Source organism: Schistocerca nitens, chromosome 4 (assembly GCF_023898315.1).
Source record: "Schistocerca nitens isolate TAMUIC-IGC-003100 chromosome 4, iqSchNite1.1, whole genome shotgun sequence".
Classification (NCBI taxonomy): domain Eukaryota; kingdom Metazoa; phylum Arthropoda; class Insecta; order Orthoptera; family Acrididae; genus Schistocerca; species Schistocerca nitens.
In genome coordinates, this window is record NC_064617.1 from 133,410,471 (window position 1) to 134,563,903 (window position 1,153,433).

General features: G+C 41.5%; 6 protein-coding genes and 1 pseudogene across 12 annotated transcripts in view; 5 read left to right on the plus strand and 2 right to left on the minus strand.

The window, feature by feature from the left end:
• The first annotated feature begins 45,540 nt into the window (after positions 1–45,540).
• LOC126251964 (facilitated trehalose transporter Tret1-like) lies at positions 45,541–103,625 on the plus strand. Its single transcript, XM_049952728.1, has 5 exons — positions 45,541–45,705; positions 76,479–76,813; positions 81,538–81,746; positions 93,061–93,339; positions 102,503–103,625. Exons 1-5 carry the CDS (start codon positions 45,590–45,592, stop codon positions 103,322–103,324), a joined length of 1,761 nt encoding a protein of 586 aa, XP_049808685.1. The 5' UTR covers positions 45,541–45,589; the 3' UTR covers positions 103,325–103,625.
• An 87,264-nt stretch (positions 103,626–190,889) lies between these two features.
• Positions 190,890–254,329, plus strand: LOC126251903 (charged multivesicular body protein 3). The gene is made up of 6 exons (XM_049952629.1): positions 190,890–191,203; positions 191,295–191,355; positions 191,433–191,612; positions 210,382–210,503; positions 216,205–216,297; positions 252,809–254,329. The coding sequence occupies exons 1-6, from the start codon at positions 191,159–191,161 to the stop codon at positions 252,980–252,982; spliced, it is 675 nt and encodes a 224-aa protein (XP_049808586.1). The 5' UTR covers positions 190,890–191,158; the 3' UTR covers positions 252,983–254,329.
• A 57,788-nt stretch (positions 254,330–312,117) lies between these two features.
• On the minus strand, positions 312,118–671,613 carry LOC126251682 (actin-binding LIM protein 2). Of its 6 annotated transcripts, none has more exons than XM_049952265.1 (20): positions 559,790–559,982; positions 552,269–552,523; positions 440,571–440,666; positions 424,696–424,879; positions 424,231–424,358; positions 412,410–412,536; positions 410,452–410,545; positions 410,139–410,229; positions 406,065–406,228; positions 405,498–405,569; positions 403,534–403,726; positions 386,456–386,695; positions 380,749–380,867; positions 365,162–365,348; positions 354,222–354,338; positions 341,351–341,448; positions 334,131–334,200; positions 331,098–331,138; positions 324,310–324,504; positions 312,118–313,861 (listed from the first exon to the last, which is right to left on the minus strand). In XM_049952265.1, exons 2-20 carry the CDS (start codon positions 552,519–552,521, stop codon positions 313,748–313,750), a joined length of 2,583 nt encoding a protein of 860 aa, XP_049808222.1. In that variant the 5' UTR covers positions 552,522–552,523; positions 559,790–559,982; the 3' UTR covers positions 312,118–313,747. The 6 variants fall into 6 exon arrangements, with proteins under 6 accessions (XP_049808222.1, XP_049808221.1, XP_049808224.1 ...); XM_049952264.1 differs by lacking the exon at positions 341,351–341,448 and adding an exon at positions 347,857–347,954; XM_049952267.1 differs by lacking the exons at positions 341,351–341,448; positions 552,269–552,523; positions 559,790–559,982 and adding exons at positions 347,857–347,954; positions 671,337–671,613.
• LOC126251684 (uncharacterized) lies at positions 536,156–940,313 on the plus strand. Its single transcript, XM_049952271.1, has 11 exons — positions 536,156–536,208; positions 538,061–538,132; positions 701,448–701,498; positions 701,582–701,635; positions 744,482–744,623; positions 827,829–827,953; positions 847,866–848,045; positions 883,283–883,439; positions 883,610–883,732; positions 921,849–921,896; positions 940,070–940,313. Exons 3-11 carry the CDS (start codon positions 701,496–701,498, stop codon positions 940,201–940,203), a joined length of 966 nt encoding a protein of 321 aa, XP_049808228.1. The 5' UTR covers positions 536,156–536,208; positions 538,061–538,132; positions 701,448–701,495; the 3' UTR covers positions 940,204–940,313.
• LOC126254155 (5S ribosomal RNA) lies at positions 863,977–864,094 on the plus strand (annotated as a pseudogene).
• Positions 940,314–966,031: 25,718 nt separating the features above from the next.
• Positions 966,032–1,094,805, minus strand: LOC126251321 (sideroflexin-1). The gene is made up of 9 exons (XM_049951651.1): positions 1,094,647–1,094,805; positions 1,094,421–1,094,570; positions 1,094,165–1,094,335; positions 1,043,637–1,043,735; positions 1,030,808–1,030,883; positions 1,030,641–1,030,726; positions 995,941–996,068; positions 972,031–972,215; positions 966,032–966,319 (listed from the first exon to the last, which is right to left on the minus strand). Coding segments are annotated over exons 1-9 (957 nt in total). The 5' UTR covers positions 1,094,649–1,094,805; the 3' UTR covers positions 966,032–966,259.
• A 535-nt stretch (positions 1,094,806–1,095,340) lies between these two features.
• LOC126253394 (ubiquitin thioesterase trabid) overlaps positions 1,095,341–1,153,433 on the plus strand; it is a 119,642-nt gene continuing 61,549 nt past the window's right edge. For both annotated transcript variants that reach the window (XM_049954695.1, XM_049954694.1), the window contains exons 1-5: positions 1,095,341–1,095,573; positions 1,095,710–1,096,817; positions 1,096,907–1,097,209; positions 1,128,041–1,128,240; positions 1,134,801–1,135,071. In XM_049954695.1, coding sequence (XP_049810652.1) covers positions 1,096,057–1,096,817; positions 1,096,907–1,097,209; positions 1,128,041–1,128,240; positions 1,134,801–1,135,071 — 1,535 coding nt within the window. In that variant the 5' untranslated portion in view covers positions 1,095,341–1,095,573; positions 1,095,710–1,096,056. The remainder of the gene's footprint in view (positions 1,095,574–1,095,709; positions 1,096,818–1,096,906; positions 1,097,210–1,128,040; positions 1,128,241–1,134,800; positions 1,135,072–1,153,433) is intronic.

Here is a 1,153,433-nt window from a genome sequence, read left to right on the forward strand (position 1 = left end):
TAACAGCAACAAATTTTCAGCCTTCACAGAATCATAATTTACACAATGTACAATCGAAGTTTACACTCACCATTATCAGTATTTTACTTAATACTATGACTTGAATATAAGTCTAAAGACTATGGTTATACGAGTATGTAAATGACGGGAGTGCTGTTTCTTTCAGTCGTTTCCGCTTCACATTATCCTTTTTCCTGGCTATATGCTTTTTATTTCCTTTCAGGGAGAACTCACTGCAAAAGACACAGTTACTTAACGTAATGATACAAAGGACATTGGTCTGATTACATTTAAAAACGTGAAACATAACTGAAAGGGATAAGGAATAATGCAACATAAGAAAATATCATACAATCTTAAACTTCCCTTACTCAGAGACGGATGAAATGGCAAATGTATGTGGCAACGGACCTGTTAATGGAATTAAGAGCTACTCTAAGAAAAACAAAGTCCTGAATTTTGTAAAATATTGCAGAGTGTAATTGTTTTTGAATGATTGTATTCATTACATTCTAATACTACGACGGGCGTTCAATAAGTAATGCGACACTTTTTTGCTTGGACAGTTTCAGGTGAAAAAACGCGGAATTTGCTGTGGGGCATCTTGGAGTATTCCCACTTCACTCCTATAGTTCCATAAAGTTTCGATAGGTGGTGGCACTAAACACAGCCTTCTGAAAGAAAATTGCGTTACAAGCAGAGAGCTGTCATTGAGTTTCTTTCGGCGGATAACCAGAGCATGACAGATATTCATAGGCGCTTTCAGAATGTCTACTGGGACCTGGCTGTGAAGAAAAGCAAGGTGAGCCATTGGGCGAGGCATCTGTCATCATCGCAACAAGGTCATGCAAACCTATCCGATCTCATCGCGTGCCGCCCGGTCGCACAAAGCTGTGACTCCTGTAGTGTTGGAATGCTGCGAACTCTCTCATTCGAGGCGATCGACGTATCACACACAATTAAACACTTCGCTGCACAACTGGACGTCTCTGTTGGTAGTGCTGACACACTCTTTCACCAGTTGTGGTTCTAAAAGGCGTGTGCCAGCTGGCTTCCTCGGCGTCTAACGGAAGACCAGAAAGAGCAACAAAGGACCATCTGTGCAAAATTGCTAGCGCGTTATGATGCTGAGCGTGACAAATTTTTATCGGACATCGTGACAGGCGATAAAATATGGGTTCATCGCTTCGAACCGGAAACAAAACGACAATCGATGGAGTCACCTCACACCGCCTTCCCTCCGAAGAATAAGTGCAAAGTCACACCCTTAGATGGTAAAGGCATGGCAACGGTGTTCGGGGACTTTAAAGGGGGTTATTCCGTTTGATATCCACCCTGCTGGCGCAACATGCAATTCTGAAGTGTATTGTGTTACCACAAAAAAGCAAACGAAATTCTCCTTCTCTATGACAACGCAAGGTCTCACCCATGTCTACGCACCCGAGAGGAGCTGACAGTTCATTGGAATGTTCTTCCTTATCCAATAACATGGTGTATTGTAATCCTGAATGAAACCACCCAGCTTTCAGGAATAAAACGCGTTACATTAGTTACTGAACGCCACTCGTATTTGTACAATGTTCTTATCAATGAAGCAGAACTCACGGTTTGTGAAACGAATTAATTTTAAAAAAGTCTCGTGTTATTAGTATCCATGTGACCTGGTCTTAGTCTGTTAAAAGCAACAATTTGCCTTCTCATGAATGTCAAGTCGAGAAACCAAGGATGGCGTGGAATCTATTGCTGAACTGCCCAGCGGCACATGCCTTTGACGTTATGGCCATATCCACTGACATTGCCCAGTCGGTTTTTACTTGATTGGCAAGCCTATTACGAAAATCTCTGCACGGAAGGAGTATGTCGGTAGGAGGCTGGAATGTTCTCTTACCGAGAACCAAACAACAAGCCCATGTACGTATACAGACCTTCAGGTAAACAACTGGAAAGCATCTTTTGTTAAGCACTGTAATTTCTAGAATTTCTTGGTATTTTAGAGACTTCTGGTTTTCATCTTACTTCATTCTTGGGGGAGGGGGGACGTGATGACGCCATAACACTAACCCCTCTTTCAACCGAATCTGTGTCCAAATTGTCTGACAAAGTGCTCTGAACGTGAACTATGTGGCGCGTATTTATTACTCATGTAATTGTATGGCTTCGTTGATATATCTGCCAGACGGTGGTCTTACTATTGGTATTAGTTGCAGCACACAACGTGTTTTAAATAGCAGCGTTATTTGTTTTCAATGTTTAACCAACACGGACCTTTTTTCTTTCTTTCTTTCTTGTATGTATGCACACTCCACAAGCCTCATCTACTGATTTCCATATAATGCACTGGATGAGCATTTGGCGTTATCGGTACGCTACCTAGTATGTTCCAAAACGCCGCGCATAAAAACGGGATTTTTTCGGGGCTCATTCCTCGGTTTCTATTGATACAGAAATGTGGGGTAAAGTGTTATGGATAATCCTCGGGCTAGGGACCATTTCTGTTCCCAACACATTGGCTCGTCTTGTTGTTACCGTCCTACAGTACAGAGTCAAAGTTTGAATATTACACACTTCCTCCACCTTAGGCAAGTGGAACAAATCGGTTGGTTCCTTTTCCAGTAGATGTGATCTACGTGCGCCTTAATGGGATTATGGATACACAATTTAGTTCATCTTCGATTCCTGAGAAGACTCAAAAAACGTTTTCGACCATTCTTTTCGCCATCAGCAGCAGACATTTAAATAACTAAAAGCAGCAAATTGCTCGAATTTTAACAGTATATTCTCTCGACATTTATCTAGAAGTGCCATCTTCTCATTTTCAAAAATCTTTATCTGCTATCGAGAAACACCTCAGAAACATGGTTTTGGTTACCAAAACATAGCCGCGGATTCCAAGACGCCTATGCACAGCAAATGGCTGAAATTTATACGATATGATCAAAGCTACACTACTTGCACGTAGAATAAGTACGTAAAATTCGGTGTGAGGGGAAAACGTAGTTAATTAACCGACGTACCACGTAGAAGTATGCTGTGCAGTGTCTCCGTTATCATCGAAAGGGTTCTGGGAACCCCATGTTACTGTACTGAAGCACATGCATGTTTTTTGTGCGTGTAAAATCCGGTCGGGGGATAAAATTAGTTTTGCATTATTTCAATACCACATAAGTAAACCATCAAAATTTTACTGACCTATACAGGTTCTTTTCATATGAGTGCCTTGTCCTGAGCCGGCCGCGGTAGCCGAGCGGTTCTAGGCGCTTCAATCCGGAACCACGCGGCTGCTACGGTCACAGGTTCGAATACTGCCTCGGGCATGGATGTGTGTGATGTCCTTTGGTTAGTTAGGTTTAAGTAGTTGTAAGTGTATGGGACTGATGACCTCAGATGTTAAGTCTCATAGTGCTTAGAGCCATTTTTTTGACTTGACCTGCTGATGCTCCCATCTAGCACAAAAAAGGCGTGCATGCTCCTGTTTTACAGACTCTGACTGAAAAGCTGGGTACCAGCTGCCTCATTCTACTTTCTTCAGCACCTTTGAAAATGTTGGCATGTGCATATATTCGCAGTTTTTTATACTGAGGGAGAAGCAGACAGTGGCTGTAGGAAAGAGACGGAAAAGTAATAAACACTAGAGCATAGTATCTGAAAATGCCAGCTATTTCCTAGATCATGAGCCACAGGAAGTTATTGTGTTTAAGCAATGGATACATACCGATCGGTCCACACTGGACACGAAGCAAATGGTAGTTTGATGAATTTATTGAAGATGTAAAAAATAGAGTATGGAGTCTGTCATGCCATCATTACATTGCCAAACATCAAAGCTTGCATCTTAAAGACCTTAAATGTCATCTGAAAGACGAATAGCTTGTTGTACTAATGGATTTTGCAGAAAATTATTCTTTTATCATTCAGGATGCTATGCAAGGATTCCACTGGGACAATAGTCAAGCAACAATTCATCTATTTGTTATCTACTTTCGTCAGAATGAGAAAGTAGAATCTTTAAGTTTTTGCATTATCAATGACTGTTTGCGGCATGACACTATTACAGTTCACTTTTTTATCAAGGAGCTCATCAAATATGTAAAAGCACGGTTTGCACAGATATCCCACATTCATTATTTCAGTGATGGCTCCAGTGCTCAATATAAAAATTTCGAGAATTTCCTAAATTTGTGCTATGATAAGAGTGATTTTGGAATGACAGCCGAATGAAATTTTTTTGCTACTAATCACGGGGAATCACCTTGTGATGGGATTGGAGGTACAACAAAGCGGTTAGTAGCAAGAGCAAGCTTGCAACGGCCACTTAATGGACAAATTCTTACTCCCCTAGATCTGTTTCACTTCTGCTCTGAAAACATTAATGGAATTAAGTTTGTTTTCGTCAGTAAAGATGAAATTGAAAAAAATATTGTGTCACAAGAAGAGAGGTTTAAACTTGGACAAACTGTAGCAGGCACTAGAGAAAATCACCACTTTTTACCTATTGATGAAACAACAATTCAGGTCAGCAGAGTTTCAAATGATTGTTCATCTTTTCTAGCTAAAATGGGTCACAGTAATGAAGGAGGCATATTAATGTCTGCTCTCCAGCCAGAACAATGTGTTGCATGCATCTATGAAAACGTGTTGTGGATTGGGAATATCTGTGAGACCTCCACAGAGCAAAGGGATGCATTAATAAACTTTATGCACCCACATGGTCCAGCAAATTCATTTTATTGGCCACCAAGAAGTGACAAAGTGCTGGGTTCCGGAACACCACATTACTGCAGTTATTTCAGCTGCATCAGTAAATTCGTGTGGCCGGCAATACACCATTCCTCTTGATATTCATCAGAAAATTAATGTAGCATATCAAAAATTGAAATAGGTTAGAGGAAACAATCTAAGGAACCCAAGAGTGCCTTCTAATTTTACACAGGGCACTTAAATAATTTTACTATCGGGCTTGGGAACCTGTGTAAAGAAACCCTTATCAGGCTTGGGATCCTGTGGTAAAGAAACCCACCCATGGCTGTTGTTGCTAAGCTATCGGGCGTGGCCCCTATGGCAATGGGAATGCTGGTTTTCTCAGGTGAAATGAAACTAGCAGTGGTTAAGCCACCATGGACCATAGCAACTCATTTATACACTTCTTTTCCATCAGTAAGCTGATGTTGTTCATTAAATAGGCAACTAATAATTAGATGATTACGCAAATAAATTTTACGATTTACCTTCATTCTTAATAATAATTGTGTGTGTGTGTGTGTGTGTGTGTGTGTGTGTGTGCGTGTAAGAGAGAGAGAGAGAGTGGGGGGGGGCATGTAACAATTAAGAAATAACATTGTTTCTATTTTTATTGTTTTGCTATTCGGACTTAAGCTAGGTCCTATTCATCAGGACTTCTTATTTCACTTATCCCAGACATTAATAAACATGTATAAGGCAAAATAAAAGATTTCAGGTATAATTTGAGTACCAGAAAAATGTGTTCAAACTTCCAGTGCGCCTCTTTCATGATGCTACTTTTTAGAGCCTTATACGCTTGCATTGCAAAACCAAATCCACTTTTCTAGATAGTTTAGAATGTGCTCTTTCTAATGACCATAGTTTAGAAGAGTTTGGAGGAAACATTTTTTTGAAAAATTTGACTAAAAATACCGGAGATATAAAAAATTAAGTTCGCATTTATTTTAAACAGCTATTTTTTCGCCCAACTTTGCTTCACATTATCTATATGAAAATTGCTCAGAAATCCTTTTTTTAATATTTTACTTTAAAGAGCTCTAAAAGTTGTATGAGATGGCCAAGTTTTGTTTCTTTCATGCAAATACTTACAGAGATATCTCATCTCAAAGTTGCTGAAAATTCAAGGACGCACTATAGAAAGCTGTGCTGTGGTCTTAAACAAGTGACTGTATCTCCGAAAGTATTGAATTTCTGAAACTGAAAATTTACCAGTGTTCATTGTGAACATGTGTGAATATTCATACAAAATTTCATCAAAATCCATGAGGGTCATATGGGAGCCTCTAGACCACTTGGCATGGAATGACCCTAGACAGTGGTTGTTGTTCAGAGCCGGCCTGTGTGGCGGAGCGGTTCTAGGTGCTTCAGTCTGGAACCGAGCAACCGCTACGGTCGCAAGTTCGAATCCTGCCTCGGGCATGGATGTGTGTGATGTCCTTAGGTTAGTTAGGTTTAAGTAGTTCTAAGTTCTAGGGGACTGATGACCTCAGATGTTAAGTCCCGTAGTGCTCAGAGCCATGCGAACCATTCTTTGTTATATAGAAAGAGCGAAGGAGACAATGGTAGTGAGAGAAAGAGAGGAACACAGTGGCAGTGCAATATGGTCGACAGTGACAGAACTGTGCAAGGAGAAGAATGAAGGAGACGGTGCCAGCGGGAGAGGAACAAGGAGAAGGAGAACGTGGAAATAACAGAGAGCCGGTGATAATGAGATACAGCGTGTATACCATGACAGTGAGCAAGAAAAAGATAGTGGCACTGAGAAGAGACATCAGCAGTGGGAAGGAATGAATGAGGTAGTAGCAGAAAGAGAGAGCAAGATGGAGACAGAGATAGTGAAAGAGGACAGTAGTAGTGGCACTGAACGAAGGAGATTGTGACTGTGAGACAGGAGACAGTGACAGAGAGACACGAGGAGATAATGACAATGAGTTGGGGTGAATGAGTAAGAATTGGCAAGTGGAAGTGGGTGGATTTGAGCGACTTACAGCACTGTACTAATGAGTGTAAGTGAGTTACTGTTAGGGCAGCACATGAGAGTGAGAAGTGAGTTGCATGTTAAAAAGAGCTCGATTATGTTCGCATACCAAAATTTCTGGGAAAACTTTCAAAGGAGGAAGGTAGAATGAGACAGCTAGTATCACAGTTTTCTGTCCGAGTCTTTTAAACAGGAGCATATTCGTCCTTTCTGTACTCCTATAGGAGCATCTTTCCGCAGGCTTCTCATCTTAACTACGCCATCTCGGAACTTTTCTTGCAATCCGTTGCAAGATCTCCGTCCTCATGTTCCGTCTATTTTTCTACAGAGTATTTTATTAGGTACCCTATGCTCTGGTTTTCTCACTGCGTGTCCAGCTCAGTTCAACCTCTGTTATCCGGCACTGTAACGACGTTACGGTGTTTGTATAACTCTTGTAGTTACACATCTTTTCCTAATCCATTTTTCTGGCTCATCAATTACACGTCCAGACTTCTTGTTGATTCTTTCCTCTCATTTTAAATAGTGTCTTTCTTTCTTCCTCCCAAAGCTTAAAGCGTCATATGCGTGTATGCAACACTCGCATTTGGTGGAATGAAGTAACTGACTTCAAAATGGTGCAAGCTTTCTATTTGTGTAAAGTGTCCTATAGGCAACCGATAGATCCTCATTTCCGTATCACTTCTATTGTAATTACTGAAAAGAGACACTACCGAACTTCAAGATGTCAACTCTTTTGCGGGTCAGTCTGATATCAAATCAGATTACTGCTACAAATTTAATAGAGGTAAAAATAGAAACGAATATTGTAAGTTTCTTCAAAACTAATCCAATATCCTTTGCTGTATACTTACTGATTTCAGGTGGTTCTAGTAGACCCATCTCTCCACCTGTTATCAGGTACAGTGACATCAGATTGTACTCAGAAAACGTGGTCTGTTGCCTTATCGAAAGCCCTGATCTGAATAATGTTAAGAAATTTCCTGCAAAGCGAGGTTCCGTGTTTTTTTTAGTATCGCGTAGACCGTTAATATTCCAGCTGGTACATTGGACACCAGGATACGATATGACGTATAAATAGCAGTACCTCATACATATGTTCGCGATTTCATTGTGTGCATGTCATGTACGTGGTTTTCACGCCACATCTTGCGATAACAATATAACTGTTTCTCTCCTGACAATGGATCAGTCCACGTCCACAAGCATTTATTCACCTAGCAACATTCACAAATATTTAAAATAAATTTTTCTTTTTATTTTTACTCTTGCATTGTCAACCACCACATTCCCGCCTTTTTCCGTGTGCGTCAGTGCTGAAGGTAAAGTGCTCAACAGAACGTTATCACTTATCAGAATCCACACAGAATTCATTACACGCACGCGAGACATAATTCCAGTGACAGATTCCGTATTGCAACAACGGTTTATGGTGTTACTGACTCATTGCGAGTTTACCTTGGGACCGAAAACAAATATCATTATGTCTATTCTGACCATGGAAGTGTCTGCACATGATATAGTTGCGATTGTTTTTCACTGTCTGTTAAAATGCATTATCTTCCAAATACTTTAAAATTTATCACCCCTTTAAATCCTAAAGCGATCAGTCCCACATAACAATTTTAAGACCATGTCTCTCACTTACTTCTTAAAAGACGGTACAGGAGAAACACGGTCATTGGCCGCAGGTTTATTTTGACGACACCAACGCTTCTGGTCGTTCAGTCCATCCCTCCTCCCCACACAAAACTACTCAAATTACTGCCAAACTAAGACTTTATTTTTATATTACAAAAGTAATAATGCGTTAGTTGGAAGTTGGTGTTGTAATAGTATGTAAGGTTTAATCATAAAAAAGAGGGACCAAGCAAATTAATTAAGGGTCAGGAGACTGCAGCAAATTTGGAAGAAAGGGACATTAATGTTTTACGTCCTATCGATGAAGAGGTCATTATATACGAACCACAAACTTAGACTGGAATAGTATGCAGAAGTAAATCGGCTGTTTTTTTGTTTCAAATGAATCATCCTGACATTTAACTTAAGTAGTTTTAAAGATAGTAGAAGCCTCGTAGACAAACAGAAATTGAAGGCGTCGCACGTGAAACGTTCAATGCATTCGAAAGTAAAAGTCTATCTAGGATTTAAGAGGATATCCTAAGAAGTTTTGGTTTTACGCTAAATTAATTAGGCGATCAAAGCCATCTGTCCAGAAACACTGTGCACGTAGTGGCATCGAAACGGAAAACGACAGAAAGAAGACCGAAACGCTACAGCCTTTTTCCAAAACAGTTTCACTTAGTGAGATTGTACTGAGGTTCCTGTTTTAAACGCCAAACGAAAGTCAGTGTTACAGATATCGGTATACGTGACCACAGAAATAAAATCAGCTGAAACCGCTCTACTAAGGAAAGGCCACTGCAACTGATGGGATCCACGCGGGATTCTACATGGAGTATGCGAAAGAACTTTCTCCTCTTCTAACAGCTGGGTACTGTAGGTCACTGAAGCAGCGAAGCATTTCAATCGGGAAAAAGTGCAGGTCATTCCTGTTTCCAAGAAGGGTCACCGAAGAGACACGGCCTATTGTAGTATTGTGGAACATGATTTATGCTCGCGTACTGTGACATTTCTGGAGACAGTAAATCTCCTAATGGAATCATCAGGAATTCCGTAAAGAAGGATCGTGAGAAACAACGTTGCCGCGGTTCATGACGTGTTCCTCGACTTCCACAAGGTTTTCGACATAGCTTCGCAGACCGAGCCAGGTGGCGCAGCTGTTAGCACATTGGACTCGCATTCGGGAGGACGACGGTTCAATCCCGCGTCCAGCCATCCTGATTTAGGTTTTCCTAAAACGCTCCAGGCAAATGCCGGGATGGTTCCTCTGAAAGGGCACGGCCGACTTCCTTCCCCGTTGTTACCTGATCTGACGAGACCGATACCTCGCAGTTTGGTCTCTTCCCACAAACAACCCAGCCCAGCAGCTTCGCACTATCTTCTAACGAACAAAATATACGCGCACGGAATTTCACACCAGTTGTGTGACTGGATTGCAGAGTATCTAGCAAACAGAACACAGCTTGTTAATCTCAAATGAGAGATATCTTATTACATAAAAGTAGATTCGGGCGTACCCCGAGGAAGTGTTGTAGGACTTTCATTTTTCGTAACACGTGTTAATGCACTACGGATAACGTCGTAACTTACAAAAGGGATTTACGCACACAGTTCTGTTATATACAGAGATCTACACTTGGAGCAAGGAATGGCAGTTGCACCTCATCAAAAACAAACGTAAAGTGTTGTGCATAAATAGACAGAAATACTCGTTATTGTATGATTACCGATTGCAGAACAATCATTGAAAGCAGTCACGTACATTAACATCCGGTAGTACGCAATTTAAAATGGAACGAACACTTACAACTAACCGCAGGTGCGGCAGATGCCATTCTGAGATTCGTTAGAAGACTTCTGACAAATTACAGCTGCAAAAAGGTAGCGCACAGGATCCTTTTCTGTCAGTACTTGAATATTGCTCGTCGGTCTGGGATCCGTTCCAGGTACGATTGATAGAGAAAATACAAAATTCACAAAGAGCAACGCGTTTCATTACAGGTTCATTTAGTAAGCGCGAAAACGAAACGGAGATGACTTAATTAACCCAAAGCAGCCAACAGTTGCAACAAAAAGTATTTTTATTCAATTTTTGACAATAGTTCGGACTGATGTAGACCCGTCTTCTTCAGAGATACATGTAATCTGAAGACAATGCAACAGCAATAACTAGAAAGCCGGAAACGTACACGTCCAAATTATGCATCGTACTGATACTAAATCCCCACAAAGAGAAGGGAATATCGCATATTTCATAAAACATAACCAAAAGAATAAAACTAGTTTCACATTTGACAACGCCAATTAATGAAACGATCTGACATTTGACCGATGAAAATGTGCTGTAAGCATACATCATTATATACATTATTAGGTATACTGGCCCCTATGAACAGGGATTTTCAGGTAAGAACAGATCTAGAAATCTAGAAATGAAACTAATCAAATAAACTGTTACGTCATGTTATGAGCTGAACACCAATTCACAGGAAACGGAGAGCGTGAACACCGGAAAAACGAGGCAGGCGGCACGTGCGCCGGTATCAAAGTAAACTTGCGGCATAAACGATCAATAAGTGAATATGCATTGGTGGGTTGTGGGAAGGGGGGGGGGGGGGGACGAAGTGAGAGAAAATTTAGAAATTAAAAATGTTAAAGGACGCTTTTGTAAAGTAAAGTATCCTAATTTACATTAAAACCCTTACAAGAACACAAGTTCATTAATGTACGAACGCTAATAAAGTTAATGTGTGAACATGCTGTGATAAACGTACGTAACGATCAAAGAGTATGCCTGGTTCATAGTATAGTGAAAAACACGCAGTAACGAGAGTGGGTAAAATCAATGTCTTCACAAAATATAAAACGAGGGAAATGAACTTACAAGGGGAGGCCGCCAATTGTGAAATTCAGATTCGATTCATACTGCGAATAATAAAAGCTCATGGCCAGAGGTGTAATGTGGCGAAGCACCAAGATGCACTTCTCAGCCGTTGTCGAGAAAATCGACAGTTAAAAGAAACCGTTGCGGTGAAATACTCTCTACGATTATTAATTTTCTACAGCGTTGTGGCGGAGCGGTAAGCACTCGGGTTCGTAATCCGAAAGTTGCCGGATCGAATCTCGCGCCATGCAACCTTTTTTTTTAGTATTTGTTTTTTGTAATATATATATATATATATATATATATATATATATATATATATATATATATATATTTGAACAACTTTCAACAACTTATTATATGCATAATTGTTGCAACTGATTGCCGGGAATTATATATATATATATATATATATATATATAATAATTTGTTGAAAGTCGTTTGTAGTGGAAAAACTGGCGACTTCAAACATCATTATGTTTTCCGCAAACAAAGTTGTATTTCACAAATGTTATTAATTGTCTTCATAATGTTAACCACGTATAGTTAACGGAAGACGCAGAAACGGTATTCCGAAACGAATACGTATAGCGTCAGTCAAACGTTCGAATTACAATAGAGACCCCACGAACACAAATTTGCTGCGGCAGGTATGAAATATAAACTCCGTTACTCGCTCGTTACACTTGAAGGACAGATGTTGAATGGGCCGAAACGAGCCGCCGCATAACAGCGTAGTTGCCTGCTAACTTCGAAAGAAGGTAGATGCGGTCCCTAGCGCAACTTATAACATCGAACATCGTCGAAAATCCGTGCGGACGGGAGAGCTTTGGTACACTATTAAAAAAACGGAAAAATGGAGGCGGTACAGTTGGAGAGCGATCCGCCTTCACCAACATGCATAAGCAATTCATTAATATATATATATATATTTGAACTACAAAAAACTAATAATAAAAAAAATTGCATGGCGCGGGATTCGATCCGGTGACGGACCCGACCGCTTACCACCGCGCCACGACGCTGTAGAAAAATCATTTCTCGTAGAGAGTATTTCACCGCAACGGTTTCTTTTAACTGTCGATTTTCTCGACAACGGCTGAGAAGTGCATCTTGGTGCTTTGCCACATTACACCTCTGGCCATGCGCTTTTATAATGCGCAGTATGAATCGAATCTGAATTTCACAATTGGCGGCCTCCCCTTGTTAGTGGAGTTCTAGTCTCTGTATGACACGTAATTTTGACATGTATGTTTCCAGGTTTTGTAATTATTGCTCTTACATTGTCTTCAGGTTACATGTATTTCTGAAGAAGACGGGTTTACATCCGTAAAAAAAAAAAAGTCAAAGATTGAATAAAACCACCTTTTATTGCAACTCGTTGGCTGCTTTGGATTCATTTACTGATCTCTGACCATTGCTGAATCGCAGCCATGTTCAAAATATTGAAGTAACGGAGATGCTCAGCCAGCTTCATTCGTATCCGCTAAAAGAGAGGCATTGTGGATCACGGTGTGGTTTACCGTTAAAAATACCGAGAACGTACGTTCCTGATACAGTCAACCAATATACTGGTTCCTCCTGCGTATATCGCGCGAAAAGACCATGAAGGTGAGATTCGATCTCACAGGGAGGATGGCCAAACACCCTCCGTCCCAACGACCATTCACGACTGGTACAGTAAAATGGGGTAGCTTCAGCGTTACGCAAAGTATCTTCCGCCACCACCCCTCCTCCCTCCAATAAGGTGCCTTGCAGAGTACAGATGTGCATATGTAGAAGCGATATAGGGAACTATCTAACCCATAACATCACCTCGCTCGATCGAGAAATTCGGGAACGTGTAAGAAGCAGGTTACAGTTCCTTCTTACGATCTGTCTTTGAGTCAAGCTCGCATGACTGAAATCTTTGTCAACCGAAATAATCGGCTCAACAAAACATCTTTCCGATGAATACTAAAAAATTTAGCGTGCCATGTCTAATACGAATTTTGTGTTTAAGGGGCTCAGTGATATAATTAGAGAAAGTGGCACATACCTATAGATGCAATCGTACTTCCGTTCCAGTCATCGAAACAAGAAAAGAGACGTACCATGGCGCAAGAGACCGCTTCGGCTGTATGATATATCTTCATTTATGATCCAACTAGTTTCGCGGCCTTAGAACCATATCTTCAGGGATACATCCATATATAAACAAATATAAAACAAATAAAGATCCTATTTCGGTTAAAATATCGTTAAAAATACACAAATCTATATAGGAAAAATGAAGTATTCACAAAAAATGGCTCTGAGCACTATGGGACTCAACTGCTGTGGTCATCAGTCCCCTAGAACTGAGAACTACTTAAACCTAACTAACCTAAGGACATCACACACATCCATGCCCGAGGCAGGATTCGAACCTGCGACCGTAGCAGTTGCACGGTTCCGGACTGCGCGCCTAGAAAGTATTCACATTTATTTCATAATTTATTTCAAACATAACCAGTAGATGACCCAACATTCTTTGTGCAAAATCTCTTAAAGTGGAGCTTATATGATTGCACGCTACGTGACGAAGGTCAAGTTTAGACCATATGCTGCTTACAAAATAGATTATTTAAATAAAAGAAAAGCCGGCCGCGGTGGTCTCGCGGTTCTGGCGCTGCAGTCCGGAACCGCGGGACTGCTGCGGTCGCAGGTTCGAATCCTGCCTGGGGCATGGGTGTGTGTGATGTCCTTAGGTTAGTTAGGTTTAAGTAGTTCTAAGTTCTAGGGGACTTATGACCTAAGATGTTGAGTCCCATAGTGCTCAGAGCCATTTGAACCATTTGAAATAAAAGAAAGGCTGGGGAAAGGCAGAATACAAGGAAGATCATCTATATGCAGAAAATCTAGAATAAGGATAAAGCGATAAACGAGATGTTCTGTAAAAGTGCAAAACAAATGATAAAACGTACCTTCAACTACTAATGTAAAGCAAATCTCAAAAAGCATAGCGTACGTAACTGTACGACAGGCAATGAAGTACTTGTTTAGATAAAATGTTGCTTACGGAGCAGACAGACCATCATCTAGATAAAATATGGACTGGAGAAAGGGAAACTTAAGACCTTATATGGACATTCCAAAGCCATAACACCTTCAGTGATCAACGGTTCAGCTCAGTTCATTTGGTGGTCACTGCGGACTTCATGTTGTCAGAACGGTGTTTTGCCTTTGGTATTTCTATATAAGATTTTAAGTTTTTCTTTCTCCATTCCTCCTTTTATCTAGATGATCGTCTATATTTTAAGCAGCATTTTACCTAAACTTGACCTTCGTTCTCTAGCGTAAAAACATACAAGCTCTGCTTTGTAAGATTTATTTTACCTTGCCAGTGTGACAGTTCCTTTCTCCTAGCTTTCTCCACCTACGCATATAATTTTTTTTGTTACATCCACATGGTTTACCATTTTATTCTTACTCTAGTTTTCCCGATTCCATACATTCTATCATATTTTAAAATGTACTATTCGACCTCTTGACTATTGAACATTTTTATCACTGAAACTTTCTGGCAGATTAAAACTGTGTGCCGGATAGAGGTTCGAACTCGGGACCTTTGCCTTGCACGGGTAAGTGCCCTACTGACTGAGCTACCAAAGCACGATTCTCGACCCCTACTCACACCGTCAGTTCTTGCAGTACCTCGCTTCCTACCTTCTGAACCTTCTGCCACAGCCTGGAGGATGTTTCCAGAATGAAATTTTTACTCTGCAGCGGAGGGCCCCAGGCTGTGGCTAAGCCATGTCTCCGCAATATCCTTTCTGCCAAGAATGCTAGTTCTGCAAGGATTGCAGAAGAGCTTCTGTAAAGGCTGGAAAGTAGGAAGAGGAGTGTTCGTGTGTTGTGCTTGGGTAGCTTAGTCGGTAAAGCACTTCGCAGTGAAAGGCAAAGGTCCCGTGTTCGAGTCTCGGTATGGCACACAGTTTTAATCAGCTACAGAGTGAAAATTTCATTCTGGATTTGTATGACTATTTTACAAAGAATGTTGGGTCATTTACTGGTTATCGTTTGAAGTAAACTATGAAATAAATGTGAATACATAATTTTTCCTGTATAGCTTCGTGTACAGTTCAACTATGTTTTAACCAGAACATATTCTTTATTTACAGTCATATGTGGCTCTAAACCTGCAAAAGTAGTTGGATGATAAATAATGATTTATAGGAATAGGTGAAGCTGTCTTTTTCATCATGGTACAGTTATAAAACTTTAGGGTGCCCACAATACAAAATTGGCTGCAGGAAAGGAGACAAATAATTTTGTGGTTAGATACCGATCGGTGCACGCTTCTACGTGATATTTGTGGTACAGTCTTACACCTAAGCCAAGAACCGCTATCAGGTAGCCGGACGCAATCGTATCTTTCCATTGATGTACCAAACAGCTCAAAGTCGAGAGCGCTGACCTTGAAACTAGGGACACTGGGAGGACGGAGTTTTTTTTCCATTATTGTTATTTGTTAACCTTCTACAAAGGCGGGCTGGCAGCGGATTACATCTACTCCGTTCTTCAGCCACAAGAACTACAGTAATTGAGAAAAAGGAGACAGAAAAGTAACAAATCGGAGGTTAAAAAACAGGAGATACAATAAAATAAAAAACATGAAGCCGTTCACACTCGACGTAAACACACGAAAATACTATCCGCACTGCACACAACCACTGATGAATGAGATGGTACAAGTGAACGAGGAGCGTGGCAGCAAAAAACACTAAATCACAATCACGACGGCACAGACACTAAACTGATGGCAATGATCTCCGGCGCGCGAATGTCCACTTGGCCCGTGCGAGTCCTGCGACCTGCCAAGAGGGGAGGAAGGTGGTGAAGGAGGGAGAGAGGAGAGGAGAGATGCCAGTGGCTGGGAAGTTGGGGGGGGGGGAGGAATGAAGGTAGGAGGGGGTTGGGAAAGCCCAGAGGAGGAGGAAGGGAGGGTGGAGGGAAGGAGAGAGAAGGGAGAGAGAAGGGAGAGAGGATGCCCTAAGGAAAGGACACAGGAAGTGTGAGGGGAGGATCAAAGTTGATAGGAGGGGTAGATGGAGGGGAGGAGGGCATCAACAGGGAGGGGAAGCTGGCGGAAGCCACCTTGGGAGAGGGTATGGAGAGTGGAGAGCAGGTGGGACGTGGAAATACAGGTGCGGCAGCGGATGGGGGTCGGAGAGGATGTGAGAGACAAGTGCGTGAGGGGGATCTAGTTTACGGTAGGTGTATAGGATCCGTATGCATTCGAGGAAGAGGAGGAGGTGGGGGAATGGAATAAGATCGTACAGGATCCGCGTGGGAGAGGGGAGTCAGATAGGCGAGGTAGAGAGCATGGCGTTCAAGGATTTGAAGGGATTTGTAAAAGGCAGGAGGGGCGGAGATCCAGGCAGGATGGGCGTAGCAGAGGATAGAGCGGATGAGGGATTTATAGGTGTGGAGGATGGTGGAGGGGTCAAGACCCCACGTACGGCCAGAAAGGAGCTGGGAGCGTGCCTTGGCTTGGACTGCTGGGAGGACGGAGGGATACGAGGAGGCGTGTGCTTTATGCACGAGACCACTGGAGGAAGTAGGCGTGTAAACAAGGCACGTGAGCGTATTGGCTGCGGCTCCAGCTTATTGGCTGGGCTCCAGAGAGGCATGACCGCATGCTCGTCTGGACGGCAGTTCCGCGTGCGGCTTGGACGAGCCCTGTCGTCTTCTGGCGCTGAGCGGCGGGCAGCGGGGCAGCGGGCAGCGGGCAGCCATGTGGAAGAACGGCAGCTTCCTGGCGCACGCGGGCTCCAAGGGCGAGCGCGCGCCCTTGTTGCCGAGGTACGAGTACATCGAATCTGCAGCGCCCTCCGTCCGACAACCTAATGGGAGAGACATCCTCAGCAGGACAGAATATCACTTTCATCTGGAATAAAATCTTCTCTGATTTCTGGTCGCGTCAGTTCTCAATTGTTAGCGACGTGCCGAAAGACAAATATACTCGTACCATCTGGTGCAGGAAATGGATATGTTGTTGTGGTCTTCAGCCCAGAGACTGGTTTGATGAAGCTGTCCATGCTACTCTATCCTGTGCAAGCTTCTTCATCTCTGAGTAACTACTTCAACCTACATCCTTCTGAATCTGCTTAGTGTATTCATCTCTTGGTCTCCCTCTACGATTTTTATCCTCCACGCTTCCCTCCAGTACTAAATTGGTGTTCCCTTGATGCCTCAGAACGTGTCCTACCAACCGATCCCTCCTTCTAGTCAAGCTGTGCCACAAATTCCTCTTCTCCTCACTTCTATTCGGTACCTCCTCATTCATTACATGATATACCCATCTAATCTTCAGCATTCTTCTGTAGCACCATATTTCTAAAGTTTTTATTCTCGTTCTGGATAATTTATGGTCAACGTTTCACTCCATACAAATACTTTCAGAAAAGACTTCCTTACACTTAAATCTATACTCGATGTTAACAAATATATCTTCAGAAACGCTTTCCTTGCCATAGACAGTCTACATTTTATATCCTATCTACTTCGACCTTCATCAGTTATTTTGCTCCCCAAATAGCAAAACTGATCTAACCCAATTCCCTCAGCATCACCTGATTTAACTAGGCTACATCCCATTATCCTCGTTTTGTTTTTGATGATGTTCATCTTATATCCTCCTTTCAAGACACTGTCCATTCCGTTCAACTGCTCTTCTGGATCGTTTGCTGTCTCTGACAGAATTACAATGTCATCGACAAACCTCAAAATTTTTATTTCTTCTCCATGGATTTTAATTCCTACTCCAAATATTTCTTTTTGTTTCCTTTACTGCTTGCTGAATATACAGTTTGAATAACATCAGGGATAGGATACAACCCTGTCCCACTCCCTTCCCAACCATTTCTTCCCTTTCATGCCCATCGACTACTATAACTGCAATCTTCTTTCTGTACAAATTGTAAATATCCTTTCGCTCCCTGTATTTTACCCCTGCCACCTTCATAATTTGAAGGAGAGTATTCCAGTCAACATTGTCAAAAGCTTTCTCTAAGTCTACATATGCTAGAAACGTAGGTTTGCCTTTCCTTAATCTTTGTTCTAAGATAAGTCGTAGGGTCAGTATTGCGTCACGTGTTCCAACATTTCTACGGAATCCAAACTGATCTTCTCCGAGGTCGGCTTCTACCAGTTTTTCCATTCGTCTGTAAAGAATTCGCGTTAGTATTTTGCAGCTGTGACAAATTAAACTGATAGTTCGGTAATTTTCACATCTGTCGATACCTGCTTTCTTTGGGATTGGAATTATTATATTCTTCTTGAAGTCTGAGGGTATTTCGCCTGTTTCATACATTTTGCTCACCAGACGGTAGAGTTTTGTCAGGACTCACTCTCCCAAGGCTGTCAGTAGTTCTAATGGAATGTTGTCTACTCCCGCGACTATGTTTCGACTTAGGTCTTTCAGTGCTCTGTCAAACTCTTCACGCAATATCATATCTTCGATTTCATCTTCGTCTACATCCTGTTAGTATGTGATACAAATTTCGACTTAATACGTCTTTCCGTTCCCGAGAAAAACGGACGGACAGACAGACGGTCTGTTAACAAAAGCAAAAAAAAAATTTTCGTGTGACATAATTACAAATTAAACTTTCGATTTTTTTGCATTGGTTTTACTGTGAAACATTGCTCCTTTCCCAGTTTCATAATTCTAGGTCAACGGGAAGGACCCCAAAGGTTCTGATGAGTGAATTTGCGAGTATCAAAATATATAATATAAATGACAGCATCTTTTGATTGCATTGACTTAGAAGCTTACATGTACGACACCACCAAGTGACTGAAGGCTGTAGTACGTGACATAAATTTCAACTATCTCTACCTGTTACTGAGAAACAGGGCTCTTAACAGGCGGACGGAAAGACTGGCAGTCTGATAATTGACAAATTAAAATTTTCAGATTTTCTCCTTTAGTTGTACTCTGATACCTAGTTTCTTGTTAAATTTCATGTTTCTATGTCAACAGGAAGGACTCTGTGGGTTTTGATGAGTGAGTTTGCGAGTGTCAAAGTATATAACATAAACGACCGTATCCTTTTATTACACTAACAGAAGCTTCACTGCGTTACATCGACAAGCGACCGAATACCTTAATCATCAGTTTCAACTTAATACGTCTACCCGTTCCTGAGGAAAATGGTTTTGAACTGTCAGATGGACAGACAGACGGACAACAAAGTGATCCTACACGGGATCCGTTTTTACCGATTGAGGTACGGAACCTTAACAAGCCACCATTTTTCCCCCCGCAACCTCTTTAGACATCAGAACTAAAACCTGCTTGTCTTTGAATACACGCATTGTAGACTTTTTTTCTGTACCTTCGTTCGTTTCGACCAGCTGTGGACCGATTGCATCTTTCCTTAACATTTTAGTTGTGGTATCCCCGTCGCCACTGTAGAGTTTTGTAATGCAAGAAAGCAAGGGTGAGGATGTTGTTATGGGCGGCTGGTATCCTGTTTCTACAACAATAATGCATATGTAGATTAATACCGTTCTTTATTTACATGAACATTTACTTAACAAGAAAAGAGTCCGTGTTCTGTGGTACAAGCTCATCAGTAATAGTCCTCTTGCAGACAATATCGGTATCTTGCTGTTTCAAACTTACGTTTCAGTGCCAATCCCACTATCTTCACTAATCTGGTCGCTATGTACTGTCGTAACCTGCGACGTGATCGGAGTGCGCTCTGCAATAAACTGACAGATGCCCAACTGGAAGTGTGAGTCAGTGAGGTCCTCCAGTCAGCTGCAGTGACCTAAACGTACTGCCGAGAGGACGTTGGCGGCGTGTTGCTTGCCGATGTGTCTCTGGCCTCCCTCATGATAGGCGCACTTGATCTGGCGCGTACTTATCGATCTTCCTGCATCTGGTTTGCTGGCAACAGCTTATGCCAGTAATCACGCTTTCGCATTCAGTGCATCTCCTTTCTTTCTTGAGCCCATTATCTGTGAGTTTTCCAGTTTTGGGTTTTATTGGAAAAGCAGGTGTGTTCTAAGTTTCAACTTGGAAAGGTCGCGTACCTGGATGTCTTCATTTGTGTCTCCGCTTCTTAAAGAACTTGTCTAACAGTCAGTCCGTATACTATACTTTGATCAGATAATAGATAAAAATTGACATGGCTAGTCTGTGTCGTGAGAGCAAGCTTCCTTTTTGGCATTGCGTTTACGTTTACATCCACAGGCATACTTTTCAAGCCAAAGTGAAATGCATCGCAGATGGTTCTTCTCCTTGTATCGCGTGTTACAGTTTCTTCCCGCTCCATTCAAGTATTGGGTGCTGATAGAGTGACTGCTTCATGGTCTCTGTGTATGCTATAATTACGAGGGACGTTCAGTAAGTAATGCAACACTTTTTTTTCGGCGAATTTCGGTTTCAAAAATGCGGAACCTGTTGTGGGACACGGTGGGATACTCCCGCTTCAACCCATGTAGTTTAATGAAGTTCTGATAGGTGGTGGCGCTATACATAGCCTTCAAACTGGTGTCTGTAACGGAGGTGCGTTCGAAGAAAAGAGCTGCCTGAGTTTCATTTGGCGGAGAACCAGAGCATTGCTTGTATTCATAGGCTGTTGCAGACTGTCTGTGGAGACCTGGCAGTGGACAAAAGCACGATGAGTAGTTGTACGAGGCGTCAGTCACCATCGCAACAAGGTCGCGCAAACCTTGACGGTCTCCAGCTTGCCAGCCAGCTGCACACAGCTGTGACTCCTGCGGTGTTGGAACGAGCGTGCTCTCATATTCAAGGCGATCGACCAACTTCAAATCAACGAACTTCTTGTTCCTGATACATAAAAGAATTTTTGACTTTGGTAATCTCCTAGGCACAAGAGCGTCTTTCCTAAGCTTTCTTGATATCTTCCCAGTTTATGACTGCCTCTCTGAATGCTTTCGACAAAATATTGCTTACTTTGTTCAGTGTTAAACTTTTCTGCCTTTCATTTTATATTCCTACGGAGGATGCAGTATTCTCATCCATAAAACCCGGGTCAGGAATGGGACCCGCCATCTCCGCTTTACGAGGCAGCCTCTACCCCGTGGACACGGAGACCTGGAAATTGACCGCTTTTGACGTTTCGCCCACAAATGTAGTCTATATTTTCAGTCTACTCACAGCAGCTTCCACAGAAAGCGAGAGGTCACAATTGTAATTCGCTGGTTTGGTATTCGAGAAGATGACGGTTCAGCTTCCCTACCCTGAAAAGGATGCGACCGGTTTTTGTCCCACTCCTTGTCCAATCCGAGGTTGGGCTCTATCTTTAATCATTTCGTCACCTACCGGACATCAAATCCTGATGTTCCTTGTGGCAGCTTCCCAACCACGCATTACGTCATCCTATTATAATTTCCAGGAGGCAAACCAAAGTAGAAATTTGCTCTATTCTGAATCGTTTCCGAATCACGAGATCAATATAAAAAGCAAACAACTAAACAATATATATTTAGAAACGTTTGTGCTGGTAGCATTTCGGACACGTGCCGGTATAATTAATCGTCTTCCTAACTCGTCATATAAATAATAGCGCGAGCTGACATAGTATATTTAAAAAATCATAAGACGCCGTCGCCGTATAACTGGGATCACAGTGACCGCGAAACACCATGTGATGTTTCAGCGAGCTGGCGTTGTGGTTCCCACACCGTACTCTCATTCGAGAGAAGCGTGTTTCAAATTCGCGAACGATAATCTAGATTTAGGCTTCCTACGATTTTCTAAAATCAATAAAGGCGAACTTAAGGGTAGTCCATTTGAATTGGGCTTGGTGGATTTCCTTCTTTCTTTCTCCTCAAAAAGTGCATGTGCTTAGCCTCTAATGACATCGTTGTCGACGGAATGTCAAACCGTAAACTGTCTCCCTTCTTTCTGTAGAATAGGATGGCTTGAAAACGACGGCCAGCGAATCGTTTGTGCCAACTCTGTAGCGTACCTCTTCTGATTAATACCTTAGCAGAGTTTATGCAACCAGTTTTCGGGCTGGTGCATAACATTATTTTCAATTAAACAAGCAGTTATCGCACATTTCCCTGTCTGTCTCAAGAACAAATTAAACCAGCGAATTAGAAAGAATGAGATATAAGTAAAGTTCGAAGTGCATATTGCCTAGATACAGCACTGATCTGCAATGATGGGAACGACCGAATGAAAATAATCCCTTGTCGTAAAACAGTCTGCTCAGAGTCTTGTAGTTTTAATTGTCAGTCGAATTATTCATTCATTATTTTAAGCGAAACAATCGTGTGGGAGCTCCCGAATGAAAACAATCGTTTCAGTTCATTGTAATTTCATGTATCGACTGGATTATTATCTCTGCCAAGTGAAACCAGTCTGTGAGAGCAACGGAATGAAAACAGTCGATACATTCCGTTGTAATTTTGCGTGTAGTCTCAATTATTCATCTTTTTTTTCCCAAGTGAAACAACTTTTTCTTCTATCGGCTGAACGATACATTCGTTCTTACAACTGAAGCCACTGTTTAGTGTTTTAGGTAACTGAGCTATTCATTCAATCTTCTGAGTGAAACTAATCAGTAGCACTTTCATTAGATGAATTAAAGCAGTGGCATACAACTGGGGTACACACAGCCCCAGACTTTGGTCCCACCCCCTCGGGTACCTCTTGGATCTACGCCAAAGTTAAAATAAGTATTATAGATATTTATTTAGTGATAACTGGATAGACCAATTTTTCTTTTCATCATTTAAAACTGGTTAAGATACTGCTGCGGATGATGTAATTAACATGTAACATATTAGGCTTATGTATCATTGGGAGTACAAAGTTGAGCACTGAAGTTCCCGTCTGCGAAATACATTGCCATATTTTAGCGACTGTTTGCCTTCCGTTTCACTGAAAAAGCGTGATGATGTCTATTAATTAAAAATCGTTGGAATCTAGCCCTTAAACACTTATTCAGCTATTTATTTATGTGAAAACTAAAAATATCTTGCAGAGAATTACCGGCTCTGTATGAGCAAATCATACCAATGCACACAGACCTGTTTACATTTTGCAGCCTTAAAAACGTTATCAGGTATAGTGTTTCACGGGCATGAAGAACATTCACACATTGCGACTTCAGTTTCACAGATAAAGTCTTATTTCCAGCCATCACTGTGAACGGTCTGTAACCCCATTCGCACCCCCACCCCTATGGACCCCTGGGAGCGACAACCGAAGCCACCTCATCCCCGGCGCATTCAGTTCTGAGCGGAAACATTCGACTGTTTTGGCGTTGTTGAAATCACTATTGTTTACTGCATTTTGCTAGCGCATGCCGTCACTGTTATTGTCGTTTCGATTTTTACATTTTACAATCATTTAATGCCAATAAGTAGCAGTTTTTTGTCCATGTTTGTGGATAGGCGTTTATATACTACTGGACATTGTGTCAGGATCAAAGTCTGGAACGCTCAGTCGCGAGGGACTCAAAGGAAACTTATAACTGGATAAGAATTAATATTAAGATAAATTCACTGCGGTGTACATTACCTGCGAGGATGATTATATTGCCAAACTATATGAGTTAAAGAAATTCAAAGAAAATTAACGAATGATAACCAATATTTCTCGTGAAGAAGTGGTTGACACAATTGGTAGTAAGCTACAAGCTTAAAAAGCAAGTGATTAAATAACCAAACAATAAAAAATATATCTTATATGGTTTCTGTTCTCGTCTTCCCAGTATTTAGCGAAGAACTACTATCGGTGATGTGTGCAAACTGGCAGGAAGTGAGAAATAGAGCTTCAATAAATTTAAGTAAAAAAGTGATAGTTTATTTCAAGGTAAATTAATAATATGGCAACAGTTACTAACCTTTCACAACCAACCAAAAATCCCTATTTAATGCCAGAAGTATGAAAAGTTGGTATTTAAGTAAATAAATACACAAATCTTGAAAATGCTATATTTTTAGAAATAAACTTTTTAGTTTAATTTTATCCATATTTTGCAGCTGTGAGCGTTATTATATTCAATACACAGGAAGTACGAATGAAAACACCTTCAAAAAGATTTTTTCCTGTGATGTTAAATTACACGAGTATTTTGGATTTATAAGGAGCGAATGTAAAATGTATTAGACTATATCCACCTGAAGATGGACCCACAGGGAGCGAAGTTCATCGCGTAGTTTAATAAGACAGAAAAATTGTGACTTACGGCGCTCTTATTCAAATTTCCTGTATATACTTTTCATTTATCTCTCTTCGAAATAAGATACCGTACGTCATTTGTCTCTAAAAAAGTTGGCAACTCTACTCAAGGTTCATACACAACAAAAAGGCTGAAAGATTATGTAAGTGAAATCACTCATAAATGGAGATTGAGCGAAAAAAAATTCATATATCCGACGTAGCAGCAGATACTAGTGTCATTCGGTTGTTTCATTCGACTGACAAAACTGACTGAACGGCAAAAAACAATCGACTGGCCAATCAATTGTTAAAAAAAACCAGTCGATTGTCCCATCATTACTGATCAGATAGTGTTGAAGCTAGCTTCAAACTGACTATATGAGCTAAATACAAACACAGCAACGACTCCCTATAACGCGACATCGGTCCATTCCTGTCGTCATTATGTGATAGAAATGTTGCGTGAAAACGGTCCACTCTGGTCAGAGTCCGTATCCACAGCCAGAGGTCGTCCACGATACGAGCAGTTCTAATCGATGCGAGGTCAAGCAAACGGTACCGAGTTAACGGTAAGCAGCGGTCAAACTCTCTAGGTGGCGCAGAACTGCAAAAGCGCTGCATACACGAATGACAGCGCCCCGATTACGGCGCTGCCGTTTCATGCCACGCTGTCCGACATGGGAATCTCCGCTCTACACATGGCTGGATAGTCAGTGATTGGTCCTTCGCAGTTGTAACACCTAACAGTGGTCGTTCAAGTCCGCAGAAACCCATCCTTTGTCAGATAGGACGATTTCCCATTGATTTTTTCCTGGCGGAATAGAGACCACAAAAGCTACCCATAGTTCGAACATTTTCGTAGACTTATCTGACCAGCGTCCACTATGCTAAAAAAGAGACGTCGTAAATAGATATCAAAGAAGTTCTTTCAAAAATAACATATTATGCTACAACTCTAAGGAGCAGTCAAATGAAAATAAAATAAAGGAAATAAGCAAGTATACTGTTTATTATTTCAAACGTAATCGAATCACCATACGTGTTAGTACACTTATCCCACTGTGAGGCAAGACCGTCAGTGCCTCCATGGAAAAATATTTGCAGTTGCCTACAAAACCGTGATTGTAACCAGGTGTGCCCCTCTTCGCCCGAAGAAAATCAATGGCCACGAATTTAATTCTTCATTGCTCCAAAAATATGGAAATCATATGGGGAGATGGTGGTGGTGGTTAGTGTTTAACGTCCCGTCGACAACGAGGTTATTAGAGACGGAGCGCAAGCTCGGGTTAGGGAAAGATTGGGAAGGAAATCGGCCGTGCCCTTTCAAAGGAACCATCTCGGCATTCGCCATATGGGGAGAGATCGGGTCTGTGTCGAGCATATGTAAGGGCTTTCCAGCAAGACTTCTGCAGCGTACTCGGAACGTGACCACAAGTTCCCAAGGTTGTTTCGGTTACTTTCGAAAATTTCGCTATGAAGCCCTCACACATCGCCCACACAGCACCGATCTCTCCCCAAGCGATTTCAATATTTTTGGAGCCAATAGAAAGTCGTTCGTGGCCTCGATTTGCTTCGGACGAAGAGGTGTACGCCTGGGTACAATGAAACCGCAAAAATTTTCCCATGAAGGCACTGACCGTCTTGTTTTACAGTGAGATAAATTTATTAACAATTATGCCGATTATTTTTGAAATAACAAACAGCTTACGAACTTTTTTCCATATTTCTCATTTTCATTTGACTGCCTATTATAGGTGTGGTGTCACCGCCAGACACCACACTTGCTTGGTGGTAGCCTTTAAATCGGCCGCGGTCCGGTAGTATACGTCGGACCCGCGTGTCGCCACTATCAGTGATTGCAGACCGAGCGCCGCCACACGGCAGGTCTAGAGAGACTTCCTAGCACTCGCCCCAGTTGTACAGCCGACTTTGCTAGCGATGGTTCACTGACAAATTACGCTCTCATTTGCCGAGACGATAGCATAGCCTTCAGCTATGTCATTTGCTACGACCTAGCAAGGCGCCATTATCATTTGCTATTTATCTCGTTATGCATGTACCGTCAGACCGATGTTCGCCAATTATGGATTAAAGTTAAGTATTCCAGAAGCTACGTACCTTTTTTTGCTAGTCTCAATTCCTTGTCATTTTCCAGACCTCACGCCAGCCTGCGTGAGCTTAAACGCGTGCCTTTCGGCTTCCTCTCATAGTGGATTGGCGCTCTTGCCAGTCCACAACAATAGGTTGACCCTTTAAGATACAAAAGTCTATGACGTCTGAAATCTTAACACATAATACTGCTTTCATATCAGTGCAGTTATAAAAATCAGTAACTGTATGAAACGTATACAAGTTAACTGAACAAGATGATGAACGTAACCAGGTATTGTGGACGTATAATGTCAAATCCAAGCAGGCGCGAGTTAAGGCTTCGGTGCTGAGGTAAAGGTCACAGTTTGTTACTGTTAGAATTTGTGGTCATTCGCCCTTTTAACGTGCTGAAGATAACAATAAACAATATAAATTACTCTAATGTAATAATAATAATAATAATAATTTGTTTACACTAGTGGATGGTACATCGGTAAAGAACAACTTCCAAGAAACTGCACTTTACACGAGGGTCATTCAGTAAGCAATGCCCCACATTTTTTTCTCAGAACATATTTATTGTAAAGTGTAGAATTTGGTGGCAATATACACCAACATGTCTTGTCCATGTTCTATTTTTCTACGTGGTCTCCATCACGTTCTATGGCCGTACACCAGCGTTGTGGAAGACCACATATTCCCTGCTGGTAAAAGTCCTTAAGTGTAGCTATGTTTTCACTGATGTCTCACACTCTCCTCATCTTCAAAGTGTGTTCCCCGTAGAGACTCATTAAGCGGGCCAAAGAGATGGAAGTCCGAGGGTGCCAGGTCTCGACTGTAGGGCGAATGAGGCAATGATGTCAAACCCAATTTGGCGATGTGTTCCCGGGTTCCCAGACTTGTGTGAGGGCGTGCATTACCGTGTTAAAGCAAGATTTTTGCTGGATTCTTGTCCGATCGAACGCGTCAGAAACGATTCTTGAGTATATTCAGAGTCTTCACGTATGCCTCTGAATTAATGGTTGACTCTCTTGGCATCACATTCACCAGAATGATGCCATCAAAATCCCAGAAGACGGTCACCATGACTTTTCCGGCACAGGGAGTTGTCTTGAATTTCTTCGTTTATGGATGATGCCACTCCATGGACTGCCTTTTTGTAACTGGGGTAAAGTGGTGCACCCAGCTTTTGTCCCCCGTAGCGATCCGTGACAGAAAGGCTTCTCCGTAGATCTCAAAATGCTCCAGCAATTCAGAAGAAATGGCCTTGCTTTGAATTTTGTGGTCTTCTGTGAGCATTCGTGGAACCCATCTGAGCACCTCTTTGAATACCCGAGGATCTAGATCATTGCAGACGCACTTCCAATGTAACCAACAACTGTAGAGGCAATGTCGAACTGTGATGCGCAGGTCAGCAGGAATAATGGCATCCGCAGGATTCAGCATGCATGTCTGGAGCAGTGGCTGCTCTGTTTCAGCATGAGGCTGCAACTTTCTTTACTCATCGCCCAACTGTGCTCCTATCAAGCTGCAGGATCGCCCTACACTGCACACTTACGGTTATGAATGTTCACCACGGTTTCTTTTTCTGCACACAAGAATTCAATGACAGCACGTTGCTTTTAACGTGGATCGTATGTAGACGGTTTTCTGAAGCAGTACTACGGTTCTGCCATCTGCCAGACGGTTATAAACTTTACCGGCGCACAGAACAAACATCAAATATGAAGCACCAAAAAGAATGTGTGTCTATATATTTTAATGGCTTTTTTTAAAAAAAATGTGGGGCAGTACTTATTGAGTGACGCTCGTAGAAATATGGCTACCGAAAAGCATTAGTTCGAAAATTTTCAGAAGTATTTATGTGTCAGACACCCGCCAGGCTAGCCGAGAGCACTAATGCGCTGCTTCGTGGACTCTGGAAGCCGCACCAGCCCCGGATAGAATCTGCCCGGCGGATTAACGACAAGGGCCGGTTTGCCGGCCAGCCTGGATGTGGTTGCTGACCCTCATGAATCGAAACATGACTGCGTCGCGTCGTTTCATGATTCGAGGGTCAGCAACTGATAAAAAAAAAGGGGCCCCCCGGGTCGTCCCAAGGTCGCGATGGCGGCGTCACTGTCCCGCCGAGATAATTTGTCCTTTTAGGACAATTATCTGAGCAAGCACCCACGCCAGCAAAAGGTTGGCGCGTGTAAAACTTGTCTTTTAGGAATGACAGCCCAAGAATACATAATGTGTTTAATTTTTTATTTGGTACATATACACTTTCTTGCCATTGATACAATCCTTTTTTATTAAACCAAGATACAAGATTTGTTAAAAATTTTGTAACCTCGTCAGTATCATCTGCACATTGAAACAATAAAAGTTTATTTAGCCAAGCAAGAGAATCCTGAAGAGTATAATAGTAATCCCAAACATTTGTGGAATGAGAATAAAAAATATTATCTTCGGAACCAGAACACAATAAATTCTCTATTCCATGTAAATCCAAATCATTTATGGTTTTTTTATACAGTTCTAAACCCATATCTAAAAACCGTTTGAATTTTGGGTCAATCAAATTAATAAAATATGGATGACCTGATGGTATTACATTCACTAAATTTTCTGGTGGTATACAATTGTATGACATTAATATGGAAAGTACCTTTTTTGCCGTCGTTTCAGGGTTGCACCTTTGGTAGTCAGAGATTGGCTTGCGCTTTGTATGAGGCCATTTACGTGAGCCATCTCTGGTGAGTTCTTGTTGCAACTGATCATTAATTCGAGGGTTTTCCCTTTCCAATACTGAGAGGGATCCCTCGATGAAACTGACCCATTGTACAATTTCAAACTCACCAGGCACTCTCTTATGGGTTCCTCTAATCCAAACTTGTCCCCGACTTGGCCTTTTTTGCAAGAAGAAATATATGAGTATATTGAACCAGTCGAGGTCGGACATTGCTGTGATTGCTCTCCTTCGTCGTGGACATTTCTTAATTCTGGTGGCAATAAATGGGTCAACCCTAAATCGGCATCTACATCGTCTAGAGGAGTACGTGCAATCGTGGACGAGGTGGATGTGGTCGTCATCATGTTTCCATATGATAATTTCTCCAGGGTAGACTGATGCGATAGAAGCAATTCGTCTACTAAATTCATCAATATCGTTCGGTCCTCTGATGACAATGACATCAGTGTAATACCATCGTTCTGAGATTTCAGATATTCGCAAAAGTTCTGGCAACCAAACGATAATTGTGAACAAGAATTTTCGAATTTCGTCAAACAATTCAAAATTGTTAATATGTATGTCCCTAAGGGTCCATCGGTTGCTCCCAACTGGCAGTTCAATCTCGTAGCAATCCAAATGAAGACTTTCAGGGTTGGGTTCGTCAGGTGAGCTTGAACCAGCGTGAAGATTGATTGAAAGATCTCCGTCAGCGTCTCCATTAGAACTCTGCAAGTAACAAACCAGGTAAATCATCATCATCGTCTTCTGAATCAAAGACTTGGCCCAATGAGCCACCACAACGTACAATTCTGAATAAAGGACTATTGGCACAGAACATGCACCAATGACTGTATTGCTTAATTTGTGGAGGACAAATTACACCATTTGAAAAATATGGTGCCCTCGTAACCATATTAATTTTCATACCATTGAGAAGCGGTTGCAGTAACGAATTTTGCCAAGAATTTGTTAATTTATATAAGCAACTTTCACAAATAGTAAATACCAATTGCTTATAAGTAATTTCATAAAAAAAGATTTTAATTTTAAATCGACTCTGCCAGAATGTAGTAGTGTCTAAGAAAGACATTGTGATTTTCCACATCCCAGTAGGTGAATACCAGGCTGGTCCCCGTGTCCCGCCTCATTTACACGACTCATAGACATTTGAAACACGTTCGCACTATTTCCTGATTTACACTAGACACAGACAGCTGGGGTACACTGATTGCGTCCCAGGGGACGGGGAGGGGGGGGGGGGTATTGGCATGAAGGGCAGATGTTTAGGACGGGTGGTAGGGACAGAGCATCGAGTGACATTATACTGAGTGCACTATCCGAAAATTACCTCGAGCAATTAAACAGAGAACCGACTCGTGGAGATAACATCTTGGACCTACTGATAACAAACAGACCCGAACTTTTCGACTCTGTAAGTGCAGAACAGGGAATCAGTGATCATAAGGCCGTTGTAGCATCCCTGAATATGGAAGTTAATAGGAATATAAGAAAAGGGAGGAAGGTTTATCTGTTTAGCAAGAGTAATAGAAGGCAGATTTCAGACTACCTAACAGATCAAAACGAAAATTTCTGTTCCGACACTGACAATGTTGAGTGTTTATGGAAAAAGTTCAAGGCAATCGTAAAATGCGTTTTAGACAGGTACGTGCCGAGTAAAACTGTGAGGGACGGGAAAAACCCACCGTGGTACAACAACAAAGTTAGGAAACTACTTCGAAAGCAAAGAGAGCTTCACTCCAAGTTTAAACGCAGCCAAAACCTCTCAGACAAACAGAAGCTAAGCGATGTCAAAGTTAGCGTAAGGAGGGCTATGCGAGAAGCGTTCAGTGAATTCGAAAGTAAAATTCTATGTACAGACTTGACAGAAAATCCTAGGAAGTTCTGGTCTTACGTTAAATCAGTAAGTGGCTCGAAACAGCATATCCAGACACTCCGGGATGATGATGGCATTGAAACAGAGGATGACACGCGTAAAGCTGAAATACTAAACACCTTTTTCCAAAGCTGTTTCACAGAGGAAGACCGCACTGCAGTTCCTTCTCTAAATCCTCGCACAAACGAAAAAATGGCTGACATCGAAATAAGTGTCCAAGGAATAGAAAAGCAACTGGAATCACTCAACAGAGTCCACTGGACCTGACGGGATACCAATTCGATTCTACACAGAGTACGCGAAAGAACTTGCCCCCCTTCTAACAGCCGTGTACCGCAAGTCTCTAGAGGAACGGAGGGTTCCAAATGATTGGAAAAGAGCACAGGTAGTCCCAGTCTTCAAGAAGGGTCGTCGAGCAGATGCGCAAAACTATAGACCTATATCTCTGACGTCGATCTGTTGTAGAATTTTAGAACATGTTTTTTGCTCGAGTATCATGTCGTTTTTGGAAACCCAGAATCTACTATGTAGGAATCAACATGGATTCCGGAAACAGCGATCGTGTGAGACCCAACTCGCGTTATTTGTTCATGAGACCCAGAAAATATTAGATACAGGCTCCCAGGTAGATGCTATTTTTCTTGACTTCCGGAAGGCGTTCGATACAGTTCCGCAGTGTCGCCTGATAAACAAAGTAAGAGCATACGGAATATCAGACCAGCTGTGGGGCTGGATTGAAGAGTTTTTAGCAAACAGAACACAGCATGTTGTTATCAATGGAGAGACGTCTACAGACGTTAAGGTAACCTCTGGCGTGCCACAGGGGAGTGTTATGGGACCATTGCTTTTCACAATATATATAAATGACCTAGTAGATAGTGTCGGAAGTTCCATGCGGCTTTTCGCGGATGATGCTGTAGTATACAGAGAAGTTGCAGCATTAGAAAATTGTAGCGAAATGCAGGAAGATCTGCAGCGGATAGGCACTTGGTGCAGGGAGTGGCAACTGTCCCTTAACATAGACAAATGTAATGTATTGCGAATACATAGAAAGAAGGATCCTTTATTGTATGATTATATGATAGCGGAACAAACACTGGTAGCAGTTACTTCTGTAAAATATCTGGGAGTAAGCGTGCGGAACGATTTGAAGTGGAATGATCATATAAAATTAATTGTTGGTAAGGCGGGTACCAGGTTGAGATTCATTGGAAGAGTGCTTAGAAAATGTAGTCCAGCAACAAAGGAGGTGGCTTACAAAACACTCGTTCGACCTATACTTGAGTATTGCTCATCAGTGTGGGATCCGTACCAGATCGGGTTGACGGAGGAGATAGAGAAGATCCAAAGAAGAGCGGCGCGTTTCGTCACAGGGTTATTTGGTAACCGTGATAGCGTTACGGAGATGTTTAATAAACTCAAGTGGCAGACTCTGCAAGAGAGGCGCTCTGCATCGCGGTGTAGCTTGCTCGCCAGGTTTCGAGAGGGTGCGTTTCTGGATGAGGTATCGAGTATATTGCTTCCCCCTACCTATACCTCCCGAGGAGATCACGAATGTAAAATTAGAGAGATTAGAGCGCGCACGGAGGCTTTCAGACAGTCGTTCTTCCCGCGAACCATACGCGACTGGAACAGGAAAGGCAGGTAATGACAGTGGCACGTAAGGTGCCCTCCGCCACACACCGTTGGGTGGCTTGCGGAGTATGAATGTAGATGTAGATGTAGGTATGCCAAATCCGATTCTAGCCACGCCGACCCTGCGCAAACTGCGGAAAGAAGAAAAACGTTTATGAGTCAGGCAATTTATTTAAGACCTATAAAAGCAACAAATTTTCAACCTTCACAGAGTCATAATTTACACTATGTGCAATCGAAGTTTGGACTCACTATTACCAGTATTTCACTTACCACTACGACTAGGAATAAAAGTGTAAAGACTATGGTAAATAAAATGTCGTGTGACTAGGGCCTCCTGTCGGGTAGAGAGGACGATAAAGACTATGGTTATACGAGTATGTAAACGACGGGAGTGCTGTTTCTTTCAGTCGTTTCCGCTTCACATTATCCTGGCTACATGCTTTTTATTTCCTTTCAGGCAGAACTCACTGCAAAAGACACAGTTACTTAACGTAATGATACAAAGGACATTGGTCTGATTACATTTAAAAACGTGAAACATAACTGAAAAGGATAAGGAATAATGCAACATAAGAAAATATCATACAATTTTAAACTTCCCTTACTCAGAGACGGATGAAATGGCAAATGTATGTGGCAACGGACCTGTTCGTGGAATTAAGAGCTACTCTAAGAAAAACAAAGTCCTGAATTTTGTAAAATATTGCAGAGTGTAATTGTTTTTGAATGATTGTATTCATTACATTCTAATACTACGACGGGCGTTCAATAAGTAATGCGACACTTTTTTGCTTGGACAGTTTCAGGTGAAAAAACGCGGAATTTGCTGTGGGGCATCTTGGAGTATTCCCACTTCACTCCTATAGTTTCATAACGTTCCGATAGGTAGTGGCACTAAACACAGCCTTCTGAAAGAAAATTGCGTTACAAGCAGAGAGCTGTCATTGAGTTTCTTTCGGCGGATACCCAGAGCATGACAGATATTCATAGGCGCTTGCAGAATGTCTACGGGGACCTGGCTGTCAAGAATAGCAAGATGAGCCATTGGGCGAGGCATCTGTCATCATCACAACAACGTCACGCAAACCCGTCCGATCTCATCGCGTGCTGGCCGGTCGCACACAGCTGTGACTCCTGTAGTGTTGGAAACGTGCGAACTCTCTCATTCGAGGCGATCGACGTATCACACACAATCAAACACTTCGCTGCACAACTGGACGTCTCTGCTGGTAGTGCTGGCACACTCTTTAACCAGTTGGGGTTCTCAAAGGCTTGTGCCAGCTCGCTTCCTCGGCGTCTAACGGAAGACCAGAAAGAGCAACAAAGGACCATCTGTGCAAAATTGCTAGCGCGTTATGATGCTGAGCGTGACAAATTTTTATCGGACATCGTGACAGGCGATAAAATATGGGTTCATCGCTTCGAACCGGAAACAAAACGACAATCGATGGAGTCACCTGACACCGCCTTCCCTCCGAAGAATAAGTGCAAAGTCACACCCTTAGATGGTAAAGGCATGGCAACGGTCTTCGGGGACTTCAAAGAGGGTTATTCCACTTGCATTGTCCAATCGGTTTTTAGTTGATTGGCAAGCCTACTACGAAAATCACTGCATGGTAGGGGTGTGTCGGTAGGAGGCTGGAATGTTCGCTCACAGACGACCAAGCAACAAGCCCATGTACGTATACAGACCTTCAGGTGAGCAACTGGAAAGCATCTTTTGTTAAACACAGTTTGTAATTTCTAGAATTTCTTGGTATTTTAGAGACTTCTGGTTTTCATCTTACTTGATTCTCCTAAAGTTTCCTAAGAATTTTAATGTTCATTGGGGGAGGGGGGACGTGATGACGCCATAACACTGACCCCACTTTCAACCGAATCTGTGTCCAAATTGTCTGACAGAGTGCTCTGAGCGTAAACTGTGTGGCGCGTATTTATTACTCATGTAATTGTATGGATTCGTTGAGATATCTGCCAAACGGTTGGCTTACTGTTGATATTAGTTGCAGCACACAAAGTTGTTTTAAATAGCAGCGTTATTTGTTTTCAATGTTTAACCAACACGGGCCTTTTTTCTTTCTTTCTTTCTTTCTTTCTTTCTTGTATTTATGCACACTCCACAAGCCTCATCTATTGATTTCCATCTAATGCACTGGATGAGCATTTGGCGTTATCGATACGCTACCTAGTATGTTCCAAAACGGCGCGCATAAAAACGGGATTTTTTCGGGGCTCATTCCTCGGTTTCTATTGATATAGAAATTTGGGGTCAAGTGTTATAGATAATCCTTGGGCTAGGGGCCATTTCTATTCCCAAGAGACTGGCTCGTCTTGTTGTAATCATCCTACAGTACAAGGTCAAAAATTTGAATATTAAACACTTCCTCCACCTTAGGCAAATGGAACAAATCTGTTGGTTCCTTTTCCAGTAGATGTTACCTACATTGCGCCTTAAGGGGATTATGGAGACACAATTTAGTTCATCTTCGATTCCCGAGAACACCCGAAAAAGCGTTTTTCTCCATGTTTTCGCCATCAGCAGGCGACATTGTTTTCGCCATAAGCAGCCGACATTTAAATAACTAAAAGCAGCAAATTGCTCGAATTTTAACACTATATTCTCTCGACATCTAGAGTGCCATCTTCCCATTTTCAAAAATCTTTATCTGCTATCGAGAAACACCTCAGAAACATGGTTTTGGTTACCAAAACACAGCCGCGGATTCCAAGACGTCTATGAACAGCAAATGGCTGAAATTTATACGATATGATCAAAGTTACACTACTTGCACGTAGAATAAGTACGTAAAATTCGGTGTGAGGGGAAAACGTAGTTAATTAACCGACGTACCACGTAGATGTATGCTGTGCAGTGTCTCCGTTATCATCGAAAGGGTTCTGGGCACCCCATGTTACTGTACTGAAGCACATGCATGTTTTTTGTGTGTGTAAAATCCGGTCGGGGGATAAAATTAGTTTTGCATTATTTCAATACCACATAAGTAAACCATCAAAATTTTACTGACCTATACAGGTTCTTTTCATATGAGTGACTTGTCCTGAGCCGGCCGCGGTGGCCGAGCGGTTCTAGGCGCTTCAATCCGGAACCACGCGGCTGCTACGGTCACAGGTTCGAATACTGCCTCGGGCATGGATGTGTGTGATGTCTTTTGGTTAGTTAGGTTTAAGTAGTTGTAAGTGTAGGGGACTGATGACCTCAGATGTTAAGTCCCATAGTGCTTAGAGCCATTTTTTTGACTTGACCTGCTGATGCTCCAATCAAGCACAAAAAGGCGTACATGCTCCTGTTTTACAGACTCTGACTGAAAAGCTGGGTACCAGCTGCCTCATTCTACCTTCTTCAGCACCTTTAAATGTTCCCAAAAACGTTGGCATGTGAATATATTCGCACTTTTTTATACTGAGGGAGAAGCAGACAGTGGCAGTAGGAAAGAGACGGAAAGTAATAAATACTAGAGAATAGTAGACATTGGTTGTTGTATAGAAAGAGCGAAGGAGACAATGGTAGTGAGAGAAAGAGAGGAACACAGTGGCAGTGGAATATAGTCGACAGTGACAGAACTGTGCAAGGAGAAGAAAGTAGGAGAAAATGCTAGTGGGAGGGAAACAAAGAAAAGTAGAAAGTGGAAATAGGTGACAGTGATAATGAGATACAGCGTATATACAATGAGCAAGAGAAAGGTAGTGGCACTGAGAAAAGACATCAGCAGTGGGAAGGAGGTAGTAGCAGAAAGAGAAATTAAGATGGACACACAGATAGTGAAAGAGGACAGTAGTAGTGGCACTGAACGAAGGAGATTGTGACTGTGAGACAGGAGACAGTGACAGAGAGACACAAAGAGATAATGGCAATGAGTTGGGTCGAATTAATGAATAAGAATTGATAAGTGGAAGTGGGTGGCTATGAGCGACTTACAGCACTATACTATTGGGTGTAAGCGAGTTACTGTTATGGCAGCACGTGAGAGTGAGAAGTGAGTTGCATGTTAAAAAGGGCTCGATTATGTTCGCACACCAAAATTTCTGGGAGAACTTTTAAAGGTGACTTCAAAATGGTGCAAGCTTTCTGTTTCTGTAAAGTGTTCTATAGGCATCCGATAGATGCTCATTTCTGTATCACTTCTGTTGTAATTACTAAAAAGAGACACTAACGAACTTCAAACAGTCAGCTCTTTTAAGGTTCAGTCTGTCTATATGATATAAAATCAGATTACGGAGGCTAAAATAGAAGCGAGTATTGTTTGTTTCTTCAAAACTAGTCCAGTATCCTTTGCTGTTTACTTACTGATTTCTAGTAGTTCTAGTAGAGCCATCTCCCCACCTTTTATCAGCTATACTGACATCAGATTAAACTCAGAGAACTTGGTCTGTTGCTTTAACGAAAGCCCTTATTTGAATAATGTTAAATTTCCTGCAAAGCGAGATTCCGTGTTTTTTTTTTTTTTTTTTTTTTTATCCAGCAGTACCTCATACATGCGTTCGCGGTTTCATTGTGTGCATGTCATGTACGTGCTTTTCACGCGATGCCTTGTGATAACAATAGAACTGTTTCGCTTCTAACAATGGATGAGTCCACGTCCACAAACATTTATTCACCTAGCAACATTGACTATGTGCTCTGGTATCATTTTCTCTCAGCACAAATATTTAAGATAAAACTTTTTTTTTTTTTTTACTCTTGCATCGTCAGCCATCAGATTCCCGCTTTTTTCCGTGTGCGTTAATGCTGAAAGTAAAGTGCTCAACAGAACGTTATCACTTATCAGAATCCACACAGAATTCACTTCGTACAAACGAGACCTAATTCCAGTGACAGATTCCGTATTGCAACAACTATCTATGGTATTACTGACTTTTCGCAAGTTTACCTTGGGACCGAAAACAAATATCATTCTGTCTCTTCTGAACACAGAAGAGTCTGCACTGATGATATCGTTGCGATTGTTTTTCACTGTCTGTTAAAATGCATTATCTTCCAAATACTTTAAAATTTATCACCCCTTTAAATCCTAAAGCGATCAGTCCCACATAACAATTTTAAAACCATGCCTCTCACTTACTTTTTAAAAGACGGTAGATGAGAAACAAGGTCATTGGCCGCAGGTTTATTTTGACGACACCAACGCTTCTGGCCGTTCAGTCCATCCCTCCTCCCCACACAGAACTACTCAAATTACTGTCAAACTAAGACTTTAGATTTATATTATAAAAGTGGGGGCTCTGAGCACTATGGGACTTAACTTCTGAGATCATCAGTTCCCTAGAACTTAGAACTACTTAAACCTAACTAACCTAAGGACATCACACACATCCATGCCCGAGGCAGGATTCGAACCTGCGACCGTAGCGGTCGCGCGGTTCCAGACTGAAGCGCCTAGAACCGCTCGGCCACTCCGGCCGGCATTACAAAAGTAATAATGCGTTAGTTGAAAGTTGGTGTTGCAATAGTATGTAAGGTTTAATTATAAAAAAGAGGGACCAAGCAAATTAATTAAGGGTCAGGAGACTACAGGAAATTCGGAAGAAAGGGACACTAAGGCTTTATGTCCTATCGATGAAGAGGTCATTACATGCAAACCACAAACTCGGACTGGAAAAGTATGCAGAAGGAAATCGGCTGTTTCTTTTTCAAATGAGTCATCCTGACATTTACCTTAAGTAGTTTTATAGATAGTAAAAGCCTCGTAGACAAACAGAAATTGAAGGAGTCACACGTGAAACGTTCAGTGAATTTGAAAGTAAAAGTCTACTACGATTTAAGAGGATATCCTAAGAAGTTTTGGTTTTACGCTAAATTAATTAGGCGATCAAAGCCATCTGTTCAGAAACACTGTGCACGTAGTGACATCGAAACGGAAAACGACAGAAAGAAGACCGAAATGCTACAGCCTTTTTCCAAAACAGTTTCACTTAGTGAGATTGTAATGCGGTTCCTGTTTTAAACGCCAAACGAATGTCGGAGCTATAGATATCGGTATAAGTGACCATAGAAATAACATCAACTGAAATCGCTCTGCTAAGGAAAGGCCACTGCACCTGATGGGATACACGCGGGATTCTACATGCAGTATGCGAAAGAACTTTCTCCTCCTCTAACGGCCGGGTACTGTAGGTCACTGGAGCAGCGAAGCATTTCAATCGGGAAAAAGTGCAGGTCATTCCTGTTTCCAGGAAGGGTCACCGAAGAGACACGGCCTGTTGTAGTATTGTGGAACATGTTTTATGCTCGCGTACTATGACATTTCTGGAGACAGAAAATCTCCTAATGGAATCATCAGGAATTCCGTAAAGAAGGATCGTGAGAATCTCAGTTTGCCCTCTTCGCCCACGAGACCCTCAAGATTGTAAACAACATTGTCCAAGTTGATGACGTGTTGCTTGACTTCCACAACGTGTTCGACACAGCTTCGCACTATCTTCTAATGATCAAAATATGCGCGCACGGAATTTCACACCAGTTGTGTGACTTTATTGCAGAGTTTCTAACAGAACACAGCTTGTTAATCTCAAAGGAGAGTAATCTTCTGATGTAAAAGTTGCTTCGGGCGTACCCTCAGGAAGTGTTATAGGACTTTTATTTCTCGTGACATATTTTAATGCACTACGGATAACGTCGGAAATTCCAAAAGAGGTATACGCACATAGTTTTGTTATACACAGGCAGGTGGCAGCGTTGGGTAACTCTAGCGACATGCAGAAAGACATGGAGAGATCTACACTTGGAGCGGGGACTGGCAGTTGCACCTCATCAAAAACAAACGTCAAGTGTTGTGCATAAATAGACAGAAATACTCGTTATTGTATGATTACCTATTGCAGAACAATCATTGAAAGCAGTCACGTACATTAACATCCGGTAGTATGCGTAGGAAGCGATTTAAAATGGAACGACCACATAAAACTAATCGCAGGTGCGGCAGATGCCATACTGAGGTTTGTTAGAAGACTTCTCACGAAGTTCTGTACAGCTGCAAAAAGGTAGCGCACAGAATCCTTTACTGTCAGTTCTTGAATATTGCTCGTCGGTCTGGGATCCGTTCCAGGTAGGATTGATAGAGAAAATGCAAAATGGACAAAGAAGAGCAGCGCGTTTCATTACAGGTTCATTTAGTAAGCGCGAAAACATAACAGAGATGACTACATGAAGCCAAAGCAGCCAACAGTTGCAACAAAAAGTATTTTTATTCAATTTTTGACAATAGTTCAGACTGATGTAGACCAGTATTCTTCAGAGACACATGTAATCTGAAGACAACGCTACAGCAATAACTACAAACCCGGAAACATACATGCCAAAATTATACGTCGTACAGATACAAAATCCCCACAAAGGGGTGGAAATATCACGTATATCATAAGACATTACCAAAAGAATAAAACTAGTTCTTACAAAAATTTCACATTTGACAAACGCCAAATAATGAAACGAGCTGACATTTGTCCGATGAAAATGTGCTGTAAGCATATATCATTATATACATTATTAGGTATGCTGGCCCCTATGATCAGGGCTTTTCAGTCAAGAACAGTTAAAATCTAGAAATAAAAGCAATCAAATAAAATGTTACGTCATGTTATGAGCTGAACACCGATTGACAGGAAGCGGAGAGCGTGAACACCAGAAAAAGGAGGCAGGCGGCACGTGCGCCGGTATCAAAGTACACTTGCGGCATCAACGATCAATGAGTGAATATGCATTGGTGGGTTGGGGGGAGGGGGGGGGGACGAAGTGAGAGAACATTGAGAAATAAAAAATGTTAAAGGACGCTATTGTAAAGTATCCTAATTTACATTAAAACCCTTACAAGACCACAAGTTCATTAATGTACGAACACTAATAAAGTTAATGCGTGAACACGCTGTGATAAATGTACGTAACGATGAAATAGTATGCCTGGTTCATAGTATAGTGAAAAACATGCAGTAATGAGAGTGGGTAAAATCAATCTCTTCAAAAAAATATGAAACGAGGGAAATGAACTTAGTGGGTTTCTAGTCTCTGTATGACACGTAATTTTGACCTGTATGTTTCCAGGTTTTGTAGTTATTGGTCTTACATTGTCTTCACGTTACATGTATTTCTGCAGAAGACGGGTTTACATCCGTCCAAATAATTGGTCAAAGTTTGAATAAAACTACCTTTTATTGCAACTGGTTGCCTGCTTTGGATTCTTTTACTGATCTCTGACCATTGCTGAATCGCAGCCATGCACAAAATATTGAAGTAACGGAGATGCTCAGCCAGCTTCATTCGTATACGCTAAAAGAGAGGCATTGTGGATCACGGTGTGGTTTACCGTTAAAAATACGGAGAGGGTGCGTTCCCACTACAGTCAACTAATATACTGGTTCCTCCTGCGTATAGGAAGGTGAGATTCGATCTCACAGGGAGGATGGCCAAACACCCTTCTTCCCAACGACCATTCACGAGTGGTACAGTAAAATGGGGTAGCTGCAGCGTTGTACAAAGTACCCTCCGCCACCCACCTGCTGCCCCCCCCCCCTCCCACCCGCCTTGCTTCCTATAAGGTGCCTTGCAGAGTACAGATGAGCATATGTAGATGCGATATAGGGAACTACGTAAACCATCCTGTGTCTAACCCACAGCATCACCTCGCTCGGTCGAGAAATTCGGGAACGTGTAAATTATTTCTGTAAGAAGCAGGTCAGAGTAAAGCTCGCTTGACTGAAATCTTTGTCAACCGAAATAAGCGGACACACAGAAAGATGACTCAACTAAACGTTTTTCCGGAGGATACTAAAAAACTTAGCGTGCCATGTCTAATACGCATTTCGTATTTAAGGGGCTCAGTGATAAAATTAGAGAAACTGGCACATACCTATACATGCAATCGTACTTCCCGTTCCAGGGAACGAAACAAGAAAGGAGACATACCGTGGCGAAAGAGACCGCCTCTGCTGTATGATAAATCTTCATTTATGATCCAACTATTTTCGTGGCTTTAGAACCACATCTTCAGGGATACATCCATATATAAACAAAAATAAAACAAATAAAGATCCTATTTCGGTTAAAATATCGTTGAAAAATACACAAAGCTATATAGGAAAAATGAAGTATTCACATTTATTTCATAATTTATTTCAAACATAACCAGTCGATGACCCAACATACTTTGTTCAGTTGTGATAAAAGTGTTGAGTCGTCAAGAGGTCGATAGTCCAATTTAAAATATAGCAGTATGTATGGAACTTCATCCTGTTACAGGAAATATAGAATAAGAATAAAATGCACGTTTCTCACCATGGGACATCCACAACTGTTATTCTTTGTCAATGATAATAAAATGGTAAACCACGTGGATGTAGAAGATAAAACAAATGATGTGTGTGGGTGGAGAAAGCTACGTTCAAACTGGCTAGGTAAGAAAAAATCTCTTAAAGCAGAGCTTATATGATTGCACGCTAGGTGACGAAGGTCAAGTTTAGATCATATGCTGCTTACAAAATAGATTATCTAAATAAAAGAAAGACTGGGGAAAGACAGAATGCAAGGAAGAACATACAGATCCAGGTAACCTAGAATAAGGATAAAGCGATAAACGAGATGGACTGTAAAATTGCAAAACAAATTATGTGTAGGTGACAAAACGTACCTTCAACTACTAATGTAAAAGAAATCTCATAAAGCGGAGTGTACGTAACTGTACGACAGGGAATGAAGGACTTGTCTAGATAAAATGTTGCTTACGGAGCGGACCATCATCTAGATAAAAGATGGACTCGAGAAAGGAAAACTTAGGATCTTATATGGACATTCCAAAGCCATAACACCTTGGGGACAAGATGAAGTCTTCAGTGATCAACGGTTCAGCTCAGTTCGTCTAGGTGGTCACTGCGGACTTTATGTTGTCCGAACGATGTTATGCCTTTGGTTCAAAAAAATGGTTCAAATGGCTCTGAGCACTATGGGACTTAACTTCTAAGGTCATCAGTCCCCTAGAACTTAGAACTTCTTAAACATAACTAACCTAAGGACATGACACACATCCAAGCCCGAGGCAGGATTCGAACCTGCGACTGTAGCGCCTAGAACCGCTCGGCCACCCCGGCCGGCTATGCCTTTGGTATTCCCATATAAGATTTTAAGTTTTTCTTTCTCCGTTCCTCCTTTGATGTAGATGATGGTCTGTATTTTAAGCAGAATTTTATCTGAACTTGACCTACGTTCTCTAGCGTAAAATCATACAAGCTCTGCTTTATAAGATTTATTTTACCTTGCTAGTGTGAACGTAGCTTTCTCCACCTACACACACACACACACACACACACACACACATATAGAGGGTGAGTCACCTAACGTTACCGCTGGATATATTTCGTAAACCACATCAAATACTAACGAACTGATTCCACATACCGAACGTGAGGAGAGGGGCTAATGTAATTATTTAATACAAACCATACAAAAATGCACGGAAGTATGTTTTAACACAAACCTACGTTTTTTTAAATGGAACCACGTTAGTTTTGTTAGCACATCTGAACATATAAACAAATACGTAATCAGAGCCGTTTGTTGCATTGTAAAATGTTAATTACATCTGGAGATATTGTAACGTAAAGTTGACGCTTGAAACATTGTCCTCACCTCATTGCAGGGGCCCAAACAGCTGCAACATACATCGCGTTTCTACAGAATGATCTGCCAACGTTGCTCGAAAATGTCCCACTGGAAACGCGTCGACGTATGTGGTATCAGCATGATGGTGCACCTGCACATTCCGCAATTAACACTAGGATGACCCTTGACAGGATGTTCGACGGGCGTTTCATAGGACGTGGAGGACGCATAAATTGGCCAGCCCGTTCTCCTGATCTTACACCTCTGGACTTCTTTCTGTGGGGTACGTTAAAGGAGAATGTGTACCGTGATGTGCCTACAACCCCAGAAGATATGAAACAACGTATTGTGGCAGCCTGCGGCGACATTACACCAGATGTACTGCGGCGTGTACGACATTCATTACGCCAGAGATTGCAATTGTGTGCAGCAAATGATGGCCACCACATTGAACACCTATTGGCCTGACATGTCGGGACACACTCTATTCCACTCCGTAATTGAAAACGGAAACCACGTGTGTACGTGTACCTCACCCCTCATGGTAATGTACATGTGTGTCAGTGAAAAAGACCAATAAAAAGGTGTTAGCATGTGGACGTAATGTGCTGTTCCGGTCTCTTCTGTACCTAAGGTCCATCACCGTTCCCTTTGGATCCCTACGTAATTCGGTGCTCTCTGATACACACGATCGAACAGCGGAGGAGTGGTACTCAAGCGTCAACTTTAGGTTACAATATCTCCGGATGTAATTAACATTTTACAATGCAACAAACGGCACTGATTACGTATTTGTTTATATGTTCAGATGTGCTAACAAAATTAACGGGGTTCCATTTAAAAAAACGTAGGTTTGTGTTAAAAAACATACTTCCGTGCATTTTTTAATGGCTTGTATTAACCAATTACACTAGCCCCTCTCCCCACGTTCGGTCTGTGGAATCGATTCGTCAGTATTTCATGTGGTTTACGAAATATATCCAGTGGTAATGTTGGGTGACTCACCCTGTATATATACTGGCAGATTAAAAATGTGTGCCGGACAGAGGCTCGAACTCGGGACTTTTGCCTTGCACGGGCAAGTGCTCCACTGACTGAGCTACCAAAGCACGACTCACGACCCGTCCTCACAGTTTCAGTTCTCGCAGTACCTCGTGTCCTACCTTCCAAACCTTCAGCCACAGCCTGGGGGATGTTTCCAGAATGAAATTTTTACTCTGCAGTGGAGGGCCCCAGACTGTGGCTAAGCCATTTCTCCGCAATATCGTTTCTTCCAAGAGTGCTTTTCTGCAAGAATCGCAGAAGAGCTTCTGTGAAATTTGGAAGGTAGGAGACGAGAGAAGAATTGAAGCTGTGAGGAGAGGACGTGGGTCGTGCGTGGGTAGCTTAGTCGGTAGAGCACTTGCCCATGAAAGGCAAAGATCCCGAGTTCGAGTCTCGGTATGGCACACAGTTTTAATCTGTCAGAAAGTTTCATATCAGCACACACTCCGCTGCAGAGTGAAAATTTCATTCTGGATTTTTACCGCTGTTTTACATTGAATGTTGGGTCATTTACTGGTTTTCGTTTGAAGTAAACGATGAAATAAATGTGAATACATAATTTTTCGTATATATCTTTGTGTACAGTTCAACGATGTTTTAACCAGAACATTATCTTTAATTACAGTCATATGTGGCTCTATCCCTGCGAAACTAGTTGGATGATAAATAATGATTTATAGGAATAGGTGAAGCGGTCTTTTTCATCATGGTACAGTTATAAAACTTGGGGTGCCGACAATACAAAATTGGCTGCAGGAAAGGAGACAAATAATTTTGTGGTTAGATACCAATCGGTGTACGCTTCTATGTGATATTTGTGGTACAGCCTTATACCTAAGCCAAGAACCGCTATCGGGTAGCCGGACGCAATCGTGTCTTTCCATTGATGTACCAAACAGCTCAAAGTCGAGAGCGCTGACCTTGAAACTGGGGACACTGGGAGGACGGGGGAGAGATATGTCTGCTATATAGGATACGAGGAGGCGTGTGCTTTGCGCACGAGACCACTGGAGGAAGTAGGCGTGTAAACAAGGCCCGCGAGCGTATTGGCTGCGGCTCCAGCTTATCGGCTTGGCTCCAGAGAGGCATGACCGCATCTAAACACGGCGGTGGTGCTCGTCGGCACGGCAGTTCCGCGTGCGGCTTGGACGAGCCCTGTCGTCTTCTGGCGCTGAGCGGCGGGCAGCGGGCAGCCATGTGGAAGAACGGCAGCTTCCTGGCGCACGCGGGCTCCAAGGGCGAGCGCGCGCCCTTGTTGCCGAGGTACGAGTACATCGAATCTGCAGCGACCTCCGTCCGACAACCTAATGGGTGAGCCATCCTCAGCAGTACAGATTCTCACTTCCCAGTCGATTAAATATCACTTTCATCTGGAATTAAAACTTCTCGGGTTTCTAGTCGCGTCAGTTCGCAATTGTTGGTGCAGGAAATGGATATGTTGTGGTCTTCAGTCCAGAGACTGGTTTGATGCAGCTCTCCATGCTACTCTATCCTGTGCAAGCTTCTTCATCTCTAACTACTGCAACATACATCCTCCTGAATCTGCTTATTCATCTCTTGGTCTCCCTCTACGATTTTTACCCTCCACGCTTCCCTCCAATACTAAATTGGTGGTCCCTTGATACCTCAGAACGTGTCCTGCCAACCGATCCCTTCCTCTAGTCAAGCTGTGCAAATTCCTCTTCTGCTCACTTCTATTCAGTACCTCCTCATTCGTTACGTGATATACCCATGTAATCTTCAGCATCCTTCTGTAGCACCATATTTCTAAAACTTCTATTCTCGTTTTGTCTAAACTATTTATCGTCCGTTTCACATACATAATGGCTACACTCCATACAAATACTTTCAGAAATGACTTCCTGACACTTAAATCTATACTCGTTGTTAACAAATTTCTCTTCAGAAACGCTTTCCTTGCCATAGACAGGATATAAAATGTAGACTATCTACTTCGGCCTTCATCAGTTATTTTGCTCCCCAAATAGCACAACTCATCTAATCTAATTCCCCCAGCATCACCTGATTTAATTAGGCTACATTCCATTATCCTCTTTTTGCTTTTGTTGTTCAGCTTCTATCCTCCTCTCAAGGCACTGTCCATTCCGTTCAACGGCTCTTCCAGGTCCTTTGCTGTCTCTGACAGAATTGCAATGTCATTGACAAACCTTAAAGTTTTCATTTCTTCTCCATGGATTTTAATTCCTACTTCAAATTTTTCTTTTGTCTCCTTTACTGCTTGCTGAATATACAGATTGAATAACAAATGGTTCAAATGGCTTTGAGCACTATGGGACTTAACATCTGTGGTCATCAGTCCCCTAGAACTTAGAACTACTTAAACCTAACTAACCTAAGGACATCACACACATCCATGCCCGAGGCAGGATTCGAACCTGCCACCGTAGCGGTCACGCGGTTCCAGACTGAAGCGCCTAGAACAGCACGGCCACACCGGCCGGCAGATTGAATAACATCAGGGATAGGCTACAACCCCGTCTCACTCCCTTCCCAACCACTTCTCCCCAGTCATGCCCCTCGACTCTTATAACTGCCATCTGGTTACTGTACAAATTGTAAATAGCCTTTCCTTCCCTATATTTTACCCCTGCCACCTTCAGAACTTGAGAGCACTCCAGTCAACTCGTCAAAAGTTTTCTCTAAGTCTACATATGCTAGAAACGTGGGTTTGCCTGTTCTTAAACTACCTTCTAAGATAAGTCGTAGGGTCAGTACTGCCTCGCGTGTTCCAACATCTCTATGGAATCCAAACTGATCTTTCCCTAGGTCGGCTTCTACCTGTTTTTCCATTGGTATGTAAAGAATTCACGTTAGTTAGAAATGGATACGTGGGATCCGAAACCTCGCGAGGACACTGCGAATTGGCGCGGAAAGTACCCGACAGGATTTTATTGCATTGAAACACTACGAAAGTCTTCATTTCCATATCATATTCATCTGCTCGGATCGTCCTTTCTCGGTAAGTCCCACCGTGAATACAGTTCCACGCCGTCACATAGTAAACAAAGTACATACATCAGCAATATCGGAACAGTATGAGGAATTCCCGGCGAACAGAACTGAATGTTTTTAGTGGCGAAGTATCATCAGAAGCGCAGATAGCGAGTGTCGTACCTCCTCAGGGAAGTGTTCACGATGTGTATAAAAGAGCTGGCGCATAAAATATGTAGGGAGGCTGTTCGCATAGTATGTAATTCTGTATATGTAAAAGGAGGTGGCACCGCTAGAAACTTGCAGCGAACTAGAGGAAGATTTGTAAATGATCACCAACTGGTGCAAAGATTGGCAGCTGACTAGCAACATAAAATAAATGTAATGTAATGCTCGCAAATAAGCAAAAATCTTCTATATACGTAAAGTGTTTGTAATTCATACAAATCTACAGCTTCATTTCGATCTTGACAAAATTTTTCACACTTTACCTATTGATCAGTTGCCGTTATTACATATGAAGTATAGTCTAGAAGAAATTGTAGTCTGTGTTTCAGATATACTATTATTATGAAAATCCACAGTTCCCTTCAAACGCTGAGGGAGGTCGTGGACAAAGCACTAACAAAAATCAATAGATCGCGGACCGATCAAAAGAGTGAACAGAAGCCGAGAGTTGCCGAATACGGAGCGATTTGAAGTAGAATGACCACATAACATAAAACCGCATGTAAGGCGGTTGCCAGACTGAGATTCATCGGGAAAATCCTTAGGAAATGCGGTCCATCTACAACGGAGGTAGCTTACAAAACCCTCGTTCGACCAATACTTGAATATTACTTGTCAGTCTGGAATCGTACCAGATAGGATTGATAGAGAAAATGCAAAATACACAAAAGGCGTTTAGCTACAGGTTCTTTACTCAAATGGCAGGCGCTGCAACAGGCGTTCTCCATCATGGTGTGGTTTACTGTTACATTTCCGAGAGCGTACATTCCGAGAAGTCAACCAGCATATTACTTTCCCTTACATATTTCACCCGAAAATACCATGTAAGTAAAATCAGAGATTCTGTTTCACATGGAAGCGTACCAGTAACCGTTCCTCCAGATATCCAATCGTGACATTAACATGACAAACGGTGAGGGACGGTGGTACACAAACCACCCTCCCTGCACACCGTAAGATGTCTTGCGGAGTACAGATGTTTATATAAAAAGGACTTCACAGATCTACCCGTGGGGATGGGTAGATGTCAAACTCTCGTCAATAGGAGGAATACCAAGAAAGTGTTGTTACCCACGAGAGGGGGTGCTTACGAAGCACGACCATTTATTGTATTCTAGCTTTGCACCCGCTGCTTCGGCCGCGTAGACTGTATGATCTGCACGGATTTTTTCTGTAATTTTATGTTTATGTTCACAAATTTCAACACCTTCTAAACTTTTCACGCTAATTAAGCCCATAGAAGCATGGTCTTTTCAGAGTATACTTCTGGCCAAATGGCGATTATGGTAGCTGGAGTCCACGGTTTTTGTTAAACATGCCTTTTACGTTCTTGTGGTGATATTTCCACAGAAACTTTCATCCCCTAACACATACTTTTTAGTGCTAACCGAGACATGAAATACTAATTTTCATAGGTTTACCTTTTTAAAAAAATTTAAGTTATAACGAAATATTTCTAAAAAAAATTTTTAATCGTCTATTTCACCTCTTGGGGTTGAATTTCTAAAAACAATGAAACATGCATTTTTTCTCTCCAGCCGAGAAGCCAAATTCAAATTTTCATAGATTTAGCTTTAAAAATGTTCTCCTAATGAAATATTTCGTAAAACATTGCATGCATGCATGTCCGAGGTAACATTGCATCGTAATTCGGAATAACATAAGCACTATAATATCGTATTTATCCGCCGATAACGGGCTAGCGACTTTCAAGTAAAATGTCTCGAATGTACAGGAACATACATAATGGATGTAAGAGTACAGACTGTAGACACATGGTTGACGACATAATGGAAATTTGGGTCTTACCGCGAGCGGTTACTTTACCATTTGGCCATCCGTGGACACAAAGATAGCCAAATTGTAAAGCGACAGCTCGCGATAAGAGGAAAATCTGGGTTCGACTCCCGGTCCGACATAAATTTTCATTGTCGTCATTCCAATCTACAGCTGACGGTTGTCCATATTCGCAACTGCGAATACATTTTGAGTGAGTGAGCGATCGAGTGAGTGAGTGACACCATAAATTTTAAGCTGTTAAGAGTGGTCGTTAGATAATATTAAAAGCACGTCCTTCCTCTTCGATTTACAGCATCGTAAGATTGTTCCTTAAGTAACGTACGTACTGTGGAGGGGACAGGATACCTCATAGTAGTTTCGTGGAAGTGAGATGAGCAGAGGAACTGACGCTAAAGTTCTTACAAAATAAAACTCAGAACTGTTTATCACAAAAGTGTACCAATGCTACCACTTCTTACTACTTCCTAAAATTAACTGCAGTGGAAGTGTAGTAGGTAGGAGATTCGTACATATTAATTTGCTGTCAGGCAGGCTCAGATTCATGCGAATACTACCTACAGTAGAGTGCACTCTTAACTCCATCGACAAAATTGCAAGTGATAAAAAAATATTTTCTGTGTTCTTTTTCTGTAAGGGCTCCATCAACTCCGGAAGCTTTTACAACCCAGAACAATCCGGTATTTTCAATTCCGAAGAGAATAGCAGCGAAATAGTTTTGAGGTTTCACGATAAATGGGCCTAGGTACATTTGCTATTAATCAGTATCAGTTAACTGTTATGGTTTTTTCGAACTCATACTGAACTGTTACTTCTGTCTGTGTGACTGGGATTGCGAAGTTCGCTGTTTACTCGGGAGATGGGGACGCTTATAGCCAGCTGCCCTTCCCTTTCTCTTGCTAGGTATGCTCTTGTATGTCACGGCGAAGATGTTAAATACTATATCCCCACATCTTACCGGAAACAATAGTCAGATTTCGTTCTCAACACCATAATCATTATCAGTTGAAGACTGCATTGAAAGATCCAAAAAGCGTATTCTGGGTTAGTCCACTGGCAATACAATGCTTGTGCAATTGTCTTATTACTTTCATCGGATGTAAAGTACACATGTCAGCATACATGTCCAATAATAGAACATATCTTGGTGCGCTTTAAAGTTTGGATTAAATTTTCGCACCAGTTTAGTTTCTCTTCAGCCTTAAACAGTACTAACAAGCTTTCCTCTTCTCTCCCTGCAATCAACACATTGAGGTGCAGAGGTTAAATCACTGAGGCGCATTCGCTACGACAGCAGTTCAAATCCCTGCCCAAATTTCCAGATTTAGGTTCTCCGCGGCTTCTCTGAAATCGATCAAGGCGAATACCAGACTGTTTGTTTTCAAAAGGATGAATATGATATCCTACTATCCTACTATCCTTCCCCATCCTTTCCGGATAAAATTTTGTTTTCCTTCTCTAACGACCACGTCGTCGATGGGGTGTTAGAACGTAACCTTCCTTCCTCCTTCCCTCCCTCCCTCAACGAACTGGAGTTCCGGTAAAGACATTGGAATGCTCAGTGGCAAGAAGTAGGTTCCAAAGTCGAACCAGTCACACTATCTTAAAGTTTCTTTGATTTCCTTGCATATGTTCAAACGAATGCGAGAACAGTTCTCTGAAGTAAACTTTCTCAATTCTTCCTCTCTTCCTTGTCCAACAGTGTTAAAGTTCAAGCACGGATAACATCGCCGTTGAGCGATAGTACACCTCCTCCTCTCCCCCCACCCTCCCCGCTCCCCCCCCCTTTAAAGTTAAATATGTCCGATTTCTCGTTTATCCTTGTATTCTATTTAATACAGAAATTATTTGCACTTTGCTATGTATTCGTCACCCTCACGTAGAGGAATGTTTACTTTTATTATTTCTGTATCATCCACATAGAGTTTCTCTTCCGCGTTTATTGTATGACGGAAGAAATACTTCTCTACAGTAAATTATGTGACTTCATGTCCGTATTTAAACTGCTGGACATCAATGACACTACTGGACATATTACCTCCATATGGCATAGTGTTCCCTCAAGGCTGTTAAATTCTGAACACTTTACATTTTCGAAAGATTTGTTGTTGTGGGTTAGTAACACTAAAATCACTGGTTGTTTTGTATTCATGTTATTCCATTAGCTGCTAATTCTCTCAATGATTAATGAAAAGAGCTATTGGATTATCCTTTGTAAGTTTTATGTGCGAATGACTTGGATCTGTTTGAAACGGAGAGAGGAAACAGAAAGTCACTTACAGGACCTCGAGGTGCCCGATCCAACGGTCTTCAGGCTAGTCTTATGCTGACAGGAGTATTAGATGCTTATTCCATCAGGCAGGAGTATTAGATGCTTACTCCATATGATCGTGGAAATCACTTAGATGTTGCGTCCTATGAGCAATATTCTTGGTTGTAAAGTATCACATATTCGTAAGATTTCTTTGAAAGATTGGTAGACGTTACGCAGAACTGTTGGTGTACTATTTGTAAATGCTGTGTTCAACGCAACCGCTGGATCAAACATTGTGAAATAACCACGGTGATATAACCAGTATTACGAAGGAACACAATACCGTATTTCACCACATAGAAAATGTAGCATATTCCTTTAATTATTATGGCTCAACTATTTAAAGCGACCGTGAGGTATCGGATGTGTACTACCAGCTATAACAGACAGCAATTAAGCATCGAGGAACGCTATATGCAGTTAGTACGCAAAAGAAGGGTACCCTTAATGAGTGGACCGCATTTTGATAGACACGTGGCGCTGTAAGCAGGCGCCGACTCAATGTTTAGTCTGTGGGGATGGCGCCATTAACTGCCGCGTCGGGATTCACTGATGTAACTCCCCACAACATCGGCCATCTCAACTTGGCAGACCACAGTGTCGACCTACATACTAGACTTCATATCGCATTATGTAGCCTTCACGGACTGCAGTTGCCCTATCTCGAAATATTCACTGGAGCATGTCAGAGCTCCAGATTGTCTACACGCTTTTCGTGACCACTTAGTCTGCAGTTTGGCGTTTCGAAACTGCTAGTTTAAAAATGAGGATGCCATATTTCACTGACCCAGGTTTAAGAAGGATTCTAAAGTACACACAAACGATTATGAAAATTGTGATATCGATAAGGATCTGTCTGACTGAAATAAACTTCGTACCATAAATTTGATACCTGACAATATATTAGGTTTGAGCATAAGTTAGTAGCGCTTTTGTTTTGCATGTTGTAATTCCGGGTGTTATGGGTTTATTTATCGATTGTCATTTTTTATTTGTAGTTCAAAGTTGCTACTTGAGTTTATATAGTCATTTGGAGATAGTTGGGGTGGCCGAGCGGTTCTAGGCGCTACAGTCTGGAACCGCGTGACCGCTACGATCGCAGGTTCGAATCCTGCCTCGGGCATGGATGTGTGTGATGTCCTTAGGTTAGTTAGGTTTAAGTAGTTCTAAGTTCTAGGGGACTGATGACCTCAGAAGTTGAGTCCCATAGAGCTCATAGCCATTTGAACCATTTTTGACGGCGTGAGAACGGCGGTGGAAGACGTCACTGCGAGGGGAAGACCCGCCGTCGCAGCACTTCCTTAACAGTTCCAGAAAATGTCCACAAACAGGGTCAAACGACGGACTTGTAAGTCACTGACTCGAATTCAGGTCGGTAGCGGATCGAAAACTCGTCCAGCCATCCAGGTTTCCCAAAGCCCGGGACAGTTCCTTTTAAAAGATGAAACACTAATCTTTGTCCGTTCCACAAAGGCAAACCGCGGCAATAGATCATAGCTATGTAATTCGAAAGTCGCATCAAAACCAAAACACCGGAAGTTTCCACGAAACAAATTCAGTTTATTAGCTTGTGTTAAATCTCCTCGTCATTAAATACGTCGTCCGACTACGTAATCTGTTGCGTAAGGCGCCTATTTCTTATAAACGTCCTGTTTTGCAAGGATAAATTTAACCCTCACTACAAATTAGTTTGCCGGCCGTGGTGGCCGTGCGGTTCTAGGCGCTTCAGTCTAGAACCGCGCGACCGCTACGGTCGCAGGTTCGAATCCTGCCTCGGGCATGGATGTGTGTGATGCCCTTAGGTTAGTTAGGTTTAAGTAGTTCTAAGTTCTAGGGGACTGATGACCTCAGATGTTACGTCCCATAGTACTCAGAGCCATTTGAACCATTTTTTTGAATAAATTAGTTTCAACTTTACAAACCATAAAACACTTTCACCACATAATTTACTTCCTACACTCAAGAGGACTGCCAGATTTTACGAGCTCTAAGCAACTCCCGAAATTGTGTTAAACTTTTAGACTGTTCAGCCAATCAGATCTTAAGCAGCAGGGATGGCTTTTGACTGAGACTCATGCATTCTCAATGGCTATACCCTTCTCTCACTAATAATACTGCTCTAGAATGTGCTGCCTCGTAACAAGACATTTCGTAACACTACTTCCAGATTGATCGTTCTGGGAAAAAAGGTAGCTGACTAATAAATTCTGTAACCCTTAAACTAGGTTCGCGTTATCGAACCATAAGATTCAGTTTCCACTGTGGATTCGCCTCCCCCTCCCCCCCCCCCCCTCCCCCCCCCCCATACACACACATATCTCACCTTAGGTGGAGTAGAGGAAACCACTCCATCGTATACAGGCAGCAGACAATGTGGAAACTCTATCACGTGGAACGAGTGATCTTCCTAAGCAGCCAAACTCAAGTGACGAAGCCGTGTGCGTCCGTCGGGCAAGATTTAAAAAATTCGACGCCGCAGTTAAACTATCAATCTGGTAGTTGTTCCTGCAAGGGGCAGAGGAAACGCATGTTTTTTAAACCGCTAATACTCAGCGACATTGGCAGACAGCTCAAACAACGCAGTATGTCACTATTGGGAGGGTTGGGGCGTGGAACACCGTGTGTTCGCCGTCGAACAATTCTTTAGAAATGATTTGATTCCTTGGTCGCGGTTCAACGTCTTCTCTGTCGAAAGATTAATGCGGGACTTAGAGATGCATTCCCATATCGAAACACTGTACTCCGATGTGTTACAGCGTTTAGATGTACTGAATCTGTAATGAAAAAGAAACCACCTGGTCTTCTCCGATCGCCGGCCGCGGTGGTCTCGCGGTTCTAGGCGCGCAGTCCGGAACCGTGCGACTGCTACGGTCGCAGGTTCGAATCCTGCCTCGGGCATGGATGTGTGTGATGTCCTTAGTTTAGTTAGGTTTTTGTAGTTCTAAGTTCTAGGGGACTGATGACCACAGCAGTTGAGTCCCATAGTGCTCAGAGCCATTTGAACCATTCTTTTCTTCTCCGATCAGTTCGAACTGCGAACAACATGGTGAGAACGGCAGTTCTTGCTAGCTCGAAACGATCCACTACGCGACAGGCCGTATCGTTGGGTATGTGATATCATTCGCTTCATCGCATCTTACGTGAGGATCTGAGATATCACTGGTATAAAATAATGATTGTCCAGCTGCTAAATGAAATGGATTTTGGGCAGCACAGAGAATTTTGAGGCATAATGGACGCTATTCTGACAGAAGATGCAATATTAAAGTGTGGTGAAGCCGATTGCCATCAGGATGGTTATGTTAACGTACAGAACTGTCGGTACTTGTCGTTGGAGAACCATATGAACTACACCAAACACCTCTCCACAACTCAAAAGTAAGTGTTGTGCGGGATCTCCAAGATAGGGATTGTTGGACCTTACCTTTTCGGAGAGGGGAGAACCGCAATTACTATATCAGGGCGCTTCGTCGAAATGTTAAACAACTTTCTTCATACAGAACTTTGTTCCCAGACATGTAATTATTTCACGATATGGTGATGTTCCTTGACCTCCAAGCTCACCCGATCTCTCGATCTGTGACTTCTTTTTGTAGGGGTACTTGAAGTCAAGTGTGTACGTGAACAAGACTCGCACAATAGATGACATCAAGATTTCCATTCGCCAGGAAATTGAAGTTGTGCCGAATGAAATGTTGGAGAGAGCGGTGCGCAACTTTAGAGAGAGGCTCCAAATTTGTGTCCGGCAAGAACAACGTCATCTCAAAGACATTTTCCGGACATAAATAAGGTACGCAGGTTTCAAAAATGCAGTAAAAGTACTATTACTGAATGCAATGTTTTTAAAAAATAAAACCAGGTTTCAGTTTTTCAACAGCGAAAAAACGCTTTTCCTCTGCTCCATCCAGGATCATGTCTCTACAACATTAATTACTTGTTGCTTTAGCCCGATCCATGAACGATGGTGCCCACAGCTCGTGGTCGTGCGGTAGCGTTCTCGCTTCCCGCGCCCGGGTTCCCGGGTTCGATTCCCGGCGGGGTCAGGGATTTTCTCTGCCTCGTGATGGCTTGGTGTTGTGTGACGTCCTTAGGTTAGTTAGGTTTAAGTAGTTCTAAGTTCTAGGGGACTGATGACCACAGATGTTGAGTCCCATAGTGCTCAGAACCATTTGAACCATTTTTGAACGATGGTGGTTCATGCAGGTCGAGACGAGGTCGGAGACTGCATTGTTGCCAGTTGCAAACGACAGTTGCGGTACGCACATACGTGTGCTCTGCACCTGATGAAAGGGGATCCCGTAAATTCTTGTGTAGAATTTGCCGCTTACCATCACCATCAGCCATGACAGCTCGCAACAAATGGAATAATAATTCAATAAATAACTCGCTACGATCGCATGTAATGCTCGCATTCCATAAAACATTCACGGCAGAGCACCCGGAACATTACTGAATCCTCATTGACTGTCAAAGAACGCCTGACCGTAGGTGCGCAGAACATGCTTTAACTCGACCGCCATCGTTCGTGACTGCAACTATAGTATACTGTTCTAAACATTTAGTAGGTTAGTATTCATTAAAGTCATTTTTGTAGGTGTTGCAGTTTCCGTGAACAGTGTCGCACGCCATGACTTTCGGCCTTTGTAGTCAAACTGATAGGCTTTGAATCTGAAAACCTGCAACTTCTTTGGAAACTTCTTGCCGCTTCTGCCACCACCGAAATTATATATTTTGCAGCTTGATAGTTTCTGAATATTCCATTACGGTGAGGTAGGGAGCGTCATCTTTATTTCGGCGCGCACGCAGGAATTCTCGAGTTTAATTTGCATCCGAGGGGAGGTCTCTCATTTGCGAGTCTGATGCAGCCACGACCACGCCCCTACTAATGAAGCGCTGCTTCAGCATGCGGGAGGCCCTGTGTCCTCACCGCAAGCCACGCGGGCTCGTTCCAAGAGTCTGCACTGCACCGAAAAGTGGAAAATTCCACATTCGTATCTCATGCAGCTACCTTCGTACGCTACGATAAATGGCGAGCGACGTTTTCTCCAGACTTTACACTCGGCCAACATCAGGGAGTAGTAATCCAGTTGTGGTTATGACTAATTTCATATAGACGTACCGACAAAATTACTCAAATCTGCACTAGACAGTAACTGCATAACCGGTAAGCATGCGACGTTGAGTACCTAGTATGTTCCAAAAAAGCTGAGTATGAAAACGGGATTTTCTGGTGCTCTGCCTCGGTTTCTACTGGTGATAGAAAGGTGGTCAAATGTATAGGGCAGCCCTTGGGCTATGGACAATATGAAAATTCATCAGAAGGATCGTCTCAGTATCACTGTCCTACAGTAGAGGGTCAAAGTATGAATATTACACATTTCCTCCTGCTTAGGCAAATTAAGTCAGTTGGTTCTTTTTGCATATGATGTCGTCTGCGGAGGGTTGATGGGGCTTATGGATAAGCCATTAGTCCGTGGGCGGTTCCTCGCAAAACACAAAATAGGTTTTTTTTAATTGCATTTTTGCTGTCACCAACGGACCAAAATCCAATCGAGGGTTCCAAGACGGCTACGCACAGCAAATGGCTGAAATTATTACGATATATTCCTAAGATCCCGATCTCAAACAATCTCAAAAATTTCCTTTATAGCGACCGCTACGGTCGCATGTTCGAATCCTGCCTCGGCCATGGATGTGTGTCATGTCCTTAGGTTAGTTAGATTTCAGTAGATCTAACTTCTAGGGGACTGGTGACCTCAGATGTTAAGTCCCATAATGCTCAGACCCATTTGAACCATTTTTCTTTATATATTTCCCCGTTTCCACGATACAGAGGTTCAAAGTTACCCTATATCTATATCTAAAATCCGGTATGACGCGAAATCTAAACAATAAATAACCGCAGCAAAATGTTAATATTCGAACAATATATTCTCTAGGCATTTATTTAGAAGAGCCATCACCCCGTTTTCAAAAATCTCCATCCGTTATCGAGAAACTTGTTTTTTGGGTACCAAAACCCAGCCGCGGATTCAGACTGCTATGCACAGCAAATGGCTGTAATTTTTACGATTTCGAACAATCTTGAAGATTTTCTTCATATCTTCGTTTCTCAGATATAGAGGTTCAAAATTACACGTAAAATGCGCACATAATATCTGGTTTGAGACGAAAACGTAGTTTATAAAGTGACGCAGCACGGAGAAATATGCTGTGAAGTGTATCCGTTCCATCGATCTCCATGGCACTACGGTCCTCTGAGGACCTTGGCCTCCTCAATCACAGACTTCCAGTCGTCTCGGTCTTCAGCACACCTGCGCCGCCACCTCACTCCCACTGCTCTCAGGTCGGCTTCCACATCTTCCAGCCATCTCACACGTGGTCGTCCTCTACTTCTACCACCAGGGTGTCCTATCATCAGCTTCTTCGGGAGCCTTTCTTCTGTCATCCGCTGGACATGGCTTGATTCGGTTTGCTATATCTGCCTCCACTTTGTTTTCTGTGTTATTACTGAGCCAAGATGTCTAAAACTGTCTACTCTCTCGAAGCTGTACCTTTCGAACTGTACCCTTCTAACTGGAGATCATCCATGTTTCTTCTAACTCTCTGTCACCATGTACGTAGATTTTGTCTCACTAATTTCTAAACAAAGGCTCTTGGCAGCGGCTTACAACTCTTTGACAGCTGTTGTACCCGCCTCCATACTTCTAGTACTTATTACTACATCATCTGCATAGGCTAAAATTTGAAGAAGTCTATCGTAAATATTGCCTCCTGCGTTTGTAGTTATTTATGTTACTGCATTCCCTAATAGCAGGTTGAATAGTATGGGGATAATGGGTCTCCCTGTCTTAGGCCTTCTTCCGCTGGAAACTACCTCGACAGACATCCCTGAACTTTAACCTAGCTTCTTCTGTTTTCTAGGGTCACCTTAGTTAATAAAATTAACTTCTCAGAAAATTTGAATGTCTACACTGTTTTCCACAGTGCTGATATTTTAACTCTGTCATAGGCCTGTTAAAAATCCATAAAGAGTTGTTCTAATCGTACATTATATTCGAAGGTCTTCTCCAGCATCTTACATACTGTAAAGATATGCTTAGCTGTAGACCTCCCAGATCTGAAACCTGCCTGGTACTCGCCTAGAATCCATTCTGCTCTTCTACTTACTCTCGTTGTTATAGCTGTAGAGAGGATTCTGTAGACGATGCTCAGCAGAGATATTTCTCGGTAGTTCTTACATTGCATGCGTGATCCTTTCTTATGTATAGGGCAGATGGTTACTAACGTCTCCGTTATCATCTGGGAAACGCGTGTTGTAGTACTGCAACACATGCAAAATTTTTTGCACGTAAAATCCGGTCTAAAGTGTAAAATTAGTTTTGCGTTACTTCAATTTCACATAAGTAAGCCAACAAAATTTTACTGACCAATACATTTCTTTTCATACGAGCTACACGCCCTGCTGCAGCAGGGAAAAGAAGGGAACCAACGGAAAATACTCCTATCGGGGCACCTAAAATTTATGTTCCTGTTTATTTAAAAGACTCTGATCGAAAAATGGAGTACCAGTTACTCAGTCTACCTTCCGCAGTGCCTTTAAAATTTCTCACAAACATGTTGGTATGTGCACATATTTGCGCTTCTTTATGATAAGAGAGAAGGCAATGACAGTGGCAAAGAGATGGAAAAGTAATAAATAGTGTAAAATAGTAGACAGTGGTTGTGTTACACAAACAGGGAAGGAGACAATGTTAGTGTGTGTGAGAGAGGGATACGATGGTAGTGAAAATAGACAGTGACAAAACAGTGCTGGGGAAGAGGGTGAGAGCCAGTGATAATGAGAGACAGAGTAGATGACAATGATAATGAGGAAGAGAAAGATAGACAGCGAGAAGAGACAGCAGCACTAGAAAGGAAGGAAGCAATGAGATATTAGCCGTAAGAGAGAGCAAGAGGAAGACAGTAGCACTGAGAGGAGACAGTAGTAGTAGTAGTAGTAGTAGTAGTAGTAGGGCAGAACGAAGGTGACGGTGGCTGTGACACAAGAGATGACAATGAGTTGGACTGAATGAATGGGTGAAAAGGGGCAACTGGGAATGGGTGGGTATGAGCGACTTTCAGCGATGGACTAGTTCGTGTGATTTGGAGGCTGTGGTAGTTTGACTTGAGTTGCATATTAAAAAAAATGTTCGCATGCCAAAATTTTTGGGAGAAATTTTAAAGGTGCTGTGGAAGGGAGAATGAGGCAGCTGGTACTCCACTTTTCACTCAGTCTTTTAAATAAACATGAACATATTCGCACTTTCTGAGCACCGATACGATCCGGTGGTAATTTATCCTTATAAGAACCATTACAGTTCTGCATAAGAGTTAATCGTTTAGCCATCACTTCGTGTTCTCAAAAGGGCATAGCCGTTTTCGTATGGTGAAGGTAAGGGGGTGGGGCAGCTTTTTCTGTGTCGAAGGAAAGTCGAAGCATTAGAAAGAACTAATTGGGAGAAGATTATATCGTGATTCAAACAATTTCCAGGATTTGAAGTCTGAAGCAGAGTAAATATTACCAACTCACACCGAACTATGATATTTCCGCTAACTGTGGGATTCCGACATCCCGGTACGGTCAGAGGGCAAAGGGCGATGCGAGCGTCGCTGATGACTACTAAATCAAGTTATTACATTAAATGGCTGCATGTTAGCACACCTGGATATCATCAGATTCAGCAAGGAAGCTAAGAATTCCTATAGATGAACTGTCCACACGAAAATGTAATGCGGCTGCGGCTAGTACAGTAGAGCTCGGCACTTTATATAAACCCGAGTATTCGTTGGAAATGAAAACACTTAGTGCCCACTGCACAGATATGTGTAGAACTCTAAACCACTTCATATTAACTTGGCACGTATACAACCTAGACGCGCGTTTCTAAAGTCTAAATTTATCGCTGATGACCATGTAATCTGTGTATTCGCGCCAAGTCTTCCTTTCGTTAAGTCGCAGAATCAATCAGCTGTTGAGTAGTGGCTGCCTTTGGGAGACGTCGCCTGGCAGAATACCGCATTTTCAGTCTTCATTTCATTCCTGCTGACTGCTGGAACCTCGCCGTCGCCCATTTGCTGAGTGATATTGTTTCGTTTGTATTCCCGACTTGATAGTTTATCCCACATGCTACATAGAACACTTGGCCGTGTCTCTAGTAGGCAATTAACCGTGGCCTTATATTGAAAATGAGTATGATAAGGATAAGGTAACCTAGTTTCTGCGAAAACGCGGCGGTTACCAAAACGCAAGACTTCGCAGATAGCCTGTTGGAGGAACATCCGCAACTGAGAATTATACCAGAGGCTGAAAATACCGCTTCAGTTGTAAAGTTCTTTTAGTATCACACGACCGGTTTCGGGATCTTATATGCCCATCTTCAGGTGTCGTAACTTGGTTCTGTGGCCTCCGAGCGCCGTGGTGGACGCGTACTAGGCGCGGTCTGTTTAGATAACTTTCAATAAATAAAATACTGTTAACAGCGAATACATGTAGGTATTAGCCTAAATTTTGAAAAGAAAAAAAAGGATACCGTCCACAGACCCAAAGCGTGATACACCCACAACTGAACTAAAATGGGGAAAATATTGATGACTACTGATATACAGGTGCTAAGTGATACTGGAAGGAGAGAATTACACTCCTGGAAATTGAAATAAGAACACCGTGAATTCATTGTCCCATGAAGGGGAAACTTTATTGACACATTCCTGGGGTCAGATACATCACATGATCACACTGACACAACCACAGGCACATAGACACAGGCAACAGAGCATGCACAATGTCGGCACTAGTACAGTGTATATCCACCTTTCGCAGCAATGCAGGCTGCTATTCTCCCATGGAGACGATCGTAGAGATGCTGGATGTAGTCCTGTGGAACGGCTTGCCATGCCATTTCCACCTGGCGCCTCAGTTGGACCAGCGTTCGTGCTGGACGTGCAGACCGCGTGAGACGACGCTTCATCCAGTCCCAAACATGCTCAATGGGGGACAGATCCGGAGATCTTGCTGGCCAGGGTAGTTGACTTACACCTTCTAGAGCACGTTGGGTGGCACGGGATACATGCGGACGTGCATTGTCCTGTTGGAACAGCAAGTTCCCTTGCCGGTCTAGGAATGGTAGAACGATGGGTTCGATGACGGTTTGGATGTACCGTGCACTATTCAGTGTCCCCTCGACGATCACCAGTGGTGTACGGCCAGTGTAGGAGATCGCTCCCCACACCATGATGCCGGGTGTTGGCCCTGTGTGCCTCGGTCGTCTGCAGTCCTGATTGTGGCGCTCACCTGCACGGCGCCAAACACGCATACGACCATCATTGGCACCAAGGCAGAAGCGACTCTCATCGCTGAAGACGACACGTCTCCATTCGTCCCTCCATTCACGCCTGTCGCGACACCACTGGAGGCGGGCTGCACGATGTTGGGGCGTGAGCGGAAGACGGCCTAACGGTGTGCGGAACCGTAGCCCAGCTTCATGGAGACGGTTGCGAATGGTCCTCGCCGATACCCCAGGAGCAACAGTGTCCCTAATTTGCTGGGAAGTGGCGGTGCGGTCCCCTACGGCACTGCGTAGGATCCTACGGTCTTGGCGTGCATCCGTGCGTCGCTGCGGTCCGGTCCCAGGTCGACGGGCACGTGCACCTTCCGCCGACCACTGGCGACAACATCGATGTACTGTGGAGACCTCACGCCCCACGTGTTGAGCAATTCGGCGGTACGTCCACCCGGCCTCCCGCATGCCCACTATACGCCCTCGCTCAAAGTCCGTCAACTGCACATACGGTTCACGTCCACGCTGTCGCGGCATGCTACCAGTGTTGAAAGACTGCGATGGAGCTCCGTATGCCACGGCAAACTGGCTGACACTGACGACGGCGGTGCACAAATGCTGCGCAGCTAGCGCCATTCGACGGCCAACACGGCGGTTCCGGGTGTGTCCGCTGTGCCGTGCGTGTGATCATTGCTTGTACAGCCCTCTCGCAGTGTCCGAAGCAAGTATGGTGGGTCTGACACACCGGTGTCAATGTGCTCTTTTTTCCATTTCCAGGAGTGTAGATAACTGACAGGGGGACTTTGCTGGAACGCATTAAGCAGAGTTGCTGCAGCCTGTGTAAGTTCAGGACCATGTTCTAATGTGCTGCAAGAAAGGAAGACACGTTGTTAAGGGGTTGCATATGGTACTGTAGTCAGTCCAAACTGCTATGAACTGCGGCTTCTCTTTCCCGAAAAACATAAGCGCGAAAGTAACATTGTTTCTTCAACGCATGACTGGCGCCATATTTCGCGGAAGCAATGTTGTATCATATGATGCCCAGAGGTAGCTCAAGAGGTGTTGTAACGTAATACAGACGATTTGATCTCTGTAACGCTGATTCGTTGGTTGTAACCATACGGAATATAGCCAGTGACCGAGCGGTCAATCGGCGCTTTCCGGCGCTAATTAGCAACGAACTGTGGACTCTGACAGTAGTAGCTCGGCAAGTAATATTGCAGAGGTACCACCGTTTCCATTATTTGAAGCCATAACACGCAAAATGCTCTTACTACAGGTCGTCGAAATATTAAACGGTACACGTCATTAACTTTGCCGCCCTGCACTGAAGTAAACTGATTATTTGTGCTAATTCGTGTCGCTCTCGTTTAGCCTGTTCTAGAACTTATCTGTTCTAAAATTTCGGTCGCTTTACGTGTTTCTTAGGAAAATTATTGATGGAAATGAGCGTGAAAGTGATTCTGCCTCGCAGGGAGGCGTACTGCTTATTGCTAATTTCATAATGGCAACAAGTTAAATCAAAGTAAATGTCATAGGTATGATTGTCATATATGATTACGTTACAGCAATTTTCGACAGGTGTAAGTCATTCACCGTTTCGTTATGTATGATTTCGGCATTTCCTTTGCAGTTTTTTTCCTTATACTAGTCATTTATTTAATCTTAAAATGGTGGTATTTAAATGTGAAAAATGTAAGTGATGAGTTTTCCTCTACATAATACACACATTACTCATTCATATTGCCTACAGATATCATTAGCGTATAGCGCCTTAGCTAACCTACGTTAGATTCACTCTGTAGATCGCATATCGGTCTTAACTGACACACACACACACACACACACACACACACACACACACACACACACACACACACACACTGCTGTAGAATCATTTACTCATTAGAAGCAGATTTTTACGACGTGTTACACTGTGTCATCACAAGATAAGTGTTCCATGGAGAACATTTACATAGAGTAACCCATTATGGAACAGCCAACAACATGTGTTAAGGACGGTGTTCACAATTCTATCCCAGAGAGGGTCGAAATATGCTACCGTACAAAAGAGTGGGATAAATGTCAAACGAGGAGAAAACAAGTGCCATTACCCAATGTCCCAGAAACTTCGCTCAGTGGAAGAGGAGTCAAAATAATCGAACACATGTCTCGTATTATCCGGAGATAATCCATCGTTTCTGAGAAAACAACGGATACAGTGCCCCCTGTTATTTATATGCCTTTTAGAACACGACCAGTTAAAGCGAAGCCGTGTCACAGTGGTTATCATCCCTGCTTCACACTTCCGCGCCTCGTAATTGAAATCCGACTATTTTCTTTTTTTTCCATTTATCTATCCATGTGACGTTTCTCATCAAATTAGGGGATATAAGGGCGTTATATTAATTGAAAAATTACAAGTGGATTTCACAATAAATGTCATACACTTATTATATAATTAGGCGTTTGTATGGTGTTTTCAGGTTCTTTCCAGTTCTCTTATTCTTTTATTCCATTCTTATAAAAATTCTTATATTAATTCCTACATTTTAATCTTATGTTTATTCTTCAGGAAGATCTGGTGCATTCCCTTGGATGACACCGATCGTAGAAACGTTGGAAACATAGAAATTCGCCCCGCGGGATTAGCCGTGCGGTCTAGGCGCTGCAGTCATGGACTGTGCGGCTGGTCCCGGCGGAGGTTAGAGTCCTCCTTCGGGCATGGGTGTGTGTGTTTGTCCTTAGGATAAGTTAGGTTAAGTAGTGTGTAAGCTTAGGGACTGATGACCTTAGCAGTTAAGTCCCAAAGATTTCACACACATTTTTGAACATAGAAATTCCGAACACTATGAGCACTGAGCGAATACATGTTTGCCACACAGACATTTCTTCGTATTACTCTCACTCGGGAAAGAAACGTCGTTAACATTACTGAAGATTTCACTCGTTGACAGTAATTTCGCAACAAATCACGGATAACGGACCATTTTTCCGAAAACTTGCTCTTGCAATTGATTATGAATTAAGATACACTATTGGAATTTCACCGAAAACATCAGACAGACAATTAGTAGACAACTAAGGACAACATTATTTCAGCAAGTATTGGAAAACATTCGTCTAGTAATCTTGTATGAAGGTGGGTAGATAAATGAAAAAAAATCAAAGGTGCTCAAAAAGTGTGAAGCCGCGAAGCTACCCACCGTGCCTCCGCGCTAGTTACAACGATTACGCGCTAAAAGGCGTATAAAATACGTCGAATACTTTGACCTTAGTTTTCTCAGAAAGCGTAGAGTATCTACGGAGAAGCCGAAACATGAGTTCGCTTATTTTGATCGCTCTTTCACTGAACCGAGTATCCAGAACGAGATTTTCACTCTGCAGCGGATTGTGCGCTGATGTGAAACTTCCTGGCAGATTGAAACTGTGTGCCGGACCGAGACTCGAACTCGGGACCTTTGCCTTTCGCGGGCAATTGCTCTACTAAGGAAGGTAGGAGACGAGGTACTGGCGGAAGTAAAGCTGTGAGGACCGGCCGTGAGTGGTGCTTGGGTAGCTCAGTTGGTACAGCACTTGCCCGCGAAAGGCAAAGGTCCCGAGTTCGAGTACCGGTCCGGCACACAGTTTTAATTTGCCAGGAAGTTTCTAAACCGAGTTTCTTTTTCTTTAAGTTACTGCTACCTATAATAATCTAAAGAGGAGAAGTCGCCACGTAAGTTCTGGACCTCGCTAGTCTAGCGTTAGGTTTACACAGCCGCGTCCCAAAGCTACCGCCCACCCGCCAGTATTACGCAATGTGTATCAGCTGGTATTTACTGCCCAAACACTGACGCTCATGTGGACTGTGGAGGACATCAGGGACGAACTTTGGATCCGACCGCACCGCTGCGAGGCACCCTATCGATTGGGTCGCCTGATAGTGCTGCCCAATAAGCAGCCACCACACGCGTTTCGTTCTCACAACTGAATCATTTCGTAGTATACACAGAAAAAACTAGCCAAGCCAAGCTTCAGGTAATGAATTTGTGAAAAAGAGACAATGTTACACTCTTGTTTTCACAGGTATTACTCTGTTCTTCTTATGATTTAACGTATTGACAACGTGGAACACAGACCTGCCTGTCCAGTTGTTAGAACAACTGCCTTTATTGTCCCCCTGAAAAGGAAGCAAATTATATAGCAATTACAGCCACGTTGGCTCTTCTTTCAGCCTTGACAAATAAAATTTTTATATCTTCTTAACACGCAGCATCCGTGGAATTTCGATGAAATGGAAAAAAATGCATACATTCCGTGGAAGTTTAGTGATTACATTCTTTTTATTTTTATACTTCTTACGACGTGATGACAGGAGCATCTCATGGGTGTATAGTTCTGAATGCTTGGAAAAGTGTAGATGTGTACTAATGAAGCCCCATTAGCGTGATGTTTCAGTTTTAATGCTGGTACAAAGTTACTCCATCATTCAGGATAACTGTAGACCACTCTTACAAAGCAAAGAATTTTTCCTATACAGAACGCTCTGCGTAAATTTATATCGTGCCAGAATAAATCAGGTGTTATTAAGTATTAAAAACAGTGTTACTTCAGTACTGCAGGTTTACTTTGAAACATGAAGTTATTTGTATCGACCTGGCATTGTTGAACTTGTCACTGTCACAGGAAGCTCTCTTATTCAAAGCAATTAAAGGATAGTCACTAGCAAAGGAGCTTGTATGAAACTGGAAAAACAGCCGAAAATCTAATTGGAAATCATAGGCAATAATACTGTTACTTTTAGTACAAGATAATGCAAGTAGCTAGAGCAGCATCTATTTGAAACAAAAGTGGTAAGTAGTACAAAGATCCCCTGATGGTAAAAAGTTACCCACAGTGACTGTACGACAGTTGCCGACCGTGAGCCAGTAATGTGTCGCAGAAGAAGCTGAGTAGCACCGTGCTGTAGTCGTTGTGATACTAAATTGTTGCATGGAGGGTCTTGAGTTCAAATCTCTCCTGGACTGTACAATTTTAATTCCTGTATTCGGTTCGAGAACATTCGAGAAGTGTCCACAAATGTAAAGACTCATTGTACTAGAATGTTCTGTAGCTGTATATATACTGTATGTGTTCTAGCCGGAGGCAGTTGTCTCCGCGCTCTTTTATGTGCAAGTGCTGAATTACCCTTCGTTAAGTGAAGTTAGTGTTCGTCATTCATTTGCTTACACGTTACTCTACGTGACATTATTCTGGTGGAGGCGCTTGGTATTAACCTTGTGATAGCACACTTATCGACGACACAGTGGCTCCCATCAGGCCACGCCGGCCGCGGTGGTCTAGCGGTTCTAGGCGCTCAGTCCGGAACCGCGCGACTGCTACGGTCGCAGGTTCGAATCCTGCCTCGGGCATGGATGTGTGTGATGTCCTTAGGTCAGTTAGGTTTAAGTAGTTCTAAGTTCTAGGGGACTGATGACCACAGATGTTAAGTCCCATAGTGCTCAGAGCCATTTGAGCCATCAGGCCACGACAGAGCCGCCGTTTACGTGGCGAGAAACCAGAGTTCGAGCCATATTCAACAGATTGCAATCTATCGGAGACAGAAGAAGAAGAAGAAGAAGAAGAAGAAGAAGAAGAAGAAGAAGAAGAAGAAGAAGAAGAGGACGTTACGATAACAGTAACTGTGTGCCACCATATGAGACGTCCTTCCGCGTTCTCTGGTGACGATGGCCAAGATCCAAAAAAGTGGCTGAAGGTATATGAGCGTAAATTTAACAAATGAGATGACACTGTGTGTTTTGCTAACTTATTTTTCTACTTGGAGGGCACTGCCAACCAATGGTATGAAAACGAGGAGAAGTTCACAAGCTGGGAAGTATTTCAGGCGGAACTGCGCAAGTATTTCGGGGAGGCACAACGACAGAAGTGTAAGGCTGAAGGTAAACTAAAGTGCAGGGCACAGCGTCCAGCAGAAACTACAGCATCCTACATTCAAGACGTCTTGGAGCTGTGTAAAATAGTGGATCCTAGAATGGAGGAGGCAGATAAGGTTGCACATCTCATGAAGGGTTTTGCTGAGGACATGTATCGAGCCCTATCTGGTTGACATTGTGATAGCTGGATTCTGTTTCTTGCTGCATTATTGATAATAGGTCTTCGTTCGCTTGGAGAAATAAAAGTTAAGTCAGTCTTCTGTTATTGACGGGTTAGCTAAGAATTTCTGCTTGTGCCTAGCTTTCCTACAACAATTGCCGCACCACTCTGTAGCCTACCTCTCCTAACTATTGTATATGAAGTCGTACAAAACGCCTGCTAGTTGGCATGTTCTTCACGATAAAAACCTGTGTTTGAAGCTATATTTTGTGCATGATTATATGAGTCCACTGGACTTAATCTTGCACTGAATGTGATTGAAATTAATATGCAATAATAAAATAAATAGTTTCAAATTATGTGAGCAATGCTGGAGTTTCCCTTGTTTGCAATATTGCTGTTTCAATATTAAAAAATTGACGATGGCAATGTAAAATGCAGAAGAGCAAAAAAAAAAGTTTCTGAAAAAGATAGTTGTTAAAATGGAATATATATTTAACTTTGGGAAGTAATTTTAAGGTGTTTATTTGGAATGTAGTCAAAAACAAAAGTTGAATATGGACTATAACCAATTGAGACGAGAGAATGTTTTAACATTTTTAAGAACGCTGAAGATTACGTAAGTGCAAGAAAAAAGCTAATGAAGATGTACAAGAACTGAATTGAATGTGAGATAATAGAAATTTTTGACAGAACCTGACTAAAAGAAGGAATCTGTTGACAGGACACATCGTGATGCATAAATGAATCGTCCACTTGGTAATGTGGCTGCGCGGGGTAGCCGCGCGGTCTAGGCGCCTTGCGGCTTCCACCGTCGGAGGTTAGCGTCCTCCCTCCGGTGTGTGTGTGGGGGGGGGGGGGCGGCAGCAATTCGACGTGACATGTATTCAGGAAGTCATTAGAAATCCTCTGCAGTCATATTGAGCCCTGTTGCCTCTAAAGCAGTCCATAGTTGCAAAAATGTTGCCGGTGCACCATTTTCTGCACGAACTGATCTCTCGATTATGTCCCATAAATGTTGGAGGCATTGTTGTCGGGCGATCTGGGAGACCAAATCATTCGCTCCAACTGTCCAGAATGTTCTTCAAACTAATAGTGAAAAGCTGTCGCTCGGTGACATGGCGCATTGTTATCCATAAAAGTTCCATCGTTATTTGGAAACACGAAGTACATGAATGGCTGCAAATGGTCAATGATCGGTTCAGTTGAACCGGAGGACCAAGCCTATTCCATGTAAACACAGCCCACACCAGTGTGGATGGCTCTGAGCACTATGGGACTCAACTGCTGTGGTCATAAGTCCCCTAGAACTTAGAACTACTTAAACCTAACTAACCTAAGGACAGCACACAACACCCAGCCATCACGAGGCAGAGAAAATCCCTGACCCCGCCGGGAATCGAACTCGGGAACCCGGGCGTGGGAAGCGAGAACCAGTGTGGAGCCACCACCAGCTTGCACAGTGCCTTGTTGACAACTTGAGTCCATGGCGCCGGCCGAAGTGGCCGTGCGGTTAAAGGCGCTGCAGTCTGGAACAGTTGCAGGTTCCAATCCTGCCTCGGGCATGGATGTGTGTGATGTCCTTAGGTTAGTTAGGTTTAACTAGTTCTAAGTTCTAGGGGACTAATGACCTCAGCAGTTGAGTCCCATAGTGCTCAGAGCCATTTTTGAGTCCATGGCTTCGTGGTGTCTGTCCCACACTCGGACCGTATCCTCAGTTGTTACCAACTGAAATCGGGACTCATCTGACCAGGACATGGCTTTCCAGTCGTCTAGGATCCAACCCATATGGTCAAGAGTTCAGGAGAAGTGCTGTAGGCAATGTCATGCTGTTAGCAAAGGCAATCGGATTGGTCGTCTGTTGCCTTAGCCCATTAACGCCAAATTTCGCTGCACTGTGCCTAGAGATACATTCGTCGTGCATCCCGCGTTTATTTCACACAGTGTTGCTTGTCCGTTAGCACTGACAACTGTACGCAAATACCGCTGCTCTCGGTCGTTAAGTGAAGGCCATCGGCCACTGTGCTGTCAGTATTCAGCGGTAATGCATGAAATGTGGTATTCTCGGCAAACTCTTGTCACTGTGGATCTCGGAATACTGAATTCCCCAACGATTTCCGAAATGGAATGACCCTTGTCTAGCTCCAGTTACCATATCGCGTTCAAAGTCTGTTGATTGCCGTCGTGCTGCCATAATCATATAGGAAACCTTTACTCATGAATCGTCTGAGTACAAATGACAGCTCCTCCGATGCACTGTCATTTTATACCTTTTGAACGCGATACTACCGGCGTGTGTGTGTGTGTGTGTGTGTGTGTGTGTGTGTGTGTGTGTGTGTGTGTGTGTCGCCATCCCATTACTGTTGTTACCTCAGTGTATAGTAACCAGGTTCAAATGTATGAAGGTTGCAGTAACTGTACAGAGATGAAGAAGCTTGTATAGGATAGACTAGCATGGAAGGCTGCAGAAAATAGGTCTTCGACCTGAGGACCACAGTAACACCGTCACGTAAAACAGTTTCACATACTCTGTCAGCGTAATATCATAAATAAAAGCACATATTCTACCAGCAACTTTTAAATAATTTAAGTATTAATTTATTTGAACAGCGGTTGATCTGTGATAATACCAGAGCATACCTCTCATTTTCTCTGACGTAGACACAAGCAAGGTCACAGTTTGCCCTATGGATGGTAGTTTCCTGATTGTCAGTCTTTCAGTGCGGAAGTTACAAAATCAGGGCAACGCTTGTGGAGGAAGAAGAAAGTAGTGGGGGGAAGATAACGCAGGAGGAGAAGAATTAGGGAAAAAAGCTATGCCGGCTCCCGTCCTGGGCCACTGTGGCACTGGAGGAGCGATCTGTGTCAGCCACTCTCCCCACTTAGGGCGGTCGTTCACCTCTGGACGCCTGCCAGAACGCTCCGCTCCCTCTTCTCGCCGTATTCCTCATTAGCTCTCTGGGTTACTGACGTTCCGAAACAATGGCCGCGTAAGGAAAAGCAGACAGCAAGCTCCTGCTGTCGTAGCTAAGCTATTCATATATTTTATCTATTGCGTGTGGCTGTTATTTATCAACATTACAGAAGCCCACATTCTGACACGTGAACTTGTTGTAATCCATACCTAAAGGCTGGAAAGTTGCGCGGGTCACACCAGTACTCAAGAAAAATGGAATTAATCTCAATGGATTTGTAGTGGAAATTTGCAACATATGCTCTGTTCCAAAACTATACATACCACGAAGAAAACGATCTATTGACACGTAACGCATCTAATCAAATTGCGTGTCTATGGTGTATTGTATCACAAGAGAACGGTAAGGTCCGCCGGGTCGAAACCTACACTGAAATTTTTCACGCAAGTAGAATACACTGGAAGAAATGGACTACAAAGATTTCAGCTACTAAGGTGCACTGCAAGTGTTTTTTTAATGTTACTTATTTTTGCCGCATTTTTGCAGCAGTTTATACAACCCTTCGCGCCCAGCGCTCCAATTGGCGAATAAGCAGACGTAGCCAAGACAGGAAGACATCTTTATACGCAGGTTTTATGGAATAACATGAAGCTTTGCCTTATCAGCTACGATTTTCTCTACGGTATTACCTATTAATGAATCTCCTCTACAACGAGGTCAAAGTCTGGAAATCAATGTTAAGCTCACTTGCAGTTCAGGGCGCCCATTCTCATGGATACCCCTCGGTAATAGTGCACTGACTCTCAAGAGCAGCTGTAAATCTTTCGAATAGCTTTTCTTTCAAACTTCTGTGAGTTTCGTTTTGACGTGTATATTGTATTTTGTATGTCTTTCTTCCATTTACACATTTCATGTTCAGATTTTACGAAACGAAACCGAATTTGCACATTGCTTAAGTTTAAGCCTTATCTTCCTTCTTCATTGAGCCTCTGAAAGCTATTGCTCTATATGTTTTCTTTGTGCTAGAAAAGTACTGTATTTTAACTCTTGACTTAAATTAGCGCAACAGTCATTGTTATAGCCATAATTCACGGAATCATCATAGTTATTTCCTGTTTCTTTAACGAAAAGTAGACATCTTTGGAATGAGTTCCCAAGAGATTAACTAATAAAAAACACACATGTAGGTCTTCAGAAGAAATAGATATTCCGATTGCACACCACGTCCTTCACTTTTTATCTCTGCAACGTTGAAAACATTAAGTGGATTATACACCACAATGACAGACGATGCTGCTGTTTACTGTCTAGTAAAGTCACCGGAAGTTTAAAGCGAATTATAAAATAATTTAAACAAGGCGTCTGCATGTTGTGGAAAGCGGCGGTTGACTATGAACAATAAAAAGTGTTAGAACCTCTACTTGAAGAGCAAAAACAATTCGTTAAATTTAGACTACATAATAAATCACGCAAGTTGAATTATTGTCAATTTAACTGAGTACCTACGCATTATAATTAGGAACAACTTAAACAGGAGCCATCAGATAGAATCTGCTATGGGGAAAGCAAACCACTAATTGAACTTTGGCTCAACTTGTACCGGTATTTTTTTCCCAGCTGTATCATTTTATGTGCGTGAGCCTGCGCAGTAAATAATTTATCCTTTAATTTTCAACTTAATTTATACGAGTAAATAATATTCAAGAGTAATTTGCTTTTGGGAAAGTATAAGGACAAGTCAAATGAAAATGAGATGGGGCGGGATCGCGAATGTATGGAAGTTGTGTAAGGGCTTTCTAGCGAAACTTCTGCAGCGTGGGTGGGCCCACATGTTTCCAAGGTCGTTTAGAGTACGCTGCATAAGTTTCGCTAAGAAATCCTCACATATCCTCCATACAGTCCCGATCTCGCCCATGCGATTTCCACATTTTTGGAGTCCTGAAGAAAGACATTCGTGGCCGTCTGATTTGCTTCAGACGAAGAGGTCCCGTAGGCAACATGCTGATAGGTGGGGATTCGTTTGGATAAAACACACAGGATCTGAGTAATAAATATGCCTATAAATAATGAATATCTCAATGAGATAGCCACAATGGCGGGTGTGCAAATCGAGATCAAGCCGGCTAATTCTTGTCAAAATTCCATGAGACGAGCTCTCATAAAATGAGCATTCAATATTTGGTGAGCATCTTATGGTATTGAAACAGAGACGCAGTACATCTGACTATTGAAACATTCCTTATTATTAATGAGGACTGAAACGGACCTTCTGTCTCAGAAGTTATAAGCAAGAAAAAATAAGAGAAGCAACAGAGCGACAGATCTTTTTTAGTCATGTAAACAAAAAAATTAGTCTTTTAAAGAGACTACAAGAATCTGAGATATACATACATTTATAATGTACTATTTTCTTTTTGATTAAATATCACTATTTACTCGAAATGAATTACACACTTAGTCTGAAAGGAAAACATTGTCACATTTTAGTATGGGGAAAAAACAGTTGTTTACATAACAGACGGACTTCATACACAGTTGTTTCATCTGCATACACGCCCGCTGCAAGAGCAGCATAATATTTTCCCCTCTATTTCTCCTTCCAACGTCACGTTAACTATTGCTGAATGTCATAGCAGATGTGCCACTAACCCTTGTCTTCTTGTGGTAAAGCTCATTCACAGCGCCGTTTTCACCTTTTCATTTTAGCACTTCATTTCATACTTTAACTTTCTTCGATAATATCACAGTTCAAATACTTCATGGCTCTTCTTATCCGGATTTCCTATAGTCCATCCCAGATGTAAATGTTCAGGAACTTCTTACTCAGGCCGGCCGTTGCGACCCTGCGGTTCTAGGCGCTTCAGTCTGGAACCGCGCGACCGCTACGGTCGCAGGTTCGAATCCTGCCCCGGGCGTGGATGTGTGTGATGTCCTCAGGTTAGTTATGTTTTAGTTCGAAGTTCTAGGGGACTGATGACCTCAGATGTTAAGTCCCATAGTGCTCAGAGCCATTTTTTTTCTGGACCTCTGAAAGGGCTATTGTTTGGTGTCCTTCGTCATTGTACAACGATCAACTTGGAAGTGTGTTGTGCTACCCTCTGGAAATTGAAGAATCGACTTCAGCGTGTTCGTCGCCACAAAAATGCAAACGAACTTCTCCGTTTCCATGACAACGCAAGGCCTCAGACAAGTCTGTGGACCGACAGGAGGTCAAAACACTTCAATGGACTGTTCTTCCTCAGCCACCCTATAGCCGGGTTCTCGTACCTTCCGACTTCCATCTGTCTGGCCCAAAGGAGGATGCACTCCGCAGAAAGCAGTACGTGGGTGACAGGGAGGCTATCGATGCAGTAAGACGTTGATTGCGACGTAGAGTGATGCTATGGGGACATACAGATCCTGCCAGTAAGGTGGTGTAAGGCTGTCGCAGTGAACGGAGATTAAGTTGGAAAACACTGTTTTGTAGCCAAAAGGGTGGGGTATATTATGATGTATTGGAACCCTGAATAAAACCAACTCGGTTTCAGAAAAAAAAACTAACTGAACGACCCACATAGATTATTCATATCCAGTTTGTAGTACGGCTTGTTGCATATCCCTATGTAATAACAAATAATGATAATAATAATGAGTACTATTCGGCTAACAAGGGGAGTCCACGACGTTGGGATCACAGATTTACTTCAAACTTTGTACATCTTTAGTAGGCCATTAAAGCAACGCAGTGTGCAAGTAGTGAGGTGCGCTACTCTAGCAATTCCGATAAAATCGCAATAGACGTTTCACGCGTCTGTTATGTGGCTTTTGTGCCTGTGCATAGGTTACGGTGGTTAGAGTTCATGGTCGTCAAGTGATTAGCGTTCCAGCTTCGTAAGACGAGCGTGTATGACACAACGGCTCGACTCCCGATCGAATTTTACTATTAATCTATTTTTTCATAACTTGTCATATTATTTGCGACATTTGAGAGGTAATATAATGAGAAAACGAGTATGTGCATGAAGTTTTAATTTATATTTTCCATATCTGTATGACAAATACCATCCTGCAGCGTGTGATGTCGAGAGCACAATCGACGAGTAATTCTACATTACCCCTGTGGTGTGGCACATTGTAACTTACTATATCACTGATTGTGAAGAACGTCATTCGAGTCATTATTGAGATTCCACTTGGGCCTTGCATGACTGTCCCTCGTTCTTGAAAATTTAATTACAAATATTAAGTAGTCAAATAATATATGAATTTCACTAAAATTTCACGATAATGCAAGTAAGCTTTTTTTGTTATATTATCTCTCAAATGTGATATAAAAGTGACTTTTGTGTTCATAGTTCCGCATAGCGCGTACACAACTTTCCCACTAGAGCGTGCCCCGCTAAGCACAACAGCGCAGGCGCAGCGCTCGTCCGTCTCCGCACTAAGAGATGGCGCTGCCATAGAGACGGACCAAATTCTGCTTCCACCGATTCACGTATTAATATGTAACGCAGCCAATGAGATTGCTGCTAACGTAGAACCTTTTCTCCTCACGGATCACACTCGCGCAGTGATGCATGAACGCGCGAGGTATTATAACGAGTGTACAGACCTCCGATTAGTCAGTCTGCATCAGTCTGTACCAGTCGGCATTAGTCTGTACCAGTCTATAGTCAAGTTTCAGTCTGCGCCCAGTAAGATTACCATATTCCTGTACATAGCCATGAAGATAAATGCATAGACACTTTTGTCAAGTATCAGAGATATGTGAGAATAAGATTAACGCACCAATATCAAAGGAACTTGAGATTGTCAATTGTAAATAGCATCCAGAACCAAGTTCAGTAATTTTTATGCTTGTTATTATTTTAATAAATGTATGTGAAAATTAATCAAGTTCTGTTTAAAGTTGGTCACTGTCAATCTGCTACTCTAAGCGTGCAAGTGGCATTTCTATCGTCTGACCTAATGGCAGAAGATAAACACGCCACGATAAGACCACGAGACATATTGCTGACACTCGCCTACTTAGTTAGAGCGACAAGTCAAATAATCTGATGGTGTGTGTACTGAAGGTCTTACAGTACGCACACCACAGTGCCTAGTGTAGAAAAAAAATATAGATTAAAAAATGTTTACGGGATTCGAACTGTGGCCTCGTCAACCATCCTCTCGAGACACACGTGCATAGTGCTGACACTAACACCTAGAGCACAATGACTTCTTAGGCCCGACACCTTCGCACAGATACATGAGGCACCTAACAGACGCGTTAAACTTCTTTGGCGATTTTCTTGAAATTGCCAGATTAGTGCAAATTGTTACTTACAAGTTACGTTGTTTTGATTACCTACAACGGATATACAAAGTTTGAAGTATATCCGTGATTCCAACGTCGTGGACTCCCCTAGTGAGAGCGGTATAGGGGAGCAGGCTTGTTAGTGCGAGAGTTCAGTACGTATGTCAGCACCCACTAATAACGCGTGACCTGTTCTGTTTGCCTGCCAGACTGGACGCGCCACCGCTGCAGAATGGAGCCGCCGCGCATGCTCAGCTGCTGGCGTCGGAGAAGCTGGGCGTCGGCCACGACGACGCCGCGCTGAGGCTGCAGCCCACAGCGCCGCACCCCGACGAGGACACGGACGAAGAGGGTGAGGGGGGCGCGAAGCGCGGCCGCAGCTGGACCAGCCCCGCAACGCAGAACCAGTTGCTGGCCGCCTCCGCCTGCTTCCTGCTCACTGCCGGCTGCGGCTTCCCCATCGGCTTCTCTGCCGTCATGCTGCCACAGCTGCGCCAAAACGACTCCGTCATCCACACCAACGAGGATATGGAATCCTGGATAGGTCAGTGTCCGCCGCTCTCCTGCGACTGCGAGTCACTGGCGAGCCCTTGTAAAATCAGCACTGCCGCCGTCATCGTCAGTATAACGGTCTAGCATTGACAGAACTTAGCGAGCCACTGATGTACAGATTTTGCACTGAAGAGCCAAAAAACTGGTACACCTGCCTATTATGGTGTAGGGCCCCCGGGAGCAAGCAGAAGTGCTGCAACACGACGTGGCATGGACTAATGTCTGAAGTAGTGCTGGAGGGAACTGACACCATTAATCCTGCAGGGCTGTCCATAAATCCGTAACACTGCGAGGGGGAAGGGATCTCCTCTGAACAGCACGTTGCAAGGCATCCCAGATATGCTTAATAATGTTCACGTCTGGGGAGGTCGGTGGCCAGTGGAAGTTTTTAAACTCAGAAGAGTGTTCATGGAGCCACTCTGCAGCTATTCTGGACGTGTGGGGTGTCGCATTATCCTGCTGCACTTTCCCAAGTCCATCGGAGTGCAGAATAGACATGAATGGATGCAGGTGATCAGACAGGATACTTAAGTGCGTGTCACCTGTCAGGCGTATCTAGACGTATAAGGGGTCCCACATCACTCCAGCTGCACATGCCCCACGCCATTACAGAATCTGCATCAGCTTGAACAGTCCCCTGCTGACATGCAGTATCCGTGGATTCATGAGGGAGTCTCCATACTCGTACACGTCCATTCGCTCGATACAAATTAGACTCATCCGACGAGGCAATATGTTTCCAGTCATCAAGAGTCCAATGTCGGTGTTGACGTGCCCAGGAGAGGCGTAAACCTTTGTATCTTGTAGTCATCAAGGGTACACGAGTGAGCTTTCGGCTCCGAAAACTCATGTCGATGATGTTTGTTTCGTTGAATGGTTCTTACGCTGACACTTGTTTATGGCCCAGCATTGAAATCTGCAGCAATTTGCGGAAGAGTTGCACTTCTGTCACGTTGAACGATTCTCTTCAGTCGTCGTTGGTCCCGTTCTTGCTGGATCTTTTTTCGCCGCAGCGATGTCTGAGATTTGATGTTTCACCAGATTACTGATATTCACGGTACACTCGTGAAATGGACGTGTAGGGAAAATCCCCACTTCATCGCTACCTCGGAGATGCTGTGTCCCATCGCTCGTGCGCCGAATATTGACACCGCGTTGAAATTCACTTAAATCTCGATAACCTGCCATTGTAGCAGCAGTAACCGACCTAACAACTCCGCCATGCACTTGTCTTACAGGCGTTGCCGGCTGCAGCGCAGTATTCTGCCTGTTTTCCATATCTGTGTATTTGAATACGCATACCCGTACCAGTTTCTTTGGCGCTCATCTCTGTGATGAGCTCCCAGTAGCTCCCTGGCCCCAAGTCACTGATCGTGATGTATTTTATATCGATTGTTCTGTTCCACACATCCGCCATCCTCAGCGACACCAAAGTTATGATTATGACATTGCTTAATGAAGCGTTGTTGACTTGTGATTAATAACGGTAACTGTACTTGTACAGGATGTTCGGAAATTCTCATTACAAACTTCTAGAACTTGTTGTGGGGAGTGAGTACGTAATATTTTGAATAGGAATTCATGTCCGGAAACGTACCGTTTACGTTCGACGGTTTTAGTTCAGAGCCGGCAGGTGTAGCCGAGCGGTTCTAGGCGCTTCAGCCTCGAACCGCGCAGGTTCGAATCCTGCCTCGGGCATGGATGTCTGTAGAATTCAGTATTCCGAGATCCATAATGTGAACAGTGTGCCGAGAATAACAAATTTCAATCATTACGTCTCGCTGGGGACAACGCAGTGGCCGCCGGCGTTCACTTAACTACACTGCTGGCCACCGTAAATGCAACACCAAGGAAGACAAGAGGTAGCACAACAAGATTTATTTTGTAAATAACATGTTGACCAAGTATCAAATGATTACGTTTACAGACGTCTGTGACATGTGGTTCCTGCCAGAATCAGTAGCCAGAGTAGCCGCCATTGTTGGAGATCACCGCTGCCACACGTCTCGGCATTGAGTCAAAGAGACGTTGGATGTTTTCCTGGGGTACAGCAGCCCAAGCAGCTTCCACACGTTGCCAAAGATCATCTAGTGTGGCAGCTGGGGATGTAATCTGGGTCACTCGTTGAGCAACCATGGACCACATGTTTTCTATCAGCGAAAGATCCGGAGAGCGAGCCGGCCAGGGAAGCAATTCAATCTGGTCATTGACGAAGAACCTTTGGACAATGCGTGCCACGTGTGGTCGCGCATTATCCTGTTGAAATATGGCTGTGGCCGAGCCCTGAAGATAAGGAAGGACAACTGGCTCCAGCACCTCGGATATGTAGCGCCGGCTATTTAAAGTACCGGCAATGCGTACTAGAGGCGTGCGAGAGTAATATCCAATACCGCCCCATACCATAATACCCGGTGCAAGACCAGTGTGGCGGTGCATAATGCAGCTGTCCAGCATCCTCTCTCCACGGTGTCTCCACACTCGAATCCGACCATCGTGGTGCTGCAGACAGAAGCGTGCCTCGTCAGTAAAGAAGACATCATTCCATTCTGCCGTCCGCATCCGTCTGTCATCACACCATTGGCGACGGAGACGTCTGTGGCTCTGCGTCAATGGTAGACGAAGCAATGGACGTCTTGCGGACAGACCACTCTGCTGTAAACGGCGTCGAATGGTACGCGCAGACACTGGATGATGCGTTACAGACGCAATGTGCTGTGCTATGGTTCGGGATGTCACTGAGCGATCCGTCACTGCCATGCGCACAATTTGCCTATCAGCACGTGCAGTGGTGCACCGAGGTGAATGCGATCGACCACGTCGGTCCGTCGTACCCTCCTGCACCCAACGGTCACATATCCGCATTACAGTTGTTTGGTTTCGTCCAACACGACTAGCGATTTCTCTGTATGATAATCCACAATCTCGGTAAGCCACTATCCTTCCTCTGTCGAACTCGGATACTTGATCAAAAGATGTTCGCTGTTGTCTATGAGGCTTAACTGATCGTCTTGTGAAACAACCACAAGGTAAACACACGTGCCGAACGTACACTCGTCGAAATCGCCAAGCCTTAAATGGCGCTATGAGGTGGCGCCACAGGCGCGCGTGATGTGCATCTGCGCTGAAATTCTAATCAGTTGCATATCTCATCGCTGCAAACCCATGGTGTAAATTTCACTTGATTCGGATGCTTCCTTCAGGGTGTTGCATTTACGGTGGCCAGCAGTGTACCAAGAGCAGCGGCGTTTGCGTCGAGTTGTCAGTGCTGTCAGACAAGCAACACTGCGTGAAATAACCGCACAAATAAATGTAGGACCTACGACGAACGTATGTTACACCAGTACGTCTAAATTTGGCGTTAATGTACAACGGCAGCAGACGAACGACGCGAGTGTTTTTGCTAACAACATCCATCGCCTGCAGCGCCTCTCCTGAGCTCGTGACCATATCGATTGGATCCTAGACGACTGGAAAAGTGTGACCTGGTCAGATAAGTCCCGATTTCACTGGGTAAGAGCTGATGGTAGGGTTAGTGTGGCGCAGACCCCACGAGACCGTGGACCCAAGGTGTCAACAAGACACTGTGCAAGCTTGTGGTAGCCCCACAATGGTATGGGCCGTGATTACGTGGAAAGGACTGGGTCCTCTGGATGTTCGGCTACTTGGAGACCATCGGCAGCCGTACATGGACGTCATGTTCCCAAACAACGATGGACTTCTTATGGATCACAATGCACCATGTCATGAGGGTACAATTGTTCGCGATTGGTTTGAAGAACAATCTGGACAATGCGAGTGAATGGTTTCACCACCCAGATCAGCAGATATGAATTTCAGTGAACATTTATGGGAGATAATCGAGAGGTAACTTCGTGCACAATATCCTGCATGGACAACACTTATAGAACTATGGGCGGCTTTAGAGGCAGCATGGCCAAAGGCCTTGCTGCAGTGGTTGAAGCGGTTCCCGTCGGATCATCGAAGTTAAGCGCCGTCGGACTTGGCTATCACTTGGATGGGTCACCGTCTGGGTTTACCTAGTGATGTTGGCAAGTGGGGGCACTCAGCCGTTATGAGGCCAATTGAGAAGCTACTTGGCTGAGAAGAAGCGGCACTGGTCACGAAAACTGACAGCGGCTGGGAGAGCGGTGTGCTGACCACATGCGCCTCCTTATCAGCATACGGGGACGCCTAAAGGCTGAGGACGATACGGCAGCCGGTCGGCACAATTGGGCCTTCAATGCTTGTTCTGACGGAGACAGCATGGCCCAATATTTCTGTTGGGGACTTCCAACGACTTCTGTTGGGGGCACGTCCAGCTGCTGCACTACGTCGGGCATAAGGTGGTCCGACACGATATTAGGAGATAGCCCGTAATTTCTGTCGCTTCAGTGTATAATTCCTGGTTTAATTTCATACTGTTCATAAGTTTTATTATTGTACTTACGTCCAGGTAGTTTGATATTGCCGTATGGGGACGAAATTATCTAATAGCAAATAAAGAAATAGTGTTAATTTCAAATAAAATAAAACTGCGCAGGAAAATACTCTTTTTAACAAAGTTATTGGTTACGTATCTAATATTAGAATCTGTATAGTGACATCTGAAATGATTTTTTTCGTGGATCCATAATCGGACCTGTTAGCTTTTTCCCCCCGAGATTACCTTCTTATTTGGGAAGCGGTGTATTAGTGTGTGCCGTTTGCCTGCCGCAGCGAGCATGCATTCGGCGGCGACTCCGCTGGGGTCGCTGTGCAGCTCCTACCTGTCGGAGCAGGTGGGCCGCCGCACCACGCTGCAGCTCACCGCGCTGCCCTTCCTCGTCGGCTGGCTGCTGCTCGCCTTCGCCCAGAGCTACACCGTCGTCATCGTCGGAAGGATCCTCTGTGGCATCGCCGTCGGCATCTCCGCCTCGCCATGTCAGGTAACAATACTCCCCCTCAGTTCCTTTCTGCCTCTGTTCAGAAATTCTTAAAGTTGCCTAGTACACTGAGCTGACAAGTCACGAAATAGCGATATAAACATATACAGATGGCGGTACTATCGCATACACAAGGTACAAAAGGTTAGTGCGTTGGCGGAACTGTCATTTGTACTCAGGTAATTCACGTGAAAAGGTTTCCGACGTGGTTATGGCCGCAAGACTTTGAACGCGGAATGGTAATTGAAGCTAGACGCACAGGACATCTGTTTCGATGATCGTTAGCAAATTCAATATTTCCAGATCCATAATCTCTAATGTATCGAGAATACCACATTTCAGGCATTACCTCTCGCCACGGACAACGCTGTGGCCGATGGCTTTCACATAACGACCGAGAACAGCGTCGTTGTGTAGAGTTGTCAGTGCTAATACATAAGCAGAACTGCATGAAATAACTGCATCCGTTACCACAGTTGGCTTCAGTGGGCTATGGCAGCAGACGATCGATACGAGTGCCTTCGCTAACAGCACGACATCGCCTGCAGCGCGTCTCCTGGGCTCGTGACCGTATCGGATGGACTCTGGACGACTGGAAAACTATGGTGTGGTGAGATGAGTCCCGATTTCAGCTGCTAAGGTTAGTGTGGCGCCGCTCCTATGAAGCCATGGATCCAAGTTGTCAACAAGGCACTGTGCCAGCTGGTAGTGGCTCCATAATGGTGTGAGCTTTTATGCGGAATGGACTAGCTCCTGTCGTCCAGCTGGCCTCTGTGGCTGAGCGGTTCTAGGCGCTTCAGTCTGGAACGGCGCGACCGCTACGGCCGCAGGTTCGAATCCTGCCTCGTGCATCGATGTGTGTGATGTCCTTAGGTTAGTTAGGTTTAAGTAGTTCTAAGTTCTAGGGGACTGATGACCTTATGTTAAGTCCCACAGTGCTCAGAGCCATTTGAACTTCTCGTCCAACTGAACCGATCATTGACGGGAAACGGTTACGTTCGCCTCCTTGGGATCATTTGCTCTCATTCATGGACTTTATGTTCACAAACAACGGTGGAATTTTTATAAACGACACTTTCGCAGTTATGGTAGGCTATAGAGGCAACATGGCCCAGTATTTCTGCAAAGAGCTTCCCACGACTTGAATCCATGCCACGTTGAGTTGCTGTATTACCCGGGCACGATATTAGGAAGTATTCTACGACTCTTTTTTTGCCAACTAGACCTTTATCACTTTTTCGTTGTCATTACGCATTGACAACTTACTACACCGCAGATAACTGTTCTCCCAGCGTTTTATTTCACTTTCTTTGGATCAGCTAACACCCTTTTACAGAAATCCAGTTTCTTCTGAATGTTTACGACATTCATAGTGCTTTATATAGCAGCGCTAATGAGCTGTTCTACAGACACCCATTAAACAACACCCCTTGTTGACGAATATCATAACTGATATGCAGTTCGATAAAGACCTCCAAGCAAACAAAGCTCTTCAGTCGTTCTTAATGAACACAAGTCGGAATAAAAAGTAGCGTCTTGCATATCTCAAGTAAGCATTATAAGACTGCTATTGGTCACACTATACAAATGGCAAGGAAGATAACGTTTTTAGTTATTCTGAGGCTACTTCTAGACGAAGCAGTCCGTAGGCCAACACTCATTCAAATGAAAATGGTCGAGACATTCCATTTGGACTCCGAGAAAGTACGAAGTAAAACACTTGCACGAGTAACACACGTAACAGTGGTTGTCGTCTCGAAATATTTTGTTTTGTCCCTGCCTCAGAGCTTCCGTGGCGTCACGCAAAATCACACTCGTGACTACAGGACAGAATCCACGGTCCATTAGCGATGTCTGGTGAACGAGACAAATTATGCGTCGCACTACTTTCCAGATGTAATCAGAAACGTTTACTGGCAGTCTCAGCACCGCCACACTTGCCGCCCAGTCTAAGGATCGCCTGCCTCGAGGCGAGTCAGGATTATACTTCTTAGAATCAACACTCAATCATTAGAAAGTATTATAGCTACCTAACTACTTTCAGGTAAGATTCCCAGATCCGAAACTGGACTCGAACACGTTCACCGCCAACAAATTAAGTACACGGCTACCATCTGGCTCCTAACAGCTCCCGCCGATGATCTGCATGACCACAAAGCGGTAATACAATTCAACGTCAATAAGAGAGAAACTCTCACAAACTGACAACATTCAGATTTGTACGAAGACGAATATAATTTGCTGCCTTCAAAGAAAACCTTGCTAAGTCTGTTTCCTTCACTACACACCACCGTCCAACTAGCTACTATAGTTCGAATGGCTCTGAGCACTATGGGAATATCTGAGGTCATCAGTCCCCTAGAACGTATAACTACTTAAACCTAACTAACCAAAGACATCAAACACATCTATGCCCGAGGCAGTATTCGAACCTGCAACCGTAGCGGTTGCGCGGTTCCAGACTGAAGCGCCTAGAACCGCTCGGCCACAACGGCCGGCCTACTATAGTTCAGTCGTCCTAAGTTGATCCCTGACAGTTGAAGTGAGTTGGGCACTTAGCTTCGGGGACCTACCTCAGCCAATAATGTAACTCGATTTTGCAGACGTCTCTATGGTAACGCATCAGTGTTATCACAGCTTTGCTGACGGATACTGTTTACGCCTGCAACCGTTAGCGCTTCACAGCTGCAAGCTGGCAGCGGCGCTAAGAGCTGTCAGGGATGTTCTTATGACATTTCGACTATAGGTCCCACAATCTACGGTGAGGTCGCTGCCTGTGGTGCATCTGTAAACTTAGTGGCAACGCTCGCCTAGAAAACCGGGAAAGAGTCCGCTCGAAATCCACGTCCTCACGGTAATGCACTTTGCGACTGTCAATTCTCCTTACTTCTTGCACTAACACCGTTCATCAAGAAGGATTACCTTCTCCCGACGTCTGAGAATACGGTAACACCACCTGCGCACCAGACGCTACACGACTTCTGCAGCCCAAGAGAACTGCCAGCCGACTTCGCGAGATTCAAACCGCTCTATTAACATTTAGGATTTCCACCCAGTCAGCAGCAGAATGTAGGCATGTTGATTAGCAGTCTCCTGCTCCTGTTTACACTGACGTGACAAGTCATGGGATATCTTCTAATATCGTGTCGGACCTTCTTTTGCACGGCATAGGGCAGAAACTCGACATGTCATGGACTCAACAAGTCATTGGAAGACCCCTGCAGAAATATTGAGCCATATTGCCGCTATACCCATCCATTATTGCGTAAGTGTTGCCGGTGCAGAATTTAGAGCACGAACTGACCTCTCGATTATGTCTCATAAATGTTTGATGGAATTCATACTGGGCGATCTGTGTGACCAAATCATTCGCTCGAATTGTCCAGAATGCACCATGCATTGTCATCCATAAAAATTACATCGTTGTTTGGGAACATAGTCCACGAATGGTTACAAATGTCTGCACGTACCCGTAAATAAGCATTTCTAGTCAATGATTGGTTCGATTGGAACAGAGGATCCATTCCATTCCATTCCATGTAAACACAGTCCACCCCACTGTCGAGCCACCACCAGCTTGCACAGTGCCTTGTTGACGGTTTGGGTCTATGGCTTCGTGGGGTCTGCGCCACTCTCGAACCGTACCATCAGCTCTTACCAACTGAAATCGGGGCTCATCTGACCAGGTCACGGTTTTCCAGTCGTCTAGGGTCCAAGCGATACGGTCACGAGCTCAGGAGAGGCGCTGCAGGCGATGTCGTGCTGTTAGCAGAAGCACTTGCGTCGATCGTCTGCTACCATTGCCCATTAACCTCATATGTCGCCGCTCTGTCCTAACTGATAAGTTCGTCGTACCCCCCACATTGGTTTGTGCGGTTATTTCATGTAGTGTTGCTTGTCTGTCATCACTGCCAACTACGCAAACGCCGCTGCTCTCGGTCGTTCAGTGAAGGGCGTCAGCCACTCCGTTAACCGTGGTGAGAGGTAATGTCTGAAGGTATTCTCGCCAGATCCTTGACACTGTGGATTTCGGGATATTGAATTCCCTAACGATTTCCGAAACAGAATGTCCCATGCGTCTAGCTCCAACAGCCACTCTACATTCAAAGTCTCTTATCCCAGTCGTGTATCCATAATCACGTATGAAACGTTTCCACATGAATCACCTGAGTTCAAATGACAGCTCAGGCAATGCATTGCCAATTTTTACCTTGTGTACGAGACACTACCGCCGTCTGTATACGTGCATCTCGCTATCCCATAACTTTTTCACCTCTGTGTATAGCGCTTCTGTAAAGTGCTGCCTGGCAGCACTACTAGAAGTTTCTCAGCAACAGATGCTGAAAAACACCGGTCATCATGGGCAATCCCTCAATCCTCGTCCAGTCTCTTAGCCAGGATCACTAACCATTTACACATGAAGTGCATTCGCAGTTGCAAATATAGACATCATCAGCTGTATAATACTATTACAATACAATTTTGTGCCGGACAGGGACTCTGACCCAGATTTCCCGCTAACTACGAGCGGCAGCATGTCCGAAGTAACATTGTATCGTAATTCGGAATAGCACAGGCATTGCAATATCGGCCCGCATCTCGTGGTCGTGCGGTAGCGTTCTCGCTTCCCACGCCCGGGTTCCCGGGTTCGATTCCCGGCGGGGTCAGGGATTTTCTCTGCCTCGTGATGGCTGGGTGTTGTGTGCTGTCCTTAGGTTAGTTAGGTTTAAGTAGTTCTAAGTTCTAGGGGACTTATGACCACAGCAGTTGAGTCCCATAGTGCTCAGAGCCATTTGACCCATTGCAATATCGTATTTATCCACCGACACCGGGCAAGCGACTTTAAAGTAAAAGGTCTGCCCTGCACGGGAACGTACATAATGGATATACGAGTACAGATTGTTGACACGTGGTTGACGACGTACGGAAGGTTGGGTAAGGCCGTGAGTCGTGCTCGGATAGCCAAGTGGTAAGGTACCGCTAGCGATAAGCGGGAAATCGGTGCTCGAGACCCGGTCCGGCACAAATTTTCATTGTCATTCCTTTATACTACTGACGGTTGTCCATACTCGCAACTGCGAATAAATTTCATAACGGCTGTAGCTGCCCCAGTTACTGTTCCTTTGGGCATGCACGCTTGTCCGAAGAAACATTGCATCGTAATTCAGAATAACACAGGCATTGCAAATTCGTGTCGTACTAACCATTTAGGTTCGCCCATTAACTCTAGGATTAAGATGGGCGCCTTCCCCATGAAACAGAACCTGCCGCAGATAATAGCTACAGGAAGTGCAGACAGGTATGGGTCAAAATGGCTCTGAGCACTATGGGACTTAACTGCTGAGGTCATCAGTCCCCTACAACTTAGAACTACTTAAACCTAACTAACCTAAGGACATCACACACATCCATGCCAGACGGATGGAACCTGCGACCGTAGGGTCTCGCGGTTCCAGACTGACGCGCCTAGAACCGTTCGGCCACTCCGGCCGGCGACAGGTCTGGTGCAGAATTGTGTTACAGTCAGAACAGACTATATCATCTGAAGAACTTGGTTATTCGCACCAGTATCAATTTTAGACATTATTCTTGAAAGTAAATTTAAAAACTTATTTGCCGGCCGCTGGTGGCCGAGCGGTTCTGGCGCTACAGTCTGGAACCGCGCGACCGCTACGGTCGCAGGTTCGAATCCCGCCTCGGGCATGGATGTGTGTGGTGTCCTTAGGTTAGTTAGGTTTAAGTAGTTCTAAGTTCTAGGGGACTGATGACCTCAGATGTTGAGTCCCATAGTGCTCAGAGCCATTTGAACCATTTTTTTTTTTTGAAAGGTAATATAAACATCTAACAAATAAGGCTGACAAGAAATGCAAAATGGCTAAATAGGAATGGCTAGAGGACAAATGTAAGGCTATAGAACCGAATATAACTAGGAGAGATACTGCTTACAGAAAAATTAAAAACACGTTTGAAAGATGAAAAGTAGCTGTACGAACATAAAGAGCTCAGATAGAAAACCAGCACTAAGTAAAGACGGGAGAGGGGAAAAGTGGAAGGAGTGTACAGAGGGTCTATACAAGGGAAATGTGCTTGAAGGCAATATCGTAGAAAGGATAGAGGAAATAGTTTATGTGACAGGACACGTGGTACTTAGAGAAGAATTTGACAGAGGACTGAAACACCTATGTCGAAACAAAGGGCCTGGAGTAGACGACATTCCTTCAGAACTATTGGTATCCATGGGAGAGCCAGACATGACAAAACTATTCCACCTAGTATGCAATACGTATGAGGCAGGCGAAATACCCTCAGACTCCAAGAAGAAAGTAATTATTTCAATTCAAAAGAAAGCAGGTGTTGACACTTGTGAATATTACCGAACTATCAGTTTAATAAGTCGTAGTTGCAAAACACTAACACGAGTACTTTATAGAAGAATGGAAAACTGATAGAAGGTGACCTCGTGGAAGATCAGTTTGGATTCCAAAGAAATGTAGGAACACGCGAGGCAATACTGACTCTACGACACCTCATAGAACATAAGTTAAGGAAAGACAAGCCTACGTTCATAGCCTTTGTAGGCCTAGCGAAAGCTTTTGACAGCGTTGACTGGAATAAGCTTTTGACAGCGTTGACTGGAATACTCTTTCAAATTCTAAAGGTGTCATGGGTAAAATACAGGCAGCGACAGGCTGTTTACAGCTTGTACAGATACCAGACGGTAGTCATGCGAGTCGAGGGGTGTGAAAGGGAAGCAGTGGTTTAGAAGAGAGTGGCACAGTGTTTTAGCATGTGCTCCATGTTATTCAATGTGTGCAGTGAACAAGTAGTAAAGGAAACCAAAGAAAAATTTGGAGTAGGAATTAAAGTCCAGGAAGAGGAAATAAAAACTTTGAGTTTTGCCAGTGACATTGTAATTCTGTCGAGACAGCAAAGGACCTGGAAGAGCAGTTGAACGGAATGGACAATGTCTTGAGAACAGTATACAGGGTGGTCCATTGATCGTGACCGGGCCAAATATCTCACGAAATAAGCGTCAAACGAAAACACTACAAAGATAGAAACTTGTCTAGCTTGAAGGGGGAAACCAGATGGCGCTATGGTTGGTCCGCTAGATGGCGCTGTCATAGGTCAAACGGATATCAACTGCATTTTTATAAATAGGAACCCCCATTTTATTACATATTTGTGTAGTACGTAAAGAAATATTAATGTTTTAGTTGGACCACTTCTTTCGCTTTGTCATAGATGGCGCTGTAATAGTCACAAACATATGGCTCACAATTTTACACGAACAGTTGGTGACAGGTAGGTTATTTTAAATTAAAATACAGAACGTAGGTACGTTTGAACATTTTATTTCGGTTGTTCCAATGTGATACATGTACCTTTGTGAACATATCATTTCTGAGAACGCTTGCTGTTACAGCGTGATTACCTGTAAATACCACATTAATGCAATAAATGCTCAAACAGATGTCCGTCAACCTCAATGCATTTGGCAATACGTGTAACGACAGTCCTCTCAACAGCGAGTAGTTCGCCTTCCGTAATGTTCGCACATGCATTGACAGTGCGGTGACGCATGTTTTCAGGCGTTGTCGGTGGATCACGATAGCAAATATCCTTCAACTTTCCCCACAGAAGGAAATCCGGGGACGTCAGATCCGGTGAACGTGCGGGCCATGGTATGGTGCTTCGACGACCAATCCACCTGTCATGAAGTATGCTGTTCAATACCGCTTCAATCGCACGCGAACTATGTGCCGGACATCCATCATGTTGGAAGTACATCGCCATTCTGTCATGCAGTGAAACATCTTGTAGTAAAATCGGTAGAACATTACGTAGGAAATCAGCATACATTGCACCATTTAGATTGCCATCGATAATATGGGGACCAATTATCCTTCCTCCCATAATGCCGCACCATACATTAACCCGCCAAGGTCGCTGATGTTCCACTTGTCGCAGCCATCGTGGATTTTCCGTTGCCCAATAGAGCATATTATACCGGTTTGCGTTACCGCTGTTGCTGAATGACGCTTCGTCGCTAAATAGAACGCGTGCAAAAAATCTGTCATCGTCCCGTAAGTTCTTTTGTGCCCAGTGGCAGAACTATACAAATAGCTCTGAGCACAATAGGACTTACCTTCTTTGGTCATCAGTCCCCTAGAACTTACAACTACTAAAACCTAAGGACATCACACACACCCATGCCCGAGGCAGGATTCGAACCTGCGACAGTAGCGGTAGCGCGGTTCCAGAGTGTAGAACTGCTCGGCCACTCCGGCCGGCCGCAAACTGTACACGACGTTCAAAGTCGTCGCCATGCAATTCCCGGTGCATAGAAATATGGTACGGGTGCAATCGATGTTGATGTAGCATTCTCAACACCGACGTTTTTGAGACTCCCGATTCTCGCGCAATTTGTCTGGTACTGATGTGCGGATTAGCCGCGACAGCAGCTAAAACACCTACTTGGGCATCATCATTTGTTGCAGGTCGTGGTTGACGTTTCACATGTGGCTGAACACTTCCTGTTTCCTTAAATGACGTAACTGTCCGGCGAACGGTCCGGACACTTGGATAATGTCGTCCAGGATACCGAGCAGCATACATAGCACACGCCCGTTCGACATTTTGATCACAATAGCCATAGATCAACACGATATCGACCTTTTCCGCAATTGGTAAACAGTCCATTTCAACACGGGTAATGTATCGCGAAGCAAATACCGTCCGCACTGGCGGAATGTTACGTGATATCACGTACTTATACGTTTGTGACTATTACAGCGCCATGTATCACAAAGCGAAAAAAATGGTCCAACTAAAACATTCATATTTCTTTACGTACTACACGTATATGTAATAAAAAAATGGGGGGTTCCTATTTTAAAAAAACGTGGTTGGTATCCGTTTGACTATGGCAGCGCCATCTAGCGGGCCAACTAAAGCGCGGTCTGGTTTCCCCCTTCAAGCTAGACAAGTTTCGTTCTTTGTAGTTTTCCCGTTTGACGCTTATTGCGCGAGATATTTGGTCCGGTCACGATCAATGGACCACCCTGTATAAGATGAAAATCAACGAAAGGAAAATGAGGATAACGGAAAGTAGTAGAATTAAATCGGGCTATGCTGAGGGAATTAGGTTTGAAAATGCCACTAAGAAGCAGTAGACGAATTTTGCTAGTTGGCATTCAGTTAACTTATAATGGCCAAAGTAGGGATGAAATAAAATGTAGAATGGCAATAGGAAGAGAAGCATTTCTGAAGAAGAAAACTTTATTATGATGGAGTATAGATTTAAATGTTAGGAAATCTTTTGTGGAGCGATTTATCTGGAGTGCAGTCTTATATGGAAGTGAGACATGTTCGTTAAATAGTTCAGACAAGAAGAGGAGGAAAGCTTTTGAAATGTGGTGCTACAGGAGGATTCTAAAGACTAGATGTGTAGGTCATGTAACGAGTGAGAGGGTATTAATTAGAATTGGGGAGGAAAGAAACTTGTAATAGCTTGACTCAAAGAAGGGATCGGTTAATATGACACATTCTGAGATATCAAGAGATCGCCAGTTTATTTTTGGAGGGAAGTGTGGGGTAAAAATTGTAAAGAGACGCGAAGAGATTAATATAGTAAGTAATTAAGTAAGTAAGTTCAAAAGTATGTAGGCTGCAGTAATTGATCGGAGACGAAGAGGCTTGCACAGAATAGAGTAACGTGGAGAGCTGCATCAAACCAGTCTTCGAACTGAAGAGCACAGTTATGACAGAATGGGAGTGACAGCCAACAGAACTAGTTACGTCACTTCACAGGAGCAGCTGGGCATTAGGCTTACCTACAACAGGGTGAGTCAAAAAGGACTTTACAGCTTTTGAATGATATAGAAATCTTTGAGGTAACTTACATTATCGGTATGTGTGTCATATCGTAGCAGATAACTTCAAGCTTCACGTAAGTGTCAAGTGTTATTCGGTTCGATGTGATTACCATTTTTGATGTGGCCAGAATCCCACAGGTAATCAATTTCTTCTCACACGTGTTGTAGCAACTCAGGCGTAAATTGTGCAACGGCAGTGTTGATTAGATTTTTCAGGTTGGTTAAACAGTTTGATAGTGGAGGAACATGCACATGATCTTTAATGGAACCACAGAGAAAGAAATCCATTGGTGTCAAGTCTGGGGAACGAGGTGACCATGCGATTGGTCTTTCACTTCGATTATCGAGGAAACCTCGAACTTGCTGGTAATAAACCGTGCCATCTCCATCTTCACCGATCTGTGGAATGAAAAAATTTTAAAGCACATCCAGATACACAATACCAGTGACAATTTCCTCCACGAAGAAGAAAGGACTATATAGTTTCAATTTGCTAAGATCACAAAGCACATTAACTTTGCGGCTTTCACGAACATGTTCCAGGTTTGTATGCGGATTTTCGCTGCCCCATATTCTGCGGTTGTGGGTGTCCAGCATGTTACTGAAATGAAATGTCGACTCGTCGCTGAAGATTATTGGGTTCAGGAACATCTCATCGTCCTCTGTCTGATGCAACATATTCACGCGTAATACTCATGACCAACCTTACCTTCTAACTGTTGTATTTTACCTTTGTGAATCCGTATGGTTTGAGGTGTAAACGTGTATGTAGTACCCGCCAAACAGCCTTTTATGTAATTTCAGTCTTGCAAGACGCACGTCGCGCTGATTTTTGTGGACCGCGGGGATAGCTCTCGCTAACCTGTTCGACATAATCGTGAACACATGGGCCACATTTATCATATCTCAGTGAACAACCCGTCTCAACGAACTTCTTGTGTCAAGAGTAAATTTTAGGCCTACTTGGAGGTTCTTTCGTATATTCGGCGAGAAATTTACCCCCAACAGTTCTTGCAGAGTTCCTTTCATGAAATCAAAACACACAGCATATACACTCCGCACCAGTGAAAACAGCCATTTGAACCGTACACTACACTGGCGCTCCTGGTGACGGAATGGGGTACCGATCCACTATGTGATTCAAACTTGATGCTGTTTGCTACAAAACGACACATCTACCGAACCTATACGTTATCTCAATAAATTTCTGTAAGTCCTTTCTGACTCACTCTGTATATTCCCTATCAAATGGTTTGTTGTAGCTGAAGATTATTTTCTAGCGTGGTGTGTGTGTGTGTGTGTGTGTGTGTGTGTGTGTGTGTGTGTGTGTGTGTGTGTGTGTGTAAAGCAGTTTTCTTTTTTAACACCTTTGGGTGCCGAATATCTCAACAATGCTACACAGAGGAGAGACAGAAACCTTGTGCTACTGTGTACGGCAGGTGTTTTTGGGCGAGCTGGCCGAGGTAGATATCCGTGGGCTGTTGGCGGGCGTGCCGATGCTGAGCTACTCGCTGGGCATCCTGCTGGTGTACGCTCTGGGCGCCTGCCTGGACTGGCACGTGGTGGCGGGCACGGGGCCCGTGCTGCCGCTGCTCGCTGTCGTCGCATTCTTCTTCATCCCCAGGAGCCCCGTCTGGCTGGTGCGCCAGGGCCGCTTCGACGACGCCAAGAAAGCGCTCGCCTGGTTCCGCGGCTCCACGTCGGAGACCAGCCATCAGGTGAGTCGACGCTTCTGCACCGACTAGGCTGCCTGGTCGAAAGAGTTGTAAAATTATTGAGACTTCTTTGGTGATCCCTTCTTGACAACTTGTCTGGAGGCGTCTGTTTAGAGTTCATGAACCGATGGCTGTCTGATGTTCCGTTTCCCCGGCTCGAGTGGATGCCACAGTCAAAGGATTATCCTCTGTTGCTCATAGTGGACTGAGGTCGAGAGCACAGATGGTGGTTTGCCTGAGGGTCATTTTCGGAAATTTGTGGCAAGGCCTTATGGGACCAAACTGCTAGGGTCATCGGTCCCTAAGCTTACACACTACTTGATCTAACTCAAACAACAATGCCCGAGGGAGGTAGGCCGTTCGGCTACCCCACGCAGTCTTGAGGGTCATCCGGGGTCATTATGGATCTGTCTTCAGACGTGCCACCTGTACTTATAGATCTCTGAAAGGCAAAAATCCAAAACTTGTGTACCCTGAAGCAATTCATTTTCTTGCACAAGTTTCTTGTAGATTTTCATGGCTTGTCGGAATAAAAGCTAAGATACTCACTAACCACAGGTAGAACTTGAGTTTGGCGAATCTTATACAATGTTCCACATTACTGAATGACTGTTCAGCACAGCCGATTTCTTCTTGGTACCATTCTGTAATCCTAGAGTACATCCGCTCCTGCTCAGGTGAGTCCTTCGTTATCTGTAGCGACTCCCTGAGCGGTTTACGAGCTATCGACCAGTGTTTCCCTCGCTCCCGTCTAGTGATGGCTATCCATGAGACCCTCCATACCCTTGCCCGTTGCGGCCGCTCTGTGGTCTTTGTGTGGACCCCTGGTCATGTCGGCATCCCGGGCAATGAACATGTTGACCGCCTGGCCAAACAGGCCACCAGTAAACCAACTCTGGACATTGGCCTCCCTGAGACTGATTTGCGAGCAGTCTCATGCCGCAAAGTTTTCGCGATTTGGGACGCTGAATGGCGCGATTTGATCACACCCAATACACTCCGTGCTATCAAGGAGACGACGACTGTGTGGCGGTCATCCATGCGAGCCACTCGCAGGGACTCAGTTGTCCTTTGTCGGCTCCGCATTGGCCACACCCGGCTGACGCACAGATATTTACTGCGCTGTGAGGACCCGCCTGTATGTCGCTGCGGGGCGGCTTTGACGGTGGTCCACATTTTGTTGGCCTGTCTCCTTTTAGCTGTGCTCAGGCAGACATTTGCGCTGCCTGATACGCTCCCTGCCCTTTTAACAGATGACACTGCCATGGCCGGCTTAGTTTTGAGTTTTATTCGGGCAGGTGGCTTTTATCACTTTAAGTGTTTGTCATTTTTTGTGTTGAGTCTGGCCTTTGGCCTATGATTTTAGACTGAGTTTTTAGTGTGTTTCTCGGTGGTTGGCTTTTCCTTTTTTGTCTCTATGATTGGCCAACCACTGTCACACTCTGTGTGATTTTAATTCCTTTTGTCTGGTCTCTAAGTCTTTCTTGTCCTGTGTCGTCTGTTGTCTTTTCCATTGTTCGTTTTTATTCTGTTTGGGTGTTTGAAGTTTTGGAAAAGGGATCGATGACCGTAGCAGTCTGGCCCCTTCAGTCCCACAAACCAACCAACCATTCTGAATTTTGTTTGTGTTCCGTATTTTGGTTTTAGCGTATCGTTTTGTCATTCCGATGTACACTTTGATGCAAGTACATGATATCCAGGAAGCCTCTGATACTGTGAGTGGGTCCTGTTCGTCTTTGATCAACCTGTCTCTCTCACTGATTTTCTTACTTGGTCGATATGCTATCACTGTGTCTTTTTGGAGTATAAAACCGAGTCTGTTCGACGTCTTGGGTATGTATGACAAGAAGATCGTTCCTGGGACTTTTTCGAGATCTCATTCATCGGATGTTGCGATCTAGGTCGTTTTCAGTACTGTTCGTAAAAAGTCCACCGTTCCTCAGAGAGGATCGTTATCTTTTGTGTAAGAGGTACCACGTCTCAGATATTCCTCTCATACATGTAACAAGGATATTGATCATGAGGCCTCTTTCCAACTATGATGGTTCGAGAGCTTATGTAAATAACAATCAGTGAGGATACATCGGCGATACACGTTTTGGCCCAGGTTAACGATGTATAAGATTCCCGAAAATGCTAAGTCATCAACGTAGCAATTTCTAACATTTAAGTCTAAATTCTTACGTCTAGATGGAAATGTAAGAGAATGGGGGAGGTTTTCTAATCCAAAGAGTTGTTCCATCAGGAAATTCCACACGCTCTACTTCACCAGAATGACAGCCAGAAATGGTGGGGTATATGCAAGGCTCCTTCGAAGATGGCGTGAACCACTATTTCTTTAGCCTGCTCATTCGCCTGGAATGTCTTCCATCGAAAATATCTGGCATTTAGTCAGTCATGAACGTCCCAAACCTCTAGGAACCTCTGTTTATATTATTTCTATTCGAAAATAAATCGTTTGGAGGAGATCGTCCGAGAATATACAGGATTTTAGCGGCATAAGTGCAGATATTTTTATTGGTGACAGAAGACAGTGTACTTAAAAACATTGCAGCAGTATTTAGATCATTTGCAGACTTATAATTGTAGCTATTAGGATTACTATGTCCTTAGATTGATTAACCCCCCAAGAGCATGTGGCAAGAGAGCCATCAGTGCTTATTTCCCCTGGACAGCAGTTCAGTTGTTGAAGTGTGGATGCATGAACACAAAACGATTAGTCTATACTGACAGGCGTAGTCCACCTAGTGGTGCAGTTATGACCATGCAGAAAACATCCGATAATAAATTATCGACATATTTGTGGGAAGAGTGTTAGTTGCACAGAAAAATCAATTAATACCCTGAAGTGACTACATATTAAGGTAACAATCATCACAGTATCCACACTTATACCCCTAATACGCTGTATCTGGATTTCGTTTTCGTGTAATTTACAGGAACAGAATTAGCGCTGATCATTTAACTAACTGTCAATTGCTTTTACATGAATTTCAGACATATTAGAGGCTTTTGCACTAGCATTTCATACTCTTTCACAAGTGTTCAGTCATTTGGGTTATAGATGGCCAACTGAGAAGTAGCACATTAAGTTTCCTTTTTGTCCCAAAATGTTGAGAATTATTTGTAAGGACATCATCTACTCACTGCTTGTCTTTCCTATCCTTGCACTAACATCAGATGCGTTGTTGTCGCCGCTTTTTCGCAATGTTTAACAAAATTCCCGTTTAGGCTTTTCCCCGTCTTACTATTCCAAGGATCATCACATATACTAAGGGCGATAGAGCGCAGCAGTCAGCTTGAACTCAGTGTGGCACTTCTCGCACTCTGTCTACACGCACATGTGCGCGCACGTATTTTTTTCATGAGTAAACGACCTTGCCGGCCGGGGTGGCCGAGCGGTTCTAGGCGCTTCAGTCTGGAACCTCGCGACCACTGCGGTCGCAGGTTCGAATGCTGCCTCGGGCATGGATGTGTGTGAAGTCATTGGGTGAGTTAGGTTTAAGCAGTTCTAAGTTCTAGGGAACTGATGACCTCAGAAGTTAAGTCCCATAGTGCTCAGAAACATTTGAACCATTTTTGTAAACGACCGTAAATTTGTAATCACAAGAATGTAATTCTATCAGAGATCGTTTTTCCTTTAACCTGGTAATTTCCTTCTTTCTTAACTTCATTTTCGACTTTTGTCGAAAGATTTTCTTCGTAATTTTTCTTTCTTGTTTCTCGATGCTGTTTGTATCAGATCTGCCACCAATTACTTTGTACACTACTGGCCATTAAAATTGCTACACCAAGAAGAAATGCAGATGATAAACGGGTATTCATTGGACACATATATTATACTAGAACTGACATGTGATTACATTTTCACGCAATTTGGGTGCATAGATTCTGAGAAATCAGTACCCAGAACAACCACCTCTGGCCGTAATAACGGCCTAGATACGCCTGGGCATTGAGTCAGAGCTTGGAAGGCGTGTACAAGTACAGCTGCCCATGCAGCTTCAACACGATTCCACAGTTCATCAATAGTAGTGACTGGCGTATTGTGACGAGCCAGTTGCTCGGCCACCATTGACCAGACGTTTTCAATTGGTGAGAGATCTGGAGAATGTGCTGGCCAGGGCAACAGTCGAACATTTTCTGTATCCAGAAAGGCCCGTACAGGACCTGCAACATGCGGTCGTGCATTATCTTGCTGTAATGTAGGATTTCGCAAGGATCGAATGAAGCGTAGAGCCAAGGGTCGTAACACATCTGAAATGTAACGTTCACTGTTCAAATTGCCGTCAATGCGAACAAGAGGTGACCGAGACGTGTAACCAATAGCACCCCATACCATCAAGCCGGGTGATACGCCAGTATGGCGATGACAAATACATGCTTCCAAATTGCGTTCACCGTGATGTCGCCAAACACGGATGTGACCATCATGATGGCGTAAACAGAACCTGGATTCATCCGAAAAAAAGACTTTTTGCCATTCGTGCACCCGGGTTCGTCATTGAGTACACCATCGCAGGCGCTCCTGTCTGTGATGCAGCGTCAAGGGTAACCGCAGCCATGGTCTCCGAGCTGATAGTCTGTGCTGCTGCAAACGTCGTCGAACTGTTAGTGCAGATGATTGTTGTCTTGCAAACGTCTCCATCTGTTGACTCAGGGAACAAGACGTGGCTGCACGATCCGTTACAGCCACGCGGATAAGATGCCTGTCGTCTCGACTGCTAGTGATACGAGGCCGTTGTGATCCAGCATGGCGTTCTGTATTACCCTCCTGAACCCACCGACTCCATTTTCCGCTAACAGTCATTGGATCTCGATCAACGCGAGGAGCAATGTCGCGAACGATAAACCGTAATCGCGATAGGCTACAATCCGATCTTTATCAAAGTCGGAAACGTGATGGTACGCATTTCTCCTCCTTACACGAGGCATCACAACAACGTTTCACCAAGCAACGCCGGTCAACTGCTGTTTGTGTATGAGAAATGAGTTGTAAACTTTCCTCATGTCAGCACGTTGTAGGTGTCGCCACTGGCGCCAACCTTGTGTGAATGGTCTGAAAAGCTAATCATTTGCATATCACAGCATCTTCTTCCTGTCGGTTAAATTTCGCGTCTGTAGCATGTCATCTTCGTGGTGTAGCAATTTTAATGGCCAGTAGTGTATATTTTCAGTTGATGCAGTTCCTTAAAAATGTAGCAGTTTTAGCCCTTTGTGAGAGACATTTTTTTATAACGCACTGCAAGAAAAGAAATCGACACATCACGAACGAATTATCCGAATGGGACGTAAATCGATAGATGCGCTGTACATGCAAAGACGGACAAATGCTTCCAGTTTCAGAAAAATTGGATGATTTATTGAAGAGGAAGAGCTTCACAAATTGAGCAAGTCAGTAATGGTTTGGTTCACCTCTACCCCTTTTTCAAGCAGTTTAGCATACAGTAGTTGGATGTCTTTCTGACGGATATTGTGCCAAGTTCTTTCCAACGGGGGCGTTAGATCTTCAAAATCTCGAACTGGTTGAAGGACCTTGCCCATGATGGTCCAAACATTCAGTTGTGGGAGAGATCTGGTGACCTTGCTGCCCAAAGTAGGGTTTGGCAAGACGCTCTCGCCGTGTGCAAGTGGGCATTATCTTGCTGAAATGTAAACCCAGAATAGCTTGCCATGAAAGGCAACAAAACGGGTGTAGAATATCATCGACGTTGCGGCTGTGCTGTAAGGGTGCCACGGATGAGAACCAAAGGGGTGCTGCTATGAAAAGAAATGGCCACACAACGGGCGACAGTCGGGCTGGTGTCGCACTGCTGTCCAGGGCAGCTCAAGACACGTCTTCGGCCTGGAATCTCATTGCCTCAAGTAGAATGTCTTGAGAGATAAGTTCCACTTCGAACTGAACACTGATGACCAGCAAAGACTTCTCTGGATACGTCCTGGAGAGCGGTAGAATACCAACATGGCTGTCGTCCGCCATACAGCCTGATAACCAGGATTGATGGTCTGGAGTGCCATTTCATTTCATAGCAGGACCCGTTAGGTTATATTCCTAGGCACCCTTAAAACACAGCGGTACGGCGACTATATTCTACGCCTCGATTTCTCGCCCTTCATGGCAAGATGTGCTGGGCTTACATTTCAGCAACATAACGCCCACCCGCACTTTGCGAGAGTTTCTACTGCTTCTTTTCGAGCTTATCGAACACTGCCTTGGCCAGCAAGATCGCCGAATCTATCCCCAGCTGAGAAAGTTTGCAGTATTATGGGCAGGGCCCTCCAATGACCTCGGGATTTTGAAGATCAAGCGCACCAATTGTACAAGAATTTGGCACGATATTCGTCAGGACATGAAACAAAAATGTTCAAATGTGTGTGAATTCCTAAGGGACCAAACTGCTTAGTGCCTAAACTTACACACTACTTAAACTAACTTGTGCTAAGAACACCACACACATCCATGCCTGACGGAGGACTCGAACCTCCGGCGGGAGGAGCCGCGCAGTCCGTGACATGACGCCTCAAGCCGCGCGGCCACTCAGCGGGGCGACATCCAACAGTTTTTTCAATGAAAGTAAAGTCGAATAACTACTTGAATAAGCAACACTGACCCCACAAAGAAGGTGGAGAACAAGACAAGGGCTCTTCTCAAGGACGCGGATTTGCGAGGGAGTCGCCAAGAAATTGTCACCTCAAGGACCTGTACCGCCAAAACTTTATGGACTCTCTAAAGTCCACAAAGAGGGGGTGCCGTTACACCTGATTGTGAGCAATATTAGGGCACCCAAATACTTACTGCCAAAATACCTGGCGGAAATACTAAGCCCTTATGTAGGTAAATGTCCTCATTACATCCGTAATTCTGTGGATTTTGTAGAACTTCACGACAATTTCAGGCTGCAAGACTCAGATATCCTGGTGAGCTTTGACGTTGTTTAGTTATTCACTAGGGATCCTCTAGGAGTGTCAGTCGAGCTTATTGGGCAGAAATTTGACGAGAAGGCCACCGACCTTACGAAGCAGGTCCTGACCTCCACGTGTTTTCCGTTTAATGGAGAATATTCCGGGCAAACGGAATGAGTCTCAATGGGCAGCTCACTCTCACCCGTGGTCACGAATATGTGTATGGAGTACGACGAGGAGGAGGCCTTAGCGTCATCCATGTGGGAATCTACTTTTTTTTTTCGTTATGTGGAAGACACGTTTGTCATCTGGCCCCCTGGTAGGGACAAGCTCCTAGACTTCCTTACACATCTGAACTCCATGCATCCCAGCATCCAATTCACAATGGAGACAGAAGCAGAAGGAAGATTACCTTTTCTGGACGTCGCGGTCAAGAGAAGAGCTGACGGCACGTTGGGTCACGGTGTGCACAAGAAGAAAACACACACTCGTCTGTATTTGCATGCAGACAACTGTAACCACCCTCCTTAGAGAAGAGGAGTTCTAAAAACGCTGGTACACAGGGCGCGCAGCATCTCACACGCAGAGTGTCTGGCCCAGGAGCTGGAACACCTCAGAACCCTATTCCGAAAGAACGGGCACTCTGAATGGCAGATTAGACGCGCTCTCCACCCCACCACTACAGTACAACGTCTAGAGACGGAAGAAGTCCCGGAGGAAGAAGTAGCCACTGTATTAATTCCGTACACTGGCGCACTGTCGGGGAAAATCGGACGCATATTAAAGAAACACAGAGTTAAAATTGTCTCTTTCCCGCCAAATAAAACACGAGCGTTATTGGAAAGTGTGGAAGATGGGCTCGGCTTGCGGAAGACCGGCGTATACCAGATTCCCTGTTAGTGTAGTAAGACTTATACTAGACAGACAGTGCGCACCATCGAAGATCGTTGCGGAGAACATCAAAGACACACCCGACTGAAGTATCCTAACAAGCCGGCGGTCGCAGAGCACTGTTTGTCCGAGAAAGACGAGATGGATTACGGGCGTACCAGGCTCTTGGCCCAGACTTCTAAATACTGGGACAGCGTTGTCAGAGAGGCCATCGAAATTTGCACCAGGGACGAGCTCATCAGCCGAGACTGTGGTTGTAATCTTAGCAATGCATGGGAACCAGCACTGAGTATAATTAACAAGACACTCAGCAGTGAGACCGAATGGGCGGACGTTGCAACTACACCGACGCTGCCAAACAGTTCCGAACGTGGCCGAGCGAAACTATTACCAGATGAATTTCCTACAAAGTCGGGAACTCATAAGAAGAAAGGCAGAAGCCCGTAAAGAAAAATTCAGAAGAGAGAGAGAAGAGAAAGAAAGAACACAAGAAGAGGACCGTAATAGAAGGCGCGCAGCCGCTCTTGCTCGCCGCCAACACTGGCCAGGCGGAAAATAAAGGAGAAGCCCAAATGCAAGCGGTTCTGGCTGGGTTTTGCAGGTTTTCCTTGACCGCTAAAGTGAATACCGGAACTGTCCCCAACAATCTCCTGCAAATAAATTCCCAATTTGGAGAATACCCCCCCCCCATCCCCCCTTGCAAGCAAAATAAACAGAGTCCCAACAGAACAAACTTAAACCCCATGGCTAAATAGAGCAAAATGCACGCTCTCAAACAGCCCGCCCACCCCCTCAGCTTGGGAATGAAAAGAGCAAAATAATAATAAATCAGCGCACCTGACGATGGCGACATGTCTGACCGCAGAAATATTGTGCCCGTTGGACACTATGAACAGGCAGTACACCTGTGGACTTTTCGATTAGCTGAATGTGGTTTGAAGATTAGGTTAATTTTTTCCATTTCTGATCACTTGTTCCTTGAATAGTAGTGGGGATAGGATATGCCCTGTCTAAACATTAACTTGATCTCGAATGATACGAAAAGTTCTCCCAAAAATCTACCTTTCAGTGTCAGTCTCGTTCTGTGCACTCAGTTTCTTTTAGTTTCTCATATACTTGAAATTCCTCTAGCACGTTAAACAGTGTCTGTGTGTCTATTGAATCATATTCGTTTCCGAAGACAGTAAATCTGGTTACTATTTCTATGGTTTTGGGAATCTAAAGGATGGCTATAAGATTTAGGAATTGTCCCACACAGTACACGCTTTTTTTCGAAATCTGTCAGTTAATTTTCTATTGAAAAACTAGTGAATGTGTTTACTGGTCTTGCTACAAGACTCGTTAGGTCAAGTATCACGTACTGTCGCTGCAGGTGACCCACGAGCTGAGGGAGCTGACGGATCGGGCGCGGTCGGACGACGAGCAGGAGGCGGCGCAGGCTCAGGGCGGATGCTGCAGTGTGTTCGCCATGCCTCAAGTGTACAAGCCGTTCCTAGTCGTCAACCTGCTGACCTCCATGCAGATCGTGTCGGGCACTTTCATCGTTATCTTCTACGGCGTCGACATCGTGGTGAAGTCGGCGAGCTCGGCCGGCAGTCACATCAAGGGCGAGATGTTCTCGGTGGTGGTGGCGGTGGTGCGCATGCTCTTCTGCGTGGTGGGCTGCTGCCTGCTCGTATGGTGGACGCGCCGGCGCATGGCCATGGTGTCGGGCGTGCTGTCGGCTCTCTCGGCCCTCGCGCTGGGCGTCGTCTGCCTGCTGAAGGAACACCGGCCCGCCTCCGAGCCCGTGCCGGCGTCCGAGCCGCTGGTGATCGCGGCGCTACTGCTGCTCTACGTGGCCACCAACACGGCCGGCTTCTTCATGCTGCCCGTCATCGCCATCGGCGAGATGCTGCCCGCGCGCGTGCGCGGCGTCGCCGGCGGATACACTTTCTTCGTCTTCAACACGGCCCTCTTTATCGCCACCAAAGTCTTCCCCTACTTAACAGACACCATCGGCATGGCCGGGGTCTTCATCATCTTCGGCATCTTCAGCCTCCTCGGCACCCTCCTCGTGTACCTGATAATGCCGGAGACGAAAGGCCGCACCCTCAACGAGGTGGAGGACTACTTCGCAGGGGACAACTTCCTCTGGATCACGAGGCACAGGTACCGGTTTGTGCCACCAAGTGCTCCCCCGCCTAAGGCCTGACAAACTCGCGCCTAGCTGCCAGTGCCGTAGCGGTGGCACTCCTGGACAGTCTTGCGCATATAGTGTCATTTTTTTCCCTCGATACTGACCGCTTTTTCCTCAAAGAAACAGACTGGGGAACTGATCTCGCTAAACCCTGTGAAACTTCGTTAGCGTGTTTGAAACTGCGTAATGTAATATGTGAAATACACTCGCTACCAGGTTCTCAAAGTGAATGATGCTAATACTCTTTTTCCTTAAAGGCTTTTAATGTGCTCGACTATTACGAAGAGATTTGTAAAATATTTAACTCTTAATAAAGAAAATTATGTATTAAAAGTTGAATGACTGTTTTTCCACATTTCAAAAACAAAATATTTGTAAATCTTCTTTCTTCTGTCGTCTAATAATTACATCGACAGGTTTCATGAAGGATTTCTAAGACATTTTTTTTCCATTTTTAGCACTGACCTTGTATCTCCTCGCCCCTTGATTGACTCTACCATCTTCATTACTTCATCCTCCACATGTCTGTGAACCTTAATATTCCTTCCTTCTTGTGCAGTTCATAAATCTGATACACCTACTTCTAAAATACTGTCGCTCAAAGTGTGAGTTAAATGCACATCAAATACAATATTCATTTCGTAGCAGTTCCCATAGTCTTGGGGGAGGGATTCAATTTGGAGGTTGGTTTCCTATATTAAATAATTCGATTTTAAAACAAAACTGCACTGAGAAATGAACTGATTTATTTCTCTCCAATTATGACATATTATCAGCTTCAGCAGTGTTGCCAACGACAGTTTCATCGCAAAAGATACTTCAGCATGTCACAAGTGGCTCAGAACCCAACAAGATCAGTGCTACACAACTGCTCCGTGTTAATGTATATGTGGCAGTGTGTGATATATTGGCATATTTTAAAACAGACATTTTTCTTTGTTTTACTCATTTTGCATACTACGGCTTTTAGAAGGTAATAAATGATTTTATATTTTCACACTATTTAAGAACAGACTTTAAACGTTAGGAATTTACATTCAGAATAAAACTTGATGAAACATATTTTGAATGGAGTTTTTGCCCTGGGGCGTTACCAAGCTTTGATTAATGAAGTTTTTGTAATATTCATAAAATATGGATAACGCCAATGTGATGTTACAAATCGTATCAAGATAATACAATTTATTGAGAAAAACATAAACAATATTTTCTCCAAGAATGGCCATATACAGTGTCAAATACATACTGCGACGGTACAGACCTGAAGGACTAAAGGACACAATCGATTAATTGAGTCTGAGTTATGACAGAAATAAATGTATAATTAATTTTGTAGTAAGTAACATCAGAACAGGTAAGTTTGCAGACACAGGTTTTAAGTAGATCTCAAACGAGCGAAAGTAGCACACTGTAAGTGGTACCTGCAACAGTCCAACAGTCCACTATGAGGCGCAGAAGACAGCAATCCCCTATCAACATCAATAACACAACTATCACCAATCATGCACTATGGTCAGTCTCTTTAACACACTATTACAATATTCTGCATTTAAGAATTTACGAAACGTTCAGTTAATTTAACAGAATCCATTAGGAAGTCTGTATCAAAAAAGTGGCCAGTCACATTAACATTCAGTTATCGAAGTCTGTACTTAATCACAATTGTTCCATGACCGTTAGCAAAGCATCAGCTCACAGTATCTGCTCAAGCAATCTTTCTTAGCATGGCTAGTCATATTCACATACTGGTATGCCATACCGTCCCGTGTCCAAAACAATAGAGAACACAGATACAGCTGCAACCCAACCACCGCGACTCATACGCTCCACCATTCTTAAGTGTGCATTCTGCAGACTAGGCCACGAGATACCTCTGCTGCCATCATCTGTCCTCCACCGTCAACAAGCCAGCACTGGCCTCACAGCAAACTTCCTCCCTAGTTAACAAATTCGCACTCTGGGTCACAGTACACCATCCCCTTTCCCCAGAGAGGGCATAACATCACTGCCCGACGACTTACCGAATCGGAGTTACTTTGTATGGTGAAAGACTTGTCCGTGTGTGGATTTTTGACTAGTATACTTTCACCATTTAGCTGAAATAGAGCCCACCTAATCAGTTGCTGTCACGCCTCTGTATGAAGCATTTGTATAACGATTGGAATTCATGATAGCCAGTGTTTTATGGCGCTATACGGTAAGGTCGCTCATTTGGATAAAAGCGTATGGGGCCTGAATATGGCAAAATGAATTGCCGAAACTGGTTGCTTTCAGAATAAAATAAAATATCTTAAAGTACACGGCTGTTGATGAAGTTTGATATTAAAAACTACTTTCCAGCCGATGTGCCCTGGCCACGATGGACCAACAGAGATCTTTGTTTTGTCGTTTCCTCCTGTTAAGAATTCCTCTATATCCACAAAACAAAATGTACTACAAAGTGGAGCTGTTTCTAAACTTAGAAAATTATTGTAAAGAAAATGGTTATTCAAATGTAACTAAACAAGATATAATGTAATTTACTGATTGTTTTAGTATGAAAGAAAAGAAGAGATCTAAGATGAAAAAATATAACAACTTCAAACAATTTCTAAAATGAGAAAATTAAGAAATTATTCTAAATCCATAAAGAAAAATTAATCACTCATGTCCTGCCAACCGACCCCTTCTTCTAGACAAGTTATGCCACACATTCCTCTTCTCCCCAATTCTGTTCAGTACGACCTCATTAGTTACGTGATCTACCCATGTAATCTTCAACATTCTTCTGTAGTACCACATTTCGAAAGCTGCTATTTTCTTCTTGCGTACACTATTTATCGTCCACGTTTCACTTCCATACATAGTTACATTCCATACAAATACTTTGAGAAAATACTTCCTGACACTTAAACCTATACTCGATGTTAAAAAATTTCTTTTCTTCAGAAACGCTATTCTTGCCATTACCAGTCTACATTTTATATCCTCCCTACTTCGACCATCACTTATTTTGCTCCGAAATAGCAAAACTCATCTACTACTTTAAGTGTCTCATTTCCTAATCTAATTCCCTCAGCATCGCCTGATTTAGTTAGACTACATTCAATTGTCCGCGTTTTGCTTTTGTTGGTGTTCATCTTATATCCTCCTTTCAAGATACTGTCCATTCCGTTCAGCTGCTCTTCCAGCACCTTTGCTGTCTCTGACAGAATTACAATGTCATTGGCAAGCGTCAAAGTTTTTATTTCTTCTCCATGGATTTTAGTTCCTACTCCAAATTTTTCTTCTTTTTTCTTTACTGTTGCTCAATATACAGATTGAATAACATGAAGGATAGACTACAGCCCTGTATCACTCCTTTCTCAACCACTGCTTGCCTTTCATATACCTCAACTCTCGAGACTAACAACTGGTTTCTGTACAAATTGTGGATAGCCTTTCACTCACTGTATTTTGCTCCTCCCACCTTCAGAATTTGAGAAAGTATTCCACTCAACATTGTCAAAAGCTTTTTCTAAGTCTACAAATGCTAGGAACGTAGGTTTGTCTTTCCTTAATCTATCTTCTAAGATAAGTCGTAAGCTTTTTCTAAGCCTACAAATGCTAGAAACGTAGGTTTGTCTTTCCTTAATCTATCTTCTATGATAAGTCGTAGTGTCAGTATTGCCTCACGTGTTCCAACATTTCTACGGAATCCAAACGGATCATTCCCAAGGTCGGCTTTTACCTGTTTTTCCAATGTCTGTAAAGAATTTGTGTCAGTTTTTTGCAGCCATGACTTATTAAACTGATAGTTCGGTAATTTTCACACCTGTCAACACGTGCTTGCCTTGGGATTAGAATTATTACATTTCTCTTGAAGTCTGAGGGTATTTCGCCTGTCTCATACATCTTGCTCACCAGATGGTAGAGTTTTGTCAGGACTGGCTCTCCCAAGGCTGACAGTAGTTCTAATGGAATGTTGTCTACTGCCGGGTCCTTGTTTCGACTCAGATCTTTCAGTGCTCTCTCAAATTCTTCACACAGTACCATATCTTCCATTTCATCTTCACCTACGTTCTCCTTCTCGCCCTTGTATAGACCCTCTATATACTCCTCCCACCTTTCTGCTTTCCCTTGTTTGCTTAGAAATGGTTTTCCATCTGAGCTCTTGATATTCGTACAAGTGGTTCTATTTTCTCCAAAGGTGTCTTTAATTTTCCTGTAGGCAGTATCTATCTTACCCCTATTGATATATGCCTCTAAATCCTTACGTTTGTCCTCTAGACATTCCTGCTTAGCCATTTTGCACTTCCTGTCGAATTCATTTTTGAGACGTTTGTATTCCTTTCTGCCTGCTTCATTTAATGCATTTTTATATTTTCTCCTTTCATCAATTAAATCCAATACCTCTTCTGTTATCCAAGGATTCTAATAGCCCTCGTCTTTTTACCTATTTGATCCTCTGCTGCCTTCACTATTTCATCCCTCACACGTTGAGCGCAGTGAAGCGGAGAAATACGACCCGAGGTGGTACTGCTACAGCAGTCCAATGGCTGAGTGGCACATTCGCTCCCGACTTCTGCAGAAGTTCACCGTAGTTATAACGCAAGTCTTCTGGCCCAGACTGTATACCAATTAGGTTCCTTTCAGAGTATGCTGATGCGATAAGTTCATACTTAACAACAATATACAACCGTTCTCTCGACGAAAGATCTGTACCCAAAGACTGGAAAGTTGCACACGTCACACCAATATTCAGTAAAGGTAGTAGGAGTAATCCACTAAATTACAGGCCAATATCATTAACGTCGATATGCAACAGGATTTTGCTACTTATACAGTACAGTGTTCAAACATTAAGAATTACCTCGAAGAAAACGGCTATTGACACACAATCAACACTGATTTAGAAAAGATCGTTCTTGAGAAAAACAACTAGCTCTTTACTCGCACAAAGTGTTAAGTGCTATCGACAGGGATTTCAAATTGATTCCGTATTTCAGGATTTCCGAAAGATTTTTGACACTGTACCACAAAAGTGACTTGTAGAGAAATAGCGTGCCTATGGAATATCATCTCAGTTATGTGACTGGATTCGTTATTTCCTGTTCAAAGAGGTCACAGTTGGTAGTAATTGACAAAGTCATCGAATAAAACAGAAGTGATTTCTGGCGTTCCCCAAGGTAGTGTTATATGTCCTTTGCTGTTCCTTATCCATATAAGCGATTTGGAAGACAATCTGCGCAGCTGTCTTAGGTTGTGTGCACATGACGTCGTCGTTTGTCGACTAGTAATGTCGTCAGAAAATCAAAACAAATTGCAAAACGACTTAGAAAAGATATATCTACGGTGCGAAAATTAGCAATTGACTCTAAATAACGAAAGGTGTGAGATCATCCACATGAGTGCTAAAAAGAATCCGTTAAACTTCGGTTACACGGTAAATCAGTCAAATCTAAAGGCCCTAAATTCAACTAAATACCTAGGAATTACAATAACGAACAACTTAAATTGGAAGGAACATAAGGAAAATGTTGTGGGGAAGGCTAACCAAAGACTGCGTTTTATTGGCAGAACACCTAGGAAATGTAACAGACCTACTAAGTACAGTGACTACTCTACGCATGTCCATCCTCTTTTAGAATACTGCTGTGCAGTGTGGGATCCTTACCAGATAGGATTGATGGAGTACATCGAAAAAGTTTAAAGAAGGGCAGCACGTTTTGTACTATCGCGAAAATGGGGAGAAAGTGTCACTGAAATGATACAGGATTTGGGATGGATATCATTAAAAGAAAGGCGTTTTTCGCTCTGGAGGAACATTCTCACGAAATTCGAATCACCAACTTTCTCCTCCGAATGCGAAAATATTTAGTTGACGCCGACCTACATAGGGAGAAACGATCACCATGACAAAATAAGGGAAATCAGAGCTCGTACAGAAAGATATAGTTGTTCGTTCTTTCTGCGCGCTATACCGGATTGGAATAATAGAGAATTGTGAAGGTGGTTCGATGAACCTTCTGCCAGGCACTTAAACGTGATTTGCAGAGTATCCATATAGATGTAGATGTAGGTATTCAGTTAAATGATGCTCCGTTATTCGATCCTGTTAAATTGCGAAATATCTGTGTAAAATTAGAAGAAATAAAGTTTTTCCTCAAGAGTTGTGGAATCTTTATCCCCCGAATAACTTTTTAAAAGCTTATGATGTTTTTAGAGCTTTCTAAAGAATAACACAATTAAATAACGAAGTAAATGTAAATCCATTCACTTTTATTCAAAATTATCCTATCCACGTCAAGAATGAATGTTTTAACTACTCAAAAACAGGAATGAAATTATGTGCATTTTTAATGAAAATATACCTAATGATACAATAGCATGTATAATTATGGGTGATAGAAAGAATTTAACTTATGATTCACAACACAGAATTTTAACTGAAAATTTTTAATTACATAAACGAATGTAAAATTAGAAAAATAGTTGTCTTCATGTTTACATTTTCTTTTGAAATATTTTCAAAAAGATAGAGAAAATAAAAACAGAAAAATTTAGATTTTCAAAAATTGAAACATTTCAGCTAACGTTTTAATTTTGTAAAACTTAATTTTTAAAATTTTTGAAATTTTCAATTTTAAAAATTTTAAAATCTAATTTTTTACAAGAACAAAGCAAAAGTGAACAAGACTGATAATATTTCAAATCTAGTAAGTGAACTTAACAGTTATAGTAATGATTTGCAGAGGTGTTCACTAAATTATCAGAGCTGAAAAAGAATAAATCTTACAATATTTCAAAACCTGAAATTTTTGTAACTAAATATGGTGCAAAATTTTTATTACTTTTAGATGATAAATATAAAATTATTCTTCCAGATTGTCATACTAAAATCTTTGCAGAAGATGCGGATAAATTATACAAAATTATTGGATTAAATTTTATTTATGGAGGTAGAAAACAAAATAAAGATAAATTAGTTCCTGTTATTGAATTTGCATAAATTTTAGAATTTTTCTGTTTTAATTTAGTTTCTTCAGTATTAAATTTTAAGTGAAAAAATTGATTTCTTTAATTTACTGAAAATTTGTTTTGTGGATATAGATAAATTTTTAAATGGGGGAAATGACAACACTAAAATCTTGTTTTTAAATATGAGAATATTGAAATAATTTCTCTTTCCACCAGAACTGTCATAAATATACTACTCACAAATAATTCTAGTTAGCCTTGATTGTTAATCATCATATCAAATGCGATAGGCAGTCTTCAACTTCTTGGTAGAATGACGAGTTCAAGTGACGAACACTTCCGAAATGTGAGTGGTGCTTTTAACAGCTATCTACATGGTAAATTCGTCAAGTCCGTCTCTATGAGAGCTTTAGGACTGTCAATCATTTCTCCTACGTGGGGGAGACTATTAATAGGAGGAGGAATACTGGCTGAAATCAGCAGAAAAGCATCTAAAAGATCTTCAATCATGCCATATAAATTGTATTTGACTGGCGTTAAAATTGGTGTTCTAATGGAACAACTGTATGGAATATCGCAGTAGCCCTCAGTTCACCTTGGTGTATGTGACCAACTGCAGGTTAGCGGGACTATAACTTTCTCTCCCTCTTGGACTTACATTCAGTGGGTTCTAAATACATGCTGTTCATTCCTATAGCCCATGCTAAATTTTCTAAGGATTTCACACATATTTTCGCTGTTTCATCGAAAATCCACCTTCTTGACAACTGAATGTGTCTCAGACACTTCTCACCATCACTGCAGGAATATAATAGTAAGACACCTGCTAATAGTCATATGTTGGAAGAAGTGTGAGAAGCTGCACTTGAAAATCTAACTCTTAGACCTTTCGTTTCATAACAGTGCATATATCGTGGAAGTTTCGGATATTATTTATCGAAATACGTGAATATTTGTTCTACAAAATTACAAGATGCTCATGGGAGCACTACTGATCAAACTTACAATACAACTTACAATGTTGTCGGTGACTAACTTGTGCTGTCATTACAGTGGGGACTACCTAAGACACTCTGTTGAAACAGGTCCGCTGCAGGTTAGTACGTTAGGATAATGTCGTACAAATACCATTACTTCTGCTATGTAGATTACTGTGTTACACTCCAGCTGAGCGAAAAACCTGTCCATAGTCTTGAGACAGTATTTGGCTGGGAGCAGGACAGCTATAAATAGCTAATGGAATGTGCTTATGTTTTCGATATGCTCATGCTGGTCACTACCTCTAAGGTAACAATACGGGGCAGTGTTGACTAGAAATAGCATGCTTCATCAGAGCAAAATTTGTAAACAATTCTGTGTGCCCTGCTCCAATGTATCATTGAGCTTCTCAGGAATCAATTCTGTGTCCTGTTGATGCTGCATCTGTTGTGGTTATTTAAAATTTGCCAGTATTCTTCCTATATTACGAAGCCCCAGGAACTATGTATGTTGCCTTTACACTAGACACGGTACATTTAAATGCTTCTAGTAGATTTGTGACGCTTGACTCCTATTTTGTGCTGCTTCAGATACGTTAGTTCTGATATTATGCATCATTAACGGCAGCATATGAACTGACAGTTGCAAGATCAAGTGTGTGCCTAACTGTTGATGCGAAATTACACTTCAGAGAAGAGGGTGACTATAATCAGCTGTTATAACACACTGTATTCTATTAGTTAAATATTCCTTGAGTAAAGACTCAGAGTGATTCGAACAGGATGGTTCAGAGTGCCTCAAACTCCTTCCATGCGCTGCACAAAAGGGATTGGGTATTGCAAATCACACCCAAAGATTTGCTTCAGCCTTATGTTTAGTTCTATTGGTGTGCACGACAACTGTTCTCTTGTCTATAATCTGGGTATGTCTTCCAAAGACAGAAGTCTCCATCAGCCGCTTTCGCTAGTGTGGGATGACTTTACCTCCTGACATCACACATCTCTACTTTGCTCTGATGTTTCCTAGGGATATATAAATCTCTATTAATATGTGTCTCTGATCTGTATGTCTACTCTGATTGCAAACCTACGGCACTTACCTCTGTTCATTTAGTGTGCAGCAAGGTAAGAGTTTCACCAATAAAAAAATGCTCTGCTCTATAACACTTAAGACTCTCATGCTTCTTCTGCTAAGCTACAAAAAGTAACCTTAGAAAAGCGAGTACACTGTCTGTGTCAAAAAGCTGAAAAACTTTTTCACTTTAAATTCCCCGATTTTCAACACAAAACAGAAAAATCAAATTGCATTCCCAATTGGAGTTAGTCAGCCAAATAAGGAAACGAATGGGCAAATGTGAACTATATCATTTCTCTATCACAACTGGAATACTCACATAGCATTGAGGAATTTCTCTGAGTCCACATGCGCGATTGTTTCACATTACATTGGGAACTGGAACAACTATTTGGACAGCGTTCATACCCCCAAGTTAGCCAACTTACATTCTGACGTTATCTAAAACGTCATGGAATCTAAACTCACTCCTATGCAGGTTAGTACAGGGAGACGTCATGAGAATACTGTTACCCTGTCAGTGGTTTACTGTGTTGGAATGTCAGATGTGTGTTAGAGCTTCGTAGCAGAGACTTCATTCTTGATGGATGGTAAGCCTGGACGCTACAGGTAAGTAGTTGATAGAAATCTGCTGGGAATCTTAGATGTCCTATGTACAATGTAAAACACTTAATACTGTATGTGTGGGGAATCACTTAAAACGTAGTGCCAGCCCTAACATTAGATCACATTATGTTAACAGGAAGAATGGTTGGAGTTTAAGGTTTCTTCTGCATCAGTAACAAATTCCCATCACACCAAGGCATGTCTACAGCGAATATTGGCGTCAGTTAAAAACGTTACACTGCCGCACATCAAAAGGGTGTGTGAGTCGCTGTGGTATAGCTGGCTGAGAATCCTACAGTAAGTTGAGTAACTATTGCAATCTGAATTCGCCACGTGGCCTACTGTTTGGATCTACTGAATCTACTACTACTATTGCTACTAGAAATGCTTGTATAGTACTATACCAGCCGAGCCAAAGCGACCCACACGTCTATATGAAATATTACAGCACATTTTCCTGCACAACCACATTTACAAATCATGAGAAATGGGAAGTGTGATGCGTGGTTCACCGATGGGTCGAAAACAGATCAAGGCGTTGGGGCAGGGTTGTACGGGATTCAGCCAAGATTGAAGAGCAGCATCTCTCTAGGGAAACTGGCCTCTGCATTCCAAGCCGAAATTACTGCAAATCAGGGCATGTGTGGAGGAGAATATGAGTAGGTGCTACAATGACCGTAGCATCTACATCTATTCAGACAGCCAGGCAGCCCTGAAATCATTGGCAGCTCCTGCAACAAGATCTAAGATTGTTGCAGATTGCCACAGGGCTCTGGTGGAGCTAGGGGGAAGCAATAGGGTGTACCTAGTGTGGATCCCTGGCCACTCAGGCATCTGTGGCAATGAACAAGCCGATAGATTGGCTAGGATGGAGGCAACAACTCCATTTATTGGACTGGAACCTGTCTTGACAATAACCAAGGCTATGATAAAATTAGAACTACGGAACTGGCTTAGAAAACAGCACGTAGGATATTGGACCAAGGTCCATAAACAAAAACATGGTAAGGTAATGATGCCCAAGTCATGTTTCAAAAGAAGCTCTGTAATCCTGCGATTGAACAGTAAAGAGATCAAACCCATGACTTGACTGATGACTGGTCATGGTAACTTCAAAAAACTCCTACACACAATGGGTATAATGGAAGAGGACCCTAAATGTAGGATCTGTGATGAGGGTGAAGAAACTGCATCACACCTAATCTTTGAATGCATGGCATTGGAGAGTAAAAGATACAGAATCTTCAGGACAACTGGACCTGAAGAAATTGTGTCTAGCAAAAAACTGGTAGAGGGACTCCTTGCACTATTTAAGGGTACTCGTTGGCTTTACTAGATATACAGGGAGCGATACCGCACAATAAACCTAGTTTCAGTGCGGGCAGTGGTGGGTCAGACCTAAGCTGTTTTAGCCCTCCTGTTAAAATCAATCAATCAACTTGAAGTGTGCAGTTGCGATGAATCCCTGTCACTTGCACACTGCAACATGGATCGCTATTGAGAGACTCAGTCTATGGAGGATATATCTTAACTGCTCTTCGATTATATTGTCAAAAGTTAACACTGCTGACTTCTGGTATATGTTAAATATAGGGAGTGGTGTGGTCTAGCATCTGGCTCTGTTGGCTGTTTTTTTGTATTGAAATTCCGTGTATAAGAAGGGAACGGTCCACCATTTGGGTACGAACGTGTATCTCTTGATTTTCTCGACATGCTCATTCAGACAGAGAAGAGAGTGGTGGTTTGGCCCATTTTGCTGTTCCACTTCTTTACAGAGCAATGGGAGAATGAATATGTGTCTCTGTCAAGTAACTTTAAGCATTCAGTTGTGGTGAACCTGTGTCTTCTACTCAGCAATATGGTTCACCACAACATTACTGCAGCATACTGTTAAACATGGATATCAAACGCTGCTGTCCTGTACACGACTATTTCCGTCAGGAAGTTGGCCTAAGCTTTTGCAGAAAGACAGCCACAGCTTTGGAATGTGATTATGGTGTGTGCCTCATTCGTTGAATGGTGCGGAAGTATCTGGCGTCTGCCTCTGTCTTGTGCATCAGTGGAGGATGTGTAGCTGGCACTATCTATCACTCCAAGCTATCACAAACACATGACGAAACTGTTTCAGCTATGATGCTGGGCTTTGCTGCAGTTGGCGTGCATGGTCCATACAGAATGCATCAGTGGGCTATTTAGTTTTAAAGTCAGGATGAATGTTCTATAGTTTGACAGCCTGCAGGCTTCTCATAGTTTTCTCACCATATGAACTTATGGGGAAGGGTTGGGGCAGGGGTAAATTGTTTAAACTGTAATGTCAGAGGGGGTGTGGAGGGCCGTTGGAGCATGGCTCAAGTGAACTTTGGGTGGTGGAAGTGAGCCAACATAGGGTAGAGGGGCCTTTCCCTTGTTGAAAATATAAAGTGGAGAGATGCAAACTTAGATTTAGGAGAAGCAGTATGCAGTGACTGTACAGCTCTGAGGGAACTCTGTGCTGGAATTCTACACTGATATAAATAGCCAGACAGGTCTGAACTGGACTGTGGCATCATAGAGCCAGTGATAGTATTCCAAGTCTTGGATTCTGTCGTCACGGAGCTGTGCCAGTATGCTCCAGTTGCTATGTTAGGTCGCCATATTGTTATCTGACGTCATAGGGCCTGTCCCAGCATTCCAAGTCTTGGAGTCCAACGCCACAAAGCCAATAGTTCAAGTCAGTCATCTTGCATCGCCATCTTCGATTCTGACGTCATAGAGCCCGTCTCAGTATTCCAACTCAGTCAGCATCGGATGAACACGTTAGTAAGTAGACAGTCTCATTTTTAAGGAACTGTCATCGAGTTGATGCACATAACTGAAGGTCTTTATTGCTATCGCTAGTTGGCTGTCCAGCTTTGGAACATATCTTACACCATTTATAGGGACAGAATAACATCCATTCCATAAACATTTATTGTGTGTAAAACTCAGCTTGAGCTGAATATCCTCAAGACCCAAAATAGTGAGATCGGACTCTCAGATGCGAAATTCTGTTACATGTTTGCTGTCATGTGTCATTTTCTGGGTGCATAATCACATCTGATTCTTCAATATATGTGTCCAACCATAGAGAGGAGAACGACTGAACACGGAAATTTTCCGGTTTAAGCGGAAAACTAACTATTTTGTAGTATATTCGCTGATTTCAAAGTGTTAAACGAAGTTCCAAGATGCTACAATATGAGCAGAAATGCGTAAGACTAAATCTTCTTTATGTGGAAACTTCATCGAGTCACTACGTTATTTATTGATTTCACCATAAAATTTATGCGAAAAGTCAGTAACTTGCTGCATGTATGTATGTCACCTGACGTCATTTAGAAATTCAATGGAGAGGTCATTTTAAGTACGCAGCATAAAACATGGATGGATTCTAAATTTTGCGAGACAAATTCGAAATGTATCAATCCTGTCAGCAACATTGTCTTCTTGTGTAACACAGAATCAACGCTGTAATGTATATCGAAATGCTATTCAACAGCTGTTCCCATTTTTCACGAAACAATAAATCTCATATGTTCTCTGACTTCTGTAGAAATGACACTACTTTGCTCTCCATATTTCGACGTTCGACTTAGAAATCCAATGGAAACATCTGACATTATTATACTCAGCAAGTCTTTATGAGCGCATATGGAATATATCGGAAAACCTGTAAATGGTTTGTGTCAAACTGAATCGATGTTGTATTTGATGTTCAAGATAGTAGTTTCATCCTTTTTAAGTTTACGAGCATTCTGTTTGGACCTCTGTAATCACATCGTCAACTCCACAAAAGAAGGTGGAAAGGTGAAGTTTAGTCTTGGCGAATTTCTTCTCCAGTACTTGCAATGTGATTCCAGACAGAGCACTGGACACCGCTGTACCACATTTCTTTGTCCTCCCCCACAGCTACTTCTTAACGTGATAATTCAGCTGTCGAAATCTGGATCTGCGCCAGTCAGTGTAGGTGCGTCACGTCGCGTGAATCATACGACCCGAAGTAATTTTTTCTCTCCTGCCCTGCTACCGTGACAAAGCCGTTACATGGCATGCTGCAGTTGACGCTATGGCCAGCGCCGTCCAGTTACCTTGAGGCAGGGGAATGAGTTGGGTCTACGGCGGCGCGGCTGTGGCAGTCCTGTGAGTGTTTGCAGACGGTTCGTGGGTAGTGAACTTACCAAAACAGGGCCTATCCACTGTGGGGTTGGCTCAATAAAGACGCAGTCGTTCCTATCCTAACTTGGCTATTAGTAGGGTACCACTGACAGGGTGATTGTAGATTTCTCTACCAGCCTGATTATCGTGAACTTTGCGATCGAGGAATCGGGAGCTCTCCCTAGTCAGCCTGCAGTAGGTGTCCAACTAATTTTAGTGCAGGGCCATGGTGCGGTGTGGTGTGGGGATGGACTGTCCATCGCTCTGTCTCTGTATGATATTATAGTGGAGATAGAGTATGCCCCTCTGAATGAATAGTAGCTTGGAGGGAAAACATGTCAGCAGACAGTCTTGGACCTGCAAACAAAACTCTGATCTCATATTTAGCCTGGTGCCAGTATTCAGAGTCTTGGATTTCCTCCCCCAGTATTCCAGGTCAGCTATCTTGCATAGCCATATTATATTCTGATATCATAGAAAGACCATGCTTGTGTTCCAAGTCTTGGGTTGTGATGTCATACAGCCGGTCCCAGTATTGCAAGTCAGTCATCTTGTGTTGGCCATATTTTATCCAGGTTGGAAATCTTGCATCACCATCTTGTATTCTGATGTCACAGAGACTATCCCAGTATTCAGAGTCTCAGCTCCCCTGTCCCAGTATTCAAAGTCAACCAGCATGACAATGCACCATTTTGAATTGCCTGCCAATTTATTCTTAGGACAACGACACACAAGCGCAACTGGGCCATTTTTAAATTCCCACGAAAATTTTGAAGTTCCCAACAAAATTTGAATTCCCGCCATTTTATACATAGGGCAACTGGCTGTTCTCAGATGCGAGTGGGTCTAAGTATGTAGGTTGGACTGGGGAAAATCCATGACTCATCGCTGACATCATCAATTATGTCATTGGTGACGTCATCAATGACGTCATGCAGGGGTAGCCTTCATTGTCCGTCAACTCTCTCTACTTAACTACTTGTGTGAATCCAGTCATTTATCTGATTTTCAAGATTTGAATATCTGAGTGTGGCATCTTTACAAGAACGCCACAACTGACCATTGTTGTGAATTCCTGACTGACTTGTCTATAACAATGGCGTGTTGGAGTGTGCACTACCAACAAATGGCACTGTCAGTAGATGTGTAATTCATGTAGATGCATCAGTACGAAAACTTGTACTGACATCAGGTACTTCTGATGTTTAACTGGTATGTTGTAATGTTTTTACTTGCGTATGGACACCTCACGGGCTACTTTTCCTTTTTCTGTTCATTTTTAGTACCGCTTAAACACTATGCATGGATGATTACAAAATCGCATTTTTGTAGAATGAATCCGATCATGCGAGTCTCCAAGAAAGTTTCAGGACCAATCCAAAAATCCAATTACAACCCATAATTTCTTATAAATGCTGTGAAGTCTGGCAAACCAGGGAAATTAAGTATTCGCAAATCTTCAGAACAAAACTCAAGTCATCATCATCATCAGTTTTCTGCTATATTGGCAGGTCCTTTTCCTCTCAATTTTCTGCGATCCATTGCTTCATTGCTTCCTTCCTAAGGCTGCTGTATGTTCTACCGTCCATCACGTCATCCAGTATCTGAAATCTCTTCCTTCCTCGTTTCCTTTTCCCTTCTACATAACCTTCTAAAACTGTTTGTATCAGTCCATCATCCTTTCTTAATATATCCCCAATTCAATTTCTTTTTCTTCTTTTTATTACATTTAGTAACTGTATTTTCTCTCCCACTCTTCTCAGTACCTCTTTCATCTCCGTCCTCTGCCATGTCCACATCTCAAAAGCCTCTAGCCTTTCTCTCTCTTTCTTCCTCAAGTCAATGTTTCAGCACCATACAGAAGAACACTCCATAAAAACATTTTATGAGTCGTTTCCTCAATTCTCTGTCCAGACTTCTGCAGAACATTCTCCTTTTCTTATAAAACGCCCCTTTTGCAATTGCTATCCTTGTTTTAATTTCTGCGCTGCACTTCCAGTCGGTGTCTATCCTGCTTCAAGATACTTAAAATTTTGCACCTGTTCTAATATTTCTCCATTCAGCATTTTTTTTATTTTTTTATTTCCTCCTAGTGCCAATACTTTTGTTTTCTTTGTGTTAATTTTCATTCCATAATTTTGTCCGTTAGCTTCAATGATGTTCACTAAATCCTGCAATTCTTTTTCCCCTGTGGCTAGAAGGACTGTGTCATCAGAATACCTCAAACACCCTACTCTTCTTCCTCCAATTTCTACTCATTTTTCATGTGATGAGATTGGTCAATCCACTACAGATACAAATGTAGAATAGGCGGCCAACTAGCGTTAACAAATAGTGAGGGAAAAAATATGGTTGAAAGAATATTGTGCTATGCAAAGTGGAAGCTTCCTTTGAAGAATAATGATATTATGGACATTGTAAAGGCATCTCTTTATTGCGCAGGGCGAACTGAAAAAAGATTTCATGACGATCGCCGGCCAGTGTGGCCGTGCGGTTAAAGGCGCTTCAGTCTGGAACCGCGTGACCGCTGCGGTCGCAGGTTCGAATCCTGCCTCGGGCATGGATGTGTGTGATGTCCTTAGGTTAGTTAGGTTTAATTAGTTCTAAGTTCTAGGCGACTGATGACCTCAGAAGTTAAGTCGCATAGTGCTCAGAGCCATTTGAACCATGACGATCGACCTGGCCGCGAGTGGGTAAAACGTTTTCTGAAAAGAAATAAGAAGCTATCGGTTAGAGTAAGAGAAAATGTAAAGAGGGCAAGGGCAGCAGTTACCCGAGAAACAATGGGTAATTATTTTAAGAACCCTAAAGTGACCTTGAATGGTATTCCTCCCTCCAACATTATAAACTATAGCTTATAAGGAGAACAATTTTGTAATGATCCTGGACAAGTGAAACATCCTGAAAGGATTGTGTGTAGTTCTAAGTCAAGTATCGCCGTAATGACAGCAGTGGCTGCTGTCGGCGCTTTCCTCCCACCATACACAGTCTATAGGGCAAGTCAGCTTTACGATAGTTGGACTAAAGGATGTTTAGCTGGTGCAGGATCTAATAGGAATTAAAGTGACTGGATTTACGTAACAATTGAATTTGAATCCTGGTTAATTCAAATTTTCCTGCATTATGTTTGGCATTTAGAGGCACTGGAAGAGATTGTAGGTGACAGCCACGAGCCATCTGTCACATAACGTGATTAAACTGTGCCAGGAAAATGGCATTCAATTTTTGCTTCTACCACCTAACTCTACTCATTTGTGTCAGCCACTTGATGTGGACCTCTAAAATTTGCTTGGAGAGCTACGTTAGATTACTGGAAAAAAAGGAAAATAACGTATGGTAGCAACATCCGAATATCGTAGGTTGCTGAAAGGAGCCTTCCAATCACTTCTAAACCTAATCTGGGCTTGTACAAGCACGAATTTTTCCTTTTTGCCCTGATAAACTTATTTCACGTATTCCAGAAGAAACAGCTATGCATGACACTGATTCACCAGAAATTTCTTGGACAGCGGCCTTCGAAATACAACTGAAACTGGTTCGCTCTAATGAAACAAAAGAATGCCGCGCCAAGCAAGGCGCTTAACATTAACTCCAGGAAAAGGTGTTATTGTCAGGGACTTTAATGAAAGTGATAGTGGCAATGCTGAAACCAGGGAGACCCTATCTTATGATTCTGATTCTGTCCCGAGAACATCTAACAGTGATGCATAACAGCACGAGTCAAATGAAAATAAAAGTGGGCAAGAATTCGATAAAAATTATGTTACCATAGTGAAATATACTACAAAAATAAGGTTCAGTTTTTTTTAATTGGTAAAATCGATAACGTCTCTAATGGCACTTATGAAATGACATTTCTGGTAATTTCTGATGGTAATGTTTACTTTGTCTTTCCAGAAACTGAGGATGCAATTATGGTAGAAAAAGCCCAAATACTTAAAAAAGCTGTGCCAGAAGGCAAAAGGCAAGGTAAATACGTATTTGAAGCGATAGATGATTACGATACTGTAACATCTCATGTTGAAAATGTCATATAATTACTGGAATTGAAATTTGGTTATCAACTTTCCTGCCTGCAAGTGTTTTTGTAGCAGTAACAGATGTACTGAAAGTAATGTCAGAATTTATGAAAACTTGTTTACGATAGAAAATGTAATACTTTCTTGTAAATACGTAAGTATTATATATATATATAATACTTATGTATTTACAAGAAACTATTTGAAACAGTTAACGCAGAACAGGCAATCAGCGGTCATAAAGCGGTTACTGCATCGGTGATTTCAGCCATAAATAGAAATATAAAAAAAAGGTAGGAAGATTTTTCTGTTTAGCAAAAGTGACAAAAAGCAAATTTCAGAGTACTTGACGGCTCAACACAAAAGTTTTGTCTCAAGTACAGATAGTGTTGAGAATCAGTGGGCAAAGTTCAAAACCATCGTACAATATGCATTAGATGAGTATGTGCCAGGCAAGATCGTAAGAGATGGAAAAGAGCCACCGTGGTACAACAACCGACTTAGAAAACTGCTGCGGAAGCAAAGGGAACTTCATAGCAAACATAAACATAGCCAAAGCCTTGCAGACAAACAAAAATTACGCGAAGCGAAATGTAGTGTGAGGAGGGCTATGCGAGAGGCGTTCAATGAATTCGAAAGTAAAGTTCTATGTACTGACTTGGCAGAAAATCTTAAGAAGTTTTTGACCGAGCGAGGTGGCGCAGTGGTTAGACACTGGACTCGCATTCGGGAGGACGACGGTTCAATCCCGCGTCCGGCCATCCTGATTTAGGTTTTCCGTGATTTCCCTAAATCGCTCCAGGCAAATGCCGGGATGGTTCCTTTCAAAGGGCACGGCCGACTTCCTTCCCCATCCTTCCCTAATCCGATGAGACCGATGACCTCGCTGTCTGGTCTCCTTCCCCAAACCAACCAACCAATCTTAAGAAGTTTGGTCTTTTGTCAAAGCGGTAGGTGGATCAAAACAAAATTTCCAGACACTTGTGACCGAAATGGTACTGAAACAGAGGATGACAGACTAAAGGCCGAAATACTAAATGTCTTTTTCGAAAGCTGTTTCACAGAGGCAGATTGCACTGTAGTTCCCTCTCTAGATTGTCGCACAGATGACAAAATGGTAGATATCGAAATAGACGACAGAGAAACAATTAAAATCGCTCAAAAGAGGAAAGGCCGCTGGACCTGATGGGATACCAGTTCGATTTTACACAGAGTACGCGCAGGAACTTGCCCCCCCCCCCCCCCCCCCTTCTTGCAGCGGTGTACCGTATGTCTCTAGAAGAGCGTAACGTTCCAAAGGATTGGAAAAGGGCACAGGTGATCCCCGTTTTCAAGAAGGGACGTCGAACAGATGTGCAGAACTATAGACCTATATCTCTAACGTCGATCAGTTGTACAATTTTGGAACACGTATTATGTTCGAGTATAATGACTTTTCTGGAGACTAGAAATCCACTCTGTAGGAATCAGCATAGGTTTCGAAAATGACGATCGTGTGAAACCCAGCTGCGCTATTCGTACACGAGACTCAGAGGGCCATAGACACGGGTTCCCAGGCAGATGCCGTGTTTCTTGACTTCCGCAAGGCGTTCGATACAGTTCCCCACAGTCGTTTAATGAACAAAGTAAGAGCATATGGACTATCAGACCAATTGTGTGATTGGATTGAAGAGTTCCTAGATAACAGAACGCAGCATGTCATTCTCAATGGACAGAAGTCTTCCGAAGTGATTTCAGGTGTGCCGCAGGGGAGTGTCGTAGGACCGTTGCTATTCACAATATACATAAATGACCTTGTGTATAACATCGGAAGTTCACTGAGGCTTTTTGCGGATGATGCTGTGGTATATCGAGAGGTTGTAACAATGGAAAATTGTACTGAAATGCAGGAGGATCTGCAACGAATTGACGCATGGTGCAGGGAATGGCAATTGAATCTCAGTGCAGACAAGTGTAATGTGCTGCGAATACAGAGAAAGAAAGATCCTTTATCATTTAGCTACAACATAGCAGGTCAGCAACTGGAAGCAGTTAATTCCACAAATTATCTGGGAGTAGGCATTAGGAGTGATTTAAAATGGAATGATCATATAAAGTTGATCGTCGGTAAAGCAGATGCCAGACTGAGATTCATTGGAAGAATCCTTAGAAAATGCAATCCAAAAACAAATTAAGTAGGTTGCAGTACACTTGTTCGCCCACTGCTTGAATATTTCTCATCAGTGTGAGATCCGTACCAGATAAGGTTGATAGAAGAGGATAGAGAAGATCCAACGGAGAGCAGCGCGCATCGTTATAGGATCATTTAGTAATCGCGAAAGCGTTACGGAGATGATAGATAAACTCCAGTGGGAGACTCTGCAGGAGAGACGCTCAGTAGATCGGTATGGGCTTTTGTTGAAGTTTCGAGAACATACCTTCACCGAAGAGTCAAGCAGTATATTGCTCCCTCCTACGTACATCTCGCGAAGAGACCATGAGGATAAAATCAGAGAGATTACACAGAGGCATACCGACAATCTTTCTTTCCGCGAACAATACGAGACTGGAATAGAAGGGAGAACCGATAGAGGTACTCGAAGTACACTCCGTCACACACCGTCAGGTGGCTTGCGGAGAATGGATGTAGATGTAGATGTAGATATATATGAGCAGCATCATGTCTACCAATTGTTGGAGATCTTCTGGTTTCATCACTCTGAACCAGGAATTGATGATGGCCTCTAGCACCTCCCTCTGCTACTGGGATTCTCCGCCATGAAACTATACTTTTCAGACTTTATCACAAGTTCACAGCCGGGATGAAGTCGAGATTGTTGCCAGGCCAAGTCGACACACAAATGTGATAGCGAAACATTTTTTATTGATTCCAGCGCTGTGACATGTGACACGCAGGCCCTTATCTGTGGGGGGACAAACCGGTGTATCTGCCCCGGTCGGCAATTTCGAGTATGTGCCCCTGTCGGCAATTTCTTGAAGAAAAAGAATCTTGTTTCACAAAGCGCCTAGTATCTAGCACACGTTAGTCTATCGATTATCTGTTGGTTTTTGAACATTTTTGAATACATTCTAAGTGATTTTTGAACGAACCATACGTTGATTTTTGCTTGCATGCACAGTATACGTCTCTGCCAGGGGAATCCAAGTCGCATCTAGAAATAAAAAAACTTTCACGCAATCAAAAGGGGACGGGGCTATACAAGCTGAGCAAAATAAACCCGAGCGGGTTAATGCCAATCGCTGTTTGTTTATGTGGCTGATTAGGCGTGCGAATGGTCAGCGTTGTTATAATTATTAGCGAAATCCGTAGATTCAGACTTCCAGAGTGGAAATGAACGACTAACAGGTAAGAAAGATTACATATTAATCTTGTCTGTGTATCGAAGAAAATGAAATTTTGACAGAAAATTTTTGCCAGTACGCTACACTACTAAGGGCCAGTTGTTCCCCGCTTGCAGGTGCTTAACTCCTATTCTCGGACTAGCGCGGTACACGTGTTGTACCAACACGTATAACGCCTAACCGGAGAATAAATGCGGGATAACTAAACTGGTGATTCTGGCAGGGTTAGCGAAGTTAACCGGAGAATAAGTTTTGACAATGGCAGGATTAGTGAGAGAATTGCTCGTTAGAACGAGGAAGGAGAAGAAAAAGGTACATCACACGAATTTATGGAAGAATATGACGATTCCAAATCTGTATAAAAACTTCGTACAACAACTTTTCGATTTCATGCTTCAGAAACCTGAGCGTATGAAACATGTGAAACTAATTTCTAACATAAAACTTTTTGCTTGTAGTAGGTCTAATAGGCATTTGATATTGGAGCTTCATGAATTATTTTCTGTCGTGCTATTTATGTAAATGAGGTAGATACAATGACCATTTGTGCCCAAACAGTCTCGCTTGTTTGGCGTGTGTTACAATTGCTGCAATATTAGAAAGGCCTATTTTGTTTTATCTACAGGCAGTGACAAAATAGATGTAATCAAGTCGGGAAACAACACCAGTCTTGGGTACTACTCGTATTAACAGCTTTTCTGCGTATTAGACAAAGATATTTTGATTTTTGACATCGCGGAACGTTTGACGAACTCTGATGAGGTAATGGATTCTTTCGCAGAAGGGAAAGCACCTCGTGTGAAGCTGTAGCAAGATTAGACAACTAGCTGGGAGCTAAGGATTGAGAAAATGTGTAGTCTTGTTTGTCTCTTGCCTTTACTGGTTTTATGTTTTCTATATTTAATGTTATGTCCCACAAAAGAGAAAGTTCTTAGCTAACAGGCAATAAAGAGTGCAAATTTTCTGAAGAGTTCTTATTCTCCAGTTACAAATAATCCCACCCAGCATTAATTGTGAGTTTTTCTTAAGGGGATTAGGACGTCAAACCGGCCGACTGGGAGCGGAAGAGGCACCACAGGACATTTTAATTTCCAATGTCCTGAACGTAGGGTTGATGGCTTCCATCACAAAATATACACATTTGAATTCACAGAGCGAAATGCAGTGACATGCGATAGTAGAATGCTGTGTGAAGAGGCGTGGCACTCCACTTTGGCACGCTTAAGACCAAATAAAATGTCTCACATTTACTCCAACATATATGTTTTATATATCAAACTCTTCAGAAAGATGTGCTCGACAAAACAAACATTTTTGAAAAATCAAGTTTTTAAAAAATTTTTGACGTCTTATCTAAAACCGCTCGAATGAGGAGGGGGGACACCACTGTCAAGTTTTTGCCCCAGTTCGGAAATATCGTAGATCTGGGGCTGGTGACGTACTGCACTACCTTGCTAAAAGAAGCACTGATTGTTGCTATCTTGAAACAAAACAGGTACAGACGGCGGAAATTTCAACATTAAGACTTCTTGGCGTTAATGTTGCCTGTAGCATAATATATGTCCAATGCCACATCTTGCGATGCAGCCCGCGCCGTGTCGCTGATGGGATGCTTCATAGCAACTCCAGCAACGAGTTTTCACTATCGACGCTGAATGAACTTAATTCCATTACTTTCAAAGATGCTGCTCTTAATCTTAGCACTGCAAATTACTCGATTCCAGTCTTCTTGCCTGCACTCCTTGTATGCTAAATCCCACTGCATACGTTTCTGCCTCTGCATATTGTTCAGATAAGGCTTCTTTACTGGAGTCCTCACTTGCAATTTATTTTCACAAGTTTTTATCTCACCTTTCGAACATAACCTCAACCCTTCAAGTCTCAAAGATGGCATTTACATCTTTTGAATTATGCTGACGATCTTGCACAGAAAGACAGCAGATTCTACGATAGTCTTGATTAGTCAATACTGATTTTATGCTGGTTTTTGAAGCAGTTTTAGTTGATCCAGTTTCTTCATACCGCTTAAAAACTTACCTCACACCCTGTTTGTAGCGCCTCCATCCCACGAGTTTGCAGTTTGTGGGTGAGTATAGCTTTTTCACAGAGTTTTGTTGCCTTACAACATTTATTGGTGATCAGTCAGCACGTTTCCTTAAGGGAGACATTGTTATCAACGCTATCGCTTGTCACAACTTAGCTCACTTTAGCCCTTCTGATACCACGATTATTTTACACCTTCTGGTTACCAAGTGAGGTAATACAAGTACCCCAGGGCAACACAGTAAAATTTTTTTTATTATATCTAACGTAAACATGAAATGATTCAGGGTAGTAATTATTAACGTAAATAGATGGTTTAATAAAGATCTGAAGCAATCAATGATGGTTAATTGTCCACATGTAAACTCTAATTTAGAATCGCAGTTGATAGCCATTTTGGTGAAAGAATAGAAAAATCAATTAAAAAAACAATTTAGTCTTTATTCTAACACTGGGAACATTTTGCCACAATTGTCTCTCTTCTACAGTTCTTCCACTCTATGCATACAAATCTAGTTTCCCAGTCATCATTTCTCTACACAATGCACATCTTTTCTTGCTGGTATTTTGGATGATTCTTCTTTGGTAACTTCAGTAGAATATGTCTTCTTTATTTCAATTCAAATACCTTCAATGGCTCTACAACTTCTGATGTAGACCAGATGGATTTCTTGCTCATTCTTCCATGCGCTTCACCAATTTTAGGATAAGTTCCTGAAGGAAATGCCTCCTTCTTGTGAATTATTTCTGCCAGCCCGGATAATTTCGTGAACACAGCAAATATGCACTGATGCGATGTCCATCATTGCCATGAATATTCTGTAAGGCCAATGATTTGTTGTACAGACATAGCAGTATTGTCTTGTCATCATACCACCCCTTTCTACTCCTCTGCAGTCTCATTATAGTGAGCAATTATGGTGCACGCCTTGTTTTCTTTTTTCAACAGAGCCCTAATGGTGTTGGGTTAAAAGCAAAACAGTACCTTCTTATTTTCCTTGGCTGTAATGAAAGGTGATAACTTAGCACCTTGTCACATTTCACTATTTGATTATCGTTAACAGCTTTAACAAAGAACAGATATCAAGATGTATAATGCATAATAATAATGTACGTTGGCTTAGATTTTAAGGTGGTCAGTAGCACATAGTAGAACGTGGAGTCCGGAATTGAGTCAAGGAGAACAACAATATTTTCTCAGTCCAGAGTCCCCAGTGAATGTCTTTGTATGAGCAGCAGTGAAGAATGGAACTAAGTTTTACATAGCAAGTCACTGGAAAGAGTCCACTAGTCACCAGTGGGTGTCCTCAGCGTGTGGACTGTGAAGAAAACACTATGTTTTATACTGCAAGTTACGTGAAACAATTTATGCGTAAGTGAAGAAATATTATTCATTAGAGAATTACCGTATTATGCACTGCAACTGTTAGTACACTGATCTCATATTCGGGTGGATGGAGCTGCTCTGTCCAGCCATTCTGATTTGGGTTTTCTGTGCTTTTCCTGGATCGCTAAGGCAAATGCCAAGATGGTTCCTTAATCAAGGCCATGGCCAATCACCTATCCCATCCCCATAGGCTACCTGTTATATCCTCTTAAAGCATGTTACGTATTGCGGGCTTTCAGATAAAATGAAACGGTGTGGCGATGGCCCTCAACTATGCACCCACAGACTCAGAGTTGAAATATTAAAAGTTTCGGCTGGTTTCGTTGTCAGGGGGCTGGGATACGTAGTTGCCGCATTACAGGCCAAATACTGCTGAGTCTACAGTATACAACACACATGAATCGAATGGTCGAAGATTCCTATCACTCGCCAATTGCGAATTTAGAACGTAACCAAACCGTTTATAAATGAAAGATTGCAATTAAATAAAATCTGCAGATACTATCTTAACGACTTTAAATGATAAGTATGATAGTAGAAGTACTTCTGAGAATGTGGTATATTTCTGCATAACACTAATTGGTGTCGATGGTCCAGCAATTAAATAAGATATAAGTTGAGTAACAGGGAAACAATAGATTCCTGATGCAAGTAATTAGTTATGAACGACAACATAGCTCGCGAGGTACTCACTTCTAAATGCATACTACGTCTTCACTGTAGAAACATCGGAAATCTCACAAGTTCATAAGTCCGCACTCCGAAGTACACTCCTGGAAATGGAAAAAAGAACACATTGACACCGGTGTGTCAGACCCACCATACTTGCTCCGGACACTGCGAGAGGGCTGTACAAGCAATGATCACACGCACGGCACAGCGGACACACCAGGAACCGCGGTGTTGGCCGTCGAATGGCGCTAGCTGCGCAGCATTTGTGCACCGCCGCCGTCAGTGTCAGCCAGTTTGCCGTGGCATACGGAGCTTCATCGCAGTCTTTAACACTGGTAGCATGCCGCGACAGCGTGGACGTGAACCGTATGTGCAGTCGACGGACTTTGAGCGAGGGCGTATAGTGGGCATGCGGGAGGCCGGGTGGACGTACCGCCGAATTGCTCAACACGTGGGGCGTGAGGTCTCCACAGTACATCGATGTTGTCGCCAGTGGTCGGCGGAAGGTGCACGTGCCCGTCGACCTGGGACCGGACCGCAGCGACGCACGGATGCACGCCAAGACCGTAGGATCCTACGCAGTGCCGTAGGGGACCGCACCGCCACTTCCCAGCAATTAGGGACACTGTTGCTCCTGGGGTATCGGCGAGGACCATTCGCAACCGTCTCCATGAAGCTGGGCTACGGTCCCGCACACCGTTAGGCCGTCTTCCGCTCACGCCCCAACATCGTGCAGCCCGCCTCCAGTGGTGTCGCGACAGGCGTGAATGGAGGGACGAATGGAGACGTGTCGTCTTCAGCGATGAGAGTCGCTTCTGCCTTGGTGCCAATGATGGTCGTATGCGTGTTTGGCGCCGCGCAGGTGAGCTCCACAATCAGGACTGCATACGACCGAGGCACACAGGGCCAACACCCGGCATCATGGTGTGGGGAGCGATCTCCTACACTGGCCGTACACCACTGGTGATCGTCGAGGGGACACTCAATAGTGCACGGTACATCCAAACCGTCATCGAACCCATCGTTCTACCATTCCTAGACCGGCAAGGGAACTTGCTGTTCCAACAGGACAATGCACGTCCGCATGTATCCCGTGCCACCCAACGTGCTCTAGAAGGTGTAAGTCAACTATCCTGGCCAGCAAGATCTCCGGATCTGTCCCCCATTGAGCATGTTTGGGACTGGATGAAGCGTCGTCTCACGCGGTCTGCACGTCCAGCACGAACGCTGGTCCAACTGAGGCGCCAGGTGGAAATGGCATGGCAAGCCGTTCCACAGGACTACATCCAGCATCTCTACGATCGTCTCCATGGGAGAATAGCAGCCTGCATTGCTGCGAAAGGTGGATATACACTGTACTAGTGCCGACATTGTGCATGCTCTGTTGCCTGTGTCTATGTGCCTGTGGTTCTGTCAGTGTGATTATGTGATGTATCTGACCCCAGGAATGTGTCAATAAAGTTTCCCCTTCCTGGGACAATGAATTTACGGTGTTCTTATTTCAATTTCCAGGAGTGTATTTCTATCTCTCGCGACCATGCGCAAACTGCTCCATACTCCCAGTCTCTCTCGCGACTGTGCGTCCCTCCCTCGCGCCGTTCTGTCCCGGAATCCCCCCGTAACCTGTGCCGTACTCCTCCGAACTGCCCGCACTCTTCTCCTGCTTCCATCCAGTCTCTCCATTCACGAGTGCTGTGATTGGCTAGAGCGCTCGCGCCATGTCTTCAAGCCAATGCACCCACTCAAACGTAATGAAACACATTCGAAATACTGGATTTACATTTAAATAACTTTAAATTAAATAAATATTCCTACGGCTGGACCATAAACACGCTCTAACACACATTATTGGATACATAAATAAATTAAATGAACACATATCAAAGGAACAGAACAAAAAGTAGGCCAGTAGCCTAACATCTCTGTGCTTTCTAAAAAACGGTAAATATTTAACCAAATATCTTCATGAATAGTATATATCGGATATAAAAAAAGACATAAACGAATAAATATATTTATAAGCACGCTGCTACCGTTCTTTCATGCAGCTGTGGAGTACTTATGGCCAGACGCGATCGATAGTAATCGGCCACTTTGACCTCCAATAACTCATGCACTATTGAAGTTACATGCCTGTGGTTCACACCAAATTAGGTTTACACTAATAGCTTCCTAAAGACACGTTGATCGACGAAATAGGATGAAGCGTTTAATTTTTGGAAATTCTTTGCTGTGTGTTACCTGTATAATTTACCATCAGATACTAAACTTTAATAAAGATATTGAAAATCTGATTACACCATTAGAATCGTCGTGCAAATAATAGTAATGTACATGTTTCCTTTTGAGGTATGTAGATTCATCCGGCTATTATTAATTTCTATATGAACTGCGAAATGTCTGCCATTATGGTCTCACAAATTCCGCCATCTTTGGCACTCCCAGTGTGTCTCCTTCATCGACACAGTGTCGCCATGGAATTCCCAGCCACGCGGCTGGACCACGCGCTCAGCTAACGTTTGACAAGTGGTTGCTGCCGGGCCGCAGTCCGCCGAGAGGCCCCTGCGCGGCCACACCAACCCCCAACTTAGAATATTTCCAGGCCGCCACAACTCGCCCATTACCTCATAGTATGCTGTGTGTTATCTTTTGGCTCACCGATTGCATTGCATTACTTTGACAAATCCTATATCACTGAGAAATGCTCCATGGATGGGGAACCAAAATACAGAGTACCGTATTTAACACCAAGGACTAACTCTGTTCTCGTGTACTTAGGATATAATTTTATGGTAAGAATACAACGCTTTTGGGAACAGTGATCTTCTCCGTTTAATATCTAAAAAGATGAGACATGGCAACAAAACTTCATAGAGTAGAAGCATGGAAAAGGAACTCTTCAGGAGGAAAGAATTTCACACAACACAAAATCAAGCACCACTGTAGGAGAGTACAGAAAACACACAGCTCTGATTTACTTACTTTAAAATTTCTCCCTAAATGAAACTGTGTTGCACAGAACGACTTTTAAATTAAAAATAAGAGACCAAAACACATTAGTTACGATGTACTATCTTGGTACACATTGCTGTAAATGTGTTTGATTTTAAAGGTTTTGTGAACATGTCACCATGTTGATTTTCAGAACATACGTATTCTACATTGATATCCCCATTTTGATAGACTTCCTGCACAGAATAATATCGTACTTCGATGTGCTTTGTGCGTTTTTGGAACTCTGAATTTTTCTCTATTTTAATAACACTCGCGTTGTCAATGGAGAATATGGCGTGTTTCTTTTTCCACTGATCCCCAACAGTGGTCTGTTAAGTTACACTATAATAATTCCTTAGCTCCTTCACTTGCAGCAACGAACTCCGCTTCAGTGGTGGATAGTGCAACTGATTTCTGCAGTTGACATGTCCACAATACAATCGTGTCTCCAATCATTGAAACAAAACCATTTGTTGATTGTCTTATTTTAGTGTTGCCAGCAAAGTCAGCATCAGCATAGGCACAGAGCTTACAGCCAGATGAATGATAGAAGTATGGTTGGTTGGTTTAAAAGAGGGGGGGGGGGGGGCAAACTGCTAGATCATCGGTTCCTCGTTCCGATTAAATTAATTCCACAAGGGTGGGAATAAAATAATCGAGACATACAAAACACAGCTGGAAGAAAGGAGAAAGCCACAAGAATGACAAAATAGCAACATACACTAAAATGGACAAAATCAGACAAGAAAACCGCAGAGAGGCTGACTATGAGAATAAAAAAGAGAAGCCAGCCACTCTGCAACACATTAAAACCTCCACCCGAAAAGCACTATGATGAAGGACACAGAGGGACAAAGGACATGAGTTAAAACTTAGATCATATGATAAAACCTACACTGACGAAGTGCAAAACTAAAGCTGTTGTTGAGGCATTGTCGCCCAACAACGAAGGTAGGCTGCTGGGAAAGCTGAAAGTCCACCACAGAACGGCTAAAAGTGAGCAGTCCAGCAAGCGTGGACGACCATCATTTGTGAGCCACAGCAACACCAAGGTGGGTCCTTGCGACGGAGGAGGTAACCATGCATAACCCACGTATGGCCAACGTGGAGCCAGCAGAGGACAACTGATTCCCTGCGAGAGGACCACGTAGAAGACTTCCACACATTCATAGTCTCCTTAATGACACACAGTTTGTTGTGCATATTGTTATGCCATTCCGTCTCCCAAAGCCGAAAAACTATGTGGCGTAAGACAGAACGCAGGTCAGTTTTGGAGATGCCCATCTCCAGAGGCAGTTTCCGTGTAGCCTGTTTGGCCAGCTTGTCGGAAAGATCATTGCCTGGGATTCCATCGTATCCTGGGCTCCACACGAACACCACTGAACGACGAGACCGTTCCAGAGCATAGATGGACTCCTGAATGGACGCTACCAAAGGATGGCGAGGGTATCACTGGCTGACAGCTAGTAGGCTGTTCAAGGAGTCCATACACAGGAAAAATGACTCGCCAGGGCATGAGCGGATGTGCTCAAGAGCACGAGATATGGCCGCCAGCCCTGCAGTGAAAACACTGCAGCCATCTGGCAAGGACTGCTGTTCAATATGTCCTCCAGAGCATACGCAAAGCCTATGTGACCATCAGACATTGGTGTAAACACTTCATGGCCCCAGTACATGTCGACATTCGAGAGGAAGTGATAGTGGATTGCCACACGGTTAATGGAGTCCTTAGTGCCATGCGAACGGTCCAGAAGAATATGCAGCCTAGGTGTACACCATGGCGGTGTATGTGGATGGACCTCAAGGAGAGGCGGTAATGGAAAGGACTCCAGTCCAGACAGAAGGGACTGGACGCAAACCGCAATCATAAGCCCTGACCTGCGCCGCCAATGCAGGAGATGAACTGCCGTGGTTGGGAAAAGGAGACGGTAATTGGGATGCACAGGAGAACTATGAACGTGTGCAATGTAACTGGCGAGCAGTTGTGCACGCCTAACCTTCAATGGAGGGACTCCGGCCTCCACCAGGACACTGGTCACCGGACTCGTTCTAAAAGCTCCCGTCGCTAGGCGAATGCCACAGTGGTGCACTGGGTCGAGTAAACGCAACGCTCAGGCCATCGCCGAAACGTAAACCAGACTCCCACAGTCAAGGTGGGATTGAACAAGAACTCTGTAGAGCTGCAGCAGCATAGAGCGATCTGCACCCCAGTTGGTGTTGCTCAGGTAGCGGAGGGCATTGAGGTGCTGCCAGCACTTCCACTTAAGCTGACGAACGTGAGGTAGCCAGTTCAATCGAGCATCGAAAACCAGTCCCAAGAATCGATATGTTTCCACTAAAGTGAGTGGATCGTCATTAAGGTAAAGTTCTGGTTCTGGATAAACAATGTGACGCCGACATAAATGCATGACACACGACTTCACGGCTGAAAACTCGAAGCTGTGGGCTAGAGCCCATGACTGCACCTTGTGAATGGTTCCCTGCAGAGGCCGCTGAGCAACACCTGTACTGGTGGAGCAGTACGAAATGCAGAAGTCATCCGTATACAGAGAAGGTGAGACCGACGGCCCTACAGCTGCTGCTAGACCGTTAATAGCCACTAAAAATAGAGACACTCAATACGGAGCCTTGCGAAACGCCATTCTCCTGAATACAGGGAGAACTATGGGAGGCATCGACTTGGACACGGTAAGTACGGAGCGACAGAGCGACAGGAAGTTTTAGATAAAAATCGGGAGTGGGCCCCGGAGACCCCACTCATAGAGTGTAGCAAGGATGTGATGTCGCCGGGTCGTGTCGTATGCTTTACGTAAGTCAAAAAAGACAGCAACCAGATGTTGGCGTCTGGAAGAGGCTGTTCGGATGGCAGACTTGGGGGACACAAGATTATCAGTGGTAGAGCGACTCTGGCAGAAGCCTCCCTGACATGGAGCCAGTAGGCCATGTGACTCCAGGACCCAACACAATCGCCGACACACCATACATTCCAGCAGCTTACAAAGAAAGTTGGTAAGGCTGATGGGCCAATAGCTATCCACATCAAACGGGTTTTGACTGGGTTTGAGCACTGGAATGATGGTGCTCTTCCGTCATTGCGATGGAAAGACGCCATCACACCAGATCCGGTTGAAGATGACGAGGAGATGTCGCTTGTAGTCAGACGAGAGATGTTTAATCATCTGACTGTGGATCCGATCTGGCGCAGGAGCTGTGTCGGGGCAATGTGCGAGGGCACTGAGGAGCTCCCATTCTGTAAATGGGGCGTTATAAGGTTCACTGTGGCGTGTAGTGAACGAGAGGACTTTCCTTTCCACCCGCCGGGTGTGAAATACTGGGGGATAATTGATGCAGAGGCTCGAGCATAGTGCACGGCAAAGTGCTCGGCAATCGCGTTTGCGTCAGTAGATAACACGCCATTGATGTTAATGCCAGGGACACCTGTTGGGGTCTGGTACCCAAAAAGACGTCTGATCTTCGTCCAGACTTGGGAATGTGGCGCACAGCGCACAATGGTCAACACGTACATCTCCTAACACTCCTGTTTCCGTCGTTTTATAAGCTGGCGAACGATGGCACGGAGCTGCTTAAAGGCTCTTAGGTGCTCTAGACAGTTATTTCCTGCATTGTGCTTATCCTGACAGCCACAGCTTCAAGAGGGGGTTTGAAGGGTCACACGTTCACTACATACTGAGTTCAGGACATAGACGCAACACTCCCTGACACTCGATTATAGTCGCTATTGTTCCTGTAATATCCCTTATAGCCGCAGAGGGCAGTGGTCCACATTGCTGGGAACTAGATTTCCTGGAGGGAAATGCAGAAAGTAGGTGTAAAGCTTAACAGTTGCCATAGCTCAGCCAGGTGATGGAATATACTGCCACAATTCCACTGGAGAATTATGTGGTCGTGATACTGGGAAGGCATGAAACACTCAATGAGGCAGTCTATGCCTCAGGGTCACCTGCTGTCACGAGTACCTGTGCGATCGACATCCCAGCGAGATCCAGGTCTTCAGCAGACGCCAGAATCTCCACCTCATCCTCAGACACATAGCTTTTAGGTAGTGGTGGTGTGGGTGCCACAGCAGTGCCGTGGTTCTTGGGGAGGTCTTTTTCTTTATAGGTTTCTCTCGTGGCTCTTTAGGTTTGTCCAGCTGGGAGGGCTTCACTGATTCAGTCTCAGGGACAGAGGAGGACCGTGAAGCCCTATGACCAGCTACCTCTGGATGCTTCAGCCACTGGTGGGTGTCAGCTTTGCCACTGGTAGGAACATGGGAAGGGAGTGACCCAAGGGATCCCTTCCTGGCGAGAGGAGCCAAAGAAGACTTACGCTTCTCGAGCTGAGAAGTGGGGACTGATATTGCCGATGGTTGGGGTGGGGGGGGGGGGGGAGGAGGGTTGATCCTGCAGTAGGTTGTGCAGGAGCAACACAGGGAGGAAAGTGCCCCCCACCATCATGGGGGCAGGTGGAGTCTGAGAGCCAACTGTTCACAGCAGAATGGACGATGGTAGAACCGTTGTTGTAGCAGCAGTGTAGGTTGACATCATATGCACAGGATATAGCCTCTCATATTTTCTCTTAGCCTCAGTGTAGGTCAGTTGGTCCAGGGTCTTGTATTCCATTATTTTTCTTTCTTTCTGGAGAATACTGCAGTCTGATGAGCAAGGTGAATGGTGCTCCCCGCAGTTGACACAGATGGGAAGCAGAGCACAGGGAGTATTGGGATGTGAAAGATGTCCACAATCCCAACAGGTGATGCTGGAAGAACAGCAGGAAGACATATGGCCAAACTTCCAGCACTTAAAGCACCGCATCGGGGGAGAGGTATATGGCTTTACGTCACGGCGGTAGACCATCACCTTGACCTTCTCGGCTAATGTGTCACCCTCGAAGGCCAAGATGAAGGCACAGGTGGATGCGCCAGGCGAAATGAACACCTCGCCACTCTAAATTGGCGCACAGCTCATTGTCAGATTGCAAAAGAAGGTCCCTGTGAAATATGATACCCTGGACCATATTTATGCTCTTATGGGGCGTGATGGAAACAGAAACATTCCCCAGCCTGTCACAGGCGAGTAGTGCCCATGACTGGGCAGAGGATGCTGTTTTGATCAAGACCGACCCTGAGCACATTTTGGACAAGCCCTCCACCTCCCCAAACTTGTCCTTTAAATGCTCCACAAAAAACTGAGGTTTCATTGACACGAAAGATTCCCCATCAACTCTCGTACATCATACAATGTACCGGGCATTCCTCCCATGGTGTGGCTGGGGGGGGGGGGGAGAAGTGGCGGGGGGGGGGGGGGGGGCTAAGAAGTCCACTATCATCGTCAGCATAAAAAACAATACTGTACAGTTGGTGGAAAAATATGCACCCAGGAGGATGACCTTGCCCAACAGTTGGAGAATGAGCAGAAGTGCATATCCATGTAGATGAAGGATGCTAGAGGCCTCAGCACATGATGCACACTATGTACCATGTAAGGCGCCCTTCCCCAACTGGCTCACTCTTCGGGAAAATTTAGAAAAATGGATGTCAAACCCTACATTTGACCACCACATAAAGGCTGTAAGATGTGAGACTCCTTTTAGTCACCTCTTATGATAAGTAGGAATACCTTGGGCCTATTCTAACCCCCGGACCCACAGGAGGCGGGGAGGTGGGGGGGGGGGGGGTATAGAAGTACCATGAAGATATCTGAAAATGTGTTTTATAGTGTTCCAATCAGAAGAAGTGGGTTTAGCCGTAGGGCAAGACCTGGACGAGTAGAACATGCCAGGTACATTCGTGAGTCCTCAGCCGAACAATAAGGAACATTGCTATCAAGAGTATTGTATATTCATTGTCTAATTGTTTATTATCACGGGGAGTTTTTAATGGTTTCGAATCAGCCATGTTAAAACAATGCAGAATCTTCTCTTTATATGCTCGCAGTGAAATAAACAATCCAGTCTCTCTTTGCTCTGTTTGCATCCCTAGAAAGGAGTTTAAAGATCCCACTGTTACTCTGAATTATGATTTTAATGTATCTAAAAATGAATTCACAGTACTTTGAGCTGTTCCTGCAATAAGTTCATCATCGATGTAAATAGCAAACAGCAATTTTTCATTTTTTGCTTTGTTGAATGTAAATGCAAGGCTCTGCTGTAGAAATGAAAAGCAATTTTTTTTCATGATAGAATGAAACTTATTATTCCAGCAACAAGGTAATTGCTTAAGTCCATACAATGATTTCTTGAGGCAACAAACACAATCTGACCCATCATCAGAACCTTCTGGTTGAGTCACGTACATTTCTGTATCCAAGTCACCATACAAAATTGTGATTCAATGTCAAATTGACCAAGTTTCAAATTTTCTTCTGCTGCAATCACTACTAAAGCATGAATAGCATCATAAAGAGCAACTGGACAAAAGTTTCAGCATAATCAAGTCCAGCACGTTGAAGAACACCACACCCAACCAAGAAGCATGATATTGATCAGTCAATCCATCAGGTCTATATTTAAAACAAAGTACCCATTGATTATCAACAACACATTTACTTTTAGACAGTTCTACAATGTCCCAGGTGTCACTGTCTTCAAATGCCTTCATTTCTTCTTTCATCACATTAAACCATTCATTGGAATTACTACTTTCCACAGCTTCATTGAAGTTTGTTGGTGCAAGCTCTTCATGGATTGCTTCTGTTAAGCAAATTAATGCACTTGCTTCTTGAGACTGGTGAGGATGGCATCTTAATTTGTATAGTCACTAAATTTCACTGGGGGACTTATTTCATGAACTGCGTGTTGATTTGGTAACTCATTCGAATATACCTGGTCACTAGTCTCAATTTGATCAACAGCTGATTCACTTTATTGTCTTATTTCTTCAGGTATGGAATTAAATTCCAACTCAATCGAATTTCCAGTTGTATATAGCTTTTCTAGTTGAAAATCAACATTGTGTGATTTAATCACACGATTTTTTGATGGAATCCAAACTTTGTAACCATCTTTGTCATTCATGTAGTCACAGAAATGGCCAGGTATAGCTTTGTCATGGAACTTAGAACCAAATTTCTTTGACAAATAAACACAACATTTTGTTCCAAAAATTAGCAGAAACTGTCACTTTACTAGTCCATGGTTCCAAAGGTGTTTTACCTTCCACACTTGACTTCCCAGTATGATTGAGTATAAAAACCCACGTTCAAGATCTTGTTAAAAGACTTAATGCTAATTGATTATGATGTATGGTATTATAGTTTTGGGTAACTCTTCCCATTATCAATGTATATTTTTGGCTCAGAAATGGGCAGTTCAGGCAAAAAGTGGTGTAAGTTAACAAACCTTTTGTCGACACAGGTTCACTTGTCTGGGTATTCTGACATTCACCTTTCAATAAATATATTCATTACTGTTGTTTGTTGTTAACAGCATCAGCTTCTTCCCAAGAATCAGCAGCTTTCACTCAGTTAATACTAGGCAAAAATCCAGTCTGCATTTGGATCACACTTCCTTGACTCTTGTGCAGCTAGGTGTGCAGTATACTGCTGAATCCATTTTCAGTAACATACCACAAGAACTCAAAAATCTCAGCAGTAATCCATGCACTTTCAAATTGAAACTGAAGAGTTTCCTCAAGGGTCATCCTTCTATTCTGTCAAAGTGTTCCTTAAAAAATTTATCTGATTCCTTTGTTATATTGTTGATTGTGTTTACATAAATTTATGGCTTGGTATTTTTTTTTGGGTTCATAAACATTTTATTTTATCTCGTATTACTTTGATGTAGTATTTTCATGTAATGACATATTCCGTGACCTTGGAGATTTGTTCCTCAATTTGGTCCTACGGAACTAGACGTTTAAATTAAAAAAAAATTAAAAAATGTGGCTCTAAAGGTATGTGGTTTGCTGATCACTTTTAAACTGGAACCTGGATTATTATTATAATATTGTTTGCCATTGCTTTTACCTCTTCTGCGGCCATGCACTTTCGTCAGTTTGCGATAATATGTCCAGCTTTCTTGCCATACTGACATATATGATTTCCTTTCTTCTTGTAATTACTTGGCTCCATTGCAAATTTCTTCTGTTTTTGATGTTGCTCATCTGATTTTGATTTTGTATAGAAAACACCAGCTGAAAGTGTGGCTAGCAAATTCTTAATCAGACGCAAATTCTCAATAAGAAGCTTTGTCATCTGTTCAGAATCAGAAACTTGGTACAAAGTCAACCTGTAAAACAGATATTCAGGTCTTTTTCTTGCTGTTGTTGCCGTCTTCAGTCTGAAGACTGGTTTGATGCAGCTCTCTAGGCTGCTTTACCCTGTGCAAGCCTCTTCATCTCAAAGTAACTTCTGCAACCTACATCCCTCTGAATCTGCTTACTGTATTTATCCCATGGTCTCCCTCTATGATTTTTATGCCCCACGCTTCCCTCCAATACAAAAGAGGTGATCCCTTGATGTCTCAGGACGTGTCCTACCAACTACACTCCTGGAAATTGAAATAAGAACACCGTGAATTCATTGTCCCAGGAAGGGGAAACTTTATTGACACATTCCTGGGGTCAGATACATCACATGATCACACTGACAGAACCACAGGCACATAGACACAGGCAACAGAGCATGCACAATGTCGGCACTAGTACAGTGTATATCCACCTTTCGCAGCAATGCAGGCTGCTATTCTCCCATGGAGACGATCGTAGAGATGCTGGATGTAGTCCTGTGGAACGGCTTGCCATGCCATTTCCACCTGGCGCCTCAGTTGGACCAGCGTTCGTGCTGGATGTGCAGACCGCGTGAGACGACGCTTCATCCAGTCCCAAACATGCTCAATGGGGGACAGATCCGGAGATCTTGCTGGCCAGGGTAGTTGACTTACACCTTCTAGAGCACGTTGGGTGGCACGGGATACATGCGGACGTGCATTGTCCTGTTGGAACAGCAAGTTCCCTTGCCGGTCTAGGAATGGTAGAACGATGGGTTCGATGACGGTTTGGATGTACCGTGCACTATTCAGTGTCCCCTCGACGATCACCAGTGGTGTACGGCCAGTGTAGGAGATCGCTCCCCACACCATGATACCGGGTGTTGGCCCTGTGTGCCTCGGTCGTATGCAGTCCTGATTGTGGCGCTCACCTGCACGGCGCCAAACACGCATGCGACCATCATTGGCACCAAGGCAGAAGCGACTCTCATCGCTGAAGACGACACGTCTCCATTCGTCCCTCCATTCACGCCTGTCGCGACACCACTGGAGGCGGGCTGCACGATGTTGGGGCGTGAGCGGAAGACGGCCTAACGGTGTGCGGGACCGTAGCCCTGCTTCATGGAGACGGTTGCGAATGGTCCTCGCCGATACCCCAGGAGCAACAGTGTCCCTAATTTGCTGGGAAGTGGCGGTGCGGTCCCCTACGGCACTGCGTAGGATCCTACGGTCTTGGCGTGCATCCGTGCGTCACTGCGGTCCGGTCCCAGGTCGACGGGCACGTGCACCTTCCGCCGACCACTGGCGACAACATCGATGTACTGTGGAGACCTCACGCCCCACGTGTTGAGCAATTCGGCGGTACGTCCACCCGGCCTCCCGCATGCCCACTATACGCCCTCGCTCAAAGTCCGTCAATTGCACATACGGTTCACGTCCACGCTGTCGCGGCATGCTACCAGTGTTAAAGACTGCGATGGAGCTCCGTATGCCACGGCAAACTGGCTGACACCGATGGCGGCGGTGCACAAATGCTGCGCAGCTAGCGCCATTCGACGGCCAACACCGTGGTTCCTGGTGTGTCCGCTGTGCCGTGCGTGTGATCATTGCTTGTACAGCCCTCTCGCAGTGTCCGGAGCAAGTATGGTGGGTCTGACACACTGGTGTCAATGTGTTCTTTTTTCCATTTCCAGGAGTGTATTTCCTTCTTCTAGTCAGGTCATGCCACAAATTTCTTTTCTCCTCAGTTCTATTCAGTTCCTCCTAATTATTTGCGTGATCTACACATATAATCTTCAGCGTTCTTCTGAACCACCACATTTATATTTGATTCCAACAAATTTCTCTCCTTTAGAAACACTTTTCTTGTGCCATTGCAAGTCTATATTTTATATTCTCTGTACTTCAACTATCATTAGTTATTTTGCTTCCCAAATAACAAAACGCATCTACTGATTTAAGTGCCTCATTTCCTAATTTAATTCCATCAGCATCACCTGATTTAATTCAACTACATTCTATTAACCTCATTTTGCTTTTGTTGATACTCATCTTGTATCATCCTGTCAAGACACTGTCATTCTGTTCAACTGCTCTTCCAAGTCCTTTGCTGCCTCTGAGAGAATTACAATGTCATCGGCAAACCTCTAATTGAATAACATCAGCGACAGGCTACAACCCTATCTCACTCCCTTCTCAACCACTGCTTCCCTTTCATGTTCCTCAACATTTGTAACTGCTGTCTGGTTTCTGTAAAACTATCAATAGGCTTTTCCTCCCTGTATTTTACCCCTGCCATCTTTAGAATTTGAAAGAGGGTGTTTCAGTCAACATTGTCATAAACTTTCACTAGTTCTACAAATGCTATGAACGTTGGCTTGTCTTTCCTTAACCTATTTCTATGAGAAGTCATAGAGTCAGTATTGCCTCACATGCTCCTACATTTCTCTGGAATCCAAACTGATCTTCCCTGAGGTCAGCTTCTACCAGTTTTTCCAGTCTTCAGTAAAGAATTCATGTTAGTATTTTGCAGTTGTGACTAATTAAACAGCTAGTTCGGTAATTGTCACACCTGTCAGTATCTGCTTTCTTTGGAATTATTATATTCTTCTTGAAGTCTATGGGCATTTAGTCTGTCTCATACATCTTGCTCACCAGGTGGAAGAGTTTTGTCATAGCTGGTTCTCCCAAGCCTACCAATAGTTCTTACAGAATGTTGTCTACTCCCGGGGCCTTGTTTCGATTAGGTCTCTCAGTGCTGTGTCAAATTCTTCACACAGTATCGTATCTCCCATCCCCCCCTCATCTACATCCTCTTCCATTTCCATGATATTGCACTCAAATACAACTCCCTTGTATAGACCCTATGTACACTCCTTCCACCTTTCTGCTTTCCCTTCTTTGCTTAGAACTGGTTTTCCCTCTGAGTTCTTGCTATTCATACAGGTGTTTCTCTTTTCGCCAAAGGTCTCTTTAATTTTCCTGTATGTGGCATCTATCTTTCCCCTAGTGATACATGCTTCTAAATGTTTACATTTGATCTCCAGCCATTCTTGCTCAACCATTTTGCACTTTCTGTCAATCTTGGTATTTAGACATTGGTATTCCTTTCACTTCTTCCATTTACTGCATTTTTATATTTTCTCCTTTCAACAATTACATTCAACACCTCTTGTGTTACACAAGGATTTCTACTAGCCCTTGTCTTTTTACCTAATTGATCCTCTTCTGCCTTCACTATGTCATCTCTCAAAGCTACCCATTCTTCTTCTGCTGTATTCCTTTCCCCTGTTCTTGTCACTCTTTCCCTAATACTCCCTCTCAAACTCTCTACAACTTCTGGTTCTTCCAATTTATCCAGGTCCCATCTCCTTAAATTCCTGTCTTTTTGCAGTTTCTTCAGTTTTAATCTACAGTTTATAACCAATAAACTGTGGTCAGAGTCTACATCTGCCCCTGGAAATGTCTTACATTTTAAAATCCGGTCCTGAAACCTCTGTCTTACCATTATAAATCAATCTGAAACCTTCTGGTGACTCCAGATCTCTTCCAAGTGTACAACCTTGTTTCATGTTTCTTAAACCAAGTGTTAGCTTTGATTAAATTAGGTTCTGTGCCAAATTCTACCAGGGGGCTTTCTCTTTCATTCCTTTCCCCCAGTCCATATTCACCTAATATTTTTTCCTTCTCTTCCTTTTCCTACTATCGAATTCCAGTTTCCAATTACTATTAAATTTTTGTCTCCCTTAACTATCTGAATAATTTCTTTTATCTCATAATACATTTCTTCAATCTCTTCATCATCTGCAGAACTAGTTGGCATATAAACTTGTACTACTGTGGTAAGCAAGGGTTTCGTGTCTATCTGGGCTGCAATAATGTGTTCAGTACACTGTTCATAGTAACTTATCTGCGCCCCTATTTTTTTATTCATTATTAAACCTACTCCTGCATTACCCCCATTTGATTTTGGATTTATAACCCTGTATTCACCTGACCAGAAGTCTTATTCCTCCTGCCACTGAACTTCATTAATTCCCACTGTATCTAACTTTAACCTATCCATTTCCCTCTTTAAATTTTCTAACCTACCTGCTCGATTAAGGGATCTGAAATTCCACGCTTTGATCAGTAGAATGCCAGTTTTGTTTCTCCCAATAACGACGTCCTCCTGAGTAGTCCCCACCTGGAGATCCGAATGGGGGACTATTTTACCTCCAGAATATTTTACCCAAGAGGATGCCATCATCATTTAACCATACAGTAGAGCTGCATGCCCACAGGAAAAATTACGGCTGTTCGCAGTACCATCACAGCAATGCCATTTTGGTTAATGTTACAAGGCCAGATCAGTCAATCATCTAGACTGTTGCCCCTGCAACTAGTGAAAAGGCTGCTGCTCCTCTTCAGGAACCACATGTTTGTCTGGTTCTCAACAGATACCCTTCCATTGTGGTTGCACCTATGGTCTGGCTATCTGTATCGCTGAGGCAAGCCAGTCTCCACACCAACACTAAGGTCCACAGAATGTTTCTTTACACAAAGTTGAATCTGCCATTTCCATGTTTCCCACTGATCTTCACTTTACAACTTTCAGATATCTGTATGACTACTGTCATCATCAACTGAAGTGTTGTGTCTGCCATTCCACATATTTTGCAGTCTCACAAATATCCTGGTAAACTGAAAAATAGTCTAGTGAACAAATACTATAATTCTCACGAGCTGAAGCATTCAAACCTGGGACCATAACCTGTTGTGGTGAACTTAGGATATAATTTTATAGCAAGAACATGACACCTTTAGGAACAGTGATCTTCTTCCTTTAATATCTAAAAAGATGATACATAACAACGAAACTTCACACAGTAAAAGCCTCAAAAACAAACTTATAGGAGCAAAGAATTTCACACAACACAAAACCAAGGAGAGGACAGGAAACACAGTTCTGATTTATTTACTTTAACAAACTCGAATCAAAACTTAAAAATACATTGTAAGTAATATTATAAAATGCAACAGAGTGTAATCAAAAAGGCAGAAGAAACACGAACTATGCACAAAAAATTCAAGACAAAGACCATCTGGAATATTGTAGGACAGAGAGCAATAAAAGTGAGAGATATGAAACAAAATTAAAATTATTGGCTGCTAAAATCAGTATCACAGTAATGTAGGCATAACATGATGAAAGAGGAGTGACTGTAGATGCAAAAAGTGGAATGAAGTCCTGGGGCATAGACGTCAGTGAATATTGCATTGAATATCTATTTGGGTTCTGTACTTCAGTAACACAGGGATAAAAAATCATTCATCAAAAGCAGATATACTAACTCAAACAGGTCATGCATATCCCACACAAGATATCAGTTACTCTTCTGGCTATGATGGTACCCTAACCAAAGTGCTAAACTCTTGTGCTGACTTGGTAGTGCCACCCATAAGTTACCTTTGTAATCAGTTGATAGGTCAAGGAGTATTTCCTTATAGACTAAATTTTGCAATAGTAACGTCTGTGCAGAAAAGTAAAGAGACACAACTGATCACTAATTACAGAGCACTCTCACTCCTCCTATATTCTCAAAATTTTTTGATAAACTGGATTACAACAGGATATGGAAACATCTTTCTGAGAATAGCCTTAAACAACACTACAGTTTGGCTTCCTTAAACGATTATTTACTGTAGAATAAATACATATGATCTCACAATCTCAACTCTAGTAGAAAAGTTACCCTGTTGGCATTTTCTGTGAGCTTGCCAAGACATTTGACTGGTAGATCACAAAATTCTGAAAGGGAAACTAAAATAGTATTACATTAAAGGACTTCCTCTTGCATAACAGAGTCATATGTTAACAATGGAAAATAGTTATGTTAGCAATCGGTAAAACAGGAATAAGATTAAACTGACAGTGAGGAAACGTGAAATATGGTGTGCCACAAGGTTTGCTCTCATCCCATTCTTGATCTTGTTCTATATAAATTATTTACCACTGACTTTCAAGGACTCTTCAAAACCTGTTATATTTACTGTGGCATAGGTATATTGATAAAAATGTTCAAAAACGTCCATACCAGATACAGTCACACGAATAATGCAAAAGGTTTACTTTATAACTGGGACACACAACACAACCCAGAATGTAGAACAACTTTATTAGACTGTGGCCTGTAGGCCAATCACTATAACATACTCTGAACACTGCTTGTGTCTGTGTATGTGTGGTTGGATATGGATGTGTGTGCGAGTGTATACCTGTCCTTTTTTCCCCCTAAGGTGAGTCTTTCCATTCCCGGGATTGTAATGACTCCTTACCCTCTCCCTTAAAACCCACATCCTTTCGTCTTTCCCTATCCTTCCTTCTTTCCTGATGACGCAACTGTTGGTTGCGAAAGCTAGAATTTTGTGTGTATGATTGTGTTTGTTTGTGTGTCTATCGACCTGCCAGCGCTTTCGTATGGTAAGTCACATAATCTTTGTTTTTAGATATACTCTGAACACAGTAAGATGAGGTAAATGTATGCAAACAGTAATAACATGGTAACTGAAGGCAAGCATAGTGCGGCAGGGTTTAAATAGGCACTCACCCGTGATGGGCTCTGTCAGAAGTTCACAGTATTGCTCTTTCACGGCATACTCTCGCAGATGACAAAAAACTGCCAATCCATGCAGCATGCAAGTGTGTGCACATTACTTCATTCTTCTTTCCTTGGGTAACAGTTTGGATTTGCAGCAAGATGTCCATGGTGTCTTCCTCTGCGAGGCTCTGATTGAGATGATGTGCTGATACTGGGGAGTATGGTCAGAAGTACTTGGGGCGCAGGTAGCATCACTGTCCGGGTTCTCGTGTGAACTCATGTGGTAGGATGGGTGTCGCTGGCATGAGCTCCATGTCGACATCAGGTCCAGGGCTGGGTGGTGGTCGTGTCCCAGCAGTTGGCAGCTGAGGTGGAAGAGACTGCTCTGGTGTGGATGGTGGCTGCATCAGTACTGTTAGCAGTATTGGAGAAGCTGCGCCAGGTTCATCCACTGGTGACAGGACCCCTCATATGATATGGCAGGGACCCAGCAGCATCAGGTGATCCATCGAGTGACACAGACTGGCGTGGTGATGTCGGTGTCCTGGCCAGGGCTGTCCGGTCATCCATGCGCACGTGCAACTGGTCGTAATGATGTTCACAGAGGCTCTCCCCCATACTTAAGTTGCAGAGACGGTGGTCATGACATCAGGAGATAGTGGGAATCCATTTTGGGTGACAATCAAACCCGCATGCCCAGACAGACCCCCCCCTCCCCCCCCCACCCCCAGCCCCAACCCCGGCTTGGAAATGTGATGATGGCTCCACAGGTTCGTGTCCCTGGCCGAGCCGCAGGAGATGCAGGAGCTCTGGGGTTGATACCTGTGGAGCAGTTCAGTGTGTCTGTTGTTGCTGAATGGCGTGAACTGATAGGAAGACAGAAACTGATCCAAGGCAACATCGGACAGAGACCAGGTCATGTACTTTTTCATTTGTGTTTTGAATGTTCTAACTAACCTTTTGACCTTACCATTCAATTGCTGGTGGAAGGGCGGGGCAAAATGTGGTTAATCCTGTGGGTATTGCAGAAGCAGGTAAACTCCTGCAACACAAACTGAGAGCTATTATCAAAGACCAACATTGCTGGAAGTCCTTCGATGGAAAAATTTTCAGCAGGGCTGCCACAGAGGCAGAGGCCAAAGTTGAGAGCCAGCGAACAACATATGGGAACCAGGAGAATGTATCAGTTACTATTAGTCAGTATTCATTAAGGAAAGGGCTGGCGAAATCGATGTGGAGATGGTCCCAGGCCTGCAAAGGTGGCAGCCACGGAGACAACATTGCCCTTGGGGCAGCTTGCTGTAATGCACATTGAGAACACGCCATAACCAAAGGAGTTATGTCACCATCCAAACCAGGCAAAAGAACATGATGGTAGGCTAACACCTTGGTGTGTGACACAACCTAGGGATCAGCATGCAGCAATTGCAGGATCTCCGAATGGAGAGTCGAGGAAACCACTACACGAGGAATAGTCCATATCAAGGAATAGAATACCATCAGTGACAGAGAAACAATGCCAAAACTCAAAAACACATAGTAGTTACGGAGGGGTCAGAAGCACCTGATGGAGGTGCCTCAGGCCAGCCATGTTATACACAATGTAGCACTTTCCATAAAATCAGATTGGTAGCACTAGTCTGTGCTAGGAATTGGAAAATCATCAACAGTTTGTTGAGTGCATTCATCAACTTGGAAACAAAGTAACTCCTCTTGATCAAAAACTGGGCCCGGACCAGCCAGAAGACAGGAGAGCACATCAGCATATGTATGTTTAGCTGTGAGGCAGAAGTGAATCTCATTGTTGTAACGAGAGAGGAACAGCACCCAATGTTGAAGGTTATGCACTGCTTTGTCTGTGATGATGCTGAGTGATTAAACAGCAAAACTAACACCTTGTGATTTGTGATGAGAAGGAATTTTGCACCAAACCGGAAAACATGAAACTTCTTTAAGGCATAAACAATGGCAACAGCATCTTTCTCTGTTTGTGATTATCTAGTCTGAGCCAAATTAAGTGTCTTCAATGTTTATGCAATAGGCCACTTGGAGCCATCAGAATATTTATGAGCTAACATGCTAGGACGCATCTGTTGCAACACAACCAAGAATGTAGTATAACTTTATCGGACTGTGGCCTGTACGCCAATAGCCATAACATACACAGAACACAATAAGATTGGGCAAATGTATGCAAGCAGTAATAACATGATAACTGAGCACAAGCATAGCAAGGCAGGGTTTAAATAGGCACTTGCCCATTGCAGGCTCTATTAGAAGTCCACAGCATTGGTCTTTCACAGTGCACTCTCATGGATGAAACCACACTGCTAATATGCATGGCTTACGAGTGTGTATGCATTACTTCATTTATTACTGGTTCACATGCAACACGCTAAACCTCAATCTTGCAAAAATTCATATTATGCAATTCCAAATAAATACAAATTATTTACAGGTACCAAAAGTAGAGACTGATGGGTATACACTGAATGAGGTTCTTTGTGTGAGTTGCTAGGAATCCAGAAGGATAATAAACTGAGGTGGCATCAGCATGGGGATAAGTTAGCCAAAAGGCTCAGATCTGCCTGCACTGCACTCAGAAATCTCTCTGTGTGACCTGCAGACAAGATTGCTCACATACTTTGCCACTTTCGCTCACTTTTATCCTATGGCATAATATTACAGGGTATTGCAGCTAAAGTAAAAAAGTATTTACTCTACAGAATTGTGCAATAAGAATATTGTGTAAAGTTGATAAATGATCAACTTGCAGTAGCCTCTTCAGCAACTTAGGAATTCTTACAGTTACATGCCAATATATTTAAACCTTGCTGGTACTCGTGGTTAATAACAAGACTGAATTTAGCATTAACACAGCAATTCAAAACCAAAATACTACAAGTAGAAATAATTTCCGTATAAACTACGTGTGCCCCTCTAGGATTCAGAATGAAGTTTTATATTTGGGTGCAAATGTTTACAACAGGTTACCAATCAACATCAGGTATGGAACAACATATCTGAATACTTGGACTCAGGAATGTGAATTCTGCTTGACTCTAATATTTGTATCAGACAAATCCTGATTTTGCCAGTACAAATAGTTTGTTTGGAATGTCAGATAATAACAGCTGATGGAAAATGTATAAGGAGCAGCGGTATTTTTTTTTTTTTTTTGCCCCCCCACCCACCCAAAGTAGCTGTTTTTCTCATAGCATACATACATACAGTAATATACATGTAATTACCATGGTTATCAGTTTGAGTAGTTTTGCACTAATTGTACTTTGTTGTTAGTATACTTTACAGAAGCAGCCGGCTGTGATTGCTTCTGCCTGTTAGTGTATTAGTTCCCCATTCCTGAAGGATCTCCTTCATGAATTCAATTATTTTGGAAAATATAGCAACCCTTTTTGTGTAGGTGAACAACCACTATCTTGAGAACAAAGTCTTTCATGATGGCACTGATACGTAAAACATTCCCGTTTTCTTGTGGCATCAATTCGGGCTGAAATCTCAAGCTTTCAATGATAGCCTCCATCGTCATTGTCAGGAGCAACTAACTGACTTCACTGCTGCTCTGGTGGCCTTTTACAGCCCGTGGGTGGCTTCTGATTGGTCGGCTAGTGATTAGTCGGTGATTATGTACTGCTGTCACAGATGGTGTCAATGTCTGTGCTGGTTGCGCCACCACTTCTGTGGGAATGTAAACCCTGCAAGGAATGTCTCCGCTGCTTCTCTGCATTGAGCGCACCTTTCCATGCACCACTGGACAAAGGAGCCACCTCGACCCTTAATAAAGGTTTGAATTTTGCTCCTACACCACCTACTACACCCATCATGGATCTTATCAGTGGAGTAGAACAGGCAGTGCGACATCTTGCACAGTACGACACTGACAAAGTGAGGATTATTACCAGTCACTTTTTGGCCTGAGCTGAGTCTCCCAGCTCTAACATCAGTAGATAGGAGAAATGAAGATCTTGTCGTATTACCAGCTGACGAAGGAAATGCCACTGTCATTCTTAATACTACCGAATATCATAGCAAAATGACATCACTGTTGGAGGACAGTATGTATAAATGTCTTACACGGGACACAACTTTGATGTACAGCAGAAAAACCATTGAGCTACTAAAGAATTCTGGTCTGTCAGATGACGTTACGAAAAATCTCGGAGTCCGAGCTCATAGACCTCCCAGGTTCCCTTGAGGCCTATTGTCAGTGCAATTGGTTCTCCTACCTACAAGCTGGCCAAATACCTAACACAGTTGATGACTCCTATAGTTGGTCGATGTGAACATCACATCAAAAACTTCCAGATGTTTATTGAGAAAATCAAACAGATTAGAGTTGGTCCAAATGGCATTTTAGTCAGCCTGGATGTGGTATCACTGTTCTCAAAAGTTTCTGTGGAGGACACTTTGAAAATGCTGGCAGATCTTTTTCTTCCTGAAAATATAAAGCTGTTCCAGCTTGTGATGACAACCACCTCTTCTTGTATGGTAATAAATTTTATGAAATGACGGACGGTATGGCGATCAGCTCTCATTGTCTCCATCATTGGCTAACTTTTTTATGGAGAATTTTGAGGAACGTGCATTAAATTCGGCTCCCCTCCATCCATCCTTATTTTATCATTATGATGATCATACATATATGGTTTGGCCACATGGTGCAAAAGCTCTCGAACAATTCATGGAACACATGAACAGCATACATCCGAACATCCAGTTTACTGTTGAGATGGAGAAGGAAGGAAGGTTGCCATTCTTAGGCATTTTAGTACAATGACAGGCAGACAGGCATCTTGGCCACTCTGTGTACCCCAAGCCAACACATACTGATTTATATCTTAATGCACAGAGTTTCCATCATCCTATTCAGAAGAGAGCTGTTCTGAACACATTTGCATATAGAGCAAAAACTGTTTCTGACGAGGACCACTTAAAGCCCAAAATTAACCATCTGAAGTGTGTGTTCCGAAAGAATGGCTATGGTGCACGCAATGTAAAGGCAGCATTCTCCAAGAAAAGGAAATTTGAAAATGCTGCACACTCACAGGATGAAACACCGATCATGGTTCTTCCTTTTTGTGGCACTATATCCAGAAAAATAGGAAGAGTCCTGGGTAGACAGAGTATAAGACCAATTTTTCATCCACCTAAGAAAATTAAAGAGACGATGCACTGTGTTAAGGACAGTCTCGACCTCAGGGTCCCTGGAATTTATAATATCCCCTGTGAGTATGGAAGCAATTATATAGGTGTGATGATTCATACCGTTTCTGACAACTGTGCAAAACACAAACGGCATATTAAAAATAGAGAACTGGAGAAATCAGATATTGCGGAGCACAGCCTCACAAACAAACATAAAATACTGTTTGATGAAACAAAAATTTTGTCCCATGCCTCCACATAATGGGATTGTGTTATTAAGGAGGCTGTAGAAATAAAAATGAGCAAGAAGAACTTTAACCGTGATAGCAGATACTATCTGAGCAGTGCATGGAAACAAGCACTCAATGCAGAGAAGAAGCAGAGACATTCCTTGCAGGGTTTACGTTCCTACGGAAATGGTGGTGCCACCAGCGCACACAATGACACTGTCTGTGACAGCAGTATGTAATCGCCAACCAATCAGAAGCCATCCATGGGCTATATAAGGCCACCACAGCAGCAGTGAAGACAGGCAGTTGCTCCTGACGATGATGATGGAGGCTATCATCAAAAGCTTGAGATTTTATCCCGAATTGATGTGGCAAGAAAATCGAGAATGTTTACAAACCACTATCTTCTTCACACTTTTTGGAAAATGAACACTAACCAAGATCCAAACTTCCTGGCAGATTAAAACTGTGTGCCGGACCAAGACTCGAACTCGGGACCTTTGCCTTTCATGGGCAAGTGCTCTACCAACTGAGCTACCCAAGCACGACTCACGCCCCGTCCTCACAGCTTTACTTCTGCCAGTATCTCGTCTCCTACCTTCCACCACAGCAGCAGTGAAGACAGTCAGTTGCTCCTGACGCTCCAGAGTGCAGAGTGAAAATCTCATTCTGGGAACAAAGATCCAATTTATTAATAAGCACAGAGGTTATGTATCAACTCCATTACACTTTCAATCACAAAGTTTGACAGGACACAAATGTCTTCAGACTTTGAACAGCTCAGTTTTGCCATTGATTTAATGATACCATGTAATTCTATTTCCATTTCTTTTCAGGTGCCTCTTGTTACTATGTTGTCAAAGTTTTATGGAAGCTATTAAGTATCAGTAGCAAATTCATCAGCAATAATATTAATATCATTTGTAGTTTTTCCACAGCCGACTTAATTCTGAGTTAATCACAAGAAGACTTACATTTAACATGAGAGTTTTCAGTGTAGTAATCAACTGCTCTACATATAGTTAGTCTAAATTCTGATATGTATTGCTTTTGAGGTTAATGCAAGCTTCTTTATGTGCACTACCATTTTAACTCTATCATGAAAGATCATAGCTAACAATGTCAGTTTCTGTAAATGATGTGTGAACCATGTATGTAATGTTTTTTGCCAATGTCTCCTTATTTAATTTTATCATGTTCTATAATCGTTGGACATGGGACATAAAAAGATTTCAGAGTGCTAATAAATTTACTGAATTGTTAAGGCTTTCGTGACCACTTGTTGACAAACTGCCTATTGGCTTCTGTCTCGGGTTCTTCGGCCGACGTTCATCTAATGATTTTTCTGACGTTTCGCCAGCACGAGTGGCTGGCATTGTCAAAGCTTCCAGGTGCCACTCAGGGACGCTCTGGAGCACATCGGTTCCATGTTCCCGCAAGACATCAAAAAGCTCTTCCATGCATGTCTCACCACGAGCTATGTCACGTGGAATGGCGATTTCTACGAACAGCTGGAAGGCGTCGCCATGGGTAGTCCTCTCAGTCCAGTGGTGGCCAACTTCTTCATGGAACAATTCGAAGCACAGGCACTGGACTCGGCGACTTGCAAACCTAAGGTGTGGTACAGGTACGTCGATGATACTTTCGTGGTGTGGAGCCATGGTGAAGAACAGCTCGGTGAATTCCTGAGACACTTGAACAGCCTCCATGCCAACATAACATTTACCATGGAGGTAGAAAAGGACAGGAAACTGCCATTTCTAGATGTGCTGGTCACAAGGGACGGCGAAAACCTGGGACACAGCGTGTATCGAAAACCGACACACACGGACCGATACCTGCACAAACTGTCAAACCACCACCCGAGCCAGAAAAGAGGCATGATTAGTACGCTCGTAACGAGAGCAGGACGAATATGTGAGCATCAACACCTCAAACGAGACATGCAACACCTGGAAACTGTTCTGAGGAGCAATGGGTACTCCACAAATTACATTAGAAGTGTAACAGAGCTAAACACTCGGCGAAGTAAAGAACCAGAAAAAAAAATGTCGGGTACGGCCTTTCTGCCATACATTCCCAGAGTGACGGACAGAATCGGCCTTATATTGCGCAAACACGGCGTAAAGACGATTTTCAAACTGACAAGGAAGATCAAAGAGTGTCTTAGATCGGCGAAGGAGAAAAGAGACCCACTTGCAATGTCGGGAATATACCGTATACCTTGCACATGCGGAAAAGTTTATGTCGGAATGACTGGACGATCCATTAACACCAGGATCAAAGAGCATAAGCGACATTGCAGGTTGGGGCAGGTGGAGAAATCGGCCGTGGCAGAGCACGCACTGAATGAGACCGACCACGTAATAAAATTCGCCAACACGGAAGTTCTGGCTGTAGAGAAGCACTATCACACGCGCTTGTTCAGAGAAGCTGTAGAAATCCAAAAACACGCGAACAGTTTCAACAAGAAAGAGGAAAGCCTTAAGGTAAACGGATCCTGGCTTCCCGTACTGCAGCGAACGACCGTCGCAGGTAGCAAGAGGAGAACCGCACCGGAAATGACCGCGGAGAAGCCCTCGGACGTTGGCGCGCCAGGTACATATAGTCTGCGGCCGCGAGCTCGCCTCCAGTTCACCACCGGCAATGGAGGGTGAAGCTTTGACAATGCCAGCCACTCATGCTGGCGAAACGTCAGAAAAATCATTAGATGAACGTCGGCCGAAGAACCCGAGACAGAAGCCAATAGGCAGTTTGTCAAATTTACTGAAGCCATCCTCAACATTTCTGGATAAACATATAACATTATTCCAGTTCAGCAGTTTCAGTTTATCCCTGAAACTCTTAATATTCTTATCATTCAGCAGTGTAATATAGCCTATCACATTTTTTAAATTTTACCTGTACAGCTTTGTGGTCTTACAGGTACTAGTAAGTAGTCCTTTTCTGAAGTCAAATTTCTATACACTTGAAATAAAATTATCAAGGCAGGAAAGATGGCTTGAAGGAATATAATTGACACGGAAAATATCTTGGGATCCTGAAATTTCTATTGTTTTTTTTTCTTATATCCTAGACCCAAAACAACTTTTACAAAAACCAACAGGAGCAAAGGAAAGGAAACAGGCAGCTACCGAGGTGAGCAGTAGAAGTACGAGGCCCAAGAAGCCCAAATACCATAGGGACCATGATTTTTTTTTATATGAGCAGTTAGGAAAAAGTAAAATTGTTAGTAAAGTCACAGGGATAAATGCTTCTAACCTAAGAATTTTACATGAAAATCTGTAGTATGCAGCTACAAAACTGAAAGAAACAGAATATTAATTGTTTCTGACAACAGAGATTTTTATAATTAATTAATGTAGACTCGAAGAATATGAAATCATGATGCACAATATTGCTAGATATAGTAGACTTCCATATTTTAGCAGACAGGGACATAAAGGAGTTGCAGTTGCTACCTACGCAAAAAAGAGGGAAAAGACACCATTTTATGGACAGACAGAAACAGTAGAGAAATGGCTTAAAAGGGAAGAAAAGCCTAGTATTAGAACTGTACAGATCTCTAAGCTATGAGGTAAAATATTTTCTCAAGGAAATTGAGATTTCATTAGAAAAGATTACCAAGGGGCTCACATATATAATAGCAGTAGCTTATATCAAGATTAAACACTAAAATACAGTTCCCATGCAAGAGATCTCTATGATCTAGTCAGAACTCACAATATAGTTTAAAAGTGAAAAACCCCACAAGGTGGTGTTCTAACTCAGAAACCCTCACATATCATGTCGTCAGAAATATATCTTAGTCTATACAAAACATTCAGATATTAACAACTGTTATTTCTGATTTATTAACAGCTATTAGAAATAAGGGACAACTCAGAACACAGTGAAGTCACATTTATGGAAATAAGGCAGGTGAAAGACTGATCTAAACTTCAAAACAGAGAAGGAGAACTGCAACTAACATATAACTGGTACCGACAATGAAGTCTACAGGAACAGAAAGCTATCTTACTGTAGATTATTAAGGGAAACCAAGCCACATTACTTCAAGAAAGCAACTGAAAGCTTACACAATTTAGTAAAAATTGTGTAAACTGTCATTAATGCAGATAAAAAGGAAGTAAAACACTTAAGATGTATAAACATAGGTGTTCCTCAAGGTAGTGTATTGGGTGGGTCCAATCCTGTTCTTAATATTTATCAATAACTTTCCAGACTGTGTAAGACATGGGGAAAAATTCTCCTTTCCAATTACAGCAACATCATAATCACAGATAAAACTCCAGAACTCCTGTTAAGGAGGCAAATGGAACTCACAAGTGTGTTTACAACTGGGCAGTATGTAATAAATTCCACTGAACATAAATGCACTTCAGCATAAAGAGAGGAAGGAACACTGTTACTTTAAGCATAGGCGATAAATAATAGATTGTGTATCAAACACGAAGGTTTTAGTGATGAGCATTGATTGTGTTCTAACATGGACCGAACAAACAGAAACTGGAAAAAGAATGTCATAATCCTGCTAGGCTCTTAGAGTGTGAGCATCAGTTTGTAATAGCCAATGTCTTGTGGTGACATACTATGCCCACACTCAGTTCTTAGCTATGGGGTTTCTTTCTGGGGATCAGAAACATAAATCATGGTCATAGTTTTTACATTGTCGAAAAGGGCTATAAAAATAATAACTAGACATAATGTAAAACTAATAACTGAGACTCATCGTAAAGAGCTATTTTAAAAATTGAGCATCCTTATTCCACCAAGTGAGTACATACACTAAACTGTGGCACAAATCTGGGAAAACATTAATAAATACTGCACTAATAGTTCTAGGCATAATCATGGAACACGAGCCAGTTTGGAGTTACATTTACTCAGATAAAACAAATAAAAAACCCTAAATAGAATTTTATAGCAGTGGATCAAATTGTATAATAAATTGCCAATGGAAGTGAAAGAGATTACTAAAACACATCAGTTTAAAAAGGCAGTTTAAAAGTTCTTCACAAGTAATGCATATTATACAATTAAAGATTACTTAGAGGACCCTGAGTAAAGGATAATAATGAAAGAGGTTAACTGCACAATTTGGGTGTAAATGGAGAAACACTGTATTCATTAGAGAATTGCCGAATGAGACAGTGCACGTGTTAGGACACTTACTTCATATTCAGAAGGATTGAGATGCTCTGTCCAGCCATCCTGATTTGGCTTTTCTGTCCTCTTCCTGGATCACTAAGGCAAATGCCAAGATGGCTTCTTAATCAGGACCACAGCCAACCACCTATTCTGCCCTGTAGGCCACTGGCACTATCGTCTTAAAGCACACTATGTACACTGTGTATGACATTTTGGGCCCACTGATTGGCATTGTATTACCTCGACAAATCCCATGTCATTGCAAGATGCTCCTTGTATGGGGACCAAAATAGGGAGAGCTTTATTTAATCCAAAGAACTAACTATAATCAAAACTTAGAAATACGCACAAAAAATTCAAATCTGAGACCATTTGGGATATTGTACAACAGATAGTAATAGAAGTCAAACATATGAAACAAAATTAAAATTAATACTTTTTTTTCAATATAAAATTACTGTGGGCACAAAATGAGGAAAGAAGTGTCTACAGACACAAACAGTGAAATAAAGCCTGAGTGCATAGAGCAACACAGAGACAAAAAAACATCCATCAAATGCAGTTATAGTAAACTTACTTAGATAGGTCAGGCATACTCCACACCAGATATTAGTTTTACCAACTCATATATTACACAGATTACAAAAATTATTAGGTCACTATAGCCAACGTACTAAACTCGTATGCTAGTTTGGAACTGCCACATGTGTGTTATCTCTGTAGTCAATTGATTAGTCAAGGAGTATTTAGTGAAAGAATGAACTATGCAGTAGTAACACCAATACACAAAAGTGGAGATAAGCAACTGACCTCTAATTATTGACTGATCTCATTCCTTCCTGTCCTTCCTGTGTTCTCAAAAAAATTGAGAAATTAGCTTATAACAAAATACAGATCCTCTGTCTGAGAATAACTTTTAACAGCAGCTCAGTTTGACTTCCTTAAAGGCTTCTTTACAGAGAATGCAATGCATATGATCTAACAAACTCTATTTTAGTAGAACCAGACAAAAAAAATTACTCTGTTGGCGTCTTCTGTGCTCTTACCAAGGCATTTAACTGTGATCATAAAATTCTGCAAGGAAAACTGAAACATTATGGCATTAACAGTCTTCCACTTTCATGATGGAGTCATAACTTAACAAATGACAATAATCAGTTTAGCAAATGGGAAAACATGAATAAGATTAAATTCAGAGTGAGGAAACATGAAATATGGAGTGCCACAGGGCTCGGTGCTCGTTCTATTCTTGTTCTTGTTCCTGTTCTATATAAATTATTTACCATGCATTTAGAGGATTCTTGAAAACCTGTAATGTTGCTGTAACATACAAGGTGCAACAATAAATTAATGAGACTGGCATGAAAAAAAATATTGATCACCGTTTTAATCAAGCTTAGTGTTGTCTCCTTCAGAGTAGTTCCCTTCTGATAGCACACACTTTTTTCAGCGCTTCTGCCATTGATGGTAACATTTCTGGAGCTCATCTTCTGTAATACCTTCCAAGACCCTCGTCACAGCTTTTTGGACATCTTGTGTTGTTTGAAAATGGTGTCCCCTGACCACCGTTTTGACTCTTGGAGATAGAAAAAAGTCGCACGGAATGATATCTGGTGAATAAAGTGACTGTGGTAGTACTGAAATTTGTTTTGAGGTTAAAAATTGCTGTACTGACAGAGCAGTATGGGATGGCGCATTATCGTTATGCAGAACCTGCATCTAATAATTGTATCAGATAGATCCTGATTTTGCCAATATATAAACAGCTAACAGTGGTCTGTGTACAGTTAAAATGCTTTGTTTTGATTATTAGATAATTAACCAAAGAGCTCAGTACTGCCTGCATTGCAGGTAAAATAATACTTAAAAAGGAATTCTCACAGTTTAAGTAACAAGTCTATGGAAGAAGGATGTTTCTCTGAATACTTTAAAGCCAGTAAAGAGATTCCCGTATACCAAGAAGGCAACAAGTATAACCCAGCAAATTCTAGACCTTCACTGTATTTTCAGTAGGCTGATAGTAATAGAGGCAGTAATAGAAGCTAGACAGTAAAAAATGACAGACTGGTCCCCTTCAGAGAAGAGAATAACATGCTAAACAATGTCCAACATAATGCCCATAAACATAGGTCAACTAAGTCAGCATTTGCAAATTTCATGAGGCACGTAATGACGACATCAAATGACAAAATGAAAGTTTTAAATATGTTCGTAGATCTATCCAAAGTTTTTGATTGCATGTTTCATGGTACAGTGTGACAGAAACTTCATCAATACAGCACAAGAGGAAATGAAGCTGACATTATACCATCCTTGGTGAAAAACAGAAGACAGCATGTTGAAATGAAATTGAAAAGAAAATTATATGCACAATAAGAGAACCGCAACCACTCACCAATAGTCGACCGATGCGTGGAGCACAGACGAATGTAACAGGAAACAGTATTCACACTAGCTTTCAAGCTCTTGGTCTTTTCCTAACACAAGTACACAACTACACAGACATCCAAACACACACACCTGTGGCCACAGTAAGACCAATTTTGATACATGATTATTGAAAGCAGTCATATGAGCTGATGGAGATGGGGAGGGAGAAAGGGAAGGATGCAGAGATGGGGTAGAGGGAAAGAGGCAGGTCTCTAGACAGATGACTCTGTGGCCACACAAAATGAGTACATGGGAAAAGGGAAAAAGAAAATGAGGTGGAAATGAAAACAGAGGGTAGAATCAAGGGAGAGAAGTAGAAAAGTGCGCATGTATGTGTGTATGGGGGGGGGGGGGGGGGGCCTTAAAGAGAGATAGAGAGACCATATTGGAAAGGGGGGGGGGGGAGGAGAAGGCAATGTATTATCTGGACAGGGAAACAGTAATGTGGACAGGAAAGAGAAGGGAAATGGTAAGGTGAGACAATGGGAACAGGTTAGTGGAGGTTTAGGACAGGGGATTGCAAGAATGCAACCCAGCATAGAATACTGGTCAAATGTGTTACTTAGTGCAATTAGGACTAACATGAGCTATTGAACATACCCAGAGAAGGGCAGTGCAAATGGTCACAGATTTGTTTGACACATGGGAGAATGTCACAGAGATGCTGAAGAAACTGAAATTTCACACTTGAAGATGGCACAAAAAAAGTATGCTGAGAATGCCTGTTTACAAAATTTCAAGAAATAGATTTAAGTGATGACTCCAGAAATACACCACAAACCCCTATGTTTCACTCTGTAATGATCGAGAGGACAAGAATAGATTACTTACAGCATGTACAGGTGCAACTATTCTTCCCACAATCTCTGTGTGAATGGAGCAGGAAGAAGCCCAATAATTGTTACACTGGGAAGTACCCTCTGCAATGCACTTCACTGGTCTGCAGAGTATGGTTGTAGACGTGGCTGTAGAATTGCTTTAAGCTGAGATTAGTACTCATATATATTATCAAACCTACATAACCTTGACCGGGCCTAGAGTATCTTGTAAATAAATCAATACATGTTGCCACATTAGTGATCTATATGTTGGGTTATGGATATAAAGGAGTGCTCTTCATAGGGAACTGTGATCAATACCAGATGAATGTAACACTGTAACACTCAAACTGTCCAGAGATGAGACAGTGGGTGCAGAGCAAATGTTATCATGCTAGCACTGTGTGTGCAATATGGAGAAAACTGGTGATGGTACACAATACTATACTTTTCAGGCACACTGTGAATTTTTTGTATTCAACACCTCAAACACAAAATGTTGCCTGTAAATGAATAAGGGCAGACTGATAGTCTTACATGGGCTGACAAAAAGTAAACTATAGAAAACAACTACAGTGAAAACTTGTGCATTTTTACTTCACTCTGTATGATTAGATTTAAATTAAATTAGACATAGTTCTTGTTCATGGGTTTATAGTGAGAAGTGTCTCACTATGAACACATCACATAATAAGAATGCAGAATATATATTTACAGGAAAACTAAATGCTAATGGTCCTAAGTGAAATGGTCCTCATGGATATGGAAATAGTAAAATAAATTTAAACATGTTCACGTAAGAGGTAACAGCAAACCTGATGACAAATACATACATATATTATATGAATGTGAGGTATCTGTTCTTTCAGACGTGTCCGAAAGAACAGACGCCACACATTCATATAACTGATTCACCCTAAAGGGCAATGAATCCACCACCTTCAATCTGTATACACAGTTACATTTGACTGAGCGAGGTGGTGCAGTGGTTAGCACAATTAAAACACAATGAATAACCAGTACTCCAGCAGCAACTGCGCAATGCTGCTGCATGTTGGTAGCAGTCAGAGGGGTGCCATCACTAATGGTTTCTTAAGACCTCTGTGTGCTCCATAAAAGCCTAATCTTGTCTCCATGGTCCTTACAGGAGTGATATGTATGGATATATAGTGTATTCTTAGATTTCTCACTTAAAGCTGGTTCTTGAAGCTCTGTAAATAGCCATCAGTAATGCTGTTCTGTGGTTCAAACAAACCTGTGAACATCTGTGCTGCACATCTCTGTAAACATTCAAATATCCTCTCTTAGTCCTATTTGGTATGGGTCCCACACATTTGGGAAATATTCTAGGATAGGTCACAAAAATATTTTGTAAGCAATCTTCTTTGTAGACTCAATGCATTTTCCCAGTTTACTACCAATGAACCAAAGTCTGCCACTTGCTTTACCTATAACTGAGCCTACGTGATAATTCCATTTCAAATCAATAAAAATTGTTGCACAAAGCTTTTTGTATGAGTTAACTGATTCTACTTGTGAATCATAGATACTGCAGTCATAAAATAGTAAGTTTTTGCAGTTTGTGAAGTGCACAGTTTTCCATTTCCGTAAACTTAAAGTAAGTTGTCAATCTTTATACCACTTTGAAATGTGATCAAGACCTAACTGAATATTTGTGCATTTTTTTCAGACATTACTTCATTATGTCTGCATAACGTGTGAGTTTACTAATATTAATAATGTCTGCCACGTCATTAACACACAACATGAATAGCAACTGCCTCTACACAATGTCCTGGAGAAAATCCTAAATTGCTTCTAAGTCTGTGAATACCTCCCCATCCAAGATAACATACTGCATCCTCTGTACCAAGAAATCCTCAGTTCAGTAAAAAGCTTTTGTTTGATACCCCATATGGTCACCTTCAATAATGAGCACTGGTGTGGCACTGAGTAAACTTCTTTTCTAAAGTCAATAAGTACTGCCAGCAACCTGAAAGAGAGTATCCCCCCCCCCTCACACACACACACACACACACACACACACACACATTTATATGTAACTATAGCTCTGATGAAGGATTCATCCAAAAGCTAGCAAAGTTCTCAGTACTGTTTATGTGCCTACCAACGACTCAGCACTTCAGCTTTTGACCAGCTGTAGTCTTTACTCCATAAATTATTTATATTCTGCCAAGGACTTCCCATTACCATATTTATTATTTATAGTTTAATTACTTATTGCATTATAGTCATTTATGTAATGGTATGAGAATTATGCTGCAGCAGTACTTCTCGATTTTTCTTTCCAAAAGAACATTTGAAAATGAAGCTCAGCATTTCTGCTTTTCTTCTGCTACTATCAATTTCAATTCATGTGTCATCCATGAGTGTCTGAATACTAATTTTTGTGCCACTGACAGCTTTTACATACAACCAGAATTTCGTTGTCTTTTTTCAATAAGATTCTCTTACAGATATAATATTTAAAATCTCGGTTTCAAGCCACCCACTCAACACACATATTACTAAATAAAAGTTTTTTTAATATTGATAAAACGTAGCAAAACTGTGACAGATTATTGTAAACTTTAGAACAACAATGTCTCTCATTTGGGTTCTGAGGTCATATTTCAATCATTCCAACAACTAGCAGAGAGGGTCAATAAAACCACTCTTGCCCACAGAATTTCAACAAAGCTCACAGTCTGCATCATCGTATCCAGAATTGATGATTGTCCCCTGGTTCTGTGTTGAGTTTGTTGTTTTTTAAACAAAACAACAAACTCAACACAGAACCAGAGGACAATGATCAATTCTGGATACAATGATGCAGACTGTGAGCTTTGTTGAAATTCTGTGGGCAAGAGTGGTCTTATTGACCCTCTCTGCTAGCTGCTGGAATGATTGAAATATGACCTCAGAACCCAAATGAGAGACATTGTTGTTCTAAAGTTTACAATAATCTGTCACAGTTTTTCTATGTTTTATCAATATAAAAACTCACATTTATTTAGTAATATGTACATCAGTTTCTTCTCGTATGAAATTTTCCAGTGGAAAAGAAGAGGTTGGCCACCAATAAACCCTTCAGGCTTGTCTTAAACTGAACTTTACTAGTACCAAAACTCTTCATGGGCACTGAAAGTTACTGAAAATATGTGCTCCTGAATAATTTGCCTTGAACAGACCTCTGAAAGACTTTCTTGACTTTCCATTGCAAATCATCTTTACTATCACTTGGGGAATTGGAAAAATTTAATTTGCTTTCATTAACTATCCCAAAAAATTATCCCACAGATATCACAGAATGGAGGTAAGTGAAGAATGCTTGATTTTAATGTTTTGAACTTGCATAACCTGTTTCTCAACATCCACATTATAAAAGAAGATCTTTAGCACAGAAACATAGTTGAAATCTTACTGAAATAAAATAAAACTATGATTTAGATACTAAGAGGATTGTAGCATTAGAGCAACATCATTTTGTCACACTGAACTGATGGAATGTTATTACCTATCAACATATTTTTAAAAAAGTTTCAGAACTCTACAACAGTCACAGTTTTGAAACCAGGTGAAGAAGGAACAGATGCTATTAACTATATCCCTATTCAGCATGATATATTAATTACTGGAGAAGCTAATTCTTGACAGCATCTAAGAGGTCATTAATAAAACAATCTCAGTCCAGCAGGGTAGCTTTGGGAAAAATTATAGTTGCTGAGATCAAGTGCTAATGCTCACAGCAGTTATTGACTCTTGGATTTCAGAGAGGCCTCAAATCAGCTGCAGCTTTCAGCAATCTGATGGCAGTTCATGATACAGTATGGATAGATTGGTTGATGCTCAAATTTGTTGATGTAATTCAGTGTCAGCTAGTTTATTCAACAACATGCCCTATGAATGAATGGAAAAGCTAGCAGATGAAGGACCCCAAATAATGACCTGCCTCAAGGACCAGTCAGAACTCCAAACTCTTCATTCCCTAAAAGCTGATGACTCCATCATTATCCTCCAAGCAGACAAGGGATCTACCAAGGTGGTACTTGACCAAAGTTAGTATGTAAGTGAAGCTCTACACCAGCTGTATGACACCTCTATATACAGCATCTGCCATCAAGATCCCATCCCTGTGATTCAAACTGACCTGCAATCCCTCCCTAAAACATCAGGCCTCTCACAAGAACTAACATCTCAATCCACTGAACTTCTTGCCCCACCCAAATCCAATCACCCTGGCCACCCATAGTTGCTGGCTTCAAAGCATTCATCAAAGGTACATCTGCCTTAGTTGATCAACACCAGCAATTCATAGTACAAAGACTTCCCTCCTACATTAGAGACACCAACTATTTCCTAGACTGTCTGAAGTCTGTGCTTGTCCCACTCCCACCACACTGTTGATGCCACCTCTCAATGAACCTACATCCCCCCTGTACAATGCATGTCTGCTGCTGAACATTTCCTCAGTCAGCACCCACCTGATTCCAAATCTATGATATTCTTCTTGCTCACCTTAATCAACATTATATTTATCAACAATTACTTCACCTTTGAGGGGCAGACATACAAATAGACCAGGGATACAGCCATTTGAACCAGGATGGCACCTTCCTACAATGACCTTTTGATGGGTCACTTGGCAAGGGCTTTCCGAATATTAATAATGTCTGCCACGTCATTAACACACAACATGAATAGCAACTGTCTCTACACAATTTCCTGGAGAAACTCCTAAATTGCTTATATGTCTGTGAATACCTCGTCATCCAAGATAACATACTGCATCCATCCAAGATAACATACTGCATCCTCCATACCAAGAAATCCTCAGTTCAGTAAAAAGCTTTTGTTTGATACCCCATATGGTCACTTTCAATAATGAGCACTGGTGTGGCACTGAATAAACTTCTTTTCTAAAGTCAAGAAGTACTGCCAGCAACCTGAAAGAGAGTATCCCTCTCCCCCCCCCCCCCCCTCACACTCACACACACACACACACACACACACACACACACACACACACACACACACACACACACACACACACACATTTATATGTAACTATAGCTCTGATGAAGGATTCATCCAAAAGCTAGCAAAGTTCTCAGTACTGTTTATGTGCCTATCAACAACTCAGCACTTCAGCTTTTGACCAGCTGTAGTCTTTACTCCATAAATTATTTATATTCCGCCCATTACCATATTTATTATTTACAGTTTAATTAATTATTGCATTATAGTCATTTATGTAATGGTATGAGAATTATGCTGCAGCAGTACTTCTCGATTTTTCTTTCCAAAAGAACATTTGAAAATGAAGCTCAGCATTTCTGCTTTTCTTCTGCTACTATCAATTTCAATTCATGTGTCATCCATGAGTGTCTGAATACCAATTTTTGTGCCACTGACAGCTTTTACACACAACCAGAATTTCTTTGTCTTTTTTCAATAAGATTCTGTACAGTGCCCAATGAAGACTTCACACATTCCTCTTCTGAAAGCTAAACATGTTTCTTCTGGCATCTGTCTATCTACAACACTATGCTTTGCTTTGCACATATTGTGCAGTAGTCCTTATTTCTTTAGATGTATCAGTATAGAAATGATACAACATAAAGCATCCCTTCCATCAAAAACTGTTCAATGAACATATCTACACAGAGCTTGGTCCATTACTCTTCTGAATTTGAACCACAGAGTCAAATGTTTCAAGTTGCTTCTTGAGATATGACACCACTGTCTCTTTATCTAGTTTACTGAACATATAACTCTTTCTGCTCATGTATTGCTCTTTGTATTGAGAGAATCACTATTGTTAAATCACCTAATGATCTAATTATATTGTAGACATTGTTCTAAACTATTTGTCCTAGGAAGTTTTCCGAGAATGGCTTTAATATTAGTGTATGCCAAAGAATGGCTTAACACATCCACCACACACAAAATTATAACAGCACCAATTGATTGTTGGATACCTGAAGTTTCCTCTGATGATGACTGTATAATTGGGGAATTTTATGTGCTAGCAAACTGAGGTTTTCTGTAATGTTTACCATTAAATCTGTGTGTGTGTGTGTGTGTGTGTGGTGGGGGAGGGGGGGGGGGGGCAGCAAGATTGACAGAAAGATCCAGTTATAAATTTATGTCACCTTTGATACTGAGGCTTGGCCAAACAGTCTCACAAGCAGCTTCTCTGTCTAATTGGATTTGAATACCTTGTCTGCTGTGACATATATGCCACCTCCATTTCCCATCCTTTCGATACACACTTAAAGTTTCCCCCCAGAATCTCAGTGCTACCAATTTCAGGTTTCAATCAGCTTTCTGTAGCTAGTATTATGTGAGCTTCACTCTTTTTAGGAGCACTTTAAACTCTAGCACACTGTTGTGAATACTTTAGTGGTTAACCAACTGTATTTTAATACTCTTGTCTGTGTAGGGAATTTCTTAGGATCTTTGACTGATACTTCTGGGTCTCATTATCTGTACTGAATGGAGAGTTAACTTCTCTAAAATAAATAAATCAATCAAACTACACATCCTTGTGCACAGTCCACACACAGTCATGTCCTGGTTAGCAGCTTCTGGTATATAGTGCATCCCTGGCACATTTACAGGGGCCTTCAGTTCTCTACTACATGGTAGAAGTCTAAGCAGTTGTGATGGAGCTAGCTGGCATATTTTTACTTCTTTTTTGAATTAATTACCGTTAACATATGTGAGTATAATCTGCATTTCCATAAAAGAGAAAAGTTGGCCCACAGTTTTAAAGAATATAACACCAAATCTAATTTTGTGCTTAGCTTTATGTATGTAATTGATTTTCTGATTTATTTCAACTATTCCTAGTTAATACTTCCATTATAGGGTGAAATCAATGATTGTTTTGTAACTTAAATTCTATTGTTGATGTATAAACAAATATAAATTCTGTACTAATTATAATTTGATGGGTCACTTGGAGAGGGCTTTCCTGGGATCAATATGCCTTCAGCCCCTGATCTGGTTCAAATACATGGATCACATCTTTGCCATGTGGAGTCATGGTGAGAATGACCAGTTAAAATTCCTGAAATATCTAAATACATTCTCTCAATTAAATTTCACATAGTCCTATTCCAAATCCTATGCCACTTTGCTTGACATTGATCTCATCCTCAGTGAAGGCAAGCTACTTACGTTTTGACAGTTGCCATCCTCTCCATGTTAAACATTCCTTCCAATACAGCCTTGGCATTTGAGGCAAATGTATTTGTTCAGATGGAGACTCGTTACAGCAGTACACCCCCACTCTCACCTCAGTCTTCTCTGGATGTAATTACCGCATCATCCTAGTTCAAAATCAGATTTCCTGGACCATCACATCCAATCTTGGTACTGCTGATACCTCCAAAAAGACAGCTTAGGAGTGCACCACTTGTTACTCAGTATTATCCTGGTTTTTACTTTTTTTTTTATTGTACACATCTAATTCTGTTGGACCAAATTGAGGAGCAAATCTCCTTGGTAATGGAACATGTCAGTACATGAAATTACAACAGAAAAATAATAACAGGTAAAACAAAATTTTTGTGAATCCTAAGAAGATGACAAGCTATAAGTTTATACACTCCTGGAAATTGAAATAAGAACACCGTGAATTCATTGTCCCAGGAAGGGGAAACTTTATTGACACATTCCTGGGGTCAGATACATCACATGATCACACTGACAGAACCACAGGCACATAGACACAGGCAACAGAGCATGCACAATGTCGGCACTAGTACAGTGTGTATCCACCTTTCGCAGCAATGCAGGCTGCTATTCTCCCATGGAGACGATCGTAGAGATGCTGGATGTAGTCCTGTGGAACGGCTTGCCATGCCATTTCCACCTGGCGCCTCAGTTGGACCAGCGTTCGTGCTGGACGTGCAGACCGCGTGAGACGACGCTTCATCCAGTCCCAAACATGCTCAATGGGGGACAGATCCGGAGATCTTGCTGGCCAGGGTAGTTGACTTACACCTTCTAGAGCACGTTGGGTGGCACGGGATACATGCGTACGTGCATTGTCCTGTTGGAACAGCAAGTTCCCTTGCCGGCCTAGGAATGGTAGAATGATGGGTTCGATGACGGTTTGGATGTACCGTGCACTATTCAGTGTCCCCTCGACGATCACCAGTGGTGTACGGCCAGTGTAGGAGATCGCTCCCCACACCATGATGCCGGGTGTTGGCCCTGTGTGCCTCGGTCGTATGCAGTCCTGATTGTGGCGCTCACCTGCACGGCGCCAAACACGCATACGACCATCATTGGCACCAAGGCAGAAGCGACTCTCATCGCTGAAGACGACACGTCTCCATTCGTCCCTCCATTCACGCCTGTCGCGACACCACTGGAGGCGGGCTGCACGATGTTGGGGCGTGAGCGGAAGACGGCCTAACGGTGTGCGGGACCGTAGCCCAGCTTCATGGAGACGGTTGCGAATGGTCCTTGCCGATACCCCAGGAGCAACAGTGTCCCTAATTTGCTGGGAAGTGGCGGTGCGGTCCCCTACGGCACTGCGTAGGATCCTATGGTCTTGGCGTGCATCCGTGCGTCGCTGCGGTCCGGTCCCAGGTCGACGGGCACGTGCACCTTCCGCCGACCACTGGCGACAACATCGATGTACTGTGGAGACCTCACGCCCCACGTGTTGAGCAATTCGGCGGTACGTCCACCCTGCCTCCCGCATGCCCACTATACGCCCTCGCTCAAAGTCCGTCAACTGCACATACGGTTCACGTCCACGCTGTCGCGGCATGCTACCAGTGTTAAAGACTGCGATGGAGCTCCGTATGCCACGGCAAACTGGCTGACACTGACGGCGGCGGTGCACAAATGCTGCACAGCTAGCGCCATTCGACGGCCAACACCGCGGTTCCTGGTGTGTCCGCTGTGCCGTGCGTGTGATCATTGCTTGTACAGCCCTCTCGCAGTGTCCGGAGCAAGTATGGTGGGTCTGACACACCGGTGTCAATGTGTTCTTTTTTCCATTTCCAGGAGTGTATAAACTCAACCAGTGCCCATGGTCTAGGGACAGTGTTTTTGATTAGGAATCAAAACATTCTCGGTCCCAGGTTTGAAACCTGCCATGGCTTAAATTTTGATTTATAATCAGCACTGGCAGCTAAAGACTTCCAGCATAAGAAGTCAGCATCATTCTGCCAACGGCTTTGTCGAAGAGGGCAGTGGAGCGGACACAGGTTCAGGGCACTCTCCTGTCCTCGGGGTGGGAAACTGCCCCTAAAGTCAGAAGAATGAGCAATGAACAACAGCATGAGGATGAAGAAATGAAGAAGGCAATGGAAACCACTGCATTAAAGACAGATAACATGTATCGACAGGACTTGTGGCCTGTAATCGATAAAGTGTCATGATAATCTCTCCATTGACAAAAGATTCTAGTATAGTCCCCCATTCAGATCTCCCAGAGAGGAATGCTAAGGGGGAAGTGACCATGAGAAAATGATTGAATATCCAATGAAAGGATAACATTCCATGAGGCAAGGCATGAAATATCAGAAGTTTGAACATGGTAGGGAAGCCAGAAAATCCGAAAAGGAAAATCTAAGACTTAATCTAGATATAGCAGGGGGTCAGCGAAGTGAAATGGAAGGAAGACAAGGATTTCTGGCCAGATAAGTACAGGGTAATATCAACAGCAGCAGAAAATGATATAACAAGAGTAGGATTCATTGTGAATAAGAAAGAAGGGCAGACAGTGTGTTACTGTGAACAGTTCAGTGATAGGGTTGTTCATATCAGAATCAACAGCAAACTAACATTGGCAACGATAGTTCAGGTATACATGCCAACATCGCAAGCTGAAGATGAAGAGGCAGGGAAAGTATACGAGGATATTGAAATGGTAATACAGTATGTAAAGGGAGATGAAAATCTGATAGTCATGGGGAACTGGAATGCAATTGTAGGGGAAGAAGAAAAAGGAAAGACTACATGGGAATATGGGCTTGGGACAGGGAATGAGAGAGGAGAAAGACTAATTGAGTTCTGAAATAAATTTCAGCTAATAATATAACATACTCCGTTCAAGAATCACAGGAGGAGGAGACATACTTGGAAAAGGCCAGATGATATGGGAAGATTTCAGTTAGATCACTTCACGGTCAGGCAGAGATTCTGAAATGAGTTACTAGATCTTAAGACATACCCAGAAGCAGATGTAGACTCAGATCACAAAGTAGTAGTGATAAAGAGCAGGAAAAGTTTAAGAAATTAGTCAAGAAGAATCAATACGTGAAGAAGTGGATATGGAAGTACTGAGGATTGACAAGATACGCTTGAAGTTCTCTAAGGCTATGGATCCAGCAATAAGGAATAGGGCAGGAGGCAGTACAGTTGAAGAGGAATGGACATCTCTAAAAAGGGCAATCACAGAAATTGAAAAGAAAAACATAGGTACAAAGAAGGTCACTGCGAAGAAACCATGGGTAACACAAGATATATTTCAGCTGATTGATGAAAGAAGAAAGTACAAAAATGTTCTGGGACATTCAGGAATACAGAAATACAAGTCGCTGAGGAATGAAATACATAGGAAATGCAGGGAAATTAAGACACAATGGCTGCATGAAAAATGTGAAGAAATTGAAAAAGAAATGATTGTCAGAAGGAAAAGCAAAGGTGGTAACATTATAGAGTGCAATTGGGATTCCACTGTTAAATCCATAGGGGAGAGCAGACAGGTGGAAATCGTGTACTGAAGGCCTCTATGAGGGAGAAGATTGGTCTGACATGATAGAAGAAGAAACAGGAGTTGATTTAGAAGAGATAGGGGACCCAGTGTTGGGATCAGAAATCAAGAGAGCTTTAGAGGACAGAAGACAGAACAGATAGATAACATTGCATCAGAACTCCTAAAGTCATTGGGGAAAGTGGCAACAAAATGACTATTCGAAAAATATCATCCACACAATTCCAAGGGCTGACAAGTGCAAGAATTATCACACAGTCAGCTTAACAGCTCATGCATCCAAGTTGCTGACAAGAGTAATATACAGAAGAATGGAAAAGAAACTTGAGGATGTGTTAGATGACAATCATATTGGCTTTAGGAAAGGTAAAGGCACCAGAGAGTCAATTCTAACATTGCACTTGACAAACGAAGCAAGACTAAAGAAAAATCAAGAGACATTCATAGGTTTTGTCAGTCTCAAAAAAGTGATCAACAATGTTAAATGGTGCAAGATATTCAAAATTCTGAGAAAAATAGGGTAAGCTATAGGGAGAGACAGGTACAATATGTGCAAGAGCAAAGAGAGAATATTAAAAGTGCATGACTATGCTTGGATTAAAAAAAGATGTAAGACAGGGGTGTAGTCTCTTGCCCCTACTGTTCAATCTGTACATCAAAGAAACAATTATGGAAATAAAAGAAAGGTTCAGGAGCAGAATTAAAATTCGAGGTGAAAGAATATCAATCATATGATTCACTGATGACATTGCTATCCTGATTGAAAGTGAAGAAAAATTACAAGATCTGCTGAATGGAATGAACAGTCTAATAAGTACAGAATATGGATCAAGAGTAAATCAAAGAAAAAAAAGTAAAGAGAAGTAGCAGAAATGAGAAAAGCAAGAAACTTAACATCAGGATTGATGGTCACAAAGTAGATGAAGTTAAGGAATTATACTACCTAGGCAGCAAAATAACCAATGACAGGCAGAGCAAGGAGGAAACCAAAAGCAGATTAGGACTGAAAAAATGGCATTCCTGGCCAAAAGAAGCCTACTAGTATCAAACATAGGGCTTAATTCGAGGAAGAAATTCTGAGAATGTACATTTGAAGCACAGCATTGTATAGTAGTGAAACATGGACTGTGGGAAAACTGGAGCAGAAGAGAATTGAAGCATTTGAGATGTAGTGCTACAGACAAATGCTGAAAATTAGGTGGACTGATAAGGTAAGAAATGAGAAGGTTCTCCACAGAATCAGAGAGGAAAGGAATATGTGGAAAACACTGACAAGGAGAAGGTACAGGATGATAGGACATCCGAGAATGACTTCACTGGTACTAGAGGGAGTGGTAGGAGGCAAAAACTGCAGAGGAAGACCGAGATTGGAAAACATCCAGCAGATAATTGAGGATGTAGGTTGCAAGTGCTACTCTGTGATGAAGAGGGTTGATATAGGAGAGGAACTCGTGGTGGGCCACATCAAAGCAGTCAAAAGGTTGACGACTTAAAAACAATTACAAAAGCAATAGAACACAGAAATCAGCTTAATTTTTTGAGGAACTCCGCAACAGAATAGAAGGAGTGACCCATGAGGCAGCTCTTCAGTTTAAATCTGAAAGTGCATGGACTACTGCTAAGATATTTGAGTCCTTGTAGAAGCTTATTTAAAATTGATGCAGTAGAATACTGCATGTCTTTCTGCACAAGAATCAAGGAGGTACAATCCAAATGCAGACTGGATTTCTGCCTAGTGTTAACTGACCAAAAGCTGCTAATTCTGGGGGAAAATCTGATATTGTTAACAAGAAATGACATTAAAGACTATATAAACTGAGAGGCCAATGTCACTAATGAACAGTAATCAACAAGATGATCATGAACTTATACCACTTCTTGCCCGAACTGGCTGTTTCCGAGCTAAAAATACCCTTTGAGAATGGAAATACTTACCATACGTCATAATCAAATGAAAATAAGCGAAGTAGACTACTTTTCATATTGAACGATCATGAAATGATGTGTTAAGTCTTGAACAAAATTCTGAACATGAGCTTTCCCTAACAGTTTACTATCTATCTGAACACCTTGAAATTTGAACTGTTCAGTTTCATTAATCATATGACCATCTGTGTAATTAAAACGTCAGGTTTTGTTGAATTGTGTGTTACAAATTGTAAAAACTAAGTCTTACTGTGAATTAGTGTTATTGCTTTTTTGACAAGCCATGGATTTATGTCTTGAACTGCACTATTTGAAACAGTGCCAATGTTGCACACAATATCCTTTACTACCAAGATCATGTCATCAGCAAACAGAAATATTTTAGGATCACCTGTAGTATTAGGAGGCATATCATTCACATAAATAAGAAACAGGAATGGCTCCAGCACTGATCCCTGTGGCACTACCCATTTAACTATGCCCCACTCGGATGCTCCATCATAGCCATTCTCATTACTACAGAGAATGACCTTTTTATGTGTGTTCTTACAGTAAGAGGTGAACCAATCATGAGCTACTCCCCATTTTCCATAACGGTCCAACTTCTCGAGCAATATTTTGTGATCAACACAATAAAACACCTTAGTTCCATCAAAAAAGATGCCTAGTATTTGAAACCTTTGGTGTAATCCATCCTGTACCTCACAAAGAAAATAGAATATAGCATTTTCAGTTGTTGACCCACTTCTATGTACATATATCTGACTTATCAGTAACAGAAATATTTTTATTATGTACTGACTTTATAGCCTCGACCTTGTGCTGCTGACCAGACACTTCCTTCATGACTGACCATACACTTTTAATTTTGTCCTGGGAATTAGCTGTTGCATTTGCATACCACATTCTCTTTGCCTTCCTGATAACATTTTTAAGCATCTTACACTACTGTTTGTAATGGGCTGCTGTAGCTCGATTTGTGCATTGTTTACATTGTGTTACAAATTTTAACACTAAAAGGTTTTTGTACACAAACAAATGTTGTATGGAATCACAAACCCAGTAGAAAATCTAAGCCAATGGCAACAGAGAGTTTTTAAAACCTAGTTAAGGAACAAGAGTGGCAGGATGTTTATAATACTGGTAACATAGATGACAAATATAATGCCTTCCTTAACACATTTCTCATGCTGTTTGAAAGTTACAGTTTGGAGTTACATTTACTCAGATAAAACAAATAAAAAACCCTAAATAGAATTTTATATCAGTGGATCAAATTGTATAATAAATTGCCAATGGAAGTGAAAAAGATTACTAAAACACACCTGTTTAAAAAGGCAGTTAAAATGTTCTTCACAAGTAATGCATATTATACAGTTCAAGAATACTTAGAGGACCCTGAGTAAAGGGTAATAATGAAAGGGGTTAACCACACAATTTGGGTGTAAATGAAGAAACACTGTATTCATTAGAGAATTGCCAAATGAGACGGTGCAGGTGTTAGGACACTTACTTCATATTCAGAAGGATTGAGATGCTCTGTCCAGCCATCCTGATTTGGCTTTTCTGTGCTCTTCCTGGATCGCTAAGGCAAATGCCAAGATGGCTTCTTAATCATGACCACAGCCAACCATCTGTTTTATCCCTGTAGGCTACCGGCACTATCCTCTTACAGCACACTATGTACGCTGTGTATGATATTTTGGGCTCACTGATTGGCATTGTATTACCTTGACAAATCCTATGTCACTGCGAGATGCTCCTTGTATGGGGACCAAAATAGGGAGAGTTTTATTTAATCCAAAGAAATAACTATAGTCAATACATGTCTAAGCACAGGGCTAACAAGTGCAGCACAGTACTTTAATATTCTGCTAGATACTCCTTAGTCCTTAGTCTTCAGTCATTTAATTATTGACTCAGTCTACCTCTTATCAGTATCATGGAGGAGTGTTTTAGATAGTGGAAAGCCATTTTCCAAGACAGTTATATGATTCCCTATAGAAACTAAGTTTTATTTAATTTACCAGTTATGTTCAGAAAGTAACAAAGCTGATTTCCATTAGAATGTTCAGAACAGGATACTAGCAGTTGAAGGCAGCCTGGGTAGCTGACTAGCGGATAAGGATATTGCTTTGAACAAAGTAGGAATTACATCAAAATGTTGGAAGTATGAGAATCAAGGCACTTCTAAAACCAAACTGTTCATTTGACAGCAAATTACATGAAATGAAATGATCAATCATCCTAGCATACACAACCTTTTCAATAACTTTGGCAAACACTGATGGGATAGAAATAGGTCTAAAATTGTCTACGTTATTCCTTTCTCCCTTTTTATAAAGCAGACAATAGTCAAAACTTAAAAAATACACTGTAAGTAGTATTACAAAATGCATCATTGTGTCATCAAACATGTAGAAAAACATGAACTATGCACAAAAATTCAAAACTTCAGTACTGAATGTACACGAGCAAAGTACACAGCCCTAACTGTTTCTGCACTAGTATTGTTGCAAAGAATTCTTACTACATAACTCATTTTTGCTAGTTTTGAATTTAGGGATGTGATATGAGTGCTCTATTTAAGAATTTCCTGGATATTAATCCCAAGAAATTTAGTTTCATTGACAGCACTAATGTTTTGGTTATGTATACATGTTATGGGTTGTGCCACATTTTTATTTTGATTGATGTGGAAATTCATGAGTACAATTTTTTGGTGATTAACTATTAGCCTGTTTCTGGCAAACCATTCAGATACTTCTTTTGTAATATCTATTGCAGATGCAGTAAGATTTTCTTATTTATTCCCTGCAATTAATAGACTGGTGTCATCTGCAAACAGTCCACATGGTTTTGAAAGGCTTACCTGGAGTTCATTTCCTTCCATGTACTTAATTTCAGTTACCTGAGAGTGATATTCCAAATATGATTTAATCCATTGATTTGGCACACCTCTTACACCATACCGTTCAAACTTCCTCAGGACCGCAGAATGATCAATCACATCAAAAGCTTTTGTTAGGTCCAAGAATAAACCTGAGATATTCTGTGGTTGTCCACTGCATTTAAGACATGGTTCATCAGATTGAAAGGGCTGTTTCAATTGATCGCGGTGGTCTAAAGCCATGTTGACATCCAGAAATAATATTATTCTTGTCAAAGTGAAAAGAACACTTTTTTAATAATTTTTGAAAACCCTGACAGTAGAGACACAGGCCTATAGTTACCCATACATTGATGATCATCTTTTTTACATAGGAGTATTACTTTTGCCATTTTCAGTTGCTGTGGGAAGACACAACATGAAAAGGATGAATTGCATATATCCAATAAAGGTGAAAGTATTTGTCTTGCTGTTATTTTTATAATATAATCTGGAACATCATCAATACCAGTTGAATAATTACTCTTCAGTGAATTAATGGTATTTAGGAGCTCTGTTGGGCCTATTGGACTGAGGAAGATGGATATATTATTTATTTCAATAGATGAAAGTTCTTTCCATGTTGTATTAGGTGGATTACCAAATTTTTCCTTCACTAATTTTCCAGCAACAGTTGCATGATAAGAATTGAAACTGTTTGCAACTGCCATAGGGTCAGTGACATTCTTGCCATCATGTGATTGTATTGTATTTGTATTGTATTTTTTATTGGTCCTGTTGTCTACATAGCAGCTTATGCATAAGACAATGGACAAGTCAAGTTATAAATATACAGGCTGAAAGTCATTACAAGGCATACATATTTAAGGTTACAATAATACACTTTACACGTAAGTATTTATATAACATATTTCATAAATTTAAATATTGTTCAACGGAGTAAAAGCAGTGATGCTGTAAATATGACTTAAGAGATTTTCCAAATGTATTGACCTCAGTGATAGCTTTTATGTTTTCAGGAAGTTTGTTATAAAGCTTAACTCCCATGTGAAAAGTACCTTTTTGGCACAGTGCTGTGCTGATTTGAGTCATATGTAAGTTTCTGTTTTGTCTGGTAAAGTGCTCATGTATATCACAGTTTTTTTCCAGTCTCCGGTCCTTGCCTATTACATTTAATTTAAAGAACAAAAGGGTTTCCATAATGTATACACATGGTAATGGAGGAATACCAGATTTCTTAAACAGGGGTTTACAAGAGTCTCTAGGCTCGCACCCAAACAAGATTCTAATGGCCCTTTTTTGTAGTTTAAAAGTGCTATTAGCTGTTTTAGAGTTTCCCCAGAAGGTGACCCCATATCTAAGACGAGAATGAAAGTACACATGATATGCATTCAATATTGTTTTCTCACTACAGCATGATTTTAATGAACAAAGAAGGTAACATGTTTTGCTCAGTTCTGCATTGAGATATTCAATATGCTTATTCCATCTGATGTTACTCTGCAGCCAAAGTCCTAAAAATTTGGTTTCAGTATTGTTACCAACTGGTTCGTCATTGATAGAGACTGATGGGATAAACATGTCCTTGTTAGGAACATTGTGGAATTTTAGAGCAATGGTTTTCTTACTGTTTATTACAAGTTGATTACTCTGTGCCCAGCTGCTAAGTTGTTTCGTGACCGTGTTTACTGTCTGCTGTAACTGTTCATTGTCGTCTCCTTTTAGTAGAATCATGCTGTCATCTGCAAATCTGATTGTTTTGTGTGCATCAAGATTTAAGCTTAGATATTTATGCACAGAAGAAACAGAAGGGGTCCCAATACTGATCCTTGGGGTACACCACATTTAATTTGTTTATAGTCAGATAAGTGATTAGATACAGTTTTTAGTTCAATATTTGTGTGCTTGATACACACTGCCTGCATACGATTAGTCAGGAAGGAACTGATCCACTTGTTGGACAGACCTCGAATACCATATCTTTCTAGCTTTGATAGCAGAATTTTATGGTCCACCATGTCAAAAGCTTTTGACAAGTCAATAAAGACTCCTATTGTTTCCTGTTTTTTGTCCATCAGGTTTAGGATGGAACTGATGCACTCATAGACAGCAGTTGTCGTTGACCTCTTGTTTCTGAATCCATGTTGTTCATTACATAGGATGCTGTTTTTATTTATAAATTTCGTAAGTTTCTCATACATAACTTTTTCCAGTACTTTAGAGATGCAGGAGGAAATTGTGATGGGTCTGTAGTTATTTACATTGTCTTTATCCCCTTTTTTATATACAGGAATAACTTTTGATGTTTTCAACACATCGGGGAAAGTGCCTGCCTGAAGTGAGCAGTCGCATAAGTGTGTGAGTACTTCAATTAGGTTTGATGTGCTATTCTTTAACATTGTTGCAGGTATACCATCAATACCTGCCAATTTGGAATTTTTTAGTCCTTTTATTGCTTTAGCTATTTCATCTTGTGAAACAGAACTGATGTACATTGATCCTCTACATGCACTTATTTTATACTCATTTGCCTGGGTGCTCTTAAAGTTTGATTGTAACATATTATCAGCAACACCTGTGAAAAAGTTGTTAAATGTGTTGGTTACTTCTAAGGGATTTGTTACTTTTTTATTTTTATGTGATAGTGTTATATTTTTGCAAGGTTGTCTGTATTCTCCACATTCTTTTTTTATAACACTCCACATAGCCTTTGATTTATTAGCTGAATTATAAATTATTTCATCATTATGCATTATTTTTGCTGCTTTTATTACTTTTCTTAATATTTTGGAGTATTTTTTATAGTACGCGCGTACTGCGGGTGAGGAATTTTTCGAGTTACATATTTCATGAAGTAGTCTTTTCTTCTGGCATGAAACCCTTATTCCCTTTGTGATCCAGCTGTTTGTTCTAGAGTTCCCCCATATGGTTAATGTTTTCAGTGGGTATGCAAGTTCAAAGAAATGGGTTAATGTATCAATGAAACTGTTGAATTTTTCATTTATATCGTTCATTTTGTACACTCCTAGCCATTTTTCTTTCTGTAATAAGTTGTTGAAGTAGTTTACATTATGCTGATTATAACTTCGATATGTTGTTCTGAAAGACATGTTGTTAATAATACTGCCTTGTACTTTTATGCTTAATATTTGAGCAAGATGATCACTAAAACCTGCATTGAAAATTTTTAGTGAGGTGTTGTGTAAACTCTTCTTGACTAGAAACTGGTCAAGAGCTGTTTGGCAAATTTCTGATACTCGGGTAGCAGCTTTTACTTCAGCTTTTAAGTTGTAGGATGTTGCAAGGTTCAAAATGGTCTCCCTATTTCCACTAATTGTGAGGAAGTCAATATTGAAGTCACCACAGATTATCAATTCACAATCCATTTTATTTACTTTATTTAGCAATGACTCCATTTTGTTTAAGAAAAGTTCAAAATTCCCGGATGGTGATTGGTAAACTGTAGCAATAACCAGGTTGAACTGAGTAATTTTTATAGCTGCAATTTCATAATCCTTTTCGACATTTTCCTTAGTTAAGTCAGGTAGTGTAATAAAATCTACATTATCCTTTGTGTAGATTGCTACCCCACCCTGCTTGCTGTTTTTCCTGCAGTAGTAAGCAGCCAAGACAAATTTGTTTATTTTCGTATTCTGGATTCATTCTGGGTGATATCACAATATTTTTGTGAATTGTCTTCTTCCCCATAAGATCCTGCACAGGTTTCCACAGGGACTTAGTTTTATGGGATGACTTCATAATATAGTTGTCATTTGCCTTAATTTTTGCCTCTTTTATGACACATTTCAAAACTAGCTTGTATTTTTAGAAATAACAAAGAAATTCTGGACCACTGTCAGTTTTTGACTGTACAAATATTTCCTGCTTCCTTTTTACAAGATACCCTAATGCCTGGTGTAATCCAGTTTTTGAATCTATCTGTGCTTTTGGAAATCACTTTCATTTGTGGAAAAGCTATGTCAAAGTTATGCTTGAAAATGTTCAAAACATTTTCCATCTTCTAGTTGGTAATAGAGATATCATATACTTCTCTCCAAGATTGTCCGCTGATTAGATACTGGAAGTATTCGTTATTTTTCCTACTATAAATCATTTTATGGGTAATATTTTGTACATTGGTCCAAATGTGATTGATAGGTATGGTTAGTAATTGTGAAAGGTCTTTACTATAGCCGGTATCAAAGTTTTATGATGTACATTTGTCCATGTTTACGCATACCTGATCAAGGAGAGTAACACTAGTTTTTGTTACACATGTTGGAGAGCTAACAGTCAGACAAAGATTGTAGGCTTTCATAATATTTAATAATTTTTCCCTGTGAGGGCTATGGCTCAGAAAATACCATAATATTAAAATCTCCACATAGTACCACTGTTTTCCCAGCTGTCTTAAGTTTGCCTACAGCGAGGTCATGTATGTTTGTTTGTGTGTCTGTCGACCTGCCAGCACTTTCATTAGGTAAGTCACATCATCTTCGTTCTTAGATATATTTTTCCTACGTGGAATGAAAGAAAGTGATGAGACTTACCAAACAAAAGCGTTGGGAGGTCGATAGACACACAAACAAACACAAACATACACACAAAATTCTAGCTTTCGCAACAAACGGTTGCTTCGTCAGAAAAGAGGGAAGGAGAGGGAAAGATGAAAGGAAGTGGGTTTTAATGGAGAGGGTAAGGAGTCATTCCAATCCCGGGAGCGGAAAGACTTACCTTAGGGGGAAAAAAGGACGGGTTACACTCGCACACACACACATATCCATCCGCATATACACAGACACAAGCAGACATTTGTAAAGGCAAAGGCCCAAACTCTTTGCCTTTACAAATGTCTGCTTGTGTCTGTGTATATGCGGATGGATATGTGTGTGTGTGCGAGTGTAACCCGTCCTTTTTTCCCCCTAAGGTAAGTCTTTCCGCTCCCGGGATTGGAATGACTCCTTACCCTCTCCCTTAAAACCCACTTCCTTTCATCTTTCCCTCTCCTTCCCTCTTTCCTGACGAAGCAACCGTTTGTTGCGAAGGCTAGAATTTTGTGTGTATGTTTGTGTTTGTTTGTGTGTCTATCGACCTGCCAGCGCTTTTGTTTGGTAAGTCACATCACTTTCTTTCTTTTTAGATATAGTTTTTCCACGTAGAATGTTTCCCTCTGTTATATATATATATATATATATATATATATAAAGATGATGTGACTTACCGAACGAAAGCGCTGGCAGGTCGATAGACACACACACAAAATTCAAGCTTTTGCAACAAACTGTTGCCTCATCAGGAAAGAGGGAAGGAGAGGGAAAGACGAAAGGATGTGGGTTTTAAGGGAGAGGGAAAGGAGTCATTCCAATCCCGGGAGCGGAAAGACTTACCTTAGGGGGAAAAAGGACAGGTATACTCTCGCACACACACACATATCCATCCACACATATACAGACACAAGCAGACATATTTAAAGTTTGGGCAGCGTGGAATGTTTCCCTCTATTATATAATAGAAGGAAACACACACACACATATATATATATATATATATATATATATATATATATATATATATATATATATATGGTTATAATAGAGGGAAACATTCCACGTAGGAAAAATTCCACATATTGTGTCCATGTTGGACATCTCTGCCCAAACCCTTTGTCTTTAAATATGTCTGCTTGTGTCTGTATATGTGTGGATGGATATGTGCGTGTGTGCAAGTGTATACCTGTCCTTTTTTCCCCCTAAGGTAAGTCTTTCTGCTCCCGGGATTGGAATGACTCCTTACCCTCTCCCTTAAAACCCACATCCTTTCGTCTTTACCTCTCCTTCACCTCTTTCCTGATGAGGCAACAGTTTGTTGCGAAAGCTTGAATTTTGTGTGTATGTTTGTGTTTGTTTGTGTGTCTGTCGACCTGCCAGCACTTTCATTTGGTAAGTCACATCATCTTTGTATATATATATATATATATATATATATATATATATATATATATAACTCTTTGTCTTTAAATATGTCTGCTTGTGTCTGTATATGTGTGGATGGATATGTGTGTGTGTGCGAGTGTATACCCGTCCCTTTTTCCTCCTAAGGTAAGTCTTTCCGCTCCCGGGATTGGAATGACTCCTTAACCTCTCCCTTAAAACCCACATCCTTTCGTCTTTCCCTCTCCTTCCCCTCGTTCCTGATGAGGCAACAGTTTGTTGCGAAAGCTTGAATTTTGTGTGTATGTTTGTGTTTGTTTGTGTGTCTGTCGACCTGCCAGCACTTTCATTTGGTAAGTCACATCATCTTTGTTTTTGGATGTATTTTTCCTACGTGGAGTGTTTCCCTCTATTATAACTATATATATATGTATATAAACAAAGGTGACGTGACTTACCGAACGAAAGTGCTGGCAGGTCGATAGACACACAAACAAACACAAACACACACACAAAATTCAAGCTTTCGCAACAAACTGTTGCCTCATCAGGAAAGAGGGAAGGAGAGGGAAAGACGAAAGGATGTGGGTTTTAAGGGAGAGGGTAAGGAGTCATTCCAATCCCGGGAGCGGAAAGACTTACCTTAGGGGGGAAAAAGGACGGGTATACACTCGCGCACACACACACATATCCATCCACACATATACAGAAACAAGCAGACATCTCATAAGCAGACATATTTAAAGACAAAGAGTTTGGGCATAGATGTCAGTCGAGGCGGAAGTGAAGAGTCAAAGATGATGTTGAATGACAGGTGAGGTATGAGTGGCGGCAACTTGAAATTGGCGGAGATTGAGGCCTGGTGGGTAACGCGAAGAGAGGATATATTGAAGAGTAAGTTCCCATCTCCGGAGTTCGGATAGGTTTGACATCCTCAAATCCTGCCCTGAAATGAGATCCATCCTTCATGAAATCCTCCCCACTCCACCAAGAGTGTCTTTCCGCCGTCCACCTAACCTTCGTAACCTGTTAGTTCATCCCTATGAAATCCCCAAACCACTTTCCCTACCCTCTGGCTCCTACCCTTGCAACCACCCCCGGTGTAAAACCTGTCCCATGCACCCTCCCACCACCACCTACTCCAGTCCTGTAACCCAGAAGGTGTACACGATCAAAGGAAGAGCCACGTGTGAAAGCACCCACGTGATTTACCAACTGACCTGCATACAGTGTGACGCATTCTATGTGGGAATGACCAGCAACAAACTGTCCATTCGCATTAATGGACACAGGCAGACAGTGTTTGTTGGTAATGAGGATCACCCTGTGGCTAAACATGCCTTGGTGCATGGCCAGCACATCTTGGCACAGTGTTACACCGTCCGGGTTATCTGGATACTTCCCACTAACACCAACCTATCCAAACTCCGGAGATGGGAACTTGCTCTTCAACATATCCTCTCTTCCCGTTACCCACCAGGCCTCAATCTCCGCTAATTTCAAGTTGCCGCCACTCATACCTCACCTGTCATTCAACATCATCTTTGACTCTTCACTTCCGCCTCGACTGACATCTCTGCCCAAACTCTTTGTCTTTAAATATGTCTGCTTGTGTCTGTATATGTGTGGATGGATATGTGTGTGTGTGCGAGTGTATACCCGTCCTTTTTTCCCCCTAAGGTAAGTCTTTCCGCTCCCAGGATTGGAATGACTCCTTACCCTCTCCCGTAAAACCCACATCCTTTCGTCTTTCCCTCTCCTTCCCTCTTTCCTGATGAGGCAACAGTTTGTTGCGAAAGCTTGAATTTTGTGTGTGTGTTTGTATTTGTTTGTGTGTCTATCGACCTGCCAGCGCTTTCGTTCGGTAAGTCACATCATCTTTGTTTTTATATATATATATATATATATATATATATATATATATATATATATATATATATATATATATATATATATATATATATATATAGAGGGAAACATTCCACGTGGGAAAAATATATCTAAAAACAAAGATGATGTGACTTACCGAACAAAAGTGCTGGCAGGTCGATAGACACACAAACATACACACAAAATTCTAGCTTTCGCAACCAACGGTTGCTTCGCCAGGAAAGAGGGAAGGAGAGGGAAAGACGAAAGGATGTGTATTTTAAGGGAGGGGGTAAGGAGTCATTCCAATCCCGGGAACGGAAAGACTTACCTTAGGGGGAAAAAAGGACGGGTATACACTCGCACACACACACATATCCATCCACACATATACAGACACCTTTATCAGTGATGTGGGAAAAACGGAAATGGAAATAAAGCGAAAGTTATTAGGACTAGCTGAAATGGTTGTTTAATAGGTGAAAGGAACTGTTTGTGAACTAGAAACGGTGGATTTTATAGCAGCGGTAGTGTTGAAAGCGGGAAAAAAATTTTTTGGTTATGGTTTGGAAGTGGGTTACGTATTATTGAGTATATATAGGCGGGATAAAATTGTATAGTAGATTATGGTCAAAAGGAGAAGGTGAATACAAAGTGAAACTACTGGTGAAAACAGAAAGAGAAAATAAGACGACAGAAAAGATTCCGAAATGCATTAGTGACAATAACAAACGTAATTGTTGGGTTCAAATTAATGATATGAATATAATAGAGGGAAACATTCCACGTGGGAAATATATATCTAAAAACAAAGATGATGTGACTTACCAAAACGAAAGCTCTGGCAGGTCGATAGACACACAATCAAACACAAACATACACACAAAATTCTAGCTTTCACAACCAACGGTTGCTTAGTCACGAAAGAGGGAAGGAGAGGGAAAGATGAAAGGATGTGGATTTTAAGGGAGAGGGTAAGGAGTCATTCCAATCCCGGGAGCGGAAAGACACAATCAAACACAAACATACACACAAAATTCAAGCTTTCGCAACCAATGGTTGCTTCATCAGGGGAGAGGGAAAGACGAAAGGGTGTGGGTTTTAAGGGAGAGGGTAAGGAGTCATTCCAATCCCGGGAGCGGAAAGACTTACCTTAGGGGGAAAAAAGGGCAGGTATACACTTGCATACACACACACATCCATCCGCACATACACAGACACAAGCAGACATTTGAGAACTTTGTTTGTTAATGACTATACATTCTGGTGTACAATCTTCAGTGTGTATTTGCAATTTAATTCTGCATAACATTTTTTTGTGATACAGTCTAGTTCCCTAAACAATGTCTTTCGCCCTTTTTATAAGACATCGGATCTTTCTTTATGACCCATTTGTCCAAAGTACTTTGGACTGCTTCTATATTATGCCTGTTGTGACTCAAATTTGCTAAATGACAGATTTCTTCAACCAAAAATTGTTTCCCATTGTGATTTAAATGAAGGCCATGGCTGGTATGCGTGGACATGTCTAACATGCTTACATTTATTAAGTTCGCATACAGAAATATTTTGCATACATCATCTATCTCTTTGTTTACTCTTCCTATTAATTTATTTACACACGACCAAGGAGATATGTTGTATCTGTGTGGTTGATTTACAACAGCTACATTTGTGTTGCCTAATTTTGGTAGCACACTTTCAAGAACAGTGATGAGTTCACTACCTTTATATCTGGCAACATCATTTGCACCTGCACAAATTACGATACAGTCTTTTGAGTTAAAGTTGGCACACTATTTTACCACTGTTTTTGTCACTTCCTCAATGCCTGCTCCTGGTTTGACAAAGGCTTGGACACTTGAGTTAGTTTGTGTATCTGCTACTTTTTCTGCTATCTAACGTCCATGATTATAGTCAGAAATTAAGACTTTTCGATTTTTTTTTTGTACACGTGGTTTTTTAATCACATTTCTTTGTTTGCGATGTGACAAGCATGAAAAATTTACAGTGAACAGCTGTTGTTGTTTGTAATTATTATCTGGACTCATATGTTTCTGAGTGACATTGTTTGTAGAATCATGTTTGTCATTATAACTATTTGATGCACTTACTTTTTTATTTCCAAGATTTGTGCTGGTTTCCACAGTCATTCTTCCTTTGATTATATCACTGACAGCCAATATTTCTTCCAGGTTCAGGCGATGCTCTGTTTGTTACGTTTTACAACCAAGATGCTGCAGCTGTTTCTCCAATGAGGCTACAGCCCTTTTTAGTTCACTGATTTCACTGTTTTTTGTAGTTAAAATGAGACCAAAGTCATCGCAAATGTTTACATATGGATGTCACTGAATTTACATTTGGCACAGTTTTTTCACTAGATTTTGATCTTGTAATGATTTCATGTTAATTGGTCACAATATAAGACAAGAAAATTGATATACTCTGTGTTTTATTTAAAAATTGCTACATCAGCAATGCAAAATACTTGGGCTTTCTGAAGCAACACCCCCTGAGGAAGTCAAAGTTGAGTATCTCATCATATTGAGCAGCTAAGTTATTATGTGAACTTTCATTAACTGTGATTGAAATTTTCTAGTTTTACCTTGTCTTCATACTTGTGAATGGTGGAGACCCAAACTATAAGTTGCTCCAATGGTATGATTGAGAATTCACTATTACCACTGTCCAGCAGCTATAGACAGAACTGGAGAAACTATACATTATTATTTATTGGGTGTCAGTGGTAATTAAAATGCTTCCCTCCTCTCACACATTTAGGAGTGGCGTTTAAATATGATGTAGCTGAGCTGGGATAAGTTTAAGTCTGTGTGCTAATTTTTGCACTGCATTTCAGAGTCTAACTGTGATGTGTGACAGAAAGTTTGGTGTGGCAACTCAATGTTGGACGACATTTGAGATGAGTACAATTTTTAAATTTTAAATTACTTTTCCCTCAGACTATCATTTTTCAAACTTTCTTTTGTCATTTGACTGTTGATAGGCAATTGTGAATTTGCGTGTGATGATAATCTGGTTAGGTAGGTTTATTTTTGTATTTTGTGCCCGATATTATCTTCAAATATGGCAAGCACAGAACAGCTGGAGATGTTTCTTATACACAGTCGTTGACACCGAACCTGTAAAGGTCATCTGAGGCATCACATCTTAGGATTTTCTCGAAATGAACAGGCCTCAGGATTAATTGACAGATAATCTCAACTCTTGGATCACACTCTCACAAGTCAGTCTCAACTCTTGGATCACAAGCTTACAAGTCAAATAATGATTTAAAGAATGAACTTACAAGTCAAAACAATGACCTTAAAAGAGTATTGTTAATCTCAATGACACTGTTAATTTAATCTCAATGACACTGTTAAGACATGAAAAGGAAAATTCAGGCTACACAGCTTCCTTAGAGCAAATATTCCTTTGCTAATGCTGCTTCCCACTTTTTCTATATGGCTACCCCAGGATAATTTTGAATCAATTGAAATGAGCGAATTTTTTAAACCATGTTGATAAACTTGACAAAGTTTTTTAGGAAGAGGACAGTGTTTACTTCCAGTTCATCTATTTCTGTCCCTGCATTCCCCACCAATGAAAATACCTCGAACAAATCTCACACCATAACCCATTACTCACAAACCTATACCAAAGCCCACACTTCTCACTCATGGTAACATGTTAACGATCATTGAAAAAACTAAACATTTACATTATCTAAGTCCAGTTACTACAGTAGAATAATTTAAAGAACTAACAATAGTGATCACTACTTTCACCCTCTACTATGGAAGTAACAATTTCTATTCATACTACTAAACTACAACTAATACCAGTACCACAAAAGGTTTGCATAATTCTTTGTCTAAAATCAAAGTAAGTGTCCACAGGAACACACAACGAAACTAAACACAGGGTATAATTTCTTACAATCATACCATGAAATGAGGTCTATTCTGTCTGAGATTTTGCCCACCACACCTAGAACAGTTTTTTGTAGCTGTCCCACTCTCCTCAGTATCCTTATCAAACCCTATGCTCCTTCTGCACCTATCTCCCTACCCTATGGCTGCTACCCCTGGTGCTATCCCTTCTGCAAGACTTGCCCTATGCACTCTCTTACCACACTCTATACCTGCCCTGTAACCGGAAAAACGTACACTATAAAAGGAAAAGCCACATGTGAAACAACAGCTCTTTTACCAGCTGTTATGTAAACACTGTTTGGCTTTTTACATCAGAATAACTACTACCAAGTTATAATTTAGGGATGAAGGGGTCTAGGCAGAGTAAGAACATAAAATCCTGTTGCAAAGCATGCTCTACAACATGACAGTCGTGACTTCAGTGCCTGTTTCACCACATGTGCCACCTGGATTTATCCCCAGCCACCAGTTTCACAGAACTTCGCAGGTGGAACTGGCGTTGCGGCATGTCCTTGATTCTTACCACCCACCTGGCCTAAATCTGCATTAGTTTCTTAGCTCTCAGCATTTCTTCACAGCAACTATCCCTTTTGTCACTACCTTTTCATTTTCTATGTCTTTTGTTTTTGACCTGTCTATTTTTCAATGTACCTCTCCCACCTCTATCTTACACATTCCACTTAGCTTTTGTCCTTAGGTAACTCATGACTGATGTTTTAACTGTAATCTCTGTCTTCCCTATTACCCTATCTTCCACCTCTGAGCTCTCACGTTTTCAAAACTCATCTGGTACAGTCCCCAACAATCAGTCTTTCCTTCTCATCCCAACCGGTATCTCTCCCCTGACCCAGGGTTCTGGGCACCTTTCCTGAACTCTACCCCATTTCCTAAATCCCACCAATCCTTTTCCTTCGCCCTTCTTCCTTCTCCTTTAAACTTTCTGCCCGAAGGAGGAGCCCCTGGCACTGAAAGCTTGCAAACTGTAATACCTTTTATATGTGTATTCTCTTGTTGCCAGATGGCGAGTAGATTTTTTATCTGTCAGATTACTTATATTTTCAAAAATTGGTTGTTTTCATTGCTATATTACTCCATTTAATTCGTATCTCTGCAACATTCCAGCTACTAACTTCAAGAAAATCAAGTGTGCAGATGACCTGGAATTAATATGCCTGCACAAGGATATCAAGCATTGTGAAAGTATGCTCTTAAGTGACTTTGCTATACTGAATGAGTACTTCTGCAAATTGAAACACCAACGAAACCCAAGCAAAATAGGCTCAAAGGAAGTTACATGTTATTTGAAATGGTCGAAGTTTCCCATAATTACCCCCCTAAATATCTAGGTGTCAACCTTAAACAGCACTGCATGGACCTGTCAAAGAACAAATCTACACCACAAAATTTCTAGGAACTGTTGAGAAGAAAATGCACATACACTGTACAGTACTGCAATACCACTAGTGTATTCAGCTGCTCAATATTGTTCCCCCGGCATGGAAAGCAATGACTATGGTAAATATGTGTGTGAATAAGGCCACAAGAACCATTACTGGCATCGTCAGATCTACTCACATTCCGCAATTGTCTGTTGTACTCCATTTTGACTCGCAGATTTCATCAGAACAGCTGTCAAGGTGCAAATTCTTTAAAAAATTGGGTCATAATAGAATTAATTTCTAAGTAGTGTTTTCCAGAATCTACCAGCAACTGGTCAAGGCTCAACAGCATCCAAACGGGACGAGGGAGATGTGCTCACATCTTGCAGAAGTGGAGTTACTGTGAATGTGCTGAAGGCAATTGTGGTGCATAGGGTAATGGGCAATAAGACACACTGTTGAGAACTGCCCATTTCACACTTTTTTTGGGGATGGAAGTCTTGCATGAAGTGATACCAAGAGCTACACTCTGGTTATCAAATTGAAATGTTAATTTGTAAATACTTTGTGTACATGCACACATATATTCTGTTGCACCAGTTGATGATCATCATGATAAAATGGAAGGTCATCTCTTGCATCTTTTCCTAGAGTCAATGAATAAAGTTTCAGTGTTGCAGTTCATTTAGTCATGCACCCATTCAGGAGAGCCTGCAGTAAGTAAAAGAAGTTTGTTTGTACAAAGAGAAGCAAATGGTAGAAGTTAACATTGTGCACTGCATCACATCATCTGTTACACATTATCTGACTTACTTAGGTTAAAATGAACACAACAAGGGAAGTAGAAAAGGTCCTACTTTAAAAGCAGCAGCTGCTTCTTTCATTTGATGAGGTGTGTGTGGCTGTGAGTATACTCTACAGTGCAAATATGACAGCTTCTGGCTCTGTGAGAATCGCCTATAACTGATATTGGTACCTTAAAGTCTTTCCACAACTACACATGTCGTCTTAAATCAGTTGTGAAATATACTGTTTCTACAGCCTGTGCACTTTTAATGTAACTTATTATATCCAGCACCAGTTAGTTCTTACGCAGTAAATAAGAGTAGCTAATTAAAGAACTATTTTCTATGCAGATAAGGAGTTAAAATGTATACTGAAATTCTCCTCCCCTTTCATCTGAAATCTTGGTTGTTGTGACAGACTGACCTGTACTGCATCCTGAGGTCTAGGTTAGGCTGAAAGGTACAATCTGGTTGTGCATTGGCGAATCCAACGAATGCGAAAGCCAAATAATGGCTGTTGTGACAAATTGACGGGTAGTGAGGCCTTATGTTTACATCCGCGCAATATTGAAAAATGCGGAGGGCTCCAAAAGTACATAACTTTTACCCAAATAAGTTCTTTATCGTCATCATATTTTTCGCCAGCTGTACTTGTATCCTTTTCCGAAATTCAACCATCATAAATGCGATTGCTTTGTAAACCGTTAATACCATCGCTAAATAAAACTAATTTTGTATCTAATGTGAAAGAAATTACTTGCTTGCTCGAAACTTCTGAAAGCTGTTCGTGAACACACGATGTTTTTATGCCCCTTGCAGCGAAAGGCATTGATGTTTTATTCTTTAAATAGTGGTTTGTAAGTCTGCAATAACCACAAAAGTTTTCCTTTTACTTCAGTAAGATAAAAAATTACTTCCAGTTCATCCATTTCTGTCCGATGACAAAAGCGCATAGTACGTCGTAAGAAATAAAGGAATCACAGGCAAATTTTTTTCATTTCCTTGTAGCTGTGTCAGTATAGCAAATAATTGCGCCAATCTTTAATATCACAGGAACGACAATAAGAGCTGATATTGTCAAGCTGGCAGTCATCTGCAACTAATTAAAGCAGAACAAATTTTCACATGTATGCAATTTAAGATTCGGACATTTCATTGTTGATCCTGTGAGTGATGTTCCAGATACCTGAGATCGAATTATTTGAATTTACCCGCGGTAAACCTCTGAATTATTAGCGTCAGAGACTCTCACCATCAGCGTTCTGTGTCGACATCAAAAGGAGCGATCACTGTAGTAGAACAAAGAGTGTCGTGTAAGTGCTTTCACACTGCTCTCACTGCCATTCACTAAATATCTTTGCAGTGATTGCAAACTAACATTTTGCAGCGATTTTTAAGTAGTTTTCGCTTTTTTACCGCGTATCGTGCCAATTTTAATCAGTCAATACAGCTATAATTTTATGAATCATTCAGGGAGTGAGATATCTAGCATACGATTGTTCCAGGACAGCCAACATCAGATGTACCGTGTGATGGGGGAGTGGTTGTCTTAAAAAGTTTGAGGGCTGTCATTCTGATTGAAAATGGGATTGTTCGGGAAGACACCAGAAAAAAATCCAAAGGAATTGGTATAACTTATATGTGTTATTACACGCGAAGATTTAATTTAGTAAGACGTTGTGAAGTAATACGCAGTTGCAATGCACTTGTGATTTTCAGGTTAATGAATGGTCCCACAAAATAAGAAAAGAAGGTTATCAACTGGACCGTCAAATAAGAGGTGCATAAAGTTATCTTCTTTGTCAGATTTGTCCTGTTTCACCCATGAATTTCATGACTGTCATTTTTCCTTGATAGCGATACAGAGGGAAGAAGAGAAAGTGAAGAGATCGCTGAAAGAAGCAGCAAAGAAGGGAGACAAGAGTGTTTGCACGATTTTAGCGAAAGAAATCATCAGAGCACGTAAAGCGGTGAACAAAATACATACATCGAAGGCTCATCTCAATTCTATACAGATGCAAATGAAAAATCAATTAGGTAAAGTAGTGCAGAATGTAATTGATTTTTCCCCACTTACTACTGTTTCATCCATTATGGTAAACGGATTCATAAAACTTCGCAGTGTTTTATACTTTAATTCATTCGCAAAAAAATTCATTTCCCTTAGTGGTAGATATTATCAGTACCACCTTTTATGTTATAGTGTTGCTTATATTAAGTATTAGTTCAATGATAAGGACGAATTTGTGTTTGTATGTGATGGTATGATTGTTTTAAACTATTCTAGAAATTAGTGTTTTGCAAAAAATTCTAACTTTTTTTTCTGCACATAACTCCCACCGGACTTGTAACCAAATGTTGCAGTAGTTCACCTTACTGATTTGTAGAGGATACTGTCACTTCTGGCAGTCCTCCTTTATGTTGGTTGACTACTGTGCTATGCACATGTTGACTGGATTTCTTCCATAGCAGTGCTGTCTCTCACTGTCAGGTCTGTGTTAAATTTTCTGGGTGATAAAGTCCCTCTCCAATCACGTCTGCAACAAACCCTCTCAACTTGTACCCTTTTTTAAATAATTTAATAAAAATGTTCTGATTAAGTTTTATAGATATAGTGAACAGGAACTTGCCAAATTAACGTGTTGGAAGTTGTAGGGGTCAATGTAAGTGTGAGAGTCCACCCATCTGACTTGACCCATGATATTATGGGGTTGTCATGTGAAATGTTATTAAGGCAATGAATTTTGGAGTTGGTTGTTTGTAGATGCCGTGTTATATTTGATGGTGCCGTCTGGTGGTAGATATGGATGTGCTGAGTTTTAACGTGTATTGGGTTCATTTGAATTTTGGTTGTCATCATGCTATTGTGGTTTTGAGTTTAGTTAGTTGGTGCAGTAATGCAGGTTGTGAAAATGTTTTCAGTGAGTTATTAGGATCCTTTATCTTTTTCTTCTTGTTGGTCTAGTGTTTTTGTGTTTGTTGTGTGGAAAGAAGTCTAAATTCCTTTTATTGTGTATTAGTTAGGTATTGATGTGGCAATAAAGTTCACAAGTGTATCATTATATTCTGAGATTAGTGATATGATGTCTGTTATACAGTTTCTGCAGATGTTCATTCTTATTGCTGGATGTATAAGGTGTCACATTTGTACATTTGTGGCAACAACATGAGGTTGACAGGAGTTCCATTGGCTTGGACCAGGGACATTGTGGCATTGTTGTGTGCGTGTGTGTGCCTGGTGGGGAGTGGGGGGGGGGGGGGGGAAGCCAACCTAGGTGGTACTGCCAGAAGCTTCTGTTAATAAGTTTCAGTTTTATTCTATAGTAATCGTGATGTTTTGTCTGTTGTATATTTGTAGTAAGTTGGTTGTGTTTTAATTGATGTAGTGAATATGGGGTGTTTGGGTTTAGTTATTGGTGTTTTGGTTCCACTTTTCGGTATGGTAGGTGTTGGGTTTTTGGTATTGATAGTTACAGTTGAGCTATATAGGTCAAGGGAAATGTCTGATTCCTATGGTTTTGTTGTTACAGCAGAATGCTGTAATTTAATTTTTTTTGTGTGTGTTTTTTTTTACCTCGTTCCAGTGCTAAACCCCCATTTTTCCACGGTTGTCCTGTTAGTTTCATTTTATTTTTGGAATGAGGCATTATTGTGTCACTTTTATTTTTGTTCCCATTTGTTGGAATGGGTGTGTAGTGATGTCATTGTCATTTTGTATATGCTGGAAGTCGCTGTTTCCACCATATTGATGATGATGTCGTGGGTGAAAGAAATCAGGTGGAATCGGACACTTCTGTAATGCCAGTTGTATTACTAGAAAGCCATATAAAAAGTGCTATGGCTGAAGATTTCTATCTATTAATATGCTTATTAACAATGTGCTTATTATTGTATCCTCGGTCATGCATAACAACTGAAATTGGTGTCATGTTGAATGGAAAATTCACAGGTTTGAGAGACTGTAAACACAATGTAACAAGACGACTTTATAGTATGCTAATGTAACTGCTCAGTGGAAAAAAACACATAGGCAGGCACATTCATCTTATTAAAATTTTATGGAGCCTTTTTATTGCTTCTGTGTAGAACAAAGGAGCCATATACAATGGGGCAGTATGAACGACTTGTCCATTGTGTTGTTAACTACTTGGTATTTGAAAACTTGCACCTGGATCAAACAACAGCAAACTAAAATAGCCATTGACATTGCAGCAAAGCAAACATCAGTTGCAGATGATGTCTGAGATACTTTTAGACTGGGTAAACGGAGCAGATTTCAACATTCTGATTTGAAAGTATGTCGATATTTTTAGCTCTTAATTTACCATATCTGTGCTTGGAAAGGAGAGGAGGGGGAAGGGTGTACACAATTCTTGACTTTGGTACGTCAGTGAGATTTGAGAGTTTAAATTTTGTGACTTGTGAGAAAGGCTGAACAGTCTGAGAGTGTAAGTATACATATGCATGCACAGTGCACAATTATGTAGGTAGATGAAAATATTTGCAAAATTAGAAGCATCATAAATGATTTTCTGTAATATATTTTTGAATCTTTGTGGTATTGTACTTTTACTCGGCTGTTGATTGCTAAGTTAGTGTGACATTCATAATCGTCATCAGCCACTACATTGTTCACAAATGAACCCATATGTTTTAAATGTTATCTACCCACCTTCCATTAAACTGTCATATTTATTTATTTCTTCCTCCAGGGATAATCTCACAGTGATGTAGGATTTGTCATCATTTTACTATTAAAGTAGTAGTACTCACATACGTACACACAGAATACCTGAATGTGTTTTAAGAGCATAGGACGACTGTGCTGCTAAAGCGGAGTTATTGAACGCAGTTTTCCGAAATTCCTTCACCAGGAAAGACGAATGGAATGTTCCAGAATTTGATACACGAACAGCTGCTAGCATGAGTTTCTTAGAAGTAGATACCTTAGGGGTTGCAAAGCAACTCAAATCGCTTGATACGGGCAAGTCTTCAGGTCCAGATTGTGTACCGATTAGGTTCCTTTCAGATTACGCTGATACAATAGCTCCCTACTTAGCAATCATATACAACCACTCGCTCACCGATAGATCTGTGCCTGCAGATTGGAAAATTGCGCAAGTCGCACCAGTGTTTAAGAAGGGTAGTAGGAGTAATCCATCGAACTGCAGACCTATATCATTGACGTCGGTTTGCAGTAGGGTTTTGGAGCATATACTGTATTCAAACATTATGAATCACCTCGAAGGGAACGATCTATTGATATGTAATCAGCATAGTTTCAGAGAACATCGTTCTTGTGCAACGCAGCTAGCTCTTTATTCGCACGAAGTAATGGCCGCTATCGACAGGGGATCTCAAGTTGATTCCGTATTTCTAGATTTCCGGAAAGCTTTTGACACCGTTCCTCACAAGCGACTTCTAATCAAGCTGCAGGCCTATGGGGTATCGACTCAGTTGTGCGACTGGATTCGTGATTTCCTGTCAGGAAGGTCACAGTTTGTAGTCATAGACGGCAAATCATCGAGTAAAACTGAAGTGATATCAGGTGTTCCCCAGGGAAGTGCCCTGGGACCTCTGCTGTTCCTGATCTATATAGATGACCTGGGTGACAATCTGAGCAGTTCTCTGAGGTTGTTCGCAGATGATGCTGTAATTTACCGTCTAATGAGGTCATCAGAAGACCAGTATCAGTTGCAAAGTGATTTAGAAAAGATTGCTGTATGGTGTGGCAGGTGGCAGTTGATGCTAAATAACGAAAAGTGTGAGGTGATCCACATGAATTCCAAAAGAAATCCGTTGGAATTTGATTACTCGATAAATAGTACAATTCTCAAGGCTGTCAATTCAACTAAGTACCTGGGTGTTAAAATTACGAACAACTTCAGTTGGAAAGACCACATAGATAATATTGTGGGGAAGGCGAGCCAAAGGTTGCGTTTCATTGGCAGGACACTTAGAAGATGCAACAAGTCCACTAAAGAGATAGCTTACACTACACTCGTTCGTCCTCTGTTAGAATATTGCTGTGCGGTGTGGGATCCTTACCAGGTGGGATTGACGGAGGACATCGAAAGGGTGCAAAAAAGGGCAGCTCGTTTAATATTATCACGTAATAGGGGAGAGAGTGTGGCAGATATGATACGCGAGTTGGGATGGAAGTCATTAAAGCAAAGACGTTTTTCGTCGCGGCGAGATCTATTTACGAAATTTAAGTCGTCAACTTTCTCTTCCGAATGCGAAAATATTTTGTTGAGCCCAACCTACATAGGTAGGAATGATCATCAAAATAAAATAAGAGAAATCAGAGCTCGAACAGAAAGGTTTAGGTGTTTGTTTTTCCTGTGCGCTGTTCGGGAGTGGAATGGTAGGGGGATAGTATGATAGTGGTTCAATGAACCCTCTGCCAAGCACTTAAATGTGAATTGCAGAGTAGTAATGTAGATGTAGATGGCTGGCAGTGGCTTTGCTGAAGGGACTGTTAGAGCATTTGCTTAAAATTATTTAGGAAACTCATGAAAAACCTAAATCAGGATGGCTGGACAGAGCAGACTCCACCCTTCCAAAATATGAAGTTATTGTCATAACAACTACATTGCCTCATTCATTTCATTCATATTGTACAGTGTTCTTTTGATCATAAGGAATTCACAGCAAATAACTTACAATATAAAATGGAATTTTGTATTGTGCACACTATATACATAAGCTGGTGACTCCAGGACCATGAAAATGAATATCTGGAACATGAACATCTCCATGGCCTTCCATCAGTCTTGTCTCGAAAACTGACTTTGCAACTCCCTGATGAGTGAGATTTTGAGCTCAGAGGGACAACAACATGTTATGTATCACACACTATAGTTATATTGTGATCATGCATTACAATGTGACAGTGTATTGTAGTTGCCCCCTTTCATTATAAACCACTTCTAAGTATGAAGTATGTTCCAGCTGCCATTTTGAACAGCTGTATTTTAGTAGTCATTTTCATCTCCTTGAACAGTTTATTATACAATTTTATTCCCTGATCAGAAATGCTGTATGGAGTGTTTCGTTCACTTTTTCTAGGTAAAGCCAAACCCATACTGGTTCTTGTTCATGATTTTGTATACAACTGTTAGTGAAATATTTTAACTAAAGTTTTTGCTAATTCACATAACAGATTGGCAAATGTACTCACTTACTACAGTTTTTTAAATCCACCACACAGATTAATGACAAGGGCTGTTCAACCTGAATGTGGTTTTTTGGCTGTTTTCCATCTCCACTAGGCGAATACCAGGCTCGTACCCATATCCTACCTGTGTTACTCGATTTACAAACGTTTAGAAAACATTTACACACTGTCACGTGGCATAACACTAGAACAGATAATGGTGTATATAAACTGTCCTGGGGAGATGGGGCTGGTGATAGGAGGGGCGTCCAGCCACCCTCTATCACTAACACTTACAAATTCAATAATCAATTTGCCAAAGGTATGGGATACAGGCCAGGAAAAAGAAGAAATAGGCATTGATTCACAGACAAACACAATGGAAAAGAATGCTAGGAATGTAAACATGGTTCTTGGATGAAACATCGGATGTCGTGAAATTTCCACAATATTTCACTGGTGCAGCTGACTGACATCTTCAGGTGTGGTGAACACATTGCTGAGCTCATGACCAAAGCCTCCTATTTATGACAGTGTGATAAGAAATAGCGACAAGTGTGAACGAGCCAAATCTGGTGACCAATATCGCAGATATCCTGATCGGCAGCGAGACAGACAACTACTTCACCTTTTGGACGATGAACCAGCAGTTTCAATGCAAGCACAGAGGCTGTCAGTCATACTGTGCACTGCTGTCAGGAGCCGCCTGCCGATATACTTGTCTGCAATGGTGTGTGCACGTCCTCGCTGTCGGCATCCAAATATCTGTCACCACCACGTGTCATCCCTTGTATGACCAACAATTCTACTTTATTGTTGCTGTGATTTTAACATGGTGAGCACTGCATCTGATTCTGTGATAATTTGGTGTCCTGTTCCCTCTTCAGCAGATTAGTCAAGCTGTAAATTTCAACTGCTTCTTTAATAATGCTGTCCCAGCACGAAGATAGCAACGAGAGAGGTTTGTTGTGTTTTTCTATTCTGTACTGTGCTCTGTGCTGAGACGATGCTTGGGCACTGCAGATTTCTTTGGCTGGTCCGGATGTGTGTGTCATTGATATTCGGCACACCTGTCCTCCACAGTATAAAATTTGTCCAGTGTATGACGTCCCACAGCTACAAGGAATCTTGTGTAGACAAGGCCAGCTTAAACCAAGATCTTCTTTGACTGAGCATAGAAGAGCTCGTGAGTTTTGTTGGCAGACAAAAGACACATTTAAATTTGTTTCTTCAGTAATTTTCCTATTTTCGAAGAAAAACTGCCAAGATGACTATTTATCTTTGTTGTTCTCTCTCCTCCAGCTCCTCACTTAGTATAACACATGCCACGCGCAAGGCACGGTGAATCTCCTGTTCAGAATATCCGTTCTATGTAAATACAGAATGGGGGTGATGTAGCTCATCAGATAAGCGATCTGTGTTCAATATAGCTCATGCTCTGTGGATCAACATCCTAAGCACACCACTTTGTTGTGCAGAATGGTGACAGGTGGTGGCTTGTAAGTATAAGTCTGTGTGTGCGTGTGTGTGTGTGTGTGTGTGTGTGTGTGTGTGTGTGTGTAGATTTATGGTACGCAGCATGATCCAAGGTGCCATCCTCTTTTTCTTGACATCATCACGTCCAGGAACGGTAGTGTGCTGTTTTTCTCCATCGTAAACTTGATATTCAAATGAAGAGAATTTAGGCGTTGCAAAATGAATCCAGCGATGCAGTGCCATGGGGCCAGATTACAAAGGTATCGTCTACATATCGCCAAGAGCACATAGGTTTAAACTCTGCTGACTTGAGTGCTCTCTTCTTGTAATCTTCCATAAAAATATTGGCTACAATGAGTGACAAGACCCATTGCGACACCATCAGTCTGTTCAAAGTTTTGGTAATTCAATAAAAAGTAAGTTGAGATGAGCATGTGCTTAAACAAATCAACAAGTTTCCCTCCCAGACCATGAGCTACAGTAATTCCTGCAATGACACTCAAGTGAAAAGTGAGAGTGCATTGAAACTAAAAAGAACGTCTGATGGTGCAAGTCACAAATTATTGAGCCGACATATGGAATCTTCTGAGTTGCAAATATGGTGCTCACATTTTCCCACTAAAGAGCTCAATAGCACTGCTAGATGTTTAGCCAGATTGGATGTTGGTGCCCCAATATTACTAATAATTGGTGGTGTCCTTATGACTGTCAGGCAATCTGTACAGGCTAGGAGGAATAGGTGCCTGCATTGGGAGTGTCTTGGCCACGTCATCAGAGATCATGCTGGTTTTGAGAAACTAAAGTTTTTCATTGTATTTTTGTGATGGGGCCCTTGTTTAGAAGGTTATATGCAGAGTTGTTCAATAAATATTGTGGAAATTTCATGATATCAGATCTCTTGCCTGAGAACCACATTTTATCATAAAATGATTTTTTGCATCAAGCAGTAAAATCCTGTATATCTTTTTTTATGAATGTTTTTATATATGTTTGTATATATTATTATTTCAAGACTTTTGGTAACAATGTTTACCCCTTACAAAGATTTGAAGCAAATCAGTCAAGAACTTAAAGAATTTTCATAATTTCCCCTTCACATATTACACATAAATTAATATATTAAATATATTTAAAAATGAAAATGATAAATTAGACAAATTCATAAACAAAATTATGAACACAAAATTTGAAATAGAATTAAGAAGAAAACAGAAAGAATATTTACAGAGCGAAGGAAACTGGAACACAACCAAAGAATGTAGAGGTTTTGGGAAGAGAAAGAGCCAGAAACAAGAAAAGAATTAATGATCATGTAACATTCATTGTTGAGGGCAAAACTGTGTAATAATAATAATAATAATAATAATAATAGAACAGTCATCTTGTGTATTAATAAACTGCTTCAGCTGTATTTAGCCCTTTGTTGATCATTTTTCCGTGATTCCATATGGACTGGAGAAGTGGTAAATGTGTTTTTCAGGTTCTACTTTTCCATCAGTAGTTATTTACTTAACATATTTAGTGCAATAAATTTCCTTTACTTTATGTCTATGGTCACAAAATTTTTGTCATCAGAGTACTGGTTTCAGTGTATAATGAACATCTTCAGATCTGTTTTATAAAAAATATGTCCTTTATAAAACATATCTGAAGATGGTCATTAGAGACCAAAACCAGTAGTCTGATGACAAAAAGACTGTGACCGTGGACGTAAACTAAAGGAAATTTATTCTATATTCAGGTCACTGTTTTATTCGCAACAATGTCGCAGCTTGTGAAACATTTAGTCCAGATTATGTAGAATATCCCTTCATTTTACTGCAACCACTTCCTGTTTTCTTCATGCTAGCTGCAAATTAGGCCTTCATAGATTTTCATGTACTTTCACCTTATCAGTGGATCACTATGGTATAATTCATTTAGGCCTCTTCCACCATATTGGACTGGAATCCATGGCTCCCGCTGTTTCATTCAAAGACATACAGCCTTTTACTAGTGCTTTATTCTGACGGACGACGAATGTTGTGTACAAATTTTGGAGCTTTTTAGCTCTAATGTTTTAGTTATGTGAGTGCAATTATTGTAATATTGTTATGTAAAAATTGTTAAGTGTTTTTAACAAATTTTAAAATAATTTTTGAAAATTATATCAATGGGTGTCTCAGGGTTATTATTCCTTCTTGATTCATTGTTATGCAGATGTTCACTTGAAGGTGAAACTGACAGTGATCTAAAAATAAAGGACTCAGTACATCTGAAGTGGTTTATTAATACCCAATATGATTACTAATAGCTGTGGTTGCTTTATCTATAACACTGTCCGCATTAAAAAGAAGGATATAGCCCCTGTCTGTCCGAATCTTCAGTAGAGTATCACATAAAAATTTGAAATAACTTTGTCAAGAATTTTTCAGCATTTTTTGCAATTGTGTCTCCCCCCACCCCCCATGAACCATGAACCTTGCCGTTGATGGGGAGGCCTGCGTGCCTCAGTAATACAGGTAGCCGTACAGTAGGTGCAACCACAACGGAGGGGTATCTGTTGAGAGGCCAGACAAACATGTGGTTCCTGAAGAGGGGCAGCAGCCTTTTCAGTAGTTGCAGAGGCAACTGTCTGGGCGATTGACTGATCTGGCCTTGTAACACAAACCAAAATGGTCTTGCTGTGCTGGTACTGCGAACGGCTGAAAGCAAAACAACGTCTCTCTCCTTTATACATTACAAATACATTTATATTTACTTGTTTTAAAAATTGTGTAGACCATTTCTCTCTGAATTTCATTAGAGTATCATGTATAAATTTGAAGTCAAGCAGTTGGGTTGGGTTGTTTTGGAGGAGGAGACCAGATAGCGAGGTCATTGGTCTCATCAGATTATGGAAGGACGGGGAAGGAAGTCGGCCGTGCCCTTTCGGAGGGACCATCGCGGCATTTGCCTGAAGCGATTTAGGGAAATCACGGAAAACCTAAATCAGGATGGCCAGAGTCAAGCAGTCAAGAACATTTCAAAATTTTTGGTAACGGCTTTGCCCTTTGGTGTTTTAGCAGATATCTGCAGTTTTGTTTTTGCATTATATAGCTGGAGTCAGCCCAAGGAAGTAGTGCTCTTCAAGTCTTTCATGCGACGCCCAGTGTATGGAAACATTAGTTTGTTTCCCATTACAAACAAAATTATTATTAAAGTGGAATTTTTTGTGACCGTTCAATAGAGCGGTGCCAGATTAGTCTAGTGTGATACTCATTTTTATCAATATGTATTATCAGGTACAGTAAAACTCAATGAATAACCAGTACTCCAACAGCAGCAACAACACGGTCTTCGCCTGCACTGGCTGCTGCAGCCATGCATGCAGCTGGATTGCTGTTTATTCTTTCTCTTGTACTGTACATGTTAATACATATATCTGGAACTGCTTTATCAAATGGGCACGTACACAATGCAATGAAGCTCCAGCACATTCTGACGCCAATGTGAACAATCAAAATCTCAATGTTGCATATCCCAGACGATGGATTGGTGGAGGTGGACCAGTTCCATGGCCCGCACGGTCACCAGAGCCGACACCTCTCTACTATTTTCTGTGGGTAATATGGATAGTATCAAATGGGCATGTAAAATGTGGAGTTGAAAATAATTTTGTTTATAACAGAAAACAAATCTACTTTTTGTGTGGGCAATGGGCATCATGTGAAAGACGTGAGGAGCAGCAACTGTTTGGTCTGACTCCAGTTATACAATGCAAAAACGAAATTGCAAATATCTGATGAAACACTACAGGAAATATGCGACACCCCCCTCCCCCCCCCAAAAAAAAAAAAAAAAAAAAAAAAAAAAAAAAAACTGACAATGCTTAGTACATTGTATGGGAAGGCACACTGATTGGTTTTCAAGAAGGAACCCATACATTACCTCATTAAACGGTTGAAAGTTCCATCCTCCATCATAGCGGGACCCGCCTCCTCTTCCTCAAAATCACCCTCTCCAAACCTTCTAAAAAAAAATAAAAGGCTTGTGTCTGGATATGTGTGGATGGATATGTGTGCGTGTGCGAGTGTATACCTGTCCTTTTTTCCCCCTAAGGTAAGTCTTTCCGTTCCTGGGATTGGAATGACTTCTTACCCTCTCCCATAAAACCCACATCCTTTCATCTTTCCCTCTCCTTCCCTCTTTCCTGACGAAGCAACCGTGGGTTGCGAAAGCTTGAAATTTTGTGTGTGTGTTTGTGTGTTTTTTTATTGTGCCTATCTACCAGCGCTTTCCCGTTTGGTAAGTCATGGAATCTTTGTTTTTAATATATTTTTACCTCATTAAACACTATATAAATAGCACATCATATTATCTACATTGTTAACGGGCTTTGCACTGCATATGGCTAAATTAACACTGCCCGCGATGCGATGCCGAGCCGAGCGATGAAGCGCTAAAATTGTGTGACAATGGGCAGGCTTGGTTTAACAGTGGCAACAGAGCGGTTCCCGTTTAGACTGCAGGCTGGGCCGAGCGATGTGATGCGGTGCGATGCGATGACTCCGCTGTAGTCGCAACCGAGTTTGCGTTTCGCGTGAGTGTTTGGAGCGATTGCTTGTTTGCGCTTGCGTCTGAAGTAATTGCTTGCTTGCAATGGACATCGAAAGACTAATTAACAGTGTGCGTGAACGCTCCGTGTTGTGGGAGCAGAAAAATAAATATTACCACAATAGGGATTTTGTTCGTCAAGCATGGAATGAAATAGCTGAAGATTGTGGAACAGACAGTAAGTACAAAGAAAGTAAAATAAATAGCTACAAGACTCCAAGAAATAAGTAACACAAACAACTTCGTTTATTTTCTAATTTTAATTGTGTATAGATACTATTACAGTATTTTGATAATGAAATGACGTTCACAATAGTTACAGTATTTGATAATTTCGACGTGAAATATATTTGCGTTAATGACTGTTGACATAGTTTTTGAAGGCCTCTCTGACATTCCTCGCTCTTCTTGAAGCACTACTGTTTGCTCTGTCACTTTGGAATTTCACGTCTATATTTTCAGGCGAGGTACTGAAGAATAAATGGAAGCACCTACATGACACTTTCCGCTCTGAACTCAAAAAACCTCGTGCTGAACGTTCAGGAGACGAAGGTGGCATGCCGCATTTCCAATCCAATTGGCCGTTGTACGAGCTAATGACATTCCTGACTGACATAATGACGCCACGGAAGACCAAGACTGATGTTCATCACAGTAAAAGAACAGCATCGCAACACGACGACGTACCATTTTCACCAGCTCTTACAGAGAAACAGAGTGTTTCACCTGATGAAACCAACCAAGCCAGGTCTTCAAGACTAAGTTCAGAGGGTAGCGTTTCGATGCCTCCTCCCTCGCCCACCCTACACACAAACCAAAACAAGAGATCCACGAAATCGACAAACTCTGAGTTGCTAAATATAGAGAAGCAAAAGTTGAAGCTAATTGAGCAACAAATGTCGAAATCAGAAACGCAAGATGAGAGCTATCATTTTGTAGTGAGTTTGCTGCCAGCAATGCGAAAACTATCACCAGCAGCTCAGTTGAGAGCCAGGATAAAAATTCAGCAGGTTATTTTGAAAGAATTGGAACAATCAACCACTTCCACCGCACATTCGTTGATGTCACCCTATGCACCTGAAAATCCAGTTGAAATCGTAATTGCTGGAAATCCGCAGAATGAAATAGTCATTTCTGAAAATGAACGTGATGACATTGTTATTTCAAGCCACCAAAATTCTGAAAACTTTGATACTTAAGTGAGTGAACTGTGACGTATTTTACTTCTCATTGTCAACTATGTCAAAATTTATTAAAAGAAAGTTTGAATCTATCACAATTTGTAAATTTTTCATTATAAAATGATTGCTGTAAACTTAATATTGTACTTACCTAATGGTGATCATAACTTTTTCAGGGGTAATAGCCATTCTGAAATTTGTGTTTTGCTTCTGTAATCTATTTGAAACAGACGGCACTATATAATCAAATGTCTCTGTACTCATTCGGGATAACTCCAAAATTTATCTTCATCTTTTCTCAAGTCACTGTACAAATGATGAAATTCTCCTAAAGCCCTCCTCTCCTTGTTGATTTCATGCACCCATTCACGACTGCGTTGAATTCTCAGAGCACTGTTTTCTGATAAAAAAGAATTACTGGGTCGAGGAAACACGACATCGTGCCGAGGCTGCTCAATTGCTGGCCAGATCGCGCGCGCGCGGTATCGTGTGCAATGTGAACGCTCCATCGTATTGCATTGCTTTGGCCATTATGCTTCGCATCGCGTCGCGTCGCATCGCATCGCAGGCAGTGTAAACGTACACTATCTTCTACATCAGTGCTGAGCCTCGTGCACATGAGCCAGTATATCTGATTATTTGTGATGTATTTCAGTCGCTCTCTGGACTCAAGCAATAAGGTCCTCTGCTGACATTGCACATGTCATACACCATACTATTCATATTACCCACAGAAAATAGTAAAGAGGTGTCAGATCTGGTGACCGTGCGGGCCATGGAACTGGTCCACCTCCACCAATCCATCGTCTGGGATATGCAACATTGAGATTTTGATTGTTCACATTGGCGTCAGAATGTGCTGGAGCTTCATTGCATTCCAGCCACATGTCCATCCAACCCTTTAGTGACACTACATCCAGTAGATTAGGCAAAACATCTCTAGTACATGTGAGGTAGATCGGACCTGTTAGTCTGTTTGGTAATAGATATGACCCAATGGTTCACCAATTATCCCGGCCCAGATCTTAATACCGACCCAGTGTTGTTGCACATGCAGGCTTTCGTATGCCTGAAGGTGCATGTTGTATGAGTTTAATTTGCTTCTCCAATAAATGTACATTCATTCATAAATAGCACAGAGCTCAGGAATTGTGGCTGGAGTATGCACTGCTGAAAAATAACACTGCGCAAAAGGGTACCCGTCATGGGTAATCTTCCTCCCGTAATGCCTAGACTTTCTGCTGCTGTTATGGATGGAGCCTGTGTTCGTGGACAACGTGCCACCACTGCACTGTTACCCATGTGCAGCACGTGTGCCACCTGTTGAGTGCTGGTGGCTAGGTCTTCGTCAGCCACTGTCAGCACGTCCTCCTCTGTCAGCACGTCCTCCTCCATCTGTAGTGTTTGAGCTGAGAGTGGGCGACCCGCATCACATTTTGGCACCTACCAAAGAACAAACAGTAGACTGCAGATAGTATTTGCAAGTACCAAGCACAATGTGCTACTGCTTTACTGTACAATGACTACAACTCAGAAAGAAAATATCTATGTGCAACTTTTCAGTTTCTCTGAGGTGTGTCTCGATGGCCGCAAACTGCAATGATGTGATGTATGTCTGTTTGAAAAAACTCTGCATACAGTCTTGCAGCAGCTCTCCCACTGCAGTCCACTTGGCCATATGCGAGCACCATGTCTCCTGCTCACTTGCCATTTGTTCACCACCCACATTTCCATTGTACACACTGGAGCATAATATGCTCAGTATTTGTTTGCATTTTAGTACTAGATCACTGCTCCAGCTGGGCTTCTTACATTCTGCAGGGATCCTTTGGCTTGCTTTCCCCATCTACAAATCGCTTTAACATTCCTCCTGCTGTCTTCTATTATGTCCTGAGATAATTTAAACTCAAATTTCTTTAGTACTTGCCCTCTAATACTTACAATCATTGTCGCTCTTCTTACTTTTTGTTGCCACAAGCACTTTGCCCTTGTTTAATGAGAGTAATTTGGGAACTGTGGATTAGTATATCGCTTTTGCAAAGAACTGAGCGTCACAAACAAAAGTGTTGACAACATGTAGGTCATATTTGTATGCATGAATTTATTTACATTTGCTATATATGCACAAAAAATTGAAAGGAGGTATTTAGCATCTAATATGCCGAAACATCATGAAGTTATTTGTTATACTTCACAATAGACATGAAAACTATTTTTGCAATCCTTCGAGTATTCACTGTTTTTGTTTACATTATTAAATGTCGGCATTATTAATTAGTTCTACAAGGAGTATCAGAATCATTTATCAGTATGTTAACAGTTATAATCTGAAGAAAATAATTGCCATGTGGTGATAGGTTGATGGCATGCTCCCTTCTCGCATTCCAGAATGTGTAGTAGTTATGCTAATGTGAAATTGGCACTCACATCACTGACAGAAACTAATTTAGAATAGTTTTCCTTAGCACTGCTCGAATTATCACTGCTCTCTCACAGGTGTAATATTAAATTTTCATTGCATTCTTCTACAACTACTTCATTTTTGGCTGCCTCTCTGATGACACTTGCAGTATTGTTCACTATGTTCATCTAGGTCTTGCTTTTCACTGACTGACAGCTGCCACAAGGAGATTTTTGACTTCAGAGATAGTGAATTTTTTTGTTGTTTGCAGCAATGTAATTTTCTTATATTTGCCCATACGCCTTCAGTGGCATTAAAGTGGGCCTTTAAAGAATATTGTCAATTGAATATTTTGGAAATTGTGGTTTCTTTCGTTCTGGGATTTTGAGCAATTCAGTGTTCTTAAAATCAGCTTTGAAAGCCACTTTTCATCATTTCAGCCAATGAATAATATTGTCTCTCTGTATTCCAAAGCTGGTGACTTTTCGCGAACAATAGAATGATATGGGGCATTATCCATAACCATACAGATGGACTTGTAGGATTTGTCATGAGTGACTACACTGTTCATCTCTTTATGGTAATCACCTGCCCTTTCCAAATTAAACACTAACAGGCAGTCTGACACAAAACCATCCAATGTACCTGCATGTAAAATAATAATTCACCGTCCTTTCCCAGCATGCATTGCCATTGTTTCTTTAGGCATTCTCGCATTTCAGCTTCTGTGTTATGAATGCTGTGTTTAGCCACATTGTACTTTTGAATCTACTCCCATGAGCCTGTGCAGAACTCTGCACTTCCATGGAACAACGTTTCTCTTTTCCATTAATATTTTGCCTCTGTTAAACACTGAAGTCTTTCAGCACTGTATGCAATGAAAATTTGCTTCCTTTACAAGCTATCATCTTTCTGAAGCTACGTGAGTAATTTAGATAGTGTGGGATGTGCCATTCTCTTATGATGGCTTTATATATGATGACGAGTAGCGCCTTTTTCAAAATAATCCAAAGCTATTGCTTGCTTCCTCCTTAATACTTCGTTCCTGGTGTGTTCAGCCGTGTTGTGCCATTTTGCCACAGTGTATAATTTACTGTTCTTTGTCTATCATTACAACAGTGTTCTTGCTTACTTTCAGTGCTGTTGCAGTCCTTTTAACAACCTTAGCAACAGAAAATGAGGGCTCACCTTTTTCCTTTTCTTTCTCAGGGTAATCCCTTAATGAACACACTAAGTCATGAGCCTGATGCATTTTTCTTTCTCTGTCTCCCTTCATGTGTTGGACTGGCACTGCTCGTCGCACTGGACATGGTTTGAAATGAAACAGAAGCAAATAAACACTGAAAACAACAAAAATGAAATAAATTGTGAACTGAACTTCTATTTAGGTGAGCAACTTAAAACAGCACTAGTTACACATGAGACAATCATTTGTACATTTGAGACAAGTACCCGTCAGGTTTGCAGCATGTCACCATACCTTGTTTCACCTGCTCAAGTGCAGGTCATCATTGACTGGCTACTTGGGGTTGCTAGGCAATGGCACAATGCTACTGAGCTGTCAGTACCAAAGACTCATATTCCAAAGAACAGTCCTTCTTTTCTGTTTAGGTATGTGAAAACTTACCTTAGGACTGCTGGGAATAGTTTGATAATATGCCATCTGGTAGCTTGATCCGTCTTTCAAAAAAATCCTTAGTGTCTCTCTAGTCTGATGGAGTTAAATGAAAGCTTTATCAGTGTCTGCTGTATTCTTCCATTGTACTAAGAATGATATGGAAAGGATAGATTGTTACTCACCACACAGAGGAGACATTAAGTTACCGACAGGCAAAATAAAAACTAGACATATATTTCGGCTTTCAGACAAAGTCGTTCTTCAGAAATAAATTTCGTGCACAACTTTCAAATGGTCCATTGTGTTACCACTGAAATAGGTCTTCTCCCAACCTGCCACCCTTCTCCTCACCCTTGGATAGGTATTGCTAGTACTAGATTTTGTCTTGGCAAACTGTGGTATACTTTCTTGTGACCCATAATAATTACATTATTATTCCAGATTTTGGAAATTGTCTTTCTCTCCGGACATTCCATAAACAATTTACAAGTTCATTCACATTACATTCTCTCCATCTTTATAATCATTTCTGTTCAAACACAATCTCCTCCTGGCAGCTTTCCTTTATTCATACCTCAGTGACATTGTACACCCCATTTGACATTACTTCTGTATTGAAATTCTTTTTATTAGTAACTATCTGTTTCTGATCTCTCTCTTGAAATATACAAACATGTAAAGAAATCATTGCAATCCCATAAATTAATTTCTCTGTAGCTAGTTGCTGTACTTATCTACCACCTTACTGATGAATAGTGTCTCCTCAAGGTGAATTGTTTTTTAGCTTTTTCTTCGTCCTCTTAGTGTTTTCCATATCTTGTCATAGCAAACTGTGAATGTCTTCTTGGTAATTTCCTAGAATGATTGCCTATTGAACACATGGGCCCTTTACGATGTATATTGAATGTGCAACTCGATGTAGACCACATTACATTGGTGGTGCAAATTATGGTAAATGTTTAATGCATTGCCAGGGGAACATAGTTTATTGTTTTCGGTTGTGAATAGCAGTGAGTGAAAGTGTTGCAGTTTTGAGTGCTGATAGTCTCACATGGCGAAACCTAATTCTTCGGTTATGTGGTGTAGATGGATGTTTGAGATTTTATTGGGACTTCGGATTGCTTTCACATGAGGATAGAAGGAATTGTGTAGAATATCATTGACTCAACTCAGTGAAACTTCACAACAAAGGTGCATATTCTGATTTTCCTTTGCAATTGTACTGTGTTCAGGGTCACAAGAGAACATCTAAGGATAAGAACACATGATTTGACAGCATCATTTCAGTTTCTTGTTGAATAAGAGACAGTACGTTGCAAACGACAGCTTCTGAAACACAATTGTCCATGAACATCAAATGTGGCTGCCAAGGTTGTTGAAAAGGACAAACTGTATATAGCTTCTGGGAAATACCAAAGAAGCTGACCATTAAAAAAGGAAGTTGAACATATTTGCGTATTTGGTGGCATTAAAAGAGAATCCTGCGAGTGCTTTATAGTTAATTTATTCAAGGAGAAAGAAAACTATAGTCTTATCTGATAATGCAGTTTATATTGACAGGCACAAAAGTCAGAAGATACCATAAAGAAAGGAGGATTTAAACATGAATTTGTGTATCATTCTGTTGAATTTGTGTCATCAGACAATCCGTCTGTCCACACACAGAACATTGAATGCTTGTGGAAATCTGTCAAATCATTGATAAAAAGAGAGAGGGATGTCCAAGAGATAGGGACAGACACTACTGCTTCCAGTACTTATATTTCCACAACTTGAGGTTGTGTGGAAAAAATGTAGGCTCCTGATACTCTCTTGATATGTCTGACAGACATAGCAAGAATATACCCAGGTTATGGGGAAAAAGAAAAAGGATTGCTACTGATAGCTTATACAACACGAGACATAGTGCATGAATAAGACTTGGCTGAAGAGTCAAGCAAGTAAAGTAACTATTTCATTTGTAATTATTTGTAAATTAGTAAATATTCATCTTTTGTTGTTGATCTAGTGAATACTGTAAACAGTATTTATGACTCACTCCATCAGTCGTTTGGTCGGAAGTTGCACATTCAGTATATATTGTTAGGGGCCACCGCATTCAATAGGCAATAATTTTAGCCTCTTAGAGACATTTCCAAATAACAAATTCAGTGAGAAGTGTTTGGTTCTCTCTCTCTCTCTCTCTCTCTCTCTCTCTCTCTCTCTGTGTGTGTGTGTGTGTGTGTGTGTGTGTGTGTGTGTGTGTGTGTGTGTGTGTGTTCGTTCCTTCCTTCCTTCCTTTCTTGCTTTCTTTCTTTCTTTCTTTCTTTCTAGCAGTAACAAAGAATACTCACAGCAGCATTTGTATTGCCTGATAAATTTTGTGTGCACTTACGATGTACAAATATCTCTTACAGCCACACTCAGAGTTGCTGGTTCACTGCAGAAGTCAACAGAAGTCATGCAGGCTATACAGTCATTAGTGCGGGTGCCAGAAGTAGCAGCAACAATGAGGGACCTGTCAAGAGAAATGATGAAGGTAAGGTAATTATTTCTATTGTACTAGCAGTTTATGAACTAGTATAATGTTGTGGGTTTTGAGAAGTTGAGATCAGGTTTGCCAGATTAAATTGATAAAAGTACCAAACATTGGCTTTGAAAGAATTTGCTGGGCTGAGGGTAAACACAATAAAACGGTTTGTACGCATTAAAAATTATTTGTATTATTGCTAGTTACAGCTTTCAAAAAAATTTTGTCTTACTCTGCTATTACCATTTCAACACTCAATTTGTTTCTAGTGTCAGACTGTAAACGATACATGTGACTGAAGATTCTTTCCACAAAGGCATTGCTGCATGGAACTGCCATTATCCTTTTGATCGTCACTGTGATGAGAGAGAACTTCACAACTGTCTGTTTCCTCCTCTTCCTCATCTCCTCCTTCAAAAGTTTCATCTAAGACCTCTTCCAGAAGCTTCTGCACTCTTCCTGGTTCTATTTTGTAAAAATCCATAGCTGTTTTAACTGCACAGAGTGATGAAATACAAGCAGCTGCTACAGAACACAACTGTGCGCTTTCTCGCAGCACTGCAACATAAAGGCGTGCGGAGTGCCGACGACACCCCAAGGTACATTGTTGCATGTTTTCTTGGAACTTGCACTTCCATTGTAGATTCCATTGTTACTCAAAACTTTCATATTACATCCTAGAAAGGTACCAAAGAATGTGACGTTATACTCCTATCCATTATGTAATAATCCATCGATAAGGATGACTAGGGTGTTCTGAACACCCTGCGCGACCGCTTAAGGGTTAACGCAAGATACTGCATCTCATGATCAGATAGCCCATTTACTATTGGTTTTGTGACATGACCTTTTTCCCTAGATTTGTCTACAATGATATTGTCAATAGCAGTCTGAGCATTTACATATCCTAGTTGCAAAGTTCACAGTAGGAACTAAATTGAATGATAGTGTTACTGACTGCAATAATTGTTCACTGACAGAGCTTTTCAATAAATCCACATTAAAATCACCAGCAACCACTAATTCCTTGTTTTTTACCATGAGATGAGACAGGAGAGCTTCCAGATTTTTTATGAAGAGGTTAAAATTTGCTGAAGGTAATCTGTATGTACCTACTATTATAAAGGACTTATTATGAAATACTGCTACTGTTACACAAGCTTGTAGGTGCTGCACTGAGCAAAATTTATTAGTATCAATATTCTTGAAATCAAAACTGTTTCTGACAAATATGGCAACTCCTCCTTACTCCATATTTTCTCTACAGAAATAAGAAGCTAACTTGAATCCTGTAACATTTAACATATCTATACCAGTGGTCAAATGATGTTCAAAGAGGCAGATTATATCAACTGGTTTGCTCAGCTCTGATTCTTCAACACAAATAAGCAACACCTTAAGCTTACCCCATAGTACTCGGATATTCTGATGCAATAACGATAACTGATTTTGTGCACTCGCTGAATTATAACTGGATGAACCTAATTTTCCCTCAGATTTTTTAGTATCTCTAGTTTCAATCAGAGGCTGTCTGCATGAATTGTGTACATTAAGATTTGCTCTCTGGCTGCCTGTTTCATCAATGTGAATGTCATTTTCAGCCTGTCTCTGAACATCTTTTGTTTCTTCCCGCCCTAACCTAAAAAAAACTGCTGATCTGTCACTTTTAACCACTGGTACTTTACCACTTGTGACAGTGCCCCTCCTTAAGTTATTTGCTATTAGCCAAGACAGTTTTCCCTTCCCTTTCCTGTTTAGGTGAAGGTTTAGGTGTAGTTCCACCTGCTGATAGTCAACAGGAACCACACTGATGTAAGACTCCATATCTGATCCAAGCAGCCATTCCACCTCTAAATTAACTCTCCTAACAGAAGCATTTAAATGAGGCTGGTCATGGCGCCTCAGCATAGACACAAGCTCAACACCAGTATGTCTCATTGCTGAAGCTATCTTTACCAGGTCACTCTTAATTGAATAATTAGGGTTCCTATCTATGCTGTTGCCCGCCCCACCCACTATTACCACAGTGTCTTCCTTTGTGAAGTCTTTACAGAGGGAATCTACATCATCTGTCACCTGATACAGACTTACACAAGGTTTAAAAAAACTTGTGACCTGGTAACCTGACCTTAGTTCATCCTGCAACAGTTGGCCAACACCTTTCCCATGTGAACTATTTAACAACAAAACTTTCTTCTTCACAGTTTTTTTCTGACTTCTTACTTCTCAAACACTTTTTGAAAGTTTGTTGTGTCCTGTCTACTCCTACATCTATTTATGACTCATGTGTTTCCAACTGTGACACCAATCAAACCTGTTTTCCACATTCACAACTACACTGTCTGAGAATATCCTATTCCTATTTCTTCTATAACCTGTTGTCACGTCCCACCTCTCTTTTCCCTTCTCTTAACCTTTCCAAATCTTGTTTCACTTTATCTAGTTCTGCCTGAAGGACAGCAATATTCTCCTGATGTTCCATTATCTTCCTGCCTTTACAGCAAATCCTACACAACCAATGAGCCTTGTTTATTTCCCCAGTTTCCACGCCCACTACAGTCATCCATATGAAAGAACTGCAGCAACTCTCAAACCACACCCCGGAACTAACAATTCTGCGGCAAGTCATACACTTCTCACCCATGTCAAACAAATTTTAGCTTTAGTCTAATAAGTTAAAGTAAGAATAACTTTGTAGACTACTCAGTAATATATTAAATTTCTTAGAAAGCTTAGGTCTAAATTTCGGATACTAATTCAAAACCTCTGGGGAAACAAAATGATATAACTTGTATTGTTTAGGTGATGAAACAAAAAGTAAACAAAGAACTGAACCTACACTATATAAAGTTTTCACTTATTTCGGAACTTTTCACTTCGGCTACTTACTAGAGAATCAGATGGATAGCATATAAGAATACACTAGCAACACAAACTTTACTTTATTGAAATAATCAGGTAACTTACAGTGTATCACAATGTAAACAAATCCTAGTCCAAAATTCGCACCTATGAAATGAAATGTTTTATTTTTTCAGAAAATAAACAAAAAAGTGAAACCTTCAATTGATATTTTACAGTAGGTATTAATTTACTTAATTATGATATAATATTGCCTTAATTGTTATTACTCAATTTAAGTTCTATCTTTATGACTGCTGTGACCATCTGTATTACCCACAACAGAGCTGCTAATTTTTCTTTGGCTCCTTCACAATTCACCTAAACAGCATACGTTTCTGAGTGGTGTAAATTGTAAAAGATCCTAATTTTCTTGAAACTGAAAATGTATCTGGATTTGTACCCCTGTATATCGTACCATAATATCATTCTTAACCATATTCCAAAGTCTGTTTCATGACTTTGTTTTAAATTGAGTGAGACCAACTTTCTACACACAATTTTCAATGCCATATTTTTCATGACATTTCTGCCTATATGGATGTGGCCACTCACCATTCCACTAAACCATTTTAAGAGGATAAATGTAAATACTTTGGATGATGTGTAATTTATTTTTACATTTTCAGAGAAAAAGAAACTTTAGTTTCAGCAAATAAAATATGCCTTCTTCACTACATTGGCCACAGAAGACAGTGGCAGATCTTATTTCTTAGCTGTGTCAAAATGTTTAATCATACAATTGTCTTTACTGTTGCTAATAATCATCAGCTGTAGTTGAATAGTAAATAAATTCATTTATTAATCATAACTGCAAAAGATTATAATGGGCACACAATTCTACACCTGAATATATAGTACTTAATGATGGGTTTGTTTTTAACATTAAATGGTTTGTTGGTTTTCATTAATTTTTCAAAGTTTTGAGAAATAGTGTGGGTTTTCCATTAAAGTATGTCAGGTTTAATGTGCTATGCGCTGTGTGTGAGCTTCTGCATCATTTCAGAAATTTCGTTGTAGTTACAGTTGCCACACCTAGCTGGGACCTCAACGGGACAGTCTGAGATGGGAGAGTTGAAATGAAGTAACGAATTTATTTAATGTAAATACTTTGTGGTCTGTACATTTTTTCTTGACAGAAGACCTCTTTTTTTGTGTAATCATCCATAAAGTGACACTTCCTCTTCCCATCCTTAGACATTTTCGTAAGCTACAATAAAATAAGTTTATTAAATGCAAAACAGTTGACATTAACTCTTTAGTCATCAAAGAACACGTCACTATACAGTTCACGACCTATATACCCAAGGTAAACACTTCAGATGTTGCTAACTTGCCTTTAGAGAGAATGGTCCTATCTGATCGCTATTCAAATAGGAACTGCCCGATACTTCTTCATGGTGCTGCTGTAATCGTTCCAGCCCCTTCCTACTGGAGAAGTCTATTATTTTCTTGAATGATGGTGTCAGATCTAGAAGGTGCTTGCATCATCGATACAGGATATGCAACATGCAATGCCGTCTGTGAGACAACCTTGTCAATATTCGCTTGTTGACATAAATAAAACTAACTGAGGCTGAATTTACATGTTGCACTAACAGATAGGTTTACTTCAGTACTTGAGCCAAGTTCTTAATAGTATTTTTCAATATTGGAACAAAATTGTCTTGTCGGGATGTCAGGACAATAAGGTCCCTAACAGTAATGATCCTGATATATCAGGACGGATTGCAGCCCTACTTGTAGGGCAGTAAGGCAAAAATTTATCTTTTCTGGTATTCTGGCCTTACCAGTACTATGAAATGTTGAAGAAATGTTACTTGTGAGTGTATGTTGATTGTCAGTAAATATAAATTTTCACTCTTTTGTATTCCGTGTTAAATTTCCAGAACAGTGTAACTGTTCACATATACAAAGAGTTAAATTTAATTCATCATAATGTAATAAGAAACATATTTAAAATGAGAATTAACTCTTGAAACATGTTGAACTCAAGCTAGATTAAATAAAAAATATGACGGGCAGCAGCAAATCTCTTGATTTAAAAACTGAAACCACTGATTTGACACCTGCAAGTTTCAACAGCCATTTTATACTGGATGAAACAAAAAAATCTCATATTTTAGCAATACAGAGGAGACATTGAGTTGCAAACAGGAAGATACAATTGTTGATGCTATGTCCTGGGTATTCCATTGTTATTTAAATTGATATGTTAGTGGACTTACACACATTACCTGCATAACATGCCAGCATGCAAATTTGGGTGAAATTGAAATCTTTACAGTCTGATCTTAGACCATAAATGAGATAGATAATGCACGACATCATTGTGGCAGACCAAAAGTTGTGAGAACAGCTAAAAGATAGAAAAGCTTGTACAATATGCAAGATGACTCAAGAGAGAAAGGGACACAAGAATCCAAACTCAAGGTGGAGAGTGGACCTGAGAATGTGGTCAAACAGGTAATTATATATGCTCTGAATGTACTTCGTGAAAGTGACCGAGAAGTATAAGTAGCAAGTTTCTGTATTGTCTTACAGTTCTTTAACAGTCAAATTTTTCCACTTTACCCAACGGATCAGAATCAACATGCTGTTACTTATTTACCATCCTTTTTCCATATCTTGTTCTAACCCTCTTACAGAGAAACTGCTTTTTAATGAACAAGAATGTGTCCTGTCAATTTCCATTTCTGGATTCATTTGTCAGTCTTTGGTTATATTTTAAGATTTGCGCTTTCTTGCTATTTCATGAGAATACATGGAAGATTAGAAGGTTTTTTTTCTGTCTTTCTTCATCGCACAGGCTGGAATTATTGAAGAGATGTTGGAAGAGACAATGGAAGGACTCGAAGATGAGGAAGAGCTTGAAGAAGAAGCCCAAGAAGAGGTTGATAAGGTAAAAATTAGCCATTTTATGTGACATAAATTAAAGATTGTATTTTTGCAAGGAATTTGTGTACCAAACTTAAAATTCACAGTAACTTGTAGGATTTCATCATGGCTACCGCTAACAGGTTTTGTGGTGCTACTTGTTATGTGAGAAGCACAGCTTGTAATTTAATTTCACTTTTTCAAGCTGAAAAGGATGACTGCTATTAACCATACAGCAGAGATGCTGAGTCACCAATAGGAAATAACAAAAAGACTGTCACAAAGACGGTCAAAAACAGACAACAGACGTGTGTGTGTGTGTGTGTGTGTGTGTGTGTGTGTGTGTGTGTGTGTGTGTGTGCTCGCGCCCCCCCCCCCCCTTATGGTAATCCTTCTTCTTCCTCATAGGCTTTGTTTTGTGCTTGCAACAGTGCTTTCCGAGCTTTCTGATCTTCCTTCGATTACAGTGAACTAGGTCGATTTTGCTGGCTCACATGCTGGTTATGCATTTGTTCAGCATTATTCAAGCTTTGCGTGCCTACTACAATTCCTGCCTCATTTATGACCATCAAAAGGAATGAATTTCCTTCATTGAGTAAGCACACTGCTAAAGACAATGCCAATTCAACGACTTTTAGTCCGGAGTGCAAGTGTTTAGTAGCTAATCGCCAAATAGTGGGATTAAAACTTCCATTCGCATTTTTGTGTGGCCACCTAGACATCTCTCCAGTAATTCATCCTTTGATAAATCTTCTTGTATTGGAAGAATTTTGAGCCTGTACCCAATGTGCACTTGGTTCTGTGCTCATAAAATCTAAACAAATGCGAATTTCGCATTGCAATTTTGACAGCGTGATAGTTAAGCTAATGATTTATGCAATAAAAAAATCGGATTTTTGAACCTCCTAATTTGGTTTACCCCCTTACAGGTGTACAGTTTTGAATTCTTACATTCATTTTCAAACCATTGCCTACACCACTGATATTTGACTAACATAATTCCAAGGGAACATTCGTAAGACTTGTTTGTACACAAGGTTGTAATGTTGACTTGGTTTATGAAAGTTGTTCAAGATCCCATTGGAATTATGTTACATTCAAATATAAGAGAAGCAGGTAATGGTTCAGAAATTAATGCAAATATTCAATACTAGTCACCATTAAAGATTAAATGCAACTTTGATGGAAAACTAAATCTTTATTTGTATAAAATTCTGTTGTGTTGGTAATGAAATTGGTTGGTACAAATCTTTTAGCAGCCTATTTTTGAAATGCTGAATGTTAACAGAAAGGCACCATAGAAATTGATTGCATTTAGTGGGTAGTTCCGATGTTCTCAGTGGCTGCGAATTATGATATATGCCTTAACAACTCGCTTTCTCAGTAGCATTGTTGCAGTTGTTTTTTAACATCAGGAAGTATTCAGTGTCCTACTCGATTCACTGTTCTCCAGATGGAGTGCATACAACAGTTTTTGATTTTAAATCTCACGCAGTTCTCATCATGGTAGTTCATTAACTGTTCAGCCATTGACTGCTTTTTAATTATAGAATACATCTTTGCAGTTAATTTTTGTGCATCTGTTTCAGTGTTATCTATATAAGTGAGCTGATAATTTTAGTTGTCGTGTAGCATATTAATTTTTGTCTTGCGTGTACATGTATACTGTGCAAGAAGAAATTGAAACCAACATGGCTTTGTGAAAAAAAAATCACCTGCTTATCAAGGTTCCCCTTTAAGTCCTCTGAGCATACCTGTTATACGTTCATATGGGACATACCAGCCTGTTAAGAGTACAGCAATACAGCTGTAAATTTGTTTGATGTCTGTTACTGTACCTACGTAAGGTCTCAATACATGGGAACGGTACTCTCAGTGGGCTGCATTTCATCTTGTATGAGATTTTTTACAGATACACTGTGCCTATCCAACAAATCTCCTCCATTGCTCCTTAGTATTACCCCTAAATATTTAAACAATGTAATTTTCTCAGGAAGTTTGCAGCTAGCTTTGGGATCAGTGGCTATTGGGGTTTTTCGATATTGTGGACATCATCTTGCATTTATCCAGATCCAAAAAGACCTGCCACACATTACAGCAATGGAAATTGATAGATATTCTCCTCTTCCTTACAATCATCCAACAATATTTTTCAGGTAATCCCATCAGCAGTCAAGAGTATTGTTTTGTCCCATATTTTCTTCATATGGGCACATGGTATCCACTGCTGTTACTAGTAATTTGAATAAATCAAAGCTCCATTTATGTAAATGCATTTTCCACCACAAAACATTTTGGTCACTAGACCACTCTCAAATGTTCAAGAGGTTTGTAACTTAACAAGTGTGTTTTTGTGTTAACTAAATGTTTGAGAATACCTGGAGCTCGAGGCCAGTCACATTAGAAATTATATTTATAAAACGTCTAATAAATTGTTATTGTATTTTGAGAACATTAATGGTCCAGTTATGCTTCCTTTTGGTACACTCCGTGTTACTTTCATTTGTGCTGAACATTCACTGTTAGGTTTTTCTTACAGGATTTTATTAATCAAAAACTCTTAAAGCCTTTTATTAAGGAACTGAAAAATTTGCATTTGTTATAAATGCAACTATACATATGAATTCTGTCGTGAAATGTGAAAATGCGAAGTTACCTAATAAATGCTGTTTCATAGCAAAATTTATCCAAATGAATTATTTAGCAAAGATTGTTTAAAATACCAATATTTTTTTGTGTATAAATATTGAAAAAGTAGTAAATTTTCACATACTAATGTTGCATAACAGCTAGGAAAGCCCAATTTGGAAAGAGAATAAGAATGTTGTTGTTGTGGTCTTCAGTCCTGAGACTGGTTTGATGCAGCTCTCCATGCTACTCTATCCTGTGCAAGCTTCATCATCTCCCAGTACCTACTGCAACCTACATCCTTTTGAATCTGCTTAGTATATTCATCTCTTGGTCTCCCTCTAAGATTTTTACCCTCCACGCAGCCCTCCAATACTAAATTGGTGATCCCTTGATGCCTCAGAACATGTCCTACCAACCGAACCCTTCTTCTAGTCAAGTTGTGCCGCAAACTTCTCTTCTCCCCAATCCTATTCAATACCTCCTCATTAGTTATGTGATCATGTGATCTACCCATCTAATCTTCAGCATTCTTCTGTAGCACCACATTTTGAAAGCTTCTATTCTCATCTTGTCCAAACTATTTATCATCCATGTTTCACTTCCATACATGGCTACACTCCATACAAGTACTTTCAGAAATGTCTTCCTGACACTTAAATCTATACTTGATGTTAACAAATTTCTCTTCTTCGGAAACGCTCTCCTTGCCATTGCCAGTCTACATTTTATATCTTCTCTACTTTGACCATCATCAGTTATTTTGCTCCCCAAATAGCAAAACTCCTTTAACACTTTAAGTGTCTCATTTCCTAATCTAATTCCCTCAGCATCACCCGACTTAATTCGACTACATTCCATTATCCTCGTTTTGCTTTTGTTGATGTTCATCTTGTATCCTCCTTTCATGACACTATCCATTCCGTTCAACTGCTCTTCCAAGTCCAAGAATGAGTTTGCAAAATAAAGAGCATATCTATGAACAAACACAATGATTTATAAGTATGCCTGTAAGTTTCTCTCCAGAGTCACACAAGCTGCAGATGGTTGAATGATCTCTATAAGGTACTCACTGTGTTTGACATAGCAGAACTTGTCTGTAGAACCTAGCATCTTAGAACAAAGTTGGTTTTATGCAGACACTTTAATGTGGCAGTTTTAGGTAGTGGGTATTTTGAACTGTGGTTGGATAAGATACAATTAAAGGTCAGACCCAAACTATCTCATTTACAATGCTGCCAACCTCAGCAAGCAGTTGTGTGCAGTAGCTCTCGTCAAATGCTTTGTGCACTCTTTGCTTTGGGTTGTGCCTTTCTCATTTTCTTATTTTTAAATGAATGAGGGGGCTAATTCCGGTCCATCAGTGGGTACAACTCTTACAGAAAGACTCGGCAGTCCCTATGACTATACGAGTTACGATTTCCCAGAAACTAACAACATGGATGTGGGATGGGTGCCTTGTGAAAGGGGGATTTCTTCCCCCACACTGCTCCTCATTCCCTGGGTACTCAAAGTCCTTGTTTGTCATGGCCAACTATTATATTATAGTGTCTGCACTAGAGCGACCAGAAAATGTATTTCTACCACACTGAGCAGAAAATAGTGCTGCTTCTCAACAGAAACAGTTATTTGTTGAAAGCTTAAATAGAGCCACAGGAAGAAAACAAGCAAAGACCATTTTGTAAAAAGTTGTCTGTGTTTTTGCAAAAGCAAACATTCTATCTAAAACAACTCTTATAGTGGAGAATAAAAACTATTCTCTTTATTATTATTTTATCTTTCAGTCACCACTTTTTTTTTCTCCTGATCAACTTTGACCTCGAGCGGGTGACATGACACCTGTTTACATTTATATACGTAATCACTTTAAAAATATAATTTTAATTTCACCAAAAGTAGATGCTAGTATTTCAGGTCACTAATAATTTTATACTTGCAAAGGCACTCCATATGATCGTATCTTGATTAGTAGGCAACATTGATGTGCAAAGTCGAATGCCTTTTAGAAACATATGAAGGTAGAATTTACTTGTTAACTTGCAACTGTGGTTTCAAGAATATGGATAAAGCAAGTTGTTTATCACACAAGGGGTTTTTCTTGAAAATTTTCTGACCCTTTGGAAGGAACTTCATCTGCTCAAGGAGTCTCATAAAAACCAAACTTAAAAATGTGCTCTAAGATGCTGATCTGTAATTTTGTGCATAGATCCTTTTACTGTTTCTGTACACAGGAGTGGCAAGTATTCTCTTTATTCAAATGTTTAAGTGGGGCAGGGTGTTTTACCCAGGGCAACTGGTAAATCTGGGAAAAGCCTGGAAATTTTTTGGAATTCCAGCAATTTTTCATTGTGTTAATTTTCAATTAAATGTTTGTAATTTTGACTGGTAATCATTGATACTCTTACAAAGAATTTTACTTTAGTCCACTACTGCAGAACAATACTGCTGCAGTAAAACATATATGACAGAACACCAAACTCAAACTTAATTGGAAATAAAGTGCACCATTTACAATAACAAAATGCAGTGCACCCACAATCATCTGCTGACAGCAGAATGTATCAAAAACTGTATGGTACTTCGTAACAAGAAACTGCTTTCAGTGAGCATGATGTCACACAGGTTATGAGAAAATATTGCGAACGTGGATTTGGGAAGTGTTACTTTCAAAGTAAATTTCTTTTTAAGCAAGAGGGATTATGTTTTGTGTGAAAAGGTATGATGAATTTATTAAATCACAGTGTGTTAGACTCTCATTTAAAACTTAACACTTTGAGCATCAGCTGCTTACCAAAATTTCTAGATCAGAAGACCAGCCATTTATGCCATTTTTTAAACTTTTACTGGCACAGTTGTCTTTGATTTATCTTAGCTGGTAACACACTAAAAATGCCAAGCTTCAAGGTTGTAATGTAATTGGATAGACAAAGACATCTACTCACCAAGAGGTGGCAGAATAACACATACATAAAAAACGTTTTATATGAGCAAGCTTTTGGAGCCAGTGGCACCTTATTCTAGCAGGAGGATTGAAGGGGAAGGAAGAGAGGCAAAGGAAAAGGACTGGAGAAGTTTAAGGAAAGGTGTAGAGTTCAGAAAAGTCTCTCAGAAACCTAGGTCAGAGATGGAAGACAGGGTAATATGCAAGACAGAAGTTATTCACAAGTTAACAAGACTAAAAAGCTGAGTGCATTTTACCCAACAGAGATGAGAGGGGGATGGTGAGAAATAGACAGGTCAGAAAATGAAAGATGTAGAAACTAAAACATAGTGAAGAAAGGAGTAGTTACTGTGAAGGAATTCTGAGACAGAAGAATTTAATGTAAATTGAGGCTAGGTGGGCAGCGAGAACCAAGAACATGTTGTAGCACCTGCGGACTTATGAGAAACTGGTGTCTGGGGAAAGAATCCTGGTGGTGTGTGTGCTGAAATAGGCACCGAGGTCACGACCATCACATAGAGCATGAGCTGCAGAAGGATATTGTTTGTTGCTGGTATACACCCTCTGCCTATGCCCATTCGTCCTAAATGTTAACTTAATGGTTATGCTGATGTAAAGGCTGAAAGTGTTTTATAACAGCTGGTATGACGTGTCATTTCACAGGTGACTCTCTGTTTGATGGTATATGTTTTTCTAGTTACAGGGCTGGCGGCATAGGTGGTGGTTGGAAGGTGCATAGGTCAAGTCTTGCAGCAGGATGGTCACAGGAGTAGGAGCCATAGGTTAGGGAGATGGGTGCAGGAGCAGCATAGGGCTTGACAAGGATATTGCAGAGATTGGGAGGGTGACAGAAAGGTGTTCTAGGTGTGGTTGACAAAATCTCAGACAGAATGGACCTCATTTCAGGGCGTGATTTCAGTAAATCACGGCCTTGTCAAAGTAGCTGATTAATATATTCAAGAGCAGAATGATGATAAGTGACAAGTGGTGTGCTGTGGAGGTTTTTGTTTGCCGCCTCCCCCCCCCCCCCCCAATCAGCAGTATCAGGATTGAATGTGATGGCCCAGGAAATCTGCCTTTGAACTAAGCTGGTGTGGTAATTACATCCATTGAAGGCTGAGGTGAGAATGGTGGTGTGCTGCTGTAAAGAGTATGCATCTGAACAAATATGTTTGTCTCAAATGCCAAGACTGTACGGGAGGGCACATTTAACATGGAAAGGATGACAACTGTCAAAATGTAAGTATTTTCATTTGTTAGTAGCTTTAATGTGGGCAGAAGTGTGTAGCTGGGCTTTAGTGAGGACAAGATCAACTTCAAGGGAAGTGGCATGGGATTCAGAATAGAATCACGTGAAATTTAATTGGGAGAAGGTATTTAAAGGTTCCAGGAATTTTAACACGTCAGCTTCACCATGAATTCCATATGGCATCAACATGTCTAAACCAAACCAGGGGCTGAAGGCTTATGGATTCCAGGAAAGCCCCCTCCAAGCGACCCATGAAAAGGTTGGCATAGGAAGGAACCATCCTGGTTCTCAAGGCCATACCCGTGATATGTTTGCGTGCCTGTCTCTCAAAGGCTAATTAGTTGTTGGTAAGTATAAAGTTGATTAAGGTGAATAGGAAGGATGTCATAGGTTTGGAATGAGGTGGGTGCTGACTGAGGAATTGTTCAACAGCAGGCAGGCCATATCCATGGGCATGTAGGTGTAGAGGGAGATGGTATCAGTGGTGACAAGCATGGTGTGTGGTGGGAGTGGATAGGGCATGGATTTCAGATGATCTGGGAAATGGTTGTTGCCTTTAGTACAGGAGAGAAGTCTTTGTACAGTGGGTTGCAGATGTTGATTAACTAAGGCAGATATATGCTTGATTGGTGCTTTGAAGTCAGCAACCATAGGACAGCCAGGATGATTGGGTTTTTGGATCTTAAGAGGGTGGAAGGTGGGGGTGCATGGGTTGAGTGCTGTAAGAAGTTCTGTGGATAGAGGTGTTAGTCCTTGTGATGGACCTAAGGTTTTAAGGAGGAACTGCAGGTCATTTGAATCACAGGGATGGGATCTTGATGGCAGGTGCTCTAGGTAGAGGTGTCAGACATCTGGCGTAGACTGTCACTAAAGTGCTCCTGTGAGTTAAGTACCACATTGGTAGCTTCTTTATCTGTTGGGAGCCTAGAGTTCTACAGAGGACAGGTTAGGGTCATATTGTAGGGATTCTTGAAAGGCTTGTAAGGGATGATTTTGAGGTAGTGGTGGTGGATCAAGTTGGGATCATGGTCGGAACTGTTCAAGGCAGGATTCAATGTCATGTTTGCTGTTGGAAATGTTTTGAGATTGGGTTACAAAGTGATATTTTCAGTTGACATTACTTGTGAAGGAAAGTAGATCTTACACCAAAGCAACATGATTAAATGCAGGCTTAGAGCTGAAAATGAGACCCTTGGACAATACAGATAATTCAGAAGAGGAGAGTGCTTCAGACAAGAGATTGAGAACATGGTATTGTTGGGACTGGTTCTAGAGATTATTGGCGTGGGAGGCAGTGGTGAAGCCTGGGGCATGTTAAGGATTTTGGCCAAGCTTGGTTTGTGGGAGAGGAGTGGTAGTTGATGGTTTGGCTGTTTAGGGAGCTGCAGAGAGACAGGAAGGGAAACTGCACTGTTGAGGTAGCTCAGGATAAGTTGGGATAGCTTTTTGAGTTGAAGTCTGGCATGTTGTTGCAGTTTGATGTTGGCTTGGCGGATGATACCATCAAAGCAAACATGAGTGGCAGAAAACTGCAGGATTTTGCGGAAGGAGTGAAGTCTGGTGGTCTGGAAATGGACAGCTTAGGCATACAGGTCACAGATTTGCTGGATAAGTCCAAAAGATTGCTGTATTTGAAACTGTAAAAGAGCCTAGTGTGGAGTAGGATTATATCCTGAAACAGGGCCTTTCAGTGTTAGGCCTTTGGGAATAACTCCAAGGGAAAACCAAGTTTCAAGAAACAGAATGTGGGACCATAGTTTTGATTGTGCAAAATCATCTTTCCAAAAAGAACATGTAATTTTTGATGGGCTTCATCATGACAAGAGGGGACGGTTTGGAGTGTTAGAAATGGTGGGAGTGGCAAAAAAAGAAAAAAAGAGAGAGAAGCAGAGGGTGGGAAAAGATAGAAAGTGGAAGAAAAGTAAGGAAAAAATTTGGAATAATCGGAAACATAAATACAAAAATATTGAGAGTAAGCAGTGATTAATGAGAGGTAATGAGTGGGTGAGAATTTCTTGCCAGAAAAGTGGTGTATATGATACAAAAAAAATGATTGGAAAAGAAAAAATTGATAGGGAAAGTCATGAAAAAGACAAACTTTTAAAACTGTGCAAACAGAAAGGGAATATGACCAATATTAGATTTGAAAGCTTAGATTGTCCTGTAGCTATACTGTACATATATTAATTTAAAGCATTCACTTTTCCATTGTGTGTTCATGCTTAATAATGATGTTGCTATTGGCTGATGGGACCATGTAACATGAGCTGTGATTGGCCAACAAAAATGCATCTTAATCTTGATTTCAGTGCTTCAGAAGCTACCATGCTCTACCATATATCGGAGATGCTGAGTCACAAATAGGCACAACAAAAAGATTTTCAAACAAAGCCTTCAGCCAAACAGGCTTTCATCAGAATTAGGCACCACTCACACTCTGTGATGAACCAAGCTGGGATAGTTTTAATTCTCCTCTTGTTTGCCATCTGCGTCCTTAAATTCATTTTTTTAATGTTTAACTATGTACATTAGCACACATGAATATAATCTGCATTTTCATAAAAGAGAAAGATCGGCCCTCAGTTTTAAAGAATATAACACCAGATTTCATTTTGTGCTTCGTTTTAGGTATGTAATTGATTTTCTAGATTATTTCATTTATTACTAGATAGTATCTTTCACTACAGGATGAAATCAGTGATTGTTTCATAACTACACTCCTGGAAATGGAAAAAAGAACACATTGACACCGGTGTGTCAGACCCACCATACTTGCTCCGGACACTGCGAGAGGGCTGTACAAGCAATGATCACACGCACGGCACAGCGGACACACCAGGAACCGCGGTGTTGGCCGTCGAATGGCGCTAGCTGCGCAGCATTTGTGCACCGCCGCCGTGTCAGCCAGTTTGCCGTGGCATACGGAGCTCCATCGCAGTCTTTAACACTGGTAGCATGCCGCGACAGCGTGGACGTGAACCGTATGTGCAGTTGACGGACTTTGAGCGAGGGCGTATAGTGGGCATGCGGGAGGCCGGGTGGACGTACTGCCGAATTGCTCAACACGTGGGGCGTGAGGTCTCCACAGTACATCGATGTTGTCGCCAGTGGTCGGCGGAAGGTGCACGGGCCCGTCGACCTGGGACCGGACCGCAGCAACGCACGGATGTACACCAAGACCGTAGGATCCTACGCAGTGCCGTAGGGGACCGCACCGCCACTTCCCAGCAAATTAGGGACACTGTTGCTCCTGGGGTATCGGCGAGGACCATTCGCAACCGTCTCCATGAAGCTGGGCTACGGTCCCGCACACCGTTAGGCCGTCTTCCGCTCACGCCCCAACATCGTGCAGCCCGCCTCCAGTGGTGTCGCGACAGGCGTGAATGGAGGGACGAATGGAGACGTGTCGTCTTCAGCGATGAGAGTCGCTTCTGCCTTGGTGCCAATGATGGTCGTATGCGTGTTTGGCGCCGTGCAGGTGAGCGCCACAATCAGGACTGCATACGACCGAGGCACACAGGGCCAACACCCGGCATCATGGTGTGGGGAGCGATCTCCTACACTGGCCGTACACCACTGGTGATCGTCAAGGGGACACTGAATAGTGCACGGTACATCCAAACCGTCATCGAACCCATCGTTCTACCATTCCTAGACCGGCAAGGGAACTTGCTGTTCCAACAGGACAATGCACGTCCGCATGTATCCCGTGCCACCCAACGTGCTCTAGAAGGTGTAAGTCAACTACCCTGGCCAGCAAGATCTCCGGATCTGTCCCCCATTGAGCATGTTTGGGACTGGATGAAGCGTCGTCTCACGCGGTCTGCATGTCCAGCACGAACGCTGGTCCAACTGAGGCGCCAGGTGGAAATGGCATGGCAAGCCGTTCCACAGGACTACATCCAGCATCTCTACGATCGTCTCCATGGGAGAATAGCAGCCTGCATTGCTGCGAAAGGTGGATATACACTGTACTAGTGCCGACATTGTGCATGCTCTGTTGCCTGTGTCTATGTGCCTGTGGTTCTGTCAGTGTGATCATGTGATGGATCTGACCCCAGGAATGTGTCAATAAAGTTTCCCCTTTCTGGGACAATGAATTCACGGTGTTCTTATTTCAATTTCCAGGAGTGTAAAATTCTGTTGTTGACATATAAACAAATATCAATTCTGTACTAATTGTAAACATTTGGGAGGTGAAATGATAGTAATATCAAAGTATCTATTTGGAATGTAACAATACGAAAGAAGGAAAGTTGCTACTCACCATATTGCGGAGATGCTGATCCGCGATAGGCACAATAAAAAAATTCACACAATCATAGCTTTTGGCCATTAAGGCCTTTGTCAGCAGTTGACACACATACACACTAACGCAAGCGCAACTTGCACACACATCTGCAGTCTCAGAGAGCTGAAACTACACTCTCTGAGACTGCAGATGTGTGTGCAAGTTACGCTTGCATGAGTGTGTGTGTGCGCGTGTGTGTATGTGGGTCTACTGCTGACAAAGGCCTTAATGACCGAAAGCTATGATTGTGTGAATCTTTTTATTGTGCCTATAGCGGCTCAGCATCTCCGCTATATGGTGAGTAGCAACTTTCCTTCTCTTGTATTGTTACATTCCATCCAGTATATATTTGGATCTATTCAGTAATGTGTTAGCAAAGCCAGCCCTTCATTAATTCCAAAATAATTAACAGTTTTGTCCAAAGTATTGTTTCCTTTCTTATGTTTGTTAATTTCATGATTTAAACAAATAATTCGGCCTAACTCTTGCAGTAGAGAAAACTGTTAAAAAGATACAATTTTTCAATGTATTCACTTAATTGAATGAGTTAAGTTTTAATTGTAATTACTGTAATTTTAACTTCACACAATGTGTAGCTTCAGTATCTATTATTTTGATGATATATAAGTGCCCAATTTTTGGTCACGAGACAGTCAGTCTATGGCAGAGTTTCAGATGAAGAACCTGTGTTACTGAGAACAACAATAATGCTTCAACTTAACTGTGGAATAAGTGTTAAACAATTAGGCCATGTGTAAAAACAATGACAGTGTCTGCTCCATAAGTACCAGATTATTCTTAAAGAACTGTGCACTTTGTGGTTAGGTTTTACTGCTCGTAGATGTTCAACAGTAAACTATTGTATCAGTACATGGAGGTTTGCCTGCAAACTATTAATGAGGCATATGGAAAGTTTAAACAATAGTGCACTGGCCATATAACGGTGTATTATGGGGGGGGGGGGGGGTTGTGAAAAGTGAAAGTAAACAACTGTGAATCACAAATATGCACCTGTCGGCTACATCATTTAAAGTAGTCATAGTTGTACTTCCATACCCTATTTTTCGGCCAGTATCACAACACAGTACATCGACGCTGAGGAAAACAAACGATCAACGAAGGAAAAAAAAGCAAATGGAACCACTACAGCAAACTATTAATGAGGCATATGGAAAGTTTAAACAATAGTGCACTGGCCATATAACGGTGTATTATTGGGGGGGGGGGGGGGGTTGTGAAAAGTGAAAGTAAACAACTGTGAATCACAAATATGCACCTGTCGGCTACATCATTTAAAGTAGTCATAGTTGTACTTCCATACCCTATTTTTCGGCCAGTATCACAACACAGTACATCGACGCTGAGGAAAACAAACAATCAACGAAGGAAAAAAAAGCAAATGGAACCACTACAGCACGCGAATAGAATGTACGTACACACAAACACACACGCCCGCAACCACAATCTCTTTCTGCCTAGGCCAGACATGGCATTGGCAGCCAGAGACTGTGGTGCTGTATGTGTATGGGTGCACGCGCGCGCTCACCTGCAACTCAGTATCTCCACTATATGGTGAGAAGCACCTATCCTTATGATAACATTGTCAAAGTGTGTATTGCTACTCAAGAAATAGCGATAGTCTGAAAGCTAGTGTAAATATGATTTTCTGTTGCATGTTTCTATGCACCAGACATCAGTTAGGTATACATGAGTTGTTGCCAGTCAGGTATATGTGAGCTGTTGCCTTTTCTTAATTTTTCATACATGTTACATTGGTGCAGAAATTGTGGAATTTTTTCTCTCATGTTGAAAAAGTAAAAGAATTGTCAATTTACAGCATAAGTTGAAATTCTGTGTTTCATCTTGGTCTATATAGTCCCAATACTAGAATACCGATCTATAAGTAAGTGTATTGTATTTCGTGCTTTCTGATCAAAACATGAAATTAAAGAAAACTGAAAAATAGTCAAATGTTTTGTGAAATGATTTGTCCAAAAGTGAGTAATGAAATAGATTATAAAAAATTAATGCACCACGTTTGCTGCACATGATCTTGAGCATCATTCAAAATGTCTCTCTGATCTATTTTATTCCATTCTTTTAGACAAGTCATTTCACAAAACATTTGACTTTCTTTCAAATTTTTTCATTAGTTGTGTAGGAATATTTGCTGCTTGAGAGATTCTTAGTTAATAGAGAGGGGCAAATTTCTTATGGTATGTATCTGGCACGCATGTTAACCAAGGAATATTTACTGTTGTTTTAGAGTCAAACCTGTTGGTGCACTATTGTAAGAATGGTTTTCCATTGCTAGAGTTTCTGAATGGTTTGTTTGTGTGAGCATTGTTAAGGTTGATGTTGATTATGTCATTTGAGCTTCCCCTTCTCCAGTTGTTTTAGCAAGTTATACTTCACTTCTTCCAAATTGGCATGGACTTATATCACATTATGAAGAATCAGAATGAGAAAGTGTCTTAACCTTTTCATCATTAGGAAAATTCAGAGAAATAACATTTCTCTCATGAAAGTTGTACTAGGGTGGAATATGAACTGACATTTGGAGACCATGGTGTTTATTTCAAATGTCATACGATTGATATTGAAAAAAATCAAATTCAGAAATTGAGGGACATTCTTATGAGGGCCAATTCATTCCTATCGTAAAGGCAATGAGGTGAAACAGAAATTAAAATTGAATATAATAGTGTAATATGTGATGTGTAACCTCCCCATATTATACTCTGCCATCCTCAGTGTTGTAGCATCTGGCTCCAATCAACAGCATATGTGATAGTTGTAGCCTCAATGCCATCCAATAGCTATTTTGACCATTAAATGAAGAGCCAGGTGTAGCTATCTTCTGTATTTATTGAAAAATATTTACAACTACTATATATAACCGTAGGAAATCACTGGTATGAAATAGAGAAATCATTTTCTTCACTTGATTACTACACACTCTTTATCAGATGGTCAGAGTGAAAGAGATTACACCTGTTGTACCTCTTCAATGAAATGTGGCTTTAAAATTGTTCCCTACAATGTAGGACAAACAAATCATTGTGACAGTAGTACAGCAAGGGTAAGAGTCTGCAGCAAGGGTAAGAGCCTTGTCATTCTGGATTGTGCAGGTCAGTTGTGTGAAGCTAGTGCACCAGAAAAATTCTGGAATAGGTCATTTAAACATGACTTTCATGGTGGGTGGAACACAAATATTGCCCAAAACTCCAAATGGCTTCAAAAAATATTGATAATCGTGTAGTATTTCTATGTGTTATGATTGTCTGGTGCAGCATCCTGACACCATTCTTGTTCCATATCTCAGTTGCATATACCAACACAGAAATTCTTGCAGTAATATGTAAGCTTTGTTGTCTTAGAATTAAAGATACCTTCATCGCACATATCTTCAGCCTACTTCTCAATCAGTGGGCATATATTTTGTTGAGCAGAGAAGTGCTGGCTGTGTACAGAATATCTCAAAACATCCACGAGGAAGTAATCCTCAATCCATACATACCGCTTGAAATGTGCTCACTATTTTTTATTTACTTAAATTTGGCATATTTCGTGACAGTACCTTTTCTGTTAGATGTTTACAAGGCGATATTGGTCTTGGCTTCAGTTGTCTATAGTGGAAGTATGATTCCACAATGCATCTTTGTCGGCTGCAGAAATGACCTGGTTCAATGCGTTTGCCTCATTTTTGGTGCTTCAAATACCATTTCTTCGAATGTGGTTTCTTCTTAAAGTTTATATAAAAAATAGTAACATAATTCATTTTTTTTCTGTTCACTATCAAATTATTTATGACGGCGATCTGCACATTGTTCTACCGTCAACACACACCAAGAGTTAACTGCCGACTGACTGGAGTCAAAGACGACTCCAGCGTCAAAGACATTTTACACAACGCACAAGCTTCCACTTGTAACCAGTCTCTTTGATGTTCTTCATCACATCTACTAATAGTAATCAATATGCTGTTACTCTCAAAAATATAAGTAAATTAACATAAGATAAGACAAATTACAATTAAAAAAATTCTGACAAAAATATAAGAAAACATTTACAATTTGGTATCGATAAATCCGGTAGAAAATAACACATCTCCCAGATCCATTACACGCTGATATTGGAATTTAACACCAACCGTTAAACTATCTACCCTTGTTGTCACTACAGGTCAGTCTCTGCCATGCTGGGATCTGAGGGACCTGCTCTCCTTTCTTAACATTCCTTAACATTTAGTAAACTATCACATTATGCAGATGATATTTACATACACTGAGTGCTCACAGAGGATACCTGCCATAGAATAGTGCGTGCTGCCATATTACTTGACATTTGATGGTAAACATGGGCAGTATCACCTCACAGATCTCTAGATATACAGCAACTTGTAGTTGGCTTGATTTGTAAATTCCTGGGATGAATGGCTGACATTGGACATCTTCATCAAAGGCTAGGACAAACAATTAACATTCATCATGCATTCCCATACTTCTGAGGCACACATCACCCCACAGTGCTGTCCCTGCATCGATGGCTGGTGCAGTCTCAATTAGATTATGGTGCTATCTTTTATCGTGGTTTCATGAAGTTGGCATCAAAGTGTAACAGAATACCTTACTCCTGCATGAAAATTTGCCTGCACATCATGCAAGATCCATCTACTTTCCAAACTGGAAATGTGTAATCATGACAACTGTTCAAATGCAGAAGCTAGATTAAACTATTCACTGATGATTCAAAAATAACTGGTCAAGTTATATGTGACTAGCACTTTTTGTCCTGAGCTCCATTCAGACTGTTCATATGTTGTACTTCAGTACACACAAGTGTCAAATCCAGGAGCAGCAAGGCACTGTTCAAACTCACCAGACCATTTAGACTAAACAAGATCTGGAATATATCTCACTTGTTAACTACACTATTGGGTCTCAAAATGCTACGGTGCATTGGAATAGCAACAATCATTTTATGAAAGTGATGCAGGTAGTGTTGGAGTTACAGTGCCATGAAACTTCATTGAACCTTCTTTGTATACCAGTGCACTAAGATGTCCAATAAAATGGGTGTGTGGGCTTACCTCTTCACCCAGAAGATAGTGGTTTACAGATTGGGCATGCGATAAGCCATACTTAACCAGTATTGCCACTATTCTCACATGATATACAAAATCATCACAGACCTTTCAAGATATTGTAACCAGCATATGTAATTGAGTGTATGTCCTTAGGTAGCTTTTGTACCGTGTGCTTTGTATGCCCTTTAATTATTTTTAATCATCCAATGTACTACTTGTGTAACATGGTTCTGGCTGCACAGTGTGTACATCAGATACCAATTTAAACAAAAAAAAAAAAAAAAACTCAAAATTAAAATATTAATTAGTTTGCACTAGTAAAAATCTCTTGTGCCTTGAGTGTATTTCGTAATGATATGTAATGCTGTACTATGAGGTTTGGCCTATGTAATGGATTCACCCTTACATTTTTGTGGCAATATTATATTGATAGCAACCATAGAGTTTACCCTAGCAGTGAACATCTGGGATGACCTCATTAAGTAAAAATCTAAAGGTATGGGGAGATAAGGTATGATACTAGTATTTCTCATGCAGTCTGTTGAATGAAACTATAACTGTGAGGCTACAAGAATGGGGCCATTGAGTAGTATCTGTAGGAATTCAGACGTGTAATAAATAGGTATAACTGAAAACGGCACACTGAGATGTTGTTGGTGCATTCCCCACTTTGTGTAATTTTGAGAGTATAACTCAGTGTTGAAGGTGGATTATGTTTACAATACTGTGTGCAGTCCATGGATTTTATCAATTGAGAAATGAACGTCTAATTAGCTACAATCATTGAAAACAGTATACAGAAAGGTGCCAATTGTGCAGCAATCGAGAGTTATTTTCAGGTGTTCATTACCAATTCCACCTGTTTCAGTATAGTAAGAGGTTTTAGACAATGCGTTTCTTGTATACGCTCAAGCTTGCAAGATACTCCCCACTTTACTTTTGTGTAACAGAATGTATATCAGTCTTGCTACAAAAGGCCAGTCGCTCTTTTAGTGTAATATTACTACATTTTGGCATACAGAGCATAAACAAGGCCAAGACAACTGTTTTGAAATGAATAATACTGTGAAAAGGATAGATTACTACTCTAAAAATGACTTGTTGAGTTGCAGACAACCACAACAAAGAAACTGACTAATTTTTTGGCTCTCAGTCAAAGCATTCTTCAGAAAACAAAACACACATTCGTACAAGCAAGCACACCTGACGCACACATGTCCACCTGATGCACACATGTCCACTATCTCCGGCCACTGTGGCCAGAATGCAACTCTCACATTGAATCAGGGTGTATACGACCCGGGACAACCGGGAGATACGGGAAAAACTGGGAATTTTTTCATCCGGGAGAAAACCAGGAAAAACCCGGGAACTTTTTAGAATTCCGGGAATTTTACATTGTTTAGTTTTCAGTTAAATTTTTGTAACTTTGACTGGTAAGAACCTATTCTAACAAAGACTATTACTGTATCTCGCTGCTGCAGAATAATGCTACAGCAATAAAATACGAACGAAAGGAAAAAAAAAACGAAAATAAAACTTAAGTTGCAGAGGAAATGCACCATATACAACAACAAAACACACCGGTCATACAAGCGTATGCCAGCAGCAAAATGTGTCAAAGGCTTTAGGAAGACTATGCAATGTTTCATAACAACAAATTGCCTCCAATGAGCTTGACGCCACAACTGTTTATATAAGATTCGCTTGAACGGTTGCAAGCAAGCTCATGTGCAGTTGAGTCACATATGAGGAGTACCTTCTCCCACTTCTGGCTACAGAAGTGTGGCAGTTAGCTGTATAAGCAAAAGCAGCAAGTAGCCAGATGCTATCCGGGAAAATTTTATAGGTGCGACTAAGCTGGCAGATTCACGTATGCGCAACAGGCCCTGAACTAGGGGGCAGGGGCAAACTGGGGTACCTGCCCCGGGCGGCAGTTTCATGGGCGGCGAGCGGGGGTGGGGCGCCAACTCCATATTATTGAGGAAAAAGATCTTGTTTCAGAAAGTGCCTAGCATCCAGCGCACGTTGGTCTATCCATTACTCATACGATTTTAAACGCATCCCTGCTGGTTTTTGAACATTTTTGAACAAATTCTAAGTTGATTTCTGAATGTATTATAAGTTGATTTTTGAATGCGTGCGTAATGTACGTGATGCCTCTGCCAGGGGAATCCCAGTTGCATCTAGAAATAAACTTTCTTGTTTATGTGGTTTGCAAATGATCAGTGTTGTTATAATTACTAGTGAATTCCATAGAGTCAGACTACCAGAGTGGAAATAAACGACTAACAGGAATAAAAGGCAACAAAGAATACGTATTGTGTTCTCCGTGTATCCAAGAAAATGAAATGTTGACAGAAAATTTTTGGCCAGACCGCTACACTACTAAGGGCCAGTCATACAGTCCCAGGCTAACAGCCGCTAAAGTTCTATTCTGGGAGTAGCGCGGAAAACGTGTTGTACGAACACGTAATAACGCCTAACCGGGGAATAAATGCAGGATAACTAAACCAGTGACTGTGACAGGGTTAGTGAATTTAACCAGGGGATAAGTTTTGACACTGTCAGGAATAGTTACAGAATTAGTGACAAGATTGTTAGAATGAAGAAGGAGAAGAAAGGGGGCCTCACACAAATTACGGAAGAATATGACTATTCCAAATTTATATAAAAATTTCGTACTACTGCTTTTTGATCTGATGCATCAGAAGCTAGAGTGTATGAATGAAATGTGAAACTATTTCCCAACATAAATCTTTTTGCTTGTAGTGGCATTTGATATTGGTACTTTGTGAATTATATTCTGTCGTGTTATGAAAATGACCATTTGTGCCAAAACAGTCTCGTTTATTTGGTGTGTGTAACAACTGCTGCAATATTAGGCAGGCCTGTTTCATTTTATCTAGCATACGGTGACAAAATACACATAATCAGATCGAGATACCACACTAGACTTGGGTACTATTTTACTAACAGCTTTTCTAGTATTAGACAACGGCATTTCGTTTTTCCAAGTAGCAAAACAATGACGAACTTTGGTGAGGTAATAGATTCTTTGCCAGAAAGGAAGTACACCATATAAAGCTGTGGCAAGATTAGAGAGAGAAAAAAAGCTAGGGCTTAAGGAGTGAAGAAATGTGTACTGTCTTGCTTGTCTCTTGTCTTTACTCATTTTATGTATCCTATATTTAATTTTATGTCGCACAAAACAGCAAGTTATTAGCTAATGTGCAGTAAGGACTGCAAATTTTCTGAAGAGTTCTTGTCTGCCGGTTACAAATAATCCCATCCAGTATTATTTGCGAGATTTTTTTTTTTTTTTTTTTTAAAGAGGGGCAGGGTGTCAAACCGGCCGACTGGGAGCAGGAGAGGCACCACAGGACATTTTAATTTCCACTGGCTTGAATATAGTTTGATGGAACCCATTACAAAATATTACACGTTTGAATTCCACAGAGCGAAATACAGACATGTGATGGAAGAATGCTGTGTGAAGAGGCATGGCACTGCACTTTGGCACACTTTAAGACCAAATAACATGTCTTCCGTTCCCTCGAACATATATGTTTTATGTATCAGACTCTTCAGAAATATGTGCGCTGCAAAATGAAGATATTTTTGAAAAGTCAATTTTTTTAATTTTTTGTGTCCTATGTCAAATGCTCGAGGAAGGGGAGCGCCACTATCTAATATTGTCCAGGTTCGGAAATGTCGGAGATCCGGACCTGATGCACAGGTCAGTCTGAGTTGTAGTGGGGAGGGGGTAGTCTCCACGTGACCCATGTTACCGTTATGTGGTTTTGCTGTTTCCTCTTCGTTTATTGCTCTCACGTCAAATGAAAACAAAACGGATTTCTGTGGCCGGGAGCTATCAAGTGAATTAAAATACATTCACATAATTACGGAAGGCTACAATCTGTTAAATTTGTTAACATCGAGTATAGATTTAAGTGTCAGGAAGTCGTTTCTGAAAGTATTTGTATGGAGTGTAGCCATGTATGGAAGTGAAACATGGACGATAAATAGTTTGGACAAGAAGAGAATAGAAGCTTTCGAAATGTGGTGCTACAGAAGAATGCTGAAGATTAGATGGGTAGATCACATAACTAATGAGGAGGTATTGAATAGAACTGGTGAGATGAGAAATTTGTGGCACAACGTGGCTAGAAGAAGGGACCGGTTGGTAGGACACGTTTTGGGACATCAATTGATCACCAATTTAGAGTTGGAGGGTATCGTGGGGGGGGGGGGGGGGGGGTAAAAATAGTAGAGGTAGACCAAGAGATGAATACACTAAGCAGATTCAGAAGGATGTAGGTTGCAGTACGTACTGGGAGATGAAGCAGCTTGCACAGGTTAGAGTAGCATGGAGAGCTGCATCAAACCAGTCTCAGGACTGAAGACCACAACAACAACAACAACAATCTGTTATTAGTTTCAGATTTTATTTTGTTTCCACCTTTCTGACAGTCAAGCGTTAATTACCTTGCAGAACAATGAAGTTATTTTTGTTGGTTTGTTAAAGAAATTTTGCTTTTATTAATCTTTTCTGCTGAGGCAGTCAATTTATTTGAAACAAAGTGTTTAATTCCACACTATTGGCTAGTTTCAACTGTTTGCTGCACTTCAAGGTCACGTTTTCATCTTCTAGCACGTATGGCATTAATCCATAACAAAGAACCAAACATGAGATAATACAGTACTGGTACTGCAAGGAAATTTACACCTGAATCTGGAAATACGAATGTGCATTTTAAGCCGAATTATGCATTTTAGTATGGTTCACAAAATTCCTGTGCTCTTGGAATATCCTCTAATGTCTTGTTTCTCTTATGACATAATGTAAGATCTTTTAACGTTTTACACGTACGAACCTACGGGCTTCCTGCGTCATCGTAGCTGCGCAAGCGCGGCGACGCCTGTTATCTGGTATTTTCTGGCAACTGCTGAAACGAATTTCTAACAGGTCGCTGGAAAATATTCCGAATGGCTGTTTGAAAAGCGTCACTTTCAAAGTAAATTTCCTTATAAGCAAAAAGAACTCTGTTCGCAAATGTCCGATGAATTTCTTAAATCACAGAGCGTTCAGATCAGAGATTTATGTTGTTGTCAAAAATTTTAGTGGCACATTTGTGTGATGTATCTTGAAGTGTAACATGCACAAAAAAAGATCAACATTATGTGTGAAAGCTTAGCTTCTCTTGCAGCTTATTAATCTTAAGAGACCAGTATTATACGTGAAAGCTTTTCTTTTCTTGTAGCAACACTGTTTATATTAATTTAAACCATTACCTTTACCTGTTTGTGTGTTCATGCTGCTTAACAGTGATGTTGGTATTGGCTGACTGGCACATGTTCTATGCTCTGAATATCCGCTGTCATCGGCTGGCGCTATCACTTGACATGAGCTACGACTTGCTTGCAAAACCACATCCCAAACTCGATTTCAATCCTTCGAAAAGTAACATGCGGTGTTTGGTGGAATTCGTATTTATACTTCCGTAATACGAAAATATGCAGTATACATGTTGCTGCACATCAGGCATCTATCCAAAACTTGTTTTTTCCCCTGAGCTTCGTTTTCTAAAGTGCCGGGAAATTCTACACCGGTGTATAAAACTACAACCATCGGCAGGGTTGATAAGTTTTGCAGTTCCGAGGAAGTATACTGTTACTTAACACGGAAAAAGTGTATTTTCATCCGGGAGAAAGTGTATTTCTAACTGGGAAATCCGGGAAAAATCCGGGAATTTTTTTTTCTCGTCCACGTATACACCCTGTGAATGAAAGCAGCCATCCTTGGAGGGGCGGTGACAGAGAGCAGGGTATGGGTGAGGGAAGAGAAGAGTGCTGACTGGTGAAGTGTGTAGGGAGTAGGTGACAATAGGACAAGGCTACCAGGCGCAGTGTTGAGAGGTTATGGGGGTGGGAAGGGAGGTGGAGGGGAAATGGGGAGTGCTGCCTTCTGCCAGTGCACCCACTGATCTCTACTACCTCCCCCCCACATCCTCCCAATGCTGCACCTGGCTGCCTTGTCCTGCTGTCATCTAGTCCCCCATGCTCTGACAGACAGTACTTCTCCCCCTCTCCCCCCACCTACCCATACCATGCTATTCCTCCCCCTTCCCCACACAACTCTAGATCGCTGCTTGCATTCAGTGCAAGAGTTGCTTTCTGGCTGCAGCAGCCAGAGATAAAGGTGAAGGTTATGTGTGTGGGAGGGTTATCTATTTGTGTGAAAGTGTGTGCATTTTCTTCTCTGAAGACGACTTCGGCTGAAAGCTTGCTGCGTAATACACTTTTTATTGTGCCTGTGTGAAACTCAGTGTGTCATCTTTACAATGAGCAGCAATCTATCGGTACTGGAATATTGTTAATATTCCAACCTGGACTTTCCATACTTAGACAATAAATTTGGTAACGTGAGCATAATTACATGTAGGAGAGGGATCATCAGTACTGTAGCATTGAACAGCTTTTTAATCTCTAATACATCGCTGGACTTATTTCTCGATAGATACTGTAACAAATCAGATAGTACAATCTGCATAATGATAATTTGGTAAACAAAACCATCTCTACCTCATCGGATATATGGTATCTAATGATGCAGCTCAGTCTTAAGCAGATGATAGTCAGTGCTGAAGGGGTGTAACATCCACCTGTCCCTCCACATTTTTCACTGTACAACTACCAGATCACATGTTGGTGCACATATTCATATCTACTGAGGAACTAATACTTTTTCAAGCAGTTTTTGAAGAAACTGCTCACTTATGATTTCACATTTTACAGCTTCACACTGATACTTTGTATTTGTAAAGGAAAATATTATGGTGCTTTAAAATTAATCAACTTGTCACACTTAATGTATAGACTTTGCATTGACAAATTTTGCCATTGGTATTATGTTACATAAGAAATTATTTTTAAATCCAGAAGTAGTTGTATCTATATCCAACTTAAACTAAATGAGAATTATATAGTGATGGTACATTGCCCCATGTATCACTGGAAGCTGTAGACAAACTATTAACTAACTGGTGGCATATTTATTTCTAGAACAAGTGCTCCATCTTGTTATCTGCAGTATAACACTGTATACATCAAAAGTCTAGAAATTTTTACTGTTTGTAAAACGTTAACACACAAAGTTAAAGAAACGGTAAGAACGGACAAGTTTAATGATCTTCAAACAATGCTACAAGTGAGCTAAGCACTTTTGGGCAAAAGACTGGAATTATTGAGTGGAAATTTGTGGTTAGTGCTGTAAGAGTTGTGCAGTTAATTTACATTACAATTCATATTGGGTCTTGTTCAGTCTTTTTATAAAGCGAAATTGCCTGCCCTCTACATTTTGCATTACATAATTATGTACATTTAAATTGTAGCTGAATCAATACAAGCTGAATTAATGTGCATTTTGTTGGGTATTGTACAGTAATAACTAGGGGCCTATCAGTTCACAATAAATTGTATTGTTTCGCAGTATATGAAATGAGATTCTAATTCAATTTCAAATAGGAGTTTTTCTAATCTAGATGAAACTGTGGCATAATATACATGGTTTTTTGTAAAGGTATAGTTCTAAATATGTTCCTGCCACCACCCTCTCCTGAAAAGATTTCAACATTAGCAGTTTTAAAGTTTTCCTCTGCTGTTCCTGATGGAGAGCTAATCATGTCGAAGATAAAGGAGTTCTTTCCATTCCTTTTTTGCTGGTTTTTTGCTGTTAATAACAATGGTTCCAAGAACAAAACACATTTTCTTTGAAATATTATTCTGCCCAAATTTCTGAGTCAGGCCACCGTTGTCTTGTGATTATTATTTCTGAAAATACGTACATCATTCTACATATTATACAATCTCTTGCAACAAAAGTTCCAGAACTAAATAGCAAAGAAATCTATACCAGCACTTGGACACAAATACTAATGTAAGAATAAAGAAAAATGAAGTAATGTGTTGTAAAATGTTTTGCTCCCAATTTCCTGTGATATTTCAGCCTAGAAATAGTTTTTGTGTGGTTCTGCAGCCATCAGACAACTTTCAGCATCCATTTGGCTTGATGAAACTTTACAAACTGGAAATGGTTGAACATGAAATGTAATTATTTACACATTACATTCTATATGTGTGATTTCAGTGGATAATGTCACAACAGTTCTCTGTAAGTACTTGTGAAAGACTACCATGTAATTTTGTAACATCAATCAACAAATGAACTAAATGTTCAACCCGCATTGTTAGTCTGATTTGTGGTCTTATAAGTACTTTTGCTTCACTGATTCTTGGGAACATATCAAAAGAACAAAAATCTGTGTGATGATATGTCCACAGCTTCACAAAGATTTTGACAAAACGCAATTATAGTGCCATAGAGGTATACAAATTATTGGTTCAGAAGAATGATCTTCTCTACAGTCTTCTGTTCAGGCCATTGTTGATTCTAAATGGCTTTTATCCAAAAGCATTGTTAACCCACTCGCACAGAATTCACCAGTGTTTTATCTGTCAGGGTTAACTGCTGAACAGAACTGCAATTGCCTTGATATCTGTAAATGTTGTATTTCTCATTTTGTCAAATATGAGAAATATACACTATGGGGTAATAGTTCACACAAGTCTCCATCTGATTAATTGCATGAACAACCAAGGAAAACAGGAAACTTCCCCATTATGGATAAATTTGACTTTCAGATTGTCTTTGCAAGAAATTATGGTTGGGTACTACTCATGTAATTTTCTTGAAGCAATAGTCTACAACACCCTAGTACTTCAAATAATGCATTCTAAACCACAACTTTATTCCTCTACCAGTTTTGGTTCATGAAACCATGATCACTGAAGGGAAAGCTGGACATACGTGATTTACACATACATATCAGTGAGGTGCCACACTAAATGAGCCCTCCCACCTTTCTTGTCCCAGGTGTTAGTGGGCAACCCTTGCATGGTCACGTCTGTCCTTGATTTTCTTCATGAAAGTGGTTTGTTATCCCAGGTTTAAGTACCTGAATTTCCCTCTGGGATTGAAGTCCCATGGTTAGCTTTGGTGTTGGTTATGGAGCCCTTGACCTTGCCTCCACACCAACCACGTTCTTCCCCCATTTTCCGTGTGATTTGTCTGGTCTTTTGTGCCATTTTGTTTCCCATTTTCTTGAGTCCTCTTCCCCTGGTGTTGAACACATTGTGTCGTGATCATGCCACGGTACGAGGATTGGGAAAGGTGAACAGTGGTGCTGGTGCACCAATGCATTTTCCATTCCGCTTAACCGGACTGTGCTGTTTGTGTATTTCCTCCCTCGGTTTCTGTCACCTTAGATCATGGGACCAATGATGTCACTATTTGGTCCCCTCCCCCAATCAGTTAACCAGCCAACCATCAGTGAGGTGCCAATATACTGATATTTAAGTGTAAATCACTAATATCCAGCTTTCCCTTCAGTAACAATGGTTTTGTGAGCTGAAATTGCTAAAGGAATAAAGTTTTGTTAGTACAGCTGTTGGTTTGCAATGCACTATTTCAACTATTCATTTATACTGAAATCATGGTCAAGAGTCTTCTTTAACAGATTAAATATCACTCTAGAAGACCATGTCACCTACCTGGGACAAATAACCAGTAAAAACAACATGGCAGTCATGAAAAACACTTTAATACGTCAAAAGAGAACTTTTAATCTTGTAATCTGAAAGATAAAAATTCATTCTGTTGCTTTGACAAATTAAAATCTCAAACAAGATTGTTGAAACCCTCTTGAAACAGAAAACTGTTGTACATTTGGTTTACAGGGTGGCTAAGAATTTTGGGTATGTAATGCATTCATGGTCACTCGCTGACACATTCTCAGGAGTCACTGGTACCAGCAGTTCCTTACTGTGACATAGTGTAGGTGGTAAATTTACATATGGTACAGTATTATTTTCTAATTTTCTTAGATGTCATTTATTAATGTGGGCAAAAATACTATGAGTTTGTTGCATGATGCTTTCTTTTCCTCCAGGTCTTGGGAACAGTAAAGGACATATGGTTTAATTGCCCCAGGGTGGCTCATGATTCTTTTGTATATGATGAGCTATACTACCTTCCATGTGATCATCATATATGTCCCATGCAATACCGAGTTTTTAATAGACCTACTGCAACTCCTACCTATTGTAAGAGATAACTGAAAGGACTGCAAACTTTGCAAGTCCTCATTTTAATAATTTCTTTTGATTTCAATAATTTCTTCGATTTTAATTGTTACCCAAGAAATAATTTTTTGCTTAATTTTTCCTCCATTTTGGTTAGATTTCCCTCCCACCATATTTTTTCTAAATTTATATGGTACTCAACTTATCCGCAGTGTGTGGTCGCCTTACACTTGCCTTAAACTAGAAAGCTCCCCATGTAGGTCTTTGGGCAGAGATTGTGGTCTCCTGTTCCACCAACATTGGTGCATGTGTGGGCCGCCTCACATTTTAGTCTCATGCAGGCAGCCCATCTGCACCTGCAGGGTGTGCATCCTGGTACGTGCGTGCTATCTTCTATGGTTTGGAGCAGCCGTGGCTGCCACATCTCTCTCTCCTGGCCCTCGCTCACTGGTGCATCAGCGAGTACTTTGGTAGGAATGCTCCTTTGTATTGCTGATATCACACCTCTGGATGGTGCAGACGGTGGTTGGGGTGGACCGCCCTCTGCTTTTTGGATGCCCTGTAGGGTAATCCACATTCACGAGCTAACACAGCTTTAAATTTCTCACAGCCACAATAACTCATCATGTGTTTACTGCCAAAGTTTTCTCACATCATCTCACTCTCCCTTAGTAGTGAACAGTACTGGCATGTATGGCTGCCAGCGCACTGCACACAGATATCGGGCACCAAGCAGTGGTATGTCACATGCCCAATGTAGTAACTATTGAAACAGTGATGTGGATCTCAGCTCAACTTCAAATTCTACATGCTGACGGCTGTCTTAGTCACCAGCGTGAGTCCGTAAAACTTCCAATTTTCAGAGGTATCCATGGCTACTGTCAATAGGAGAGGACCACCTTCTCCCATATTCGGGGTTTCACACATGTAACTGTTCTGGGGTGCCAAGTCTTTAAGGTGTTTAGGCTGCATCACCTGGAGTTGGCTGCAGCTTGGCATGTGGGCACAGCATCAGACACATCCATCTCTTCTTCCTCTGCAGACTGCAATGTCACTGTGGCTCTACAGAACTGTGATCCGCCACACCTGTCATTCTGGTCCACATTCCTTGGAACTTGGGCCTTGTCTGCAACCTCTATGCCGGCAATGGTTGATCGCTAATGAAACTTACACAATGACCATACTGACTTGGCTGTCTCAGCAGATATAGGTAATAATTTCAAAACAGAAAATTGTATTTCCATAGCATCCCAAACTCTGTCTGACCATACCATGGGGGCTACAACCAAGGATGGAGAAACACACTAAGAGAAAATACTCAGTATTTGGTATGCTCTAGAACTGATGGAGATTTATTGCAAGAAAACATTTATTCTTGTCGAACATGTTAAATATCACTTTGGGGGGAGAAGCTGCATTAAATATGATAAATGTGTGTCTGTTATTAAAAAAAATGAACTGCTGCATGGTCACAATTTGATAAACTGCAAGAAATACCAACCACTTTTATTCCCTATTTTATCTCAGTGTAACACAGGATATATTTCATCTGTATCATTCACATCACACTACTGAGTTGCTAGCTAACCTGAAACAATGAAGAATTCAGCCACTTCAGACTGTTCAGATGGACAACAGATTAAATAGGGGTGTCTTCAGCCTTGCCTCTGAAGAAAACATTCTACCTCAGATGCATAGTACACAGGTGTTAACCCTTAAATTGATCACTTTCAGTGCATTGATCCAGTACAGAGTTAAGGTGTGGAAGATTGGTAGTGCTGTGGGCATCTCAAATGAATGGGTACATAATATTTTGCATAAACATTTGGACATGAGAAAGCTATCCGCAAGATGGGTTCCGCGATTGCTCATGCTTGGAATTGTGTGAAGTGTTGCAGGGATGGTTTGCAGTTGTTCAGGAAGAATCCGCAGGACTTTAAGTGTCGTTTCATCACTGTGGATCAAACGTGGATACATTACTATACTCCTGAGACCAAAGAACAATCTAAACAATGGGTTACCAAGCGAGAATCTACACCAAAAAAGACAAAGACCATTCCTTCAGGAGGAAAGGTTATGGCGACTGTCTTTCGGTATTTGCAAGGGATAATCCTCATCGATTATCTGGAAAAGGGTAAAACTATTACAGGTGCATATTATTCATCATTATTGGACCTTTTGAAAACCGAGCTGCAAGAAAATCGCTGGCGATTGGACCACAAAAAAAGTCTCTCTCCATCACGACCCTGCACCAGCACACACCTTAGCAGTTGTGGTCACAGATTTAATGGAAATAGCATTCCCTCGTACTGATGTGGCATCTTAATACAAAATACCTGTAGCAAGCAAGTGCCTTGTATCACCACATTAGAAACAGGAGCTACAAGTTCCCAATTGTCTAGAGAACAGTTAATAGAATTACTTCTTTCAGTATTTGAACTCTGCTTACTAACAAACTGAGCTTCAACATTTTAGGTCACTACCTATAGTACCTACAACCCAGTGGAGCATCCATGGAGTCCTTTGTGTTAGTGACCACTTCCCAATCATGCTATCCTTACAGAGCTGAAGAACTAACAAATTTTTACCATGCTGGTCTATTAGACAATAGAGCTAGCAAGACTACACTTCAAAAACACTGTTAAAATTCAGCCAGTATAAAGAAATTGGTAGTGTGCTAAAAGTTGCTACTGGTGTGATCATATGTACCGCAGGTGCAACAATACATTGTTCTTTATGCCTTCACCAATGGCAGCCAATGCCTCATAGTTCAGACTATGAGCAGAGGCTATTAGAGAGCTTACAAGAGCATATGAACATAATCTCTCGGAGTCTAAATTAATTATGCGTGAATGATTCTGGCAAGTTACAACTCTTAATAAAAAATAAATACATATAAAAAGGAATGTTGCGAGCAATATGTCATGTATGATGTCACTCACACCATGTGGTTTAACAATTCTCTGCAGCTGATGCTTAAAAGTGTCAACACAAGCCTCTAGTTCATTGCTGCTAAAACTTACAAGCTTTTCTAAGACTGGTGAAAAATTGTGACAGGTGTGTATAATTGTTCATCAGTAGGTTTATTATTCAGTTAGTTTATCAGCTATAAATATGTTGGAACAAGCAATAAAGTCTTCAGGAACTTTTTTGTGCTCACAGTTTTGTTTTCTTGAGTTTAATTGTTAGTGACATACATTATTTGAAACGGCGACCAATTAACCAACACTGGGTGCTTCTAACACTAAAAAGTGTGTTGAATGTATTGAAAGATAGTGATTTTGTGTTCAGTGCCAAAGAATTGTAGGAGGATAGCTGGAATCTTGAGGATGCAGAAACTTGGCAAAGTCATGATAGTATGAAAGCAAAACTCTCAAATGTTTTGTGAAAGTGCAGAATCAAAAGATACAGCCAATAATGGTGATGCAATTGTCAATAATGAAGAAGCGGCACTGACAAAGTTAATAAATCGGGTGAAACTTGCCATGATGAACCTCATGACATGCTGTACCATCTGTTTACAAATGATAATGTTTGCTTGTTCATCGTACTAGCATTATACAGTGGATTTGTTTAGGCTATTATTTACAGGTAATGTACTCCAGTGTATAGTTGACTAAATGTAAAACAATGCTGTGAAGGTATTTCTGAGTGATAATATGTAGATCAGTTCTCTGATTTGTAGGTGGAAACATGTTAGTGTAGATGAAAGACTTGGCATCTTGGGTACTTCATTACATATGGGTAAAGTGAAATCCGTCCAATTACAAGACTACTGGATGGAAGATCCTCTCTTTCAAAATAGAGGAATAGCGATGAGCGTGGGCTGAGACAGATATATGATCATCTTACGCTCATTACATTTTGCTTGAAATCTCTGGCTAGGAGAGACAAAAGCAGATGAGATTAGACAAAATTCTACATCAGGTAAGTTATTTTAACAATAGACTGTGTCAAGTGTATTACTCAGGAAGAGATCTGTCTTTAGATGGATCAGTGTTTGTTTGGAGGGATTGGTTGTCCTTGACACCAGCAGTTCTCAAACAGATTCCTTTTGAAATACTAAATATTTTATGCAGACCTAAAAGAAGCAAAACCTGGTCTTGTGTTCACCCTTAAATGACAATAATTTAATGAAAGTTATCCAAAAATAGATACGTTATACACTACTGACTTCTACAACAGTAACCAAAAAACTCGCAATAATAAAGTACGTAAAATAACAGTGTATTGATTCCACTGTAAATTGATAAAATTGTTTCCATTTTATGGGACGTATGAATATGTATTTTCATTTTGGCCCAACTGTTAATGTAAGGCATTTTAGAAGAGAGCTGTGAAGACGCATCTCAGGTTCAGCATCCAGTCTGTTATAATATTTTGTCTTCGTAGCCGCATATGCTGAGAATCCCTTTTCTCAAAAGTATATTGTAGGGAATCGAAGAAGAACTGATAAAATCACAGAAAACAAATAAGGACAGCCAGATGCAGATTTGAACCATTATCACCTTGAACATAACTCCAGTGTGTCAACCACTGCACTGCCTCATTCAGTGCATTATAGTGGACATGTTATAACTAGGATCCCCAGGCACTGCTCTAAGGTAGCATTTGCTACACCACACTCCGAAGGCATTGGGGGAACAGAATGGCAAATTACTGTATCTCCTAACAAAATATGTTATCAAAGAAACTATAAGGAATGGTAAAAATTACTCCAAATCTCTCAAAAAGAAATCCTCAATTATATGCTGCTTATGTATTAACCATGCCAAACTCATCTCCAGTGTGTCTGTGGAGTACCTATGATAGTATTACATACCTTTGATGAATGCATTTCACTGACCTGTCTGCAGGGTTGACTAAAACTAGATATCTTTTTACCTATACTGCCAGCTGACAAAACAGTATCTGCTGAGTGTTCTTCACATTATTACATGTCAGTAGACATTGTAACACCATATAATGAATGCTGTATCCTTCTTTACCAGCTTTGGGGAAGTGTGGAGGGAATAACTGCAAACCTGACCTTGTGGGGCATTTCTCTGACATTGGTTTTATGCATACAACAAATTTCTTATTTCTTAAACTTACATGTCTACCTGTCCACATACATTCAATATTTTTAATCCTTTTGACATAATATTATGCTGTGATTTTAAGCTTGCCCGTAAAGTATTTTATGTGCTGAAGTCTTTGCATGACAGGTGCAAGAGGTGTGCCTCTTGCCACAGGTAATATACTCCCCTTTTTTAGCACTACCAATTCGTTTCTGTTACTAGATGCTTATTTCTCTCTTGTAACCCTTTCGTGGGCTGTGGGGATATACTTCCCACTAAATGTATTTCTTTACAGTGGTCAAATGAATATGTGTTACCACTTCTGTACACTCCTGGCATCTAGTAGCAGTCTGCTGCACCTGCTGTAGTTTCTGTTTGTTGTGAAATATAGCCTTCAGGACTGTGGGAAGTATATATATCCCACCAAACAACCGTGTTTTAATGGTTATTGGGAAGTATGGTTACTATCAATGTAGTTTCTGGAAGGAGCTTTGGAAGTATACTTACCACCAACTTAGGGGTATCCCAAAGCTTTTGAGAATACGTTTTGCCACCTCTGTCTATGCCTGACATCTTGTGGTAGTAAACTGCACCAGATGTATGAAAACAGCTACAACAGTCAGTTACTGTTTGTCGTGGGATCACTACTGTTGACAGAACACATTGCTTTGCTTCTGCAATGTACATTATTGTGACCTGTATCGGCTCATACCTTTATTGCGACCGAGCGAGGTGGCGCAGTGGTTAGCACACTGGACTCGCACTCGGGAGGACGATGGTTCAATCCCGCGTCCAGCCATCCTGATTTAGGTTTTCCGTGATTTCCCTAAATCGCTCCAGGCAAATGCCGGGATGGTTCTCTTGAAAGGGCACGACCGACTTCCTTCCCCATCCTTCCCTAAAACCGATGAGACTGATGACCTCGCAGTTTGGTCTCTTCCCCCAAAAACAACCCAACCCTTTATTGCATGATAAAGTTTCAAGGGTCGTTTTCACATTGTAGTAAGTAAACTTTAATATTGATAACAAATATTTTTTAACTATAGTAAAAGAAAACAGAAAATAAAAACTGAAAACATTGTTCATTATTTATTTATTTTATTTTTTTTATTTTTTTTTTTGTATTTTTATATTTTAAATGGCAGCATGTAACAGCATACAAAAGGGAAGTGGGAAATCTAGTTACCAGCAGTTGCAATACCTCAAAAAGGTGCTGTGGTGGTACATGTACCACCATAGTTTTTGGTCCTAAATGACAAAAATAAAATCGTCAAAAAATTGTCCGTTGATCATATTTTTCACAGGATAGCAAAAACCTTATCTTCGCTGAGTTGCTACAAAAAGGCATAAACGAAGGGTTAAAGTATCTCACATTAAATGACACATGCCAGGAATTAAGCTAATGGTTCTCTTCAATATATCCTCTCTTCCCGTTATCCACCAGGCCTCAATCTCCGCTAATTTCAAGTTGCCGCCACTCATACCTCACCTGTCATTCAACAACATCTTTGCCTCTGCACTTCCGCCTCGACTGACATCTCTGCCCAAACTCTTTGTCTTCAAATATGTCCGCTTGTGTCTGTATATGTGTGGATGGATATGTGTGTGTGTGCGCGCGAGTGTATACCCGTCCTTTTTTCCCCCTAAGGTAAGTCTTTCCGCTCCCGGGATTGGAATGACTCCTTGCCCTCTCCCTTACAACCCACATCCTTTCGTCTTTCCCTCTCCTTCCCTCTTTCCTGATGAGGCAACAGTTTGTTGCGAAAGCTTGAATTTTGTGTGTATGTTTGTTTGTGTGTCTATCGACGTGCCAGCGCTTTCGTTTGGTAAGTCACATCATCTTTGTTTTTAGATATATTTTTTCCCACGTGGAATGTTTCTTTCTATTATATTCATATCATTTATTTATTTTTTTCATGAAATGCCTTAAATCTGTAGTTAAAAACTGGAAGGGAGTTTGTTGAAATGTGAATATGAAGCATGTTGTTGTTCACGTGTGTGTCAATAATAATAATAATAATAATAAAAGAATTTAATATTCTTATGTATTTTAAGAATAAAAGTTCCAAAGAGCATAACAGTTTTTAAAATTGCAGAAGACAGAATGGCAGACTAGTGCAGACCTCACAAGATGAAATATCAGTTCTGTTAATGCGAACATTTAAATATGAAAAAACTGTCCTAGCTTTCAGTAACGTTAGCCTCTTCCTCAAGAAGGACAGGGGGATAGATTGGGGAAGGTGGGAAACCCTGTTGTAAGGTGAGGAGTGTCTTCCCCCCTCCCTCTCTTCTTCCTAGAATTTGAGTTTCATGTCCCTCCTTCCCCAAGCCAAACCTATCCCTCTTACCTCCCATGAGGAAGGGACTAAAAGTTTCAAAAGATAGTAAAACAGTAATGATTTTTTAATTTGTGTATTGACACCACAGGAATTTCACCCCTTGAAGATAATCAGTGCCCAGCCATTCTTTTTTGTAGTAATACAGGGTGATTCAAAAAGAATACCACAACTTTAGGAATTTAAAACTCTGCAACGACAAAAGGCAGAGCTAAGCACTATCTGTCGGTGAATTAAGGGAGCTATAAAGTTTCATTTAGTTGTACATTGTTCGCTTGAGGCGCTGTTGACTAGGCGTCAGCGTCAGTTGTTGCTAAGATGGCGACCGCTCAACAGAAAGCTTTTTGTGTTATTGAGTACGGCAGAAGTGAATCGACGACAGTTGTTCAGCGTGCATTTCGAACGAAGTGTGGTGTTAAACCTCCTGATAGGTGGTGTATTAAACGTTGGTATAAACAGTTTACAGAGAATGGGTGTTTGTGCAAAGGGAAAAGTTCTGGACCGCCGAGAACGAGTGATGAAAATGTAGCACGCATCCAGCAAGCATTTGTTCACAGCCCAGGAAAATCGACTCGCAGAGCTAGCAGAGAGCTGCAAATTCCACAATCAACTGTATGGAGAGTCCTACGAAATAGGTTAGTTATGAAACCTTATCGTCTGAAACCTGAACGTCAACTACCCGAGACGATGGATCGGCCGCCAGGCAGCCTGTGACAGAGCACTTCATCACTGGCCTCCAAGAAGCCCTGATCTTACCCCCTGCGATTTTTTCTTATGGGGGTATGTTAAGGATATGGTGTTTCGGCCACCTCTCCCAGCCACCATTGATGATTTGAAACGAGAAATAACAGCAGCTATCCAAACTGTTACGCCTGATATGCTACAGAGAGTGTGGAACGAGTTGGAGTATCGGGTTGATATTGCTCGTGTGTCTGGAGGGGCCCATATTGAACATCTCTGAACTTGTTTTTGAGTGAAAAAAAAACCTTTTTAAATACTCTTTGTAATGATGTATAACAGAAGGTTATATTATGTTTCTTTCATTAAATACACATTTTTAAAGTTGTGGTATTCTTTTTGAATCACCCTGTATTACATTTTTCTCAAGTGAATTTTCTTTTTGGTGCAGTTGATAAAGTAAATATGAAAATATTGTACAATATCTTTACAGAGATGCATTTTTCAAGCCAGTATGAGAGTAATATACAGTGTTTTGGAAAGATGTATACACAGTCTACTCATTCAGTAGTTCAGAAACCATATTCGATATTAATTTCTATTTATTTATATACTTTTTAACTGCCTTAGTGTCCATTAACAACATTGAGCTATTAATACTCTATTCAAATGATCTTTTCAACGGCTAATGCATAGACTTGCTTGCTGATAACGGGTTCTAGACAAGTCATTTAAACTGAAAATAAATGCTATTCACAACTGTCATTGATAACTGTTGAGGTTAACAGTCAAAATCATTGTCTGATAATTCATTGTGACTTCATCTCCATGCTTTTTATACTAAGTGAAAATGGTTTTGTCAACCATGATACTTTTAAAGAGGTACTTTTCTCGGTTCATTTCATTCTAAAAAGCCGTAGCTGTTGCACTGTTTATGAATAATATTTAGTTTGGTATAGGTAAGGGATTCCGCATGTACTCATGCTCAGAATTCCATTCCTATCATTTCTTAAGTTTAGCTTACAGTTATTAAAAAGTTCAGCTAAAAGTATACCAGTGTAGCAGACTCACAAAATGTTCATATTATTATCTGGTTGCATGAAGCTTCAATTTACATTTACTTGCTAATAACTTATTGATGATGACGATGACACAATGATGGTGAAAATAGATGGAGGTATGGCTGATTAAAGGGTATGCAGACAAACTTCCTGGCAGATTAAAACTGTGTGCTGGACCGAGACTTGAACTCGGGACCTTTGCCTTTCACGGGGAAGCGCTCTACCAACTGAGCTACCCAAGCATGACTCACGCCCCGTCCTCACAGCTTTAGTTCTGCCAGTACCTCGTCTCCTACCTTCCAAACTTTACAGAAGCTCTCCTGCGAACCTTGCAGAACTAGCACTCCTGAAAGAAGGGATATTGCGGAGACATGGCTTAGCCATGGCAAAGGTCCCAAGTTCGAGTCTCGGTCCGGCACACAGTTTTAATCTGCCAGGAAGTTTCATATCAGCGCACACTCTGCTGCATAGTGAAAATCTCATTCTGGAAACCTCCCCCAGGCTGTGGCTAAGCCATGTCTCCGCAATATCCTTTCTTTCAGGAGTGCTAGTTCTGCAAGGTTCGCAGGAGAACTTCTGTAAAGTTTGGAAGGTAGGAGACGAGGTACTGGCAGAAGTAAAGCTGTGAGGACAGGGCGTGAGTCGTGCTTGGGTAGCTCAGTTGGTAGAGCGCTTGCCCGCGAAAGGCAAAAAGGTCCAGAGTTCGGATCTTGGTCTGGCACACAGTTTTAATCTGCCAGGAAGTTTCATATCAGCGCACACTCCGCTGCAGAGTGAAAATCTCATTCTGGTATGCAGACTTTTTTCCCAAGGCCTCTCCTGTACAATTTTCCCTATTGTTACATGAGCTGTTAGTTACTATAATTGCTGAAACTGCTTTGCCTTATTCATAAAGTGCCCATGACCTTTCATCTTTCCAAATCCTGTAGGTCTCAAGTGTTCTGGGGAGCTGACCTATTGAAACTATAGCCAAGTCTGCAAGTTTCTTCCCCCATCGTTTCTGTAATTTGGCATATCTTGCTTTTCTGTTTAGTACATTATAATTGTTTAAAATTTACAGGTTCTGTGGGAGCTGACAGCTGGCACTCTGGGCAAAGCCCCAGCCGCCGTCACGGACTCCCTTCCTCCAGCAGCGTCCGTTGTTGCTGAAGCCTCAGCAGATGCTGGTCTGCCACTGGAAGATGAGGATGAACTCGAGGACATGCAGAGCAGGCTGCAGGCTCTCCGAAGTTAATGTGAAGCTGCACTGTTTGTATTTCTGTGAGATATTTCTAGCAATTCTGTTTTACTGACATATCTGGAGACAGCTGCCACAAAGTATTAGTTTATGTAATTTGCTGTAATTAACAAGAAGGCCAAGAATACTGTTCTACTAATGTACAAAAATATTTTTAATATTGCTATAGTATTTAATGATTTTGTACCTCATTTCGTAGATTTGTCAACAGTATTTTTGAACAAGTAGAGACAATAAAAGGGAACACATTTGATTTGTTTGGTATGTAATGCAGTCTGTACAACTTGTGAAGGATCAATCATATTAACTGGCAAAAAAGTAAATACAGCTCTTCGGAGTAATAATTCAAAAGCCCTGAATATTTTTCTGTTCTACACATAACTTAAGGATGAAAATATGAGTATGTTTAGTCCAGACACCGTGCAATGAAGTATTACTCTGCATTAATTATGTGCCACGTCTCTGTGGTATGGTCATAACATCCAATTTAGATCAGTTAAATGTGTTCATTATCCAGGTATCTAACAAAATGATATTCTGAATGCTGTTTGAACCAGTTAATCTTACTTGGAAAGAACATTAATGCATCCGTGAAAGGAAAGTGATACCTTTTGTCAGATTTTATTGTATGCATATGGAAGATTGTCATTGTAATTAAGCCATAAAATTCAACGTCTAATAGCCCCTGACTCTCAACTAAGTGTAAATTAGGGGCACATAGTCCCGAAATAAGAAGCCAATCTTAAAGTCGCTCATTGTACATTCAACAGTCAAACCAGCAGCTGCAAGACTTCACTTTGTTTACGATAGGTAAGCAGTATTTACTGGTGAAACATTCAATTTTTTAATCAAGGATCTGAAAGAAGAGTGTAATTATGACAAATGAGCTGAATGTATTATGTGTACATCAAACAGATGTGTTTTGTAAAACACCATTGCAAAGAACTTTAAATTTGTTCTTTTCGTTATGTCGTTCTGCCTGGTGGAGTGCCTTCAAACATACAGGAAACCAACTTCTTTAACAATCCACATATTGTAATTGTGCTTTGTAATTGCAGAATAAGTGTGTATGTGTGTGTGTGAATGAATGAGTGAGAGAGAGAGAGAGGGTGTGTTATTTATGAAATTATTCTTTTACAGTTCGGAGAAAGCCTGACACTGTGTACATAATAGTGAGCTTAGAACCTATTTATATGCAGCTTTAAAAGTTTTGATGATGTAAATAATTTTTGATTTAATTCCTAAATAAAAAGCATTAATCGCTTGTACTTAAAAATAAACCACTCTGTTGTGCTTTTTATAGTTTATTTTCCTTGTTGAATAAAGCACATTTGTTCACTTAAATGTTTCATTTTTTACATATATAAAATGCATTTCTACGACAAATGCTTATCAGTATTCACAACCCAGGTACTTTCAACCACTATACGAGATGCATTCAAGTTCTAAGGCCTCCGATTTTTTTTCTAATTAACTACTCACCCGAAATCGATGAAATTGGCGTTACTTCTCGACGTAATCGCCCTGCAGACGTACACATTTTTCACAATGCTGACGCCATGATTCCATGGCAGTGGTGAAGGCTTCTTTAGGAGTCTGTTTCGACCACTGGAAAATCGCTGAGGCAATAGCAGCACGGCTGGTGAATGTGCGGCCACGGAGGGTGTCTTTCATTGTTGGAAAAAGCCAAAAGTCACTAGGAGCCAGGTCAGGTGAGTAGGGAGCATGAGGAATCACTTCAAAGTTGTTATCACGATGAAACTGTTGCGTAACATTAGCTCGATGTGCGTGTGCGTTGTCTTGGTGAAACAGCACACGCGCAGCCCTTCCCGGACGTTTTTGTTGCAGTGCGGGAAGGAATTTGTTCTTCAAAACATTTTCGTAGGATGCACCTGTTACCATAGTGCCCTTTGGAATGCAATGGGTAAGGATTACGCCCTCGCTGTCCCAGAACATGGACACCATCATTTTTTCAGCACTGGCGGTTACCCGAAATTTTTTTGGTGGTGGTGAATCTGTGTGCTTCCATTGAGCTGACTGGCGCTTTGTTTCTGGATTGAAAAATGGCATCCACGTCTCATCCATTGTCACAACCGACGAAAAGAAAGTCCCATTCATGCTGTCGTTGCGCGTCAACATTGCTTGGCAACATGCCACACGGGCAGCCATGTGGTCGTCCGTCAGCATTTGTGGCACCCACCTGGATGACACTTTTCACATTTTCAGGTCGTCATGCAGGATTGTGTGCACAGAACCCACAGAAATGCCAACTCTGGAGGCGATCTGTTCAACAGTCATTCGGCGATCCCCCAAAACAATTCTCTCCACTTTCTCGATCATGTCGTCAGACCAGCTTGTGCGAGCCCGAGGTTGTTTCGGTTTGTTGTCACACGATGTTCTGCCTTCATTGAACTTTCGCACCCACGAACACACTTTCGACACATCCATAACTCCATCACCACATGTCTCCTTCAACTGTCAATGAATTTCAATTGGTTTCACACCACGCAAATTCAGAAAATGACTGATTGCACGCTGTTCAAGTAAGGAAAACGTCGCCATTTTAAGTATTTAAAACAGTTCTCATTCTTGCCGCTGGCGGTAAAATTCCATCTGCCGTACGGTGCTGCCATCTCTGGGACGTATTGACAATGAACACGGCCTCATTTTAAAACAATGCGCATGTTTCTATCTCTTTCCAGTCCAGAGAAAAAAAATCGGAGGCCTTAGAACTTGAATGCACCTCGTACTTTTAAATGGTGAACTCATATTCATCAGAGAAGTACATGGTAATCTCATTTTTAATATACTATTTGCTGTTTCACATGTGCTGTTACATTAAAATGTTATTTTTATTTAGTGCAGTTAGCAGGTTCACAGGGAGCTGTCATCTCGAATATTGCTTTCAACATTGCACTGCTTTGTTAGACATTCTGCTGTTAGAGGGGACACACATCTTCAGCCCGATCTACGTACATACTCCACAAGCCACCACACAAAGCATGGTGAAGAGTAGCTTGTACCACTACTAGTCATTCCTTTTTCCATTATGCTTGCAAATGGAGTGCGGGAAAAACAATTGTCTGTGTGCTTCCGTACAACCTCTGATTTTTTTTATCTTGTCTTCGCGACCCTTATGCAAGATATATATCTTGGTGGCAGTAGGGTCATTCTGCAGTCTTTCACAAATGCTGGTTCTTTATAAACTTTCTCAGTAGTGTTTCATGAAAAGAACATCCACTTCTATCCCCTGATTCTATCCCCTGATTGTCATTTGAGTTTGTGGAGCATTTTCGTAAGTGAATGTACTGGTAACAGATCTAGCTGCATGCCTCTGAATTGCCTTGACTTCATTTGACTCAACCTGGTGGGGATCCCAAATGAACAGTACTCTAGTAGTTTGCACAAGTGTTCTCTACGAAGTCTCCATTATAGATGAACTGCTCTTTCTTAGAATTCTGACGATACACTGAAGTCGACATTCACCTTCCCCACAATCAAATTTACATGGTCAGTCCATTTCATGTCACTTTTTAATAATTCACCATTGTCTTCCTTCAACCTGAAGGGGGGTGGGGAGTATAATATGGCACATTTGGCATTTGATGAGCAACATGTGCCATATGGGTTGTGCCAAATGATGAGAACCTCATAGAATTCTCACCACATTGGCTTGGTACAAGTTCAGCAAATAAGCTCCACATATGTTATGTCAACTTTTCCATCACATTAAGTGGGACTGTGTGTATCATAGGGTGTGAGTATCTTAGTTTAACTTCCTGAGTTGAGAGAATGGTACAAATCTCTAGGGAAAAAACTGTCAACATCAAAGTGTGATATATATCTACATCCTTGTTGAATTAAGGTTATGCAGGTCTCAGCATGAATTAATTAGTCTGCTTGTGGGAACATGATGGTATTCAGTTCATTGAAAAACATCCTGAACAAGATGTGGTTATTTATTAGAAGCAATAACAGCCATTCTGAAATAAAGACATTAGTTAGACCCCCATGAGCTATGGATAGCAAGAGAATTATAAATTGTAACAGAGTGCTTAATGCTTCAGATAATGTTGTTATTGTAAATATGGAAGGTGACTGTTTCAAAAGTTGTGTCCTCTCTGCATTCTGAAAAGCCTATAGACTACTACAGGAACTCTTATTTCTGTGAAATGATTTCAAAACGAGACATTCTTGTGGATGACATCTACCTTCCATCAAGTTACAACTCAAAAGTAAAACTACTTGGAGGTTACTAATTGCAACTGAGCTAAACAACATCCTTAATTTTAATGAGAATATTGTGTCCTAGTGTGATTTAATAAATATAATACATTCAGGAGCTTAACGCAGAATGGGAAGTAAAAGGCATCGATAGAGTCAAGTAAATGATGAGTTAGAAGAAACGGCTGCTTTTCTACTCATATGCAACACTGTGGTGCTACCAGAGTAAGTCAGTTAAATGCTGCCTGCTCTGAACTGAAATCTTACACTGCAAATTCCATGAGTGCCTGTGAGCATAATGTCCTTACTATCATGTTATGCAATATACAGGTTACTTGCTGTAAATGGGAAAAAGTTGCACATGATCCAAGAACTTCTGACTCATTATCATCAATGTGTGTAACCTGTCCTTGGAACTATGCTGTTTGGATACATTTTGTGCAGGTGGCTCCACACAGCTCATAATTATTTGAGAAATAATGTATTTCAAAACTGTCAAGAGCTACAAACTAAGTAGTTAACAAGAAATAAAGGTCACAAGCAAATATCATACACTGCCAGAAAATTTTACTAAGCCCAAAAATTGTCAGTGTTTGTACATCTTCCTCATGTAGTCAGACCAGCGGTGCAGAAAAAGGACTCCTCAACCCAGACATGTTCAGCTGAATTGTGCTCAAACACTTGCACCTCAAAGCGTGTAGTTCCTCACAGCCCACAAACTTCCCGTGAATAAAACAAAAAATACTACACCACTTACAAAGGCATGTGCTCCACACTGAAAGAGAAGCTGTACAGAAAGCAGAATACCAAATTTTTAAAAAATGCAAATCATCAGACCAGACTTCTTTGGTGATATCTGATGAGTTAGAATCCATGAGCAATATGCAAATTGATGTTTGCTGAAAGTAATCTACTGGTCTTTCAGTTGATCCACAAGTCACAGTGTCCCCACCTTGACAAAAAGGAGACAAAGGAAAGAAAAAACTCATCAGTAAAATGGCTCCCTAACTCCAGTGGAAAGTAAATGAATTCAGAACTCATGTGGAGTAACAAAAACTCGTGGCAAAGGGGAGACATCATCTAGGTCTGCAAGAAACACACAGTAAAGAGCCTGACATGATTGTGCAGAGAGGCTCACAGGAAAGACAATTCCTGGTGAGGAAGGAACTAAGTGTGGATTGAGCATATTTGTCACTGACAATTACTACTCCACTTCTGTCCACCTAGAAGCCAACATACAAGCAGTCATTTTGGTATTATAGCTGCATATGTTCACCCTACATCTGCCACCAAACTAAAAATTAAATCAACAAAAGTGGTTGCTGATTTGCAATCAAATAACCACTTACCAAACTAGATCACTTAGAAAACTAAACATTGTCTGAAAGGAAGTTGCTGAAGTGGATGCTTGCAGGGCTAATTATACACTGCACAGCTGTGGCTGAACACTTATAAGTGACCAGGAGGCACTGGGAGATCATATTACAAATGTGACCCAAGTTGATGCATACATTCCAGAATCTGTCAGTGAAGACCACATATTCCCTGGTTGAGTGAGTAGTGCTACTCTGAAGCCAGGGGCTGGCATGCAGCTCAACGAAAGTCCGAATGCCAGCCATTGTAGGGAACCTTGTAGCCACTTGATTAGCATAGGTGAAATGCCAAAAATTGTTGATAAAAGCAATAAAATATCATGAACTGGATTTATGAACCCCATACATTGTTCCACAGAATCCACCTTACTAATGAGAGATCATTAGGAGGATTTTTGAGAGAGATGATAAGTTCCCGGATACATTTGTAATGCACACTGAAATCCTCTACACCAGTCCACGTGACGTAGCCTAGACAATGGTGGAACAATTTGCAGAAGTGACAGCTATTGCCATGCAGAAATCAGCCTGTTGCCATTTCCGAACTGTTACTAACAAGGGAACCTCCCCATCGCACCCCTCTCAGATTTCGTTATAAGTTGGCTCAGTGGATAGGCCTTGAAAAACTGAACACAGATCAATCGAGAAAACAGGGAGAAGTTGTGTGGAACTATGAAAAAAATTAGCAAAATATTCAAACTGAGTAGTCCATGCACAAGATAGGCAACATCAAGGATAGCCTGAGCTTAGGAGCGCCGTGGTCCCGTGGTTAGCATGAGCAACTGAGGAACGAGAGGTCCTTGGTTCCAGTCTTTCCTCGAGCGAAAAATTTAATTTTTTATTTTCAGACAATTATCAAAGTTCAGGCACTCACATATAATCAACTTCGCTCACCAAAATTCCAGGACATGTTCAGATTTGCTTGGACATATGCAGGATTTGACGGTCTATACACGGAAAAATTTGAAAACGTTTAAAACATATGTTTTCACAGAGCACAAGGAAAACTGTGTGACTGTGAAACTGTTGCATTCATTTGTTGCAGTTTATGTGACAAACTCTTATGTTTTCATCACTTTTTTGGGGTTGATTATCACATCAACAAGAAAACCTAAATCGGGTAAGGTAGGAGAATCTTTTTACCCATTCGCCAAGTGTACAAGTTACGTGGGTCGACAACATATTCCAGTCATGTGACGTACATGTCGTCACCAGTGTCGTATAGAATATATCAGACGTGTTTTCCTGTGGAGGAATTGGTTGACCTATGGCCTTGTGATCAAATGTTTTCCATTCCCATTGGAGAGGCACGTCCTTTCGTCTACTAATCGCACGGTTTTGCGGTGCGGTCACAAAACACAGACACTAAACTTATTACAGTGAACAGAGACATCAATGAACGAACGGACAGATCATAACTTTGCGAAAATAAAGAAAAACGTTTCACTTGAGGGAAGTCTTGAACCAAGGACCTCTCGTTCCGCAGCTGCTCACGCTAACCACGGGACCACGGTGCTCCTGAGCTAACATTATCCTTAATGTTACTTATCTTTGCATGGACTACTCAGTTTGTATATTTTGCTTATTTTTTCATAGTTCCATACAACTTCTTCCTGTTTTCTCGATTGATCTGTGTTCAGTTTTTATCAAGGCCTATCCACTGTGCCAACTTATAACGAAATCTGAGGGGGGGTGTGATGGGGAGGTTCCCTTGTAAGAGGGATAGTTGGGCCTTTTCCATGTGAGAGCTGGATTGTATATTGTCTGTGGCTCATTACAACACCTCACCACAGTAAGATATGTCACACGTTGTTGAGGCATCTCTCAGAAGGTGCAAAAAAAAAAAAAAAAAAAACATTCTCCATACTGCATTCAACCACGTTTGGTGGACAGGAAACTCTCTCAACTACTAGAGGAATGAGATCCTAATTTATCTAATGAAAGCAGAAACTGACAAAACATATCTAAGTGGCTGTCATAGTATTTCAATCACAAGGTGCATGGGAAAAACCTGGCAGTATATCCTGAACCATCATCTGGATTCTTGCATCTAGACAGGTCATTAGTTTCTTCGAGTTGCGTTCAGGAAGACATTCTACAATGAACACTGGACACTGCTGAGGTAGCTATACAGAAAGCTTTAATTAACAAACAAAAATTGATAGGTGTCTTTTTTTTATCATGAGAAGGCCTGCAATACTGCTTGGAAGTATAAAATTCTGAGATGCAATGACATCTATCTAAACTAGATGTTGAGCTACAGCTCTCAGTGTTTGTTGACCAAAGATTCTTGTATTTTGCTTCTTGCCTAACAACAAAGTGGCCACACTAAAGAAAATACTTTCAGATTCTATGTACACATGGTCTCTTACATTAAATGTCCAGATTTCTGGAGAACAACAAAATGTACTGTTTCAAAACTAATTCTAGAAACAGTGACTGCTCTGCCGCTCATTACGATGTGTAAATGTGATCCAGATATTGACTGGTGGATTAAAAAATTTAGTCTGCTTTATTTTCACTTATGCCTTGTTCAGTCATTCCATTGTAATGAAAAATAATGACATGACATGTAATAGAGTGTGATAACTTATGCACTATATTAGCAAATCTCTTAAGTATATGTAATTGATAAAATGAGTAGCCTGGAAACAAATCGCACTTTATCCAGAAACATGATTTTTCAGTAGAGACGAAAAACTATTTCCAGCTGAACTCAAAGACAACACATAGAAATTGATACACACATATTAAAGTTTGAACCTGCAGATTACATTATCAATCAATAAAACAGATATGGTTGATATACTCAAGAATTTAAGGACGATACATTTTGGAGTAGGTTCATTTTGACACTTGGTCGTGGATAAAGTGCAGTTTGAACCTAACTCAGGTATAACAACAACACTATTTGTCAATAAAACATTAAATTTCAAGAATAAAATCATACTTTTAGGGCAAAATACTGCATCCAAGACATGACACACATCTAATTTACTGAGAGGGGCGTACCTACCGAAATGGAAGGTTGGAATGCACTCATAGGGTCAACCCATATGTAAGGTATAGGTACACTTCCAAAAGGGGAAATGGACAGTATCATGACAGAAGTCACCCATTTTATAGGGATTATTCTGGTAAGTTTGAATTCTATATACCACTAGAATTATTTTGTTTTATGAGTGTCTGAAAGAACACTTTCATTTGCCCAGCAATCCTTCAGAATACAAACTACTATGAATAATGGTACTAGTCGATACTGAGGGAAAATAGTACAAAAATTTAGAATACAGAATGAAATATTTAAATGTCCATGACACCTGGAATTTATGATTGTAGCAGAAGGCAAAGTCCTCACCATTTATAAGTAAGAGTAATGCGGAATGAAATCATAAATAGAGGATTATGTTCTAAAAACAAAGTAGAGTAAAGAATTAGTGGAAAGGCAACAATCGGAAGCCAGTTCTATAGAGTACAAGGATTTATGAAAAAAAAAAAGAAAAGAAAAAAAGAAATTGTGTATATAAATTTATGTAGTAAATGATTACTTTTGAAATGTGGAGTGTTACTAGTACGATATTAATGTACATAACCATTATGTATAAAATACCATGTGTTCGATCTGAGGAGGGGGATATGTAGTGCTTCAAGAATTTACACATACATTCTGGAACCACTAGACCTTCTGCCACCTCGAACACACGATATTTTAAAGATAAGTGTGAGAGAGAGCCTATTTACTGCACAACACATGCCTCTGTGTCTGGGAGGACAGGAGCTGCATCAGACGAGCGACGCTGACAAGTGTTTGCTGCTTGCGCCATGGAAGCTGTATGTGACGTACAAGGAGCATGCATGCGTTATTCTTTGACCATGTGATGATTGTAATTGTTATGAACAATTGAAACATGTTTTGTCTAGAGACTTTTTCCTAATCTTGGTGTGTTTGAATTTCTTGTGGTTATGAAATCCACCATGATGTAATTACATTTAATAGTATCTAACGGGTATCGGCGTAGTTGACTTGCAAGAATTTGTATGTGTATGTGAAACTTGTGGAGATGAAAATATACCTGAACTTAACTGAAAGTATGAGGATACCGAGTTATTTCTAGTGAGAGAGAGAGTATTTGTTAGTTTCTCTAACCAGCATTGTTTCTTCAGAGAAGAAGTTGTGGAGATTGACGCAGCCGCATATTCAGAGAAGAAGATCAGCTAAACATTTCAAGTAAGTCAACTGTAGTAAGAGAAGTGTGAAGTTTGCAATCCAGTTTTGCACCACTTCTCTTGTCACCGAAACCGTTAGACTGTCAGTAACAGAAATAAAGTACACTCCTGGAAATGGAAAAAAGAACACATTGACACCGGTGTGCCAGACCCACCATACTTGCTCCGGACACTGCGAGAGGGCTGTACAAGCAATGATCACACGCACGGCACAGCGGACACACCAGGAACCGCGGTGTTGGCCGTCGAATGGCGCTAGCTGCGCAGCATTTGTGCACCGCCGCCATCAGTGTCAGCCAGTTTGCCGTGGCATATGGAGCTCCATCGCAGTCTTTAACACTGGTAGCATGCCGCGACAGCGTGGACGTGAACCGTATGTGCAGTTGACGGACTTTGAGCGAGGGCGTATAGTGGGCATGTGGGAGGCCGGGTGGACGTACCGCCGAATTGCTCAACACGTGGGGCGTGAGGTCTCCACAGTACATCGATGTTGTCGCCAGTGGTCGGCGGAAGGTGCACGTGCCCGTCGACCTGGGACCGGACCGCAGCGACGCACGGATGCACGCCAAGACCGTAGGATACTACGCAGTGCCGTAGGGGACTGCACCGCCACTTCCCAGCAAATTAGGGACACTGTTGCTCCTGGGGTATCGGCGAGGACCATCCGCAACCGTCTCCATGAAGCTGGGCTACGGTCCCGCACACCGTTAGGCCGTCTTCCGCTCACGCCCCAACATCCTGCAGCCCGCCTCCAGTGGTGTCGCGACAGGCGTGAATGGAGGGACGAATGGAGACGTGTCATCTTCAGCGATGTGAGTCGCTTCTGCCTTGGTGCCAATGATGGTCGTATGCGTGTTTGGCGCCGTGCAGGTGAGCGCCACAATCAGGACTGCATACGACCGAGGCACACAGGGCCAACACCCGGCATCATGATGTGGGGAGCGATCTCCTACACTAGCCGTACACCACTGGTGATCGTCGAGGGGACACTGAATAGTGCACGGTACATCCAAACCGTCATCGAACCCATCGTTCTACCATTCCTAGACCGGCAAGGGAACTTGCTGTTCCAACAGGACAATGCACGTCCGCATGTATCCCGTGCCACCCAACATGCCCTAGAAGGTGTAAGTCAACTACCCGGGCCAGCAAGATCTCCGGATCTGTCCCCCATTGAGCATGTTTGGGACTGGATGAAGCGTCGTCTCACGCGGTCTGCACGTCCAGCACGAACGCTGGTCCGACTGAGGCGCCATGTGGAAATGGCAGGGCAAGCCGTTCCACAGGACTACATCCAGCATCTCTACGATCGTCTCCATGGGAGAATAGCAGCCCGCATTGCTGCGAAAGGTGGATATACACTGTACTAGTGCCGACATTGTGCATGCTCTGTTGCCTGTGTCTATGTGCCTGTGGTTCTGTCAGTGTGATCATGTGATGTATCTGACCCCAGGAATGTGTCAATAAAGTTTCCCCTTCCTGGGACAATGAATTCACGGTGTTCTTATTTCAATTTCCAGGAGTGTATTTGTTTAAGAGGTTTGCAGCACTATGTGCACTTGTTACCAATGTCTCATTTATTTTTGGAGCTTCTGTTCTTCCTTTTTGGCCCCACCTGTCTCTGTGTTCATTATGTCCCATGCAGTTTTTATTTTGTTGCCTGATGTAATTACCTTTTTCTCATAATAAAGCTGCTTCAATTTCTGGATTACTTGTTTGTATACCTTGCAGTATTCTTTGTAATGCATTACAACACTAACATCAGAGCTCTTCCTAGATAGTAGATAGTTTCCTTTTCCCACATAATGTCTTTATTCCTTGAGTAATCCATGGCTTATTTTTTGACTTCTGTGTGATTTGTGTTACCTATAGGAGTCAAAAGTGGAAGTAACTTTACTAATGAATGCTATGTATTTTTCATTTGACTCAGAAGTATTGTAAGCATCTATCTTTGAGTAGTTTCCTGAATAATCAAGTTTTGATTGATTTATTATCCACCTGTACTCAGATTTTTTTATCCTGACAAGTTTCAACATTTAACACAAGATGCTGCATGTCATGATCAGATAGCCAATTTACTACTGGTTTTGTGATGAGACTTTTTTTCCATAGATTTGTCTACAATGATATTATCAGTAGCAGTTTCAGAGGATTTACATATCCTAGTTGTAAACTTCACAATAGGAACCAAATTGAATGACAGTGCTACTGGTTGCAATAATTGGTCAGTGACAGAGCTTTTCAATAAATCCACATTAAAATCACCAGCAACCATTATTTTCTTGTTTTTTTACTGTTAGGGGGAACAACAGAGCTTCCAGATTTTTATGAAGACGTTAAAATTTCCTGAAGGTGATCTGTATATACTTACTATTACAGGACTTATCTGTTGCACAAGCCCCTAAGTGCTGCTTGGAGCAAAATTTATTAATATTAGTATTCTTGAAATCAAAACAGTTTCTGACAAATGTGGAAATTCCTTCTTTCCCCATATTTTCTCTACAGAAGTAAGAAGCTAACTTGAATCCTGTTAACATTTAACATATCTTTGCCAGAGCTCACATGATGTTCAGAGAGGCAGATTACATCAACTGGTTTGCTCAACTCTTAATTCTTCAAAACAAATAAGCAACTCATTAAGCTTGCCCCTTAGCCCTGGGATATTCTGATGCAGTAAGTATAACTTATTGTGTGCACTGGCTGATATAAAACTGGATGAACCTAAATATCATGTCAGTTTTTGAGCATCTCTAGTTTCAATCAAAGGCTGTCAGCAAGAATTGTGTACATTAAAATTTGCTTTTTGGCTGCCTGTTTTATCAATGTGAAAGTCATTTTCAGCCTGTCTCTGAACATCTTTTGTTTCTGCCCGCCCTACCCTAAAAAAACTGCTGTTCTGTCATTTATAAACAATGGTACTTTACCACTTGTGTTAGTGCTTCCCCCCCCCCCCCCCCCCAACTCACCCTCCACCCACATCCCCTCAAATTATTTGCTATTAGCCCAGACAGTTATCCCTTCTTTCCTGTGGAGGTAAAGGTCTACTGTGACAGGTTCAAGTTTTCCAGTGTCGCGGTGTCATCAGTCTCTGGGTTAGGCATAAGTTCCACTATGTGGACCATTGGTGTTTGACTGCGTCAATTAATATCCTGTGAAGCTCTTAGCTTGCCTTTCACATTATTCAGCATATGTGCATTATTTTGCTGGCTGAATCTCACCATCTGTGGGTTATTCGGCTGTCTTGTATTGTTTTGTGTGTTCCAAGTGATCAGCTGATTACTGCCGGTAGCTTGTGTTTTACATATTGTACAGCCTGGCCATACACTACTTGCCCATTGTAGTTGTTTTTGCTAAATTTTTGCCCATTTCTTTTATAGCCACCTTTGAATTTACAGCTTTCTCCATTGCCATTGTGATTACTGTTACCATTAACATAGGTATGTGTAGGGTAAGGTTGCCATCCATGTTGTAGTATGAATCCATTATTTACTTGTTGGTCTGTAAAAAATAATGTAATGGAAACTGATTAGTAACTGCTACTTGAATAATTAAGTAGAACTTAATTGGAAAGAATAATTCAAAGAAATTGGAAGGTACACATATCCCGGGTGAACTTTAACTGGCACTAATATCAGCAGGCCTTCAAAGTCAATACATTCAAGATCGACATTTATGTACATCTTCTCATTATCTCCACTGTGCATAGAGCTGGTTATGACAAATTCCTCTTGTCTACTGTGATCCTCTTGATGCAGGATTCTCGGCACAGGCAAAATGATGAACAGATGGGGTTATTTACATAAATATCTATATATAAACTTGGTCTCCCTAATAACCTTTAGTTAGTTAGTTGGTTGTGTGTTCCATTGATCAATCACACGGTATGGTAGCCATTATGATGTGGAACGTGTCAGGTGCACAAGAAATGCACATAGCAAAGGGTAGTGTAAGTCTTTCTTTTTTCTGGTATTATAATCATGAATATCACTGTTGTTTTTAAACGGGTCCATGTTGTTGAGAACAAATTTCATTTGTGAGTAGATGTATTATGAGGCTGTTGTAAGAATTCTCAATCTTTTAAAAAGATGCCTACAGGATGTGCGACTATCCCCACACATTATTCTAACCACTTTCTTTTGAGCAGTGAATACTTTTTGTCTAAATATTGTGTTACCCCCCCCCCCCCAAAAAAAAAAAATAAATTCTGAATGACATCAGAGAGTGAAAGTATGCAAATATGTTAGCTTACTAATTTCTATATTCTTGAAATTGTCAATTATTCTGACCGCAAAAGTTGCTAAACCTAGTCACTTTAGGAGATCCAAAATATGAATTTTCCAATTAAGATTCTCATCTATATGTACACCCAAAAACTTAGTATGCTCTACCTGTCTACTGACTTCTGTTGATGTGTTATATTTATTGAAGGAACTGTACTTTTTGCAGCAGAAAATGAGATTTATTAGATTTTATAACACTTTTTTTAATGTACAGTTGAAATACACATTTTTGAACACTAGTGGCACTGTGGAACTTATTATACAACCACCCGCCACCACTTATAGGGACAAACTTACTTTACCGTTGGCTTTATAGCCTATATATATGTCTTACACGTATAAAAAGAAAACAACAAAAATAAAAAATAATATGATCCATTACACCGACATGCAGAACTTAATAAATCTTCTTTCTTTTGGTGAGTGCTTCCTTCTGTTCTATTGTTTAAAAAATTGGATTCTTCAAGTTCCCAAAGAACATCCTATTTATTTATTCCAAATCTTCTACCAGGTTTGTTCTAGTGATCTTACCCAGCAGGTTGAGTTGGGTGTGGGCTTGCAAAAATTTATTCTCACATTGACTGCAATTTTGCTGCAAATGACACATCTTGAGCGCCATAGATAACTATGATAAGTGAAGAACTTAATACAGCTTCTTTCTTTTTGTTTGAAAAATTAGTTTTTTCAAGTTTACATCAAAAATACCCATTTGATAAACCAAATGTTGTTGTTGTTGTTGTGGTCTTCAGTCCTGAGACTGGTTTGATGCAGCTCTCCATGCTACTCTATCCTGTGCAAGCTTCTTCATCTCCCAGTACCTATTGCAACCTACATCCTTCTGAATCTGCTTAGTGTATTGATCTCTTGTTCTCCCTCTACGATTTTTACCCTCCACATTGCCCTCCAATGCTAAATTTGTGATCCCTTGATGCCTCAAAACATGTCCTACCAACCGATCCCTTCTTCTAGTCAAGTTGTGCCACAAACTTCTCTTCTCCCCAATCCTATTCAATACCTCGTCATTAGTTACGTGATCTACCCACCGTATCTTCAGCATTCTTCTGTAGCACCACATTTCAAAAGCTTCTATTCTCTTCTTGTCCAAACTGGTTATCGTCCATGTTTCACTTCCATACATGGCTGCACTCCATACAAATACTTTCAGAAACGACTTCCTGACACTTAAATCTATACTCGATGTTAACAAATTTCTCTTCTTCAGAAACGATTTCCTTGCCATTGCCAGTCTACATTTTATATCCACTCTACTTCGACCATCATCAGTTATTTTACTCCCTAAATAGCAAAACTCCTTTACTACTTTAAGTGTCTCATTTCCTAATCTAATCCCCTCAGCATCACCCGATTTAATTTGACTATATTCCATTATCCTCGTTTTGCTTTTGTTGATGTTCATCTTATATCCTCCTTTCAAGACACTGTCCATTCCGTTCAACTGCTCTTCCAAGTCCTTAGCTATCTCTGACAGAATTACAATGTCATCGGCAAACCTCAAAGTTTTTATTTCTTCTTCATGGATTTTAATACCTACTCTGAATTTTTCTTTTGTTTCCTTTACTGCTTGCTCAATATACAGATTGAATAACATCGGGAAGAGGCTACAACCCTGTCTCACTCCTTTCCCAAGCACTGCTTCCCTTTCATGCCCCTCGACTCTTATAACTGCCATCTGGTTTCTGTACAAATTGTAAATAGCCTTTCGCTCCTTGTATTTTACCCCTGCCACCTTCAGAATTTGAAAGAGAGTATTCCAGTTAACATTGTCAAAAGCTTTCTCTAAGTCTACAAATGCTAGAAACGTAGGTTTGCCTTTTCTTAATCTTTCTTCTAAGATAAGTCGTAAGGTTAGTATTGCCCCATGTGTTCCAACATTTCTACGGAATCCAAACTGATCTTTCCCGAGGTCCGCTTCTACCAGTTTTTCCATTCATCTGTAAAGAATTCGCGTTAGTATTTTGCAGCTGTGACTTATTAAACTGATAGTTCGGTAATTTTCACATCTGTCAACACCTGCTTTCTTTGGGATTGGAATTATTACATTCTTCTTGAAGTCTGTGGGTATTTCGTCTGTCTCATACATCTTGCTCACCAGATGGTAGAGTTTTGTCATGACTGGTTCTCCCAAGGCCATCAGTAGTTCTAATGAAATGTTGTCTACTCCCGGGGCCTTGTTTCGACTCAGGTCTTTCAGTGCTCCGTCAAACTCTTCACGCAGTATCTTATCTCCCATTTCATCTTCATCTACATCCTCTTCCATTTCTATAATATTGTCCTCAAGTACATCGCCCTTGTATAAACCCTCTATATACTCCTTCCACCTTTCTGCCTTCCCTTCTTTGCTTAGAACTGGGTTGCCATCTGAGCTCTTGATATTCATACAAGTGGTTCTCTTTTCTCCAAAGGTCTCTTTAATTTTCCTGTAGGCATTAACCAAATGTAGTAACACATTATTTCTTGTGGTTTTCCAAGCAGGTTGACTTGTGTGTGTGCTTGTAAACATTTATTCTCATATCAACTGCGTTTTTGTCGCATCTTATGGCACAACTAAAAGAGAGGATCATAGGACATACGCTGAGCTGAGAAGGGTTTTTAGTTTGTTAATGGAGAGAAGTGTGAAGGAGAAGGGGTAGATGCAGACAACGGAGGAACAGAGTAGGAAGGTTACTTAGTTAATTAGTTTCATGTTCCATGGGCCATTTTGCACTCTAGATTGTCTCATGATGTCAGGAAAAAAAGCATGTATTGATGTTAAAATTTCCTTCCCACCCCATTTTACTCATCACAATGATAGAAAATCTTCTACAGAATAGGAGTTGTCAAGGAGGAACTTTCTCGGTTTGTTATCAAATTTTAATTTGTTGTCTGTCAGGCATTTTATATAACTGGTTAAGTGATCAAAAAAATTTTTGCAACATTGTGCACCCTTTTTTGTGCTAAAGACAAACTTAATGTGGTGAAACGAATGTCATTTTTCCTTCTGTTATTGTAATTATGTACTTCATTCTTCCTTTTGAACTGTAGCCAATTATTTACAACATGCTCCATGAGGAAATAAATATACTGTGAAGTTGTAGTCAGATTGTCCAACTCCTTAAACAGACATCTACAAGGTGATCGTGGGTGAGTACTACATTTTATTCCGACAGCACATTTTTGTCTAATGAAGATGCTCTTTCTTAAAGATGTGTTACTCGAGAACATTAAGCATATGACACTACTCAATGAAAATCTCCAGACTAGATCAACTTACTGATTTGTCTCTCCTCAAGATTTGCAAGTGGCTGAATATGTTGTCTTAGGAGTTCCAAAATGCGTTTTTCCAATTTAAATTCTCAACAGCATGAATCCTTAAAATTTTGAAGTTCCCATTCTCTTTATTATTTTCTCCCCATGTGTTACATTTATCATTGGTGTGTGCAGGTCTGAATATGTTGTGTCATTTTAAAATTGAGGCTGAGGCTATTTGCAGAAAACCAGTTAAGAAACTTTTAAGAACTTTGTTTACCATTCTCTCTGTTTCTGTATGACACGTGGATTGACTACAATACTAGCATCATTTGCAAAAAGAACTAATTCTGCTTGTTGTATGCTAGACAGAAGATTGTTTACATATATGAGGAACAGTAGTGGACCTACAATGGGGATCCCGATATGTGATTTATCCTCAGTCAGAATTATGTTCCTTCACTATGTTGCTTGATTTACTAAGTACAACTTTCTACTTTCTTGTGGTTAGATATGACATTATCCATTGGTTGACTGTATCATCAATCCCACAAAACTTCACTTTATCTAGGAGAATACTGTGATTCACAGTCAAATGCCTTAGCCAGGTCCCAGAAAATACCAACCATCGCTATTTTATTATTTAATGCTTGTAAAATCCAGTAGAAAAACCCCTCTGAAACCCAAACTGTGATTTGCAATATTATGAGAGGGAAAGTAGCTACTCACCATAGAGTGAAGATGCTGACTCGAAGATAGGCACAACAAAAAGACGCTCACAATTAAAGCTTTCGGCCATTAAGGCCTTCACCAAACACTAGACAGACACACACACACACACACACACAGGCAAACACAATTCATGAGTTCTTCTGCAGAGTACCACCTCCTGTTTTATCATTTTAAAAATTATATTCTGCAAGTTCAAATAGAAATAAGCTTTTTAATATTCCTAAGGTAGTAGCATATTCATTCTTGTGTATTTGCACAGCATGTTGATTTGGATGTGTGCTTGTGAACATTTGCCCTCACATCAACTGAGTATTTGCTGCAAATGAGATGTCATCTACACCAGTTACTTAAGTGTGAGCAGTGCGTAACTCAGCAATTTTTTTTTTTTTTTTTTTTTTTTTTGTGAGTACTTACTTCTTTTTTATTGTTTTAAAAATTTGATTCTGAAAGTTCGCTTAAACACCCATTTGATGTACCAAGTATAGTAACATGTTTATTCTTGTGTTCTTATCCAGCAAATAGATTTGAGTGTGTTCTTGCAAACATTCATTCTTCTACTGACTACATTTTTACTGCAATTGAGACGTCACCTACACCACAGTCATCAGTAAGGGGGTGCAAAATGTAATACATCTTCTTCATTTTTGTGAGTAATTACTTCTGCTTTATCTTTAAAAATTTAGACTATGAAAGCTCATGTAAAAACACAAATTTGATATACCAAATGAAGTAACAGGTTTGTTCTTGTGTTCTTACCCAGCACGTTGATTTGAGTGTGTTCTTGCAAACATTCATTCTTACATCAACTGCATTTTTGCTGTAAATAAGACATCACCTACACCATAGTTAACTATTGGAAGTGAAGAACTTAACACATCTTTTCTTTGCTGAGTAATTTCTACTGTTTTATTGTTCCAAACACTTGATTCTGTAAGTTCACTTAAAAACACCTACTTGATATACCAAATGCAATAATAGGTTTGTTCCTGTGTTCTTTCCCAGAAGGGTGTTCTCAGTGAATGCTTTCAAGCATTTATTCTCCAGTCAACTGAGCTATAACTGAAAAATGATACATCACCTACACCACTGTTGACTATGAGAGGTGAGGACTTACATCTGATTTATTGTTTTAAAAAATAGATTCTGCAAGCTCACATAAAAAGTTACCTATTTGATATCTCAAATGTAATGACAGTTTCATTCCTGAGTTGTTTGCCAGCAGAATTAATACATCTTCTTTCCCTCGGTGAGTACTTTCTTCTCTATCAATATTTTCTCATTTCCCAATTGAGTGCATTTTTGCTGCAAATCAGACATTACCCTCACCATAGTAATCTATGAGAGGTGTACAACTTAATACGACTTCTTTCTTCTGGTGAGTACTTCTTGCTGTTGCATCCTTTTAAAAATCAAATTCTGCAACTTCAATGAAAAATGACCCACTTGATATACCAAATTTAGTAACAGGTTCATTCTTGTATTATTTCCTAGAGGGTTTATTTGAGTGTGTGCTTGGGAACATTTAGTCTCTCATCAACTGCATTTCTGCTGCAAATAAGATATCACCTAAACTATAGTTAACTATCACAGGTGCAGAACTTAATACATCTTCTTTCTTTTGGAGAGAACTTCAATTTGTTTTATTGTTTTAAAAATTACATTCTGAATTCACTTAAAAATGGCCTTTTTGATATAGCAGAATTGGTAGCAGTTTCACCCTCCGTTATTTCTCAGAAGGGTGATTTGGGTGTGTGCTTTGGAATATTTATCCTCCAATCAACTATGTTTCTGCTGCACATGAGACATCATTTGCACCATAGTTAATAGTGAGAGGTGCAGAATTTAACACTTAATCTGGTGCATTCTTCCTCCATTTTTATCATTTTAAAAATTACATTATGATTCACTTACAAGTGTCCCTTCTCATGTACCATAATTGGTAACAGTTTCGTTCTTGTGTTCTTTCACAGTAGGTTGGAAATTTTGGAAATTTGTGGTAAGTTCCTATGGGACCAAACAGCTGAGCTCATTAGTTTCTAGGCTTACACACTACTTAAACTAAATACAACACACACACCCATGCCTGAGGGAGGATTCAAACCTCCAATGCGGGAAGTGGCACGAACTGTCGAACCGTGGCAAGGCGTCTCAGACCGTGTAGTGATTCAAGAATTTCGGTGTAAATTCTAGAACCACCTAGCCTTCTACCATCTCGAACACATGATATTTTAGAAGTGAGTGTGGGATAATAGAATCCTACCTACTGCGCATCACATGTTTGTGCGTGCAGGTTTGAAATTCAGTCACGAGAAGAATATAAATGTGGCACTCAAATGGCAATGGCAAGTACTTGTCGGGTGATCCGTGGAAATTTTAGTGAAAGTGAACGGAAGAACCATGGAGCTTCTATGTTATTCTATGCTAATTGTTCTATTGTTATAATAAGGAGTACAGTTGAGAAGGTACTCTTGAGAAAAACTCTTGTCTTAGCCTTGTGTATCCTGATGTGTATCCTGATTCATGTTGAGAGTGGACATGGCGTTTAAGCCAACTTTCTCGTATATGTAAATTAGTTTGTTTCTGACGTTTGGAGACATGAGAGACTTACTAAATAGTACGTATTTATGTGAAGAGTGGGATTTGTAACATGTCTGACGTTTAAATATATGTCAATAATTGAAACAAATGAAAATTAGTATGTCTACTTATTCTTGTAAGTAGAAAGAGGCTTAAGAAATTACTGTACCTAGCAGCATACTTTGGAGAAGAAGAGAAAGAGAGTTTGCAGCAGCAGGCTAGCCAGCAAAGGAGGTCGCCGAGCATCTCAAGTAAGTCATCTCATAAGAAAAGTGGAACTATGTGTATCTACTTCACACTTAAATTGTCGTCCAAAGCGTTGGAACCTCTCGGCTGCCCCACGGGGTGCAGTAGGTTGATTTGGGTATGTGTTTCCTAATATTTATTCTCCAATTGACTGTGGTTTTGCTACAAATGAGACATCAACAGTACCATAGTTATCTATGAGAGGTGCATAACTTAATACCTATTCTTTCCATTGGTAAGCACATCTTTCTGTTCTTTGTTTTAAAAATTGGAATCTGTGAGTTCACAAAAAATAACCTATTTGACATATGAATGTAGTAACTGGTTTGCTATTGTATTCTTTCCCAGATGGCTGATTTCAGGGAGGGAATGTGAACATTTATGCTACCAGTGAGACATCATCTGCACCATGGTTAACTATGAGAAGTATAGTACTTAATACATCTTTTGTCATTTGGTGAGTTCTTCTTTCTCTTTTATCGTTTAAATAATTGGTTTCTGCAAGTTCATATAAAGTCCAGATATATAGTAACATGTTTGTTCTCATGTTCTTACCCAACAGGTTGATTTGGGTGTGTGCTTGCAAATATTTATTCTCCCAATGACATCATTTTTAATACAAATGAGATATCACCTGGACCATAGTTAACAATGAGATCATAAAATTTAATACATCTTCTTTCTTTTGTGAATACTACCTTCTGTTTTATCTTTTTAAAAGTATGATTCTGTAAGTTCACATAGAAACCACCTATTTGATATACCAAATGTAGTAACATTTTTGTCCTTGTGTCCCTTCTGCTTTACCACCTTCAAAATTAGTCTCCAAATCCACATAAAACTGACCTATGTAAAGTATACTTTAGACCCAAACTATGTAAATATAGGTGTCTCACAGGGTAGTGTCCGTGGCCCAATACTATTCCTCATTTACATAAATGACTTCTCACAGAGCATCAAGCATAGACAAACAATATTGTTTGCAGATGACTCAAATGTTCTAATCAGTGACAAATCACCAGATGCACTGAAAGAAAAAGCCGAACATACACTAAACAGTGTACATGAGTGGGCATCCAATAATAAACTAACACTAAATTTAAAGAAAAAAACAAATGCTGTTAACATCTATGTCTGCAAAAACCACACTACAACAACTTTAAGTTAAAAGATGAAACTATAGAATGTGTAGACTACACAAAATTTCTTGGTGTGCATGTTGACAGTCAGTTAAAGTGGGAAGAACATATTAAAATACTTAGTAACAGAATCGCTACTGCATGCTATGCTCTTAAAATTCTGACTGCAGTGTGTGATACTACATGTGTCAGATCTGTATATTTTTCTTATATCCACTCTGTTATTACCTATGGAATAATATTTTGGGGAGTCAACTGTGAAAATATTCAAATGGTTTTCAAATTACAGAAAAGAGCAATTCATATAATAACCAAGAGTGGCAGTAGGGCTCACTGCCTTGAACATTTCCAAAAGCTGGAAATCCTAACTGTCCCCTGTGAATACATTTTTCAAAGTATTATGTATGTAAAAAAACTATTGACTGCTATATTAAAAATTCTTTAGTACACAGCTATGAAACTAGAAACCAATACAATCTGCACCTAGAGAGGAAAAGTAAAGTTAAAACTCAGCAGAGCTTGTTGTACAATGCTGTTAAATTATATAATAAATTACCCCAAAATATAAAAGATATTGACACAATTGGAAAGTTCAAAACAAAACTAAAAAAATTTTTATTAAATAAAAGTTATTACACAGTAATGGACTACCTGAATTAAAACGCATAGTGTAATTAAGCCTGCATTGTAATACACAAGGAAAAATTATAATATGAAATCCAGAATTGTTCAGTACTATAAGAAAATTACATAAGGGTATAAAACTAATGTAAGATACCTTAAAAATGTTTGTAAATATTAATTTTATGTGCATAAATTGTAGGTATATTGTATTGTATATGATTTTGCTGACGAAATCCAAACAATGTAAATTATTATATGGATTAATAAAGAAATCAATCAATCAATCAGTCAATGTGTTATACCAAAGGTAGTGACAGGATCATTCTTATGTTCTTACCCTGAAGGTTGATTTGTGTGTGGTTGCAAATTTTTATTCTCCCATTTATTGCATTTTTATTGCAAATGAGAGATCACCCCTTTTTTTTAAGTAAAATCTGCAAATTCACACAATATGACCTATTTGATACATCAAAGATAGTAACAGTTTTGTTTGTTAGGCATCACCTGCACTATAGTTAGCTATGAGAAGTGCAGAATTTAAAACATTTTCTTTCTTTTTGTGAATACTTCCTTCTGTTTTCTCATTTGGAAAGTTAGATTCTGCATCTTCACAGAGAAATGACGTACTTGATATACCAAATGTGATAACAGGTTTGTTCTTGTGTTCTCAGAGAGAAGGTTGATTTGGGTGTGTGCTTACAAACATATTTTTTCCCATTGATTGTGTTTCTGCTGAAGATGAGACATCTCCTGGACCATAGTTAACTATGAAGGTGCAGAACATAAGAAATATTCTCCCTTTTGGTGAGCACATCCTTCTTTTTTATTTTTTTAAAAATAAGATTCTGGAAGCTCACATAAAACTCATTTATTTGATATATCAAATGTAGTAAAAAGTCCATTCTTGTACTCTTACCCACAGGTTGATTTCAGAAGATTATTGCAAACAATAATGCTCCCATCCACTGAATTTTAACTGGAAATGAGGCATCACTTGCACCATAGTAAAAAATGAAATAATCTTGAATACTATTTTATTGCCTCTAACAATCTGTATGCATCCTGACAAAATAATAGGTTTTTCCAGCTTTTTAGTGGGTGACCCCCCCCCCCCCTCCCCAGTGTCAAAATTTGTCTTGTCAAAAACAATTCGAGAAATGTATTCTTTTACCACAGTCACAACAGTGTTCAAATATACTGAAAAACATGAAGCATAATAATCTATACTTAACCATTTTTACAGAAGCTTAGGTTTTTTCCCCCAAGAAAATATATTGAATTACATTTTGCACCCCACTGCATACATATTTCAATGAACATCATTATTAATCTTAAAGAAAAAAGCATCATGAAAACAAGTCTTGTTGTAATGTACTTTTCAGAACAGAAGGACAGTGGGAGAAAAAGTTTTACAGCTTACATTTTAAAATATGAGATGCATCACTCAGATTTAATTTTTGTTAGAGTGAGAAATGAAAGCAGCATTATAGAGCATTGTTGAGTATGGTGGTCTTCCTCTGAAAGATATTAGCAAATATACATGTGTGAAAGAACTCTCTATCTGCAAACTGTGCTAATGAAAAGGCACTTCAAAACTAATTATTTAGTCCAATCACTTCTCAAATAAATTAGATAATTAACAAAGCAGACATGAACATTAAAATTATGAGTAATGAAGTACATTTTGAAAGGAACTGCACAAATATTCAGTCAGATCTTGCTAAGATTCCAAACTAGTGTAAATATTGGCAACTTGCTTTAAATGTTCAAACACATAAAATTGTACACTTCACAAAGCTGAAAATGTGACTATAAATCAATGAATCACACCTGTATTGAGTTGACTCATACAAATTGATAGTAGTAACAATTTATGGGGATATGAAAGGGAATGACCACATAAGTTCAGTTGAAGTAAAGCAAGTATCAGAATTCAGTTCACTGGTTGCATACAAGGAAAATGCAGTCTGTCTGCAAAGGAGATTTCTTACAAAACACTCATCCAAACTATCCTTGAATAGTTGAATTGTGTGAGACTCACACCAAATAGTGATAAGAGATATTTAATGCACACAAAAAATGGACTAAAAATGATCTATTTGTCTCGTGTGAGAGCATCGGAGAGATGCTGAAAAAACTGGCCTCTTAGGTGCATCAAGATAGATCCAAAGCTTCCCACAAAAGCTTTCTGACAAAGTTTAAAGAACCAGCCTTAAGCGAGTAATGAAGGAACATAATAAATACCCCTAAATCACCATCTGAGGTATCACAAAGAAAAGATTAGACTAATTACAGATTGCACAGAGGCGTTTAACACTCATACTTCCCATGTTCCATGTGTGAATGGAATTGGAAAAATGCCTATTAAATTGTGCAACGGGAATTCCCCTCTACCACGTACCTCACAGCTATTTTGCTGAATACAGATGTGGACATAAATGTAAACTATGGCAACTGTACAAATGACATCATAAAGAAAGTTACAATATCAGCCATGTGATAATCTGTGCACACATTGACACCCTTATATAAGTGGTAAATACCTTCATAGTACATAAAAATGAAAAGAAACATAAATAAAACAAAAAGCAAAAGAACATAAACTCAGAAATATAGTGTGTGTGGGTGCCTAACTTCATCACAAATCACTCTTCACCATATTTCATATGTTTTCCTATTTATTTGTCCCAAGAAATCTGCTGATTATGGATCAGCATATAATAATGAAAAATGCTGTTTAATACTAGTTTTCTTGTTATTGTGGATCAGAGATTTTAATGTTGAACTAATCACTCATTATGTGAAAGGTAATCTGATTTGTAACGCATCCCAATCAATTGTAAAGTCATATGCCCACCTTGCCCCTCTCCCTCTTCTTTTCTTTGTACTGTTGAAACTGATGGAATAATTTTCTGTGGTAACTCATCACTTAGAAAGAAAATACTGATTGCACAAAAGTGATGAGTCTACCAATTTTTGTTTTTCCACATTTTTGTGTCACTCTCCATTGAGTCAAACAAATCTGTGACCAAATGCGTCATTCCTTTTGTATGTGCTAAATAACCCCTGCTAGTCCTATTTGGTATGGCCGGCCGAAGTGGCCGCGCGGTTCTGGCGCTGCAGTCTGGAACCGCGAGACAGCTACGGTCGCAGGTTCGAATCCTGCCTCAGGCATGGATGTGTGTGATGTCCTTAGGTTAGTTAGGTTTAACTAGTTCTAAGTTCTAGGGGACTAATGACCTCAGCAGTTGAGTCCCATAGTGCTCAGAGCCATTTGAACCATTTTTCCTATTTGGTATGGGTCTCACACATTTGAGCTGTAATCTAGAATGGGGCACACAACAGATTTGTAAGTCTGCCACCTGCTATCTCTCTCTCTCTCTCTCTCTCTCTCTCTCTCTCTCTCTCTCTCTCTCTCTACCTCTTATCCCATGTTTTGGCCCTTATAACAAAATGTATCACTTTATACATCAGTAACAGTGTACAAATGAACTGAATTGTAAAAACTTTAATTTCCTCATAAACTGAGAAAGATGTGAAGCTTTTCCCACACAATTATTTATTAGTTACCATAAATTTTTAATGCCGTGATGTTTTTTACAATTATAAATGACTTTATGTAGGGTGCAGAAGTATTGTTTGTGGTTGAGCTAAATTTCTGTGATATCCATTGTGGCAGTGAGATGAATTTTGCTGTCCTTTATTTTTCTTCATGTCAGATGCCGCTGCTGTCTTTATACTTTGTATGCCGAAACTGCAGATCAAGTTAAGTTAGGTATCAATTTAAATTTGTGAGTGAGCACTCTGTTTAGGTAGATTATATTTTGGAGCTGCAGTGTTAAATATGAAAGACTAAGGTCTAATTCACAGAAAAATTTGAATACCTAATTGCATATGAGTATCTCGTCACATTGCACACTCATGGATAAGAGAGTTTTATTCAGATCGCATTAGAGAACTGTGGTTACTGTCAGTTGACTAAGACACTGACAAAAATAATGTAGATTGCTTTTATTCTTATGGTGAAAAGAGTGTACCATTTGGATGTTTCTAGCAGTTTTTGGAACACTCATATGATATTAATGCCTCTGAATGCATTTTTTGTGTGCTGTTGCTTCTGAGTAGATGTCATTCAAAGTGAAACAAATTAATACAGAATAAAAGTCTGCCATGATTACTCCAATATTGTGTATGAGATTTTTAAGCTCAGAATTTCCACAATTAATACAATGCAATTTTGTCTAGTGCCATGATGACTATCAGGCTTTTTCTTGATTTTTAATTATTTAGTAGTTGCACATTTCACACAAGGAAGAAGTTTTGATTAACACAAGCAGGACCCTGCATTAACACTGGGACTGAGTCTTTTCCCATTCACAGAGCTACCACAATCCTGATGGAGTACATTTCACTACATGCCACAATACCTCTAAATAATTTAGATATCTGGTTTCATGTAAATGGCTTAAATTAAACTTTCAAAAACCCATATTATCAAACAAAATCTAAATTATTTACAAAAACCAGGAGCTGCAGAAAACAGATCACATCAAATTCCATGGGTTGCAGATGGATAAAAGTCTTTACTGGGTCATATCCATAAACCATTTAGCAAATAAACTAAATAGTATTTGCAATCTGGAATGCCTAGTTCAGCAAACATGAGCATGAGAAAGATAGTGTGCCACTCATATTTTGAATCAGTTGTAAGATACAGATTTTTTGTGGAAGTATGAGGAACACGCCAAAATATTAATTCCATAAAAAATAAATATGGTAACAAACATGTTTAATGTTAAAGAAACATACAGATTCCTGTGATTCATTACTGAGAGATCAGAATTACATTTGTAGCTAATTTCCTTCATATACTAATACCCAAATTTATTTGAAGATAAACATTCCATCAGACATATCAAACCAGAAATAATTAAAGTTTTATGATCCCTTCTCACAGATAAAAGCTGTATGCTCAGGTCTCACAACACATGTACATGAAAATCTAAATTATATTAAAGAGAAGAAGCATCCACTGAATGGAGTTAGGAATACTGAAGAAGACACTGTGCAATAAACTGACACAAAAAAATGCTACTATGCCACGCAGGAATATCTAGATGATAATATAACATTCTAATAGTATGTAAAGTGTTACATACTGTAATTTATATTACATAAATCAGCATTTCATATTAAGCAGTAAGGAATATTTTCAATAGCTCTACTAGTTTAATGAACTGCAAAGCAAATTATTTAATCTGTATGTAATGGGAACCAAATTCTCATTCTGATTTATGAAGAACACAGTGAAACTAAATAAGGATTATCACAATATTAGTGAAGTGAAACCAGCATAATGTGTAAATAGCTCAGTGGGTTTGTCAAAAGGCAGGAGGGCACCTTTGTATTGTTACAGGAAGGGCCATACTTAGGGGGAGGGCAAACTGGGCAAGTGCCCAGGACAGAAGGTTTTAGGGGGTGACAATACTTGAGGAAAACTGTATAGAAACTGTGAGCTTCAAGCAAATTCCTAAAATTTAAATCTCTACTTACAGGAGAAAATTAACTGACACACATTAGCAGTGCTGATTAGTTTCCACACCAGATGCACATTTCTATAATTTAAATCTCCTGCTCAACAGGAAATACTGATTGATGCACACACAGAAGTGTTTTATGTTTACCCAAAATTTATCATAGCTCTTCAAACATACTTCAGTGCTCTTGTTCCCAATTACTCAACAGAAAGATCATTTTCTGGTTTATAATGCATAAATAATTAGTGAAGGACATCACAAAGACTGGATCCTCTTAGCTATCTTGGTGTCCATGCCACTGAATCAGATTTGATAACAAAATTAGACTATGAAAAAAATCATAAACTTGTTTTTGAAAATGATGCAGCATGAAAAAAAGCCATTGTTATTTAAATAAACAATGTTTTGCACCCTGGTACCTTTCTAAGTGGAATGTAAGCTACATGTATTGTTTCTATTTAATTTTAATAAAAGAACAATTATAGTGTTTGCTTTTATACAGGATGTTCAGAACAAGTATCAAATACTGAGAGTTGGTAGTACTCATCAAAACAAAACAAAAATAAGTCCACTAAACATGGGTCCAGAAACACATACTTCCTGAGATCAACACATGTTTATCCAAAGGGCTGCACAACGCTTGGTTGTGGATATTAGCACAGTTGTTACATTGGCCCTCCATGTCGACAGGGTATTATGATGCCTTACTCGCAATACTCCGCCTACCACTGGGTGGTCTGCAGTCTGTTGCATGGTTCAAGTCATGTTGTAGGCTACATTAGTTTTGTGTTTGTTTGTCTTATTGAACAGTACTGTCAACCCTGGATCATACCATGGTATTTTGCCTTGTTCCAACTGCAGATTTGCTTACGTGTTTACTGCTATTGTGCTGTTTGTACATATAAATGGTGTACTGCTTTTACATTTTCTCTCTTTCATCATTTGTTAGCAATGGAAACCTACTACCCACCAAGTGAAGTGGCAGGTATGATATTCTGCTGTGGTTTAGCAAATGGACATAGCCTGCGAGCCTGTGTCCTCTATGAAGGAAAAATATCCACAGCGCAGAACGCCCTCTGATAAGCTGTTCGACAGACTTTTCCAGTGTCTGACGGACACAGGCACTCTTGTACCTTGGAAGACTGACAGTGGAAGGTCTTGCACAGTCCACATGCTTCATGTGGAGGAGCATGTGCTATGTTCAGTGGAAGAAAGTGCTGGGACCAGTGTGCAACAATTAGCAGCAGCAGAAGGCATGTCTCACTCTCTCATTTGGGGGAAGGGGAGGGGGAGGGAGGGTACTTTACGAGCAATTGCTGTACCCTTATCATCTAAAGTGAATTCAGGCCCTAAGGCCACAGGCGACAGTTTTGCCAATGGCTATTGCAGAAATGTGCTGCAGATTCACTATTCACATCCAATATTTTGTTTTCCAGTCAGGCAGGCTTCACAAGAGATGGTAATGTGAATTACCATAACCACCATGTATGGGCACATGTAAATCCCCAAGCAATTAACAAGAAAGAGCATCAACACCGATTCTCAATCAAAGAATGGGCAGGCATACTTGGTGATAGTTTACGACCGTACATGCTAACACAAAAGTTAACTGGGACATATTACCTGGCCTTTCTCATTAATGTATTGCCTGCTTTGCTGGAGGGTGTCATTGGAGCAACAAATACAAATGTGGTTCATGCATGATAACACACCAACACACGAACATCTGATGTAGACATTTCGTTACCCAGATCTCAACCCCTAGATGTTTGGTTGTGGGGACACTTGAAGGAATTGTTGTTCTATGCCACATCAATCAACAATATGCGAACACTATATGGTTGCATCTTCAGTGTGTGAGAGCAGGTGCAACAACAACTGGATATACTTCATAGGATGCATCATTCCTTATGCTGGAGGGCAGAGGGTTCCTTCTCATGAATGGACACCACATTGAACACCACCTATAAACAGGTGTCTATTGCAGAAAGTATGCATTTCCAGATCCATGTTTATTGGCCTTATCTCAGAAAGTATGCATTTCTGGACCCACATTTATTGGACTTTTTTTCTTTGTTTCTGCCTTTTTTTTTAACATCCTGTATTTATTGTATGACACTTTTTTTAGTTTTTCTCATTGCAATTTTTATAAAAACCCGGTTTTAGGTTTGAATCTCATAATTAAGAATTACACACATAAGAAAGATGCCCACATGTTAGGCTAACTTTAATAAATATCTGTATGTCAAGTTCTGGAGGATGCAAAGAAGATTTTTTTGCCTCAGGTATCTGGAGTTAAATACTGGTTTGGCTACATGTGATGTGTGATTTTAATCCTCTTCCTCTTTCCATTTCTTATTACTGCTTTAATATGTAGCATCTATAGGGGTCACAATTCCTTTTTTTTCCTCCTAAAAAGGGAAGGACATGACTCTTCTTTCCAGTTTTATATCTCAGCCAAAGGACTTGGATTTCAATGACAATTTAGATTGTACTTATATCAATCAAGAATGACCTTCCAATGGTCATCTTTGGTTCTTTGCATGGGTCAGGTCAGCTTTTTTCCCAATATTTATTTCGTTTGAGCCCATACATGTTCGTTGGGGTTGAGATCTGGTGCAGAATGAGGACAGTCAAGAACGGTTTCCTCATTCTCTTTCGCAAACCATCACTAATATGTGCAATGGATGTATGTCCTGCTGGAGACAAATTACTCCCTCAGGATGCAGTTGTCTTACTGAGGACACTCAACTATAAGATCATTGAAACCTGTATCTAACAACTATTTGCCACAGAAAATATATTCATTGGGAAATATATTGTTGTTGTTGTTGTTTTGTTGTTGTAATGGTGGTGGTGGGGTGGCAGTGGTCTTCAGTTTGAAAACTGGTTTGATGCAGCTCTATCTTGTGCAAGGTTGTTTCTACTGCAACCAAACCTGTGCCAGACAAGACATCTGAGGTTTTGCGCTCTTGTAAAGATAAGTTATTAGATTGTAACAGCAATTAATTTAGTACTAATTAACTATTAAATACATCTATTAGTGAATTTTTTATGCTTACTGTTAAAGATATCACTTTCCTTTACGTATTAGTCCAGAAAATGTGAAAAGATTGTAAGATCAGGTTGTCATATATTTGTTTACATTTTGGCACAGTTAACTTAGAGAATCACATCTAATTGTTCTGTTTTTCTTTCTAACAATTTAATTTGAGCATGGCCATTTATTATTAAGTTCATATTTTTGCAATATAGCATAAATCCTAAGTTGTTTGATTTAGAAAATTTCACGCTAGTCACTTGCTTACATGCAGTTTGCGTACAATAAAATTACATTCTGTTTTAAATTAATTTGCCCAAGAAGGGCAACAAATAAACTAAAGTGGATTACCAATGGCATAAAAATATCTAGTAATAGAAAGAGCGAGCTACATGCTGAGCTGAAATCAAATAAGAGTCCTGAGTTCGTAAACTATGTTAAAGTGTATAAAAAACTATTTAAGAAGGTTTCAAAAGCAGCAAAAGAAATGGCAGACACTAAATTCATTAAAAAACACACAAATAAATCCAAGGCAGTATGGACAGTAGCCAAATCTGAACTTGGAATCAAACCTAGCAACCAGGAAATCTCTAAAATAAAGGTACAAGACAAAATAATTGTACATCCTACTCAGATATCAGAAAATTTTAATAAATTCTTCATAAATGTAGCAAAATCTGATGTTGATGTAGACTCTTATCAAGATAATGTACATTTGTTTGGATCAAGTCAGTGCAAGAAAGAGAGCATAATTAAATTTAACAAAGTAACAGTAAAAGATGTAGAAAAAACTATACTAAACCTAAAAAATAAAAATTCTGTGGGATGGGATGAAATACCTGCCAAAGTCATTAAAGCAGCTACAAATGTAATACCACACCCACAACACAAAATAATTAATCAGTCACTTGAAGAGGATACTTTTCAGAATTTCTAAAATATGCAGAAGTCAAACCAGTATTTAAGGAAGGCTCCAAAGATGATATGGGAAAACATCGTCCAATTTCCCTTCTTCTTGTGTTTCCTAAGATATTTGAAATGATTGTTGCAATTCAAATTCAAAATACAATGTAATCTCAAAAAATCAATTTGGATTCCAGAAAGGCAGAAGTACAATTCATGCAATCAATGAATTTGTAACTAAAGTTAGTTCCATTTTGGACAAGTCACAAAAAGCTGTGGGAATCTTCTGTCACTTCTCCAAAGCATTCAACTGTGTTGATCACTCCTTACTGTTATATAAAATGAAAAAAATATGGAGTAATGGGTAGCACCTTACAGTGGTGTAAGTCATATCTAACAGAAAGAAAGCAAAAGCTTGTCATAACATCAAGCAAAGGGAAATACTGCTTGAAGTGGAAAACCATCTCACAGGGAGTAACCACAAAGCTCAGTTCTGGGCCATATCCTCTTTCATTTTTGTGTACATGACTTACCCATAAATATAAATTACCATCAGTTTTATTTGCTGATGACACATCCATACTGGTAGAAAATAAAAATACAGAATACATTCCTAAAAATGTCATAGAAACTCTAGAAAACCTAGATGTGTGGTTCCATCTAAATGGCCTAAAGCTAAATATTTAAAAACACAGCTGATGCAATTTAAGACAAAACATTCTCGAATAAATGATATTCACATTATGCACAGAAACTAGGAGCTAAGTGAAGCAGAGCATGTTAATTTCTTAGGAATGCAATTGGACAGAAACCTATCACGGTCCTCACACATAGATTATCTAAAAAATAAACTAAACAGCCTGGTGTTTGCCATGACAGTCTTAGCCAATATAAATAGTATAGACACAAAAAAATTAGTATACCATAGTTACTTTGAGTTAGTAGTGAGATATGGAATTGTCTTCTGGGGGAATGCTAGCAACATGGCAAGTTATTAACTTTGCAGAAAAAAACATACAAAGTGCAAAGCCAAGAGAATCTTGTCAGCCATTATCAAGAGATCTTAAGATACTAAGCATTCCCTCATTGTATCTGTATGAAATAATTCTTTTCACAAATAATAACCCTAAACTCTTTTTGGGGAAGGAGAACAGACAAGCAAGAGGCAAATATCTGTGCCCTACAGGCTGAATTAGTTCATGTGAAACTTTGAGCTAGATAGGTGAACTGGGTAAATGTAACAAGTAATGGGAGACAGGGTAACAGTTCTTCAACTTCATCTACATTTGAGCTAGCAGTAACAAATAAATTTGACTTGTTACCTGAAAAAGGAGGGGAAGAGTCTCTTCCAGCTGTAGGTAATACAGAAGGGTGCAGCAGACTTCTAGCAAAGAAACTCAATATATGTCAGTATTAAAAGAGAGTAGGAAGAAAAGAGTCTTGCTGCATGGCAGTAGCCATGGGTGGGGTGTAGGTGTGATGGTACAGGAGGAATCAGGAACAGGGTACCAGGTCACAAGTATTTTGAAGCCAAGTGCTAGTATTAGTCAGTTAACAAAGGGCATAGGACATTTGTCTAAAGGTTTTGGCAAACAGGATTAGGTTATTGTAGTAGGTGGACCAGTCTCGCTAAGAACAGTAATCACAGCATTAGGGGTGACCTGGATGAAGTAGGAGCAGCAAGTACACACACAAATGTGGATTTTGTGGAGGTCCTGCAGTACCATGCCCAGCACTGGTTTAACACTGCTGTGAGCTGTGTGAATACTGAATTGAAAAATGAAATCTTATATGAGTGCTGTGTCAGTTGCTGAAATTGGGAGATGGGGATATACTAGACATGGCCACATCTGGATATGGGAGGGAAAGATAGGTTGGCTGAGCTTCTTGGAGATAATATGGGGGGCAGCACCATAACACAAAGGAAGATCCATGTCGTTACTGGTGTCAGAGGGCACCTTTTTTAGGTTAGAATCAGGATTCAGGCTTCCTGTTTTGAAAGAAGTCAAAACAACAGAAAATCCCCACAAAATGCTTAATAATGCACAGAAAAGTAAGGTTAGTTTATTTCATCAAAATATTTGAGGACTGGGTAAGAAGGTAGAAGAGCTCCTTGTCTGTTTGCAAAATTTAGACATCTCTGAAAAGATAGACTTTCTGTGCCTCTCTGAGCACCATATAACCAGAGGGTTACAAAAGTTACATAGAAAAAAAATTGCACTATTCCATCTTACTCATGCAGGAATAACATAGGAAAAGAATGAGTTGTACATACATTCAAACAGAACATAAATTCAAAAATACTGAGACAAGTAGATTTTGTACTAATCACGATACAGAAGTGTGTGCTTGTGGATTAATGCTGAAAAACAGTAACTGTATATAGATCCCACCTGGGAAATTTTGATCTATTTATGAGGATTTTGGATTACTTAAGAATCATGAAAGAAGTTTATATACATGGAAGAGGATTGTAGACACTGGAAGGTTTCAGACAGATTATGTAATGGCAAGGAAGAGATTTAGGAACCAGGTTTTAAATTGTAAGACATTTCCAGGGGCAGATGTGGATTCTGACCACAATTTATTGGTCCATGAACCATGGCCCTTGCCGTAGGTGGGGAGGCTTATGTGCCTCAGTGATACAGATAGTCATAACATGGGTGCAACCACAATGGAGGGGTATCTGTTGAGACGCCAGACAAACATATGGTTCCTGAAGAGGGGCAGTAGCCTTTTCAGTAGTTGCAGGGGAAACAGTCTGGGTGACTGATGTGACCTTGTAACATTAATCGAAATGGCGTTGCTGTGCTGGTACTGCGAACAGCTGAAAGCAAGGGGAAACTACAGCTGTAATTTTTCCCGAAGGCATGCAGCTTTACTGTATGGTTAAATGATGATGGCATCCTCTTGGGTAAAATATTCCAGAGGAGGACATTGTTATCAGGAGAAGGAAAACTGGCATACTCCGGATTGGAGCATGGAATGTCAGATCCCTTAATCGGGCAGGTAGGTTAGAAAATTTATAAAGGGAAATGGATAGGTTAAAGTTAGATACAGTGAGAATTAGTGAAGTTTGGTGGCAAGAAGAACAAGACTTCTGGCCAAGTGAATACAGCGTTATAAATACAAATCAAATACAGGTAATGCAGGAGTAGGTTTAATAATGAATAAAAAATAGGAGTTTGGGTAAGTTACTATGAACAGCATAGTGAACACATTATTGTGGCCAAGATAGACACAAAACCCATGCCTACCACAGTAGTACACGTTTATATGCCAATTAGCTCCGCAGATGATGAAGAGACTGAAGAAATGTATGACACAATAAAATAAATTATTCAGATAGTGAAGGGAGACGAAAATTTAGTAGTCAAGGGGGACTGGAATTCAATAGAAGGAAAAGGAAGAGAAGGCAAATAGTAGGTGAATATGGACTGGGGGGTAAGGAATGAAAGAGGAAGCTGCCTGGTAGAATTCTGCACAGGGCATAACTTAATCATTGCTAACACTTGGTTTAATAATCATGTAAGAAGTTGTACATGCAGACGAGACCTGGAGTCACCAGAAGGTTTCAGATTGCTTTCTAATAGTGAGACAGAGATTTCAGGACCAGATTTTAAATTGTAAGACATTTCCAGGGGAAGATGTAGACTCTGACCACAGTTTATTGGTTGAACTGTAAATTAAAACTGAAGAGATTGTAAAAATATAGGAATTTAAGGATATGGGACCTGGATAAACTGAAAGAACCAGAAGTTGTGGAGAGTTTGAGAGGGAGTATTAGGGAATGACTGACAAGAACAGGGGAAAGGAATACAGTAGAAGAAGAATGGGTAGCTTTGAGAGATGAAACAGTGAAGAGTATCAAGTAGGTAAAAAGATGAGGGCTTGTAGAAATCCTCGGGTAAAAGAAGAGATACTGAATTTAATTCATGAAAGAAGAAACTATAAAAATGCACTAAATGAAGCAGGCAAAAAGGAATACACACAACTTGTGAATGAGATCGACAGGAAGTGCAAAAAGGATACACAAGGATGGCTAGAGAACAAATGTAAGGTGGTAGAGGCATATATCACTAAGAATAAGACAGACACTGCCTACAGGAAAATTAAAGAGACCTTTGGAGAAAAGAGAACCACTTGTATGAATATCAAGAGTTCAGATGGAAAACCCATCCTAAGCAAACACGGGAAAGCAGAAAGATGAAATCAGTGTATAGATGGTCTATACAAGGGCAGTGTACAAGGTGTACAACTTTGCTTCCGCCGTTTGCCGATAGTTGGCGACAACGGGAAGTATCGGTCAAAAGAAATAGATCACAAACTTCAGGCAGTTAGCCTGGACCTTGGTCAACATAACCTCATTCAAACATTAGTCGGTTTGTGTCTGCATCATAAAGTTGTTCTTGATTGAAAATGTCAGTTAACAAGCCTAATTCTCATCATTTGTGGGAGGTGTTACTGTTTTGTTTCAATGTGAAGAAAACAGCAGCAGAGTCTCATCGAATACTCTCAAATATCTATGGCAAGGGTGCTATTAGTGAAAGAACATGTCGTGAGTGGTTTCAACCCTTCAAGAACGGCAATTTTAACATCGTAAAACGGCATTGTGATGGAAGAGAGAATGTTTTCGAAGATGCAGAATTGGAGACATTGCTGAGTGAAGACTCGCGTCAAACTCAAGAAGAAGTGGCATGATTAGTGGGAGTGACACAGCAAGCCATTTCAAAATGTCTCAAGGCTATGGGCATGATTCAGAAAGAAGGAACTTGGGTCTCGTGTGAACTTAAACCAAGAGACGTTGAACGGCGTTTGTGTGGTTGTGAACAGTTGCTTCAGAGGCAAAAACTGAAGGGATTTCTGCATCACATTGTGGCCAGAGATGAAAAATGGTTTCATTACAATAACCCCAAATGCAAAAAATCACCGGGATATCCCAGCCATTCTTCCACGTCAATGGCCAAACCAAATATTCACGGTTCCAAGATCATGTTCTGCATTTGGTGGGACCAGCTCGGCATCATGTACTATGAGGTGTTAAAACCAAGTGAAACAATCACAGGTGCTCATTATTGAATGCAATTAATGCGTTTGAGCAGATCATTAAAAGACAAACAACCGCAAAACAGCGAGAGGCACGATAAAGTGATTTTGCAGCATGACAATGCTCAACCCCACATTGCAAAAGAGGTCAAAACTTACTTGGAAACATTAAAATCAGAAGTCTTACCCCACCCGCCATATTCTCCGGACATTGCTCCCTCTGACTATCACCTGTTTAGATCAATGCACATGGTCTGGCTGACCAACACTTCCGATATCATGAAGAAGTCACAAAGTGGACCGATTTGTGGATTGCTTCAAAAGATGAACAATTTTTTTGACGCAGGATTTTTACACTGCCTGAAAGATGGGAGAAAGTAGTGGCCAGTGATGGAAAATACATTGAATTATACATGTGTAACGAATTTGTTTCTTTAAAGCCTCAGATATTGGGGAAATAGGGGCGGAGGCAAAGTTGTACTACTTGTACTTGAGGGCAATATTATGGAAATGGAAGAGGATATAAATGAAGATGAGATGGTAGATATGATATTGTGTGAAGAATTTGACACAGCACTGAAAGACCTAAATCACAAAAAGACCCCTGGAGTAGACAGCATTCCATTAGAGCTACTGATAGCCTTGGGAGAGCCAACCATGACATAACTCTACCATCTGGTGAGCAAGATGTATGAGACAGGCAAAATACCCTCAGATTTCAAGAAGAATATAATAATCCCAATCCCAAAGAAAGCAGGTGTCAACAGATGTGAAAATTACCGAACTACCAGTTTAATACTAAAATGAAATATTTAAAAGCAAATGGAAAAAATTGGTAGAATGGTAGAAGCCAACCCTGGGGAAGATCAGTTTGTATTCCATAAAAATGTTGGAACACATGAGGCAATACCGACCTTACAACTTATCTTAGAAGACAGATTAAGGAAAGGCAAACCTACGTATCTAGTATTTGTAGACTTGGAGAAAGCTTTTGACAACGTTGCCTGGAATACTCTCTTTAAAATTCTGAAGGTAGCAGGGATAAAATACAGGGAGCAAAAAGCTATTTACAATTTATACAGAAACCAGATGACAGTTCTGAGTCGAGGGGCATGAAAGGGAAGCAGTGGTTGGGAAGGGAGTGAGACATGTTTGTAGCCTATCCCCTATATTATTCAGTCTGTATATTAAGCAAGTAGTAAAGGAAACAAAAGAAAAATTTGGAGCAGGAATTAAAATCCATGGAGAAGAAATAAAAACTTTGAGGTTTGCAGATGACACTGTAATTCTGTCAAAGACAGCAAAGGACCCAGAAGAGTAGTCGAACGGAATGGACAGCGTCTTGAAAGGAGGATATAAGATGAACATCAACAAAAGCAAAATGAGGATAATAGAATGTAGTTGAAAAATTAGGCGATGCTGAGGGAATTAGATTAGGAAATGGAACACATAAAGTAGTAGATGAGTTTTGCTATTTGGGGAGCAAAATAACTGATGATGTATTGTATTGTATATTTATTGGTCCTGTGAATCATACACTGTACATGGGTACATAATGATATAGGACAAGTCAAATAATTTGCAGTAAAGTTTATCAGAAAAAGCTGTTGTATGGTTTTCAGTATATAGCAATATAACTCTAACATATGGGAATAACATTTCACAAATAAATTTTACACGCACACATTTCATACTTTTGGCCTTGATTATACAGACACACACATATATGTAATAGACCACATATAATACACAGAGAAATCTAATGTACACATTATTTATTTTGGCCTTAATTGTATAAACTATTTAAATTTTTCACATATTTACATTGTAGATAAAAATTCATCAACACTATGGTCGAAGTAGAGAGGATATAAAATGTAAACTGGCGATGCCAAGGAAAACGTTTCTGAAGAAGAGAAATTTGTTAACATTGAGTATAGATTTAAGTGCCAGGAAGTCTTTTCTGAAAGTATTTGTATGGAGAGTAGCCACGTATGAAAGTGAAACATGGATGATAAACAGTTCAGACAAGAAGAAAATAGAAGCTTTCAAAATGTGGTGCTACAGAAGAATGCTGAAGATTAGATGGGTAGATCACATAACTAATGAAGAGGTACTGAATAGAATTTGGGAGAAGAGGAAATTGTGGCACAACCTGACTAAAAGAATTGACCGGTTGGTAGGACACGTTCTGAGGAGTTATGGGATCACCAATTTAGTACTGTAGGGAATCGTGGAGGGTAAAAATCGTAGAGGTAGACCAAGTGATAAATACACTAAGCAGATTCAGAAGGATGTAGATTGCAGTTGTTACTCGGAGATGAAGAAGCTTGCACAGGATAGAGTAGCACAGAGAGCTGCATCAATCCAATCTCTGGACTGAAGACCACAACAACAATAATTTGTGGTGACTTCAGTGTAGATTTTCTAATGAATTCTGATAGGAAAAATGATATGGAAACTTTATTTGAATTCTACAATTTGGTCTCAGAAATTAACTTTTCAACATACATACATAAAGACATTAGGACCCTAATTGATAATGTTTTTGTTGATGAAGCTCAAAGTAAGAAAGTAACTATTTACCCAGTAACAAATGCTCTCTCTGATGATGATGCACAGTTATTTAGGATAAATAACATAATACCTTACAGTATGGATATTCGTAAGTGGAAATCAGTTAGAATAATTAGTGACTCTAGGTCAAATGTTTTGAAGAATAGTTCACTGGAGATGACATGGGATGAAATTGATAATGAATCAAATTCTAACATAAAATTTACTCTGTTCCATGATAAATTCATATCAATATTTGAAAATAGGTCTCTGCTTAAGCTAATCAGAAAGGACACTAAAAAAACCAGGCAATAAACCATGGATCACTACTTTAGAAAGATATATGGAATGTATTCAAACGAGAGAAGGAAGACCCAACACCAGAACAGGATTACATCACTATTGTACTGAATGAAAGGGCTATAAATTATGAGTGAAAGGTAGAAAATGTATTTGATACTCATTTCTTAAATACAGTAGAAACCACAGGGACAAACGGTACAAGAGAAAAATCATAGCAGTATTTCAAAAAAGTAGCTCTCATAAAATTCAGTCATACGAATGTATCATCAACTTCTCCTACTGAAATTAATAAAATTAGACATTCTCTCTAAATTAAAAGCTTGTGTGGTTTTGATGGTATTTCCAATAGAGTATTAAAGATTTGCTCCAATATAATGATTCTGGTCTCTTTAGAAATGGCGATAAGAGAGATGTCAAAAACAACTGACTTGTTTCACTGCTATAATTTTCCAAAATTTTTGAGAAGGAGATGTATTCTAGAACATTATCTCACCTGAACAACAATAATATCCATATCCTCAGCAAATCACAGTTTGGGTTTCAGAAGGGTTGTTCTACTGAGAAATGCCACTTACACATTCACTCACCAGATTTTACAAGCATTAAATAATAAAATAGTGATGGTTGGTATTTTCTGTGACCTGTCTAAGGCATTTGACTGTGATTCACAGTAGTCTCCTAGATAAAGTGAAGTTTTGTGGAACTGATGTTACAGCCAACCAATGGATAATGTAATATCTAACCAAAAGAATGCAGAAAGTTGTACTTAGTAATGTCCAGGATCATAATTCTGACTGGGGATAAATCACATATGGGTTTCCCCAAGTCTCAGTCTCACATCCACCATTGTTCCTCACATATGTAAATGATCTTCAATACAGTATACAACAAACAGAATTAGTTCTTTTTGCAGATGACTCTAGTTTTGTAATCAATCCAAACACACATAAAGAAAGTTCTTAAAAGTATCATTGACTGATTCTCTGCGAATGGTCTCACCCTCAAATTTAAAACATTACAGCACATTCAGTTCTGCACTTCTACGGATACTACACCAATGATTAGTGTAATACATGGTGAGAAAATAAATGGGATAGAAACTTCAAAATTTTTGGATGTCCATGCCAGAATTTGGGTGCTATGAACATGACCTCTTGCTCATCAGATATTCTGTGGGTATGTAGATTAGACTACTGCTGAATCTGTCACCCCAGATCATATAAATAATAGATTACTGCCATGAATCTATTAGGCTACATGAAAAATCAATTGCTGCACTTATCAGAAAATGTTATTTACCACATTCCTGAACTCATCAGGGGCTTCGCTTATTGCTTATCACTGGCAGAACTATGTATTTCAATTTTATAATTTACTTTAATGGTCGCTGAATGATAAAGTTTTATCTGGTAAAATACAAGGTGTACAACTTTGCTTCCACCATTTGCCGATAGGTGGCAACAACGGTAAGTAGCGGTTGAAAGAAACAGATCGCAGACTTCAGACAGTTAGCTTGGACCTCGGTCAACATAACCTCATTCAAACATTAGTCAATTTGTGTCTGCATCATAAAGTTGTTCTTGGTTGAAAATGTCAGTTTACGAGCCTAATTCTCGTCATTTGTGGGAGGTGTTACTGTTTTGTTTCAATATGAAGAAAACAGCGGCTGAGTCTCATCAAAAGCTCTCAAGTAAGTATGTTAAGGATTCTCTTAGTGAAAGAATGTGTCCTGAGTGGTTTCAATGCTTCAAGAATGGTGATTTTAATGTTGTAGTCTGGCATAGTGGTGAAAGAGAGAATGTTTTCGAAGATGCAGAATTGGAGACATTGCTGAGTGAAGACTCGCGTCAAACTCAAGAAGAAGTGGCACGATTAGTGGAAGTGACACAGAAAGCCATTTCAAAACATCTCAAAGCTATAGGCATGATTCAGAAAGAAGGAACTTGGGGTCCCGTGTGAACTTAAACCAAGAGACATTGAACGGTGTTTGTGTGTTTGTGAACAGTTGCTTCAGAAACAAAAACGGAATGGATTACTTCATCACATTGTGACCAGGGACGAAAAATGGGTTCATTACAATAACCCTAAATGCAAAAAATCATGCGGATATCCCGGCCATGCTTCCACGTCAACGGCCAAGTCAAATATTCATGGCTCCAAGATCATGTTCTGCATTTGGTGGGACAAGCTCGGCATCGTGTACTATGAGGTGTTAAAACCAAGTGAAACAATCACGGGTGCTCGTTATTGAATGCAATTAATGTGTTTGAGCAGAACATTAAAAGACAAACGGCCGCAATACAGCAAGAAACACAATAAAGTGATTTTGCAGCACGACAACACTCGACTCCACGTTGCAAAAAGAGGTCAAAATGTACTTGGAAATGTTAAAATGGGAAGTCCTACACCACCTGCTGTATTCTCCGGACATTGCTCCCTCTGACTATCACCTGTTTAGATCAATGGCGCATGGCCAGGCTGATCAACACTTCTGATCTCATGAAGAGGTCACAAATTGGAGCGATTCGTGGATCACTTCAAAAGATGAACAATTTTTTCGATGCAGGATTCATACACTGCCCAAAAGATGGGAGAAAGTAGTGGCCAGCAATGGAAAATACATTGAATGATACATGTGTAACCAATTTGTTTCATTAAAGCCTCAAATGTTGGGGAAAAAACGGCGGAAGCAAAGTTGTACACCTTGTAATATTTATTCAAATAGTGTGTAAAAATTGCTCAGGACATACAAATGTCAAGGTTATGAAACATTTTTGAGAAGGGATTAACATAATTAAAACAGAACAATGATAAGAAAATGGTTGGTTGTTGGGGTCATCACCAGCATGATGTTGGACAATTATGGTTGAGATGTTGCCCAGACACATAAAAGACACAAATTACACTTTCAACTGTAATTGCAAAATTTTAAAATTACATAAAAAAGATATGAATTTGGACAGAACACACAACAGAGCAATGAATAACAGACCAGATCAGAAAGAAACATCACTAGGCGTGGGCAAGCCGCACTGAGTTAACTCAATAATGAAATGAAACATGGGTGGTTTAAAAAAAGAATCTATTTTGAAGCAAGAATTAGATTGCAGAAAAACTTGCATACCAATGTGTGAAGCATGTGGAACAAGTTAAGAAGACTAAAAATTAGTAACCCGTAATGAACTTCTCTTCCCTCATTATATCAAGATTCCCAAAGTCGTGAGTGTACATTGCAAATGTAGTCTTACCATGAGTGCCATTGAAGTGGTTACTGACACACCGAGGTGCACTGAACTGCAGCAACTGTTAACTGTTGCTGCTCTGACCTGATGTGATGGGATTGCAAGTCACAGATATCACCATCCTCCTCATTACCTGCTCTGGATGCACATGAAGTTCAAAGTGAAACTTTGAATACTTGGCAGAGGGCCAAAGCAAGAAAAACAAGTATGAGCACAAAGTCCAGAGTAGCCTCATCAAGTACAAATTTGAATCATAATACTAATACGAATCTAAATATGACCACATATCATCTCTCCATTTTTGGTAGCCCTGCTTCAGGCAACAGGAAAGACACCCATGCACAGTCTTTTTTAACCAGTCCCAAAAAGGGCCTAAGTGCTCTCCCAGTCAGAGATCCAAAGTCCATTCTCTACCTCCAACCATCAAATTAAATGTATCTGCCGGTGAGATACTTATATATGGAAATGGGTGATGAGTGTCACACCGTTCCACACCCACACGTTTTTGTCAGAAATTCTGGAAATTTTGTTGGGCCTTGAACACTGTTCCCACAGGAAAGGCAAAGTTTGTGAATTTCCAAAAGCACATTTCGGAACTCCTAAAACAGCTTAGTTTAGTCACATTTGCACTTAGAACCTTTGCAAATCTTGGGGAGAGACAAATCAGTAAGTTGACATATTTTGGGGAGTTTCATTCAATAATGTCTTGTTGAATAATGTTATGGTGTAACTCATATCTAAGAAACAATGCCTTTGTTGCTCAAAAATGTGCTGTGAGAATAATATGTACTGATCACCCACGATCATATTGTAGATATCTGTTCAAGGAGCTGGGCATTCTGATTACTTTCTCAGTACATTTATTACCTCATGAAGTTCGTAGCAAATAATCCACCGCAGTTCAAGAGAAAGAATGATGTACATAATTAGAACACCGGAAGGAAAAATGACATTCATTACTCCACATTAAGGTTGTCTCTAGCACAAAATGGGGTGAACAATGCTGCAACAAAAATATTTGATCACTCACCGAGTGACATAAAATGTCCGACAAACAGCAAAGTAAAATTTGAAAACAAACTAAGAAAGTTTCTCCTTGACAACTCTTTCTATTCCATAGAAGAATTTCTATTATTGTAAAGTGTAAAATGTGATTGGTGATGGGTATGAACTACTATTTCATATCTGTATACTTTTTTTTCTAAAAAAGAACTTAGAAATGTTCAGCATGTAAACACACATTCAAATTAATTTGCAAGTAAATGGAAAGAGACTCCTTCCTTATCATTACAATTTATTGTGCAAAATGATCCATGGAACATGAAACTAATTAACTAACGTGCTCACTGTATGATAGTTACACAATCCACCCCTCCTAATATTCAGCATCCTTCTGTAGCACCACACTTCCAAAGCTTCTATTCTCTGCTTGTATGAACTACTTATCACTGATGTTTCACTTCCACATAAGGCTATGCTCCAGACAAATGGTTCAAATGGTTCTACGCACTATGGGACTTAACATCTGAGGTCATCAGTGCACTAGACTTAGACCTACTTAAACCTAGGACATCACACACATCCACGCCTGAGGCAGGATTCGAACCTGCTCCAGACATATACCTTCAGAAAAATCTTCCTAACACCTAAATTTATTTTACATGTTAAAAATTCCACTTCCTTTTTAGAAATTCCTTTTGAGCTATAGTCAGTGTGCATTCTACTTCACCCATCATCAGTTATTTTACTGCCCAAATAGCGAAACTCATCTATGATTTTAAGTGTCTTGTTTCCTAACATAATTTTCTCAGTAGCACCTGATTTAATTTGATTCCACTTCATTACCTGCATTTTACTTTTGTTCAATGTTCATCATATAACCTCTTTTTGAAGCCTTATCCATTCTGTTCAACTGCTTTTCCAACTCTTTTGCCGCCTCGGCCGGAATTACAATGTCACCGACAAAACTCAAAGTTTTTATTTCTTCTCTCGCAGTTTTAATTTCCTCTCCAAATTTCTCCTTGATTTTCTTCACAGCTTGCTCCATGTACTAACTGTATAACATTGTTGAAAGGCTACAATTCTGTCTCACTCCGTCCTCAACCACGGCTCCACTTTCATGTGTTTTGACTCTCGTAACTGCAGTCTGGTTTCTGTACAAGTTGAAGTTCTGTGTATTTTATCCCTGCTACCTTCGAAATTTCAAAGAATTCATTCCAATCAACACCGTCAAAAATCTTTTCTGAATCTACAAATACTATGAACATAGGTTTGGCCTCCTTTAACGTGTCTTTTAAGATAAGACATAAGGTCAGTATTGCCTCGTGTGCCCTGCATATCTCCAGTACACAAACTAATCTTCTCTCAAGTTGGGTTCTACCTGTTTTTCCATTCTGTAAATAATTTGTCAGTATTTTGCAACCATGACTTATTAGACTATAGCACTCTCCAATTATGATTCCCATCGTCCCAAATAAATGATCATTTTGGTGAGCACAAAGTCCATTTTGCTCTGCAATTTTTGGGGGAAAATGTTTATTTTAAGCACAGTTAACACTATGTAAATCACATGAGATAGAAAAAAAGGCAAAAAACTCGCTTTTGAGATGCATGGATGGATTCATGAAAAAGTTATGTTGATCAGAAGTGAAACAATAAGAATCAAACTAGATTTTATCAAGAACTGTTTCTTTTGTGGGGGTGAGGGATAATATTTAGAACAGAAGGGTGCAAAACCTCAGTGGCTGTTAATGCCAGTGTTAGCAAATTCCACCTCACAGCTAGAAAAATTATGTGATGTGACAATGTCTCACACACGAAATGACAGGAGAAATTTTAAATTAGATAATTTGCTGTCTTGGTTAAAAATTACCTGAAAGTTCTAAAGAAAGACGTACAATTATTAGTTTACACAAAAAAAAATAATTCTGAAACAAGTTTACCTGAAGAATAACAAAAAATAAATTGCTGTAAACCTGTAATGAACACACTACACACACATGCAGTTTTGGGTCATAGAAGAGTACCAGTTCAAAACGACTGTAAAAATTTCGAAATGTGAATGTGAGAGAGATACAGAAACCCAATTAAAAACTGTAAGTTGCCACACAGCAGTTAAACTGGGTACTATAGAGATTGATGCAGAAACAAAAATATGGGTTTGAGCAAATTCATATTTGTGCACTTCTAACATTCTGAATGCCATTATCTACCACAGAGAAATGACAGCAGTCAGTCTCTACACTGATTCTGTAATTTTTTCATGTTTTGTGGTGCCTAATTGACACAGCAAGCCCAAATTTCTATCACTGATAGTTCCATAAAATCTCTTCAGGTACTTTTTATTAGTGAAGATGCTTGGCAATCCAAATTCCAGGAATTCAACTAGGGCTTCCAGATGACTTACAGCCCTTAACCAGAATGAGATTTTCACTCTGCAGCAGAGTGTGCGCTGATATGAAACTTCCTGGCAGATTAAAACTGTGTGCCCAACCGAGACTCGAACTCGGGACCTTTGCCTTTCACGGGCAAGTGCTCTACCATCTGAGCTACCAAAGCACGACTAACGCCTGGTCCTCACAGCTTTACTTCTGCCAGTATCTTGTCCCCTACCTTCCAAACTTTACAGAAGCTCTCCTGCGAACCTTGCAGAACCAGCACGCCTGAAAGAAAGGATACTGCGGAGACATGGCTTGGCCACAGCCTGGGGGATGTTTCCAGAATAAGATTTTCACTCTGCAGCGGAGTGTGCGCTGATATGAAACTTCCTGGCAGATTAAAACTGTGTGCCCGACCGAGACTCGAACTCGGGACCTTTGCCTTTCGCGAGCAAGTACTCTACCATCTGAGCTACCGAAGCACAACTTGCGCCCGGTCCTCCCAGCTTTACTTCTGCCAGTATCTCGTCTCCTACCTTCCAAACTTTACAGAAGCTCTCTTGCGAACCTGGTAGAGCACTTGCCTGCGAAAGACAAAGGTCCCGAGTTCGAGTCTCGGTCGGGCACACAGTTTTAATCTGCCAGGAAGTTTCATATCAGCGCACACTCCACTGCAGAGTGAAAATCTCATTCTGGAAACATCCCCCAGGCTGTGGCCAAGCCATGTCTCCGCAGTATCCTTTCTTTCAGTGCTAGTTCTGCAAGGTTCGCAGGAGAGCTTCTGTAAAGTTTGGAAGGTAGGAGACGAGATACTGGCAGAAGTAAAGCTATGAGGACCGGGTGTGAGTCGTGCTTTGGTAGCTCAGATGGTAGAGCACTTGCCCACGAAAGGCAAAGGTCCCGAGTTTGAGTCTCGGTCGGGCACACAGTTTTAATCTGCCAGGAAGTTTCAGCCCTTAACCATTTCATCGATCACTGGACAAGTAATGTATGTCTACATACATACTCTACAAACCACTCTGATGTGCATCGGAGAGGGTACTCAGCACGTTACCATGTGCTAAAAGTGTTTCTTCACATTCTAATTATGTATGAAGCATAAATAGTATGATACTTTTGCACATGCTGTTATTAGTCTAATCATGTATGCTTATCTTTAAGAGAGCAATACGTAAGAGGATGAAGAATATATCTAGCTTCTTTGCTTAATACTCGTTATTAAAACTTTGTTAAGTAGGTGTTCATTGGATAATTGGTGTCTCTCTTCAAGAGCCTGCCTTTCAAATTTTTCATTCCTGGTACATTCTCTTATGGGTTGAAAAAACCTGTGAAAATTCATGCTGTCTTTCTTTGTAGGTGTCCAGTGCCTCAATATAGTCATATTTCATACACTCAAGCAGTATCCTAAAATCGTACCCACAAGAGAGTTGTACATAGACTCCTTTGTAGGCATGCTGCATTTCTATGCATCCTGCAAATGAAATGAAATCTCCAATCTGCCTTACCGTAACTGAGCCTATGTCATCGTTCCATGTCATATCTGTAAAAACTGTATCACTTAAGTATTTGTACATGATGCCTAATTTTAATTATGAATCATTGATATTACAGTCATAGGATACTACAGTTTTTTGCCTTGTGAAGTGCATAACTGTACTGTCTGAACATTTAAAACAAGTTGCCAATATTTGAACCATTTTGATATCTTATTTAGAACTGACTGGCTATTTGTGCAGCTTTATTGAGACAGTACTTCATTACAGAAAAATGCATAATCTGGAACAAATCTGAGATTACTTTCAATAATTCCTCCTTCTTTGCCTTTTTCCCATTTCTCTCAGATGCCATTCCCCACACCACCACTGCCTCCATCTGTCAGTGTCTAGAGCAAATGTCATGCAAACGTGAGAGAAAATTTACCAAATGTTTGCTTAGGGTGTATCTGAGGTGGGATGTGGGTACCAACCTTGTATTTATCTGGTTGGATGTGAAAAACTGCCTATTTGATTAGATTAGATTCAACTTTCGTTCCACAGACCCAAAAATGAGATGACTTTCATGGATGTGGAACATGTCAAAAGTATAACATAAAAAAATAAAACGTTTGAATATAATACTCACTACCCTGACCATCTGTCAGGAGATTATCAAAATAGGTGAATACATTACAGTAAACTGGAACTGCTAATATTTACGGAATTAATACACTGTCACAATGAAAAATAGTTATGCACTTTTAATAAATTTATCATACACAAAATACCTAATCTTGACTGTTATGACTAAGTGCTGTCAAAACTGAAATCCAACAGACATTTTTACTTAAGCTAGTCTTACAGTCCCTGTTAAGATACTAATCTATAGAGTAACAATACAATGAAAAGGATAGTTGCTACTCATCGTACAACAGAGATGATGTGTCGCAGACAGGCACAATGAAAGGACTGTTGGAAAGTTAGCTTTTGGCCAATGAGGCATTTGTCAAAAATAGACAACTTACACACATGCACACACTCACACAAACGCAACTCACACACACATGACCACTGGATCCAGACTGCAAGCAGCAGGACATTATGGGAGAGGCAACTGGGTGAGGTTAAAGGGGTGGCTGGGGTGAGGAGGGGGAGGGATAACAGGGTAGGGGTGGGGAATGGTAAAGTGCTGCATGGAGCACGCAAGGATGAGGCGGAGAGTGGGGCAGATAGGAGCAGTGGGAGGCTAGACGGCGGGCAGTGTGAGGGGGGGAGGGGGGTGGAGTAGAAAAGGATAGAAGTTGAAAAGTAAAAAGACTGGGCGTTTTGGTGGAATGGAGGGCTGTGTAGTGATGGAATGGGAACAGGGAAGGGGCAGCTAGATGGGAAAGGACAATGACTAATGAAGGTTGATGCCAGGAGGATTATGAGAACGTAGGATATATTGCACGGAGAGTTCCCACAAGTGCAATTCAGGATCTAGATGGCGCAGGCTGTGAAGCAGTCATTAAAATGAAGGACATCACATTGGGTGATGTGCTCAGCAACAGGGTAGTCCAGTTGGTTCTTGGACATAGTTTGTTAATGGCCATTCATGCTGACAGACAACTTGTGGTTGTCATTTATTTATTTACTTACATTTTCTTTGCATGGAGCCATCATAATGATGGCTTTTGCAAATGTCAGACTTAATACTATGGTTATATTTATGCTTATAAAATTCACTAGATTCTGTAGCTGTTGCTTCTTATGTCTATTTTTTACATTTATCACATTACAACTGATATACTAATGCCTCATGTTACAATCACTGTCTTAAAATTCATTGAAAGAATATAAACATTTTTCTATTAGAAAAGATTTTAATTTTGTTTTAAAAACATTTCCCGTATATGTTCTTAGAGAGTTTGGTAGCTTGTTATACCAAATCAAACCACTGATATATGAACTTCTATCAGTCATTTTTAACGTTGTTCTGTTACGGAAATAGTTACTCTTTGTTCTAGTGTTGTGATCATGTACATCACTGCCCTTGATAGCTTCTGTTGGTTGACTAAGCTACTCAGCCCCATAGTTCAATTCCGTAATTGAGAAAGGAGTAAAGTGTTCCATAATATACTAATTTCAGTGCTTGGCTAGGAACTATCTTTGCGAGCTGGCTGAGGAGATATATGGCACTACTGGCTTTTTCGCATACAAGATTAATGTGGTATGTCCACCGCAAATTTTCATCAACATATACACCCAGGAATTTACAGTTACCATTTTCTGTTGCAGAAATATTACACACACTATTCATATTGTTGTGATGAGAACTGCCTGTTTTAAATGTCAGTAGCTGAGATTTGGTGACGTTCACCTTGAGTCCCTGATCATTGAACTATTTTGTTACTTCTGTTACACCCCTAGTAACAAGAGATTCTAGCTCTTTAGATTTGCTCCCATAGAATAAGACTGATGTGTCATCTGCATAGCTTACAATATGGGAGTTAATGGGTTGGCAATGTCGTTAATATATATAAGGAAGAGAAAGGGTCCAAGGATTGAGCCCCGTGGTACACCTTGTAATACAGGTTCATTGGTGGACTGGGAGTTCATGATCTTATTATCTAGTTTGTATGACAATTTAGTGCTTTGCTTACGATTCAACAGGTATGTGGTTAGAAGATTCATGGCTGGATCCCAAATACTGTAAGATTTTAGCTTTTTAAGAAGTACCCTATGGTTTACCATATCAAATATACCTGCAGTCTGCATCTTCTGGTCCAACACACAGTAAACTTCATGGATGAACTGTGTAACTGCTGTGGTTGTACTTAGCTCTTTTCTGAAGCCATGCTGCGAATCTACAAGCAGTTTATGTTTTGTGAAAAAGGCACTTCGCTGAGAAAGGATATTGCTTTCGAATATCTTACTAGAAGTGGGAATTAATGATATTGGTCTATAGTTGGAGACTTCTTCCTTACTTCCCTTTTTATACACTGGTTTCACTACAGTCATTTTTAGAACCGTTGGATAAATGTTTTCTCTAATGCTGCAATTAATCAGGTAGGTAAGAGGTTTAGAGATTTCTTTTAAGCACGCTTTAGTAATAGCACTGGATTCACCATCCCACCCAGATGAAATTTTTTTCTTCAGCATGTATATTGCCCTGTAAACCTCCTGCTCATTCACTTCCACAAATTCAAATTCAGTACACTGTGAGAGATGGCATCAGATCTCTACCTGTGAATCTGTAATATGCATTGATTGTTCACCAGAAATGTAGTAGTTATTAAAAATATTACATATAGTATCTGGGTTTTTTATAATGTTACCATCATATGTCATGCTGAGTGGTTCCATGATCATCTTGTTGGGACCTTTTCGGTATTTGTCAATCAGCTTCCAAGATGCTTTGCTTATGTTGTCAGACTGTTCTATTGTTTTGCTGTTAATCTGCTTCCTTAGATTAACAATTTAAGTTTTAAAAGTTTGCTTGGCCCTATTGTATTTTTCCTTGAAAACCTGCATAGTAGTAGCTTTATAAAGCTGGTTTAGATCATGTACTTGCTGCCTGAGCCTAATCAGATTTGTCGGGAGTTTTAGTCTAGGATTACTTCCATTTTGACAGTGTTTAACTACCTTCTGGCTTTCTCTGACTGGACAACTATATTCATAATGGTGCAATAGGGTTGAGTAGAATTCATTCCATTTCTCATCCGACCCTTTTACCTGGTACACAGAATCCCATTTCTCATTTGCTAGTTTGTCTTTAAGAGCATTAATATTTGAGGTATTCAGCATTCGTTTCTGTAGCACAATTTTTGTTATTTTAGGCACAACTGAATTTTTGTATTCTATCACCTGACAGAAGTGGTCAGAATAAAGAAAATCTAAGTTACTGTAATTTACCTTATCTATAACATCTTTGTTGATTATAGCATAATCTATTCTAGTGGAACATGTGTCCGTCACTCTGGTGTCAGAGTTCACTATATTTACAAGATTGTATGAGGTCAGTACATCACTAAGTTTCAAGTTTACTATACTATTTGAGTTTGCATCTATATTAAAGTCACCTAATATAGTAAGGTCATTAGAACCAGCCTGACCAGCAACACTAGTAAGTTTATCCATAAACAGCATTACATCAGCATTTGGTGGCCTATATACTCCAATCACTTTATGCTTTGGTAACTTAAGATCATTACTGTGGAGTACAATACCTGTCATTTCAATTGATCCTTCTGTGGTGTGGTGTTCAAGAAAGGAAATTTTTTTAGCTTCTACATCCTTATTAACATAAATTGCCACACCACCACCTTCATGGTTTTGCCTACAATAACTACTTGCTAGTATGTAACCATCTAATCTATAGTATATTATTTCACTGCATTTTAGCCCATGTTCCGTTATTACTAGTACATGTGGCAAGTGCTCCTCTATGAATATTTGTAGAATGTCTAGTTTGTTTCTGAGATATTGCACATTTAAGTGCATTAACTTTAAGGGTGTTATCCCTTCTTGTTTATTTACCATCTAGCATGAATCAAAATTGTTTTGAGTTACACTTTTTACATTTTGCATACACTGGTTTTTTGGAACTGACCTGCAATGATTGAGCACTTACTTCACAGCCTGGCTTTTCTTTGCGCGCACGGGACTCAGTCAATCCAAAATACATCCCTGAAAACTATTATTATGGTCCTTTATTCTAAAAAAAAAGTCTCGTTGTTGTAGCCCAGAGCAATTGGAGCTTTCTCCACATTGCCTTTCTCGCACAGTTTGCTTATGTGGGAAACTAGCTTGGCCTTCCCTTTCCTATTTAAGTGGAATCTGTGTTTTGTATGTTCATCACAACTCATCTTACTTAAGTCTATCAAATGTACATGGCTAAATTTATCACACATTTTCTTTAGCTCGGAATTGTAGTGTCGAATCTCTTTGTTTACACACACGACCACAGTGGTAAATCATGTTGCACTGCCCACATAGAATGCAGCAAAGTGGTTGTAGCTTAACTTGTAGATCATGTGAGTGGTTCCACAGATAGCCTTGCCTCTAATGGGATAGTTGAAGTTTGTGACAGGACAGGAGTAGATGGTGGTGGGAGGATGTATGGGATAGGATAGATCTTACATCTAGGTCTATTACAGGGACATGAGCCATGAGGCAAGGGGTAGGAGCAGGGGTTGTGTAGGAATGGATGTGAGGATATTGTGTAGGTATGGTGGGTGGTGGAATATCACTGTGGGAGGAGTTGGTAGGACATTTCTCATTTCAGGGCATGATGAGAGGTATTGAAATGTCATGCTACGTCATTGTCCTTACCCATTTAGCCCCTTCCCTGTCCTCATTCCAGCACTAGACAGTCCTCTATTCCACCAATGCACCCAGTCTTTTTACTTCTCTCCTTTTCTGCTAACCCCCCTATCTCTCCCTCCCCTTCGTCTAACCTCCCAACTGCACCTACCTGCCCCAATCTTCACCTTGTCCCTGCACACTCCCCAGCATCACTTTACAGTCCCCCACCTTTATCCTGTGATCCCTCCCCCTCTCTGCCCCAGCCTCCTCCTTACCCCCACCCAGTTGCCTCTCCCATAATGCCTTGCTGCTCACAGGCTGGCTCCAGCTGCCAGACTGGTCATGTGTGTGCGAGTTGCTTTTGCACGAGTGTGTGTTTGTGTATGTTGTCTGTTTTTGACAATGGCCTAATTGGCTGGAAGCTAACTTTACGACAGTCTTTTTGTTGTGCCTTTCTGCGACTCAGCGTCTCTGCTATATGGTGAGTAGCAACTATCCTTTCCGTCCTGGATTTTCCATTGTTTGATTTCATCTATAAAGTAGGAGGAGTTGCCTATCAAAAAGTCTTTCAAACTCTGTTTAAACTGTACTTTATCTGATACCTAGTTTTTAATGGTTGCTGGCAATTTATTGAAAATGCATGTGCAAGTTGTCTAGCTCACCAAATCCTTGAAGTGGCACATTAACGCGCTCAGCTATGTGGGCAGGTTACTATTCATATTGTCTGCCAAGTAATTAATGCATAATATGAGCAACAAGTGTCCCAACATCATTCCCTGTGTTACTGAAGTTATTATTTCTGTTGTCTACTCTCCAGCAAAGATAACGTGTTCTACCACCTAAGAAACCCTTAGCCCAGTCACAGTTTTTTTTTTTTTTTTTTTTTTGATAGCCTGTATAATCATATTTTTGTTAATAATTAGCTGTGCAATACTGAGTAAAATGCTTTTTGGAAGCCAATAAATAGTGCACCACCTGATTATCCTGATCCATAACTTCAGGATTCATGATAAAAGTGCAGATTATTTCACACGATCAGGATTTTAGGAGTCCATGTCGTTTGGCAAGGAGCTCATTCTGTTCGAGATATCTAATTATGTTTGAGATCAGTTTTCTACAACAAATGGATAACAGTGAGATAGGATGGTAGTTTTGAGGCTCATATCTGCTATCCTTCTTGTAGATGGGTGTGACCTGTGCTTTTCTCCAAACACTCTTTTGTTCAAGAAATCTCTATTGTATTATACATAATATGTAGATAAGAGTAGTAGATTCCTCAAACTATAATTGTATGGAGCTTTGTGTTTGCCTGCATTTGGTTCCAACAGTTAATAAAAAAAATTGGAAAAAATGTTTGTCTAATTCACAGAGCAGCCAACATTCAGAGCAGCCAACATTCAGAGCAGTTAGGAATTCTCCAGTATGTAAGCAGATTGAAATTAGTATTAATATTACCCACCAAGTTATATTGAGCCTTAAACAGAGCAGTATTTACGATAACAGTCTTATTCTATCATATTAAGTCTCAAAAATCCCATAGAAATGTTTTGGTGGGCTGAAAGATGTCAGTGGTGTTGAAGTATTAGAAATTAAATTGGATCATACTTCACCAACTGTGAGGTTCTAACGTTTTTGACAATGATTTAAAGCATGAAGTAGATGTACCTACTTCCCACTTCTTCTATACGAGGCGACTTAGTTGAGATTCGCAGCCGATCTTCTTTGCTGGCTAGCTGGCTGCTGAAGAACTCTCTTGACTTTGTCTCTGTAGAATGATGCTAGCTACAGGAATATTTAAGCCTCTCTTTCTACTTGTGAAGTAAGTAGATATGCGAACTTTACATTTCGTTAACCAATGGTATATCTGAACTCCATATAGAATAAAATCCTCACTTTCCACATACATATACGACTGTCCAATGTCAGAAACAAATTTAATTACATTTATAAAAGAGTTGGCTTAATAACCATGACTACTTCACATGAATAATAAAAAAGGTCTTGCCTCTAACAAGGCTGGATTAGGAGTTTTCAAGACCACTTTTTCAACTGTTCTTCTTTCACATAACAACAGTCAATGACACAATAGGCAAAGAGATGCATAAAAACTCCATGGTTCTTCCTCTAAAAATCTATGGATTGCCTGACAAACACTCATCAGTTCCGTTCAACTGTCGCTTCTACTTTCTTCTCGTGACTGACTTTAAACCTGCACACACAAACGTGACACACAGTAGGTAGGATTTTACCATCCCACACTCGTATCTAGAATATCATGTGTTCGAGGGGGTAGAAGGCTGAGTAGTTCTAGAATTTACACAGAAATTCTCGAATCACTACAAGGTGCAATGTAAAAACCATTACCTAACTTCTTCTTCTTCTTCCTCTTCCTCCTCCTGAAATATTTCTGTTCTGCTCCCACTCTTTTAAGGTGGCCAAACCATTTAAGCCTATAGCATAGTTTGTTTTAGCAGCTTGATCTGCAGGGTGTTGCATATTGTTTCATTCCTTATCCTGTCCCTTCTCATCTTACCTGGAATCTCCTTTAGAAAGGGCATCTCTATTGCTTGTATTATGCTCAGATCTTTCTTTGTCCAGTTCCAACATTCTGATCCATAGGTCAAAACTTGTAGATAATATTACTTCTACATCAAGAGCTTTGCTTTGGCAAGTACTTTCCAATTTCTAATTACCAGGGTGATTTGAAAAGGTCTCGGAATCACCACAAGAGGTCAGTGTTAGTGCAACAAGTTGTTCAAGTGATATTCATTGGACTGTTGCCTGTATACACATGCCACATCAGTGCTCTTGGAAGAGAGCTGTGGCAGTGACGTAGCTCTGTTGTTGCTGCTGCTGCGTGGTGATTTGCAAAGATGGAAAAAAAATTAGATTTGAGCAGTGATTAAGTACTTAGTAAACAAATGTATGAAAGCAAAGGACATTCATGCCGATTTTCAGAATACACTGGGGACTCTGCTCGTACACATTCAACCATTGCCAACTGGACAAATGAATTTAAATTTGGTCGGGAGAGCTTAGATGATGACCCGTGCAGTGGTTGGCCAAGAAGTGTCACTACTCCAGAAATCATTGCAAAAGTGCACAAATTATCATGGAGGATTGCCGATTGAAAGTGTGTGAAATTGCCAGATGTCATCTGAAAGGGTATATCACATTTTAACTGAAGAATTAGAAATGAAAAATTTATCTGCAAGATGGGTGCAGTGATTCTTGACGCTGGGTCAAAAATGCATGAGAATGGACATATCCGAACAATGTTTGGCCCGTTTTAGGAGAAACGAACAAGATTTTTTGCACCAGTTTGTGACCACAGATGAAACTTGGGTGCACTACTACCCCAGAGACAAAACAACAGTCAAAGAATGGACACATGCTGATTCTCTGCCACCAAAGAAAGCAAAGACAATTCCTTGAGCGGAAAAGGTCATGGCATCAGTGTTCTGGAATGCGAAGGGGATTCTTTTAGTAGGTTATCTCCTCACGGGGTAAACAATTACCTCCTGGACAAATTGCGACAAAACATACGCAGAGAGAGGCCAGGTTTAGCAAGTAAGAAAGTCATCTTCCATCAAGACAATGCGCACCCGCCAACATGTGCAGTTGCCATGGCAAAATTACACAAACTAAGATATGAATTGTTGCCACATTCACCTTATTCACCTGACATGGCTCTGTCAGACTTCCATCTCTTCCCAAAACTGAAAATTTTTCTTGGTGGATGAAGATTCACTTCAAACAAAGAACTGATAGCCGGAGTTGACAACTACTTTGCAGGCCTGGGATCAAAACACTGGAACATCGTTGGACCAAGTGCATTAGTCTACAAGGAGACTACATTGAAAAATAAAAATATTACAGTGATGTAAGTACTTATTTTCTATTCCGTTCTTTCAAACCACCCTCATCTATCCAACACACAATAATAAAATTTCAAACAGTTTTCTGTCCTCTTCAAAATTTCATCATTGATGTTTCCTTTCTAGGTTAATTTACTTTCTAGATACTTGAAAGCATCTAATTCTTTAATAACTTTTTCATTGCAAGTTACATACTCCACATGTTCCATTTTTCTACTTATTTTCATTAATTCACTTTTTGTTAAGCTTGTTTCCATGCCTAGATGAGCATGGTACAGCCCCACATCTTAATTTTCGATGAACCTTGCCTCACTGCATATGCTATTCTTCAGCCCCCCCATGTTAGTTACAGAGAATGGGAATAAAACTCCATTGAGATTCCTACTGGTGGCTTCGTGCTCCTCCTGCTCAGCATCTGACAAGCCTTCTCTCTGAAAGCTAGACTACACAGGGTATTCTTAGCAATGCAGAACATTTTGATGGGCTCAGGAAACACTTTGGCAGTGGAAACATATTCTGCCTGCTTCTGGCAAAATTGGAACTTGGCATGACCTCTGTAAACTTTGTTGTCATCCACAGATATCCTGATATGTTGCTGAATTATCCACCGAAACGCAATAGATTTTTCACTTGTGTAGTCTTATGAACTATTATAAATAATTCAGTCATAAAATGTGCCAGTTTATAAATTTTATTTTTTTATGCATGAAAGATCTTAAGTTACAACTACTCTTAGAGTTTGCAATACAAGCTGTCTGCCTTAACCATCACAGATGAATAAGAGGGCATACTCTGGAGCAGTGTCTCATTAACTTTGTGATACAGCCACCATCTCTTGATGCAAATGCCACTATAAAAGTCAGTGCATACCTTACTAGTTAACCTGTATATATAAAATAAGTTGTTTTTTATTACTTAATCAAGCTCTAAATCACCAGAACAAAAGTGGTTAATAAAATTGAAGTAAAACCTCTGCATTCCTACATGATATATAATTTTGTTCCAAAGATATTAACTATCAAAGAATGTTTGCATTTTCCTGAATCCCTCTGTATTATGAAAACAGACAATTTTTTGTGCTGAAATATTTAAATTGTAAACTTTCAAAACCCTTCTTTGACCAACATTTATTTCACATGGTATACTACAATCATGTGGGACAAAAAAACTTGTTACTAACCTGAAAATTTTGAACAGTGACTGAACTGGAAAATAGCCCTGGGGAAGTCCTTCAACATACTAGGTCAAAATACAACATTTCACAGGCCTACGTTAAATGTGACTTGACACCATAATTTTAATCTGATCACCTCAAAATCAGCCTGGGAGAATGTATGTGATATGAAGCATAGCAAGGCTAGATGTAATCAATCGTAGAATTTTCCATGTACATGGCAATCAGAATAATAAATTTCTGCTTTTAGAAAGGTTGACTACTTGTTTTATCTTATTATTAAGCCTTTCTTGCAGAAAGTATTATCACACTCTAATATTTTGAATACATCAACACAAAACTATAACCATCAGAGATTCAAATCTGGCAGTGATTCAGTTCTTATGCAAAATGAAGACAAAAGACCCTCATCATCTGTCTCATAACTACAATAGTTTTTCAAGTCAGAATGGATGAAACTGAAATCTAATATTGTTTGGCTGTAGAGTTTCTTTGAGTATTTATATATGGATACTGTAATGAATAGACGGGAAGAGTCACAGTAAAAGGCAGCAAATCTTTAAATAAATAAGCACAAATTTCTTTATCTATTAACACAGAATAGATAATATTGTTGGTTGCATTGGAGGAATTCTCAAAGCTACAGGTTTAGTTAGGAATTAAAATTTTAATCGCTATTTTCATATACACAGACCATACAGAATTGTGCAGAAGACTGGCTAAGTTATATTTCTTTCTTGTGTATTATTAACCATTATTATTTTATTTACACATACAGCAGTTATACTTTATTTCAGTTTTAAAATGCCACCTAGCACCACAAAGCAAACAACTGACAATTCCCACCTTTGATAATGCATTACACAACTGCAAAAATAGGAAAAAAGGGTGGCACTGAAATTCAGGCACTCTACATAAGCAATTTTAATGGCAGTACAATGTATTTTCTTCCAATTAACAGCAATTAATATTATTGTTTGTTTCTCAATCCAAGATAAGGTTAGTAAGACTTTAATCATTAAAAAGTAAAGGCAAAATGAGAGACATCTTCTAACAATCACACGCCAGAAGTTCACTGCTATGACAGTGTCCTTCAAATGGTACTTTAAAATTAGTACAAAGACGCAAGTTGTCTACAAAAATGCAGTCTTTTATTCCTGAAATCTAGTCACTTGTCCAGCCATTTACAATTTATGGGAGCTACATCTGCCACAGTGTAAAAAAGTAACAGAATATAGAAGATATAAACAGATTTGAATTATGCTGAAATGTGTCATGAAATAAAAGATATCTCACCACAAAGACAGAGATATGCCTGTGAAGATTTACATAAATTCAAATCAGAAACAAATATAACATAAAATGTTCACTAAGGGTGCGTTATTTCACTCTAATTAGGTACAGAAATAACATTTACATAACCCAGAGCAGACAATATCATTAGATAGTGAATGAGAGAGAAAGGAGACTGCCTGGAATGATTCATTTCACGTAGCACAATAAAATAGACAGCACCTATTTAGTATAAGATATGCACCACTTTCAGCATTTATTTATGTCAAACTGCTAATAGTGCTTTCATATTTTACACAATACTTTCAAGGCAAATGCATGTATTTTCAAGTGGTTAAACTGGTTTTACAGCATACATGGTACATAACACAATAATAAAATGGAGAACTAAAATACAATGTAAGCTGCGTACAGACCACACCTGTGCCACACAAAAATTCACTTACTAAGCTTTATATTTGAAAGAATTTCCCACTGACAAGACACCATTATGGATCTGTTCCAGCAATAAAAATATTTACACTTAAATGTACAATATAGATAAAGCATGTGTATTTAAATGTTCCACTGAGTGATGTCCTGTATCCTTCAATATTCTACAAAGCAACATACCTGACTAGTTGTAGCAGAACAAGCTGAATGAACATGATAAATGTGATGTCTTCAGTAATACTTACTAATTGATGAAAATGATGATGACAGTGAAAATTATGAGTACAAATAAAAATAGGATCTATTAATGCCAGCTTTTACAAATGCTTATATGAAATGGTTGTTACCAAAAATTAAGATGCAAACATCTTTTGAAGCAAACATTATGTCTGCAAATTGAAACAGAAACAGATACAGCAAATAAGGAGCACTAAGAGTCCTCAATAAACTGCCCGAGTTAAATCTTGCTTTCTTTACATTAATTGTCACAACTGTTGTGATGACAATAGCTACCATATAAATATATAAAGTAAATTTTAATTTGCCAACAATTCAGAAAAGACGGGATCGTCGTTTTAAATCATTTCTTCGCCACTGGGGCATGCGGTAGAATTCCACTCTTGACATCTGGAACACAGCTTCAAACTCAGCGTCAGAAAGATGGCGCTGTAAATTAAATGGACGGATTAACAACAAAATTCAGACAATCACGCCTACTACGATAGCTCATTATGTTTTTTACTTTAGATACAATTTCCTTGTTACGAGCTATAAATTTCCTTATGTACTACAGAAGGTGTAAAATATGTGTCTCATATTGGGAAAGAGCACTGCATAACGAAAACTCTAACACACAACATCTTTCGTAACAAAAACTGTAACACACAACATCTTAATCTTAAAAGAGTACAAGTCATCTTTTACAGCCACTACAACTACACAACAAATTAACACAAGGAAGGCAGAAGTGGTAAGAGGCCACTTTGATTCCAGCATAGAAACTTTGTATTTATCATATAAATTCAAGCTAAGTACAATAATCAGTACAAAATAACTATGTTATTATTTCTGTTTGTTCATTTAAATGTAGTTTTCTTTTCATTAGCTGACACTGCACCACAGCTGAAATTGTTCGAAACGGGTTTTTCAGGACAGGACAATTTTACTGTTGTTTTCATTTCACAAGTATATTTAAAAGTTTGTCATTATAGTGCTATTCACCACAGTCACTATTAACTTCTACATATATTCTGTAGAAATTTACAACATTAACATAAGTAACTCCACTTGTTGCCTTTGCGGATGCTGATATAGGATTCCCTCCATTTCTTCATAACTTCCTCGTTTGCTTTCTATTCTCCCTAAAACTACCTGTTCTTTTTCTTTCCCTCCAATTCATTAGCAGGCTGCAGAAGCAATACCTTTTTTTTTTTCCATGCGTTGGTCTGTTACTGTACTGTCCATTATCCTTCCATTTTATTTTTTGTTTATTTGTCACTTACTATGTCCAAAATACACAATGGCGATTTCCTGCACATAACTTGTAGATTTAGGGATCATTTCATCAATTCCATCTATAGCGATCACAGTTTCTCGTTTCCACCTCCTCCTTTGGTTCATGCCACTTTATAATGAAAGTGCTGAGCAGTGCGTGTTTTTCCTCCCTTGATACAAAATGAAAATACGGGCTTTATCAGTTGTCGAGATCATATTTGTGTCTTGTTCTTCTTTGCTCTGACTGTTCATCAATGTATACATCTTTCCCAGTGAGCTAAAAATTTTACTAGTTGGCACACATGCGGATCAAGTTAATTTTATCTACATACAGAATGTTGCAGTGTCATTTTCAGGTGGACCTGTGTAACCAATCAAGGCATGTGAGGACCAGCCACTGATTTAAATCTGCAGCCAGCTGCTTCAATAGTGCTGGTTCAACACTTTGCAACACGGCATTTCACCATGGGAAGGGGGTGGGGGGTGGCAGCAGTATTGCTACATATAGTGTCACAACGTGGTATTTCCACAGCCAGATAGGTGACAGGAGTACCTAGCTACTGTTATGATGCACCTAGCTGGAGCAAGTATAAATGCTCCCAGCTCAGCCAGTAGCAACATTCCTTCTGTGCCACACATTCAACCAGCGCAATCTCCTTCACTGTCACAGGTCAAATGTGCAGCTAACCTACTGCAGCCTCACTGAGCACTGTTGTTCATCATAAGAATAAACCTGATGTAAACAAACACAAACGCGATGATTTGTCAGAAGCCATAGCACAGGTATACTAATGTTTGTCACTCTCTTGGAAGTAGATCCTACTTATGTATTAGATATGTTGTTATTATGTTATGTTAAATAAAACTTTAAGGTATTCTAATGTATTAACAGCCAACAACATTTTATTTAATCATGCGTTGGTTATGTATTTTCTATTTAAAAAATCACGTGCCGTCAGTCTGCACTGTTGTGCTCTGGTTGTCGCGCTGTTAATATGCAGTATGGAAATGGCTGAGGCTGCTTCCTGTTCCACAGTGAAATACATGCGTGGGACACAGTTAATAAGTGTCGGGAAATAGGTTTTTTACAGAAAAAAAAATCAACTTTAAAATATTCCAAGGGACTGTATATTGTACAGTTGATATACAAATACACAATGGACACGTAGCGGAATCGGCAGCATAGACTGTCAATTTGGTGTAGTTCATGGATTGCTGGTTCAAGCCTCGTCATGATCCCCCCCCCATTCAATTTGAAATTCCTTCATCTCGTAACTGTAAAATTTATCATCATTTTTTTTATGAATAATGCACATCATCTTGTTTCTAATTATACATTACATGCAAAGTTACTGTTTTCATTTCAAACGTAAATTCTTAGTTACCGATATTTTATGAAAGATTGTTAAAAAAGGTTTAAATTAAGAAAACATAACAATTTAATTGTTTAGGACAAAAATGAAAAACCAAATACTTTTTTATGTCACTATGTCCATTGTTTTGAGTAATAATCGTAGAAAAATGAAAAACAATCATTTTCACAGCATTGAGCGCACTAGACAAATGTTGCATTTTTACATTTGCCACTGTACCATTACAATATGAACCCAAAAGAACTGATCTGGAGCCGAGTTAAGGGATTTGTCGCAAGAAATAACAAGAATGTTAAGCTGGCAGACATGCTGGAACTAACGCACACCCACATATCACTGCCGAACGCTGGTGGGGTATAGAACAGCTCGTCATAAAAGAGGAGGAGAAAATGCAGTGCCTGGGTGGCTTCGTGGATTCTGTTGTTGATTGACTCATTCTCAATGTAGGAGATGACGGTTCCAGAACTGAAATGTATTTCTCGAATTCGAATAAGGAAAGAGCTAAGATATTACCAGACGACTGACTGTAACTGGTGGCTTCAGTGTTCATCAATACGGTGAAATCCCTGCAGTATGCTTTTGTACCACACATAGCTTGCTCAGAAAAATTACCCTGTGTTTAAGTTAGGAATTTTCAACACTATTGCTTGTAACTGGAGGTGAGAACAAAAGTGTTTTATGCTTTCCATCTGGTCAGCTGAGAAGCGTGTGGCTGTGCTTAATTTTTTCTGAATACTACTTCATTCTCCTTAAAAATTAAACGACATTCTAAGCTATATTGTTTCTCTCATCATCTCTTTTTTTACGTCTAAACTGCAACTGCCTACATCAATGCAGGTTAGTTTGAGCAGCTGTCTGGCCAGTGCTGATGAAGTTAAATGCGCCGGTAAAGCTGTTGTCCCACCTTATCGCTCAGTCTGTTGGCATATAACACAGAATAAAACGTATCCTTACGATCATACTTGACTGTATGAAACACAGCTTGGCTTCTGCTCCAAGTGAAATGAAATCTAGTGAGATTCAACCAAATGTAGAAGAATACATGGTGTAATGTTTACATCAGGCTTATTCTTATGATGAACACAGTATAACGAAAGCCGCTGGCTTACGAGCTATCAACTACACCTGTCGGTACAGGCTTCGAACTGGATCTGCTGAGGTGAGGCAGCCCATTGGCCACCACACTTGACATTCCAGCCAGTCTCTGTGGGTCCCAGCTCAGCTCAGGCACCAGAGTCCTGCCACCAGCCTCAGTCTGCAGACAGTGCTCTCCAGCACAGCTCCCTAACCTCACTCCACTGTGGTGCTGACACCCAACTCACATCAACGGGTGCACCAATGCCACCAGCCACTGCAGAAGTACCTCAGCATTCTGCTGTTTAGGAATATGTTGCCCACGGCTAGAAGCCACAACTGACACTTGGGTCACTACCATCGGAGTGCTATATCAAACGCAGCCAATAATAAAGAACGTTTCTGTTAAGGAAGTATTATTTACTCTGTCATAGCTGTGATACTGGTGAATAGGAGGCCTGGATATTTTGCCAGTGAATGTAGTGAATGGCCACAGTTAGCACTCATACGTAAGAGTTAGGTGTGGTCAGTGGCTGAAATATGACTGTGGTATTTGTTCCTTTTCTTTTGACAAAGGTTTTGCAGTGAATGAACCAGAGGTGGAGAAGGTTACTACTGCTGGGGCAGTTTTGATCTTATGGAATCAGATGGTGCAACTCTAAGCAGATAGCATGAGAGCTGTGCACTTAGAAGCACTGAGAGAGAATTGAAGGGATCAATTCTTGTCCAGTATGTTGTTACACAGCCCCGACATTAGTACCATTAACCTAGCCTCTCCTTTTCTAAGTAAGGCATGGGAGGAAGTGTCCATATTCATAGACAACTTGTTCACAATCACAAACTGGGACGTTGGTCATGGGAACAGTTTTTACATGTGGCCAAATTACATTTGCTGGGAGACACTAAGGGGTATGCAATGTATTGCAAGGAGTTAAGGAGTCCACGGACATTTGAAATTCTGAAGGCAGGCTTGCTGCAGTGATACACACCGTATGCTACATCAACTGGAACCAGTGTTGGAAGATTTTTTTAACCGAAGGCTGCATTAGGGTATTATTAAGGAAAGTTCCAGACACACTGGAAGAAATACAGTATTTGGGGCATGTAATTAGCTGCAACGTAATCCTGACGGACCCAGGGATAATAAAAGCCATGCAGGATTTTCTGTCATTGTGGACAGGGAAGAAATTGCAGCCTTTCTTCGACCTAGGGAATCATTACTGGAAGTCTGGACAGCAATTTGCAGAAATAGCATGGCCGGCAAGTTTAATTGGTCAGTGGTGTACAAGGATCCATTCATTTGGTTGAAAGAACTTTCAACATCTGGATCGATATTTGTTTTCCATATTATGAGAAGTAATTCGTGCTGTCATGCAATGCAGGAAATCATGCTCAGCTATACATTAGGTCAGGAACTGGACAGGGCAGAACATCCAGTTGCCTGCACCTCAAGATAGTTGAACAGGGCAGGAAAGAACTATTCTACAATGGAGAAAGAGAAGCTAAATCTTATATATGGCATAAAATATTTTAGATGTTATTTGTAGGGGAGAAAATTCAAGGTGAAAATGGATCATACAGTGCTGAGATAGCTATTAGGTTCTGAAGATCCACTGAGCTGTTTAATGCACTGGGTACTAAAACTCAGTGAATTTGATTTTGAAGTGCTCCATCAACCTGGTAAGTCACACGGAAATGCCTATGACCTGAGTGGGAAAGTTTGTGTGACAGAACAGTTAGGCTCTACCTCTTCAGATTAATAGAAAGTGCAAGCAGCTGATGAAGAGTGGAAGCTATTTGCAATGCAAGCACAATTCATCACACATAACAGAGTTTTATGCAGACAAACAAAACTCAGACCCCGTATTCTGGTACCTGCTAAGTCGCGAAATGAAATGTGGAAACACACTCATGATCATGTATTAGCAGCACACTGCCACTGTAGAACAACAGAGCAACATTTAGCTGAAAAATATTGGTGATGAACACATAAGCAAGGTGTAGTTCAGTATGTAAAGAACTGTGTACCATGTGCACAGCATGCCAAATTAGGTGATCACCTTATTCCACTGCAGAGGTTACTGGAGGTCACCAAATCATCTGAGATGATTGGTTTGGCCATCTTAAATCCTTTCAGGTAGATGCTGGCAAGAAATTATTGTGTGTGAACAATAATAGATAGTTTTGCAGAAATGGTACTTTCCCAAATCAATAAGCCAACACAGTGGGGCAAGGCAAAGTTAAAAAAACTAAACTCTCTCCAAACAGGCCTTGGAAGGCCCAATGGTACCAACTGGCTGCCGTGCCATCCTCAGCTCACAGGCATCACTAGATGTGGATATGGAGGGACACGTCAGCACACTGCTCTCACGGCCATATGTCAGTTTACAAGACCGGAGCTGCTACTTCTCAATCAAGTAGCTCCTCAGTTTGCCTCAGAAGGGCTGAGTGCACCCCGCTTGCCAACAGCGCTTGGTAGACCAGATGGTCACCCATCCAAGTGCTGACGGGAACCGGTGTTACCACTGTGGCAAGGCCGTTTGCAAGACAAGTTTAGTAATTGGTTATTAATCTTCAGACGTCCCGAGTCTTTTTGTATAGACCATGGTAATAACTTTGTGTCAGAACTGAAAACACACCTTTGTCATTTGTTACAAATTTATAAATTAAGACTAAGTGTGTTACAACTCCAAACAAATGGCAAAACAGAACAGGTTAACAAGATAATGGAGAAAGTGTTGAGTCACTATGTCAATGGTCACCATTGTAACTGTGATGCACTGTTACCTCATGTACATGCTGCACCTTATGTAGATGCTGCACACAGTTCAAAAATTCACGAGAGTAGGTGGGGCTATTCTCGTACTAGGTAACGTATGGACTGAAAATGCCATCACCAATCGAGAGAGTTAAACCCAGAGTGCAGAATAAACGTGCATCAGTACAGAATTTTACAAAAACTTTACAGACAGTGCACCAAGTGCAGAGAGTTAACACGAAGGCCCTATAACAGTAGGAGCAAATAGGACAATGAAATACCAAATTGCTTATATACTGTGTAGGGCAATGGGTGATGTTGACAATCCTTTACACCCAAAAGGGGAAAGTAAAAAAAAAAAATTAATGCTTATTATCGAGGTCTGTTCAAAATGGTTAAGACGACTTCACTTGTAAATATGAAGTTACAACTCCCTACTCATACAAAAGTCATGCACATGGAGTGTATTTGAACCTATCAGGGTACACTTGAGACTTCACATTACTGGCCATGAAAAAGGCAACAGTAATAGAAAGGAAGGTGGCATGACAAAGGAAGCACTCTACATCCATGTACTCTGTCATACCTTGCATATGCAGTAAGATCATGAGATAGCCCAGCAAAAATAACACGACTGGGCAACCAGAGTAGTTGGCACTAAAGGCAAATAAGAATTCTATGCAATACTCCCATATTCAGTAAAATGGGGGACTTTAGGTTAATTTGTACACATCAAAATAAAATAAATTCTGTTAGTCACACTGGGTAACAAGACTCACGCATTAATGACAGCAGAAGAGCTACACCAATACCAAAGTGAGTGGATTACAGTATGCCCCTCCACGGTGGTACAAACTACCCTGGGGGACAATTGAAATGGAACTATTCCTCGCAGGAACACTGGTGGGTGCCCACGGAGCTTTCTGCAATTCTTATAATACACAAATATTGTCAGGGGGTGACACTAGTGTGTGACTCAGTAGTAGCTATAACCACACTATGAGCAAAAGCACTTAAGGGGAACAAGATTGGATTTACAGAACAGCAGGATACCTACATTTACATTTACATCTATATTACGCAAGCCACTGTGAAGTGCATGGCAGAAGGTAGGTTCCATTGTAACATGGTGTTTCTAGCCATTCCATTCATGTGTAGAGCAAGGGAAGAATGAAAGTGAATGCCTCTGTGCATGTTGTAATTATTCTGATCTTATTCTCGCGATCCCTATGTGAGTGATACATAAAGAGGTTGTAGTGTATTTCTACAGTCATCTTTTAATGTAGGTTCTTGAAACTTTCTTAGTAGACTTTTTCTCAGGATAGTTTACATCTGTCTTCAATAATCTGCCAGTTCAGTTACTTCAGTATCTCTGTGACACTCTCCCATGGATAAAACAAACCTGTGCCCGACCACTCATGCTGCCCTTCTCTGTACACATTCAATATCCTCAGTGAGTTCCACACATTTGAACATACTAAGGCCAGTCGCACAAGTGATTTGTAAGCAATCTCCTTTGTAGAATGATTGCACTTCCCCAGCATTCTATCAATAAACCAAATTCTATCACCTGTTTTACCCATGACTGAGCTTACGTCATCACTCCAGTTCATACCCCTACAAAGTGTTACACCCAATTATTTGTATGAGTTGGCGTATTCCAACAGTGACTCATTGATATTATAATCATAGGATACTACATTTTTTCATTTTGTGAGGTGCACAATTACATTACGAACATTTAAAGCAAGTTTCCAATTTCTGCACCACTTTGAAATCTTATCTAGGACTGGACTTTGAAATCTTATCTAGGACTGACTGAATATTTATGCAGATTCTTTCAGACATACTGTGAATGGGACTCAAAGTGACATCTTGAGACCAACTTTTCAGCTTCCAGCAACAATAACAGGGACTGTGTTTCTGAACTTAACATAGCCTCTGCTGCACCTAAGCTGCTACTGACTCAATGAGCAGTGACACCAATAGGTGAAACTGCCTATCTCTGAGCTGTTGGCCAGTCACGCTGGTTCCAGCCCTCAAACTGGATCTTCTGAGGTGAAACAACACGGTGCCTGCCGTTGGCTGAGATCCCAGCCAGTCTCCGATGCTCTCGGGTTTGACTCGGACGGCCTGTGCACTTCTCACTAGCTACTTTGTACCACGGACAATAATTGTCAGCCCAGCCATAACCCTCGCTCCGCGGTGCAGCTGACTTCTGACTTGTGTCAGGTACGAGACTGATACCATAACCACTATGGGGCTGCCTCAGCATTCCACTATTTCAGCAGATGTTACCAGCTACTACTACCCTCGACCAGCACCTGGATCACAATCACAGAAGTGCTGTATGACAGGTAAATAATAATAATAAAGCAATCTCAACTCCATACTTGTTGCAATACTGATGAATCTGTCCCTTAGAAGTGGCCATCGTGCAATATTGTGTAATGTAGCAGAATGGGACAATACATTAAAAACAGATCGATGCAGTTCTGTCACAAACTGCAGTACCCACATAATTTTGCTGTTTTGTACCAATGCTCTTCATATGAAACAAGACAGCTTGGGATTTTATCAACCAAGCTACTCATTGTCTTCGCCCCCCCCCCACCCCCCACCCCCACCCCCCAATATATTTGCCTGCACACTATACTGTAGAGATCTTCAAAGTTGCCATGTAATGTAAAAAGCACACTTTCTGATATTTCATATACTGGTAATAGAAGTAACAAATATATCAAATAAGTACCAAAATTACCACAAAAACATGCTAGGAGTATCTACTTTTACATAATGTTTAAGTAATTAATATTTTTATGTATAACCTTGTTCAGGCAAGTACAGTGTTATGTTTACGCAAGTTAGCCTATGAAATTCTGTTAATTATCACACACAATAGTTCATACAAAAATGCATGTGCATTTACTATTTACCAATCCAGAATTGTAAAATTTTAATGTAATTTGTAATGATCTAGTACATAACATGAATTCTGTGATTGTAACTTTACCTAAGTGCCAGTGGCAGTAGCCATGGGAGAGTCAGTGATGTCGCAGATTTTGTGGTGTCAGTACTGTTACATGATGCTCTAGAAATTTTTAATGAACATTTTGAGTTTAATTCTGTGAATTGTGTAAATCTTTTTGTAATTAGCATGTCACAAATTGCCTGATACAGCAACGAAATGAACACAGGCAACATTTTTAATTGAGGAGCTACTAAGTTACACCACCATTTACTAAATGACGGACATCTGGTTAACAGTTCAACTGGTGTCAGCCAGTTGTTAACACGAGAGATCTGATAAGTTCTCAGCAGTCTTTTATTCCACAATGTAATCCACAAAATGTGCAATCGCACATCATTCACTAGATTAACATCTCTAAAATTTCACTGTGGGCAAATAAAAAATGTAATTATTTTTTCCAGCGTCTGTAGTTACAGTAAAATTGTTTAGGAAATCAAAAAGCAATAACACAACTGCCAATCCACTGAACGGCAATAAGTACATGGGCTGCTTCACTTACAGCAACACGCCCTTCTGTATCACGTCCTCTTCATTCACAAAATTACTATTTCTGCCACTTAATCACTGCCATTATCAAAATAATCAATTTCTGATTTTGTGTCTGAATTCTCTAAAATGGGCAATACTTCTTCATCAGGAAACTTATGCTGGAGGTACATGAATGAAGAGAGATTTCCATGCAAACAACATAATCAGAACAGGAGAAACTTTAACTGTAATAAACTGAACTGTGCTTGTGCTGGAAACAGCAATCAAAAGTTTTTTATGTCTATAACAAATTTCTCCACTTAAAATGCCCACCCTCAGGCAGCGGTGGCCAAACTGCTGGTGCACAGAAGTCAGGTGGTTGGGCCATAGCCTGTGCAGTCATTCAGCCCTGACCAAGTGCCCACAGGCAGGTATCGGCAAGTGGCTCATGCTTGAGCAGAATGCGTACAATTGGTCTATGTGTTGTGTAGCCTATACTAACTACACCTGCCCAAAGATGCCCTGATGGGCATTCGGGGATTTCCCTGCCCTATTGAACAGCATTGGAAAAATCTGGTGGCTAGCTGCTGATTACTGTCACTTCACTGTCTCTACTATGTGGCAACATTACTGCAGTTCAGACTGTATTGTTCACATGATAATTCAACGAAAAATTAAAATGTGTAAAAAAATTTTGTGACAAGGACAGCTAATATGGGAAAATGGTAATCTGTTATGGTTGAAACATATGAGAAACATTGTTTACTGCCTCTTTCTGAGTAGAAATATTTTCTCACTATTTTGAATTGCAGAGTTCCTTTCCTTTCGTTTGTTAAACACTGTACAAAAATAACCTCTCCAATGACAATAAAGAAATATCTAATAGGCTATTTTATTATAAATATAATACACATACCTCTAGGTTGAGTCTATCTACATCTGCTGGAAGCCGGTAATTTGTAATTTGAAGCAAGTGATACGGGTAAATTTTGGCTGGCTCTGTACTCATTGGATGAGCCATATTTGGTAATGAGCGACGGAGGTGTGGACTGTACGAAGCTGCATATCGAAGACCCCCAGCGAAGGTTGTAGAAACAGGAAGGTCAGCATTCTGAAAAAAGTTGCACAGTTTTCTTCAGTCTCTGACACACCAGAACAATTATTTCTCATTAAATTATAATTTCTATTGAACAAGACTATAGTTTACATTATTTACAGTAACAATGCAACCTATTAGTGTTGAATTTTGAACTTTCTTTTTACCCTATCACATCCTCCTACAGTTAAACATTTACTGCTTAGTAATAAATATTAACTAAAAGATAAGGAGAGTACTACAGGAAACTGAAGCACTGGGTCACACTGCAGGACATACACAATTTGTGTCTGCATTTAGATTTTCAGTTGAATGAATTCCAAAAGCAGTGTCTCCACTCAAGTTTTATTGGAAAAACTGGGTATTTTGTGCAACACAACATACCGTCAGTAACGCCACCACAATCACCTCATCCTCCATTCCACCCATTAGTTATCATCATGCCAATAGTATTCTATTGCTTGTGTGTTCCCTCATTAACGCCCTACAATATCAAAGATAAGACTACACACTGATGAGCCAAGACTTTATATGCCCACTGCCCACCATAAGACAGAATGCAGTCTCATGGCACTGCAGAGACATGATACATTTAGAAAGTAAATAAGTGGAGCAGAGATGAAATGGGAAACATTTTAGTGATGACACATGCCGATAACAGGAAAATCCACCAAGATAAGGGACTCTGACAATGGGCAGATTGTTATGGCAGGGCACCTGGAAATGAGCATCTGAATTAGAAGTCCACATCTCATCACAGCATGTGCAGGTTGGAGGTTTGCCTGCTATATAAACTACAATTGCAGTGAGCATTAAGACCATCAACACTGTGCCATAAATCTATAGAAACATGTCACCCGGTCATATGAATTACACTTCTTGTTACACAAGGTCAATGGTTGTGACCCGATATGGCACGATAGGCAAACAGCAGTTTGAGACATGCACCCACGGATGCCAGCTGGTGGGAGCAATATTACATTATTTAAGCGGCACCAGTGGGAGAGGGGGGGGGGGGGGGGCATTCACTTGGGATTCCATGGGACCAGTGGTACTACTCTATGGTACAATGATAGCCATGGACTACGGGTACATTATTGTGGACTGCCTGCATCCTTTCGTGCCTGCCTGATGTTCTCCCCATTGGCATCTTCCATTAGGATAACTGACTGTGTCATAAAGCCAGAATATACAATGGTTCGAGGAGCTTGATAATGAACTCAATGTCATCTTAGCCACCAAATTCACCTGATCTGAACCCAATGGAAAACACCTGGTACACCACTGGGCTCCAGCTCTGAACTCACATATAATTGGTTTGTCATTTACAGGAACTATGTGACCTGTTTATAGACATCTGGTGCCTCATACTTCTTAAAAACCTACCAAGGACTTTTCAAATCCATACCACAAAGAATCACTGCTGTAATATGTTCCAAAGGTGGACCAACACACTATTAAACATGGGTTCATAATGTTTTGGCTCCTCAGTGCATATTGGTTTCACATTGTTCCAGAAAGTTTTTATGTTTTTTGTGCTTCCGTAGACACCAACAAAATAAGTGTTCCATTTCTGGTTCATTTGGCTGACAATGAACTGAAGTGTTAGTGCTGGCATTACAAACGTGTATGGTCTCTTTCAGTGCTTGAACAATGTTCTTTGAGACAGAAAACAGATATTTGCAGATTAGTGAAATTCTGAAATGCTCTAATCATATTAAGAGATGATGGAAAATTCCACCATGTAAGTACAATGGCATCCATGTCCTTATGATCTACATTCCTCAGAACCATTAATGTGCAAACCTAGATAAGGTGGAAAGTTTGCTGAATGGTGCAGAATTAGCTTTGACATCAATGAAATTTTGTTTTTGTATTTTTGCTAAATGTGGTGCAATAATTTATAAGAGTAAACATCTATGGAATAGATTTCTTTATATGCTTTTTCAAGTAATAGTGCTGAACATGTTTCATTCAATTGACTACTGATTTTATTAGCACCACAAATTTATCCATAGTTTCTACAAATTTATCCAGAGTTTTTGAAAGTCAGAGCCTGATTATCTTCTTCCTTCATTTTAGCAAATTAGGAATGGGCCTGGCTTACTTCTCTTGCAGATCGTACATGTGAAAAGGACTCTCAAAATTGCAACCACGAATAAAAATAATTGAGAATGTGTACAGTATGATATTGGCCAATAGGTGATTACTGAGGTCAGAATGAGCTGTCACACTAAGCTTTTTAACACAAACTGTACAGTATATTTTACATGAAGACTTTCCTTTGAGAGAGCTTTAAGTGGGTGATACATATGTTAAATGCTGATGAAAACAAAAAACTGAAACAAGTTTCTCAACAATGTTTGGACTGTTTTAAATATACAACTGATTTTGTGTATTTGGAACAACAACTGTTGTTATACCATCTTGGTCTTTCCATTGTTGATTTTGCCCAGCGGCTTTTCTTTCGTCCCACAGCCCAGTGCTGTTTTCCTCCATTGCTAATCTCTAACTCATGTATTTACTTAGTGCCCTTTCTTATCTTTCTCTTCTTTCATACGTTTTACTGTTGTCTTCCAAACCATACATGCTCAACATATAGTTACATGATCACATGGATAGCTACATGACCACATGGATTGTTGATACAGCATCTTCTGTCCCACATTCTTCCTGCCAATATAATTATTCCCAGACCTTCAAATTGGTCACACTTCCTTCTTCACTCTTGCATTTTATTTTCTTTACCTTCCTGTGGCACATATACTCACTGAACAGTCTTTTCATTATGCCTGTCTGTTACTCAATGATCCCTCTACTGCTGATTTTGTGTATTGTTTCATAACTTTCAAAGAGATACGGGTCCACCATTTTACCCAAGAAACACAAGATCTATTAAAAAAAAAAAAAAAAAAAGAATACCAGATCCAAAATGGAAAGACTTTTGACATTATCTATTTATTATCTTTTTCTTTTTATTATTTCTTTTTAAATCGATACAGAATTTTCACCTGAACCTCATGCAATGCCTCTGGAACATGAAGGAGAAGAGTTGTGACTTATTATCAATGTGTAATAGACAATTTATTGTCACTTTATTTTCAAATGAAGTGTTCTTTTTGAAATTAATGAAGAGCGTGATACAGGACACAAATATAAAACAGTTCAAAACAGTTCTATGTGGAAAGAAAAAGAACTGTGCAATATGTGTGTCACTGCAGGATTAAGAAAATGAAATGAGAAAGGTACTACAAAAACAAAAATTTTATTTAATTTTGGTGAATGCCTTTTTTCCGAGATATCTCTCTGTTATGCTGCTACTCAGAAACTAAGACACGCAACTACATTTAAAATTCCTGCACAGTCTATTGTTTGAGGAAGGAAGGAAAACTGAAATTGAATGTCTCATCAATATTTATCTGAGAATTGATGGTAATCTTTTTAAGATGAAGTCCCTAAGCACATGGGTGGAATCATAATTTACGTTATGCTAACCTACAGAGATGGGCAGATAACTGTGCTGATTTTCTGCAATTGTGCACGTTTTAATTTAGATCTAAATAACTAAGGGATACCATCCAGCAAGAACTAGTAAATTCACATCTAGGGTGCTTCACTTTTAATATGTACAGACTGAATGATGAAATTGGGCCAGCAGCTATGAAGTCAAATACACTGATACAATTTGCTTACTAATGAAAGTACCAACTGTTGCTCAACATCAGTGCAATCAGCCTCCATCTATAACTGAAACAGTGCTAAATTACTGCCTCATATTTATATTATTTGAACTAGAACATTGCTGATAATGAAGTTCCAATATTCTCTTGATACGAAGTTCAAAATTGTATTTTCTTATGAACAAAATTATAGAACAATACAGAGCTTATTACAAATATTGTTTTACATCTCAAGAGCTGGAAACATTCTAATTTTTAGAAAACATCTGAAATCTTTACATATCTACTTGTAAAACTCTACCATACACAATCAATAAATATCAAGTTTGAATAAACATAATAATTCAACATCATTTATTTACATTAATTCTTTAAGGTATCTGACTAATTATGCTAGCAACAGATAGAAACATCTAGTATGGGATTTGGAAATAATCGCTACAGTGTTCCAATAGAAAACTGGTAACTAATTCTGTGAAAGACCAAAACGCTATTTTTTTTTTTGTTTTTTGTTTCAGACAGGCACAAAAACTGATAAAACTACTAAAGCTTTTGGACAAAGTCCTCCTTCTGCAGGAGAAAACACACACATTCACACTAGCATAACTTTTACACACATGGCCAGTGTCTCAGGGCACTAGAGCCGACTGTCTGGCTCTTAGCACCCCGAGACGGAGGTCATGTGTGTGCTAGTTGTGATAGCGTGAATGTGTGTGGTTTTTACAGTCTTTTTTGTTGTCACAAACATTTTTCAGGCAACTGTCAACAGCCTTAATATACATAAAGAAATGCATGCTACACACTGCGTTGTCCTACAATACATTTATTCACTACTGGTTTCGATCAAGGACCATCTTCACAACGAAAAAGATCTACTGTAACAACTTCTCACGGCACACATACAGTTCAACCAGGAAAGCATATGCCATTGCCGACTCGAAAACTTAAGAAAACTGATATTTATTTGAATATTGATGGGAATCTTTTTAAGATGAAGTCCCTGTGTCTTGTTGTGCCTGAGCAGTGGTGCTGTACACTTACTGCGATTACATGTTTTCACACTTTCAACGTTGTTTTCTGCTGGGTTAAGCATGTATTCCAGTGTTAAGTCCCAATTTTCTAAAGTCAGCAATAGCATGTACTTTCCTCCCTGTACTTTTTCATTATGCTTTCTCTGCAAGGTGAGTAGCACTCTATCCTTTGCACATTGCTATTTCAACCTAGACTTTCCATTGTTTTTGAACAAGTAAATTCTGCTTTAATCACAGAGTGAAGCAATGGTTACAGCAAGTGTCACTGATTTCCTTCAACCATTGCTTACCATTCTTACATGGGTGACATTGATGTTAAAAAACGAAGAGGAAAGAATGTTATACACCAGGTGAAATTTCACAGGATAGTAACTAATTCCTACAGATATTTTTACACAAAGGAAGTGTTCAATTTCTGGTCATTTTCCTGCTGTATATAGAGAAACAGCGGGTATTTCAACAGCTTGTCATTGAAGAAGGTAAATACGTTACAATAATCATAGTTACAAATAAGAAGTTAAAACAAGCACTCTCACAGATCTATTCACTCCATGACCAAAACAGGCAGTATAGAAAAGTATGCACAATTTTGAAGGAAGAACTTAATAAACATTAACTCGTGCACAAGAACACAAAATAAAAATAAAGATAGTTTTTGTACATCTCAGTTCACACTATTATCATACGATCTACAGATAAATTTGGAAAATTTATCTATAATTTCAGGGAATTTTGAACATGCCAAAAACGGAAAATAGAATGCATTGGGAGGGGGGACGGGGGGACTGTACTAATCACAAATTATAAATTATGTGATTTTCCCTGGGGACAATAATTTTGGAAAACAATCAGACAATTTAATAATTTATTATTTTAATATACTGCTTTAATATTGTTCACATACAAAGATCAAACTAAGCCTACCAGGTTTAAACTGAGTCATGCAATTGGAAATAAAAAATGAGCTTTGAGCTTTAAGACCCAACAGTTGCAGTTGTATTCAGACTAGACACAGAAAAAAAGCAACATGGGAAAGAACAAGGTATCTACAACCCCAATTATGACCAAACACAACACATGCTGTGAACAACATATGAAACTGCGACACTAAAAATTCAAGCACATCAGTTACTTCTCATTTGTCTTCGTTCACACTGCAATCTTCCCTTTTTTACCCCCTCCTTTGTTCAAATCTGATGATCTGAATTTACAGTTTTTCCCTTTGCTTACACCCCATGGGCTGGGTTTCATTGGTTCAAAGATCTTGTGAGATACATAGAAACAACAGTGCACAGTCTCTTGATATGAGAATTTGAACTGCTATTTGAGTAGTGTACAAATATACTTCACCGTTTCACCATCATAAATTTTTTATAAAGTTCTCTCTTTCAAATCACAATCCAAATTCTTTTTCTTTTAAAATCCACTAAAATCAGTGCACTGTTTGGTTCAAGTGGACTGATCTTTTGGAGACCAATTAGCTGTGTCAAACTACCTCCTGAATACCAACAATTTATATTTAAAATTATCCTCTTCGGTTAATCTATTTTTAATCACTGGGAGATATCATTTTATGTGCTAAATAGTAGGAACTGATGAAACACAGCTTAAAATACAGAAATTTTAATCAAATCTGCAGGAATGCTACACTACATGCACAGGCTTGCCCATTACAGGTAACACACATTAGAAGAAAATGCGTTTGGTGTCTTCTGGAAGAAGCGAGAGGTCAAGTCCAACCAGAAATCCACAGAAAATTTACATTAAAGGCAAACAGAAATAAACAGAAGTTTGGGACATAGGTAAGAACACAAGAGCTCAGCCACTACACTACAGGTTCTTTTGCCATGCCACCAATGATACACAGACCCACAACAACATATCTGATGATACATACCAATGCCCGCCTGTCCACCTCAGAAATGGAGCCTGCTGAAACTGGGAGGAGAAAATGCAAATTGTCAAACCAACAGCCATTACTATTGCAATGCACTTTACATATGTTACCTCAAATCTATTACAAGAAGCTACAGATGCAAGTCTACTACTAAGTCAAAATTACAAAAATCTTTGTACTGTAAATATTTACTTCCTCAGGCTCCAAAATTATGATTACAAATAGCTACTGGTGTGTACCCATTTGCAACTCAGACTAAAAAAAGGAATGCCACTCCTAAGGAGAACAAAGAGAGGGCTTACTCTACAATAACTTTCCTAAATTCTCCATTTATCACCATTCCATATAAATTTGATTTAAGCAATCTCAGAAAGTTAGGACACAGAACACTCCATAACTGATGTTCTTGTATGTCAAGGTCTTTACACTATTGAAGTAAATACTTAAATAATTTGAAATATATATTCTCCATGGTGTGCTTTGAATGAAAGGGACTACTTTGAAACCTTATGCAAGTAACCCACAACATGCAATCTTATTATAGTCCTTTCAAGCAACAGTGCACAGCATTTGGAAATTACTACAATCACGACCAATTTGTTGTAAGATTAAAATACATAAATAAAAAGAAAATTGTTTACATTAAGTGAATTTATTCTAATCTGTATTTTATATGATTATTAAGTCTCCTCTTCAATAATATAATTTATACAATAAATAACTGACACACAGCTTAACACACAGATGTGGGCAACCTTTCTGACTCACTTTCAGCAAATCCTATGAACCATTTACAATGTCAGTAGCACAAGTCTACAAATTCATAGTTTGCATATGCTTTTAAAACTATTTTAGGTGATCCAAATTTTTCTTTATAACCTAACTTCAGGAATACCAAGAGTATTGTCCCTTAACATAAGGCTTTTTCACAAAGTAATGATGAAGATACAGAAAATTCATTTTAAATATTTGCGCATGTGCCCCCCCCCCCCCCAAACACACACACACACACACACACACACACACACACACACACACACACACACACACACGAAAAGAAAAATGCATGCTAAACTAAGTAATGCTTAACATTATATTGAAGTACTGTGTCCCTCACTACTAATCCAAATGCATAAATATTAATGTCTCTTCTTTTCCTCCTCAAAATGATGTTTAGAACTTTTTCTTTGGTGCACTACCAGAGGACACTTCCTGTGCAGCATACAAGATAATCAGCTACCATGCTGACATCCCATTGACCCCGATACCACAGCTCCATTTCTTTATTCACTTGATGAAACCTTTCTCTCGGTTCCTCTCTCACAGTACTTACATTTTCTGCATTGAAGTCCAGGTAGTGCAGCTACAAGCTCACCAAGGCACCAAATACTTTGAAGTTATCCATTATTTTTCTTACTGTATTCTCATAATCGGGGTCTTTGTAGATGCTGAGGAACTTGTTGAAAACTTCTTTCAAGAAAATCAAAGCTGATCTTTCAATGCCTTTCATTTTATTTTCAAATATATTGTTTTTTGTTATTTTCTGAATGTCAGAGCTGACGAAACCCCTTCTTTTTGTCTTACTTCTGATCTCCTCTGAAGTCATCTTGCAACAACTTTAATGTTTCACCACCTTTTGGTAGTGCTTTAATAAACTGATAATTTCACAATTTATTTGAAGTGGAGGCAGGAGTTTCTTTATTTTTTTTGTATCTACCAAAGAATCAAACAGTATGTTTTCCCCCTATAGCTTTGGGTGTTATACTTGGCCTGACTTTCTGAGTCCAGTGACTGTCTACTTTTGCACAGCTATATCACAGAGGTAGCTGTATTGTAGACTATAAACTAAAACGATTTTTTCTAGTAGGTTACATTGCAAAATATCACAGAACAATAGTGGCATTATTATAATTGACTGAATGGCTAAATGTTGCATCCCTTCAATTTGTATAAAGATTTAATGTAGTTGAACATTTTAAGAACTTTACTTTAAATCAGAACCAAAAAATACAGCAGAAAACCTTTTAACTTTAAAAATAATTTCATTGCCAACCAGTGTAGTTTATCACTGAAAACATTTTACTGTAGACCTTGTCAGTATGGAGGTAAGTAATCCTTGAAAGGCTAATTATTTAAAGATATGGCACTAGCAGCAATTTTTTACTTTGACCATTAAAATAAACTCTCAGAAAACAGTGCTGAAAGTAATGGAAAACAAGTGGGTATTTACAGTCAATTAGAAGTGTGTACAATAGATATTTAAAATTATTATTACAGCAGATTAGTTTACCTACACTACTCCAAGCATAGTAAAGGCTTCAAAAGGGCATTGTATGAGCAGATGAAATAATGGGCTAATACTACCAGAAAGCAGTTATGCCTTATGATTACGTCCCTACAAAATATGAAACAACAGTATCATCAAAATAACTTTAGTGTCAAAGCCAGTTACGCTTAAAAATTAATTATTATTGCAATTGGTGTTAACTTTATTTTTCCCCACTTCCTTCCTTGTGGACAGTTCTGATACTGATAATGGACAAGATTTTCATAGACAACTACTCACCTATATTTTGCAGATTATTATTATTATTATTTAACCACAACAGCCACTGGCAGACATAAAAAACTCCATTGTCTCCCCCCCCCCCCCAAAAAAAATAATTCTTGAGTATCACAAAACACCATCACAGAAATACTGCAGTTGTTCTCATGAGGCACAAACTGGATTGAATAGAAATAAATAAATGGCTGTGGTCTTGTATTATATAAGTTCAAATTAAAATGTTTTCAAATTCATGCACTTGCACACCATGTTATGTTATATCTGTCTCCAACAAAGATGAGCTTCAAATTCATTATCTAATAGGTAAAATTACACCATATCTCCTGCATCATTATCTGTGTGATTGATAATGAAAAATCTCTAATATCACCGTGACAAATATCACAAGGGGGGAAAAATAATAATAATAATAATAATAATAATAATAATAATAGTAATAGCCAATTATTTTAGCTGGAGGTACTTACTATCAGATTTTCCACTACTAAATTCTGTGCTGTGTGTTTTTTCACCAAGCCCACTAAAAGAAAAATCACCCTGCAAAGAAAGACACATTCTATCAATTAACATTATTGTTGCAATTTAGGTGCTGCTCTCCTTTTAATTACATAAAAAAATGCAACTGTTCACCCATAAAATGGTGAACTTTTTTTTCTACAGTCTTGCCAAAAGTTAACAGATGTTCTACCTATACTGAATTCACTAACAAAAGCACACAAATTAATGAAAAATAAACAATAAGAAATATGTATGGGGTATGTGAAGGGGGAAGGCCTGGGGAGATAAAGACACATGCGAAGGCTAATGAGCTTAATCCAGATAATGAAATGACGAATGTGGGACTAGAAGACACACTCAATGAAGGAAAATCTGCAGGGTTTACCGAACTGGGAAAGAAAGAAGGGTGGGGATGTCCACCATTTTATGATGAAAGTTACTTATTATACACAGAATTAATCTACAACACAAATAAACAAAAATAATTATAACACATGGTACTCAAAAGGCCACATATAAGGAAAATTTTGTGTGGCCCATGGGTCCATGTATTATTGGGTGACCAAAATTTGATCACAATTTTAAGGGGTATGACCGACATCTAACCATGATGTGGAAGGAGGTTTAAGGGAGATTTAATTGAAACAAATCTCAACTGCACAACTACTTCACATTTACTTGGAATAGGTGATACAGAAAGGTCCATATATTTCAAGATGGACATTTCAGTACCTACATCTAACACATCACATGCAAGTTTTGTTGCTTTGTGCAATATGTGATTTCAACATTTAGTTTCACCAATTGCCTGTTGTCTTCTTGAAGCAGTTTAAACACAGAATTATGTTTCCTGTAGTTCACACTTGCATTATCTACACAGTATGCCATGACGTTCTTTACGCCTAAATGATGAAAATTGTGTGAAGACTTGAACAGACAGAGAACATCAATAGCTTTCTCATCAGCCTATGTAACAAGCCAACACGCCTGTTTCTTCTTATCTTTTCAGGATCAAAACACTTTACAACTAAAGGGAACATCTTTCTGTTTTTGTAGTTGGATGCATTGGTTGCAGCTTATTTTAGCTGGATTTTCCAAAATGTCAATGGAGTTCTGAACACCTCTTGAAGCCAAAACCTTTTTCACAATTGCTTCTGCCTCAGTACGACCACATGTCATCATCTTAGCCAAATTAGAATCATGCAAAACTTCTTCGATAATTTATTTCCACAATTCATGTTTCAGTATGCTGATATTATGTTTGACAGTATCCAAAACTACTGCTAGCTCACTGGCAACAGTTTTTGTATCCTTACTGCCATTACCAAAACATCTGTGTAAATTTGAGGACACCTTCACTTACTTTTCAATCTGATTATAAACTTCCCAAACGAAAGTGCTGGCAGGTCGATACACACACAAACAAACACAAACATACACACGAAATTCTAGCTTTCGCAACCAACGGTTGCTTCGTCAGGAAAGAGGGAAGGAGAGGGAAAGATGAAAGGATGTGGGTTTTAAGGGAGAGGGTAAGGAGTCATTCCAATCCCGGGAGCGGAAAGACTTACCTTGGGGGAAAAAAGGACAGGTATACACTCGCACACACACACACACATATCCATCCGCACATACACAATTCATGTTTCAGTATGCTGATATTATGTTTGACAGTGTCCAAAACTACTGCTAGCTCACTGGCAACGGTTTTTGTATCCTTACTGCCATTACCAAAACATTGTGTGTATGTGCGGATGGATATGTGTGTACCTGTCCTTTTTTCCCCCTAAGGTAAGTCTTTCCGCTCCCGGGATTGGAATGACTCCTTACCCTCTCCCTTAAAACCCACATCGTTTCATCTTTCTCTCTCCTTCCCTCTTTCCTGACGAAGCAACCGTTGGTTGCGAAAGCTAGAATTTCGTGTGTATGTTTGTGTTTGTTTGTGTGTGTATCGACCTGCCAGCACTTTCGTTTGGTAAGTCACATCATCTTTGTTTTTAGATATATTTTTCCCACGTGGAATGTTTCCCTCTATTATATTCATATCTGGTTATAAACTTCCACACATGAAAGTTGGTTGTAGTCGACATTATCCGTACAAGCGATGTTGAAGTCACGCTTACACAGTCCACAGCAAGCTTGTGCAAGTCAGCTGAGAAGTAAATAATGTAACAAGTGTGTTTAAACCTGAATGTCAATATAATCCGCTTTCGCAGGTCCTTGTTACCTGTCCACCTTACTCATACTGTAGCTGCTAATTAGTACAAAGTGAGTGCATCCATTGTGTGTCTGTACTAAGCAAGAAATAAGTTAACATCCCCCTCTCACAACCCTCCAAGTGGCATAGGCTATGTTATTCTTTCTCTGCTCCTTGAATTGTCTTGGGCCAAACTGTATTATTTCTGTAGAAGCAGAACAGAAAAAAAGACTGAATGTTGACAATAGTATCAATTATTAAAGGAAAATGTTGAGAGATATGTCAGTTAGTGATTTTAAACTATCGATAGCACTTCACTTCATAGGATTAATACTGATAACAGTGATCACTGATGAAAATACAGGAGAAAGAGGCAGTCAATAAGGGAGAGTTTTCAGCATAACCTGCTAAATCTGAAGTGCAAGGATCTTTCAGACAAATAATAGCATTTAACAACTGTTTACAAAGGTATTGGTCTACAAAGTTGTTACATTGCTAAGACATAAAATGATTGTTACCTAAGGTGTCAGACACATTGGCCATTTAGGATCACAAATTTTTCTTCATAAGAAAGATGAGGAAATGACTGACAGATGAGGCAAAGAATGAGTTATTCAACCCACAAGCAAGAAAAAGACTTTAACCCATGAGCAATAACAGCTTAAGTTATAATTATTCATTCTTGAAGAACTGATGCATTGGGAATATCAAGAATGAATAACTTAATGTATACACAATTTAAATCCACTGAATAGTACAAGAATTTTAAGTTTTGAGTGACAGTTCTTTGAATTAAAGTTGTGGTTGGCTTCCAAATCCAAATGTCAAAACTTCTGTTATTTCATTAATATTAGCTGACAGTGACCAACATTGTTGCAAGATCATATAACAAATGTTTACTGACTATTTTACAATTATCTGTATTTCCATACATTTAGTGAAATGCATCAGTTCTGAAAAAGGGCTTTACGTGAGTCTGTGGCTGAAGATATTTACGTATGTTAAATCGATCCATCAGAGTGGACAATGAGTAGTAGATGCAGCAGTATTTGCTTATGTCAAGATTAGCTCTTGTGTAAACAGAAAAATTTCTTGAATGCCTGGGAAATTGGAATAAATTGAGTAAACAGAGGGTACAATATGTCCAAGGAGGTAAGAGATGAAAGTCAAACTCAACACTAGTGAATATACCACTCAAAAATATGACACAGACAGATAAATTAAAAACACACTCTGGATCACAATTTCTGTTATTACCATGTATAAGTTTTTATCTGCCTTAAAAATCTTCTTCAGGTCTAAAATGGGAAAAAAACTAATAAAAATCACAATAGTCTAACATTACAAACAGTTCCACCAGAGGGAACATCAAAACATCAGAAACCCATCATACTGGCATCACAAGATGTGTCATGTGTGAATGACACAAAACTGACAAAGGATGTACTGAAAAAAAATTTTGATAATCATGTGACTTGTGGGCAGGTCAATGGCTAGTACAATGATACAGTGTAATAACAATAACTTACAAAATTATAAAAATGCAAACTTAATACATTTCAATGTGTATGATAAGTTACAAAATAAAAGATTAAATACAAATGTAGGAAACAATCGCAGTAAACTGTACACTGCACATTTTTCATTCTTGTTAAAACATTTTGTAATCAATATTTGATGGTATCCCTCATTCTGCTAATGTGGTTATGTTTATCATGTTAGCTGGCCATACAGCAAAGGTGTCTGGTGCAGATTGAAGCCCGTGAGATGCATAAACATGCTAATGGATCATTCTTCACTCAATCCGGTATGGTAGATGGCCCTGCCACAATTTCCTCACAAAATTATCATATGTTAATATAATGTCAACATGTAGTAACACTATTTGCTGCAAGCTATTATTGTTTTTGTAACCAAATCCCTTTTTCCCATTTTTATCTTACAGTAAGAGTCCTCAGTAGTTTTGTTTATTTGTATTTCAACAGATTGAGGACTCAAATAATGAAAATTATGTGTGTGTGTGTGTGTGTGTGTGTGTGTTAGTTTTGCACTGTCCTACAAAATATACGAAGAAGAACAAAAAACGTATTGTGTACAATTTACATTCACATTTAAATTTTATCTTTTAGTTCGTAACACACCACAAATACCAAAATATACTTTTAACATGCTTTTTTTAATTTTTTTATTGTATAATGTAAGAATCTTCTTTGCGCTGTATCAATGTACTAGCCAATGACTTGTGCACATGTCATGTGACTGACCATAAAAAATTTTCCCCACCGCATCCTTTATATTCTTATGTTCGTTTTATGTCATTTGTACTATTGTTGACACACTGCACCTTGTAGCACCAGGTATGGGTTAGGTAGAATGTTAATGAGGTTTTGATGTTGCGTTACCTTTGATGGTACTGTTTGTATTAAACTTTTGTAATTCGTATATTGTCACCTCTTTTTCCTTTTCCAATTTAGATCATAAGATGATCTGCAGAGCATATTGAAAGCAGTATTCTATAATAAACAATATTGTGATCCAGGTGGTGTTCCTTCATTTATTACAACTGACATAACACTTCCTCAGATATAGCATCAATTTTGAATTGGAAATATTTCATATCTGCTAAAACAGGAAAATGGAACAGGGATGATATGTAAACAAGTTCAAAAATACTGTTGAATGCAAAAAAAAATTCTAGTACTACTTCACTGGGATGCAGATGAGGAACAAAAAATGAAATAGTAAATATAGAGTTACTGAAAACAAAGAAATTTTGTAGACTTCGTAAGTCCCTTGCCCCCACAACTCTGTTCCTATTTGAAGTTCTCCTTACAACTCAAGAACTGGTTTGTGGGCATATATTTTATCTCTCCAAGTCTACCTCTCTTCCTAACGCTTCTCCACTACTTACATCTCCTTAGTAAGTTAGTTGGTTGCGTGTTCCACTGATTAATCGCACAGTACGGTAGCCGTGGATGTGGAATGTGTCAAGTGCACAAGAAATGCACATATTTATTTATTCCTATTCAAGAATTCTTCTGTAGTATAGAAGGAGTTGTCAAGGAAATACAATTTCAATTTATTTTTGATGCTATTACTGCTGTCTGTCAGACATTTTATTTCATCTGGTAATTTGTCAAAAAATTTTATAGCAGCATATTTTACCCCTTTCTGTGCCAAAGATAGGTAGTGTAAGGATAGTTTAAGTCTTTCTTTTTTCTGGTATAATAATCATGAATGTTACTGTTGTTTTTAAACTGGCCCGTGTTGTTGAGAACAAATTTCATTAGTGAGCAAATGTACTGTGAAGCTGTTGTAAGAATTCCCAATCTTTTAAAAAGATGCCTACAAGATGTGCGACTATGAACCCCACACATTATTCTAACCAATTTCTTTTGAGCAGTGAATATTTTTTGTCTAAGTGTTGAGTTATCCCAAAATATTATTCCGTATGACATCAGAGAGTGAAAGTATGCAAAGTATGTTAGCTTACTAATTTCTATATCCTCAAAATTGGCAATTATTCAGTTTTCAAAAGTTGCTGAACCTAGTTGCTTTAGAAGATCCAAAATATGAATTTTCCAATTAAAATTCTCATCTATATGTACACTAAAAGACTAAGTATGCTCTACCCTGTCTACTGACTTCTGTTGATGTGTTACATTTATTGAAGGAACTAATCATTTCCTGTGTATTCTATAACTCCTACTCCCAATTTGGAGAAACTGGTTTTCAATACCTGCAAACATGTCTTATCATTATCCTTTTTCCCATCTGTATTCTGATGAAGGTCTTTTAGAAAATTTGAATGTTATATTTGAAACTGTATTTTTTTTTTTCTCGTTAAAAGCTTCCTGCTGGTGCTTTTTTTGCAACCTGATACTTGGATGTACCACTTTTTTTAGTTTCATTATGAATTCATGCAACATAAACTTTCTGACTAACAGAATCTGCCAACATTATTTCACTCATTACAAATATTCTCTACAGGAATCATACCTACATGATTTGTCAGGAAGAACATAAAGCTGTCACAAGGACTGTCATCAGGTAAAGCATGTTCACAAAAACACAGGGTTGATATGCAAGCAGCTAACAAGTATTCTTTGCATGTGAAACCTAATGGAGAGATGAACACGTCGACACAAACAAATGTTCTTCTAGAAGTCTCAGTTATGATGGGACTGGGCAACATTCCCAAAAGTAATATTCTGTGTATGGATATCAACAATGACAGAACATCATATTAATGGCAATAAAAAAAGAAACACCTACACACACAGGAAAGCTGATTTAGTAACAACACAAACAATCTGGAATAGAAACCTGTGTCATTTTAACCAAGCGTCCTAATATACTGTCATTATAACTGAGAATATGTGATGCAGTGTAAAAAGACATTCATTTGGCACGAATGTATTGGTTTACAGTCAACCATGATTATGATATATTATGTGACTTTTGACAGTGTTCCTCAGAATGTTTGATCCATACTACGTTTTTGTGTGTTCAATTTGTATTATGATGGATGGAATTATCAAACTAGCTGACACCAGAAAACATACTATCTATGGCACGTTATGGTAACAAACTTTCATACATCAAAGAAGCCACAGATGTTATGATCAAAAGTTGCAAATTATTCCGATGTCTTAAACAGGCCAACTATTACAACGTCTCTGAACAAACTTACACAGCAAAAAGCAAGAGAATGAACTTACATTAACATAGGTAAACTACACATGCAAATTCATATTGTAGCTCTTTTCACCTGTTAAGCTCACTTCTGAAATCTCTAGATTTACATGAGAAAGTCTGGAGAACCTTTAGTGAAATCAAACTACGATAAAACTGAAATTTTCCACATAATGTACACAGAATGAGAATGAATTAATAATTATACACTGCTCCAGAGGCAAAATGTTTTAACTAGAGATACTGTACAAGGCTAAAAAGAAGCAGATCTCTTAAGATAACAGCTGTTTAACTTACTCCAATGTTGGACGCACTGCCACCTGTGCTGCTGAAGGTGTGAGACCGAGGTGCAAGACCGTAGCCAGGCTTCGGCACGTGGCGCAGGGCACTTACAACTACAACCACACAAACACTGGACACTTTCACAAATGCACCAACAAATATTCATTACTTTTGATGCCGACAAAGCTGCTACTGCTGCCGCTGTCACCAATTCAGTGAGCAGGCTTTGGTATCAAAATGTGTATTTTTGTTGGAAATAATCTAATTAGAAATATCAATTCTCATTTTATGGAACTGTGAGCATATTTTCATCAACACGGAAAGAGTGAAGACTCTACACCTAAAACTTCAAAAACTTAAACTTTATGGGATCCATGCCCACATAATATTCATATGCTACATGCATATATTTCGATGAATAAATTCAGAGTGATTTTGGATCAGAAAACTATATCTTCTAACACAAAATGTTTGTTCTGCTGCCTCTTTAGGCCTCCTCCCTCTCTGTATTAGGCTGCTGAAAGTATAGTTGCAGTCACGAATAATGGTGGTCAAGTTCAGGCTTGTCCTGGGCACCAGTTATTTAGTGAATTTTTATCTCATTTGTTGTGAACTGCCATGACTCATGCTGGTGGTAAGTGACAAATCCTACACAAGCAAGCAAGAGATGTAATTTGTGGGATACTCGTTTGCATCAAACACAAAGCACAAGTATGCCCTATAGTAACTGTCCCTTGAAACTGGCAACAATGCAATCCCTGACCTTATCTTGACTTGCACACTTTGGTTAGGGGCAGACTGATGTTTTACACCTTTGCTTTCATTAGATGTTGCTCCCCGCACCCCCAATCTGCAACAGTGGCAGAGAGCTTTCAGTACGTGCTGAGTATCAACCTATCCTAATTCATATTGTTATTGTTATTCCACACCAGATTTTCCACTGTTTGACTCTGAAAATAGTCAAAGTCATTGGTATTGGCTGTTTTCTTCAGTAATAATGTAATGCTGCATAATTTTTTACAATATCCATTTAGTATTACAGAGTGATGACCTCAGTAGCATCAACTTTAGGAATTTGCAATCTTTTTTGGAGTGACACAACGATGACTGCTTGATTGTCTGTTTACCAAATGCAAATTTAGAATATTTGCTGTAAAAATCATAAATGACTACTTAAATTTGAGATTAGGTGTTCAAAAAATAAAATAAATTTATCACATTTATACTGCTCAACAACACATCACAGCATCAGTGACAAAATACTGTTTCTGAAGTAATTCTGAACCCATAAACTGATAATGAAATGGCAGTATTAGATAAACTGGCAGTATTAGATAAACTGCAAGTACAGATTGATAGAATAGTGAAAAGTTGTTGTCAATCAGTGAGTAAGACTCTTTCTATGTTTTATAGCAGGCAATGATTCAGTTGTTCTTCACTGCTATTACAATTTACTACTGAGGCAAACAAACCGTAAGTAGATATTAGTGATACTTTCATTCAGTATTATAGAGAATTTACCAAAATGTTGAACGAAAGTTGGAAGTGAGAGAGGGGGTGGGGCGTGAGGCACGGGGAGAGGGTGGGGGGGAGGCAGTATGTGGAAAGAACTAAGCTGCTCAATGTATGTCATTAGCTCTCTTCTATACAAAAACACATCCTTTTAAATCTCATTTGTACTTCCAACTTCCTTTGCTAGGTAAACTACTGCTTGACATGACCAATAATGGTTTCGTCACCACAACTGCATACGATGAGGCTTCTTTGCTCATTTAAGTACATTTTATTCCACATTTATTTAATAACAGTACTCTGCAATTGCTCTATTTTTAGACCACTCTGTTCCACAACACATCAGAAGGGAGATAAACTGAATCCTGAGAACAGAGTAGATAATATGATAACCAGTTTATTAGAAGAAGTTGAAACAGACAATTTTTCCAATGCATCAAGAATTGCAAGCATGAATTTCTTAGCCCTACCGGTTTCATGATATATGCAACAGCAACTTGATAAATGGCAAGGAAAGAACTGTAGAAAGATGGAGAGAATACTTCTCACAACTCTTGCATCATCCAGACCCAGATGAGATGCTACCTGCAGACATCGCACAGGACAGGAAAGATGATGAACAATGGGAAGACACTGAAGAAGGTGTGAAGACTGCAATCAAAAAACTCAGAAACAACAAGGTTCCATGGGAAGACAGCATAACAGGAGAATTAATCAAAGAGGGAGGGGAGAACTTGCACTTAGAAATACATGAACTGATCCAGCTTATATGGAAGAAGGAGACATTGCCAGAAGAATAGAAAGTGACCATAATAGCAACCTATCCTAATTCATATTGTTATTGTTATTCCACACCAGATTTTCCACTGTTTGACTCTGAAAATAGTCAAAGTCATTGGTATTGGCTGTTTTCTTCAGTAATAATGTAATGATGCATACAAGAAGTATGGTTAAAATTATTAATATTTGAAAGACGAATAATGAGGAAGATAAATGGACGAATCTTAGATAATGGAGAACAGAGGAGGAGGAGGATTGAAATCAATTTTAGATCTCTTTTGGATACTACAGAGCTATTGTCTCCCACAATTTACATGTACAGCACAGTTCCATTTTTTCACTGTCTCTCCCCTACAATACTCCCACCTACAGCCTGTGATGGGTATCACTGATGCTGTCGAAATTCTGCATTTATAGTAATATCTGTCAGAGCCAGCAGTCTCCAAAAATTTACATTTATCTTCCATGTTCCTCAGAACAATAGCAGAACTGTAGTAGGTCTAATAAGTCATGTTGCAAAATTAAGAGCCAAATAAGGTCTTAACAGCACCAACATTTTAATCTACAGTTTTATCAATTTCTTCCTCTGGTAGCAATGAAAGGGTAAGAATTACATGATGGAAAGTCCAGGTGAAATACCAGCTATATTATGAAAAGGATAAATTGCTACTCACTGTAAAGATGACACACAGAATCGCAGACAGGCAGAACGAGAAGACTCTTACACACTAAGCTTTTGGCCACAACCTTTTTCAGAACAGAAAGAAAAACCAGGAACACTCTCTCTCTCTCTCTCTCTCTCTCTCTCTCTCTCTCTCTGTCGCAGGCACACCTCACACACATCTGCTGGCTATCTCTGCCCACTCTGGCCAGACTGCAACTGTTGCAATGAATGAACACAGCAATCTGGAGAGAGGCAGGGAAGGGTGAGGGATAGCTGGGACTAGAAGGTGACAAGACAAGGCACCTGGAACAGCATCAGGAGGCTGTGAGGGGTGTCGGGGGGGGGGGGGTGAGAACGGAGAGGAGCAATGATGAGGAAGAGAGAGGCGGGTGCGTTGGCAGAGAGCAGTCACAATGCGGGTGAGGGATATGAATTGAAAGGAGGTGATACAACTGATGGTGGGCAAACTATTGTGTGGAATGCATGGGGACAGTAGATTATTGCAGATTACGGCAAGGCTAATTTTGGGAGTGGAGAACGTGTTGTAAGGATAACTCCCATCTGTGCAGTTCAGATAATCTTGTGGTGGAGAGTGATAGGTGGGGGAAGGGGGAGGGGGGGGGGGGGGGGACAGGTTGCCTAGTTTGTGATTGTAGCTACTGAAATCAAGCACATTATGTTCAGCCGCATGTTGTGCCACAGGGTAATTCACTTCACTCTTGGCCACAATTTGGCAGTAGCCATTCATCCTGGTGGACTTCTGGTTGGTAATCGTACTACTATAAAAAGCTGTGCAATTATTGCAACAGAGGTAGTATATGACATGGCTGCTTTCACAGGTGGCATGCTCTCTGATGGGGTTGAATAAGACTGTGACAGGACCAGAATATGAAGTGCTGGGTGGGTGGATTGGGTAGGTCATGCAACTGGGTCTTCCTCACGTGTATGATCCATGTAGCAAGAGGTTGGAATTGGGAGAGGTGTAAGACTGGACTAGGATGTTGTGGAAGTGGGTGGATGGCAGGACTTGGGAAGCAGGACTTTAGAAGCATTGGAAAGGGTCTTGGGTAGTGATGTCCCTTATTTCAGGGCACAATGACATATAATCAAAGCCCTGATGAGCGATCTAGTTCAGTTGTTCCAGTCCAGTGTCATATTGGGTGAAAAGGAGCACACCTTTGTAGCTGGAATGTGGAGGTTGTTATAGGACTGAGGGTGTGTGGGGGTATGGCATGGGAAATCTGTTTGTGGACTACATCTGGGGGATACTGCCAGTCTCTGAAGGTGTTTGTGAGACCTACTGAATACTGGGCAAGGGAATTCTTGTCACTGCAGATACACCATGTTACTGGGTAGCCAGCCTACAGGGAGGGACTTTCGGTTGTGGAAGGGATGGCAGCCTTCAAGTTGTACATACTGTTGGTAGTTGGTGGGTTTAGTGTGGACAGAGCACACAAATGGAACCATCAAAGAGGAGGTGGTCAATGTCCAGGAAGATGGCATGCTGGGTTGATGAGGATACGATGAAGCAAATGGGAGAGAAGATGTTGAAGTTGTAACAGAATAATAGGGTGTCTTGGCCCTGACTCTAGATCCATGAAGATATCTTCAATGAACCTGAATCAGACCAAGGATGTCGGCGTATAGGAAAGTGGCATCAACAGTAACCATTAGTGACCCAGCAGGTGAAGGGATGGGAATTGTGGAGAATCTGTGCAGGAAGTGCTTTGTATTTTTGATATGGGAGTTTAGACTTTGGTTAATTGGTTGGAGCTGTTGGTCAATGAGGGCCAAAATTCAGTGGGGACACACTAACCAGCAAAAATGGGACATCTAGGATTGTTGGATTTGTGGATTTTGGGGAGCACGCAGGAGGTGGCTATGCAGGGTGTCATTAGGGCAGGGAGGGAATTGGATTCAGGGGAGAGTTTCTGGGAAGGGGCTGGAGGTTATGATGGACTTCTGGGATGGGTTCATTCTGGCGGAGTTTGTAGGTGAAGCAGTCAGACAATTGGCAGAGGCTTTCTGACAAGCAGTCACTGCAATTCATAACAACAATGGTGGAACCTTTGTCTGCACAGGTACAGTGATTAGGTGGGGTTCTGTTTTGTTCTGGGTATGGGTGTGCTTTCTTCTGGTGAAATGTTGGTGTTCTTAGGAAGAGAACTCAGTAAGGAGTCAGCAGCAATGAATGAAAATGCATGCCAGACCGCGACTCGAACCCCAGGGTCTCATTCTTACTAGGTAGTTGTGTTAACCACTGCGTGACCTGGACACATTGTTTATCGCAAATGTGTGAATTATATCACTATGCTCCCTGGCTGCCTCACATTCACACCTAGCATCACCTATCTGAAGTCCCTGTCTATGACCTCCATGCTTCCTAATTTTAGATTCCCACTGGAGGTCAAATGTAAGGCTGTAGTATTATTGCCCATCAAGGTGAATCAATTGTATGAATGTCTGTTCCTTTGGACATGTCTGAAAAAACAGATACCAAACATTCATGTAACTGAACCACGTCTTTTGTCAGGGCTTTGATTATCTCTCGTCATGATCTGAAATGAGGGACATCCTACGCAAGAGCCTCCCCAACCATCCTGAAGTGATGTTTTGTTGCCCACACAACCTCCACAGCATCCTAGTCCATTTCTGTGCCATTCCTAATCCCAAAATCTTGCCATAGGGTTAATTTCCCTGTGGAACTAGTCTACCCCATGAGGAAACTAGCTGTCACCTATGGTGAGGCAATTTATGTCAACAATGAATGGAATCCTCTACAAGAAGTAAAACCATTTTATGGATTAATAATTCACTTCAGCTTGTAACAGATTTTAAAATTTTTTAAAAAACTTAAAATTATGTGCCATACCAGTGTATACCTCACGGTTTCCTTTTGGATTTATTGTTCTACATTTTGTTTACCTGAAGATGTGGCTTTTAGTGGCGTGAAACCAGTAGTGATCCAGTAATAAAGGACTAGATACAGCTGAAGTGGTTTATTAATATCCCAGATTACTACTCATAGCTGCAGTTGCCCTATCTACAAGGTTGTCTGCTGAAATAAAATTAATTGCAGCATTTGCAAAGCTGCAACTTGGTCTTGTGAACATGGGACTTTAGATTACTCTACTGCCTTTTCCAGCTAGCAGTAACAGAAGCAAAATGTTTTGGAATCTGCTGTGTCAGAATACCTTCATAGTAATCACAAATAGTCATTGAGGAACCTGCCACTTAAACCAGCATACATCTAATTTAAGGACTGCTAATTTTGGTAGTACATAGTATCTTCTAACTTGTTGTCAGTTTCCATCTCAGGTAGTTTGGAAGCCAGTGAAATAACTCACGTGATTTTATCCCTGATCCCGTCGACCGGCATTATGGGTGATTGGAGTGTTGTCAGAGTTTCAGGTTTTATAGAAACAATTTGTCCACCCTTCTAGGTAAGGGAAAAAACAACCATAATTCCTTCCAACAAGAGTACACACCAGAATACCTTCACCTGTGCACCTAAAGCTGTGAAGAGAATCACAAATGGAGAAGATGGAAAGGAGAGAGTACTCACAGCATAGCCAGCGGGGCCCCCATTCCGTCCAGCAGCTGGGAGAGTTGATGACTTCAGTCCATAGCCAGGCTTGGGCACAGGACGCAGAGCTGACACCACTATACAGCAAGAAAGAGAATGGCCGAACATCAACAGCAAGCACGACTAAACCATGCAAAATGACAGCACACGTGCTCAAGAGAAAACAATTTTAAGTCTGTTCCTATGTCTTTATTAATACACATTACACACAAAAAGTTGAAAAAGTGCTATTTGTTCAACAGAGTACTGAAAGACATGCAGAACTAAGATTTTTACACGTGTGCTAATAAGAACATACCCCACACAGAGAAGCTAAGTCATATCTTTTGTTAATAGCATGATAAATGAAAACCAAAAGAAACATGTGATCTCAGACTCTTCAAAGTTGCTACTCAATATCACAGATAACGCCATCTCTGCCAATGCTGCTACTCACAGGAAAATTAGAAATAGAACAATTGTAGGAGGGAATAAAGTGATGATAAACTGAATACGTTCTGCTATTTTGTTCCTCAATTGCATATTTATCACCTGAAGAGGCAATGTAACATTCAGAGACTAATGCAAACTCTGTATATGCCAGAAGGAATGTATAAACTTCACTTGAGAACTAATCTAATATTTGCAAATGAATTTATGGTACCAGCATTGTACAATAATAAAAGTAAAAGACATGCGAACTAACACAGATTTAAATTGTTAAACAAATATTGTTATATTGTGATGGATCTGGAGAGATATACTGACTTTAACTAACTCTACACACTGTTAGAAATGTTTCCGAAGGCTACCATGAAAATTACAGTAACCTGGCATTTATTCTATGCTGTAGTGAATGCCTCTGCATGAGGTAGAAAGGGGGACTACTATATGTGTACTTTGTCCTCTTCACAAAACTCTCTCCCATCCTATATTTGAAAGGACTTTAGTGGGGTAGGTGGTGTATTGAAGGTGGGAAGGAAAAGACAAACGCAGAGAGCAATGAAAAAAATACACGAAAGAAGTAAATACATTTTTTCAAGGTTTTCAGAATTTCAGCTTCATAAACTGTGTAGTATTATTCAAAGGATAAACCATCAAAGTGAGACACACAAAAGAATGGCTGTCATCAAAAAACATGCACCAACAGTGGCAGTGTAATATGTAGGAACTCTTATGATTATCCAAATTAATTAATAGACAATACAACTGCATTTTCATGAACTACATTTAATCTTTTTTAAGACATAAAGGAGGAGATGCACCACACACAATGAAGTTACTACTGTACACTCAGTTACTGTTTTTTTTGCCTCTAATGCACAGCTACTGGTATGTTAGGTATTATTAATATCAAGTTTTGCACACTTTTGATAGTACTGCATGTACTTTCTGTTCAAAGTGACAGTATAAATTTTATTAATAATTAAACATAACAGCAGCTAACTACGTTACACAAGCAGTAAAACAACAAAACAAGATATGTAAGAATTCCAGCTGGCAATATTTACAGAGTAAATGCCGTATTCTGTTCAGAGAGAAATGAAATTTATGATTATGATTATGATTCCCCAACTTGAAAGTAAACCAAGAAGAACAGCAAAGCAACTGAAGATAAAGTGTTTTCATGCTACAAACAATGGGAGAACAGCCAAACTTAGTTTTTAGGGACACAAGTAACACTGCCAATTGCAACAAAATTCACAAATATCTCTACAATCAATACATCATCATCATCATCATCATCATCATCATTTGATTTTTTCATCCTCATGATCAAATGAGGAGAACGACTCAAATTACATAGCTGATGAATCTGCTTTCTTCTTTTCCCAATATGTCTTTCCTTCTCACTGAAGTTTCTCTATTGTTCTGTCCAGGTTCTACTGGCTCCAGTTCCCTTCGTTTGCCAATTCATTATTTTCGAACAGACGTTCTGAATGCACATCTACCTTGCACAGATCATCTGTCGTGTCTATTTTTTGAAAATCTCTTTCAGTTTCAAGCAACCAATTATCCGTAACGTTTTTTGAGCCAATATGACTGAGAACTATTTTTGCTAGTCTATCTTCATTATTTCTGATGATGTGATAGTAAAATTTTTGATTCTCTTAATGGAAGAGTCAGATTGTTTCTATACAATTATTACGTTCCAGACAGTTTCCTGTCATCCAAATTATTCCATGCAAGGAGACACAAAAATTTTCCTTCAAATTGTTTTTTTCAATCAGTACAGTAAGATTGGTCAATATGGAGACATGACAGAATGGCAGAAAGGAGCCATATTCGTTGGAATTACTTATGACCTCATCGCATAGGATACACAAACAAATTGGGCAACTTCATTCACAGACTGTTCAAAATATTTACTTGGCTTAATAACAATAGTCATGAAAAGGACCTAGCAGACTGGGTCCTGAGATGAGTAGCATGTCTTTTCAGTCACAACCAGTTTCAAACAAAATAGCAACTGCTGGTGTAAGAGAATGCAGGGCCATCTCAACCAGTTTCTGAACAAACAATGAGAAGAGAACCACATGCTATGGACATTTAGTGACTGGTATCTTGCAATAGGGTGTTGCTCTCAACCTAAATGTCTTCAATGAGCCAAACAATGTAGAAACTGGAAAATAGTTGACTAGAGATTGTAGTGTGGTATAAAAAAGTCACAATTTTGTCTCTTTTCAAATGATGCATGGTTTCGAGTGCTCAGATGGCCCAATGGTGTATAATGCACAGTGCAAGGATGGTGTAGTTCATGCTGGAGATGGTTCTGTGATATTTAGGGGATGCTTTTCGTATCTTGATTTAGGTCCACTCATTTGCATTACTGTGAACAAGAACTAGGATGTTTAATTCATTATTGTCAGTTACCAAGTGTCACCCTTTCTTCTACATCTTCATGATGACTACATGGTGGACACTACCATCTTCCAAAATGACAAAGCTATGTTCACAGGGCTTCAAGTATAAATTACGTTTGACCAAAACTCTTGACAACTTGACTGGCTCATAAATCACCCAATTTTAATCCCACAGAAAATGTCTGGAACTGTTTAGAACAATAGGTCAACATTCCCACAATTTGGAATCTCTGCAGGATCTAATCATCAATGAATGATGTTAGTTGGACATGGCACACGTGAAAAAACTAGGATTCTCAATGAACTGAGGCCATTACTGAAGTTGGAGGTAGTGTTGCACAGTACTACTAAGGTGTCTCCTGGGGGTGATTAATTTTATGCCTGGAGTGCTTAGGTGAAGAAGAAGTGAAGAAATATAACTATTTTACCATAATAGTGTATGAACAGAACAAATGGCCAACAAAGCTTTGTGCCTTTGTGGCATGGATTCAATGATATTGTTGAGTTATTGTAAGACATTTTGTGTCTACTCATGACAGCAATCAGTTTCTTATGAATTGTTCTGTTGCCAGGAGAGATTAAAACCATTGCTTATGCATCCACAACATGCAGGTGTCCCTCCTAAGAGTAATCAGGTGCATTTTCTTTTATGTTTTCGCAGATTTTTGCAGTTTCGTTTTTGAAATGTGTAGATGGAGTCTGCCGAAACCAATACTGTTCATCACGTTTTATGCAACACCCAGTGTCAACAGGAAGCATCAGTTTGTTTCCTATCACAAACTAAATTATATTTAAAGTGAAATTTACATGCACATGCACTAGACTGGTCTCAAATTACTGTAGTGCAATATTCATTTTATCAGCATGTATTAACAGGGGCAGTAAAACAGGAATAATAACTATTATTACAACAGTGACTAAGTAGCACTGCTGCATGTTGGTAGCAGACAGTGCTAGGCAGGCGGGCATGCAAGTTGTTGCTGGAGTACCAGTTATTCTTCCTCTTTTACTGTCCCTGTTAATACATATCCGTAAAACGAACATCACAGTAGACTAAACCGAGACCGCTCTATCGAATGAGCGCATAAAATTGCACTTTAAAAATCATTTTGTTCACAACAGGAAAGAAATCAGTGCTTTCCACTTACACTGGGCATTGCATGAAAGACATGATGAGCAGTATCCATTTGGGCTGACTCCAGCTACACATTGTAAAAATGAAATTGGAAATATCTGCCAAAACATTAGAGAAAATGTGCCTAACGAGTCTTAGAAGAGACACCAAGTAAGATTTAACACTATTCTGTTTCTCAAACAAGAATCATCATGTATTGCTTTGAAGTTCCAGTACATCTGAGATTAATTTAAATTTGCCACAAGTATGGAAAGGAAATAATACACTTATATATGTCCACACTCACACAAAGCATTGCAAAACTCAAATGTAAAAATACTTTTAGTAATCACATATTAGCTAGAACTATCACGTATAAAGACACAATTGCTGCCTTTCTGTAAGGTGGCAAGAAGAGTCTACTAGCTTCCATAAATGCATTCATAGTTCACCCTATTTCACTGCTGAAAAAAAACTCACTCTTTACGCAATCTATTTCCTAGTTTGTTTTCTCTGTTGCATTTCTTTTAAGTTTCTTTACTATTTTTCCCATTTATTCCATTTTTCAGCTTTTATATGAGAATAACTTTCTCCCACTTTTACATTTCATTGTTATTCCAATAGCATAATTACTACCACATGATGCACATATCAGTTATTAGTCACTAATGTCTTTCAGGCTGGTTTTAAATCACGTACAGATAAGTTTTCATTTGCAATATATTGAAAGCTTCACTGAAGACGAGTTGATGCCATTTAAAAACAACATGAACAGCTGGTATGCATATTCTCCAGTAAAACAAGCCATTTAACTCAATACATGTGTCTGTGCCAAAAAATTTCCTTTTCTGTATATTCTCCAAACTGTATTAACTGCTTTGCCTGTTGTGCTACATCTCTGTCCCATTCCTCTGAGAAATGTTTTTATCTCATCTAGTAGTTGTTTGACCTTTTTTTTCCATCTTTATTAGTCTGAAGACACCACCAGATAATACCATAGTTAATGCCTGTATATACATCATTATCCTGTAGTTAATATGTTGGGGCTAGTTATCTTTCATTCTGAATTTGTGAAGCTGGTCATACATAGTATTTGAGTATTACGTTTTTCCATGGTTGTTCAGGCTGCTCTGCACTTTTGTCAAATACATCTGATTAAGCTTCAAATGAAAACAGTGCTGAACCATGGGTAGACAAGTATGGCCAGTAGTCACCTTAGCTCAATTAGAAGACAGATTTCGCAATAAGAACAACAAAACAACATCTACTAATAAGCTTCAAGAGTAATAAACAGCAAGCTAAAGAAATAAACAGTAAACCTAAAAGTCAGCCATGCAAGAGACACTGTACACTGTTTAAATTCACTGCACATATGGCAGAAAAAGAATGGCTTTACCTCCAAGACGCGTTTCTCCAGGATGTGCTTTTCTAAAGAAATCTATGGATATGCATGCCATCTGGCGAACTGAATGCAAGATTAGTTCAATTTGATAAAACCATACAAAAACTATTGCTCTGGATTCTTGATATCAATTATTTTAAAACAGCCATGCAATTCATTTCAAAATATTAAATAAACATCACAAGCACGAGTACAATCCCTTATGTTATTGACAGCTATGCATATTTGAAAAACAAGAGGTAACTTGACAATTTTCATGAAACTGATCCAGTATTGTGTACAACAATGAACTTTAAATGTAATAAATAATTCACATTGAAAGGTTCCTATAAATGCACATGTAATTTTATTTGAATTGTTGCTGCTGTCCTTTTATATAGCTGAGACTTATCCACAGATTACCAACATATTACTTCTCTTATTTAGATAATTAAATTAAATTAATGCAGCTTTACATCATGTTTCCCCTTAAACATTATAAGAGAAATTTTGTTACTTTCCACTTAAACTTACTTCTGTGCTTTCCTCAAACACATCCATTTTTCTCTCTCCATACATTTCTGCTGTTACTTCATCTGTCTCCTCCTTCCCCATTCTCATCAATGTCACTTGTTATTCTTTGACAAACCCCATGCCCTTTCTTTCTTGCTTTCTGCCATACTTACAATTTTCTACACCATAAAAGAGTTCAAATATCTACAGTGCAACTTCGTTGGAATACACCAATAGAGGATTAGATTTTGAAGGCTGAGAAAGTCTTTAAAACTGTATCCATTCAACAAGTCATCCCCCACCCCCTTGCTGAATAAATGGAAACTACTGCACCATCAAATTGTACTCCATCCCAAAAGTAATAGTTCAAGAACCATGTTGATTTCTGTGAAGTGGACAACATTTGCCAAACTTTTGTATAAAAAAATCTGTTAAATTAATAAAACATGAAACATTTTCATATGAGCAACCAAAGTTCAATGCACGCACTTACCATTGTAACTAGGAATAGTGCCTACTGATCTCCCCACAGATGACCGATAGCTGGAACTGCGGTCCATATATTCGTCTTCTTCCCATGGTCTAGGATGGTCCACATTTCTTGATGGAGCTTCAAAGAAACACAAGGGAAGAGATGGCTTAATCAACTGGATCATGTGGCACCTTAATGTGACAAAGGATTTATTTCCTTTATTTAAATAAGAAACACACGCACATCATTTACATAATCCCTTCCTTCAATGTTCTTTCAAAATTAATCCTACTGAACTTATGTCCTTAGATCTTTATTTGTTTTTTTAATAAATCTTTTAACTTTCACACCCCTCAGAAACACAGAGAACTCCCCATTAATAAGAAAGGAGACTGAGTGACTAACATCATTTTGATGATTATGTCACTAGAGATGGAGCACATGATCTGATAGGGCCAAGATGGGGAGAGAGAGATTGTTTATAGCCTTTACAAACAAACAGTCTCAGCATTCTATTTGATCAGTTTAGACAGACCACAGAGAATCTAAATTGGATGGCCAGATGAGGATTTGAAACCTATCCTTTCCAAGTGAAGATTCAGTGCATTACTTTGCTACGTAATACACAGCTGGAACACCACTTTTCTTCATAAAGCTTTGATTAAAAGTAGTAACACACTGTATGTCACATTAAAGTAAAAGCTGAGATTTGTATTTACAGCTGAATCAGCTTCTATACATTATTTCTTTTCGTTTTCAGTTCAGGCTCAGCTCCCAAGCCTCTAAATGTTAGAAGATGCAAAAATATATTAATCTCTGATCTTAAACCTCTCTACATGCTTTACTTTGATGAAAGTTCTATTGTTGGAGGTTAGATCTCCCTTGATAAAAACTTTCTTCCTCACAATGTTTTAATATTATTCTCACAATGTGCTAATATTTCTACTGTTCTTCCCAGGCTTGTTCTTTTGTCACAAGAAACTACTCTTCTCAGTCAGTTTCTACTGCTCTCTCACACTGAAGACCATCTTTTGTTGTCAGTCTGGTGACATTCCGCAAATTACAAAGTAAACAGATGTATTGTTAAATGAAACTGAGTCTGTCTTTTTTTAAATTTGGTAGCGCATCCTTAGCTAATATTAGGTGGTTTTAGTGCTCAACATAGCTTGGGGCTCAGACAAAGAAAACAGTGTTTACAAAATGATAGTGGACATTGTTGATGAAGATAACTCAATCATTTTTAATGACAGCTCCCCAACAAGGAAAATTGCAACAAACCAATGACTGAGTGCTGTAGACGTATGTTTGGTGTCACCGAGTTTAACATAAAACTCCATACAGGAGGTAGTCGCAGAAGCCCTTGGATCTGATCATCTAAGATTTCTCAGATGTGACACAGGGGCAATACATGGTGTCATATGGGCAGGCTACAAGTGGAACATTCAGAAAGCAGACTGGAACAAGTACACTACTATGCTTTTAGGAAGGACAAACATTTTCAGAATGTAGAGAGACAAGGACAGACTACATGAATTTCACTGCTTGTTTTGAAGAATCATGAATGGTACCTATCCCACATCATAAAACCTTTGTTCCAAAAACTACAACACAGTATGGGGAGATTAGGAATGCACTAATGCATTGCTGGAACAAAAGAAAGCATGAAAACTGTACAGAAAGCACATTTCAGCACAAAATTACATAAACTTCAATAGACTGCATTCAAAAGTAAAGTGAATATTCTAAAATAAGAAGAAACTGCATGGATCAGCTTCTGTAACAACCTTACGAAGACATACCCAGTTCAACCATCTGGAGCAAAAAATGAAGTGTGTACATAGAACCTGGGACAACACAAGTGCAATAGTGCTTCTGCACAAATTAGTGTATGACTTTATGAAACGTTTGCCACCAGACTCTGTTGAACCATATACTCATGAGCAAGGAGACCATTTCCTAAAAAAATACTTTACTGTTGTGGAACTCAACAGAGCCCTGTTATTTGGGAGAAACAATGCTTCTGGACTAACAATACACAATAACACATGCTCTCTACCTAAATACAGAAAGGGAGGAATTATTTTTGTAATATTTTTTATAATACTTGGCACAAAAGAACTGATAGCCACAAATGGGAGACATCGCGAACAGTGTCATTAGGAAAACACAGTAAAGAACCTAATGAAGCAACATCATATAGGGCAATAATTCTCCTAAACTGTTTACAAGAAGTGCAGGAAAGGAAGTTGGAACATAGGCGTGAATGGTAGTATGAGACCACAACCTATTCCCCAAATCAAATTTTGGTTTTCAGTGAAGAAATGGCATGAATGAAACACTAATAAAATTAGTAAGCGGCATCCAAACATGTCTCACCTGCAATAGATACTTCACTGCACCTTTTACTGACATAAACAATGTGTGTAATAATGTCAACTTATCAAATGCTGGATGCCAAAATGTGGAGGCAGAATATTCCTGGTAGCTTTGTGAGCGAACTTATCCCCTTCCTTTCTCAATGGTAACTGGTAATAAGTGTAAATGGCTATATGAGGCCTAGAATGACAAGCACAGGGCTACCCCAAGGATCAATTATCTCTCTCCCGCTTTTCAATATATTGTACAGGACTGCTAGCTAGTGTGGGAATATTTAGGATTTTTATTCAAAAAAATTTATTTCAAACTCTGTTTTCCACGTGTTTCAAACACTGCTGCAGTGTCAGTTTCTACAGAGCGTACTTGCCTGAGAATCACAGAGCTAGTAGCATCACAGCACATTTTCTGTTGGTTGCTAAAATTAGCAACCCCTCCCCCATCTTACCCAGCACCCTCCTAAATAAACTAGAATACACATACCACAGATTAGGTAATGTGGTAGGTGAGTCACATGTGTCATTTTGAAGAGTCTCTGATGGGAGAGTATAGATGCATCTTCCTCGTTTCCAGTTAGGGCTGATGTGCTCTTGTGATCTAGACTTCAGCCACAGTGAACTGCTAACGCCATACAACACTAGCCCTGCTTGCAGGAACTGGCCACTGGCTTGCAACACTCCTGCAGACCCACCAAGCATCTGAATGTGCTGTCTATGGACACTGTGGAATTCCAGTGTTACCCATCTAGTGCTAACATGGCTGGGCTTGCTGCCCATCAGTCGCATTGCAATACTGGGCATTGAAGTCAACACAGTTCACACGCAAGTGGCATGCAAATTACACAGTCACCTGCAGATATTGTCTCATCAATGACCATATGGCTAACCTCACACTCAAGCTGCATGCCCACAGGCCAAGCTGCTACCACCTAGTTGCATGGTACAAAATGACCAGCATCATGCCTTTCTAACCTGGGCATCACAATCTCCTGCCACCTGCGGCTGTGCAGCCCATTTACCACTCGTATGTCTGCAGAGCCCACTTGGTCAGCACAGGGGCTCTGGCTCGTTTCAATGCTGGGGCATCTGTTCTTTGCTGCCATGCAGTCAGCAGCCACAGCTGGGTCAACACTGTATCCACGCAGATGCCGCAAGCCAATGACCCACTTCATCTATGGACATCAATTGTGCCACACCACACAGTGACTTGATAAGTACCCTTGAACTTCTGATTACTGGGAGCAAATATGGACTCTCCAACCAGTAAATTATAGTTTTAAATGGACAATGTTCAGGGGTTACTGGCTACATTAATTATATGTGACACTGTTATTAAATAGAGGTTCATTCTTCCTTGTTAAGAATCCTAATTTTATAGGTAGAACACTTATCTGGTACACTGCATTAGGCTCAATGTTTTGTTTCTTAGTAAGAGGAACAACTGGAAAGATACTGCGTGCAAACAGCATTAGTTATCTGCATGTTTTCTAAGTGTCACTTTTTTAAGTTAATTTTTGCTATTTACTGCTCATGCTAGAAACATGTTGAGATGGGTAAGATGTAGAATACAAGGGAAAAATAGGGAAACTGTTTTCTGTGGACAGCATTATCTGTACATGCATGTCCAATAAATTTTACCTCTTAAGATGTGTATTGGGCAGAGTTTTCACCTACAACAAGTGTACCTACAAAAAGTACATCTACATGTACTGCTGTTGGCATCCATAGCACAGCAAGACACACATTAATAACAAGTTACTGTTGCTGCTGTTGTGGGTAACTGACACCCTACGCAGAAGTACATTTTAACTTATCTCACACAGCCAGTTTTGAGGCTGACCGAGGCAATGTTAATGTCTGTTCTATCGCATATGTAGGCTACACGTATCTGAACCATCTCATGACCTGAATGAAGATAACTGCCCACTCTGTATTCCGAATCTTCTAAAATAAATAAATACATAAATAAATAATAAAAAACCGGATGACTAAAGTGATCCTGAGTTTTACATTGAATTTAGTGGCTCAGGAAGTGAAGAAGAAGAATGTGATGTTACTTCATTAGAGACAGAAAGTGATGGCATTTTGTCAGTTGAGTGACAAGTGCTTGCCAATGGTATGAGATAAATACATTCACTGAGCTCCAGCCAGCTCCTCCAAGATTTATATTCACAGGAAATCATTGTAAAGTACATGATTAGACTTCACAGTGACACAAACTAAAAAATGACCTCAAGTTTCAGGATATTTATTCGAAGTCCAGAGCACAAGTAAACTAGGGGTTTTATTACTGGTGATCTACAAAAATTTTAAACTCATTATTTTGAGCTTTAAAAGATGTCTTTATTGCTTTCAGGATGTCAAGTGTGAAAGGTGACAGTCAAGTTCCACATGATTAAGGACCGGAAAAATTTACATTACAGTTAGAAGCAATCTGCCTTTTCCCACATTTTGATATTCTTATAAACATGCCACATGTGTGCCTGTGCTGTGTTGAGCCACATTTTGAACATATCATTGCAATATTCTGCAAATTCTTTTATATTCTTTGCCACTCTGCTTATGATTTATGTTGTCCATTCAGTACACCAATCAGAGATACCATAAATTTAATTTTTTTGAGTTCACTTGCATTTTATTTCCCTTTTTGTGGAGTGTGTTATCACTTGAGGAATACAAACACAACAGTACAATACCACATATCCTTCTCTATTACAGTTAACAGATTTGTTACACATCAATGTGTATCATTTGCTACTGGGAGAACCAAAAGAGAGACTCCACATGAGATCACTTAGAAGTTATGAATCAACTAGAGGTTTGTATGCATGTTTCTTCTTGTCTTTTGTACTAGCCTGTGAACATTTCTCAAATATTGCTAAGTTATGAGCCACAATTAATTGATGATAGTTTATTAATATTCATTACATTAGAGTGACATGAACTTTATCACCCAAGATTTACACTTTCGTCAGTATGTTATGTGATGGCACTACACGGAAAGTGGTGTTATAAAAAAAAAAATCATTCATATACCTCTGATGTATTACTACGATGATACATTATCGTATAGTTTGTAGAAATACGAGAGTTGGAACTTAAATAGTGACAACTATTTCTTCACAACTGATAAAAAAGAGTTACACGTTTGCACCTATTACTGTCCTTCAAAGTAGTCACCAGCATTGTGTAGAACCCACTGCCAGCAATGTGGAAGGCGTAGTATACCGTTACCAGAGCCTGTTCTGTTGATGGTGCGAATGGAACGGTCTAAAGTTATGGTGATTCTCGTGTACGACTGTGATGGTGTTATCCTAACGCATTACGTTCCTCCATGGCAGACTGTCAATGCACAGTATTACCATTCGGTTTTGGAGCATCACCTGTGACCAGCTTTGTGAAAAAAGCGGCGACACTTTCTGCGCAACCCACCCATCATTTTGCACGACAATGCACGGGCGCATACAGCGCAAGCTGTGGCTGCTCTGTTCGGTCAATCGGACTGCAAAGTACTGCACCATTCATCATACTCCCCGGACTTAAGTCCCTGTGGCTTTGATTTGATTCCGAAGATGAAGGAACTACTTTGTGGCATTCACTTCAGAACTGTTCCAGAGATTTGACAGGTAGCAGACCACTCCATTTGCACCATCAAAGGAACAGGCTCTGCTAACGGTACACTACACCTTCCACATCACTGGCAATGGGTTCTACATAACGTTGGTGACTACTCTGAAGGACAGTAACAGGTGCAAACATGTAACTCTTTTGTATCGATTGTGAATAAATAGTTGCCACTATTTAAGTTCCAACCCTCGTATTATTCTCTTTATGTTTTATGAGTATTTAGTGGCCTTTGCATTTATTTTGTCTTGGAACACATTATTTCAAGTTTTTCACTTTGCTCTTAGATGTAAGTTTAATATTTGGTAGGAACCTAATGTTTAGATTTTATGGATAAGATGTTTATTTCTGCTTTACTCCCTCCACGGTAAATTGGGACTAGTTCACACATTTTTTCAGTGGTACAGTTTTTTCACGCTACTGAGGTGGTGAGACCACCATTGCTTGTTCTGCAGATATCTGTGGGCGGTGGTCTCTGACACTACCCTGGTATTTTTGTCCTCCCCCATCTATTTCTTACCCTCCTGCTGTGTCACTGAATCTATCCAGCATTTCTTCTTCTGACAAAGAAGGGCAGTACTCTCTAAACCCTTCCAGCAGTGACGACTTTTTTGTCTCTCCTCTTACATCCAATGTTATTGAGGCGTCACACCTCTCTTGTTGCAGGTCCAACTAGCACATACATGAGCATATATTCAGTGAGTGACACCATGACTGGTTGCCTGCAGAAGAGAGGTCAAACTATGCCTAGACTACATATGTATATGGCAAAGAATGACTTTGATGTATCACCTAGCAAGTATTCGATTCTGCTCTTCCTCTCACGGAGATGTATAAGGTTGGGCCATACAAATTACCAGTCAAGACAGTAGTCAAATTAAAGCTGCTTCTTGATACTTTGTAAGTACGCTGTCTCAGGATAGTGTGTGTCATCTTTAAGTGTCTGGCAGCTTAGTTTCTTTCGTATCTCTGTGAGATTTGGTTCTCAGTCAAATGCTTTTCACAAATCGATAAATACTGCATCTACCTACCGTCTTGATCCACTGCTTTCACAATATCAAGTGTGAAAGGTGCCAGTTGAATTCCACACGATTAAGGACCAGAAAAATTCACATTTTGTGATAAATGCGAGATAGATGCGAATTCTGCCTCAAAATTAAAAATGTGAAGTTACCTAACAGACACTTTTGCATAGCGAATAGTAAACAGAGGAAGTATTTTATCACATATAGTTTGCAATACCTTTATTTTTGGCTTATTAATATCGAAAGCGTAACCAAATTTCAGTTACTGGTATTGAACATCACCTGGAAAAGCTCAATTTGGAAAGATAATGTGTGTCAGAACCTGCTTGCAAAATAATAAGTGCACAAATGCAATGTATCAATTTGCTCGATGCTTTGGTGCCATGCCAATTGTGGGTGGTTGAGTGATTTGTTTAAGATAAATGTCGCATAATGCAACATGAAATGTAATACTCAGCCGTGGGACCTAGCATTTTATAACAAATAAAAGCATATGTATTTTTCATAGCTTAAGTTCTACAGTTGGTATAAAGTAGACTCATTTAACATGGCAAATTAGATGGCAGGTATTTCAAATGGTGTTTGCACTGAATACTGTTAAGAGGTTGGAGGTGAACTACGTTGTTAACAATATTCTGCCAACCTTCACAATAGCCATTCCTGAATGCTTTGTGTTATGCATTGCTCATTGTTTTCTTTTCATATTTTGAAATGAATGAAGCAACTGATCTTGGTCCATCACAAATTTCAATTATGACCCTTAAAACACCAGAAGAGATTGGTGATCCCTGTGACAATGCGTCAGTTATGCTTTTGCAGAACGTAGGTATAGGCTGCTACCCTGCAAGAGGGAGGCACCACTCCTTTCCCCTTGGGTAGTCAAAATTCTAGTCTGCTTATGATTGCAGCCAGCTACAACTATTAAATAGTGTCCACCCTCCATACTAGAGTGACTAGAAAACAAAATTTTTCACATTTTCCAAATGCGCCAAAATTCTTCCTCTACCATTCAAATAGAGTTACTTTCAGTTCTACTTCCACACTAAATGCCTTGTCAGTTCTAATGGTTGCTTTGTCAAGCATGGGTCCACCTATGAATGCTCACGGAAGGCAGAAATTAATATTCCGCAGATTTTGTAGGCATTAAATTGGGCAGGAAAAGACAAAGAATGTTGAGGAACACCTTAAATCACAAACACATTCAGTTCACTGGTAGGAAAATGCCACTGCTCTTCAACAGAACTATCATATACTGAAATCTTAAATACAACCATACGAAGAAAATAAAGGATATTTCGGAAAAAAATAAAAACGACATGTTGAAGTTTGTGCAAAAGCAAACATTTCAGCCAAAAAGTTCCCCATCAGCACTTTCTTTTAACAGTCAATTTCAAAGAACTAAGGCTTTGTTTGTCTTCACTCATGTAGCATGACAACCTTTATATTTGTGCATCTAATCATTCATAAACAATAAACATAAAAACAGATGCAAATTTCACAAAAAATCTAAGTGAATTTTGCAAAAAAGATGCAAGATGAACCTTGCACATAACGTTTTTGGAATCCATGCTGGTTAGTACGGAGATCATGCTGTTTGAAATACCTCATTATGTTTGATCAGACAGTACTTTTGTGGATCATGTGTTCCACCTTTCTTGCAGACAGGTGTGACCTGTGCTTTCTTCGACTACTGCCACAATATTTTATTCTACAGCAGGTTATAGTTAAGAGAGCTGCTAACTTAGCCACAAATCCAGTAGAGAATCTGATACAGATTCCATCAGACTCTGGTGTTTTGTTCAATTTTAGTCATTTTGGCTGTTTCTCAACACCGCTGCTAACAATATTTGTATCATTCATCTTTAAGGTGTTGTGAGAATTAAATTAGGGCTGTACAACTGGATTTTAATTTGTAAACGAACATTTGAAAATGGAAATCAGTGTTTTTGCTTTTGCTTTGCTGCCCTCAAGTTCATCCTTGTCTTGTTTATGAATGTCAAGACACTAACTTTGTAACATTAACAGCCTTCACATACTACCAAATTTCTTTTTGTTTTGCAACAGACCCTTCAATAATACTCTGCTATGGGGTGGCTGTTGAAGGCTTCATGCAAAACTCCTCTTGACAGTCAAGCGTCTTACATCAGCATCTTCCTATATCTAAGACTTGTGATTTGTAACAATATTATGGAAAGGAAAGTTGCTGATCAATATACGGCAGAGATGCTGAATCGCAGATAGGTACAACAAAAAGACTGTCACAAATAAAGCTTTCGGCCAGTAAGACCTTTATCAGAAATAGACGACAGACACATACACACTCATGCAAACGCAACTCACGCACACGACTGCTGTCTCAGGCAACCAAAGCCACAGTGGTTGAAGTGTGGCTTCAGCTGCCTGAGACTACAGTCGTGTGTGTGTGTGTGTGTGTGTGTGTGTGTGTGTGTGTGTGTGTGTTATCTATTTTTGATGAAGGCCTTACTGACCAAAAGCTTTATTTATGACAGTCTTTTTGTTGTACCTATCTGCACCTCAGCACCTCCGCTATGTGGTGAGTAGTCACTTTCCTTTTCATAATTTTGGACTTGTGATTTGTTTTAATCTGTTACTCAACACCGCTGCTAACAATATTTGTATCATTCATCTTTAAGGTTAATTTACAGTGACTGTATACCACTGAGTGTCCCTCCAATCATGAACTGTTATACTAAGTACACATCTATCACGTGCATGGTCAACTATTTTTCTGAACCACAGTTCTTTAACAAGCTCCACTGCAGGGATAAATAAATCTACAGGGTGTTTCAGCACAGTGATTACAGACTTTCAGGAGAGACAGATTGCACCTAGACAATGGTAAAAGACATATCAATGAATGGTCAGAAATGTTTTCGGGGCACAGCAGTGACAACACAAAACACAAGAAAGGAAGGACAGTGAGAAAACATGCTACTGGACAACGCACACATACCTGCTGTGATGTGTTCTGTTACATGGTTTCAGCAGGATGGGGGCTCCATCACATCAGGGCCTTAATGTGCATTGAAACCTGAATGCAACGTATTGTCAACAATGGATCGGCCTGGGTGGTCTGGTACATTGTCCAGTGACATCCTCACTCACCTCAAATACTTCCTCTGAGAATATGTCAAGACAATGGCATACGAAAGAAGTATTCTAGTGCGGACCACAAGTAACAAGTTGTCATCCATGCATGGACACTGCCAATATATGGTTAACTTTACCTCCAAGTTGCTAAAAATGTTGTGCACCATACCACTAATAGGTACAAAGACAGCTACCAGGATGTCTCCCTACGGCATCAGCTTCTCTGAATTATGTAGGTGGTGAGATATCTACCTTCAGCATACACTTTGTTCTTATAATTACCAAGGCCTCTACCTCAAATAATCACCTTAATCACATTTCCCCCTCTCATGTCATTTTCCACACCACTTCGCTACCCAATCCTTGGACCTCCCTCCCCTTACTTGATCTGCCCACCCACCTTTGTTTCATAAATGTCACCTCTTGATTTCTCAATTTTCTACTTCCATCTATCCTTCCTTCTATCACAGCACCCAAAACCTCCTCATCTCCTGATTGTCTAGTAGACCTTGCCCTTTCCAAGTATCTTTCTTCTCATCGCTCTTGTCAGCCTGGTGGCAACTGTACGTAAACAGTGAACATTGCCAGAGCCTTGGCAATTGGTGTGTGTGTGTGTGTGTGTGTGTGTGTGTGTGTGTGTGTGTGTGAGTGAGTGAGTGAGAGAGAGAGAGAGAGAGAGAGAGAGAGAGAGAGAGAGAGCACGCTCTGAGCTATTAGATATTTTTACATGCCACACACCATCTAGATAGAAGTTAATGGTTGCCTTTCTCATTTTTGTTTATTGTTTCCATCCCAGAACCTTTGCTATCACAATAAATTCAATACTTACATGCATTAACTGGCGATTCATATCTTAATCGATATGTTGGTTCTCGAGCAGCAGACGGCGTTCTCGATGCATTGCGAGGATCCAAATGAGCCATCTTCCATTGCCTCAGTTTTTCACGTTCTCTTACATTCTGCAGGAACACTTTTCCAATGCCAGTTGCTATTTTACTCAACTCCTGTTCTTCTTTCTGTGTAGTAGAACAAACAAGTCCAATTTAAAGCACTGTAATTAAAATTGGTGCTTGTGTGTGTGTGTGTGTGTGTGTGTGTGTGTGTGTGTGTGTGTGTGGAGGGGGAGGGGGGGGGGGTTGCACCTGTGCACATGCCAAATGGCATATTTTTTCCTGACAGTTCGAAATTTGCTGTGAGGGGCAAAGAAATTTCCAGTTGTCGTGTATAATGTCAGGGGATGGAGAAATGTGTGACAGTAAAATTACAAACATTTGAAATGCTTTAGTACAGAATATCTATAATGTTAAATGAAGTTTCCCCCGGCACTTGATAAAGCAATAAGCATAGTGACAATCACAAAATGTGAAGAAAGCTCTTCTTGATTATGAGCAACAATTTTTATCACCACAGGTTAAGAACCCAGAAACTGTTTTGCTGATCATCCTTACCAGGGCTTACAAGGGGACCACTCTGAAATCAAATTTTTGTAATTTTTTATATTTTGGTATGTGAAGTTCAGGATTCAAATGCCAATCTACTATAGTACGTTGGTGCAACTCTCAAAAATTCTTGAGAAAATCAACGTAGAAGTTTTGTGAGGAACTTTAGTTCACTAAAACTATGAAAATTTTCACAACAGGCTGCATGGCCAACTTGATGGCATCGACGAAGGTAACATGTAATCAATGGATCACTGGTTGAATCTAGCTTTCTTGTCCTGTTTTTGTTTCAGTTTAAATTCCTACATTATTTAAATATAAAATCATAAAACAATATCAGAGAAGGAAAGTTTCTACTCACCATATAGCGGAGATGCTGAGTTGCGATAGGCACAACAAAAAGATTCATACAATTATAGCTTTCGGCCATTAAGGCCTTTGTCAGCAGTAGACACACACACACACACACACACACACACACACACACACACACACAAACGAAACTTGCAACATGTGTGTGTGTGTGTGTGTGTGTGTGTGTGTGTGTGTGTGTGTGTGTGTGTATACTGCTGACAAAGGCCTTAATGGCCAAAAGCTATAACTGTGTGAATCTTTCTGTTGTGCCTATCACGACTCAGCATCTCCGCTATATGGTGAGTAGCAACTTTCCTTCTCTAGTATTGTTATATTCCATCCTGGATTTTCCATTGTTTAAAATTCATAAAATATACACTAATTAACATATGTCTAATCACTTCTTCTCTTTTTTTTTTTTTTTTTACGAAAAACGAATCTCTTCTTGTTTCTAAGTACCTATCACGTGCAAAATTACAGTTTTTAGAAACAAGATGACCTGCATTTTTCATTAAAAAAAATTATTAGACATGAGTTAATTAGCACAAATTTGACAAATTTTATATTTGAAGAGGTGGGAGATATAGTCATAAGCCACATTCAACTAGTTTTGAGATACAGCGACTTTAAAGTTTCAAGTATAAAAATGTTGGAGACCAAATAGACACTTCCTTTTTGCTTTTAATTATACTTTAATACACTGCAAACCTTGTGTAAAATAGACGATCTTCTTCCTGTTGAGCAATATTAATTTGAGTCATTTTAATTATGATGTCATCGAAAATGGCTTATGACTGTGTCTCCCTGAAAACAATTTAGAACACAAAATATGTTTTAAAGGTTTTGTTCTGAAAATTACATAACAACTAGTAGTTTTTAACCATTTTTGCACTTTCACATACACACACACATACATATCAGATAAGCCAGCCTAATAATTTGTTTTACATTGTAAATGTGAAATAAAGGAATTTCTTCTATATCATCATCGTTCACATTATTTCCAGAACATGACCGAAAGACAGTATGTCATCAATCTTTTTCTGATTAATTTGAATTGGCTTTCTGTATTTTATTGGCAGCTGAAATATATCTGGTTCAGCAGGTCTTCCTTTCCTCTTGCTACATAGATCCACTGACATGAAGTTTCCTATTCTGAGTAGCAGTGCTTCACACTTGGGAGTGTGAAGGGCTCTTTACACTCCAACCGAATGGGATCTCCAGATATGAATAGAGTGGGTATCGAGATTAATGATCAATCACCCAAGCTTCTGAAGTCTTGTATGTGAATTTTCATCACAACGAAATTTTTTGGACAACTTCTGCCCATCATCTGGCATGTATACTATTGGACATCTGTTTCTTGCGTAAATTTCAATGCGACCAAAATCACGATCGCGAGGAAGTCTAGCTTGACCTACCATGGGGAAATAATGCTGCACAGATTCAAATCTTTTGATGGTAATGAGAGTCCTTTCCAGGACAATAAAAAGCCAATTCTTTGCCTGGCCCTTACAGTTATCTGTGATTATGTGGAGATTTTAGGTTTGAGTGTTAGTTATCTCCAAGTATTTTGATAGAGAGTTCCCGACTTCATCTGAACCATTTCCTCAGTCCTTCTCACTCCACTGAAACACGTACTCTCATTTGACCCACAATCGTGGATAGCGTAGTTTCACACCCATATTTTTCTCTTGTAGAATGCCGGGACAACTGCTAGTTTTGGTGTGGGAAACGTTTGTTGCATGACCATTGCTACTACATGGTGCTCTTCACATTCTCTTTAGCCAGATCCTGGGTTACTTGTTGCTGTTAGAAAGGCATCACATGTTGAACAGGTACCACTGTCATAGAACACATTAGGTAAGTATTAAGGGCATTTTATGTCCCGTAATGAGTGGAAAATATTTTCTTCTTCTCCAAGTAGTTTCACATAGCACTTATTTGAACAACTACAGGGACTTCCCAAAGATGCTGCCTGAACAGTCTTCTTGGTTTTCGAAGACACATACTGCCGACCCATATTACGTCCAGGTTTGGCCTTAATTTTTTTCCACTCATCAATATTACGCTTTCTTTTTCTTGAAGAGCTTGGTTTCTGGGATGACACTTCATTTGCTATACTTATTTCAAGCTGTAATATGAATAGAAAAATAGTCACAGAACTTCCGTGAGATATAGTCACAAGCCACACACATCATTATATGCCACTGAAATGGCAGTGATAATAAAAAGTATTCTTACATGTTTGTAGCCATGAAAACTATATTATTACCGCAATCAGTGGTCACAAATATTAGGCTCTAAAGGTCTAGGGGTAGCGTCTTTGATTCATAATCAAAACGTCTTCGGTCCCGGGTTCGATCCCCGCCACTGCCTAAATTTTGATAAATAATCAGCATTGGCGGCCGAAGACTTCCGGCATAAGAAGTCAGCCTCATTCGGCCAACGGCCTTGTCAAAGAGGGCGGAGGAGCGGATAGAGGTTCAGGGCACTCTCTTGTCCTAGGGGTGGGAAATTGCCCCTAAAGGCGGAAGAATCAGCAATGATCAACGACATGAGGATGCACAAGGCAATGGAAACCATTGCATTAAAGACACGTAACGTGTATCCACAGGACATGTGACCTGTAATTGAAGAAGTGTCATGATGATCTCTCCATTGGCAAAATATTCCGGAATAGTCCCCCATTCGGATCTCTGGGAGGGGACTGCCATAAGAAAAAGATTGAATAATCAATGAAAGCATAACGTTCTACGAGTCGGGGCGTGGAATGTCAGAAGCTTGAACGTGGTAGGGAAACTAGAAAATCTGAAAAGGGAAATGCAAAGGCTCAATCTAGATATAGTAGGGGTCAGTGAAGTGAAGTGGAAGGAAGACAGGATTTCTGGTCAGATGAGTATCGGACAGCAGCAGAAAATGGTATAACAGGTGTAGGATTCGTTATGAATAGGAAGGTAGGGCAGAGGGTGTGTTACTGTGAACAGTTCAGTGACCGGGTTGTTCTAATCAGAATTGACAGCAGACCAACACCGACAACAATAGTTCAGGTATACATGCCGACGTCGCAAGCTGAAGATTATAGTAGTGATGAAGAGTAGGCTGAAGTTCAAGACATTAGTCAGGAAGAATCAATACGCAAAGAAGTGGGATACGGAAGTACTAAGGAATGACGAGATACGTTTGAGGTTCTCTAACGCTATAGATACAGCAATAAGGAATAGCGCAGTAGGCAGTACAGTTGAAGAGGAATGGACATCTCTAAAAATGGCCAGCACAGAAGTTGGGAAGGAAAACATAGGCACAAAGAAGGTAGCTGCGAAGAAACCATGGGTAACAGAAGAAATACTTCAGTTGATTGATGAAAGGAGGAAGTACAAACATGTTCCGTGAAAATCAGGAATACAGAAATACAAGTCCCTGAGGAATGAAATAAATAGGAAGTGCAGGGAAGCTAAGACGAAATGGCTGCAGGAAAAATGTGAAGACATCAAAAAAGATATGATTGTCGGAAGGACAGACTCAGCATATAGGAAAGTCAAAACAATCTTTGGTGACATTAAAAGCAACGGTGGTAACATTAAGAGTGCAACGGGAATTCCACTGATAAATGCAGAGGAGAGAGCAGATAGGTAGAAAGAATACATTGAAAGCCTCTATGAGGGTGAAGATTTGTCTGATGTGATAGAAGAATAAACAGGAGTCGATTTAGGATAGGGGATCCAGTATTACAATCGGAATTTAAAAGAGCTTTGGAGGACTTACGGTCAAATAAGGCAGAAGGGATAGATAACATTCCATCAGAATTTCTAAAATCATTGGGGGAAGTGGCAACAAAACAACTATTCACGTTGGTGTGTAGAATATATGAGTCTGGCGACATACCATCTGACTTTCGGAAAAGCATCATCCACACAATTCCGAAGACGGCAAGAGCTGACAAGTGCGAGAATTATCGCACAATCAGCTTAACAGCTCATGCATCGAAGCTGCTTACAAGAATAATATACAGAAGAATGGAAAAGAAAATTGAGAATGCGCTAGGTGACGATCAGTTTGGCTTTAGGAAAAGTAAAGGGACGAGAGAGGCAATTCTGACGTTACGGCTAATAATGGAAGCAAGGCTAAAGAAAAATCAAGACACTTCCATAGGATTTGTCGACCTGGAAAAAGCGTTTGACAATATAAAATGGTGCAAGCTGTTTGAGATTCTGAAAAAAGTAGGGGTAAGCTATAGGGAGAGACGGGTCATATACAATATGTACAACAACCAAGAGGGAATAATAAGAGTGGACGATCAAGAACGAAGTGCTCATATTAAGAAGGGTGTAAGACAAGGCTGTAGCCTTTCGCCCCTACTCTTCAATCTGTACATCGAGGAAGCAATGATGGAAATAAAAGAAAGGTTCAGGAGTGGAATTAAAATACAAGGTGAAAGGATACGATTCGCTGATGACATTGCTATCCTGAGTGAAAGTGAAGAAGAATTAAATGATCTGCTGAACGGAATTAACAGTCTAATGAGTACACAGTATGGTTTGAGAGTAAATCGGAGAAAGACGAAGGTAATGAGAAGTAGTAGAAATGAGAACAGTGAGAAACTTAACATCAGGATTGATGGTCACGAAGTCAATGAAGTTAAGGAATTCTGCTACCTAGGCAGTAAAATAACCAATGACGCACGGAGCAAGGAGGACATCAAAAGCAGACTCGCTATGGCAAAAAAAGGCATTTCTGGCCAAGAGAAGTCTACTAATATCAAATACCAGCCTTAATTTGAGGAAGAAATTTCTGAGGATGTACGTCTGGAGTACAGCATTGTATGGTAGTGAAACATGGACTGTGGGAAAACCGGAACAGAAGAGAATCGAAGCATTTGAAATGTGGTGCTATAGACGAATGTTGAAAATTAGGTGGACTGATAAGGTAAGGAATGAGGAGGTTCTACGCAGAATCAGAGAGGAAAGGAATATGTGGAAAACACTGATAAGGAGAAGGGTCAGGATGATAGGACATCTGCTAAGACATGAGGGAATGATGTCCATGGTACTAGAGGGAGCTGTAGAGGGCAAAAACTGTAGAGGAAGACGGAGATTGGAATACGTCAAGCAAATAATTGAGGACGTAGGTTGCAAGTGCCACTCTGAGATGAAGAGGTTAGCACAGGAAAGGAATTCGTGGCGGGCCGCATCAAACCAGTCAGTAGACTGATGACCAAAAAAAAAAAATTATCACAAAAGATGATGATCAACTGTAAGAGCGATGTTACGAGAAACAAAGTCTCAAGCCCCTGAACGATGATCAACAGTAAAAAATATTTTTGTATAGTTACTGAAACATCTTCTGAGCTAGTACTGTTGCTTGATGGACACCAAGACTCATCACCATCACTGTTAAAGGGATCAGAATCCTCATTTACATTACTATCACTACCATATACACCTAGAACATGTGAAGCACCTTCAGATGTATGTGAGCATTTGCTCATTTTGATGTGGCTTGTGACTATGTATCTTGTGAAAAAGACACCAGGTGGCGGAGTACAGAACTACACTATGTCATCATCTGCCTCCTGTTGGAGAAAGATGGAACTTCTTCAATCCAAGATGAGGAGGGCATTGTTAAGAATGTCATAGCGTGAATATCTCATGTTTGACAGAAGTGTGGCTTATTGCTATATCTCTCCGACCCCTCCATTTAGATGATGTATGTAATCACATTGCAAAGGAAAGAGAGAAAGAAAGGGGAGAGAGAGAGAGAGAGAGAGAGAGAGAGAGAGAGAGAGAGAGAGAGAACCATGCAGCCCTCCATGAAAATCATCCAATTTTAGTAAATTGAAATTTCTCTGTAAACTTCAAAGTTTATTTTCTCAATAATTTTTGAGAGTTGCATCAACATCCTTCGATACATTGATATTCGAGTTCTCAACTTTACATATAGTAACACAAAAATAACAAATCTGATGGCCGGGTAGTCTCCTCATTATAACAGAATTTCACATAATAATACATGAAACAAAGACAAAACTAATCCCAAGGATATAAACAATTATACATCAGAATTAAGTGCAATACAGTATTAGCTATGCATGAGTTTGATTATCTAAAAAATAAAATTACACAAATGAAGTGACATACAGATTAAGAACAATTTCTCCATTAAAATAAATCTCATGATGCCTGAATGTTCTTGGAATTAAGAAGAGGGTATTGATGTCTTGCACCTTGGACATATATGGTGTGGGTAGGAAACATGAAGGTATTAAAGATGCAAGAACACCTGAACAAACTTATCAGAGCTATTTGAAATATGCCGCTATAGAGAAAGTTTAAAAAATCACGACACAAGGAATAAATGCTGACATACATGGAAAACATTATAAAAGAAATAATTGAAAAATGACTACCACAAGAAGTAGGCAGATAAACATAGCATAAAGAATAGTGGTAACTATTGATGACCAGGGCAGATGAGAACTAAAACTGCAGGTGCCAAGAAAAACTGAAATACAGTGGTCAGGCTAGTTAACAACCTCAACATCTATACTTTGCAAGTGATTTTACAGTGTGTGAAGGAGGATAATTTTCCCACATCATCTGCAAATGGTGTGCAGGAAGATCAACAATTGATAAACCTCTGATTTCACTATAATGGCCACTTTGTGTGATACATGTAAGAGGAAGTAAAAAGATGCTTCACTCTTCTTGGAAGTGCAATAATATCTCTCTCCCTGTGATGCTCTCTCTCTCTCTCTCTCTCTCTCTCGAAGTGTGTACCACTGGCATCTGATGAGTGTCTGCATGATATTTAGTGCTTTGAATAATCTCTATTAATCCTATTTGGTAAGCACCGGAGACAGACAAGCAATATTTAAGAATCTTCCTTAACATTCCACCAACTTGGCTGGCATCTGCTTTTCCTATAGCTGTTTTTAAATAGTCACTCCTAGTTGGATTACTCTGGGTGTATATTCCTACATATTTCACATTTGTTACTGATTCCAGTGATTGTCTGCCAAACACTTAACTGAATAACAACTGCCCTTACTAACACTTTAAGCACAACAGTTACATTTGTTTATGCTAGAGTTTAACTACCAGTCCTCACAAAGAGTATAAGTCCTCTGCCTTTCACTCCAGTTTTCTGGCATTGGAAGTTCCCTGTGTACATCATCATCATGTGCAGAAAGTCTTGCATGACTTCCAGTGTTATCCACAATATAATTTACATGTACTGCGAACAGTAACAGCACTGTAACACACCCTTGAGGTATTCATAAAGTTACTTTCACATAGCATAATTCTCTCAACCACCTTTTTGAAATTGTGTGTTGTGTGGTTTTTCTTACAAGATGCCGAGTGCAATTACAAGTTTGTCCTATATCTCAGAGCTCTAAAACAGTGAAAATACACAAGCATGAAAAGCGTTCCATAATTCTGCAACGGATTGTCATACATAATATAGGCCAATAATTAAGTATAACATTGTTACTCGCCTCACATGGAAGACATGCTATGTTTTACTCCACAGTTTTGTTTGTTTTATTGGGATATACTTTCCCTAGTGCGTGTTGTGACGTACTGTGTATTTTTGAATGTTGAATGCCACCAAAAATGTATTTCATGCTGTAGCATTAGTTGTATTATACATTTTCAGTAGTATTCATTTTTAAAAAATCAGTCACTCCAAATTTCAATGTATATCGACACAAATGAAAGTGTATTTCTGAGAATTTTGAAGTTACAGATGTTATGGGTAACACATTTTTAGTAAATCAGCATTTGTGAATTAGACTTACTATATTATGTATATTACAGCTATCACACAGTGTTCCATTTAGAATTAATTTTGTCACTTTGCAACGGAGTGTGCACAGATGTGACACTTCCTGGCAGATTAAAAGTGTGTGCCAGACTGGTACCCGAACTGGTGACCTTTATCTTTCATAGGCAACTGCTCTACTGACTGCACTCCCCTTGCACAACTCACGACCCAGCCTCACAGCTGTATTTCTGCCAGTACTTCATCTGCTCTTTCCAAACTTCACTGAAGTTCCCCAGCAAAACTTGCATGATTAGCACACCTAGAGGAAATGGTATTGCAGAGACATGGCTTAGCCATAGCCTGGGGGATGTTGCTGTGGATAAGCCATGTAACTGCAATATCCTTTCTTCCATAAGTCCTGGCCCTGCAAGTTTTGTGAGAGAACATTTGTTAAGTTTGGAAGATAGCAGATGAGGTACTGGTGGAAGTAAAGCTGTGAGAGGGTGGGTTTGGAATTGTGGAGATTTGCTTGGGTAGCTCAACTGGCAAAGAAATTGCCCATGAAAGGCAAATGTCCCAGGTTTTAGTCCCTGTCTGGCACACAGTTTTAATCTGGCAAGAAGTGCGACTCTCAGTTTTCGCTTTCAACATGAGTGTATAATGTTTTCATTTATTCTAAATTTTTGCTATTTTTAAGTTTATTAAATGAATCTCCCACCCAATAGTTGCAGAGAATCAAAAACTTTTACCCCAGATTTTTCTGCTGTCATGACATATCTCTCTGTTAGGTGTTTGTTAGGTGATAACCACTTCAGTCCCTGAAGGGAATTCTTAACATATGTAGTGTAACAGATCCAGAAATTAAAAGAGAATTAATCAATAAGATCAGATTACAGTTATTTGTTTACTGCTCTGTAAAAAATTGCACCAGCCACAATGCAGCCCAACTGTGAACACCATTCTTGGGAAGGGATGGGTTAGTTGATGTTTGTAAGCAACTGGGAATATAGAACATACTACTGTCATGTGATTGGAAGTTTGCTGTGAATGTGTGTGTTTTTGGGGATACAGAGAGACATGTACCAGAAATACCAAAACTACCTCAATTACTAGCCTTTCCGGTGGAACTGTCTACTCTACAGGAAGTACTGGAGCCATCACCACTTGTCCAATTATAGTGAATGGCTTGTCAATGGTAGGTATAGGGACCCTATACAGAGATAAGTCAGAATATTACACCAATCTCCTAACCTCAGCTGACAAGTACAAGGTTTTGTCTTCCACTGAAAATCAAACTAAACCAATGAGACACTTCACCTATTAGGAAATCTGATATGTCCTGTGTCACGGGGAGGCAAAAGCAAAAGGATAGAGGTCTACTACTAATCAGCAGTTAAAAGTTTTCCTGAATAATGGCAGTAAGGGATGGGAAGGATCACGATGTGCCTACAGTGAAAAATGAAATGGCAGCAAGGAATGGGAAGGATCACAATGTGCCTACAGTGAGCACACACAAAAGTCTCATTCAAAACACTGAAGAAACTTTTCCAGCACACACTGAAGGGACAGGGTGAAACCCATTGCAGATTGTGACATGCTAGAACAAATGGTGCCTGTTGTCCGATTCTCCATCCAGTCAAAATAACTACTGCTATTGGAGACCTAGAAGTACCTTTATATGATTCTAAGCAACGTGACCCCCCCCCCCCCCCCATTTCCAGTGAGTTATTAAATGCTTGGTCAGCAACTGCTTAAACATCCGCAACAAAGTGCCAGGGTTTGGAGCACTCCTAAAAAAACACTGAAGCTCACATAATACTATGTATAGGAAACTGATTGAAACCTGATGTTGAAGCAGTTATATTTTTCAAGGAAAGGTAAGTGTATATTGAAAGTAAAGGAAAATGGGAAATGGACATGGTGTATCTGTTGCAGTAGGCAACAAACTTAAATCCACTGAGATCGAAACCGATGCTGAATGCAAGATTCTTTGGGCTACACTCAGTATCAGGACTGGGCAGAAACTTTCAACTGCATCTTTCTATCAACCACTGGACTCATTCCCAGATGTAAACTAAAAATTCAGAGAAAACTTAAGTTTACTAGCATGTATTATCCCCTATCATATTGTCAATATTGGAGAAAACTTTAATCATCCAACAATCGATTAGTATAATTTACAGTTCTGTAAGTGGCAGACATGGCAAGACATCCAGGAAAACTACTCTAAATGCCCTCTCTCAAAAATACCAGGGAAGTATCGAGATCCCACTCATAATTAAAATATATTAGATGTAATGTAAACAAATAGCTCTGACTTCTTCCAGGGTGTCCACACTGAAACTGTTGTCAGTGAATATGATGCAGCTAGAACAACAAAGACTACCAAAGTACAAAGAGGAACTACAGCAAATAAAAAGTGTTATACATTATGCAAACTAAATAAAGAGGCAGTAATGTCATATCTCAATGATGAACTTCAGCATTTAGCTGTGGACACGATCATGTGGGAGAACTGTGTTCTTAGTTTAAAAGAATAGCTGACCACGCAGATGATGGAGGCACCCCTCCATTTAAGCATTGAAACCATTATCTACACTTTCTTTCACTAACAGGTGCCTCACCATAGGTCTTACCTAGCATTTTATAAGCCTCAGATGCAGATTTATTCAAGTTACAGCAGAAAATTTAAACTTCCCACAAATGACTAGAACTGGGTTCATAGGATGATATATTTAATCAAGAATGACTTTATGGTGCAATCACAAATTGACTAATATTGTGATGTTGTTATGTTTACAAATGCCTGAGCTTACTGATGAAATTTATGGCCTACCATCTGCACCACCACTTGCCTCTGCTGCCATCTATTGCAAACCTGCAGAAGCAAAGTTATAGACCTAATACCTTTTGGCAACAAATGCTGAGAAAGCTTTTTCCACACAATGGAACGACGTTCAATGAGTAATACTATGAAACAAACAAAGGCACGGACAGGACCAACTGGGAGCAGCGCCAGAGACGGTGTAAATTTCAAACTCAACATCAAAATTATTGTAATATTAAGTGTGCTTCAAGGACTGTGTTTAGTCTTCAGTTTCTAGCAGACATTTAGAAAGAACTATGTATTTGGTCAAGAAAAAATGCAGTGGTAATGTTAAAATATGAAGAAATTCAATATGTCGATATGATTAAAGCTTAATCCAAAAAAAGGTTATTTATAGATCTAAGTTTTTCTTTAGTTAATTGAAATTAATGAATTGTTATGTCTTTCTAATTATGAATTAAGACAAAAAGAGGCATTATTCTTAATATAGTAGCACAAGCACACTAAAATTTGATGATCCTTTTTTTAATCTATAAATAGGGATGTATCCTCTATTATCAAGGCAGGTGAAGGCAGTCTCTTAAGTGACGATTATGAAAAAATTATAAAGAACAGAAGATTTTTTTTTTTAAGTCAATTTGACACAACACAGTTTTGGCTGTGAGGAATATTTCACAAGTTCAATCGTACTGTACCTGTGTGTTCGAACATAAGAAGAAAAAGTGTAACCTTATTATAAAGGCTATAGTATAAAGATTATGTGTATAGTGACTGATGTGTCTACACTGTTGGAACTGTAATATACAGCTTATGTACTGTGCTACTGTCAACTTCTTGTCACAGCCAACAGCCACTTTATGGAATGTCTCTTAGAAGAACTTTGTGTTTTACTGGATCCCTAGCGCTGTCACAAATATATGCACTACAACACTAGTTGGGATTACATTAACATAATTCATATATACATCTGCTAAGTTCTGCTACATGATTTTCCTTGATGGCAATGGTCAGGTGCACTAGGTAACAGCAAGGACTGTTACAACTTTATCATGTTTCAGTTGACACATGATACCCTCCACCTGATTGCATAGACTGGATCCAGTGTGGTTGGGATGGGTTGGCAAATGCAGTGGTGGGAGTGACAGGTCGGACAAAGGTTGTACTCAAATCTCTGCATGAGCATTCCTTATACATCTGTATGCCTATTCGGTATACATCTGTATGCTAGACAGTGCTGGGTGCACTCTCATCATACGAGGCTGGTTTGATAAGCCTGGTAAAACAGCAAGGAGAAATATTTGTTTTGCAATATCTCCCCTTACTTCTAACAGTCTCCTTCAATGGATATACACTTGGTCTAGCGATCCTCCAGCTTTTTCAACCTAATGGAAAAATAGGTTCTATCAAACTCTACAAAATATGCATTGATTGCAACTATCACTGCCTTATCTGATGAAAATTTCTTCCCAGCAAACCAAAGTTTAAAGCTGCGGAATAGGAAGAAATCACTTGGGGCTAACAAGTCTAGCGAATAGCATGAATGAAGAAGAAATCAAAGGCCCAAATTGTGCACTTTCACCATTGTTATCACTGATGCTTGGGATGGTGCATTATCCTGGTGAAAGAGCACTTTTGTTTTTGCATGCCACCCTTGGTCTTTTTCAGGCAATGCAAGTTTCAAATTACCCAAAAATGAAGCATAATAAGGCCCAGTTATCGTTCTGTCTTCTTCCAAGTAATCTATGAGAATTATACCTTGATTTAAAAAACAGTGGCCATCTTGTTACCAATTGACAAAATTATCTTTGTCTTCTTTGGTGTACTTTCACCAGCCTTTGTCCATTGTTCTGACTGCCTTTTTGCTTTGGTTTGTTAATGATGGATCCAAGATTTCATCAACAGTCACTAATTGGCACAGCAAGCTTGTGGATTACAATTAAACGTAACCAAACCTTGTGTTGAAATGTTGTGTTGGATGCACTTTTGATTGACTGTGAGCAATTGCAGCACCCCTCTCATACACAGCTTCTTCACAGCTAATTCTCTGCGCATGATCTTACACACTCACTCATTTGAGATGCCTACAGTTTCAGCAATCTCACGAATTTTTATTTGACAGTCTTGACTTACCATATCTCGGATTTTGTCAATGGTTTCTTACGTGGTGATCTCAACTGGATGGCCGGGACACACTCTGTCTTCAGTGTTTGTCCGGCTGTGTTTAAATTCATGAATCCAAAAGAGAATTGTCTTTTCACGATGGTGCAGAGTCCACATGAACTTCATCCAATTTTCTTTTGATCTGAGCAGCAGTTCAACCCTTCAAATGACAATGTTTAGTAATAGAAAGAAACAATGTTCTCCATTTTCAATTTCAGTCATCAAACTGAACAATTCAGACCGTTGACAACAATGAACTGTACACACTGTACACTGTTGTCTTTTGGAAATTTACGACTTATCAAACCATTCTCATATTGTTGTTAACACAGGATTTTATGCTGAACTAAGTTTGTAACTTTCGTCCTTATTGACACTATTCTGATGGACCTATGTTTTTATAGATTCCTTTATAATGTTGTCCCAACAGCCTGTTGCTTGACGAAGCAACTTTTTATTCTCAAAATCAAAAGTGTGATGTTTGTTTATGCTACGCTTTGTGTCCCTGCGCCTGATCATATAACTTCATGTGCTCCTTGCATAGCTTCTACATACAGCACTACAAGTGCCTGATATATTGGCTGGCACATTTACAAGAGATGCTGTATATTTCTGGTATATTAAGTTTTGGTGCATCTTGTTACAGAGCCAAGGAATTCTTTCATCTTAGGAGTTGGTCAGAAGATTGTGTTAGTGCTGCTTTTTCCAAGCAGCTGAATATTTTCTTTTCTTTAATGTCCTTCTCGTCTGTTCTTCTCTGTACTGTTCCTTTGCAGAACACTTCCCTTTGGAGTTGTAGCTCAGCTGGGAAGCTCTTTCACTGATGATGCAAGCCCAACGTACCAAGGTATTAGCATAGTCTGCCACTGTGCCGAGTGGTGGCAGCTTGCAGGCAGGTATAGGTTTGTGCAGGTCATCTTACTACAAGGGAAGTCCCAAAAGTATGGTCTCCTATATTTTGCGAAGGTCAAAGCTGTAGCTGAGTCCAATCTTTTCTCTGTCAATTTTACAATAGCGCCATAGAGGCGTTCATCTCCTTGTTCATCATCTGAGCTTTTGACAATCTGTAAAATTTGCCAAGGTCTTCTGTGACAGCACACTGTCACTGTACCTTGCTGCTGGCATCATGAAGAATGTGCCCCCAGGCCCCAAACAAATTATTTTCTTTATTTAAATTTTATGCGTTTCCCATCATCTGATGCAACTGGTTCATGCCAGAGTAGGCCAAAGCATTGTCAGCAAAGCCACCTTGCAAATCAAATCCCTTTGAAGGGATTGACTTGTGAGACTGAGGGTTCTTGAAGCCACAACCAAAGAATATTGCTCTCCTCTATTCTGAGCTATTGCCTAGAGTAGACACCAAATGGCTTAGTTCCCTCAAGCTTTCGACCTTGGCGGCCAGAGACTGTGGTGTGTGTGTGTGTGTGTGTGTGTGTGTGTGTGTGTGTGTGTGTGTGTGTGATCTAGTTCTGATGAAGGCCTTTTTGGCCAAAAGCTTACTTGTTTGACAGTCTTTTTTGTCATGCCTATCTGTGACTCGGCATCTCAGCTATACGGTGAGTAGCAATCTACCCTTTTCATAATATTGTCATTTCTTCATCACTGGATTTTCCACTGTTTGATCTATACTTGTGATATATATTCCTATCTCCAAGTAGGCAGTATGAAGACATGAGGACAGTGGCAGATGGTAGGAAGCAACAGGTTGTAGCAAAGCATCCAATAGGATCAAAATGCAAGGAATAAGAAGATAACAAAATGTTTCACTAATAACAATGTGTTACTCAAAGTAATTTTGAAAAATAGAGCAAGCAAAAGTTAATTGCAGAGCTATAATATGACTGAATACAAGGAAAATATGACCAGTAGTACCTTCAATTTAGGGTTTTCAGATTTCTTCTCACCATCATCCTTTTCTTTTCCGTCAACTTCATCTTCTTCATCAGATACAGGTACACCTTTATATGTGTCTGACCATCGTCGTCTTCGTTCTAAGGAGACAAACAAACCAGAAACACATGAAAGACAGAAAGGTGTGTATTGACACTTCTAGCAAACAAAAAATTCTTGTTTCATATAGTGACAAAATCAAGAATAATAAAAGTAGCAGAAGTAAAAGAGAAAGAACAGAACAGCGCTTATCTTTAAGAGGAAGTGTAGACTGTGGTCAACACACACGATTTTGGGACGACTGTTGCTACACTGTTACCATTTAATATTCCCCACTCTCGTTGCCTGACTGGCAGTCTTCGTTGAAGTGGGTTTGAGGAAAATTCCAACTTCCAGAGGTGTATGCACGTCAAAGAAGTACTAGCCATTATTTTTGTTTTGGAGAGGAATATATTGGTGGTAAGGGAGGCATAGGAAAGAGGATAACACACACTTAAAAAACAACAATAGGAAGAAGTGCAGGATAAGACAATGTAAAACAAGTACTGGAAAGTTTTTGCAGTCTTGACAATAAGGAAAAGGCAAGTTAACGTTTAATGTTTCTTCAATATTTTCAGTCAGAAGACGTTCTCATTTTGGGTACAGGTGGGGAAGGTAATTGACCAAGGCCTTAATGAAGGGACCTATATGGCACCTGCCTGAACTGCTTCAGAGAAATTCTATATCAGGACACCCAGACGTGGATTTTAAGATTTCTCCTTACAATAGTGAATCTGTCATCTTGTATACAGTATCAACTTTTCCCTTCTTGCTTGTACATGTGGTGCAAGTTAAGATCTGAGAGGACCAGAATTTCAGAAGTTGTTAACACCCTAATAAGGAATGCAGTTACATTGTTCAAGACTACACACATACTAGTTTACATGAGGATTGCTTCTTTGTGCTCAATTAGTCACAGTCTAGGGTATGTCAGGAAGATGATGAGACAATGCAGAGGCAACTTACTTATGGCTCAAGTAATGAGCATATTTCACACTTATAAAAGCCTTGGTAAGCTTGGTGAGCACTGTTTATTTTTTACTGAAGAATTTTTCTGCTCTGTACATATTTTTGCTAATTAGACTCCCTTCAAACAAGTTATCTTTTACTCTGCCCCTGATCCCCTTGCTCTTCTATTTTCTCAAACACGCTTCCCATCACCGTACCAGGTGCCTGCCATTTCAATACCTCCTCTCTAACCTGTAGAAGCAAAAGTAACACAAATACTTACCATAATTGCCCAGACACCCTGCTCCAATTACAACATTCTTACTGGATCTCTCATTGATTTCAGGATCCTCTAATTCTACAACTCTTCATAACTTTTCTTTGATTCTATCCATTTCGAGCCCCTTCACCAATAAACACTGAAGAGCCAAAAAAACTGGCACACCTGCCAAATATTGTGTACGAGCCCCATGAGCATGCATTCTGAACAGCATGTTTTAAGGCATTCCAGGTGTACTCAATAGTGTTCATGTCTGGGAATTTTGATGGCCAACGGAATTGTTTAAACTCAGAGGAGTGTTAGTGTAGCCACTCTGCAGCAATTCTGGACATGTGGGGTGTCGCGTTGTCTTGTTGGACTTGCCCAAGTCTGTCAGAATGGCCATGAATGGACACAGGTGATCAGACAGGATGCTTACATACGTCACACCTGAGAGAGTTGTATCTAAATGTATCAGGGGTCCTATATCACTCCAGCTGCAAACGCCCCACACCATTACAGAGCCTCCACCGCCTTGAACAGTCTCCTGCTGACATGCATGGTCCATGGATCCATGAGGTTGTCTCCATACCCGTACACGTCCATCCGCTCGGTACAACTTGAAATGATACTTGTCCGTCCAGCAAACATATTTCCAGTCTCCAGTCATCAACAAGCTGATGTCGGTGTTGACAGACCCAGGAGAGGTGTAAAGCTTTGTGTCGTGCAGTCATCAAGGGTACACTAGTGGGCCTTCGGTTCTGAATGCCCATATCAATGACATTTCATTGAATGGTTCGCACACTGATACTTACTGATGGCCCAGCATTGAAGTCTGCAGCAATTTGTGGAAGGGTTGCACTAGTCATGTTGAACGATTCACTTCAGTTGTCATTGGTGCTGTTCTTGCAGGATCTTTTTCCAGCTGTAGCTATGTCAGAGATTTGATATTTTACCAGATTCCTGATATTCATGGTTCACTCGTGAAATGGCTTCATCGCTACATCAAAGGTGCTGTGTCCCATCGCTTGTGCGCCGACTACAACACCACGTTCAAACTGCCATTGTAGCAGCTGTTCCAGACGCTTGTTGTCTTATATAAACGTTGCCAAGTGCAGTGTCATATTCTGCCTGTTTACATATCTCTGTATGTGAATATGCATGCCTATACCAGTTTCTTTGGCACTTTAGGGTATTTGCTCATTGCCTTTTTCACTTTCTCACTCCTGCTTATGACGTTTCCAATGGTTTTGATCACATTCTAGTGCTGCTCCCCCACTTTCCATTCTTCTGTTCCATTCTCTCTCCCACTTCCCATAGTGAAGACCACCGCTCGAACCACACGTTAGTTAGAATCATGCTGGGTGGGAGGTGGGGGGGAGAGGGGGGATGTTCACAGCTGTGTCCCTCTAATCCTGGGGTCTAAACGTTCCTTGAAACAGATAGTGGTCAGCACACACAGGCAGTCGCCACACACTCTATGATGCATGGTGTGGCATCATCCCATTCAGACAGCAGGGGCCATCTGAGTTAGACTGCCCTTGCCTATGGCAGGCAGCTAGTAGGTTGTGATTTTCTACAGAGATGGTGGTAGGCAACCGCTGGCAAAATGGCAGAAGAAATGAAAGACTGATTGACTTGGTGCTTGTAAATGTACGAGGTCTGTTCAAAGAATTCTGTAACTTTGTCCACAAAATTTTTTCTATGCTTACCTTTTACTCATTTTGTATGGTCTCCTTCAAAATATTCTCCTCCACAATCGATACACCACTCCAAATGCCACTTCCATTTCCATCACAGTGATTTTGTTTTTTGTGCATTAGTCACGCACCACCAGGGATGAATGTGTGGGTGCGTTATCGTGATGCAAGAGCCATGAATTGTCTCGCCACATTTCAGGCCTTTCCTTTTCACATTTTCTTGCAAGTGGAGCAACATGTCCTGATAGTACCATCAATTAACAGTTTGCCCTTAAGGCATGAATTCATGACAATGTTCCTGACACGAGTGTCATCAGTAGATGTCAAATGGCGTCCTGAATTTGGGTCATCTTCAACCTCCGTCCTGCCATTTTTTAACCATGTGAACCATTCGTAACACTGAGTACAGCTTAAGCACTCATCACCGCAGGCTTCCTGCATCACTTGGTGTGTCTTGGTAAAGGTTTTCTTGAGTTTAACACCAAATTCAATGCAAACTTGATGCTCCTCTAACTCTGCCATCTCAAAATTGAAAAACTGTGCAACACACTGTTCTACTCAATATAGCACTGAACAATAACTAACAGACATAAAAAAATGAAACTTCCAGCAGTTACACATTACAATTATGAATGTTTTGGAATTTTTTGAAAATACCTCATATTGTTGTATGAACTATGACACGTTGATTATGAAAATATGATCAAGAGAAAACATTGCAACGCAGAAGGAAATAGGTGGAAGTCTAAAGTCTAAGTAGTTGCAAGATGTACCAGTATAGCACCACATGAATGTTATAATATAAAATACAGTACAGTTCAAATTATAATATGCGTACACAAGCTGGTGATACCATTGTGGTATAATTTAAGCTACAAACATATTATTTAAAACAAGTGTGAATATATTGTTACTTCACAACTTTTTGGTCTCTCACACCATAAGCAGAAACACACTATACATTTCTGAAAAAAAAAAAAAAAAAACGTTAGTCCTCCTGTTGTCAGGCTGTTCCTGCTGGTCAGGAAGTATGTAGTTTATAACATTTTGAAGAAAAATATGCAGACAACATGCCACTTTCATAATAGCTTCTGCAATATCAACTAGTATGTCTATAGACCTTAAAAAGACTTGTCATTTCGTAGCAAGTATACCAAAAGCATTTCCCACGACATGATCAGCCTTGTATACATTATTTGTTTATCGATAATTGCCTTCCCAGGCTGCTGATTGGGGTTAAGGGGGCAGCAGATAAAATTGAAATTAAAATCCTTCATCACCAATCAGGACATGAGGGAAGGACATGTTTGTTCACAGTGATAGTTTCAGAGGTAGATTAAATTTACCTTGTATGAATTCATAGAAAAAACAGTTTCCAAAAATTGCACTCTGAAAGAGTCTGTCATAGCTCCTACATCAACAACTATGAAACAGTAATCTTATCAACTGCAGGCAGGACAACTGAAAAAGGTTTTTGGGCCAAAAATAATTTCACTTGCTGGTTTTAAAATATTCCTTTTGAACATGCTTCCCATCTATGCTGCCAATGCAGTTAGGAAATTGCCACCTTTCCATGAAGCCTGTCTCAATTTTCTTCCACATTTCCTACGTTGGTTGAGGTAAAATCAATGATTGTAAAACATTGTGCAGTTCGTCATCATAACTGTGACTCATATGTTTACCGCACAGCAGCTGACACTAGCAATGAGAGCCATTCAAAAACAGCATCGCTGCATCTTGCCTGTGCTCTGGTTGAGAACGGCCGACCATGGCAGGCAGCCTGCACTCTGTTTGACTGTGCTTAAGTGACCCGCCCCTCCTTTCTAAACTTCCCCAACCTTTCTCCCTTTCCCTCCCATAGAAGTAACTAACAGTTTCGAAAGCAATGATACTGTCATGTACTCTGATGTCTGACTATTGGCAGCACTATTAATTTCATCTCCCGCCGAAAGTATGAACTGGTCAGCCATTCTGTCTCATTACATTATAGCATTCACAAGTGAATTTTCCATTTGATGTAAGTAACCAACGGGGAGGATAAAATATATGCAAGGTTCTTTTAAAGTGACTAAATATTCTCCTCATTTAATTATGCTGTAAAAATACATGAAGACTATACTGAAACAACATCACTACCAACTTTCTTTGAAAACTATGTACTTGCGATGCAAGTAGCACACTTCATAAAAGCAGTCACAAACAAATTCTGTTAACAATGACCAAGACTGTATGCCTGTCTCTGTTATCTGCACTGCACTCTACTCATCAGAAAACTAAACAAAGCAAGACAGAAGTTGTTGTCTTAAAAGTGAGTAGAAAATATTTCGAAGATAGCAAATTCTTTGAAGGAAATAGTTTTTGTAGGATTGGCAACAAAAAGATATAATTTACAATGAAACAGACCATGGAGGTAATGAAATGCTCCGATACCAAGAGAAACAGCTCTCACTCAAGATCTATAATGCATAATGCTGCTTTACTGCAATCTGTAATGTACAATTATGTTCACTTTACTAGATAACTAACCCTTTGGTTCACGTCCAGCCCTTCTGTTCATGTCCACACTTTGGTACATTAGAGCTAATGTGCTGAATCTCCAATATAACACAATTGCTACAGGGCACACATAAAGCAACAAGAACATTTTTAGCTTCTGTAACTCATTCCCCCTGTGAGCAGACCATTTTCAGAGAAATCACAAATTTTTAACAATTTTGTGAGTAAGATGTACTTTATGACTTACCTGGATCTGTGTAAGGATATGGTGGTGCTGGGAAGTCATCTCGTTCTATTTTGGGCTTTTCACCTGGTGGTGGTGGCTTTGCTGCTGGATAATGTGCCAGTTCAATTGGTTCCTCATTGTTCATGTGGGGAGATTTTGGCCTCGGAGTTTCTGACCGAATAGAATCTACAAGCACCTTCATACCAGATTTAGAGCTAGCTTTTGACAATGTGAACTTCCCACTACTTCTGGAGTGAGCAGCTGAAATTGTTGAAATAACAATTGACACATTAATTTATGGTTTGCACAACTGAAAAATCTTAATTTAAGCACCTGCATAATCATATTCTCTCTCTCTCTCTCTCTCTCTCTCTCTCTCTCTCTCTCTCTCTCTCTCTCTCTCTACGCCTCCCCCCCCCCCCCCCAAAATTAAGGACTCATTTTTATTATATGCCATGTAAATTTATGCACAAACTGTGAGGCAACAAACAATGCATAACATGTTATTTTACTGCCTGCATTTCATATTTTAGTGTTACAAAAAAACTTCTTTCCACTAACATATTCTTATAACTGTAAAGTTTACAGTAAATTATTGACGAAACAGACAAGGAGCACACATCTACAAAAATTCGAGTTTAGGGTAACAAATAACATTATTTATCCTTATTCTGATCACTTGATACACTTATACTCTAATACAAATGTGCTGCTGATTAATTATATTTTTCTGGAACGTATAAAATGTTCCTCTGCCTTAAAAAACATAGCTTCATTTCACTTGATCATCTCAATGCTGCTAGACACCTTCAGCATAAAGTTACTCGTCACTATCCTCATAAATGACACATATCCAATTACGACATAGCTTTCCCCAGCATTAAAATATAAATTCTCATTCCAAATGAAGGATGTGCACAATAAAATACAGCTACAAGAAACATGCTGTTTAAAACACTGTCGAACTCAAGTGAACACACACTGACAAAAAGTGTTTGTTTGTAGGGGGTGAGTGATGATTATTCAGACTGTTTGTGACAATTTTTACCAATAATTGATATGGTGTCTGAAATGTAAAGGTGGTATGTATGCAATAACCAACCTTCTGATTTTTTCATATGACATCAAGAAATAGACTGATCAAGGCTGTCAGGTAAATGAAGTATTTCTTGATAGCCAAAAATGCGTTTGCCTCAGAATAATATCTACACATTTTATTGAAAGTATATGGTATGAAGTAAAATTTACGACTGGATTATACATTATAAGGAACAATCAGTTTTATCTTCATCTACATATATGCTCTACAAAGCACAGTGAAGTATATGGCAGTCAGTTTTATCTTCATCTACATATATGCTCTACAAAGCACAGTGAAGTATATGGCAGAGGGTACTTAGCAGTGTACCACATACTGGGGTTTCTTCCCTTTCTGATTGCATATGGAGCACTTAAAGGCCTCTGTGCACACTGTAATTAGTGTAATCTTGTTTTAATGGTCCCTATGGGAGTGATATGTAGAGAGCTGAGATGCACTTTTAAATTCTTCATTTAACATTTGTTCTTGAAACGTTCATTGGTTTAAGCACTGCCAAATCAGGTTTTACAGAATTTACAAGGTGCTCTATGGTGAGTCAAACAAACTGGTGACTACTGGTGCCACACTCCTCTGAGTACGGTCAGTGGTTACTGCTAGTCATATTTGGTATGTGTCACGCACACTTCACCAATACTCGTAAGATGGACACACAAGAGGATTTTGTAAGCAGCCTTCCTTGTAGATTTACTACATTTTCACAGTATTCTGCCAATGAAGCAAAGTCTCCTCCCTTATGAACAAGTGAGCTTATGTGATAATTCCATTTCATATACCCACACATTTTTATACCCTGATATTTCAGTTAACTGGTTCCAATTGTAACTCACTGATTTTGCTGTCATAGGGTACAACCTTTTTGTGTTTTATGAAGCATATGATTTTATATTACTGAACATATAAAGCAAGTTGCCAATCTTTGTACCATTTTCAAATCTTACCAAGATCTGACTGAATATTTGTGTGTGTGTGTGTGTGTGTGTGTGTGTGTGTGTGTGTGTGTGTGTGTGTGTGTGTGTGTGTGCGCGTGTGTGAACTTCCCCTTGGGCATGCATAAAGTTACTTCTGCTTCTGTTGATGACTCCAGTCATTTAATATAACATGTAGACTTCACAAGTTCATCCTATCAAAAAAATCCCTGATCCTCTCATAAATTTTGCTCAGTACCCAATACCATCACACTTATTATTTAAAGTGTAGATATTATTCTGAGGTGAATGCTTTTTTGGATGCCAAGGATCACTGCATCTACCTGACTGCCTTGATCCACATCTTTCATTGATGTCACATGAGAAAATAACAAGTTGGGTGTCGCATGCTGGTTGGCATGAAGGATAACATTCAGCGTGAGGTACTTCATTACATTTGAGCTCGGAATATCCACTACACTTCTACAACAAATGGATGCTGAGAATATTTGATAGCAGATTTGTGGACCACTTCTGCTGCCCTTCTTATAGATGGATGTGACGTGTGCTTTCTTCCAACTAGGGGGCCATGGACCGACCCCCCCCCCCCTCCTCTTTATGTTCAGAGGGTCTACAGTATATTATGTGATTAATGAAGGGCTAATTCAGCCACAAATTCTTCATAGAGTCTGGCAGGGATTCCATCGAGTCCTGGAGTTCTATTCAATTTTCGCGACTTCAGATGTTTCTCAGTGACAATAACACTAACATTTATGTCACTCATTTTTGCAAAGGTGCATGAATTAAACTGTGGTATAACTTTAGTTCATGTGGCATCTATGAGTGTCTGAATACTAACTTTGGTGCCACTGACAATCTTTACATGTAACTACAATTTCTTTGAGTTTTGTGAGAGACTCCTGATAATGTCTTCCCACCACAAACTGTTCTAATACATACATTTATAACCAGTGCATGGACAACAATTCTTTTAAACTCACATCACAGTTCTACATGCTCTTGTCTGCAGCTAGATGTTTTAATCTATCTTGAGATACAGCACTCTGTCCTTTGTGCACTTTTATTCTAGTAATCATGAAACTGCCTGGTTGATTAAAACTGTGTGCTGGACGAAGAATCTGAAACTTGGCCTTCATGAGCAAGTGCTCAACCAACTGAGCTACCAAAGCACAGTTCACAACCTGCCCTCATAGCCTTACTTCTGCCAGTACCTCATCTCCTACTTTCCAAACTGTAGCAATCATAGTTGCTACAACTAACTCATGGTCACTGATACCAGTTTCAAAATGGGGTCATGCTCAAATAAGTCCGGTCTATTTACTGTCATCAGATCCAACACACTGCCACATAGTAATCACAATCAAGTTCAAATCCAAAAGCAGGATCGCGAACCAAGTACAACAGTTAGCACTAAAGCACACTTGTTACTGGCATCAATATATAACCAGAAGAGAAGAGAACTGAACTCAAGTCCTGGACTGAGACTGCTACTGTTTATACAAAGACTGAATATTATACAATATACAAACATTACTAACATAAAAAAAAACTTCCAGAAATGATGAATGATAAATAACAGATAACTGATGGTGATTGGGTTTGAATTCACGACTCGCAGCAAGCCAACCAGTTATGCTAACCATACCCCACACAGCATGCAGCACAAAGTAGTACTTTAGTAACTTTCTGTAGAGATGTAAAACCTGCACACCCAGGAGAAAGCTAGAGAGTACAGTAGTGCTAAATGTTGGTCAGTGAAATGCTGCCCAAGAGGTAGTATGTATGCAATAATCACCCTCTGATTTTCTCATGTGACATCAAGAAAGCATCTGACTGAGACAGTGTACTTACAAAGTTTCAAGCAGCAGCTTTAATTTGACTACTGTCTTGACTGGTAATTTGTATGGCCCAACCTTCTACATCTCCGTGAGAAGAAGAGTAGAATTGAGTACTTGGTAGGTGATACATCTCACTGACCAACATTTGGCATTACTGTACTCTCCAGCTTTCTCCTGGATGTTCACATTCTATATATGAACCAGATGTGTTGATTCTTCGGTCCTGGTGATTTGGTGTTCCACAAAGTCATTCTGAGCATATGGTAGCTGGAATGGAAAAGTGTATTCACTGTTGTTTTGGCTTCGCAACTGCGGAGCATAAACAACGGTGTTGTAAATGAAAGTTGTAGTGGGCAGTATTATATACTAATCTTTCTATTTGACAGGAGTGGACACTGAAAACAAATCTGCCAATGTCATAATAAAACTTCCTGTAAAGCCATTTTTCTGTGGATGGTAGGGGTTTGTCATCCTTTGGGTGATATTGCAATGTGAAATTACCTCTAATACAAGTCTCGACTGGGAAACTTTTCCATGATCAGAGATCATGACAAGGGGTGCTCTGTGCTTCAAATTGATGTTTTCTAAGAGGAACTTGTAATTCATGGAGCACAGCGTTGGTAGCAGTGGAGCTGGTAAGGTAGTCAGCACAGACTATTACACGTCAACTCACATTTGTCAACTTTAGAAACCTCAACAAGAAGTTGATTCCAATAGTGTAGAAAGGCGCTCTTGCAGGTGGAACTGGTACCACATGCTCCGCAGGCAACTGCGGCATGTCCTTCCATCACTGCCATTACTTACAGTGAGACACACAGTGTCTGACAGGTCAGTAGAGATCTGGCCAATGTTACCTATGGCTGATACTGTCTAGCCTGTTCACATATCACAGCTGACCAGATGTTGCAGTGTTGCGGAGAAACTTCAGGAGGGTTGGCCATTCATGAGCTGGGATGACGAGCAACTATTTCTGCCCCACTGGATCATAGTTCCTCTTACACACTGTTCCATTTATTAACTGGAATTCTCCTTTGGTCAGTTCCTCATTCTTCATGGCTCTATGGTTTTCAACAACACTGGATCTTCCCTCTGTTCAGTAGAAATGTATTTAATGCAGTGATGACTGAGATTTCATCCCCACTGCTGTGATCTACTCCTGAAGCATCAGTGCTCACCTCGCCAGTCACCCTTACAGATCCTTCAAGGCTAGTCAGCCAGCATTGAGAATGGTGGTCTGTTGTAATGGTGAACGGTTTGCTAAATATAAGGGTCATTAAAAAAGAAATGAGCTGGAGGCTGCAAAATGAAAACTGCCAAAAGGATCATAATGCCATTGCCCATGGAAAAAAGTGGGTCCCTGCAAGAGTGCTGTGGCCACAAACTCACCACTAGAGGTACATGGGCATACTCACTCACTTAACAACAGAGTGAACATGTGCATATGTCAACCATCCACTGCACTCAGTAGTGTTGAAACAGAGAAAAGTAGTCTTCCTGACAACGGAAGGAATGTGGAGAATGGAAATTCATCAAAGAATGATGCAAGTGTACAAAGAGCTTTCCCATTGCAAGGGCCAAGGTATGTCACAAGCAATTCAAGGAATAACAGATGTTGGTCGATGGTGTACAATCTGGAATGCCATACCGCATTATTCATACCATTGTCCAGCAGGTGGGTGCCCTCATTACTGAAGACTGGTGAGTTATGGTGGCAGCTATTGCCCCAGAGGTCGAACAGAGCTTTGAAATCACAACAAACATGCAGTGCTCTCAGAACACTTGTACCATTCTTCAATGAACTTCCATTCCCCACACTCTTTCCACAGTAATGAAAGGCACTACAATGCATTGCTCTTCTTTTGAAACCTCCATTTCTCTGTTTCCAGCATTGGTGTGTGTGCAGTGGCTGGCTAGTGGACACGTGTGCTCATTCTTTCATCACGAGGGCACCGATGTCCATTCAGCAACGAGTTTGGGATCTTAGTGCTCTTATAGGGACCACACCATCTTCCATAGGTAATGGCTTACATATCATCTCTTTTTGCACGCACCTTATAAATATTGTCAGAACTGTTGATGGCCCAAACAATTGCAAGGAATTCTTTCCCAATTGTGCAGTAGTCCCACTGGGACTTAAGAGGTTACTGTGGAAGCATAAGCTATCATCTTTTCAGGACTTTCCTGAATCTGCACTAGAACTTTACCTATACTGAAACTCATCATACAATATTAATAGTGGAGAAGATGTCCGTACCTCCTCAAGGAGGATAAGAAAGACCTTTCTTGCAACTCATTACAAGAAAATTCGGCGTCTCCCTGCAGTAGTTCTTGCGAGGGACATGCCTTGGTATAACGTCCTTTATGAATCACTGGTGGTACAAATGATTCTGAGAAAACTCCTCACATCATGAATGTGTCAAACAGTTGGAAAATCTATGACTATTCTCATTTTCTCTGGAGCAGGATGGACTCACATCATCATTCACTAGTGACCCACGAGTTTTATTTCCTGAGCAGCGAAATGATATTTTTTTTCCTATTCAGGAACCGGCTTGCCTACTGTACACATTTTAACATTACTGTCAGGTGATTTAGGCGCACTTCAAATGTATCAGAAAAAATGACAATATCACCCAGATGGTAAACATACCTTGTTCTTTTATGGCTTCAAAGAAGGTTGTCCATCGTGCATTTGAAGATGGCCGGAGAATTCAGAGTCCAAACCATATAATTTTGAACTCTTAGAGATTGTCCAGTGTTATCAAAGCAGTTTATTCCCAGTCAATCACGATTTGGCAGTAGTCTGCCTGCACGTCCACAGTTGAGAAATATTTTGCTCCTTTCAAGGAGCATAGGGTGTGATCAATGTGGTGATCAATGTGCGGCTATGGGTGTATGATGTCATTTTGTGATTTTGTTCAGTCATCATTAATCAACATAGAAACATCATGTGCCACACTACGACTTCACAAGGGTCGCAGGAGCGGAGCCAAGACACTCTGAAGGTTCAATGTCATCATCTTGTAGCACCTTCCCCACTTCCTCTTGGGTTATCCATCAATCAGCCAGCCGCACCCTATACGAGCGTTTGCTAATTGGTGGATTATCCCCTGTATTGATATGATGTTTTATCATGGGCTGCTTGGTCGGTCGTTTCTCCACTTCAGATTTGAAAGCATCCAAAATTGTTGCACATGGCTGACACCTGCCAACATTGTTTCTCAGTCAGACCAGATCCTATTGACAGTTCTATAGTAGTGTCCTCTCCCACATTGTCTGCAGTGGTAGCAGGGCATGATGCTTCATCGACAGTACTTTGCTGTCCTATACACATAACTTTAAGGATGAGTTGTGGCTGCTCATAACAGTTCATGATCCGAAGTTCTCATTGACCAACTACAATACTTATGATTGTCACTGGTATGTAGATTTCTACTGTTAGCCTGAGCAGCATTTTGTAATTAACAAAACCATCAGTTTAACTGAGCATCAAAATTGATGACTGGAACTTGTCTTATTGATGACAGTGGGCTAACAATGTCTTCACGGCATATAACCACCCACGACAATCTTCGTTAATAGCTTAGTCAATATGGAGCTCTGATCTTCCACAGTCTACGACTTCTTGTGATGCCTACAAGAAGGCCCATCTTAAGAACAACATTACGATTACACTCTGTTAAAAAGACGAATCTGAAGGGTTGGGTTCTGTCACTGATAGTTATTCTTGCAATCATGTTCCTACTTGATGGACTTGTTTCTCATTTGCGACTTACAGCACAATTGTTTTTATATCACAGAACACAGTCTCCTTTAGTTGGTGATGATAAGCATTTGACATTAGAAAAACGGAAGCCCCATGGCTGAATAGTGCCCAGACAGGTTTGCTGCTGATTATGACTTCAATGGCATTTCCTGACAGTTTTGTGATTGTCATCCACGAAGGATTTTCATCTCGGGCGGCTTCATCTCCATGGACGGTCATCTCACTTCATTTTCCTGACTTTCATGGCTGAGTGAGTGGCTGTTATCACTGAACAGTGATAGGAATGGCTATAGTTTGTTGGGAAACAATCCTGTCCAGGGTATACTGATGGGCTTTGCCCTAGAGCTTAACTATAATTGTCTGCAGTTGACTGCTGTGGTGGTTTATGTCTTGTGAAGTAATAGTCGTCAAACACTTGTCACCTTTCTTTGCAGTAGCATACAACGCATCCAGTGACTCCACACCGAAAACATTACTGGTGTGTTGTTCTCCATTCTCCAAATATCTGTTATTTTGTGGGGCACTATACTTGATGGGGAAGTTTGTTGTACCTGAATTGATCGAATCTAGGTTATTGTTTGAGTGTTGTAACAAAGTCCAAGTTGACCAAGTCCATTCTTCATAGTGCATTTGAGCAGTGTTGGAGATTGGTGCTAACAATCGATGCACCTCTTCTTCAACATTATCTGTTACCTCCTGACGTACAGGCCGAGATTCACAACTGCTTACTTGGTCTGACAGTTCTGGCCAAAATGCTATCTCTCTTTTTTTTACTATATGGTGTGTGAGAAAGATGAGACTGGAAAGATAAGGCATGGGAGATTTGTTTTTGTACCTCATCTTACCGTCTCCCACACCACCTCCCCAAGTCTCACCATCCAGCCACAGAGGAGCAGTCCCCTCTTAACTCATTACCACCCACGACTGGAGCAACTTAATTACATTCTCCACCAGGGTTTCAACTACTTCTCGTCATGCCCTAAAATGAAAAATGTCCTGCCCACTATACTTCCCATCCCTCCCACAATGGTATTCCACCGTCCACCAAACCTACACAATACTCATCCATCCTTACACAGCCCCTGCTTCCAACCCCCTTACCACATGTCTCATAACCCTGTAATAGACCTAGATGCAAAATCTGTCCCATACATCCTCCCCACCAACATCTACTCCAGTCCGGTCACAAACACCACCTATCCCATCAAAGGCAGGGCTACCTGTGAAACCAGTCATGTAATCTACAAGCTAAGCTGCAACCACTGTGTTGCATTCTATGTGTCGTGACAACCAACAAGCTGTCTGTCCGCATGAATGGCCACTGACAAACTGTGGCCAAGAAACAATTGGATCATCCTGTTGCTGAGCACACTGCCAAATATGATGTCTGTCATTTCAATAACTGCTTCACAGCCTGTGCCAAATGGATTCTTCCCACCAACACCAGCTTTTCTGAATTACGCAGGTGGGAACTTTCCCTCCAATACCTCCTGTTCCCATAACCCTCCTGGCCTCAACCTTTGTTAGTCACTGCCCTCACCTATCTGGCCCCTCCCTTGTTACCATTCCAGCACTACACAGCCGTCATTCCACCATCACATCCATTCTTTTTACTTCTCTCTTTTTCCATTATTCCCCCCCCCCCCTACTTGTCTCTCCCCCCCCCCCTCCGCTAACCAGCAGCACTTCACTGTCCGCCACCCCTCCCTGCCTCAGCCTCCCCCTTTTCTCCACCCTGTCGTCACTCCCATCATGCACTGGTGTTGCTGCTCGCAGTGTGGTTTCAGCTGCCTGACACTACAATCATGTGTCTGAGCTGCGAGTGTGTGTGTGTGTGTGTGTGTGTGTGTGTGTGTGTGTGTGTGATCTATTGTTGACAAAGGCCTTACTTGACAAAGGCCTTACTGGCCAAAAGCTTTGTGAAATTCTTTATTTGTGCCTATCTGCGACTCAGCATCTCCGCTATATGACGAGTATTATCATGTTCCATTAATCTATCTCCTCCTCCCCCCTTTCTCTGTCATCTCCTACTCCCCTGTCTCTCTGTACATCACCATTTTATCACCACCACACCACTACGAGGCTGCCAGTTCTTAACCACAAATGTATTTCTTTCCAACTAGTAAGTGGCATGCGCCCAAGTTTGGTTGAAATCCATCATTGGTTTAGGATGAGCTTTTCACCTGTGGCTTCGCTCATATACGTACATTTCACATATTTCACAAGTATTTGCACACATATTTCACCCGTATCTCTAGCAAATTTTGCCCCATTGTTCTGTTTCCACAGAGCTCACCGTTTATGACTTCATATCTACTGAACTGAGTGTCATACAATAACGTAATTCATAGGTACATTTAGTGATATGTTTGAATACTGTTTCCAAAATGTGTTGTGAACAGTTAGTACCAAAGAAGCAATAAATTAAAATGCCATGCCTAATGTGGTAGTTCTATTGCATGAATAACGAAAATGTAGCACGTGATAAAACATTTTTTCTTTCATCATTTCAGTGGAGGTCAGCTGGGAAAAGTTCTGTATACCTTTGAAGCTGTGTGTAATTTTTGTCATAAGTCACGAAGTGCTCTCATTCTCAAGTACTGAGAGAATACAGTCTGAGTATTTGCGTGTCATGTCCAGACAGTGATATATGTATCAGCAATTTAGAAGGAGATGTGGATCCATTCTTACAAAATGCATGGATTATGGAGCAGTAAGTATTCCATTTGGGGTGGCAAACAATACAATGCAATACATAATGACTGAAAATCAAAAGTGCCTTCAGCAACAAAGTTTTCAGAGTAACTGAAAACATTTTGAATGGAATTTGTCACACTTTCAGTGCTACAGGCCACTGCTTATTTAAGCCCCCATGCTGAAACAGCCTTTAATGTTGAGAACTAAATGGAGTCAATCAACAGTCATTGTAGCATTAGTTCACTTATTTTCTGTCAAGTAAACAAAACAGATTAATACAGAGGGGTCCATAAATATGTAGACACTCTCTAATAGTTAATATCTTTGAAACAAAATGACATATCATTGCAATTCTGCAGGGTACATAGTCCACAGTTTTCTCAGCAATAAATTAGGTAAGATTGTCATTTGAGCAACACAAGGCTATATTAAAGTGGTACTGGAAGTACGAAAACATGATGAAGGTAAGACGGCAATGGTACAATGTGTACAGAAGTCAGCCACCACCATGTACAACAATTTGTTGCATTCCGGAAGCTGATGGTACTGTTCAGAATGTGCATATGGAAAGGTCTGGCCGATTGAAAACATCAACAAGTCCAGCTTCCAGCACTGTTGTGTTGCTGTATTTTACAAGGTCACCTTAAAGAAAAAACTTGTAGACGCCAACCTTGGATTCTAGAGAAATATAGGAACTCACACAATATCACTGACCCCACGACTTAGGACATAGCAATGTTTTTAGCATTTGTACATTTAGACCAAAGATTTTGACAATAGTGACTGGAAAAGACTCTTGCAAATTATAAAGATGACAGGGACGAAATATGGTGGGGGAGGAGGGGGGGGGGCAAAAGGTTATTTATAACTTGTACAAAAATCAGGAGGGACTTGAAGAGGAAGCAGTAGTTGAAAAGGGAGCGACACAGGATTGTAGCATATCCCAAATGATATTAAATCTATACACTTAGCAACCAGGGCAGGTAATCTATGAGACATTTGGAAAGAAAACTGATGTTTAGCGAAATGAAAATGAAACTGAAACTTTCAGAGCTGCCAATGACATTTTAATTCTATCAGAAATAGCAAAGGACTAGACAAATGCAGGGAAAAAAGTCATATCACAAAACCAATAGTAAATGGGCTATCTGATCATGACATGCAGCATCTTGTGTTAAATGTTGAAACTTGTCAGGATAAAAAATCTATTAAATCTGAGTACAGGAAGGTAATAAATAAGTCAAAAGTTGAGAAATTCAGTAAATTGCTCAAAGACACGAACTGGATAGATGTTTACAATACATCTGACTCAAATGGAAAGTACAAAGCATTCATTAATACGGTTGCCTCCACTTTTGAAAATCATTTTCCCTGAAGTGCTGTCGTCGTGAAATACCTGTGCAGTAAGCACTCAGTCTTCATCTGACTGGGAATTAATTACATGTGGTGTTCCTCGCCATTGCTTTGGGTCCATTGCTTTTACTTGTATACATTAATGACCTCTCATCTGTTACATTGCCAGATGATAAGTTTGTTTCATCTGCAGATGATACAAGCATTGCAGTAAGTAGCAAGTCTAGTACAGACTTAGAAATAGCTGCTAATCAAATTTTCACTTACATTAATAAGTGGTTTAAAACTAATTCACTTTGAGAAGACCCACTATATGCAGCTCAGAACCTGTACGAGATTTCCTTCCAGTATGAGTATAACATATGAAGACATGCAGATCGAAGAGATTGACAGTGTTAAATTTCTGGGATTACAACTCAATAATAAATTCTGTTGGGAAGGGCATACAACAGAATTGCTTAAGCGCCTAACACACATTTTCGATAAATTATCAGCAACCATAAAAAACTTGGTTTCAGAAAAAGCTTGGTTTGAACAGAGTTTGAAAGACTTTTTGATAGGCAACTCCTCCTACTCCATAGATGAATATCTTAACAGAGAGTTAAGCCAGCTTAAGTAAAAATATCGGTTAGATTTCAGTTTTGACAACACTTTGTCACAACAGTCAAGATTAGGTTTTTTTGTGTATGATAAATTTATTAATAGCGCATAACAGTGTTTCATTCTGACAGCGTGTTAATTCTGTAAACATTAGCTGTTCCAGTTTACAGCATTGTATTAACATATTTCAACTATCTCCTGACAAATGATCAGGGTAGTAAGTATTATATTAAAATGTTTTGTTTTATACTTTCCACACCCACGAGAATCATCTCATTTTTTGGGACTATGGAATGAAAACTGAATCTAATCTAATAATCAAAGAGCAGTTGAACAGAAGGGGCAGTATCTTGAAAAAGAGTTCACAAGGTGAAAATCGACTAGAGTACAACACGGGTAATGGAATGTAGTTCAATTAAATCAGATGATGCTGAAGAAATTGTAATAGGAAATATGACTCTAAATATAACTGATGAGTTTTGTTATTTGGACGACAAAGTGTTCCGAGTAACATCAAGCGCTGGCACGTCGGCCTGAATGATACAGCAGAGAAGGCTGTGAGACAACGTCAGCCAATAGAATGCTAACTAAGATGACACCACAACAGGAGCAGCACCTATATGAAGAGAACATAAGCGTCACTCCAGCTAGTCTCAACCGCATTAGATGACGGGTACTAGGAGAGCCACACTAGAAGATGAGCGATCATCCTAACTGTTTAGCTACGACTTGTTATCCTATATCAATTGCTTGCATGGATATTGTATACATCGAAGGACACTGATAATTTGCATGTCGCCAATTGCTTGCGACACTTCATTATGAAAAAGAAAAAGTTAAGTATTGTCAATTCAGTTACTGTAATAAACTAAATTAATAAGAGTTGCTTGAATGTTGTCTTCCTAGACACCCTATATTAAATGAGCGGGCAGGATCCAACATTGGCGATGAGTTATAAGAAAAACTCATCAACTTGCGGCCATGGAATTTTCTTTTGTGTTTTGCTGGCGCCTTAACTTTCTCTTGTCTTTACTTTGCAGGGGCATTTACTTGCTTTAACAGCCTCTTTTCCTAATCAGTGTTTTCAGGTGGGCGTTGCAGAAATTTTCTTGCTTTCCTTGTCTGTTTCTTGCATTTCTCTCTTCCAAAATGCCCACCCTTTCTAACGCCGCCCCCCCCCCCCCCCAATAGCTGAGTGGTCAGTGTGACAGACTGTCATGCTGAGGGGTCTGGGTTCGATTCCCAGCTGGGTCGGAGAATTTCTCCACTCGGACTGGGTATTGTGTTGTCGTCATCATCAGCATTATCATCAACATGCAAGTCACCGAAGTGGCATCAACTGCACCAGGCGACCTGTCTACCCGACGGGAGGCCCTAGTTACACGACACAACATTACATTTCATTTCATTTCATTTCATTCCATCGCATCCCCTGCTCAGGTGGCACAGCTGCCAGTGTTAGATGCAACACGGCTAATGCAGATGTTCCAGTTCCAGACTCAGCAACTGTCTACACTGCTCAACACGGTGCAGCAGCCACTGGCTAATGCTGCGAGCCGACGGAACAAGCACCACCTACAGAAACACCTACGTCTATACCTTCTTTTCACCAGTTTCAAGAAAACAAAGAGGAATGGCTCGAGTGGTTGCAACAATTTGTAGCCCAAGTCATAGTTCACAATGTACCGGGTACTGTGAAAAGCCACTACTTTCCCTCAATGGTAGGAATTGCGGTGTTCCGATTAACTCAGAAGTTATTCCCTAACGCCATTCCAAGTGAACTTTCGTGTGTAAAGGTTGTGGATTTGCTAACTAACTATTATGGCCAACAAGTGAATGTGGTAGCAGCTATGCATCAATTCTTTAATTGTAAAAAATGATCAGAACAAACTTATTGCTAGTGGGTCACAGATTTGAAGGGTATGACGAGTAAGTTCAAATTCAGATGTGCTTGTGGTGCTTTATATTCAGATGTTATGTTGCATGATACGATCATGTACAATATACCTTATGTCAAACTCAGAGAACAGGTTCTGTAACAGTCCGATCCATCATTTCAACAGGTAGTGCAACTACTAGATCAGTACGATTTAGGTGGCACAAACGCCGAGACTGCCCCTCCCAACATGCTCAGTGTCACGCTTGTGGCAAGAAAGGACATGTACAGTCCATATCTTTGCACCAGAACAAACATATGAATACAGCCCACTCACAAAAATCTAGTCACAAGGTCCATGTCGTTAATGCAGTATATTCAAAGTCTGTGACAGGTGTTAGCAAAACTAGTAGCAAGCATGCAGTTTCATCAGTGATACGTCAGGCCCACAAACTTTTTGTTCATTTGCTTCTTTGTGGGAAACGTGTGAAAATTTCAGTTGGACAGATGAGTGTCAAGTAGCTTTTCAAAAACTTAAAGATGCAATGCTCAGTGATTGATGCCTAGTTCACTTTGATCCTGTCAAACCAGTTGTATTGCAAGTTGATGCTTCCTCTTACAGAATCAGTGCAGTGCTTTCACACAGAATTGGTGATAAAGTAGGGAATATATCTTTCACATCAAAAGTGTTGTCCAGAGCTCAGTGTAACTATTCACAAATTGAGAAAGAGGCTTTGGCTATTGTGTATGGTGTCACCAAATTCCAACACTATTTGTATGGCAGAAAGTTCTTCCCAGTAACAGATCACAAGCCTTTGCAGTACTTGTTTCATCCAACGAAACCACTTCCTGTTCGAACTGCCCAAAAATTGTTAAGATGGGCCTTGTTGTTGTCTCAAATACCAGTACGAGATTGTATATTGTCCAACGGCTCAACATGATAACGCGGACGCACTTCCACGTCTTCCAATTGGCCCTGATACAGACTTTGGCACTTCTGTTGCATCTTGTTGTCACATCAATGCTCAGGATTCTGAATTGCTTCAATTGTTTCTGGTGAACTATTGGACAATTGCACAGGCCACAGAAGCTGACTCATATTTGAACATTTTGCTAACATATATTCGCACATCCTGGCCTCGTTCCTTGCATAGTACAAAGAACTCTGCAGTATGCCGGTACTTTGCGCATCAGCATAGCCTCACTATGCTACAGGAAGGTGTGATTCTTGTTCAAAATGACAGTGGACAGTCACATGTGTTGATCCTAGAAGCTCTGCAAAAAGAAGTGTTGCAGTTACTTCACCAAGGACACTGGGGGATTGTTCGTACGAAACAGTTGGAGCGTCGACACTGTACTTGGCAGGGTATGGACACCCAAATAGGGCAGATGACGTCACAGAGTCACGCATGTGTGGAAAATCAGTCCGCTCCACTACAAAAATTCTCTGCTTGTCCTAAGTTGCAATCACCATGGCAACTGGCGCACATAGACTTTCTGGGACCTTTCTGGAACTCTCATCGGTTTATTGTAGTTGACTCGTACAGCAAGATTCCCTTTGCTGTACCAATGAACTCGACGTCACAAAGCACAATTCAGCTATTGTCCTGTATTTTTTGCCTCAAAGGTTTACCTGGAGTCATAGTGTCAGACAACAGCCCTTAGTTCAAGTCAAATGAATTTGAGACATTCTGTGAATGCAATGACATACTGTGAATGCAATGGCATACAGTATCTAACTAGTGCTCCATTGCATCCACAGTCAAATGGCCAAGCAGAACGTTTTATCAGAATCTTCAAGCAGCAGATGGCCAAACTTCACTCCACACACATCAAGGATCAAGCATTGCAACTGTTTCTCGCCTCCTATCTTTTGCACCCATGAGATGAACCATTACCAGTGGAACTGCTTCATGGCCACCGCTCCACCTGCTCCACCCACCTCAGAATCTGGCACCGAAGGAAGGCCGCAAGTATCGCTTTGCACTGCATGATATTGTGTTTTACATGATATTTAGCAGCAGCAAAGGTGGGCGCAAGGTGAGATAGTCCATCGACTTGGTGCTTGCATGTATCTTATTTCAGGTCCGGACGGCATGTAGTGCTAACATCAAAATCAACTTGACCAATGTCACGTGCACAATGATCTTTCTGTGTCTCTTTCCCCAGAGTAGAGCAATGAACTAATGAAGTGGCACGGAATCGAATTGGGAAGAAAAGAAATTTATGGCTTATTTTAACTAAAAGAAGGGAACGGTTGGTCAGACACATCCAGTGTTATCAAAGAATCATCAATTTGGTGACTGGGAGTAGTGTGGGGAAAAGGAGACTATGGTTTAACTACAGCAAGTGGGTTCAAATGTATGTAGGTTGTAGAGATGACAAGGCTTGCACAGAACAGACTAGCATAGAGGTCTTCGCGTTGAAGATCACAACAGCAATATTTTGAAATCAGCAAAAGTACCTTAGCTTGACTTTACTGCACAACTTATGCAAATACAGTGGCAATTAAAAGCAAGCAGTGAATTCCATAAACTTTTTACTGATAGCAATTTTTTTCAATGCAAATGACGTTTGCATTCTCTCTGCTACAACAAAAATGGTAATAGCAATGACCTGCATGAAGTGATGTCCACAGTGCCCAACAAGGTTTGTAATACTTTAAACTGGTACAGATGTTCTCCAGTATATGCAGGTTACATTTTCTGAGATGCACATCTGTGACCATCCACTCTTAGTTCTATCACATATCCAGGATAAAGTGTAATAATGCCGATAACCAACAAAATTAACAACAGCACGCATTTTACAGCATACGAGAAGTACAACATTCAAATAGTTCGACAGCAATTGCATTTTGTTAAAAAGTTCATCTACAAACTTCATCCCATGAAACAAATCACTGTAATATTCAAAAAGATTAAACAATGATACTTCAACTTACAAGATGGACGATGAAAATGTGGTGAAGTTGGCGGTTTGTCATATGGATCAATGGGTCGTCTAAGGTATCCCAGAGAGGGTTCTTCCGTCAGGTAGCTGTAGGTATAAATCCTGCTTATGTCATCATACTGGTTACTTTTGTATTCTCTCAGAATAAGACCTGGGCTTCCTGTCCTGTGGTAACCCCCTGAATACTGAAATAAACAAAAATTGTATACATAAGGAAAACTTAGTAGCAATAAGGAAATTAATATATATTTTTGTTTAAAAGTTTATTCTTAAGTCATGCATATAGTGGTAGCTTCTCCCCCCCCCGTCCCCCCCTCCCCAAAAAAAAGATTAACGGGAAATGCCAAAATGCACACAAAATCTGTCACAAGCTATAGTACTGACACACATTAGTTTTCCAATAACTATACCAACTAGAAGCAACTTAAAAGAGTGGTTATAATTATGAGGCATATGATGATATCAGATCACAAGTACAATGTTACAGACTAAATAAAACTTAACTAGAAAATGAGTATTAGTATCAGAGTAGAGAACTTGAAAAGAAGAGAGGAAGAAATAGAATTTAACAAGTCAATGTCGATTTAATTAAAAACAGAGAGGTCAGATGAAAAATTAAATGTAAGTACCATAGATTTTCCTACAGCTGAGCCCAATAATAAATGTGAATTCCTCATTTCAAAGTATATTCCGGATGATACCTGGATTTAAGAAGACACTTATGATGGTGAAGTCTACATTAATTACAGTTGGTACTTCTCTGGAAGAAATGTGTGTGATAGAATCATGCAGTGTACTCAAAGATATCTCAGTACACATTAAGCCACACATCACTATCATATTCTTTTAAAACTTTTATTACTAAGATTATCCATCAGGAAATAAAGTGCTACTTTCCCCATTACCTAGCTCCTCACAGCTGATCTTTTCGTGCATTTATTGTTTTCTAACAAATAACTAGAACTGTTCAAACAAATTACAGGGATGATCAAAAACACAGGGAACAAACAATGGTCACCTGCAGCACGCAATGGATTTCACACGTAAAAATCACAGTTCAGTTCTTGTACTGGAACCCACCAGACACATTACTACTTCTGAAAACTGTACCATTAATTGTGTATGTTTGGACTGAAAAATCTAGTCTGTTGTGTGACACTGCCATTACAATGTACTATCACAGGATCATCATAAGAAACTGAACAAAGAACACCTCAACATGAACTAAAACTTTAGGTATATACAATAGGTCAGTACGTTAAACAAGCTGAAGTCTGTGGTATTCTCTTTATGTAGTATTGCAACAATTCAGTATATCATTTTATTAGCTGCCCCCCCCCCCCCCTCGAGTTTTCTCCTTCTCTGACTATATGAGCAAAAAGAAACGGAAAAATTAGATAAATTGATGTGTACATATAACGTTTGTCACAACAGGTTCATTTCATAACAAGCAACTGCTATCAAATATCACCCCACCCCGTCTCCACATATTGACCTCCTAATTACACAGTATGTCATATCTTAAGAAAATGAAGCCTTTGATACAGTAATAAGAATGCTGGAGGGAGGTGTGAGAGACACAAACATGCATCCACATACATGAAACACACAGGAATTCAAAAATGAGACAGTGAGACACACAGTATCGAGTATTTCTTAGCCTTGTGCAGGTAGATATGAAAGGTAATGGTGTACGGCTAATGCTCATATTACAAAAATACTTGTTACACAATTAATGTGATTTAAAACACACTTTAACCAATTGCACATTTTAAACAAAAAAGGCACAAGTGCACCCTCTCTCTCTCTCTCTCTCTCTCTCTCTCTCTCTCTCTCTCTCTCTCTCTGAATGAGCATTACAGATTTCATACTCTAATCTCCACACTGTAGAAAGTGACTACTTAATTTCAATACTTACTAGTAAAGTAACACATAAAAGTTTACACCTATACTAACCTTCCTCGATAAGCTATTATAAGGGCTATATAATGAGCCATTAAGGCTAGGCGTGCGGGAACGCAGCGAAAACTGCAAAACCAAATAATCACACCAAAGGTTAAGAAATAAATTTCTTTTTTGCAAAGCTAAATGCTTTTAAATGACAGGCATGCCAACAAATTCTACACATGAAATCATGCTAACAAAACAAACATGCAAAAACAATGGAAAACTAAAAATCTTTTATGTAAGATAAAAAACAGTGCAAGTTATTTATATAATTATCACAGACAATTAAGTAAATCAAAAATATCACGTGCTTAAAGGAAATGTTTGGACAGTTACTACTAATTGAATGACTACTGCTTGTGTATAATTGTTAGAATGATTTATCTTAAAAAATTATCACAAGTGAATGTAACATAAGCCTTAGGCAATTTGTTTTATCACAAACAAACAAAAACACAGAAAAGGAAGGAATCTGACAAATAAATCATGCATTTACTACATCAACTACTTCTGTTCTTCTACTCCAAATAAAACATGTAGGATTCTCTTTTAAACCAAAGAATGCCAATTTCTTGCCTGCATCTCACTGACAGCTGAGCTGCTCATGTGATCAAATTCACGTCCTCCTTCTTTCCCCGATTCTCCGTCAGTGCAATGGCCATTTTCTAATGCACCATTTAAGACTGCACCCCCATTTTCAGTTGGCCCTGGTCCGCAGCGAGGATGCCATATTGCAGTACCTAGAAGGTGGATTCCGTATTAAATTTAAAACATAAAAACAGAGAGATAATAGTCATTATGATTATCTGAATGCAAAATAATTAGCAAAAAGAGTACTAGCAATTTCACTACATAAAATTAAACTAAATAAATAAGCCGCTTACTGAAAAAAATTCAAAAATGTAAAGTTGTAAATTCATCATTTTACTCCACAGCAAAACAGCAGCAAAATCTATCGATGTCCTACCACTGTTTACCTCCTTCTTAATCACTGTTCTCCTAAACATAGTCTGTACTGTCCATGCTCTCTTCAATATTCCATTACGATGCCAGTCAGTGTACTCTGAATGGACATTTCATTGATATGAGGTACAGCCACCTCATACTGATGAGAGTCTCAAAAAATCTGTTTATAGAAGTTCATAATTTCTGCTTTCCCCCTGTAACTGCTTGGTTGCTCTCCATGTTTCGTGGGCATAGAAAAATTTAAACTGGCCCTGAACCTGGAAGATAATTAACTTTGTTCTAATAAGTGTTCTCTGCTTCTATAGCGGTTGTAGGTCTGTTGGGTGTATTTGTGAAGTCCTCTCTGTGGTGACTGTACTCATGACTAAAGAGAGTACCACACCACAATTGATAAGCTGCACTAGAAACACTTGTTGCAAAGTAGCTGTATGGGTTGGCAGTACAAACTATATGAGGTCCACCAGGGGCTGCAACAGCTAAGCTATGGTCATCACGTGTGTGAATAGCACCTGGTTGACACCTCATTAAATATCGGAGCACTGAGCTACAGCCAACTGTTCTCTTCAGTGCACCGGGCCGTGAACAGTCTCCAGTTACCACCGAGTCTACAAACTGCAGTGTTTGTCCATCGTCTCTGAGACTTAGGCATCATAGGCCAGATCTGGACTCAACGCAGGCATCACTTACAAGCAGAGTGACAGGCCTTTAATATTTTAAAGGACTTCTGATTTGTAATTGTCTAATTGTGCTGCACATTTCACAAAAGATGCATCTTTTTTAAGTTGAGTATTTCTTCATATTTAATAAATATCCTTTTATTACTAATCGTTGGGAATCTTTTTGATTGAAGATAATCTACTCTGTACTGCTCCTGCATTCCCAACAAATAGTGGTCCTTCCACCCCCTGTAACTGCATTACCAAGGTAACAGAATGACTAGGAGTTACGAATAATATAATTTCATTCCCTGTATGTATTTTTTTTCTTTGCAGTTCGTTGGTCTTTCTGGCATTAGCAAATGCCCATGTTTCTCTGATAACAACTTAAAGCTATTTCTTGGAATATGTTGGATAAAACACAAATGTCACCTGCAAAGTCAAGATCTCAAAGGTTTCCTTGAAAAATCTATCTCTTATACTTCTGTTGTTATCTTGTTTACAACATTACACAATTTTTAAGAGCATCTGGAAGATCCAGCAATCCAGTTCCACTTCTAGATTTATTGCAGTGTTACTGGTAACTTCCTCTGTATCCATTGTCGGACCTGCAGATGGCCCTCGTGTACCTCTTTCATTAAAATTATGATCTTTTCCATGATTCCTTCAACTTCCATCTTTGCCGGTAGTTGTCCCTCTTGACACTGTCAAAAGCATTCTCAAAATCCACATACCAGCTGGTTCCATGACTGGAATTGAACCGGCTGTTCCAATAAATTACCAAGTGTGGTTATCTCGCCTGTACTGAAGAAGATGCCTTTGAGTTCCTCTTCCTCGCTACATCTTCAGCAGTGTTCAGTGTAGCAATATCCATATAACAATCTTGCAGGGGACAATAACAACATTATGGTTCTCCAGTTATCAGTTACCGTAGATGAGCATAAGGTATTTGTTTTGCAGCATGATACAAATACATTTTTTCCATTTGATTGCTAGTTGTGAATCTACATAACAAGAAAGTATGTCATGCATGAAATGTATTCGCAATTGCGAATATGAACAACCATAAACTTTATAATGGAACAATAACACTGAAAATTTGTGCTGGACCAGACATTATGTATATTCCTGCACAGGGGGACATTTGAGGACTTCTAGTTGAATATTATCCATGCTAGCAGCTTCTTCCTTTTTTGAACTTCACAATGTCTACACCCACCATCACTTGTTTGATCCATAACAGTCACAAAAGTTCTTTACACTTTTAGACTGATCATTGTCTCTGTTTAATTATTTGCTAGGCAGGAAATTTATTTTTCTGTCTGTTATTTTTGCGTATCTCAAAAGTTTCATGTTTATGTTGCAGTTTTCCATCAAGTTTTTGGTCAATATTCATGTCTCATCTCAAATGCTTCTCGATTTATTTCTCCTGGGAAATGTGTTGTTGAGGTAGCAGGAGCTAAATTAGTAAGCCACTAGTGGCAATATTTTGCCAACTTGAAAGGTTTACACTGTTACAATCTTGTGAAACTAGTCTGATGTGCATATTTTATACTTCTTGAAGAACCAAAGAATGTTTTTACTAACTCATCCAATGCCTTCTGGGTTCACACTGCCATGCTCTGATGTGTCACTTCAAAGTTCTCTAAAGGTCTAAATACATGTTTCATTTGCAAACATTATTCTGTATGAAACTTCTTTACAGATTAAAACTGTGTGCCGGACCGAGACTCGAACTTGGGACCTTTGCCTTTCGCGGGCAAGTGCTCTACCATTTGAGCTACCCAAGCACAACTCACAACCCGCCTTCACAGCTTCAATTCTGCCAGTACCTCATCTGTCTTGAGTTGTGCTTGGGTAGCTCAGATGGTAGACTTTCCCATGAAAGGTAAACGTCCCGAGTTCGAGTCTCAGTCAGGCAAACAGTTTTAATCTGCCAGGAAGTTTCATATCAGCGTACACTCTGCTGCAGAGTGAAAATCTCATTCTGATTATTCTGTATATTGCCAATGTCAGATCTATGTCTTCACGTACAGACAACTGCTTCAACTTTGGAAATGTTGACTGACAGTTTTACAATAAATAAGTGACAGTCACTTTCCCCACCACCATGTTTCTTTTTCTTTTCATCTAATGAAGATTTACTTAAGTTCTTGCTTAAAGCACAGTGATCTCTTTAGACCTCTCTGCAGCTCTGTGGAGATAGTCAATATGTTATGGATGACTTACTATGACAATGAAGAATATCCATTAATGAGCTCAAGTGGAAAACCTAAGCATAACAGTAAATTCTGATTTTAGTGTAAGATTCCTAGATCTTCTCCTGAAGAAAAATTAGTACAAATTTCTCAACTTTTTTGTTTCCACTAAATCTCCTAGTAATGTTCAATTTGCTATTAAACCTAAATTATTTAACTGAATCATTAATCACATTTTCTTAGATAACTACTTCAAATTAGTAATTAATTTCAGAATCAGACAACTGAGTACGTTTATGACACTAATATGAAGGATCGAGGACCAGACCATTATTGGTTGGTCCTCTGGAGGCAAATGCTCTAGTTGATTATGTACGTATCTTCACAACAACTATACATACAGAGGAAAACACACAGAGCAGAAATACTGAGAGGGAATGGTGACTGCACAAATTATTCAAATAAAAATGAACAAGATGTTTTATCAGAGAGAATGGTGTACATTGCTTATTCATGTGAGATAGCCTTGTTACATTTCATTTTTACATTATCTCATAAGTTGAACATCTTTTGTATTTCCACTTATTTCACCTTATTTGCTAAATGTGTAATGAATTACTACTACTTTTTTCCTGACAAATTAATGGGAAAAGAAACATGATACACAGGTTAGAACTGGGTTTTGTAACATGCTGTTACTGTTTTAACAGTCATTCTGAAAGCATCCCCTATCAATCTATTTGAATTAGTTTTATATCATCACAATTTTTACTCTTCTTGCACTTCTTAAAAACGTTGAACAAAACAATTACAATGATCCAAAACAGTACCTTGCAAATACATTTCTTCTCCATCTCCAAATGGATCACCACATTTTGTGCAGCGAGCACATGTCGGATGGAAGTGATGGTTATCACCAGCCTAGAAAATGGAAGCAATTAACTCGTATAAATATCTGACACTCAGAGAGAAAAACTATTATGCTGTTTTGACACTGATTTAACATTATAAAAAATGTATTCAATGTAATTATCCGAACACAAGCCCTCGTTCAAGGTTCATTCATGTTATTCCATTTCCCAAATTTTCCAACAGACTCCAGTAAGAAATAATACAAGTAGTATACTGTAAAAAAATAATTACCTGCAGCACTTTCCCTGATATGTATCTGCTGCAGTACGCACATTTAACACCAAACTGCTTTTGATAATCTTTCTCACAGTACGGAACACCATCTCTGAGAACATAAAACAGTTAATGAAAGTAATGTAAACTAAATGAAGGTAACTGTCAAACAACAGTTATCTGTGAACACAGGGTGAAAAATTTTAACGACACAAACTGACCTGACAGTAACATAAATCAAGTATCATAATTGCCATCATATCGTAGCAACATTTCTTCCAGCATAGGCAATAAAATCAGTATCATTATTATTCCCATTTAGTTTTGTTTTAAATATTTCAGTTACTAACCAAATTTCAAATGTGAACCATAACTATTTCTGCAGCGAATTCAGTCCTCATGGTCAGATTTGAAGAGGCTCCTCATGCCTGGCAGTGATTTGCCTATATGCCATTGACAGCACCCTATTTACTGATACTTTCATGCGTAATACAAACCCTGGTGCAGCTTCACTTTTTCCCATATACACACAGCATTCCCATATGTGTATGGCACATTAACTACCAGGAAAGACAAAATCTTTGGAAAAACTCTGTGCTAGCACACTTTTCCTTTTTGCAGATGATACAAGCAAAGACATTAAATGTAGCACCAGTCTTCTAACTCAAAAGACAGCTGTTAAAATATTTGATAACATCAACATACAGTTCAAAGTTCATTACATTTTAAGAAGACTCAATACACACATTTCACTACTTCACACAGAACTCCAGAAGTTATCAAAATAGTGTAACAATCAAGTACAAGAAGCAGATAGTCTTAAGCTTTTGGGTTTACAGGTAGATAAAAAATACAGTCAAAGAACTCACAGCCTAGTATTAACAAAACACATTAGTTCAACAACATTTGCAGTATGCATGAAAACCTTTATTAGTGATTTAAAAAATGAAGAAGCTATTTATTTTCATGTATTATGAAGACAAATCCTATCATTGTGAGATGATCCATCGATGAACAAATAAATAAATAAAAATCATAGTGATGTGGCCACCATAAACCCCTTCCCCTATTAGTGCGCCTCTTCTAGAGAGGTTGAAATGCACGATTCCCACCTTGTTTCAGTGTTGAATTGTTACAGCTAAGTTACGCCATCAATTACAATATTACATGCTCTTCTTGATCACTGCAATCAAATGATGGAAAAATTTGATTTGAATATGTAGTGTTTTTTGCTCAGAGGTTAGAAGACACAGTTTCCAACAATTACAGGTCTTTTTAACCCAGAGTGTCCCATGGGGAATATTATAAATAGATACATATCTAATCCCAAGAGAACACTCAGTTTAACAGGTGCAGTGGTTATCCCCTTCAAATATTGTCAACACTAAAAGCTTGTTTTCTTCTTTAGCAGCCATTATCAGTCACCCGATTCGACTTTCATCTTCAAGAAAGTTTCTCTTATTACTCAACACATTAAAGTATTGAAAATCTGCTTCTTTGGCAGGCAAAGATTCACCAAAGGTCAGCTAAGAGACTGATTTGCATCCAGTCTAAAGTTAAAACATAAATATATCATTATGTCAGAGTGCTCCCATTTCAACTGCAATCCTATCTCAGTGTAATTTACACATATAGTAAAACAAATGAAGACTGGTGCCTCAAACAGTACACTGAGCAAGCTGAAACTTATTAGACTTACTGACAATAGGTAGAATTGTCATCCACCTTTCTTGGAAATTAAATAATAAGATAGCAATCTAGGCGGCAGTCTCAAAATTTTTCAAAATGATCCTCTCACTGCAGAACAAAATTCACAATGCAATCTGTTTAGACGAATGTCCCCTCCGATTTCTCCTATCATACAGATTTACTCAATTAATAAATAGAATTTGGATCACATCTACAAAACATGACTAAAAATCATACTGCTTTGAAGATGAATAAGTATATATTAAATGCGAGACAACAGTACTTACTTCCCCATGTATTCCCCATGAAGAACAGCATCACAAGTACGGCATTTGAAGCACCATATATGCCACTGACGTTCCAGAGCAATTAGCGCTTGACCTTCCTTCAGCTCCTCCTGACATCCAGCACATTCTGTTCAAGAAATTCAAACTGTGTAAACACACAACATGAAATGCTTTATTATTGTATAATGTCTACATAATCATAAAACTTTCACTGTAACTGCTTTATAAGTTGCTTAAGATTGCAAAACAACAGCTTTCCTTGAACCAACACGAGAAAAACTGAGGAGACTATAATGCAATTACATATTAAAAGAAGAATATAACACTATTATGAGCGGAGATGCTGAGTCGCAGACAGGCACAACACTTTCGGCCAATGGCCTTTCTCTCTCTCTCTCTCTCTCTCTCTCTCTCTCTCTCTCTCTCTCTCTCTCTCACACACACACACACACACACACACACACACACACACCTCTCACGCAGGACTGCAGTCTCAGGCAACTGAAACCACACTGCGAGAGCAGCAGTGCCAGTGCATGATGAAAGTGGCAACACGGTGGGGGAAAGGAGGAGGCTGGGGCAGGAGGGGGAGGGATAGTATGGTGGGGATGGCGGACAGTGAAGTGCTGCTCCCCTGCCCACTGCCCAACCTGCAGCACTTCACAGTGTGGACTTGTCGGTTTCCAGTTGTGGGGCCACACTGCTACCAGATGGTGGTGGAAGAGATGGTGGCAGATGCAATGCTTGCGCTCAAGGCTGAAGCTGTTGAGACAGTGGTGCCTGAGCACCTCCTGTGTTTGGATAGATGTAACCTGCCACCTATGAGTCTTCACCACCTTTACTGGTGTCCAAGCCTAAGTAGGAATGTGGGATCGAACCTACAGTGCCATGCCAGGCCCGTAACACTAGGAGGGACAGAAGCAGATCACTGAAGGGGGGCAGTGTCAGAAGATGATGCAAGGTCTGCATTTGCCATCAATGGAGCAGCTCAGTGGGGAAATGATTGTTAATCAGTGTCGTTTGGTAACTGCTCAAAAACAGGGACAGAGGATTCACAGCGGTTTTCTTTTCCTGTTTAAAGGTCCAAATGAAACATTCCACTTCACCATTTAAGGAAGGATGGAATAGAGGGGTGCAAATATGTTTTATGCCATTGGCCTCGCTGAAACCTTTGAAGGCAGATGCTGTGAATTGCGGCCCCTTATCAGAGACCAATGTGCGAGGCAGCCCTTAAATGGCCAAAATCTGATTCAAGGCAGTGAGAATGGCGTTGGTTGTGACAGATGGCATGTGTATACCATATGGGTACTTTGAATAAGCATCTGCAATGAGCAACCACAGTGATTCCAAGTGGGCCCACAAAATCGAGATGGACGCAGTCCCAAAGGAGGCAGGGGTAGGTTAGAGGGTGAAAGATTGTGGGGGCACTGCTTGGTGCCATGCACAAGCTGTGCAGACACAGACCATTGCTTTGATGCCACCGTTGATCACCAGCAAACACACGTCTGCGAGCTAGTGCTTTCAAGCAGGACATACCCCAATGTCCTAGGTGCAGCAAGCTCTACACCTGTTGGTGCAAGTCTGCTGGGCTGCCCAACAGATGCACTTCAGTCTCAATGTCCAAAAGTGACATTATCAATAACAGAGAGCCTGTGAGAAATGTCAGTGCGGGAGCTGAACTCTTTCACCAATCAGCAGGTGAGGTAAGTTGGCAAGCCATGGGTCACATAGTGGAGAACATGTTGTGAGATTGGGTCTTGGCACATGGTGGCAGTGGTCTGAGCAGCCATAATGGGAAATGTGTCCAACATACATTGCTGCACAATATTGATGTGGAAGCAGAGGATCTCCTGTTGGTTGAAATATGGTTCGGGTGAATGGATAGATATAACAACAAGTTGGCATTGGAATACTGTGCCATGGGCTTGTACCAGATGGTATAACTTATGCAGTCAGGAACACTGCCCAGCACTGAAAGCATTGGACTGTTCGTTCTGGGAGGCTGGAGTGCAGCCTGAATAAAGTCACCAATGGTTTGTGTCCTGTGATTAGGGAGAAGTGTGTCCTAAAATGGTCGACGTGAAATTTTTTAATAGCAAATTATTTCCAATGCCTCCTTGTTGATCTGGGAATGTTTTGCTGTGCAAGGGTCAATGTTTCTGAAGCGTATGCTATAGGCTGCCTGGAGCCATTCCCATTCCTGTGCAACAAGACCACATCAATGCCATAGACAGATGTGTCGGCTTCCACAACCAACGGCCAACTGAGAGAGAATAGTGTGAGGCAAGAGGAAGATTTCAGCATGGTCTTCAATTGGGTAAATGCACAGTCACAGGAAGGAGTCCAGTTGTAAAACACACCCTTTTTTATGCAACAGATTGAGGGGTTGCACAATGTGGGCTGCAGAGGGTAAGAAACTGGAACAATAATTGCTTTTGCCCAAAAACATCAGCAATTCAGTTAAGTTTCTTGGGCAGAGTGAGGAGTCTATTGCGGCAATATTCCAATCAGTTGGCCTGATTCCATCTTTGGTGAGCCAGTCCTTCAAATACTCCACTTTTGGCTGAAAACCTGCATATCTCTGAACAACAATGTGGGCCTGTATACTGCAGGGTTGTAAAAAGGATTCTGCAAATCCTCCTCAGGGTAGAGTCCCATAACAATGAGATTATTCAAGCAATTTGTGCAAGCCATAATATGCTGTGTCAGCTGTTGCAGAGACATTTGGAAAACTGTGGGGGCTGAGACAATGCCAAATGGGAGCCACTTTTACAAACCAAAAGGTGTATTAATGACAATGATGTGTTGGGATTCCTGAACTAATGGTCACAGGAAACAGGCATCAATGAGGCCAAGCTCGGTGCAATATGCCCCTCGAGCAAGTCTGGCGAGATTATCTTCCATTCAGGACACAGGATAAGTTTCCACCTGTGACTGAGCATTGATTGTAGTCTTGAAATCTCCACACAATCTGGGAGAACCACTGGGCATTCTGATGATGACTAGGGGAGTGGCCCATGCACTAGATTTCATCTGATCAATAACCCCAGCAGACTGGAGATGATCTAGTTCACGCTTCACATCATCATCATCACATAAGGTAACAAATTGGTCAGGTGCAGTAAAAATAAGGTGTGCCATCTGGCTGAAGGGTGATGTGCACCTGAAAGTCTGAAGCACATCACAAATCCAGCTGAAACAGAGCTGCAAACACCGTGTGGAGACCGTCCAGTTTTTGTATAGAAACTACGGTGGATATGACCTTGACTTCATCACAAATAGAAAATCCTAACAACGTAAATGGATCAAAGCCAAAAATGTTGGTAGCAGATGGGTGGTTGACCACAGATAACGTAATGAGCTGGGAAACACTTTTGTACCCCATAGTGAAGGAGAACTGCCCACAATAAGGAATAAAACTGTTCCCACAGGCCCCAAATGCGGCGAGGGTGGGGACATCTCCGGTGAATCCAGTTGTGCATGTGTCACCCGATTTATCACACAAACGGTGGGCCCTGTTTCCACCTGGAGAAGGAAGTCCTGGTGAGAAATGCGAAGTATGAGAAACAATTTCTGCATGAAGGGGTCACCTGGGGACCCACCAACTGCTACCCATGTATGATTTCATGGTGCACTCATGGGGCAGAATGTGAACAAGTTGTGTGGCTTTGACACACTGAGTGGTGACGCCCACCTTTGCCACAGGGCTGCCCCCAGTGACCCAGAGGCTCAGACACCACAGGCATTGGACAACGATGAATCACAACACTGCTGCAACCAGGAGGTCGCCCTATGCCTGTGATGCGGGGGTGGCAAGTGTGGTAGCACGTCACCAACCAAATCTTGTGGCTTTACTACGAGTCTTTCGTTAGTAGCCCATGCAATCTCAAATAAGTGTGTGGTGTGCAAGAAGTCCTCCAATAACGGATTATCCAGTTTCAATGCTGCTGTGCGGACCTCAGAATTGGCTGTCAGCTGAATCATGACGTCACAAATCCAGGAGTCCACGCACAAAGCCTTGTAACCTTGATTAGCGCAAGTGAAATCACATTTGTGTCAGAGACATTATAAGTCTGCGACCTAAGAGTGGTGCGATTGTCCAGGTTGTTTATAGTACTGGTGGAACTCGAGCCTGGAGGCAACTACAATATCTCTCTGAACAACAGGTGGTCAACAGAGTGCGTATCCTCTGAAAGGAGTGTGCACGGAGTCAGACAGAGGCACCAATTTGCGGAGCAGAAGAAAAGTGTCCAGCGACACCCAAAATGGAAATAATGATCGCTGGACTGAATCATCTGTGACTTGAAACACTGAGAAATATAGTTTCAGCTGATGCAGATGTGTGTTCAGGTCCTCCATAGTGCCACTGAAAGGCCGAAATCGTGGATGATGAAAGAGGTCATCCACTGTAGGGGCACCGAGACATGGAGCAAAGTGGCCTCATGCACTCCTGTGTTTGCCCACCTGCAGCTGAAATGACTTTTATAACAAGTTTATCTGAAGCTGCTGCTATTGCGTTACGTGATGCTGTTGCTCCAGTAGGCAAACTGTAAGGGGTCCGCAGGCCCTTACTACTAAGTTTGCATCAGCACAGGTCGACAGGGCAACTATCGATAGTGTGTTGGGTGGCGAGAGCGAGAGTCCATTCAGGTTGTGTGTGTTGTGGGTTACCGTTAGGCGGGCAGAGAGCTGTGCAGAAGCCAGCAGTTGTTGATACAAATTACCGACAAAGGGAGTGGCCATCGCCGCGGTTTAACCCCTTTGTGTTAGTATAATACGGAAAAGTGAAACAGTATAATTATTAGAGTGATTCAGCGATATTTGTGTGCCGTTATTGAGATTCCGCGTCTACCGCGCCGGCATTATTTGGATTACAGTGTTGGATTACAGTGATTGTATTTTGCGTGTGACGATTATGAATAACGAAGAAACCTGTGCTGAGATTAGCCGTTATTAACAGTGTATTGACGAAGGCAGTGGCTGTCTCCTTCTTTTGGTGTTTTTGATACGAATATAGGTCTTGATAAGTGAAGCTGTGTTGTTGTTCTCTTGCCACCAGACATTTCATTATTACAGCATTTGAGAAAGACAGAATGGAATGTAACAACTCCGTAGCAGTCCAATCCGATTGCCAGCCCCATTAGGTACACGGTCATATTAATTAATACTTATGTGGGCTGCTATTCAGATCCCGAACGAACGGGCTATAATAATAGAATAAAAGGGAGTGTTACAAAACCAATTTAGCATCCAAGCTATTGACAATTTAATTTTTCCTTGGAACCAATTCTATATCTGTGAGTGGCCTGATATCAGCGCAAGTGTCAGAATCCAAGAGAGAAACACCTAAAGCCACAAGGCAGAAGGGCCGCCTGTGTATAAGAACACGACAACAAGTGGTAGCTGACCTAAACACGGCTGACTGACGGCAGACATACACAGACAAGGACAAGATCAATGCAAACTATGTAAACAAAGGGCAAAGCTGAAACCATCAACACAATTATGTAAACAGGTCAAGAGCAACAAGAGTCACAAGCCAAATCACAACCAAAGAGAAAGACAATGTGCCACCTGAGGCTGTTATTCAATAGTCCACAGTACACAAATGTTGTTGTTGTTGTTGTTGTTGTTGTTGTTGTTGTTGTTGTTGTTGTCTTCAGTCCTGAGACTGGTTTGATGCAGCTCTCCATGCTACTCTATCCTGTGCAAGCTTCTTCATCTCCCAGTACTTACTGAAACCTACATCCTTCTGAATCTGCTTAGTGTATTCATCTCTTGGTCTCCCTCTACGATTTTTACCCTCCACGCTGCCCTCCAATGCTAAATTTGTGATCCCTTGATGCCTCAGAACATGTCCAACCAACCGGTCCCTTCTTCTTGTCAAGTTGTGCCACAAACTCCTCTTCTCCCCAATTCTATCCAATACCTCCTCATTAGTTATGTGATCTACCCATCTAATCTTCAGCAATCTTCTGTAGCACCAAATTTCGAAAGCTTCTATTCTCTTCTTTTCCAAACTATTTATAGTCCATGTTTCACTTCCATACATGGCCACTCTCCATACAAATACTTTCAGAAACGACTTCCTGACACTAAAATCTATACTCGATGTTAACAAATTTCTCTTCTTCAGAAACGCTCTCCTTGCCATTGCCAGGCTACATTTTATATCCTCTTCTACTTCGACCATCATCAGTTATTTTGCTCCCCAAATAGCAAAACTCCTTTACTACTTTAAGTGTCTCATTTCCTAATCTAATTCCCTCAGCATCACCCGACTTAATTCGACTACATTCCATTATCCTCATTTTGCTTTTGTTGATGTTCATCTTACATCCCCGTTTCAAGACACTGTCCATTCCGTTCAACTGCTCTTCCAAGTCCTTTGCTGTCTCTGACAGAATTACAATGTCATCAGTGAACCTCAATGTTTTTATTTCTTGTCCATGGACTTTAATACCTACTCCGAATTTTTCTTTTGTTTCCTTTACTGCTTGCTCAATATACAGATTGAATAACATCGGGGACAGGCTACAACCCTGTCTCACTCCCTTCCCAACCGCTGCTTCCCTTTCATGCCCCTCGACTCTTATAACTGCCATCTGCTTTCTGTACAAATTGTAAATAGCCTTTCGCTCCCTGTATTTTACCCCTGCCACCTTTAGAATTTGAAAGAGAGTATTCCAGTCAACATTGTCAAAAGCTTTCTCTAAGTCTACAAATGCTAGAAATGTAGGTTTGCCTTTCCTTAATCTATTTTCTAAGATAAGTCGTAGGGTCAGTATTGCCTCACATGTTCCAACATTTCTGCGGAATCCAAACTGATATTCGCCGAGGTCGGCTTCTACCAGTTTTTCCATTCATCTGTAAAGAATTTGCGTTAGTACTTTGCAGTTGTGACTTATTAAACTGATAGTTCGGTAATTTTCGCATCTGTCAACACCTGCTTTCTTTGGGATTGAAATTATTATATTCTTCTTGAAGTCTGAGGGTATTTCGCCTGTCTCATACATCTTGCTCACCAGATGGTAGAGTTTTGTCAGGACTGGCTCTCCCAAGGCTATCAGCAGTTCTAATGGAATGTTGTCTACTCCCAGGACCTTGTTTTGACCTAGGTCATTCAGTGCTCTGTCGAACTCTTCACGCAGTATCATGTCTCCCATTTCATCTTCATCTACATCTACATTCTCTTCCATTTCCATAATATTGTCCTCAAGTACATCGCTCTTGTATCGACCCTTTATATACTCCTTCCACCTTTCTGCTTTCCCGTCTTTGCTTAGAACTGGGTTTCCATCTGAGCTCTTGATATTCATAAAAGTGGCTCTCTTTTTCTCCAAAGGTCCCTTTAATTTTCCTGTAGGCAGTATTTATCTTACCCCTGAGATAAGCCTCTACATCCTTACATTTGTCCTTTAGCCATCCCTGCTTAGCCATTCTGGACTCTCTGTCGATCTCATTTTTGAGACGTTTGTATTCCCTTTTGCCTGCTTCATTTACTGTGTTTTTATATTTTCTCCTTTCATCAATTAAAGTCAATATTTCTTCTGTTGCCCAAGGATTTCTACTAGCCCTCATCTTTTTACCTACTTGATCCTCTGCTGCCTTCACTACTTCATCCCTCAGAGCTACCCATTCTGCTTCTACTCTATTTCTTTCCCCCATTCCCGTCAATTGTTCCCTTATGCTCTCCCTGAAACTCTGTACAACCTCTGGTTCTCTCAGTTTATCCAGGTCCCATCTCCTTAAATTCCCACCTTTTTGCAGTTTCTTCAATTTTAATCTACAGTTCATAACCAACAGATTGTGGTCAGAATCCACATCTACCCCTGGAAATGTCCTACAATTTAAAACCTGGTTCCTAAATCTCTGTCTTACCATTATATAATCTATCTGATACCTTCTAGTATCTCCAGGATTATTCCATGTATACAACCTTCTTTTACGATTCTTGAACCAAGTGTTAACTATGATTAAGTTATGCTCTGTGCAAAATTCTACCAGACGGCTTCCTCTTTCATTTCTCTCCCCCAATGATAGTAACCGACAATATCAGATGCAAGTACAAAACTGACTGATCGTTCTCTGAGCGGCAGTATTTATATTGGCCACAATGACAACTATTGACTGGAAGATTCACATGGCGAGACAAATGGTGAGACTGCATCCTCTAATGGCCATCTAGGTCTGATATCTCCTGGACATCTGGTAATTTTTAAAAAGACAAACATTAAGTCCTCAGTTTCCATCTTTCTGCGATTGTGTGACAAAGGAGACCACACATATTTGCACACCAGATAACCTAATACATAGGGACTCACGATTTCAATTATGTACAGCCTGGAATCTTCCACGCGCCACCACTACATATAGAGAATAATGACAACTTCCAACAACAGTTAAACTGTGAGGTAATGAAAGTTCCATTGGTTTGGCTCCCGTCCACAGTGACACTTGGCAGCGGCACCGGCTATCTAGTGCCCAAATGTAAGGTCATAGCTCGGCTCCCAGTAGGAGTTTCTGAATACACTACTATCATGATCTGCAAGCACATGTGCGACTTTCACATGAGGCCCGATATATATAAAAATCGCTATGCGTACATTGGCAGTTGTTACTTGTCAGTAGCAACAAATAGCCGCCACCTGATAACAACAACCAGTTGCCTCGACGAAATATTTTCGTACACACAAAATGTGATCTGGTGGCAGACTTGACAGCCATACAGCCATATACTGAGCTTATCTTTGGAGGAAGCCATTGAGTCACACAGAAAATATTGTCAAATCAATTTTGGTGATGTACTGCGGCTGGCCGCGGTGGCCGAGCGGTTCTAGGCCCTTCAGTCCGGAACTGTGCGACTGCTACAGTCGCAGGTTCGAATCCTGCCTCGGGCATGGAAGTGTGCGATGTCCTTAGGTTAGTTAGGGTTACGTAGTTCTAAGTTCTATGGGACTGATGACCTCAGATGTTAAGTCCCATAGTGCTCAGAACCATTTGATGTACTGCAGTGTCATCCGAAAGGTGTACTTAACAGTACATTTTTCATAAAAATAAACTCTCTTTGTTAATACTGCAATGTTATGACTTCCATATTCAGAAGTAAGTCTAGTGGACTAAGTATTAGTCACCCCATTAAAAGAAGACACTGGTCAACATTGGAATGCTGCACATGGCATAGAACTGGTTACAGGTGACCGTATGACCACTGATATTTGTCACAACACATAGAGGTATATATTTCCTAGTCGGTCATATGGAATCAACACAGCAACACAAGTCGATGTGGAGGATGGAATGGAAGAAAGGAGCTATTTTGTTTGGATGTGCCCTTGATCACACCTCAAATGAAGTTGACCAATTTGTTTATGTATCAACGCAGATTTTTCAACATGTCTACAAGGAATGGTGTACCACTCGAGCTATGTGACACTGCTTAAAAACAGTGGTCATAAAAATATCCAAACACACAAGAACAGAAGACTCATGTCTTGCCTTGTCCTTGACAATCAGTTTAAAACCCAATAGGTACTGCTGCAATTGTGAATGCAGATCCATCTCCACCACCTTCTGAGAGAACATTGTAATTGGAGCTGCATGCCATGGACATTTTGAGTCAGGTGTCTTGTGAAAGGGCATAGCTCACAATTGCACCTCTTCAGTATACAAAAAAAATACAAACTGGACAGCAGCTGACTAGAGACATCTAGTGTGGTCTGGTGGGTTGTGATGTTGCCTCTTTTCAATGACGTGATGTGCCTTCGTAAGCCCAATGAGGCGTTTAACTTGCAGGAGGGTGCAATTGCCACTAGAAGTGGTTCTGCAACGATGTTTTGGTGGTGTTTTTTGTACCGTGATTTGGGCCCCACTCATTCATGTTACTGTGAACTTGAAACTGGGTACTTTTGCAACATCCTGAGTAACCAAGTGTTGCCTCTTTTTCTACATCCCCAGTCTCCTGTGGACATTCCCATTTGCCAAGATGACGACAGTCATGCTGACAGGGTTGCACACGTGTATTCCAGGTCCGCATGACACTGAGGCACCCTGTCACACCTTAACAAGTCCACTAAAGCATTTGACTGAAAGGTCACAGAAAATTTCTGAGCCTATTTGGAACAATAGGTAAGGCTCAGCAAACAAAATCTGTGCACTCTGGTAGTTCTATGGGATCTAATTATCAACGAGTGACTTCAGCTAGAGATGGCATACTTTAATAACTTGAGGACTCTGTTCTTTACACCATTAAGGCTATTATCAAGGCTAGTGGCAGTGGTATTAGTGTGATGTTTACAGATTGTGACTAACTTTTTGTCTGGTGAGTTTATATCCCCAGCTACCAGCACTGAGACATGCAACTGCATAGTATGTTAGTTTAGAAGAATATGAAATGAATACAGGAACTGTGACTTGGTGCACACTCTCAGCTGACAATGTACACTCCAAAAATATTAGTTTGTGACAGTCGTGCAGCTCACAGACAGCCATCAGATCTTCAAAATATCAATAGCTTCCGTTCGAAGGTTGTACAGTCCAGAATCAGAATGCTAATAGGGCAAAATCACCATAAGCAGTGAGGCAATCATTTCTCCTGTTGTGTACAATTTCATTAACAATGGCAAGGCAAGATGGGCTACAGAGTGATGTGACAACTGTCATTGTAGGAAAGCTGGACAGAAGCAGAAATGATTAGCGAACAAGTAACACAGCAAACAGACAATTTATTTAACTTTTATCTCTCCAAACAAACAAAGACATATTGCAAATGATGCAGCAAGAAACAGACTCCAGCTATTTTACAAAAGCAACAACAATGGAGCTGCGACTAGGCAGCTACTGCTTAGCTTCGTGTGTTGATGTGGCTCTGAGTGTGAATGGGTGAGCGGCTGCCAACAGCTATCCTATATTGTAGCAGCAGAGGGCACTCTTAGTACAGAGCTACTGCAGGTGTGGTCCAGTGGGCGCACTCAATTGGGACCACCAGATTCCGTGCGTCAGCTATCAGTGTCAGAGGGAAACTCGCAATGTCATTGCTATGACGCCCATGGGGTGTTATCGACAAGTGATAATGCATCACATCACCAATGCACCTGACTGGAGATACCTATTTGGTAAATCACTGAGCCATTCTGTGTTAAGTCCATAACTGCTTGCTGCACATCCTTGTTTGAAATGAATGCTCAGACCTTCAAAAAATTTAAGGGAATGAAGGCATGATAATCGCGTGGGGAGAGATCTTGTTTATAGTGTGTGTGTGCTCAAATGTCTCCCACTTGAGTTGGTGCTAACTTCTGCATTATGACATTTGCAACACACAAACATGTTATCATGAAGCGGCAGCACAGCTTGTCGCACCATTCCCCAACAGTCATTTTTGACAGACATGCTGCCCTATATACCTTCTTCATTCTCTGATGGATATCTACTGGTGTCTGTCCTTCAGCAGCTACGAACACATTGGTCCTGTTTGGATGCATTTGGTAATAATGTCGTCACAGTTCACGTTTCTACATGTACCACACACACACACACACACACACACACACACACACACTAACTCCTTGCCTACAAGACAGTTCTTGCATAATCACAATGGAGTCACATTATGTTGCAAATATGCTGCAGCAATGTCTTCAAACGGAAACTTTTTGATCGCCCCCTTACATCTACTTTGAAGGACACAAATAAGTTGGAAGATATCCATTCTCAGAGAATGGAACCAGCTTCGAGAAAATAAAACAAAGCAAATACAAAATTATTAGTAGTGCATACACAAGTTATCACACATACATGGAAATGCAAATGGAGAGAAGTTTACCTGGTCCTGTGCCACTAGAAGGACTGGCCTGAGGAGACTGCGTCTCTCTGACAGGAATTTGCACGCACTTCTGACAAAGAACTTCTTTCCCTGTGTATGTTACTCGTTCTCCAGAAGGGAATGGTTGCCTGTTTAACAAAAGTGATACAACATCATCGAATACATATTAGTTACTGTAATCAAAAAAAGTAACATGTTGCTTTGAAAAATCTTGTTCTTCAATGACTGCACCAGTAATGGCCAATAAGAATTACTCTCAGAAATGAATAACTTTAGTATTTTAGTCAACAAGATAACCACTAATTCATGTAAAAGTAAATCTGGTGCCACATGGATAGAGCACATATATTTTTGGTGTTTGTTACTTATATAAGTTGACGATGATAAAAAAAACACTTCAGGAAAAACTGATATATTCCCTTAAGTACAAACATGCAATATCAGTAGTTAAGGCATAAGACTCACCTGCAACGAGCACATGTGAAACATTTTTGATGATAGGTATTTCCAAGGGCAGATACCACTTCACCCTCAACATATTTGCCACAGGTTGCACATTTAGTCCCAAACTGACGCTGGTAATCATTTGTGCAGTAGTAACCTCCATCTTTGCAGAAAAAACCACCTTGGGCCAGTGAGTTCTCACAAACTGAAAGAAAATTAATCCATTTGAAATAGTCACAAGCAATTACAACCCTTAAGACAATTGCTGCTGCTTCCATGAACAACAAATACCATCATCACCAACAAACTATAATTTTTTCAAATAAACTTTTAACAAGATGTGCATTGTTTTAAATCACAAAACCTAAGTCCCAAAACAGCTAATAGTGAAGATCCAAAAAACTTTTCCCCCACATTAAACTTTTTTCTATTTTAAATTAATTAAATATCTGCGATTTGTATTTTCTTGCACTATTTTGCACTATGTCTTATATTTTTGTTTGTTGGTTGACCACAGTGTCGTGCATCACTTCAGTACCCACTAACATTCATTCAGACTGTTGCTTCAGTTTGAATTTCTCACATTTCTTCATTGTGTGTGTGTAACCATGGAACAGTGTACTATTTCATAGCATGTGCTATTAGTGAAAACATTGTATTGTACTGGAGAATGTTATGCAGCAACTGTGAGATGTCTTTGCGAGCTTCTTGGCGGCAATAAAGCACGTAATGAATCAACTATCTGCAGACTTATTGCAAAGTTCAGTGAAATGGATGAAGTTACAAAGAGCATCAAGAGCTCGAGGTGCCCTCATTCTGAGTGATCTGTGCTAACTTAGTGGTTGTTTCTGACAGTGTGGCTTTTTAGTCCAGTGAAGTTGGTTCTTCTCTTTTGCTAAGAATAGGGCACAAGATATTCTTCAGCATGGTGAATTCTACGGTATGATCTCCATTACCAACCTTACCGTATTCAATTAATGCAGGAGCTTAAAGAAATCTACCATCAGAAAAGGTGACTTTTGCTGACTGTTTTCTGAGAAGATGGTGGTTTTGTGAGGCACATCATCTTAAGTGACAAGGTGCTCTTCCACTTAAAACAGATTTGTAAATAAAAGGAACTGCCCTATCTGGCAGTCAGAAAATTCTTGAATGGTTCAAGAGAGGAAAATGCATCCACAGTGAGTGATAGTTTGATGTGGTTTCTGTGTGAGAAGTATCATCAGGCCTTTTTTTTTTTCAGAGACGGGAGGACAAGCTGTAATAGCTAACAGAAACTCACAGCGTGTTATGATAGGAGATGTTTCATGGTATAATTTTGGTGAACTGGACGTTCAAACATTGTGATTATAGCAGTATGGTTGCCACCTGTCACACTTCCTGCAAAACAATTGAGTTCTCCACTAGCAGTTTTTGGATCGCGTCATTTGATACAATGGTGACCAACAATGGTCACTAAGCTCATGTAATTTTTTTTCTTTAGGATTATCTTAAAACCTTGGTGTATGTCTATAAACCTCTAAACATTTATGAATTAAAGGAGGGAATTCAATGTGCTATTCACAAAGTGTGAGGGGAGTCTTGTCAGGCAGTCACATACACTTCATAATTTGATTAAAAAAGTTGAAAGTAACTTAAGATTAATGTAAAAGAATCATGTATGTAGTCAGCAATTTGTTGAAAATGTATTGTAATTGTAAACTGACTGACTCATTCTACTTCACAGTGAGACATCACTATCAACATCTATAAAACATGCAAATAACTAAACCAGTCAATGCAACCAGGCCACAAAAGTGCTCAATGAACTCTACAAGAACACCTAGTAAGGTTGTGAAAAGGCTTACACCTAAAATTATGAGAATATTTGCTTCAAGCAGAAAAGTCAAGAAAGTTTGTTTCACACCATATACACTACTGACCATTAAAATTGCTACACCACGAAGATGACGTTCTACAGACGCAAAATTTAACTGACAGGAAAAAGATGCTGTGATATGCAAATGATTAGCTTTTCAGAGCATTCACACAAGGATGATGCCGGGGTCGACACCTACAACGTGCTGACATGAGGAAAGTTTCCAACCGATTTCTCATACACAAAGAGCAGTTGACCGGCGTTGCCTGGTGAAACGTTGTTGTGATGCGTCATGTAAGGAGGAGAAATGCGTACCATCATGTTTCCGACTTTGATAAAGGTCGTATTGTAGTCTATTGCGATTGCGTTTTATCGTATCGCGACATTGCTGCTTGCGTTGGTCGAGATCCAATGACTATTAGCAGAATATGGAATCGGTGGGTTCAGGAGGGTAATACGGAAGGCCATGCTGGATCCGGGGACATTTGCAAGGCAACAACCATCTGCACGAACAGTTCGACAACGTTTGCAGCAGCATGGACTATCAGCTTGGAGACCATGGCTGCAGTTACCCTTGATGCTGCATCACAGACAGGAGCGCCTGCGATTGTGTACTCAACGACGAACCTGGGTGCACGAATGGCAGAACGTCATTTTTTTTGGATGAATCCAGGTTCTGTTTACAGCATCATGATGGTCGCATTTGGCGACATCGCGGTGAACACACATTGGAAGCATGTATTCGTCATCACCATACTGGTGTATCACCCAGCGTGATGGTATGCGGTGCCACTGGTTACAAGTCTCGGTCACCTCTTGTTCGCATTGACGGCACTTTGAATAGTGGATGTTACATTTCAGATGTGTTATGACCCGTGGCTCTATCCTTCATTTCATCCCTGCGAAACCCTACATTTCAGAAGGATAATGCACGACCGCATGTTGCAGGTCCTGTATGGGCCTTTCTGGATACAGAATATGTTCAACTGCTCCCCTGGCCAGCACATTCTCCAGATCTCTCACCAACTGAAAACGTCTGGTCAATGGTGACCGAGCAACTGGCTCGTCACAATACACCAGCCACTACTCTTGATGAACTGTGGTATTGTGTTGAAGCTGCATGGGCAGCTGTACCTGCACATGCCATCCAAGCTCTGTTTGACTCAATGCCCAGGCTTATCAAGGCCGTTATTATGGCCAGAGGTGGTTGTTCTGGGTACTGATTTCTCAGGATCTATGCACCGAAATTGCGTGAAGATGTAATCACATGTCAGTTCTAGTATAATATATTTGTCCAATGAATACCAGTTTATCATCTGCATTTCTTCTTGGTGTAGCAATTTTAATGGCCAGTAGCGTACTTCCTACATAATGACTACAACAATAAAATTAAGAGTAGTGTTGCCTGTAGGAAGGAATTCTGACATGCTGTCTTCCTGCACACCCTTCATGAATGGCACGGGAAGGGATGAAGAGTTTGGAGAAAGTGTGTGTGTGTGTGTGTGTGTGTGTGTGTGTGTGTGTGTGTGTGTGTGTGTGTGTGCGTGTGCGTGTGCGTGTGTGTGTGTGGGGGGGGGTTATTTATACCGGTACATCGATACAGATGATCTACTGATCTGCAAATGGATGCCTGTGCACAGCAGCGGCATTTGCAAACATATATTGTGACAAAGTCAAACACATCTGAAGTCTAAGGATTAATACATTTTTTTAACTTCTTTAGTTTCAGCTGCTTATTTTTTCCAAATTCCTTTTCCAGAGAATGGGATAATACAGACAGTCAAATTTTATATTTTGGCTTCAGTTTTCAGTTGGCTCCAAATGTACAGGGTGAACATTTACATCACCATAAAACTTGGGAGGTTGCTTAGGGATAGTTTCTAAGCAATGTGGTATAAGGGACTAGTGACTCCAGTGGCTCATTACAAAGTAATGATTTAATTCGGACTTATTTGTTTTGTCACACCAATTAGGCCTACCTTTGTTTCTGTCAAATATTTTTACAACAATGAAAAATCCTGTAATATGCAATCGCCAAAACACAGAAGGATCTAGGTTGTCATACGCAGCTATGTACAGATTCAAAAGTATTGTGAAGTGTTGCCATCACCCTGCAGGGGAACACCTTATCACAGTGTCATAGTGCTGCTCTTCCACTGCATTCAGTGAACCCATACATGATGTGCATACTGGCCAACCTATTCATACTGCTGTATCATTATAAATATACAATTAACACACATGGAAAATGATCCCAAGACATAATCAGTCAGCACTAAATGCAAGCCTGAGGGTGAAGAGTAAAGTGAGCATTTTGTTTTCAATAGCAAGTACTATGAGTGAATGGACCAAGTTTGTTTCCAAACAAGACACATAGTTATTACTGTTGACATTTACATTGCTGTGCAGATAAATTCAATGCAATACAGATACAAATGCCGCAGTTTGCACAAAAATGCTATGAGATGACATGGCCATTTGGATGCACTTTAATAACTTTCTGATGTCTTGATCACACTTTTTATTATTTCCAAAATCACCTTCAAGGTTTCACCGTTCTGTCATTTTCAAAGGCTATAACATACAACATAACACTGGTATCAAAAGATATGAAAATATGTTACATTTCACCGCTGATTAGAGACAAAGTATAAGGAGTAGAATATGACTTTCTAGCTTACCAGTGTTACGTCAATCAAATAAAACTGTTCATTCGATACACTGTGTCATGTCAACATTATCAATCATGAGACAGGTGCGAACTGCTACCAAGTGACATATTGGAAACCAAGTGGACTAAACCACTAGGTAGTGCTGGATACATAGCACACACTGCATTTGTTTGTTTACAACTGCATTCTCATTGTTACTTCGTATGAAACAATTTCATCATTAGACAATTCATGGACATCACATTACACTGTCTTACAAAAAAGTGTTTCTTCACAAAACAACATGTGACAGATCTTTCGAGTGGTAAAAATGAGGATTGGAACTTAAATAGTGGCAACTATTTATTCACAACCTATACAAAAGAGTTACATGTTTGCACCTGTTACTATCTTTCAAAGTAGTCACCAGCGTTGGGTAGAACCTGTTACCAGCAATGTGGAAGGCTTAGTATACCGTTTGCAGAGCCTGTTCTGTTGATGGTGTGAATGGAGCGGTCTACTGCCTGTCGAATCTCTAGAACAGTTCTGAAGTGAATGGCACGAAGTGGTTCCTTCATCTTCAGAATAAAATCAAATCACAAGGACTCAGGTCTGCGGAGTATGCTGGATAGTACAATACTTCCCAGTCCCATCAACTGAACAGAGCAGCCACAGCTTGCGCATTGTCGTGCAAAATGATAGATGGGTTGCGCAGAAAGTGTCGCCGCTTCTTTCGCAAAGCTGGTCGCAAGTGATGCTCCAAAAATGAACATTCATACGACTTAAGTCCTTGTGACTTTGATTTGATTCTGAAGATAAAGGAACCACTTTGTGGCATTCACTTCAGAACTGTTGTAGAGATTCGACAGGCAGTAAACTGCTCCATTCACACCATCAACAGAACAGACTCTGCTAACAGTATACTACACCTTCCACATTGCTGGCTACAAGTTCTACACAACGCTGGTGACTACTCTGAAGGACAGTAACAGGTGCAAACATGTAGCTCTTTTGTATCGATTGTGAATAAATAGTTGCTGCTATTTAAGTCCCAACCCTCGTAATACACCGGAAGAGCCCGCTGAGTTGTGCCAGGCTACATGAGGCCTCTATCTGATAAACAATTTTTGACATCTTACGGCATATAAATTACTATCATCAGTGAAAGTTCACAAATACAAATTTTAGGAATTTACAGTCTCTAGAACTACCAACCAAGGCTTGTAGCACTCACTTATGAAGAACAGGTGGCGTTCTTTTATTGATATTTCCGCCAATGGGAGCAAATCCTTATACTCAGGAAATTCAAACAAATTGAGAAGGCACCGTTTTGGAACCCCATACATCAGTTCCATCAATATGTCACCTCCAGCAAGTGGTCTAGATGCTCAATGACATTGGAGATTGGAGAAGGTCTGTCTAGTCAGCTAACATGGAGATGGCTAACTTGAAGTTTGAAAGAGTTACGAAACTCATTCAGGAAATAATCGAACAAAGGCAAGACTTGAAAACTACAATCTTTAATTGCCCATCTGAGCAATAACTGGATAATGACTTGAATGAAAGTCCGGATTGCAAAATCCCATGGAGGGAGGTACACAGCTAAGTATGAGTGCAAACAGAGCCAGAGTGAATATTACAAGTCCAGGTCCCGGGCCTGACCTACACAGACCGCTGTCTGTACTGAACTCTCCCTTTAGACACCGCCACCTCTGCTTTTATACTGTGAGGTAGGCTACATCGCCTCTTCCACACTGTCACACCCTGCTTCCACTTTGCGGGGTCTCGTGTGACCATATATGGTCATCGCCACCTCACTGCTACGCCTTGTGGCTCTCTAAGTGAGCCAACATGATACACTGTGAACCTAAGCAACATTTCTGGCCAACGCCAAACCAACACCCTTCCTGTTGTTGTTGTGGTCTTCAGTCCTGAGACTGGTTTGATGCAGCTCTCCATGCTACTCTATCCTGTGCAAGCTTCTTCATCTCCCAGTACCTACTGCAACCTACATCCTTCTGAATCTGCTTAGTGTATTGATCTCTTGGTCTCCCTCTACAATTTTTACTCTCCACGCTGCCCTCCAATGCTAAATTTGTGATCCATTGATGCCTCAGAACATGTCCTACCAACCGATCCCTTCTTCTAGTCAAGTTGTGCCACAAACTTCTCTTCTCCCCAATCCTATTCAATACCTCCTCATTACCCTTCCTGTGGCATCTCATTTGTACTCTTGAGTACTTTTGAGAAAACTTATTCATTCTTGCTGCTGTTATGTTGCCTTTCAGGCATCGCATTTTTTAAATATGCAACAAATAATATACGGCAACCATCCCAGACAGCCGTATCGAATTAAAACTCCTTAACCCCCAACATCAGTTTAACTAAAGCACAATCCAAAATACTTAAACTGAGTTTAGCATTATATGGAAGTGAATAGTGTGTAATAGATAATACAGGTAATCAATAATGCAATATTTTAAAACGTGATGCTACAGAAAAATGTTACAGACCAAATAGGAAGATAAAGTAGCTAATGGACACAAAATCAGTCTGTGGACAAAGAACTTCATGGCACTAAATAAAATAACCAATTGTTAGGGCACTTTCTTTAAGGAACAGTTAATTTGGTTATGACAGGAAATGTGTATGGAGGAGGCGGTTGCAAAAACTGCAAAGGGAGACCAACACTTGAGAACAGAAAGTAACTTTAAAAAGATGTAGACTGCAGTAGTCCTGCAGATATAAAACGACATGTCTTACTCAAATTAGTGTATAGAGCAGTATCAAGCAAGATTCCACAACAATGACTGCAAATGTTGACAACCATGACAACATACTATTTTTGCTTTCACAGACTATGAATATAAATCAGAAAATTACCAAGATAGCTAATACACTGCCTGACAAAAAAGGGAAGCACCCAGAATTCATGATCAGATGTGTATGTACCTTTGTACACGTACACAACATCAGTGGGTACATAAATGATTATAGACAAACCTCTACTTGACAGGTAGAATGGCCATCAGAGTTCATTAGTGCTGGTTGTCTCTAGAGTTTTTTACCAGGCCTGGTAGGGTATATAAGGAGTGTGAACTGCATCAGATGTTGAGTGATCACTGTGAAGGACACGGAAATACCACATACTCAGGTGAATTGGTAGTTCACTATACAGATCTGTGGGGCATTCATATGTGATAGTAGCTTGATGCTGGACTGCGTGGAATCCTGATGGCAGGCATATTCATCGACAAGGTTCCATTCGATCATGTCTAATCATTACAAAGGAGGACTGCCATACTGTAAACCAAGCACACCATAACCCCTCCGCATCTGTGCCTGCCATCTGAGAACAAGCACGGAACTCCCAGTTACATTCTGTGTCATCCTGTACCACTGATTGGAGAGTAGCAGCAGCGGGACTAGAGCATCACTGTCCCATAACCAGTCTGACATTAACACCGCAAAACAAATGGCTGCATTTGGAATAGTGCCATGATTAGAAAGCATGTACTGTTAAAGAATGGCATCACACTAGTTCAGTGATGAATCGCAGTTCTGCACTACCCTGGATGCTGGATGACTGTCATCAGCTAGTATGTCAGCAACCCAGTTAGAACTCTAATTTTCAGAATGTTTTGGAAGGGCAAACCAGTGAAAATTCTGTGTGTCACAATAGGAGGAGCCATTGGGTACGATTTCTGATCATGGCGGGAACTCTTTCTGGCACAACTGTATATCATGGACATTCTGTGTCTTCGTATGTTACCTCTCGTGCGACAGTACCGAAGTGCCATCCACATATGGCATGTGTCTCTATGGACTGTCCACCTGATGTCAAGATACTTCTGCGGCCAACAAGATCTCCAGATCTGCCCCCAGTAGAATACATGCGCGACCAGCTCGGACGCCCCCCTCTGTCTCTATGCCAGTATATAGTATATCAAACAAAAGTTATGGACCAGCTTGCATCAGGAGAGGATACAACAGCTATATGAGGACCTTCCCAAATGAAGGAGTGCACACATTCAGGCTACAGAGGGTGCAATATCAGGCTGGTAAGTGGACACATGCTGCGAAGTTTTTTGTAAATCTGACTTGATGTTGTAATCACTGAAATAACATCACATATCCTCTCAAACCCTGAAGTTTCAGTCACTTCCTCCTCTCTTCTGGGTGCTTAACTTTATTTCATCAGGCAGTGTATTTTGAAGAAAATGCGCTTCCCTGGTAATATTAAGAACCTATAAGTGAGGTAAGATTTAATTTTGCACTTAGGACAAGTTTTTGGAGACAACATTCCGTAACACATTCCTGAGACAAGAAGTACAATAACATAAGTTAAAAGTTTTGTATTCCAAGTTCTAAGTTTAATATTTAGAGCATGGTACTGATGCTGGCTTGAATTTTTTAATTTCAAGAACTAAACAAAACCTGCACCAAATGAATGTGGACCAATTCCACTGCTCCACTTTCAGATAAATATATTGCAATTTTATAATTAAAAAATTGATGCACCTAAAATTTGCTATGTAAGTAAGAGAAAAAAGTATTCTTTACTATACTTTTATGCCAGAGAAAAACATTATTTTTTCATGTATAAGCACAATGGCCTTAGAAGAACGAAGATTAGAGTTCAACACCCTGTTGACAGTGCGATCAGAGCATAAGCTTGAATTACGAAATGGTAGGGAAAGAAATTGGCCTTGCCCTTTTTCTAGGGATACCTCCCAGCATTTGCCTGGAGTGATTTAGGGAAACCATGGAAAACCTGAATCTGCATGGCCAGACAGGTATGTAACATGAATGAGGTTCTAGTGTGTTAACCACTCACACAACTGCTTGGTCTTATTGCCCATAGAGGTAACAAATATAAATTCATGTCTCATTAACAATTTGTAATAGATTTGTACCGTAAAAATTGGGCATTGCTTAAATAATTTAGACATACACTGTGATTTTCCGCATGATTAGTTGTTTTGTGACTATTTGATAAAATCATATGTTTTTAAGATTATTATTAATCTTATGTTAATTTGATGACAAAAATATTTCCTGAGGTTAAATTAAAGGTGGTGGCTAATGCTTTTTTTTTTTTAATGTGCAATTTACGGTCATTTATGTTATTTTTGCCCCACTTCAAGTAATGTTTTTCGCTTTATACTCTGCACACAAGAATTACAAACTGCTGATCAATTGGTATCAGGTTTCAATTTAATTTTGAGAGTGAACAAGTTGTTAATCAAATTTTTTTTGGAGTAGCAATGTTAAAAATGAGAGTTACAATATTAATTTGTAAGGAAATCTGAGTACTGAACAGATTTATGAGTATCTTAGACACGTTGCACGTGTGTAGCTCAGAGTTTTCATTCATGTTGTGCTAGAGTATTGCAATTACTGTCAGTTGATTAGCAGACTGAAACAAATAACATATTGTTGAGTGGTTGAAAAGAGTATACCATATGTGTGCGTGCATATATATGAATAAAATAGAAAGAAACATTCCACATGGGGAAAATATATTAAAAACAAAGATTCTGTGACTTACCAAACGGGAAATCGCTGGTAGATACACACAATAAAAAAAAAAAAACACACAAACATACACACACAAAATTTCAAGCTTTCGCAACCCACGGTTGCTTCATCAGGAAAGCGGGAAGGAGAGGGAAAGACGAAAGGATATGGGTTTTAAGGGAGAGGGTAAGGAGTCATTCCAACCCCGGGAAGTATTGTGTCTATCTACCAGCACTTTCCCCGTTTGGGAAGATGATGTGACTTACCAAATGAAAGTGCTGGCAGGTCGGATGATGTGACTTACCGAACGAAAGCGCTGGCAGGTCGATAGACACACAAACAAACAAACACAAACACACACACACATAAAATTCAAGCTTTCGCAACAAACTGTTGCCTCATCAGGAAACCCACATCCTTTCGTCTTTCCCACTCCTTCCCTCTTTCCTGATGAGGCAACAGTTTGTTGCGAAAGCTTGAATTTTGTGTGTGTGTTTGTGTTTGTTTGTGTGTCTATCGACCTGCCAGCGCTTTCGTTCGGTAAGTCACATCATCTTTGTTTTTAGATATATTTATCCCACATGGAATGTTTCCCTATATTATATATATATAAAAACAAAGATGATGTGACTTACCAAATGAAAGTGCTGGCAGGTCGACAGACACACAAACAAACACAAACATACACACAAAATTCAAGCTTTCGCAACAAACTGTTGCCTCATCAGGAAAGAGGGAAGGAGAGGGAAAGACGAAAGGATGTGGGTTTCAAGGGAGAGGGTAAGGAGTCATTCCAATCCCGGGAGCGGAAAGACTTACCTTAGGGGGAAAAAAGGATGGGTATACACTCGCGCACACACACACATATCCATCCACACATATACAGACACAAGCAGACATATTTAAAGACAAAGAGTTTGGGCAGAGATGTTAGTCGAGGCAGAAGTGCAGAGGCAAAGATGTTGTTGAATGACAGGTGAGGTATGAGTGGCGGCAACTTGAAATTAGCGGAGATTGAGGCCTGGTGGATAACGGGAAGAGAGGATATATTGAAGAGCAAGTTCCCATCTCCGGAGTTCGGATAGGTTGGTGTTAGTGGGAAGTATCCAGATAACCCGGACGGTGTAACACTGTGCCAAGATGTGCTGGCCGTGCACCAAGGCATGTTTAGCCACAGAGTGATCCTCATTACCAACAAACACTGTCTGCCTGTATCCATTCATGCGAATGGACAGTTTGTTGCTGGTCATTCCCACATAGAATGTGTCACAGTGTAGGCAGGTCAGTTGGTAGATCACGTGGGTGCTTTCACACGTGGCTCTGCCTTTGATCGTGTACACCTTCCGGGTTACAGGACTGGAGTAGGTGGTGGTGGGAGGGTGCATGGGACAGGTTTTACACCGGGGGCGGTTACAAGGGTAGGAGCCAGGGGGTAGGGAAGGTGGTTTGGGGATTTCATAGGGGTGAACTAAGAGGTTACGAAGGTTAGGTGGACGGCGGAAAGACACTCTTGGTGGAGTGGGGAGGATTTCATGAAGGATGGATCTCATTTCAGGGCAGGATTTGAGGAAGTCGTATCCCTGCTGGAGAGCCACATTCAGAATCTGATCCAGTCCCGGAAAGTATCCTGTCACAAGTGAGGCACTTTTGTGGTTCTTCTGTGGGAGGTTCTGGGTTTGAGAGGATGAGGAAGTGGCTCTGGTTATTTGCTTCTGTACCAGGTCGGGAGGGTAGTTGCGGGATGCGAAAGCTGTTGTCAGGTTGCTGGTGTAATGCTTCAGGGATTCCGGACTGGAGCAGATTCGTTTGCCACGAAGACCTAGGCTGTAGGGAAGGCACCGTTTGATGTGGAATGGGTGACAGCTGTCGTAATGGAGGTACTGTTGTTTGTTGGTGGGTTTGATGTGGACGGACGTGTGAAGTTGGCCATTGGACAGGTGGAGGTCAACATCAAGGAAAGTGGCATGGGATCTGGAGTAGGACCAGCTGAATCTGAAGGAACCAAAGGAGTTGAGGTTGGAGAGGAAATTCTGGAGTTCTTCTTCACTGTGAGTCCAGATCATGAAGATGTCATCAATAAATCTGTACCAAACTTTGGGTTGGCAGGCCTGGGTAACCAAGAAGGCTTCCTCTAAGCGACCCATGAATAGGTTGGCGTACGAAGGGGCCATCCTGGTACCCATGGCTGTTCCCTTTAATTGTTGGTATGTCTGGTCTTCAAAAGTGAAGAAGTTGTGGGTCAGGATGAAGCTGGCTAAGGTAATGAGGAAAGAGGTTTTAGGTAGGGTGGCAGGTGATCGGCGTGAAAGGAAGTGCTCCATCGCAGCGAGGCCCTGGACGTGCGAGGCCCTGGACGTGCGGGATATTTGTGTGTAAGGAAGTGGCATCAATGGTTACAAGGATGGTTTCTGGGGGTAACGGATTGGGTAAGGATTCCAGGCGTTCGAGAAAGTGGTTGGTGTCTTTGATGAAGGATGGGAGACTGCATGTAATGGGTTGAAGGTGTTGATCTACGTAGGCAGAGATACGTTCTGTGGGGGCTTGGTAACCAGCTACAATGGGGCGGCCGGGATGATTGGGTTTGTGAATTTTAGGAAGAAGGTAGAAGGTAGGGGTGTGGGGTGTCTGTGGGGTCAGGAGGTTGATGGAGTCAGGTGAAAGGCTTTGTAGGGGGCCCAAGGTTCTGAGGATTCCTTGAAGCTCCGCCTGGACATCAGGAATGGGATTACCTTGGCAAACTTTGTATGTGGTGTTGTCTGAAAGCTAACGCAGTCCCTCAGCTACATACTCCCGACGATCAAGTACCACAGTCGTGGAACCCTTGTCCGCCAGAAGAATGACGATGGACCGGTCAGCCTTCAGATCACGGATAGCCTGGGCTTCAGCAGTGGTGATGTTGGGAGTAGGATTAAGGTTTTTTAAGAAGGATTGAGAGGCAAGGCTGGAAGTCAGAAATTCCTGGAAGGTTTGGAGAGGGTGATTTTGAGGAAGAGGAGGTGGGTCCCGCTGTGACGGAGGACGGAACTGTTCCAGGCAGGGTTCAATTTGGATAGTATCTTGGGGAGTTGGATCATTAGGGGTAGGATTAGGATCATTTTTCTTCGTGGCAAAGTGATACTTCCAGCAGAGAGTACGAGTGTAGGACAGTAAATCTTTGACGAGGGCTGTTTGGTTGAATCTGGGAGTGGGGCTGAAGGTGAGGCCTTTGGATAGGACAGAGGTTTCGGATTGGGAGAGAGGTTTGGAGGAAAGGTTAACTACTGAATTAGGGTGTTGTGGTACCAGATTGTGTTGATTGGAATTTTGAGGTTTTGGAGGGAGTGGAGCTGGAAGTGGGAGATTGAGTAGATGGGAGAGACTGGGTTTGTGTGCAATGAGAGGTGGTTGAGGTTTGCTGGAAAGGTTGTGAAGGGTGAGTGAGTTGCCTTTCCGGAGGTGGGAAACCAGGAGATTGGATAGTTTTTTGAGGTGAAGGGTGGCATGCTGTTCTAATTTGCGGTTGGCCTGTAGAAGGATGCTCTGAATAGCCGGTGTGGATGTGGGAGAGGAAAGATTGAGGACTTTTATTAAGGATAGGAGTTGACGGGTGTGTTCATTGGCTGAGTTGATGTGTAGGTGAAGGATTAGGTGGGTGAGGGCAATGGATTGTTCAGTTTGGAACTGGTATAGGGACTGATGGAAAGAAGGGTTGCAGCCAGAGATGGGAACTTTAAGTGTGAGGCCTTTGGGGGTTATGCCAAATGTCAGACAAGCCTGAGAAAATAGAATATGGGAGCGTAATCTGGCTAGGGTGAAGGCATGTTTGCGGAGGGAATGTAAATAAAACTTAATGGGGTCGTTGTGGGGGTGTTGTGAGGGTGACATGGTATTAGAAGGTGGAAAGTGTAACATGAGGTTGAAATGAAAATGAAAGATAAAAATATATGGGGAGAGATAAAGGTGAACTAGAAAGCAACTGGAGATCTGGTATGAAAAAAGGGCGAAAAAGTGTTGGTTAAGTTGATCCTGTGGTGAACTTGGGTTGGTAGACAGCGATGTGCATAAAGGTTAGGTGGTTGTGTTGCCGCTAAAACACGTTAAAGGATGGAGAAATTCGGGAAAATTTCGAAAAAAACGTGTAAATGTATTAAAAGGAGTGGTGTTGTGGTGAAAGATTACGAAAATGGGGCTAACAATTGTCTGATGAAGAAATAATGACGTTAAAACCTGTGGGGAGCGGCTAAAAATGATCAGTGATGTGCGAAAAACGGAAGTGGAAATAAAGTGAAAGTTACTAGAACTAGCCGAAATGGTTGTTTAATACGTGAAAGCAGCTGTTATTGAACTAGAAACGATGGATTTTATAGCAGCGGTAGTGTTGAAAGCGGAAAATAAAATTATTTGGTTATGGTTTGGAAGAGGGTTACGTATTATTGAGTATATATAGGTGGGATAAAATTGTATAGTAGATTACGGTAAAAAGAGGGAAGGTGAATACAAAGTGAGACTACTGGTAAAAACAGAAAGAGAAAAATGAGACGACAGGAAAGATTTCGAAATGCAACAGCGACAATAACAAACGTAATTGTTGGGTTCAAATTAATGATATGGTTATAATAGAGGGAAACATTCCACGTAGGAAAAATATATCTAAAAACAAAGATGATGTGACTTACCAAATGAAAGTGCTGGCAGGTCGACAGACACACAAACAAACACAAACATACACACAAAATTCAAGCTTTCGCAACAAACTGTTGCCTCATCAGGAAAGAGGGAAGGAATATATATATATATATGTGTGTGTGTGTGTGTGTGTTTTTGTTTTTAGAGCACTTACTCTTACACTTATTAGTGCCTTTCGATGCCATTTTTTGTGAACTGTTTCTTTTGAGTGGGTGTCACTCGAAGTGATATTGCTTATCTGGCACTCCTTACTTCGTATTGGCAGGTCAACTATGATAAATTCCTTAAAAAAAAAACTGGAGATAACTATTATTCCTGACTGTAGCTTGTCATCCTGGAAAACCGATAATCTGATCATCTGTAGGAGTCAGTCTGCAACATAAGTTCATAAGTTTTAAATCTTCGATTCAGCTTCAAATATTCCCAAGGTTTTGCTCCATGTCTGATTTGGCCCCACTCTAAAACCTAGGTAGGTACACAGCAGAAATACAAAAATTATTTTTCGTTCTTCTATTGTGCAATTTTCTTTTGTCACTGCAAACAAATGAAGGAGTAAATGTACTGGGATGTGAGTACTAAGAATTCAAAGCTATCTGATGTAATATGTACAATTATCACCGTTACAGAATATTTTTTAATCCTTCATTTTACTAAATGAATACTTTACTTATTTTAACTGCATGTTATAGAAGATAATTCAGAAATGCAATAGGGAGTGAAAGCATGAAAAGAGCCAACACACTGTCCCTATATCAACACAGAGAGATACTTCTGAATGGAAAATCATGTTGCAATGAGTTGTTTTTATTAGTTTATCTCTGGGTTGATTCAATTTTATTTTGTTGCCCTGCTGAACTCCACAGAACTGAAAATTTGTATACGTCTTTGGTAGTAGCTGGTTATTTCTCTGTTTAGAAATTGTATGATATTAGTCTTTGTGTGAGTAAAACTTTAAATGTTTCATGTTTACCAGCTGCTGGCCTGTTCAGCTACCAAATGGTTTGTCTTTGGTAAGACTGAGATAGTGTCCTTCATATGTTTGTACTATCTGAAACTGATGGCACTTTTTAAACTATCTAATAAATGCATACATGTACATCAACAACATGAGCACCACAGAGACATTTAATTAGTTAGTCACATGATAGTATCATCTTTGAAATTGTCTTTAATGCTATTTCCAAATCCACATAACAGGTACTCACCAATGCATTTGAAACACGAAATGTGAAAATATTTATCCTGGACTCTGAGAACTTCTCCAGAACACTTCTTCTTACAGTTGTGACAAAATGTTTTGCCTGAAAACAATAAAAAAAAGAGTATGAGTATCACAGCATAGGCAACAAAATGAGAAACATTTGAATCTATACTACAGTAAAAGTTGCCAATGAAAGTAATCTGTACAGTCTGGTGACTGCACTGTTGTGTTGTTAAAGTGCACAGAATTTCCACTCCAGTGTATTTTACATGGCTTCTTTTAACCAACCAAAAATACTGAACTTCGGTGAACTGGGAAATCAGTCACAGACGAAAATGCTTTCAAAACTTGGTATTTCTACATCAAGCAAAATTAAGGAGAGAACTGAAGAAACTACAACTACTTCCTCTAGCCCTTTCCTCTGTTCTATCACAGAATGAAATTCATGCTTCCAAGAACCAACAGGTATATACATCTTTTCTGTGTGTCAGGTTGCTAATCACATATCTTTTCTCCCTTTCTTTGACTGTTACTAGAGTTCATAGGGCCTTTCCCACCTATAATTTAAATGTGAGGGCTTCCTTGGGCAGCCGAGACAAGCTACTGGAAGAAGCTTTAATGGTATGCACGGCATTAGTTTGTGTACTACATGAAATCTTAGCTAACATTATTATGGAACTTATGAATTACTACTTGGAGCAATTCTTAGGTAATGAGCTCACTGTCCATTGATAAAAGTAATATGCTTAAACATTGGAATACACTACACAAAAATTCAGTGTACATCCTTGAATGCAATAGTTTCAAATGCACGTCTCAACAGATCAAACATTTCTAATATACAACAATTTCTCAAATGATGTTGCATAAAATCATAATAAGAAAGGCTACTAGCACCTTTATTACAATGCTCAGATTCAATATCATCCACATTAGACTGCCACTTCAGCTTCGAAAGTTATGACAGAAGCGTGAATCCAGTATACCCCCCTCCTTCCCTCCCTCTCTCTCTCTCTCTCTCTCTCTAACTCACTGTGTGTGTGTGTGTGTGTGTGTGTGTGTGTGTGTGTGTGTGAGAGAGAGAGAGAGAGAGAGAGAGAGAGAGAGAGAGAGAGAGAGGGGGGGGGGGGCGGAGGTCTCTGGATATTTACAGTTGCCCTATGAGTCACAAAGAAAGTTTTGTTTGACTGGATAACATTATGTTAAATGTGTGCTCATAATATGAATAAATTGAAAGAGAACTGGAACACAAATTACTACTGTACAAGATAATTCAGTTAGTAATATGATGCCAAAATTTTGGGCCAATTAGTCAAGAAAGCCACCTTCAGATTAAAAATAACGAGTGGGTTACCACCCACCCTTTCAGAATTACCTCATTGTCAGCTTCCAGGGCACACTGAGGGGAAATATAACGCTGGGAAAATGCAATCAGTCTACAAGGATATAATGACAGTCGTGAATATGGCAAGTGACAGAAGCCAATTAGTTGGCAGGATACCTGGTATGGAAAAATGCAGTCTACAAAAGACACTGCTTTTACAAATGTGATCCATCCTGCAATATTGCTCTGGTGTGTGAGACATTTACCAACCAGGACTATCAGGGGATATTGCGTGTATACAACCAAGAAGGGCTGCACACATGGGAGCCGTGGGTGGGTGTCGGGGAAACGATGAAAATCAAGACGCTTGACATAAGGCGTCTTCCAAAGTTTCGAGAACCAGCAGTAAGTGAGGAATCTAGGCATACTCTAAGAGTCCCTTACGTAGCGATCCCGCAGGGACAGCGCAAACAAAGGAATAATTACAGCGCGATATAGACATTCAAGCGCGGGCATTCTTCTAGCGCGCCATACACGAATAGAGCAGGAAGAAATAATCCTGATACAACTGGAAGTATCGCCTGCCATGCACTTTACAGTGGTTCGCAGAGTACGGATGTAAACGTAGAAAAACGCTCTCTCTCTTTCACTTGATCCGTGTGGTATTTACGGAGTGTGAATTAAGTCTGAAAATGAGTGAAAGTGTCCCGACACCAGCCGCAGCCAGTCCACTGCGCTGCGACGAATTCCGAGCCTGTTGGCGCCAGTCCGTCTCGGGCGCACATCGATCCGCGGCGAGCCTCCCTCATCTTCACTAACATAGCCTCCTCGCAAACCAACAATCCCGTCCCTCCATCCTCCATTGTGCTGGATAGGCGTTACCGCGCGACCTTCGAACACACATTTTGCTCCTGCAAGTCAAAATGCGCCATTGTTCAAACTCTTGTCACTGCACTTGCAGGAACAATATCATTCATTACGAAATAGATGACAGGCTAATGCAAGTGATTAACTGAAGGAGTAGCAGCATTTGTTTATCAAAGAGGACACTCGTTTATCCACACTAGGCGGGACTAGAGCCCATCCAGATTATCTAAAATTCTAAATGACATGGATTAAATGTCATAAAACACGCGGTATATTTATTTCCATGTAAACACGCAAATTATACAATATTATCACATTGTGACCAAATGTTGAATAAATCACGGAATTATTTATATACAATGAACAAGCAGCGTTGTTGCCTCTCGAATTCTTGATGTGCCACGATGTCTTAAGACTGAGCGGCTACTTGATCCGTCACCATCATCATTTTCCGCTGACGAAAAAATGGCGATAACTTAAACATCTGATATCATACCATTGTTATTTCACAGTCAGTCATTAAAAACATTAACACCCACGTCTGAGCATCCTGGAATATCGGCAAATTGTCTTTAAATAGTTCTGCTTTATCTAACGTATCGCAGTGCATCTAACTTTTGCCCATGGACACTACCACATTCTCTCTCTTTGATGCTATTTTACACTTCCAACAAACAAGGGCAATTTGTGCAACTTTTTAACTGGTACCGTTCCGAGTGCGGTTGGCTGAACTTAAATTTACTGACTGTCGTCGTCTATTGTTGCCGCTATTAGTTTCGCAGTATCAAATACTGCACAGCTACCATAATTTTTTAAATGCAATCCGATGAACCCAAGATACGAATCAACAAGGAAGAGATAAACGAGACTCCACTGTACAGCAAACTGCCTTTTTGTTCAGCACGTTCACTTATCTGTTTCCCTTAGAATGAGTCGAATGTGTCAACACAACTGTTGAGAATTCCTTCCGAATGCGCAAAACTTCTATGCGCCGTCATATACAGTACGTATGCCTATTCTACAGAGCGTGACGTGGCGTCCACAGACTTCTTTCTGGCATATAATTTAGTTTATGTCTTACACCTACAACATGTATACTTATATAATCAATAGAAAGTGCATTGCAGAGGACACTTTTCGTGGTTCAACACATCAGTGTTCCTTCCCATTCCATCCATTCACACTTGGAACGCACGAGCAATGATAGCTGTGCGAGTTGATATTGCCTTAATTTCGCGCTGTCTTCCGTTATAGTATGCTCGGTATCAAATGTTCAAATGTGTGTGAAATCTTATGCGACTTAAATGCTAAGGTCATCAGTCCCTAAGCTTACACACTACTTAACCTAAATTATCCTAAGGACAAACACACACACCCATGCCCGAGGGAGAACTCGAACCTCCGCCGGGACCAGCCGCACAGTCCATGATTGCAGCGCCCCTGACCGCTCGGCTACTCCCGCGCGGCTTCGAAAGACAAAAAGGGGAGTGAATTTTGGGTCAACTGTAATTCATGCGTATGTGTCGAGCATACAACAGTATTGTGTGTTAGGTGTATGACTGATGAGTCTATTGAAGAAGCAAATATATGATATTCCTTTCTGTTTCTGGAAACATCTATTTTTTTATTAATATCACTTTTTGTTTTATCGAAAGAGATAGGAATTGTGTTTTGATTTTGCGTACGTGCTTGGACTTGGATCTGACGGGAACTAAGGGCTAACGGTTTACTTGTTATGTCTAGAAAAAGGATTTTTGTCATGCAACATACTATCAATAAACTTTATTATTCAAAAATAATACTTATTGTGTACCTACATCCACACAAACTTTATCGAAGAGAGAGTAACATTAAGCCATTCAGCGCGTCTACATCTTGAGTAGGTCATTATGTCAGTTTTCTTTTTTGTCTGTACATATTACAGCCACTAGCAAGCACACTTAAACTACATTCAGTATCCGACTCAATTCGTGTTAACTTGAGGCGACCACTGCTGAAACGCACCACGCTGATTAATTTTCCCGTGTTCTACAAATGAACGTCATTTCATTTACCGAGCGAGGTGGCGCAGTGGTTAGACACTGGACTCGCATTCGGGAGGACGACGGTTCAATCCCGCGTCCGGCCATCCTGATTTAGGTTTTCCGTGATTTCCATAAATCGCTCCAGGCAAATGCCGCGATGGTTCCTTTCAAAGGGCACGGCCGACTTCCTTACCCGTCCTTCCCCAAACCGATGAGACCGATGACCTCGCTGTCTGGTCTCCTTACCCAAGACAACCCTCCGTTACCTCCACATCTCTCTCTGTCATTTCATTTACCTTCAGCTGTATCTATTATACGTGGGCGTTCCACTTCGCATCCCCAAACGCTGTAATGTAATGTTGTTATGATGATATTTATGCTTTCAGTTGTGACGCATTAATCATGTAGTCGATGCTGCTACATCTCTATACGCTGCAGGGAGTGTGTAACTTCTTTGCCAATTCTCGTGTTCCATCTAACACTATAAGGGAGCGTTGTTGGGCGCAGTAGAGGTAGGTGTTTATAGTGTGTCCCTGCCTGCCCCCCCCCCCCCCCCCACACACCTTTAGCTCTTAAAAACGGAAGAGGGAAAGCGCGAGCACACAACAGTCAAATGGCCGCGGGATTCTGACGGGTCGTCCAGCCGAAGCAAAAAAACCAGCGTTAAAGGCCATCGTGTGTGGCTAACTACGACCTCATCCTGTCTGGCTGCAAGTATGCCACCGTCGATCCCTACTCGCAGCTTGCAGCGCTTCACCTCCAACCAACTCATTCTCCCTGCGCCGGCCGAAGTGGCCGTGCGGTTAAAGGCGCTGCAGTCTGGAACCGCAAGACCGCTACGGTCGCAGGTTCGAATCCTGCCTCGGGCATGGATGTTTGTGATGTCCTTAGGTTAGTTAGGTTTAACTAGTTCTAAGTTCTAGGGGACTAATGACCTCAGCAGTTGAGTCCCATAGTGCTCAGAGCCATTTGAGCCATTCTCCCTGCGTTTCAAGAACTCTTGCTTCAACATTGTTGAGCAGAAGGGGGCTGAAAACGAACGGTTAGGTCATCTGTGTCTGAGCTGGTGTGTAACACGAGGCATTCTACAAGTCACCTATCGCAACCTCCGTGTATCTGGTATAACAGTGGCACGATGAATGCTTGGGAGTAGTTCGGCGGTTGGAAAAACGGAGTTGCATTGCTTGAAAAATCACGAAGGGCTCTCAGCACACGCTAACTTACTCACTGGCATGTACATCGCGCTTCTGGCGTAGGATTGCAAGATGTAGCCCAATATGTTTCCCGTGCTTGAATGTTTAACGCGGCATAACTGTACAGTCGACAGATATACTAGTTTGGCGTTGTACAAAAACGATATACTGTGGTTAGCTACGCAAAACATTCCAAAAAGCAACTGCAAATATTGAAGGGTGGCAGCTGAGCGGGTGTTCAAAAATGGTTCAAATGGCTCTGAGCACTATGGGACTCAACTGCTGAGGTCATTAGTCCCCTAGAACTTAGAACTAGTTAAACCTAACTAACCTAAGGACATCACAAACATCCATGCCCGAGGCAGGATTCGAACCTGCGGTTCCAGACTGCAGCGCCTTTAACCGCACGGCCACTTCGGCCGGCCACAGCTGAGCGGGTGTGAAAAAAAAAGTATTCCATATTTTGAGAAGTGATAGTATGGACCAACACCCGAAAAAATGTCCAGCAAACAAGGGCTATTAAATGCAAAGTTTAAGAACTGAGAGTACTTGTTCTTCTTAGCTTCTGTGAAACATGTTCTTCTACTGCAAGCTCTTTGCTATTACAAACGATCTACGGAATGCAACAAGCAAATGAGGGAACATTCCTCTGTTATTGTCCATTCAGTAAACAGTGTTGCTACGGTAAACCATAGTCATAGTCTGGGTAGGTGTAGAGCACAAGTTAGCTCCGAAGGAACCACTTTGTTGTATCAAGTTTGAGAAATGCTTTTACACCACAGTTTTAGCTTAGCACTACCCAACATAACAGAAGCCTATTATTTCACACGGGAAATGGCTTGACGCTTGCTTCTATTTGCAGACCATAATGGAAGATTATGTCTTGCATGCCTGAAGATAAATGCAGATGCTAGATATGCCTGCAGGTTGGCCTTTTGGTCTGACCATGAAGGGTATCTGTACAATTCCCTCGAATCTTGCGTCAGTCGTGGTCAGGACAGTGTTCTGTTTAGTTGTGAGTATTATGTCGAAGCTAAGCGAATTCTAACGTGGCAAACGGTTAGCGCTCGTATGGTCGGTGTATCCGGAAACAAGGTAGCCGAAGAGTTTGGTGTTTGAAGAGGCACCGCATCGAAGATTTATACCGCACACAGGGAAAGCGGGAAACACAATCCACCTAGTCACGACGCGCACCAAGGTGTGTGATGAGTGATCGTTACAGACGGCCACAGAGGACTGTTACGAAATATAAGGGGACGACAGATGGAAAAGTCACAGCACATCTGTTTCTCGCACTCGCGAACCCTGTCGGCACGAAATCACCGAGGGAGTGCCATAAAGCAGGGAATTGTGAGGCGAGCTGGAGTTCAAGACCTAGGAGGACGTGGTGCCGAAACCACAAAACGTCTACTATAGAGCAATGGAAGAATATCGTTTAGTGGAAGAATCTTGTTTCACATTGCTTCCAACTTCTGGCCGAGTTTACGTCCCAAGAGAGAAAGATGGCGGGGGTTCGGTGATGATTTGAGCAGCCATATCGTGGTATGCCATGGGCTCAATAGTTACTCTGCAAGACTGCGCTACAGCAAAGGTTTATGTGACTATTTTGGCTGATCTGGTCCATCCAATGGCACAGTGTTTGTTCCATAAATTGTGATGCTGCGTTGCAAGATGACAGGGCACCCGCTCATACAACTCGCATCGTCTAGAACTGGTTTCGTGAGACGAGGATAAATTGTCGTACCTTCCCTGGCCACCACAGTCACCAGATCTCCAATATTATTGTGCCTCTGTGGTCTCCTTTGGAGAGAGCGGGAGCGTATTCGCTATACATCTCCAACATCGTTACCTCAACTTGCCACCATTTTGCAAGTAGAATGGTATAAGACTCCTTTAAAAACCATAGAGAACCTGTACTTATGCATTCCGAAACGACTGGAAGCTGTTTCGAACGCCAACGAACGCCAACGCTTAACCTACACCATATTAGGCTTGGTAATGTGTTGGGTTTTTCGCGTTTCCATATTCTGCAGTTCACACTTTTGGTAGACAAGAGGTGGATAACCTCCTGTCTGCGAATAACGTATAACTGTTAACTGCGGAACACATTTGGACTAAGCTTAGCCAAGCATTTTATGTATGATGATGGTGCGTAATGCATTGGGTGCATAATGCATTGAAACTCATCATAATTATGTTAATAAAAATACTTTGGGATCGAGACAGAACATTTTTATATTATAAAATGGCTGAGTAGTGAGTACTTGCCGTTGTCCAGGTATGTATTTACTCCAACTTCTGTTCGTCCACCTCCTCCTTCCCCGTGTCTCTGTCAATCTGCTCCTCCCCCATCTATTCCATCTCCTCCTCCCCCTCTCTTAGTGAATCATCTCCTCTCTTCTCCCCTTTCACCTCCTCCCCATTCCTTTCTGTGTCCACCTGCTCCTCTCCCCTCTCTGTTCATTTCTTCCTTCCCCCGTCTGTTCATCTCCTCCTGCCAGATGTCTATGACTGACTATTCCCCCCCCCCCCCCCAATCACTGTCCAACACACCTCTTTCCTCCCACTGTCCATTCCCCCCCCCCCCTTATCTCCGCCTATCTCCTCTTCTTCCTCCTCCTCCTCCTATCTGTGCCTATCTCCTCCTTCACCCTCGCTGTATGTCCATTTCTTCGTCCTCCTCTCCATCACATACATTCCATCAGGAGACTGTTGGTTCTTACACCTGTAGTATATCTTTCCAGTTGTAACTAATATATTGCTACGGTCGCAGGTTCGAATCCTGCGTCGGGCGTGGATGTGTGTGATGCCCTTAGGTTAGTTAGGTTTAAGTAGTTCTAAGTTACAGGGGACTGATGACCTAAGTCCCATAGTGCTCAGAGCCATTTCAACAATTTCTGAACAATTATCTGTACCAAATTTGACTCTTTGCTGGCACACGCACATGGCGAATATATTTCACGCGTATTTGTACACATATTTCACCTGTATATTTAGCTGTTTTCCTCTACTGTTTCATTTTCACGCAGCTTCATGTTTATGACGTATCTCCTGTATTATGTGCCGTCAATTACATAATTTTGCAGGTTCATCCAGTTTTATATACGCCTACTATCTGTGAAATGCGTAGTCAATAGAGGTAGTGGTTAAGAAGTAATAAATTAAAAGCCATGCAACGTGCGACAATTTTCACGCATGTCAGTGTTTATGACGTTGTATCTCCTGAACTGATGAAAATGATATATTTTTCTAGGCATATTCAGTGGCATATGTGAATGCTGTCTGCGACACTTGCTGCGAATACAGTTAGAACAAAGAAGTCATGTATGAAGCAGTAGTTTTTCTGTCACCGTAGTGTTTACAATACCGTGTCTCCTGAACTAAGTGTAGAACAATGATGTAATTTTTTTGGTACATTCAGAGGTACATCTAAATACTGTCTACAAAATGTCACGCATACAGTTAGTAGTAAATAAGTAAAAAATTAAAACGTCATGCTTCAAGTGGCATTTTTACTGCATGGGTGGCGTAAACTTAGTAAGCAACGAGCTACTGGATGACTATATTACACAGACATTCTCGCGTCGTGGGATACACTACTTTTATCCCAGCCCCTTTGATAGGGGGTGGTTCTTAACCGCCCACCGCCCCCCCTCCCCCCCCCCCCACACACACATACACACACACAGTAAATGATATTTGGTACCGAGTTTGGTTCAAATCAGTCCAATGGTTTAGGCGGAGACGCGGAATATACACACATTTTTATAATTTGTATGGATTCGCAACTGATTCCCGCGGAGCAATACTGGACGAACTTCAGCAAAGGGGAATGGATATCGGTTGGTACGTTATACAATACACGAGTTAGCAACTGCTGTCTAGTTGATACGATGAACCGGCCCAGGTCATAGGACTAGGTGGGCAGCCCTCTGCGAATGGAATTACCGCAGCAAGTCTCACGAACCGGCTCTCAAGTTATAAGCTGCCTCACCAGCTACCCTTTCATTCTGAACGCTACCAAATACACAATTCTAACAGGGCTGTACAAGTCTTTCAAATATGGCAACGAGTTCGTGGTCTGTCGTATCTACTTTCACTGCGCATTCATGACAACCCGTCCCTCCTTTCTGGGAATCCGAAAGCAGCATCGGTCGACTTCAGCGACGACGAAACACGAACCATAAGAATGCGCTCCCAAGCACTTACACGTACCAAAGCTACAATTCTCGTTGCTTTCATTCCAGAATGATGCAATCAATGGAGAACCTGCGGAGGGAGAATCATAATTTTAATAGTTATAGAAGAAATCGGCAAATACACTTTTAATTAGCACAGATTATGAGAGCACAGTTGTTCTTTCAACTACTGTTCTACTTTACGAGGATTCATGGCACCCACGCCGTCATATCAATATGGAGAAAAAAAAATTAGTGTGCTTTTGATGGATTGTACGTATGGTACTCACTCCCACAATGCACGTAATTTCCTTGTGGACTTTAACTTATTAAATGTAATCTGCGACAGCAAACTGTTTTCTCCTGTGAAATTTCTCTTTCTCAGATGAGCTCTGTGCACTGTGTCGACGCAAATTTAGCTTAATGTGCTTGGACACGTATCCAGGAGGAGCAATGCTGGGACAGTTCCTAAAAAAGGGGGCACAACCTATTCCCTTCCACGTCCCTGCGCAATCTGAGTTTCGGCTGTTGTCTCTTATGATGATCTAATCGACAGGACTTGCAACGTATCCTTTCTTCGACGTTCGGAAATCTGAAGTCTAAGGGAAGAACTGCCAGTTGCACCGTGATGCAGATTGCACGATCTCCTGTTAATAATCCGATAAACAGCAAGCCTTGTATTGGTAAGGGAATATCTGTTTGAATCAGATAGCTGGCTAATACAGAATTAGGGTGGTCAGACTAAAACAGGCATTGACAATTGCTTTACTCTGACGTAGAAGTATATCACTGCTTACTATATTTTCCTTTCATCAATGCCCTCTCATCATGAACCATTTCAGCGTGCGCCTTTAGTATTCTGGACTAAACCTAAATACACGTCCATACATTAATGATCTGGCCAACAGTATGAACAGTAACTTTAGATTTTTTAAAGATGATGCAGTTATCTATGAAGTACTAATAGAAAAATGTTTATCAAACATCCAGTCAGCTCTTGTTAATATTTCCAAACAATGTAGAGATTGGCAACTTGTTAAATGTACACAAATGTAAAATTATGCACTTCACAAAACGAAAAAACATAAATTTGGTCCATAACGCATACAAATACCTGGGTGTAATAATTTGTAAGGGAATAATGTGGAATGATCGCGTAGTGTTAGTCATCCGTAAAATGGTAGACACTGAGAAAGGGTAGTCAGGTTGCAACGGAAACTGCTTGCAAAACACTCGTGATATCAATCGTAGGATATTGCCAAAGTGTGTGGGACATGTAGCAAATAGCGCCAACAAGCGGTAATGAACGTATACAGATAAGGGCAGCACACACTGTGATCGGTTAGTGTGAGGATCCTAGGATAAACTATAATCCCTCTACGCATTTTCTACAGAGATCGCAAGGATAAGATTACACTATTAAAGTGCACAGAAAGGTATTTAAGCTGTCAATTCTTCCCGCGCTCCTGCACCGTTGGAACGAAAAGAAAGTCTTACATCTCGTATAATGCTAAATACCCTATGCCGTGCACTCCATAATGGTATTCAGATGGTGCGTAAAAGTAAATGTATTACCACACGTATAATTTATGAAACACTATGGAACTTTCTACTGTACCACACGTTAATATTTCATCTCGTTCCAACCACAGATGTAACAGCCAAAGAATCTAATCGTATGCCTGTATGCGGGCTGTTATTCTTTCACTTGTTATAAGCTGGCCTTGAAATTTTCCAATCGGCTTTATACTAGATGTACAGCACCTTACTACCGCCGTCTTCTATTTAATCGTTCTCGCGTGTAATCTACAGCTTCCCAACATTCTAGTAGAAAATTAACTTTAAATGCAACTGAGTCCAAGTTACAGTTGTATTTCATATCTCCACATAATGTTTTTTTTTTATTAGCATTACAAGACTAGCTACGTACTTGTTTCTCATTAATCACGAAGTCAAAGCTGCTGTGTATTTCGTGAATTGCTCAGCTACAAACTGATCAAAATTCCGATTTAGCTGGTAATGTTTAAAAAACCTAATTTTGGGCGTTACTATTTTTCTTATTACGTAAGATTTCCTCATGAAGCAACTGTGGAGGAAGATGAGAACTTAAAAAGTATGCAGTTCGCTGACTCGTCAGAGCACAACATTGTTAGCAGTAGTGGCTGTAACTGAATTCTCAGGGGTATACATGGTATTAGTTCTCGACATTTACCACCACGGAAAAAGTACAGATTCATGCCTGCCAAGTTACCCGTAAATGCACACACCTGCCTGGAAATCACACACGAGCTTACTTCTTTCAGCAGCAGACACTGGGTTACTGAATCGATGGGTTTCGGGAAATGTAGGAATCCAGTTTAGCTGCCTCAGTCTGTAGATTTTGGGCGCGATGCCTGAAGAGAGGCGGGTTCTGTCCCGCATGATGGCCGTTTTCAGAATCGATGTACGGAGCTGATTTATAAATAGACGAGCGTAACAAAACGGGCGGCTTTGAAGTTCGCCATGGTGCTGGCCTTTTTAATCCCGGCCAGCCAGCAGTTGCGGCTTGCTGCTGGCGCGATGACGTGGCCCTCCACCGCCACATTCCGTCGCAGGCAGCTAGCCAAGCGCCAGGCCGACTGCCCAGCCTCACATGAAAGCCACTCGCTCGCCAGACACGTTCACTTTCGGCGCTTTCGCGGTCGTCGATCCCAGACAAGCACCACCGGCCACTTCCTGCACAACCCACCCGCATACACTAACAGTTATTACGAGACTGGAAACATCAGGGCGAGGTTCACCGAAGCGCTGTACAGCTCCGATTCGTAACGCACTCTAACGCAACAGCATCTCTTCTGCAGAGTTTTTGTAACACTGGAGGTAGGTGTGTGTCCGCGACGATCTGTAGCAGCGGTCGGATGACGTCACAAACTGACCGTGGGTGTCTCCAGTATTCTGAAACGATACCTTCTGCACAGACGCATGCTTAAGACGACGGGCATTCTGCGTGGTAGCATAGTCCACTGTTTTCTCAACAGATCTTGGCACGTGTTTTCCAGCAGACGACAGTGCAGCAATGAATGAAGAAAGGTTGTCGTTTGAGCAACGCAAGGTCGTGCTGAAGTGGTACTGGAAGTACGGAAACATGACGGAGGTACATCGGCAATGGTGTAATGTGTACAGAACTCAGCCACTAACACGTACAATAATTTATCGTATTTGGGAAATTTGAAGCCGACGGTACTGCTCAGGAAGTGCATAAGGAAACGTCTGACCGGCCAGAAATATCAACATGCCCAGCTTCCAGCGCTGCTGTGTTACAATTTACCAGGTCACCTCAAAAATTTGTGAAGCAGGGTGCACGTGAAAGCGAGGTAAGCCGATCAAGCGTACGACAAATTCTGAAGGCTGCAAAGTGGAAAGTCGGCATTCCAAGCAAGCTGCACGCTATGAACGAGGATGATCCGGATCAAAGGATGGAGTACTGCGAGTGATTTGAAAGCTTCGCTAGGGTGAACAGTTTGCAGGGGCGGTTATCTGGTCTGGCGAGGCGCAGTTCAAACTGAACGGTGCTGTAAACCGCAAAAAGTGCTTCTACTGGTCTCCTGAATATCCACACGTTCACGTGGGAAAACATTTTATCTACCGGGTGTTTGTGTGTGGTGCCGGTTGTGTCATCGGCGCGGCCTGATTGCCCCATTCTTCCTAGAAGGTACCGCAACTAGTGAGGCGTATCTTCATATGCTGCAAACATCGATTTACCTGCCACTTGAGAGGAGTTTGGTAATGAAAGATTCTAACTGCAACAAAATGGCGCTATGCTTCATTACCATAGAGATGTCAGAGCCTATGTGGATGAAAATCTACCTGAACTATGGACAGGTCGAAGGGAAGCTGTTGAGTACCCACCACGGTCTACAGACCTTATACTTCTTGACTTCTACCTACGCAAGATCTTGAAAAATGAACTTTATCAACAGAAGCTAGCTACACTGAAGGAGCTACGAGAAACCGTGGAGGCGTCCTGTGAAGCTGTCACATCGGCAAACACACAAAGTAACCTTCCTCTCATGCAAGAATTGTAACAGTATGTTATTTTGTTCCATTAATTTTAACTATCAAATAGTGTCAATATTTTTTCTGGAGCCATATGTATTCAATTCGCGCTTATTTGCCGTGAAGAAATACTGGGCCAATCTCAGTACGGGCGTCACGTATGTCGGTTGGTATGCTATCCACGAGATAACAATTCTTGTCAGGTTAGACTGTACAGATTAGAGAAACGACATTTAACATTCACTAACATATTCGCTGAATTAACAATCTAATCGTATGTCAACAATGACCTTACATCATACGCATCTGCCCAAATTGTCAACTGCTCCAAACTGTCAACTGCTAAGACAGACTCCTTTAGTGGCAGAGGTCCAAATACCAAATAAATGGCCAGTGACAAAGCTTTCGCTAATTGTTTGTACAGAAGTAGAAATATATCTATACTCATTCGGGAATTTTGTACCTAATCCAGGCCTCCAAAATGCCAAGAGCACAATAATGTTCACTTGTGGCCACTTCACAAATTTTTCAAAACCGCAAATGATCATCTCTCTCTCTCTCTCTCTCTCTCTCTCTCTCTCTCTCTCTGTCAGTCAGTCAGTCTGCTTGTCTTTTCTGACGAAAACGGGGGCAAACGATACTCGCGTTCGAAGTGGGTCGAGATTTCCCGATAGTCCGCTGCGCTCGGTAAGAATCGAACTTGTTCGAAGAATCACCTGACATTTGACTCCTCCTGCGCGACATCAAGGGATACGCAAGAAACTACGAACTAGCCACAACAATAAGCTACACTCTGCTAAAAATTTGACAATTTCGTGAAACACTCAAGTAAATAACATTAAATCCTACCTCTGCACAAACTCGTATTGTATATGAACAAATTTAAAATACAGTTCTCATATGCATCGATATGTATGGATGTATAAACATTTATGCTGATTTTTAAGTAAAGATGACAGATAAAGACAATGTTGTCTTCCAAAAAATAATACCTGGCTGAACCTAGTATAACTTTTTATTTATCACAGACGGTCATGATTTACGTGGAAGGTTGTAAATGAGCAATTCAATCCCTGTTCACATTGTAGAACAACAGATAAAAACGTTAAGTGATTTTAATCGATATGAACCAAGTCAGCAACATTCAGTTGAAACAATCAAGACAACTAATTAAGAATTAAATTTCAGACAAACGAAACAGATAGTAATAAAGTGACTAATTTTTATTGCGAGAATTAATTACAGTGGCAAGAACCATCTCGAAGATAGTACCATCAGATGTCCATAGATCGCGGGACGAACGAAACCTTGGGAACTGGGCAGAATCACGATTGCAATTTTTTATTTATTTATTAGTCGCCGATGTTACGCACAATCTGCAGCCTAGAAGATATTTCAGGCCGTATTTCACAACTTTTTTTATTATTAAAATACGCAGGGTATTAAAAACGCCATGGCGGATCTTTGCGATAGTACCGACAAAAGTCACTAGACCGCGGGCCGATTAAAAGCTCGAACCGAACCCGAGATTTCCCTAACTTCGACGTCAAGTGTTCGAACAGTTCGAGTCGTGTTCAAACACAGCCCATTTAACAGACACCATTCGTCTGTAATAACTGATAAATCGGTATCTGATCAGTCTAGCAAAATCGAATCGATCTCTGGATCGGCCTAACAAAATCGACTCAGGAGTAACGTGAAAATATAACAGCGTAATTCGGTCGCCGATGTGTCGTGTGTAAACGTGGTGTGCGCGTTAGAGGCAGCTGCGACATGGAAGTCGGGTTTCCCGCGCACGAGCCCAGATGGGGCGGCTCGTCTTCATCTAGAATAATTGAGGGGCGAGAAGGGGAGGGGGTGAGGAGAGGGGAAGGCAAAGGGCGCGGCCAGAGCGACAAAAAATGGCTGCGTGGGAACCACAGGAGGCGGCGATGCGCCGACACACCGCCAGGCAGACAGCGCAGGAATGACCAGCAGCCGCTACAGCAGAAGGGGGCAAAACGCTCACGGGAACAAACAAGTACAATAATGATCGACAAAACTGACAGCCCAATATTAAAATGGAACTGGAATTCTAAGCACGTTGAGTCACAATTTCATTCGCTACCGCACAGGGTGGGTCAAAAGTCACGAAGGGGTTAAAACCGTGAATAACTTTTTTTGTTCTTTCCTCCTTTGTTTTGGTACCAAACTGACACAGAGGAACAAAGAGAGAGACCATGGAAAAAATCAGCACTCTTCAACGTACCGAAATCGTGGAGATTTACTTCGGAAACCAGGCCTCAATTGTTCTCACACATTAAGCTGTCACCACACGGAAACCATTTTTCCTCGTTTGATTCAGCGCTACAGACAAAAGGGTTCACACAGCGACTTACCAAAATGTGGTGGACTAGGGTCAGCACGTTAAAACATCCAACGAGAGCAAAATAGTGTTGACGAGAATGCAGGGACTTCAACATGAAGACGTTAACGCCATTTGATGTTGGCAAGGACGTCACTTCGGCGACTTCTGATATTTGCTTCACTATCCGTATAAAATCCGAATTTTGCAACTGTTATATGCGCGCGCGCGCGCGCGCGCGCGCGCGCGCGCGCGCACGCGCACACACACACACACACACACACACACACACACACACACACACACCACCACCACCACAACCGTCGAAGATTCGCATATTCAGTTCAGATATGGCCACGGAAAACAATGATTTCAGCCCCAAGTTGTTGATACATGACTATACGCAACGGCTTTGTCAGCAAACAAAAAAGTCGGTTTTGAGGCAGTAAGAACCCACACTCGATGCATCAGCGTGAACTGCCACCGGTAAAACGCACTGTTGCGATGTGTCACGATGGCAGGAACGATCACTGGGCCGTACTTCTTTATAGATGATGAAGCCAATGCAGTAACGGTGACTGGTTATCTATATCAAAACGTGATTACCACCATTGTGCGTCCTGCAGTGGAGAACATGCCCGAGACGTGGTTTCAAGAAGATGGGGCAACAGCACACACGGCAAGGGCCTCAACTGGGCTTCTGAGGACCATTTTCGGCCATTCATCATTTCGAGAAACAACGACATACAGTGAACCGACCCTCCTGTTCGCCTGACCTCACCTTAAAATAAAAAATACGTGGTCTGCTGCGGATGTTCACCACTTATAAAGTAATCGGATACTACTGAGACCTCTCTCTTTGTAGTGGACATTATCTGCATTTATCCACATTTTTAGTGAGCTGTTATTCCTTACACCAAGTGGAAGGTTTGTCCATTTTCTTACCACTGTCCGAACGACGATTCTTTCCTATAAATAACAGCACAGTTAATGAACAATCTGATAGTGGAGCTGACCTCATCTGATAAATTGTTTATCACACTGACGACAACAAGGGTCGTGTTACGCTTCCTTGGTGCACACCTGATCTTTCTTTCGTTTTTGCCTAACATTTGCCGTCCAACATAATGCAATGCAGTGAGTTAGTTCAAAATTTATCGACCCAATTGCATATCTGTACCGATATTTCGTTTTGTCGTATCTTGGACGTTGGTCGATGTGAAATATGGTTTCTTTATTGTTTCTTTGGTCCCCTTTACTACGAAGGCATCAGAAGGCACTACTGCAGATATATCTAGCACCTTCACTGGAGAGTTGATTACCTGGTGCGATTCTCTCCATTTGGCACTGGAAACAACCTTCACTAAGGCAAACAGTTTGTTTACAACTGTTCTTAAAAAACACACACACATTAATACTCTGAACGAGATTGCGAAACAAGTAATTCATCAGAAATGCATATGTCGAGGTTATAAATCTGCTGCCTATTGGCTCTCTCTCACAGCGTCTTGTTACCCAGTCAAACTGGACCCTTTCCAGGCTTTCATCTTTTATCCCTTGTTTCTGGCAAAGTATTTCTAAACAGTTTACGTCAGACGACTTCCCGCACACAAAATATATCAACAGTCCGCCTAACAGCTCGAGAAACTGCTCGCAGTATAGAATGTAAGGCCTCGACGAATGTTAAGCATCCTGTTCGCTTTCGTCTCATCAAACGCGCACTGACAAACGTTACATTTTAAACGGTCACCATATGAACTTCTGTCTGATGCATTTCTTTCGGCGACCCTACCAACTCCAGAGTTAAGGCAACCGATGCTTTTCGGATTTAAGAGTAACGATATTTCCTGTTTCAGTCTTTTCAATTTTTTAAAAATCTCTTCGACTTCAGTGGTCCTATCCACAACTTCTGCTCTTAAATGTTTCAGTATTATTCTCACGTTTGTAAAGAACAACTAGATAGAAAATCAATCACACGCTGGTAACGTCGAATAATTTTTAACAGTTGCAGATGATCCAGAAATTATGGCTGACAGTGTAGAGGTAGAACAAAAATAAACAGACGTACTGAAACAACGGGGAGTAGATGTCTCCTTCGGAGAGAAAAGGGAGGTACTGACAAGCAACACATTAAGAACAAAGCTATGTGTTTAACGATGTCCTGTTCTGCGCTTACTGGTTCGGCCATGAGACCAACTAATCTGGCTCAGTAGGGAGCTGCTATCAGAGATCGTTGTTGAACACTCTCTCTCTCTCTCTCTCTCTCTCTCTCTCTCTCTCTCTCTCTCTCTCTCTCTGTGTGTGTGTGTGTGTGTGTGTGTGTGTGTGTGTGTGTGTGTGTCTGTTGTTTCAGTTGTTACTGATAACAGAAGTGCACAGTAACTAAGACGTTGCTCGGATATTAATCATTGAAATTTCGTAATTTCTGTCATCTTGACTTGCATCTCTTGACATGGTCATGCTGGATTATGTCCTTCCAGTGAGTGATCCAAGATTGTTGAGTTTCAGCTGGTACGCTATTCCTCTAAAAGAGGGAGGTAAAGTTATTCCCGCCTGTAGCATTTTTTTAAGCTACGCGTAAATCCCGGGTAGTGCTAAAATGCATTGGTTCCCGAACTTGGGGAGGGGGCGGGGGGTAATTATCCAGGTAAAATGTAATTTTGGCGGGGGGGGGGGGGGAGGGAAAAAAAACAACATGGTTCAAAAACTGCGTTTCAGTTAATAAAGTAAACTATTTTTAAAGTTAATTATTATTTCCGGCGTTTCGAAGGGCCGTAATATCGATTAAATAAGTTTTCATTTTTTTATATACTAGCATTAATGAGTGACACCAAGTGTTCTTGGCGAGAGGGGTAGGGGGGGGGAGGTAATAGCAAGACGTCCAGGAATCATAATCAATCTATCTACGCATTGGGACCTGCCGCTTGAAAATCTGAAAATGTACGAAATCTACGATACCCTTCTTCGCATGATGCTTCATGTTTGCCAGAGGTTTTAAACCTCTTTAAGAATGGATAGGTCAGTGGGAAGCTGAAACGGATGTTTGAATGCATATCACCCCTCGGTTGATAAGCTCCAAATGGATCTCACCTATTGTCGTGAATCGAGTCCGTTTGGGCCATGGCAGGTGCAAAGATGTACTCCATAAGCGGAACAAGTTGCTCAATCCAAACTATACTGCGGAGCTCCACGCCAGACTATACACCACGTTCACAGTGACTGTTGGACTCGAGCAAATCTTCATAGTGAAGAAGATTTCCCGTTAGCACCGCCAGAGACTGTGCACTGGATTCAAACACTGGACTCGCATTCGGCAGGACGACGGTTCAATCCCGCGTCCGGCCATCCTGATTTAGGTTTTCCGTCATTTCCTTAAATCGCTCCATGGAATTGCAGAGATGGTTCCTTTGAAAGGCACGACCGACTTCCTTCCCTAATCCGATGCACCGATGACATCGCTGTTTGGTCTCCTCCCCCCCTAAGAACCCCAACCAACGAACCAACCCCCCCCCCCCCGACCCAAACTGGATTCAATAACTGGACATTCATTATGAGTAGCATGCAACCTTGCCGAGTTTACGGTTTCACATTTGTATATGTGTAAAAATGTGCAAATGTGTGTGAATTCCTGAGGGACCAAACTGCTGAGGTCATCGGTCCCTAGACTTAACACTATCTACACTAACTTATGCTAACAACAACAAAACAAACACACACACACACACACACACACACACACACACACACACACACACACACACACACACACGTCTGAGGGAGGACTCTAACCTCCGGCGGGAGGGGTCGCGCAGTCCGTGACATGGCGCCTCAAACCGCACGGCCACTCCGTGCGGCTGGAAATATGTAGTACCGAGTGTCTGCCCTAAGAGTTGTCAGGTGCATTTTCTTTGGTGTTTGGGCAAATATTTGCAATTTAGTTTTTGCATTGTATAGCTGGAGTCAGTCAAAAAATTATTATTCGTCAGGTCTTTCACGTGACGCCAGTGTCAACAGGAAGCGTTGGTTTGTTTCGAATTACTAACAAAATTGTTTTAAAATCGGAATTTTACGCGTTCATTCGATTGAGCTGTGCCTAAACAGTCTAGTGCGACCCTTGTTTTATGGACATGTATTAACAGACACAGTAACACGCGAAGAATAAACAGCAATGCAACAGCGCCTTAGTAGCGGGCCAGGGTAATGCTGTCACTGCTTGAGCACTGGTTATTCTTCCCAGTTTTAATGTCCCCGTTAATAGATATTGATAAAACAGATATCGCAGCACACTAATCTGGGAGACCTCTATCGAATGGGCACATAAAGCTCAGCTTTAAAGATCATTTTGTATGTAACGGGAAACAAATCGACGTTTCCCGTCGACGCCGCACGTCGCATGCGAGGCTGATGAGCACTATTTGTTTAGGCTGACTCCTGCTACACAATGCAAAAAAACAAATGACAAATGTCAAATACCTGACAAAACACCAGAGTATATGCGTCTCCCGTCTCTTAGTAGACACACCCCTCCATATAACGAACTTAATCTCAAATCACAGGCCTAGGAGTGAAGGTAGTCATCGGTGACCGTTTTATAAGAGACTCTCATAAACGTCTGCTAGAGGCGTTTACATCTTCCTCCGTTAAAAGTAACACGGTGTTAGGCTGTGATTCATAATTATGGAATGGGCTGCTCATGTTTGATCCTATGGACGACGATTGAAATGTATATGTTGACTATGGGCGTATTAGCAGCACTCAAAATAAATATTTGGAAGGATACCTCTATAATTGCCCTGAACTTTCCGGAAACGCCATGTAGTCGTGCTCAAGGTTCTATTACATTGTGCCGAGGCGTCAGCCAAGAGCACTCTACCGACACGACGTTTGAGGATGTTGTGATCAGCGTTAAACGCCCGGAAATATAAATACTACCTTCTCCGATCTCGACAAGTTACAGGCGAGCAGGCAGCACCGGGGACTGACGACCCCAGAGAAGGAAGGTAGTGCGCCTGTGGTGGCACGTCAGACCATTTTACGTGCCCGGAAGCCCACACAGCTGGCGGCGTGGGCCGCGCTATTAAGAACGCGGGCGGTGACGACATCCAGCCAAGGACGGGATGCGACGAGTCGAGTGTCACGGCGGAAGTTCCCCATCACCAAAGACAGCAGCACGGGACCGCACCAGGGCGCCAGCAGCGTAGACAAATCAGCCAGACGAGGAAGAGGAACCGCCTGGCGCTCGCCTCACCATAGTGGCCGCGAGCACCAGCGGTCCCACTCGTTACGGCATGTGGTCTGTTCTCGTTTATTCACCACAACCCTTGATGTCTTTATGAGATAGCATAGCACACTTCGTTTGCTATTTTAATCTCTACTCATCACATGTGTTGGCATACACTGTCATACTCGTCTGCCACCAGCGGAAAATTAAAAATGAAACTGATGCAATAATCTCCAAGGGAACAAAGTCTTCCTCATATACTGATTCAGCATCTGGCATTTCCCGATTTCTTATTTATCTCAGTAAGTCATATGTGTGTATTATTTAAACATGTCAAACCGTTCTAAACCATCACTTCACTATAAATACTGCAATGGGTGTACTACTACACCTGTAACTGCTCCTTGGTACGAAGTTCCAGCATAGTTTCGAAACGTCCTCCGGGGAAATTTTAGCCAAATATGATACACAGAATCTGCTCTCATGCCTAAAAGCACTTTGCGCCAATGAGCTGCTTATTTGCTTGCATCGTCAGAGGCGCGCGATGCCCGGCGACGAGTTGTGACTGGAAGCTTGGCGTGAGGCACCCTCCTCTTGTGAAATGCCACAGGCGATAGAGTGTTGATGATAAGCACGCCGAGAAAATCATGTCAATACTGTGTAACACCGAGTCTGGTCTTGGTAATGACCCCAATTAGACGAGGGAGGGAATAGACTAGCTCGTATGGGTAATCCATATCCAGCTGAAGAAACACATCGATATTCAGATCCCGTAGAGCTACCAAACTGGGTGGACGTTGATTGCTACGCGTTGCCGACTGTTCCAAATAGTTTCGAACAATCTTCTGTGGCTTCAAGATGGAGGGATCTGCCAGGGCAGTTGAGGTGCGCTATTGTGGCCTAGTATTCGTCAGACCAGGAACGTACGAGGGCGTTTGAAAAGTCCGTGCAAAAATAAAAACTACTTACGTGTTTGGGGTAAACCTTTTTTTATTTTTCGACATAGTCTCCTTTTAGTCTTATACACTTCGTCCAGCGGTGTTCTAATTTTTTGATCTCTTCCGAATAATAGGAACTGTCCACATCTGCAAAATAGCTATTAGTTGCTGCAATCACCTCCTCGTTTGAATAAAATGTTTGTCCTGCCAGCCATTTCTTCAAATTGGGGAACAAATAGTAGTCCGTGGGAGCCAAGTCTGGAGAATAGGGGGGATGTGAAACGAGTTGGAATTTTATTTCCAATTATTTTGCGAGCACACAATGTGCTGGTGCATTGTCGTGATGGAAAAGGACTTTTTTGCGGTCCAATCGCCCGCGTTTTTCTTGCAGCTCGGTTTTCAAACGGTCCAATAATGATGAATAATATGCGCCGGCAATAGCTTTACCCTTTTCCAGATACTCGATCACAGAATCACAGAAGATAGTCACCATAACATTTCCGCCCGAAGGAATGGTCTTCGCCTTTTTCTGTAAACTATTCTAATCGAAGGTGCAGAGTCACCGTAATGTTTATCAAACTTCTCTTTAGTCTCCTGAGGCGTTTTGCCTTTCATAAAGTTATGTTTAAAGAAAGAGACCAATATGGCTCAAACTTGGTGTGCATTCTTTCCAAAGATGGTACTAACTAAATATGACCTCGATACACACCGGAGGTGCCATCTCTCGGACTTTGCACGGACTTTTCAAGCGCCCCTCGTATGCGTGCAGACCTGTCAACAAGATTGTTATGAAGAAGGAAGTGCCCACAGCGTATCATGAAGATGCTGAAGAAAGGGCAAAACTTGGTCACCCAAAATGTTGAAATAAACATTATAGTGCATGTTCACGGTAATCTGAACGAGTAGGCCCAAGTTATAGTACCAAAAACATCACGGAACTACATGCTCCACACACTGTGGGTTAAACATATAATTGGGCCATTATTGAAGACTACGCCTTGCGTCACTTGAAAACTAGGCAAAACTGCGACTCGTCTGACCACATACACTACACGCCTTCTGCCAACAAATGTGCACATTCTGAGCTGTTTGGTCACAGTCACACTTAAGAGCTGAACAGGGGAAACTTTGCCAAATAGGGCAACTGTGTCACCTTTTAAATAAGATTATATTCGGCGTCCTAATGACAAACGATGAAAGACAGATTTGGCGCGCATTTTAGGTTTATTCATAGTTTCCTCGTCTTTGCCACCGATTTTTCTTTTGACTCGTGGAACACGTCTTTTCTGCTAGTCTAACAAACATGTCTCGCCCTGGCTAATCATCCTAACGTAAATAAAACTATTTCTTTTATTCAATGCAATATATTATTACGTGTCAGAGTAACTTTTAGAAACAAAATTGTGTGGTGCATTTAACATATTGCACCCGAAAGCTTGGTAAAGGCGGCGCTTAACTTTCTCAATCTAGAATTTTGTCTTTTTCTTATCACTTTCACACTATTTTTTTAATCTAGCATTTTTTGGTCTCTGTACAGGTCGTTAAAACGCCGAGGCTCATTAGAACGAAACTGGGAGCACGCAGATATCAAAATTTTTGCTGTTATGAGGATCGTAATTCAGTAATTACTGAACATGATGAAGTGAAATGAATGCCAGAATGCTCCAAGTTCTTACATAACTAAAGCTTGAATATTTGTTGAGTTAAAATTCTTGAAAAAAAAAAAGTGTAAAGAATTTTCTTAGTAAACATACTCAGCACGGGGAGTTCGAGGCGTCGTATCGTTGTTAAACAGACACAGGGCAAAGATTTTTTCCTTCCACTACGTGCCAAATGAAGCTTCCCTAAATATAAGAAAGATTGTGTACATAAATAAGCCCCCTCAACAACCAAAACCGAGGCAATTTTTTCTTCCCTGATGAATTCTTTTAACTTTGAAGACTTGAATTTCTGTGTTAACCTTTCTGTATAGCTTTCTTTGAAATCAGGTGTTTAATACTACTGGGTAAATTGTTTTCTTTTTTCGTGACTTCCACTGATTTCAACACACTTGGCAAAGTTGCCCAGTGTGCTAGGTAAATCGTATTTTAAATTTTTTTCATGCATAAATACATAACAATGTTGTCATCCGTCCACGTATTATAAAACTGGTAACGAATACTCATGTTTTAAGATGATTTCAAAAACACTTTGCGTTATTAGGTAACAAAACAGGCAGAAGGGAAAACATGTGGCACAGTTGTCCCATTTTATGGTACACGTCTTCAACGCGCCAATGTCCTATTGCGAGGTAACCTACTCCAATTGTCCATTGCCCCAAGTTCGCGTAGATACGTTGGTTCGGAGACTGGTCAAGTTGGATATATATTCGCTAATAGCAGCAATGTCGGTTTTGGGACCGACTGCCACTGATAACGTGTGACATTCGTCTCCGATTGCTGTCTGTTACGATCTTTTTACGACGTTCTAAACCGTTTCTTCCAGGGACGCCGGAAAATCCACATTGATACAGTAAGAAATCGGGCAGCTACATTCACGGTATGGCCATGTGCACGTCCAAACGAGAAAGCTACTTTCTGATGTTTTGTCACGTCTTACCACTCTGATTTCATTCAATCACCTAACACATTCAAAACAAATTCACTACCACCACTCACGTGAGCGGTTGAAGGTACCAGTTCTACATCTACAGCGCCCGTAAGTTTGTGTGTTCTCTTCTAACTGTGTGACCATCATTCTGTTCCATGAGTTTTTGTACGAACGATCTGTTGGATAAAGGCGGAACCTACGCAGGACTGTTTGTTTTGATGTAGGAAGGTCGCGACATCAGAAGATTCTATCACAATGCAGGAAGACCGGCAAAGGAGCGGCGATTGCAGCAGTAACTACCAACTGACCAACACCGCAAATGTTAGGCTGGTGGAGGAGTTCGAAGCGTTTCTGTTTTCCATGTTGCTACTCTGCTTACTATGGTTTTATTTACCGGTTGCCACTTTCTATTTGTCGTACACTGTTGCTACTTACGTTTACACATTATCGTTTTGTCCTTTGGAGATAGTGAGTGGAGCTGTGGACGCTAGAAAGACTGAAGTGCCAAATTGTGAAATCGGAACATTTCCGACACGCTCTCTTGTTTTGAGTCCAACGGAGGGATAACAGCAGTGGTGACAGCCAGAAACATATGCGCAGTCTATGGAGACAATGCCAGTGGACAGAGAACGGCAAAAAAATAGTTTCCTAGTTTTAAGGAGGATCATTTGACATTAGTGACTCTCAACGTCCAGGAAGGCGTTCGGGGTTTGATGGCGATCGTTTAAACACATCAGTCCGCAATGGTCCATGTCACTGTACTCGAGAACTGTCAAAATCGACGAACTGTGATCATTCCATCGTCGTGCGACATTTGCATGCAATGTGAAAGGTTAAAAAATCGTGTATATAGGTACCGCATGTTCTAAACCAAAATCACAAACATCAGCGGATGGCCATTATGTGCATCTATGCTTGCTCTTCACAAATCGACCCTTGAGCGTCACCGACCATTGCTATCCTGTATAGCTAGTGGTGACGAGAAACGGTCTTTAAGCTAGCATAAGGAAACGAAAGGAATGGTCGAGCCCAAACAAAAACAGCAACTCCCCTGTGCGCACCCACGAAAAAAGTTACTATGCATCTGGTGTGGTGTACTACGAATTGCTTCACCGAGGTGTAACCATCACCGCTGACATTTACTATCAACAACTGAGACGTCTTGCAGACACAATACAAGAGCAACGGTCAGGAAGACTGCGTGAATTGATGCTACTCCACGAGAACGCCCGTCCGCATTCCGCTAGATTGGCAACAAACACTGTACAGGAGTAGGGTCGGGAAGTCATTCCGCACTTACCTTATTCAGCTGACCTTGCACCCACAGATTTTCATCTTTTCCGCGCTGTATACAATAACCTTGCCCACTGCTTGAATACTACTCACCGGTGCAGGATCCGTACCAGATAGGGTTGATAGAAGGGATAGAGAAGATCCAACGGAGAGCAGCGCGCTTCGTCACAGGATCATTTAGTAATCGCGAAAGCGTTACGGAGTTGATAGATAAACTCCAGTGGAAGTCTCTGCAAGAGAGACGCTCAGTAGCTCGATACGGGCTTTTGTTGAAGTTTCGAGAACATACCTTCACCGAGGAGTCAAGCAGTATATTGCTCCCTCCTACGTATATCTCGCGAAGAGACCACGAGGATAAAAATCAGAGAAATTAGAGCCCACACAGAGGCATACTGACAATCTTTCTTTCCACAAACAATATGAGACTGGAATAGAAGGGAGAACCGATAGAGGTACTCAAGGTACCCTCCGCCACACACCGTCAGGTGGCTTGCGGAATATGGATGTGGGTGTAGATGTAGAACCTTCAGGGAACTTCCTTCCCGGATGGAAACGTGCTCCGAACATGGCTCGACGAAAAAAAAAAAAAAACCACGTACTTTCTACAGTTGTGGAATATAGAAGTTATGCACCCACCTAACAAATCTAACTGAAGTATTGCGCTCAGATAGGTGGAGAGGTTGAAAGGTCTCTGTTGGATTCCTTTCATGTTAATTTCTTAAATCTGTTGTCATTTACGGCATACATTCCACTTCTAAATTTACTGTGGTGTTTCTGACTATCTGGGAGGTGACTGAGCAGTGGAACATGTTACTTTTACAGATAAACAGCAACGATTTCACACTACTACACTTTAAAACACAGGTTATATGTAACTCATGTCACACAGTCTCATATGGAACCTACATCCGTTTTGTTTATATAGTGTATATGATAAGATACTGTCATCCCCCCTTCCCTTCTGTGTGAAAGGATGAATGAGCAAATGTATTTATAGTTGCATGCTTGATGGTAGCAGACAAGCCTGTCTGCCAGAGAACAGTAGGACCAATGTCGGAACAGGTAGCTACGCTTTCTAAAAGCAGAGAGGTTTCTATTCTTAGTATGGTCCTGTCCGTCCCTATTCATGTTGGTATAGGAAGCTGCCTCTCTGGTCACTTCCGTTTGTATTTGTGAGGCACCCCTCAGGAGGGACTCACAGCAGTCTGTCCGTGGCGAGCGTCTGAAGTGGTAAGATCTCCGGCCTAGCACGTGTCTGCTAAGTCCGTAGGACAATGGATTTCTTAAGTTCAGCCTAACTGAAAATTTAATCACCTTTATTTCAGGTTTAGATCTAAAATATCTTATGTTATCTTAAATTGCAACGCAGTGTAATTCGAGTGTGAAGTTCAGAATATATTCCGGTAGTTGCTTTGTCGCTACTTTGTGAGTAAAGTGGAACCACGTGTTGATCAGTAACTCTAATTAAGATCATCAATCTTAAATGCGAATGTGCGTGAGATTATAACGTCTCGTCTTGACAATATTTTTCAATATAGCAACTTTTCTTTATGTTCAACCCACGTGGGCTGTACTTTGTGAGACCAGTACCACGTGCTTATACAATTGTTTGATCCACAGGTTAATAGTAAGCGATAGTAACCAGTTCGATGTTTTTCTTTTGTAAATTGCGTTTTGATGTATTTTAATTATAAAAATTATTGTGGAGTTACACTCTCTGTGTAAACCAAGTTGACCACGTGAAGCATGTGGTGTAAGCATCAAAGTAGCCCTCAGCTATTCTTTTCGGGAAGATTTCACAGAGAGTTAGTATGAATTTAGTATACCAGTGTGTGGTAATTTCATGACGGACAGGATTGCGCTACGAACGTAACTTCTTTGGGTGAAAATTGAATCGGTTGGTTGTGGTTAATTTCCTCTTGCATATGTTTCAACGTTCTCCGTGTGTTATTTTATGATTGCAGTGTTGTATGCAGTCTCCCAATCTTGGCTCAATATTTGATGTGTTCCGTAAGATTACAAACTCACATTTTCACAATCCTAAATAAGGCATCAGTTTAGTTATGAATCAAGTTTAGTATGCTGAAATTTTAACGGAACAATGATCAATGTTGAAATAAATGTCCAAATATAAACTGATTTATTTCTTTTTATTTAAATTCTCTTTTTATACATGTATCACCGGTTGTCGTAAGATGACTATTAAAAGATTATAATTAATGTTAGTATGGTTGGGACTTTGGTAAGCTAGACTGGATACCTGGTGAAACAGTTGCTCAGTAATGCAAGGTTAACTTCCCCAGATAGCTCACGACACCCGCTTTTATTGTCTTGAGTATCAGCACCGCTTTCAGAACAACTTAATGTATCAACATTACAAGGTGCCAGATTGAGAGTCATCAGAGCAATCCTAAGGCAACTGAATGCTTCCATGAAAGACGTGGCGGTGTTGTGAAGGAGTGCAGATGAAGCCCGGCAGAGTTAACGGCCTGGGGCGGGCAGAGGCAGAGAGAGGCAGCAGCGCTTTTTGCCTCTGCGGCGCTGTTAGCTCGGCACTGCGGCAAGAACGCGCCGCGAGGCTGCACCACGCTGAGAAAGAGCACACAGCTGGTCGTATGTCGACTCACACAGTGGGTCAACACGTTCTCTGTTACTTCATCCATTTCCAACTTCACAATTCGCAACAACAAAAAGAAGCATTCCTAAACAGAACAGCGCGCCACATATTGTCTCGGTGGCTGCAATATGGGAGGGGGAGTTGGAAGTATGAAGGCTAACGAGATCACACCCGCGGACGCGGCTAACAACTTGTGACATGTGAATAAAACATTCTCGGTTTACTTGTAACGTCAGGTATGGGTCAAATCTCGAGCTTTCGAAGAAATGTACATCGTATTCGGTAGAATTTCACTGAAAGTTCCGAGGTTTTAACCATATTTGACACAATAAGTTACCTGAGAATGTTTTATGCACGGATGTCCTCATGGGAAACTTGAATCTCACATAAATGGATCTGTGGCTGGAAACCATTTCATTTTAATGGACTACTCACCAAATTAAACAACATGCTGCCGATCGATGTAACTACCTTTTTGTGACATCTTAGCAGCAACAAATTGGCTGTCAATAATGACAATTTTTTTCCAACATAATCTGCATTTCTGATATCAGCACTAATATGCCGATGCGTTCAAGAGTCTTTTGTTAGAACGTGCTTCAAGTATATCTCCGATTGCAAACATGTAGCTATCACGGTTTTCCACATCTGAACTTTAACTGATTTCTCCCTGCACAACTAACACAGACAGACAGTACAGAATTCTAAGCACATTGCCATAATAGAATTTATGGGCGAAAGTTTCTAAACGTTAGTTTTTTCAAATGAGTACTCGAAAACACGGACGACATTACATGAACATATGTATTTACCAGCAACTAATTATCAATTATTCACAAGTACGCAAATCCTAACTTCATACTCTTAAAATAAGAAGAAAAAGAAAACGACTGCCACGTAATACAAGCTCATTCAATATATTTCATAATTTAGTGGTGGCTATTCTGATACCTGAAATATCGGTAATCAGTGATCTGGAGACAGGAATTAGTCACCTCGATCTCATAAAAATTATCTAAAAGTTGTTTAGAAGACTGAGAATACGATTCGCTATGCCTTAAAACACTATTAACGTATTTTTTAGTCGGGAGCCCAATTTTATGTCTAGAAGAGTCGTATGACTCAGAATTTGTATTTTTTGTGAAACAATGAAAGTAAGCTGCTACCTGTCGTCAACGCGGCTAGTTGCCTTCTGAGACGCCGAGGCTCAGCCGTTAAGTTGGTGGCGTGAGGTAGTTCAGCAACGTAGCATCTGAGTTGACAATATTATACAGCGGATGATTTTCGATAAAATTCCGAGTGACAACTTACGTTCAATTTCATCCGAAAGAAAAACGTCAGCACCACTATATTTACGAATCCTAGTCTATATGAATTCGGTATCTGATCTCAGAGATAACATAACAAAGTCAAGGAAACATGAAATTTTTACGGAACATTCGTTTATATACCATAGGCATCCACCGAGAAAGTTTTTTTTTTTTTTGTTTTTTAATTCACCACTGAAGGGCGTATTTGAATATGAAACGCGTGAACGCAGTTCCAGTTCGCAACGTGAGAGATAATTGGCAATGCAAGTGTGGCTCTTAGACGAAAATAGTTTACATAGCAATGAACTTAAAACAACGCGTAGTAACTGAACAAGAAAAGCTGGTTCTCTAAACGTGTATGTATGCTCCACTAGTCAATTAACAGTCAATAGCAACGATACTCAAAAGACCACGTTTAACTTCCATTTCGGAGCACGAACTTACAGCTAGTTGCAGATCAGTATAGAATTTTATACGAGCGAGTGGCAAAGCGCACTGCAACAAGTGCTTCGGGCTTTATGGTGATAGTGGATATCAGTTAAACTTCATTTACTCCTGTATGGCACCTATCAATGGCGTATGCTCCTCTGAAACTGCGCAACTACTGTCCTACCTAACCCGGGAACTACCGTGTATCGTGTAAGTCATAGTATGTGGATTACACTCGGTGCCAAGCGGCGAGCGTACCGACCTTCTCCGTATAAAACCGACGCTAAACACCACGGCAAACTGTCCCTACAGAACCGGTGACGGCCGCGCGAACTCGTGTTTCTCTACTTTAATCTGGACAAACTGTGTGAAGCTCATCACCTGATGCAGAAAACGGTCTCTCTAATCTTTCTCACCCGGATGCCGCATGCGAAATGGGGCCCTCTGGTTCATATTCGGAGATAAAGTCGCGACGGCTGACGCTCAAGTCGTTGGATCTACCCGAATTCTCTGTCTCAATCGTATAAACGTTTCCAGCAAGGAAGTCTGTGAAAACTGCATGGCAACAACTACAGCAGAGCCACAGACCAGAAATTCACTAAGAAGTAGAAGACCCATACTCGTCATCGCCAAATTCGTCCAAATTGATGGTGCATGTAGGGCGTGGTGAGACATGAAAGGGCTCCAAGTGGGTACTTCGTATGGTCAAGCGTTTAGGAAATAAGAGGAATTTTGATACGTATCCATCACCATATGGACCTTATCCTGTGACACTGTGTTTAGGGAGCGGTGTTTGGCTCAACGGTAAGAAAATGTATTCATGTGGAATTCGGAAAGACAAATATCACACAACTGATTCCTGGACGTATAGTCGCTTCGTAAAGCACGGATCTGTAACCAGCACTCCATTACTAGAAACTTGCAACATTGGGCACTTGCTCCTGCGAGACAGTTTCCAGATTTGGAATTCAAAACTTCAGCAACGTGGATCAAGGGGTTTAAACAAAGGCATAAAATCCGACAGAGAAATCTTATAAAATTTGTATTGGAAAGAGAGACTGCTACTATTGAGGAAATCCTTGCCGTGGCAGAGAATTTTCGTCGCCAGACTCGAGCTCTTTTCCCAACTACAAGGACTTTGTTATCAACACCGATCAGACAGGTAGCCAGACGTTTTATTTGTCTACGTCAATCGACATGCTCTTTGCACTGTCACGTATAATAGGTTTCCATTTGTATCTTCTCTTTCCAGGCTGCCAGCATCAGTTGGCATATGACCGAACGCTAGAACACCAAAGGTGAAAAGTGGTGTGCGTCAAATAAAAGAATATGCTATGAGCCTTTCAAGAAAACTAATGGCACATGTTTACATATGCTTACAGGAGAGTACTGGCTCTTTTGGACCTAGGGTTAAAAATCAGTAGATGCGTACGCAGCAAAATATACAAATGTTATCATCACTTCTTCAAAATCCGGTAAAGTGACAACAGAGAGCCCTACGTGCAAGAGAATAAATGTCTTCTGTTGATTGACTCGTGGGGAGGACAAACAAATCCACAAATATACGACGAACTGTTCCAAGATGAAGAAGACGGATTGCCAACGTGCCGTATCAAAGTAATTCCCTCCAAAAGTATGCCACTAGTGCAAACCTGCGATGCATGTTTCTATCGTCAGGTAAAAAAAAATCTAATAACAAATGTCAAAACTGCACTTACCTCATCGAGAAAGAAGAAGAAATCACTTCCCGAAAAGCTTGCATCAAACTACATTCGATTATACATCACCAGCTATCCTAGCACGTATTCAGCAACATTCTGCGTTAAGTGTGGTTCTCTGCTGGACTGTGCAACGAAAGAAGGTGTATTCAGAATTTCAAGTTTATTTTTCTATGGAAACATTAAAAAGCCATGTCACTGCAAAAAGGCGGCGTTTATAACGTGCGCAAGATGCGGTCAAAATTACTGCTTCCCCTGTTTCTTTGATGAATATCACCCGGGTACATGTAAATGATCAACTGCAAAAGAATGGAAGTATCGATTTACATACACGACGTTCCCGTGTACGCGTTAACTACAATACCTTTTTAAATGTTTGCAGTCCCGCATTTCATCCTATGCCTGTACTTTTTGTGCTTATGTAAATTAAGAAAATAACCTATATGACATTGCGCTTAATTGTGATGACAGCAGTGTACGCATTGCCAAGGAGCACAAAAATATTTTTCACCAGGCGGAGTCGAACCTGCGACTCTTTCAATGCGAGTCCGAACTCTTACCGCTGCGCCAAACACCGCTCCCGACACAAACTCTGACAGGGAAATTGATAAGGTGCACATGGTGATAGGGTGATAGACCCGTACCAGAATTCCTTTAATTTTCTAAACGTTTGGCCATCTGGAGTTTTCGCTTGGGGCACTTTCTTGTCTCGCCACGCCCTACGTGTGCCATAAATTTGGACGAATTCGGTGATGACGAGTAGGCGTTCTCTCCTTGTTAGTGCCGTCGTCAGCACCTGAGTTGTTCTGAATAATCTGAATAACTGAAACCATTCAGTGACCAGAGAGAGAAAGAGAGAAAGAGAGAGAACACCAGGTGCAAAGCCATGACAGAGAACGTAAACTAAACTCTCGTCCCTAGGAGGACATATGTGCGCTGGTGCAGAAAGGCAGGGTCATGGTATAACTCTGCAGGTATCATACGTTGTTCGAATCCCCACATTGTCCTGCGTAGCGCCGATCTTGACATGTGCACTAAGGTATCCAGAGAGGTGTATAATGATGTCAGGCGCTATAATCTAAAGCCAAGCAAGACGCTATCTGTGATTTTACATTACAGACCCCAAGTCGTCCCCCAAATTTCATCGACAGATTATTTCTGGTTTTTAACTTTTGAGTTATCTTTTCCACGCGGTGTCTAAATTCGAACCCTCTGCCCCAAATAAATCTGTCTGGTTGGTCCTTGATCCAAAGTTTTACAGTTAGTTCTATGTGCTTCGCTATCACGTAGATGCATCCTAGAAGATGTCGGCCTAATGCAAAGTAGAGTTACCTAACGTTTTTCAGTACTAGCGAGAGTGCGTTATCGGGTATCTTCGTACATATTTTCCAGCTCTTTAAATAATTTGCCCATTATAACGGCATCGTACGAAACTGACTGACTTACGAGTTTTGGCGTGTTTATCCAGTATAAGTTGTTACTAACTTAAGTATCCACAGCTCATTTTATCATGCAATTTTACAGTAAATTTGCCTTCTCTTAGCAGCTTCGTAAAGAGCGCTTTCGTTTCCTTGCATTTGACTGTCTTTGCCTGTTTATTAAGAAGGGCGTTATCCACACTGTTCCACACGTTAAGGGAATGCTAAAGACACACTGAAACGGTTTTCTTTATACGCCATTACTTTTAGTGCCTCATCAATACGGTACCAACATATTTTTTACTGCATGTACTGTTAATGAAACGGCATATTACACAGGTTGTTTCACTATTACTATTATAGGGTTCTTGGTGTTGCGAGGGGAGGGGGACATAGCAATAAGCATCCCTGACGTACAGAAACAACTGAAAGACTTGAAAGCAAATAAGTCACCAGGTCCGGATAGAACCCCAATTCGGTTTAACAAAGAGCACTCTACGGCATTGGCCCCTGCATTTAGCGTGAATCTCTCGCTCAGCACGAAGTGCCAAGTAACTGAAAAAAAAAAAGCGAAGGTAACTCCAGTATGTAAGACGGGTAGAAGAACGGACCCGCAAAGTTACAGACCAATATCCCTAACTTTGATTTGCTGTAGAATACTTGAATATATTCTCAGATCGAACATATTAAGCTTCTGAGTCTCAAGAAATTTTGTCTCCACAAATCAGTATGCTTTTAGAAAGCATCGCTCGTGCGAAATTCAGCTTTCCCTTGTCTCACTTGAAATACTGTGAACTATGGATGAAGGACAAAAGGCAGTTTCCATATTTCGGGATTTCAGGAGAGGTTCTGACACAGTGCCCCATTGCTGGCTGTTAATGAAATAAGAGCATATGGAATAAGTTTAGAGATATGTGAGTGGCTCGAAGACCTCTTAAGTAATAGAACCAAGTATGTTGATCTTGACGGCGAGTGTTAAGAGACAAGAGTATCGTCAGGACTGCCCCAGGGAAGTGTGAGAGAACCGTTGTTCTGTACATACGTAAATGATTTGGCGGACAGGGTAGGCATGAATCTGCGGTTATTTGTTAATGAAGCTGTCGTGTTCGGTAAGGCATCGAAGTCGAGTGACTGTAGGAGGATACAAGACGATTTACACAACATTTACAGTTGGTGTAACGAATGGGAACTAGTTCAAAATGTGGAAAAATGTAAGCTAATGCAGATGAGTACGAAGAACAAACCTGTAATGTTCGGATATAGTATTGCTAGTGTTCTGCTTGACACGGCAAGTCGTTTAAATATCTGGGCGTGACTCTGCAAAGCGATATGAAATGCAACGAGCATGTGAGAACTGTGGTAGGGAAGACGAATGGTCGACTTCGGTTTAATGGGAGAATTTTAGAAAGAGTGGTTCACCTGTAAAGGAGACTGCATACAGGACGCTGGTGCGACCTATTCTTGAATACTGCTAGAGTGTTTGGGATCCGTACCAGGTGGCATTGAAGGAAGACATCGAAGCAATACACAGGCGGGCTGCTAGATTTGTTACCGATAGGTTCGAACAACACATAAGTGTTATGTAAAAGCTTTGGCAACTCAAATGGGAACCCCTGTTGGGAAGGCGACGTTCTTTTCGAGAAAAACTATTGAGAAAATATAGAGAACTGGTATTTGAAGCCGACTGCCAAACGATTCTACTGCCGCCAACATACATTGCGCGCAAGGACCACGAAGATAAGATTCGAGAAATTAGGGTTCATACGGAGGCATATAGACGGTCGTTTTTCCCTCGCCCTATTTGCGAGTGGAACGGGAGGGGAAATGACAAGTAGTGGTACAGGGCAGCCTCCGCCACGAAAGTAACGGTGGCTTGCGGAGTATCTATGTAGCTGCAGATGTGGACTTAAATAGCTAAAGTTTTGATAAGGAACCCATGTTCGGAAACATACCGTTTGGATGTAAAATAAGTCTGAAGATCGGATCGCTTTCAAATCCGCCGCTTTCAGTACGCACACAGCAGAGACAATGAACACTGATTTGTGTGCTCTCCAGGAACCGATGACATGGGAAATATTTTATAGTATTCAATGTGGGTTCTCTTCTACGTGACGAAGTACGTTCTCTGCAAAGACGAATGTGCAACGCTTTTGTGGATCACTACAATCAACCCTCCAATCAAAGTACCAGTTTCCCGTAGCCGTTATAGTCGGCCGGAAATTATATATAACGTCATAATTACAACAGTGACAGACGGCGGCGCCCTCTCGTCAGTTTGTGTGGGTATCGTGAGGCGGGAACTTTTAAACCATTTTATATCCAAGCTTTAGATTTCCAGACATGGTATTCTTATTAACACTTATCCACTCAAATCCTTCCACAACCAATAGAACCCAGTACATCAAGGTGTTAATAAGAAAACGTATTCCTTATACTGTGAGATGGTAGTAAAGATCAAAACAAGAAAAAGTGTCCAGTAGACATGCGCTTAAGAACTATGAGCACTTGTTCATCTTCGCTACTGTGGAAAAACACATCTGTTCTAATGAACAAGTGTTCGTGGAATAGTTTTTTTTAACACACTGCACTCAGTAGAGGGTCTGAAGTATTTCAATTTTACTCGCACAAAATATGCGGTATAAGTGCTAATGGGAAGTGGAGAAGGGGAGGAGGAGGAGGAGGAGGAGGAGGGTGGGAGGGAGGGGGGAGAGAGAGGGGGGAGAGAGAGAGAGAGAGAGAGAGGAGAGAGAGAGAGGGGAGAGAGAGAGAGAGAGAGAGAGAGAGAGAGAGAGAGGGGAGAGAGAGAGAGAGGGGAGAGAGAGGGGGGAGAGAGAGAGAGGGGGGGAGAGAGAGAGAGGGAGGGGGGGAGAGAGGGAGGGGGGAGAGAGGGGGAGGGGGGAGAGAGAGGGAGGGGGAGAGGGAGGGGGGAGAGAGGGAGGGGGGAGAGAGGGAGGGGGGAGAGAGGGAGGGGGGGAGAGGGAGGGGGGGAGAGAGGGAGGGGGGAGAGAGGGAGGGGGGGAGAGAGGGAGGGGGGAGAGAGGGAGGGGGGAGAGAGGGAGGGGGGGAGAGAGGGAGGGGGGGAGAGAGGGAGGGGGAGAGAATCAGATCAGGAGGGGATGTGTTGCTTCTGGACGACAGATTGCGACAGCGAGAAGCATTCATAATTAGTGTCTCCGCGCGGCTGCAGATTTCGCAGCGGTTCCCGTGCCGTGGAATACCGTAGCAAGTGGGTCACCCCCAGCAGTATTTCAGGCCTGTTGGCTGGAGCAGCCCGCCCAGATATAAATCACACTCGCTACGGGCCTGCCTGTATAGCAAACGCCCACGCTCGCCCGTCACGGGCAGACGCACTTGTCTGAGGGCCGCGGCTGCGTGAAAACAAACCCAGGCTCAGTGCGAGTGAGGCTACTAACAAATGTCGCCTGTCAGCTCTCGGAACACAGCCTCGCCCACCTACCAGAACAAAGGCCGGGGCGCTCTGCTGTCAATAAAGCTGCTGCTGCTGCTGCTACTGCTACCACCAGACAAGCCGGCACAAAAGTAATTCTCCAGCAGAAGTTAAAGAAGGTAAACAAAACACATTAAGTGCATATTTAAAGTGTATTAAAGGAACAACAAAAGCCATAAACTTACATCCGACTCATTTACGATGTAAATAGCTCTACAATTACCACTACGCAAGTGAAGTCGCGCAACCGTCGCGATCACTTCGTACTGTTTCTTGGGGGGACGGACAAACGTGAAAATGTACATCGATGTTTTCTTCGATAAGATAAATATCGTACGGAAGCGTCGATGTACCGAAAAAAATTCATCAACATTTTCAATACATAAATTGTTCATTGCCTCCCTCCCACAACTTAATAGGGATATAGGCTAGCTACGCCTGAAACTGAATGCGTACTGTCATAATGTATATTACTTTTTTAAGCTTCACAAAAATATAATTTTTCCCATCTGTTGCCTTCCAATGGATTTCGTTGTTGATTTGTGCCGCCTGCGAAAATAGTCTCTGAAATGGAACAATTGCGCCGACCTTGCCAAATACGTAAAAGCAATTTTATACACTTCGGAGATTGTATTCTATACTTTTCCCTTCTTTCCAACGGATTTTCGTTCTCAGATTAAATTTAAAGTCCATAAGAACAAGTATCTTCCGATTTCTGACTTTTCAAACTCTAATGTTCCAATTTATGATGCTCACCCTCAGGTGACGAAAACGATTTAAGACAAAACAAATTACAAAGTAGGTTCGTCCTGTCAATGCATCGAATAATGTATCGAATAAAAAAAAAAGATTGTTGCACAGAATATTTCGAGATATTAAAAATGCATCACTTCCATTCACTGAACGATATTATACACTGACTGTTTTTAAAACATAAAAGATATATCGTCCGACATATCTCCGGCGCTGACATCAATGTCGGACGACGTCCGACGTGCTGTTTTCGTTATTTTTTCGTCTGAGCTGCTGTCTCAGGCAGTCCAACGCGTTTCAAACCCGTAGTACCGACTAATTTTCAGACAGCGCAAGCTTTCTACTCCATATAAAACACAGCTCGGTGCTCAGACGTGTGCAAGTGATCCTGTCGTTTTCCGCCAAATTTTTGTTTCTATGAAGAAGGGCACGAAAAAGGCATATGCGCGAAGAGGTTATCGCGAAGTAGCTATTTGAGGATAGGGAGGGTGAAAGGCAATCTTTTCCTCTATGTAATCAGTCCGAAGTTAGCGCCGAAGAAAGAAATGAAGATAATTTACACTATATCACAGGTAAATTTAAGGTTTTTTTGTTGTTGTTTCATTACGGGGGAAGTTACTTGCGAAATTGTGGTTGTAAGTGCGTATCCACTAGAGAGCAGCAAGTGATTGCACTGACAAAATATTCATGTGGCACTGGTGGAAAGAGGTATTATCAGGCACTGAATATGGCTTCAGATTCAAAGGTGGAAGTTATGTTGTCACTTGTCCAAGCCGACAACAGCGTAGCTGCTCTCGTGTGCGATATGTCACTGAAAATAACGTAACCAACTACCACATGACGTCCTTATTACATGTTCTTTCCTGTACTTTATAAACTTATGTCAGATCCCGTCTGGTTAACGCATCTGTCTTTCCCGAAGTATAAACATCTTACATAAAGTTACAATGTAGCTCACATCACTTCAGTACTACTTCGGATTACTGGTATAAATGCATTGTACTGTTGAGCTCCCTAAGATTCGTTCAGAATACTATCGCCTCACTTTTTATGAACACCGTGATGAAAAACAGGCGCCTTTGATTCTCAACCTAGTTACCAAATTTCGTAACTGCCACGCAGACTGCCGCAAGCGAATTAAGCTAATTCGGTACTAAGTTTTCAAACATTGCACGGAATCGTGTTTTGGTCAATGCAACTAGGTAGGCATTATATACATGTCGTAACAAAAAGCTAAAAAGGCAATTCTGTCCACAACCCAAACTTTGGTTTGCACACCACAGTGCTTCACTAGATCTGGTCCTACTGGAAGTGCCTTCCTCCGACATTTGATACGACATACCCAACACACACAGCTAGTTATCGGAGACATACAGTTTAGCGAGGGCTCTGTACCACCATGCCCCTTTCGCATTTTTCACATTAACACAGAACAGTCAGAAGTTTTCTTACTGTTTACGTTATCCTATTACTCAATCACTACCAAAGTTGAAATAAGTGATAATCACATGCCGACTCGACACTGGATCCTGGACCTTTGCATTTGCAGTCCGACACTTATTCACCGAGCCACGAGAAGCTGGTGCTTTAATACCACTTTCGTAGATGATTGGTGTACAATGCTGAGGAACAGCTAACAAGGGAACATCCCCATCGCACCCCCCTCAGATTTAGTTATAAGTTGGCACAGTGGACAGGCCTTGAAAAGCTGAACACAGATCAATCGAGAAAACAGGAAGAAGTTGTGTGCCACTATGAAAAAAATAAGCAAAATATACAAACTGAGTAGTCCATGCGCAACATAGGCAACATCAAGTATAATGTGAGCTCGTGAGCGCCGTGGTCCTGTGGTTAGCGTGAGCATCTGCGGGGCGAGAGGTCGTCGGTTCAAGTCTTCCCTCGAGTGAAAACTTTACTTTCTTTATTTTCGCAAAGTTATGATCTGTCCGTTCGTTCATTGACGTCTCTGTTCACTGTAATTAGTTTAGTGTCTGTGTTTTGCGACCGCACCGCAAAACCGTGCGATCAGTAGGCGAAAGGACGTGCCTCTACAATGGGAACCGAAAACATTTGATCGCAAGGTCATAGGTCAACCGATTCCTCCACAGGAAAACACGTCTGATATATTCTATACGACACTGGTGACGGCGTGTGCGTCACATGACAGGAATATGTTGTCGACCCACCTAACTTGTACACTTGGCGAATGGGTAAAGAGATTCTTCTACCTTCCCCGATTTAGGTTTTCTTGTGGAGGCGATAATCACTCCCAACAAAGTGATGAAAACTTAAGAGTTTGTCACATAAACTGCAACAAATGAATGCAACAGTTTCACAGTCGCACAGTTTTTCCTTTTAACGTTTTCAAAATTTTCCGTGTGTAGACCGTCAAATCCTGCATACGTCCAAGCAAATATGAGCATCTCTTGGAATTTTGGAGAGCGACGTTGATTATATGTGAGTGCCTGAACTTTGATAATTGGCTGAAAATAAAAAATTAAACTTTTCACTCGAGGGAAGATTTGAACCGAGGACCTCTCGCTCCGCAGATGCTCACGCTAACCACGGGACCACGGCGCTCCTGAGCTCACACTATCCTCGATGTTGCATATCTTGTGCATAGACTACTCAGTTTGTATATTTTGTTTATTTTTTTCATAGTTCCACACAACTTCTTCCTGTTTTCTCGATTGATCTGTGTTCAGTTTTACAAGGCCTATCCACTGTGTCAGCTTATAACTAAATCTGAGGGGGGTGCGATGGGCAGGTTCCCTTGTAAGAAAAATCTTCACTTTCGCTCAAGTACATGGACCAAATACTTTTAAGAAAATTAGAAAACTATGGGGTTTGAGAGAAATAGCACGATGGAGCCGAAAGAAACAGACAGCAATTTTGCAAGGTTGTTTTTGGCAAACACGGCTTCCCGTTGCCGTGAAGCACGCACCGTTCTTCTAGCTTTTTATGCATTCTAGCCACAAGTATTCAGAAGCAGTACTTTGGACTCCATTAACTTCATTGTTTGCTGGAACGGGGCAGTATCTTTAAACTTGATCGAACACAGAGCTTCAGCCTTTCACCAAGGCTCTTTCTTTCGTCAGTTTTCAGGAACAGCTCATAAGAAAACCTCCATCATCATCTCCCTAGGCCAGCGGCAATGTTTTGGAGTCTCATCAGGCTGTAACTATTACCTATAATGACAAAAATTACCTTATAATAGGAGAATGCCGTTTAAAACAATAAAAAAGCACTACTCTGTTTCTGAGACAACACATTAAGGCAAAACACTTGCTAGCGACTTGTCAGGCAGTTCATGACGTTTTGCGAGTTTTTCAAAGTGTTGAGAAACAGCGCGAAGACCATACACTCAATAATACCGCTGTCACGCGAAAGCGGCCGTAATTAGCGGACTCTGATAGTGTTCACGTTTAAGTGTTTACTAATGGCTTTTTAAATCACGTTCACGCGCGATTCACTTTCACTAAGCATGTGACCTCAACGAAATGACGCTTTTGTTTCGTGGATACCGTGGAAGCATTTCGATGTTCTAGTCTACCTTACCGGGGTTGTAAGCAAAACCGAAACTCCCGGAGATCACAGTATGAGCTGATGCTTGCCCTCATTCATCAGTCACCGGACGGTACTAAGAAACCAGCGTTTGCAAATTAATAACTTAATAATGTTATTCTGATATTTGACATTTCATGTGTAAGAAACTAAAGAGAAAGTATCGATCTGGAGCAAATCTTCGTCCTAGACGACACACAGCGTCTGTAATTGACTATTAAATATCTACCAAGAATATTATAACGTCTGGCTCTTAACAGTAAAGCACTGCACTACCGCCGCAAGGAAATTACAATCCGTTTGACAGTTCAAGATACCGTACGTGCTGTGTTCGGTTTCGCAAGACCTTCACATGTCACGGATCAAAGCATCAGACAGTTATCTCAACGCTACACGCAAGGCATCCGTGCATGATAACGGTCGGATTAATGTAGAATAATAGCTGCCCCAACCGTTGCCAGCTAGCATCGAGTTCGACACGACAAGCAAACATTAAGCAGCGACTCTGTGGAGCCGCACGATTTTGATACTGCCATTTTTTACCGTAACAGTTTCCCAACTCTATGGTAGTATTGGGTACCAGCGAACGAAAGATTTAATGTGGGAAGGCACAGAATGAACAGCACGTACTCGAGATTTCGTTAAATGTTTGTGGACCGCAAGACATGCTTCAGAAACACAGAGAATTGATAAAAATAATGAAGTAATACCAGACGAGTGTAGAAAGCCACACAAGGTATGGAGAAACTAAAGGCATCTAGAGATTGAAGTGTTTGAATGTTAAATACAAAACGAACTTGGAAAATGTTGACAGAATGTCTACGGTGGGAAGACACCTCCTCAAACAGGAACAATGGTTACTCTACTCTACTTTATAAGAAATGAAATAGTAAAAAACAATTACGCAGGCTTGGAAGTGTCTCCTTTGTAATATACAAGACGTTCACTAAAACTATTACCAGCAGAACAGAAAACAAATTAGATTTTTATCAGGCAAGGCAACACATTAACTTTTAGAAGTGCATACATCACAATGGCCCATTTGGCAGTACTATTCCACAGCGTGATGATGATTGGACTCATATATAATTGTTTCCGTCCGGATTCAAAGAAAACAGTACTGATTAAGTATACTGCTCTGAATATTATAGCCATGAAGAAGCTATACCTTCCACGTCCTTTCATCAGGACAGTGAGAAAGTTAGAGCTGAATAAGAAATAAGGCAAAGACCAACATCCCTATTACCAAAATTATCCTCCTCAAACCGAAAGCAAGTTTTCAGATACTTAAAGAAAAACGAAGAAGGATTACGTGTTAATGTGACGTATGGGACCAACTCTTGTTTTGCTGATGTCACTGTACTGTTTGCTCTAATGCACATGAAACTTCGGCAAAAAAGGCATGGCTTTAGTAAAGCAAGTTTGAACGTAGGTTCGACAGGTAATTACAACAAGGGCGAAATAATGTACAATGAACACATCGAAAAGATCATTCCGAATGCTAACAATAAAGTTAACGCCCAGTTGATCAGTTTTGTGTGTAGGGTGGCTGAAGACAATGACTTGACGGACAACAAATAAAAAAAAAATTAAAAATGATATACTGAAGTCTTATAGTACACCAAACCTTAGTTTCCAATGAATAGAAAATGAGACAGTATAATAAGTGAATTTTACCAGTTCTTACTTATGACAGCGAGACATGGACTTATAAAACAAAAAACACTGAAAAACTCATGACAGCTCAGCAAGCTTAGTGAAGATGCACGTTTGGAATTACTAGGCGAGAAAGGATCCAAATAAATGGGTCGGGAATAGAGTAGAGTGGAAGCAAAATTTATGAATGAAAATGAAACAGATGTGCGAAAGACAAGATGCCATCGGAATAGATGGTAGATGGATCAAGAACATTCCGTGCCTTTAAGAAACACGCAGGAGCAGAACTGAAGCGTCTAGCTGATGATCGTAATGCACGGAGTAGTCTGGAAGCGACTTTTATCCAGCAAATATTAAACCAATGGCTCATGATGATGTAAACGGTGAAGTAAGACGTTACAACGGAGAAGGTACTTGTTAGACGGGTTCTGTGGCGATTATTGAACCACTAAAAGCAACTTTTCGTGTTGTACACGATCGTGTGCATACAAACCGGCTGCTTTTCTGGAATGCGGTAACACTCACACAACAACCGCTGGCGTGCTTTTCCAAACTACGGGTATATGGACATGTGTCTTATTTTGCTGACGAAATTTTTTAATTCTGTTGTTCCAAACCAGTCTCTCACGAAACGCTACAGGAATCTTCACTCATCGTTCTTTTTACACAAATTCGTTTCTCGGCAGTACAGATGATGATATAATAAACAAATTAACAAATAATATTAAGACTAACTTAAGTCTTGCCTGAATGACTTTTGTAACTTCAGTACTACTACAAATTGACTCCTGCTGATATGAATCAACTGCAAGCAAAATAGTAAAAGCAGACAAAAAATGTGGCGTGTACATTCAATCTACGCAGCTAAATAGCATGAACGATTAAATGATGTGAACCCTACGCTACTGTACTCTAACTAATCAGACTGATGTAACAACAATGTTTTGAACGATACTAGTGTAACCCTCTAGAAGTGGCTACCCTCGCAGTATTGCAAAAGCCACGTTTCAAGTGATCTGTAGAGGACAGACGTCCCTACGACTCTTCGTCAGTGCAGCAGCCAAATAACAGCACGCTAAGCTGTGTGGTAAAGAGTCATCCAAGTAACTGGGCATTCAGGCAAGGCAAAACGGGAAACATCTTTGTAGTTTTTAATAAGGCCGGCTAATTGGACAGAACGTAAGATAGCATGCACTGAAGAAGATTATATTTGCGATGGCGTCATAAACAGCTCTTAACAGAAAATCACCATCAGTGATTAATAACGGCGATACAAAACTATCGGGATGGCTTATCTTAGACGATATTCGCAGCGCCAATAGAATATGAGTGACGTCAGAACTCACTCATCGTCTCTAACACTCAGTTTCTGCTGTCAAAGTAGGTCGTGAACTGCACTAACTGAAAATTCCGTGCTGTAAGGTAACGATGGGGACTCCTATCGGCGCTTTTACCACACTGACAGATTCTCTGTAGTAGTCAGACCGTGCACCACTGGTGAAAAATGTCATACTGCGGCTATAAAGGGTGATGCCATGATGATGTTACAAGCGTAAAAACATTAATTTGAGGTAAAGGACCCTGCTCCGGAAACGACAGAGACGAAAGTTATAAGCGTAAATCGCTCTTATACTACTGATAGTGAAGTACATGTACCGGCGGTATTTGGTGTTGCTGAGACTGTAGCGTAGTCAAATTTCAGACATGGTAGTACGGACCAAAACAGGAAATGATGGGCCCTAAAGTGCACACCCTAAGAGCTATGATCACTTGTCCGGTAGAAGAGATGTGTCTCACAGTATCGATAATGGGCACGTGTTCACAGCTGTTAAGGTATGCATTTTAAGGCCCACATTTACTAGATATTTCTTTTTTGGTTCATACTACCACCTCTGAAAGTTGACTATCCTAAAATCTTAAAGCAGTACCGGTAGACACAGTCCAGCCTTTGAAGTATCAGAACGATTTTCGTTAGAACTTCCGACTCCCTCGTTTCCGAACCCGGATGCCAGTCATCAAACTGATATATTTACCTTAGTCCCCCTCATCCCTGAAGGTTTTTATCATTATCTCGAAATCACCCTGTACAACATGTCGAATGTAAGCTTCACAAGCTCAGACACCCGATTTGCTAATGGTAAAGCCGGGCGTTGTGGCCGTGCGGTTCTAGGACCTTCAGTCTGGGACCGCGTGACCGCTACGTTCGCAGGTTCGAATCCTGCCTCGGGCATGGATGTGTGTGATGTCCTTAGGTTGGTTAGGTTTAAGTAGTTCTAAATTCTGGGGGACTGATGACCACAGATGTTAAGTCCCATAGTGCTCAGAGCCATTTGAACCATTTTTTTGCTAATGGTAAACATGGCACTGCCTCTCTGTGACGCGTGTGAAGCGTCTCTTTTTTAATTTTAGAATAAAAGAGGCAAAACGATTTCTCTGCAGGCCTACGTAAGTGGGTCGTTCTTCTATTCTGCTGTTCTTATGTTGCATTCCACACCATTTCTAATACTTACGATTTTTATTTTTTTCCTGCTAGGCACCATAGCAGTAAAAAATATGCAAAACATCATTTTTCATCTCATTATTTATTACTGTAATGCAACCATTTGCTGAACTTGTTATTCAAAACCGATAACGGCAAGAATCATTAAAATTATTTAAATATATCAATATTTTATGAATACAGTGGATGGCAGCTGTTTAGCAACTAGTATTGCCATGTAGTCGCGGTACCGTCAACAAGTCCTCTGCGGACAGAACAGCTCATGTTACTCTGTCCATTCTCTACAAGGACGAATAATGAGTAAGGATTATGATGTCCTTTCACGGCACGCAGTGTCTACTACGCAAATATTACATAACAAGAGCATTTTTTTACAGACAATACTACAATGCATATTGCTACATATGGGGTAGAAACCGATACTAGCAGCGGCTTCAAGCCCAATCCAAAATTAACACACATCGATCGATGCTAATTGGTCACCTTCAAATTAAATTTCTGCGGGAAAAACTTTCTAGCTGAGAAAGCCGAAGGTTAGTTTGAAGACCGCAATACTTCAGTATGCACTGTCCTATTGGAGTATGCAGGTCTCTGCCATCCTCCGCCTTGGAACTGAGCTATCCCGTGACAGGGTGAATGTGCTGCAATTCCCTATCAGTCGTAATCGTTAAACTGTTTTCATTTATATTACGGTCATCAGCACACGGAGTACCTAACATGTCTCGTAAGCTAGCTGAGACTTCTGCCCAAGAATGTAGTCTTGTTGCACAATACTAGCCAATAAATTAACTACTACTGTGAAATGTCTAGCAGTGTCTTGTTATGAAGTCACCCAACAGTCTTTTACCATGGACATAGAACGACGGCATCTCTTAACGATTACGGTGTATAATAATGAACAGACTTCAAGCGTTTTCTGTGAAGCGAAGAACAAGCAGGAGAAGTAAAATAAACCGACTTCAGTCACTACAAGACCGACTCGTCTCGGACTTATTTTTAGCTTTACTTTCCTTTGCTATTTTCACATTCCTGCTGTCTGCGTCGATGAAAAGCCTTCGCAATTGTACTCGAATTTTGGGGCAGTTGAGATGCAGTTCTTGGTGAAGGATACATACACTAAACATATAGTGCCTGTAAACGGTTTACAACAACAACAACAACAACAACAACAACTACTACTACTACTACTACTACTACTACTACTACTACTACTACTATTACTAAAACATTATTATTAATAATAGCACCATCATCATTAATGTATATGTTTGACATGTGTCAGTCGTTGGGGGCGATCTGGAAGTTACATTATTCTTGAAGAATCAAGTTTGCCAAGATCGCTAGTGATTCTTTTTGTTGCTGTTACCTGCTTCGACAGGTCTACGTTATCATCATCGGATCTTGTAACATGCACATCTAATAATGCTACAAGATCCAATGATGGCAGCATAGATGTGCCGAAACGGATAATGGTAATAAAAATAATTACTAGCGATATTGGAAAAGTTGGTTCTTCAAGAATAATATTATTGAATAACAAAACCCAAACTTTTACAACCGCAAGGGCAGGTAGTTCCCAGGTTTCATGCCCATTATTAATGATGCAGTAAGATCACAGTCTCTAGAGTCATTTGAGTATTTAAGACCTTTAGGTTCCCACACTTTCAAATATCAGTTAGGTTACACACTTGCGACGACAGCTGACTCGGTGCGCACCTGCTCTGTCAATAATACACAAAAGAGGAGTCCTCCGAACGCCGACCCAGCTAGCGGCGCGGTGATCAACGCAGTGCTGATCAACGCTACTCGTCCGACCGTCCAGACTTGACTGTCCTGTGGTTTCTCTTAATCGCCTACGGCCAAAGCCACGTTAGTTCCCCAACACGAGCTCCAGCAACGGTTCTAGCGACCAATTCGTGGAGACGTCCACCCTTTATCTTCCTTCAGACCGGCTCCGTGTCAAATTAATAGGATGCCTATATCACTCATAATTCTTCGAGAATGATGAATGGGAAATAATTTTACAACCTAACAGGTAGCATAACTAGTGAGTGAGTGCCAATATGAACATGAAGGATGGAGCTAACCCGTATATGAAGACACTGCTAATTTTTAATTGTTTATCCATTAGTTTGATGCAAATAGCAAAGCGGATTTTCTCTCAATTGCTTAGGTGAGTCAATTGACAAATCCAACGAAGGCAATGACATCACTCCCAACAGGACCACATAAAGTACTGACGTTTTCGAACTCTGGATCACGTGGTCCCGGGTTCGATTCCCGGCCGGGTTGGGGATTTTCTCTGCCCGGGGAATGGGTGTGTGTTGTCCTCATCATTTCATCATCGTCCTCATCATTCGTAAAAGTGGCTAGATTGGATTGTGAAAAAAAGTGGACTGTGAAAAAATTGGGACTTTGTACGGTCGCTAATGACCGCGCAGTTGAGCGCCCCACAAACCAAACATCATCGTTATCATCATCGCTTTCAAAAGAATCGAAGTGTTGAGACACCTTTACTTTTTCCCCCATTCCCCCAACAGAAACCATGTTTAAGTACAGGGTGACAATTATTGAACTACATGAAATAAAACTGTCATAACTTCTGAACGGTTTGCGTTAGGACGTTCAAACTGCACGGTTGGCCGCGGGGCACGATGCTAATTAGTATGGGCATTCGCACGCTCCTTGTTGTTGACAATTTCATTGGAATGGGCTCGTCACTTAGCAAGATTAGAGCATTTTGGGGACAGAGAATCCGCATTTCGCGATCGAAAAGTCTCTTCACCCGTTGAGGGTGACTGTGTGGTGTGCAATGTCCAGTCACGGAATAATATGTGCGGTATTGCTTGATGGCGTGACTACGGAACAGTACGTGAAAGTCTTGGAATTCCATCCCGTTAGCCAAAGCGACCCTGACTTCGACAATATATGGTTCATGCACGACGGAGCTCGACCCCATCGAAACCAGAGAGTGTTTGTTGTCCTGGAGGAGCATTTTGAGGACTGCATTCTGGCTCTGCGGTACCCAGAGGCCATTGCCATGGGCCCCCATTGGTCGCCTTATTCTTCGGATCTAAACACATGCGATTCCTTTTTGTAGGGATATATTAAAGAGAAGGTGTACAGCAAAAACCCCAAAAACCATTGCTGAGCTGAAAACAGCCATTCAGGAGGCCATCGACAACATCGATGTTCCGACACTTCAGCAGGTCATGTAGAATTTCGCTATTCGTCTGCGCCCCATCATCGCCAATGATGGCAGTCATATCGAACATGTCACAACCGAATAGCTTAGTGACGTTTACATGATGAATACTAGTAGTTGGCTCTGAGCACTATGGGACTTAACTGCTGAGGTCATCAGTCCACTAGAACTTAGAACTACTTAAACCTAACTAACCTAAGGTCATCATACACATCCATGCCCGAGGCAGGATTCTAACCTGCGACCGTAGCGGTCGCGCGGTTCCAGACTGTAGCGCCTAGAACCGCTCGGCCACCCCGGCCGGCTGAATACTAGTAGTATATGTAACTAATTTACGCTTTTTTCTTTTAGTTCAATAATTGTGATCCCGTATATTGCACCTTTTACAGTCACGGCGAATCTTTTTAACAGTGTTCCATACGAACGGCAGTTTCTCTTCTCGCCTACAAACCTCTTCGTTAGTTTAATAATTGTTGGTCGTTAATAGTACCCTAAGCACAGGGCGGTAGCACACCATGCCGTATGCCTGCAATCTCGTCCACCTCTCTTTGATCCCATGTTGATACTACTGCAGCTTAAAAGAATGTTTGTTAAAATCCGCCTGCCCACAAAATCTTACAGGCTGCGTCCATCTGACATTGTCTACCGTGGCCGAGCGGTTCTAGGCGCTACAGTCTGGAACCGCGCGACCGCTACGGTCGCAGGTTCGAATCCTGCCTCGGGCATGGCTCTGTGTGATGTCCTCAGGTTAGTTAGGTTTAAGTAGTTCTAAGTTGTACGGGACTGATGACCTGAGAAGTCCCATAGTGCTCAGAGCCATTTGAACCATTGTCTACCTCGCTAATGTGATATAATTCTAGCGGCAACTCAGATACCTAGTATTTAGAAATTCAACAAATCACTTTGCGCGGCTACTACTACCGACGCAAATATACAGGCCAAGGCAGTGTGAGAGAATTGGCTGCTAGTGTCGTTCTGTTGAGACAGAGTGGCAACAGGAGCGGGGCGCGCGTTACGTCAGACTCCGCAAGGGCACGCCGAGCTGTGGCAGTGCAACGTGGCGGCCCTGAGTCACCGCTGCGAGGATGTGGGGCGCGCCCGCTGCGGCCGTGTCAAGGTGCCGGCGGCGGCGGCGCTTCGATCGCGCTATTCGCAGCCACGCGACACCTGCACTGCACTGCACCGCGCAACAAACGGTGTGTCCCAGCACCGTGGCCTGGTAGGGCTCCCCATGGACAACGACACTTCAGCTCACTGCCACCGTACCAGCGCAGATACACTCGAAAAATATAAGCGAAGGAATAACATGGAGCCTCTCTCATTCACGCTGCGCACAAACAAACTAATAACCTCTGGTTTACAGTATGTACCTCTGGTTTACAATATGTTGACACTGGTACATCAGTCTGAAGCTCACAAACAGATTAACTGCTTCGCATTAACCACCAGGCTGGAAATTGATGTGACTGAAATAACACACATGAATTCCGCCTTCCACCACAAAATAACCTTAATTATAGTGTTCGAACATAAAATATGACAATTATATTTAAAAAATCGTCATAACTTCTGCGTTAAAACGTTCAAACTGCAAGGTTGACCGTGGAGCATGATGCTACTTAGTATATACGCATGCGACGAACCCACTTTCATTTGGATGGGTTCGTCAATAAGCGAAATTGGCGCATTTGCGGGACTGAGAAGCTGCATTTCGCGATCGAGAAGTCTCTTCTCCCCTCAATGGGTGATTGTGTGGTGTGCAATGTTCAGCCACAGAACAATCGGTGCGATATTCCTTTATGGCACGGTGACTGCCGAACGGTACGGGAAGGTTTTGGAAGATGATTTATCCCCATTATCCAAAGTGACCCTGATTTCGACAAGATGTAGTTCATGCAAGACAGAGCTCGTCCCTATCGAAACAAGAGTGTGTTTGTGTCCTGTAGGAGCACTTTGGGGACTGCATTCTGGCTCTGGGGTACCCGGAGACCACTGGCATGGACCTCGATCGGCCGGTATATTCTCCGGATCTGAACACCCGCGACTCCTTTTTGTGACGAGGTGTACAGCAATAACCCCAAAACCACTGCTGAGCTAAAACAGCCATTCAGGAGGTCATCGACAGCATCGATGTTCCGACACATCAGCGGGTCATGAATTCCGTCATTCGTTTGCGCCACATTATCGCCAATGATGGCAGGCACATCGAAACGTGTCATAACCTAAATCAGAATATCTCTGGTGACGTTTACATGTTGAATAAAGTGTGTGCACGCCGAAATTTGGAAATGAATTACGTTTTTCTCCATATAGTTCAATTATTGTCACCTTATAATTATATAACCTTATTTAATTATACAATGTGCATCACCATGTTAGGTATAGTAAGAGGACAAGCGGTGAGAAAATTTTCGACGAGGTATGAAGAGCACACAGAAGCTTTAAACTGGGCAATTACGATAAATCGGTGTTAGTCAAATACACACTGCAGGAAAATAATTATAGTACACTCTTTCAGAGGTTTCCAATTCACTCAAGATTTATTGTTGCCACAGTACATATGGAGTACATAAAATTATTACATTTACAAATCAGTAGCACAAGCGGTTCTGAGATACCAGATGTCGTCCCATGCTGAAACACCCACATCAGTATGGGGTTTAGCATTCACGGGCGGCAATGCAAGCGTTTACTCTGGCGTCCAGTCGATCGTACAGACGGCGAATACTGTCATCGGATACGTTGTGTCACAGCTACTCGACATGTTCACTTAGTTCTGTAAGAACGGTTGGCTGACAGTCGCTAGAGTAAATTCTCGTCCCATCATATCCCAGAAGTGCGACTGGCGATAAGTCCGGAGACCGTGCTGTCCAGGAAAGCTGCGGCACGTCTTGCAGAGCACGCTGACGTTCACGGGCAGTGTGTGGGCGAGTGTTATCCTGTTGGAACACCACATCACCCTCCTGTTCCCCGGCCGGGAATCGAACCCGGTACCCCGTCCCACAATGTGGAAAGCAAAGAGTTGCAGTAAAAGAGGTTGGTACCAGAGCTATTTCGATTATAAAGTTCGACTCGGTCGGTTGCGAAACACGATCCCATACCCTTTTCAATAATCACTGAAAGTTTTTAACATCATCACGGAATCATCCTGTGTATGAACAATTTGAATAGTTAATTACTGATATGTCCCCTGTAACATCTCTGGAACACTACGGAACGGCTGACGGCACAGTGCGCAGTCAGTTGGAGCCGTATAGTTGTTTACAGTTCTACCCACTGCACGGAAAGGCAGCTGCGGTGACGTGAAGCAAATGTGTCCGGTGTTCCCCCTATAGGAAAGAAGCACTCCGGCGAATGGGCGGTGATATGGAGAAGCGAAACAGAGATAGTGGATTTTAAATTAAAATGTGATCTTTATGTCTGCATATTTTTATTGTGTTTTTATTCTAGGACTACTTCGTGCTTTTTAAGTGCATGTGTATGAAGGGCTAGACGCATACAACCAAACGATAGAGGCTTGACTCCCGAAACTCGTGGCTGTGAATTACATTTGCGTGTTGTATACTAAATAACGAACATCTTATTTACATTATGTGCGATGTCTTTGATGATCTGGATACATCTTCAGCTGCCCTAGTTCTTTATATAGCTTCTTCCATCCGATGTTAACAGAAACGATGTTACGGACAATAAAAAAAAATATTACGATAAAAACTGGTTAATGTTATCGACAGAAATATACTTTAACAGTGTAGAAGCACAGAAAATTGTATATTGTAACAGTACAAACAACATTGAACCTAATGACTTTACACAAGAAAAACAGTACTTGTCAACAAACCAACGACGGCAGTTTGTACACAAAGATGGCAAGATAACGAGCAGTTTTATTTGTAGCATCTGTTTACACGAATAATCATTTTCGTTTCTGGCATGCAATGTTTATATTGTATCGTGCCTTATGTGTTATGATTTTAATATGATATCACGGTCCGCGCGGCTCTCCCCGGCGGAGGTTACAGTCCTTCCTCGGGCGTGTGTGTGTGTGTGTGTGTGTGTGTGTGTGTGTGTTTTGTCCTTAACGTAAATTAGATTAAATAGTGCGTACGCTTACGAACCGATGACCTAAGTAGTTTGGTCCCATTTTCTCAGTTTCTGGAAAAATGTGTGTGCGAAATCTTATGGGACTTAACTGCTAAGGTCATAAGTCCCTAAGCTTACACACTACTTAATCTAAATTATCCTAAGCGCAGACACACACACACACACACACACACACACACACACACACACACACACACACACACATGCCCGAGGTAGGACTCGAACCTTCGCCGGGACCAGCCGCACAGTCCATGACTGCAGCGCCCCCGACCGCTCGGCTAATCCCGCGCGGCTCAGTTTCTGGAATTATTTTATGTTACTACACTGGTATGAAATGCTTCTACCAATAAAAAATTATTTCTGTCCAACTACTCTTAATGTATAATGTATATAACATCGTTTTTGTTAGCCTACCCGTAACTACAACTGTATCGTTATTGTAGGCTTAAATCACATTTTCCTTGAATGACCACTGAGACGCCACTCACCTCTCGTGTTATTAGCGCTTGACCACCAGAAAGTGGGGATACATCGCTTCCAGCGCATGACTTTGTTGTAATAAATCTTTACAGCCGTTTTTAACAGACAGGGTATATTTACGTATGTATTGCTTTCGTACGTCTTAAAAAAGTATTATAAAAAAAGTGGTACAGTCGAAACCGATTATAACGACGTCAAAGGAACCGACACTTTATGGTAGTCGCACAAACGCGGGTTTTGTTTTCTTTTTTGATAAAAATTTCCTATCTGTATTTTAAGCTGCCACAGGGTTAAGACTTCAAAAACATGCAGAAAAACATATACCTACAATATTTGTTGGTTGGTTGGTTGTTTTGGGGAAGGAGACCAGACAGCGAGGTCATCGGTCTCATCGGGTTAGAGAAGGACGGGGAAGGAAGTCGACCGTGCCCTTTGAAAGGAACCATCCCGGCATTTGCCTGGAGCGATTTAGGGAAATCACGGAAAACCTAAATCAGGATAGCCGGACGCGGGATTGAACCGTCGTCCTCCCGAATGCGAGTCCAGTGTCTAACCACTGCGCCACCTCGCTCGGTACAATATTTGTGGAGACGGACAGGAGGAGGTATTTTTTATAAGTTTATGCAGTAAAAACAGTAATAACATACCAGCAAAATCTAGAAACTTCTAACAAGTGAAGAAAGAAGTAGCAACATTACAAACTGTTCAGTAATGTCGACCGCAGTCTTCGATAATGAATGAGACAAAATGCTGAGCATGTTCGAAACTTACAGTAAGTGCTACTCAGTATAAAGGTCATGAATAACTGAACATCGTTCCAATTGCTTTTACAAAAATTAAACAACAGTACCAAAATGAAAAGACAGTACTGTATAAATAAATTACATTAAGGCCTAAAATTTTTCGTATGTTTCTCTTTAAAACGTTGAACAAATGTAATGTACTGTACGTGACACATAGAAAATATCCAACAAGCATAAGCACAAGACACCAATAACGAATACACTATTATTCGACTTCTGTATTTTGAAAAAATAACATGCCGGAAATTAATATTCTAGGTTTCTTCAGTAAAGACAGTTTTGCTAAGGTTTCAACCAGTTGCTTTAACTTTCAAATGCAATACCGTAACGTATACAGTCATATAGTGTCCTAATTAAGGTAATCTTATCTAACTTCGCTTTTTGCATTTAACATTATATTTTCTGTCTGTCCTCCTAAATTGTAGAAATCGTTGAGTGTCCGACATCTAACTGTTTCGCGATGCTGACGTTCTAACCTGCATATCACGTGCGACTTTTCTTCCATAATAAACTCTTTTCTCTTTTTCTGCGACGTCTTTAAGGCGATGCTTGCACTGACTGTAAGGCACATATTGATTTGAAACCGATTATCTACACAAAACAAGGGTTTGAAATTAAGCGTTACACAGCTGTTGGTAATCCCTAAGTACATAACAAACAAAAATGAACAATGGACGTTGTAGCCGATATTCACTGAAAATCTAATACAAAGAAATACTTCGTTTTACACCATAAGTCCCAACAAGTGATTTCGTACTAAGCTATTTTTTAAATATACCGCTTACATAGGATTTAGGCGGAGCTGTTAGATTTCGAGGCTATAGCCATTACGTCGTTACAAGCGATTTCGCTTTTAACAATATTGAATGTATTCTGTACTGACACTTTCTGGCAGATTAAAACAGCGGACTCGAACCTGAGACCTTTGTCCTTCGCTAGCGACAGCCCAGCTATCCACGCACGACTTGCGACCAGCCCCCACAACTTCACTCACACCAGGACTTAATCTTCTACCTACCACAAAGCAGCACGGTGCAAAATTAAAGTATTGGACACCAAAAAACTGGAAAAATGCGAAGACGCGACCCACCTTTACGCATGTTGGCGGAACGTTGTGAGCTACAGCGCCTCTTCACTCCTCAGAGAAGTTGATGCCTCTGCGTCGTGTGGCTGACTAACGAATGCCTGTGGTTTTGGACGGTTACGACAACTGAAGCTCGGACAGGATGTCACCCGGTGTGACCACGTAAGACTGTTCCTCTCTAATAACTCCAAGCGAACGCCAAGTTCTGCGTCAACTTCCGGCAGACGGAACAGCTACAACATTGCCACATACCCACATTCCATGATAACTAAGCAACGATTTGGGTTTCAGCCCAGGACATCTGCACGCACCCAGGACATCTGCACGCAATCTGGCTATGTAACTTACGCATATACCTTTCCGACCCTTGCGCATCAAATATTAATGATTAAAATTTTTTTGGCGTTACGATTCGAACCGGCTGCCTATGGACCAGGCAGGGCCAATCCTTTAGTGTATCTGGGCCGTATTGGCAAAAGAGTATTTTTGAACAGCACGTTATATACTTAATACTAGCAATAATATCTGAGAAAGGCAGAAAAAAAGAAAATCGGAATCATGTGACAAATGTTCACTTCTTGGGCCGCTTTGACACTTGCTCTGGGCGGCATGCAGCCCCCGGTTGGAAACCCCTGCTCTAGGCGCAGCTCTAGTCCACTCGCCAGATTACTAAAGCATGCAGGCACTAAATGGCAAAACAGCCTTAGTGTGTGGTAAACATATCTGGTCAATAACAAGACGATGGAATGAGAGTTTTAATGAGGATTAATAGTTGCAGAATATATGACAGGAAAAGAAGACAACGTCGACGTATTACAATCATGACGAACAAGTAAAGAAAAGTGATTAATTTCGAACCGAAATTAATAATCAACGATAAGGCTACAAACAAAAGCTAATAAGACGAGTAACAGAAGAACTTAAAAGAAGGCCGTAACGGTCTTAAGCTCTAAATCAGATTAATAAGAGCTTGTTACTAGAATGAGATTTTCACTCTGCAGCGGAGTGTGCGCTGATACGAAACTTCCTGTCAGATTAAATCTGTGTGCCGGACCGATTCAAATGGTTGGCTCTGAGCACTATGGGACTTAACATCTATGGTCATCAGTCCCCTAGAACTTAGAACTACTTAAACCTAACTAACCTAAGGACATCACACACATCCATGCCCGAGGCAGGATTCGAACCTGCGACCGTAGCAGTTGCGCGGTTCCGGACTGAGCGCCTAGAACCGCGAGACCACCGCGGCCGACTGTGCCAGACCGAGACTCGAACTCGGGACCTTTGCCTTTCGCGGGCAAATGCTCTACCAGCTCAGCTAACCAAGCACGACTCACGCCCCGTCCTCACAGCTTTACTTCTGCCAGTACCTCTTCTCCTACCTTCCAAACTTTACAGAAGCTCTCCTGCGAACCTTGCAGAACTACCACTCCTGAAAGAAAGGATATTGCGGAGACATGGCTTAGCCACAGCCTGGGGGATGTTTCCAGAATGAGAAAGTGTTACTGTTTTCTATAATTCTACATACGGGACTCCAGCCCTCTGCTACTTCCGTGTAGATAGCACAGTTTCAGCAGGACTGAATGGCAAAACTTCCCGGGCAATAAGAAGCAAAAAGCGTCAGTCAGAACGAAGCGACGTATGCATGCAGAACATAGGTCGTTCTACGCAATATATCTCATTACCTTGCAAAATGTGGACGTCACGCGGACAGGCGTCACAGAATGAAAAGCCGGCCGCGGTGGCCGAGCGGTTCTAGGAGCTTCAGCCCGGAACCGCGCGACTGCTACGGTCGCAGCTTCGAATCCTTCCTCGGGCATGGATGTAAGTGATGTCCTTAGGTTAGTCAGGTTTGAGTAGTACTAAGTTCTAGGGAACTGATGACCTCAGATGTTAAGTCCCATAGTGCTCAGAACCATTTCAACAGAATAAAAAGTTCCGCAGGGTTAGCCTCAAATACTGGTGCTGCGGTCAACAGCGTGTGCCTGCGAGCTGTGTGGTCTGTCTCCAGGCAACTCAACTCATCTCTCCTCCTCCTCCTCCAAAGTCAGCAACCAAACATAAAATAAATAAAACATGCAGACGCTGAAGATTTACAGCATATTATCGTGAAGCGCGTGTTGACCTTCACCGCTCTTCACCTCTACGACCTTCCCAGTGTTCCGAGAACAGAGGAACGCAGATACTGTTTCGGTTGCACCTACATCGACCAAGATGGTTCAATTTAAAGTAATTACGTCCCGTAATATTTTACAAAAACCCCTACAGTGGTTTCTGGGCTGTAGCCACGCTACTTTTGTTGTTTAACTAGTCGACGGATACTTCTACGAGAAGGAGGAAGGGAGACGAAATTTGGTTGTGCATTCTTTCAGTATTCGAAAGTTAGACAACCGTGACAAAAGTGTGTTTATATTTAGAAGACCAGTTTGAGACAAAAATGCCGATTGCGAGACTGCTTTGACCAGTGGCATAATTAACGTAGCGGCCATGAGTCCGAATGCGTAAGCAATTACCGTGTCACATTTTAAATCACATCTTTCACAATAAATGAAACAGTTTTGATTACGAAATTCTGTGCATCGCAGAAAAATAACAGTTATAAGGTAATTAAAAAAAAAACAAATTCGAAAAGTATCATAAAAAAGCTTACTGTTGGAATGAAAGATACACAGTACCAGCGAAAGCAGAACTTTAGCTGTCGACTAATGATAAAACTGTAAAAACCGTTGTGTCTGTCTGAATACGCTGATCTCCAAAACCACTAGACAATTTTTCATGAGGTTTCCGCAGATAACTTGGGGCAACACATAGGCTTTATTTCATCAGAACACGGGAAAATAATATCGTAATTTGAAGTTGTATCTAAAATCATCTCGGGTGTTTGTATCAGTGGCAATCGATTGCGCTGTTAGGTTTTATAACTCAGTGACAGATGTATTTTCGCACTTTACGTCAGCGACAGAATAAAAAGACCACTGAAATGGAAGGAGGCTTAAAAGTTACTTCTTACCAACCTAACAACATAGAAGCTGAAATTTTGACGGGAAGTGACCGAGCGAGGTGGCGCAGTGGTTAGCACACTGGTCTCTCATATCGGGAGGAAGGCAATTCAAACCCGCATCCGGCCATTCTGATTTAGGTTTTCCGTCAGTTCCCTAAATCGCTTCAGGCAAATTCCAGGATGGTTCCTTTCAAAGGGCACGGCCGATTTCCTTCCCCATCGTTCCCTAAACCGATGGGACTGATGACCTCGCTGTTTGCCGCCCCCCCGACCCCCAAACCAACCAACCAACCAACCAACCGACAAACCAACGGGAAGTGACGAAGACGGACGACATTTTTATACCGTGAATACTGCTTATTCCTAACAATCCACCGTTTCGCTTTAAACGTGTACAATTCCCGGTGAGCTTCTGTTGCGCCACGACCATAAACAATCTTTTTCTTATCTTCCCAGAACTACTTCATGCGTTGGCTTGTGACCTGCCTCTGTTCATTTGACGTCACCCTCCTATGTGTGAATGTTATTGTCGGACAGGAAATTTCGCAGAACTGATTAGCAGCTTTAAACGTTCCCTGCCCTGTTAGTCTTTTGTCACGTTAAGTTTTCGCAAGTCTCTTCTTGTTCCTTCCAACCACCCCGTGCTTTTTTTTTATTTTCCGAATGAAATTAATAACTTTCTTGGTTAGCCTATTGTCGTTCATTCTGTAAATATGACAGTAAAAATTTAGTTTCTTCTTCCTTATTGGGTCTGATTGTTTCTATGTATCCGTATGGATCTTCATTTCTCTTCTTAGTCCAGTTGTTATCTATGTTCTTCTGTAGTCCTATATTTTTTGCTTAGTATTTTCCTTTCTTTGTTGTTTATCCCTTTTATTCAGTATTAGTCATTCAGACCCGTAAAAGTGCTTTCACATTAACTACTGTTGCGCCGTGTTTAATTTCTGCCTGGAGTGATAGTGATCCTTTATTGTATCAGTTTTGGGTGAGTCTTATGCTGGTTTCATTTTCTTCGATCTTTCTTTGCTTGTGGTGTTACCTAATCCATTTGATTGTATCTGCTCTCCCAAATACTTATCTATTATTTTGATATTTACGAACACAACACGGACATATTTTTCTCTGTTTTTATGTTCAACGTATTCTCTTTTCTCACAGGATATTTGTAATCCGGTATTAGCTGCAATTCCGTGAAGTTTTTCTATCATTATCTTTGTAAATTACTGCAACATCATCTGTAAAAGCGAGACATTTCCTCTCAAACTTTCCTCTTCCTTGTCATAAATCGATTCCTTCGATGTTTTTCTCTTGCAGCTCTTTATCCCACTCTCTCATGACCTTGTGTAAGATCAGACAGAAGAGAATCTGTAAGAGCCCTTCGCTATTCCGAACGTCTGTGTTAATTCTGAGGGGTTCAGAAACTTCTAGAAATTTAACTTTCGAAGTTGTGTCTGTGAGTGTCTGTTCGACTAACTGCCTAGCGGTTTTGTCGATACCTGCTTCTTCCAGTGTTAGAAACACTGTCCTTTCGTCTTTATGTCTACCTGTCTCTATGTCTACAGAATCGTAAACCTTTTTGAAATGCACAGTAAAGTGGTTAGATGTAAGAGAGGGCCTGATGGCCCTAATCTTAAGTAGTTAAGTAGAAACAGTGTGTGGCATGCGTACTGTATTTTGGACGGTCACACTCTACACAGCTGCAGCAGTGAGAGGGCGTGGCTTTTGCACATTGATTCACAGGGCAGCCGGCACCCGCCTAACTTCTGCAACTTCGCACGAATCCTGCTATCTGTCTGTTCTTGGTGCTCTTCGCCCCCTCCCCCCTTTTTTTCAGTGGCAGTCAGAAATAGCATTGGCGTAATCTCTACGAATAATTACTTCGAGTTACATCTCCTTTGGCCCGCATGACGAAAGGTTATCGGTTGGTAGCTAGTCGGTCACCTTGCCAGATTGGGAAGAATGATTCAGGACCGCTAACTGCAGCATCTTCGGCGACCCACATATTATTGTACCCGTTGCCTTCGGGCTGACTACCACAGAGGGCAGAGGTATGTAAATGCGTGTGAGAGCAGCGTTACGAAAGTGAACGCTCCAGTCCAGGAGATGCACTACGACCGTAAGGCGGTCATGGTCTCCGTGCAACACTACCAGCCAATGACACAACGTCGGGCACAAGTGAGAGGAGTTCAGAAGCACTTTTAGAATACCAATGCCAGACTGTTGAAACGATCGAAGTGGCGCAATGGTCGGACACTAGACTCGTATTCTGGTGGATGGCGGTTCAAATCGTCATCCTGTCATCTAGAAAGTTACACTACTGGCCATTAAAATTGCTACACCACGAAGATGACGTGCTACAGACGCGAAATTTAACCATAGGAAGAGTATGCTGCGACATGCAAATGATTAGCTTTTCAGAGCATTCACACAAGATTGGCACCGGTGGCGACACGTACAACGTGCTGACATGAGGAAAGTTTCCAACCGATTTCTCATACACAAACAGCAGTTGACCGGCGTTGCCTGGTGAAACGTTGTTGTGGTGCCTCGTGTAAGAAGGAGAAATGCGTACCATAACCTTTCCGACTTTGATAAAGGTCGGATTGTAGCCTATCGCGATTGCGTTTTACCGTATCGTGACATTGCTGCTCGCGTTGGTCGAGATCCAATGACTGGATCCCAACGGCCTCGTATCACTAGCAGTCGAGATGACAGGCATCTTATCCGCATGGCTGTAACGGATCGTGCAGCCACGTCTAGTTCCCTGAGTCAACAGATGGGGACATTTGCAAGACAACAACCATCTGCACGAACAGTTCGACGACGTTTGCAGCAGCATGGATTATCAGCTCGGAGACCATGGCTGCGGTTACCCTTCACGCTGCAGCACAGACAGGAGCGCCTGCGATGGTGTACTCAACGACGAATCTGGGTGCAAGAATGGCAAAACGTCATTTTTTCGGATGAATCCAGGTTCTGTTTACAGCATCATAATGGTCGCATCCGTGTTTGGCGACATCGCGGTGGACGCACACTGGAAGCGTGTATTCGTCATCGCCATACTGGCGTATCACCGGGCGTGATGGTATGGGGTGCCATTGGTTACCGTCTCGGTCACCTCTTGTTCGCATTGACGGCACTTTGAACAGTGGACGTTAGATTTCAGATGTGTTACGACCCGTGGCTCTACCCTTCATTCGATCCCTGTGAAACCCTACATTTCAGCAAGATAATGCACGACCGCATGTTGCAGGTCCTGTACGGGCCTTTCTGGATACAGAAAATGTTCGACTGCTGCCCTGACCAGCACATTCTCCAGATCTCTCACCAATTGAAAACGTCTGGTCAATGGTGGCCGAGCAACTGGCTCGTCACAATATTCCAGTCACTACTCTTGATGAACTGTGGTATCGTGTTGAAGCTGCATGGGCGGCTGTACCTGTACACGCCATCCAAGCTCTGTTTGACTCTATGCCCAGGCGTATCAAGGCCGTTATTATGGCCAGAGTTGGTTGTTCTGGGTAATGATTTTTCAGGATCTATGCACCCAAATTGCGTGAAAATGTAATGACGTCAGTTCTAGTATATTTGTCCAATGAATACCCGTTTATCATATGCATTTCTTCTTGGTGTAGCAATTTTAATCGCCAGTGGTGTATTTTTGGAGGGACGATCGAAAACAATGACAACGCGACAAGACAGCGAGAAGAGACAAACATACGTGTAGGGTTCCTGCAGGACCATTTCGCAGAACGGGACAGTTTGTTGCAGAGCCAGCAACATCATCAATACTGTTCTGTTTTTGGCTTCTGTCTGAGAGATAGAAGATTTATGTTCACACGGAAAAGCAGGGCGACAGAATCAAGAGTGCCCCGGGGAAGTGTGCTACGATATCTCTTGTTATCCGCGTGAGGCATTCAAATGGAAACGAGACAGATCGGAAATGTAAGCAAACTGTTTATTGTTTCAAAAGTAATTACCTTAACTGTTAATAGATTTATCCTACTGTGAGACACTACGATCAGTGCCTCCACAGAAAAATGTTTGCGGTTGCCGTCGGAATCACGATTGTACCCAGGCGCGCACCCGTTCACCTGAAGCTAGCTGACGGCCACGAATGTCTTTCTTCAGCGCTCCAAAAATATGGAAATACCATGCGAAGAGATCGGGACTGTATGGATGATGTGTTAGGGTTTCCAGCGAAACTTCTGCAGCGTAGTTGATATAACCTTGGTAACGTATCTCCCGACGCAATTTCCACTGTTTTGGAGCCCCGAAGAAAGAATTCGTGGCCGTCGATTTGCTCCGGACGAAGAGGTGCAGGCCTGGGTACAGTCATGGTTCCGTAAGCAACCGCAAACTTTTTTCCATGAAGGCAGTGACCAACGTGTCTCACAGTGGGATAAACGTATTTACATTTACGGTGATTACTTTTGAAATAATAAACAGGTTACTTACTTTTTTCGATATATCTCGTTTTCATTTGACTGCCGCTTCTATACAATCGGTCTGTCGCGTATAGTGAACAGCAGTCTGTGGGAATTTGCTGACAACGTTGTCTTACATGGCATATTTCATCGCTGGATAGTTGCAGGATGATTCAGGATGACTTAGAACATAATTTCTATCTGGTACGGTGAACAACGGTTTGCTCTAATGTTAGACAAATATAAGTTAATGCAAATGGATAGGAAAAATATTTATATCATCAACAGTCGGGCAGTTTTTATGTGTAATTCGAACTCCAGTGCAAATTATGCACTCTTTAACTACTCCGCTAGTGGAGCAAAGAAAACTCTTAGTCCGACTGCAGCATCGAAATCGGTACACTGAATTCATAATGTGCTACTTAAGTATTAAACCAACAAGCCACTTATAACAAGTGCGTATTCTCTCTTAAAACAGTCTGCACCGACTGTTCTGTATAACAGACTTGACATCTCCAGCATTTTGCCAGTAAGCAAACATTTTAGATGTAATCGTTTGACAGGCCTCTTGTAACGACCGATGTCAGTACATTCCTTAACGGGCTGCGTTTTTATTTGAGACTTCACTGTACGAAATACTCGTCTTAGGGACAGCATTTTCTTTATTCCCTTGGTATGGGAGAAAGGAGCCAGAATGATGTTTGAGTGTCGCCCAACAGGGCCTACACTACTTGCCAAAGAATTACTTCTAAACTGGACCAGACATTCTAAAGTCAATTAAGCGTTCGCATCTTAAGCTTACGCTTAAGTATTCCTAATCACTACAAGATAACTTTTAATTGTTCATGGAAGCGATTTTCTTGTCTCTGTCGCCTCCTTTCAGTGTTATATACACTCGCTATGACATGCTGCCCAGAAATCAGGCAGCAGGAACACAATCCGGTAACTTGTAGATCTATTTAAGCGCTCATCCGAAGTCCAATTTACACTTTCACTAGGTGAACTACAACCATTAAAATAACTACTACGCGTCGACTGAATCCTTCATGCAGCACACAAGGATATTTAACTGGCACCTCTGATACGGGAAAAAATTTCCTTTGCAGTGACAAGATATTCAGCAATGGTGACAAACTGAACTTAATGGACTCTAGACACTTGTTCGAACTACTGCAACTCTGTTAGAGGTGGTCACGACAGCTACTCGTTGAAAACTTTAACCTATACTTTTACAGTTACCTAGCAAGCACGCGAATTACGAGGAAGTGTAAGAAACGCGCGTCCAGTAGGACTCACCTCTTTGACAACTATGAAAGCATTTTCGTGTGTGTGTGTGATTTTTCACCTACACCCTAAATTCCCTAGTCCTCGACAGGCAATCCATAAAACCGAGCCTACAGCCTTTTCCTGACAGTTGTTATCAGCACAATCACGCTTCTCCCCTTCTGCGAAGTGCACCATCATTTACCGGCACTCGACACACGACTAACAATAGAACTATTTCACGAAGCAGGAGAAAGTTTCCATAACGAATGAAGTATTCAGTTGCATGGAAAAACCTAACAACGGCTTGTGAGGCATAAGACGACGACAAATTTAATGAGCCGCTAAGCCTTTACACCGTACTGACTTTCCAAATATGCACCCACATTCAACGCGGCCCACAGCAGAATCCATATCCTTTATAAAAACAGTTGTTTCTTTTTTACGTTATGAAGTCGTCTTATGTTCAACAATGCACAATATCAACAAAGAAACATCTTATTTGTTTTGTCGCCAGAATGTACGGTTTTACCAATATTTTCCCTTTGTCTGTGAGTGCTCGGCTCTTCAGGACAAAGTTACAATTCCTGAAAAAAAAAAAAAAACCTATAAAGAACGGGCATTTTTTGCAAAAATACCAGTTACTCAACAAATAATCCATATTAGTAACTACTGTCCAGCGAGAGTCATTTTTAGAGTTCCAAAAAAGAAATTTTGTCCCAATATTGAAACACCCCGTTTAGAACACACAAACACCTTCATTCGATGAAAATTTCTTTTCGCTGCACTGCATCTTGCGAAGGTTACAGTATTTCGGTATTTTCTTTGTTGAACCCAAGAGCCCTGCTACAGAATGTTCCTGTAGGCTTTCTTCATGAGAGTGGTTTTTTTGTAGCGTTTGAGAAAATGACTGACATTTTTTCCCAGCATTTTCATCTTCAAAGGATGTTCGTTATTTTTCTCCGCCAATTGAATGGCCAATCCTCCACCATCACGGGTAAGTCAAAAAAGAAAAAAAAAAAAGTAGCTTCCACAGCAAGACCATACTTACTCAGCTCTTCTTGAGCTTAATTACCCAAAATTGTAAGTATCTCTTTTTTTGCTTCTTCCTCAGGTGGTGTACTTCGTGTTGGACAACCTCATAAGTGGTGTGTTTTGAACATTCAACAGTTCACTAGGCATTTTCCAACCCACCTTTTTCTGAACTGGCTCAATAGATTTTGTCATTTTCGAAGAACTCTACTTTCTTTAGTCACCCATTATCATCTTGCAATCTGCTACAGAATTCCAAGAGAAAAAGAATATGTACAAACAAAGACAGGCTTTAAACATGAAAACGTAAAGGTCTGGTTTACGCCCATTGAAGGAGGGCCATTTTACACGACTGTAGCCTACATTTTCCGAACCCAATAAATTTTCAACTGAACATAAGCATCAACATTAAACATTTATACTCAAGAACACACACAGGTTAAAAGGATTACCCGCCAGTATCTGATAAATAACGAAAAACGTAGCAGAATGTAAATACTTTTTCCACTGTCAAAACATCATTATGTTCCACTGTAATTGAGGAAAATACGGAGCCAAGAGACCAGGTGGTCCAGTATAGGGCACTTTCTTCTATTAATACATCAAACGCCAAGATCCAAACCATAATCAAGAGAGGGTTTCCACTTTCACTGTGAAGCAAGAGGAATTAAATGGAGGCCTTTTTGAACACTTCACAGCTATTACCAGCTAACACTGGGCAATGTCGAAGCATCTCTACTGCTAAGAACAGAGTTGCCGAGTCCAAAGTCTCTCTAACGGTAGGGCTTCACTCATGCAAACACATTACGCAAATGTTGCGCGCGACTGAGTATCCTTACTGTCAGTAAAATGCTCGCAACACGATAATTCCACAGACGAGGTTTCTTTGAGAGTCAAAAAATATACACTGCATTTTATTTTGCTGTATATGTTACTTTTTAAATATGTAGAAAATTTTTAGTATGTTATTTGTCATAGGCCATGATCAACAGTAGTTTGGAGTTTTCTGATGGTAATGTCAAGAAAGTCTTTGTGCTAGAGCAATTACCTGTCACTACAACACCTTCATCACAACACAGAGCGGACAAAACCCTTGTTTTTATCCGTAACTGATCTCAAAGCTGTTAGCTTCCGTGATACATTTGTATGTATCTATGCAATCATAAACAGCCTCTCTGGCACATACGCAATGGTTCCAAACACAGCTGAAATTGCGAAGCCGACAATGTTTGTGAATTTTTGCGAACATAATGGAGGCCTGTTCGAGACAGCCAGGTGTAAAATAGTTTCTTGACTTAGAGCAGAATGAATCATGACCACACTATTTTCACTGGTTTATTCCGTTTTTTAGTGTGGTCCTGACATCATACACCACTCAATGCTCTGAAGGAACTATATTTCACATTTTAATGAACAGTTTCTGAAACTGTTTCTCTCATGCTTATGCAGACCAGCCAGACAAGGATATTGCGTTGTCACGGCTTCGAGCACCTTGCAACACATCGTGCAGGGTGTGCGACGAGACCGCAGCAACATGATCCACGAACAGCCTGTACTGAGCAAAAGCACAACAGGTTTTGCGGGTAAGTACTCTCGCTTCACACGTGTTTTATCACACGGCGACACCAGGGCGACCGGCTCTGGCGTTAGGTGAGCAAAAACTATATTAACTGCGAATCAACAAGCATCGAAGCCGAAATAGAAACACATTTGCGTGTGGCGTTTTCCTAATAACGATACTTACAAAAAAACAAGTAGTTAAATACAATGTATTGCATCACTGATACCACTGGTCAAAAAATAAATGTACAGGGATTTGTACCTCATAATGTGAATTACAACCAACGATAAACAACGACTTTGTGAACGAATCAGAATCCGACATGTTGAATTTGATACTTCTTGTGGCATCGCAATATGGTCTAAATATACGTAAACAAGTGGTCAGCAGAGCTGATGGATGTATTTAGGCTCCAGCATTAACGTCTTATCTGTTATAAGACCGTAAGTTTTTCTTCATGCGCAACAAGTGCCCTGGACTCCTGCCCCATTAAAATATGTGCCGTGGTATGATCTGCACAAGCAGGATGACATGTCGGCGGATAGAACTGAACAGGGGTCAAATAGAAACAACCTATCTTTTTGCTCTGCCGCTTGCTGCAAAATGTGACCAGCCTCGTTATAGGAATTCCTTCTGTTGCATGTCTAATTAACCGACAAATTCGTGTCACTTTGGAAAGTCTTACTGTTGCATTGTTTTCTATACCACGTGCCCAACGCGATAATGCCAACATAAAAAGAGGGATAACTAATTAAAAAGCTTATGGGATATCGTGACTCGAACCTGGATTTCCCGATTTTGGCGGAAAGTCACCTTAATATTCGGACTACTTGAGCACGCTTCCAGGCCCGACTCAAGCTTTTACTATTACTGATGCTTCCGCCTTTCCACCGGTCATAGGTTCTCTTAACAAGACGTGTGAAACAGCACCTCTGGGGGAACGGATCGGTGGAGGACTGTTTGTCTAGTAGAATTTATCATTATTTACGATGTATTAAGTAATTCTGACCGGTGTTCACTGAAATCATTTCATATAACACTGTATTTTCATTGACTATACCCGAATCTTTCCACACATTTCATTTCAGTGAATTATTTCATTTCACAGAAAGGCTGCAGAGCGGATGTAGAACTTTCGAAGATTCAACATGCTTACGTGCGTCTGAGCTTCAGGCTAGCGTCTTAGAATGTTATTCTTCGCCTACTTGATATTTGCTGTGCAACATACAGGGGAAACCCGAATTTCAATGACAAACGGTCAGAGGCTGTTTAGAGGTCTTTTTTCTGAGTGCTTTGGAATAAAGATCCGCTATTTCCAGTGCTTCGTTACTGAGTGGTTCTATTTCGTTTGATTCCTCACACCCATTTACTTTTGCACCTGTATTGCACTGAAAACAACAACGAAACAGTGCAAATGTCGATGGTAATAGTAGTGTGTCTCGCTTGGAAACAAACTTATTCCAGTTACGGCACATGCTTAATGCTAACTTCTTCGCCCTCAGGCCTGGATGCAGTACAACTAGGTTTTGTTTCGCGTTTTTTTTCCCGGCAGTCCTAGTTTATTACGATAAAAGAGTGATGCACAGCAGTATGACTACCTGCACGACGAAGAGATGCAAAAGCTGCAGTTGCAGCAGAGCTTTGAAGTGGTTGCCACCACTGCGTGAAAATCTCAGCATCGTTGCATACTTTTCGTAGGTAAATCTATCGACACTGCTGTGTTCACTGTTTAAGTACAACAAACTCAAGATAGAACAAAGCAGTCCTGAATGCAAGCTAGGAGGGGTGGGGGGGGGGGGGGGGGGCGGCGCAGAGTTAAGTAGGAATGTCTGTGAGCGTCCTCAAAGGGGAGACATTTGCACTGCTGTACACGTATTTTCAGTGCAATTCACATAGATACAGTGCAGACAGCAAAAGAATACAAGCAATCTAATTGTACCGCTAGACGAAGAAGAATGTTGAAGATTAGGTGGGTAGATCGAATAATGTAATTACGATTCCAAAAGCGCTGCTAAGTTAGATCGTTGTATTTGTTACAGTAAGCAAACAGCATCTAATCGTCATGTTATCTGTCAATAAATGATACAAAATTCTGGTACAATATAGGTAAATATTCATCAGAAAACACTGTTCCAAAATTTGTTACGTACGTCAGAAGTGTTTGATTTTCATACGTTATCACATGATTCTGTCGGTGTCTCTTTGTTCTAATTATACTCCATTAGCGTTCTTGGAACAATAACAGTTGGTTATGCAAGATACGACTTGTTTGTTACCCGACATAATTTTCAGGTAAATCAGGTACGTCGTAAACCCAATTGTCATTACTCCAAGAACGCTAATGCAGTGTAATTAAAACACAGAGAGAGAGAGAGCGACAGAACCAGGTATGAATGTCAAAGCCATCTGACATAAATAACCAACTATATAATAATGTTTTCTAATTAATACGTACCTCCAATGTTAGAAATATTATACTAGAATGATGTACCATTTACTTCCAAATAACGTGACGATCGCTATTTTCTGAAACGTGCATCTTGGAGAGAGGAAAAAAAAAACTTGTCGCAACGAAAAACGCCTTATTTTAATGACAGCCACGGCAACTCGCATATCATGTGTATGATACAGTCTGGCCTATTTCACGATAATACAAAACGAGCTGCCTGCCATCCTTTGAACTTTGTCGATGTCCTCCATCAATCCTATCTGGAATGGATCCCATACCGTGCACCAATACTCCGGAGGAGGACGTCAAGTACAGTGTAAGCAGTCTCTTTAACAGATATGTTGTGTCTTCTTAGTTTTCTGTCAATAAACACTGTCTTTGGTTCGTCCTCACCAAAACATTTTCTAAGTGCTGGTTCCACTTTAACTTGTTCGTAATTGAAACTCCCTGGTATTTAACAGATTAAGCTTATACACTGCAAATGTTTAAGAACCGTGACCGTTTATTCAATGTAAATACAGAAAACTGCAACGAATCACTTTTTTGAAACATTTATTCCACGAATCGATTTTCGAACCTTTTCATGTTCATCTTTATATGGATATTACATAGCTATTTCAAAGCGTAATGCTGGGCGCTGGCTCGGTGACAAGAAGATTGAAGATGCATCGCCATGTTTATACGCAGATTTGGATCCAAAGTTTAATTTGGTTCTTACTGTGACAGTATGGGAGGCTTTTGTAGGCAGATGGACTTTAACAATAAAAGCCGCCCATACTGTCGCAATAAGTACAAAATTAAATTTTGGATCCAAATAGGCGCATAAACAATATTCATGGCGATGCATTAAAGCATGATCCATCATCTTGGCACAGAGCCAACACGCAGCATTACGCCTTGAAATAGCTATGTTACGTGATCTATGCCATCTGGAAATGAGCCTGAAAAAACCTTTAAATGTGTGATTTATTGTATAACCGAAATCTAACGGATTCTTTTGAGGACTCATGGGGAAAATCTCAACTTATTATTGTTAGGGTCAAATGTCACTTTTCCCACCATACTCTTCTCTAAATAATTTTTCGATTTCTTTTGATCTTCAGGCGACTTTGCTACACGGCAAACCAAAGCACAATCTGCGGACAATCTCAGCCTGAGTAAACAGAAGGGACCGGTTGATACGACGCATAAAAGAATCCTCAGTTTGATAATGGAAGAAAATGTAGTGGGCAGTCAACGCTTGACCACACCAAGCAGAGTCATATGGATGTAGGCTGCAGTAGTTATTCGGAGATGCAGAGGATTGGAGAGGACAAACTAGAGAGCTGTATCAAACCAAGACTACAACAGCAACAGACACGAAGAAGAAACAGTAGTAGGACACCAACCGAAATACAATTATAGTGTTACGAGCCACCGGAGACCATGGGTTCCTTTTACCAGACTGCTCTGGTAGAGTTCTTAAATTTTGTCGGTATTGTTCAGGTCCACGGTCCGTTTAGTGACTGCGCCGGCTGGCATACGAGATGGCTTGTTTTATGTGCTAAACCCCAACTGGAGCGCGGAGGACGAGTTGGCAAACAGACGGCGCACAGAACGGCTGTCTTCGACACGACGTTACGTGGCGCCAGGTGGAGCTGGCGGCGCGGCGTGACAGCGGCGCGAAACAGCTGCGTGGGAGTTGGCAGGCAGGCTGGCAGGCAGGATGTGCGCTGATGAAGCGCGCCCTCTGCTGCGGGAGCCGGGCTGTCACAGTCTACGCTGTCCGCGGGATCATTGCCAACACTTCACTTCAACCGGCACGGAAACTGACATGGCCGTGGAGCGGGCTGGGGCGAGTTTCGTGACGTCGCAGCGTGGAGTTTCACGTCGCGGAAACTTGCTACGAAATGTTAACTAGTGTTGCTTTTGCGTCATAAGCTCAACCCAAGAGACGGCATGTAGAAAGGAACGATGGGATTTAACGCCGCGACGAGAACGATGCCATAGTGACGCAGTACAAACTAGCACTGCGGAAGGTTGCGAACGGAAACTGAGTCGTGCCGGTATCAGCCTTACGTAATTTAGCGAAACCATGGAAAACCTGAACCTACAGCGGTGGAACAAAAATATGGAAACAACAACCACAAAAAGGTACACATTACCATTCTTATACGGTGTAGCAAATCCGTTGGCATTCAAAACAGTTTCCAGTCGCATCGGAATGGATGAACACAGGTCCTTTATGGTCTTTGAGGGAGTCATTTACCTTTCATCCTGCAAAATCCTGATCACTCACACTTTTCTCCAAAAAGACCACAAACGCACAATCGTATTGAGATATTGTGACTGTGAAGGCCTGGGAAGACACGAAAATCCACACTCGTGATTGCAAAACCAGTCCTGGTCGATGTCAGCTTTCTGAACAGGGGCCCTGTCGTCTTACAACACAGCATCACCATTGAGGAACGAACCACAGAGTGGACCAGATCAGCCAAAATGGTCAACTAAACCTTGGCAGTAGTGAAACCTTGTAGTGTAGCCTTGGCCCCATCGAATACCACGATATGGCTTTCCAAACGATCACCAAATCCCCGCCATCATTCCCTCTTGGGACGTTAACTCGCCCAGAAGTTGGAGTTGTGTAACAAAACTCAACCGACCAAATCTCATTCTTCTTTTGATCCACAGTCCAGGTTTTATTGCTTCGGCACCACATATTCCTGTTACGGGCATTAGCATAACGGACGAGTGGTTTTGGAATTTCATCGCACCATGCCGTTCCCTCCCTTTGTGTTGTTTTGGTGCAGAAATTCAACTCTGCAGTAACTTTTGCAGCTGTTGTCCTCATATTTTTCGCCCAATTCTTCTTCAATGACAGTCTATCACTATCACCCAACTCACACTTTGGTCTGCGTTGTGATATAGCGGATGTTGATTTTCCCCTACGATGCCTCTTGAAATATCGAACACTTCAGCTACTTTGGCTACAGAAGCACCCGCCACACGAGCATCAACAATTTGCACAAGTTGGAATTCACTTAGCTCCCACATTGTCACAGAACACTGTTCTGATCCCGACTGACACTTGTACTGGACTGAGGACATTTCAGGGGTATTGTTCGTGTTCATATACAACAATGCAACATGCAGGCTTGGACAGAATCTACATTTCATCTTCAATCATCCATTTCTCACCGCGTTTCCATATTTATGTCCAACCCCAGTAGATGGCCGGATAGGGTTATGAAAAGCAGTCGTCCCAAGTACCAGTCCAGCGTCTTACCGCCGCTTTCCTCGGTATCATATTGGCATACGGGTTAGAATGCTCAAACACAGTACTTGGTGGTTTTAGTATTCGGTTTTAAAGTCCCGTCGACGGCGGGGCAGTTGAGATTAAGCGAAAGATCTTTTCTATGGTACTCACTACGAATTCACTTTAATCCATCTAGGGAAACCGAGGAAAAGCTGAACTGAATAGGCGAATGGGGATTTGAGTCGCCCCACCTCGCTTGGTGCCTACCACCAAAACTTGTTTTACACGACCTACTTTCTGGTAAAACTTGTCTACGGATTGTAGGTGTGCGTCGCGTACTAGGGTTTAAATCAGCTGCCAACAATGTCGCATGCGTCCGTGGCACAATGATGGACCGTGACGAGTGTGGATTTCTAAAATCCTGAATATGGTGCAGACTACGCATGCGTAGAAGCACGCGGCAGCTGCGTCGAGTCTAACATTGGAAATTAACCTATTCGCGTCCCGTTCACTCCTCTTACAGTATTGAATTGTGCCTCTTCTTAATTTTTAATTTGCTGTTTCTTTTGTTTTCGAGACACACTGAAAGGTATGCACCAGGGTCTAGTATTTTCCTACTAGTGTTCTCACTCAAGAGAGATGAAGTACCTGAAGGAAATGCCTAGACAAGGAAAAGTATACACTATGCATTAATGAGAGCGTAACTGAAAATTGTTTCAACATTGAGAAAGCAAGATCTGTACTACGAGAAAGAAAACAAGATGTTGATGTTGTCTTCAGTCCGAAGACTGATTTGATGCAGCTCTAGTCGCTACTCTAACATAAGCAACCCTCTTCATCTCCGAGTTACGCAAACCCACCTAATCGCCAGCATTGTGCTGTAGCAACGTACTTCAAGCTTTCTATACTCTTCTTGTCTGAATTGCTTATCGTCCGCGTTCCACTTCCGTACAAGGCCACACCCCAAACAAATATCCTCAGTAAACACTTCCTAATACCCAAATTTATATTCCGTGTTAACTAATTTTTCTTCAGTTGTTGTCTTATATAGGCGTTGCCGGCCGCAGCGCCGTATTCTGCCTGTTTGCATATCTCTGTATTTAAATACGCATGCCCATACCAGTTTCTTTGGCGTTTCAGTGTAAATAAAAAGGAGTAAATAAAATAGGTGCTGCAAGGAAAGTAAGTTCTCCGCATTCAGTGCCAGTTCAAGTTTTCTCCCTGTTCTTCCCTTTACGGAGAAGCACGGGTGACGGGTTTGAGGAGGACAGTTATTATCCCGTTATATGTTGCTTTAACTAATTTGTCTTTCCTCGTACATTAGTTGAAGAACCAAGTCACACAGTCTAATAATTGTTACGTCGGACACGGTAGCGTTAGCACGAACCGTACTGGAACGCCCGGGAAGGAATCGTTGACGGGTGTAACTGCTGGTCGTGACTACGCGGGCGGGATCTCTTTGGGAGGACACACCAGCTGCCGTGAGCCGTGCGTCGATTCTGGAAGCGGCGGCAGGGGATTACTATTCCGTGCGCGCTGCGCCACGTCACAGGCCAGCTTACGGAACTGTTTGGCCAGCCTATCGCGATGCTGTGCACAGCAGCAGCTGCAACTGTGACGGCGCGCGACCACATGACGTTTCTGTTAAAGGGCCAGCGGAGTGAGCAGCACCTCATCTGGGGAGGCGGCCCAAAAAGCCAGCAATACTCAGCATGCGGCTGCACACCTGTCGACTTTCCGCGAAAGACCGCTTCTCGTATAAAGAGAAATTTTATCCCAGTTTCCCATTCCCTCGCAAGGCGAGGTATTTAGTCCAAACGCCGTGCATTTGAATCCACTTCTCTTCGAGAAAAATAGGAATGGCGTTTCGCGAACTACCATCATTTTTTGTCTTCTGCCTCGAGCCCCTTTTAGATGTACAGTTTCCTTGACTCAATCTATTATTCGTGGCAAGTGGGTCTACAGCAGTGTCCCTGGCGTTTTAATTTCTGTTCTGAGCGTTGCCTGTCACGAATGGTACGAGGGTAATCCCAAAAGTAAGGTCTCCTATTTTCGTTTACATCAGTTCACAGCTTGAACATTTAGCTATTTTTCGACATAATCACCATTTCTGTCGATGAATTTTTGTAGACGCTGTGGCAGTTTTTGTATGCCCATGTCATATCAGCTCGCCGCCATGCTGTTCAGAACGTTCTGAACTGGCGTCATTGTTGCTTGGTATCAGGTGTAAAGTGATATGCCCAGGTTTCGTCACCCGTGACAATTGGGTCCAGAAAGTTGTCTTGTTCGGCTGCAAGGCGGTGAAGAAATGCGCGGGAAGCTTCAACTCATTGCCGCATGTGGTCCTCAGTCAGCGTGTGTGGCACCCATCTTGCGCACACCTTCCAGTAGTTCAATGTTTCCGTTAAAATTCTGTGAGCGGTGGTTCGGGAAACCTCAGGAACCAACGTGCAGAGATCATCCAGGGTCATCCGCCGATCTCCACGCATGCTTTGCTCAACCTTCAACACTGTCTCCTCAGAAATTGACGGTCTCCCGCTCCATTGTTCGTCTTGAATTTCGGTCCGACCAACTTCAAACTCTCTGCGCCACTTACGAACATTTTTGACATCCATGCACGACTCACCATACACTTCCGTCAATTGGCGATGGATTTCAATCGGCGCAGCGCCCTTTGCGTTCAAAAATCGAATAAATGCGCGCTATTCGCACTTGGCGATAACATCCAGCGGTAGCACCATTCTCAACGGCTGCCAAGCCACGACTGTCTCAGCGCGGCGTGCGCATGTTTACACACAGCGCGTGAAGCACCCTTCATAACAGTGTGACCATCTGCCACACAGAGTTCTGTACTTATATAAAAAAAATAGGAGACCTTACTTTTGGGATTACCCTCGTAGATTTCGTTTACACTTCGACGCCAAAATTGCGTACCTGTGGGAACTCTTTGCTGTTCTGTGACTTTGTGGGACCATCTCTTTTACGAAAAAACTGAAATATATAACAGAATATCGGAACAAGCAATGATAATGGAGTTTATTTACGAACCAAAGCAAAGTTCATAGAGGATGTTATTGACAAGGTCGTATGATAAATTGTCCACACTTCTGAGAACAGAAAGAATAGGAAATGTGTTAGCCGAACATTTCAAAACGTCTACATCTGTTTGATCGAAAAATTGTGTACTCACGAACATATCATACAGTATTTAGAAGGCAGTAAATAGTGACTTTAGTAAAAAGTCTTTTGTATCTTCTTTTGGGCAGATGAATGCAGAATCAAATTGGGTTAATGCAACACTAAGGCTTGCAATGAATAAAAAAATAGGAATACGGGTAAGCTGCTATCAACATCATAGGTAACGTATTATCGTAGCCAAGGTAGCCGCGAAGTCAGCACCAACCACAGTATTACAAATTTACATGCTTACTAGCGCCCCGCATAAAACGATCGAAAGAATGTTTGATGAGATAAAAGAAATTACTTGGATACTTAAAGGAGCAAGCCACTAGGTAGAGCTTTACACAGATCATAATTTAATCATGGCCAACACTAGGTTTAAGGATCATAAAAGGTTGTAATCGTGGAAGAGACTTGGAGGCACTGGAAGGTTCTAGATTGATTTCATAATGGTAAGACATTTCCACGGGCAGATGTGGACTCTGACCGCAATTTATTGGTTATGAACTGTAGATTAAAACTGAAGAAATCGCATAAAGGTAGCAAAACTAGGAGATGAGACTGAATAAATTGAAAGAGTCAGAGGTTATTGCATGTTTCAAAGGGAGAATTAGACAACGATTTAGTGAAACGGAGGCAAGAAGTACAGTGGAAGACGAATGAGTAGCTTTGAGAAATGAAATAGTGAAGGTAGCAGAGGATGAAATAGATAAAAATACAAGGCCTAGTAGAACTCCTTGGATATCACAGGAGATCTTGAATTACATGCGTCTAAAGATTGAGACTGATATAGTGCAAAATGGTTAAATAGGAATTGCTAGAGGAAAAAATGCAGGTATAACTAGGCGGAAAGATAGAGACCACCTGTAGGAGAATTAAAGAGAACTTTATACAAAACAGAATCAGGTTAATATCAAGAGCTCAGGTGGAAAACCAGTACTCAGCAAAGCAGGGAAGGCCGGCCGAAGTGGCCGTGCGGTTAAAGGCGCTGCAGTCTGGAACCGCAAGACCGCTACGGTCGCAGGTTCGAATCCTGCCTCGGGCATGGATGTTTGTGATGTCCTTAGGTTAATTAGGTTTAACTAGTTCTAAGTTCTAGGGGACTAATGACCTCAGCAGCTGAGTCCCATAGTGCTCAGAGCCATTGAACCATTTGAAAGCAGGGAAGTTTTTGGACAACATGGTTGTGGAGAGAAGCAGCGATTAGTATGATTAATCAATAATTCAAGAACAGTCTTAATCGCATTTATTATTGTTATAATACCGCCAACCGGTTTCAACCCGACGTAGGGGTCATCTTCTGGGCGTAACCATTGTTTCCTGACGTTATGTAGACAGGAGTGACACCACCAGCAGTCGACCAATGGTTACACCCAGAAGATGATCCCTACGTCGGGTTGAAACCGGTTGGCGGTATTATAACAATAATAAATGCGATTAAGACTGTTCTTGAATTATTGAAGCCGGTCGAAGTGGCCGAGCGGTTCTAGGCGCTGCAGTCGAACCGCGTGACCGCTACGGTCGCAGGTTCGAATCCTGCCTCGGGCATGGATGTGTGTGATGTCCTTAGGTTAGTTAGGTTTAACTAGTTCTAAGTGACTAATGACCTCAGAAGTTGAGTCCTATAGTGCTCACAGCCATTTGAACCATTTGAATTATTGAAAGCAGGGAAGGTTGAAATGTGGAAGGAATATGTACAGGGGCTATACAAGGGAAATAAAGGCAATATTACAGAAAAGGAAGAGGAAGTAGATGATATAGGAGATTTGATACTGCAGGAAGAATTCGACAGAGCACTGAAAGCACTAAGCCTGTCCCAACTGGTGTGGAAGATTTATGAAAAGGGAAAAATACTCCCGTACGCCCACAAAAATGTAATACTACCATTCCAAAGAAAGCAGGTGCTTGCTGATATGAATATTATCGAAATTTCTGTTTTATAAAAATGGTTCAAATGGCTCTGAGCACTATGGGACTCAACTGCTGAGGTCATAAGTCCCCTAGAACTTAGAACTACTTAAACCTAACTAACCTAAGGACAGCACACGCATCCATGCCCGAGGCAGGATTCGAACCTGCGACCGTAGCGGTCGCGCGGTTCCAGACTGTAGCGCCAGAACCGCTCGGCCACCAGCGGCCGGCTGTCTGTTTTATAAGTCATGGTTGCAAAATACTGATGTTCTTTACAGAAGATCGGGAAAAACTAGTAGAAGCGGATCTCGGGGGAAGAGAATTTTGGGTTCCGGAGAAAAGTAGGAACACCCTATCACTTATCTTAGAAGTTAGCGTAAACAAAGGCAAAACTAAGCTAATAGCATTCGTAGACTTAGAGAAAGCTTTTGACAGTGTTTACTGAATATACGCTTTCAAAATCTGAAAGTAGCAGGAGTAAAATATAGCGAGCGAAAGATTACATACAACTTTTACAGAAACCAGATGGCAGTTATAAGAGTTGAGGGACATGAAAGGGAAAACGTAAATAAGTTAGGAATGAGAGAGGGTTATAACTTATCACTGATGTTATTCAATCTGTGCATTGAGCAAACAAAGGAAGCCAAACAAAAATTTGGAGAAGGAATCAAGGCTCAGGAAGACGAATAAAGACGTGGAGGTTGGCCGATGACATTGTAGTTCTGTCAGGGACAGCAAAGGACTTGGAAGAGCAGTTGAACTGAAGGGTAAGTGTCAAGAAAGGAGAATATAGCTTGTATATTAACAAAAGAAGAACGAGGATAATGGAATGTAGTCGAATTAAATCAGATTATGCTGAGGAAATTATGTTAGGCAATGAGACACGAAAAGTAGTAGACGAGTTTTGCTATCTGGGCAGTTAAATAACTACTGATGCCCGAAGTAGATAGGATATGAAATGTAGACTAGCAATGGCAAGAAATGAAATGAAATGTCGTGTGACGAGGGCCTCCCGTCGGGTAGACCGTTCGTCTGGTGCAAGTCTTTCGATTTGACGCCACTTCGGCGACTTGCGCGTCGATGGGGATGAAATGATGATGATTAGGACAACACAACACCCAGTCCCTGAGCGGAGAAAATCTCCGACCCAGCCGGGAATCGAACCCGGGCCCTTTGGATTAACAGCCTGTCGCGCTGACCACTCAGCTACCGGGGGGCGGACAGCAATGGCAAGAAATCGTTACTGAACAAAAATTAGTTAACACGGAATATAAATTTGGGTATTAGGAAGTGTTTACTGAGGATAATTGTCTGGGGTGTGGCTTTGTACGGAAGTGGAACGCGAACGATAAGCAATTCAGACAAGAAGAGTATAGAAAGCTTGACGTACGTTGCTACAGCACAATGCTGGCGATTAGGTGGGTTTGCGTAACTAATGAGGAATTACTGATTAGAATAGGGGAGACAAGAAATTTGTGGTGTAACTTTACTAAAAGAACAGATCGATTGATAGAATAGATTCTGAGACATCAAGGTGTCAACAGTTTAGTACTGGAAACAAGTGTGGGTGTAAAAATTATAGAGGCAGACCAAGAGATGAATACAGGATGTAGGTTGCAGCAGTTACTCGGAGACTGCAGCTACAATGGCAGGTTATCAAGATGTGAGTGAGTCTGAACGTGGTGTTATAGTCGGCGCACGAGTACGGCCATTTCACGAGTGTACCGCGTATATCAGGAATCTGGTAAAACACCAAATCTCCTATATCGCTGCGGCCGGAAAAAGATCCGCATGAACTGGACCGACGACGACTGAAGAGAATCGTTTAAAGTCACAGAAGTGCAACCCTTCCGGAGATTGCTGCAGATTTCAATGCTGGGCCATCAACAAGCGTCTGCCTGGTCGGAAGAGTCTCTATTCAGATTGTATCGAGTGGAGGGACGTGTACGAGTACGGAGACAACCTCATGAATCCATGGGCCTGCATCTCAGCAGGGGACTGTTTCAGCTGGTGGAGGCTCTGCAATGGTGTGGGGCGTGTGCAGCTGGAGTGATTGGGACCCCTGACTCTGACAGGTCACACGTACGTAAACATCCTGTCCGATCACCTGCATCCATTCATGTCCATTGCGCATTTCGACGGATTTGGGCAATTCCAGAACGCCAATGCGGCACTCCACACGTCCAGAATTGCTACAGAGTGGCTTTAGGACCACTATTCTGAGTTTACACACTTCCTCTGGACGAAACTCCCCAGACATTAACATTATTGAGCATATCTGGGATGCCTTGCAACCTGCTGTTCAGAAGAGATCTCCACCACCACGTACTCTTACGGATTTATGGACAGCTTGAAGCATTCATGGTGTCAATTCCCTCCAGCAGTGTTGTTGTTGTTGTTGTTGTTGTGGTCTTCAGCCCTGAGACTGGTTTGATGCAGCTCTCCATGCTACTCTATCCTGTGCAAGCTTCTTCATCTCCCAGTACCTACTGCAACCTACATCCTTCTGAATCTGCTTAGTGTATTCATCTCTTGGTCTCCCCCTACGATTTTTACCCTCCACACTGCCCTCCAATACTAAATTGGTGATCCCTTGATGCCTCAGAACATGTCCTACCAACCGATCCCTTCTTCTGGTCAAGTTGTGCCACAAACTCCTCTTCTCCCCAATCCTGTTCAGTACCTCCTCATTAGTTATGTGATCTACCCATCTAATCTTCAGCATTCTTCTGTAGCATCATATTTCGAAAGCTTCTATTCTCTTCTTGTCCAAACTATTTATCGTCCATGTTTCACTTCCATACATGGCTACACTCCATACAAATACTTTCAGAAAAGACTTCCTGACACTTAAATCTATACTCGATGTTAACAAATTTCTCTTCTTCAGAAGTGCTTTCCTTGCCATTGCCAGTCTACATTTTATATCCTCTCTACTTCGACCATCATCAGTTATTTTGCTCCCCAAATAGCAAAACTCCTTTACTACTTTAAGTGTCTCATTTCCTAATCTAATACCCTCAACATCACCCGACTTAATTCGACTACATTCCATTATCCTCGTTTTGCTTTTGTTGATGTTCATCTTATATCCTCCCTTCAAGACACCATCCATTCCATTCAACTGCTCTTCCAAGTCCTTCCTCCAGCAGTACTTCAGACATTAGCCGAGTCCTTGCCACGTCCTGTTACGGCACTACTGCATGCTCGCGGGGGCCCTACACCATATTAGGAAGGTGCATCAGTTTCTTTGGCTCTTCAGTGTATATCGCGACAGTCATTTCATTTACGTGTCGCAACCCATGCTTTAGCAGAATTTATTTATAGCTTGGACATAATGAAGATATGGTCGAATGACAGCGTGGTGTTGCGAAAGACGTTATTAATTTGTAATTCTGCGCTCGAAAATGAAATTCAGTGTTCCGAAATCGGTGGCACTGCATGTGAAACAATAATAAAGTAGCTGTCGCTAGGAAAGTAAGTTATCCAAAATCAAGATTTTGCAGCTAGGTTCTCAGCGCCGGCCGGAGTGGCCGAGCGGTTCTAGGCGCTACAGTCTGGAACCGCGAGACCACTACGGTCGCAGGTTCGACCCCGGCCTCGGGCATGGATGTGTGTCATGTCCTTAGGTTAGTTAAGTTTAAGTAGTTCTAAGTTCTAGGGGACTCTCCACGTAGATGGAGAGAACACACACACACACACACACACACACACACACACACACACACACACACACAGAGAGAGAGAGAGAGAGAGAGAGAGAGAGAGAGAGAGAGAGAAACATCGTCGCCCTTTTTGGGCTTTTAAATTTAGTTACATCTGTGAGAGAGCACAAAAGGAAGATAGAAAGGCGAGACATTACAATGTGGTCAAGCGTGGGAGAAGAAATAATTGTGAAGTAGCCAATAAACCGATACACTTGACGAAAATATCGCTAAAAATGTGAGGAGTCTGCTGTGACGCCGCCACTCCATTTAACACTTTCTATGCTGGCACCACATGACGTCCTTCGATTCAGTTATAAACAGGCTTTATCCTTTTAAGTAGTTCGCGATCATCATCACATCAGATTTCAATTTTACGAGCACATATCCAGAGAGCTCACAAACGGATGCAAGCATCTGCAAGCAACGGTACTAGCTCGTAATAAATGAAGGTATCTTTCACTCGCCTTAGAAGAATGCGGTAGGAATTACATTTTCGTAGGTTTCATGCACACCGTAACCATAAGCATTCACATGATGTGGCAGCAACAGTGTGTCTTCCGCACAGATCAAAAATACATCAGCAAATACGGTGCCGAATCCTCCTCTCGAGCATCTACGTCGTTTATTCCAAGAAACGGCCTGTTTATACGACGGTCTTGCTCGGTAAATACACTATGTGATCAAAAGTATAAGGACACCCCCAAAAACATACTTTTTCAAACTACGTGCATTGTGCTGCCACCTACTGCCAGGTACTCCGTATCAGCGAACTTAGTAGTCATTAGACGTCGTGAGAGATAAGAATGGGACGCTCCGCGGAACTCACGGACTTCGAACGTGGTAAGGTGATGGGTGTCACTTGTGTCTTACGTCTGTACGCAAGATTTTCACACTCCTAAACATCCCTCGGTCCACTGTTTTCGATGTGATAGTGAAGAGGAAACGTGAACGGCCACGTACAGCACAAAAGCGTACAGGACGACCTCGTCTGTTGACTGACAGAGACCGCAGACAGTTGAAGAGGTTAGTAATGTGTAATAGGCAGACATCTATCCAGACCATCACACTGGAATTCCAAACTGCAGCAGGATCCACTGCAAGTACTATGGCAGTTAGGCGGGAGGTGAGAAAACTTGGATTCCATGGTCGAGCGGCTGCTCGTAAGCCACACATCACGCCAGTAAATGCCAAACGACGCCTCGCTTGGTGCAAGGAGCGTAAACAATGGACGATTGAACAGCGAAGTGACGAATCACGGTACACAATTTGGCGATTCGATGGCAGGGTGTGGGTATGGCGACTGCCCGGTGAACGTCATCTGCCAGCGTGTTTAGTGCCGACAGTAAAAATCTGAGGGTGGTGTTATGGTGTGGTCATGTTTTTCATGGAGTGGGCTGGCACCCCTTGATATTTTGCGTGGCACTATCACAGCACAGCCCTGCACTGATGTTTTAAGCACCTTTTTGCTTCCCACTATTGAAGAGCGATTCGGGGATGGCACTTGCATCTTTCAACACGATCGAGCACCTGTTTATAATGCACGGCCTGTGGCGGAGCAGTTACACGACAATAACAGGCCTGTAATGGACTGGCCGCACAGAGACCTGACCTACAGAACACTTTTATGAAGTTTTGGAACGCCAGAATGGGTTACCATTCCCAAGAAACCTTCCTGCATCTGACTGAACGTATGCCTGCGAGAGTGGAAGCTGTCATGAAAGCTAATGGTGGGCCAACACCATATTGACTTCCAGCATTACCGATGGAGGGCGCCACGAACTTTTTCACATAGTGCATCTAGTTCGACGCAATACAAGTTCCACCCCGTGCGCTCTATCTGTGCACTAGCGGCGGAATAAGTTTAGCGCCAAGTGTCAATTTCTTAAAAGCCTTTGAAGTTTCTTTAATACAGTCTACTTTCAATCTTCAGAGCAACTGAATATGGCTGCCACTAAATGAAATTTGAGCGATGTGCCTCAGGAATTAATGGTCTTCGTGGCATTTACCACTACGATTTATGATCATTTATCTTTCGTCGTGAACTCTGTTACGAGAGAAAGTAGACTGGTTCCTCCCACGGCTTAATGAAGACACCAAGGATTCCATTTTCCAGCTCGTCGGACCGTTCCCACAACGCAACAAGACAAGTTTCTAAATGAAGCACTACCTCCACGTTATGGAGGTCACACGGATTAGAAAACTTTGAGCCATAGCCTGAGCCGCAAGATTTCCAGGGGTCTCAGACTTTCCACCTACAGAAGTAAACGAAAACGAATCTAACAAGTTCCTATGGCTCAAAATACACTATGTGATGAAAATTATGAGGACACCCCTACGTAAAGTTGAAACGACCACAGGATGTCACGAGAGGCGAACACTCCAGCAGAAATGGAGGCAAGAGCGTATGGTGTAGTCAGTAGAGAAACAGTAACAGCACAATGGGAGGTTCAGGAGAGCTCGGTGATTCCGAAAGTGGACTACACACTGGATGACACCTGAGTAAAAAATCCATCAACAGACACTTCAAACCATCTAAAGCAGTGGTCGTAAACTGCGGTCCGCGGGCCGCATGAGGTAGACTCAAGTATTCGTGCGATCCGCGGTTTTCAACCGTTTTCATCGCAAAAGTTGACCGCGTACCTCACGGGCAGGCGGTTTTGCAGAGCGGTCACTGCAAGGTTATAGGATGTGACAGGTGTTAATGTTTTATTGTTGGTCTTCCAGTGCTGACAACGCGTGGGCGTGTACGTCTCGTATCGATCAGCTATTATGGTATTAATTTGAAACCTAAGTAATGTGGATTCTTGAATGCGCACTGCAGAGGTTTTCATCTTTAAATGCAGTACACATTTGTAGCAAGGAACAAGAAAGTAAATTAAGACTGCGTAATACAACGCAAATGGTAAAGGAAAAATTACGTTCACAACATTTAGTAATTTTTTTTCGTATCTCGTATTGCATAACGCATTTAAATATGGATACAGTACTGTTATTAATCTAGTAATCATCTGATCAGACATGTAACACACCACTTCGTCAAGTTTGAGGTTGGGGTTGCCAGCAATGTGAAACAGAGAACAGTCGGCAGGAAGTGACCGAGCCCCTACTGCAGACAGCCTATTGGGGGCTCATAACATACTGATTCACCCAGGTTACCAACCAATGATAATATCGATGCACATGCGGTCCGGGATGCAGCACCACTTTGTAAGTATTAGCTCTGGAGCAAAAACGTTCGCTTATAATGGTCTCCCAATCGTTGATATTCCTATATTCGCACTATATCACTCCAATATACGAAGCTTGTTAGCACTTGATGTAGAGAATTGGGTTGGCGCCATTAAATTGTATTGTAGTAGTTGCTGCTGCTGCTGGCTGGTTCACTGCTGTATCTTGATGTTAATGTTGGCTCTATATGTATTCGTCTAGGAGTAAAAAGATGAGGTCCCGTGTTGTTGATGTGCTTGTTGATAAATAATGAACGACAGCATAAGTGAACTTCAACTATTTATTGACATGGTAATCATCTTAACTTCGCTGACCACCCACAGACGTTGTCACAGTACAGAGTAACACTTCTTTTACATCTTTGCATTGTTTTTCCTCGTAAGACAATAACATACACACTTTACGAAAGTTCTATCAAGACTGAGCTGACGGTGCTTCTTGCCGCTTGTATTTATAACCTTGTCAAAGAACTACTAAGAAGAGATGTAGTTTCCAAGTCAGGCGTACATCTGTTATCGTAATTTGTTCAATGGCTGGCTCTGAGCACTATGGGACTCAACTGCTGAGGTCATTAGTCCCCTAGAACTTAGAACTAGTTAAACCTAACTAACCTAAGGACATCACAAACATCCATGCCCGAGGCAGGATTCGAACCTGCGACCGTAGCGGTCTTGCGGTTCCTGACTGCAGCGCCTTTAACCGCACGGCCACTTCGGCCGGCAATTTGTTCAAAAAAGTTATTAATTTACATCGAGTGACATAATTTAACAGGTCATTAAAATGACAGACATTTGTCAACTTGTCAGAACAATTCTTTGTTGCAAAAAGGCCGTTTTCCAAAGGTACATCTATTGACTTCTCTCATTATTAAACATTACAGTGGTTCTCGTTTAAAATAGATGAGTTTACGTGAATAGTGAGTGAAAAAGAGTCCTAGTGAATAAATAGGTTTCACTGGGTAATTTTTATTTAAGGAGATCCAAAATACGTTAAGTTGACCAATATTATTCATATTTCATATCAATTATTTCAGTTGAATATAGTGTTTTTACATAATGATATCTGCTGTATCAGTGTTCAAGTGATGTTAACTTTTGTGTGGGTCAGTTATTAATTATATTTTAATGGGTTGACTGTTTATGTAGACATGTTATGCAATCATTGCTAACATACACAATTACTTTTCTATTATCATAATTGCTAGTTAAACTAGTTGAATTAGGAGGGCATCGCATACTTCGTTATAATAAAGCCTTTAATAGGTTCCGTTACAAGCTGTTCTGAAGCGATCCAGTTACACTGCTGCTGATGAGATTGTGAAGTGGGAACGCGAAGGAACAACCAGACAGACCTCATGTACCGTCGGGAAGGGACCCTCGAGCATTGCGAATGGCGGTTGTCAAAGATAGCGTGAAAGCAGCAAAAAGAATTACTCGTGAGTTCCAAAGTGCTACCGGCAGTCCTGCTAGCACAATGACTGTTGGTAGGGAGTTAAAAAGAATGAGCTACATCGGTCGAGCAGCTCCTCATAAACCAAACATTTCTGCAGTCAGTGCTAGGCGACACTTGAAATGGTGCACATAGGGGCGCCAATGGACAGTAGATGACTGGAAACGAGTGATTTGGAGTGATGAATGGTGCTATACCCTGAGGCAATTACGTAGAAGAAAGTATGGAGGAAGTGCTGTTACGGTGTGGGAAAATGTTTCGTGGTTAGGGTGAGGTTTCCTTATTCCTTCAGGAAACACTAAATGTGGAAGGATATGAACATCTTTTACAGCACTGTGCAGTGCGCACAGTAGAGGAACAGCTCGTTGACGATTATTTGTATCAGCATGACAGCTCACCCCGTCTGAACGCAGCATCTGTGAGGCAATGTTTTGTGAACAATAACATTCCTGAAATTGACTGGCTTGTTCAGAGTCCCGACTTGAACCCAATGGAACATCTTTGGAATGAGTTAGGGCGACAACTTCGCTCCAGATTCCTGCGTCCAATATCACTACCGTCTCTGGTTTCGGCTCTTGACGAAGAATGGGTTCCCAGTGAGTCAGACACTTCAATGAAAGTATCTCCAGCGGAGTTAAAGGAGTCGTAACAGTGAAGGGTAGGCAAACTCCCATATTAATGTCCACTAATAGGTGTCAGGACACTTTTCGTGAGATTGTGTATCCGGATGCTATCAGCAACAGAAACATCAGGAAGAGTTTGGGGGAAGCAACAACTGTTTCGTGATTCTTCAGCTTCTCCCAGCGTACTTAATGTCGGAACAGTTGACGAATGAACTGCCGCATGTCACTGTGCAACGGACAATACTTCGGCAAACGACCACGTTGCTATGATAAGGTGTGCTCCCCCCTCTCCCAATGATCGGCCGCTCCATCGGCCGTCCACGCCCGATGAACACTGACATCTGGCAGTTCACCTGCGGATATTTCAACCACTGTTTTGCTATCGGTACTGCAGCGTGAGGGCGCACAGTGCGTGTATAATATGGTAAGTAAAACTTTAACACTAACAATTCGTTAAATACCTTGTTTTCCACCCTTCGACAGCGTCCTTTATTGCAGTTGTATATATCTTATGCTAGAGCAAGATGTCTTCAGTCATCGTCGGTCCCGTTCTTGCAGGTTTTTTTTTCCGGCAGCAGCGATACAGGAGATATGATGTTTTACCAGATTCCTGATATTCACGGCACACCCGTGAAATGGCCATTAAATATAAGGAAACCTCGTCGTATTGTGACTATTGAGGCTACAGCGCGCATTGAAATAAGAGCCATTGAACGTTAGTCGAAAGTGCGCCTGCTCTGAGTACTGAGACGTGGAGCGGTTAAGGCAGCACTGACGCAGCCACATGGCGAACTCTTATTCGTACACTACGCTGGAAGAGAGACAAATGAGAAGTTCATTCGGCTAGGTGGCGCCAAAGTGTGTGTAGCGCAAGCGACCTTGAAAGCGTCGCACGTCACTGACAGACGATCGTACAGGAGGCAAGCTGAGTAACTACGCCTGGCAAGCGGGTTAGGAATCTTATCGACATCTGTCATCACGGCACAATTATAAGGTGTCTGGCGGAGAGCAGTTACGGTGCAAGTTTCATCTACCTGTTACATTTGCGAATGATATGTAGGAAGAAAGATTGTCGGTACCCTATGGTATGAACCAGAATTTCTTTACTTCTGGCATCGTGGTCCTAATGCGAATGTTGGAATTTTGCCAGTGTGGACCTCGACGGCGCGCAACTTGTTTCCTGGAAATAATCCCCCTACGTTTCGAGCAATTTAATGCTTTAGAGCGAAGCCCATTATAAGTAACTTGATCTGCCTTTTAGTTCTTTCACCATTATAAAAGCAGTTCCATGAGGAATTACTAACTCATGAAATGAAGGTTGAATAGATCTGATACGACTTTTAACAAAATTTGGCCTAAGACGTCCGTATTTGCGAATCTCCTGAACATTTGTTATGATTTACGGAACAGACGGTCATAATAACAGTAATTACGTAGTCTTTAAGATATAGGTTACATGAAATTTTGTTGTGCAATTGTTGCAAGCTCATTTTTTTCGAAACAAAAGCTATACCACGAGGTGATGCAGTGGTTAGCACAGTGGACTCGCGATCGGGAGGGCGGCGGTTCAAACCCGCGTCCGGCCATTCTAATTTAGGTTTTTTTTTATGATTTCCCTAAATCGCTCCGGCAAACGCCGGGATGGTTCCTTTTTAAAGGGCACGACCGACTTCCTTCCCCGTCCTTCCCCCATCCGGTGGGAGCGACGACCTTGCTGTCTGGTCCCCTCTCACAAATCACCCAACCAACCAATCGATAAAAGATATGAGCGAACACTTGCTGTCCCAGTGAACGGAGCCATTCTGAAGCAACTGAAGCTAGCCCATACGGTGATGTGCTTCAGAACAAAGAAAGTTCGTAAATAACGTTAGTTTGTTTTCTAAAGAAAGACATTACCAAGCGCTGTATCCACAAAAAAATGCATATAAGGCTGAAAAACTGGTAAGTCCTTATTGAAGTATCATACATGTGTCTCTGGAAAATTGCTTGCAATTAGAAGGTTGTTTGAGGAAAGGTGATAAACATAGCCGTAATAGATGGTAGTCCCGCTGCTTTGTCCAATGTGTTAGACGACTTAATTATGACGTGGAATGCTATTACAACTCATAATGGACTGCAAACCGATTATCATTTTTCCACCTACAGAAAATCACCTTAGGCGATAATGGAATCAGGAGACCGTCAGAAACATATCGCAAGAATTTATTGCCTTGGTATACAGGAATGAGTACTCAACAACATGGCTCAAAAGTTACGTACTGTATCTGCCAGTACACGCTGCAGCAGCAGAAAACCTGTCTGTGGAGTTGATCTTTTTTATCATGGTACGCGTGAGTCACCAACTAGAAGAGAAAGTAGGCGTTATGATTAGCCTCGCTGATTCAGCGTCTAGGAGATTACGCATCGCAACAGAAGTGAACAGCCTTGCGTGTTATACAAGAAACTTTACGCAGCACCCGATCGTAGATACATGCTCGATTTATGTGCGACTGTCAAGAATATTCACGTCATTTGTAGGGACGCTATCTGTATGTTCATCTATCTGTATGCTCTTTTAATGTAGTTTCCGTATTAATTAGAACCTGCATTTCGTAGGCAAATGAATTTCTTTCAGCTGCAAACATTTCACTGCCACACCGTTTTCGTTGCTCTACAAAAAGAGAGAGAGAGAGAGAGAGAGAGAGAGTGAGTGTGTGTGTGTGTGTGTGTGTGTGTGTGTGTGTACACACACGAAACAGTTCCCCTTGCCCTTGCTATTTTTGGTTACGCTGTAGAAAAGTTGAATATTTCACAGTCATTCAGTTGAGCTGTGCTCTTTTAAAGACGAGCGAGAAATCTGCAGCACTATCATTCTGACTACAAGTTTTTCGGCCACGACGTCCGTGCCCTGTTTTTCTCGCTAGGCTCAGAATATCACAGTGGCGAAGCGTTCCACGTGGAAGTGGTCATTGTGCAACGCCAACCTTGATCTGGATTGCAGGTTGAACCGACACGGTAGACTGCGGCCATTTAAAACAATAACGCAACCAGCCGCAGCACAATGCCGGCTCCCGGCCCCGAAACACAAGGTCGCACCAGTCACGCCACCGGTTCGCCGATAACTGCTGCCTAGCCTCGCATCTGGACAACACTGTCAACCACCCAGTAAATCTACTGTCGTTCGCAGCAGACAGCCACATGACGTCTTCTAACACAGCTGCCTATGTCGTAATCTGGACCTCAGTATGGAGGGTCATGTGATTAGCGCACAGCGCTCCTCCGGCCGCAGATTATTCTGCACTGCGACCGCTACCTCGCTTACAGCAACTTCTCACTTGTTTTCAGGCGTTTGACTGTGTCCTGCGAAAAACCACACCCCCACCAAGAGTAATCCTTGGCAGGAAACTAACACTGGTCATTCGTGCTGACTGTTCACCGAAGGACATTTTTTTTTTTCAAAACTAGTTTCACCTTTTTATTAATTAGCTATTCTCCAAGGGGGATTGTGTGCGAGAGACCAGCTTGATACTACTAAATTTTCTCCAGTGAACATATGACAGTTCGCCGCGCGGGATTAGCCGAGCGGTCTCAGGCGCTGCAGTCATGGACTGTGCGGCTGATCACGGCAGAGGTTCGAGTCCTCCCTCGGGCGTGTGTGTGTGTGTGTGTGTGTGTGTGTGTGTGTCTCCTTAGGATAATTTAGGTTAAGTTGTGTGTAAGCTTAGGGACTGATGACCTTATAAGTTAAGTCCCATAAGATTTCACACACATCTGAACATATGACAGTTCGTTCCTACAAACACGAAAGCAGACAACCTGTTTTGTTTATAGAAACTCGAAGATTCTTGAGATAACTGTGAAGAAAAAGTTTTGATAATAAAACCACAAAACAAAAGTAGAAATCTGTTCCAAACGACGTCTAATTAATAAATAACATCGCAGTAGTTCATAGGTATACTACAATCCACACTCGCCTACCTACGAGTCCCGATCTCGCAATTTCCATTTCATTTTCGTTACAGTCTGGTATGATACATTTTATTCTTTTACTGTGTCTCCCAGCGATTCCCAACATGAATCTTTCCTCTGATACAGGAAATTTTGCTTTGGATATATTATGTTAGTAGCCTACGTGCCACATTGACGTGGGTAAAAAAACGGTAACAATTACTTATAAACTTTCCTTTTCTAACTCTGAAAATCTAAATAACTTTGCGAATAGTAATCAAGGCCAGTTTTACTCTTCTGTCTATAGTCGTACTTTTCTACTACTCCAAATACAAAACATCAATAACTGGTTCTATATCACTGTTACCTTGTACTATTTTCTTTTTGATATACTGCTCACGCATTAACTTAGTCTTATGATAACCGATTTTTCAAGACTACCTCTAAACTAGCTATAGTAAGTTCCACGGTTCGTTGTTGAAGTTTATTTGCGCGCTAACGCCAAAATAATACAATTTAAGGTAACAAATGAAAAAGGTCCACATATTATCCATTAACATGTATTCTGCTGTGTTTACCAGTTTAACTATTCGAAAACATCCTCTTAGAAAACCTGGACAACTTTTTTGGTGATACATATTCATCACTGACAGAGGAGATTCCATAAATGTATGGATAAGCATTTACACTGCGAATGAGTTTCAAGTTAACAATGTCAAACGACGTGGGGAAAATAGCAGCCTACTTGTGCAAAATAACTTGCCGAAAAATTTACATAGTTATCCGGAAATACTGTTACGTATTCTATATGCGAAACAGATAGTTACGGAAACTTTCCTTTTTGGTGTAAGGTGGCAAACGAGCAACGGAAGCCTCGAAATAAAACACACATTAAACGATTTGCAAAACAGAAACACAAACATTTATTGATTTTTCCACTTCGCGTTTCGGAGGAGTCTCTCTCTCTCTCTCTCTCTCTCTCTCTCTCTCTCTCTCTCTCTTTCTGTGCGTGTGCATGTACTTTCGAATAAAACCTTTTCGCCGAAAGCTCACATATTTAGCAGTTTGTTCCTTGCGCCTATTTGCGACTTAGCTTCTCCTCCGTATGGTGAGTAGCAATCTATACTTTTCATAATAATGTCATAAATCCATTTACAGGTGGATTTAATTATAGTAAGAAGATGTAGACTATTTGTACGTATTATTTTTCAAGGCTATCTTTCTCGTTTTTGGTAGTATACGAAAGTAACTACTTCAGTGCATGTGTGTGTGGGTGACAAATAGCAATATAAATGCATATACCTTTCGGTAGTTAGCTGTTGGTTTTCCTGGTCGTATTTACGTTGCACACACTTCATACCGAAATAAAGATTAATTATTAAGAACTAATGAGGGCTACAACGTAATATAACATCTTGCGAGAGGTGGCACTATGTTGTTTGTTTTATTGCTACTCTACTAACTAGATCATCACAGATATTCATTGCCGTAACAGCATTCCGTGTTGACGATGGTGCTGAACGGCGGTTTAAAGCCTTTACATGTTGCTATCGGATCAATGAATATCTTAAAATGCTATAAAGTAAGTAACACGTGACATGTGACGGTTTGTGTGTACATTAATTTCTGATGGTCGCTGTGCCAGAGCAGTCAAGTCATGCGTTTACTAAATTTCTTTACATGTTGATCCCCTCCTAGCAGCACCAGCCACTTCCTACACAATACACCCGCATACTCTTAAGAGTTATTAACACAGGGGCAGGGTTCTCCAATGCGCTGTACAGCTGCGATTCGTCGCGGACTCAGTATGTGTCCTGTAGAGTACTGAACATCCCCCCACCCTCTCTCTCTCTCCCCCCCCCCATTCCGCGCGCTAGTGTGTGTGTGTGTGGGGGGGGGGGGGGGTGGAGAGGGGGCCGCACGAGCCGTAAGTGAGTGCTCTTTCCCCTGTTTTGTACGGTATGTACACCAATGACCAGCCATTCTAGCCGGAAATAGATTCATACCTGTGAACTACAATGAAATTACTGCTAGAGAAAGAACATTTGCACAGGGTGTTACAAAAAGCTACGGCCAAACTTTCAGGAAACATTCCTCACACACAAAGAAAGAAAATATGTTATGTGGACATGTGTCCGGAAACGCTTACTTTCCATGTTAGAGCTCATTTTATTACTTCTCTTCAAATCACATTAAACATGGAATGGAAACACACGGCAACAGAACGTACCAGCGTGACTTCAAACACTTTGTTACAGGAAATGTTCAAAATGTCCTCCGTTAGTGAGGATACATGCATCCACCCTCCGTCGCATGGAATCGCTGATGCAGCCCTGGAGAAGGGCGTATTGTATCACATCCGTCCACAATACGAGCACGAGGAGTCTCTACATTTGGTACAGGGGTTGCGTAGACAAGAGCTTTCAAATGCCCCCATAAATGAAAGTCAAGAGGGTTGATGTCAGGAGAGAGTGGAGGCCATGGAATTGGTCCGCCTCTACCAATCCATTGGTCACCGAATCTATTGTTGAGAAGCGTACGAACACTTCGACTGAAATGTGCAGGAGCTCCATCGTGCATGAACCACATGTTGTGTCGTAATTGTTACACAAGCACATGTTCTAGCAGCACAGGTAAAGTATCCCGTATGAAATCATGATAACGTGCTCCATTGAGCGTAGGTGGAAGAACATGGGGCCCAATCGAGACATCACCAACAATGCCTGCCCAAACGTTCACAGAAAATCTGTGTTGATGACGTGATTGCACAATTGCGTGCGGATTCTCGTCAGCCCACACATGTTGATTGTGAAAATTTACAGTTTGATCACGTTGGAATGAAGCCTCATCCGTAAAGAGAACATTTGCACTGAAATGACGATGACACATTGTTGGATGAACAGAGAAGTGTACCCGTGGATGCCAATCAGCCGCTGATAGTGCCTGCACACGCTGTACATGGTACGGAAACAACTGGTTCTCCCGTAGCACTCTCCATACAGTGACGTAGTCAACGTTACCTTTTACAGCAGCAACTTCTCTGACGCTGACATTAGGGTTATCGTCAACTGCATGAAGAATTGCCTCGTCCATTGCAGGTGCCCTCGTCGTTCTAGGTCTTCCCCAGTCGCGAGTCATAGGCTGGAATGTTCCGTGCTCCATAAGACGCCGATCAATTGCTTCGAACGTCTTCCTGTCGGGACACCTTCGTTCTGGAAATCTGTCTCGATACAAACGTACCGCGCCACGGCTATTGCCCCATGCTAATCCGTACATCAAATGGGCATCTGTCAACTCCGCATTTGTAAACATTGCACTGACTGCAGAACCGCGTTCGTGATGAACACTAACCTGTTGATGCTACGTACTGATGTGCTTGATGCTAGTACTGTAGAGCAATGAGTCGCATGTCAACACAAGCACCGAAGTCAACATTACCTTCCTTCAATTGTGCCAACTGGCGGTGAATCGAGGAAGTACAGTACATACTGACGAAGCTAAAATGAGCTCTAACATGGAAATTAGGCGTTTCGGGACACATGTCCACATAACATCTTTTCTTTATTTGTGTGTGAGGAATGTTTCCTGAAAGTTTGCCCGTACCTTTTTGTAACACCCTGTAGAGGTTAAAATAAACCTGACAGTGGCTTTGCTACATATTTTGGGGAACTACTATAAAGAAATCACCTGCGACCTAATCCAGAAAGAAACAAGTATGCGCATTCCGCTTGTGTAACTGAGAAGCCTCAACAAAGTTGGAAATAGAATGAAGAGGGATTAGACTGTAACACTGCAACCAACCAAAATAATTGGGAGTCATCTTAGACTGTACATTGTCATTTCAAAAACATTGCACTGATGTAAGAGAAAAAGATGTGCAAGAAAAAATATCACACTTAAAATGACTGATTTACCATGGTGAGCGCAGCCTGAAGTTCTTCGATCATCAGCAACGATATGGGACGTATCTAGCCACACCAAACAAATAGGCGTCGTTTTAGATGAGACTGTGAGGATTATCACCTGATGTCTACACCAGTACACCAAATATACCCTCTTGCGGTCATAGCACAACAAAATATCAGACGGAAAATAGCCAGTGAAACAGAGAGAAAAAAAAAAAAGAAAGAAAAAGAAAAAAAAGCAGTAAATCGACCACGGTACTTAATGTATAACCACCTAATAGTTACAACTCGTCTAAGTCAAGAAAGATCTTTATGCACCGAAACGTACCGCCAGGCGGCCGCCCTGAGACCCACTGCCTATCATTATAGTTGGACACACTGCAAAATACAATCCTGTAGCCGGCCGAAGTGGCCGAGCGGTTCTAGGCGCTACAGTCTGGAACCGCGAGACCGTTACGGTCGCAGGTTCGAATCCTGCCTCGGGCATGGATGTGTGTGATGTCCTTAGGTTAGTTAGGTTTAAGTAGTTCTAAGTTCTAGGGGACTGATGACCTCATAAGTCCCATAGTGCTCAGAGCCATTTGAACAATCCTGTACCCCAAAGAGGAAATCGCCCAAGGGCAGCAACTACAGTACAGTACATGGAAAGCACTGATTAAATTACGAACAGGAATCGGAAAAGACCGCATCTCGTGGTCGTGCGGTACCGTTCTCGCTTCCCACGCCCGGGTTCCCGGGTTCGATTCCCGGCGGGGTCAGGGATTTTCTCTGCCTCGTGATGGCTGGGTGTTGTGTGCTGTCCTTAGGTTAGTTAGGTTTAAGTAGTTCTAAGTTCTAGGGGACTTATGACCACAGCAGTTGAGTCCCATAGTGCTCAGAGCCATTTGAACCATTTTTTGAATCGGAAAATGCAAAGTATTTGTGAAGAAAGACGATTGAACATTTGCTGAAGTGCCTACGGAAGATATATTTTTGAGCAATGGCAAGGCCTTTAAAGCTGGAGAGTTTTGGAGGAAGAGAGTTTAGATCGGAGCATGGAAAGTAAAGTACGTAAGTACTGACGGGCACCTGCACAATGATACTCTGACACATCCCGTACGATAGGGCAAATATGATCAGATGTCATAAAACTGTCATTTAATACGTAATAATGTACAGTTAAACAGGAATATGCGGCTCTAGAGTTCACGCTAAATTGTAGATCCCCTTGTTGCTGGATGGGCATGCCAGTTCAAAGGTCGTAAACATGCAAGGGCATACCACCTCCAAATGTCGAGTTAGTAATGCACAGTGATGTTCACTCCAAACTTCCGGTTGATGAGAGCCTTACTTCACTCACGACAATAACGGATATGCCTAATCTGACGTGATCGCACTTTAAGTTAGTCACACAGTGCAGCACCCGTTTGCTGAGAGTGAATAACAAGAAGAGTGCTTCGTAGGCAGCTGCTGCGGCGCAGAAGCGCGTTCGCAGGCGCTGCGTCACAGCCAGGAAGCGGCGCTCCCACGCCGCGCTATTATTCGGCCGTGATGCAACCGTGGCGACCAGTTCTGCCGTTCTGCACTGCCCGCAGCTCCCTATCTGACTTACAGTACGTACCAGCGGCCGCAACGCCCTCGTTGTCACCCCTGTCGCTAGCAGTCGACAGGTACGGCACGTGCTATCGCCACCGCACCGTTAACACATTTCTGTTGCGCAATGTGCAGTCAAGCTGATGTCAACATCCTTCCATATGTTACAATGTTCACAAGCGCTGGTGGGGCCACCAGTGATTGTGAACATTTTAACATATGGAAGGAGAAACGTGACTGAAATTTCCATACCACGTTGTCGATACAATGCAACTATACAAATGATGAATTATCACTTCTTTTTCACCAGTTTATTTGGTCGCTAATAACAGTTCACTCACTAAAAATTTGTCTCTGACAGATCCTCACAGAAAAGGACCATGACCATCGAGATTGAAATAATGTAGAAAAATATTAGATATTATATCATTTTATACTAAGGTTTTCTGTCTGATTATTCCCGAAATGAGAGAACAGATTTTTAGACTGTTGGCATTAGTGACCAAATAATGTGGTGGAAAAAGCCGTGCTCAGTATTTACGTAATTATTGCATGCCTCCTGCGCGACTTTGTCACAACCTAACTGTGCACAGTCTATTAATTTTGAATACCTGAAATGTGTGAATTGTGGCTCTGGGCTTACGTGCGTAACTGGCACGCTACGAACTCTATGGGCTGGGGTTCTACCTCCAGTAGTCCGAGGATACTTTCAGTTGTATTTTTTCACCCTGGCAATAATTCGTATATGTGAAAAACGCCTAGTTTCCCCCGTGGTTCGGAGTCCACATAAATTGTTAGTCCTCCTGTAACTGACTGTAAGGCAATTCAAAGGTTTAAAGAAAGGCAATGGCATAGTACACTCTATAGGAACCTGCCTAGCAAATAAGTGTGATGTTTACCCAGCCTTCGGGCCGTGGACACACTTTTATGGTGTGGAGCCTCTCACGTGCTGCAATCACAGGTGATAAACGTCGTGTCATGGAATCCAACAAGGCATAGATATCTTCCAAAGAATAAATCATCCATCTGTTTGCAAAATAAAGGATAATGAGTAAGCAGTTTTAAAAATGTCACTAATTTTGTAGTCTGATCTGGTACTATCGATGGCATATGGTTTCTGTGTTTCATGAAAAACAGTAGACCTGAGGTCGAATGTCCGGCACCGAAAGCGACAAATGAATATGTATGCAATTAGATAAAAACAATCTTTCTCCAGGTTAATGCACTTATTTGTAAAGGAACTTTGGCAACGGGAACACTGTGTACTTGGAATTACGAAGTGTCGGATCAGCCACGTTATTCGACAGATTTGGACCAGCCGACTTCAGTCTGGTCTCATAATTAAAAAAATGACAAGAAAATATTTTGACACCAGGGAAGCATTAATGACAGCAATAGGTGAATCTTTCACCCTTTCCATAATCGCAGTTCAGAGGCGAAATGTACTCACCCAAAAAAACTCAGGAAGAAGTCTCATGAACATGAAGAGAACATTATTGTAAAATGAGTCGGTCCCTGTCTTTTAGTCACGAGAGTTACTGGTGTTCAACAACCTTTTGAAGACGATCTCATTCGAGACAGAAGAACAGAAACTCAGCTAGGGAAAGTAAATCGACTTCATCTGTTTAGAAAAATGACGGGAAACAACTGGCTGAATGCACATGCCTTAACAATGTGTCGCCTCTCAGTGAAAGGGATTGGGCCGCCGGGGGGGGGGGGGGGGGGGGGGGGCGTCTCACCATCACCTCCACTGTCTTCTTAACCATATTATTTCTGAACCATAATATTTCCGAACGAGAAATGTATAGCAGGGCACATTTGATCGTGCTGAAGCATATATCCACGCTTAATCGACCAAAGTGAATATAGACCGCACTGCTATACACAATAACAGGATAACCGAAACTAAAAAACTGGTGTGTGTTCCAGCTGACAGAGGAAACTGTCACCGCAATCCGAGCTATAGTCGATTGGGTCAACGACGCATTTTGGCATGTCAAGGTACTTTCATTTTTGCGTACTCTCCTACAGTTAGCCAGTAAAGTGCCACATATTTCTACAAGGAGGTAGTCTTGGTCAAACTAAAGAGAAATTCTTATAATGATATTTCTGGACACCAACACCTGCTGAGATACGTGCCAATCTTATCTCTCATTCTCATCCGTCTGTTACACAGAAGTCGTGTGTTTCAGAATTCCTATTACAGGCTCCCCGGGGTTTATAGAGGAAGTTTGAATATCGAGTGAAATCCCTTGCTTTATGGTACGCGCGCACACACACACACACACACACACACACACACACACACACACACACACACACACACACACAATGAGGGCGCCGTCGTCTTGATCTGTTGTACAGGGCAAATGAGATAAACCGGCTCTGTGGCGTACGTCACAGAACATGACACTAGGTCTTACGACAGTCTTACGAGTTGCAGCGAACCGCATCCGGAGGAGAGCGAATTACTATTTCAGACTAGCTTAAAACTTCGTTTGCGCGCATTGAAATACACTGAAGCTCTCGCTGACACATTATCAATTTAGCGACTTCTATGGGCCTCTTTCACTGACTTATTGATTTCTCTGGGCCCCGGACGTAGCCGAGCGTTCACAATTATGTCTGGCAAGGCCAACTAGTGTGACCTCCCAAGTCCGTATTTCTAGAGGGGTTCCTCTGTTGTAATTACGACATCACGCATCATTCAGTAGGACTCCAGCAATGGCTGCGAGAAATAGGTACGTTGACTGGAGGGTTGACTGTGGAGCTCCGTGTAATTGCCGCGCTCTCGATGTTCTTCGTCACGTAGAAGAGAATCCGAGCCGAGTTCTCAAAACTTTGTCCGTGCTATTGGCCTCTGCAGGACACAAATCAGAGCGCATTTCCTCCGCTGGGTGCGGATATCTAAGCGGAAGATCTGAAAGTGACCCTATCTTCAAATTTATTTTACATCCAAATGGTAGATTTCCCGACAAGTGTTCGTTATCAAAACTTTATCTACTTAGTCCGCCCAAAAACCTAGAAACCTGTAACAGGGATTGTGAAACGCCTGTTTGTATGTAACATTGGTAGGAATGAGAGAGGAGACTGGGCCACGTCTAAACAGGTACTGGTTTCTGTACAGATCACTACAAAAACTATTCTTCTAGTTTTGACCAACAGTATATCCTATACGAATATGAGACATTTTCTTATGATCGTATCTACACTGAAGAGCCAAAGAAACTTTTACAGCTGTCTAAATCCGTGTAGGACCCCCGCGAGCACGCAGATTGACCCCAACACGACACAGCATGGACTCGACTAATGTCTGATGTAGTGCTGGAGGGAACTGACACTATGAATCCTGCACGGCTGTCCATAAACCAGTAAGAGTACGACCGGGTGGAGATCTCTTCTGAACAGCACGTTGAGAGGCATCCCAGATTGCTAAATAATGTTGATGTCTGGGGCGTTTGGTCCAGCGGCAGTGTTTAAACTCAAAAGAGTTTTCCTGCAGCCACTCTGTAGCAGTTCTGGACGTATGGGTGTCGCACTGTCCTGCTGGAATTGCCTAAGTCCGTCGGAATGCACTATGGACATGAATGGATGCAGGTGATCAGACAGGATGCTTACGAATCTGTCACCTGTCACAGTCGTATCTAGACGTATCAAGGGTCCCACATCACTGGAACTGCACACACGCCCCACACCTTTACAGAGCCTCCACCACCTTGAACCGCCCCCTGCTGACATGCAGGGTCCATGGATTCATGAGGTTGTTTCCATATCCGTACACGTCCATCCGCTCAATACAATCTGAAACGAGATTCGTACGACCAGGCAATATGTTTCCAGTCATCAAAAGCCCAATGTCGGTGCTGACGGGCCCAAGCGAGGCGTTAAGCTTTGTGTCGTGCAGTCATCAAGGGTACACGACTGGGCTTCGGCTCCGAAAGCCCATGTCGAGAATGTTTTGTTGAATGGCTCGTACGCTGACACTTGTCGACGACTCACCATTGAAATCTGCAGCAATTTGCGGAAGGGTTACACTTCTGTCACGCTGAACGATTCTCTTCAGTCGTCGTTGCTCCCATTCTTGCTAGATCTTTTTCCGCCGCAGCGATATCGGAGATTTGATGTTTCACCGGATTCCTGATATTCACGGTACACTCGTGAAATGGCTGTAAAGGAAAATCCCCACTTCACCGCTACGGGGACTGATGACCTCAGATGTTAAGTCCCATAGTGCTTAGAGACAATTTCACCGCTACCTCAGAGATGCTGGGTCCCATCGCTGGTGCGGCGACTACAACACCATGTTCAAAGTCACTTGTAGCAGCAGTAGCCGATCTAACACCTGGCCCATACGCTTCCTGTCATACGAGTATATAGGCGTTGCCGACCTTAGCGCCTTATTCTGCCTGTTTACGTATGTATACGAATACGAAAAAATGGCTCTGAGCACTATGGGACTTAACTGTCGTGGTCATCAGTCCCCTAGAACTTAGAACTATTTAAACCTATCTCACCGAGCGAGGTGGCGCAGTGGTTAGACACTGGACTCGCATTCAGGAGGACGACGGTTCAATCCCGCGTCCGGCCATCCTGATTTAGGTTTTCCGTGATTTCCCTAAATCGCTCCAGGCAAATGCCGGGATGGTTCCTTTCAAAGGGCACGGCCGACTTCCTTCCCCATCCTTCCCTAATCCGATGAGACCGATGACCTCGCTGTCTGGTCTCCTTCCCCAAACCAACCAACCAACCTATCTCACCTAAGGACATCACAAACATTCCATGCCCGAAGCAGGATTCGAACCTGCGACCGTAGCGGTCGCGCGGTTCCAGACTGTAGCGCCTAGAACCGCACGGCCACTCCGGCCGGCTGTATACGAATACGCATGCCTATACCAGTTTCTTTGGCGCTTCAGTGTGCATCACACTTCATAATGACGATACGTTCCAAATTGGCTACGTTAAGCATACAACATTTTAGTTAGCTGAACCATGTTTTTTAGCCGATATCTAGGAACTGTGCACCCAAGTATAAGGAAAACAATTGTTAATGATGTCACCACAAGTATCTGCCAATATTCCCTGTCCTGGAGCCACTGCCACATAGCGGTAGATTTTCTTTTGTTTTTATTTTTAGGAAACAGGTACCAAAGAAACACAGATTAAGACAGGCGTCGGCAACTGGCTGCCCGAGCAGTGGCGCAGATATCTTATCTCGCACTTGGGTGTCGCCTGACCGTAACACAGTTTGCAAGCAAGCAGGAGGAAGGCAAAACTACACGCTTCACTTGTCGACGGCGCCGTCCTTTCAGAACACAGTTTACCGGCGCAGCTCTCTCCGCCTGACAAGAACGGAGCACGGGCGACCGCAGACCTCAGAACAATGTTTAGCGCAGCTCCAGCTAGCGCCGCGGCGCGCTTTCCCTCCGGCTACGGACGCCGGCCACATCCTGTTGCCAACTCTGCGCGCGGAATTCCGATAAAGAAGCGGCGATAACACACAAACCGACTGGGCAGGTGGCATCGCAAACTCGGCGCACGTTCGGGCGCGGCGGAAGGCGGCCACGGCCCGTGACACGGCGCTCGCCTGTCGCACGGCTGCCCCACATATACGAGCCACGCTAACACTAGACTAGATTACAGCTTCCGCGCGGTTCCCTACATTCAGGATTATCAACGACTAAACCCATGCGCGTCGCCGACTCACAAATGAGAACAGCTCTTTTTATAGAAACTGACGCTTGCCGATTTCTGTAGCACGCAGAAACATCAAGAAAACAACCGTGAACTACACCTGGCTTTTATGGACCCCGATCAAGTTTTCGAAAGAGCAGCCCCCACCCCCACCCCACCCCCTCTCCCTCCACCATGAGCCCACATGGCAAGCGTTTCGTAACGACAGTATTATACCAGTTTATGTGCGGTGTATTCGGGTTGTCCTTGATTTTATTCAAGATTGCATGTGAGGTCGTGTCTGTACCCAACCTGAAAGATAACATCTCACAACGCAAAGGCACTAATTATTACGCGTTTCAACGTTAGGTGGACTGATAAAGCAAGGAATGAGAAGGTTCTGCGCAGAATTGGAGAGGAAAGGTTTACATGAAAAAACACTGAAAATAAGAAGGGACAGGACGAAAAGACATCTGTTACACATATACAAACGTTCATCTAAAGTCCTCCCAATGATGACACTGCTGTGAAAAATTAGTGCTTCTGAACTTTGAGTGCTCGAGCCTACGAAAAGACATCTGTTACACATATACAAACGTTCATCTAAAGTCCTCCCAATGGTGACACTGCTGTGAAAAATTAGTGCTTCTGAACTGTGAGTGCTCGAGCCTACATTTTGGCTCTGGAGTGCTAAGTCACAAGAAAATGCTCAACTATCTTAGCGGCAAAGTTTATACATCTGGCATGCACCCGGTGGATCCATACGGCTCGCTACGAGTATGTTGGACAGGAACAAAAAAAAATGAACAAGCGCTACATAGACTGGAAGTAAAAATACTGCGCGGATCAATGGACGTCACAACGATGCGGCATCTGAAAAACGAACATTCAAGGGGGACGGTGGGGAGTGATAGCAGCAATCAACAGATTATAAGCAACACGCCTTACGTTGTATGGAAGGGGACTGGATCATGGTGTAGCCGGCCGGAATGGCCGAGCGGTTCTAGGCGCTACAGTCTGGAACCGCGTGACCGCTACGGTCGCAGGTTCGAATCCTGCCTCGGGCATGGATGTCTGTGATGTCCTTAGGTTAGTTAGGTTTAAGTAGTTCTAAGTTCTAGGGGACTGATGACCTCAGATGTTAAGCCCCATAGTGCTCAGAGCCATTTGAACCATTTGAATTTGATCATGGTGTAACGTCCAGTCGACGACGAGGTCACTAGAGACATAGCTCAATTGGGGCTGGGCCGCATTCTTTTTATAGGAACAATCCCGGTTACTCCCTTTAAGGCAACCACGAAAAACCCAAATATTAATGGCCAGGCTGGAATATGAACCTCTCCCTTCCTTAATGCGAGTCCAATGTCTTACCACCGCGCCACTTTGCTGGGCATAGCGTATATAGTAGAGTGGAAATGTGCAGCAGAAGCTCTCAGTTTCTACAAGGATTGTATAATACATTTAGTGACATTCTTACGTGCTTCTGAGTCGAAGTGAACAGTAGCTATTTATCTGCTTTTAGTAGTACTATTTATTCTATTGTAAGATGTTACGCATTTTTCGATGTTGTATAGAGTGTTTTGCACTTTCCCGCCAGAGTAGCCGCTAGCGTGCAGTGAATTACTGACAGTGAATGGCTCAATGTTTTCTAGTAGCTTGCGTTTATCTTTCTAAGTTTGGTAGTGTAAATACTCATCTAGATGGATACATCACCGGAAATCGCCACCGTAGCAAAACCCACCCTCCGTTATGATCCAGGAGGAAGCAGATATCGTGATGGTCCCAAAAAGCGATCGTCAGTCAAGGTCAAGGAAGACAGGTAAGCAGAACGCTGTGGCGGAAAGCAATCAAGCAGATGGACCGTGCATCAGTGCGGGACTAACGATAGGAAAGGAGACTGATTCCTTTCCTATGTCCAGAGATATACTGGGTGACATTTCGTTGGGAAAGAGGAAAAGTACTGACGATATGGCTCGTTTATTAAAACATTGGATTCGCATTCAGGTGCAGTAAGGTTCAAATTTCTGTTAATCGATCCATCAATAGGTATTATGTGTGCGCTCTAAATCGCTTAAGGGGAATCTCGCTGTTGCACAGTTGAAAAGGGAGCGGCCGATTTTCTTTTATTACATCCCACTGCCTTGAAAAAGCCTGTCTATATACCCAGAATTTAGCTTTTAATTACCTCACAAAATGGCTGTCAGCGGTTCACACTGACACCACACTCGATGCTCTATCAATAATGAATCATGAATGAACTTTATCATTTATCTTCGAGTCCCACATGCGATGTGACAAAGGAAAGTCGTGCAGCTAGCGATATCGTTGGCGGAAGACAGAATTTCTGATCAAGCTACGAAAAGCTTGCATAGCCAGGGGTAAAACGGGTAACTATGCGTATACTAAATGGAATAATTACTCTTCCCGACAGGGATGGTGTACGGCCAGTAAATTTTCGTATCTTGTTCAATCCGAATTCGTTGTCCGTTTCTAATGACATCGCTGTAATACTCTTGAAAAATGTGGAAAAGCAATAAGAGATGGAGAGAGTGGTGAGGATCAAACTACACAAAAACAAAATCGAACATTACAATACTCCAATTAGTTCTTTGAAGCAAAGTTGAAGGAACTTTAGTTTTGTCATTGTGTATGTTGCCGCAAGCAACGGCTTTTGCGCCGCAGGCGGCGGCTTCTGCAGGTTTGTACGTAAAGTAACAAATGCGACAGTGTAACTATCACAGATATTTCGGCCGGCCGGAGTGGCCGAGCGGTTCTAGGCGCTACAGTCTGGAACCTCGCGACCGCTACGGTCGCAGGTTCGAATCCTGCCTCGGGCATGGATGTGTGTGATGTCCTTTTTATCAAAATTGATCAATGTTATCACTGGTCGTGAAGCCAAGAAAGGGGGAGGAACTTTTACATTAACGTCGTAACGTTTCGATAACTGCCTTTCAACTAAGGTCTCCAGTTTACGTGAATCATCATGGTAAAATTTGATAATTGTTTATACGATTGTTGGCAGCGAAAAAATATGAATTATCTCATAATCTATCTCCTTGACAGTATATTTGACATTTCGAGTTTCTTGAAGCAAGTTCAGTACCTTTCGTATTCACGAACCTACAGGCTTTTTATAACCTTTACGGCTAAAATACACATACTTCGTGTGGAGTTCCACCAGTGAAGTTTCATATAAGGTATACGTCTGCCAATTACGTCACGCTGATCTACTGACAGGAAGAGCGGCAAATCAGACCAAGAGAAATATCGGCTCGTTGAGTTTGTAGCCCGCCTCTAATGACAGTCCGCCCCCTCTCCCTCACTGAAAAGTAATGGAATTCAGTGAGCACTCGGAAAAATCCTGAAGTCAGCTGCACTTGGTTACGTCATGGGTCTTAGACGATCCCTCACAAGTCGCAAATGAACTAAACGTATGTAGCCGTTCTAATGACAGATCTAACTCCGAAATACACCATCTCTCGTGGCACACTTTGAAAGTATGTAATATGACTCCCACATGAACTTCCCAGCCTATTAAATAATTATTAGGTTCCATCCTTCGAGATATCATCTAGGACGCAAGTCAATGACGTAATCAGTAAAGTATCCAGCCGTGGTATAAGGAGTAGGAGGCTTCAGGATTTTTCCGAATGCTCACTAAATCTCCTGGCGGTGTTTTGTATTTGAAGGGGTGGCGACGAGGAATGATATGGTATAATTACATTAAATTGCATTAATAATAATAATAATAATAATAATAATAATAATAATAATAATAATAATAATAAATCCCGTGGAGGCCCGGGAAAAGAATAGGCCTCCGGTATGTTCTGCCAGTCGTAAAAGGCGACGAAAAGAACAAACCACTAATAGGGCTAACCCCCCTTTTAGTGTGATTACTTGGTTCAGGACAGAACTAAAGAAGCCTCGGACAAGCGCCGTCATGGTCGGGGACGGCGCTTGAACCCTATGCCCGCCCACAATGGTAATGACACTGCTAGCCAACTGGAAAATGATTTAAATCCAAATAGAGGTGTTTTGCAGGATATGCTTCCTGCAACCACCCTAGAAGGAAAACAAAGACAGAGGATGAGATGGTCAGATGAAGTTAATCGACACCTCATGTTCTGTTATTACCAAGCAACAAACCTAGGAACCAACACAACTGGATACAGATCACAAGTATACACAACATTTATTACCAGATACCCAGAATTAAAATTTTTAACAGAACAACGTCTAGCTGATCAGATTCGTGTAATAATAAAAAATAACAGGATACCCCAGTCAGAATTAGAAAACATCAAACAACAAGTACAACAAATACTGGAACAAAATAATGTGCAATTAGAAGAAGAAAATACAGTAATGGACTCAAACATCCCAGAGCAAACAAACAAAGAACAACACGCATCAATTAAACAATCAGAGGAAAATGAAATTTTAAGACAGCCACCAGCACAAGCACAAATAGAACACGAAGTGACACACATGTTAGATATAGAAGAAAAATTTCAGTTGACATATATAGAATACAAAGACACAAATACAGACATTAGACCATTCTTGCATAGACCACCAAATAGCCCACAAGTCGAAACAACAATAAAAACTATCAACACAATCATACACAACAAAATAAATGAATACACAACTATGGAAGAGTTACAACTACTGGTTTATGTAGGAGCACTCACTACACTAAATATACACACTAGGCAGATATCAGAACCAACCAACACACAGAAGAAACCCACAAAACCAGCATGGCAACACAGGCTACAGATCAGAATAGAAAAACTGGGAAAAGACATCGGACAGTTAACACAATTTATAAGAAATGAAATATCAGACAAAAAACGAAAAAGGTTAGGTAAAATCTCACAACGAGAAGCAATAGAGCAATTAGATGAAAAGAAGCAAAAATTACAAGCTTTGGCGAAACGACTTAGAAGATACAAAAAAAGTGAAAATAGAAGGAAACAAAACCAAACATTCAACACAAACCAAAAGAAATTTTACCAAACAATAGATAACACACACATAAAAATAGACAATCCACCAAACATAAGAGACATGGAACACTTCTGGAGCAGCATATGGTCAAACCCGGTACAACATAACAGGCATGCACGGTGGATACAAGCAGAAACAGATACATACAAGATGATACCACAAATGCCTGAAGTGATAATTTTGCAACATGAAGTCACCCGAGCAATCAATTCTACGCACAATTGGAAAGCCCCTGGAAATGATAAAATAGCAAATTTCTGGCTAAAGAAGTTCACCTCAACACATTCACATCTAACTAAATTATTTAACAGTTACATTGCAGACCCATACATATTCCCTGATACACTTACACATGGAATAACTTATCTGAAACCTAAAGATCAAGCAGACACAGCAAACCCAGCTAAATATCGCCCCATAACATGCCTACCAACAATCTACAAAATATTAAATTCAGTCATTACACAGAAATTAATGACACATACAACACAGAACAAAATTATAAATGAAGAACAAAAAGGCTGCTGCAAAGGAGCGCGAGGATGTAAAGAGCAACTGATAATAGATGCAGAGGTGACATATCAAGCTAAAACTAAACAAAGGTCTCTACACTACGCATACATTGATTACCAAAAAGCTTTTGATAGTGTACCCCACTCATGGTTACTACAAATATTGGAAATATACAAAGTAGATCCTAAATTGATACAGTTCCTAAACATAGTAATGAAAAACTGGAAAACCACACTTAATATCCAAACAAATTCAGATAATATCACATCACAGCCAATACAGATTAAGCGTGGAATATACCAAGGAGACTCATTAAGTCCTTTCTGGTTCTGCCTTGCTCTGAACCCACTATCCAACATGCTAAATAATACAAATTATGGATACAATATTACTGGAACATACCCACACAAAATCACACATTTGCTATACATGGATGATCTAAAACTACTGGCAGCAACAAATCAACAACTCAACCAATTACTAAAGATAACAGAAGTATTCAGCAATGATATAAGTATGGCGTTTGGAACAGACAAATGTAAGAAAAATAGCATAGTCAAGGGAAAACACACTAAACAAGAAGATTACATATTGGATAACCACAGCGACTGCATAGAAGCGATGGAAAAAACGGATGCCTATAAATATCTAGGATACAGACAAAAAATAGGAATAGATAATACAAATATTAAAGAAGAACTAAAAGAAAAATATAGACAAAGACTAACAAAAATACTGAAAACAGAATTGACAGCAAGAAACAAGACCAAAGCTATAAATACTTATGCCATACCAATATTGACCTACTCATTCGGAGTAGTGAAATGGAGTAACACAGACCTAGAAGCACTCAATACACTTACACGATCACAATGCCATAAATATAGAATACATCACATACATTCAGCAACAGAAAGATTCACATTAAGCAGAAAGGAAGGAGGAAGGGGATTTATCGATATAAAAAACCTACATTATGGACAGGTAGACAATTTAAGAAAATTCTTTATAGAACGAGCAGAAACTAGCAAAATACACAAAGCAATCACTCATATAAATACATCGGCTACACCACTACAATTTCATAACCACCTCTACAACCCGTTAGACCACATAACATCAACAGATACGAAGAAAGTAAATTGGAAAAAGAAAACACTTCATGGCAAGCACCCGTATCATCTAACACAGCCACACATCGATCAAGACGCATCCAACAAATGGCTAAGAAAAGGCAATATATACAGTGAGACAGAAGGATTCATGATTGCAATACAGGATCAAACAATAAACACCAGGTATTACAGCAAGCATATTATTAAAGATCCCAATACCACAACAGATAAATGCAGACTTTGTAAACAACAGATAGAAACAGTAGATCACATCACAAGCGGATGTACAATACTAGCAAATACAGAATACCCCAGAAGACATGACAATGTCGCAAAAATAATACATCAACAGCTTGCCCTACAACATAAACTTTTAAAACAACAAGTTCCTACATACAAGTATGCACCACAAAATGTACTGGAGAATGATGAATACAAATTATATTGGAACAGAACCATTATAACAGATAAAACAACGCCACATAACAAACCTGACATCATACTCACCAATAAAAAGAAGAAATTAACACAACTAATCGAAATATCCATACCCAATACAACAAATATACAAAAGAAAACAGGAGAAAAAATTGAAAAATACATCCAACTGGCTGAGGAAGTCAAAGACATGTGGCATCAGGATAAAGTTGACATCATACCAATTATACTATCAACTACAGGAGTCATACCACACAATATCCACCAGTACATCAATGCAATACAGCTACATCCAAACATATATATACAACTACAGAAATCCGTAATTATTGATACATGTTCAATTACCCGACAGTTCCTAAATGCAATATAACACATACCATACAGTTAAAAGGAAGTGACGCCTGATCAAGGTCCGCGTCACTTTTCATTTTTAACCAGACTTAAAAACGTCTGAGAAAGTAAAGAATAATAATAATAATAATGCCCTTAAGTAGTTGCATTTCATGACGATCGTCTGAAATATTGTTATTCCTGCGCTTCTGAGATTCTTTTCCCCTTCTTTTCGCCGGCTGCTCAGTTTCCTTTTTTCCTGGGCGACGATCGAGAACCAGTAAATCTTCCTGTTTGGCTTGTTACTCCTTTGGTTCAAACGGGTTGGGTGCACTTAGTCGTGTTCCTCAGCCTCGACCTCTTCCAGCATGTTTTAACTTGCCGGTTGGCACTACAGCACGCCCAGCGCTCAGCTTTAATGGAGCACTCAAGGCACAACGCCACGTTAAGGCGGTGCCCAATGAAGGGATAATACGTGCAGATCCCAATAAAGTGGCTTTTTCTGCCAACTACAAAAATCACTTTACTGGGATTTGTATGTTTTAAGGTGGCTCATTTTGACATTAGTGACTCTCTGCGTTCAGGAAGACCATCGGGGTTTGATGATGATCGTTTGAACGCGTTAATCCACAATAAGAACTCGCGACAAAAAATAAAAACACCTACAGCCGTCCTTAACATATTTTATTTTTTCGCTACGAGTTTCGACACTTCATTGCGTCATCTTCAGGCTGTTTTTATGCGGTACAGGCCTGAAGATGACGCAATGAAGCGTCGAAACTGGTAGCGAAAAAATAAAATAAAATCTTAAGGACGACAGTAGGTGATTTTATTTTTCGTCACGATAGTAAAAGGCCGTCGTCCCAGAGACATCCTGCTAAAAGGATGGACATACAATAACAATAAGAACTGGCACATGTGATGAACTGTGATCATGCCACTATCATCCGATATTTGTATGTAATGGGGGAAAGTTCAAATAGCGGGTGTATGGGTACCGCATTCCCTAAGCCAAAATCACAAATATCAGCGGCTGGTCACATGTGCATCTGTCCTCATCAATTGGCTCGTGGACGACACCGACCATTCCTATCCTATATCGTTAATGGTGACGAGATATGGTGTCTTTATTCTAACATAAGGAAAAGCGAAGAATGGCTGAGCCCAAACAAAAACATCATCTCCCAGTAGTAAGACCTGTGCAAATCCACGATAGGTAATGTTATGCATCTGGTGGAACGACGACGGTATGGTGTGCTTCAAATTGCTTCCCGTAGGCGTAACCATCACTGCTGACATTTGCCATCAACAACTGATACGTCTTCCAGTTGCAATCCAACAACAACCACGATGAAGACTACGTGAAGTGATGCAACTCCACTATAACGCTTGCCCGCATCCTGTTATATTGACAAGAAAGACTATACAGGAGTTGGGACCGAGCGAGGTGGCGCAGTGGTTAGACACTGGACTCGCATTCGGGAGGACGACGGTTCAATTCCGCGTCCGGCCATCCTCATTTAGGTTTTCCGTGATTTCCCTAAGCCGGCCGCGGTGGTCGCGGTTCTAGGCGCTCAGTCCGGAACCGCGCGACTGCTACGGTCGCAGGTTCGAATCCTGCCTCGGGAATGGATGTGTGTGTTGTCCTTAGTTATGTTTAAGTAGTTCTAAGTTCTAGGGGACTGATGACCACAGATGTTAAGTCCCATAGCGCTCAGAGCCATTTGAACCATTTCCCTAAATCGCTGCAGGCAAATGACGGGATGGTTCCTTTCAAAGGGCATGGCCGACTTCCTTCCCCATCCTTCCCTAATCCGATGAGACCGATGACCTCGCTGTCTGGTCTCCTCCCCCAAAAACAAACCAACCCAACCCAAGAGTTGGGTTGGAACTTATTCCGCAGTCGCCTTATTCAACAATTTTTCTCCCACAGATTTTCATCTTTTCCGCTGTATCGAACAACCTTCAAGAAACTTACTTTCTGAGTTCTTCGCCTCGAAACAACGTGATTTCTACAGTCGCGGAACCAAAAAGCACAGCGTTGGGAGATTGTTGTAAATGATGGATACTATATCATTGGTGACTGAAGTCTGTTAAGTGTACCTGTTGTGTTTATTAAGCTTATGGAAATCGCAACAATCTAAGGCATCAATCCAATAGCAATTATTATTATTATTATTATTATTATTATTATTATTACGGCGTATTGATAATTTTTACTTATGGACCGTCTGACAGCAATTGAATAGAACACAATTTTAGTGCCATACGCGCTTCGCCTTTATTTTCTGCAAGGCATCATCAATGGCATGGAATATGTACATGTGTTAGCTATTTAATTTACATTTTTGTCACTGTGCCTATAGATTATAAACAGTTTTGATGGTTGGTATTTCCTATTAAGTACTAATGTTTTGAACTGTACTTACAGGTTGCGTGGACAATTTCTTACATATTACGCTCCTGTTGCCTTTTTTGTGTTGTTGTTCTTATGAATGCAACAGGAGCGTAATATGTAAGAAATTGTCCACGCAACCTGTAAGTACAGTTCAAAACATTACTACTTAATAGGAAATACCAACCACCAGAACTGTTTATAAACTATAGGCACGGTGACAAAAATGTAAATTAAATAGCTAACGTATGTACATGTTCCAGGCCACTGATGATGGCTTGCAAAAAATAAAGGCGAAACGCGTATGGCACTAAAATTGTGTTTTATTCAGTTGCTGTCAGACGGTCCATTAGCAAAAATTATCAATACACCGTAATATTACACGCAACTGAGGAAGACAGGACTATAAAAGTTGAAGATTATTATTATTATTATTATTACTACTACTAACAAGACAAGTTTGATGTTAGGAGCCGATATGTTACAGCTAAAGAACCCGAATGATCCTGACACCGAAGAGTCGAATAGCTGATAGACTTTCCCGTTATAAGGTAAGCTTGCGTCCCCGGGCACGCCCGTGAATGGGACGGGAGGACCGGCGAGGCGTATACATAAATATGAGAAGCGAGACGGGGCCGGGGACGGTCCGGGTCTTACCGCGCTTGACGACCTTCTTGTCGGCGTCGGCGTCCGCCTCCGAGAAGGAGGCGGCCTTGGCGAGGGATGCCTTCTTGCTCTTCTTGGCGGCGGCGGGCTGCAGCGTGGCCGCCTTGGCGTCTGCGGTGGCGGCGGGCAGCGGCGAGGCGGCGCCGGGGGGCAGCGTCGCCGCCTTCCTGCCGTTGCGCTCGCTCAGCAGCAGCTTGGCCGACGCCGAGGGCCCGCCGTCAGGGGCGGCAGGTGTCACCGTCATGGCTGCGCAAGACGCCGCACCGCGGTCAGCCGGGCCGGGCTGCGCCAAGCTGACCAGAGGTGACTGGACTCTGGGCGAGGGGAAGCGGCCTACGTAGCGCGGCGTCCAGGCAGTCGCGCCGCGGAGGTCTATCTCGCACTGGCGAGCCGCGCCCGAAAGCGGCCGCAGCGCCGCGGCCGCACCGCGATAAGGCGCCAGATAACGCCTTCTTATGAGGAGCTCGCAGGGGCCCGTTAAAGGGTACGTAGTACCCGACAAAGCAAACTTCGGATGCTACTTCTACAGACATACTCGGCAGGGCACTTCACCGTGTACGGCGGAGGGTACACCGTACTAATATTACTGATTTTCTATTTCTATTCGCGTGTTCAGCAAGGGGAAAACACCTGTGTCCTTATTTCTCTGATCTTATTCTCATGACCCCAAGCGAGATATACGATGCTGGGAGCTTAATGACTCTACGGTCTTCTTCGAATAGACACTTAGATGACAAAAATCACGGGACAGCGATATGCACATATACAGATGCCGGTAGTATCGCGTATACAGAGTACAAAAGGGAGGTGCATTGGCGAAGCTGTCATCTGTACTCAGATGATTCGTGTGGAGAGGTTTCCGGCGTGATAATGGCCTCACGACGGGAGTTAACAGACCTTGAACGCGAAATGGTAGCTGGCTTTAGATGCATGGGAATTCCATTTCGGAAATCGGTAGGGAATTCAGTATTCCGAAATCCGCAATGTCAAGAGTGTGCCGAGAATACAAAAATTTCAGGCATTACCTCGGACAACGCAGAAGCCAACAGCCTTCATTTAACGACCGAGAACAGGGGTGTGTGTTTAGTTGTCAGTGCTAATAGAAAAGCAACACTGCGTGAAATAACCGCAAAAATCGATGAGGGACGTACGACGAACGCGACCGCTACGGTCGCAGGTTCGAATCCTGCCTCGGGCATGGACGTGTGTGATGTCCTTAGATTAGTTAGGTTTAAGTAGTCCTAAGTCTAGGGGACTGATGACCTCAGATGTTAAGTCCCATAGTGCTCAGAGCCATTTTTTATCCGTTAGGACAGTGCGGCGAAACAGCGTTAATGGCCTTTGGCAGCAGACGACAGACAGCCTCCTGCTAAACTGCAGCGCCTCTCCTGGGCTCGTGACCATATGGGTTGAACCGTAGACGACTGGAAAACCGTGGCCTGGTAAGATGAGTCCCAATTTCAGTTAATAAGACCTGATGGTAGGGGTAGAGCGTACCGCAGATCCCACGGAGCCATGGACACAGGTGGTCAACAAGGTATTGTGTAAGCTGGTGGTGGCTCCACAGCGATGTGGGCTGTGTTTACATGTAATGGAATGGGTTCTCTGGTCTAACTGAACCAATCCTTGACTGGAAACGGTTATGTTATCTGCTTGAACAGCTGCAGCCATTCATGAACGTCATGTTCGCACACAACGAAGGAGTGTTTATGGATCACAATGCACTGTGTCACCAGGCTACAACTGTTCGCGATAAGTTCGAAGAACATTTTGGACAACTGAGCGAATGATTTGGCCCCCCGATCACCCGCCTTGAATCCCATGGAACATTTGTGGGACATAACAGAGAGGTCAGTTCGTGCACAAAATCCTGCACCGGCAACACTTTCGCAATTATGGACGGCTATACAGGCAGCATGCCTCAGTGTTTCTGCAGGGGCTTCCAAAGACTTGAGTCCATTCCACACAAGAGTTGCTGCACTAAGCCGGGCAAAATGAGTTCCGACACGATAATGGGAAGCAGCCCATGACTTGTCAGCTCAGTACTGGTTACCTAAAATTATGAAACAGGGCTTCCTCTTTCTTCCAAGCGATTTTATTTCAGGTCGCCCGTAGACCTTTGGTACACTTCCGTATAGGCTACACCGATATTAGCAGCGCGTGTCTGAATTCTTCCGACTTTGCAATCATGCCTACCTGATAGGGACACTTTAGAATTGACCTCACTAGCGTCTTACATCAGCCAACGGCCTTGCTTCCAGTCAGATCACCGAAGTTAAGCGCTGTCTGGTTGGGCGGTCTGCCGAGTGCTGTTGCCAAGTGTTGGGAGGGGGGGGGGGGGGCACGCAGCTGTTTTAAGGCAAACTGAGGAGCTACTTGATTGAGAAGTAGCGTATCCGATCTCGCACACTGACATACGGGCGGGAAAGTGGTGTGCTGATCACGTGCCCCTCCATATCCGCATCCAGTGACGCCTGTGGTCTGGGGATGACACGGCGGCCGGTCGGTACCGGTGGGCCTTCCAAGGCCTGTTCGTGCGGAGTTTAGTTTAGGTTTTAGTGTCTTACGTCCAGTTTCGTTTAAAGATCCACGGCTCTTTCTATTCGCCCTCCCTGACATTGGTTTTACGTGATCGTCCCATGTCAATATTTCCCATATATACTTAGACCACAAGACGTGCGCAAGATGTTCACCGTTAATAGTGCGGTCAAAGGAAGCTGCAATTTATTCCACACAATTCAAATTTTATCCACGTCTTTCTACACTTTAGGTGCGATATCGTTCAAGCAGTAGATGAAGGTGAACATGTAGATTTCGCCTTTCCGGACGCCAGAAAGGTTTTCTATACTGTGCAACATTCGAATAATAAACGAGGTACGATCGTATGGATTAGTTTCTCTGATATGCGATTGGCTCCATGAATTTACGACTAAAAGAATCCAGTATGTTACAATGGACGGGTAACGACAGACAGTAACGTTAGCAATATTAGTCGTCCCCAGGGAGGCGTAACAGAACCTCAAAAATGTTCTCAATACCTGCCATATAGAGTCAGCAGCAGACTAAGATTGTTTATCATCGATGGTTTTAATGTGTGTGTTTCTATAGTGCCTGTATCTTCACAATACAATGTTCTTCAGGCATTCATGCAAGTCTGAACGAAGAGACAGTGTCACTGAATATTACAGCTGTGGTAATTATTACGAAATGAATTTGAATTTTGCGAATCTCTGCTTACGTCGGCTGTTCGCGACGCACGAGTTTGTGGCGTGCCGGGATTTGAGCGCGGATTTCCCGCTTATAGCGAGCAGTCACTTTGATCACTTGCGCCACGCGAGCACGCTTCCAGGACAGATTCAAACTTCCATACGTAGCAGCTCTCTCCAAGACCCGATTAGGGTATTAGCGGGGAGCATCTGCAGCACGTCATGCCGTCTAAATATTTTCGAGGTAAAATGAGAAAAGCTACGAAATAAGACGAATACGGGATCCCGTAGTATGGAAGGCGAATGGAAGTGGTGGGAAAGGACGACACGTCTGTAAAAGAAATAGCATACAAGACGCGCGTGTCACCAGTTCCAGGAGTATTATCTTTGAAGTCCGTAAGTAGGCATCACTTCAGATACAGAATGAAATCAAATATGCGCTGCTGAGATGGTAGCGGATAGGTATGCCCCATACGAAAGTGTAACCGACATGGTTGGGGGAACTTAATTGGGAATCTTTGGAGGAAAGACGACGCTGCACTTGCGAAAAGCCTGTTGGATATATTCAGATAACAAATTTTCCAGGAAAACTCTGCTAAGTTTGCTGCCACCATCGCATATCTCGTGTATGGATTATGAGAATAAGATACCGCAGATTACGACAGGTACAGAAGCATACAGCCATTACATCGACGGAATAGGACAATAAGACTACTGGTAGGAAATAAGCTTCGGCACCTACTGCACATTAGCTTGCGAAGCACGTACATAAATGGTGAAGTAGAAAGAGACTGAGACAGACAGGTACAGCGTACCATCTGGTGTCCATTCATGTGAAGCCATCGCACACTGTCATTTTGCCATTATGAAACTCAGTGCCATTCGTGTGAATCCACGTCTAAATAAACCACTGGACAGCTGAGTTCAGATACTCCACTTTCTTGGGAAAATCTGCAGCAGTGGGTCCTCTAGGCAACTACGTCTCGTCCGTCAGAGGTAACAGACTTACTGTGCTACCTTTGAAGATCTAATCTAGTGGGTGGTACACTGGTGCGATTCTCAATTGAAAAGGGAAAACATTTACAAAATATCTCCATTTTGCAGACCAGTTTCGGTGCATTATAGCTCCGTTTTCATTCCACACAATTTTCGGTTGCACAAGTCGTGAACCTAAAGTTTCATTTGCCGGTTTTTCAAGGCCATATGTATGTATTCCTTTTAGTGAAAGTCGGTGGACAGTGCTAATGTATGACGTACGTGTAGTACTTTTACAACACAAACGAATTGTTTGCGTTAAAACTGCAACTCTTATGCTCTTACAGGGCATTACACCAATTAATGGAATCACCAACTCAAAGGTGGTCACGTCTCTCGTTTTCCTCTTACTTATCGATTAGGTCTTCCAGTTAGATATGGAATCACCAGAGTTAAGCGAACAATCTAAATTTTTCGCGTAAACAAAGCATTTTAAAGAATGAGACTAACTTTGTGTGCAACAGAATCCGTAGTGCCTAACTAGAGAGGACTTGGGGAGGTGGGCAAGGTTGTGTGAGGGTCTTTCCATCTGTTATAGAACGCTTACTCACCGCCGCACATAAGCACAACATTCAATGCTGAAGGAGCAGTAAACGATCATGTTTCATACTGGTCGACAATGCCGACAGAGGTGCCGGGCGCAGGTAGACCTAACTTCATCTCGTGACTAGGCACTTCTACCTGCAAAGTCCTGTCCAACGTTCGCTATAATTACGTAGAACCGGCGCGAGTGGGCGGCAAAAAACATCTTCATACTTTGCAAATGGGCGCGGCAGCTTTACATTAACGTTACTGAATTTAAAAACTGCGAGGAAGAGGAGAGAGAGTGACAGTGGCAAAGGAGAATACCAAGTGCCACGCTTGCGAGTCTTTAGCTTAAAAGGTCGAGATGACATGTCAATTACGGAGGAGGGTCAAGATACTGACCGGAATGGATTTCGAGTGTGTGTACACCATAGAAGACAAAAACCACGTGCCCACAGAGAGTATTCGATAGGAGAAATGCATTAAACAGTAATTTCTGCGATACCATTAACAGCAGTCTGCGGCTACTGTGGTACAAAAGAAAAATAATGGCAAACAAAATTACAGTTTTTTGGGAAAGCGATCATTGGATTTCTCGTGGCCAGTTATTTATTTAGATGATGCTTGGATTCGTGTAATTAACTGATAAAAACGCAGAAATGTGAAAAATTGAAAGGAATTTTCTCAAATATAAGTCCATCAACATTTCAGAGTTGCTAGTCTTTTAGAGAAAAAAAAAATCAATCCAGTTTCTATGCTTGTGACAATGTAACAGGACAGTAGAAATAAACTACACTATGGACTTTTTATTTTGCTGGCAAAATAAAGACCACAACATTAAAAGGTAAAGTGCCAGTGCGAAGGAAAATAGTTATTAAAGATCATATCAAGGAGCAAGCACGATAATTTAAATCTGTGGTATGTTGTACCATACTTGAATACAAACAGCTTTACAAAACGTAGATCAAGATTGGAAGTACAGATAAAGTGTTGACACGAATATCCGAACAAAAGATTCAGTGAGAGACGCATACGTTTTGTAAACGCTTTGCCTTACATTTCTTATTTCTGGAAGTGAAAGTAGAGTACAAAACTGAGATGTGGAGACTGATTCTAGGAATGTAAATAAAACGATTAAGAGAGACATCTGAGTATACCATTTTGTACAATTGAAGGTGAGAAACTTCAGCAAACTTTCCTGGCGACTTCTCACACTGCTGAGAGGTGAAGGCTAGATTAAAGCGGGACTGAAAATCTCTCTGCCCCAACCAGGATTCGATCCCGCGACTTCTGTGTTTCTAGTCACGCTCTTCAACACTGACCACAGCACCGACTGAGATTTAGTGTTTCCATGTATGCCAAAAATTGCGTAGACTTGTAAGAGTAGAGGAGATTCTCCGCAAAATCGGCAAGGAAGGGACTATGTAGCCACCACGGACTAGAAGGTGGGAAAGGATGATCGGATACGTGCTACGACGTCAGGGAATAAATTCAACGTTGATAAGGCGGCGAAGAGCGCAAACAATGTGAGCCAGGGCAGAAATTGGAATATATTCCATAAGTAATTGATGACGTTGCGTGTATGTGATACTCTTAGATGAAGATGTTGGCACAGGAGAGGAAATCCTGGCGAGTCGCGCCAACCAAACAGGAGAGAGAGGGAGAGAGGGACTGTGTGTGTGTGTGTGTGTGTGTGACCAGCAAAACAAAACAAGAGATTTTCTCAAGGTGTGCAAAAGTTGCTAGGCCACACAGGTAGGCTTGTAACAACAGTCATGAAGCGTGTCTCCGAAGGGCTAAGGGATATAGGAGTACCGCGAAAGTAGCCACTGCAATGGGCTTTGTTGTAGCCCAGTTGGCGGAGACACTTGGCGGCGATGTGTACCAGTTGTAGGAATATCGGACCGTGCGCTGTTACTATCTCAGTCTCTTTCTAGGGCGTGAACACTGCGGTGCCTACACACTCGCCAGTGTTTTCGACACATCGGCTATAAGAGAACCTGCTGAATTATCGTATACCATAGACGTTTTAAAATTGAGTCATGTGATGCGAACGACAGAAAGATTCAATTGTCCGACTGGCAGACAATGTGCTGAGAGCGGGATTGGGAAACAGCCGGCGCCGACCTGGCGGACGTGGGAAGCGGCCTGACGTGGGCGACTGTTCTCAGGGGGCGGCTTGCGGAAGCGGGCAGCTCCGGGCCGGCTGGTCTGCTTTCCCTCCGCAAGCCGTCCACTTTCACTGGCGCCGGAAGCGCACCCCCATGACTGGTCGATCCTGCCACGTCACAAACCGAGCATAGGCGCGGCCGGGCCAAGCAGCGGTGGTAATAATGGTTGGAGCGTCCTCGCAAATCGCTATCAGCCGACTGACAATTCGTAAAAGGCCGCAGAGCGTCCTTGCCGCGTGAGCAGGGGCCCAGCGTAGGGCGCACCCAACCGAACTGCACGAACCGTAGCGCGGCACCGTGGAGTGGCGTTGCGTAACTGTGAGGCAAAGGCTAAAGATAGCCTCCGCGGCCACACGGTGAAGCACCTTCCTTCGGCTCGTCAGACACGCCGAGAAATGGCACTGTGTGTTCCGGCCTGACAGCTCCCCCGGGGAGCGGCGCGACGCGAACCTGGGCGCGGCGCCCGCTACGCTGGGCTGGGCTTCCGGTCAGGTGAGGCCTAAAACAGTGGCGAGACGGGCCAACCGTTCCGCGTCACCTCTGGTCGGGCAGCTAGTTCGTGTAGCGAAACCCACCTGCTGTGGTGCGGTGCGATGCGATGCGACGTGGTGTGCGCAGCGGGCGGGGCACAACCGACGCGACGCGGCACGACTCGACTGATCGACTCGACACTCCGAGAGGTCTCGGGCGACTGCCGGCTAGCGGCAGCCCTACAGATGCCGCCGCGTAGCCGGCTGGCTGGCTCTCCCCTCCCTTCCAGTCCGGGGGGCAGGCCGACCCAACGACAAGGCACGGAGGACGCGTCGCGCTCCGGACACGCTACACCTGCGGTTCACTCGCACTCGCCAGCTGCGTCTGCACTACGCTATCCGTCTGACGATTGAACCGAGGCTCAACACAAGCTACTGCAAAGACATAGGTGTAAATAGGCGGAAACACGTATACTAACCCCGTCCACAGTTGTCATCTCAGCCAGTTCCCGACTGCAGGTGGAACGGGAATTTGTTCGGCCTCAAGATGACAACCTGGTGTTGCCCACTCCTCCCAATTAGGTGGTGGTCGAGAACGACTACGCTGTTTTCGAGGCGAGAAAATCCCCCATGACGGCCGGTGTTTTCCCAATAATCATGGCAAAATTAGGTTCTGAAGATCCTGCGAGAAAGCAGCCTCTTACAGAAATGCTATAAGCAGGAGAGGGAAAAGGCCATGTGACCTCTGGCATACAGGTTGCTTTTTACTGATTGTATTTCAGAAATGTGGGGTGGGGTTGTTTGCGTGGGATGGGGGACCGGTTGCTAGGGAGGAGGAGGAGGAGGAGGAGGAGGAGGCGAGTGTGGGGCGGTAGAGATGCGTCGTGATCACCTGAGTTATTTACTGGAGTGTGGAAAAGCGAGAGATTCGGAAAACGCGTTTCCCATGCACGATGGTGGATTTCGGGTTGAACTTGCAGCTGCTTTACAGAGGAGTGTTTCGCGTGCAAGTACGGGGTGTCCAAAAAGTCTCTCCACAGTGCCGTACGATTGTTAGCCGCGCGTGCCGTATGATTGGGTTACTTCCCTTCAAGTGGGGGGACACTTTTAGCATTTAATGTGAAGATTTATATGTAAATGAATATTCACAAAATTAATAACTTGTATTTCACTGAGTTTCATTTCGGTATATTCACTGCGCCATACGTCATGCGCGGCTAACAATCATACAGCACTGCGGAGAGACTTTTTGAATACCCCGTATTTCAGTAGGCAGACCCGTTCCATCAGATCGCAAAACCTGTAACTAGATCGACGGTGGCGAGGTTTTATTGAAACACATCAGTTGCATCTGTTTCCGTGAAACCTGTGTCATCTGTGAGACTTTTTCCATCTACATCTACATGGCTACTCTGTAAATCACATTTAAGCGCCTGGCAGAGGGTTCATCGAACCACCTTCACAATAATTCTGTTATTTCACTCTCTAACAGCGCGCGGAAAAAACTAACATCTTCCCGGGCGAGCACTCATTTCCCCTATTTTATTATGATGATCGTTTCTCCCTATGTAGGTCGGCGTCAACAAAATTTTTCGCATTAGGAGGAGAAGGGTTGTGATTGAAATTTCGTGAGAAGATCCCGCCGCAACGAGAAACACCTTTGTTTTTAATGATGTCCACCCCAAATACTGTATCACGTACATGACGCTCTCCCCTATTTCTCGATAACACAGAACGTTCTGCCTTTCTTAGGGCTTTCACGATGTACTCCATTAATCCCATCTGGTAAGGATCCGAACCGCACAGCAGAACTCCAAAAGAGGACGGACAAGTGTAGTGTAGGCAGTCTCTTTAGTATATTTGTTGCATCTTCTAAGTGTTCTGCCAATAAAACCCAGTCTTTAGCTCGCCTTCTCCAAAACGTTTTCTGTGTGTTTGTTTCCAATTTAAGGTCTTCGTAATTGCAATTCCTGCGTATTTAGTTGAATTTACGGCCTTTAGATTTCATTGATTTAGGGCGCAACCGAAGTTTAAAGGATTCATTTCAGTATTCATGTGGAGGACCTCACACTTCTCATTAGTTAGTCAACTGCCAACTGCCAATTTTCGCACCATGCACATATATTTCCTGAATCGTTTTGATCTTCTGATAACTTTACTAGACGATAAACGTTTTACTCGGTAACTCAGCGTCAGTTACTACACACTGTGACTTCTCTGACAGGAAATCACGAATCCAGTCGTATAATTCAGACGATATTCCTTAAGCACGCAATCTGATTACAAGACGCTTCTGAAGTATTGTATCCAAAGTCTTTCCTTTGGTGGTGGTGGTGGTGGTCGGGAGAGAGAGAGAGAGAGAGAGAGAGAGAGAGAGAGAGAGGGGGGGGGGGGTTGACTATCATCTGGAGTTCTTAGGAGTCAACTGGTAGCGGTGTATGAGCTGTTGACGGTGTACATACTCTTGTCCCGTGGTTGGATTTTGGTATCTTTGTGTGAACTGTTCCGATTCCTGCAGGGCTTTCATTATTGATATCACATTACTGAGAGTTTAACGCTGTCTCGCGGCTTAAAGTGAGGCTGACGGCCCTTATTTCGATTGATTTGACAGTGTCGGCGAGTAGAGAATTAGTCTGGGTCCGCCTAACAAATGTTTCCAATTTCAATCGGAAAAGCAGCACACAGCACGTCGCCAAGAGTGCATCAATGGTTGGCGCGGCAGCCAGAAGGATTTGGTCCGACGCTGCGGTAAGTCCGACGTGCAGACGAAACGAGCATTTCACGCAAACATAGTAAACATTCACAACCTGTAATGTAAACTACCTCCTACGGTAATAGTAATCTTTCTGTTTAGGTTTTTGAAAAAATTGTTACCATGTTGCGAGATTTTTCCGGTCAAGGATTCTCTCTTAAAGAGTTTATTTCATTGCTGCCCGCGGTTTCTTCTTCTTCCCTTGTCGCCTCCCAGACGATATACAGTGAATTAAAAGGACTTCTTTAAATGATTTTGTGATGTTGTTCCAACTGCTGCAAACTAACATACTCCCTTTATAACGAATAAATATTTGCAGTTTGTATTACCACTATTATATGCAGTCATAATTGTAAAATAGGAGCAAAGATGTATATGGCAAGTAACGATTCTTCTGTAAAATACTTGGAAAATGGTCTGAGGTCGAAATTGTAGAATCGTACATCATCAAATAAATTTTTAGCAGAAGGCATCACGAAATAATTTTAAAAATTCATCGCAGCTGCGGACCCTATTGCAATGAAGGTTATAAAATGGCTTCACTTTTTTTTTACGGGGATTGTTAATGAGAAGACAGATTACCAGTGTTTTCTGACATGGCGCCAATATGCCATATTGTCCATTATATCGTAAAGAGGAAATAAATTAGAGATAATTACTATTTATACAACAGTTCGTTCCGTGTTTGTTTTTAACTAATAATTCATGGGGTTAGCTGTTGCTGCGTCCCTTGTCTATGGAGTCATGCTCAAAAAATTTAGCTAAATCAGGTGAAGGTACAAGAAGGAAAGCAGACAGCAGGGCAACTAATACCAGAGACCGTAAAGTAACAAGCAGTATGTATAGGCAGCGATCCAAAGAGGGTCACATAAAACTGCACACGGTATGCAGAACCTAACATAACTTTCCCATGATGTGTCACTGCCAAGTAACACAGCTCGCTGAAACTTTGACCACACATAGAACTGCTACGGTACAGTACAGAAGGTAACTGAAATAAATACACAATGAGACGAAGAGAAATGACACTTTTATTCAAAGGCAATAACCACACAAATCACCGCGACTCGTGATGGCTCCCTGGATATCACAAAAGCCGCGAAATGGTTCTTAACAGGGTGCGTATTCAACACGGACGGCATCGCAGGCTCTGCAACATGCTTCCATGCTGGCCAAAAGATTGGTAAGAAATTATTGTAGTAGGGACTTCCATTCTTCCAGCAGTGCAGTTGACAACTGTTGGATGGTCGTTGGTGCATACTTACACGCTCCAATATGTCTTCCCAATGTATCCCGCACGCATAATTCTCGCATTTGTCAGCTCTTGCACTCTTCAGAATTGTGTGGATGATGTTTTTTCCGAAAGTCTGATAGTGCAAATTTGTTAAGGCTTTCATGGCCACTTGTTGACAAACTGCCTATTGGCTTCTGTCTCGGGTTCTTCGGCCGACGTTCATCTAATGATGTTACTGGCGTTTCGCCAGCACGAGTGGCAGGCGTTGTCAAAGCTTCACCCTCCATTGCCGGTGGTGAATTGGAATGGAGGATGAAGCTTTGACAATGCCGGCCACTCGTGCTGGCGAAACGTCAGTAACATCATTAGATGAACGTCGGCCGAAGAACCCGAGACAGAAGACAACAGGCAGTTTGTCAGTCTGATAGTGTATCACCAGTCTCGTACATTCTACACACCAACATGAATAGTCGCTTAGTTGTTTCCCCCAATGATTTTAGAAATTCCGATAGAATGTTATCGATCCCTCCTGCCTTATCTTCTCGGGAGTCCGGCAAAGCTCTTACATTCTAATACTGGATCCCGTACCTCTTCCTTGTCGACTCCTAGTTCTTCTATCCCCTCACCAGACTAGTCCTTCCCCTCACAGAGGGGCCTTCAACGTACTCTTTCCGCCTCTCCTCTGCATTTAACAGTGGAATTCCCATTGGACTGTTACAGCACTTGCTCGTAATTTCACGGAACGTTGTTTTGACTTTTCTGCATGGTCGTCAGTCCTTCCGAATCATTTCTTTTTCGATTACTTCACATTTTTCATGTAGCCATTTTGCCTTAGCTTACCTGCACTTCCTATTTATTTCATTCCTAAGAACTAGTATTTCTGTATTCCTATATTTCCCTGAGCATTTTTGTACTTTCTTCTTTCATCGATCTAATCAAGTATTTCTTTTTTTGCCCACATTTTCTTCGTAGTTACCTTCCTCATACATATGTTTTTCTTTCCTGCTTTTGTCATTGCCCTCTTTAGAGATGTCCATTCCTCATCAACCGAACCGTATACTGAGCTATTCATTACTGGAGTATCTATAGACTCCAAAACCTTTAAGCGCATCTCTTCATTCCTTAGTACATCCGTATCCCACTTCCTTGCATCTATATTCTTCCATACTAGCCTCTTCAGCCTATTCTTCATCATTACTAAATTGTGATCTGAATCTGTGTCTGCTCCTGGGTACGCCTTTCAGTCCACTATCTGATTTCAGAATTACTGCCTGACCACGAATTAAACCAGATGGAATCTTCCCCTATCTCCCGACCTTTTCTAGGTACACATCCTCCTGTTGTAAGTCCTGAACAGAGTATTCATTATTACTAGCTGAAATTTGTTGCAGAACCCAATTAGTCTTTCTCCTCTGTCATTCATACTACCAAATCCTTATCCTTCCGCAGTCCTTTCTTCTATTCCTTCCCCGACAACTACATTCTGGTCCTCTACGGAAATTGGATTATCATCTCCCTTTACTTACTGAATTACCAGTACAGTATCTTCACACACTTTCTCTTTCTCTTCTGCTTGTGACGTTGGGAGGTATACTTGATCTATTGTTGTCGGCAGTGGTTTGCTGTTGATTCTGATGCGAACAACCTTATCACTAAATTGTTCACAGTAAATCACTCTACTCCACCTTCCCTATTCATAATTAATTCTATTCCTGTTGTTCTACTTCTGCTTCTATTGCCATTTACTAATCTGACAAGAGATCCTTGTCTTCTTTTCATTTCGCTTCCCTGACTCCCACCATACCTAGAATAAGGCTTTGAATTTCTCTTTCCAGATTTTCTCCTTTTCCTACCACGTTTAAATTTCTGACATTTGAAGCTCCGAGTCGTAGAACGTTATCCTGTCGTTGGTTATTCCGTTTTTTTTTCTCGTGGTCCCCTCCCCCTTGGCAGACCCCTTCTGGAGAACCGAATGGGGGACTAGTCTAGAATCTTTTGCCTATGGAGAGATCATCAGTATACCTCTTCAATTACAGGCCCCATGTCCTGTGGATACACATTACGTGTCTTCAATGCAGTGGCTTCCATTGCCTTCTGCATCCTCATGCCGTTGAGCATTGCCGATTCTTCCGCCTTTTAAGGGCAGTTTCCCACGCCAAGTGCAAGAGAGTGTCCCGAAACTCTGTCCTGTCCTCTCCTCCGTCCTCTTCGACAAAGCTGCTGACAGAACGAGGGTGAGTTCTTATGCCAGAAGTCTTCGGCCGCTATTGCTGATGGATTTTATTCAAAATTTAAGCAGTGGCGGAGTTCGAACCCGCGACCTAGGACATTTTGCTTAACAGTCAAAGACGCTACTTCTAGACGATGTAAGGATTACAACCGGTCCACAAAATCCACCATGTTGGGCTATGTTCCTTGGGGCATCTCTTGCCATGAGAGTACGTACAGTATCACTACATAATCTGCTCTCATCTGAAAAATGCGCGCGGCCCCACTCTTCCTTGGTCCAGTCCTTATGCTCCTGGCACCATCGGAAATCTTTGAACACGATACACTCACCGCTTACCGTTGTTGTGACTCTGTACTCCTTCCCAAGGTGCGTCTCTTCAGGTGTGTATTCGCCCTGACTTCATTTTTACGGATGACAATGCGAGACTGCACCGAACTGCGCAGGTAGGGGAGCTCTTGGTTCCACAGGACATTCGTCAAACGGACTTGGCTTCAGACTTAAATCTCATCGAGCACGTATGGAACGCATTGTGGTTAAGTGTAGCAGCACATCCACATGCGGCAATCCCTATCCAAAAGTTGTCATCAACCACGCTGGTGGTGGAACTGAAGGCGCCACCGTGAAGTCATAACCAACCTTGTGGCCAGCATGAGAGCTGCAGACCATGTACTGCCGTCCGTGGTGATCACACACCCATTAAGAACCATGTACCGTGTTTTCAAAAATGGTTCAAAAGGCTCTGAGCACTATGCGAGTTAACTTCTTAGGTCATCAGTCGCCTAGAACTTAGAACTACTTAAACCTAACTAACCTAAGGACATCACACACATCCATGCCCGAGGCAGGATTTGAACCTGCGACCGAAGCAGTCGCGCGGTTCCAGACTGTAGCGCCTAGAACAGCTCGGCCACTCCGGCCAGCCACCGCGTTTTGAAATGGACAGGGAACAATCCTGAATCGGGGTGTCTTCGGTGTAATTATTTTATTGGAATAAAAGTGTCATTTCCGTCCGTCTCATGGTATATTTCTTTGAGTTACTTTCTGTACTTACATTGTAGCTGTTCTAAAATGGTTCAAATGGCTCTGAGCACTATGGGACTCAACTGCTGCGGTCATAAGTCCCCTAGAACTTAGAACTACTTAAACCTAACTAACCTAAGGACAGCACACAACACCCAGCCATCACGAGGCAGAGAAAATCCCTGACCCCGCCGGGAATCGAACCCGGGAACCCGGGCGTGGGAAGCGAGAACGCTACCGCACGACCACGAGATGCGGGCATGTAGCTGTTCTCTGTATGGTCCAAAGTTTCATCGAGCCATGTTAATTAGCATTGGCGCATCATGCGAAAGTTACGTTCGTCCTCAAGTTTTGTACACCAGGGTAGTTGTGGCAGAAACAGGTCCTGCGCTGAGATGCTTTGAACAATCCCGAGGAAATGAAATTCACCCACGAATGTCGTGGCTTACAGAAAACCCACCCCATCAGTTACTGTGTAAGACAACGGCAGACTTAAAAGTGAGCGGCTTGTTTCCTCACGGGTTCGTTTGATAAGGGCAACCGAGTTTCCGAGAAGTTTCCTGTTGAAATTCTGAGAACATATTTTCCTAGAAGACTTGAGCTAATATATTACTTCCTTCCAAGTATATCTGACGAAATGGTTACGATGGTAATAACATTGAAAATCGAGCTCAAATAGAGACTTGCCGATTGTCACTCTTCCTGTGCACCATTCAGGAGGGGATAAGTGACATGTGTCCGAAGTAACCCGCTCCCCCTTTCCTCGAAACAACACTGTAAGGTGGCTTGCGGATGTAGAGACTGTTCCGAGGGACCGGTTCTGCGTAGGACGCTACTTCTTATTACTTATCGCATACACTTTGTACACTATACGCTGTCTAAAATAAGCAGAGGTCCAGTGAAATTCAAAGAGCTCGATCACTTCACGCACGAAATCTTACTGATCTTCAAGCCTTGGCCAACTTTCAGACTCAGACTACCTGAATATCTGAAAGGTGTCCTGCACTGTACGACACCGCTGACGTACAACCAAGATACAGACATATAGTATCACCATGTGACACGAATGGCAACGAGCGCAGCCAAGTGACTACGCATATAAAATCAATTAAGCTGCAGTCACACACTGACGCAGCTAAACATAGCTTTAATACATTTCGAATACATTTAGTCACGAGAGTTCCAAGCTTCGTATATTTCCGCAAAGACATTTTCATCGTAACACAGAGCCAATTTACGACAAGCAGAGCAGTGTAGTGTATCACAGCCAACGGAGGAGCTGCCTTCAACTCTGCGATACAGATAGCAGGATTTGCGGTACTAAATTATTCCAGTTAAGCTCGCAAGTCAAACAGGAGATAAGCAGAAATGTCAGGGCCACAAATATACTGTATTAAGATAGTGATGTCAGAAAGTGGAGCTGTCCAAGATGGACCAGATGTGCAAATCTGAATATGATGGTTTGGTTTTAATTATTCGATAGGTCAGCTTCAATGTGGTACAATATCCCCAGCCCGCCCGAGCACACACACACACACACACACACACACACACACACACACACACACACACACACACACACAGAGAGAGAGAGAGAGAGAGAGAGAGAGAGAGAGAGAGAGAGAGATCTCGAAAGTTGGCAATAACGTTCGATCTTTCGCAATAGCATGCGATAGTCGGCAACACACACCAAAACGGAGCATCAAAACAAGTGTTCAGTTCCTAGTGCTGTGAAATGTGGAAAACAAAAACCCAAATGGCAATTACAAGAAGAAGAACAACGCCAAAACTGGAACTAAAGCACAAAATGTAGAAAATTATCCACGGAGCATGTACGTAGAAGTTAAAATATTACTACGCCATACAAAACCCAACTACGAGAACTGTTTATAACCTACACACACACACACACACACACACACACACACACAAGTCCCAAAGAAGTTAATATAGGCATACGCATCCAAATAGAGACATAAGTAAACAGGCACAACACAGCGTTGAGTTCGGCAACGCCTATATAAGACAGCAACTGTCTGCCGCAGTTATTAGATCGGTTACTACTGCTATAATGGCAAGTTATCAAGAATTAAGCTAGTTTGAAGTGGTGTTACAGTCGGCGCACGAGCGATGTTACATAGCGATGTAGTGGGGATTTCCCCGAACGACTATTTCACGAGTGTACTGTGAATATCAGGAATTCAGTAAAACTTCAAATATCAGACATCGCTGCGACCTGAAAAAGATCCTGCAAGATCGCGACCAACGACGACCGAGAGAATCGTTCAACGTGACAGAAGTCCAACTGTTTCGTAAACTGCTGCAGATTTCAGTGCTGTGTCATCAACAAATGTCAACGTGCGAGCCATTCAACGAAACATCATCGAAATGGGCGTTCGGAGCCAAAGGCCCACTCGTGTACCCTTGATCACTTGACGACACAAAGCTTTACGCGTCGCCTGGGCCCGTCAACACCGATATAGGTCTGTTGATGACTGGAAAATGTTGCCTGATCGGACGAGTCAAGTTTCAAATTGTATCTAACGGATGGATGTGTACGGATATGGAGACAACCTCATAAATCCATGGACTATGCATGTCAGGAGGGAACTTTTCAAGCTGGTGGACGCTCTGTAATAGTGTGGGGCGTGTGCAGTTTGAGTGATGTGGGACCCCTGATACCTCTAGATACGACTCTGATAGGTGAAGCATACGTAAGCATCCTGTCTGATCACCTGCATCCATTTATGCCAGTTGTGCATTTCCACGGACTTTAACAATTCCGACAGGACAGTGAGACAATCCACAACTCCATAACTACTACATAGTGACTCTAGGAACACTCTTCTGAGTTTAAACACTTCCGCTGGATACCAAACTCCCCAGTCGTGAACATTATTGAGCATGTCTGGGTGGGATGCCTTGCAACGTGCTGTTCAGAAGAGATCTCCACCCGTTCGTACTCTACATATTTATGGAGAGTGCTGGACGATTCAAGGTGTCAATTCCCTCCAGCACTACTTCAGATATTAGTCGAGTCCATGTCACATCGTGTTGCGGCACTTCTGCGTGCTCGCCCGGGCTCTACACTGTATTAGGCAGGTGTACCAGTTTCTTTAGCTCTTCAGTGTACACTGTCCCAAAATGTAAAAGAAATAGTAAAAATATGCACATATTCCAGGCCACTGAAGATGCCTTGCAGAGAATAAAGACGAGACGCATATGCCACGAAAATTGTATTTCACTGAGTTGTTTTTAGACGGTCAACAAGTAAAAATTAACAATACACCGTAATATTAAACGTAACTGAGGAAGACAGGACTACAAATGTTAAAGATTTCCAGTTCAAATGAGTTTATTGCCTGCGAGTGCAATACGCAGAAAGTATGTGGTATTCTGTAAGGCTGTTGCGCGGTATGAAAACAACTTGGTGAGAGGCGCCTTGCGATATGCGAGACAAATGGTGTATTATTGACGGCGGCAGCCCGCATCTCGTGGTCGTGCGGTAGCGTTCTCGCTTCCCACGCCCGGGTTCCCGGGTTCGATTCCCGGCGGGGTCAGGGACTTTCTCTGCCTCGTGATGGCTGGGTGTTGTGTGCTGTCCTTCGGTTAGTTAGGTTTAAGTAGTTCTAAGTTCTAGGGGACTTATGACCACAGCAGTTGAGTCCCATAGTGCTCAGAGCCATTTGAACCATTTTGACGGCGGCAGCAAAACAATCTTTTATCTCAGTGTCAGACAACATTAATGTTATGACGCATTATCAACTGTGCATACACGTTTATACACCAGGACAACGTCGAGTTTGGAAAAGTTTACGTTGAATATGATACAGCATAATAAGCAACAGAATGTTATTTTTAATGAAAAGAATCAGGAGTGCCTTCACACATTATAAGCATTTTGTTTACGATTATAACACAATATTTTTCGTTAGTACTGGGGGACGATGGGGGGGGGGGGAGGAGGAGGAGAGAGGGGAGGAACGAAATATGCAATTAACACACTGTAGAGCCGAAATGGAAAACAACTACTGAAAGACCAAAAAAAGGTAATGACGACTGTTACCACAAACACCGAGAATGTGACGTATGATTCTACAGTGCAGTTAATTTGCCTCTACAACTGGATACCTTGAAATTTATTAATAGATTTCTGGATATTTAACTACCATCCTCTGGCAGTTTCTCGCGAACGCAGTGACAATCAAGACAAGAAGCCCACACGGGCCACAGTATCGTGGTTAACCACAAAAGTCGACCAGCTAGTAGCAAAAGGAAATTAGACTTCATCTGGAGGCGGCATATCTACAGTGGTTTTTCCCGCGCTCTATTCTCTAATGGAACAGAAAACTGGGGAAATTGCAGAGGAACCCGAGTCATCGTCCACCACTTACCGTGAGGCCGATTGTGGAGTACAGACAGCTACCAGCTTGGCTGATAGCTGTCTCGGTCCTGTGATCTACGCAGGCTTAGTGACTTTATTGGTATTGTGCTTGCTAGTTCGATTATCGGCGGTCTCTTAACGGTGCCGAGGTTAGGATTTGAGCACAACGAATTTGATTACAATACGAGGTGTGGCTAGAAAAAAACCGGACTAGTACTGGTGAAACAATAAAACGAATGCAATAAGGCTGAAAGTCGCGTGGCCTGTCACGGGACTCTCGCTCCGCCTACTGCTCGAGTTTCATCTGCCCCCTGCACTCAGTCTGCCCGTGGCGTCTGTTTTAAGTAGTTGACGTTTTGTCTGTGCGTCGGAAAATGTTGAGTGTACAGAAAGAACAGCGTGTTAACATCAAATTTTGTTTCAAACTAGGAAAATCTGCAAGTGAAACGTTTGTAATGTTACAACAAGTGTACGGCGATGATTGTTTATCGCGAACACAAGTGTTTGAGTGGTTTAAACGATTTAAAGATGGCCGCGAAGACACCAGCGATGACACTCGCACTGGCAGACCATTGTCAGCAAAAACTGATGCAAACATTGAAAAAATCGGTAAACTTGTACGACAAGATCGCCGTTTAACAATCAGAGCAGTGTCTGAGTTAACAGGAGTTGACAAGGAAAGTGTTAGGCAGATTCTTCATGAAAGTTTCAACATGAACAAAGTGTGTTCAAAAATGGTTCCAAAGTGTCTCACAATTGAACAGAAGGAACACCGAAGAATGATTTGTTCTGACATCCTGGAAAACATTGAAAGTGATCCCACCTTCTTACAAAATGTTATTACTTGCGATGAATCGTGGTTTTTTACTTACGATCCCGAAACTAAACGCCAATCGATGCATTGGAAAACTCCTGGTTCTCCACGACAAAAAAAAGCACGAATGTCAAAATCGAAATTCAAGGCAATGATGATTGTTTTTTTTTGACATCAAAGGGATTGTGCACATTGATTGGGTACCAGAGGGACAAACAGTGAATCAGCATTACTACATAAGCGTCCTGGCTACCCTACATGAGCGAGTACGGAGAAAACGGAACGATTTGTGGAGAAAAAAGTCATGGATCCTTCCCCAAGACAATGCCCCAGCTCACAGTGCGTTGTCAGTGAAGACGTTTTTGGCAAAACACAACATTCCCATCTTAGATCATCCACCCTACTCACCTGATTTGGCCCCCTGTGACTTTTTTCTTTTCCCTAAAGTCAAGTCAGCTTTGAAAGGAACTAGATTTGAGACTGTTGAAGCAGTAAAAGAAAAAGCGACGGAAGTAATGTATGGACTTACCGAAAATGATCTGCAGCATTGCTATGAACAGTGGAAAATTCGTATGGAGCGGTGTAGAGACCGAGGAGGAGAGTACATTGAAGGAGATAACATGAAATTGTAAATAATTGTAAATAAATGTTTTTTCCAGCAGCAGTCCGGTTTTTTTCTAGCCGCACCTCGTATTACGGCTGAGCTCCTTATAGTCTATACTGCTATAAAAATCGGCACCAGATTGTGAGTTATGTTGATCAGATATTCCTTCGTGACATTCGTGTAGGATACACGTTGCACTTGGATGGAAGATAGTCGGAACAATATTCTTCAGAGCCACGCCACGGCCTGTTCTGTTCGCGACGTGAGAAGCTACCACCGCAACTTTTTGCGACTGCAGCAAAACCTGATTTTCGGCACGTAACAGCGCAGTAGTTCCTATACGACGCTGCTAACTATCGCAAAACAGCGGTGAGAGGCCCGCGCTACGGAGGAGCAGCCCACGTCAGCGCCACTTGCCAGTCGACGTGAGCCCCCTCACAATTCCCGGAATGGTTTGCACGGACCGGTTCGCAGCATTATACCGCCCGCCTGAGAGTGCGGTACATTCTACGAAATGCGTCTCGCCTGCTTTCTTCCCCACACATTGACCTCCTGGACACCTATCACCTCGTCATACAGCAACATCCTAGAAATTTTCCATTGCTCGCCAATCATGAATGATTTAATAAGGTGAGTAGCACTACGTGGTTGTTCAGCGACTGTAGACTATCGTTGTCTACAGGATTACATCGACTATGGATTGTCTAAGAACAGGCGGGAAGATTTGGATGAAATTTCCAATGGCTGTAATGAACGACAGGTCTTTATACTCGTAAACGTGGATAACTGCTCGCTAATGCAACAATTAAAGAGAAAGCCACGATAGGTAACGAATACGAGCTGGAAAAATAGATGAAGCTGTCATCAGTTCGAAGATTGTTTTGAAGGCCACACTACTTTACTAGGCACGGCTCTGTTGGAGATGGTGTGCCCTTGTCTTCCGCTGACCTGTGAACTGACTTAGCCAGCCCATTATAGCAGAATTAGTTTATCGTGCACTCCCAATTGCGTTGCAGCTTGGCATTTTCAACATTAACGAACACCGTCATAGGTGGAAAAAACGACACGTTACGGGCAATAACCCTAGAACTGACCGGGAACTGAACCCGACAGCGATTCATTGTTTTGCGCTTTACGACCTACCCAAGGTTTAATGCCGACTACCTCGAGCACGTCACATCGTGTATATTTCTCGGGCGAATACTAAGACTATATGTGCAATGGGACGAACATTTAAAATCAATACAAAGGAAGGCGAACGGAGGATCTGTTTTTGTAGAAGGGTGTTGGGATAACGGTAGTGCATTTGCAAAGGAAAGATCATACAAGACGCTAGTGCGACGAATTCCAGAAGACCGCTTAAGCGCTTTACGTCCTTGCCAAGTAGGTATCACATCAGGCGTCGAAAGAATTCGGTGGTGGTGGTGGTGGTTAGTGTTTAACGTCCCGTCGACAACGAGGTCATTAGAGACGGAGCGCAAGCTCGGGTGAGGGAAGGATTGGGAAGGAAATCGGCCGTGCCCTTTCAAAGGAACCATCCCGGCATTTGCCTGAAACGATTTAGGGAAATCACGGAAAACCTAAATCAGGATGGCCGAAAGAATTCGGAGAAACGCTGCTAAACTCGTTAAGGCTCGGTGTTGACCATATGGAATTATAACAGATTCACGAGGAACGTTACTGGGGAATCTTTGGAAGAAGGGCGACGTTGTTCTGGCGGTACCTTGTTCGACAAATTTAAAGAACTAGTTTCCCAGGACGACTAAAGACAATAAGATGAGAGAAATTAGGAGGGCGTACAAAGACATAGAGAAAGTTTTCTTTCTTTTTTTTCACGCGGTCAATACGCGATTGGAAAACCACAGAAAATTGGTGGTACTGCTACGTCTCTCCGCATCGTTCACTAATCCGATCGAGACCTACGGCTAAGTATCTCGTTTTGTTTATCATGATGTGTTACCAATATCTTCCTCCCTTTCCTCAGGCATTGTTAATAAACATTACTTTCTCCGAAACGCATTAAGGGACATAATGAGCACAATGCATATGTGACCAGGCGTCTATTTCCTACTTTACTGCTATTTCTTTTCAAATAATTTTAATATTATGACCCACGATCTATTCACGGATCCTGCAAAAAAATCCCGTTGTTTTCAATGATGTTTTGAATACCTAAAAAATTCAGCAAAATTTTTAAATCAATGAGATGACAGTCGCTAGCTGCAACGTTAGGGCTGTGGTTGTACGATCAGTCACACTTCGTCCGCAGTTTCGTTCACGTAAAGAGCGGTAAGGTATGCACTATCCAACGGAAGCGATTTATCGAACTGAATACGTCGCGACTAATTGTGTGTGTGTGTGTGTGTGTGTCTCCATTTCTTCTTCGTCCTCCTCCTCCTCCTCCTCCTCCTCTATCCATTTCCTCCTCATCCCCCTTTCTCCCCTTCCTTCTATGATATTACTGAATTAGATTCACTCTGAGAAATTGTTACACTGCCAGATCGCGATGTGCGCAAGACCCCAGTCCAAATCAGTGTTTGTCACAAATTTTCATTCGCCATAACAAACACTATAGCGCATGTTCAGCTTTTGTGAAAGATTATCTCTGATACCTTCCACGGTGGATTCGTACACACGGAAGGTTTTGAGGAAAGAAAATTGAGATCGAATGGAATGATATTCGTATACAACTGTGGTGGATAACATCCAGGATCTCCAAACTTCTTCAATTCTCCACAAATTCCTGTCTAAGCGCACACATGATTTCTGTTATCATCTCGTACTTATCGAACCGACTGATAACCAGTCTAATAAAACGCCTCTACATTGTTACGTTGTCTTCCTCACATTCGATCTGGTAGGGATGCCAGACACTCTTAACTATACTCACGAATGGGTCGCACACGCGTTGTGTACGCGATTCGCTTTCCCATAAGCCTCCCAACACATTGAAGTCGGCCAACCGCCTTCTCGACACGTCACCTTATGTGCTCGTTCTGTTTCATGTCGTTTCGCATCATCACCAGATACTGAACCAGTGAAGTAATATACCATTAACACCGTATTCGAACATTTCAGGAATGTCTGTCCTACTCATCCGCACTACATTACACTTATCCACATTTGCACGTCACCCATTGCGATAAAATAAAAATTCTGTCCAAGTCACTTAACGACGATACTTTCTCTCACACAGTACCGTTATCAGCAAGTCTTACATTGCTGCATACCCTATTTGACCGGTTATGTGTATGGGTAATTGGGACGATCCTATCATATTATCCTGATGTTCTCCTGATAGTGTCACCCTGCCTGCATCGAATGAACCCTACGCACGGGCAGAAACTATGAACAGAATGGTGGTGAAACCGTCAGAGGCTGTGTAACAGATTTTGACCTGTTTCGTAAAACTGACAAGATTCCTGAACGCTATGGGCGAATTTTTCGGTCACTGCTGAGAAACAAAGCAGTATTATTTCGCAGATGTGCCCTAAACCCCAATAATCAGCCTGCCGTTATGGTTCTTCGCTTTTTAATCAGTGCCACTCATATGAAACTCCAGTTGCACTGCTAGCAAGCAGATGGCATTAGCTTCGCTGGCAGACATTTGAGTTCAGTTTTCTTCTGTGTTTGTAACCCTACCCCTTTTCCCCCACAGGTAGCTGCATGTGATTAGAAAAGCGTTTCGCGTTGCATTTACCTGTGGTTACCCTTAAACGTGTTGATACATCCCAAAGCTTCTATTGAAAATCCTAAGCAGAAATTATGTTGTCAAGGTAACAGAAATATATGTAGGTTATGGGATTGAAGGGACCAGACTACTAGGGCCATCGATCCCTGGCTCTGAGCACTATGGGACTTAACTTCTGAGGTCATCAGTCCCCTAGAACTTAGAACTACTTAAACCTAACTAACCTAAGGACATCACACACATCCATGCCCGAGGCAGGATTCGAACCTGCGACCGTAGCGGTCACGCGGTTCCAAACTGAAGCGCTTAGAACCGCACGGCCACAACGGCCGGCATCGATCCCTGAAATATATGTAGATGAGATATTAACCTGTCACTACCCACTTCGCATCCTAACAGTAACCTAATGTGAAAGTTACACTCCTGGACAGCAGCAACATATGAGTAGAGCTGAGAACGGTTGTTCAGCCTTTGTAGTCCTTGTTTTGGTGAGTGATGCCCACGTCCAGGTTGCTTTTACACATTACCTCCTCAAGTCTCAAGACGGGAAGATCACAAGACACTTGGGAGAAGAACGAATGTAGTCAAAGCTTTTCTTTGCCTACCACCCTGTGAAATGATTGTAAGGCATTGTTAGCCAGAAGGTCCCATTCGGGTTCGGCCGCCAAGTGCATGTGTTATTTCAGTCGGCGCCACATCGGGTGACTTGTGGCCGACGATGAGGATGAAATGATGAAGACAACACAACACCCACTCCCCGAGCGGAGAAAATCTCCAACCTGGCCGGGAATCGAACTCTGTAATAAGTGGTATCTTCACAACATCATCCATACAAACGCAAATACGGAATATCTTATTTTCTGCTCCAGAAGATATCCAACGTAGCTCTCCATAGTCAGCAAAGCTTATACTACATGTTAACACTTCAAACAGAAAAAAAATATTTCGAAAAAATGTTGTTAGCGGAAATCAGTAAACGCATGAAACACTTGTTATATTTTTATGCAAAATAAATGTAACAGATGAAATAACAAACTTTAACTCAGAAAAACCGATAAAATGGTTAACTAACGTGATGAGACAGTTGACACTAAAGTTTAATCTCATCCAATATGTTCGAAATAACCATAATTGTTGTAATTCACAGGTACAGATTCCGCCTTCAGGCACAAAAATTTTATTTGGTAAACTTTGACATTTCGGATCTTGTTTATCCGTAACTAGATGCTGTAGCTCTTGCAGCATCTATTTGTTTGTTTTTATCTTACTTTTATAGCGTCAGTGGAGTATTTTAGCCAATCATATATTCATCATCTCCTTCTATAAACGAAACTTGCCCCGTATGGTTCTTATTCGTTCTGCTCTTTTCCGCCTTCCCTCATCTGTGTGTCGTTTGTCTATTGTTGGTTTAAATCTTATGATTTTCAATTTCAGGAAATTTTCTGTTTTGTTTTGTAGTTTTCAAGTTATTCTATTGCCCTCTAATTTCCGTGATCCATCCTACTTGTTGTTACCGATTCCAGAGTTTCTCTATATTTCGTTTTGTTAACCTGGTTTCTGGTGTCATGGTGATGTGACCAAAAAACGTGTGGATACCTATCTTTTTCTGTGGTTTTTTGAACCTGGTGTTGAAGATAAAAATATCAAGACACTCTAAGAATACAAACATTTCATTACGAATAAACATATTACGAAATTTCAGAATATGTAATATGAAGTATAGTTACTTTTGCGATTGAACACAAATTTATAGATGTATTGATTTAAGAATTATATATTAATTTAACTAACAACAGAATTATCGGCCGATGGAAAACACTATTTTATATGTATCCTTACTTGTAAGGAAGAAAACTACATAATTTGAGTGAAAACAACATAATAATGCATGATGAAATACAGCTGAACATAAGCGAAATCGTGTTGAGTTTTTAGAAGTGTGGTCTTCGTATTCAGTGGCAATCAAATAGGATGAACATACGTCTTCGTCATTCAACAGGTTTCAGACAACCGACTACATCTTTCACTCCAAACGGCTTGAAACTGTTGCTCTTATTTGCTCTCATTTCACTCTGCTTACTAGCGGCGAAATATTGAGAAGTTATTGCTATTTCCGTTTGCACCGTATCACAGAATATGTTACGCTCCAGATTTCCGGAGCCGTTGCACAAACGTCCATAGCATGATATACACTGTTGAAATCTCCACACGAAATAAGTATCGAAACAAAGAGAAATGAATGGACTGTTAATTAGTTTCGAACTACTGTCGTTTATTTTCGCAGCAATGCAAACACGAGTCCGTCGCCTCTGCTTGACTTACACGAAACATAAAAAAGAGAACGTAGAGGTAGGCTAGCAGATATGAGGTGATAAAGGACCCACCTGATTAACCTGATTACCAACAGATTATCCGCGTGATCGACATATTCTAATGAGTGCCCTAAGTACCGCACTGTTTTCGTTTCGAGATACACTGCCATTATCTCTCTTATCTATAACAGTAGTCCAGTGGCGACAACGGAGCGTTAGACACTACATTCGGTTATGAGATTACATTTTTTTTCTCCACCTACATGTACGTCATATTCCGCAAACCACCTAATGGCGGAGGGTCCTTTTTGTAGCACTAACTGAGCCCTCCAACCCTGTTCCAGTCGCGAAAAGTGCGTGATGAGTTACATTTCCTTACGATTCTTCCTATGAATCTGGGTCTGGCATCTGCTTTTCCCACTATTTGTTTTATGTGGTCATTCCACTTAAGGTAGCAGTGGATAGTTACTCCTGGATATTTTACGGTAGATATTGTTTCCAAGAGTTTCTCATCAGCAGTATACAATAGTTACTTTTCCTGCGTATGAGCAATATGTTACATTTATTTGTGTACAGGGTCAACTGCCAAAGCCTGCACCATTCATCTGTTCTCTGGACGTCATTCTGCAAATCAATACTATCTTCTGGCGTTGCTACTTTGTTATAGACAACCGCGTCATCCGCGAACAGCCGTAACGGGCATCCGACGATATCTACTAGATCATTTATATATACTGTGAACAGTAACGGTCCTATCTCACTTCCTTGGGTTACTCCGGAATTACCTTTACATCTCTCGATTTTGTTCCATAAGAGCAACGTGTTGAGTTCTGTCTGCGAGGACGTCTTGAACCAGTCCCAAATCTGCTCCGATACTCCATAAGTATGTTTTCACTAAAAGGCAGTACGGGACGGTGTCCAACGCTTTCCTTAACTCAAGGCACACGTTTCTTTCCCTCGTTATCACTTTATCTTACATACCGTTGTTCTAAATCAAATTTTTTTTAAAAAAATTATACACGTGTACATGAAATTATGTTTCACAGCGAAACAAAAGTGAACATACATGCCAGATTTTTCTGAAAGTACTGGGAAGCGCAGATCCGAAAAGCGCGCTTCATTCAATTACTTGTGACGAGAAATCAGATTCCTTTCTGGATGACTCAAATCTATCTACAATGCTATCATGACCGTGCAAACAAAACGTCATTCTTGAAGACGTTACAAAGAGATTTTGTACAAAAATAAGATGGCCGCAAAAGGTAACATGTACCTGGAAACAGCGTCTTTGACGGCACTGATACGAAATCCAGTGTGCTAACCACTGCGCCTCCTCGTTTGGTTCCTTATTGGAGAACCCATGTAAATGTAGTTAATGACTTTCAGCTCTGCCTGGATATTATCGTATGTAGATCAGCTGGGGATAAGTGGCTGTAGAGCTCTACGACGCGGAGTAGTACACATTTCAGAGTAGTTCACATTTCCTTTTAGTTTGTGAACGTTAAAACCTCTGCGTCTCATGGGTATGAAAAATTCTACAACCCCCCCCCCCCCTTCTTACGCACTATTCTTCCTAGAAGATATAATGTTTAATGTGTGTGTGTTCTTGGACTTTTTTTGCCGCTTTAGAAGCTGAATGTCAGTATTTTAGTTGCAGTGGGGTCCACAGCCAAAATAAGTTTTAATTATGACAACAGTCAGCAGCACTGGCTGTCGTTAGTCGAATTAATAACTTTTATTTTGGAATTCTACTATGGCACAATTGTGTAGGCATTTTCAAGCGTTATATTATACACGGAAATATTGACGGTCAGTAAAAAATTTCGTTTAATCAGACAGTTAAAGTGGAGTGGGTTGGGCGGTCTGAAAAATTAGCATGGCACGATGTGTTTTCTGAGCAGCGGTGATGTAACAAGCAATTAGCATGTTAAATATGTTCACTGAAAATGCACAGTATAAACTGTACAGAAGTGGAGCAGCCAAAATAAAATATTTTAATCCAACTAACGACAGCCATTGCGGCAGATTGTTGAGTGCGGAAAAAAAGAATTACCGTTGTTTATTTTCCAGTCGTTCGCTATTCTCTCTCTGCTTGGACGTGTAAGCGCTTTGTATCTTACTGTCATTTTCGTGTTCTGTGAGGCCTCTGAGAACGTTCAACGAGAAATGTTTACCTTCGCAACCGTGCGAATACTTGGAACAAAGCAGCACTTTGTGGCTCAAAGCATGCTTTATGTAGTTCTTGAGTCGGGGGTAAAGACAGTGTGTCGTGGATGCCTTAAATACGACGTCCTTCCGCTAACCTTCTGCATTCTACAATGCGAAGAACGGTCAACACTACGAGCAATCAAAATACAGGAAAACGGCAGATTTTATACATCCAGTAGTAACAAATCTATTTAGTTGCTATTTCGGGAAATTTTCTTCTTTGTTTTTCTTAACTCTCGGTCTATTACCACACAACGGTAAACTGTCTCTCAATAGCATTAAAAGAAATCAGCTTCGTAATCACCATATCATTACCGCCACCCTCACGTTGCATCAGTGACGCTTACATAGTGCCGACATAATACTTAAGCGAGAAATACAGACACGAGAACTCTATGCTTCACAACGTATATTAAAAGGAAAAAAGTGCTGCTGTGTTCCTGTTGGTTTTTGGTGAACATAATTAAGGAGAAATTAATTTCCGAAGCTGTTTAAGACAAGAATTTTTGCCGTTCCCTAAAAAACTACCGCAAAATTGTGATTTCATTGTAGTTCTTACTTTCATAAATTGTTTTATAAGAAGGTTCTTTTTTTTTTTTTTTGCAAAATGTTTACGTGTGACACAGCATTAATTAGCTTTATCTGGCTCGTATTCTGAAAGACGAAGAGCACACTGCAATGCACGACAGGCTCCTGCTATAATTGTTTTCTAACAGGACTTCGATGGTACAAAAATCCAAATAAGGATAAGAAACATACCAAAGACCAAATGTAAGGAAGCAGAAATCGTTAATTTTGTGTACGTACGAGGTGTGATAAAAAATGAGACGACTAATTTTACAAGAAACAAAGTACTTCTTCAAAGTACTGTCCTTACGGGATTCATGACAGGAAGCATTTCCGGAAGGCTTCTTTTGGAAGTGTATTCAGCTGCTCTGTCGTCAGGAATTGTGTCAAAAATTTTTCTGTAAGCACGGTTTTAATTTTTTAGAAGACCCAGAAATAGTATGGCGCTAAATATGTTGAGGAAGGCGGATATGCATAGCCAGGAACACTTTTTCAGACCGAAAACTTGCGAATCAAAAGCGAGGTGAGGCACCGCGTGTTGTGATGAAGACGGAAGGCGCTGGCCCATTTTTCTGGTCTCTTTCTTCGTACACCGTTTCGCACACGTTACATTACGCCCGCACTTTTAAAATTTGGCGTATATAGTTGCTCCCCTTGGAACGAATTCTGATCGCACTTTGCGATCAAAATTAATATCTTAAAAAAAAAGCATGATTTTGATATTCGATCTTAACTGAGGTGCCTTTTTGGGCGAGGAGATTCACCTGAATTTTCGTCTCACGATCATACCCATACACCCAAGTTTCCCACCCGTTACAACTTTGGACATGATGTCCGGATCTGAATGAAGGCGATCCTCCTACTCTGTGTGAACTGACACACGACCCTCCTCCTCTCCATGACTCAAAAGTCTGGGAACAAATTTTGTACTCGCACTTCTCATTTCCAAATTACCAATTAAAGTGATTTGCAAGGACCCATAAGCGATGCTAAGTTTTGGGTAAGCTATCTAATAGTTAGTCGCCTGTTTGAACGATCAAGTTTTGCCACTTTTTGGACGTTGTCTCCTGTCTTTGAGGTTAATGGACATAGCTCGCCTTCTACCGACTAATCCGCTTTTAAATCGCTCATTCCACTTTTACACAATCTTCTAGGTTACCGCATTATCACCATACACCAGTTTCAACATTTCACGAGTTTCTTTGCAACATTCCTGCAACTTGAAAAAGAACTTTTAATGTTCACGCGTTGCAGAAATCCCATGATGAGCGACAGATACGGTTATCACAACCTCACTCTAGCGTCTCTGTATGCTGCCTGACACATCAGAACGTGTTCCTGCGTGACGCTGCCTGTCTCAATAGATAAGACTGTCAGACAAATTACAACAAATGGTTGCAGCATCAGCAGTTGCTGCTAAAAAAATTCATTCGCCGTAGTTCTTGACCATCCTCGTATGTCTCCTCTGGTAGATTTCTCTCGAGACAGAAATCGATTGGACATTCTGCACTTTCCTCTGTCCTGTGGATGACAATTTTTCAAGGCAGCTAGCATTCTCGGCCTTCTTTTTGCGGCTTTTTGTTGCAGGCAATTTCTTCACAATGTATGTCCCACTGAAGACGCTTTCCTCTTTCTTAACATTTCCATAGTTCTTCTTTCTTCTCTTATTCTTTTAAGTACTAGTTAATTTATCATTCTGCCAGTCCCTTTCATTTAAATCATTTTTTTTCCTCCACGGTTACATTCAAACTTAAAAGATACTTTTTCGTTCTGTCAAGTCCCATTGTTACACGTTACTACACACGAGATAGTAATTGGTTAATGTATTCTTTAGTACTAAAGGAATTATTATCGATATGGACATACCAAGAACGTTTTCAGAAGCACTATCCATAATTATTATTCTTATTTCTTCCATACAGTTTCTATTTTCTTTTGCCTGCGTTCCAAAATACCTAAAAGATTTTTCTTTCCTATGATTTTTCCTTCCTATGATATCTTTGGTCGAAACTTCAGATTTTGCTGATTCCAACCACTTTCGTCATTCTCACATATATCCACATTCAAAATTTTTTCCAACTTTTATTATCTCCTCCACCATAAATTGTAGTTCTTCACCGGATTCTTTCAATACTGCTTGATCATCAGCGTACTATTTTTATTCTTTCTCCTCCTATTACGTGTCCCTATGTTTCTAACGACTTATCTGTTAGTTTCAGAGCATAAATATTGAAAAAAATTAGATAACAAACAATATCCTTGTCTACACTCAACTGTTTCCTCGTCGATGATCCGTACCACCACTCTTTGTGCTGTGTACAGATCCTTTGTCAATCTTTCATCGTTTCAGTTCACGTTTATGTACGCAACAGTTACAAATGAAAAGATTCAACGCGATACGAAAATTTACGGTGGCGATTTGCAATCGCGAGTCTACGAACACTGGAGGTAACACAGAACTCCATTTCTATAGATACGTTGATAATCTTTATGCTTACTAACGTTGAATATTTATTAATATTGTTAACGGGACGATGTCTTTTTTACAAGGCTGCAAAATAATATTAACATCAAGAAAGTAATCATATAGTATGCACTGAAAATGAGTTGCCTTTTATAAATGAAAGTAGATAACAGTTGGGGTACACCACTCAGTAGAGGTTTTAATGGTTGCTTATAGATTGGATGAGCTGTCCAAACTACGTCCATAACTCATTGTTTTCCGTAAGTACGGGATAGCTCCCTCTGCGAAAATGCTCTCAAAATGCACCAGTTGATGCAGATCGGTAATAGGGGGAAACTATATGAAGTTGTTGAACAGTGGGGAAAAGCTCCTATTGGAGCTCAAACAATGCGAATATGTGCCTGATTATTTAAACGGCTCTGACTGAAAAGTGGAGTACCAGCTGTCTCGTTCTACATTCCCCAGGACCTTTCATAAATTTCCTAAAAAATATGGCATACGAACTTTTTTTTTTACATGCAACTCGCCACAAACTCCCATAGGCTCCCCTAACAGTAACTCACTAACGTCACTAGACAATCACTGGAAGTCGCTCAGACACATCCACTCCTAGTTGCCCTTCTTCACTCACCCACTCACTCATTTATTTATTCATTCAGCCCAACTCATCGTCATTATATTTTTGTCGTCTGTGTTACGGCCATGGCCCCCTTCGATCTGTCTAAGTACTACTGTCTCCTGTCATTGTGACTGTTCCCCTCTTGCTCTCTCCTACTGTTAATATCTCATTCCTTCCTACTGCTGCTGTCTCTTCTCACTGTCGCTACCTCTCTCTTCTTCATTGTCACTATCATGAATTCTGTTTCTCATTATCATTGGCTCTCGCCCACTTCCACTTTTTCTGTCTCCTTAGTCCTCTCCCCTGGCACTGTCTCCTTCACTCTTTTCCAGCAGTGTTCTGTCACTGTCAACTATGTTACACTGCCATTGCCACCGTTGCTCTTTCTATGAGACAATCACTAAATGTTCAAATGTGTGTGAAATCTTATGGGATTTAACTGCTAAGGTCATCAGTCCCTAAGCTTACACACTACTTAACCTAAATTATCCTAAGGATAAATACACATATACCCATGCCCGAGGGAGGACTCGAACCTCCGCCGGGATCAGCCGCAAAATCCATGACTGCAGCGCCTAGACCGCTCGCCTAATCCCGCGCGGCAGACTATCACTATCTTCCAGTACTTATCACTTTTTCGTCTCTGTTACTGCCACTCTCTTCTTCTCTATCAGCATCAGCGCGAATATGTTCGCATCTCAAAATTTTTGGGAAAGTTTTTTTAAGGTGCTGAGAAAGGTAGAATGAGACAGCTGGTACCCCATTTTTCAGTCACTCTTATAAACAAACAAGAACATATTCACATTTTTTCGCTCAGTTACCTTCTTTTCACCGCTGCAGCAGGGCATGTAACTCATATAAAAAGAAATATATTGGTCAGCAAAAAAGTGGCTCTGAGCACTATGGGACTTAACGTCTGAGGTCATCAGTCCCCTAGAACTTAGAACTACTTAAACCTAACTAACCTAAGGACATCACACACATCCATGCCCGAGGCAGGATTCGAACCTGCGACCGTAGCAGTCGCGCGGTTCCGGACTGCAGCGCCTAGAACCGCGTGGCCACCAGGGTCGGCATTGGTCAGCAAAATTTAAATAGTTTACATATGTGAAATTGAAATAACGCAAAACTAATTTTACACCTAAGACCGCATTATATTTCTAAAAAAAATTTTGCATGTGCTTGAATACTACAACATGACATTCCCAGGTGATAACGGAGACACTTTGCAGTATAATTCGTCCGTGCTACGTTACCTTATAAACAACATTTTCGCCCGACACCAGATTTTAAGAGTGTATTATCCTGTTGTTGTTGTTGTTGTGGTCTTTAGTCCTGACACTGGTTTGATGCAGCTCTCCATGCTACTCTATTCTGTGCAAGCTTCTTCATGTCCCAGTACTTACTGCAACCCTACATCCTTCTGAACCTGCTTAGTGTATTCATCTCTTGGTCTCCCTCCACGCTGCCCTCCAATGCTAAATTTGTGAACCCTTGATGCCTCAGAACATGTCCTACCAACCGGTCCCTTCTTCTTGTCAAGTTGTGCCACAAACTCCTCTTCTCCCCAATTCTATTCAATACCTCCTCATTAGTTATGTGATCTACCCATCTAATCTTCAGCATTCTTCTGTAGCACCACATTTCCAAAGCTTCTAGTCTCTTCTTGTCCAAACTGTTTATCGTCCGTGTTTCACTTCCATACATGGCTACACTCCATACAAATACTTTCAGAAACGACTTCCTGACACTTAAATCTATACTCAATGTTAACAAATTTCTCTTCTTCAGAAACAATTTCCTTGCCATTGCCAGTCTACATTTTATATCCTCTCTACTTCGACCATCATCAGTTATTTTGCTCCCCAAATAGCAAAACTCCTTTACTACTTTAAGTGTCTCAGTTCCTAATCTAATTCCCTCAGCATCACCCGACATAATTCGACTACATTCCATTATCCTCGTTTTGCTTTTGTTGATGTTCATCTTGTATCCTCCCTCCAAGACACTGTCCATTCCGTTCAACTGCTCTTACAAGTCCTTAGCTGTCTCTGACATAATTACAATGTCATCGGCGAACCTCAATCCTAGAAACTGTTAAAGATATGAAGAAAGTTTTCAAGGTTGTTAAGAGATCGGAATCTTAGGAATACACACCATAAAAATTTCAGCCATCTGCTGCGCGTAGCCGTCTTGAAATCTTCGGCTGGGTTTTGGTTTGCTGGTGACAGCGAAAACATAGTAAAAAAAAAATTTGCTGTCTGGTTTAGCGAGGAACCGCCCGTAAGTCCCGTCAAGCCCATCGCACACCAAATGCAAAAAGAACCAACCGATTTGCTCCATCTGCCTAAGCAGGAGGAAGTGTGTAATATTCGCACTTCCACACTGTACTGTGGGATAGTGACACTAAGACGATACTTCTGTTGTATGTACGGATGGTTCCTAGCCCAACAGCTAGCCAAAACACTTGTCCGCACACTTTTATCACAAACAGAACCGGACGTACGAGCGCCGGAAAATCCCCTTCTTTTACGCGCGTTTTGGTACATATTAGTAATCATGTCACCCCATCCGCCACAAGCCTCTCCAAATGCAACTGTGAAGAGAAAGGAAGACCTGGTTTGGAGTTGTTTACACGAGCCACGTTACCCCGCTACAGCGTGTTTAGGCTGCAGCCCGGCCGGTGCACTGTGTGTACATGCCGGCAGCCCTCAGAGCGCGCTCGTCCGCCTGCCCGCGGCTGCCCGGAGCTGCGCGGCACGAAGCGGCGTCCCGCTCCCGACCCGGCGATGAGTCACTGCGGCTCCGGCCGGCTTCACGCTCCCATTGCCGCATTCCTCCGTCCCCGGCACACAGCGACCCACGGGCACACTTTTCTGCGCTGCCTTTCGCCTGACTGCTCCGCGGACGTTCAAAAACACACCACCACTGCACATTCCACAGTTCCTCTGCGGCGACGGAAGGGTACCGCATGCACTTGGGTATTTGATTAGAACGAGCACGGTGACGCTTCAGATATCCAGAATACACTACGGGAGAGGTGATTCGCACAATATACGTGAGGTGAAATTTTTGGGCCTGGTACTAAGTCGTTATCCCACGACAACACACTTCGCAACATGACTTCATCAAAACAACGGCGCAGTTTACACAACAACAATAAAGTGCGCTAGGCGGATAAGCGGTTTCACGCGGATCACGGATACTTCCAATGGCTCTGAGCACTATGGGACTTAACGTCTGAGGTCATCAGTCCCCTAGAACTTAGAACTAGTTAAACCTAACTAACCTAAGGACATCACACACATCCATGCCCAAGGGAGGATTCGAACCTGCGACCGTAGCGGTCGCGCGGTTCCAGACTGTAGCGCCTAGAACCGCTCGGCCACCCCGGCCGGTTCACGGATACTTAATTAGTTCACCCACTTCCGGTAAACGCACGAATGGTACCTTTGCTGAAAGACTACGTGCGATTTTCTACTAGAGGTCAGAAATGAGCTCGGTAATCGCGCTGTAAATATGCCATCCGGGACCTGTGACGTCATCATCGAATTCGCCGTCTCCGAATGCTGGAGGACAAGCCCCGCCTCTGCAGTAGCATGTCACTGACACGAATCCTTGTCAACTGCCTTGTCCTTTGGCGAAAGACGAAAATTTCAAAATTATAACAAGAGAAGTGTACAGGTGGGTCTCACTAAAACTCGCCAGTGATGAGACACTTTCAACGGCCTCGCCGCAGTGGTAGCATTGGTTCCCATCAAATCACCTCGCTTTAGGGCTTGGCTAACACTTGGATGGGTGACTGTCCGGCACTGCCGAGCGCTGTTGGCGAGGAGGATGCACTCAGCCCTTGTGATGCTACTTGAGGAGCTAGTTGATTGAGAAATACTGGGTCCAGTCCGTATCCGCATCCAATGACGCCTATCGTCTGAGGATTACACGGCGGTCGGTCGGCACCGTTGGATCTTCCCAGCCTGTCCAGACGGAGAGAAGATGTTGCTGCATGCTTTAGTAAGTGAACGAGCTAAGAGCGGCAAGCGACCACAACGCCATCGTCCTGAGACTCATTACACTCACGAACTATGATTGCAGCGAAAGGAGAGAAGCCAGCAGAGCACAGACGTAACAAAAATCAAATGTTCAAATGTGTGTGACGCAACTGCTGAGGTCATCAGTCCCTAAGCTTACACACTATTTAACCTGAATTATCCCAAGGACAGACGTAACAGCAACCGCCTCGATTTCGTAAGTACTCTAAACCGGGTATACTTTGACCGCCATGCTTACTTTAACTACTCATATATAAAAAGTTTTACAGCACTCTGTTGGCTCTCGGTGGAGTTTTTAGCACATAGTGTTTATCCATCAATATACAGGGTGCGGCGCTTAAATCTGGACAAATGAAACTCTCTTAAAAAGGAAATTTATTAAAACAAATTACAAATGAAAATCCTTTCACATCCAAGTAGCGGTATCTTTCGAAAGTAACTTTACTCGATGTAACCCCTTCAGCCGCAATGACCGTCTCCAATCTTGTCTCGAAGTGACCGCACGCACTCTTTTAAAACAGAGCTGTCAATATTCGCGAATGTTGCGTAGCTACCGGTGCGCAGAGATGCGACATTTGGGTGCTTCGTCGTATTGGTAGCTCTCGATGACGCTGCAAACATAGTAGTCGTGGTGGTTCAAATCCCGGCTATTTGGGGGCCAGAACTCCTTTGACCAGAAAATATCTCTGGTACCCGAAGAAACGAGTTATATCAGTGGGCGAACACCCAGCGCGAAGACAATAATCGCAGCTCTTTGGATGTGCTCCGCACTTATACGTAACATCTCGGGCATTTTGAGGTTATGAATGTTTACTAGATGTCTAAGGCTTTAAAGAACGCCAATCGCGAGCTCCGGGCGGAATACGATATGGCGAGAAATTCAAACTGAAATTTGTCCACATTTAAGCGCCGCACCTTGTACGCTAAATAGCGCCACGTAGTGTGGATTTTCTTGCGCAACAGTTGGCGAAGCTGTTGCGAATTCTAATTATTGTATACGAAAAAGTTTTTAAAATCAGGTTGTACGAAATCTACCGATATTACTAAACTGCAAAGCGATCAGTGTTTTCAAGTATATCACTATGTTACTCGATTAATTCTCAAAAATGGTTCAAATGGCTCTGAGCACTACGGGACTTAACATCTGAGGTCATCAGTCCCTTAGACTCGGGAATGGATGTGTATGATGTCCTTAGGTTAGTTAGGTTTAAGTAGTTCTACGTTCTAGGGGACTGATGACCTCCGATGTTAAGTCCCATAGTGCTCAGAGCCATTTGAACCATTTGTAAAAATCTATTAAAGTATTCCTGCGTAATGTGTGCAACCCTCAACACTGGACTCTTACTAGCTCCGTTTTCGATCTCTTATTTTCTATCCCATGGCTACCTAGTCCGTGTCTGTGCTCCAGTCTTTAGTCGCCCACGTGATGAATGCTGCGCTGCACCATTGACATTAAAACTGTGTACGCTATGCACGCAGAGGAGGAAAAATCATCTACAAAGAGCGAAACAGAAGGCAGCTGCGGCGGTCAAAATGCTATCGATAAATACGTTATACTGATAAAGATACAAATGTATTAGGGCAATTCAAGATGGATAACGGTTCGAAAAGCGTATTGACGTAAATGAAGTTACACAAAAGTTGGGTGGTTGCCGTATTTATTGGCTCTGAGCACTATGCGACTTAACTTCTGAGGTCATCAGTCGCCTAGAACTTAGAACTAATTAAACCTAACTAACCTAAGGACATCACACACATCCATGCCCGAGGCAGGATTCGAACCTGCGACCGTAGCAGTCACTCGGTTCCAGACTGTAGCGCCTAGAACCGCACGACCACTCCGGCCGGCCCGTATTTATTCAAGTAATCCAATACACGGTTTAGTCACCATTAACATCAATAAATTAATGATTTCATAGGCGTCGGGACATCATACTCAAATCTTCTTTCCTTTTCGGGACGGGAATGAAACTGCCGCTGTTGCGCACTTTGCCGTCGGCGGTCAGCAAGCCTGGTCATAAATAGAGCGAATGCGACAACTGCTGGCACGTAATGTGGTATCTGCTGAAGAACGAGGTCCCAAGGCTAGGTTGGTACCTCGCGACAGAGTCACAAGTATGCTCAGTCGCTGCCAGACGCAACGGCGTAGACTCGCCGTCACGGAAGTGTTTCCATACGACACCGCTTGAAGATGCTTGCTTACGTCAGAGAGGAGAGCTCCTCAGCGCAGTCTGCAACCATCGCCGAAGACGACAGCACCGTCTCTCTACAGTCAGCGGAGCAAGAATCATATTAGACAGAAACTACGCGGCAAAGTTTATAGACAATTGTACATTCAGAGGAGAGACTATTAACTTGTGCTATGTCAGGTGATGCGTTAATGTTCAGTGACAGTAACAACTATACGTGACACTCCTGTGGCAATGGATTGTTTCAAAGCTAAATATTTCATCTTATTCAAGTTATAATAACATGATCTAATAGTCTGCATCTGTTATAGTATCAACGTGGTCTGAAGTAAATCTAACACCCACACCTCCAGATGTCAGACACTCAGATCTGTACCAAACGTTGTATGTACGAATATCAACCGAAACACCGATTTAGTTCAGGCCATGTTCTGTCGTCCTGTAGAACATGGGTAATCGGTAATTCAAAGTAACACCAGAACTACGGGGCACAGGAAAGGCGTACCAGTGAACGATACTTTTGTAGATCCCGCGTGGATTGAGTTGGTAGTGTGTGAGGTCGTCTTGGGGATAAAGACGTCCCGCGGTCAACCCCCATGACTGTTTTATCTGTTTACATGTGGAACTGTTATATGAGAGAACATTTTCCTAAGACGTAAAAGGACTTTTCGGAGTTCGCTCTTTTGCCAGCGTGCTTTCGCTTCGTTAGTTGAATGTAGCAAACATATAGAGTACGTTTGTATAGATAGGTGTGGTGTTCTGTCGGACGTGCGACACAACAGACACCACTCGTGATGAAGCAGATAATGCATTTATAGTTTCGCAGAATAAACAATCGGAACAATAGAATAAAGGAACAACTGCATCACACCTGCGGAAGTCCCATGTAACACTTTCATGAAAAAAAAAAACCATTGGGATATGAACTCAGGAACCTTAGTACGACGATCTAACGCTCTACCAACTTCCCCACGGAAGCTATACGTGTTAGTTATAGTAAAGCTTTTCCTGTGCTCCGTAGTTCTTATGTTACTTTTAATTAACGTTCACGCCTGTCCTGCTGGACGGCAGCAAAATGGTTCAAATGGCTCTGAGCACTATGGGACTCAACTTCTGAGGTCATTAGTCCCCTAGAACTTAGAACTAGTTAAACCTAACTAACCTAAGGACATCACATACATCCATGCCCGAGGCAGGATTCGAACCTGCGACCGTAGCAGTCGCGCGGTTCCGGACTGATGGACGGCAGCACACAGTGCGAACTAAATCGGAGTTTGGTTCATACCCTGTCGACATACGTTTGGTAGCGTTCTGAGTGTATGACTTTGGAGGTTTGCGTGGGAGAACCCAACCACTGTAACACCAAGCGTTATTTCGTCCGGCACAACACATCATTTGTGATCAACTCCCAAATTTATACGAGAAACTCTGAAGAATAGCTCACTTACAATTTGGGATCAGCACATCTATCCCGAGTTTGCGGCGCAAAAACTGATTGACGAGTAGAGGGCAGCAGAGGTGAAAATTGCTTCGGATTTCACGAACATGTCTGACCGGAATCCATTTTTTCCCTGTATTCCATCATCAGTACTAGAACTAACCTTGAAAGGTCTCTGTTGGATTCCTTTCATGTTAATTTCTTAAATCTGTTGTCATTTACGGCATACATTCCACTTCTAAATTTACTGTGGTGTTTCTGACTATCTGGGAGGAGACTGAGCAGTGAAACGTGTTACTTTTACACATAAATAAGAACGATCTGTCACACTACTGCACTTTAAAACACAGGTTATATGTAATCTCATATGAAACCTACATCCGTTTTGTTTATATATTGTATATCATAAGATACTGTCATCCCCCCTTCCATTCTGTGCGAAAGGATGAATGAGCAAATGTGTTTCTAGTTGCATGCTAGATGGTAGCAGACAAGCCTGTCTGCTAGAGAACAGTAGAACCAACGTCAGAACAGGTAGCTACGCTTTCTAGAAGCAAAGAGGTTTCTATTCTTGGTATGGTTCTGTCCGTCCCTTGTCATGTTGGTATAGGAAGCTGCCTCTCTGGTCACTTCCGTTTGTATTTGTGAGGCACCCCTCAGGAGGGACTCACAGCAGTCTGTCCGTGGCGAGCGTCTGAAGTGGTAAGATCTCCGGCCTGGCACGTGTCTGCTAAGTCCGTAGGACAATGGATTTCTTAAGTTCAGCCTAACCGAAAATTTAATCATCTTTAATTCAGGTTTAGCTCTAAAACATCTAATGTTATCTTAAATTGCAACGCAGTGTAATTCGCGTGTGAAGTTCAGAATATCTTCCGGTAGTTGCTTTGTCACTACTTTGTGAGTAAAGTGAAACCAGTAACTCTAACTAAGATCATCAATCTTAAATGCGAATGCTTGTGTGATTATAACGTCTCGTCTTGACAATATTTTTCAATATAGCAACTTTTCTTTATGTTCAACCCACGTGGGGTGTACTTTGCGAGACCAGTACCACGTGCTTATACAATTGTTTGACCCATCAGGTTAATAGTAAGACGATAGTAACCAGTTCGAGGTTTTTCTTTTGTAAATTGCTTTTCGATATAATGTATTTTAATTATCAAAATTATTGTGGAGTTACACTCTTTGTGTAAACCAAGTTGACCACCTGAAGCATGTGGTGTAATCATCAAAGTAGCCCTCAGCTATTCTTTTCGGGAAGATTTCACAGAGAGTTAGTATGAATTTAGTATACCAGTGTGTGGTAATTTCATGACGGACAGGATTGCGCTACGAACGTAACTTCTTTGGGTGAAAATTGAATCGGTTGGTTGTGGTTAATTTCCTCTTGCATATGTTTCAACGTTCTTCGTGTGTTATTTTATGAATGCAGTGTTGTATGTAGTCTCCCAATCTTGGCTCCCTATTTGATGTGTTCCGTAAGATTACAAACTCACATTTACACAATCCTAAATAAGGCACCAGTTTAGTTATGAATCAAGTTTGATATGCTGAAATTTTAAGGGAACAATGATCAAGGTTAAAATAAATGTCCAAATATAAACTGATTTGTTTTTATTTAAATTATATATATATATATATATATATATATATATATATATATATATATATATATATACTCCTGGAAATTGAAATAAGAACACCGTGAATTCATTGTCCCAGGAAGGGGAAACTTTATTGACACATTCCTGGGGTCAGATACATCACATGATCACACTGACAGAACCACAGGCACATAGACACAGGCAACAGAGCATGCACAATGTCGGCACTAGTACAGTGTATATCCACCTTTCGCAGCAATGCAGGCTGCTATTCTCCCATGGAGACGATCGTAGAGATGCTGGATGTAGTCCTGTGGAACGGCTTGCCATGCCATTTCCACCTGGCACCTCAGTTGGACCAGCGTTCATGCTGGACGTGCAGACCGCGTGAGACGACGCTTCATCCAGTCCCAAACATGCTCAATGGGGGACAGATCCGGAGATCTTGCTGGCCAGGGTAGTTGACTTACACCTTCTAGAGCACGTTGGGTGGCACGGGATACATGCGGACGTGCATTGTCCTGTTGGAACAGCAAGTTCCCTTGCCGGTCTAGGAATGGTAGAACGATGGGTTCGATGACGGTTTGGATGTACCGTGCACTATTCAGTGTCCCCTCGACGATCACCAGTGGTGTACGGCCAGTGCAGGAGATCGCCCCCCCACACCATGATGCCGGGTGTTGGCCCTGTGTGCCTCGGTCGTATGCAGTCCTGATTGTGGCGCTCACCTGCACGGCGCCGAACACGCATACGACCATCATTGGCACCAAGGCAGAAGCGACTCTCATCGCTGAAGACGACACGTCTCCATTCGTCCCTCCATTCACGCCAGTCGCGACACCACTGGAGGCGGGCTGCACGATGTTGGGGCGTGAGCGGAAGACGGCCTAACTGTGTGCGGGACCGTAGCCCAGCTTCATGGAGACGGTTGCGAATGGTCCTCGCCGATACCCCAGGAGCAACAGTGTCCCTAATTTGCTGGGAAGTGGCGGTGCGGTCCCCTACGGCACTGCGTAGGATCCTACGGTCTTGGCGTGCATCCGTGCGTCGCTGCGGTCCGGTCCCAGGTCGACGGGCACGTGCACCTTCCGCCGACCACTGGCGACAACATCGATGTACTGTGGAGACCTCACGCCCCACGTGTTGAGCAATTCGGCGGTACGTCCACCCGGCCTCCCGCATGCCCACTATACGCCCTCGCTCAAAGTCTGCAAACTGCACATACGGTTCACGTCCACGCTGTCGCGGCATGCTACCAGTGTTAAAGACTGCGATGGAGCTCCGTATGCCACGGCAAACTGGCTGACACTGACGGCGGCGGTGCACAAATGCTGCGCAGCTAGCGCCATTCGACGGCCAACACCGCGGTTCCTGGTGTGTCCGCTGTGCCGTGCGTGTGATCATTGCTTGTACAGCCCTCTCGCAGTGTCCGGAGCAAGTATGGTGGGTCTGACACACCGGTGTCAATGTATTCTTTTTTCCATTTCCAGGAGTATATATATCACCGGTTATCGTAAGATGAGTACTAAAAGATTATAATTAATGTTAGTCTGGTTGGGAATTTGGTAAGCTAGACTGGATACCTGGTGAAACAGTTGCGGAGTAATGCAAGGTTAACTTCCCCAGACAGCTCACAGCTTTTAACCCACTTTTATGGTCTTGAATATTAGCACCGATTTCAGAATAAATTAATGCAACAACATTACAACCGAACTAAACTAAGGACATCACACACATCCATGCCCGAAGCAGGATTCGAACCTGCGACCGTAGCAGTCGCGCGGCTCCGGACTGAAGCGCCTAGAACCGCTCGGCCACACTGGCCGGCAGTCTGCATCACATTTCACAAGACATGCTTCCATCGGTTCCAATAGAAGCCTCCGTTGGCAGTCTCAACTGATTTACGGAAGTTGTCTATAGTACTGTGAGCAAAAGAGGTTACATTGAGGGGAAAGAAACGTATTTTGCTGGTATCTTGTATTTGTTTCCTCTCGTGGTATCATTGAGCTAATAGGTAAACTTTGAAACTAGTGTGACCGCCTAGTTGTATTGAGCTGTGACCTTGCATTTCGTATCATTTGTAATTTATTAATGGTTACTGTGTAAATAGATTATGTAAACGTCTCCCAAAAGTAACATATACAGTGTCTGTAGGTAGTTGCTTTTTCTGCAATATTTGTAAATTCTCTCCCGCTGACATGTTCTGCTTGATGTAAAGACGCTAATAATAATCAGTGATGTATAGTATTCAGATGTATGGATTGATGGTACAACTGGACAGTACGGCGCTCAGCGGATGCGCCTTCCAGTTTTCCCTGCAGGGCCTTGGTTGGTTGGCTTTAAAGCAGAACAAATTGTCCCACATGTTCGAGTCGTCAAAACACGGTTGCAAAAGCTACCAGGATCTGGATGTACGGGACACTGTGGAACAAGACCAAAATCCAGAAAGACCGGAATGTGAATATGACAAGCTATCGCAATCCAACGTACACAAACTATACAGTGCTGAGTGCGGAATAATCGTAACCATAAAACATCAATACGTTTTAACATTAGCAAACAAGATGTAATTTCAATAGCACAGACAACAGGCAAAGATTCTATTTCTCAGCAACTAGTTCACTAAGATTATTACTGAATATTTTTACTGGAATTTAAAAATAATTTTTGTTTATGGTCTAAGATATTTGCAATATGTCACCACCTTGTGTAGAAACGTTGCAGACGATAAGGTTTTACAATTTGAAGTCTAATCTATTTTTGTATAAAATGTGCTATCCGCTTGTATTACGTGTTAGTTTGAAGTGTATAGATTTCTAACGGAAACGAAGTATATTCAGTTCCATTCAATTTGGAGCAATAGAATAACAGTTTGCTCATAAATTGTACAGAACAGATTGTTTACCCCTGGGTTCCTGAGAAATAATTTCGCTATCGTACTTGACACAGCAGCGTGCCCAAGTACTTTCTCGAAACGTAAGCGCATTAGCATTTAAATAAGCAAATGACGTAAGCGGCATGTTTTCGCACCAAACACTTTTTTTTTAGCAAGATATATGAGGCGCTTCCGCGTGCAAAATTCACATTTGCCAGGCCTATCGAAGCTGTAATTCTGAACACGTCGCCCAAGGAGAGTTCGCACCGGTCTGACAGCGAAGTGCCAGGCACAAATAACTGTGCTCGCTGCCCACCCACCACCTACACGGCCTCTGTACGAAAAAAGCGGTCATCTGAGGAAGGCGATTCGCAGATGACGAGGGTGATGGTGCGATCATTAAGGACTCAGGCCTTGCTATCGAGTTAAGCATTGTGGGTCTCTCGTGAATTCGGTAAGTCTTTTTCGGGCTAACGCTGGACTGTTTACTTTTGAGAACGGCAGGTCCTAATTTCTGTCTTGTTCTTGTCTATTCGACCTTGCCGCCTAACGACATCGTCGCCGATGTGACGCTAAACCTTATATTAGAGGTTCGCAGATTACTATGTAAAGAGGACAGTAAAATGTCTAGAAGCTGTTGCTGGCAACAAGATGGCGTCACTTGCTATTTAACAGTCGGTGCTGAGATTTGTCAACGTGCAGAAACTCAGCAGTGCTTCCTGATATATTAAAAGTCCTGTCGGCATGGAGGTCACTATTAAAGGAGCAAACGCTCGAAATGTTCCAAGGATGAAAGAAATCGGATGTGCGCTTTCAAAGGAGCGACATTTGTCTGGAGCGATTTACGGAAATTACGGATAACCTAAACCTCGAACCAGGCACACGGTATTGAACCGTTGTCCTCCAGAAAGTGACTCCAGTGTGCTAACCACTGCGCTACCTCGCTCCGTTTTAACTTCGGTCTAGTGTTAATTTGCATAAGAAGTTTGTTTAATGATGAGATTCCGCTATGGGAGAGAACGCCTGATAACAACAATGCAAGTCTCTAAAGGCAAGTCACACACTCAGTTGGAAATGGGAGAAACCGAGCTGTCCGCTGTGTTATCCAAAAGGAAAAAATCCAGCATTAAAGGTGAGTAATTTAGTACACCTACATCATACTCCGCAAGCCACCTAATGGTGTGTGGCGGAGGGTACTTGCGATACCACAATCTGATCTCTCCAACCCTGGTCCACTCGCGAATAGTGAGTGGGAAGAATGATTGTCGGTAAACCTCTGTATTGGCTCCAATTTCTCAAATTTTCTTCTCGTGGTCAATACGCGGAATGTATGTTGGGGGGAGTAATATGTTGTCCGACTACTCCTGAAAAGTGCTGTCCCGAAATATAAATAGTAAATCTCTCCGTGATGCACAACGTCTCTCTTGTAACGTCTGCCAGTAGAGTTTGTTTAGCATTTCCGTAACGCTCTCTCGCCAGCTAAACGATCCCGTGACTAATCGCACCGCTCTTCGTTGGATCTTTTCTATCTCCTCTATCAGTCCTACCTGATAGAGATCCCAGATAGATGAACAATCCTCAAGAATCGGGCGAACAAGCGCCTTATAAGCCACTTCTTTCGTGGATGAGTTACATTTCCATAAGATTCTCCCGATGAATCTGAATCTTGTGTCTGCTTTTCCCACTATAGTTACGCCTAGATATTTTACGGCAGTCGCTGTCTCTAGCTGTTTGTCATCAATAGTGTAGCTGTATGTATGCGCAATATGTTACATTTATTTATGTTCCGGGTCAACTGCCACAATCTGCACCATTCATCAATTCTCTGCAGGTCGTTCTACAAATTCTTACTATCTTCTGGCGTTGCTACTTAGGTATAAACAACTGCATCATCTGCGAATAGCATTAAAAGAGCATCCGACGCTTTCTACTACGTCATTTATATATATTGTGAACAGCAACGGTCCTATCACACTTCGCTGTGGTACTCCGGATATTACCTTTACATCTGCCGATTTAGTTCCGTTAAGAGTGGCGTGTTGAGTTCTATCTGCAAGAAAGTCTTGAATCCAATCGCAGATCTGCTCCGATACTCCGTAAGCTCGTAATTTTTTCATTGAACGGGAAGCCGGGACGGTGTTAAATGCCTTACTGAAATCATGGAACACAGCATCAGCCACAAACTCAATCAGTACACACACAAGCGCGCACACGCACACAAACAATGTTCAAAAACTATCGGGTTTACTTTGTGATGCAAAACTGATCTGGTGCACACAAAAGATCCCCACTGCCTGGAGAGATGAAATCATTCAGCATTTATTCAGGAAAGGGGACGAAACGAACGTAAACAGCACAGGCGTAGCAGTTCTTTCAGTCATATTCAAAATACTGTCTGCAGTGGCACTGGTCAAAATAAAGAGATAAATAAATCATAAATTAGGAGAGTAACAAGCAGGATTCAGAGGAGGATGCACATTTGCAGAACAGATATGCACTTTTATCAAAACCAAGAAGCTAGTTGGAGATAAAAAAATGATCATGAAATTTGTTGATTATAAGAACGTGTACGATCCCACATACTAAGTCGATCTTCTTAAGGTGCTGAAAGAGTTAGGGATCGATGGAAAGACGAGAGTACTTACACAACACACCCAAGTTAAAATTCCGAGGAGAGCTATCTGAACAATCCGAAATCAAAACGAAAATGAAGAAAAGAAATGGTCGCTTTCCAGTTCTTTTTAATGTGTATCCTGACAATATAATCCAAGAATCGTAGAAAGAAATGTGCCAGCACAACATTCCAAACGGAGTTTTACCAAAAGACTGGGCTTAAACTTTAATGCCTCGCTTTCGCAGTGTGTTGCTGTGTGTCAGAACACTGATGTGAAGTTCGGATACCTTGGCCAAGGGGCGGCCATCAGGAGCCAAGAACTACGACCCGTGAAGTGTCGGCTCTAACTGCAGGAGTCTAACAGGGGCCCGTTACCTCGCAGGACCTGTTAGGAACTACAAGGCACCGCTCAACGGCCAATAATAAACGCAATGAAGCAGGCGGAACAGAGTTGCTCCACAACCAAGCAATACACTGAATTTCGTTGCCAAGTACGAAAAGTGATGCACATCAAAAGGCAGAAGAGAAATTATCAGAAGGCAACACTTAAAATGATAAAGGGCACCGAGCAGGGCTCCTAAACCTCTTTCTGATTCATACGGAAAATGTAAGGATCATTAGGTTCCTCATGGTGTTTGCAAAAATCAGTTAAGTGCTTGAAGCCAGAATAGCAAGACAAACAACGATTTTACGAGACAGAAACTCTGTGTATCACACTTGTCAACGATCATTTTTGCGCTGGATCATGATTGTCTTCAGCTCTGCGTGCAGTTTTAAGAAACAATTACCATCACCACCACTAAACATGTTCTCAGACCTCTTAACATGTTACTGATTTCAAGTTTCAGTTCTGAGGTCAAGTTTGTTGCGTGTCGTTATTTAAATTTTCTCATTCTAAATTTATCGGTTTTCTTAAATTATGTCTTTTAAGCTTATTTTCCAATGTTATTCTTTTGTGATTGAGATACAACATTCTTCTACGGTTCGACGAAATTTCGTAAGAATGTCTGAAACTGGTTCTACTGTCCGTTAGTAACACTCAATTCGCTGCCAAATAACAGATGAAACATTTGCAGTTTTATAACCTCTTCTGCCTACCGTTTTTATTCAGGAGCATCTGTTAATAATTTGAAACAAATTACAGAATCAACAATGGTTCGTTTTCGCCATTTCGTGGTTTCACCAAGTCGATAAAGGGAATGCTACGATGATTTCATTGGAAAGATACAGATACAAACTTATTAAGATACAGGTTAAATTTACAGATGGAAATGGTCTCGTTGCAACCTTCCATACCGCAAGACTCATTGTTTTCTTTGTGACTTTACGATATGAAGTTCAAGAAAGCAAATTCTGCTGACACAAAGTGCGTACGTTACTGATGCAGTAACCTAAGTCCTTATGTGGCGTATATGATACTTCCATTTTTTTTTCATTTTATTGAGGGGATGCACAAAAATGGATGTACCTTATTGCGGGATATACTTTCGACCATGTGCTTTCTGTGCGTGTTCCCCGTAGGTGGCAGCATCTGCTAGACGAAAACTATTTATCGCAATATCAGCATGTCTTTTAGAGATATAATGGTAATTACCTTTTGTTTCTTAGTAATTTTGGATAAGTACATGTTTAGAATATACTGCAATATACCTTACGCTATAGAATTAGTGTTTACTTCGTCGCAATACAGTGATACATATTTTTCAATGCAGCACTGGGTCTACATTCAGCAACGATCTACATTTTCACGTTCCAGTCGGTTGTTTCCATATAATTTTTGAGAGTTTAATTTTAAGTTTTCTGAGTACTGCATATATTTCATTTAAATTCTAACATAAACAGAATTTACTTCGAACATGTCCTAAAATTTTAGTGAAATACGCTATTTTATTATATTTAGTATTTTTGTCTTATTTTTTCTCAGAACAATTCACTACAATATAAACTTTTCATTCATAGAACCTAAGCTCAGGACCGAGTAGGGTACGAAGCTAAAGTCAGAGCTTTTCCTTATCTTTCGAGGATGTATGTATTTGAAACAAGGAATAATTGTTTCCCCAAGTAGGTAGCACAACTGCGGCACAATTAAAACCTGATGTTTATTTTTCTTTCCCGATTATTTGGAAAACCACTGTATTTTTTAGGCCTAATTCATTTGATGTCTCGCGTCCTCAACTGTTACTGTGGTGAAACTGGAGACATGAGCATCCGAATGTGAAACAAAACATAACACCGATAGCCGTGTGTTGCTGTTGTGCAAATAGTTGTGACTGCCAAGTAGCATAGCTTCACAAGATGGAGGACGCAAACATGATGCCAGTCATGGGGGTAGGCGACGTTCTTTTCGAGGAAAACTATTAAGAAAATTTAGAGAACCGGCATTTGATGCTGACTGCAGAGCGATTCTATTGCCACCAACGAAAATTTCACGTTACAATCATGAAGATGATTAGAGTGATTATGGATCGCACGGAGACATATAGATAGTCTTTTTTTCCTCGCTCTATTTGCTAGTGGAACAGAAAAGGAAACGTCAGTAGTGGTATACGGTACCCTCCACGGTGGCTTGTGGAATATGTATGCAGACGTAGATCATTTGCAAGGGACGACATGGCAAGGACGAAGATGGAAAGCAGCCTGGTCGAACTCAGCATGAGGCGTTGGAAAATGCATGAGGAGAAACGCAAGGAACTCTGAACCGCCTCTTTTGCGAGGACGGAGGATGCCGCAGAGACATACGGCCCAACACAAGCTGGTCTGTCAGTGTCTAACGACATCCACTACAATGTCACGTGTCATTCGAGCGTGAGCAAATCGTTTTTCAAATCTATCAAATCGCACAATCTGGAGTGTTACAACAGAGCACCGAAGCTGCTGCTGCTCTTCAAATACCTTGTTATTCCTGCTAGCAGCGTTCTATGACGGATCGAACCACAGTTCACATTCTATCGGCACACTTCTCGCGGCACCTACTGGCAGAGGACAGGAAAAAACTGTTCCCTCATTCTGATTCAAACAGCGGTTTTCCCCACACGTGTTGTTAAGCCAAGGGTTGGTAATTGTAAGAGCTGATGCGCACAAGGCACCGCATTCAATGCAACGAACACCAATGTCTTATTCTCCATATCGAATGTTCCCGGATTTAAGACAAATATTTGTCAGCGGAACAAAAATGCGTTAACTGTGACCGGAAAGTATTAACGAACTGAAATTGCCTTCTTCTCTAATTGTAAGATTTCACACAAACAGAAAGGAAGAGACCACGCGCTGTCCTTCGTTTTTGAGTTAGTGACGTTCACAGGGACTCAGCTCCTGAAAAACCTCTTTGTAATATTTCTCTATTCCTGCGCACTTTAGGCCGTAATTTTCGTCTTTCGTTGCAATTTTCTGTTTTCGTATTTCCGCCTGAGCTGTTTTCTTTAACAGAGGTTCAAAAGACAATTAAAAGCTTACCCAATTAGCCACTGTTTCCACAAATTATCTGAATATCTACATTCAAGAATTGGAAAGCTTTGTTAACAGCATGACAAATGACAGAGTCCGTTATAAAGTTGCGTGACACGTAGTAATGGATGGTAAGCAGGACTCAGCATTAGAGATGTAAAAAAAAAAAAAAAAAAAGGTTCAAATGGCTCTGAGCACTATGGGACTTAACATCTGTGGTCATCAGTCCCCTAGAACTTAAAACTACTTAAACCTAACTAACCTAAGGACATCACACACATCCATGCCCGAGGCAGGATTCGAACCTGCGACCGTAGCGGTCACGCGCTTCCAGACTGTAGCGCCTAGAACCGCACGGCCACATCGGCCGGCAGAGATGAAACAATTTTCTTTCAAAAGTATCAATGTAATCAAGTAAATATTAAGCAACCAACGGAAGGTAAACAGCATGTTAATATATGTGAGGAGGCATATTTTTTTCGAAGTTGGAGCCATTTCAATACCATAACCGGTTTAGAGCTATCATGCTCATTTTGAGATGGCTAACGTTTCTCAGTACACTGCTTTCGTTAGCAGTATGTTGTCTGCGCCTTCGCTGCACGAAAAAATTTTAACATTTAGCACCACTTTACACGTTGTTTCGATGGTAAAAGTACGCTAATGTGCCTTGCATTTATACAGAGGTAGACATAATGGGGGAAAAGTTGTATGCACTTCCATTATATTCCAGTGGACGGCACTACTGCTTGCTATGGTCGTTGCGGTTTTTGCGGGAGAATGTAGTAATTTCTGCAGTTCAAACAGCACACACATTTTAAACAAATCACCGTGGCACACAAACACTTCATAACATTCTTTATGTTAGTTTGGGCTTCGCACATGTGCCTTATTTGGCCCATCCACCATCCGGATCACCTGTTCTGCCCAGCGGGTTTAGCGGGCGTCTCACCTATTTCCCAATATCCCCGCGCTTATCCTCGCAGCAGAAAAAGTAACAACTTGCAAAATAACAACTGACTTTTTAAGATAGTGTAACCGACACACACAATGTGGTAACAAAAGTTACAGGATAGCGGTAATGCACATATACAGATGGCGATAGAATAGCGTACACAAGGTGTAAAAGGGCAGTACATTGACGGAGCTGTCATTTGTACACAGGTGATTCATGTGAAAAGGTTTCAGACGGGATTATGGCTGCAAGACGGGAACAAACAGACTTTGAACGTTGAATGGCAATTCAGGATAGACGCATGGGACATTCCATTTCGGAATTCGTTAGGGAATTCAATATTCCGAGATACAAAATGTCAAAATTGTGCCGAGAATACCAAATTTCTGGCAGTACCTCTCACCACGAACAGCATAGTTGTCGACGGTCTTCACTTAACGACAGAGAGCAGCGGCGTTTGCTTAGGGTTGCTAGTACTAACAGACAAGCAACACTGCGTCAAATTACCGCATACATCAATGTGGGACATACGACAGACGTATCCTTCAGAACAGTGTGGCGAAATCGGTCGTTAATGGGCTACGGCAGCAGACGACCGATGCGGGTGCCTTTGCTAACAGCACGACATCCCCTGTAGCCTCTCATGCGGTCGTGACCATATCGACTAGACCTCTAGACGACCGGAAAATCGTGGACTGTTCAGACGAGTCCCAATTTCAGTTGATAACAGCAGATGGTAGGGTTCGAGTGTGGCGCTGACCCCACGAAGCCATGGACCCAGGTTGTCAACAACGCACTGTTCGAGCTGCTATTGGCTTCACAATGGTGTGGGCTGTGTTTACAAGGAACAGACTTGGTCCTCTGGGACAACTGAACCTAACATTAACTGGAAGTGGTTATGTTCGGCTACCTGGAGACCACTTTCAGTCATTGATGGCCTTCGTGTTCTCTATCAACAATTGAGCGTTTATGGATGAGAATGCCCCCCGTCGCCGGGCCACAATTGTTCGCAGCAGGTTTCTCTAATATTCTGGACAATTCGTGCGAATGGTCTGGCCACCCAGATCACCCGACATGAATCCCATCGGACATAATCGAGAGGTCAGTTCGTACTCAAAATCCTGCACTGGCAAATTAAAAATTATAGAGGCAACATGGCTCAATATTTCTGCAGGAGACTTCCAACGAATTGTTTAGCCCATGCCACATCCAACTGCTGCATTACGCCGGGCAAATGGAGATCCGACACGAAATTAAGAAGTATCCCATGACTTTTGTTCCTTCAGTGGGTAATATCAGCTACTGCGCGTTCCGTGTGTACTACAAATGTAATATAGTTGTGTGATGTTAACACCAAATGTCAGTAAAAATTAAAAAAAATGCATCATACAGCTCACACGACGCTGGAACATATATTAAACTCTGCTAGACGGGCACCAACAGAACTCAAAAAATTACTTGTGACTGTTGATGAAAGTCTGCTACAAATTACGAGAAGAAAAATATCAGTTTTTATAAACCGTATTGTCACCAGTGATAGAGAGGTGCTGGATGCACTTTCACTGATCTGATATGCAAGAAGCGGTACCATTTTCTTCTTAGCTTGGAAATGCTTAGCTCAATAACATTATATGTCCACAATATGAACAGCCAACGAGTCATACTGCGTCTTCTTGATAATCTTTTGAACTGGCAATAATAACAAAATTTAGCGTTTTTCCGAGTATTGGCGTATTGTTGCAGCATGATAATGTAACATCACACACAGATCAACTGACAACGGAAAAAAAGTAATCATTATTTTTATGTCTTTCACAGCCTGTTATCTGCGCGACGTAACACAAACTGACTCGCTGAGATACTGAGTGGCAATATATTTAACAGGGAATGAAATGAATGGCGGACCCGCCCGGATTGGCCGTGCGTCTTAAAGCGCTACTTTCGGGGCGGGGAGATGCACGGGTCCCGGATCGAATCCGCCCAGCGGACTACCGACTAGTGCCGGTGTGTCTTAGACGTGGTTTTTAGGCGTTTTTCCATATCCGCCTAGAAGAATACCAAGCTGGTACCCAAGCTTTGCTCAGTTTCATGATTCGCCAACATCTTAAAAAGAGAAAGAAAGAAAACTTTTCGCTCTCTTTGACTTGATTAAACTATACGCTGACACTGGCCTGTATTCCGTCCCCAGGGGTAAACGGGTGGCGAAGGGAAGGGCAGCGCTATACAAGCTACAGACAGGTCTCGCTGCTCCTTGTGTTCGTCCATGGTGACTCCTTACCCCGAAATAATATTAACTCTTTTATCCTCCTTTAATTCAGGTGTAGAATCTGTGATATATTTTCTCCCACTCCCACGCTATTTTCACTTCGAACGTCTCCGGAATAGGACTTTCATCATACACGCGTACGTCTGACGAGGGACGTCCAACTCCAAAGCTGCTTGGTGTGCGGACGATCCAAACACATTTGTCACAGATTACGGCTAGAACGGAGGACTACTCCATATCACGGTCTGAGGAGAAGCAGGTCTTGGTTCAAACGAAAAAAACTTGGCGTTTAATTGCAATAAAATACAGTATATCCAATTTCTTGACATCCAGCATTTCTACAAACGTAACGCGACAGATTTTACAGACGGATAGATAGAAAGCCCTCGCATAAGACAAATATTCACGATGTTCTACTTAGACTTATTATATAGCAGGTATCCGTAATAGAATGCAAGCTGATTATTTATAACTTCATTTCTTAATGTCATGTACAATAAATACACTGTAAGGTAGACAAGAACACTGCAATACTTTTCTAGGAGACTAATATCTGGTTTCCCACGGACATCTGAACTGACTTGTTCACCCTTTTATAGGGGACATTACAGTTTAAAGGGTAGTCAGAACGGCTATCCAGCGCGACAATTATCAGACACAAATGACTGCCGTAGGTTACATAAGGTTCAAAAATGGCTCTGAGCACTATGGGACTCAACTGCTGTCGTCATCAGTCCCCTAGAACTTAGAACTTCTTAAACCTAACTAACCTAAGGACATTACACACATCCATGCCCGAGGCAGGATTCGAACCTGCGACCGTAGCAGTCGCACGGTTCCGGACTGCGCGCCTAGAACTGCGAGACCACCGCGGCCGGTGGTTACATAAGGGATCAGGCCAAAAAAAGGCTCCAAGACAGGCTGGAAACTGAAACGAGGACCTTCTAATTTCTAGGGCGGCACCTACCCACACATTCAACTAGGTGATTACCAGGCTAGTATCAAAGTTTCGCTCAGTTTCACTTTAAGGGTTGTTATATCGATTACGAAGGTCTCTGATTAATGAGACTTCGCAATATATCTAACTGCTTTACGGAATTTGCGGTTGAAACATGGACTTGGTTAGCAGCAACACTACCACACATTCAGCGAACACACGACGGAAGAATTATCTTTTATGTCGCGCGACTTGGTTAGGTATTGTTCGAAAAGTACCTTGCAAAATGTATTTTAAGAACCTTCTCCGCGACTTGAAGATTCTTTTGACATGTGTTCAAACCCTTAACTGAACGAGTTTCTCAAGGCAAAGTCCTATTCCTTGCGTGAATACTTTAGCGTCAAAAAATATGGTTTAACTGAATATCGCGCAATACCGATCTGAGGCTCGTCTAGTGACATAACATTAGACTTTAAATGCAGTATCTTGTTTGTCATGATAACCAAGACGACTTTTTTTCAGCAACGGGAGTCGCATGAAACACTGACAACAGTCTATGTTTAACTTAACTCCACCTGCAAATTAGAAAAACTAAAATTTTTTCAGAAGTGTCAGAATTCAAATCTCACTAAGTCAGATACTTCATGTCTTTTCCACGACCCATACGCTTTGGCAGAATATAGCCTCCAAATCAAACGGTCCGCAAGTATACACTATGCGATCAAAAGTATCCGGACACCCCCAAAAACATACTTTTTCATATTACGTGCATTGTGCTGCCACCTGCTGCCAGGTACTCCATATCAGCGACCTCAGTAGTCATTAGACATCGTGAGAGAGCAGAATGGGGCGCTCCGCAGAAATCACGGACTTCGAACGTGGTCAGGTGATGGGTGTCACTTGCGTCATACGTGTGTACGCGAGATTTCCACACTCCTAAACATCCCTAGGTCCACTGTTTCCGATGTGATACTGATGTGGAAACGTGAAGGGACACGTACAGCACAAAAACGTACAGGTCGACCTAGTCTGTTGACTGACAGAGACCGCCGACTGTTGAAGAGTGTCGTAATGTGTAATAGGCAGACATCTATACAGACCATCACACAGCAATTCCAAAATGTATCAGGATCCACTGCAAATACTACGGCAGTTAGGCGGCAGGTGAGAAAACTTGGATATCATGGTAGAGCGGCTGCTCATAAGTCACCCATCACGCCGGTAAATGCCAAACGACGCCTCGCTTGGTGCAGGGAGCGTGAACATTGGACGATTGAACAGTGGAAAAACGTTGTGTGGAGTAACGAAACACGGTACACAATGTGGCGATCCGATGGCACGGTGTGGGTATGGCGAATGCCCGGTGATCGTCATCTGCCAGTGTGTGTAGTGCTGACAGTAAAATTCGGAGGCGGTGGTGTTATGGTGTGGTCATGTTTTTCATGGAAGGGGCTTGCACTCCTTGATATTTTGCGTGGCACTGTCACAGCACAGGCCTGCATTGATGTTTTAAGCACCTTCATGCTTCCCACTGTTAAAGAACAATTCGGGGATGGCGATTGCATCTTTCAACACGATCGAGCACCTGTTCATAAAGCACGGCTTATGCGGAGTGGTTATATAACAATAACATCCCTGTAATGGACTGGCCTGCACAGAGTCCTGACCTTAATTCTATAGAACATCTTTGGGATGTTTTGGAACGCCGACTTCGTGCCAGGCCTCATCGAACGACATCGATAACTCTCCTCAGTGCAGCACTCCGTGAAGAATTCGTTACCATTCCCCAAGAAACCTTCCAGCATCTGACTGAACGTATGGCTGCGAGAGTGGAGGCTGTCATCAATGCTAAGGGTTGCCCAACACCATACTGAATTCCAGCATTACCGATGGAGGGCGCCACGAACTTTTATGTCATTTTCAGCTAGATGTCAGAATACTTTTGATCACACAGTGCAGCAGCACCTCACTGTCTTTGAAAACTACATCACTGTTGTATCATCCCAAAAAACAAATTTTACAGCAAATGACAACAACTTTATTAGCAGCCATATTATTGAAACATGGTTATTACGAATGGTTACATTCCATTAAGTCCAACTGCGCGGCGAGGTCGCCAGACAATCTGCCCAGGAAAATTGCATTTCCTCTTGCGCACGGAGTATCATTCTGGACGCTCTCGCAGGATGTGGTGTGGCTGAACCGTTAAGGCGTACCGCCAGCAGAAGGGTGATGGGCGTGCTTTCGGCGTCTGCAGCTTCCTTCTGCTGCGAGCGCCTCCCATTCACCGCAATCAACGAGCCGTGACGGCGGATGGTGACTCATACCTGGCTAGCTCTGTTAGTGTGAGCATTGCCCACGAAATGAAATATTTCGGATTTGAGTTGTCGGTCTGCCATACAGTTTTAAGTTTCAAAACAACGCACACTCAACAACACCTTGAAGTATTCATTCTGGAAACTACTCAGTCTGTCACTAAGCTAGTTCTACACGACATTCTTTCGTCCAGGAGTAAGGTATGCAGTCGTGCATCTGTGAAGTTTGGGAAATAGGTGAGCACTGGCAGAATTTAAGCTGTTGATACTGGCTGAGTTACGCCTGGATAGCTCATCGCTAAGAGCACGCCCGCGAAAGGTAAGCTGCCCAGCCCGGGTCCCTGGGCAGCACACAGTTTTACAGTGTCAGAGTTTTAACAATGCTCACAATGCCATGCTTACCGTTCACCACCAGGACGGAATGCTGAGACTCAAGTGCCAATCATACGTGCTTCAGACTGTGACGGACACACGTATGGAGCATAGATGTTCCTTTGGGTAAGTTCGTCTTAAAATAGGCTACAGGTAAACTCTGGTGACCGCTCTGCTCTGGAAAAGCCCGCGGATGATGTAGGACGGTATCACTTATCAACAACCATTTCACTTGCTGAGGGCACTGGATCTCTCGACACCAACCAAAAGCCCGTGGGAGCTACGGACCCCCCACTTCAACAACGTCCCTCCTAATAAACACTGACACACTGATAACAGAGCTCCGCACCAGTATCAGGTCCTGGACAATTTCTGTTCGCCACTAATCTTGTTAATAGGGTACTATTGGGCCTCCCTTTCTCGTTATAGGCATTTACCTTATTTATTTACGTCCATAGAGGGCTACCATTCATTACACGAAGTAGAAATTTCGTGCAGTATTCCTGCATTTCCTTAACGATTATTCAACGACGACACAGCCCTGTTGACAGTAACAGCGTCAGCGATAAATCTCATACTGTTGCTGAACCTATCTGGTAAATCGTTTATGTCTATTGAGGTCTTTTTGGTCCTATTACGATTACGTAAGACTTGAACGCACAGGTTCGAACTATCTCCTAGAACACTCAATGGATGTCAATTGGACATTAACTTTTCAGTTGCATTTTAAGGTTTTTTTACTTTTTTTTACAAAGGGCAAAGATATATCATATTTATTATCTTTTAATATTGCTTTTATTATTTTTCACGTGTAATAATTATGACAGCACATTTTTATTTGAATCTGTTAAATTTTACTTCTGTTACATAACACAAAAATAAGTGACACTATTTTGTAATAGACGTAGGCGCGCATAAAACTGCTTATATTTTCAGTGTGTGTGTTTTACAGCAATATGTGTCAATGTTATCATTATTGAACTGCTCAGACCTTTATATTTTTATCCTGTAACAAATGAGAAGTGTTTACTATACACATCTCTGTGGAGAACTGTGTATATTCAGAGTGGACACGAACTGCAAGCAAATATTTTACACGTAAAACAAATACCTCTGGCTCTGTTCTCTTGCACACTCGCTACGCGGAAACCGCTTCTGGAGATGGGCATCGCCGAAGCTGACCTGCGTTCTGTCTTACGCCGCAGGGTTTTCCGTCTTTGGGAGACGGAATGGCGTAACAGTTTGCACAACAAACTGCGTGTCATTAAGGCGACTACGAATGTATGGAAGTCTTCCATGCGGTCTTCTCGCAGTGAATCAATTGTCCTCTGCCGGTTCCACATTGGCCATACATGGCTAACGCATGGTTACTTACTCCGTCGCGAGGACCCACCTCAGTGTCGCTGTGGCTCCCAAATGACAGTCGTCCACCTCTTGCTGGACTGCCCACTTTTAGCCGCTCTCGGCAGACTTTTAACTTTCCCAGCACCCTGCCTTCGGTGTTGGGCGACAATGCCTCAACAGCATCTTTAGTTTTACGTTTTATCCGTGAGTGTGTGTTTTTATACTTGGCTCTGAGCACCATGGGACTCAACTGCTGAGGTCATTAGTCCCCTAGAACTTAGAGCTAGTTAAACCTAACTAACCTAAGGACATCACAAACATCCATGCCCGAGGCAGGATTCGAACCTGCGACCGTAGCGGTCTTGCGGTTCCAGACTGCAGCGCCTTTAACCGCACGGCCACTTCGGCCGGCGTTTTATACTTCTATGTAGGCTTTAGCGCATATCCTTTGTCCCTCTGTATCCTCCACCTTAGTGCTTTCAGCGTGGGGTTTTTTAATGTGTTACAGAGTGGCTGGCTTTTCCTTTTTATTCTCGTGGTCGGCCAGCCACTGTAATCTGCTTTCTTGTTTTACTCTTCTGTTTATAGCGTCTCTCTGTTGTTTTCTTGTCCTCTTCTGTTCCTTTTAGTATTCTTTGCCTTTCTTTCCGTTTTGTGTTATATGTCTCGTTCGTTTTAGTCTCACACTTATGGCATTGTTTTATGAGGAACAAGGTCGACCTCGTAGTTTGGTCCCTTCCCCCACTTTTAAACCAACCAATCAACCATCTCTTCTGAACAGCATGTTGCAAGGCATCTCAGATATGCGCAGTAATATTCATACCTACGGAGTTTGGTGGCCAGCGGAAGTGTTTAAACTCAGAAGAGTGTTCCTACTGTCCTGCTGGAAAAGCTTAAGTCCGTCGGAAAGCACTATGGACATGAATGAATGCTGGTGATCAGACATTATCCTTACGTTCGTGCCAGGGTCGTAGCTAGACGTATCAGGGGTCCCATATCACTCCAACTGTACACGCCCCAAAGAATAACAGAGCCTCCACCAACCTTAACAGTCCCCTGCTGACATGTAGGGTTCATGGATTCATGAGGTTGTCTCCATAACCGTACATGTCAAACCGCTCGATACAAGTTGAAATGAGACTCGTCCAACCAGGCAACATGTTTCCAGTCATCAACAATCGAATGTCGGTGTTGACGGGCCCAGGCGAGGCGTAATGCTTCGCGTCGCGCAGTCATCAGTCATCAAGGGTACACGAGTGGGCCTTCGGCTCCGAAAGCCCATATCGATGATGTTACGTTGAATGGTTCTCATTCTGACATTTGTTGATGGTCCAGCTTTGAAATCTGCACCAATTTGCGGACGGGTTGCTCTTCTGTCACGCTGAACGTTTCTCTTCAGACGTCGTTGGTCCCGTTCTTGCAGGATCTTTTTTCCGGCCGCAGCTATGTCAGAGATTTGATATTTTACCGGATTCCTGATATTCACGGTGCACTCGTGAAATGGTCGTACGGGAAAATCCCCACTTCATCGCTACCTCGGAGATGCTGTGTCCCATCGCCCGTGCGCCGACTAAAACAACACGTTCAAACTCACTCACATCTTGATAGTCTGCCATTGTAGCAGCAGCAACTGATCTCACAACTGCACCAGACAATTGTTGTCTTATATAGGCGTTGCCGACCGCTGCGCCGTATTCTGCCTGTTTACATATCTCTACTTGAATACGTATGCCTATACCAGATTCTTTGGAGCTTCAGTGTATACTGCAGTGAAATCAAGAACACACAGCAGAACCTCACACATCGAAAACTTTATGTAAAAATGACATAGAAAAAACACACTTGAAAATGGGATTCATTTCCCGAAACACGTCGTGTGAAGTGCGATTAAAAGAAAATCGTGACTGGTAGCAGAACAGATATTTACAAAGAAACCCAAGTATAATGGTCAACTGACCTCCGTCGAAAGTGCTATTGTTAAGGCGCACGCGATGTTAGTTTCGTCTCTGATGAATATTTGGAGTCCAGGGTAGCTTACTGAGCTCCGAAGTGTTCTGTTAGGACGTAGCGACTTCCACAGCCACAAAGACGCGTGCAGAATCGGCCATTCAGTGTCCGCAGCTCCAGGAGCCAGGCTGACAGGAAACCGAAACCGGAGCCGAGCCTCGAGGCCGGCGCTGAGCTCCGCCTACTCCGTTCGTCCGCAGCTTGTCTCGGTCTCCGGATTACGGCGCAAGCACAGGCGAAGGTGACAACTACTGCCGACCAAGTTGCGCGAAACGCCCGTCCTGCGCTGTGCTGGATTCCACCGACCGGGGGATGAAGCATCTTCGTGTGCCATCATCAGCGTTACGACTTACCTCTCTAGGCCCGTTCCAGTCCGTTATTGGTCGCGTCATTTTTCCCAGCGACATCCTTGTCTTCGCAGACCTGAGTGGATTGTATCGCCAAGCTGTTTTGGCTGTCTAGATTCAGAAAAGCGGTGTAAGTGCTGTAACCGGGCGCAGCCCCGAGTCCTCCCGAAACCAGGTAGGTAAGCAGGTAACACGACGGAATCCTTCCAAACTGACACATTGTATGTTGTATTATAGACAAAATATTATTATCTCTGCCATGTTCCTTATCTCCTTCCCCTACCCTTCCCATGTTCTAAACAAAAAATACTGATTCACTTATGCACGCTTTGCGCGTAACCTTGAGCGGGAATTAGTCGCTGGCGCTGTGCCGGCTGGACTTTTATCTCAATAAGATAAAAGATAAAACTTTTAAACATACAATACACGCGAAAATTTTTTACATCTTCTACTGTACCTTCATATGCTCTCCTTTGCCTGCTTTGAGTATTCATAACGTTTAGAACTGCTACCTGCTTCAAACAGCCCCTGCGGGCTTGGGAGGATTCGGTACTATTTTTCTGACCGCGGGAGGATACGGGGCTGCGCCCCTGTAACCATTTGCAACTAAATTTAATAAACACACTCTCTGCTCCTGTCACGTTTTAACACTAACATATCGTTTGGTACTACGTGTTTCGGCATCATGCTCTCATCGTCAGATGTCCATCTACAAATTCTACAATTTGCATTTTTGCTGTTCGTGGCACATACTGCACTACAATAATTCATTAAATGAAAATCAACGTTTACGCATCCACAGGGTCAAGGTCATACTAAAGTGTTGTAACTGTCTCAGATGATTATGGTATTAAGATAGAACACCTGAAATCTTACTGTAGTCTATTGCGGTCTATCTGCCCGAAATTGGAAAGCAACGAAGCTTCACTACGTAACTGCACTGGTATACACATCAATAACAAAGACATCGTACTTGGGGCAAGTACATTCTTACAAAGAAATGTGTATTTATGGGATGGGCACTAATGATGGTAGTATGCAGGCATTACGTGTCTTGCCAAAGTCATTATATAACGTGACTGAAGCAGGAAAGTATGTTGCCAACATTGTTCCTTTAGTTCGTTATTACATCAGAGCTGCTCTGCTGAACTATCACTCCTCCTCGTACGTACTTGCCCTTCCTTTCGTGGTTATGCAGTGACTATTCCCCTACATAAAGCAGGAATTTCATTTCGGTCGCCTCTGTTTCCCTCGGGAAGATGTTACAGCCTAATTTTCTCTCAAACATTGATAACGGTTTTGAAATTCGCTTACCTAAGTCAGTTTTTTTTCTCTGTGGAACGTCATTTGATTGCAATGCTCCCACGGCATCTTTAAATCTGCTAAGCTTGATTAAGGAAGCTTGTAATTCCTGGCATGTTATCTGAAAGTCCAAATAGGTAACCTTCGAAGACTAGCTCAACGACTTTGTTACTAGTTATGTTCTTGTTCAGAGTGTTTTTCTACAGGAAAGCCATTATTTTAGTTTCGTTCGTCGACATTTTCATATTACATTCTTTGGCAACATGAATAAAACGCAATATGGCACTTTTTGTTAGAGCAGACTACTCGTTCTACGATCCACAACGAAATGTGTGTCCTTTTAATCTTCACGCATGCACTATGTCATACTTACTGATAGAAGAGTAAATAATATTAGCTTTCGCATGCCTTTGTGCAATCTATTGTTAGTGTAATTTTACCTGGATCGATTAGTGTCTCATATGTATAAACCATCCACTGTTTGCATTCTACTGCTTCGTTTTTGTCTTTTTCCTAACTATATGTATTTTACTGTCCACACACGATCACTAATTACATAGCACACCTTTTACGACCGAGCTGCCCCCCACCCCCTTCCCCTCATTAAAGACGTTTTCTGTGAATTTCTTTGTTAACCTTCAGGCCCAATCCCATACGACAGGCGTGGTGAAGTTTTCGAATAGTTAGTATTAATAGTTTAATATCACGTAAAAATTTTTGTCTAAAAGCACGATTAAGCATACCATCCGTGAAATGCTTATTACGAGTACTTTGACTCTTCTTTGGGATTGATATCCTACTCTTAAATCCTTCGTCATGTCTCCTTTCCTGTAATTCCCAAACCAGGAACTTTCCGAAGTTCAGCTTCAGTGGAAAACCGTTTGGTCGCTTTTTCCAATAGTCTCGTTCTTTTCGCTTCCTCATCGTCAATTAACTTAATGACGTTAACACCGCGGGCATTCCCAGACGTGCTAATACTGCCGCAACTGGAACACAGCCGTGCCTGGTTGCGTGACAACGTTACAGCTGCGTATAGTGACGGTAACGACATCAACGGTGGGTGAGTGTGAAACTGACTGCGCGGAAAGCGACATTAATACAAGTTCGCACATGCAACTTTCAGTTCGGTTGCCCTGTTAGTGAACTGAACAGGTCTTGTGCTTTGCAACTTTTGCTACGACTGCTTGGCCGGGAGTCGTTGTGTACACTTGTAATCAAAGTTACTAGGAGGCAGATGTGCGGGAGAAATCCGTAGATTAACTACATATTCGACCGTTTCGTGAGCTCATGAACGTCCGCGATACCTCCCCATCGTGTCCTGCAGAAACACAGATGGCAGCGCGAAGCTTTCGGCAAATGGCGGTCTCCGGGTTACAAGACGTCAACTCAGAATTCGCAACAATAGTGATAATAAGTTGAAGTCTAACTACTGAATAAGCTGCGAGATTCATTCTCAGCGTCTTTCACTTTGTTAAGTAACCACAGTTTATACAACTGAGCCTACGCGGTTATCTGGTACTGATACTGTTTATGTCCAAGGTTATACATTCAGGACGAAACTTTACGCGGCAAAAGCCTGATTTATGACAATTTAATAGTGGTCACACATTTTGTCACTGGTGTAATAGTTTTCAGGGTGGCAGTGTGACCATAGGCGATGATCTAAACACACAAGGCCGAAAACAATGAATAAAACAACATATAAAAATCTCGATCTTTTGTACGACATACGAGGAAATTTATAACAAGGATTTCATCAACGTCGTCAGTATTCGTAATTCTTGCAATTTGTTCAAACATGCCTGAAGTAAAATCACTGCCTAGCGTGTTGAGAGGGCCGACTTCCACAAGAAGAAATAAATTTTCAATAACTCAGTCAATGGCCAAACAGTGAAGAACTCTCTTTACAATGAGCAAGGGACCACTGAGACTAGAGTTGCATGAGGAAACTTTCCTGTAGTTTATTTTCGTGACTTCAGTCAAAAATTATGGAGAAAAAAGGCACATAAGACGACCTCGGTTTTTCAAGGCTGAGCCGCTCACCCGCACACAATAAAAGTTATAATCGAAAAACCGCGCGAAAACGGTAGGAAGATATTAACTCAGGTTCCCTGTAGGCTTTCCACGTTATAAAATAAGCAATTCGTGGCACTGTCATCCGTCAGAATGGAATAGTGAGAATTCCAAGAGACTGGACCTCCGTATTTGTGAAGCAGAAAAACGGGAGTGTTAGCTTACTGTCATTAAAACTATCCTCCCCATCCGCGGCAATGTAGCTTAGGTCAAAAAAAAATATTCTACAGAAGCGTGTGGTAACAGTTACGAAAAGCTGTCATCCTTACACGTTCATGCCCAGTGGTCTGAACAGTGTTTTATATTTTTGTGCAAAAGTCCAAACGGTTGGCGGTAGACATCAAGCAGTATTCACATCACAAGTAAAATTGTACCTTACTACTAGCCACTTCACTCATAACGCTACAGAACTTTTGGACTCTGTTTTCTAAATTGTTTAACAATAAGTTTCACATCAAACAGACTTTATCAGTAGATAGAAACCTAACTGCTTGCGTAACATTATGTATATGCTAGTATATTAGTTCAAATGGCTCTGAGCACTATGGGACTTAACATCTATGGTCATCAGTCCCCTAGAACTTAGAACTACTTACACCTAACTAACCTAAGCACATCACACAACACCCAGCCATCACGAGGCAGAGAAAATCCCTGACCCCGCCGGGAATCGAACCCGGGAACCCGGGCGTGGGAAGCGAGAACGCTACCGCACGACCACCTAGTATATTAGTATTTGTTGCAATTTGCTTCCAGTATAATTAACGGAAGTAGCTCGCAATGATGGGATTTATGGAAAATGATGTATGAACTAATAAAAAAGAGATTTCTTTATATCAAGGCAGAGTCGCTACCGACTGCAGCGAAGTATCTGAAATGATTGCACAACAAAGCAGCAGAGCGTTTAAAAAAAAATAAAAAAAACAATAACTATGCAGTTGCATTGGTTGTTTTTCTGAACTAAAAGTCTTCCTGCAACGGATATTGCTTACAAATCGGTTGTATACCAAAGGATGGAAAATCTGTCAAACCTCATTACAGCGATATACTGACAGAGTAAGAGTTGTGCAGTAATCACAGCACTGTCAAATGGACGAAAGAGACCACCTATTAGGAACGTCGAAAATATCTATGTTTGTTTACGTGTAGTGAAGGTCCACCTGGTCATTTGTGGCGACAAGTTGTGACTAAACTGGAAGTGACTGTTTAAGCGACATTCCATATCTATACGGTCATTCAGCATTCTTGGGCGCAAAGCGTAACGTGTCTTCCGTGAATACCAACACAGAAGACATCGTCGTATGACGCGAGGAGTAAATTGCTCAATTGGAGACGCTTCTTGAGTTGGATTAGAAAGAAAGGTGTACCGACAACTGTCAATGCAATACACAGCTCGAAGTGACTAGCGTGCCACGAGAGTTAATTTGAGAGGCACTGGCCGACAGATTAAATCAGAAAAACCTATTTTTTTTTCAAGGTCATCACGCAGTAGATGGCATGTTGCGCGTTTCCCCGACGTTCCGCAGTACACATTTAACTCATTGAATTCCGTTTCCAAACATAGGATCCGCGTGACGTCACGAGGTTAGGTTTGGTGGTGGCCACATGAAAGTGTGGGCCCCAGCTGTTACCCGACAGTTCTGTCTGTTTCTTCTTTCTTCCATGCTGGTGGGTGTTGTTTACTGTTAAATATTCTACTGTTCCTGTTTGGGGGAGGGGGAGGGAGGAGCAAAAACGCAACTAATCCATCCACTAATATACACTCCTGGAAATTGAAATAAGAACACCGTGAATTCATTGTCCCAGGAAGGGGAAACTTTATTGACACATTCCTGGGGTCAGATACATCACATGATCACACTGACAGAACCACAGGCACATAGACACAGGCAACAGAGCATGCACAATGTCGGCACTAGTACAGTGTATATCCACCTTTCGCAGCAATGCAGGCTGCTATTCTCCCATGGAGACGATCGTAGAGATGCTGGATGTAGTCCTGTGGAACGGCTTGCCATGCCATTTCCACCTGGCGCCTCAGTTGGACCAGCGTTCGTGCTGGACGTGCAGACCGCGTGAGACGACGCTTCATCCAGTCCCAAACATGCTCAATGGGGGACAGATCCGGAGATCTTGCTGGCCAGGGTAGTTGACTTACACCTTCTAGAGCACGTTGGGTGGCACGGGATACATGCGGACGTGCATTGTCCTGTTGGAACAGCAAGTTCCCTTGCCGGTCTAGGAATGGTAGAACGATGGGTTCGATGACGGTTTGGATGTACCGTGCACTATTCAGTGTCCCCTCGACGATCACCAGTGGTGTACGGCCAGTGTAGGAGATCGCTCCCCACACCATGATGCCGGGTGTTGGCCCTGTGTGCCTCGGTCGTATGCAGTCCTGATTGTGGCGCTCACCTGCACGGCGCCAAACACGCATACGACCATCATTGGCACCAAGGCAGAAGCGACTCTCATCGCTGAAGACGACACGTCTCCATTCGTCCCTCCATTCACGCCTGTCGCGACACCACTGGAGGCGGGTTGGTTGGTTGGTTGGTTGTTTGAGGTTTAAGGGACCAAACAGCGAGGTCATCAGTCCCTTGTTTCCAATATACTCCATTCTGCTAACGGGACATCTCAGAAAAGTCAGAACAATAAAACGGAAAAAGGGAAAAAACGTAAAGGGCAGTCACGTTGTCATTGGTAAAAACAAATGAGGGAAGTCGGCAAGAGAACGAACCCAACACTATGCTGAAGCAGCATAGGCAAGACCACCTGTGACTTAAAAGGTACAACTGCTATAATGCAGAAAATACGTATGGGAATAAAAAGACTAACCAAGCCTTAAAAAAGGGTAAAAAGAGTAAAAGGGGAAGAAAAGAGGATTCCGGTCAGGGAGGTGAATCGGGAATCTCTAAACACTGCCTACAGTGGGAGACACCCAAACACTCACCGCCCTGCCCCAACACCAGAGAGATTAAAAACCTTAAAACTGAGAATAAAAACCACTCTCCCGGAGGAAACCGAGAACCAGAGAGACCATCCGGGAATCGTCAGCCAACATCAAAGGTAAAGTGTGGGGGAGTCTGTACTTAGTACGCAGAGCCAAAAGAAGGGGGCATTCAACCAAAATGTGGGCCACTGACTGGAAGGCTCCACAACCACATAGCGGGGGTGGCTCATCACGCAAAAGAAAACCATGGGTCAGCCTGGTATGACCAATGCGGAGACGACACAGTGTGGTCGAGTCCTTTCGGGAGAGGCGAAAGGAAGAACGCCATGGGCCTGGTGTCACCTTAATTGCACGAAGTTTATTAGACAGTGGAGTAGCCTCCCAAGAATTGGCCCATGACTGCGCGAAGTGGGATTTGATGTGAAGCCGTAAATCCGCTGCAGGAGGGGTTACAGGAAACGGGGGGTAAGTAACTGCTCCCCCAGCCAAACGATCAGCGAGCTCATTTCCCGGGATACCCACATGGCCAGGGACCCATAGGAAGTCAATGGAACAAGCAGCACGGTGAATATCAGCGAGATGGTCATGGATGGCAGAGACCAAGGGATGGCGCGAAAAACACCGGTCAATAGCAAGAAGGCCACTCATCGAGTCCGTACATAACAAAACGCGGTTGTGTTGGGATTGTTTAATAAAGGTAAGGGCCCGGGAAATTGCCATCAATTCCGCAGTAAACACCCCACATGTAGGTGGCAGCAGATGATTTTCCGTTCCAACAGAGGACGTGAAGGCATACCCAACATGATCAGCAGATTTAGAGCCATCAGTGTAAAAAACAACAGCATCCCGAAACTCCCATAAAATTTTGCGGAAAAAGGAACGAAACACCACCGGGGGGATGGAATCTTTCGGACCGCGGCGGAGATCCATCCGAATTCGAGGCCGAGGAACTAACCAAGGAGGGGTGGAGGGGAGGGAGCGAGGAAGACAGGACAAAGAAGGAAGTTGAAAATCACGGTAAAGAGACGCAAGGCGCAGCCCAACCGGTAAACCCGCCCGAGGGCGGGAGTCGGGTGGGCGACGTCCATGGTCTGGGAACAGGATAGAATAGGAAGGATGAGAGGGAGAAGAACGGATAGTGAGGGCATAAGACACCAGAAGCTGGGACCGCCGAACAGAAAGGGGTGGGATCCCAGCTTCAACCAGGAGACTATCAACAGGGCTAGTAGGGAAGGCACCGGTGGCCAAACGGATACCACGATGGTGGACTGGATCCAGCACGTGCAGTGTGGAAGGAGCAGCTGAACCATAAACTTGACAACCATAGTCCAAACGAGACAGAACTAGAGCACGATAAAGACGGAGGAGGAGAGAACGGTCCGCACCCCAAGAGGAGTGGGCAAGGAAGCGAAGGACATTGAGTTTACGTAAACATCCTACCTTCAGGAGTCTGATATGGGGCAACCAAGTGAGCTTGTTGTCGAAAAGAAGACCCAGGAAACGAAACTGTGAAACCACAGGCAATCGTTGTGCAGCGAGATAGAGCTCTGGATCAGGGTGGGCCGTAGTACGGCGACAGAAGTGGACCACCCGCGATTTTAAAGGAGAGAATTGAAACCCGTGTGAGAGGGTCCATGCAGAGGCACGCCGTATAGCCACCTGAAGCTGCCGTTCTGCAGATGCCATCGAGGAGGAACTAACCCAAATGCAGAAATCATCCACATACAGGGCAGGGGCGACCAAGGGACCGACAGAGGCCACAAGTCCATTGATAGCAATGAGGAAAAGAAGGACACTCAAGACAGAACCCTGTGGGATGCCCGTCTCCTGGGTCCGCGGAGAACTAAAAGCAGTACCAACTCTAACTCTGAATGACCGATGGATCAGGAACTGGCGGATAAAATTCGGGAGTGGGCCCCAAAGACCCCACTGATGAAGGGTTAGTAAGATGTGATAGCGCCAGGCCGTGTCATAGGCCTTGCGAAGGTCAAAAAACACTGCCACCAAATGGCGGCTCTGGGAAAAAGCCTGCCGAACTGCGGATTCCAAGCGAAGTAAATGATCGATTGGAGATCGTCCCTCTCGAAAGCCACACTGGTAAGGGGACAATAGATCCCGAGATTCGAGGACCCAAGTGAGCCGACGGGCTACCATCCGTTCAAGTAACTTACAAACAACATTGGTCAAACTAATTGGCCGATAGCTGTCAACAGATAGGGGGTTCTTACCAGGCTTAAGGACAGGAACCACAATGCTATCCCTCCACTGAGAAGGGAAGTCAACCTGGAGCCAGATACGGTTCAACACCCGAAGAAGATGTTGCCGTTGTGGAGCACTGAGATGTTGAAGCAGTTGGTTATGAATGGAATCTGGGCCAGGGGCCGTATCATGAGAAGAAGATAGAGCAGAAAGAAATTCCCATTCAGTAAAAGGTTCGTTATAAGATTCTGACTCACAAGTGGTGAAACATAAGGTGAGAGCTTCAGCCTGCTGTTTGTGATGAAGGAAAGCAGCGGGATAGGAGGCTGACGCCGATGCCACTGCAAAATGGGTCGCAAGATGTTCGGCGATAACTAATGGGTCCGTACAAATGCCATCTGGGAGGTGAAGGCCTGTTAGGGTGGACTGCCGATGGCAACCTTGGAGAGAACGAAGTGTAGCCCATACCCGTGACAGAGGGACAGTGGAACCAAGGGAAGAAACGAATCGTTCCCAACATATCCGCTTGCTCTGTTTGATTAAATAACGGGCTTTAGCGCGAAGGCGTTTAAAAGTAGTAAGGCTGGCTACGGATGGGTGCCTCTTGAAGTGTTGCAAAGCTCGACGGCGATCACGGATGGCAATGGCAATGGCCGGACTCCACCACGGGACTTGCCGGTGACGAAATAGTCCAGATGAGCGCGGGACAGCAACGTTAGCAGCGCGAACAATCGCGTCAGACACGTCACGTAGGACGTCATCAATACAACCCGACAAAGAGGGAGAAAACTCGACCTGTGCAGTGTATAGAGGCCAATCGGCGCGGTGGAAAGACCAACGAGGTAACCTGTCCATCGGGGAGCGCGAAGGGAGCGTGAGAATCAACGGGAAATGGTCACTATCACAAAGGTCGTCGTGTGGCGACCAGTGTAATGAAGGGAGGAGAGAGGGAGAAGAAAGAGAAAGATCAATGGCAGAAAAGGTACCATGACCAGCACTGAAATGAGTAGGGGAGCCATCATTAAGAAGGCACAGGTCGTGGTCTGCAATAAATTGGTCTATAAGAAGACCTCGTCTAGATGGAAAGGCACTGCCCCACAAAGGATGATGAGCATTAAAATCCCCAAGGAGGAGGAAGGGAGGAGGAAGTTGCTGAAGAAGGGTGGTTAAGGCAGCAGGTGTAAGAGCCCTGTCAGGAGGGAGATAAAGATTGCAAACGGTGACTGCAGAGTCTAAGTGGACCCTAACAGCAACCGCTTCCAATGTAGTTTGGAGAGGAATCCACGTGCAAGCAATGTCGGTACGGACCAACGTACAAACGCCACCAGAAGCCCGCAAGGGTCCGACCCGATTGCGACAGAAAACACGGAACCCACGGAGGGTCGGTGAGTGAGCATCAGTAAAATGTGATTCCTGGAGAACCACACAAGCTGCAGAGTAGGACGAAAGAAGGGATTTCAATTCCGGAAGGTGTCGATAGTAGCCATTACAATTCCATTGGAGAACCACAGAACGATGGTTTAAATGAGGGCTGAACACGCTAAATCCAGTCATACTGCCGGGTCCCCACCCGTCACAGACAAGGAGGGGGCGACATCCATAAACGACAGGTCAGAATCCAGTTGTGAAGTCGGGGAAGGGACCTCCGGTGACACCAGAGGCTCTTTGTCCCGGGACTTATGTTTCTTCTTCTTTTCAGGCTGAGATCGAGGAGGGCTGTGTGGCATAAAGGAGCCAGCTGCAGCAAGATCAGGAACAGAAAGAGACCGGGCGACCTGGGGGCCGACAGACCGCGGCTCTCGCGGTCGCCGCGCGGCAGCAGACCTTTGACCTGGAAGGTGCCGGGAAGGGGCATCCCGGGAGAGGCGCCCTCGACCGGCAGACGCCGAAGGAGTGGGACACTTCTCCGGCTGGGGAGGGGGAGCAGCACCCAGAGGAGAAGGTGTGGGAGCCGCAGGGGAGGGGGGGAGGAGTGGGGTCCGGGATGGGGGTAAGGAAGGGGGGGGAAGGGGGGAAGATGTAACCAAGGCGTAACTTGATGTCATAGACACAGGGTGCAGTCGTGCATATTTCTTACGGGCCTCTGTGTAGCTTAAACGATCGAGGGACTTATACTCTTGGATCTTTTTTTCTTTCTTATAAACTGGGCAATCTGGTGAACGTGGAGAATGACTACCACGACAATTTACACATACAGGAGGGGGAACACAGGGACTCCCCTCATGGAGTGGACGTCCACAGTCACCACAGAGAGGGTCCTGGGAACAGCGAGAAGACATGTGGCCAAAACGCAAGCACTTAAAACACCGCATAGGAGGTGGGATGTACGGCTTCACATCACAGCGATAGACCATAATCTTAACTTTCTCAGGAAGGGTATCCCCTTCAAAGGCCAGGATAAAGGCACCAGTATCAATACGGTTATCTTTAGGACCCTTCTGAACACGCCGAACAAAGTGAACACCCCGCCGTGCGAGATTGTCCCGAAGTTCCTCATCAGTTTGAAGGATGAGGTCCCTGTGGAAAATCACACCTTGGACCATATTTAGAGACTGGTGAGGGGTAATAGACACAGGAATTGTGCCAAGATGGGTACAGGCACGAAGGGCCGCAGATTGGGCAGCTGAAGTAGTTTTAATCAGCAACGAACCCGACCGCATCTTGCTCAGGGAGTCCACTTCGCCAAACTTGTCTTCAATGTGTTCCACAAAGAATAAAGGCTTGACACTGGTGAAAGTATCTCCATCAGTCCTGGTGCAAACTAGATAACGGGGGAAAGGTTTTGCCCCTAGACGACGGGCCTGACCCTCTTCCCAGGGGGTAGCCATGGAAGGGAAGGCCGAAGGGGCAAGAGAAGCAGCACTTGAGGAATCAGTACCACGCAGAGAGACGGCCGCAGAACGGCCAGAGTTTTGGACCCTTATGCGTTTCATCTGCATAGCGTCCGCCCTGATACCACCCACTCCGATCAGGGGCTCTCCTCACGGGCGCCACCCAGCCACAGCAAGGGCCGTCTGGCACGGCGGCCATTGCCGGGAGTTCCGATGCTCCAGGATGACGAGCAACCACTCCAAGGCATGCATGAGGAGGTCACAGCTCAGGTATCAGAAGTGTGATCCCTGTGTGTTCAGGGGGCTCAACCAAAAGGGTACATAGCGACCCCACCACACGGGCTGGCTACCGTGCTGGCTATGCACCCTAGCATCAGACCACGACGTGAAAGAAAAGGTGGAATGTACTAGGAGGGCGCACGTCGGAGACACTAGGTAAGGTGCTCTTCCCCAAATGGCTCACACTACGGAAGAGAAATTTTGGAATGGAGGTCAAACCCCAGAGGGGGACCAAGGAATGCCAAAAAGAGGAGATAAGTACGCAACAAAGCCAGAGAGTAAAACCAACAGAACCAGGAGGATAGCGGGGCCAACATAAGCAAGGACACCAATAGTGGGAGAGGAGAGGGCGAGGGGAAAGGAGCATGGAGGGGAAAGGAGGGAAAGGAAAAGGAAATGCAGCCCGGGAGAGAAAGAAGGCTGCAATGGCTCGGGGCCCCGTGCTCGCCACGCACGTATCCACAAAAGAGTTGTGGACCCCCTGGGGGGACTGGAGGCGGGCTGCACGATGTTGGGGCGTGAGCGGAAGACGGCCTAACGGTGTGCGGGACCGTAGCCCAGCTTCATGGAGACGGTTGCGAATGGTCCTCGCCGATACCCCAGGAGCAACAGTGTCCCTAATTTGCTGGGAAGTGGCGGTGCGGTCCCCTACGGCACTGCGTAGGATCCTACGGTCTTGGCGTGCATCCGTGCGTCGCTGCGGTCCGGTCCCAGGTCGACGGGCACGTGCACCTTCCGCCGACCACTGGCGACAACATCGATGTACTGTGGAGACCTCACGCCCCACGTGTTGAGCAATTCGGCGGTACGTCCACCCGGCCTCCCGCATGCCCACTATACGCCCTCGCTCAAAGTCCGTCAACTGCACATACGGTTCACGTCCACGCTGTCGCGGCATGCTACCAGTGTTAAAGACTGCGATGGAGGTCCGTATGCGGCGGCGGTGCACAAATGCTGCGCAGCTAGCGCCATTCGACGGCCAACACCGCGGTTCCTGGTGTGTCCGCTGTGCCGTGCGTGTGATCATTGCTTGTACAGCCCTCTCGCAGTGTCCGGAGCAAGTATGGTGGGTCTGACACACCGGTGTCAATGTGTTCTTTTTTTCCATTTCCAGGAGTGTACTTCAATACAATTCGGCAACAGTGAATATACAGAAGTGTGAGGTCTTGCACGTGAATGCTACAAGAATTCCGTTAAAATTCGGTACGCGACAAATAGCACAAATTTAAAGGTTGTCGATTCAACTAAACATCTAAGGAATACAAATATGAACAACGAAAATTGCAACAGTCACATGGAAAATAATGTGAGAACGGAGAATCGAAGACTGCATTTTATTGGCAGTTCACTTGGAATGTGCAATATATCTACTGAAGAGACTCACTTAATTACGCCTACCTGTCTCCTTCTGGGGTATTGTTGCGCGGCATGCATTAAGTATGAACTGCAGAGTAAACACGTAGCTCAGTGGTGGACAAGCTGAGGGTTCGCGGGCCACATGTGGACCGAATGAAGTGTTCGTGCGGCCCGTGCTTCTTAGCCGTGTTTTATAATAATATGCTTCTAACAACTAATTAAGAGCAGAATCCAGAAACGTCAACGAAAGTTAAGAGCTTCTTAAGAGAGTACATTTCCTGCTCAGTAAAAAAGAAAAAATACAGAGAGAGTAAGATTTTCAGAAATGCTTAATTTTAGAAGACGTTGGTGAATTCGGCCGTGAGCTACGTAAAGTTAGCCTTTTACCTCATAAGCAGAGTAATAAGTAGTGCCGTCACTCCGCGATTGGTCTTCCAATGCTGACAACTCACGAGCATGAGCAACTCGTACCAATCAGCTGTAATGGTACAAATGTCAAACGGAAGTAACATGGACTCGTGAATGCCCATTACAGAGACGGTCATCTTCAAATGTGGTACATGTCTGTAGCAAGTAATATGAAATCAAATTAAAGTTGTTGTAACACAATGCAATGAGTAAAAGAAAAATGAAATTCAATACTAATAAGGATTTGTGATCATTTCTAATATTCCAGTCACCGTTATTAATTAATGTAACGTACTAATTTATGTAGGTTACTAGTTAGTAATATCGGTAGCGCTGAGTGTGGTAAATTGGCCAGGAAGGGAAAAGTGGCCATTGCATCTTTTTCTTGCCCTGATTAGCGCTGCTGCCAGGCGGGATGCGACCAGGCTAGTTCTAAAACACATCGCCGTCGTCGTTCATGAGACTGAAGCCGCTTGTTCCGTTATTTTTTAGTAAATCTTTTTTGTTTTTTCGGTTGTGTGATGTAAGATAAGTCATTTATATTCTTCTTGTATCTTACCTGTAGGCGCAGCAGTAATTTTTACATCAATGTTCAAACAACTTTTTTCTGGCCTACAAATGTAGTTCCTTGTTATTTCTTTCAATCTGATAGTTTCTTCTGTCGATCAGTAGTTCCAACATTGCGTCCGATCGGGAAAAATGGCAACACCACTTGTCGAGGAAGGTGGCCCAAGTGTTTACCCTGACCTCTAAACCCTTTTATATATAAATCTATCATCTGCCATTCTTTCCCTTTGTGGCAATTTTAAAGTAAAAAAGTTCTATTTTTTTAAAAAAAGTCTCTGTATCGTTGTATTCGGCCTAATGCAGAAGTCCGTTTGAAAAAGGTCTGCTCCAGCCACTTGGTATTCTTTCCGGCATTAGTGCGTGAAAACGTCTACAAAATGTGCCCTAAAATTAGGAAAAAAAAAGGGATCTTATTTCGACGTCTCTGGCTGTATCACCCGCTTCTGTACGGAAAACTGTTCACTATGCAAGCCTTCAGAAAAATGGATGTAGTTCCTATACGTAACTTTTTTTCTTTTAAAAATATTTGGTGCCATACCTTACATACCATGTAACATGCAGATCCAAAAACGTGTAAGTGAAAAGTTTCTATCAATAACGATGGTTTGGTGAAAATTCAATTTCTCTCTGAGTGCCCCTCTCCCTACCGAGGTGTCACCCTACAACGTCAATGTAAGTTGGCTCTTTCGCAAAAAAGTTTGACGACCACTGATGTAGATGTACGAGTGTACACGGTGTATCACATACGGTGACTTTTTTTATAATTTACAAGATAATAAGTGACAAGGGTATTCATTTAGATAAGTAAACGTAAGTTATTAATACAGTTTATTTAGATATTTTTCCGAGAGTTACAGCAGCAGAGATAGAAAATAATGTCCTTTTAAAAAATTCTATCATGGAGCTGATTTTTTAATCCAAATGGACACAAATAAATCATGTTAATTACGGAGATATAAATGTTCAAAGTTTTGGGGATGGATGCAACATGCTCTACATAGCTTCCGGTGGCCTTCAGCAACCACGCTTCCTCCAGGCGCTTTTCAAAGTCATCAGGAATTGTGAATTCGGTGAAAAAAAAAGGATCTTTTGATTAAAAAGAAAGATATTTGTGTTAAACTGGGGGACCATGCGTTGTATCTTCCACGAAACCTGTTTCGTTCTTGCACACTGCGCGCAGAATGGGCTGGGTGAGCATCTAACTGCATCCACATTCGACTTCTAATGTCTAGATCTAGAATGACAGTCTAGAAGTGGAGCACTTAAACTCAATAGATTTCATCTGTAAAAGTACTTGCCAAATATTGTGGATTGATAATTTCATCTACAAGGAATCCACACTACACATTAATGGACCACCTCGATTGACAATCACCATGACGAACCCAGCTGCTATTTTCTGTGGCTCAGTAAAGCACTGTAACATAATTTGTGAACGTGGATTCATCAGCGAACGTCCAGAGCGAAATTATTCCTGGCCCAGTCACACAAAGTAATTCTCTTACTGGAATCGTCTCCTTGCAGTCCTTGCGTCACGTCAGTTACAGGAGATAACGCGTGAAACTTGTGGCTGTGTACTATTTACAATACACAATGTATGGCTGACACCACTGACTGCAGAAACTTCTCGCACATTTGCCGATAGCGTGTGGGAACAAAAATTGTCGGTAAACCTCCATATTGGCACTAATTTCTCGAATTTTCTAGTCATCGTAATTACGCGAGACGTATGTGGTAGGAAATAATGTTTTCCGCCTCTTCTCTCTGTATTTCAATAGTCTCCATTATGCAGAACGTCTCTCATGTAGCGTCTGCCACTGGAGTTTATTGAGAATACCTGTACCGCTCTTGCGCCGACTAAGGCAATCCCGTGACGAAATGCGCCGCCTTTCTTTGGATGCTCTCTATGTCTTCTATTATTCCAGCTTGGTAAGGGGGGGCGGAATACCCGCCAAGGTAGCCGAGCGCGCTAATGCGCTGCTTCCTGGACTCGGGTAGGTGCGCCGGCCCCGGATCGAATCCGCCCGGCGGATTAACGACGAGGGCCGGTGTGCCGGCTAGCCTGGATGTGGTTTTTAGGCGGTTTTCCACATCCCACTAGGTGAATACCGGGCTGGTCCCCACGTTCCGCCTCAGTTACACTCGTCGCAGACATTTGAAAGACGTCCGCACTATTTCACGATTTACACTAGACGCAGACAGTTGGGGTAAACTGATCCCGTCCTGGGGTGTACGGGGTGGCGGCAGGAAGGGCATCCAGCCATCCCCAACATTAACATTGCCAAATCCGTCTAACCACGCCGACCCTGCGATCGCTGCGGGACTACGGCGTAAGCGAAAGAAAAAGAAAAGGTAAGAGGGCAGAATGATGAGCAACCCTCAAGAATAGGTCGAACGAGTGTTTTGTAAGCCACTTCTTCTGTGGATTAATTACATTTTCTTTAAATTCCTCCAATGAATCTACCCTTGACATAATCTTCTCTTAAAAATTTGCTTTATATCATCATCCCACTTTAGATCACTCCAGATGACTATTTCTAGGTACTTTACGGTGGTTATTGTTTCTAGTGATTTGCAGCCAATAGTGTAATCGTACAGTAGCAGATTTTAACAAACAGCGTCAACTGCTAGACTTTTCACTGATCCTCTGCTGGTGTTCATGGAATTCTCTACAGTCTTTTGGCGTCGCTACCTTCTCACAGACAACTGCACCGTCTGCTAATGGCCTTATTCGTCCTCTCTTCATACACACGCGGAACAGTTAAGAGGGCTGCATATGTTACGAAAGGTTACTCCGAAGCCAAAAATATTGCCATGAGAATGCTCATTAAATATCTGGACATATCACTGCACAATATTTAACTCAATTTTATCTGCTTTAGCTGATAGTACAAAGGGCGTTCAAAAAGTTTTGCACAGTCGTCTCTAATTTTTTTTTCTTTTTTGCAGGAGGAGAATGAAATGTTTTGTGAACATCCTTGAAACATTTAGCTGTAAGTTGGTATATAAAGTATTTTCTTTTATTTACAGAAGAGCCATAATGGACCGTGAAGTAGATGTCAGGTTGCGACAACGGTCGGTGACGGAGTTCCTCTTCAAGACCGGGTATGACTCTGCCACATCGATTCAGAGGAAGTTGCTCCCTGTTTACGGGGAAGACGCAGTGGATCGCAGCAGTATCCAGCGTTGGTTGCAGAGGTTTCAAGAAGGTGATTTCTCCCAACTGGACAATCCACGGTGTGGAAGACAATCGACGGCAGTGAGTGATTTGAATAAGGAGACCATTGATCAAATCATTTAAAGTGACAGATGTGCGACGATTTTTACCTCATTGGTCGTTCGAAGGCTCACCTGCACGGTAAACCATTTGATAGTGAGAAAGACCTTACTTCCTGTGTCAAGCGATGGTGTAAAAGTCAATTTCCAGAATTTTACCAAAGTGAATTTACATCATGGAAAGAACGTTGGGCCAGATGCGTCACAGCTGATGGAGGCTACATTGAGTAGGTTCAATGTATAGCTAAATGTTCCAAGTATGTTCATAAAAAAATTTCGTTCTGCTCCTACAAAAAATAAAAAAATTAAAGACGACTGTGCAAAACTTTCTGAACGCCCTTTGTACAACCAAGACCATTACCTGCATGAAACATAGAGAAACCGTGCCTTTACACACAGATCGCGACATCAATCACGATCTTATCTTCAGATGATCCTACCAATCTTACAAATATTTGTACAAGGCATTTTTTACTGATAGTTTTACTTATAAATAGATTACAAGGGCTGATCAACAACCACAGAGTGGCTTTTTCCTGTAGCTTCCCCGAAAGCTATCAGTACCTTGAAAAAGGGCGGCTTTTTATGTATAATGTGCATAAGCAATAGCACTCGCGTATCAATAGGTTGATAGTAATGCTCTGCTCTGTAGACGCTTTTTGCGCTTCGCATACCAAAAAATGGAGGTGACGCGAGAGAAGCAGTACGGCGAAATAAAATTCTGTGTCCGATTAGACCATATAGCTACTGAAACTTGCGAAAAGCTGCAGCAAGCGTGCGGTGAAGATGCACTACTTCGTGCAACACTGTTTAGACCGACTTGTCCGTGTCAAGCAAGGTGAGCCTGCTGTTTCGGCTTCCTTTTTTTTGTTTGTTTGTTTTGGTTTTAGGGCGCAAAACTGCTATGGTCATTAGCGCCCGGTCCGTGACTTAGGAAACAGTAAAAAACGAAAACGGAAACCAGCAGCAATGGGAACGAAACTCAAAAAATTGGAGAAACTAAAAGCAGAAGGAAGGCTTAAAAATCCACTACAGAAAGGGGTTGGTTGTCCCCAAAAAAAGCTTCAAATGACTGACGTCATCTCACTGGCACTAATAAACTCGAGAACGCGATCGCCCGAGCGCGTGTCATCTGCTAAAATGGACGATATATCAGGCGACAGCTGTAGACGGGCGCGTAACGGAGTAAAATAGGGGCACTCAATTAAAAGGTGTCTTACCGTCCACAGCTGAGAGCAGTGAGGACAGAGTGGGGGAGGATCGCCGCTTAAAAGATGTCTATGGCTAAAAAGACAGTGCCCTATCCGGAGTCTAGTTAAAATTACCTTCTCCCGACGACGCGTTCGGGAGGAAGAGGTCCAAGCCCAGGGAAGAGCTTTCACGTCCCGCAATTTATTATTGGGAAGTGTGCAATGTCGGCAATGTGCGTACCATAAAAGAACAACACGACGACATAAAACGCTCCGTAGATCGGCGAAGGGAATCGATCGAATAGCTGGCCGAAGAAGAGAGACTGCAGCCTTGGCCGCTATATCGGCCGCCTCATTTCCACAGATACCAACGTGTCCTGGGAGCCAGAGGAACGCCACCGAGACGCTCCCCAGGTGGAGCAAGCGCAGACAGTCCTGAATCCGGTGGACCAGAGGGAGGACAGGGTAGAGAGCTTGGAGTCTGAGGAGAGAGCTGAGAGAACCTGAACAGATAACATACTGTATCCGCTGATGGCGGCGGATGTGTTGGACAGCCTGGAGAACAGCGTAAAGCTCCGCAGTATAAACCGAACACTGGTCGGAAAGCCGAAATCGATTTGGGGTGTCGCCAACAATATAGGCACTCCCTACACCTAACGATGTTTTCGAGCCATCAGTGTAAATAAATGTGGCTTCCGTCTTTTTTTTTTTTTTTTTTTTTTGCACATAGAGCAGTAAATGCCCGACGATAAACAAGTGAAGGGGTACCATCCTTGGGAAATTGACAAAGGTCACGGAGCAGGCAGATCCGGGGACGGAGCCAAGGCGGTGCTGTACCCCAAGTTGTCAAGAAGGTTTTAGGAAAGCGGAAGGAAAGAGAATGGAGCAGTTGACGGAAGCGGTCTCCCGGTGGTAGTAGGGAGGAAGGGCCTGCATACCCTACATCCAAGGAGGCGTCGAAAAAAATGTCATGGGCCGGATTAGCAAGCATGGAAAACAGATGGCTAGCATAACGACTCAGAAGGACTGCTCGCCGATTGGACAGCGGAGGTTCAGCAGTCTCAGCATAAAGGCTTTTCACAGGGCTGCTGTAAAAAGCTCCAGACACTAAACGTAATCCACGGTGGTGAATAGTCGAGACGCCGAAGAATAGACGGCCGAGCAGAGGAGTAGACTATGCTTCCATAGTCCAATTTCGAGCGCACTAAGGCGCGATAGAGGCGGAGAAGGACCACTCGGTCCGCTCCGCAGGAGGTACCATTCAGGACACGGAGGGTGTTGAGGGATCGCAGACAGCGAGCCGAAAGATAGGAAACGTGGGAGGACCAGCACAGTTTTCTGTCAAACGTAAGACCCAAGAATTTAGCGACGTCCGAAAACGGAAGGTTGACAGGTCCTAGATGTAAGGAGGGTGGAAGAAACTCCTTACGTCGCCAAAAATTAACACAAACGGTCTTACTGGGAGAAAAACGGAAGCCTGTTTCGATGCTCCAAGAGTGGAGGAGATCGAGACATCCTTGAAGACGACGTTCAAGAAGGCTGGTCCGTTGAGAGGTGCAGTAGATCGCAAAATCGTCCACAAAGAGGGAGCCCGAGACATCAGGAAGGAGACAATCCATAATTGGATTTATGGCAATGGCAAACAGTACAACACTTAGCACGGAGCCCTGGGGTACCCCGTTTTCTTGGGAGAAAGTACGGGAGAGAGTAGTGTTCACCCGCACTCTAAATGTGCGCTCTGCCATAAATTCGCGAAGAAAAAGGGGCAGCCGACCTCGAAAGCCCCAAGAGAACAGTGTGCGGAGGATGCCTGTCCTCCAACAGGTATCGTATGCTCTCTCCAGATCAAAAAATATTGCTACTGTTTGGCGTTTCCGGAGAAAATTGTTCATGATATAAGTGGAGAGAGCAACAAGATGGTCAACTGCAGAACGATGCTTTCGGAAACCGCATTGGGCAGGTGTTAAAAGACTGCGGGACTCCAGGCACCAAGCTAAACGGCAATTCACAATACGCTCCAAAAACTTAGATACACTACTCGTGAGAGAAATGGGGCGATAGCTAGAGGGGAGATGTTTGTCCTTTCCAGGTTTCGGAACAGGAACGACGATAGCTTCCCGCCATTGTCTGGGAAAAGTACTGTCGGTCCAAATTCGATTATAAAGGCGAAGGAGGTAACACAGACTATGGTATGATAAATGTGGATACCATCCGGTCCTTGGGCAGAGGAGCGAGAAGAAGAGAGTGCATGTCGGAGTTCCCGCATGGAGAAAACAGTATTGTAGCTTTCGCGATTTTGAGAGGAGAAAGCAAGAGGTCGCACTTCCGCTGCACGTTTCTTCGGGAGAAACGCTGGCGGGTAATTTGAAGAGCTCGAAATCTCAGCAAAGTGTTGACCCAATGTGTTAGAAATTGCGACGGGGTCCACTAATGTATCATGCGCGACAGTGAGCCCAGAGACCGGGGAGACTAGGCGCGCCTGATAACCGTAGAATCCGACTCCAATCTTCCGAGGGGAGAGTGAAGGTGTTAAATGAGCTAATAAAGAATTTCCAGCTTGCCTTCTTGCTATCGCGGATGATGCGACGGCATCGCGCACGGAACTGCTTATAGCGGATACAGTTGGCCAAAGTAGTCTAAGGACACATGGAAAGTGGTCATTCGAGTGTGTATCATCAAGGGCGAACCATTCGAAGCGCTGAGCTAGCGGAACAGTACCGACCGAAAGGTCCAAATGAGAGAAAGTTGTGGAGGCAGACAAAAATGTAGGGACCCCAGTGTTGAGGCAAACTAGATCCGCTTGGTGGAAGCAATAGTGAGCCACGTGGACAAGGATGTGGAGAACCCCAAAGCGGGTGGTGGGCATTGAAGTCCCCAACCAGCAAATAGGGGGGTGGAAGCTGACCAAGAAGATGAAGGGGATCAGCTCGTGCCATTGGTGTGGACGATGGAATGTATACAGTACAAAGACAAAAGGTATATCCAGAAAGGGAAAGACGGACAGCGACAGCTTGGAAGGAAGTGTTTAAGGGGATTGGGCGATAATGGAGGGTATCATGGAGAAGAATCATGAGTCCCCCATGGGATGGAGTGCCTTCAACAGAGGGGAGATCAAATCGGACGGACTGAAAATGGGGGAGAACAAAGAGGTCATGGGGACGCAACTTTGTTTCCTGAAGACAGAAGATGACCAGCGAGTAGGATCGTAAGAGGATCGACAATTCATCCCGAATGGCTCGAATGCCGCGGATATTCCAGTGGATAATGGACATAGGGTGGACAGAAAATGGAGGAATGTGACCAAGGTTGCCGTCAACGACTGCTCAGAGCTTGCGACCGACAGCATGGAGTGGCATTCAGCCGAAAGCAGAAGATCCTGATCCATAGGTTGCTCAGGAGCAGCTCCTGCCACCAGCGATCGGCCGGTTGATCGGCCGCCAGCAGTGCGCCTCGGCGACACAGAAGACGGCCGAGGGCAATTTCCGCCAGGTGGTGCTGTAGATGAGACACGCCTTGGCGGAGAAGGAGATGAACTGGGTTTCTTATTAGCCTTCTTGGAAACATGATGTTTAGATGAAGGAGGAACCGATGGTTGTGAAGTTGGGAAACGTAAAAAATCTTCACGAGTATGCTCTTTTTTCGAAGTCTTGGTGTCTGACTTTTGGGCTCGAGATTTAGCAGAACCCGATGAAGGGTGAGCCATAGAGTGGGCAGGCGAAAGTGGTGAGGTTGAACGGGCGATCTTTGGGCTGGCCGATCTGACGACCGTGGCACTAAAGGTGAGGTCGCAAGTCTGCGTGGCCGCCTCCTTTGTTGGCCGAGGAGAAGCAAGGACAGTGCTGTATTTTCCTGTCTGAGGCACGGTGGGCTGTCGACTGGCGAATAATTTTCGATCAGCAAAGGTCGACACCTTTTCCTTCACTCTGATTTCCTGAATGAGCTTTTCGTCTTTAAAAATGGGGCAATCTCGAGAGGATGCAGCGTGGTCACCCAAACAGTTGATGCAACGAGGGGATGGAGGTGGACAAGCACCCTCATGGGCATCCTTGCCATACGTAACACATTTGGCCGGATTGGAACAGGACTGGCTGGTGTGATTGAACCGCTGACACCAATAGCAACGCGTAGGGTTTGGGACGTAAGGGCGAACGGAAATTATCTCATAGCCTGCTTTGATTTTCGATGGGAATTGAACTTTGTCAAATGTCAAGAAGACAGTGCGGGTTGGAATGATGTTCGTGTCAACCCTTTTCATAACTCTATGAACAGCCGTTACGCCCTGGTCAGACAGGTAGTGCTGAATTTCTTCGTCAGACAATCCGTCGAGGGAGCGTGTATAAACGACTCCACGTGAGGAATTTAAAGTGCGGTACACTTCAACCCAGACAGGGAAGGTGTGGAGCAGTGAAGTACGCAGCAATTTTTGTGCCTGGAGGGCACTGACTGTTTCTAACAACAAGGTGCCATTCCGTAATCTGGAACAAGACTTTACAGGACCTGCAATTGCGTCGACACCTTTCTGAATAATGAAAGGGTTGACCGTGGAGAAGTCGTGACCTTCGTCAGACCGAGAAACAACAAGGAACTGTGGCAACGATGGTAGAACTGTCTGTGGCTGAGACTTAGTGAACTTACGCTTGTGAACAGACATAGTGGAAGATGAGGAAACCATCGCGGAAGAATCCCCCATGATTACCGGTGTATCCGATTGCGCACTCCTCCCTTGTGGGGGCCCTCTCTGAGGGCACTCCCGCCTTAGGTGATTGTTCACACCTCAGGTCACACCTCCCGACAAACGGACGGAGGGACCAATCGGCACTTTCGGAAGTTATCAGCTCGGGTAATCACTCCTCCCTGATCCTGGCCGTTACCAGGGGGTACGTACGTGTCTTACCTGTCTACCCGGGGCGCGGAATTACGCGTTATCCCGTCACCGGCTACGCACGAAAATGCGTGGGTCGACCTTCAGACACGCACAGGGAGGAAGAAAGAGAAAGGGAAAAAACAAAGAAAGGGAAAGGAAAGAAAAGAGGTCTCAAACGCCGCAGCGGAGAAAAGGGTAAAGAGAAGAGGTAAGGAAAAGAGAAGGACAAAGGAAGGATGAAGGCATACAAGCAGAGAAAGCGAAGAATGCGTTACATTTACGAGCGTCCGTCTCCGGACGTAGGCACAAACCATACTCCCAGACAGGGAGAAAGGGAAGGAAAGAGCCAGAGGTGAGGGGATGGTGGGGGGGGGGGCGAAGATGGGGGATAGGGAAGGATGCGGAAAAGGAAGGTACGCAGCCCGGAAAGGAAGGAGGGCCACATTAGCTCGGGGTCAGGTGCTCGCTACGCACGTATCCACAAAAGAGTTGTGGACCCCCTGGGGGGGTTTCGGCTTCTGCTGTGATTTAAGTAGCTTTGACTGTCCATGAGGTCGGTGGATAACATTACGTAACCTTAGTAAAGTGTTGAGAATTGCATATGGCAGTGTCTTTAGGATTATTCATGACCATCTCCATACGACTCGTGTTTGTCCCTTTGGGTTCCACGTCTATTTACTACCAAACAATAGGCTGTGAGAATGGGGACAAGACGTGAGATGTTGCGTCTCTTTCCTGAAGGAAAGGGATAAGTTTCTGGTATTAATTATCAAGGGTGATGAGTCACGGCTGCATCACTATGATTCTGAGTAAAAACGAGTCAGCAGTGTGGAAATCTGCCAGGTTCTTCAACACTAAAACTGGCGAAAGTTGTTCCATCTGTACCGAATGTGATGGAGATCACATTTCTGGACAGCCATGGAATGATTTACCAAAATGCAGTTCCCCCACACATTACCGTTACACTGCAGTATTGGCTACACTGAGAAAGCACATTGCAAGGAAACGACCAGAACGTTCTCGGACTAGGTGGCGACTTCATCACAACAATGCACAGCCTCACATTGCAAAACAGGTCACGCAGTTTCCGGCTCAACTCAACATTACCTGTGTACCGCATACGCCCTATAACGCCGACCTTGTCCCCTGTGATTTATTTTCCATTACTAATAACAAGACTTTGGCGCATTCGATTTGAGAACTCTGAAGCAGTGCTCAAGGTCAGTGAAGCGATTCCCAAGGATCTTAAAAAGATTGCCCGCACCATGCTTTCGATGACTGGAAGAAACGCTATAAAAAGTGCATTCAGGTAGGAGGGAAGTACTTTGAAAAAGGTCATGGGGACATTAAAAATGGAGTAGGGCCTAATAAGCACCTGTGAAAAGAAATCCGTTTCAGGCTTACTTGATCAGCCCTTGTAGTTACACAAGGGTTCGATTTTTAGTAAAATAATTTTTTACATCAGGCACTATTTTTTCAAGTAGTGGATTCATAGCCTCGTGGCATAACAGGAAAAAAATTGCAGCTACTCTACAAAGACAGATGTTTCAGTTTTTACGAATCTAGGACAGCTAACCATATCAATTACCATCTTCGTTTCCCCTTTATCCAACATCTGGTTGGGTTACGATATCAATGGTACTTCGCCACTTTACTAGGTCTTTCCACCATTCTTCTTTCACAATTTGGTTCCATAGCAGGTTTCTCCTCCTTAAATTCATCTTTATTTTATCAATCCATCTTGTTCTCGATCTTCCTCTTGGCCTCTTGCGCTCAATGTTGAGTTCCATCATTCTTCTTGGTATTCTTCCCTCTACCATCCTCTTCACATGCACAAACCACCTTAATCTCAGTCAACTGTTCCTCTCCCATGTCCTTCTTAACATCTTCATTTTTAACTGTCTCTCTCCTCGTCTTCCCTAGCATATCTCTCAGAAACTTCATTTCACTGGTTTGTATCCCCTCTCCTCTCTTCAAGTCATAATTCACGTCTCTGAGCTGTAAATTAGTATGGGTGTGAAGTAAGTCTTGTATAGCACAAGCTTGCACATCCTTGGCACTTCCCTTCCCCACACCAAGCTCCTCACACACTGGTAAAATGTACTACTCTGTTGTATTCTTTTGCCAATTTCTGTCTCCAATCGAGCATTCCCCATTAATACACTTCCCAAATATTTAAAGTTGTCCACTATTTCAATATCCCGTCCCTTAATATGAATTTGTCCCTTGCCATCTCTATCCCCTCTGGTTACCGCCGTAGTCTTGCTTTTCTCCAAACTAAATTTCATTCCATATTTCTGGACTTTATCATTTAGGATGTCTATTTGTTTTTCTACCTCCTTACTGCTTGTTCCCCACACCACAATATCATCAGCAAATAGTAACAGCTTCATCTCCCTTCCTCTATGAGCTTTTCTCTCTTTGACTGTTTCATCCATCACCATTATAAATAGTAGTGGTGGTATCACACTTCCTAATCTTAGTCCCGTAACATTCTTAAACCATTCAGTTCTTTCAACTGGTGTCTGCACACAACTACAGCTTTTTTCATACATTCCCTGGATAACTTCAGGTGTTTGCTTTCCAACTCCCTTTCTCTTCAAGGTTGCCCATACCTTTTCCCTATGACATTGTCATATGTTTTCAGTAGGTCAAGAAATGTCATCACCATATCTTTCCCATACTCCCATTGTCTTTCCATCAACTGTCTCATACAAAAGATTGGGTCCATTGTTGATCTATCATGACGAAAGCCATACTGCTCCTCTTCTAATTGCCCTTCCACTTTTTCTCTCACTCTTCTTTCTAGTATTATTTTTGCTACTTGGGATATGAGTGTGATCCCGCGATAGTTGTCACACACTTTCCTGTCACCCTTCTTGAAAACTGGGATTATTATTCCCTTTCCCCATTTTTCAGGTACACATTTTTGGGTCCAAATGCATCTTATTAGTCTATATAGCCACTGTAGCCCAACTGGTCCAACTGCCTTTATCATCTCCACAGTAATTTCATCTATCCCAGGTGCCTTTCCTGTTATTTTTCTCAGAGCAAGTTCCACTTCTAACATCGTTATATCCTCCTCTTCTTCCAGACCCCTGCCCCCCCCCCCCCCCCCCCTGCTGTGCACCTATTGCCTTTCCATTGCCATTCTTCACATTTAGTAATTTATCAAAGTACTCTTTTCCATCTTTTCCTTATCTCCTCTAGTTGCATTAATAGCTCTCCGCTTTCCCCTTTCACTAGCTTTGTGTATGTTTTTTTTCCTCTTCTTTCCTCATACTCTTTGTAATTCCATGTATCATCCTCTTACCACTAGTAACATCCTTTTCCAACTCTCGGGCGAATTTCTCCCAGCTATTCCTCTTTTCTTCTGCTATCATTTTCTTACACTTATTTTTACTATTCTAGTATTTCCTTTTACTGTCAGCTGTTCGGTCTCTGTTCCATTCATGCCAGGCTTTCTTCTTTCCTTTTACTGCCTCCTTCACTCTCTCATTCCATCATGTTGTCTCCTTTTCCTTTACCCCTCTGGACACACTGCCACAGGTCTTCTCAGCAGAGCTTACAAACGCTTCTTTGAACTTAACTCATTCCTTTTCCACATTGACATACTCAGTGTTAGGGATTTTATGCTTAAGTAACTCCTTAAACTTTTCTTGTACCATGCCATGCTTTAGTTTACACACTTTTATTTTCCTTTCCCTTTCTTCCTGTATGTCTTTCAATACACTGAATCTCATCTTTGCCACCACCATTCGATGGTCTCCATCAAAAGCCTCTCCTGGGAGTGCAGTTACATCTGTCAACTGTCTCTGATTTTTCTTTTCCACCAGAAAGTAATTGATGACTATCTTCCTCTGTCTATCACCCCATCCATATCTCGTTATCTTTTGGCTATTTTCTTTTTTATGGAACCATGTGTTGCCCACAATCAGCCCATTTCTTTCACAAAACTCAACCAGTTTCTCTCCTTCCTCATTTTTTCTCCCATATCCATATGGGTCAAATATCTCCTCCTTCCCCAGCCCTTCTTTGCCTACCTGCGCATTTAGGTCACCCATTACTATTGCTTCCACATATGTAATTATACTCTCTAATACCTCTAGAAAATCCTGGATGTTCTGTGCTTTATTTCCTGTTTGTGGTGCATATACTTGGATGAAGTCCTTCAATACTTTTCTTGTCCTCAGCCGAATTCTATCACTTGTGTATTCTACTGCTTCCACATATTCCTCTAGGTTTGGTTTTACTATACTACCTACTCCATTTTTGGCTTCTTGTCCACCGCTCCAGTAGAGTTTGTAGCCTTTCCTCATTTTCCTCCTTCCTCTTCCCTTCCATCTAACTTCATTAAGTCCCATCAGTTCTACGTTCTCCTTTTCCATGGAGTCCATCAACTCTTCTGCCTTCCCAGTAAGGGTCATCACATTAAAGATACCCACGTTCATTGTGTTGGTGCCTAGTCGCCCACTTCTCACAGTTCCCCAACACCCTAAGAACTGCGCGTCGCCTGCAGGGAACGCCCTCACCTTTTCCAAGGCTGGTTTGGAAGTACCATTTCATATATAGGCTATTATTACGATGGGGTCGCCACTCCCAAAGGCATTTTAGAGCTGCTGCCAGCATATGTTTAGGCCGCACCTAACATGGAGAACAGACGCCGTTTGTAGCCGCCCCTCTGGACAACAGACGCTTTTCCACCGTTGTGACTTGTAAAATCCCCTTCCGCTTTCCAACCCTCGTCCGTCTTCACCTGTTAACCTGGCGAGGGGCCCTTACAGGGTACTACCATCTGGAGCCGGAAGGACCCAGGTTCTTTAACAAGGTTGTTACTCCTCTCCCTCCTCCTTCCTCAACACTTTCAAGGTGGTCACTGGCGGTTCCGAGCAGCAATACTGAATGACGACAGAAATAAATCTCACAGAATAGTTTCAAATCATTTATTTAGCACAAAACAAGAAAAGAAGGAATGAACAAACCTGTCAATGATCTTAGCTACTTCAGTAGCATTACAGTTTCATTATTTTGCAGAACACCAAATTTCATAATTACAGCCGTGCATTTACGTGCAAATCAACTCTGAAATCTACAGGCAGTTATCAGTTTAATAATGGTAACGACGAAATAGAGTAAAGAACATCAAATGAATTAAAGGCACTGAAATTAAAACAATGGGTCGTCCCTGATGTGGCACAAAATTGCAATTGTCATTACATATTCACATACAACACTGTAATGCCTTCCCTACGGTCGCAGGTTCGAATCCTGCCTCGGGCATGGATGTCTGTGATGTTCTTAGGTTGGTTAGGTTTAATTAATTCTACGTTCTCGGCGACTGATGACCTCAGAAGTTAAGTAGCATAGTGCTCAGAGCCATTTGTAATGCCTTTGTATGCGTTTGTTCTTGGAAATCTTTATGCTCTCTTTACGTAACAGTGGGAAAGTGTTAACATGTATACGAACACCCCCTCCCCCTTAATTCTCAAAAAATGGTTCAAATGGCTCTGAGCAATATGGGACTTAACATCTATGGTCATGAGTCCCCTAGAACTTAGAACTACTTAAACCTAACTAACCTAAGGACAGTACACAACACCCAGTCATCACGAGGCAGAGAAAATCCCTGACCCCGCCGGGAATCGAACCCGGGAACCCGGGCGTGGGAAGCGAGAACGCTACCGCACGACCACGAGCTGCGGACTTAATTCTCAGACAAAAAAAGCCTAATCGGGTGTTTTTATTTCAAGAAGATGATTTAGAAGTCGGTATGACGCAGGTTTTAATTGGGTCGGAACTGGGCCTTTTTTTAATGGCTACTTAAAAGTCGCCGTCTTCCAAAATATTAGAACTACTCCATAACTCCAGGTCTAGCCCCTGCCCACAAATCATCGTATGGGCGCCCTGCTGAATAATACCTTCTGCAGCGCGGACTGCTGCGAGACTTGCAGAAAGAGAGTCAATGAGGTTCTGGAAGGTACAGACTCCAGTGCTGTGGCCAGCTGCGCTAGGTTTCTCCGTTGAGGGTCCATGATACGAACAGCCCGATCGAGGTGATCCCACACATTCTCGATTATGTTTAAATCCGGCGAGTTCTGTGGCCAGAGGAGTGTGGTGAACTCATCCTGGTGCTTTTCGAACCACGCACATAGGCTGCGAGCTGTGTAACATGTTGCGTTGTCCTGCTGGTAAATGCCATCTTCCTGAGGAAAAATAAACTCTCTGTAGGAGGGATGTAGTCCCGAAGGATAGATACATACTTCTCGATCCTCTGTGCCTTCAAGAACGATGTTGCAGAGAGTTTCATTTTACACGTTTCACGACCTACACGCCAGTGGTCATCTGTCTTATGGAGCATGTATAAAATGTGTTTCACCCAAAAAAGCCATCTTTCGCCACTCAGTGAATGTCCAGTTGAGTTATTGGCGTGCAAATTCCAGCCTTCGTTGTCGATGAACAGCATTTGTGCATGAACCAGGCGTCAGCTGCGGAGGCTCATACGTAAGCAACATTCGCTGAACAGTTCTTAAGGAGACACTGTTGGTAGCCCCTTCGTTCAACTGGACGGTCAGTTGCTGAACAGTTAGTTGCACGTCTATTCGCCCGTACACAGTCCCGCAGCTGTCTCACTCCTGTCATCTATAACCCGTCGTGCATCACAGTTGCATCGGCGCCGGTTTTCCATAGCGCAGTTATGCCATGCACGGTATACTTTAACAACGGCGACACGCGAACGGTTTACGAACTTAACCGTTTCGGAAATGCTTCCACCTTTGGCCCGAGAGCGAATGAACACGACCCTTCGGAAGTCATATAAATCGCTCCCTTGCCGTACTGCAATGACTGCATTGTGTCATCGTCCCTACGACACGCTTTATACAGGGTGAGTCAAAAAGAACTTTGGAATGATACAGAAATTTATTGAGATAACTTACAGGATTGGTGCATGTCTCATTTTGTAGCAAACAACCTGAAGTTTGATTAACGTAGTGCATCAGTACCCCATTCCGCCACCAGGAGCGCCAGATTAGTGCTCAGTTAAAATTGCTACTTTTACTGGTGCGGAGCGTGCTCGCCATGTGTTTTGTTTTCATGAAACGAACTGTTAGGTGTGAACTATTAGGTGTGAATTTCGCAAGGAATGCATTGGGTGATCAATAAGTCAATATAAATTTGAAAACTGAATAAATCATGGAATAATGTAGATAGAGAGGTACAAATTGACACACATGCTTCGAATGACATGGGGTTTTATTAGAACAAAAAAAAGGACAGAAGTTCAAAAATGTCCGACAGATGGCGCTTCATCTGATCAGAATAGCAATAATTAGCATAAAAAAGTAAGACAAAGCAAACATGATGATCTTTACAGGAAATGCTCAATATGTCCACCATCATTCCTCAGCAATAGCTGTAGTCGAGGAATAATGTGAGCAGCACTGTAAAGCATGTCTGGAGTTACGGTGAGGCATTGGTGTCTGATGTTGTCTTTCAGCATCCCTAGAGATGTCGGTCGATCACTATACACTTGCGACTTCAGGTAACCCCAAAGTCAACAATCACAAGGACTGAGGTCTGGGGACCTGGGAGGCCAAGCATGACGAAAGTGGCGGCTGAGCACACTATCATCACGAAACGATGCGTGCAAGAGATCTTTAACGCGTGTAGCAATATGGGGTGTTGGGGTGTTCTATTTTGGTTCTAATAAAACCCCATATCATTCCAAGCATGTGTGTCAATTTTTACCTCTCTATCTACATTATTCCGTGGTTTATTAAGTTTTCAAATTTGTACTGACTTTTTGATCACCCGGTACTTAAGAACCTCCAAGTAGACATACAATTTACTCTTGGAACAAGAAATTCGTTGAGATGGGTAGTTCACTGCGACGTGATAAATCACCAGGTAGGCCGCGTGTTGATAATCATGCCAAACAGATGGTGAGTTTTTCCCGCAGTCAACAAAAATCAACGCGACGTGCGTCTCGCGAGACTGGCATTCCACTAAAGGCTGTTTGGCGCGTGCTGCGTAGACGTTTACACTTGGAACCATGCAGATTCACAACAACACAGCACGTTAGTGATGCAGATATGGTTACTCGTGGAGAATTCTGTGCGGAAATGTTGCACCAGTTCGAGGACGACAAGACATTCCTGAACACAGTAATATTCAGCGATAAGTCAACATTTCATAGCAGTGGCATGGTTAACACATACAACTGCAGAACATGGGGCAGCGAAATCTAAAATCCACATGCAACTCTGGAACACTTTCGCAACGGCCCCGGAGTTAATGTGTCTTGTGCCCTTTGCAAATTAAAACTGTACAGCCCTTTCTTCTTCATTGGAGAAAGCTGTCACTGGTATTCCGTATCTGGATGCGCTTGACAACTTTGAAATTTCACAGATCGAGAAGATAACAGAGATGGTATGGTTTTCTGCCAGCACGACAGCCCATCACCCCATTTACTCACTGAATTTCGAGGCTTCCTCTATAATCGCTTCCTAGGTAGGTGGATTGGCCATGAAGGGCCAATCGCATGGCCACCTTGCTCCCCAGACTTGGCACCACATCATTTCTTTCTATGGTGATTCATTAAAGACCGTATGTATGTTTCTTCCCTACCAAACAATTTAGCCCACCTGAAAAATAGAATTTATACTTGCATTACACAAATTACGCCCGATTTACTGCAACGATTGTGGAAAGAATGGATTATCGTTGGGATGTTTGCCATTAAAAAGGATAGTCACATCGACCCAAAATGACAGTTGACACTTTTACGTGAAACTTGACGTAGTTTGCTAAAAAATGACACATTTACCTACTCTGTAAATTATCTCAATTTCTGTAACATTCCGAAGCTGTAAGGTCCAGTTTGACTAACTCTGTATATCCTCCACTGCTAGTGCTGTCACCTGCTATCTCTGACAAGGGAACCTCCCCATCGCACCCCCCTCAGATTTAGTTATAAGTTGGCACAGTGGATAGGCCTTGAAAAACTGAACGTAGATCAATCGAGAAAACAGGAAGAAGTTGTGTGCAACTATGAAAAAAATTAGTAAAATATACAAACTGAGTAGTCAATGCGCTACATAGACAACATCAAGGATAATGTGAACTCACGAGCGCCGTGGTCACGTGGTTAGCGTGAGCAGCTGCTGAACGAAAGGTCCTTGGTTCAAGTCTTCCCTCGACTAAAAAGTTTAATTTATTATTTTCAGTTTATGTGACAAACTCTTATGTTTTCATCGCTTTTTTGGGAGTGATTATCACATCCACAAGAAAACGTAAATCGGGCAAGGTAGAAGAAACTTTTTACCCATTCGCCAAGTGTGCAAGTTTGGTGGGTCGACAACATATTCCTGTCATGTGACGCACATGCCGTCACCAGTGTCTTATAGAATATATCAGACGTGTTTCCCTGTGGAGGAATCGGTTGACGTATGACCTTGCGATCAAATGTTTTCGGTTCCCATTGGAGAGGCACGTCCTTTCGTCTACTAATCGCACGGTTTTGCGGTGCGGTCGCAAAACACCGACACTAAATTTATTACAGTGAACAGAGACGTCAATGAACTAACAGACAGATCATAACTTTGCGAAAATAAAGAAAGTAAAATTTTCAGTCGAGGGAAGACTTGAACCAAGGACCTCTCGATCTGCAGCTGCTCACGCTAACCACGGGACCATGGCGCTCCTGCGCCCACATATCCCTTGATGTTGCCTATCTTGCTCATGGACTACTCAGTTTGCATATTTTACTAATTTTTTTCACGGTTCCACACAACTTCTTCCTGTTTTCTCGATTGATCTGTGTTCAGTTTTTCAAGGCCTATCCACTGTGCCAACTTATAACCAAATCTGAGGGTGGTGCGATGGGGAGGTTCCCTTGTAAGTGGTTATTGCAAATTGACGTCGAACGTAGCGGATGGTCACATTCATGACTTGACTATGTACCTACCGTAAATTTCTCCAAATGCCCCGTGCGTCGTCGGTCACTGAGATTACAGTTTCTTAATGGAGGCTAATTTTTTTCCGTTCTTTTACCTAAAGCCTTATATTTATACTTTAATGTTTCTTATCATGTACTATACGGTTCTGCATCTACTTGATGGGTTTGTGTCACTTTCTCTTGGTCTGCGCGACAGGAGGTTGGGGACTTTTCATAGCATTGCAGAACGAAAGCAATGTAAATAGATGAGTTGTGTGACCGACTGTAGCGACGTATTTTGCTAGGCGCCGCAGAGGTGCGCCGGCCGTACGCGGTGCAGCTTGCAGCCGGCGGATATTTCTGGAAGCATCCTGCCAGCTCCACTGCCCGAGGCGAGTTCCGCAGAACTGGCCCCAGTGGTGGAGCGAGCGGTGGCGGCCATGGGTTGATACGGCCGTCTGACTCACCGGGAAAGTCATAAACTGCTACTAGCTGTTGTCAGAGACATGCGCAAAACACCGAATTGTTGCTTCCCGTTTTACTGTATCACATGCACAACACAGTCATGTAGTAGTGTGCAAATCAATTGGGGGAAAGCTCATATTTTACGAGAAAAGGAAGCTGGTTAGCTGTTGGACGCTTGTTGCCTTGACTATGAACAACAATTGTAGGTCCCCTCCAGTTTATGTGAGAGTTTGTTAGGTGTAGCAGCTACACCATGTGTTATTTCTGTGTTCTCCACAGGAGACTGTGTGTTTGTGTTAAAATGGTTATTTCATCTGAAAAGGTGGCAAAAATAATTGCTCTTCATGAACACACATCTATTGCTGTTAAGAGACATTGCCTCCGTTGGTGTCGGCATATAGTGATACTACCTCAATGTCTCCGAAGAGGAAAAGTAGATGTGGACGATAACGAAAAACCACCCCTAGAAGTGACAAAACTCTACTTACGAACAGTAGAATTCATCCTCACAAAGGCAGTAAGACACTTCAGAGACATTTGTTGGCTACTGCGGTTGAAACTGATTCTTCAACGGTACGGCGTAGGCTTCTTGATTGTGGTCGAAAGGCAGGAAAGCCAACAAAGAAGCAGTTGTTAAAACCTGCCATGAAGAATAAACGGGTGGCATGGGCCAAAATATACAGGGTGGATATTAATAAAACCGACAAACTTCTGGGACGGTTTCCTGACTGGAAGTGGACGAAAAAATATCCTACGCGTATGTATCCGGAAATGCATCGTTGCCACGGTAGATGACGCCGATGAATGAAAGTTCCTCTGACCACGTGTCGTATGTTCCTTGTGTGTTGCAGGATATGTGATTGACGCAGCGTACTGTAAGTAGCAGAATGGTCCAGTATTCATGTCGGGAACAAGCAAGATGGTGTCAGTGTACGGCCAAGCAGATGGAAACGGCCTAGAGGCAGCACAGTTATATCAGAACAAGTACCTTCACGGACACCAACCTCATCACAAAATATTTCAAGTTCTTTTTGGGTATTTGTTTGATCATGGATCTTTTCAGAGAGATGAACTTGTAGAGAAGCGACGGACTGTGCGTACACCAGATTTGGAGGACCAGGTCCTACAGGATACTGAGACGAACCCTAGTACAAGCTTCGGGTAATTGGCGTGGTACACACCAAAGTACGATTATGTGTGTTCTGCATTACAGGTATGTGTGAACGAGTGCACTGCATCCCATTGTAGCCACTTTGAACATCTGTTGTGACGTGGATGTGATGCAGCTCTGTACTGTGTTCCGTCCATATCCGCGCACATGTTCATAGGATCTTTTATTTCCTCCATTTCTGCTCAGGAATCAGTCCCTGCAGTTTGTCGGTTTTATTCACGTTCACCCTCTATGGATCTTGGACCTCCAATCTTTAGAAATGTGTAATTTTCAGTGACGAGTAACATTTTATTGTTCAAGGATACAGAGCAAGTGTTGCCAGGTGAGGCCCCAATGAGACAGCGAGAGTTGACCATCATGAACAGACTGTAAAATACCCTTCGCAAAAAGATATTTTGGGGCTCCTTCACTGCAAGTGGCGCTGGGGCACTCATTCCAGTTGATGGCATGATGAATTCAACCAAACAGGAAACCCTTAGGCGCGATATGGCATTTCAACATGGTATGGTCCTGTCACACTTCTAAGGCCTCACGACATTCATGGCAGAAAACATCATTAATGTTCAGTGGCCTGATAATTCACCAGACTTAAATCTCGTTTAGAATTTGTGGAGTATTGTGAAAAAGCGTCTTGGTAAAATGAACTGTTCAACAAAAGAATATATGTTTGTAAAAGTGATAAAAATAAGGTTTCATGACGACGAACTTCGAAACATTTGCTCTAATCTGGTCTAATACAAGCCACAACGTGTTCAGAAGCTCATTAAAGCAAAAGGAAATATTCAGTAAGCTACTAACTGTATTACGCATATAGTAATAAATGTTCACAGTTAAAGTTTAATCGTCTCGTCCCAGTTAATTTGCACACTACTGTATGTTACTTATGTCCGTCGTCTTCACCTTGTGGTTCTCAAACACAATACTTCGTGGAAATTCTAAATGCAGCCGACTTAACTTCTTGCTCTGGTCTACGCTAGTTTTACGAATAACTGTGCCATAACTTATAAATGACCGAGCACAGACTGCGATGAAGTAATTACGAACTGCCGGTTACAGCACTCGAGGAAAATCTGTTGACGAGGATTTACAGAGTGACCAATTTAAATTTTACAAGGCAAGTCAGACCAGACGAGAGAGGAGAGCGTTCCAGCCCGGCGCCCAGCTGACACATTAATTAACAATCTTTTTAAAATGAACTGAACGTAAGAACGTCGAGTTTAACTTGCAGAAATTTCTAGTCAGGTCGAGAATAAAACCACCTTCTCTGTTAGCTAGTAGCGAGAAACAGTAGCGCCAGGCACTATTATGGAGCGTGGGTTTCTTTTTCTTAGCAAACGGGACACTGGAAACTGGTGATAACGCTGAAGAAAGATTCTGGGAGGGGTTGCAGCCAAACTCACAGACAGGAATTTGGTCGTGCATTGGCTCAACGACAAGTTCAGCTTCTTCTTGATGCATCCTGGATTATCCAGAGCAGAGCGCGGAAAGACGACGAAAGATAGTCTCAAGCGTTTAACTTAAGATTGTGAACCGCAGTGCATCTCGGCATTTTTCTGCATTAACAAAAAATGGCTCTGAGCACTATGGGACTCAACTGCTGTGGTTATCAGTCCCCTAGAACTTAGAACTACTTAAACCTAACTAACCTAAGGACATCACACACATCCATGCCCGAGGCAGGATTCGAACCTGCGACCGTAGCAGTCCCACTGTTCCGGACTGCGCGCCTAGAACCGCGAGACCACCGCGGCTGGCCTCTGCATTAACAAATCACTACTAGAGGTGAAAGAAGCATCGAGTGCCAGATTGTAAAGAGAATCCTGTGATCGGCTGGGGGATCGGATTGTGGATCTAAGGATTTGTAGTTTGACATTTCCCACCCAACTACCAAATCAAACAATCAGCACTGCTAGTTGAAATAAATAGGGCTTACACTCTTTTTCCAATTGTGCTATGATAGATTAAAATGAAATAATACATAAGAATACGACGTGCGTTAAAAAAATAACAAAAACTTTTTGTTGGAAAAAAAAATTTATTCGTTTACATCAATATTATTCCCTTTAAAATCATCCCCATTAGATATTATAAGCTTCTACCAGCTATTTTTCCAATCCCCGAACCACTGCGGGAAATTTATAACACATGCTCATAACACCCTCTTATAAGGATACGCCTTGAGAACAGAGTTTTGCACTGCATCTCCGTAAGAGGATCTTACGAGCATGTATTATAAGGATAATTTAAGAGCAATGAATCACGTTTGCAATGCCTTTGGCAATAGAAAGATCATGCAGCGCACACAGTAGTGGCACTTTGTAACGATTTCTGCATTTTTTTCAATGTTAATATCGGTTGTTTTATGGGCGCGATGAATACAGGTCACAGCAATGTACTGACTGCCAAATACGGTACGTATTAGTTTGTTAATGTTTATTCGCTGTGCACAGTGTCAGTCTTATCACGTACCTCTGATATGTACTCATATCCTCTAATACGATGGCCGGTTTCTAAGACCAGATATATATTATTTCGACAATGACATGTCATTTAGGCATGTCGGGCATTTTGTGTCATGTAAGTAATGTCCTTAAATTATGTAATGACTTTTTGTTCCTCGTATTACGCCCTCCACTGCATGATCTGTACGTTTTATTAATTTTCAGTTTAATTTGCACCTGAGAGCGGCTATGATTGTATAAATAAATGAACAAGTAATTTACAATAAAATGGAAATTTCTGTCAAAAAGTTCTACATGACTGTGCCCCCCCCCCCACGAGGAAAAGTCAAAATAGTTCATTTTTCCCCAATAATTCTCGAACGAGATCGAAGTGAGAGTGGGTGCATTATCGGGGTGCAAAAGGCATGAACTGTTTCACCACAGGAAATTTGTATGCTTCACGCAAACAGCTTTAAACTTGGAAGCAGTATTCTACACTAATCGTTTGATCTTGTGGCAACAACTCTTGCTGGTCTACGCCTTTAAAATCGAAGAACTCACTGAGTGTACCCTTCATATCTGACGGCATTTGTTGCGGTCTTCTCCTTCTCCTCCTCTCTCTCTCTCTCTCTCTCTCTCTCTCTCTCTCTTTCTTTCTTTCTAGGCCTCGACGATCCAGAATGTTTCAACATGTTTCGGTAGTTACGCATCGTTGTTTATTTTATGTAGTAATTCTTGAGCAACTTGCATTCAATAGTATTTGCTGTCATATGTTTCATCTGCAAAAAAATTATGGTAAGAGCCAGTTTATTTTGATAACACAATCATCAAACTTCTCCGACTGTTATTCGGCGGTCGTTCATAATCATTTCTTTAATTTTTTTCCAGATTTAATGGGCTGATGGGTTGTAGCGTTTAAGCGGTCATTATCTACGTGCTCATGGCCTCCTTCGAAAAAACACCATTGGTAAACCCTTGTGTTAGTCATAGCAGACTCACCAAAAGCAATATTCAATTTCTGAAACTTTGCTGCTTCTTTTGGCGAAATTTAATACAAATTCTCCGAGCCACTTCTATACAAACTACCGAAACTCTTAACTCTTTTGACAGTTGACAACAGGCTACATACCAGATATAGCTAACGGCTGCACAGATATTTTGAAGAAATGTTTACCGAGACAAGAACGAAATATATTGCGCGAACCTGGCTAATGCAACACTGAAAATAACTTTATTCGCTTTATTCTTTGAACACACCGTATACGCACTTCCGAACAATTTAATATCTGCCACACCTTACACCAAGGCAAATGGAGAAATTGGTCTGTGACAGCATCAGGCTGAGGCCCACGAGAAAGGTAAGCTGTGGCGCGTACGTCACAGCACGTGACACTGCAGATCTTAACGAGTGCCAGTAGCTACTGTACCTCCGGCGGGGAGCGAATTAACTATTTCAGACGAGTTAACAACGCTTGACTGCGTGTTTAAATGCATGCAAGTTCCCGATAGCACACGAAAAAAATTAAGACATTTAGTGGGTACCTTTTCATTTAAATACTGATTTCTTGTGGGCCCTGCACGCAGCCAAACGTTCGCGAAGTGTGGTGGACAAGCCAACTACTGCGACATTTCAAGTTCGTTTAAGGACCCGTACACCTCCTTGGCCGCGAGAAATTAGTTTGTGACGGCATCAGGCCTAGTTTGGCCACATTTACAGCAGATATGTACCGCACACGAGATCCCTGTCTAACGTTAACAGCCCAGGCGAAGAGAAGGCTCTGTATCTAACTACGCGAGTACTGGGCTTTTGTTGAGTACCACGTCACTTATACACTCAGAGAACCATCTCAAGATATGAAGAACGCACAAACCTCCCCGGGCGCTGATTTCAAGTAGTGGAACAGCAGCCAATTTCGGACCAAGACTTATCCGTGTAGTCTTCAGTTGGACGCACCCATGCTGTGCATTATATTTTCCAATGTCAGCTACCCATCATCCATTTCGTCTTTTCTTATCTCTTGGAATATAATCCTATGGGCTTACGTATTAGTTTATAGCCTGTACAGGAATACCAGGATGTCACAAGTTATAAGTTTCTGCTTGTTACTGATTCGTACCAATAAAATGGAAATCTAAATCCTATACAACAGAAGCACTGGCGTCAAACACAAAACAAAATCCTTACAGGTCTTAAACATTCAAGTAGCAAACGTACATGGTCTCAGCATTTACACTCACGAACACCTAGTCCAATCGAACCGAAATCCAATGTATGCCTAGTCACAAGAATCAGCGCGCAAATCTTCGAAGTATGTTTGATCCGACCTAACGAACTACTGTTCAGTTTACAGTTGTTTCTTAGTAGCCTATAAAAACTGAAGTTGGAAGAGTGTTTTTGGCCAGAAGCACTGCATTTGGTTCCTAGCAGAATGTCTTCTTTACATTACACCGAAACGAACAGAACCTGGATAGTTTTCAAAGTACTTACGGTATCTTTAAAAAAGTGGACGTATTAACGTCGTCTAATGGTTCAAACAAAGCTGGTTATGTGGTATACCTACGCACATCAAAAAAAGTTTTGCGTCACCCCAGTTCCGAGAGTTCCGTAACCTGTACAGAAAACTGGAATAGAGAAACAAACATCACTTCCGCCCTTTTTATTGCTCATGAAAACCACACGTTGCATGTTGTACCACCATACAGCGAGACCTTCAGAGGTGGTGGCCCAGATTGCTATATACACCGGTACCTCTAATACCCAGCAGCACGTCCTTTGCATTGATGCCTGCCTGTATTCGTCGTGGCATATTATCCACAAGTTCATCAAGGCACTCTAGGTCCAGAATGTCCCACTCCTCAACAGCGATTCGGCGTAGATCCCTCAGGGTGGTTGGTCGGTCACGTCATCCATAAACATCCCTTTTCAGTCTATCCCAGGCTTGTTCGATAGGGTTCATGACTGTAGAACATGTTGGCCACTCTAGTCGAGTGATGTTATCCTGAAGGAAGTCATTCAGAAGATGTGCACGATGGGGGGCGCGAATTGTCCTCCATGAAGACGAATGCCTCGCCAATATGCTGCCGATATGGTTGCACTATCGGTCTGAGGATGGCATTCACGTATCGTACAGCCGTTACGGCGCCTTCCATGACCACTAGCGACGTACGTCGGCCCCACATAATGCCACCCCAAAACAGCAGGGAACTTCCACCTTGCTGCACTCGTTGGACAGCGTGTCTAAGGCGTTCGGCCTGACCGGGTTGCCTCCAAACACGTCTCCGACGATTGTCTGGTTGAAGGCATATGTGACACTCATCGGTGAAGAGAACGTGATGCCACTCCTGAGCCGTCCATTCGGCATGTTGTTGGGCCCATCTGTACCGCGCTGCATGGTGTCGTGGTTGCAAAGATGGGGCTAGCCATGGACGTCGGGAGTGAAGTTGTGCATCATGCAGCCTATTGCGCACAGTTTGAGTCGTAGCACGACGTCATGTGGCTGCACGAAAAGCGTTATTCAACATGGTGGCGTTGCTGTCAGTATTCCTCCGAGCCATAATCCGTAGATAGCGGTCATCCACTGCAGTAGTAGCCCTTGGTCGGCCTGAGCGAGGCATGTCACCGACAGTTCCTGTCTCTCCCCTCCAGTCCGAACAACATCGCTTTGGTTCACTCCGAGACGCCTGAACAATTCCCTTGTTCAAAGCCCTTCCTGGCACAAAGTAACAATGCGGATGCGATTGAACTGCGGTACTGACCGTCTAGGCATGGTTGGAATACAGACAACAGGCGCCATGTACCTCCTTCCTGGTGGAATGACTGGAACTGATCGGCTGTCGGAACCCCTTCGTCTAATAAGCGCTGCTCATGCATCTTTGGGCGGGTTTACAGACATCTCTTAACAGTCAAAGGGACTGTGTCTGTGATACAATATCCACAGTCAACATCTATCTTCAGGAATTATGGGAACCGGGGTGATGCAAAACTTTTTTTGATGTGTGTACTACCACTCCCTGAAATACCTACCACGAATACTAACATCACTCAGAAAATTACGTAACGCCCAAACATCCGGGGTTTTGTGCAATGCTTACTGTCCGATGCGCTTTTAACGTGTTCTCTTTTTGTTTTACTAATCATAATACTGCCTTCTCTGCAATGCTACCTTTTATTTTTGGTTGGCGTAAGTATCTGTTGATGGCTTTCGACTTGGGAAAGGAGTTAACTTATTCCAGCAAGCAGAACAACAGTAATTTCATTCTGCTTCGGGCTAGACTTATTTCTTAGTGCTGCACAAAATTTTCTCCATTATATACTAAGTCTCTTCTGTAGGCCAGGATATAAAAGGAACGCTGACTTTGTGAAGATGTGACTATTTCGGGTGTCAGTGTGGTTCCCATGCACCACAGAAGGTGCGAGTATAGCTGTCGCCTGTTTGGAATGGTGCTTACAGAAAGCTCGCAGCTGGTGACCACATGGTCGTGGCGTCTGCCTCGGTGTTAAGCTTACAGCAACTTCCACTTGTCCTCGAGATGCTGAGAACGAGCACTAGAAGATACTTTAGGAAAGATTTAGATAATATGTTTGAACGCTGCGAAAACTGGGACCTGACCCTGTACAACACGTGTACGAACAGAATTCACTCAATTTGCTTGATCCATGATTTAGGCGTTGTCGAGTTTACTAAATAATTGGATTTACAGTTGTAATGATCATATAGAAAATGGTACAGGGAAGATGATTCAAAGACTGCGTTCTGTTGTCAAATACTTAGGTGTTACAAACGGCTGAGTACGGAATCTGCTTATACTCCTCTAGTCTGTCCTTTATATTACTGCTTCGAAATATGAAATCGTTCCCAGAAAGGATTGATAGGAGACATCGCAAATTTCAGAGAAGGGCGGCTCCTTTTATGTAATCACGGAATAGGGGACAGAGTGGCTGTGAAAATGATAAAAGAGTTGGGAAAGCGTCACTGCGGTGAAATCTTTTAACGAAATTCCAAAACAAGAACTTTCTCTGCGAATGAATTTTTTTGTTACCTCCACAGGTAACATCGGAACAAAATGAGAGGAATCAGCCATCGCTCGTGAAGATTTAGGAGATCATCTTCACGCACACGCTATTCGAGTATGAAACTGTATACCCTCGCGTAGTTAGGTCTTGCACCCCTCTCATGTGAGTTGGAAATTAACCATGCACATGTATGTGACTGAATAAATTTTGCGTTGGCTCTACATTAAAAGGTGTGATGGTGCAGATGACTTTCCACGTCTTGACTTTTTATTTATGGCCACTAGTGGCTAAAAATGTGCTTATCCTCAACGCTTTTCACCTTTATTGAAGCGCCATTTGTGGAAACACAAGGGAGATCAGGCCAAATTGTCCGCTTAAATGTAAAGCAAATTAACGATTACCACCGCGATTCCAATAAACAGCTTGGTTAAATACGTTTTGTGTGGTCAAGGACGAAAATGTCGATGACAGAGCCAATAGGCCGAGTCTGCACTCGCGAACGTGAGAGGCAACCAGCAGCAACAGCTGCCCATAAAACAGCAGCAGGGAAAGCAGTGCGGCCCGGTTCTGTTCGAAACGAGCCAAGGCGAGTGAGTCGCAAATTGCCGAATGACCTCACGCGCACTGACGTCACACCGATGGGTGTCGGGAAGGAGCGCGTCATCCCACCAGCCTGCCACCGCTGCCTGGAAGCGCTAACAAATGCTAATACATGCCTCCGCTATTTACCAGCACTTGGGTCGCGCAGAACAACGTAACGTCCTATGCTTGCGCAGTCCCCGTCAACAGCAGTTTAAATTCTTAACATCTTCAGGCAGGATGTGTGCATAACAAAGCGGGTGCTGAGAATTTTTAAAAATATAAAAAACTCAGAAAATTGTTACAAGTAGCGCTACAAGTCAAACGATAAGTGACAACGACTAACAAGTATATATGGAGAAATGACAATGAATCTTCCCTTCATTTCGTCCCTTTAGTTCAGATGTAGCAGAATTCCTCCATATGTTAAAAAAAAAAAAACCGTGCATCACATGAAAAGTTACGTCGAGACGCGTCGTATAAGGACGGATACGCCAAAGTGGAATTGAGTCTGACGGAGAAATAGTTTGGGAACGATTAAACTCACAAATGGGATAAAATTTGTGGTAGAATCCTCCTATTGCCCACCTAACTACCCTGCAGAAGTGAGAGAGATTGCCTCCGGTATTTTGTATTTATGTTTACAAATTATGATACTATAACAGTTGGTGATTTTCATCATTCTACAAAATATTCGGAAAATTACAGATTGATAAGGGCTAGACGTGAGAAAACTAGACAGTTACAAAACTTTTCTCCGAAAATTACCTAAAACAGATAGTTCGGCACCCTACCCATAATGGAAATACTGGATGTTTCAAAATATACGCCTTTTAAGGCTTTGTACAATTTATTACATTCAACTTACAAGTATAAATAATACATCAAACGAAAGAGCAACTCAGTTCCTCTTAAAAGTGTTCAATCTGAGCACCATTTATTACACATCGAGTCGACAAGCGAGTTCTTCCTAAATCTTGATCAGTGTGTCTGTAATAAATATTGCAACAACGCTGTTCTTAGAGTCTAACAGAAAAGCTTGTAGAGGATGCACATACAAATCTGATGCAACCCTCAAAGGTAAAAATTCGCATGCCGTCAGATCATGTATGAACGTCGTGGTCATGCAAAACAAGCTCGATCAGGCCCTGGCGGCCAATCCAACTGTCGGATATAACGTCATTTAACCAGTCGCGTATTGAGTTTAGTGAGACGGCGCATCATCTTGTTGCCAAATGTAGTTCTGTGGCTCAGCTTCTTTTGGGAATAAACCACAGATATAGCGCATTAACGCAAGAAACACCAGTTACACTTGTTTCACCAAAAAAGAAAGATCCATAACTTTACGCCGGGATATCGCTCCCAGATGAGAACTTCCTGTGTGTGCCCATTTCCATTTAGGTAATATGTACATTTGTCACTGAAGACGAAAAGATCCAGAAACTCTTAATCGCCATGAAGAAACACTTCGTTTGCAAAGTTGTTTCCTCTTGTGCACAGGTACACAAGCAAAACTATGAGTTGTTCTTTCACTGTATTATTTATAATTGCAAAGTGAATGTAATAAATGCTAAAAAAATCTTAAAACCCGTATATTCGTTTTGAGACACACTTGTACACTAGAGTTAATTGGCAGCAAACCGAGCCGATGTCTTTGAGAACTAAGACACGGCGATCATCATTGTAAGCGTTACTTGCTAGACCGTTACTGGGTCTATAAAATACAACCAGTAACAGCAGACAAGAGGGCGAGAAGTTTCTTTTTTATATACATCAAAAGCTACGAATAAAAATACTTACATTCGGGCCTGACGTGAGGCGCCGTCTACAGGGCGACTCCTTTTGTGGTGTTTGTACACCTAATACATTCTTACACAGATTCTATCATATTTTGTTGCTACTTTTCGAGAGGAAAATGACTGTTTCAACACCATGGATGACCCGGCGAGCGGCACGCCATTTGCCGAACAGGAAGTTAAATATCCGAAAATTTGTTCGCTGCGTCTATCAAACAGACATTGTAATCAGTTTTTAAATGACACAGGGACGTCTGAGTGTGAAACTATTTTTTTCATAAAATCCACGCTTGCATTTTCAACCTTGTGGCCATTATGAAGAGGAGTACTGGGAAAATTATGCCTCAGTACGTCTGAAAAACTTTAAAACATATTCCTTAAGTACATTATGTCATCACCACGTCTACAGGCTGGATATTTTACGTTGCTGTCACCGTTCACATAAATCACATCAAAACACTACGTTAAATGAGAGAGCAACGTTAAATATTGAGCATATGGGCGGGAAATGACATATATACATGAAGGAATTTTTTTCCCTTCAAGTCTTGCAGCACAATGAACGCAATACTCCACTTGATAACGATCCCACAGCCGAAATTGCAATATGGATTTATGAGTACGTAGTTTCAGAGTCGAAGGCCAGCATGACGTCTTTTTTAAAACTAGCATGAATGAGCACTTAATACCGAGTTGGTACTTTAACGGTAATTTTACTTTCTCTGCCTGTCAACTTAGTACATTACGGTATACATTGAACAGATGTCAGGGATTATACAGAAAGAGCCGTTTGCAAAACGATGCGGACTATTTACAGACACTAAACTCGAGCGGATATCTTATGCGGCGTAAGTACTTTCAGGCAGTATGCGTCGCGCACATCAGACTAGCTGATGCAGCAGAATGGAATTGGATTACACGCGCTCCAGTTGGAGGGATTAACGGCCTGGCCGATGCGGCCCCCCTATTTCGGCGCGTCGACCTACAGCGTGTCATGAAATCAATCAAATGACGAGCTAATACGCTGAACACCAGTCTCGCTACAATCCCGTTCTCCAACTACCGTAATACTAACATTAATACTTCACTGTCCCAAGGTAATTTTTTGCACTACCTGATGCCAGCAATACTGGCAATATGTTCTTAAAGCCTACCCTGAAATAAATCCATGGCGCAATGTCCCATGCAAAAACCTATGTTATACGACTTTCAGCGTTTCCGTAGCAAATTGCGGGCAATCGGAAATACTCATCCATAGCATAAAAAAAGGACTAGAATCCGTGGAATGAAGACATTGTTCCAGAAGAAAATAATGAAGATTAGGGCAAAACTTCAGACAGCAACTACATCTGGTACAAATGTTACGCTGGAATATTTATCTTTGCTCTCCGTGCATTTACCAGGAATATTTTACTACAAGGGAGAGTATGCTAAACACGGGTACATTCTGAATTGCTAAGGCGATTTGACTTGAAGAAAGATCCGAGAGAGAATGAATGGATTATTTAACAGCCTTTCAAAGACTAAATGTGAGTGGTGGTAAATAACGCATCAAATTAAAATCATTGTCCCAAAATGTGGTGGAACAAGATTAATGAAATCTAGTGCTCTATTCCTAATCCGCATCCTTATTACCAAACCATTATATGGAGCAAACTGTATTCTCGGACGTAAGTCGTCACCTTTACAAGAGGAAGGAGGATAAAGCGACTGAGATGCAGTAAGTGGGAATTCCAAGCAGTATTTACAGAAGAGAACAATGCTAGATCCTGACTATTGCAATAACCAGTACGGACGGCCATATGTAGAACGGTTGAGTTAAGGGCATTTGAAAAATCGGCAAAAATATTGAGCATCCAGCAGTATGGAAACAGCATATACAAACTGGAAGTATCTACAGTATTGAAGATTTTCGCAAAGTGTCGAAAGTTCTAATCCCGTTAGTACACGATTCTTCTTCGCCCGTGATTCGTGCACTGCTGAATGATAGCCTCTTCCAGCAGTCTGCCTCGCGTTATCATGCCATGCCTTTTGCTTTTCTCCAATGCTTCTTCTGTGTCCCAGAAACAAGCCCTGCAGTTGCCTGTCCACTGATTTTTTGTGAACGATGTGGTTAACGAGCACTCGCCGGCCGCGGTGGCCGTGCGGTTCGAGGCGCTGCAGTCCGGAACCGCGGGACTGCTACGGTCGCAGGTTCGAATCCTGCCTCCGGCATGGATGTGTGTGATGTCCTTAGGTTAGTTGGGTTTAAGTAGTTCTAAGTTCTAGGGGACTGATGACCTAAGATGTTAAGTCCCATAGTGCTCAGAGCCATTTTTTTAACGAGCACTCGTCTTTATCAGATGCAATATTTCTATACCGGAATTTGTTACTGGACAGACACAAATACTATACACTTTCGTTTACAGGTTCACTGGGGTATCCTTGACGATGAGTATGAATACAAGCGTTTTCAATACTGCTAAATTCAACTCTACAGCAGATATAAACCACAATCCCATAATCGGCAAGATTCCACGATTCCACTTGCTTCATCAAAATAGATGGATAGCCTACAGTTTGCTGAGGATATCAGCTGATGACCAGACAAACAAGAGTTGAAAGCTGCCTCTGCAGTGGATAATTTAGAGGTGGATATCGAAAAAACAAAGTTCTGCGTGAGGCTTTCAAACTATACGATAACGAGAGTCTGCTCCCTGACGATACGAGATATACCATACATTATTGTTTGGTAACTCCTCTCGACACACTTCCTAGGTTATGGCGGGAACACCATTCACTTGGCACAAACAGGGACGAGATGTCCACTCTTCTAGCTGTGTAGAAAAATATAAAAAATTCCTCTCCATCTGGTCGCTCTGCTGCACCAGTGGTCTTTAAACCGGAGCGCGGATTCGATGGCGAATGAGTATCTCCTGCCTCCCCAAGTAAATACGTGATCCACGTCCACAATCATTCCGCTCCAATACTAGGATCGACTAGGTATGGGAAACGGTTCTTCCAGGTAGCAAAAAACGTCTTGTTCCAGGCTCGACTGAGGTGTAACAGGTCACTCGTGGGTGCAGCCCGCAAGTGCCTGTCGGCGGACGGGATGTGCAGTCTGCTAGCTGTGTGCATGTGAAACAGATCAATGGAGCACAGGAAGTGAGCGCTTGCTCACATCCGGCAATGCTTGCCGAGGCGATCCGCAGACAAATTTGACCTCTCCCTTCCAAATGCACTGTCTGCATCCGACGAACATAAATCATTCACATCACTACAGGTTCAGTGACACAGGCACTCTGTTTAATACTATGCACTGAAACATATGTTCATCGCTTTTTGTTCAGCAAAATAATACTCTGTTGTCGTACACATGATCAGTTACGAGAATATGAACAGAGGGCTCGGTTATTCGAGAGCGTAAACCAACAATTACCTATTTTACGTCAACTGTGCAGAGCACGCATGCAAGTTTTATGAGTAACTACTAGAGACTCAACACTGCAACAGTACAAATACACCATCTAACAACTCGTGCGCGCTCTTGCCGTTTTGATTCATCCTAGAAACGAATTTAACACAAAGAACAAAGGAAAAGTGCAGTTCGCACCTACCAAAATGGAATAAATTAGCGCAGCGTGTATAGATCTAATATTTCGCTTGACGGATCTTTTTACAATGAAGCGCGTTGTGTCGCGCTAAAAGGAAGTTAGAAAATTCATTGGGTGTCAGGTTGTTGTTGTTGTTGTAGTCTTCAGTCCTGAGACTGGTTTGATGCAGCTCTCCATGCTACTCTATCCTGTGCAAGCTTCTTCATCTCCCAGTACCTACTGCAACCTACATCCTTCTGAATCTGCTTAGTGTATTGATCTCTTGGTCTCCCTCTACGATTTTTATCCTCCACGCTGCCCTCCAATGCTAAATTTGTGATCCCTTGATGCCTCAAAACATGTCCTACCAACCGATCCCTTCTTCTAGTCAAGTTGTGCCACAAACTTCTCTTCTCCCCAATCCTATTCAATACCTCCTCATTAGTTACGTGATCTACCCACCTTATATTCAGCATTCTTCTGTAGCACCACATTTCGAAAGCTTCTATTCTCTTCTTGTCCAAACTGGTTATCGTCCATGTTTCACTTCCATACATGGCTACACTCCATACAAATACTTTCAGAAACGACTTCCTGACACTTAAATCTATACTCGATGTTAACAAATTTCTCTTCTTCAGAAACGATTTCCTTGCCATTGCCAGTCTACATTTTATATCCTCTCTACTTCGACCATCATCAGTTATTTTACTCCCTAAATAGCAAAACTCCTTTACTACTTTAAGTGTCTCACTTCCTAATCTAATCCCCTCAGCGTCACCCGATTTAATTAGACTGCATTCCATTATCCTCGTTTTGCTTTTGTTGATGTTCATCTTATATCCTCCTTTCAAGACACTGTCCATTCCGTTCAACTGCTCTTCCAAGTCCTTTGCTGTCTCTGACAGAATTACAATGTCATCGGCGAACCTCAAAGTTTTTACTTCTTCTCCATGAATTTTAATACCTACTCCGAATTTTTCTTTTGTTTCCTTTACTGCTTGCTCAATATACAGATTGGATAACATCGGGGAGAGGCTACAACCCTGTCTTACTCCCTTCCCAACCACTGCTTCCCTTTCATGTCCCTCGACTCTTATAACTGCCATCTGGTTTCTGTTCAAGTTGTAAATAGCCTTTCGCTCCCTGTATTTTACCCCTGCCACCTTCAGAATTTGAAAGAGAGTATTCCAGTTAACATAGTCAAAAGCTTTCTCTAAGTCTACAAATGCTAGAAACGTAGGTTTGCCTTTCCTTAATCTTTCTTCTAAGATAAGTCGTAAGGTTAGTATTGCCTCACGTGTTCCAACATTTCTACGGAATCCAAACTGATCTTCCCCGAGGTCCGCTTCTACCAGTTTTTCCATTCGTCTGTAAAGAATTCGCGTTAGTATTTTGCAGCTGTGACTTATTAAACTGATAGTTCGGTAGTTTTCACATCTGTCAACACCTGCTTTCTTTGGTATTGGAATTATTATATTCTTCTTGAAGTCTGTGGGTATTTCGCCTGTCTCATACATCTTGCTCACCAGATGGTAGAGTTTTGTCATGACTGGCTCTCCCAAGGCCATCAGTAGTTCTAATGGAATGTTGTCTACTCCCGGGGCCTTGTTTCGACTCAGGTCTTTCAGTGCTCTGTCAAACTCTTCACGCAGTATCTTATCTCCCATTTCGTCTTCATCTACATCCTCTTCCATTTCCATAATATTGTCCTCAAGTACTTCGCCCTTGTATAAACCCTCTATATACTCCTTCCACCTTTCTGCCTTCCCTTCTTTGCTTAGAACTGGGTTGCCATCTGAGCTCTTGATGTTCATACAAGTGGTTCTCTTCTCTCCAAAGGTCTCTTTAATTTTCCTGTAGGCAGTATCTATCTTACCCCTAGTGAGACAAGCCTCTACATCCTTACATTTGTCCTCTAGCCATCCCTGCTTAGCCATTTTGCACTTTCTGTCGATATCATTTTTGAGACGTTTGTATTCCCTTTTGCCTGCTTCATTTACTGCATTTTTATATTTTCTCCTTTCATCAATTAAATTCAATATTTCTTCTGTTACCCAAGGATTTCTATTAGCCCTCGTCTTTTTACCTACTTGATCCTCTGCTGCCTTCACTACTTCATCCCTCAGAGCTACCCATTCTTCTTCTACTGTATTTCTTTCCCCCATTCCTGTCAATTGTTCCCTTATGCTCTCCCTGAAACTCTCTACAACCTCTGGTTCTTTCAGTTTATCCAGGTCCCATCTCCTTAAATTCCCACCTTTTTGCAGTTTCTTCAGTTTCAATCTGCAGTTCATAACTAATAGATTGTGGTCAGAATCCACATCTGCCCCTGGAAATGTCTTACAATTTAAAACCTGGTTCCTAAATCTCTGTCTTACCATTATATAATCTATCTGATACCTATTAGTATCTCCAGGATTCTTCCAGGTATACAACCTTCTTTTATGATTCTTGAACCAAGTGTTAGCTATGATTAAGTTATGCTCTGTGCAAAATTCTACAAGGCGGCTTCCTCTTTCATTTCTTCCCCCCAATCCAAATTCACCTACTATGTTTCCTTCTCTCCCTTTTCCTACTGACGAATTCCAGTCACCCATGACTATTAAATTTTCATCTCCCTTCACTACCTGAATAATTTCTTTTATCTCGTCATACATTTCATCAATTTCTTCATCATCTGCAGAGCTAGTTGGCATATAAACTTGTACTACTGTAGTAGGCATGGGCTTTGTGTCTATCTTGGCCACAATAATGCGTTCACTATGCTGTTTGTAGTAGCTAACCCGCACTCCTATTTTTTTTTATTCATTATTAAACCTACTCCTGCATTACCCCTATTTGATTTTGTATTTATAACCCTGTAATCACCTGACCAAAAGTCTTGTTCCTCCTGCCACCGAACTTCACTAATTCCCACTATATCTAACTTTAACCTATCCATTTCCCTTTTTAAATTTCTAACCTACCTGCCCGATTAAGGGATCTGACATTCCACGCTCCGATCCGTAGAATGCCAGTTTTCTTTCTCCTGATAACGACGTCCTCCTGAGTAGTCCCCGCCCGGAGATCCGAATGGGGGACTATTTTACCTCCGGGTGTCAGGTACAAAACGCTAATGTTTTAATTCACTGACTACACATGGAGGTTAAATCTCATTTTTTTTTAACACAAAGATTACATTTTTTAAGACATATGATTCCATCTGACATATAATAATAGACATAAACATACCGCCGAAACACCCTTGAACCGGAGAAGTCGACAGGAGCAACGCTGCAGAATATTTAAGCTGGCATTTCAAAACAGTATAGTCATAGTCATAAGTGCAAGCTTATTACTGTTTGTGGTGATGCCGTGGTTGAGACACTTTATTCGCATTTCGTGGCGTCCCTAAATCTCTTATTAAAAAACTTACGGATGGGTCGGTTTAAAAAGCACACGGCCACGTTTCCTTCCTTCCCTGCCCACGTCCTATCCGAATTTGACAAAATCGACAGGATGATTAACCTAATCTTCCTTCTGTGTTGGGTAAGCTTTTGTTACGGTGAAAGTAATTTATTATTGTTTTCGTCCTTTGACAGTTCAATACAACAGTACAGGGCACGTCGAGGTAAATATATATATAATTTATACTTACAAAGCAAAAAGTTGGCCGTGGCCTTCTCAATGAAATCATCCCAGAAGTCACCAAAGCAACTTGGGGAAACCATGGAAAACAAGTCAATTTCTCCTAAAATTTTAATTTTATTTATTTTCAGTTAATCGTGCATGGAAGGGAATTCAATTTCGAGAGAGAACACGCATAGCAACCATATAATGACTGTACAAGGGGGCTGTCAACCACAACAGCAATGCATATAGCTTTCACTTTTTTAACACTGACACTTCTTTAGCAATGAGGATGATAAAATTTACCACTAGCAATTGTAATGGCTCCACATTGTTTTAACAACAGATAATCCAACTGTCATTTCACAAAGTGCTGACATTGAAACTGTTCATACAATCCTATATATCATGACTGAAAGCTTGGGATTACTGCAACACTCACCATCATGGAGCTAATACTGCAAAGACACCGATTAGACTATTACCTCTAGACAAAAAAAAACTCACCACAAATGAAGTACAGTGGTTGGGCACCACTTTGGATTTCTGTGACACTTCAATGTACCTGAGAGTCATTCCAAACAAAGTAATCACATTCAGGGAACAAACATGAATTGTAAACTGATAATCCTAGATGGAATAATTTGCTGTGTAAATGTTTAAATTCTCTGGAAACTGACTTTACATTGGCAAATACCCAATGTAACCCAGAATCGAGTTACCCTCAACGACACCTGTGGATTAGTTACAAGTTGCCTGAAATCATCCAACTTGAGAGGTTTCCTCCTCTTCCAGGAAATGCACCATGCAACATCTGACGAAATGCAAATGTATGCAAGGAGACTGCTACAATTAAACAAAGGAACATTGTTCTATTGTAGAGATTCATAGGTAAAGTTCAGAATCTGAAGCCAATAAGAAACTGCCTATGGATTACTCAAGAAATAGTAGTTCGCAATGAACACTATAGCTTTTTAATGTAGAAATTTCGATCAGTTGACAGATTACAGTTTCTGTATGGTTACATAGTATTGAAAAACTGGAAATAAAAGCTGCAGTGAAGTAGAATTTGCTGTCGCCAGCTGTATTCAATAGTGTACTACAGAAGATAATCTGCAAATTAGAAAATGGATCTTGTTGAAACTGAGAAAGTGCAAAAAGCAGTTTCAGGATAAACTGTCTTGTTCTTGTCAGTGTTCTGGCAATTTTATGTAGCTACATAGGTACTGAAAGAGAGAAGGTTAAACTAACAAAAGAACAGGAAAACCAGACCACTTAACAACATTGCTAGGTAGCACTGAATGACCTGACGGCATTAACTATCTTGCAGGAGAGTACACTTAAAAATTAGTCATGGGGTGAGGTAACACTGAGACAAGATAGTTTTTGTAGTGTGTACAACCCCTAGGCAAAGAAATCTTAAGATGAGCCACTACAACAGTCATTAAAACAGAATGCCTATGAAAGACACACCCTTTGAATGCCATAAAAGGTAGTGTTAAAAGAAGAGTAGTAGACTGAAAAGTAGATCCTCACAAAACAATGGCCACAAAACTGTAGACTGCCATTATATGCTGAGGGAGAAACTTGAATCAGGAAATGAAAGCTCGAATTTTATGACCACAATTGCAGAATGGATAAAAAAGAAGTAGCCTCCCAAAATAAATTATTAAAATTCTGGACAGTAGATAAATGTTTTGGACAAATGATTTCTAGAAATTAAAAACACTTTGGCAGTGTGTTGGACTAAATTTTAAAGAATATCAAACAGAATGGAGTAGAGATAACTTATGTATATGTTTCTGTTCCAATACGGAAAAATGTAGAACAGTGGTTGGACAGAGGAAATAAGAATGATAACAAGGAGGCAACAAGATGATATTGTGCGCAGTAAAGTCAATTTCGAATAATGCATTTAAACATGGCTTACACCATTGGCCTAATACAAACAAAAACATGCTACAAAAAACAGAAGACCCTGCTTCAAAGAGCTCTGTAAGAGGCTGGATTCTCACATGCTAAAGTTTTCCAACATTACCTCATAAAGAATAAACTTTATTGGTAACACATTTCAAATGGTTCAAATGGCTCTGAGCACTATGGGACTCAACTGCTGTGGTCATAAGTCCCCTAGAACTTAGAACTACTTAAACCTAACTAACCTAAGGACAGCACACAACACCCAGCCATCACGAGGCAGAGAAAATCCCTGACCCCGCCGGGAATCGAACCCGGGAACCCGGGCGTGGGAAGCGAGAACGCTACCGCATGACCAGGTAACACATTTATCAGCCAAAGAACAGACAGGTATCATATAAACATAAGGAAGCACACCACAGGATAATGTAACAAATCAAACATGCCATTAACATATCAGTCTAAGCCTAAATTAAATAATATAACAATTAATACTGATCCATTTATGCGCAGAATGTCATTATCAGATAAACTTTAATGTAATTTAGATCTTTGACAGTCACTTACATATCAAATTACAGTGTAAGACTACAAACTACTGTTTGCTTATAAGACGTACACACTGTAACGTGCAGAGAGGGAGGGCGTGGAAGGAAATGGCAGTCTTAGAGCTCTGTTTATCAAGGTGCAATACTAAATACATTTATTGAGAGGATAGCTGAGTCATATAGAAAGTTCATTTAGCCTACCTTACAGGAAAAAGGCAACTGATGGAAATTGAAAAAATTAGCATTTCATAACTCCTTTCATTTCAAAAGGAAAGGAAGGAAAGAAGATTGGGTTTAATGTCATGTTGACAGAGGTCATTAGAGATGGAGCACAAGCTTGAATTGTGACAAGGATGGGGAAGGAAATCAGCTGTAACCTTTCGAAGGAACCATCCCGGCATTTGCTTGGAGCGATTTCGGGAAATCACGGAAAGCCTAAATCTGGATGACGGACCCAGGATTGAACCATTGTCCTCCCAAATGCAAGTCTAGTGTGCTAACCACTGTGCTACCTCACTCGGTCATTTAAAAATGGTTGAGACATATATTGCACACGCCTCGTGCACAGCAAAAGAACACTGTTTCGCTGTGCTTGAAAATGTATGACACTCTTCACAAAAAACTTGCAAGTCTAATCTTTACAGTTCAAGAAGAGGCAACCAAGCCAACAATCTGATGCAGGGAAAATGAACTACCGTTTTTCATTTTATGAGAAATAAAAAACAACAGTGCATATTGCCCCCACACATTTTTCTAATATTTACTTTTGACACACAAACAAAAGAGGAATTTGTCTGAGTATTTAGTTTTTTCAGATTGATCACCATATGGTAAGCTTCCTCTGTTTAATATTTACTGTAAATTGGCAGATCATGAATGTGTAGCTTCAAAATGCATTAACAGTATGACCATTGGCCATTACCAGAGACATGTAAGCAACATCAGAATCATATTTTACACTGCTCTGCTAGCATACATAAAGAAGTTGAAAAAGGAGAAGAAATTTATAACTGGATTACATTATTACTCATCAAATGTTCCTACATTAGGTAAAAATGTTGAGTCATTAATATTAATCCCTTAAAGATCTTTGCTGAAATGTAGACAAATAATAGATCTATCTGTACTGCTATTTATGTTCATTTTTCTGTGGATGTTTCTGCACTTGTTTTTCTGTTTTCGGTCCATTCAAATACACAACTTGCTGAGTGAAGCATGGTTAAGAAAAATTAGTACATCTTTGTTAGATGAACGAAGGTGGTTTACACACATCTCTTCGTGTTTGATGAGTGCATTTTGAAAGTGAAAGATTATTAATACCAAGATTTTGCTGTCAATGAAATTCTAGATTTCATAACATGTCTAGGAATCCAGCCAGTTTTGTTCAAACACACACACACACACACACACACACACACACACACACACACACACAAACTGAAAGAGATTATAGATTACAGTCGTTCAGCACTAACAGCAGCACTCACTGCAAAAAGAGCAAGAGCAAATATATATGTAACGGGTAAATCACAGCTTACAGAGATTAATCGATCGTAGTGCTGAATTGTAGGTAGTAATTTTAGTTGCCTTACTGGGAGTAATAGGATGGGAGACAAAACAGTGTTGAACTGGGCTGTCCCCAAAGACATCAGACAGATGATAAAAAAATACTAGAAATAATATAATAATAGCTTGTCTTTTCATTTTTGTTCTTCATCATCCCAATGACTGTTTTCCTCCTCTTTACATTTCCGTGTACAACCAAGAATCAGTGAGATTAGTTATACTAAGTACGTTATCCCTTAATTTTATAACCTAAGTGATTTCCCGTACTTTGTACTTCTTAATTTCTTTCCTGGTAACTTCTCATTAACTCTGTTGTACTAAAACAATTTATTTCTGCTTCCTCCCATCTTCTTCTTTCATCACGACCAATACCTTACTTCCACACAGTAGAATAAGAGTAATCAGTCTTATAAATTTTTATAGTTGTCTCTTGTTATTAGATTTTAACAAAAATTTCTCTAACATTTCTGTTTATGCATTTGAATCTTTCTATTTCTAATGTCTGCTTCTTCTGTCAAAAGAAACAACTCATGTTAGTAAATTAAATGAATCCAGTCAATTCAACAAATAGTGGAAAAATCCAGGATGGGATTACAACAATACAAAACAGGATTAATTGCTAACCACCATATAGAAGAGGTGTCGAGTGGCAGACAGGTGCATTGACAGAAAACTGTTAGGTATTATAAGTCTGACTGTGGCTGTAAGTACGTGTGTGTATTTTTATTTTTCTTCTACATTTGAAAGACTCTCTCCAATAGTTTATAACAATCTTCTTTCAACAGGCCACACAACTCCACTTGTATGTATTGAGTAGCAATCTATCCTATTTTACATAAATGAATTTATCACTTTATTTATTTTCCAGTTATCTACATAGTACCTTACCTTTTTTTCTATAATCATTGTACTTTTCAGAGTAACTAAAGGGAAAGAAGGGACTGACAGTGGAAGGCAGAATTCAAATCTTTACAGTTGCAAAACAATATACCTACTGACCAGTTTCTCCTCGTGTCAGCATTGTACATGCTGCATACATTAACGCAATAAGCAATAATTACTCACAGGTCAAAAATATGGAAGAATGTTGGTATAAGGAGATATACCTGTCATTTAAGTACGCAATAATCACTGCAGAAATTCTGCAAGAGTAGATGCCATTATGAAATGTTAAAGATCAATGTTTGTGTCTGATCTTAACAGTCCATGGAAATCAACATATAGCTCAGATCCATAAATAATTATGTTTCAGCCTGGCAGTTTTGAAAACACCAAATATGATTTCTTTGCGACGAAAAATCCCCAAAAGGCAAAATGTGTGAAAGGCAATAAAATGCAGGTTAGTGTTTACCACGACAAGATTTCTCTACATGCTGAACACGGAAGATAGGTTACAATGAACAAAATGTTTAGGTAGTTAGTGACACACGGTATCCAATTTGGCGTCACAACGGAGGTATACCACTCATTCATTTCCAAAAATATGCAGCGAATAATATTATACATACGTAATGTTTGGTACGATCATTCAACTGATCCATTACTGTTAAGATAATAAGCGAAACGGCTGATTTTTTTTAATAATCAGCATACTTTTCAGAACAACATAGGAGAAAGAAGGAACTGGAAATGTGATGTAGACTGACTGATAATCACAAAATACGATTTCGTGATTGTCAGGAAAAGAATTTTAGCTTAAAAATGCACCTATTGTATAGGGGGCCGTTGTAAAGGAATTACACAGCACTCTACGAGAAATTATCTTTCTATTCTACCGCAGTTTACCAAAATTTATAACAAAGTGCGCTCTTTCCTAAAAGATAAGACAGGAAACTCTGCAGCATCTCAATATTTCCACATTAATGTACGGCAGACTTTAATAAACACACGTCAATATCTTCAAGTTTCTACAGTAACTTTCCAATTTTTTCCAACAGAAATAGGTGAAAATGGAATAAATGTGAGAAACTACTGAGTTGCCATTAACGATCAAAATAAAAAGTGTAAAATTAAGGAAATTAAATAAAGAACGACGTTGTAAACATTTCACCCCTCACGTTACCGAGTCGCCGGCAAAATACACTTACCCATTTCTGCGACCGATGAGGTATCTTTCTGTTCTTGTAGCTTCCGATGTTAGAATTTGTCACCTATAGTTCATACTCCGTTCATAAAAAATAGGCTATAACACCACAAACAGATATAAACACAAACCCGCACAAATACGACTGATCCACCTCTCACGCAAGGACGAGTTCAAGTACGGGAAGTAGAGGGAGGCGTATACGAATTTCATTCAATAGGTTGTTGAATGAAGCCTGCGTGAGCAGGTTTAACAGCGATTATTCGCTGCGTAATTCTGATCAATTTAATCTGAAGGGAAGCAATATAAACCTACATATATATATCTAAAATGTGAGACTTAAAAAAATTACATAATCGACACTCGCGTGCCATCTATACGCCCACAATTGTATTTGCGCCGTCAAGGAAGCAGCAGAATAGTAATAAAGTTTAAAACAAATTTTTCGTTCTTAAAAATTAGTTTCACTCCCACTCATAGAGCTGATTTACTAGAACAATAACTGTGACCAGAATGACAATGAAAGCACTGTACTGTAATGACATATTAGTTTAAGAGGTGATCTACAGTGTACAGAACTGAGGTTTCCAAAAAATGACATGAAATACTGTCATTGACACTCTGTAATTAACGACAATGAAGTAAACATGCTATGTAAAGTTTTAAAACTGTTGGAAAAGTTGTTTTGCTCTCATTCATTATAAATAAATCTCGTGTGAGGTAAAATGATAAATTCACACAACACCACGGTAACAGCGTTGTGAAAGATGTATGAACTAGGTTTGTTGAAAGGGCGAGATGTAACTATAAATTGTTATCTTGCGTCACTAATTATTACTCTGATTCGACAGCGACTAAGAAAACTATCATCCATACATACGCCACAGAATGAGTTGCTGCAAAATCGTTAGTAGTTTGTTTCCTTTTTGTAGTTTAGATATGAATGTGGACGTGTTTAGGCGCCAAAATTAATTTTGAGGCGAGAAATTCCTGTATGTGGAAAGAAAATTCATTCCCTGATAATATAAGGGAGTGTGACTTGTAAGGTACGACATAAATTAACTGCGTTCCTGTACGCAGCACATTATTCCAACTGTAAAATAGAAGCTAAATAATTCATATTGGCCCAACTAATGTAAATTATTAATGCACTCCTTATCGACGTTATCTCTATAGCAACCAATCACCTTCATCCTTGATAAAAGGGTTCAGATGTGTAAAAGGGAATGCGCTTCGCTACTGTGTAATTGCGGACTTGGATGCACTGTTCGCAGCAGATTTTGTTTGGGAACTAATCCATCAATTTAATGGAATAAGTTTCAACATCTGTAGTCTGCAAACTGCTGTGAAGTGCATGGCAGAGCGTACTTTTAATTGTACCATTGTAGTGTTTCTTTCCGCTGCATAGAAGTGTGGAACGCAGGAAGAATGACTGATTAAATGCCTCTGTGCGCGCTGCAATTAGAATAAATCTTATTTTCACTATTTATACGGCAGCGACCCGTAGGGGTCTGTAGTATATTCCTAGACTTAACATTTTCAAGTCGGCTTTCGCCATCTAGTTGGCATTTATCTGCAAGATTCTGTCAATTCAGTTTTTCGGCATATCTGTGTTGCTCTCCCCTGCTGCTCCTTCAGCAAATTGGAAGGGCGGTACTGATCTGTTGGACATTAGGCAGCTCGGGGTTCACAGAAACGAACGGCAAAATTGTACGAAAGAGAATCTAATAAAAATTCAAATATGACACTCTTCTCTTACTGTATAGTTTATTTCACCATTGCGGAGGTAAAGAGTGTTGAGTAAGACGTAATTAAAGATCATAAGAGGAAGTGTGCTGAAAAATTTCTTCTGCTACATAGTCAATTTACTTATTTAATTTTTATAATTTTACAGTTGCAGTTCTACATATATATGGTATTTAATTTTCTTTATTTATCTTCATATGGCTCTTTATAGACTTATTGAAAATTGGATAAAGGATCTCTGCTTGATGGTATTGTCAGTTTTATATGAAGCATCTGATCTTTGGATTAAGATTTTCCTTCTTTTTGATACCTGTAAGTTTCATCTTTTACATTTTTCTGTCATCTTTTTGTTTCAAAATGAAAGAAATGTTCATATTATTAAGCACACTGTCTTAAAAATGTGCCAGTTTGGTAGCTATCAATGTATTTGACCTTTTTGATGGAAAATGAGACAATATGTAACAGCAGGGTAGAAAAGGGGGGGGGGGGTGTTGAGACAGATAGACAACGGCGAAAATTTGACATGAAAGGGGAAAACGCCATACATGGTGAATGGAAAATGAAAGGACTGCTATTGACCTTCTACTTCAGTTGTTAGGTATTATTATTAACTTACTGCAGCTGACTAAAGGTGTTGTTGAATTTCAGTCTTAGCTGTTAGACTTTGTTTATGATTTTGTCTCCCTTTTGCAACTGTTATCTCTCATAACCCTAGGCATGAAATGATGTTACTTATGTTTGTCACTTGCCAATATATCTATATTTTTTCTGATTTTTGTTGTCATGACTGACTACTGTATTTTTATTTCTAGTATTTCTTCAGCTCCTTTTCCCATTTCTCAGTATTATTCCTGTTGGTTTGTTTAAAAAAAGTAATGACATTAATGTGCAAAATTCTTGAACACCACTTCTTGTATCTTCATAAAAACAAATTTATGTGTTACATGTGTATGTATAATTGAAGCTACTTATTTTCATTGTATTATAAATCAGAAATCATACTAAATGGTGAGATGATCCCTAAATGATTAAATAATCAAGAGAGTGTGAACCAGATGCCAAAAATGCCTAATAAAGAAAATAATTACATTTTTTTCCACTGTGCAATCAGATGACTGCCACATAATCAGTATTTCCTAAAGCTACAATGAACAGAAATGAAACTGTTGTTTACTATGTCATTGAATCGTATAGCAGTTGGTGTATGTTGTGAAGCATTCATTGACAGCCATTGTTTCTACCGCCATGGGAGACTAAAGGCACAGTTGCCAAAGAACAACTAATATTCAATTAGTGATGTGCCCTCAAAACAGGTAGGCTGAAGAGTAAGCAATTTCTGACTGACGTGTCCTGTGTGGCAGCACATACTCAATATCTGATTTTCTCAGGTCATAGTTAATTAGCATTTATTTTCACATCACACAAAACTACCAACAAACTTGTTCAATATAGATTTAGTGGGCTGGCTGGACTTAACCATAAATTAATGATTGATAAACAATAAAGATTATTCTGTCACTGTCCATGAAGGCACTTGAGAGATTATAAGTTCCAACAAAGGAATCGCCATGATGGAAGTCACCGGACTAGTTTGGGACAGGCATAAGAAGCATTATACTCAATTAGCACAGGCCCCTATTCAGGAAGTGCAATAAAGTCAAAGTTCATTTGGTAGTATAGTGACGGCAACTACTGAGCATATATGACAGTCTAAGTTCCAAACAAAAGAATACCAATCTTGGAGCATTGAGTATACAGGAGGCCAAGTCAGAGGAGGTGAAGTTCACTGGGCAACAGCTGGCTGCTCATAGTGGCTGCGGTGTGGTATCCTCCAGATCGGGCTGCTGCTGGAACCACATGGTGTAGATCCTGGTAACACTGCTTCAGAATTGCTTCCAGTGGCTCAGTGGACTGCAAAGGCAGAGATCGGCTGGGCACCATCCTAAATATAGGACCAGTGGAGTGATACCTGCTCGATGCTTGGATGACACGTCATTTGTTGAGGTAAAGTAGTGCTTCCAATTGTGTCACTGTTGTGTAGGATACGTCTGCCACTGGTCTTGAAGCCAGTGCCTCACATGGTGAAGCTAGCTTGAATGCTTTTGTGGTGCTTACGGGAGTTGTTTTGAACACAGTCCAACTTGTTATGGTACCTGCTGTACTGTTGCCATCAGGGTCTGCCAAGGGAGTGTCTCCTGTGGATCCAGAGCACGGGCAAGTTGCAGACTATATCCGCAATGCTGATAAATGTGGTCCCAAGTGAGCACCTTGAATGTATCACTACTGGCCTGCAAAGAAATCACAGACAAGAAGGACTGACAGGACATTGTCTTGGTGGAACAGTGTGTATGGAGTTTGATGAAGAAAGTATATGATTGGTTTTCAGAGGTTTCACAACTTACAGCTGCTGCTGAGAATAGCCACAGTTAATGGCTGTCAGAATCCTTAATGACAATATAAGACACTACCAACAATTACCCATGTAGTTACACTTGTATTACCCTTCAGAATTTAAGTTAAAACAGCATGGTGAACAGTTTATAACTCAGCCAACAATAATCACACGAATGCATTCATTGCCATAATGAATAAACAAACAAATGTCACTCATTATTGTCTCCTGTGGTTTTAGGTGACTACAATGTTAATTACGAAGCCCACACCTACTACAGTAGTACAAGTTTATATGCCAACTAGCTCTGCAGATGACGAAGAAATTGAAGAAATGTATGATGAAATAAAAGAAATTATTCAGATAGTGAAGGGAGACGAAAATTTAATAGTCATGGGTGACTGGAATTCGGCAGTAGGAAAAGGGAGAGAAGGAAACGTAGTAGGTGAATATGGATTGGGGCTAAGAAATGAAAGAGGAAGCCGCCTGGTAGAATTTTGCACAGAGCACAACTTAATCATAGCTAACACTTGGTTTAAGACTCATGATAGAAGGTTGTATACATGGAAGAACCCTGGAGATACTAAAAGGTATCAGATAGATTATATAATGGTAAGACAGAGATTTAGGAACCAGGTTTTAAATTGTAAGACATTTCCTGGGGCAGATGTGGACTCTGACCACAATCTATTGGTTATGACCTGTAGATTAAAACTGAAGAAACTGCAAAAAGGTGGGAATTTAAGGAGATGGGACCTGGATACACTGAAAGAACCACAGGTCGTACAGAGTTTCAGGGAGAGCATAAGGGAACAATTGACAGGAATGGGGGAAAGAAATACAGTAGAAGAAGAATGGGTAGCTTTGAGGGATGAAGTAGTGAAGGCAGCAGAGGATCAAGTAGGTAAAAAGACGAGGGCTAGTAGAAATCCTTGGGTAACAGAAGAAATATTGAATTTAATTGATGAAAGGAGAAAATATAAAAATGCAGTAAATGAAGCAGGCAAAAAGGAATACAAACGTCTCAAAAATGAGATCGACAGGAAGTGCAAAATGGCTAAGCAGGGATGGCTAGAGGACAAATGTAAGGATGTAGAGGCTTATCTCACTAGGGGTAAGATAGATACTGCCTACAGGAAAATTAAAGAGACCTTTGGAGATAAGAGAACCACTTGTATGAACATCAAGAGCTCAGATGGAAACCCAGTTCTAAGCAAAGAAGGGAAAGCAGAAAGGTGGAAGGAGTATATAGAGGGTCTATACAAGGGCGATGTACTTGAGGACAATATTATGGAAATGGAAGAGGATGTAGATGAAGATGAAATGGGAGATACGATACTGCGTGAAGAGTTTGACAGAGCACTGAAAGACCTGAGTCGAAACAAGGCCCCCGGGAGTAGACAACATTCCATTGGAACTACTGACGGCCTTGGGAGAGCCAGTCCTGACAAAACTCTACCATCTGGTGAGCAAGATGTATGAAACAGGCGAAATACCCTCAGACTTCAAGAAGAATATAATAATTCCAATCCCAAAGAAAGCAGGTGTTGACAGATGTGAAAATTACCGAACAATCAGTTTAATAAGCCACAGCTGCAAAATACTAACACGAATTCTTTACAGACAAATGAAAAACTAGTAGAAGCCGACCTCGGGGAAGATCAGTTTGGATTCCGTAGAAATACTGGAACACGTGAGGCAATACTAACCTTACGACTTATCTTAGAAGAAAGATTAAGGAAAGGCAACCCTACGTTTCTAGCATTTGTAGACTTAGAGAAAGCTTTTGACAATGTTGACTGGAATACTCTCTTTCAAATTCTAAAGGTGGCAGGGGTAAAATACAGGGAGCGAAAGGCTATTTACAATTTGTACAGAAACCAGATGGCAGTTATAAGAGTCGAGGGACATGAAAGGGAAGCAGTGGTTGGGAAGGGAGTAAGACAGGGTTGTAGCCTCTCCCCGATGTTATTCAATCTGTATATTGAGCAAGCAGTAAAGGAAACAAAAGAAAAGTTCGGAGTAGGTATTAAAATCCATGGAGAAGAAATAAAAACTTTGAGGTTCGCCGATGACATTGTAATTCTGTCAGAGACAGCAAAGGACTTGGAAGAGCAGTTGAATGGAATGGATGGTGTCTTGAAAGGGGGATATAAGATGTACATCAAGAAAAGCAAAACGAGGATAATGGAATGTAGTCGAATTAAGTCGGGTGACGTTGAGGGTATTAGATTAGGAAATGAGACACTTAAAGTAGTAAAGGAGTTTTGCTATTTGGGGAGCAAAATAACTGATGATGGTCGAAGTAGAGAGGATATAAAATGTAGACTGGCAATGGCAAGGAAAGCGTTTCTGAAGAAGAGAAATTTGTTAACATCGAGTATAGATTTAAGTGTCAGGAAGTCTTTTCTGAAAGTATTTGTATGGAGTGTAGCCATGTATGGAAGTGAAACATGGACGATAAATAGTTTGGACAAGAAGAGAATAGAAGCTTTCGAAATGTGGTGCTACAGAAGAATGCTGAAGATTAGATGGGTAGATCACATAACTAATGAGGAGGTACTGAATAGGATTGGGGAGAAGAGGAGTTTGTGGCACAACTTGACCAGAAGAAGGGATCGGTTGGTAGGACATGTTCTGAGGCATCAAGGGATCACCAATTTAGTATTGGAGGGCAGCGTGGAGGGTAAAAATCGTAGGGGGAGACCAAGAGATGCATACACTAAGCAGATTCAGAAGGATGTAGGTTGCAGTAGGTACTGGGAGATGAAGAAACTTGCACAGGATAGAGTAGCATGGAGAGCTGCATCAAACCAGTCTCAGGACTGAAGACCACAACAACAACAACAACAATGTTACTGCATACACTATACCAAATGACAAGAGTGATCATGTGGCATTCCGTGTTTGTTATCAGCAGTCTTGTTCAGTTGTGTAAAATAGGTTGTGGCAAATGGCCAGGGTAAATGCCTGAGAAAATGACCAAAATTCGTAAATGCTATGCATTTTAAAGATTAATTGATAAGTGGCACTTAAAAGCAATTGAACTGCTATTTTGTTCTGGAAAATGTGTTTTGCAACACTGCTTCTTTGTGGTTGGGTAGCCAAGTTGCAAAAGCTGCTTGAACATTAGGGGAGGGTTATTAGGGGAAATAAATTGGACTATAAACATAACATTTTGCATTTTTAATGAAGTCAATTTTATCTTCTCAGCAGTGCAGTCATACGGAACTAGATAAAGAAAGGAGCAGAATAGAAAACTATAGTATCTCAAATGTCTCTACATCTGACACTAAAGCATTTTTCTGCGCTTAAAACAGTTTAATGTTTAGGAATACATTTATCATCAAGGATCACATGTCAGCTGTTTAATATGTTCAGTAATAATTTTGTTATCAATAATCATTCTTCAATAATATTCAGAGATTTGACACGGGTTATAAAGTGTGTAACATATCAAAGCAGTGACATAAAGACAATTTTTTTTAATTTTATTTTATTTTTTTATACTGGCTGTCATTATACGGTTGTTCGACATGGTAATTCTGTGTGTGTGTGTGTGTGTGTGTGTGTGTGTGTGTGTGTGTGTGTTTGCTCATCAATGACTGTATGAGTGTGAGAGAGAAATAAGCAGCTGTCAGCAACAAGCAACATACACCCATCCTTGGTACAGCAAATTGAAATGTTAGGAGGGGGGAAAAAAACAACATATATGTAGGTTTAAGTGAGAACATTCACTAATTTTTAAACTTTTAATATTTGGGAATATTGTCCTATCCATATTTTAATTAATAAATTGTACTTTCTAGCAATAAAAAGTTTATAAATACTTTTTTTATGAATGGCCAGAGTCTGAGCATTTAGAACTTCTTTGGGCAAATTCCCGGGCAAATGCCCATTTATAAATGTCCTCCTCACTGGGCATTTGCACGGCTCACATCACTAGTCTTCATCACTAGTCTTGTTTACTGTGAATTGCAAGTGTTTCCAAATCAGTTGTTATATCTGGCTAGTTGCACTCATTCCTTTGGTTACACAACATGTTCTATTGCCAGTAAACATCAGACAAGAAAATGGAATTTCCTAAAAAATCAAAACTAAAGTAAAGGAGTACCTTATTCGCAATCTTGGTCCATGTTCCAGTTATCAGCAGCCATGGTTACGTAAAGTTCTTGAATTTTAATGTTGAAATTTCATCTCAAATCTGATACTGAAATGTAAAAATAGTTAGTACAATGATCTTGATCTTCTCAGATGGATCTTTACTCCAGACATGAAATTAAAACATAGACACAATCTGCGCACTTAACTTTGTGACTGTGTCTCGTCTTGTGCACATGTGAGTGTAAATATTTTTTTTTCGCTGCAGAAGTTTTGATGTCCTTGGATTCTCCACATTGCTGCAGGATCACTATCTATTTGAAGATCCAGACTGGAGAGAAGTTTTAGAATTTTGAAAGTAGTTATATTTTCTGAGACAATTTATACAGGCAAACAATACAGATTTCACCTCTGAAAACTGAATCACCTGCCACACACATGGCTTATTTAAGATACTTCAATAATTCTTTGCACTTGTTTTCATTGTTCATTTCATACTTTTCATGAAAACACAATTACGGCTTAGTTACTTAATGAATTTAGAGATGAAAATAACTGACACTGTCTAAAACTCTTTACAAGATAATGATTTCATGAATCCATTAATATTTCAGTGTGCAGTTACATAAAGTTGATTACAATTACAATAACAGGCATAAAAATATGAATTACTGTGACATTATGATGAATTAAACATTGCTGACATTTTTTTGGTACTTTACATCAAGTACGTCATACTGTGCTATTGTTCTTTGCATAGAAAGGTCGTGATATCTAGATTCTGGTGTTTGTTTATGTTCTGACAATGATCAAACAATTTGCAATTGGATACTTTTGTGAATATTTTATCATTTTCATTGCTAAATAGTTTAATACAGGTCTTATGAGTAAAGGTGTTCTCTTGTTAAGTGTATGTATGTGTATGAAGTTAAACATTGCCTCCTTATGATTGAAAGAAGTATTGATAGATTCATTTTGTCCAACATCATTCTACTACATTTCACAGTGACTCACTGTCCAGATGACGTGGCAATTGAAGACAGCAAAAAAAGGAAAGCTGAAGTTTTTAAATTTTGCATTAAAAATCATTCACGCAGGAAGATAGTTCTGACATAGCGTAATTTGACCATCATACAGATTCCTGTATGGAGGACATAGAAAAAGGCATCACTGGCATTGAGGAGCAAGTGACAGAGTTGAAAACAAAGAAGTCACCAGGTCCGGATGGAACCCTGTTTGATTTTACAGGTAGGACGGTATGACATGGGCCCCTTCCTTAGCTTCCATTTATTTCGAATCTCTTGCCCAGTGCAAAGTCCCAAGTGGCAGAAAAATGTGCTGGTAACTCCTGTATTTAACAAGCGTAAAAGAACAAATCCACAAAATTACAGTCGCGTATCCTTAATATCAGTATCTGCAGGATTCTTGAACACAGTCTGTTTGAATGTAATAAACTTCATTGAAAGAAAAGCTTGTTCATGGATTGCCAAGGATTTAGAAAACAATCGATTATTAACAAAATAATTTGATTGGATGGATATAAAATCTACTCACCAAGTGACGGCAGAACACACACATAAGACTGTTGTAATTGGCAAACTTTCGGAGCCTGTGGCTCCTTCTTCAGGCAGAAGGATTGAAGGGGAAGGAAGAAGGGTGAAGGAAAAGGACCGGAGAGGTCTAGAAAATGGAGTAGATTTCGGGAGTCACCCAAAACTGCGGGTCGGGGAAGACTTACTGTACAGGATGAGAAGGAAAGACTGATTGTTGGGAACTGCATCAGACAAGATTTGAAAATCGGAGAGCTTAAAGGCGGAGGACAGGTAATATGCAAGACAGACTCTTATTAACTCGCACCTGATGTTTAGTAGTAATCTCTGTGTTGCATATTATCCTGTCTTCCACCTTTAAGCTCTCAGGTTTTCAAATCTCGTCTGATGCAGTCCCCAACAATCAGTCTTTCCTTCTCATCCTGTACAGTATGTCTCCCTTGACCTGCGGTTCTGGGTGACTCTCCCAAAATCTATCCCTTTTCCTAGATCCCTCCTGTCCTTTTCCTTCACCCTTCTTCCTTCCCCTTCAACCCTTCTGCCTGAAGAATGAGCCACAGGCTTCAAAAGCTTGGAAATTGCAACAGTCTTTTATTGTGTGTTCTGCTGCTGCTTGGTGAGTAGATTTTATATCAATCCAGTTAAATTATTTTGTCGAGGTTTTAGAAAGTATCACTTGTGCAAAACTTAGCTTGCCCTTTTCTCACACAATATCCTGTGAAACATGGAAGAAGAGCAACAAGCAGATTCCATATTCCTGCCCCACTGCACTCTGTTCACCATGGTCAGAGGGTATGGATTAGCTTCCCAGAAATTTGTTTTGTTAAAATACTTCTAAGTGATAGAGCCCAGTACACTATCCTTGACAGTGAGTATTAATCAGAAACAAAGGTATCATCAGGAGTGCACCAGCTAAGTGAATAGGGCCACTTTTCTTCTCTGTACATGTAAATGACCTGATGGATAGGGTGACCAGCAGTCTGCAACTGTTCTCTGATGATGCTGAGTATACAGAAAAGTATCATCAATGAGTGACTGCAGAAGGATAATAGGATGACTTAGGCAGCATTTCTATTTGATATGATGAATATAAATACAGTAAACATAAGTTAATCCAGATGAGTGGTATAAACAATCTTGTAATGTTTGAATACAATTATTAGTGGTCTGCTGCTTGACACTGTTATGTCAACCGAATATCTAGGCATAAAACTGCAAAGCGATATGAAGTGTAATGAGCATGCAGTAATGGTAGTATGGAAGCCGATTGGTCAACTTCAGTTTATTGGGAGAATCTTAGGAAAGTGTAGTTCATCTGCAAGGGAGACTGTATAGCACACTTATATGACCCATATTTGAGTACCTCTTGAGTGCTTGGGATCCCCTTCAGGTAAGGTTAAAGGAAGACATCAAAGCCATTCAGAAGTTTGCTGCTAAATTTGTTGCCAATAGGTTTGATAAACAAACAAATGTAGAGTAGAAAGCATTGTCAAGCAGGCGTAATTTCAGTTTGTTTCTGAAGTTAATTTTATTACCCGTTACATTGTTTATGTTTCTGAGTAGATGGTCAAAGATTTTTTTTTGTTCAATACCTCACTGCTTTCTGTGTCACACCAAGGCTGAGTGAAGTGTTGTTGTTGTTTTCAAACTATGATTGATTGTTGACAACAAACATCATAAGGGAATAAATCTACTATGAGACTGTTGTTAGTATGTTAAAGTGCTCTTGTACAACAAACACTTTTTCTTCTCAATGACTAATTATCCCAGTACAGGATACCATAAACATTAGTGAATGAAAATAGAAAAGGTACGTCAACTTTTTGCTAAGTCTGCCCCGGTAGCTACACTGTGAGCACAGGAGATTGCTAACCAAAGGTGCCCGGGTCTGATTCCTGGCCGGGGACTGGGTGTTCTGTTGTACTATGTTCTTATCATCATAATTTACTCTCCAGTGTTGAGATAGTTGTACGGGCACATATCGAATGCCAATAAATTAAAAATGCCATTTTTATCTCTAAAATCTGATATTATCGACAATGATGTTTGATGATGATTGGTTTATGGGGCACTCAACTGCTCGGTCATCAGCACCCGTACAAAGTCCCAGTTTTTTACACAGTCGTATCTACCCACTGTCACGAATGATGATGATGAAATGATGAGGACAACACAAACACCCAGTGCCCGGGCAGCGAAAATCCCTAACCTGGCCGGGAGCCTAACCCGGGAGCCTGCGATCCAGAGGCAGCAATTATCGACAATGCAAACGCTGCAAAGCTTTGGTGTTTCAAAAGTTTTGCAATATGCTACTTCCAGGTCAGGTTCTTATCAATATAAGTACCTAAGAATATTGAATGTTTAGTTTCATTTACTGATTTACCCTCTCGCCTTATTTCTAGTGAAGTGGTCAGGCATTGTGCAGTACTGAACTGCTTGATCACGTTTTATCTAAATTCATTAACAGTCTGTTCACAGAGAACCAGTTATTAATTTTCAAGAAAATATGTTAAAGTTACTCCCTTATGCTCAATTATAATTCTTGCATTGTCATCAAAGAGGGCAATTTGTACTTTTTGTATATACATTGCCTGGCAAACAAATTAAGCACACAGAAGACACGGTCAGATATCAATGTAAATGTTTACATGCACACACCATTGGCGAGTATGCATATGGGTAGACTGCAATTATCTGTGACAGGTAGAAGAGCAACCAGAGTGCATTAGTGCTGTTCATGTTTATTATTGTTACCGTACCTGGTATTGTATATGAAGGATGTGAATACCATCAGATGTTGAGTTGTCATGGTGAAAGACATGGATATGGCATGTACCGGTGTATTAGAGTGTTATCAGCAATGGACAGTGTCTGAAAGGGCCTCATCGTGGGTGTCCTTCTATCCGTCTGGTCAAATCATGCACTATCCAGATTTGTGGTGCATTTGTAAGTGACAGTGGCCTAAATGGAAACGTGAGGGTGGGCACAGTCTTCATCAAGGTTCCAGTCAACCATATCTGACCGCCACAAGAGAAGATCACCATATTGTGCACCAGGCATATTGTAAGTCCTCCACATCTGTGCCTATCATCTAAGAACACCTAACCCGACTCCCTGTCCCCCTGCAGGTCCGGGGGTTAGAATAGGCCCGAGCTATTGCTGCCTGTCGTAAGAGGCGACTAAAAGGAGTCTCACACATTTCGACCTTTATGTGATGGTCCCCTGCAGGGTTTGACCTCCATTTTTCAAAATTTTCCCGAAGAGCAAGCCAATGGGGGAAGGGCGCCTTACATGGCACATAGTGTCCATCATGCACTGAGACCTCTCGCATCCTTCTTCGACACGGATCTGCACTCCCGCTCATCCTCCAGCTTTCGGACGAGGTCACCCTCCAGGGTGAATTTTCCCCCATTCTCTGTGCAGTATCACTTTCTGCGCGCTGTCGGCGATAATGGACTTCTTAGCTTATTTGCGCCTGATATCCAGCATGGTAGCCAGTCCGTTGTGGTGGGGCCGCCATATATTCTGTTGGTTGTAGCCCCCTGACCACACAGGGATCACTCTGCTGATGCCTGTTCCGTTAACTCCCCATGTATGCCAAGGAGTAGATGCCCGCCACCCTGTGGCATCAGGACTCCCGGAAATGGCCATCCTGGCCTTTGCTGCAACTGGGTGGTGCCCATGGGGAGGGCCCCTGGTCAGAGTGGGTGGCATGAGTGTGGTTGACACGCCATGAAGTGTAGTATGTCATTTCTTGCTGGTAGTCAAACACCAGCAGTCTCTAAGTTGTCAAGGTCTAACTTCAATGCTAAGTAATATGATACCCCCCCCCCCCCCGGGCCATACCATGGGAGAAACGCCAGGCTAAGGATGGCAGCAAAGCTTATTCACCCTGGTACCTCTTATGTATGAGAGTTGATGGGGAATCTTTCCTTTCAATGAAACCTCAGTTCTTTGTGGAGCATTTAGAGGACAAGTTTGGGGAGGTGGAGGGCTTCTCTAAAATGCGGTCAGTGTTGGTCTTGATCAAAACACCATTCTCTGCCTAGTCATGCACACTACTCGCCTGTGACAAGCTGGGGTATGTTACTGTTTCCATCACGCCCCATAAGAGCTTAAATATGGTCCAGGGTATCTTATTTCACAGGGACCTTCTTTTGCAGTCTGACAATGAGCTGCGCACCAATTTAGAGCAGCGAGGTGTCCATTTCGTCTGGCACGTCCTCTGGGGGGGGGGGGGGGGGGGGGGGTAATCAGGTTCAGGTTGCCACTGGTGCCTTCATCTTGGCCTTCGAGGGTGACGTTACCCGAGATGGTCAAGGTGATGGTCTACCGCTGTGATGTAAAGCCATACATCCCTCTCCCGATGTGGTACTTTAAGTGCTGGAAGTTTGGCCGTATGTCTTTCTGCTGTACTTCCAGCGTCACATTTTGGGATTGTGAACGCCCTTCACATCCCAGTACTCCATGTGCCTCCCATCCGTGTCAAGTGCTGAGAGCAGAGAGCACCATTCGCCTTGCTCGCTAGACTGCAGGATTCTCTAGAAAGAAAGAAAAATAATGGAATACAAGACCCTGGACTGACTGATCTACACTGAGGATAAGAGAAAATGTGAGAGACTACATCATCCTGTGCATAAGATGTCAACCTATGCCGCCACTATGACAACGGTTCCACCATTTTCTGTTCTGCCGCATGCAGTTGGCTCTTAGAGCTGTCAGACACCACCAGCCCCCTTGATGGGGGAGGGGGGGGGTCACTTCCCTCCCTGTTGCTCTTGCACAACCTAACAACTTACTTCAGCAGCAACCCCCCACCCCCCCTCTCCCACCCTACCAACCATGGGGACATCAGTCCCCACTTCTCAGCTGGAGAAGCGTAAGTCTTCTTCGGCTTCCTCATCAGGAAGGGATCCCAGGTTCCTACCAGTGGCAAAGCTGACACTCACCAGTGGCTGAAGCAACCACAGGTAACTGGTTGTAGGGCTTCATGGTCCTTCTCAGTCCCTAAGACTGAATCAGTGAAGCCCTCCCAGCTGAACAAACCTAAGGAACAGCGAGAGAAACCTAAAAAGAAAAAGACCCCCAAGAACCAAGGCACTGTGGTGGCACCCACACCACCACTACCTACAAACTCTGTGTCTGAGGATGAGGTGGAGATTCTGGCGTCCGCTGAGGACCTAGATCTTACTGGGTCCTCAGACACAATGGCTGTCGATCGCACAGGTACTCATCTCGTGGCAGCAGGTGACCCTGTGGCATAGACTGCCTCATTGAGTGTATCATGTCTTCCCAGTCTCATGATCACATAATCCTCCAGTGGAATTGTGGCAGTTTTTTCTGCCACCTGGCTGTGCTACTGCAACTGTTAAGCTTTACACCTACTTTCTGCATTGCCCTCCAGGAAACCTGGCTCCCGTCAATGCAGACCCCTGCCCTCCATGGCTATAAGGGATATTACAGGAACTGTAGTGACTATAATAGAGTGTCAAGTGGAGGTTGCATCTATGTCCTGAACTCAGTTTGTAGTGAACCTGTGCCCCTTCAAACCACTCTTGAAGCTGTGGCTGTCAGGATAAGGAAGATACAGGAAATAACTGTCTGCAATGTATATCTTCCTCCAGATGGTGCAATACCCCTGGATGTATTAGCTGCACTAACTGATCAACTCCCTAAACCTTCCCTATTTTTGGGAGATATTAACATGCATAACCCCTTGTGGGATGGCACCATGCTTACTGGCCGAGGCAGAGAGGTCGAAAATTTACTGTCACAACTCGACCTATTCCTGTTAAATACAGGTGCTCCCACACATGTCTGTGTGGCACATGGCACATATTCACCCATTGATCTCTCGGTTTGCAGTCCTGGCCTTCTCCCATCTATCCACTGGAGAACACATGATGACCTGTGTGGTACTGATCACTTACCCATCTTCCTGTCACTCCCCCGGTGTCATGCCCACAGATGCCTACCCAGATGGGCTTTAAACAAGGCGGACTGGGAAGCCTTCACCTCTGCTGTCACCGCTGAATCTCCCCCACATGGTGCCCCATCAATGTTGTCATTGAGAAGGTCTCTACAACGATTGTTTCTGCTGCGGAAAACGCGATCCCTCGTTCCTTAGGTTGCCCTGGTGAAAGGCAGTCCCTTGGTGGTCACTGAAAGTCCCTGAGGCAATTAAAGATCATCGACAATCTCTACAGTGACATAAGCGGTACTCTTCCCTAGAGCACCTAATAGCCTTTGAGTGGATCCATGTCTGCGTTTGCCAGCTTATAAAATGACGGAAACAGGAGTGTTGGGAGAGGTACGTGGACCATTGGGTGCCATACATCACCTTCCCAAGTCTGGACGAAGATCAGAAGTCTTTTTAGGTACCAGACCCCAACAGGTGTCCCTGGCATTAACATCAATGGCATGTTATCTACAGACTTGAACGCAATTGCCAAGCACTTTGCTGAGCACTGTGCTCGAGCCTCTGTGTCGGAGTACTACCCCCTTGCCTTTCACACTCTTAAACGGTTGATGGAAAGGAATGTCCTCTCGTTCACTACATGCCACAGTGAACCCTATAATGCCCCATTTACAGAGTGGGAGCTCCTAAGCGCCCTTGCACATTGCCCCGACACAGCTCCTGCACCGCATTGGATCCACAGTCAGATGATTAAACATGTCTCGTCTGACTATAAGCGACATCACTTCATCATCTTCAACCAGATGTGGTGCAATGGCATCTGTTCATCGCAATGGCAGGAGAGCACCATCATTCCAGTGCTCAACCCCCGGTCAAAACCTGCTTGATGTGGATAGCCACCAGCCAATCAACCTCACCAACTTTCTTTGTAAGCTGCTGGAACATATGGTGTTTTGGTGGTTGGGTTGGGTCCTGGAGTGACGTGGCCTACTGGCTTCATGTCAGGGCGGCTTCCACCAGGGTCACTCTACCACTGATAATCTTGTGTCCCTTGAGTCTGCTATCCAAACAACCTTTTCCAGACACTAACATCTGGTAGTCACCATTCTTGACTTACGTAAAGCATATGACACAACTGGTGACATCATATCCTTGCCACATTGTATGAGTGGGGTCTCCATGGCCTGCTTCCACTTTTTATCCAAAACTTCCTGTCACTCCATACTTTCCATGTCCAATTCAATGCATCCTGTAGTTACTCCCATATTCAGGAGAGTGGCATTCAGCAGGGCTCCGTATTGAGTGTCTCTCTATTTTCAGTGGCAATTAATGGTCTAGCAGCAGCTGTAGGGCAGTCGGTCTCACCTTCTCTGTATGAGGATGACTTCTGCATTTCGTACTGCTGCTCCAGCACTGGTGTTGCTGAGTGGCGCCTACAGGGAGCCATTTACAAGGTGCAGTCATGGGCTCTAGCTCACGGCTTCCAGTTTTCAGCCACGAAGTTGTGTGTCACGCATTTCTGTCGGCTTCGCACCATTCGTCCATAAACAGAAGTTTACCTTAATGGCGATCCATTCACTGTAGTGGAGACATATCGATTCTTAGGACTGGTTTTTGATGCTCTATTGACTTGGCTACCTCACCTTCGTCAGCTTAAGCAGAAGTGCTGGCAGCGCCTCAATGCCCTCCACTGCCTGAGCAACACCAACTGGGGTGCAGATCGTTCTACGCTGCTGCAGCTCTATGGAGCCCTAGTTCAATCACACCTTGACTATGGGAGTCTGGTTTATGGTTCGGTGGCGCTCTCAGCGTGCGTTTACTCGATCCAGTGCACCACTGTGGTGTTCACCTAGCGACGGGAGCTTTTAGAATGAGTCCGGTGACCAGTGTCCTGGAGGAGGCCGGAGTCCCTCCATTGAAGATTAGGCTGCACAAATGCTCGCCAGTTACGTTGCACGTGTTTGTAGTTCTCGTGCGCATCCGAATTACCGTCTCCTTTTCTCAACTATGGTGGGTCATCTCCTGCATTCGCGGCCCAGGTCAGGGCTTACGATTGCGGTTCACGTCCGGTCCCTTCTGTCTGAACTGGAGTCTTTCCCATTACCATCTCCCTTCGAGGTCCATTCACGTACACCTCCATGGTGTACACCTAGGCCGCAGATTCTTCTGGACCTTTCGCATGACCCTCAAGACTCCTTTAACCCTGTGGCTCTCCGCTATCACTTCCTCTCGATTCTCGACATGTTCCAGGGCCATGAAGTGATTTACACTGACAGCTCGATGGCTGATGGTCATGAATGTTTTGCGTATGTTCATGGATGACATATTGGACAGCACTCCTTGCCAGATAGCTGCAGTGTTTTCACTGCAGAGCTGACGGCCATATCTCGTGCTCTTGAGCACATCCACTCATGCCCTGGTAAGTCATTTCTCCTGTGTACTGACTCCTTGAGCAGCCTACAAGCTGTTGACCAGTGCTACCCTCACCATTCTTTGGTAGTGTCCATTCAGGAGTCCACCATATATGCCGTGGAACGGTCCCATTGTTCAGTGGCGTTTGTGTGGACCCCAGGACACATTGGAATCCCAGACAATGAACTTGCCGACAGACTGGCCAAACAGGATACACGGAAACCGCTTGTGGAGATGGGCATCTTCGAAACTCACCTGCGTTCTGTCTTACGCTGTAGGGGTTTTTGGCTTTGGGAGATGGAGTGGCGTAACTGTACACACAACAAACTGCGTCTCATTAAGGAGACTATGAATGTGTGGAAGTCTTCCATGCGGTCCTCTTGCAGGGAATCAGTCATCCCCCGCTGGCTCCACATTGGCCGTACATGGTTAACACATGGTTATCTCCTCCGTTGCGAGGACCCACCTCTGTGTCGCTGTGGCTCACAAATGACGGTTGTCCACCTCTTGCTGAGCTGCCCATGTTTAGCCGCTCTGCGGTGGACTTTTAATTTTCCCAGCAGTGTTGGGCAACAATGCCTCAACAACAGCTTTAGTTTTACATTTTATTCGTGAGGGTGGGTTTTATCGTTTGATCTAAGTTTTAGTGCATGTCCTTAGTCCCTCTGTGTCCTCCACCCTAGTGCTTTTAGGGTAGAGGTTTTAATGTGGTGCAGAGTGGCTGAATTCTCCTTTTTATCCTCGTGGTCAGCCAGCCATGGTAATCTGCTCTCTTGACATCTTCTACGTGTTTCTTGCGTCTCTCTGTGGTTTTCTTGTCTGATTTTGTCCATTTTAATGTTTGTTGCCCATGTTGTGTGCCTTCATCTGATTTTAACAGGGTCATTTGTCAGCGCATTTTATCGCTGTGGCATGCCGATTGGTCTACACTTACTGAAAACAAGCTTCGGGCTTTGAAACCTCTCCCCACGGCTTGGACAACCACTTCACACCCTTCTCCGTGGGAGGAGGTCGTTTTGGCCCAGTTACAGATTGGACACTGCCGGTTCAGCCATCGCCATCTGCTGACGGCTGTGCTGGTGCCGTTCTGCCCATGTGGGCAATTGCTGACGGTATGCCACATTTTAACATCCTGTCCGAATTTTAATACACTGCGCCTTGATCTTGGCCTGCCATGTACTCTGGATGCCATTTTAGCGGATGACCCAGGAGCAGCTGCTCGCGTTCTTCATTTTATCCACTTGACAAACCTGTCTAAGGACATTTGATTATGCTGTTTTCTTTTAATCCCTTGCCTGTTAATGTGCCTTTTATAGTGTTGTCCTTTTTATTTGCTGTTTTAACCTTCTGCCTCGCAGTGAATTCATAACTTAGTCTGGGCGCTAATGACCCCTGTAATTGTGTGCTCTAAAAAAAAAAAAAATAAATAAATAAAAAATAAAAATAAATAAAAATAAAAAAAACTGTTAATCTTGTGGTTTTCTCCTTTCTTCCAGCTGTGTTTTGTATGTCTCAGTTATTTTACTCCCACCCTTGTGGAATTATTTTAATCAGAACGAGGGACCGATGACCTAGCAGTTTGGTCCCTCCCCCCCACCCCCCACCCCTTTTAAACCAACCAACCAACTGATGCCCTGTAACATTCTGTCTCATCACATTCCACTGATCAGAGACTGGCAACATAGCAGCAGCTGGAGTAGAGAATTAGGAATTCACCTCGTGCAAAGGCTGCCATTAATAAAATGCAAATGGCTATGTTTGGAGTGGTGCCACGGCTGGGAAGCATGTATTGCTGATAATGGCATCGCATTGTGTTAGGGATGAATCATGGTTCTGCATTATCCCTTGGTCAGTGAGTGTGGTCTTGATCTGGAGAGAGGTGTCATTCTTCAGTGTTTTGGAGAGGCACAGCTATGTTATTCCTGGCATCATGGTGCGGGAGTGTGACTTCAGGTCACAGCTGTTAGTGATTGAGGGACTCTGACAGCATAATGGTATATCACGGTTCCTCATCTCATATTTCAACAGGACAAAGCTCATCTACATATGGAACATGTCTCCTGAACTGTCTGTATGATATTGCAGTACTCTCTTGCCCAGCGAGATTGCCAGATCCTACACAATAGATCATGTGTGTGACACCCGTTCAGATGTCAACTCAATCCCAGTGCCAGTATCCAGGATATAAAGGATCAGTTATAACAATTGTGGACGGCTTGCCTTAAGAGAAGATACAATAGCTTTTTGATACCCTCTCTAACCATATCTGCTATATCTGTGGGTAGCTAGATATTGTTTTGGACGTCAGAGTGTAGTGGAAGAATGGACAATAGAGGAAACCGCCAGGTGGGAGAACCGGTGTGGAAGAGTAATCCAAAGTAATGACAGGTGAACAAAATGGGTGTGGACAAAAGAACAGACCAGGACAAGGACAAACCACCTAAATGACAATGAGGCACTATACTAAGCAGTCACCACAATGATGCACAGCAAGATCTAGAACAGTGAAGAGATAAATTCAAGATACAACCAAAGAAAGTAACCAGGTATCAACAACGGTAATTATCCAATAGACCTAGTACAGTGAAGATAGATTCAAAAGTATCAACCACGAGCACTGAACTGACCAGCTGTGTGCTGGGTGGCTGCCTGCATACTGACCACGTGGAATGTTATTGGCTACTGTACTCTCGGTGTCTGTCTTATCATGTGAGCACAGCATGGCCAGGGTGCCGTCTAATGGCTGCATATGTCCCCCTCTCTGGCAAGTATACAGCCTCCTGGGAACGTGGTACCAGATCCCTGCCCCTTTTTCCCCTCCCCCCTCCTCCTCCTCCTCCTCCTCCTCCCCTAATACACATGTGCACAGGTGGAAACATTTGGGACAGTGCCGTGATGGCCATAAAGAAGGTATGGGTGAATACACAGACCCTCTGACTGCCAGCTGGGGGAAGGCAGGATGGTCGCAGAGTCCATGCTGGAGGTGAGGGTGCCTGAGGATCCCACAATCCCTGTGGATGCGGAAGGTAGTGCTGGTGCACCAGCGGGGAATCATTGGCAGTCATCAGAAGGTAGAGGGGGAGGGCTCGGTTGCAGGTGTGCTGCCTGAGCTCGAGGACAGAACTCATGGTGGCAGTGATCAAGCCCCTTCTGTGTTTGGCAGATGTAACTTGTCGCGTGCAGATCTCTACAGTGTTGCTGACATCCAAACTGCAATACACACGTAGGAGAGGACCTACACAGCCGTGCCAGGTGCGTAATACTGGAACGGTTGGGAAGTCAGTGCAGTAGGGGCGATATCAGAAGATGAATTAGGGTCTGCAGTTGCTGTCCATGGAGCCACGGGGCTACTTCTGTCAATTGGTGCATGTGACAGGTGCTCAGAAAGGGGGTGAGAGCTGAGGTAGTGGTGGCAGAGGATTCAATAGCCTTCTTCAGTTGTCGCTTAAAGGGCTGAATGAGATGTTCCACTTCACCATTTGAGGAAGGGTGAAATGGAGGGCTGACAATGTGTTTTATGCCATTGGCCACACAGGACTCTTTGAAAACAAACGCCGTGAATTGGGGCCCATTATCCGAGGCCAAAGTGTGAACTAATGCTTTGACGGCCAAAACATGGGCCATGGCAGAGAGTCCTTCATACTGTTGCTAGAGGGGAGGGTGCCTGAGGATGCCACAATACCTGTGGATGCGGAAGGTAGTGCTGGTGCACCAGCGGGGCACCATATATGGGCACCATATATGGGCACTTTGAGTAGGCATCTATGTTGAGCACCCACATCAACTCCAACAATGGATCTGCAGAATCGAAGTGAATGCAGTCCCAGGGATGGGGAGTGTAGGCTAGGGAGCAAATGACTGTGGGGGTGCTGCTTGATGATGGACGCACGCTGTGCATGCATAGACCATTCTCTTGACATCACTATTGATACCCAGCCATTACATGTGACGGTGAGCCAACACCTTCGTGAGGGACGTTCCACATGTCCCCAGTACAGAAAGCTCAGGACTTCTTGGTGCAATTCAGCTGGAATGATCACCTTATGTCATTGACAACTGAGAGCATGAGAAAAATGATCCAGGGTTTGAGCTCGGATGTCATCTGGCAGGTGAGATAGGTTACACTGCCACGGGTCACATCTCAGATGACCTGGTGCAGGGTGGTCGCATTGTGTGGCAGTGGCAACATGTGCATCCATAGTGGGTGTTGTGCAGTATCAGTTGGAAGCAGAGGCCCTCTTGTTGGTTGAAATCAGGGTCTGGACCATCAGGTACACACAACAAGGTGTCAGTGTTGGAATGTTGTGCTTGTGGACTTAAACCAGATGGTATTATTGCATGCACTGGGGAACGAAGCCCAGCACTGGAGGCATTGAGCTGTTTGCTTTGGGAGGTTAGATCGGGGTCCAAATAATGTAACCAAAGGCTTGTGATCTGAAATTACAGAAAACTTCACGCCAAAAGGTAGACATGGAAGTTTTTAATGGCATACACTTTTCGATCTGTGAATAGTTGCACTGTGCGATTGTCGTCTTGGACATACATGAAATTTGCAGTGTGCCAGAACTGCCCTGATGCTATAGGCAGGTATCTTGGCTGCTGCAACCAATGTCCACATGAAATGGACATCCAGACTGCTGATGCCCTTGTGAGGCATGACTGGAGCAGGTTGTGAGTGTGTGACACACCAATTGGAGAGGTCTCTCTTCGACACAAACTGTGCAGGACCCCAGTGATCTGGACAGGCTGCCCAGGACTGAGTAGGAAAGCACTATGGGCACAGAGGAAGCAGCCCTCATGATCTGTGTTGAAGCATGACTGGAGGCTCAGATAGGGTAGATGTGTCAGACACGGACGAATCATGACGGTACTGCCCGGGGGCTGTTCTTCACCTGTGGTGGCAGAATGGAGTGTGTGGAGGTGTGCTGACAGCTGCAACTAGTCGTCTCACCATGAGTTGTTCATTAGCTGCCTGTGCAATTTCAAACAAGTGGGCAGTGTGGAAAATGTCCTCCTAAAAGGGGGTGTGCACTGCCAATGCAATATTGTGGATCTCTAGATCTGGTGAAAACTGGACCACCATGTCTCAAATAATGGGGTCTGCAAATGAAGGCTTGGAGCCTTGATTGTTAAAAGTGACATCACATTTGTGACTGAGACCTTGCAAGTCAGTGACCCACAAGCAGAATGATTGTCCCAGCTGTTTATGGTATTGCTGGAACTCAAGCCTGGAGGCAATCACATGGTGTCTCTGGGAATAGTAATTAGTTAACAGAATGCAGATCTTCTGAAGAAAGTGACACGGTTTGACAGATGGGCCAACTTTTGGAGCAGAAAGAACATTTCCTGTGAAGCCCAATACAAAAACAACAATTTCTGCAAGGGATAATCCATAGCATCACTGAAAAGTGGAAACAATGGAGGATGGGTGGTGTCAGTAGTGGGAGGCACTGAGGCCTCATGCAACTGGGCCTTATATGCTTTGAGTTTTTCTGCATGAAGCTGAAATGATCTTTGTGACATATCTAACCGGAGCAGCTCCTACTGCTGCTGCTGCATTAACTGCTGCTGTTGCTCCAGCAGGCGAACCAGTTAATTGTTCATGCTGCTAAATAACTTCCTTTTTCCTTGCTGCTAATGCTGTATCCCTAAGAAGCCAGACATCACAGTTCTGTAAGAATGGAAAATGGAGGAAGCCATCAGACAGGAGAGCTGCCTGCAGAAGAGTAAGTCAAGCTAATAGCAGACAAATGAAATGTGACAGACAGACTGTGGACAAGATAACAGACCAGGACAAGGACAAACAACCTAGATGACAATGAGGCACTACCCTAAGCTGTCACCACAATGATGACAACAAGGCTAAGACCCATGGGGAGACAAATCCAAGACTCGACCAGAGCAACTGAGTGACAAGAAAGGTAGTTATCAAACAGTCATAGTACAGTGAAGATAGACCCGAAGGCATCAAGTGTGAGCGCTGAACTGATTGACTGTGTGCTAGGTGGCTACCTATATACCGGTTGTGTGGAACAGTGTTCACCACTATACTGACTTGGCAAAATAGAGGTGCTCTTACATGCGACCGCAGTGCAACACATCCAAAGTTCAATTAATGGCTATCTGTGTCCATCTCCTCTGGTGAACATTCAACCTCAGCAGTACCCAATACCAGAATATCTGTACATGCATTCACACTGGAAAGAGTGCAACATCATACTTATAAGAGCACTCATACTGCCAAGTTCTTTGACTCGATTTTGTAATCACTGAAATAACATCTTATACCTCTCAACCTGTGAAGTTCTGTTCCTCCTCCCCTCCAGGGTGTTTTACTTTTTTAATCTGGCAGTGTATGATGGAAGATCATTTATAGATAACAAGATCAAGAGCAGACCAAATATTGACCCCGTGGTATGCCTATAGTGATCATTCTCCAATCTGAATAAACATTTTTCATTGTGTAAACTCTCTGATTTTTTTTTAAATGCAATACTCAGCATACTTTTAGTTGGACAGAATGAAAACAAGTTACTGGCAAATTTTCTGATGCTAAAATATTTGAGCTTCTCAAGGAGAAGACTGTGAACTGCATAATCAAATGCTTTTGATGATTCGAAAATACCAGTCAGCATTATTTTATAATACAAATTTTATATTATCTCATTTATGAATTGAAAAATAGCATGTTTTGTAGAACTGACTAAGTACCCTATTTTGAGAGAGGCTTGTTACGCTTCTTAAATATGTAATTTTTTCCAGTATCTTTGAGGAAGAGGTAAGAAGGGAGTCTGACCACTAATTGTTAATATCCATCTTACTATGCCAGTAGTGTATTTCAGTGTGCCCGAAAATATCTCAATTTCAATACTGATGTGTGACATATATGTCTAAAAACAGTCCAAGTATGTGAAGAACAGTATTTTAGAACCTTACTTGAGAAATTGTCATCTCCATGAGAGTTTCTGGTATTGAGGGAGTTAATTACTTTCTTAGTTTATTTATCGGAGCATGGAGGTCAGTTACTTCAAGGAAGTGATTATTAAATACTTTTTCTACCTGATTTCTATAATTTATTATTTTGCAGTTTTCTTTAATAACAAAGTCCTCAAATAAAACACAGTCATCGTAAAGAAACTTCTAAAGCAACAGAGATTACTGCTTAATAAGTGTAAACTAAAGCAGATATTCTGTGTGAAACATGTTTGACTGTCAAAACAAATCCTTCAACAGCTACTGTAACAGAATATTATTGAAAGATCTCTCAAAAGACCCAAAGAAATTTTGGTCACATGTAAAGGCTGCTGGTGATACTAAAGTTAGTGTCCATACACTCATGGGTGAGACAGGGACTGAAGTGAGGTAACAAAACAAAAGCAGAAATTCTGAAATCCATTCTCAAATGTTCCTTTACGAATTAAAATTCAGGGATTTTGCCCCAATTTAATTCTTGCAACACTGCAAGGATGAGCAACTTAGATATTAATATCGGCAGTGTCGAGAAACAGCTGAAATTGCTAAAATTGACCAAAGCTCCATGGGCGTATGTTATCCCTGTTAGATTCTACACCAAATTTGTAGATGAGTTTGCCTGTCTTTTAATCATAGTCCACTGTAAATCCCTCGAACAAAAAACTGAATCCAGTGGTTGGAAGAACAGTTCACACACAGCTACAAGAATGTTATCAGAAGACATCCACGAAACTACCGTCTAATATCCTGGGCATCCATTTGTTGTAGACTCTCAGAACAAATTCTAATTTCAGTGTGATGAGGTATCGCAAACATAACAACGTTCCTACAGTCCAACCAGAGTGGAGTCTGAAAATATCAATTTCATGAAGACCAGCTCCAACTTATCTCACATGACATCCTGAAAACCATGGATCGAGGCAGTCAGGTAAATGCAGTAGGTCTCAGTTTCTAAAAAGTATTTAATTCAGTATCCAAGTACAGTTAATGGGGTATCATGCAAAATTTGTAACTGGATTGAGGATTCCTTGGATGGAGGGGAAAGTCATTTACAGATTTAGAAATAACTTTAGGTGTGTCGAAGGAAGCGTTTCAGGACCCTTGATGTTCATGACCTTGCAAACAATATAAACAGTAACCTCAGATTGTTGCAGATGATTCAGTTATCTATAGTGAAGTACTATCCAGAAAAAGGTGCACAAATATTCAGTCAGACCTTGTTAAGATTTCAGAGTAGTGCAAAGATTGGATATTTGCTTTAAATGTTCAGAAATGTAAAACTGTGCACTTCACAAAATGAAAAATGCATAGTCTCTTATGACTACAATATCATTGAGTCACAACTGGAATCAGTCAACCCATACAGTTACATGTGTGTAACACTTATGCAGGGATATGGAACTGAACAGTCACAGAGGTTCAGTCACAGGTAAAGCAGATGGTAAGCTTTGATTCATTGGTGGAATACTAGGCAAATCAGTCTACAAAAGAGTTTGCTTGCAAATCATTTGTGTGACTCATGCTATAATATTGCTCAAGGATATAGGACCCATATTAAACAGGGCTAACATGGGATATTGAATATGTACAGAGAAGGGCAGCATAATTGCTCACAGATTTGTTTGATGTATGGGGAAGTCACAGAGATTCTGAAGAAACTGAACCTGTAGACACTTGAAGATGCATGAAAACTATTGTGAGAAAGTCTATTTACAGAGTTTCAAGAATCAGCTTTAGATGAGGAATCTAGGAAAATACCACAACTCCCTGTGTATCACTCCTGTAGGGATCCTGAGCACAAGGTTGAATTAATTGCAGCATGCACAGGAGTATTTCAACATCATTCTTCCTGCACTACTCCATACGTGAATGGATCAAGAAGCAGCTCTGGTAACTGGAACAACAGGTAGTATAATCTGCCATATGTTTCAAAGTGTTTTGCAGAGTATGGGTGTAGATGTAGACGCCGTAACTGACTTTTTTGTTTCTCTTTTAACTGTTGCCCTTAGATTTAATTTTATTATTGTACTTACTGATTTCATACATTATACAGAGATATTTGAGTGTTTAATCACTTTTCTTAACACAAATAGTATTTCTTGTAAGATGTCATCAGTGCTACTTCTCTATTTGTCCTACCTGTTTTCCCTTTTCTTTACAAATGACTCCTTTTGTAACAAAGGCTTTTTGACATTTTATTAGTGCCATACTTCATTGTTTTCTTGGAGAAAGCATCTGTTAAAAATTAAGAGAAACCAATCTGTAAATACATTCAGTTTGGAATTGACACCCATCAAATTATACACATCCTTCCAGACAGCATCCTGTTTGGATTCCTTGAAACTTTCTGTTGTCTGTTCATTAATTACTTTGTTTTCCATGGTCTCTCTTTATTGTATTCTGATAACCTGGTTAGTATGACTTGTCGTGTGTCATAATCAGAGAGGCCATTCACAATTGGATAAACATTTATATCACTGATTAAGTGTTTACCTACAAAAATTTAGTCTGTTAGTGTGCTGCTTTCTTGTGTAATTATAGTGGGAAAATTAACAACAAAACACCTGTTGAAACTATTTAGTAACATTTGCAATTGTTTCTTTTACCTAAATCTTTCAGAAAATGGACTTTAAATTTTTTATAGAATTTTTATTGAGAGTCATTTGCTTTCATTTGCCTGCTAGATGGCTTAATAATGACTCAAATTTTTGTTAGAATATTTAAGAGTTTCCAAGTGAGGTACTGTTTTCTGTAACATAACAATGAAAATAATCAATTTTTGACAGTATAGTGTAATTGGATATATAAAAAACCTAATTTACCAGGTGGCAAGAGAACACACATATAAAAAAGGTTTATACAAGCTTTCAGAGCCAGTGGATCCTTCTGGCAGAAGGGTTGAAGGGGAAGGAAGAGGGATGAAGGAAAAGGACTGGAGAGGTTTGTATGAAAAGGGGTAGAAGTCAGAAAAGTCAGCCAGAGCACCGTGTCAGTGAGACTTACCAAATGGGATGAGAAGGAAAGACTCACCTGGTGCAGAGTAGGATTACATCCAGAAACAGGGACTTTCAGTGGTAGGCATTTAGGGGTAACTCCAAGGGACAAGTAGGATTCAAGAAACAGAATGTGGGACCTGAGTTTTGATAGTGTAAAAGCATGTCTTCAAAAAGAATGAATGTAATATGTGATGGGATTCATCAAGGCAAATGAGGACAATTTGGAGTGTTAGAAATGGTGGGAGTGGTGAAAAAGAGAAGCAGAGGGTGGAAAAAAAGATAGAAAAACGGAAGAAACCCAAGTAAAAAATTGGGAAAAATCAGAAAAATTCATACACAACTCGTGAGAACAGACAGTGGTTAACAAGTGGAACTGAGTGGGTGAGAATTTCTCGCCAGAAACATGGCCCATTTGATACGAAAAAATGATTGGAAAAGAAAAAAAATCAATAGGGAATGTCGTTGAGAGAGAGACGAAATTTTAAAAACTGGGCAAACAGAAAGAGATAATCATAGGAGAAAATGTAAACTACTTTACTTGGCAAATAAAGTAATGTAGGAAAAGTCAGTCTGAGCAGTTTGGTGAAAAACAAATGCACAAAAACATGAAAGAATTGTGTATAAACAAGGTAAGTGGAGGGTGGGAAAGAAAATAACTGTCAAATTTCCAAATAAATTGTCAAGAGACAATCAAGAGCAGGCCATGCAGTGTAATGAACAAAAAACTAGGGACAAGGTGTTGATTAATCTTGGTGGTACAGATAAACTAACAGACAGACTAGCACATAAGATAGAAAACAGATGACAGTTTGACTACATCCATAAAATGTATATTGTAAACGAATGGATAGAGAGATTGAATTGAATTGAACAAGACAGATGACAACATAGACTCACAAGAGGGTTGTGTAAGAAGGAATGATGGCTGCATGTGCCAAGATAGCAACAAAAATAATCCGTGTTAGACGATTTAATGTAATTGGATAGATAAAAAATCTACTAGCCAAGTGGTGGCAGGAGAACACACACATTAAAAAAAGGTTTATGTACGCAAGCATTTGAAGCCAGTGACACTTTCTTCTGGCAGAAGAGTTGAAGGGGAAGGGAGAGAGGTGATGGAAAAGACTGGAGAGGTTTAGGAGAAGAGGTAGATCAAGAAATGTCACCCAGAACCCTGGGTCAGGGGAAACGTACCAACAGGATGAGAAGGAAAGTCTTTCCTTCTCATCTCATCTAGTAAGTCTACCCTAACCCGGGGTTGTGGGTAATTTCTCTGAACTCTAACCCTTTTTCTAAAGCTCTCCTATATGTATGTTCTCCTGCTGCCACTTGGTGAGTAGATTTGTTATCTTTCCAGTTACATTATATGTTCTGTAACAGTTATAATACTCTTCCACACAAATATGATGCCATTGATCCTTCAGCCTTTCTTGGCAAAACTGATGGTTTGCAAGTTTTTGGGTTTCCAGGTGAAATGTCATTTTTTATTGAAAAGACGTTTTGACAATTCCCCTAGTTGTTTTTGTCAGGAAGTGCAGATTTTTTTGTTCGCTCTTTCAACTCAAACAAAACTGTGAACTGTACACGCTGTGTGATTGTTTCTTAGCACTGTTAAACAATAAGGCAGTCAACAGAAATTCAAAAAGGCTGTACCAAAATGTAAAGAGTTAAAAGTAAGACAGTACCTTTTACGAACAAATATCTTAATGTAACACCCAGAAAGCAAAAACTGACATTGACTCTAATAGCTAAACATTTATTTTATGAGAATAACGTTATAACATCACTCAAGTTTTCCATATTTCCAATTACAAGTTATTTTCAGTATTTGAAAATGTAGTTATCTTTTTACCCTTGCTTTATAATTTTGAGGAATATTTAACCACCACAGTAATAACTGTAGAAAATGTTTAAACACTGATGGAGTGATAATTTGTTCATCCTGTCAATTTAGACTTTTTTGTTATACCACAGTTACAAACACATGATGTGCATTATTTATTTACACTGTCTGATATTTTGTCCACAGGTGCTACTGGTTCTCTGATTTATAAAAGAAAACATTTAGCACAAGGAAATGGTGAGTTATCATCTGTACTCCATTTACACATTTACATATAATCATGTATACAGTCTCATATATATTCATTGTTGGTGCTCTAGGCCCGGAACATATGTGCTTGCTCTGATTCATACAGTGAGTGCAGTGACGACTTGGTAATGTACTTCTGCAGTTTCATGATTTTGTAACTATAGTTCAATTTGCTCACAAGAGATCAAGTAGCTGTATTTGTACTTGTGGAGTAACTTGCTCTCAAATTGAGCTAATACTTTTTTCATTGTAATTTGATTTTGGTGAATGCAACTGTATATTGTATTCCTAAGATCTCATTGGATATATTGTAACAGATTATGAAGGAAAAATTTAATTTCTGTGAGAAATACAGAAAATTATAAATTGCAATATGAATAATAAAACAAGACTAAGAAAAAGGTCATTGCAACATAAGTGTCCCTGCTTTCTGTTATCACAAGGATACAAAAGAAGAGATGTAGAGGTAAATAAGTGTACTATAGATAAATGAATTTAGAGTCAGACGGCAACTGAAATCACTCAATTGAGTTTAGGTCACTGGATATAGTGGGGTACCTGGTACATACTATATCAGTTACGTGAAAGAACTAACTCTTCCTAGAGCCAGAGTTTACCACAGACCTCTGCAGCAAAGGAACTGCTATTTAAGTAATTTGTCCTAGTACCAGTTGAAAATGTTATCATCCAGCCCTGTACTGCTACTTCTTGATTTCATGTTTATATAAAACAATGTTGATTAAGTAAGTTTGGACTGCTACTCCACTGCAGTTGTTCTTGTGGTTGAATCTGGAAACTGATATTATTGCAACTTTCTACTAAGTAATAGAAAGTACTTCTTCTAATAATGTTAATATTGCATCTTCCATCAAAATTTGTGAATATGGAGGAATACTGCATGTAGAATTATAGTGCATGTATTCCACATGGTCTAGCATGATTTCTATGTGACGGCAGCAGATGTTCTATCTGATTTGACAGATAACGACACTCTTTCTTGTATTTCTTGACATCTTCTTCATTGTCATGGCACACTCTTTATTCAGTGGTGTGCCCCATTTCTCCAAGCTGGGACTTCGCAACACAGAGTAACTGCCAAGCAAGCAGTTACTGCAAAGTACAGTAAACTGCCACCGCCATCCCAACTTGAACACACACATTTTCCATCTACACCAGGTTACATACAATAACAAAACTTCCAGCCATTATGTGATTATAAAGCACTAGTATTCAACTAATAAAAATACTTTCAACTGTCCTAATAATCATTCATCTGTTACACAGAGTCTGGGTAACACATTGCTTTACCAAAGTGATGTCTGCCTCAATAGCTGAGTGGTCAGTGTGATGGATTGCTGTCCTATGGGCCCAGGTTCAATTCCCATCTCAGGGACTGGGTGTTGTGTTGTCTTCCTCATCATTTCATCCCCATCCGGTGCGCAGGTCACCCAATGTGGCGTCAAATGTAATAAGACCTGCACCAGGGCAGCCGGACCTGCCCCTCAAGGGGCCTCCCGGCCAGTGACGCCAAACGCTCATTTCCTTTTTACCAAAGTGATATGTTACACCACTCTTTCCCGCCCTTAAACAAATGATGTCACCACAACGTCAATAAATAGATAAATAATAGTTGTCCAGCATGGCATTGATTTATCATGCTAAACTAGAACCCGGAACAACTATTTTTTGTTATGTGCCTATCATTAAACTATTTTGATCATAAGCTACTCAAACATTGCTACAAAGTAGCCATTCTGGCAATCAAACTTTAAATTCCTTATGTATGACACACTCATAAAATTTTTTTCCGTAGTATACTGGGTGATTATAATTAAACTTCCCCTATTTAATACATTATAACATTGAAACTAATTACCGTATGAGCACCAAACTTGATAGCATTAATGTCCAGAGTATGGGGTGCATGATTCTCATGCATCACAGTACCATCGTCCAGTTCCAACTATGGCCACCAGGTGCTATGATCAGTCATCGTGATTCATAAGTCTCACACAACTGACCAGTCACAGTACACTTGTTGATGTATCAGCAGACCTTGGACAAAAGGAGCAGGACATTGGTGAAGCTCTATTATCAAAACAACAGTGATGCTGCAACTGCACATTGAGAATATTTCCAGCTGAAAGCATTACGGAAGGGCCCTCTTTCTCCATCTGCTGTGCAGAGCATGATGAAGTAGTTTGAATCAACTGGAGAACTGGTTGTCGCTCCGGCAAGAGGCTAACGGCCGGTTGCACGACAGGCACAGATGAAATCACTGTTGCTGTGGCAGACATGCATGCAATTCCTGATCGTCAGACAGTGTGTGCCCTGTGTCTTGACAGTTGAACATCCGATGATCCACTGTATGAAAGGTGCTTCAAACCATTCTCAAATGGTATCTGTACAAGATCCGTATTATACAGCAGCTTGCGCCACAGGATGCACAACGACGTGTTGACTTCGCTCTCCACTTTCTCGCACCGACTGAAGTTGACAAGGGTTTGTCCTGGACAATCCTATGGACAAACGAAGCTCATTTTTCCCTGATGGGTGAGATGAACACACAGAATTGGCAAGTGTGGGGATCTTCACCTCCAGTCACTGTGCATGATGTTCCTCTGTATGGTGAATGTGTCACCATATGGTGTGGCTTCATGGCTATATTCATCATTGGCCCATTCTTTTGTGAACAGGTTGGCACTCAAGGACCAAAGGCTACTAGTGTGACTGGCCAGAGTTACTGTGATATGCTTCGCAAGCATGTCGTACCCGCTCTACAAGAGAGAGAGGCATTGAACCCAACAGTTTTCATGCAACATGGGGTTCTACCATGCATCGCTCATGAACTTCACCTGCTTCTCCAAAACACATTTGGAAAGAATTGAATTGTAGCTGATTGTTTCCAAATGCTTGGTCAGCATTCCTTGTGATTTCTGGTTGTAGGGCTACTTGAAGGACAGGGATTACCAGGGGAACATTCACACATGTGCCAATCTGAAGTGCAGCATATCAAGAGAGGTAGCCAGTATACCCATGGACATGCTTTGTTCTGCTGTGCAGAATGCACTCCTGCTTGTTCGGACTCTTCTGGACACTGATGGGCGCCATATTGAGTCCTTTTGTAGCAGTACTGGTACCGATATGCAATGGTATTGTGTACCGTAGCTGCACATTAAAAGTGTTTTAATTGAATTGAGTCTGCATTATTTCTCTTCCCCATGTTCTTGACATTAATGGTAACAAGTTTGGTCCTCGTACGGTAATTAGTTTCCATATTATAATGTGTTAAATAGGGAAAGTTTAATTATAATCGCCCAGTGTATGCCATAGCCTTAATTTACACACAAATGTGGACTAACTGCAAAGAGGGCTGGTAAACCAGTTAACCTCTTGCTTATTCTCACATTCTTCAGTTAAATCAGGATAAGCGAACATTGTTTATTTCCTCCAATGGAAATCAAGTAAGTGTCAATTTTTTGTATAATTTGATGTTGTGTAACTTCATCTGGAAGCTACTTGTTATTGCTACGTCTAGGGCAGTCCTGTGAAAACAGACTTAAGTGTTGTAGTGGCCAAGTAATACATGAAACTGGTCCAAGTCACACAAATATGGCTTTATTCATAACCTCTGAACAATGATGTAAGTAAGCCTCTCATGACTCCATGGGTAACAAGACAAAAGAATCATACAAATGTGCAACATAAGCGATAGATAGAACAACTGATTCGAGTAGTACAAAGTAAAAGAACATAGCGAGAGTCAGTTGAACAAACAAACCACGTGGTGGAGAACCGAGTCGGTACAAGAGTAGATATTATGTAAAAGCTATAATTGGGAAACCCTCGACTGCAGACTGTGTTTCACTACCAAGATGGAAGCAAAGCAATTCTTTACAGCCAAAGTCAGGATCAGAACTGACTTGAAGGTGAGATGGGCTGTCAGCATTGGCATGTTTAGGCATAGGTTGAAAGTGGATTTTGTAATTGTAGCGAGACAAAAAGAGCACTCAGCTTTGTAGATGGTGCGCTGCCTTGTCAGGCAAGGAAATTTGGGGTTAAACGAGGAAACCAAGGGTTTGTTGCCAGTAATAAGGTGAGATTTCTGGGGAGCATAGACTGTGGGAAGAGCCTCTTTTTCCATTTGAGAGTAACACTGCTGGGCCAGAGAGAGAGAGAGAGAGAGATTTAGAGGTGAAAGCAACAGGTCGTTCAGAGCTGTCGGCATATTGGTGTGCTAGGACCGCACCAAAGCTGTACTGTGAAGCTGCCAGTCACCAAAACTATGCACTGGTCCGGAGAGAATGTAGCTAAACAAGGGACTGAGAGTATTTGGAGTTCACCATTTGAAAAGGACGTTCGCAATCCAGGCTCCACCAAAAAGGTACATTCTTGTGTAAAAAGGCGTGCAACGGGTGATCCAATGTGGCCGTAAACATCAGGAATTTGTGGTAGTAGGCTATCTTCCCAAGGAAGGCATGAAGCACCTTCATGGATGGGTGGGGGGGGGGGGGGGGGGAGGTATAGGTGTAACAGTAGATATGTGGTCCAGCAGGGGGGTGCACCCCATCCCGCAAGATCTCGAACCCCAAGTAAACAATGGAAGGTTAAAAAAATTGAGATTTCATAAGGTTACAGTGGAAGCCTGCAGACTGTAAGATAGAAAACGAAGTGCACAATTTTTTCAAGTGATAGGCTGTAGAGGAGCCCATGACAACATCATCATCCAGATGAGTAACAAAACCCGGGGCAGGCATAGTTAATTACTCTGAAAACCACTGGAAAATAGCAGGCACACTAACCACACCAAAAGGAAGGTGCAAATGTTGATAGAGACCAAAAGAAGTATTGAAAATCAAAACTTGCCGAGACACTTTATCCCCACATACCCTTCAGACAAATCAGTTTTAGAAAAGTACCACCTGATATTTTTCCCAACAGTTCCTCCTGACATCAGAGAGGACACATATCCATGATCAACTGCATATTGACAATAGAGCTGAAGTCACCACAAACGCGAAGTTTCCCTGAAGCTTCCAAACTACAACCAGTGGAGATACCATTCTCTAGCCATAATAGGTTTCACCACTCATAGAGATTGAAGTCTGTCCAATTCTACTTTCACCTGATCTTGAGGGTGACAGGAATGATGCACAAGACAAAAAGATGGTCGAACTGTGGATTTCAAAGAAATATGAGCAGAAAAATTCTTAGCACACACTATACTTTCGGAAAAAAAAGTCCAAAAACTCATCATGCAGTGTTTTAAATTGAGAATACGGTACTTAATCAGACATAAGGTGAACTGTGGTGGTGATAGAAAATCTAGATGCCTGAAATGTGTCAATCACAAACAAGTTCTCAACACTGGCATCAGCAACCACAAAAAATGTAATAGAAAGAACCACTGACTTGTAAGAGGCAGATGCCATGAACTGTCCCAACAGCATGATGTTCGTTTTGTTACAAACGACCAGCTTCCACGTGACCATTGTTAACGGTGGCAAACCTAAACCCACAAAGGTTTGAGAATTCAATAATGTCACTGCAGCACATATGTTAACATATAGCCAGAGCACTTGGCAAAAAATGCTTAATGATAACCAACTTGGGAGAAGTCACAAGAATGTCCATGTTCATATCCTGAACAACCTTTGGTGCACAACACACAGAGGCAATGTGTCCTTTCTTCTAGTAAGCGTTACAAATACCCCAGCATTTAGGGCACCGCAAATGTTCGTGCTGGACAAAACAGAAAGGACAAGATGGAAACAGAAAATGCTGATGCTGGCACTGTGGTGGTCATGGCTTCTTGGGCTGGCTTTGGTCTGCTCAGCATTGGACACACATGTTTACCCCAGCCACTGTCGCTTCCTGGTATAAGCCGTCTGTTGTACTCATGGGCATATCTCGTGACACTACTCCCCCATTGCCCCATGCTTCTATTTGGTCATCCACTGCTTGAGAAACTTCAAAAGATTGCACTATTTGAAAAACTTCTGACAGTGGGAGGTTTTCACAGAGTAAAGTCTTCTGGCGTACTTCCTTGTCCAGAGCTGTGTCATGCACCATAGAGTGTGAAAAGAGTCATTATGGGCATCAATAATGAATTGACATTTACTGGTAAGGCCATGAAGTTTGGGTGCCCAGGCCCTGTATGACTGGTTTGGTTTCATGCAGCATCAGTAGAATTCAATTCATGCAGCTATGACATGCATTCATTTGCAATGGTTGTTGGGTAATAAACTGCAAATGTGATCTAAAAGTAAGACCTGACAGTTCTCGTGTAGGGTCAAGCTGAAATAGTAATTGATACACCTTAGGCAGAATCCATGAGAGGAATAAGACTTTGCACAAATTCAAGTCTGTTACTGAAAGCAAAAAATTGCTGCCTGAGTGTTTTTCTGTAAGCTTCCCAATCCTTGGCTGAATCATCATATGAAGGAAAAGTGGGTGGATAGACTGTTGGAACAGTACCCTGTCTGTTAATGGAAACTAATAAAGTGGTTACTGCCATAATAAGCTGTTCAATCAGGACTGGTAGCATTGCATCCATAATGACTAACCCAGATGAAACCGCATTTAAAGACTGGTCATACGGAAACCATTCCAAACTCGTTGCCAGTCATGGAGTAATCAAGTAATACATGAAACCGATATAAGTAACAAAAATATAGTTTTATTCATAGATCTCTGAACAATAACGGAAATAAGCTCCTTGTGATTGCATGCATAACAAGACGAAAGAATCACATAGAAGTTGCAACATAAGCGATACACAGAACAACTTATGTGAGCAGTACAAACTGAGAGTGAATCAGCACTGCTGTGTGCATATATAGGCGCAGTTCACCAGTAGACGGCATGGCGTGGTGGTGACCAAGCTGTGTGCAAGCTTTCTACAGATGGCCACTAGTGGCTGACCTGCACTATATGCTTGGAGGCTGATGTAAGTGCACAGACACAGCAACACTACACTTGGCGCACTCACACTCACATGCACTAGTAGCAGGATTCAGCAATTGCAGGATACAGCAGGTATATGAATAGTAAAAGTGTTTGTAATGGAAACTGTTGAATGTGGAAAGAGTGAGGATACACACGGTACTACTGCTGGACAAGAAAGAAAGGAAAGGTAAGACTTAAAATGTTAAAACTGAAGGAGGCAAGACTCAGATTCCAAAGACTGTCGCACTCCCACCTGAAAGATTTCTCCATGATGATGGGGGGAGGGGGGGGAGGCGGTTCATCTGTGGGTTCAGAGGATGGAGATGCTCACCAGTCCTACAGAACGGACTCTCCAAATTCACCCCCACAGGCCTCAAAAAATTGTTCTAAAATCTGTGATTGAGAGCCTGTGGAGAGAGAGTAGCAACACAACAAGTAACTCCAACCAGCTAACAGACTAAACTATCAAAGAAAATTCTGATGAGTCATTCTCACGTGTTACTTGGCCTATTTTACAACAGGCATTCCATTCTGTATAACAGCACATAATTTACTGTAACTTATTCATTCTACATAATTATGAAAATAACAAATATTTGACAATATTTTCCTTCTCAACCCGTCTGGTAAGTCTCCTCTGACCTGTGGTTGTGGGTGAATTCTACCCCTTTTCCTACAACTGTCCAGTCCTTTTCCTTCACTACCCTTCCTTCCCCTTCAACCCCTTCTGCTGGAAGAAGGAGCCACTGCCTCTGAAAACTTGCATAGTTAAAACCTTTATTTATGTGTGTGTTATCCTGCTGCTGCTTGGTGAACCTATTAATCCTTCTATAGTCATTGCAATCAAACCGGAAGTGTTACATTTTTCAGCAACTAATAACTTTTTGGGTTTTGTATACTATACTATTTTACTTACCCTACCTTCCTTAAGGATAGAATACAAAGCTGATATGCCTGTCTCATTATTAATTATTTTCTAAATCTATGTATTAACTAGAAAGTAGCAACTCCGATAGGTTCCTATAATCTGCAACTTTGAAGAAAGCCTCAAAATCTTAGTTTCTACCTCTGTAGAAGCTACCACTGACATTTACTTTCTCAAAAGGATATTTCACACATTATATAACCTTCCACACAGAAATGATGTCCATACTCATTTTCTCTCTTTCCTCACTCAAGGTGTAGGTCCTCATTTCTTGGTACACCTACCCTATTCGTTTCCCAGTTTATATATAAGAGTACACCACCATAATTATCATTATATATCTTACTTCTCCCCTCTCTGCTCCCATATGTTGAGTTAAACATACTCCTACTTTATTTAGTATCCATATCTGATTATTAAGTTCCCTCACCTTCTCTCTTCTAAGTACTCCTCTACATTCCACAAGAGTGACTAAAACATATTGTCTATTTAAATAATTCCATTAGTTTATCAAAAAATGATATTTGTTGGTGCTGCTATGATCTCACCTGGATCTAACTACAGTGTTTGCAAGTCCTGCAACTTAGTCTAAATTTAGCACTTCCCATCCTTCCCCTCCTTGGTGTGAAATTTCCAGCGTCTACATCTCATACAGCTCATATGTACACTCCTGGAAATGGAAAAAAGAACACATTGACACCGGTGTGTCAGACCCACCATACTTACTCCGGACACTGCGAGAGGGCTGTACAAGCAATGATCACACGCACGGCACAGCGGACACACCAGGAACCGCGGTGTTGGCCGTCGAATGGCGCTAGCTGCGCAGCATTTGTGCACCGCCGCCGTCAGTGTCAGCCAGTTTGCCGTGGCATACGGAGCTCCATCGCAGTCTTTAACACTGGTAGCATGCCGCGACAGCGTGGACGTGAACCGTATGTGCAGTTGACGGACTTTGAGCGAGGGCGTATAGTGGGCATGCGGGAGGCCGGGTGGACGTACTGCCGAATTGCTCAACACGTGGGGCGTGAGGTCTCCACAGTACATCGATGTTGTCGCCAGTGGTCGGCGGAAGGTGCACGTGCCCGTCGACCTGGGACCGGACCGCAGCGACGCACGGATGCACGCCAAGACCGTAGGATCCTACGCAGTGCCGTAGGGGACCGCACCGCCACTTCCCAGCAAATTAGGGACACTGTTGCTCCTGGGGTATCGGCGAGGACCATTCGCAACCGTCTCCATGAAGCTGGGCTACGGTCCCGCACATCGTTAGGCCGTCTTCCGCTCACGCCCCAACATCGTGCAGCCCACCTCCAGTGGTGTCACGACAGGCGTGAATGGAGGGACGAATGGAGACGTGTCGTCTTCAGCGATGAGAGTCGCTTCTGCCTTGGTGCCAATGATGGTCGTATGCGTGTTTGGCGCCGTGCAGGTGAGCGCCACAATCAGGACTGCATACGACCGAGGCACACAGGGCCAACACCCGGCATCATGGTGTGGGGAGCGATCTCCTACACTGGCCGTACACCACTGGTGATCGTCGAGGGGACACTGAATAGTGCACGGTACATCCAAACCGTCATCGAACCCATCGTTCTACCATTCCTAGACCGGCAAGGGAACTTGCTGTTCCAACAGGACAATGCACGTCCGCATGTATCCCGTGCCACCCAACGTGCTCTAGAAGGTGTAAGTCAACTACCCTGGCCAGCAAGATCTCCGGATCTGTCCCCCATTGAGCATGTTTGGGACTGGATGAAGTGTCGTCTCACGCGGTCTGCACGTCCAGCACGAACGCTGGTCCAACTGAGGCGCCAGGTGGAAATGGCATGGCAAGCCGTTCCACAGGACTACATCCAGCATCTCTACAATCGTCTGCATGGGAGAATAGCAGCCTGCATTGCTGCGAAAGGTGGATATACACTGTACTAGTGCCGACATTGTGCATGCTCTGTTGCCTGTGTCTATGTGCCTGTGGTTCTGTCAGTGTGATCATGTGATGTATCTGACCCCAGGAATGTGTCAATAAAGTTTCCCCTTCCTGGGACAATGAATTCACGGTGTTCTTATTTCAATTTCCAGGAGTGTATTTCAAAAAATATTTAAAAAAATATTTTTAAGAATAATGTACATTGTTGCTTGCCTTGTAGGTACCTTTTAACAGTTTATCACACACTTGCATTGTCTAAGTGCAAATTATTAATGTACTTCCATCATTATTTGAGTATTATAGATAGGAGGATAGTGAAAGAAAATATAATTTAAAGGAGACAAAACAGTAAAAGATGAAGAGACCATTATGCAGAAACTGAAGGAGAAAATAATATGACAGACAGCAGGCATCACTCACAGATTGTGAGCTCCCCCAAAGTCATAACTTTACATAACAAAAACCTTAATTAAGTCTATGTTGTATGACCATTTCTCTCCATTGTTTACAGACTCTTTAAAAATTCTATTCTTGGATGTGCTATGTCTGACTTATAATAAGGACCTTTGTATTTATGGAAAAATTTACTAGTCTCCTTTAGAGTCAAACTAGGATAATACGATTTCACTAATACCTTACCTCTCACCTCAAACTCTGGTTCTGTAGCCCTTGTATTATGGTTTTTTACTCTCTGTCCTGTATTTTTAACTAGTTATTTCTCTACCTTTACCTGAACATTGTCATTAATGCAAAGTACCCCTTTGGGCCATTTGAACAACTTCAGCAATGGCTCTCTGATAAATATTTTGTTTAATTCTTCCACAGGGGAAAGTCCTGTTGATGAATATAGTCATTCATTTAATATGAGTTGAAATTCTAGTATTGTTTCAGCCCAGGTAGTTATGCCTATTTAAGCAATACATAGAACAAAGTTTTCCAATTTTCTTCATTACCCTTTCTGAAACACTAGACTGAGTATGGTATTAAGATGGTGCATAAGTCTGTAGTGTTTTGGTTTTGCATTTTGGTATGCCAGTTGCTGTGGATTTATTTATCAGTTGTCATTTTTTTCTGTGTAGTTCATTCTTGCTATTTGTTTACATATTGTCATTTTGTCATTGGGAGGAGGTAGTGAGCACAGCTGTGGACACTATAAAATGGAGTGCCAAGTGGAGAAATTGGGACATCTCAGGCATAACATAAAGAAAAGAATGAATGGCTGTGCCCAAACAAAGCAGCAATTCCCCGTACAAAGCTCTGTGTACATCCACAACAGATAATGTTGTGCATCTCGTGGAACAGCGACGGTTTGGTGTACTATGAATTGTTTTCGTGAGGTGTAACCATCACTGCTGACATTCATTGTCAACAATCAAGATGTCTTGCACATGAACTCAAAGAACAACGACCACGAAGACTGCGTCAAGTGATACTGCTCCATGATAATGCCCACCTGCATTCTGCTAGACTGATAAAAAACATTATACAGGAGCTGGGTTGGGAAGTCACTGTGCACCCACCTTTTCACCCGATTTTGCACCCTCAGATTTTCACCTTTTCTGCTCTCTATTGAACAACTTTCAAGGAACTTCCCTTCTGGATGAAAATGTGCTCTGAAAGTGGCTTGATGAGTTCTTCACCTCAAAAACAAATGATCTACAGTCGCGGAATTAAAAAGTTACCTCATTGTTGGTAGACTTGTAAATGGTAAAGAAGAATGTATTATAGATGATTAAAATCTCTGTTAGGTATATATGTTGTGTTTATTAAACTTATGGAGAAATGCTACCAGCTTACGAACCAACTCAATATTTAGAAACAGTAAAATGCTTTACCCCTTACCATGCCAAAAATTCCTTGTAACTGTGACATACAAACTGTGTTCAGTTATCAGTTGACAACCTATTGGGTTGCCTGCATCATAAAATACGTCCATAAACAGTTCATTATAATGGCCATGTTTGCTAATTTTATAGGACGTAACTTAACATATTTTGACCAGCATTCAACTGCAGGAAATGTGTATGACACTCCACATCTACCGTCAGATAAATGTCAAAATAAATCCATTGCTGTCAGATTATTTAAAGCTTTCAGTATTACTGAATACATTTGATAAGGTACTGCCTTATTCACTTTCTGAAACTTTTGACATAATTCACAGGCCCTTAAATTCTCTTTAGTTCCCTACTTGAGTTCTTAAAGTAGTAGAATTTCATCATATGTTAATACATTTTCATACTCCAAATTGTTCATAGCCTTTATGTAAAAACCAAATCAGATCTTCTACCACTAGTTGAGGAAAACACAACTTTCAGTTGTTTGAATCCTTGTTTATCCTCCAAAACAAAGTAACTTCATGCAACAACCACTTATTCTTTTCCTTCTCTGACAATGTTCTGTGGTCCCATGATATGCCAGTATCACAAAAATATTCATCAGACTTCAGTCCTTCTTTTAACATTCTAAGTAGAAGTTATACATCATTATTAGTATAACTATTGGACACAAGATTAACTCTAAAAATAACTCCAGGACCTCCATTGTACTCTCCTTATTCATTCCTATAGGCAGTTGAGAAAGTCCATCAGGCATTATGTTAAGTGAACCTTTTACATAATATATTTCTACTCTAAGTTCTTGTAAGAATAAGACACACCTCATTAATTGACTGTGTAGTATTCTATCCTCCATTAAGAATGCTTAGGCTTGGTGGTGTGTGTATATACTACTACTTTTGATGCCTAGATTAGAGTTTGGAATATTTGTAAACTCAGACAATAGATTGTATTGTATTGTATTGTATTGAACCGGGTCCTAGAAACGATGGAGAGGTGGGATGCCATAGCTCTCGGTGGTTCACAATCCCACAACAGGCTACAGCAGTCCACTCATCCCACCGTCGCCCCACACCAAACCCAGGATTATTGTGTAGTTCGGCCCCCAGTGCCCCCCCCCCCCCCCCCCCCCCCCGTTTCCTGGGAACATCTCACACCAGATGAGTGTACCCCAAAATGTTTGCGTGGTAGAGTGACTGGTGGTATGTGTGTAGGTGGAGAAAATGTTTGCGCAGCAATTGCCGACATGGTATAACTGAGGCAGAATAAGGGGAAACAGCCCGCATTCACTGAGGCAGATGGAAAACTGCCTTAAAAACCATCCACAGACTGGCTGGAACACCGGACCTCGACACTAATCTGCCGGGCAGATTCGTGCCAGGGACCGGCATGCCTCCCGCCCAGAAAGCAGTGCATTAGACCGCACGGCTAACTGGGCGGGCAAACAATAGATAACAACTCCTTTTCGCTAGCTGAATAATTTAGTTCATGTTTACTAAGGCTTCCTCTAGTGAAGGCTTTGGTCTTGTGTTTCCCCTTTCTCCTTGAAGCAATTTGAAACCGAGTGCATATTCTGATGCATCTGTGGCCAATTTCAAAATTTAAAGACCTGGTTCACCTCAGGATGACTTAAATTTTTCGCCTGTAACAGTGCTTGTTTAACATTATTAAAAACTTCATTTGTTCCTTCATCCCTCATCCACTTAAACCGCTGCTTTGTTAAACCCAGCCATGGAGCATCATTGCTTCCCTTCTACAAAACATCTATAAAAACCAGCTAAAATAGAAACGAGTGAAATTGCTTCTCATTTCTTGTTTTTTTTTTTTTTCCCTTCATCATCATCATCATTTAAGACTGATTATGCCTTTCAGCATTCAGTCTGGAGCATAGCCCCCTTAAAAAGTTCCTCCATGATCCCCTATTCAGTGCTAACATTGGTGCCTCTTCTGATGTAAAACCTTGGTCTGCCCTGACTCCTCCTACCCTCTACTGCTGAACCCATGAGTCTCTTGGGTAACCTTGCTTCTCCCATGCGTGTAACATGACCCCACCATCTAAGCCTGGTCGCTCTGACTGCTACATCTATAGAGTTCATTCCCAGTTTTTCTTTGGTTTCCTCATTGTGGACACCCTCCTGCCATTGTTCCCATCTACTAGTGCCTGCAATCATCCTAGCTACTTTCATATCCGTAACCTCAACCTTGTTGTTAAGGTAACCTGAATCCACCCAGCTTTCGCTCCCATACAACAAAGTTGGTCGAAAGATTGAACGGTGCACAGATAACTTAGTCTTGGTACTGACTTCCTTCTTGCAGAAGAGAGTAGATCGTAGCTGAGTGCTCACTGCATTAGCTTTGCTACACCTCGCTTCCAGTTCTTTCACTATGTTGCCATCCTGTGAGAATATGCATCCTAAGTACTTGAAACCGTCCACCTGTTCTAACTTTGTTCCTCCTATTTGGCACTCAATCCGTTTATATTTCTTTCCCACTGACATTACTTTCGTTTTGGAGATGCTAACCTTCATACCATAGTCCTTACATTTCTGATCTAGCTCTGAAATATTACTTTGCAAACTTTCAATCGAATCTGCCATCACAACTAAGTCATCCGCATATGCAAGACTGCTTATTTTGTGTTCACATATCTTGATCTCACCCAGCCAGTCTATTGTTTTCAACATATGATCCATAAATAATATGAACAACAGTGGAGACAGGTTGCAACCTTGTCTTACCCCTGAAACTACTCTGAACCATGAACTCAATTTACCATCAACTCTGCCTGACTATCCATGTAAAGACCTTTAATTGCTTGCAAAAGTTTGCCTCCTATTCCATAATCTCGTAGAACAGACAATAACTTCCTCCTAGGAACCCGGTCATATGCCTTTTCTAGATCTATAAAGCATAGATACAATTCTCTGTTCCACTCATAACACTTCTCCATTATTTGCCGTAAGCTAAAGATCTGGTCCTGACAACCTCTAAGAGGCCTAAACCCGCACTGATTTTCATCCAATTTGTCCTCAACCAATACTCATACTTTCCTTTCAACAATACCTGAGAAGATTTTACCCACAACGCTGATTAAAGAGATACCTCTGTAGTTGTTACAATCTTTTCTGTTTCCATGTTTAAAGATTGGTGTGATTACTGCTTTTGTCCAGTCTGATGGAACCTGGCCCGACTCCCAGGCCATTTCAATTATCCTGTGTAGCCATTTAAGACCTGACATTCCACTGTATTTGATGAGTTCCGACTTAATTTCATCCACCCCAGCTGCTTTATTGCACTGCAATCTATTGACTATTTTCTCCACTTCCTCAAATGTGATCCTGTTTCCATCATCATTCCTATCCCATTCTACCTCGAAATCTGAAACATTGCTGATCGTATTTTCACCTGCATTGAGCAACTCTTCAAAATATTCCCTCCATCTGCCCAGGGCATCCACAGGATTCACCAGCAGTTTTCCTGACCTGTCCAAAATACTTGTCATTTCCTTCTTACCTCCCTTTTGAAGACTGCTAATTACACTCCAGAATGGTTTTCCAGCAGCTTGACCCATAGTCTCCAACCTGTTTCCAAAGTCTTCCCAAGATTTCTTCTTGGATGCTGCAATTATCTGTTTGGCTTTGTTTCTTTCTTCAACATAACTTTCTCTGTCTACCTGAGTTCTAGTATGTAGCCATTTTTGATACGCCTTCTTTTTCCTTTTACAGGCTGCCTTGACTGTGTCATTCCACCAAGCTGTTTGCTTCATCCTACTTTTACACATTACTGTTCCAAGACATTCTTTAGCCACTTCTAGTACTGCGTCCCTGTACCTTGTCCATTCCTTTTCCAGTGTCTGTAATTGACTACATTCAACTAACTGGTACCTTTCTGAGATCGCTGTTATGTACTTGTGCCTAATTTCCTTATCCTGAAGTTTCTCCACTCTTATCCTCCTACATATGGACCTGACCTCCTGCACTTTCGGCCTCAAAATCCCAATTTCACTGCAGATTAAATAATGATCAGTGTCATCAAAGAATCCCCTGAATACACGTGTATCCCTCACAGCCTTCCTGAATTCCAGATCTGCTATTATATAGTCAATGACAGATCTGGTTCCCCTGCCTTCCCAAGTATACCGGTGAATGTTCTTATGTTTAAAAAAGGAGTTTGTGATTACTAAGCCCATACTGGCACAGAAATCCAAGAGTTGTTTCCCGTTCCTGTTGGCATCCATATCCTCTCCAAATTTACCCATAATCTTTTCATACACTTCTGTTCGATTTCCAATCCTGGCATTAAAATCACCCATTAGCAGAACACTGTCCTTGTCCTTTACTCTAACAACTACATCACTGAGCGCCTCATAAAAACTATCCATCTTATCTTGATCTGTCCCTTCACAATGCGAATATACTGACACAATCCTAATTTTCTTGTTAGACACTGTCAAATCTATCCACATCAGTCGTTCGTTTACATACCTTACTGCAACTACGCTGGGTTCCATTTCTTTCCTGATGTAAAGCCCTACACCCCATTGTGCTATTCCTGCCTTGACTCCTGACAGGTAGACCTTGTATTCTCCCACTTCCTCTTCTTTCTCACCCTTTTTTTTTTTCTTTTTTTTAATGTACTGATGGGTCAATTCCATTTGTTCTCTAAGTGTCTATTTAGTGTTCGTGCATCGAGAACTAAGCAAACATCTCCTGCAGGCTTCTTAACAACTAGCAACGGATTATAATAAACATTAGGTGTGGTAAACCCACAGTTACCACCACCTTCGACCGTCAGTCTTGCTGCAGGTCCGTAAGCTACTCTGGCCACACAAGCTACTGGTTGTACCAGCACAATGCAGATGTTACTTGATGTACTGAGCTAAGGCTTGCTATCCGCAGGTGTGGGGAGAGAGACCAGAGGCTTCACCCTCGGCCTCCATGGCTGCATGTGTCATCTCAGAACTGCACTGACAACACCAGTGACATCTATGCGTGTGTATATCTACACTGATGTGTGTCCCAGTCTAGTCTAGGCTATGCTGTCAACTGTTAATTACCATGCAGCCATCAAGATTTGGATGTTGTTACACTACTGACTTTGTGTCACCTGTGGGAAGTTCCAGGTTATTGTATGTTGTGCCGTCATGTGTTGCATTATACCATGTGTACGCGATACTACCGCCATGTGTATAAGTGTGTATCTCTGTCTCACGACTTTTGGCTCCTCAGTGTTAAAGGCAGTGCACTAGCGGAGCTGTCATTTGTACTCAGGTGATTCAATTGAAAAGGTTTCCGATTGCCGCACAAGAAGAATTGCTGATAGTTGGCGATAGACGCATGGGACATTCCACTTCGGAAATAATTAGGGAATTCAATATTCCGAGATCCACAGTGTCAAGAATGCGTCTGGCATACCAAATTTCATGCATTACCTTTCACATCAGACAACACAGTATCCTATGGCCTTGACTTAATGACTGAAAGCAGCAGCATTTGCGTAGAGTTGTCAGACAAGCAACACTGCCTGAAATAAGCCCAGAATTCAATGTGGGACGCACGACAAACGTATATGTTAGGACAGTGCGGCAGAATGTGGTGATACTAGGACATGGCAGCAGACGACCGACGCTAGTGTCTTTGCTACCCATACGACATGGTTTGCAGCAGCGCCTCTCCTGTGCTCGTGACTATATCGGTGGACCCTAGACGACTGGAAAACCGTGGCCTGGTCAGATGAGTCCCGATGTCAGTTGGTAAGAGCTGATGTTCGTGTTTGATTCAACTTTCAAGTCGATATGTGTGCTGCCTCTGGTCTCATCAATTTTCAAGCATATTTAAAATTAAGTGTACCCATACTAATTCCATTTGATCGGTTATAACAAGCAATGCATTCCATTGAAATGTCAATTTACCATGGAAGTCATTTACAAAAATGTAACCAGGGACATAAATTTCTCAGTTGTAAACAGTGCTGATATTGAGAATCTTTGTGATCTGAGTGCAGTCACATATTTTGGATTTTCCATCAATGACACAGTACATTTGGGCTCCGAGGACATTCCTTGTCAGCAACTGGATGTACTCTGCACTGAATTCACATTATTCCTTCTGGTCTGGGAAAAGCAAAAAAGTTCAGAGCTAATATTTCACTGAAACCTATGGCATAGCCTCAATTATTTTGCTCTTGGCTGGTTCCACTGGCACTCCATGGCCAGGTCAAGCATAAATTAGACAGGTTGCAGGGATTGGATGTGACAGAACCTATACATCGAGTCAGTGGGCATCCCTGGTTGTCATTAGGAAACCATCTGGCAAAATCAGACTTTGTGAGGACTCAAAATCATGGTGGATGCGCAATCCAATGTGGACACGTACCCCATTCCAAAGCCTGGAAAGCAGGTGGGTGGACACTTCTTCTCCAAACTGGCCTTGCCAAGGCACACCCACAACTCCTGTTAGATGAATGTTCACAGAAGATATTAGTGATTAACACACCACACAGTTCATACAGATATAAGTGGTTGGATTTTGAGGTCTCCAGTGCACCGGCAATTTTGCAGATGTTCCTGGAACAGCTGCTGTGCCAGGTTGCAGCAACTATTTGGATGACATCATCGTCACAGGAGATTTCCCAGAGCAGCATTTAGCAAATCTGAAGTCACTCTTTTTCATTTTGCAGGAGGCAGGTTTAGAGTGCAATCTTAGCAAATGTGAATTTTCTCAGCCTTCATTGGAGAATTTAGGCCACATCCTTTCCCACGAAGGCATATTACCAATGTTAAAACACCTTGAAGCAATTGCATCTGTGAACATCAAACAGCTCTGGGTGTTTCTTGGAAGAATTCCATATTATGGCCAATTCATTCTGGTGGCATCTTGGATAGCTCTTCTATTACATCAGTTGTCCATGAAGGGAGTGATTTTCGCATAGTTAGCCACTTGCGAAACAGTGTTTAGGGAGCTCAAACAGTGTCTACTCTCAGCATGTCTGTACCAGTGTTCCAACCCAGGAAGCAGAAAGTGGTTGTGACAGATGCATCAGGCCACTCAGTGGGGCTCATTCTCGCTCGCTGTGAGACTGATAGTTCAGAGCATCCCATCACTTATGCTTCAAAAGCCCTCACCCCTGCAAAAATGAAATTCTCTGAAATTGAGAAATAAGCGCTGGCACTTATGTTTGCTTTGAAGAAATTTTATGTCTTTCTTTATGGCACCAATCTCCACCTGGTAATGGACCATAAGCCATCAATCTTGTTATTCAAGCCAACACCTCATGTCCTAGATTTTACTGTTCACTGGCTCCAGCACTGAGCATTGCTCCTCTCAAGATGTACCTATGAAATCCATTTCGGAAGCATACCCCAGCACGCTCTTTCCCACCTACCCCTGGACCCGGACTAAAAGTTTGATCAAGAGGAAGTTCTTTGCTGCTACCTGGATGACGAAGCTCAACAAGCTATAGACAATTTTCCAATTATGGGAGCCTGCATCACCACCACCACTATTCTCTAGCAAGTTTGCACCTTCATTATGACGGGGTACCCAGAATGATTGGCCAAGCAACAATCTACTCCTCTTTGGCATTACCATGGGCTATGACACCATTTATTTCTATTTGGTGGTGTCTCCTTCTAACAACACACCACACTGTGGCACCTGTTGTGATTTCATCAGCCGTACGATAACAGACCGTACAGTTGCTGCTTCATGTTCATTGGAGTGCTTCCAGGACCAAGCTGCTTGCTCTGCACCGTGCTTATTGGCCGAGCATCAACTGAGAAATAGAGAGCCTTGTCTGTCAATGCAATAGATGTGCAGAACAGCAGGTGACCCCAACTCAAAATCTTTCACCTTGACCAGCACCCACCAAACCTTGGTAACGATAGTATCTCCATTTTGCAGGCCTGTTCCTGAATACCACTTCGCTCATCATCGTGACAGTTTTTCATACATTGTTAACACCTGTACAATCATGGCAGAAGACACAGTGAAAGGACTGTTGAAGATTTTCACCATTGAGGGCCTGCCCAGACATTACTGACTCACAACTTTCTGCAGCTTTGGGCAGAGGTCTTTGAGAAATTCTGTACTAAGAATGGAATGATGCATATTTGTTTGCCTCATTTTCATCCCCAATCAAATGGAGAAACTGAGAAGTTCATGCAGACATTCAAACAGCAGTTGAAGAAGTACATCCAGATTCCGTCACGGACACCATTTGGTGACAAGAGCCTGTCAGAGCTCTTACATGGATGTCAACCCAGATCTCCCCTCCATTTACTGCTGCCCACGTCCAGTCCCCCAGTTCTTTCCCCCTCTCCAAAGTTCTGGTCTGGCACATAGGTGTGGGCCCAGGGTTTTGGCCGAAAAGATCAGTGGTCCCTAGCTGTGACTTATGAGCAATGGAGGTGGAGGTGTTGGGTTTTTTGCTTGATACCAGAGAACAGACCGTCACCCAACACCAGCACCAGCTCCAGTTACACAGCTGCCGCCCCCCCCCCCCTCTCCCCTCCTCAGTATTTTTCTTGCCAGTCCTTCCAATGTGCCCCGTTTTGCTGACCTTCGACAGAAGAAGGGCTTATCCTTGAGCCCTCCCACCCCCCCCCCCTGTCCTCCTCCACCTGCCCCCTCCAGTTCCACTGTTAGTTGTTCCAGACCATCACAGCAACAGGGGGGTGAGTCTGAACTTGCTAACAGCTTCCCCACCATGGGGCAGACCATTGCTTTGGATTGAGTTACCACAGCCAGGGTCATCCCCGAAGGGTGCACCAGCAGAGCGCCCGCCATCCTGGACCCCAGACATCGTCGTGACATTGCCTCTGGAGTCTGCGCCCATAGACTGGGAGTGTCTGGAGCCTGAGGTGTCATGAGAGACTGCAGGAGAGATGGAGGTTGCACACCTCACTCTCTGCGCTGCATAGGCCGGGTCCAGAGGGGCCAAGATGCTACCAGTCACTATTGGTTTCACTTGTTGTACATCTGTTTTTTGTTCCTCTCATTCAATTAAGCACTCATGAGTAGATATTGAGCATGTGAGGGCTGCTACCTTCTCTGTATGTGGGCTTACTTTTCCATTGTTCCATCCTGGAGTGTATGCCCAACTCAGAAAGTACATGGTTTTCTGATGACTAGTGTCCTTTGTTATTATCCTATTATCATATTTTTTCTTACCTTTACAGTATTTTGTTTCATTCTTTTGCGGAAATTGGGGTGGGTAATGTCTCACATTATTGTTATCTGATTGTGTGTTTTCCCCTTGCATATAGTCTCCTCATACTTTGGTTAATGTACCAAGTCATTCAATAAATGTTAAAAAGATTAAGTTTGTCCACCCACTATATCATATTTCCTTTCTTACTTGATACTGGCAATCTACGAACTAATACTTTTATTAAATGACTTTCTTCAATTGTATCACAATATTTGGAGCTTGTTAAATGGCATTCAGTATATTTCCAATAACTATCCCCAGTACTATTATAGTATCTGTGGTGCAACAAACAAGTACTAATTTCTCGTAAGTACTTGATGACCAGTACTTCTGATTTTGTTTCATTCTTTTGCGGAAATTGGGGTGGGTAATGTCTCACATTATTGTTATCTGATTGTGTGTTTTCCCCTTGCATATAGTCTCCTCATACTTTGGTTAATGTACCAAGTCATTCAATAAATGTTAAAAAGATTAAGTTTGTCCACCCACTATATCATATTTCCTTTCTTACTTGATACTGGCAATCTACGAACTAATACTTTTATTAAATGACTTTCTTCAATTGTATCACAATATTTGGAGCTTGTTAAATGGCATTCAGTATATTTCCAATAACTATCCCCAGTACTATTATAGTATCTGTGGTGCAACAAACAAGTACTAATTTCTCGGAAGTACTTGATGACCAGTACTTCTGATTAAATTTTTCTCGGAAGAGAATTCTTTAGACTATATGTTTCCCTATTTTGTGGCATCTCTTTCCAAATAACGAAGGACAAAATCAATCTTCTTAGAACCATTTTAACATTTGGGCAGTGATATAGAAAATACCCTTAAGAAATATGTAGTTTGCGTAGCTCCATATATTCTTATTCAGTAAAATCATTAATGTCCATTAAATCTTTAGTTATATCTCTGAATTGTTCATTAACCTCATTTCTTACTAAGTCACACTGTTAATCACCTCGACTGTATTTCTACTGTTAAAGTAGACATCATAGCTTGGATTGAGATACTCTGTTATTAATTTCTAACTTTCCTCTGTGTGAATCCCTTATATGTTAGTCTAATTTATGATTCATTGCTTGTAATTTTGGCTTTTAATTCTATTTTTAAGTTGTTATTTGTACTATCTATTGGATTATTTCATACAGCAATTGTCTGTCCTTTTGTCCATGCCAAAGCCTTTTCAAACCTAACATCTTGCATGCCTACATTGACATTTAGCTCATCAACTTGAGCTCTGATACTTGTGTTAGTACTGTCTAATCTATCGTTAAATTCAGCTGTCAGATCTGCAGTAGGCTTCTATACCTGATCCATCTTGTAGGTCAGAACTTTCATACAAACAAAATAATATTTTGTTCAAATCTGTTTTTCTTCTCTTGCTAGAAACTCTCTGTATGGGAACGGAAGCTTATTAAGGAAACCAGTCTTCTATACACCAACTGCACCTTAAGCCCTTCAAAAACGCAACCAAACTGAAACAAAAACAAATGTAACTTGGATTTAACACAGCACACTACACTTGATTCTGTGGCTCATAGTGTCAGCAAAATGTTGGAAAACCAGGTTGCTGCAATTGGTGATCTACACTGCCATTGGCAGGTGGGCAGCTGACACTGAATCTGCTAGTTGTTGTGTTGTATTTATGGACCAGATGAAACAGTAACAGTCCTCTGTAGTCTTAGGTGCCAGTCTTCCAACTCATAGAATTTGTAAGGCTTTTCCAATGTATCTTTTATCGATTGATTTACTTGTTTTTTTATTGATATATTAAGTCTTCTGAAGTTTATTAATCTCTCTTGGATGTAACTGTTAAACTACTGTGATATAATTTTTCTGCTGGTGACCATTTTGCTAAGGACTGCAGCAATATTTGTCAAAAATTCTTCTGCCAAAAAAGTCAGTTTCATTTAATGTCAATAATGTGATCTTCCTTGATTGATTCTCAGCTCAGATTTATTCTGGACCCTGCACTATGCTGCCAGAATCTTGTGTTCCCATTAGTTTTTAAGTAACATATATACCTACGCTGATTAAGAATGTTGTTATCTTTCAACTTTGACTGCTGCTTCTTGATTTAATGTTTAGATGAAACTGCATAGTTTAAATAAATTTGGACTTTTTCTCCACTGCAATTGTTCTTTTGGTGAAATGTAGAAAATCTGATACTGTTACAACTTTCTACTAAATAATAGAAATTACTTCTTCTAATATTGTCTATATCACATCTTCAATTACAGTTTGTGTGTATAAACAAATGCTGTATATACAATTACAGTGCATACATTTGACATGACATAGCTTGATCTCTTTATGGCAGCAATGAATGACAGTTTTAACTAATTGCTAACAGGACTCTTTCCTGTTTGTTGGACATCATCTTCATTGTCACGTTGTGCTCTTTGTTCAATAGTCTCTCGTGCTTCTTCAAGTATCAGCAACACAGCATGGAATAACTACAAAGCCAACAGGTAAAGCAATGTGTAATAAACTGGTATCGTCATCCCAACTCGAAGATGAATGGCATCTATACATAACAGTTTATGCACAATAACAAAACTTACAAACAGTTTGTGATTCTAAACTACTTAACTAATAAAAATACTTTCACCTGTTGCAATCACCATTTGTGGTTAGGTAGATGTTGGGTAACACTTCGCTTTACCAAGGTAATGTGCTATGAGGCACAGTCAAATGAAAACCGAACACCCGCTACAATGGGCCCATGGAATGGTTCCATTCAAAAGTAATCATCACATGTGTTAAGACATTTATTCCACTGGGAGGTGAGACGATCAATTCCTGTTTCATAGAACACAGTCGGCTGCTGACGGACCCACAACTGCACCCATCCTTGCACTTCCTTATTTGATGGAATCCAGCGTCCATGCATGCCTTTCTTCAGGTCATCAAAGATGTGAAAAATCATTCAGTGAAAGATCCAGGCTGTACAGAGAAAATTGTGGTGTTTCCCAACCAAATCACTGAAGTGTAGCCTTTGTCCAATTGGCCAGTGTGGGGGTGGGTGTTAACATGCAACAGGATGATTTAATTTGACAGCATTCTGGCAGCCTCAGGGCAAATGACAAAGCCAACAGTGGAAACATGTCACCTCTCCCCAGCTAAAGAAATCTAAACTGTTCATACAAGTGCCGATAAATTCATAATGACCCTCTGCTTGCCAAGTTCCTTGAGTGTGGAACCTCAATGCACAGTGCTGTGAAGACACTTTGCAGAAACTGCAATGTGCCATTAAGTCAAAACGCCCAGGAATACTGTCAGACAGAATCATCCTGTTGCATGATAACACCCATCCCCTTACTACCAATCAGACAAAGACAATGCTTCAGCGATTTGCTTGGGAAACACTGCAACATCCTCTTTACAGCCCGGATCTTTCACCATGAGATTTTCACATCTTTGGCGATCTGAAGAAAGACATGCATGGACATTGATTTCAGTCAGATGAGGAATGTAAGGGGGGCCCAGGAGACGCTATGTTATCATAAGCAGGAGAATTTGTCCAAATCAGTAAAGCTGAGAACTATCATAGCAGTAATGTAGCTACTGGTAGACCTCCTAAAAACCCAGGAAGGCCTCACTTAAGGGTCCTGATGAAGTGTGTCCCACATCTTAGGGAAGGGAAGACTAAGTTCTTAAGAAAGGGACCTTGGCTTAACTGCCTAGATCACAAGAAAGGTACAAAAGTCTATAAAATACTTCATCCTCAAGGTGTGCCACATGCCAGACAAAATCTGGGGATCCTGCCCCCCCCCCCCTCTCCCCTTGCTCCCCACTGCTGCGCCTCACCACCAACAGTTGTAGGAGGCTTGCTCAGGTAAGCAGGGCTCCGCCTGAGTCGACATTTATTTTGTGATTTCCAGTGGAGCGAACTCAAATAAAAAATACTCTTGATGGGAAGGGTGTACCATGAGGTGGCTCCTACACTCAAATGACTAAGAGAGTTCAGATTGTGTGCTTGCCAGAGAAGAAATATCAGGAAAACAGTACCAGTCTGTACTAATACCTTCATAGTAATGAAGTGAGAAGAGGGAACCTCTGGAAAGATCTCCCCTTTCTGTATTCAAAAAGGTTCGGTGTGCATTGTTGGATCTTTAAAAATTATAAAACAGCTTTGTAAAGGTACACTACTATTAGAGACAGTTATGTCACACCCAGAATTAAGCTCCTAGGTTGTGAGAGGAGATTATCCTGTTGTAGCTGAAATGCATAACTTCAGCAAAGATGGAATTACCTGCTCAGATGTAATGGAAATACACACAAAGAACCACAAGAAGATTGAGTGTCACAGAAATGAAAACCAATATGAGAAGGGTGAGTGGTGTATTGGAGAAAACAGCAACATTTATTTTAACCTGCAGTTCACCAGAACTACCTGAACGTATTACCCCAGGCTGTTTCCACCTTAAAGTTTGACGATACATCTAAAATTTGATGCATTAATTTAAATGCCAAAAATTTGGCCAAACCACTGTGACACGTAAGGGCAGAGCCCACAAATCAGGTGAGTCTTGCACATTCTGTCTACAATTTATAAATTGTTCCAGCAATCATCCATTGTGAAGCAGAAAGTGCAGGATTTACAATGAGGAAAAAATTCAGGAGCTGAAGGTATCAAGAAAAATCCCCTGTGGTGAAGCTAAAATGGCTTTTGAAGCAATCCAGCCTCTGACATTTGTTTCTACTTTAAGAATCTAGTCACCAAAAGTAATGCCTCAACACACTCATACATCAGAACCGAGGACAAATATGTGTAATTGTCAACGTACATGTGGCAGGAGACCTGGAGCTGACCCCAGACTATTCTGAAGCCATAAATGAAAGTCTTAGAAACTCACCCTCATAAAAACATGTGGCATCAAAGGCTTATGCCATCACATGTACTCGTATAACCAACACTTCCAACAAATAAGGAAGAGTCACAACAAAAAGCCAATCAAAACCAAAGATACTAGCAGTCAAACTATCAGATCAGCGAGCACTCTCCCTTTCCAAAGGCGATTTTGATGTTATGCGCATTGGTGTCCCCATGGAATAACTCTGCAGTCCAACACATGAAAGCAACTGCTCTGAAGCTGCTGAAGCAACCCTGCTGCTACTATGTCCACAATCCCCAGCTGTCATATGCCTATAAGAAACAAAAATATGGCCCCAAGACTGCTTTGATCTTTCACACATCACACCTGTATCTGTATGTTACAATCTTCCTCCCAAGGAGAGGACTCCAGCTTATGGGGAGCTGTGTGTGTGTGTGTAATATGATGTTCATCAAGATGACACCATAGCCAGACTGTTCTGTTGAACACCCATTTGCAACCTAATGGTCTTCATATTACCCTTCCCAGAATTACATTCTCTCTTTGCAGCTTTGCAGCAGTTACATTCCCCAGTTGCCTTTACAGGGGGGGGGGGGGGGGGGGGGGAAGAGAGAGAGAATTGCAAGAAGGAGTTGTGTGACACTGGAAGATGTGTTTCTACACCTCAAAGATAATGTCCATTCAAATTTCATACCAGTCACATAAGAGTGATTCTAGTAGCACCTGTATGAGGATGCAAATCAAGTTTACTTTAAATACATGTAATGTTTGTGAGCATTAATTACCTTTGAGACTGGACGTGGTGAGTTGATGTTAGTCAAGAATGACTTTAAGGTAATACAGATGCCATGATCAGAACCTAACTGTGTTTGAATGAGGTTGTGTAATAGGGATACAAGAAGCTGGATGTTTCTTCTGTGATATTGCCAAAAGATCTGCAGGAATGTAGCCACTGCACGCAACTGCTGGCTGTGGTGGTCATGAGAATGTACTGTCAAAAGACAACCAGGCACTACCAAGATGGAATACCATTATGTTCAGCATATAGCTCTGGCGCATCATACCACATCTGCAGCAGGAATTTGAGCAGCAGTTGGCACCACAGTGACATAACGAACTGTTGCAAATCGGTTACTTCATGGACAGTTCCGAGTCATATGCCCTGTAGCGTGTATTCCACTGACCCCAGACCATTGTCACTTGTGACTTCATCAATGTCAAGTGAGAGCTCTTTGGAGGGCAGTGTGGAGGTTTTTTGTGTTTTCTAATGAAAGCTGGTTCTGCCTTGGTGTCAATGATGGCAGTGTGTTGGTTAGTGGGAGGCCAGTTGAGGGACTACAGCCAACCTGTCTGCATGCTAGACACACTCTATCTATCTCTGAAGTTACGGTCGGGGTTGCGATTTCATATGACAGCAGGAGCGCTCTTGTGGTTATCCCTTGCGCACTGACTGCATATTTGTACATCTATCTGGTGATTAGACCTGTTATGCTGCCATTCATGAACAGCAATCCAGGGGGTGTTTTCCAACAGGATAACTGTTGTGACTAACCGATCTTTCAAAGTGCCGCCGCGCAGTTATGCGCGTCCTCTACATGCGGCGCTGTCTGCCAGCCATGCAGCAGCTGCGCCACCTAAGCAGCCAGCCAGCCAGCGGCTGCCAGACTTGGACTCAGTGCTGATTTGACTGTTACCGTGTACACAAGTCTTACTTTGTCTACTCGATCTGTGACTTACATGTATTGTGTTGTCTTTGAAATATATGTGTTCAACTTGACGTTATAGCAATAACTCTCGCCCATGTATTGCTATCTTAACCCAACATGCTGTACTGTGTGTTGACATATTTTCTTGGTCTGCTCGATCACCAAATCTGTCTCCAATCAAGCACATATGGAACACCATCAGAAGACAACTTCAGTGTCATCCATAACCAGCATTAACCTTCCCTGTATTGACTGACCAAGTGTAACAGGTTGGAACTCCATCCCACAAACTGACATCTGGCACCTGTACAACAGAATGCATGCACATTTGCATGCTTGAATTCAACAATTCAGGCAGTTACACTGGATATTAATCTAACAACATTCCACAATTGTAATGGCCTATCTCGCACTTACATTAACCTGTAATCTTGCAATGTTGGTCACTTAAATATGTTACAGAGACAAATGTATTCCAGAAATTTCACTACTTTATATTAATTACTTTTTGGTGTTGCAATTTTTTTCCATCAGTGTAGTATAGCTTATGATCCATCTCCCAACATCTTCCTTGCTGCTTGGTGACTGCAATGCCCACCATTCCCACAGGCATGCTGGATCAGCTTAACATCGTCTCCTCTAACACAAGTACACACACATTCCTTTCATATTTATAAGTTCATTGTCACTACTGGATCTCTCCTGCAGCACACAGCTTTCTAACTGTCTCAAATGTTCTTGTCTCAGAAACACACTCAAATTACTATTTCTGGTGCATAATTCACTTTCTGAACCTTATGCAATCTGTGCATAAGAAATTGGCAGTTTTCTAGAGGTTACTGGAAGCATTACTCCTTATTGGTGACCTGTGACAAACAGTAGTTCCACAGCAGTGAAAGCCAGGTAGAGTTCCTCTCCAACACTAAGTGTCTTTCCTCCTGTGCCAAATGCCAGTTCCTTGATTGAATGAGGAACGCCAATATATGATTTGTGCACAAAGTTGTACTCTCCGTGTCTTTGAACACCACTGAACGGTGCATGCAAAGAGCCGTTGAATTATCAGTTGTAACAAAAAAAGCCTCACAGATCTCTTTTGTTAATTCTCTTAACCATTTTATTATCTCTTCCATCATTTGGGATAAACTTCATTGTGTTGCTGGCAAGGTCTGTCTTCCAACACTAGATCTGATCATTGCAAACAATATTATAGTCTATTTTGTTGATACGAGCTCTGATAAAAAAGTAACTGGAATTTTTCAATTTTGCCAGTTTTATACATCCAGTTTTCAAGAACTTTTTTTTTTTTTTTTTACCTTGTTGGTAAACATGTTGCTGACTTATGTATGCATTTTCAGCTGTTTTGTATTTTTAGTTTATTGGTGACAGTCAAAAAGGTTATACATGGTTGTGAGTGCACAGTGAATTTTTAATTTCAAAGAAGATGATCAAAGAATTTGCAATAAAATGTTGCTTGAAAAATGGAATAAAAGTGGAGCACCGCATTCAAAATGTTGACTGTGGCTTTTGGTGAATCTACTGTGAGGAAGACAAGAGTTTAATAGAGGCATAAATGCTTCAAAGAGCGTCAAAAAGACGTTGAAGATGGTGACTGATCTGGATGCTTTAGCAATTCAATTACTGATGATGATGATGTGCAAGAAGTAAAGAAAATGGTTCTGGAAAATCACCAGATCACCATCAGAGAGGTTGCTGATGATGTCAGCTTATCCTTTGGCTCATGCCAAGCAATTTTTTCAGATGTTTTGTGCATGAAACATGTAGTGACAAAGTATGATCTGAAATTGTTGAATTCAACCAAATCAGTGTCGCGTAGACATTGCTCAGGAATTGCTCAATGAAGTCGAACAGTGGTCCAGAACCTGTAAAGAAGGATATAGCAAGTGACAAAACATGGGTGTGAGGGTATAACATTGAAACCAAGATCAAATCGTTCCAGTGGAAATCGCCTGAATACCCAAAACAAAAACAAAAATTGGGAAGTTCGATCACATGTGAAGGTTCTTCTTACTGATATCTTAGTTTATAATGGGATAATGCATCATTAGTTTCTGTCTTATGATCATATGGTCAATAAGGAATACTACGCATAAGTTATGTGCTGTTTGCACAAAGCAGTCCGAAGAAAACAACCAGAATTGTGACAATTACTGATGGAAATTCCATCATGGTATTGCTCCCTCTCACACCTCAATGCTTGTTCTTGATTTTATGGCAAAAAACAAAAGTGTTATGTTCCCTCTGCCACCTTATTCATGCTACTTGGACCCCTGCAACTTCTTTTATTCCCAGGGGTGAAGATATCATGAAAGTAAATTTTTTTGCCACCGCTGATGAGATAAAAATGGGATTGCTGAAGGATCTGAACACCATAACAAAAAGTGAGTTCCAGATGTGCTTCCTAGATTGGAAAAAGCATTGATACAAGTGTATGATATCTGTGGGGGATTACTTTGAAGGGGACAAAGTTTATGTTTATGAATAAATAAAGATTCTTTAAGAAAAACAAAAATTCCTGTTACTTGTTGATCACACCTTGTATTTCCAACACCTTGGGCCAGCACTTTGCAGAGGTTTCAAGTTCCACCTATTACCGTCCCACTTTCATACATCAGAAGTGAATGGCGGAGGTTTGGGAGATCTCTTTCATTTCTCATAACTGGGAATGCTACAATATTGCTTTTATTGCAAAGGAGTACAGTGATGCATGAAATGGATCCACCACTTTGTGGTCATCCAGAACCATTTCTGTGCTGTGAATTGTGGTAAACTGATAGAAAGGACTTGTCCCCCTGAGGCTCATCAAATCATCCAATAATATTTCACTAAATGTTATCTTGTGGGGCTATTTAAAGTAAATTGTGCGTGCATGTCAGCCAGTGTATCCTATTTACCTACAATAGCTAATTGCTGATGTTTGTCATTCTGTTCCCTGGTTCCATTGTTCATGCTGCAGTGTTTCAGACAGTTATCACAACATCGTGCACTGCTCTGTCTGACCACAGATGTCATCATTTCAAGTTGGTGCTTCATTAAGTGACTTAGTGAGTGAACATTGTGTACCACATCCCTTAGATATAAGTACCTGTATTCTAATCCTAGTCCAATCTGTGTCTATAACCAGTCACATGATAAAAATAGTATTTTTCATGGCAAAGTAATGAAGTCTTTGGAAAAAGTATGCAATATTACCACATCACAAGAAGCAGGTTATAATCAGAAACATTCAAAAGAAAGAAGGCACCAACAATGGACATCTTACACTTGAGCCTTGTTCATTACAGTATCTTTAACCATGTCCCTGCCAAATGAGCTGTTGTGAAACATATAATTGGCTGGCAGATCTAAATAATATCCTACCTTCTTGTAGTCTTTGCAGGGAAATCCTAGTTGTAGTGTATGTATTGCTCACATTAGTGATTTTTTAATGGTTCTGTTTCTAATGTTGAATTAAAAATGGCACTACCAGTTTGTGCCATTTTTATGTGGTGGAATGATGTAGTGTTGGAATAGCATTTCTATGGATAGTGGTTAAATTCACATCCCGAAACCACTTATGGCAAATGACAGAATTGTTCTGTTGCGAAGTACATAGCTGGTTCTCGCCCTCATCCTTCTTCAGTTTGAAATAGTATTGCATCATCATCAACAGGATGACATTCCGTCACTTCTTTCTCTCTGTCTCCAACCCCCCCCCCCCACCACAATTCCCAATTGTCTAGTGCATAAACCCAATCATCTTGTTGTATTACCTTCCTCTGTGAAGAAGGGTCAAGATTTGCATTCTATTTATAAATTGGGGGTTATGAAAGAGTAAACTGACTCAGCCAGGGCACCACTCTACATATTAAGAAGGAACATTTAATGTTCTTAGATCTTTAAGTAATTTAAGGCAGTGAGCCCCCCATTTATTCTTTTTTGATATTATTGTCAGAGTTTTCTTTTATAGTTTGAAAATTTTTTTGCACATTGTGTCTGTCTGAGCTACAGAACATTATACCATTATCTAATGATTGAATGAGCATTTGCACAGTAAATTACTTTGATGAAAATACTGTTATGTATTGAAGAAATGTTTTATTTACCGTTAGCAGGAGATATAAATGCTATAGTTGAGATGGCATAAGATGATCCCTGACAGCTCACAGCACTGTTGTCAGTTTTCAACTGTGAAGCACTAAGAGCTGCAGGCAGAAACAATAGCCATGTACAGAGCTGTGACAGTAGTCATTGCCATAGAGACATTTACAAAATCATCTTACGTTATTGGCTGAGGTAGGCTCATGAACCTGCTGCCCCCAGCCTGCTGCAACTTGTTATGTCTTCCTTTGCACTCAGTGAGGTTCTTTAATGGATACAGGAACAAGGAACAGAAGCTGTTCATGAACAGAGAATTTCAATATTAATTTATTCTTCATCTAATATCAAATAGTAAAAATAATACATAAATGTGTTGCTGAATTTGCAGCATCAGTAGTTAACAGTAGATCTGAGTGTAGAAATATATACAGATTCAATACAATGTCTATTCAGAAGATGTCGAGTCCTGGCCACTGTGAAAGTGTGTAATGTTATTCAACCGGCAAACACACAAAATTGGGCCAGGGCATGAAGGTTTGAACTTAAACACACCTGCTGTTTGAGCTTCAGAGGGGGGATGCTTGCATCTCATTGGAAGCAATGAAATTGTTCATGGCAGCACCCTCATGCTGCAGTGGCAGCTGTAGAAAATACAGCAGCATAATTGGTGGCAAGCATATTTGAAAGTGCGGTCGACTGGATAACGGGCAATACAGCACCCCTCGCTGCCCAAATTGGAAGTTACAGGGGGGAGGCCTGTGCCATGGATAATGATGAGGCTCGTTGCTTGGCTGGGGACAGAGGAGACTAGACCCACGTCTCATCATTGTGTCTTGTGCACCATGGAAATTGCCCCAGAAAACAAGTACATGACACATCCGGATGCACAGGTAGGAGCATGGAGGGTGCTGACAACTAGTGACAGCGTCAATGTTCATGGAAATGGTGACCTGTGGTGTTGGCAGTAATGGTGTTGCAGGTGGGCAGGCAGAAGCTTCCATCAGTCAGATAGCCATGGATGAAGGCACCTGCTCGGTAAGCTGTGTAGGAGACTGCTTTGTGGCAGGCAGATGTGGCTGTGTCATGGTGGCCTGAAACGTGCAATGATGAAATCTGAAACAACTTTATCTGTAGCAAGACAGAGTACAGTATGAACTCAGAAACATCAGTAAGGCATCTTCACCTGAATGTGAAGCCTGAAGTTTTGATACTTGCATCTTTGATATTCAAACGAAAAGTTTGGCCTCACTATTAGAATGTGGCAAGAAAAGTGCTGTACTGACTTGCTGTACTCCGTTGTGTTTGCAGAATTCCTTGGAAGAAAAAGAAGGTCAATTGTCAGAAACAGTTGTTTGTGACAAGCCTTGGGGAGAAAATAGAGAAGCGGATGCCTTGATAGTGCTGGCGGCATTTATTGAATGTACCGAGATAACAAAAGGATATTTGCTGTAGGCATTGATGATAATCAACCAGATCTGTCCAAAAGGGGCCAGCAAAGTCTACATGGAGGGATTGCCATAGAGTTCAGAATGTGGCCAGGAGAAAAATTCCAGCTGCAGAGCGGTCTATTGTCAGTGCAAGCACAACATTGTGCCCTTACACATTCCACCTGCTTATCTAAACCATTTACAATGGTGGCGTATCATGTGCTTAGTGCGAACAGTTCCCCAATGACGTCTATATAGAACGACTTAACACTTGCTGTTGCAACAGGGAGGGGATTAACACTCTTGTTCATTCGTTAGACATGTGAAGCAGAATCACATATTCAGAAGAGATAAACTATTGCAGTGCACAAAGTATCTTCATGCTAAGGGATCGGGAACACATTTTGGAGAGCACAGCCAACATTTGCGAAGGTAACTTTTTAACAATTGTAGTGATTGGTTGTGCTTCGTGGCTTGTGTGATCTGCTATGAATCAGTAGGAAAAGAATCCAGTGCTTGCATATCAGAAGAATCAATATGTAAGCAGGAAGTATCCAATGCAGCAAATGTTGCATCTGTGTCGACAGGTAAATGAGACAATGTGACAACATTTATGTCTTGTGCTGTTGGGTGAAACACTGTCATACTGGTAATCTGACAATAATAGCAACCAATGTTGAAGCTTTTGCATCATGTGATCAGGAACTTGTTTTTACCAATGAAACAGTGCAGTCAGATGCTTATGGTCCGTGACAAGGAAAAATTTTCTACCACACAGATCATGATGAAATTTGGTGACATCATTATTATAGCTAGGACTTCCTTCTGCAGCTGACTATAATTGATCTGAGCACTATTCAGAAATGTGATAGGCTGTTCTGTTTTGCCAGTTTTGTGGGATGAAACTGCCTGATGCCATGGGAGGAGACATCATCTACAAGCCCAAGTGGTTTTAGCAGATTATAGTGCAAAAGGCAACGTTGAGAAAGCAATGCATTTTGCAGTCTTTGAAATGCTGGGTCACAGTCTTTTGTCCAGTGGAATGGAACATTTTGGTATCTGAAGTGATTAAAGAGGTCCAGCAATTTGTGCCGCATTAGGAATGAACTTTATATAGTAAGTCAATTTTCCAAGAACAGCTTGCAGTTCACATAAATTCTTTGGAGATGGCAACTGCTGAACTGTTTGCAAATGTTTTGTCAAAGAACAAGCACCATAGGCATCAATGGTGTGTTCTAAGTATTCAGTCATCGTGTTGAAAAAAGAACATTTCTGCAAGTTACATTTGAGGCCCACCTCAGTTAAAACTTGAAAAAAACCATCCAAATTTTTAAGGTGCTGTTCTGGTATTTGTCAGGAGATGATTATGCTATCGAGATAATTAAAACAAGGAGGCCCCTTCAATGTTACCTCTTTGAGAAAATTTTGGAACAATGCAGGTGCAGAAGCATTTCCAAAAGGAAGGCATTTATATTCAAACAAGCCAACATTATTATTAACAACAAAACCTTTCTTCTCTCTTTGTCCAATGGTAATTGGAGATAGGCTACTGCAAGATCAATTTTTGAGAAGAATTGTCCCCCCGTTAGGTGATCCAAAATTTTCTCTATATGTAGGAGTGGTTAGGGATCTATGACTGACTGTGAATTTACTGTACATTTGATATCTGCACAAAGAAGAATCTTCCCATTTTGCTTATGAATAATGACTAATTGATACCCACTGACTTTCTGAAATATTTATTAAGACACCAACGGATTCCAGTCTGAATTTCTGTAGCCACATCACCATGTAATGCGTGTGGCATAGGGAATGGGTGCAAATCAATGTCTGTGAATTTGCTGTGCGTTTGATATCTGCACACAGATGAATGTTCCTATTTGGCTTATGAATGATGACTAAGGTCTTCCGAAATAGGTTTTAAGACACCAACGCATTGTAGTCTCTGAATTTCTGTAGCCACTTTGTCATGTAATGCATGTGGCACAGGGCGTGCGCAGCAAAACTTGGGTTGTGCATTAGCTTTCAGCATAATGTGAGTGTGAAAATCTTTTGCACATACTACAGTACCACTGAACATTTTAACAAAGAAAACAATCAATTTTTGACAATATAATGTAACTGGACAGATAAAAAAATCTGCTCACCAAGTGGTGGCAGAACACGCACATAAAAGAAGATTATAATAAGGCAACCTTTCAGATCCAGTGACTACTTTTTCAGGCAGAAGGGTTGAAGGGGGAGGAAGAGGGGTGAAGAAAATGACTGGAGAGGTCTGGGAAAAGGGATAGATTTCGGAAAAGTCACCCAGAACTGCAGGTCAGGGGAGACTTATCGGACGACATGCGAAGGAAAGACTGAATGTTGGAGGCTGCACCGGACGAGATTTGAAAATCTGAGAGCTTTAAACCTTCACCCCTCTTCCTTCCCCTTCAGCCTTTCTGCCTGAAGAAGGAGCCACTGGCTCTGTAAGCGTAACTAATTATAATTTTCTTTTATGTGTGTGTTCTGCCACCACTTGGTGAGTAGATTTTTTTATCTATCCAATTACATTGAACAAATTTTTGATACTTGTCACAGAGTTGTTGAATTGTGGCATGGAAAATTTTTGTATCCATGGCATGCACCTCGTCTTGTTTGTCTAATGTCGTAACTTAAAGTTGAACAAATATATTTCAAGGAAGACGCAATACGTGAAAGCCACAGATCAAGTAAACAGAGTAAGACGTGTGTACTCTTTAACAGTCAAATCATAACTGAGTCCAAGTCTAGCGGCCACTGGCTGGCTGACCGCTTCGATGGCGCTGCTGCTGCATGGCTGGCAGACAGTGCCGCATGTAGAGGACGCGCGTAACTGCGCGGCGGCACTTTGAAAGATCGGCGAGTCACAACACTTTTCCCCCCTTTGAATTTTTTGCACAGGTCTTGATGGAGGTGGCCTGTAGATTGCTAACGTCCATAGGTGTTGTTTGACTGGCCGTAAAGTCTCGAGGAGGAGGCTTCCCGTACGGACGGAAGTGTCCCTGATGATAATGGGTCGAGATGACAGAAGATGTGGGGGTCGAATCTGCCGGAGCCCCGTGCACCAATCTGCCTGTTGTGACAAGTCCGGTTGATATAACAGGAGACATGGGCAATGTGCCCGCGTCCGTAGGAGAAGGAGGCGAGTAGAGTTTCTCTGACAGATGATGGTCATCCGGTTCCTGTGTGGGCATGTCTCCTGGTGCCGTCAGTTCATGTGCTGGCACTGATATGATGGTGAGAGGACTGTGTTGTGAGTAATGAGAGATTCCAGTATCCTGAGAGTCAGGTAGAGCCGAAGGTGGTGTAACGGCATCCGGAATAGGCGTTGCCGGCACACGAGGCCAAAGCTGGTCCGAATGACACACTGCAACACCCGTATCCGTCTGGATTTCATACAGACGTCGGCCATGGTGTCGTAAGATGCGGCCAGGACTCCATTTTGGCCACCTGCCATATCCCCGTACCCATACAATGTCGTCGGTGGTGAACCAGCCAAGTGAAGGCACCTGCGGCCATTAGGTGGAAGGCCGCAGAAGATGAAGTAGCGTTCGGGGCTGTCGGCCATGTAAGAGCTCAGCTGGGCTGTGGTCGCCCATGGGGGTGAAATGGTAAGAAGCCAGAAATTGGAGAAGCGCATCATCAGCAGCAGAAGAAGTCAGGAGTTTCCTCATATGAGCTTTAAATGTGCGGACCAGATGTTCAGCCTTACCGTTTGACTGTGGATGGAACGTAGGGGCCGTGACATGCATGACGACGTGACGGGCACAAAAATCCGCAAAATCAGAAGAGGCAAATTGCAGACCATTATCAGTAACAAGAGTAGAGGGAAAGCCTTCCAAAGAGAAAATGCAAGCTAGAGCATTGGTGATTGCCGCGGTGGTAGGCAATGTGCAACGGAAAATGAAAGAAAAGTTAGAGTAGGCATCAATAACGAGAAGCCAGTAAGTGCCTAAAAAAGGTCCCACAAAGTCGGCATGAATACGCTCCCAGGGCTTCTCAAGCGAAGGCCACGGTGACAAAGATGACTTCGGGGCGGTGGCCTGTGACCCACAGGGGCCGCAGGCAGCAACCATCTGTGCGATTTCAGAGCCGATGCCGGGCCAGTACACATGACAGCACACCAGAGATTTTGTGCGAAGGACACCCCAGTGCCCTTGGTGAAGGAGGTGCAAGACCAAAGCATGCAAGGATGCAGGTACCACAACACGCGGCGAAGCATTTTCGGTGGAAAGGAGGATAAAACCATCCATAGCCGTGAGATGGTAACGCAAAGTGTAGTAGTTCTGCAACGGATCAGAAGTCTTAGTGGAGGAACAATCTGGCCAACCCTTCTGAATACAGCATAAAACCCGGGAGAGGGTAGGGTCAGAACCCGTAGCAACCGCCAGCCGGTCCCCGGTGATGGGGAACCCGTCCACAACCTGCTGCTCGGCAACATCCAGGTGGAAACACAAAAGTTCGTCCCTATCAAATGCCAGATCAGGATCCATGGGAAGGCGAGACAGTGCATCAGCATTCGCATGTTGAGCCGTCGGCCGGAAATGAACCTCATAATTGAAACGAGACGTAAAGATCCCAATGCTGGAGGTGGTGTGCAGCCTTGTCGGGAAGTGACGTTGATGGATGAAACAAGGAAACAAGTGATTTGTGATCCGTGACAAGATGAAATTTGGATGCATAGAGAAAAACACCAAACTTATGAAGAGCATAAATAATGGCCAAAGCTTCTTTTTCAATTTGAGAATACTTTTGTTGGGCATCCGTGAGCATTTTGGAGGCATAAGCAATGGGTTGTTTAGAACTATCAGAAAAACGGTGCGCAAGGACTGCATCGAACCCGTATTGAGAGGCGTCCGTGGCGAGAACAAGATGTTGGCCAGGTCGATAAGTAGCCAGGCACGGGGCCTGTTTCAGCATTATCTTCAATTTCTGGAAAGCTGCATCGCATGACGTGGACCAGTGAAAAGGCACGTTTTTATGCAACAGGCAATGCAACGGCTGAGCCACCGAAGCAGCAGATGGTAAAAACTTGTGATAGTATGCTATTTTCCCCAAGAAGGCCTGCAGTTCCTTAACAGATGTAGGGCGAGAAAGGGCATCGATCACAGCAACAGTTTGCTGAAGTGGACGAATACCATCCCGAGAGAGTTGAAACCCCAAGTATGTGATAGATGCCTGAAAAAATTTTGATTTCTGAAGATTACACTTAAGACCGGCAGTCTGTAAGACATGAAAAAGTGTGCGGAGATTTTGAAGATGTTCGTCAGTGGTGGAGCCAGTGACACCAGTGTCGTCCTGGTAATTTATACACCCAGGGACAGTGAGCAATAATTGTTCCAAGAATCGCTGAAAGAGAGCAGGGGTGCTGGCAACCCTGAATGGCAATCGTTGGTATTGATAGAGGCCAAAAGGCGTGTTAATGACCAGAAACTGCCGGGAAGCAGCGTCAAGAGGAAGTTGATGATAAGCTTCTGGCAGGTCAAGTTTAGAAAAATACTGGCCTCCAGCGAGTTTTGTGAACAATTCTTCAGGTCAAGGCATAGAGTAAGTGTCGATAAGGCATTGAGCATTTACATTGGCTTTGAAATCGCCACAGAGACGAATATCACCATTTGGCTTAGCAACGACAACGACAGGAGAGGACCACTCACTGGAAGTGACAGGAAGCAAGACCCCTGAAGCAGTGAGACGATCAAGCTCCCATTTGACCTGATCACAAAGGGCCACAGGAATGGGCCGAGCCCGAAAAAACTAGGCCGAGCAGTGTGTTTGGGCATGATATGAGCTTCAAAGTCGTTTGCACGGCCTAACCCAGGAGAAAAAAGGGACGAAAATGTCATTGACAAGGAATCCAATTGAGCATAAGGAATAGCATCAGAGACGATATTGACAGAGGCATCTATGGAGAACGCAAAAACGCGAAAGGCATCGAAACCAAAAAGATTCTCCGTGTTACTATGGTCGACCACAAATATGGGAGCAGTGCGAACGACAGATTTGTAAGATACCTCAGCATCAAATTGTCCCAAGATACAAATCTTCTGTTTATTGTAAGTCCGTAATTGCCTAGTGACAGGTGACAGGATTGGAGAACCCAACTGAAGATACGTCTGAGAATTGATGATAGTGGCAGCAGAACCAGTATCCACCTGCATGTGAACATCTCGGCCAAGTATTTGCACGGTGAGGAATAACTTCCCTGAAAGGGAATAAGTACAATTGACAGACAACACAGAATCAAAATCAGCGTCATGTTCATGAACATCACGTATGCAGTCGGATTTGCACACGGATGACACATGACCCTTTTTTTTTTTTGCATTTGTGACACACGGCCCAACGTTGTGGAAAATCTTCTCGTGAATGTTTCGTAAAACACTGTGGACATGATTGAAGTTGCCGTGGGTTTGGTGCAGTTTCTTAGAGGTTTGTTTACAGTTAGGCCGAGGCTGCGCTTGGGAGTGTACTGCGGCCACGTCGGCCGGCGGGGACACGCGACACGCTTTGTCAACATCGCACAGAGGTTGTATTTCCCCGACGTCGCCCCATGCCTCTATTTGCACTCCAGCTGCGCGAGAAATTTCAAAAGACTGAGCGATGGATAGGACTTCATCTAGAGTCGGATTTGCCAACTGAAGGGTGCCGATCGGATAATAGCATCCTGTACCATGGAATCGGCGTAGGATTCTTTGTGAACTTCAGTAACAAATTGACACTTTCTACTGAGGCCATGAAGTTCAGCAGCCCAAGGGCGATAGGATTGATTCGGTTGTTTTTGACAACGATAAAAGGCAACACGAGAGGCTACCACCACATGTGTTTGCTTTTGAAAATAGATGGACAGAAGTGAGCACATTTCAGCAAAGGACAAAGATGCAGGATCTTTCAAAGGAGCCAATTGTGACAACAACCAATACATTTGAGGTGAAATCCATGAAAGGAACAGAGACTTACATGTTTGTTCGTCCGTGACATGAAATGCCAAGAAGTGCTGTCGAAGACGTTTTTCATAATCAGATCAGTCTTCCGCCGTCTCATCATAAGGAGGAAAGTAGGTAGAGATGACGACGAGAGATGCCCCACATTTGATGCCGTGATGAAATCACGAATCACATTTGTGAGAAGCGTTTGCTGATCTATGAGACCTTGCAATAGTTGCTCTAAAGTAGCCATGGAAATATGTGGGTCAACGATGGAAAAGAAAAATCACTACCTCGTCGCCAATTGTTGTAACTTAAAGTTGAAGAAATATGTTTCAGGGAAGACGCAATACGTGAAAGTCACAGATCAAGTAAACAGAGTAAGACATGTGTACACTTTAACAGTCAAATCATAACTTAGTCCAAGTCTAGCGGCCCCTGGCTGGCTGGCCGCTTAGGTGGCGCTGCTGCTGCATGGGTGGCAGATAGCGCCGCATATAGAGGACGCGCGTAACTGCGCAGTGGCACTTTGAGAGATCAGCAAGTCACAACATCTAACCTGAAGGAATCAAATGCACCAATACCAAAAATATTTGGGATCATGCGTGAGTGGACTGTAGCAAAAGTTACTTCCTTAGTCGTGTTTTTGTATTTTGCAGGTAAGCAGCATGTTCCATGCACTGAAATGCTGTCACTGTTATAGATGGTGAGATGCACACTTGATGTTTGTAAGGATGGTTGGCCAATTTTTTTGTATGTATCTAGGTTAAAGAGTGTCACAGGAGCTGTGGTATTTAGTTGTAAAGGCATCTACTGGTTACAGATACACAATGTAATCCACAGTTTGTGACATGCTCTCTGAAGGCAGTTGTCCATTCTGTGTTGTGAAAAACTGTGTTAGAGTACTTTAGTGAATTTCGAGATTGGGAGAGCCATTTTGACGTGTTTGGTATTTGCATTATATGCATGTGTGTGCATTTTCTGTATCTTCCCTTGTCTTATTTTTGAGCAGGAGGAGGCGCAGAATCTGAACATGAGATAAATTGAAGGGCTTTCTAGTCTTTTGCGGGCAGACCAGTTTTGTATGTCCCGTGCAATGACAGAAATTGCATTCAGCTTGTCTGCAGAAGCAGTTCTTCCGATCATAGGTGACATAGCATTTCACGCATGACTTCATTTTGCGTGGAACTGGGGCAGTGTAATAAGTGTTGTGTTGGCAATGCAAATGCTGGATGTTGTGTGTCTGGCCTTGTTTATACGGTGCTGAGTTGCGAGTGCTGGGGTTGGGGCTGTGGCTGCGATATGGGTTGTTTGTCTCAAGTAAAGCAATAACTGGTAGACAGAAGACTTGCTTGGCCATATCTTGAACTTCGCGTGCTTCAATAACTTTAAGCACTTCACTAAGGCTAGTGTTGTGATGCTTTAAAATTTCAGCCCTCAATCTCTGATCTGATAGATTCTGAATTATAGCATCGCAAAGCATTTCACACTGACAAGCTGCGCCACAGACACAACTGAATTTACAGTCTCTAGCCATGCCCTGCAATTCCACAATCCATCCTTGATATGACTGATCACTACAATGTTGCATGTGTGTACATTTTCTGTGTCTTCCCTTGTCTTATTTTTGAGCAGGAGGAGGTGCAGAATCTGAACATGAGATAACACTGAAGGGCTTTCTAGTCTTTTGTGGGCAGACCAGTTTTGTATATCCCTTGTGTGGCTGGGTTTGGGACTCACTGAGGGGAAACAATTTCACTAGGAGGCAGTAGGTGTACACTCCTACACATGAAAAGAAAAATGCATGACATGATTCACCTGTGATTTTGTAGGCATTGAAATGTTGATGCAGCCATTTTATGTATTCTTTCCATGTTTCCTTCATATCATCAAACTGTTGGAAGGGCAGAGGCAGTAGCTGAATTCCTTCATTAGCTTCTGATGCGTTTTGCTGCTGGGCTGCTTGTGCTTGTACGAGGGGAAAAAGCTGCTGACAGCAGTTCTGTTATTTGTTGACTCTGAAAATGAACAAGACATATTAGACACTGCACATATTAGACACTGCACAGCACTTACACATTGTTCTTCCTGTTTTGCCATAATTCCTTAAATAACTCAGCTTAAATATTTCAGCTAAATATGTGCATATGCACAAAAAATAATTCAATAGACTTAAAAAAGATTGTCCCACTCCGATATTCAAAGCTCCCCATCCCATCCTCGTCACCAGTTTGTTGTGTCTTCCTTTGCATGCTGTGTGGTTCTTTAGTGGATACAAGAACAAGGAACAGATGCCGTTCTTGAACAGAGACTTCAGATATTTATTTAGCTTACATCTAAAATCAAATAGTAAAAATAATACATAACTTTCTTGCAGAATTTGCAACATCTGTTGCTAACAAGAAATTTGAGTGTAGAAATACACGCAGATACAAAAGACTTACAAATCTGTCACTCTTCAATACAATGTCAATTAGAAGATGTCGAGCCCTGGCCACTATGAAAGTCTAAATGTTTTTCAAGTGGGAAAGAAATAAAAATGAGCCAGGACATTAATGTTCAAACTTAAGTACACCCACTGCTGGAGCTCTGGAGAGGGGATGCTTGCCTCTCATTAGCAGCAGCGTAATAATTCGTGGCAGTGCCCTCGTGCTGTGGTGGCAGCTGTAGAAAACGTGGTGGTGTAATTGGCAGCATGTGTATTTGAAAGTGTGGCCAACTGTATAATGCCTGTTACTGCACAATGTCAGGGATCCGATTCAACTATAGTGAAATATCGCATAAATAAACTGATCAATCAATAGATAACACCAGTTTTTTCTTCTCAAAATGTTCCATCTTTTATTCTGACAAGTATTTTTTTTAATACATGAGCACTAATTGGCAAAAGCTGTTACTAGCATCTACTGCTTTTTGACAACTAATCAGTAGTCTAAAAGGAACTGTTGTTAATAAGTTTGTTCAGTTTTTCTGAAAATGAGGGGACTTACTTGAAAATGATAATTCAATGTAATCAAAAGTTTTGCAGTTGCGTAGTAGAGAAACTAATGTCTTTGAACATGTTTACATTTACAATATTGATGAGGTATATCATTTAACAGTCTGAGGCAGGAACTGATGAATGGCTGGAAATGCAAGAGCTGAAAAATGATCTTAACGAGGAGTGGCGAGCCCTTGAAGATTTCACTCGAGCCAGGCAGATTCTGAAGGAGGCACTCCAGAGTGTGCAGTGTCCATCTTCAGGTGAACCGTGTTCCAAATTTTTGTACAATTTTTTCCACAAACATTGCTTAAACAACCTACTTTTTCTTCTGTTTTCCAGGAGAATAATTATTTCTGGTAGGGTCCTTTCAAGGTAACTACAAGGTGTACAACTTTGCTTCCGCCGTTTTTTCCCCAACATTTGAGGCTTTAATGAAACAAATTTGTTACACATGTATCATTTAAAGTATTTTCCATCGCTGGCCACTACTTTCTCCCATCTTTCGGGCAGTGTATGAATCCCGCGTCGAAAAAATTGTTTTATCTTTTGAAGCAATCCACGAATCGATCCAATTTGTGACTTCTTCATGAGATCGGAAGTGTTGGTCGGCCAGGCCATGCACCATTGATCTAAACAGGTGATAGTCAGAGGGAGCAATGTCTGGAGAATATGGTGGGTGGGGTAGGACTTCCCATTTTAATGTTTCCAAGTACATTTTGACCTCTTTTGCAACTTAGGGTCGAGCATTGTCATGCTGCAAAATCACTTTATTGTGCCTCTCTCTGTATCTTGGCCATTTGTCTTTTAATGCTCTGCTCAAACACATTAATCGCATTCAATAACGAGCACCTGTGATTGTTTCACATGATTTTAACACCTCCTAGTACACGACGCCAAACTGGTCCCACCAAATGCAGAGCACGATCTTGGATCTGTGAATATTTGGTTTCGCCATCGACGTGGAAGCATTGCCGGGATATCCCCATGTTTTTTTGTATTTAGGGTTATTGTAATGAACCAATTTTTCATACACGGTCACAACATGATGCAGAAATCCCTTCCATTTTTGCCTCTGAAGCAACTGTTCACAAACACACAAACACCATTCAACATCTCTTGGTTTCAGCTCATGTGTGACCCAAGTTCCTTCTTTCTGAATCATGCCCATAGCCTTGAGGCATTTTGAAATAGCTTGCTGTGTCACTCCCACTAATCGTGTCAATTCTTCTTGAGTTTGAGGTGAGTCTTCACTCAGCAATGTCTCCAATTCTGCATCTTCAAAAACATTCTCTCTTCCACTACTGTTCCAGTCTACAACATTAAAATCACTGTTCTTGAAGCATTGAAAACACTCACAACACATTCTTTCACTAATAGTGTCCTTACCATATGTACTTGAGAGCATTCAATGAGATTCAGCCACTGTTTTCTTCATATTGAAACAAATTAGTAATACTTTCCACAAATGATGAGAATTAGGCTCGTAAACTGACATTTTAAATCAAGAACAACTTTATGATTCAGACACAAATCGACTAATGTGTGAATGAGGTTATGTTGACCAAGGTCCAAGCTAACTGCCTGACATCTGTGATCTGTTTCTTTCAACCGCTACTTACTGTTCTCGCCACCTATCGGCAAATGGCGGAAGCAGAGTTGTACACCCTGTAATTATACAGGTGGTTAGGTACGAATGGGATATCTATAAGCATTGACATGAATGAAGTGATTTAGTTTTCTTAATACAGCAACATAGGTTGAGTTGAATTGTCTGAAATGAACTCAAACGGATAATGGGGCTTGTACAGGAGATCGTCCTGTGAAGTAATTGTAAGCTTCCAATGGATTGTTTTGCAGTTATGCATTTGTGTTTGAATCCTATTAAGAGTTTAGCTGACTGAGTTTCAAGCAAACAACTTGTGCTCTGTTATTTGTATTTTAAGAGTATTGAAACAAGTGACATTGTCTTTTCCATCAGATCTCATCTTAGGTATTTTTCTGCTGCTTTTCATGGATGTCTTAACTTACCTTAGTTCACTATCAGAATAATTCGGAGGGGGGGGGGGGGGGGGGAGCTGTTAAAGTTCTTCATAACTCTTATATTCTTGGCTCGGAATGGTGACAAATGTTAGTGATTGAAATCACTTGTTTCAGTACAAATCTTTTTCATTAAACTTGAACTAAACTTGTTGCAACTGCAGATGATAAAAGCCCACACTTTAGTACAACTGAAGAGTCTATCTTGATGATGTGTAGTGGGTGCACACTATGACAAAGTTCCACAACTGCCAAGTGATGAGCCGGGAAATATCATGTGACACATCCTTCATCGTAAATGTTCAGTACCCTTGTTAGTCTTACTTTGTATGAGTCCCATACACTTGCGCAATATTCCAATTTAGGATGAGCAAGTGATTTGTAAGCAGTCTCTTTTGTAGACTGACTGCAGTTTCCCAGTATCCTGCCAATGAACTGAAATCTACCACCTGCCTTACTGTCAACTGAGGCTTTGTAATTATTTCTGTTCATATCCTTACAAACTGTTACACTCAGGTATTTGTATGAGTCGACTGATCCTAATTGTGAATCATTGGTGTTGAAGCCATGGGATACTATATTTTAGCTGCTGGTGAATCGTTTAGGCTTTGTGGTTGTGCTCCATGAAACTTTTTTGTTATGATGTTTTGTCAAGAGTTGCACTGGACATCTGAGGTTGTTCCCATGAGTCCTGCCACTTGACAGGTCAGACGTTGGAGAGTAACAGAGAAACAGTGAAAAAGGGAAATGGTATAAGCTAATGTGTGATCAGCAGAGATAATCCATCATCATCATCATCATCATCGTTTCCCCTCTATCCAACATCGGTCGGATTGGGGTATCAATAGTACTTCGCCACTTTACTCAGTCTTTCCACCATTCTTCTTCCACAGTTTGGTTCCATAGCAGGTTTCTCCTCCTTAAACTCATCTTTATTGTATCAATCCATCTTGTTCTCGATCTTCCTCTTGGCCTCTTGCCCTCAATGTTGAATACCATCATTCTTCTTGGTATTCTTCCCTCTGCCATCCTCTTCACATGCCCAAACCATCTTAATCTATTATTTTCAATTTTCTCAGTCAACTTCTCCACTGCGATGTCCTCCTTAACATCTTCATTTTTAACTGTCTCTCTCCTCGTCTTCCCTAGCATACCTCTCAGAAACTTCATTTCACTGGAATGTATCCCCCTCTCCTCTCTTCTAATCATAGTCCACGTCTCTAAGCTGTAAATTAGTATGGGTGTGAATTAAGTCTTGTATAGCACAAGCTTGCACCTCATTGGCACTTCCCTTCCACACACCAAGCCCCTCACACACTGGTAAAATGTACTACTCTGTTGTATTGTTTTGCCAATTTCTGTCTCCAAACGAGCATTCCCCATTAATACACTTCCCAAACATTTAAAGTTGTCCACTATTTTAATATCCCGTCCCTTAATATGAATTTGTCTCTTGCCCTCTCTATCCCCACTGGTTACCACCATAGTCTTGCTTTTCTCCACACTAAATTTCATTCCATATTTCTCGACCGTACCGTTTAGGATGTCTATTTGTTTTTGTACCTCCTTACTGCTTGTTCCCCACACCACAGTATCATCAGCAAATAGTAACAGCTTCATCTCCCTTCCTCTATGAGCTTTCCTCTCTTTGACTGTTTCATCCATCACCATTATAAATAGTAGTAGTGATATCACACTTCCTTGTCTTAGTGCCGTAACATTCTTAAACCATTCAGTTCTTCCAACTGGTGTCTGCACACAACTAGAGCTTTTTTCATACATTCCCTGGATGACTTCAGGTGTTTGCTTTCCAACTCCCTTTCTCTTCAAGGTTGCCCATACCTTTTCCCTGCGAACATTGTCATATGTTTTCAGTAGGTCAAGAAATGTCATCACCATATCTTTCCCATACTCCCATTGTCTTTCCATCAACTGTCTCATACAAAAGATTGGGTCCATTGTTGATCTATCATGATGAAAGCCATACTGCTCCTCTTCTAACTGCCCTTCCACTTTTTCTCTCACTCTTCTTTCTAGTATTATTTTTGCTACTTGGGATATGAGTGTGATCCCTCGATAGTTGTCGCATACTTTCCTGTCACGAAAACTGGGATTATTATTCCCTTTCCCCATTCTTCAGGTACACATTTTTGGGTCAAAATGCATCTTATTAGTCAATATAGACACTGTAGCCCAACTGGTCCAGCTGCCTTTATCATCTCCACAGTAATTTCATCTATCCCAGGTGCCTTTCCTATTATCATTTTTCTCAGAGCAAGTTCCACTTCTAACATCATTATATCCTTCTCTTCTTCCAGACCCCTGCCCCTCTGCTGTACACCTATTCCCTTTCCATTGCCGTTCTTCACATTTAGTAATTTATCAAAGTACTCTTTCCATCTTTTCCTTATCTCCTCTGGTTGCATTAATAGCTCTCCGCTTTCCCCTTTCACTAGCTGTGTGTATGTTTTTTCTTTCCTCATACTCTCTGTAATTCCGTGTTTCATCTTCTTACCACTAGTAACATCTTTTTCCAGCTGTCAAGTGAATTTCTCCCAGCTTTCCCTCTTTTCTTCTGCCACCATTTTCTTACAATTATTTTTACTATCCTGGTATTTCCTTTTACTTTCAGCTGTTCAGTCTCTGTTCCATTCATGCCCGGCTTTCTCGGCCAGTGCCGGTCCCAAGCCCGGGGCCTCACCTTGCAAGTGGTGAGGAAGGAGGAGGGGGAGGAGTAACAACCTCGTTAAAAAACCTGGGTCCCTGTGGCTCCAGATGATAGTACCCTGTAAGGGCCCCTCACCAGGGTAACAGGTGAAGAGAGACAATGGTTGGAAAGTGGAACAGGATTTTACAAGTCCCAATGGTGGAAAAGCGGAAGAACTGTCTTCGTACCTTACTTACCGTAGCATCTGTAGTCCAGAGGGGCAGCTACAAATGACATCTGTTCTCCATGTTAGGAGCGGCCTAAACATATGCTGGCAGCAGCTCTAAAATGCCTTTGGGAGTGGCGAATCCATTGTAATAATAGCCTATATATGAAATGGTACTTCAAAACCAGCCTTGGAAAAGGTTAGCAGATTCTCTGCAGGCGACGCACAGTTCTTGGGGTGCTGGGGGAACTATGAGGAGTGGGCGACTTGGCACCAACACAGTGAAGGTGGGTATCATTAATGTGATGGACCTTACTGGGAAGGCAGAAGAGTTGATGGACTTCATGGAAAAGGAGAACGTAGAACTGATGGGACTTAATGAAGTTAGATGGAAGGGAAGAGGAAGGAGGAAAATGAGGAAAGGCTACATACTCTACTGGAGTGGTGGATAAGAAGCCAAAATTGGAGTAGGTATCATAGTAAAACCAAACCTAGAGGAACATGTGGAAGCAGTAAAATACACAAGTGATAGGATGATGAGGATGCGGCTGAGGACAAGGAATGTAGTGAAGGACTTCATCCAAGTATATGCACCACAAACAGGAAATAAAACAGAGAACATAGAGGATTTTCTAGAGGTATTAGAGAGTATAATTACAGATGTGGCAGCAATAGTAATGGGTGAGCTAAATGCACAGTTAGGCAAAGAAAGGCTAGGGAAGGAGGAGATAATTGGCCCATATGGATATGGGAGGAAAAATGAGGAAGGAGAGAAACTGGTTGAGTTTTGTGAAAGAAATGGGCTGATTGTGGGCAACACGTGGTTCCGTAAAAAGAATAGCCAAAAGATAATGAGATATGGATGGGGTGGTAGACAGAGGAAGATGGTCATCAATTACTTTCTGGTAGAAAAGAAAAATCAGAGACAGTTGACAGATGTAACTGCACTCCCAGGAGAGGCTTTTGATGGAGAGCATCGAGTGGTGGTGGCAAAGATGAGATTCTATGTATTGAAAGACATACAGGAAGAAAGGGAAAGGAAAATAAAAGAGTGTAAACTAAAGCATGGCATGGTACAAGAAAAGTTTAAGGAGTTACTTAAGCATAAAATCCCTAACACTGAGTATGTCAATGTAGAAGAGGAATGGGATAAGTTCAAAGAAGCGTTTGTAAGCTCTGCTGAGAAGACCTGTGGTAGAGTGTCCGGAGGGGTAAAGGAAAAGAAGACACCATGGTGGAATGAGAGGGTGAAGGAGGCAGAGATAATCCTTGTCAGGAAATAAACTTAACTTTGAACTGTCATATGTGAAAGATAAAACTTGTCTACCAATTCTGCAGAACTGGTGTCCAATATCTCTAAGTTTCATGGCCTCTTCTTCTTTTCTGTTAAAATTACTGCCATGTTCGTATATTTTGATGGTTTTCTAAATAGCTGTGAAAAATAGTTCATCATTCTAGATAAAATTTTGTTTTTGGAAGATTTCATGTCATGATTTCCTGATCATGCTCTGCTACACCTGATTTTTTTACTTTCCTCAGTTGGCGAAGGCTTTTGTGTTCCTTCAGAAATGTATTCACACTTCTCTTTGTAATTCTGCTGTAGACTTTACCTCACATACATGGAATTTTATATACCCTACATGCCAACAGAGGAGATTGTTTATCCGTTGTGTATATGAGTATATGTTGTGTATATTTTCTTTGTTGGTCAGAAAACTTGTTTGGTGTTATGTCTCTGTAAAATCTCTCCAAACTGATCAGTTGCTTTTTTTAATAAAGGGAGAGAAAATGTGTTCTCCCATCATTGTATTTTATTCTTGTCCTTCAGTCTACTGTTATTTGGTCACAGAAGCCCATTTAGTTCTTTTCCTGAATAGCCATTTTCCTTAAAAGCTTGTTTCAGATCTTTAATTTTGGCTTGCAGATGTTGCTGTGTGTAAATTAAATTGGCTCTGTTGTCAGTACTTTTAATGACATCCCTCTCCTATTGTGGATGATGGCTGGAGTTCTGCAAATAAATGTCTGTGTGCTTGGCTTTCTGAAAAACTTTATGTTCAAATGTTCCATCATTCCATCTCATAACCAAAACATCCAAGAAGGACATTCCATCACCATTTTTCAGTTCCATTGTAAACTGGATTTTTTGATTGACATCACTTAGATAACAAAAGAATTATTCTAAAGCTTTTGACCATGTGACCAAACCACAGAATGTATCACCAACTTTGCAAACCACTGTGGAATGCGTGGCAGATGGTACTTAGCATGGTATCACATTGTGATGGCATTGGTGATGTGAACACCATTATTAGCCAGAAAGGTCACTTCAGCCCCAGAATGGCATGTGCAGGAACTGTGGGTTGTGTTCTGCCAGTACTGTGGCGAGCACTGAGTCAGGAAAACTCATTCAGTATAAACGTTCTTTATTTTGCATGACTTCCGTACAAAAGGTTGTTGACAGCATCAAAGCAGCGGGTGTGGCAATGTGGTCACCACTATTCATCGGAAAGGTTGCTTCTGCCCCAGAATGGGATGTGTGGGACTGTGGGTTACATTCTACCAGTACCATGGCAAGTGCAGACTCAGGAGAGCTCTTTCAGTATAAACATTACTTATTCAGCATGATTTCCTACAAACTGTTGTTGACAGAACCACAGCAGCATGTTTAGTCATCCAGGCTATGGGGTGCTACCTCACTGTAACTCACAGAGGAGTGCATGGACCTGTGGTCAGGGTTGTTTGTGTTAGCCTCCGTGGGAGAGCAGCAGCTGGAGAGGTGGGCCTGCTGATACAGGAAAGGCATCACCCAACAACAGGCAACCTTATGTAGCAGCATCTTTGGACAGCTGGTCAGGTGTGTAGATGCCCTTTCCCAAACCCAGGACCATTGAAGACATCCTAGAGACGACCTTCACATGGTAACACTGGCTGAAGACCTGAAACTATCGGGTCCAGCAGTGGCTCATAGTCCATCGGCTAGTTGACAATGCTGCTTGGTGAGGTTGAAGCTGCCCACCCCCACAATGTACCGACAGCTGGCATGAAGGCAGTCATGGCATCGACCATAGTCAAAAGTCCAGGAACCAGTCGAAGTACAAGTAAAAGTGCTGCTAATGGCTGTATAGAGAGCATTTATAGTCACTCTGACTGACTATGTTGTGACAGGAGCCCACCTCTTGTCACATAGGTAGCTGTGGAAGTGCAGTGTTGTACCATGGCATGTAGAAATTCAGCTCACTACTCTGGCAGACTGCTGCATTGCAGAAGCTACGGCAACAGTATTCTGCTGTCCAGTGACAGGATTTTGTAGGTAGCTCACTTGAATGTCCATCTGTGGGCTGCGAAGTATGATTTCTGGTCATTGCTGCAACATCCCTCCCACCTTGTAGGATTCTGTCCTTTGATTTCCAGGCTGCTGCTAAACCTGTGAATCACTTATTGCATTTATATTCTCCCTTACTCCTGTATCTTCCTTTCTTATTTATACTGTCTGCATTGACTTTGCTTCTTTTCTGTTCACTCTATCACACAGTGCATGGTGACTGGTACACCTACAATTGTTCAAACCTTGTGGTTGACCCACTGGGCTGGTATGTAAAGGACTGGAAGTGCAGGTGGTGGTCGGCTCTCCGCCATTGGTGGGCATAGGCTATGCAGACAAAGATCAGGGCTAAGATGGTACATGGAACAAAGTTCCTGTTACCATGACAGTGTGCTGCTACATGCTGGAACACCTGTTTCATGCTAATGTTCCCACTCTCTGCAGCTATACGCTCATCGATATTACTGATTTGGGGGTATCGAGGGTATTAATGAGGTAGGTAAGGTTTCTCACAGGCAGTATTTCTAAAGGATTATCAGATAAACACAGCAGAGGATATTTTAAATTCAGAGCAATAGCCCCCGTTGTTGTTGTTACTGGAAGTTGAAAAGTCAGTCGTGAGCTGTGTCACACTGAGCTCAGTTCAGTAGTATGCTGCAGTTCTGTAATTCAAATCATTCTGTTCCTCTTGAGTGTCCTTACTTGTAGCAGGTAGTGACAACAACAACTGAACATACACTGAGTATACCCAGTGAGGTCCTACCTTCTGAAACTGTGGTTGTGTTGTGATGATGTCCCATGGGCATCATGCATGTCTTTGTGATAGTATGGACAACCATGGAAGTTACATGTGCAAAAATCACTGCACACAAAAACCATTCAACTACCACAATTTCTCTAATGTTACATTATATGCCAGCTGTGAGTTACTTTCTCTGTTACTGTTCCATCTAAACCTACAACATGAAAATAATCATAGCTATATTTCATTTACATTATATTTGCACAACAAAATAAAAAAAGCACCATCTCCTATCATCTCAAGTTCATTGCAAAGCAAAACAAACCCCCAATTACTATACTTACAAGATACTAGAAACAGTTCAAGTAAACAACACATGTGATATCCCCCAAATAACTGTTAACATGCCATAAGAATAGTATTCACTCACACATTAAAACCTCCAAATTAGCATTGTTATTTGCCATATCAACACCAACTGACTGTCAATCAGTGACCACACAGTGATAAGGCCACTCCATGATCCAAGACTTTGGTACACTCTCAAGTAAATACACATAAATAAAACTGTAACCAAACAATACCCTATATCATTTGTAGATATTTCACTTCACATATTCTCATAACCATAATAGATGACATGAGATACATAAAATGCACCTAATAAAACTGCAACAATTTTTACTGTTCTATCCTTTCCTTTTTACATGAGCTTAACACTGGCTCTTAATACAGAAGGCAACATATGTGCATATTGTGCAGGAGCTGCCAGCTTCACTTGCTGTGCCATCTTCCCCTTCTTACCTCCTCTCCCCTTTTTTGGGACTGAGGCTGGTAATGGGGTGAAGATTATGGTGCAACCTGGAAGGATCAGATACCCCCAATGTGGACGACTGTTGTTAAAGTAGGAGTCTACTGTATAAAATTTTCTGGTAAGGTCATCTTGACTGCTTGTACACACTTTTATAATGACTGAAGGACTTATTTGCCTCTCTCTTCGGAGTGTAAGAGCTGATAAGCATCACCGAACACCCTACAAGAAAATGAGCATTCTGCTGCCTCATCCTTTGCTGATGTATCTGTTTTATTTGCAGTATTTGTTTTTGCACTTGATTCCATACTGTCTATAAAGTTCTCGCAAAGTTCCACACCAGTTCCCCATTTTTCCTTACTTTAGGCTTCACTACCTCAAATGGTGATGGCATCTTCCAGCCATAGGTGATAGATCTGTACTCCTATGAACTTTAGGATTATATACTACTATAGCATAGGGTAACAGAATATCCCAGTTGTTATGATGACTATTGACATAATGACTCAATATCTTTCTTAGTCTGATGAACCCATTCCATTCTCCTGTTTGTCTGTGGGTGTAACATGCTTGTTCTTAATTTACAAATTCATAATAAATAACAAAGTGCCTTTGTCCATAATTAACATCTCTAGACCACTGAACTTCAACAACAAATTATTTACCATGGCCTGAGGCACTTCGTCAACTTGCTGATTGGGAATAGCCACCACTTCACGAAGCTCTAAAAGTGATCTATTATTGTTGGTACAAAGTGATTCTCAGCCACCATTTATCCAAAAGGATTTGAGAAGTCCAAACTGATCATTTCAGATGGTTTCCTGACCTCTGGTAATCTCTGCAGTGAAATAAACTGGGAACTCAATCCAGCTCACTGCATGTATGGAACACAGTTCTGTTCATGTTGGTCTATGTCCTGCTTACATGTTCGCCACCAACACATTGTACCATTGTCCTTCATCCTCGTGGCCTGCTATCACATGACTGTGCACCTATCTCAATACTTCACCCCGCAGTGAAACTGGAACCTCAACATGAGCTCTAAGTTTTGTTTGCTTGCATATCACTTCATGAATTGTGGTTGCATTGCAAATAGCTTATAGAAAGCCTACAGTCCTTGTTAGCCGCTTGCACTTTCTGCCACTCTGCAGTTTTAATGCCTTAACGTTCCAACTTAGGCCATCTGCATTTCTGTGTGCTTTGCCTAGTGGGTGAATTTAGTGCTGCTCAGAACTACTGCCAAGCAATGCAATCCAACAGTGTGTGGGAATCCAGTAAGTACCCATTAGGCAGGGAGCAGTAACTTGTGCAGGTGTATGAGCAGATAAATGATGAAGAAGCTACTCCTGGCCCATTCACATCTAAAACTCTGTTGACACAGGGTGAAGTGAGAAAAATAGTCATTTTATTGCAGCTTGATCAGTTACCACTTTAAATTTCCTCCAATATAAATAACTCTATAAGTACATTACACCATATATTTATTTATTTATTGCATATTTAGCCAAAAACAAGACATCATAATCACAAAGATTACCAATTTCTATGGATATGTATTGAACAGATCTATGGGGCTGAACGACTGCTTGACTGATGTGATATTATGAATGAAGAAGCTAGCCTTCAGTTTTAGCATGGGTAATCAACCATAATGTTAATGCAATTATCAGTATTTCTACTTTCTTCTGTTTGTAACACTATGTGTCATTTATAATAATTTTTCTCACTTCACCCTGTGTCAACAGTTTTAGATGTGGATGGGCCAGGAGTAGCTTCTTCATCATTTATCTGCTCACACACCTGCACAAGTTACTGCTCCCTGCCTAATGGGTACTTACTGGATTCCCACACACTGTTGGATTGCATTGCTTGGCAGTAGTTCTGAGCAGCATGAAGTACAGGGACTAAAGGGCTGAGAAAACTGCTTTCCTTCACATGCATTCTTATATTTGGCAAGCAGTTGAATGAAGGTAGAAAACCCATTAACAACATGAGCAAAAAATCTGTAAGTGCACAGACCATCAAATATTACGTTGGTGTGTGTAGTGTCTTTGTTTTGCATTTTGATATTCCATCTGATATGGGTTTATTTATTGACTGTCATTTTTTATTGGTAATTCACTTTTGCTAGTCTGTCATTCTGTCATTTGTAGATAGTGAGTAGAGCTCTGAATGCTAGGAAATGGAGTGCCAAATGGAGAAATCTGAACACTTATGACATATTCTTCTATTTGAGTTCAGGAGAGGGATGACAGCAGTGCTGGCAGACAGAACCATTTGTGTCATGTATGCCACTGGACAGAGTGCAGTAAGAAACAGTTTTCTCATTTTAAGGAGGATTGTTTTGATGTTAGTTACTCTCCATGTTCAAGAAGACATTTGGGGCATGATGAAAATCGTTTAAATTAATTAATCCACAATGACCATGTCAGAGTGTTCAAGAACTGGCAGATGTGAATTGTAATTATTCCACCATCATGTGACATTTGCATGCAATGGGGAAGATTCAAAAGTTGGGTGTGTGAGTATGGCATGCTCTAAGCCAAAATCACAAAAGTCACTGGGTGGCCATAAGTGCATCTCTGCTTCATCATCATTAGTTGGCTCATGAACAGTATCACCAATCCTATCCTGTAGCATTACTGGTGATGAGAAATGGTGTCTTTATACTAACATAAAAGAAAGGAATGGTTGAGTCAAAACAAAGCAGCAACTCCCCGCACAAGAACCTGTGCGCATCCACAAAAGATAATTTTAAGCATCTTGTGGAACAGTGATGGTGTAGTGTACTATGGAATGCTTCCCTGAGGTGTAACCATTGATGCTGACATTTGTTATCAACAACCAAGACATTTTGCAGACGCAGTCCAAGAACAACAATGAGGAAGACTGCATGAAGTGATGCTGCTCCACGAGAACCCCTGCCTGCATTCTGCTAGACTGACAAAAAACGTTATACAGGAGTTGGTTTGGAATGTCATTCTGCACCCCTATTATACACCTTGCAGCCTCAGATTTTCATCTTCCCCACCTTCTGTTAAACAACCTTAAAGTAACTTACTTTCTGGATGAAAAGGCGCTCTAGTCATGGCTTGGTAAGTTCTTTACCTCAAAACCACATGATTTCTGCAGTTGCAGAATCAAAAAGTTACCCCAGCATTGGCAGACTGTTGTGAAGGAGGTATATTATTGGCTAAAGTCTCTATTATGTTTTATGTGTTGTGTATATTAAATTTATGGAAAAAACACTACAAGCTTTTGCACAAACCCAATAAAAGAACACGTGCTTGGTAATCGCAGTTGGTGAGACAGTATAACCAACAAAAAATGGAAAAATATATCTAAAAACAAAGATGATGTGACTTACCAAACGAAAGCGCTGGCAGGTCGATAGACACACAAATAAACACAAACATACACACAAAATTCAAGCTTTCGCTACAAACTGTTGCCTCATCAGGAAAGAGGGAAGGAGAGGGAAAGACGAAAGGATGTGGGTTTTAAGGGAGAGGGTAAGGAGTCATTCCAATCCCTTACCTAAGGTAAGTCTTTCCGCTCCCGGGATTGGAATGACTCCTTACCCTCTCCCTTAAAACCCACATCCTTTCGTCTTTCCCTCTCCTTCCCTCTTTCCTGATGAGGCAACAGTTTGTTGCGAAAGCTTGAATTTTGTGTGATGTTTGTGTTTGTGTGTCTATCGACCTGCCAGCACTTTCGTTTGGTAAGTCACATCATCTTTGTTTTTAGATATATTTTTCCCACGTGGAATGTTTCCCTCTATTATATTAAAAAATGGAAAAAGAATGAATGGAAAAAATTGAATTATGACTTTGAAAAAGTTTGTTGCAATGTTTTATTTAAATTAGTTTCCTTGCCATGAGGGTGTTGAAATTTCGAAAATGTCGAAATCATGTACAAACACAACACCGTATCAGTAGCCTTATGGACTTCTATTTCCATGGACTGCTTCTGATTCCCAAAACAGTACAAATACAGTTTATCTTGATCCAAGAAAGTGATAAGTGTTTCCAGTATAGGGAAAAGTGCTTAGGGAAGTCACACTGAAAGCATAAAGCACTGGATTTTTTGTGCAGATCTGCAAAAGTTGCTACTACTAGATGAAATCATGCAATGTTATTAGTCTTCAACAACAAATTTTGATATAATCAATCATAGATCACTCCAAGTTATTTTTATAAATTACTTTTAGGAAGGGCAATGGGAATTACGTCCCAATTTTGAGAAAATTATATTACAAACAATTTTTAGCCTGAAGTACAATTTATTAGTTTGTAGATGTATAGACTATTGTTTACTAGTTATATAGTATTTACCATTTTTAATAGGAGTTCCAGTATTAAACAAAGCAATATGTTTGAAACCACAGAATGATCTCTTGAAACCATCTACAGGACTCTGTCCTATTTACTATCCATAGAGTATTTACATATTTATAAGCTATGTTATAATCAGATTACATTATGTAAACTGAAATTTTGTGGTGACTGCATGGCGATCAGGAGTCATTTGTCAATTTGGAGCTCAGTGGACTCTGTAGCATTATTTCTTCACTATTTCCATATACTTGCAGTCAAATAGCAAAGAAAATGCAGTTGCAAAAATACAAACTTTGTTAAAGCAATGTATACAGATTGGCATCATGAGATGTAATCTTACTGAGCTCACTGAGAAACGTGAATTTGATGAAAGCATGAATATTTTTTCTCAAAAGACGCTGATGGTTTCGTATGAATGGTTTTGGGACCATGATAAATATTAATAATGATACACTGTTTAGATTCCATTTTTCTTAAATGTACAAGAGGGAATGATTTGTTTGAAGGTGTAAAAAGATCACAGAGGTTTAGAAAATCTGAAAATAAAAATTGCAGTTATCAATGGAGAGGCCAAATGTGAATTTAAAACTTTTGAATGACCTTCAGTGTCTACAACTGCTACAAACTGATATCTGCTATTTACACATATTAAAAGATACTTTCACAACAGACACATCCTAACCTAACTGGGAAAGTGTGTCACTTTTGAGAGTGCTTTATTATTTATGAGCCTTGCCGCAGTGGTAACACCGGTTCCCTTCAGATCACCGAAGGTAAGCACTGTCGGGCTGGGCTAGCTCTTGGATGGGTGACTGTATGGTCTGTGCCTTGCGCTGTTGGCAAGCCAGTTACTTTCAGCCCTTGTGAGGTAAACTGAGGAGCTACTTGATTGAGAAGTAGTGGGGAAACTGACATACAGCCGGGAGAGCGGTGTGCTGACCACATGCCCCTCCATATCCACATCCAGTGACGCCTATGGGCTGAGGATGACACGGCAGCTGGTCGGTACCGTTGGGCCTTCATTGCCTGTTTGGGCGGAGTTTAGTTTTTAGAGTTTAGTTTTATTATTTATGTAATGATTCACATGCAGACAGGTCACAATACACTGAGGTGACCAGATCTTCATACTTTCATACATCATTTTGTGGAACAAGATGGGTCGAGAATGCCATTGCAGCTGAAAAAGCTGTAAAAATTGTTGAACATATTTGAACTTTTGTTACTGAATAAAGAAATCAAAAACCATTTCTCAGTCATCAATTTCCAGAATTGTTTCTGAAGCTAGCAACAGCAAATTGCTAGCCCAAAAACTGACGTTCTTCAGTTCAACATTGCATTTGTTGGTATCATTTTTGCTCAGTTTTCAGAGCAATGTTCCAATGACTTCATTTTTATGCAATGAACAACGTTATCTTATTACAATGTCAAAGTAGTGATTTGTGAAACTAAACATCTTAAAAAGCAGAAACTTATCTTTAATTAAAATTGACTTGAAGAATGTAAAGAATGTGATTACAGCAAGAGAATCAGTCTGGATTTACAAGTTTTACAAGAAGTACACTAAAAAAATTAAGAATGTATCTGCGGAAGAAATATTGTTGCTAAATTATAGTATGTGAACGTGTGTTATCGGCATACTATGAAATTTGCAAGAAGGGTCACCCCTCAAATACAACTTATTGCATGCAATTTTTACTTGAATCCAGAAGTTGCACTAAACCACGAAGTGACTCAAAGAAGATTGACAGTATCCCATAAAATTTTCATATCAAATAGACCAATTTCACTTTTGCCAGCTTTCTCAAAAATATTTGGAAAGGTTGTGTTCTAGTGTCTTCTTAAGTATCTGACTGCAAATAATATATTGTCCAAGTCATAGTTTGGATTTCTGAAGGGTTCTAATATAGAGAAAGCTATTCACACTTACAGTGAGAATGTACTTAATTTATTAGGTAATAAATTAGAGGCTACTGGCATTTTCTGTGACCTGTCAAAAGCCTTTGACTGTGTGAACCACAGCATTCTCTTAAGTAAATTAGAATATTATGATGTCACCGGCAATGCTACAAAATGGTTTGAGTCTTATCTATTTAACAGGAAATGAAGGGTGTTGTTGCAAAATACCTGTGCAGTAAGCAGTCAGTCTTCATCTGACTGGGAATTAATTGCATGTGGTGTTCCTCAACGTTCCATCTTGGGTCCATTGCTTTTTCTTGTGTACATTAATGACCTCTCATCTGTTACATTGCCAGATGATAAGTTTGTTTTGTTTGCAGATGATACAAACATTGCAATAAGTATCAAGTCAAGCACAGATTTAGAAATAGCTGCTAATCAAATTCTCACTGACATTAATAAGTGGTTTAAATCTAATTCACTATCATTAAACTTTGAGAAGACCCACTATATGCAGTTCAGAACCTGTAAGAGATTTCCTTCCAGCATGAGTATAACATTTGAAGACATGCAGATCAAAGAGGATGACAGTGTTAAATTTCTGGGATTACAACTCGATAATAAATTCAGTTGGGAAGGGCATCCTTAAGCACCTAAACAAGTCTGTATTTGTCATGAGAATGATGTCAGCTGTAGGAGATATAAATATAAAAAAACTTGCATACTTTGCTTACTTTCATTCTATTGTCATATGGGATCATATTCTGGGGCAACTCATCAAACCAAGCAAAAGTCTTTTGGGGGCAAAAGTGTGTGATAAGAATCATTTGTGGTGTAAATTCAAGAATGTCTTGTAGAAACCTGTTCAAGGAACTTTGTATTCTCACCACTGCTTCTCAGTATATTTGTTCCTTAATGAAATTTGTTGCGAGTAATACATCTCTATTTCCAACTAATAGCTCAATATGTAGTATCAAAACTAGGAATAAGAACAATCTACATAAAGACCTAAAAATCACTTACCAGAACACCTTAAAGGAGCTTTGGACAGCACATCGGGCTGTGTCAAACCCAAGACCCTTGGAGTCATCTAGAGTGCCATACAAAGACACTATACAGGTGGCCTTCACTTGGTGGCACCGGCTTGAAAACATGGAACCACCAGCTCATAGACCAGCAACTACCTGATGCTGCAGTGTGTTGAGATTGAAACTGCTCAACCCCACATTGGACTGATGGCTGACGCAGACACTGTCATGTGTTAGCTGTAGTCAGAGGTCCACGAACAATTTAAACTAAAAATATAAATGCTGAGTGACGAGCATTTACATTCAATCTGACCAGCTACATTGTGACAGGAGCCCAGCTCTTGTCTCACAGTGATTACAGTAGTGCAGCATTGTGCCATGGCATTTGGAAATCCAGCCCACAGCTACTATAGACTGCTGTATTGCAGAATGCTATTCCAGCAGTATTGAAGTGCACATTGACAGGATTTGATAGGTGGCTTGCCTGCACACCCTTTGATGGGTCGTGAAGTCTCATCTGCGGTTTTTGCAGCAACAACATATTATAATTTCTTCCTATTCCAGTCATGTATGGAGCTCCTAAAGAATAATTACTTAAATGCCTCTGTGTATGCTTTAATTAGTCCAGCTCTGTCTTACAGTCCCTAAGGGAGCAATATGTAGAGAACTGAAAATATCTCCAGTTTCTACATCTACACTACTGGCCATTAAAATTGCTACACCATGAAGATGACGTGCTACAGACACGAAATTTAACCGACAGGAAGAAGATGCAGTGATATGCAAATGATTAGCTTTTCAGAGCTTTCACACAAGGTTGGTGCTGGTGGCGACACCTAAAACGTGCTGACATGAGGAAAGTTTCCAACCGATTTCCTCATACACAAACAGCAGTTGACTGGCGTTGTCTGGTGAAACGTTGTTGTGATGCCTTGTGTAAGGAGGAGAAATACGTACCATCACGTTTCCGACTTTGATAAAGCTCGGATCGTAGCCTATCGCGATTGTGGTTTATCATATCGCGAAATTGTTGCTCTCGTAAGTTGAGATCCAATGACTGTTAGCAGAGTATGGAATCGGTGGGTTCAGGAGGGTAATACGGAACGCCGTGCTGGATCCCAACGGCCTCATATCACTAGTGGTCGAGTTGACAGGCATCTTATCCGCATGGCTGTAACGGATCGTGCAGCCATGTCTCGATCCCTGAGTCAACAGATGGGGACGTTTGCAAGACAACAACCATTTGCGCGAACAGTTCAACGACGTTTGCAGCAGCATGGACTATCAGCTCGGAGACCATGGCTGCGGTTACCCTTGACGCTGCATCACAGACAGGAGCGCCTGCGATGGTATGCTCAATGACGAACCTGGGTGCACGAATGGCAAAATGTCATTCTTTCTGATGAATCCAGGTTCTGTTTACAGCATCATGATGGTCACATCTGTGTTTTGTGACATCGCGGTGAACGCACACTGGAAGCGTGTATTCGTCATCGCCATACTGGCATATCACCTGGCGTGATGGTATGTGGTGCCATTGGTTACACGTCTCGGTCACCTCTTGTTCGCATTGACGGCACTTTGAACAGTGGACGTTACATTTCAGATGTGTTACAACACATGGCTCTACCCTTCATTTGATCCCTGCGAAACCCTACATTTCAGCAGTATAATGCACGACCGCATGTTGCAGGTCCTGTACGGGCCTTTCTGGATACAGAAAATGTTCGACTGCTGCCCTGGCCAGCACATTGTCCAGATCTCTCACCAATTGAAAATGGTCAATGGTGGCTGAGCAACTGGCTTATCACAATACGCTAGTCACTACTCTTCATGAACTGTGGTATCGTTGCGACGGATTTTTACGTGTGTGCGTGCGATGCAGATGCACCAGTTGCGGCGGATTATACATTGTTGCAATTTCTTTTATAATTTTTGTTCACCTACTTCTTTACAGCAGTAGATCTTCGCACGTAAAACTCCTGACTGCAGCTACTTACGAAATCACAGAAAAGCAGTGTTGAGAAAACTGTAACCTCATAGCTACACACTGGAGGCTGCTATAAGTAAAATTTGCTGAAAATTTTCTATGTACTTTAAAGAAATGATTCGGAAAGGGGATGTCACTCGTACTTTAAACATGAAGTTCAAATTTAAACCTTCAATAGATCTTTATTGCCGTTAAGCAAGACCATCAGCCCACATTTACGAAAATTACTAAAGTTTCTGCTCACAGTTATCACCATACCTAAAACAGCCAGAACTTTTACCTTCCCAAATTCCGAAACCAATAACTTGTAACACAGTCAATGGTCGGCCAATTACTTCTGCACACGATATTCAGTGGTTGTCTTTAGTAAAAGTTTATGCTCACCATAAAATACTCAGTAAGAATATACTCGGTAGCGCCACGCTATATAATTCAAAGTTCACTTGCGATTTTCGTCGGAACGAATTATCACAACACTCTAAAGTTTTCATAAACAGTTTCTGGTCACTACCAGATACCATTAACACTGGACCATAACGCGGAAGTCATCCCAAGACTTCATCTTATACATAATGCGAAAAGTCACATCCAGCATAACCGCCTCCAATCAAAGCTAGCTCGCGACTCTCCTCTCACTCTCCCACACTCAAAACTCTATCTCCTCGCTAGGCGGCCAACCGTCTTGCTTCTCATTGGCTGTCAGCACTTACGACCAATGAGAACTCACTTCTAGGGCGCAGCTCGCGCCAAAATCTAGCAAGCACCAACCACTTCTCTAGTCTCATTGACGTCATCAAATTAAGTAACACAAAACTATCTAATTAAATAAACAAAACAAAATGAACTATAAGCTTTACTCTACATCTGGAAATTTATTATGTAGTCGCGAATGTTCTGGCTGTCTTATACATAAACATACATACTTGGACATCTGACATTCACTAGTAGGGGAACCACTAGTGGATTTGTTCCCACGTTACAGAGTTGGAACACTTGCCAGTTCCTGTAGAGAATTACATGAATGATTTTTAATACTCTCACGCACGCATTCTCATTCACACGCACCCTAACACACAATACACATATTTACTGAGAAATTTTGAAATTATTATTATAGAAAAGTCACAGAGGTTTTCTGAAACTAAAAACTTTCCAAATTTAAATATGAACACTGAAAGTGTTATCAGATCATCGTACATAGTTCCTGAAGGTGAACTATTACATCACTGTATTTATTTAAAGTCTTGACTGTCGGAAAATTACGTTTTTGTATGGAATTTTACTAACTTCCAAAATACAACTATTTTTGATTTCAGACTTTGACATATTGTTTGTTTTCACAACAGAAGGTTGTTCATCAAATATGACGTTCCTCAGGTTATTCCTTTATCAGTTATTAATATTTTTAGTTTCGTATAATGTAAGTGGCCTGCCAGCACTACTCCACTGCTTTCATATGCGCAGCTATAACAGATGGTTGTGACGTCAGTCTGCAGGACACAACTCGTCCGTTACTGACCATATAATACTCTACCGGCTTACATTGCAGCCTACATACATTCTGAAGTAAAGCTTTTAATAGACAAATGGTCGATCGTGCACTAGTTGCGACGCCACATCGTGATGAAGCTGCATGGGCAGCTGTACCTGTACACGCCATCCACGCTCTGTTTGACACAATGCCCAGGTGTATCAAGGCCGTTATTACGGCCGGAGGTGGTTGTTCTGGGTACTGATTTCTCAGGATCTATGCACCCAAATTGAGTGAAAATGTAATCACATGTCAGTTCTAGTATAATATATTTGTCCAATGAATACCCGTTCATCATCTGCATTTCTTCTTGGTGTAGCAATTTTAATGGCCAGTAGTGTATAAATTTTTGTAAACCAGTTTTCCCAGGCAAATTTGCATCTACCTTCAAAAATCTGTTGCTAATTCAGGTTTTCCACACCCCCTCCTCTCCTTTGTGCTTGGCTACCACGGGGCCCCAGCCTTTTCAGAATTTCTTCCCTTTCCGTATTGCTTGTCTGTCTTCTGCCATTCTTCTTCTCCTCCATTGTGGAACATGCTTGGGTACTTTTGGGAATGCATTCTGAAGTTTCAGTAGCTCGACACTGGAACAGCCCCTTTTCTGTTTTCCCTACTCACTTCGTTCTCCATATCTTTCTCTTCCCCCAATTTGGTGTCTGAGGTCTCTCTTTGTTTGTTCTTACTTCCTGTGCGCTCCTGAAGGCTGGACCACGTGTTTGATGTGTAACAGGTGACTGGGTGTTGCATAATTCCCAGCCTCGGGTTAAGAGGTAGGGTTCACATGTACCCCCTGGTACAGGCCAGGCCCAAGGAGGGGTGACTGCCTAAGTCATTACCTTCCCAGTTGCAAATTGCTTCTGGACTCCAGGAGGTGTGACCTGAGGTGTGAACAGTCACATAAGGTGGGTGAGCCCCCCTCCCCCCCTCTGAGGTGGCACTCAGTTGGAAGGAGTGCACCATCGGAGATGCTAGCGATCATGGGAGCTTTTTTTTGCAGTGAACCAGTTACCTTCATCTCAGTCTATGTCTAGTGAACTTGAATGAAATGAGGCTAAAGATTCAACAACTCTCCCAGCTGCACCTCAGTTCCTCATGGTGTCACATACTGAAGTGCAGTTAATCCGTTTATTATTCAGAAAGGCGTCAATGCAATTGCAGGTGCTGTGAAATCCTTCTCTCGCTTATGTAATGGGATTTTGGTTCTGTAGGCCAATTGTGATTTTCAAGCCCAACAACTCATTACAGCTTTGCTCCTCCATGGCTATTCTGTTTGTGTCGGGACCCGTCATATGCTGAAATCGTCGCATGGTCGTATGTACACTCAGCTGACCAAGTGAGAAATCCAACATTACCTCTCTGATTACGGCATCACAGTGGTCTACCGGTTAATAAAAAAGGTTGATGTAAACTTAGTGCCTACATGCATTCTTTTTCTCACATTTTAACAAATAATGTTTCCAACCAAGATTAAGGCGGGCTATGAAGTCATCATGTGCGGCCGTTCATTCCAAACCTGATGAATTGCTACCAGTGTCAACATTATAAGCTCATTCATGTGTCCTTTCAAAACATGGCCAAATTTGTTACTTGTGGTAGAGATGCTCATGAGGGAGATTTCCTGCCTCATTCGTGCCACTTTATCAATTGTAATCATGTGAATGTCCCATATATCTCAGCAAATGGGCCGTCCAGGAGATCTGGATGAAGGAAAAAGTACCCTACCCTGTTGCTCACAATTTGTCGTTAAAAGCCCTGCATTTTACCATCGAGCACTTATACTACCATTCTTGCTATATCTCGCTCCATGAAGGACATGGCCATGCAGGCTTGCGACCCCCAGTTTAGTAATGCAGTTGTGAAATCACCCAATATCAGGGTAGCATCCCCATCTCCTTCTCCTGAAGCTGCACAGCAAACCACCAAATCTTCATCCCCTGGCAGCGAAATCAGTTGCTACACTATCAGATAGTGGGAAAGGACAAAAGAAACACTCCTGCAAAGACTTTCTATGTCCCTCCAGCCAACAAACATCTGAGTCTTCGTGTGCCAACCATAAAGGCTCTGAGAAATCAAAAAAGGGCAAAAGATCTTCTCCTTCCCCACTTGGAGATCCTCTTCAATGGTGTTGCCACATGATATCCTTACCTGGCTGACCTCCATTTCACTGGTGCGTACCACCTTCCATTTTTCTACCATGGAGTCCACAGGTCAACCCAGGGAGAATGCGAACACGTTCATAGATTTCATGGATCATGATCCTCCAGCTTCTGCATCCTGCAGCAGTGAGTCTTTGAAGGCTGACACTCAGCAGCCACTGATGTGACTGCCCTCTGTTTGTTCCCTCCTCCCCGTTCCCCATTATGACTCTTCTCCAATGGAACATTCGTGGCATTAGGTCAAACGAGGAGGAATTATGGCTGCTCTTGGAATTGCAGTGTCTGGTTATTTTCTGCCACCAGGAACTGAAATTGCATCCTCATGACCACTGACCTCTCGCGTTTCCTTCTGGCCTGCTTTGACTTTCCACCCTGAGGAAGGCATTCCATCTCTTGGAGGTGTCATCTTGCTCATTTGAGATGATGAACATTGCAAAATCATTTCACTGAACACCCAACTGCAAGCTGTTGCAGTCCGCATTTTCCTTTCTCGTTTCACCTTTTCTCACTAGGGCAGATTTAGTCCAACTTGTTTGTCAGCTATCTCACCCCTTTTAGCTGCTCGGTGACTTTAACGCCCACCATCCTCTTTGAGGATCTTTGAGAACCTTTCAAAGAGGTTCGTCGCTCTTGGCTGATCTTCTCAATCAACTCAGCTTCATCTGTCTTAACGCTGGAGCACCCATGTTCCTTTCAGACCCCACACACACCCGTTCCCATTTGGACCTCTCATTCTGCACTGCCCAGCTTACCTCTCATCTCAAGTGGTTTGCCCTCTCTGACATGTGCTTGAGTGACCATTTCCATACATTATCCGTTTGCTGACTCCTACCCCACTTGCAGGGTAAAACCAATTGGCAGCTTCCTAATGCCAATTGGAGGCTTTACTCCTACCTGACAACTTTTGATGAACAACGTTTCCCCAGCTGAGATGACCAGATAGAGCACCTTAGAAATGTTATCCTTACTGCCCCAGAATGCTCCATATCTAGCACTTCTTCTTAACCATACCAAGTCCCAGTCCTGGGGTGGACTGAGGCATGCCGCTACGCAACTCGCTTGCAGAGACATGCTCTCCACATTTTTAACTATCATCCTACGATGGTGAACTGTATTCGTTATAAACAGTTGCATGCACAATGTCATCACATTCTTCAGAATACCAAAAACACTAGCTGGATTTCCTTTACTAGTTCTTTTGACAGTTTTGCTCCTTCTCCTGTTATGTGGGGGCAGCCGTTGTTGGCTGTCTGGGACCGAGGTTCATTCCCCAATTTTTGGCCTGACCATAACAGATGATGTCATTGTGGACCCTATGCTGTCTCCAACAGCTTAGGCCACTATGTTGCGCAGATTTAGAGCTCAACCCACTATCATCCAGCCTTCCTCTCTCAGAAACAAGTGGAGGAGGCTCGGTTGATAGCCTTCTTCTCTCAGAATCATGAATGCTGCAATACAGCCTTTGCTAAGAGGAAGCTTGACCATTCTCTCACTACATTCTAATCTTCTGTCCCAGGGCTGGACAAAGTTCACATTCAGATGTTGCAGCACCTTTCTATTGCGAGCATGCACTTTCTCCTTCATACTTACAATCACATTTGGGCAAGCTGCACGTTTTCCAGATGCTGGCATGAAATCACTATTATACCCATACCTAAGCCCAGTAAGGACAAATACCTCCCTTCTAGCTACCATCCAATTTCTCTCACCAGCTGCATTTGCAAAAGTGATGGGACATGTGATTTGTGGCCGGCTGGTATGGTGGATCGAGTTTCACAATCTACTAACTGCTGCATCTTGTGGTTTTCATGCATGCCATTCTGCAGTTGACCATCTCGTCACTTTGTCAACCATGTCATGAACAGTTTTCTGTGGAAATACCAGACTGTGGACGTGTTTTTTTGGTTTGGAAATAGTCTATGACACCTGCTGGAGCACTGGTGTAAATACCATACTCTATACTGTAGATGAGGGGCTTCCAAGGCCACTTTCTTCATTTCCCTCAGAAATTTTTAAAAGACCAAGTTTTCAAGGTACATGTGGGTTTAACCAGGCGAACAGGTGCCTCAAGGCTCCATCCTGACTGTCGTCCTCTTTGTTATGGCCATTAACCCTATTATGGACTGTCTACCACCATGTATCTCTTGCTCCCTTTTCATTGATGACTTGGTGATCTATTGCAGTTCTCCACAGACCGTCTCCTTGAGCAGCATCTTCAGATATGTCTTGATGATATTTACTTGTGGAGCATTGACAATGGCTTTCACTTTTCCACTGACAAAACCATGCACATTGGGTTCCTTGCACTGTGTTTACATTTTGGGCCTGTTGCTCTTCCATTCACTGAAACTATGAATTTCCTGGGGCTCAGGCTTGATAGGAAACTATCTTGGTCCTCCCACGTGTCTTATCTGAGAGCACTCTGTACTAGGTTCCACAATGTCAGTGTGTCCTAAGTGGTACTTCCTGGGTGTGGATCAGACCACCTTCCTCCATTTATACCAATCCCTTATCCATTCAAAACTAGACCATAGGTGTTGCGTTTATTCATCATTTGTGCTATCTTAACACAATTCATCATTGTGGAATACATTTGGTCACTGGTGCTATTTACACTAGCCCAATCAAGAGTCTTTATGCAGAAGCTGGCAAACTACCACTGTCATACTGGCTTGATATCCTCCTCAGCAGATATGTATGACATTTGTCTTTCGTACCCAGCCACCCATCCTATGCCCCCTTTTTCGATGACTCCCTTGACGACCAGCATTAGGTCCACCTTTCTTCTGTTACCTTCTGGAGTTTGCTTTCAGCTACTGCTCCGGCAGTTTAACTTCACACTACCTGCCATGTTCCCTATGGGTGTGAATCCTTCACCACCTTGGCATCATGCGGTGGCCTGTGCCCATCTTGGACTTCATTTGCTTCCCAAGGACACTGCTCTGGATTAAATATTGCTGTAAGTTTCTCAACCTTCGCATCCATGATAACACTTTCATTTACACTGATGGTTCTAAGTCCAGTTATTACGTTGGATGCGCCTTTGTCATTGGCACTGACCATTTTTGGCATTGGCTTCCAGAACACTGCTTGATTTTTACAGCAGGGCTCTTTCCCCTCTTATCAGGTCACCCAGGCTTTTTAACTGTGTCGTATGGTCCAATTCTCTCTGTGCCCTTCAGAGCCACTGTGTTGCACACAGTCAATCCCTTAGTGCAATGGGTCCAAGAAAGCTTCCAGTTGCTTGCTGTTGAGGCAGTCACTGTGATGTTCATGGGAGCTCATATTCACATCAGTCTGAAAGGAAATGTATTAGCGCCCTAAAACACTAATAATCATCTGAAAGGAAATGTGGCTGCTGTCGCTGCTGCCAAGGCTCCAGTCCTCCTACTTCAGTGTACTAGCTCTTTCATTCCTTCGGGTGGTCTCTGTGTTGCTGTATATTGGCATATGGTGTCACTTTTCCATCATCACTCATCTTCTGTGTATGCGAACAAGCTCTGGGAAATTGAACCTGTTCCAGTGGCTTGGCCAACCTTCTCCCAGCCCTCTCATCGTGAGATCATTTTAGCTATGTTACATGTTGGGCACTGTCATCTTAGACATCGCCATTTATTATGCAGTTATCCCCCACCGCTCTGTGCTCATTGTCATCAACCTTTGGTAGTTCCACATTTCCTGACCCAATGCCATTGTTTTAACAGCTGAGAGCTGATTTCTCGGGATGGGGCAGGATAAGGTTACAATTGTGGATGAGGCCGTAATCAGTTACTCTTGGTTGCACAACAAATACGTAAACTGTATTTAAAGAAATTAAAATTTTAAAACAATCTCTTAAAAAAAAAACACACAATTGACTGTATAACGACTGAAGGCCTGAATTAGAAGTCAGAAGAACAATTCCAAATAGCACACATTTCAACAAAGACCTTGCTTTTAAAACAAGTTCGCTTAAAAAAAAAAAAAAAAAAAAACTTATTGTAACACAGCTGAAGGCCTCATTATGAAAGAAGTGAAATTATTGCTCGGCTGAAGGCCACACACAACTTCAAATCACAAACGGCTGAAGGCCTGAATTAGAAGTCAGAAGAACAATTCCAAATAGCACATATTAAGATACATACTTCATTATAAAACAACTGTAACATGGCTGAAGGCCTTATTATAAAAGAAGTGAAATTATTACTCAGCTGAAGGCCACAAACAATTTAAAAAAAACAAACAGCTGAAGGCCTGAATTAGAAGTCAGGAAAACAATTCCAAATAACACACATCTCAACAAATACCTTACTTTTAAAACAAGTTTGTTTAAAAAAAACTTATTGTAACACGGCTGAAGGCCTTATTATGAAAGAAGTGAAATTATTGCTCGGCTGAAGGCCACATACAACAATAATTAGAAAATTTCAAATATTCTTAAAACAAACATCACAATCTAAGGAATCAGGACAAGCGGTTCTCAGCAAGTGTTCTAAGTGTTGGCCTGGGAAGGTAACTCAAACATAAGGTAAGGTGAGACAGGCAGCCAAGAGTTGTACTCATGTAACAGGATGGCAACTCAAACTAGGGGCAGCTTAAGCGGCGACTGACCGACTAACCAATCCGCCTAACGTCTGATCACCGGTACAATGATGGAATATTTTTAGGCAAGGCTGTTATACCAGAGCCAAGGTAGCGCCTGAGGGCCAGCAAAGCACCATGGTAAACACTGGCTATTTACATACAAGATAATGAAAACAGACACTCTGAACACTACTTCCTGCAGCGGGAGCTTGAGCCACGGCCTGTAGAAAGTATCACTATGCGAAAACCTGAATGGCTGGAGTCAGCTATTTAGGGTCTAGAATGAGCCCCGAAGTTCAGCTCACACCAGATGCTGACCTCGTGTACTGCAACCTTTGAAGATTGCATCTTCGTCTCTGAATTGGACTGTTACTAGTGTGTGTGTGTGTGTGTGTGTGTGTGTGTGTGTGTGTTACCACGAACCTTTGTGGAAAATTAGAAGTGAACTTTAGTTTGCCTAAATTAGGAGACTTTTACTGGCATCATTATTGTTAACTTTTGTTTGTTGTTCTGTCATCAACCTTGTGAACTTACATCAATAAAAGTTGTGTTTGTGAAAAATTGCGAATTGTCAGTCACAACAAGGGGGAAGAGACAGACAGTACTACGTCTTCAGAAAACACCGAAGGCCAAAGGAAACACTAGAACCGAGGTAGACCTCCAAAAAAATATGCACAGTACAATACAAGAGGCTATTGAACTAAAAGCCGTGTCAGACAGCATCAACATGAAGAGGAGAGGTACACTGCTGGAAAGGTATACCAACCTCCAGAGCAGGTAACTGGGGCGTTAGCAGCCACAAGGCAGAAAATACCACTGGTTGCACTTCAATAATAAGAATAATAGTAAATTCAATGATGAATAACAAATAGAGAAGGGCGGTTGCAATATTTCACCTCCCCGAAACACTTTACTCGTAGCCACCAGGCTCAGCGGACCTGGGAGCAAGAACCTACTGATCAAAGGCGAGATCTCAGAATAGTTGAGGTTGCATTAGCAGTTAACTCCTCACTCAACTTAAACGTCCAGGGTTCGATGTGCAACGAAGTCGTCGCTCTCGCAGTTACCCTTCGTCGATCCGGCAGTGGCAGCACTCTGCCAGCGGCCCCGGCTTGCCCTTGCTCAGCATGGACCTGGTCACTGCTGCGCCCCAACCGAACTGATCCATTCGCCTTCCCCCCCTCCACACAATGCAACCCGGAAATGCTAGCAGTCACTCCAAAGATAGTACCACAGTACTCATATCGATAAGCGCTGCTGCTGCCACTCACAGGCAGGCAAGCCAGCAACTTAGTGACACCAGTAAATTGAATAAGAAATGAGATGCCATAACCACAATGACATGATGCCAAGCAATAAACAGCATGAACACGAGCCACGCACGGCTCAACCTCACCCTCTCAAACATAAAGCCAGGGGTAACTCTACTGTTGGTGTAACCAAACTTAACTTGGCTAAGATGGACCCGGTTTTGCTTACTGGAGCAATTGTCCTTAACCAGAAGGTTGATAGGGCCTAAAATACGCATAATAGTACAGGGCCCCAGAAAACAGGGAGTGTATTTACGGAGGTTTCCAACATGCACCTCCCTCCTGAGAAAATTACGGACATACAGCTGGTCTCCTGGCTTACCCCTAAAGACTCACCAATTATGGTTATAGCGCTCAGCCTGCTTGTTGTGGGCCCTGCAAATATTGTGCCTGGCACGATTCCAGTTTTCCTTGACAGTCTGAGTGATAATATCCACAGAGATTAGATCTTCAATTCCCCATAAGTTCGAAAGGGGGGAATTAACAGGATAAGCAAAGATCAAGGAGGCCGAAGTAGCCTTAAAAGCTGCGTGGCTGGCAGTATTGAAGGCGAAACTAAACCAAGGAGACTAGAATCCCACTTACTGGCCGTCTTCTGATGGAAAATAATCAAAGTGTATTTGAGATTACGATTGACCCACTCGGCAAAAGAGCCCTGCAGGTTGTATGGCGTAGGGGTCACGTGCTTGACACCATTTTGAAAACAGAAAGCCTTAAAGGGAGTCGAAAGAAAGGCTGGGGCATTATCGCTAATGATTTGCATAGGGGGCCCAAAAACATTAAAAACATTAGTTAAATGGGAGACAGTGGTAGCAGCAGTTATGTTACAACTTGTAATAAGCCAGGTAAACCTCGAAAATGCATCAACAATAACCAGTACATACTGATGGCCTCTCTTGGTTCAAGGTAAAGGTCCAACATAATCGATAGTTTGTGCGTGGGGCAGGATTCGCACTCACAGCTCAAGAAACCTTGTTGAAGAGCATTCTTAGGTTTGGCCACACGACACAACTAACACCGAGAAACCATTTCTCGAACGTCCTGGTGCATAGATGGCCAAGTCAAATGCTCTTTAATTTTTTTGCAATGTCTTATAGGTTCCTAAGTGCGCCCCCCAATCAACGAATCATGAAAGTAATGGAAAACCGGATGTACCAGAGTGGCTGGTAGACAGATCTTCAACTCCTTAGCATGCCCCACCCTTTTACTCAAATTGCCTTTCCTGATAACGTATCCATCCAAAATATTCCCCAGCCAACAGGCGTTCCCTCACCGGTCCCTAAGTGGGGTCGTGACCCTGATGCTCGGCAACATCACCAAACAAATGAGGGATCTTGCCTAACACGACACAACTAAGATCACCTTCCTCCATTCCTTGTGTGCGCCCATCAGGTGGATGTTTGGTGAACATACGGCTGAGGACATCTGCGAGTATATTCTCAGTCCCTTTTATGTGTTTAACCTTGAATTGAAACGCTGAAATGCATACTGCCGACCTGGCGATATAACCAGTTTTGTGTGACCTGGCTAATACCCAGCTTAATGCTTGATTATCGGTTTCTAGCTGAAACACTCTATGCTCAAGATAAAAGCGATACTTCTCCAGCACAAACAAGACTGCCAATGCTTCACATTCGTAAACCGAATATTTGAGTTCGGCACTGGTTAACCGACGAGACGCATATGCTAATGGCTGCCTTTGACCTTCGAACTCCTGGAGGAGGACGGCCAAAATTCCTGCATTAGATGTGTTGGTTTGTACAGTGAATTTTTTATTGAAATCCGGCACTCCGAGAACCGGAGAACAGGAGACTGGTTTGACACAGCTCCCCATGCTATCCTGTCTTGTGTGAGCGTCTTCATTTTCGAATAACTACTGCAATCTACATCTTTCTGAATCTGCTTTCTGTATCCATCTCTTGGTCTCCCTGTATGATTTTTACCCCCACACTTCCCTTGCATACTAAATTGGTGATCCCTTGATGTCTCATGACATGTCCCATCAACCAATTTCGGTCAAGTTGCGCCACAAATTCTTTTTCTCCCCAGTTCAACAATGGAAAGCACCATTCTCCCTGCCCACCAGACTGTGCAGTTTTCCAAAGAGAAAAGAAAATTCAAGAATACAATACTCTGGAAAAACTCAGTTACCAAGAGGCCAAGAAGAAGTATGAGTGGCTGCTCCCAGCATGTCAGCTAATCTCTTATGCTACAGCTACGATGTCGTTGTACGATACTCCCACCCATTACACCTCCTACAGTGGGTCCTCAGAGCCACTCAACCATGCTTGCCCATATGATGATCGGAGGATCTCCTCTTGCTGCTTCCCCCATACCTACTTTGGGATCAGCGGCTTCCCACCCACCAGGGACATTGGTCCCCACCTCTCAACTGGAGATGAATTACCTTCCTCCTAGTTTTCATGCCAGGAAGGGGTCTCTCGGGACACCTGGTGCCAAGGTTTCTGCCCATCTTCAACTGGCCACCAGTCAATCACCGAAGGAGCCACAGGATGCTGGTCACAGGGCTTTGCAATCAACCTCTTTACCTGAAATTAATTCAGAGAAGCCCTTGCAATTGCCAAAATCCTCTAAGGAGAGGAAAGACAAGAAAAATTCCTCCTAGGAGGAGGACATTAAAGTGGCCCCCATGCCATCAGATTCCGTATATTCCACTACTGTGGCTGAGGCAGAGATCCCAGCAGCCCCTGAAGCCCTGGTTTGCGCCATACAACAGAAACCGGAATATGGATAGGATAACCCCCAACTAGTGGCAGGTGACCCCAAGGCATAACCTGTCCCCCTTGGTCCCTTCATGGCCTCACTGTACATCAAAAACATTATTCTCCAGTGGAACTGTAGCAGTTTCTTCCACTACCTGGCTCCCTTCTGCATTGCCCTTCAGTAAACTTGATTTCTGGCAATCAGACACCAGCCTTTCATTGATACAGTGGATATTATAAGAATTGTGCTGTTATAACAGGGTGTCGGGGTGAGTTAGCACTTATGTTCTAGGCCCTCTATATAGTGAACTCATGGCTCTTAATACCCCTTTGGTGGCTGTGGCTGTTCAGGTAAGAGCATTTCAGGATAATATCCTCTGCAATGTTTATCTCCCTCCATATGGTGAAGTGTCTCAGAACATACTGTTTGCATAGGTTTGTCAGTTCCCTGCCAACTTTTCTGATTCTTGGGTGATTTCAAGGCCCCTAATCCTTTGCAGGGTGGAACTGTTGTCACTGGCCACTGTAAAGACCTAAAAAATTTACCAGCAGAACTTGGCCTTTGCCTCTTGAATACCGGTACTCCACACACTACCACGTGGTTAGCTGTGTGGTCTGAGACACCTGCCACAGTTGCCGTGGCTCCTCCTGTCAGAGGTTCGAGTCTTCCTCAGGCATGGGGGTGTGTGTTGTCCTTAGCGTAAGTTAGATTAAGTAGTGTGTAAGCCGAGGGACCGATGACCTCAGCAGTTTGGTCGCATAGGAACTTACATCAAATTTCCAAGAGTTTCCCCACACACTTCAGTATGGCACACAGAACCTTTGGAGCAATAGATCTCTCTATTTGCACCCCTTGTCTTCTCCCGTACATCCACTGGAGGATCCATGATGACCCGTGTGGTAGTGACCACTTCTCGATCTTCCTGTCCTTCCCTCAGTGTCACTCTCCTGGATGGTGCCCAGTTGCTCTCAGCAGTGCTGACTGAAATGCTTACCCATCTGTTGTCGACCTGGGCTCCCTCCCCCAAGGAGATATTGATGAGGCAGTCCAGAATATAGCTGCAGCCATTCTTCCGGCAGCTGATTTAGCGATCTCCTGTTCCTTGGGCCCACCATGACTGAAGACAATACCTTGGAGGTCCTCTGAAATCATGGAGGCCTTTCAAGATCATAGGTGGGTTCTCCAATGCCAGAAATATCACACATCGATGGAGCATCTCATTGCCTTTAAGCAGCTCCATACCTGGGTCTGCCAAATAATAAAAAAATAGAAGCAAGAATGCTAGAAACAGTACATATCAACCATTGGATCACGTACCTTTGCAGCTTTGGGCTAAGATCAGATGAATCTGTGGATACCAGATACCTACAGGTGTACCTGATATTACCTTGAATGGTACTACCTACAATCTACATCTATACTCTGTAAGCCACCTGATGGTGTGTGGCGGAGGATACCTTGAGTACCTCTATCGGTTCTCCCTTCTATTCCAGTCTCGTATTGTTCTTGGAAAGAAAGATTGTCGGTATGCCTCTGTGTGGGCTCTAATCTCTCTGGTTTTATCGTCATGGTCTCTTCGCGAGATATATGTAGGAGGGGGCAATATATTGCTTGACTCCTCGGTGAAGGTAGGTTCTTGAAACTTCAATAAAAGCTCGTATCGAGCTACTGAGCGTCTCTCTTGCAGAGTCTTCCACTGGAGTCTATCTATCATCTCCGTAACGCTTTCATGATTACTAAATGATCCTGTAATGAAGCGCGCTGCTCTCTGTTGGATCTTCTCTATTTCTTCTATCAACCCTATCTGGCACGGATCCCACACCAGTGAGCAGTATTGAAGCAGTGGGTGAACAAGTGTACTGTAACCTACTTCCTTTGTTTTCAGACTGCATTTCCTTAGGATTCTTCCAGTGAATCTCAGTCTGGCTTTACTGGCGATTAATTTTATATGGCCATTCCATTTTAGATCAATCCCAATGCCTACTACCAGATAATTTAGGGAATTAACTGTTTCCAGTTGCTGACCTGCTATACTGTAGCTAAATGATACAGGATCTTTCTTTCTATGTATTCGCAGCACATTATACTTGTCTACATTGAGATTCAATTGCCATTCCCTGCACCATGCGTCAATTCGTTGCAGATCCTCCTGCATTTCAATGCAATTTTCCATTGTTACAACCTCTCGATATGCTACAGCATCATCCGCAAAAAGCATCAGTGAACTTCTGATGTCATCCACAAGGTCATTTATATATATTGTGAATAGCAACAGTCCTACGACACTCCCCTGTGGCACACCTGAAATCACTCTTACTTCGGAAGACTCCTCTCCATTGAGAATGACATGCTGCATTCTGTTACCTAGGAACTCTTCAATCCAATCACACAATTGGTCTGACAGTCCCTATGCTCTTACTTTGTTCATTAAACGACTGTGGGGAACTGTATCAAACGCCTTGCGGAAGTCAAGAAACATGGTATCTACCTGGGAACCCATGTCTATGGCCCTCTCAGTCTCGTAGATGAATAGCGCAAGCTGAGTTTCACATGATCATCTTTTTCAAAAGCCATGCTGATTCCTACAGAGTAGATTTCTAGTCAATGACCCAGATGCCATTGCTGAACATTTTGCTCTGCTCTATGCTCAGCCATCAGTGTCTGAGCATTATCAACCTGCTTTTCGTGTTCTAAAACAGCGGTTGGAGCAGAAGCAATTATCTTTTACTACACACCATCTGGAGTCATATAATGCTCCATTCAGTGAGTGGGAATTCATCAATGTCCTTGTCCACTGCCCTCATACAGTCCCAAAGCCAGACTGCACCCACAACCAAATTATCAAGCACCTACTGGTGGACTCTCAACATCATATCCTTGCCATCTCTAACCACATCTGGAGCAAGGGCAGATTCCCATCACAATTGTGAGAAAGCATCGTTATCCCAGTACTGAAATCAGGTAAGCAACCTTTAGAGATGGACAGTTGTCACCCAGTAAGTCTCGTCAGTGTTCTCTGAAAGTTGCTTGAACACATAGTGAGCCTGGAGCTGTGTTGTCTACTTGGGTGTTGGAGTCTTCTGGCTCCATTCTTGAGTTGGTTTTGCCAAGGTCATTTCACTACTGATAAATTGGTTTATCTGGAGTCTGCCATCCAAATAGCTTTTGCCCGACTACAAAAGCAAAAGGCAAAAGACCTATGACACCACATAGCGACATACATCCTTCCTACCTTACAGGAATGGGGTCTCTGTGTTCTGGTCCTGATTTTCATCCAGAACTTCCTGTCACAGCGTACATTTTGGGTTCGAGTTGGTGCTTCCCACGGTACCCCCCGTATTCAAGAGAATGGGGCCCGCAGGGCTCTGTACTGAGTGTCCCTGTCTTTCCAGTAGCCATCACGCTCCTTGTATGCTGATGACTTTTGCCTTTACTATTCCTCCTCTAGTAGGGGTGTCACTGCAAGGCACCACACGAAAGGTGCAAGACATGGACCCTCACCCATGGCTTTCGATTTCCTGCCGCCGAGATTCATGTCGTGCACTTCTGTTGACATTGTACCTTTTTCCCACAACCAGAACTTTTTGTCATTGATCAGCTGCTCAGTGGGGTGGAGACTTATTGATTTTTAGGACTGGTCTTCAATTCTTGGTTGTCATGGATTTCCCATCTTCACCAGATTAAGTGAAAGTGCTGGTTGCGCCATAATATATTTTGTTGCCTGAGTTTCACCAGCTGGGGTTCAGATCACACTACCCTTCTGCAGCTTTACAAAGCCCTGACACAATCTCACTGTGATTATGGGAGTGTAGTACACAGTGGGGCATCACCCTCAGCAGTATGGATACTGGATCCAATACACCATTGTGGGGTTCGACTTGCGACAGGAGCCTTTTGAACTAGCCTTGCAAACAGTTTACTTGTGGAGGGTGGTCAGATCAGGTGTCAATAACAGCTTGCCAATTATGCTACCCATGTTCGCAGCTCCCCTAGGTATCCAAACTACCATCTCCTCTTTCCAAACATTTTAATCCATCTCCCACAATAGCAGCCTCGATCAGGGATTACGATCGCACACCGCATGCAGTCTGCTGTTTTTGAACTTCAGTTGTTTCCTCTTCCACTTCTCTTCCACAACTACCTCCATACAACTCCGTGGTGCATCCCTTGGGTACTGCTTTGTCTTGATGTATCACGAGGTCTGAAAGACTTGATTCATCCTGAGGCCCTCTGCCACTAATTTTTCTTCATCCTTGGCGCATCCCAGTGTTCATAAGTCATTTACACTGATGGTCCGATGGTTGCTGGTTAGGTAGGCTTTGCTTATACTCAGTGCAGAACATACTGAACTGCTCTCCTTGCTAGATGGCTGGAGTCTTTTGACTGTGGAGTTGGTAGCCATCTCTCATGCTCTTAATCATGTCCTTTCCTGCTCTGGTGGGGTCCCTTCTCATCTGCAGCAACTCCTTGAGCAGTCTGCAAGCTCTTGACCAGTGCTACCCTCACCATCCCTTGGTCACTGCTATCTACGATTGCCTGTATGCCATTGAACAGTGTGGACACTTAGTGACCTTCGTCTGGACCCCTGGCCATGTCGGGATCCCAGGGAAAGAACTCATTGATAACCTATCCAAACAAGCTACCAGTAAACCTACTCTTGAGATCAGTATTCTGGAAACAGAAATCCCATCAGTATTACATCATCAAGTTTTAGGATCCTGTAGTACTGAATGGTTCACTCTGACTTTACCAAACAAACTACAGATGATGAAGGAGACTGTGAATCTGTGGAGGTCCTTCATAAAGGCCCCTCGCAAGGACTCTACATCCTTTGCCGGCTCTGCATCAGCCATACTTGGCTGGCTCATGATCATCTCTTCCATACCAAGGACCCACCCTACTGTTGCCATGTCCACATTTTGCTGGACTGTTCCAACCTAGCTCCCTGTGCCAGATTCTTAATTTCCCTTACTCACTACCCCTGGTGTTAGGAGACAATGTCCGAGCAGTTCACTTAGTTTTACATTTTATTCGTGAAGCGGGCTTTTACCACTATCTTTAAGGGAGGGCCACTTAACATTATTGGTCTATTGAGGGGTTGGGAAGAACACACTGTTACCTCCTCCGCCAGACCAGGCTGCAGGTTTCTGGGATCGGTTGTCCAGCCCGGTCCTCACCCTACCTGCTATTTTACTCTTCCCCTTCCCCCCCTTGTGTGGTCTGTTAGACTTTTTTGCCTTTTGTCTCTCTGTGCTTCTCTTGCCCTGTCCGTGTTGCTAGTCTTCTGAAACCAACCTCGGAGTAAAGTACCTCTGGTAAGTGGTGGAGGTTGGGGGATGTATATCCCCTCATTACACTCTGCTTCCAGGGGCATCTGGCTGGTCCCTAGATGGGACACCTTGCTTGTCTTCCTTTCTTCTTTTCGTCCCTTACCCCAGCTTCACTGACATTGATAGATCTTGGGGTTTTTTCCCATAGTTTTTGTGTGGTAGGCTTTCTCTGATCTACAGTCATAGAGACCTGTCTGTTTGAGGACAAAGAGATTGATGAACTGGTAGTTTGGTCCCGTTATACATCCAACCAACTAAGTCTTTTCTTGTCAAACTTTGAGCGGGAATCAGCTTTTAATGTGATTGATACCATACATGAATTGATGCAATGAATATCTGTGACAAACAACACTAACATTTGTGCCTTTTGTATGAGACAAAGCAGGATTTGCACTTTTAAATGTGTAAGCTGAGAAACTATTATGAGTTATCTCAATTAATTTAATGTCTGTTTCTTTGGCAGTAAACTTTACATTATATTATATGTTATCTAGAAGGATGATTCATACTCTGAAGTATATTAAATTAATTTGAAGGATATTAATTGATGATGAGAAATATTTTGCATGGAAAAAGTCTTCCAGCAAGTGGCATTATATGTTTCAAAAACAAGTGATTAATTCACCAAGCAATTAAAAATAGTGTATCCTGTATGTTTTCTGCTCACGTCACATCAGCATTCACCCAACAAGAAAATCAGTGATGGGTTTGAATCAGCAGGAAAGGGAGGAGAGGGAAAAAGGGGGGGGGGGGGGAGAGGGAGAGGGAGAGGGAGAGGGAGAGGGAGAGAGGGAGAGGGAGAGGGAGAGGGAGAGAGAGAGAGAGAGAGAGAGAGAGAGAGAGAGAGAGAGAGAGAGAGAGCTTCAATAAATTTATATAAAGAAGTAAGTATTTATATCTAAAAACAAAGATGATGTGACTTACCAAATGAAAGCGCTAACAGGTCGATAGACACACAAACAAACACAAACATACACACAAAATTCTAGCTTTCGCAACCAAAGGTTGCTTCGTCAGGAATTCCCTCTTTCCTGACGAAGCAAGCGTTGGTTGTGAAAGCTAGAATTTTGTGTGTATGTTTGTGTTTGTTTGTGTGTCTATTGACCTGCCAGCGCTTTCGTTTGGTAAGTCACATCATCTTTGTTTTTAGATATATTTTTCCCACGAGGAATGTTTCCCTCTATTATATTCATATCATTGAAGTAAGTATTTAAATAAATAAGTAATTTTTCATTTATTTCAATATAATTTTACAAAGCAACATAAGTTAATAAAAAGTAAAAACCACTCAAAAACTGATATATAATGCCAGAAGTATGAAAAATTGGTGTTTAAGTTAATAAATACATGAATTTTGATAATATTTCATTTTTATAAGTGTTGTTTGATTACTTCTTGAAGTAGGATATGTCAAAAAATTGGCAATTCTAGATATCGTCAGTGTATACACGAAAAGGCTACATGAGTATGTAAGTGAAATCAACTCAGACTGGGAAACTGAGTGAAAACATGCACATAATGGAGGAAACCATCAGAGACTTGTGTAAAACAGCGGTCTCACATTGAGTGAAACTGCTCAAACCTGGGGAATGAGTGGGAGACTTTCAAATAGCTGACATGATTGCAGAGGCTAGTTTCATTTGACTGGGAAAAAAAAATCAGAAAAGAAAGGAAAAAAAAAAGAAATAAAATTACTGAACAATCAATTAGTTATTAAAACTAGTTTGTTGTTACATCACTAAATCTGTGGAATGTGTTACTGCGGAGCTTTGAGAATCTCTCAAGAGAGGGGAGCATGGTCCTTTCCCCTTCTTTCAGTTGCACCCATACAAGCAGTCCAAAGATACAATGTCTTAAGAAGTAAAATGGACTGCAATTCCTTGTTGAATAGTGCAGAAATACAATACAGGCATACAGTGTCATGGAGGCAATTAGAATAAAGAATTCCACTAATAGTATATTTTATAAAAGTCTAAATTCTTCAAGAACTAGAGGATTAACATATGAGAAGGAAGTGCTTGATGTATGCGGACCAGCTCCATAATAAGGCAGTTGGATTCCCTTTTGTATTGAGGGCAGCTGAAGATGATGTGATTATTATCCTGGAGTTCCCCCAAGTCACAATGTGGTGATGGTACTATGATAGATCTTATTTTGGTTTAGCCATAAAGCATATGTCATCTAGTAAGTATCAGAACCCTGTGCGGAGCAAAGTTATGTTCAAATAGAAAGATGAACATATAGCTGTATTCCAATGTTTCCTTAAGCTGATATCAAATTTTTCACTCTTCAACTATCTGTCTCTTCCCATCCATGATTCTGGCTGGATGTATTGCGTCTATGTCAGACAACAATAAATATTTGTGTAAAAGTTTTTACAATATATCTTCTGGAAAGGGAGGCAATTGATACCTGGATACACCATAGCTGGAAAACTTAGAAAACATGGTGACATTATTTATGGTTGGATTTTACTGCATTCCTCATCACATAGCTGGAAGGTGCCTCCTTTTCTTCAAGAAAGAAGAGGTAAATATCTCTCTGTTCAAAGAATCAGTAATACATCAATCAATTTAGACTGTTAAAGTGGGATTGTAGTGAGAGATTATGGAGGTGCAAACTTAGACGCGTGAATTGCTGCTGGCGAAAGTATCCGCCAGCCACACACCTCAAAATAATCCACATTATTCGCAACTCCTTGCAGCACCAATGCTTAAACACCAGTATAGTGTGAAGTGTAGTCTATGAAGGTTTTCTGGTGACAGCTGAGGTTGAATTTTAACCTGGCAATGATCCTCACAAACCGTCTCTTACTAACTACGCCAATTCAGTTGCATTTCAGACCCCCCCCCCCCCCCCCCTCTTAGCATAACCTTGGGTCTTTGGAAGATGCAAATGGATATTTTTGTACTAGGTACCCATGCACTGATCTTCAGTCTCCGCTCCTCATCCAATTCGTTTTCGGCCATGTCTCTGACTGCGATAATGACGTAATTCACTGGGATGATCACTCTTTTATGCCATTTTCTGTTGCATCTAGAGCCAACAGGTCACTTGCCCAACTTTCTCATTCCCCACAATCCCAGCATGGCCCTAAATCCATACAAATGATTCATCTGAACCAGTGTTGTGCATCTCTGATACAGCAGCAGCTATTTGATATGGTAAATAACAACTCCCTTTGTCCATACCAATTGATTTTAGTGTTTGCACTGCAGAGAGCAAATCCATAAGTATTTAAAGTATAGTTACTATGATCATGCCATATCATAGTGATCATTCAGTGGCTAGGAATTTGGCCTTATAAATTGGCACCTATTTTTGTAGGCAAAATAGTTCAATAATATTATTCTTGAAACTTCCTGGCAGATTAAAACTGTGTGCCCGACCGAGACTCGAACTTGGGACCTTTGCCTTTTGCGGGCAAGTGCTCTACCAACTGAGCTACCAAAGCACGACTCATGCCCGGTACTCACAGCTTTACTTCTGCCAGTACCTCGTCTCCTACCTTCCAAACTTTACAGAAGCTCTCCTGCGAACCTTGCAGAACTAGTACTCCTGAAAGAAAGGATATTGTGGAGCCATGGCTTAGCCACAGCCTGGGGGATGTTTCATTCTGGAAACATCCCCCATGCTGTGGTTAAGCCATGTCTCCGCAATATCCTTTCTTTCAGGAGTGCTAGTTCTGCAAGGTTCGCAGGAGAGCTTCTGTAAAGTCTGGAAGGTAGGAGACGAGATACTGGCAGAAGTAAAGCTGTGAGTACCGGGCGTGAGTCGTGCTTCGGTAGCTCAGTTGGTAGAGCACTTGCCCGTGAAAGGCAAAGGTCCCAAGTTCGAGTCTCGGTCAGGCACACAGTTTTAATCTGCCAGGAAGTTTCATATCAGCACACACTCCACTGCAGAGTGAAAATCTCATTCTGGAATATTATTCTTAATATCTACCTAGGCACAACTTATGGAGCCCTTTTATTTAGACCTCTCAGTCTTTCTAAATTGGTATTATTGATTACTGGGTACTCAGAATAGTACAGATGACTGCATATATCTAATACGTGACTGATAAATTCATACTCTTGCTCAAAGTAGGGTAGTAGCCACATTCTGTGTGCAATATTCTGGTACTTGTTTAGCATTAAAAGTGCCTCCACAAGTGGTGATTGTGGTGTTGATTTTAGGCTCCAGTAATGGACAGTGTATCATCATATTGGAAGATTGCAAATTTTGTTTTTCAGCACTTCCCCTGACTGTTGAAGGTGTCTGGGTGTCTCCATTATTTCAACTAATAGTGCATTTGTCAGAGTGGACTCGAGGGGCATTCACATGTGGTAGTGATGGATGCATCATCCCTACTTGCCACATCCACATCTCAGTGCAAGAGTCCAGGATTTGTCACATTTTTGAACAAAATTCACATCTCCGTCATCAGTGTCTCATAATAGTGCATTCTACAAACAAATGAGATTACAATCAACTTTTATTCAAATTAGCAAAAATGTATCTGACTGAATTTTTAACCGAAATCCCTTTTAAATATTGCTTTAATATATTTCACCTAATCAAATTCAGAACAAATCTTAAATATATTCACTTTTTATACATCTTCCAAAATTTACAAAATATGTAGTTGCAGTGAGGACAAAGCCCAGACATGCCTCCCCACTTCTGTCCACAATCAACAGTTGAAACAGATAGACCTTTTTTACAACTGCTCTGTATATCAGCTTCAGAGACAGAAAAGCAGTACAATATTATCACATTTCAACAAGTCTCAGACTTTCATTAAAATCAGCACAGTTTGACTGAAATAACATTTACATAAAAAATTTAATTCTTGAGAGAAGTTTGTTACATAATTTTTAAATATAATTTTTTATTACAGTTTTTTTCAGTAATTTTTGTTTTCTGAGAATGAGTTCAGGTGCTGTTATCTGCTAAGGTAAGCAAGACAGATCACAAGAAATAATTAATGTTTTCAGATAACAGGCAAAAATATGCATAAAGACAGTTTCAAAATATAGGGAAAATAATATAAAACTATAAGTGATATTTCAAATATAGGTACTCAAAACATCGAAATGCATCCACAAACACACATAGAAAAAACATGTTTTGTAAATGCCTAGACGTATTGGGATATCCATTACACTTAGGTTTACCATTATCTACTATTGCCTAGGTGATAGCAATGTATAAGTTTGTTTCAATTACCCCCCCCCCCCCCATACCCACCCACACCCCCTCCCACCCATCACCCCTCACACACACACACACACACACACACACACACACACAAAATTAATTATCTCATGGACTTTAATTTTTTACATTGACTCCAGTTTTCGAAACTAAACAGATTTTGATGTGAAAAATATAAATTGCTGATTGTTGCATATTTCTTTTCCTTTAGTTTGATAGTAGTATAATGGCATATAGACAAAGTTTTCACAGCGGAATTTAGCTGGTATTCTTAGTCTTTGTGTTTCTATAAATATACTTCTATGAAGTTTAAAATTGGCTCTTCTTGTCTTACACAGAGAGAAAATATTGATGTTTAACAAACTTGTATTACATTTTAAGAAATATTGCAGTTGGTGTTCATTCACACTTGGCCAAGATAATGCAAATAACACATGGACGTTCACATGTGATGTAAGTCTTTTCCTACCATACCTTACATAACGCTTCAATCAGTCCATATTAATTCCAAAAGTACACACTTCATTGATTACTTTCACTGAATTTTAAGTTTTTTTCTCATTTACTCATCCTCTTTTTTTGTCCATATTTGTAGTTATGGTGTCCTCCACTTCATTTCCTTGAGTTCCCTCATTTGTGTTCCATACTCGTATCATTATTTGGAGTAATGTCATCTTATCTCTTTCACCAGTTTTATCTTTTCTGCTGAGTCAGACATAGGTTTCTGAATTATATTCATACTAAGACTAGTTGAGTACAAAGGTGTGACATAAGAAATGGGAAGATTGTTCATATCAGAATGACTTTAAAAACTTGTAAATTCCAGCAGAAATTACTAAAACTACATACAAATTAATGAATAATCTCTCAATGCCAAAAACATCAATCATGTGAAAGCCAACTTGCACTTTTCTCACATGACATTCTGAAAGCTTTGGATCTAGGCAGTCAAGGAGAAGCAGTATTTGTTGATTTTCAAAAAGCATTTGACTCAGTACCACACCTACACTTGTTGTCAAAAGCATGATCACATGAGGTACCAAATAGAATTTGTGACCGGACTGAGGATGTTTTGGTAGGTAGGATGCACCATGTTATCTATGATGAAGAGTAATTGTCAGATGTAGAAGTAACTTCAGTTATGTTCCAGGGAGTTGTATTGAAACCCTTGCTGTTCATGTTATATATCAATGACCTTGCAGACAATATTTATAGAAACCTTGAACTTGCAGATGATGTAGTTTATCTGTGATGAAGTACTGTCTGGAAGATGCTGCATAAATATTCAGTCAGATCTTGATAAAATTTGAAAGTGGTGCAAAGATTGGTATACGTGAATGGTATGGGAAGAAACCATAATAACTGGTACAATGGGACATATTCTCTGCCATGCATCTCATGTTGGTTTGCATAGTGTAGTTGTAGATGAAAAGTCTTTGCATATACAAGGTTGGTTTAATATGTCTGGTAAACTTACATGGAAGAATGGAACATTTTTGGTTCGCCTTCATGGCTGGTAAGCTTGATTATTCCAGCAACCATACAAAGAATATTAACAATATACAACATGCACATCATTGGTGACAGCCATCTGAATTGGTCAGTGTATTGACTGTGGCTGAAAATGAAGAAATCCGAGGTTTATGTCGTTACTAAACATTTTTATTTGAAAGCTTGACTGCCACGTAAATTAAAACAGTATTGGATGAAGTTCATATGGAATTGACATCATTATTCAAAACCATTTACTTTTAGATCAATGAATTTAAATGTGACTGGAGAAGCGCCAAAGATGAAGCTCACTCTGGCTGTCCAATTGAGGCCACCACAAAGGAAACCATTGACAAAATCCATGATACAGTAATGCAAGAATGCTGAATAAAAATTTGTGAGATTGCTGAGACTGTAGGCATCTAAACTTCTTGTGCTGATTTGTGACTGTTGATGAAACCTGGATCCATCATTACAAACCAGAGCAAATTGGCAGTCAAAACAATGAAGAAAGGCTGGTGAAATTTTGTCAGCTGGTAAGAAGGAATAATCCTCATGGATTACATGGAAAAAGGCAGAACAAAACTGGTCCCTGTTATGCTTCATTGTTGGGTCATTTGAAACTATTGTTAGCTGAAAAAGACCGAGTTTGGCATGCAAAAAAGTACTCTTTTACAATGACAAAAATGCATGAACTTGGCCTTGAAGTGGTTCCTCATCCTCTCTATTTAGCTGATGTAGCCCCAGATGGCTGTTTCTTGTTCCTCAATTTGACACTTTGACTTGCTGGGAAGAAATTTTCATCAAATGATGAAATAATAGTTGCAGTCAAAGAGTATTTTGTAGAGTTTAACAGAACCTATTTTTCCGATGGGATGAAAAATCTGGAGGATTGGTTAGCCAAGTGTATGTCCCTCAAAGGACACTATGTCGAGAAGTACGATGAGTCGTCTATGAAACAAATATTTTTGATGCTTTTTTACCAACTTATCAAACCACCCTTGTAAAAAGTATAGTTTTTACTCAGAGCATATTATCTCATCAACAATTCAAAGAAAAGACCATAGGATTTTCTATCAACTATAAAACTGTGACTCTTCAAGCTTTCCCGGTGGATGGAGCTCATTAGCAACAAGTTTGAGGAGGACATAGTAGCATTATTCAAACATGTGCTTACTTCAATGTACTTCTTATTTCAAGACCAATGGGAAGCCCTCTGTCTCCTATGGTGGCCAATTATTTTATGGAGGACTTTGAAGAAAAAGCACTACAGTCAGCCACTCTCAAACCCTCTTGTTTTCTGCGGTATGTGGATGATACATTTGTGGTGTGGCCACATGGACATGATAACCTACGTTTCTTCAGCATCTGAATTCGCTCCATCTGAATATAAACTTCACAATGGAAGTGGAAAAAGATGGTACTTTACCTTTTCTTGATGTCTTAGTACGAAGGAAAGCAGATGGAACCTTGGGACACAGCGTCTACCGCAAGCCAACTCATACAGATCTATATCTGCAGGCCACAAGCTGCCATCATCCTGCACAATGCAGTAGTGCATTACGTATGTTAGTTCATAGAGCACATGTGGTATCTGATCCTGAGAGCCTGTCTAGTGAAATACATTTGAAGACAGTGTTCCAACAAAACAGTTGTTCTGAGAGACAGATACGTAATACATTCAGGCCCAGGCAAGTTCAATCTATGGAGCAGAATGTAGATACAAAGACACCCACCACTTTGGCCTTTTTTCCATATTTTGGTGCCATGTCTTCAAGAATCGGAAGAGTTCTTGGAAGATACAGAATTAAGTGTGTTTTTCAACTGCCTGAAAAACTGAGAAACCTGTTGGGTTCAGTTAAGGATGACCTTGGACTGAGGAAATGTGGTGTGTACAAGGTTCCTTGTCAGTGTGGGGCAGCATATATAGGCCAGACATGCTGCACAGTACAAGTATGTTGCGATGAACATCAGCGTCATACACGCCTTCGTCAACCAGAAAAGTTGGCAATTTGCGGAACACTGCCTGAATACAGGACATCGTATTATTTATGAAAAGGCAGAAGTTTTATCTCCGGAATCATCTTTCTGGGACTGCATCATTAAGGAAGCAATAAATATCTGTACAGCTGATAATCTCATCAACGAGGAATACTGGATTTCAACTGAGCGGAGCCTTGAACCCTGCATTGGTTGCTATTAAATCACGAAGCAAAAATCAAGATTCTTTGATAACAGGCCCTTCATAACACTGGCCTAGTACGGCCGTTGGTTAGTAATGTCTCGCCGCACTGTTGACAAAGGCAGTGTACAGTGCAAGCTCGGGAGAGCCGCTCTGCAGTTTTTGGCAGAGGGAGTTTGAATATGGCAAATCAATGCGCATGTGCAATTTCCACGGCTGCACATTCTTCGCACGCGTGTTCTAGAAACGGGGCGTCGGTGTGGGGATACCGTCAGTCGTACCTAGCCACGAACAAGGTTGAACCGCCTGAAGATGTCGGACAGTTGCTCAGAGGAAATATTGTAGAATTTGCACAATGTGATCCGGTGGCAAACCCGTGAAGACATTTACAACTATAAAATTAATATTGCGTTCAGTGGATTCAAACTGTTTCACTTTTTAACTGACCTAATCAAAAATCACCATTTTATCATAGTATTTACAAAGTCTACCCTCAGCTGGCACAACAGTGACACAATGAATTGTTGCAAATTGGTCTTTTCAAGGACAGCTCTGAATCAGATGCCCTGTAGCATGCATTCCACTGACCCCAAACCACTGTCATTTGTGACTTCAGTGGTGTCAAGTAAGAGTTCATTGGAGAGCAGGGTGGAGGCCTGTTGTGTTTTCTGATGAAAGCTATTTCTGCCTTGGTGCCAGTGATGGCACCATGGAGGAGGCCAGTTGAGGACCTGTAAGTAAACTGTCTGCGTGCTAGACACACTGGACCTACACCTGGAGTTATGCTCCTGGAGGAGTACTCTTGTGGTTTTTCCACACACCCTGACTGCAAATTTGTACATCAGTCTGGTGATTCAACCTGTCGCGCTGCAATTCATTAACAGCATTCCAAAGGGTTTTCACCAACAGGATAACTCTTGCCCGTGTATCACTGTTGTAACCCAAGATGTTCTACAGAGTGTCGACACGTTGCCTTGGTCTCCTGTTTCCAATCGAGCACATGTGGGACATCATTGGACAAAAACTCCAGCATCATCCACAAACAGCATTAATCATCCCTGAATTGACTAACGAAGTGCAACAAAATGGAACTCCATCCCATGAACTCACATCTTGCACCTGTGCAACACAATCAATAATATATGTAGCATGCAATTCTCTCTCTCTCTCTCTCTCTCTCTCTCTCTCTCTCTCTCCCTCCCCCCCCCCTCCCTCTCCCCCTCCCTCTCTGTCTCCCTCTCCCCCTCCCTCTCTCCCTCTCTCTCTACACTTTAGATCACTTAATTATTCAAGTGTACTGAAAATGAATTTTATTAAGACAGTAAAAATGGTTCCTAATACTTCTCAGGGATATAAATGATTTTCAGTAAGGTGACTGCTCTCACAAATGTCAAATTCAAAGTAGTTAGCTTCATCCTCTAGCCTATATCAAAAGGATGTACTATAAAGGTTATAAAATATTCCTACACTAAATTAATTTTTTTAGCAACCTCACAGTGTTGTACAAAATATATTTATCAGACATGTACTGCTCATATTAATTATGTTGTAACCACAAATTATTATTATTATTGTTTTTCCTTCAATTACAATTCTTCACTTTTGTTAGATCTCAGTGCTTTAATTAATGAGATCAGTAGTTCCCAAGATTTACACTTTGGTATTAATTATTCATTATCAGGCACATCATTATCATCATCATTTTATCTGTAACATTCTACCTGTTTTAATCATTCTCTGTGCCATCCCTGCAACCTATTCAATCACAATCTACATACCACAAATATGTCAGACTATCAGCAAATATTTCAACAAGTCATGAACATAATCTTAGATCAGAACTTTACTTTATCAAATGACAATTAACTGGCCATGGACATTTCTCTCAGCATACAACCATGAACAAAAATAATATAAATCATCCTCAACTTAGCGTCACGTAATTCATATAGTTAGTGCTTGATTTATAAACAAAGATATTCCAGTACTCTGATCTTCCTGGAGGCATTTTTGAAATTCAGACTTCTTAAAAAGTTTATTTTAATAATTTTATAAGCATTGTAAAAGTGTGAATACAACATTTGTTTTACATCCGTGAACCACAGAAAAAGTTCAGTTGTACCACATCTCAAACTCTGTGGTTCTGATTTTTGTTTTCATCAGAGGTACCAGTAAAGCATACCAGCACATACTGCCACAAATCAAATACTGCATGTAGACATATATATCACAAACATCATATTTCCTGTAGCCTTGTCATATTATCACATGTGTCTCAAAATACATCATCACAGCATCAAATATGTGCATAGTGCCTAATCATCATCCTACTATCCTAGATCAAGTTATACTCTGTATACAATTCACATGCCTCACTCTTGACAACACAGCATATACTTTTAACTTTTAACCAAGAAATACATTACGTTGCACCTGATTTTTCAAGCCTCTCATTATATTCATATTCATGTGATCTGGCAATCATCCTCCTGTAATAAGCTTTTCCTTTTAACAATAAATATAGATACACATTTGACATAGACATCAAAAGTAAACCTTATACTTTTACTTCACATCAGTATCACTCACTTTAATTTTCGATCTTTTAGTATTTTCAAAAAATTAGATGCTGACTGTAACTACTCTGTGACAGAAGAATTTGTTTTCAGTTTTGCTTCCCACTCTCAGTTTAATAACAGTTTGTAGTTATTCGCCTTCTATTATTTCAAGATAGCAGTCATACAGCATAATAAAACTTCGTATTAAAAAACTGGATTATGAATACATTGTTTGAGGAAAGCATAAAAATTCTTTTAGTAGTTTCTTATATAGCAAAATTATTCATACTACAGCAAAAATAAATTCATCTTTCAAAAGTTTTTCTTAATGAACTGTAATTAAATATTACCTCCTTCAAAATTAGTGGCTGTTCTCCATTCTGTCATTTGCACTTTAAAATATTTTAAATTGCCATTGTGGCATCAACACTTTAAGCTATGACGCCAGGAAGCCTACTACATAATTTTTTATACAACATAGAAGGTGATAATAGAAGATATTTTGTAAAAGATGAACAGAAATGTCAGAGAAAACATGCAGTATGAAAGTGAAACTCTTTGAAATAATATTGCAAGACCGTTGAGGCAAAGCTTTGCTGCACCCATCTCACAAAAAGTCCCTGTGATCCACTGAGGTTATATTTGGAATATGTTCCCAAGAATTCTGACAAATGAGACTGTGGAATTTCATTTATGATTTTTAAACCAACCATTCGCAATGAATAAATAATGCTCTGTGCAAAATTCTTCCTCTTTCATTTCTTCCCCCAGTCCATATTCATCTACTATTCTTCCTGTTCTTCATTTTTCTACTATTGAACTCCAGTCGCCCATCATGAAAAAATTTTCATCTCCTTTAACTTTATGAATAATTTCTTTTATCTCATCATACATTTCTTCAATCTGTTCATCATCTGCAGAGCTAGTTGGAATGTAAACTTGTACTACTGTGGTAGGCATGGGCTTTGTGTCAACTTGGCTATGATAATGCGTTCACTTCTGTTGATAGTAGCTTACTTGCATTTCCATTTTCTTATTCATTATTAAACGTAGTCCTGCATCACCCTATTTTATTTTGCATTTATCACTCTGTGTTCACCTGACCAGAAGTATTGTTCCTCCTCCCACTGAACTAATTCCCACTATATCTAACTTCGACCTACCCATTTCCCTTTTTAAATTTCCTAACCTTCCTGCTTGACTATGGGATCTAACATTCCACACTCTGATCCGTAGCATGCCAGTTTTCTTTCTCCTCGCCTTCAGCCATTTGCAGTACCAGCACAGCAAGACTATTTTGGTTGAAGTTGCAAGGCCAGATCAGTCGCCATCCCTGCAACTACTGAAGAGGCTTTTGCTTCCATATTCTTCGCATGATCAAATTCAGAACACATCTTTAGTATGTTCACTTTTTATAAATCCTATAAACTTTACAAAATGTGTTACGTAGTTGCAGTGAGGACAAGTTGGAGACTTACCTCCCCACTTCCATCCACCATCAACACTTGCAACAGATAGACATTTTTTATGACTCGTCTGTATACCAACTTCAGAGATACGTAAGCAATACAATATCATCATATTTCAACAAGTCACAGGCTTTTATTAATATCAATACAGTTTAACTGATATAATAAAACACTGGAAAATCCAGGATGGAATAATGACAGTGTTACAAAAAGGATAGATTGCTTCTCAACATGTAGTGGAGATGATGCGTCGCAGACAGACACAACAAAACAGCTGCTAAACTTGTAAGCTTTCAGTCACAAGGACTTCTTCTGAAAAAGACAACATACACACATTCATGCAAATGCAGCTCACACACACACACACACACACACACACACATAACCACTGTCTCTGGCCCCAGCAGCCAGAGGTAGCGGTCATGTGTGCCTTAATTGATATAACATTTATGTAAAAAAAACTATGTAACTCATGAGCATAGTTTGTAAAATGTAATGAGTTAAGTAATTTTTAAATATAGTTTTTCATGATGTATTTTTTTTAGTAATCTGAGTTGGTGAGGATGAGTTCAGCTGCAGATACCTTGTATAGTAAGCAAGACCGATCACGAGAGATAATTAATGTTTTCAGATAATAGGCAAAAATATGTGGAAAGGGACTTAAGGAAAATGATAGGTTCACAAGCATCAAAATGGATCTGTAAAGACGCGCGCGCGCCCACACACACACACACACACACACACACACACACACACACACACAGCGAATACATTTTGTGAATGCCTAGAATTATCGCCAGAAAGAGTATTGTATCAACATGTTCGTTAGACACAGGTGTATCGTTACCTATTGCACAGGTGTTACCAAAATATAGGTTAATTTCAGTTGTTGTTGTTGTGGTCTTCAGTCCTGAGACTGGTTTGATGCAGCTCTCCATGCTACTCTATCCTGTGAAAGCTTCTTCATCTCCCAGTACCTACTGGAGCCTACATCCTTCTGAATCTGCTTAGTGTATTCATCTCTTGGTCTCCCTCTACGATTTTTACCCTCCATGCTGCCCTCCAGTACTAAATTGGTGATCCCTTGATGCCTCAGAACATGTCCTACCAACCGATCCCTTCTTCTAGTCAAGTTGTGCCACAAACTCCTCTTCTCCCCAATTCTAATCAATACCTCCTCATTAGTTATGTGATCTACTCATCTAATCTTCAGCATTCTTCTGTAGCACCACATTTCGAAAGCTTCTATTCTCTTCTTGTCTAAACTATTTATCGTCCATGTTTCACTTCCATACATGCTTACACTCCATACAAATACTTTCAGAAACGACTTCCTGACACGTAAATCAATACTCGATGTTAACAAATTTCTCTTCTTCTGAAAAGCTTTCCTTGCCATTGCCAGTCTACATTTTATATCCTCTCTACTTCGACCATCATCAGTTATTTTGCTCCCCAAATAGCAAAACTCCTTTACTACTTTAAGTGTCTCATTTCCTAATCTAATTCCCTCAGCATCACCAGACTTTATTCATCTACATTCCATTATCTTCGTTTTGCTTTTGTTGATGTTCATCTTGTACCCTCCTTTCAAGACACTGTCCATTCCGTTCAATTGCTCTTCCAAGTCCTTTGCTGTCTCTGACAGAATTACAATGTCATCGGTGAACCTCAAAGTTTTCATTTCTTCTCCATGGATTTTAATACCTACTCCAAACTTTTCTTTTGTTTCCTTTACTGCTTGCTCAATATACAGATTGAATAGCTTCGAGGAGAGGCTACAACCCTGTCTCACTCCCTTCCCAACCACTGCTTCCCTTTCATGTCCCTCAACTCTTATAACTGTCATCTGCTTTCTGTACCAATTGTAAATAGCCTTTTGCTCCCTGTATTTTACCCCTGCCACCTTCAGAATTTGAAAGAGAGTATTCCAGTCAACATTGTCAAAAACTTTCTCTTAAGGCTACAAATGCTAGAAACGTAGGTTTGCCTTTCCTTAATCTTTTTTCTAAGATAAGTTGTAAGGTCAGTATTGCCTCACGTGTTCCAGTGTTCCTACGGAATCCAAACTGATCTTCCCCGAGGTTGGCTTCTATTAGTTTTTCCATTCGTCTGTAAAGAATTCGTGTTAGTATTTTGCAGCTGTGACTTATTAAACTGATGGTTCGGTAATTTTCACATGTGTCAACACCTGCTTTCTTTGGGATTGGAATTATTATATTCTTCTTGAAGTCTGAGGGAATTTCGCCTGTGTCATACATCTTGCTCACCAGATGGTAGAGTTTTGTCAGGACTGGCTCTCCCAAGGCTATCGGTAGTTCTAATGGAATGTTGTCTACTCCCGGGGCCTTGTTTCGACTTAGGTCTTTCAGTGCCCTGTCAAACTCTTCACGCAATATCGTATCTCCCATTTCATCTTCATCTACATCCTCTTCCATTTCCATAATGTTGTCCTCAAGAACCTCGCCCTTGTGTAGACTCTCTATATACTCCTTCCACCTTTCTGCTTTCCCTTCTTTGCTTAGAACTAGGTTTCCATCTGAGCTCTTGATATTCATGCAAGTCGTTCTCTTTTCGCCAAAGGTCTCTTTAATTTTCCTGTAGGCAGTATCTATCTTACCCCTATTGAGATAATCCTCTACATCCTTACATTTGTCCTCTAGCCATCCCTGCTTAGCCATTTTGCACTTCCTGTCAATCTCATTTTTGACACATTTGTATTCCTTTTTGCCTGCTTCATTTCAGTATCAATACATAATTTAACTATCTGTCTCTTTACAGTGGTTACACAGACTACTGTAATGGTTAGAGAATAGATAAATCACATGGCTGGACTGTCGCTATCTGCTGTATGCCTGATGGGCCAGCTGTGTACAGATTTCATGCTTTAACTGTATGCCTTGATAGTTCAGTGGTCAGTGCGGTGGAATGTTGTGCAAAGGGGCACGGGTTCGATTTCTGGCTATGTTGAAGATTTCTCTGTTCAGGGACTAGGTGTTGTGTTGTCTTCATGATCATCATATCATCCCCACCGACGCGCATGTCGCCAAAGTGGCATCAACAAAAAGACTTCTAGCAGGTGATCAGTCTACCTGACGGGAGGCCCTCGCCAGACGACATTTCATGCTTTAACTTAGTCACTGAATGGAGGATGCTGGGAGCAGAATCTTGCAATTGGCTCACCATGCATTGGCTTCTAGGACTAGCCCCACCCCTTCTCCAAAGGCAGCCAATTTACGGCTCACAAAAGAGATGAACATGTAATGGGTTAATGCTCTACTAGAAGGCCCAGGTACAGCAGCAAGTGTACCAAATGTGAGCTTCACCCCATGGGAGGCTCACAGCACTTATACTTGATATGACCACAAAAGTCGACAGATATCTCCAAAGGTCAAAACTGCACATGTACATGTCGAAGTGATGTCACAGAGAGGTATCACTGAAATGAACCTAATGTCTTCCTAGTTCATAATGATCAAGCACATGCTTCTACATTGGTACAATGATGTCACGGGTAAAATAAATACTGCATGGCAAATATGTAAGAAATGAAATTTTCACTCCGCAGCGGAGTGTGCACTGATATGAAACTTCCTGGCAGAATAAAACTCTGTGCCAGATGGAGACTCGAACTAGGGACCTTTGCCTTTTGTGGGCAAGTGCATGCCCTGTCAATGACCTACCACCTTTCAAATCCATCCTTTATGTGCTGGATTAGATGAGTTATTTTTTCTGTACAGTTTCCTTGGAGTCTGAAATGGTCTGTTCAGGTATGACTAAGCTGTCTGTCTTTTGTGACAGATGGTTCAAAAGCATCCCTTCAAATATCATGTAAAGATGGCATAATAGTAAGATAAGCTGATAGCTCTGAGGATCAGAGGTCTCTCTTCCGTTTCAATATAGCAATTGCCATGGATTTTCTCCATATTTTTGGAATATTGTTCTATTTTAAGCAGTTATTGTAGAATTCTGCAAGCCATTTCAGTATTGTTGGTCCAAATTTCTTTATTTGCTCTATTTGTATGTCATCTAAGCCAGCCACCTTGCTATTCTCACATTATTGTATAGCTTTTCATGGCTCTTTTTCACAAGGTGGTTTCTCTAGATGTCCTTGCCTCTGAGTCTGTTCTGTTTGTTTTACTATTCCTAAAAGGCTGTTGAGCTATTTGACTATTTGATTTGGGAAAATGTTTGCATGTGTTTTCTTTTGTGTTGGATCATTAGTCAGGTGACATAGAGAGCTCCATGCCACTCAACTACACTGTTGTTGTTGTTGTGGTCTTCAGTCCTGAGACTGGTTTGATGCAGCTCTCCATGCTACTCTATCCTGTGCAAGCTTCTTCATCTCCCAGTACCTACTGCAACCTACATCCTTCTGAATCTGCTTAGTGTATTCATCTCTTGGTCTCCCTCTACGATTTTTACCCTCCACGCTGCCCTCCAATGCTAAATTTGTGATCCCTTGATGCCTCAAAACATGTCCTACCAACCGATCCCTTCTTCTAGTCAAGTTGTGCCACAAACTTCTCTTCTCCCCAATCCTATTCAATACCTCCTCATTAGTTACGTGATCTACCCACCTTATCTTCAGCATTCTTCTGTAGCACCACATTTCGAAAGCTTCTATTCTCTTCTTGTCCAAACTGGTTATTGTCCATGTTTCACTTCCATACATGGCTACACTCCATACAAATACTTTCAGAAACGACTTCCTGACACTTAAATCTATACTAGATGTTAACAAATTTCTCTTCTTCAGCAACAATTTCCTTGCCATTGCCAGTCTACATTTTATATCCTCTCTACTTCGACCATCATCAGTTATTTTACTCCCTAAATAGCAAAACTCCTTTACTACTTTAAGTGTCTCATTTCCTAATCTAATCCCCTCAGCATCACCCGATTTAATTTGACTACATTCCATTATCCTCATTTTGCTTTTGTTGATGTTCATCTTATATCCTCCTTTCAAGACACTGTCCATTCCGTTCAACTGCTCTTCCAAGTCCTATGCTGTCTCTGACAGAATTACAATGTCATCGGCGAACCTCAAAGTTTTTACTTCTTCTCCATGAATTTTAATACCTACTCCGAATTTTTCTTTTGTTTCCTTTACTGCTTGCTCAATATACAGATTGAATAACATCGGGGAGAGGCTACAACCCTGTCTCACTCCTTTCCCAACCACTGCTTCCCTTTCATGTCCCTCGACTCTTATAACTGCCATCTGGTTTTTGCACAAATTGTAAATAGCCTTTCGCTCCTTGTATTTTACCCCTGCCACCTTCAGAATTTGAAAGAGAGTATTCCAGTTAACATAGTCAAAAGCTTTCTCTAAGTCTACATATGCTAGAAACGTAGGTTTGCCTTTCCTTAATCTTTCTTCTAAGATAAGTTGTAAGGTTAGTATTGCCTCACGTGTTCCAACATTTCTACGGAATCCAAACTGATCTTCCCCGAAGTCCGCTTCTACCAGTTTTTCCATTCATCTGTAAAGAATTCGTGTTAGTATTTTGCAGCTGTGACTTAATAAACTGATAGTTCGGTAATTTTCACATCTGTCAACACCTGCTTTCTTTGGGATTGGCATTATTATATTCTTCTTGAAGTCTGTGGGTATTTCGCCTGTCTCATACATCTTGCTCACCAGATGGTAGAGTTTTATCATGACTGGCTCTCCCAAGGCCATCAGTAGTTCTAATGGAATGTTGTCTACTCCCGGGGCCTTGTTTCGACTCAGGTCTTTCAGTGCTCTGTCAAACTCTTCACGCAGTATCGTATCTCCCATTCCATCTTCATCTACATCCTCTTCCATTTCCATAATATTGTCCTCAAGTACATCGCCCTTGTATTGTTGTTGTTGTGGTCTTCAGTCCTGAGACTGGTTTGATGCAGCTCTCCATGCTACTCTATCCTGTGCAAGCTTCTTCATCTCCCAGTACCTACTGCAACCTACATCCTTCTGAATCTGCTTAGTGTATTCATCTCTTGGTCTCCCTCTACGATTTTTACCCTCCACGCTGCCCTCCAATACTAAATTGGTGATCCCTTGATGCCTCAGAACATGTCCTACCAAACGATCCCGTCTTCTGGTCAAGTTGTGCCACAAACTTCTCTTCTCCCCAATCCTATTCAGTACTTCCTCATTAGTTATGTGACCTACCCATCTAATCTTCAGCATTCTTCTGTAGCACCACATTTTGAAAGCTTCTATTCTCTTCTTGTCCAAACTATTTATCGTCCATGTTTCACTTCCATACATGGCTACACTCCATACAAATACTTTCAGAAACGACTTCCTGACACTTAAATCAATACTCGATGTTAACAAATTTCTCTTCTTCAGAAACGCTTTCCTTGCCATCGCCAGTCTACATTTTATATCCTCTCTACTTCGACCATCATCAGTTATTTTGCTCCCCAAATAGCATAACTCCTTTACTACTTTAAGTGTCTCATTTCCTAATCTAATTCCATCAGCATCACCCGACTTAATTCGACTACATTCCATTATCCTCGTTTTGCTTTTGTTGATGTTCATCTTATATCCTCCTTTCAAGACACTGTGCATTCCATTCAACTGCTCTTCCAAGTCCTTTGCTGTCTCTGACAGAATTACAATGTCATCAGTGAACCTCAAAGTTTTTATTTCTTCTCCATGGATTTTAATACCTACTCCAAATTTTTCTTTTGTTTCCTTTACTGCTTGCTCAATATACAGATTGAATAACATCGGGGAGAGGCTACAACCCTGTCTTACTCCCTTCCCAACCACTGCTTCCCTTTCATGTCCCTCGACTCATATAACTGCCATCTGGCTTCTGTACAAATTGTAAATAGCCTTTCGCTCCCTGTATTTTACCCCTGCCACCTTTAGAATTTGAAAGAGAGTATTCCAGTCAACATTGTCAAAAACTTTCTCTAAGTCTACAAATGCTAGAAATGTAGGTTTGCCTTTCCTTAATCTTTCTTCTAAGATAAGTCGTAAGGTCAGTATTGCCTCACGTGTTCCAGTGTTTCTACGGAATCCAAACTGATCTTCCCCGAGGTTGGCTTCTATTAGTTTTTCCATTCGTCCGTAAAGAATTCGTGTTAGTATTTTGCAGCTGTGACTTATTAAACTGATGGTTCGGTAATTTTCACATGTGTCAACACCTGCTTTCTTTGGGATTGGAATTATTATATTCTTCTTGAAGTCTGAGGGTATTTCGCCTGTTTCATACATCTTGCTCACCAGATGGTAGAGTTTTGTCAGGACTGGCTCTCCCAAGGCCGTCAGTAGTTCCAATGGAATGTTGTCTACTCCGGGGGCCTTGTTTCGACTCAGGTCTTTCAGTGCTCTGTCAAACTCTTCACGCAGTATCGTATCTCCCATTTCATCTTCATCTACATCCTCTTCCATTTCCATAATATTGTCCTCAAGTACATCGCCCTTGTATAGACCCTCTATATACTCCTTCCACCTTTCTGCTTTCCCTTCTTTGCTTAGAACTGGGTTGCCATCTGAGCTCTTGATATTCATACAAGTGGTTCTCTTCTCTCCAAAGGTCTCTTTAATTTTCCTGTAGGCAGTATCTATCTTACCCCTAGTGAGACAAGCCTCTACATCCTTACATTTGTCCTCTAGCCATCCCTGCTTCGCCATTTTGCACTTCCTGTCGATCTTATTTTTGAGACGTTTGTATTCCTTTTTGCCTGCTTCATTTACTGCATTTTTATATTTTCTCCTTTCATCAATTAAATTCAATATTTCTTCTGTTACCCAAGGATATCTATTAGCCCTCGTCTTTTTACCTACTTGATCCTCTGCTGCCTTCACTACTTCATCCCTCAGAGCTACCCATTCTTCTTCTACTGTACTTCTTTCTCCCATTCCTGTCAATTGTTCCATTATGCTCTCCCTGAAACTCTCTACAACCTCTGGTTCTTCCAGTTTATCCAGGTCCCATCTCCTTAAATTCCCACCTTTTTGCAGTTTCTTCAGTTTCAATCTGCAGTTCATAACCAATAGATTGTGGTCAGAATCCACATCTGCCCCTGGAAATGTCTTACAATTTAAAACCTGGTTCCTAAATCTCTGTCTTACCATTATATAATCTATCTGATACCTTTTAGTACCTCCAGGATTCTTCCAGGTATACAACCTTCTTTTATGATTCTTGAACCAAGTGTTAGCTATGATTAAGTTATGCTCTGTGCAAAATTCTACAAGGTGGCTTCCTCTTTCAATTCTTCCCCCCAATCCATATTCACCTACTATGTTTCCTTCTCTCCCTTTTCCTACTGATGAATTCCAGTCACCCATGACTATTAAATTTTCGTCTCCTTTCACTACCTGAATAATTTCTTTTATCTCGTCATACATTTCATCAATTTCTTCATCATCTGCAGAGCTAGTTGGCATATAAACTTGTACTACTGTAGTAGGCATGGGCTTTGTGTCTATCTTGGCCACAATAATGCGTTCACTATGCTGTTTGTAGTAGCTAACCCGCACTCCTATTTTTTTTATTCATTATTAAACCTACTCCTGCATTACCCCTATTTGATTTTGTATTTATAACCCTGTAATCACCTGACCAAAAGTCTTGTTCCTCCTGCCACCAAACTTCACTAATTCCCACTATATCTAACTTTAACCTATCCATTTCCCTTTTTAAATTTTCTTATCTACCTGCCCGATTAAGGGATCTGACATTCCACGCTCCGATCCGTAGAATGCCAGTTTTCTTTCTCCTGATAACGACGTCCTCTTGAGTAGTCCCCGCCCGGACATCCGAATGGGGGACTATTTTACCTCCGGAATATTTTACCCAAGAGGATGCCATCATCATTTAATCATACAGTAAAGCTGCATGTCCTCGGGAAAAATTACAGCTGTAGTTTCCCCTTGCTTTCAGCCATTCGCAGTACCAGCAAAATGTTAATGTTACAAGGCCAGATCAGTCAATCATCCAGACTGTTGCCCCTGCAACTACTGAAAAGGCTGCTGCCCCTCTTCAGGAACCACATGTTTGTCTGGCCTCTCAACAGATACCCCTCCGTTGTGGTTGCACCTACGGTACGGCCATCTTTATCGCTGAGGCATGCAAGCCTCCCCACCAACGGCAAGGTCCATGGTTCATGGGGGAAGTCAACTACACTATGTGATCAAAAGTATCTGGACATACCCAGAAACATACGTTTTTATAATAGGTGCATTGTGCTGCCACCTGCTGCCAGGTACTCCATATAAGCGACCTCAGTAGTCATTAGACATTGTGAGAGAGCAAACTGAGGTGTTCCGCAGAACTCACGGACTTCAAACGTGATCAGGTGATTGGGTGTCACTTGCATCATACATCTGTAGATGAGATTTCCACACTCCTAAACATCCCTAGGTCCACTGTTTCCAATGTGATAGTGAAGTGGCAATGTAAAGGGAGGTGTACAACACCAAAGCATACAGGCTGACCTCATCTGTTGACTGTCAGAGACCGCAGACAGCTGAAGAGGGTCATAATGTGTAATAGGCAGACATCTATCCAGACCATCACACAGGAATTCCAAATTGTATCAGGATCCACTGCAAGTACTATGACAGTTAGGCAGGAGGTGTTAAGGAGCGTGAACATCGGATGATTGAACAGTGGGAAAACATTGTGTGGAGTGACGAATCACGGTACACAGTGGGGCAATCTGATGGCAGGATGTGGGTGTTGCGAATGACCAGTTAACGTTGTCTACCAGCGTGTGTAGTGCCAACAGTAAAATTCAGAGGTGGTAGTGTTATGGTGTGGTCATGTTTTTCATGGAGGGGGCTTGCACACCTTGTTGTGTTGCATGGCACTACAGAAGAATGCTGAAGATTAGATGGATAGATCACATAACTAATGAGGAGGTATTGAATAGAATTGGGGAGAAGTGGAGTTTGTGGCACAACTTGACAAGAAGAAGGGACCGATTGGTAGGACATGTTCTGAGGCATCAAGGGATCACAAATTTAGCATTGGAGGGCAGCATGGAGGGTAAAAGTCGTAGGGGGAGAACAAGAGATGAATACACTAAGCAAATTCAGGAGGATGTAGGTTGCAGTAGGTACTGGGAGATGAAGAAGCTTTCACAGGATAGAGTAGCATGGAGAACTGCATCAAACCAGTCTCAGGACTGAAGATCACAACAACAACAACATCACAGCACAGGCCTACATTGATGTTTTAAGCACCTTTTTGCTTCCCACTGTTGAAGAGCAATTCGGGAACTGCGACTTCATCTTTCAACACGATTGAGCACCTGTTCATAATGCACGACCTGTGGTGGAGTGGTTGCACAATAATAACATCCCTGTAATGGACTGGCCTGCACAGAGTCCTGACCAGAATCCTATACAATACTTTTGGGATGTTTCGGAATGCCGACTTAATGCCGGGCCTCAGTGACCGACTCGATACCTCTCCTCATGGCAGCACTCTGTGAAGAATGGGCTGCCATTCCCCAAGAAACCTTTGAGCGCCTGACTGGACATTTGCCTGCGAGAATGGAAACTGTCGTCAATGCTAAGGGTGGGCCAACACCATACTGAATTCCAGCATTACCGATGGAGGGTGCCATAAACTTGTAAGTAATTTTCAGCCAGATGTCTGGATACTTTTGATCACATAGTGTACTTTTGGTCATGTGTAGCGCTTCAATCATTTCTATTCACTGATTTTTCTTACCTTCTGCCACAGATTGAATAAGTCTTACATCAGTGTATGATGTTTGCTAATTAAAAGGGTTTGTTTCAAAGAGTTTTATGTATTCTTCTGGATACTTTTGATCACATAGTGTACTTTTGGTCATGTGTAGCGCTTCAATCATTTCTATTCACTGATTTTTCTTACCTTCTGCCACAGATTGAATAAGTCTTACATCAGTGTATGATGTTTGCTAATTAAAAGGGTTTGTTTCAAAGAGTTTTATGTATTCTTCCAGCAGACATGTATTTTCTTTGCTAAGACCAGGAATGCAGTGAGCAGAGTGGTGAATACATATGGGGGGCATGTGGGGTGTGTGCCCCCCCCCCCTCCTCCCTTGCATGGTGCCCACATTGCTACCGGCCCCACCCCCACCAGTTAGCCCACATGCTATTTGTTCGTTTCTTTCATCAGTCGACTCGACTGAATTGATTTATTGAGTAGTTGTACTTTCCTATTTAGCACGTGTGTCCACATCATCATATTTGGTACATTTCTGTCTGGCACATGGATGGCTAACACGTACCTACGAGAAAAGTCGCGGCCATTCTAGTGATCTTGATACATTAATCTGTCTAGCATTTGTTCAAGAAATGTTGCAAATATTCTACTGTTTTCTTGTATAGAGAACCTTCGATATGTAGCTTTATAAATACGGACTAATCGCTGAATAGGAAACTAGTTTACATTCGAAGCAGAAATATTAAGACTGAACAATGAAGAAGTAAAAAATTCTAGTTGTAGCAAGTGCAAGTGTGAAGATTAGTCAAGAGTGAGAGTGATCAGTTGATTGTGAAATATTAATAATAGTAATTCATTGTCATTTCTCAGTAAAAATATTGTTATGAGATTCATAACAATATTTTTACAAATAACGTAACAATAGTTTCCCATACCTAACTCATAATACGAGTTAGGTATGGAAAACTATTGATGCGTATATCTCTGGTAATGATGACTTTCGAGAAGATTCCTAAAAACGCATTGTTACTGTATAGACCCTCTATCAAATGCACTAGAAAGGAACAGAATCGACAATAAAAGTTCCACACACATGAACTGTCGGATGACGTCATCATTGGAAACTCTCGCTTATATTATACATCGTAAGGTACATATTGGCTTGTTGCTTCCACAGTAGGTATTTGTTCATACTCCATAAAAGTCTGGAAGTGAATGTTTTCGAAACAACTGAGTCACATATATAAGGGAAGCAGAGTCGCTGCCAGGTGGTCAGTTTGAAAGCTACGATTGTCACGATAACTTGGAAGTGATAAAAAGTGAACAACTGCGATTATTGGCTATTACCACAGACTTCAGTCAGTGTTGTGCTTAGTGATATTAGAAATACATGGAGTGTGACTGTGTGTGTTTTAGTGCTAAGTGCACTAGTGTGTTTTTTAGTGTGAATAAAGTGTTTATTTGAGTGTAGTAGGCGTCTAATTTACCTACTTCATTACAGTATAATAAAATGGATTGTTATGTAATAAGAAAAAGAAAAGTAGAAACACCTGAAGATTCCAGTCGCCATTCAGCCGCAAAAACACCACCAGATGTACAGGCAGAGCCCAGCACTTCGTCGAAACTTCCACAACAAAGTTCATCGACTGATTCCTTTAATACTATGGATATTGGAAATTATTTGGATATATTAGTGTCAGGAAATATTAGTGATATAAAACACAAACTTCTCACAGCTCCAAGGAAACCTGAAAAAGGTTATATCTTTCCCATTTCTGAGCACAAGAGGGTATGGGTTTGAACACAGACAAGTGCATAATAATCACTTTGAACAGTATCCATGGCTGGTGTTCTCACAAGTTAAAAAGGGACTTCTTTGCAGCAACTGTTCAATTTTTGTAAATAATAATATGGTTGGAGGAAAGAAATCCATTATTGCCAAGAAACTTGTATCTAAACCACTAACAAAGTTTGCCAAACTTACTGGTAAAGATGGTGACCTCGAGACCCACTCTCAGCTCAAGCACCATGCTGAAGCATCAACAGATGCAAAATTATTTTTGGCAACATGAGACAACCGTGCACTTGAGGTCATAAAAAATCAATTGTCGAAACAGAGAATGAAAAGCATTAGGGAAAACAGAGACCTTCTTGTACCTATAATAAAAACAATCATGTTTCATGGAAAGCAAAATATTCCTCTGCGGGGGCACAGAGATGATGGGAGTCTATCAGAAAACGAAAATGATCATGAAAGCTTAGTGAGTAACGAGGGAAACTTTACGACTGTTCTAAGATTTAGAATTTATGCTGGAGACTCGCAACTAAAACATCACCTTGAGACCACTAAAGTGAACGCCACTTACATAAGTAAAACAACATGTAACGGACTTATTTCATTCTGTGAAACAGTGATGTTATCAAGAATATTGGAGGACATCAAAGATTCTCATTATTACAGCATAATCTTCGATGAGATTACGGACATGGTGCACACTGCCCAACTGAGTTTGGCTGCAAGATATGTTGATGGTGATGGCAAATTACACGAAAAATTTTTGGGTTTTGTTGACAACCATAAGGACAAGATTGTAGAGGAAACATTGATGATGAACCTCAAGAGAGTCAAGATGAAGAGCATAGCATTACTGGTGAAATATTAGGTACTATGATTGTTATGAGAATGGGAAGCTTTTCTCTGTCACTGGAGAACTGTGTGGGTAGAGGTTGTGATGGTTGCTCAATTAATATGTCAGAACTGAAAGGAGCTGTGGCTAGAATAAAAAAGAAAGCTATCAATGCGTGACTAGCACCGTGTTGAAGTCATCAGCTCAACCTCGCTGCCTCTCACAGTTGCAAAGTTACAACTGTGAGAAACTCACTTGGTACTATTGAAGAAGTAGTATCGTTCTTTACAGTGTCTAGCAAGTGGTTCACAACATTGAAGAGTCACCTAAAATGCTTGCTGCAGTCACATTGTCAAATGTGATGGGCTGAGCGACATGATGCTGTTATTCAATTTGCAGCTGATCTCGGAACAGTTTGCCAAGTTCTTAAGGAAATACAGTGTTGGAGGAATAGAGCAGCGTCTGCCAAAGCCTATATTCTCCTTCAAGCTCTCTCTAATTGTGAGTTTATCATCACTCTGTTTACACTGAGTGACATTATGAGCATAACATATCCAGTCAGCAAAATCTTACAAGACCCTAGCTTGGATGTCGCGATGGCAAAAGCAAAATTGGATTCGATGCTCAACGTGTACGACGACATGAGAGCTAATGCTGATACCCACTTTGCTCAAATTTTTGAAGAGGCGAAGGCAGTTATGGAAGATTTAGGCATGGAGATGAGTGTTCCTTGTCTTACAGGCAGACAAAGACACAGAGAAAACTGTGATCATAATGATGATGATATGACATATTGGAAAAGAACTGTTTTTATTTCAACACTCGACCATGTTACGACTGACATGAGAGAATATTTCGTTGAAGAAAATATTTTAAAATTCAACATACTTTTGCCCTCACAACTACTGAAGCACGGCAGTAATGGTCTGGCATATAAACTGAATCAGTGCTTAACTGAACTACTGTTCTTTGAAGAAGAATCATTCATTGCGATTAAAAAGAGACTAATGGGAAGATTCTTCAATATAAGCAAACGAGCATAAATGCGTCTACCTGCATCTGTTGCTGCAGTAGAAAGACATTTTTCAACAATGTGGCGTACAAAGATATGGCTGAGGTTGACAATGAAGGAGGATCGACTTAATAGCTTAGCTCTGTTGAACACTCAACCTGACATTGATTGTCCTATTGACGATGTAATTAACCAATTTACCAGGCAGAAAAGGTGCATAGAAGTAAAGGTAGCTCAAGATATCTTAAGCACCCCGTGCTTGAGGTTTTTCTGAGTTTGTCAGCATCCATATGGGATGATTCCTGAATGGCTGCTACAAAATCATCATATGATTCAGGATAAGAATCCATTTTCAACACAAGTTTGACTAGTGTCCCAGAGAACACATTACAGTTTGTTTTCTCAGAACTGTATAGTCTTCTGGATGGAACTGTTTGAGGTCTTATGGCTGCATAATTTGATGCATGATAACTTTATGTTGAGTATTTGGAATTGGGGGATCTAACATTTTCAAGATAGCCTAAAGCTGTTCCTTCACTGGTGAAAATCAGACCAGAATTCTTTCCTCACTTCCAGCATCCACTGATGAAAGGTACTTTTACTTTATTATCATGAATTGAGCGCAATTGTTGACTTCGACCCACTGTATTGCTGCTTCTTCATTTTTTTTTTTTTTTTTTCATTTTCCTGTTATCCTCAGACATTATTGTGACTGTTAAAAATATCCTAGAATGAACTTTTTTTTATTGTGTATTTTAGTTGGTTTGTCAAAGTTGAATGGTGCACCAGGTTGTTTGGATACTGAGGTGACTACAGTTGTTTAGTTCAACACTCACAGTTTCAGTATTATCTTTGTTATAACCTTTAAGCACTAATAATTTGCGTGGATAGGCAAAAGTAGAAACACTAGCGGGTTACATACTACTGACTCCGCATCTGTCATTCGACTGCCATGCCGTGACATGCGGCCGGCGCCGTTCATAGCCAGGTGGCGCTCCCGCGCTCGGCCGAGCTGCGGAGCGCCTCTATCGCCGTGTTCGCGTACTAACATAGCGGCACTTTTGAATGTCGTGGCACTGTCACAACACTTTTCCCCCCTTGAAAAAAAAAAAAAAAACACTCACTTCCTTGGAGACACGGACAGTGCGGAGACGGCCTCTTGGGAGGCCCCGAGAAGATCCCGCGGAGAAACACGAGAGTATGGTCGAAAATGTCCAGGGCGGAAGCTTGCGCGTGGAACGTGCCTCCTGGATGAGATGATGGGTGAAAACTCCGGAGCAGCATCCATAGGTGTCGTGGACCTGGGGGTGTGCTCCAGCGAGATGGGTCCCGGAGAAGGCGGCGTCGCGACTGGGGCCGGTTCCGGCATACTCGGAAGCGGTAGCGACGTCGGCTGCAGCAACACGCCTGGAAGATCGGCAGCAGCGACAGGACTGGCTTCTCGGGCTGATGGAGACGAAAGAAGGGGCGGTGGCACCGGCGTGGCCACCACTCGTGGGCGCATCTGGTCGTAATGGCCAATAACCATGCCGTCGTCCGTACGTATTTCACAAAGCCGGCGGCCGTGAAGAGCCTGGACCACCCCTGGAATCCATTTAGGGTGAGATCCATACCCCCTTTCCCACACGTCGGCGCCCACCGGGTATTTTCCCGCACTAGGGGACACAGTACAATGCCTGACAGGGTGAAGCAGGTGCAGTAGAGTGCGCGGTTGGCGGCCATGCAAGAGTTCAGCAGGGCTGCGATCACCCAGAGGCGTGAAGCGATAAGAACTCAGAAATTGCAACAGAGCGTCATCTGTGGAAAAGTCACCAAGGAATTTTTTTATTTGGCTTTTGAAAGTGCGGACAAGGCGCTCGACCTCCCCATTCGATTGCGGATGGAAGGGCAGTGCTGTAACATGATGAATCCCTTGTCCAGTACAAAAATCACGGAAGGCCTGCGAAGAGAACTGAGGGCCATTGTCGGTGACAATCGTAGATGGAAGACCTTCTAGCGCAAAGATTTTGGACAAAGCCAGCGTCGTCGCTGCAGTGGTGGGCGATGGACATCGAACAACAAACGGAAACTTCGAGAAGGCGTCAATCAACAGTAGCCAATAAGTGCCGAGGAAGGGGCCGGCAAAGTCAGCGTGCACCCATTCCCACGGCTGCGCCGGATCAGGCCACGGAGAGGGCATGGTACGAGGTGCAGCCAGTTGTTGAACACACTGATCACATGCAGCGACCATGTGGGCGAAGTCCGAATTAATACCGGGCCAATAAACGTGCCTGCGGGCCAGGGACTTAGTCCGAGAAATCCCCCAATGGCCTTCATGCAATAGTTTGAGAACAGCTTTGCGAAGAGAGGCTGGCACCACGACCCGTGGAGATGCGCCATCCGTGGCCAGAAGAACAACACCCTCACGAACAGACAGACGAAGGCGCAAGGCATGGTAGTTGCGAAGAGGATCCGACGCCCGGCCCTTGGTCCTGTCCGGCCAACCCAGTTGAACAAAACCGATCACCTGACGCAGGACCAGGTCCCGCGCAGTAGCCGACGCGACCTGTGAACCTGTCAGTGGAAAACCCTCGACCACACGACGTTCTTCCTCATCAATGTGGAAACAGAGTACTTCATCTCGATCGAAAACCGGGTCGGGGCCCATCGGCAAATGCGACAACGCGTCAGCGTTGGCGTGCTGGGCCGTGGGGCGATAGTGAATCTCATAGTGAAAACGAGACAAGTATAAGGCTCAACGTTGCAGGCGGTGAGCCGCCTTATCCAGAAGCGACGCCGAGGGGCTGAACAGAGAGACCAGCGGCTTGTGGTCGGTGATGAGGTGAAACTTAGAACCATACAAAAAAACGCTGAACTTTTTTAGAGCATAAACGATAGCGAGCGCCTCCTTTTCGATTTGAGAGTAACGCCGTTGAGCATCGTTGAGAGTCTTGGAAGCGTAGGCGATGGGTCGTTCCGACCCATCCTCATACCGATGGGCGAGACAGCCCCTAGGCCATACTGTGACGCGTCAGTCGCCAGAACCAAGTGCTGACCCGGACGGAATGTGGCAAGACAAGGCGCCGACTGCAAATGAGCCTTCAGGTGGACAAAAGCCTGCTCACACTCGTCGGACCAACAGAAAGGAACGTCGTTGCGTAACAGCTGATGCAGAGGATGAGCCACTGCCGCCGCGGATGGAATGAATTTGTGATAATAAGCAACCTTGCCGAAAAACACCTGAAGTTCTTTGACCGTAGACGGCCGGGGTAGAGTGGTAATGGCCGCAACGTGCTGTCGTAGAGGACGTATACCCTCACGGGACAAGTGGAAACCAAGATACACAATGGAGGGTTGGAAAAACTGTGACTTGTCCAGATTGCACTTCAACCCAGCTGAATGCAGGACCCGAAACAGTGAACACAAATTGTGAAGGTGCTCCTCAGTGGAGGCCCCCGTGACAACAATGTCATCCAGGTAGTTGATGCAGCTGGGAACGGAAGCCGTGAGCTGTTCCAAAAACTGCTGAAAAATGGGTGGCGCACTAGCGACGCCAAATGGTAACCGCTGGTACTGATACAACCCACAAGTAGTGTTGATGACGAGAAATTCCTTGGAAGACGCATCCAATGGCAACTGATGGTATGCCTCCGATAAGTCAAGTTTGGAAAAGAACTAGCCCCCAGCGAGCTTGGTAAATAACTCCTCAGGACGGGGAAGAGGATAAGTGTCAATGAGGCTCTGAGCGTTGACAGTGGCTTTAAAATCACCGCACAATCGCAGACTCCCGTTTGGTTTAGAAACCACCACGATGGGCGATGCCCATTTGCTAGAGGTAACAGGAAGGAGAATCCCTGAAGCTGTTAACCTGTCGATCTCAGCTTTGACAGGCGCACGCAACGCCATCAGAATAGGGCGTGCCCAGAAAAACTTAGGGCGAGCTGTAGGTTTAAGAGTAACGTGGGCTTCAAAATCCTTGGCCCAACCCAGACCAGCAGAGAACACGGACGAGAATTCAGAACACAATCCATCCAGTTGTTGATACGGAATATCCTCCGATAAGAGCTGCACATCATCATCAATGGAGAACCCGAACAACTGGAAAGCATCATAACCGAACAGGTTTTCTGTTCCCACATGATCCACCACATAAAACGTGAGGGGCCTAACAACAGACTTGTAGGCAGTGGAAGCATCAAACTGGCCAACAATAGGAATTTTCTGCTTATTATAAGTTCGCAGATTTTGCGTAACGGGAGACAAGGGAGGAGAGCCCAACTCCAAATACGTGCGAGAATTAATGAGAGTTACTGCAGAGCCCGTGTCCACTTGCATGCGAATGTCTTTATCCAGAACACGAACAGTAACAAACAACTTATTTGTTTGAGAAAGCACACAGTTAACATCCATGTCCGATGCCTCGTCCTCGTCGACAGGAACTTTAGGGGACTGACACACAGAAGCAATGTGGCCTTTTTTCCTACAGGAATTACACGTGGCCCAACGCTTTGGACACGCGGCCCTGTCATGCTGTACGAAACAACGTGGACAAGAAGGAAATGCGAAACGAACCTGCTTCCGTGGTTGCTGTTTTCGCTGCGAGCGTGGGGGCCCCACGCGACGTTGTTGACGTGAGTGAACCGCCGCCACATCGTCGTTCCCCTGTGAAACAGGCAAATTGTCCGCGTCGAAAGTGGTCTGTACAGCGCCCACATCACACCACGCGTCTATTTGCGCACCAGCAGCGTGAGACACTTCAAAAGATTGAGCGATGCTGAGAACTTCCGACAACGACGGGTTTGGCAGTTGTAAGGCACGTTGCCGAACTTCTTTATCAGGAGCAAGCCGTAGAATAGCGTCCCGAACCATTGAATCAGCATAAGACTCATGGTGAGTGTCCGTGACAAACTGACATTTCCTACTCAGACCGTGTAATTCTGCCGCCCAAGCCCGGTAAGATTGATGGGGCTGTTTACGACACCGGTAGAACGCCACGCGGGCGGCAACGACGTAGGTGTTTTTACGGTAATAGTTAGACAATAATTCACACATTTCTTGGAAGGACAGAGAGGCAGGTTCCCGCAGAGGGGCTAACTGAGATAGCAGCTGATAGATCCGTGGGGAAATCCAAGATAGAAATAACGACTTACACATAGGAGCGTCGACAACGCCGAAAGCCAAGAAGTGTTGCCGCAAACGCTTCTCATAATCCTCCCAGTCTTCAGCGACCTCGTCGTAAGGAGGGAACGGAGGCGGAGAAGAGGAAGACAGACGATGAGTAAGCGACGTCGACAACGCCTGAATAGCAGCCGTCAGCTGTGTTTGTTGTTCAATGAGCGCTTGCATAAGCTGTTCCATGTCTGCCCCGACACGAACACCCAAGTCCACAACGCAGGAAAAAAAATATCCGACCTCGTCGCCAAAATGTTATAACCATTAAGCACTAATAATTTGCGTGGATAGGCAAAAGTAGAAATACTAGCGGGTTACATACTACTGACTCCGCATCTGTCATTTGACTGCCGTGCCGTGACATGCAGCCGGCGCCGTTCATAGCCAGGTGGCACTCCCGCGCTCGGCCGAGCTGCGGAGCGCCTCTATCGCCGTGTTCGCGTACTAACATAGCGGCACTTTTGAATGTCGTGGCACTGTCACAACAATCTTCCTCCGTGAATTCTGCAGAAATCAGTGATAATCCATGTTTAACAAATACTGCATGCTACCATATTGTTGATGGGGTCTTACAGTTACCAGATTCATTCCTTGTACCTTAGGTCTCTTCTGATTTGAATCCCTATGGGTCTCCTGGACTCATAAGGTATCACACTAGTATTCTTGACACAGGTTTTGGAGGAGTTCCTCTTTGGGTCCAGATACTCTGTCAATATTTACAGGTATGATGTTCAGAACCGATCTTGAAAAGGACCTATTGGATGAAAAATGAGATTTACTAGATCACTGCCTGTTGTTAGCAGTAATTAGAGGATTAAAAAGACTGAGAAGATTTTTCTGCTAGGGAATAGTCATGGGTGGAGAATGTCTGAACTGGTACAGAATGCCCTGGGTAATGGATAGCAGGTAAAAATATTTGTAAGCCAAGAGGAGGACTCAGCCAAACTACCTTTGATTTAGATGCAAGTGGAAAGATCTTGGTGAGGAAGATCAAGTTATGATTACTGGGAGTGTTGGGAACAGTTTAGAGCATAACCTCAACTACACAATTTAGAATGTTACCAGGCAATGCTTCTTACACAAATGTGAAGATTTTCTCGCTCTCTGAGCCTGGCTGAAGCCTTCTGTTAAACTTGTACATGCAGTATTTCATGAGTCACGTGACATAATGGGGCAGTCACACATGGGTGTGACAGATGTGCCATCCCTCACATGACTGGCATCACATAAGGCGTATTCTACATTTGAATGTTTCCAGTAAGAAGTTACTTGCATGACAAATTTCCAGAAGAATTCAGTGTTATCAGGACACTGCCTTTCCTGTCCCTGTTATTTCAGGTACTTTCACTAGACCTTTTTTTTTAGTTAAACTCTCTGAAAAACAGAGCTGCTGAATAACTACAAAGACAATTGCAGTAATAAATGGTGTAACAAAAAATGTTGGACAGTACAAAGTTTAACAATCATAATATATTTGAACTTTCCCATTATAACATAAGAACCTCATTCAGTAAGAAAAATAAGCTTCTCATATCAATGAAAGACATTCAAAAATCCGAAGGTATTTCTTCAGAGGTGCTGTGCCTAACAGAACATCATGTGAAATTGCAGAAATTGAACAGAAGCACCTAGATTGGTACAATCAGTTGCATATTACTGTAGGCTGAGGTGTTTCATAGTAGGCTTAACAAAATGTTGCACCTCATGAATGATCTGTCACCCAAACGCATGCATGTTCACATTACCTTGTAAATAAATTCCTGTCACTGCTCTTTTAGTTAATTTATTTTATTTATTTATTTATTTATTGTTCCGTGGGACCACATTTAGGAGAAGTCTCCATGGTCACGGAACGAGTCAATACATGAAATTATAACACGATTGTAGAAACAGAATGAAATGAAATATAAGAAACATATTCAGGCGACAAGTCGTTAGTTTAAATAAAGAAAATCAAGAAAGTAACACTTGAATTTGCTTAATTTTTTAGCTCTTCCATGAGCTCCTCGACAGAATAGAAGGAGTGAGCCATGAGGAAACTCTTCAGTTTAGACTTAAAAGTGTTTGGGCTACTGCTAAGGTTTTTGAGTTCTTGTGGTAGCTTATTGAAAATGGATGCAGCAGAATACTGCACTCCTTTCTGCACAAGAGTCAAGGAAGTGCATTCCACATGCAGATTTGATTTCTGCCTAGTATTAACTGAGTGAAAGCTGCTAACTCTTGGGAATAAGCTAATATTGCTAACAACAAACGACATTAAAGAAAATACATACTGTGAGGGCAATGTCAAAATTCCCAGACTATTGAATAGGGGTCGACAAGAGGTTTTCGAACTTACACCATACATAGCTCGAACAGCCCGTTTTTGAGCCAAAAATACCCTTTTTGAATCAGAAGAATTACCCCAAAAAATAATACCATATGACATAAGCGTATGAAAATATGCGAAGTATACTACTTTTCGTGTTGAAATGTCACTTATTTCAGATACTGTTCTAATGGTAAATAAAGCGGCATTTAGTTTCTGAACAAGATCCTGAACATGGGCTTTCCACAACAACTTACTATCTATCCATACGCCTAGGAACTTGAACTGTTCCGTCTCGCTTATAACATGCCCATTCTGTCTGATTAAAATTTCAGTTCTTGTTGAATTGTGAGTTAGAAACTGTAAAAACTGAGTCTTACTGTGATTTAGCATCAAATTATTTCCCACAAGCCACGAACTTATATCATGAACTACATTATTTGATAATGTTTCAATATTACACACAAGATCCTTCACTACCAAGGTGGTGTCATCAGCAAACAGAAATATTTTTGAATCACCTGTAATACTAGAAGGCATATCATTTATATAAATAAGAAACAGCAGTGGCCCCAGCACCGACCCTTGGGGAACGCCCCATTTAACAGTGCCCCATTGGGACTGAACATCATTACCACTCTCATATTGCGGAGGATTACCTTCTGCTTTCTGTTCTTAAAGTAGGAGGCGAACCAATTGTAAGCTACTCCCCTTACTCCATAATGGTCCAACTTCTGCAGTAATATTTTGTGGTCAACACAGTCAAAAGCCTTCGTTAAATCAAAGAAAACACCTAACGTTCGCAACCTTTTATTTAATCCGTCCAAAACCTCACAGAGAAAAGAGACTATAGCATTTTCAGTTGTTAAGCCATTTCTAAAACCAAACTGTACATTTGACAGCAAATTATGTGAATTTAAATGCTGCGGTAACCTTGTATATACAACCTTCTCGATAACTTTAGCAAACACCGATGGCATAGAAATCAGTTTTGTGACCGTGCCATGCTGTCATATGGCCATGTTGTTAGACCTTGTTGTGATGTTTGTGTGCTGCAAGATAGATTTAATCTGTTCAAGCAACCAAATAGCGTAAACAGTTTAGCATCAAGTCTATTTTATGCACAATATTATCCTTGTACAATTTTAGTTACAATAGTGGGCGAAGAGAACTATCTAACTTTGTAGCTCAATGAGAGATTACAACATTTATGTAGCTTACTTTGATATCATCTATCAAGTCCATTCAGTCAATGAATAACAGACTTTCAATTTTTTTTTTTTAAATCATTTACATTCTTGCATGCAGTTCTTTGTTCCTTTGCCTCCAAGGCCCCCCTCAAGCCAAGACGCCCAAAGAACAATGCTGTGTCACAGTAGGTGGAGGGATTTACTCACTGTCGCAGATTGGTGATGTCCAGAGCTGATGTGACTTACACTTCACCTGCATGTTCAGAAAATGAGAGCGCACACAGTGGGATAACCCACATTTAACAACTACCTAATACTACGTTTTCAATTTGCGCCAACATCTTTCACCAACCTAAGAGGACAAAAATGTAACATGTTATCCTGTAGAACAGTATGTTACACTAAAGGCATAGCATGAGGAAAATCAGAGTGGTTATGTACACAAAAAGTGGAATAAAGTCCCAGGCCATTGACCTCAGTGACTGCATTCAACAAATGTTTGAGTGTTGTATTTTAGTAATAGACTTGGAAACATACAAGATAGCAGTTATTGCAGTCCATAGGCCTCCAAGGGGCAATATTTTAAACTACATTAAGCAATTGGGGGAGGGGGTACTTATCAGAATTAACCGGGAAGTGACTGTATGTCGAGATTGTAAAACAGACATCATCTGGTAGTTCTGATCAACGGATTCTAGATTCTAGAGTTACAGCTGCCCAGGTGTAGTTTGACTCTATTGTAAGATTCCCTACAAGACTAGAAGTACGAGGGGGGACCCAAAAAGAACCAGAATTTCTTTTTAGAAAGCATATGCTTTATTGTTTTCAAATATGACCTTAATCTCCTTCGAAGTACTTTCCATTAGCATTAATACATTTGTCCAAACGTTCATTCCAGTGTTTGAAGCACCTTTTAAGTTCGTCCTCTTTGATACCTGCTAGCACTTTCATGACATTGCATTTTACGTCTTCCACATCCGCAAAACGCTTCCCTCTCAAGTATCTTTTCATCCTCAGGAACGGGAAGAAGTCCGAGGGTGCTAAATCTGGCAAATAGGGTGTGTGGGTCAAGGTAGTCATCTTCGTTGAGGCCAAAAACTGGCAAACGCTGAGAGCTGTGTGCGTGGGAGCATTGTCGTGATGCAGGAACCACACGCCAGAATCCCACAAAGCCGGACGTTTTCGAGACAAACTTCTATGAAGCCGTTTAATAACCTCCAAATAGAATTGTAGGTTTACTGTCTGGTTTTCACATGAGCTCCTACTACAACCCTCTGGCAGCGCAACCTGCTACTACAAGTACATGATCTGCAGCATTACGATTCCGGTTACTTTTGGGTCCCCCCTCATACATAGTGCAACAGCAACTGATAATCTATTTCTATGTTAAATCAATCAGGTGTAATTAAGAGAGGAAAGTAGAATTTCACATACTTATGAATGCTGACTCAGTTACGCTATTCAGAGAGAATTTACAATATGAAAAATGCAAAAAAGTTTACAAAGAGACACAGTAGATGAGAAATTTAGTTCTTACTTGAAATTATTCTTACTATATTATGACTCCAGTTTCTCTTCACAATGGGTCAGGGACAGTGAATGCCAAGAAATAGGTTGGATAATATCTTGGGCAAAAATATCTTGTGCTAGGAACAAAGGGCTTTATTTAATGCACATGACTAACTCTAATAAAAACTTAAAAATGTGCTATAAGTAGTATTTACAAATTCTTCAGCATGTCATCAAAGATGCTAAAACCATGATTATGCATAAAATATCCAAGAATAAGGTTAAAACAATTTGGAACATTATTAGGGATGAAATGGATAAATATGGCAAAGCATATGATATTGACAGGTGACAGTAGCAGTGAAACAGATGTCTAATCCAAATCATTGGTTACTGAGTTCAATGAATGCATCCTAACAGTAGTTGAAAACTAGGGAACAAAAATGGTCCATTGAAAGCAGATTCAGTAAACTTACATAGACATGCAGTGCATGCTCCACCGTCAGACTTCAGTTTTGCCAATTCATCTGATATAGAGATCACAAAAATAATTAGATCATTACAAAGTAATAACTCTTCTGGCTATGATGGTGTCTCAGCAAAAGTACTAAAATCTTTTGCTGACTTAAAAATATCACCCTTCAGTTACCTTTGTAACCAATCAATGAGTCAAGGTGTATTTTCTGAAATACTGAAGTACATCTGCATCTACATATGTCCTCTGAAAGTCATCATATGGTATGTAGTGGAGGGTTCCTTCTACCACTGCTGGTCATTTCCTCTCCTGTTCACAAATGGAGCAAGGGAAAAATGAACATTTACAGGCTTCCATACAAGGTCTGATTTCTTGTAATGTGTTTTTGCAGTCATTAAATGAAATGTACATTGGTAGCTGTAGAACTGTTCCGCAATCTGTTGCAAGTCCTAGCTCTCTAAACTTTTCCAATAGTCTTTTGCAAAAAGAACATTTTATTCCTCCAGGGATTCCCATTTGAGTACATGGAGCATTTCCATAATAGTCTTGTGTTGATCAAACCTCATCATCATCAGTTTTCCACTCCAGTTATTTATGTGTGGTTTATGAACATTTGTGTCTATAAGTGTCCCATTCTTCTGTTAGAACTATATTCCCACTGACTCTGCATTTTCCTATATCCTCCTTTACTTGGTGTTCCTACTGATCTTCTACCAGTCACTTCTGTGTTCAAGCATTGTTTTGCCCATTCATTTGACTTGGGCAACTGTCTCAAATGAGGCCTTGTCATTTTTTCTTTCAAGGATTTGTACACTCCAGCTTCTTCCCCTATTTTTTTAAAGGGTGACGGTTACTGAACTATATGAAATAAGATCATCGCAACTTCCAAACAGTTTGCGTTAGGATATTCAAACAGCATGGTTGGTTGTGGGGCATTATGGGAATTAGTAAGCACATGCACATGCACCTTGTTGTTGTCGGCCATTTGCGCATGAAAATGTCATGGTGCGGTGTGCCTGAGCATATAGAATTTGTGAAGCCCTACTATGCTAGCAATAACAGCCCAACTGCAGCTCAAAGGAAGTTTGTGACCAAGTTCAAGCTGAAGACAACCTGTCCAAGTGTGCTAGTAATCAAGATTTTGATTTGCAACTTTGAGAGAATGGGTAGCATTCGTGATGGCAGTGTTGGCAATGTTGGTCATCCAAAAAGGGTGAAAATGCCTGAAAAACACATGCTGTGTTTCAAACCAGCCCCAGGAAATCAATCAGATGAGCTGTACAACAGGTGGAAATCAACCAGGAGACACTGTGACAAATTGTTGTTGAAGACCTGCATCTCTTCCTATACAAAATTAAAATGCATCAGTCATTAAGCCCCAGGGCCATGGAACAGCGGTTGTGTTTTGCCAACACTGATGTTCACAGAATTGACGAACAGGACTTTGATGTGAATATGGTTTAGTGACAAAGCACACTTTCATTTGGATGGGTTTGTCAATAAGCAAAATAGGTGCATTTGGGAGACCGAGAATCTGCATTTCATGATTGAGAAGTCTCTTCACCTTCAACAGGTCACTGTTGATGTACAATGTCCAGTACAGAATAATCGGTATGATATTCCTTGATGGCATAGTTACTGCCGAATGGTACATGAAGGTTTTAGTAGATGATTTCATCCCCATTATCCAAAGTGACCCTAATTTCGACATGATGTGGTTCATGCAAGACAGAGCTTGACCCCATCGAAGCAGGAGAGTGTTTGATGTCATGGAGGGCCCAGAAGCCACTGGCATGGGCCTTCATTGGCTGCCATATTCTCTGGATCTGAACACTGCAACTCCTTTTTGTGGGTCTATATTAAAGACAACATGTACAGCAATAACCTCGAAACCATTGCTGAGCTAAAAACAGACATTCAGGAGGTCACTGACGGCATCAGTGTCCCAACACTTCAGTGGGTCATGCAGAATTTCACTATTCATTTGTGCCACATCATTGCCAATGATGACAAGCATACTGAACATGTCATAACCTAAATCTGAATACCTGTAGTGACATTTACATGTTGAATAAAGCGTGTGCATGCCATAGTGTTTTTTTTCTTCATATAGTTCAATAATTTCACCTTGTACTTCTTACTCTATCCTTTCCAGTTTTCTGTGCAATTATTGATAAGAACTCATTTCTGTGACTTGCAGTTTGTTGTCGACCTGTTTGGTTATTGGGTAGGTTTCTGGGCTGTACGTTGTTATACAAATAAGGCATGACTGAAGGAGAATCTGTTTTGATCTGAGGGGGTTCCAGAGCATGTTCCAAAGTTGAAGGTAGAACTGAGCTGATTTATGAGTTCAGTTACTGATCATGTGCTGTATCCTGTTATTGCTTAAAATGTTGCAATCAAGATACTTGTGTTGGTCTATTGTTTCCAGCTGTGTATCTTCCAGTCTTGTTTTTCCTGTGTTGTTCTGCCTGCTGATTGACATTACAACCATTTTTTATTTATTTATTGTTAATCTGTGTGTTTTTAGATGGTCCTTCTTTGTGGCTAGCCTCTCGTGAGCCTCTTTATCTGTATTGCCCCAAATTACTAGATCATCTGCAATTGCAAATCCACTGATGTCCTTATTGTTGTTCTGCTTCATTTCTTTCACAACTTCATCCATGACAGTGACAAAAAGTAATGGGGAAAGAGCAAAGTCTTGTTGAATTCCTTTAGTTGTTTGGAACCAACCAGAATTATTGTTTCCTATCTGTATGCAACTGCAGCAGCCTTCATAAATCATTTTAACTTTCTGAATTTACATTGCAGATACAGTTTTCTTTTTTACTCTTATCCCTATGATCTTCCTTGGGACACTATCAAATGCTTTGCCAAAATTCTAAAAACACAAGTGTAAGACCTCTGTCATTCTCCCAGTATTTCTATAGCACATTCTGAGAGCAAATTTGAGACTCAGCAGTAACAAATTTAGCAGCACACCTCCAAATTATTTAGTCATCTTTTAATTCAACTTGGTGTGGATTCCAAAGATCTGAGCAGTACTCAAGAAAGGGTCTTGCAATTGTTCTGTACACAGTCTGCTTTACAGATGACCTACACTTTCTCCAAATAAACAGAAGTTGATCATTTGCCTTCTTTGCAACTGATTTTATGTGTTCATTCCATTTCATGCTGTTTTACAATGTTACTTTTAGATATTTTGTTTTGATGTAACTGTGACAAGCAAAACACAACTAATACTGTATTGAAACATTACAAGTTTGGTTTTCGAACTCATCTGCATTAACCTACATTTGTGGTTTCAGTTGTCTGAGACTGCAGACGTGTGTGGCAGTTGCGTTTGTGTGAGTGTGTGTGTTGGTGTGTGTATGTGAGTCTATTGCTGACAAAGGCCTTAATGGCCAAATGCTATAATTCTGTGAATCTTTTTGTTGTTCCTATCGCGACTCAGCATCTCCAACTTTCCTTCTCTAATATGGTAACAAACCTACATTTTTTCATATTTAGAGCATGGTGCCATTCATCACATCAAATAGGAAGTTTGTGCAAGTCATCATATATCCTTCTATTGTCACTCAGTGATGATGACTCTTTCCTGTTCTCTAAAGCATCATAAACAAACAGTCACGGACTGCTACTTACCCTATCATTCAGATTGTTTATATACCAAACAAGAGTTGTCCTATCTCTGAATATGCAGTTGTAACATCAATATACAAGAATAGATACAAGCAACTAACTTTCAATTATATACCAATCTCTCTCCTTCCCAAATTCTTAGAAATTTTTGACAAAAGTAACAACAGAATACTGGACCATCTTCCCAAGAATAACCACATAGTAACAGCTCAGTGTGGCATCTGTAAAGACCGTTCTGCTGAGAATGCAATGTATATCTCACAAACTCATTTCTAGTCGAACTAAACATCAAAAATTACTCTGTTGGCATTTTCTGTGATCTTTCCAATGCGTTTGATGGTGCAGATCCTAAAATTCTGCTAGGCAAACTTAAATGGTATGGCAAGAACGTACTTACCTCATGTAAAGTCACATCTTAACGATAGCAAAAAGAAAGTTAACAAATGAGCCCAAATGAATGACATTTGAAGTGGGAAATCATTAAATATGGTATTCAGCTAGTTTTAGGGCTTGGCCAAATTCTGTTCTTGTTGTACATAAATGATTTAACCAGGACATTTAAAAACACTTCAAAACTTAAGCAGTTTGCTGATGGTACAAGTATACTGACAAGTTGCCCAAACCGATATGCACCATACTCAGCCAGGAGAATAACAGAACTATCTTTCAACTGATCCACAACCAACAGCTTAAACATTACTCTTACAAAAACTTGTAGTATGAAGTTATAAATAAATAAAAGTGACATGCAAGTACCAACAATGGAGATAATAGGCACACACTTGATGAGACTCCACTCGTTATGTTCCTGGGCATCCAAACAAATAATAAAAAGAGGTAGCACCAGCATGCAGGTAAGTTAACCACTCAGAAGTTTTTCTCATTATGTTAATGTGCAGATAGGATGCTTTGCATACTTTAACTCAATTTTATCCTATAGCATAAACTTCTACAACATTGTAGTTTTGTGAAGAGAGTTTAACCCCTGCGTGCTCTTTAGTGTCAGAGCACAGGCTCAGATTATGAAACGACGGGGAAAGAAACCGGCCTTGCCTTTCTCACAGAAACGACCCTGGCACTTTCCTGGAGTGATTTAGTGAGATCACTTTATTCTAAAGAAGTGTTCAGTAAGAATAATGTGTAAAGCTGATAATTGGACATCTAGAAGCTTCATCAGAGACCTAGAGATTCTTATTCTTGTGTGCCAATGCGTATACTCAATAATGATATTTGTGGTTAATAAGAAGAGTGAATTTAGGATGGACTCAGTAATTCACAACCACAATACTAGATGTAGAAATAATTTTCATGTAGGCTAGGCATCCTTCTAGGATTCAGAATGAAGTTTTATAGTCTGGTGCAAAGGTCTATAACCAGTTGCCAGTTACAACATGTACACGTGATAGGTGATCAACCAGTAATCAAACAATGAGCATATGAATCACCATTATTGTTCAAGATGACATAATAATAATAATAATAATAATAATAATAATGTGTGGCTGTTATATGTTTATTTCAGTACTTTTTCAATGGTTGCAGTCATCTGGGGGTAGACTTTATTTCTTCAAGATCTAAAATTAGATGGTCCTGGTCTTCATCTTGATATGATTGAGAACCCTAATGCCATTTTAACAGTGGTAATTTATTGTGAACTTTTTGTTTCAACACCAGTAATATATGACATCACTTTCAAATATGTTTCCATATAAATTGTCTCCTGAACACACAGTATTATGACAATAATCAATTAACAATGTGGAGCAATATGTCTGACATCCTTTTCTTTTCCAAATCAAATTTCAACTAACTACTCACACAATGACGTGAATAACACCCCCAAAGAGTGTACAAGTCAAGAGGTATATATCTGAGTATTTTTGGTAAAATAAATATTCTCTATGTCTTTGACAACATGGATGACATTCTGATTTTATGGAGTAGTTTGTTGTATTAAAATATATTTTTACTTTATATGATATCATTCTGCTTATTTCTACTTAAACTGATTGAGATAAATATCAGGATTATTACCTCTATGGAGTCGACCTATTTTTTTATGTAAGTCATTCTCAGATGTTTTCATAACATATGAAACATGTAGCAAAATTGCAAACCAGGACAAAAGCAATGAAAAACTGAATTTTTGAATAAAAATTGATTGTAAGAATTTGACCAAAAGTTGTATTGGACAATTCATCTACTAAGAATCTAGTACTGAACAATCTATTTTAGAAGAATGAGATGGCCATGGGTTGTGATGCTGTGAATACGAGGCAGGAGGTTGAACATCCTCAAATATTTAAAAACAAAATAAAAGAATACCTGATTAGCTAATCCTACATTTTATCAGACTACTTGAACTCAGGACTGTAAATTCTGTGTGAGTGTAATATTTGTATTATATAGATCCTAACTTTTCCAGTATATAGAGAGGTCATATTAATGCATGTAAAGTGACATAAATGCTTGTTTGAAGTATTAGATAAAAATAGCAGTTCAGTAATATAGGAAGAGGAGCAGTGGCTTTTGTCTCCTAATGTATTTATATAAAGTAATAACCATAATTATTAGTTTGAACAGATTAGCACTAGACAGAATTCGTTATTAATTTACCTTACAGAAATAGCCAGCAGTAGTTGCTTCTGTCGGTTAATGTAATGTAATGACACGTTTCACCTCCATGAAGGCTCTACTTTATGATAATGGTATTATAAAAGGGATAGATTGATACTCACTATATAGAGGAGATAGAGAGCTGCAGACAGACACAATACAAATGCTGCTGTACATTTTATCTTTTGGCCAAAAGGCCTTCTTCTGAAGCAGAAAACACACACACACACATTCATAGAAGCATGGCTCACAGACAGACCACTAATGCCTTTGGCTTCTGTGGCTGGATTGAGTCATAACTGCACCTGATGGGAGAAGCAAGCAATGTGGTGTTGGGGTGAAGAGGAAATATGTGGCAGGGAGGGGGAGAAAGGCATATTGCTGCTTGTTGGAGCATCCATGGACTTGGTGGGAACAGGGTAGTGGCTGCTAGGTGCTGTTTTTTTTGGGTGGGGGGGGGGGAAGGGGGAGGGGATTGGAAAAGAACTAGTTGGTGTGTTGATGGAATAGAAGGCTGTGTTGTGGTGAAGTGGCAGCATGGAAGGGGTAGGTAAGTGAAGGACAGTGACTAGTGAAGGTTGCGGCCAGGGATTACGGGAACATAGCATATATTGCAGGGAGAGTTCCCACCTGCACAATTTGGAAAATCTGGTGTTAGTAGGAAGGATCCAGATGGTGCAGATTGTGAAGCAGTCAATGAAGACAAGCACAGTGCGTTGGGCAGCACATTTAGCAACTGGGTGGTCCAACTATCTGTCAGCCACAGTTTGTTGGTGGCTATTCATGTGACAAGGCAACTTGTTAGTTGTCATGCCCATGTAAAAAGCAGCACAATAATTGCATCTTAGTTTCTAGATAACATGACTGATTGGACACAGTTTGTCAGTAGGTAGACAGGCAGCTTGTCAGTTGTCATTCACACATGAAAAGTAACACAATAGTTGCAGCTTAGCTTGTAGATCACACGACTGCTTTCGCAGGTAACCCTGCCTTTGATGAGATACAAGATGCTCACATTGTGTTATGTCACATGTTCAGCAACTGGGTGATCCAGCTGTTTCTTGGTCACAGTTCATCAGTGGCCATTCATGTGGACAGACTGCTTATTACTCATCATGACCATTTAGAAAACAGTACCGTGGTTGCAACTTAGTTTGTAATCACATGACTGTTTTCACAGGCAGCCCTTCCTTTCATGGGATAGGAGATACCTGCTTAGTTTGTAAATTACATGAATGTGTTTACAGGTAGCACTGCCTTTGACGGGAAAGGAGATGCCAGCTGTCTCTTGGCCACTGTTTGTTGGTGACTATTCATGTGGACAGAGAGCTTGTTAGTCATCATGCCCAAGTAGAAAGCAGCACCTATCCCATCAAAGGCATGGTTATGTGTGAAAGCAGTCATGTCATCTACAAACAAAGTCTCAACCACTTTACTGCTTTCTACATGGGCATGATAACTAACAAGTTGTCTGTCTACATGAATGGCCACTGATGAACTGTGGCGAATAGACAGATCAACTACCCAATTGCTGAACATGTTGCCCAACACAATGTGCTTCTCTTCAGTGACTGCTTCACAGCCTTCGGCATCTGGATCCTTCCTATCGACACCAGCTTTTGTGAACTGTGCAGGTGGGAACATTCCCTGCAGTATATCCTACATTCCCTTAGCCATCCCGGCCTCAACTTTCCCTAATCCCTGTTCTCTAATTACCTATCCCCTTCCCTTCTGCCACTCTAGCATAACATAGATCTCTACTCCACCAACACACCCACAAGTCATTTTCCCTTCTCCACTACTCTCTTTTTCCTCTTCCCTACCCCACCACCTTCCTCTAAACCTCCTAACTACACTTAGCATCGCTTAAACTGTCCCCACCATGTACCTGTATGCTCCCACAAGCAGGACTATGCCTTCCCTCCCACCTAACTGCTATCACTGGCCGTCTCTGTCCCATGTCTCCTCCTCACACCCATCACCGGACTGCTGCTCCTATCAGGGCAGTCTCAACTCAGTCTGGCCACAGCAGCTAGAAACAGTGGTGATGTGTGTGTGAGTGGTGCTTGTATGAATGTACATTTTCTACTTCACAAGAAGGCCTTTTGATCAAAAGCTCAAATGTATAGCAGTCTTTTGATTCTGCCTGTCTTTGACTCAGTGTGTCCTCTATATAGTGAATAATAATCTATCCTTTTCATGATACTGCTGTTATTCCATCCTGGAGTTTCCATTGTCTACTTCATGATAAGATTTTATGGAACGTGTGTGAATGCATGAATGAATGAATGCACATTTTAATGATAGTAAAAAATGCAACTTTTTCAAGATAAAGATTAGAAACGTAGAGCACCTTTACTGTCAACTGCAGTTATGTATGGTGTACTAAAATAGCTGGTTGAATGAGCAAAATAGAATACAAAATCTTTCTTCTTGTTTTATTACAGAAATAGTTAACATGGTAAGCATCAAAATAATATACTAAACACACATCTCCAGTTGTTTAATCATAGCATCTCATTACTTCATTATGAAAAAGCCTAATATCTTCATTGCTAATCTTCTTTGAAAGTACTTCAATTTTTTTTTTAAAAAAAAGGCTTTATTTCTTCAGTTTAAGTAAACACACTAATTTCCAATCTGTCAAACACTGTTTTACTACCTGGATTCTGTTTAAGATTCATTGTTTGGTTTTCCTTCTATTCTATTATAGAAGAAACTTCCTGTCTCTGCCCTACTCCACGGTATCAGCGTCCACAAAGACATGGAAGAAATCTGAAGGAGCAAATGTTCAATGTACGGAGACAGAAGATTCCTTCAGCCATTCAAGAATATGAGGTAATGGTGGTGCAAAACTTGAAATTTTGAATTGTTAAGACTTCTGCATGCAGTTTCTAAAAATAATTTTTACCTTTTTTTATTATTCCCAGAATCAGAGTACACTTGCTGATCAAAACATAAGAAACTATTTAAACAGACAGAAACAGCTTTGAATATCTATGCAAGTATGGGAGAGGGAACATAGAATATTAACTGCAGGAGTAGTTAGATGTAACTGAAGTGGAACTGTTGATGTTATAGTATTTCCAGGGAATTTTGTACAATTTTTTATAATGTTAGCTCAGAATTATAAAAAGAATTCATTTCAGCTTCTAGATAATGGATAATAATCACTGTAACCCATCACAGATATATAGACAGCAGGTTGTAATAGCAAATAGCAACAGTTAGAAAATACAATGTAAAAAGAAGTAGCATTTTTTTCAAAAAACAACAAATTCTAATAGCACACACTTACAACTAGAAAATACAATGTAAAAAGAAGTAGTACTTTTTTTTTTCAAAAACATCTATCTGAGTAGAACAACAGGCTCATTTGCTTTCCCATCAGTAGATGTCTTAGTTGAGTGTCATGTTAGGAATACTGAGATATGGTATTCAGCATAGGACTGTTTTGTGATTAATGTAACCATTTGTGTTTGGTTGAAGCTTAATGTATGAGAAAAGTGGAATTTTTTTCAGATTTAAGATTTCATATGAAACTGCGTGTTTCAAGCCCCATGTAACTAACATAATTAGTTGTTTCAAACAATGGAAAACCCAGGTTGGATGTAACAATATTATGAAAAGGAAAGTGGAAAGTTGCTACTCACAATATAGCAGAGATGCTGAGTCACACACACACACACACACACACACACACACACACACACACACACACACACACACACACACACACACACGCGCGCGCACGCACGCAAATGCAACTTTGACGCACATGACTACAGCCTCTGGCAGCTGAAGCACCATAATAAGTTGTTTCATGGGCTGTTTGAAGGCAATGATGTGCCACATCTAGTAATGTCATGTTTAATAACATTCTGTGGTGTTCAAACAAATTGACTGGCTGGAGCGGCAAGGCAGTTAAGGGATTGGGCTCACAACTTGGAAATTTAAGTTTTCCATGGTTTCCATAAAGTGACTGAGGTGAATACCAGGATGATTTCATTGAAATGGATATAGCTGATTTCCTTCCCAGTTGTTGACATACATGAGATTGAGCTCTAACTCCAATGATCTTGTTCTTAGTAAAACATTAAAATAATCTTCCTTCTTGAAATCAACCTTTGCATTTATATTAATGTTTTACTTTTAGAGATTAATTTTAAAATACGGGGACATTTAAGTTATTCATTTCAGGAAGACAGTGTATAGCCACAACAATATGTAAAAGTAATTTACAACAGATCTTTACAGTAATGTACTCCTAAACAGATTCTTTTCAGTTAACATTAAGAGTCCATCATCACTACATCTTTTACTGGATCTGGACAGGTTAAGGTGGGAGAAGGGCAAAGAGAGGTGGGAAGTGGCAACAGGTAGCAGAAGGAACAGGCCTAGAACTAAGTCTGACAGTTTTGTGGTGAATGTCAAAAATAAGTTTGACCTGTTGCTTCAGTTAGAAACTGATGAGCCTCAAGCAGAGGTAGGTGTAGACAGGACACAACAAACTTTCAATAGGAAATTGAAAAAGAATGTAGGAAAGCCATCAAAAATGAAGAAAGTTTTGTTGTTAGGCAGTTCTCATGCCAGAGGTGTAGGCCAACTTCTGCAGGAGGAATTAGGACCAGAATACCAGGTCACAATTTTTTTCAAACCAGGTGCTAGTCAGGATAAGGTGACAGAGGATTTAGGTTCACTCTGTAAAGGATTTACCAGGGAAGACACCGAGGTTATTGTGGGAGGGCCAGGGAACAGCATCGACAGAGATCCTGGGTACAGTATAGAGTGTGACCTGGTAAAGATTGCGATGGCATCGAGACACACCAATGTTGAATTTGTATCTGTCCTGAGACGCCATGACCGGCCTCATTTGAACTCTTCTGTTGGGAGAGTTAATTTGGAGTTGGAATTGCTGCTTGGGTCGGGTGCGGGGGCTCATATTGGTGTGGTTCCTGTTGATTGTCTCAGTAGGTGGGACTATACCGGGCACGTCCTACATCTCAACAGGAAAGGGAAGGGGAAACTGGCTGGGGTAATAGCAGGAAATTTAAGGGGGGGAGGCACTGCCATGAATGGTAAAATACCAGTGGTTACAGGTGTTGGAGCAGCACCTTTTTTAGGATAGGTAAGGCAGAAAGATGTCAAGTTCTATGAGAGGTCAGGATTGAAACAAATCTTCAATTTAGGAAAGAAATTAAACAGCACAATTCTAGCACATTGGATCACCAATCACAGCTGTCAATTATAAATTTTCACCAATCACCAGAAATTTTATCTCCACCAAGTTGTATCTCAGTCCTAGGTAATTGCATTGATGAATTAAAGTCACCCAACCCAGTTGACATAATCTGCCTCTCTGAACACCATGTGACCACTGGTATAGCAACTAGGCCTAAGCACAATGAGAAACTCAGACAAGAGAGTACTGCAAATGTTAGAATAAGGAAAGGTTCTCATAAAAGTATAATTAAAAATGATGTAAGTATATTTCATCAAAATATTCGGAGTTTAAAGAATAAAATAGATGAGCTTCTGGTTTGTTTAGAAGATTTAGAAGCTGAGGATGAAATAGATATACTATGCCTGTCTGAGCATCACATTGTTACTGATATGGAAAAGATAAATGTAAGTGGATATAAGCTCTCTGCACATGTAATGAGAGAAAATATGGAGAAAGGAGGAGTTGTCATATATGTCAAAAGTTATCATTGTGCAAAAAGTATAGAAACAAAAAAGTTTTGTGTAGAGAAACATATAGAAGCATGTGCCTGTGAGCTTAAATTAAATAAAGGCACATTTATAATTGTAACTGTATATAGGTCCCCATCAGGAAATTTTCATCTATTTCTGAAAAATTTGGACTCCTTGTTGTGCTATCTGTCAGACAGGGGGAAGCAAATTATTATTTGTGGGGACTTCAATGTAGATTCTCTGAAGGAGGGTAATAGGAAAAATGACCTTGAAGTATTACTCGGTTCTTTCAATTTGACACCCGTTATTGATTTTCCTACTTGGGTGGTAAAGGATAGCAGCTCACTGATAGATAATTTCTTTATAGACCAAGATAAGTTTAACCAGATAAATGCTCAGCCTGTTGAGAATGGTCTTTCTGATCATGGTGCACAGCTAGTTACAATATATGACATAGCTCCATTCAGCAATACTAAACAGTCCTCCAAAGTAGTACGTTCAGTCAACGATTTAACAATTGCAAATTTCAAGGAAAACCTACAGCAGTTAGACTGGGATGAGGTGTACCGTGAACCTGATGCCAATTTAAAATATAATTTATTTCATGACATTTTTGTAAATGCATTTGAAAACTGCTTCCCCAAGAAAATAGTTAAATATACTCGTAAGAAACCTTGTAACAAACAATGGCTTACTAAGGGTATAAAAATATCTTGTAACCGGAAAAGGGAAATGTATCTGACAGCAAGAAAGAGTAGTGACCCAGAAACTATCAAACATTATAAAAACTACTGTGTTATATTAAGAAAAGTTATTAAAAAATCCAGAAGTATGTGTATCATGTCTGAAATCAGCAACTCTGATAATAAAATTAAAACAATTTGGAATATTATTAAAAGAGAAACAGGTCAACCAAGAGCACAGGAAGACAGTATTACCATCAGATTGAATGAAAACTTTACGAACAAAAAGTCAGAAGTTAAAAATATTTTTAATAATCATTTTCTAAATGTTGTGGATATTGTAGGATCCAGGTGTTCATTAGAAGATGCTAGGCTGTTAATGGAAGAGGCCATACCTATGCAATTTGATACAATTGAAATCTCACCCACTTCTCCCTCTGAAATTAGGAAAATAATAAACTTGCTTAAAAGCAAAAACTCACATGGAATTGATGGCATTTCCAGCAAAATACTAAAAGCTTGTTCTCAACAGATAAGTAAGATTCTCAGCCACCTGTGTAATAGCTCTCTGGAACAGGGCATTTTCCCTGATAGACTGAAATATGCTATTGTTATACCTTTGCATAAAAAGGGGGATAGATCTGATGTCAACAATTACCGTCCAATCTCCCTTCTAACAGCTTTATCCAAAATTTTTGAGAAAGTAATGTATTCAAGAGTAGCTTCACATATGTGTAACAATGAAGTACTAACAAAATGTCAGTTTGGTTTCCAGAAAGGTTTTTCAACAGAAAATGCAATATATGCTTTCACCAATCAAATTTTGAATGATCTGAATAACCGAACACCACCCATTGGGATTTTTTGTGATCTCTCAAAGGCTTTTGATTGTGTAAATCATGAAATTCTGCTAGACAAGCTCAAGTATTGTGGCATGAGTGGGACAGTGCACAAATGGTTTAATTCGTACCTAACTGGAAGAGTGCAGAAAGTTGAAATAAGTAGTTCTCATAATATGCAAAGATCAGCACATTCCTCAAACTGGGGAACTATCAAGAATGGGGTTCCACAAGGGTCAGTCTTGCGTCCTTTGTTGTTCTTAATATATATTAATGATTTGCCATTCTGTATTCATGAAGAGGCAAAGTTAGTTCTCTTTGCTGATGATACAAGTATAGTAATCACACCTAACAAACAAGAATTAACTGATGAAATTGCCAATACTGTCTTTCAGAAAATTACTAAGTGGTTCCTTGTAAATGGACTCTCACTGAATTTTGATAAGACACAGTACATACAGTTCCGTACAGTGAATGGTATGATGCCATTAATAAATATAGACCTTAATCAGAAGCATATAGCTAAGGTAGAATATTCCAAATTTTTAGGTGTGTCCATTGATGAGAGATTAAATTGGAAGAAACACATTGATGATCTGCTGAAACGTTTGAGTTCAGCTACTTATGCAATAAGGGTCATTACAAATTTTGGTGATAAACATCTTAGTAAATTAGCTTACTACGCCTATTTTCACTCGTTGGTTTCATATGGCATCATATTTTGGGGTAATTCATCACTGAGGAATAAAGTATTTATTGCACAAAAGCGTGTAATCAGAATAATAGCTGGAGTCCACCCAAGATCATCCTGCAGACATTTATTTAAGGATCTAGGGATATTCACAGTAGCTTCTCAGTATATATATCTCTTATGAAATTTGTTATTAACAACCAAACCCAATTCAAAAGTAATAGCAGTGTGCATAACTACAATACTAGGAGAAAGGATGATCTTCACTATTCAAGATTAAATCTAACTTTGGCACAGAAAGGGGTGAATTATACTGGCACTTAAGTCTTTGGTCACTTACCAAATAGTATCAAAAGTCTGACAGATAACCAACAAGTATTTAAGAAGAAATTAAAAGAATTTCTGAATGACAACTCCTACTCCATAGAGGAATTTTTAGATATAAATTAAAAAGAAAAAAAAAAAAATAACAAAAAAATATTTAAAAAAAATAAAAATAAAAAACACAAAAAATGAAAAAGTTGTTATATTAACTTAAGTATGTTGTTAAATTAACTTAATTATGTCATGTATTGGAAAATTTGACTCGTTCCACATCATTACGAAATATCGTATTCATGATCCATGGAACTAGTATTAATCTAATCTAATCTAATCTACTCTGATATGGCAGCCACAAAAACCTTCTATTATGGACAGTCCTTTAAAAGTTAACAAATAAGCTGTTCAGACAAAAGTAATTTGGACTCTTCAAATAAGTTGTGTGTATAGTTTGTGTATTTGAACTCTTTTATTCTTGTAGTTCGTATATTCATTTTTGTGGTAATGTACTCAATAAATTTTGCACTACCTGTGTGGGTCTAGGTGCAGGAGGGGATGGAACTAGAGAATAAGCCTTATAAACTAAACAAAAATTACTGTACTGTGGAATAGAAGCAAATCAGTAATTAAAATAATGGTGCAGTCTGTTTGAAAGTGCACATGTATTAAGTCAAGATTTACTGTTGGGTAATATTCAACACTGTACTGCTACGCCTCGTGCATTGTAACATATTGGGATCCTCCTCTATGTGCTGTTCACAATGTAGCTAAGATGTTGGTGCTGAAGCCTGTCCCACTCTTCGATGGTAACACCCTGAGATCATCCATTGCACATGGAGAGCCTCTGCAACAACATGCAGCAAGTTTAAACTGGTCTGAAGCATACTCAGTCAGGTTCATGCAGCAGCTGCTAAAAGACATTTCATTTACTTGATTTTTGTCTCCTGGAAGAAGGTGTCCATGAGGGAGCAACATGTATTTGTACATTATTGGCTTGAAGGCTGAACCCATCACGAAAATGTTGACTGTAGAGATGAGCAGTGAGCTGAAGGATCCTGTTCTGATGTAGCACAGCCCGCAAAGCACTCTCAATAGTGATATAGTGATGACAGGTACCTGACATTTTTACTTGATACCAGATCGAAAATAACTTACCCACCTTCCTTCTGAACCAGTGGGACTTCTTGCCTGAGACATTTGTTGGTAAATGAGTGCCTCCACACTCTTCTACAACACTGATAAGACATTATACAACTCCTGCCTTCCTCACTGAAAGAAACCCAATGTCATTGATTCAGTATCTGTTCCAAATGTTCCCTTTCTCACCGTCTTTAGATTCTAGCCTGGAAGTGACTGTTCTTTATCACAACTGCAGGGCTGTCTTCACTCCTCTTTTGTTTAATTGATCTATATCTGATACTCATCCAACACAGTTCAGAAAGTCTGGTTATGCAGATGACTGGCTAGTACCTGCCGGTGCAAAATATTCAAAACAACTGAACAAATACTAACTTCCTATATAGACATCTTAAGCTATACTTCAGCAAATGGAGATTATGACCTATCTCAAATGCAAGAGATGTTATAAGTTTTCATCTGTTCAATAGATTGGCATGAGGAGCCCTTAATGTCTGTTTTGAAGAAGACAAACTTCACATAACATGCATTCGAAATACTTAGGGATCACGTTAGACAGGACACTTTCTTTTAAGGAACACGACACACAAACAACAGCTAAGCTCAAAAGCAAAAATAGCATTCACCTTAAGCTCTGTGGCACTAGTTGGGGACTGTCAGCAGACAATTTTCAGGTATCAGTACTCAGATTGGTTTACTTGACAGCAGAGTACTGTGCATCTGTCTGGCGTAGAAATCCATGTGTGGGAAATATAAGTTTGCAGCTTAATGAATCCATGCTCATTGTTAGTGGGTCAATAAGATTTATGCCCACTACTGCTTACCTGTCTTCAGTCATGTTCCATCTCCTAGTATCAGATAGAAGAATGCACTATTACATGAATGTCGGAAGATTGTTGGCAAACCTGCCCTCACAATATTGAATGATGTTTTCCCTGTGGAGTGAAAAAGATTAAGGTCAAGACACTCCACTCATATCACAGCCAGGATTCTTACTGAAAATGAAGTCAGTGCCATTGATGAAAGGAAATGCTGTTGACAACAAAATTTACCTCCAAAATGCTTGAAACTGCCCTGCATCAAGGAGAAGTCCTCTGGATTTTACCTGCCATGGGCAGTTTGGTCTATTCTAAAGAGTATCTGAACAGGCCATGGAAGATGTACAGAAACCCTCCACAAATGGGCAAATCTTCATCACCATCTTCTGACTGAGGTGCTGAACAATAGACAGTTGCTCATTCTGTATGAAAATATCCTGCATGTACCTACAAGGATCCTTTCGAAGATTTCCTTACAGTGATGAGTGGTGTGATAAGCTATGTAAAAGAACTTGGTATTCATCCATAGCTCATGTTGTTTTTGTTATTTTATGCTAGAGAGCTGTGCTGATATGTAGTAATTTAGTAATCTTTCTATATGTATGCCTATTTTTATGATTCAAAAGTTATTAATGTGTGTCATGTGATAAATACACTGATATGCCAAAACACTGCCCACCATGATGTTGGGTACCACCTATTTGCATTGTGAGTACGTGATGTGGTAACAAAAGTATGTACGTGGAACAGACATGTATGGGGGATCACCCTAGTGAAGATATGGGCTGCAAATGGGGATATCCATTGAGATAAGCAACTTGGATAAAGGTGAGATTATTCTACGCAGAGCCCGTGTACAAGTATCTCGAAAGCAGTGAAGCTGGTTGAATGTTCAGAGATGGTTGAATGTTCATGTGCTACTGTCATGAGCATCTACGGAAAGACATAGAAGGACAGTGAAACTACCACTAGGTGCTAAATGAATGGATGGACGTCCATGACTCTTCAAAGAATATGGGGTTCAGAGGCTTGTCTGCTCTGTGAGGAAGGATAGATGGTGATCTGTGGCATCTCTGTTGAAAGAGCACAATGCTGGTACATGCACAAGGGTTTTGGAGTACACCATTCATCATTCATTGTTGTACATGGAGCTCCGCAGCAGACCACCCCTATGTTTTCACATGTTGACCCAATGACATCATCAGTTACAATTGCAATGGCATGAGCTCATTGGGATTTGACCGTTAGTCAATGGTAACGTGTCAGCTCATTGGGTGAATCACATTTTTGCTACACTAGGTTGATGGTCGTCTCCACAAACACCATCATCAAGGTAAACAATAGGTCGAAATGGGCAGCATGCCATGGACATAGGCTGGTGGGAACAGTATTATGCTGTGGGATACATTCTCCTAAAATTGCATGGGACCTGTGGTACTAAACAAAGGTGCACTGGGGTGTGAACCACCTGCATCATTTCATGCTTGATGTCCTCCCTGAAAGTGATGCCATCTTTGAGTAGTATAACTGTCCATGTCTCAGAGCCAGACCCATGATACAGTGTTTTTAGGAGAATTACAACATTACATTGATGTCTCAGTGATCAAATTGCCTGATGTAAATCCTACAGAACCCATCTGGGTCGCTATCTGATGCCATCACGGCATATACAAATTGCTGACCTGTTAGTGTGTAGCAAAATTCTATGACAGTGACGAACTTAGCTGAATCTGCCCTGTAAAAAAGGACTTTTTGCCATAAGGACACCAGCAGACCCAAAAGTTCATATGCAGAAACGTCTGACTTGAAATAAGCCTATCAAGATTATTGCAGACAAAATTTACCAAAAGTTGGCTTCTCCAAATTTTGTGAGCTCCAGCCAGAGTGGTGCATCACAGTTCGTTCGGCAGGAACACACACAGTTTGTGTTTGTACAGCTCATCAAAATGTCAAGTTGATGCTAGCAGCAACTCCAATTAAGGATGACTACAAGAGTTTGTTAGCCAAAAGGTTTGCATTACGGATTCAAAAGATTGCATGCTCTGACGATGTGACTAATGCCCTGGATTAGAAGTCTTGGAAAGATTTGCAGAAGCTGCATTTGAAAGGAATGACATTGATGAAGAAATTGAATACAAGGAATGTATACACACTGATGGAGATACCCTGGAGATGAAGCAGTCAACGATTGAAGAATTTACCCAAAACATTGTGACCAAAATTGTGAATCTCTCACCCCATCATTACATAGCAAATCGTCAAAGCAACTACCCAAAAGTAGCCAAACAAAATCTACAATGCGGAAAGTTGGTTGTTCTGGATGATTTTGCTGAAAATTATTCATTTATTGTGCAGGATGCTGCACAAGGCTTCCATTGGGAAGGTAGTCAGGCCTCATCACATCCCTTTGTTATTTATAACAAGGCGTTGACTGGAAAGATCAAGTCTCTTAGCTTCTGCATCATCAGTGACTGCTTGCAATGTGATACAGTTGCAGTTCATGTTTTCTGCTCCAAGTTGATAGATCACCTGTGAACCCACTTCGCAGTGCTGAAGCACATCAGCTATTGCAGTGATGGATCAGCTGCCCAATACAAAAATTTCAAGAACTTCATGAATCTATGTCAGCACTACAATGACTTTAGTATCAGTGCAGGATGTAACTTCTTCGCCACAAGCCATGGGAAGTCTCTATGTTATGGTACTGGGGACACAACAAAGCAATTAGCAAAAGAACAAGTCTCCAACAGCCAACTTCAGATCAAATTCTAACACCAAGTGATCTATTCAGATTTTGTGATGAATAAGTTTATGGAATCAAATTCCTTTTTATCACAAAGGAAGAAATATGCTGCAAGACCTTTGCAAGAAAGGAGATTTGAAAATGGTTGCACGGTTGCAGGGACCAGAGAAAACCACTGCTTTAGACCAATTGATGAAAAGCAGTTACAAAGTAGCAGTTTTTCCAATGACACAATGTCATTTATTGCAAGTGTTGATCAATCAGCATACTTCTCGAGTGTTCCAATTGACAGCATCCTATCTGGGCAATACATAGGCTGCATGTATGGCAACAAATGGTGGATTGGAGTGCCAATTCCATGAGTCGGAGATAACTTACCCCCATCAGACATGCTGAAGAGCATTGAAGAGAATTATAGAGCCATGAAAATGGTTTCATGAACTCCGGCAACAAATTTAGGATGCTTGGTTCATTTTTTGAACATATTGCTTTGTTATCTTCACAACAATGTTGTTTATTGTTCATTTTTGTGTGCCATTCATTAAAGCTATTCTGTCAAGCACTCGATTGCGCAAAAGCTAAGGTATCTTTGAAGCTAGTTTAAAAACCTTATGCGGAAAATTCCCATTCGATTTTTTAATCTTCCTTGTAGCAAAAAATGACCTCTTTCCATGGTGTCAGTTAAAAGAAGATCAGAGATGGTACCCATATTAAAAGCTGGTCCTGAAAAATGCTGTAAATTTTCAATTTTCAATTTGAAACTTGAGACAAGGGTCAATAAAATCAGAACTATATACTCATAAATGCTAATACTGTTGTAGTGTAGTGAGAATCTGGTTGTTGGCTAGCAGCTCAAAAATCAAGGTCCTACCTGCTTTTCCCTTATAGTAAAAGATGCTTAAAGTATGACTTAAATCTTTTGCAATAAATTGTACAAGGCACTTTCAGACCTAGTAGCATAAAGGGTAGTAATTTGTGAGCAATTTGAGTGCTATAGCTGCATTCAACACTAAAAGTTGTACTAGTTTACAAAAATTCAAGGTGATAGATGTCTCAACAGATGCACAAAACTATACCAAAGTTGTCCAAATTATTCACCCCATGCACTTTATGATTTGGTATGGGTTCACTAAGATGATCCTAGCTCTGGAACCACTGAAAGAATTGAGCCAAAATTTTGCACAGTAACATAACACATACATATGTATACACATATAAATTTTTAACAGAATCTGAGATGGTCGAGTGGGGACCCCTAGGACACTTGATGTGGAATGACCCAAACGGGAAATGTTGTTACCAAAAAATCTCAAAAATTTCTTGACTGATTTACTTCAAATTTTTAGATGCTACTCTAATAAACATTCAGTCATACATAGGCTGTAAATTTGTATAAATAATTATGTATAGGTTTTTTGCTAAAACCCACTATGAGAAGGAAAATTCTGTGCTGTGAAAATGTGCAGTTTCATTTTCTTTCAGTTGGCTTTAACTACAAAAGCAGATAATTTAAACCACATGACAAATTGTTACTCCAATATATATTGTTCCTCTGTAAATATAATTTTAAATAAAAATGTGGTGGTCTGTTTTCTTCCTCGCAGCCAGTTTTAACAGGACACAGGAAAGTTGTATTTATGGCTTATCAGTGTCTGATTAGAATACTACTATGGAATCTGAATCACCCAACACTTCATAATACCACCCATTTGCATATTAAATCTATGGGAAATACTTTCATGGAAGCTACTGTCCTGACAGATCCAGCAGCTGGAGAGTCTCATACCCAGTATACCAATGACCCAAACCAATTTACCCATTCATTTTTAACAACTTCAGTTCCCAATCTGGGTTGCATTTGTAATAGCAATAAACAAGGCTCAAGGCAAAAGAGAGAGAAGAAGAGAAGATGGACTGAGAGAAGTTGGAGAGAAACTGGACATAAAGAGGGAGAAGGAAGAGACAGAGAAAGAAAGGGGAGGAAGTGCTGGAAAGAAAGGGCGGGGGAAGAAGATGGGCAGATTGGGGGGGGGGGGGGGAGCAGTGGGAGAAGATGGATGGAGAGAGGGGAGACATACATATATAGCAGCTGCAAAGCATTGCTGGATTCACTAGTAATGGATAAATACAAGTCCTGTGTGGGTTTCAAGGGAATTTTATTCTATTCTTCCTGCAAAATAGTGGCAGGTTCAGGTAACATTCATGGAGGTGTGTAGCAAACACGCACCCTTCTCTCCAAAATACACCGCAAAAGCTCAGTAACACTGAAATCTGGTGACTGGTCGCCAGAGAAGGTGTGACAATTCATCCTCGTCTTTACAAAACCAGGCCTGAATGATGCAAGCTGTGTGAACAGGGGTCCTTGGAACACAGCATCATCACTGGCGAACACACATTGTACCATGGGTTGGATTGATCAGCCAAAATGGTTGCATAACCCTCGGCAATAATGTGACCCCCCCCCCCCCCCTTGCAGGTATGGGGGTTATAATAGGCCCGAGGTATTCCTGCCAGTCGTAAGAGGCAACTAAAAGGAGTTTCACACGTTTCGGCCTTATCTGACGGTCCCCTGTAGGGTTTGACCTCCATTCTTCAAAATTTTCCCGAAGAGTGAGTCAATTGGGGAAGGGCGCCTTACAAGGTGCATCATGCCCATCGTGCATTGAGATCTTTAGCCCACTTTCTCATTGTCGCATTGCAGTCCTGCCCATTCTTCATCTCTTGGACGAGGACACCTTCCTGGGTGCATTTTCACGCATGCACTGTGCAGTGTTGATTTCTGCGTCGACAATGACCATGGACTTCTTTGCACCTGATATCCAGCATGGTAGCCAGTCCGTTGTGGTGGGGCTGCCATGTACCCTGTTGGTTGTAGTCCCCTGACCACACATGGATCGCTCTGCTGATGCCTGCACCGTTAATTCCCCATGTATGCCAAGGGGTAGATGCCCATCCCCCTGGGGCATCGGGACTCCTGGCAATGGCCATCCTGCCAGGTGGACTTTGCTGCGGCTGCGTGGCACCCGTGGGGAGGGCCCCTGGTCAGGGTGGTTAGCATCAGGGCGGATGACACATGATGAAGCGAGGTACGACCCCAAATCGTTCCCCTCCCTGGCCACACCATGGGAGGAACGTCAGGCTAAGGATGGCAGTGGATCTTATTCGCCGCCCCGGTACCTTGTAAGTTCGAGAGCTGATGGGGAATCTTTCATGATGATGAAGCCACAGTTCTTTGTTGAGCATTTAAAGGACAAGTTCAGGGAGGTGGAGGGCTTGTCCAAAATGAGATCTGCGTCAGTCTTGATCAAAACAGCATCCTCTGCCCAGTCAAAGGAGTTACTCGCTTGTGACAAGCTGGGGGATCTTCCTGTAACCATCATGCCCCATAAGAGCTTAAATATGGTCCAAGGTATCATATTTCATAGAGACCTACTTTTGCAGTCCGACGATGAGCTGCATGTCAATTTAGAGTGGCAAGGTGTACATTTCATCCGGCGTGTCCACCGGGGTCCAAAGGATAATCAGGTTGCCACTGGCGCCTTCATCTTGGCCTTTGAAGGTGATAATACGTTGCCTGAGAAGGTCAAGGTGATGGTCTACCGGTGTGATGTAAAGCCCTATATCCCTACCCAATGCGGTGCTTTAAGTGCTGGAAGTTCAGCCACATGTCTTCCCGCTATACTTCCAGCATCACATGCTGAGATTGTGGACGTCCATCACATCCCAATACTCCATGTGCCACACCTCCCATCTGTATCAACTATGGAGAACACCATTTGCCTTGCTTACCTGACTGCAGGATTCTCCAGAAAGAAAGGAAAATCATGGAGTACAAGATCCTGGACAGACTGACCTACGCTGAGGCTAAGAGAAAATTTGAGCGCCTGCATCCTGTGCGTATGACATAGTCTTACGCCACTGCTACAACAGTTATGGCACCATCAGCTCCATCAACATAGGTCACCTCTCAGAGATGGAAGACTACACCTGCCCCCTTGATGATGGGGGACATTTCCCTCCCTGTTGCTCCCGCACCACCTACCTTGGGAGCAATACCCCTTCAACCATCACGGACATCCGTCCCCAATTCTAAGCCATAAAAGCGTAAGTCTTCTTTGGCATCTCGCTAGGAAGGGGTCCCTTGGGCCAATCCCTTCCCAGGTTTCTTCTAGTGGGAAAGACGACACCTGCCAGTGGCTGAAGAGCCTAAAAGCAGCTGGTCGTAAGGCTTCACGCTCTTCCTCAGTCCCGGAGACTGAGCCAGTGAAGTCCTCCCAGCCAGGGAAACCCAAGGAGCAGCGAGAGAAATCCAAAAAGAAAACCCCTAAGACCAAGGAAATTGCAGTGGCACCCACACCACCGCTACCTACAAGCTCTGCGGCTGAGGATGGGGTGGAGATTTTGGCATCTGCTGACGCCCTAGATCTCCCCAGACACTCTGACACAATGGATATAAACTGCTCAGGCAATAAATCGGTGGCAGCAGGTGACTCTGAGGCGTAAACTGCCTCATTGAATGTTCCATGCCTTTTCAGTCTCACGATGTGATCCTCCAGTGGAACTGCGGCGGTTTTTTCCACTGCCTGGCTGAGCTGCGGCAACTGTTAAGCTTTACATCTGCTATCTGCATTGCCCTTCAGGAAACCTGGTTTCCAGCAATGCAGACCCCTGCCCTCTGTGGCTATAAGGGATATTACAGGAACTGTAGCGACTATAATAGATTGTCAGGTGGAGTTTGCGTTTATGTTCTAAACTTGGTCTGTAGTTAACATGTGCCCCTTCAAATCCCTCTTGAAGCTGTGCTGTCAGAATAAGGACGATGCAGGAAACAACTGTCTGCAATGTATATCTTCCTCCAGATGGTGCAGTACCCCTGAATGTCTTAGCTGCACTCCCTAAACCTTTCCTACTTCTAGGAGATTTTAATGCCCATAACCCCTCGTGGGGTGATAACATGCTTACTAGCCAAGGCAGAGATGTTGAAACTTTACTGTCACAATTCGACCTCTGCCTCTTAAATACTGGGGCTGCCACACATTTCAGTGTGACTCATGGTAGTTACTCGGCCATTAATTTATCAATTTGCAGCCCAGTACTTCTCCCATCTATCCACTGGAGAGCACATGACGACCTGTGTGGTAGTGACCACTTCCCCATCTTCCTGTCACTGTCCCAGCGTCAGGCACATGGACGTCTGCCCAGATGGGATTTGAACAAGGCAGACTGGGGAACATTCACCTCTACTGTCACCATTGAATCTCCCCCACATGGTAACATCGATGTGATGGTTGATCAGGTGACTAGCACAATTGTTTCTGTGGCAGAAAATACGATCCCTTACTCTTTAGATTGCCGAGGCGTAAGGCAGTCCCTTGGTAGTCACCAGAAGTCGCTGAAGCAATTAAGGATCGTCAGCAAGCTCTACAGCGGCATAAGCAACACCCTACCCTGGAGCACCTCATAGCCTTTAAATGGCTCCGTGTCTATGCTCACTACCTTATCAAACAACGGAAGAAGGAGTGTTGGGAGAGATATGTCTCCACCATTGGGTGTCACATGGCACCTTCCCAAGTCTGGGCAAAGATCAAACGTCTTTTCGGGTACCAGGCCCCAGCAGCTGTCCCCGGTGTTACCAGAAATGGCGAGTTATGTACCAACGCAAACACGATTGCCGAGCACTTTGCTCGAGCCTCTGCACCAGAGAATTACCCCCCAGCCTTTCGCACCCTCAAACGGCAGCTGGAATGGAATGCCCTCTCATTCACTACATGCTGCAGTGAATCCTACAACACCCCATTTACTGAGTGGGAGCTCCTCAGTGCCCTTGCACATTGCCCCAACACAGCTCCTGGGCCTGATCGCATCCACAGCAAGATCATTTAACATCTCTCATCTGACTACAAGCGACATCTTCTCGTCATCATCAACCGGATCTGGTGCGGCGTCTTTCCAACACAATGGCGGGAGAGCACCATCATTCCGGTGGTCAAATCCGGTAAAAACCCACTTGATGTGGATAGCTATCGGCCCATCAGCCTCACTAATGTTCTTTGTAAGTTGCTGGAACGTATGGTATGTCGGTGGTTGGGTTGGGTCCTGGAGTCACGTGGCTTGCTGGCTCCATGTCAGGGCAGCTTCTGCCAGGGTCGCTCTACCACTGCTAATCTTGTGACCAACGAGTCTGCCAGCCATCCAAACAGTCTTTTACAATGGGAATACCTGATTGCTGTCTTCTTTGACTTAACGAAAGCATACGACACGACTTGACGACATCACATCCTTGCCACATTGTATGAGTGGGGTCTCTGGGGACTATTCCTGATTTTTATTCAAAACTTCCTGTCGCTCCATACTTTCCATGTCCAAGTTGGTGACTCCCATAGTTCCATCCATATCCATGGGACTGGAGTCCCACAGGGCTTTGTATTGAGTGTCTCTCTATTTTTAGTGGCCATTAACGGTCTAGCAGCAGCAGCCGGGCCCTCCGTCTCACCTTGTTTGTATGCAGACGACTTCTGCATTTTGTACTGCTTCTCCAGTAGTGTTGTTGCTGAGTGGCACCTCCAGGGAGCCATCCACAAGGCACAGTCATGGGCTCTAGCCGACGGCTTCCAGTTTTCAGCCGCAAAGTCGTGTGCCATGCACTTCTGTTGGCATCGTACAGTTCATCTGGAACCCACAATTTACCTTAATGACAATCCACTCTCTGTAGTGGAGGCACATAAATTCCTGGGACTGGTTTTCGATGCTCGATTGACTTGGCTCCCTTATCTTCGTCAGCTTAAGCAGAAGTGCTGGCAACATCTCAATGCCCTCTGTTGCCTGAGCAACACCAATTGGGGTGCAGATTGCTGCACGCTGCTGCAGCTCTACAGAGCCCGAGTCCAATCCCGAATTGACTATGGGAGTGTGGTTTATGGTTCGGCAGCACCTTCAGCATTGCATATACTCGACCCTGTGCACCACTGTGGGGTTCGATTGGCGACAGGAGCTTTTAGGACGAGTCCGGTGACCAGTGTACTGGTGGAGGCTGGTGTCCCTTCACTACAGATCAGACATGCCAACTGCTCGCCAGTTACACAGCACACATTCATAGTTCACCTGAGCATCCGAATAACTGTCTGCTTTTCCCACCCATGACAGTCCATCTCCCGCATCAGCAGCCCAGATCGGGGCTAACGATTGCGGTTCGTGTGCGGTTCATTCTCTCCAAACTGGAGTCCTTCCCTTTACCACCTCTGCTTGTGGCCCATTCACATACACCTCCATGGTGTACGCCTCAGCCGCAGGTTCATCTGGACCTTTTGCATGGCCCTAAGGACTCCGTTAACCCCGCCACTCTCCGCTGTCACTTCCTCTCAATTCTTGACTTGTTCCAGGGCTCTGAAGTGGTTTACATCAACAGCTCAATGGCTGTTGGTCATGTAGGCTTTGCATATGTTCATGGAGGACATATTGAGCAGCACTCCTTGCAGTTGGCTGCAGTGTTTCCACTGCAGAGCTGGCGGCCATATCTCATGCTCTTGAGAACATCGGCTCATGCCCTGGCGAGTCATTTCTCCTGTGTACTGACTCATTGAGCAGCCTACAAGCTATCGACCGGTGCTACCCTCACCACCCTCTGGTAGCATCCATTCAGGAGTCCATCTATGCCCTGGAACAGTCGCGCCACTCCGTGGTGTTTGTGTGGACCCCAGGACACGTCAGAATCCCCGGCAACATACTTGCCTACAGGCTGGACAAACAGGCGACGCGGAAACTGCTTCTGGAGATAGGCATCTCTGAAGCTGACCTGCATTCTGTCTTAAACCACAGGGTTTTCCAGCTTTGGGAGATGGAATGGCATAACAGCACGCATAACAAACTGCAAGTCATTAAGGAGACTGAATGTGTGGAAGTCTTCCATGCGGGCCTCTCACAGGGAATCAGTTGTCTTCTGCCGGCTCCACATTGGCCATACGTGGCTAACACATGAATACCTACTCCATCACGAGGACCCACCTCAGTGTCGCTGTAGCTCCCAAATGACAGTTGTCCTCCTCTTGCTGGACTGCCCACTTTTAGCCACTCTGTGGCAGACTTTTAACTTTCCCAGCACCCTGCCTTCGATGTTGGGCGACAAGGCCCCCACAGCAGCTTTAGTTTTACATTTTATCTGTGAGAGTGGGTTTTATATTTCTATGTAGGTTTTAGCGCATGTCCTTTGTCCCTCTGTGTCTTCCACCCTAGTGATTTTAGGGTGGAGGTTTTCATGTGTTGCAGAGTGGCTGGCTTTTACCTTTTTATTCTCGTGGTTGGCCAGCCACTATAATCTTCTTTCATGTTTTACTCTCTTCTGTTTATAGCATCTCTGTTTTCTTGTCCTCTTTTGTTCCTTTTAGTGTTGTTTCCTTCCTTTCATTCTTGTGGCTTTTCCTTTCTTTTCTTTTTGTGTTATATGTTTCATTCATTTTATTCTCAAACTTGTGGCACTGTTTTATTAGGAACAAGGGACCGATGACCTTGTAGTTTGGTCCCTTCTCCCACCTTTAAACCAACCAATCAATAATGTGACCTTGCAGAGTAATCCTGGGTCCCATGGAATATTATGATACAGCTACCTGAATCACCACCAATCCCCACCATGTTTCACTCTTGGAATGTGAACTTGGTCAAAAGATGTAAATAGAGTGAAACAAGACTCATCTGACAAAATGAATTTGATCCTGTGATTAATAGTCTATGTTTTATGGCTTCAGCAGTGTAGCGCCGTTTGTGTCACTGATGAGTGGTTTTGGAATTCTAGCTCACCCTGCAATTCCCGGCTTGTGGAGCTCCCTTTATATTGTTTGCATGCTGACAGGGTTTGTGAGTATGACGCTCAGCTCTGCAGTGACTTTCATAGCTGTAGTCTAATTATTTTTCATCACAATCCTCTTCAGTGACTGTCAGTCATGATTGCTCAACTAACATTTTTGTCTGCAGTGTGACTTAGTGGATGATGTTTTTCTGCTTTCCCTGTATGTGGTATAAATCTTCGATATGGTGCCTCTTGAAACACTAAACATTTTGGCGGCCTTGGTTACATAAGCACCCACCATACAAAATCTAACTATTAGCTAACATACAAATTCACTTTGCTCCAACATAAAGCACTCACAACTACAGAGAACACTGTTCTGACCTTGGCTGACATTAGCAACATATGAAGGCACTGCACAGATGCCGTTCATGGTCAGATGCAACATTGCAACCTGCAGGCTTATCTAGCACCTGTGTTTATGTACAAGCAAGCACCTCTCATGGTGTTTCTACATATTTGTCCAATTCCAGTATCATCTAAACTTTAGATGCCTGTCCGAGCTATGTTGAATGATTGGACAGTGAGCACAAACACATTATCCTGTTCATGATTGGAGACACAGCATGGTATAAGAAACCACACTGAATCTAACAGTTTACTTTTACATCCGTTACACAGCATAATTTCCTGTGGTCGAAAGAGTGTCAAGAAAGTGGTTCCTGATGAAAAAATTATAAGCTATGCAAATCATGAGTGTGGTGCAAAACTTGTTTTGCAGTAGTTCGTAATTTCTGATTGGTGTATTACTTCCATTACCAAAGAGATACATAAAGAGTCCCAATAGCCGGTGTTGTAAAAGCTTCACATCTCAAGAGTTCAGAGTGTTTCCCATCACTGGATATCAGAATTTAGACTCCTTTGCTGTGGAAGTTGTTTACACTATCACTGACTGTGGTAAAGATTAACTTTGTGACTGGTGTACATTATCTCAGCAAAGATTGTTAGTGTATCACATCGCTTAAGGTAACATGTATTCTTACAGGAACCTGAAGATGAGGGCCTCAGTGGAATGGCTCCTCGAATAATTGCATCAATTTTGCACATGGAAGAGAAAGGCATGCCACTGGACCAATCTCCAGAAACAGTCTACAGTTACTTGTTTAACGAGCAACAAGAAGAACCTGTACTGATAACAGGACCAGCAGCACCATCTCATCCAAAGGTTATACACTTCCAAAATTGATTGTTTATAGAATTGATAACTGGTTATTCATTTTCACATTACTTAAAAAAATCTCTTTAACATAAAAATAAAAACGTTCTCTTTACCATGTGGCAGTACAGATAAACTTGAACAAAAGTTAAAAGAAAAATTATCTCTCAGTGCTACAAGTTCTTATCCTTGCATGTGATGACTCATCATGGGACATCAACTCACTGTGATGGATGTTTCACAGGTATTTCTTTATTGCTGTGTTCTTTCATTCTGCCCTTCATGTCCTCTTGTCTCTGCCTGTGTAAATACTTCATTATCTTTGTACTTTATTTTTTGTGATGCCTCAGTGATTAATGAAATGTATGGCCATAAGTCTCCAGACAACACATCTGTGTGTCATGGTATATAACTAATACAAAAATTCCCTACAACATAGACATTTTTTCTGCTAGAATGTATCATCTGAAAAGAATGAGTGTTTTAGTGAGACACGATTGTGGGTGCCCATGTATTTGAGCATTTTATTAGAAAGCTTTCATGTTACTGTGAAGGAATTGTTAGAATCACCACTGAGAGACAAAGAAACAGCACAGTTATAAAGTATACTCTGGAACTTAATTATAAGGCATTCTTGATAACTGGTGGCATGATTTCCAGTACAGCAGATACAGAAGTCAGGGATGAAACAAGACTGATTGAAACATAGTTAACAAGTCAAGTCCTAAAATATTTTCTGCTGATAATCTAACATAGGTGAGAAAGAGTACCACTCTTTGACTCATTTATGTGACACCTTAACGAAACCAAAATTTCAAACTCTTTATGGTAGGTGGGACAGTAACAAATAAAGAAACTTTGTTCAGTGTAAAAATAGTTTGGTAAGTTTCTGATTAAAACTGAGACTTCCATGATCCATTGGATCACAAGTTATCACTTTTGTAAGGAAATAAAGTAGTATTTCAGAAATGTGTTGCTCACTGTTCACAGGACCATTAGATTGTTATGATCTATTATCGCCTGTTGCAGCCATGCACCTATAGGACGAGAGGGCCAAAGGTGGCAAACACCTGACATACAACAGTCATGCTTCTAGCTGATAGCATATGCATTTGCACTGCCCTGGCCAAGTGTACATGGATCTGAGGTTTCCAAGTGACTTGCACATGCACAGAACAATTGCAATAGGGCCACCTGTTTGGTACGCAATACGAGCTGCACTTGCCTGTGAGTGGGCAGAGAGGCGCACCCTTGCCTCATAAAGCAGTGTTAGAGTAGCTTGGACTATTGGATGATATCTGAATATTTACAGTGCATCTGAAATTAATCAGGCCATGGCAGAATACTTCTGTAGGAACCTTTCTGTACAACCACATTTCTGCAATGATTTCAAAGTTGACAATGCACAATGCTGACTGTAGTCTGAATGCAAGTATAAAGTATTTCCACTTTATGCTTGGTGGTCAGTGTGCTAGAAACAAAAACTACACTGCAAATATAATACATTGTCACTGACAAAATATATAAATCTAATAAATGTATTCTAACTGAGAAAGAATAGAAGTGCTTTTAGTCCCTGTGGTTAAATGGTCAGTGTCCAAACTTTCTGTAGATGTGACCTTAGCTTTGACTCAATTTTCGTTTTATACAGACTATAGTATTTGAAATAGGATCTGCAACAATGGGTTTGCACAGGTAGATGACATTTGGTAACTTACATCGCCATTAGAAAAAGCAAATGTGGGCCTACACTACAACAAATCTTTATTAAATAAATGAATGAAAAAGCATGACTAGCATAAATAGATGAAAACTAATATTAATCATAAAAATATGTTTACACAGCTACCTTTTAATACAGATATTTTTCTTGCTTTGCCATCACTGATCTCCTGTATGACTTTGTTGAAATCCAGACATTCAGCTAGCTCACATTCAGTCAACACCATTGCCATCTCACACAGTTGTGCCTGGCCCATTGTTGACATCTGGTGTATTTTAAACATTTTAAGCTTCGAAAAACTTGTTTCTATACTTCCCATAATCACAGGTTGTTCAAATGGTTCAAATGGCTCTGAGCACTATGGGACTCAACTGCTGTGGTCATGAGTCCCCTAGAACTTAGAACTACTTAAACCTAACTAACCTAAGGACATCACACACATCCATGCCCGAGGCAGGATTCGAACCTGCGACCGTAGCGGTCGTGCGGTTCCAGACTGTAGCGCCTTTAACCGCTCGGCCACTAGGCCGGCCCACAGGTTGTGTTAGCAAAATTCTTTAAGCTAGACTTAAATTGGGCAAAAAGCTCATATTCGTGTATGAGCTTCAAAGTACCGGGGACAACAATTTTGACAGGAAACCTGTAGAAACTAGCACAACTGAGTATTGTATTATCGGCGATGTTTTGGTGCATGCGTTGTTCCTAATTGGAAGATAATAGGACAGCGAGTGACATACATATAAAAGAGCACATAAATTGCTGATGACTGTTTAATGTGTCTCAGTATATAAAGGAAAAATAGATACGGTCAGATGCCATGAAGGGGTTCTTTCTGACATGTGACAGTAGTTATTTATGGCCCAAATCAAGTTTTGAAAGCACTATCATTTGTTGTTGTTGTTGTTGTGGTCTTTAGTCCTGTGACTGGTTTCATGCAGCTCTCCATGCTACTCTATCCTGTGCAAGCTTCTTCATCTCCCAGTACCTACTGCAACCTACATCCTTCTGAATCTGCTTAGTGTATTCATCTCTTGGTCTCCCTCTACGATTTTTTCCCTCCACGCTGCCCTCCAATGATAAATTTGTGATCCCTTGATGCCTCAGAACATGTCCTACCAACAAGTCCCTTCTTCTTGTCAAGTTGTGCCACAAACTCCTCTTCTCCCCAATTCTGTTCAATACCTCCTCATTAGTTATGTGATCTACCCATCTACTGTTCAGCATTCTTCTGTAGCACCACATTTTGAAAGCTTCTATTCTCTTCTTGTCCAAACTATTTATCGTCCATGTTTCACTTCCATACATTTCCATACATGGCTACACTCCATACAAATACTTTCAGATACAACTTCCTGACACTTAAATCTATACTTGATATTAACAAATTACTCTTCTTCAGAAACGCTTTCCTTGCCATTGCCAGTCTACATTTTATATCCTCTCTACTTCGACCATTATCAGTTATTTTGCTCCCCAAATAGCAAAACTCCCTTACTACTTTAAGTGTCTCATTACCTAATCTAATTCCCTCAGCATCACATGACTTAATTCAACTACATTCCATTATCCTCATTTTGCTTTTGTTGATGTTCATCTTATATCCTCCTTTCAAGACACTGTGCGTTCCATTCAACTGCACTTCCAAGTCCTTTGCTGTCTCTGACAGAATTACAATGTCATCGGCAAACCTCAAAGTTTTTATTTCTTCTCCATTGATTTTAATACCGACTCCGAATTTTTCTTTTGTTTCCTTTACTGCTTGCTCAATATACAGATTGAATAACATCGGGGATAGGCAACAACCCTGTCTCATTTCCTTCCCAACCTCTGCTTCCCTATCAAGCCCCTCGACTATTTATAACTGCCATCTGATTTCTGTACAAATTGTAAATAGCCTTACGCTCCCTGTATTTTACCCCTGCCACCTTTAGAATTTGAAAGAGAGTATTCCAGTCAACATTGTCAAAAGCTTTCTCTAAATCTACAAATGCTAGAAACGTAGGTTTGCCTTTCCCTAATCTTTCTTCTAAGATAAGTCGTAAGGTCAGTATTGCCTCACGTGTTCCAACATTTCTACGGAATCCAAACTGATCTTCCCCGAGGTCGGCTTCTACCAGTTTTTCCATTCGTCTGTAAAGAATTCGCATTAGTATTTTGCAGCTGTGACTTATTAAATTGATAGTTCAGTAATTTTCACATCTGTCAACACCTGCTTTCTTTGGGATTAGAATTATTATATTCTTCTTGAAGTCTGAGGGCATTTCACCTGTCTCACACATCTTGCTCAGCAGATGGTAGAGTTTTGTCAGGACTGGCTCTCCCAAGGCCGTCAGTAGTTCGAATGAAATGTTGTCTACTCCCGGGGCCTTGTTTGAACTCAGGTCTTTCAGTGCTCTGTCAAACTCTTCACGCAGTATCGTATCTCCCATTTCATCTTCATCTACATCCTCTTCCATGTCCATAATATTGTCCTCAAGTACATCGCCTTTGTATAGACCCTCTATATACTCTTCCACCTTCCTGCTTTCCCTTCTTTGCTTAGAACTGGATTTCCATCTGAGCTCTTGATATTCATACAAGTGGCTCTCTTTTCTCCAAAGGTCTCGTTAATTTTCCTGTAGGCAGTATCTATCTTACCCCTAGTGAGATAAGCCTCTACATCCTTACATTTGTCCTCTAGCCATCCCTTCTTTAGCCATTTTGCACTTCCTTTCGATCTCATTTTTGAGACGTTTGTATTCCTTTTTGCCTGCTTCATTTACTGCATTTTTATATTTTCTCCTTTCATCAATTAAATTCAATATTTCTTCTGTTACCCAAGGATTTGTACTAGCCCTCGACTTTTTACCTACTTGATCCTCTGCTGCCTTCACTACTTCATCCCTCATTCTTCTTCTACTGTATTTCTTTCCCCCATTCCTTTCAATTGTTCCCTTATGCTCTGCCTGAAACTCTGTACAACCTCTGGTTTAGTTAGTTTATCCAGGTCCCATCTCCTTAAACTCCCACCTTTTTGCAGTTTCTTCAGTATTAATCTACAGTTCATAACCAATAGATTGTGGTCAGAGTCCACATCTGCCCCTGGAAATGTCTTACAATTTAAAACCTGGTTCATAAATCTCTGTCTTACCAATATATAATCTATCTGATACCTTCTAGTATCTCCAGGATTCGTCCATGTATACAACCTTCTTTTATGATTCTTGAACCAAGTGTTAGCTATGATTAAGTTATGCTCCGTGCAAAATTCTACCAGACGGCTTCCTCTTTCATTTCTTACCCCCAATCCATATTCACCTACTATGTTTCCTTCTCTCCCTTTTCCTACTCTCGAATTCCAGTCACCCATGACTATTAAATTTTTGTCTCCCTTCACTACCTGAATAATTTCTTTTATCTCATCATACATTTCATCAATTTCTTCATCATCTGCAAAGCTATTTGGCATATAAACTTGTACTACTGTAGTAGGCATGGGCTTCGTGTCTATCTTGGCCACAATAATGCGTTCACTATGCTGTTTGTAGTAGCTTACCCGCACTCCTATTTTACTATCCATTTTTATTCATTATTAAACCTACTCCTACATTACCCCTATTTGATTTTGTATTTATAACCCAGTATTGACCTGACCAGAAGTCTTGTTCCTCCTGCCACTGAACTTCACTAATTCCTACTATATCCAACTTTAACCTCTCCATTTCCTTTTTTAAATTTTCTAACCTACCTGTCCGATTAAGGGTACTGACATTCCACGCTCCGATCCATAGAATGCCAGTTCTCTTTCTCCTGATAACGACGTCCTCTTGAGTAGTCCCAGCCAGGTGATCCGAATGGAGGACTATTTTACCTCCGGAATATTTTACCCAAGAGGACGCCATCATCATTTAACCATATAGTAAAGCTACATGCCCTCAGAAAAAATTATGCCTGTAGTTTCCCCTTGCTTTCAGCCGTTCGCAGTACCAACACAGCAAGGCCGTTTTGGTTAGTGTTACAAGGCCAGATCAGTCAATCATCCAGACTGTTGCCCCTGAAACTACTGAAAAGGCTGCTGCTGCCCTGTTTGTCTCTCATTCATTCCATAAAAAAGTAACAGTTACATCCTAAATAAAGATATTGAAGCTCAAACAATGTGAAATACAATGAAACAGGATGAACAGTTTTTGCAAGGTAGTTTAGTTGCTTCAGCTTCAAAATGAAGTTTGATAGATTTCTTCTCTATCATCTCAATATTACTATCCATTGATTATGGCTACAGTATCAAAATAGGGAATGATGTAAAACTAAAAAGAAGTTACAGACAAAGGAGGAACAATTAATTTAGAGAAATGTGGCAAGAACAGTAATGTAAATGGTACTAATGGCAGATCCAAAGAGAAGGGAGTGGTGGTTGGGGGGGGGGGGGGGGGGGGGGAAGGATGCCATGCATCTTTCCATGTGTAAACACTGCTTAATCACAACGTCTCAACTCAAAAGACTGCGTAATGTAATGGGTAATGCATATTTTACTTATTCTTTATTTATTACAGTGTTTCTCATGCCACTTGCAGGCATTGCTATTTTGAAAGACCCATATGCAGCTAAAGTGCAATATTTGTCATCTGTGTCACACTACCAAAGGTAATTTCCAGTAAGACACTAAATTTTATGTATGATTTGTACTTGCATCTTATTCCCATACTTCTTCATTCATGAAAAACTTTAATTATCTTGTTTAATTCATCCTTTTGAAACCATGTTAATATATAAGATAATTTTGCTGCCCCCAAAAACCTGTTGCACTGGGCTGTGTCAGGGTTCACCTCCACCCCCTTGAGCCACCCCTGGCTGCATTTCTGTTGAAATTTTTCTTCCTACGAAACAAAGTCTCACAAGGTAATGGTCCAATCCAGCATGTCGAAACCTACCCTGAAATTTTTTACACAGGAGTAACACCAAACGAAATGCAATGCCAAAATTTTAGCTACTAAGATACACTGCAAATATTAAAAAAAGTTGAAATAACTCATTTGTGCCCTACAAAGAACTATTTATAACAGTGGTTTGTACAGCCCTGCCTAGTGAATGCGTGATTCTTTGAATGAGAAGCAGCATCTGTGACGAGCACGCAATGCTGCATAGCGTAAATATCCAGAGTGAAAATACACTGATTTTGAGTACATAAAGCCTGGTTCACACTGGAGGGAATGGAAGAGAACGCAGACAAATGAGGAATCACAAAAAATTCACCAGTGTTCACTATCATTCACTTGTTTCTCTGTGTACAAGCGTTTAACTAGAGGGTGAAGTGTGACATATCATTTTGGGAATGATATGTCTCACTTCCCTGCTCTCCTTTGGCAGGGCAAAAGATGTTCATGAGTAAGATAGTTAGTAAGTAGGAAGCATCCCACTTTCAGGAAGTGTTTTATGGTGTTTGCAGAACAGAGCTGTACCAATCCTGTACTGTCAGCAATAGGCCCTTCTACCTGCTGGGTGGAGTCTTCTACCCTGTGGTGCTGCAAGTGAAGGGCATGGGTAAAATTTGATATCCATTACATCAAAGAAATGCTCACCAGAGAACAAATGGTGTGGAAATATTTGTGTACCAGTTATAATTGTCTTGATGGAACAGAAAGTCTATCAGTGCAAACACTGTGTGGTTGGATTTAACTTGGTGGAGGTGTGGTAGGGTCAGTTTGACCCTGCTCATTTTGTTTTGTTGGCAGTTCTTTGTTGTGCACTTGCACATTGTTGAAGTTCTCAGTAGATGTAATTATTGAACTCCCCTCCATAATGCCTGCACACACTCAATCGGCTGCCGTCTGTGAAAGAAGATAAATTAGTGCAAACAGTAAGAGGGTATTTTTTACCCTTCCACAACCACGAAGTAATATTTCTGTGTCACTTTTCAATTTATCTTTTTTCATCAGTGTTTCGTGTTTTTTGTTGTTTTTAGTCAAAATGAAGATGAAAGGGAGGCTGATCATATATGTTGCTGGCTGGTGGAATTATCAGACCGTGAAAATGGTTTTACGACTGATGGCAGTCAAATGAAGATCATGTAAGTGAGCCCAGGGGCAGTAGTGGTACGGAGCAAGATGCAAGTGAAGGCAGTGACAAAGAAGATAATATACCATTAAATAAGATACAGAATACTGCCCACAATGCTGCGTTACCAGAATTAGTTGAGGATACACAGTTCATTTTATTTGGGTGAAGATGGATCCAAGTGGTGCAAAAATCCACCTCAGTAACAAGTTTGGACCTGTTTTGAAAATATCATCAGGCAGGTACCTGGCATGAGTTTAGTAGCAAGATTAGCAAAGACATAGTTTGAATGCTGGAGTCTGTTTTGCAATGAAAATATGCTTAGTTATTATGTTGAAATACACAAACTTGCAAACTGCAGAAAGGAAAGCAGCTTTTGAAGTAGTTGCAAATCACTATTTTATGAAAGAAATGGCCATGAGCGAGCTGAAGGCTTATTTAGGCTTGTCGTACATTGCTGGATTTTACCGATCTGGGTGGCAGAACATCGTTGACCTTTGGGCTTCAGATGGAAAAGGCGTTGAAATATTTTGGCTGACAATGACATGGTAACATTTTCATTTTATTCAAAGCTGTATTCCTTTTGATGATAAATCCACACATGAAGAAAGAAAACAGCTGGACAACTTAGAACCAATACGTCAAGTATTTGAAATATTTGTTGAAAACTGCAAGAAAGCCTATGTACTAGGAGAATACACAACTATAGATGAAATGCTGCTTGCATTGAGAGGCATATGCAAATTTAGACAATACATTCCATCAAAACTGGCCAAATATGGCATAAAAATATTTGCCTTGGTCAACGCAAAGAATTTCTGTATCTTCGACCTCGAAATATATGCTGGTAAGCAGCCAAAGGGACCATTTTCACTGAGTAATAAACCATCTGATGTGATGAATTGGCTGGGCTGGGGCAACCCATTTCAAAAACAATCTGTAATGTGACTTTTGATAATCGGCTTATGAACTAAAAACTATTGTCACATCTGCTGAAAGAACACACACTAACTTCTGTGGCAACAGTGTATAAGAACAAGGGGCAAATCCCTCCTGAATTTTGCAAAACTCGTGGTAGAGAAATCTAAGTTTCTCATATTCCAAAGAAAAACAAAGTTGTTTTGCTCATGTCTAGTCTTCACCACAATGCTGAAATTGTGGAATTGTCAGGAGATGAAAAGAAACCAGAAATAAACGTTTTATAATTCTACGAAAGCTGAAGTTGCCTCAGACTGTCTTCTACACAATACTGAATATAACCAGCAAAAGTGATGCTATTATCCAGCAATCAAATAACAATAAAAACCAAAAGCATCGTAATTTCATAAAAACACTAGGCCGTATGCTTGTCAGTGAACACTGGAGTGCCCGACAAGAAATATCTCAACTGCCAAGCACTTTGTGCAAGAGAATCAGAGAATGTAGTGGAGAATCTTTACAAGAATCAATTGCCAGAGTCCAAGGTGTATGAAAAAAGATGTAAACCCTATGATAGACATCATAAGACACTTCATGTTTGTGAAGCTTGTCATAAGTACATTCGTCAAGAACACATCGTTCCATTCTGCCAACAATGTGCTGTGGCAAGAGATGATTAACAGCTTATGTCAAAAGTTTATTGTTAATTTTGTGTTCGAAGAAGGTTTATCTTGTAAATACTTAGCAAAAAATCTGAATTACTTATGAGAATGTATGGTTTTGTAGATTTAAAAAAATATGTAATGTTAAGGGCTGTTAAAATGATTATTTTGTAGACTTGATGTAAAAATTTGGATGCTCAGTAGTGTTTATTTCTATGAAAATCCTTTAATTAATAAATAATTCATAAATTTAATTCCCATCTTTTGTTAAAAAGTGCCAATAAATACTTAAAAAATATAAATGAAAGACAGGGTCAATATGACCCTCCACATCCTTGATGTACCTTTATTACACCACACCCTCACCTGGTTAAATCAGTGAAATATTGAAGAAGAAGAAGACATTTGTATTGGTTGCAACTAGAAAACAAAAAAAAAATTTGAATAATAGGAAGATATGAACTGCAGTTGTCCGTAGCAACAGTGTCAGCCACTACAACAGTGTGCATGTTTACGGAATAGTAGACATGAGTCACATACACATGTCTGGAGTTGCAACGCAGAAGAGTTACATGAGGATTGGAGAATAAGAGTGCTGACTCTGTAGCAGTGGACAGGCCCTGTGAAAGCAGTTTAACTTGGTACGCAGTCTGCAGTGCCATGCAGTTACCTGTTGTCTGCTACACTGCAGCATTTTTAGCATCTGCTCACCACAACTGATCTCTGTGATGCATCTGCGGCATTGCAGGAGATCCACATCAGTTAATTGCAGCGTGAAGTTATGATGTCAAATGAACTGTACAGTCACAATTCATGACAAGTGTTATGATTTGATTATAGTGAATATTATTAAGAAATGAGATTAATAAATTGTGTCTAGAGTTAGAATTCAGTGACAATTATCAGCTAGTGATAATTTCAGGAATGTGATGTTGCTGATAGTCTATGCCAGTCACCACCTGTCAAATGGTAACTGTAGCACAGGGAGTTGATATGACAGCTCTACTTGCAAAATTCAGGGAGATGCTTAAGGCACTAGGGGACAATAATAATAAAAAATTAGAGGAAACTCTTAAAGCACAGGAGGACACAATAAATAATAAACTAAAGAAAACAATAAGTAATAAACTAGAGAAAACAATAAATTTGATTAAGACACAAGTTACTAGAATTACTACTTTAGAAATATCATAAATAATTTGCCTAAGGATTTACAAACTGAAGTAGATGTGTAATGTGATGTAGCATGTAAGGAAGTAGGTAGTCATCTTAGCGAAATTCATAATGATTTAAAAGTAATTGACAAAGAAATCTCAGATACTAAGGAAAGAGTACATATATTAGAACAAGGCAGAGCACTGAATGAAATTTTGAGTCCACATACGGCATTGTCTAGAGTGGAAGAGTGATTGCAGGAATTCATAGAACAGAACATACAGAAGAGAGTTGATTCCACTAACATTGCACCCAATTCTACAAGTGAATTTCTACGAATCACAAGAGTTATGGAGATCAGAAAAGATACAACAAGACTTAAAGAGAAGAACTAATGTAACTAGTAAAAGTAGCCCATGCAAATGGTTGGGAGAATTTCTCTTAGGGACAGCAGTGAATTTGTCAAATCAATTTCTGAAGTTTGAGCCAAATAGGAAAGTACATCCTCCTCCTTTTTATGTGTATTTTCTAGATCTTTGCCTAAAAACTGGGAAGATATTAAGAAAACAGATTTTGCACGTAGTTGATTAATTGAAGATGCATTTGAATGGGGACCAGCCCATTCTGAAGATCTTAAATTGTAAATTGCTATAACAGTTCAAAATAGACATAAAATGATTTAAGCCCTCATGTGAACTTGCATTCTGAACAGGTTCGGTGGGGTGATGTTGGCCAGGCACTGAGCTAACTGTTTCATTATTTCTTTTTAGTTTCTGTGAAACATTTTCTTCCCTCTGTTTCTATCCAGTCATCTTTCTGATATCCCTTACTATCCTGTCCTACAAGTAAGTATAAGGCTATGGCAGTTGGTGAGACAGAGACGTACACATGGGGCTCTTCTGTGTGCCTCATGTTAGACGCATCATGTGTTGTGAGGAAGAGAACAGGAACTTTACGGCCTGTGTAGTGAGTCAGTTAACAAGGTGATGTGTAAACATGGGAACATCAAGTATTTCAAGAAGTTATGAAGGAGATCATGAAAGTAGAATTGTATTGTCCAGAAGAGGAAGTAACATAAAATAATAATATCATATGATAATAGATTAAAGCAAATTTGTTGGTGGAAGGTATCACACTCAGCATAAAGTATTCTAGGATAATTAATAATTTACATGCCATCACAGCACAGAAATACTAAGGTGCATAAATAGTAAAGTAAGACCCGAGGAAGATGGAAATGTACGGACAGTAATAAACCAGAAAGTGTAAATGATAAAGGAGCATAACATTTTTAAAAAGTGATAATATGAGTAGGATAAGATACTTCATATGGAAATATAAAAATGATGGTGCAGTGTGCCTAATAAAACACAGATATTTAGGGGTAAATGGACACAAGGAAGGAAGGATGTACACCCAGGTGGCCTATTCATGATTGAAATGACCTGTACCATTTTTTATTAGGAAATAAAGCGTAAGTGGACCTACGAAAAGGATGACTTACATGTTAGTTTGGATGGACTCTGAAGAGGAATGACCCGGACTGCTGTTGTGAAGGGAGAGTGCTAAAAAGGACACATGGCATCTCAAATGGAAAGGCACTTGCTGAGTATCCACCCGTAGAATGGGATGCACATGAATGCGCATAATGAATATGTTCATATTGAAGAAGCTTTCTCCCAAACAGAGTAATGCAGTATGGACCTGACCGATTGTATTTGCATAGTTTGAGTATGTTTCTACCACAGTTTAAAGACACGAGTATCTGAGTTTTGGTATAGGTAAGCATACTGTTGCTTTCAAAGTTAGCAGTAACTCATAGGGAAATAAATGAAGTAGATGAAGTAGTTTACACAGTGAGTCAATACTAAACAGATACCTCTGCTGAGACATACAACAGATGTAGTATGATAGTAAATGTGTGTCAATTATGTGGCTAAGCTGAATTGAAATATTTGGTTAGATGTATTGTCTCAGAGGAAAAAAAAAAAAGAAAATTGGGGAAAATGGAGATGAATGTTGAAAACCAATGTGTCAGTAAGGAGCAAAGCTCCAAATGGTGCATACAAATTGAAATAATAAATAAAGGGTGAATGATTTTAAGTAGTATTAAGGGATAGTGAATTTGAATTAGAATGGTATAATTGATAATTATACAAAATATAAAAGAAAAGAAAATGGTATTAGTAAATGGATTTGTGATAAATATGAACTGAATTGAAAGAACTGCTTTTGTGAATCCTAAGAGGACATAAACTGACATGATATTGTGTTTTGCAAACAAGAAATATTTAAAAATTTGTTGGAGAATAACCTTATTGGAATGTGTTAAAAGTTTTTAAAGTTAAGTCTAGACTAAGCATGACATCTTTTGATAGAAGCATGACATCCTTTGTCTCAGTGGGAGTATGTGAAGTGTGACATATCATTTTGGGGATGAGATGTCCCTCTTCCCTACTCTCCACTGGCCAACAAAAAATGTTCGTAAGTAGGAAGCACCCAACTTCTAGGAAGTGTTTTATGGTCTATGCAGATAGGAGTTGTACCAATCCCTATGCTTTCAGCAAGGTGGGCCATGAATGGGCACGTCTACCTTGTGGGTATAGTTGTCTGCTCTGTGGTGCCGTGGGTGATGGGCTTGGAAAGAATGTGATCCCTATGATGTCAAAGAAATGCTTGTCAGAGAACAAATGATGTTGAAATATTTTTATACCAATTGTTATTGTCGTTATGGACTCTGATAGACATATGTTCTTTTGTCTGACAAATACTGGCAGAAGTAGTTGATCTGTCATCATCTAGAATAATATGTTATAGGCAAGACATCTAGTTAAAACTATCTTGTGTGTTAATCTAGTAGATACAACAAACAAGAGAAACCTTTGTCAGCACATTTTGATGCAAAATGAGAAGTAGTTCACTGAGAAGAGCTGATCCACCATTAGAGGGGCATTGATTAGCAGGACCTCCTTCAGCACAAGATACATGGTGATTAATAAATATATTGCAAGTACTTTGAACAATTAACCCCCAAAGATACTACAAATTGACTAATGAATTGTTTTATCTATCAACACCTATCACCAAAATAGGCAAAGTAGGAAAGGAAGTAGTAAAGAACAGAAGATAATGACCATTGCCTATGAATGTCTCATTATTGTGAGAAAAAAAAGGTAGCATGTACACTCTGGTTGTTGGACCTCATGGTGTTGTTGTAAAGCTCTTGCCTGAAAACCAAGAGGTTGCGAAATTGAATGCCTATCGGATCATTCGTTGTTGTAAAGCTCTTGCCTGAAAACCAAGAGGTTGCGAAATTGAATGCCTATCGGATCATTCATTTTTCAATCTACTTATTAATTTAGCCTTCACCTCTGAACAATGAGCGGAGTCAAATATGGTTCAAATGGCTCTGAGCACTATGGGACTCAACTTCTGAGGTCATTAGTCCCCTAGAACTTAGAACTAGTTAACGGTCGCGCGGTTCCGGACTGAAGCGCCTAGAACCGCTAGACCACCGCGGCCGGCGAGCGGAGTCAGCAGGACAGAGATGTCCTTGGATGGTTCTCTGAAAGACCAACAACCATCAGAACACATGCGCATGCAAAATGAACACAACTGAATGAAGTTCACTTCTGTTTGTCTGCCTGTGACATGCTTGTTTGATTGTGATCATTTCTGTGCAAAATGGGCCTGAATAATAATAATAAAAAAATACAATTTCATTAATTTCCTGAATAACAACCAATTCATATTGGCAGCTAAGTTGTTGTCAATGTAACATGGAAAATACGAGGGCTATCCACAAAGTACATTACGTTTTGGAATTAAAAATAAATGAAGTATTGGAAATTTTTTTTAATTATATACAGATGAAAGCCACACTTAAATACTACTTTTCTACATAGTTGCCATTTAAATTAAGGCACTTATCGTAGCGATGGACGAGCTTGGAAATTCCTTCGTCGTAAAATTCGGCCGCCTGCGTCTTCAACCACGTGGTTACCTCTTTTGGGACAGAAAAGGTGTGATTTTTGCAGATTTCCTGGAAAGAGGCACTACAATAAACTCTCAAAGGTATTGCAAAACTCTGCATAACCTCAGAAGAGCAATACAAAACAAGCGCAGGGGAAAGTTGGGCTCAAAGATCTTGCTGATTCATGACAATGCCCAAGCCCACACGGAAAATGCCACTCGTGAAGTTCTCGAATCTTTTAAGTGGGAGTTGTTTCCTCATCCGCCGTACAGTCCCGACCTGGCACCGAGCGACTTCCACTTATTCCCAGCAATGAAGAAGTGTTTGGCTATGCAGCATTTTGATGACGATGCACAGCTTCAAGAAGAGGTAACCACGTGGTAGAAGGCGCAGGCGGCCGAATTTTATGACGAAGGAATTTCCAAGCTCGTCCATCGCTACGATAAGTGCCTTTATTTAAATGGCAACTATGTAGAAAAGTAGTATTTAAGTGTGGCTTTCATCTGTATATAACAAAAAAAATTTCCAATACTTTATTTATTTTTAATTCCAAAACGTAATGTACTTTGTGGATAGCCCTCGTAAAATCATGTCAGTGTTTGATGTCACATTACAACCAACATCCACCAGTCAGGACTTCTACTTTTTTGAAACAAAATATTTTTTGCACATACTTCATTGTATAACAATTCTTGTAGCACAGTTCTTGTGATAATTTCTGAATATTGTGCATTTGACTAACAATGAAACAATTCCTCGTTTATTTCCTGTGGTCATAAAAATGCGAAGGGTCAATTGAATGACAAAACAAGCATTTTCATTAAACCGGGCATACTGGACAAAAGAAACATTCATGGATTCAGATGTTTCGCAGTAATTACTAGTTTGATTTAGATGGAATTGGGATGGAGTAAGGAATGGTCCTGGTCATTGTTCTGAATACTGTGCTGTGTATCAGGTGTACTTGATCCAATTCATAAAACATGGCAGTGCAGGCTGATAATACACAAATGGCTGAAGCTTGAGAATTCTGATAAACCTCAAAAGACAAACAGCTATCAGAAATTATGTTCTCCTACAATTTCCTTAAAAATGCTTTCCACTGTCGAAAAAATTCTTCGTCAAGAGGTTGAATCACACTAGCAGTTTCAGGTGGAATCTGCATTATATCAACATTCGTTTCATTGTCCTCCTCTAATACAGAGGTGTTGTTAGGTCCAGGCCAAGAGCCCAACAAAAGGAATCAATTCTTTTCTGAAAATGGTAGGAAGACACTGTTAATGAAATGTTGAAAATGATCTTTTCACTTTTTTCCAGATTTTGATACATCGATTACAATATTTTTGCAACTAGACAGTCCTTTTTTTTAATTGTTGGTCTTAATTTGCCTAATTTCCTGGAAACAGACATAAAGGTGCAGAAACAATATTCCACTCATACTTACAATGGCATTATTTTATAGCATTCATCAATTACGGCAACGGCCTTGCCGCAGTGGATACACCGGTTCCCATCAGATCACCGAAGTTAAGCACTGTCGGGCGTGGCCGGCACTTGGATGGGTGACCATCCAGGCCGCCATGTGCTGTTGCCATTTTTCGGGGTGCACTCAGCCTCGTGATGCCAACTGAGGAGCTACTCGACCGACTAGTAGCGGCTCCGGTCAAAGAAAACCATCATAACGACCAGGAGAGCGGTGTGCTGACCACACGCCCCTCCTATCCACATCCTCAGCTGAAGATGACACAGCTGTTGGATGGTCCCGATGGGCCACTTGTGGCCTGATGATGGAGTGCTATTCATCAATTGCACAACCAACTCCCTGTTTTTTCCATATGTTGACTTGAAGTAAACTTCGTAATTTTATGTTTCCTATTCGGTAAGATTACTTGAATATATTTACCCAGATCAAAGAAGCCTGGAAATCAGAAATGTTCATTTCACTTGCAGTTTGAAGGACCCAGTCTTGTAGATCTCCATCAGTAATGGTGCATTTTTTCCTTTAAGCAGTTCTAAAGCTTTCATATTTTTTGCAAGTTTCATTTTGGCCCATATTTCTTATTTCGTGCATCTGTTTCTTCCATTTACACAGCTCAGTTATTGGTTTTACAAAACAGAAGTGGCTTTGCACACTGATCAGCTTTAATTATTTTCTCCCACCTTTGTTTAACCAAAAATTCACGGCCTTTGCTGTGTCACTGAAGGATATTGTAGAACACATTTTCCTTGGGCTAGAGGTATTTTTGTTTTTGACTATTATTGGAATTGTCATCATCTGACCCACTGTTCATGGAATTGTCAGAATTATTTTCTATTTCTTTCAAAGCTTCCACGGTTTCTAATGAAATGTCAACACCATTTGAATTAATGTCCAATAAATTAACTAGCTAACATATTGTAGGACTTCAGGAGAAATAAGTGATTTCAACTGGAAACTGTGTTCTTCATATTTCATCTTTGCAAGATTGAGAATGTTAATTGGTTTCCATGTTACTGTGAAACTCTGGAACATAAAGACACAAGCTATTAGCAGGCACATATTATGAAAACACAATGAATATTAATTCAGTTTTATCTCTGTTGTTAACTCTTACCAATACCATACTGCAGCTAGAATGAGATTTTCACTCTGCAGCTGATAATTTTTTTGGATATTTCCAGAGAACAGTAACTGTTTACGATCGTGTTGAAGAAACTGTTGGTGCAAATTCACTTTACAAATTACAATTGGGTTGTGTTGCATTTCCCATTTACAAATGTGCAGCAAACAAGGCTGTGCGCCTTGCTCATTGTGGATACTTAGATGCCACCTGGCGGCCCACAAATTTGGCAGTTTTCAACTTCTTTTTTTAATTTTTTAATTATTGTTTTTTAAATACTTTCAGTGCATCTTAGCAGTTAAAATGTTGACAGTGCTTGTCTTTAGGAGTGTTCTTCGTGGATAAAAAATGATATTGATGGATAATATTATAATCAGCCCCTAAATGGGCCACTACAACTACCAACATTACCTGATGGATAATATTATAATCAGCCCCTAAATGGGCCACTACAACTACCAACATTACCTGCACATCCTGTGGGTTGACTAGTGGTTGGACGACAGGTGGTTCCTTGCCAGAGACACCAGTTTACGTTAATCTGTGCACACATTGGAGGCCACTAGTTGTCGTCATATTTCCACTCATTTTCATAAATGAGCCCGGCCAACAAGAATGCTGCCTGTGAGATTATCATGTTCCGACAACTTGCTCTTGATAACAACATGACCTGATGATACTCTCAGCTGTCAGATTGTACCATGCCAGCCCCATGGGACAGTTCAGAACGTGGTGTCATATTGTGTATGGCTTTCTGAGTTATAAATATATTAGTAAGGAACATGCACATGTTACATGTTTTAGTTGTTGTGCTCGCACATATGAAAGCATTTTGTAAGACTTAGACACATTATGAATCAGAACTGAGGCAGTTGAATGAATTATAAATATATAACAGTAGAAGGTTTTCTGTAGCAGTGCCTTTTCAGTGTTGCCACAAGTTCTGAAAATCAGGGAATATCAGGCAATTTAAAACATCTCACGGAAATCAGGGAAATTTGAAAAATAAAAAAAAAACACTGGAAAAATCTCATTTTTGTCTCAGTAAGTGGAATGGTTTGCTTACTGAGATGTCATGCATTGTCACAGGCTGGGCACAGCTGGGTATGTGTGCCGCTTCCCTACTCCCTCATTCCTACTGCTGCTTCCCTTCCTAACACTACCTTCAGCTTGCAGTCAGTGCTGCCACCACTTTTTACCACTAGCCAAGCAGCTGCCAGCGGGAGGCAGGGAGATATGAGAAGTGGTTTGTTTGAATCTGATTCTCAGAGTTTATTGATGCAGCAGCCAGGGACAGTGGTCATTCATGCTTGAGTTGTGTCTGAGTGATTGTGTGAATGTGTGTGTACTCTTGTTTTCTGACAAAGGCTGTTGTTGTTATGGTCTTCAGTCCTGAGACTGGTTTGATGCAGCTCTCCATGCTACTCTATCCCCTGCAAGCTCCTTCATCTCCCAGTACCTACAGCAACCTACATCCTTCTGAATCTGCTTAGTGTGTTCATCTCTTGGTCTCCCTCTACAATTTTTACCCTCCACGCGGCCCTCCATTACTAAATTGGTGATCCCTTGATGCCTCAGAACATGTCCTACCAACCTTCTTCTAGTCAAGTTGTGCCACAAATTTCTCTTCTCCCCAATTCTATTCAATCTAATCTTCAGCATTCTTCTGTAGCAACACATTTTGAAAGCTTCTATTCTCTTCTTGTCCAAACTATTTATCGTCCATGTTTCTCTTCCATACATGGCTACACTCCATACAAATACTTTCAGAAACGACTTCCTCACACTTAAATCTATACCAGACGTTGACAAATTTCTCTTCTTCAGAAACGCTTTCCTTGCCATTACCAGTCTACATTTTATATCCTCTCTACTTCGACCATCATTAGTTATTTTGCTCCTCAAATAGTAAAACTAATTTACTACTTTACTACATTTTCCAATCTAATGCCCTCAGCATCACCCAAGTTAACTCGAGTACATTCCATTATCCTCGTTTTGCTTTTGTTGATGTTCATCTTATATCCTCTTTTCAAGACACTGTCCAGGCCATCCAACTGCTCTTCCAGGTCCTTTGCTGTCTCTGACACAATTACAATGTCATCAGTGAGCCTCAAAGTTTTTATTTCTTCTCCATGGATTTTAATTCCTACTGCAAATTTTTCTTTTGTTTCCTTTACTGCTTGCTCAATATACAGATTGAATAACATCAGGGATAGGCTACAACCCTGTCTCATTTCCTTCCCAACCACTGCTTCCCTATCAAGCCCCTCGACTCTTATAACTGCCATCTGATTTCTGTACAAATTGTAAATAGCCTTTCACTCCCTGTATTTTATCCCTGCAACCTTCAGAATTTGAAAGAGAGTATTCCAGTCAACATTGTCAAAAACTTTCTCTAAGTCTACAAATTCTAGAAATGTAGGTTTGCCTTTCCTTAATTTATCTTCTAAGATGAGTCGTAGGGTCAGTATTGCCTCACTTGTTCCGACATTTCTACGGAATTCAAACTGATCTTCCCCGAGATTGGCTTCTACCAGTTTTTTCCATTCATCTGTAAAGAATTCGTGTTAGTTTTTTGCAACCATGAATTAATAAACTAATAGTTCGGTAATTTTCACATCTGTCAACACCTGCTTTCTTTGGGATTGGAATTATTATATTCTTCTTGAAGTCTGAGGGCATTTCACCTGCCTCACACATCTTGCTCACTAGATGGTAGAGTTTTGTCAGGGCTGGCTCTCCCAAGGCTATATGCAGTTCTAATGGAATGTTGTCTACTCCCGGGACCTTGCTTTGACCTAGGTCATTCAGTGCTCTGTCAAACTCTTCACGCAGTATCATGTCTCCCATTTCATCTTCATCTACATTCTCTTCCATTTCCATAATATTGTCCTCAAGTACATCACCCTTGTATAGACCCTTTATATACTCTTTCCACCTTTCTGCTGAGAACTGGGTTTCCATCTGAGCTCTTGATATTCATACAAGTGGCTCTCTTTTCTACAAAGGTCTCGTTAATTTTCCTGTAGGCAGTATCTATCTTACCCCTAGTGAGATAAGCCTCTATATCCTTACATTTGTCCTCTAGCCATTCCTGCTTAGCCATTTTGCACTTCCTTTCGATCTCATTTTTGAGACATTTGTATTCCTTTTTGCCTGCTTCATTTACTGCATTTTTATATTTTCTCCTTTCATCAATTAAATTCAATATTTCTTCTGTTACCCAAGGATTTCTACTAGCCCTCGTCTTTTTACCTATTTGATCTTCTGCTGCCTTCACTATTTCGTTTCTCAAAGCTACCCATTCTTCTTCTTCTTCTTCTTCTTCTTCTTCTTCTGTATTTCTTGCCCCCATTCTTGTCAATCGTTCCCTAATGCTCACTCTGAAACTCTCTACAGCCTCTAGTTCTGTCAGTTTATCCAGGTTCCATCTCCTTAAATTCCCACCTTTTTGCAGTTTCGTCAGTATTAACTGCAGTTCATGACCAATAGATTGTGGTCAGAGTCCACATTTGCCCCTGGAAATGTCTTACAATTTAAAATCTGGTTCCTAAGTCTCTTGCCGGCTGGAGTGGCTGAGCAGTTCTAGGCGCTTCAGTCAGGAACCACGTGACACCGCTACAGTCGCAGGTTCGAATCCTGCCTCAGGCATGGATGTGTGCGATGTCCTTAGATTAGTTAGGTTTAAGTAGTTCTAAGTTCTAGGGGACTGATGACCTCAGATGTTAAGTCCCATAGTGCTCGGAGCCATTTGAGCCTAAATCTCTGTCTTACCATTATACGATCTATCTGAAACCTTCTAGTATCTCCAGGCCTCTTCCATGTGTACAACCTTCTTTCATGATTCTTGAACCAAGTGTTAGCTATGATTAAGTTATGCTCTGTGCAGAATTCTACCAGGCGGCGTCCTCTTTCATTCCTTACCCCCATTCCATATTCACCTACTATGTTTCCTTCTCTTCCTTTTCCTACTACCGAATTCCAGTCACCCATGACTATTAAATTTTCGTCTCCCTTCACTATATGAATAATTTCTTTTATCTCATCATACATTTCATCAATCTCTTCGTCATCTGCGGAGCTATTTGGCATATAAACTTGTACTACTGTGCTATGTGTGACCTTCGTATCTATCTTGGCTACAATAATGCATTAACTATGCTGTTTGTAGTAACTTACCCGCATTCCTATTTTTTTTTATTCATTATTAAGCCTTCTTCTGCATTACCCCTATTTGATTTTGTATTTATAACCCTGTATTGACCTGACCAGAAGTCATGTTCCTCCTGCCACCGAACTTCACTAATTCCTACTATATCCAACTTCAACCACTCCATTTCCTTTTTTAAATTTTCTAACCTACTTGTCCGATTAAGGGATCTGACATTCCACACTCCGATCCATAGAACGCCAGTTTTCTTTCTCCTGTTAACGACGTCCTCCTGAGTAGTCCCTGCCAAGAGATCCGAATGGGGGACTATTTTACCTCTGGAATATTTTACCCAAGAGGATGCCATCATCATTTAACCATACAGTAAAGCTACATGCCCTCGGGAAAAATTAAGGCTGTAGTTTCCCCTCGCTTTTAGCCATTCGCAGTACCAGCACAGCAAGACCGTTTTGGTTAGTGTTACAATGCCAGATCAGTCAACCATCCAGACTGTTGCCCTGGCAACTGCTGAAAAGGCTGCTGCCTCTCTTCAGGAACCACACATTTGTCTGGCCTCTCAATAGATACCCCTCCGTTGTGGTTGCACCTATGGTAAGGCTATCTGTATTGCTGAGGCACGCAATGCACCCCCCCCCCCCCCGTCCCCTCCCCCAATGGCTAGGTCCATGGTTCATGGGGGATTCACGAAGGCTATGGCTGAAAATTTAGTTGTGAGAGTGTAATTGTTTTTTCTATATGCCTATCTGTGGCTTAGCAATCATCATTAGGGTGAGTTGATACCTATCCTCATTAGTATTGATTCTCAGAGATATGCGCTGTGGTCTCATTTCGTCAACGTGATGCCTGTGACACATGAACAACTGGCCACAAAAGTGGAATTACATGATAGGCAAAACCGCAGGCCATTTCTGCGGGTATCCCCAACAGTTTGGGCCTGCCTACCTGAAGCCCAATGCGGCAGATTTTCTCGGTTTATCTGTGGACCCAGGATTGCGGTGTTCCTCGGCAGGCCAGAGACCATGGATGATGGATGTCAGGAATTGTCATGTAGAGTGCTCCGTGTTGTGTTTTATAGACATTTTATTTATCCTACTACAGTTTGGCACTTTGAAAGTATTTTAAATATTAGGAAGTATGGACAGTAAGAAGAAGAAAATTGTGGCAGTTGCTGGTGGTTTTTACACTATGTACTCATATATTTCTCGAAAGAAAAATCACACAATACCCCTAAAATAATAGAAATAACACAGTGGGTAATAACTGACAATAATGAACATAGTAGAACCAACATTTTATTGGTGGCCACCTATAGTGTTAGTTTACACAACTCTCCCCCATCCTTTCGAGAGGCCTACTTTTTTCTGAGGCTATTTCTGAAGTCGGTGAAGATATTTTAAATCCACCTTGTGACTCCAGGGATATGGATATTTTTGTCACCAAATGTGTTTTGTTTTATTGAAATAAAATAACAGCACTTGTCTTAATGAAACACACATGCCATTTGGTTTGCTTTCTCCATCTAAAGACAGTTTGTTACAAAAGATGTTGATGTTAGTACTTAGATTTTTCCGCACACGGGGGAGAAACACAGAAATTCTTACAAATTTTTGTCTACTAATGTCTTTACTTGCCCCTGAGATATCACCGTATTTGTTGGATTATCAGTGGTGACATTCTGATTACTTAGAAACTGTCATGTAACAGCGATAAGGTAAATCATGAAACCTAGTGATAAAATGAGAAATGAAGACTGAAAATGATTTTCTACATGAAGATATGACTGTTGTGGGGTCTCATCTAAGCGTTAACACCAAGTCATTTGTTGCAGCAGCAAGGAAACCTAGCCATCTGCTTTTGTGTGTGTGTGTGTGTGTGTGTGTGTGTGTGTGTGTGTGTGCGCGCGCGCGCGTTTTGTACTTAAGAGTTGCTTTTAAATTGACTTTTCTGTTTACAAGTGTTTCCTACTTTGTGTGTACCGTAACTGTGCTTACTTCATAAGGCTTCTCCAAGATATCTGAAGTTGGCAGTATCATAATTATTCTCCCACACGGAAACTTTAGCCTTTTGTAGAATTGATGTTGAAGTTTATTTCCTTTATGTGCGTTTTTATTTTTTCTCTGTTACCTAGCTACAGACTTATTCCAGTGTTGCTTCATTCTATGAAAAATTAAAAAGGTTTGTTGTATTCATTACAACTCCTGTAGCATTGAAGTTTGCCATCAAAGAGGGCCAAGTTGTTAACATATTATGCGTTTCAAAGCTTGTTTTGTAACATTTCTTTTCAAAGGCAGTTGTGTAACTTTTGTTGTTTAATTTTTCTGTTGCTGGAGTTCTGTAGAAGATGTTTTACCTTCCCAATGATATTGTAAGGGAACAATGTTTGAGAAGGCAGGGATTATGGACTTATGAACAATCGTTTTGCAGGTTCTGTAGCTACATATTTTGGATGCCTGACAAATTTAGAACATTTTAAGGTAAGATACCAAGGAATTACACACATTGGCTGGAAGTGGGACCTTGATTTAAATCAGTGGGGAAAGCTGAAAATTTGCACCCACTTGCAGCAATTGTCCATAATTCTTTTGTGTCTTAATTCATAGTGGATGCTGGATTAAAATGGTATCTGTTTTTCAGACATGTCTGAAAGAACAGACACGACATATGTGTTTTGAGCTCTTCCACTTTTCAGAGGCTGAGGGCTTAACATATTAACCACTGTATATTGTAGTGTCGGCAGACTTGCCAACACTACGCACACTAATTGAAAGAGGCGGCCAAGATGCACGCGCTAACTCACGAAGGATGGAGTGAGGTCTGAAACAGGAGACTTAATGAATGTGATAAAGAAAATACGTATCTTTGGAATATACTTAACTTTTAATACATCCTTGTATACATCGTTCTTGATGAGACATCTGGAGATTGTGGCGATACAAGTGACTCTTTATATACAAGCTATTTAAGGCTAATGGCGCCTTGCTAAGTCGTAGCCATTAACTTAGCTGAAGGCTATTCTAACTGTCTCTCGGCAAATGAGAGAAATGGCTTCGTCCGTATAGTCGCTAGCAACGTCATCGTACAACTGGGGCGAGTTCTTGTACGTCTCTCGAGACCTGCCGTGTGGTGGCGCTCGGTCTGCGATCACACAGTGGCGACACGTGGGTCCGACATGTACTAATGGACCGCGGCCGATTTAAGCTACCACCTAGCAAGTGTGGTGTCTGGCAGTGACACCACATATATAATCACAGTTTATCATTGTTTTGTACCCAACTGTTCATCCATCACTGCTTTGCAATTTTATTTGTGTATGTTGTGTTTTTTGAATAAGTGTACAAATCGCAACATCAAACATAAGTAAAACTAAAAAAAGCTGGGTTAACCTGTTGCTAAAGCTGAAACAAAATCACACTGATGATGCTTTAACTCAACAAAGAGAAATGTGTTATGTGAAAAACAAAACATTGTGTTGTACCAACAGTCATATTAGTCAACCACAGTACTATTGAATTTGGCTTCTGATGGGTGCTACCAGAAACATGTGGTGATGTTAAAGTAAACAAGTACAGTGGTGACTAAGGAAAAGGCATCACATTGTGAATGATTTCAGGACAGCTATGCATTTACTGAGGTGACAGAAGTCATGGGATATTGATGGCAGTAGTATCATGTACACTAGGTATAAAAGGGCAGTGCATTGGTGAAGTTGTCATTTGTACTCAGGTGAGTCATGTGCAAAGATTTCTGATGTGATTATGGCTGCATGGCAGGAATTAACACACTTCACTAGTAGGTGATAAATGCATGGGAAATTCTAGTTTGAAAATCATTAGGAAAATCAATATACTGAGATCCACAAAGTTAAGTGTGTGCTGAGAATACCAGATTTCAGGCATACCTGTCACCACGGACAACACAATAGCTGACGGCCTTCACTTGATGACCGAGAGCAGCAGAGTTTGCGTAGAGTTGTCAGTGCTAACAGACAAGCAACACTGCATGAAGTAACCCCAGAAACAGATGTGGGACATACGAGAAATTTGGTGTTAGAAAAGTGTGATGAAATTTGGTGTTAATGGGCTACATCAGCAGATGACAAATACGAGTGCCTTTGCTAACAGCATGACATTGCCTGCAGTGCCTCTCCTGGGCTCATGGCCATAAGAGTTTGACACTAGACAACTGTAAAACTGTGACCTGGTCAGATTAGTCCTGATTTCAGTTGGTAAGACTGATGTTAGGGTTCAAGTGTGGTGCAGATTCCACGAAGCCATGAACCCAAGTTGTCAACAAGGCACTATGTAAGCTACTGGTGGCTCCATAACGGTGTGGGCTGTGTTTACAGGGAATGGACTGGGTCCTCTGGTTCATCTGAACCAATCATTGATTGGAAATGGCTATGTTCAGCTGCTTGGAGAGCATTTGCAGCCATTCATGGACTTCTTGTTCCCAAACAATGATGGAATTTTTATGAAAGACAATGGGCCATGCCAGCAGGCCACAATTGTTTGTGACTGATTTGAACAACATTCTGGACAATTTGAGCAAATGATTTGGCCACCCACTGAACATTTATGGGACATAGTTGAGAGGTCAGTTCATGCACAAAATCTTGAACTGGCAACACTTTCACAGTTATGGATGGCTATAGAGGCAGCATGGCTCAATATTTCTGTAGGGGACTTCCAACAACTTTTTGAGTCCACACGATGTTGAATTCCTGCACTACACTGCCCAAAAGGAGGTCTAACACAATATTAGGAGGCATCTCATGACTTTTCTCACATCAGTGTACACAATCAAGTGGTTCAGCATGTTCTTGTGAAATATCATGATAGAAACTGAAGATAAACCGAACAAAGCACCCTCACACTCTGGTGCAGTAATATTGGAGTTGACTAAAAAACAGTGAAACAACAACAGCCAAAAGAAAAATGATTTAAAGCAGCAGCTTAGGATATGATTGGCTTACAAACCGGGACATTGAAATTAATCTGCTGTTTAGTGAAGTACTTGCTCTTATGCATTAACAAATATTCCCATACACAAGCAATGTAAGTTGCTACAGTACATAATTATGTTGTTGTTGTGGTCTTCAGTCCAGCGACTGGTTTGATGCATCTCTCCATGCTACTCTATCCTGTGCAAGCTTCTTCATCTCCCAGTACCTACTGCAACCTACATCCTTCTCAATCTGTTTAGTGTATTCATCTCTTGGTCTCCCTCTACGATTTTTACTGTCCACGTTGCCCTCCAATACTAAATTGGTGATCCCTTGATGCCTCAGAAACCTTTTAATTAAAACAAAAAGTACATAGACATCACGAATAATGTACAATATAGTTTAACAAATTAATCTGAAACCTTAGCTCAGCTGTCCCATATTCCGAATATATTGCATTACAGCTGATTCTGTTGTTATTTTCATACCATATTTATACAACACTTCACATTACTTAATATGGACTATGCAATATTCACTGCATAAGCATGCAATCATTACTTTTCACTTCTCAACACTATATTTGATTACGTACACAGTGTCTCAGGAATTCAGTTGTTTGTAGCTGCCTTTACTTCTGCGCTTCAAGTTTAGCTTGGTTTAGTTCTCTTATTGTTATCGATGATGAGAATGTCATTAAACACATTCAGAATCTACACATCTTCTTTTCTGAGTCAATCCCTGCCTTACTAAAATATCTTTAAGAGGTGCTACTGGCAGGAATAAAGAATACCTCTTCACTAAATTCTGAAAGGGCACAAGCATTTGTTTTCCACTATGAAAGAAGGTCTGTGAACTCATTGTTTGGACTCTCCATGTTCATATATTTTTGAAGCTAATCTTTCAAATTTTGAGGTGGATGCTAATCTTTCAATTTTGAGGTGGATGTTCACAAATTTTCAAATTTTTTTGTGGTAGAAGGCATGAAATCTTCAGTTGTGTTCATATTAACAATGTTATTTAACATTTGCTACACATCTTGATGAATTTCTTCTCTTCTTTCTTCAGGCAAAACTAATAGGTCCTTGAAACAAGGGTGTTTTATAAACAGCTCTGCCCTTTCCTTTAGCTTGCACATTGTCAGCTCCAGCTTGAAAGAGATCTAACAATTTCAAAATCCATGGCAATAAAAATGGTAGTGTTGGATCATTTTCACCTCCCATATAGTCTTTGGCCACCTTAAAAACTTATAGAAATTGAATAATGCTAGCCATAGTCGCATTACGATGTGACACCATCTTGCCATATTTGTCTGAATCAAGTAAAATGACTTCTATTTGGTCTTTTTATAAATGAACTGAGTCCAACAACATATACACACTGCCCCACCTGGTTTCAACACCCTGTTGTAAGGTTTTCTCTAATCTCGCTATTAAACCAGGTCATTTCATATAGCCTACTAGTTTATATACGGTCAGGTTGGTGTCATATGTTACAGGAACCTCATCCATTAAGAAACTTCCATTGAATGTGTGCCTCAGTGCCGTAAAAGTACAATGCACACTTGTGTACTTCTAGAGCTTTCTTGATGTTAGCCTCCTGATCTGTCAAATGATCTTTCACACAATCTAAAGAAATTCTGGTCATATGTAAAGGCTGTTAGTGGCACCAAAGTTAGGATCCAGTCCTCTGTGGATGAGGCAGGAACTGAAATTGAGAGTAGCAAAGCAAAAGTGGAAATGCTTAACACCATTTTCAAATGTTCCTTTACAAAAGAAAACCCAGGACAATTGTCCCAGTTCAATCCTCACACCATTGAAAAGATGAATGAAGTAAGTATTAGTGTCAGTGGTGTTGAGAAACAGCTGAAATCATTAAAACTGAACAAAGCCACAAGACCCGTTGGAATCCCTGTCAGGTTCTATTCTGAATCTGTGTCTGAGTTAGCTCCTCTTCTGACTATAATCTATCATAGATCCCTTGAACAAAAAACCATGCCCAGTTCTTGGAAGAAAGTTCAGGTCACACCCATCAGCAAGAAGAGTAGTAGAAGTGATCCACAAAATTTATGTCTGAGTTAGCTCCTCTTCTAACTGTAATCTGTCACACTATAATCTATCATAGATCCGTCAAACAGAAAACTATGCCCAGTTCTTGGAAAAAAGCTCAGGTCGCACACATCAGCAAAGAGGGTAGTAGAAGTGACCAACAAAGCTAGCATCCAGTACCCTCAACATCGATTTGTTGCAGACCTTAGGACATATTCTGAGCTCAAACATAATGAGGTATCTTGAGTGGAATGACCTCATTAATGACAACCAGCATAGATTCTGAAAACATCAATCATGTGAAACCCAACTCGCACTTTTCTCACACGACATACTGGAAGCTTTGGAGCAAGTCAGTTAGGTAGATGCAGTATTTCTTGATTTCTGAAAAGCATTTTACTCAGTACCATACCTACACTTATTGCCAAAAGTATGATCATATGTAGTATCAAGTGAAATTTGCGACATGACTGAGGACTTTTTGGTGTGCAGGATGCAGCATGTTATCTTGGATGGAGAGTCATTGTCAGATGTAGAAGCAACTTCAGATATGCCCTGGGGAAGTGTGTTGGGACCCTTGCTGTTCATCAATGACCTTGCCTACAACATTATTACTAACTTCAGACATTTTGCAGATGATGCAGTTATCTATGATGAGGTACTGCATGAAAGAAGCTGCATAAATATTCAGTCAGATCTTGATAAGATTTCAAAGAGGTGCAAAGATTGGCAACTTGCTTTAAATGTTCAGAAATGTAAAATTGTGGTCTTCAGAAAATGAAAAAACAAAGTATCCTATGACTATAATGTCAGTGAGTCACCACTGGAATCGGCTAACTCATACAAATACCTGTGTGTAACACTTTGTAGGAATATGAAATGGAATGATCACATAGGCTCAGTTGTGGGTAAAGCAGGTGGTAGACTTCAGCTTATTGGTAGAATACAGTGGAAGTGCAGTCTACAAAGGAGACTGCTTTCAAATCACTTGTGCAGCTGGTTCTAGAGTACTGATCAAGTGTATGCAATCTTTACCAAATAGGACTAACAGAGGATATTGAACATATACAGAGAATGGCGGCATGAATGGTCACAGTTTTGTTTGATCTGTGGCAGAGTATCAGAAAGATACTGAAGGAATTGAACTGGAAGACACTTGAAGATAAGGATAAACTAACCCAAGAAAGTCTGTTAACAAAGCTTCAAGAATTACCTTTAAATGATGGCTCTAGGAATATATTACAACTCCCTTTGTATCACTCACACATGGATCATAGGATCAGATTAGAATAATTACTACATGCACAGAGGCATTCAAACAATGATTATTCCCGTGCTCCATACATGAATGGAATGGGAAGAAACCCTAATAACAGATACAATGGGACATACCCTCTGCCATGCATCTCACTGTGGTTTGCAGTCCACAGATGTAGATGTAGATGTAGATCTGCAATGAATGTAACCTGTGTTAGTGCCAAGGAAGTTGTCTGTTACTTTGCCATTTGTTCATATATTTCTGTAATGATATGTTCAGCATTCTTGGAAACCTTGTAGTTAAATGTACAGTGTTTTTTAATTTCCATTTAATTGTTGACTCATCAATACAGCTGGACAACACAGTCAAGTAATGTGTCTTATGGTAGCTGTCTGTTCACAGATCACAAATCATTGAACATTGGTTTTTAACAACTGCATCTTTCACTTCTGTAATAAGTCCACTCCTAACTTGACTAGCCAAATTCCCCAGTCCTTGGGGAAGTAGCAATTCTTGGTCAGTGATCTGTCCATATATTGCTCCTGTACTTTTCAGCTCTTGAGATAAGCCTATGAATCCCCAACCATTTACAATATTAAAAGGTCAGAGGTCTGTTGCACAAATCAAAACATATTTGTCCCTAATGGACGCTGCCAGCTGTAATACTTGACAAGTGTTGAGTATTCTTACATTTATTTCTGTTCATTCTAGTTGTGCTTCCCTTGGAAACAAGCAGTGCTCCACAATTTTCATTGTGGCACTGAACATAACCAGCTGGAAAGTGTGTATCTCTTTCAATAACCATCTGCAACAGCCTTAATAAGCACATTCATGTATGTTACATGAAAACAGTTTTGCACATAGTTAACAGACACGGCGACATCTCAATTTATTAAACAATGCTACACCAACCAAACGATTTGACTAACTGGATACTAAACTAAACACCATCCAAACAGGCTTCAGAAGGCTCAACATTTTGAATTTGGAAGTTCTAGTCTGTAGATATTTAGTAATCATGGAAATGCGTACCTTACATTTGTTTCAATAGAACTATCAGTTCTTATTCCACATATTTAGCAGAATGCTTGTTCCATCAGCAAATTTGTTCAACACAGCATATTTTTTGATGGAAGTTATTGCACAATAATCATTACTAGCCCCAGTTCTGCACCCACTCATGTTCAGTTTAGTCCCATGACAATTTCTAGCCTGCCACTACATTATGATAATGTTATACTCGCTGTGCTTGTGATCTTGTTGTCTCGGTCCAGCATGTGTCAGTTCAGTAATTCTTGTTGTAGCTCCATCTCATAGAGTGACAACAGCCATACCCATGTACCTGTTCCAGCAATAACAAGCTGCACACTCAGCGAGAGGGAAGAAAGACTGAGCTGCATTTTGACATGCTCTAGCATGCATTATTGATACTGGCATGGTGATTGTGGAACTATTTTCTTCATCGTGTGACCACACATCTCTTTGTCCACACCATGCATGGTGCTACTGTGATCACAGTCACATGACTAAGCGCAAATCAATCTGTGTGCCTTTATAGGCCTTACTTGAGGCCATCAGTAGGCAAATGGGCTTTCCACTTTGGGCAGTTACACCAGCCGCTTACAGCCCTCTAGTCAGACCCTCATCTCACCAGCCCATTGGTATTGCTGCATCCTCAAGCACTGTCACTGGTTAAGCTGTCATTCCTGTTGGTCCTTGATCGCTGCTGATGTCTTCGCCAGCACTCTCTGTTGATGTCATCTCATCCTGGCTGGCCCTGCTGTTTGAGCACTGTCTCCCAGCTACCGCTGGCATCTGCCAATGATGCCATTGTACATAACAGCATTGCCCTCACTGACTCATCGACCTTGCTGTGTTCCGGTGTGTTGCTGCTGGCCAAATGCTGCCTCACCAGTGGCCACTGATTTCCACCAATGCCAGTCATTGCTGCCATCAGCTCATCGGACTGCTGATGCTGCCCGTCTTGTTGGGCGACAATCACATCCACCTCATCTCAGTATCAATCACTGGGCACCTGCCAAGACTGGCAAGAATCACCAAACATCAGCTGCACCCTGACCACTGCATCACACTGGGTCCAGATTAGATCTGGAAGAGCTTCCTATACATAATATCCTATGTCATGTTAATGTCAGCCTTGTGTAATAAACCACTGCAGATGTGATTGTGAACCACTGTTTACATCATGTGCCCTTGCCAACTTACAAGGACAGAAAAGGTGCCAGCCCAAGGGAGTACTGAAATTTGAAAAGAACAGACTATTCACTTCTATTTTCATTTCTATGACTAAGTTTATAAGCTAAAACATTGTTTAGGTTCAAAGACACTGACAGCAACCAATATCATAAATTAAGGTTAGGAGGTTTACCAATCTGAATTTGGCATATGATGTATATCCAGTACATCACAATTGGCCCAACTTATTCACAATTTAATTCATATTGAATGAGTATTGAACAGCCCTCACTTTTGCCTTCCTCTTATTCAGGGTATTTCAGAAGTGATGGCTGATAGTCAGAGATATGACAAGAATGATTATTCGAGACAAAAGAGTCAAATAAACATGGGCTGTAAAGCACATACCTTAAGCGCTATGAGCAATTCTTGATCTCCGATACTGTGAAACAGATCTCTTCTACTGCGAGCTCTTTGCTTTCCATATGTTGAGAATTGGTAGTATGGATCAAAAGAAGAAGAAAATTCCAGTAAACATGTGCTCTAATTGCTTATAGCCCTTAAGCTATGCATTTTTGAACCTATGTTTACTTGACCATTTGGTTTTGAATGATCATTCCTGTCATATCCCTGAATATTGACAGTCATTTCCAAAACACCCTGTATTTTAGCAAAAGTTGTGTTGGCTGATATTAAGAACTGAATGCAAATGAGCACAGTGCTTAGCAGAAGTTGGGATAATCAACATTTCTTAGCACTGTAGCTCTCTTTACAGTAACTAGAAAAAAGGAGGCGAGGCCATTCTGTCCAATGGCCTGAAGTGTGCAAGATTTTTTTTATTTGTTTTATGTTAATAGCAAAAGACCATTAGTGATTGTTCTACAACTACACATACATCTTTACTAACAAACCATTTTGATAAACATGCCAGAGGACATTTTATGTGGAAGCACTGAAAAATCTTTACTGTGTTTCAGATTGATCCTTTCATAAGAATTAGGGGCTGCATTAAGCTGCAGGAAAAAAATAATGTAGTTTCTCACTTCATCAAAGGATGGCCGTAAGAGGAGGAAATGAATTTTATATTTGTAAATATAGTCATTTATCTATAAATGACTCAAGATCAAAGTAACTCCTAGTTTCTTTTTCATTTTTTGTTAATTTTTTGGTGTCTTGTGTTACTTTCTGTGATGGTTCCTTATTTTTTGGGACAGAAGTTCAATTCAGTTATCAAATCTACAAATTTTTGACAATATACTACACTACACTGACTTCACATATTTCATGTAAATCGTGAACAGGTACTCAGTTTATGGTATAGTGTACTCAGAGTAAAGACCACATGCAATCTATTTTCTTTTTAGCATAGCATCTGCTCCCATTGTTTTTTGATCAGTCTACTGAAACACACCATGGTGACTGCACTTTTTGTCATGTCGTCTGATGAGTGGTAGTATCAAATGACATTGACTCTACTTTAATAAATACATGAAGTTGAAATTGATGTATGAAGTAATTTATTAAAATAATATGCAAAACACAAAGTATTATTGAAAAAATATGTTATTTTCAGTAATCAGAGAAAACAAATGACATTTGTTACATTTAGCAAGAATTCATATTATCAGGAAACAAATAAACCCATGAGATTTATTCTCACTTTGAAAAGAACTGCCGGCCGGGGTGGTTGAGCGGTTCCAGGCGCTTCAGTATGGAACCGTGTGACCATTGCAGCCGCAGGTTCGAATCCTGCCTTGGGCATGGATGTGTGTGTCCTTAGGTTAGTTAGGTTTAAGTAGTTCTAAGTTCTAGGGAACTGATGACCTCAGATGTTAAGTCCCATAGTGCTCAGAGCCATTTGAACCATTTTTGAAAAGAGCTGCATGTGCAAAACACACACACACACAAACAGGATGAGACCTGGAGGGAGGGGGAGGGGGGGGGGGGGGAGCTATTCTGCTTGTTGATAAAAGGGTGTGATGTATTGAAGATGACTTACAGTCATCATTAAGTGGCTACCTGCACTGCCACATGGCAAATCTCTATCCCAGGGAAAGCCAGTTAGACTGCATGCTTAGTCCTGGTGAGTCAGATTGTGTGATGTCCTACTACAAGGTCCTATGGAGGTAGTCAGGATGAATTTTGGAGCAGAATTAGCAGGAAATAATTTTAACACAGCTGAGGTGGAACTGTCATATTGTGTACCAATAGCGAATCTGAAGATTGTGAAAGAAAAATATTTACCAGAGTAATGGATTCGTGAAACCCTCAAGGAAAGTGTGCCAATTTAGGTGCTTTGTGGGGAAAATGTTCCCATTTACCAGGCAGAGACAGGAAAGAAATGGTGATGTAATTAGAGCAGGAGGCAGAGTTATTTAATCCTCTTAGATTGTAACATGCAATTCCAGCTATACAACACGTGATTCCTACTTGGAATGAATCACTAGAATGCAAGAGACTGTACTGAATTCTGCATTACCCCCAGCCAGTAATGAAAAATGCTTGTATCAACAACTTCATGATGGAATCAAAGATGTAACTGCCATTAGGTGGATTATTTGGTTGTCATACCAAAGAAAAGAATGGATGAAAGTAATGCATATTGGTTCTGCCATGACTACCAGGACTTGAACCAACAAACTGTAAAAATTTTTACCCTCACCTAAATATAACAAAATGGACATTGCCATTATTTTATAATGACGGACCTAAAAAGTGGGTACCATCAGTTAGAAGCAACAATGGAGGGTTGATCAGAGAGCATGTTTACTGTTCACCAGTAAACCAATAGTGCCAAATGCCGTCCAGTCTGCAGAGTGTGTGTGTGTGTGTGTTTCAGCACCTTCTGAAAGGGGTATGAAGCTTGAAACCAAGACAGAGTGTGGTTAACATAATATTGTTTTTCAAGAACACCAAAGAAGACACAGGGTGATTAGGAAATTGCTTAAGTTTCTGCAAAACTTATGCCCAAACCTAAATGTGGAAAAGTGACATTTTCTGCTAAGTCCATAATTTAGGCCCTAATATTGACCAAAATGGTGTGTACAGATTCCCTGCTCACGCAAGTCATACAGAAATTTCCACCATTACTACATAAAGCAAATTGCAGTTTTGTTAATGTACGAAAAAGGAGTTACAATCTTAATGACTGGCCAACTATTAACGAAAATTTATCCCCAACTTTGTAGGAATAAAAAGACTCCTCCTACATCTACTAATAAAATTCTACTGGACAGTTGAGTTTGACCAGGTCTTTGAGCATTTGAAAATCCTCTTGGTCACTGATACTATTCTCACCTATTTGGATAACTAAAAGCCTGTTTCTTCCCATTGTGAGGTCAAATTAAACATCAACAAGTCTAATAACAAAGCATTTTGATTTTTAAAGAGACAAATAAATATGAGAAATCAAATGGATGCACTTCACTGAAGAAAAACTTATTATACCTCCATCAGATCAAAAGTCCATGATAATTGAAATATGAAATTCATTTTTGCTTTAATTTTCCCAGTTTCCTGAACATTTTTTATACAGGAAGTACAATAATTTTTTTCTTTTTGTAGGATATTGTAGTTCCTCTATCTGTGCCTTCAGAAACCCAACTATGTGAAAGTGTACATAATATTGGCATAGCTGCTTCAGCGGTGAGTTCTGCATCACACAGGCCAAAAGATTCCATTTTTTCAGAACACATGCCAAAGATTCCTGGAAAAGGGACAGGTATGCAAAATAAAGGAATTGCATTGGTTTAGTATCTCAGAAGATACACACACACACACACACACACACACACACACACACAATGTAGTAGTAGTAGTAGTAGTAGTAGTAGTAGTTGTTGTTGTTGTTGTAATAGTAAACTGGCAAAACATTTTTTAATAAAATTCCAGAAGAAACTGCAGAACAGCGTTCAATAGTGCAACCTGGTCTGGATTTCAACCTTCAGACACAACCATCACGGAATGTGACGAAAGTTCAAATACGTGGTTCAGTCCTTCCACCCTGGTTTCCAGGTAACTAAATATTTGTTTAGAAGCTTTAATCATGTATACGAAGCTGTACTTCAAAAATGATGGTGAAAATAGTCATATCCAAAATTGAATATGATACAAACACTGTTTTGGAACTGGTTTGTTACTTCACATAGCATCAGAGAGGAAATATTTGGATAACGCAAAATTATAAGAGGCAGATGAGGAGGAGAAAACAACCAAAGAAAAGACAACAAGGTGTGTTACATAGAGAGACAGACAGGGCATATTAATAACGGTAAAGGTAGTGACAAGAATGAGCTGAGGGATGGCGGGGAAGCAAAAAGGAAGTAAATAATGATGGGAATGAATGGTGTGAGTTTACGCAGAGTGGTTATTGGAAACTGAGTGCAAACTGAATGCAAAACTTCCACATGCAACATTCAGGTACTGTTACTGGGAGTAAGAATTTGTATGGAAAAGTGAGAACCACCTTTATAGACCTTAATGGCTCCACTGTGGGTGGAGAAGTCACATACTTTCACTCGTGAGTCTGCTTTGGTGAGGCAGATCCTACAACTTACAATGATATTATGGGTACTGTAAAAGTTTTACAGTAACAACAAAAACTGTCAATTTTTAACAACATAATGTAATTGGATAGACAAAAAAATGTAGTCACTAAGTGGCAGCAGGAGAGCACACACATAAAAAAAGGTTTTACTTATGTAAGTTTTTGGAGCCTACGGCCCCTTCTCCCAGCAGAAGGGTTGAAGGGGAAGGAAGAGGGCAGAAGGAAAAGGACTGGAAAGATGTAGAAAAATGGGTAGATTTTGGAACAGTCACCCAGAACTGTGGGTCAGGGGGGACTTACTGGATGGGACGAGAAGGAAAGGCTGATTGTTGGGGACCGTACTGGATGAGATTTGAAAACCTGAGAGCTTAAAGGTGGAAGACAGGGTAAAATGCAAGACAGAAATTACTGCAAAAGCATTATGCACAAGTCAATAAAAGTGAAAAGCAAAGTGCATTGTGCATAACAGAGGCGGGAGGCGGACAGCGAAAAATAGACAGGTCAGAAAATGAAAGAAGTAGAAAACTAAAACTGAGTGAAGGAAGGAGTAGTTACTGTGAATAAATCCAGAGACAAAAGAGATTAACATAAATTAAGCCCAGCAAGAACCAAAGACATGCTGTAGCACTAGTTCTAATCTGCAGAGTTGTGGAAAACTGATGTCTGGAGGAAGAGTCCAAATGGCACATGTGGTGAAACAGGTACGGAGTCATGACTGTCATATTGAAAAGCACGCTCTGCAACAGCATATTGTGTGTTGCCAGTGCACACCCTGTGCTCATTCATCCTAACTGATAACTTAATGGTAGTCATGCTGATGTAAAAGGCCAAACAGTATTTACATAACAGCTTGTATATTATGTGTGCCATTTCACAGGTGGCTCTCCGTTTGATAGTATATGTTTTACCAGTTACAGGACTGGTATAGGTGATGGTAGGAAGGTGCATAGGGTAAGTCTTGCAGTGGGGTGGTCGCAGGGGTAGGAGCCATAGGGTATGCAGATGAATGCAGAAGGATCATAAGGTCTGACAAGGATATTTTGCAGATTGAGAGGGCGATGTAAAGCTATTCTAGGTGTGGTGGGCAAAATTTCAGATAGAATGGATCTAATTTCAGGGCATGCTTTTAGGAAGTCATGATCTTATCTAAGTAGCTGTTTAATACATTGAAGACCAGGATAATACTGAGTGACAATTGGTGTGCTCCAAAGTTGTCTTTTGGAGAGATCAGCAGTCCCAGGATTGGATGTGATGGCCCGGGAAATCGGCTTTTGAACTAGATTTGTGGGGTAATTACATCCAGGTGAGAATGGTGGTGCATTGCTGTAAAGAGTCTGCATCCAAACAAATACATTTGCCTTGAATGCCAAGACTGTATGGGAGGTAACATTTGTCACAGAAAGGATAGCAACTGTCAAAATGTAAGTACTGTTGTTTGTCAGTAGGTTTAATGTGGAAGCGTGTAGCTGGCCTTTGGTGAGGTACACTGTACCAACATCCTTCATGTAAATTGCCTGTCTACTGCTGAACATTCCAAACCTATGACATCCTTCCTGTCCACTTTAATCAAATCTGTGCTCACCAATAACTATGTACTTCACCTTTGAGAGGCAGACATATAAACAGACCAGGGGTAAGGACTTGGGGACCAGGATGGCTTCTTCCTGTGCCAGTTGCCATGTGGACTCATGGTGAAGTTGACCTGTTAAAATTCTGGAACCTCTAAAAACCTTCTTCAAATTAAATGCCACATGTTCTATTCTGAATCCTATGACACTGTGCTTGATACTGATCTCTTCCTCACCAAAGACCAGCTACACACTTCTGTCCAAATCAAACCTACTGACAAACAACAGTCTTACATTTTGACAGTTGCTATTCTTTCCACGTCAAACATCCCCTCCCATACAGCCTAGGCATTCGTGGCAAACAACTACTTCAGAGCACACCACTCATCACTCAGTATTACCCTGGTCCTGAATGTATTAATCAGCTACTTTGACTAGACCATGTCTTCTTAAAATCATGCCATGAAATGAAATCCATTCTGTCTGAGATTTTGCCTACCACACCTAGAACTGCTTTTCATCACCTTCCCAGTCTCTGTAATATCCTTGTCAGACCCTATACTTCTTCTGCACCCATCTCCCTACCCTATGGCTCCTATCCCAGTGACCGTCCCTGTAGTGGACTGTTAAGGCAGCCAGTCCACAGTGAAGTAGCCGAAAGGGCACGCGTCAACTCACACCGTCTGGCGTTAAGTCTGGAACAGGATTTGTAATGAATGTGATAAAGAAAAGAACGTAGCTACTAGAACACTTAACTTTTATATTGTCCTTTGGTATACAGCATTCTGGATGATACAAGTGAGACTCTATCTTGAGGTACATGCAACGTTACAAATGGTTAATGGCGCCTTGCTAGGTCGTAGCCATTAACTTAGCTGAAGGCTATTCTAACTGTCTCTCGGCAAATGAGAGAAAGGCTTCGTCAGTGTAGTCGCTAGCAACGTCGTCGTACAACTGGGGCGAGTGCTAGTCAGTCTCTCGAGACCTGCCGTGTGGTGGCGCTCGGTCTGCGATCCTGACAGTGGCGACACGCGGGTCCGACATGTACTAATGGACCGCGGCCGATTTAAGCTACCACCTAGCAAGTGTGGTGTCTGGCGGTGACACCACAGTCCCTACTGTAAGACTTGTCCTATGCACCCTCCTACCATCAACTATACCATCCCTTTAACTGGTAAAACATATACTACCCTATGGCTCCTACCCCAGTGACCATCCCTGCTGCAAGACTTGCCCTATGCACCCTCCTACCATCAACTATACCATCCCTTTAACTGGTAAAACATATACTACGATGGTGGTTTGAAAAGTTCTCAGAACCGAATAGAAAAAAGTACTTGAATCACTGAAACTTTTTTTTATTTTTCAATGTAATCTCCTTGTAGATTAATGCACTTGGCCCAACAGTGTTCCAGTGCCTTGATCCCATCTTGAAAATGAGTTTCCTCCAGGCCTGCAAAATAGTTTTCAGCTACAGCTATCAATTCTTCATTTGAAGTGAATCTTCATCCACCAAGAAAAATTTTCAGTTTTGGGGAGAGTTGGAAGTCTGACGGAGTCATATGAGGTGAATAAGGTGGGTGTGGCAACAATTCATACCTTAATTCATGTCTTGATGGAAGATAACTTTCTTCCTAGCTCAACCTGGTCTTTTTTCATGTATATTTTGTTGCAGTTTGTCCAGAGGTTAGCATAGTATTCTCCAGTAATTGTTTGCCTAGTGGGGATATAATCTACAAACAGAATCCCCTTCACATCCCAGAAAACTGATGCCATGACCTTTCCTGCCAAAGGAATTGTCTTTGCTTTCTTTGGTGGCGGAGAATCAGCATGTTTCCACTGCTTTGACTGTTGTTTTGTTTCTGGAGTATAGTAGTGCACCCAAGTTTTATCTGTGGTCACAAACTGGCACCAAAAATCTTGTTCGTTTCTCCTAAAATGGGCCAAACATTGTTCTGATTTGCCCATTCTCATGCGTTTTTGATCCAACATCAAGAGTCATGGCACCCATCTTGCAGATAATTTTTTCATTTCTAATTCTTCGGTTAAAATGTGATATACCCTTCCAGATGACATCTGGCAAGCATGAGCAGTTTCACGCACTTTCAATTGGCGATCCTCCATGACCATTTTGTGCACTTGTGCAATGATTTCTGGAGTAGTGACACATCTTGGCCAACCACTGCATGGATCATCATATAAGCTCTTGCTACCAAATTTAAATTCATTTGTCCACTCGGTAACAGTTGAATATGAAGGAGCAGAGTGCCCCAGTGTATTCCAGAAATTGGCATGAATGTCCTTTGCTTTCATACCTTCCTTTACGAAGTACTTAACCACTGCTTGAATCTTGATATTTTCCATATTCACAAATCATTACACAGGAACAATAACAGAGTCATGTCATCGCCACAGCTCTCTTCCAAGAGCACTGACGTGGCATGTGTCCACAGCCAACAGTCCAATGAATATCATGTGAACAACTTGTTGCACTAGCACTGACCTCTCGTGGTGATTCTGAGAACTGTCCTAAACAGCGTCGTATCAAAGGGAGAGCCACCTGTGAAATGGCACACAGCATATAAAAGCTGTTATGTAAATACTGTTCGGCCTTTTACATTGGCTTGACTACCATTAAGTTATCAGTTGGGATGAAAGAGCAAGGGCAGAGGATGCACACTGGCAACACACAATATGCTGTTGCAAAGCATGCTTCTCAAAGTCATGTCCTCTGTACCTGTGTCACCTCACATGCCATTTGGACTCTTCATCCAGACAACAGTTTTCCACAACTCTGCAGGTGAGAACTGGCTCCACAACATGTTCTTGGTTCTCGCCAACCACCTGGGCCTAATTTACGTTAATTTCTTTTGCCTCTGCATTTCTTCACAGTAACTACTCCTTCCTTCATTCAGTTTTAGTTTCCTACATCTTTCATTTTCTGACCTGTCTATTTTTTGCTGTCCCCCTCCTGCCCCTCTTATGCACAGTGCACTTTGCTTTTCACTTTTATTAACTTGTGCCCACTGCTTTTGATTTAATCTTTGTCTTGCATTTTACCCTGTCTTTCACCTTTAAGCTCTCAAGTTTTCAAATATTGTGCAGTGCAGTCCCCAACGAACAGTCTTTTCTTCTCATCCCATCAGGTAAGTCTCCCCTGACCCACGGTTCTGGGTTATTTTTCCGAAATCTACACCTTTTCTTATACCTCTCCAGTCCTTTTCCTTCTCCCCTCTTCCTTCCTCTTTAACCCTTCTGCTGGAAGAAGGAGCCATTGTCTCCGAAAGCTTGCACAAGTAAAACCTTCTTTTATGTTTGTGCTCCCCTGCCACCATTTGGTGAGCAGATTTTTTATCTATCCAATTATATTATAGTTTTACAGAAAGATAGGTATCACACAGTAAGAAAGAATGGGAGAACAATTCTGAGTACATTGTCACTATCATTGTTTCCTAAGGTATTATATTTCACAAAAAAAGTATTCAGACCCAGAAAAAAGCAACCGGACCTCTGAGATGTTTGAGGTATGTCCGGTACAAAATTTGCAGACAAGCACTGTGGATTTTTTTAAACTCTGGTATCTCTACACATTCACTATCTTCATGGAATTTGTGGTTCATAATAAGGACTTAATCAATGGGAATATCTGCATACACCCATTGAAAATTAGTCTTAAGTAACATTCTTTCATTACTGTACAGAGAACTATGCACTGTCGTGCAGGTTTTATTTTCAGGAAGCTTGCAGGGGAACTAAATCATTTGAGTGGTAAACCCAAAATTTTCAAATCTAGGTCCAAGAGCTTCTTCATGGCACCAACTGTTTATCCTGCACAGAAGTTCCTCGCAGTAGCTGAGAGCCTTGCATTGAACCATGTTACAAAGGATACTCAAAAAACAAACATTGTTTGCTTATATTTAAATACTGAGAGTTCAGAAAGTAATTATGTGAATGCTGTGTCATCTATTGATTGTTTACATAGTCACAGAAAATCCATTTTTTTCACTCAACAGTCTCTAAACTGTGAGTGAAAACAAACATCAGTGGCTTCAAAAATTGTCACTTCTGCCATTGCACTGTCAGATTCAACTGAAGTTGTGCTTAGTTTATCAACCCACAGTAATGAGTTAGTAATGTTAGTTAGAAAGGTTAGACAATGGAGTAGAGACTTAAAAATTGGTCATAGAAATGTGCATCATGAGGACTGAAGAGACTGATGAAATTGTGCAGCAAAGAGAAAGAAATTACAATCTAATATTAATATTGTGGTGGTGGTCGTGGGGTGGGGGGTGGGGGGTGGGGGGTGGGGGGAAGAAAGGAAAGGAAAGGAAAGGAACTAATGATATCATTTGTAATGAGTGAAAATGTGTGCCAGATCGGGATTTGAACCCAGAATCTCCTACTTACTGGGCAGATGCATCATCTGGACACAGTGTTTATCATTAATGCACATACTCTCAGCATGCTACTTGGCTGATCCACACCCCCATGAAGCACCACCTATCCTCAGTCCCTGTCCGTGTCCTTCATGCTCACTAATTTTAGATTCCTGCTGGAGGTCGAACATAAATGTGTATGAGCACTGTAGGTTGTGGATTCATAGCCCGTCAAGGCAAATCAGTTATATGAATGCATGGTGTCTGTTCTTTTGGACATGTCCCTGTGTTGTAATCCACACAAAGAGCATAGAAATGTCAAGTGGACCATTATTGAGAAGATGGAAATGATTTTTTTCCAGCATTGTTTAGGACAATGAGACATGGATATCCTGCATCAATGCAGACAACAGTCTATGCAGTGACACCATTCAGCTTTGCCATCAATGAAAAAAATTCAAGCAGTATCCTTACTTGGGTCAAAAAATAGTGGGTCCATTGTTCTCAGGCAATAAGATAATTCTTTTAATTTATTTCAAAAATGGATTAACAATTGTAACTGATATGTACTGTAAAATAGTCACTACACTGACAAGGTGAGATCCCCCATGGTGTGATTGAGTTTTTGTAACTGTCTATACTGCCATGTAAGTTAATATCCCAGCTATCACACCCTGCAGCCATGCACCCTGGTTATCCCTCATTTGCAAATTACTGATGAAAATTAATTTTGGAATTTTGTGAGATGCTCCATTCCATTAATGTAGTGGCATCATATAGACTGGTTGTGTGGTGTATGGGTAAGGTATGGAGAAGGTTGAGTGTTTGAATCTCATCAGGTACTTCATTTTTAAATTTTTATTGAAATGTGATCATTATTTGTATACAATTAATTGGTTTAAAGGTAATTTTATATTTCTATTCCTTTGTCATATCATTTTAATGATCATATCAGCATCTGCATTTGCTCTCTTTTTTCTTCCTATCATTCTTTTTCCACTTGAAATTTTTGTTCAAATGATTTTATTTGGTTTTTATGTATTAATTTTGATTCAATTTATTTCATTTTGTCATCCTATTTTTTTGTCCGTGTTTTTGTAGTAATTATTTCTGTTCCTCATTTGTTTTTGAATTTCATTTTACTTACTATCACTTCTTTCATTTAAATCTTCACCTCTGTTATTTTGTCCATAGTGCAGTAGGAATTTAGGCTATGTTTTAAATGTTTGTATGACAATTACCATAAAAAAGTACATCTTGTAATGGAAACTACATTTTTAACACTTCTGCACAGTCAACATAAATAGATTATTTCATCTTTTGTTTTTTAATTGATAGATCAGCATTTTCAAATATTTTAATATTATAATAGATCAATATAATTAAATCCACATTCACAAAAATGAAAAGCAGAAAAAGAATTATATAAAGAAAAAACGAGAACAAATAAAAAATTCGTATGATGATTAAAATGTGACAAAGGAATAGAAATAAAAAATTAAATTCAAACCAATTAATTGAATAAAAATAATGATCAAAGTCGTTTTGATAAAGATTTAAACATAAAAAGAATTACAGCATTTGATGATTTTTGAACCCACAACCTTCAGCGTGTGAAGGCCTTATCACACCCATAAACCACGCAGTAAGTGTACAGAAATCTTCTCTTTTAATGCTATTGAGTGTCACATAAAAATCTGTATTTTTTTCTGTTTATTATTTGCAAACAAGGGCCCATCATGGTGGATGGCTGAAGGGTGCGATACCTGGGATCTTATCCCACATCACCATGTAAATGGCCTTTTCTTATCTCTTGGCATCCTGTAAAGACTTACTTGGTCAACTGATCATCCAGTCAGCTGGCTACATGTTCTACATACCTCCATTTCATTTTCATTTCAGTCATAATTACATCATCCATCCAATCGAAAAACATTGTGGAACAGTTGACAGGCTAGAGTTAGTAGAAATTTGTTTGTCTTTAAACAGATGAATGTGTGAAATGTACATATCCTCTGTCACACCACAGCAAAGGATCTTGCTGAGATTCTGAGAAATTTCAGATCCTACATAAAAATCACTAAATAGGTCAAAACCTTCTATTCACTCACTCATTGACCAGTCAGGTGTGACAATAGAAGACAGCAAAATAAAATCTGAAGTTTTAAACTTTGTGTTTAAAAAATCATTTGCATAAAATGATGATACAGACATATCATAATTTGACTGTTGCACAGACTCCCATACAAATGACATAGAAACAGGCATCCGCGGCACTGAGAAACAACTGAAGGAGTTGAAAATAAATAATTCGCCAGCTACAGATTGAATACCAATTCAGTTTTACAGAGAGTACTCTATGGCATTGGCCCCTTACTGAGCTTACCTTTATCACAGATCTCTTACGCAGTGCAGGTGACTCTTACATATAAGAAGGGTAAAAGAACCATGAACCTTGCTGTCGGTGGGGAGGCTTGCATGCCTCGGCGATACAGATGGCCGTACCGTAGGTACAACCACAATGGAGGGGTATCTGTTGAGAGCAGATCGGAGCGTGGAATGTCAGATCCCTTAATCGGGCAGGTAGGTTAGAAAATTTAAAAAGGGAAATGGATAGGTTAAAGTTAGATATAGTGGGAATTAGTGAAGTTAGGTGGCAGGAGGAACAAGACTTTTGGTCAGGTGATTACAGGGTTATAAATACAAAATCAAATAGGGGTAATGCAGGAGTAGGTTTAATAATGAATAAAAAAAATAGGAGTGCGGGTTAGCTACTACAAACAGCATAGTGAACGCATTATTGTGGCCAAGATAGACACAAAGCCCATGCCTACTACAGTAGTACAAGTTTATATGCCAACTAGCTCTGCAGATGATGAAGAAATTGAAGCAATGTATGACGAGATCAAAGAAATTATTCAGGTAGTGAAGGGAGATGAAAATTTAATAGTCATGGGTGACTGGAATTCGTCAGTAGGAAAAGGGAGAGAAGGAAACATAGTAGGTGAATATGGATTGGGGGGAAGAAATGAAAGAGGAAGCCGCCTTGTAGAATTTTGCACAGAGCATAACTTAATCATAGCTAACACTTGGTTCAAGAATCATAAAAGAAGGTTGTATACCTGGAAGAATCCTGGAGATACTAAAAGGTATCAGATAGATTATATAATGGTAAGACAGAGATTTAGGAACCAGGTTTTAAATTGTAAAACATTTCCAGGGGCAGATGTGGATTCTGACCACAATCTATTGGTTATGAACTGCAGGTTGAAACTGAAGAAACTGCAAAAAGGTGGAATTTAAGGAGATGGGACCTGGATAAACTGAAAGAACCAGAGGTTGTAGAGAGTTTCAGGGAGAGCATAAGGGAACAATTGACAGGAATGGGGGAAAGAAATACAGTAGAAGAAGAATCGGTAGCTCTGAGGGATGAAGTAGTGAAGGCAGCAGACGATCAAGTAGGTAAAAAGGCGAGGGCTAATAGAAATCCTTGGGTAACAGAAGAAATATTGAATTTAATTGATGAAAGGAGAAAATATAAAAATGCAGTGAATGAAGCAGGCAAAAAGGAATACAAACGTCTCAAAAATGAGATCGACAGGAAGTGCAAAATGGCTAAGCAGGGATGGCTAGAGGACAAATGTAAGGATATAGAGGCTTGTCTCACTAGAGGTAAGATAGATACTGCCTACAGGAAAATTAAAGAGACCTTTGGAGAGAAGAGAACCACTGGTATGAATATCAAGAGCTCAGATGGCAACCCAGTTCTAAGCAAAGAAGGGAAGGCAGAAAGGTGGAAGGAGTATATAGAGGGTTTATACAAGGGCGATGTACTTGAGGACAATATTATGGAAATGGAAGAGGATGTAGACGAAGACGAAATGGGAGATAAGATACTGCGTGAAGAGTTTGACAGAGCACTGAAAGACTTGAGTCGAAACAAGGCCCCGGGAGTAGACAACATTCCATTGTAACTACTGATGGCCTTGGGAGAGACAGTCATGACAAAACTCTACCATCTGGTGAGCAAGATGTGTGAGACAGGCGAAATACGCTCAGACTTCAAGAAGAATATAATAATTCCAATCCCAAAGAAAGCAGGTGTTGACAGATGTGAAAATTATGGAACTATCAGTTTAATAAGTAACAGCTGCAAAATACTAACGCAAATTCTTTACAGACGAATGGAAAAACTGGTAGAAGCGGACCTCGGGAAAGATCAGTTTGGATTCCGTAGAAATGTTGGAACACATGAGGCAATACTAACCTTATGACTTATCTTAGAAGAAAGATTAAGAAAAGGTAAACCTACGTTTCTAGCATTTGTAGACTTAGAGAAAGCTTTTGACAATGTTGACTGGAATAATCTCTTTCAAATTCTGAAGGTGGCAGGGGTAAAATACAGGGAGCGAAAGGCTATTTACAATTTGTACAGAAACCAGATGGCAGTTATAAGAGTCGAGGGGCATGAAAGGGAAGCAGTGGTTGGGAAAGGAGTGAGACAGGGTTGTAGCCTCTCCCCGATGTTATTCAATCTGTATATTGAGCAAGCAGTAAAGGAAACAAAAGAAAAATTCGGAGTAGGTATTAAAATTCATGGAGAAGATGTAAAAACTTTGAGGTGTGCCGATGACATTGTAATTCTGTCAGAGACAGCAAAGGACTTGGAAGAGCAGTTGAACGGAATGGACAGTGTCTTGAAAGGAGGATATAAGATGAACATCAACAAAAGCAAAACGAGGATAATGGAATGTAGTCAAATTAAATCGGGTGATGCTGAGGGAATTAGATTAGGAAATGAGACACTTAAAGTAGTAAAGTAGTTTTGCTATTTAGGGAGTAAAATAACTGATGATGGTCGAAGTAGAGAGGATATAAAATGTAGACTGGCAATGGCAAGGAAATTGTTTCTGAAGAAGAGAAATTTGTTAACATTGAGTATAGATTTAAGTGTCAGGAAGTCGTTTCTGAAAGTATTTGTATGGAGTGTAGCCATGTATGGAAGTGAAACATGGACAATAACTAGTTTGGACAAGAAGAGAATAGAAGCTTTCGAAATGTGGTGCTACAGAAGAATGCTGAAGATAAGGTGGGTAGATCACGTAACTAATGAGGAGGTATTGAATAGGATTGGGGAGAAGAGAAGTTTGTGGCACAACTTGACTAGAAGAAGGGATTGGTTGGTAGGACATGTTTTTAGGCGTCAAGGGATCACAAATTTAGCATTGGAGGGCAGCGTGGAGGGTAAAAATCGTAGAGTGAGACCAAGAGATGAATACACTAAGCAGATTCAGAAGGATGTAGGCTGCAGTAGGTACTGGGAGATGAAGAAGATTGCACAGGATAGAGTAGCATGGAGAGCTGCATCAAACCAGTCTCAGGACTGAAGACCACAACAACAACAACAACAAAAGAATGGACCCACAAAATAACAGATCCATATGCTTAACATCAGTATGCTGCAGAATTCTTGAACACATTATAAATTTGAGTATAATAAATATCTTTGAGATAGAAAATCTGATGTCCACAAATCAGCATGGATTTAGAAAACATTGCTCATGTGAAACTCAGCTTGCACAATATGTTGCAAACTTTGGATGAATGGCAGGAGGCAGACTCCATATCATAGATTCCTGGAAAGTGTTTGACACAGTGCCCCATTGCAGATTGTTAATGAAGGTCTGAGGGTACACAATAGGCTTCCAAAAATGTGAGTGAATCAAAGACTAATTAAATCATAAAACACAGTATATTGTCCTCAATGATGAGTGTTCATCAGAGACAAAAGTATTGTCAGAAGTGTTCCAGGGACATGTGACAGCACTGCTCTTGTTCTCTATATACAGAAATGATCTGATGGGTAGGGTTAGCAGCAGTTTGCAGCTGTAATATATGGGAAACTATCATTACCGAGTGACTGTGGAAGGATACAGGATGAGTCTATTTGGTGTAATGAATGGCTGCTTGCTGTAACTGTAGAAAAATGTGAGTAAATGCAGATGTGTAGGAAAACCTATCTTGTAATGTCTGAATACAGTATTAATGATGTGCTGCTTGACACAGTGCCACTGATTAAACACCTAGGCATAATGTTGCAAAGCGATATGGAATGGAACAAATGTGTAAGATCGGTAGTAGGGAAGGCAAATAGTTCGCTTTGCTGTATTGGGAGAGTTTTAGGAAAGTTTAGCTTACCTATGAAGGAGGCCACACAGACACCACTTGTCTAGCCATTCTTGAGCACTGCTTGAGTGTTTGGGAAGCCCACCAGTTCAGAATAAAGGAAGATATTGAAGCAACTCAGGGGCATGCTGCTAGATTTGTTACCAGTATGTTCAATCAACATGTGAGTGTTATGGATATGCTTCATGAACTCAAATGGAAATCCCTGGAGGAAAGAAGACATTCTTTTTAAAGAATGCTATTGAGAAAATTTAGAGATCAGGCATTTGCAGCTGATTGCAGAACACTTCAACTGCCACCAGTGTACATTTTGCATGAGAACTGCGAAGAGAAGACAGAAAAGTTGTGGCTTGTATGGAGACACAGAAACAGTCATTTCACCTTTGCTCCATTTGTGAGTGGAGTAGGAAAGGAAATGACTATAATAGCAGTACACAGTATCCTCCACCGTACACCATATAGTGGCTTCCAGAATATGTATGTTGATATAGATATTGATGAATCTGTTATATGATACAGTTGTTTGTTTTTATTCCTCTACTAGTACTTTTCAAAATGCAGTTCATGGATCAGTCCTTAGTTTTATAATGTTTTTTTCCGTGAAGAGTCCATATTCTACTGCCACAAGACAAACCTGTCAATAAATACTAATTGTAAGCTTTTATTTTCAGGCACATCAGAAGCTTAGTTTTGAAAGATGTATTTAGTGGACCATAAATACTACCTGCAATTTTCCTGTTCACCTTATTTATGTTGCTCTTTTTCCACCTGTTGCTTTCAAATGCCCTAAATATAAAACAGCATCATCTGGTTCTATAACTTTATTGTTAATTTGTTACTGTTCATCTTCCATCTTAAGTTACTGTAATCGTAAATTCAGGCAGATTGTAGCACAGTCATTAGGCATTTGTACAGGTTAGTTCATACATTCGTTGCGTGTTTCCCTTGCGTTATCAAGGCACGAACTCGTGTTTCAGTAACTGTTCTTCAACATCGATTAGAATGGACAGGGACTGTGATTGCTGTTCGGATGAGGGCTGAGTTGGCATCCCTTCGCTCACAGCTGCAGGCAGCACTGACTTCGGTCTCGCAGCTTGAGGCTGTTGCCAACGGGCACCACTGTGGGGAGCCGGACTTGGGTATCATGGGGATATCAACCTCGTCCCGTCTGTCCCCAGATCGGTCTGCCACTGTGGTTGCCCTGGTTGATGCCCGCAGTGGGGCTGAACCCTCGCCTGTGGTTGATTGGGAGGTCGTTCCAAGGCGTGGCAGGCAGCAAAAGACGTCCCCGGAGGCTGATCAGAAAGCCTCCCTGGTGCGTCTGACAAACAGGTTTCAGGTACTGTCTCTGGCTGAGCCAGATGCAGCTGCCTGCCATGTTTGAGAGGATGATTCTCAGCCTTCAAGGTCTGGGCAATCTCAGAGGGTGGGCTTATTGGCAGTTGGGAGCTCCAATGTTAGGCGTGTAATGAGGCCCCTTAGGGATATGGCGGCTAAGGAGGGGAAGAAATCCAGTGTGCACTCCATGTGCATTCCGGGTGGAGTCATTCCTGATGTGGAAAGGATCCTTCCAGATGCCATGAAGAGTACAGGGTGCAGCCAGCTGCAGGTGGTGGCACATGTCGACACTAATGATATGTGTCGCTTTGGATCTGAGGAAATTCTCTCTGGATTCCAGCGGATATCTGATTTGGTGAAGGCTGCCGGTCTTGCTTATGAGATGAAGGCAGAGCTCACCATCTGCAGCATCGTTGACAGAACCGACTGCGGACCTTTGGTGCAGAGCCGGGTGGAGGGTCTGAATCAGAGGCTCAGATGGTTTTGCGACCGTGTTGGCTGCAGATTCCTTGACTTGCACCATAGGGTGGTGGGGTTTCGGGTTCTGCTGAATAGGTCAGGAGTTCACTACACTCAGCTGGCAGCTACACGGGTAGCAGAGGCTGTGTAGGTTAGAAGGCCTCGGCAAAGTACGGGGTGGGCTGCAATCTCAAAGGGTGCATGGCAAATACAGGACGTGCTTGGATCAAGGAACAGTCGGAATTGCAGTTGTGCTGGGAAAGTCCCTGAGCTTCAAGCGCTAATAGAAAGCACAGAAGCTGAAATCGTTATAGGTATAGAAAGCTGGCTAAAGCCTGAAATAAGATCTGCAGAAATTTTTACGAAGTCTCAGACAGTGTTCAGGAAAGATAGATTAGGCAGAATTGGTGGTGGAATGTTTGTGTCTGTCAGTAGTGGTTTAGCTTGTAGTGAAGTCAGAGTAGATACTCCATGCGAATTGGTATGGGTGGAGGTTATACTTAACAGCCGAACTAAGTTAATAATTGGCTCCTTCTACCGACCCCCAGACTCCGATGATGTAGTTGCTGAACAGTTCAGAGAAAATTTGAGTCTCGTAACAAATAAATACCCCACTCATATGGTTATAGTTGGTGGGGACTTCAACCTTCCCTCGATATGTTGGCAAAAACACTTGCTCAAAACCGGTGATATTGTCCTAAATGCTTTCTTTGAAAATTATTTCGAGCAGTTAGTCCATGAACCCACCCGAATTGTAAATGGTTGCGAAAACACACTTGACCTCTTAGCCACAAACAATCCAGAGCTAATAGAGAGCATCATGACTGATACAGGGATTAGGGATCACAAGGTCGTTGTAGCTAGGCTCAATACTGTTTCTTCCAAATCCACCAGAAACAAACGCAAAATAATTTTATTTAAAAAAGTGTCACTAGAAGCCTTCCTAAGAGACAATCTCCATTCCTTCCGAACTGACTATGCAAATGTAGACGAGATGTGGCTCAAATTCAAAGATATAGTAGCATCAGCAATTGAGAGATTCATACCTCATAAATTGGTAAGAGATGGAACTGATCCCCCATGGTATACAAAACAGGTCCGAACGCTGTTGCAGAGACAATGGAAAAAGCATGTGAAGTTCAGAAGAACGCGAAATACTGAAGATTGGCTAAAATTTACAGACGCGCGAAATTTGGCACGGACTTCAATGCGAGATGCCTTTAATAGGTTCCACAACAAAACAGTGTCTCGAAATTTGGTAGAAAATCTGAAGAAATTCTGGTTGTATGTAAAGTACACAAGTGGCAAGACGCAGTCAATACCTTCGCTGCGCAGTGCCGATGGTACTGTTACCGACGACTGTGCCGCTAAAGCGGAGTTATTAAACGCAGTTTTCTGAAATTCCATCACCAGGGAAGATGAATGGAATATTCCAGAATTTGAAACACGAACAGCTGCTAGCATGAATTTCTTAGAAGTAGATACCTTAGGGGTTGCGAAGCAACTCAAATCGCTTGATACGGGCAAGTCTTCAGGTCCAGATTGTATACCGATTAGGTTCCTTTCAGATTACACTGATACAATAGCTCCCTACTTAGCAATCATATATAACCGCTCGCTCACCGATAGATCTGTACCTACAGATTGGAAAATTGCGCAGGTTGCATCAGTGTTTAAGAAGGGTAGTAGGAGTATTCCATCGAACTACAGACCTATATCATTGATGTCGGTTTGCATTAGGGTTTTGGAGCATATACTGTATTCAAACATTATGAATCACCTCGAAGGGAACGATCTATTGATACGTAATCAGCATGGTTTCAGAAAACATCATTCTTGTGCAACGCAGCTAGCTCTTTATTTGCACGAAGTAATGGCCGCCATCGACAGGGGATCTCAAGTTGATTCCGTATTTCTGGATTTCCGGAAGGATTTTGACACCGTTCCTCACAAGCAACTTCTAATCAAGCTGCTGGCCTATGGGGTATCGTCTCAGTTGTGGGACTGGATTCGTGATTTCCTGTCAGGAAGGTCTCAGTTCGTAGTAATAGACGGCAAATCATCGAGTAAAACTAAAGTGATATCAGGTGTTCCCCAGGGAAGCGTCCTGGGACCTCTGCTGTTCCTGATCTATATAAATGACCTGGGTGACAATCTGAGCAGTTCTCTTAGGTTGTTCGCAGATGATGCTGTAATTTACCGTCTAGTAAGGTCATCTGAAGGCCAGTATCAGTTGCAAAGTGATTTAGAAAAGATTGCTGCATGGTGTGGCAGGTGGCAGTTGACGCTAAATAACAAAAAGTGTGAGGTGATCCACATGAGTTCCAAAAGAAATCTGTTGGAATTCGATTACTCGATAAATAGTACAATTCTCAAGGCTGTCAATTCAACTAAGTACCTGGGTGTTAAAATTACAAACAACTTCAGTGGGAAAGACCACATAGATAATATTGTGGGGAAGGCGAGCCAAAGGTTGCGTTTCATTGGCAGGACACTTAGAAGATGCAACAAGTCCACTAAAGAGACAGCTTACACTACACTCGTTCGTCCTCTGTTAGAATATTGTTGCGCGGTGTGGGATCCTTGCCAGGTGGGATTGACGGAGGACATCGAAAGGGTGCAAAAAAGGGCAGCTCATTTTGTATTATCACATAATAGGGGAGAGAGTGTGGCAGATATGATACGCGAGTTGGGATGGAAGTCATTAAAGCAAAGACGTTTTCCGTCGCGGCGCGATCTATTTACGAAATTTCAGTCACCAACTTTCTCTTCCGAATGGGAAAATATTTTGTTGAGCCCAACCTACATAGATAGGAATGATCATCAAAATAAAATAAGAGAAATCAGAGCTCGAACAGAAAGGTTTAGGTGTTCGTTTTTCCCGTGCGCTGTTCAGGAGTGAAATGGTAGAGAGAGAGTATGGTTGTGGTTCAATGAACCCTCTGCCAAGCACTTAAATGTGAATTGCAGAGTAATCATGTAGATGTAGATGTAGAACTGAAGAAATGTGGTGGCTGTCCAAGATATCAGTTGTTTCCCTTGTCAAATTTCCACTGTATCTCCCATAGTCTCATGAAGATATATCTGAAAAGTTTTGTTAAATTCAATATGTTCTGTCACGTTTCTTCAATAGCTGCATTGTTCGATCTGAAATTTTTTCTGTCATGTTCTTTGTTGTACAACATCTTTTGTGTTTGCTTAACTAGTGGAATTAAAAAGCTGTTCCTTTTATCTCTATCTACATAAGCTACATTGTCTAAGATACTCAAAAAGTTCAGCATATTAATGTAAAAATTATTTTGTGGCTGGTTGATTTGGGGGCAGGGGACCAAACAGTGAGATCATCAGTTCTGTGGGATTAGGGAAGGATAGGGAAGGAAGTCTGCTGTGCCCTTTCACAGGAATTTACAAGCATTTACCTGAAGTGATTTATGGAAATCATGGAAAACCTAAATCAGGATGGCCGCACGCGGGTTTCAACCATTGTCCTCCTGAATGTGAGCCCAGTGTGCTAACCACTGCGCCACCTCACTCGGTGTATTTTGCAGAAAGATTAAAAATGAAAGGACATGTAAAAATAGTTGTACAAAAGGCAGATGCCAGATCAAGATTCATTGGAATAATCTAAAGGAAATGTAATACCCTCATGAAGTAACTCTTTGCAGGGAAACCCTTCAGCAAGATGGAATGGAATAACGAATTAGTATCAATATATGGATGAATGAGAATATGGAAACAAAAAATAGTGATGTGTGTGATATCTGTGGTGTTTAGTCAATCTGGTTTTGTACACCTTCGCAAGCAGACATTCCCATGTATTTTAGTTCAATTTAAGAGCAATAAAAACGTTATCCATAGTTTATACCAGTTAGTACTTGGTTCTGTACAAGTCCTGCAATGGATTAACTACATCAGTGACCCTGTTTCAGTACAGCAGGTCATTCATCTCTTTATGATTTTTGCAACACTCAGGTCCTACTTCAGTGATGGATACACTTCAGGAACACGTTTTTCCAACAGGTCATGCAGAACGGTACAAAAACTAGTGCTCTGTCAAATACTCTCATGTTCATTGTTCACAATCATATGGAACTAAAACACAAAAGTGGTGTCACAATGCAGCATACATACAATGTCATTAATGGCAATCATGTGCAGGAACAATGCACATAGCAACAATACAATGCCATTAATGGCAGTCATGTGCAGGAACAATGCACATAGCAACAGACCTCAACCAGCAAACACCAGTTCATTGATTAGGATGTTACAGACCATTGGAGGTTTACTCTGATCACATACTTTGATCCGTGTGACTGCCACATAAGTGTACTGATCAGTCCTTGTGCACCAGTGTCATTCCAGACAAACCCATTGGTGCCTCAAAACTGTGCTCAACCGCTTGAGACCCGTGTTGCATATCCTCAGCTTCCTTCCATGCTACACTGGTGCAACGAGTTGTCTACCACTGGTCCTGGGCAGATTTTACATACACAGTGTGGACAGAGTTTAGGTGATATGAAGTTTCATCTGGGTCATATGAAAACTACCTGCTTTTCAACCAGATCTACTAGAGAATTGGTTTCAGATGGTTGCACTTGTTTTGCAGTGTTATGATACTGATGATGACATGCAGAAATTTGTAACCATACTGTGGAACTTCTCCAATCATTCTCACATCATAAGTGACATTCTACAGACACCCTTGTCAACTGGGAATTTGAAGCAGCGAAGATGGTGCTTCTACAGTGCCTGAAGAAGTCACCAGAACAACTTGGAAAAGTCATATTTGTAGAGACATATCCTCACAATTTTGTAGATTGTAACATGAACCTGTCTCTTGGGATATTATGACAAGCAGCATGTTGTGTGGAATTTGGATGCTTAAACTTCCACCACTCATTCAGTCAGTTTTAATCAAGGGAGAACATGACACTGCAGACAATAGGTTATGTTTAGCTAACAGGTTACATTGAATCATGCAATGACATCATAGTGCTGCAGTTGCTTCCAGCAATGCTCAGTGCTTGCTACCCTTGGATTTGAGGGCCCAAACCGCTCCACCTGGATCCTGCTGACTGAGCAGCCATGAGCATTTCAGACACACAAAGAGCTTGCCTTCGGTCTACATTTGCTCCAACCTCAGCTGACTTCAGCGCGTCATATGATATGGCTTCAACACACTTTCAAATGTACTGGTACCATGCATGCTTTGGATCAAAGCACGCAACTGCTCATTTACACTTAATTACCCAAACTTAAGGGGTGGCTTGCAGTATGTGCACTGGGCAGCACTCAACCAAGAAGCCACCTGCTCAGCTGGATTAACAGCCAAACAAGCATAACACAGCTTTGAGGAACGGATAAGAGACTATATACTCTTGACCATGGTACAGGTCATTATTTCCTTGTCGACTCAGGGTTGGCAGTCAGCACCTTAGCAGGTACCTCAGGAAGTAAATGACACTACTGTTAAATATCATGGAATTGTAGACAAACCTTAGACATCAGCCTTCATGAAAGTACACATGGCATTTTTTAAATTGCAGAACTGAGTGAACCGATGTTGTGTAGTGGGATTATTCCTCTAAACATGAACTGGGGAGACAGTTTAAGGCTGCTCTGCGCCACCCCCAAGTCTGTTACCACTTAAGCAGCAGCAAGACTCTCACAATGGAGTTGTGAGATGAGAACAAGCTTTAACACTAGAACTGCACAGTATGATGGAGAAGTCTGAGAATGCTAGACAGGAGCATCTACAGTTGTCTATAGCAAATGCAGATCTGAAAAAAGGACTACATACATTAAGAAAGGACTTAAGTAATGCTCAAGACCACATCACACTCTTACAACAGCAGCAGCATCAGTGATGACAGCAACATCTGCAAAAACCACTACAACACCTACTGCATCATCTACTCAGTACATGCACCATGAGACATCACAGCCTACACAGATTTCCAAGAGATCAAGGTTAGTCCAGTGCCTAATATTTTAAGTGTACACACTAGCCCCACAAATGTGATGAGTGACACTACCGAGCATTGTGAACGAACAGCCAGGTGTGGTGTGAATAATGAGACAGTGCACTGTATCACTACAACACCTGGGCCACCAGTTCATTATAAGGCATGGCATTTGGTGCCAGACAGGTAGCATATATCAAAGCATATTGCAGATGAACTACTCAATGCTGAGATTGTGAGACCATCAGACAGTGCTTGGACATTACCCATACATTTGGTCCTGAAGAAGAATTGGTCGCAGAGAATGTGTGGGGGCTACCACTTGCTGAATACATGAAGAGTACCAGACAGGGACCCAGTTCCAAAAATTCTGGATTTTTCTCACATATTGACAGGGACAACTCTTCAGTGTAATCAAGGCAAGAAGGAATACCTCCAAGTCCCCATGGTTCTGGGTGACATTTCAAATACAGGTGTCATTACACCATTTGGGTTGTATGAGTAGCTTTTCATGCCTTATGGCCTAAAAACTGCTGTGCATACATGGCACTGTTTTATCGATAAAATTTTAAGACATTTCCCATTTTGTTATTCATACCTCGATGAAATTTTGACTTTTTGACTAACTGTAGTGGATCGTGAGTCACAAATTCGCTGTGCGTTTGATAACCTCAATTGATAAGGCATTGAGATCAGTACCGAAAAGTGCCAAATACAACAGGGGAAAATCACATTTGTAGGGCATTCGGTTAATGTATTAGCTGTCTGACGCAACGCCGAAAAAGCAGCCCTGCTTCAAGCTCTACTTCAGCCCCACTCAATGAACCCTACACCGCCTCCCCAACCCCCCAACCGAATGACCTCTCCCCTCCCTCTCCTTACATCCTAACTACACTGGTGTCAATGTAATATCCTACCACAGAATAAAACCTGTACTATATTTCTAAATGTTAAAGCCCTCTACTGCTGACATAAATCAGTACTTTTATACATATTACTTCTAGCTGGAACAAACAGAGGCTGGCTTTACCAATATTCCAGATCACTTTAATGTAAGAATAAAAATAAGTCAACAGTTAAAGAACTTTTGTTCATGGTTTTTTAAATATAAAGTGTACAGCCAAACAAACAGCTTTAGTCCATTACAATCACTATAACTTTTATACATATACCTTTAGCTGAAATAAACAGAATCTACTCTTGCTAATACCCCAGATCATGTTAACATAACAACAGATGTAAGTCAACAGTTCATTTGAAGGTTTGTTATTAATTTAAATATAAAGGTCCCAGTCATACAGACAGCTGCATCTCACTGCAGATACAATAGCCCTGTATAATTGATTCATGGGTATTCATGTTAATGCCAATCATGATTTTCTTTAAAAAAAAAAGCTATAAACTGCCTGTATTATACGTAAATACAAATAGAAATAAGGTATCAGATCACCTGAAATTTGTTCTTGTAGTAATTTATTTATTTATTTTATTTTGTGCTCTCATGTTATCGCCAGTCTGACTAAAATATTTGCCCTTATATCAACTTTAATACATGTAAAGAAGAACAAATTACATCTCTGTGCAAAGTAGGCCTATGCCATATCTTTCTGTCAAGATCTTTGTTACAAGCAACAGTTGTAAAGCGCGTGCTGCATGCTGGAAAGATGTCACTGTCAAAGTATAGATTAATATAGTTTGTGTGGAAGTGTGGGTAGTGATATAACAACTGGACATCAAAATGGAGGCAGACAGATGGACACTAACCAAAAAAAGCCCCCTATACTGTCGCAGTAGGTAAAAAACTAAATTTACATCCATATTGACAGATAAGCTATAGCCATGGCGATACATTAAAGTGTGTTCCATCTTTTTGTCTTAAAGGCAGCACCCAGCATTATGCTAGCAATAATGATGTAACTTCCTGAAACTATCTGAAGATGAACCTGAAAAGGTTTGAAAACCGGTTCATGGAATAAAACATAATTATTCAAAAAAAGTGACTGGTTGCAGTCTTGTATAACTTATTTACATTCTTACAGATTTAATCTGTTCATTACTATATTTTTCTTGGTAGTCAGCAGTACAGCAGCAATTCCTTGGTAACTGTAGGTCAGCTTTGCACTGTGCTGCACTTTGTACAGTCAGATAGTAAATTGATTGGCAAAGACAGCTTGTGGCATCATATCAAGACTACAAATGACATTCGATTACAATGTTTACTAATTCTAGTGACTGTTGCTGTAACAATAATTAGTGCAAACAAATTGCATCATAAATTACAATTACATTCAAATATTTATAGAGGTAGAGCTTGATGTGAAATATTACTACTTTGAGTCCTGACCCTGGTTCCATTTCTCAGTTGTCATTTCACATGCACAATTGATGTGATTAGTTCATGTCTGTAGCTGAGTGGTCAGTGTAGATGGCTGCTATGCAGAGGACCCGGGTTTGATTTCCGGTACTGACAACTGTTTTTCCCTTCGGGTTCGATTCCCAATACTACCGGGGACTTTTCATGGGTGGGTGGGTTGGTACAGGTGCACTCAGCCTTGTGATGTCAGTTGAGGGGCAGCTTGACTGAACAGGGGCGGCTCGAAAGTCTACAAAGTGGCCAGGTGGGCAGTGTGTCCCTTGCCCCTTCACCCGTTGAATGAAGAACTTCGTTTGGGTGATGTGATAATAGTGACAAGTAGCAGCTGTTATATAAATCTTAGACTCTTTGTTTCATTCAAGGCCTCATACGTCCATTGTTTGCACTGGAGCTGTTCCCTTGATGGGAGAACTTCAGTGTTAGAGAGTATGGCATTTAGGAGGGAATATCAAATCACATTGAGGATTTGGCTAAGGACAGGGGAAGCACTGTGATGCCATAATGGCAAGCATTGCCCACAGAATACGAGAAATGCAAATTCAAGTTTTGTTCCTGGGGCAAATTGTCACTTGAGACACAAAATGTTCTGATTACAAGAATATAGTGCAATGAGTCAGCCACAGAGGTGAAGGCAGAGGGGAGGGGGGGCTGTAGCCACTTGGAGTCTGTAGACAAGACAGAAAATAGCTAGACCTTGTTAATTCAGGTGGGCCTCCTGGCACCATTGTATGACATGATGGACAGGACAGTGTAGGGAAAGTGTTTGGCAGAACTGGGTAAGCCTTGGGTACAGGATTCGAACCTGGCACACGTGGATAGGGAGCTGCCATCCTGACAGACCAAATCAATACTACTCCACCTCTCAACAACATATAACAGGACTGGCTTGTTACACCTCTAGAGGTACAGAGAGACATGCACAATAAAAGCTAACTGAAGAGAGTTGACAAACAGGCAGCTCAGCAGGACACAGAGTTTGCAGGTACTGGTGAAACTAAATGTAACATCAGATAAGACAACAATTTCAGAATAACATTCTGTCTTCAGTTCCAGGTATATTTTCTTTTCACTTTAATGGTTCTGACAAATTAATTTGTCATCTTCAGAAGCCTACAAAATTAGAGATATTAGAAATCTTTAGACCTTGGCTATACATTTACGTAAGGCGTATGAAGTGTGTTACAGACACTTGCTTTTTATTGGTTTAGCAGATGTCAATATCTTCTTCATAGAAGCATAATGTTATGAAATGTCTAAGACATACAAGATTTACAATTTACGGTAACTCAGTTACATCTACATATGTCTATGTATGTGTCAAGCTATTGTGCTAGCAGCAAGGAACATACATAAAAGCATATAAAAAGTATTATTAAAGTATATAAAGAAGTTATAGATAATACATTTGAAAAAATGTGGCACATGGTTCTGATATAAAGTGAAATGGGCTAATCTTCACATTTTATAAGAGATGACAGGCAGTCAAAAATTGTGATTACTTGCTCAACAAAAATGGTCAGAATCCATATTAGTCAACTTGTGCAGAACATCTCATCCTCCTCCGACCTTGCTTGACATGCAAATTTTGCATATAGTTGACAATGGCTACAAAATGAACGTTTTAGAAGAATATGAAATGTATAAACCTTCCCAACTAAGCTCAAAAGATTTGTTGAATGATCAACTTGCATTAAAAAATATACGCTATTTTTATTGCATAGCATCTTGTATAAAATGTGAAAAGTAGCCCCATTCCTTTTAGAACTATTTGCCACATATTTTTCAAATGTATTATATATATCTTCTTTATATACCTTAGTTATACTTTTTATATTCTTTTATACATGTTCCTTGCTGCTAGCACAAGTGCTTGACACATACATAGATGTAATTCAGTTAACGTAAATTGTCAACCTGTGTTTACAATAATCCCATGTGTAACATTTTTCAACGTATCATCGCATTATGATTTTGCAAAGAAGATACTTTTATTTTATTTATTTATTTATTATCATCCCAATGATCACATTTGTGATATAGGATTTGTCAGGATACATTTTAACAACTATATAATATCTTTACAAAAAATTTTTATGCTGAATTCATATGAATCTATCTTATGTTTAATACAATATACAACTAATAAGTGTTCTTATAACATAATTTCTTATGTGCTTGACAGACCTATTCGTTGATGTTGCGATCTCATTTGTCACATTTATGATATCATATATTCTTATACAGCTGAACAGAGCTATTCACTGATACTGTAGTGACATTTGTTAAGCATGTGGTTCTTAATCTTCTTATGTGCTTGACAGACATATTCATTGATGTAATTTCATTTGTCACATTAATTTAAACATATATTCTTATACAGTTGCGCAGAGATATTCACTTACACTGTAATAACATTTTTCAAGCATGTGATTCTTTATAACAGTTTTAAATTTATCCTCATTTTCCAGCTCTTTGATATGTTTTGGTAGTGCATTAGTTTGATACCTTGATTACATACATGTTTCTGACTTTGGGTCCTTGTTACAGCTTGTGAGTGGAGATCTTCACATTGCCGTGTATTGTAATTATGGTAGTCTGTATTGGTTTTCATTTTGTCCTGATTTCTTTTGATCACCAACAGACATTTCAGAATGTATAATGATGGAATTGTTAAAATTTTCAATGCTTTAAAAAAGGGGCCTACAATGTGTTTGAGGTGGGCTCCGGGTCATTATCCGAATAGCGCATTTTTGAAATTTGAAAATCTCATTTAGACAACAATTTGTTTTTCCCCAGAATACTATCCCATAGGACGCAATGGACTGAAAATGGCCAAAATATACTAATCTGGCACAGTCATTACTACAAACTCTTGAAATTATTCTAAGTACAAAACATGCTGAATTTAGTTTTAGCGCTAAGCTCACCACATGGTCCTTCCAGTTTATCTTCTCATCAATGTGCATACCCAGGAATTTTGCACACTGTACTCTTTCAAGTTGATTGCCCTCCATGGTGGGATTTAGGCCGCCATGTTCGCTTATTTTTCCATATTGCACATAATTAGTTTTTTTTGCATTCAGTGTTAGCTTGTTTGCACTAAACCATTTTTGTATATCTTGTAGGGCATGGTCCATAGTACTGTGCAATGCTTCATATCACTACCTATTAAACTAGTATCATCAGCAAATAACATGATTCTAGCTTGTCTCTCTGACACCTGAATATCATTAATGTAAATGAGGAACAGCAAGGGGACTAATACACTTCCTTGCGGTACTCCTACAGTGACCTCCCTTGGATCTGATCTTAATTTAATTTTTTGGTTAATATTTGGTGCTGTAATTCAACCACCTGCATCCTCTTTTCCAGATATGACTCAAACCACTTTTTTACCGGTCCTTTGATACCTATAGCTTCAAGCTTTTCGAAAAGTATGCTGTGGTCAACAGTGTCAAAGGCTTTTGACAGATCTAGATTTATCCTGACTACACTTTTTCCCTCTTCCAATTTACTGATTATTTCTTTTGTGTATTCCAGTACAATTGTTTCGGTACTTTCCCCAGCTTGAAATCCATGCTGATTACTGTTTATCAGATTGTAGATGTTAAGATAATGTGTGACTCTATATTTCATTAGTATCTCTAAAACCTTAGAGAAAGTTCGAAGAAGTGAGACAGGTCTGTAGTTTTCTATTTTAAGCTTATCACCCTTTTTCAACAGGGGAATAACTTTAGAAATTTTCAGTTTCTGTGGAAACATGTCCTCAGCTCCTCATGCATTGACAAGTTTGCTATGTGCACCAATGGTTTCGCTATTTGATTAGCTGTTTTCTTTACTAGTATTATTGGCACCTCATCTACTCCAGCTGACATCTTGGACTTCAGACTTTTAATCACTGTTGAAACTTCCTTTTCATTTGTTGGGACTGCCATCATACTGCTGGCTGCCTTGGGTGCTGCTCTCTTAATCTGCTCCCCAAAATTCCTGCTTAATGTCTGGGGTATAATTAAAAAGTAATTATTTATATAATTAGGCATGGCATATTTATCTACCAATTTATTCTCCTCATCTTTTATAATAATTTCCTTATCTTTGACAGGTACCCCGGTTTCTTTTCTCACAATTTCCCATGCTGTTTTGGTTTTATTTCTGGACTGTTTTATTTCCATGTCCTTACTTAGCAACTTTGCATTTGCAATTAGTCTGCAGTATATTTTCCGATACCTTTTTAAATATTCTATAAAATCAGTATCTGCACACTCCCTCAACTTTGAATTGAGTTTTTTCATGTTTTCACATGATTTCTTAATGCCAAGAGTCATCCAAGAACTTGACGTTGTGTGTCCAGTATACTTGATTCTGGTCAGTTTCTTTGGAAAACACATATCAAAGTTCATCATATAAATTGATGCAAATACACTATATACCTCATCTGTACTTGTTTGTTTCATAACATCTAACCAATTTTCATTTTCTAAGATACTTATGAACTGATGACAGCTGTCCACAGAGAAGTTTCTTTTGTAAATATTATTTACACCTTTATCTCCCTTTGATCTTAAAGGGATTTCAATGGTGAGAGCATTGTAGTCAGACAATTCTAAATCTGTGTTTGTTACCTCTATGTCAGTTGTTGACATATTTGAGAAGATGTTATCTATGAGGCTACTGGACGTGTTTGTTATTCTAGTTGAATTGTTTGTGTGTGGTGACATGTTGAAACTCTTTAATATGTCCAAAAATTGCCTTTTTTGTTGACTTTCAACTACAAGATTAATATTGAAATCACCGCAAAGAATAATCACAGTTTCTTTTTTGTAAAAAGTATTTAACAACAATTCTATGTTGCCACATGGTGACCTATACGCTGTTATGACTATGACTTTTTTCATCAGGCCATACAGCTGGACAGCACCTGCTTCAAAGAACTTTTCAATACTTAAGTTCTCTGCTTCACATCTATTTTTAAATTCTAACTCTTGTCTAAGGTAAATATCGACTCCGTCACCTTTTGCAATTTTCCAACTATAATGATTTGCCAGTTTAAATGGATTAATATTAATACTACTAATTTCATGGTCCTTACACCAGTGTTCAGTAATACACAAGACATCAGGTTGGGTGTTACTTACTACAACCGAGCGAGGTGGCGCAGTGGTTAGACACTGGACTCGCATTCGGGAGGACGACGGTTCAATCCCGCGTCCGGCCATCCTGATTTAGGTTTTCCGTGATTTCCCTAAATCGCTCCAGGCAAATGCCGGGATGGTCGCTTTCAAAGGGCATGGCCGACGTCCTTCCCCGTCCTTCCCTAATCCGATGAGACCGATGACCTCGCTGTCTGGTCTCCTTCCCCAAAAAACAACCAACCAACTTACTACAATTTTGAGTTCACAATATTGGTTCTTGAGGAACTGCACATTTAGAGTCATAATCATTAGAACAGGGGAGTGAGCACCGATGGTATTTCTCCTTTTGTTTAACAGTGTTAACTTGGAGTTTTCATTAAGGCTGGATACCAAAAATCCTGTTGTACCACAGGTTTCTTGTTTCTGTTGCTTTTTCTACTTGAAATGGATGATGCTGATTGATTGTTTATACTAGCTGTGGCAGCTGATGACATTTTAATATTAAATATAGAAGATGGTGATGTTTTTAGTGCTTCAGCAAATGTTGCTCTTGTTAAGGTTTTCATTTCTTCTGCTTCTGCCCTCATTTGGAGTGGGATGTAAGGGAACTTTTCTATTGATAAACAGCTTATTTCTTCTAGTATCTTTTCACCCATCATCTTTTTCCCATAATAGTTCCTGTGCTGTCCATGCCTCATGAAATGATTTCTCTCTGAGCTGTTTGCATCCACAAAAGTTGCACACTTAAAAGCACAGCAGATCTTCCTAAATTTATTATTTGTTGAGTTTATTTCTTTGTTTACACATGATTCCTCTATTAGATCATGGCTATGTGGCACACTTACAAGGAGAACCTGTAAATTTAGCTCTGATAGCTTTTTTAGAGTTGTTTGAAGTGCCCTTGTCGCTAGTTGGCTTTCATTTTTGTATATGTCATTTGCTCCACCAATTAGCACACAGCATGTTCCAGTCTTAACTAAGTTTTCACAATTATTTACTATTTCATTAAGGGGAATGCCAGGTTTGATAATGCCTGCTACTCTAAACTGGGACTGCCTATCATTTATTATTTGTGCCACACCCTCGCATGACTATCACCTAATACACAGACTTGATATTTGTTGTTCTCCAAGTGCCCTCATTTCATTGGTTATTATAGTACACTTTTAAGAAACATTTCTCTCACTAGAACACACAGATGATCTAGATTCACTTTCACTTGCACTTGTCTTATTTTTTGAGTTCACATTTCGTCCTGTCGTGTTTTTATCACCCGTCTTTCTTTGCACTCTTATTTACTGACGATTTCATACCATCTTGCTAAAGCGACATACTAAACCACTACTAAGTAAGTTTCTGTTGTATATTTCTTATACTTTTAGATAAATGCATAGCCAAGGTCTAAAGATTTCTAATATCCCTAATTTTGTAGGCTACTCAAGATGAAAACTTAATTTGGTAAAGTGAAATAGAAATATATTTGCGGCTGATGACCAAATTTGATTATGGAATAAATACTGCAGTTTCTAAAAATTTCAGCCATGAATAAAACAAGATGAGAATGCTTTCAGATAGGAAGTGTCTCAGTAACAGAAAGAGAGAGAGAGAGAGAGAGAGAGAGAGAGAGAGAGAGAGAGAGAGAGAGTGTGTGTGTGTGTGTGTGTGTGTGTGTGTGTGTGCGTGTGCGTGTTTGCGCGCGCTCGCACATGTGCGCATGTGCACTCTAGTGTGGGAAAAGTGGTCTTTATCCAAGAACTATAAAGGTTACTGTTAAATAATGTGGTAGATTAAACAAAGAATCTGAGCTGGCCAATTGGATGGACACACCCACAGTAAATTTTACAGTTTTTGAGTTAAAGCAGTCACTGAGAAAAATAAGATTTTGATTATCCAAAAAGTATTGCCCTGTGAGGACTGTGTACATTTCACAGTTCTGTGTACAATGTGTGTATGACAATGTACTAAGAGTTTAGGGAGAAGTTTTTGGGCACAGGAACACTGGTGTGCAGACGGCTGTAAAACTTAGATTTTTGCAGGTAGTATGAAGCACTCTCATGGCAGACAATGACTAACTATGACTCAAATTTAGGCAGTCTTGAAGGCCATTTAGATAGTAAGATGTCTTTTCAGAAATGGTGTGCGAGGTCACATTCTCCAATATACATATATATATTAAAAGGGCTGTAGAATGAGAGGGACCCAACTGCAGTACTAAACATTTCACCTCCATTAGGTAGCCCAATTCAGTCTCATAATTTATTAGTTGTCTCGATGGACTATTCCATTGCTGTAATGCAGAAGGTATGGCAGATACTGATTAGTGCTTAAGTTAAATTCATCCCTTAATTATTTTGAGAAAAACAATAAATGCAAATAAGTAAATGGTAATGATGTACATGTGTGCTAAAGGACAACATAGGATTTTGTTTGAGAACCATTGCAACTTAAATGAAAGAAATTATTGGTACCATAAAATTTTATTTTTAAGTAGGGAGCAGAGCAATATGTTAGCTAAGACGGAGCTCTCTGCTTGCAGATGAGACAGAGTAATTGAGTAATGCTGGTCCAGAGGGAGCATCAGGAACTATTTTATGATAGGATGGGCAGGATGGCAGTCAGTGAGTAGTTTTGCCTGCAGGGATGGAAATATTTGCACAACAGGAGCTACTCAAAGAGACCTGTAACAAATGGGCAGCTCAGCATAATATAGAGCTGGCAGACATTGGTGAAACTAAACAAAACACAAGATAACATAGGAATGCTTTCAGAGAGGAAATTTCTTGGTATGTGTGCATCTTTTATTGTATGAAGAAGAAAGTCATTAAGAAACAGCTTCAAATGTATCTGATAAATAATATAAACATTGAAATGAAGAATTCAAGCTGGCCATCCGAAGGGGTCGATTGTCTCATAACAAATTTTACATACAGCTGCTGTGGAACACTTCACATCTAGGTTTCAGAGGACATTTCACTGTTAGGAATGGTGTGAGGCACTTGAACATCTGCTGTGAGGTTGTACATGACTTTGGTTGTGGGTACATCTTTAGCACCAATTATGGTCCAAAACAGAACGTTTCACAAAAATAAAATTATTGTCATGTACTTACTTACAGTAAGACCGCTAGAACATTTAATTTCATGTGCTGCACTCAAGTGCAATTATTTTATAGTTAATACACTCCTGGAAATGGAAAAAAGAACACATTGACACCAGTGTGTCAGACCCACCATACTTGCTCCGGACACTGCGAGAGGGCTGTACAAGCAATGATCACACGCACGGCACAGCGGACACACCAGGAACCGCGGTGTTGGCCGTCGAATGGCGCTAGCTGCGCAGCATTTGTGCACCGCCGCCATCAGTGTCAGCCAGTTTGCCGTGGCATACGGAGCTCCATCGCAGTCTTTAACACTGGTAGCATGCCGCGACAGCGTGGACGTGAACCGTATGTGCAGTTGACGGACTTTGAGCGAGGGCGTATAGTGGGCATGCGGGAGGCCGGGTGGACGTACCGCCGAATTGCTCAACACGTGGGGCGTGAGGTCTCCACAGTACATCAATGTTGTCGCCAGTGGTCGGCGGAAGGTGCACGTGCCCGTCGACCTGGGACCGGACCGCAGCGACGCACGGATGCACGCCAAGACCGTAGGATCCTACGCAGTGCCGTAGGGGACCGCACCGCCACTTCCCAGCAAATTAGGGACACTGTTGCTCCTGGGGTATCGGCGAGGACCATTCGCAACCATCTCCATGAAGCTGGGCTACGGTCCCGCACACTGTTAGGCCGTCTTCCGCTCACGCCCCAACATCGTGCAGCCCGCCTCCAGTGGTGTCGCGACAGGCGTGAATGGAGGGACGAATGGAGACGTGTCATCTTCAGCGATGAGAGTCGCTTCTGCCTTGGTGCCAATGATGGTCGCATGCGTGTTTGGCGCCGTGCAGGTGAGCGCCACAATCAGGACTGCATACGACCGAGGCACACAGGGCCAACACCCGGTATCATGGTGTGGGGAGCGATCTCCTACACTGGCCGTACACCACTGGTGATCGTCGAGGGGACACTGAATAGTGCACGGTACATCCAAACCGTCATCGAACCCATCGTTCTACCATTCCTAGACTGGCAAGGGAACTTGCTGTTCCAACAGGACAATGCACGTCCGCATGTATCCCGTGCCACCCAACGTGCTCTAGAAGGTGTAAGTCAACTACCCTGGCCAGCAAGATCTCCGGATCTGTCCCCCATTGAGCATGTTTGGGACTGGATGAAGCGTCGTCTCATGTGGTCTGCATATCCAGCACGAACGCTGGTCCAACTGAGGCGCCAGGTGGAAATGGCATGGCAAGCCGTTCCACAGGACTACATCCAGCATCTCTACGATCGTCTCCATGGGAGAATAGCAGCCTGCATTGCTGCGAAAGGTGGATATACACTGTACTAGTGCCGACATTGTGCATGCTCTGTTGCCTGTGTCTATGTGCCTGTGGTTCTGTCAGTGTGATCATGTGATGTATCTGACCCCAGGAATGTGTCAATAAAGTTTCCCCTTCCTGGGACAATGAATTCACGGTGTTCTTATTTCAATTTCCAGGAGTGTATTTGTGTATACATTGATCAGCCTCACACCAACACTACAATATCTCAGTGGCCATTAACAGCATTTATATACTTGTAAAAATGCGTGACACAATACTGTGTCATACAATTACTAATTTACAGCCAGTTTTCATCATTAACCATCTTTATGACAGAAAAATTTGCAATGGTATCATGTGACATACCTATCTTCATATATGAAGGTTAACATGGTCATAGTCAAAATGTGAAAACATTTCCAGAACCAAAGCAGTGGCTTGAATTGGTTGATGGAGCCATTGATCCGATACCAGAAACCTCTGTTAAATTCCACATTTTGACTATGATTATGTTATCCTTCATATGCATGGTATGAAGACATGTATGCTGTGTGTTATCGCCATTGTAAAATTTTTTATGCTGTGAGGATGGTCCGTGACCAAAACTGGCCATAAATAAATAATTGTATAAGCTTTTGGAGCCAGTGGCTCCTTCTTCTGGCAGAAGAGTTGAAAGGGACACACAACCCCGAGTCAGGGGAGACTTGCCAGATATCCGGTAAGTTTAAGGAAAGGGTTACAGTTTGGAAAAGTCACCCACAACTGTGGGTCAGGGGAGACTTACCAGATATCTGGTTGTCAACAGAGAAACAACAAAACTGAATGGGAGTGGTGTGGGTGACTTTTCTGAACTGTACCCCTTTTCTTAAACTTCTCCAGTCCTTTTTCTTCTTCAACCCTCTTTCTTCCCCTTCAACTCTTCTGCCAGAAGAAGGAGCCACTGGCTCTGAAAGCTTGTAAAAGTTAAACCTTTTTGTGTGTGTTCCCCTGCTGCCGCTTGGTTAGTAGATTTTTTATCTATCCATTAACATTATATTGCCAATAACTGATTATCTTCATTGTTATATAATGATAAACAGTGACAGAGAAAAAGGGAGAGAAGCAAATGTTAGAGGAGAAGAAAGTTAAGAAGATGATAAAACAAGAAGTATAACTTTTAAAATATGAATGGGGATGGGAATGAGAAAAAAAAATCTCATTTGTTGCCTGTATTTCATTTCATTGTTTATTTTTCCTCCCATTCAGTTCTGTTGTTTCTCTGTTGACACATTCTACTGGTTAACTGGTAAGTAAATACATCAAGGATGCTCTTTGGAAGCAGTGCAAGCGAACTGAAGTCTGTGTTTCAAGAAAAAGTCCAGTCCACACTGTATCAAGATTCTGCCTGAGACAAACAGAGACCACACTTGTAGCACATGAGCCAGAATGACTTCACTCTCAGTGAACACTCCACAGCTAGCATTGCAACTGACTCCAATCCTGGGCCGCCCTGTATGCTGGATTCTGGCGTGATCCTGTTGGAGGGTGTTTCCAATGACTAGCAACTTTTTGGTAGTGGTGCCACAGTGATAAACAGTACTGTTGTGCCAGCTATTTAGTTTCCATGGTGACATCAGGTTGCACCACTACACTCCCTGCAGTGAAGCAGTCATTGAAGTGAAGCACATTGTGTTGGGCAGCATGTTCAGCAAATGAGTAGTCTAGCTGTCTCTTTGCTACAGTTTGGCAGGTGACTTTCGTGCAGACAGACAGATTGTTGGTTGTCATGCCAATGGGAACCAGCACAGTGGTTGGAGCTTAGTTGGTAAATCATATGGCTGCTTTCACAGATGGTCCTGCTTTTGATAACATAGGGAATGCCCATGAGAGAATTTGATGTAGTTGGTAGTAGGAGGATGCATGGGACAGGTCTTGCCTTTTGGTATGTTGCAGGGGTATGAGCCATGAGGCAAGGGGTTGGGAGCAAGTGTGGACTAGGGATAGACAAAGATATCGCATAGTTTTGATGGGTGGCGGAATGCTATTGAAGGAGAGGTGGGAAAGATACTCTCATTTTAGAGCAGTCCGCTTCTGTAGGGGGGTTTGATTCCCGGCAGGGGACTGGGTGTAGTGTGCCCTTCATCATCATTTCATCATCATCCTTGACTCGCAAGTCGCCGAAGTGGCGTCGACTAAAAAGGACTTGCAATATGTTGGCCGAACTCCCCTGAATGGGGCGTCTTGGCCAACAATGCCATTCGATGATTTCATTTTACGGCACAATGAGCGGTAGTCAGAACTCTGGTGGAGAATCTAATTCTGTTGCTCCAGTCGTGGGTTGTACCGAGTCACGAGAGGAGTTTTCCCTTATGGCCAGACATCGAGTATGTGAGAAGTGGCAGGTGATTGGAAAGACAAGATACAGGAGATCTGTTTCTGGACAAGGTTGGGAAAGTGATTTCAGTCTGTGAAGGCCTCAGTGAGACCCTTGGCACATTTGGAGAGGGATTTTTCATCACTGCAGGTCTAATGACTACTTCTTGGTGCGGGATGGGTGGTCGCTGTCGAAGGGAAGGTATTGTAGGGTATTGTAGGTGGTTGGTGGATTTGATATGGACGGGGCTACTAGTGGAGCCATCCTTAAAGGTGGTGGTTAACAAGCAGTGATGTGATGTGATGTGACTTCTTGCTTGTAGGAGGGCCGGGTGAAGCAAATGTGGGAGGTGGTGTTAAGATTCTGGACGAATGTGGGTAGGATGTCGTTACCCTTGGTCCAGATTACAATTATATCATCAATGAATCTGAACCAGTTGAGGGGCTGGGCTTCTGGGTGGGTAGGAAGGATTCTACCAGTTGGCACATAAATAGGTTGGCACAGAATGGTGCCATGCAGGTGCCCATTGCTGTAGCATGAATTTGCTTGTAAGTGATACTTTCAGAGGAGAAGTAATTGCAGGTGAGGATATTGTTGATCATGGAAATCAGAAAGGAGATTGTAGGTTTGCAGTCAGTCAAGCATTGGGGATGGTACTGTTCAATAGCAGCATAGCCATGGATACTGGTGATATTAGTGCAGAGAGAAGTGGGATTAACAGTGATAAGCAGTGTGCCAGATGGTAAAGGAACAGGAACTGTGGAGTCGGTGGAGAAAATGGGTGGTGCCTTTTTTATAGGCAAGTAGGTTACAGGTAATAGGCTGAAAGTGTTGGTCCACAATAATGGAGATTCTTTCTGTGGGCACACAGTTACCAACCACAATGGGGCACCTTTGGTGGTTCAATTTATGGGCTTTAGGAAGCACTTGTAAGGTAGAGTGGGAAGGGGGGGGGATGAGACAGACTCAAGGGAGAGGTTTTGGACCTAAGGGTGTGAGGAGGGACTGGAGATCCCGCTGGATTTCAGTAATGGCATCATTGTGGCAGGGTTTATAGGTTGATATATCTGACAGCTGGAAGGGAGCCCCCTGCCAGGTAATACCTGCGGTTGAAACCAAAGAGGTGGAGCCTTCGTCAGCAGGTAGGATTATGAGGTTGGGATCAATTTTTAGGTAGTGATAGCTGTTCTTTCTGTGGATGTAAGGTTGGTTTCCATGTTGAGAGATTTGGGGAATGACAGTGAGGCAAGGTTTGATGTTAGGAAATTCTAGAAAGTTAACAGAGGGTGATTTGGGGGCAGCAGAAGTAGATCATGATTGAATGGAGGAGGGAACTGAGTCCAGCATCTTTCAGTATCAGTTTTCAATTGCGTAACAGTGGTACAGTTGGTGGTAAACATGTGTTTCAACAGCAGGGCATGGAAGAAGGAGAGAAGGTCCTTAACAAGCGTAGCATGCTCCCTTTTTTTTCTGGGGGAGGTGGGGGGGGGGGCAGAGTATCAAAAGGTAATGCCTTTGGATATGATTGATACTTCCATGTTCTACAGAAGTAAGGCTTTTGGAGGATAGGTTCATGACTGTGTTTTGGGTCTGTTTAGGTTTTGAATTCTGTGTGGTGGTGGGAGAGAGTTTCTAAGGTGTAGTAGAAGTAGGAGGTCTGTGAGGGAATGTTTTTTGGCCTTGAGGGGAAGTTTGTGGAGGCTCTTGAAGAGGTAGTGGTAGTCCAAAGGCAGGAATAGGTGGTGAACAGGTTGCGGGGATTTTTAGGATGGCATTTTGCATACTGTTCTAGTTCCTAGAGGGAAAGAGTTTCAGTCTGGAAGTTGGGATGCAAAAATCTGGGATTGGACTGCAAAAACCTGGACGAAACTATACAGTATCCTCGTCCATCCATAGTCCACCATGCTCCAAAACCCCTGCCTCATGGCTCATATCCCAGCAATAGACCTAGATGCAAATCCTATACCATACATCCCCCCTCCACTCCTACCACCTACTCCAATCTCACAGGCATTTCCCATACCATCAAAGGCAAAACCACCTATGAAAGCAATCATGTGATCCGCCAGCTAAGCTGCAACCATTGTGATGCTTTCTACATGAGCATGACACTTAACAGGCTGGCTGTCCTAATGAATGGCCACCACCAAACAGTGGCCAAGAGACAGCTGGACTACCCAGCTGTTGAATGTACTGTCAACACTGTGTGCTTCACTGCAATGACTGCTTCACAGCCTGCACCATGTGGATTCTTACTACCTGTGCCAGGTTTTCTGAAATACTCAGGTAGGAACTCTCCCTACAACACATTCTTCTGTCGTTTATTCCCATAAGCTCCCCCCCCCCCCCCCCCCCATCCCCCCTGACCACAACCTTCATGTCTTCTATTCCACTAATGCACCTACTAGTCTTTTCTACTTCTCTCCTCTCCATTCTCCTTTTCCCACCTTCCCCTTCCTCCCTCACCCCCCCCCCCCCCCCCCCGTGCAACCACCCCACACCAGGCAGCTTCCTTATCCCCACTATTTGCTCACACAAGACTGCTTTTTTTCACACCAGACACTGGTGCAATTGGTTCCCAGCACCTGGGGACAATGGCCACATAGGCTTGGGCTGCACTTGTATGAATGTATTTGTGTTCTGCTTAAGAATAAAGCTTATGAGTAAATATTTAAGCAGTCTATTTCACTGTGTCTGTCTGTGACTCAGCACTTCCTCTGTGTAGTGAGTAGTAATCTACCCTTTTCATAATACTGTTGTTAACTCCTCAGTCCATAGCAAAATCCAGTCCATGCTGCATCCAGCTGTAGCAGGGTCCACGACAATAGCTCACTGACTGTGCACACTCCAGATCGCATCACAGCTGACTGACTGACCGACCCAGGGCAGGTTTATTTTCCAGATTCTGGTGTTGATCCCATTAGAGAATGCTCTCGATAACCAGCACTCTCTTGGTAGCGGTGCAGCAGTGGTCGATAGTAATTTTGCAACAACAATTTTGCAACAGCTATTCAGTTTCCATAGTGATGTCAGATGGCACAGTTACAGATATGAAGTACAAACTTCTCAGAACTGAAGTCAAAATGCATTTTCTCAATTTAAATTTTCAGGGATATGTATATGCAAAAAGTTAGAAGATTTCACCTTTAGTGGTTGATTCTCATCCATGCTTTACACTTATAATTGGTATTGTCCTCTGTGATTTGCAGAGCTATTGTCCTTTTTTTATTTTCAAATTAAGAGAAAGTGTATTTGCAGAAAACTAGTCCATAAATCCTTAAGTCATCTGAAAAATAACATATTCTGGCTGTTGTGCATTAAGTGATACATCACTGAGCTGAATGATGACATAGACAAGGTGGAGAGTTGAGTGCTCACTGCAATTAATATTTTTTTATTTGTTTTGAATACAGTTAAGAACACAAGAGCTACTAGTTTCAGTATCACATTACTATCTTCAGGTATGTAATTGCATGATATTTTCAAAAATTGATTAATATCTTTACTTTATGGTAGAAATAGCACATGATGATTCTGACATTTCCATTGTTTATGTCCAATGTTGCGTGAGTGTACTGTGATGCACAGTTGCTGGATTAATAGATATCTAAAGATGAAAATAATACACCTACAGCAGTAATTTTGGTATATCAGAAGGTAAAAATGAAATAACCATGTGGCGTTGTTGGTCAGGAAGCCCTTTCCACGGAGTTCGGCTACTGGGTTGCAAGTTTCATTTCAGGTGATGCCACATTGGCTTACTTGCGTGTTGGTGGTGATGAAATTGATGATGAGGACAACACAACTCCCAGCCAACGAGCAGAGAACCTGGGCCTGCTGCATGGTAGGCAAGCACATTACCACTCAGCTAAGCAGGCAGACATATGTGAAGGTGAAGGGTGTAGTATGAAAAATCATTAATGGATGTGAGAAAAACAAGTGACCTAAGATTAAAACTTTTGTCAGTTTATTGATCAGACTTTCCTATCCATATACACAGCTCTAAAAAAATCAGAACACCATAAAATAATGTAGAGTAATGAAATTTGGTAAATACATTTGTCTGGCTAACATACTTTAGTGATTAACATTGCGAGATCTTAGTTTAATGTAAATGCGAGATAAACTGTCACAACTGTGGAATACTGGTACATTAATAACCATTGTAACCACAAGAATGTTGGATGAGAGCATGCAAATGTGCAAGTGTTGTGTTCTACAGGTGCCAGATGTTAGTTTGTGGGATGCAGTTCCTTGTCTTTTGCACTTGGTCAGTCAATACAAAGATGGCTAATGCTGTTTGTGGATGATGCTGGAGTCGTCGTCTGATGATTTCACGTATGTTCATGATTGGAGACAGATCTGGTGATAGAGCAGGCCAAGGTAACATGTTGACACTCTGTAGAGCATGCTGGATTACAACAACAGTATTTGGGTGAGTGTTATCCTGTTGGAACCCCCCCCTCTCCCAGAATGCTATTCGTGAATGGCAGCACAACAGGTATAATCACCAGACTGACATACAGATTTGCAGTCAGAGTGAGTGTGATAATCACAAGAGTGCTCCTGTTCTCATATGGAACCACACCCAAGACGATAATTCCAGGTGTAGATCCACTATGTCTAGTATGCAGACAGGTTGATTGCAGGCTCTAAACTGGCCTCCTTCTAACCAAAATACAGCCATCATTTGCACCAAAGCAGAACCTGATTTCATCAGAGAACACAACAGACCTTCAACATCCCCTCCAGTGAGCTCTCGTTTGATGCCATTGAAGTCGCAAATGGTGGTGGTTTGGAGTCAGTGGAATGCACACTACAGGGCAAATGGCTTGGAGCTGTCCTTGAAGTGACCAATTAGTAACAGTTTGTTGTATCACTGGGGTGCCAACTGCTGATCAAATTACTGCCGCAGATGCAGTACGATGCACCAGAGCCATGCACCAAACATGATGGTCTTCCCTCTTTATAGTGCCACTTGGTCATCCAGAGCAACTGTACATTCACGTGACTACCACCACAGTGGCTACATTCCTACCAAGCCTTTCTCCAATATCACAGCAGGAACATCCAGCTTCTCATATCCCTATTACATGACCTTGTTCACACTCAATGAAGTGTTTATAGTGCCATCTTTGTCACCTTAAAGGCATTCTTGACTAACATCAACTCACCACATCCAATTTTGAAAGTAACTAACAATCATGACTGGTACAGTATGCATTTAAAGCAAACCTGATTTGTATCCTCATAGTGGAACTACTGGCTTCACTCTTATGTCAGTGGTCCAAAATTTGAATAGATATCTCTGTTCAAATGTAGAAACATGCCTACGAACTTTTGTTTATGTCACACACCTCGCTCTTGGTGATGCGATTTTTTCTGTCAGTATGTGTTTGGATGATGTAGTGCAGCTTTCTGCTTTATTTGCATAAAGTGTGAAGCAAGTAATCTGTTTAGCTACAGAGTTAATTTAATAAAACCTCAGATTTTCAAATAAAGCATTTACTTATACCATCAAAAGCTTTAATAGTGCATTGAGAATACAAAATGGTATTATTTCATCATCAGCTTTTTGCTATTTTAACAAGTCCTGCCAATCTCTTTTTCTGGTGAGGCATCACTTCTTTCTCAGTGCTAATGTATGTGCTGCAGGACAAGGACAACATCCTATAGAGAAATGCCTCCCTGTTCACATACCATTCTGAAAGCATATTTATAAGCCTCCTTCCTTTCTTGATATGTCTTGTCAGTTTCTTCTCCTTCTTATCACAAAAAAACTCATCCAAGATGTAAGACACAAGATGAGCAAAACAATTGTTTGAACCCTCTCCCCAACGAAACTGAAATATGAAAATTAATCCTTCACTGAAATGAGAATCAATACACTCTTCTAGCAGTCTGTATGTTAATCTAGTGCATCTGATATTCATGGGTAGATATCTGTTGATTAGGTGGTATGATATGTTTTATTTGCAGAAAGGACACAACACATTGATTCACACTTTAGATGTATTTCTCTCATATCTTGTTAGCTGTTAGTTGCATGTTTGCACATAGATGAGCTTCAAAAATGATATAATGTCACAACAGCAGATCACATTCTTCCATGAAACATTAAAAATCACACCACGATATCCTTGAAATAAAGCAAGCATGTACAGAGGAGTGCTAATTCACATTTTCAAAGAACAAAGGATGTACAAACTGCCTGCAAAGGGAGCAATGCAAACTATGAACAGTACTGTAGCAATCAAAACAGGAGCTTCACTCTAATACATATTAGTGATATTCGGGAAATCCTCATTGTTATACTAATTATTATGTTAACATCTGGTTTTCTTATCAGTGACAGTTTATATAAAATTGTATGTTTTTATGAGTAGAAACAACTAAGTCTTCATAATAATACCAGAGAAGGAAAGTTGCTACTCACCATATAGCAGAGATGCTGAACCACGATGGGCACAATAAAAAGATTCACACAATTGTAGCTTTTGGCCATTAAGGCCTTTGTCAGCAGTAGACACACATACACACAAGCACACACACACACACACACACACACACACACACACACACACACACTCGTGCAAACGCAACTAGCACACACGTCTGCAGTCTCAGAGAGCTGAAACTACACTGCAAGCAGCAGCACCAATGCTGGGTGGGGGTAAGGAGGAGGCTGGGGTGTGGAGGGGGAGGGATGGATTGGTGGGAGTGGCGGACAGTGAAGTGAAGTGTTGCAGTTTAGATGGAGGGCAGGAGAGAAGGTGCGGAGGGGGGAGGGGGTAAGTAGCGGAAAGGAGAGAAATAAAAAGAAATTAAAAGACTGGGTGTGGCGGTGAAATGACAACTGTGTAGTACTGGGATGAGAACAGGGAGGGGGCTGGATGGGTGAGGACAGTGACTAATGAGGGGTGAGGCCAGGAGGGTTACAGGAATGTATGATGTATTGTAGGGAAAGTTCCCACCTGCACAATTCAGAAAAGCTGGTGTTGATGGGAATGATCCATATGACACAGGATGTGAAGCAGTTATTGAGATGAGGGATATCATGTTTGGCAACGTGTTCAGCAGCAACAGGGTGGTCCACTTGTTTTTTGGCCACAGTTTGTCGGTGGCCATTCATGCAGACAGACAGATTGTTGGTTGTCATGCCTCCATAGAATGCTGCACAGTGGTTGCAGCTTAGCTTGTAAGTCACATGACGGCAGTCCACCATCTAAAAACTGATCCTCATCTTATAATCCTACCTGCAGACAAAGGCTCCACCACCTTTGTTTTGAAATGAAAGGCTTATGTGGCAGAAGGACTCCATCAGCTGTCAAATACTTCCACCTACAAACCATGCCACAATGATCCCATTCCAGCAATCCAGCAGGATCTCCAGTCACTACTCAAATCCTTAGGCCCATCCCAGAACCTCTCCCCACAGTCCATCTCTCTACTTACCCCTACCACTCCCCGCACTCCCACCTTCTACATGCTTCCTAAAGTCCATAAACCCAACCACACGCCCCATTGTGGCTGGTTACTGTGCCCCCACTGAGAGAATCTCTGCTCTCATAGACCAACACTTTCAACCTATTACCCGGAACCTATGCTCCTATACAAAAGATATTAACCATTTCCTCGACCAAGTCATTTCCTCGACCAACTCTCCACAGTTCCCGTCCCTTTAACACACGGTGCCCTGCTCGTCACCATTGATGCCACGATCCTGTACACAAACATTCCTAATGTCCATGGCCTTACTGCTGTCGAACACTACCTTTCCAGACGCACTATGGATTCCAGACCAACAGTTTCCTTCCTAATTTCCATGACAAATTATATCTTCACCCACAATCACTTCTCCTTTGAAGGCATTATCTACAAACAATTCCGTGGTACGGCTATGGGCACCCACATGGCACCATCCTATGCTAACCTATTTATGGGCCATCTAGAGGAATCATTCCTAAAAACCCAGAATCCTAAACCCCTCACCTGGTTCAGATTCATTGATGACATCTTTGCTATCTGGATTGAAGGTGAGGACACCTTATTCACATTCCTCCAGAACCTCAACAACTTCTCCCCCATTTGCTTCACCTGGTCCTGCTCAACCGAACAAGCCACCTTCCTAGATGTTGACCTCCACCTCAGAGATGACTACATCAGTACAGTACCTCCATCCATATCAAACCTACTAACCACCAGCAATACCTCCACTTCGACAGCTGCCACCTGTTTCGTATCAAGAAGTCCCTTACGTACAGCCTAGCCACTCATGGTCATCGCATCTGCAGTGATGAGCAGTCCCTCTCTAAATATACCAAGGGTCTCACTGAAGCCTTGACTGACCGTAATTATCCTCCCATCCTTGTACAGAAACAAATCTCCAACCTTATCTTCCCAGTCTCCCACCAAGTCCCACAGTCCGGCCACAGAGGAGTATTTGCCTTGTAACTCAGTACCATCCAGGACTGGAGCAACTGAATTACATTCTCCGCCAGGGTTTTGATTACCTCTCATTGTGCCCTGAAATAAGAAATGTTCTACCCCCTATCCTTCCCACCCCTCCTACCGTGGTATTCCGCCGTCCACCGAACCTACACAATATACTCGTCCACCCTTACACAACCCCTGCTCCCAATCCACTACCCCATGGCTCACACCCCTGTGATTGACCTAGATGCAAGACCTGTCCCATACATCCTCCTACCACCACCTACTCCAGTCCGGTCACTAACATCACCTGTCCCATCAAAGGCAGGGCTACCTGTGAAACCAGTCATGTGATTTACAAGCTAAGCTGCAACCACTGTGCTGCATTCTATGTAGGCATGACAACCAACAAGCTGCCTGTCCACATGAATGGCCACTGACAAACTGTGGTCAAAAAAGAAGTGGACCACCCTGTTGCTGAACATGCTGCCAAACATGATATCCCTCATCTCGATGACTGCTTCACAGCCTGTGTCATATGCATCTTCCCACTAACAACAGCTTTTCTGAATTGCGCAGGTGGGAACTTTCCCTGCATACGTTCCTGTAACCCTCCTGGCCTCAACCCTCATTAGTCACTGTCCTCACCCATCCAGCCCCCTCCCTGTTCTCATTCCAGCACTACACAGCCGTCATTTCACTGCCACACCCAGTCTTTAAATTTCTTTTTATTTCTCTCCTTTCCACTACTTACCCCCTCCCCCCTCCACACCTTCTCTCCTGCCCTCCATCTAAACTGCAACACTTCACTTCACTGTCCGCCACTCCCACCATACTATCCCTCCCCCTCCCTGCACCAGCCTCCTCCTTACCCCCACCCAGTCGCCACTGCCATCATGCACAGGTGCTGCTGCTCACAGTGTGGTTTCAGCTCTCTGAGACTGCAGACGTGTGTGCTAGTTGCGTTTGTGCGAGGGTGTGTGCTTGTGTGTATGTGTGTCTACTGCTGACAAGGGCCTTAATGGCCGAAAGCTATAATTGTGTGAATCTTTTTATTGTGCCTATCGGGACTCAGCATCTCCGCTATATGGTGAGTAGCAACTTTCCTTTTCTGGTATTGTTACATTCCATCCTGGATTTTTCATTGTTTGATTAAGTCCTAAAATAGTTTTAACAGATATGTTACTTAACCATGAATTAAAAATCGAATTATTCAGAATATGACACATGTAAAAGATTGTTTACTTATTGTAATATTGTGATTTGTAGCAAATGAAATTGTTTTTCATAAATTTAACAACATTTCCATGATATAAAGGTGGCTTTTTATCTAAGGAACAATAAATTACTCTTTGTGACAAATTAAATAAAATTTGAAGATTTTGTTGGAACGAATGGTATGTGTTATTACTTGACTGACTTAGATGATGGCATATTACACTATTTTCAGATACTATTCTCTTCAAAGTGATGATACTATTTACTTTTCTCTGTTGGAAAATGAATTTTTTAAGGTGTCTATGTTTCTGGCCAGAGACAGTGGTTGTGTGTGACTTGTGCTTGTATGCATGAGAGTGTGTTTTCTACTCCAGATGAAGGTCATTAGGCCAAACGCTAATGTATAGCATTATTTTTCTTGTGCCTATCTGCGACTCAGCATCTCTTCTGTGTGGTCAGTAGTAATCTATAATTTTCATAATATTGTTGTTATTCCACTCTGGACTTTCCATTGTTTAAGGTACTGCCGATACACACACACTGTTTTTACTGTGTGAGATGGCGCAGTGGTTACTACATTGGACTCGCATTTGGGAGGCTGATGGTTCAAACCAATGTCTGTCCATTGTGATATAGGTTTTCTGTAATTTTCATAAATCACTCCAGCCAAATGCTGGGATGATTTCTTTGAAAGGACACAGCCGATTTCCATCCCCATCCTTCCCTCATCTGACGAGACCGATGACCTTGCTGTTTGGTCCCCTCCCACAAAGCGAACAAGCAACACAAGTACTTATTTTGTAAGGAATTCTCAGTATTTAACTATAAAACACAGTGATTTCTTGTAAGACCATATTTTTTTAGAGGATTAAGAAAGACAAATTAGTAAGAGTTTCATATCATAATAATTCAGGGAAAATTCGGACACATCAGGGCTCAACATTTGATGCTGGTGACCACATTGCCAGTCCAGGCCAGTTCACTTTAACAAAAAGAGTTTTGGAAATCACATAAAATGTAGTTAATTTACTCCATCCTTATTTACATATGTCTCTTACAGGTCAGTCTCAGTGTAACATGGGGACTCAGCACACACAATGATGCCGACTGCTGCAATTAGTTATCTTACAATTGAGAATTAGAAACAGAAATTAGTTATAAACACTATGTAAACTATACATGAAAACAATCACATATCCGATGTACAACTTACTGAGTACACAAGTAGAATCACAGATGCTATTTGGCAGTCAGTGCATCTGAGAAAAACAAGGTGGACAGAGACATTTGTTGCAGGATTCACAGAATGTGACTACCTTCTTGACCTGCTTCAGAACTTTAAACTTCAGAAATCTTCAAGAAATGCTCTATGCATCTCCATAGCTGGGTGATTAGTGCATTGGACACTCATGTGGAGCAGCTGGGTTTATTTCCCGATACAGCTAGGGATTTCTCGTTATGGGAGGACTGGAAGTGGGTTCACTCAGCATTATGATGTCAATTGAGGAGCTACTTAAATGACTAGTAGTGGCTCCATGATCTGAAAGTCGGCAACAGCTGGGAGAACATTGTACTGACCCCATAGCCATCCATAATGCACCCGTGTGATGCCATTTTTAAAAATTTTGTTACTTTAAGTAACATTCCTAGCATTTATTTCGCACTTTTCTATTTCATTATCTTTTTCTCAGGTAACTGTCAGGCAGTGTCCCTTTGTATTAGGTTGGTGCATTGGTTCATTGTGTTTTTGTTTTGCATGTTAATATTCCAGTTGCTACGGGTTTATTTATAAATTGTCATTTTTTATTTGTACTTCACTGTTGCTATCTGAGTTTACATATTGCCATTTGGAGATAGTGAATGGAGATGTGGACGCTAGAAAATGGAGTGCCAAGTGGAGGTCTGAACATTTCCGACATGCTCTTCTGTTTGAGTTGATGGCAGCAAAGGCAACCAGAAATATTTGCACCATGTATGGAGACAATGCCATTGGACAGAGCACAGAAAAAAAACAGTTTTCGCATTTTAAGGAGGATGGTTTTGACATTAGTGAGTCTCTCTGTTTATGAAGACCTTCAGAGTTTGACAAACATTGTTTAAATGCGTTAATCCACAATGATTCATGTCAATGTACTTGAGAACTGGCAGAAGTGATCATGCCACCACCGTGCAACATTCCCTTGCAGTGGAGAATGTTAAAAAATGGGTGTGTAGGTACCACGTGATTTAAGCCAAAATCACAAAAATCAATGGGTGGTCATATGTGCATCTCTGCTTGCTCATCATCATTGGCTCATGAACAACATTGACCATTCCTATCCTGGATTGTTACTGGTGGTGAAATATGGTGTATTTATGCTCGCATAAGGAAAAAGAAGGAATGGTTGAGCCCAACCAAAGCAGCAACTCCCCTTACAAAGACCTGTGCGCATCAACAAAAAATGCTGTGCATCTGGTGGAAAAGCAAAGGTGTGGTGTACAACAAATTGCTTCCTCAATGTGAACCAACACTGCTGACATTTATTACAAAAAACTGAGATGAATAGCAGACAAAATCCATGGACAATGACCAGGAAGACTGTGTGAAATGATGCTATTCCACGATATTGCCCACCTGCATTCTGCTAGACTGACAAGAAACATTGTACAGGAGTTGGGTTGGGAAATCATTCCAAGCCCACTTTACTCAGCTGATCTCGAACTCTCAGATTTTTCACCTTTTCCACTCTCTTTCGAACAACATTGAAGGAACTTCCTTTCTGGATGAAAATGTGCACCAAATATGGCTTGACAAGTTCTTTGCCTCAAAATCACGTGATTTCTACGACCATGGAATTAAAAAGGTACCCCAGTGTTGACAGACTGTCATAAATAATGATGGATAATATATTATTGATGACTTAAAGTCTCTGTTATGTGTATGTTGCATTTCTTAAATGGAAAAATACTACAAACTTATGAACCAACCCAATATTTCCTGATATTAAATCATAAGAGTGTGACAATCTTTGTTGGTTCCTAGAGAACATTGAACAAGACATTGTACCTGATATCTCTCACACTGGTCTCAAGCAATGCATGAAATCTACATCAAGTAGAACTGTAAGCAGCCACAACTGTGAACTGTGACCAAAGCTAAACTGATAAAACATCACCAACCCAAGATTGCATTTACAGGCCATTTTCATCCATAATATATGTTTTGTCAATAGGAAGCACGAGATGGTGACTGTATTACGAGCGTGTCATCCAAAGATGTACTGTACAAAACATAGTGAAGCATACAGCATCAGATCTAAGGCACTGCAGTGTCTGCCTGCATCCTCATGGGAGTCAATGTGTTAGTAACGTATCTGTAACCTGTATATCAATCAATGGAAAATCCGGCAGTCAGAGACTCTGTGTGTGTGTGTGCGCGCGCACGCGCGCGCGCGCGTGCGTGTGTGTTTGCTATTTTTGACAAAGGCCTTGTTGGCTGAAAGCTCACTCTCTGAGACACTTTTTATTGTGCCTATCTGCCTATTTGTAACTCAGTATCTCCGCTATGTGGTGAATTGTAACCCGTGTTGTCTCTTGTTTTTTGGCCTGTCTTTCCACAGTCACAGTTGTACAGCTTATACATGTTATTCAAATTAAGTGTATTCTGTGGCATGTTGTCTTGTATGTTGTTTGATTACATTGAAAAGAGATTTAAATCGGTTATCTGAATTATTAATTTCTAACACAGTGAGCATGTGTCTAGGCATTTTAAATTACTTTGTTTGACACACACTAATAATTTTGTAGTATGCAACTGAAGCAGTATTTTTACTTGTTCTTGCTTGCCCATATATTTCCTTTCTACTGTTGTCAAGAAACTCTGATCTACATATACACACCTACTCAGTAAGCCACCATATGGTGCATGTTGGAAGATACAAGGTACCACTACTAGTTGCCTTTCTACCCTCTTGCACTCACAGACAGAGCAAGGGGAAAATGACTGTCTGTAAGACTCTATACAAGCCCTAACTCCTCCCATCTTATCTTCACAGTCCTTACGCAAAATGTACTTTGGCAGCAGTAGAATCGATCTGCAGTCGACCTCAAATGCCGTTTCTCTAAATTTCTGCGATACTGGTTCACAAAAAGAGCATGAGCATTGTCTTCCCTCCAGGGATTCTCATATGAGTTCATGAAGCATCTCCATAATACTTGTGTGCTGATCAAACCTACCAGTTTAATGTAATTTCTGTTTTGTTTGTTTAGTTTATTTTTTGTCCATAGATCATATTTTGCAATGATATTAGAAATTTCCTGTTGCCACTTTTATATAAATTATACAGATATCTTAGAAATTTGTCACTAATGCATAAATGCTATTATTCTTGTAATAATCATGTTAACAGATAATTTGTAGTAATACACAGTGATGAGAAATCTAATGGCTTGCATTAATTTATGCAAAAGTTCTTTTTTATGCATTAGAAAAGCCTATGAAGTTATATGTTTTTGTCATATATTTATACAACAAAAAAACTAATTTTTTTTATCTCATGTGTGTTAGCCATACAGCAGAAAATATTTAGACATTTACACACAGTGAAAACTCATTTAATGCATATTTTCACCAATACACTTAGTCTGTATGTTCTATTCTGTGTTTTCAACACTTTACTTTGTTTTCCATTTTCCTTCTTTCAAGAAATTTGTATCAACGTGAAAAAGGAAGTGTTTTACTTTTGTCCTAGGGATTTTCTTCACTTTATACCAATGTCAAGAGATGAGACGTTCCTTCATTTTTCTTTTGAAGGTGCTCTTTTTTTTTCTGAGCACTATGGGACTTAACAGCTATGGTCATCAGTCCCCTAGAACTTAGAACTACTTAAACCTAACTAACCTAAGGACATCACACAACACCCAGCCATCACGAGGCAGAGAAAATCCCTGACCCCGCCGGGAATCGAACCCGGGCGTGGGAAGCGAGAACGCTACCGCACGACCACGAGATGCGGGCGGGTGCTCTTTTCCTTTATGCTCTTTACGATAAGTGGCAGTCTGTTACAAAATAAGCTTCCTCCATATGTAGGGTTCCTATTTATCATTTTGAATTTTTGCTGCAGATATAGTAATTTTCTTGTGTTGTGGTCATGGAAATCTCGGTTTAGAGGTGCTGAACAATTTACCATTACAAGTATTGTCTCATGTATGTACAAACTTGGTACAATTAATATTTAAAATTCCTTGAATTTGTTTTTGCAGGATTCCTTTGGAGTTCATTTTGCTATACATCTGATGGCTTTCTTTTGAAGTTTTAAAATTCTTTGAATGCTACTCCCCATATTGGTATACAGTACAGTACATGTGGGAAGATAAGTCCTTACTGTGAAGGGTATTCAGTAAGTAATGCAAAACATTTTATTTTTTTTTTTCTCGGCCTCTTTCAGTTGAAAAAATGTGGAATTTGCTGTGGGACATTGTGGAATATTCCTGCTTCAGCCCTTATAGTTTCTTGAAGTTCCGATAGGTATGCTATACATATCCTTCAAAATGGCATCTGTGACAGAGGAGCATTTCAAGCAGAGAGCCATCACTGACTTTCTTTCAGCTGGAAACCAAGCATATTCATAGGTGATTGCAGAATATGTATGGAAACCTGGCAGTGAACGAAAGTATCGTGAGTCACTAGGTGAGGAATCTGTCGTCACCGAAACAAGATCGCACAAACCTGTCCAATCTCCCACGTGCTGGCCAGCAGCATAAAGCTGTGACTCCTGCAATGTTGGAACCAGTGGACACTCTCATTCAAGGTGATCGACAAATCATAATCAAAGACTTCGCTGCTCCATTGGAGATCTCTGTTGGTAGTGCTTATGAACCATAGTTTCATCACTTCGAACCGGAACAAAACTGCAATCCATGGAGTGGTGCCACATCACCTCTCCACCAAAGGAAAAGTTCAAAGCCTCACCTTCAGCCAGTAAAGTCATGGTGACAGTCTTCTGGGACTCTAAAGGTGTTATTTTGCGTGATATCCCCCCCCTCATGGCACAACAACTGACACAACTTCAGTGAATTCGTCGCTGCAAAAATGCAAACGAACTTCTACTTCTCCATGACAATGCAAGACCTCACAAGTCTGTGCATCCAAGAGGAACTCCCAAATCTTCATTCGACTGTTCTTCCTCATCCACCCTACAGTCTAGATCTCGCACCTTCTGACTTCCATCTGTGTGGTCCAATGAAGGATGCCTTCTGAGGGAAGCAGTACATCGATGATGGGGAGGTTATTGATGCAGCAAGACGTTGGTTCTGACATCGACCATTAGAGTGGTGCCATAAGGGCATACAGGCCCTCTCAGTAAGGTGGTGTAAGGCTGCTGCATTGAACAGCAATTTTGTAGAAAATAGGGTTTTGTAGCCAAAAGAGTGGGGAATAATGTGGTATATTGGATCCTGAATAAAAACAACCTGCTTTCAAAAAAATAAAAAAAGAATTGTTGCATTTATGTATTGAACATGCCTCATAATTTTTAGCATTTTTTTTTTCATTAAGAATATATTTGTTCTTATTTTGTCATTGTGGTTATCACTTGTTAAAAATTTGTCCACCTTTATCCCTAAGAAACCCATTACAATCCAATTATTCCAAATCTGCTTTCCCCATTGGTTATAATAAAATCATCTCAGCTATTTGCTCCATTTGTTTCAAATTTGGTACAAAATGTTTCCTTCCTGTTAATCAGTAAATTATTTTCTTTGAAATTCCATTCTGCTATTTACATGTTCTCACTAGCTCTCTTTTACAAATTGGTCACCGAGTCACTGCATACTGGTAAAAGTCATATCATCAGCATACATAATTATTTTTTCATTTACTGCACTGGGTATATCATTTACATACAAGACTAGACTTTTCGTTGTGCCTTCGTCCACATATGTGTTCAGCACTTCTGGTCCGGAAAACTGGTTCTTGCCTCTGACATGTCAACTGTCCTGCAAAGGAGGTTGATTTGGCAAGCCGATACTGTTCCCACACAACATGCCTGTTGTGCAGTATAGTATGTTGAACATACCTTCTCCTCACCTCTCACTGTGTCCCCCTTTTCCTATTTCTCTCTGTTCACTTCCTCCTCCCCCTCTCTTTGTCCATTTCCTTCACCCCCTCTCTCTGACTATAACTTCTTGCCCCATCCTCTGACCATATCCTCCTCCCATTTTCTCTTTCCATCACCACCTCCTCCTCTTCCTTTCCCACTTGCCCACTACCCCTCTACACCTTCCACCTGCCTCATGCATCTCCTCCTCCTCCCCCTCACTCTGTCCATCTCAGCATCTCCCCAACTGTGCTCAGGGGCATGTGTAGCCCCATCAGTACCGTTCAATAAACCATGCTAATACTACTCCCAAAATATGCCTGCCATGGAGGGCAGGCTACATATCAGGGGTCTGAGGTATAGGTTGCCATGTAAAGCAGGTTGATAAAACAGGCCAATACTACTCCCAACACAACACACCTGACATGCAGGTCAACCTACATGTCAGGGCCTGGAAAACTGATTCTTGTCTCTGATATGTAGGCTACCCTGCAAAAGAGATTGATCTGCCAAGCTGATACTGTTTCCACACAACATGCCTGTTGTGCAGGATAGCGTGTATTCCAAACACATTTTTGCCCATATCTCTGCTACTATTGGTGCTAGAAGATTATAAATGCCACAGTGCTGATACATGCAATGCCTGTTGTTTGTGAGACGAATTTGGGTGAAATCAATCCAAGGGTTTGAGTGGAGATCCCCAATACACAGATACACTTTGCTTGCCTAATACTGAAGCATGATCTACACCATATTTTACCTGCAGAAAATCAGAAACAACATTTTTCTCTGTATTTCCAGATTTATGTTTTATTTCAACAAATTGTTGCCTGTTTTCAACAAAGGTTTTTATAGTAGCCGCAGCTTTTCCTCTTATACCATAACAGTCCATTACCCATAGAAGAATTTCATCAACACAACTGAAAGCTTTCGAAAGATCTAAGTAAACACTAAATACTTTCCTTTGATGATCCAGGGTCTCAGTGATGGTGTTAAGAAGTTTGATACTGCAGTCTTACTAGCTCTTCCCTTTCTAAACCCATGCTGTGTTTTGATAAAGATGTTTTGGCTCTCTATAAAATTTATAATTTTATCTTTAATCACTGCTTCTATTATTTTAGACAGAACAGTTGTGATTGTCCTTCCTTCATTACTCAATTTATCAGGGATGGCAGAGGCTTTGCAAGGTGTCTAGCCCAGTTTGGTGGGAGACACTATTTTCTAGGTGTCTTTACATGCTCACTGTGCACTCAAAACTAAGAAGAGCAACATGACACTATCCATGGGCATACTAGACACACTGCCAAACACATCTGTGCAAAGCATCAAAAGCATCATTGGACTTTCACTGCACTTTCAATTTTGCGACCAATCATTCCTTAATTTTGAATAACCCTTGTATACTTCTATATTTTAAGATGTGTGACTCTTTTCTTTACTCATTTATGTAATTCCAAATTGTTTTAGAGATGTTAGTAGCAGTTTTTATTTCAATTTTTTTAGCTGCTATTTTTTGCTTCTCTTATCATAGTGTATTCTTTCTTCTTGCACCTGTAGGCCTCATCACTGTTTTGTCCTTTATACTTCACTGTGTAAGCCATTTTCAGTTAATGAGAAACTTGTTTTGAACGTATCCGTGATAACGTTTGGCAAATGAAGTTGCTCACATTACTAAGAAGCTATTTTTATGGCATATCAGTGCACAACTGCTTTTCAACCTTGAACTGTCCTTGCACTGTGACAGACTTAGTTAAAACTCAGTGTAAGAGGGCAAGTAGTTTACCATAAAAGAATGTCTGAACTATGAGAAAAAACCTCATGTAAGGGGTCTGACAAAAACAAAAGGAGACTGATACTCTGAATGTCTCCATTTTAGTGGTAGTTTCCTTCAAATTAAGGACAATTTCAGTCACTGTGAGGACATGTTTCATCACTGAAAACAGTCATACACTAAGACACCGCAACAAATAATCTCATTTCTTTGTAGCAGCACATTAAATTTGAAACTGAGATTTAATTTTCTACCAGTTTCAACCGCAGCAAAATTTGTAAATTATTTTTAAAATCTTTTGTTGTGGAGCCACTAACTACAGAACTGTGTGGCAATAGCATTGTTCATCTCACTAGCTGCAGATCATGATTTGAGAACCATATGATAAATGGGTAGACATTTGTTTGCTCTCATATTGGAAGCAAATGCCTGTTTATGGCCTTTTAAGGAAACTTACACAATGTATACTCATGAGCAATTTAATTACTAGCATCTAACTTAACTGTAAGCACACAGAAAACCATTTTGACATGGACACCATGAAACATAGAAATCATAGCAAATAGAATGTAGCAATGGCTTGGTTCAACTGGTGAGTGTGTGTTTTTCCAAATAGTGCAATGCCTCTGGTTATCTCCAGTAGTACTGTAGGAGGTGATGAGCATGTCGAGTAGGGGCTTGAGAAAATGGACATTTGGCCAGAGCAGAGTTGACTAGCAGATATAGAGGGAGGCACCAGGGCACCCCAAATGGTTATCAATAAATAAATGTGGTCACTTTCATGTGACTAAAAAGAAACATACTCTCACACTGTGTGTTGTGATACACTTTGTGTGTCACATAGTGCAGTATTTTCTCTGAGAATAGTATTGCATTTTAATCTCGATATATATTAATTTATATAAAGGCAAGCAATGTGACTTGGTGACTCAGTGGTTAAGTGCCAGGCTTCAAATCCAAATGTCTGTGTTGTGATCCCCAGTACTTGCAATTTTGTTTTTTTGTCACTCACTGCTTCTTTCACCTCTGAGAATGATCTGTTGAAGTAAAAAATCATCAAGTTGCTCTGCAGTACAGAGCCCATGTTAAAGCTGATTAAGTCAGTTCTAAAGTGTGACAAACTGAGGTACAAGTGGTAAATCCTTGTCAGGATGTGAAGCCTGATGTCTGCATGTGCCTCTGAGATGGGTGCCCAAGTCCAAGATTTGGCCATGTTCAAATGCCCTGCTTCTGTCTGTCTTGTCCTTAACTGTCAATGCAAAAGATGAGTACAATGTTTGAAGGCATCCCAGTATTTCTGCCATTGCTACAGAGCACTCTCTCTCTCTTCAGCACAGCAGCCATCTCCAGTACAGCTGCTGACAAGTGTATATGATCATTAATGATAATTATTTGTCAGTATACCTTTTAGCAGTAGCTATTTCTTTCAATCTATGCACAATAGTGGCTTATTTGATTAAATAATAATATTGAGTTAGAGAACTCATTTGGAATGAAAGAGGTGAAGCTCAGAAGAAACTGTTTAATAAAAAAAGTACTCAACAGCAGAGAACAGAGTTCATGGTTTGATTTAATTTCCTCTTGTATCCATGTTTCTCTTGAGCTGGTAGCTATCCTTTGTCATTTCTTTTATCTTTCTGGAAATCTTCCTTTTCGTCTTATACACGGTGATTCAAAATTAATGAGACAAAATGAAAGTATTCCTGTGACTACAGTAATGACTTCATTTCAGAAATAGACATATAGACTGAAAGGTTAACTCTCACACTTTAGGTTGGCAATAATGAAAATGAAGAGTTGTCATTAAGCTGCCATTGTTCATTGGTGGTGTTAGCATTCAAAATGGCAGCATCTGCAATAGAAAAGGTGCATTTTATCGTAGAGTACACAAAAACACCATCAATAATCACTGTTCGGACATTTTGGGACCAAGTTTGGTGAAGTGGTACAACAGTATCATGACATTGCCACAGGGGCAATGCAGTTAGAGGAGACAGGATGCATATGCAAGAACAAAGCCACAGAACAGCCATCTCTCTACAATGAAGTGGTGGAAAACATTTGTACAATGTATGAAAGAAGCCCCAGAAAATCGCATCACGGCAGCAGACAAAAGTAAATGTATTGAAGTCAACAGTGTGACATATTTTGCGCAAGCATATGCAGTTCAAGACTTACAGAACTCAAATGTCACAAGCACTAAAACTATCTGATGAACCAAAACATAGACAATTATGCATAGAGTTTCAAACAAAGATGGTTTTACAGACAGGCTTGGATTCTCTAATGAAATAACATTTCAGTTAAGTGGCAAAGTGAATAAGCATAATTTGGGAATATGGGGTACACTAAACTTGCATGCCTCTCTGGAACATGTACATGATTTTCAAAAACTTAATGTTTTCTGTTCTGTACCAACCATTGTCGTTGATCCTTTCTTCTTCACAGAATCTACCATCATCATAGGCATGATCTATCCTGATATGCTTTCATTCCAGTTGTTGCCTCAGTTGACAGAAGAGGTACTCCTCTTCATTTCAGAGTAGAATGGAGCCCCACCACTTTGGCACAACATTGTACTTGGTCACCCCAATGAATCTCTTCCACAGTGCTGGGTCAGTCGTGCTGTATCAAATGATGTGCCATTCATGTTGTATGGAGGAGATGGACTAATAGAACTGAAAGAAATACATGCCAGGGCAATGCCAGGTACTCATTTAGTCTGAAATACAGTCATTACTATAGTCACAGGAATAATTTCTTTTTGCCCCATTCATTCTGAATCATTCTGCACTTTATGGCTTCTGACGATGGAACTTCTGTTAGAAATCAAGTTTATTTTTTGCGTGTTTCTGTTCTCTAATCCTGAAAGCTGAAATCAATAGGTAATAGTAATAGGTAATTTACAAGCACATAGGTCCAACAGGTCTACCAAAATTACACATAAATATTGAGCACACTGCTCTGCTTTTTATCCTGGTAAATAAAACCTCTTCCTTTATTTACAACTCGGCTTTTACTTTACGAATAAGTATGGATTGTTACATTAAGTTTTTTGAATCATATCATTTTTATATAAACTTTGTAGAAGATCTGCATCCAAATATTGGGAAACTAACAACAATCTAACTTTCAGGTTATTACAGTTCTTTTGAGGGTGATGAAAGAATTTGTCTATCATCAACACCAAGCAAGACTGTGCATAAAGCATGGAAGCTAATGGCTTCAGGTGGAAATAAAGTCAATATTTTGACTAATGTTGATTTCTAAAGCCATACTTATACAGCAATGAAATTCTGTTAAATTTACTGTGAGAGTGTATGTCATTGTTTCAAGAAAATATGTTCTCTAGTGCCATAAACAGTGAAAGGCACACTAAGTACTGTCCATGACTAAGTAAAGAACAAATGAAAATAAAGACATAAAAATAAAAATCTCAACCACAATTTCCTTATAATAGAAAGTGACATCCTGAGAAAAATGCTGAATAGAACAATATGGTAAAGAAAACTGTGTTACTTAAGCCGTGGATCACCTTCCAAAACCATTTTACAGTTCCAGAAGTTTTTGTAAAGAGTGGTATGACAAGCAAAATATTGCCAACAGCACTGTTACATCTGTTCAGATGAAAGATCAGGAACCAGAACAATAAGATATTGTGCACCTCCAGTCATAGGTTAACTATCTTATTGTGTTGGAGAATATCTGTTTCTCAGTCTTATGGAAACCATCTGGCATGTCTAAAATGGCATTACTGAGTAACCAAAATTCAGATAACTTTGCATCCTCTACAGATGATGGCAGTGTAAATAAACACACACAAATGTCCACAGCTGCCCTTTTTATGCAATGAGAATGCTTGTAAATATTCCAAGATTCTTCCTGGGCTAGTGGTATGTATTCAGAATCAGTGAGCAGAGATACACGAGATGTATGAAAGCCAATGATGACAAGTCATGTCTGCAAGCTAAGTACTGCACACTTTACCAGCCTCCTTATTCCTGTCAACAAAGGAAGATTAGGGGAAAAATATGTGTAGTCACAAATTTTTGTACATGGGTAGGAGGGAGTGCCATGAACAACGTCATAAAAATCCTGAATGAAAGGACGTGAGCATTGGGGCAGGTGTGGGGAGCATTCAAAGGTCACTATTTTGTGATTTTCTTGAGTAAAAAAACTACTGCTTCTACCAAAAATGTTTTCCAGTAAAAAAGTCAAACTGTGTTAAATTACCTACAAAACCAAGGTTCTACACATTTTTTTCTCTAGGACTATTGTTTTCTGCATTTCAGAGGATGGAAAAATTGCATTATTAAAAATATTGTTTTAATGGTATAAAATCGATATCTTTAAATGGATTGGATTAAAAACAAATATTAAATGTGTGTATCATGTCTAAGTGTAGTAGTGACATATTAAAGGATAAACTGTGTTCCGGAGGTGTAAAAAGGTGTGGTGAGGGAGTGGAGGATGTGTGGGGTAGTAGCACGAGCGAAGGTAGGTCACCATATTGTGGCCATGCACTTCTCTCCTTCAGAGGGCTTCAAATTGAAGATCGAGCAGTTGATTCCCAATTTCACCTACTTCACTATGCCACAAAGTTATACTGACCCTCCACAGTCCACCTTTTCATCACTGGCAATGCGGTGCACAGACATGTCTGGGGGAGGGGGGGGGGGGGTGATTACTTTCCACAAAATGTGTTAACACTACATGGAATGTAGCTATGAGTTACTAATAACACTAACTCAAACAACGCATAAGGACAGAATCAACATAAATCTCTGCACACTGTTTTACACTGCTAAATAGGAAATTGATTCTTAGTCATCCTATATGGCAGATATAGTGTTTTTTCCAGGAAAAGGTGACTTCCTCCATCACAAGCACTGCTCTATTTCCAGACTTTTCTGTTCAGTTCCCTTATGTGAATAGACAAAATAACTTACCAAGCACATGTTTACATAGTGAAGTTTTTCTTAGTTTATTAAATCAGTATTTGTTTGCAGTTGTTAAGTGAGCTTTTATGTAAAATCCATTCCTTTACACAATGGCTGAGACGACTAGATTTGTAAATATGAGGTTGTCAGTGACCCATGTAGTGTTGGTGGGAAAGGGATTGGATCGATAAAGGCAGCACTTTGTGTCTGTCTATTGTTTACAGCATACTGCAAAGCTGTGTAATTGACGGAGAATTAATGAATTACTAGAAAATCACTGAACTTCACTCATCATTAGCTACTGACTGAGGAATTGCTGGCACTTGTAGAGTGGACTACACCAAGTTGAGCCACTTACCACATATCCACAGTATATCTTCCAAGATGTGTATGACTATGTCTGTTGTAATGGGATTGTTCGTCTTCTACACTTGAACAGTAATCATCTGCAATGCATTGCTTGAATTATGTTGAAAGATCTGAAACACCTTGGTTACCTCTACCTGCTGCAGAGAGACAATTTAAGCATCTGAACTGCTTCAGATGTTGGGGGCTGATGATGAGGTGATGCATTTGATACCACTCTTGCTGTGAAAAGTATTTCAGATAGTGATAGTGGAGACAATGACTGACATTGTTGAAAACATATTCATGGTGTGTTACAGTTGGGACAGGCTCTTCAATCTTGTAGACAGTTAACAGCTACAGCTGTTGAGCTGTTTTACATAATAGGTCACTGAACAACTACAAATAAGTTCTCACTTTAATAAAATGAAAATAACTCCACTATATAAACACATGCTCAGTGAAAGTATTTTGTGTACTCGCTTAAGAAAACTGGACAGGAAATTCTGTCTGTAAATTGAAAATCAAGCAGTCCTTGTGGTAGGGGAAATTGCCTTTCCCAGAAGGGAACTACATCTACCATACAGGATGGGAAAGAATCAATTTCCCCTCTAACAGTGCACAGAGATTTATGTAGATTCTGTCCATGGATGTGGTTCACAAATTTAATGTTTATTTTTGACCCACTTCATTTAAAGATAAACATTAATTTTATACAGTTAAAACCATATTTTTAACAATCTGAGATTTTTCTGTGCACTGCAAAGCATGAGGCTTTTTTGTAGGAAATGTAGGGCAGTTTAATTTTGTACTAGGAAACATTTTCACCAGAAGCTGCGGTTTTAGTTATTTAAGAAAAATATAAAGAAGTTACTTTTTAATGCCCCCATTGGTCAGTATTTTTAGCATGTTTGTATCAGCCCTCATGCACCTGGGTGTACACAAAGATTTGTAATTTTAAATTTAAAGTTGGTCCTTTTCCAAGGCTATGACCCACAACAACAGATTTCTACAATGTGTGAGGTTTGTATGCTGTGAAAACTCTGCACAAAATTAATCAATTATGATTATATGCATTGAATAAGGAGTACCACAGTCACACTTCAAACACAAGATGTCCTGAGGTGCAGACTATTCTTGACGGGGTGTAAAACTGCCCTTCTTGTTTGCTTGGTCAAAACTTTGTTCTAATTCCACATCTTACTGGGTGGTATTTTTCTCAAGAGTGAATACAGTCTTTGTCGCCTTTTACAGATCTTAGTCTGTAACATAGGTTTAAAATCATCATGCATGTTTTGTCTTCCTTAATCACTAAATTTATTATTAGGATCTTCTGCGAGTATAATTTCCATCTCTGTCACTAAATAAACAGTGTATGTTTGGCTACCACATGACATTTCACTTTTTGTTTTTATTTTTGAAGGATCTTGACTATGAGAAGTACACAATTAACATGTGGAACAAATTTCAAGAATGAGATACCCTAGACTGTATAGAATGACTGAACAGAACAGTTAAATACAGTTTCATCAAGGCACCTATATGGAAAAAAGCATATCAAATCACTCCTGAAAATGCTTACGAAATAAAAGAGGCAAAATGTGGTCTGGCAATCAAACAAAAAAGTTTAATATTGTTGCAAAGATGGAATTTTTACACTAAAAAGATACCATTAAATTAATGCTTTACTGCTGATTGTAGATAACTGGGGTATCATTAGTACACAGAAAAAAAGACAAAATACCAATGAAATTATGACGTGTATTTTAACACAGGGTTACAGAATGAGGTCACAGCGTCTTGACTTTTTTAAATGCTACACAAACTTTTAAGCAAAAGTAAATCCCATCAATGACTAATACTTGCTGTCTTATCAGAAAATTAGGGGTCAAACTGGTTTTCAATATTTGAAGTTTTGATTATTAATGGAAATGTTAAAAGAGAAAAGCTGCTGGTATTGTGTTTTGGTGAGCGAATGTGATTAGTGTAGTGTTCAGTAAAAGTGTCAGAAAAGAGTTTGGAACAATAATATAGTAATTTAAGGAATGACAGAGTTTCATTTGTAACTTCACGGCCATCTGGTTAATTATACTGTAAATTATTTTCCTTATTTGGACATGAAATGAATCCTATATTATATGTGTAATGAGAAGTGAAATGAATAAATGGAGAGAAAAACAGTAGCCAGTTGAAGGTCATTATGTGTTACAATGTCTTTCCAGGTTGTCGTAATTCAGGTTGATATACAACCTAATACACTGTTCAAAAAGTTACTGGTTCTGGTAGGTTAATATTTGGTGTACACAGAAGTGTACTTTGAACACTTAAATAGCAAAAAGCATCTCCTGTAAGATCAATCCATTCATAGAAGAAGTAGTGGACATATGCTCTATATTCTGACAACAATACAAAAACTCCAATTAACTATTCTACTGTTGAGATTGTGCATACTTTATGTTCACCATTTTCAGATGACTGTTCCCATCCACTCTTTCTTTCAATAATTAGTGAAATGAAATGGAAACATGTGCCTTTTCCAATTTTCCCATCTCACACAAAATACTGTTTCTAGATGCCTCCAGATATTAAAGTATTCATGTCTTTTGAAATTCAAATGTGTGTTCAAACCCTATCCTAAAGAGAATTCAGGTTAGGTCTATACAAAGCAAAGTAGCCTCTGTAGCAAAATAGTTAGCGTTGCTGTTTTCGGTTTGGTGACACCTGGGTTTGATTCCCAAAATTCCTCACATTTTTTCTGAGGTAGGGAGGTCTGGAAAGGAGTAAACTCTGCCTTATGAGGCCAAGTGAAAAGCCACTTAAATGAAGCAGTGGCATCACCAGGATTCATCTACTGGTTGGTTGGTTGTTTTGGGGAAGGAGACCAGACAGCGAGGTCATCGGTCTCATTGGGTTAGAGAAGGACGGAGAAGGAAGTCGGCTGTGCCCTTTGAAAGGAACCATCCCGGCATTTGCCTGGAGCGTTCATCTACTGGTAAGAACAACTGGAGGCATTGGCAACATTCTGATCACATGTCCCATGGTCCTTGTACTGCATTGCACGCAGCAGTCTGTCAGTTGGAACAGGCCTTCGGCCTAATCCATAAGTTATGTTTAAGTTTACATTAGAAGGTAAAGTACTTCAATCTGGATCAATCTATTAATACTCCAATTCTTTTAAAGTGCATTAAATTGACATAGCCCACACTGGCCACTAAAATTACAACATCAAACTGGCATGAAGTGTACTAGATTCTTGGCTATGCAAATGATTAGTACTTTAGTGCAACTGCGCAAAGTGAATAAGAGTGACGCCATCTACACTCTGTATATCAGGAAAAGTTCCACAGTGGGTTTCTCATTCAGAAATTGCATTTAGATGATGGTTAGTTATGAGAAGATCTTATTATGGCTAGTAGTAGTAGTAGTAGTAGTAGGAGGAGGAGGAGAAGAAGAATCTACTGGAATGTGTCAGAGCTTTACAACAGCTGTGATACAAATGTGGATCTACTGGGTTTAGGAGGCCACTTTCTGTGTCATGGGGGATCTGTGCTATTCTTCCTGGTGCTGCAATTTTAATATCGTCCAGTGTATTTTCCAAATAAATAATCTGAATGTTAACTGCAGAAACACTCTTTGCAAATGTTTATATAAGTTTCAGTTTAAGTGGCAAGCAGTGACAATTAGTAGTTTATTACACTACCCAAGGAATTTCTTTTGTAATTTAGCATGCTAGCAGTGGTCTTAAGGTGTGGGTGCATTAGCAAGTAAATGTCCACAATTCAATTACAGAAGCTTCTTCTGCAAGATTTTTAATGTGTTACTTAAGAGCTCCGTTCCTGCACTGAGTGCTTCAGCCACCACAACCATAAAGCTTCCACCACCAGCAGCTGGGGCACCTTATCTCTTTGGTGGTTTTACTTACACGGGTGTTAGGCTGTGGTCAAAGGCATGTTGCTGTGGCTAACCTTATATATCTTAATGCTTGAGAAACATGCCTTAGACTGTGCCCTAATGCCCATACCTAGGATGTACATACCAGCTATGAAAGCCTGCACTGCATTGTCACCTATTCTCAGTCTGTCACAGCACCAATAGGACTGCCATAAGGCCACCCTAACTGATGCAAGTTAATTTATTCTACTCCACGCAAAAATGGTCCTTTGCCAAGCACCTATTGGTATAATTTCACATTACCAGTTACAAAGTTCTACTTCGATTGGATATGGGGGTCACAACAACTTCGTTATTCACTGAGTCCTGTAGATGACTGGGTTCTGTCTCATGCCTGCCTTGTATCACATCATTGGTAGGATATAGCCAGCACAAATCCCACATGTTTTTGGTGTGCTTTAGCCACTTAAATCAATCATTTCCCATCTGCAGTTTGTGGTAGTTGATCAAAACAATACCCATAATGTCTTTGGCACAAATTTCTTTCATGCATTCTGCTTCCCAACTGTCAATCCCTGCCAGGAAAAAAGACATGGAATTCGGATGCTCATGGGAGCAGCAGCAGCTGTTAGCACCTAATTTGTAGTGAAGGGACCCCAGCCCCATGAGTAGGCTGCTCGTAGGATTGGTCTGAAAGGCACTTGTCATAAGTCGGGTCCAGCATCTGCAATGCTGAAGGCAGTGCCGAGCCATTGCCAGACTCCTATAATCCAGTCAGAACAGGATCAGAGATTTGTAAAGCCGCAAATTGTAGAGTGGTCTGCATCCCTGCTGTTGTTACTGAGTCAGTGAGGAGTATAAAGGTGTAACCAGCATGTTCAGATAAGTTGGCAAAGATGAGGATGCCATGTTAACTGGGAATTGAAGAGCAATCCCAAACCACAATAAGACTCCACCAAATTCAGCAGTTGGTTGCTGAGGTAGAGTTCTGGTTGTGGACGGTGAAAGAAATGCATGAAGTGAGCTTTGGTGGCTGAAAACTGGAAGCCATCAGTAAGAGCCCAAGACTGCAAGACTACTCCTTTCATATGGCACTGTGCATTAAGCATTCAGCAACACCCATAGTGAAGAATCAATAGGAAGTGCAAACATTGTCAGCATACAGGGAGAATGACACTATAGACCCTGGATTTGGGGTCATACTGGCTCCACACAGTGACTCCAACACACGCTGCAAGTGGATCCCAAATGGCATCGTGACTTATGGACAGTTGGAAAAAAAGGTGTTCCAGAGGTGGACAAGCAACAAAATTCTGTACAGGTGAAGTTGGAGCTACAGGGAACTTACATGCCTGACTCACCACGAGGAGCTGCTGCCAGATGGTAAGTCGGTGTTCCCCTGCCTCAGCACAGATGCTAGGTATAGGACGGGTCCGATAAGCACTAGAGCCAGCCAAATCCCCTCATGATGGAAAGTGTCAATGATACACAAGCAAGAGGGCCTCACTGACCCATACACCATGCAACCATAGTCCAGCCATGAACACACAAAAGCCCGATAAAACTGAAGGAGACGTGCCCTGTTCACTCCCCAAGACCTGTGGCTACGGCAGTTGGTGTTCAGTGCCTTCAGAGTTCCAGCTTTCAGGTCTCACAGGTGTGGTAACCATGACAACCGAGAGTCAAAAATGAGGCCCAGAAACCGCACTGTGTCTGGCACTGGGGAATTCTCTCTCACTGATTTGAGAATTATATGGCTTTAGGTGACATATAGTGAAAAGTAAGTAATTCACTCCACTCACCATTTGAGGACACAAAATGCAAGCTGATAATTCTCAGATGCGGAGGCTCAAGCATAATGCAGAGCAAAATGTTAGGCAACAGCATCTGGGTTAGTGTAGACAACACTATTCAAGGAGGTACCAGGTACACCTGTATAATAACTGGTGTCTGTATAGGTGTTAAATCTTGGCCCAAACCTACGAAGTAGGGTATTCAGTGTTCTTGTTTATGTTATTTTATGAGGGAGTGAGCCCGGATATGAAGCTATTTAAAAGGCAATGAGTTTCTCCATTGATGGATGTCATTTATGGCATTGGAGGGCACATCTGCAATCTCTAATGGCCACCATGATTTCTGAAGTCCATCAAGGTACTGTCTTTTGATGGGGGTCCCAAGGAATACAGAGGAACACTACATCTGCTGCCAGCAGAATGGCTGCAGTTGTACTCTTGACAGCTGCAGTGAGCTACCTCTGTATGATTGGCTGCTAAGGGCAATGGCAGAGGCAGAGGCATCCCAGTCAACATTGTTGGGGCCCATCTGGCTGGGCACCCAGGTGAGTGATCCTGGGAGAGGGACAGGGTAACTGGAAAATGATCACTGTTACAGAGGTCATCATAGACTCTCCACTAAAAAAAAAGAACGCCACTACAGTTCAACCAGAGGATTGTGCTATTGGTATCCTGTAGGGGCATGACCACTGCAGCTTTCTCCATCTTGCAGGTCTTGTTTTGGTTTCTCTTCTCCCTGGATGATTTCAATGTCCACGGCATTTTTCTGTCCTAATTTCAGGGATGGGGGGGGGGGGGGGGGGGATGGGAATGGAGTGTGGGGGGGAGGGGGGGTGACGTGAAACTATGACCAGAAACCTGTGGCTCCTTTAGCAAGAGTGCTGTCGCTAGAAAGGATGATGTCATTGTCATACCTACATGATGCAAATGATTATACGTCTTCTTGGCCTCGTAAGTGAGTCAGTCAAGAATCTTGTACTCTTGAACAGTGCAGTCCAGTGAACAGGGGGACTAGTGCTATCCCACAGTTGACACAGACGGGAGGAAAGAGGCAAGGAGTATCTGCGTGTTCCTGATGTCTTTAATCCCTAAAAATGAGGCTGGTGTTACAATGTTAAGACATGTGCCTGAATCTCATGCATTTGAAGCACCACATAGGAGAGGGGACAAACAGTTTCACATCACTTCAATACACTATCACCTTGACCCTGTCAGGCAAGTTGCCTTCATTGGCCAAGATGATGTTCTCATTATCAGTCCTGTTGTCCTTGGGTACCCGTTGGACACAACAAATAAAATGCACACCCTGTGGCATGTAAATCATCATTGGTTTGTAAAAGGACATCACAGAGGAACATAATACCCTGTACAATATTATGACAGTTATGGAGGGTGATCGATAGAGGAATGTCACCCATCTTGTCAGGGGCAAGCAGCGCCTGCAACTGAGCAGGGGATGCCATTTTAGTCAGAGCTGAACAACTTCTCATTTTTGAAATCACTACTGCTTCCCAAAACCTGTCCTCAAGGTGTTCAAGAAAGAATAATGGTTTTGTGGCAACAAGGTAATCCCCGAGTATTGTGGGGAGTACTTCTTCCATTGCCTCTTAGCCATACATTCCTCCCATGGCATAGCCAGGGAAGGAAACATTGTGGGATTATATCTTTCCACATTGTAGTAATCCTTTCCTTCAGAAGAGAATTCCACCAGCAGCAGTAGAAGAAAGTTCGATTTGCTTAATTTGCAAGTCATCTGCCTTGGTGCCACCAACTCTGAATGGGGGCTCTCCCCACAGGTGCCATCAGCCACAGCCATAGCCATAGCCGTAGCCATAGCTACGGCAACCTAGCCACTTAGCTGCTGCCCAGAGTCTCCATGCCCCAGCCATGGCGGGCACATACTCTTTGACATACATGGGGAGTTTCTATCTCCGGCACCAATACTGTGATCCCGGCGTAGTGAAGGCATGACTACCATGCAGGTCTTGATGATGACCCCCCCTCCCGCTACAGAATAGTTACTGCAGTGTGTTTTGCCAAAAACGACGTGCACCATGAAAGAAAGGCACAAAAGCTGGCATGTACCTCACATTGGGTGATCTTCCCCACATGATCCGCCTTTCTGAAAAATTTAGAAGGGGAATGGCAGGTTAAATAAAAAAAATGGGGAATATATAGTGTATGATGAAAAGTTGTAGAAAGTGTCAGAAGAGAGAAAAAATAAGTGTCCAAAATTATACACCAAGTCCAAGCATAATGGGCACCAAGAAGACCATCTGGGGAAAAAAAGAATAGTAAGAGGATAGACTTGCAGCACAGAAAGGGAAGTAGCACTGCAAGGGCGGGGCCCTGTGCTGCTTTTTTAGGCCTGTTCCAACAATATTTAGGTTGCACAAAAGTGATATTTCAATTCCCTCATAGTGGTAGGGCACAAACCAGGTTGATCTTTCCACATCTGTGAAGACTTCAAGACAAGTAAGCCTCGGTAAACATCACCAATATTCAGTGCAGTCGCAGAAACGGATAACAAACTTCATTTACAGAAATGCACATTTTTTTCAGTCTGAATTTTAGTGCTGGGTTGTGTCAAGGGCAAGGATAGTGTGTGACCAACAGAGGCACACCACAAAGCAATTCATAGCCTTCGTACACCTCAAATACTTAAAGAGCTAGAGGTGGTACTGGGCAAGTAAAATTATTTCGTATCAAATGCAGCTACAATTGCTGAACGAACTCCGCAATGCTAACATCAGTTTTTTTTCTTATTTATTTATTTTTTATTTAATGGATTTTGAATTGTAAACATGTTTTTTCTGCTGTCAATCATTGCTTCACCCAAGGAGCTACTCATTTCACCTCTCATTTCTGAAATTGACATGATGTGGAAATGGAGCAGTACTTTCCCACTGTGAAACAGATGTATCAGAACACTTAATTATGTGAGTTGGAAACCAAGTCATCAGCTCAAATCAGCTTATCACAGATAGAGAAAGACACTCTCTATAATTTTTAGCACCCAAAAATTCTATGATTACCTGTTTGGCACTTCATTCAAATGAGTCACTGATCTTGTGAAGTTTATCCCTCCCCACCATATTGCACAGCAAACTGTCCAGCAATTACAGCAGGCTAAACTATTTTCATCAGTGGCTTTCAATACAAAATTTAATTTTGATCCATGGAATGCCTTGTCAATGTGGAGATTATGTAACGGTTTCCACGAGGACTGTCTTCTCCACAAGCCTTATCACATTAATAGCCAACGTACAGCAGCTCTTACAGACCTGCCACTGAAAGCCTCAGTGGTAGTGAGTGGAAGGACAGCTTTCTACAGAGTGTTTGTAATTAAATATGTTTCAGCTGGTCACAGGATTCTGACCAAAATAATCAGACACCAACAGCTTGTTCCCACTCTGCCAAAGGTTCAGTTTATGCCAAAGACTGAAGGCAACCATGCTGTCATTAAACGAGCTTTTTTTTTTTAACACACACCTATGTTGAGAAAATTGGGGCTTCACCACAGTCCAATAGCTAACACTCCTTTACATATACTGGCATGGCATGAAAGGACATTGCCAAGATGGTCACACACTGCTAAGTGTGTGTCACATTCCAGCCAGCACCATGTCAGCAGTTTCAGTCCTGGCCATCATCACAGGAATGTTGGGATCAGCCGCCCATGGATTTTGTGTGCCCCTTCCAGCAACATTATGTGCTCATGAAGTGACACATGCAATATTGCACTTTTCAAATGTGATGCAGATGTCTGCTACCTCTCAGGCATTAACCTATATACAACCTCTGACAAAGTTCAGTCAATGATGTCAGAATGGTCGATCGGGCAACCCTGGCGACTTGCAACGCTGCACCAGCATAGCAGCCGGTGTTGACAACTTGCTCCCACTGAAGTTCAGTTGAGCATTGTGTGTGTTCTGTGTTAGACCTGTTAGACAAAGTGCTTGTTTAGTGTGTTGGTTCTGAACTGAGAACAGGGCAATGAATGAACAAAGAATCAATTTAAAGTTTTGTTTTAAGCTTGGCAAGACACTGAAAGAAATGCATGCAATGCTGGAATGTGTTCAGGGGGATCAAGCACTGTCCATGAAGTGTGTGTACGAGTGGTTCACCCGTTTTCAAGGTGGCCATAGTGGATGGCCAGTGACCGCCATCAGTGACGAAAATGTTGAGAAAGTGAGGACATTAATCATGGAACAACCGTCAATTAACTGTGTGCATGATCGTCACTGAACTGCTGATGAACCAAGAATCTGTGCGACAAATCCTTACCCAGAAGTTAGGAAAGAGGAAAACTTGTTGTTGTCGTCTTGTGCCACTTGACTGATGATCAGAAGCAGGCACATTTAGAGGCTTCACAGAATTTTGTTAAAATGGTGAATGTGATACCGAATTTCTTGAACTGTATTGTCACTGAGGATGAAACCTCATGTCTCCTGTATGACCTTGAAACAAAATGGAAAAAGGCCATAGCCAAAAAATCATACATCAAACCAATGCTCATCACCTTTTTCAATAGTCAAGTCATTATCCACAAGGAATTCCTATCCGAGGGAATGACATTGAATGCTACACGGTATGGCCCCAGTACGCACAATAAGGTTCCTGGTTTTTTGTTCACGACAACACTCGCCCACACACAGCCAATATCGTCATACAGTTGCTGGCAAAGAAGAGGATGGTGCAACTTGAACATCCACCATACTCACTGGATCTCAATCCTCCAGACTTCTTCCTATCCCTCGACTCAAACTTGCTTTGAAAGGAAAGAGATATGACGATATTCCTGACATCCAACGAAATGTGATGCAGTTTTTGAACACCATCCCAAAGGAAGACTTTGCGCAAAGTTTCCAGGACATGTATCGCAGAGCTCAGTGGTGCATAGTTATGGGAGGTGACTATTTGAAGGACAATAAGGTAACTTTAGTTCATAGTTCATCCATGTTAATGTTACATGACTATTCACTGAACATTACTGTCAGAGGTTATATTTACAATAAAAAAGATTGTCTGAAGGTTATTGGCTGCAACAGTTAGGCTCTATTCCAACAGCAATTATTCAAGAATTTCTGAGCCGTTACAGGCACCCACCATCTACCATCTGCACTATTCTACCACTTTTTACAGACCTTTAAAACTCAAATGGCCTGCATCACTCAAGAGATCACCTGCGTAATAGCATTAATAACTTTCTAAGCACCTACTGCATAAGACACACAGAGAGGAAGAGCTCAGCTGAGTTACTCTGTGGATGCCAACCAAAGATCATCCTTGGTCTGCTACAAACAGCTGACCAGCAGCACTCATTGAGTGCCTTACATTCCTTACAGCCACAGGTCTCTGTCTTGCCTGCAAGAATGGTCGCTTGACTTATAAAAAATGTGAGCTGCCAGCTATTCTCCATGTTTATCAAGTTTCTGTTATTGTCAGCAATAGGACAGTGTCCACGTTCCATTTTACAGTCCGAGCTGGATCCAAGATCAACTTGACTATCACCAAGGGAATTTGGCTCAGACATAGAGATAGTTGGCCCTACCACCACTGGAGGGCAACCTTTTGCCAGCAATAGTAACATCTGCACCTCCTCATCCACTGAAGACAGTGGGTTTTATTCCCACTTGTGGAGATGAGGGACTTCATTTGTCTGCGGTCTATTGATATTGATAGTTTGAAATTTGTGGTTTTGCCATGGGTGACAATAAGCACACATAGTTAACACCAGCCATGCCAATGGGCCATGAAGCAAACTGCAAAAAGACAGGATAATAAGCTCCACTAGAATTCACCATCACAGTGTTTTGCTCTGGACTTCGGCATACTGAGCAACCTAGTTGCTTCACAGACTACCTCCACCTGCAGAACTCATTGATTAGTGATCAACTCAGGGACATTGCCTGGAGTCTTATGAAGTAGCCTACCCTATCAGACTCTAAATTATCACCTGTAGTGAACTTTTTCTAATGATCGGTTACAGACATGAAAGGTCCTTGGAACCACTTTAAGAGCGTTTCTCATGAAGAACTACTACTCCTGTGATGCTCTTGGCAGGATAAGTCTCTCTGTCGAAGTTACGTGCTTTGCATCGTCCTGGTTGGCTGGCGCCCTCTATTTACGACAGCTGCGGCTTGCAAGCAAGGAGGAGAGACTGTTGGCTACAGTGAAAGAGGGAAGACAGCGCACGGAGCATCGCGATTTAGTCAGTCGGCATTTGGTGTACTGCGAGGATACACGGTGTTGACATTCTGGCACCTGGGTCTGATGGCAACCAGAACTGGAGTGCAGTAGCAGTCACCGATCAACAGAGGCTCTGTTTAAGACTCGTGTCTATCTCGAATCCTGAGGAGAGCTTGAGAGTTTATCCTGGCATTCATGTTAACGGCGAGCTCCTGGACTAACTTTAAATGATGAGCCATTTTGTAGTGGAACTTTTGGATGTCACTGTTCCATGTAGCCACTCTGATTTTCGCTAGTAATTCCTTAAACCACTTGGACGTGGGTCCGGGATACTTGTAACTGCGCTGTGCCCTGGTTCTGTTGCACTACAAGTGTGGCCGATATTTGGCGATTCCTTTTTGTATTATTATTGTTAATATGTTAAGTGGTCAATTTTATGAATCAACGTTTATTATCTGTATAAAACTTAAGCCTCCAATTTAAATTGGAACTGCCAACTTCCTTTTGGTTGGCAACTTAAATAGTAACAATTTTGCGCCGTGAAATGGTGCTTTGGTATTTAAGGTTGTGTATGGATTGTCTGGACATTATCACCTTGAACTGGTTGTGGTTTATAAATTTATCAAGTGAAATTTCTCGTCATTGGAGATTGTGTAATAAACTATTGCTTTAATAGTAACTGTGGTTGTCATACTATGACATTTAACATCTCTACCCGCACTTGGCACTACTCAGTGCTTGGCTGTTGGTTTTTGTATGTTAGTGAACAGTGTATTAATACTGGGTCAGTGTGTTTCAAAAGCCATTATTGGGCTCTCCGGGGGACACCACCCTAGCAAAGCACTTTCTGTGTGGGTGGAGACGCTTGCGTACCTGCGTGAAGCTGAGGGCTATGCCAAAGGTAGAGGACCTACTGCCAGAAAGCCCTTAGCTGATGGATCAAATTAAGAGTGTCCCACGACTTCCTCTCTTCCTTATCCACTCCTAGTCCTTACCTAATTTCCTTCCCCAACCCAAGGTGTGATGCGATTCGTGCCGACAGGTGCATGGCACATGGGAAGATGCATTGCAAATGGAGCCTCAGGGATACCAGGTGACCTCCCAGAGTAATTAGCCTTACGCCATGTGGGGTTTCCATGGTGTGGACTGTGTAGATCCCCAAATCTCATGGGACCAAGATGGACACGAAAAACAAAAATAAATTAAAGCAAACTGAGGGGTGAACTGAGACCTCAGACACCCAAACATCAGGGCCAGGACCAATGGAATGCACTCAGGGTCCAGACCTTAGCAAGAAATGGGGACTGTGACTGAGAAGTTGGACCAAATCAAGATTAAAGCCTTGTCTGGGGCCCAGAGGAGGAAAATTCTCAGGGAACAGAAACAAAAAGAAGGAAAAGAATGGCTTTCCAAACATAAGTGGAGGGAATTAAAAGGGCTTGAGTGCAAGACCCCCACTTGAGTGCAGAGCTTATGGCCACAACACTTGAAGCTTCTTTCATGCATAATCTGGCTCCTTCAGAGCCAGTATTCACACTTTAAACAGACCAGGAGGTTACACGACTTGTAGCCCAGCCCTTGCGTGACAAAGTTAGATGCACTAGCACAAACAAAATTACATGACCCATCAAGTATACCAATGCTAGGAAAGCCCCTGGGCCTGATGGCTTTCAAAACCCTGTCCTTCAGGAGTTCACAGAAAGAGCCATAGAATACCTTGCACACATAACGAATGCCATCCTAAAAGACCAACACTTCCCTGACTTTTGGAAGGTGGCCAAGGTCCTGATGTTCAGGAAGCCAGGGAAAGACCACTCCCTCCCACAAAATTACTGACCCCATCAGTCTGCTGTGCTCACTGCAAAATTGTTGAGAATGTAAACACTGTAGACAGGTAACACTACATACACACCAATATGTTTCTGAGAGAAAGTCAGATATCTCTCTGTCTGGCTGGACTGGAAACTTACATGGGGGGGACCACATCAAATACGTTGCCAGCAAATCACATGTGAGGCTCAAACAACTCTACCAAATTCTCAACAGGGGAAGTACACTGAATAGGAGGGTGTCGAGGTCCACACATATGACACTGATCAGACCTCCAATGACGAACGCAGCTCCCGTCTGGGGATATGCAGCTCCTACACGCCTGAACTGCCCGCAGATCATACAGAACAAAGTGCTATGCATCATTAGCGATGCTCCACGCTACACATGCACCAGTGTATCTTCACAATGAATAGTGCCTTGAAACCCTCAAGGAAGTATTCTAAAAACATGCCACAGTATTATACAGGAAACTGAGACACTAACAATCCTTTCATCCTTACTCTGGGAAACTATGATCACAAACATAGGTGGAAGCATAAGTGGCCAAAGACACTACTAGCTAGGTCATAACCACCTATGGCAAGCTAACATACACCAACAAGTGACGAACATCAGCAAGCCCCTGCATATCAGCAACGTTGACTGGATATGCCAGTTGCTAATAAAGCCGACCAACAGGCTACAGCACGGAAACTGACAAGCTCGCACACTGACGCACAAACAAATTGCCAACTTCACCCTACACTGTGCATCTGATATATGACCTATCAGACACAAAACGATGATGAACCTAACTGTTACAGGTATGCTGACGCTGAATGAGACATCAACACTGACACCCAGCAGCAGCCATCAACTAACACTACTGCACAACGTCAAAGGTATTGACATGCATGATACCCACTACTAACAAAACCTACCCTTGCATGACCTGTCGCATGCAGCATGACATAAGCTACTGCTCTTACTACTGGACCTAGCCATCGCAGAGGTTTTTTTCCCTTGGCTCTTGCCTTGGTACTCTTTTCCCCCTCTGCCCTTCAAACCGCTACGCTTTGTTCGACGTTTGACCCAATCTATTAGCGCCAGTTTTGTGTAGTGCCACATTGTGTGGTACGACATTCTGCAATTATCTTTAATTTATGAGTATGAGTGTATTTACGAGTAGTATCTTCCTAGATTGGTTAGTACCTCCCACTACGCAAGCACAAGAAGACCATTAAGAATCATATCCTCTTTTCAAGCAGGTGATGTACTGAAGTGTGGATACAAAACGGGGAGTCTGAACTGACAAGCGCAGTCTACTACACGTTGCAGTTACCACCATCCAGGAAATATCAGGCAGTAAATTGTATGATGTGTTTGCGGGAAGATAAGAAACAACTAACACAATGAAGTGGGTGCAGATTAAGGTACCAGTGATCACAATATCTGCACCTACACTCCTAATACCCTTTGTATATGCATAGTGGTATTGGTTGCACTACTTGACTGAGATGTTTCTATTCTCATTTTTTAACTTAGCATGGGTAAGTGTGTCCCCCCATGAACCATAGACCTTGCCGTTGGTGGGAAGGCTTGCGTGCCTCAGAGACACAGATAGCCGTACCGTAGGTGCAACCACAACGGAGGGGTATCTGTTGAGAGGCCAGCCAAACGTATGGTTCCTGAAGAGGGGCAGCAGCCTTTTCAGTAGTTGCAGGGGCAACAGTTTGGATGATTGACTGATCTGGCCTTGTAACATTAACCAAAACGGCCTTGCTGTGCTGGTACTGCGAACGGCTGAAAGCAAGGGGAAACTACGGCCGTAATTTTTCCCGAGGGCATGCAGCTTTAATGTATGGATAAATGATGATGGCGTCCTCTTGGGTAAAATATTCCGGAGGTAAAATAGTCCCCCATTCGGATCTCCGGGCGGGGACTACTCAGGACGATGATGATGATATCAGGAGAAAGGAAACTGGTGTTCTACGGGTCGGATCGTGGAATGTCAGATCCCTTAATCGGGCAGGTAGATAAGAAAATTTAAAAAGGGAAATGGATAGGTTAAAGTTAGATACAGTGGGAATTAGCGAAGTTCGGTGGCAGGAGGAACAAGACTTTTGGTCAGGTGAATACAGGGTTATAAATACAAAATCAAATAGGGGTAATGCAGGAGTAGGTTTAATAATGAATAAAAAAATAGGAGTTCGGGTAAGCTACTACAAACAACATAGTGAACGCATTATTGTGGCCAAGATAGACACAAAGCCCACGCCTACAACAGTAGTGCAAGTCTATATGCCAACTAGCTCTGCAGATGACGAAGAAATTGATGAAATGTATGATGAGATAAAAGAAATTATTCAGGTAGTGAAGGGAGACGAAAATTTAATAGTCATGGGTGATTGGAATTCGAGAGTAGAAAAAGGGAGAGAAGGGAACATAGTAGGTGAATATGGATTGGGGCTAAGAAACGAAAGAGGAAGCCGCCTGGTAGAATTTTGCGCAGAGCATAACTTAATCATAGCTAACACTTGGTTCAAGAATCATGAAAGAAGGTTGCATACATGAAAGAACCCTGGAGACACTTGCAGATATCAGATAAATTATATAATGGTAAGACAGAGATTTAGGGACCAGGTTTTAAATTGTAAGACGTTTCCAGGGGCAGATGTGGACTCTGACCACAATCTATTGGTTATGAACTGTAGATTAAAACTGAAGAAACTGCAAAAAGGTGGGAATTTGAGGATATAGGACCTGGATAAACTGAAAGAAACAGAGGTTGTAGAGAGTTTCAGGAAGAGCATAAAGGAACAATTGACAAGAATGGGGGAAACAAATACAGTAGAAGAAGAATGGATAGCTTTGAGGAATGAAGTGGTGAAGGCAACAGAGGATAAAGTAGGTAAAAAGACGAGGACTAGTAGAAATCCTTGGGTAACAGAAGAAATATTGAATTTAATTGATGAAAGGAGAAAATATAAAAATGCAGTGAATGAAGCAGGCAAAAAGGAATACAAACGTCTCAAAATGAGATTGACAGGAAGTGCAAAATGGCTAAGCAGGCATGGCTAGAGGACAAATGTAAGGATGTAGAGGTGTACCTCACTAGGGGTAAGATAGATACTGCCTACAGGAAAATTAAAGAGACCTTTGGAGAAAAGAGAACCACTTGTATGAATATCAAGGGCTCAGATGGAAACCCAGTTCTAAGCAAAGAAGGGAAAGCAGGAAGGTGGAAGGAGTATATAGAGGGACTATAAAAGGGCGATGTTCTTGAGGACAATATTATGGAAATGGAAGAGGATGTAAATGAAGAGGAAATGGGAGATATGATACTGCATGAAGAATTTGATAGAGCACTGAAAGACCTAAGTTGAAACAAGGCCCCCGGAGTAGACAACATTCCATTAGAACTACTGATGGCCTTGGGAGAGCCAGTCCTGTCAAAACCCTACCATCTGGTGAGCAAGATGTAAGAGACAAGTGAAACACCCTCAGACTTCAAGAAGAATATAATAATTCCAATCCCAAAGAAAGCAGGCGTTGACAGATGTGAAAATAAATGAACAATCAGTTTAATAAGTCACAGCTGCAAAATACTAACGCGAATTCTGTACAGACGAATGGAAAAGCTGGTAGAAGCCGACCTCGGGGAAGGTCAGTTTGGATTCCGTAGAAATATATGGGAATACGTGAGGCAATACTGACCCTACGACTTATCTTAGAAGCTAGATTAAGAAAAGGCAAACCTACGTTTCTAGCATTTGTAGACTTGGAGAAAGCTTTTGACAATGTTGACTGGAATAATCTCTTTCAAATTCTGAAGGCGGCAAGGGTAAAATACAGGGAGCGAAAGGCTATTTAAAATTTGTACAGAAACCAGATGGCAGTTATAAAGAGTTGAGGGGCATGATAGGGAAGCAGTGGTTGAGAAGGGAGTGAGACAGGGTTGTAGCCTCTCCCTGATGTTATTCAATCTGTATATTCAGCAAGCAGTAAAGGAAACAAAAGAAAAGTTCAGAGTAGGTATTAAAATAAATGGAGAAGAAATAAAAACTTTGAGGTTTGCCGATGACATTGTAATTCTGTCAGAGACAGCAAAGGACTTGGAAGAGCAGTTGAACGGAATGGACAGTGTCTTGAAGGGAGGATATAAGATGAACATCAACAAAAGCAAAACTAGGATAATGGAATGTAGTCTAATTAAGTCGGGCGATGCTGAGGGAATTAGATTAGAAAATGTAGTAAAGTAGTAAATGAGTTTTGCTATTTGGGGAGAAAAATAACTGATGATGGTCGAAGTAGAGAGGATATAAAATGTAGACTGGCAATGGCAAGGAAAGTATTTCTGAAGAAGAGAAATTTGTTAACATTGAGTATAGATTTAAGTGTCAGGAAATCGTTTCTGAAAGTATTTGTATGGAGTGTAGCCATGTATGGAAGTGAAACATGGACCATAAATAGTTTGGACAAGAAGATAATAGAAGCCTTTGAAATGTGGTGCCACAGAAGAATGCTGAAGATTAGATGGGTAGATCACATAACTAATGAGGAATTATTGAATAGGATTGGGGAGAAGAGGAGTTTGTGGCACAACTTGACAAGAAGAAGGGATCGGTTGGTAGGACATGTTCTGAGGCATCAAGGGATCACCAATTTAGTATTGGAGGGCAGCGTGGAGGGTAAAAATCGTAGAGGGAGACCAAGAGATGGATATACTAAACAGATTCAGAAGAATGTAGGCTGCAGTACGTATTGGGAGATGAAGAAGCTTGCACAGGATAGAGTAGCATGGAGAGCTGCATCAAACCAGTCTCAGTACTGAAGACCACAACAACAACAACAACAACAACAACAACAACCTCCAGATGAGCATGTATTAAAGGTTAATCTTAACCAGACATATGCAAACATCACAGTACCCACATAGTGACCTCACTTTAATGAAAACTAACCCTTACGTAGAGATAGCATGTAGACTTTTTGAGTTGGGCATCATGCCGGTGTGGGGGTGGAGGGGCTCAACCTCTATTTAAAAAAGACCCCCAAGAAAAAACTGTCTCAGGTTGAAGGGGATATGCAGCCCATACAACAACGAAGACAGGTAGCAAGAGGATAAGGGAGGAATCTAAGACTCCTTCCTCTCTGGATAAGCTAGCCCTGGAAAAGCTGAGGAAAAAATTGGGGAAACAGACCTATAGTACTGCAGTCTCCGTTTTTAAGATGGCAGTTATTCAGGAAGGCTTTCCACTGGTAGGCATCACCTTGCAGCAGGATGAGCTCATACAGATGGCCCTCTTTGAAAGATTGGGGGAGAGGGGGGGAGAGACGTCAGTCCAGGACCGAATTTCAGGAGGGTCTATCTAGATCGCAGTGCCCTCATTTTTGTCTGTGAGGGAGTGCGTATGGTGGAATGACTGAAGGACAAGGTGCCCACAATATCCCCATGGGAGGATGCGAAGCTGCTGGTCAAGACAGCAGCTGAGTTTCTTAAGACTGCAAACGTATCAATATGGGTACCAATGATTCTCTCCAAAGACTCTGTTCGAGAAAATAGGGGTCCAGTACCTGAAAGTCTCGACAGAGGACTGGAGAATAATCAACCAGAAGGCTGTACCAGAAGGACGAACCCTGGTGGTGGAGGTCGGAGAGAAGTCTCTGAAGGCGATGCAAGAGCAAGAGATGAAATTGTTTTTAGGGTTCTCGCAGGTTGCCATCATAGTATTCAAAGACCTCAAAGGCAATGATGGCAGCAAGAAGAAGACTAGAGGCGCTGCAGATTAATATGCAGCACAGTAAAGGGGCCACTACTGCACTGAGCCATTGCCTGGGGAGACAGTAAGTGGACGTGGCCCTGATACAAGAACCCTACTTATATAAAGGGGATGTATCGGGCCTTGGAGGCACTGGAAGTAAGCTGATTTATGGTAGAAATCTAAGAAACTCCAGAACATGCATCTATGTGAGAAATGGAATTTCTTTCATGTTAATGAAGGATTTCTGCTCCAGGGACCTGTTGACCATCAGGATGCAGCAACATGAGGAAGGTATCACGAGGGAAACTATTTTGGCCTCTGCATGCCTTCCTTACGAAGACATCTCTCCTCCTCCTTTGGAGGTGACGAGACTGACAGAAGCTTGCCATTGGCAAGGTGACGAACTGTTGGTTGGATGTGATGCCAGTGCCCACAATCTAGTGTGGGGCAGCAAGGATACCAACAGTAGAGGTAAGTACGTCCTTGAATTTTTCTGGTCTAACAACTTTGAGGTCCTGAATAGAGGTGACGAACCTACATTCAAGAATAGCAGAAGGGAAGAAGTAATTGACATAACCTTTGGTTCCACGATGGTGGGCAGCTATGTCAAACAACGGCATGTGCTGTTAGAGCCATCCTCATTGGACCACATGTATATTAAATTCAAGGTTGAAATGGGAATAAGGCAGACCACAGCCTATAGGAATCCCAGGAAAACAGACTGGGAGACATATAGGAGGGACCTTGACTTAAGCGTATTGGAAATTAAAACCTTGATAAGGAATCCTCTAGTTTGAGGAAGCAGCAGAGGCTGTAACTCTCTGTCACAATGACCTGATACCAGAACAACTGCAATAATCAAGAAGTGCACAAATAGGAGTGTGCCTTGGTGAAACAATAACTTGGAAATGCAAAGAAAACAGCTATGAAGACTGTTTAACCTTGTGAGATGTAAAGGACAATGGGAAAAATATCATGAGGCCCTTGTCAACTACAACCTTGCAATTAGATAAGCATTCTGTGAGGAAGTGGAGGAGACAGCTGCTCAAGCCAGACTTAAAATCCTCACTAGAGTACCAACTAATCCAGGAGGTACATTGAGGAAGGAGGATGCGGGATATACAAAGACAGCACCAGGCACTGGAACTGCTCCTCAAAACTCACTTTCCTCAATATGCTCTGGTGGATAACATGGACCAGAATGAGATCCCTGGGAGACAATGGCTCTCAAGCACTCTAAGAGAGGACTGGGAATCTGCCAAGGAATGTTTAGACTTCAATACAATCCAATTGGTGGTGGGAACATTCCAACCGTTCAAGTCACCTGGCCCAGATGGAATCTTTCCAGCTCTCCTATGCAGGCCATTCAGGAGCAGCAGTCATTCCCAATGCCTGGAGAGCAGTGAAGCCAGGGAGAATTGATCATACCAAGACCAAGGATATGAGACCAATCAGTCTGTCCTCCTCCATTCTTAAAACATTGGAAAAACTGGTTAATGTACATGTTGGGGAGAGGAGGCTAATTAGGACTCCTCTACATTCAAACCAACATGTGTATCAACCAGGTAAATCATGTGGGACAGTTCTAGTTCTCCAACGCTTTGGGAAGGTGGAGGAAGCACTTCACTTTCAAGAAATAGCCCTCTGCATCTTCTTGGACATCGAGGAGACCTTTAGTAATATAACCTTCGATTCCATGGTTAGGGCAGCAGAAGTGCATGAGCTAGGGACAGCTATATGTAGGCAGACTAGAGCAGCCATGCTTAGTGGAATGAAGGTAGAGGCTACCATAATGAATGAAAAGATAGTATTAACACCACCAGAGGTTGTCCACAAGTAGTAGTTTTGTCCCCTTTATTGTGGAATCTAGTGGTGAATTAACCATTGGGGAACTAAATTCCAGACAATGCTTTTGCCAAGGATACGCAGATGACTTTGTCGTAGTAATACTTCGCAAATTTATTGACACAGTTAGGAATATGGCACAAGGTGCATTGGCATTGTGCAAGACTAGTGCATTAAAGAGAATGTATGGGTTAATCCTAAGAAGACTGTTGTGGTACATTCACAAAGAAGCATATCCAACACTCTTCGATGAAACACTACCTATGAAAGGGATAGTGAAATATCTAGACGTAACCTTAGATGAGAAACTACCATGGACCCCTCACATTAAGAGCATCTGCTCCAAGGCAGAAGGGCTTGTGGCAAATCTGGGGCCTTAGCCCCAGAGGTATGCACTGGATATACACCACGGTGGTTAGATCTAGGATCTCCTACGGGGCCATAGTGTGGTGGAAGAAGGTAAAACAGCAGGCTGCAGCTAAGGAGCTTGCTAAGGTGCAAAGACTGGCCTGATTAGCCACAACAGGTGGAATTAGCAGCACACCAACTGCTGGGATGGAAGCCATGCTGGACATGCCTCCACTACAACTCTGGGTCAAGATGAAGGCAGCAGCTGGTGCATACAGACTCAAAACTGGTAAAAACTGGATCTCATTGGGATACCCAAAATCACACACTAAAATAGTGAGGTCAATATAGGAATGGCTGGGGAAATACCAGCCAACTATATAACAACTCCCAACTGCTTCAACAAGCCTTACAATATAATAATTGGAAGCAGGGAACAGTGGGGAAAATACAGTTCGACACCATACGGCGGACATTGTCTGGTTTACTGATGGGTCGAAATCAGACCAAGACACTGGAGCTGGCGTGTACGGGGTTCAGCCAAGATTGTAGGGCATCATCTCTCTAGGAAAACTGGCTTCAGTATTACAAGCTGAAATTACTGCAATGTGGAGGAGAATATACGTAGGTGCTACAAGGACCGTAGTATCTACATCTAATCAGCCAGCCAGGCAGCCCTGAAATTGTTGGCAACTCCTGCAACAAGATCTAAGATTGTTGCAGAATGTCACAGGGCTCTGGTGGAGCTAGGGGGAAGCAGTAGCATAAACCTAGTGTGGGTCCCTGACCACTCAGGGACCCGTGGCAATGAACAAGCCAACAGATTGGCCAGGATGGGGACAAAGACTCCATTTATTGGACCAGAACCTGTCCTGACAATCACCAAGGCTGTGATCAGACTAGAACTATGGAAATGGCGTAGAAGACAGCACGCAGAATACTGGACCGAGGTCTATAAACAAGAACATTGTAAGGTAATGATGCCAAAGCTGTATCTTAAAAGAAGCTGTGTAATCTTGGGCTTGAACAGGAAAGAGATTAAAATCATGGTTGGACTGATGACAGGCCAAGGCAATTTCAAAAAACACCTACATACAATGGGTATAACGTAAGATGACCCTAAATGTAGCATCTGTGATGAGAGTGAAGAAACTGCATCATACCTAATCTTTGAATGCACGGCATTGGAGAGCAAGAGAGACAGAATTTTCGGGACAAATAGACCTGAAGAAATTGTGTCTAACAAAAAACTGGTAAAGGGACTCCTTGCACTATTTAAGGGTATTGGTTGGCTTTACTAGATATACAGGGAGTGATACGGCACAATAAACTTAGTTTCAGTGTGGGCAGTGGCGAGTTGGACCAAAGCTGTTTTAGCTTCCCTGCCAAAATCAAATCAAATCAGCCGTTATTGGTGTGTGCAGGTGCTCCTACTTGTTGCTGTCACTTGAGCTCTCAAGCACAGAATTCAGATGCACGGCCAATGTGAACACCAAATGCTGAGAATGTGCTGATTGCTGTGTAGAGCTTTAGGCTGTCATAACATTATGTTACCGAATGTTTTCCATAATAGTTTGTTCACATATTTAGGAGATCTTGCTATTCGAGTATTCTTTTTTGATACCTAATAGTTTTTACAAACTGTTATTTTTCATATTCACAAGGCCAGATAACTGACTAGTGAGCTCAGATCAGTAGTTATGTTCAGGTTATATTTGTGTAAAGTAATTTTTTTATTAATTTAAAGTTTGGGCCATAAGGCTGTTTTTCTTTTAAAATTTTTTGAATTATACTCATTGCTTTTACACAATTGAATAACTGGCGTAGAGCACCGCAATTTGCAAATACTAATTGATCATTGTGTTGTTACCAGTGCTCTGTTTTAATTAATGTGGTGAAAATAAACTTTTGTATCCTCAAATAGGGTCAGCATTCCACTCCAGCAGCCCACATGCCCTGCTTACCAATCCTATGCCTTACCACTACTGCTAAATAAATTAACATGTAATGTAGTGTTTTCTTCAACAGGAGAAACCATTTTTTTGTTTGTATATATGTATAGTGTGTGAATAAATTAACAACATCCAGATGAGTGTTTATTATTTGCTGTGGGTCACAACAGATGACATTCTACAAATAAGATAAAGGAAAAGGAGGAGAACAAGGAAAGTTCTTGATAACATGCACATAAAATTTATTTCCTTAGAATATTTTTTTTTCCCTCAAAAGTGGATACCACATATGAATACCATGTGACATTTTCACATGATCAGTTATGTTAACTGCATCACAATACATCCCATGTTATTGCCGATATGGCTAGTATACATTTCAGCTATCTTCTTATACATTCAAATTACACGGTCCATGTGAACTACATTTTTTGTCTTCTTGTTTACAAACCTTTATTAAAATAAACTCTCGATGGTGGGTTAGGCATCTTCTTGATTTTCTCCTGTAAAAAAAAGAAAAAAAAATAACATAGCATATATTTGTTTTCTTTTCAAGTTATATGACACCTGACTATCAGTGACTAAATGAAAATAAAATGTGTATCTTAAAAAGAACCAACGAAGAAATGCAGATTATTCTTATGTGGAGCATCCTAATATTTCACTTAAGTGAAGTATCAAACACCAAATTATGTTAGACTGGGCTTTATGGAACAAAATTTGCAACAGTATCCTCATGTGTACTGATTGCACAGTAATCCCATGTATTTGTTGTAGCCATTATTCTAAGGAAAACTATTTTTTAAACTAAAATGTTTATGCAATGAAGTATTTTTCAAAAATGTTTGGCATTTCTGAGAACGGTATTAGAGAGCATTACCTAGATTTTGAATAATCACCACCAATGGTGGCTGAAAACTTCTACTATAAGGAGTCACCCACATTTTACCAATACAGCAAAGAAGTGTATACAGGTTGGGAGTACCTTCTTGTCTCAGTGTGGGAAACTGCCCCTAAAGATGGCACCAGGACATCTAAGGCAATGGAAACCCCCCCTGCAAAGAAGACACATGTGTACCCCACCTGAAACGTAAACAGTAATTTAAAAACTGTCATGATGATCTCTCCACTGGCAACTGATTTCAGATTAGTTGCCCATTAGGACCTATGGAAGGGAACTGCCAAAGAGGAAATGTTGTTGTTGTTGTTGTGGTCCTCAGTCCTGAGACTGGTTTGATGCAGCTCTCCATGCTACTCTATCCTGTGCAAGCTTCTTCATCTCCCAGTACATACTGCAACCTACATCCTTCTGAATCTAAGGAGGAAATGACCATGAGAAATAACTGACAAACCAATGAAAGGCTAGGTTTGATTAATACAGGTTAATCAGAGTAAGTTACTATGACCAGATATGTGACTGACAGCAAACCATCATCATCAACAATAATTGTACTACATGTGCTGACATGGAGGAAGGGACAGAGGAGGGGGGTGGGGAGGGAGGGAGGGAGAGAGAGAGAGAGAGAGAGAGAGAGAGAGAGAGAGAGAATGTGTGCATTGAATAGGAACACATGAGGTAGTTATGGGAGAATATTGGCTCAAGGCTCAATAGTAGGAATGAGAGAAGAGAAAGACAGTTCTGCTATACATTACAACTAGTTAATAGCAAATATGTTGTTCAAAAATCACAACAGGAGATATATTTGCAAAAGGCCTGCAGACACAGAACAACAACAGGTGTATTATACCATGATGAGATTGTGATCCCAAAATCAAATATTTGGTTGTAAGGCATACAAATGAGCAGATATTGACCTGGATTACAATTTAGTAATGATAAAGAGTAAGTGGAAGCTCCAGAGAATTTTCAAGAAGCCTCAATGAGTGATGAAGTAGGATACTGAAGTACTGAGGAATGATGAGTGCATTAGGAGCTCTATAAAGCTGTGCATACTGTGACAATGAATACCACAATATGCTGTTCAGTTGAGGACTGGACATCCCAGACAAAGCATTCACAGAAATTTGACAGATAGATGTACATACAAGGAAGTTACTGTGAAGGAACCTTGTGTGACAGCGCAAATACTTCAAATGATTAGCAAAAGAAAGAACTGCAAAAATGTTTAGAAAAGTAAGTAATAAATCAAGATAATCCACTTCCAAATGAAATTAAGAGGTGCTGCAAAATTAAATCAGAATGGTTGCAGAAAAATCATTCATTTATTCACTCCCAAATCATGTTCTATCAATCACATCATGAAGGAGAGTCTTTAAGGATGTGGGACAAGTCAAATTATATTTGATAAAGGCAGAATCAGCCACTGCTGGTTACTTCTATGAATATACTAAAAACAAATGATGACTAGTGCTAATATACTCACATGGATAATTATGAGAATTACTTCTAGATTACTTTATACAGTACATCAGGAGACAAACAACTACTTTGTATGGTGCCAGTAGTGCTCCTGTTATAGTACTCAACTGTATATATACTGTCTGCGTAAGATCTGTTAAATACAATCATCAGAGTTCTGTGGATTTTATACCTGCTGAGTCCAAATATTCTGATAAATAGTAAAAGTGATTAATGAGGTACTGTCTTACTCTGTTTTCGAGTATCTAGTGATTTTAAATTTACACTGGAGGTGTACTGGCATTCTGTTACAGAGTTTTGCACGTTTGTGTAGAACTCCATTCTGAGCTTAAGATCAATATGAAAATTATATTTGTTTCTAGCAGTGTGATTATGAATCGGCAGAGTTAAACCTAAATTCATTTTCATTTTTAAATAAAATACCATTAGGGAGCACATGTATTGGCATATGTGTAATAATCCCAGGTACTTTAACAGGTTTCTGCAAAATGTTCAGAAATAAACTTCACTCTGACAAGTCTGTGGAATAAATACATTTTTGGCTTTTAACTTCATTGCCCTGGAGGATTATGCCTTTGGATAATACTCAGTGAAAGCAAGCTAATAAATTCTACCAGTAGGTCAGCCCAATGAAAAAGCTTTGCAAATGCAAAGCATACAGAACTGAGTATTGAACCACTCCTTCCCACTGTACACACATCAAAAACAATTTTGCATCACCTCGGTTCCGGTTCTGGGAGTTCTTTGTTTCCAGAAACAACCACACATTGCATGTTGTACCACCAAACAGTGAGACCTTCAGAGTTCGTGGTCCAGATTGCTGTACACACCAGTACCTCTAATACCCAGTAGCATGTCCTCTTGCATTGATGCATGCCTGTATTCGTCATGGCATACTATCCACAGCTTCATCAAGGCACTGTTGGTCCAGATTGCCCCACTCCTCAACGGCGATTCGACGTCGATCCCTCAGAGTGATTGGTGGGTCACGTCGTCCATAAACAGCCCTTTTCAGTCTATACCCGGCATGTCCGATAGTGTTCTTGTTTGGAGAACATGCCGGCCACTAGTCAAACGATGTCATTATCTTTAGGAAGTCATTCACAAGATGTGCACAATGGGGGCGTGAATTGTCGTCCATGAAGACTAATGCCCCCCGCCCCCAATATGCTGCCGACCGCTTGGAGGGTGGTATTCACATATATTACAGCCGTTATGGCACTTTCCATGACCACCAGCGGCATACGTTGGGCCCACATAATGCCACCCCAAAACGGCAGGCAACCTCCACCTTGCTGCACTCACTGGACACTGTCTAAAGCGTTCAACCTGACTGGGTTGCCTCCAAACACGTGTCCCACGATTGTCTGGTTGAAGGCAATATGCAACACCCATCCATGAAGAGAACATGATGCCAGTCCTGAGCAGTCCATTTGGCACTGTGGGGCCCATCTGTACCGTGCTGCATGGCATCCTGGTTGCAAAGACGGACCTTGCCATGGACATCGGGAGTGAAGTTGCGCATTATGCAGCCTATTGCGCACAGTTTGAGTCATAACACAACGTCCTGTGGCTGCACGAAAAGCATTATACAACATGGTGGTGTTGCTGTCAGGGTTCCTCCGAGCCCCAATCCATAGGTAGCAGTCATCCACTGCAGTAGTAGCCCTTGGGTACCCTGACCGAGGCATGTCATTGACAGTTCCTGTCTCTCTGTATCTCCTCCACGTCCTAACAACATTGCTTTGATTCTCTCAGAGACACCCAGACACTTCCCTAGCTGAGAGCCCTTCCTGGCACAAAGTAACAATGCAGACGCAATCGGAACACGGTATTGACCATCTAGGCATGGTTGAACTACAGACAACATTAGCTGTGTGCCTCCTTCCTAGGGGAATGACTGGAACTGATTGGCTGTCAGACCCCCTCAGTCTAATAGGCGCTGCTCATGCATGCTTGTTCATGTCTTTGGGCAGGTTTAGTGACATCTCTAAACAGTCAAAGGGACGATGTCTGTGATACAATATCCACAGTCAATGTCTATCTTCAGGAGTTCTGGGAACCGGGGGTGATGCAAAACTTTTTTGTTGTGTGTATTAATCAGAAAACTATTGCTCTCTCTCTCTCTCTCTCCCCCCCCCCTCCCTCTCCCCCCCCCCCCCACCCCCCTACTGTTGGTAGCATAGATCTTTTTTGCACCTATTCTTCTCAATATTTCTTTATTTGTGAGATTTGCTGTCTACTGTATTATTCCCATCCTCCTACAGCACCACTCTTCAAATGCCTCCAATCGCTTGTCGCCACGCATCAATGTTGCGCGCATTTCCAAGACGTATGAGACTACCCTCCACACAAAGATCTTACCCTATCTCTTTCTGATGATGTAAGAAACAACTTTTTATTGTAATAAGATGCAGTGAATGCAATTTTGTTCTTTGTGTCACCTGAACTTTAGCCATCTGAGGTGATTTTACTACCTAAATAAATATTTACTTATCCAAGTGGTTTATTATTAACTATGCTGTCTATTTGCAATGTGTGGCAGCTGCATACCATAAATAATTCCAATCTTCTGTGCATTATTTTTTATGTTTTACTTTGTTTCAAGATCTTTTTCATTTTTGCTATCTTTTTTATAGTTTCCACCAATGCAATATTTGTATTTGCACTTAATAATTTTATCTCTGCAAAATCTTCTTTACATTCCTCGATGCCTTTCTCAAAATACAGTTTGATCAAAAATGGTGACAACTGACATCCCTGATATACTCCTTACTCCAAGACACTCTTGAACATTTCCTTTTAAATCATCATATTCTATTCCATTTATTTTTTGGTTATAGCTCTTGCTTTCTCTTTCATAAATGCCTTGTTCCATTTTAACTTTGCAGCAGGAGGACCTAACAACAACTGTAGGTGCAGTACACTAGACTGCAAGAGACTTAACATTTTGGCAAGACACATGAATAGTGCTGAACCTCACAACAACCATGCCCAAAGCAGTCTCAGCTCATATCAGAGTTCCTATAACATAATCAGTACAATGTGCCATCCCATCATTCCCAAGCTGTGTCAATGTTTTTAGAAACATTCCATGAAGGTATAGCACTTTTGTGACAACAGCCTCCCCCTTGTGTTCCACCCTTTGTCAACTGACCTACATCCTTATGAGCTTAACCAGGCAGGAGGCACTGGACTCAGTTCCAACAAACCTTCATGACCTTTTGCCATCAGCAGGATGAAAGGGGTGATACACACTACCAGACAGTGTTCTATAATTTAACTGCCTATGAGTGCTGAAAGTCATTCAGATGGTAATGCGATATCAATGAGATAGCTACAGTTAATAACTAGTAGGAATTAATACAAAGCATAAATGCAATTCTTCTTCTTCTTCTTCTTCTTCTTCCTCCTCCTGCTTGTCTTTTAAGGGACTCATAACTCCCATCCCAATGTCACATGTGCCTCCACGAGAAATCCAGTTGTTGCCAAAATATATTCTGGCTAGATAGTATTGTAACTAATATATTATAATTTAACTTTGGTGAGAGTTTCAATGAGGTGAAGGCACTATTATTGATGGGTTGGTACACAAAGCTACATTAATGATTATGAACTAATACATTTCGACTTTTTAGAATTTAAAGGAGTTACGACTATAACACATTTTCAAGGTCATTATCTTGGTCACCCTCATTACTGTGGTCTTACTGAAAGCCCAATCCATTGCATATGAAATAGATTTATTTATAACTTGTAATCTGCCAACACTTTTTCTATCTTGAAATGCATTATAGCTAGAAGTTAGAATGGTTTCCAAGCAAGATTGTTCACCTGCAGTTCTGGTTCAAGTGATGCTGTTGCTATTGAGGCTTTCTGTGAAAACAATGCACAGCACATGGGTGTTGCAAATGTGAGGAAGAAACCACACAGCAAAGTTTGTATTGGAGCAGAAGACCATGGAAAGCGCTGCGAAACTCCACGTTTCTCAAGTCGGTCCATTACAAATGGCGTAATTGCTGAAACAATATTTAAATTAGTCACAATATGTAACTTTAACACACAGAACATGAATTAGTTACATGTCACTTTCAAATGGGTAACAGCATTCACATACTACTGCTAAATGTACACAGCTGACTGGTTATCTTTATTAAAGATGATTTTCTAACACGTACACTGTAGACATAAAAAACATGCTTTATACAAATAATGTTATGAGATACAGCAACTATTTAATATGTACAGCTGATGTATTATGTAACAAAATAATGACAATGTGAATTAGGATAGACTGCTACTCGCCACACAGGAGGCACTGAGTGACAGACAGGCCATTTAAATGTGCCTCTTGTATGTGGTGAGTAGCAACATGTCCTAATTTATATTAACATTTTATTTTCAATGTTTTCAATCCTTAACATGCAATAGTTTTGCTAGAACAAACACAACAGGTCAACTTACATAAAAGCGATATTTAGACCTCCCTAACACAGCTGCTTTCACAATATTAATGAAACTAATTATAATAAATTTATTCAACAACCAGCTTGCACATCACTAACTAGTCACAGGAATTATGTCTGGGACACAGCAAAGCTAATAGTTCAGGAGACCACAGAATGTAAATATGATTAAGAGGGCATACAGGTACTGTGTAGCCAGAGAGAGTACTAACATGGTGGTGAAAGCCTATATGCTGTGCTCAATATCTGCTAAATATACAAGCAGCCAATACCAAAAACATGAACACAAAAAAATTAACAAAATTTCTTTATCAATAGTAGTGTTAATGATCATCAGGCATCCCCTCAATTAATACAAAAATGAGAAAGAGAATGAAAACCTGAAAAACAGAAGTTATGACAGGTAGGAGGAGAAATATATCAAGGGACCACAGTTGAGAGAAACTATAAAACTATGGGAAACAACAATTTCTTATTGATGGCAAGCACTTTCCTTCAGGAGAAATGCCAGAAGTGCCAATAAATACACACAACAATACATATGAGGTGTTGTTGTTGTGGTCTTCAGTCCTGAGAGTGGTTTGATGCAGCTCTCCATGCTACTCTATCCTGTGCAAGCTTCTTCATCTCCCAGTACCTACTGCAACCTACATCCTTCTGAATCTGCTTAGTGTATTGATCTCTTGGTCTCCCTCTACGATTTTTACCCTCCACGCTGCCCTCCAATGCTAAATTTGTGATCCCTTGATGCCTCAAAACATGTCCTACCAACCAACCGATCCCTTCTTCTAGTCAAGTTGTGCCACAAACTTCTCTTCTCCCCAATCCTATTCAATACCTCCTCATTAGTTACGTGATCTACCCACCTTATCTTCAGCATTCTTCTGTAGCACCACATTTCAAAAGCTTCTATTCTCTTCTTGTCCAAACTGGTTATCGTCCATGTTTCACTTCCATACATGGCTACACTCCATACAAATACTTTCACAAACGACTTCCTGACACTTATGACAATTAAATAACTGGTATGGTGGTACAAACACCATTTTTACAAAATTAATCACATTCAGTATATACTCTCCTTGTCAATCCCTACAATGCTCTGTATGAAATTTCCATTTCTCAAAACAGTGCTGGAAGTCCCTTTCTCAGCCTTAAGAACCTCCATTTCTTTTGATTTCATCTCTTCCACATTGCCAGACCTTGTCCCCTAAGTGCTGATTTTTTTTTTTTTAAAAAAAAAAAAAGGTCAAGTCACAGAGGACCAGATCAGGCAAATATGGTGGATGGTCCAACAAGGGGTGCCTTATCAGCAAAGAATTCCTTTGCACACAAGGTGTAATGGTCTGGTGCATTGTCTTTGTGAAGCATCCAGGACGTCTTGTTCCACAAATATGATTGTCTCCTCACTTGTTCAAAAACAGCAGTTCGGAACCTCGACGTAATAATGTTGATTGATGCCTGGCCTTAAGACAATTTTCATAGGTCAGTTTACAAGTTTTCTCAATGGTTTTGTTTGTTTTTATGTTGAGTGTTTGGTCATTTTATATCCCCCCCTCAAACTTTTTGAACCCCTCAAAAACTTGTGTTCATGATAAACATTTACTTGCATACACTTCCTTTAGCAAGGCATGAGCTTCTGTTGGAGTTTCCCCTAGTTTCAAAAGAGATTAGGGTTAAATCATTGCTTCAGATGAACACTTTGTATTTTCTTTCATGATATTAGCGCAAAGACTTCAACTGACAGTTGCTACATTGAGACTGAGAGATATAACAGTGCCAGTCAAGCTCAGGAAGGGAGAAGCATCAACTGACACAAACCATGTTTAAACCTGCCACGGCACACTCACTGTTTGCCAGTAGCACCATCAGATTGGTTATGTATTTGTCACATGGGATGAGAAAGTCTCGTCTGTAGTGAGGGGAGAGAGAGAAGACAATGATGCAAAAAGGGGTGAGCGGTTGCATCAGAAAGAGAGAGCAGGAGATTTACGATAGTACGTTGGTAAGTACTGTGCCAGTTTTAGTCTAGGGATGATGAGAATAAAAGAACATGGGAAGAAGAAGAGAAATTAATAATGTAATTGAGAACTAGACATGAAGAGAGAAAGGGGTGAGGATATGTTAATGGAGGTTAAATAGAGGATGATGCCCGGATGCAAAGGTGTGTTCAATACCAAATTTCCTTCTCTGGAGTTCAGGAAACGTAGTATTAGAGTGAGTATCCAAACAGCATTTATGCTGTATCTGGCACTCAGGTCCCTTGGGTTGTGCTATAGAGTAAATTCAGCAACTAGGTACTGGGTGTCTCTGAGGTGGACACTACTACTATGCCCATTCACGTCCTCAGTCAGTCCAGTTGTTTTACTCACTCCTTTATAAAATTCTGTGCAATGGACGCCATAAATAAACAACATATGTGATTTTAAAAGTTACTTCACCTTCTATCTTGTAGGCTTTTGTGGTTATGGGGCTGGGATAAATGGCAGTAGGAAGCTATATGGGACAGTTTTACAGTGGGAATGATTGCAGGGATAACGGTTTTGGAATGTCATGCGGTCTGACTAGGATGTTACCGAGGTTAGGAGGGTGACAGAGGGTTGAGTGGGGAGGATACCAGGGAGAGGGGATCTCATTCCCAGGCTTGAACTGAGAAAGCCATAGCTTTGGCAGGAGAATGTGCTGAAGCATTTGCAGCCTGAGTGACAAGTGCGAACTGTATTATTCAGAGGGCAAGAGAAGAATGCTTTGTGAATGAGGCCTGTAGGCTAGTTGCAGAAGTGAAAAATTGTGGGACAGGTGGTAGGCATAGGCGTCAAGGGATTTGGTGGTGGCAGATACATTTGCTGTGAATGCCTAAACTGTAAGGTACGGAGTGATGTGGAATGGGTGGCAGCACTCAAAGAAAGTGTATGTACTGTTGCTAGGTGGTTAGTTTTGTGTACTCTGAGGTTCAGAGACATGGAAGCCAATATCAAGCAAGATAGCTTAGGATTCGGAAAAGGACTAAATGAATTTGAACTGAAAAAAAGGGGATCCAGCTTCTGGGTCTTGAGGAATGCCTTTTCCACATAGCCCATGACAAGGCTGATATAAGATGGGGCCATACTGGTTCTGATAGGTCCACCCCAGAACCTCTTGCCCGAGTCCATTTCCCTCCCTATCCCAATGTCACCCCACATGCCCATCTTCTACATGTTCCCCAAAAATCCATGAATCCAACAACCCTGGACACCTCATTGTAGCTGGCTATTTTGTTCCTACTGAAAGAATTTCTGATCTTTTTCACAAACACCACTTCCTTCAATGAGTCTCTACCGTCCCTGCACCTCTACCTCCTGGATCTCTACTCATCACTGTCGATGCCACCTCCTTATGCACCAACATGCCTTATGCCTATGGTCTTGGCACCATTGAACATTGCCTTCCAAGTGACCTTCAGACTCAAAATCCACTATCTCATTCCATGTAAGATCAAATGTGGGAAACGAACATTTGGTCACAAATTTTTGTACAGTGGTAAGAGGAACTGTCCACAACAACAAACTAAAAATCCAGACCAATACTGTCGAGCGTTTGAGTCGCTGGATGTACAAAAGTAACTTTTTTATGTTTTTCTCTAACAATTTGAAAACTGCGACTTCTAGTGAAAACGTTCCTAGTACAAAACTTAACTACATTACATTTCCTACATAAAGGTCTTACTGATTTTCTCCTCTGGTAGTAATAGTTTCTGCATTGCAGGGGATGGAAAAGTTGCAGATTGTTAAAAATAATGTTTTAATAGTTTAATGTTTACTGTTAAATGAAGTGGGTTAAGAACAAATATTAAATGTGTGTACCACATCTAAGTGATGTAGAGCCACATCAAGGGGGTTAATTGTATTCTGGGGGTAAAATAGGGTGGGGAGTGGGATGGGCAAAGGGTAGGAGTTTGAGGGAAGGTAGACCTCCAAACTGTGGTCAGGCACTTCCTACCTCCATAGGTCTCCAAACAAACTTGAGCTGGTGGTTCCCCACTCCATCCACCCCACTATGTCGTGAGAAGAAACCACAAAGTGTTCACAGAATTATACCAACCACCACAGCACATAGCATGACTCCAAATGTTCAATATTTTTACATAAAAGCTCATTTAACAGCTGTTTTTTTTTTTTTGTGGTTTTAGGGCGCACAACGTCAATGGTCATTAGCGCCCAGACTACGTTAGGAATGCACCGCGAGTCACAAGTTTAAAACAACAACGAAACGGAAAACATGATAAAAGACAGACTGACAGGCATAGGATTAAAAAGGAAAACAGCATAATCAAATGTCCTTTGAGAGGGTTGTCAAATTGATAAAATGAAGAACGCGAGCAGCTGCTCGTGGGTCATCCGCTAAAATGGCATCTACAGTACAGGGCAGGCCAAGATCAAGACGCAGGGTGTTAAAATCCGGACAGGACGTTAAAATGTGGCAGACCGTCAGCAATTGCCCACATGGGCAGAACGGCGCCAGCGCAGCCGTCAGCAGATGGCGATGGCTGAACCGGCAGTGTCCAATTCGTAACCGGGCCAGAACTACCTCCTCCCGCCGAGAAGGGCGTGAGGAGGACGTCCAAGCCACGGGAAGAGGTTTTAAGGCCCGAAGCTTGTTGTCTGTAAGTGCAGCCCAATCGGCATGCCACAACGATAAAATGCGCCGACAAATTACCCTGCTACAATCTGACGAAGGGACACAACAAGAAGCTGTCCAAGGCTGGAGGACCGCAGCCTTGGCCGCGGCATCTGCAGCTTCGTTCCCGGGGATACCGACATGGCCAGGAATCCACATAAAGCTAACTGGAGAACCGACGTCCACCAGCTGCTGAAGAGAGCGTTGGATCCGGTGCACGAAAGGGTGAACCGGGTATGGATCACTGAGGCTCTGGATAGCGCTCAGGGAATCGGAGCAGATGATATATCCAGAATGTCGGTGGCGGCAGATGTAAAGAACAGCCTGGTAGAGGGCAAAGAGCTCAGCTGTGAAGACCGAACAATGGCCATGGAGCCGGTATGTGAAACTTCGTGCCCCGACAATAAAAGAACACCCGACCCCGTCATTGGTCTTAGAGCCATCTGTATAAATGAAGGTCATATTAATGAACTTCGAACGAAGTTCGACAAAACGGGAGTGGTAGACCGAACCGGGGGTAACCTCCTTCGGGAGCAAGCAGAGGTCAAGGTGGACGCGAACCTGAGCCTGGAGCCAAGGTGGCGTGTGGCTCTCGCCCACTCGAAAGGTTGCAGGGAGTGAAAAATTAAGGTGTTGAAGGAGGCGACGAAAGCGAACTCCAGGGGGTAGCAGGGCAGAGACATACAACCCGTATTGACTGTCGAGAGAGTCATCAAAAAAGGAACGATAAGACGGGTGGTCGGGCATTGCCAGTAGCCGACAGGCATACCGACAAAGCAGTATATCGTGCCGGTAGGTGAGTGGCAACTCACCAGCGTCAGCATGAAGACTCTCGACGGGACTAGTATAAAACGCTCCGATCGCAAGTCGTAAACCCCGATGTTGTATGGAGTTGAGGCGGCGTAAGATGGATGGCCGTGGAGAGGAGTATACGAAGCTCCCATAATCCAGCTTGGAGCGGACGATCGACCGATATAGGCGAAGTAGGACGGTTCGATCTGCTCCCCACGACATACCACTGAGAACACGAAGGACATTTAGAGAACGGGTACAACGGGCAGCCAAATATGACACATGTGGAGACCAACTAAGTTTCCTGTCAAATGTAAGACCTAAAAATTTTGTTGTCTCCACGAATGGGAGAGCAACGGGACCGAGTCTTAAGGACGGTGGGAGAAACTCTTTGTAGCGCCAGGAGTTAATACAGACCGTCTTCTCGGCAGAAAAACGGAAGCCATTGGCGACACTCCAGGAGTAAAAACGGTCAAGAGAACGCTGAAGACAGCGCTCCAGGAGACACGTACGCTGCGCGCTGCAATAGATGGTAAAATCGTCCACGAAAAGGGAGCCTGATACATCAGCTGGGAGGCAATCCATTATTGGATTGATCGCTATGGCGAAGAGAGCGACGCTCAAAACTGAGCCCTGTGGCACCCCATTCTCCTGGCGAAAGGTGTCTGACAGGACAGAACCCACACGTACCCTGAACTGTCGATCCATTAAAAAGGAACGAATAAAAAGAGGGAGGCGACCGCGAAGGCCCCATGTATGCATGGTGCGGAGAATGCCCGCCTTCCAACAGGTGTCGTAAGCCTTCTCCAAATCAAAGAACACAGCCGCGGTCGGGCGCTTCCGCAAGAAGTTATTCATAATGAAGGTCGACAAGGTAACCAGATGGTCAACAGCAGAGCGGCACCTACGAAAGCCACATTGTACATTGGTAAGTAGGCGTCGAGACTCGAGCAGCCAAACCAATCGAGAGTTAACCATTCGCTCCATCACTTTACAGACACAGCTGGTAAGCGAGATGGGTCGATAACTGGAAGGCAAGTGCTCGTCCTTCCCCGGCTTAGGAATCGGGACAACAATAGACTCGCGCCAGCATGCGGGAACATGTCCCTCAATCCAGATGCGATTGTAAGTACGAAGAAGAAAATCTTTACCCGCAGGAGAAAGGTTCTTCAGCATCTGAATATGAATAGAATCAGGCCCTGGAGCGGAGGACCGTGACCGGCCAAGTGCGTTTTCGAGTTCCCGCATGGTGAATGGGGCATTATAACTTTCACGATTCGAGGAGCGGAAGTTAGGGGGCCTAGCCTCCTCTGCCTGTTTGCGGGGGAGGAAGGCAGGGTGGTAATGAGCGGAGCTCGAAACCTCTGCGAAAAAGCGGCCGAAGGCATTGGAGACAGCCTCAGGGGCCACAAGGACGTCATTCGCGACCGTCAAGCCAGAAACTGGTGAGTGGACCTTAGTGCCAGATAGCCGGCGCAGGCTACCCCAGACAACAGAAGAAGGAGTAAAACTGTTGAAGGTGCTTGTGAAAGCAGCCCAGCTGGCTTTCTTGCTTTCTTTAATAATACGACGACACTGTGCACGTAATCGCTTATAATTGATACAATTTGCCACTGTAGGCTGGCGTTTAAAGGTGCGTAAAGCACGTCGACGAGCACGTAAAGCGTCTCCACATGCTGCGGTCCACCAGGGGACCGGTACGCGACGTGGAGAAGAAGTAGGGTGAGGGATGGAAGATTCAGCAGCAGTGAGAATGACTTCCGTGAGGTGTGCGACCTGACTATCGCAGCTTGTGAATGTTTGATCCTGAAAGGTCGCCCTGGAAGAGAAGAGCCCCCAGTCTGCTTTGGAGATGTTCCAACTAGATGAGCACGGAGAGGGGGTATGCTGCAGGAGATGGATAACACACGGGAAGTGGTCGCTCGAATATGTATCAGAAAGTGCATACCACTCGAACCGGCGTGCAAGTTGGGGAGTACATATAGAGAGGTCTAAATGGGAATAGGTGTGAGATGTGTCCGAAAGAAAAGTAGGGGCGCCAGTATTGAGGCAGACAAGATTGAGCTGGTTGAAAAGGTCTGCTAACAGGGAGCCCCTCGGGCAGGATGCTGGAGAGCCCCAAAGGGGATGGTGGGCATTGAAGTCTCCAGTTAACAAAAATGGTGCAGGTAGCTGAGCAATAAGTTTCATCATGTCTGCCCTGGTAACGGCAGACGACGATGGAGTGTAAACGGTACAAACGGAAAATGTAAAAGTGGGGAGAGTAATGCGGATGGCAACTGCCTGCAGGCCGGTGTGCAACGTGATGGGATCGTAGTAAATATCATCCCGGACCAGCAGCATAACCCCTCCATGAGCTGGGATACCTACCACAGGGGGTAGGTGAAAACGCACAGAGGTGTAGTGTGCCAAGGCAATTTGATCGCAAGGGCGTAGCTTCGTTTCCTGGAGGGCGACGACGAGCGGACGGTGCAAGCGGAGCAGCAACTTCAAGTCCTCTCGGTTGGAGCGAATGCTGCGAATATTCCAGTGAATAAGTGCCATCGTAAGAAAAGAAAAAAGATGAAAGAAGGGGTCACCTCGAAGGCCGCTGAGGGCCTGGCTTCGAGCGAGCACTGCCGCCGCTATCAGTAGGCGGACAGTCATCGTCCATTGGTTCTATAGGTTCATTGGCCATCTTGGTAAGATGGCCGGGAGGGGGAGCTTCCTCCGCCAGTGAACGGCCAGATGTTCGGCTACCAGCGGTGCGGCCAGGCGAAACGGATGACGGCCTGGGGCGGCAACCGCTGGGTGGCGCAGGAGAAGAAATGCGCCGTGGGGGAGAAGGAGAACTGTGCTTCCCATTAGCCTTCTTGGAAGGTCGTTTGGTGGAAGTACCGGTCGAAGGCTGGGAGGTCGAGGTACGTAGGAAGTCTGCACGGGACGGTTCCTTCTTGAAGGCCCGTGCATCTGACTTCTGGGTCTTCGTCTTAGCAGAAGCTAATGAAAGGGCTGGTGCCTGTGGGGTGATGGGAGGAAGAGGAGACGTCGACCGCGCGATCTTAGTACTGGCCGAACGGACGACCGTGGTGCTGAAGGTCAGATCGCATGTCTGGGTTGCCACCTCCCTGGTAGTCCGAGGAGAGGCGAGGACAGTACTGTATTTCCCCGCTGGGAGCAGCGTGGGCTTCCTACTAGCCAAGAGCTTGCGAGCAGCCGAGGTAGACACTTTCTCTTTGACCCGAATTTCTTGGATACAGCGTTCTTCCTTATAGACAGGACAGTCGCGGGAGGATGCGGCATGGTCACCCTGACAGTTCACACAACGAGGAGACGGAGGTGGACAGTCACCCTCATGGGCATCCCTGCCACAAGTGACACATTTAGCCGCATTGGAACAAGACTGTCGAGTGTGATTGAAACGCTGACACTGGTAGCAGCGCGTAGGTGTCGGGACATAGGGGCGAACAGAAATAACCTCGTAGCCCGCCTTGATGCGCGATGGCAGCTTAACACTATCAAAGGTCAAGAAAAGTGTCCGGGTCGGTACAAGGTCATTGTGGACCTTTTTCATGACCCTATGGACAGCAGTCACGCCCTGCTCAGCGAGGAAAGATTGAATCTCCTCGTCAGTCAAGTCGTCGAGGGATCTAGTATAGACCACACCACGAGACGAATTCAAAGTTCGGTGAGCCTCCACCCGGACAGGGAACGTGTACAGGAGTGTGGCCCGAAGCAGTTTTTGTGCCTGAAAGGCGCTCTCAGTTTCGAGTAATAAGGTACCGTTACGCAACCTGGTACAAGATTTAACAGATCCGGCTATGGCATCTACGCCCTTCTGGATAACGAAAGGGTTGACAGAGGAAAAATCCTTTCCGTCCTCAGATCGAGAAACGACGAGGAACTGTGGGGCAGGCGGTAGTACTTTTGTCACTGGTAGCTGGTCACGTTTCCGTTTTTGGGCAGAAGTCGAGAGAGATGGAGTGGAATCCATTGCGGAGGAATCCCCCATGATTGCCAGCGTCTCCGATGGCGCGTTCCTTCTGTGTGGGGACCCTCTCAGAGGGCACGCCCGCCTTAGGTGAATGTTTACACCTCAGGTCACACCTCCCGAGAAACAGACAGAGGGACCAATCGGCATGGTCAGAAGGTATCAGCTCAGGCAATCACCCCTCCCCGGGCCTGGCCTTTACCAGGGGGTATGCGCGTGCCTTACATGTCTACCCAGGGCGGGGAATTACGCGTTACCCCGTCACCGGCTACGCGTGCGAACGCGTGGGTCGGCCTTCAGGCGCGCACAGGGAGGAAGGAAGAAGAGGAAAAAGGAGAGAGGGAGAGAGAGAGAGAGAGACAGAGAGAGAGGACAGACTGTCTCAAACGCCGAGGCGGAGACCAGAGAAGGCAAGGAGAAGAAGGCAATGAGAAGGCAAGGAGATTATGCAGGGGAAAGAGTAAGGAAGACAGTGAGGTGGAGAAGAGCAAAGAAAGGAACCAACCAAAGGAAGGAAGAAACGAGAAGTGAAAAAGCAAAATGACCGCAATTAGAGGTCGTGGAACCTACTCCACACACCGTTGGGTGGCTTGCGGAGTATGAATGTAGATGTAGAACCGTCCGTCTCCGGACGCAGGCGCTAACTACCCCCTTGAGGGGGAGGGACTTCTTTTAGTCGCCTCTTACGACAGGCAGGAATACCTCGGGCCTATTCTAATCCCCGGACCCGCAGGGGGGATTTAACAGCTGTAAGTAAGTACTCATTTAATAAACTGAAAATAACTCTACTACATAAATATGAGCTCAGTGAAGTTATTTTGTCTACTCACATAAGACAACTGGACAGGAAATGCTGGGAAAGGAGAGAGTGTCTGCAGTCTGAAAAGGGAGCAGCATTTGTGATGGGGAAGTTGCCTTTCCCAGAACAACTCTACAGCTGCCGTACAGGATGACTAAAAACCAAATTCACCTCTTGCAATATACAAAAGTTTGCTGAGATTTACATAGATTCTATCCATATGCATTTCTTTCATTAGTATTATTAGTAACTCTTAACCGTATTCCATGTAGTGTTAATGAACTCTGTGGAAAATAAGAATCCCTGGGCATGTCTGTACACTTCGTCACCAGTGATTCATAAGGCACACTGTGGAGGGTCAGTATAACTTTGTGGAACAACCTGTAATTCCTTCTTGTGTCTTAATGGACAGGACAGAGGGGGGAGTCATCTGCTCCCTCTTCAGTTCGCAGACCTATGAAGGAGGGGAAGCTTGATCACAATCTTGTGGCCTACCTTCCCTCAGGCTTCCACCCTCCATCAGCCTCCTATTCCACCTGTTACACTGACAGAAGACAAATAATCCCTTAATACGACTCTTACATTTGGCGCACACATTTAATGTTTGTTCTTAACCCACTTCATTAAACTGTAAACATTATTTTTATACAGTTAGAACAATATTTTTAATAATCTGTGCTTTTTCCATCCCCTGCAATGTAGAAACAGTTAGCCCTAGAGAAATTTAACATAGTTACATTTTGTGCTGGAAAACATTTTCACTAAAGATATTCACGAGAAACATAAAAAAGGGACCCTAAAATGCCCCATTTGGGAATGGCTGCCATGAAATTGCTTGTTGGGGTTGGCAGAGTATTGTTAATAACATAGTTCAGGTCTGACCTTTAGCGGTATTTGGAAAGATTGCAAAAGAAAATTTGCGGAAAGAGAACAGTTGATGCAAGGCAATTCATGGATCTTTCATGCAGACAAGGCAGCTTCCTGCTTTGCTTTGGCAATTGGTATGTTTTGTAAAAAAATCAGATGTCTTCCCTTCCCCCCCCCCCCCCCCCCCAAGCCATCACATCCCCAAGACCTTGCTCCATGTGACATTTCTTGTTTCTAAAATTTAAATTGATTTTGAAAGGATTCTATTTCATTTAAGTAGGATTGGATATGAGAATCTGCCACAGGAACTGAAGGACATTCAAAAAGAAGCTTGCTAAACACCATGCCAAAGTGGAGAGCACTGGGAAGAGCATGTTTTGAAGGGGACAAGAGGCTAAAAATATAACATGAACAATGACACTAAGAAAAAATTATCAGTTTAAGAAAATGGAGAAAAAAGCACACACATTATCTATAGTTTCTAAATTGACTTCCTCCAATGAACGAAAGAAACAAAACTTCAATTTGAATGTCTATCAGAAGCATCCTCTCCATTTGAAAGGGAAGAATCCTCCATTTCAAGAGGAAGGGTGTTAGCTTGTTGAAGAAATGAAAACTGGACAGTGAGAATTTTCCCTTTAGAAGTACAGTTGAAAGATGCAAGATAAGTACAACACGTGGAGAAATAAATCTGGAAGACGACGAGTGCGCATCATCAGCAACAAATGTGACTGTGGCAAGGGAAGTGATGCAAGACATTAATGACTCAACATTTAAAATGAGCACATTATACAAGTCAGATGGGGCATTCTTACAGCACTAGGAGTAGCAAGTTGGGTTACAAGGTTAAAGACTCTTCTTGATGAAGATTGGGTTTTTGGAGTGCTGATCTCTATGAAAGGAATTATGACAATAAACTACATTTCATGAATGCTGAGTACATTATATGGACCTATTAGTGAGTGGACTGCAAGTGCTCCCTGTTAACTCCCAGAACAATTTACGTTCATGTTATCACAATGGCCTGTCTTGACAGGGGAGCAAATGAAACACAGTTTTCAGGAAAGAATGGAATTAACTTGTGCTGTACTGAAACTTAACTGCAAGTGGGAAGGTTTATATGGCAATGTTCAACACTGCCAGTTGAACACATTCTATCATACGAGAGTCTCAATTCTAATTTAATCATCCTAGCTAACGCACAAGAATAACTAAAAACTGAATTAGTGAAAATAAGTAATTTGCATCTTTCAACACTTCTGCAATTCTGTGATTCTGGAAAAGATATGTATTTTAGGCAAAAAAGAAGTAGCACACAGTCTGCTACTCTCAGTTCACATTTAAAAGGAGAACAGGAGAAATGCTGAAATAAATTTCATGTGCAGCAGTTTTATACTACTTGAAGGGGATTGTACAAGTTTTACTGCACTAACATCCAATATTACACATACATTCAAATCCAAAGAAACTCATTCATGCATAATATGTAAGTAGACACAAATAATAGACACTATACAGTAGACAAGCATATGTTACACATATTTACAACTTGCATGCTATTGCTACATACTACTTTAACTGTTAACTGTTATATAAACTATGTGATGGCTGCTTGTGTGTAAAATGGTATCTGATTAACTGTCCCACTCATCTGTTATACGAGGGAACTTTAACAGTGGCAACTATTTATTCACAGCTAATACAAAATAGATACATGTTTCAAAGTTTTACTGACCTTCAAAGTAGTCACCAGCATTGTGTGTAACCTGTTGCCAGCTATGTGAAAGTCATAGGGTACTCTTAGCAGTGCCAATTGTGTTCACAATACCAACAGTGCGGTCTATTGCCTGACGAATTTTGTTTCCTTCAGTTCAGAAATCGAGTTGAACTCACAAGGGCGTAAGTCAGGGGAGTGCAGTAGGTGGTATAGCACTTATCATCCCCATCAGTCAAACAAATCAGTAACAGCTTTCACTGTACATCCTTGGACATTGTCCTGCAAAATGATGGTCAGGTCCTGCAGAAAGTGTCATCACTTCTGTCTCTAAGCTGGTCGTAGGTTGTGTTCCAAAAATGAACAGCACAGAGATAGAAGTGATGACACTTTCTGCAGGACCTGACCATCATTTTGCAGGACAATGCTCAACCCTTAGCTGTTACTGATTTGTTTGTGTGCTATATCAAATCTGACTTAAGCCCTCATGGTTCAACTATTTCTAAACTGAAGTAAACACTTCATGGCATTCGCTTCAGAACTGCTACAAATTCGTCGGGCAATAGACCCTGCTGCTCGAACTGTCAACACAATTGGCACTGCTAAGAGTATTCTACGACTTCCACATCACTGGCAACGGTTTACACACAATGCTGGTGACTACTTTGAAGGTCAGTGAAACTTTGAAACATGTATCTATTTTGTATGAGCTGTAAATAAATAGTTGCCACTATTAAAGTTCCAACCCTTGATAATAAATAAATTACGAGATGGTCACTCATTTGAATGAAAAACAAATGAAGTTACTCCTTCAAAACTACTAACTGCAACTAAAATTAAGGTATTCAATTCATATACATTAAGAGAATGCAATAAATATGTACACAATAATAGCATCCTTGAAGTGTAATATCAGTGAAAGTTATCTGAGTAAACAATGTTAGTGTTCAAACATTACATGTGGGATAGAATTAAAAAAAATGCTATAAAAGAAACCTGTGGGCTGCTCACTTTGTCAAAATCAAATTTTTATGGCCAGCGATGACACTGCTGAAATTAATAAAAACTGAAATAAACATATGTTTACATACAAAAATAACAAAATGAGCAAAAGAGATCGTAATAATTTTATTTGATGTTTTTGTTACTGTTACACAAAAGTAGTCCACAATAATTAAAAGCAATTGCCATAACACACAAAGCAAAATAAATAGGCCTGTTCATGCAAAACAATAAAAAGCTCAACTTTTTAGACACTTTTAGCAGATAAATTTGCAAGACTGTTTTCCAATTCCATTTACAATGCTTCCACACAAGAAAATACAATCTAGATTCAATGTCACAGTTCTGCCAAGTTACATAATTGCCCCCCCCCTCCCCCCCCCCCATACACACTACTGAAACAAACATACAATCATATTAAAAAATATATCAAACATTTCATTTGATTTGAATCATAATCATAACTAAAAGTAAGTATAAATAAAGCTAAAAATAACATAAAATACTTCAGTGCATAAAATGAGATTTCTTTACAAAGTGACAAATGGAGAAAAAGTGACACAGCAGATAAAACTGTGTGTTGAGGGTAAACTGTCATTGCAAGGAGAGGGGGGGGGGGGGGGGAGATTTACAATCTGCAAGAATGAATGATTATCTGACTTCTAAGAAATTAAGAGCAGGACAAAGTGTATGAAAGGAAAGAAGATCATGTCTGAAAATGGCACCAACTATGCAAAACTGGGAGCAAAGACAGTTACTACGAAAATATCCAGTAGTTAGTGAAGTTATCAACCAGCAGCAATCCAATGTTCCATTAACCTATAATACATAGCAAGCAATATTATCTGTTTCTTAATCAGTACCTTGTCATGGAGTGCCCCCAAACCATGCAGTGAAACTAATTGTTTTTTAATTCAGTAAACATTTATTCTACATACACCTCTATGCTCTTGTGAAGACTAAACGGGGGACTTTCCAAGACCTCCAGAAAACACAATACATGATTTCAGTTCATGTTCTACTACTATTTTATTGCTAGTATGTCCAATGAGGCTTTTAAAGAAAGGTTAATGTGCATGTTTGCTTTGAACACAATTGTTTTAACAGGCGTGACCCTACTGGTGGTCGTTCAACAGTGTCCTGCTATTATTATTAAAGACTGATTATTATTTCAAACCATTGTGAATTTTTATTATTCCCTTATTTTCCCTTTAGGCAAATATTTTCAGTGAATAAGGAAGCACAAAGCTAACATTTTGCTAAATTGATGAGAGAACCATTTTCTCTTCTCTAAAAACTCTTGCACATGGGCAGTAACAGTTATATGGTTATCATTTACTGTGCCATAGTAATTTTTCAAACATTTTTAAGTGTCCCATGACTGACTGATACCAGAAGAGATGCCAATTATCAGTCGGGCTGAACAAGTCTCAGACAACGAACATTAACATTTTATGTCCCAGACATGAAACAAATTCTTGTGATTTTGAGGATACTGACATTGAGGATGATGTACATTATGTTCAAGACAAAATTTTGATATGTTCAGATAAAGACTGAGTTGAAATTGCTTTCGGTAACCATGCAACACTGTCATCAACCTGAGTGTTGATTTTAACACAACAGTGCTTTACTAAGCACTGCTCTACTTGAGATGGTATAAGACTGCCCTGTCTTTCTGCAAGACTACAACTGGAGTTTCTCTGCCTAAGCAAGCAAGAGGTCTGACACAGTGATTCTGGTGAACACATTAGTGAGATATTTACCTGTAAAGGGCTACGCACTGTAAACAGATACATTTTATACCAATCCGACCCTTGCTTTGGAACTCTAAGGTTGTAAAACTGCTTTAGTGAGAACGGAAGGAAAAGCCAGATGGGCTTTTGTTGTGCAATAAATGATCCAAACCTCTGGTGGAGTGAGTAAGTTCTTAAGTATAAAGGGAAGATCCTAGCCCTTTGTTGGAAGGATGAACAAAATGTACCATGTGATTAACACGAGACACCACTGAGATGGTCAGCTTTACTGGTAGAGGGGCAAGGAGAAGTCAAAGCCACTTGTGTGTGAACTACAACAAAATCAAGCTGAATGTTGATTTGTCAGATCAGTAGCTATCCTACAATATGTTTGGACAGAAAACTGAAGCGGTGGAGAAAATTAGCTATCCGCTTCATTCTGATGCTGTTGGTAAACTCCTACATGCTTTACAACAAAGCGACTGGAAAGTACCTAACAAGAATTCAGTTTACGGTAATCATCTGTGGAGAGGACTTTTCATATTATTGACTGGAAATCATTTTCTTGGACAAACAGGCAGAAGCTGGGAGGAAACAAAAACAGTATTAGTGTGCTCTCAGAGAGACAAAAACCAGACTCGAAAAGTGTTTAACAAAGATACAAGCTATCAGTGTGAGAAGTGCAAAGTCACACTATCTAAATTACAGTGCTTCAAAAATATGTTATACAATGCAGATAAAAGGTATTATAAAAGATTCCCAACTATGATTACTATATTCTTCAGTACTAACTACAGTTGTGTAAAAGTATCACACTGGCTTCTGAAAACTTTTTCATTAAAAAAAAAAATAACCACACAAAAATGTCTGTTTTATGAAACTACACATCAATTCAAAAGCAAATTACTGCAAACCTCTTTAAAATCAGTGAAAAATTTAGACTCTGTAATTTAAACTTTTCAATTATGCAATAAACTTTTCAACAGTTACTATAGTTTAAAATATGGTATACACAATGAGATTATTCAGGACATTTGTGTGTTACATCTCAGGACCTAAAATATTAAATATGTATCGGCTAATAATGGGAAATCTAGGACAGAATAATCACAATATTGTGAAAAGAATAGATTACGACTCACCATATAGCACAGATGCTGTGTTGCAGATAGGCATAACAAAAAGACTGTCACACAAGTACGCTTTCAGCCAAAAAAGGTCTTCTTTGGACTCTGACAACATACACACACATACTCAAGCAAACAACTCGCACACAAGACCACAGTCTCTGGCTGCCGAGGCCAAACCAGATTTTCTGGCCTCAACAGGCAGAGACTGTAGTTGAGAGGCCAGACATACATTATGTGATCAAAAGTATCCAGACATGGACACCTGGCTGAAATTATCTTACAAGTTCATGTCACCCTCCATCGGTGATGTTTGAATTCAGTATGGTGTTGGCCCACCCTTAGCCTTGATGACAGCTTCCACTCTTGCAGGCATACGTTCAATCAGGTGCTGGAAGGTTTCTTGGGGAATGGCAGCCCATTCTTCACGTAGTGCTGCATGGAGGAGTGGTATCTAAGTCGGTTGGTGAGGCCTGGCATGAAGTTGGCTTTCCAAAACATCCCAAAGGTTTTATACAGGATTCAGGCCAGTTCATTACAGGGATGTTATTGTCATGTAACTACTCTGCCACAGGCTGTGCATTATAAACAGGTGCTCAATCATGTTGAAATATGCAATCGCCATCACCGAATTGCTCTTTAACAGTGGGAAGCAAGAAGATGCTTAAAACATCAATGTAGGCCTGTGCTATGATAGTGCCACGCAAAACAACAAGAAAAATTTCGAGTTGGCTTTAAAGTCCATGGAGATGAAATTAAAAACTTTGAGGTTTGCCAATGACATTGCAATTCTGTAAGTGACAGCAAAGGACCTTGGAAGCAGTTGAATAAAATGGACAGTGTCTTGAAAGATAGCATATAAGATGAACATGAACAAAAGCAAAACAAGGATAACAGAACGTAGCTGAATTAAATCAGGCGATGTAGAGGGTATTAGATTAGGAAATGAGACACTTAAGATAGTAGATGAGTTTTGCTATTTGGTAGGCAAAATAACTGATGATGGTTGAGGTAGAGAGGATATAAAATGTAGACTGGCAATGGCAAGAAAAGCTTTTCTGAAGAAGAGGTTGGTTGGTTGGTTTGAAAGAGAGGGGGGGGGGGGGGGGGGGACTCTATGCCATCAGTCGCTTATGGCACGCAGTTTTGTTCCGCAAATCTTATGCCACTCAGTCTCCCAAAGCCGAAAAACCCTGCGGCGTAAGACAGAATGCAGGTCAATTTCGGAGATACCCATCTCCAGAAGCAGTTACCGCACAGCCTGTTTTGGCCAGCCTGTTGGCAAGTTTGTTGCCTGGGATTCTGACGTGTCCTGGGGTCCACACAAAAACCACTGAACAACGGGACTGTTCCAGGGCATAGATAGACTCCTGAATGGACGTTACCAAAGGGCAGCGAGCGTAGCACTGGTCGATAGCTTGTAGGCTGCTCAAGGAATCAGTACACAGGAAAAATGACTCGACAGGGCATGAGCAGATGTGCTCAAGAGCATGAGATATGGCCGCCAGCTCTGCAGTGAAAACACTACAGCAATCTGGCAAGGAGTGCTGTTCAATATATACTCCATGAACATACGCAAAATATTCGTGACCGTCAGCCATCGAGCCGTCAGTGTAAACCACTTCATGGCTCTGGTACATGTTGAGAATCAAGAGGAAGTGATAACGGAGAGCTGCAGGGTTAACGGAGTCTTGAGGGTCATGCGAAAGGTCCAGAAGAATCTATGTCTTAGGTGTAGACCATAGATATGTACATGAATGGACCTTGAGGAGACATGGTAATGGGAAGGACTCCAGTTCAGACAGAAGGGACCGGACGTGAACACAAATTATCATAAGCCCTGAACTGGGCCACTGATGTGGGAGATGAACTGCCGAGGTTGGGAAAAGCAGACGGTAATTCAAATGTGCAGGGAAACTACAAACGCATGCAACGTGTCTGGCAAGCAGTTGTGCACACCTGACCTTCAATGGAGGGACTCCACCAGGACACTGGTCACTGGACTTGTTCTATTGATCAATCAGTGTAGCCAATATGTTCAGGGGCACTGCACTATCTGGAGGAAGATATACATTGCAGACAGTTATTTCCTGCATAGTCCTTATCATGATGGCCACAGCTTCAAGAGGAGTTTGAAGGGGCACAGGTTCTCCATCAGACACACTATTATAGTCACTATGATTCCTGTAATATCCCTTATTGCTGCAGAGGTCAGGGGTCCGGATTGCCAGGAACCAGGTTTTTCCTGGACGGCAATGCAGAAAGAAGGTGTAAAGCTTAACAGTTGCTGTAGTTCAGCCAGGTGGTGGAAAAAACCGCTGCGAGATCTAGGTCCTCAGCAGACACCAGAATCTCCACTTCATCCTCTGACACAGAGCTTGTAGGTAGTGGTGGTGTAGGTGCCACTGCAGTGCCTTGGTTCTTGGAGTCTTTTTCTTTTTAGGTTTCTCTCGCTGTTCCTTAGGTTTTTCCAGCTGGGAGAGTTCACTGATTCAGTCTCAGGGACTGAAGAGGACTGTGAAGCCCTATGACCAGCTACCAGTGGTTGCTTCAGCCACTGGCAGGAGTCAGCTTTGCCACTGGTAAGAACCTTGGAAGGGAGTGACCCAAGGGATCCCTTCCTGGCAAGAGGAGCTGAAGAAGACTTACACTTCTCGGGCTGAGAAGTGGGGACTGACATCCCCAATGGTTGGAGCAGTTGGGGGGGGGGGGGGGGGGGAGGTGTTTCTCTTGAAGTAGGTTGTGCAGGAACAACAGGGAGGGAAGGGGGCAGGTGGTGTCTGACAGCTCTAAGAGCCAACTGTATGCGGCAGAACGGAAAATGGTAGAACCGTAGTCATAGTGGCGGCGTAGGTTGACATCATATGCACATGATGTAGTCTCTCATATTTTCTCTTAGCCTCAGTGTAGGTCAGTTGGTCCAGGGTCTTGTTTTCAATCATTTTTCTTTTTTTCTGGAGAATCCCGCAGTCTGGTGAGCAAGGTGAATGGTGCTCTCCACAGTTGACACAGATGGGAGGTGGGGCACAAGGACATATTGGGATGTGAAGGACGTCCACAATCCCGGACAGCTGACACTGGAAGTACAGCAGAAAAACTTCCAGCACTTAAAGCACCACACTGGGGGAGGGATATATGGCTTTACGTCACAGCGGTAGACCATGACCTTGACCTTCTCGGGTAGTGTGTCACCCTCAAAGGCCAAGATGAAGGCACTGATGACAACCTGATTATCACTCTGACCCCCGTGGACATGCCGGACGAAATTGACAACTCGCTGCTCTAAATTGGTGTGCAGCTCATTATCAGACTGAAAAAGTAGGTCCCAGATACCCTGGACCATATTTGTGGGGTGTGATGGAAACAGGAACATCCCACAGCTTGCCACAGGCGAGTAGTGCCTGTGAAGAGCAGAGGATGCTGTTTTGATCAAGATCGACCCTGACCGCATTTTGGGCAAGCCCTCCACCTCCCCAAACTTGTCCTCTAAATGCTGCACAAAAAACTGTTTCATTGAGAACAAAGATTTCCCATCAACCCTCGTACATACAAGGTACTGGGGTGAATAAGCTTTGCTGCCTCTTTAGCCTAACATTCCTCTCATGATGTGGGCAAGGGGGGAGGGGGGGGGGAGGGGAGGGGAGCGGGAGCGATTTGAGGTCGTATTTCTTAGCCTTGGAGTTAGACTTTATCACTTAGAGACTGCTGGTGTTTGACCAGTAGAAAGAGATGACATGTACTAGGCTTCATGGCGTATCATCTGCCTAGATGCCACCTACTCCAACCAGGGGCCCTCCACACGGGCACCACCCAGCCGCAGCAAAGGCCACCTGGCAAGTTGGCACTGCTGGGAGCATTGATGCCCCAGGGTGATGGGCATCTACTCCTTGACATACGTGGGGGGTTAGTTGCACAGGCATCAGCAGAGCGATCCCTGTGTGTTCAGGGGGCTACATCCACCAAGGTACATAGTGGCTCCACCACAACGGACTTGTTACCTTGCTGGATATCAAGTACAAATGAGTTAATAAGTCCATTATCATTGACAGCACAGAATGTGATATTGCAAAGATGATGGAGGAAAATGCACTTAGGAAGGTGGCCTTGCCCAACAACTAGAGAATGAGCAGAAGTGCAGTCCATGTCGACGAAGGATGCAAGAGGTCTCGGCGCATTATGACACTATGCACCACGTAAGGCGGCCTTCCCCAGTTGTCTTGCGCTTCAGGAAAATTTTGAAAAAATGAGGTCAAACCCTACAGGGGACCATCACATAAAGGCCGAGACATGTGAGAGACTTTTTAGTCACCTCTTACGACAGGCAGGAATACCTCGTGCCTATTCTAACCCCTGGACCCACAGGGGGGCTGAAGAAAAGAAATTTGTTAACATTGAGTAGAGATTTAAGTGTCAGAAAATCCTTTCTGGAAGTATGTGTGTGGAGTGGAGCTATGTATGGAAGTGAAACATGCATGGTTAACAGTTTGGACAAGAAGAGAATAGAAGCTTTTGAAATGTGCTACTGCAGAAGAATGCTGAAGGTTAGATGGGTAGATCATGTAATTCTTGAGGAGGTACTGAAAAGAATTGGGGAGAAGAGAAATTTGTGGCACAATCAGACTAGAAGAAGGAATAAGTTGGTAGGAGACATTCTGTGGCATCAAGGGATCCCAAATTTAGTACTGGAAGGAAGCAGGGGGATAAAAATCTTAAGAGGGATGCCCATGAGATGAATACAGTAAGCAGATTCAGAAGAATGTAGGTCGCAGTAACTACTCAGAGATGATGAGGCTTGCACAGGATGGATTAGCATGGAGAGCTGCATCAAACCTGTCTGGACTGAGGAAGAAGAAGAAGAAGAAGAAGAAGAAGAAGAAGAAGAAGACGAAGACGACGACGACGACAAATCTGATGAAGACCTTTTTGGCCAAAAACTTACTTGTTTGACAGTCTTTCTATTGGGCCTATCTGTGACTCATTATCTCCACTATAATGTTGAAAATATACCATCTGTCATATTACTACACACAATGAAATACTATTACTACAGTGATTGTGAAGTCTAAGGTCTCTCCAACATCCTTCCTCTCATGCAAAACTTGAGAGAACAGTGGATTACTAAGACTTATTTAGACAAATAAGTGGATAAACAAAGATGTGAGAATTCAACCAAGTATTCGTTTAATCATTCTGGAAATATCCCAAAACAGTGACTAAAGTAAATTCAGTTTGGTCTCTGAATAATTGTTCATAGTGACCCTTCTGATATCTGATGGCTAGTGTTTTGGGTCCCACAAGTACTCACCCTTCTATAATTTTGCATAAGTGGTGCATTTTTGTCTAGTTTCTAAACAATACTACAGAAATGTGGTAGCAGCTTCCTGTAACTTTTAGCATCTACAATTTTTCTTCAATTTAGTGTAAACAGCTTTCGCAGGTTATCCTACATAGTACAAATAAAGCAATTTTCATGTTATCTTGCACACAGATGTTGCTTGTCTTTTCACAATAGATGTAAATATCCTCCGTGCAGAGGGGAAAAAACCCCGGGGTTGAAATACGAGAAATCAAATGACATCAAAAGAGCCTTCCATATCAGCTACTCAATAGTCAGACAGTACACTTGAGTCACTGTTTATGCTCACTGCCAAAATAATTTTAAAAACCAGGTTCAGTCCCCACCATGTACGTTTAAGTAAGCCTACCCCCTCAACCTAATGTTGAGTTTAAAACTGTAGTGCTTTATTATGCTTGGCTGTATTGAAGATAATATTGCCCTCCCATTTGCCTGACCTTTAAACTGACTTACTCAGTCAGTTATAGGAGAACCTACAGTTTAATATGGATGCTTATGCAGTTATTGATACCACGTAAAATTTACACTGTAATACACTACTTTCAAGTATGGATATGGAAAAATAAATAAATAAAAAACCTAGGCGACTTCTCACTTCCAGCGTTATATATCCATAGTGCTCTATTGTCAAAATGGTGTAGTGATGGCATATAAATTTACTTCACAGTGTCCGACCTCAGAGTGGTATTTCAGAGTATAATTTTTTTTTGTATGTACTGTAAAATCCCAATTTAGTTTTTGAAATTAGTTGTGAATTTCTCCGTCAGTTGTAAACTGTTAACAAATCAGAATGCAGCAATAAAACCTATTAAAAAATTTAATAACAGAAATTCTATCCGTAAGTTTCATTAGTGATCTCATCTGAACAGAAAATCATATCCACTAAAATTTTCTTCTTTTAATATTTTGTACTACTTTTTCACACAACAATTTTACATCATTACAGTGCACAAAAGTGAAGCTTTCACATAGTTCTAAATCCCATTAATGAGCAAATGCAAATTAAATTACACAATCAACAAAAAAGCTCAAGAAGCAAAAACTGTAATTTCCATATCAACTCTTAACTCCATGGTTACTTCTACCTCCCACCTAGATAATTCTTTCTCTTCAGATTCTGGAATGGCATATCCCTTCCTCCACTATCTATAGTTCTTCTCTTATCCTTTCTTATTTTATGTTTGCTTTTTCTTCCAAAAAATGAATGTTTTGAAATACTGAATGGGTCAAGATTTGTAATGTTGCAGTACTGAACTCACCCATTCCTGGTGTGGCCATTGCAATTCTACTAAAGGTTACAGCAGCAATGCCATACTGTGCTGCAACCTTTGAATTACCAATTCGTTTACCATCCTGGTCTGCGACAGGAACACCTTCTCTAAGTTCCCTGAAACACACAGATTATGAGCTTGTGCTGCTTTTTCATTTCAGCAAAAAACAAGACACTAACAGTTATGAATTCTTAGACTCTCAGGTCTTCCCAGCATGACTGATAGCTGGTGTTCTTTTGAATGTTCAAATGAGTTGTGTTGGACTGGTAATTTAAATATTGCACATAAACTTGGTTAAACAGCTAGAAGCACACCATTATGAGAACTGATATTTTTGATGTACTTTCATGTTCATGTAATGACTATTTAGATATGGAGAAAAATTAACAATGGAGTGTATGTTGTAAAAATAAGATAGCTAGTGTCCTTGCAACACAGCCATTCAAATGTCATACTACAATTGGATAATATCGCTTTACTTTATGAAAAATATCCTTCCATTCCTCTATTACCTTGGCAACTATTGTAAGCTGTTTATATCTGTGATTGTATCAAAATAGTCACTTTAACAACCAATTGCCTGCTATGATTTTCAGGCTTGCTGCCATCTTCAGATAAAATTCATACAAGAAATTAAAACTAAAATGTGAAATGATGTATTCCTTTGGTGTCTTGAAGCCTTCCATCTAATCATGGTATGACAGCAAAACATCACTGATGGTATACCATAATAAGCTACAGTAGTAGCACGAAGTGTTTGGTGCGGTCCAAGACAATTTTCCCACCGTTAGTGTATTTGTGACTTTGCAAAACTGCAGACTTTTTGGCTACTCTGTGATAATCTACTTACTTCTGGGAGAGGTGATCTTATTAAATTTACCTGCTACACTGTTTTCATTTTTGATGAAATTTATGAACAGTTCCAGCATATAACCTGACAACATATTCCTAAACCTAATTTACTAACAACACAAAGCTCTTTGCATGTATATGTTAAAATTGATATTATCTTCCAAATCATAAGGAATCAGCCTTGTACACTATTACAGCAGGAAGAGAGAAACAGAGACAACAGCACCTGGATAGCTCTGTGACAATATGCTTGTTTCTTGAAGAGACTTTTGCATTCACACTGGAGAAGAGGTATGAGCCATTTCAGTTTGTTCCATCAAGCTTCAAATAGCCAAAATAAAATTCAGTAATGACATCAATAGGAAATCATGTTGCTACTGGTACTGATATTGCTTCTGCTAGTGCTCCTGGACCTGCTGTGTAGACTGAACAATCAGTTTCATCAGATGTATGATAGAGATATAGGCTGATGGAGCAATCCCCTTTCTGGATGTACTGGTCAATGAACAATAGATGGTACATTGAGCCACAGTGGTTATAATGCTCATAATATGGCTCATTACCTCACACACAGGAAGTTTTTTATGAGAAATACAACGTCTGAAAACAGTGTTTCAGAGAAACTGTTAACTGAAACGGCAGATCTGAGGAGTTTTACTCCACAATGAGAGCATGACCTATGGAGACAGAAGAAGAATATTAAAAAGAAATGGCCACGGCCTTTGTCCTTACATTGTTGTTTTATCAGGGAAGTTAGGATGGATTCTCAGACATCATCAGGTCAAGATAGTTTATCTTCTGATTAAAACTAGGACACCACTATATAGCATCAAGGATGATCTCTCACTAAGTAAGACCAAGGTACACCAAATCTCCAACCAATGTGGAAAGAAATATATAGTTCAAATTGTGCACACAAAGATTACCATTGTGAACACCAGCAACACACTCATTCACTACTGCCAAACAAGTTGACAGTTCCAAGCACTGTTTGTCTGAAATGCGTATTATAGAATATGACCCCGCCAGGATATTGGCCAAACACTAAAAACATCCAAATATTGAGACTGTGTCATGAAAGAAGCCATTGAAACAAGAACCAAGGACCAACTGGTAAGCAATGTCTGTGGCTACATTCTCAGTAAGGTCTGGGAACCCGTCCTAAGCACATTTATGGAGAAGAATGAAGTACTCAGCAAACTCCTTGAACACTGACTAGGCACTGGTGCCTATGGAATGCCGGACGTGGGGGAATGGAGATGAGTAATCTGCTTGCCTCCACCAGGTCAGCTCATCAGTACACCTGATTAGGATACCTCTATGATCTAGCCATTTGGATCAAAGCTCTTCACTTGTTCATTGATCATACTATCTTTATTTAGTGTATGGCTACATCACTAAAAATTAACATTTACAATTATCTGAAATTACAAACTAATATCTAGGCCACAAATGTAGTCTATTGACCCCTCTGTCATCGCCAGCAACTCTTTTTATCACTAGGGAAGCTTTCAGAGTGCACTCTTTAATTATATGGAGAACAGTCTGCTTTTCAGAGCCACAGTCACACCTTGGATAAATTATTTTCTTTCACCTGTGAACAGAATTGGGACATCTTGCAGTGTTGAATATCATTCAGTTAAGAACTAACCACAACTTGTGTGGCAATTCAAAGCCAGGTAACTTTGTCAATATGCATATCATATCATGTTGTTAAATTGGTTGGTTGGTTGGTTGGATTAGAGAAGGGACCAGACTATGCAGTCATCAGTCCTTCCAACCTTGGAATAACTAAAACCAATTAAAACCTCACACTATAAGAGGGAACTACAATGCCCATAAAATTACAAATTATTGACAGGGAAGGAAGGAAGAAGGTGGAAGAAGAGAGGAGGGAAAGAAAGTGACTAATGACGGGGCATGAAGGTAGAAGTGCAGAGGTAGACAAGATAGACACTCAAGATAAAACAGACCCCATAACAAAAGGAGTGGGAAGGCAGTAAACCACCAAGCCCAGTCAAAGCCAGTCCAATGGGGGCGAAGGGGGCAGCAAGACGGCCTGCCATTTCCTCCATCCACCGATAAGGCTGAAGGTCCCACCCTTAAATAAAGTGATAAAACCCCCCATATGATGAAATCTTAAAACTAGATCAGCCGCTGAGGCATTGTCAGCTAATGCCAGGAGTAGACAGTCAGGAAAGCTAAAAGTCCAATGCAGGGCGGCTAAGTCGGGACAGTCCAGTAAGAGGTGAATCACAGCCAACATTGATCCACAATGACAGACGGGAGGGGTGGGGGGGTGGGGGGGTGGGGAGGTTCCTCACGACGAACGAGATAAATGTGTCAGCCAAGTATGGCCAATGTGGAGCCAGCAATCGATGACAGAGGCTTTATGAGAGGCCCGTAAGGAGGACCACCACCACATAGTTGTAGAATCGCCCTGACCTTGTTAGGTGAAGAAAGAGTGTACCATTCTGCATTCCAAAGTCCCAAAACCCGACGACATGATGTCAAGCGAAGGTCTATTTCCAGAATGTTAATTGCAAGAGATGGCTCATTAGTAGCCAATTTAGCCAGTCTATCAGCAATTTCTTTGCCAGGGATCCCAACATGGCCTGGGGTCCAAATGAAAACCACTGAGCATCCACATTAATCAAGGAGAGAAAGGGAGTCCTGGATAGCTATGACCAACAGGTGGCAAGGGAAGCACTGGCTGGTAGCTTGCAAACTGCTCAAGGAGTCACTACAGAGAGTGAAGGACAGTCTGAGCAGAAGTGGACATGGTCCAGTCCACACAAGATGGCTACCAGTCCTGCAGTAGAAACACTACAGCCACCTGGTAAGGAACGAAGTTCCGTGTGTCTCGGATAGGTGTAAACATAACCAGTGTGACCAGAAACCATGGAGCCATCAGTATAAATCACTTCCTAACCCCGGAATAAACTGAGGAGACAGTAGAATTGGTGGCGAAGGGCCTCCGGAGGGACAGAATCCTTTGAATAAATGACTAACAAACCCTCAGCTGCCGACAGGTGTTGTTGATATACCTCGATGTGGACAGCTGAAAATGTGTGCCCCGACCGAGACTCGAACCCGGGATCGCCTGCTTACATGGCAGACGCTCTATCCATCTGAGCCACCGAGGACACATATGAATAGCGCGACTGCAGGGACTTATCCCTTGCACTCCACTCGTGAGACATTACATATGTAGAATTGTGGACAGTTGGGAATGTGAGTCTCACAGGAGGCGTGCAAGGGATAAGTCCCTGCAGTCGTGCTATTCATCTGTGTCCTCGGTGGCTCAGATGGATAGAGCGCCTGCCATGTAAGCAGGAGATCCCAGGTTCGAGTCCCAGTCGGGGCACACATTTTCAGCTGTCCACATCGAGGTATATCAACAACACCTGTCGGCAGCTGAGGGTTTCAGTTAGTCATCATTTATTCCAGGGAAAAGCTGCATGGTCAACAACAGTAATCTGTTCTTTCGAGAACAGTTACTGTCTTCACATATACACTCCTGGAAATTGAAATAAGAACACCGTGAATTCATTGTCCCAGGAAGGGGAAACTTTATTGACACATTCCTGGGGTCAGATACATCACATGATCACACTGACAGAACCACAGGCACATAGACACAGGCAACAGAGCATGCACAATGTCGGCACTAGTACAGTGTATATCCACCTTTCGCAGCAATGCAGGCTGCTATTCTCCCATGGAGACGATCGTAGAGATGCTGGATGTAGTCCTGTGGAACGGCTTGCCATGCCATTTCCACCTGGCGCCTCAGTTGGACCAGCGTTCGTGCTGGACGTGCAGACCACGTGAGACGACGTTTCATCCAGTCCCAAACATGCTCAATGGGGGACAGATCCGGAGATCTTGCTGGCCAGGGTAGTTGACTTACACCTTCTAGAGCACATTGGGTGGCACGGGATACATGCGGACGTGCATAGTCCTGTTGGAACAGCAAGTTCCCTTGCCGGTCTAGGAATGGTAGAACGATGGGTTCGATGACGGTTTGGATGTACCGTGCACTATTCAGTGTCCCCTCGACGATCACTAGTGGTGTACGGCCAGTGTAGGAGATCGCTCCCCACACCATGATGCCGGGTGTTGGCCCTGTGTGCCTCGGTCGTATGCAGTCCTGATTGTGGCGCTCACCTGCACGGCGCCAAACACGCATACGACCATCATTGGCACCAAGGCAGAAGCGACTCTCATCGCTGAAGACGACACGTCTCCATTCGTCCCTCCATTCACGCCTGTCGCGACACCACTGGAGGCGGGCTGCACGATGTTGGGGCGTGAGCGGAAGACGGCCTAACGGTGTGCGGGACTGTAGCCCAGCTTCATGGAGACGGTTGCGAATGGTCCTCGCCGATACCCCAGGAGCAACAGTGTCCTTCATTTGCTGGGAAGTGGCGGTGCAGTCCCCTACGGCACTGCGTAGGATCCTACGGTCTTGGCGTGCATCCGTGCGTCGCTGCGGTCCGGTCCCAGGTCGACGGGCACGTGCACCTTCCGCCGACCACTGGCGACAACATCGATGTACTGTGGAGACCTCATGCCCCACGTGTTGAGCAATTCAGTGGTACGTCCACCCGGCCTCCCGCATGCCCACTATACGCCCTCGCTCAAAGTCCGTCAACTGCACATACGGTTCACGTCCACGCTGTCGCGGCATGCTACCAGTGTTAAAGACTGCGATGGAGCTCCGTATGCCACGGCAAACTGGCTGACACTGACGGCGGCGGTGCACAAATGCTGCGCAGCTAGCGCCATTCGACGGCCAACACCGCGGTTCCTGGTGTGTCCGCTGTGCCGTGCGTGTGATCATTGCTTGTACAGCCCTCTCGCAGTGTCCGGAGCAAGTATGGTGGGTCTGACACACCGGTGTCAATGTGTTCTTTTTTCCATTTCCAGGAGTGTATATAGAATCCTTTGAATTGATGGAGAGATCAAGACAGAGCTGTGGCCGAGAGATGCACCATGGAGGAGTATGTGCGTGAGCAGAGAAAAGAGGTGGTAAAGGGAAGTGCCGGAGCTCAGAAAAGAGTGAATGAATGCAGGCAGCCATGGTAAGCCCACATCGTGGTCGGCACTGCGGGAGGTGATCTTGGTGTCTGGATAAAGGAGACCACAATTAGGGTGCTTTGGGGTGCAGTGAATGTGGAGCACATAAGATATCAGCTGTTGTTGGTGCAAAACTCGGAGCAGTGGAATCCCCACCTCTGCGAGAAGGCTATCATGGAGCTAGTCCGGAAGGCACCTGTTGCAAGTTGTACCCCACTATGGTGGATGGGGTCTAGTATCTGCAATGTTGAAGGTGACACAGAACCATAGGTGACACAGAACCCATAGTCTAAATGAGACTGGACCAGCACTTTGTACAGTCGCAGGAGAATGGAGTGGTCTGCAGCCCAGGTGGTATTGCACAGACATCTAAGAACATTGAGATGTAACCAGCACGTCTTCTTCAGCTGGCGAAGATGAGGGAGCTATATGTCAACCAGGCATCGAAGACCAGGCCCAAGAAGCAATGGGTGTCCACCACCTCGCAGAATTGGCCACTGAGGAACAGGTCCGGATGGGGATGGACTGTACAGTGACGGCAGAAATACATGACACACAACTTGGCCACCAAAAACTGAAAGCCATGGGAGAGAGTCCAAGATTGCGCCTGTTAGATTGCCCCCTGTAGACGGCGTTCTGAAGTGCCCATGATGGAGGAAACGACGTAGATACAAAAATCGTCAGCATACAACGAGGCGGACACTGTTGGCCCAGCAGCCGCCACCGCCCGTTAATGGTGATGATAAAAAGAGGAAGCTCAACACAGAACCCTGAGGAACCCTATTTTCTTGCCAATGGGAAGTACTGTAGGAGGAACCAACTTTGACCCAGAAAGAACGACAAGAAAGAAAGTTACGGATAAAAACAGGCAGAGCACCAAGAAGGCCCCATTCATGATGGGTGGTGAGGATGTGGTAGCGCCAGGTGGTGTCTTAGACTTTATGCAGGTCAAAGACTGCAATGAGGTGTTGCCCATGGGCAAAAGCCAACTGGATAGCAGACTCCAGGTGGACAAAGTTATCTGCCATAGAACGGCCACAGCGAAAACCACCATGAGTCGATGACAAAACATCACGGGAATCAAAGATCCAAAACAGCCGCCGACTCACCAGGTGTTCAGGGAGCATGCAGAGGGTGTTGGTAAGGCTAATTGGATGGTAGCTATCCAACTGAAGAGGTGGCTTCCCAGGCTTCAACACGGGAATAACAATGCTTTCCTGCCACTGGGTAGGAAATATCCCCCTCACCCCACAGATGGTTGAAAAGGGTCAGTATACGATGGTGGCCAGCCATCGATAAGTGTTGGAGCACTTGGTTATGTATCTGATCCAGTACAGGAGCCGTGTTGGGACAGAGGGTGAGGGCACTGGCACTGGGGAATTCCCACTCAATAAATGGGGCATTATAAGGCTCCAAGCAGCGAGAAACGAGAGACAAAGGCCGTCGTTCTGAGCACTCTTTCAGGAGGAGGAACGTGGGCAGATACTGAGTCGATGCAGAGGCTTGGGCAAAGTGTTGAGCAATTTGGGGGGGGGGGGGGGGTCACCGAGGAAAAAAGGATTGCTGAAACAGCTGCGGAAGTCTGTGTAGACTCATCAACACTACTCTGTGGTAGTACAGGGGGCATGGTAGCAGAGGAGAAGGCACCCCAATCAGCTTTAGAGAAGGTCCACCTGGGAGGGTGACGGAGGGAGATATACTGAAGGAACATCAAAACAATCGGGTAATTATCGCTGTCATGTAAGTCATCGTGGACACCCCACTGAAAGGAGGGAAGAAGGCCTGGACTGCAGATGGAGAGGTCAATGGCAAAGAAAGTGCCGTGTGCCATACTAAAATGTGTGAGAGCGCCAGTGTTTAAAAGACAGAGGTCAAGCCTGCCAGAACAGCTTCAACTGTCCTGCCTGGGGCAGCAGTCGTATGGCTACCCCAAAGAGGGTTGTGGGCATTAAAGTCCCCTAGAAGCAGGAAGGGAGTTGTTGAAGAAGGGCGGTTAGGGCAAGGGATGTGGGAGGTCTGTCAGGCGGCAGGTAGATAATACAGATTATGATTGGAGTGGCCAGATAGACCCTGACAGCAATTGCTTCCAGAATGGTATGGAGGGGAACCCATTTACTAAAGGTCCTTGCCGACCAAGGTGCAAAACATCACCAGAAGCCCGCAAGGGGCCAATTCAGTTTCGACAGAAAGCGTGGAATGCATGAAGGGTGTGGGAGCAAGAATTGACAAAAATGGGTCTCCTGGAGAGCAATGCAAGCAGCAGAGTAGGAGGTGACGCAAATAGCCATTACAATTTGACCGGGCGGAGCTGCAACTGCGGGAGGTGACGCTAATTGCCATTACAATTTGACTGGATGATTCTCAAGCCGGAATCCAAATGGGAAGTGAACAGACCAGAGCTGGTCACGCCGCCGAGTTGCCATCCATCACTGATAAGGATGGGTAATAGGTGGGGGTCAGACTCTGTTGGTTCGTTAGCTGGAGGAGGGGAAGGCGGCACCTCAGGGGGTACCAGAGGGGCCTTGCTCTCGTTCTGGTGTTCCTGCTTCTGCTCTTGTGAAGCAAGAGAAGGGCAGACAGCAGCAAGGTCGGGCATAGAATTACACGTGGCAATCTTGGCGCCCACCAGCCGTGGACCGCGCGGCCGATGTGGAGCTGCAGATTGCCTTTCAGAGGGGTGCTGGGAAGAAGAGTCCCAGGAGGGAGCTCCATTACTGGCAGCTGCCGAAGAAGGGGAGCACTTCGGGGGAGTAGGAGCAGCACCCGAACGGGTGGGTATGGGTACTGATGGCGAGGGGGAGGGGGAGTGGGAGAGAGAGAGTGAGAGTGAGGCGGAAGGTGTGGGTCGAATGGGGCGGGGCTGGGAAGAGGACGGGTAGGAGGGGGAATGGACGTAACTGACGCAAAAGTAGAAGTTATAGGCACAGGATGGAGCTGGACATACTTTCGAAAAGCCTCAGTGTAGGTAAGTTGGTCTGAGATCTTGTACTCTTGAATCCGTCATTCTTTCACATACACACCAGGCACGCTGGCGAGCATGGAGGATGCTGCGCATTACAATTTACACACACTGGCCGGGGAAGCACAGGCACTCCCCTCATGGAGGGGGCACCCACAGTCACCACAGAGGGGATCATTGGTGCAGTGGGAAGACGTGTCCAAACCGTAAGCATTTAAAGCATCTCATCTCATCGGTGGTGGAATGTAAGGTGTTACATCACACCAATACAGCATTACCTTTACCTTCTCTGGGAGGGTATCCCCTTGAAGGTCTGGCTAAAGGCGCCTGTATTGGTACGACTGTTTTAGGGCCTTGCTGTACAGGTGGATAAATTGGACTCTTCACCGCTCAAGGTTTCCACAGAGCTCCTCATCAGTTTGGAGAAGAAGATCACAGTAGAAAATGATGCCTTGTGCAGAGTTCAAAGATTGGTGGGGTGCGACGGAGACCGGAATGTCACCGAGATGGTCACAAGCAAACTGGGCTTCAGACTGGGCAGCAGAAGATGTCTTTATGAGCAATGAACCGGACCACTTTTTTTTTGTTTAGGGCAGCTCAACTACTAAGGTCATTAGTGCCCAGTCACAAACGTTAGTGCACTAATAGTATAGAAAAACACAATGGGGCAACACCAGAAAGTACTTACAAAGATGCAGATAAACAAAATAAAAGAGTTAGATCTTTTTGGACAAGTCCGTCAATGTAATAAAACTAAGGACATGAGCAGCTGCTCGAGCGTCATCAGCTGAAAGTTCCTGTACAGTAGACGGCAGACACAGGACAATACGAGAGCGAAGAAAACGGGGACAGGACAATAAAACATGGCGCACCGTCAATGGATGACCACAGGGGCACTGCGGGGCGGGGTCACCAGACAACAGGTAGCTGTGGCTAAATCGGCAATGCCCAATCCGCAACCTGGCCAAAATGACCACCTCGCGCTGGGAAGGGCATGAGGTGGTCATCCAAGCCGTCGGGATCAGTTTGATGGCCCTAAGCTTATTTTCATGGATAGAGGACCAAGCCTCATGCCACAATGATGAAACGCTCTGACAAAGAATCCCACTAACATCAGTTGATGGGACACAAAAGGAAGCTGTCCGAGACAGGAGGACAGCAGCCTTGGCCGCAGCGTCAGCAGCTTCATTCCCAGGCACATCAACGTGAACAGGAATCCATAAAAAAAGGACACGAGCGCCAGTATCAGCTAGCGACTGAAGGGACCATTGAATTTGTTGCACAAGAGAATGGTCTGAATATGGGTCACGGAGACTCTGAATGGTGCTCAAAGAATCTGAGCAGATGGCATGGGGAGAATGATGATGGCGGCGGATATACTGAACAGCCTGATAGAGAGCAAAAAACTCAGCTGTAAAGCGTGAACACTGGTCAAGGAGCTGGTGTTGAATGGTATCATCTCCAACGACAAAGGCACATACAATGCCAGCAGTAGTCTTGGAGCCATCTGTGTAAATAAAGACATTATTAGCGAGCCTCGAACGAAGTTCAACAAACCCTCGAGCGGTATATTGAATCCACAGTCCTCCCCTTTGGGAGTGAGCTGAGTTCAAGGTGAACGTGAACCTGGGCCTGGAGCCAAGGTGGTGTAAGTCTCTCACCCACTCGAAAAGTCGTAGGGAGGGTAAAATCAAGTTGCTGAAGCAGGCGATGAAAGCGAACTCCAGGAGGTAACAGGGCAGAGACATACAGCCCGTATTGGCTGTCGAGAGAGTCGCCAAAGAAGGAGAAATATGACGGGTGGTCGGGGATTGACATCAGTCGTCAGGCATACCGACAAAGCAAAATATCGTGCCGGTAATTTAGCAGTAATTCGGCAGCTTCGGCATATGGACTCTCAACATGGCTGGTGTAGAATGCTCCAGTTGCCAGATGTAACCCCCGATGGTGGAAAGAGTTTAGACGGCGTAAGATGGACGGCCAGGCAGAAGAGTAGACAAAGCTCCCATATTCCAGCTTTGATCAGACAATGGACCAATATAAGCGAAGCAGTACCATTTGATCTGCTCCCAATGACGTACCGCTGAGAACACAAAGGACATTTAGGGAATGGGTACAATGAGCAGCCAATAAGACACATGTTGAGACCAGCAAAGTTTCCTGTCAAATGTAAGACCTAAAAATTTTGTTGTCTCCACAAATGGGAGAGCAACAGGACCGAGATGTAAGGATGGTGAAAGAAACTGTATGTAACACCAGAAGCTCATACAGACTGTTTTCTCACCAGAAAAATGGAAACCGTTAGCGACACTCCAGGAATACAGACAGTCTAGACAAGACTGAAGACAGCACTCCAGGAGACATGTTCTCTGAGAGCTGCAGTAGATCATAAAGTCGTCCACGAAAAGGGAGCCTGAAACATCAGCTGGAAGGCAATCCATTATTGGAGTGATAGCTACGGCAAAAAGGGCCACGCTCAAAACTGAGCCCTGGGGCACCCCATTCTCCTGACGAAAGGCATCTGACAAAACAGAACCCATGCGTACCCTGAACATTCAATCCATTAAAAATGCATTAATAAAAAGAGGGAGGCGATCGCGAAGGACTCAAGTGTGCATGGTGCAGAGAATGCCCGCCTTCCAACAGGTGTCTTAAGACTTCTCCAAATCAAAGAACACAGCCACTGTCTGGCGCTTACACAAAAAGTTGTTCATAATGAAGGTCGACAAGGTAACTAGGTGGACAACAGCAGAGCGGTACCTACGAAAGCCACAGTGGACACTGGTAAGGAGGCGTCAAGATTCAAGGAGCCAAACAAATCAAGAATTTACCATGCGCTCCGTCACCTTGTAGGCGCAGCTGGTAAGAGAGATGGGGCGATAACTGGAAGGAAGGTGTATGTTCTTTCCTGGTTTGGGTATGGGAACAACAATTGCTTCACGCCACCATGTGGGAACATGATCTTCAGTCCAGATGCGATTATAGGCGCAAAGAAGAAAGCCTTTACCTGCAGGAGAAAGGTTCTTCAGCATCTGAATATGGATACCATCGGGCCCCGGAGCAGAGGATCAGGACCGGGCGAGTGCACTTTTGAGTTCCCGCACGGTGAAGGTGGCATTGTAACCTTCAGAATTCAAAGATTGGAAATAAGGTGGCCGTGCCTCCTCTGCTTGTTTTCGGGGGAGGAAGGCAGGGTGGTAATGGGCAGAGCTCGAAACATCTGCGAAAAAGCTAAAGTCAGGCCATAAATCGGAGAGTGGACCTTGGTACCAGATAGGCGGCACAGGCCACCCCAGACAACCGAAGAAGGAGTAAAACTGTTGAATTAGCTGGTGAAAGCCACCCAGCAAGCCTTTTTCCTTTCTTTGATAACACGACGACATTGTGCACAGAGTCGTTTATAACCAATACAGTTCACCATCATAGGGTGGTTTTGGAAGGTGCGCAAAGCAAGTCGCCGAGCACGAATGGTGTCGCTATATGCTTTAGTCCACCAGGGGACTGGGATTCGACATGGAGAAGAGGAAGTACAAGGGATGGAATATTCGGCAGCAGTGAGAATAACATCCATGAGGTATGCGACCTGACTATCGCAGCTGGAGAAGTTTTGATCATCGAAGGTCGCCAGGGAGGTGAAAAGCCCTCAGTCTGCTTTGGAAACGTTCCAGCTAGTGGAACGTGGAGAAGGGGTGTGATGCAGGAGACGAATGACGCAGGGGAAATGGTTGCTCGAGAATGTGTCAGACAGAACATACCACTCGAATCGACGTGCAAGTTGGATAGTGGATATTGAGAGGTGCAAGTGGGAACAGGTATGCATTGCATCCGAAAGGAAGGCAGGCGCACCGGTATTTAAGCACACTAGATTGAGGTGGTTGAAAAGGTCTGCCAAGAGGGAGCCTCTTGGGCAGGATGCTGGAGAGCCCCAAAGGGGATGGTGGGCATTAAAGTCTCCAATCAACAAAAATGGCGTAGGGAGCTGAGCAATCAGTTTTATCATGTCTGTCATGTCTGCCCTAGTAAAGGCAGATGATGACGGAGTGTTAACAGTACAAATGGAAAATGTGAAAGTGGGGAGAGTAATTCGGACGGCAACTGCCTGCAGATCTGTGTGCAATGTCATTGGATCATAGTAGACAACATCCCGAACCAGCAACATGACCACCCATGAGTCTGAATACCTGCCACAGGGGTAGGTCAAAACGCACGGAGGTATAGGATATTGGTGTTTAACGTCCCGTCGACAACGAGGTCATTAGAGACGGAGCACAAGCTCGGATTAGGGAAGGATGGGAAAGGAAGGCGGCCGTGCCCTTTCAAAGGAACCATCCCGGCATTTGCCTTGAGTGATCTAGGGAAATCACGGGAAACCTAAATCAGGATGGCCGGGCGCGGGATTGAACCGTCGTCCTCCCGAATGCGAGTCCAGTGTGCTAACCACTGCGCCACCTCGCTCGGTGCACGGAGGTATAGTGTGCCAGGTCAATACGATCAATACGATTGCATGGGGCTACTGCAATCGATAGGTGGTGAGTCATGGTCCATCAACTCAACAGTTGCGTCTGCCACCTTCCTGAGCTGGTCAGGAGGGGCAGCTTTTTCCACCGGTGAAAGGCCAGATGATCGGCTACCAGCGGTGCGGCCTGGTGAAACTGAAGATGGCCGGGGACGGCAACCACTAAGTGGCGCAGGAGAAGAAATGCGCCTCAGTGGAGATGGAGAACTCGTTTTCTATGAGCCTTCTTTGAAGAATTACATTTTGTCGAAAGAACAGTTGATGGCTGTGAGGTTTGTGTATGCAAGAAATCTTCGCGTGTCGGTTCTTTTTTGAAGGTCCAAGCATCTAATTTAGAGGTTCTCATGATGATGTTTGAGCCTTTGGGTTGGTGGGAGGAGGAGGAGGAGACGTTGATCAGGCGATCTTAGCACTGGCCAATCTGATGACCGAATCGCTAAATGTTAGATCGCATGTCTGTGTAGTTACCTCCCTGGTAGGCCGAGGAGAGGCGAGAACGGTACTGTATTTGCTTGCCGGAAGCACAGTGGGCTTTCTGCTATTGAATTACTTGCGAGCAGCCGAGGTCGACACCTTCTCTCTCCCTCTAATTTCCTGTACACTTTTCTCATTTTTGTAGACTGGACAGTCGTGAGAGGAGGCAGCATTGTCGCTCATACAGTTGAGGCAATGAGGGGATGGAGGTGGACAGTCACCCTCATGGGCATCCCTGCCACAGGTAACGCATTTAGCCACACCTGAACAAGACTGCCATGTACGGTTACACCGCTGACATTGGTAACATCTTGTAGGGCTGGATACATATGGCCGAACAGAAATCATCTCATAACCCGCTTTAATTCGTGAAGGCAATTGCACATTGTCGAATGTCAGGAATATGGTTCCTGTCGGTATGAGGTCCTTGTCGACCCTTTTCACAACCCGATGGACAGCCGTCACTCCCTGATCAGAGAGGAAAGACAGAATCTCCTCATCAGTTAGTCTGTCGAGTGACCTGGTATACACCACGCCACACGATGAATTCAAGGTGCGGTGGGCCTCCACCCGTACAGGAAATGTGTGTAAGAGAGTGGCTTGAAGTAATTTTTGGGTCTGGAAGGCGCTCTCTGTCTCCAACAGCAAGGTACCGTTGCGCAACCGAGTACAAGATTTCACTGGTCCTACAATCACAACAACACCCTTCTGAATGACGAAAGGGTTGACTGTTGATCTTTGATGCTGGTGGTAGAATTTTCGGAACAGGAGTTGCATCTAGCTTTCTCTTTTGGGCAGAAGACAAGGAAGAAGAAGAAGAAGAAGAAGAAGAGAAATCCACTGCGGATGAATCCTGCATGATTGCCAGCATCTCCAATGGTGCGCTCCTTCCTTGTGGGTGCCCTCTCAGAGGGCACTCCTGCCTTAGGTGATTGTTCACACCTCCTGAGAAACAGACGGAGGGACCAATCGGCACGTTCGGAAGGTAACAGCTCAGGCAATCACCCCTCCCTGGGCCTGGCCTTTACCAGGGGGTACGTTCATGCCTTACTTGTCTACTCAGGGCGGGGAATTACGCATTACCCCGTCACCGGTTATGCGTGCGAACGCGTGGGTCGGCCTTCAGACATGCGGTGAGGGGAGAGAGAGGGGGGAGAGAGAGAGGGGGGAGAGAGAGAGGGGAGAGAGAGGGGGGGAAAAGAGAGAGGGGGGGAAAAAGAGAGGGGGGGAAAAAGAGAGGGGGGGAAAAAGAGAGGGGGGGGAAAAGAGAGGGGGGGGGAAAAGAGAGGGGGGGGGAAAAGAGAGGGGGGGAAAAAGAGAGGGGGGGGGAAAAGAGAGGGGGGGGGGAAAAAGAGAGGGGGGGGGAAAAAGAGAGGGGGGGGGAAAAAGAGAGGGGGGGGAAAAAGAGAGGGGGGGGGAAAAGAGAGGGGGGGGAAAAAGAGAGGGGGGGGAAAAAGAGAGGGGGGGAAAAAGAGAGGGGGGGAAAAAGAGAGGGGGGGGAAAAGAGAGGGGGGGGAAAAGAGAGGGGGGGGGAAAAAGAGAGGGGGGGGAAAAAGAGAGGGGGGGGAAAAAGAGAGGGGGGGAAAAGAGAGGGGGGGGAAAAGAGAGGGGGGGGGGGAAAAGAGAGGGGGGGAAAAAGAGAGGGGGGGGAAAAAGAGAGGGGGGGGGAAAGAGAGGGGGGGGGGAAAAGAGAGGGGGGGGGGAAAGAGAGAGGGGGGGAAAAGAGAGGGGGGGAAAAGAGAGGGGGGGGGGGAAAGAGAGGGGGGGGGAAAAGAGAGGGGGGGGAAAGAGAGGGGGGGGAAAGAGAGGGGGGGAAAGAGAGGGGGGGAAAAAGAGAGGGGGGGAAAAAGAGAGGGGGGGAAAAGAGAGGGGGGGAAAAGAGAGGGGGGGGGAAAAGAGAGGGGGGGGGAAAAGAGAGGGGGGGGAAAGAGAGGGGGGGGAAAGAGAGGGGGGAAAAGAGAGGAGGGGGGGGAAAGAGAGGGGGGGGAAAAGAGAGGAGGGGGGGAAAAAGAGAGGAGGGGGGGAAAAAGAGAGGGGGGGGAAAGAGAGGGGGGGGGAAAGAGAGGGGGGGGAAAGAGAGGGGGGGGAAAGAGAGGGGGGGAAAGAGAGGGGGGGGAAAAGAGAGGGGGGGAAAAGAGAGGGGGGGGAAAAGAGAGGGGGGGGAAAAGAGAGGGGGGATAAGAGAGGGGGGGAAAAAGAGAGGGGGGGAAAAGTGAGGGGGGGGAAAGAGAGGGGGGGGGATGAGTGGGGGGGGATGAGTGGGGGGGGAAGAGTGGGGGGGGAAGTGAGGGGGGGAAGAGAGGGGGAAAGAGAGGGGGAAAAGAGAGGGGGAAAGAGAGGGGGGGAAGAGAGGGGGGGAAGAGAGGGGGGGGAAGAGAGGGGGGAAAGAGAGGGGGGAAAGAGAGGGGGGAAAGTGTGGGGGGAAGTGAGGGGGGAAGAGAGGGGGGAAAGAGAGGGGGGAAAGAGAGGGGGGGAAAGAGAGGGGGGGAAAGAGAGGGGGGAAAAGAGAGGGGGGAAAAGAGAGGGGGGAAAAGAGAGGGGGGAAAAGAGAGGGGGGAAAAGAGAGGGGGGAAAAGAGAGGGGGAAAGGGGGGGAAAGGGGGGGAAAGAGGGGGGGAAAAGAGGGGGGGGAAAAGAGGGGGGGGGGAAAGAGGGGGGGGGAAAGAGGGGGGGGAAAAGAGGGGGGGAAAAGAGGGGGGGAAAGAGGGGGGGAAAGAGGGGGGGAAAGAGGGGGGGAAAGAGGGGGGAAAGAGGGGGGAAAGAGGGGGGAAAGAGGGGGGGGAAGAGGGGGGGGAAGAGGGGGAAAAGAGAGAGCGGAAAGAGAGAGGGGAAAGAGAGAGGGGAAAGAGAGAGGGGAAAGAGAGAGGGGAAAGAGAGAGGGGAAAGAGAGAGGGATAGAAGAAAGAATCTCAAATGCCAAAGCCAAAGCGGAAAAGGAGACAAGGAGAATGAGGCAGAGAGAGAAGTAAGGGCATGAAAGCAAGGAGAAGAGTGAATGCAGAGGAAGAAAGTGTGAGGATGGAGAAAAACAAAGGAAAGAGGATCCTCGAGTTTTCAAACATCCGTCTCCGTACGAAGGCTCGATACATTACTCCCAAGAAGAGGGAGTGTGAAGGGGAGTTAAGGGGGGGGGGGAGGATTGAGCACGAGGAGGGATGGGGGAAGGGGGGTAGGGCAGCCCGGAAAGGAAGGAGAACTGCACTAGCCCCATGCTCGCCATGCACGTATCCACATTTTACTCATGGATTCCATTTCGCCATACTTATCTTCAATCGTCTCCATGGAAAACAAAGGCTTGGTCATGGCAAAACTTTCACCATCTGTCCTGGTACAAACCAGGCACCAAGGGAAAGGTTTCAACCCAAGCCTGTGAGCTTCACCTCCTTCCCAGGGGGTGCCCAGGGAGGGGAAGGCTGAAGGATCAGAAGAAAGAGTGTCATGTCTTCTATCACTCTTAGAGACGGTCACAGAACTGCCAGAATGTTGAAGCTTTTGTTGCTTCATGTGCAAGGCATCCGCCCTAGTACCACCAAAGCAGGGTGCAAGGGGAAAAGGAAGAGGAGGGGGAGAGGAGCCTGCACCATGGAAACTAGGTTGGGAGTTCATCCCCAAATGGCTCACACTGAACAGAAAATGTTGGAAATGGAGGTCAAACCCCAAGGGGACCAAAAACGCTGAAAAGGAGATGGAAACAGCAAACTAAACAATAGCACATACCAAAACAAAGCCGGGAGGATAGCCAGGTCAATATAAAGAAGTCCACCAAGAGGGAAAGGAGGGGGCAGGGAGAAAGGAGCAAGGACAGGGAAGGAGAGGAACAGAACGGTAATGCAGTCTGGAGAAAGGAAGGAGACTGCAATAGCTCAGGGCCCCATGCGCACAACTCATGTACCCACAAAAGGGACTGTGGGCCTCCTGGGGAAGATGATGTTAAATCTTACTATCAATCAGTCATGTGTGTCTCCAGCAGTAATTAGTATTAATGCCATTGCTAAACAACATCCCTGTGATTTCCAGGGGTGGGTAACAACAGCAAAGTTTTCCTTTACTGATGGTTGGAATGTCCACATGAACTGGGAGGTGAGGACTTATCTGCAGTTTTTTTGTGCTCCCATACAACTGCACTTTCCTACTGCACAGATGTAGGTGGTCTGTGGCTAAGTATGGGTGGCCAGGAAGGAAGTGTAGGTCTGTTTGTACCAGTTACAAGACTCATGCTATGGATGAGCTTTCTGTCAACATGTCTTGTATGAGTAGTATTGCAAGCTGGGGAGCAATATTCTGCAACAGGGTAAACCAATCCTAGAACTGAAGTATGGAGTGTTGATGCAGAAGATGCCCACCATGTGCCAGAGTGTTCTGGAGAAAGTTTTTTTTTTTTTTCTAATTTTGATTTTGGCAGCTGTCCTTATTAGAAGTTTATAAGTGAGCATTCCATAAAGTGTGACAACTAGATATTTTGGGTTTCTGTTGTGTCTGAGTAGCTTTCCTTCAAAGCAGACCGCAAGATCTTTGTTGGCCAACTTCTTCAGAGAAATGGTGAGACTCCCTTCCTAGTGACACTTGGCTGGAACCTCCATTTTCAGAAATATTCACCATAACTGATAACTCATTGGTCAATACAGACTTGGTAAATTCAAGATCTTCAAGTCAGAACAGATCCCTGACTGTTGCTCACATCTGCAGTTTAACCTTCTAACCATGCACATGTCCACTGGTGGAGCTAAATGATCAACAGAATTCTGGCAACCTGAAATCATTGAGGTATCCTGGTAAATATTACATTCAGGGTGGAATAATGACAGCACTATGAAAAAGATAGACTGCAATTCACCATTGAATTGCAGTCTAAGTCGCAGACAGGCACAACAAAAAGACTGCTAAACAAGTGACTTTCGGATAAAAGACCTCCTCCTAAAGTAGATCTCTCTCTCTCTCTCTCTCTCTCTCTCTCTCTCTCTCTCTCTCTCTCACACACACACACACACACACACACACACACACGTCTCTGGCCACCAATGCTGGATCATGAGCAATGGTGCATGATGGAAGAAGCTATCTGCAGATGGGGGTAAGGACGAGGCTGCTGCAGGGTGGGGGATGGATAGCAGGGTATGGGTGGAGTACGTGAAGTGCTGCTTGTTGGAGCATACTGGGAAAGGGTGGGGACAGGGTTGGGCAACTAGGAGCAATCACGAGGTTCGGTAGAATGGGAGGGAGCAGAAAAGAAGTAAAAGGCTGTGGGTGTGTTGGTGGAATACAAGGCTGCATAGTGCTAGAGTGGGAACAAGGAAGGGGATAGGTGGGTGAAGGAGGCCAAGGGGTTAAGGGAATTTAGGAATATTTCACTGAGTGTTCCACCTGCACAGTTCAGAGAAGCTGGTGTCGGGAGAGAAGGACCCAGATAGTGCAGGCTGTGAGGCAGCCATTGAAGTGAAGAACATTGTGACAGGCCGGGTGCTTGGCAACTGGATGGTCCAGCTATCACTTGGCCACTGTTTGGCAGTGGCCATTCATGCTGACAGACAGATTCTTGGTTGTCATGCCCATGTAGACTGCAGCACAGAGGTTGCTGCTTCACTTGTAGATCACATGACTGCTTTCACAGGTAGTCCTGCTTTTGGTGGGATAGGTGATGCTTGTGACCAAACTAAACTTGGTGGTGGTGGTGGTGGTGGTGGTGGTGGAGGAGGAGGAGGAGGAGGAGGATGATGTATGGGACAGGTCTTAGCTGGGTCTATTACAAGGATATGAGCCATGAGGTAACAGGTTGGGATCAGGGGTGGACAAGGATATTGTGTACATTTGGTGGGTGCTTTAATACCAGTGTGGCAGAGGTGGGGAGGACAGTAAGATACTTCTCATTTCAGGGCACAACAGGAGGTTGTTGAAACCCTTTCAGAGAATATCATTCAGTTGCTCCAGTCCTGGGAGGTACTGACTGAAACATCTCTCGTTTAGCAGCCTTTTTATTGTGACTAAATCTCCACTATATGGTGAGTAGCAATCAATCCTTTTCGTAATACTGTCGTCATACCATACCATCTTGGATTCTCCATTGTTTGATGTTGTCTAAAGGGTTTTCTTCCATGTTGTAACCCTGTACTGTTTTCTTTCGTTATTAATTTCCAACACATTGCTTTACTCGGTGTTCATCCTGATCTTTCTCTTCTCTTCTGCTTTTTACCTGTCGCCTTCCACACTGCACCACACACACTGACTTACAAGCCACACTGTATCAACCAACTCGTCTGCACACAACATGCAGCTACGTGACCATATTATTGGTGCAGCATCTAGTGCCCCACATTTCCCTTGCTGATAATTCTAGACCTTCAAATTGATCACTCTTTTTGCGTCACTCTTGCGTATTTTATGTGTTATTTTCTGTATCTGCCTGTGCCACAAGAACTTATATCTTGTCCTACTAACCCCTCCCCAAGCCCCACTCTTTCTCCTCTCTTATTCCAGCACACACACACACACACACACACACACACACACACACACACACACTGAACGTCACCTAATCCAGTCACATCTGCTGTCCCTCTTCTTCATACATATCAGCCCACTGACCTGTATACCACATTACTGTCTTTTTATTTATTTTTATTTTTGAACTCCTCGTATTTTCATTTTGATTTCAGTTCATTTTCGCCTTTAACTATCGGTTCTACTCCCTCAGCTTTCATCTTTGTTTACTCATACTTCATCTGTTCCATTCTTTTTGTATCTTTTTTCCCCTCATACTTTTAGATATTTTTCACCACCATGGATCCTTGCTCCTCCCATCTGACAATAAAGAAAAGTTTCCTTGTCTGTAGCCAGAACACAGTCCCACATACTGTTCCTGCTGTTGGAGGGCTTATGGAATACCCCAAATGGCCCTGCCATTAAATTACCCATCTCCAGATGCAGGCCCTCCTTCCACAATGACCTCCACTTGTTCAGATTTGCCAGTCCTTAGCGTTCACCAACACAGTCGTGCAAACCATGTAAATCACGTCCAAACCAACCCGCAATACCTCCTCCCCATCTGTAAAATTCTCCTGCTCTGCAATTCCAAATTCCTGTATCTCATCTCTCACATAAGCTCTTGCCCTCCAGGAAATACTGTAGCATGCACAATACCACCTCATGTTCACCACATACTCCCCCTTGGACTACCACTATCCACTGCCTCTGCAACAGACTGTCTCTTAGACCTATTACATTTACTACAGCCTCAGAAACACACTCCCACTGCTGTACAGAATCCAGAACCTAAACAGTCGCAAAACACAATCATTAAACTTTCCTCCAAAAGTTTTAGTCCCACAGAAATACTTGTCCTTCTCAAAGATCTTACCTTCTGCTCCACTCCCAAATTCAGTCATGCTGGACATGTTAAACATCTTCCCTCCTCCTTCCAGCCCCGACAGCGGAAACGCTTTTTCACCATCGATGCTACTGACCAACTCAACATAAAACCAATGTTGAACCCTGTTTGACTCAATCCACTCCCCCATCCAACTGGGATCTACCCCCAGAACACCCCATTAACATTCCAGAATTTCTTAACCTCAAACCTAGCCCCACCATCATTCCCCACATCCTTCAACCATGTGGGGCCCTGTGTTTATCACTACTGACGTCCCTTTACATCAACATCCTTAAACCCATGGCCTTGCCACCAGTAACCACTACCTTTCACAACACCAGATGAATTCCAAACCAAAACTTCTTCCTCATCACAATGACCAACTATATCCTCGTCACACTATCTTCCCATATGAAGCCATCACCCACATACAAATTAATGGTACAACATGGGCACACAATAGCACCATTCTATGCCAACCTCTTTATGGGACACCTAGAGCAATCCTTCCTTATCACCCAGAAGCCTAAACCCTCCACCTGGTTCAGAATCCTTGACATCTTCAAGATTTGGATCAAGGGTGAGGGGTATCCTATTCACATTCCTTCAGAACCTCAACACCTTCTCACCCATTTGTAAAGGCTTTACAGATATCTGTGTGTGTGTGTGTGTGTGTGTGTGTGTGTGTGTGTGTGTGTGTGTGTGCGAGCGCGCGCGCGCGAGAGAGAGTGTATGCCTGTCCTTTTTTCCCCCTAAGGTAAGTCTTTCCGCTCCCGGGATTGGAATGACTCCTTACCCTCTCCCTTAAAACCCACATCCTTTCAACTTCCGCTCTCCTTCCCTCTTTCCTGATGAAGCAACCATTGGTTGCGAAAGCTTGAATTTTATGTGTATGTTTGTGTGTCTGTCGACCTGCCAGCACTTTCATTTGGTAAGTCACATCATATATATATATATATATATATATATATAAAGATGATGTGACTTACCAAATGAAAGTGCTGGCAGGTCGACAGACACACAAACAAACACAAACATACACACAAAATTCAAGCTTTCGCAACAAACTGTTGCCTCATCAGGAAAGAGGGAAGGAGAGGGAAAGACGAAAGGATGTGGGTTTTAAGGGAAAGGGTAAGGAGTCATTCCAATCCCGGGAGCGGAAAGACTTACCTTAGGGGGAAAAAAGGACGGGTATAAACTCGCGCACACTCACACATATCCATCCACACATATACAGACACAAGCGGTGTCTGCTTGTGTTGACGAAGAAATAATGACGTTAAAACCCACCAGGCCTCAATCTCCGCTAATTTCATGTTGCCGCCACTCATACCTCACCTGTCATTCAACATCATCTTTGCCTCTTCACTTCCGCCTCGACTGACATCTCTGCCCAAACTCTTTGTCTTTAAATATGTCTGCTTATGTCTGTATATGTGTGGATGGATATGTGTGTGGATGGATATGTGTGTGTGTGTGTGTGTGTGTGTGTGTGTGTGTGTGTGTGTGTGCGCGCGCGAGTGTATGCCTGTCCTTTTTTCCCCCTAAGGTAAGTCTTTCCGCTCCCGGGATTGGAATGGCTCCTTACCCTCTCCCTTAAAACCCACATCCTTTCGTCTTTCCCTCTCCTTCCCCTCTATCCTGATGAGGCAACAGTTTGTTGCAAAAGCTTGAATTTTGTGTGTGTGTGTGTGTGTGTGTGTGTGTGTGTGTGTGTGTGTCTATCGACCTGCCAGCGCTTTCGTTCGGTAAGTCAAATCATCTTATGGGTCAAAAAAGGTTTGCATGTACCTCTAATTGAGCATTATTTAATGAATGCCGTACATTTCAATATTTCAATACAGAACACAAGAGTCTCCAATTTTACGATTTTTTATTGAAAGTGTCCGATTCTTTGATAAAAGACCATGTACCTGCTTCTGAGCAAAACTTAGAGGTTGCCACTACATCGCGTACATCTCATCATGATCCAGTTGACAGACTTTCCGGTCACATAAAGCAACACCAACTAATACTTATTTCTGAAAAACGAAAATGAAGAAACTGCCATGTATGTTCCAAAAACAAAAAAAGAACAACAAACAAACTTAATGTGCAAGTCTTGTGGAGTTGTGTTACATCTTGGAGACTGCATTGCTGCATATCTTATGAAAGATAAATACTATGTACCAAAGACAATGCAAATAAACAAATATATGAAACACATTTTGTATTTATTTACATACGTATATCCTCGAAATTTCATGAAAGTAGGGGAACAAGGTTGAGAACTTATAAAACTAGTGATGAGATTGGTAAAACTTAACAATTTATAATCTCCCAATAATGTCAAGAATCACTGGCGACAAGCCAAGTAATCCAAATTAGCACTGTCGGTGCCAAGTGAATGAATTTGTACGAGACTTGCAGATGGCAAAGTGTTAAAGGAATGGTGGGTTGTTGAAATCATGAAACTTGCATGTCCAAAATGGATGCATACAACTGAACATTGTGAAACATGGGAAACTTTGGAGAAGGTCTTCACCCAGCATAAACTGGCCGATGGCGATTTCAAGAAGTGAAAATGTTGTAAAGACAAAATAGCTTTCACATATATTGCCATAATGGTGACATCACAAAGGTTCATTGCCATACTGAATGAGCAACAATGTCATCCTTTTGTGTTTGCACCATCCTGAGTACCGTATGTTTGGTGACAATACTTTAAAATATTTGTACAATCTTACTTGTCCTCAAGAACTAAATTTTTAAAACAGAGTATTAAGAAATTACAATGAAATTAATACCCTTTGCTGCTTACAAGCGTTGACATACGTCAACAGGGACAGATGAAAATGTGTGCCCCGACCGGGACTCGAACCCGGGATCTCCTGCTTACATGGCAGATCCTCTATATATCTGAGTCGTCGAGGACACAGAGGACAGCGCGACTGCAGGGATTTATCTCTGGCACACCTCCTGCCAAACCCACATTCTCAACGTATAGTTAGTATATTTGAGTTGCTGAGGAAAAGCAGTGCTGCAGCAAAAACTAGACATTTTGTGTGAATGGCTGAGGTCTTTACACCTGTTATTGAAAGTCTTTACTTCAATTTTAAGATCCTCAACACAACTTTTAACACAGTTATCCTGGAAATGTGATAGTAAGTACTAAGTTGTGGAACTCTGCAACACCTGAAATTTTATGTATTATGTCAGCCAGCAATGATCTCTAGGTCTGCGATTTTAATTCAACAATACATCATCAACTACACTGTCAAAGTTAATATGCCAGGCAAAAACTGAGTAACCCGGGTCGCATCCGCCTAAGTTCTATTCTGTGAGTAGCACGGAAAACGCATTGTACAAACACATAGTAACTCTTAACTGGAGAATAAACGCAGGCTAACTGAGCAATTGATTGTGGCGGGGTTAGTGACATTAAGCAGATAATAAGATTTGACATTGGCAGGAATAGATACTAAATTAGTGATGACAAGGTTGATTGTTAGAATGAGGAAGGAGAAGAAATGGGGACATCACAAAAATTATGGAAGAATACAATTCCAAATTTATATAAAAATTTTGTACCACTACTTTTCGATCTCATGCTTGAGAAGCTGGAGCATATGAATGAAATTTGAAACTATTTGAAAATATGAAGCTTTTTGCTTGTAGTAGACCTAATAGGTATTTGATATTGGTACTTAGTGAATTATATTCTGTCATGTTAAAAAAGTGACCAGTCTGTTTATTTAGTGGGTGTTACAATTTCTGCAATATTAGACAGGCCTATTTTGTTTTATTTGGCAGACAGTGACAAAATACACATAATCATATCGAGAAACTACACCAGTCTTGGGTACTGTTTGTATTAACAGCTTTTTCAGTATTAGACAGCGACATTTCGTTTTTTCATGTGGCAAAATGTTTGATGAAGTTTAATGAGGTAATAGATCCTTTTGCAGAAAGGAAAGGACACCATGTAAAGTTGTAGCAAGGTTAGAGAGGAAAAAAATGCTAGGACTTAAGGACTGAACAAATAAAGAGGGACTGGATGTCAAACTGGCCGACTGGGAGTAGGAGAGACAACACAGGATATTTTAATTTCCACTGTCCTGAATATAGTTTGATGCCACCCATAACATAATACTATACGTTTGAATTCCACAGAGCGGAATACAATGACGTGCGACAGAAGAATGCTGTGTGAAGAGGTGTGGCACTGCACTCTGGCGCACTTGAGACCAAATAACATGTCTTACACTTCCTTGAACACATGTTTTATATATCAGAGTCTTCAGAAAGATGTGTGCTACAAACTGAAAATATTTTTGAAAAGTTGATTTGTTTTCAAATTTTTGGCATCATACCTCAAACGCTCGAGGGAGGAAGGGGTGGGGGTGGGGAACAACTATCTAGAATTGCCACGGTTCGGAAATATCGTTGATCTGGTGCTGATGCACAGAGCAGTCTGTGTTGTAGTTAGGAGGTGGATAGTCTCCACGTGACCCGTGTTTACGTTTAGTGATTTTGCTGTTTCCTCTTCATTTTTGCTCTCATGGCAAATGAAAACAAAATGGATTTCTGTAGCCAGGAGCTGTCAAGTGAATTAAAATACATTCACATTATTATGGAAGGCTAAAACTGTTATTGGTTTCAGATTTTATTTCCATCTTTCTGACAGTCAAGCGTTAATCACCTTGCAGAACAATGAAGTTCTTTTTGTTGGTTTGCTAAAGAAATTTGGCTTTTATTAATCTTTTCCACTGAGGCAGTCAATTTATTGAAACGAAGTGTTTAATTCCACATTATTGGCTAGTTTCAACTGTTCACTGCATTTCAAAAGTGCATCTTTTCATCTTCTAGCACATATGTCATTATGCCATAATAAAGAATGAAACATGAGATAATACAGTACTGGTTCTGCAAGAAAATTTACATCCAAATCTGGACATATGAATATGCACTGTAAGCTGGATTATGCATTTTGGTATGGTCCACAAAATTTCGATGCTCTTTGAGTATCCTCTGATGTCTTGTTTCTTTTATAATGTAAGGTCTCTTTATTGTTTTACACATACGAGCACACAGTTTTCCTGTGCCATCGTAGCTGCGCAAGTGTGGTGATGCCTCTTATCTGGTGCTCTCTGGAAACTGCTGAAACGAACCTATTTCTAACAGGTTGCAGGAAAATATTGCGAATGGTTGTTTGAAAAGCGTTACTTTCAAAGTAAATTTCCTCTTATGCAAACTGAACTACATGCGTGAATGTACAATAAATGTCTTAAATCACAGTGTGTTTGCCTCTCATTTAAAAATCAACTCTGAGGACAACCGTTTGGAAAAATTTCGAGCCCAGATGATCACACATTTATGTCGTTATTAAAAATTTTACTGTCACATTTGTGTGATATATCTTAAAGCGTAACACACGCAAAAAAGATCAATATTATATGTGATAGCTTAGCTTCTCTTGCAGCTTATTAATCTTTAAGACCATTATTATATGTGAAAGCTTTTCTTTTCTTGTAGCAACACTATGTATATTAATTTAAACCATTAATTTTTCCAATTTGTGTATACGCGCTACTTAACAGTGATATTGCTATTGGCTGACTACATCACATGTCCTATGCTCTGAATATCCACTGTCATTGGCTGGCAAGATTACGTGACATGAGCTATGACTGGCTTACAAAAGCGCACCGCAATCTCGATTTCAACGCTTCGGAAAGTAACATGCGGTGTTTGATGGAATTAAAAATGTACTTTTGTAATACAAAAATATGCAGCATACATGTTGCTGTACATCAAAGATGTCCCAATTTTTTTTTATTTTTTTTTACTGTGCTTGGTTTTCTAAAGGTACGGGAAATTCTACGCCAGTGTAGAAGACCATAACCATACAAAGTTCAAAGGATTGATAAGTTTTACTGTTCCAAGGAAAAGTATACTGTCACGTAACACAGAAAAAGTGTATTTTCACCCGGGAGAAAATGTATTTTTAACCGGGAGAAAATGTATTTTTAACTGGGAAATCCAGGAAAAATCCGGGACTTTCTTTTCTTGTCCACATATACACCCTGACCAGCTTCATCAATGCATCCAAGATCGTTGGGGAGCATGTAGAATGTGAGTGTGTGGGGAATGATGGGGGTGAGGAGGGAAAGGGATTCGAGGGAGAGGTTCTGTAAAGAGCCTAAGGCTTTAAGCATGGATTTCAGGTTATGTTGGACATCTGGGATAGGATCACTCTGGCAGAGTTTATAGGTGGGCGAGTCGGACAATTAGCCAAGGCCTTCAGCAGTCAGGTAGTCACTGTGATTCATAAGGACAGTGGAAGAACCTTTGTCTGCAGGTAGGATGATTAGGTGAGGATCCGTTTTGAGGCTGTGAATGGGTGTTCTTTCTTCTGCTGAAAGTTTAATTTTCTTTGGAAGGATCTTGAGGAAGGATGGTGAGACCAAGTTGGAGTTAAGGAATTCCTAGGAGGTGACCAGGAGGTGGGGAGTGGGGTTGGGGGGGGGGGGGGGGGGCGGCATCATGGTTGGATAGTTGTATGAACTGGGTGAGACAGGATTCAGTGCTGGGATTAAGTTGGAGGGATTGGTGGCAAGAAAGTGTTTCACTGCAGGAATCAGAAGAAGGAGAGTAGGTCTCTGACAAGTTCAATATTGTTATATTTGTGTGTAGAGCTGAAGGTAAAGTCTTTGGATAGGACGAACTTCTGCTGATCTGAAAATTTTGGTGGAAAGGTCAACAGCAGTGTTCTGGGATTGTTTTGGCTATGGAGTTGGTGGAGTTTCGGCAGGGAACTTTGGGGATGTGGCAAGTTGGAGGAATCGGCTATGCAGGATCTGTGTGCCATGGAAAGGGGGGGGGGGGGGCTTGACAAGGAGGTACACTGTGATTAAGATAGGGGTTGGATAATGATGCTCCGAGGCAGCAGAAGGAAGGCAGCTGGTTGGATAACTTCTGGTGGTGTGTCCAGAATGTTCTTCCAGGTGTTTAAGAGTAAATGATTTAATTTCAGAGATGTGATGTTCACAGTAGTAGAATCTTTCAGAGGGAGAAGAGGTAGTTCCGGGATGTCTGTGCCATGGAGATGAGTTTTTGCAGTACTAGGTTTGTGAGGGACAGGGACTGGTGGACTCTGCAAATGTGAAGGTCATTGTGAAAGGTGGGATGGGATCAAGAGAAAGTGTTTATCCCAAATGGTCTGCCTATATTTCTAGACAACTGAAACTTTATAAACCAGGTTCCAAGTTATTATACAAGTTGCAGCTGTACATCATCCCAAATGTCCCTCACTGCTAGCAAGTCAATTGTCACCAACAATTTGAACTAAGATATATTTGTTATGTTTCCAAGTACTTCAGCCATGTTTTGAAAACAACTAATCCTAGTACCATGCCTTCTTTCTCTTGCACAGCAAAACTGCAAAGAAACCTGCTTTTTTTCCTGCAACATCTTAGGAGGAACTGAAAAACTTCTTCCCTCATTCACAAACACAAATATCAAATATGTTTCTGCTGTTTTTTGAGTTCTTGTAAAATAAGTGAGTTTTACACTATTATGCTTGGGAAATGGTTTTATGTTCTGTTCACAAAACTTCCATGTCCAGTTATCTTTGTCAAATGATGGAAGTACTAATCCATTGTTAAAATCCTATATGCCAAAATAAAATTTCTGACTATCCAGATGTATTATAAGTTCATGTCAATTTGCACTTCCTTAAAGACACACAAACTTCATAGTCCTGTTCATCAGAGTGTTACTGTCTTCATATCCCATATTCTATCCATGTCTCTTAGTGAATGTCATATGCACAATCAAGTAGGTTGTCTAATATGTCAGGTACTACTCTTTCGCTGAATGCAACAGACGACAAATTCTGTGTTACACAAGAAATGCTGTGAATCTCACTACACCATACACAGATGCACGATTTAGTGAGGAGCCTTGGAACAGAGCATAATAGAAGATTGAGAGGACAGTTAAAATATCAAATTATTAAAATTAATAAAATTAAAAAAAAGAGCCTTATTTGCACAATACCTGGAGTCTAAATTGACATAATTTTAAGCTTCAATCAAATCTCTGCTGGTTATGTGCTGCATGAATGATTATTATATATATTTCTCCCATATTATCTTTTTTCTAATCATTGTGATATTGCTAATTCCCGTGTAAATAACAAATGACATGAGCCACAATGTACTATGAAAGATGCTAAAACATCAAGGAAGTGTAATTTGACAGCTGACAGTCTGCATAATGCAAGGAGAAATATCAGTGTTTATGGAGACAAATAACTAATGCTGTTAATTGAATTAAATGAAGTTTAACTTCAGATTTCCAAATAAATTACAGAATGGTCAGAATATTTTTTTAAAATAAACGCACACAGAGGAGTATATCTACAAAAGCAACAGAAACTTAATTTTATGAATTTAGGCACCATACTAAACAATTACAAATTTTTAAACTTGCATTACACCACATAATGGCATCTGGCAGTGTCCCAAAAGCCTGAAGTAAGTGTTAATTTACATTGCTGTCAGATAAAATGAATGATTTAATAAGCTATGAGTGCATAGCCATAATAAACATTCCTTGAAATATTTCAGCTATTCCTTGAAATATTTCAGCTGCATAGCTTTTTGCCCTATCCCAACTAAGAAACTGCTTAAACTTTTAACCCTAGGTACTGTTCCACATTGATTTATATCTGGAAGAGATAGTTGTCACCATTCTTCCTGCACTATTTATATTCTTGAAACAAGTACACAGGGCATATAATATTGTTGACAAAGATAGGCTGCAGAGTGGACTTGCACAACTAAAAATAGTTTTTGAAGCAAATTAATACTTGTCCACAACAGATATGCCTTATACTACAGATCACCCTCAGCTGGAGACTTACGAGATCAGGAATTTCAAAGAAAAAAGTGTTATTCATGATCCTTTAAGGCAAATATTTACAAAATCACTTGTGATTCTGACCTGTTGTGCTTTGGGCATATGACATGAACTATTCAAGGGAGAGGCACTGAATGTTTACAGTACACTCAGCTATCGTCAGCAAAATTGGTAGTGGGAACAAATTGCTTTTCTACATTATATAATAGCAAAATATTGAAGTGAACTGTTCACACAAAAATGTAAAATGACCTCGTGGAAGATCGGTGTGGGTTCCAGAGAAATGTAAGATGTGATGCAATACTGATTTTACATTGTATCTTAGAAGACAGGTTGAAAAAAAGTAAACCTACATTTATGGCATTATGACAATGATGACTGGAATACTATCTTTGAAATTCTGAAGGTAGCAGGGACAAAATATGGGGAGCAAAAAGTTATTTACAACTTGCATAAAAACCAGATGACGTAAGAGTTGACGGGTATAAAAGTGAAGCAGCAATTGAGAACGGAGTGAGAGACATTTGTAGCATATGCCCCATGTTATTCAATCTGTACACTGAGCAAACAGTAAAGGAAACCAAAGAGAAACTTTAATTACCATTCAAAGTTCAAAGAGAAGAAATAAAAACTTAGGTATGCCAATGAAATATTAATTCTATCAGAGGCAGCAAAGGACTTTGAAGGGCAGCTGAATGAAATGGATACTGTCTTAAAACTATATTATAGGATGAACATTGAAAGCAAAATGAAGGTAACAAGGTTATACAATGAATGTCAAGAGAAAAACAAAGATAAAAGAATGTAGCTGAATTAAATTAGATGATGCTGATGCAATTATATTAGAAAATGAGATATTAAACTTAGCAGGTAGTTTTTTGAGCAGCAAAAGAACTAATGATGGCCGAAGTTGAGAGGATATAAAATGCAGGCTGGATACAGCATAAAAAACATTTCTGAAAAAATAGTAATTTGTTAACATATAATATAAATTTAAAGGTTAGAAAGTTATTTCAGAAGGTATTTTTCTGGAGTGTAGCCTTGCACAGAAGTGAAACATGGACAATAAGCAGTTCAGCCAAGAAGTGAATAGAAGTTTTGAAATACACTTTTATAGAAAAATGCTGAAGATTTGAAGGTAGATCGCATAACTAATGAGAAGGGACTGAACTGACTGGAGAGAAAAGATACACCACCTACGGAAAAAATGAAGCACCCAGAAGGGGAGGAGGAAATGAAATGAAATTTCAAAGGTTTGAGAGGTCAGTCGATGTTATTTCAGTAACTTCAAAATCAAGTCACTTCTACAAAGAAGTTGCCAGTATGAGCCCACTTCCCAGTATGACACTGCACACCCTATGAGCTGAATGCAAGCACCGATTTGCTTGGCAAGGGTGTCATAAAGCCTGTCTAGGGGCAAACTGGCCCACATCTGTATTAACTTGTCCCTGATATCCTGGATACTGCCACTGAGATGGAGTTGACATCCAAGCTCATCCCACACGTTCAATCGGAAATACACTATGTGATCAAAAGTATCTTGGCACCTGGCTGAAAATGACTTACAAGTTTGTGGTGCCCTCCATTGGTAATGCTGGGATTCAATATGGTGTTGGCCCACCCTTAGCCTTGATGACAGCTTCCACTCTTGCAGGCATACATTCAATCAGGTGCTTGAAGATTTCTTGGGGAATGGCAGCCCATTCTTCGCGGAGTGCTACACTGAGGAGAAGTATCAATGTCGGTCGGTGAGGCCTGGCACGATGTCGGCATTCCAAAACATCCCAAAGGTGTTCTATACGATTCACGGCAGGACTCTGTGCAGGCCAGTCCATTACAGGGATGTTATTGTTGTGTAACCACTCTGCCACAGGTTGTGCAATATAAATAGGTGTTCGATCGTGTTGAAAGATGCAACTGCCACCCCCCAATTGATCTTCAACAGTGGGAAGCAAGAAGGTGCTTAAAACATCAGCGCAGGGCTGTGCTGTGATAGTGCCACACAAAACAACAAATGGTGCAAGCCCCTCCATGATAAACATGACCACACCATAAAACCACCACTTCCGAATTTTACTGTTGGCGCTATACACACTGGCAGATGACGTTCACTGGGCATTCACCATATCCACACCCTGCCATTGGATCACCACATTGTGTACTGTGATTCATCACTCCACACAACGTTTTTCCACTGTTCAATTGTCCAATGTTTACACTCCTTACACCAAGCAAGGCATCATTTGGCATTTACCGGCATTGTGTGGCTTATGAGCAGCCGCTCAACCCTGGAATCCAAGTTCTCACACCTTCCACCTGACTGTCACATTACTTGCAGTGGATCCTGATGCAGTTTGGAATTCCTGTGTGATGGTCTGTATAGATGTCTGCCTATTACACATTATGACCCTCTTCAACTGTCGGCGATCTGTGTCAGTCAACAGACGAGGTTGGCCTGTACGATTTTGTGCCGTACATGTTCCTCCTCATTTCCACTTCATTATCACATCAGAAACAGTGGACCTATGGATGTTTAGAAGTGTGGAAATATTATGTACAGACGTATGACACAAGTGACACCCAATCACCTGACCGCTTTCGAAGCCTGTGAGTTCCACGGAGCACCCCATTCTGCTCTCTCACGATGTCTAATGACTACTGAGGTCGCTGATATGGAGTACCTGGCAGTATGTGACAGCACAATGCACCTAATATGAAAAACATGTGTTTTTGGAAGTGTCTGGATACTTTTGGTCACATAGTGTAGTTCTGTGGATCTTGCTGGCCACTGGAGTGTCTCAACATCATGCAAACAGTTCATAGAGATATGTCCTGTGTGAATGAGCATTGTCCTCTTGAAAATTGGCACCACAATACATGAGATGCAACATATGAGGACGCAGGCTGTCCGTGATGTAGCATTGTACTATCAGAGTTCCCTTCACCACCACCACCACCACCACCACCACCACCACCACCACCACCACCACCACCACCACCACCACAATGCCAGGTGTATCACCACTGTGCCTCTCCAAAACACTGAAATAATTGGACCTCTCCTGATATCCATACTCCCTGACAATGGTCATCTAGAGCAGTGGAGAACTGCAATTCATCACTGAACACAATGTGATACTATTCATCAGCTGTCCATGCATCTCGGTCATGCCACCATTCAAAATGCACCTGTTTGTGTTGTTGTGTTAACAGCAGTGGCGTAGTAATTCTATAGTGCAGCTGCTGCGACTCTGACCATGGGTAGTGGTTGACACAGGATGTTGCAGGGAGCCACTTACTTCTTCTCAGTTGGCAGATGCACTTGTGAAGGGATGCGCTTGGTGCACAATATGCTGATTCTCCCTTGTCGCAGTCCAACATAGTCTATCAGAACCTTGATGGCAAAGATGCCTGCCCTTATGTTCCCATGAAGTCCTAAATTGAGTCACTGCCATCAAAATTTTCCAGAAAACTGGATATTGCACATTTTTCTCACATGTTTATGTGGCATCTCTATGTCCTCCACAGTAGTCACTCAACATCTTATGCTGTTTATGACCTGTACATACCCTACCAGGCCAGGTAACAACACTAAACATGAATGACACTAATGCACTCATGGCCATTCTACCTGTCACATAACCACTAATGATGAGTATGTGTACGAAGTTACAATTACGTCTGACCATGTCTTCTGGGTGCTTCACGTTTTTTGTCAGGCAGTTTATTTATGGCATATCTTCACTAAAAGAAATGATCACTTGTCAGGAATCATTCTGAGGCATCAATGGGGTGGGAGCAGTTACTCTGAGATGGAGAGACTTAGGAAGGATAGACGAGCATGGAGAGCTGCCTTAAACCACCACCATAACACGTGACATGATGATGATTTCTGGTATTTAACTGGTCTTTTTGGTACTACATTACATTGTTCAGGCACCAACAGTAATTCATTTATGAAAGTTGTCACAGTGTCTTTTGAATTGAAGTTTCTAAGTCGAAATGTCCAACTTCAGTGCTCTGCATCGGTTGAACTTCTTGGTCCCCTACCAAAGACCTCTCAGCTATTAATATCTGTAACCTTATGTAACATAGGTTTGAAAGATGTCTGCAAGTGCTCTAGTGTCAAACTGTCACCTCACAAAGAAAATTGTCAGTAGATATATGGTCAAAGTATCAGTGGATGAAATGGAATTATACATCTACATTCATAATCCACAAGCCTTCACACAGTGCATGGCAAAGGGTACTTTATACCACTACTAGTTATTTCCTTCCCTGTTCCATTTGGAAAGGAAAAAAACTGTTTATATGCCATTGTAGGAGCAGTCATTTCACTTATCTCTGTGGTCCTTAGGCAAAATGTATGTTGGTGGCAACAGACTCTTTCTGTAGTGAGCTTCAAATGGTGGGTCTTTAAATTTTGACAACAGTATTTTAGCTGCACTCCCAAAACTTAATAGCTCATTCATTACACTGGGAAAACATGCAGATGTACAAATAATAAAATCTAAGTAAATAACTACTACAACTTACTGAAGTCTCATCATAGGAATGTTGACACAATTAGCCGCAGCAACAGCTACAAAGGGAACAAAACGTCCTATGATAGGTGGGAACGACTGTGGATGGAAAAAACAACTTGTGAACAGTATTTACAGACAATGATTGATAACAGAGGCACAACACATTCAGGCACCTACCTTTACAAGTCTATTAAGAGACAGAGCAGTTGTTAGAGCACCTCCTGTTGCAAGAACATATGAACTTGCAAGCTGCCTGAAACAAAGTTTTGTATGTTCACATATTCATACACATATCGTTCTCAGCAAATACACTTTCTTGCACCTGTTTCCTACATATACAATTAAGGTTTTCCAATAAAAGAAACACTTACACATTTGACAAGTACATACATATTTAATTACTTCTGCATAGCAGTACTATATTACTTAAGACATGAAGTTCGACTTTTAAAAACTAAAGGTTGCTTACCTCTCTGCAAGTCAATAAGGAGCTGTACAGTTGGCACCCTGTAACTTATTCCCAGTATTGTCTTCACAATAACTGACAAAAACAGTTATTGCCCTTACCATAAGTGATGTAACAATGTAAAGTGTATCCGTGTAAGAAATTTTACTATGATATTTTGACAGCTGAACATTGCAACAGGGATGCAAAATGTGATTCAAAACAAACTGCCAAAACAGTATTATTGTACATAAGTATTCACAAGTGTGCAGTTTTTATGGTGTGATTAAAATAATTGACTTCTTCGTGATAATTTTCCTTTCCAAGCAGATATATAGTCATCAGCCTGGACACTATGATCAGTCACCTAAAAAGCTTTGTCTTCCACTTATGTCAGGCAAAACTGCTACAACTTATCTTGGTATGGATTTTAGGCATCAGAAAACAGCACAAGGTATGTAATTATTGTAGATTACACTGACATGATTCAGGAGATCTAAGTCAGCTACCTGTCACTCTCCAGATATATCCAACATAGTTGATGCCCACAAAATTAGGAGCTGTGCATATTTATCAGAATAATTATGTTCATCAAACTGCAGCATGTAATTCTGGTTTTGTGGCAGGGCAAGTGAGCTGCTAGAAAATGACATGGAGAAGACATTAACCAAGATGGGATGCAGTAGTTGACAATAACAGGTGCAGGAATCAAAAAGTAAGTTACACTGGTTTTTCGCATGAGCACACTGTGTTGTGACCATGGCCAATATGTAACATGCTTAGTAACTGTTGACGTGTCCTATAGCATGGGTGGTGTGATATCCCATCAAGTTGTGTGTGCTGAGTGGGCTAGGCTCAATGGCACATCAACTGAATGTTCACTCCAAATTGGAGGAGTGTGCAATTATCAGATTTCCATGGGCTAAATGGCTCAGTTGCATTGACATTCACCACAAAATCACTACTGTATAAGGTGAGCATACAATCACTCACCCAGGTATTGCAATGTGGGATAAGCAATTTGATGCCAGACCCACGGATCTCACTGACAAATCTTACGAAGGCAGGCCCGCAATGTCCCGTACCGTTGCAAATGCTGACCAGGTGGATGTGATCATTAGATAGGATCAGTGCGTAACACATCAGGAAATTGCCAGCAAGTGAACGTTTTGTATGGCAGTGTGTTCTCCATTGTTCACCTGCACCTTGGATATCAAACTGTGTGCTAGATGGGCCCCACGGCTGCTCACCGATGTTCACAAGGGACAATGTTTCCAATCATCACTGGCATTTGTGGGACGGTATTCCAAGAAGGGCAACATTTTTCTACTGTGAATCATTACAGGGGACGAAATGTGGGTCTGCCACTTCATGCCCGAAACAATAAGAACATTGATGGAATGGGTGCAAACAACGTCAACACATCAAAGAAAGGCCAATGTCCAACCTTAAGCAGGAAAGATGATGGTGACAGTGTTCTTTGACATGGAGAGTGACGCACAACGAATTTATGCTGAATGGCACAACAATCATCTCTGTACTGTACGGCAAATGTTACACTGATTGCATATGGCAATTAAAGAAAAGCAACAGTGAAACTGGAGTGCCGGTCTGATTTTATTGCACTATAATGCAACACCGCACTTGGCCCGCCAAACGTCTGCACTGTTGCAGTGATTCAAGTGGAATTATAGCATTTTTTATTTGTCCTCTTATTAGTGTACTCTACAGTAGCTTGTGACTTCTTACAGAAAGCAATGAGAAAGTTGGAGGTTTTGTCCTTCATGGCGTAATACTAACACCCCCCAGTCTTCATACACCACACAATGTGCCCACCAAGGTTAAATTGCTGTAGAAAATGGCATTTTTTGAAATTAGTATTGCCATGATTTAACAGGAAGCTATTTATTAAACATACAACTATTTCTAAACTATTTCTAATTGTTCCATGGTCCGATAATTCTCCCATAACTGTATCAGTTTCAACTAATGATTCCATTCAGTTGACAACTGCGCACTTCATGCCTTACACTGCAGAACACCAACCTGCAATAATGAGCAGTGAATGTCAAGTTTAGAAATACTTCCACAGTCCACAGTATGACACCTGCAGAGTGCATCTCACCACTGAGTGCCCTTTCTCAGAGTTGTTCAACACACTAGTTTTTCCCAGTCTGGACAGTTTTTATCTGTTCCCAGCACAACAGGAGTACATGCAGCCCTCCTGTGGATGAGTGGTCACAATATTCTCACAGATCATTTTATTTCACTTTACAGCTAATCATTCACTGATACTTTCAGAATGAAAACATTTCCTCATTTTGGTTCTTATCCTTTTTTCAATTATATATAATATTTAGAAAATAAAGACTATATATTGGAAAACTGAAGTTTTCTGGTGGAACTGAATAAAAGTAACATGACTTCAAATAGCAATGCAGTCATTGGGTAAAAAAAGATCTGTTTTTGAGAAACAGATGTGTTCAAGTACATCAATGAAAAATTGGTCATTTTTCTCAGTACCTGAGAAATTTAACTGATTATTAAAAAGAAGGCGAACCTCAGAGAGGATATTAAGTGAAACATGCGGCTCTTAGCGTATATTTTGTCAATACTTCTAATACAGTTAATACAATTTCCTAGCCCTCCTTCCGCTCATTAAGCAATATGATACAGTATTATGATAAAAAAACACATTTTCTTTAAACTGGAATAGTTGATTACTACATACAGCAAATACAACAAAATAGTTGTGAAAATTCTCTCTCTCCCACAGACTGTTTTGGTTTTCTTGAGAATATATATATGGTGGATTTCTTAGGATGCTACTTCTTGTTAAGAACTATCTTTAAACATTAACTCAGTTAATCTCAGACGATCTATTAGCATTAAGAATCAGAGCTCTATAACTGTAATCTAACATCTAATGAAGACAGTCAATCAATTCCACAAAGCAGATTAGTTTGCTATTGCAATGCAATAGCAACAGAAGCATTGAATTAATTATAAGCAGAAGTAGTTAACTATAAGTGATAAGCTGCACAGATTTTGTTTAGCAGCAAAGAAACAACACTATTTGATTTTATCGACCTGCAGCTACAGAACTATGGTTCTCTGGCAAACTAAATATTAACTACAATTATGCACTGTAATAACAGGTGGTACAGCATATTAAATATGAGTATCTATGAGTTCTACACTGTTTTAACTAACATGATGTTCCACATGATATCAACCAATAAAAAATTAAACTTGAACCTTGATGATTTAGAATTTTGTAATTTTTTGTCATTTTATTAAAAACTGTTTGGACAGTTTGTTTTTCAATAATTAATTTTTAAAGTTCCTGAAATTGGATGATTTTTGCCATATTTTAAAACCTTAAAAATAGCCACATCTCAAATTACAAAAAACATTAAAATGCTAAATTTTACCAAACCAAAATTTTTTAAATTTGGAAAGTTTCAAAATCTGCATCTTTTTTGTTTGGAAAAAAAGTGTTTGTCATACACTATTAATTAATGTGTGTGCTGATTGTATTCCAAAGGGAACATATGGAAATAGATTTTATTTTACTGCATTTGTATAGCTGACTGTATCAACTGCACTTAGTTTGCAAGCTGGTTCATTAAACTATTGGTAAAATGAAGTTCTTGAATATTAATTAAGCACACTTTACTGTATCATTTAAAAACTATATTAGACTATGTCATATAATAATTAACATAAGTACATAAGTAATGTAAGGGATAATATGCATTTTCCATTTTATAAAACTATTAATTTACAGCAGTTGAAGCTCATATCTACAAGACCAAGAGTGTGCACATGCACCTCAGTGTCATGACTTTAAATGCTTAATCATCCAATAAAATGGCAAAAGGCACATGTTGGAATATGACAGCGCAGCACACAAAGTGGAATATTGTACTTGTCATATTCTGACATGAGCAGGTCAATGTTTTACAGGAAAATTAAGCATTTCCAATCATGACACAGACACATTTGTGTCACTTTGTCCCCTGAGGATGTTTACATAGACTAACAACACTGGCTTCATAGATGCACATAAAATAATAGTCAAAGTGGTTTTCGTAACACTCATATTAACCAGTTCTGGAAGCACAATAAGATCAAACTGCAACATCATTCAGTTGTTTGAGGGGGTAAAGCGTATATGCCATTAGTCACTTCTATGAGACAAATAATGATCCTGCAGCGTAAAAATGGAATGCTATAAAAAGATTTTATAAAGCCACAACAGTCGGGGAAACAGAAGCATCATGCATTTATTCTTATGAATAAAGTCAATGGCAAAGGAAAAACTGTTTCTGATTTTAAGAATTTTGATATTCAGGTGAGTCCAGATGTTGTGTGCTGTTGAAGAGATTGCAGGACTTGTTGCTCCTGTCTATGAAAACAAATGTTGGATGGCTTCTATGCTATCCAGGGATGAAAAAGGAGACATATTCCTTTTATTTACATATCACTGTGGACCAGCTCTTTCTTTTTCATAACCAAGACCAGGTTAATTGACTGTACTACAAAAAATTCAAACTTTGTAAATTAAATCCTTCAACTACCACTGGAAGAAAATACACACTGTCAGATAAAGAGCTCAAAAAGCCTAACATTATATAGAAAAAGAATATTTTGTCATTACTGCTTGGGGAAAGTTAGTTATACCATTTGAAAGAAATGTGCAACACATAATTTAGACACTAATAAGATTGTCAGTGGACCACCGTAACACCTTTGTTGATGAAGATAAGTAAAAAATTCCTCTTTGCAAGGCACTCAGATAACAATACTGTTATTACTTAACAGCTGCATCATTGTTTACAAATAATTTACTTAATTATATCTTCATTTTACAGATACATAAATATTGATCAATATTGCTAGTCTTTTTTGAGTACAAGTTATTTGGTGTGTGTTAAAATATATTCACAGTTAACACGGGAAAGCCAAAAGACTCAAAGTCAGAGACTGGTCATGTAAGAGGTGTGTGCGCGCGCGCGTGTGCGCGCGCGCGTGTGCGCGCGCGCGTGCGCTGTTTTGTGCCTATTTGTGAATCAGCATTTCTGCTATATGGTGAGTAGCAACAATCCTTTTCATAATATTGTCATATTTCATCCTGGATTTTCCATGTTTTAAATTAATTCTATGATTCTAATAATGTAATAAATTGATTGGCACTAAATAAAAAAATTATGATTTGGCAGCATTATTTGGTTTTAGACATATTGCATCTTAGTAACAAGTCCAAAGCCCAATGGACTGTGCACAAGGTGCTGTGCTTACCAGTAGAATAAAATTTCTTTTAGTATGTTCCCACTGGAACACTATCATGAAACTTGGCACAGATGTTAACCAAAAAAGGTATGAACAACACTTTTTTTCAAACAAACAAACAAAAAAGAAATACAATTTTGAAATTTCTAAAATTAAAATTAATTTCATTTGAGAAAATTTAGCACTTATCAATACTTTTAATCAACATGTACTTTTAAACTGTATAAAATGGTACAAATTTTAGGTCTGTAAGTCAAATAGTTTAAGATAAGGTGATTTTAACGTTTCAAAATGTCACAGAAATTGCACAATTTTGGAAGTTAAAAAAAATTAACAGCTAAAAATTGAAATGTCCAAAAAAATTTAATTTAGGATTTTTCATGCACACTATTGTTATTATAATGTACAAAAATTATCAAAATCTGAGACAGCAAGAACCAGACCACTGGTTGATTTCATGTGGATTGACCCAAGGATTTATCACTATTTTGATTCAACAAGTACACTTTAAAAGAAAATAAAGAAATGGGGCAAGGGGGTGGGGGGAGGTAGTAAAGGACTGGAATCAGGTAGAGAGAATAGTGCAGAAATTGAGACTTACAGGAAAAAGGTGAAATGAAATTTTAAAAAAGGATCAGAGTGGGTTTGTATATATGAAACTTGAAAAGAGAGGAATTACCATAAAAATTTCAATAATGCACATGAATGCTTGCATCTAGTACAATAATGCGGTGTTCAGGGATGCCAAATGTTAGCCAAATATTTCTAACAATACTCTCTTTTGCCAATGTATTGCTTTTAAAATATTTTCTTACTGAGTACACATTCTCATCCAATTTTGTTGATAACATTACTGAATCTTTGCCCAGCACCTGCTCAGGTATACTTCAGTAGTCTCAATTTTCAGTACCACTTCCACAGTGTGGTGGTTTAATTTGACGAACTGTCCTCCATTTTTTTATCTTGTTAATGACTTTTTATTCCTTCTGAATTAGTCATTTTCCAAGCACTTCCAGTTTCCTTGGTTCTGCTTATGTACCCTGTTGCTGTAATGTGTGCCTCCTTAGATATTCTTTTACATGCATATTTCTACTACTTCCCTATCTCCTCCTCCCTTCAGCCTCCTTTCTACTTTTGTTGCCATTTCCTGTTATCTTCTATTTTACCACTACCTAAATAAATTTAAAGACAATAAAAATTAATTTTAAAAAGCAGTTTTGATGGGATTTCAGTCTTCATCACACCACGTATGCTTCAAGGACATAGGTGACAGGTTTCAGTCATATCACATGACCATCATCAGACCCATGGCAACCTTCGAAGATGGTAGGTGGAGCACTCTTCTCAGCTGCTGTGATGTCAAGACCAGTTGACATCACAGCAGCTGAGAAGAGTGCTCCATCTACCATCTTCGAAGGTTGCTATGGGTCTGATGATGGTCATGTGATATGACTGAAACCGGTCACCTATGTCCTTGAAGCATACTTGGTGTGATGAAGACTTTTTGAAAGAAAAATTTAAAAAATTTTTTGATCACTGTTCAAAAATGTTTATTAATAAAGTTTGGATTGGATCTTAATATCAATTTGAAGTAACAATAATTAGTAATTTTGGTGATAGTGAGGCTGATAACTTTTGTAAGAGCTAATTCTAAAATGTTACACGATCATACTCATTTCATTGTCCCAACAAGCTTTATGTTGTAAATGAAATTCTATCAAAGCAATGTTCCCTGTTCATTATAGTGTTTACAATGATGCACCTCTTTCTAATGTACAAGGAAATATTTTTCTCCCAACCATCACAAAGGCTATCTTTTGCAGTTGCCATTCTTTCAAAATCTTCTTTCAAGCTTCCTTTCAAAGGTATTCTACTCTTATAATGATGTCCCAATTTAAGCTGTTAAGGTAGGCTCCTTTTTAGCTTTAGTGCTATTCATATAATTTACACAATACATGACATTCTATGACATTCTAATGGCATTGCCGCCTGGTTTACAATGCTGTCCAAAGAGACAACAGTCATAAATACTTTAAGTTGCTCACAGTCTTTATGTCTGACTTTTCAGTTATCCAAGTCGATATTTTTTTATTTGTATTCATTATCCAGCAAATTGTCCTTTCTAGAAAGGTAATCAGTCACATTCTCTGAAATTCAGTTTGTCATAGGTATAGTTTGCTCTGCACTTCATTTTGTTTCTTCATCCATATCAATATTAACACCTAACTGGGTGCAAAGAGTGACTGTCTCACAAACAAACAAACTTGCACTGAGAGACTTTAAAAATGGAAAAAGTAGTCCAAACCTGCGTTATTGGGTGCTATATTGCTACTAAGCTGTATTATTCTACTCTCACTACAACAGTGCAAGTAGTCCGTGCAACGGGCTGCTAATGTGTAATGTGTATACAACTCCTATCAGTCCCACAGATGATGTTCTTTCAACAGGTTTGGCAAATGTGCAGTGCTGTACAGAGCAAAATGAGCCATAGCTACTTCTGACAGCTAAGTGCTATTTTGGTAGGGTCCCTGCTGGCGTAAGTCACAGAACGGTTAAAAAATGACATAGGAGAATCTCATGGGTAACCATCACTGTGTTGTAATGTGAAATATAACACATCCAAGGACATATTGAGACACCATTTGTGTCTCAAAACACATATACTGTTGGATAAGATACACGGCAAGTTCAACCTGAAAGCAACATATTCAAAAGTTTTAGTTAATCCCCATTGAATGGGTTTCTGGATCATTGATGATGACACTGCCCTCAGCTATTGCAGAATTTGTGAGGCAGTTGCTGCACTTAAATTGTAAAACAACAAGGGTTAACAAGATTTGATAACATTGCCTTAAACAAACTTTAATACGACGTTACAGCTCCGTACCCGATCAATATGGCATGTTGTTAAAGGCTTGCTTCACTCTGCTTCATGCTCTTTCATTATGGGACTTCTGCCAACAGCTTCACGGTATGCATCAACCTGGATTACTTCAATGGCCCAGTAAGCTCAGATTCCACAAATAATATGACACCACATTCACAACTACTTTCTATATAGATTTTTGTTGCAAGCAGCAATTTCAGTATCACAAGAGCCATTATGTGACTTATGATCTTCAGATAATTTACTTTTCTGCTTAAATAGAATTAAAAACAAACAAAGAAACTGCTTTTAGTGGTGGAATGTTTCTTCTTTAGAGTTCACTTTCAATTTTGAGGCAATTATAGTGTATTCCATGTATATGTACAACTTCGTTTCTCTATTAAGTTATATTATTTAGTACATAGGCTGGTAACTACTTACAAGTTAAACATTCTCACAGAGGGTTGCTTGTCCAAGCTTTTTTCCTGTTTACTAAGAGTATGGTGATCACTATCTTTTCTTTTCACAACTTTTTTGAATAGAATGTTCTTCATAAATCTGTGAATCCACAGTTCACCTGTTTAGTGTCGAATTCCACTGCTCTTCTTCCAGTTTTGCAGCTAAATAATTACTATAGTTGTAGGTCTAAGACTGACACTATCTTTTTTTACACGATACACTCACATTACCCACAACTGCCTTTCTTAAATTTTAGAGCAATGTTGAACTCTTTCCTGTCATTGAGTGTTTCTTCATCCTGCTAGATCTGACTCATAACTATGTCTATTCACCATTTTCCAATCCAGTAGGTGTCTTAATCTGAATGGCTTATTGTCTTTTTATTCACTGCTGTTGTTTCCACTTCTGGTTAAGTCAAAGTGTTTGCATGATTACTTTTAGATAGGTTATCAGAAGCATAAAGTAAACACTAATTATTTGAGAATACAGCCAAACTTACAAACATGACAGCATTAAGAAATGTAGTAGTATCTTAAATGGTAATATTCCATTTCAACAATGAGTAAGAATTGCAAGAGTAGTATTTTGTGAAAACTTTAGCTAACAGTGCTGCTGAACTCCAAAAATCCACTACTATTTTGCGTAGCAATAAATGGGAACAAACTATTTTATTTCCACTAGACTTTTACGATTGATAAAAAATTACTGCTGTTAAATATAAATGATTAGAGTGTCATAATAGGTTGCACATTGTGCAAGCAGAAATGAAACAGCATAGCATATTGTTCATTGTGTGTACAGCTGGTACCAGGGAATTCACTGAAGTGTGGGTGGAGATGTGCAGTCTGGCATCATTGATGTTTCACGAGTAATAGTAGTAGTAATAGTAATAGTAGTATTCTTGTTTTTTTACATATTTCACCAATGGTGAACATTTTTTTAAAAATATTCTTACACTATCACACTTTTTGTCCAACAGATATACAGTGGTCAAAAAAACTTGCATGGCACTCTGTATCAAGGGCTTACAGAATATTGAACACTGAGTACTACATTTCCATTTCCATTTAAAGCTATCTTCAAATACAGCTCATTCATTTGATTTACTTTTCATCTCACTAGCTCGGTGTTGGTCTAAAAGAATGAGAACTTCAAATGAAGAGCTTTTGCTTCAGGACAGGTGGTCTTTTGAACAAATTAAGAAATCTTCTACATTTAGTTATTTATTTTGAAGGAGAGCAGCAAGAACCGGTATGTAGTTTTGGCCCACTCTAGAAGATGCACATATTTTGGTCCTTTGTGTGGCTCTGGAACCTATTTAAAATACACAAAACCCTCTATTTTCTGCTTTCTTTTAAAACTGCAGATTTCTTAAAAGAGCCATCTCAGGAGAGAGATTAGGATATTAAAGGCATAATTTGAGAGCCATGTTATTAGTGACCTGATGCATCAAACAAGCTTAAAAATAAAAAAAAACATTGGAAGCAAATAAATTTTTGTTAAAATTGTATGAAAGAGTTAACCAAATCATTTTTCTTACCTAAAAACTGGATATCAGCTGAGGCCTTTTCACCTTGTGTCATCAAATGGTTTTTTAGTCACTATTAAAGTGTCAAAACGTTCTGAGTCTTTCAACTTCAGTAACGCAAATGGCAATGATGCTGCTGCTGCTGCTTTAGTCAAGCTCCTTTGTTGATCCCAGTGGCTGAGCGGAACCCATTCCAGACCTCCCTGACAAAAACATCCAGGAAGGTGCTGGGAACGAAGCTCAAGGCTTTCATTTCTGTCCTCAGCTGATCTAGCTACAAGACTCAGATAGTGGTGACAATGACAGCCGAGCTCTAATTATATTATGGGAAAGATGCACAAAAATCAATGTCTAATGCTTTCACTGCCTTGTACAACATTAAACATGCAGGGCACTATGCTTCTACAAACAACTGCACAAGAAGTAAGAAAGCAAAGTCACTCCACAAGATGACACAAAGTGTAAGGAAAGACACAGTGACTAAGAAAAAGAATAAGTACACAGTTCTTCCACCAAAAGAACATGTGAGTATTGACAACATACGTTAAGAAAAGGCTATTCCTAAGACATATGATGTTAATGCTGTGGGTATTGTTAGGGATGCTATAAAGGAGGAGAATTTAGTGGATGAACTGCAGAATGTAAAAAACCCCTCATCCGGAAAATTTAAGGTCAGTATAACTTAAACACAATATGAATTTTTCTGTTTTTAATAGCAAACCAAATAGTGAAAATTATTTGAATGATACAAACCCTCCAACTAAATCTAACAAACAAAATATGAAAATTACGGAGCACAGTAACATGCCTTGTCATACTAGAGTGTCTCAAAAAGTTGTTATTTAATGATAGGTAAGTATTTACATTAAACATAAACATGGTGAAAATACTTTAGTCATGATTCAAAGCATATAACACCACACACAAAGCTAATTACATAAAAAGATAAATAAAAATTGAAAATTGTCAATAAAAACAGTTGGTGATAGATTAACTAGCATGTCTAGAGGTAATATGTGATATATTTAACAATTTCATTTAATCAGTAAAAGTGACAACTCCAATAACCACATTTGAACATTAATTTTTTCAGAAAAAAGTCAATGTTAGTTTTGTAAACAAGTGGAACACTGCTATAAAAAACAATATGGTATTTAATGAAAAACATATCTGTGCTGTTTACATATATTTGTTCCCTTCAAAGGTAAAATTATCAAATGTTGCAGCACATCTTTACTTTCTCTCTTTCCCACTGCATGTATGAACATAAAGATTTCAAAAGATAAAAGATGATGGTCAGAGATCATTTCTCTAATATGTTCATGCACTCCCTAGTAAATTAGATACTACCACTAAACAGCAAAAATCCCAAGATTAATAACTGTTTAAATAAATTGTTTGCTACAAAGCACAGAAATTACATATATCACTTCTATACAAAATTTTGTACTTCATTTTCAATGCTGAGCAGCAAATTATTCCCTTTTTACTTCTTTTTCTGAAAGAATTACACACTATTTTTTTGCTTTATCATCTGAGAAGGAAGATATAACTTCCTTTCTCATTTTTTGTTGTAGACCTACAGATTCTGCAGATTAGACTACAGATAACAAAATTGCACCATAGGACCACAAAAGCAACAAATAGTAGAAATATAAATAGGTTTCATTGTATCGTGTATATGAAACTCTGCAGCATATTTATAGGCAAAAGCCTACAGAAATGTGGTAGTTACACTTAGGAACTTTTATTGTTCTAAACTGCACAAATTTATTATGATAAGTGTGTATTTTGCAGATAGTGGTATGATCAAGAGACTAAATACCAATAAAGAAAGAATGAATGAATCAGTCAATCAGTCAAACAAACTAATCACTCAGGACTATTCTGTCTGGCCACGACAGAGGAGAAGTCGGCTACGATAGTCGAGAAGCATGTTGGGTTTGGTACTATGCTTCAGAGTTTACTGATTCCCAAAAATTGATTTCTTTCTTAAGCTCATAAGACAGACAACAGTGTGTGTTGCCCACTATTTTCGGTTCACAATAATGTCACTAACAGTGGGTGTGGGGACATATGACAAGTGAAATCTCTCTTGTGGAAAGTCCAAACTTCTGTGTCCCTATAAAATTCCCTATTCAAACTTATTCAATTCCATCTGCTAACTCAGTTCTGTGGAAAATACTACTACAATGTTGACAGTAAGATTGCTAACACTTACTCTCGAGTGCACAACCTGCCATTATGCACAGTGCACAGATTCCTTCTCCCACGTTTCAATTTTTTTGTCAGGCAGTGAATTATAAACAGATAACATTCATCACAGTGCTAATTTCAGAGAAGTACTGTGGAAATCAGTGATGCAATTAATTAGTCTACAATTAAATAAATAAAAATATGTTCTAAATCTTACGTGTTTGTCACTGGAGAATCACCACTTCGATTTGTGTAATTAACCAATGCATTGAAAGACTGGTTAACCCATTGCCAGAAAACAACTGCTCCAGTAGACCTAAAAATAAAAAGAATACATATTATATGATGGAATTATTATAGTGGAAATGTGTCATGTTGCAAGCATCCTAGCACAAGAGGAAATTAGTTGTCTGTGTACAAGCTTTGAAACTGTGTTTACAGTAATGTTTAATGTTTCTGTGGTGTACTTCAGCTTGTTATTTATTCTATCAACTTCTTGCTACATTAACGAGACATTATATAGCTTGTGAACTTGCACCTTTTTAGCTATAGGAATAAATCGTGGAGTTTCCAAAGAAAGTGAGGTTATGGGGAAGACAAAAGATGTTTCACCACAGAAAGTTTCGGCTGTGGTAGCACTTCTTGCTGAATTTATTTATTTTATTTTTATTTTGTGTATGACAATACAGCAACAATATTTTATATAAGTACAATAATATGTAAACGAAATGTATAAAACAAAACAATGCGTAAATAGTACATGTGTAAAAAACAAGCAATAGCACAAAAGGATAAAGTACAAACACTCAAGACAAAATAATTACACGTTAAAAGCTTGTTGAAAATTTTATACACAAAGAAATTGCTTACAGAATGGGAATATCACACAAAACTGTCAGCAGAATCAAACTTTCAGTGCAGAAAGGTGGTGAATACAAGCCAAACATGAAAGGAAAATGTGGACATAACATCAGTCCTAGAACAATGAGAAGACTTACAAACATGGCAACAATGAACCGTGAATGTACTTCTACAGAGACAAGCCATCAGCTGAAAGGTTTGGATGTTGAAGTTTCACCTGCGACAGTGAGGAGGAGGCTGTTCGAATGTGGTTTAAAGGCATGTCGACCAAGGTAAAAACAGAAAATCACACCTGCCGTGAAAATCAAAAGATTGCAGTGGGATAAACAACTTCAGGAGTGGACAAGTGAGGACTGGGCTAAGGTATGTGCAATGATATGGTAAATTAAGTGGATCTGATCTCTAAAGTTAGGAGTTTTTGCTTAAACTTGTGATGTTTTATTGATACTGAAGAATTGCACATTTGAATTTTGGGACTGTTGAGATCTCCTATGCTACTATTCACTTTTCTAACTTGCAATTTTGTACATATGCTTCAGGTATGTTTCAGTGATGAATCTGTATTCACTGTGATGGAAAAAAAGCAGCCAGTATGTTTGTCATAGACCTGGAAAACAGTTCAAAGCTGTGTGTGTGTGTGTGTGTGTGTGTGTGTGTGTGTGTCTGTGTGTGTGTGTGCGCGCGCGCGCGCGCACGTGTAGCAATGAGTGAAGCATCCAACTTCTGTTATGGTCTGGAGTGTGATGTCCGAGAAAGGTCCTGACAGATTACACATTGTTGAAGAGACTGAGGCAAGAACAATATGAAGAAATCCTTGAAAAGGAACTTTTCCCACAAATAAATGAGTGGTTTCCTAATAAAGCTGCCATTTTTATGCATAATGGGGCACCTTGCCACAAAGCCAAAAGTGTTTCCAAGTACTTGGAAGAAAAGCAACTGAAAGTGTTGCTCTGGCCAGGGAGTAGCTCTGATATGAACCCAATTGAAAATTTATGGGATATCGTGAAACATAGTATAAGGAAATTTACAAAACCAGCAAACAAGATCTCGTGGAGAAACTAGAGGAAATCTGGTACCATAACAATGATATTAAAATGTCATGTGGAAAGTTAAGAAAAACTATGCCAAACAGGATAAAAATGTTGATTGAGAACAGAGGGATGCATACAAGGCATTGAATGTACAAAAAAATATGTATGTGGATGTAAATGTGTAATAAATCTTAAGTTTTGGAAAAAAGGTCTTTAGTCTAATAATTTGAGCACATCTGTAGTATGAAATCTAATGTGAAGAAAAGTGAATTCATGATAATGGCCAGGATTCATGCTTGAAGAAAAATTGTTGAACATAGTTGACAGCTTCAAATATTATGGGAGCAGAGTGGAAACAAATCAAACAGATGAAGTCATTGAGAGAGGGAGGTAAAGAAAAAATAAATAAATATCACCAAATTAAAATTTTGGGATTGTTTTAAATAAAGAAATTCTACATCATCTAGTAACAAATTATACCAAAATTAATTACACAGTACTGCCAAATAAGTGTTTTAAGGTATGTGTGCAATTCTGGGTTATGTTTGCCTTATGTATTATCTTTTGAGTAATTTTCTCAATTCTCTGTTTTGCTCTTCTGATTTTTAATGTCTTAATTATTTTTATTCTGATAAACTGCATGTTGATAACTGTTCAACATATTTTTTGTTTTTCTGACATCTCACTACCACAAGTAACTGACATGTTAATTTTACTGAAGAAAAATTACATCAAGAAAACTAAAAAATATGACAGAATATAATGGGGAAACATTTCACGTGGGAAAAATATATCTAAAAACACAGATGATGTGACTTACCGAACGAAAGTGCTGGCAGGTCGATAGACACACAAACATACACACGAAATTCAAGCTTTCGCAACAAACTGTTGCCTCATCAGGAAAGAGGGAAGGAGAGGGAAAGACGAAAGGATGTGGGTTTTAAGGGAGAGGGTAAGGAGTCATTCCAATCCCGGGAGCGGAAAGACTTACCTTAGGGGGAAAAAAGGACAGGTATACACTTGCACACATATCCATCCGCACATACACAGACACAAGCAGACATTTGTAAAGGCCTGACAGGATTGATAACTGCAACTAACCTTTGGAGCAGAGGGGAAGGGAGGAGGATGTTTACTATTGCCAATGACCATACATAAAAAGTCTTCCTCGCTTCTCTGCACTACAGATGTGTCCATCTCATCCTAGGGTCTGAATGACCTGCCTTTCCTTTTCAACCTTCCCCACTTTAACAGTTCAAAAAGCTAGGATAATGTCAATCACTTTTATGTGCATATATCAGCAGTACTGAACACTTTGCCTCCTCAATGTATGTACTGGCCAACTTTAATAGCTGGCATGTCAATTTGCCTTCCACCACTGGTGGCAGACAGTTCACATTGGTTACACGACATCTTAGAAAAACAATCAGTGTACCAGCCTGAAAATGATGCCACCAGGCAGTCTACCATAAGGTGCCACGAAAGTAGCAATGATATACGTTATCACTGTGTTGCTAGAAGATTTCTATACACACATGTCAACATTCTGATTGCACTTGTGACCTATGGTTAAAGAATACCTACTCTAGTGATACATATTTTTACAATAACTTCTCTTAATTTAGCCTATGACTGAGATGCAGAATTTGCCAATTATATTTGTCATTCAATCTGTGTGCCTGGTGTACCATTTGCCACTACATTAAGATATTGATAACTATATCTGACAGCTGTGAACTATTGGTTTAGTAAGGAAAGCTAATGAACAGTTGTAAAAAAAAAGTATAGTTGCATTAAAATATATGAAGGCTGAATAATTAGAGGATTTGCAGGAACAGATAGAGGAAAAACTTATCCCATTGTGACTACAAAGACAAGATCAATATCAGTCAGCCCACAGAATATTTTGATTCATGTTAATCTATTTGGATACTAAAGCTGTAAGTTGGAGCACATAAATATGCAGTCAAGTTACTGGCCTCTGTAGAACAGCACTGGTAAAATAGCCAGACTGGATTAATGAATGGATCCAATTATGTCGGAATGAAAAAATGTCATTGAGGAAGCATCTGTCTTATTATAATTATGTTATAGTATACTGAGTTAGGTTTGAATGATGAACCACAGCTGGCACCCAGGCAAATTGTGTGATTCAATTAATTCCTTTTGCAAAAGATTTCAATTTGACTGAAATTAATGCTCAGCTAATGACACCATTTATGTGAGACTTGATCCACCAGTGTACTGGACCTCAGTCTAAGATATATTTTAACCATTTGAAAAAATGTTGCTTTATTTGGGTTTTACAAGGGGGGATCAAATATAAACAGGATTTTTGTTCCTGAACATCAACAGTTGGTAGGACTGGCCCCACGCTTCTGCTATTCTTAGGTGGGACCATTAAAAGTGAGGAGAGCATGCTGTTAGATACTTCCTACAGTTGCATCAGTAACGATCACAATGTCTGAGCAACAGGTGCACCCTTCTGTTGCACAACGCATAACTATCAAATTTCTTGCTCGTGAAGGAGTTACAGCAGCAGAAATTTGTCAAAGATTGACTGCACAGTTCTATGATGAAGCATTATCAAGGACACCTGGCATAGAAAGTTCAAGGAAGGACAAGAACGTGTGGAAAATTAGCAACATGATCACTGCCCTCAGACCGGCATTACAGACAATAACATCCATGGGGTGAAAGGCATTATTGACAATAATCGACAGGCGTCAGTATCAGAAACTGCACAAAAAGTCAGAATCAGTTATGGGAGCTGTCCAGCAATCATCACCTACAGTTCCATAAAGTGTGTTCCACATCAGTCCCTGAACTTTTGACTGAAAATCTGAAGTTGAGACGTTTGGCAGTCTGTCAGAGGCTTACAGCAAGGTTTGCGGAAGAAGGTGATTCATTTTTGAGTCGGATAGTCACCCGCAATGAAACGTGGATTCACCACTACACTCCAGAATCCAAACAAGCCAGTAAGGAGTGGCAGAGGGAAGGGGAGGCAGCAGCAGTGAAACCCAAGACTCTACTGTCACAGCTGGCAAGGTTCTTTCAACTCTTTTTATTTTTTTATCAGCGAGATATTTTGCCGACTGATTTTCTGCACGAGCAACACACAATCAATGCTGCTTACTACTGTGAACTATTGAACAAGGTGAGAGTTGAATATCACTGCAAAAGATGAGACCAACTGATTTGACAGGTCATCCACCTCCACAACAACGCACGACCCCACACTGCAGCTCTAACTGTCTCCAAGCTACAGGAAATGCACTGGACTACACTTTATCATTTCCTTACAGCCCAGACTTATCACCCTGTAATTTTCATTTATTTGGACCACTTAAAGGAGCCCTAGAAGGGCATCAATTTGAAGATTAAGAAAGTATGGAAGAATTCATATGCATCTGGCTGGTGACACAACCCAGTTCTTTTTATAATGAAGGCGTCAAACAGCTGCCCATATGCTGGGACAAATGCATTTCCAAAGCAGGAGACTATGTGGAAAAATAAATTATAACTGCCTTGAGTTTTTCAATATATGAACTTAAATAAAAAATAAAATCCCATTTATATTTGATCTGTCCTCATACAAGACAAAAACAGGTTTTCCTGGGACGTTTTGGAAGTGCACCACTTCTATATTTTAAACTCATATGAATCAGTTCAAAGTTTTGTGAAGGTAGATAAATAGATAAAGTCAAAACAATTTTTTTTTTAAATTCAATAATCTTTACTGTTGTCGATATAAGATGGTTTACAATTGAGCTAAATGTAGCATCTAAAATTTGTTCTTACGTGAACTGAATGTGCAGAAGCAGTTTAAAGTGAATCAAGTAAATAAAAAAAAGGCATTCTTATGACAAAATTGCAAACATGCTTTCAAAAACACAGTTTCACTCAGATTTTATGTGAAATAACACATTCTTACAAGTTCTGTTTATGCGCGCCACTGCTATGTTTTGAACCTGTGCAAATCAGTTCAAATTTTGTAACAAGCTACAAAAATTCATGCAGCATGGTTCAAAGCATGAAGAAGCCTATACCAAATCAGTCATCACCCAAGTCAACAAAAAATATGTTGGTTGCCAAGCTATGGTGGTCTAAAGTCAGTATTATGGTAGAGTAAAAATTTGGAACCAGAATGAAAAATGCTCTTATTGTCGCATAAAAAAGGTGAATATGTACTGGGCAGAGTTGACTTAGTCCACAGCTTCAAAGATATTTAAATCAAAACATGTTGACATATTTGCACTTTTTTACAAGTTTAACTCTTATACCGCAGTGCAGTGAGCTCTCTCAGACCCACCCCTGACACATGTACGGTGAGGTGTGTGAGAACAGTCAGAGAATGGGATGCATCTACAATAGGAAGTATCCTAGAGTGGGGGTGCTTCTATAATAGGAAGTATTCCATGCATCCTAAACTTTAATGACACGTCGCATGACATGGAAATGCCACACTGGATGACATGATGGCACATGTCATGTTACGACATGACATGGGTACTAATACTGAGAAGTGAAAAACCATGAACATGTCAAGAAGGTTTTGATTTAAATATCTTTGAAGCTGCCAAGTAAGTCAAAATCCTTATTCCCTACTTTTACATCCCCAACTTGCCCAGAAAATATTCACTTATTTTTGTGCAATGTTAGGAACATTTTACTATTCTTGTAAGAATTATGTACATATTATACTAATAGCATAGCATCCATATAGTAATAAATTAAAAAAGAAAATGCCGAGGCATGTAAAAATCCATCATCAGTCCTACTAACTATAAATCAAATTGTTAAATATAACAAATTAATCTGCTCACAGCTATTGCTAAATGGAATGTACCATAGGTACCCAAAACTTAATGATGTTTTGTCATTAAAATTAGCCAATAATTATAAATGAAACATTTTATTCAAATTAACAGACAGCCTCAGCAGATCTATATAGTCCATGTTTGATGGATGTAGTTCCAAGCACACAAGAAACAATAAAAAATAAAGAACACAAGAAGGAGCAGAAGTGAAAGACTAGCTGAGGAAGAAATTGTACGGCAACTTTAAATGATGTGGCAAAAGAGATACAAACATGTGTTGTGATTGCCAAAAACAAAAGAGAGAAAGTGCAAATCAAGATACATGATACAAGCAGCTAAACATGAATGCAAGAACACAGACTCCAAATGTAATGCAACAGATTAGTAGATTAGTCACAGGTAACCCACACAGAAAAATTATTTCTTAGTAGCAAGTCACAGTGGGTCACTTTAAGCAGAAGAGAAATTGAACACCATACCTATCTATGGTGTTCAATTTCTCTTCCGCTAAAAGTGACCCTCTGTGACACACACACACACACACACACACACACACACACACACACACTCTCTCTCTCTCTCTCTCTCTCTCTCTCTCTCTACTGGATCAGAGTAAAATGACTCAGGAAGATTTCTCTCTCATCAGATAACCTGGAATATGAAGCTGTGAGTGAGAACATACACATACACAACAATGTACATGGTTATCAATGGGTTGACCAAGCAGAAAGATTACAACTGAAGGCACCGGGAATACATGAATGTTGTCGTCGAATGATTCTGAAGTACAGGAAATTGATAGAACATATGAGTAACTTACATACCCAAAGATGCAAGGAGTTGATGTTTATATCAGCCACCAACAAGAAGAAGACTCATCCAACAGCCACTCTAAACAAAATGGCAAACTGTTGTACAATGCACTACACCCAAGTCAAAAAAAATGGAATATACTTATTTAAGAGGGTCAAAAAAATCCAGTTAAGAGGGCAAAAAGAAATGATTCGGTGGCTGATACGAACTGTAATAAAGAGACTCCAGATGACCTCAATACCAAAGCAAAGTGGCAAATTGATAGAGAAAAGTGTAAATAATAGGCAGTGTAATTGTTGATGTGACTTCTGAAATTTTCCCGGCGTATTTCTTCTTCTAATAATTTCCGGGTATGCAGCCGGATCCCGTCGACATTCTGCCACGATATTTCGGCCCAGAGACGTCCGGCCATCATCAGGTGAGTACACAACTACTGAAGAGCCCAGGTGCAGTCGCGGTATTTATGCCGGTTCTCGCGCATGTGAAATGTACTGGCATCCTACAGCGCATGCAAAGAACCAGGCCCTGGTTGGATCCGTTAAAGACGATTTACAACTGAAGAAAGCAGGCGTCTACAAAATTCCCTGTGAATGTGGTTCTGCATATATTGGCCAGACGACAAGAACTGTCCATGAACGATGTATAGAACATGAAAGATACACCCGTCTGCGGCAACCGTCAAAATCGGCAGTAGCAGAGCACTGTATTTCATTGGGACATTCAATGGAATACAATGGAACAAAAATTTTATCCCCGGTTTCCGGTTTTTGGGATTCCGTTATCAAGGAATCAGTGGAAATACGTCTTGCCAATAATCTTATAAATCGTGACAACGGCTTTCAGCTGGATAAAAATTGGAATCCTGTTATTAAAATTATACAATCACAGCGGAATCGACAGTGTCATTCGATACTCAATGACTAGATGAACTTTTATTTTCACCACCGAGGGCAGCACGTACAACTCGGCTATGCTGCGCATGTCAACACCTGACGCATGCGCTGTAGGATGCCAGTACATTTCACATGCGCGAGAACCGGCATAAATACCGCGACTGCACCTGGGCTCTTCAGTAGTTGTGTACTCACCTGATGATGGCCGGACGTCTCTGGGCCGAAATATCGTGGCAGAATGTCGACGGGATCCGGCTGCATACCCGGAAATTATTAGAAGTGTAATTGTTGTTTGTTGCTGTTGTCTTCAGTACTGAGACTGGTTTAATACAGCTCTCCATGCTATCCTATCATGTGCAAGCTTCTTCATCTCCCAGTACTTACTGCAACCTACATCCTTCTGAATCTGCTTAGTGTATTCATCTCTTGGTCTCCCTCTACGATTTTTACTCTCTACACTGCCCTCCAATGATAAATTTGTGATCCCTTGATGCCTCAGAACATGTCCTACCAACCAATCCCTTCTTCTAGTCAAGTTGTGCCACAAATTTTTCGTCTCTCCAATTCTATTCAATACCTCCTCATTAGTTATGTGTCTACCCATCTAATCTTCAGCATTCTTCTGTAGCACCACATTTCGAAAGCTTCTATTCTCTTCTCGTCCAAACTATTTATGGTCCATGTTTCACTTCCATACATGGCTACACTCCATACAAATACTTTCAGAAACGAATTCCTGACACTTAAATCTATAATCGACATTGACAAATTTCTCTTCTTCAGAAACACTTTCCTTGTCATTGCCAGTCTACATTTTATATCCTCTCTACTTCGACCAGCATTAGTTATTTTTCTCCCCAAATAGCAAAACTCATTTACTACTTTACTACATTTTCTAATCTAATTCCCTCAACATCACCCAAGTTAACTCGACTATATTCCGTTATCCTCATTTTGCTTTTGTTGTTGTTCATCTTGCAGCCTCTTTTCAAGACACTGGCCATTCCGTTCAACTGCTCTTCCAAGTCCTTTGCTGTCTCTGACAGAATTACAATGTCATCAGTGAACCTCAAAGTTTTTATTTCTTCTCCATGGATTTTAATACCTACTCCAAATTCTTCCTTTGTTTCCTTTACTGCTTGCTCAATATACACATTGAATAACATCGGGGACAGGCTACAACCCTGTCTCACTCCCTTCCCAACCACTGCTTCCCTATCATGCCCCTCAACTCTTACAACTGCCATCTGGTTTCTGTACAAATTGTAAATAGCCTTTCGCTCCCTGTATTTTATCCCTGCCACCTACGGAATTTGAAAGAGAGTACTCCAGTCAACATTGTCAAAAGCTTTCTCTAAGTCTACAAATGCTAGAAATGTAGGTTTGCCTTTCCTTAATTTATCTTCTAAGATGAGTCGTAGGGTTAGTATTGCCTCATGTGTTCCGACATTTCTACAGAATCCAAACTGATCTTCCCCGAGGTCGGCTTCTACTAGTTTTTCCATTTGTCTGTAAAGAATTTGTGTTAGTAGTTTGCAGCGGTGAGTTATTAAACTGATAGTTCGATACTTTTCACATCTGTCAACACCTGCTTTCTTTGGGATTGGAATTATTATATTGTTCTTGAAGTCTGAGGGTGTTTCACTTGTCTCTTACATCTTGCTCACCAGATGGTAGAGTTTTGACAGGACTGGCTCTCCCAAGGTCATCAGTAGTTCTAATGGAATGTTGTCTACTCCCGGGGCCTTGTTTCGGCTCAGGTCTTTCAGCGCTCTGTCAAAATCTTCACACAGTATCGTATCTCCCATTTCATCTTCATCTACATTCTCTTCCATTTCCATAATATTGTCCTCAAGTACATCGCCCTTGTATAGACCCTCTATATACTCCTTCCACCTTTCTGCTTTCCCTTCTTTGCTTAGAACTGGGTAGCCATCTGAGCTCTTGATATTCATACAAGTGGTTCTCTTTTCTCCAAAACTCTCTTTAATTTTCCTGTAGGCAGTATCTATCTTATCCCTAGTGAGGTAAGCTTCTACATCCTTACATTTGTCCTGTAGCCATCCCTGCTTAGCCATTTTGCACTTCCTGTCGATCTCATTTTTGAGACGTTTGTATTCCTTTTTGCCTGCTTCATTTACTGCATTTTTATATTTTCTCCTTTCATCAATTAAATTCAATATTTCTTCTGTTACCCAAGGATTTCTACTAGCCCTAGTCTTTTTACCTACTTGATCCTCTGCTGCCTTCACTACTTCATCCCTCAGAGCTACCCATTCTTCTTCCACTGCATTTCTTTGCCTAATTCCTGTCAATTGTTCCCTTATGCTCTCCCTGAAACTCTGTATAACCTCTGGCTTAGTCAGTTTATCCAGGTCCCATCTCCTTAAATTCCCACCTTTTTGCAGTTTCTTCAGTTTTAATCTACAGTTCATAACCAATAGATTGTGGTTAGAGTCCACATCTGCCCCTGGAAATGTCTTACAATTTAAAACCTGGTTCCTAAATCTCTGTCTGACCATTATATAATGTATCTGATACCTTCTAGTATCTCCAGGATTCTTCCATGTATACAACCTGCTTTTATGATTCTTGAACCAAGTGTCAGCTATGATTAAGTTATGCTCTGTGCAAAATTCTACCAGCCGGCTTCCTCTTTCATTTCTTAACCCCAATCCGTATTCACCTACTATGTTTCCTTCTCTCCCTTTTCCTACTGACGAATTCCAGTCACCCATGACTATTAAATTTTCATCTCCCTTCACTACCTGGATAATTTCTTTTATCTCATCATACATTTAATCAATTTCTTCATCACCTGCAGAGTTAGTTGGCATATGAACTTTTATTACTGTAGTAGGTATGGGCTTCGTATCTATCTTGGCCACAATAATGCATTCACTATGCTGTTTTTAGTAGCTTACCAGCACTCCTATTCTTTTATTCCTTATTAAACCTACTCCTGCATTACCCCTATTTGATTTTGTATTCACCTTACCAAAAGTCTTGTTCCTCCTGCCACCGAACTTCACTAATTCCCACTATATCTAACTTTAACCTATCCATTTCCCTTTTTAATATTTCTAACCTACCTGCCCGATTAAGGGATCTGACATTCCACGCTCCAATCCGTAGAACGCCAGTTTTCTTTCTCCTGATAACGACGTCCTCTTGAGTAGTCCCCACCCGGAGATCTGAATGGGGGACTATTTTACCTCCGGAATATTTTACCCAAGAGGACGCCATCATCATTTAATCATACAGTAAAGATGGATGCCCTTGGGAAAAATTACGGCTGTAGTTTCCCCTTGCTTTCAGACGTTTGCAGTACCAGCACAGCAAGGCCATTTTGGTTATGTTACAAGGCCAGATCAGTCAATCATCCAGACTGTTGCCCCTGCAACTACTGAAAAGGCTGCTGCCCCTCTTCAGGAACCACACGTTTGTCTGGCCTCTCAACAGATACCCCTCTGTTGTGGTGTACCTACGGCACATCCATCTGTATCGCTGAGGCCCGCAAGCCTCCCCACCAATGGCAAGGTCCAGTGTAATTACAAATATTAATAGCATGTGACAGCTTTGCTTTGGGGTAATGCAATATTGCAGACTGGTGATAGGTTACACTGTGGGATGATCAGATTATTTGTGTGAACTGTGAAGCAGTTAGAGCCTCCAAATGAGCAGAAGATCTTGGGTGTTAATTTGTATGTAAATGTTGAGCATGGCTAATTTTAAATGCTCTGGTATTGTGGAATGAGAGGTGAGTGAAGCAACTCAAACTGCGCTACAAATATAGTTATATAAGGAACAAAATGTTATGGAGAAGAACTGATGCTGATTACCATGTTACATTATGCAAACCCAACACCACAGCACCCACAAATACAAACAATGTGGAGGAGAAGGCTCTACACAGCTTTGAAAGAAAGCAGTGCACACAGTAGAAAAAAGGATCCTTTTCATTTCCTCCCATAGATTGCTGTGCCATTGGGCTAATATACCTAAAATATGCAACATGCATTACCAAGTATTTTGAGACTTGTTCACATGATCTTGCATCAAAAACATGTGTTCACTCTTTTGTAAAAAATAGTGAAAACAAGAGCCAGAGCAGCGCAGGGAGGCAAAACAAATGAAGAGGTATTAAATTAATTAAGATTTGATGACCAAAGTGTGTGTGTTGTGCATTCCTATAAGACAATGAAGGAAATACCACAAAAAAGCATACCATATAAATTTTGATAAGATTGTGCAAAGCATGTTTCTTGTTTTTCAGCTGGACTATAATAAATCCAAAACCAAATGGATATTAAACAAAAAATTTAAATAACTTTTCATTTAATATGATAATCTAAACCTGTAACTACAGTAGAATGATGATTATGTTACTGCAAAGTAATTCATCCCTTGTTGATGAGAGGTGGGAACGGGCAGTTTTTGGCTTCCAGTTATACAATGTTATTTTGTTTTGTTTCATTTTGTTTTAGGGCACAAAAACTAGGGTCGTATGCACCCATGTCAAAACTGCAGAACACGGAGACAAAGAGAGGAGTTGAAAACAACTACACATCAATCCCAATCGCCGGAAGAGATGACAGCTAAAAACTGGGATGTGGAGAAAGGTCTACAAAATACTCCATAGAAAAATGGAGGTTCAGAACTAAAAACTGAATCAACAGCCCACGCGTTGTTCGCTAAAACAGCTGATAACTCAGACGGTGAACACAAACGGGGATGTAGACGGCTAAAAAAAAGAAACGGGAATGTAGGCGGCTAAAAAAAAAGGGCATTCTGTCAGGAAATGGCAGACAGGCAAAAGTTGGTCACAATGTGCACAAAGTGGTGGTGGAGCACCCCTTACAAATGGTGATGGCTGAAGAGACAGTGCCCAATATGCAACCTAGTTAAAATGATCTCTTGGTGAGAGAACCAAGAGGAGGTCGTCCAAGCTGCTGGGAGAGGCTTAAAATGTTATTTTGTGATACAGTGAGCCACAATCTATAGTCCAAGAAGAGTGAAGTTCAAACAGCTGCTCGGCTTTCACCCAAGTCAGTCCACTAATTTGATTGACATCAAAGGATTAATTATCATTGTTATTCCAGTTCAGTTGTACAAACAAGTTTTAACATCATCTGGTTTAAAAGAAAATACTCTTACATGGCAGCATAACAGTGCTACCAACTGCTGTATTTCAGTAACAGCGAAGCTGCATCTTTGCAGCAATGTACGAGTATGTGTGCCCTCAAAATCAATCAAGTTGTATACAGCACAGTTAAAACTTTAATTACAGTTTGAAAAAACACTGAAATCAGTATGGAATAGTTAACAATACAGGGAAAAGGACAGACTACAACTCACCACAAGATGACCATCGAGCTGCAGACAGGCAAAGCAAAAAGACTGTAACGCATTTAGCTTATAGCCAAAGCTTTCTTTAGAAAAAGAACACACACACACACACACACACACACACACACACACACACACCTCTCTCTCTCTCTCTCTCTCTCTCTCTCTCTCTCTCCAGGCTGCAAAACTATGTCATAAGCACCTTAGTGAAGGGTAAAAAACTGAAATTTAAATCAGCATCAATGGGAGCAAAACTCAAGGAGGAGGGAAACTAAAAACTGAAGGAAATCTTAAAAATTGCTATTGAAAGGGAGTTGTTTTCCCTGAAAAGAGCTTCAAATGAGTGATGTCACCTCACTGACACTGATAAACTCAAGGACATGTTTGGCTGAGAGTGTGTCATCTGCTGAAAGGGAAGATATATCAGGCGACAGCTGTAAACAGGTGTGTAGTGAATTAAAATATGGGCACTGAAGTAAAAGGTGTCACCACCCATGGTTGAGAGCAGTGGAGACAAAGTGGATCGCTACTTAAAAGATGTCGGTGGCTAAAGAGACAGTGCCCAATTCAGAGTCTAGTTAATATTACCTCCTCCCAATGATGAGGCTGGAAGGAAGAAGTGCAAGCACAGGGAAGAGGTTTTATGTCCTGTAATTTATTTTCGGGAAGTGCAGACCGAAGTGTGTACCATAAAAGAGCACCATGACAACATAAAATGCTCTGTAGATCAGCAAAGGGAACCATGTGAACAGTGGGCTGAGGAAGAGAGACTGCAGCCTTTACCGCTATATCGGCTGCCCATTTCCACGGATACCAACATGCCTTGGGATCCACAGGAATGACACAGAGATGCCTCCCAAGCGGAGCATGTGGAGGCAGTCCTGAATCTGGTGGACCAAAGGGTGGATGGGATAAAGAGCTTGGAGGCTGAGAAGAGAGCTGAGCAAATCTGAGCATATAATATACTGTATCTCCTTATGGTGACTGATGTGTTGGACAGACTGAAGAACAGCGTAATTAGCTCCGCAGCAAAAACCGAATACTGGTCGGGAAGCCAAAATATAATGGGGGTATCGCCAACAATATAGGCACCCCAACACCAAAGGTGGTCTTTGAGCTGTCAGTGTAAATAAATGTGGCATTCTCCATTTGTGCACATAGAGCAGCAAATTCCCAACGATAAGATAAGCTATGAAGGAGACGGAGGGGGTGGGGGCGAGGGTGGTGGGCGGGAGCTAGCAAAGGTCACTGAGATGGTAGGTCCAGGGGTGAAGCTAAGGTGGCGCCATACTCCCATTTGTCAAGAAAGTTTTAGGAAATTGGAAGGAAAGGGAATGTAGTAGTTGATGGAAGTAGACTCCCAGTGGTAGTAGAGAGGAGGTGCAGCCTGCACCCAAAATCCATGGAGGTGTCGAAAAAAAGGACATGGGTCAGATGAAAAGGCATTGAGGACAGATGACTAGCTTAATGACTCAGGAGGACAGCTCACCAATTGGACAGCGGAGGTTCAGCATTATCAATGTAAAGGCTCTCCACGGGGCTGATATAAAAAGCTCCAGATGCTAAACACAATCCACAGTGGTGGACAGAGTCTAGATGTCAAAGAATAGACAACCATGCAGATGAGTAAACTGTGCTTCCATAGTACAATTTCAAGCACACTAATGTGTGATATAGGTGGAAGAGGACCACTCAGTATGCTCCCCAGAAGGTACCACTCAGAACACGAAGAGTGTTGAGGGATTGCAGACAGTGAGCCGAAAGATATATAATGTGGGAAGACCAGCGCAGTTTTCTGTCAAACAAAAGTCCCACGAATTTGGCGACATCTACGAACAGAAGACCAACAGGGCCTAGATGTATGGAAGGCAGATAAAACTCCATAAAATGCCAAGAATTTACACAGACAGTCTTACTGGAAGAAAATCTGAAGACGGTTTCAATGCACCACAAGTTGAGGCGATCGAGACATCCTTGAAGACGTCAGTGAAAAAGGCTGGTCCATTGAAGCTGTAGTAGATTGGAAAATTGTCGACAAAGAGAGAGCCCGAGACACTGGGAAGGAGACAATCCATACCTGGATTTATGGCGAAGGCAAACAGTACAGCACTTAGCACAGACTACCCTGTTTTCTTGGGAGAAAGTACGGGACAGAGTAGAGTTCACCCACACCTTGAATGTGTGCTCTGTCAAATTCACGGATGGAAAGTGGTAGATGACCTCAAAAGCCCCAAGAGAGCAGTGTGTGGAGGATTCTGGTCCTCCAACAGATATCGTATGCCCTCTCCAAATAAAGAAATACAGCTACCGTTTGGCATTTCCTGAGAAAAATGTTCATGATATAAGCGGAGAAAGCAACAAGATTGTCAACTGCAGAATGATGCTTTCGGAAACTGCATTGGGCAGGAGTTAAAAGGTTTTAGGACTCCAGCCACCAGCCTAAATGGCAATTTACTATATGCTCCAAAACCTTACATACACTACTTATGAGAGAAATGAGGCAATAGCTAGAAGGGAGATGTTTGTCCTTTCCAGGTTCCAGAACAGGAATGATGATAGCTTTCCGCCTTCTTCTGGGAAAGGTACTGTTGGTCCAAATTCGATTATAAAGATGAATGAGGTAATGCAGACTATTGTAGGATAAATGCAGCAACATTTGTACGTGGATGCCATCCGGTCCTGGGGTGGAAGAGTGAGAGGAAGAGAGTGCATGTTGGAGTTCCTGCACAGAAAAAACGGTATTATAGCTTTGGCGATTTTGAGAGGAGAAAGCAAGAAGTCTCATCTCCGCTGCTCATTTCTTTGGTAGAAAGGCTGGCGGGTAATTTGAAGAGCTCAAAATCTCAGCAAAGTGTTGACCCAAATTAGTTAGAAATTGTGATTGGGTTCACTAAGGAATGTTGCCCGACAGTTAGCCCAGAGACTGGGGAGAAACTAGATGTGCCGGATAACTTCTACTCCAAACTACAGATGTGGGAGTGAAGGTGTTAAAGGAGCTGGTAAAGAAGTCCCAGCTTGCCTTCTTTCTATCATGGATGATGCAATGGCATCGTGCACATAACTGCTTATAACGGATACAGTTGGCCAACGTAGGATGATGGTGGAAAATGCGAAGAGCACTTCTCCACTCACATATCTCGTTATGACATGCCTCCTTCCACTAAGGAATTGGGGGGCGCTGGGGCAAAGGGGAGGTATGAGGTGTTTAATGTACCACGGCTGTAAGAATGACTTCCATAACATGAGTGACCTGCTCATCGACGCTACGAAATGGACAGTCATCAAATGTTGCTAGAGAGGAGAAAAGTGTCCAACTGGCTTGGGAAAACTGCCAATATCTCGGGTGCATAGATGGCAGTTGTGGCTGTAATCAAAGGACACACAGAAAATGGTCACTGAAGTGTGTATCAGCAACCATTCAAAGTGCCGAGCTAGCTGAACAGTACTGATCAAAAGGTCCAAATGAGAGTAGGCTGACGTGGAGGCAGACAAGAAAGTAGGTTCCCTGGTGTTGAGACAAAAAAGATCCACTTGGTGGAGGAGGTCAATCAATAGGGAGCCTCTCAGACAAGGACATGGATTTTTTTTTTTTTTTTTTTTTTTTTTTTTTAGGGTGCAAAACTGCTATGGTCATTAGCGCCCGGTCCGTGACTGAGGAAAGAATAAAAACCGAAAATGGAAAACAGCAAAAATGGGAACGAAACTCAAAGAATTGGAGACACTAAAAGCAGAAACAAGGCTTAAAAGTCCACTACAGAGAGGGCTTGATGGTCCCCCGATAAAACTTCAAATGACTGACGTCATTTCACTGTCACTAATAAACTGGAGAACGCGGTCAGCTGAGCGCGTGTCATCTGCTAAAATCAACGATAGATCAGGCGATAGCTGTAGACGGGAGCGTAACGGATTAAAATAGGGGCATTCAATTAAAAGGTGTCTGACCGTCCACAGCTGAGAGCAGTGGGGACAGAGTGGGGGAGGATCGCCGCTTAAAAGATGTCGATGGCTAAAAAGACAGTGCCCTATCCGGAGTCTAGCTAAAATTACCTCCTCCCGACGACGCGTTCGGGAGGAAGAGGTCCAAGCGCAAGGAAGGGCTTTCACTTCACGCAATTTATTGCGGGGAAGTGTTGACCAATGCGCATGCCATAAATGAGCAACTTTGCGACATAAACCGCTCCGTAGATCGGTGAAGGGAAGCGACTGAATAGCTGGCCGAGGAAGAGAAACTGCAGCCTTGGCTGCTATATCAGCCGCCTCATTCCCACAGATACCAGCGTGTCCCGGGAGCCAGAGGAACGCCACCGAGACGCCCCCCCGGTGGAGCAAGCGCAGACAGTCCTGAATCCGCTGGACCAGAGGGTGCACAGGGTAAAGAGCTTGGAGACTGAGGAGAGAGCTGAGAGAATCGGAGCAGATTACGTACTGTATCTGCTGATGGCGGCGGATGTAGTGGACAGCCTGGAGTACAGCGAAAAGCTCCGCAGTATAAACCGAACACTGGTCGGGAAGCCGAAAGTGATTTGGGGCGTCGCCAACAATATAGGCACTCCCTACACCCAACGATGTTTTCGAGCCGTCGGTGTAAATAAAGGTGGCGTCCGTCATTTGTGCACATAGAGCAGCAAATGCCCGATGATAAACAAGTGAAGGTGTACCATCCTTGGGAAATTGACAAAGATCACGGAGCAGACAGATCCGGGGACGGAGCCAAGGCAGTGCTGTACCCCAAGTTGTCAAGAAGGTTTTAGGAAAGCGGAAGGAAAGAGAATGGAGCAGTTGACGGAAGCGGACTCCCGGGGGTAGTAGGGAGGAGGAGCGGCCTGCATACCCTACATCAAAGGAGGTGTCGAAAAAAGGGTCATGGGCTGGATTAGCAGGCATGGAAGACAGATGGCTAGCATAACGGCTCAGAAGGACCGCTCGCCGATTGGACAGCAGAGGTTCAGCAGTCTCAGCATAAAGGCTTTCCACAGGGCTAGTGTAAAAAGCTCCAGATGCTAAACGTAATCCACGGTGGTGGATAGAGTCGAGACGCCGAAGAATAGACGGCCGAGCAGAGGAGTAGACTATGCTTCCATAGTCCAATTTCGAGCGCACTAAGGCGCGATAGAGGCGGAGAAGGACCACTCGGTCCGCTCCCCAGGAGGTACCATTCAGGACACGGAGGGTGTTGAGCGTTCGCAGACAGCGAGCCGAAAGATAGGAAACGTGGGAGGACCAGCACAGTTTTCTGTCAAACATAAGACCCAAGAATTTAGTGACGTCTGAAAACGGAAGGTTGACAGGACCTAGATGTAAGGAGGGCGGAAGAAACTCCTTACGTCGCCAAAAATTAATACAAACGGTCTTACTGGGAGAAAAACGGAAGCCGGTTTCGAGGCTCCAAGAGTGGAGGCGATCAAGACATCCTTGAAGATGTCGTTCAAGAAGGCTGGTCCGTTGAGAGCTGTAGTAGATCGCAAAATCGTCCACAAAGAGGGAGCCTGAGACGTCAGGAAGGAGACAATCCATAATTGGATTGATAGCAATGGCAAACAGGACAACACTCAGCACGGAGCCCTGGGGTACCCCGTTTTCTTGAGAGAAAGTACGGGAGAGAGTAGTGTTCACCCGCACCCTAAATGTTCGCTCTGCCATAAATTCGCGAAGAAAAAGGGGCAGCCGGCCTCGAAAGCCCCAAGAGAACAGTGTGCGGAGGATGCCTGTCCTCCAACAGGTATCGTATGCTCTCTCCAGATCAAAAAATATTGCTACCGTTTGGCGTTTCCGGAGAAAATTGTTCATGATATAAGTGGAGAGAGCAACAAGATGGTCAACTGCAGAGTGATGCTTTCGGAATCCGCATTGGGCAGGTGTTAAAAGATCGCGTGATTCCAGCCACCAAGCTAAACGGTAATTCACCATACGCTCCAAAATCTTACAGACACTACTCGTAAGAGAAATGGGGCGATAGCTAGAGGGGAGATGTTTGTCCTTTCCAGGTTTCGGAATGGGAACGACGATAGCTTCCCGCCATCGTCTGGGAAAAGTACTGTCGGTCCAAATTCGATTATAAAGGCGAAGGAGGTAACGCAGACTATGGGTTGATAAATGCATCAACATTTGGACATGGATACCATCCGATCCTGGGGCGGAGGAGCGAGAAGAAGAAAGGGCATGTTTGAGTTCCCGCATGGAGAAAACAGCATTGTAGCTTTCGTGATTTTGAGAGGAGAAAGCAAGATGTCGCACTTCCGCTGCACGTTTCTTCGGGAGAAACGCTGGCGGGTAATTTGAAGAGCTCGAGACCTCAGCAAAGTGCTGACCCAATGAGTTAGAAATTGCGACGGGGTCCACTAAGGTATCATGCGCGACAGTGAGCCCAGAGACCGGGGAGAAACTAGGCGCGCCTGAGAACCGTCGAAGCCGACTCCAAACTTCCGAGGAGGGAGTGAAGGTGTTAAATGAGCTAATAAAGAATTGCCAGCTTGCCTTCTTACTATCGCGGATGACGCGACGGCATCGCGCACGGAGCTGCTTATAGCGGATACAGTTTGCCAAAGTAGGATGGTGACGGAAAATGCGAAGAGCACGTCGCCGCTCACGTATTGCGTCACGGCATGCCTCGTTCCACCAAGGAACTGGGGGGCGCCGGGGCAATTCGGAGGTGCGTGGTATTGAACGTTCCGCAGCTGTAAGAATAACGTCGGTAATATGTGTGACCTCACCGTCGACGCTGGGAAAGCGACGGTCATTGAATGTCGCTAGAGACGAATATAGTGTCCAATCGGCTTGGGCAAACTTCCAGCGTCGCGGGCGCAGATATGGCAGTTGAGGCTGCAGCCTAAGGACACATGGAAAGTGGTCACTCGAGTGTGTATCATCAAGGGCGAACCATTCGAAGCGCCGAGCTAGCGGAACAGTACCGATCGCAAGGTCCAAATGAGATAAATTTGTCGTGGAGGCAGACAAAAACGTGGGGACCCCAGTGTTGAGGCAAACTAGATCCGCTTGGTGGAAGACGTCTAGCAATAGGGAGCCACGTGGACAAGGATGTGGAGATCCCCAAAGCGGGTGGTGGGCATTGAAGTCCCCAACCAGCAAATAGGGGGGTGGAAGCTGACCAAGAAGATGAAGGAGATCAGCTCGCGCCATTGGTGTGGACGATGGAATGTAGACAGTACAAAGAGAGAATGTGTATCCAGAAAGGGAAAGACGGACGGCGACAGCTTGGAAGGAACTGTCTATGGGGATTGGATGATAATGGAGAGTATCATGGAGAAGTATCATGAGTCCCCCATGGGCTGGAGTGCCTTCCACAGAGGGGAGGTCATATCGGACGGACTGAAATTGAGGGAGAACAAAGCGGTCATTAGGACGCAGCTTTGTTTCCTGAAGACAGAAGATGACCGGCGAGTAGGATCGTAAGAGGATCGACAATTCATCCCGATTGGCTCGAATGCCGCGGATATTCCAGTGGATAATGGACATAGGGTGAACAGAAAATGGAGGAATGTGACCAAGGGTGCTGTCAACTCAACGACTGCTCAGAGCTTGCGACCGACAGCATGGAATGGCATTCAGCCGAAGGCGGAAGATCCTGATCCATAGGTTGGTCAGGAGCAGCTCCTGCCACCAGCGATCGGCCGGTTGACCGGCCACCAGCAGTGCGCCTCGGCGACACAGAAGACGGCCGAGGGCGATTTCCGCCAGGAGGCGCTGTGGATGGGACACGCCTTGGCGGAGAAGGAGAGGAACTGGGTTTCTTTGTAGCCTTCTTGGAAGTATGAGGTTTAGAGGAAGGAGGAACCGATGGTGGTGAAGTTGCCGTACGTAAAAACTCTTCACGAGTATGCTCTTTCTTCGAAGACTTGGTGTCTGACTTGTGGGCTCGAGATTTAGCAGAACCCGACGAAGGGTGAGCCAAAGAGTGGGCAGGCGAAAGTGGTGAAGTTGAACGGGCGATCTTTGCGCTGGCCGATCGGACGACCGTGGCACTAAAGGTGAGGTCGCAAGTCTGCGTGGCCGCCTCCTTTGTTGGCCGAGGAGAAGCAAGGACAGTGCTGTATTTGCCTGTCTGAGGCACGGTGGGTTGTCGACTGGCGAATAATTTCCGAGCAGCAAAGGTCGACACCTTTTCCTTCACTCTTATTTCCTGGATGAGCTTTTCATCCTTAAAAACGGGGCAATCTCGAGAGGAAGCAGCGTGGTCACCCATACAGTTGATGCAGCGAGGGGATGGAGGTGGACAAGCACCCTCATGGGCATCCCTGCCACACGTAACACATTTGGCCGGATTAGAACAGGACTGGCTGGTGTGATTGAAGCGCTGGCACCGATAGCAACGCGTAGGGTTTGGGACGTAAGGACGAACGGAAATTATCTCATAGCCTGCTTTGATTTTCGATGGGAGTTGCACTTTGTCAAATGTCAAAAAGACAGTGCGGGTTGGAATGATCTTCGTGTCAACCCTTTTCATAACCCTATGAACAGCCGTTACGCCCTGGTCTGACAGGTAGTGCTGAATTTCTTCGTCAGACAGTCCATCGAGGGAGCGTGTATAAACGACTCCACGCGAGGAATTTAAGGTACGGTGCGGTTCCACCCGGACAGGGAAAGTGTGTAGTAGTGAGGTACGCAGCAATTTTTGTGCCTGGAGGGCACTGTGTGTTTCTAACAACAGGGTGCCATTCCGTAATCTGGAACAAGACTTGACAGGACCGGCAATTGCGTCGACACCTTTCTGAATAATGAAGGGGTTGACTGTGGAGAAGTCGTGACCGTCGTCAGACCGAGAAACAACAAGGAACTGTGGCAACGATGGAAGAACTGACTGTGGTTGAGACTCAGTGAACTTACGTTTGTGAGCAGACATAGTGGAAGATGAGGAAACCATTGCGGAAGAATCCCCCATGATTACCGGCGTCTCCGATGGCACGCTCCTCACTTGTGGGGGCCCTCTCTGAGGACACTCCCGCCTTAGGTGATTGTTCACACCTCAGGTCACACCTCCCGACAAACGGACGGAGGGACCAATCGGCACTTTCGGAAGGTATCAGCTCGGGTAATCACCCCTCCCTGGGCCTGGCCGTTACCAGGGGGTACGTACGTGTCCTACCTGTCTACCCGGGGCGGGGAATTACGTGTTACCCCGTCACCGGCTACGCATGGAAGTGCGTGGGTCGGCATTCAGACACGCACAGGGAGGAAGAAAGAAAGGGAAAGGGAAAGGAAAGAAGAGGTCTCAAACGCCGCAGCGGAGAAAAGGGTAGAGAGAAGAGGTAAGGAAAAGAGAAGGACAAAGGAAGGACGAAGACTTACAAGTAAGGAAGGCGAAGAATGTGGTACATTTACAAGCGTCCGTCTCCGGACGTAGGCACAAACCATTCCCCCAGAGGGGGAGAAAAGGAAGGAAGGAACCAGAGGTGAGGGGGGGGGGGGGGGCGAAGATGGGGGATGGGGAAGGATGCGGAAAGGGAAGGTATGCAGCTCGGAAAGGAAGGAAGGCCACATCAGCTCGGGGTCCCGTGCTCGCTACGCACGTATCCACAAAAGAGTTGTGGATCCCCTGGGGGGACAAGGACATGGAGATCCCCAAAGCGGGTGGTGGGTGCTGAAGTCCCAACCAGCAAAGATGGGGGTGGGAGCTGAGCAAGGAGGTGAAGGAGATCGGCTCTTGCCATTGGTGTGGACGACGGAACGTATATGGGACAAAGACAGAAGGTGTATCCAGAAAGGGAAAGACATACAGCAACAGCTTAGAAGGAAATGTTTAAGGGGATTGGGTGATAATGGATAGTATCATAGAGAATAATCTTGAGCCCCTGTATATGGAGTACCATCAACAGAGGGAAGATCAAACTGGACTGATTGGAAATGTGGGAAGACAAAGCGATCATGGGGACATAGCTTTGTTTCCTGAAGACATAAGATGACCGGGGAGTACAATCATAAGAGGATCAACAATCCATCCCAACTGGAGCAAATTCCCTGAGCATTCCAATGGATAATCAACATAGGGTAGACAGAAAGGGAAAAATCTCATCACAGTTGCCATCAACGATCACTGAGAGCTAGCGGCCATTGGTGTGGAACAGTATTCAGCCAAAGACAGAAAATCCTGATCCATAGGTTATTCGGGGGCAGCTCCTGCCACCAGTGATCGGATGGTTTATCAGCTGCCAATGGTGCATCTCAGCGACATGGAAGATGGCTGCAAGTGGCTATTACTGGAGAGGAACTTTGTTTCTTATGAGCCTCCTTGGAAGCAGGATGTTAAAATGAGGGAGGAGTTGATGGTTGCGAGGTTTGAGTATGTAAAAAATCTTCATGAATAGGATCTATTTCGGAGGACCGTGCGTCCGATTTTTAGGGCCTGTGATTTAGCAGGAGCTGATGAAGGTTGAGCCTTAGAGTGAGCAGGTGATAGCGGGGAGGTTGAATGGTTGATCTTTGGGCTGGTTGATCTGATGACTGTGGCGCTACAGGTGAGATCACAAGTCTGCACGGCTACCTCCTTAGTAGGTCAAGGAGAGGCGAGACAGTGCTATACTGACCCAATGGGAGCACAGTGGGCTTTCTACTGGTGAGTAACTTATGAGCAGCAAAGGTAGACACCTCTTCCTTCACTTACATTTACTGAATTATTCGTTAATCTTTAAAAATAGGCAATCTCGAGAGGAAGCAGCATGGTTGCCCATACAGTTGATGCAACGAGGGAATGGAGGTGGACGATCACACTCCTGGTCATCCCTGCCACAGGTAACGAATTTGGCCATATTGGAATATGACTGGCTGGTATGATAAAGCCACTGACACCGATAGCAACGCTTAGGGTTGGGGTTGTAAGGGCGAATTGAAATTATCTCATATCCCGCTTTAATGTTTGATGGAAGTTGAACTCTGTCAAATGTCAAGAAGAGATTGTGGGTCAGTACCAATTCATTTTCAACCCATTTCATGACCATGTACAGCGGTTATGCCCTGATCAGGCATGTAATTTTGACTGTCCTCATTGGATAATCTGTCTAGTGATCTTGTATAAACCACCCCATGCGATGAATTTTAAGTGTAGTGTGCTTTCACGTGGACAGGGAAGGTGTGTAGCAGTGTAGTTTGAAACAATTTATGTGCCTGGAGGGCACTGTCTGTTTCTAACAACAAGGTGCCATTTTGTAACCAAGAACAAGACTTTACAGGACCAGCAATTGTGTCAACACCTTTCTGAATAATGAAAAGAGTTGACTGTGGAGAAGTCTTGACCACCTTCAGACTGAGAAACAACTAGGAAGTTTGGCACTGACAGAAGAATTAACTGCGGCTGAGACTCATCTAGCTTTCTCTTGTGGGCATAAGTTGTAGAAGTAGAAGAAACCATTACGAAATTATCCCCCATGATTACCGGCATCTCTGATGGCATGCTCCTTCCTATTTTTTAAGAAATGATATTTTTACCATTTTTATTATCAAACTGCAAAGCCAGACTAAAAAAATTCTTAGTTTATAAAACCAAACTTACTTTAAAATCCCTGAAAATCATCATTCAAACTTTCTTCTTCTTCTTCTTCTTTGTCGTCATTGTCCTCTTCATATACAAGATGGTCTTCACTGTCATCGAGAGTGTTACTTATGCCACACTTCTGGAAAGATTTAACAATAATGTCTTCGCTCACTATAGATCATGACAGTTTTATCCACAGTCACACTTGGGTGATTGCAGGTCATTTTAAAGCTCCCTTTGGCATGAATTCACATTGGGTTTCACCCATCATCCATTTGTTCAATTCGTCTCATACACACATTTAACAGTTTATCAATCAAGAGGTTGCAATTGTGAAGTATTCCTCCCAGAATAGCAGCAAGCTCTATATTTCCCCATGTCACTTTCACTTAATTTTTCCAAATGACTACTAAACTATCTAGGACAAGAAGAGAATTATTCTCCAGTAAAGCACACATCCTCCTCTCCCACACTCTGTAAAGCCACAATTTCATACCAGTCTCTTCCATCCAGCCATTGTCATGTATGTGAACACCACCACCTGGTGGTGTCTTGGAAGGTTTTGGCATTATTTTGCACTTTACTGTCAGCACAACATGAAAGGACAACAGTGTAGCGCATTTTTTCATGTCCACTTTTTCTTATAGTTACAGTTTTAACACCTTTCAAGCCAACAGTTCTGTTGCTTGGCACATCGAATATCAGAGGACAGATAATATTTTCTCTTCATACTCTTGTGGCACCAAATAACTCTGCTCTTTAAGTCTGAAGTTCCACTGTAGTGCTAGGTTACAAGTGGGTATTTAAATCATTTCCATCATTTTGATGGAGTCCTTGACTCCATTTCATTATGTCATCATCTAGTTTTGACCATTTTCAATTCAGTCCTCTATTTGCACATTTAGTCTTCCTCATTTTTTTCAGTTCTTCTTTATTGGCCCACCAACTGCAAATGTTTTTTTTTTTTTTTTTTTTTTCTATTGGTGGAGGCCGTTCAGCTGTTCTGTTTCTATTTTCTGCATATGCTATTACTTTCAGTTTATAGCCTGCACAATATGAATACCTTTTCTTTTTTCCATAATGAAACTAGCTGATAACAAAATTATTTTACTGTTGCTGGTAACACAAATCACTTTCAATTCAATTAAAGGTGAAATCTATATACAGTCTGCTGGAACTGTAGATTGCAGTGACACATCATATGCCAAACAGTATTCCGACTTTGTGATGGAGGGGTGGGAGAGCAACAGTGTTAGCAAGCTTGTGAATCCTCACAACTCTTGTTCATCGCATTGGTGCACTGCTGCTGACAGTTGCATGCAATGTTGCCAGATAGAGGTTTCCCCAGCACTGAATATATGGCCACTTTTAAGACTGGCAGGAATTTCAAATCAAATATTCGACATTTTGATATTAATTTCAAGTATTGGATGACCGAGAATTTTGGAAGCAATTTTTTGAAGAAAAAAATAAAATATGGTAAGTGCTCAGAAGCATTTGTAGACTTAGAGAAAGCTTTTGACAACGTTAACTGGAATACTCTCTTTCAAATTCTGAAGGTGGCAGGGGTAAAATACAGGGAGCGAAAGGCTATTTACAATTTGTACAGAAACCAGATGGCATTTATGAGTCGAGGGGCATGAAAGGGAAGCAGTGGTTGGGAAAGGAGTGAGACAGGGTTGTAGCCTCTCCCTGATGTTATTCAATCTGTATATTGAGCAAGCAGTAAAGGAAACAAAAGAAAAATTCGGAGTAGGTATTAAAATTCATGGAGAAGATGTAAAAACTTTGAGGTTCGCCGATGACATTGTAATTCTGTCAGAGACAGCAAAGGACTTGGAAGAGCAGTTGAACGGAATGGACAGTTCTTGAGAGGAGGATATAAGATTAACATAATCAAAAGTAAAACGAGGATAATGGAATGTAGTCGAATTAAGTCGGGTGATGCTGAGGGAATTAGATTAGGAAATGAGACACTTAAAGTAGTAAAGGAGTTTTGCTATTCGGGGAGCAAAATAACTGATGATGGTCGAAGTAGAGAGGATATAAAATGTAGACTGGCAATGGCAAGGAAATCGTTTCTGAAGAAGAGAAATTTGTTAACATCGAGTATAGATTTAAGTGTCAGGAAGTCGTTTCTGAAAGTATTCGTATGGAGTATAGTCATGTATGGAAGTGAAACATGGACGATAAATAGTTCGGACAAGAAGAGAATAGAAGGTTTCGAAATGTGGTGCTACAGAAGAATGCTGAAGATAAGGTGGGTAGATCACGTAACTAATGAGGAGGTATTGAATAGGATTGGGGAGAAGAGGAGTTTGTGGCACAACTTGACTAGAAGAAGGGATCGGTTGGTAGGACATGTTTTGAGGCATCAAGGGATCACAAATTTAGCATTGGAGGGCAGCGTGGAGGGTAAAAATCGTAGAGGGAGACCAAGAGATGAATACACCAAGCAGATTCAGAAGGATGTAGGTTGCAGTAGGTACTGGGAGATGAAGAAGCTTGCACAGGTTAGAGTAGCATGGAGAGCTGCATCAAACCAGTCTGAGGACTGAAGACCACAACAACAACAACAACAACAACAACAACAAGTGCTCAGAGATTTTTATGGGTGAGCAACTTATCCTTTCTCTCCCACACAAAGACTGAGTGATAACAGTGTTAATCATTTCTCCTAATATTACATCTATGAATTTAAATGTGTTTCCAAAGTGTGGTTAATTATTGGCAATGAAATTCATAACATTCTGATCCCTGCAGATCAGGGATTGCCAAGAATTCAGCACACGACCACTGCTCTGGAATGAGTGCAGCAGATAACTCACATATTTTAAAAAACCCTACATAGCTTAATTTAAAGGTTAAGTTGGAAAGCCTGAACACTGGCAAATGATGAATACACATTTGACGAGAAAAACCTGGAGCTGTGGCTAATAGATATAAAAACGTTTTTCAGAGACGACCACCACCAGTCAACTGGACATGTACTTATGTACAAAGATTTTTTTTACCTTATGATTGGTTTGGCATTATCCTAGGTGGCTTGGCCTACAATGATACAAGGCCAGCCAGTTAGTCTTTCAATACGTCTGCTTTTGGATGGGGTCTGCCTTTAGCAAAACACAATTTTGTTTTATATCCTAAATGTGTTTCATTGTGGTTGCAGCATCATCAGTGAGCTTTTATTTTATTGCTGTTAAACATAAAGAATGTTCTTTACTGTTTGTACAAATGTAAATATTGGTTTTTAAAAAATAATTACAAATTTTTGAAGAACACACACAATAAGGTATTCATACCTTTTTAAAACATGGTGTGGTTTTCCTGAGGTATAATGTTTTTATAGTGCCTGTTGTCTTTCACAGTTTGTCACATGCAGCCATATACAACTAAATGTAGACGAATTATTTAAGCAGAAATTACAATTTAGAAACAGTAATGGCTATGCCTGAAATTAATTCTATGTGGAAGGTTGTGTGTGTGTTTTGAATTTGATAGTTTTTTTTTCAATTATTAGTTTTTGAGGGGGGGCTGTCGCAGCATTTGAGAATTTTTGAGCCAGTATTCATTTCTGTTGGGCTATGGTTCTTGTCCATACGGTGCTCAGCAAATGTGGAATGACAGCTGTTACTTTTTACTGCTCTTCTGTGTTCTGTGTATCTGGTATTAAAGGTTCTGCTTGTCTGTCCTATATAAACTGATTTGCAGTCCTGACATGTTAGTTGGTAAATACCAGATGTGTTGTCTTTGACTGTACTTGGGTTGGTTGTCCTTAGTTTTCTCTGTTCTGAGTTGTCTGTCCTGTTTGCCATTTATAGCCCTTGTTTTTTGAGTATGTTACCTATTCAGTGGGCTGCTTTGTTTTTGTAGGTGAGAGTGAACCACTTGTTTGTTGTTGTGGGCGTTACTTGTTCATATGTGTATTTGTAAATTGATGTGAAGGTTTTTGCTTTTGTGTGTTGGATGTCCTTTTTAATTTTGGGATTCAATTTATCTATAATGTTTGTATCATATCTATTCTCTACAGCTATTTGTTTGATTGGCTGTAATTCACTGTTATAGTCGTTTTCAGTGAGTGGTGTTTTGTCCAGTCTGTGCAGCATCTATCGGAAACCGGCTAGTTTGTGCATAATCAGATGATTAGAATGAATAAAATGTTCTCGGTTTTCCAGCCGCGTCAAATCGAATAAAATGCTCAAGCCTTTTATGGCCATCTCCGCCATCGCCGTCAGGAGTTCACTGACTGCCGGGGCTGTTACTCTCTCCCGCTTATATAGGCATGATGACATCAGCAGCCAGTCAGATTGATCCAATGTGGCACATGCGCGTAAGTCGACCCGGGCAGCTAGCAGAGCTACTGCCCATGGCAGCACCGGTGACGTCAGATGGTGCCAGGGGCATGCGCCACGTTTGAAATTCCGGCTCCCGCGTCACGCATCTGTCTCTGCTTTCTTTCAATGTCCAATGCCCGTCCCCATGCCCTGCTGAGTGTGTATCCCTGGTCTCTGTTGAAATTGTTATTATTTAAGTGAATCTCTGCCGCTTCCTTTATAACGGAGTCCCAATATGTAGTCGCATGAGCCAACACTTTTGTATTTTCGAACTGTATTTTATGTCCGTTTTCTAGGCAATGCTCCGCTCTGGCCGACTTTTCAAGCTCCCTTTGTTTTATATGGTGCTTGTGCTGAGTACAACACTCCGCAACCATGCAAATTGTCTGTCCAATGTACATGCTGCCACATTCACAGGGTACACCATACACACTAAGAGCAATGTCGTCCTTAACAGGGCGCAACATATCTCTTATCTGGTCTTAGCCCATGTTTCCGCAGCAGACGTCCTAACTTACTGCTAGTTGCTCCACAGTATGGCAGGAATACAGGCCGTCAAACGTGGCACCTGCCCCTGGCGTCACCAGTGCTGCCACGGGCAATAGCTCCACTAGCTGCCCGGGTCGACTTATGCACATGCGCCACATTGGATCGATCTGATTGGCTGCTGATGATGTCATCATGCCTATATAAGCGGGAGACCGAAACAGCCCCGGCAGTCAGTGAACTCCTGATGACGATGGCGGAGATGGCCATCGAAAGCTCGAGCATTTTATTCAAACTGATGCAGCTGGAAAACCGAAACCAATTTATTCATGTATGCCGTCGCGAAAGACTCCGAGGATAGATGATTAGAATGTTTGTGAATGGCTGTGCTGGTGGTGGTCACATTTCTGGACATGGAGAATCAGTGTTGGTTGTTGTGTCTGTATATTGTGAGGTCAAGGAAATTTAACATTTTGTCATTTTATGTTTCTATGGTGAATTTTATTTCTGGGTGGATTTTGTTTATATCACTGTGATTTGTTGGGTGCAACTGAGTGTTTCATCTAGAAGGCATATGATGTCATCTACATAATATATTATCTGGTATTTTTTGGGTCTAACTATTGCTTCAAATATTTTATTTTCCATGTGATTGAGAAAAACGTTGTAGTGCTTCAAGATTTTCGAAGTAAATTCTAGAAACACTTGTCTTTCCTCCATCACCAACACCCTATATTTTAAGTATGAGTGTGGAATAGTGGAAAGGTATCTACCACGGCATCTGTTTCTGTGTGCAGGTGGGAAGTTGGCTATAAGAAGACTAAGTGTGGCAGTAGATTGGCGCCGACAAGTGTTTGCTGTTTGCGCCATAGAAGCTTTATAAAAAGTACAAGGAGTAATTACATGTTATTCCTTGGTGGTGGAATAATTGTAATTGTTATAGACAAATGAAATAGGATTTGGCTAGAGGCTCTTACTTAATCCTTGGTGTAGACTTGCTAGAAGTGAGACCTGTCTTTGATATTGTAATTATACTTAATACAGTCTAATGGGTAACGACTCAGTTGACTTGCAAGAGTCTGAATGCTTATGTGAAACTTGTGACATTGTTCTTTGTGGAAATTAAAATATACCAGAACTGAAAAAGGATTATGCGAGTGCGAGTACCAAATTATTTCAAGAGCAGAGAGAGAGAGAGAGAGAGAGAGAGAGAGAGAGAGAGAGAGAGAGAGAGAGAGAGACATTTAAATTCCTCTAACCAGCATTAGTTCTTCTGAGAAGAAAGTTGTGGAAATCGACGCTGCCGGCTACCCAGAGAAGAGGATCGGTTAAACATTTCAAGTATGTCAACTGACATGATAGTGGCCTGAAGTTAGCAATCCAGTCTCGCACCACTTCTCTTGTCTCCCAAACCATTAGAACGTTGCGACCGACGTGTATCGGACATGAAGAAAGAGGAATTTTGAAACAAAATCAAGATAAGAAGATATTATGAGTTGCCATAAGCAACCAATATTAACAAGACACAGAAATTTTTTCACATAGTTGGATTCTGCCTAAATGGTAAAAAGGGTGAAAATTAATAAATACCATACAAGAGAAGACATAAGGAAAATCTCAACATATTAGACCAAGAAGAGATATGACAAGTTCTATTTGACAACGAAGATCCAGTGTGGAGAGTAAGCAGCCCTCACAGACATCACGGGAGCGTGGACGTGGAAACTAGCAAACAGCCGACGGCTCCAGATGCCGATCAGCAGTGTGGATTCTACATCCTCTCCCTGACACTGACGGTGAAACCAACGCTCGATGCTGCTGGGGCCCGTGCCGTTCACCAGCACTGATTACGCATCTGCTCATCAACACAATTATGACGGGTGAGTGCAAAGCAATAATTGTTTGAGTGTAAAGTTAAAGAAACTGTTAAAAAATTGAACTCTATTAAGGGTAGCTATTATACTTAGTGTAGATTTATTTTTAATGCTCACAAGGTCAAAAATGTGTAATGTTATGGATCAAGAACAGCAACTGGCTTCAGAACCAACCACGGCTATTAAAGTGAATAGGGAAATGCCGATTGGTCTGAAGTAATGAATTTAATTAAAGCCCAGCAGGCAGATTCAGCAGCTGCAAATGCTCAAATGGCTACTTTGAGTGAAAAATTAGATGCACTAAGTAAAGTGGAGAGTTTGCAATTAGATTTAAAGAATTAGTTAGGTATTTCCTTAACTATTCAGATGAATCATATGTTTACTGACCTTAGCCAAAAGCAGGATGACCAATTTCGGAAGTTGGCTCAGAAGTTAGAATTTGATATTGAAGATAAATGTAAAAATGTAGAATCTGAATTGAGTGAAAAATGAGGATAATTTCAGAATGTATGTAATGTTAAATTTAATTCCATAAGACAGGAAATGAATACTTTGAAAGGGAGCACAGATCAACCTAAGAAAGTAATGTTGATTATTCAGGTGTTACTACATGCATTGTTAGTTCACGAGTAGATAATATAGGATGAAGTTTTAAAGGAAAAATAGCCAACTTTGACATTATAGATTTAAGTAGTTTGGTGGAACCATTTGAACTAATTAAAGATCGAGAAGTTACCAAGAGTATAATCTCTGGGAACATTCCAACGGTTGCTTTTTCCGAACTTTATGATGCAATCAAGGTTATAGACGACTTGTGTGAGAAAATAAAACTTGTCCGTGACAAAGTAGAAAATAGAATAACTTTACCTAATGTTGTGTTACCGAGTAAAGTGGTGACTGTTTTGCCATGTGGAGACTTTCACACAAAATTGAATGAGAAGTACTGCTTTGCACTTGCTCAAGTGAGGTTAATATCAGATCCACGGGATCCAGGCGGAGTCACATCTGTCTCTCAGGGATGTTAACATTCTGTGTTAATGGGTGGAGTCACACCTGTCTCAGGGACATCGACGTTCTGTGTTAATGGGCGGAGTGACGACAGTCGGATCCCTAGTTGTTTTCGGTGTTTCTTCTGTAATAAAATTTTCCTACATTGAATTCTCCCAACTTCTTACACTATCCTATTATACACTGCTTACAGTTAACAGAGAAACATACCAGTGTGGAATTGTGATAAAGTCACCCAAAACTGCTCCTGGTATTTGATTAAGTCATCCTGGGTTGTTTGAGGATTGTGCCCACTAAGAATCTGGAAGAAGTCGTCTTCAGTGGTTAGAGAGTAGGAAGTTGTGCTCACTAGGAAATTTTATGGCATGGTTCTCAGTTATTTCAGGTGTGCCCCTGCCTGTCTTCATGACTTGTCCCATGTTATCTCAACTTATTTGACTTTCTAGGTGGCGACAGGAGATGGGAATGGGTGCGTACATTGCCCCTGAGGTAAGATATACTAAATTTGCCTAATCAGCCAGTCTCTCCCACCATCTTATTTTTGCCTAAGCTATTTATTGAAAGTAATCTCTTCTCCAGTTTCTCTACACAAACCTGGATGTAGAGGTCCTAAGAAACTGGAAAGGATATTGGATTAACGGAAGATATAGTATTATATGAATAATTAAATAATTGAGATAATATGATACATGATTTTATACTTAATATAGATTTTTTTTATTTTTTTTTATTTTTTACATTTTATGAGATGTAATGTAGATGGAAGGGTTTGTATCGATTTTGAAAGGAGTCTGTAATGTAGGTACAGGCATAACTAACACTAAACACACATCACACCTTTCAAATGACCCTCGCAGACAAGTGTGACTGATTCTTCACCATTTGCCATTCCATAGGTGTTGCTAAGATTTTCTTTGGGGACCTCAAGGGTCAAGGTGAGAATGTCCATTCTGTAGGAGATGATTTAACACCATACCTCCTTCGGCTTCTCACTCAAGGCAGGGATCCTGGGGAAGCAGGGTGGGAAGGGTTTCCTGTCTTTGGGGTTTCTTTGGGGCTATCTTCTTTCACTTTTTCGATCTTAGCAACCATTTCTACTTTTTCCTTTCTTACTTCTCATTTGAGTACCTATCTATCCTTCCTTCTTTCCTTATTCAACCACTTCTATCATTGAAGTCCTTCTTAGTTTCCGTGGTTTCAATAACCTACAACTTATTTCATATAAGCAGGCCGAATAATCAGGATACACAGACACATTTACACATACACACAACAGAACATGAAGATGTAAACAAGGGTTGTAGGGGGAAAGCTATGCATACATTCGAGAGACATGCACACATTGTTGTTTATGGTGACGGTTATACATTGCATATAGGTCTACATCACATATATGTATGTAAAGACATATATTTTGATATGTAAAGACTATGATGATTTTATATTGTATATATACATAGGTATATAAGTAAAATAAACTACACATCAAATACACTGGGGAAGGGAGCGTGAGTAAATTAAGGAGAGCATAAGCCGGAGAAGAATAGATTGCGATGATTTGTAAGGATTGTCATGGTAACAAATATTCTGATGACTTGTAGGATAGTGGGACTCTTATAACCTAAGCAAGCATATTATAGATTGAATAATGTAGGTAGGCATGAGGTAAGTGCTGGAAAAGTAGAAGTGATAGGTAAAGGAGGACTCCGTGGTATGAAATGAAGTATTAAGGAGCAAGTGTGAAAAGTGAAGTAGATTTTCAATTCTACCAGAGAATATTTAATGAGAGGGTACATAAAGATGTATACTAGGGCAATGAACCATGAGGCCTACTCAGGAAGGATAGTGAAGAGGGGGGGGGGGGCACCCAGTATTTATTGAATATAAAAGACAGATAGGTGGACCGAAGGAAGGCTGACCTATACTGTGAGGACAGGGGAACCAAAAAGGGGATTGACCTGTACCATAGTAGAATAGCATCAAACCCATAAGTAAGGTATAGGTACTGGCCCTAAAGGGGGAAAGGACAGTCATGACAAGAGTCTCAAAATTTGGTAGGAATTATTCTGGCAAGATTGGATTCTATAGACCACTAGCATTATTAGGTTTTAGGTGTGTCATAAAAAACACTTCTATTTTGCCCAAAGTTCCTCCAGGCTACAGACTAATATAAATAATGAAACTAGTACATACTGAGAAAAAAATAGTACAAAGTTTTAGAATAAAGGATGAAATATTCAAGTTTCTATGACACCTGGAGTTTACAATTTGAGTTAAGATCAGAGTCCTCACAATTCACAAGACAGAGTAATATGGAATGAAAGAAAAATGCATACAGATCCATGTACAAAATGAATACTTTTTAAATGTAGATTGTTATTATGTATGATATTAAGGTAGATATTGATTATGTATAAAATATAGTGTGTTCAGGCTGAGGGGAGGGCTACGTAGTGTTTCGAGAATTTCTGAGTAAATTCTAGAAACATTTATCTTTCCTCTGTCTTGAACGCTTGATATTGTAAGTATGAGTGTGGAATAGTGGAAAAGTAGGAAAAGTATCTACCGCACCACTGCTTTCTGTGTGCAGGTAGGAAGTTGGCTATGGAACACACACACACACACACACACACACACACACACAGAGACAGACAGACAGACAGAGAGAGAGAGAGAGAGAGAGAGAGAGAGAGAGAGTCATTTAAATTCCTCTAACCAGCATTAGTTCCTTGGAGAAGAAAGTTGTGGAAATTGACGCTACCAGTTACCCAGAGCAGAGGATTGGCTAAGAAACATTTCAAGTAAGTCAACTGACATGAGAGTGGTGTGAAGTTAGCAATCCAGTCTCTTAGTGCTTCTCTTGTCACCAAAACCATTAGAACATTGGCTAGGTGTCCACTGACTGGTCACCTCATTGGTAGCCTGTCTTCTTGTGAGTAGAACTGATTGTAAAATGAGAAATAGTTTTGCTCTACGATTAGTCTTAGAATGCTAGCTATTTCTTTTATGTGGGGTTTGGTAGTTTCTGCCTGTTCTTCTAATCATCGTTTGATGATGTTGATGGTTTCTGTGGCAACATACTCAAAAAAAACAAGAGCTAAAAGTAGCTTCAGGACAGACAACTCAAAACAGACAAAACCAAGGACAACCAACACAAGCACAGACAAACAACATATCTGGTATTTACCAACTAACATGTCAGGACTACAAATCAGTTTATATAGGACAGACAAGCAGAAATTTAATACCAGAAAAACAGAACACAGGAGAGCATTAATAAGTAACAGCTGTCATTCCACATTTGCTGAGCACCTTATGAACAAGAAACATAGCCGAACAGAAATAAATACTGACTTGAAAAATTCTCAAATGCAGCAGGATTAACAGTATGATTAACAACAGTCCAGATGGAAAATAATGTAATTGGTGAAGTAATGCTGGACTGTAGATGCAAGTACAGTAAATATAAAACAAACATATGAAACACTATTTGTTTGCCATATGAGTTTCACTACCTCTAGTGGCCTGTTATGTATATTTTACTTGTTCCTATATGTATAAAAATTTGTGATAAAAACCAGCCAAATATGTATTACAGACAACTAAGGATGCTTCCAAAATAAAAAAGGATTGGAACATGAAGGAAGCAAAAAAACAAACAGAATTTTATTTAGTCACAGAAATGGAAGTTTTACACTAAGGAGAGATAGTACTAAACATTTAGTGACTAATGGAAGCAATAAATCAAATCAAAAGGATGTATAATATCTAATATTACTAATGTGACAAGAAAGGTGAAAAAATAATGATTATGGTATCTACAAAGCAAACATGACCTATAAAATGTTGTGAGGGAGACCAAGCATACCTTTGTACCTTCTGAGAGTTCAACAACTCATGCTTCTCTCTGCTCTCTCAGCATCTTCGGCCTCAAACAAGATTTTTTTTTTTCTTTCCTGGTTTTAGGGTGCACAACTACAGTGGCCATTAGCGCCCAGACTAAGTTATGAATGCACTGCGAGGCACAAGGTTAAAACAGCAACTAAAAGGGACAACACTATAAAAGGCACATTAACAGGCAAGGGATTAAAAGAAAACACCATAATCAAATGTCCGTAGACAGGTTTGTCAAGTGGATAAAACGAAGAACGCGAGCAGCTGCTCCTGGGTCATCTGCTAAAATGGCATCCAGAGTACATGGCAGGCCAAGATCCACACGCAGTGTATTAAAATTCGGACAGGACGTTAAAAACGTGGCATACCGTCAGCAATTTTCCACATGGGCAGAACGGTGCCGGCGCAGCCGTCAGCAGATGGCGATGGCTGAACTGGCAGTGTCCAATTCATAACCGGGCCAAAACGACCTTCTCCCGCCGAGAAGTGCGTGAAGAGGTCGTCCAAGCCGTGGGGAGAGGTTTGAAGGCCCGAAGCTTGTTGTCAATAAGTGTAGTCCAATCGGCATGCCACAGCGATAAAATGCACTGACAAATGACCCTGCTAAAATCAGATGAAGGCACACAACAAGAAGCTGTCCAAGGCTGGAGGACCGCAGCCTTGGCCGCGGCATCTGCAGTTTCGTTCCCAGGGATACCGACATGGCAAGGAATCCACATAAAGGTAACCGGAGAACCGTCGTCCGCCAGCTGCTGAAGAGAGCATTGGATCCGGTGCACGAAAGGGTGAACCGGATACAGATCACTGAGGCTCTGGATGGCACTCAGGTAATCAGAGCAGATGACATATGCAGAACGTCGGTAGTGGCGGATGTAAAGAACAGCCTGGTAGAGGGCAAATAGCTCAGCTGTGGAGACCGAACAATGCCCATGGAGCTGGTATTTGAAACTGTGTGCCCCGACAATAAAAGACCACCCGACACCATCATTAGTCTTAGAGCCATCTGTATAAATGAAGATCATATTAATGAACTTCGAAGGAAGTTCGACAAACCGGGAGCAGTATATCGAAGCTGGGGTAACCTCCTTTGGGAGTGAGCTGAGGTCAAGGTGAACACGAACTGGAGCCTGGAGCCAAGGTGGCGTTTGGCTCTTGCCCACTCTAAAGGTTGCAGAGAGTGAAAAATCAAGGTGCTGAAGGAGGCGACGAAAGCAAACTCCAGGGGGTAGCAGAGCAGATACATACAAGCCGTAGTGACGGTCGAGACAGTCGTCAAAAAAGGAACGATAAGACAGGTGGTCAGGCATGGACAAGAGCCGACAGGCATACCGACAAAGCAGTATATCGCGCGCGGTAGGTTAGTGGCAATTCACCGGCTTCAGCATGAAGACTCTCGACGGGACTAGTATAGAACGCTCCGATCGCAAGACATAACCCCCAACATTGTATAGAGTTGAGGCGGTGGAAGATGGACGGCCGTGCAGAGGAGTATACAAAGCTTCCGTAATTCAGCTTTGAGCTGACGATCGACCGATATAGGCGAAGTAGCACGGTTCGATCCGCTCCACACGACGTACTGCTGAGAACACGGAGGACATTTAGAGAATGGGTACAACGGGCAGCCAAATATGACGTGGAGACCAGCTAAGTTTCCTGTCAAATGTAAGACCTAAAAATTTTGTTGTCTCCACGAATGGGAGAGCAATGGGACCGAGACGTAAGGATGGTGGGAGAAACTCTTTGTAGCACCAGAAGTTAATACAGACCGTCTTCTCGGCAGAAAAATGGAAGCCATTGGAGACACTCCAGGAGTAAAGACGGTCAAGACAATGCTGAAGACAGCACTCCAGGAAACATGTATGCTGCGCGTTGCAATAGATGGTGAAATCGTCCACAAAAAGGGAGCCTGATACATCAGCTGGGAGGCAATACATTATTGGATTGATCGCTATGGCGAAGAGAGCGACGCTCAAAACTAAGCCCTGAGACACCCCATTCTCCTGGTGAAAGGCGTCGGACAGGACAGAACCCACACGTACCCTGAACTGTCGATCCATTAAAAAGGAACGAATAAAAAGAGGAAGTCGACCGTGAAGGCCCCATGTATGCATAGTGCGGAGAATGCCCTCCAACAGGTGTCTTAAGCCTTCTCCAAATCAAAGAACACAGCCACGGTCGGGCGCTTCCGCAAGAAGTTATTCATAATGAAGGTCGACAAGGTAACCAGATGGTCAACGGCAGAGCGGCGGCTACGAAATCCACATTGTACATTGGTAAGTAGGCGTCGAGATTCGAGCAGCCAAACCAAACTAGAGTTAACCATTCATTCCACCACCTTACAGAGACAGCTGGTAAGGGAGATGGGTCGATAACTGGAAGGCAAGTGCTTGTCCTTCCCCGGCTTAGGAATCGGGACAACAATAGATTCGGGCCAGCATATGGGAACACGACCCTCAATCCAGATGCGATTATAAGTATGAAGAAGAAAACCTTTTCCCACAGGAGAAAGGTACTTCAGAATCTGAATATGAATAGAATCAGGCCCTGGAGCGGAGGACCGTGACCGGGCAAGTGCATTTTCGAGTTCCTGCATGGTGAATGGGGCATTATAACTTTCATGACTCGAGGCGTGGAAGTTAGTTTTCGGTGGAGGAAGGCAGAGTGGTAATGAGTGGAGCTCGAAACCACTGCGAAAAATCGGCCGAAGGCACTGGAGACATCCTCAGGGGTCACAAGGACGTCATTCGCGACCGTCAAGCCAGAAACTGGTGAGCGGACCTTAGTGCCAGATAGCCAGCGCAGGCTACCCCAGACAACAGAAGAAGGAGTAAAACTGTTGAAGGTGCTTGTGAAAGCAGCCAAGTTGGCTTTCTTGCTTTCTTTAATAACACGACGACACTGTGCACGTAATGGTTTATAATTGATACAATTCGCCCTTGTAGGGTGGCGTTTAAATGTGCGTAAAGCACGTCAACGAGCATGTAAAGTCTCTCTACATGCTGCGGTCCACCAGGGTACCGGTACGCGACATGGAGAAGAAGAAGTAGTATGAGGGATGGAATATTCAGCAGTACTGAGAGTGACTTCCGTGAGGTGTGCGACCCGACTATCGCAGCTTGCGAAGGTTTGATCCTGAAAGGTCGCCCTGGAAGAGAAGAGCCCCGAGTCTGCTTTGGAGGTGTTCCAACTAGTTGAGCATGGAGAGGGGGTATGATGCAGGAGATGGATAACACAAGGGAAGTGGTCGCTCAAATACGTATCAGAAAGTGCGTACCACTCAAACCGGCGTGCAAGTTGGGTAGTACATATAGGGACGTCTAAATGGGAATAGGTGTGAGTTGTGTCCGAAAGGAAAGTAGGGGCTCCAGTATTGAGGCATACAAGATTGAGGTGGTTGAAAAAGTCTGCTAACAGGCAGCCTCAAGGGCAAGAAGCTGGAGAGCCCCAAAGGGGATGGTGGGCATTGAAGTCTCCAGTCAACAAAAGTGGTGCAGGTAGCTAAGCAATAATTTGCATCATGTCTGGCCTAGTAACGGCAGATGACAATGGAGTGTAAACGGTACAAATGGAAAATGTAAAAGTGGGGAGAGTAATTCAGACGGCAACTGCCTGCAGGTCGGTGTGCAATGTGATGGGATCGTAGTAAATATCATCCCGGACCAGGAACATAGCCCCTCCATGAGCCAGAATACCTGCCACAGGGGGTAGGTCAAAACGCACAGAGGCATAGTGTCCCAAGTCAATTTGATCGCATAGGCGTAGCTTCGTTTCCTGGAGAGCTGACAGTGCAAGCGTAGCAGCAACTTTAAGTTCTCTCAGTTGGAGTGAATGCCGCAAATATTCCAATGAAGAAGTGCCATCGTGAGAAGAAAAAGAAAAAGGAGAAGCAAGAAGGGGTCACCTCGAAGGCGGCTGAGGGCCTGGTTTCGAGCGAGCACTGCCGCCGCTATCAATATGCGGAGAGTCATCGTCCATTTGTTCAATAGGTTCGTCGGCCATCTTATTAAGATGGCCGGGAGGAGGAGCTTCCCCCACTGGTGAACGGCCAGATGTTCGGCTACCAGCGGTACGGCCAGGCGAAACGGATGACGGCCTGGGGCGGTAACCGCTGGGTGGCGCAGGAAAAGAAACGCGCTGTGGCGGAGAAGGAGAACTTTGCTTCCTATGAGCCTTCTTGGAAGGTCGTTTAGTCAAAGTACTGGTTGATGGCTGGGAGTTTGAGGTACGTAGGAAGTCTTCACGGGACGGTTCCTTCTTGAAGGCCCGTGCATCTGACTTCTGGGCCTTAGTCTTGGCAGAAGCTGATGAAGGTGCTTGTGTCTTATGGGTGATGGGAGGAAGAGGAGATGTTGACGGGGCGATCTTAGCACTGGCCGAACGGATGACCGTAGTGCTAAAGGTCACATTGCATGTCTGCGTCGACACCTCCCTGGTAGTCCTAGGAGAGGCGAGGACAGTACTGTATTTCCCCGCTGGGAGCAGCGTGGGCCTCCTACTAGCAAATAGCTTGCGAGCAGCCGAGGTGGACACTTTCTCTTTGACCCGAATTTCCTGTGTACAGCGTTCATCCTTGTAGATGGGACAGTCGCGGGAGGACACTGCATGGTCGCCCTGACAGTTCACGCAACAAGGAGACGGAGGTGGACAGTCACCCTCATGGGCGTCCCTGCCACAAGTGATGCATTTAGTCGCATTAGAACAAGACTGGCGGGTGTGATTAAAACACTGACACTGGTAGCAGCACGTAGGTGTCGGGACACAGGGGTGAACAGAAATAACCTCATAGCCTGCTTTGATGCGCGACGGCAGCTGAACACTATCAAAGTGTCAAGAAAAGTGTCTGGGTCGGTACAAGGTCATTGTTGACCTTTCTCATGACCCTATGGACAGCCGTCACGCCCTGCTCAGCGAGGAAAGACTGAATCTCCTCGTCAGTCAATCCGTCGAGCAATCTAGTATATACCACAGCATGTGACGAAATCAAAGTGCGGTGAGCCTCCACCCGGACAGGAAACGTGTACAGGAGTGTGGCCCGAAGCAGTTTTCGTGCCTGAAAGGGGCTCTCAGTTTCTCACAACAAGGTACTGTTACGCATCCTGGTACAAGACTTGACAGGTCTGGCTGTGGTATCTATGCCCTTCTCAATAATGAAAAGGTTGACAGATGAAAAATCCTTTCCGTCCTCAGATCTAGAAACTACGAGGAACTTTGGGGCAGGCGGTAGTACTTTTGTCAGTGGTGGCTGGTCAAGTTTGCGTTTTTGGGCAGAAGTCGAGAGAGAAGAAGAAGAGAAATCCATTGTGGAGGAATCCCCCATGATTGCCAGCGTCTCCGATGGTGCGCTCCTTTCCTGTGGGGACCCTCTCAGAGAACGCTCCCGCCTTCGGTGAATGTTTACACCTTAGGTCACACCTGCCGAGAAACGGACGGAGGGACTAATCGGCACGGTCGGAAGGTGCCAGCTCAGGCAATCACCCCTCCCTGGGCCTGGCCTTTACTAGGGGGTACGTGCGTGTCTTACTTGTCTACCAAGGGCGGGGAATTTCGCGTTACCCTGTCACCAGCGTGGGTTGGCCTTCAGGCACGCACAGGGAGGAAAAAAAAGGGAGAGGGAGAGAAAGGACAGTGTCTCAAACGCCAAGGCGGAGACCATAGGGTGGACAAGAAGGCAAGGAGTAGAAGGCAAGGAGAAGTAAAAAGTAAGGGAGACAGTGAGAGTGGGAGAAGGACAAAGAAAGGAACCAAACAAATGATGGAAGAAACCAGAATAGGCGAAAAACCAAAATGACCACAAATGTAAGTCATGGAACCGGGGCCAGGCACAAACTATCCCCTTGAGGGGGAGGGACTCCTTTTAGTCGCCTCTTACGACAGACAGGAATACCTCGGGCCCTATTCTAACCCCCGGACCTGCAGGAGGTGCTCAAACAAGAAAACCAACTTTACCACTAAAACACTGCTTTTGCTTTATTGAAGAATTTCAATCCTGGTGTATTTCTTCATAACATGTTACTATGCAGTCCCAGCAGAGATTCATTCTACAATTTTCTAGGTTCCTATCTTACAATGAGGTTTTGTTACCTTTTGTTTCCCACCCAAAAACCTATATGCATAGCTTGCGACCAATCAATTCCTCCTACACACCTAGGAGACAGGATTGTATCAACCCTCTAGCCTCCATACAAACCATTTTTACCAGTTAATCTAGGTGGCTACACACACCATGAAACTTACTCTATAAATAATATAATTTACAAGAAATTTTCACAGTGTAAGCAGCACCATCTAAAATCAGTCACCGTCAGCACAATTTAGTACAGTTTTATGACACTGACGAATCATTCAATTTCAATTCAACGCACATCTCAACCTGACCCTCTCTGATTTCTTTCAAATTTGGTGCATTCAATGACCCAGATAAGAGATGGAAAAATACCAATTTGCAGATGTGTATTACAACTGTGAACAAAGTTACAGGTCTGGAAAGTTTGGAATTTATGCTAAATTTACATGTGCATGTCACAACAAAAATGACTGTAATTCTAGTTCTAATTCAGTTACAGCAATGAAAATGGTACCAGCTAACGAATAGACCTTTACATTGATATGCCACATGGCAGGTTTCTGAGAATTTTCATACTAAAGGTCACTGACCTCGACCTTTGACCTAGAATACCTCAAAACACCCCATCTTCAATTTAAAAAAAAAAAAAATTATACCTAATTGCTCCAGTATGTTACTATAAATACAGTAAATATCAAGATGGCACACCAAAGGCATCATGCACAAAAAATTATTTTGTCACAGCACCAACGTGCAGTAACCAGCTATGTATCCAGTTTTTTATATAACACCAGCCAATAGCAGTTACTTTTATTCAGACCAGTTCTTTAATATTTCTAGCTGTGAACAGCCAATGAGACACACTTTTATTTCAACCAATCAACATTAACCTGTTGTAGTGAACAGCCAATCAGAGACATTTCAACCAATCAACATATGCCAGTTTTAGTGATCAGCCAATCAGAGAGACTTATTTCAACTAGTCACCATATCTTATCTCTATATATTACACAAATTTTGTCAATCAACATATGCCAGTTTTAGTGATCAGCCAATCAGAGAGACTTATTTCAACTAGTCACCATATCTTATCTCTATATATTACACAAATTTTGTTTCATATGTTTTAAGGCTGTGGTTTGCTTAACAAACTGAAGTGTAAATGTGTTGTTAAGTAATATTTAGTAAAAAATGTATTTTAAGTCAAAATTGTATTGTTACAATCTGCTTAAGGAAGAAGGTCATGCAAGAGTGCAGAAGAATTTAAGGAATGTTCAGGAGCAGATTATAAACAAATATCCTAATGTATTGTTAGTTAGAAAAATTTGCAGTAGGCCTAAATGTAGAAAAAAAAAAAAAATCGCAAAACCCAACAATCACTGCAGATGTTGCCTCAGTTGTGCCAGGTACTTCCAGAGAAGATTTAAGTGAAGATGAAGAAGCATCAGATCTGGCACTCAATGCTTTGGTATTTAGGTGAATCTCCTGTGAAGAAAAAGAGGCTTCAGAGTGAGGAAAAGTACCCAAAGCAAAAACTGGAAAAAAAAAAATAGCCTCTGTGTTTGAGCATACTTATGTGGCACAACCGGAAAAAGAAGAGACTGAAAATGTTGAAAGTGAAATTATCACCCATCTGAAAGATAAGTTTTCAATTCAGACCGTATGTGTGACAGAACACAAATTCTAACTGTACTTCCAAAGAGTTGGAGTATAAGGAAAACTATGAAAGAATTTTCTGCTTCTTATTACATGGTACAGAGAGCAAAACAGTTAGTAGCAAACATGGTATATTAGTGACACCATATCCAAAGCCAGGTAAGACATTATGTGAGAAAATTATTCAGTGTGTGTGTGTGTGTGTGTGTGTGTGTGTGTGTGTGTGTGTGTGATTTTTACTGGGATCATGATGTGAGCCATATGATGCCAGGAAGAAAAGACTGTCTGTGAAAGAAAATGGAATTACAGTACATAAACAAAAGCAACTAGTGATGCACAACCTTAAGGAACTGTATACATATTTCAAAGATAAATACCTTGATGTAAATACTGGATTCTCCAAATTTTGATAGTTGCAGCCAAAGCACTGTGTTCTTGCCAATGCCAGTGAAACCCATGCTGTATGTGTGTGTGTGTGTCTTGCACCAGAATTTCAAGTTAATGACTGAAGACTGTAAACTTAAAGCACTAACAAAGAGTGACGAATACACATTACCGTCATACAAGCAATGTGTAGCATTTGTTACATGTAATCCTGCACTACCAGCATGTTTGTTAGGTTCATGTCCCTATTGTCCAGGCATGAGAAGACTAACTGACTGTCTGTATGGTCTGTTTTGTAAGAACTGCATTGACAAAATTGCATATAAGCATTGGTTAACTACAGGCAGGGTAGTTCTAGAGGCTATAACAAAGTCAACAGATGATTTCACTGAGGTGTTTGCATCACGGTTACAACAGCTCCTACCGCACTCATTTATCTCTCAGCAGCAGTCACATTTCTGTAAAATCACTACAGAAGGTCTCAAAGTAAATGAGTTTTTTGTTCTTTGTGACTTTGTGGAAAATTTACTCCTTCACCATTCAGGATGGGGTACAAGGATTTCACTGGAATAATTCACAGGCTACAATTCACCCATTTGTAGCTTACTACAGAGACTCAAGCACTAACGAAATACGACATGTATCATACATGGAAATATCTGTGGGTCAACAGAAGCGTCTGATTCCACCCGTCAGATTCTGTGGTGTGTGAAGTCACGACAGCACGGAGTTTAGTTTGTGAGTGTGGCACGTTTATAGGTGTTTTGTTGCGGTCAGTGGTGCCCTCTGATGGTGTGTTTATGGGTTGCATGTTATGTGGTGTATTGGGTCTTGTTTTTGACTGTGCTTCAACAGGAATTGGTTTCAGTGAGTAAACTGATTTAGTTTTTGTTGCTTCTAAGTTATAGTAGTGCTGTTTGCTGTATGTTGCATTTGAATTTGTTTAAATTAATTTGTTACTGGCTTTGTTAGGTATGGATATGACGGATAAGTTCAACAGTGCGCGTCTGTGTGTGGGTGCGATTGAGGTGGCTGACCTAGAGTGCAGGGCTGGAACTTTTTTGAGCTAAGTAGTCATTCTTTTTGGTGTATTTTGTGCGTGTTATGATGGTTGGTGGGGTACTTCTGAGTTGTTTGGTTGGTGGTATTGGTGATTTGGCTTTGCGAGTAGTTGTTGACCTATATAGGTGAAGCGAAGTGTTAGATACTAATGCGTGGTTGTAGCTTTGGGTGTTTTGGTATCGTGAGCTGCTGTACGCCTATATAGGTCAAGGGAAGTGTTCGATTTCAATGTGTGGTTGTAGGTATCAGTGTTTTGGTATCGTGAGCTGCTGTTAAGCGATATAGGTCAAGGGAAGTTACGATTCCAATTTTGTTTGTCTAGGTGTTTTTGTGGTACCACTAGTTGTAGCAGTGGTGTAATTTTTGGAGTGTTATGATGTGGTATTGATAATTGCGACTGATCTATACAGGTGAAGGGAAGTGACCGATTACTGAGGATATTGTGTGGAGTGGAATTTGGGGAATTTTGTGTTGCCGCTTATATTTTGTCGTTTTGTGTCATTTGGTATGGTAGTGTGTGTTTATATGTGTTTACATTTTGTTTGTCCCCACCCAAAAACCCCAAATTTCCTGTACTTGTTCCATTAGTTTCACTATTTTTTGGAGGAAGATGTGTGTGATGGTTTTTTGATCTATTTTCGTGTTTGTTGTCATGTTTACATAATGATGTCATAGGCGCGATATTGGAGTTTTAGTGAATGGTCGTTTCCGCCATATTGGTGATATCATGGGTCAAAGTAGACGGGTGGTATTGGATGCTTCTGTATTCCCATATCTGACTGCCTTCAGCATGATATAGTGTGTGTTTATTCTTTCCACATTTTTAATCAATTTCTTAAAATGTCAGTTTTCAAATCCAAAGCACATTTAATATTTTTTGGATGGATGTGCTGCCCAATACATAAACAGAAAGAACTTTATGAATCTGCCCTACCATCAAGAAGATTTTGATGTTACAGCAGAATGGCATTTTTTTGCTACAGCGCATGGTGAAGGACCTTGTGATGGGGTAGCAGGGACTGTAAAGAGATTAGCAAGACTTGCCAGCCTCAAGTGAACTTACGAAAATCATATTTTTACATCACGACAGTTTTTTGAGTGGTGCAAGGAAAATATTCCTTCATGTGTCTTCCATTATACATTGGTTTCCCATCATGAAGAAGATACAGGTAAGCTAAAACAACATTTTAAAAATAGAAGGACAATTCCAGGTACCCATAAGCTTCATTGTGTAATACCTTTGTTAACACAAAGGTTTAGTAAAGACAAAGACACATTCTGCTTCTTTAGTGAGTAGAGAAGAGTCAGTGATTGCTATGGTGAATGAAATGCTGTTAACAAATATACACGGATATGTTGCCTGTATCTATGACAGTCATTGGAGGGTTGCATATGTCTTACAAACATGTGAAGAAATGGATGAAGTAAAGGTTCTTGCATCCACATGGACCATCTCCATCATTTGCATTTCCTGCCAAACCAGACACTTGTGTCATCAGAAAATGTGACATTATCATGAGAGTGGATCCAGTGACACCAACTGAAAGGACATACGATTTCCCTGCATCAGATCTGGCGAACATTAACAATTTAGCTGTAGAATTGTTAAGAGAGATCTAATAACTTTTCATTTCAACTGTAATGTAAATGATATAATGTAATGTAAATAATTCATAATACCACTATAATAATGAAAACCATATTTTTGTACAATATTACTTATGGATTGTACTGTATCATAATTTGTGTTCTGAGGAAGCAAAACGAGACTAATGGAATGTGGTCTACCTAAATCAGCTGATTCTGAGGGAATTAGATTAGGAAATGAGACACTTAAAGTAGTAGATGAGTTTTGCTATTTGGGGATCAAAATAACTGATGATGGTCGAAGTAGAGAGGATATAAAATGTAGACTGGAAATGCCGAGGAATGCATTTCTGAAGAAGAGAAATTTGTTAACATCAAGTAGGCCTATAGATTTAAGGGTCAGGAAGTCGTTTCTGAAAACTAGAGTGTAGCCATGTATGGAAGTGAAACATGGACGATAAATAGTTTGGACAAGAAGAGAAAGAAACTTTCGAAATTTAGTGCTACAGAAGAATGCTGAAGATTTCATGGGTAGATCACATTACTAATGAGGAGGTATTTAATAGAATTGTAGAGAAGAGAAATTTGTGGCATAACTTGACTAGAAGAAGGGATCATGTTCGGAGGCATCACAAGATCACAAATTTAGTACTGGAGGGCAGTGTGGAGGGTAAAAATTGTAGAGGGAGACGAAGAGATGAATACACTAAAGAGATTCAGAAGGATGTAGGTTTCAGTAGGTACTGGGAGATGAAGAAGCTTGCACAGGATAGAGTACCATGGAGAGCTGCATCAAACCAATCTCTGGACTGAAGACCACAACAACAACTTATGTGTGTTACCTACTTCATTTCGGTAGTGTACTGATGCGGACAAAATAATTTTTTGTGCATGATACCTTTGGTGTGCCATCTTGATATTTACCATATTTATAGTAACATACTGGAGGAGCAATTAAATATATTTTTTCCAACAAAATTGAAGATATGGTGTTTTGCGATATTCAAGGTCAAAGGTCAAGGTCAATGACCTTTGGTATGACCATTTTCAGAAATTTGCCATGTATCATATCAATGTAACAGCCTATTCGTTAGCTTTCCAATGGTACCATTTTCATTGCTGTAACTGAATTAGAACCAGAATTACAGTCATTTATGTTGTGACAGACACTTGTAAATTTCACATTAATTCCAAACTTTACAGACCTATAACTTTCTTCACAGTTGTAATACACACCTGCAAATTGGTATTTTTCCATCTCTTATATGGGTCATTGAATGCGCCAAATTTGAAAGAAATCTGAGATGGTCAGGTTAAAAATGTTACTTCACTGCGTTGAATTGACATGTAATAATCCTGACGTCAAATTATTGCCTGACAACAACCCGTACACAGTGTCTACTTTCACATCTATAATGTCACCAACTACATACATACAGTAATCCTTGTTCCATAGATCATGGATATGACATTTCGTAATGATGTTGAACGTGTCAATTCAAACATAAGTTTTCTTTACACAAAATAATTAATTAATTTATTATTATAATTATTATTATTATTATTTTTACAATTACTACTTCATATCTCAGAATTCATCTATTGAGTAGAAGGAGTTGACATTAAGAAATTCTTTTAACTTGCTTTTAAATGTTGGTTGCTATCTGTCAGACTTTCAATACGATTTGGCAAATGACCAAAGATTTTTGTGGCAGCATAATTCACCCCTTTCTGTGCCAAAGTGATATTTAATCCAGAACAGTGAATATCATCCTTTCTTCTAGTGCTGTAGCTATGCACTTCACTGTTATTTTTGAAATGGGATGGGTTATTAATGACAAATTTCATAAGTGAATGTATGTATTGGGTGGGCTCCAGTTATTCTGATTACATGCTTTTGTGCAATGAATACTTTCTCTCTTAATGACGAATTGCCCCAAAATCTGATGCCATGTGAAAGCAGTGAATGAAAATAGGCATAGTAGGCTAATTTACTGATATGTTGATCACCAAAATTTGCAATAACCCTAACAGAATAATTAGCTGAGCCCAACCGTTACAGGAGATCATCGATGTATTTCTTCCAATTCAATTTCTCATCAGTGCAGACACCCAGAAATTTTGAGTATTCTACCTTAGCAACAGACTTCCATTCATATTCTATATCAATGGTATTATGCCATTTACTGTACAGAATTGTATAAACTGTGTTTTCTCAAAATTTAGTGAGAGTGCATTTGCAGAGAACCACTAAATAATTTTCTGAAAGACATTATTTGCAATTTCCTCAGCTGATTCTTGCTTCTTGGGTGTGATTACTATACTTTTATCATCAGCAAAAAGAACTAACTTTGCATCTTCATGAATATAGAGTGGCAAGTCGTTAATATATATTAAGAACAATAAGGGACCCCAAGACTGAACCTTGTGGGACACCATTCTTGATACCTCCCCAGTTAGAGGACACACTGCTGGTTTTTGTAGACTATCTGTACTGTTAATTTCAACCCTCTAAATTCTTCCAGTTAAGTATGAATTAAACCATTTGTGCACTGTCACACACTTACCACAATACTTAAGCGTATCTAGAAGAATTTCACGATTCACACAATCATAAGCCTTTGAGAGATCAGAAAATATCCCAATGCGTGATGTTTGGTTAATCATTGCATTTAATATTTGATCAGTGGAAGCATATAGGCCCTATAGCATTTTCTGTTGAAAACCACTCATTAACAGCAGAGAGTATCATGAAATAATATGGAGCACACACGTGCAGCTTATCATGTTCAACAAAATGGGATTTTTATTACCAGTTGTTCAGTCAGATGGCTGAAAACTGACTCACCACATTTTGTCACAGCTTACTGCAGTCCCCCATTTCTAGGTGCACTTTGCTTCTAGGCATCCCCACTCCAGGTATTGCACTTATAGCTATACACAAGCTACTACTAATATTTCCACTGTTCATTGCTATTTCACCTCTAACCCACGACATTAAGCCTAAACTGACAAGTTACTTTCCTCCACTTGTATTGACTCTTGGTGACAATTTTTATAAATAATTGTAGTGTAGACTAGGCTAGAATGTACTGAACACGGCAAAACTGCTAGCATATTAAAACACAAACAACAGAAACTTACTTGTAAAAAGTCATCATACATCCAGTTATTGTCATATTCATTGGAACCTGTGCAGACATTCTACCAATTAACATCATCTTTTCGCCAGTATCTGGATGAAACGCTGAATCGTATAGTTCCTTGGCTCTCCACAATTCATCTTCTGTTAGATTACCAACGTCACCACCAGCTCTTGAAAAAGGGAATAAAAATGCTATTATGAAGACTGTCAGTGAATTTATACGACTTTTGGCAGTAACTCGGCAGACGACCTTACTTGTATGTCTCTACGATTTCCTTTGCGCGGTTTAATTCAGCTTCTGATGCAAGGATATTTAAAGGATTAGTTATTGCGAAAAAGTGCCGCACCCGGCCCCAATACGTGGACTGGTCCCATCGCGGCTCATTGAGATTTATCCTCGGTGTCCTATAACATTAAATGTTCGTTCAGCTTGTGGTTACAGACATACACCAGTAACATTTTCTTTAACAATGAAACTAACATTTTCTGTTACTACTCCTTGAAATTCACCGAAACGATCCTCCCACTACGTTCACTCCACACCTAGCCTACTTAGTACCTATCAATGCTATTACTTAACACAAACACACCGCAAAAGACAACTGACGGTACATCTGTCGCAATAGTCAAAGTTAACATTTTGTCAAAGATCCATAACGACTGCGAAGTTTCATCTTGATCTCCAGTCCACTTTCTCTTCAACAAATACTAAAGCAATGCAGTTATGCACTTTTTGAACGCTTCGTTACTTAAAACTATATTTTTAGAAATGAGTAGGCATTCGCGTAGAATCATATATATCTAATTACAGCCTTTCTAGGTGATCTAGATGTAAATATAAGAAAGTGACCTTTTGTATCAAATATGTTACTTTGTTGATAATAAGTGTTTTTTTTTTTTCAATTTTCCCCGCAGTCCGAGACTGTTGGTACCTTTTGCATGCCACTAACTGGCCAAAAAATCGTCCATGTCAACCTTGAAAATATTATATTGAAAAATAAATTATCTATAGAGTTTCATTGTTTCAGTGCGTTGCGTGCCATTTACAATATCGTAATTGTGTACCACAGAGCAAGATCAGGATTCGAAAACCATGTGCTGTACTGATATCGTAACGAGAAATATTACTTCAAATCGAATGACATTTCGATTCATTTGATCGATACTGTAGACAATTCAAAGATGGCTTTACAACATTTGTGACGTAATGTTTTCCTTAGTTCATTACTGGATGAGTGTTTTAGGGAATGTAGTGTCCTCATTCTTTTCATAAAGTTTCTCTTAACGAACTCAGGAAACAAAAATAGATCCCCCCCCATGCTTTTTATAGTCGTCAGGTGAATTCTGCAGTATGTTGCACTGCAGTGAAACTCGAAGTTAAATTTGACTGGAGTTGAAGGTGAACTAGGTGAGTAGAACGCAGATTCTCTAAAATGGTATTTAATTGAAGACTATATTTCCTGACATGTCAGTTTTTATACAGTGTGTCGTATATCGTTCTGTCATCAGCGCATATGCTAATCCATTGTTGTTTCCGCTTTCAGAAAGTAAAACAAGTGATGTCCAAAGTGAAATAGTCGAGTATTCAGATAACGTTATGTGCGATAATGACCATGTCATTTTGATCCACTGGGCCAAGAACTTTATTTCTAAGGCCGCAGTTTGATAACGACGCCGTTGTCTAACTTGTAACCTGTTTGTACAATTCACGTACTTGAATGCAGGTTACAGTTAGTCCGTCCAGCAATCCGTTCAACAATGTTATGACATAGTGTTTGTTCCAGATTTCCTCAACAGATTTGTCATCCAGTTACAGCATATAACCTTCATAAAGCCTGAAGCGTTTGTGTTTGCTGTTTAAATAGGGTTAATCGTTTCTTTTGTTATAAGTATGAGTTGTGACCCACCTACAACAAAATGGGTATGTGAATATTGCACATATGAAAATTGGCCGTCTTCTCTCAAATGCACCATGTGTAGAGGCGCAAAACCATTATTTGGAGAAGACATTTATAAATTACGTGATGATTCTCCACCCACATCACTCATAGACCCATCATGTGGTCCAAGTTTGGCATCTGGTTCATCGCACCGTGACACACATCGGTCTGCAAATAATGGTAAATGGGAATGCCGTGCTTGCACGTATTTGAATTGGCCAAAGGCTCTTCAGTGCACACAGTGCCGTTCTCCAAGACCAGGTGGAACAAATCTTCATGAACATATTCAACCTTTAAAAATTGGGCAGAAAAGTGATACTTCAGCCGTTACTTCTGCATCATCATTGGCAGGTGGCCCATTACGCATTCTCTCGCCGTCGTCCGAGTCTAGAGAAGTCAATGAGTCGGAAAATGTCAAAGTACGGTCATCTGATAAATCTCATTCTACTCGACAGCAAATAATAAAATGGACATGTAGTACTTGTACTTATGAAAACTGGCCAAAAGCACTTAATTGTATTATGTGTGGTACTCATCATGGCGGTAACAATGCACTGGCCAGTGGAGGTAAAAGCAATTTGGCACCAACACCCAGGCACTCCGGGACAGGAAGTGTTGTGTCGTCACCAGAACGTGAGTTGTCTCTTATAACTGCTTCTCGCGGTGGTGGGAACCAAGCACAACTGATTGAAGAAAGTGGCATCAGTAAAAGGTATAGATTTGGTGTAACTGATTTCCCAGAAATATTTTTGCCAATAGGATGTGGAATAAGAATTAAGACTATGTTTTATTTGTTGACAGTAAATCAAATTCTCGCCGCTCAGATCGTACGCAGACTGCTACAGAAGCTGCTGTTGCTGCTGTGTCACCAAACAATTGTGAATATGAACGAAGAGTTAAGAGAATAAGACAGAGAATGCGTGAAGCTGATTGGTCTTGGCTTGATGCATGCATTGGTGTTGTTGAAGGAGACCCTACTCCTGTTGAAGCATACTTGTCATCTGGAGGCAACCCTACAAGACAACTTTCCCCTAGAGAAGTAGCACTACTCAACCGCCCATCTGCATTTGATACTGGTCATACATTAGTTCATTTAGCTATTCGGTAAGTACAAGACAACTTTTTATGTTTTTTAATTAGGTACATTGCTTGGCCAGACATTAGATTTTTCAGCTTTACATAGGTTTTAGTGGAGCTTTAAAATCAGACTGTTAATTATGGTTTCGTTTATTACTTTAGAACTACGGTTACTCAATCACATTTATTGCCCAATCAATCATTGATAGAGGACCTGTCTATGATTGTACTGCAGTTACCCCATGACATAAGCACATAAGTGTGTAGGATTCCTTCTTGGGTCACACTACATCTGAAAACTTTCCAGAAATTGTTATAAATCCTTACTAATACTCTATAACTGTATAGAGAAACCTGTTGTACTTCCTTTTCTATCATGTTTCAACATCATAAAATATAATAAAAAGCCTTCGAGGCTCACCTCTGATTTTTACCTCTCTGTTCTCAAAAAGAGCCTCATTTCCTAGATTAGGCGTACTTACTGTTTTATTGGCCCCTGTGTCCAGAAGGAAGTATTGGTATCCTTCGCATCTCGTGGTCGTGCGGTAGCGTTCTCGCTTCCCACGCCCGGGTTCCCGGGTTCGATTCCTGGCGGGGTCAGGGATTTTCTCCGCCTCGTGATGGCTGGGTGTTGTGTTATGTCCTTAGGTTAGTTAGGTTTAAGTAGTTCTAGGGGACTGATGACCTAAGATGTTAAGTCCCATAGTGCTAAGAGCCATTTGAACCATTGCCATTGGTATCCTTCTCTTGTTCCTGTGTCTGGTGCCACTTGGTGTTTCTCTGTAAATTTGACTGAAAATTCTGCTGTGCAACATAACACAAATTAAGTTGCCCCTCTCCCCTTTTTTACCACTAGGTTCTACTTATTAAAGTCTGGTAAGCCTTCCAGTACTACTAGAGGTTCCTTTGACCTGCAGTATGATAATTTTATGCCATATCTCATAATATTTGCTCTTACTGAGAAAGAGAGAACTGACATTATCTTGCTTCTGTCTCTTAGGAATATAGTTTGTGGTGACAAAATGATCTGTAGTGTAGCCCCAGGTTCAGGTTGTGTTGAAAGATGATTGTGGATAGAGAGGGATGGTGAAATGGACTGATAAGTAGCCAGAGGTTATACTAGGTTGGAAGATAACAATTTCATTCTGAGTTGACAAAGCCAACAAATGTGATATAAAGATTGTGATAACACATTGGCCTGTACAGGAGCTTGATGTGTACATTTGCATAATATTTTACTGGAAATACGGAAGCGTCCGATCCCGCCCGTCTGCTTTGACCCATGACGTCACAAATATGGCGGAAACAAAACCAAACACACACACTTTCCACAAAAAGCCTTATGACACTAACGGGACAAGCGCGGGAAATGGGGTGTTTTGGGTGGGGGGCAAATTAAATATAAACAAATTTTGACACCTTGCGTAGCTACAACGTGTAAGTGAAGACAGCCATGCATGAATACCCACCCACCTCCCCAGGTGTCGTAACCCCTGCAACCCATAGAAGATAAAGATGCTTCAGTAGCTTAGTGTTTTTTGTCTTTAAAAAAAAAAATCTCACGGGATAGAACGAACAGATCAGAAAAGTAAATAAAATAAGATAAAACAGAACTGGAGACAGCCACACTCAAACCAAACTCTGCGCCGTCATGACGTCATGGGTCAAAGCCGATGCTTGGGATCGGACGCTTCTGTCGACCCTATTTAACTCAAAGGTAAATTAACAATAGGGCCTAACTACATTATACAATTGGCAAGTCTCAGAATACTTCTGTGTGTGTTATTGAAGAACCACACACAAACTATTGAAAATACATGGGGTTGTGGCCCATTACATATCATTTACTGGTGATGGATCATTAGGTGGTAAACCTAATGAAAGTGAATACAAGGTTTTAGTTTTGGGAAATTGAATTTTGATGAGTGGTATGTCTGCCATTTTGATGATGTCAAGAAGATGGTTCAAAAGACAATATGATAATAAAATTTCAGTTGCCCTTCTCCCCCATTTATTGTACGCTATGTCCTGAAAAGGACTTCTTTCAGTGAAGTTCTGTAATAGAGCAACAAGGAAAGGAAGGAAAGAAGATTAGAGATTAATGTCCAATCGACAGTGCAGTCACTAGAGTTGAACCACAAGCTCGAATAAAAAACAGATGAGGAACAAAATCGGCCATGTCCTTTTCAAAGAAACCATCCTGCCATGGACTTAGAGCAATTTAGAGAAATCACTGAAAACCTAATTATGGATGGCTGGATGGAGTTTTGAATTGTTTTCCTCCCGCAAATGAGTCCAGTATGCTAACCACTGCGTCACCACACACTGTGGTGGAGCAACAGGGAGTGTATGGACTGGGTTGGTTATGTCATTCACAATCTTTATTAGAAAATAACGACTATCCACAATAATGATCAAATGCTGTTGCCAATGAAAAACATGACAAAATCGTTTCACTGCTAATAAATAAAAGTTCCAATAAATAAGACAAAATTGAGCTTCATGACAAGTTGGTTCAGATATGTCTTCAAATTATAAATTACACATGTTATTGTCCTTGTAACCGTCTTACAGGTTGCCTCCATAATCTCTTCACAAGGGGGCTTCAGAAAGTGAATTACACATTATTATGCAGGCCAGGTATGTTTAATTGAATACTGTGCTACTCATCAAAGTAACATGCATACATGTCAGTGTTTTTCAACATAGTTGCAAAGGTTCTGTAAATAATGGTCGAAACTTTGTATGAGTCCTAGTTACTCTGTAATGGAAATATGTTTCTTTGTTACGGGGTTGAGAACCACTGTATGAATGTCATTTATGCGGAAATCACTCCTCCTCCCCCCACCCCCAATTTTCTTTTCCAGGTCACTGAAAGATGGAAATTACATGGTGCAAGATCTGGGCTTCCCAATCAGCAATCACCATTGTCTGTATGGTCAAATTGTTGACAGTATTTAACTATTGCTGGATATGATATTGCATTTGGTCCATATTCCATCAGAATTTCCTGGGGAATCTGTGTGAAATTTAGATGTTTTATTCAGTAGAATCATACTGTCTGTGTAGGCCTACTTCAACTTTGGAGTACATTTCCAGTTTTTTGCACCATTTCAGTTGCACACAGTGATTCACCTGCCATGCATACTGCAGCAGAACTGTCTGGAGGGTACCCAAAACATGTGCTCTCTTTTGGCAGTGTGTGTCATAGTTGCTGCACAATGGTCTTAGCATGGGATGATACGTGTAATTTACTTTTTGAAGTCCCATCATAGTGGCTATTTCACAACTACTGTTAACATAGCTATGGGGTTGGAATCTCATTACACTTAGCAATAACACAGAGAAATCACACGCCTGCCACAACATACAACTAGTGTAATCACACTAAAATCCATTCCGAAAAAGGCAAACATATAGAGCAAATATATGTTCTATAGAAAAACACAAACCAAACTAATTTCGAAACGTATTTACTCCACATGACACAGACTCAACCACCGTACAGATCAAAATGCCCCCCACTAACACAGCATAAACTAATGCTCCAATTGCCCAATGTAAAACCAGCTAACTTACGAATGCAGCATGCATGTATGGCTTCACCTGCACAACACAATAATGTCATGGCTCAAAGCCATGGTACCAAAAATGTCAATCGATCACTACTGCCATACAGCTTATTATAACACTTTCTGGTTTTCATTTATTTATTTTATACTATACAACTTCATGTGTTTCAGCTTTAGTTGTATAATTTATGAAAATAAAATAGTGATCAGGACAGGAAATTGTTAATAAGTGCCATTATGATCACATTCATATAATAGTTTTGTGTCCTTTATCAACAACATCTTCAATATGGGTTCTGTAATTTTCTGGCTACAGTATAATGTGTAACACTTCAGTAATTTAACGGGCTTATTTGGCTTATACAGATGTTTTATAGCTTCTATTTCAGAGGTATTGTATTAAAGATGTAAAATACTGGAATAGTACTCACTAAACTTTGTCAGAATTCCTCCATTAAACCAATAAGAACAAGGTGGGGGTACTAAAGTACTTCTTAGCAAGATAATATTAGCAACACTTACTGTGAGGTATGATTGGAGTACTAGGTGTGTGTGTCAACAGGCAGTGTAAGCAAAAGCAGCCAGTAAGAGATTTCTGTAATTTGGTAATGGTGGGGCCCCAGAAATTATTGTTAAATATGGTAATTACTTCTTATGGCTGTTAAAATTCTTACGTATTGAAACTGCAATTTGAGACTCAGAATTTTCATGCAAAAACAAAAATGGAAACATGCAGACAGGCATAAAAAATCTACTATTTGAAACTTCAAACAAGCACAAGTGTTGTCCAGACTACACAGTAGGCAGATATTTACAAAACCATGGAGGTAACATGTTTATTCTATTGCTCATATTGATACACTCGACAGCTGGATGACAAATCCATACAATCTCAGGATGTGCTACATATTAAGTAAAGCATTGGTTAGTGAAATGAGATAAGTACTGCATTGCTGTAAAAAAAATGATCACTTTGGCATTGGCACTTTAATCAGTACAAAATAAATGACATTGCTTGTATAGCTAAGGAACGGTTTGTAAATACTTTGAATCAAGGAACTGTTTGTCGTGGTATATAAGTGTGCAGGGCAGGACTAGATTCCTGGTCAGTACTAGGATTTTTCTTTGTCACTAACGATTCTTGTACATCTGTCAATGTGGAAAATGAAGAGTTGCATAGTGGTTTCCAGTCCACATTAATCTGTAGGTCCTTCTGTAAGCGTGTGGTAAGTCAATTCAACGATCAGAAGAAAACTGTTGCCAAACGAAACTTTACTTACTATTACTGTGGGATTGTTTGTATCCCTTGAACTGTATCCATGTCCTGTGATGAGTTTCGTCCAAAGCATTCAGTTTAATGGCAGTTGATGATCAATTTACTTCCAATGTGTTCTTGTGTTCCTCCAGAAATGGTGATTGAACTTTAGGTATTGAACATAGATATCTGATGATTGCTGTTCCATGCGAAATAGGTCAAATTTCTACTGCTCATCTAAACTCTGCAAACCACTGCGAAGATAATGCCAGAGGGAACTTCCCACTGTACCATGTATTATTCTAGTATGTATTTAGATTCATCTCTTAATATTGTTTCTTGAAACTTTATAAGTACTTTGCAAGATAGTTGAAGTCTATCTTCAAGTGTAAGGTAGACTTCATCATCTGCAGTGTCTGTCATTTCATGTATTTTCGAGTTTACGTGATATTCTCCTAAGAGTCAAAAAAACCAAGACCATTTGTAGTGCTCTTTTGTATCCACTGTTAGTCATATTTTTATGGGTTCCACACGCTCGAGCAATATTCTGAGTCCTTACATGATTGCTTTGTAAGGAGTGTCCCTTGTAGACTGCCTGCATCTTTCTGTCAAAGAACCATGGTTTGGGACCTGCTTTAACCATGAGTTGACCTGTGTGATCATTCCATTTCATATACCCAAAAACAGATTCACCTAGGTATGTGTAAAAGTTGATTGATTCCAGTTGTGATTCATTCATATTGTAGTGATATAATACTAGTATTGTGCATTTTGTGCAGTGGGCTATGCTTGTGTCTGGACACTTAACACTGGTTGTACTGGCAGCTATAAAATGTGACAAGAAATTCTATGAGTTTTGTGAGAGGTTTCTTGATTAATTCTGCTACAGCAGTCATTGAAGACTGTAGAGGGGCCCTACCATCATGAACTTTACTCTAGATACATATCTATATTGTGATTGGTAAATTATTTTTCTGAAGTTGAGCCATAGTTCCTCAACATACTCCTGTCCAGCTCTAAATGTTTACAGTTCATCTGTGAGATATTACGCAACCACCTCTTTATCTAGTTTACTGAGCATGTGAATCCACTCGGTTTAGTTGCCCTTTGTACTTTTGATAATCATTGTTGTTACAACTGCCTCGTGGTCACTGATGCCAGTTTCTATGTGGGCATAACAGTTCAGATCTGTGTGTAGCCACATATATAAACAGTTGCACACCAATAAACCATGCAAACTAGTTGTTCAGAGTGACTTCTTTGGTATCAAGATATTATTCAAAGAAATGGTGTAGAGAAACAAAGTAACTCAAAAATTATTGAAAGTTTTCAGTTTTAGTGCTGAAAATGAGATTGCCTCTTTTCTCACTTTTCAGTGATTGCGTCAAGCTTCAACTGTAAATGAGAAACGGAAGGTTTTGCTAATCTAAGTCTCAGGAGGAAACGTATAGTTGGCACTGGTCCCTGTTCTTCACTTTGGTCAAACAATAACCTTATCTACACAACACAAATCATTATCTGATGGCTTTCTTCCACCTAACAGTAACTTGGTAACAGTATATCAGATTTTCACTGATGTTATTCATTCTGAATTCTTGTTACCAATGCCACAACTGAATTTTTATACCTGTTAACAATACAGCTTTAGAAATATTGTTTAGATTGTTCAGGATTCCGTATCTTCAGTTCATATTGATTTTTTTCTGTAGAAAGCAAGATCATCATATGAGATTTTATCCTCACTAGATTTTTATTTTTTAGTGTTGCTGATGGTAAATTAAATCAACAGTTGTTTAGCAAGCAACCTGGAGCTTTTTGTTGATGTGGTGATATTTTTAATGTCAAGGTATATGGTCTAGGATTAAAATTAATGTTATAGCTTTATGTATTAACTGAGGGGCCTAGTACAAGGGGCAGCTTTTCCTTATTCCAGTAGTGGTACACCTCCAATTTGGTTCATTTCGAGATAGCGAGGCTTCAGCATAGTTGATTGATGATAATGCTGCAATTAAAATATTGCAGTCCATTGCTTGTTGCAAGAGATTACCATTTCTTTCTGTGTTTGGTTCATTAAATTTCATGGGTCTTATGTCCAAAAAAGTTGAGGCAAAGTGGGTGTGCTATTATGCAAATAAAATAAATCCAACATTGCAGATAAACCTAAGTATTCTTGCACTGAAATCTGATGGAACACAGTGTTATTGGCAGAATGGTTTATTTAGAAGAAACTGTAATTCAGTTACACTTCAATACATATTTAATAGTATCAACCTTTATAAGACTTAAACAACCAACCTGCATCAGCCATTACTGTTATTCATCTTCATGGATTTTTTCTACTGTTTGTAGGCCACAGAAATATCCACGAGTGAATGGGTGCAAATCAAACATGTCCTCCTGCTTCTTTGCTTTCACTTTCTTTGTATGTACTTATGTAGAGGAGTAGGAATCCTACTATGTGTTTATTATTTTCTTCATCCACATTTTGGCGGAATGTGTAGCACATAAAAACCAGTATTCTCATTCACTGTTGTTTCCCACGATATTTTGGCATGATAATTTATTTTTTCTTGCCAGTGTCCCTTATTTCTTAAAAAAATCTTGTGGTGTGAAAACACTCTCTTATTTAAATTCTGTTCTATGAGGCCAAAGTCTCTGTCATTGGGCAGACATGAGCGATGCGGCAGTAGGAACTTTAAATCATGTGTGCCTATATTTGAATCAGGATCTTGTCACTTTCATTACTGCTAAAGCAATTGATTGGGCCACCACATGTGTCACTGTGTGCAACTGTGTGTTTCTGAGAAGCAACTGATTCATGAATATCTTTTAGCAAACAGATATAAATTTTTTGTGAACCTCTTGATCCACTTGTTTCATCCTAAAAATACTTATTGGTATGGTTCTCTGTTTAGTTGTGGCACCAGTCAGACACAGCAGTTTGTGTGTGTGTGTGTGTGTGTGTGTGTGTGTGTGTGTGTGTGTGTGAGAGCGAGCGCATGTATGTGTTGTGTGTGTGTGTGTGTGTGTGTGTGTGTGTGTGAGCGAGCGTGCGCGCACATGTATGTGTTTGTTGTAACTCCAGTGAAGGTCTTATTGGCTGAAAGCTCATTTTGTGACAGTATTTTTGTTGTGCCTCTCTGCATCTCTGCTATATGGTGAGTTGCAACTATCCTGTTCATAATATTGTTACATTTCACCCTGGATTTCCCATAGTTAAACATACATCTTTCTTTTATAGTAAGATGGGGGCACCTAACCTCTTGTAATCTGGTTCTTTGCTGTGTGTAGTGCAATTTCCATTTTCTAAAGATGAAACTCCTATTCAACTTTAAGTTTTGTATTTTCTTTAAGAATTTTAAATTGCAATTTGTCACAAAAATTGCATGTCTTTATGTGGTGCTCGAAATGAAGAAGTTGAAGTCTGCTTGAAATCAGAAATTGAAGTCATTATTAAAAATTTTGTGATAGGTGTGTTGCCTCACACATTACTTAATTTGGGTCGACAGAAGCGTCCGATCCCACGCGTCGGCTTTGACCCGTCACGTAAGGGTGTTGTCGTGTGTGACGTCATGACGGCGCGGAGTTTGGTTTGAGTGTGGCAGTCTCCAGTTCTGTTTTATCTTATTTTATTTACTTTTCTGATCTGTTCGTTCTATCTCGTGAGATTTTTTTTTTAATTTAAAAACACTTATTACTTATTTTAATTATCTGTTTCCTCCAATTTCTGTTTTAGTTTATTATATTTATCTTTCTGATCTCTTCGTTCTATCCCGTGAGATTTTTTTTTTTTTTTAAGACAAAAAACACTAATCAGCTACCGAATTTTTTTTTTTTTTAAGACAAAAAACACTAATCAGCTACCGAAGCATCTTTATCTTTTATGGGTTGCAGGGGTTACGACCCCTGGGGAGGTGGGTGGGTATTCATGCATGGCTGTCTTCACTTACACGTTGTATCTATGCAAGGCGTCTAAATTTGTTTATATTTAGTTTGCCCCCACCAAAAACACCCAATTTCCCGCACTTGTCCCGTTAGTGTCATTAGGCTTCTTGTGGAAAGTGTGTGTGTGTGTGTGTGTTTGTTTTTGTTTCCGCCATATTTGTGACGTCATGGATCAAAGCAGACGGGCGGGATCGGACGCTTCCATGTTTCCCTTAATTTCAGACAGACGTTTTTCTTTGTACAAATTGTATATTTTGACCACACTAAGCTCTGGATTTAAAAATTTTTGTTTGGATTATCCTCCCTTGCAATGGCTCTCAGAGACTGGAAATCTTTCAATGTGTTCCTTTACAAAATTGATAAATTACTTGCATATGGAGTTTCTGTTCTTATGCTTGACCCTTCTGTTAAGCAAGAATGCCTACTGCCTTGCTTTTTGTTAGAAGCTTAGAAAATCATCCATTAGAAACTAAATGTTTTGAAGAAAAAAATCCTTGTATATTATAACACTGTTTCTGTTTACCTCTTTTTGATATTTGTAAATACAATGTTTCAGAGAACTAGAGCCAGCTTCAGAGTAGGGCATTTTGCTGAATGACGTGCACATAAATCATTTAGATAATTATTTTTGTGATCACCGCCACCCACAACCCATAAATTGTCAAATAACTTCTTTCCCTCATCGTTTGTAATTTTGTGTGGAATATTTATGTGCAGAATTGCAGTTCAAATTTTGAAAAGTTTTGGCAGCAGTGATTTTACCAGTTTTGTAATGTATAACTCCCAAGTGTTCCTTTTTTTCTTTTCTGAATATTTTGTTCATACAAGGCAGTTTTTATAATACTCATGTTGCTTTGAGAAAGTTTGCTTTTACCCTGAATATTTGCAGCTGTGCCATCTTCACAACTGCCAGTAACTATATTCGTGTCTGCTGTTTCGTCATTTGAAATGTCATCCTCATTAATACTGATATCTAAAATTTAAAACATATGTGTTACAATTTGTAATATAGCACTACTTTATTGTAAATATGCACACAATGTAAATAAAGAAAGAAAGAAACTTATATATTCAATTGTTATTATCGACAGAAAATAGCTTTGCAAGCACTTTTTTTAAGTATCTCCATGAAACCCAGAAAATAATTGTTCATAATCTTTACCTTCAGTAACTTGAAAATGTGGATGATCGGCCTCTCCAGTTCATTGAAAAAACTATTGTATCGGCCAGCACTGAAAAGAATCGGGCCACATCAAAAGATTATGAAGCGCATGGAGCTGTACCACTACTAAAATAATTTTCTGCATGGTTCCTCTAATTGACTGCGTTTTAGTGCAGTCTGCTGGCGGAAGAATCAAGCTGGAGGTGTATCACTTTAAAATAAGATACAAATGACATGTATGAATGTGGAAGTGTTGGTTAACTCCCTTTTTTTAAAACAATGGAGTTGTACCACTATTGAAATAAAGCCTTCATATATGGTTAAATACGAGATAAAGTAGATTTTACAGAAAAATTGTTTGCAACAAAAGTTTTTTTGTTACATATGTTATCTTAATTTGTTTGTAACTAGAAAATACAAGAACACTACTTTTAGCATACTTTACTTATATTTTCAACATAAATTAGATGTTTCTGTAAGAAAGTAAATGTTACAACTGAAGAAATTTAAAACAGAATCATTAGAACATTTGAAAAAATTTGAATAAAGTAGTATATCATCAGTCTACTGAGTTTTTAGATGCAGCCCACTACAAATCTTTCGCCAATCTTTTCATCTTGGAGTAGCACTTGCACTCCACATCCTGAATTATATTTTGGCTCTATTCCAATCTCTGTCTTCCCGTACAGTTTTTAACCTCCAAAGCTCCCTCTAGTACCATGGAAGTTATACCTTTGTGTCCCAACACATGTCCTGTCATGCTGTCCCTTCATGTTGTCATTGTTTCCAAATGTTCCTTTCTTCTCCTATTCTGTGGAGAACCTCATTCCTTATCCTATATCAATCCACCTTATTTTCTATATCCTTCTACAGCACTACACCTTGTATGATTAAAGTCTCTTCATTTCGTCTTTTCCACAGTCCATGATTCACTACCACGCATTGTTGTGTTCCAAATGTACATTCTCAGATATTCCTTCCTCAAATTAAGGCCTGTGTTTGATAGTTGTAGACTTCTTCCGACAAAGTATGTCATCATTGAGTGTGCTAATTTGGTTTTCATGTTAACTGAATCTTCCTTTGGTTCTTCCTGTAGAACAAGTGTTGGTTTGCTTTTGTTCTACAGTATTACTTTTGTTGTGTTCACTGGTTTTTGGTTTACGAGGCCATCTACAGACATTTACTGACTAATGTCGCCAAAAAAGTTACAATGGTTGTAAATGACAATGGAAAGAAAGTTTCACATCTAGATTGAAGCAGAAATGTACAGTAAATAAAAATCTTTGACAGTGTGGTGGTAATGCAATGCAAAAAGTAAAAAGTTTAACAGTATCTAAATATGAAGGAAGTAAACAGGAAAACTTTAGCACAAAACTGGAACAGCAAGCCTACATAACAGGTTACACTAATAAACGAAACCAATAAAATAAAATACAATTAGTACTTGACAGGGCTACTTCAGGAGGTATAAAACCTAGAGAGTGATACACAAACCAATTAAAAGACAGAATTATCAGAATGAGATTTTCACTCTGCAGCGGAGTGTGCACTGATATGAAACTTCCTGGCAGATTAAAACTGTGTGCCGGACCAAGACTTGAACTCGGGACCTTTGCCTTTTGTAGGCAAGTGCTCTACCAGGCAATATCCTTTCTTCCAGGAGTGCTAGGTCTGCAAGGTTTGCAGGAGAGCTTCTGTAAGTTTGGAAGGTAGGAGACTAGGTACTGCCAGATGTGAAACTGTGATGACTGGGCGTGAGTTGTGCTTGGGTAGCTCAGCTGGTAGAGCACTTGCCCGCCAAAGGCAAAGGTCCCGAGTTCGAGTCTCGGTCCAGCACACAGTTTTAATCTGTCAGGAAGTTTCAAAGAATTATCAGTTTAACTACAGAATATATGACAAACTTAAGATAAACTCAGTAAGATAAACGGAAATGAATAAATGCAAGTAAATGGAGAAGTGTGAGGGAACTGATAGTAAATGCCATCTTTGAAGTGTGGTGGTACTGCATTTTGAACAATATGCAAATATAAACAGAGCAAGCAGGAAAAACATAAACACTAGACTCAAAATTGTGGCTATGTAACAGTTTGCATTAAATAAATGACACAAGTGAAATAAAAACAGTACTTGATGAGACAGTTTCAAGAGGTATTAAACATGAATAGTAAACAAGTACCGGTTAAACGAAGACTTAACTATTGTAACTACAGTCTAAATGGATTACATAGACAATTTCAATAAAATAAAAGAACTCAATGGAGGCAGGAAAATGGGAGAATAATTAGGAGCAGACAGTATGGGAAGTAATGAAGAACAGAGAGGATTATGTGAAGTTTAGGAGAGGGGAAGTACTGAGCTGTGTCTGGTCATTTGAGATTAGATGTGGACTGTGAGTTAGATGTTTATTAATTTCCAGAGTTTCCAAAAGGTTGAGTTCTTGGCCTAACATGAATCCAGTGCCTACTAGAATGCATGGGCTTTCTAAATTACATAACAAGGCGTACCTATTCGTCCAGTTGTATCATCATTCACTGCTCCATCTTACAAACTTGCAAGTAAACTGGGCACCTTAATTAAGAGAGAGACTAAATTCAAACCACAGCATGGTATTTCAACCTCTATGGATAGAGTAAATAAGATAAAAGGTATACTTGTCTCAAATGGTGATAAATTAGTATCCTTTGATGTCTGTAGTTTGTTTTCCAACAGTAGTGGAATGCATAGATATTCTGATGACTTGAGACTGGCCGCTCAGACTTGCTTCGCACAAAACTACTTCCGTTCCCAAGGGACCCTGTATAAACAATTAGATTGTTTAGCTATGGGTTCCACACTCAGTCCACTGTTGGCTGAAATATTCGTGGACCATATCATATGACATTTTCTGAAAAAAGAATCTTTTGAGTGCAAATATTAAATATTGGTTTAGATATGTACGTGATGTGATGTGTGTATGAACTGGCACTACAAGACAACTCAATAAATTTTTGCAGAACCTGAACAGTCAGGATTAAAGTAGTCAGTTCAAAATGGACGGATATATAAATATCATAGATCTCACCATTGACACCAGCAAAAAGACACATTGTTTCAAAATTTATATAAAACCTACAAGTACAGACACAGAACACCTTCTTGTTCACAACACCCCGTAGCTCACAAACGTGCAGCTTTCCACTCAATGGCACACAGTCTAGTATCCATCCCCATGTTCACAGATGATTTTAAATCAGAGTTAGATACAATCAAATGTATTGCCTCATCCAGTGGCTACTATCCAGTCCTGATTGACCACATCTTACGTAGGAACTGCTTATACTCCTCCTCTATGCCCCATCTGCTCCTTTTTCTGCTGCCTGCAAGAAGTGGTGTTTGATACCGTACCTAGGAGGGGTGCCACAGATTGTAGCAAAAACACTGAAATTCTGCCAGTATATGTTAAGAACACTACAGCACAGTGTGTTTTCAGTAGCAGAGATATTGGCCAGTTATCAGCCAATAGTGGGATATACAAAATTACCTGTTCTTATTGTGCAAGTTTTACATTGTTCACTCTGGCAGAGACATAGCAACGAAGTTGACTGAACATGAACACAGCTGGAGGTTGCAGAATTCTGACTCCACATTAGCTGAGCATGTAGTGAGAGAGGGCCACAACTACCATCCAGTATTCCATGTCCTTCACTTAGCAAACAAAAGCCAAAAACTCAACCTGCCAGAAGCCCTGGAAATTAACAAATATCTAGCTGACAGGCCAGATCTAATGTTAAATGACCAGATGCAGCACAATACTTCCCCTCTCCTAAACTTCACACAATCCTCTCTGTTTTTCATTACTTCTCGCATTGTCTGTTCCTAAATATTCAACCATTTTCCTGTATTCATTGAGTTCTTGTATTTTATTGAAATTGTCCATGTAATTAATATAGAGTGCAGTTACAATTGTTAGGTCTTCATTTAACTGTTGCTTGTATTACTTTCCATGTTTGAGACCTCTTGAAGTTGTTTCATCAAGTACTGTTTTTATTGTACTTGTTTCATTTATATAATGCGAACTGTTACGTAGCCACAATTTTGAGTCTAGTGATAATATTTTTCCTGTTTGCTCTGTTTATATTTGCATATTGTTCAAAATGCAGTACCACCACACTTCAAAGATAGCATTTACTGTCAGTTCCCCACACTCCTCCATTTTCCTGCATTTATTCATTTCCGTTTCTTACTGGTATTACCTAAGTTCCTCATATATTCTGTAATCAAACTGATAATTCTTTCTTTTAATTGGTTTGTGTATCACTCTCTAAGTTTTTATACCTCCTGAAGTAGCCATGTCAAGTACTAATTTTATTTTGTTTTATTGGTTTTGTTTATTAGTGTAATCTGTTATGTAGGCTTGCTGTTCCAGTTGTTTGTAAAGGTTTTCCTATTTACTCGCTTCATATTTAATTACTGTTAAACTTATTACTTTTTACATTGCATTATCACCACACTGTCAAAGATGTTATTTATTGTACGTTTCTGCTTCAATCTAGATGTGTAACTTCTTTTCCAATGTCATTTGCAAACACTGTAACTTCTTTGGCGACATTAGTCAGTAAATGTCTGAAGATGGACTTGTAAGCCAAAAACTGGTTAACGCAATAAAAGCAATACTGTAAAACAAAGCAAATCAGTGCCTTTCAGCTATTGGTTTTTATGGCCTCCTTGCTTTACTCGTCATCTGTTCTTCATGGTTACCAATGTTGATGTCAGTTATCACCAATCTCACTTCTGCTGCTCCTCACTAAGTTTTTCTCTGGATTACTGTCAATTCATATTTGTTTCCATTAGATTATTCATTCCATTCAACGGGTGCTGTAATACTTCCCTTTCACTGTGGATAGCTATGTCATTAGTGGCTTTTTATCATTGATATACTTTCACCCTGTCTTTTAATCCATTTTATGAACCTTTCTCTTGTTTCTGTCACTGCTTCTTTGATGTATAAACTGAACAGTAGGGGTGAAAGACAGCTTCACTTTCATACTCATTTTGATCTGAGCACTTCGTTCTTGGTCTTCCACTCTTATTGTTTCCCTTTGCTTACTGTTATTTTACTCTGCACATAGCACATCATGCACTATTTTATACACTCAAAACACTTTTTTCATGTCAACGAATTCTATGAATGTGTCTTGATTTTTCTAAAAGATGTATTTCCATTGTAAATAACATCATAACTACCTTTCTTGTGTGTTTACCTTTCAGTAAGCAAGACAAATTGTCATCTAACAGATCATCAGTTTACTTTTCCATTCTTCTGTACACTGTTCATATTGGTAATTTGGATATATCAGCTTTTGAGCTCATTATGTGATAGTTGTCACACCTATCTGCCCTTATTAACTTTGGGACTGTGTGAATGATATTTTTCGAGAAGTTGTACGGTATGTTGTCAGTCTTGTAAATTCACTGCACTGAAGTAAATAGTCCTTTGTTTGCCATTTCCCCCAAAGATTTTAGAAATTCCAAAGGTATGTTATCTATTCCTTCTGCCTTATTTGATCACAAGTCTTCCAAAGTTTAACCAAACTCTCACTCTAATACTGGATCTCATACATAATGCGTACTGACTCCCATTTCTTCTTTTGTCATCACTTTACCAGATAATTTCTCTCCCTCATAGAGGCTTTCAGTGTACTCTTTCCTCCTATCCACTCTGTCTTCTGTGTTTAACAGTGGAATCACCATTGCATTTTTGTCTATATTGATGCCCTTGCTTGTAATATCACTGAAGATTCTTTTGTCTTAATTATACGCTGAATTAGTGTCTGATAACCATTTCTTTTTCAATTTCTTCACATTTTCACTACTGCCACCTTTCACTTCCTTTGTATTCCTACATTGCTATACTCCCATTTTTTTTCCTGGAGATTTTTGTACTTTCTCTTCTCATCGTTAAATTGAAGAATCTTTTCTTTTATCCATAGACTCTTAGCAGTTATCTTTATTGTATCTATCTATGTATGTGTGTTCTACTTGTGTGATTGCTGTTTTTAGAGGTGTCCATTCCGCTTCGAAGAAGTCCCCATTGTGGTCTTCATTATCACAGTAGGTACAGCCTTTGAGATTTTCAAGCATATCTCATCATTCCTCAGTACTTTGGAATCCCACTTCTTTCTGCGCTGGTTCTTCTAGACAATTGTTTTAAACCTCAGTCAGCTTTTCATCATTGCTAAATTGTTATCTCAGTCTATATCCGATTTTGAACTCCCTCTATGACTGAATGTAATCTAGCTGGAATCTTCCTGTCTCTCTTTCTAAGTGTATGTCGTCCTCTTTATGTTTGAACAGTGTACTCACTGTTACTAGCTAAAATTTATTGCAGAACTCAGTTAGTCCTCCAGCTCTCTTATCATTGCTACAAGGCGCATGTTCTCTCTTAATGTTGCCTTCTATTCCTTGCACTTCTACCACATTCCAATGCACCATGGTTATTAGATTATCATCTCCCTTTACGTATCGAATTATGTTTCCAATATTTTTGTACTCTCTCTCTCTCTCTCTCTCTCTCTCTCTCTTTCCTTCTATTTGTGATTTCAGCATGTGTACTTGAATTACTATTGTTGGAACTTTTTTGCTGTTGATTCAGATGAGAACAACCCCTTGACTGAACCGTTGATGATAACTCACTATCTGCCCCACCTACCTACTCACAACAAACTCTACTCCTGTTTCAACAATTTATGTTGATTTTGATATACCTATATCCATTTGACTAGGAACCCTTACCTTTTCATTTCACTTGACTGACTCCTGTACAATTGAGAACTCAGAAGACATTCCACGTTCTGACTCGTACAGTGTTCTTTCCTCATCCATTGGTTATTGAGTTTTTTTTCTGCCCCCCCCCCTCCCCCCCCCTTAGTGACCTCATCCTTGACACTCAACTCCTGTGTCTTCATTGGAGGACTAAACTTGAATCTTTTGCAAATGGAGATATAATCATGATACTTTCTCAGCTGCAGGCCACATGTCCTGCACATACACATGTCTGTAATGCAGTGGTTTCTTTGCCCTTGTGCAACGTCATGCTGTTGATCATTGCTGATACTTCTGCTTTTAATGGCAGTTTCCTACACAAAGGGCAAGAAGTTGGCCTGGACCACCACCTGCTTATGCACCCTCTTTGACAAAGCTGTTGGTGTAATGAGGTGAATCCTTATCCCGGAAGTCCTCAGCTATCATAGCTGATTATTTTTGTTTCAAATTTAAGCAATGTCTTGGTCAGAACCTGGGATCCAGGACTTCTCAATTTTCATTAAGTGAACATTACTCACAGACCATGGTTGTTATGCTGTTTAACATCCATAAAAGGAATGGTAAATTTGTGGGACAAAAGATTTCGTAGAATGTAGATTTTATAGTGTTAGTGTAGCTATATATCTTAGGAGAAACTGTAGTGGTAGCTCGATGTCATCACTACATTTGCGTTTTATTGTTTTATTTCTTCCCAAAATTAGTGAAAGCATTTACTATTATTTTGCATTTAGACAATAGTTATCGTCATGCTTTCTATTGTTTGGTTATAATAGAGGGAAACATTCCACGTAGGAAAAATATATCTAAAAACAAAGATGATGTGACTTACCAAATGAAAGTGCTGGCAGGTCGACAGAGACACAAACGAACACGAACATACACACAAAATTCAAGCTTTCGCAACAAACTGTTGCCTCATCAGGAAAGAGGGAAGGAGAGGGAAAGACGAAAGGATGTGGGTTTTAAGGGAGAGGGTAAGGAGTCATTCCAATCCCGGGAGCGGAAAGACTTAACTTAGGGGGAAAAAAAGGACAGGTATACACTCGCACACACACACATATCCATCCACACATATACAGTGGATGGATATGTGTGTGTGTGTGTGTGTGCGAGTGTATACCTGTCCTTTTTTCCCCCTAAGTTAAGTCTTTCCGCTCCCGGGATTGGAATGACTCCTTACCCTCTCCCTTAAAACCCACATCCTTTCGTCTTTCCCTCTCCTTCCCTCTTTCCTGATGAGGCAACAGTTTGTTGCGAAAGCTTGAATTTTGTGTGTATGTTCGTGTTCGTTTGTGTCTCTGTCGACCTGCCAGCACTTTCATTTGGTAAGTCACATCATCTTTGTTTTTAGATATATTTCTATTGTTTGAATATTTTAAGATTCATTGAAGTTATTAACAAACAGGATTACATTAGTTTCATGTTCTAAGGCCTTAAAATAGTGGTGTGGGAGTTTTACTAATTCAAAATGAGCAGTTTTGTAAAAATTGCTGTAGACGGTATTTGCGATATTCCACTTCTTAGAAATTTTAATATTTTTTTTATCGGATGGACTGAGCTGACCAGATTCCCCAAAAACACATTTTTCCTAGACTTCAATTAGTTACTAGATTTTAAAATAGTGTAAATAGAAGCTAAACCATCAAGAATTTTTGTAGTAAGCTGATGTGGTAGGATTCTCAGGATATTTTTAGTAGGCATGTTTGTTAGTTATGCCAGTTTGAAGCTTTTTGATCAAACCCTTTTGTGAGTGTCTCTCCTCAAGTCTTTGACCAATTGTGTCCTTGAGGGCCAAGAATATTACTCCAGATGTTGCTATCTGATGAGTAGATGATCAGTTCATTCTTGTAACACTCATTATCATCTTGAAACTACGGACTCTGTTTAAAAATAGTGTCACTACAGTATACTTTCTGTTGCTGTAGTTAGTGAAAGTTGTAGTTTGGGAGCAGGAGGGAAGTGGAGTTTGGATCTCTCTCAAACTTTACTGTGGCACTTGTTCAGTTTTTATTTTGCTAATAATTTGTGAACCGTTAAGAGCGTAGTTTCAATGAAAATAGTGATCCCAATGGGTTATTTTGGTATGTATCATGTAAGTAATATCGTTTATTCCATGTTAAATCACCAAGTGCCACAACCTGACCCTCTTAATTTTATTTGTAATTAAGTGCTAGTGTAGTAGTCATTAACAGTAACACAAAACAATTTTTTCACATTTTTCTGGCAAAAAGCTACAGAGTAATGGTTGCTTAAAAAATGTAATTTTTGATCTGTTCACAACTTACGTTCTAACAATGAAATTGAGTTTATTTGAAAGCTCTTTTAAAGGCCTTTCATATGATATAAAACATAATTAGTTGAATTTATGTAAAATAATTATCATAACATCATCATTATCGAATTTTGAGAAAAATTCTCAAAAACAATGTGAAAAGATATTTTTTCCTCTGTGTATTCTGCAAGTATCAACTTGTGATGAGCATGGGATCACTATCAAAAGTAATTTTGTGTATATCATGATATTCTGTTACCGTATTTACTCGAGTCTAAGCCGCACCTGAAAAATGAGACTCGAAATCAAGGAAAAAAAATTTCCCGAATCTAAGCCGCACCTGAAATTTGAGACTCAAAATTCAAGGGGAGAGAAAAGTTTTAGGCCGCATCTCCAAATCGAAACAAAGTTGGTCCACTGTAATATGAGACAATTTAGGTCGAATGAATGACGATACAGCTACAGTAGTTAGGTTCAAGTCGTAAGCTTAGCAGTTAAGCTTTACCAGGTAGCCATTGCTATGCGTCAGGCGCTCCGTCCGTATTTATACGGGTACTCTTCCTTTTTCACGTGCTTCGCCTGGTTTGAATTGATTGCTTCTTTTTCTTTGATCTGATAAGCGCAGTTTTCTTTGTTATAGGTGTTTACGTCACTCTACGCTGAAAATGCATTACTGTACTGTCATGCATTGTTTGTCGTACCCTGATACTGCGTGTTTATGGCCTGTCGCCGATCGCGGCATGGCTTGCTTTTGTGCGCGCTACCGCCGCTTACAAATAATAAAAAATAAAAAAAAGGGAGAGGAATTGTCTCATTAGCGAAACAGTGGCAAGCGACTGCTACTTGTTGTTACTTACACTGCTGCTTTCTTTGATAATGATCAACAAGAACCAAATAATAGAATGAGTATGATAGAAGATGTTCGAAACGAGAGTTTAGCGAAAATTTTTCTCCGTTTGAAAATCTTTGCAGGCGCCTCTTTAGTACATAACATTCTGCACAGAAATTAGTCATCATAGATTTAAAAATCTAGTCAATTGCCTCGCTTCATTTCTGACTGTATAACTGTTTAGCATAAGAATAATACGAATATAAACATGACATGATATGTATATTCTTCCGCGTTTGCTGTTGTCTCACTCTAGTTTTGTGGTTTATTATGCAGACAGAATTTAAATGAGATAGCAGCAAACACGAAACAATACATTGCAAAATGTTTATATTCATATTATTCTTATGGTGACGAGAATACTGTATGTGGTTCACAATTTATAAAAGTCCCTATTAGCAACCATCTCTTCTCACAGATAGGAAAAAATTCAGAACGTAGAGTTGGCCATATTGACAAACATCCTAAACATTCTTGCCAGTCTGGTTTTCGTAGTACATTGAAATGCTGCTACATTTGAAGATGAACAATACGGAATTTGTATTTACTTCGTTGGATAATGTATGAAAATGCAGTGGTCGAAACTCGGCACGGAGAAAAAAAGCTTCTCTTCTACCTTTTTTTTTTATTTTAAATTTATTTACTGACGCAAGGTTTTGGCGCCAGTATTTATCTTTGTGCCTACAAAGCATGCCTGTGTAGCGCTACATATATTCGACGGCAGAACTAAGTTGTGGCGGCACCCACCGACATTTTTAAGAACTTCCGCTTGCTTTGCACTCGATTCTAAGCCGCAGGCGGTTTTTTGGATTACAAAAACCGGAAAAAATAGTGCGGCTTAGATTCGAGTAAATACGGTAAATGTCATTCAGATCCTGAATTGTTACATTTATTTTGCTACCTATGAAATTTTGTGGATCATACTTGGATTTATTACTTTCATATAAATAACTTGTGTTTTAAAGCATAACACTAACTAAATTAATAACTCATGATTAATAAATGGCCCTACATATCTAGAATATATATCTTAATATAAGCGAAAAAACATCATTTTATCCCCCTGCGGGCCCGGGGGTTAGATAGGCCTTAGTTATTCCTGCCTGTCGTAAGAGGCGACTAAAAGGAGTCTCACTCCTTTCGGCCTTCATCTGATGGTTACCTGTAGGGTTCGACCTCCATTTTTCCAAATTTTCGAGAAGAGCTAGCCAATTGGGGAAGGGTGCCTTACATGGCGTGTAGTGTCCATCGTGCATTGAGATCTTTGACCCACTTCCTCGTCAAGGCATTGCAGTCCCGCTCATCCTCCATCTCGTTGGTGAGGACACCTTCTTTGATTTGTTTTCCTCCACACACTATGCAGTGTTGTTTCCTGCACTGATGATGACCATGGAATTCTTTGCACCTCGTATCCAGCACGGTAGCCAGTCCATTGTGGTGGGGCCGCAATGTACCCTGTTGGTTGTAGCCCCCCTGACTACACAGGGATCGCTCTGCTGATGCCTGCGCCATTAACTCCGCATTATACCATCGGAGTAGATGCCCGTCACCCTGGGGCATAGGGGCTCCCAGCAGTGTCTATCCTGCCAGGTGGCCTTTGTTGCGGCTGGGTGGTGCCCGTGGGGAGGGCCCCTGGTCAAAGTGGGGGGCATCAGGATGGATGACATGCCATGAAGCGCAGTATGTCATCTCTTGCTGGTGGTCCACTGCCAGCAGTCTAAGCGGGCAAAGTCTAACTCCAGTGCTAAGAAATATGACCCCAAATCATTCCCCTCCCTCGCCACACCATGGGAGAAATGCCAGGCTAAGGATGGCAGTGAAACTTATTCGCCCCAGTACCTCGTATGTACGAGAGTTGATGGGGAATCTTTCATGTCCATGAAGCCACAGTTTTTTGTGGAGCATTTGGAGGACAAGGTTGGAGTGGTGGAGGGCTTATCCAAAATGCACTCTGGGTCAGTCTTGGTAAAAACAGCATCCTCTGCCCAGTCACAGGTATTACCCGCTTGTGAGAAATTGGGGGATGTTTCTGTTACCATCACACCTCATAAGAGCTTAAATATGGTCCAGGGTATTATATTCCACAGGGACCTTCTTTTGCAGTCTCACAATGAACTGTGTGCCAATTTAGAACAGGAGGTGTTCATTTCATCCGGCGCATCCATCGGGGTCCAAGGGATAATCAAGTTGCCCCCAGTGCCTTCATCTTGGCCTTCGAGGGTGACTTGTTGTTGCCCGTGAAAGTCAAGGTGATGGTCTGCCACTATGACATTCCCCGATGCGGTGCTTTAAGTGCTGGAAGTTCGGCCATGTGTCTTCCTGCTGTACTTCCAGCGTCACATGTTGAGATTGTTGACATCCATCACATCCCAATACTACCTGTGCCCCGCCTTCCACCTGTGTCAGCTGCGGAGAACATCATTCATCTTGCTCACTGGACTGCAGGATTTTACAGAAAGAGACGAAATCATGGAATATAAGACCCTGGACCGACTGACCTACACTGAGGCTAAGAGGAAATTTGAGCGCCTACACCCTGTGGCGACCACCTCTTACGCCGCCGCTACGAGAACAGTTGTCGCTCCATCAGTTCCTCACATTCGCGTTGCCTCTCAGAACCAGAAGACTACACCTGCCCTCTTGATGGTGGGGGGCACTTCCCTCCCTGTCGCTACTTCGGGAGCAACACACCCTTCCCCCCCCCCTCCCCCCCTTCCCAACCATCGGGAATATCAGTCCCCACTTCTCAGCTGGAGAAGCGTAAGTTGTCTTCAGCTCCTCTCACTAGGAAGGGGTCCCTTGAGTCACTCCCTTCCTGGGTTTCTACTAGTGGAAAAGATGACACCCGCCAGTGGCTGAAGAGCCCAAAAGCAGCTGGTTATAGGGCCTCACGCCCATCCTCAGTCCCGTAGACTGAATCAGTGAAATCCTCCCAACCAGGGAAACCCGAGGAGCAGCGAGAGAAATCCAAAAAGGAGGTCCCCAAGACCAAGGGAATTGCAGTGGCACTCACACCACCGCTACGCACAAGCTGTGTGTCTGCGGATGAGGTGGAGGTCGTGGCATCCGCTGAGGACCTGAATCTCACTGGACCCTCAGACACAATGGATATAGACTGCTTAGGCAAAAAGTCAGTGGCAGCAGGTAATTGTAAGGTGTAGACTGCCTCGTTGAATGTTCCATGCCTTCCCAGTCTCATGATGACATCATCCTCCATTGAAATTGCGGCGGTTTTTTCCACCACCTGGCTCAGCTACAGCACCTGTTAAGCTTTACACCTGCTTTCTGCATTGCCTTCCAGGAAACCTGGTTCCCTGCCCTCCGCAGCTATAAGGGATATTACAGGAACTGTTGCAACTAAATACAGTGTCGGGTGGAGTTTGCGTTTATGTCCTAAACTCAATCTGTAGTGAACCTAGTACCCTTTCAAACCCCTCTTGAAGCTGTGGCTGTCAGAATAAGGAAATAACTGTCTGCATTGTATATCTTCCTCCAGATCCCTGAATGTATCCCTGAATGAATGTATTAACTGCACTGATTGATCAACTCCCTAAACCTTTCCTACTTTCGGTGGGGTGGCACCATGCATACTGGCCAAGGCAGAGATGTCGAAAATTTACTGTCTCAGTTCGGCCTCTACCTCTTAAGTACCGGGGCTGCCACATATTAGGCCATTGATTTATCAATTTTCAGCCCTGGACTTTTCCCTTCTATCCACTGGAGAGCACATGACGACCTGTGTCACTGCCCCAGCGTCAGGCCCACGGACACCTGCCCAGATGGCGGACTGGGAAACTTTCACCTCTGCTGTCACCGTTGAATCTCCCCCACTTGGTAACATCATTGTGATTGCAGGTGACTACAACAATCATTTCTGTGAACGAAAATAAGATTCCTCGCTCTTTAGGGTGACCCCAGAGAAAGGCAGTCCCTTCGTGGTCTCTGGAAGTTGCTGAAGCAATTGAGGAGAGTCGGCGAGCTCTACAACGGCACCCTTCTCTGGAGCATCTCATAGCCTTTAAATGGCTCCATGTTCACATTCGCCAACTTATCAAATGACGGAATCAGGAGTGTTGGGAGAGATATCTCTTGACCATTGGGTGCCATACGTCGCCCTCCCAAGTCTGGGCAAAGATCAAACGTGTTTTCGGGTGCCAGACCCCAACAGGTGTTCCCGGTGTTAACATAATGTAAACGCAATTGCCGAGCACTTTGCTGAGCACTATGCTCGAGGCTCTGTGTCAGAGAATTACCCCCCAGCCTTTCGCACTCTCAAACACCGGCTGGAAGGGAAAGTCCTCTCGTTCACTAAACGCCACAGTGAATCCTATAACACCCCATTTACAGAGTGGGAGCTCCTCATTGCCCTTGCACATTGCCCCGACACAGCTCCTGGACCAGATCGGATCCACAGGCAGGTGATTATACATCTCTCATCCGACTAAAAGCGACCTCTCCTCATCATCTTCAGACGGATCTGGTGCAATGGCATCTTTCCATTACAATAGCGGGAGAGCACCATCATTCTGGTGCTCAAACCCAGTAAAAACCCACTGATGTGGATAGCTATTGGCCCATCAGCCTCATCAACATTTGTTGTAAGCTTCTGGAATGTTTGGTGTGTCAGCGGTTGGGTTGGGTTGGGTCTTGGAGTCATGTGGCCTACTGGATCCATGTCAGGGTGGCTTCTGCCAGGGTCGCTCTACCACTGATAATCTTGTGTCCCTCAAGTCTGCCATCTGAACATACTTTTCCAGACACAAACACTTGGTTGCTGTCTTTTTGATATACGAAAAGCGTATGACACGACCTGGCGACGTCATATCCTTGTCACATTATATGAGCAGTGTCTCAGAGGCCCGCTCCAAATTTTTATCCAAAATTTCCTGTTTATTCATACATTCCAAGTTGGTGCCTCCCGTAGTTCCCCCCATATCCAGGAGAATCGGGTACCTCTATTTTTAGTGGCTATTAACAGTCTAGCAGCAGCTGTTGGTCTCACCGAGAAGGTGCAGACAACTTCTGCATTTCATACTGCTCCACCAGTACTGCTGTTGCTGAGTGGCACCTATAGGGAGCCATCCAGAAGGCGCAATCATGGACTCTAGCCCCAGTTTTTAGTTTTCGGCCATGAAGTCATATGTTAAGCACTTCTGTCAGCGTCATACTGTTCATCCAGAACCAGAACTTTTATCTTAATGATGATCCACTCACTGTAATGGAGACATACCGATTCTTAGGACTGGTTTTCAGTGCCCGATTGACTTGGCTTTCTCACCTTTGTCAGCTTAAGTGGAAGTGCTGGCAGCACATCAATGCCCTCCGCTGCCTTAGCAACACCAACTGGGGTGCAGATCACTTTATGCTGCTGCAGCTCTACAGAGCCCTTGTTCAATCCTGCCTTGACTATGGGAGTCTGATTTATGGTTCAGCTGCGCCCTCAGCACTGCATTTACTCGACCCATTGCACCACTGTGGCGTTCGTCTAGTGACAGGAGCTTTTAGGACAGAGTCCGGTGACCAGCGTCCTTGTGGAGACCGGAATCCCTCCATCACATGTTAGGCGTGCACAACTACTGTCCAGTTATGCTGCACACGTTTATAGTTCTCCTGCACATCCCAATGACAGTCTCCTTTTCCCACCCGCAGCGGTTCATCTCTCGCATCGTTGGCCCAGGTCTGGGTTTCTAATTGCAGCTCACGTTCGATCCCTTTTTTCCAAACTGGAGTTCTTGCCTTTACCACCTATACATGAGGTCCATTCACGTACACCTCCATGGTGTACACCTAGGTGCGGCTTCGCTTGGACTGATCACATGGCCCTAATGACTCAGTTAACCCTGCGGCTCTCCACTGCCACTTCCTCTCAATTCTTGACTTGTACCGAGGCCACGAAGTGGTTTACACCGGTGGCTCAATGGCTGATTCTCACGTCGGCTTCGCGTATGTCCATGGAGGACATCTTGAACAGCATTCCTTGCCCGCTGGCTGCAGAGTTTTCACTGCCGAGCTGGTGGCCGTATCTCGTGTTCTTGAGCACATCTGTTCATGCCCTGGGGAGTCGTTTCTTCTTTGTACTGACTCCTTGAGCAGCATACAAGCTAACGACCAGTGCTAACCTTGTAATCCTTTGGTAGCGACCATCCAAGAGTTCATCTATGCCCTAGAACAGTCCAGTTGTTCAGTGGTGTTTGTCTGGACCTCAGGTCACATCAGAATCCCAGGCAACGAACTTGCTGACAGGCTGTCCATTGAGGCTATGCGGAAACTGCTTATGGAGATCGGCTTCTCTGCAACTGACCTGCGTTCTGTCTTACGCCCCGAGGTTCTGCGGCTTTGGCAGACAAAGTAGCATAATCTCAGCATGCGCAACAAAGTGTGTGCCATTAAGGAGACTACAAATGTGTGACAGTCCTCCATGTGGGCCTCTTGCAGGCAATCTGTGGTTCTCTGCCAGCTCTGCATTGGCCACACTTGGTTGGCACATGGCGACCTCCTGCACCATGATGACCCGCATCAGTGTCGGTGTGGCGCCCAGCTGACAGTGGCCCATATCTTGGTGAGCTGTCCTTCTTCAGCTGTCCTGCAATGGACTCTTCAGTTACCGGACTCGTTGCCTTTAATTTCAGCTGACAACGCCTCATCGGCTAATTTACTTTTATCTTTTATATGTGATGGTGGGTTTTATCATTCTATGTAAGTTCTAGCGCATGTCCTGTGTCCCTTTGTGTTCTCCACTCTAATTCTTTTAGGGTGGATGTTTTAATGTGTCAGAGAGTGGCTGGCTTTTCCTTTTTATTCTCATGGTTGGCCAGCCATGGTCATCTGCTCTCTTGTTTTTACCCCTTCTACCTGTTTCTTGCTTCTCTCTATGGTTTTCTTTTCCTGTTTTGTCCATAGTAGTGTTGGTTGTCCTTCTGTTGTTCTTCTGGTTCTTCCTTTCTCCTGTTATTCTGCTGTATCTCCCCTTTTTTTCCCCTCCTTGTGTAATTATTTTACTGGGAACAAGGGACCAATGACCTCGCAGTTTGGTCTCTTCCCCCACATCCTTTAAACCAACCAACCATCATCATTTTAAAGACTGTATATAGAAAGTGGTTGGTGTGACTACCTCCCTTCTCTTTGGTTTTTTGTTACTTCGATAATACTCATTTGGCGGTAGTTAAGTGGTGTTGAAAGTGACATGTACATTTTCTTTCAATGTAACGTTGCCTGTAAAGTGAAATAATGTGATTGACTACAAAATGTAGTGTTTTGAAATTAGCTTAAAGGTACTTTTGTAAAATTCTCACAAAAGTGTAAAAGTTTATGTATCTACAACCAGTTAATATTTGCAAACTGGTCCAAGGTGAAGACAGAGAGATGGTGGCAAGACAGAAGACGGTGGAGAGGCTTATGTTCCAAACAGACCCGACCAGAGGCTGGAAACTGCCCCTGATGATGATGATTATTGCAACCTTAAATTTTATACCAGAATGTGAAAAGTGGAGAGCTAATGTCATGTAGTACTAAATATGAGAAGCTGATGTTGTGGACTGTGAAAATGTTTCATAAACAATTGTGTCCTGTTTTCCAACAGATGATAAGGAGAAAATCTGTCATAACATTGTATTTGACAAGTGCCTGAAACAAAATTCGGAAATAGAAGTTTCTAGCACAGAAAACGATGATGATCTAATATGTTCTGAAATCAAAGAAGTGAAAATGTGTTAGTCTATACTGACAGACAAGACATTGCTGCAGGCGCATCCCTAGAAACTTTGAATGCTTCTTTGCTGTGTATTGGTGAACAGCTTGTTAAGACAAAACGACTGTGTGTACGAAGTATTCTAAGAAAAACCTAATAAAAGTAACTTCAGCATTTCAAAGAAAAGTATTGTTGCTGCCTTTTGATTAAGAAGTGATCATTCAGAATCAGAGATGATGATTCAGCTGAAAGAGAAATTCAGTACTTCCACATCTTAAAGTAAACAGAGGGATATTATCACCATTTTATTTAAAAGCTGGAGTGTTAAAGGAGCTTAAAGAAGAATTTAATGTAACTAACAACATGGTTAGAAAAGTAAAAGATTTAGTGAAGGCCAAGGGTCTTATCCCAGTCCAAAACCAAAAGACTCTTAAGCAGACAACTGCTGAATTGCACTCATAAGAATTGATGGAGAAAAAAATCAAAGTGAAAAGTGGTTAGTTTTAAGTGATTTGAAAGAAATTTATGCACATTTCAAAGACTGCTATACAGGGTTCCACATTGAGATATGCAGGACTTTACATTGGGTTCTCAAAGTTTGCTGAGCTACTTATTGAAAATTTTATTTTAGCTGGAAGCAATGGTACATGTAGTGCTTGTTTGTGCACTACTCACCAAAACTTCCAACTTTTGCTGACAGTGTGTAGTATTCCTCAGCTGGCAATGACAGATGATACTCTGATAAATATCTACTAAGACTGTATTGCAAGAGTTGTGTGTAACCCATCATTACCTACTTGCCACTTTGGTGGGTGTCAGTTCAGTCCAGGACCAAAGAGACTTAAAAAGTGTTTCTCACAAGACTTGATGGATGACATTGACAGGCAACTTACAATGGGGTCTCTGTTGATTGTGCATCCATAGAAACCATTACAAAGGCCTCCAATGACTTTACTGAGATTCTTGTTTTGACAAATTAAAATTGTTTACACAACGTTCCTTTGTGGCCAGTAAACAATCAACCTTCCAAAATAGACTGAAAAATGAACTTAAAGGACTCGATAGAAGGCGATTTCTTGGTTATTTGTGATTTTGTTGAGAATTACAGCGTTGTTGTAGAGAATGGAGTTCTGGGTACCACGTGACCAGCACACGAGCAACAACTCATCCCTTTGCAGCTTATTGCAAGGATGTTGACAGACTTAAGTGCACAAGTCTTGTCATCATATCAGAAAGCCTCACACACTACACTGTTGTGCGTATGTTCCAGTCTACTTGATTGACTTTCAGACCAAAAAGTTTAATAAAAGAACAAGTAAAATATATTACTTCTCTGACGGAGAAACAGCTTGAAAAAGTAGAAAGAACTTAATCAACCTTTGCTGTCATGATGATGATTTCCATATTGAAGCTCAGTTGCATTATTCAGCCACCTTTTGTGGTAAAGGATGTAGTGATGGTGTCGGTGGAGCAGGCAAGTGACTGGCTGTCCTAGCAAGTCTGCAATACCTGTACAGTGATAAAATCATGACACCTGAACAACTTTTATACTACTATGGAAGATCATGCAAATGAAGAGTTGAAATTTAGAGAGATTTGAGAAATTCTACAAAATTACAGTGACACCAAAACTTCACATCTTTAATCCACTAAGCAAGAACAAAATAATAACAAAAGTGTATTCGGACTCTAATGAAAGCAGAATTTAACTGGTGAGAGTTGTTGACAGTGATAATGTGTTGCTTGATGAGATGAAAGGATGTATTGCTTGCGAATGTAATGGACACTGAGGGTTAGCCTGTGTAGTTGGAAAATATCAGGAGGATGAAATCACAATTTGCTTCTTACATCAACATGGACTGTTCACATATCTCACATTCCCAAGTCATGCAGACATCTTTCCATAAGTACCAAGGAAGTAAAGGTAATCTTGAACCCTCATACTGCTGAAGGGTGAACATATACATTATCCTCTACAGAAACGGTCATGTGCAAGCAGAATGAAGTCATCATCAGCCAGTGTATAGAACATTGCTCTTTATGGTACAACTTCCTATCCTTGTGATGAGACCCATCAGGCAGTATTGCTTTTGGTTGTAGAGACCATTTTATTGGAAAGTGATTGGGTTGCAAGTGTGGAGTAATCCAAGACTGTTCTGCCATCTCAAGAGTCTGAACTTACCCCTTTGTTTCTCTGTTAAGACTTGAGGTCATGTATCATGGGAATTATGAATGGCAAGCGTTAAGAGATTTCAAGCTGCTGCCAGTGGAGTATTTCCTTTCAACCACTGAGTAGGATGAACTCGTCCAAAATTTCCTCCAAATAGGAGGCTCCCACGTGACACATGGGCTCCTTCTCTGGCAAGAAGACCCACTAGTGTGCAGTGCTTTTGAGACGTGTCTATGTGTCACATTTGGAAGTGTGTTTTTTTTGTTAGTGGCCAACTCATAATTTTGCTAAGAGATAGTCCTCTTTTATGGGAGATAGTGATTTCTTTTCATTTGTCTCTGCTGGTAGTTTTAGGGAGGAATATGTAATGTACAAGTAAGACTTCTTCAGACTGTGTAGCTTTTTACTCATTCCCTTTCACCATGTTGTGCACATTTACTAATTTAGAAAATAAATATATTTAAGGTTTTATTATGCTTTTGAAAGATTAATAATTTACAGTGTAGTTTCTGCTACCACCATTCAACAATTCATGCACAGTTACTAATTATCTGTTCATTGAGCATCATATTGAGAAAACAACAGCCAGCACTTATCTTGCAACTGGACTCCGCTCTGATGAAGAGAGTAGTGGCCACGTTAACATTTTGTTTGTTGGGAAATGACTTAAGTCATTTGAACAATGGCTAGCTCATCATGTCTTCACCGTTTATCTAGTGTATTGTTGTAGAAGTACAATTATGTTGCAGTTTATTTTGGTTTTAAATGTAGTTTGAATCTAGATAGTTTGTTATTTAGGTCCCAATGTGTGAATTTCTACAACAGAGTCATTCTTCTGTTTTTTGTCAAGTACGTAAGAAAGAGAGGGAGAAAAGGAAATGTGTTAAGTCTTCTGAAAATATTGTAAGCACAGTATGAGACATCTTTCATTATAAGTTTGTGTATGTTCTCATTAAGAGCTGAAGAAATAATGAATTTGTACAACTTATGAAATGTGGCATATAGCAGAGAGGCAGCATTTTTTTTTAAATTTATTTATTTTGTTTACCACAGGGAAAGTTACATTGTGAATGTAGGTTTCATTACCTCAGAGTGTTTTTTACAGTTTTCACCGTGAAGACATGCTTGCCGCTTTACTGTCTCAGATTGAGGGCTCAGGGTCAGGAGTGAAACGTGTACCATCATATGTGGCTCCAGATCTTGCTGCTGATATACGGAGACACATGGCCTCCACTCTTAGACAGAGGAAGGGTTCGATACCCTGTTATTATGTGACTGAACTTACAACATTTGCACTGCCAGCAGGTAAGATACTCAATTGTTTTATTACATTACAAAAGCGGATATGTCATGTTGGAAATAAAAATGAGGATAGTCAATTAGAAGATTTTTTGCTAAAGGATCATTTCCCATCTTTATGGTACAGAACATTTGGTGGTGATGGGGAGGGAATGGGGGCTGTCATTGTTGTGTCAAACATATTTGCAACTGTATGGTGAAAGAAAGGATATTGCGGAGACATGGCTTAGCCACAGCCTGGGGGATGTTTCCAGAAATAGTTCTGCATGGTTCGCAGGAGAGCTTCTGTAAAGTTTGGAAGGTAGGAGACGAGGTACTGGCAGAAGTGAAGCTGTGAGCACCAGGCGTGAGTTGTGCTTCGGTAGCTCAGATGGTAGAGCACTTGCCCGCGAAAGGCAAAGGTCCCGAGTTCGAGTCTCGGTCAGGCACACAGTTTTAATCTGCCAGGAAGTTTCAACTGTACAGTAATTGCATCACAGTTGGTACAATAATGTAGAAGGAGTGTACATGGCATTGATGTCATCCACAAGGGAGTGATCTGAAGGGTAAATTGTTCTGATAAAGGGATAGATCAGTTTGGTTGGCTGATAAGATTATTTTGGTTTGTTGTATAGTACAGATCTTGTGACACGAAGCAACAGAAGCCTAACAAAGGTTGTGGTTTAGTTTTACTTGGCCTGAATGATACTGGGAGTACCAGTTAGTGGCTGATTTAAAGTATTGATGGGTTTGTTGGTGTCAGGAGAAGACATAATGTTTCTGGATTAGCTGGTGAAGCCCTGAGTTTGTGAAGTCTTTGACAACATATTAGACAACTACAGACGTTGTGGTTGCAACCTGCAATGCTACAGGAATGGGTGGCAGCTGTCGAAGATACTGTTAGTGGCTGCCGTATGTGAGTTGGACAGAAATTTTCTATCTATCCATGTGTGTGGTGGAGATTAGCATACCTGAAGCTAGCTTGTTGAGTAGAGAAAAGGCAAGGTGAAGAGGGGTTGGGAGTAGATGTTGAACTTAAGGAGATTAGTGTTATAAGGAATGATGATTCTGGTGTCAAGAGAACTCTTTGAAGAATATGTCCCTTGACAGCAAGAAACATGTTAATGGGGAATGTTGGTGTGAACTAACACGATATCCAAAGTGACAAGCAAAGAGCCTGAATGTGTGGACAAAAGAAGTATGGGAAGGTGTTGGAACAAGAAGTATGGCAAGCAATGTGGTGGAGGAATTGAATAGTATCTTGGCTGTAGGAGAGGAGACGAGAAATTTGGTTGGCAATGCTAATCAAAGAAGGCAAAGGATCTTTCTTTCCATCAGGGCAAAGTAACCAGCTGGTAACCAGTGAAGTTTTAGGAGCCCATCGCCTCAAAAAAATCGCCTGTGAACAACCCAGTTGCAAGAGCTGTCCTATTTGCCCACAACGAACTATTCCAGGTAAAATTATAGGCATTTCTGATACAATCAAAGGCAGCGTCACATCTAAAAACAACAAAAATATATACTGCACTTGTTACCATCACTGTGTTGCATCGTATGTAGATACAAAAACTAAAACTAACCAGATGTCTATCCTAAAGAATGTTTGCCAAAGTCCGTGGCTGACGTCAGTCTCGAGCACCTGGTTGTACCACACTGCATCTATCAAGGACCAAGTATGAGGGCTGATCCAGAAGTTTGGTTCTCTTCATTTTTACCAATAGACAACATTGTTTATTCCCATAAAAATTTACATTGCTGGAAATAAGAAACTTAGCTTTATTTTTCTACATAATTGCCATCTTTTTCTATGCATTTTTGAAGACAGTGCTCCAATTTCTGTATTCCTATGTCTTAGAACTCCACTGCAAACCCATTAAGGAAGCGATTCACCTCTTAACTTCGTCGTCGCTCCAGAAATGTTGCCCACCTGAGTGTTCTTTACTCTCTAGGTGCGATGTCTGGATGTAAGGTAGGTGGGGCACGACAGTCCAACCAAAATTTATCAGAAGTTCCTGGGTTTGGCGGGAGACATGAGGCTGGGCGTTACCTTGAAGCAGTGTTATACCTTCTGTCAGTCATCCTCTCTGGTGGTTCTGGATAGCTCGCCTGAGTTTTTGTTGTGTTTCACAATAATTGTCTGAGCTGATTGTTGTTCCAGGTTCCATGAAATTGATCACCACTATCTGCTTATGATCCCAAAACATAGTGGCCATGACTTTGGCAGCAGGAGGAGTTTGTTGGAACTTCTTTGTGACTGGTGACCCTGAGTGACTCCCGTGTTTGGAGTTTGCTTTTGTTTCGGGAGTGAAATGAAACACTCACATTTTGTCTCCTCTAACAGTGAACGAGTCCAACAAATCTTCCTTATCTTCCTGACACTTTTGAAGAAACTGGCGAGCACAGTGAAGGCATTTCTCCTTGTGTTCTGCTGACAGCATATGCGGTACCCATTGAGCGCAACTCTTGTGATACGCCAATTCTTCTATCAAAACTCTTTGAACTGTACTGTAAGAACTCCCAGGAATCCAAGCAACAAGTTCACACTTGATTATCCTTCTGTTTTGAAGCACTTTGCATTGGACCATCTCAATAACTGCCTCCGAAACTGAAGATCTTTCACTCCGTTTTTCATCGGTGACCTCCTTCCAACCAACACTAAACTCCCTTCACCATTTTTGGACATGTTTAACGAACATACACTTATCGCCGTACACTTATGTCAACTGATCGAAGAATATCGTTGGGTGGAATCCCTTTGGCATCAAAAACTGAATTACGGAACAATCTTGCTCTGGGTGGGATCAACAATGGTCACCTCCATCGAATCTAGATAGGAAACATATAGTGGTAAGAGCTGTTGAAACATATCTCTTAGACCATACAGCTCTATCCATAGAAATTAATACAGACCACAAAATAGTTTTGCATAGTGAACTACACACTTATAAAAGAAAGATTAATTATAACTTACTTAGGAAGGAGCTTGCTGAGAGAGTGTGGGATAAGGTATATAGATCACAAGGCCTTTTCTATGAAATATTTAACCATAGCTTTAATTAGGCATGTCCAATAGTAAAGAAAGAACTAAAGAAATCAGATCCCACAAAGAAACTTAAAATTCCCCCAGAAATACATAAACTAAAGGAAATATGAAGAACCTTTATGTGCTGTTCCGAGAAACAAAATTGCAGTTACTGTCCTAACAAAGTACAAAAGCACCAGAAAGACATACAGGGAATCCCTGAAGAGACTAAAAGCACTTCATTATGCTGAACAAATAAGAAAAACTAGTAACATTAGCAAAACAGTCTGGCATATTGTAAATAAAGAATGTGAACATAGATAAAAACCAGGCTGCAGCAACATTGCATTAGAAGAAAATGGAATACTGTTGAATGAACCAAAGTCTGTATTTGAGGCCTTCATTAAACATGTTAGTAAGGCATGCAGAGAAGAAAAAGATGAATCAGCCCTGAAAATAAACACAGTTAAAATGAGTAATTCGTTTTTCCTAAGGAGTGTAACAGAGTTTGAGGTCATGAATATAATCTCAAAACTCAAAGTAAAATCATCTAGTTTCTGGGATGACATATCGTCCACACTACTTAAAGAATGCAAAAGTGAGTTAATAAAACCAACAACACATGTAATTAACAGTTCAGTTGGCCAGGGGACCTTTCCAGAGCTTTTAAAAATCACTGAGATACAACCAGTGTATAAAAAGGGGCTATCACGGACATAAATAACTACCGGCCAATCTCTTTGACTTCAACACTTGGCAAGCTGCTTGGAAGAATAATTCTAGATCAAATGGAATCCTTCTTCTGTAAATAGAAACTATTAGACAGAATACAACATGGGTTTCGAAAAGGATGATCTACAATAACAGCATCAGCAACTTTTTCCCGTGAACTACTGAAGAGGCTGGATGAAGGTAACAAAGTTACAGGGAATTTCCTAGATCTGTCTATTGCATTCGATTCTGTGAATCATGCAGTACTGTTATCCAAGTTAGAAAATTACGGGATAAGAGGAGTAGATCTAAAATTACTAAGTTCTTATCTCTGTGATAGAAGACAGTGCACAAAACTAAATTATAAGAATAAAAGTAAGATCCAAACAGTAAAATCAGCATACAGAACTCTCAGTTGTGGAATTTCCCAAGGAAGTATGCTTGGACCATTCTTGTTTATAGTATATATTAATGATATAACACAGCCACAAAACTCCAAACTAGTGAACTATGCTGATGATACATCTTTTATTAGCTGGGGCTGTACAGAGCGGGCAGCATTCCAAAGCAACAAAGAGAACTTTGAAATGATCACAGAATATCTAACAGTGAATAATCTTACACTGAATAGGGACAAGACTGTAGTAATCAAGTTCTTGCTACATTTTAATAATACTCATACTCAATCATTTTCTACAGTTGAAACATCGGACAAACATGTTTTTAGGCATATTGATTGATGAACATCTCACTTGGAAAGTAAAAATGTTTCTAGTAATATTTACTTACTAAAAGGCCTTGCAAATATAATAGCTCCCCTTGTCCTTAAACAAGTATATTATGGGTTAATACACTCACATCTGCAATAAGGGATCGAGGTCTGGGGTGGGACACCCACTGTCTATGTGGATCGCATTTTCAGGCTTCAAAAGAGAGCAGTTAGGATAATTGCTAATATAAGCAAAAGCCAGTCCTGTAGGGACTATTTAAAAAATTATAAATTACTGACTGTGTACTCATTGTATGTATTTAAGACCATAATGTTTGTAAAAGAGAACGAGGAAAATAGTGTAAAGAACAGTGACACCCATAATTACACTACTCGAGCCAAAAGTGACTATCATAGGATACGGACTAACAAGAAAGCTACAGACCACACTCCATATGTAACTGGGAGACAATTCTATAATATGTTGCCAAAAAATATAAAGCAACACCAAGACAATCTTTTCAAGGGCAAGTTGAAAAATTTGTTAATAGGAAGATGTTTATACTCATTAAAAGAATTCTGAGCTGCTGTACTGTTAGTTTATTCTTTTACATACTGCAGTATATTAGTGGTGGTATTGTTATAATTGGCTAATTGATGTATATAATCATTATATGTATGGAGTGATATATAATGTGCTAATGTGTTTATAACATTATCGCATGGAATTATATACAATGTGCTACTTGATGTATATATTCATTCTTGGAATGACATGATATTGATAAAATTGTACAAAAAATGACGGATGTCCAAGACTGTACAGTTAACATGGACAAATAAACATTATTATTATTATTATTATTATTATTATCGCGGACGGCTGCTGAGCCAATTCTGAGCGGAGCAGCAAAGCGCAGTCAGGCGAAATTGAGAATTAGGGAACAGCTGCACACAGCTGTGTTGATGGATTTCACTTAGCACCTTCCTGTGTGGCTGGAGCTCTTTGGGAACCTTACTTCTGGATCAACCATTGTACTTCAATACCGGGGTAACCTATGCATTATGGACACCCCTCTCCCCTCTGGTGAGGATTAGGCAATGGGAAGACTGCCAGTCCCCAAAGTCAGTCTTTCCTTCTGATCTTGTCTGGTAAGTGTGCCTGAACCAGTGTTATGGGAGACTTTCCGAAACTTATCTCCATTTCCTAAACCTCACCAGTCCTCACCTGCTCTTCCTTCTACCAGAAGAAGGAGACACTGGCTATGAAAGCTTGTAAATTTCAGTACCTTTATATGTGTGTTCTCCTATCTGCTGTCACTTTGTGAGTAGATTATTTATCTATCCAATTGCATTATATTTTCAAAAAACTTGTCTGTTTTGATTAAAGTCGTAATTGTGCCTTTCTCTTCATTGTGCTAACAAATTCCTGCTCTCCTCCCTTTGTCTCCCTTTGTCTCCCTCCCTCTCTCTCTTTCTCCCCCCCCCCCCTCTCCCCCCTTTCCCTTTCCTGGTAAATTCTACAATGCATCTCTCCAGTTGCTTAGCTTTTTTCTGGTGCATTGGAAGTTTACTTTGGAATTCAAATTCAATTTGCCAAAAGTTTTTTAGGCCTCTCTTACTCTTCTGTTTTGCTCTCCATCCAGTAATTGTCTTAACTGCCCTAAAAGCAAAAGCTAATTGGCTAGTTTTGTCACTTAATTGATGATTTTAATAATGTTTTTTGTACATTGGTTGTGTATTATTTTAATGTAGTTGTAATGGAAATTTCAGATTTACTCTGTTTAGTTCTTTCATGCTTGTTTGAGTTTATCTGCACCAGCAGTCATTATTAATATGTTACTAGCAAAATTGAAGTGGTTGAGCTACATTCTGTTTTAAAATATGTTCTTTTGGTATTTTCTCAGTTTATCTAGTGTATCAGAAAATTTCATAGACTGGGTGAGAGTAAATTTACTTATCTTAAAAATCTGACTTCTGCACCATACTGATAAAGTTTTAAAAAAGTTGTAACGATGCCATGAATAGTTGTCAGTGTATTTAAGTAAGTTGAATTTAAGCATTTCTTCTCAAAGGCTTCTGGTGTAGAGTACATCAAACTGGTATACTTGTTCATAATTAAATGTGCTATATTTGTTGCTACAGAAGTTGAAGATCTGCCACAGCCTGTGCAAGAACAACTGTTTGAAGAACTTCTAGACAGGGATGCTCAGCAGCAGCTGGAGTCTGAACCTGCAGCAATCAACTGGTCACTAGAAGTTACAGATCGCCTAGGCTCCCGCTTGTATGCTCTTTGGAACCGTTCTGCAGGAGACTGCCTACTTGATTCAGCAATGCAAGCCACATGGGGTGTTTTTGATCGTGACAACACATTGCGAAGGGCTTTAGCAGACAGCTTACATCAGGCTGGTCATATGTAAGTTGCAAGAGCTTTGTAACAGTGCAAAATTGTGGATGGAATACCACAATATAGAAATGATAAATGCTGCTCACCACATAGAGGAGGTGTCGAGTGGCAGACAGGAAACTGAACACTACTTTCTAAATGCCCAAGTGACTCCAAATGTATGGTCACCATGACCAACAGTATCCTCAACCACGATTACTTCTCCTATGAAGACATCGCCTGCAAACAGATCCATGGTACAGAAATAGACACCTGCATGGCACAATCCTATGCCAACCTATTCATGGGCCATCTAGAGGAATTCTTCCAAACCAGCCAGAATCCCAGAACCATCACCTGGTCCATATTAATTGTGATGTCTTAATAATTGAGTCTGTGGGTGAAGACAACCAATCCACATTCTTCCAGAACCTTAACACCTTGTCCCCCATTCGCTTCCTCTGGTCCTTCTCAGCTCAACAAGCCAATTTCATGAATTCTGAGCTCCTCCTCAAGGATGGCTGCATCAGTACCTGTGTCAACATGAAACCTACCAACCACCAACAATGCCTCCACTTAGACAGCTGCCACCCATGACAATTGCATCTGTAGTAACGAGGAAACCCTCTCCAAATATACCATGGGTCTTGTGTGATCTTCACAGACCAAATTTACCCTCCTCATCTTCTCCAGAAACAGTGACTTGTCTCACCAATTACCTACCATCCCCACATACCTGCTGCCTAGCCACAAAGGAACACCCCCTCTCATAACTCAGTATTACCTGAATAACATTATTTGCAATGGTTTCTACTACCTATTATTGTGCCCTAAATGAGAAATGTGCCCTAAATGAGAAATAACCTTCCTGTTATCATTCCCATCTCTCCCACAGTGGTATTCCACTGCCCATTCAAGCTATGGAGTTTCTTGTCCATCACTATTTCACTCTTGCTCCCAACCCCTTGTCTCGTGGGTCTTATCACTGCAGTGAATCTGGATGCGAGACCTGTTCTGTACATCCTTCCACTACCACCTACACCAGTCCTGCCACAGACATCTCCTTCTACATCAAATGCAGTGCCCCCCTTGGAAGCAGCCATGTGTTCTGCCAACTTAGCTGCAACCACTGTGCCACATTTTACATGTCCATCACCACAAGCAAGCTACTAGTCTGGCCACCACCAAACTGTGGGCCATCCACTTACCAAGCATACCGTCCAGCATCATGTGTTTGACTTTGACTGCATCATAGCCTACGCCATATGGATTCTTACCACCAGTGCCAGCTTTTCTGAGTTGCACAGGCGGGAACACTGTTTCAACATATTCTTTGTGTGTGTGTGTGTGTGTGTGTGTGTGTGTGTGAGAGAGAGAGAGAGAGAGAGAGAGAGAGAGAGAGAGAGAGAGATGTGAAGGACTGTAACTAGTAATATCCAGCAGTATTTTCCCAATGTGCATGTCGCCGCTTAATGCCTCCTGTATGTAATGAGTAGACTCTATCCTTTTCATATTATTACAGGTGTCTGTAAGTCTCATTTTTTGTGCAGTTGTTGAGTTGGTAACTGATTTATGAAATAGGAGCTTAATAATTATTTGCAAGTATCATACACAAATCATTTAGTGCTACTGCACTCCCTAGTTCTACATTAACAGATGTAACAATGTTGTCGCTCTCATCGTGGATGTAGTTGTGATCTTCAATTTGCAGACTGGTTAGGTGCAGTATCAACACTTGTGTATCCTGTGCAACTCTTAATCTCTGCGTTACTATTGAAACCTACATATATTTGAATCTGCTTATTGTATTCAAGTGTTGGTCTGCATCTGTTGTTATTACTCTCCACACATCCTTTGGTTACAAACTCCGGCATTCTTATCGAATACTATGTTTCGAAAGCCTCTGTTCATTTTCTGTTCAAACTGTTTATTGTCATTGTTGCACTTGCATATAAAGCTGCATTTACACTGAGTTTGGACATGTTTTGTAACAGTGTTTGCAATACTGTTTGCAGATAAGGCCTGACTATCAATGTTTGTTGCAAACATGAAAACAGCTATCCGTGGCTGTGTCAGTACAGATCAAAGAAACATTGTTTCTAGGCTGCTACCATGTTTGTTTATGCTATGTCTTACTTTGTGGAGGAGAATGTAGTAATTAGATCTTGATTTGACAACAGATATTTGATCTAATCACACATTATGAAGCATACAAGTGCCCTGTAATGTGTGAAGAGCAAAATATAAAAATTCCAAGTTACAACAGGGTACTGTGAAAATTGCTGCTGTGCTTAACACCAGTAGCAGTGATGTAGAAAAGATATGGAGATCTCTGCTTACACAGTACAGGCAAATTGCATCATATATTCTTTGAGGTGGTACTGAATTTGTGTAAGAGGGGGAGGAATCAACAGTTATCATAGATATGGCAAGGGGATTGACAACTGGTGATTCTTCTGTCACATTTGCTAGTGCAGTGTGTGACACTGCTGTAGAAGTAGTGATAGGTGTTGCCAGTGAAGATGATTTGATTTTGTATACTAATGTAATGTTACTATTTCATTATACAAGAACATGTACTTCATTGTTATGTACATAATTGAATTTTTTTTCCATAATCCTTCAATCAGTACTCCAGAAACTGCAGGAACTATATAAGATACAGCTGGCTTTGAAATATGGGATAAATGTGCAAGACTTTGAAAGGAATTTCTTATCATCAAAATCCAGAGGCTAGCAGCAAGTTTATGCTTCATACAAATTGCTTTTCTGAAATTTGTGTGTTCCATTGAAGCAGATATTTCTATCCAATTCATCTGAATTTTAAAATAGGTCGATAGCATTCTAGTGAAGTCATGAAAAGCAGCAGCTTCTACCATGTTCAGTTTGCACAGCACATCATTCCTGCTATTTCCGCTAAAGTATGTTTTCATCCAGAACAATGAATAGCCCTTTGTCTTCATCTGCTTATATTGTCAAATATTAATTATGCGCAGGGTGTATACGACCCGGGACAACCGGAAGATCCGGGAAATACTCTGGAATTTTTTCATTCGGGAGAAAACCTGGAAACACTCGGGAATTTTTTATAATTCCGGGAATTTTTCCGTTGTTTTAGTTCTCAGTTAAATTTTTGTAATTTTGACTGGTAAAAACCGATACTGTAACAAAGGATATTACTGTATCCCACTACTGCAGAATTATACTGTAGCATTAAAACATGAACAAGAGAAAAAAAAACAAACAAAAATAGAACTTAAATTGCAAAAGAAATGCGCCATATAAAGAAATGCGCCATATATAACAACACAGTGCTCGTACAAGCGTCTGTGAACAGCAAAATGTGTCAAAGGCTTTTGGAAGACTATGCAATGCTTCATAACAACAAATTGCCTCCGATGAGTGTGGCGTCATAACTGTTTACATTAGACTCATTTAATCAGTAACAAGTGGGCTCATGCACACGCGCAGTTGAGTCGCTTATGAGTAGTACCTTCTCCCACTTCTGGCTACAGAAATGTGGCTGTTGGCTGTGTAAGCAGCAGTAGCAGCAACAAGCCACATGGTACCCTGAAAAATTTTACTGGCGCGCCCAAGCCACGAGATTCACGCGTGCGCAGCAGGCCCGGATCTAGTGTGGGATGAGGGCAAACCAGGGTATCTGAACTGGGTGGCAGTTTCGGGGGAAGGGGGCAAATTCATATTCTTGAGGAAACAAACCTTGTTTCACGAAGCACCTAGCATCCAGCCCAAATTGGTCTATCGATTGTTCATATGATTTTGAAACTCTCCCCTGCTGGTTTTTGGCCACATTCTAAGTTGATTTCTGAATGAATTATAAGTTGATTTTTTAATGCGTGCATAGTGTACGTGGTGTCTCTGTCAGGGGAATCCTCGTCACACCTAGAAATAAACTTTCCTGCAGACAAAACGGGACGCAGCTGTACGAGCTGAGTGGAATAAAGCCGAACCGGTGAATGCCAATTTCTGCTTGTTTATGTGGTTGATTCGATTTCCAGATGTTCAGCGTCATTAAAATTACTAGCGAAATCCATAGATTCAGATTACCAGAGTAGAAATAAATGACTAACAGGAATAACAGGTAAGAAAGATTATGTATTATCTTCTCGGTGTATCCAAGAAAGTGAAATTTAGACTGATAATTTTTGGCCTGTTCGCTACACTAGACATGGCCAGTTGTGTAGTCCCCGGCTAGCAGCCGCCTAAGTTCCATTCTGGGAGTAGCGCGGAAAACGCATTGTACGAACACGTAATAACACCTAACTGGAGAAAAATCGCTGGATAACTAAACCGATGATTGTAACAGGGTTAGTAAAGTTAACCGGAGAATGAGTTTTGACAGTGGTAGGAATAGTTACAGAATTAGTGATGAACAGACTGTTTGTTAGAACGAGGAAGGAGAAGAAACAGGGACATCACACAAATTATGGAAGACTATGACGATTCCAAAATTTCGTTCCACTTTTCGGTCTTGTGCATGAGAAACTGGAGCATATAAATGAAATGTGAAACTATTTCCTAACGTAAAGCTTTTTGGTTGTAGTAGGCCAAATAGGTATTCGTATTGGTACTTCGTGAATTATATTCTGTCGTATTATAAAAATGATCATCATTGCCAAAACAGTCTCGCTTATTTGGTGTGTTGCTGCAATATTAGAAAGGCCTATTTTGTTTTATCCAGCACACAGTGACAAGATAGACGTTATCAGGTTGAGAAGCCACACCAGTCTTGGGTACTATTTGTATTAACAGCTTTTTCAGTATTAGACAACGACTTTTCTATTTTTCATGTAGCAAAACGTTTGACGAACTTCGATAAGGTAATAGTTCTTTCGGAGAAGGAAAGCATGCCTTGTAAAGCTGTAGCAAGAGTAGAGAGAAAAGTCACTAGGAGCTAAGGATTGAAGAAATATGTATTGTCTTGCCTGTCTCTTGTCTTTACTGGTTTTAGGTATCCTATATTTAATTTTGTCACACAGAAGAGCAAGTTATTAGCTAATAGGTAATAAAGAGTCCAGATTATCTTAAGAGTTCTTGTTCTCCTGGTTACAAATAATCCTATCCAGTATTAATTGCAAGGGTGTTATTATTATTATTATTATTATTATTATTATTATTATTATTAATTTATTTATTTATTTTTACGTGAGGGGCAGGACGTCAAACCGGCCGACTGGGAGTAGGAGAGGCACTACAGGACATTTTAATTTCCATTGACCTGAAAATAGTTTGATGGCATCCATTACAAAATATACACTTTTGAGTTCCACAGAGCGAAATAAAGTGACGTGTGGTATAAGAATGTTGTTTGAAGAGGCGTGGCACTGCACTGCACACTTAAGACCAAATAACATGTCTTAAGTTTCCTCCGAGATATATATTTTATGTATCACACTCTTCAGAAAGATGTGCACTACAAAATTAACTTATTTTTGGAAAGTCCTTTCTCCCCCCCCCCTTTTCTTTCCCCCCCCCCCCCCCCCCCCTGATGTGCTGAGCAGTCTGAGTTTGTGGTTTGTGGCCAGGGGGGGGGGGGGGAAGAATAGTCTCCATGTGACCCGTGTTTACATTTAGTGATTTTTTGTGTTTCCTTTTCGTTTACTGCTCTCACGTCAAATGAATACAAGACGGATTTCTGTGGCCGGGAGCTATCAAGTGAATTAAAATACATTCACATAATTACGGAAGGCAAAAATATGTTACTAGTTTCAGATTTTATTTTATTTCCACCTTTCTGACAGTCAAGCATTAATTGCCTTGCAGAACAATAAAGTTATTTTGTCGGTTTGCTAAAGAAATTTGGCTTTTATTAAGATTTCATGGTGAGGCAGTCAATTTATTTGAAACGAAGTGTTTAATTCCACACTATTGGCTAGTTTCAACTGTTCGCTGCGTTTTAAGTGCACTTTTCTTTTTCTAGCACATATGGCATTATGCCATAATAAAGAACCAAACAAGAGATAATACAGTACTGGTACTCCAAGAAAATTTACATCCCACAAACCACATTGAAAGCTTCATATCAGGTCAAGGCCTACGTCATAGGGAATCTGGATGTACAAATGTGCACTGTAAGGCGAACTATGCATTTTAGTATGGTTCACAAAATTCCGACACTCTTGGAGTATCCTCTTTTATGACATAATGAATATTTTACACATACGAACATGCAGGCTTCCTACATCACCGTAGCTGCACAAGCGCAGTGACGCCTCTTATCTGACGCTATGTGGCGAACTGCTGAAATGAATCTATTTCTAACAGGTCCCGGGAAAATGTTGCGAATTGTTGTCCGAAAATCGTTATTTTCAAAGTAAATTTCCTTTTACGTAAGATGAATTGTGTGCAAGAGTTTACAATGAATTTCTTAAATCACAAGAGTGTTTGCTCTCTTTTAAAAATCAACTTTTAGATGACGAGCCATTTAGAAGAATTTAGAGCCCAGTATCAAAAATTTTACTGGCATATTTGTGTGATGATGTATCTTAAAGTGTAACATTGGCTAAACAGATCAACATTATATGTGAAAGCTTAGCTTCTCTTGTAGCTTATTAATCTTAGAGACAAATATTATATGTGAAAGCTTTTCTTTTCTTGTAACAATACTATGTATATTAATTTAAACCATTAACTTTTTCCTGTTGGTGGAATTCGAATTTATACTTTCGTAATATGAAAATATGCAGCGTACATGTTGGTGCATATCAAAGATCTTTCCAAAACGTGTTTTTACCCCGAGTTTCCTTTTCTAAAGTGCTGGGAAATTCTACACTGCTGTAAAAACCATATCCCGTCAAAGGATAAGTTTTACAGTTCCGAGGGAAAGTATACAGTCACTTAACACGGAAAAAGTGTATTTTCACCTGGGAGAAAAAATATTTTTGACCGGGAGATCCGGGAAAAATCCGGGAATTATTTTTCCTTGTATTATTTTTCCTTGTCCGCGTATACACCCTGGATGCAGCATCACATACCATCAGTATTCATCCTCATTGTTGGACATAGTGCAGTATATTATGTGAATGCACAGAATGAAATTTTGGCTGCCAGCTCCAGACAGTGCAAATACACATATGCAAATACATGTCACTAATGTGAATGAGGATGTGAACAGTGAACACATTCACAAATATATTGCGAATAGACACTTGTTTTTATACTCAGTGTAAGCACTGCTTAAGGTTACAGTCCAAGCAAATACTTTCAGAGAACACTTTCTGACACACAAATTTATACAATCAAACCTCGATCTATCAAATCTCTTGGGAAGATAAAATTCATTTGATATATCGAGGGTTCAGTATAACGAGGTTTCCGAAGAAAGGAAAAAACTAGTTTACAACCTAAAATTTTATTACTGTACTGTGATTTTTTCACATATGTGAGTCATATAGGTGAATGTTTAGTTTTGGTAATATAAAAAAGAAATCAAGATAGATTGTTATGCATATTGTTTTATTTCTTCTGAAATAGACTACGGATTATAAGTTTAAAATCAAATACTGTCATTGCAAAAGAATTAAATTCAGTAGAAGAATATGCAGTATGTACATAAAAATTTCCAGAGATCATTGGCTTTAAAAGTAATTCATAATTATTGCTTGGTTTAAATTTTTGATCACCTATGAAACAGTTTCATTGTCTCTGATTATGATGGCTGAGAGAACACATTATCCTCTACCTTCTCACACCTCTCCACACACACTGTGATCATGTCGAGAGCCGCTTTGGTCTTCCTGGCCATCACTGGCAGTGCTTCTTCGATCTCCCCCTCCCCCTGTTCCCTTTCCTCTTCACCAGTATTGCTGCCTTCTTGTTTGTTCACTGTCTTAGCAGAGTCAACAATCTCAGCTTCTGCTAGTGATCCTGCCACTGTGATATCGTTGTCCACATCCTAAAATCTTGAAGGTGAATATGAGCAGTGTTCGTGTGTGTCACCACTTTTCATCCATTCAGACTCGAGGATTCTGATGGGGTGTCTCCTGTAAGAACTGTGTAAAATAAAAACTTTGTTAAAAATTCCCATAAACCAGTGTCAGAATCAAAATACGATTTTACATGCTCAAGTATTAAACCCACCAACCACTCATTTTCGCCTGTCCTCGAAACTCATCATGTTAGGAAACAACTGATGATCATTTGGGCCTTTGTGTTTGTCTGCATTTTATTCAACATTATCACAACATCTCAAATGTTGATAGTTATGGGGCTGCCATCATCACTATTGTGGCCTGTCGTTTGGACCACTTCATACCTGTAGTTTTCTTTGACATTGTTTGTTACTCCTTGATCCATGGGCTGCAATATTGACATAGTGTTAGGTGGTATAATCGTACTGTCACAATTTTATTGGAGTTAGCATTGTGCACCCTGCAGTTGTCCACAAACGACATAACTTTTCGATTTTCACGAGTCATTTTCTTATCAAAATTCTTTACCAGTTGGAAAACACTTCTGAAGTCATCCATGCTATCTTGTTCACAGTTTACTCCACAGGGCACAGCTTACACCTGGAAAAACATCATGCTTGCTTAGATTTTTCCAGTCGTAAATGGCTCGAGTTTTTCTATGTCGGTCATATTTGCTGCTAACAGAATGGCAACACAACCGTTGCTCAGCTCCCTTGACAGTTTTCTCCTCAGAAAGTCAATGTTTTGTCTGCAAAACATCTGTAAAAATGCCAAAGTTTATTTGCATTAAAAACATCATCTAATTGGTAATCTTGAAGAATCCTCCGCAACTTTAACCTCCACTCATCACAGATTTTGTTATGTACACTGGCACTTTCCCACTCACTTCTCGGAAAACAATAACTTGTCTTTTCCTGAAATTCTCTAACGACCCATTACTTGCATGAAATGTACCATATCCCAATACTGCTGCAAAATAATGCGCCTTTTCTTTCAGAATAAGTCCACCAATTTTCACATTATTGTTCCTCCGTTATCAGAACCACTGCACTAAACACACTTCTAAATGTGGATACTCAGCCTTCCAGTATAGGTTCCGATCTGCCTCTTCATCTGTGGGAATCACATGGTCTTCATTCTTGATTATTATCGACAGTGTGCTAGCCGAGATCCCAAAATCTTTTTCTTCACTCCTGCTTTCACTTCGTCAGAGAGGGTCCCCACTAGGAAAGAGCTCACCATCAGAGACACCAGTAATCATGGAGGATACTTTCACAGTGGTTTCTTCTACTTCTACAACTTGTGCCTACAAGAGAAAGCTAGACGAGTCTCGGCCACAGACAATTCTTCTGTCAGTGCCAAAGTTCCTAGCTGTTTCTGGGTCTGAGGAAGGTCAAGACTTCTCCACAGTCAACCCTTTCTTTATTCAAAAAGTTGTCGATACAATTACTGGTCCTGTAAAGTCTTGTTCCCAGTTACGAAATGGCACCTTGTTGTTAGAAACAGACAGTGCCCTCAAGGCACATAAATTGCTTCAAACTACACTGCTACACACCTTCCCTGTCCAGGTGGAAGCGCACTGTACTTTAAATTCATCCCGCGGGGTGGTTTATACATGATCACGTGCCGGATTATCCAATGAGGACATTCAAAATTACATGCCTGATCAGGACGTAACGGCCATATGTCGAGTCATGAAAGGGGTTGAAATGGAATTGGTACCGACCCACACTCTCTTCTTGACGTTTGACAGAGTTCAGTTTCCATCTAACGTATAAGTGGGATATGACATAATTTCAGTTCGCCCTTACATCTCCAACCCTATGCGTTGCTGTTGGTGTCAGCAGTTTAATCATACCAGCCAGTTATGTTAAAATATGGCCAAATGCGTTACCTGTAACAGGGATGTCCATGAGGGTGACTGTCCACCTCCATCAACTCACTTCATCAATGGTATAGGTGACCACGCTGCTTCCTCTAGAGATTGCCCTATTTCTAAAGATGAACAAATTATTCAGGAAATCCCAGTGAAGGTAAAGGTGTCTACCTTTGCTGCTTATTAGTTATTCGCCAGTAGAGAGCCCAGTGTGCTCCCAGCGGGTAAATATAGCACTGTCCTGGCCTCTTCTCGACCTACTAAGGAGGTAGCCACACAGACTTGTGATCTCACCTTTAGCGCAAAGTGGTCGTCAGATCGGCCAGCCCAAAGACCACCTGTTCAACTTCCCCTCTATCACCCGCTCACTCTAAGACTCAACCTTCATCGGCGGTCGTTGAGTTGACGGCAACCGTGGTGAGATTTTTTCCCTTTCTGTCTACCCTATGTCAATTATCCATTGGAATACCCACAGAATTTGCTCCAATTGGGATGGATTGTCGATCCTCTTATGATCCTACTGCCCGGTCATCTTCTGTCTTCAGGAAACAAAACTATGTGCCCATGATCGCTTTGTCTTCCCTCATTTCCGATCAGTCTGGTTTGATCTCCTCTCTGTTGATGGCGCTCCGGCACACGGGGGACTTCAGACTCTTCTCCATGATACTATCCATTGTGGTAGGGACAGAGCATCGAGTGACATTATACTGAGTGCACTATCCGAAAATTACCTCGAGCAATTAAACAGAGAACCGACTCGTGGAGATAACATCTTGGACCTACTGATAACAAACAGACCCGAACTTTTCGACTCTGTAAGTGCAGAACAGGGAATCAGTGATCATAAGGCCGTTGTAGCATCCCTGAATATGGAAGTTAATAGGAATATAAGAAAAGGGAGGAAGGTTTATCTGTTTAGCAAGAGTAATAGAAGGCAGATTTCAGACTACCTAACAGATCAAAACGAAAATTTCTGTTCCGACACTGACAATGTTGAGTGTTTATGGAAAAAGTTCAAGGCAATCGTAAAATGCGTTTTAGACAGGTACGTGCCGAGTAAAACTGTGAGGGACGGGAAAAACCCACCGTGGTACAACAACAAAGTTAGGAAACTACTGCGAAAGCAAAGAGAGCTTCACTCCAAGTTTAAACGCAGCCAAAACCTCTCAGACAAACAGAAGCTAAGCGATGTCAAAGTTAGCGTAAGGAGCGCTATGCGAGAAGCGTTCAGTGAATTCGAAAGTTAAATTCTATGTACAGACTTGACAGAAAATCCTAGGAAGTTCTGGTCTTACGTTAAATCAGTAAGTGGCTCGAAACAGCATATCCAGACACTCCGGGATGATGATGGCATTGAAACACAGGATGACACGCGTAAAGCTGAAATACTAAACACCTTTTTCCAAAGCTGTTTCACAGAGGAAGACCGCACTGCAGTTCCTTCTCTAAATCCTCGTACAAACGAAAAAATGGCTGACATCGAAATAAGTGTCCAAGGAATAGAAAAGCAACTGGAATCACTCAACAGAGGAAAGTCCACTGGACCTGACGGGATACCAGTTCGATTCTACACAGAGTACGCGAAAGAACTTGCCCCCCTTCTAACAGCCGTGTACCGCAAGTCTCTAGAGGAACGGAGGGTTCCAAATGATTGGAAAAGAGCTCAGGTAGTCCCAGTCTTCAAGAAGGGTCGTCGAGCAGATGCGCAAAACTATAGACCTATATCTCTGACGTCGATCTGTTGTAGAATTTTAGAACATGTTTTTTGCTCGAGTATCATGTCGTTTTTGGAAACCCAGAATCTACTATGTAGGAATCAACATGGATTCCGGAAACAGCGATCGTGTGAGACCCAACTCGCGTTATTTGTTCATGAGACCCAGAAAATATTAGATACAGGCTCCCAGGTAGATGCTATTTTCCTTGACTTCCGGAAGACGTTTGATACAGTTCCGCACTGTCGCCTGATAAACAAAGTAAGAGCCTACGGAATATCAGACCAGCTGTGTGGCTGGATTGAAGATTTTTTAGCAAACAGAACACAGCATGTTGTTATCAATGGAGAGACGTCTACAGACGTTAAGGTAACCTCTGGCGTGCCACAGGGGAGTGTTATGGGACCATTGCTTTTCACAATATATATAAATGACCTAGTAGATAGTGTCGGAAGTTCCATGCGGCTTTTCGCAGATGATGCTGTAGTATACAGAGAAGTTGCAGCATTAGAAAATTGTAGCGAAATGCAGGAAGATCTGCAGTGGATAGGCACTTGGTGCAGGGAGTGGCAACTGTCCCTTAACATAGACAAATGTAATGTATTGCGAATACATAGAAAGAAGGATCCTTTATTGTATGATTATATGATAGCAGAACAAACACTGGTAGCAGTTACTTCTGTAAAATATCTGGGAGTATGCGTGCGGAACGATTTGAAGTGGAATGATCATATAAAATTAATTGTTGGTAAGGCGGGTACCAGGTTGAGATTCATTGGGAGAGTGCTTAGAAAATGTAGTCCAGCAACAAAGGAGGTGGCTTACAAAACACTCGTTCGACCTATACTTGAGTATTGCTCATCAGTGTGGGATCCGTACCAGATCGGGTTGACGGAGGAGATAGAGAAGATCCAAAGAAGAGCGGCGCGTTTCGTCACAGGGTTATTTGGTAACCGTGATAGCGTTACGGAGATGTTTAATAAACTCAAGTGGCAGACTCTGCAAGAGAGGCGCTCTGCATCGCGGTGTAGCTTGCTCGCCAGGTTTCGAGAGGGTGCGTTTCTGGATGAGGTATCGAGTATATTGCTTCCCCCTACTTACACCTCCCGAGGAGATCACGAATGTAAAATTAGAGATATTAGAGCGCGCACGGAGGCTTTCAGACAGTCGTTCTTCCCGCGAACCATACGCGACTGGAACAGGAAAGGGAGGTAATGACAGTGGCACGTAAAGTGCCCTCCGCCACACACCGTTGGGTGGCTTGCGGAGTATGAATGTAGATGTAGATGTAGATCACCCAATCCCCTTGAACAGTTTCTTCAAAGCTGTTGCTGTACATCTTTCCCTTTCTTGATACACCTTCTCTCTTTGTACCATATACATTCCATCATTCACACCAAAGGCAACAGCCAATCGCCTTCTGCTCCCACCCCCATATTTGCTGGCTGAGGACTTCAATGCCCACCACCCACTTTGGGGATCTCTACATCCTTGTCAGAGAGGCCCCCTATTGATTGACCTCTTCCACCAAGTGGATCTTGTTTGCCTCAACACTGGTTGGATCTTGTTTGCCTCAACACTGGTGAACCTACTTTTTTGTCTGCCTCCACATCAGCCTATTCTGATTTGATCATTTCAGTCGGTACTGTTAGCTCGCCATTATGAATGTATTCGCCCAAGGTGCTGGTGGTTTTCCCAAGCCAATTGAACACTTTTCTCCTGTCAGGCAACATTTGATGACCGTCAATTTCCAAGCATCGATGATCAGGTCACTCATGTTAAGGAAGTTATTCTTACAGCTGCAGAACATTCAATACCTTGTACCTCCCCTGTGCCTGGTGCCCCCCATTTCCATGGTGGAATGAGGCGTGCCGTGACGAAATACATGAGTGGAGATGTGCTCTTCGCCATTCCGCCATCATCCAACTGTATCCGCTATAAGCAGTTACGCGCGCGCTGCCATCGCATCATTCACGCTGGCGAGAAGGCAATCTGAGACTTCTTTACCAGCTCCTTAAACACCTTCACTCCCTCATCTGTAGTTTGGAGTCAAATTCTGTGGTTATGTGGCACTCCTAGTTTCTCCCTGATCTCCGGGCTGTTGCGCCAGATACCTTAGTGCACCCAGCCGCAATTTCTAACTCATTGGTTCAACACTTGACTGAGACTTCGAGCTCTTCAAATTACCAGCCAGCCTTCCTCTCACTCTTCTGCCCCAGGACCGGATGGTATCCATGTCCAAATGTTGCTGCATTTATCATACTGTAGTCTGCGTTACCTCCTTCACCTTTATAATCGAATTTGGACTGACAGTACCTTTCCCAGAAAATGGGGGGAAGCTATCGTCATTCCTGTTCAGAAACCTGAAAAGGACAAACATCTCCCTTCTAGCTAAAGCCCCATCTGTCACATAAGTAGTGAATGTAAGGTTTTGGAGCATATGGTAAACTGCCGTTTAGGCTGGTGGCTGGAGTCCCGAAACCTTTCAACATCTGCCCAGTGTTTCCGAAAGCATCGTTCCACAGTTGCCCATCTTGTTGCTCTCTCCACATATATCACGAAAAATTTCCTCCAGAAGTGCCAAACGGTAGCTGTATTTTTCAATCTGCAGAGGGCATATGATACCTGTTGGAGGACCAGCATGCTCCGCACACTGTTGTCTTGAGGCTTTCAAAGTTGGTTACTCCTTTTCATCCGTGAATTTATGGCAGAGCACACATTTAAGGTGTGGGCGAACCCTACTGTATCTCATACTTTCTCCCAAGAAAGCGGGGTGAGCCAGGGCTCTGTGCTAAATTTTGTAATGTTTGCCATCGCCATAAATCCAATTATGGATTGTCTCCTTCCCTATGTCTCAAGCTCCCTCTTTGTCAACGATTTTGCAATCTGCTACTGCTGAACGGAACAGCGTTTTTAACGTCATCTTCAAGGATGTCTCGATTGCCTCCACTCGTGGTGCATCGAAACAGGCTTCAGTTTTTCTCCCAGTAAGACCGTCTGTATAAATTTTTGGCATCGTACAGAGTTTTATCTGCCTTCCCTACATCTAGGCCCTGGACGTCACCAAATTCTTGGGACTTAATGTTTGATAGAAAACTGTGCTGGTCTTTCCTTGCTTCATATCTTTCAGCTCACTGTCTGCGATCCCTTAACATACTCTGTGTTCTGATTGGTACCTCCTGGGGAACAGACTGAGTGGCCTCATCCGCCTATACCGTGCCTTAGTGCTTCAAATTGGACTATGGAAGCATAGTTTACTCCTGTGCACAGCCGTCTGTTCTTCAGCGTCTAGAATCTATCCACCACTGTGGATTGCGTTAAGCATCTGGCCCTTTTTACACCGGTCCTGTGAGCCTTTACGCTGAAACTACTGAACCTCCATTGTCCAGTTGGTGAGCTGTCCTTCTGAGTTATTACACTGGTCCTCCGTATCCCATGTCTGCTCATCCAACCCATGCCCTTTTTTTTCGACGCCTCCTTGGATTTAGGGTATGCGGGCTGTCCTTCCTCTCTACTACCACCGGGAGTCCATTTCCATCAACTGCTACATTCCGTTTTCTTCCAACTTCCTAAAATGTACTTGACAAATGGGGGTACAGCGCCACCTTGCCATCGTCCTCAGACCTGCCTTCTACGTGACCTTTGCAAGCTTCCCAAGGATACGCACAAATGGAGGATGCCATTTATTTACACTGATGGCTCAAAGACCACCTTTGGTGTTGGGAGTACCTATATTGTTGGTGTCACCCCTATTAAATTTCGGCTTCCTGACCATTGTTCGGTTTTTACTGCGGAGCTTTACGCTGTTCTCCAGGCTGTCCAATACATCCAACGCCATAAGCGGATACAGTATATTATACGCTCATTCGCTCAGCTCTCTTCTCAACCTCCAAGCTCTTTATCCTGTCCACCCTCTTGTCCATTGCATCGAGAACTGCCTCCACATGCTCGACTTGCGTGGGGGTTGTCTCTGTGGCATTCCTCTGCGTCCCAGGGCATGTTGGTATCTGCAGAAATGAGGCAGCCGATATACGAGGGGCATTTGAAAAGTCCATGCAAAGACTGAGAAATGGCACAACCGGCGCATATCGAGGTCATGTTTAGTTAGTAGCATCTTCGGAAAGAACGCACACCAAGTTTCAGTCATATTGCTCTATTTCTTTGTGTTTGGCATTCGTGTGAATGAAGGAATTCAAGTGATTGTCAAAAAAATGGACGAAAAAGAATTTCGTATGGTGATTAAACATTACTTTATGAAAGGCAAAACTCCTCAGGAGACTAAAGAAAAGCTTGTAAACATTACGGTTACTCTGCACCTTCTATTAGTACAGTTTATAAGTGGTTTCAAAATTTTTTGAGTGGCCATATGGGCACAAGTGATGCTGAACATTCTGGGCGCCCTGTGGAAGTTACGACTGCAGAAATCATTGATAAAATCTGTGATATGGTGATGGATGACAGAAGAGTTAAGGGGTGTGAGATTGCTAGTGCTGTGGGCATCTCAAATGAATGGGTACATAATAATTTGCATAAACATTTGGACATGAGAAAGCTATCTGCAAGATGGGTTCCACAATTGCTCACGCTGGACCAAAAATGGAATCATGTGAAGTGTTGCAAGGATGGTTTGCAGCTGTTCAAGAAGAATCCGCAGGACTTCAAGCATTCTTTCGTCACTGTGGATGAAACATGGATACATTACTATACTCCTGAGGCCAAACAACAATCTAAACAATGGGTTACCAAGGGAGAATCTGCACCAAAAAAAGGCCAAGACCATTCCTTCGGCAGAAAGGTTATGGTGACTGTCTTTTGGGATTCGCAAGGGATAATCCTCATCGTCTATCTGGAAAAGGGTAAAACTGTTACAGTTGAATATTATTCATCATTATTGGACCATTTGAAAACCGAGCTGCAAGAAAAATGCCGGCGATTGGACCACAAAAAAGTTCTTTTCCATCACAACACTGCACCAGCACGCACCTCAGCAGTTGTGGTTGCAAAATTAATGGAAATAGGATTCCAATTCATTTCGCATCCTCCCTATTCTCCAGACTTGGCTCCCTCGGACTACTATTTGTTCCCCAATTTGAAGAAATGCCTGGCGGGACAAAGATTTTATTCAAACGAGGAGGTGATTGCAGCAACTGATAGCTATTTTGCAGACTTGGACAATTCCTATCATTCAGAAGGGATCAACAAATTAGAACAGCATTGGACAAAGTGTATAAGTCTAAAAGGAGACTATTTCAAAAAATATAAAAGGTTTACCCCAAACATGTAAGTAGTTACTATTTTTGCATGAACTTTTCAAACGCCCCTCTTAGTGGCAAAGGCTGCAATCTCTCATCTTTGGCCCACTGTTCGCATGGTTCCCTTTGCAGATATACAAAGCGTTTTATGTCCCCCACAGGGGCTTTGCCATTCTCTGACGGCTTTGTGCTTGGCTACCACAGGGCCCTTCCCCCCATGAACCATGGACCTTACCTCAGCGATACAGATGGCCATACCGTAGGTGCAACCACAACGGAGGGATATGTGTTGAGAGGCCAGACAAACGTGTGGTTCCTGAAGAGGGGCAGCAGCCTTTTCAGTAGTTGCAAGGGCAACAGTCTGGATGGCTGATCTGGCCTTGTAACACTAACCAAAACGGCCTTACTGTGCTGGTACTGCGAACGGCTGAAAGCAAGGGAAAACTACATCCGTAATTTTTCCTGAGGGCATGCAGGTTTACTGTAGGGTTAAATGATGATGGCGTCCTCTTGGGTAAAATATTCCGGAGGTGAAATAGTCCCCGGGGGGGGGGGGGGGGGACTACTCAGGAGGACACCGTTATCAGGAGAAAGAAAACTGTCGTTCTACGGATCGGAGCATGGAATATCAGATCCATTAATCGGGCAGGTAGGTTAGAAAATTTAAAAAGGGAAATGGATAGGTTAAATTTAGATATAGTGGGAATTAGTGAAGTACGGTGTCAGGAGGAACAAGACTTTTGGTCAGGTGAATACAGGGTTATAAATACAAAATCAAGTAGGGGTAATGCAGGAGTAGGTTTAATAATGAATAAAAAATAGGAGTGCGGGTAAGCTACTACAAACAGCATAGTGAACACATTATTGCGGCCAAGGTAGGCACGAAGCCTACGCCTACTACATTAATACAAGTTTATATGCCAACCAGCTCTGCAGATAATGAAGAAATTGATTAAATGTATGATGGGATAAAAGAAATTATTCAGGTAGTGAAGGGAGACGAAAATTTAACAGTCATGGGTGACTGGAATTCGAGAGTATGAAAAGGGAGAGAAGGAAACATAGTAGGTGAATATGGATTGGGGGTAAGAAATGAAAGAGGAAGCCGTCTGGTAGAATTTTGCACAGAGCATAACTTAATCATAGCTAACACTTGGTTCAAGAATCATAAACGAAGGTTGTATACATGGAAGAATCCTGGAGATACTAGAAGGTACCAGATATATTATATAATTGTAAGACATTTACAGGGGCATATATGGACTCTGACCACAATCTATTGGTTATGAATTGTAGATTAAAACTGAAGAAACTGCAAAAAGGTGGGAATTTAAGGAGATGGGACCTGGATAAACTGACTAAACCAGAGGTTGTACAGAGTTTCAGGGAGAGCATAAGGGAACAATTGACAGGAATGGGGGAAAGAAATACAGTAGAAGAAGAATGAGGGATGAAGTAGTGAAGGCAGCAGAGGATCAAGTAGGTAAAAAGACAAGGGTTAGTAGAAATTCTTGGGTAACAGAAGAAATATTAAATTTAATTGATGAAAGGAGAAAACATAAAAATGCAGTAAATGAAGCAGGCAAAAAGGAATACAAACGTCTCAAAAATGAGATTG

What these genes read in the sequence shown, in the direction of transcription:
- LOC126251903 (XM_049952629.1), top strand. Translation starts at nt 191,159, where the DNA reads ATGGGATTGTTCGGGAAGACACCAGAAAAAAATCCAAAGGAATTG. An exon ending in AAAAAAATCCAAAGGAATTG is followed by an intron (nt 191,204 to 191,294) that starts GTATAACTTATA and finishes TGTGATTTTCAG; the next exon opens with GTTAATGAATGGTCCCACAA. An exon ending in ACTGGACCGTCAAATAAGAG is followed by an intron (nt 191,356 to 191,432) that starts GTGCATAAAGTT and finishes TTTCCTTGATAG; the next exon opens with CGATACAGAGGGAAGAAGAG.
- LOC126251321 (XM_049951651.1), bottom strand. An exon ending in TGTATGATGACTTTTTACAA is followed by an intron (nt 1,043,736 to 1,094,164) that starts GTAAGTTTCTGT and finishes TTTTATTTTTAG; the next exon opens with GTCTACTGGAGCAGTTGTTT. An exon ending in GATTCTCCAGTGACAAACAC is followed by an intron (nt 1,030,884 to 1,043,636) that starts GTAAGATTTAGA and finishes ACTTTGTTTCAG; the next exon opens with GCAGCTTGCAAGTTCATATG.
- LOC126251964 (XM_049952728.1), top strand. Translation starts at nt 45,590, where the DNA reads ATGTGGAAGAACGGCAGCTTCCTGGCGCACGCGGGCTCCAAGGGCGAG. An exon ending in TCCGTCCGACAACCTAATGG is followed by an intron (nt 45,706 to 76,478) that starts GTGAGCCATCCT and finishes TTTGCCTGCCAG; the next exon opens with ACTGGACGCGCCACCGCTGC. An exon ending in CGTCGGAGACCAGCCATCAG is followed by an intron (nt 93,340 to 102,502) that starts GTGAGTCGACGC and finishes CTGTCGCTGCAG; the next exon opens with GTGACCCACGAGCTGAGGGA.
- LOC126251682 (XM_049952265.1), bottom strand. Translation starts at nt 552,521, where the DNA reads ATGACGGTGACACCTGCCGCCCCTGACGGCGGGCCCTCGGCGTCGGCC. An exon ending in CAAGAAGGTCGTCAAGCGCG is followed by an intron (nt 440,667 to 552,268) that starts GTAAGACCCGGA and finishes TATTGTTTTCAG; the next exon opens with GCAAAACATTTTGTCACAAC. An exon ending in CACTATTCCTAGTTACAATG is followed by an intron (nt 341,449 to 354,221) that starts GTAAGTGCGTGC and finishes GTGTGGTTGTAG; the next exon opens with TTGTAAGTGCCCTGCGCCAC.
- LOC126251684 (XM_049952271.1), top strand. An exon ending in TGTGCAGTGTCCATCTTCAG is followed by an intron (nt 744,624 to 827,828) that starts GTGAACCGTGTT and finishes ATTCTATTATAG; the next exon opens with AAGAAACTTCCTGTCTCTGC. An exon ending in CAGCCATTCAAGAATATGAG is followed by an intron (nt 827,954 to 847,865) that starts GTAATGGTGGTG and finishes GTATTCTTACAG; the next exon opens with GAACCTGAAGATGAGGGCCT.